Below are 846,693 nucleotides of genomic sequence, written 5' to 3'. Positions count from 1 at the left end.
TGCACCCATTGCTCCATGATGATCAGAACCCCCACAGACTGCTTTATGATTGCTAATTATGTTTTTATCTCTCTAGCAATAAATATCTTCTTTAAACTTAATTTTTCTCACTCATGAAGACCCACAGATTACCCAAGATTCTAGTTTCCATCTTGCCAGGATAACCATTTTATGTCTATGTATCTGTATTTTAATAACTGGTACCTTTTTTTCCATTTAGTAGTGTAAATGTCTACAGATTTAGCCTAACACACTGGACGTTTTAAGATAAGTTTATGTTCTTTATATTCTTTATATTATCTATAAAGATATATATTCTTTTGTAATATTTTTTATAAAATATTTCATACTTAAAACATATGATATGCCCCTCTATACCTCCCCCAAATTAAGAAATAAAACATTATTAATAAAGTCAAAACCCCCATGTACCCCTTCCAACAAGTTGATTTTTTAGATGGAGATACCACACTTAGCAAGCTTAGCCACAAAGGAGAGAGAATGGTTCATGGAAGAAAACACCATATTGTATGCATATAGTAGAAAACATAAATGTAAGTGAGCAAAATTCTTACTGAATAAAATGTTTGGAAGTTCCGAACTGATATAAGAAAAGGATAACAAAGCTGGAAATTCCATGTGGTCCAACTCCTGTGCAGGTAAATTTTAGAAGACTACATAAGTACTGTGGAACAGAGATAAGGAGAGCAATCAAGTCTCATTCATTCAATAAAAACACTACACGAACCCTGTCTTTTAGCTCATTTTAAGTTAAGTTTAAGTCATCACAATTCAAAATAAAAAGTGTTATGTTACAAGTGAGGCTCATACACTATAAGAAAAAACAAAGAAGGAACACCAATTCTTATTGATATCAGAGAAGGCTTTCTGCAAAAAGTGATACCTGAACTGAATTCCAAAGAACTAGTAAGAGTTAGCCAGGAAAGGACTAGCAGAAGGGTGTTTCAGGGCTGGCAACGGCCCATACAAAAGCACAAGAGGATGGAACATTGAGGAAGAGAATGTAGTTTAATTTGACTGGCTGTTAAAGGGGATGGACGGTGATTGAAAGGTGGGGAAAAGACCAGAATGCAAGGATGGCAAATATGTCCTTCCTCCCTTTTCTAATCAGTCATGACATTCAACTCTATTCTGGTGATTATGAGTAGAATCTAGGACCAAATCCCAACTCCTCCACTTACCAGCTGTATAAACCTGGACAGTTTGGCCCTTGGAAGATATAATGATTGCACAGTTTTCTCATCTGCAAAAGGGAAATATAATGGCAATACAAGTACTTGTCTCTTTCATCTGTTAATGAGCTAATTAAACAATATAAAGTGCTTAAGCAGTGTTTGTCATGTAGGAAGTGCTAAATAAATGTTAGCTATTATTAGTAGTATTCTTCTAAACTTGGATATGTCCTCAGACTCCTTCTCAACCCAGTGTTAGTGACCTCCCACTTCAACCAATCAGAATTGGCACCCAGGGGGAACCTTTCAGCCCTCCCTGGTGCCTGACACAACTCTGATTTCAAGCTCTACATCCTAGTGCCACTCACGTATACTGATTCTTATCTACATTTAAGCAAGTTCTCTGTGATAAAAAGACCCTCTCAGTCCAACACCAAGTCACACAAAAAACTAGCTGCTGACAGACCTACATATTTTCTTGAAAATTTAGAGACTGTCTTCACCAATTTTTTTCTTTGTAATTTTTTTTTTAATAAATTTATTTATTTATTTATTTATTTTGGCTGCACTGGGTCTTCATTGCTGTGCACGGGCTTTCTCTAGTTGTGGCGAGTGGGGGCTACTCTTCATTGTGGTGCGCAGGCTTCTCATTGCGGTGGCTTCTCTTGTTGTGGAGCATGGGCTCTAGGTGTGCGGGCTTCAGTAGTTGTGGCTCGCGGGCTCTGGAGCACAGGCTCAGTAGTTGTGGCGCACAGGCTTAGTTGCTCTGTGACATGTGAGATCTTCCCAGACCAGGGCTCAAACCCGTGTCCCCTGCATTGGCAGGCAGATTTTTAGCCACTGTGCCACCAGGGAAGTCCTTCTGTGTAATTTTTAATAAAACACATCATACTCTAAGTAGTTTGGACTTTTTGTTCCGTAGATGCATCACTTCTCACTTACTCACACTCAAGTGTATATGACATTTTTATGACTATATCTCCCAGATTTTTGAACTATATTTCTACCACCTTGCCATTCCTATGCAGAAGAGCTTAGCGTCCTCTATGAAAATGTAATATTGGGGCATGTGGTTTCCACCAAATGATACTTAAAAATTTTCAAGACTAATTCCTGGGCCTGGAATGTCATTCATGCATGTATTCATTCCCACTCAGAAACACCCCTGGGGTTCTCTATTTGTTAGCCCTAGGATGGAGACTGTTGGTGCCCCAAGATGCTCTTGAATCCCTTTCACCAGCTCTTTGTTCACACCATCCTCCACCCTCCACTCCCTTTGTGATAATCTTCAGAGGATTACCTTTGACACTGGAGCCACCTCACTTATATGGAACCAAAAATGCCTGACAGCGACACCACCCTGTTGGGCAGCCGATAGACTATGACTAACAGCTCTTTTGCTTTAAAATGTGACAAACTCTGCAGTGTAATTTACACTACAGAGCTCCCCATAGATCAGGCTGAGTCTGTTGCTTGAAATCCCACCCTTACTTGGCTCTTATGAATTCCTCCTCCTTGTGGGCACTTCCTTTATAAATCACTAACACCTGAATGCTTGGCTCAGGAGCTGCTTCTGGGAGGACTCAATCTACAGCCACCTGTCTGCTTATTGTTAAGGTGTAGCATTTATCACACTATTTTACTTAGTGTGAGTCAAGTGATATAATCTATATTGTCAGTTGCAAGATGACAGAGACCATGGTTCATTCATCTCTGAAACCCCCAGGTCATGACACACAGTTGGAGCTCAGTGAACCTCTGTTGAACTGACTTGAACTGAAATGCCTCTGGCGTGCCTCATCACCCCAGCTCCACCCCTCACCAGCCACTTCTCTGATCTTATCCTTACCTTTCTGTCCCTTGATAACTCAGCTCCAGCCACATTGGCCTTCTTAACTCTTCCTCAAATATACCAAGCCCACCCTTGTCGCTGTCTGGAATACTTGGCCACCGCCCTCTACCCCTCACCCTCACCTTGCATCTGCAGGGCCCTCCTTCCTCACTAAATTTAGGTCTATGCTCAAAAGACTTCTTGTCAGAGAGGCCTTCCTTGGTCAGCTGATCCAAAGCAGTGCTACCTACTACAACTGTCACTCTGACTTTCTCTGCCAGGGTTCCATAAGTGTATTAAACCCTACAGAAAATGACTTCAGTGACTGTTTTCTCCCATCTCCCAAGCATTGTACACTGCTGGTGTCATTCTAGGTGCATAGGAGAGAAGTTAATTCATTGTATATAAAGGGTGTCTTTGGGCATCAGAGCTTAATTTTCTGCTAGAACTGGTAGAAAAGGGCTGCTCTAAACTATCATCCTACATATTTTTTTTTCTTTTTAGCTCTTATCAACATCTGATGAATTATTTCTTTGTTGTCTCCCTACCTCACCCCTCAGTAGAATATAAGCGCATGGATTTTGATTTCAGTCTCTGCTTATCCTCAGTGTCTAGACACTCAAAAAGTATTATTTGAATAAACTTCACAGGATAGACTCGTGTTGTAACATTTCATATAAAAACTTTCGATTGTAAAAAGAATTCACGTTAAAACTTCTCCATATTGAAAAAAATGTATATAATAGATTACTCAAGAGAAATGATGAGACATAAAATGTTAAATAGAATTGGGGAAGCTGATAATTTTATCCAGATAATAATAGGAGGCTTTAATTATCCAAACACAAAGTAACCAACTGCTCAATCAGGATGGGAGATGGGAGTAGGGGTAGGGGGCTGGATGTTAATAAATTGAGGACTGCTTTCCAAATCCCACAAGGAGGGGAAATGGAGGGAACTTTCATCCTAAACAGGATCAGAAATGGACCCTAGAGATTGTTGTGGGTGAGGCACTAGGCAAAAATTAATAACATAACTAAATTCCACATCCTCGTGGGACAGGGGAAAACCAAGAAACCCATCCCATACACTCCAGATTTTTAAAAAGGGAATGTGATAAATATAGGCCCTATTTAGGAGACAATTGAAAGGAAGAACTTTAAAAAGTCAATAACCCATAAGAAAGCCTATGTACTTTCTCTTTGCTGTTTGCTTTCCATGAAAAGCATATACCAAGGAACAAAAATAATCATTAGAGGTAGGAGCTAAAAAGAGAACTTTTAGAGCCATATAAATTATCAGAGAAAAAAGAGGGCATTTCCCCCAAATTGGTAAGGGAGTATAAAAGAAACCAATCAATTATAAATGAGGAGAATAATAACTACAACAAAAATACTTTGAAGAACACCTTGCAAGGTCTCTGAAACCAATAAAAGGAGATTATTTTAACATGTCAAAGGGAGGAAGTCACTCAAAGAATAAGTGGGATCCTTTGATCTTGGTGGGATAAAGGATTTGCTCAAGAATGGAAAGGAGCATATTTCACAGGCTGAATTATTTGCTGCAAATTAACATACTGAAAGAATTATATAGAGACTCCCTTTACTAGGCTATACACAAAGATGGGCAAGTTAGAATTATTTTACTGTAAAAGTAATCATGTATTCAGAATACTTTGCAAAGCTGAACAAAATCAATGTGGGTAAACCATCAGGACTGAAAGATAGAGAATCTGCTCACTCAAAGAGGTGACTTGTATATACAAATGTGTAGCTGTTGCCCATTCTCATAAAAAGGTTCAGAAGAGACCTGAGAAAAGATAACCCCAAATATTACTTTTGCTTAAATATTCAATGATTTTTAACCTCAATTATAGTCTCCATGACTTAAAGTAACTTAATGAAATGGCTATTTGACTGGATCTGGTAAGAATTATATGTAACCCTGTTCTTCCTATTGTTTCTTATCTCTCTTGACATTAACTACCACTGACGAATTTCTTGGCCAGTTACACTTAAAGTTACAGGTTTAAAACAAACTGAAAGCCTTTCACATAATAAACATTCAATAAGTGTTACCTTCTTTAAAATTAATTTTTTTCAGTAAATAAAAACATAAAAACCAAAAAAATTGAAATAAAATAAGTCACAGGCTGTTTGCTCTCCCCACTTTATTTTCTTTCTTTTTTATACTGGGCTTCCCTGGGAATTCCATCAGCCATCTCCTGCTCCATCAGCAACAGTCCTCTGACAGAAGTTACTACTAACAAGGGGCCCCAAAACATGGCCCTCATATATTCTTAAAACTATTTATGCTCAAGAGCTCCTATGGCTCTAATTCCTCCTAAGAGGAGCTCAGAATAGCAACCTATCAGGGAGAATATTCAGGTCTTCTGTTTTCAAAGATTTTTTTTAACAGATTCATCTTCTCTTGGCTAGAGCCCTCTCCCCAATGTTACAATTACCTGTGCTTCCCAAGGCTAGAAATGGTTTCAAAGAGGACTCTGGGCCCAGTCCTGTGTTTCTGCCAAGAATTTTGGCTTCCATGGTCCAAGATTTCTCCCCTCCGTCACATGTCCTTATAACACACACATTTTCTATTAAAACCTCAAACCGGGACTAATGCTTCCCACCTCAGAGAGATAATTAGAAATGAGCTGCAGAAAATTACTTTACTAATCTCCTTCAGTTTGCTCCTACAATATGCCTCTGCTCTAAACAGTGGCCATGACCGAGACCCCCATTGTCTCCGGAGTCTGAGTTCAGCGCCTCCCCTCTGAGCTCCCACAGCTACCTGGCACGTCTCCTAACATGGCTTCTGTCACATGGTATTAAAATTGGCCATTCAGTGTTTCATGACCTCCACTAGACTAAGTTCTGGGAGGGCAGAACTTACAATTTCTATATTGTCCCTCATTGGACAAGACAAGAACAATTGCCCCAGAACAATGCCTGGTATAGAGTAGATACTCAATAATCATTTGTGAAATGAATGGAAGCTCTCATTCTCAGAATCCTCCCTCTACTTCTATGAGCATCTCTGACGATTCTGCTTTGAACTGGGCGATTGCCATTACCTATTAGCAGGGTTTATTATTTACATTCCTTTATGTTTTGTTTCCTTTCTGGGCTCTGTGTTCTCTCTGCTAATATTTGCATGCATAAATATTTAAACTCCTCTCAGGTTAAATTCTTTTCTCCATTCTCATATTTCTTCCTTTCCCCCTGCTAATTATAGTAAGATCATCAAACCTAGATAGTACTACTTCAGATATGACCCATTGACACCTCATACATATTGCCAGTGATTGTTTTAATAGCCATAAATCCTAACAAGCAAAAAACCCATTACAACAAGATACTTTTGATATTCCACTTGTTTACATTCCAGTTTTTCTAATTCTAAGTAAAAATTTCCTTTCCTATTAATTATTCTATCACTATGTCACATTCACTTACAGAACACTATGTCAGTAGGTCTCCAATTTGAGTGTGCATTAAAGTCACCTTGAGGGCTTGTACAACAAAATTGTCAGGCCTTACCCCTAGAGCGTCTGATTCAGTAGGTCTGGGGTGAGGGCTGGGAATGTACATTTTTAACAAGTTCCTAAGGAATGCTGATGCTTTTGCCCAAGGACCACAATTTAGAATCATTGTACTGTGCCATTAAATGACAAACTCAAAAACAATATAAGAAAAAGTAATTAATAAATAATCCAAAATCTATATACAAAAGGAATTACTCTCTATGATTGGTTATGACCAAAGGAGTAACATCATTCCAGGATGTCAATTCAATGTGGCACTACAGCTCAAATGACCAGTCAGTTGTTGAATATCATTCAAAAGAAAGATATTTTTTCTTTCCAATAAAACTGTATATCTTTGGTTACTGAAATTCGAGAAGGTTACAATTGTCCTGGAAAAAGTGTCAGGAAAGGGCAGCTACGCTGATTGAAAACAAGAGTTCCACCAGATAGAAGGCTGCCTTATAAGGCCAAATGAAAGAAAGGGAGAGAATTTTTCAATTCAGAGTGGTAAAAGCTAGGAAGTGGGACAATAATAACCTCTAATATCAAGAGCAGTACAGATAGGTTGATCACTCAATTCTGAAATCTGGAATGCAGAAGGTCCTGTGAAACTTGAACTTGGGGAATTTTATGAAAAAAGTACTACTTCATTCAATGGGTATAATCTGTGGTACCCACAACCCCTGAGAATGATGTGAATAAGGAAAATAAAGGTAATCAAAATGTATTTTGTCAAGTTGATGAATGATAAAACCATCAATTGTTAGTTTTTCATAGCTCACAGAAGGGAAGACCACTTACCCCCCTATCACATGTCCTCTGGTGCTGTCTTTGGTAAAAGAATATAGTAAAAACTCCTTGAGGTTTGTCTTATAATACAGTTCTAATCCTTAAGGCCAAATGAGCAATCTAGGACCTTAAGACTTCATGTGGTCCACTTCACCTTGAAATATGTCCTGTGATCCAAGCTCAGGACCAGTAACTAAAATATTAAAGTGAGTGAATAATAATCCCATTTATTCACACATACATGCTGCAGCTTTGAGAAAGCCCTCCCTGGGCATGATCACTACGTGAGTTTTAGGACATATCTGTCATCCAGGGTTAAGGCACAGACAGATAAAACATGGCATAAGACGCAGAAAGTAAAAATAATGAGAGAGACAGCTTATGGTTTAAGGCAAGGTTTACAAAACAAATGCTCACAGAGTGAGGCAGGTGAAGAAAGGAGTATCACAGACAATAAGGCAATAGAAAAAAGTAGGGGCTGTGTGGTTACTGAGTCACAGCCCATTACTGCAACATGGGAATGCAAGATGGATCACATCTCATACATTTTGAATAATCTAGAAATCTGAGTTTTTAATGAAAATTTATCCAGTTTTAAAAAAAATAAATCTCTATGGGCCAAGCAAAACACATCTATAAATCAGATATGGGCAACAGACATATCCCTTGGCTAACATGGTCAATTCCCATTGAGAAATTTCCCAAACCCCTTCTCAGAACTGTGTCATGTGATCACTGTGAGGTGCAAAGGAAGCTGGGAAGTGTGGTTTTTTAGCAGGGTACATTGTTGCCATGGATAAAATCTGGATACCACTACTAAAAAAGAAAGGAGGCCACATATCCTAAGGAGGAAATATGCCCCATGCTTTAGAACACTAGGTCTAAGAGAATTCCACAGACATTCAACTCTCCTTTCTCCCAGCTCTTGAATGATCCTTGGAGGTCTCTAGAGCAATCCATTAGCCTGAGTATAAAGTGACTTGTACTGTTTCATTATAGAACTACATTAAATTAAAGGACTGCAATTATTGTGCCAAATGTGACCATTTTCAATATAGTACAGGTTGTGTAAAGCAGAGAAATAGGAAAGAAAAGTTATGCTAAAAATTTCAGGCACATAAATTAAAACTTGAATCCCTGCTTTTTGCTGGGCCTTTCAAGATATGACAGATGTACTTCTCTGTCATTGCCCCAGTTTCTAGGCAAGCAAATGTCTGAGAAGTCATTAGATTTAAATTACTTTGGGAAATATCTTTGCAGTCAAAACCTGTATGGACCAAGTACACATTTCTCATTTTCATGTCAATGACTATCTTATTTGAAGAGTCTATTGTGCTAATTTTAAAACCCAGAAAGAAAAGGCAGTGATCTATTAGTAATGATGCAATGGCCTTGGGTGAGAATTGATTAAGCCCTCAGGACTGCCTTACTTTTTTCTGATTTTAGATTTTCTGCCTTCATCTTAAACAACATAATCACAATGCATCTAATTGAGACACTAGGAAGAATACCAATTTCAGGTTTTCTGTAGTCTCAAGAGATCTTGGATTCACTGTTGGTTTCACCTAGAATTCATTTTATTCAAATTTTATGATGATCAAATGTGTACTTAACCTTATATTCCAATATTCCATTCACTGAGAAGAAAGAGAAATCATTTGCTTCCATTTTTATTTTTCACTCCTTTCTAGATTTTTTTGTTTACTTTTTAATTTTGTGGGGCTTTTTTTTCTTTTTGGTACCTATGATGAAGTCTTACATCTCTATTTATCAAGATTTTCTAGCACTAATGATGTCTGAGGAGTTTGTCAAGAGCAACACAAATCCACATTTGAACATTAAATCCTTAGTGCTGAAATTGTTTTCTCTGGGCCGTGGTGACCTGTGCCTTCCTGTGCCTTCATCTATTTTTGTCAAAGAGGGCTCCCAGCTTTTGTAGAGCCAATATTTGTGTTTCAATCTAGCCAAGTCTCTTTGGAGTTCATCCTTCATTAGCCTTCCAGTAAGAAATGTCAAGGCCCTGCCTTTTCCTGCAGCTTTTGGGAATGGTTTTTCCTCATCTCCATAATCCAAAGCAGGAATCAGATGGGAATTATTTTTTCCTTGTCAATCCAGAAGTTTCACTTACATTGCATTTGCCTTCAGCAACACAAGCTAAATCTTGTGAATCAATCCTTTCTTCAGACTTTAAAGCCCACAGTTCAAGATATAAAATACCCCTCCATTTTGCAAAGGCATTGCTTTGGGCTGGATATATGAGAAATACAGCTGCTGTGGCTTATCCAATATTTTGTAAAAATCTTCTCATGCCACCAGAAGTTCAGAGGTAGGCTGACGTAGTAGCCAGCAGTAGGTCAGGGTCTTCTGGAAAGCAAACTCTGCAATGGAGACTGCAGGCAGGATGTTTACTGAGGAGTGCTCTTGGGATTAACACCTGTTGGGTAAGGAAAGGCAGCAGGATTAGGTAAAAGGAAGAAGCTGGGCTGTGGTGTGGTCACAACAGACCTCAGACAATCATATGGAAACCTCTGAAGCTGGCCCCTCAGAGTTTTTCTGTATTGGGTTAAGGGAGCAGGGCTTTATACCCTCTCATCAACCAATCATTGGATGCAGGCTACCCATCAGGAAGGGAGCATGATGTGGGGTGTGGTGGGGTGTCTGTCTTCAGCTGAGGACAATTCCCAAAGAGGTCTGACAGGTGAGGGACACCTGCTATCAAGAGCCTCAGCAGTGGGGATCAAAGACTTCAGTCCTGAAGGGGGGGTTAGGCTGTTATAGCACAATGCCCAGCACAGTTGTCAGTGGCCCAGACTCCTTTTTCCTTTCTGATCTGCCATTCTAAGCACGTGGCTTTCAAGCTCATGATTGCTTCATGATCTCAAGATGGCTATTCCACACCCAGCCTTATTTCTGTTCTCTGGGCAGGAGCAAGAAGGAAGCAACAAGGAAGAAAATGTAGCACCTATATCAGAAAAGCAACTATTTCCCAAGAATGTCCAACAATCTTCTATTATGTCTCATTGGCTAAGGTTGTCATATGACTATTCTAGCTGCAAACAATGATGAAAAATGCATTTTAGCCAGACACATTACTACCTTGACCAAAATCAGAGATCAGGGTTTTTTTAAGGAAAAGAAGAGAATGGATATTGGCATTAGCAACTAGCAGTTCTCCCAAACTACCTGATTTTGAAGAAAAGTTTACTCCCATTGGCAAGCAGTTGGTGACTCTCTATAAGGCTCAAGGATTTTTTCATATTTTGTTGTAAGAAGTCACTTCTCTATCTTAATTGTGTACTAGTTATACTACTACCTCCTTCTATAGTCACTGGAGGTTAGACTTCATTTTCTAATAGTCATGTTTATCTCAAAATACGAATTCTTTTTTTTTTTTTAAGTATTATTTATTTATTTATTTATTTATTTATGACTGTGTTGGGTCTTCGTTTCTGTGCGAGGACTTTCTCTAGCTGCGGCAAGCTGGGGCCACTCTTCATCGCGACGCGCAGGCCTCTCACTAACGCGGCCTCTCCTGTTGCGGAGCACAGGCTCCAGACGCGCAGGCTCAGTAATTGTGGCTCACGTGACCAGTTGCTCCGCGGGACGTGGGATCCTCCCAGACCAGGGCTCAAACCCGTGTCCCCTGCATTGGCAGGCAGATTCTCAACCACGGCGCCACCAGGGAAGCCCAAAATACGAATTCTTAAACTTCTTTCTGAATGATCCATCACTTTTCTGTTTTGCCCTTTCTCTCTCTTACACACGTATATACACAGGCACACACAGTTTCACTATTCCTGTGTTGTTGAGAGAAATGATAACAATCAATCATCCTTAGTTTCTTGTCAGTGCTGCATCAAACTAAGGTACATCTCGAGATAAGGGAGAAGAAAGACCTTGTCAAAAGGAACACACAGAGAACAGAGGTATAACAAGTCCAAGACGGGGAAACCAGCCAAAATAGAATTGACCAGGACTAGGGTTGCCAGATTTAGCAAGTCAAAACAGAGGATACCCAATTAAATTTGAATTTCAGATAAACAGTGAATTATTTTTAGTATAAACAATGCACTAAATGTTTGTGTCCCCCTGAAATGTATATGTTAAATCCTAATAACCAATGTAATGGTATTTAGAGGTGGGGCCTTTGGAGGTGATTAAGTCATGAGGGTAGAGCTCTCCTCATGAATGGGATTAGTGTCCTTATAAAAGGGACCCCAGAGAGCTTCCTTGCCCCTTCTGCCAAGTGAGGTTACAGTGAGAAGATGTTCATCTCTGAACCAGGAAGTGGGCCCTCACTAGTCACTGATTCTGCCAGTGTCTTGATCTTGGACTTTGCAGTCTCCAGAATTGTGAGAAATAAGTGTCTGTTGTTTAAGCCACCTAGTCTATGATATTCTGTTATAGAAGCACAAACTAAGACAGTATCCCAAATATGTGTGTGACATACTAAAAATTTATTTGTTGTTTATCTGAAATTCAAATTTAACTGGGGATCCTGTATTTTATCTGGCCACCCTAACTAGGAGGAGTAGTGTCACTGTCACATGGTTAGATTCTGTCATTTTGCCCATTTCCATAGCTACTGACTTCGCTCCTCCCTTGGAACTTCCACACAAACCTCTAACCTGAGAACCACTGTCCAATATTTCTGGAGACTCATTAATTAATGCAGCTAAAGTTGAAGCTCTATTTTGCAACAAATAACATTTTTAATATTTTCCGGAGTACAGATTCCCTAGGGTACATGGATATTTTTCAAGTGGGTCTCTGAATCCACTGAAATTATATGGAAAATTTTGTGTATAGGCTTATATGCATTTTTCTGGGGAGGAGGCCCATAGCTTTCATCCCACTCTAAAGGAATTATAGACTCAAAGTAGTTCATCCCAAGCAGAGGGCACTGAGGAAACACCAGGCAGCCTGTTAATCTTTCCTGGTTATTCTATTTGGAGACAGAAGTAGAAATATCAGTCATGGAACAAATGCTTTAGAACATTTCTTTTTAAGGAAATTTGGGGCAAATAGAAATTTCCATTTCTTTACCAGTCCAAAATCAATTACAGAGTTAGACCTTAGTCAGAAAGGTTTTTCAGCAAAGCCTCTTAATCTCAGAAATCACCCACATGGGTTTCTCAGCACCTCTGTGGGAGAGGTTTCTCTCTTTTAACTGTCCAGCTGTTCCAAAGGATAGAGTAGTTATTAGGGGCCACCACACTCCCTCCTTGACCCCTAGTCTTTGGAGGGGCAAATTAAGGGGTTTGCTTGTGGTCAAGTCCTGTAGATATGACTTTGTCATTACTTCTTTCTCTTCAGTGTCTTATCCATTCAGGGTGCTTGACAGTGAAGACCTCCTATTATAATTCTTTGCTTCTCATTTGGGCTTCTGTTTTCTTATAGGAAATGCTACAAAGTAGCAAGCATACAAACAGCCTTGGGGTCTAATGTGAAAAAGCAGAATATCCCATGCTTCGTGCTCCCTTTAGTTCCCAGGGCAATGGCATGGTCTAACCCTTGAAGCTTTATGCTCTCTTAACAACAGTTTTCTGAATTCATGTGCTCATAAATTACATACTCCCTGTACCATGGCAAATTGTCTGGAAAGCCCCCAGACCCATCGGCAGGATTCTCCAAGCAACCCTGGCACAACACCATTAACTACATCCCAGAGTGGGTTATGTCCAATATACTATGAACACCTTGAAGGAACCATATCTTATTTGTTTCTCCCCCACCCCACCCCCCCACCCAGCCCCAGGTCTAGCTTAGTAACATAAATAGAGTAGGGAGCCATAAAATGCTTGTTGACTTATGAATGAAGGATGGATAGATACATAAATTAATGAATGAATGAAAGCTGTATTAGACCACAAGGAACAGGCTTCAGATAGCCTGGGGAGGGGCTAATATCAATCTCCTTCTTCTGAATGCAGGCTTCTCCCCTGAGGACTCAATGCAGAATTACTCCATTCCTCTCCAGCGTCTGGAAAGAAGGAAGCATATTTAAAATTTGTATTCTACTCCTGAGGGATTTTCTTACCTTTTATTTTGAATATTCTGGTGAATTGATTTGGGAAAGAAAAAGAGAAGACAGATTCCAAGATCCTAGGTCCACCTGAAAACATAGCCCGTCAGAGTAACTAACCAGGGATCAGAAAAGATTTCTAGGAGGAAATATTTTCTAACACCTCCCAGATGAATAAGATTAATTAAGTAAATGGGTTAATAAGTGTTGGGGCAGAAGGAGAAATCTGTGTTCTGATAGAGAAACCCTATGTAGGTGTATAGTCCAAGGGTGAGAGCCTCCTTGGCACATTTGAGACAGAACAGACAGGGTTTATAAGCCAAATTAAGAAGTTCCACACTTAGACATGGGAAAATTCCTTAAGCACCCCTACTCTACCCTTATCCCTCTGCTCCCAGCCTTGACCCATGACCTGTGCGGGGGGGCCTGTGCTTTGGAGGGCCTTCTTCAAAATTTTCTAAGTCCCTCTCTAGTGTTTTGAACCAGTTGGGTATGACAGTGCCATTTGGGTGGCGTGCCCAGAGCCCAGACTGGGACCTGCACAGACTCTCTGTTTCTCTCCTTCAGAGGGCTCTTAATCTTCTACCCCCTTTGTGGGGTTGACCAGATGCCCCAGGACTCATACTATGGGATTGTCCTGGGGCCCAAGAGCCAAGTGATGGTTCCAGAATGTCAGTCTGGCAAGCATATTTTTCCTGCTAGGAAGTGCAGTATTTCTTGTGTGAGATCATGTGAGCTTGGGTCACCAGAATGGTGCCGACAAACTGATTTTGGGTGACTCAAATATTTGCCCAGGGTCTGCACACCCTATGAGCGGCTTTGTTAAGGAATTTGGACTTAATCCCAGGAGAAAGAGGAAAGATCAAACTACATCACCCCAAAGGTCATTTTATCTAAAGCATTTTCAATTAAACATTTTTTTATTGTAGTAAAATATATATAACATAAAATTTACCATTTTAACCATTTTAAAGTGTACAGTTTAGTGGTATTGACATTCTTGTGCCACCATTAAATCTCTCATTTGATATAGTAAGAAGCTACAACTGACTTGTCCATGGTCACAAGCTGTTGCTGGAAGAGCTCTGCATTGTGCAATCAGTATTTCCCACTTTTTCAATTCATTCATTTTATGGCTAAGGAAACTGAGTTCAGAAAGACAAAGTGATCTTCACAAGTCAGGAGTAGGACTAGTGAGATCTCCAGACCTCCTAGGCCTGCTCTGCTTCCTCCACCTCACTACTTCAGGCTGCGCTAACTCCCTCACCATTTTCCTTCCCTAGTTCTTTCCAACAGAAATTCCAAGCCTCCTTGCACCAAAAATGTGAGTTTAGCAGAGCCAATTATCACCTAAAATGATTTTCTAAATTGGTACTCGGGGGGCGTCAGATCCATTGGCTGCAATATGTCTTCACACCAGACTTCAATAGTTTGTCAGTTATGGATTAAAGAAACTACTTGCCACGGTTTCCCATCACTGCTAAAGTTCTTCATGCATTGTTTTTGGCTGTAGATCAAGTTTAAGGAATTGGGAGAGTAATTTAGATCATTTCCAATGTATTACAGACATTGAAATTAGTTTGCTTAAATATACGGTCATTTAAGAGTGTCTGGTACATAGTAGGTGCTCAGTAAATATTTGTGAAAAAGTGAATGCAGGTATTTTTCATTGACTTTTTCCCCCACTTAAAAAATTAAGGTATAATTTATATGCTGTAAAATTCACCCTTTTAGTGTACAGTTCCAAGAGATTTGACAAGCATGTACAGTCATGTAACCACCGCAACAACCAAGATATAGAACAGGTCTGTTATCCTCCAAATTCCCCCATGCCCCTTTGTAGTTAAGCCCTTCCCCCGGCCACAGTACCCCCAGCAACCACCCCATCTACTTTCTGTCCTTCCAGGTTTGCCTGTGCAAGAATGTCATAAACGGAATCATACAGCATGTAGACTTTTGATTGTGGCTGTTTCACTTAGCATAATGCTTTTTGAGGTTCTTCTATGTTGATGCATATATCAGTAGCTCATTCCTGTGTACCAGTGTATATTGTACCACAGTTTGCTTATCCATTTCCCAGCTGAAAGGTATTTGGGCTGTTCCAGATTTCATTATGCATTGAATTTTAATTTCAGTTTTTATTTGTTTAAACATCCATCAGCATCTGGGGCTATAGAAAGAAGACATGTTCAAACCTTTAGCTCATATTAGTTTACATGTTTGTATGATCTGTGTTGGAACTGGTAAAGACATTAGAGTTAAGACGAAGTGCAAGTAGAACTTCCTGATAGCAAAGCAAGAGGCAAAATGCAAAGCATGATCATAGATACGGAGAGCTGTTTGACCCTAATCCTGGATCTGCTTTGGAATCTAGGTGAGCGTTTGTCCTTTTCCTGACCAACTTGCATCTTGTGAATGTGCATATCCTTCCCTCACACTGAGGGAAACACCGTATTATGAGACCTGTCCCACTTTCCCAACTCTCATTGCAGCTATGACAAGTCACATGACTTCAGGTCCACCAATCAAACGTCACGCAGGATACTTTGGTTTGTAAAAGAACAAAGGGGATCTGTTTTCTGGGGAGGGTGGCAGTGAAGGTGTTTGGCTTCTGGGGGCAGTAAGGTGGCAGTCTGGCACCAGTGCTCAGCATGGCCAATGCTATCTATCGTGTCTGTGATCAGCAGCAACATTGGTTGAAGAGGCCATTTGTTGCAACTAAGAACACTATTTCAGTAGAAAGGGCCAATAACTGAGCCCCTGTTAACTGCTTTCTCTTCTGCAAAATAGATAAATATTTCTGACCTTTTTGTGAGTAACTGTTGAGGATGTTTCCCTGTAATTGCATACAGTATTCTCTTTTTGAAGATCCACCTAAAAAAAATTTCACTTAAGTTTTATGAATTGCTGGGCTTCCCCTACAATGCATTTTTATCCTTTAGACATCATGAGTCATGTAATTGATTTGATGGTGTTTCCTTTATTTTATAGGCTGTTATATCAGAGCCAAATGTGTGGCAGTCAGCAGTCACAGAGACCTTAAGACATGTATTTTGTATTCCAAATTACTCATACTTTTATCTTCTTTTTAAACTTTTAAAAAATCCTTATTCCTGGTTTCCTCACTTTTAAAAGTTTATATTATAAAGAAAAAATGGAACATTATCTAACTTCCCAGAAAACTCAGTTATATGTCATATTTATACAGGCACACCTTTTTTTTATTGCACTTTGCAGATATTGCATTTTTCACAAATTGAAGGTTTGTGAAAACCCTGCATCAAAACAAATCTATTGGTGCCATTTTTCCATCAGCATTTGCTCACTTTGTGTCTCTGTGTCACATTTTGGTAATTCGCACAATCTTTCAAGCATTTTCATTATTATTACATTTGTTATGGTGATCTGTGATTAGTGCTCTTTGATGTTACTACTATGACTTGCTGAAGGCTCAGATGATGGCCAGCATTTTTAGCAATAAAGAATTTTTAACTTAAGACATGTACATTGTTTTTTGAGACATAATGCTATTGAACACTTAATAGAGTACAGTATATATAGTTACGTAAACATAACTTTTACATGCACTGGGAAACCAAAATATTTGTGTGACTCACTTTATTGCAATATTTGTTTTATTGAGGTGGTCTAGAACCAAATCCACAATATCTCTGTGGTCTCTCTCTCTCTCTATATATATATATATTTATATATATATGTATATATGTATACACATATGTATACCTGTGTGTGTATATATATATATATATATATATATAAAATTACTCTATATGTAATTGGTTAGAAAATTCAAACTGTACAGAAAGGTACAAAATAAAAATAAAAGCTTCTCACTTCTACTAAAGTCCATTTTCCCAAAGATAACCACGTTTGCTTCAAGGAAAAAAGAAAGTGTACCTGTGAGCATTTATTTATTTATTTGTTTATTTATTTATTTATGATTTTAGTGAAGCTTTTTTAAAAAATATTTATTTATTTATTTAGCTGTGCCAGGTCTTAGTTGCGGCACCCGAGATCTTTGTTGCCCTGTGCTGGATCTTTGTTGTGGTATGCAGGATCTTTGGTCGCAGCATGCGAACACTTAGTTGCGGCATGTGGGATCTAGTTCCCTGACCAGGGATCGAACCCAGGCCCCCCGCATTGGTAGAGCAGAGTCTTAGCCACTGGACCACCAGGGAAGTCCCTGTGAGCATTTATTTTAAATTACATTTATTTAAATTTACACAAAAGAGATCATACTGTACATAATTTTCTGCACCCTCTTTTTCACCTAATAATATATCTGGGAGATCTTTTGGTATCAGCATATATAGAGGGAGTACTTCTTTTTAAATGTCTCCATAATATTCTATCTTGTTAATGTATCAAAATTTACTTAACTGGTCCCCTGAATGATGGACAGTGGTCTTCTCCAGGCTTTCACTATTATAAAAAATTTTGCAATGAATGTTCCTAAACCTATATCTGGGTGAAATTTTGCAAGTAAATTCCTAGGAGTGAAATTGAGAGACCAGTTGGTACAAACTTGTAAAATTTGATAGATGTTGCTAAATTGCCCTCCAGGAAACTGGCACCAATTAACATGCCTATATATTGTATCAGCATTACCATTTCCATGTATTCCCAACATCACTGGATATCATCAATTGTTAAAATCTTTACCAAAAGGGAACTATGGTACCTCATTCTTGTTTTAATTTCCATTTATTTAATTATAATTTTCAGAATTTAAAAAATCTTTGGATGAATATATTTCTGGAACCCATTTTAAAGCCTTTTTGAATTAACGTGGACTATAAAAACTTATATGTATTTCATTTGTTAAGAACATTTAAAAAGCACTGTCCCACCTCTAAATCAGTAGTGCACCGCCGTCTTGACTGCACGTTTGAAACACCTGGGGTGCTTTTTAAAAATACCTTTTCCTGGGCCTCATCCCAGAACAATTAAGTCAGAATCTCTGGGAGTGGGGCCCAGCTTTGACATTTTTAAAAAGCTCCTCAGGTGATTCACAAATGCGACCAAGGTTGAGAACCACTGCTCTAAATGCATTATGATAGACCCTACCAATAGTATGTTTAAAATGTTTAAGACTCAAGTCCTGGATGGTATCAGCTGAATGTATAAAAGCAAAACATTTTCCAAGCTGTAATTTTTTTTTCCAAACAAGGGTCTGATATTCATAATGGTGAAGTGACAGCCCCCTTGCTCAGCCTCCATTCCACTGTATACCAATCTGTCTGGCCAGCATTTCAGTAAGAAAAGACAAACTCACACTACAAATTAATAATTGATGTGACCAAGTCACAGAGAATCACTAGCAGGATGGTGATTAATATCGTTATGATCAAAGGTGTAAGAACCGCTTCCTGTTGAGCTATGACTGTAATTGGCTCATCCTCCATGGAGAAAAAGAAAAGATTATCATAAAGAAAGAAAGCCACTGCCACCCCATGTAAAGGAGGCCCTTTAAAGTTTGCCTGTCACCCTTCAACTTCCCTGGTTCCTGTGACAAGTGTGTCACAAGCTGTCTTTTCATTTGCTGGAGCTAAACCAGGATGGATTTTTCTGCCGACTCAACAAATACCTAATAGGAGAAAAACTAGTTGGGAAATGATCCAGTTTATTGAGTCAACTTGAATTATCTATGACATCAGGAAAAGATCAGGAGAAGTAACAACAATAACTTTTTTACAAGATTTCTAAATGTATTTGCATTTTAAAATGCAAAATCAGGTAATGTGAGTGGGAAAATAATTTTTTAATTCTCATAATTCAATTGCTTTTGATTTCCTGACTCATACTAATATCTGTTTTCTCTCATTCTCCAAAGGAGCTAGATTACATTTTCAAACAAATTTGTAAATAGGCAAGAATTAGAACATAGAAATCTTTTAAAAATACTTTGAAGGATTAAAAACTAAGAAGTCACCTCTAACTAATAACTTAACTCTAAAATTATAATTTTTGAAAGAAAATATTTGGAACTTTAGCTTCTCTCTTTAATTGAACTTATTGTGTTATGATTTATGTACAGTAAACTGCACATATTTAAAGTGTATAATTCAATGACTTTGTAACAGATACACTCCTGAAACCACCACAATAATGATAAAGAACTTCTCCCTCACTCTCAAAAGTTTCCTTATGCACCTTTGCAGTCCCTGGCCTGCAGGTCGCTTCTGATCTGCTTTCTGTCTCTATAGATCAGTATGCATTTTCTTTTTGTATGAATGAAATCATACAGTGCATACTGCTTTTGTGTGGCTTCTTTTTACTCAGCATAATGTCTGTGAAACATATCCGGTTGTGCGTGTATCACTCACTCATTCCCCTTTATTGCAGAGTGCTACAGCACTGGTAGATGTGCTCCAGTTTCTTTCCCATTTACCTGATGGGCTTTGCAGTTGTTTCCAGTCTTGGACTACTGTGGGTAATGCTTTTGTGAACATTCTGGGACTAACGTTTGTATGGAAATCAAATAATATACTTGTTAATGTTAGTGTATATATCAAGCTCTAATGCGCATATATAGTTCTGTTGATTGGGGGGGGCACTTTATAAGACTCTAATACTATGATTTCCACGGAATATGAGATGGCTTTTTACTCTCCCAGACTTCACTGTCCCCAAACAAAACATCTTTCAGGTTATACACACATAGCTCTGCTGGGTGCCATTTATATCATGATCACCATCTGCTCAACTGCGTGTGGCAACGAACGTCTTTAACCAGTTCTCTTTCAGTGAGGCCAGAATATTTCCCCTTGCCTGTCCATGCCCTGATATTAATCATGATGGGTCCATCTTTCCAGAAGTCACTCCCATCACTATTCTGTCATGTTTAAGAATATTCAGTGGCACCTCTTTGCCACTTCTCCACCTGGCCCATAAAACTCCCTGTGGATGGGTCTCCACACCTAGGTAGCCAGCACATTTCTCAGAGCTCCCAGCCATGATCTGGCCATATTAATCCAGCCTCTCTGCCATCTTCACATGCCATCATCATGTCTCATGGGTGCTTTTCCTCACCCTGCTCTTTCCCTGACTAACTTTCTTCAAACTCTCTTCTGGTCCTTTCTTCAGTACCTGACTTTGTGGAGTTAGTCCTTGACTGAATTCCTAAAGTCCTGTTTTACTGTGTTGTACATCCAAACACTTGCTCTTCAGTTACTTCCATTATATATGTATAATCTCCTGAATTATATTTCAATCTCCCTAAGGTCAGGGATTGTATCATTTATTTTATATAAAATGACAAATTCATAAAATATATTGGTGCCCATGTGTTCCCCCAAACCCTTAATACTGTATAATTGTCACAATTGTCACAAACCAAACTATCTTTGACTTCACTTTGAGCATGCAAATGATTTACTTCACTTAATGTGAGATCTCTTTATTGCTCAGTGCTTAGGTAAAATGAAACAAAACTTAGCCACAAGCCAAACTCTGGCTCCCAATTTTGAATTATTGGAGCCCATCCTTGGATGAAAGAATAAAATGATTTTTACAAGAGTTTTGCAGAAACAAAGACCAGTGATGGTAAATCTTTGGAGATCTTGATGGACCTGGATCCAGCACAGGTGCATCCCATATTCAGAGAGAAGCCAGCAAGGGAAAGGAGGGAGATGCTGATATCAACAATTCTTTTTAGCAGAGTATATCAAACCTGAGAAGACTGAGTAGGCTATTTTTAAAAGCCCTTTACTTTGTGTCTGATTTATAGGCAGACACTAAAAGTATTAATAAGTAAAACTGGTACTGATCCATGAACATGATGAACTTTCAATTTCTGGAGCCACAAGGTGACAGACTGCCGTGAAGACGCTTGCATCCTCATAATATCCTGGAGGGATCCAACTTTAAAGAAGAAAACATTGGTATTTAAAATCCCAGTTTGGCATTTAACTGTGTTAAATCATTCTGTTACTTTGGCATCACTTAAATAGACTTAAAAAAAGAATTAAAAAATAGATTGTACTGCACATCACAGAAGATTTAATATAGATGCTTTAAGCCTAAGGGAAATTATGTCCTATGCAAATTGTTTCCCTGGTATTGGCTTTCTTCTGGGTCCCCTAATCTCATCTTACATAGCTATATTGATACAGGTCAAAGGGTGATTTAAAAATGACTGTATTATCATGGCAAAGTCAAGAAAAATAATGTCTGAAATAGTGTATCAATGGGGGAAATTTAATCAAGGAAAACAAGAGCTGGCAAACAGAATTGTTCCCAAACCGATTTACCAACTTATTCTTGCCAGGAAAACCAGGTGCAGTCCTTAACCACATGACTTGGGCACACCATTATAATAATTAAAATTAGAATTGTCGAAGCATGGTATAACTACTTTGGAAAAAGTTTGGCAGTATTTAATAAAGCTAAAGATACACATACTTTAATGACCCAGCAATCCATCCCTAGGTATATACCCCACAAAAACACATGACATTTGCACCAAAAACATATGAGAATGTTCATAGCAAGTAGCATTCCTTATAATAGCCTTGTGGAAACAACCCAATGTCCATTAACAGGAAAACGGATAAACAACCTGTGGTATAGTCTCACAATGGAATACCACTCAACAATGACGTTTTAGGCACATTTCAGTATGCTTGTTACATTTTAAAATGTTTTAAAAGAAAGAAAAATGGGAATAATATGTTTTAGGTTTCTTGACAAGATTATTTTTGTCCTGCACATTGTCAAGAGAATTCAACAATAAACCCATTGTTGTATTTATATGTGTGTGTATTTTTTAAATTGAAACATTACCCACTTTTAAAATTCTCACTGAAAATTTCTATTTACTCCTGTTCTCTAAGCAAAGTGATTACATTTTCCAAACAAAAGTTAATAGGCCAGGATTAAAACATAAACATCTTTAAAAAAATGAAGACTAGCCCTGTCCTTGATCCAAAGGGAAAGAAGTAAAAGTAGTGTTTGGAAGCCATCACTGGAGCTTTCCAAGGATTTACATTTCTAGACTATTCAACAGGGACCAATCTGTGAGACCATGAGCTCTTGTGTGTGCCCTTTTTTACTTAACCATTTATTTCAAATCACCTACTCCACTACTATCTATCTGACCTTCCTCTCATGGGCACCAAGCATGGAGAGTATGTGGGTCATTGATCCAATCATGGTCCTGGGAAAGGGACACTCTGAGTCCCAGGCCCAGCAGAGCTACCACCTCACTGAGCATCCATGGGCTATACTGATTCCATGTTTCCCTTTTCTCTCCATTAAGTTGAGGTCATAACCTTAGTCTGCTTTGCTGTCTCAGTATATGGAATCATTATCTCAAGGCCAAAATAATTAATTTCAATTAAAAATGTCTTCTTTTATGGGTAGATTTTAACACATTCATGAGAGAGTGTTTTATTTTTTAGCTTTTGTGTTTTTGGCATTTTCAATGATTTTTATTCTTGTATTCATCTAAAGAAACTGACTTCACTGGCTCTCTCCTTTCTCCTTATGGGTAGATTTCAACACTATGATGAAATAATTTTGTTTGGCTTCAGCTGGGTTTTTTGGCATTTTCGAAGACTTTCATTCTTTTATTCATTATCAGTGTGACTTCACGAGCTCTCCCCTTTTCTTCCTGCAGCCCCTGGAATTTTGAATTACATTTGGTGGGTGAGAGAGAAAGAGAGTATATACCTGAGCAAGAAGAAAGGAGACAGAACGAGCACAGCTGACAGTTTTATAGGTCGATGTAGTTTCAGCTTGAAAGCCTTGGCATGAGACATTATGAAACCAGAAAAAGATGTCACTTTACAACTTAAAATGATATTTTTGACTCTTTGTACACTTTTTTCAATGCTATTTATTTATGCATCAGATAGAGACACTTCTCCATTTCTTTTAAGATGAAAGTATTAATGTCAAGCTGGGAGAGATCCAAGGAAAATAAAACTTAATTATGCAGAATGGATTCAGAGAAATTACAAGAAACCATAATATTTTAATACAGAGAGTCAAGATATTTGATCTATAGAAAAATCCCATGGATCCAAAACAAGCAGGCTTAGATTTTTCTATCTATAACCATTTTTGCATTAGGGACACCTTTGAGAGTCTAAAGAAAGTTATGAATGGTACCTCACCCCTATTTGTACATAGGCAAAAAATTACATACACTATCAGGGGATTCACAGACATGCTAAAGCCCGTCCACCTATTGCAACCCTTAAGCTAAAGATCTGAAACTCTAGAGTACTTCCAGTGGATAAGATGCAGACATCGGGAGGCATCCCCTTTCCCTCCTGGCAGTTGGGACAGGTGTTTCATTAAGGCAGTTGTAAGAAGAAAGAGGAGTCACCATTTTTTCCTGCTGTGTTTTCCAGCTGTGTTGATCTGGGCTCTTCTCATCAAAAGGAACAGTCTTACTCATTATTGCTCAAGGTGAATTCATTGTGAAAATACCTGAGGAAAGTAGCAAAACAAGAATCTCAACCCTCTAGCCAGCCTCATTCAGGGAAAACTGCACAGCCAAACCTCAGGTGACATGGTAATGAGGACTCATGGGCCCTAGAGGTCATTTAGGCCCCAGAAGTCTCCAAAAATGGCTTCCTGTATCTTTTACCTCAGTTTTGCACCTGCTTGTGTGATTCTGCTACTCCCTCTACCTCCATTTTGCCCTGTGGGCCCACTGGTATCATCAGCTCACTGACCAGCTCTCCAAATGGGATTGCTTCAGGTGATCACTGTCCTCTAGTGGGAGTCTCTTAGGATTAGATTCTCTCCTCTGAGCTAATTGGCTTTGGCCACCTTTGACTTAGAAGAAGTGTCTCAGAAGGGGGCTGGGAATGGTCAGCCTTCTGAAGTTTGTCCTGCCCACCATTTTTCCCAAGGATCTCATGACACGATATAAAAATAACACCAAGTATATAACTCCAGGTATACTGTGAAGTTAGGACAAGATGAAAATAAAATTTTGCACCATGGGCTACTATATACCAGCAATGAGTCAATGAGTAAGTTTGAGATTAGAATTTTTCATATGGATAGAACATTCTGACTATGATGCCTGTGGACATTAGTGCTACACAGAATAGACTTGTGCTGAGAAGAACAATGTAAGCAAGCTTTACCAAAAGTTTTTAAAACCTTACTCTTGTGATTATAACACATCAGTACAGGTTCATCAGCGGTAACAAATGTATCACTCTGGTAATGAGAGGCTATGCATGTGTAGATGCAGGCGGTATATGGGAAATCTCTGTGCCTTTCTCTCTGTTTTGCTGTGAACCTAAAACTGCACTTGAAAAAATAAATTCTTTATAGAAAACAAATAAAGCAAAAAAAAAAACAAACCCTTATTCTAATAAAGAATGTTCACGTTGGTTATTTTTCCCCAATAGAGCACCTATTCACAACCAATAATATATCACCACTGTTTTCCTTAAAATTAAATGTTGTCCATTGAATTATACTTAGTAAGGCAAAATAATATTAAGAGTAACTACAGGGAAGTTCAGTTAGAATTTTTCCAAGTAATTTATTTGCAACAAATTTTTATGAAGTTCTTTAGGAATGGGAAAATTGTGCCTTAAATGTCCATGAGAAATGAGAGGGTTTGATTTCTGCTCCTAGTAATTTTAGCCAGCATTTCCCAGAATGTGTGCTGGAATAAAAGTTTTATGCAATTCTTAGAGGAGAAAAGAGTTCAACAAATTGAGAAATAATCCATACTCTAGCCCTCATCCTGAAGATTTATAACACCCACCAGCATATTAAAGACACTTGGAAGCCCTGAGTTAAAGAAGCCTGTTTAACTACACTTAATGCAGCATTTCCCAGTTCCCAAATGTATTTGATCATAACCTTCCTCCCATTTTTTTTTTCTAACTGTATATTAACTGCCCACAGAAATAGTGTTGTGGAAGAAATTTTGAGAAGTACTCATTTAGGTTAAAATGAATGTAACCCGTCATTGGAAAATTGCTATCATTAGTGAATAAAATTTCTAATTTGAAGTAGTATATACAGAATGTACTCACTTTCTATTAAATGTGCATTTAAAAACTTTGAAGATACAGGAAAACATCCAGCTGCTGTTATCTCTGGGTAGTGGGTTAAAGTGGCTTTTCTTTACTTTCTCCTCTCCCTTTTTCTTTTCTGTCTTTTTAAAAGTCTTTGACATAAACATTTGTTGCTTTTATAATAAGAAAAAATATGTCTAAAAGGAAAATGCCTACTGAATTTTGGGAGAGAATAACATTTAAAGTGTTTGGGTAGCGGTGGAAGTGAGTTTGGGAGAGGTAAAAGGGTAAAATGTTTCTCTTTCTTTCCCATCCTCAAACCTGTTCAGCCTGTACCTTGGCAAATGAGGCATAAGTGGGAAAATGATGAGAGAGTAAAAGTTGTTGATTCAAGTATTTCTGAGTTTTGCCCCTGTTACACTGAAAGTGCCAACTAATAATTGTCACTTACCATCTGCCTCTACAAGGATTAGGTCACTAGCCACTGCAGTCGTGATCTTCTACACCCCCTGAAAGGAGTTCAGGGTGAAGAACAGGAATGGGGCACTCTGTGCTCTGGAAAAAACTGACAGAACAGGCCTTCAGAGAGTTAGACATTTTTAGGAAAATATTTTATGGGCCCAATTTCTTGCATCTTCTCATATCGGGAAAAACACTGAAATCATTAACAGAGACATCTGCTCCCCATGACCAGCAGCAACCTTCTGCCAAATGTGTGCTTGATTGCATGTATCCCCCTTCACCAAAATCACACATATACTGACCTCCCCACTACCTCTTCAGAGAAGTTCCTCAGAGCTATTTGAAATGCTGTCTTCTGGGCCATAGTCCTCATTTTTCCCCAAATAAAACTTAACTCACAAATCTCACATTTTTATCAGTTGACTGTTTTGGTGATCAACAAAGGGACTCAGAGCAGACTTCTCTCCTTCACCTGAACACTACAAGGAATCAGAGCCTTGGTACCAGCAGAGGCCTCTTGTGCCCATCCACCTCCTCAGAGAATCCAGACAAATTTGGATGAATCTCTTCTGGTTCTCAGATTTCTCATATTGGTTGATGATCTTGAGTTTTATCTGGCGGTATATATCAGGTACCTGGTCCTGCAGTTGAAAGATACTGGGAGAGGGGCGGTACCCCACCTCGTTGAAAGCTACTGGAGGGGGCAGATGAAAGATACTGGGAAAGTACCCATTTAGTTGAAGGATACTGCGGGGGTGCTGGTTGGAAGACACTGGGGTTTGCTCAGTTGAATGACAATGAGTGGTCTTGACTGAGTGATTGGGTGAGAGGATGATCTGAGGCCTTTCCTCAATTCAGCTGACTTAATAGAATTTGTTGGGATAAAAGTAAAGATATTACATGAGAGCTTTACTCCAAAGAAGAGGGACAAGATTCCTCCCGGTTGGTTATGGCTTTCGCAGGAGACTGAGAAATTTCCTGGAGTGGTGGAGGCAGAGTCCTCATACTGTACAGTGGTTCCATAGACCCACTCATTATTTAAAAGACTTGCTCATCTGGGGATGATGTATAAGAATTAGCCATTCAGGGGCTTCTCTGGTGGTGCAGTAGTTAAGAATCCATCTGCGAATGCAGGGGACACAGGTTCGAGCCCTGGTCTCGAAAGATGTCACATGCTGTGGAGCAACTAAGCCCATGTGCCACAACTACTGAGCCTGCACTCCAGAGCCCGCGAGCCACAGCTCCTGAAGCCCGGGCGCCTAGAGCCCGTGCTCTGCAACAAGAGAAGCCACTGCAATGAGAAGCCCGCGCACCACAATGAAGAGTAGCGCCCGCTCACCTCAACTAGAGAAAGCCCGCGCACAGCAACAAAGACCCAGCACAGCCAAAAATAAAAATAGTAAATAAAATAAACAAATTGAAAAAAATACCTTTGAAAAGAAAAAATAAGAAGTGTTCATTCAGACCTAATGAAACTTTTTGCATAGCAAAGGAAACCATAAACAAGATGAAGAGACAACCCTCAGAATGAGAGAAAATATTTGCAAATGAAGCAGCTGACAAAGGACTAATCTCCAAAATATACAAGCAGCTCATGCAGCTCAATATCAAAAAACCAAACAATACAATCCAAAAATGGGCAGAAGACCTAAACAGACATTTCTCCGAAGAAGATATACAGATTGCCAACAAACACATGAAAGGATGCTCAACATCATTAATCATTAGAGAAATACAAATCAAAACTTCAATGAGGTATCACCTCACACTGGTCAGAATGGCCATCATCAAAAAAATCTACAAACAATAAATGCTGGAGAGGGTGTGGAGAAAAGGGAACACTCTTGCACTGTTGGTGGGAATGTAATTGGGACAGCCACTATGGTAAACAGGTATGCAGGTTCCTTAAAAAACTACAAATAGAACTACCATACGACCCAGCAATCCCACTACTGGGCATATACCCTGAGAAAACCATAATTCAAAAAGAGTCATGTACCACAATGTTCATTGCAGCTCTATTTACAATAGCCAGGACATGGAAGTAACCTAAGTGTCCATCGACAGGTGAATGGATAAAGACGATGTGGCACATAGATACAATGGAATATTACTCAGCCATAAAAGGAAACGAAATGGAGTTATTTGTAGTGAGGTGGATGGACCTAGAGTCTGTCATACGAGTGAAGTAAGTCAGAAAGAGAAAAACAAATACCGTATGCTAACACATATATATGGAATCTGAAAAAAAAAAAGGTTCTGATGAACCTAGGGTTAGGACAGGAATAAAGACACAGATGTAGAGAATGGACTTGAGGACACGGGGGCAGGGAAGGGTAAGCTGGGACGAAGTGAGACAGTTGCATTGACATATATACACTACCAAACATAAAATAGCTAGCTAGTGGGAAGCAGCCGCATAACACAGGGAGATCAGCTTGGTGCTTTGTGACCACCTAGAGGGGTGAGATAGGGAGGGTGGGAGGGAGACGCAAGAGGGAGGAGATATGCGGATATATGTACATATATAGCTGATTCACTTTGTTACATAGCAGAAACTAACACAGCATTGTAAAGCAATTATACTCCAATAAAGATGTTAAAAAATAAAAAAAGAGAATTGGCCATTCAGTGAGCCAAGCACTCACAGTGGTCTTAGACCACCAAAGGGAGTAACAAGACATGTAAGAGGCCCGAAATGACTCTAGGGTGATGCCTAGAGGAGTTAAGCTCACAAGCAGCACACTGGCCACCATATAATTTCATTAGTAAATTTTATCCCTGACAAATTCAACTTTAAAATGGGAAATACAGCCTCTCAAATAGAAAAACGAGGGGCCTCAGAAAGCCGACCTCCAACTAACAACTTCAGCCAGTTTTATGTATGTAAAAAACTTACACATACAAGTACTTACTTAATTGGGGATTAAAAGAAAATCTTGGCCTGAAAATGGCCAAAATGGGCTCTTTTATTGCATACACAGTTGTTAGAGAAACCTGGCTTGATAAAACATCTTTTCAGATGCTTTCTTTGGCTTGAGGGGGCAAGATGGCGGAAGAGTAAGACACGGAGATCACCTTCCTTCCCACAGATACATTAGAAATACATCTACACGTGGAACTGCTCCTACAGAACACCCACTGAACGCTGGCAGAAGACGTCAGACCTCCCAAAAGGCAAGAAACTCCCCACGTACTTGGGTAGGGCAAAAGAAAAAAGAAATAACAGAGACAAAAGAATAGGGATGGGACCTGCACCAGTGAGAGGGAGATGTGAAGGAGGAAATGTTTCCACACACTAGGAAGCCCCTTCACGGGCGGAGACTGTGGGTGGCAGAGGGGGGAAGCTTCGGAGCCACAGAGGAGAGCGCAGCCACAGGGGTGCGGAGGGCAAAGCGGAGAGACTCCCGCACAGAGGATCAGCGCCGAGCAGCACTCACCAGCCCAAGAGGCTTGTCTGCTCACCCGCCGGGGCGGGCGTGGGTCGGGAGCTGAGGCTCGGGCTTTGGTCGGATCGCAGGGTGAGGACTGGGGTTGGCGGCGTGAACACAGCCTGAAGGGGTTAGCACACCACAGCTAGCCAGGAGGGAGTCCGGGAAAAAGTCTGCAGCTGCCGAAGAGGCAAGAGACTTTTTCTTGCCTCTTTGTTTTGCGGTGCGCAAGGAGAGGGGATTCAGAGCGCTGCCTAAACGAGCTCCAGAGACGGGTGCGAGCCGCAGCTCTCAGCGCGGACCCCAGAGACGGGCATGAGACATTAAGGCTGCTGCTGCTGCCACCAAGAAGCCTGTGTGCGAGCACAGGTCACTCTCCACACCGCCCCTCCCGGGAGCCTGTGCAGCCCGCCACGACCAGGCTGCCGAGATCTGGGGACAACTTCCCTGGGAGAACACACGGCGCCTCAGGCTGCTGCAACGTCACGTCGGCCTCTGCCGCTGCAGGCTCGCCCCGCATCCGTACCCCTCCCTGCCCCCGGCCTGAGTGAGCCAGAGCCCCCAGAGCAGCTGCTCCTTTAACCCCGTCCTGTGTGAGCGAAGAACAGACGCCCTCAGGCGACCTACAGGCAGAGGCGGGTCCAAATCCAAAGCTGAACCCTGGGAGGTGTATGAACAAAGAAGAGAAAGGGAAATTTCTCCCAGCAGCCTCAGAAGCAGCGGATTAAAGCTCCACAAATAACTTGATGTACCTGCATCTGTTGAATACCTGAATAGACAACGAATCATCCCAAATTCAGGAGGTGGACTTTGGGAGCAGGATATATTAATTTTTCCCCTTTTCCTTTTTTTGTGAGTGTATGTGTTTATGCTTCTGGGTGAGATTTTGTCTGTATAGCTTTGCTTTCACCATTTGACCTAGGGTTCGGTCCATCTGGGTTTTTTTTGTTTTTTTTTTTTTACTTAAAAAATTTTTTTTTTCTTAATAAATGTTTTCTTAATAATTATTTCCTTATTTTCTATTTTTAAAAATTAAAAAAATGTTTTCTTAATAAGTTTTTTCATACTTTTTTTAAAAAATTAAAAATTTTTTTCTTAATACTATTTTTAAATAACTTTTTTCTTTTTTATTATAAAAAATTAATAAATTTATTTTTAAAAATTAAAAAAAATTTTTTTTGTAATACAGTTTTTAAATAATTTTTTTTCTTATTTTTTATTATAATAGCTTTATTTTATTTTATTTTATCCTCTTTCTTTCTTTCTATTTTTTCTCTCTTTTATTTTGAGCTGTGTGGATGAAAGGCTCTTGGTGCTCCAGCCAGGCATCAGGGCTGTGCCTCTGAGGTGGGAGAGCCAACTTCAGGACACTGGTCCACAAGAGACCCCCTAGCTCCACGTAATACCAAATGGCAAAAATCTCTCAGAGAGCTCCATCTCAACATCAAGACCCAGCTTTGCTCAACGACCAGCAAGCTACAGTGCTGGACACCCTATGCCAAACAACTAGCAAGACAGGAACACAGCCCCATCCATTAGCAGAGAGGCTGCCTAAAATCATAATAAGGCCACAGACACCCCAAAACACACCACCAGACATGGACGTGCCCACCAGAAAGATAAGATCCAGCCTCATCCACCAGAACACAGGCACTAGTCCCCTCCACCAGGAAGCCTACACAACCCACTGAACCAACCTTAGCCACTGGGGACAGATACCAAAAACAACGGGAACTACGAACCTGCAGCTTGTGAAAAGGAGACCCCAAACACAGTAAGATAAGCAAAATGAGAAGACAGAAAAACACACAGCAGATGAAGGAGCAGGGTCAAAACACACCAGACCTAACAAATGAAGAGGAAATAGACAGTCTACCTGAAAAAGAATTCAGAATAATGATAGTAAGGATGATCCAAAATCTTGGAAATAGAATAGACAAAATGCAAGAAACATTTAACAAGGACGTAGAAGAACTAAAGAGGAACCAATGATGAACAACACAATAAATGAAATTAAAAATACTCTAGACAGGATCAGTAGCAGAATAACTGAGGCAGAAGAACGGATAAGTGACCTGGAAGATAAAATAGTGGAAATAACTACTGCAGAGCAGAATAAAGAAAAAAGAATGAAAAGAACTGAGGACAGTCTCAGAGACCTCTGGGACAACATTAAAGTCAACAACATTCGAATTATAGGGGTCCCAGAAGAAGAAGAGAAAAATAAAGGGACTGAGAAAATATATGAAGAGATTATAGTTGAAAACTTCCCCAATATGGGAAAGGAAATAATTAATCAAGTCCTGGATGCACAGAGAGTCTCATGCAGGATAAATCCAAGGAGAAACATGCCAAGACACATATTAATCAAACTATCAAAAATTAAATATAAAGAATACATATTAAAAGCAGCAAGGGAAAAACAACAAGTAAAACACAAGGGAATCCCCATAAGGTTAACCGCTGATCTTTCAGCAGAAACTCTGCAAGCCAGAAGGGAGTGGCAGGATATACTTAAAGTGATGAAGGAGAAAAACCTACAACCAAAGCTACTCTACCCAGCAAGGATCTCATTCAGATTTGATGGAGAAATTAAAACCCTTACAGACAAGCAAAAGCTGAGAGAGTTCAGCAGCACCAAACCAGCTTTCCAACAAATGCTAAAGGAACTTTTCTAGGCAAGAAACACAGGAGAAGGAAAACACCTACAATAACAAACCCAAAACATTTAAGAAAATGGCAATAGGAACATACATATCGATAATTACCTTAAATGTAAATGGATTAAATGCTCCCACCAAAAGACACAGACTGGCTGAATGGATACAAAAACAAGACCTATATATATGCTGTCTACAAGAGACCCACTTCAGACCTAGAGACACATACAGACTGAAAGTGAGGGGATGGAAAAAGATATTCCATGCAAATGGAAATAAAAAGAAAGCTGGAGTAGCAATTCTCATATCAGACAAAATAGACTTTAAAATAAAGACTATTACAAGAGACAAAGAAGGACACTATATAATGATCAAGGGATCGATCCAAGAGGAAGGTATAACAATTGTAAATATTTATGCACCCAACATAGGAGCACCTCAATACATAAGGCAAATACTAACAGCCATAAAAGGGGATATCGACAGCAACACAATCATAGTAGGGGACTTTAACACCCCACTTTCACCAATGGACAGATCATCCAAAATGAAAATAAATAAGGAAACACAAGCTTTAAATGATACATTAAACAAGATGGATTTAATTGATATTTGTAGGACATTCCACCCCAAAACAACAGAATATACATTTTTCTCAAGTGCTCATGGAACATTCTCCAGGATAGATCATATCTTGGGTCACAAATCCAGCCTTGGTAAATTTAAGAAAATTGAAATCATATCAAGTATCTTTTCCGACCACAGCGCTATGACACTAGATATCAATTACAGGAAAAGATCTGTAAAAAATACAAACACATGGAGGCTACACAATACACTACTTAATAACGAAGTGATCACTGAAGAAATCAAAGGGGAAGTCAAAAAATACCTAGAGACAATGACAATGGAGACACGACGACCCAAAACCTATGGGATGCAGCAAAAGCAGTTCTAAGAGGGAAGTTTATAGCAATGCAAGCCTACATCAAGAAACAGGAAACATCTCAAATAAACAACCTAACCTTGCACCTAAAGCAATTAGAGAAAGAAGAACAAAAAAACCCCAAAGCTAGGAGGAAGAAAGAAATCATAAAGATCAGATCAGAAATAAATGAAAAAGAAATGAAGGAAACAATAACAAAGATCAATAAAACTAAAAGCTGGTTCGTTGAGAAGATAAACAAAATTGATAAACCGTTAGCCAGACTCATCAAGAAAAAGAGGGAGAGGACTCAAATCAATAGAATTAGAAATGAAAAAGGAGAAGTAACCACTGACACTGCAGAAATACAAAGGATCATGAGAGATTACTACAAGCAATTCTATGCCAATAAAATGGGCAACCTGGAAGAAATGGACAAATTCTTAGAAATGCACAACCAGCAGAGACTGAACCAGGAATAAATAGAAAATATGAACAGACCAATCACAAGCACTGAAATTGAAACTGTGATTAAAAACCTTCCAACAAACAAAAGCCCAGGACCAGATGGCTTCACAGGCGAATTCTATCAAACATTTAGAGAAGAGCTAAAACCTATCCTTCTCAAACTCTTCCAAACTATAACAGAGGGAGGAACACTCCCAAACCCCTTCTATGAGGCCACCATCACCCTGATACCAAAACCAGACAAAGATGTCACAAAGAAAGAAAACTACAGGCCAATATCACTGATGAACATAGATGCAAAACTCCTCAACAAAATACTAGCAAACAGAATCCAACAGCACATTAAAAGGATCATACACCATGATCAAGTGGGGTTTATCCCAGGAATGCAAGGATTCTTCAATATACGCAAATCAATCAACGTGATACACCATGTTAACAAAATGAAGGAGAAAAACCATATGATGATCTCAATAGATGCAGAGAAAGCTTTCAACAAAATTCAACACCCATTTATGATAAAAGCCCTGCAGAAAGTAGACATAGAGGGAATTTTCCTCAACATAATAAAGGCCATATATGACAAACCCACAGCCAACATAGTCGTCAATGGTGAAAAACTGAAACCATTTCCACTAAGATCAGGAACAAGACAAGGTTGCCCACTCTCACCACTATTATTCAACATAGTTTTGGAAGTTTTAGCCATAGCAATCATAGAAGAAAAAGAAATAAAAGGAATCCAAATCGAAAAATAACAAGTAAAGCTGTCACTGTTTCAGATGAAATGATACTATACATAGAGAATCCCAAAGATGCTACCAGAAAACTCCTAGAGCTAATCAATGAATTTGGTAAAGTAGCAGGATACAAAATTAATGCACAGAAATCTCTTGCATTTCTATACACTAATGACGAAAAATCTGAAAGTGAAATTAAGAAAACACTCCCATTTACCATTGCAACAAAAAGAATAAAATATCTAGGAATAAACCTACCTAAGGAGACAAAAGACCTGTATGCAGAAAATTATAAGACACTGATGAAAGAAATTAAAGATGATACAAATAGATGGAGAGATATACCATGTTCCTGGATTGGAAGAATCAACATTGTGAAAATGACTGTGCTACCCAAAGCAATCTACAGATTCAATGCAATCCCTATCAAACTACCACTGGCATTTTTCACAGAACTAGAACAAAAAAGTTCACAATTTGTATGGAAACACAAAAGACCCCGAATAGCGAAAGCAATCTTGAGAACGAAAAATGGAGCTGGAGGAATCAGGCTCCCTGACTTCAGACTATATTACAAAGCTACAGTAATCAAGACAGTTTGGTACTAGCACAAAAACAGAAACATAGATCAATGGAACAAGATAGAAAGCCGAGAGATAAACCCACGCACATATGGTCACCTTATCTTTGATAAAGGAGGCAAGCATATACAGTGGAGAAAAGACAGCCTCTTCAATAAGTGGTGCTGGGAAAACTGGACAGGTACTTGTAAAAGTATGAAATTAGAACACTCCCTGACACCATGCACAAAAATAAACTCAAAATGGATTAAAGACCTAAATTTAACACCAGACACTATCAAACTCTTAGAGGAAAACATAGGCAGAACACTCTATGACATATATCACAGCAAGATCCTTTTTGACCCAACTCCTAGAGAAATGGAAACAAAAACAAAAATAAACAAATGGGACCTAATGAAACTTAAAAGCTTTTAAACAGCAAAGGAAACCATAAACAAGACGAAAAGACAACCCTCAGAATGGGAGAAAATATTTGCAAATGAAGCAACTGAGAAAGGATTAATCTCCAAGATTTACAAGCAGCTCATGCAGCTCAATAACAAAAAAACGAACAATCCAATCCAAAAATGGGCAGAAGACCTAAATAGACATTTCTTCAAAGAGGATATACAGATTGCCAACAAACACATGAAAGAATGCTCAACATCATTAATCATTAGAGAAATGCAAATCAAAACTACAATGAGATATCATCTCACACCAGTCAGAATGGCCATCATCAAAAAATCTACAAACAATAAATGCTGGAGAGGGTGTGGAGAAAAGGGAACACTCTTGCACTGTTGGTGGGAATGTAAATTGATACAGCCACTATGGAGAACAGTATGGAGGTTCCTTAAAAAACTACAAATAGAACTACCATACGACTCAGCGATCCCACTACTGGGCATATACCCTGAGAAAACCATAATTCAAAAAGAGTCATGTACCACAATGTTCATTCCAGCTCTATTTACAATAGCCAGGACATGGAAGCAACCTAAGTGTCCATCGACAGGTGAATGGATAAAGACGATGTGGCACATAGATACAATGGAATATTACTCATCCATAAAAAGAAATGAAATGGAGGTATTTGTAGTGAGGCGGATGGAGTTAGAGTGTGTCATACAGAGTGAATTAAGTCAGAAAGAGAAAAATAAATATAGTATGCTAACACATATATATGGAATCTAAGGGAAAAAAAAAAGGTCATGAAGAACCTAGTGGAAAGACAGGAATAAAGACACAGACCTACTAGAAAATGGACTTGAGGATATGGGGAGGGGGAGGGGTAAGATGTGACAGGGTGAGAGAGTGGCATGGACATATATACACTACCAAATGTAAAATAGATAGCCAGCGGGAAGCAACCGCATAGCACAGGGAGATCAGCTCTGTGCTTTGTGACCACCTAGTGGGGTGGGATAGGGAGGGTTGGAGGGAGGGAGACGCAAGAGGGAAGAGATATGGGAACATATTTATATGTATAACTGATTCACTTTGTTATAAAGCAGAAACTAACACACCATTGTAAAGCAATTATACTCCAATAAAGAGGTTTAAAAAAAAAAACATCTTTTCAGAATTCTGACCCTGAGAGAACAAGTCCTTCTAGGAGAACTTGCTTTTCTCTCCCTGTGCCTTGAGACCAGGGCTCTCAGGAACACTTATCTAGACCACCTCTAATTCCTGAGAATGAGGAGGAAAAAAAGGGGGAAAGAAGCCTATTAAATTTAACTTATTCCAACTGTTATTTATAAACTAGTAAGTTTTATATTGTAATACCTGATTCATGACTAAGTTTTAAAATGAAGCTATGAGATCTCTGGTTGTGTCTGTATATATATCTATGTGTATGGTATTATCCAAATTAATTGTAAATGAACTCTATTTAATTGGCTTAAAGGAAATTAAACACTTATATAAATGCTCAGTAATATAAAAGGAAACTAGCCAGAATGAATTTCAGGGCCATGTGCACTGGAAAATATTCAATATTAGATTAATACCTGGTATTTAAGTTTGTTGATTTAATTAACATAGACATGTCTTAAGGGTCATCAATATTAAGTATAATGCCTTTATTTTACCCAGGTTTAATAGAAATCAAATAAGATCTTATTATATCTGTTGCAAATTTGTCAGCAAGAAAAAAAACTTGGTATGATGAAAGTTTTTACAAGTAAATTAAATATAAATGAGATGAGATCTTTTGGGTGAACTGTTTAGGAATAATTGTTTTAGGAGTGTCTACTTAAAAATAATCTCTCTGGATATTTGGTAACTTGAAATTTTAGAATTGTGCTAAATTAAGTTAAATGATGGAAGTTTATTAAATAGCTAGGTCATTTCCAAGTAAAATAAGTTGCTGAAATATTAATTACTGAACATTGTCTTCCTGTCACAGAGAAACTAAATGTATTTAGGACTATTAATAAATATGTTTGGTGCCATACTGAGATATTTTCTATAATATAGCACATGTTTTTAGAAATTATTATTGGTATTTATGTTTGCCAATCTCTAGAATGTTAATGTAAAAGACAGTTCATAATTGCTTACTTCTTACTTCTTAGAATTCACTAGAAATTAAGGTTTTTAAGAGTTGAGGATTCTAGTTTAGATGTGTATTTAAAGCTACTAGAAATAATAAGGGAAACATTTCAGTATGTCAGGAAAATAGGTTGTGTGTTTTCAGTAAAAGAAGATATGGAATAAAAGATAAAAGAAGATATGGAAGAATGGAATTGCATTTTGTTAAGGGAAAAGAAAGTAATTTTGTCCTAGAGCTGGTTGTTTCTGGATAGAAAAAATAAGGAAAAACTAATATGGATACAGAAAGTTACGGAAGGTTTGTAGAAAATGAACCCTGAGAAAAGAGTTTTGTGCATGGTCAGGACTGGCTAAGTTTAGAATAAATTTAGTTGAATAAATGAATTTTAAAATAAGCTGGTGCAAAACCTAAATTTGGTTTCTCTCTCTCTTAAGAGGACAAAGTTTTCTTAAAATGTTGATCTGCATTTGATAACAGATAATAAAGTTTCTTTTACCTTTAACTGGTAATCTGTTATAAATTTCTGTATTTGCCTTTGAAATCTTTTATCGTCAATTTGGTTAAGTGAATAAATATTGTTTCACAGTGACCTATGATCCTCTTTGACCAAGTATTTTAAACCTTTTTGATATTTTTTGACAAACTTCCCAAATCAAATTCTAATGAATTTCTTTTGACCTCTGGCTAACTTTGGGATGCTTCAAAGGGCCCCTGAAACATCCCAAAGAGAGATTTTAAACTAATTATGTTCATTTAGTATGTTAAATTACATGGGAAACATTGTCAAAAGAGTAATAAATCTTCTTAGGTTATTTTATGGGTAAATGTTATTAATATAGATATTCTAGAAAATATATGGAATTCTAAAAATCTGATATGGCCTGGTAAAATGTTACCAGTCATAATTCTATTATCTTAAAATGTTTTATGTTGCAGCAGTAACCAAATTTCTTTATCAATTGCATTGTAATCAGGTCTTTAACCACGCCTTCTTAAGTCTTTTGTCACTGACAGTTATTGTTTTACTCTGATGACTTTGCAAAAATGCTTCCTCTTCAAGAAGATTCATAGCAAGTACAGGTTTCTGGTAACTTTCAGATCATACTGCTGAACTGGGTAAGAAATTAAAGAATTCTAATGGAAAACCTGATGGCTTCATAAAACTGTTAACAAAAAGGATTAGTTATAAAAGACTAGTGAATATGGTTACAATTTTATGGGCTTTGTCTGAAACATTACTGGCTTTTAATCTGTGTTTTCCAGATATAAGGAGACCCTTCCCCTCAAGCTAATTATTACTTATAGCAATTTGGTAAATTATACCTTTGTAAGCAGAGTTGAAACATTTATCTTTTCTCTCTACCTGATCCCTCCAGAGATTGGAAACTCTTAGGTTCCCAACAGATTTATCAGGTGAATTAGGAAGGCCACCTCCTAACAGGTGCAGGAATCTCAAGGTATTTGTAGGACCTTTGAAAAGGGAGAAATTCACCCAAATCTGTAGATATCACAGGTGAAATCTGTGACAAGCCCTTGGTGTGGCTTTACTGGCCTCAGAGGCCTATTTATTTATTTACTTACTTATTATTTTTTATTTTTATTTTTGGCCACACTGTACAACATGTGGGATCTTAGTTCTCCAACTAGGGATTGAACCCATGCCCCCTGCAGTAGAAGCACAGAGTCCCAACCACTGGACCACCAGGTGATTCCCCTCAGAAGCCTTTTTAAAATTCAATCTGAGATTCCTTATAAAAAGTTCCAGCAAAACCAATTTTCAAAGAGTTTGTATGATCAATTACACTTATATAAAACATCAGGCCAGTTTTATTGAAACCAGACTTATTTTGCAAACAAATGAGTCTTAGTTTGGCTATATTTGGCAGAAATGAGAGTAATTTTAGAGAGAAAAAGATTATGTTTCCAGAGGTATTAGATTATAGTTTTGTTAATTGAGGTCTATAAGATTCACTTCCTAGATAGTTCCTTGCTATTACGTTATATTATTATAAGTTCAGTTGAGCTATTAAAAGGACACTCTAAGCTTATTTCTGAAGCTTATCTCAGTAATCTATCTTTGGATAAAGATTAGATGCCCCATGACCTGCAACCAGGGGATTGTGCATATTGGAAAATACATCAATTAAAGGGTTATCTCCATTATTAGAGAAATGCAAATCAAAACTACAATGAGGTACCACCTCACACTGGTCAGAATGGCCATCATCAAGAAGTCTACAAATAACAAATGCTAGAGAGGGTGTGGAGAAAAGGGAACCCTTCTACACTGTTGGTGGGAATATAAGTTGGTGAAGCCACTATGGAAAACAGTATGGAGGTTCCTCAGAAAACTAAAAACAGAATTACCATATGATCCAGCAATCCCACTCCTGGGCATATATCTGGACAAAACTATAATTCAAAAAGATACATTCCCCCCCCATAATCATAGCAGCACTATTCACAATAGCCAAAACATGGAAACAACTTAAATATCCATCAACACATGAATGGATGAAGAGGATGTGGTACATATATATGGTGGAATACTACTCAGCCTTAAAAAAGAACAAAATAATGCCAATTGCAGCAACATGGATGCAAATAGATATTATCATACTAAGTGAAGTAAGTCAGAAAGAGAAAGGCAAATACCATATGATATCACTTATATGTGGAATCTAAAATATGGCACAAATGAACCTATCTATAAAACAGAAACAGACTCACAGACATAGAGAACAGACTTGTGGTTGCCAAGGGGGAGGAGGGGAGGGAGGGGGATGGACTGGGAATTTGGGATTGGTAGATGCAAACTATTACATTTAGAATGGATAAACAACAAGGTCTTACTGTGTAGCACAGGGAACTCTATCCAATCCCCTGAGATAAACAATAATGGAAAATAATATTTTTAAAAAAGAATGTATATGTGTGTATAACTGAGTCACTTTGCTGTACAGCAGAGATTGGCACAACATTATAAATCAACTCTATTTCAATTTTTAAAAAAGGATTATCTCCCACCTAGATGAAAGGAAACTTATATGGTACTCTTAATTAGCTCATGCACAGTGAAACTGAAGGGAACTGACTCTTGGATTAATGTTTCCACTTAGAAAGGGCCCCTGCACTGGATTAGCCTATAGAGAGGATTGCTGACCTTAAAATAACCTTAAAACAATGCTCAAACAGAGGAGAAGCTACCAGACCAGGATGAGAGGAAGACATCTGAAGTAGACCCAAGATGCTGAACCAAGTCTGTATAACAATTACTTTGATAATTGCTCACACCTTCGCGTATGAACAAAATGCATTTCACAATCTTATGCAGAGTTAAAGTTAATCCAGTTGTTAGGTTTATGGTCAATTACACAGAGCCAGTACTTCTGGGTTACCTCAATAGATTTCTCCACTCCAAGGCTCTGATTGGATTGCCCTTAGAAAATTTATTTTAGAAGAAAGAAATTATAGTCCTGTTCAGGTCACTATTGATATTACTAGGTGGGATCCCCTTTGCTGGCCAATTAATAGTATCTGCTCTGACCCTGGCCATAAATATGAATTTACTTTTAGGATCACTTAAGCTCAGTCAGAACAATGAGCTGAATCTCAGTCAAAAACCATAATCTCCTATTTATTAGAAGGAAACCTCTCACAATTATGGGATGGATTTATGTGGTTAACACCAGGCTATGGTTATTTAAGTTTAAAGGCTTCTTTATGTTGGGAACAATTAAACCATACTAAAGATAATCAGTCTAATAACACTATGAAATTGGGCTGGGTGCCTTATTAACAATGCCAATATATAATTTCCCTTAAATATAAGGATCGGTACAGAACAGACAAAGTCAGACAACCTGGGGATATACTGAGCTGCACCTAATAGAAGTTCTTGGCTAAAATTCTTACTTATGACCTTATTAATACTACTAGCTATTTTGCCTGTTTTACAAAATTATTGTTTCTTTCATTACCAGTTATGTGACTGAGACTTCAATAAAATGATGACTAGGTGACTTGAAGCAGTTGACCAGATATATAGTTCTATATGAGATAATGATTGTAATAGTGTAACTCTAGATATGGGAAGAAACAAGAGGGAATCTTTTCCTGTACCAAAACAGACTAGTAATACAGGTGGTCCAGAGACTTTTGGCTACTGTTAATAAGGCTTAGTCCAGTAATAGCACATTGAATGGCCTATCAAAGAAATCCTCGCCTGATCTAGGAATGAGCATTCCTAGCACCATGAGATGAAATGGTCATGAAGTGCTTCCCAAACCATGGTCGAATTTATGACCATGAGGGGACCCCACCAACTAAAACTTGTCACTTGCCATATGCCTCTACAAGAAATAGGTCACTAGCCACTGCAGTTGCTGATCTTCAACACACCCTGAAAGGAATTCAGGGCAAAGATCAGGAATGAGGCACTCTGTGGTCTTGGAAAAACTGGCAGAACAGGCCTTCAGAAAGTTAGATATTTTCAGAAGATTTTTTGAGCCAATTTCTTGCATCTTCTCATATCTGGAAAAGCACTAAAATCATTAACGGATTCATCTGCTCCTCATGACCAGAGCAAGCTTCTACCAAATGTGTGTTTGATTGCATGTATCCCCCTTCAACAAAATCACACATATACTGACCTCTCCTCTTACCTCTTCAGAGCACTTCCTCAGAGCTATCTTAGAGCTGTCTCCCAGGCTATAGTCCTCATTTTGCCGCAAATAAAACTTAACTCACCACTCTCATGTTATGCTTTTTCTTTTTTTCTTTTTTTTCAGTTGACAGAAGGAATGAAAAGTACAGCTAACAAAAGAATAACTTCATTTCAAACATTGCCTTGAGATAAATGAGTGGTATTTACAGTGTGATAATCCCAAGAGAGGGCCAAAATACAATTGCCTGCCATTGAGGAAGGGATTTGATAGCAGAAATTAGGGCTCACCAAGGAGCAAGATGGCAAACAAGGTTAACAAAATTTCTTCAGATAAGAGAGTCAATGAGCTGTCTTGCTACTGTTGCTTTGGTCATTGATATTGACTGAGACATATGTGGTGAGTTTACCCCAAATGTTGTTGCTATGGGTAAATGGCCCAGGCTAAACAAGAAGCTGAGATGAACTGAAGTTCTCACAAAGTTACACTTTACAACAGTGCCAAGCCCTAAGCAGAATTCTGAGGGCATTAAGGTCAGCTCTCACCACCATCCCCGCTCTTTCCTACACCACAAATGTCTCAACCTCACGTCTGTCTCTGCATGAATTCTTCCACCCAGCAGCCAGTCCTTCCCATGTAGTGCCCTAAGTTTTAGAATCCAGCCTGCTGGCTGCTTTTTCACAGCCCAAGAGCTAAGAATGGACTTTACACTTAAAAAAAAAACAGTATTTATTTATTTATTTTGGCTGCACAGGGTCTTAGTTGTGGTACACAGGATCTCCGTTGCAGCATGTGGGCTTCTTAGTTGCGGCATGCAGACTTCTTAGCTGCAGCATGTGAACTCTTAGTTGTGGCATGCGTGTGGGATCTAGTTCTCTGACCAGGGATTGAGCCTGGGACCCCTGCATTGGGAGTGCAGAGTCTTACCCACTGGACCACCAGGGAAGTCCCGACTTTACACTTTTAAACAGTTGGAAACAATCAAAAGAAGAAGAATATTTCATGACACACGAAAATTATATGGAATTCAAATTTCAGTATCTCTAAAGGAACACAGCCATGCCCATTTGTTTGCCTATTGTTGGTGGCTACTTTCCTGCTACAGTGGCAGAGCTGAGTAGTTGCAGCATAGACTGACTATAGGGCCTGCAGAGTCTAAAATGTTTACTATCAAGCTCTTTACATAAAGTGTTTGTCAAACCCCTGGTCTGGACCACTGTTTCCCAAAATTCACTTCATAGAACCGTATCAAACTCTATGAAATGCCCCTAAAGACAGAGTTCTGTGCCAAAAAAGTGTGGGAGATTCTTTATATTATATGCCCCACTTAGAGGGAGCTAACACACTTTCAGCTTATTAAATCTCTGAGCAGTACTATGGCTTGAAAACGTAAGTTGAACCTGGTATTACCCAACCTCATTTGAAGATAGATTCAGTTTCTCCAAATAACACCCATGAATATACCTATAAACATCCCAAGAACACATCTTGGAAAATACTGCTTTGGGTCAATTCTTCTCCCTTCCCAATTAAAATATATCTGTCCTGTGTTCCATTTCTTCACGTCCACACTGTGAAGTTACCGCCTTGGAAACAAAAGAAAAATCTTATTTAACAAACTGAGAACTACATTTCTCAGACAATATTTCCATATTGTCTTTATGAATGAGTCTTCCTCAACTATAAATGGAGATAATGACAGCCCTTTTGCATATCACATGGCAGTGTTGTGGGAGCAAGTAAGATAATGTGCATGATAAGTTTCTAATTATCAGAACGTACTATACAGAGACAAGGCATTATTAATATCACCTCAAATCAGGAGATCAGCAACAATCTGTTAGAGTCTCTTCAACTCCATCTTTCCTCACTCAATTATTTCTGTATATTACTGCCAACTAATTTCCTAAAACTTCACTTTAAAAAATGTAATCCTCTACTCAATTACTCATAATTGCCCCTTGTAATTGCTAGGTGCAATGTTTTAAAACTGAGTTCTACAGAGCCATCGAGTTCCATGTAGTTGACTTGTGTCCCCTAAGGATGAGAAAGGGTAGACCTAGACCATGGGTCTCCCACTCACTCTTTAACTGTCTTATGTATTGGAATTTACAAATAATATTTCATTTGAAAAGGAATCCAGCTGCTAAAAATATGTTAGAAAACTAGTATGCCCAAGTTTATCTCTCTGTGTGATTTTGAAATCTCCAGACCCAACTTTGTTTCCCATATCTCTGCAGTAGTCATCTTTCTTTCCAGCTGGATATTGATAGGATTGGCTCCCTGAAAGGGTTGATTATTGCTGCAACTGTGCAATTTTTGGGAACACCAAGTAAGGAGAAGGCAACAGGGAGTGGGAAAATTGTTCAGGACACATACAGGGACAGAAGCAGTGCCCCAAGAAGAGATCAGCCATCACAACCACAGACCAAACAGATACGCTCTCCATTCTTCATTCACACAGGTCTCAGTTGCAAGGAGAAGCTGATGGGGAAGAGGGGGAGCCTGTGTGTGTGAGATGGGGTGAGAGGAGCAAGACAATAATGCATGGAATTTGAGAGATATGGGTAATAGACCTTAAGTTCTGGTGCAAGTCAAGCCATTAGCCAATATGTTAAATGAGTCAACACATGTAAGTCACTTACAAAAGTGCCTGGGACATAGTGATATACAAGTGTTAAGTATGGTTATTATTACAATACTACCACTGATATTATTATTTAGTATAGGGCAAAATATGGATGTAACCCCACAAAAAAATGTTAGCAAGAATAAGACAAGATGCTGGGCCTGTTCAGTTTGATGCTTCACCTGCTCGATCTTATTTCTGTGCACCCTGTTTAGTTCTTTCAAAGCACTTGTCACAATTTGTAATTACATATTATTTGGGATTTTTTTCTCTATTTATGGTTTATTGTCTGCTTCCTCCACTAGGTTTTTAAACTCTATGAAGCCAAGGACTAGGTCTGTTTTGTTCATAACCTATAGCCAGTGTCCAGCACCATTCCTGGCACAGTGGAATTCAATGAATAATGATGACTGGCTAGATGCGCATTGGGTATAGAGTAGGCTTCCCCCAAGAGCCATAACCTCAGCAAGTGAAGTTGGAAAAATCTTTGATGCCAAAATGTTCCAGGAAAAAGGGAGCCAAAGAAGCAGGCTGAATTCCCTGGGTACGTCAATCCTGGACTGTGGAGCAGGAGAAGAGGTGGGGTTAGTACTCTGGACATCAAGTTCAGGCAACCCGTAGAGGCTCCTGAGAATGGGTGGCAGCAAGCCTGCAGGTGCCTGGAGTCTCCTGCCAAAAGATGGGACAGGGCTAAGAGAAAGGCTTAAACTGACCGATTTCCTCCAGGTCTCCAGACAAACCCTGTCATCCTTTTCCTAACATGCCCTCCCGCCTCTTCAACACCAACTCAAGCAGTCCAATCTTTGCCTTGCAGCCTATTCCAAACTCTATTGCCTTTAAATGAGTGACTAATTTTGAGCCACAAGTTAAACTCTACTTGATTTTTTTTCCCACGAAGACAAAAAGCACAAGCTCCAACTGTCTATTGTACATATTTTGCCTCAGTCTTTCTTTAAAGGAAGAAAAACTCAGCCCTGTCTGAGTTTCAGTGAAATGGCCCTAGAAATTAGCCATACTTTGTTCCTTGGGGAGGAAAGGATAGAGGAGAGGAGAGTGAGAGGTCATAGGTAGTCCTTTGATACTACCTCTTCCTGATGATTGGCCTAGACAATCTTTCATAAATATATGTGGAAGGGGGACCAAAGGTTCTCTTCCACATTCACATCTCACACACGCCTATACACACACATATGTTTCATGAGCATCTTGTCACTACTCTGGGTTAGCTACTATTTCAACATCTGTGGCACACTCTATTTACCAAAGATGGCCAAAATAATATCTCCCTTCCCACATGCTCTTTTAGAACCTTGGCATTCCTTCATGAAGGGAAAGTGGTCTATGTCTCCTCCTCTTGAATCTGGGTGGGTTTTTGACTGCCCTAATGGGTAGGGTATGGCAGAAGTGACACTCTTACTTCCAAAGCTAGATAATAAAAATGTCATGTACTTCTATCTTATTCTTTGGGGACAGTTTCTCTTGGACACCCAAGATCAAGACCCAAGCAGCTTGTGGAGAGGCCATGTGGAGAGGAACAGAGTCCTTTGACCTATACTCTTGGCTGAATTCCCACCCAACAACCAGCATCAACTTGTCTGTCATGTGAGTGGGTCAGCTTGACCATGTATCATCCAGCTTTCAGTCAAGTTGCCCCAGCTGATGAGTCATCCCTGCCAAGCTCTGTCCAAATTTCAGATTCATGATCAAAATAAATGTTTGTTTGGGGTAGCTTTTTACATAGCAATAGATAACTGATACAATGTCTAACTAATATAAATCTTAAAGTCAACAGCACCAAAGGTGAGCTGTGAGAATTAGGGTGAGGCATCTTACCGAATAACATGAATGAGTTTGAGTATGAAAGAATAGATCTTCCATTCACAAAGCAGACCAACTACCCTGTGATTGTCAATATAATCAGCACAGTGTACTGTCCCAAGTTTCCATAATAAAAGGAAGTGTGGGGGAACTACTGCAATTAGCTTCTGTACCTGGGAACTTTGTGAAAGGGATTTATCTCTGCTCTGTATAATAAGTGAGGTGTAGAATGTCAGCCTTGAGCTTAAAATGTCTTTATTTTGTTCAGAGTGCCTCACAGTGGGAAATCAAACCATCTTCTTCAAACACCTAGCTCTTACTCACCAAATCCTGCCTGGACAATCGTTTCAAAAGACTAGCTGTGATTTTCAACTTGTGGGACTTCTTCTGAAAGGCATGCAGCCTCTCTCCCTTTACCATCTGTAAATGGTCCTCCTTTGCTTTTTCAAATGGGCTTTTAGAGTCCTGAAGGCTTTTGACTGATCAAAAAATTCACAGAAATAGATTGTATGAAAGCACCTCCCAGAGTAGATTGGAAATGATGCTATGAGTAATTAGAACAAGAATGAGTCCAGTAGCTAATTGAGAATTCCAGAAGCATTCCAGATTCACCCCTCTGCATAGACCAGAGAGTTCAGAGGGAGGTCTAGGAAAAATGAGAAGAGAAGAATCCATATGTAAGAGCATCAAATTTCTACCACTTTGAGGTTCATCATCCTAATTTTTTTCCAAGGCATGAAGTGAACTCCCACTGCCAATTCCTACCACTTACACTATCTTTCTTTCTCTCATTTTTATCCAGGTCATTAGTCAGGTAAAATGTCCAAATTTTCCTTAGGCTTTTTCTCTATATATATATCTATATTTAGGTGTATAGATATATAAAAGGCTTTAGACATATATATAAATCCTTCTCTGGGTGGGAAGTTTTTGGTGAACTTTTAAACTGAAGTGTAACATATATATAGAAACATGTACAAGTCATAAGTAAGAGATGGATGGAATTTTACAGAACACACCATATAAACCACAACTGAAATCAACAAGTAGTATTTCTAGTACCCTAGAAGCCTCCCTCATAACCCCTCCTCTCCATTACTCAACCCCCCTTCCACAAGGTGATCAATATTTTGATTCCATCAAATGTTAGAATTTGGTGCCCCATATTGTTCCCTTCATGAAACATTCCAGTGCAGCGTGTATTTTATTTTGCTCAGGGTTACTCTGATCCCTTGGCTTACTACTTCTCTCTTCCTGATTCCTCCTCTTTATTCCCAGGGCACGAGATGCTGCCCTTAGATTTCCTCTAGAATTCAATGGAGAATGATCTGGTGAGCAAAGACAAAGAAGTAAATGTCAGGGCTAGAGCATATTAAAGATGGACCATCTTGTTCAAACACAATTTCTCTCAATTTCTAGAAGAGGAAACTATGGCCCAGGGAGACTAAGTGGGTTATCTTTGACTATACAACTAATTAATAGAAATTCATGTCTATATCTCTTTCTGCTACACAGCAATGCCTCCACACTGCCCTTCCAACACATATATCTAAGGATGAGGAGAAAACCCAACTAATTATGTTAAGCTGACACATTTTCCCTATAAAAGGAAAGCAGACCACCCATACTTTCTCCATGGAGTTAAACCTTTTTCCTTTATTAGCCTCTTTGAAACATTTTATTATATCAGAACAATTTTTGAGCACAATCTGACAGAGCTTACATTTTTCTCTCATTCATTCTTTCATTCATTCCCTTGTTCACTTAACAAATATATATATATTGAATATCTAATATATACCAAGTATTGTGCTTATATTCTAGAGATACAACAGTGAATAAAAAAGAGAAAATCCGTCCTCATGGAGGTCACATTCTAATAGGGGAGGCGGTCAGGAAATAAGACAAATAAGAAAATATGTTGGGCTTCCCTGGTGGCGCAGTGGTTGAGAATCTGCCTGCCAATGCAGGGGACACGGGTTCGAGCCCTGGTCTGGGAAGATCCCACATGCCGCGGAGCAACTAGGCCCGTGAGCCACAACTACTGAGCCTGCGCGTCTGGAGCCTGTGCTCCGCAACAAGAGAGGCCGCGAAAGTGAGAGGCCCGCGCACCACGATGAAGAGTGGCCCCCACTCGCCGCAACTAGAGAAAGCCCACGCACAGAAACAAAGACCCAACACAGCCAAAAATAAATAAATAAAGTGTAAAATTTAAAATAAATAAATAAGTAAATTTTAAAAAGAAAATATGTTATATGTTAGATGGTGATGGGCATTATGGAAAAGCAGAGGATGAGGTGAGGTGAGATGTTCTTCTGAGATAGGTGAGCAAAGTTTTCACTGAGGTGACATATAAGTCAACTCTTAAAGGTGGTGAAGGAGTAAACCATGCAGACATCTGGGGGAAAATCACTCTAGGCAGAGAAAACAGCAAGTGCAAAGGCCCTGAGCTGGGATTGTGTTTAGTATGTTCAAGGAGCAGCAAGAAGCCAGTGCCGCTAGAGCAGAAGAAGCACAAGGGTGAGTAATAGGAGATGAGGGAGGAGAGGTAACAGGGAGCCATAGGTGCCACCATAAGAACTTAATTCTACTCTGAGAGCAATGGGGATCCATTGAGGGTTTGGGCCAAGGAATGCTATGATATGACTAATGACTAATAAGATCACTCTGGTAGCTCTGTTAAAAATAGTCTTTAGGCAGGTAAGATGGGGGTGAGGATTCTTAACAGGCTATGGTAATAATATTAGGGGAAGAATTTTGGGACCAGTGTGATGACAATGGAGGTAGTGAGAAGTGGTTGGATTTAAGATATGTTTTAAAGTTCAGACCAAGAGAATTTGGTTACCACAAAGAAGAATGAATCTGTGTGGTGGTATAAAAAAAAAAAAAACAGCTGAAAATCCTTTGATACTCCATCCATCTTGAGGGTCTATATCTCCTCTCCTTGAATCCACATGGGCTTGTGACTATTTGATCAATAGAGTAGTGGTGATGTTTGGTGACCTCTGAGGCTAGGTCATATAGGCCATTCATTTTTCTCCTTGGTCTTTTGGAATGCCTGCCTCCTTCTTGGACCCCAGCTTTCATGCTGTAAGAAGTCCAAGCAAATAGAGAGGCTAAGGTGTAGATGCCCAGGTGACCATCCCAGCTGAGCCCAGCCTTCAAGTGAGCCCAGCCCAGGCACCAGGGAGAATAAGCTTCCTGATGATTCCCCTAAATCATTTAAGCCTTCCCAGCTGAGGCCTCAGATGTCATAGAGAGGAGATAAGCATGTCCACTGTGCCCTTCTGAGTTCCTAACCCAAAGAATCTATGAGCACAATGAACTGCTAAGTCACTATGTTTAGCAAGTTTGTTACATAGTGGTAGATAGCCAAAACACAGACTCCACATAGGGGTACTTGCATTACAGAACATCAAGAATAATCTCTTCACCCAGATTATATTCAATCACATTGTTACACAAAACATACTGGGCAGCTGTCCAAGGTCTGGGGACAGAAACTGTGCCATCATTATCTGTGTGTAGGCATATCAGGAATGGGTAATGGCCCTGAATTCACTACCTCCCACTTAACAATAATAAAATCCCTGCCAACTACTCGAAAAGCCAGATTGAACAGATGCACTCAACAATCTGGTTCTTCCCTTTATTACCATTAATTATGATCTTTTTGCTTTTACTGGCTTTATTTTTATTAATATCTCCTCAAACAAGCCAAAAAAAAATAAAAATAAAAGAATAAATATCTTCATATATGGGCAAGCCCGTGGAAGCCACAGGCTCAATGAGACAAGCTAGGCATGCCTCAAGATAGGCATGATTTACTCTCCACATACTCAGTACTTGTGTTGGAAACTGGGAGGGACCAAGGGTTCACACTGATTGAGGAGCAGTGTGTGGACTCAGGATCATCTGCCAGACTATGTTCCAGTTTGGGGTCATGATTCTTGGCTCATCCTCTATCACTGAGCCATGGGAGCAAACTACCAACTTGCTGCGTATTCACCCAATTCGTTTCATTTTCCTTCTGTGTTCTCTGGAAAACTAACTTCCCAGCTTCCCTTATAGTTAAATTCAAGTCATGTGACTAAATTCTGGCCAATGAGAGATCTGGCAAATGTGATATCTGCATGACCACCCTGGCCATAAACCCTCTGGGACATTCTCTACATATCCTCCTACCTTCTGTGGTGGTCTTAGAGACCATGTGCTCAAGATGGTGAGCTCACTTGATGGAAGGAGACTGAGTTCTGAATGACCCCATGGAGCAGAACCACCCTGTTGGCCCCACTGAACCCTGAGAGAATCAACTAACTTTTATTGTGTGAAACCACTGGGATCTAAATTGTTTGTTCCTTCAATTATTCACTTACTCCCTGCACTTGCTCAATAAGTAATACAAAAGTTTCTTTAATTGCCACATGATTCAGGGTCTGCTCAGGAGACAGAAAGCATACCATTTTTTTAAAATTATGGTAAAATACTCATAAAATTTATCATCTTAACCATTTTTAAATGTACAGTTTGGTAGTGTTAAGTATGTTCACTTTGTTGTGCAACCAATTTCCAGAATTTTTTCATCTTACAAAACTGAAATCTATATCCATTAAACAACTCCCATTTTCCTCTCTCCCAGCCCCTGGAAACTACCATTCTGCTTTCTGTTTCTATGAGTTTGACTATTCTAGATAGCTCATGTAAATGGAATCATACAGTATTTGTCTTCTTGTGATTGACTTATTTTGTAGCATAATGTCATTAAGGTTCATCCATATTGTAGACTGTGTCAGAATTTCTTTTTTTTTTAAGGCTAAATAACATTTCTATATATATATATATATATATATATATATATATACATATATATACATATGTACATGTATGCTTTTGATTCCTTCAAATATATAAACAGAAGTGAAATTGCTGGGTCATATGGTAGTTCTATTTTATATACATATATATATATATATATATATATATATATATATATATATATATATATATATATATATATATATATATATATATATATAGAGGAACCTCCATACCTTTTTCCCTAGTTTGTGCACCATTTTACATTCTCACCAGCAGTGCACAAGGGGTCCAGTTTCACATCCTCACCAGCCTCACACCAGGCTTTTTGAACAGAGAGAATTTAATATAAAAAATCTTTTACTAGGTAACTGAAAGGATAAAAAGGAAGTACTAATGTTTTAAGGAAGTAACAATGCAGGCGGCTGCTAACATTCTTCAGGCTGAGGGTACGAAGGGAAGAGGTAGAAATTATTAAAATTTAAAGACTTAGAGGAGGCTCCTGTGGGGCTGGGATCGAGACCCCTGAGAAGTGGTCACAAGATGTCTGGTTCTGGTACCTCTGAGAGGTGACAGTGAGGCTGGTTCAGTGATGTTGGAGAGACCGCGAACTGGATTCAGCTGCTGCTACAGGAACTCACTGCCATTGCCAAAGTACTGCTGACAGGGTGAAGAAGCATTGCTGGGGTGGTGCTCTCCGGAACAGAAAGCAAACAGGTGAAGTGAGTCCCTTTTTCCTTCTCCAGCCCTGCAATCTTCCTCTCGCGCCCCCTATTGTCAGAGCCTAACAGAGAGTGGGTGGAAAAGCAGAAATGTATGTATTGACAGTTTGCAGAGTCCCAACCTCAGTGTAAGAAAGCAGAGTATGGAAGGGCAGGTTTGGAACTGAGAGGCAGTAACTTAAACAACCTGTGCCCCAGGGAGTGACCTCTCTCTGCACGGCACTCTCAGCACTTTGCCTGCTTTCTTGTATGCCATCATACCACCTCTACCTTAAGTGGGAGTTCTTTGGATGTTCCTGAACTCTGATTCTAATATTAATATAAAGTCCTTTAAGAGCTAGATCAGTGGCTGATTCATCTCTGTATACCTTCCTGATGCCCCCCAAAGCCTAGCACAATGGTTATACATAGTTGACATACAATAATTTTGTCAAATGAATGAATTTTATCCCGAATGAGTAAAAGGGCAGTGGTTGGAAAGTAGCAGGAAATGAGCACAGAGGAAGCCCAACCATCATGAAAGTCACTGCAGATTTGTGCATTGAATGGAATTTGGGCTGAGATACTTGTAAAGGCTGGTGAAAAGCAGACTCACACCAACTTTGTGTAGATGCTTTAAGACTTAACTGGAGGTGTCCTGAAAACCTGCAATTATTTTGATATTGGCTCCTCATCTCTGGCAATAGAGAGGTGAAGAGCAGGAGAACAGGGCCTGTCCCAGGGCCCTCACACTCTTTACAGGTAGCCTGGTCTCCCCAGAGTCTCTTCCTGCTCTACTCAGAATACTGTGGGCCGGTTCTTAGACTCTAAGCAGTAAGATCTGACAGAAACCTTGAAGAGTTAGTGTCCCAGTTACTATTTCTGCTCAACCAATTATCTCCAGACTTAGTGGCATAAAATAACAACCATTTTATCATGTTCATGGGTTCTGTGTGTCAGGAATTCAGAAAGAACACAGCAGAAATGGCTTGTCTTTGCTTGTGGATGTCTGGAGTCTCAGCTAAGAAGAATCTATGGCTGGGGGAGACTCGATGGGTGAGAGCTAGACTGTAGGCATACCTGGGAGATATTGCAGGTTCCATCCAGACCACTACAATAAAGCAAATATTGTAATAAAGTGAGTCACATGAATTTTTTGGTTTCCCATTGTTATGTTTACAGTATACTGTAGTCTAAATGTATAACCATTTTGTCTTAAAAATGTACATACCTTAATTTGAAAATGCTTTATTGCTAAAAAGTGTTAACCATCATCTGACAACACAGGGTTGCCACAAAATTACAATTCATAAAAAATGCAGTATCTGTGAACCACAACAAAATGAGATATGCCTGTAATCTGAGGACCCTCACTTACATGTCTGGGGATTGATGCTGACTGCCTGCTGACGTTGACTGGAGTACCTGTGGCCTCCCCATGTCACCAGGGCCTCCTCCCTGCATGGCAGCCTCAGGATAGTCAGGCTTATTCCATGGTGGTTCAGGGGTCTAAAGCAAGTGTCCCAGGAGATAAAGTGGAAACTTTCATGTCTTAGCCTCAGGATGTGGAGAAAAGGGAACGTCTGTGCACTGTTGGTGGGAATGTAAATTGGTGCAGCCACTGTGGAAAACAATATGGAAGTTCCTCAAAAAACTAAAACTAGAGCTACCATATGACCCAGCAATTCCACTCCTGGGTATATATTCAAAAAAACAAAAACACCAATTCAAAAAGATACATGCACCCCAATGTACATAGCAGTGTTATTTACAATTACCAAGACATAGAAACGACCTAAGTGTCCATCAACAGAAGAATGGAAAAAGAAGCTGTGGCATATATACAATGGAATACTACTCAGCCATAAAAAAGAATGAAATTTTGCTGTTTGCAGCAACATGGATGGACTTGGAGGGCATTATGCTAAGTGAAATAAGTCAGAGAAAGAAAAATACTGTATGATATCACTTATATGTGGAATCTAAAAAATATAAAAAAAACTAGTGAACATAACAAAAAAGAAATAAACGCACAGATATAGAGAACAAACTAGTGGTTACCAGTGAGGAGGGGTGGGGAAGGGCAATGTAGGGGTTGGAAAGTGGGAGGTACAAACTATTGGGTGTAAGAAAGGCTCAAGGATATACTGTACAACATGGGGACTATAGCCAATATTTTGTAGTAACAGTAAATTGAAAGTAACCATTAAAATTGTATAAAAATTAAAAATTAAAAAAAAGAAGTAATGCAGTATGGCTTCTGTCTCAATCTATTGGTTATAATTGAGTCATAAGCTCACCCATATATTCAAGGGGAGAGGATGTGGACCTCATCAGAATGAGTGTCAATATGATCAATTGTAGAAAAGCATATGGAATGAGAAGCATGGTTGCAGATGTTTTGGGAAAACACAATCTGCCACAGCTGTTAAATTCATTCTCCACATTTTTTGGATGAGGATGCTGAGGTCTAGAGAACTTGGGAAGTGGCTTCAGTCAGTTCTCAGAATTCTCAGAGATCTTAATTTTGCCAGGGCTGCTCTAACAAATTCCACAGACTTAGTGGCAACAGCAATTTATTCTCTCACACTTCTGGAGGCGGAGTTTCAGCAGACCCATGCTCTCTCCAACTGCTCTGAGGGAGAATTCTTTCTGGCCTCTTCCTAGCTTCTGGTGGTTCTCACCAATCCTCCTGGAGTTCCTTGGCTTGTAGATCCTTCACTCCAACCTCTGCCTCATCGTCAACTTGGCATCCTCCCTGTGTGTCTGCACATCGTCTTCCCTCTGTTCATGTCTAACTCTGTGTCCAAATTTCCCCTTTTCATAAGGACATCAATTATTTTGGATTAAGGCACACACTAATGACCTCACTTTACCTTGATTACTTCTGTAAAGGCTCTATTTCCAAATAAGGTCACAGTAGAAGGAGTTAGGGCTTCAACATACATTTTTGGGGAGGAGATTCACAATTCAACCCATAGCACCAACCTTTATGAAACTTATGGGAGGAAAACTTAGAGACTTATCCTGGGTGAGGCTTAGAGGCACACACAACAGCCATGCAGAGGGAATTTCTCTGCCAGGTAAGCCTGGGCCAAGGCGCTGAAGATATTCTAAAAGAAAAACGGACTGGGAGTGTTGGAACACACTCGCTTTATGTTATTGAAATTTTGATGACAAACATAAATGTGGGTGTGATCTCAGTGATTCCAAAGAGATCAGATTTTGGAGCCAATTCCCCCTCTCCATGTCTGAAGGGTGATGATTAAACTTTAGAAACAGTTTGGACCCAGTAGCCCACACAATCCACTGACAAGCAGAGGTGGCTGGTAGAAGAGATAAATAAATGAAAAGCTGTTCTTTCACCCCTGGCTTCGAATTGTGAAAGATAGCTTTCCCTTCCACCAAAACAGTGATGTGAGCGGATGATTCAGGAAGAGATAATAGGGCCTGTGGGACTTCAGCAAAGGAGGCCTGGATTGAGGAAAACTGTATTCTACCTTATCTACCAGTGTCCTTTCCTCCAGAATTTAGGGGAATACAAAGCATTTTACATTGTCTACCAATAACAGCATCAGAAGAAACAAGAATTGTTACTACTTATTGAGGGGCAGTTTATCTAGACCACCTATAACAGGGGTCCCCAACACCCGGGCTGAGGACAGGTACCAGTCCACAGCCAGTTAGGAACAGGGCCGCACAGCAGGAGGTGAGCGGTGGGAGAGCAAGCGAAGCTTCATCTGCCGCTCCCCATCGCTCCCCATGGCTCGCATTACTGCCTGAACCATCCCCCCTCCCCCGTGGAAAAGTCATCTTCCACGAAACCGGTCCCTGGTGCCAAAAAAGGTTGGGGACCGCTGACCTATAGCTTTGCTGCAGTTTTTTGCCCATATCCCTGCCAATTCCATTATTGTTTTCTTGCACACTGGCTTTTGGTATAGCTTTTGCCCCCTAAAACTGCATCCTTTTGTTGGAGGGCTGCCCTCAGGTTGCTATAGCCCACTTTTCTGGCCACAGTGGGAACTGGAAGTGCTTGGGAATTTACATTCCCCCCACCGCCGGGCAGCCTTTATCTAATGGCACAGGTATGGGAGTGTATAGCCGAAGGGGTATAAATTCCCCTCTCCCTCCCGCCTCCTATGTTCTCCTGTAAAGAAACTGTGGGATTGAGCCAAAATTACTCTCTGTGATACATGACTTGATAACTCACTCTTATGTGGCCCCCTTCCCCTACCTGTCTCAATTTCCCACTTCTCTACTAGTTTTTACTAATAATAATTCCTAGTAAATAATTTTCACATGCATTCTAATTTCAAGGTTTGTTGCGGGGGCCCAATCTAAGACACCATCTTACTTAACCTTCACAACCACTCCCCCAAGACAGGGAGGACAGCCCCCTTTCCACAAACATGGAAACTCTGGCTTTGAGAAGACCTGCCCCCAATCACATCATAATTAGTAGCTGTCTCAACTTTCAAACCAGTCTTCTCTCTGCTATATTATCCAATATATTGCCTCAAAGACACAACTTGTCTTATTTCCTTTTTCACCTCTTAATTGCCTTGGGCTTTCCTGAATTTCTTCACTTAGAAGAAATTCACTGAATGTCTTATCCTAAGTGAAGAATTGGTATTATTTTCTCTTGCTGGATTGGCCAAGTCTAGGTTTTTACCAGAGCAGTGAATGAGGCGGAGACAGTCTTCTTCATGTTCCCTTCTCCTGAGATAATGTAATAGACTAAAGATAGGCCTAAATTATTTGACACTCCTTCCATTGAAGGCTGGGGTCTATCTACCCTCCCCTTGAATCTGGGCTGACCCATGACAGTGTGACAAATATATTATAGCAAATGTGATCTGGGACTAGATTTTAAAAGGACTGGCAGCTTCTGCCTGGTCTTTTGGAGTCCTGAGCTGCCATATAAGAAGTTCCACTACCTGAGAATGCCAGGCTATGGGGAAGCCCAAGCTAGCCATATGGAGAGGTCATGTGGAGAAAGAGGTATCCAGCCAGGAAATAGCCTTTTGAATTATCCTGGCTGAGGCTTCCTACATCAAGGAACAGAGATGAACCATCCCTGCTGTGCTTTGTCTGAATTCTTGATCCACAGAATCCATGATCATAAGAAATGGTTTTTATACCACTAAGTTTTGGAGTATTTTGGTCATGCATCAATAGATAACTAGAACAGCCAGACACGTCAGACGATGCAGAAAGCATCTGTATTAGCACAGAGCAACTAGTCTAGCCCCTCTCCACCACCCACCATGCCATTCCACCTGCTCCTCAAACTTTCTCACCCTGGTCTTGGAGCTGGAAACAGATGAACTCTTCTTTGAACATCTCCCAGTCACAGCCACATTTAACTTCTAACTGGACAGCTGATCCAAGGCAGGGAGGAACTGTCATTTGGGAACACCCAGTCTTGGGTAAACCAGATAGCTTGGGGACCAGTTTCCTCCCAGCACATCTAAACTTCTGCCTTTTTACTTCTTAGTTACCTTATAAATTATTTTAGCTGCTATGGGGCCCCAACACTTTGGGCACAGTGAGATAGCATGTTCTTGTTTGTAGGAAAGCACTGCTTAAGCATTTGGTTCTGTTTTAACTTTGCCACTTTGCCACTGTGGGCAAATCACAACCTCTCTGAGTTTCATTGCTTCATTTTCTTGCCTCTAAAATGAGATGATTGTCTTGTGAAGCATTTTTGCCCTTCCTAGGAGAATAACTTGTTCCTATGGCGGGGTTTCTGTGGCACTTTGTACATACTCATTTTGTAAATCATATCACATGTATTACACACATATTTTACTCACATTATACAGAGCCAGTGCCATGGCAGAAAGCACTCTGTAGGTTGTGAGCTTCCGAGTCAGACCTGGGTTTGCCATTTACTAGTTGTGTGACCTTGAACAAAGTACTTACCTCTCAAATCCAAGTTTAACTTACATGCAAAATAAAGATTGTCATACCTACCTCGTACACTTGTATTGTGGATCAAGGTAAACAGTGAAACAAGATAAGTTAGCATTCAAAAATTGCTGCTATCATTATGATGAAAGCTTTTCTTTTATAAACAATTCATGATGCTATTTACTTCATGTACATTTTAATTGGTCTGAAACAAAAATTATGACTCTAAAAACAGACAGCTTAAAGAATGCTATAAATTACAGATTCCAGAGTCAAAGGGGAAACTTGTTTTTTTCCTGTGAGTTCACTCAAAGTAAACATTTGCCATGTCACAGGCAAAAGCATACGCTGCACACAGCCTGCCCCACCGACTCCCAGCCTGCCAAAGAAGACAAACATATTTCATGTAGACCCAGCAGGTCTTCCAGCTTTAGTCTGAGGTCATCTTATCTGCCCTCTAAAGCTTTTGAAATGAGAAGTGCAAAAGAAAAGAAAGTCTCAGCAATTTCCACAGTCCACTCAATAAACCAGGGCAGTATTAAGCCACTTTCATCTTAGGAACCCTATGTGCGTCAGTCAGCAAAACAGTGGTGCTATGTCATCACCAGGAGACAGAGGAGCCTGGACAGGGCGGGCTTTGAGGATGCTGACCAGCACGAATGGCCTCAGGACATCAGCTCTATTTTAGCTTTGAATCTGCTCAGCACTTACACCTCTGAGCTTGATACTGCTGAGAAGCACCTGCCCCTGCTGCTCACTTGCTCCAGGGCTGGGGCTGGGGATGGGGTATCAGGGTAAAAGTCTCTCTCCACTCATGTCTAATTCCCATCTCTCAGGACAATACCAAGACAGCACACAATCAATGTGTACTGACTGACTGAATAATTAAATGAATTAATGTGTAAATTATATCAGCTGAGTTTTGTTTGTTCCACTGCTTACATTGACCTCCACCTCTGACATCATTATTTGGCACTTCTTAAATTTGGGCTGAAGAATAGGGAGGAAATATAATTTATAAAACCATACCATCTACACATTGTACATTCGGTTACTTCATTCTCTCAGCATCTCCATTTTATGATGAAAAAGGGAAGTTCAGAAAAATTAATTCTTCTAAGCTCCCACAGATAATGCATGGCAATATCAAGATTCAAACTCCAATTTTCTGACTTAAAAGTTCATGATCTCACTATTATTCCATGACATTTCTCAGAATTACAGGAAGGTGCTTGTTGGTATAGAAGAAAAAAAAAGGTGGGGTGTCTGACCCTTGAGTTAAGTGGTCTTTCTGTTGAATGGCATCCAAACCACGTTTGATAGATTGGGACTCTATTCCTATTACAGATATTCTGAATTGGGGACAATCATTCATGCCACAAAACTTGACAGAGCAGCCTCAACATTCCTGGCATCATCTGAGAAAGATAAAGTAGTCCCCCAGACAACTCTCAAGGAACTGCCCAGGAAAGCTCCCTTGGCCTCCCTTTTAAGGGAATTATTAAAAATTAATCTGTGTAACATTTCTTCTTCTTCTTCTTCTTCTTTTTTTTCACCAGCAGTGGCAGAATCAGAAGAGCAGTGAGTACAAAAGGAGATGGATTTCATTTTAGACAGTTAATTCACATCAGAGGAATATGCACAGACACACAGAAATGGCTATCATATGTGGAGGAATAGTTAGAAGCCTGAAATTCCTAAAATAGTGTCAGATGCTGGTAACTCATACCTATGTAAAGCCCCAGATTGCTGACCCACATGTGCCTCTGTGTCATTTCTCCTCAGCATCCTCCTCAGACAGGCCAAAGCTTTCGTAGACCATAATCCAGCAGATTGCTGGCTGGAAGGAGTTTTAAGACCCCTTAGTTGAAAGATGCTTAATGTAAGTCTGCAAAGAAGAGCACTTGAATCTCGGAAACTGTTACTGGTTCCAAATCATTTTCCTTCTCACCTGAGAAGGTTAAATAATGTCTCAAGAAATATATGCTGGTGTTAGGAGGAGTGTGGGAACTCTCCATCCTGAGTACATTTCCCTCCAAACAGATCTTACTTTTTGGAAACAAGACATAAAGACATGAAGCTTCTGGCTTTAATGAAAATTGTACCAGAGTGAAAAAGGACTCAGGAATTCCACTTTTATCTGGCTTTGGACATGTCACTGCCTCTCTGCTTCCATTTCTCATGACTAAGTTCTTATCCTTACCCATCTAACACCTGGGGTGAGATTTAATTTTTATCTAGTTCTACTTGAGATTCTCAGAGAGAATATAAGTGGACAATATATTTCTTGGATCTCAATGCGTATCTCCTTTTTCAAATGATTAGACAGGGACTTTTAAAAGACTTCTAAGAGGGCTTCCCTGGTGGCTCAGGGGTTGGGAGTCTGCCTGCTAATGCAGGGGACACGGGTTCGAGCCCTGGTCTGGGAAGATCCCACATGCCGCGGAGCAACTAAGCCCGTGAGCCACAACGACTGAGCCTGCGCGTCTGGAGTCTGTGCTCTGCAACGGGAGAGGCCGCGACAGTGAGAAGCCTGCGCACCACGATGAAGAGTGGCCCCCGCTCGCCGCAACTGGAGAAAGCCCTCGCACAGAAACGAAGACCCAACACAGCAAAAATAAATAAATAAATAAATAAATTAATTAATTAATTAAAAAAACAGAAACAAAAAACTTCTAAGAGGCAAGAGAATGGAGGCGTCATATAAACTTTCCACCCTAGTCTAATTCATCCCTGGGAGTTCCGGACCACTCATGGTTATGCACAAATGCTGTTCCATAGAGGACACCATGTTCTCAACTGAAATATGATTCATGTGGGTCCTGAGAATAATACATTCCACCTCGGTACCCACCTTCCCAAACCATACACAGAAGAATGGTGATAAGAGACAGGAATAAAGGGGCTAAGCACCTGATATTCACTGATGTGATGGTGTGATAATGAGACCCCCCCCTTGTATTTTTGGTGTAAAGACTTGCAGATTTCACAGTTAGACTTTTACATTCAGCTGGCCTTCAACCTCACCTCCACAACCTAGTGAAGGAAGTAGGGATGAGGAATGTTGCAGTATGTTCATCCACCTCTTTCCTAGAAGCAAGAATCATTCAGAGGGAAGAAGGAGAAAAAAAATAGGCCCTGCTCCCTGGTCTCAGCATCTCTGATCAGCTGATACAGTATTTCTCAAGTGTTCAGGAAGAGGGATGAGGTGTATGGAGACAGCTTCCCCTGCAGGATCCATGTTGATGGTGGTGAGAAGCACAGTAGACTTGTAGGGAGATTTGAATTCTGGTCCTGGCTTTTCACAAAACTTGCTGAGTAATCTGGAGTAAATGATTTAAAGTGTTTTGGCTTTCACAAGGGTAAAAGAAGGAACTGGATAAAATAAACACAATACTATCTCTAGCAGTGAGACTAGAATAGTCGGTTGGAGATAGATTGCGAAGGAAATTTTACTGAGAATTCTGGATTCTGTTAATTGATAAGAGAGATGTTATCCTGTCCCATTGGCATAAGCAAACCCTCATCCTGGCTGTCATGGTCTTGACTTAACAAGGACACCCATCTGTTGCCTTAGAGGCCATATACTCACCATATAGCCCTACAGACCTCGTGGTTAGATCTCACCTGCCTTGATGCTCCCTCTATTAATGCAATGATGTCATAATTTAAGACCCAATTTAGAGATTTTGTAATCCAGAGACAATGATGAAGCAACCTAGGCTGCTAGCAGCTTTCCCCAGACCTGGGCCTGCAGGACATGTTATTACAGTAACAAGAGTTATTGCAATAAAAACAGTACGGTAATGAACAAAAACCCAGACAAATAGGCCACTAGAAGAGCATAGAGAGGCCTTGTATATGTGGGAATTTGATATATGTTGGCATCTCAATTCTTAAATGAATTTTTAAAATTATGACATTTATATTATTTAGATAGATGGTACTGGGAAAACTGAGTTCACCATATAGAGAAAAGTGAAGTTGGATTCATACTTCACACTACAAGAAAAAGAAAACAAAGCAATACAAAAATCCGAAAACAATCAAAGATCTGGGTGAAAGGTAAAGCTGTCAGCTAAAACAAATTGAAGATGAAGATAATGGAGGAAGTGGGGGATGATTTATTAAAAGTGACCCCAAATTTTCAAATGATAAGTGTCTTTACTTCTCATCTTACAACAAAATTGTACAAAATTGCAGCAGAGACTTCTCTGTGCTCTCCAAAGCCTGTTTTCTTTCCCTCCTGTTACCACATCTTAAACTCACAGATTCTTTTGCAGTTTGCTGTGTCCATGGACTGAATCCTGACCAGTGGAATGTGGGCAGAAGTGATGTATGTTATTGGGTTGGCCCAATGTATATATTATACCACATATTCTTTATTCATTCTGTGTATTCCACATTTGGTTTATCCATTCATTGGTTGATTGACATTTAGGTTATTCCATATGTTGGTTATTGTGAATAATGATGCAATGAACATAGGAGTGCAGTTATCTCTTCAAGACCAATCACTAACCACTGTTTATTTAGGTAAATATAAACTTTTACATTTGCTTTATAACTGTAGTCAAAACACCTCTGGGCAAAAAAAACTGTATTTGCAGTTTAAAACAACTCCAATATCTGAGCTACACATATATTACTCCTATTACTGTTGGGGTTATAGTGATGGTAATTAAAAATTAAAATACCAGCTTTTATACTAAGTAAAGGATAAAATAAACAGAAATATTACTCATAAGTTGGCATGTAAATGTTATTTTCAAAACATTGAGAACCAGAGTCCCATCAAGATTCAATTTAAGCAAAAGTTTAGTCTCCTAAGTAACAGCAGGTTCTTAAACCAATAGTGAAAGATATATAATTCCAAAGTATTTCTTTAAAAAGAGACAAAAGGGGGGGCCCAAATTTTTCAGTATGGTTCTGGAAGTTATCAGCACAGTTCTGAAATATTTGATTTGTTTGAAGGTTGAATTAATCTAGAATGAATCCTCTTTAATTTTCAGGATGTGAAGATGGTGGAGGGGTGGGGATCAAGAGGAGGAAGCAGAGAAAGAGAAGAAGGAGAAAAGGTCCTTTTTGCAGAAATTGTCCCCTTGGATCCACTGGCAATAATGAATTCAGATTGGAGGAAGAGATGGGTGATCATAGTCCAGTAGCAAAGGTGAGAACCGAGTGGAGGGGAGAGGAAAGTTCTGTTTTCAACACGAAGGCCCAGCTGTTGTTGAGGGACCAAGCGGGGACTGGCTCTTGGCCTCTGTTCTGTTGGAAAAGCTGCTTGTGATGTGATGTCTCAACTCATTTTCTCTTGAATGGATCATCCTTATAATTTCAGTCACCAACTTCTCTTGTTCTGTGCATGTAGGGCTTTCTTCATTCAAGTCTTATTCTCAGGAAGTTATTTCATTCTTAAACTTTTCAGTTTCCTCTAGGCTCCAGATTTCTGATGACCTTTTCTCCAGGCTAGTAGTCTTCAAAGATGACTCCAGCTTTTCATATTCCTTTTGAACAGAGCTGAGCTGTCAAGGAGGTCACATGTTTTCTGAATCAATGTTAGCATGCTCTGGGGCAAATTTTTTCCTTTTTAATAAAAACTGGCTTTTATTTGATCTAAATATGCTGAACAAAATATGAGACCTGTGAAAAATGTGACTCTAGCTCCCATAAGAAGCTTAGACAAGTCAAAGTCTAGACCAGGTCATCAGGCAGCATGGCCAGCGCCTTGCACAGCTTTCCGAAGATTAGCTGGAAGTAAGGCTTCTCAGAGGTTCACCACCCCTGTGTGGCACAAATCCCCCTTCCTGCAAATCCACATCCACAGCAATGGCTGTACCAGAGCAATAACTGCAGTATGAACTCCATAGTGCTGTACTTGGAACCCAAACCCCCAGCTGGCTGCTGGGATACACCATCAGTGGAGTGGAGGATGTGTATAATAAATAACCCACAGGTTCCACACTCCTTCTTCTCACTCTTTTTAGTAACTTTTTAATTAGAAAAAAATTCAAATAAAGAAAAGTAGAAATAATATACAATGAACATCCATTTAGCCACCATTTAGATGCAACACTGTTAACAGATTATATTATTTGCCCCACCCACCTCTCTCTCATTCTTTATTTTTTTAGGTGAACCACTTCAAATTAAACCATTGACATCCTGACAATTTAGCATGCAATTCCAAAAAATAAGGACATTCTGCTACATAATTGTATATCCTTCTGGTACTATTGTTTCCCATTTTACAGATAGGGAAACTATTTGATGCCTGAATATCTCTTTGAGGAAGGTAGGAAACTAGAACTTTAGCATATTAACTGTTCAGGGCTGTAGGGTAAGATGGTGAGTGATAATGAGACATGGGTGAGGACCTTTTCAAGTGGCATTTCTGAGAAGCTCACTAAACTGTGGGGGCTTACAAAAAAATCTTAAATTACTATAAGAGGAAAAAATACACCATAAACAAAGTGAAAAGACAAGTGACAAACTGTGAAAAAACATACACAGTTTGTATAGTACAAACCAAACATTAGCATTCTCAATATATACAGAGCTCTTTCAAATCAATAAAAAGTTGAATACCTCATTTTTAAATAGAAAAGAGTATTTTAGTGATCTTTTGTTTTGCCAACCTATAGCCTTTCCCTCTACTTTGCATAATTCTGCTTTGGGAAAATGCCCTTTACTATCTCATGAAACTGTCAAGAGCATGTCTCTACCTTCCCTACCTCAAGAATTGGCATGTGACTGATCAGACTACCTCACCCCTCAGACACACTGATTAGTCCAGGGGTTGGCATGTTCCTAATGAGTCAGTCTTTTGCAGGTGCTATAAGCTGTTGCATATGCTATAAAATAAAAGGAACCTCTCCTTTTTTTCCTTCTGGAATCACTACCTTGAGGACAAATGTAAACTTAGAGCCATCTTTGCTGCAATTGGGGAGAGACTGGCTAAGAAGACAGACCATTAGGGAGGGACAGTGGAAGAGAGAGGGAGAGAGAGATAATTTCATGATTATGTGGTCTGAGGCCCTGGATCTAGACTTGCCTAAAAGTAGCTGCACATCCACGTTTCCCAGGTATAAGATCTAATAAGTCCTCAAGTTTGTTGGGTTTCTGTCATTTACCATCAAATAATATGGCCTAATATATTTGCTGCTGAAGAATTCACAGGAGAAAAAATTTAAAATGGCAGGTGGCCCAATTGCCAACCATGGGAACAATCTCATGAGGGAAAAAAAAGCAAATTAAAATCAGATAGTAATATATATTTTTTTAGTAATATGTTTTTATACCTTATATTTTCAAAGATTAAAAGGTATAAGAATAAATATTGCTTAAGTTTTAGGTGCACATGGAGGGTGGGGTGTGGACAAGGGGGCCCGACTGACCCTTCTGTCAGTTCAATCCTTTTTGCCTTCCCTGAGCTAGATTCTGCTTCCAGAAGTCCTTTCACTTCACTCAAACTTCCTGTTCAATGACCACATGCTATGAGTCACCACTTTCCAAAAGCATCCCCCACACCCTTGCTGTGATCCACTGTCCAGTGGCTTAGTCCCAACTTTCTGACTTCTCCCTAGAAGTTGTTCTAAGCATGCTGTGTGGCTGGGCATCCTGAGGTCAGAGTCTGCTCTGCAGAAAATGACTAACAAGCTGGAAGCATCACTTCTTCCCCCTTAGCCTACCTCTTCACACCACAGTTAATCACACGTGTATACACACATACAGGGGTTGTATGGCAACACGGTTTTGAGTGGAGACTGTGACATCTGACTACCAATGTTTAAATCTTGATTCTGAATCTTACTAGATACATGGCCCTGGGAAATATACTTAACCCCTTTGTGTCTCAGTTTCTTTACCTGGAAAATGGCTCATGCAGCTCAATAACAAAAAAACAAACAACCCAATCCAAAAATGGGCAGAAGACCTAAATAGACATTTCTCCAAAGAAGATATACAGATTGCCAACAAACACATGAAAGAATGCTCAACATCATTAATCATTAGAGAAATGCAAATCAAAACTACAATGAGATATCATCTCACACCGGTTAGAATGGCCATCATCAAACAATCTACAAACAATAAATGCTGGAGAGGGTGTGGAGAAAAGGGAACCCTCTTGCACTGTTGGTGGGAATGTAAATTGATACAGCCACTATGGAGAACAGTATGGAGGTTCCTTAAAAAACTACAAATAGAACTACCATACGACCCAGCAATCCCACTACTGGGCATATACCCTGAGAAAACCATAATTCAAAAAGAGTCATGTACCAAAATGTTCATTGCAGCTCTATTTACAATAGCCAGGACATGGAAGCAACCTAAATGTCCATCATTGGATGACTGGATAAAGAAGATGTGGCACATATATACAATGGAATATTACTCAACCATAAAAAGAAACGAAATGGAGTCATTTGTAGTGAGGTGGATGGAGTTAGAGTCTGTCATACAGAATGAAGTAAGTCAGAAAGAGAAAAACAAATACAGTATGCTAACACATATATATGGAATCTAAGGGGGAAAAAAAAGGTCATGAAGAACCTAGTGGCAAGATGGGAATAAAGACACAGACCTACTAGAGAATGGACTTGAGGATATGGGGAGGGGGAAGGGTAAGATGTGACGAAATGAGAGAGTGGCATGGACATATATACACTACCAAACGTAAAATAGATAGCTAGTGGGAAGCAACCGCATAGCACAGGGAGATCAGCTCTGTGTTTTGTGACCACCTAGAGGGGTGGGATAGGGAGGGTGGGAGGGAGGGAGATGCAAGAGGGAAGAGATATGGGGACATATGTATATGTATAACTGATTCACTTTGTTATAAAGCAGAAACTAGCACACCATTGTAAAGCAATTATACTCCAATAAAGATGTTAAAAAAAATCTATCTCACTGTTTTGAGGGTAAATGAATACACATGCAAAACCTTCAGCACAGCATTGGGCACATAGGTCACCATCAGCACATGCAATTATCTTTCCTTTATAGGCACACAGACTTGTTTCCAGAATGGGAAAGTTCATATATCATTATGAAAACTTATCGACAAGTGACAGAAACCAATGTCCAAGTAGCTTAAGCAAAAAGGCAATTTATCAGCTCATTTAACTGGAGAATCCAAAGGTTGAACTCACCTTGGGCCTGGTTACATCCAAAGTTCAAATGGTGCCAATGCTAGTTGCCTAAAAATTGGGCCATTGTGTTTTATAATTGTGGTTTGGGATGTATGAGAGAGTTAAAGTTAATAAATCTGATTTCAAATTCCAATTTTACCGCTTGTCAATGTGTGAATTTGGCGGAGTCAATCCCTTTCTTTGAGAATGTGGGGGAAAATCCCCTGCAAGGGGCTTGAGATCCATGCCATCATGTGATTATTTCTCCGCCCCATTTGGACATGAGATAAACTAACAGGCTGTGACTGTCATCTAGGAAGGATATATAAATATATATCTCCTCATTTACTTTTCAAGACTACATCTTCCCTAGGCTCACTCAGTTTCCACAATAGAATGATGTGCTGGGATGGCTTTGTGTAAATTCTACTAATAGACTTGATTAACAAACAACAATTCCATAGTTGTATGCAATTCAGGCAGTAGACATGGAGCCCAGCACAGAACAACACATTCATCCACAAAGCACACCAAGAATGAATTTGGAAGGTTTAGCAAGAAATCACAGAGGGAAGAAGGAAACTGTTTGTCTGCATACGTTAGGAGTGTCACCCTGTCAGAGCTCTGCCACAGGGCTGATCCCGAACATCTGCTCTCATCTTTTTGTGTGTGTGTGTGTGCTAAGTAACAATGTTTCACTTCCTAGCAACAGCCAGCCCATTGTCTTGCTCTGGCCCATTATATAGGAGACAAATCCTTCTGAGCATGTAGGTTAGAGGCAGCAAATGCCCCCTCCCCACATTGTTAGGCCTCCAGATCTGTAAAGTGTGTACACATGTGGCTTCTTCCAAGGATAAAATCATTAACAACTCTACTAATGCATGCATCCAGGTCAAAACTCACAGTGAAACTGGAAAGGCACTTCCTAATTATCAATGAAGTGAATCTTGTCACACATTTGGGAGACTTTGGTTTTGAAATGTAAGAGGTACAAGAAATCTCAAAGGCCATCTTGTCTAACTCCCTCAGTTTACTGCAGAAGGTCCAGAAATAGTGATAGCTTTTACCAGAACCAGAGGCTTCTGTCCCCTTAGTCAGTGACCTGTTTGCTTCAGAGCAGTCTTTCTACTGCCAGCTAGATGATTACACCCCCTTCTTTATCTTTTGTCCTGTGGATTTTCTCTGGTGGATTTTAATGTCCTACATTGCCCTGCATTATCATCCCCCTGGCACCCTCCTGACCACAGGCCCTCCCTCCGTGGGGATATGTGCTCAGATAAGCGAGCTCATCTTAATACAAACATAAGCACATGTAGTGATTTCAAAGCTGATTTGGCTCATATATGCCATTGTTCCACTTCATTACAGCAATCATCAGGAGTGAAGGCTTGTGCTCACTCATTGCGATGACATCCTCTTGTGGTCTCTGACCCATGAAACTGGAGAGGACTTTAACTGCAGCCTAGTTGCTCCCAGAGTTTTGTGCATTTTCCCTTTTGAACACTCAGTCAGATTTCTGTACTGGTTTGTGTCTTCTCTGATTATTGTATTTTGTGGTTTATCTTTAGGGTCTTCCTCTTGCAGGGTGACCATTTTTGCCACAGGCTGGTCACCGAGGCAGCTGGTGTGTCCAGTAAAAGGAGGGAGCTGATTGTGAAGGAGAGAGTGGAGGGGACCTTTGGAGAGAAACAGCACTACTTATAGAATTGAATCTAAGACACCTGACCCAACTTATGAACAGTCTTTTTGAATATCTACCTGAAGGCATATGTCATGAATGTAGGAGCATTGTAGGTATTCAATTTTTCTTGACTCAATAAATTTAAAAAAATGACTCAATAAAACAGGAGTCCTTCTTCCACTTAGTTTCACCTCTGCTCTGCAGATGTGTTTACTGCCACTTGAAGCTAAATCTAATGGTCATATCACAGTCCTCACCTTACTTGACCCATAAGTAGCATTTGACAAGTGACTGTCCGCTCCTCCTTGACACATGCTCCTCTCTCGGCTTTGAGGACACCACACTCTCTTTTTTTTTTAAGGAATTCCTTTATTTTTATTATTTATTTATTTATTTATTTATTTTTTTGGCTGTGTTGGGTCTTTGTTTCTGTGCAAGGGCTTTCTCTAGTTGTGGCAAGCGGGGGCCACTCTTCATCGCGGTGCGCGGGCCTCTCACTATCGCGGCCTCTCTTGTTGCGGAGCACAAGCTCCAGACGCGCAGGCTCAGTAGTTGTGGCTCACGGGCCTAGTTGCTCCGCGGCATGTGGGATCTTCCCAGACCAGGGCTCGAACCCGTGTCCCCTGCATTGGCAGGCAGCCTCTCAACCACTGTGCCACCGGGGAAGCCCCACACTCTCTTGATTTCCCTCTCTCTGACCATTTGCTCCTTTTCATTCACTGGCTGATTCTTCTTCATGTTTCCAACCTCCACATTTTTGAGTGACCCAGGGTTTAATATTTAATCCTTTTCTCTTCTTTATACACACTCAGTCCCTTGTTGATTTCATCAAGGTCCATGACCAATGCCTCCGCAAGTCATGTCTATAGCATGGACCTCTCCTCTGAATTCCCACACAGTTTATCCAACTACATACTTATATTTTCACTTGGAAGCACAACATAACATGCCTAAGTGAGCTCCTCATGTCTGCCTCCTAAGCCATCTTCCATTTCAGCTAATGGCAATGCCATTCTCCCTGTTGTTCAGGTCAAATCCTTGGCATCATCTTTGTCCTCATCACTCAGATGAAGACAAGGCTCCAGAGCATGGTGGAGCCACAGGATAAAAGGAACCTCTGCTCCTGAATGGACTAGAGCTGCCTTACAGGCTGGACCACCTACTGCCAGAATGTTACATGACAAGAAAGGAGTTCTAAATTATATAAGCTACTGTATTTTTGGATCTCTTTGTCACAGAAGCTTACTTAGCCTGTGCCCTAACTAACACAGGAGGTGAGGAACTTGTGAATGTAGAAAGCTTTCTTTCAAGAAGTCTTAGAATGTGGGAAGAGAGAAAAAAATAAGATTATTGCTGGACTGTTTGATGGAAATATTATGAGAAAACTTGGCTCCAGGGGAAGATGCTGAAATACTTATGCTCTGAAACAGTAAATTTGCTGAATGTTCCTCAGAGAATCCAAGTCACTCAGGATTTGGGGGGGCAGAGGTGGACCTGGGAGGGATTAAATATCTATCCCCATTTACAATACCATTTCTTCTTTTTGAGGTAATACACTGTAAAATTTTGAATAATGGCATTGATGACCCAGTAGTAGAAAATACAGATTGAGCTATTTAGTTCTTAAATGGGTGAGATTTTGTACTAAACCATCCATGCTCATAATTCCCTATCATGACGAAAACCATACATCTGAAGTAGACCTTTTCAGGGGTGATGAAAGTTACAAAAGGGAATAAAAATACCAACAACTCACAGTTACTAAGCACCTAAAATATATCCTGGCCTTTGTAGGTGCTGTCTGAAAAAACCTACAAACCAGGTCTTAGCACCAACGGCAATTAACCAAAACACTCATGTTGGTAGCCTGGCTCGGTGGATGGTTTGGCCTCACATAAGTCTGAGTTTGCTGGCTTCCATTTCACTGGCCATTTCATCTATTGAGACACATTAACAAAAACTAAAGTAGGCAGGAATCTTTGACTTTCATGCCAAAACTGCAGAAGTCTATGGCTTAAAAGTGGGCTTCCATTTATGGCAAACACCAATCTATTCTTAATACATATCTTCCAATGGTTTAGCTCCAAAAGGTTTAATACCAGAGCAGCTTGAACAGCAAAGTTCTGAAAATCAATAAGCCTGATAGTCAAATTAAAACTTATGTTAGATTTTGGAGCATATAAAATGTTCTAAATATTCGCTGTATGGAGCTAGTAGAGAATTCTGCAGTCTTCCTGGTGTGGCAATGGGAAGTCATCTTTAGAGCCTGAATGCCATTAGGGTCTTGGCAGTGGACTGTGTTGGACCTGGGATGGGTCAACTGTGGGCCTAGGGAGACATGTATATATATCCAAGTTCAGAAGTTATATGTATGATTCTCAGGAAGTATATATTTACAGCTGGCTATAAAGCAGAGAAGGATGAAGGGGCAAAAGAAAGTGTAGGACTGGTGGTTGAAGAGACGGTACAAACTAGCCATGAAATGGTGGAACATCTCTCATGGTGAAAACATGACAGATATTTCTGGGTGTTTGGGGTTTTTTTTCACCGAATTTAACTTCACCAGCCATCAGCATATGTGAGAGGCAGCTTCTTGAGGCCATTATCTTTCAGTGAAGCTGTAACGTGGTCCAGGTTAGAGACAGATGGATAGCAGATGACCCTCCTGAGACCAGGAGAAGCCACAGTCACAGCCACAGCTGCCTTCACAGGAGTGGAAGATGGTACAGTTGGGTCCATCCATCTTCAAAGGTAGTTGGCTATTTCTCTGATTACTCCATTTACCTATGAGGGAGAGGCCTCTGTCCAGTTCCAAATTGACTTGTAGATATATCCAAAGTCATAGGTGAGTATTTTACCGCAGGAGGCAGAGGACTTCATTCATGAGCCCAAAGACTTACCTTGGCCCCAGGGCAGCAGTGAGTTCTATCAGGAGAGAACATTTACCCGGACATTTCAGATACCTTCCCAGGACCAATGGAGGCCTGTACATGGTCCCAAGTTGACTTCCAGGAGCAATTGTTAGAATTCAGTAAATTTCAAGCATTTTGCCCACACCCACAGTAAGAAATACTTTGCATCCTTGTCTGAATACTCATACCTTCGTATACATTTAAGTGAATCAAACTTTTCATGCAACAATACTTTTTCTTACTACATGTGATGAACCTGAAATTTTCTATTTGATCCTATTTTATTATATTGCAAAATTGCTGGTTGGACTTACTAACTGATTTCACAAAGTATTAATGGTGTGGCGACATGCAGTTTTAAATACAATATTTTTGATTAATAGAATGGAGAGATTCCTATAACTCAGTATGCTAACCAGTTGAGGGAATTTTTTTTTCTTATTAGTTTATAGACTTAGCTTCCTCTTATTTATTTATTATTTTAAAAAATTTTTTCCAAATTTTTTAAAAGATTTTTTTGATGTGGATCATTTTTAAAGTCTTTATTGAATTTTGTTACACTATTGCTTCTGTTTTATGTTTTGGTTTTTTGGCCATGAGGCATGTGGGATCTTAGCCCCCCAAACAGGGATCGAACCCACACCCCCTGTGGGCGAAGGGGAAGGTGAAGTCTTAACCACTGGACTGTCAGGGAAGTCCCAAGCTTCCTCTTATTTAAATTTTATAAAGCAACAATGCTCTCCTGTGAAATCTCAAAGTATTTATCCTGTGTATAACCAAGCAGCATTCAGCAGCCTTGCATCTGTCTGGTTTACACCCAGACCTGCCTGCCCAGATCCGCAGAAGGAGAACCCAGGAATCAGAGATGAGGAAGGGGAAGTGGGTGTCAAGAAAGTGAGGACAGGCAGGCCAGAAGCTGGGCATAGAAACTGAGCCCCAGGACTGGGAAGAGGTTCGAAGTTCACCTGTCAGAAGGTTCTAGGGAGGAGGAGGAGGGGAGAAAGGGGACACAAGGAGAAGAAACATCAAAAAGAGTCTGGCCCCTTCTCCTACTCCTCTTTTTACTCCCCAACCCTGGCAACCTAGTCTCAGAGGGTCACAATTCTGTCTACTCAGCCCTTACAGGTCTCTCCTTGGGTGCCTCCATCCATGGAAGGTTACCTCCTGGTTCCTGAAGCCCTACCATAAGGAGATTCCAATGAACCGTCACACCCTGCTTTCATCCAGCTCCTCCTCTGACAAGCCCAGCAGCTCCCCTGCCAGTAGGATCTAAATGTATGGACAAAAGCAGGTGCCCTGACTCCTGGCCCAATGCTCCTTCCATCAGGTTCCATAACACTTTCAAAAAACGTTATATTATAGAAAACTTCAAACATACACAAAAGTAGAGAAAATAGTACAGTGAACTCCCATATACATACCACCTACCTTCAATAATTATCAGTATTTTGTGCATTTTGTTTTATTACCCACCCAATTTCTGACATTTTTAAGAGCTGAAAAAAAATTATATGCAATAAAATGAGAGTTATTTTGAAGTTAACTGCAAGTTCACTATCTTTCCTAACGCTATATTCCTTTTTATAATTTTCTTATTTTTAATCACAAGGATAGACCTAGATTTCTATGAAAAATTTAGGATATATTCAGTGACTAGGGGTAAGGGCTGGAGTGTCACGTTCAGCATGTGCCACAGGGCGGGGTGAGGGGATTCAGAGTGGCCTTGGCAGACTGCAAGGAGACTTTGGGAGAGAGGCTCGGAGGAAGGATCTTCGAGGGATTCCACCCTTTCAAGTGATTCTCAGCTAACCCACCTCTTGGAGGCTGGCTACCAGGCTGCGGGACAATACTGTTTTAGTCTTCATCCTTGTGCCTCCACCTGCTCATGTGGGACCCCATGAGGCTGGAGTTCCTTCAATTTCCTTTGAAATCTTTGCGTGAAGGTCAGGAAAACAACAGAGAAGAAAGCAATCACAAGGTCAGAGGATATAGAGTAGACCCTAGAAGACAGGATATTAGTAACTGAGTGACAACACCCCTCACACCTCCTACAAGTTTCTATCAAGTTATAAGAGAGACACCCTTTAGAAGCTACATCCCCCCTTTTGTCATAACTCTGCTAAAATACGTGAATAATCAAGTACTGCAAGTCCCCTTACGTCTCATGGATGAATCTAGATTCTTTGAGTCAAAAAATGAGCTGGAAAAATATTTACAATTATGTAGTTCAGTTGTTTTCTCAAACAACCTTAAGCCACATAATGCTTTTTCTTCTTCTTCTTCCTCTTCCTCCTCCTCCTCTTCTTTTTTCTCCTTTTCCTTCTTCTTTCTTCTCTTCCCTCCTCCTTGTCCTCTTCCTCGTCCTCCTCCTTCTCCTTCTTCTTCTTCCTCTTCTTCTTCTTCTTCTTCTTCTTCTTCTTCTTCTTCTTCTTCTTCTTCTTCTTCTTCTTCTTCTTCTTCTTCTTCTTCTTCTTCTTCTTCTTCTTCTTCTTCTTCTTCTACTTCTTCTTCTTCTTCTTCTCCTTCTTCTCCTTCTTCTCCTTCTTCTCCTTCTTCTCCTCCTTCTCCTTCTCCTTCTCCTTCTCCTTCTCCTTCTCCTTCTTCTTCTTCTTCTTCTTCTTCTTCTTTCTCTCTCAATTTAAATCTTATGAGGAATCTCAAAACACAAACCAAGCAGAAGCTGAGATGTTCAGGTGGATGGTGGAGTACTGGAACCTTTCTTTGACCTCCAAGGTGGCCCTTGAGTGAAAACCACTGATGTGGTTAAAGTCCTTCATTTTATAGTAGAGTCTGATGTCCAGAGAGGGAAGTGGGCATCCCCAAGTCACACAGCTGGCTTTATATATAGCCCTGGAAGCAAGAGGTTGACAAAATATCATAGTTACATATTATCTAAATTACTCAAAAACTAAAACTATTTTGTGTCTTGGTTAAAGTTGTGCTTTCTAAAACCACTGATTTTCAAAAATGCAAATCCTACCAATCACCCAAAGAAACTCTCACAGAGATACCAGGTACTCCCAACAGGGGGCAGAACAGCTTCCTGTAGAGCCAGGGTGCTATCACCAGTGGCTGCTCCTTCCCAAGGACCTTTATACCTTCCAAACTTGAAATGGAAGGGAAGTGGAATAGTTTATAAAAAAGACACCTGTGGGAACTCTGGGGGGCTGCCTCTCACAGGTACAGAGCTGTCTGGGGTTTCAATTGTGTGAGTCTTGCATTTCAACATTTTACCACAGGGAGCTGAGCACATGTTTTTGTTTCCCTAAGGTTTGATCAGTAGTCAGCTGATGGGAGCAGCAATGGACAAAAAAGAAGAGACAACTCTGTAGGGAAGTGACAACAAAGCAGCAAACACCGATAGGTGGATCAGCAAGCAGGAGTGATCAGATCAATGAGCACCACCCAGCCGCCATGCACACACACTCACCACATACACATACTCATCACACACACATACGCATACCAACCACACACACACTCACACACACACTCACACATACTCACCACACACACATACCCACCACACACACACACATACACACCACACACACACTCACACATACCACACACACACTCACACACACACACTCACACATACTCACCACACACACATACCCACCACACACACACACACACACACCGCATACATACACATACCCACCACACACACACACACACACACTCATACATACCCACCACACACACACCCACCACACTCACACACACACACACTCAGATATGCAAACGCAGCTTCCTAAGTGTGTAGGCCACAGGAGTAGCTCTGCTCTGCCTCTGTGCATTGACACTCTTGATATACGCACCCAAAGCAATACTATATTCACATCCTAAAAGATGATGAGCACCACTATCTAACTTTTTCCTTTCCACCCCTGTACACCCCTCAAACAGAGCTTGAGGGAGGAGAGGAAGATAAAAACAACAATAGATAAACAGAAGATACAACCTTCATTTTTCTTTGGAGTAAATGAAATTGTGCCAACATCCAGAGTTACTTGTGTCATTTTGACTCATTTGCCAACAAACTTACTTAGTGAAATTACTATTAACATCCTTTACACCTATTAAATTGAAATCCCCTCTGTACTCTCATACAATTTGGCACTGATATGAAAGACTGCAGTTGATGAATGTGTAGCTGGGTAAGGTACGTAATCAAATGCTAATGACAATTATTATTATTAGCATAATGACAATTATCTATCATAAGATTATAGAAGTGAAAAGCACAAAAATTTCATCCTGAATCAAGCATCTGTCTCTTCAGCTAGACAGACTGAGGACAAGTTCACTCTGGAGCCCATGGACCATCTTACTAGGGCTCTGCTGATGGTAACAAAGGTATTAAGATGAAAGGGTACCAGGGTGGCTCTAAAGACATGGGATATGAAAAACATCTTATTCAATGGTAAACAGCCAGTGTTAAAGATATTACCATGTGTTGAGATAAAAATTTTAAAAAGGAAAAATTTTTTTGAAATCCAGTATTCCTCTGCCAGCTGCTGGAGTATCATGATTGGCAAAACTTCAGTTGGCAAGCACACATTCTTACAGATAGTAGGGGTTAGGAGAAAAACTATAAAAATGGTGTTAATATTCATTTTCAAGCCCAAAATAAACAGAAGTTCTTGAAAGCAGCCATGTTCCAAATCAGCCAGAGTTTGAGGTATAATCGGTTCTTTACTGTTCCGAGAACGTTGCCACGACGCTGTGCTCTGAAGAGGAGGGAGTACCCACAAATTTTAAGTTATGTGCCATCAACATCTCTGTAAAGTTTTAATATCAGACCTTCTGTCTTGAAATTTAACGCCTTTGATACTTGCAGTCTTCTTAGTTTTAGTTTTGCAAGTCTCAGCAAAATACTTCTGAAATTCCCCAGGCAAATTCACAAATGGTACTGCCCAAGGACACATTTTCTGGGCTAGCCCTCCCACCCATAAATTGAAGGTGGAATTCAAAGAGGGATCACCCCATAGACTCCCTCATGCAGTTTATAAGATTGGGTAGCAGTATTTGTTGTTTCTTTGGGGACTGTATTTGTCAGGGTTCTTCAAAGAAATAGAACCAATAAGATATGTGTATTCATTATAGAAATTGGTTCACATGGTTTTAGAGACCACGAAGTCCCACAAGCTGCTGTCTGCAAGCTGGAGAACTGGGAAAGCTGGTGATGTAATTGAATTCAAATCCAAGCACCTGAGAATTGGGGGGCTGATGGTCTAAGTCCCAGTCTGAGTGCAAGAGCCAGAAGCGCTGATGTTTGAGGGCAAGAGAAGATGTATGCTTCAACTCAAGCAGACAGAGCAAGTTCACCCTTTCTCCATCTTTTTGCTTTAGGTGGATTGGATAATGCCGATCCACCTTGGTGAAGGTTATCCTCTTTGCTCAATCTACTGATTCAAATACTAATCTCTTCTGGAGGCACCCTCACAGACACAGACACATAATATTTTACCAGCTATCTGGGCATCCCTTAGCTCAAATAAGTTGACACATAAAATTAACCCCCACAGGAACTGAGGTGAATGGCCTGTATGTTGGCTGGTCCCCTTATATCATTAGTTGAAGCCATGCAGCTACAAATCAGAACTTCCAAATTTGAGGCCAGAGATATTTTTTCACTATACCTAAGATGGCAAATACATTTCATTTTGAGTGCCAAATCTGATTGCTTGGCAAGGGCTGTCTGAAACCTCTATCAAGATGGTGTATCAGGATTTATCAGAAAAGAATGCTGAATTTGATTGGTTGAGTGATAGGAAGCATGACAGTAGGAAGGTAGTATATTTGCTGAACCTAAACAATACTGTCTTCTCTACAAAAGTTATCTTTTCAATAAAGCCTCCCTGGGATAGGGAGGGTGGGAGGGAGATGCAAGAGGGAGGAGATATGGGGATATATGTATATGTATAGCTGATTCACTTTGTTATACAGCAGAAACTAACACATCATTGTAAAGAAATTATACTCCAATGAAGATGTTTAAAAAAATAAAAATAAAAAAATAAAGCCTCCCTAATGAACAATTAAGCTATAATTTTATTTACAAGTAGCTTTTCACAAACACATCCTGTTAACGCTCACTTATCTTGTGGATTCAGTTCAAACCACTTCAGGGAAGCTTGCTCTGACGTTTTTAGGTCATTTTCTGTCTACACATGTTAATTGTACTAGGTTTCATCCCTTTTTCTCCTCTAACTCAGTTGAAATATCTATTCATTAGTTTGATTACTGGATTAATAACTGTGTATTCCATCCTCGTGGGCAGTTAGCTCATGAGAGAAAAGGCCGTGTCTTGTTTTCTTACCATTGCATCCCAAGTGTCTGTCATGGTCCCTGGCACTTAGTGGACACTTACTAAATATTTGCTAATTGAATTGAAAAACAGGCATTCATTTATTTTTCTCTTAAATTCCTCTGAGACCTGGGTCAGATATATTATCTTTCACTGCATATACTTTCAGGACTAAGGCATGCCTGATTGAGGTTACAAACTTGGAGATACTGGTATCTGATATCCTAGGTTTCTGAGCCTCTAGATTTGTTCTCAACTACAGTTTCCTCCATGTCTATAATACACACATTACCTGTGTTGCTATCTGAAGATGTTCACTTTAGCTTGTAATAAATGGTGGCAGAGCTGGGAAGGGAAAAAAATCTTCATTTTTCAATGGAGGCAATTGTATAGTGTAGGGAGGACCAGACCAGGAGTCAGCAGACCTGAAATTGCTTCCTAGCTGTCATTTATTAGCTTAGCAACATTGGAAAACTAAATTAATCTTTCTTTACTAGTAAAATAATAGAGTCAGCAGTTTTCAAAACTATTTTTTATAATGGAACTGTTTTTTAACATGAAACTTCAGAAATCTCATGTAGCACCACAGCATGTGAAGGAGATGAAGCAGAGTCGCTCCGAGTGAAGCTGGGCAGTAGAGGTTATGCCTGGAATCTTCCTCGTGCTGCCTCTCCTGTACCAGCAAGGAAGCTCCTGAAGCACACACAAGCACTCCATTAAAAAAAAATTTTAAAACTTGAAGTAATTATAAATTTATGCGAAGTTGCAAAGAAAACACAGGAAGGTCTTGTATACCCTCACCCAGTGTCCCCCAGTGGGCCCATTGAAATGAGACATTTGACACAACACTGTGAATGTACTTAACACCACTCAAACATACACTTAAAAATGGTTAAAATGGTAAATTTTATGTTAGATATATTTCACAACAATAAAAAAATTTAAATTAAAGAACCTTTTGGACCTACTACTAGACAATCTTCCAAAGCCCATCCAGCTCCAAAATTCTATGTATGTATCCTAAATATTAGAGCATTCCCATTGCAATTCTGCAATCACTGACTTTTCAAGCTTGAATATACCTTAGGAATCAGCCAGTGGGTGACATAGTTCAAGTCTTCCGCTTCTCTTCAGGGCCTCTCTCTGTCATGGAGTTTAACTAGAGTCTAGCATCCGCCTCTAACAAATGTGCTTCACAGCAGAGGTCTCTATTATCTTCTATTTTGGTTTTTTTCTGCTAGTTGACTTTTTCTATGGTCTGCAGAAGCTCGTTCTTTGGGCTTCCTTAACTCATTTTGATTCATCTCATGATGGAACTGCATCCCTCTCCACCCCTCACAGTGGGCTTGGCAGTGCTGCCTTGTGTTATTTTCCATGTCAATGTAGAATTACAGTGCTCTTTATGGCCGTACCAAGACATGTAGCCTGCGCTGAAATGGCCAGAGGCTCAGTGAAACTCACTTCCCTTGCTCTGTTTGTTACTTTTTCTTTTAACCTATTTGTACATGTAAACAGTCACATATAATTTTACATAGACTCATAGACTGTGATCATATCATACATCCTGTTTTTTTTTAAATTAATTAATTAAATAATTTATTTTGGCTGTGTTGGGTCTTCGTTTCTGTGGGTCTTTCTCCAGTTGCAGCAAGCGGGGGCCACTCTTCATCACGGTGCGCGGGCCTCTCACTGTCGCAGCCTCTCTCGTTGCAGAGCACAGGCTCCAGACGCGCAGGCTCAGTAGTTGTGGCTCACGGGCCTAGCCGCTCCGCGGCATGTGGGATCCTCCCGGACCGGGGCACGAACCCATGTCCCCTGCATTGGCAGGCGGACTCCTAACCACTGCGCCACCAGGGAAGCCCACATCCTGTTTTTTTAATGCAGTTTTTATTTTGCTTTAGCTTTTCCTTTCCCATGTACCCCTCTCTCAATCTACATTATCTCCTCATAGACATGAAGTTACCCATGTTAACAACCTACTGTATATGCTTTCAGATTACCCTTTATGCTCATGTATTCATAAATAAATAACTACATACATATTCATAATATATAGAAATACACATACACATAGAGAGGTTTGTCATTATTTTACAAAAATTGGAACCCGTATTTTTGAATCTTGCATTTTCTCGACAATGACTTTCTTTCTAATGGCTGCATAGAATTTTATATTGTAATGTGTCATAATTTATTCAAATATTCCATTATTGATGGGCAGGCAATCTCTTTGTTTCTACTTTTTTCTTTTGTGCCTCTAAAATAATGCTGCAATAAACATCTCTGTATGTAAGTTATAATGGTATTTTTGCTTTCATTGCTATGGAACAGATGCCCAGAAGAAACATTTGTGGATCAAAATGCATATGCATTTTAAATTTTAACAGAATTCATCAGATTGCATCCCAACAGTAGCTGAGGCAATTCATCTTCTCACTAGCCCTGTATGGTAGTACACTTGCCCCCACATTCCTATGAACAATACAAGTTGTCAATCTTTTTAATTTTTGCCAGTCTGAAGTGGTAATGCTATGTATTAGTTTGAGAATATTTTCATATACTCCTTGGATATTTGAACCTCCTATTTTCCTATGTTTCATGTCCCCGTCTTGTTAATTTTTCAGAATTCTTTTGCATTTGAAATATTAATCCTTTGTTCTCTCATTGTAAATATTTGTTCCACATCTATTATTTACTTGTTGACTTTGCTTATAGTATTTTGTTGGTAATGATACCTACTATGTGTCAGACATTCATTATTCTATTTACTGAGGATTTAACAGTGAACAAAATAGACAAAAATCCCTTCCCTCTAGAACCTCACATTCTAGGGATGAAACACAATCAATCAATATTATTCATAGTATTTTAATATGATTTTTTAAAGTTTTATGTGGTCAAATAGGTATGACTTTTCTTACAGGTTTCCAGTCTTAGTTAAGAAGACATTCCCCACCCCTCAGTAGTGCACATGGTTTCCTGGATCACTGCTCTTTTTGTTTTTAAAACATGGCTGGTATGAATGCTATCCCCAGATTAAAATTAGGCAACATCTTGAGTTCTCAGAATTTCATTGAATTATTTCATCAGAGTTATATCAAGCTCTTCCTCTCTGTTCCAATCTGTAGTTATACCTTCTCTATATAATTCATCAAGGGCCCTACTATATAGCATATCTATCAGTTATTATTAGATTGAACTATATGAAACTGCCATTTTTGTAGATTAAAAATGGTTGACTAGCACTAGGTACATATGGTTCAACCTGTAGATAAGGAATGGGAAAGAAACCCTTATTAAGGTCAGCTACTTGCTTGATACTATAATGGATATTTTATGTGCATTATTTCATTTAATTTCCCCAGCAGCACTTTGAGGTAGGTAATACTAGCTCCATTTTTAAAAAGAAGAAACACTCTTACTGAGGTAAGATATCACTATCTCAAAATTATTAAGAGGAAGAACTAGGATTGATCTTATTCAGTTGATACCAAAGTCCAAATGTATTTCTCTTTGCCATTAGAATATAATTCAACAGGAATTTACAAAGTACTCTACAGGACTTTGAGTAGTGCTGAGAACTTTAAAAAGTGCTGAACAAGTTCAGTGCCTAGAACAGTGCCCAAAACAAAAAAATACCCAATAAATGTGGGTTAAATGCAATCCTCTACCCTACAAGAAGTTACATCATAATGGGTAAGTAAAACATACACAGGAATCAGTACAAGAGAAATTTCAGGTGTCTGATGGAGGTTTTAGATGAAACATGCAGGTTTCATTTGTTTTATTTTTTCCTAACAGTGCTAACATTACTTAGATATATGCATAGCATAGTACCTAGCACATAATAGGCATACAATGAATATTGGTTTATTCAATTAATGAAATAAAACAATTCATTGTAAAACCACATGAAAAATACAGAAATATAGAGATGAAAAAATTTTAAATAATGTGCAATCCCACCATTTACACATGTACAGCTTTTTTTTTTTTTAATATCTTTATTGGAGTATAACTGCTTTACAGTTGTGTGTTAGTTTCTGCTTTATAGCAAAGTGAATCAGCTATACATATACATATATCTCCATATCTCCTCCCTCTTGTATCTCCCTTCCACCCTCCCTATCCCACCCCTCTAGGTGGTCACAAAGCACCAAGCTGATCTCCCTGTGCTATGTGGCTGCTTCCCACTAACTATCTATTTTATATTTGGGAGTATATGTAAGTCCATGCCACTCTCTCACTTCATCCCAGCTTACCTTCTCCCTCCCTGTGTCCTCAAGCCCATTCTCTACATCTGCGTCTTTATTCCTGTCCTACCCCTAGGTTCTTCAGAACCTTTTTTTTTTTTTTTTTTTTTTAGATTCCATATATATATGTTAGCATACGGTATTTGTTTTTCTCTTTCTGACTTACTTCACTCTGTACGACAGATTCTAAGTCCATCCACCTCACTACAAATAACTCAGTTTTGTTTCTTTTTATGGCTGAGTAATATTTCATTATATATATGTGCCACATCTTCTTTATCCATTCATCTGTCAATGGACACTTAGGTTGCTTCCATGTCCTGGCTATTGTAAATAGAGCTGCAATGAACATTGTGGTACATGACTCTTTTTGAATTATGGTTTTCTCAGGGTATATGCCCAGTAGTGGGATTACTGGGTCATATGGTAGTTCTATTTTTAGTTTTTTAAGGAACCTCCATACTGTTCTCCATAGTGGCTGTATCAATTTACATCCCCACCAACAGTGCAAGAGGGTTCCCTTTTCTCCACACCCTCTCCAGCATTTATTGTTTCTAGATTTTTTGATGATGGCCATTCTGACTGGTGTGAGGTGATGCCTCATTGTAGTTTTGATTTGAATTTCTCTGTTGATTAGTGATGTTGAGCACCCTTTCATGTGTTTGTTGGCAATCTGTATATCCTCTTTGAAGAAATGTCTATTTAGGTCTTCTGCCCATTTTTGGATTGGGTTGTTTGTTTTTTTGTTATTGAGCTGCATGAGCTGCTTGTAAATTTTGGAGATTAATCCTTTGTCAGTTGCTTCATTTGCAAAAATTTTCTCCTATTCTGAAGGTTGTCTTTTCATCTTGTTTATGGTTTCCTTTGCTGTGCAAAAGCTTTTAAGTTTCATTAGGTCCATGTACAGCTTTTAAAACCCACTCCCATCAATTTTTAATTCTGTAATTTAGATAATGTACATAATTTTTATCCATTTTAACCAGACTTTAGATATTAAGTAGTTGCCCATGCCACTAAATATTCTTATTAAAATGTAAATTTTTGTTTATTTTCAATAGTTTTATTTTTCAAAAATAATAGTATGTCTATAAACAGAGATTGCAAAGTTTCATTTTTTACATAGCTTTTTTCCTTTCTCAATTTTTTTTGCCTTCATCCAATTCCCCCAACACCCCCACCCCTCAATCCCCTGACTCTGGTGACCACAAATCAAATCTCTTTTTCTATGAGTTTGTTTGTTTGTAAAACATAAATTTTGATAGCTGCAAATAATTTATTGCATAGGTGCAATTAATTTAATTGCCCATCACTTTTTCCCCCTAAACATCTGTTTCCAAATTCTTATTTTCATAAATAATACTGTCATAAACTTCCTTGAACATAGACCTTTGTCTCCATCTCTGAATATTTCCTCAGGATAGATTTCTGAAATTGGAATTACTGCATCAAAATCTATGAACATTGTTAAGGCTGTTGATACATATCACCAATTTGCCCTTTAGAGACATAGTACCAAGAAATCATCACTTTAAAATTATATTTGGGTATGGGTATGTTTAGTATCCTAGAACTTCATTTTAAAACCAATCTGTAAATATTTAAATCCAGAAAAACTAAGAAGTCTTTTGATGTCTCCCTCATCTTGAATCTACACTCAACTCCCCGAATCCACTCCAAGTTGGAAATAACCATCTACTTTTTGAATTGATTGCTCTCATGCTGGAGTCCAAAGATGCACTCTGAGGAGCCCATGAGCCCCTGGATAATATATGCAAATTTAGTGTCAGTCTGCAAATGTGTGGAGGTTTCTTTCTAGAGAAGACATCTATGTCTTTTTCAAATTCTCTAAGGGGTTTATGACACAGAAAACACAAAGAACTTTAACTTCATAGTGGATAAAAAGTCAACAACAAAGCCATAATCTCAAATTCCCCATAATTATGGCAGAGGGTGGGAGAATAGATTAGGTTTCAAAGAATTTCTGCTTTTGAACTGCAGGCTATGTGAAAACTAAAATAAACATGGGATAGTAATAAAATTTGCGATGAAACTGTGTGGGCCCTAACTGGTGATATTTGCTTGCAGACAAGTTGACACTTGGACAGCAGATTAGCGAAGTAGCTATGTTTTATGACCTTGTGTTCTTTATTAAACACAGGGCATTTACTCTTCCACTTTTGTAGAAAGCACCCTTCTTAAACCAGAAAAAGGCTACAGACCTTTTTCTCATTTTACCTCTAACTCAGACTAATTACAAAGAAATGAATATTTTATCATCTTTCTTATGATAACCTAACGCTACTGAATTTTGGAGTCAGAGCCATTATTTAATTCCATCATTAAAATGTACTATTAAAATGACTTTCTTCACCCATAAAAATGCACATGAGTATTTGATAAAATTTCATGATATTTAAACTATGAAAAATGATTTGTTCTAGAAAACCAGCCACATTGGGACACAATTAAAAAGAGTGAATTCCGTTATAGTCATACTGATTAGGATTTCACCCTCTCTTCCTTATGGTTACTTTTTAATTAGTTTGTACCAAAGCCTAAACTTTGCCTGAAATCCCCTCTTCTCTCTTTGTCTGAAGAAAACCACTCAGCCTCAACTCTGTGCAGCACAATAGTGCCCTTGGGTGTTGTACAGAACCACGAATGTCTTTCAACCAAATGTCAGGGCAACGCATTGTCGTGGAGCATCTTTCTCCCAGTACTGATGAGAACCCTCTGAGGGTTAGGTTGTTGTGTCTCACATGGAGAGATCTGTTCCACCTTATGCCTTTAATAAACAATCAGCAGCTTGGATAAGGGCAGACAGCATTCTACATAACAAGAGGGAAAAAAACCAATGAAAACCATGCAAGCACGTGGAAAATTTTCTCCATTGAGCTCAACAAATCAAATAGTTCAGAGGTATTTATCTTTCATGAAGTGTGGTTCCCAGCTTCATCTTTGACTGGATAAGAAATTGTGTGGGTGACAATACACTCCTAACAGTTTCGGTTCCATTTCACCAAGCACGTTGTTTTTCAGCTGAAAACAGGTTCTGTAACTCTTTACCTCTTCTTCTCTGTACACTCTCCCCATCCCCCCTCCACAGGGTTTCTTCATAAAGATGTTTGTAAATGATAATGAAGGCTGAGAAAAAGTTACTTGACCCTTACATTATTCTAAGGATAAAAAGATTTCTTTAAAGAGATATACTAGTGGAAGACTTGGCTACCGTTTCTAATTCACTACCCAATAAAAGATATCTCTTTATTTCTAGATGGAACAATGATTACATTGATGTGTTTCTGCTTTAATAGTTAGAATTTTTTACTGAAAAAATTATTTGTTGTCTTTATATATACTTTTTAATTGAGGTATAGTTGTTTTACAATGTTGTGTTAGTTTCTACTGTACAGCAAAGTGGAGTTCCCTGTGCTATAGAGCAGGTTCTCATTAATTATCTATTTTATACATGTTAGTGTATGCATGTCAATCCCAATCTCTCACTTCAGCCCACCCTCCTTTTCCCCCCTTGGTGTCCATACATTTGTTCTCTACGTCTGTGTCTCTATTTCTGCCTTGCAAACACATTCATCTGTACCATTTTTCTAGATTCTGCATATATAAGTTAATATACAATATTTGTTTTTCTCTGACTTACTTCAATCTGTGTAACAGTCTCTAGGTCCATCCACATCTCTACAAATGACCCAATTTCATTCCTTTTATGGTGGAGTAATATTCCATTGTATATATGTACCACATCTTCTTTATCCATTTATCTGTCAATGGACACTTAGATTGATTCCATGACCTGGTTATTGTAAATAGTGCTGCGATGAACATTGGGGTGCATGTGTCTTTTTGAGTTATGGTTTTCTCAGGGTATATGCCCAGTAGTGGGATTGCTGGGTCATACGGTAATTCTATTTTTATATTTTTAAAGAACCTCCATACTGTTGTCCATAGTGGCTGTATCAATTTACATTCCCACCAATAGTGCAAGAGGGTTCCCTTTTCTCCATACCCTCTCTGGCATTTGTTTGTAGATTTTCTAATGATGCCCATTCTCACTGGTGTGAGGTAATACCTCATTGTAGCTTTGATTTGCATTTCTCTAATAATTAATGATGTTGAGCATCTTTTCATGTACTTTTTGGCCATCTGTCTGTCTTCTTTGGAGAAATGTCTATTTAGGTCTTCTGCCCATTTTTTGATTGGGTTGTTTGTTTTTTTGATATTGAGCTGCATGAGTGGCTTGTATATTTTGGAGATTAATCCTTTATCCCTTGATTCATTTGCAATTATTTTCTCCCATTCCGAGGGTTGTCTTTTCATCTTGTTTATGGTTGCCCTTGCTGTGCAGAAGCTTTAAGTTTAATTAGGTCCCATTTGTTTACTTTTGTTTTTATTTCCATTACTTTAGAAGGTGGGTCAGAAAAGATCTTGCTGTGATTTATGTAAAAGAGTGTTCTGCCTATGTTGTCCTCTAAGAGTTTTATTGTGTCCGGTCTTAAATTTAGGTCTTTAATCCATTTTAAGTTTATTTTTGTGTATGGTGTTACGGAGTGTTCTAATTTCATTCTTTTACATGTAATTGTCCAGTTTTCCCAGCACCACTTAATGAAGAGACTGTCTTTTCTCCATTGTATATTCTTGCCTCCTTTGTCATAGATTAGGTGACCATAGGTGCATGGGTTTATCTCTGGGCTTTCTATCCTGTTCCATTGATCTCTATTTCTGTTTTTGTGCCAGTACCATACTATCCTGATTACTGTAGCTTTGTAGTATAGTCTGAGGTCAGGGAGCCAGATTCCTCCAGCTCATTTTTTTTTGTTTTGTGCTTTTTTTGGTTTTTTTCTCATGATTGCTTTGGCTATTTGGGGTCTTTTGTGTCTGCATACAAATTTTAAGATTTTTTGTTCTAGTTCTGTGAAAAATGCCATTGGTTATTTGAAAAGGATTGCATTGAATCTGTAGATTGCCTCCAGTAGTATAGTCATTTTCACAATATTGATTCTTCCAATCCACAAACATGGTATATTTCTTCATCTGTTCGTGTCATGTTTGATTTCTTTCATCAGCATCTTATAGTTTTCTGAATACAAGTCTTTTGCCTCCTTAGGTAGGTTTATTCCTAGGTATTTCATTCTTTTTGCTGCAGTGGTGAATGGGATTGTTTCCTTAATTTCTCTTTCTGATCTTTCATTGATAGTGCATAGGAGTGCAAGAGATTTTTCTGCATTAACTTTGTATCCTGTAACTTTACCAAATTCATTGATTAGCTCTGGTAGTTTTCTGGTGGCATCTTTCGAATTTTCTATGTATAGTATCATGTCATCTGCAAACAGTGACAGCTTTACTTCTTGTTTTCCATTTTGGATTCCTTTTATTTCTTTTTCTTCTCTGATTGCTGTGGCTAAAACTTCCAACATTATGTTGAATAATACTGGTGAGAGTGGACACCCTTGTCTTGTTCCTGACCTTAGAGGAAATGGTTTCAGTTTTTCACCATTGAGAATGATGTTTGCTGTGGGTTTGTCGTATATGGCCTTTATTATGTTGAGGTAGGTTCCCTCTATGCCCAATTTCTGGAGAGTTTTTATCATAAATGGGTGTTGAATTTTGTCGAAAGCTTTTTCTGCATCTATTGCTTGTAGTAGTCTCTTATGATCCTTTGTATTTCTGCAGTGCCCATTGTAACTTCTTTTTCATTTCTAATTTCACTGATTTGAGTCCTCTCCCTCTTTTTTTTGATGAGTCTGGCTAAAGGTTTATCAATTTTGCTTATCTTCTCAAAGAACCAGCTTTTAGTTTTATTGATCTTTGCTATCATTTCCTTCATTTCTTTTTCATTTATTTCTCATCTGATCTTTATGATTTCTTTCCTTCTGCTAACTTAGGGTTTTATTTTGTTCTTTTTTCTCTAGTTCCTTTAGGTGTCAGGTTAGATTGTTTATTTGACATTTTTCATGTTTCTTGAGGGAGGATTGTATTGCTATAAACTTCCCTCTTAGAACTGCTTTTGCTGCATCCCATTGGATTTGGGTTGTTGTGTTTTCATTGTCATTTGCCTCTAGGTATTTTTTTTATTTCCTCTGATTTCTTCAGTGATCTCTTGGTTATTTAGTAGCATATTGTTTAGCCTCCATGTGTTTGTGCTTTTTAGTTTTTTTTTTCCCTGTAATTGATTTCTAATCTCATAGCATTGTGGTCAGAAAAGATGCTTGATATGATTTCAATTTTCTTAAATTTACTGAGGCTTGATTTGTGACCCAAGATGTGATCTATCCTGGAGAATGTTCCACGTGCACTTGAGAGAAACTGTATTCTTCCACTTTGGAGTGGAATGTCCTATAAATAGCAATTAAATTTATCTGGTCTATTGTGTCATTTAAAGCTGTGTTTACTTATTTATTTTCTATCTGGTTGATCTGTCCATTTGTCTAAGTGAGGTGTTAAAATCCCCCACTATTATTATGTTACTGTTGGTTTCTCCTTTTATGGCTGTTAGCCTTTGTCTTATGTATTGAGGTGCTCTTATGTTGGGTGCTTAAATATTTACAATTGTTATATTTTCTTCTTGGATTGATCCCTTGGTCATTATGTAGTGTCTTTCCTTATCTCTTGTAACAGTCTTTATTTTAAAGTCTATTTTATCTGATATGAGTATTGTTACTCCAGCTTTTGATTTTCATTTGCATGGAATATCTTTTTCCAGCCCCTCACTTTCAGTCTGTATGTGTCCCTAGGTCTGAAATGGATCTCTTATAGACAGCATATATACAGGTCTTGTTTTTGTATCCATTCAGCCAGTCTGTGTCTTTTGGTTGGAGCATTTAACCCATTCACATTAGTGTAATTATCAGTATGTATGTTCCTATTACCATTTCCTTAATTGTTTTGGGTTTCTTTTTGTAGGTCTTTTTCTTCTCTTGTGTTTCCCGCTTAGAGAAGTTCCTTTAGCACTTGTTGTAAAGCTGGTTTGGTGGTGCTGAATTCTCTTAACTTTTGCTTATCTGTAAAGCTTTTGATTTCTCTGTCAAATCTGAATGAGATCCTTGCTGGGTAGAGTAATCTTGGTTGTAGGTTTTTCCCCTTTTATCACTTTGAATATATCCTGCCCCCCACTTCTGGCCTGCAGTTTCTGCTGAAAGATCAGCTGAGAGCCTTATGGGGATTCCCTTGTATGTTATTTGATGCTTTTCCCTTGCTGCTTTTAATATTTTTTCTTTATATTTAATTTTTGATAGTTTGATTAATATGTGTCTTGGCATGTTTCTCCTTGGATTTATCCTGTATGGGACTCTCTGTGCTTCCTGGACTTTTGTCTAATTCCTTTCTCATGTTAGGGAAGTTTTCAACTTTAATTTCTTCAAATATTTTCTCAGTCGATTTTTTTTTTCCTCTTCTTCTTCTGGGACCCCCATAATTCGAATGTTGGTGCATTTAATGTTGTTCCAGAGGTCTCTGAAACTGTCCTCATTTCTTTTCATTCTTTATTCTTTATTCTGCTCTGTAGTAGTTATTTCCACTATTTTATCTTCCAGGTCACTTATCCGTTCTTCTGCCTCAGTTATTCTGCTATTGATTCCTTCTAGAGTAAATTTCCGTTATTGTGTAGTTCATCACTATTTGTTTTGTTCTTCTAGTCCTTGATAAACATTTCTTGTATTTTCTCTATTCTATTTCCGAGATTTTAGATCATCTTTATTATCATTACTCTGAATTATTTTTCAGGTAGACTGCCTATTTCCTCTTCATTTATTTGGTCTTGTGGGTTTTTACCTTGCTCCTTCATCTGCAGCATATTTCTCTGTCTTCTCATTTTGTTTAACTTTGTTTGGGGTCTCCTTTGTGTAGGCTGCCAGTTTGTAATTCCTGCTGCTCTTTTTGGTGTCTCCCCACAGTGGGCAAGGTTGGTCCAGTGGTTTGTGTAGGCTTCCTGGTGGGTAGAGCTGGGAATTGTCCCTCTGATGGGCAGAGCCACGTCCAGTGATGTGTTTTGTGGTGTCTGTGAGCTTATTATGACTTTAAGCAGCCTGTCTGTTAATGGGTGGGTTTGTGTTCCTGTTTTGCTAGTTGTTTGGCACGAGGCATCCAGCACTGGAGCTTGCTGGCTGTTGGGTGGAACCAGGTCTTAGTGTTGAGATGGAGACCTCTGGGAGAGCTCTCACCAATTAATATCCCCTGTGGCTGGGAGTTCTTTGGTGGTCCAGTGTCCTGGATTCGGCTCTCCCACCTCAGGCTCAGGCCTGACCCCTGTCTGGAGCTGCAAGACCCTGCAAGCCACATGGCACGGACGAAAAGAAAAAAAAAGAAAGACACATACAAAGAAACACACACATGTACACGCATGCACACACAAAACAAAACAAAACAAAAACAAAAAGAGCAGATAAACAAAACCCCAAGACAAATGGTAAAAGCAAAACCAAACAGACAAAAACACACAAAGAATCACACACACACACACTCCCAAAAAAGAGACAGAGAAAACAAAAAAGAAGAGAGCAACCAAACAAATAAACGAACCCAACAATGAAAAGAAACACTAAAAACTAGACTAACAAAAACAAAAAACCAAAAACAAATCAAAAGCAGAAAGCAAACTCTAGGTAGGTCTCTGAACCTTCTGTGGTCACTGTGGGGCCAACTCAGACTCTGACCTGGCCCAACTCCTGTGTGTGCTTGCCCCCAAAGTCCACAGGCTCAATTGTGGGAACACTCATTTTCTATTCAAGTATTCCACAGATGCAGGGTTTACCAAGCCGATCATGGGGATTTAATCCACTGATCCTGTGGCTGCATGGAGAGAGTTCCCTTTCTCTTCCTTGGTTGCACCACCCCTGGGGTTCAGCTTTGGTTTTGGCCCCACCTCTGCATGTGGGCCACCCTCAGGCATCTGTTCCCCACCCAGGCAAGAGGGGGCAAAAGCAGCTGCTGATTAGGGCTCACTTGCTCACTCAGACCGGGGAGAGGGAGGGATATGACAATTATAATTGGGATGTGCATGGAGTGCCTTCAGAGACAGAGGCCCGTGAGAAGTTGCAACAGCCTGAGGCATGCTGTTCACTCTCCCAGGGAAGTTGGCCCCAGATCGCAGGACCCTCAGCAATGGGAGGCTGCACAGGCTCCCAGGAAGGTGTGGGCAGTGATCTGTGCTTTTTCACAGGGCAGTTGGTGGCAGCAGCAGCAGTAGTAGCCCTCATGCCCGCCTCTGGGGACTGAGATATCAGTCACAGCTTGCATCCACCCCTAAAGCTCATGTAGGCAGTGGCCTGCTGTCTGTGAGTGCATGGAGAAAGAAGCTCCTATGGCGGGTCCACCCCTCTCCTTGAGCACCCTGCAACAATGGTCCCTTGCCTCTCTGATGGGCCCAGGTTTCTTCCCAGACACCCTCAGCTGTGGTGCACTAGCCCCCTCAGGCTGTCTTCATGCAGCCAACCCCAGTCATCTCCCTGGGGTCTGACCTCTGAAGCTTGAGCCTCAGCACCCAGTCCCCACTCACCCCAGCGGACGAGCAGACAAGTGTCTCAGGCTGGGGAGTGCTGGTCAGCACCAACCCTCTTTGTGGGATTCTCTCTACTTTGCCCTCCACACCCCCATTGTTGCACTCTCCTCTGTGGCTCCAAAGCTCCCCCCATCCCTGCCAGTGAGGAGGCTTCCTTTACTAGTGTGTGGAAACTTTTCCTTCTTCACAGCTACCTGCCAGATGCGCAGGTCCCATCCCTATTCTTTTGTCTCTATTTTTTCTTTTTTCTTTTGCCCTACCCGGTATGTGGGGAGTTTCTTGTCTTTTGGGAAGTCTGAGGTCTTCTGCCAGCGTTCAGTAGGTGTTCTGTAGGAGCTGTTCCACATGTAGATGTATTTTTGATGTATTTGTGGAGAGGAAGGTGATCTCCACACCTTACTCCTCCACCATCTTCCCAAAACTCTGTTCAGTAGTTAGAATTTATTTATTTACTTCGTGCCCCTTACAATGCTAAGTGCTTAATGTACCTCAGGTTCATTCAAATCTTACAACCACCTTGGGAGATAGATGTTACTGTGTCTTTTTTACAAATGAGAGAACTAAGCCTCCTGGAGGTTAAGGAACAGGCCCAAGTGTGCCCAGGAAGTAGCTGATCTTGGATTTAAACCTGGAACTTCTTGACATTTGAGACTGTGTGCCATTAACTACAACTGTCCTATACTGCTTTAAATTTGACCTCACTTCTGGAACTGACCTCCTGTGAGGGCAATGAACTGGCAATTTGCCCCTGGGTAGGATCATGCAGTGAAATGAATGCTTTAAAATTTCCTAGGGGGTTTCCTAGTGGTTGAGAATCTGCCTGCCAATGCAGGGGACATGGGCTCGAGCCCTGGTCTGGGAAGATCCCACATGCTGCAGAGCAACTAAGACCAGAGCCACAACTACTGAGCCTGTGCTCTAGAGCACATGAGCCACAACTACTGAGCTGGTGTGCTGCAACTACTGAAGCCATCATGTTCCTGTGGTGTGACCTTGGACATGCTCTCAGCTACCTGCCTTCTATTGGATCCTCCACATTTTTGAAGCTGGTTCTTTAAGTTTCCTATTGAATCTGTGATTTGAGTGATACCTGTTAAACGATTTTACTGCTTAAGTTAGAGTTGGGTTCCATTGTTTTCAAATAAGAATCCTATTCATATACTATGTATTATACACAGGTAAAGTATATATTCTGTAGTACAAATTAACTCATTCTATATTAATAATACATTTATACAGTGGCATCTCAAACAGAGCAGTGTTTTTAAAACTGTAGTTCCTGACCCAATTAGTGGAGTGTGGGAGCAATTTAGTAGGTCACAATCAGCAATTTTTAATGAAATACAATGGCATTTCATAGAAAATAAAGGGAAAATAATAGAAAAATCAGAGTAAATATTGTTTTTGGAAACTTGTCTTGGTTACATGTATTGAACTATGCACTCATTGTGATGTAAAATGTATTAACATGAGCCACAGAAACTCTGCCTCCTCTTAGGATATAGAAAGCTGCCAGAAAGTGGCACTCCCACCTTAACAATGAGAAAAAACTGGATAACATGCAAAATCCTATCACTGAGCCTATCAGAGAGGTGAGGTTGCAAGGCAACCATGTGAAATGAATTGCAAAGGGCAAAAAGCCCTTCTAAAGTTCATGGGACCCATGAACTGATTCACCTTGGGCAGAGCATGAAAGGAAGAGAAGGTCATTCAATCTTAGAGGACAAGCAAAACCAAGAAAGGGACATCTTATGCCACGGTGGAATATAAGTGGAAGCATTTAAATATCCTTGCCATTGGAAACCATGTGAGGAGGCCACATTTCAACCAGAATAATATTATTGACAGCTTATTCAAAACAACATTCATAAACATTCAGAGAATACACATGTTCCTTTTTATAGAACAGATGTTTTCCTGAAAAGCTGTGCATATTTAAAAAAATAAATTAGTGATAAAGTCAATTTCCCCTCATTGTCAGCACTTAGCAATGTTTTATCTTAATTTCTCACTAATCTTCAGTTGACCCATAAAGTTTCTCTGCTCCCCTCCTCTCCAAAATCAATTAACCATGAAAGCATGAGGGATTCTTTGATTGCAGGAATTTTTTTCTGTAAAGTGAAAAATGTTTTTGAAGTTTCTTAACTTATATTTAAATTATATATATATGTATTTAAAATCTCTTAATTTGTATTCTTAAAATGGAGAACACTGACTCTCACATTAGAAAAAACTATAAGCAGAATATTGTTGGTTAGTAACATATTTATTCTAAATATAAATATTTATACTCTACCAGGGTTGTTCAAAAAGTAATTTCACAGGACTTTTTAAGATATTGATCTTATTACAATGCAAAATAATTGTTACAAGGATATAAACAGTATCTTCTTGTCACTTTTCTACATAAATTCCTAGTAGAGTGTCATGGCTAATTGTATGTCAGCTTGAGTGGGTCACAGGGGCCAGATTAAACATTGTTTCTGGTGTGTCTGTGAGGGTGTTTCCAGATGAGATTAGCATTTGAATTGGTGGAGCTGGTAAAGCAGATTGTCCTCCCCAATGTGGGTGGGCACCATGCCATCCATTAAGGGCCTGAATGGAACAAAAGGCAGAGGAAGGAGGAATTTGTCCTTTTTTCCCTGTCTCACTGAAGAGTTGGGGCATCTCATCGTCTCCTGCCCCTGGACTGGGATTTACATCACCCTCTCCCTTGGTTCTCAGGCCTCTGGGCTGAGACTGAATTATACCACCAGCTCCCCTGGGTCCCCAGCTTTCAGATGGCATCATGAACCTCTCACCCTCCATAATCACGTGAACCAATTCCTCATAATAAACCTCTATTTATCTCTATATAGATAGAGATAGACATATAGATATAGCCTATATAACTATATAGTCTATATATAGAGAACCCTAATACACAGAATAAAATATTTTGATTAATTAATTAATTTATTTTTGGCTGTGTTTTGTCTTCATTGCTGCGTGTGGGCTTTCTCTAGTTGCAGCAAGTGGGCTACTCTGTTGTGGCGCCAGGCTTCTCATTACAGTGGTTTCTCTTGTTGTGGAGCATGGGCTATAGGCACATAGGCTTCAGTAGTTGTGGCATGTGGGCTCAGTAGTTGTGGCTTGCAGGCTCTAGAGCGCAGACTCAGTAGTTGTAGCGCATGGGCTTAGTTGCTCTGCGGCATGTGGGGTCTTCCAGGACCAGGGCTCGAACCCATGCCCCCTGCACTGGCAGGTGGATTCTTAACCACTGCACCACAGGGAAGTCCCAAGTAAAGTACTGGTTATGATATAATGGTATTGATTATGAAATATAATCAATTAAACAAGTTTCATTGCTGGTGAAGTAAAATGTAGGGTTTTTAGTTTCCCATTGTCTGGTCATGTACTTTTGCAACATCAGTGGTCTCCATTATTTCTCCCCAAAATGGGATTTTCTATTTCTTTTTTATTAGAGTATAGTTGCTTTACAATGTTGTGTTAGTTTCTGCTTTACAGCAAAGTGAGTCAGTTATACATACACATAATTGTATAATTTGAGGGTTGCTCAGTCTGATTTTTCAGTGGTTTCTCCTTGACATTAGGATTAAGTCTCAATTTCACAATATGTTTTACAAGACCTCCTACCATCTGACCCAGCCTCTGTCTCAGTCCCAATTCTCTGTTCAGGCTGATCTATGTAATTTATATTCTGATGTACTGAGCTTTTTTTGGTGCCTTGAAGAAGCCATGCTCTCTTCCTGCTATGTTTTCTCATCCAAGTCTAGGGAAAGAGGGCTGCATTGCCAAGTAATTCTGGAAAATATGTGTACCATCATTCCCCTTTACTATTTCACAATTCAATGTAAGCAAATTGAAAACAATATGAAATCTTTGGTTTAATATTGTCTAAGCACAAATTTCCCAAACTTATTTTACCACATGCTTTTTTAAAAAAAAATACCTACTCTACCCCACAGAACTGGAGTTCCACGGTACTTACCATGGGGAAAGGTGATCAAGATAGTGTATCCTTGATGGTTTCACAAAATCTCTGGCAGCCATGGACTTCTTTCCTTTATGAAGGAGACTCCGGTGAGTAAGAGCTCTGGCTCTTGAGACTTCCTGTCTTTTATCACTTCCACTCTTTCCTTGGATGTCCTTACACCTCCAACACTGAAATGGAATTCCACATATGTCAACCAGATGAGTATATTTATTCTCAGGTGGTGATTCTCCAGACATATTACAGGCAGAATTGATAGATGTAGTGACAAATTGGATATGGGGGTTGCTATAGATTATTAATGTCCCCCCCAAATTAATATGTTGAAACGTAATCCCCAATGTGATAATATTTCGAGGTGGGATCTTTGGAAAATGATTAGGTCATGAGGGTAGAACACTCATGAATGGGATTAGTGTTCTTATAAAAGACCCCCAGAGTGTTCCCTTGCCCCTTCCATCCACCAGTGAAATGATGGTTGTTTTGAAACAGGAAGCAGGCTCTCACTAGACATCAATCTGCCAGTGCCTTAATCTTGGATTTCCCAGCATCCAGAATTGTCAGAAATAAATTTCTGCTGCTTATAAGCCATCCAGTCTATGGTATTTTGTTGTAGCACCTCAGACAGCCTAAGACAGGTATGGAGAAGATGAAATCAAAGATGACTTTGGTGGTGAGTCCATTAAAAGAAAAAGAAAATGGTAAGAGGAGTAGGATAAATTATTGTGTGCCCACCTTGCCAGGCCCTGTTTTAAGTTCTGGAGATAGAGCAATGAACAGAGATCATTTTTGTTTATTTTTACCTGTCGGGATTGCAGTGCTATGAAATATCCTGTCTGAGCCACTTGAAAAATTCACAATGGCCTTCAAGCAGACAAAACCACATGAGCAAATAAACTGGAAGTTATTCTTGTAAATTTACTTCTTGAACAATCCGTACAACTTAACAGGTCTCTTAATCTATTGTTAAAAATACATGTGATTTCTGCTCTCAGGAACCCTGCAAGGCAGCACAAGTTTAAAGAAAAGGAAGAGGGAGTGAGATGTGATTCCTCCTTAAGTCTTTTCAGCCACGACAACACAAGAGAAAGTTCACCAGCAGCATAAGCAACATTTGAATAAGATGTGCATATTATCAGCATTTGATATGCAATGAGAACCTTCTAGATACAAGACTCTGTGCTGGACACTTTATGTATCCATCCCATTCTCCCAAAGATGCATTTTTTCAATGCTGTAAATAATTGAAAACATGCCATAGATGTATCTCTATTCTATCAGGGAGGTAAAGGTGTATTTTGCAAACACAAATAAAATTTCAACTAGAGGCTTACTGATTTTTTTCTGTGATCATTTATCCTTAAAATAGAAACAGAATAACAAACTAGAAGCTAGTTGCAAACTATCAAGAGGTCTTACATTTTGTAACAAAAATATATTAACAAGTATATTCATTCTTTTATATGAGTTCATTCTTAGATTGAATTTTTGGAAATCTATATGTTACACTAAAAACAGAGAGAGAAAGTTAACCTGCAGTACATTTTATAAAGGAATGGCAGGAATGGCAACTCAAGGGTCTTTTCTCCTGTGACATCAAGAAAGGAGGTCAGAGAGGAGCTTCAAGATGGCGGAAGAGTAAGAAGCAGAGATCACCTTCCTCTCCACAAATACATCAGAAATACGTCTATATGTGGAACAGCTCCTACAGAACACCCACTGAACGCTGGCAGAAGACCTCAGACCTCCCAAAAGGCAAGAAACTCCCCACATACCTGGGTAGGGCAAAAGAAAAAAGAAAAAACAGAGACAAAAAATAGGGACAGGACCTGCACCAGTGGGAGGGAGCTGTGAAGGAGGAAATGTTCCCACACACTTGGAAGCCCCTTCACGGGTGGAGACTGCGGGTGGCAGAGGGGGGAAGCTTCGGAGCCACGGTGGAGAGCGCAGCCACAGGGGTGCGGAGGGCAAAGCGGAGAGATTCCCGCACAGAGGATTGGTGCTGACCAGCACTCACCAGCCCGGGAGGCTTATCTGCTCACCCACCAGGGCGGGCGGGGGCTGGGAGCTGAGGCTTGGGCTTCGGAAGTCAGATCGCAGGGAGAGGACTGGGGTTGGCTCCGTGAACGCAGCCTGAAGGGGGCTAGTGCACCCCAGCTAGCCGGGAGGGAGTCCAGGAAAAAGTCTGGAGCTTCTGAAGAGGCAAGAGACTTTTTCTTGCCTCTTTGTTTCCTGGTGTGTGAGGAGAGGGGATTCAGAGCGCCGCTTATAGGAGCTCCAGAGAAGGGAGCGAGCTGCGGCTATCAGCGCAGACACCAGAGACGGGCATGGGAAACTAACGCTGACCAAGAAACCTGTGTGCAAGCACAGGTCACTATCCACACCTCCCTTCCCAGGATCCTGTGCAGCCCGCCACTGCCAAGGTCCCGTGATCCAAGGACAACTTCCCCGGGAGAACACACAGCACGCCTCAGGCTGTTGCAACGTCACACCGGCCTCTGCTGCTACAGGCTCACCCCACATCCGTACCCATCCCTCCCCCGGGCCTGAGTGAGCCAGAGCCCCGGAATCAGCTGCTCCTTTAACCCTCTCCTGTCTGAGCGAAGAACAGATGCCCTCAGGCGACCTACACACAGAGGCGGGGCCAAATCCAAAGCTGAACCCCGGGAGCTGTGTGAAGAAAGAAGAGAAAGGGAAATTTCTCCCAGTAGCCACAGGAGTAGAGCATTAAATCTCCACAACCAACTTGATGTACCCTGCATCTGTGGAATACCTGAAGAGACAATGAATCATCCCAAATTGAGGAGGTGGGCTTTGGGAGCAAATATATATATATATTTTTTCCCTTTTTCTGTTTTTGTGACTGTGTATTTGTATGCTTCTGTGTGTGATTTTGTCTTTATAGCTTTACTGTTACCATTTGTCCTAGGGTTCTGTCTGTCCGTTTTTTGTTTTTGTATTTATTACTTTCAAATTTTTTTTCTTAATAATAATTTTTCATTTTAATAATTTTATTTTTTATTTTACTTTTTATTTTATTTTATTTTATTTTATTTTATTTTATTTTATTTTATTTTATATTCTTTCTTTCTTTCTTTATATTTTTTCTCCTTTTTATTCTGAGCCGTGTGGATGAAAGGCTCTTGGTGCTCCAGCCAGGCGTCAGAGCTGTGCCTCTGAGGTGGGAGATCCAAGTTAAGGACACTGGTCCAGAAGAGACCTCCCAGCTCCACGTAATATCAAATGGTGAAAATCTCCCAGAGATCTCCATCTCAATGCCAAGACCCAGCTACACTCAATGACCAGCAAGCTACAGTGCACGACACCCTATGCCAAACAACTAGCAAGACAGGAACACAACCACATCCATTAGCAGAGAGGCTACATAAAATCATAAGGCCACAGACACCCCAAAACACACCACCAGACATGGACCTGCCCACCAGAAAGGCAACATCCAAGCTCATCCACCAGAAAACAGGCACTAGTCCCCTAAACCAGGAAGCCTACACAACACCCCACTTTCACCAATGGACAGATCATCCAAAATGAAAATAAATGAGGAAACACAAGCTTTAAATGATACATTAAAGAAGATGGACTTAATTGATATTTTTAGGACATTCCATCCAAAAACAACAGAATACACATTCTTCTCAAGTGCTCATGGAACATCCTCCAGGATAGATCATATCTTGGGTCACAAATCAAGCTTTGGTAAACTTAAGAAAATTGAAATATCAAGTATCTTTTCCAACCACAACGCTATGAGACTACATATCAATTACAGGAAAAAGCCTGTAAAAAATACTAACACACGGAGGCTAAACAATACACTACTTAATAACCAAGAGATCACTAAAGAAATCAAAGGGGAAATCAAAAAATACCTAGAAACAAATGACAATGAAAACACGACGACCCAAAACCTATGGAATGCAGCAAAAGCAGTTCTAAGAGGGAAGTTTATACCAATACAAGCCTACCTCAAGAAACAGGAAACATCTCGAATAAACAACCTAACCTTGCACCTAAAGCAATTAGAGAAAGAAGAACCAAAAAACCTCAAAGTTAGCAGAAGGAAAGAAATCATAAAGATCAGAGCAGAAATAAATGAAAAAGAAATGAAGGAAACAATAGCAAAGATCAACAAAACTAAAAACTGGTTCGTTGAGAAGATAAACAAAATTGATAAACCATTAGCCAGACTCATCAAGAAAAAAAGGGAGAAGACACAAATCAATACAATTAGAAATGAAAAAGAAGTAACAACTGACACTGCAGAAATACAAAGGATCATGAGAGATTGCTAAAAGCAACTCCATGCCAATAAAATGGACAAACTGGAAGAAATAGACAAATTCTTAGAAATGCACAACCTTCCGAGACTGAACCAGGAAGAAATAGAAAATATGAACAGTCCAATCACAAGCGCTGAAAGTGAAACTGTGATTAAAAATCTTCCAACAAACAAAAGCCCAGGACCAGATGGATTCACAGGTGAATTCTGTCAAACATTTAGAGAAGAGCTAACACCTATCCTTCTCAAACTCTTCCAAAATATAGCAGAGGGAGGAACACTCCCAAACTCATTCTACGAGGCCACCATCACCCTAATACCAAAACCAGACATAGATGTCACAAAGAAAGAAAACTACAGGCCAATATCACTGATGAACATAGATGCAAAAATCCTCAACAAAATACTAGCAAACAGAATCCAACAGCACATTAAAAGGATCATACACCATGATCAAGTGGGGTTTATCCCAGGAATGCAAGGATTCTTCAATATACGCAAATCAATCAATGTGATACACCATATTAACAAATTGAAGAATAAAAACCATATGATCATCTCAATAGATGCAAAAAAATCGTTCGACAACATTCAACACCCATTTATAATAAAAACCCTCTAGAAAGTAGGCATAGAGGGATCTTTCCTTAACATAATAAAGGCCATATATGAAAAACCAACAGCCAACATAGTCCTCAATCGTGAAAAACTGAAACCATTTCCACTAAGAACAGGAACAAGACAAGGTTGCCCACTCTCACCACTATTATTCAACATAGCTTTGGAAGTTTTAGCCATGGCAATCAGAGAAGAAAAAGAAATAAAAGGAATCCAAATCGGAAAAGAAGAAGTAAAGCTGTCACTGTTTGCAGAAGACATGATACTATACATAGAGAATCCTAAAGATGCTACCAGAAAACTACTAGAGCTAATCAATGAATTTGGTAAAGCACCAGGATACAAAATTAATGCACAGAAAATTCTTGCATTCCTATACACTAATGACGAAAAATCTGAAAGTGAAATTAAGAAAATACTCCCATTTACCATTGCAACAAATACAATAAAATATCTAGGAATAAACCTACCTAAGGAGACAAAAGACCTGTATGCAGAAAATTATAAGACACTGATGAAAGAAATTAAAGATGATACAAATAGATGGAGATATATACCATGTTCTTGGATTGGAAGAATCAACACTGTGAAAATGACTCTACTACCCAAAGCAATCTACAGATTCAATGAAATCCCTATCAAACTACCACTGGCATTTTTAACAGAACTAGAACAAAAAATTTCACAATTTGTTTGGAAACACAAAAGACCCCGAATAGCCAAAGCAATCTTGAGAAAAACAATGGAGCTGGAGGAATCAGGCTCCCTGACTTCAGACTATACTACAAAGCTACAGTAATCAAGAAAGTATGGTTCTGGCACAAAAACAGAAATATAGATCAATGGAACAGGATAGAAAGCCCAGAGATAAACCCACACACATATGGTCACCTTATCTTTGAAAAAAGGAGGCAAGAATATACAGTGGAGAAAAGACAGCCTCTTCAATAAGTGGTGCTGGGAAAACTGGACAGCTCCATGTAAAAGAATGAAATTAGAACACTCCCTAACACCATGCACAAAAATAAACTAAAAATGGATTAAACACCTAAATGTAACATCAGACACTATAAAACTCTTAGAGGAAAACATAGGCAGAACACTCTATGACATAAATCACAGCAAGATCCTTTTTGACCCAGCTCCTAGAGAAATGGAAATAAAAACAAAAATAAACAAATGGGACCTAATGAAACTTCAAAGCTTTTGTACAGCAAAGGAAACCATAAACAAGATGATAAGACAATCCTCAGAATGGGAGAAAATATTTGCAAATGAAGCAACTGACAAAGGATTAATCTCCAAAATTTACAAGCAGCTCATGCAGCTCAATAACAAAAAAACAAACAACCCAATCCAAAAATGGGCAGAAGACCTAAATAGACATTTCTCCAAAGAAGACATACAGATTGCCAACAAACACATGAAAGGATGCCCAACATCATTAATCATTAGAGAAATGCAAATGAAAACTACAATGAGATATCATCTCACACCGGTCAGAATGGCCATCATCAAAATATCTACACACAATAAATGCTGGAGAGGGTGTGGAGAAAAGTGAACCCTCTTGCACTGTTGGTGAGAATGTAAATTGATATAGCCACTATGGAGAACAGTATGGAAGTTCTTTAAACAACTAAAAATAGAACTACCATACCACACAGCAATCCCACTAGTGGGCATATACCCTGAGAAAACCATAATTCAAAAAGAGTCATGTACCCAAATGTTCATTCCAGCTCTATTTACAATAGCCAGGATATGGAAACAACCTAAGTGTCCATCAACAGATGAATGGCTAAAGAAGATGTGGCGCACAGATACAATGGAGTATTACTGAGCCATAAAAAGAAACGAAATTGAGTTATTTGTAGTGAGGTGGATGGACCTAGAGTCTGTCATACAGAGTGAAGTAAGTCAGAAAGAAAAAAACAGACACCGTATGCTAACACATATATACTGAATCTAAGAAAAAAAAAGTTCATGAAGAACCTATGGGAAAGACGGGAATAAAGACACAGACCTACTAGAGAATGGACTTGAGGATATGGGAGGGGGAAGGGTAAGTTGTGACAGAGTGAGAGAGTGGCATGGACATATATACACTACCAAACATAAAATAGATAGATAGTGGGAAGTAGCCACATAGCACAGGGAGATCAGCTCGGTGCTTTGTCACCACCTAGAGGGGTGGGATAGGGAGAGTGGGAGGGAGGGAGATGCAAGAGGCAAGAGATATGGGAACATATTTATATGCATAACTGATTCACTTTGTTATAAAGCAGAAAGTAACACACCATTGTAAAGCAATTACACTCCAATAAAGATGTTAAAAAAAAAAAAAAAGAAAGGAGGTCAACCAAGGAGCATTTTTCATTTTCTTCATTTGCTCTTCTATGTTTTACAATTTTTCTACAATGAAAATGCATTATTTTTGTAATGAGGGGAGAAAGGCAGGAAAGGGACAGGACTATGGAATGATTTTGGTAAAGTCTATTAAAATCTCAAATATAAAGACTTGCAAAAACCAGTTACTAAAAATGAATATTGATTTTTTAATGTGATGAAAGAACTACAGCTATGTCATATCTTGTCTCCTTTTGTTCATTTAAGGTGAATGAATACATCAGGGAGAGTTTGAGGTATTAGCCTTCCTTACTATCAACATCCGCCATCTCATCTCAAATGGTGTTAATAAAGGTCGATTCATATGTTTGAGTCCATTTGGCCAGTACTTAGTCTTGATGTAAAGCCTTTTGTTATTACAGGTTTTTAAAATAGCCATAAGATTTGACAAGACTGTTTCTCCCAGAAGCAAATTATGTCTTAACTCCTCCCTAAAGACCCAGGACTTTGAATATTTGATTCACCATCTTCATGATTAATGATTGGCAAGAAAGAGCCACGATGTATAAAAACAAAAAACAAGCCTGCAAAAGATCAGCTGTACAAGCAGGAATCAAAGTCAGATGACTCAAAGGGGAAATCTAAAGAGGGTTGAGAGAAATAACATAGACTTAGGAGTCAGACTGCCCTGAATTTGAATCCCAGCTTTATCACAATAGAGTTAAGTAACCAGCAAGGATTTCTAACCTCTTTGAACCCCAGTCTCTTCTTTAGTGAAATGAAGTATATAACAAAGTGGCTTTAAGGATTAAGTTAGATGGCATATACAGCACAGGCAGACACTCAGCAGTTGTACATGGAAAACTTACCTTTATCTTAGAGGGTGATTTGGGAGATTATTTGCAATAACACATGTAAGACACATATTGCAAAGCCTGGCACACAATGAGTGTTCAAAATATGATATGATGATGATTATTCTCATTGAATTCTCACGTCTTTACTCATATAGAGATGGGTAGGCTGAGCAACTGCCCAAAGGAATACAGAAGGCCAATTTCTAAACCCAGAGTTACTGACAAATGAGGCTGGGCCAGATCTAATAAAAATAGCAAAAATCCCAGGCAGACAAGGAAGAAATACACTCTCTCCATATTTCTGATATTTCTATTTCTATGGACCACAGACCAAGGGGAATATATAAGCAAATGCTCAAGGCCATTGTTACCATAAGACCTAAAGTTGAACATCCTTTGTAGGTGACTGAGTCCTACACATTTTGTCACCTACAACTGAGGATTCTACCAGAGCAGTATGAGTTATGAACACCAAGGATCCCTTCATTAGGACCAAATAGAATTGAACAGTAGGCACCATCTACACTTTCCCAGAAGAGACGGGATGGAGATGTTGATAAAAATTTATTCATCTCTTCATTTATTCAAATTTACAACCTGCCTACTCTGTGCCAGAATTCCAGGATGGTGAGGTCTCCTAACATAAGGAGACTGGGGAGTGACTCACAGTCTTCCCTGAGGACCCTTTGAACATAATGAATGGCTAATAATACATATGACATGGTTATTGTTGTTTATATGTTGGAAAATTAAAGTTCTGGAGAAGATGGTGGTCATGGTGACACAACAATGTCAGTGTACTTAATATAGCCAAGATGTATATTTAAAATGGTTCAAATAACAAATTTTATATTCTGTGTATGTTATCACAATTTTTAAAATTAATATTTATTTTTCCTTTCTTAACTTCATGTATTGCTTTTGACATCCACATAGGAAAAAATTGACACTAAGGCAATAGCTCTCCATTACAATTAAGTCCCCTACGCACGAACTTTCAAGTTGTGAACTTTCAAATATGCAAATGTGCATTCCATCAACATCAGGCATGAGTGAAATTGCAGCTTGCCCTCTGTCTCCTATTGCTGACTATCCTTCAGCTCTACCATCTCCCATCTCCTCTCCCTCCTCCAGTCAGTAACTCTTCTTGCCTGTTCACTCGATGCCAGCCCCTGTATGCCAGCTGTTGTACTGTACTACTGCACTTTTCAAGGTATTGTACTGTAAGATTAAAAATGTTTTCTTTATTTTTTGTTTGTTTGTCTTTTATATATTATTTGTGTGAAAAGTATTATAAACCTATTACAGTACAGTGCTATATAGCCGATTGTGTTTGTTGGGTACCTAGGCTAACTTTGTTGGACTTATGAACAAATTGGACTTATGAACACACTCTTGGAACAGAACTTGCTCATATGTAGGGGCTTACTATACAAAACAAGTTTTACATGGAAAAATGTAGTCATTTCTCAATTACATCAAGCATGAAAATTAGCAGGCATTAGAAAAATATGGGTGAAATACTTTTGTCAATGATATCAGTAAATTTAGGTTTTACAAGTCAAGTCAGTCCTCTCCAACAGAACGGAGACTAAAATGACTCCAGGCTACAGAGAGGACATTGTAGCTGCTGCTCAACTTCTCACCTGCATATCAACAACACTTTGCCAAATGTTGCTTTACTCTCATTAACAAACTGTAATTTTTAACCAACGCATTTATATTTGTATAACTAGGAATTTCCATTTAAAATCACCCAACACAAGCAGTGATCCTCTTAGTAGTTCCTGGAAGTGTCAGTAGATAACTTCTATTCACAGAAATATTTTAATATTTTGCCCACATCCCAGAACAGAGGTTGCACTAAGATTCAGAGTCTATCAGTGGGACAGTACACTGATGACACAGTAAGGACTCAAATATTTCTCCAATAATTACTTGCTTGCCACCACTGAAGTAAGTCTCAGAACCATTTCCCTTAACTGTTGTACTTCCTGATAACATTGCTTCCTATCCTGTGGGCCAGGGCCACATCCCCTATTCCTGGTTTCAAGAAATTAGGCCAGATTTTAAAGGAATTATGTAGATGAAAAACTGGGAAAGTCATTTTTAGGTTATTCCCTAGAAAGTGGTCTTTTCGCTCCTAATAGCATGTGGATTTGGAAGCTGGCTCCATGTCCATTTGGTTTAACTTCTAGATTTATCAAAGTGCATGAGCTACATTGTGTTTCATATAACAAGCTTTTCCTAAGAATTACAGGAAAACAGCAACCCACTGTATATACTTTGTAGGTTTCTGGCAAGCAAGCAAAGATGATGGTATTTACAAGCTCTGGTCACTATCAGAAGCCCCATAATCACAAACATGACTGGGTCTTCCCTTAGAGGCAGAGTCCCCTCTGTGGAACCCACCCACCACCATTCACCATGGAGCTCTGGAAATCAGGCTCCAGCTCTGCCTTTTGGCATCTGTTCAGAACCAGTGGTCTCTCTTTTCAGCTCTGTTGATTCCATTCAGAAAGTCATTGAAATCCTTAATATTGGAAAGAGGGGTGTATTTGGTTAGTGTTTGGAAGACAAAAGAAAAACAAAATCATTCAAGGTTTCCAGGAACCAAACTTCCTCTTTTTATATGCTTTGCATTGCTCCCAGATACCTTGTCCTCAGAGCCTTGGCAACTGTGAGGTTGCTCATTTAGTGTTCAGAGGCATGGACATGGAGCCAGGATTTCCGGGTTCAAATCTTGGCTCTACCACTTCATAACTGTGTGATGGTGCACAAGTTACTTAACATCTTTGTACCTAGACTTCCGAAGCTGTAAAATTGGACTAAAAATAGTACCTACCTAACAAGGCTTCTAAGATTAAATGCATTAATGCCTATAAAGTACTTAGAACAGTATTTACAAATACTACTTATGTGGCACATAATAACTTATATAAAATAAATCCTCACTCTGCCCTCACACAAATTCATCATTTTTTATCACATACCAGGCCCCATTGATTTTTATTTCTAAATATCTTCCAAATCTGTTCCTTTCTTCTGACTCCCAGGGTTTTGGTTTTGTCCAGGACCTCATCATTTCTTGCCTGGATGACTGCAATCCAGACCAGTTAGAAACCTCCTTCCCCCCTCCCACTGACCACCAGGGTCATATTTCTACAACCTAATGACATTACTCTTATGCCTCTAGCGGCCCCCCCCCCCCAGTCAGTGTGAGCAAGGTTCAAACCCATGACATGGCATCCCAGGCCCTTCACACTCTGGTCCCAGCCTCATCTCAAGCTAACCTCATCTCAAGCTAACCTTTTCCAGCCTCATCTCAAGCTAACCTTTCTCCTATCCCTTGTGCCCCAATCATGTCAACTACTCTCACATGCCACATTCTATCATACAGCCATACAAAGTTTTCTGTCTTGAATGTCAGCCCACAATACTCCTGTCTACTTTCTAAACTCCTACTTATCCTGCAGCCACCATCTAAAATAGCTTCTTCTCAGTGACACCTTCTCTGACTCCCCTGGGGCAGAATTACTTTCTCTCTCTTCTGTATCCTACAGCTCGTTCAATATTCAGCTATTAAACCACTTGTTATGTTGTAATGTAATCACATATCTACCAGACAATGAGCAGTTTGAGGGCAAGGCTGTATCTGTCTCATCATACATTCATTTATTCAATCATAGTAAGACTGGGGACAAAATAATAAGCAAGGCACACTTGATCCCAGTCTTCGTGGAGCTTATAATCAAGTAATGTAGCCAGGAAATAAATGAGCAAACAAAAAAATTAAATAATTACAAAATATAGTGAGTACCAAGAAGGAACAAACATGTTTTTGTGATGGAGCAAAACAGGAAGTGACATTCCTGTATCCTCAGGGCTGACCACGTTCTCTGGCTCACATGCCCTCATCAATGCAGTCAGATCAGAAGAGACCATTGACTCAAAGTTTACTCCTCCCCTGAATAGGATTACAATGGAAAGGAGCATTCCACGTATGTAATCTTAACTTTCTGGCCTCATGTCTCCAGCTCTCTGGCAACCTAATCCCATGAAAGTACTTGCCATTTCCTCATTATGCCAGCTACTTCTGTGCCCTGAGTTATTGCTTTTGTCTGAAAAATTAATAAATTCCACTTGCCCTCTAAGACCAAGTTCAAATAAATAAGCTAGACTATTCTAGATTCTCTCACTTGAGAATTTGAATTGAGACATCAAATTGACCATCAATTTGCAGTGGGACATAAGACTGGAAAGTGATGATGTAGATGGGCCGTGATGGGGAAGCCGTGGGGTCATACATGACTGACAAGTACACCAAGGAATCCTATCTGCCATGAGAGGGAAGAGGAGCAGGTGTGCAGATGAGAGCAGGAAGATCTCCCTGAGAGGTGGAGTGTGACTGCAGTTTCTAATGGTTAATCTACTGTCCTTCAAGTTCATTAGAAGATTCTTACTATAAACTTCATCTTATTTGAGTAATCTTGAGGGGCTTCTGTCCCTTGTAGCCACTAGAGCACTGAACGAACAATGAGCTTCCAAGTAGTGGCACAAAAAAAACAACCGTGTTGTTATGTCATAGATTCTGTGGGTGAGGAATTCAGACTTGGCTCAGCAGGAATGACCAGTCTCTTTTTCATGCTCCATGAAGTATTGGACCCCATCTGAGAATATTTGAATGGCTGGAGACTTGGAAAGACCTGGAAGATTCTTCACTCACATACATGGTACCTTGGTTGAGATTGTCAATTGGAATGCCTATACACGACCTCTTCCCATGGCTTGGCCTCCTCACAGCATAGCAGCCTCAGAATAGACAAACATTTTACACGGCAGTTCAGGGATTCAAGAGCAAGTATTTGTTAATGAGGCAGAACATGTACGGCCTTTTACAACCTAGGCTTGGAAGTCACAGAGCATCACTTCCACTGTACCCTATTAATCAAAGTACTTACAAGCCAGCACAGATCAAGGGGAAGAGAGATGGACCCCAGCTCTTGATGGGAGGAATGTCAAAGACTTTGACACCATGCTTTAAAACCACCACAATGTGCTAATAATGGGCTTCTTTTCAAAGGCAGGCTGTGTTCACTGATTCCAGGTATGAGGAATAAGACCTCACAGAAAAGAGAAGATAGGGTGTTTGCAGATATCTTACACATCAGTCTACTGAATCTGCTCATCATCATAGAAATAATATGGTGTGGTTTCAATATTTTCATGGTGTACAGAGTTTGGGGTACCATATACTGTCTTTCCAAAATTTGTTGAGACATTGGTTTAGGACTAACATAATTTATGTCGGCTTATAATATACAAAGAACTCTTACACCTCAATAATAAGAACACAAACAAGCTATTAAAAAATGCGTGAATGATTTAAATAGACATTTCACCAAAGAAGATATACCGATGGCTAATAAGCACATAAAAAGATAGTCATCATCAGTCATTAGGGAAATGCAAATTTAAACCACAATGACGTTACACTTCACACCCTCTAGAATGACTATAATAACAAAGACAGACAACAACAAACGTTGGTGAAGATGTGGGGAAACTTAGCCTTCATATATTGCTGGTGGGAGTGTAAAATGACGAGCCACTTTGGAAAATAGTTTGGCAGTATCTTAAAAAGTTAACTATGAATTTACCACATGACACAGCAATTCTACTGTTAGGTATCTTCCCAAGAGAAATAAAAACACATATCCACACAGAGATTTGCACATGATTGTTCTTAGCAAAATTATTCAGTGCTTAATAGACACTCACTAAATGTTAGTAGGAAAACAATTTTTAAAACACCCATATAGCTCTTGCTACATTGTGTTAATAAATAAATTAAAGCTTAATCCAAATTTGTTCTTGTCTCCAGATCATATTAGATATACATTTTTTTTTTCTTTTTTAACCAATTCAGTTGTTTCTAAGGCTGGGGTAGATAGCTGTAAGATCTGGGATAAGTATGCTATCAAGATTTTTCAACTCCTTTCTAAGCTATTGGTGGCGAATACTCTAGATTATCTCTTCTATAGTTTTGAAAATAAGTCTTTTCTCCTCAGCCAGTGGTTACTGATCCTATCTTCCAATATCAACCAGCAAAAGGAAGAAAAGCCAGGAACAAAATACAGTATCTCCTCTCTTGTTCACTATTCCTATCTTCCAATATCAACCAGCAAAAGGAAGAAAAGCCAGGAACAAAATACAGTATCTCCTCTCTTGTTCACTATTCCTATCTTCCCTGACCTTCTCTCCAAGCAGCAGGGAGGGAGGAGTGAGCACTGCAAACTGCAGCTCTGCCTTAACAGGAAGACTGCTTTCCACAATCGGATGGGAGTCATTTTCCACTCTGTTTAAAGAATAAAGACGTCTTTTTCCTCCTGAAAGATGTCTCCTGCTGCTGACTGCTCTTCCAGATATTGCTTGAAATTAAATGCTATGGGAGGCACCTTTACTACTGAGGTTGCCTGTGCCACTTGCAACTTTAGGCAAGAAAAAGGCCCTAGAAAAAAGCACTAAAGGGAAATTTAGAGACTCTTCTATTCCACTCCTCTTGAGTAAGGAATTTTCTTCTGATACAATTGTTTTAGTAAGAGTTTCTTCAAACTAATGTTTTAAAGATTTTGTGTCTATTACATGTGTGTCTATATGTGTGTAGAAAAACGTTCTGGAACAGAAGCAGTTCTAAACAGATTTAAAGTGTTTCCTAACCACAGTAGTTCTCAAACTTTTGTGACTTCAGAACCACTTGGAAGGCTTTTGAAACAGATTGCTCCCCGCCTTCCTTCCCCTCCCCCAGTTTCTGATTCAGTAGCTCTAGGATGGGGACAAAGAATTCACATTTCTAACAAGTTCCCAAGTGATGCCCATGTAGTCCAGGGACTACACTTTGAGAACCATCACTCTAGAAGCATGACTACTCTATCTGCTGAACCAAATTCTTAGAGTCGCCATTTTTAACTGCAGTATTCGAACAAATGATTTTCCATTGTGAATCTTCTGAATGAAGAATAACTCTGAAAGCTTTACTACTCTAAAGGGTTTTTTTTATTTGTTTCTTTTTTAACACAGATTTTTGTTGCCTAGGGAACAGACTGAGCTAGAAGAGGTTTCTTAACCACAGTGTTCCCCAGTTCAAGATTTTATTTCCTATAAGCCAATAAATAACTTCAAGCAGGTCACTTCTTTATTCCATGTCTCTGCTATCCAATTTCTATGCAGGATTATATATATATTTCTTATCACATACTTCTTTTTAAAAGATGAAAAATAAAATAATTAAATCATGGTTTTATATAAGAATTTAAAACAAGGTAAGGGTTGACACACATATGTTACTGATTCTCACATTTGTCCTTTGTGTGAACATTATAAAATTGCATAGTATTTTATCTTCTTCCCTTTGTGCTTGTGGGGAGAACATGGAGAGAAAAATATCATCATATAATTAACAAGATATTGTAACCTGGGAAATTCTTAGTGTAGGTTTGACTTTATATAATAGAGGTGGTTCTAAAAAATTGAGTATAAATGAACCTGGATGTCAAATCCAATTCTCTTACTGGTTCTCATTTTGAAATTAAAGATAGGCTCCTTCGGGGCAAAAAAGGACTCTAACACATAATAAATGCATACATAAGAATATAATAAACATTTTAAATAGAAAAATGGTAATTTTCTGATTTTAAAAAATAGCCATTGTGTGCCACAAATTATGAATACCAAGTAGCTAGGGTCATTCTCATATTTGATACACTTGCTTAAAGGTCAGGGGGGAAAAACTGTCAAGCTAGCTGAAGAGAATTTCCTGGATGAAATGTCACTAGGAAAGCCAGCAATGATAAATAGCAATTAACAAATGCTGGGGATAGCACGTCCATTAGAGACACGAGTGTGTCTCCTGTCGGCCAGGAGACCTGAAAAGCTCTAAAGCTAGTCAGTCTGGCTGGTATATCAAGTGGTATATCAAGTTAATTCCTTAGAATTAAAATTTTGGTAGAGAAATTTCTTTAAGCAGCAGTGCCGCAAAGTGGTAAGACCACAGACTCATAACCAGACAGCCTAGGTTCTATTCCTAACTTTGCAGCATTGAAGCTGCATGACCAGGACCTTATTATCACAAACCAGCAACACTGGCATCAACTGGGACCTTGTTAGAAATGCAGACTCTCAGCCCCAGCCCAGACACACTGAATCAGAATCTGCATTTTAAGATCCTTGAATGATTCATAGGCAGGTTATATAATGGATGCTGCATGAGCTTACCAGTTCCCCCTTCAGGACCAAGACGCTTACTCTTCCAGTGGCTGAGGATGCTGTCCTTCTCTGGAAAATGTTGTTGGCTGCAGAGAGCTGCTTCACCAAAGTCATGCCCCCTTTTCCAAGGGCAGCCTTTATCCGATGACTGGTCAATGTAGAGGCCTTGGCCCCCTGACCCTACTTGGAAGCACTCTGAAGGCCACTTAAGCTTCAGAGCTCCCTCTGGTGCTATGTCTGCATTTGGTCCAGGTTTTCCTTCTGCCCAATGCTCCTTTCTTCTATTGCTTTCTACAGGTGTTTTCCTGAGAGCACTTCTTATTGAACTTTCTGCATGCTAACCTTCATCTCTGGATCTGCTTTCTGGAGAATCCAGCCTGCAACAACATTGACAACTGAAATGCTTGAACTTTGGTCGTGTAAATTAATCTCTTGCTCTTCAGTTTTCTCATTTGTAAAATGGGGATAATAACAGTATCCTCATGGTGTGCTATGAGGATTAACTATCCTAATATTTGTAAAGTACTTAGAGCAGCGACTGACTCATGCAGTGTTACATAAGTGTTAGTTATCACGATACAGTAAGTCTGTGGATAAAGAGGTAACACCTGCAAAAGCTCAGATTCCTTGTAAAAATAAAAACGCTACCACAAATATGCAAAAATTAAGTTCAGTTGGGGAGTAATCTATTTACTTATGTATTCAATCACTTTGCAAGGGCTGATGGGAAGGAAGTGTATCTGAATTTGGATCAAAAATATCAAACTGAACCTACCTCAACATAATAAGCAATTTATGACAAACCCACAGCAAATATCATTCGGGATGGTGAAAAACTGAAAGCATTTCCTCTAAGATCAGGAACAAGACAAGGATGTCCACTCTCGCTACATTTATTCAACATAGTTTTGGAAGTCCTGGCTACAAGCAATCACAGAAGAAAAGAAATAAAAGGAATTAAAAATGGAAAAGAAGACATAAAAGTCACTGTTTGCAGGTGACATGATACTATACATAAAGAATCCTAAAGATGCTACCAGAAAACTACTGGAGCTTATCAATGAATTTCGTAAAGTTGCAGGATACAAAATTAATGCACAGAAACCTTTTGCATCCTTATATGCGAACAATGAAAGATCAGAAAGAGAAATTAAGGAAGCAATCCCATTTACTATTACATCAAAAACAATAAAATATCTAGAAGTAAATTTACCTAAGGAGACAAAACACCTGTACTCAGAAAACCATAAGATATTAATGAAAGAGGGAGCTTCAAGATGGCAGAAGAGTAAGACGCAGAGATCAGCTTCCTCTCCACAAATATATCAGAAATACATCTACAGTTTTTGGAACCAAGATGGCGGAGTAGAAGGACGTGCTCTCACTCCCTCTTGTGAGAACACCAGAATCACAACTAGCTGCTGGACAATCATCGACAGAAAGACACTGGAACTCACCAAATAAGATACCCCAAATCCAAAGACAAACGAGAAGCCACAGTGAGATGGTAGGAGGGGTGCAATCAGAGTAAAATCAAATCCCATAACTGGTGGGTGTGTGACTCACAGACTGGAGAACACTTATACCACAGAAGTCCACCCACTGGAGTGAAGGTTCTGAGCCCCACGTCAGGCTTCCCAACCTGGGGGTTTGGCAACGGGAAGAGGAATTCATAGAGAACCAGACTTTGAAGGCTAGTGGGAATTGACTACAGGACTTCGACAGGACTGGGGTAAACAGAGACCCCACTCTTGGAAGGCTCACACAAAATAGTGTGCGCATCGGGACCCAGGGGAAGGAGCAGTGACCCTGGGGGACACTGAACCAGACCTACATGCTAGTGTTGGAAGGTCTCCTGCAGAGGTGGGGGGTGGCTCTGTTTCACTGTGGGGACAAGGACACTGGCAGCAGAAGTTCTGGGAAGTACTCCTTGGCATGAGCCCTCCCAGAGTCTCTCATTAGCCCCACCAAGGAGCCCAGGTAGGCTCCAGTGTTGGGTTGCCTCAGGCAAAACAACCAACAGGGAGGGAACCCAGCCCCACCCATCAACAGTCAAGTGGATTAAAGTTTTACTGAGCTCTGACCACCACAGCAACAGTCAGCTCTACCCACCAACAGAGCCTCCCATCAAGCCTCTTAGATAGCCTGAACCACCAGAGAGCAGACAGCAGAAGCAAGAAAAACTACAATCCTGCAGCCTGTGGAACAAAAACCACATTCACAGAAAGATAGACAAGATGAAAAGGCAGAGGGCTATATACCAGATGAAGGAACAAGATAAAACCGCACAAAAACAATTAAATGAAGTGGAGATTGGCAAGCTTCCAGAAAAAGAATTCAGAATAATGATAGTGAAGATGATCCAGGACCTGGGAATAAGAATGGAGGCAAAGATCGAGAAGATGCAAGAAATGTTTAACAAAGACCTAGAAGAATTAAAGAACAAACAAACAGAGATGAACAATACAATAACTGAAATGAAAACTACACTAGAAGGAATCAATAGCAGAATAACTGAGGCAGAAGAAAGGATAAGTGACCTGGAAGACAGAATGGTGGAATTCACTGCTGAGGAACAGACTAAAGAAAAAAGAATGAAAAGAAATGAAGACAGCCTAAGAGACCTCTGGGACAACATTAAACGCAACAACATTCGCATTATAGGGGTCCCAGCAGGAGAAGAGAGAGAGAAAGGACCAGAGAAAATATTTGAAGAGATTATAGTCGAAAACTTCCCTAACATGGGAAAGGAAATAGCCACCCAAGTCCAGGAAGCGCAGAGAGTCCCATACAGGATAAACCCAAGGAGAAACACGCCGAGACACATAGTAACCAAATTGGCAAAAATTAAAGACAAAGAAAAATTATTGAAATCAGCAAGGGAAAAATGACAAATGATATACAAGGGAACTCCCATAAGATTAACAGCTGATTTCTCAGCCGAAACTCTACAAGCCAGAAGGGAGTGGCAGGATATACTTAAAGTGATGAAAGGGAAGAACCTACAACCAAGATTACTCTACCCGGCAAGGATCTCATTTAGATTCGATGGAGAAATCAAAAGCTTTACAGACAAGCAAAAGCTAAGAGAATTCAGCACCATGAAACCAGCTCTACAAAAATGCTAATGGAACTTCTCTAAGTGGGAGACACAAGAGAAGAAAAGGACCTACAAAAACAAACCCAAAACAATTGAGAAAATGGTCATAGGAACATACGTATCGATAATTACCTTCAACGTGAATGGATTAAATGCTCCAACCAAAGGACACAGGCTTGCTGAAAGGATACAAACACAAGATCCATATATATGCTGTCTACAAGAGACCCACTTTAGACCTAGGGACAAAAACAGACTGAAAGTGAGAGGATGGAAAAAGATATTCCATGCAAATGGAAATCAAAAGAAAGCTGGAGCAGCTATACTCGTATCAGATAAAATAGACTTTAAAATAAAGAATGTTACAAGAGACAAGGAAGGACACTACGTAATGATCAAGGGATCAATCCAAGAAGAAGATATAACAATTATAAATATATGTGCACCCAACATAGGAGCACCTCAATATATAAGGCAACTGCTAACAGCTCTAAAAGAGGAAATCGACAGTAACACAATAATAGTGGGGGACTTTAACACCTCACTTACACCAATGGACAGATCATCCAAAATGAAAATAAATAAGGAAACAGAAGCTTTAAATGACACAATAGGGCAGATAGATTTAATTGATATTTATAGGACATTCCATCCAAAAACGGCAGATTACACGTTCTTCTCAAGTGCAAACGGAACATTCTCCAGGATAGATCACATCTTGGGTCACAAATCAGGCCTCAGTAAATTTAAGAAAATTGTAATCATATCAAGCATCTTTTCTGACCACAACACTATGATATTAGAAATGAATTACAGGGAAAAAAACGTAAAAAACACAAACACATGGAGCCTAAACAATACGTTACTAAATAACCAAGAGATCACTGAAGAAATCAAAGAGGAAATCAAAAAATACCTAGAGACAAATGACAATGAAAACACGACGACCCAAAACCTATGGGATGCAGCAAAAGCAGTTCTAAGAGGGAATTTTATAGCTATACAAGCCTACCTAAAGAAACAAGAAAAATCTCAAGTAAACAATCTAACCTTACACCTAAAGAAACTAGAGAAAGAAGAACAAACAAAACCCAAAGTTAGCAGAAAGAAGAAATCATAAAGATCAGAGAGGAAATAAATGAAATAGAAAAAAAGAAAACAATAGCAAAGGTCAATAAAACTAAAAGCTGGTTCTTTGAGAAGATAAACAAAATTGACAAGCCATTAGCCACACTCATCAAGAAAAAGAGGGAGAGGACTCAAATCAATAAAATCAGAAATGAAAAAGGAGAAGTTACAACAGACACCGCAGAAATACAAAGCATCCTAATATACTACTACAAGCAACTCTATGCCAATAAAATGGACAACCTGGAAGAAATGGACAAATTCTTAGAAAGGTATAACCTTCCATGACTGAACCAGGAAGAAACAGAAAATATGAACAGACCAATCACAAGTAATGAAATTGAAACTATGATTAAAAATCTTCCAACAAACAAAAGTCCAGGACCAGATGGCTTCACAGGTGAATTCTATCAAAACATTTAGAGAAGAGCTAACACCCATCCTTCTCAAACTCTTCCAAAAAATTGCAGAGGAAGGAACACTCCCAAACTCATTCTATGAGGCCACCATCACCCTGATACCAAAACCAGACAAAGATACTACAAAAAAAGAAAATTACAGACCTATATCACTGATGAGTATAGATGCAAAATTCCTCAACAAAATACTAGCAAACAGAATCCAACAACACAGTAAAAGGATCATACTCCACGATCAAGTGGGATTTATCCCAGGGATGCAAGGATTCTTCAATATACGCAAATCAATCAATGTGATACACCATATTAACAAATTGAAGAAGAAAAACCATATGATTATCTCAATAGATGCAGAAAAAGCTTTTGACAAAATTCAACACCCATTTATGATAAAAACTCTCCAGAAAGTGGGCATAGAGGGAACCTACCTCAACATAATAAAGGCCATATATGACAAACCCACAGCAAACATCATTCTCAATGTTGAAAAACTGAAAGCGTTTCCTCTAAGATCAGGAACGAGACAAGGATGTCCACTCTCACCACTATTATTCAACATAGTTTTGGAAGTCCTAGCCACGGCAATCAGAGAAGAAAAAGAAATAAAAGGAATACAAATTGGAAAAGAAGAAGTAAAACTGTCACTGTTTGCAGATGACATGATACTATACATAGAGAATCCTAAAACTGCCACCAGGAAACTGCTAGAGTTAATTAATGAATCTGGTAAAGTTGCAGGATACAAAATTAATGCACAGAAATCTCTTGCATTCCTATACACTAATGATGAAAAATCTGAAAGAGAAATTATGGAAACACTCCCATTTACCATTGCAACAAAAAGAATAAAATACCTAGGAATAAACCTACCTAGGGAGACAAAAAACCTGTATGCAGAAAACTATAAGACACTGATGAAAGAAATTAAAGATGATACCAACAGATGGAGAGATATACCATGTTTTTGGATTGGAAGAATCAATATTGTTAAAATGACTCTACTACCCAAAGCAATCTACAGATTCAATGAAATCCCTATCAAATTACCAATGACATTTTTTACGGAACTAGAACAAATCATCTTAAAATTTGTATGGAGACACAAAAGACCCCGAATAGCCAAAGCTTTCTTGAAGGAAAAAAACGGAGCTGGAGGAATCAGACTCCCTGACTTCAGACTATACTACAAAGCTACAGTAATCAAGACAATATGGTACTGGCACAAAAACAGAAACATAGATCAATGGAACAAGATAGAAAGCTCAGAGATAAACCCACACACCTATGGTCAACTAATCTATGACAAAGGAGGCAAAGATATACAATGGAGAAAAGACAGTCTCTTCAATAAGTGGTGTTGGGAAAACTGGACAGCTACATGTAAAAGAATGAAATTAGAACACTCCCTAACACCATACACAAAAATAAACTCAAAATGGATTAGAAACTTAAATGTAAGACCGGACACTATAAAACTGTTAGAGGAAAACATAGGAAGAACACTCTTTGACATAAATCACAACAAGATCTTTTTTGATCCACCTCCTAGAGTAATGGAAATAAAAACAAAAATAAACAAATGGGACCTAATGAAACTTAAATGCTTTTGTACAGCAAAGGAAACCATAAACAAGACGAAAAGACAACCCTCAGAATGGGAGAAAATATTTGCAAATGAATCAACGGACAAAGGATTAATCTCCAAAATATATAAACAGCTCATGCAGCTTAATATTAAAGAAAGAAACACCCCAATCCAAAAATGGGCAGAAGACCTAAATAGACATTTCTCCAAAGAAGACATACAGACGGCCACGGAGCACATGAAAAGATGCTCAACATCACTAATTATTAGAGAAATGCAAATCAAAACTACATTGAGCTACCACCTCACACCAGTTAGAATGGGCATCATCAGAAAATTTACAAACAACAAATGCTAGAGAGGCTGTGGAGAAAAGGGAACCCTCTTGCACTGTTGGTGGGAATGTAAATTGATACAGCCACTATGGAGAACAATATGGAGGGTCCTTAAAAAACTAAAAATAGAATTACCATATGACCCAGCAATCCCACTACTGGGCATATACCCAAAGAAAACCGTAATTCAAAAAGACACATGCACCCCAATGTTCATTGCAGCACTATTTACAATAGCCAGGTCATGGAAGCAACCTAAATGCCCATCGACAGACGAATGGATAAAGAAGTTGTGGTACATATATACAATGGAATATTACTCAGCCATAAAAAGGAACTAAATTGAGTCATTTGTTGAGACGTGGATGGATCTAGAGACTGTCATACAGAGTGAAGTAAGTCAGAAAGAGAAAAACAAATATCGTATATTAACCCATGTATGTGGAACCTAGAAAAATGGTACAGATGAACCAGGTTGCAGGGCAGAAGTTGAGTCAAAGATGTAGAGAACAAACGTATGGACACCAAGGGGGGGAAACTGCGGTGGGGTGGGGATGGTGGTGTGCTGAATTGGGCGATTGGGATTGACATGTATACAGTGATGTGTATAAAATTGATGACTGATTAAAAAAGAAAAAAAGAACATACATATTGATGATTACCTTAAATGTAAATGGATTAAATGATCCAACCAAAAGACATAGGCTGGCTGAATGGATACAAAAACAAGGCTCATATATATCTTATTTACAAGAGACCCACTTCAGATCTAGGGACAAAATACAGACTGAAAATGAGGGGATGGAAAATGATATTCCATGCAAATGGAAATCAAAAGAAATGTGGAGTAGCAATACTCATATCAAAAAAAATAGACTTTAAAATAAAGACTGTTACAAGAGACAAAGAAGGATACTACATAATGATCAAGTGATCAATCCAAGAAGATATAACAACTGTAAATATATATGCACCCAACATAGGAACACCTCAATATATAAGGCAAATGCTAACAGCCATAAAAGAAGTCGACAGTGACATAATAATAGTGAGGGACTTTAACACTCCATTTTCATCAGTGGAAGGATCATCCAGACAGAAAATCAATAAAGAAACACAGGCCTTAAATGACACAATAGACCAGATGGACTAAATAGATATTTATAGAACATTCCACACACTCTTCTCAAGTGCACATGGAACAAACTCTAGGACAGATCACATGCTGGGTCACAAAGCAAACCTCGGTAAATTTAAGAAAATTGAAATTATATCAAGCATCTTTTCTGACCACAGTGCTATGAGATTAGAAATCAACTACAAGAAAAAAAATCTGTAAAAAACACAAACACCTGGAGGGTAAACAATATGTTAATAAACAACCAATGGATCACTGAAGAAATCAAAGAAGAAATCAAAAAATACCTAGAGACAAACGAAAAAGAAAGTATGATGATCTAAAACCTATGGGGTACAGTAAAAGCAGTTCTAAGAGGGAAGTGTAAACCTAAAACTACTAGAGAAAGAAGTACAAAACCCAAAGTTGGTAGAAAGAAACAAGTCATAATATCAGAGCAGATAAATAAAATAGAGACCAAAAAAATAGAAAAGATCAATGAGACTAAAATCTGGTTCTTTGAAAAGATAAAAAATTGTTAAACCTTTAGCCAGACTCAACAAGAAAAGAAAGGAACAGGCCCAAATCAATAAAATCGAAACAGAAATGGAGAAGTTAAAACTGACACCACAGAAATACAAAGGATCATGAGAGACTACTACAAACAATTCTATGCCAATAAAATGGACAACCAAGAACAAATGGACAAATTCTTAGAATGGTACAATCTCGCAAGGCTGAACCAGGAAGAAATAGAAAGTGTGAACAGACCAATCACAACTACTGAAATTGAAACTGTGATTTTAAAACTTCCAACAGACAAAAGTCCAGGACCAGATGGCTTCATAGGAAAATTCTATCAAACATTTAGAGAAGAGTTAACACCCATACTTCTGAAACTATTCCAAAAACTTGCAGAGGAAGGAATACTCCCAAACTCATTCTATGAGGCCACCATCACCCTGATACCAAACCAGACAAAGATACCACAAAAAAAGAAAATTATAGGCCAATAACACTGATGAACACAGACTGAAAAATCCTCAACAAAACACTAGCAAACAAAATCCAATACTATATTAAAAGGATCATAAACCATGATCAAGTGGGATTTATCCCAGGGGGCAAGGATTTTTCAATATCCACATATCAATCATTGTGATACACTACAATAACAAATTGAAGAAATAAAACCATAGGATCATCTCAATAGTTGCAGAAAAAGCTGTTGACAAAATTCAACACCCATTTATGATAAAAACTCTCCAGAAAGTGGGCATAGAGGGAATCTACCTCAACACAATAAAGGCCATATGTGAAAAACTCACAGCTAACATCATTCTCAATGGTGAAAACCTGAAAGCATTTTCTCTAAGATCAGAAAAAAGACAAGGATGTCCACTCTTGTCACTTGGATTCAACATAGTTTTGGAAGTCCTAGCCACAGCAATCAGAGAAGAAAAAGAAAAAAAAGGAAACCAAGTTGGAAAATAAGAAGGAAAACTGTCACTGTTTGCAGAGGACATGATACTATACATAGAAAATCCTAAAGTTACTACCAGAAAACTACTAGAGCCCATCAATGAATTCAGTAAGGTTGCAGGATACAAAATTAATACACAGAATCTCTTGCATCCTTATATGTTAACAATGAAAGGTCAGAAAGAGAAATTTAGAAAACAATCCCATTTACTATTACATCAAAAAGAATAAAATTCCTAGGAATAACCCTCCCTAAGGAGGCAAAAGACTTGTACTCTGAAAACTATAAGACGCAGATGAAAGAAATTAAGATGACACAAACGTGGAAATATATACCATGTTCTTGGATTAGAAGAATCCATATTGTCAAAATGACTATACTACCTAAGGCAATCTACAGATTCAATTCAATCCCTATCAAATTACCAATGGTATTTTTCACAGAACTAGAACAAAAAATTTTACAATTTGTGTGGAAATGTACAAGACCCTGAATAGCCAAAGCAATCCTGAGAAAGAAATACAGAGTTGGAGGAATCAGGATCCCTGACTTCGGACTATACTACAAGCTACAGTAATCAAAACAGTATAGCACTGGCACAAAAACAGAAATATAGATCAATGGAACAGGATAGAAAGTCTAGAGATAAACCCACACACCTATGGTCACCTAATCCATGACAAAGAAGGCAAGACTATACAATGGAGAACAGACAGTCTCTTCAATAAGTGGTGCTGGGAAAACTGGACAGCTACATGGAAAAGAATGAAATTAGAACATTCTCTAACACCATACACAAAAATAAATTCAAAATAGATTAAAGACCTAAGTGTAACACCAGACACTATAAAACTCTTAGAGGAAAACATAGGCAGAACACTCTTTGACATAAATCACAGCAATATCTTTTTTGATCCACCTCCTAGAGTAATGAAAATAAAAACAAAAATAAACAAATTGGGCCTAATTAAACTTAAAAGATATTGCACAGCAAAGGAAGCCATAAACAAACAAAAAAGACAACCCACAGACTGGGAAAAAATATTTGCAAATTATATGACCAACAAGGGATTAATCTCCAAAATATACAAATAGCTCATGTAACCCAATACCAGAAAAATACAAACAAGCCAATCAAAAAAATGGGCAGGGGCTTCCCTGGTGGTGCAGTGGTTGAGAATCTGCCTGCCAATGCAGGGGACACGGGTTCGAGCCCTGGTCTGGGAGGATTCCACATGCCGTGGAGCAACTAGGCCCGTGAGCCACAATTACTGAGCCTGCACGTCTGCAGCCTGTGCTCCGCAACAAGAGAGGCTGCGATAATGAGAGGCCCATGCACCGTGATGAAGAGTGGCCCCCACTTGCCGCAACTAGAGAAAGCCCTCGCACAGAAACGAAGACCCAGCACAGGCATAATTAATTAATTAATTAATTTTTAAAAAATGGGCAGAAGAGCTAAATAGACATTTCTCCAAAGAAGACAGGCAGATGGCCAAAAGCATGTTAAAAGATACTCACCATCACTAATTGTTATCAAAATGCAAATCAAAACACAATGAGGTATCACCTCACACCAGTCAGCATAGCCATCATCAAAAAGTCTGCAAACAATGCTGGAGAGGGTGTGGAGAAAAGGAAACCCTCCTACATTGTTGGTGGGAATGTAAATTGGTATAACCACTCTGGAGAACAGTATGGAGGTTCTTTAGAAAACTAAATATAGAACTACCATATGATCCAGCAATCCCACTCCTGGAGAAAACTATAATTTGAAAAGATACATGCACCCTAATGTTCACTGCATCATTATTTACAATAGCCAAGACATGGAAGCACCATAATGTCCATTGACAGAAGATAAAGAAGATGTGGTACATATATACAATGGAATATTACTCTGCCATAAAATAAGGAACAAAATAATGCCATTTACAGCAACATGGATGGACCTGGAGATTATCATACTAAGTGAATTAAGTCAGTCAGAGAAAGACAAATATCATATGATATCACTTATCTGTGGAATCTTCAAAAAATGATACAAATGAACTTACTTACTTACAAAACAGAAGCAGACTCACAGACTTCAATAACAAACTTATGATTACCAAAGGGAAAGGTAGGGGTGGGGGATAAATTAGGAGTTCGGGACTAACATATACACACTACTATACATAAAATAGATAATCAACAAGGACCTACAGTATAGCAAAGGGATCTCTACTCAATATTCTGTAATAACCTATTTGTGAAAAGAATCTGGAAAAGAATGGATATATGTATATGTATAACTGAATCACTTTGCTGTACACCTGAAGCTAACAAAACATTGTAAATCAATTATACCCCAGTATCAAATAAAAATTAAATTAAAAAACAAATGAAAACAAAAAATAAATTGCCAACATGTAATAAAACAAGTTATTGATAATTTTTCTCCATACTCAGTGTATGAAAATATAATGAATGTCCTAAAATAAGTTAATGATTTTTTAAAATGCTTATCTGTACCCTTGTATGTTTTGTTCAGACATGAAATCTGAGGATAATTAAAATTCATGCCAGTTTTGGAATGTTAGGAACAAATCACATAAGTGAAAATCTTCCAAGAGTTTAAAAACAACATTCACAAAAGGAGTCATTAAAATTGTATTGTCAACAAATTTTTAAAAAATCTCCTCCTATGCATATCACATTTAAAGTGCAGAAAACCAAAATTATTCAAATAAGCCAAAGGGGGAAAACACCTTGCCTATAGAGGAACAAGTATGAGAATTACAGTGGATTTGTTATCAGAAACTATGCAAGCAAGAAAAGAGTGGAATCAAATATTTAAAGTGTTGGGAAAAAAATCACCCATGTAGAATTTCATATCCAGTGAAATTATCCTTCAAAAGCAAAAAGAGATAAAGACTCTCTCAGACAAACAAATTTATTTGGAAATTTATTGCCAGATCACCTACACTGTAAGAAATGTTAAAAGAAGTTCTTCAGAAAGATGAAAACGGTGTGAGTCAGAAACTTGGATCTACATAAAAAAAGGAAAAACATCAAAGAAGGAATAAATGAAGCTTAAATATCATGTTTTATTTTTCTTATTCTTAGTTGATCTAATAGATAACTGTTTGAAGTAATATTAGAAACAAGATACTGAGTGATAATAAGGTATGGATATGTGAAATGAATAACAGTAATGTTGTAAGAGACAGGAGGAAGGGGTTGGGATATATCTCAGCATCTTTACTTTCTGGAAACTCATCACTTACAGTCCAGTGCTTTGGAAAATGGACCTTTGTGACTGACTTGATAAACTACTAGAATATTTTCACTTTGGGATCTTAATTTAGTCTTAAGAGATTTTTCAAATTTGTAAATTTTCTAACTTTTATTTGCAGTACAAGTATCTCCACAACCTTCAAGAAAAGTCCTAATCTTATACATTGTAAAGTCAACTTTTATTTGTTCCTTTTCCCATAATACTATGTTTGGAAACTGGAACGATTATAAATCTCTGAAACTTCAAATTCTTCTCAGACTCTCTTTTGGTAAAACTGGAAACCATGGGTGTGTGGAGGTCACCAACTATTAGGATTCCTTAGGTGCACTAAACTAAATTACCACCATTTTGTCCGGGTTTGCCATTAGGTAATTTTCATCATTGTATCCAAGTTAGATATTATCACTTTTTACAAATTTTCAGTGACAATCATGTTTATTTAGTTCTCAGTGGAGTGTGGGTGTTATGCCATGGTACCCTTAAATTATTTATACTTTGATAGCTTTGAATCAAAGTTGGCATTTGAACCCAGTTTCTTTTAGAGCACATTTTAAATCCCTGTTACTGTTAAATGAGTTATTCTTATTGTTTTCTCCACAAATCAAAAGTGATATGTAGGCTTGTTTTCTTTTAAAATTATCTGTTGTCTTTTGTAATTTTCCATAGGCAAGAATGAAATTGGAAATCTATAGCCTTAGCAATTAAAAAAAAATGTATAGTTATTATGCCAACATGCCAGGGAGACAACATCACAAGCAACTTGCTTTAGAACACCTGCCAAAAATATTTTTGCCATAAAAGGTATAATTTTTCTACTGGATATTTATAAAAATAAGTAAAGACATGCCCTACCGTGAGACAGTCTCTTTTCAGGAAAACACAAAGGAAACATGCATTAGAGGTAAAAAAAACAACAATGAAAACAAGAATCCAATTCATTTCATTTTCCAGAGGGATTTGTGCAGAGTAATTGATATTTTTCAAACATACCATTATTCAGTAACATTCCAGCTTTATTTGATTTTTTTCCCCTACAAAATAGCATAAACAAATGTACTCTTTAAGGTTTTGACAATTCGTTCTTCATTCTCCATTCTCTAGAACTCAATGAGGTCTTATATACCTTATTCTCATGGCACATATATGTTCAGTTTGGAATTATTAACAGAATAGGGCTAAATTCACCTTTTATTGGGTGGCGTATGAAAAGTTTTGAATGGATGTGATTTAAAATCAGCCCCTCTTAATGCCAATTTCCTGGAGCTAAGTGGGTTTATATTGGGTATTTAGAAATGCTTTATAATAAAGAATGTAAACAGTGCTTGGCACAGTACTTGGTTTATATAATTACCATTCCTGTAAGGTGCACAGTTCATGGTCGAAATGACCATCTAAGGAATATAGGCTGCCTGCTGTTGAAGGTCCCCAAATGGCTATATTATTTGGAGGTTTTCCATGCAGGTGACTGAAGGATATCCTGACAGTACTGGCCCTGGGCTCTGTATCGTAGTTGGGCTAACCTGGTAGGCTTCAATTCCCAGGCTCCCAGACAGCTGGCTGTGGCTAATGGGAGGTGCTGGTGGGAGTTAGGAGGGCAGGAGGAAGGGAGAAGCCAGGGTATTTCTCCTCTACCTCTCTTTCTCCAGCAGCTTCTCCTACTGCAGCTGGGTCTCCTTCACTGCTCTAGTTCATGTTAGACAGGTCTTCTGTGGTTTCAGCTTCTTCCAGGTAACTCAGGCCCCTGGGCTCTGATAACAACCTTCATCCCTCCAAGCTAAGGGTGAGAGTAACTTCTTACTATGGCTAATCTCTGGGCTGTTTCCCAGTTTGGGGTGGGCATCACAGATCTTTTCTCACCTTGTAACAACCCCCTGTATATGATTCCAGAACACTTAAGTAGTTTCTGTTTTCTTAGACCTGACTAATACATTGACTAACCTGAGAAGGTAAAAGGCATTTGTTAGAAGACTGCTGGAGTCATTTACAAATTGAACAGAGAGCTGAACAAAGAGCTTGGGAATATACAAACTAGGACAGTTTTAGGAAACACAGTATTAGGAATTCAAGGACAATCTCTTGAGCATTGCCATCAGATGACTCAGCTCCAACTACCTTCTGCTCCGTGTGCATCTCCACTGGAGAGTCAAATTTCCAGAAGAAGGGACTTCATCAGTCAAGCTTGAGGTGCAGGTCTATCCCTGTGATGGTGGTGGTGGTGGTGGTGGTGTTTGAGAGAGCCAAAAGAATCCCAAAGAATGAAAGGCAGAAGTGTTTCTCAGAGGATAGGTTTCCAGAAAGACAAAATAACAGATGTCCACTACCGTAACATTGACCCTGTTATCAGATTTTGGTCCTGAATCTTATATGGTCAGGACACTGATTTTGTGGGCACTCTGAGAATGAGAACATGCCCCAGGAACAGACTCATATTAATAAGGTTTGCAGAGATTGAGTTTATCAAAAGGCTAATTTACTCATTTATAATAAAAAATATAACTGTCAAATAAACTAGATGCTTAAGATGGCCTGACCAGCGTGTTCTTTCCTTTTAGTGAAACCACGTGGAAATCAGATAGTAGAAAATTAATTTGTGAGCATGAAATTAGACCAAAGGTATTCTCTGAGAAGTGTTTCAAGTAACATGTATCTTGACTATTGAGACATCCTGAGAGGTGTCTGTCCACTAAAGTAATCTGAGATACTATTACTCATGGTTGTAGGTTGGGTTCTCAAGAAGTAATGCTGAGACAATTTGGGGTGCACTGTATTTGTTAGAGATCAAACCTGTGAAAGGAAGGGGGAGGAAGCAGGATGGGTTAAAGTGAGAATGTAAACTATGAGACAGACCTAGCAAAGCCTTAGCCCACTGAGCAGGGAGCTTGGAGCACGTCCTACCCATCTGCATGGTCCAGTGCAGGGTCAAGATAGCAGGCCTTTGCCCTCCTGCCTCACTCGTCACTGCCTGCCCCGAAAAGGTCATGACATTGGACTGGCAGCTCTCTGCAGTGGAGGCAGACCCTGAAGGAGCTGGATGGCACATCTTCATATGTACCAAACTCATTGTGGGCAACTCTTGCTCTGGAAGCAGCACACCTCAGAGCCACTTAGCCAAGACTTCCTCTCCTCTTTTCAAAAAAAGACTTTGTGATCTTCAAGTTTCTACTTCTTCTTGTATGGTGTTTCCATGTGCCCTGACAATGTTTGCCTCTTACTCTCCTTTTAAAAATGCTCCTTTCTGTTCACCCCATCTCTCCCTAAAAGAGGGTTACAATGGAAGTAATTTCTGCTCAAAAATATCCAATCACTTTGTATTTTTATCACCTTGAGATGACTGCTGGATAACTGTGATTGCTATTTTGGGTGTTTCCAAACCTCCTAGACACATAGGGATGATCTCTCATTTTACTCTCACTCATGGCAATACATCCAGTGTGGGTGGATGTCACTGCATTGACTCTGAGAACAATTTTGACCAAACATATTAGGTATTCATTAAATATTGGTTTCTTCCTTCCCTCTTTTTCTATTTCCTTTCTACTCTTCTTAAATAGAAGGGCTTAACAGAACATTCAAGAACAGACTAGATGCTGTGATAAATCCTATTTTGGCCTGGTGTTTAGTGTCTCTAGACTGAGATCACACTCAGGTTGAATGCTGCATCGCATCCTCTGGATTTACCTGAACCCAAATAAATAAATTATAAAGGCAGATAGTCCTTATATCAGGACAAAAGAATCCTAGACAAAAGGCACATGTGTTGAAGTGGTAACAGTGCTTGCATTTCAAGAAACTCGATCAGTGATAATTCTAGTCACTGTCAGTTTAATAAATACAGTTATTTTTTCCTTCTCCATAAAATCTGCCATAAAAACCAAAGTTAAAATTGACATGCCTGTTATAAAGCAGAAACTAACACACCATTTTAAAGCAATTATACTCCAATAAAGATGTTTAAAAAAAAAAAAGCTATTTTCACAGAAAAAAAAAAAGAATCATACTTTGAATAGCACTACTGTAATAGTTTGTCAACGTTTGTTAAAATCTGGTGGAAGGTGGCTGTCTGAGGTTGTGAAAACACTACAATTGCTTTAACTTTTCTTAGATCTGGTAATCATGATCTAAGCTACTTCCCTATTTTCACTGTTGAAGCCATCAGACTCCTTCTACCACCCATGAAAACTTATCTGCTTAAAAACTCTCTTCTCTAACAACAAAAACAAAAAAATTGACATGTCATTACTTGGTGAAGTCATTCTAAGAGCCTCCAGGCATGGTTCACAGCCCATGTATACATGGATTACAAAGGGTTGTATCTCAGTTACTTTCAGAAATCAAATTACAAACTACAATGCATACATATATGTATGCCCTAAAAGAAAAATATAGAGCACTTGAAGTTGAATATCAAACTAGTATATACCCTATCTCAATTCAGTCTTTTACAAGGTAATGTCTAAGAAGTATTTCTGATGTTATTATTTGACTGTGCTTGCCATCCCCCATGAACATTTATCCAGCACTCACTCTACCTCTAGATGCATTCTTTTCCTGCCTTCCCAAGCCTCAAGTCCCAGTGTCTTTTTTTCTGCAGTTATGTCCCTCAAGATAATCCCACTGTATCTACAAGCAAACATTCTCTACATTGAAAATTGCCTCACACCAGTCAGCAATCCAAAATCTAAGCAACATTGAGCAGAAAAATAGAAGGACAACATCATGGTTCAATAATCAAAGCCTTGATTATTTAATCAAGTGTCAGGCCCATATAACAAAAACACATGCATATTTAATTTTTATTCACACACCACCTCATAAACACACCATAAAAATCTACAGAATGCCTATTTAAATAATAGATTGGGAATATGAGTTTCTGCGCACATGTAGACACCACATTTTTCTTGGGTATATTCAATTCCGGGAATTTGCAGAGAACTGATGTGAAATGTTTTGGCCCACTCCAATTATGCTGCTTGGGCAGCCAGAGTTCTCAGGTTTAGCTGTGTAAAATGTGGACCCCATTCAGTTGGCCTACACAGTAGAATAATAGGGAAAAAATTGTTCTGGACATTTGTGGCTTACTTTTGCCACCTGCCATTTCATGCAATCAAGTGTTGAAGCTGCTGCCCCAAATACATTCCCTACATTGATTTATTTTTCTTGTCTTGTAGAGTTATGGTTTATCTCTCTTTTCTTCTTTTTTTAGCTAGACTATGTGATGCCTTCAAATACCTAATCTATGCACTTGTGAGCATTTCAACTAATCAAGACAACAAATCAATCTATAACACCTTGAGGATTTTCTCCAGGTTGAAGCAAAAAGTGCACCCATGACAAACTTCCTCTGTGATAAGGTATCCCCACCTGCCTCAGGCTGTGGCACATAAATTGCACGTGCACACACACGCCTGTGTGTGTGTGTACAGTTCTGTCCATATACCCCTCCCCTTATGCTATTTTGAGTTACACAGAAGGAAGTAATTTCAGAGGTAACAGTCAGAAGTCAATTCAATAGTGTCAATTTGAATCTAAATGAGAGACAACTCCAGGGTTTCAAAAAACTCTATATCCTTATATAGTCAGAATATTCAAAATACACAATGGCCCTAAAATTTTAATATGTATTTGATCATTTCCTTATAAATTTTCTCGTACCATTAACAGACCACCCCTTCTGTATACCAGATCTCACTAATTTGGTCATCTTCTTTTTCCTTAAACTCCCAAATCAATTTCCATATCATGCTGAGGATTGTTGCATTAATCTGAATTCATCTTTCCCAAACAGTAGATCTCTTTTCTATCAACTCTAGTCTCCATGAGAGACATTGGGGAGTGGGGTGGGCATGGGGGTATAATGGAACTGTTCTATATCTTGATTGTGGTGGTGTTAGTTACCAAATTCTGTGTTTTTGTCAAAACTCATAGACAAAATGCATTCTGTGTTTTCAAATGAATGGATTTTACTTGTATATAAATTACACTTCAATAAAGCTAGCTTACATTTAAAAAGTGCTCTGAAATTACAGATTGATTCCGTTCACATGAAATTCTAAATCAGACAAAACTAATCTACAGCAAGGTCCTCAACCCTCATACTGCCTCCCTGTTGGGCTGCATGGGTTTTTGTTGTGGGCGGGGCCAGTTGCAGAGGACGCAGCTCTTTGAATAGGCCCTATGTTTGGCTTAATACTCTGCTGTCACCATCTTGAATTTCTTAATAATTTGCTCTTTGAACTTGTTTTGTAAGTGAAAACAGAAGGAACAATGGAACATGTATGTGCACAGAGGAGATACACTAGGTGTCTTGTGTGTATGTGTGAACTCAGGTCCACGAACATGGCAAGCAGCAAACAATGAGAGCACAGACCAGTTGGCCTGTGCATGGTCCACACCTGCTGTGGGACCCCAAAGACAAGTCCAGGGCCAAGAGACCGGGGCCCAGAATGTTGGCAGTGACAGCAGAAATAGCAGAAGCAGTAGCAGTGGCGGTGGCCCAGGTGAGGAAGGGTTTCACATGGGAGTAGTACCAGGACTTTCAGTGGGAGAACAGCTTGCCTGTCCATCTCCAGAGCCCATGTTTATATCATTTGCACAAATGTTAACTCTCCAGACTAAGCACCATGACAAGAACTGCTGGCACTCAGGCAGTAAACTTTGTCAGTAAATTATTATAAAATAAAAGCATACAAAGTGGACATTGCAATAAAGCATATTAGGGAGTTATTCGACTGTAAACAATTTAGAGTCTCTGGTTTTGAAAACTGCTGTAACATTGGGAAACAAATATCCACAGGCTTAGAAATAGAAATTAAATTTAAAATTGTTGCATTTTATGGTAAAGAAAACTGTTTTTATATGATGCTTCAAATGAGCTAATTATTAATAAGGAAAATACTTTTTAAATTAATTTTTCTTTGTAAATGAAAATACAGCAATAGAATACATAAACAAGCATTTTAAAAAATTTACTGCAGTATAATTAATTTACAATGTTGTATTAATTTCAGGTGTACAGCAAAGTGATTCAGTTATACACATAAATATATTCATTCTTTTTCAGATTATTTTCCCATGTAGGGTATTGCAGAAATATTGAGTATTGTGCTATACAGTAGGTCCTTTTTGGTTATCTATTTTATATATAGATAAAATATATCTATATTTTAGTGTATATATGTTAATCCCAAGCTCCTAATTTATCCCTCCCCTCCATGTTTCCCCTTTGGTAACCATAAGTTTGTTTTCAAAATCTGTGAGTCTGTTCCTGTTTTGTAAATAAGTTCATTTATATCATTTTTTAAATTTAGATGCCAAATATGAGTGATATCATGTGATATTTGTCTTTCTCTGTCTGACTTACTTAGTATGATAATCTCTAGGTCCATCCAGGTTCCTGCAAATGGCATTATTTTGTTCTTTTTTATGGCTGAGTAATATTCCATTGTATATATTTATGTACTACATAGTATTTATCCATTTTGAATTATACACAAATCATGAAGCCATTTTCAGTTTCCACAAGTTACAGAAGATGTCAGAGGAAATATTAGAATGCCATTGTATAAATTTACGTTTAAAATTAAATTCAGACTTAGATGAAACTAATTTGTATGAAGAGTTAAATCTTTTTAGAAAAATTCTTCCATAAGAATCATCAACAGAGAGATATTTAACTTTTCTCAGAATTAAAAATTATTAAAAATTATTTACAACCTTGCATTTGCCGAGTTATTGATGTCACTTTTAATTATATTGATTCAAAATGAAGTTGCTAAAAGTATAAATTTTGGTGACCTATCAAATGAATTTGTGGAAAAGCAAGCCCCCAAAATCTCATGCTCAACCAAGATACCACATTAATAAAGTATATTAGTTATTTGTTTTATAAAATTACAACACCAAAATTAGGAGAAATGCCTGCAATTGGAAATTGCGACTCTATTGGTGAAGACTTACAGGGTTTATAAAACGAGGGGGCAAGAGCCATAATCTATGCCAGTGACATATTCCAACTCCAAATGAAGCCTCTTGTGTTGCTGAGGAAAGTCCAGCTTAGAAACCATAGCTGGCACATCTACCTTTGGTGGGAACACAAGTCACATCAGCAGCAGGTCAACCATGACAGACCTTTCCATACACCACCAGGCAGTTTTTAAATGGGTTTTGGTTGGGCTCGACAATTTCTCTGGTTTAGTTTGGCTTTGTCTTCCTTGAAACTGAGGCCTAACCAGCGACTGCAATGATGAAAACCTTCATTATTCATCTGGCCAGAGCCCCATCTTGTATGTCAATAGGTTAGCAACCACATTTTATAGCACATAAAATATAGGAGAGAGAGCCAGAAGACGCACATTAAACAGTCATTTCATGATTCACCCCAAAGCAGTGATGTGACTGAAAATTTTCCCTAATTGGCACTTTTTTACTTTTAATTTTTGTAGAACAAAAATGGCATTAGCTTTATTGTTCCATAAACAGTAATATATGTCAGCTGTAAAAAAAGTCAATACAAAAAAATTTAGAGAAAAAAGAAAAGCCATTGGACCATTTTCTCCAAGAAATAATTACTTTCAGTGTTTTTCTAGGCATATTTTTTTTTACAACTCTGAGAAAATAAGCTATTATATTTTAACCAGCTTTTCCACTTAGTATACTGTGGTCATCTTTCCATGTCAATCACTGTAGCTCTCTATCATTATTTTTAATAACTGCATGGATATATGATAACTATTTATCAGGATTCATCATTAGACATTTCATTTGTTTTCTACTTTTCATTAGTACAAATAATGCTCCTGTGAACATCTTTACACATATGTCTGTATGCTTTTATTCAATCAATTCCTTAGAATAAAATTTTAGAAGTAGTATCCTCAGGTCAAAGCATACACAAATTTTAATTCTCACATATTTTTCCAAATTCCAAACTACCAAATGGTAGTGCCCTTTATAGTCCTACCAATAAGTTTTCCCTAAATCCTCAGGAACACTGAGCATTCTCATCTTTTTAACCTTTATCAATCTGGTAAAGGGGAATAGTATTTCATGGTTGTTTTAGTTTCTGTTACTATTCATTTTGTTATTAGTAAACTGAACACTTGATAATTTATTGAATATTTGTGTGATTTTTTCTTTTCATTTCCTTATTTAGTTTATCCATAAAATTTATTTATTCAGACTAAATAGTGTAATTTTCACAAAAAGGGTAGATTTTGTTAATGGGTCATTTCATGAGTCCCTGTATTCATCCACTATTCCCTGCCCTCACTCTCAGCAGATGATCAAACTCCATCCATCTCCTAGGCTTTCCCCCTACAAATTAGCCTACATCTGTGCCAATCTTTTCTTCCCACAGCTGTTTCCAATGGAATTGTCCTTCTGAAGATCAATACCTCACCTGTGTTCCTCCCATCCCCCCTCCCCCAGGACTTCATCCCCCCACTTTGTTTCCAATCTCTTTCCATCAGCACTTCAACACATACCGTCCTTAAAAATCTAAAACCTGTTCCCAACTTTCTTCTTTCTCGACTAACTACTCTCTCTTTTATCCCCTCACAGCCTTCAAATTATTTAAAAAGAGCTGTTTATGCTCACTCTTTCAATTTCCCATGCAATCCAGTTACCTTGCCAATTACTACAACATCTGTATCCCAACACTCCTAAGAGTGCTTGGCCTTTTGGAAGTGCTAAAAAATAAATTATTAAATGATTGAATAAATCTGGTTGTCCATGCTGGAAACATGCATTCTTAAACCTTCCTTCTACTTACTCCTTCATTCAGTCCATCCCCAAGTCTTTCAACTGATACTCCTTAAAAAGCACTGGTATCTGTTACCTTCACTCCATTCTCACTGTCATTAACTTAATTCTAGTTCAAACTACTGGCATCCTTCACTTTGATTACTGTTACAGCTCCTTAACAGGTTGGGCTCAGCTCCAGGTGTCTCAGAACACAGCAGCTAGAATGATCTTTCACAATATTCCTTCCTTGCTTAAAAATGACACTTCATGGATTCCCACAGACTCCAGGATTACATTCAAGCTCCTTACCACAGTATATACTTCATGGCCTTGCACTGCTCACCCATCAGAGTCTATATTCAAAACATACTTAATTGTAATTTCCAAAATGGGCTATTGTTTCTCTTGCCTCTAGAAATTTGTACCTGCCCCTCCTTTTGCCCAGCTGCCCTTGGCCTCCAATCTTTCATTCTTTTTACCTGGCAAACTCCTATTTGTTATTTCAACTCACTGATTCTGGGAAGCGTTCCCTGCTCCCCGAGACTCATTCAGGTGCCCCCATGTTTTCTCCACGACAGCCCATACTCACCTGTATAGCAACACTTAAGCCATTCTCTTTAATTATCTGTTTACTTTTTTGACAGGTCTATTGAATGAGTTGAATTTGACTTTTTCTCCCACGAATGCTTTCAAACATTGGCAGATCTCCCTTCTTCCTGGTAACATCTGGGGCATATTTATTACTTTTAATATCTTCAGGCATCAAAGAGCAGTCTTGTTTTCAGACATTAAGAAATGCAGTTAAATGGTCAGGTCATTTAAGATGGTTGTTCTCTTGCTCTCTGTACATCCCCTGCTTGACCAGGCCCTGCTTCACTCACATGACTATCCAATCCTCTTAATTATAGGGCTTAATCAGTAACTGCTTATGTGCTTCCCACGGCCCCAGTTGCTGGTTTGCCTGATAACTGTGAGCCAACCTGACATCAATTCCCTCTATAAACAGTAGCCTCCTCCCTTGAGTAGAAGATTGCTGCCATGTCCTTCTTGCCATCGGCCGTTCATGGTGGGGTGTCACTCCAGAAACTTTGCTGTGGGCGGGTAAGATTCTCTATCTAATAAACCTTTGATGTCTCTGTCGATGTCTCTGGGCTCTTTCTTCAGTCTCAAGGCTGGGCAATTACAAGGCTTGCAGGCCTGCAGGCTGCAGCCCAACTGTAGTCAAGTTCAATATCGGCATTTCCATCTTTCATCCAATTCTGTTTCTGCTTATAGCGCTTCCAAGACTGGGATCAGGGAGAGGGATGAGAAGAAAAGAGGCGAAGTTCTATTTATCTAACTGGTGCTATTTGTAGCTCTCATTTGGCTATTGAATGCCCACACCCAAATGCTGGCTCTATCATGAACACGTTGTAGATTCTTCAGTGATCTTTGTGGATATGACCTCACTAACTATTCTAACACTAACATAACATTCACTATTCTGTGAACCTCTTCACTCCTCAGCTTCTGCGTTCCAGCAGAATAGCTCAGGTTCCCTCACCCTGCGGGTCAGCTCTCTGACACTGGATCCTTTCAGGATGACTCCAGCTTGGCTGCCCTTCTGCAGAGACTGCTTTGCCCACCAGTACACTTAGGTACCCTTGCCCTAGCAAACTCTGGAAGTGTGTGACATTCCCATTATGACCATCTCTCTTTTTAAAGGTCATTGTTGTTTCCTCCACCACCCTCCATATGAGACTTAGAACAGTCTCATTTGTTCTACGTCTTAAGTCCAGGGGACGTATTTCGTGTCCTCCTGGTCCCCACAGCTCCAACTTGTCTTAAGGGGAGGCAGTAAGAATCTCCTTTTTCTCCCTAACGGGGAATGGAGGGGAATAGCCATAAAGCTCTCTACTCCTATAAATTAACTTCAAAGAACTTCTTTAAAAAAAAACAAAAAAGCGATCTAAGCTTATCTTATTTATGTCGAATTTAGATGAAAGACTAGGAGTCACAGGGTTGACTTTGCTATCTCTCAGCAGTTCCTGTGGAGATGGCCCTTGCCCTGTCTCTGATATGTAGGCACATTGAAGCAATAGGGAGTCCCATGTGACATGCTATGTTTGTCTTCCCTTGAGGACTGGGCCTGTAGCCTCTTCAAACTCATATTCTCAGTATTAGAGCTGAGTAGAGCTGCAATAGATTGCAGAGAATGATAGCTAATTGCTATACATAATTATACATTTATGATAGCAATACGCTTTGCTACAGAAGTAGGGAATGGCCAAGTCTCTTTGAAGACGTTAGGAAAGACTCATGAATATGAAATTTTCTTAAAAGTATCAATTAGTTTTTAAGGAAAGGCACAAAGTTTCCTTCTCTATTCTTGACTAGTTTGTTATTTTATTGTTTTGTAGAAGAACATAATGTTTTAAATTATCTACCATCATTTTAAAACATCAAAATTAATATTAGTGCTCATATCAAGCTTGTCTGAACTTAACATTTAAAACAGGAATGGTTTTAGCTTTAAGTACATAATTATAAAATTCCATTTCCAAAAGTTGTCTAGGGCCTTTCTTGGTTGGAAGTAAGAGAAGCCCCTTGGATTTAATTTTAGCTGAAAAAGTTTATTATAAAGATGACAGTGGTCATCATGGAACCAAAAGGCAAAACTTGCTGGATTTCAGGAACACACTGGAACCTAAGACTACTCCAGAATGCTCTGGTGAAGCCCCCAAATTCTCTCCCATTCTGTTTCCCAGCTTTTTATGTTCTGTAGTCCACACAGTTTAACAGCTACTGCTAGTGGCTTCTGAGTCGACACATTACTGGTTTCACCGTCCTTAATCCTGCTTGCTCTCAGTCTTAGTTACAAATTGATCAGGAAACCCAGGTGCCCCAGTCTAATCAACCAGGGCTGTGCCATTATGTAGATCATGGGGGAGGGCATTTTCCAGAAGTAGGGATGGGTGACTGGACTTCTAACCTAAGAGATAACTAGGACAGATATTTCAAAGCCTTAGTTCTTTATCTCAAGAAAACGTTCATCTCAGGATTTTGGCAATCGATTTAGGTATTGAGAAGAGATGTTATCCACTCTATTACTCTGACATGATTTATATGCTATTCAAAGACCGGGGAATCTTGTTTCTTAACGGGGAAACTTCATTGTTATAACCTCACTGTTACTTTTACTATTAGTTTCAGTCCACAGTTGCTGTTCTATTTGAAATCGGAGAAGAGAAAAAACAACAACATCTCTAAGTATAAATGAATCGGAAAATCAGATTTTAAACTCAACCAAACTCCAAATTTACTGGGCTTCCTTTCTAATTGTAACTTGTTGGAGAGCTCGGCAAGGGTCTAATCAGAAATTACATTTGAACCAGCTAAACCATTTATTCTTTTTCATTTGAGGATACACACATTATAAATATGTGCCCATTTTGGCAATGATCTAATCTCTTTTCAATTAAATTAGGCTCTATGATTTTTTTAAACACTATTGAACAGGCTTCTCCTTTGTATTACCATACTAATTTCTGTGGAACACTTTCATTTTGCTTCCTCCAGACTGCTTTTCAACACTCCTCATGCGTTTTCCTCCAGCTCTTTCCTCCCCTGCTGCACAGATATGCACAGAGCACATAATTCTGGTACACACCAAGGAAATAATGGATTCCAGGGCCTTATAAATATTAGGAGTGAGAGAGTTCAGAGGAGAGGGGAGAACTGGGGGAAGAAATAAAGGATACCATGGGTAGTTGAAGGCAAGCATAGAGTTCTCTCCATTCACAATAGTGTGCATTCCCATAATCAAAGTTTCTTTTTTTCATTCTCAGTCAAACATGGCAAGTGCAGGATAATCTTAGAAGGTAAGAGGTTCTGGGTCACTTTTATAGAAAAGTACCACCACAGGTGTACACAATTCTAATAAAACCTTATTCATATTTACAATGTCATAAATAATAATTAAGTTTAATGAAGTAGCTCTGTATTTGTTTATTTCCATCAACAAGGTACAGTTTTATATTGAGACCCATTTAACTGCTAAACTCACAACATACATAACACTCATAATTTATTAACTGTGGAACTGAATACACAATACCCTCCAGAGTCTTCATGTTTCTGAGCACTTGTCTGCATCATTTTAGGCCTAAAATAAATAGCCATGAAGCTGAACATTAACCCTCTTTATCATTTGGTGAACATAACTTGTTTGGAAAATAATAGTATAGCCAACTATTTTAACTGCATCTTTGCTTTCAAGTTAGAGGGCATTCTTCATTATGGTGAATTTAAACGAGTGGAGAATGGCAAAGAGGTTGTTATTTAGACAGCAAGCGGCAACCTGATTTTATAATTTTTGTCTCTCTCTCTTCCTCAGTATTCCCAAGTGAGCAGCCTGAAACTGATTGGAACACAAGTCATGGCTCTTTGCTCCAACACATTTTTGTTTTTTAATTTTAGGCGAGATCAACTTGACCTATTTACACTTTTGGGGCATCTGTCACTCCAAAAATCCTAGATAAGAAAGAATGAATCAGACTATGGGAGACAGGCCAAGATTGAACTAATTTGCTATTGCTTTCTTGGGACCAAGAGAATAAAATCTCTCTCTAGTGAGAGGGGTAAAGATTTTTCCTAAATAGAATGGTTGTTTTTCCTGATAATAATGTTGGGGTAAAGGAAAGCTAGGAGGATATTTTACTTTCCTTGGAATGGGAAAGAGAGGGAATTCCTCTTCTCTCTGGTTTTGACCCAGAGCCTTGGGGAACCTTAAAGCAATTACAGTGAAGGGGTGAGGGCAGGAACTGGAGAGTTCTGTATTGCCTGTGGCAGCCCAGCAACCATGCCAGCACCAGTACCCACACCCACCATGGGAATGCCACAAAGAAACTTGGTGGTGGACAAATTACTGGCAAGTGGGCCAGTGGGTACATATGCAAAGCTGAAGGTATTTGGGACACATTCAAGTATATATTATTATTTCCTATCATCAGCCAAAGACTATTTGCTTTGATATGTAAAGATTCTTTTATCTTTATAAATAAATATCAGTTTCCATATATTCTTTAACCCAGAAGTAATAGATACCCACAATCCAAAACTTTCACCAGGTTGTCCCCAAATTTAGTCAACACCTTTGGTGAGCATCATTGTGATTCAGGCTAGATTCTATACTTTATTCCAAATGCTTTTTGCCTCTAAAAGGCTTATAATCTTTGAAATTATGTAAAAAGCTATAGTATTTATATACATAATAGACTAGAAAAGAACATTAAGAATGAAAAAATTATGCAGTGAAGTCTCCTTTTAAATATTTTTATCCAATAGCTGTGATGTGCCCATTAAAATTATGGTTTCACCCAAAAGACCCTGAATAGCCAAAACAATCTTGAGAAAGAAAAATGGAGCTAGAGGAATCAGGCTCCCTGACTTCAGACTATACTACAAAGCTACAGTAATCAAAACAGTTTGGTACTGGCACAAAAACAGAAATATAGGTCAATGGAACAGAATAGAAAGTCCAGAGATAAACTCATACACTACGGTCAACTAATCTATGACAAAGGAGGCAAGAATATACAATGGACAAAAGACAGTCTCTTCAATAAGTGGTGCTGGGAAAACTGGACAGCTACATGTAAAAGAGTGAAATTAGAACACTCTCTAACACCAAACACAAAAATAAACTCAAAATGAATTAAAGACCTAAATGTAAGGCCGGACACTATAAAACTCTTACAGGAAAACACAGGCAGAACACTCTTTGACATAAATTGCAGCAATATATTTTTTGATCCACCTACTAGAGTAATGAAAATAAAAACAAATAAATGGGACCTAATTAAATTTAAAAGATTTTGCACAGGAAAGGAAACATAAACAAAATGAAAAAACAACCAATAGAATGGGAGAAAATATTTGCAAATGAAGCAACTGACAAGGGATTAATCTCCAAAATATATAAGCACCTCATGCAGCTCTATGTCAGAAAAACAAACAACCCAGTCAAAAAATGGGCAGAAGATCTAAATAGACACTCTTCCAAAGAAGACAGACAGATAGCCAAAAACACATGAAAAGATGCTCAACATCACTAATTATTAGAGAAATGCAATCAAAACTACAATGAGGTATCACCTCACACTGGTCAGAATAATCATCAAAAAATCTAGAAACAATAAATACTGGAGAGGGTGTGGAGAAAAGGGAACCCTCCTACACTGTTGGTGGGAGTGTAAATTGGTACAACCATTATGGAGAACAGTATGGAAGTTCCTTAAAAAACTAAATATAGAACTACCATATCATCCAGCAATCCCACTCCTGGGCGTATTCCCAGAGAAAACCATGATTCAAAAATATACATGCACCCCAATGTTTATTGCAGCATTATTTATAATAGCCAAGACATGGATCAACCTAAATGTCCATTGACAGAGGAGTGGATAAAGAAGATGTGGTGCACGTGTACAATGGAATATTACTCAGCCATAAAAAAGAATGAAATAATGCCATGTGCAGCAACATGAATGGACCTAGAGATTGTCATATTGAGTGACGTGTCAGACAAAGACAAATATCATATAATATCACTTATATGTGGAATCTAAAAAAATGGTACAAATGAACTTATTTACAAAACAGAAATTGAGTCACAGATGTAGAAAACAATCCTATGGTTACCAGGGTGGGAAAGGAGGGAAGGAGGGATAAATTGGGAGATTGGGATTGACATATACATACTACTATGTATAAAATAGCTAACTAATAAGTACCTACTGTATAGCACAGGGAACTCTATTCAATACTCTGCGATGACCTATATGGGAAAAGAATCTGTAAAAAGTGGGGATATATATATATATATATATATATATATATATATATGTATATATACACACACATATATCACAATAAGTTGTTAGTGCTGGTTCTTGCTCAGTTGTGCAATTAAGTTAATTTTCATTTTTTCTTCATGTTTTTTCAGTTTGCAATTTTTTAATAATAATTTTACTCTCTTATAAAAAAGTTATTTCTATAAATGTACTTTTAAAAACTCTAAGATATGTATTGTTGAGTGGAAAAAGTGGGAAAAATAAACACACAAGGGCAGATCTAGAAGAAGGGATACTACCATCTAAATGGGAGAGCAAGATTATGGAAGACTTCTTAATTTCTCAAGTTCCTTTAATGTCGTTTACACTTTTTTTTGTAATGTAAAAGCCTAAATAAAATAACTCCTTAATGTATTGACATTCTAATAAAGTACTGAATTAAAAGTTAAAGCAATCAAAATTTAAATCTAATTGATAAACACCAAGGAAAATTATAGAATTTTTTCTCTACAATAGAAATATATACATAATTTCATCAGAACCACACTCCCCAGGCACAATGTCATGTGAGTGAGGGGCATTGCCAGATACTAAAAGATACTTGGAGGCAGAGCAGGGAGGATGAGCCAGTACAAGCTTGGGTACAGCTTACCTGGGCTTAATTCTGACTCCACTGCTTACTAGCTGAGACACCTTTGTAGGTCACTGGGTTTTCTGAGTGCTGGACTTCTCACCTGGATGGTAGTGATGGTAGCAATTGCTACTCTCAGGTTTGTTGTGAGGAGTGAATGTACGTAAGCGTTTTTAACATGAAGCATATTTTTAAAATGCTAAGGGTCTACCACTAACTCCTACATAGTCAGCCAACAATACATGCTTTATGGAGAAAAGCTCTCTGTCTTCCCACAGTTTGGCCCAAAACTATCCACTATATCAATTCTGAGTGTTAAATATGTAAAGACTAATTTCAAACTCTATGGTGACTCTAGAAGCCTAATTACTCCTGACCAATTATTTTAACAAACTTTTAAAAATTGAGGTATACATGCAAAAGAGTACCCAAATGATACATGTAAAGTTCAATTAAATTTCACAAGGTGAACACACCCATGTGACCACCATCCAGATGAGAAAACAGGTCACTACCGGCACCCAGGAGCCACCTTCATGCTTGCCCCCAGTTGCTCCTCCACCTCCTCACCAGAATTAACCACTATTCTGACTTTTGACACCAGAGATTACTTTACCATCTTTATAATGGAATCACTTTTGCTCAGCTTCATGTGTGTGAGAGTCATTCATGTTGTGTGTAGCAGTAGTTTGTTCTTTCTATTGCTGTATAGTATTCCGCTGTACGAATACTTACCTATCCTCCCACGGGTGGACATCTGAATGTTTCTGGCCAGATGAATAGTGCTGCTATAAACATCCTTGCCCCTGCCTTTTGATGAACAAATGCACTCAGTTATCTTGGGCATATACCAATGAGTGTGATTGCTGGGTTCTAAAATATACTAAATTCATTTTTAGTTGATCCTCCCAAATGGCTTTCCAAAGTCGTCTCATTTCATTTTTTTATTCTCCCCTCCCCATGACCCCTGACAACTAGCATTCTACTTTCCATCTCTATGAATCTGACTACTCTAGGTAACTCATATAAGTGGAATCATACAGTATTTGTCTTTTTGTGACTGGCTTATTTCACTTAGCAGAATGTCCTCAAAGTTCATCTGTGTGGTAGCATATGTCAGAAATTCCTTCCTTTTTAAGGAGGCAAGAATATATAATGGAGAAAAGACAGTCTCTTCAACAAATGGTGCTGAGAAAACTGAACAGCTATATGTGAAAGAATTAAATTGGAACATTTCCTCACAGCATATACAAAAATAAACTCAAAATGGATTAAAGCCTAAATGTAAGACCTGAAACAATAAAATTCCTAGACGAGAACACAGGCAGTACACTCTTTGTATAAATCATAGCAATATTTTTCTTAGATCTGTCTCCTAAGGCAAAAGAAACAAAAGCAAAAATAAACAAATGGAACCTAATTAAACTTAGAAGCTTTTGCACAGCAAAGGAAACCACTGACAAAATGAAAAGACAACCCTACTGAATGGGAGAAAATATTTGCAAATGACATGACCAATAAGGGGTTAATATCCAAAATATATAAACATCTAAAACAACTCAATATCAAATAATAAACAACCCAATTAAAAATGGGAAAAAGACCTGAATAGACACTTTTCCAAAGAAGATATGCAGGCACAGGAAAAAATCCTTAGAGAAATGCAAATCAAAACCACAATGAGATATCACTTCATACCTGTCAGAATGGCTATCATCAAAACGTCTACAAATAACAAACTTTGGTGAGGATGTGGACACAAAAGAACCCTAGTACACTGTTGATGGGATTGTAAATTGGTGAAACCACTATGGAAAACTGTATGGAGGTTCCTCAAAAAACTAAAATTAGAATTACCATATGACCCAGCAATTCCACTCTTGGGTATATATTTGAAGAAAATGAAAACAGTAGTTCAGAAAGATACATGGACCCCAATGTTCACAGTAGCATTATTCACAATAGCCAAGATATGGAAGCAACCCAAATGCCCATCAACATATGAATGGATAAAGAAGATGTGTTATACATATACGATGGAATACTACTTAGCCATAAAAAAAGAAATTCTGCCATTTGCAACAATGAGGATAGACCTAGAGGGTATTATGCTTAGTGAAATAAGTCAGACAGAGAAAGACAAATACTCTGTTATCACTTATATGTGGAATCTAAAAAATAAAACAAACAATGAATATCACAAAACAGAAACAGATTCACAGATATAGAGAGCAAACTAGTGGTTACTAGTGGGGAGATGGATGGCGGGGAAGAGTAAGATAGGGGTAGGGGATTAAGAGATACAAACTAATATGTATATATTGTACAACACAGGGAAATATAGTCATTATTTTGTAATAACTTTAAATGGAGTATAATCTATAAAAATATTGAATTACTATGTTGTATACCTGAAACCTAATATAATATCATAAATCAACTATGCTTCTATTTTAGAAAAAAGAATTTATTTCCTTTTTAAGGCTGAATAATATTCCATTGAATGTATATACCACATTTTCTTTATTCATTCATCAGTCAATGGACACTTCCACCATTTGGCTATTATGAATAATGCTGCTATGAACATGGATGTACAGACACCTCTTCAAGTTCCTGCTTTCAATTATTTTGGGTATGTGTCCAGAAATGGAACTGTCTGATCATAAAGTAATTCTATGTTTAATTTTTTGAGGAACAACCATACTCTTTTCCATTGCAGCTGTACCATCCCATTTCATTTGAACACAAACCAAATTCAAGTCCTTCATCTCAACATCTTTCAGTGAAAATCCAGCCTTTTTGTGTTCTGGCCCTGGTTATCTATGTGATGAGACTGAGGCAGGGAACAAGGGTAGAACATGGATGAAACCTAGTTTCTATTTCTAGTTCTGCCACTAATTCACACAACTATTAAATAAGAAACAAGAACCCTCACAGGTGTCCTGAAGTTTAATTAGAAATCACAGGAAGTTAGAGTGATAAGACAAGCAAATTTTAATACACTAGACTTTACACATCAAATGCATGTTTTTACCCTCAAAGGAATCACTCCATCTAGGCTGAGAAAGATCACACTGTTATTTCATAAAATCTGTTTTATTCCTCTTTTTTTGTAATCATCTTCAGAATCTAAATTTAATTACTAAACTTTGATTACTGTGTAAGGACATAGAGATTCAAAAAACTGAGGACTGAAGGACAAAGAAAAGGTAGGATTCTTTCCCTTGTGGAGAAATCTAGTGTAACAGCTATTGCTTTTATCCTTTTTCTGCCCAGCAACTCTTTCTCCATTCCCCCCCCCCCATTCCCTTTCTGACCATCATGTTGTAGCAACCATAAGGTATACAGTTCAGACCTTCTAAAGAGCTTGCTGGGGAGGTGGGGCATAATTGACTGATAGGCTCCAGCTGCTGCACCTTGGGATCCACCATGGTGTCATACCAATACCGTGTTTCCCCCAGGCTGCTCCCAGCCAATGACTGAGCATTATGGGGGTCTAGAGCTGGGACATTCCTGCCTGATGTAGTACTTTTCCAATGGCAATCTTCTTGGGAATTCTCTATTAGCTTGGTGAAGACTTTCTTAGAAATGTGCTGTGACCTGAGGCTCTTCCTGCTCATCCTTCCTTTCCTCTCTTCTTTCATAGGCATCAGGCCTACATTACAGCCTGAAGCCTCTCCCTGCCTACTCCTGCTCCCTTCCAGTTTATCTTTTGCTGGCATTCCCCTCAGTAAACCTCTTGGAAATCTAATCCTTTCTTGGCATCTGTTTCTAAGAGGAGGAACAGATTCACAGGGGCAGGGGCAGGACCAGGACCAGGGGGTACAAATTATCATCGTTCACATCTATGGCCTCAATGACTGGTCAAAGTGGTGAACGTATGATCCCCATAGGACCAATCAGAATGTTTTTCTGAGGATTAGTCAGTCTCAAATAGGTGGGAGCAGAGGATTCCCAGGCAGTAAGGCAATAAACTCACATTGACCTGAGGCCATAGTTCCTGGCAGAGAAATTGTGTCTGCAGTTGCAAAGAATGAGGTCAATGTTATAGAGTAACAGGAGGGAGAGAAAGGTTTGGAAGTGGAGCGGTAGGTCCTGAGGAGATCTGGATTCTGGAATCCAGAGACCAGCATCACCCATCATATTTGATCACATGAGTCAGTAAGTTTCCTGTTCTAATTGGCTTTTGATCCCTTGTAACCTAAGAGTTCTAATTATGCTATTCCCTTGGTTAACATCTTTCCATGGATTCCACTGATTCTCGGATAAAGCCCAAACTCCTTATATTACAACATTTTATTTTGAAAAGTTTTCAAACCTAGTGAAAATTTGCAAGAATAGTAAAATAAATGCCCATATACGCTGCACCTAAATTCATCAATTATTAACATACTGCTACGTTGGTCTTATCTCCTTCTCTTTCTTTTTCTATATACTTATAGTTTTGGATGAGTCATTTGAGAGTTGAATTAGTCACAGACATCCTAATGTTTCACCCCTAAATACCCTTAAAGGCATTCTCCTACATAACCATAATACAATCATCATATTAGGAAAATTTAGCCTTGATACAATATTATTATCTAACATACAATCTGAATTCAAATCCCCCTAATTATCCCAATAGTGTCATTTATAGTTATTGTTAGTGGTGGTGGGTTTTAAAAATCAAGATCCAATCAAGGATTATGTAATGCTTTTAGGTGTCATGTCTCTTTAGTCTCCTTTAATTTAGAACAGTTCCTTAGCGTTTTTCTGTCTTTCAATACCTTGATGTTTTTTTAAGATTCCAGGCAGGTTGTTTGGCAGAGTGTATCTTAAATTGGATTTTTCTGGTTGTCTCCTCATGATTAGATTCAGGTTAAACATTTTCAGGAGTAAACAGAGGTGACGTGATGCCCTCAACACATTGCAGGCCCGTTCACAGGCTGGCCCTGCCCAACTCTCTGGCCTCATCACCTACTGCTTTCCCTGTGATTGTTCAAGTTCCAGCCAAACACTACTTCTTCCTCCAGCCTGCCTCTCTTTTCCAGCTTTCACACACACCACTGCCTCTGCCTGACACTCTGTTCCCCTACCCTGCCCTTCGTTCACCTGGGTCACTGACACATGTATTTCTGGTCTAACCTTAAATATCCATGAGGCCCTCCTTGACCCCTTGGTCAACTTACCCATGTACTTGTGTAATTATATTTCCTTCTAGACGATTAGTCTTCAAAGTGTAGTCCTCAGACCCTTGTGATCCCAAGGCTATTTCATGGGGTTCACAAGGTCAAAACTAGGTTGATGGTAAAACTGTTATTTACCTTTTCCACTGTATTGACATTTGCACTGATGGTACAAAAGCAATGGTGGGAAAACTGCTGGTGCCTTAAGATGAATCAAGGCTGTGACAACAACCTACAGCATTAGCCGTTGTATTCTTCACCCATCCATTCACAGAAGAAAAAAAAATGTTAGTTTTACTTAAGAATGTCCTTGATTAAGCAGTAAAAGTGATTAATTTTTTAAAATCATGATCCTTGAGTATATAACTATTTTATATTCTGCATAACAAAATGGGAAGTATGCAAAGCCCTTGCTGCCCACTGAAGCATGATGGTCATCTCAAGGGAAAGTGCTTGTGTGATTGTTAGGATTGTGAGCTGAGCTAGAAGATTTTTTTTCATTTTTTACTTGAAAGAACAATAGGCAGTTAAACTATGGTTATTTAGACCTGGGTATTTGGTAGACATTCTCTCAAAATGAACAAAGTAGTTCTGTCACTTCAAGAAAAACAACAAGTATGTGTTGCCAGCGGTAAAATTCAAGCATTCAAATAAAAATTAGAATTTTGGAAAAATTTTATTTGTCACCACAAGCTCAACAAATTTCCAACACTTAAAGACTTTTCTGATGTGATCAGTGTTAATATTAATAAATGTGATTTTTTTCTATATTGTGTAATGAAATGTGCCAACATTTGAAAGAACAGTATAACTTAGTGAATCAATGTTTTCCAAGTTAACAATGAATGTTGTTACAAAATCATATATAAGATCCACTGAAAGTGCAAGCTAAACTAATGAATTTTAATATATGAAAAGTTTATTTCATATATTTACCACTGATACAGTTTCAGATTACACATTGTAGCTAACCTTTAAGAAATTACCACTTATTAAAAGAAAAAGAAATTACCACTTATTGATTTTTTGTATAGTAGCAAAGAATAGTTTCCACAATTATCTGAAAAGACTTTTAAGATACTCCTTTCCAATTACATATCTGGGTGGGGCCAGATTTTCCTTATATACCTCAACCAAAATAACATATCACATCAAAGTAAAGACAGAAGTAGAGACGAGAATCCAGCTATCTTTTAAAAAGTTACAAATTAAAGAGATTAGCAAAATTATAAAACAATGCAACTCAATTTTTTTTGTTTTGGAAAATGTAGTTACCTTTTCACAGTTATACATTATTTATGTTTACATATAATAGGTTCATTATGTTATTTTTAAATGAATTAATACTTTTAAAGTTTCCTAGTTTTAATCTCTAATATAATAAATATCAACAGCTATAACCCACATAATCAAAAGCCCCTTGTGGTCCTCAATTTTTAGAGTGTTACAGGGTCATGAGACCAAAGTTGGAGAAGTGCTGTTCTAAACTATAAGCTCTGGGGGACAGGGCTGCGTCTGTCTTGATCACTGCTCTATGCTGTAAGGGAGACATCTGAAAAATAACTGGCAATATTTTGAAAAGGTGATTGACTGAATGACTATCTGAGTGAATGAATGACACTTGCAAGGCACTGCAGACAGAGGGAACAGTCTGATACAAAGAACCAGAAATAAGAAAGTAAGAATTTTAGGATAATAGTGAGAAATTAAGTGTATAGAGGAAATTAGCACATGGATGAAAAGTTAGGCTTTGGACATAATCCTGAGTTCAAATCCTGGCTCCAACCTTTATTAGCTAAGTCTTATTCTGAGCTTCAGCTTATTAGTTGTGTGTACTAGTGCAAGTTCCTACCTCTCTGTGCCTCTGTTTCCTTATCTGTAAAATGGAGATAATGACAGCACCTACTCCATACGTTCATGTTGGCAGTAAAGTGCTTGACTTGTACTGCCCAATATGGCAGTCGCTAGCCACATGTGACCACTGAGCGCTTGGTATGTGACTAGTGCAAATGAGAAACTAAATTTTAAAAATTTTATTCAATTTTAATTGATTGAAATTAAAATGTTTAAATTGAAGTAGTTTTGTCAATAGGAATGAGAATAGAAAAAGAAATGATTTTTTGGGTACTGATTCAGGTATTAAAACCCTTTTAAGTGTGTATGGAACAACTTGGTTATGTGATTCTTATTGTTCCACTGTACTTTTTATGAAATCTAAATACAGATCAAGTATTTGCAATGAAAAGTTAGGGTCCAGATTGAGAGGTATTGTAAGTATAAAGTGCATGGTGGCTTTCAAAGACTTAATACCAAAAAAAAATGAAATATATTAGTAAGTTTTTACACTGATTATAAGCTCACTGATAAAATATTTTATTAAAATAAATTTCACCATTTTTTACTTTCTGATGCAGCAATTAGAAATTTTAAATTACTTATATGGCTCACATTATATTTCTATTGTACAGTGGCTTAGCACACTGTAAGCATTGTACACAGTGTTAGTGATCACAGTTTTATTATTATCTATACTATAAAGATAACATTTACTTTACAAAACCATATAAAGATAAAATGGGGTATTATGTAAAGCTCTCAGCACAGTGTTATGAACGTGATAAAGGCTCAGTAAACAGTATCCATCACCGGTAAGTAGAGAGGACATGTGTGTTTTGGGATGATGGAACTGGAAGGCTGGGAGGGGGGTGTATATTGTAGAAAGTTTTGAAAATCTGGCTGAGAAGTTGAGGCTTAATTCTCTATACAACCAAGAGCACATGATCCGAGATGTATTGTAGAAAGATAACTCTGACAGCAAGTGTCCTCAGAGGGGGAACTTGAGTTTTAGAAACAGTTCTAAGCCATTCAGAGCCATGTCTGTGGAGTAGGTTGGGTAATCACACTGGGAAATGCTCTCTAGGGTCACAAACCAAGTCTCAGTCTGAGTGATGAGTCTCGTTTCACGGGAAGCTCATAATCCAGCTTCGTAGGCAATTCTGAAAGAGGTTTCACAGGCATTTTTGAAAAGTGATAGGCAACATCTTCGGCTTAAGCAGCTCTCCTTCCACTGTGACTATGCCTAAATGTGTACACTTTTTGTGTGTTCACACCTCAAACAAATAAATTGTCTCATTCTATTTTAGTTTATTTGTGTACTCCAGATGAAAGGCTCTTTTGCTACAGCTTTTGTAAAAAAAAAAATCTCCTGATCTCAAACACCATAATCAGTCCTTCAAATTCCTCTTTTGTATAAATAAGCCCATCCTTCCCTAGGAAACACCTAGATACTGAAACAAACAAAATCAATATCCTTTCACCAGTACTGCCCTTAGATCCAGGCAAAAGAGGTCCCTGTCCCAGGCCCCACAGCTTTGAGGGTTCTGGAACTGGCCCTTTTCTGCTGCACTCCTGTCCTTTATTAGTTATCTAAGGTTGCATTAAAAAATTGTAAAACAATGGGTTAAAATGACAGTAGTCATTTACATCTTTCATGGTTTCTGTGGGTTGTGAATTGAGGAGTAGCTTAACTGGGTGACTCTGGTTCAAGGTCTCTCATGAAGCTACAGTCAGATGTCAGCTGGGCCTGTAGTCATTTGAAGGCTTGACTTTGAATATACTTTCAAGGTGTTCACTCACAGAACTGGCAATTTAGTTTTGGCTGCTGTCAGAAGACCTTGGTTCCTCTCCACATGGGAAGCTTCCTCACAAGATGGTGGCTGGGTTCTGAGGCTGAACATACAAATGGACAACGGCCAGACCATATATGAAAATAGAACCCTGACCCACAATGTGTGCAACCAGCCCTGGAAGCCCAATACAACTTCTGTAGAAATAAGCCCCAAATGACCAGGACTTGATCAGTAACTGAGAGCTTCTCTAGTTTTTGCCCCCATTTCCAACTTAAGACCAACAAGAGAAAGCCAAATCTGCTCCCCTAATCAATCACACAAAATGCCCTACTTCCAGTTGGCCTGCCTGCAGCTTCCCCAGACTAACAACTTCCAATCAGGGCACACCTGAGGCTTTCCCTTTCTCTACCTAGAACTGTCCCACTCCTCTGCCTGCCTTTGGATCTCTGCAAAACATAGGTGACGGTGGCTGACTCCCTCACCACACAAGCTCTGAATTAAATAGCTTGAGTTTGTTCTCATTTAGGTGGTTTTTGCTTATTTCCACAATTTCAAAAGCAAAAGTGCTGAAAGTTTGTGTGTGGGGCGGGTGGTGGGGTGGGGGGTAAGGGAGAGAGATAAAGAGTGTGAAGTGGCCAGAAGCTGTGTCCTTTTTATGACCTAGCTTTGGAAGTCACATATTATCACTTCCACCATACTCCCTTGGTCCAGGCAGTCACAATCCCTTGCCTAGGGGGAACATAGATTCCCCCCTCTTGGTAGAGAGGTGTGTCAATAACATTGTAAGAAGAGCATGTGGGATGGGATAAATACGTGGGTTTGGTCATGTTTGAAAAATGCAATCTGCTCCAAATCCTCTGGACAAGGAGTCTGTGGGGCCAGGAGACATGCTTTCATAAAACCTGCTCCCCAACTTCTAGATCTGCAATGAATATGGTAGCCACTAGTCAAGTGTAGCTATTAAATTTAAATTAATTAAAATTAAATAAAATTTAGAGTTTACTTCCTCAGTCACACTAACCACATTTTGAGTACTCAATAGTCACAAGTGGCTAGTGGCTACGATATGGACAGCCCAAATACAGAATATTTCCATCACTGCATTGGACAACACTGATCTAGCTCAAGTTCTGGGACCTCAAAAATCCATGTAGATCATGTTTTGTTATCAGCAGCTCAAGGCCTGGTTGGGTGACTCAAAATGACTTTGTAGATAGAGCTTAGATATCCAGGCTGAAATGTCAGCAAGTTTGTTGTTACAGACTGAGTTGTGTCCCCCTCAAATTCATATGTTGAAGCCCTAACCCCCTATGTGACTGTATTTGGAGATGGGGCCTTAAGGAGGTAGCAAAGATTAAGTGAGGTCATAAGGGTAGGGCCTTAATACAGCAGGGTTGATGTCCTTAGAAGAAGAAGAGAAAGAGACAAGAGAGCTCCCTCTGTCCACGTGTTACAGGGAAAAGGCCACATAAGGATGCAGCAAGAAGGCAGCACCTGCAAGCCAGGAAGGAAACTCACCAAGAACTGAATTAGCCAGCACCTTGACCCGGGACTTCTAGCCTCCAGATCTATGAGAAAATTAATTTCTGCTACTTAATCCATCCAGCCTGTGGTATTTTGTTATGGCAGCCTGAGCAGACTATCGCACTTGTGCACAAGGTCCCTCACAGAACAGTCTACAACAAGAGATGGAAGAAGAGGGAAGGGGAACCACAGGTTGGTGGCCTACTAGCCACTGCCATGTTGTTCCAGCAGGGAACCTCGAGAAATCTGAAAAAGAAAAACTCAAATTTGGCCTTCCAGGATGTTATAAAGACATATGTGTCAATGCACAGAGGTACAACTTATTTTATTTAACAGTTTGTTCATTTGATTCATACCTTTCAAATATTTCAACATATGGTACATAGGCCTCCATTTGTGCTCCTGCATAGGAACCCACAAATGTTAGAGTTGCATAAGACTTTAGTTTACGTAGTTTCTTAGTCTGAGGAAGAGGAAAACATATGTGTGTGCTATGTTGCATTATTATTATTGTAACGAAAACACTGAATTCCAAATAGAAAGGTGCTAGACATCAGGCCCAGTGTAGTGGCACAAATTGGGTAGAGAAACTTGCTCTGCCTCAGTGCATATTTCATAGAGCATGTTTCAAGACTAATAGTCTAATGGAGAGATCAACTGCATGATGTTCTAAGGAAACTGCTGAATTTTCTGAAAAGAAAAGACTACATGAAATAGGCTTTGGAATAAAGCATTGCGAGAGTCACTGTTGCTGCCCACTGGATCCCTTTTCCTGGGCTGGAGCACCATCTCTCGGTCACTGAGGGTGACTTTTCCTTCAAGTGACACTTGGAACAGCCAACCTTTATCCACTGAAATGTCCCTTGGAACATTCTATTTTTCTACTCGGTATATCTATAAACAAAAATGCTTATCAGCAGCTGGCACACGAAGAAAGTCTTCCATTTTTCCTTAAGCTTAAAAAAAATATTTTGGGCTGTCCTTTGAAAAGTCTCCTTTTCCAGATCAGCGAGTTCTCTAGCTGATGAATGTTCCCAAACCCATATGGCTGCTGATGGTGAGAACCCAAATTCCTGACTACACAGAAAGTGGCCCTCCTGCCTCTGAGACTCTGGGTTGAAGAGCAAGGCATGCCCTTGGTCAGGGCAGCTGAGAGCCTTTCTGTACCCCAGGAAAAGATGCTTTTTGTGTTCCCTCCCTGTGCCCATATTCCCCTGACCTCAAGGGCCTTTGTGGAGTTATCACAATGTGAGCCAACATTGTAAAAGCTGCAGAAGTTACCCCGACTTCTAGGCATGGTGGCAGGCTTAGCAAGTGTGTAAACCAACCCCACCCCAAGTTCTGCTCCAAATATAGAGAAACGCTGGACTCTATAAAATTTTTTTTGTCTAAAACATTTATATTAACATATTTCCATACAAATAACCCAATGAAGTTTAGTATTAGTTGTTTTGTTTGTTTTTTTATACTGCAGGTTCTTATTAGTCATCAATTTTATACACATCAGTGTATACATGTCAATCCCAATCGCCCAATTCAGCACCCCACCATCCCCACCCCATCGCAATTTTCCCCCCTTGGTGTCCATATGTCTATTCTCTACATCTGTGTCTCAACTTCTGCCCTGCAAACCGGCTCATCTGTACCATTTTTCTAGGTTCCACATACATACGTTAATATACGATATTTGTTTTTCTCTTTCTGACTTACTTCACTCTGTATGACAGTCTCTAGATCCATCCACGTCTCAACAAATGACTCAATTTCGTTCCTTTTTATGGCTGAGTAATATTCCATTATATATATGTACCACAACTTCTTTATCCATTTGTCTGTCGATGGGCATTTAGGTTGCTTCCATGACCTGGCTATTGTAAATAGTGCTGCAGTGAGCATTGGGGTGCATGTGTCTTTTGAATTATGGTTTTCTCTGGGTATACGCCCAGTAATGGGATTGCTGGATCATATGGTAAATCTATTTTTAGTTTTTAAAGGAACCTCCATACTGTTCTCCATAGTGGCTGTATCAATTTTCATTCCCATCAACAGTGCAAGAGGGTTCCCTTTTCTCCACACCCTCTCCAGCATTTGTTGTTTGTAGATTTTCTGATGATGCCCATTCTAACTGGTGTGAGGTGATACCTCATTGTAGCTTTGATTTGTATTTCTCTAATAATTAGTGATGTTGAGCATCTTTTCATGTGCTTCTTGGCCATCTGTATGTCTTCTTTGGAGAAATGTCTATTTAGGTTTTCTGCCCATTTTTGGATTGGGTTGTTTGTTTCTTTAATATTGAGCTGAATGAGCTGTTTATATATTTTGGAGATTAATCCTTTGTCCATTGATTCATTTGCAAATATTTTCTCCCATTCTGAGGGTTGTCTTTTCGTCTTGTTTATGGTTTCCTTTGCTGTGCAAAAGCTTTGAAGTTTCATTAGGTCCCATTTGTTTATTTTTGTTTTTATTTCCATTACTCTAGGAGGTGGATCAAAAAAGATCTTGTTGTGATTTATGTCAAAGAGTGTTCTTCCTATGTTTTCCTCTAAGAGTTTTATACTGTCCTGTCTTACATTTAGGTCTCAAATCCATTTTGAGTTTATTTTTGTATATGGTGTTAGGGAGTGTTCTAATTTCATTTACATGTAACTGTCCAGTTTTCCCAGCACCACTTATTGAAGAGACTGTCTTTTCCCCATTGTATATCTTTGCCTCCTTTGTCATAGATGAGTTGACCATAGGTGCGTGGGTTCATCTCTGGGCTTTCTATCTTGTTCCATTGATCTGTGTTTCTGTTTTTGTGCCAGTACCATATTGTCTTGATTACTGTAGCTTTGTAGTATAGTCTGAAGTCAGGGAGTCTACTTCCTCCAGCTCCGTTTTTTTCCCTCAAGACTGCTTTGGCTATTTGGGGTCTTTTGTGTCTCCATACAAATTTTAAGATGATTTGTTCTAGTTCCGTAAAAAATGCCATTGGTAATTTGATAGGGTTTGCATTGAATCTGTAGATTGCTTTGGGTAGTAGAGTCATTTTCACAATATTGATTCTTCCAATCCAAGAACATGGTACATCTCTCCACCTGTTGGTATAATCTTTAATTTCTTTCATCAGTGTCTTATAGTTTTCTGCATACAGGTCTTTTGTCTCCATAGGTAGGTTTATTCCTAGGTATTTTATTCTTTTTGTTGCACTGGTAAATGGGAGTGTTTCCATAATTTCTCTTTCAGATCTTTCATCATTGGTGTATAGGAATGCAAGAGATTTCTGTGCATTAATTTTGTATCCTGCAACTTTACCAAATTCATTGATTAGCTCTAGTAGCTTTCTGCTGGCATTTTTAGGATTCTCTATGTATAGTAACATGTCATCTGCAAACAGTGACTGTTTTACTTCTTCTTTTCCAATTTGTATTCCTTTTATTTCTTTTTCTTCTCTGATTGCCGTGGCTAGGACTTCCAAAACTATGTTGAATAATAGTGGTGAGAGTGGACATCCTTGTCTCGTTCCTGATCTTAGAGGAAATGCTTCCAATTTTTCACCGTTGAGAATGATGTTTGCTGTGGGTTTGTCATATATGGCCTTTATTATGTTGAGGTAGGTTCCCTCTATGCCCACTTTCTGGAGAGTTTTTATCATAAATGGGTGTTGAATTTTGTCAAAAGCGTTTTCTGCATCTATTGAGATGATCATATGGATTTTCTTCTTCAATTTGTTAATATGGTATATCACATTGATTGATTTGCGTATATTGAAGAATCCTTGAATCCCTGGGATAAATCCCACTTGATCGTGGTGTATGATCCTTTTAATGTGTTGTTGGATTCTGTTTGCTAGTATTTTGTTGAGGATTTTTGCATCTATACTCATCAGTGATATTGGTCTGTAATTTTCTTTTTTTGTAGTATCTTTGTCTGGTTTTGGTATCAGGGTGATGGTGGCCTCATAGAATGAGTTTGGGAGTGTTCCTTCCTCTGCAAATTTTTGGAAGAGTTTGAGAAGGATGGGTGTTAGCTCTTCTCTAAATGTTTTGATAGAATTCACCTGTGAAGCCATCTGGTCCTGGACTTCTGTTTGTTGGAAGATTTTTAATCACAGTTTCAATTTCATTACTTGTGATTGGTCTGTTCATATTTTCTGTTTCTTCCTTGTTCAGTCTTGGAAGGTTATACTTTTCTAAGAATTCGTCCATTTCTTCCAGGTTGTCCATTTTATTGGCATAGAGTTCCTTGTAGTAGTATCTTAGGATGCTTTGTATTTCTGCGGTGTCTGTTGTAACTCCTCCTTTTTCATTTCTAATTTTATTGATTTGAGTCCTCTCCCTCTTTTTCTTGAAGAGTCTGGCTAATGGCTTATCAATTTTCTTTATCTTCTCAAAGAACCATCTTTTAGTTTTATTGATCTTTGCTATTGTTTTCTTTGTTTCTATTTCATTTATTTCCACTCTGATCTTATGATTTCTTTCTTTCTGCTAAATTTAGGTTTGTTTGTTCTTCTTTCTCTAGTTCCTTTAGGTGTAAGGTTAGATTGTTTACTTGAGATTTTTCTTGTTTCTTTATGTAGGCTCTTATAGCTATAAACTTCCATCTTAGAACTCTTTTTGCTGCATCCCATAGGTTTTGGATCGTCGTGTTTTCATTGTCATTTGTCTCTAGGTATTTTTTGATTTCCTCTTTGATTTCTTCAGTGATCTCTTGGTTATTTAGTAACGTATTGTTTAGGCTCCATGTGTTTGTGTTTTTTACGTTTTTTTCCCTGTAATTCATTTCTAATCTCATAGCATTGTGGTCAGAAAAGATGCTTGATATGATTTCAATTTTCTTAAATTTACTGAGGCTTGATTTGTGATGCAATATGTGATCTATCCTGGAGAATGTTCTGTGCGCACTTGAGAAGAAAGCGTAATCTGCTGTTTTTGGATGGAATGTCCTATAAATAACAATTAAATCTATCTGCCTTATTGTGTCATTTAAAGCTTCTGTTTCCTTATTTATTTTCATTTTGGATGATCTGTCCTTGGTGTAAGTGAGGTGTTAAAGTCCCCCACTATTATTGTGTTACTGTCGATTTCCTCTTTTAGAGCTGTTAGCAGTTGCCTTATGTATTGGGGTGCTCCTATGTTGGGTGCATATGTATTTATAGTTGTTATATCTTCTTCATGGATTGATCCCTTGATCATTATGTAGTGTCCTTCCTTGTCTTTTGTAACGTTCTTTATTTTAAAGTCTATTTTATCTGATATGAGTATAGCTGCTTCAGCTTTCTTTTGATTTCCATTTGCATGGAATATCTTTTTCCATCCCCTCACTTTCAGTCTGTTTGTGTCCCTAGGTCTAAAGTGGGTCTCTTGTAGACAGCTTATATATGGGTCTTGTTTTTGTATCTATTCAGCAAGCCTGTGTCTTTTGGTTGGAGCATTTAATCCATTCACGTTGAAGGTAATTATTGATATGTATGTTCCTATGACCATTTTCTTAATTGTTTTGGGTTTGTTTTTGTAGGCCCTTTTCTTCTCTTGTGTTTCCCACTTAGAGAAGCTCCTTTAGCATTTGTTGTAGAGCTGGTTTGGTGGTACTGAATTCTTTTAGTTTTGCTTGTCTGTAAAGCTTTTTATGTCTCCATCAAATCTGAATGAGATCTTTGCCAGATAGAGTAATCTTGGTTGTAGGTTCTTCCCTTTCATCACTTTAAGCATATCATGCCACTCCCTTCTGGCTTGTAGAGTTTCTTCTGAGAAATCCGCTGTTAACCTTATGTGAGTTCGCTTGTATGTTATTTGTCATTTTTCCCTTGCTGCTTTCAATAATTTTTCTTCATCTTTAATTTTTGCCAATTTGATTACTATGTGTCTCGGCATGTTTCTCCTTGGGTTTATCCTGTATGGGACTCACTATGCTTCTTGGACTTGGGTGGCTGTTTCCTTTCCCATGTTAGGGAAGTTTTTAACTATAATCTCTTCACATATTTTCTCTGGTCCTTTCTCTCTCTCTTCTCCTTCTGGGACCCCTATAATGCGAATGTTGTTGCGTTTAATGTTGTCCCAGAGGTCTCTCCATTTCTTTTCATTCTTTTTTCTTTAGGCTGTTCCGCAGCAGTGAATTCCACCATTCTGTCTTCCAGGTCACTTATCCATTCTTCTGCCTCAGTTATTCTGCTATTGATTCCTTCTAGTGTAGTTTTCATTTCAGTTATTGTATTGTTCATCTCTATTTGTTTGTTCTTTAATTCTTCTAGGTCTTTGTTAAACATTTCTTGCATCTTCTCGATCTTTGCCTCCATTCTTAGTCCCAGGTCCTGGATCATCTTCACTATCATTATTCTGAATTCTTTTTCTGGAAGGTTGTCTATCTCCACTTCATTTAGTTGTTTTTTTGAGGTTTTATCTTGTTCCTTCATCTGGTATATAGCCCTCTGCCTTTTCATCTTGTCTATCTTTCTGTGAATGTGGTTTTTGTTCCACAGGCTGCAGGATTATAGTTTTTCTTGCTTCTGCTGTCTGCCCTCTGGTGGTTGAGGCTATCTAAGAGACTTGATGGGAGGCTCTGTTGGTGGGTAGAGCTGACTGTTGCTGTGGTGGTCAGAGCTCAGTAAAACTTTAATCCACTTGACTGTTGATGGGTGGGGCTGGGTTCCCTCCCTGTTGGTTGTTTTGCCTGAGGCAACCCAACACTGGAGCCTGCCTGGGCTCTTTGGTGGGGCCAATGACAGACTCTGGGAGGGCTCACGCCAAAGTGTACTTCCCAGAACTTCTGCTGCCAGTGTCCTTGTCCCTGCAGTGAAACAGAGCCACCACCCCACCTCTGCAGGAGACCTTCCAACACTAGCAGGTAGGTCTGGTTCAGTCTCCCCCAGGGTCACTGCTCCTTCCCCTGGGTCCCAATGTGCACACTATTTTGTGTACACCCTCCAAGAGTGGGGTCTCTGTTTCTCCCAGTCCTGTCAAAGTCCTGCAGTCAATTCCCACTAGGCTTCAAAGTCTGATGCTCTATGAATTCCTCCTCCCGTTGCCGGACCCCCAGGTTGGGAAGCCTGACGTGGGGCTCAGAACCTTCACTCCAGTGCATGGACTTCTCCAATATAAGTGTTTGCCAGTCTGTGGGTCACCCACCAACCAATTATGGGATTTGATTTTACTCTGATTGTGCCCCTCCTACCCTCTCATTGTGACCTCTCCTTTGTTTTTGGATGCAGGGTATCTTATTTGGTGAGCTCCAGTCTCTTCCTGTCGATGATTGTCCAGCAGGTATTTGTGATTCTGGTGTTCTCACAAGAGGGAGTGAGAGCATGTCCTTCTACTCTGCCGTCTTGGTTCCTCCCCTACAAATATTTTTTAATTAAAAATAGATACATGATCCCTTTGGTGCTAGAACTCCTGGAGGGACGTTGTGCCAGGTGGTTCTCAGTGTCCCAGCTTCCCTGCCCACCCCTTCTCAATTTTCCCAACGGACTTAGATTGTCTTTTCCTTCTGCAAGACTTCACACGGGTCCAGTACATTGATGATATTATGCTGCTTGGAGCTAATTGCAAGAAGCAGCAACTACCCTAGGCTTATTGGTAAGATTCTGCAATGGCTGTAAAAAAGCCTATGGAATAGAAGAGATCCCTTAGGGCAGCTCTTAGTACTACCCTGCCCTGTGATTAAAGTCAGTGGAAAACTACTATAACAACCCAATGAAGGCAGGACTAATAAAGGCTCAGTCCCTTCAAAAATGAAGGTTTGGTTCACCCCACCATGGTAAAGAACCATGATCAACTGAGGTGCATGCACGGGGCAAAGGGGATACCAAATAGGTAGTATAAGAAGGAGTATAGGAGACCTTCAAGATGGTGGAGGAGAGCTCTATCATCTACCAGTCCCTCCCATCAGGAAACTTCCACAAGCCTCTTAGATAGCGTCAACCACCAAAGGGCAGACAGCAGAAGCAAGAAGAACTACAATCCTGCAGCCTGAGGAACAAAAACCATATTCACAGAAAGACAGACAAGATGAAAAGGCAGAGGTCTATGTACCAGATGAAGGAACAAGATAAAACCCCACAAAAACAACTAAATGAAATGGAGATAGGCAATCTTCCAGAAAAAGAATTCAGAATAATGATAGTGAAGATGATCCAGGACCTCAGAAAAAGAATGGAGGCAAAGATCAAGAAGATGCACGAAATGTTTAACAAAGACTTAGAAGAATTAAAGAACAAACAGAGATGAACAGTACAATAACTGAAATGAAAAATGCACTAGAAGGAATCAATAGCAGAATAACTGAGGCAGAAGAATGGATAAGTGACCTGGAAGACAGAATGGTGGAATTCACTGCTGTGGAACAGAATAAAGAAAAAAGAATAAAAAGAAATGAAGACAGCCTAAGAGACCTCTGGGACAACATTAAACACAACAACATTCACATTATAGGGGTCCCAGAATGAGAAGAGAGAGAGAAAAGACCAGAGAAAATATTTGAAGAGATTATAGTTAAAAACTTCCCTAACATGGGAAAGGAAATAGCCATGCAAGTCCAGGAAGCACAGAGAGTCCCATACAGGATAAACCCAAGGAGAAACATGCCGAGACACATAGTAATCAAATTGGCAAAAATTAAAGACAAGTAAAAAGTATTGAAAGCAGCAAGGGAAAAACGACAAATAACATACAAGGGAACTCCCATAAGGTTAACAGCGGATTTCTCAGAAGAAACTCTGCATGCCAGAAGGGAGTGGCATGATATACTTAAAGTGATGAAAGGGAAGAGCATACAACCAAGATTACACTACGTGGCAAGGATCTCATTCAGATTCGATGGAGACATCAAAAGCTTTACAGACAAGCAAAAGCTAAAAGAGTTCAGCACCACCAAACCAGCTCTACAACAAATGCTAAAGGAGCTTCTCTAAGTGGGAAACACAAGAGAAGAAAAAGACCTACGAAAACAAACCCAAAACAATTAAGAAAATGGTCATAGGAACATACATATCGATAATTACCTTAAATGTGACTGGATTAAGTGCTCCCACCAAAAGACACAGCCTTGTTGAATGGATACAAAAACAAGACCTATATTTAGTGGGTCTACAAGAGACCCACTTCAGACCTAGGGACACATAGAAACTGAAAGTGAGGGGATGGAAAAAGATATTCCATGCAAATGGAAATCAAGAAAAGCTGGAGTAGCAATACTCCTGTCAGATAAAATAGACTTTAAAATAAAGAATGTTACAAAAGACAAGGAAGGACACTACGTAATGATCAAGGGATCAATCCAAGAAGAAGACATACCTATTATAAATATATATGCACACAAAATAGAAGCACCTCAATACATAAGGCAAGTGCTAACAGCTCTAAAAGAGGAAATCAACAGTAACACAATAATAGTGGGGGACTTTAACACTTCACTTACACCAATGGACAGATCATCCAAACAGAAAATTAATGAGGAAACACAAGCTTTAAATGACACAATAAACCAGATAGATTTAATTGATATTTATAGGACATTCCATCCAAAAACAGCAGATTACACTTTCTTCTCAAGTGTGCACGGACCATTCTCGAGGATAGACCACATCTTGGGTCAGAAATCAAGCCTCAGTAAATTTAAGAAAATTGAAATCATACCAAGCATCTTTTCTGACCACAATGCTCTGAGATTCGAAATCAATTACAGGGGGAAAAAACGTAAAAAAGACAAACACGCACCTATGGTCAACTAATCTATGACAAAAGAGGCAAGGATATACAATGGAGAAAAGACAGTCTCTTCAATAAGTGGTGCTGGGAAAACTGGTCAGCTAAATGTAAAAGAATGAAATTAGAACACTCCCTAACACCAGACACAAAAATAAACTCAAAATGGATTAGAGACCTAAATGTAAGACTGGGCACTATAAAACTCTTAGAGGAAAACATAGGAAGAACACTCTTTGACATAAACCACAGCAAGATCTTTTTTGATCCACCTCCTACAGTAATGGAAATAGAAACAAAAATAAACAAATGGGACCTAATGAAACGTAAACGCTTTTGCACAGCAAAGGAAACCATAAACAAGACCAAAAGACAACCATCAGAATGGGAGAAAATATTTGCAAATGAATCATCAGACAAAGGATTAATCTCCAAAATATATAAACAGCTCATGCAGCTCAATATTAAAAAACAAACAACCCAATCCAAAAATGGGAAGAACACCTAAATAGACATTTCTCCATAGAAGACATACAGATGGCCAAGAAACACATGAAAAGCTGCTCAACATCAAAAAAAAAGAAAAAAAAAAGAAGATGGTGGAGGAGTAAGACGTGGAGATCACCTTCCTCCCCACAAATGTATCAAAAATTCATCTACATGTGGAACAACTCCTATAGAACACCTACTGAATGCTGGCAGAAGATCTCAGACTTCCCAAAAGGCAAGAAAATCCCATATACCTGGGTAGGGCAAAAGAAAAAAGAAAAAACAGAGACAAAAGAATAAGGATAGGACCTGCACCTCTGGGAGGAAGCTGTGAAGGAGGAAAGTTTCCACACACTAGGAAGCCCCTTCACGGGTGGAGACAGGGGGTGGCGGGGGGTGGGGGAACTTTGGAGCCACGGAGGAGAGTGCAGCAACAGTGGTGCAGAGGGCAAAGTGGAGAGATTCCCACACAGAGGATCAGTGCTGACCAACACTCACCAACCCAAGAGGCTTGTCTGCTCACCTGTCAGGGCGGGTGAGGGCTGGGAGCTGAGGCTCAGGCTGCAGACGTCAGATCCCAGGGAGAGGACTGGGGTTGGCTTGGTGAAGACAGCCTGAAGGGGGCTAGTGCACCACAACTAGCTGGGAGGGAGTCAGGGAAAATGTCTGGACCTGCTGAAGAAGTAAGAGACCATTGTTTTGGGGTGCGTGAGGAAAAGGGATTCAGAGCACTGCCTAAACAAGCTCCAGAGATGGGCATGAACTGTGGCTATCAGTGTGGACACCAGAGATGAGCATGAAATGCTAATGCTGCCACTGCTGCCACCAAAAATCACGTGTGTAAGTACAGGTCACTATCCACACTGCCTCTCCTGGGAGCCTGTGCAACACGCCACTGCCAGGGTCCCGAGATCCAGGGACAACTTCCCCAGGAGAACACACGGAGTGCCTCAGGCTGTTACAATGTCACATTGTGCTCTGCCACCGAAGGCTCCCCCCGCATTACAATTATGACTACTGTACTCCTCCCTCTCCCCGGCCTCAGTGGGCAAGAGAGCCTTAATCAGCCACTGATTTAAGCCCTTCCTGTCTGGATGGGCAACAGATGCCTGAGGGGGGCCTACACAGAGAGGCAGGGACAAAACCAGAGCTGAACCCCAGGAGCTGTGCGAACAAAGAAGAGAAAGGGAAATCTCTCCCAGCAGCCTCAGGAGCAGCAGATTAAATCCCCACAAACAACTTGATGAACCCTGCATCTGTGGAATACCCGAATAGACAATGAATGTTCCCAAAATTGAGGTGGTGGACTTTGGGAGCAACTGTAGACTTGGGGTTTGCTTTCTACATCTGATTTTCTTCTGATTTTTACATTTATCTTACTTTAGTTTTTAGTGCTTGTTTTCATTGGTGGATTTGTTTATTGGTTTGGTTACTCTATTCTTTTTTTAATATTTAGTATTTTATTATTTTATTTTTAATTTTATTATTTTTTATTTATTTTTTTCCATTTTTCTTTGTTTGTGAGTGTGTGTGTATGTTTCTTTGTGTAATTTTCTCTGTTTAAGTTTACTTTTAGCATTTGTTCTACGGTTCTGACTGGTTGTTGGTTTTCTTTTTTGGATTTTTGGTTGTTGTTTGTTTGTTTTCTTTTTATGACTGTGTGTATGTTTCTTTGTGCGATTTTGTCAGTTTAGTTTTCCTTTTACCATTGGTTTTAGGGTTCTATCTGTTTGTGGGTTTTTTTTTCCCCATTTTTTTCTTCTTTTCTTCTGAGCCATGTGGCTGGCAAGGTCTTGGAGCTCTGGCCGGGTGTCAGGTCTGAGCCTCTGAGGTGGGAGAACCGAGTCCAGGACATTGGGCCACCAGAGACATCATCGCCCCACATAATATCAATCAGCGAGAGCTCTCCCAGAGATCTCCATCTCAACACTAAGACCTGGCTCCACCCAATGGCCAGCCAGCTCCAGTACTGGATACCCCATTGCAAACAACTAGCAAGACAGGAACAAAAACCCACCCATTAGCAGAGAGGCTAGTTAAAGTAATACAGAACCTAAGTTCACAGACACCCGAAAACACACCACCAGACAGAGCCCTACCGACCCGAAGTACAAGATCCAGCCCCACCCACCAGAACAAAGGCACTGGTCCCCTCCACCAGGAAGCCTACACAACCCAGTGAACCAACCTCACCCACTGGGGGCAGACATCAAAAACAATGGGAACTATGAACCTGAAGCCTGTGAAAAGGAAACACCAAACACAGTAAGTTAAACGAAATGAGAACACAGATAAATATGCAGCAGATGAAGGAGCAAGGTAAAAACTCACCAGACCAAACAAATGAAGAGGAAATAGGCAGTCTACCTGAAAAAAAATTCAGAGTAATGACAATAAAGATGACCCAAAATCTCGGAAATACAATAGAGAAAATACAAGAAACGTTTAACAAGGACCTAGAAGAACTAAAGAACAAACAATGATGAACAACACAATAAATGAAATTAAGATTCTCTAGAAGGAATCAATATCAGAATAACTGAGGCATAAGAATGGATAAGTGACCTGGAAGACAAAATAGCGGAAATAACTGCCACAGAGCAAAATAAAGAAAAAAGATTGAAAAGAATTGAGGACAGTCTCAGAGACCTCTGGGACAACATTAAATGCACCAACGTTTGAATAATAGGGGTCCAGAAGAGGAAGAGAAAAAGAAAGGGACTGAGAAAATACCTGAAAGGATTATAGTTGAAAACTTCGCTAACATGGGAAAGGAAAGAGTCAATCAAGTCCAGGAAGCACAGAGAGTCGCATACAGGATAAATCCAAGGAGAAACACACCAAGACACATATTAATCAAACTATCAAAAATTAAATACAAAGAAAAAATATTAAAAGCAACAATGGAAAAGCAACAAATAACATACAAGGTAATCCCTATAAGGTTAACAGCTGTTCTTTCAGTAGAAACTGTGCAAGCCATAAGGGAGTGGCAGGACATATTTAAAGTGATGAAAGGAAAAAAACCTACAGCCAAGATTACTCTACCCAGCAAGGATTGTATTCAGATTCAACAGAGAAATCAAAAGCTTTAAAGACAAACAAAAGTTAAGAGAATTCAGCACCACCAAACCAGCTTTACAACAAATGCTAAAGGAACTTCTCTAGGCAGGAAACACAAAAGAAGGAAAAGACCTACAAAACAAAGCCAAAACAATTAAGAAAATGGTAATAGGAACATACATATTGATAATTACCTTAAATGTAAATGTATTAAATGCTCCAACCAAAAGACACAGGCTGGCTGAATGGACACAAAAACAAGACCTGTATATATGCTGTTTAAAGAGACCCACTTAAGACCTAGGAACACATACAGACTGAAAGTGAGGGGATGGAAAAAGATAGTCCATGCAAATGGAAATAAAAAGAAAGCTGGAGTAAAAATTCTCATATCAGACAAAATAGACTTTAAAATAAAGACTATTACAAGAGACAAAGAAGGACACTACATAATGATCAAGGAATCAATCCAAGAAGAAGATATAACAATTGTAAATATTTATGCACCCCACATAGGAGCACATCAATACATAAGGCAAATGCTAACAGTCATAAAAGGGGAAATCAACAGTAACACAATAATAGTAGGGGACATTAACACCTCACGTTCAGCAATGGACAGATCATTCCAAATGAAAATAAATAAGGAAACACAAGCTTTAAATGACACATTAGACCACATAGACTTAACTGATATTTATAGGACATTCCATCCAACACAAGAGAATACACTTTCTTCTCAAGTGCTCATGGAACATTCTCCAGGATAGATCATATCTTGGGTCACAAATCAAGGCTCAGTAAATTTAATAAAATTGAAATTGTATCAAGTATCTTTTCCAACCACAATGCTATGAGACTAGATATCAACTACAGGGAAAAAAGTATAAAAAATACAAACACGTGGAGGTTAAACAATATGCTACTAAATAACCAAGAGATCACTGAAGCAATCAACGGGGAAATCAAAAAATACCTAGAAACAAAGAAAACACAACAACCCAAAACCTATGCAATGCAGCAAAATCTGTTCTAAGACGAAAGTTTATAGCAATAATATCCTACCTCAAGAAACAAGAAACTTCTCAAATAAACAACCTAACCTTACACCTAAAGCAATTAGAGAAAGAACAAACTAAAACCCAAACTTAGCAGAAGGAAAGAAGTCATAAATATCAGATCAGAAATAAATGAAAAGGAAATGAAGGAAATGAGAGCAAAGATCAATAAAATTAAAAGCTGGTTCTTTGAGAAGATAAACAAAATTGATAAACCTTTAACCAGACTCAACAAGAAAAAAGGGAAAAGACTCAAATCAATAGAATTAGAAATGAAAAAGGAGAAGTAACAACTGAAACTGCAGAAATACAAATGATCATGAGAGACTACTACAAGCAACTCTATGCCAATAAAATGGACAACCTGGAAGAAATGGACAAATTCTTAGAAATGCACAACCTTCCAAGACTGAACCAGGAAGAAATAGAAAATATGAACAGACCAATCACAAGCACTGAAATTGAAACTGTGATTAAAAAGCTTCCAACAAACAAAAGCCCAGGAACAGATGGCTTCACAGGTGAATTCTATCAAACATTTAGAGAAGAGCTAACACCTATCCTTCTCAAACTCTTCCAAAATATTGCAGAGGGAGGAACACTCCCAAACTCATTCTACGAGGCCACCATCACCCTGATCCCAAAACCAGACAAAGATGTCACAAAGAAAGAAAACTACAGGCCAATATCACTGATGAACATAGATGCAAAAATCCTCAACAAAATACTAGCAAACAGAATCCAACAGCACATTAAAAGGATCATACACCATGATCAAGTGGGGTTTATCCCAGGAATGCAAGGATTCTTCAATATACGCAAATCAATCAATGTGATACATCATATTAACAAACTGAAGGAGAAAAACCATATGATCATCTCAATAGATGCAGAGAAAGCTTTCGACAAAATTCAACACCCATTTATGATAAAAGCCCTGCAGAAAGTAGGCATAGAGGGAACTTTCCTCAACATAATAAAGGCCATATATGACAAACCCACAGCCAACATTGTCCTCAATGGTGAAAAACTGAAACCATTTCCACTAAGATCAGGAACAAGACAAGGTTGCCCACTCTCACCACTATTATTCAACATAGTTTTGGAAGTGTTAGCCACAGCAATCAGAGAAGACAAAGAAATAAAAGGAATCCAAATCGGAAAAGAAGAAGTAAAGCTGTCACTATTTGCAGATGACATGATACTATACATAGAGAATCCTAAAGATGCTACCAGAAAACTCCTAGAGCTAATCAATGAATTTGGTAAAGTAGCAGGATACAAAATTAATGCACAGAAATCTCTTGCATTTCTATACACTAATGACGAAAAATCTGAAAGTGAAATTAAGAAAACACTCCCATTTACCATTGCAACAAAAAGAATAAAATATCTAGGAATAAACCTACCTAAGGAGACAAAAGACCTGTATGCAGAAAATTATAAGACACTGATGAAAGAAATTAAAGATGATACAAATAGATGGAGAGATATACCATGTTCCTGGATTGGAAGAATCAACATTGTGAAAATGACTCTACTACCCAAAGCAATCTACAGATTCAATGCAATCCCTATCAAACTACCACTGGCATTTTTCACAGAACTAGAACAAAAAATTTCACAATTTGTATGGAAACACAAAAGACCCCGAATAGCCAAAGCAATCTTGAGAACGAAAAATGGAGCTGGGGGAATCAGGCTCCCTGACTTCAGACTATATTACAAAGCTTCAGTAATCAAGACAGTTTGGTACTGGCACAAAAACAGAAATATAGATCAATGGAACAGGATAGAAAGCCCAGAGATAAACCCACACACATATGGGCACCTTATTTTTGATAAAGGAGGCAAGCATATACAGTGGAGAAAAGACAGCCTCTTCAATAAGTGGTGCTGGGAAAATTGGACAGGTACATGTAAAAGTATGAAAATAGAACACTCCCTGACACCATGCACAAAAATAAACTCAAAATGGATTAAAGACCTAAGTGTAAGGGCAGACACTATCAAACTCTTAGAGGAAAACATAGGCAGAACACTCTATGACATACATCACAGCAAGATTCTTTTTGACCCAGCTCCCAGAGAAATGGAAATAAGAACACAAATAAACAAATGGGACCTAATGAAACTTAAAAGCTTTTGCACAGCAAAGGAAACCATAAACAAGACCAAAAGACAACCATCAGAATGGGAGAAAATATTTGCAAATGAAGCAACTGACAAAGGATTAATCTCCAAGATTTACAAGCAGCTCATGCAGCTCAATAACAAAAAAACGAACAACCCAATCCAAAAATGGGCCGAAGACCTAAATAGACATTTCTCCAAAGAAGATATACAGATGGCCTACAGACGCATGAAAGAATGCTCAACATCATTAATCATTAGAGAAATGCAAATCAAAACTACAATGAGATATCATCTCACACCGGTCAGAATGGCCATCATCAAAAAATCTAGAAACAATAAATGCTGGAGAGGGTGTGGAGGAAAGGGAACACTCTTGCACTGTTGGTGGGAATGTAAATTGATACAGCCACTATGGAGAACAGTATGGAGGTTCCTTAAAAAACTACAAATAGAACTACCATACGACCCAGCAATCCCACTACTGGGCATATACCCTGAGAAAACCATAGGTCAAAAAGAGTCATGTACCAAAATGTTCATTGCAGCTCTATTTACAATAGCCAGGACATGGAAGCAATCTAAATGTCCATCGACAGATGAATGGATAAAGAAGATGTGGCACATATATACAATGGAATATTACTCAGCCATAAAAAGAAATGAAATGGAGGTATTTGTAATGAGGTGGATGGAGTTAGAGTCTGTCATACAGAGTGAAGTAAGTCAGAAAGAGAAAAACAAATACAGTATGCTAACACATATATACGGAATCTAAGGGGAAAAAAAAAAAAAAAAGGCCATGAAGAACCTAGTGGCAAGACGGGAATAAAGACACAGACCTACTAGAGAATGGACTTGAGGATATGGGGAGGGGGTGGGGTGAGATGTGACAGGGTAAGAGAGTGTCATGGACATATATACACTACCAAATGTAAAATAGATAACTAGTGGGAAGCAGCCGCATAGCACAGGGAGATCAGCTCGGTGCTTTGTGACCATCTAGAGGGATGGGATGGGGAGGGTGGGAGGGAGGGAGATGCAAGAGGGAAGAGAAATGGGAACATATTGTATATGTATAACGGATTCACTTTGTTATAAAGCAGAAGCTAACACACCATTGTAAGGCAATTATACTTCAATAAAGATGTTAAAAAAAAAAAAAATATAAGCTAAAAATAAAAAAAAAAAAAAAAAAAAAAAAAAACTCTTCCAAAATATAGCAGAGGGAGGAACACTCCCAAACCCATTCTATGAGGCCCACCATCACGCTGGTACCAACACCACACAAAGATGTCACAAAGAAAGAAAACTACAGGCCAATAACACTGATGAACATAGATGCAAAAATCCTCAACAAAATACTAGCAAACAAAATCCAACAGCACATTAAAAGGATCATACACCATGATGAAGTGGGGTTTATCCCAGGAATGCAAGGATTCTTCAATATACGCAAATCAATGTGATACACCATATTAACAAACTGAAGGATAAAAACCATATGACAAACTTAAAAAATGCAGAAAAAGCCTTTGACAAAATTCAACACCCATTTATGATAAAAAAAACCCTCCAGAAAGTGGGCCTAGAGGGAACCTACTTCAACATAATAAAGGCCATATATGACCAACCCACAGCCAACATCGTTCTCAATGGTGAAAAATTGAAACCATTTCTGCTAAGATCAGGAACAAGACAAGGTTGCCCACTCTCACTACTATTATTCAACATAGTTTTGGAAGTTTTAGCCACAGCAGTCAGAGAAGGAAAAGAAATAAAAGGAATCAAAATCAGAAAAGAAGAAGTAAAACTGTCACTGTTTACAGATGACATGATACTATACATACAGAATCCTAAGGATGTTACCAGAAATCTACTAGAGCTAATCAATGAATTTGGTAAAGTAGCAGAATACAAAATTAGTGCACAGAAATCTCTTGCATTCCTATACACTAACGATGAAAAATCTGAAAGTAAAATTAAGGAAACACTCCCATTTACCATTGCAACAAAAATAATAAAGTACCTAGGAATAAACCTACCTAAGGAGACAAAAGACCAGTATGCAGAAAACTATAAGACACTGATGAAAGAAATTAAAGACAATACAAACAGATGGAGAGATATACCATGTTCTTGGATTGGAAGAATCAATATTGTGAAAATGACTCTACTACCCAAAGCAATCTACAGATTCAATGAAATCCCTATCAAACTACCACTGGCATCTTCCACAGAACTAGAGCAAAAAAAATCACAATTTGTATGGAAACACAAAAGACCTCAAATAGCCAAAACAATCTTGAGAAAGAAAAACGGAGCTGGAGGAATCAGGTGCCCTGACTTCAGACTATACTACAAAGCTACCGTAATCAAGACAGTATGTTACTGGCACAAAAACAGAAATATAGATCAATGGAACAGGATAGAATGCCCAAAGATAAACCCATGCACATATGGTCACCTTATCTTTGATAAAGGAGGCAAGACTACACAACAGAGAAAAGACAGCCTCTTCAATAAGTGGTGCTGGGAAAACTAGACAGCTACATGTAAAAACAATGAAATTAGAACACTCCCTAACCCCATACACAAAAATAAACTCAAAATGGATTAAAGACCAAAGTGTAAGGCCAGACACTATAAAACTCTTAGAGGAAAACATAGAACACTCTATGACATAAATCACAGCAAGATCCTTTTTGACCCACCTCCTAGAGAAATGGAAATAAAAACAGAAATAAAAAATGGGACCTAATGAAACTTAAAAGCTTTTGCACAACAAAGGAAACCATAAACAGGACGAAAAGACAACCTACAGAATGGGAGAAAATATTTTCAAATGAAGCAACTGACAAAGGATTAATCTCCAAAATATACAAGTAGCTCATGCAGCTCAATATCAAAAAATACAAAAAACCCAATCCAAAAAGGAGCAGAAGACCTAAACAGACATTTCTCCAAAGAAGATATACAGATTGCCAACACACACATGAAAGGATGCTCAACATCACTAATCATTAGAGAAATCCAAATCAAAACTACAATGAGGTATCACCTCACACCAGTCAGAATGGCCATCATCAAAAAATCTACAAAAAGTAAATGCTGTAGAGGGTGTGGAGAAAAGGGAACCCTCATGCACTGTTGGTTGGAATGTAAATTGATACAGCCACTATGGAGGACAGTATGGAGGTTACTTGAAAAACTAAAAATAGATTTACCATATGTTCCAGCAATCCCACTACTGGCCATATACCCTAAGAAAACCATTATTCAAAAAGAGACATGTACCACAATGTTCATTGCAGTACTATTTACAATAGCCAGGACATGGAAGCAACCTAATTGTCCATCGACAGATGAATGGATATAGAAGATGTAGCACATATATACAATGGAATATTAGCCATAAAATGAAACAAAACTGAGTTATTTTTATTGAGGTGGGTGGACCTAGAGTCTGTCATACAGAGTGAAGTAAAGTCAGAAAGAGAAAAACAAATACAAATCGTAACACATATATATTGAATCTAAAAAAAAAATGGTTCTGATGAACCTAGGGGCAGGACAGGAATAAAGACATAGACATAGAGAATGGACTTAAGGACACGGGGAGGGGAAGGGTAAGCTGGGATGAAGTGAGAGAGTGGCATGGACATATATACACTACCAAATGTAAAATAGATAGCTAGTGGGAAGCAGCTGCATAGCACAGGGAGATCAGCTGGGTGCTCTGAGACCACCTAGAGGAGTGGGATAAGGAGGGTGGGAGGGAGATGCAAGAGGGAAGGTATATGGGGATATATGTACACATATAGCTGATTCACTTTGTTATACAGCAGAAACTAACACAACATTGTACAGCAATTATACTCCAGTAAAGATGTTAAAAAAAAATAGATATATGGTGGGCAGTAAGAAACAAAGACCAACAAAGATGTTCTGAAAGAAAGGTGGGTTTACTGCTTGCCTGGAAGGGAGAACCACATCACTTTTCTCAGGTGTGAGGTCAGCAGGTTTCTCTAAGTAGAAATTGAAAGAACTTGTATGGCAAAACAATTTGGCCGAAGAGGCAGAATGTAAATCTTTCTTTTCTTGTCTCTCATATAGGGAAGTCTGGTTTCAAACAAGTCTGGGATTGGTTGCCTAATCTTCTCGTGGGCTTGGGCTACTCAGTGGATGGCCTATGTTGAGAATTCTCCTCAAGGTTTCTCTTTAATACACATACAAACAAGAAAGTGTAATTCCCAGGAGCCAGAAGCAAAGAAGGAGACTTTAGATAGTTCAGTAAGTGAACGTTGAAGCTATGCAGCCCACAGGATTTGAGTCTTAGATACGCTTTAAGGGCAGGGCTTTTAACGTCTGGCCAGGAAGCTGAGTCAGAGCCAGAACAGGTCCCTGCACAATGCCAGGGGTCAGAAAACCCTGCACCATCTGTGGTCTGGGATTGGAAATTTACATCTGGTAGCAAGCTTCCTGCCCCAGGCTTGGGTGGAAACATCACTAGTGAATGATAAGACCTTAAGACCGAGGAAGGTTGTCCAGGACCTACCTGGTGAACCCTGTGGGCAGAGCAGAAGCAGCCACAAATCTGCCCTATGGACCTCCAAACCAGGCCTCTCCAGGATTGCTGAGGAGGGTGAGCTCTCAGAAGTCTATCAAAATGTGGTAAGTACTATGTTTAATGGCTCTCATGAGATGAAGCAGTAGGGAAGGAAGGTTTCAAGTATGCAGTGTGAGAGGCCCTCTAGAGTGCATATATTTCATTTATTAATCACCACTGTATACCAGGCTCTTTACCATTTGTTATCTTGAACCTTCCCAACAACCACATTCTATAGCAGCCTTTTTATCTGGAACTATTTTCAGAAAGCTAATCAAAGTCCCACTCTTATCACATGCCTGAAATTCCACCACCTAAGATTCATTCTTTGAAGTCTTGACAGCTTTTCCATCTTCATGTGCACACACAGCTCCAAACTAGACTAGAAATATATTACAATGGAAAAGGCTTTGAAAAGGGAGACCTGGGACCTGGATTCTGGTCCGGGCACCACTTCCCTGACTATGAGGCTTTGGTCAAGCTACACACCTACTCTGGTGTTCAGCACACAGTAGATGGTCAATAAATGGTAGTGTCTAATTTTCATCATTATTACACATCCCCAAATATCATGGCCCTTACCAACATAAAAGCAACTAGAACTCTGCTGTGTTGCATGGTCAGGTGTGCAGGCACAGCCTTTCACCAGAAGGAGCCCTGTCTTACTCAAGGCAAATCTGGAACACAGAGCACTGGGGTGTCAAAATGTTTTTACAGTTCCCCTTTTGTCCTAAGGTCTGCTCACATGGGTCTGGAAGTTATGCCTTCTCTCCCTTCTTCCTTTTCCACTGCTCCTGGCCCACCGCACCTACTTCAGTCTCCATGGTTGCTATGCTGGCAAATCTCATTGCCCAAGGCCTTAATTCTTCAGAGTGGAGCAGAACAAGACAGACAAATCTCCCTCTTGTCAATATTGATGCTTTCTCACAGCCTAACGTTGATTCTGTGTTATGCTTAAAGTTCCCCTCTCCACCAGAAGAAAGGCTGGAGTAAGATGGAGGCACAGGGACAGAGAAAGTAGTGCCCCGTGCAAATAGGCTACTATTAATCTGTAATGATTTTAGAGAGAAATAGTCTCTGCTGATTTCTATAATTTGGATATAACTCTGCTGTACACATGGACGGTATAAGGGGCCCCCAATAAGCATAAATTTGATGTAAAATGAAGCCTTGGCAATGACACATAATAATTTGCCTTCTTAGAATTTTGGATGGAGTGTGGTTTGAAATGCCCAGGTAGAATTATTTAAAAAACTATTGCTTAAAATTACTTGAAAAGTCCTTCTCATGGATGCTAACACGGTTGACCCAGATTCTGATAATACTGTTTCTCTCCCTGAAAAGAACCATTAGAAGGAAAAGCTGATCCAAAGTTCCCTGCTTTGCCTTCCCCTGTGCCTCTAACAATTCAAGACCCTGCTTGCTCCCAGGGAAAATGAAGTCAATCAGACCACCACAACCAAAGTCGCGCAGGGGGCCTGCCACTTCACTGGAGACCACGGAGTCAACTACCATGTCCTGAGGACCTTCTCCAAAGCACTCCTCAGAGAAGCTTTAAAGCAAGCAGGGGACAGAAGCCAGGGATAAAGTTGGGACCTGAGATGGAAGGAAAAAATAAAACCATGATTAGGTGGCAGGCAGACGTAGAGACTGGAAGAAGAAAGAGTTTCAAAGCTCTCCTTTAAAATGGGAGGTTGGCATGGGCCACTTAGGACAGGTGAGTTGCATGGGGTGGGGGATGCAGCACCAGGCCGGAGTCCCAGCTCTGCCACTTAATAGCTGGGAGATCTTGGTCTCATTGAGCTCCAGTTGCTTCATGTGGAATGTAGTCACTGTGGCTCCTTTTAGAAATAAACTTGTAGTATAATTTCCCTACTCTCTTCTCTTTAGACATGGTTTAAAAATGATTATCTAATTATATGTTCACTTGAAATGAAGATGCATGATATTGCATATTGTGTGCATCAATGAGTTTTGAACTCACTTATCCAATGGTCACAAGCACATATTTAGATAACTTTAAGAAAAAGTTCAAGTGTTTCTGCTTAAAATGGGGAAAGTTATCCATCTAGATGTTCCAAGGGCACCTCAAACTCAGTATCTCTAAGAATGTATCATCCTTCCCTTTAAGTCCTCCTTCTGCAACGCCTGTTTCAGCTGATGGCTCCACTGTGCCCACACCACCTTGGCTACAAAATGGAGCCTCTTTGTCTTTTCTCTTACCCTCCACACTCATAGGTGACCAGGTCCTGATAACTTTACCTCCCCACTGTTTTCAGGCAACTTTTCTGAGAAGGAGTTAGGAGCACTCATAGGTCATACTCTCATCTTTGCTTCCCTGGAACACTGTCTGCCGTCTTGCCCTCCCCCATCCATTAAACCATTGTCCCTGATGTAGAAACAATCTTCCTTTTTTTAATTTTAATTTTTTTAGAGTTGATTTACAATGTTGTGTTAGTTTCAGGTGCACAGCAAAGTGATTCAGTTATACATATATTCATTCTTTTTCATATAGGTTATCACAGAATATTGAGTAGAGTTTCCTGTGCTATATAGTAGGTCCTTGTTTGTTATCTATCTTATATATAGTAGTGTGTGTATGTTCACCCCAAGCTCCTGATTTATCCCTCCCCCCAACATGTTTCACCTTTGGTAACCATATAAATTAACTTATTTACAAAACAGAAACAGACTTACAGATATTGAAAACAGAAACAATCTTCCTGGAGTACCAATCACTTCCTGTTCAAAACCATTCACTGGCTTTGTTCACACTCTCCCTGGAGTTCTTTGCCCACTTGCCATGTCATCCTCCTCTTGGGCCCTCATCAGGCTAACTTCTACTCATCCTTTAAGACTCTGGAAGCACTTCTTTGCTCTCCACTCTGCTGCCAGCCTCTACCAGATAGCTCCACTATCCCACTTCCCTTTGTATGTGTGTACTGTAGCACTCACTGCCTTAATTGTAACTATGCCTGCCTCCCTAACCAGGCTGAGGACTTCCTGGGAACAGAGGTATATTTTATCCCAGTCACCTAGCAGAACTCTTAGCCCATACTAGCTACTTAAAAACTTTAATTAATTCATGTTTTCTCTGGGTCCAGAAATGTCATTGATCTAAAGCAGAACACAGTCATGACCAAGCCACCTAAATCTGTTCAGTGAAGCAAAGCAAAGCAGTGAAGCAAAGCAGCTCAGCAGTGGGCTGAGATGCAAGCCCAGTGCCCCAGACAGATGCCAGAGTCTTTGCTGGACACTGGTTTCTGCATGTGGCAAATACTAAGTTGGGTCAAGTTGATGCTAACAAACTGAGGCAGAGCCATTCTGACAGCCATTTCTGTTTCCAAGTGAACATTGTATACAGGAGATGCTACATTAAGGTAATTATTTTACACAAAATGTAAACAATTTCCCTGTGTTGCTTTCTCTCCAGCAAATGATTCTTCATAAAGCAAAGTTTAATGTTTTGGCCTGGCTAAGAGACTTTATCTCGGATGGAAAAAGAAGTGCTCCAGAAACCTTGCCAGAAATTTCCAAACATCACTGAGTCTTCAAATATTGCACTACGCTGATCAGTTTTCATTGACTTCCACATACAGAGTTGACTCAATTCCTTTGCAAATCACTCCATTCTTTAGACCTCATTTTCTCCATCTGCAAAATAAGACAGATGGATTAGATGATTTTTAGGACCTCTTTCCAGTTCTTAAATTAGACTATTCCAAGATTCTTATTTATTATTTCACTTTCCATTTGATCTCTTTTAAGTCAACTGATGGTACAGAAATTTAACAGTAATATAAATAAATTAGGGGATTATTCTTTGTATAAAACTGATTTGTTGTTGTATGAGACTTACCTTTAGATAACAAATTTCCCTAGTTCATTTAAAATGGATCTTGATTACAAATTCTTGACTTATATACCATCTATATTACACAAATCAACATTTACCTGCAGGACTGGCTACATAACCTTTGGGAGGCAGTCAAAATGAAAATACTGGGTCCCTTGTTTAAAAATTAGTCAGAATTTCAAGATGGTATTAAACCAAAGCTGGGGCTCTTCTGAGTGTGGGGCGCTGTGCAACTGCCAGCCCTGTTCATCTGTGTTGTTTTCTGTATACCTCAGTTAAACAACAAAGCATCTGTTAGTAATAAATATACATGAACATTTCCCCCAGCTCTGATTCTTTAGTAAATCCAACAAAAAGAAATAAGGATTCACAGAAGGAAATATCACTAGACTTTTGGCTATAATCTAAGTTCCTTTATGCCCACTCAATTAAAGAGCCCTAGGCTGGAATCAGACATGGGTACCATGTCTAACTGGACCATTGGCACACTGATGATTCACTGGACTTCCTGAGCACTCAGTCTGCTCCTCTGTAAAATGAGGAGATTCATTTTTGGCACTAGGATTCTGTGGATTTTTGTTTGCTTTTTGATCCAGGCCTTGTTTCCATGGCCATGTAATTTTTTTGAACTTGTTACTGAAGTATAACATGTATAGAAAACTGTACATACGTATCATAAGTGTACAGCTCACTGAATTTTGCAAACTGAACACATCCATGTAACCAGCTCCCAGATCAAAAAGGAGAACATGATCAGAATCTTAATAGCCTACCTCATGCTCCATTCTGGTCACAGCCTCCCACTCTCACAAGGGTAACCATTATTCTGACTTTTAATACCATACATTAGGTTTGCCTGTTTTTGAATTTTAAACAAATAGAATCATACAATATATATGCATGTGACTTCTTTAACTTGGTATAATGTTTTGAAATTCATCCACATGGTTGAATGGTGGATCATTCATTCTCATTGGTTTAGTGTTCTGTTGTATAAATATACTACATTTGAATTACCATTCTAAGGGCATTTAGGCTGGTTTCATTTTGGGCTGGTCATGTAATTTTATAATTTACTAAAAATATCCACCATTCCTAATTCTCAATAATCTTAGTAAGATTAAAAATAAGTTTACTTTTTTAATGGTCATGAAGAACCTAGGGACAAGATGGGAATAAAGTCACAGACCTACTAGAGAATGGACTTGAGGATACGGGAAAGGGGAAAGGTAAGCTGGGACAAAGTGAGAGAGTGGCATGGACATATATACACTACCAAACGTAAAATAGATAGCTAGTGGGAAGCAGCCGCATAGCACAGGGAGATCAGCTCGGTGCTTTGTGACCACCTAGTGGGGTGGGATAGGGAGGGTTGGAGGGAGATGCAAGAGGGAAGGGATATGGGGACATATGTATATGTATAACTGATTCACTTTGTTATAAAGCAGAAACTAACACACCATTGTAAAGCAATTATACTCTAATAAAGATGTTTTTTAAAAAGTTTATTTTTTTGATTTTATGAAGAGTGAGGTTAAAATGCCCTTGTACAGGGATTTCAAAAAGGCTTCGACTCTTCCTTGATTCCTAGAAGTGAACAGTGAGCAGAGGAGAATTTTCTTGTTCCTTTTCTAGCTCAGCTTCTACCTGATATTTCACAATCACAGGTGAAGATTCTTAGTCTGCAGAAGAAGCAATTGTTGTCATTATTCATTAACATCTGACCAAACTCTGTTAGAAGACAGAAATGGCTTCTGAGTGTATCAGGAGGAAAGCCCTTCAGGGTTCAGGAAGTTTGTTGATAGACCAAACCATACTAGCTCAGGGGGTGCTGGGTGATGGGAACCAGTCGCACCTGCCAGGAGCCACAGGTGCTTGGAGTCCTGGACAAGATACAGGGGATGGTAATGGTAGTTGGGGTGGGGTGTGGAGAGAGTGCTCCAGGCAGGCAGTCTCCAGAGATATGGGAATAGATGGAAGAAAAAAATAGACAAAATTTGGCAGTCCAGGCATTTGGTCTATGGCTGGGCAGTTCAGCAGAAGGTAACACATAGTTCCTCTTCAGAAGGAACTCAGCCACAGAAGATGTGAAAGCAGGCCATCCTTTCACAATCTGGGCAGAGGTTGAGCTCAAGATGATCTGGGAGGCACTACTGCATAACTCCAACCCTGAAAGAACTGACAAGCATGAAAAAAGACTCAGTGTTCAAGTGACTGCAACTCCAGGCAGGTTACCTAAATAGGGGCTCAGGTAGCCTCCTGGGACCTCATCACCAGAAACAGGACAGAGTAGACTCAGCAGTAAGATTGAACAGTGCTGTCATTTACTAATTCAATAAACTGTTATTGAGCTCCTGGCTCAATATGCCAAGCACTGCACTAGTTGATGGTGGTAAACAAAACATACATGGTAATCACATCAGGATGCTTTTGTCTGCAAGTAACAGAATACCCAGATAAAAGTGGCTTAAACCAATAGGGCGTAACTAGTAATCTCACATACAAAGTCTAGAAGTAGGCTTTCCTAAGCTTGCCTAAGTCACTCACCAATGTCAGGACTCAGACTGAACTTCTCTTCAGTTTACCTCATAGCTACAAGGAGGCTGCAGTAGGCCCACAAATCACACCCTCACATAATAGTATTGAAAATAGGAAAGAATAAAACAACTTGCATGCCTTTTTTGTCTGAGAGAAAAATCCTTTCCAAAACTTTTTAGCTGAATTCCTCTTCTATTACCTTGGCCAGACTAGGTCAGGTGACCACAACTAAACCAGCCACTGGGAGGAGGGATGGAATGACCACAATTGTTTAGAACAATCAAGATGCAAGCCCTGCGGCTTGATATACTGTGCCCCAGTATGTGAACAAACTCAGGGCCATGTCAGTGAGGAAGAAGTGGGGTGGGGGGATAACTGTGGGGTAGACAATCCAAAATACTGCCACCACCACCCAAACTCCTGAAAAAAAAAGTTCCTTTCACTGCCTTGTGTCCAGGATGGGTCCCAGAATTGGGAGATCTCTTTTATTCAACAAAGTCTTAGTAAGCACCTTCTCTGGGCAAGCAGGTGTGGGGCCTCCAGCTGTGAGCTCTGGAAAACTTCAGCCATCAAACCACTCACCTCTTCAAGCTCTACATAAACAGATTTCCCACAAGGCCCAGCCCATGTTTCATCCAGCCTGCTCTCTCCAATGGAGGCAACAACGGGGATGCTAGGGAAACAGCATTTGCTTTCTGTGCCCTCAGAAGTTCAGCATGTTCTAAATCTAGGTCCTACCACTCAGAGCTTTATTTCATCTCTCCCTGAATCTATTTACATTTTTGGCTTATACAACCTCTTGGGAGAGTGCGTTCCATAAGTTTCATATTTGCCAGGTAAGCCAACACTATTTTCAACATGTCTTAATACTACTTCCTTTAAGCTTCTAAAGGTTACCTCATCTATTCATTAGTGTTTCATTTATTAGAGCCTAGCCTGCAAACCTATCACAGATTGCTTGTTCTTTAAAGATATCCTTAAAGAGGAAACAGCCAGAATAATAATATAGTAGTTGGCATTCACTGAGCGATTATTATGCGCTAGGCGCTCTTCTAACTACATTTATATTAACAAATTTAATCCTCAAGAAACCCTATGAGGGAGGAATGTTTATGCACTTTTTTTTGCAGAAGAGATACGGAGATGTTAATGGAGGAAGAGACTCAAACTCAGGATGCCTGAAGCCAGAGCTCACGTATTCAACCACTCATTATACCCCGTCTCAAAGGGACAAGACATTCTCCTGCTTGCAGGGCTCCTGGGACCTTTTTCATTTTATAGCTTGTAGGCACTTCAGAGGACTTGTTGGGGTGAAAAAAAAAACCCAATGTATTTAATAGACAAAGCCAGGCCAAGACAGGAATTACACACCGATTCCTTTCCCCTTTGTCAGCTGCTGGTCTGTCCTCTCAGACTGCGGGAGTGCCTGTCGTGTTACTCAATGGAAACTCCATACACTCACAGGCAGATTGTCTCTAGATCAAAAAGAGGTCAATTGGGCAAAGTGGCAATCTGAGAATAGCGGTAGAAAGTATATTCCCTTTGTGAGGTGGTTTTCAGAATAGCTTTTCTCCAAGTTGAGGACAGACATAGCTGTCTCTCCCACAACTTTTTTTTTTTTAATTAACATTTTTATTGAAGTATAATTGCCTTACAATGGTGTGTTAGCTTCTGCTTTATAACAAAGTGAATCCGTTATACATATACAATATGTTCCCATTTCTCTTCCCTCTTGCATCTCCCTCCCTCCCACCCTCCCCATCCCACCCCTCTAGGTGGTCACAAAGCACCGAGCTGATCTCCCTGTGCTATGCGGCTGCTTCCCACTAGTTATCTATTTTACATTTGGTAGTGTATATATGTCCATGACACTCTCTTACCCTGTCACATCTCACCCCACCCCCTCCCCATATCCTCAAGTCCATTCTCTAGTAGGTCTGTGTCTTTATTCCCGTCTTGCCACTAGGTTCTTCATGGCCTTTTTTTTTTTTTCCCTTATATTCCGTATATATGTGTTAGCATACTGTATTTGTTTTTCTCTTTCTGACTTACTTCACTCTGTATGACAGACTCTAACTCCATCCACCTCATTACAAATACCTCCATTTCATTTCTTTTTATGGCTGAGTAATATTCCATTGTATATATGTGCCACATCTTCTTTATCCATTCCTCTGTCGATGGACATTTAGGTTGCTTCCATGTCCTGGCTATTGTAAATAGAGCTGCAATGAACATTTTGGTACATGACTCTTTTTGACCTATGGTTTTCTCAGGGTATATGCCCAGTAGTGGGATTGCTGGGTCGTATGGTAGTTCTATTTGTAGTTTTTTAAGGAACCTCCATACTGTTCTCCATAGTGGCTGTATCAATTTACATTCCCACCAACAGTGCAAGAGTGTTCCCTTTCCTCCACACCCTCTCCAGCATTTATTGTTTGTAGATTGTTTGATGATGGCCATTCTGACCGGTGTGAGATGATATCTCATTGTAGTTTTGATTTGCATTTCTCTAATGATTAATGATGTTGAGCATTCTTTCATGTGTCTGTAGGCCATCTGTATATCTTCTTTGAAGAAATGTCTATTTAGGTCTTCGGCCCATTTTTGGATGGGTTGTTCGTTTTTTTGTTATTGAGCCGCATGAGCTGCTTGTAAATCTTGGAGATTAATCCTTTGTCAGTTGCTTCATTTGCAAATATTTTCTCCCATTCTGATGGTTGTCTTTTGGTCTTGTTTATGGTTTCCTTTGCTGTGCAAAAGCTTTTAAGTTTCATTAGGTCCCATTTGTTTATTTGTGTTCTTATTTCCATTTCTCTGGGAGCTGGGTCAAAAAGAATCTTGCTGTGATGTATGTCATAGAGTGTTCTGCCTATGTTTTCCTCTAAGAGTTTGATAGTGTCTGCCCTTACACTTAGATCTTTAATCCATTTTGAGTTTATTTTTGTGCATGGTGTCAGGGAGTGTTCTAATTTCATACTTTTACATGTACCTGTCCAATTTTCCCAGCACCACTTATTGAAGAGGCTGTCTTTTCTCCACTGTATATGCTTGCCTCCTTTATCAAAGATAAGGTGACCATATGTGCGTGGGTTTATCTCTGGGCTTTCTATCCTGTTCCATTGATCTATATTTCTGTTTTTGTGCCAGTACCAAACTGTCTTGATTACTGAAGCTTTGTAATATAGTCTGAAGTCAGGGAGCCTGATTCCCCCAGCTCCATTTTTCGTTCTCAAGATTGCTTTGGCTATTCAGGGTCTTTTGTGTCTCCATACAAATTGTGAAATTTTTTGTTCTAGTTCTGTGAAAAATGCCAGTGGTAGTTTGATAGGGATTGCATTGAATCTGTAGATTGCTTTGGGTAGCACAGTCATTTTCACAATGTTGATTCTTCCAATCCAGGAACATGGTATATCTCTCCATCTATTTGTATCATCTTTAATTTCTTTCATCAGTGTCTTATAATTTTCTGCATACAGGTCTTTTGTCTCCTTAGGTAGGTTTATTCCTAGATATTTTATTCTTTTTGTTGCAATGGTAAATGGGAGTGTTTTCTTAATTTCACTTTCAGATTTTTCGTCATTAGTGTATAGAAATGCAAGAGATTTCTGTGCATTAATTTTGTATCCTGCTACTTTACCAAATTCATTGATTAGCTCTAGGAGTTTTCTGGTAGCATCTTTAGGATTCTCTATGTATAGTATCATGTCATCTGCAAACAGTGACAGCTTTACTTCTTGTTTTCCGATTTGGATTCCTTTTATTTCTTTGTCTTCTCTGATTGCTGTGGCTAACACTTCCAAAACTATGTTGAATAATAGTGGTGAGAGTGGGCAACCTTGTCTTGTTCCTGATCTTAGTGGAAATGGTTTCAGTTTTTCACCATTGAGGACAATGTTGGCTGTGGGTTTGTCATATATGGCCTTTATTATGTTGAGGAAAGTTCCCTCTATGCCTACTTTCTGCAGGGCTTTTATCATAAATGGGTGTTGAATTTTGTCGAAAGCTTTCTCTGCATCTATTGAGATGATCATATGGTTTTTCTCCTTCAATTTGTTAATATGATGTATCACATTGATTGATTTGCGTATATTGAAGAATCCTTGCATTCCTGGGATAAACCCCACTTGATCATGGTGTATGATCCTTTTAATGTGCTGTTGGATTCTGTTTGCTAGTATTTTGTTGAGGATTTTTGCATCTATGTTCATCAGTGATATTGGCCTGTAGTTTTCTTTCTTTGTGACATCTTTGTCTGGTTTTGGGATCAGGGTGATGGTGGCCTCGTAGAATGAGTTTGGGAGTGTTCCTCCCTCTGCAATATTTTGGAAGAGTTTGAGAAGGATAGGTGTTAGCTCTTCTCTAAATGTTTGATAGAATTCACCTGTGAAGCCATCTGGTCCTGGGCTTTTGTTTGTTGGAAGATTTTTCATCACAGTTTCAATTTCAGTGCTTGTGATTGGTCTGTTCATATTTTCTATTTCTTCCTGGTTCAGTCTCGGCAGTTTGTGCATTTCTAAGAATCTGTCCATTTCTTCCAGGTTGTCCATTTTATTGGCATAGAGTTGCTTGTAGTAATCTCTCATGATCTTTTGTATTTCTGCAGTGTCAGTGGTTACTTCTCCTTTTTCATTTCTAATTCTATTGATCTGAGTCTTCTCCCTTTTTCTCTTGATGAGTCTGGCTAATGGTTTATCAATTTTGTTTATCTTCTCAAAGAACCAGCTTTTAGTTTCATTGATTTTTGCTATTGTTTCCTTCATTTCTTTTTCATTTATTTCTGACCTGATCTTTATAATTTCTTTCCTTCTGCTGGCTTTGGGGTTTTTTTGTTCTTCTTTCTCTAATTGCTTTAGTTGCAACGTTAGGTTGTTTATTCGAGATGTTTCCTGTTTCTTGAGGTAGGCTTGTATTGCTATAAACTTCCCTCTTAGCACTGCTTTTGCTGTGTCCCATAGTTTTGGGTCGTCGTATCTCCATTGTCATTTGTTTCTAGGTATTTTTTGATTTCCCCTTTGATTTCTTCAGTAATCACTTCGTTATTAAGTAATGTATTGTGTAACCTCCATGTGTTTGTATTTTTTACAGATCTTTTCCTGTAATTGATATCTAGCCTCATAGCGTTGTGGTCAGAAAAGATACTTGATACGATTTCAATTTTCTTAAATTTACCAAGGCTTGATTTGTGACCCAAGATATGATCTATCCTGGAGAATGTTCCATGAGCACTTGAGAAAAATGTGTATTCTGTTGTTTTTGGGTGGAATGTCCTATAAATATCAATTAAGTCCATCTTGTTTAATGTATCATTTAAAGCTTGTGTTTCCTTATTTATTTTCATTTTGGATGATCTGTCCATTGGTGAAAGTGGGGTGTTAAAGTCCCCTACTATGATTGTGTTGCTGTCGATTTCCCCTTTTATGGCTGTTAGTATTTGCCTTATGTATTGAGGTGCTCCTATGTTGGGTGCATAAATATTTACAATTGTTATACCTTCCTCTTGGATCAATCCCTTGATCATTATATAGTGTCCTTCTTTGTCTCTTGTAATAGTCTTTATTTTAAAGTCTATTTTGTCTGATACGAGAATTGCTACTCCAGCTTTCTTTTGATTTCCATTTGCATGGAATATCTTTTTCCATCCCCTCACTTTCAGTCTGTATGTGTTTCTAGGTCTGAAGTGGGTCTCTTGTAGACAGCATATATATGGGTCTTGTTTTTGTATCCATTCAGCCAGCCTGTGTCTTTTGGTGGGAGCATTTAATCCATTTACATTCAAGGTAATTATCGATATGTATGTTCCTATTCCCATTTTCTTAAATGTTTTGGGTTTGTTATTGTAGGTGTTTTCCTTCTCTTGTGTTTCTTGCCTAGAGAAGTTCCTTTAGCATTTGTTGTAAAGCTGGTTTGCTGGTGCTGAACTCTCTCAGCTTTTGCTTGTCTGTAAAGGTTTTAATTTCTCCATCGAATCTGAATGAGAACCTTGCTGGGTAGTGTAATCTTGGTTGTAGGTTTTTCTCCTTCATCACTTTAAGTATATCCTGCCACTCCCTTCTGGCTTGCAGAGTTTCTGCTGAAAGATCAGATGTTAACCTTATGGGGATTCCCTTATGTGTTATTTGTTTTTTTTCCCTTGCTGCCTTTAATATGTTTTCCTTATATTTAATTTTTGACAGTTTGATTAATATGTGTCTTGGCGTGTTTCTCCTTGGGTTTATCCTGTATGGGACTCTCTGTGCTTCCAGGACTTGATTAACTATTTCCTTTCCCATATTAGGGAAGTTTTCAACTATAATCTCTTCAAATATTTTCTCAGTCCCTTTCTTTTTCTCTTCTTCTTCTGGGACCCCTATAATTCGAATGTTGGTGTGTTTAATGTTGTCCCAGAGGTCTCTGAGACTGTCCTCGGTTCTTTTCATTCTTTTTTCTTTATCCTGCTCTGTAGTAGTTATTTCCACCATTTTATCTTCCAGGTCACTTATCCTTTCTTCTGCCTCAGTTATTCTGCTATTGATCCCATCCAAAGTAGTTTTAATTTCATTTATTGTGTTTTTCATCATTGTTTGGTTCCTCTTTAGTTCTTCTACGTCCTTGTTAAATGTTTCTTGCATTTTGTCTATTCTATTTCCAGGATTTTGGATCATCCTTACTATCATTATTCTGAATTCTTTTTCAGGTAGACTACCTATTTCCTCTTCATTTGTTAAGTCTAGTGTTTTTTGACCCTGCTCCTTCATCTGCTGTGTGTTTTTCTGTCTTCTCATTTTGCTTATCTTACTGTGTTTGGGGTCTCCTTTTCACAGGCTGCAGGTTCATAGTTCCCGTTGTTTTTGGTATCTGTCCCCAGTGGCTAAGGTTGGTTCAGTGGGTTGTGTAGGCTTCCTGGTGGAGGGAACTAGTGCCTGAGCTCTGGTGGATGAGGCTGGATCTTGTCTTTCTGGTGGGAACGTCCACGTCTGGCGGTGTATTTTGGGGTGTCTGTGGCCTTATTATGATTTTAGGCTGCCTCTCTGCTAATGGATGGGGCTGTGTTCCTGTCTTGCTAGTTGTTTGGAATAGGGTGTCCAGCACTGTAGCTTGCTGGTCGTTGAGTGAAGCTGGGTCTTGATGTTGAGATTGAGATCTCTGAGAAATTTTTGCCTTTTGGTATTACGTGGATCTGGGAGGTCTCTTGTGGACCAGTGTCCTGAAGTTGGCTCTCCCACCTCAGAGGCACGGCCCTGATACCTGGCTGGAGCACCAAGAGCCTTTCGTCCACATGGCTCAGAGTAAAAGGGAGAAAAAATAGAAAGAAAGAAAGAAAGAGGCTATAATATAGTGAAGTAAAATAAAGCTATTGTAAAGCAAAGCTATACAGACAAAATCTCACCCAGAAGCATATACATATACACTCACAAAAAAAAGGAAAAGGGGAAAAATTAATATATCCTGCTCCCAAAGTCCACCTCCTGAATTTGGGATGATTCGTTGTCTATTCAGGTATTCAACAGATGCAGGCACATCAAGTTGTTTGTGGAGTTTTAATCCGCTGCTTCTGAGGCTTCTGGGAGAGATTTCCCCTTCTCTTCCCTGTTCGCACAGCTCCTGTGGTTCAGCTTTGGATTTGGCCCCGCCTCTGCGTGTCGGTCACCTGAGGGCGTCTATTCCCCGCCCAGACAGGACGGGGTTAAAGGAGCAGCTGCTTCGGGGGCTCTGGCTCACCCAGGCTGCGTGGAGGGAGGGGTACGGAGGAGGCGGGGCGAGCCTGCGGCGGCCGAGGCCGGCGTGACGTTGCAGCAGCCTGAGGTGCGCCGTGTGTTCTCCCGGGGAACTTGTCCCCGGATCACGGGAGCCTGGCGGTGACGGGCTGCACAGGCTCCCGGGAGGGGCGGTGTGGAGAGTGACCTGTGCTCACACACAGGCTTTTTGGAGGCGGCAGCAGCAGCCCCAGCGTCTCATGCCCGTCTCTGGGGTCCACGCTGTTCGCCGCGGCTTGCGCCCTTCTCTGGAGTTCGTTTAGGCGGCGCTCTGAATCCCCTCTCCTTGCGCGCAGCGAAACAAAGAGGCAAGAAAAAGTCTCTTGCCTCTTCAGCAGCTGCAGACCTTTTCCCAGTCTCCCTCCCAGCCAGCTGTGGTGCGCTAACCCCTTCAGGCTGTGTTCACGCCGCCAGCCCCAGTCCTCTCCCTGCGATCCGACCAAAGCGGAGCCTCAGCTCCCAGCCCCGCCCGCCCCGGCGGGTGAGCAGACAAGCCTCTCGGGCTGGTGAGTGCTGCTCGGCGCCGAGCCTCTGTGCGGGAGTCTCTCCGTTTTTCCCTCTGCGCCCCTGTTGCTGTGGGATCCGCGCTGTTAGCCATGGCTTGCGCCCGTCACTGAAGTTTGTTTAGGTGGTGCTCTGAATCCCCTCTCCTTGCGCGCCGCGAAACAAAGAGGGAAGAAAAAGTCTCTTGCCTCTTCGGCAGCTGTAGACTTTTTCCCGGACTCCCTCCCAGCAAGCTGCGGTGCGCTAACCCCTTCAGGCTGTGTTCACGCCGCCAGCCCCAGTCCTCTCCCTGCGATCCGACCGAAGCCCGAGCCTCAGCTCCCAGCCCCGCCCACCCCGGCGGGGGAGCAGACAAGCCTCTCGGGCTGGTGAGTGCTAGTCGGCACTGATCCTCCGTGCGGGAATCTCTCCGCTTTGCCCTCCGCACCCCTGTGGCTGCGCTCTCCTCCGTGGCTCCGTAGCTTCCCCCCTCCGCCACCCGCAGTCTCCGCCCGCGAAGGGGCTTCCTAGTGCGTGGAAATCTTTCCTCCTTCACAGCTCCCTCCCACTGGTGCAGGTGCCGTCCCTATTCTTTTGTCTCTGTTATTTCTTTTTTCTTTTGCCCTACCCAAGTACGGGGGGAGTTTCTTGCCTTTTTGGAGGTCGGACGTTTTCTGCCAGCGTTCAGTGGGTGTTCTGTAGGAGCAGTTCCACGTGTAGATGTATTTCTACTGTATCTGTGGGAAGGAAGGTGATCTCCGTGTCTTACTCTTCCGCCATCTTCTCTCCTCTCCTCTCCCACAACTTTTTAACACTGAATCACTCAGCCACTGACCTGTACTGCATTTTGATTGTCTTGGATGCATGTCTTGTGACCCCCCCAAAAATTAAAAGTTCTTTCAGATTTGGGACTGCATCTTATTCATGAGTCTAACCATGCCTTTCCATGAAAGAAAGATTCTGCCCCTGATGAAATATTCTGCTGTATGTGTGAGACCCCTTTCTCCAACAAGACTGACAGTTTTCTGAGAGCTTCTGTGGCATGTTCTTTGGCATACCATTCAATTCTGGAAATTCCCAGGACTTGGAGACCACGTTGAGGTGCCCATCCCAAGAACTGAGCAATCAGAGAAAAACCAAACTTGTGGCTTATGTTTATTTTGTTTTGCTTTGCCTTGTTCCTGTGGACTCATCAGGGGAGAACAAAGCAACCCTCTGACCCAGCTCCCACCCCACCAAACCACTGTATTTCCAAGAAGTCTGCACTTTACCACGGGACCACCACCTGCACCTCTACTGTGATGGAATGCAAACACTTTTTATTGAGGAGAATGAAGCCAGGTTATCCCAGAGAGAAATGGATGGCGTTTGGTGCTGTGAATTAGGTAAAATGAGAGAAAGAGTGGCACACCCACCAGAGGGAGCTTCCCTGAGAGCTCAAGGGATTTCTGTAAATGGTAGACAAACCCAATACCTCAGACAGAAGATGACTGAGGTATGTTCTAGGGTCCAGGACACTTAGACAGAACAGATCCTTCAATCTGTGAGAAGATTCCAGTGTTGGGACATCTCACAGAATAGCAAAGAAGCAGCCAAGAGATGACTTCACTCACATCTGGTGCCTTGGTGGCTGGGTCCAATTGGGATTGTCAACTGGAACATCTTCATTGGCCTCTCCAACATGGCAGTCTCAGTGTAGTTGGGCTTCTTACATGGCAGCTCAGGGCTTTGAGGGAGAGTCTTTCAAAAGACTCAGGCAGGAGCTGCAAGGCTTTTTATGACCTAGTGCCAAAAGTCCCAGAAGATCACTTCTGTTGCATTCTATTTGTCAAGCAAGTCACTGGGGTCAGCCAATATTAAAAGGGGGTGAGAATTAGACTCTGCCTCTTAGTAGAAGGAGTAACAAGGAATGTGCAGGCATATTTAACCTACTTTGGTCTCTCTGACCACTATGGAGGAGACGATGGTCTCCATGATGTTGATGCAATAATCTATAGCATAGGAGGAGATGAGCACTGACAACATGGTTACCTCCCAGCTGGTGAACAGGAAGTCTTGCTCAGATGGATGCCTCTAAGTGGTGGTGTTCTGAGTGATCATGTAGCCTCGAGGATGAATAAAGGACATTGGAGTCAGGCAGTTCAAATCCCAGTTCTTCCATTGATTTGTTGAGTCACCTCTAAGCACTATGTTACCAATCCAGGCTACCCCTCCCCAAGAGGGTCCAAGTTCCTTGGACTCCAGGATAGCATATAGATGAGAGCTACCAGTCAGGTTTTACAGCATCTTGGGAGATTTTATTCATATCATGAAGCTTACCCCTTCATGATAGAAAAGTTAAAAATGTCTCTGGGCTACCTCAAATGGATACAGTTTAACCAAAGTTTGTAGTATATTATTGCAATTTTATACACTCATCTCTGTTTCAACCTCTCCCTACCTTCCACTCATAACAACACACATTCCATCAGGAACAGTAGAGAAACCATCAGATGAAACGTCTTTTTATAAGCTCTTGGTATTTGATAATACCTGACACCTGTTCACAATCATAGGAGGGTTTATTGACATCTCATCACTTAAACTGACAGATGAATAACAAGATTGCCTAGGTCCATAAGGAAAAGGTAAAGAAAAATATTTTAAGAGGAAATACAGGTTATAACTAATTAGTGTTTTTCAATATGTGAGGAAATACAGAATGATAGTACTGGTAAAGTGAGAAATATTTCCCTTGCAAGTGTCAGAAAATTCAACTCATAGTGCAGTAAACAATAAAAGGGCATAAATTGGCTCCAGTTACTGGACGGTTCATTGGGAGATCTGTTTTCAGATAACATTTTATCCAAAGCTTAAATGATACCAGGATGTGGTTTCTCTCTCTTGCTCTCTCTTCTTTCCTTGGCTCTGCATCCTTGGTGTTGGTGACATTCCTGGGAACCCTCTCTCCTATGGCCCCAACATAGTTGCCAGCAGCTCCTAGGGCTGAAGGTTTAAATCTAGAGGGGGAAAAACTAGTGCTGTTTCTCTAAATTCCAGCAGAAATTTTGTCCCATCTCCTTGGCTCTGAGTGGGTCTTATGTCCAATTCTAAACCAATCAATTTTGACCAGGAAAATGTGTTGAGTGGGTTGTTTTGGGCCTGAATCACTTGCTCTACCCTGAGTCATAAGTGGGACCAACTTCTCTGGAAGCATCTAGGCTGAAATTGGGAAGGAGATTGTAGCCCAAAAGTAAATGCAACAGAAACACAAAAGTGAGCACTGTGATGCAAACAGAGAGAGAGCCATAAGAATCCTTCTAACTGGGGGGCAAGGAACATAAAAGAGACCTCCTAAAGGTCAGAGATAGTAGGGTAAATTCTTCAGTTATTCTCTCCTTTTGTTCTCTCTTACCCCTCTTCCCAGGCAATCCAGTGGCAGGTGCATGGCAATACAGGAAAACTATAGGAGATAACATTCTAAGGGAGGGAAACCTTCCTTTCAATTCAGTGGAACTGCAAGTCCAAGAGGGCAGGTCAATCCAAACCCCAGTGATTTTTTCACCTTTCTCTCTGTTCTTCCAACATAGTAGGATAAATGGCGATTTCTGGCCAGAGGACGAAAGAGGGAAGCCCTAGAGACCAGTAAGTATCTCAGAAATAGTGGAGAGGGAGGACCTCAGAAAACAACCCCATATATCTGTTGATGAACTCCTGGGCTCACCCTGACTTGAGTATTCTGGATCTGGGCTTGATTAGCATATCAAAGATTTTTGAGAATTGAGTAAATAGAGGGACTCTCACCTAGATTCCAAACTGAGCGGCACACACACAAGATAGATCCCAATAACACTGTAAAGGCTTTAAAAACTAATATGATATTGCAACCACAGTCCACAGAAGGTGGATTGGAATTTGCAGCCTGAATCTAATGAGGCCAAGTGTCTACTAAGACAAAAATCTCAATATTATCCATAGGATTTAAACAAAACCCAGCATCTTATAACATTGAAATTGTCCAGGATATAATTCAAAATTACTTAACATACAAAAAACCTCAAAAACCTCAACACACATGGGAAAAGATAATCATCAGACACCAATGATAAGATGACTCAGATGCTGGAATTATTGGACAATCCTTAAATCAGATATTATAAAAATGTTTGAACAAGAAATTGTGAACACTCTCAACAACGGAAAAACCAAGTGGAAATTATAGAATCAAAAAAGTCAATAAAAAATCAAAACCTAAGGACTTCCCTCGTGGGGCAGTGGTTGAGAGTCCTCCTGCCAATGCAAGGTTCACAGATTTAAGCCCGGGTCCGGGAAGATCCCATGTGCCGTGAAGCAGCTAAGCCTGTGCTCCACAACTGTTGGGCCTGTGGTCTAGAGCCCACAAGCCATAACTACTGAGCCCGCGTGCCTATAGCCTGTGCTCCGCAGCAATAGAAGTCACCACAGTGAGAAGTCTGCACACTGCAACAAAGAGTAGTCCACGTTCACCTCAACTAGAGAAAGCCCATGCACACAAATGCAGCCAAAAAATAATTAATTAATTAAAAAAAATTAAAACCTCATGGGATACACTCAATACCAGAATAAAGGCTGCAGAGGAAAAGTCAGTGGTTTTGAAGATAGATCAATAGGAATTACTCAATAGGAATTATTCAATCTGTACAACAGTGAGAAAATAGATTGAAAAACTTAAACAGAGCCTTGGGGACTTGTGGGACAAAAAAAAAACCAACAAGAAATGACAACAGATGTGTCATTTAAGTCCCACAGGAGAGGAAAAAGAGGATGGTGCTGAAAAAATATTTAAAGAAATCCTGGCTGAGTATTTCTCAAGTTTTTCAAAAGTCATAATACTACAGATTCAAGAAGCAAGAAAAACCCCAAATAGAAAAAAAAACAAAGAAAGAAATCCAAACCTAGGCACATAAAAATTAGAATGCTGAAAACTAAAATCAAAGAAAAACCTTGAATGCAGCCAGAGAAAAGGACACACTACCTATAGGGAAGAGTGATTCAAAGGACAGCAGACTGTTTAACAGAAACCATGGAAGCCAGGAAAAAGAAGCACAACAGTTTTAATGTGTTGAAAGAAAAGAACTGTTAACACAGAATTCTATATCCAGTGAAAATATCCTTCAGGAATAAAGGTAAAATAAAGATATTCTCAGATTAAGGAAAACTTCAGGGATGAAAAAGGGGACATCATAACAGACCCCACAGGCATTAAAAGGTTCAGACAGGAATACTGTGAATAACACTAGGAACAAAAGTTCAACAATTTATATGAAATGGATTAATTCCTCAAAACCCACAAATTACCACAACTCACCCAAGATGAAATAGATAACCTGAAGAGCCTTATAACTATTGAATAACTGTTAAATAAATTGAATTTATATTTTAAAACATTCTATTAAAAAAAATCCATACTTTTTTTTTTAACATCTTTCTTGGAGTATAATTGCTTTACAATGGTGTGTTAGTTTCTGCTTTATAACAAAGTGAATCAGTTATACATATACATATGCCCCCATATCTCTTCCCTCTTGCATCTCCCTCCCTCCCACCCTCCCTATCCCAACCCTCTAGGTGTTCACAAAGCACCGAGCTGATCTCCCTATACTATGCGGCTGCTTCCCACTAGCTATCTATTTTACATTTGGTAGTGTATATATGTCCATGACACTCTCTCACTTTGTACCAGCTTACCCTTCCCCCTCCCAGTATCCTCAATTCCATTCTAGAGTAGGTCTGTGTCTTTATTCCCGTCTTGTCCCTAGGTTTTTCAAGACCTTTTTTTTCCCTTGTTTTCTTTTTTTTTAGTTTCCATATATATGTGTTAGCAGGCAGTATTTGTTTTTCTCTTTCTGACTTACTTCACTCTGTATGACAGACTCTAGGTCCATCTACCTCAATACAAATACCTCCATTTCATTTCTTCTTATGGCTGAGTAGTATTCCATTGTATATATGTGTCACATCTTCTTTATCCACTCATTAGTTGATGGACACTAAGGTTGCTTCCATGTCCTGGCTACTGTGAACACAGCTGCAATGAACATTTTGATACATGATTCTTTTTGAATGATGGTTTTCTCAGGGTATATGCCCAGTAGTGGGATTGCTGGGTCATATGGAAGTTCTATTTTTAGTTTTTTAAGGAACCTCCATACTGTTCTCCATAGTGGCTGTATCAATATACATTCCCACGAACAGTGCAAGAAGGTTCCCTTTCCTCCACAACCTCTCCAGCATTTATTGTTTGTGGAATTTTTGATGTTGGCCATTCTGACCAGTGTGAGATGATAACCCATTGTAGTTTTTATTTGCATTGCTCTAATGATTAATGATGTTGAGCATTCTTTCATGTGTTTGTTGGCAATCTGTATATCTTCTTTGGAGAAATGTCTATTTAGGTCTTCTGCCCATTTTTGGATTGGGTTGTTTGTTTTTTTGATATTGAGCTGCATGAGCTACTTGTAAATTTTGGAGATTAATCCTTTGTCAGTTGCTTCATTTGCAAATATTTTCTCCCATTCTGAGGGTTGTCTTTTGGTCTTGTTTATGGTTTCCTTTGCTGTGCAAAAGCTTTTAAGTTTCATTAGGTCCCATTTGTTTATTTGTGTTTTTATTTCCATTTCTCTAGGAGTTGGGTCAAAAAGGATCTTGCTGTGATTTATGTCATAGAGTCTTCTGCCTATGCTTTCCTCTAAGAGTTTATAGTATCTGACCTTACATTTAGGTCTTTCATCCATTTAGAGTTTATTTATGTGTATGGTTTTAGGAAGTGTTCTAATTTCATTCTTCTACATGTAGCTGTCCAGTTTTCCCAGCACCACATATTGAAGAGGCTATCTTTTCCCCATTGTATATCCTTGCCTCCTTTTTTATCAAATATAAGGTGACCATATGTGTGTGGGTTTATCTCTGGGCTTTCTATCCTGTTCCATTGATCTATATTTCTGTTTTTGTGCCAGTACCATACTGTCTTGATTACTGTCGCTTTGTAGTATAATCTGAAATCAGGGAGCATGATTCCTCCAGTTCCGTTTTTCTTTCTCAAGATTGCTTTGGCTATTCAGGGCCTTTTGTGTTTCCATAAAATTTGTGAAATTTTTTGTTCTAGTTCTGTGAAAAATGCAAGTGGTAGTTTGATAAGGATTGCATTGAATCTGTAGATTGCTTTGGGTAGTAGAGTCATTTTCACAATGTTGATTCTTCCAATCCAAGAGCATTGTATATCTCTCCATCAATTTGTATCATCTTTAATTTCTTTCATCAGTGTCTTATAATTATCTGCATACAGGTCTTTTGTCTCCTTAGGTAGGTTTATTCCTAGATATCTTATTCTTTTTGTTGCAATGGTAAATGGGAGTGTTTTCTTAATTTCACTAACAGATTTTTCATCATTAGTGTATAGGAATGGAAGAGATTTCTGTGCATTAATTTTGTATCCTGCCACTTTACTGAACTCATTGATTAGCTCTAGTGTTTTCTGGTAGCATCTTTAGGATTCTCTATGTATAGTATCATGTCATCAACAAACAGTGACAGCTTTATTTCTTCTTTTCCGATTTGGATTCCTTTTCTTTCTTTTTCTTCTCTGATTGCCATGGCTAAAACTTCCAAAACTGTGTTGAATAATAGTGATGAGAGTGGAAACCTTGTTTTGTTCCTGATCTTAGTGGAAATGGTTTCAGTTTTTCACCATTGAGGACGATGTTGGCTCAGGGTTTGTCATATATGGCCTTTATTATGTTGAGGAAAGTTCCCTCTATGCCTACTTTCTGGAAGGTTTTTTATCATAAATAGGTGTTGAATTTTGTCAAAAGCTTTCTCTGCATCTATTGAGATGATCAGATGGTTTTCTCCTTCAATTTGTTAATATGGTGTATCACATTGGTTGATTTGCGTATATTGAAGAATCCTTGCATTCCTGGGCTAAACCCCACTTGATCATGGTGTATGATCCTTTTAATGTGCTTTTGGATACTGTTTGCTAGTATTTTGTTAAGGATTTTTGCATCTTTGTTCATCAGTGATATTGGCCTGTAGTTTTCTTTTTTTGTGACATCTTTTTCTGGTGTTGGTATCAGCGTGATGGTGGGCCTCGTAGAATGAGATTGGGAGTGTTCCTTCCTCTGCTATATTTTGGAAGAGTCTGAGAAGGATAGGTGTTAGCGCTTCTCTAAATGTTTGATAGAATTCACCTGTGAAACCATCTGGTCCTGGGCTTTTGTTTGTTGGAAGATTTTATACCACAGTTTCAATTTCCGTGCTTGTGATTGGTCTGTTCATATTTTCTATTTCTTCCTGGTTCAGTCTCAGAAGGTTGTGCATTCCTAGGAATTTGCCCATTTCTTGCAGGTTGTCAATTTTATTGGCATAGGATTGTTTGTAGTAATCTCCCATGATCCTTTGTATTTTTGCAGTGTCACTTGTTACTTCTCCTTTTCATTCCTAATTCTATTGATTTGAGTCTTCTCCCTTTTTTTCTTGATGAGTCTGGCTAATGGTTTATCAATTTTGTTTATCTTCTCAAAGAACCAACTTTTAGTTTTATAGATCTTTGCTATTGTTTCCTTCATTTTTTTTTTCATTTATTTCAAATCTGATCTTTATGATTTCTTTCCTTCTGCTAGCTTTGGGGATTTTTGTCCTTCTTTCTCTAATTGCTTTAAGTGTAAGGTTATGTTGTTTATTTGAGATGTTTCTTGTTTCTTAAGGTAGGATTGAATTGCTATAAACTTCCTTCTTAGAACTGCTTTTGCTGCATCCCATAGGTTTTGGGGCAGTATGTTTTCATTGTCATTTGTTTCTAGGTATTTTTTTATTTCCTCTTTGATTTCTTCAGTGATCTCTTGGTTATTATGTAGTGTATTGTTTAGCCTCCATGTGTTTGTATTTTTTACAGATTTTTTCCTGTAATTGATATCTAGTCTTATAGCATTGTGGTCGGAAAAGATACATGATACTATTTCAATTTTCCTAAATTTACCAAGGCTTGATTTGTGACCCAAGATATGATCTATCCTGGAGAATGTTCCATAAGCACTTGAGAAGAATGTGTATTCTGTTGTTTTTGGATGGAATGTCCTCTAAATATCAATTAAGTCCATCTTGTTTAATGTATCATTTAAAGCTTTTGTTTCCTCATTTATTTTCATTTCAGATGATCTGTCCATTGGTGAAAGTGGGGTGTTAAAATCCCCTACTATGATTGTGTTACTGTCGATTTCCCCTTTTATGGCTGTTAGTATTTTCCTAGGTATTTAGGTGTTCCTATGTTGGGTGCATAAACATTTACAATTGTTATATCTTCTGCTTGTATTGATCCCTTGATCATTATGTGGTGTCCTTCTTTGTCTCTTGTAATAGTCTTTGTTTTAAAGTCTATTTTGTCTGATATGAGAATTGCTACTGCAGCTTTCTTTTTATTTCCATTTGCATGGAATATCTTTTTCCATCCCCTCACTTTCAGTCGGTATGGGTTCCTAGGTCTGAAGTGGGTCTCTTGTAGACAGCATATATATGGGTCTTGTTTTTGTATCCATTCAACCAGTCTATGTCTTTTGGTTGGAGCATTTACCCCATTCACATTTAGTGTAATTATCAGTATGTATTTTCCTATTACCATTTTCTTAATTGTTTTTAGTTTGTTATTGTAGGTCTTTTCCTTCTCTTGTGTTTCCTGCTTAGAGAAGTTCCTTTAATAATTGTTGTAAAGCTGTTTTGGTGGTGCTGAATTCTCTTAACTTTTGCTTGTCTGTAAAGGTTTTAATTTCTCTGTTGAATCTGAATGAGATCCTTGCTGGGTAGAGTAATTTGGTTGTAGGTTTTTCTCCTTCATCACTTTAAATGTGTCCTGCCACTCCCTTTTGGCTTACAGAGTTCCTACTGAGAGATCAGCTGTGAACCTTATGGGGATTCCCTTGTGTGTTATATGTTGTTTTTCCCTTGCTACTTTTAATATTTTTTCTTTGTATTTAATTTTTGATAGTTTGGTTAATACATGTTGTGGTGTGTTTCTCCTTGGATTTGTCCTGTATGGGACCCTCTGTGTTTCCTGGACTTGATTAACTATTTCCTTTCCCATATTAGGGAAGTTTTCAACTATAATCTCTTCAAATATTTTCTCAGTCCCTTTCTTTTTCTCTTCTTCTTCTTGGAGCCCTATAATTCGAATGTTGGTGCATTTAATGTTGTCCCAGAGGTCTCTGAGACTGTCCTCAATTCTTTTCATTCTTTTTTCTTTATTCTGCTCTGCAGTAGTTATTTCCACTATTTTATCTTCCAGGTCACTCTTCTGTTCTTCTGCCTCAGTTATTCTGCTATTGATCCCTTCCAGAGAATTTTTAATTTCATTTATTGTGTTGTTCATCATTGTTTGTTTGCAATTTAGTTCTTCTAGATCTTTGTTAAGCGTTTCTTGTATTTTCTCCATTCTATTTGCAAGATTTTGGATCATGTTTACTATCATTATTCTGAATTCTTTTTCAGGTAGACTGCCTATTTTCTATTAATTTATTAGGTCTGGTGGGTTTTTGCCTTGTGCCTTGATCTGCTATGTGTTTCTCTGTCTTCTCATTTTGCTAAACTTACTGTGTTTCAGGGTCTCCTTTTCGCAGGCTGCAGGTTCATAGTTCCCGTTGTTTTTGGTGTCTGTCCCCAGTGGCTCAGCTTGGTTCAGTGGGTTGTGTAGGCTTCCTGGTGGAGGGGACTAGTGCCTGTGTTCTGGTGGATGAGCCTAGATCTTGTCTTTCTGGTGGGGAAGTCCACGTCTGGTGGTGTGTTTTGGGGTGTCTGTGACCTTATTATGATTTTAGGCAGCCTATCTGCTAATGGATGGGGTTGTGTTCCTGTCTTGCTAGTTGTTTGGCACAGGGTGTCCAGCACTGTAGCTTGCTGGTCGTTGATTGGAGCTGGGTCTTGGCATTGAGATGGAGATATCTGGGAGATTTTCACCATTTGATATTACATGGAGCTGGGAGGTTTCTTGTGGACCAGTGTCCTGATCTTGGCTCTCCCATCTCAGAGGCAGAGCTGATGCCTGGCTGGAGCACCAACAGCCTGTCATCCACATGGCTCAGAACAAAAGGGAGCGAAAAAAAGAAAGGAAGAAAGAAGATAAAATAAAGTAAAATAAAATAAAGTTATTAAAATAAAAAATAATTGTTAAAAAAATTTTTTAAGTAATAAAAAAACAAAAAAAGAGATAGAAGAAGAAAGAAGAGAGCAACCAAACCAAAAAACAAATCCACCAATGATAACAAGTGCTAAAAACTTACAGAAAAAAAAAAAAAACGGGGCAGACAGAACCCTTGGACAAATGGTAAAAACAAAGCTATACAGACAAAATCACACACAGAAGCATGCACATACACACTCACAAAAAGAGAAAAAGGGAAAAAAATATATGTATCATTGCTCCCAAACTCCACCTCCTCAATTTGGGATGATTCATTGTCCATTCAGGTATTCCACAGATGTAGGGTGCATCAAGTTGATTGTGGAGATTTAATCAGCTGCTCCTGAGGGTGCTGGGAGAAATTTCCCTTTCTCTTCTTTGTTCGCACAGCTCCCGGGGTTCAGCTTTGGATTTGGACCCGCCTCTGCATGTAGGTCGCCTGAGGGCGCCTGTTCTTTGCTCAGACAGGACGAGGTTAAAGAAGCAGCTGATTCAGGGGCTCTGGCTCACTCAGGCCGAAGGGAAGGAGGGGTACGGATGTGGGGTGAGCCTGCGGTGCTAGAGGCCAATGTGACGTTGCAACAGCCTGAGGTGCGCCATGTGTTCTCCCGGGGAAGTTGTCCCTGGATCACGGGACACTGGCAGTGGCAGGCTGCACATGCTCCTGTAAGGGGAGGTGTGGATAGTGACCTGTGCTTGCGCACAGGCTTCTTGGTGGCTGCAGCAGCCTTAGCATCTCATGCCTGCCTCTGGGGTCTGTGCTGATAGCCGCTGCTCGCGCCTGTCTCTGGAGCTCCTTTAAGTGGCGCTCTTAATCCCCTCTCCTCGCACACCAGGAAACAAAGAGGCAAGAAAAAGTCTCTTGCCTCTTTGGCAGCTCCAGACTTTTTCCAGGACTCCCTCCCGGCTAGCTGTGGCGCACTAGCCCCCTTCAGGCTGTGTTCATGCAGCCAACCCCAGTCCTCTCCCTGGCGTCTGACCACCGAAGCCCGAGCCTCAGCTCCCAGCCCCCGCATGCCCTGGTGGGTGAGCAGACAAGCCTCTCGGGCTGGTGAGTGCTGGTTGGCTCTGATCCTCTGTGTGGAAATCTCTCCTCTTTGCCCTCCACACCCCAGTTGCTGTGCTCTCCTCCTTGGCTCAAAAGGTTCCCCCCTACACCACCCGCAGTCTCTGCCCATGAAGGGGCTTCCTAGTGTGTGTAAACCTTTCCTCCTTCACAGCTCCCTCCCACTGGTGCAGGTCCCATCCCTATTCTTTTGTCTCTGTTTTTCCTTTTTTCTTTTGCTTTACCCAGGTATGTGGGGAGTTTTTGACATTTTGGGTGGTCTGAGGTCTTCTGCCAGCGTTCAGTAGCTGTTCTGTAGGAGTTGTTCCACATGTAGATGTATTTCTGATGTTTTGTGGGGAGGAATGTGATCTCCACGTCTTACTCTTCCACCATCTTGAAGCTCCTCCCCCATTAATGTTTTTAAATTCATAGAACTGATCCAAAGAAAACAAACACATGAATTCAAAAAGATACATGCACCCCAATGTTCATAGCAGCATTATTCATAGTAGCCAAGATATGGAAGTAACCTAAGTGTCCATCAACAGATTAATGGATAAAGAAGATGTGATATATATATATATATATATATATAAAACACACACACATAGACACACACAATGGAATATTACTAAGTCATAAAAAATGAAAATCTGTCATTTGCAACAATGTGGATGGACCTACAAGTTATTCTGCTTAGTGAAATAAGTCAGAGAAAGAAAGACAAATACTCAGTTATCACTTAATGTGGAATCTAAAAAATAAAAGAAACAAATGAATATAACAAAACAGAAACAGACTCAGAGATATAAAGAACAAACTTGTGATTACCAGTGGGGAGAGGGGAAGTGGGGGGGCAAGATACAGGTAGGGGATTAAGAGATATGAACTACTATGTATAAAATAAATAAGCAACAAGAATATATTGTACAGCAAGGGAAGTATAGCCATTATTTTGTAATAACTTTAAATGAAGTATAATCTATAAAAATACTGAATCACTATGTGGTACACCTGAAACTAATATAATATTATAAATCAACTATATGTCAATAAAAAATTCATAGAACTATATATCAAAAGAAAATGAATCAATTTTATTATATGATAATTTTTTAAAATATTTTAAACATTTGGAGAAATAAATATCTAGACCCAGATGGTTTCACTGGTATATTCTCTTCAAATATTTGACAAAAGCATAAGAGCAATTCTACATAATCTCATCCAGAAAATAGAAGAGGAGGAAATACCTCTTAACTCATTTTATGAGGGCTGCATTACCCTGACAACAAAACCAGACAAAGACACTACGAGAGAGAGAGAAATGCAGACCAATATCTCTTATGAACATAGACACAAAACCCTCAAAATATTAGCAGATAGAATCCAGTAATATATAAAAAGAACACTACACCAAGACCAAGTGGAGTTTATTTTGAAAATGCAGGGCTGATTCAGTATTTGAAAATTAATCCGTTGATGTAATCCACCATACTAAGAATATTTTTTAATTACATGATTCTGTCAACAGATGCAGAAAAACATTTGAATATAACATTTATTCATGTGAAAAGTACCAGCATACTAGGAATAGAAGGGTACTTCTTGAACCTGATAAAGGGCATGTACAAACCCTACAGCTAACATTATACTTAATGGTAGGAGACAGAATGCTTTCCCCCTAAATTGGAATCTAGGCAAGGATGCCCACTCTTACCACTTCCATTCAACATTGAACAGGAAATCTTAGCCAGTGCAAAAAGGAAAATAAAGAAATAAAGAAATAAAAGGCATAGAGATTATAAAGGAAGAACTAAAAGTTTCCCTATTTGCAGACATGATTGTCTGTATAGAATGTTTCAGGAAATCCACAAAAGCCCTAGAACTAATACGTGAGTTTAGCAAGGCCACAATATACAAAGTCAACACAGGCAAAAACTCAATTATACTTCTATATACTAACAATGTATAGTTAGAAACTGAAATTTAAAAAAAAAAACCATTTACAATAACTCAAGAAATAGAAATATAACAAAACATGTACAGCATCTGCATGCTGAAAACTAAAAAATGTTAATAAAAGAATTTAAAGAAAATATAAATAAATGGAGAGAGATAATAAAGATAGTAAAGATGTCAATTTCCCCCAAATGATCTATATATTTAACCAATACCAATCAAAATCCTAGCAGAATTTTTTTGTAGGTATATACAAACAGATTATAAATTTTATATGGAAAGGCAAAGGGAGTAGAATAGCTAATGGTATATAGGTGACAGATGATAGATAGATAGATAGATAGATAGATAGATAGATAGATAGATAGACAGATAAATAGATAGATAGATGATAGATAGATAGATAGATAGATAGATAGACAGACAGATAGATAGAGATAAAGGAGAGTAAAGTTGGAAGAATTACATTATCCAATTTCAAAATGTCCTAGAAAGTTATAGTAATCAACGCAATGTAGTACTGACCAAGGCATAGACATATAGATCAATGGAACAAATAGTTCAGAAATAGACACACACAAATAGACCCATGTCCAACAAAGGACGTGTATACAGAATATATATAAAGAACTCTCAAAACTCAACAATAAGAAAATGACCCAATTTTTTATGAACAAAAGACTTAGACACGTCACTAAAGAGGATAAAAAGGTGGCACAGATAGGCACCTTTAAAAAGTTTAACATCATTATCCATTGGGAAATGCAAAATAAAACTACTACTCAACTATAGAATGGCCAAAATAAATAATCTTGTTACTACCTGAAGAGAATGTGAGGCAACCAGAACTCTCATATGTTGCTGGTGAATGTAAAATGTCTGGAAAACAGTTTGGCAGTTTCTTATAAGTTAAACGTATATTTACCATGTGACCCAGCAATCCTACTCTTGAGTATTTTCTCTATAGAAATGAAATCTTAGGTTCACACAAAAATCCGTACATAAATGTTATAGCAGTTCTAGTCATAATCACCCAAACTGGAAACAATTTAATGTTCTTCAATGATGCACCAGTTTCCTATTACTGCTGTAGCAAATTACTGCAGATAGTGGCTAGAAACAATGCACACTTATTATCTTACAGTTCTGGAGATCAGAAGTCTGAAATGGGTCTCACAGGGCTAAAATCAAGGTTTTGACAGGGCTGCCTTCCTTTCTGGAAGCTCTAGGGAAGAATAAATATTTTGGCCTTTTCTAGCTTTCTAAAGACTCTGCAATCTTTGGCTCCTGGCCCCTTCCATTTTTGAAGTCAGCAGTGACCAGTTGAGTCTTTCTCACAATGCTATCTCTTTAGTTTTGACTCAGCTGACTCTCTCTTCCCCATTAAAGGATGTTTGTGATGACACTGGGCCCACCTGGCTAACCCATAATAACTCTGCATCTTAAGGTCAGATGACTAGCAACCTTAATTCCATCTGCAACCTTAATGCCTTCTTTCCATGTAACACAACACATCACAGGTTCCAGGGATTAGGATGTGAATATCTTTGGAAGGGCACTCAATCTGTCTATCACACATGGACAAATGACTAAACAAACTGTGGTACATCAATACAATGGAATCCTACACATTGCACATGAATGGATGAACTCTGATATACACAACAACTTAGAGGAACCCTAAAAGCATTACACTGAGTAAACAAAACCAATTACAAAATGTTATGTATTATATGAGTCCATTCATAGGACATTATTAAAAAGACAAAATTATGGTGATGGAGAACAGATCAGTGGCTGCCAGGGGATAGAGATGGTGGGGGGAGGGTAGAAGTAAAAGTTGATAGCACAAGGGAGTTCTTTAGGGTGACAGAACTGTTTTGTGTCTGATTGTGGTAGGCATAACACAAAACTATACATATGTTAAAATTCATAGAATTGTACACCAAAGAGAAAAAAGCCAATTTTACTGTATGATAATTTTAAGAATCATACAATTGTACACTTACACACACAAACCCACACACACAGAGGTGCTCATTAAAGTACTTCATGGTACTAAGGGAAAGAAAACTGCCAAAGATGTTAGCCAGACTCTAGTACTTTGGTGGCAAGTTTCCAAGAGCTTCCATAGTTCTCATAGCTTCCCTGAAACATGAAATCTATTTGAACCTCTATTTTCTCACCTCAAAAAAGGGATAATATTAACCTTGTTGAGATATTAACAATATTAAATGAAAATGTGTAGATAAATACCATGACGCATAAAAGGATTCTCAGTTGTGTTAAGTGCTTCTTTTTTGCCAACCTGTTGGTGTATCTGAACTCTCAGGTCTTTTTTCTCACAAAGACTGTGACCTTCAGAATTTGTAACAACTCAATGTTATGAGCACAGAGACAAATGTTCTAAAGAGAGATAGGTGGGATCACACAATGTCACAAAGGATGTTCCTGAGATGTGATACAACCAGTACATTGTATAAGGTCTGTCTATATGAGCTATATTTTATTCCCATTTTCTAACATAAGTGCAACCAAGGATTTTCATCATTAACATTCTTACAAATACCCTCCCTGCCTTCCTCTTTTCATCTCCACTAGCTTCCCATTCCTACACCTTCTCCATGGACCTCAGAAATGTCTAATGGGGTGGACTAGAATGAAATGGTCATTCATGCATTTATTCTTTTGTTCAAACAGCCTTATAGTGTATCTCCAATTGCCAAGCATTGAGCTCAACCCTAGGGATACAAATGTGAATCAGCCTCTATCCCTGCCTTTGAGGTGTTTGCAGTCTATTGTCAAAGGTCACAAAACATGAGATAAGTGACAGGGGGGTGATAGATTCTACTGCTTTGGATATTAAAGCACAAGAATTTTCAGTTTAAACTTGCTTGAAGAGCTATAGAAACTCCTCCAATCAGAAATTCAAAAGAATTGAGTAGGAAAGGGCATTCAGCAAGAGAGACAACTAAAGACTAAAGTAAAAATACATCTGAGAAGAACAGGTGGAAACTAAAAATATTAAATAAAAAAGAGCATCCCCCCTTTCCAGCCTCATCTAAATGCCATTTGCACTTGCCTTGCTCTCTTACACTTGCCTTGTAAATGAGGATTTTTGTCTACTTGGCAAGTGAAAATTTGTAAAATGATTTGGGTTTCGCATAGGGGAAAAATGAGCCTAAGGAGAATAATTGTCAAGAGGCTACAACTGATGTTATATTATCAATCACACTGAGGTCTAATATTAGAATTAGAAATGACCTCAGAAAAATTCAAATCTGCCACACTTTGCCCATTTCTCCCAGGGAGAATGATCATGCATAACCAGATATATATTTGAAGGCTTTCCTACGACCCTGGCCCTCTCAGCTCACTGAGTTTGGATGACTCTGTTAAACAAATAGGGCTTCAAACAACAGATCCCTATACATATAGGTAATCATGGGAAAAGTGAAAACTATCTGTTTTCTTCTGTCTGGTATATAACATGTACAATTTGGGATCATTGAGGTCTGACCATGTCCTATTTTGAAATATTAAAAGATATGATTTTTTAAAAACTCTATGGAAGGGGGGTCTGGGCAAGATGGTGGAAGAGTAAGACACAGAGATCACCTTCCTTCCCACAGATACATTAGAAATACATCTACACGTGGAACTGCTCCTACAGAACACCCACTGAATGCTGGCAGAAGAACTCAGACCTCCCAAAAGGCAAGAAACTCCCCACGTACTTGGGTAGGGCAAAAGAAAAAAGAAAAAAGAGAGACAAAAGAATAGGGACGGGACCTGCACCAGTGGGAGGGAGCCGTGAAGGAGGAAAGGTTTCCACACACTAGGAAGGCCCTTCACGGGCAGAGACTGCGGGTGGCAGAGGGGGGAGCTTCGGAGCCACAGAGGAGAGCACAGCCACAGGGGTGCGGAGGGCAAAGCGGAGAGATTCCCGCACAGAGGATCCGTGTCGAGCAGCACTCACCAGCCCAAGAGGCCTGTCTGCTCACCCGCTGGGGCAGGCGGGGGCTGGGAGCTGAGGCTCGGGCTTCGGTTGGATTGCAGGCAGAGGACTGGGGTTGGCTGCGTGAACACAGCCTGAAGGGGTTAGTGCACCACAGCTAGCCGGGAGGGAGTCAGGGAAAAAGTCTGCAGCTGCCGAAGAGGCAAGAGACTTTTTCTTGCCTCTTTGTTTCCTGGTGCGCAAGGAGAGGGGATTCAGAGCGCCGCCTAAACGAGCTCCAGAGACGGGCGTGAGCTGCAGCTATCAGCGCGGATCCCAGAGACGAGCATGAGATGCTAAGGATGCTGCTGCCACCACCAAGAAGCCTGTGTGTGAGCACAGGTCACTATCCACACCGCCCCTCCTGGCAGCCTGTGCAGCCTGCCACTGCCAGTGTCCTGTGATCCAGGGACAACTTCCCCGGGAGAATGCACGGTGTGCCTCAGGCTGCTGCAATGTCACGCTGGCCTCTGCCACCGCAGGCTCGCCCCGCATCCATACCCCTTCCTCCCCCCGGCCTGAGTGAGCCAGAGCCCCCGAAGCAGCTGCTCCTTTAACACCGTCCTGTGTGAGCCAAGAACAGATGCCCACAGGTGACCTACAAGCAGAGGCGGGTCCAAATCCAAAGCTGAACCCCGGGAGCTGTACGAAGAAAGAAGAGAAAGGGAAATATCTCCCAGCAGCCTCAGAAGCAGCGGATTAAATCTCCACAAACAACTTGATGTACCTGCATCTGTTGAATTCCTGAATAGACAACGAATCATCCCAAATTCAGAAGGTGGACTTTGGGAGTAGGATATATTAATTTTTCCCTTTTCCTTTTTTTGTGAGTGTATGTGTGTATGCTTCTGGGTGCGATTTTGTCTGTATAGCTTTGCTTTCACCATTTGTCCTAGGGTTCGGTCCGTCCGTTTTTTTTTTTTTTTTTTTTTACTTAAAAATTTTTTTTCTTAATAATTTTTTCCTTATTTTCTATTTTAAAAAACTAAAAAAATTTTCTTCTTAAGAATTTTTTTCTTATTTTTATTACAAAAAATTAATAAATTTCTTTTAAAAAATTAAAAAATTTTTTTCCTTAATAAATTGTTTCTTAATAATGTTTTTCTTATTTTTTATTATAATACCTTTACTTTATTTTATTTTATTTTATGTTATCCTCTTTCTTCCTATTTTTTCTCCGTTTTATTCTGAGCCGTGTGGATGAAAGGCTCTTGGTGCTCCAGCCAGGCGTCAGGGATGTGCCTCTGAGGTGGGAGAATCAACTTCAGGACACTGCTCCACAAGAGACCTCCCAGCTCCACGTAATACCAAACGGCAAAAATCTCTCAGAGATCTCCATCTCAACATCAAGACCCAGCTTCACTCAACGACCAGCAAGCTACAGTGCTGGACACCCTATGCCAAACAACTAGCAAGACAAGAACACAGCCCCATCCATTAGCAGAGATGCTGCCTAAAATCATAATAAGGCCACAGACACCCCAAAACAAACAACCAGATGTGGACGTGCCCATCAGAAAGACAAGATCCAGCCTCATCCACCAGAACACAGGCACTAGTCCCCTCCACCAGGAAGCCTACACAACCCACTGAACCAACCTTAGCCACTGGGGACAGATACCAAAAACAACGGGAACTATGAACCTGCAGCCTGTGAAAAGGAGACCCCAAACACAGTAAGATAAGCAAAATGAGAAGACAGAAAAACACACAGCAGATGAAGGAGCAGGGACAAAACACAACAGACTTAGCAAATGAAGAGGAAATAGGCAGTCTACCTGAAAAAGAATTCAGAATAATGATAATAAAGATGATCCAAAATCTTGGTAATAGAATAGACAAAATGCAAGAAACATTTAACAAGGACGTAGAAGAACTAAAGAGGAACCAAGCAACGATGAATAACAGAATAAATGAAATTTAAAATACTCTAGACAGGATCAATAGCAGAATAACTGAGGCAGAAGAACGGATAAGTGACCTGGAAGATAAAATAGTGGAAATAACTACTGCAGAGAAGAATAAAGGGGAAAAAAATGAAAAGAACTGAGGACAGTCTCAGAGACCTCTGGGACAACATTAAACGCACCAACATTTGAATTATAGGGGTCCCAGAAGAAGAGAAAAAGAAAGGGACTGAGAATATATTTGAAGAGATTATAGTTGAAAACTTCCCTAATATGGAAAAGGAAATAGTTAATCAAGTCCTGGAAGAACAGAGAGTCCCATACAGGATAAATCCAAGGAGAAACACGCCAAGACACATGTTAATCAAAGTATCAAAAATTAAATATAAAGAAAACATTAAAAGTAGCAAGGAAAAACAACAAATAACACACAAGGGAATCCCCATAAGGTTAACAGCTGATCTTTCAGCAGAAATTCTGCAAGCCAGAAGGGAGTGGCAGGATATACTTAAGGTGATGAAGGAGAAAAACCTACAACCAAGATTACTCTACCCAGCAAGGATCTCATTCAGATTTGATGGAGAAATTAAAACATTTACAGACAAGCAGAAGCTGAGAGAGTTCAGCACCACCAAACCAGCTTTACAACAAATGCTAAAGGAACTTCTCTAGGCAAGAAACACAAGAGAAGGAAAACACCTACAATAACAAACCCAAAATATTTAAGAAAATGGGAATAGGAACATACATATCGATAATAACCTTAAATGTAAATGGATTAAATGCTCCCACCAAAAGACACATTCTGGCTGAATGGATACAAAAACAAGACCCATATATATGCTGTATACAAGAGACCGACTTCAGACCTAGGGACACATACAGACTGAAAGTGAGGGGATGGAAACAGATACTCCATGAAAATGGAAATCAAAAGAAAGCTGGAGTAGCAATTCTCCTATCAGACAAAATAGACTTTAAAATAAAGACTATTACAAGAGACGAAGAAGGACACTATATAATGATCAAGGGATCGATCCAAGAAGAAGGTATAACAATTGTAAATATTTATGCACCCAACATAGGAGCACCTCAATACATAAGGCAAATACTAACAGCCATAAAAGGGGAAATCGACAGTAACACAATTACAGTAGGGGACTTTAACACCCCACTTTCACCAAGGACAGATCATCCAAAATGAAAATAAATAAGGAAACACAAGCTTTAAATGTTACATTAAACAAGATGGACTTAATTGATATTTATAGGACATTCCATCCAAAAACAACAGAATGGACATTCTTCTCAAGTGCTCATGGAACATTCTCCAGGATAGATCATATCTTGGGTCACAAATCAAGCCTTGGTAAATTTAAGAAAATTGAAATCGTATCAATTATCTTTTCCGACCACAAGGCTATGAGACTAGATATCAATTACAGGAAAAGATCTGTAAAAAATACAAACACATGGAGGCTACACAATACATTACTTAATAACGAAGTGATAATTGAAGAAATCAAAGGGGAAATCAATAAATACCTAGAAACAAATGACAATGGAGACACGACGACCCAAAACCTATGGGACGCAGCAAAAACAGTGCTAAGAGGGAAGTTTATAGCAATACAAGTCTACCTCAAGAAACAGGAAACATCTCGAATAAACAATGTAACCTTGCACCTGAAGCAATTAGAGAAAGAAGAACAAAAAAACCCCAAAGATAGCAGAAGGAAAGAAATCATAAAGATCAGATCAGAAATAAATGAAAAAGAAATGAAGGAAACAATAGAAAAATCAATGAAACTAAAAGCTGGTTCTTTGAGAAGATAAACAAAATTGATAAACCATTAGCCAGACTTATCAAGAGAAAAAGGGAAAAGACTCAAATCAATAGAATTAGAAATGAAAAAGGAGAGGTAACCACTGACACTGCAGAAATACAAAGGATCATGAGAGATTACTACAAGCAACTCTATGCCAATAAAATGGACAACCTGGAAGAAATGGACAGATTCTTAGAAATGCACAACCTGCCGAGACTGAACCACGAAGAAATAGAAAATAGGAACAGACCAATCACAAGCACTGAAATTGAAACTGTGATGAAAAATCTTCCAACAAACAAAAGCCCAGGACCAGATGGCTTCACAGGCGAATTCTATCAAACATTTAGAGAAGAGCTAACACCTATCCTTCTCAAACTCTTCCAAAATATTGCAGAAGGAGGAGCACTCCCAAACTTATTCTACGAGGCCACCATCACCCTGATACCAAAACCAGACAAAGATGTCACAAAGTGATACACCATATTAACAAATTGAAGGAGAATAACTATGTGATCATCTCAATAGATGCAGAGAAAGCTTACGACAAAATTCAACACCCATTTATGATAAAAGCCCTGCAGAAAGTAGGCATAGAGGGAACTTTCCTCAACATAATAAAGGCCATATATGACAAACCCACAGCCAACATTGTCCTCAATGGTGAAAAATTGAAACCATTTCCACTAAGATCAGGAACAAGACAAGGTTGCCCACTCTCACCACTATTATTCAACATAGTTTTGGAAGTGTTAGCCACAGCAGTCAGAGAAGGAAAAGAAATAAAAGGAATCCAAATCGGAAAACAAGAAGTAAAGCTGTCACTGTTTGCAGATGACATGATACTATACATAGAGAATCCTAAAGATGCTACCAGAAAACTCCTAGAGCTAATCAATGAATTTGGTAAAGTAGCAGGATACAAAATTAATGCACAGAAATCTCTTGCATTCCTGTACACTAATGATGAAAAATCTGAAAGTGAAATTAAGAAAACCCTCCCGTATACCATTGCAACAAAAAGAATAAAATATGTAGGAATAAACCTACCTAAGGAGACAAAAGACCAGTATGCAGAAAATTATAAGACACTGATGAAAGAAATTAAAGATGATACAAATAGATGGAGAGATATACCATGTTCTTGGATTGGAAGAATCAACATTGTGAAAATGACTCTACTACCCAAAGCAATCTACAGATTCAATGCAATCCCTATCAAACTACCACTGGCATTTTTCACAGAACTAGAACAAAAGATTTCACAATTTGTATGGAAACACAAAAGACCCCGAATAGCCAAAGCAATCTTGAGAACGAAACATGGAGCTGGAGGAATCAGACTCCCTGACATCAGACTATATTACAAAGCTACAGTAATCAAGACAGTTTGGTACTGGCACAAAAACAGAAATATAGATCAATGGAACAGGATAGAAAGCCCACAGATAAACCCACGCACATATGGTCACCTTATCTTTGATAAAGGAGGCAAGCATATACAGTGGAGAAAAGACAGCCTCTTCAATAAGTGGTGCTGGGAAAATTGGACAGATACATGTAAAAGTATGAAATTAGAACACTCCCTGACACCATACACAAAAACAAACTCAAAATGGATTAAAGACCTAAATGTAAGGCCAGACACTATCGACTCTTAGAGGAAAACATAGGCAGAACACTCTATGACATAAATCACAGCAAGATTCTTTTTGACCCAGCTCCTAGAGAAATGGAAATAAAAACACAAATAAACAAATGGGACCTAATGAAACTTAAAAGCTTTTGCACAGCAAACAAAACCATAAAAAAGACCAAAAGACAACCCTCAGAATGGGAGAGAATATTTGCAAATGAAGCAACTGACAAAGGATTAATCTCCAAGATCTACAAGCAGCTCATGCAGCTCAATAACAAAAAAACAAACAACCCAATCCAAAAATGGGCAGAAGACCTAAATAGACATTTCTCCAAAGAAGATATACAGATTGCCAACAGACACATGAAAGAACGCTCAACATCATTAATCATTAGAGAAATGCAAATCAAAACTACAATGAGATATCATCTCACACTGGTCAGAATGGCCATCATCAAAAAATCTACAAACAATAAATGCTGGAGAGGGTGTGGAGGAAAGGGAACCCTCTTGCACTGTTGCTGGGAATGTAAATTGATACAGCCACTATGGAGAACAGTATGGAGGTTCCTTAAAAAACTAAAAATAGAACTACCATACGTCCCAGCAATCCCACTACTGGGCATATACCCTGAGAAAACCATAGTTCAAAAAGAGACATGTACCAAAATGTTCATTGCAGCTCTATTTACAATAGCCAGGACATGGAAGCAACCTAAATGTCCATCGACAGATGAATGGATAAAGATGTGGCACATATATACAACGGAATATTACTCAGCCATAAAAAGAAATGAAATGGAGGTATTTGTAATGAGGTGGATGGAGTTAGAGTCTGTCATACAGAGTGAAGTAAGTCAGAAAGAGAAAAACAAATACAGTATGCTAACACATATATACGGAATCTAATGAAAAAAAAAAAAAGGCCATGAAGAACCTAGTGGCAAGACAGGAATAAAGACACAGACCTACTAGAGAATGGACTTGAGGATATGGGGAGGGGGTGGGGTGAGATATGACAGGGTAAGAGAGTATCATGGACATATATACACTACCAAATGTAAAACAGATAACTAGTGGGAAGCAGCCGCATAGCACAGGGAGATCAGCTCGGTGCTTTGTGACCACCTAGAGGGGTGGGATGGGGAGGGTGGGAGGGAGGGAGATGCAAGAGGGAAGAGAAATGGGAACATATTGTATATGTATAACTGATTCACTTTGTTATAAAGCAGAAGCTTACACACCATTGTAAGGCAACTATACTTTAATAAAGATGTTTAAAAAAAAATAATAGCTAGAAGGCAAATAAAATCTTTGAAATTTTATTAATGAACAACAAAAAAAAAGATGTGGCACATATATACAATGGAATATTACTCAGCCATAAAAAGAAATGAAATCGAGGTATTTGTAATGAGGTGGATGGAGTTAGAGTCTGTCATACAGAGTGAAGTAAGTCAGAGAGAGAAAAACAAATACACTATGCTAACACATATATATGGAATCTAAGGAAGAAAAAAAAAAAAGGTCATGAAGAACCTAGTGGCAAGACGGGAATAAAGACACAGACCTACTAGAGGATGGACTTGAGGACATGAGGAGGGGGAAGGGTAAGCTGGGACAAAGTGAGAGAGTGGCATGTACATATATACACTACCAAATGTAAAATAGATAGCTAGTAGGAAGCAGCCGCATAGCACGGGGAGATCAGCTCGGTGCTTTGTGACCACCTAGACTGGTGGGATAGGGAGGGTGGCAGGGAGGGAGACGCAAGAGGGAAGAGATATGGGGATATATGTATATGTATAGCTGATTCACTTTGTTATAAAGCAGAAACTAACACACCATTGTAAAGCAATTATACTCCAGTAAAGATGTTAAAAATATAATAATAAAAAAAATTAAAAACAAAAATGGGCAGAAGACCTAAATAGACATTTCTCCAAAGACATACAGATGGCCAAGGAGCACATGAAAAGCTGCTCAACATCACTAATTATTAGAGAAATGCAAATCAAAACTACAATGAGGTATCAACTCACACCAGTTAGAATGGGCATCATCAGAAAATCTATAAACAACAAAGGGAACCCTCTTGCACTGTTGGTGGGAATGTAAATGTATACAACCACTATGGAGAACAGTATGGAGTTTCCTTAAAAAACTAAAAACAAAATTACCATATGACCCAGCAATCCCACTACTGGGCGTATACCCAGAGAAAACCATAATTCAAAAAGACACATGCACCCCAATGTTCATTGCAGCACTATTTACAATAGCCCGGTCGTGGAGGCAAACTAAATGTCCATTGACAGACGACTGGATAAAGAAGATGCAGTACATATATACAATGGAATATTACTCTGCCATAAAAAGGAACGAAATTGGGTCATTTGTAGAGACATGGATGAATCTAGAGACTGTCATACAGAGTGAAGTAAGACAGAAAGAGAAAAACAAATATCGTATATTAATGCATATATGTGGAACTTAGAAAAATGGTACAGATGAACCGGTTTGCAGGGCAGAAATTGAGACACAGATGTAGAGAACAATGTATGGAAACCAAGGGGGGAAAGTGGCAGGGGGTGAGGGTGGTGTTGTGATGAATTGGGAGATTGGGATTGAGTTGTATACACTGATGTGTATAAAATGGATAACTAATAAGAACCTGATGTACAAAAATAAATAAAATTAAATTTAAAACTTTAAAAAAAAGAGATTAAGAGATGGTATATTTGAAGATAGACAAGTCAGAAAAAAAAGTCCTAGTTTTAAATCCCTTTCTTGATATTCACAGAGCAGAGCTTCCAACAACTGCATAATTCTACCAAAAAATACTCTGTAATTTCAATAATGATGTGATTGTCATTTTGGTTTTTTAAGACTACTGTTTTTTTAAAAGATCAAAAATTATTTTACAACATGTTTTATTATTACTCAAGTTTTAGTCATTTTTATGTAGCATCAATTTATTTTATAATACTTCATTTCTATTAATTATATTTTTATAACAGAATAATGTATGTCAAAAGGTTTTTTCATAAATTAATATTATCATTTCCTTTTTGTAATAGGCTTAAATATGTTTGTATTGGAAATGCATTAAATATTAAGCTTCTATTTTTTAATCAAATGAATTGTCAAAATAAATACCATTTATTTGTTACTTACAGCAACCCTATGAGGTGGGTACTAGTATTATTCCCATTTACAGATGGGGAGACTAAAGCTCAGAGATGTGAAGGAACTTGCCCAAGGTCACACAGTAGTAAATGGCAGAGTTGAGATTCAAAAGTAGGCTACCTGGCTCTAGAATCTGTGCTTTTAACCACTATGCTATGCTGACACTTTTTGAAAAATAAAATAACAGTTTTAAAACTTGAAATAAATACTGAAATATCAGATGATCATTTTCTCTTGTACTGCAATTACTACAGTTGAACTGAAATCTGAAGTATGAGTGGGCATTAACTCTGTGAAAAAGGAGACAAATATTCCAGATAGAGGAATAGCCAAGACGCTGAGGCAGGAGCTATAGTTGCCCACAATAGGAACTGAAAGGAGGCTTCTAATGGCCAGTTGTCCTGCATATGTTCATAATAACCAGAAACTCTTTTGGGGCTGTTAAGAAAAAGTTTTGTGTGTGCTGGGAGCCCACGTGAAAACTATATAGTGATAGATTGTTGATAACTACCACATCCTGGTGCCAGTGGACCGGAAATAGAGGAGAGCCACTGGACTGGAGAGTTGAATTGGACGATGAGAGGACAGGGAGCAGAAGTAAATGGTGTGGAGGCTGGTGGAGGGAGAGGAAGTATGAAGGAAGAGGAAGTTGAAGGGAAAGTTGACTAGAGCGATCAGGAGACCTCAGAGCACGTATCAAGGGAAAATGTTCTTGTGTCCCAAGCTAAAAATGTGCAAAATGGTTCTTTTTGTGTTTCCCTCAGCTCAAGGTCCTTTGTCCTCCACCACATCACCCTGCCTCTATGCCCGGGTCACAGAGGAAGAAAGTTCTGTTCTGAGTCTAATACCTTCATATGCTTAACGTTCCCTATTAATGTCCACCACTTCAGGGACTCTCCTGCATTGTGTGAGGACTGAGAGCTACCAGAAGAGCCATCTCGTCCATCCCAGAATCAGCTGCTCCAATCCCCCTCCCCCAGCATCAGGTCTGGCTGCTTTAGCTTCACCTGCGATGGGGAAAATGGCCGACCTGCAGAAGTAACTCTCATGCTTTGGAGAGCTTCCTTTTCAGCCTTCTTCCCAGCTCCACAGACACCTTCTCTTTCCACATCTCACCCCAGTCACACGTGAAGCCAGGGTCTGACCTGGGGGACTGACATGGTGCCCCCTTTAGAGAACTTTCTTGATAATTCACCTGCTCCAGTGCCTTTTCATCATAGCCTTAAACAGAGAACTTTAAATAACCTATGGTCAAGATACCTTTGGGGGAATATGCTCCTAGTGGGCGACCACTCCCACAGCTCCCCCCACCCCACCCTCCCCCAGGTATCTCAGTCCCCAGGGATGGAAAGACCTTGCCTTCCACCAATGTATTTGGATTCCTTCTTAATTCTAATAATTATCCGAATAACTGTACTTGTGCTCTGTCACGCCGAGCTGTGGACATGACCAGCTAGTACTGAATGATGCCGTCATTCATTCGTTCTTGTGTTCATTCACCAAATGTGCTCAGTATTTACTACTCATCAGCCACTCTGCCAAATGAAAAAGAATAAGATATGCACCCCCTCCCCCAGAAGCTCAGTATTTAGTGGCAGACAGACTCATAAACACCATTACAATACAATGACAATGACTGCACTGCATCCTGAATTTTAGATCCTGTGTGATACCCTGTACAACATGCATTTGTTTTTATGGCAAGCACCTTATGCTCTATGTGTTTGTAAAAATATTTAGTGTCAAAAATCTTGGTAAACAATATTGTGTTGTTACTCCCCCTAAAACTGGAAAATCTTATCAGGGCAGCTGAAGTTAGATCAAGCAGCTGCTTGATACGTGGCCAATTTATCATGTCATGGAACATATGTGGGGAGAAAATGATTGTCTGAAACAATCAGGAAAACAATCATGTTAAAAAAGAAATAATAAAGGGAGCCCACTGAGAGGACTAGACTTAGCTTTTTTATTTTGGTAATTAATAATCCTAAATAAATGAGCTGAAGATTGCCAAAATTATCAAAACGATTAACCTTCTGTCAAGCCATACGACAGCCCAATGCAGCTCCTAGAAAGTCAGGTAAGCTGTGTGACAAATGTGATTCAAGAGATCCCATCCTAAAGGCTTAGTTCAAAGGCTGGAGATATGGTTCTATGAAGAGTTACAATAAATTAAACACTGTATGTAGACCAGTGGTTCTGAAACTTGAGCCTGCAGCAGAATCACCAGGAGGTCTTGTTAAAACACAGATTGCTGAGCTCCACCCCAAAAGTTTCCAAATCAGCAGGTCTGGGATAAGGCCCAAAATTTGAATTCCTAATAAATTCCCAGATGCTGCTGGTGCTGCCAGTCAAGGACCACGCTGGTTATGGACCCTAAGTGCACATCAACATCACCTGGGGTGTTTTTCAAACATTCCCAGGCCCTCACAAAACAATTAATTATAATTTTCAGAGGTATGCCACAGGCTGCAGTATTTTTTTAAAGTTCCCAGTTGATTCCAACCTGTAGCCAGAGCTGAGAACCACTAGGTAGGGTAAATGCCAGCAGAAAATATTAGTAACTCTCAGAATACATGTGAGAATAATTATGTGATAGAGAGGATAATAAAGAATAAGAATTTGAGGACTGAAAGCCTCAACCAAAATCCCAAATGGGATCTGCAGAAACAAGGTGGTTATGTTTTGGGGAGACTTAAGAGTCTCAGAAGTTTCCAGGTGAAAAACTTTAGCATAGGAATTTTACCTAAATCTAATGAGAGTGGGAGGGAATGAACACTTTGGACTGTTTAGATGTGGAATTATGTAACCTGGAGAATATTGACAAATCACCTCCCAAAACATACACCCACTAGACACAAGTGCAATATTTTCTCTCTGTAGAAGATACATTAATGTTAGGGCCTCTGAACCCCAGCCGCTTCTGAGGGGACTAGCTCTGCAGAAGGTTTGGTCTAGAAGACCAACATTGCCCGGGTATTTTGCCCCACCTGTCCTTACACTGTCCCACCCCTCCAGCCCAGCAGATTGAGCCGGGGTGAGCACTTGACACAAAGACAGCCAATCATCTGCCTATAACAAGTCCTCCTGGGCACTGCGGGTTCTGCACAAACAGAAATGAGGGATATTTGCTGAGCCATCAGAGTTCCTCTCTTGTTTTGGGGATTGAAAATAGAGGAAGAATAAGGCGATTGGTAGTGTGGGGCAGGTGTGGGCGTCCTAGAGCAGAGTGGATGCTCTAGAGAAGCTGGTCCTGGCAGTGGAGGAGTCCAAGGGCAGATTCCTGAAATACCTTGAACTGCCTTAGATCCCAGCCCCTCTCCACCTCCTGGCTTCAGAAGACTAAACCTATTGGGTGTATTTCCATAAAATTCCACATCCACATTTGCCCCAAACGTAGGTTTAGAAAAACTTTAGAAAATCCCATTTCTGAGTTACCAGAGTCTCTGCTACCCTTGACCAAGAGAGTAGTCTATTGACAGGAGTCTGACATACAGACTTCCCTTCAGAGACCGTGCTTCTCCCCTCTCCTTTCACATTTATGCCCTTTCCCCAGGAGGAGCTGTCATGGCATGTAATGGACATGGTCTTATCTGAGGACAAGAAGGTCAATTTGTTCAGGAGCTGTAAATTTAACTTCTCTGGTGTTGGGATCTTTATTTCTTTGGCTTTATTTTGGGCCCTTTAATACCTTATAAGATTGTGAAGAAGATGGAATAGAAAAGTACATCAAGCATTTAATAGAACAGTGCACCCACACATGTATACTCTGGAGTCAGACTGCCTGGGGTCAAATCTCAACCCTACACCTTCCTGACTGTGTGACATTCTATAGGCTACTTAAATCTCTGAGCACAGAGCTTAGTAGAACCCTCCTCATCCAGCTGGGAGGAAAAATCTTAGCCCACTGCCTTGTGCAATGTAAGCAATTCCATCAATGCCAGCTATGATTACTATACAAATACAAGAAATTATTTACCCATTTAAAGGGCTATCTGGAGGGGAAGGAATTCACACAGTTAGAAATTGGTAAAAGGCGTAACAATCAGACTGACCTCTCACTGTAGGTCTCTTACCTATAACTGTGATTTCAGTTAAATCTGCAATAACAGAAAACCATCTGGAACCTTTGGATAAGCAGCAATAAATCATTCTTGGACCTCAGGGAGACTTTGCGAAACTTCATCTCGGAAGCAAGGCTGTCCCATGGGCAATTAAAATACAGGCATGGAGATAAGAAAAGCTCCACTAATTAAAATATAACACATGAGGTCATGAGGGACTCATCAACCTACCTGTGATCTTACACTTGCCTCATCTACTCTGCGATTTCAAGCCCTGTCCTGCCTTCTGGGACAGGATACAGGCATGTGAGGCTCCAGGAGGGAAAAACAAGTGAGAGAGGCTCCTCCAGATATAAACTCTTTAATCTTGACATCAGGCAGCAAGCGAGCCCCTTCAGCAAGGGAACTCACACGATCAAAAAGACTTGGGCCAAATTAGACTGACTTTTTTTGTCTTTAGTGACGCCAAACGTGTAAAAAAAAAGGAAGAGGGGACTGTGGGAATGCCTATATTTGCAAGGGTCTTGGAAACAGAGAAGCAAGTCTTACTAGGCCTCCATATATAAAAATCTGGACTGCCAGTTCTAGATTCTGATCTTCCACATGAAAATTTACAATATCTTAATTGTCCAATGTATGTTTTACTGATTACAGTAAGCTTACAGCTTTCCTGAATGGATGGGGGAAAGGTTTTTCTGTCTGGATTGTTAAATAAATAGTATATAATAGCATTCTCAGTATGAAAAATGAGCTGAATAATATAAAATGTCACATAAAATAGACAATCATCTTACTCCTTATACTAGGATGGATAGAACTTTCTTTTAAAACTTTGTGTTGAAGGAGGCGTCTTATATCTGTGCTACTGTGGTAGCCACTAGACACAAATAGAGCCATATGTGTAGCAAAATGTGGTTATTACAACTGAGATGCTGAGTTTTTAAAATATTTTTTTAACATCTTTAATGGAGTATAATTGCTATACAATGGTGTGTTAGTTTCTGCTTTATAACAAAGTGAATCAGCTATATATATGCATATGTCCCCATATCTCTTTGCTCTTGCATCTCCCTCCCTGTCACCCTCCCTATCCCACCCCTCTGTACGGTATTTGTTTTTCTCTTTCTAACTCACTTCACTCTGTATGACAGACTCTAAGTCCATCCACCTCACTACAAATAACTCAATTTCATTTCTTTGTATGGCTGAGTAGTATTCCATTGTATATATGTGCCATATGTTCTTTATCCATTAATCTGTTGATTGACACTTAGGTTGCTTCCATGTCCTGGCTATTGTAAATAGGGCTGCAATGAACATTGTGGTACATGACTCTTATTGAATGATGGTTTTCTCACAGTATATGCCCAGTATTGGGATTGCTGGGTCATATGGTAGTTCTATTTTTAGTTTTTTAAGGAACCTCCATACTATTCTCCATAGTGACTGTATCAATTTACATTCCCACCAACAGTGCAAGAGGGTTCCCTTTTCTCCACACCCTCTCCAGCATTTATTGTCTGTAGATTTTTTGATGATGGCCATTCTGACTGACAAGTGTGAGGTGATACGTCATTGTGGTTTTGATTTGCATTTCTCTAATGATTAGTGATACTGAGCATTCTTTCACGTGTTTCTTGGCAATCTGTATATCTTCTTTGGAGAAAAATATATTTAGGTCTTCTGCCCATTTTTGGATGGGGTTGTTTGTTTTTTTGATACTGAGTTGCATGAGCTGCTTCAAAAATTGGAGGTTAATCCTTTGTCAGTTGCTTCATTTCCAAATATTTTCTCCCATTCTGAGGGTTGTCTTTTCATCTTGTTTATGATTTCCTTTGCTGTGCAAAAGCTTTTAAGTTTCATTAGGTCCCATTTGTGTTTTTATTTCCATTTCTCTAGGAGCTGAGTCAAAAAGGATCTTGCTGTGATTTATGTCATAGAATGTTCTGCCTATGTTTTCCTCTAAGAGTTTGATAGTGTCTGGCCTTACACTTAGATCTTTAATCCATTTTGAGTTTATTTTTGTGTATGGTGTTAGGGAATGTTCTAATTTCATTCTTTTACATGTAGCTGTCCAGTTTTCCCAGCACCACTTATTGAAGAGGCTGTCTTTTCTCCATTGTATATTCTTCCCTCCTTTATCAAAATTAAGGTGACCGTATGTGCGTGGGTTTATCTCTGGGCTTTCTATCCTGTTCCATTGATCTATATTTCTGTTTTTGTGCCAGTACCATAATGTCTTGATTACTGTAGCTTTGTCGTATAGTCTGAAGTCAGGGAGCATGATTCCTCCAGCTCTGTTTTTCTTTCTCAAGATTGCTTTGGTTATTCAGGGTCTTTTGTTTTTCCATAAAAATTGTGAAATTTTTTGTTCTAATTCTGGGGAAAATGCCATTGGTAGATTGATAGGGATTGCATTGAATCTGTAGATTGCTTTGGGTAGTAGAGTCATTTTCACAATGTTGATTCTTCCAATCGAAGAACGTGGTATATCTTTCCATCTCTTTGTATCATCTTTAATTTCTTTCATCAGTGTCTTATAGTTTTCTTTATAAAGTTCTTCTGTCTCCTTAGGTAGGTTTATTCCTAGGTATTTTATTCTTTATGTTGCACTGGTAAATAGGAGTGTTTCCTTAATTTCTCTTTCACATTTTTCATCATTAGTGTATGCAAATGCAAGAGATTTCTGTTCATTAATTTTGTATTCTGCTACATTACCAAATTCATTGATTAGCTCTAGTAGTTTTCTGGTAACATCTTTAGGATTCTCTACGTATAGTATCATGTCATCTGCAAACAGTGACAGCTTTACTTGTTATTTTCCGATTTGTATTCCTTTTATTTCTTTTCTTTCTCTGATTGCTGTGGCTAAAATTTCCAAAGCTATGTTGAAAAAGAGTGGGGAGAGTGGGCAACCTTGTCGTTCTCCTGATCTTAGTGGAAATGGTTTCAGTTTTTCACCACTGAGAATGATGTTGGCTGTGGGTTTGTCATATATGGCCTTTATTATGTTGAGATAATTTCCATTTATACCTACTTTCTGGAGGGTTTTTATCATAAATGGATGTTGAATTTTGTCAAAATTTTTTCTGCATGTACTGAGATGATCATATGGTTTTTGTTCTTCAATTTGTTAATATGGTGTATCACATTGATTGATTTGGGTATACTGAAGAATCCTTACATTCCTGGGATAAAACCCACCTGATCAAGGTGTATGATCCTTTAATGTGCTGTTGGATTCTGTTTGCTAATATATATTTTTTAATTTTTTAATTTTGTTTTATTTATTTTTTTATATAGCAGGTTCTTATTAGTCATCCATTTTATACACATCAGTGTATACATGTCAACCCAATCTCCCAATTCATCACACCCCCACCCCCACCCACCGCTACTTTCTCCCCTTGATGTCCATACGCTTGTACTCTACATCTGTGTCTCAATTCCTGCTCTGCAACCTGGTTCATCTGTACCATTTTTCTAGGTTCCACTATATGCATTAATATATGATATTTGTTTTTCTCTTTCTGACTTACTTCACTCTGTATGACAGTCTCTAGATCCATCCAGTTCTCTACAAATGACCCAGTATCGTTCCTTTTTATGGCTGAGTAATATTCCATTGTATATATGTATCACATCTTTTTTATCCAGTCATCTGTCGATGGGCATTTAGGTTGCTTCCATGACCTGGCTATTGTAAATAGTGCTGCAATGAACACTGGGGTGCATGTGTATTTTTGAATTATGGCTTTCTCTGGATATATGCTCAGTAATGGGATGCTGGGTCATATGGTAATTCTATTTTTAGTTTTTTAAGGAACTTCCATACTGTTCTCCATAGTGGCTGTATCAATTTACATTCCCACCAACAGTGTGAGAGGGTTCCCTTTTCTCCACACCCTCTCCAGCATTTGTTGTTTGAAGATTTTCTGATGATGCCCATTCTAACTGGTGTGAGGTGATACCTCATTGTAGTTTTGATTTGCATTTCTCTAATAATTAGTGATGTTGACCAGCGTTTCATGGGCTTCTTGGCCATCTGTATGTCTTCTTTGGAGAAATGCCTATTTAGGTCATTGGCCCATTTTTGGATTGGGTTGTTTGCTTTATTAATATTGAGATGCATGAGCCGTTTATATATTTTGGAGATTAATCCTTTGTCCGTTGATTCGTTTGCAAATATTTTCTCCCATTCTGAGGGTTGTCTTTTCGTCTTGATTGTAGTGTCCTTTGCTTTGCAAAAGCTTTTAAGTTTCATTAGGTCCCATTTGTTTATTTTTGTTTTTATTTCCATTACTCTAGGAGGTGGATCAAAAAAGATCTTGCTGTGATTCATCTCAAAGACTGTTCTTCCTATGTTTTTCTCTAAGAGTTTTCTATTGTCCAGTATTACATTTAAGTCTCTAAACCATTTTGAGTTTATTTTTGTGTATGGTGTTAGTGAGTATTCTAATTTCATTCTTTTACATGTACCTGTCCAGTTTTCCCAGCACCACTTATTGAAGAGACTGTCTTTTCTCCATTGTATATCCTTGCCTCCTTTGTCATAGATTAGTTGACCATAGGTGCATGGTTTTATCTCTGGGTTTTCTATTCTGTTCCATTGACCTATATTTCTGTTTTTCTGCCAGTACAATATTGTCTGATTACTGTAGCTTTGTAGTATAGTCAGAAGTCAGGGAGTCTGATTCCTCCAGCTCCGTTTCTTTTCCTCAAGACTGCTATGGCTATTTGGGGTCCTTTGTGTCTCCATACAAATTTTAAGACTTTGTTCTAGTTCTATAAAAACTACCATTGGTAATTTGATATGGATTGCATTGAATCTGTAGATTGCTTTGGGTAGTATAGTCATTTTCACATTGTTGATTCCTCCAATCCAAGAACATGGTATATCTCTCCATCTGTTGGTATAATCTTTAATTTCTTTCATCAGTGTCTTATAGTTTTCTGCATACAGGTCTTTTATCTCTGTAGGTAGGTTTATTCCTAGGTATTTTATTCTTTTTGTTGCAATGGTAAATGGGAGTGTTTCCATAATTTCTCTTTCAGATTTTTCATCATTAGTGTATAGGAATGCAAGAGATTTCTGTGCATTGATTTTGTATCCTGCAACTTTACCAAATTCATTGATTAGCTCTAGTAGCTTTCTGGGGGCATCTTTAGGATTCTCTATGTATAGTATCATGTCATCTGCAAACAGTGACATTTTTACTTCTTCTTTTCCAATTTGTATTCCTTTTATTTATTTTTCTTCTCCAATTACCATGGCTAGGACTTCCAAAACTATGTTGAATAATAGTGATGAGAGTGGACATCCTTGTCTTTTTCCTGATCTTAGAGGAAATGCTTTCAGTATTTCATCATTGAGAATGATGTTTGCTGTGGGTTTGTCGTACGTGGCCTTTAGTATGTTGAGGTAATTTCCCTCTGTGCCCACTTCCTGGAGAGTTTTTTTTTGTCATAAATGGGTGTTGAATTTTGTCAAAAGCTTTTTCTGAATCTATTGAGATGATCATATGGTTTTCTTCTTCAATTTGTTAATATGGTGTATCACATTGCTTGATTTTCGTATATTGAAGAATCCTTGCATCCCTGGGATAAATCCCACTTGATCATGGTGTATGATCCCTTTAATATGTTGTTGGATTCTGTTTGCTAGTATTTTGTTGAGGATTTTTGCCTCTACATTCATCAGTGATATTGGTCTCTAATTTTCTTCTTTTGTAATATTGTTGTCTGGTTTTGGTATCAGGGTGATTGTGACCTCATAGAACGAGTTTCTGAGTGTTCCTCCCTCAACTATATTTTGGAAGAGTTTGAGAAGGATAGTTGTTAACTCTTCTCTAAATGTTTGCTAGAATTAGCCTGTGAAGCAATCTGGTCCAGGGCTTTTGTTTGTTGGAAGATTTTTAATCACAGTTTCAATTTCATTGCTTGTGATTAGTCTGTTTTTATTTTCTATTTCTTCCTGGTTCAGTCTCGGCACATTGTGCTTTTCTAAGAATTTGTCAATTTCTTCCAGGTTGTCCATTTTATTGGCATAGACTCGCTTGTAGTAGTCTCTTAGGATGCTGTGTATTTCTGCGGTATCTGTTGTAACTTCTCCTTTTTCATTTCCAATTTTATTGATTTGAGTCCTCTCTCTCTTTTTCTTGATGAGTCTGGTTAATGTTTACAATTTTGTTTATCTTCTGAAACAAGCAGCTTTTAGTTTTATTAATCTTTGCTATTGCTTCCTTCATTTCTCTTTCAATTATTTCTGATCTGATCTTTATGATTTCTTTCCTTTTGTTAACTTTGTGTTTTATTCTCCTCTTCTTTCTCTAATTTCCTTAGGTGTAAGGTTACATTGTTTATTTGAGATGTTTCTTGTTGCTTAAGGTAGGCTTTTATTGCTATAAACTTCCCTCTTAGAACTGCTTTTGCTGCATCCCATAGGTTTTGGGTCATTGTGTTTTCATTGTCATTTGTTTCTAGGTATTTTTTGATTTCCTCTTTTATTTCTTCAGTGATCTCTTGCTTATTAAGAACTGTATTGTTTAGCCTCCATGTGTTTGTATTTCTTACAGATTTTTTCCTGTAATTGATATTTAGTCTTACAGTGTTGTAGTCTGAAAAGATACTTGATATGATTTCAATTTTCTTAAATTTACCAAGGCTTGATTTGTGGCCCAAGATATGATCTATCCTGGAGAATGTTCCCTGAGCACTTGAGAAGAAAATGTATTCTGTTGTTTTTGGATGGAATGTCCTATAAATATCAATTAAGTCCATCTTGTTTAATGTATCATTTAAAGCTTGTGTTTCCTTATTTATTTTCATTTTGGATGATCTGTCCATTGGTGAAAGTGGGGCATTAAAGTCCTCTACTATGATTGTGTTACTGTTGATTTTCCCTTTCATTGCTGTTAGCATTTGCCTTATGTATTGAGGTGCTCCTATGTTGGGTGTATAAATATTTACAATTGTTATATCTTCTTCTTGGATTGATCCCTTGATCATTATGTACTGTCCTTCTTTGTATCTTGTAATAGTCTTTATTTTAAAGACTATTCAGTCTGATATGAAAATTGCTACTGCAGCTTTCTTTTTATTTCCATTTGCATGGAATATCTTTTTCCATCTCTTCAGTTTCAGTCGGTATGTGTCCCTAGGTCTGAAGTGGGTCTCTTTTCGACAGCATATATATGTGTCTTGTTTTTGTGTCATTCAGCAAGTCTATGTCTTTTGGTTGGAGCATTTAATCCATTTACATTTAAGGTAGTTATCAATATGTCTGTTCCTATTACCATTTTCTTAATTGTTTTGGGTTTGTTATTGCAGGTCTTTTCCTTCTCTTGTGTTTCCTGCCTAGAGAAGTTCCTTTAACATTTGTTGTAAAGCTGGTTTTGTGATGCTGAATTCTCTTAGCTTTTGCTTGTCTGTAAAGGTTTTAATTTCTCAGTGGAATCTGAATGAGACCCTTGCTGGGTAGCAGAATCTTGGTAGTAGGTTTTTCCCTTTCATCACTTTAAATATGTCCTGCCACTCCCTTCTGGTTTAGAAAGTTTCTGCTGAAAGTTCAGCTGTTAACGTTATGGGGATTCCCTTGTATGTTATTTGTTGTTTTTCCCTTGCTGCTTTTTTTTTTTTTTTTTTATGGCTGTGTTGGGTCTTCGTTTCTGTGCAAGGGCTTTCTCTAGTTGCGGTGAGCGGGGGCCACTCTTCATCGCGGTGCGTGGGCCTCTCACCGTCGCAGCCTCTCCCATTGCGGAGCACAGGCTCCAGATGCGCAGGCTCAGTAATTGTGGCTCACGGGCTTAGTCGCTCCGCGGCATGTGGGATCTTCCCAGACCAGAGCTCGAACCCGTGTCCCCTGCATTGGCAGGCAGACTCTCAACCACTGCTCCACCAGGGAAGCCCCGTCCCTTGCTGCTTTTAATATTTTTTCTTTTTATTTGATCTTTGATAGTTTGGTTTATATGTGTCTTGGCATGTTTCTCCTTGGATTTATCCTGTATGGGACTCTCTGTGCTTCCTGGACTTGATTAACTCTTTCCTTTCCCTTATTAGGGAAGTTTTCAACTATAATCTTTTCAAATATTTTCTCAGTCCCCCTCTTTTTCTCTTCTTCTTCTGGGAACCCTATAATTCGAATGTTGGTGCATTTAGTGTTGTCCCAGAGGTCTCTGAGACTGTCCTCAATTCATTCTTTTCTCTTTATTCTGCTCTGCAGTAGTTATTTCCACTATTTTATCTTCCAGGTCACTTATCCGTTCGTCTGCCTCAGTTATTCTGATATTGAATCCTTCTAGAGAATTTTTAGTATCATTTATTTTGTTGTTCATCATTGTTTGTTTACTCTTCAGTTCTTCTAGGTCCTTTTTAAACGTTTCTTATATTTTCTCCATTCTATTTCCAACATATTGGATCATCTTTACTATCATTACTCTGAATTCTATTTCAGGTAGACTGCCTATTTCCTCTTCCTTTGTTAGGTCTGGTGGGTTTTTACCTTGCTCCTTCATCAGCTGTGTGTTTGTCTGTCTTCTCATTTTGTTTAACCTCCTGTGTTTGGGGTCTCCTTTTCACAGGCTGCATGTTCGTAGTTCCTGTTGTTTTTGGTGTCTGCCCCCAGTGGCTAAGGTTGGTTTAGTGGGTTGTGTAGTCTTCCTCGTGGAGGGGACTAGTGCCTGTGTTCTGGTGGATGAGGCTGAATCTTGTGTTTCTGTTGGGCAGGTCCATGTCTGGAAGTGTGTTTTGGGGTGTCTGTGACCTTATTATTTTTTTAGGCAGCCTCTCTGCTAATGGGTGGGTTTGTGTTCCTGTCTTGCTAATTGTTTGGCATAGGGTGTCCAGCACTGTAGTTTTCTGGTCGTTGTGTGGAGCTGGGTCTTAGCATTGAGATGGAGCTCTCTGGGAGAGCTTTCACCATTTGAATATTATGTGGAGCCAGGAGGTCTCTGGTGGACCAGTGTCCTGAACTCGGCTCTCCCACCTCAGAGGCACAGTCCTGACACTCAGTTGGAGCACCAAGATCCTGTCAGCCACATGGCTCAGAAGAAAAGTGGATAAGAAAGAAAGAAAGAAAAAAATATAAAATAAAATAAAGCTATTAAAATAAAAAATAAAAGATAATTATTAAAAATAAAAAATTAGGGCTTCCGTGGTGGCACAGTGGTTAAGAATCCACCTGTCAATGCAGGGGACACGGGTTCGAGCCCTGGTCTGGGAAGATCCCACATGCCGCAGAGCAACTGGGCCCGTGAGCCACAATTACTGAGCCTGTGCATCTTGAGCCTGTGCTCTGCAAGAAGAGAGGCCGCGATAGTGAGAGGCCTGCACACCACGATGAAGAGTGGCCCCTGCTTGTCACAACTAGAGAAAGCCCTCGCACAGAAATGAAGACACAACACAGCCATAAATAAATAAATAAATTTAAAATTTTAAAAATTAAAAATTAATAAATTAAAATGAAATAAAAAATGAAAAAAAAGAAAGAAGAGAGCAACCAAACCTAAAAACAAATCCACCAATGATAACAAGTGCTAAAAACAATACTAAAAAAAAAAAAAAAAACGGACAGACAGAACCCTAGCGCAAACGGTAAAAGCAAAGCTATACAGACAAAATCACACACAGAAGCATACACATACACACTCACAAAAAGCGAAAAAGGAAAAATATGTATATATCGTTACTCCCAAAGTCCACCGCCTCAATTTTGAGATGATTCGTTTTCTATTCAGGTATTCCACAGATGCAGGCTACAGCAAGTTGATTGTGGACATTTAATCTGCTGCTCCTGAGGCTGCTGGGAGAGATTTCCCTTTCTCTTCTTTGTTCGCACAGCTCCCGGGGTTCAGCTTTGGATTTGGCCCCACCTCTGCATGTAGGTCGCTTGAGGGCATCTGTTCTTCGCTCAGACAGGATGGGGTTAAAGGAGTAACTGTTTAGGGGGCTCTGGCTCACTCAGGTGGAGGGGAGGGAGGGGTACGCAATGCAGGGTGAGCCTGTGGCGGCAGAGGCTGGCGTGATGCTACAACAGCTTGTGGTGTGCCATGTGTTCTCCCAGGGAAGTTGTCCCTGCATCACAGGACCCTGGTGGTGCCGGGCTGCACAGGCTCCTGGGAGGGGAGGTATGGATAGTGACCTATGCTTGCACACAGGCTTCTTGGTAGCTGCAGCAGTAGCCTTAGCATTTCATGCCCGTCTCTGGTGTCCACACTGATAGCCGCAGCTCACGCCCATCTTTGGAGCTCATTTAGGCAGTGCTCTGAATCCCCTCTCCCCATGCACCTGGAAACAAGGGTCTCTTGCCTCTTAGGCAGTTCCAGACTTTTCCCCACACTCCCTCCCGGCTAGCTGTGGTGCACTAGCATCCTTCAGGCTGTGTTTACGCAGCCAACCCCAGTCCTCTCCCTGGGATCTGACCCCCGAAACTGGAGCCTCAGCTCCCAGCTCCCACCTGCTCTGGCGGGTGAGCAGAGAAGCCTCTCAGGCTGTGTTTACGCAGCCAACCCCAGTCCTCTCCCTGGGATCTGACCCCCGAAGCTGGAGGCTCAGCTCCCAGCTCCCACCTGCTCTGGCGGGTGAGCAGACAAGCCTCTCAGGCTGGTGAGTGCTGGTCGGCACCAATCCTCTGTGCGGGAATCTCTCCGCTTTGCCCTCTGCACCCCTGTTGCTGTGCTCTCCTCTGTTGCTCCAAAGTTCTCCCCCCCACCCCACCACCCCCCGTCTCTGCCAGTGAAGGGGATCCCTAGTGTGTGGAAACGTTTCCTCCTTCACAGCTCCCTCCCACTGGTGCAGGACCCATCCCTATTCTTTTGTCTCTGTTTTTTGCTTTTTTCTTTTGCCCTACCCAGGTATGTGGGGAGTTTCTTGCCTTTTGGGAAGTCTGAGGTCTTCTGCCAGCATTCAGTAGGTGTTCTGTAGGAGTTGTTCCACATGTAGATGTATTTCTGATGTATTTGCGGGGAGGAAGGTGATCTCCACATCTTACTCTTCCACCATCTTGAAGGTCTCCCCTGAGTTTTTAATTTTTAAAATTTGAATAAATTTGAATTTAAACTCAATAGCCACATGTGGCTACTGGTTACCATTTTGGAAAAAGGATCAGAGATTGTGTTAAATCTGAGGTAACCCAATGATGTACCTTGCATGCAATATTTCAGAATTAACTCAACATGAGGTATTTATTTGAGTCTATGTATTTATATTTATATGTAGGTATGAATATGAGTCTCACATATGGAAATATTGACCGGCCTCAATGCCAATTGCTCCCCCATTGAAAATACTTTCTGTCCAACTGTTTGTTTTAAAAATTAGGAATTTGCTTCCAAAGAAATTACGTGACCTGCTCTGGATCCCACAGCTGGTGAAGTTACCTAGACCATGCATAAATGGCCAATGGCACCTGGGCGTAAAATGTATATGTGCTTTTGCTCTGCAAGCTACACTAGATTTTTATGAGAAATAAATGAATATATAGCAAATAAAAGATGTTTTCTTGTAGTCCACCATTCTTAAACTCAGAGGAAAATTGAAAGAAAAATTCTCATACTGGGGACTTGTGATACTGCCATAGACTGGCACCTGGGCATATAAAGAGCTCTGAATTCCCTTTACTACAATGGCAGAGTTGAGTAGTTGTGACAGGGACTGTCTGGCCTGAAAAGCCTAAAATATTTACACCTGGCCCTTTAAGAAAAATTTGCCAACCTATGCCATCAATTATTATAATACTGTATAGTTAGTGTGATAATTGAGCTAAGTACCAAGTGTTATGGGAGCATCAGGGAGCTAATAAATAGAGGAGCCAGGGAAAGCTTCCCAAAAAACTGGATCTTGAAGGATAAGTATTTGGAGAATATGGTATATTACAGGCAAAATTGTGTCCTCCCCATCCCCAAAATTCATATGTTGAAGCGCTAATCCCCAATACTGCAGAACGTGACTCTATTTGGAGATAGTGCCATTAAAGATCTGGTTCAATTAAAATGGGGCCATTAGGGCCCTAATCCAAGGAGACTGGTTTCCTAATAAGAAGTGGAGATTTGGACACAGAAGGAGACATGAGGGACAACCATGTGAGGAAAAAGCAACGAGAGGGTGGCTGTCTGCTAGGCAAGGAGAGAGACCTCAGAGGAAACCAACCCTGCCAACACCTTGATCTTGGACTTCCAGCCTCCACAACTGTGAGAAAACGAATTTCCGTTGTTTAATCCACCAATCTGTGGTATTCTGTTATAGCAGCCTTAGCAAATCAATACAGGGTAAAAGAAAATGTTATTTTAGATCAGGGAAATCAACATGGTCAGAGCCTCAGGGGGTGAAAAGCTTTGACATTCTCAGTGAATGGTGAAAATGTGTCTTTGAAGAATTATGAGTACTGGAGTAAAGGAGGTTGGTGGGAGGGGAAGCGAAGATGGAAGAGGGACTCTAAATGCTTAAGCATTCATTTTGTCCCCTGGGCAGATAATGAACTTCTAGGATTTGATTTCTAGAATGGTAATTCTAATGGTAGATGAGACAACAGTGCCAGGAAGACCAGTTGGGAAGCTTGAAATTTATGAGAAAGAGATGAGAAAAAGCTGAACAATGATATTGCTCATGGTGTGCAAAAGGGTGAGTGGATTTAAGAGACATTTCTGGAAAACTCACAGGGGTGGCTGTGAGGGGCTGCTGCTCCTGGCTCACTGTCCCCAGGAAGGAGTTTTGGGGGAACGTTCCTAGTAGCTGCAAAAACCATTTGTTTGGGGGATCCTCCCTTTTTCTCCCCTGCTGGGCACTGGCTGCCAAATTATGCTTATTCCTCAGTGGAACAGAAATATGCATCTGGGCGAGCTGACGAGCTCCAAGACTGAGCTTTGTGACTTCACCTCTGGGTAACTGTAATTTATGCCAAAGAGTAATTTTGGTCTTTTGAAGTAATTTTCTCTTTATGGCTCTTGGTACTCCAGCCAGGCATCAGGTCTGTGCCACTGAAGTGGGAGAGCCAAGGTCAGGACACTGGTCCACAAGAGACCTCCCAAGTCCACGTAATATCAAACGGTGAAAATCTCCCAGATATCTCCATCTCAAGGCCAAGACCCAGCTCCACTCAACGACCAGCAAGCTACAGTGCTGGACACCCTATGCCAAACAACTAGCAAGACAGGAATACAACCCCATCCATTAGCACAGAGGCTGCCTAAAATCATAATAATTACACAGAGATCCCAAAACACACCACCAGACGTGGACCTGCCCACCAGAAAGACAAGATCCAGCCTCATCCACCAGAACACAGGCACTAGTCCCCTCCACCAGGAAGCCTACACAACCCACTGAACCAACCTTAGCCACTGGTGACAGACACCAAAAACAACAGGAACTACGAACATGCAGCCTGTGAAACGGAGACCCCAAACACAGTAAGTTAAGCAAAATGAGAAGACAGAGAAACACACAGCAGATGAAGGAGCAAGGCAAAAACCCACCAGAGCTAACAAATGAAGAGGAAATAGGCAGTCTACCTGAAAAAGAATTCAGAATAATGATAGTAAAGATGATCCAAAATCTTGGAAATAGTGATGAATAAAAGAAATAAAAGAAATTTAAAATTCTCTAAAAGGGATCAATAGGAGAATAACTGAGGCATAAGAATGGATAACTAACCTGGAACATAAAATAGTGGAAATAACTACTGCAGAGCAGAATAAAGAAAAAAGAATGAAAAGAATTGAGGACAGTCTCAAGAGACCTCTGGGACAACATTAAACGCACCAACATTCGAATTATAGGGTTCCCAGAAGAAGAAGAGAAAAAGAAAGGGACTGAGAAAATATTTGAAAAGATTATAGTTGAAAACGTCCCTAATATGGGAAAGGAAAGAGTTAATCAAGTCCAGGAAGCACAGAGAGTCCCATACAAGATAAATCCAAGGAGACACACACCAAGACACATATTAATCAAACTCTCAAGAATTAAATACAAAGAACAAATATTAAGATCAGCAAGGGGAAAACAAGAAATAACACATAAGGGAATCCCGATAAGGTTAACAGTTGATCTTTCAGCAGAAATTCTGCAAGCCAGAAGAGAGTGGCAGGACAAATTTAAAGTGATGAAGGAGAAACACCTACAACCAAGATTACTCTACACAGCAAGGTTCTCATTTGGATTTGATGGAGAAATTAAAACCTTTACAGACAAGCAAACACTAAGAGAATTCAGCACCACCAAACTGGCTTTACAACAAATGCTAAAGGAACTTCTCTAGGCAGGAAACACAAGAGAAAGAAAAGACCTACAATAATAAACCGAAAACAATTAAGAAAATGGTAATAGGAACAGACATATCAATAATTACCTTTAATGTAAATGGATTAAAAGCTCCAACTAAAAGATATAGATTGGCTGAATGGATACAAAAACAAGACCCGTATATATGCTGTCTACAAGAGACCCACTTCAGACCTGGGGACACATACAGACTGAAAGTGAGGGGATGGAAACAGATATTCCATGAAAATGGAAATCAAAAGAAAGCTGGAGTAGCAATTCTCCTATCAGACAAAATAGACTTTAAAATAAAGACTATTACAATAGACAAAGAAGGACACTACATAATGATCAAGGGATCAATCCAAGAAGAAGATACAACAATTGTAAATATTTATGCACCCAACATAGGAGCACCTCAATACATAAGGCAAATACTAACAGCCATAAAAGGGGAAATCAACAGTAACACAATCATAGTAGGGGACTTTAACGCCCCACTTTCACCAATGGACAGATCATCCAAAATGAAAATAAATAAGGAAACACAAGCTTTAAATGATACATTAAATATGATGGACTTAATTGATATTTATAGGACATTCCACCCAAAAACAACAGAATAGACATTCTTCTCAAGTGCTCATGGAACATTCTCCAGGATAGATCATATCTTGGGTCACAAATCAAGCCTCAGTAAATTTAAGAAAATTGAAATCTTATCAAGTATCTTTTCCGACCACAACGCTATGAGACTAGATATCAATTACAGGAAAAAATCTGTAAGAAATACAAACACATGGAGGCTAAACAACACACTACTTAATAACCAAGAGATCACTGAAGAAATCAAAGAGGAAATCAAAAAATACCTAGAAACAAATGACAATGAAAACACGACAACCCAAAACCTATGGGATGCAGCAAAAGCAGTCCTAAGAGGGAAGTTTATAGCAATACAATCCTACCTTAAGAATAAAGAAATATCTCAAATAATCAACCTACCCTTAAACATAAAGCAATTAGAGAAAGAAGAACAAAAATCTCCAAAGTTAGCAGAAGGAAAGAAATCATAAAGATCAGATCAGAAATAAATGCAGAAGAAATGAAGGAAATGATAGAAAAGATCAATAACACTTAAAGCTGGTTCTTTGAGAAGGTAAACAAAATTGATAAACCATTAGCCAGACTCATCAAGAAAAAAAGGGAGAAGACTCAAAAACTCAAATAGAATTAGAAATGAAAAAGGAGAAGTAACAACAGACACTGCAGAAATACAAAGGATCACGAGAGATTACTACAAGCAACCCTATGCCAATAAAACAGACAACTTGGAAGAAATGCAAGAATTCTTAGAAATGCACAACCTTCTGAGACTGAACCAGGAAGAAATAGAAAATATTAACAGACCAATCACAAGCACTGAAATTGAAACTATGATTTAAAATCTTCCAACAAACAAAAGCCCAGGACCAGATGGCTTCACAGGTGAACTCTATCAAACATTTAGAGAAGAGCTAACACCTACCCTTCTCAAACTCTTCCAAAATATAGCAGAGGGAGGAACACTCCCAAACTCATGCAACGAGCCCACCATCACTCTGATACCAAAACCAGACAAAGACGTCACAAAAAAAGAAAACTACAGGCCAATATCACTGAGGAACATAGATGCAAAAATCCTCAACAAAATACTAGCAAACAGAATCCAACAGCACATTAAAAGGATCATACGTTATGATAAAATGGTGTTTATCCCAGGAATGCAAGGATTCTTCAATATACGCAAATCAATCAACGTGATACACCATATTAACAAATTGAAGGAGAAAAACCATATGGTCATCGCAATAGATGCAGAGAAAACTTTCGACAAAATTCAACACCCATTTATGATAAAAACTCTCCAGAAGGTAGGAATAGAGGGAACTTGCCTCAACATAATAAAGGCCATATATGACAAACCCACAACCAACATCATCCTTACTGGTGAAAAAATGAAACCATTTCCACTAAGATCAGGAACAAGACAAGGTTGCCCACTCTCACCACTATTATTCAACATAGTTTTGGAAGTTTTAGCCACAATCATCAGAGAAGAAAAAGAAATAAAAGGAATCCAAACTGGAAAAGAAGAAGTAAAGCTGTCACTGTTTGCCGATGACATGATACTATACATAGAGAATCCTAAAGATGCTACCAGAAAACTCCTAGAGCTAATCAATGAATTTGGTAAAGTAGCAGGATACAAAATTAATGCACAGAAATCTCTTGCATTCCTATACACTAAGGATGAAAAATCTGAAAGTGAAATTAAGAAAACACTCCCATTTACCACTGCAACAAAAAGAATAAAATATCTAGGAATAAACCTACCTAAGGAGACAAAAGACCTGTATGCAGAAAATTATAAGACACTGATGAAAGAAATTAAAGATGATACAGGGGCTTCCCTCGTGGCACAGTGGTTGAGAATCTGCCTGCCAATGCAGGGGACAAGGGTTTGAGCCCTGGTCTGGGAAAATCCCACATGCCGTGGAGCAAGTGGGCCCGTGAGCCACAACTACTGAGCCTGCGTGTCTGGAGCCTGTGCTCTGCAACAAGAGAGGCCGCGATAGTGAGAGGCCCGTGCACCGCGATGAAGAGTGGCCCCCACTCGCCGCAACTAGAGAAAGCCCTCACACCGAAATGAAGATCCAACACAGCCAAAATAAATAAATAAATAAATAAATTTTTAAAAAAGGGTGTTTCCCTGGTGGCGCAGTGGTTGAGAGTCCGCCTGCCAATGCAGGGGACACGGGTTCGAGCTCTGGTCTGGCAGGATCCCACATGCTGCGGAGCAACTAGGCCCGTGAGCCACAATTGCTGAGCCTGTGCGTCTGGAACCTGTGCTCCGCAACAAGAGGGGCCATGATGGTGAGAGGCCTGCACACCCCGATGAAGAGTGGCCCCCACTTGCCGCAACTGGGGAAGGCCCTCACACAGAGGCGAAGACCCAACACAGCCATAAATAAATAAATAAATAAATAAATAAATAAAATATGGTTTAAAAAAAAACAGTAGCTGGGATAATGTCAGCCCCAACTTCCCACTTAAAAAAAACCCACAAAAGAATTCACTTAAATAAACAGAAATATAGATCAATGGAACAGGATAGAAAGCCCAGAGATAAACCCACGCACATATGGTCACCTTATCTTTGATAAAGGAGGCAAGCATATACAGTGGAGAAAAGACAGCCTCTTCAATAAGTGGTGCTGTGAAAACTGGACAGCTCCATGTGAAAGAATGAAATTAGAACACTCCCTAACACCATACACAAAAATAAACTCAAAATGGATTAAAGACCTAAATGTAAGGCCAGACACTAGAAAACTCTCAGAGGAAAACATAGGCAGAATACTCTATGACATAAATCACAGCAAGTTCCTTTTTGACCCACCTCCTAGAGAAATGGAAATAAAAACACAAATAAACAAATGGGACCTAATGAAACTTAAAAGCTTTTGTACAGCAAAGGAAACCATAAACAAGACAATAAGACAACCCTCAGAATGGGAGAAAATATTTGGAAATGAAGCAACTGACAAAGGATTAATCTCCAAAATTTACAAGCAGCTCATGCATCTCAACATTAAAAAAACAAACAACCCAATCCAAAAATGAGCAAAAGACCTAAATAGACATTTCTCCAAAGAAGATGTACAGATTGCCAACAGACATATGAAAGAATGCTCAACATCATTAATCATTAGAGAAATGCAAATCAAAACTACAATGAGATATCATCTCCCACCGGTCAGAATGGCCATCATCAAAAAATCTACAAACAATAAATGCTGGAGAGGGTGTGGAGAAAAGGAACCCTCTTGCACTGTTGCTGGGAATGTAAATTGATACAGCCACTATGGAGAACAGTACGGAGGTTCCTTAAAAAACTAAAAATAGAACTACCATATGACCCAGCAATCCCACTGCTGGGCATATACCCTGAGAAAACCATAATTCAAAAAGAGTCATGCACCAAAATGTTCATTGCAGCTCTATTTACAATAGCCAGGACATGGAAGCAACCTAATTGTCTGTCCATCAACAGATGAATGGATAAAGATGTGGCACATATATCCAATGGAATATTACTCAGCCATAAAAAGGAATGAAACTGAATTATTTGTAGTAAGGTGGATGGACCTGGAGACGGTCATACAGAGTGAAGTAAGTCAGAAAGAGAAAAACAAATACCGTATGCTAACACATATATCTGGAATCTAAAGAAAAAAAAAAAAAAAAGGTCATGAAGAACTTAGGGGCAGGACAGGAATAAAGACGCAGACGTAGAAAATGGGCTTGACGACACAGTGAGGGGGAAGGGTAAGCTGGGGCGAAGTGAGAGAGTGGCATGGACTTATATATACTCCCAAATGTAAAATAGATAGCTAGTGGGAAGCAGCCACATAGCACAGAGAGATCAGCTCGGTGCTTTGTGACCACCTAGAGGGGTGGAATAGGGAGGGTGGGAGGGAGGGAGGCGCAAGAGGGAAGAGATATGGAAACATATGTATATGTATAACTGATTCACTTTGTTATAAAGCAGAAACTAACATACCATTTTAAAGCAATTAAACTTCAATAAAGATGTTAAAAAAAAAAAAAAGAACCTGGGGGAGGACAGGAATAAAGACACAGTTATAGAGAACGGAGTTGAGGACACAGGGAGGGGGAAGGGTAAGCTGGGACGAAGTGAGAAAGTGGCATGGACATATATACACTACCAAATGTAAAATAGCTAGTGGCAGAAACTAACACACCATTGTAAAGCAATTATACTCCAATAAAGATGTTAAAAATATTTTTTTATTTAAAAAAAGCGCAAATGATAAGAACAGACTATTCTATGTTAAAGAAAACTACAGTTAAGATTATTAGATAATAGAGTCTTAATAAATGAAGTATCTTTTCATTAAAAAAAAAAAGAGATTTCTGAGGGAAAACATTAAAAGGATTTTGTTGGCCAGTTGAACGTGGAGGAAATTTACAGTAAAACTCCAGCCTCAGCAAAACAAAATCTCCACAAGTTGAATCTGGTTCTTTACCCAACTGTATGCTCATTTCTAGCCCAGGAATAACAGGAAACACTATTTTAAAGGGCCAAATAAACTGTGCTACTTAAGATTCAAGATGGATAAGAAAACACCAAATGACTTAATTTGAAAGAATTATTGGATAGAAAAAATCGGGTCTCTTATAAATTACAGCAGTAAAAGAAATGGATGAAATGGATAGTTAAAACTACACAGAACAATGAAAGACACTTTATCAATACCAATATTTGGAAGTGTTGGAATGAGGGGTATATGGGCTTTACCAAGCAAACAGAGATGGCAGCCTTAAAAATGAGCTCTGCTTTTGTGAGGCTGGGTTAGAAATTTATTACTTTAATATAAATTTTCAATTGATGCCAGAGTTTTAAATAATAACAGCATCATTGCACAAAATGTGGGTGTTTTTGTCCTGCAGTAAAACATTTGTTCTTAGTAATGTGATGTTATTTGAAATTGATATCCTAATTATGCAGATGTTCATTCCTGAATGAAATATAGCCAAAGGAGAACCAGCCCAGCCAGACCTAATGACTGGATATACCCTCCTTTTCAGAGGCCTTATTTGGAGGTCTTGAGTTGCACTGGAATCTAAATAGCAAAATTTCAGTTGTTTAAAATAACAAAAATTTCTTTGTTGTTCACACTACATGTCCATTGTGAGTTGTCAATCAGGGATTCAGGCTAATGGAGAAGCCCTCATCTTAGAAGTTGCCAGTTGTCATGCTAGAAGGAAAAGGAAGTGAGGCAACATGCACCCTGACTCAAAGTTTCTATGCCAAGAAATCATTGCCAGAGCAGGTCACTTAACTTCCAGTAAGTGGAAAATAAAATCCTACCTTGTGCTCAGAGGAGAGGGTGCTGGAACATCTATGAAATAAAACATTTGTGAAAAGTCTTAATGGATACCTAGTGCAGAATATGTCTCAAGCCTTCAAACATGACCACTGACCCCTACTTTGTATTTTTCTGAAAGACAGAGCTCACGAACTTTCTGCAAAGAGCCCATTTTATCATTTCAATGAAATTCAAAAAAGTATGCAAGAAAGTCCATTTGTATCAATCTCTTATAGTCTTGAAGAAAGTAATAATTCTCAAAGAGTATTCTAATATTAATAGCGAACATTAACTGAATGCTGACTATATGCCAGACACATGTTCTAAGCACTCTGCACGTGTAACTAATTTTATAGTCATAACAACCTATGAAAAGGTCACAATTATTGCTCCCACTTTACAGGTGAATAATCTGAGGTATAGGGAGATTATGTAATTTTTCCAAGGCCATACAGCTAGTAAGTGGCAAAGAAAAATTCCAAACCAAGCAAAGTACCCCCAGAGCTAGACTGCTTAATTACTTATTATTTACACAATTAACAAATAACAACAAATAAAACTAAATACACATTCAATTGAAGGAACATTTCAGTAGCTGGGGGAATTAAGCCATATTATAATGATTTGATATTTCATTTTCATTGCATTCCAATACTCCATCAACATTCCAATATTTACATATTTTTAATAAACTGGATATTATGACTGAATTGTTACATTATCTTTATCCATGTCATAAGTAGGAACCATATATTTTTAAAACATCCATGTTTTTCTCAAGGAACCATTTAATATTGCCAGCACCAAAAACGATTTGGTATTTTATGTGAAATTTGCCTTAAATTGATGCTAAGGGGTCAGTGTAATGAACAATTATTACTTCAACTACGTGGAGCCACCTCTACCACTCCCCTGCTTTCTTCTGAAAATAACCTCTTCTCCCTCTTCGTCCCTGTTTTATTAACATGGTAACCTCTGGACCAATCATCTTGTACAAAATGTACTGTGGCCATAGTTAGCTGGTCCAGGAGAAGATATCTGGGTCAATCACCTCCCAGAACCTGTCCTAGCCAGCAGATTGGTTCCAGAGTGAGCATTTGATCCAAGCTGGGCCATTCCAAGTCCTTTGCCAGGGATTTTGTAACTGAAATGAGGAGAGTCTACCTCTTCCCAGGTGACTGAAGCTCTAAATGAAAAGGTCAGGTAGGTCCTGTTGACCGCCATGTGTTCTTCCCATGCAAGCACAGCAAGCCAGCTGAAGGAGTGAGGAAGAGGGAAATGAGGTAGAAAAATAAAGACATCAACATGAAAAATGTGAAGAGAGAGGCCTGCCCTTGAGATCTGTGAGACATCACAACATACTTGCTTCAACAACTATCACTTGGCTTTCTGTCATTTGCAACCAAAATAGTTTTAATTACTACAATCAACTTCTGAAATTCTTTATTCAACTGGTATATTGTTGAAAGATCTCAAAAGGGAACGTGTGCAATCATGGTTGCTTATGATTCACCAAAGCAAATAAAATTATCAAAATTGAACAGAAGATTAAAGAGGGACTTTCCTGGTGGTGCAGTGGTTAAGAATCCGCCTGCCAATGCAGGGGACATGGGTTCAAGCCCTGGTCCGGGAAGATCCCACATGCCAAGGAACAACTAAGCCCGCACGCCATAGTTACTGAGCCTGTGCTCTAGAGCCCACGAGCCACAACTACTGAGCCTGCGTGCTGCAACTACTGAAGCCCACGTGCTTAGAGCCCATGCTCTGCAACAAAGAGAAGTCACCGCAATGAGAAACCCACACACCGCAACGAAGGGTAGCCCCCGCTCGCCACAACTAGAGAAAGCCCGCTCACAGCAATGAAGACCCAACCCAGCCCAAAATAAATAAAATAAAATAAATAAATTTATAAAAAAAGAAAGATGAAAGAAATTCAACAATGACTAATTACCCACATAATGCAACCACAAGAAAGGGGGTGAGTCCAGGTTTTCTCTTACTTTTGCCTGTCCTGGCAAAGGAAAAAGAAACCAGAACCATATGATATCTACCAGAAATGAGTTACTCAGAAATGAGCAATAATAGGACAAAAATCACTTGAAGCATGCTATCAAGTGACTAGAACCCCAACCTCAGCAACCCTAGTAGACAGCAAATTTTTAGGGATCCCCTCCTCCAAAACTCTCTTATAACATACCTGTTCCTTTGAGATTTTGATGGGATTCTATTTTCCTATTCTATTGGGCCAGTCCAATGTGTGTTCTTTCCAACACCACCGAGCAATTCTCAGAAGACACTGACTGGGTGTCCTACAATTTAACTCAATTCTGACACTATCTACCTGGACATAGTGTCAGATCCCACAGGTTAAGGGCTTAGTCCCATGAGACTGCACCTCCCTCCCCTAACCTCAGATGCCAATAGCAAGTCCAGGCTGTAACCAGGGCTTCTGGCCCACTAGATCAGAGGTTCCCATCACCCCCTCTTTGGGTTCAAGTAATTTGATCGATCAGCTCATAGGACTCAGAAATTTACTTATTTTACCAGTTTATTATAAAGGATATTTTAAAGGATACAGATGAACAGCCAGGTGAAGAACATAGGGCAAAGTACATGGGAAGGGGTTCAGGGCTTCCATGCTCTCTCTTGGGGGCACCACTATTCAAGCACTTCCATGTGTTTACCAATCAGGAAGCTCTCTGAACCCCATCCTTTAGGGTTTTATGGGGACTTCATTACATAGGCATGGTTGGTTAAATCATTGGCCATTGGTGATTGAATTCAATATCCAGTCCCCCTCCCCTCCCCAGAGGTGAGGATATGGGGGTGGGTAGTGGGACTGAAAGTTCCAGCCCTCTAATCACAAGATTGTTTCCACTGGCAACCGGCCCCTATCCTTAGGTTACCTAGGGGTTTTCCAAATGTCACATCATTAACATAACATAACTTTCTCTCTCTTCACTTAATAAATTCCAAGGGTTTTAGGAGCTCCATGCTAGGAATGGGATGAAGGCCAAATATATATTTATTATAATCACAATATCACAGCAGAGGAACAATTTCCTTCTCAAGACATTGATTATGTAAATGGTTATCAGGATTCCCCCTCCACAGTCATGAGGCTCTAGAATTTGGAACGGGCCTAGCTTTACTTAAGAAGGTGTTCTTCTAACCCCCTTTCCTTTTAACCACCTAAACAGCCTTCTGTTAGCTATTTTGACAATGAATCCATTAGGAACTTCCAATTAAACAGGTTTCCAGTTTTAAATAAAAGAAAATCATATTCTCTATCATCAGTACCAATTCAGTCAATCCTTATTATTCATATTAATAGGAATAAAATATGTATTATCCCAAGCAACAGATAATTCCAATTTAACTTTTACAGTTAAGTCTGTTATCTGCTTTGTAGATTCTCTAAGATCTCTTCCCTACGATTATACTACAGGATCCTAGGTTATAAAAGAAATATCAAGTTGGAAGGAACTTGAAGCCAGGAATAGAAAAGGAAAGATGAGTTTTGACTATTAGTAAATGGGGGGAATGGGTGCATCTTAATTTTAAATATAAAAGACTTTTGGATAACCCACTTGTCTATCTCTTTGTGTGGAAAACCAAATAACTGATACAGGTGGCTTTGGAATGCAGTTTCACACTCTGGCATATGCATGCACACATACTCACACATTCACCAAACTCTCAAATGCTTCTTCTCTATATGTTTGACTCTCTATTAGTAGGCTTTAATGAGAAAATACTAGCTCCTATTTTATAAAGAAGATATTATCTTAGCCTTGTTTCCCCCCCAAAGCAGAACCTGAGGTAAAAACTTCCTTGCAGGTAGGTTATTTTGGAATATGGTTCCTAGGGAACAAGACTGCAGGACAGGAAAAGCAAAACAGGAAGAAGGCAAAGCCTTCTGTTATTGACTTGGCCTTCACTATGAGCAGCCAGTACTTGATCCACCATGACCTTCCAAGAAGCCTTATTTCAGAAGTGTCCTGGGGATAAAAGATGAAGCAGATGGATATATCTGCTCTTCTCTCCCATTGGTCAAGTGTGGCTCAAGTAAGAGTTTATTCCTCTGAATTTTGGGGTTGTATATTTGTATGTACAGAGCAATATCCCATGATGTGGTATCAGAGAAGTCATAGGGCAAGAAAGTAGAGGTGCATGACCATGGCATGAGCCCAGACCCCCTGCATGAAACACATTAAAGTCTACAGGAACTAGCTGCCATAGAAGTAGCTCAAGTAAGAAGTAGACCTGATGAATTTTTAAAGTAATGCACAAAGCTGTCCAACACAAATAAGGTCATAGGATTTGAAACCAAGAGGCAACTTTCAGGAATGCATCTTTTGTCAAAATGCTATACATCTGCTCATGAACATGCTCCCAACATCTTGTGTCAACTAAAGAGGAAAGGAGAGTTTCCTCTGTATGGTCCCTGCCACCAGAGAGAAATGTAGCGATTTTATCTAGCACAAACTTTCAGCAAGGAAGACAGATGGCATATTCCTGAAGCATGATTTGATTGTTTGATGGGGAGATAAAAGACAGAGTATCATGAATTCAACAAATACAAGATCATGCATGGCTAAAAATATTCAGCAACAAACTAAAAAAAAAAAAATGAGAAAGCTCTTGAGTAATCATTTTTCATGAAGAATAACTAAGAGTCTCCAGGATAAACCATTCTCAAGGCTCAAAAGCAGCAAGACTCCCTGAGGTTCAGCTTAAAATGATCTATTGGTATTATATTTACAGTGGCCATCCCATAAGAGAGGTGCAAAATTAGACAAGATACTCTGTACAAAAATGGGAATTTCTCTTAATAAGGCAAAATTCACTTAAGACGTCCATGTACCAACTAAAGATATGACAAAAAGCAAGGTAAAAAAAAAATAAAGTCTGCATTTATTCATTTGATCCTTGCTAGTCTTGAAATAAGTCATGACTATCTGAGTAAGACCCTAAAGGAAATTAGGGTATGGAGTTTAGGAAAACAAGGTAGCTGGCAGACTGAAAAGAAAAGATTGTCTTTCCCTTAGGGTTTCTATGGGAATTGGAGGTTAACCTCCGTTTATTTTTGCAGCAGGCAAATATTTTATATATAGTGTTCCACAGAGTGGAAGGAGCTCCCTGGGTCAGTCAACCAACCTGAACCAGGAAGGTTGACACCAGGGCTGTTCACACCCCTTACCACACACTGGAGGCTGCTGGACTCTCCTCCAAGTGAGTCAGCAAATGCCAAAAATGTCAGGACAGTAGGCAGAATTTCCAAGGAGGAAGTGCTTTATAAATGCTAATGTAATTATCTTGAAAATGTGAACCTAAGTTTTTTTTATTCTCCCCATAAATCATGTTTGCCATTAAGGCCAAGCCACTAGGCTTAATGCCTTAATGAAGGAGGCAGGGCCATGTAGAACAAAGATGTCTACAGAAGAGAAGAAGGAAGTGACTTAGAGGAAATCCCCACCAGAAAGAAAGGGCAGGTCATACCCTATCTGGAGGGGAAAAGCATGCTGGGGGCAGGGGAGAGTGTAGGAGGAAGAATCTGTCTGGTCCCTAAGGGCCCAAGCACTCCTGTCTCTCTGATCCTTAGCTCAGGCAGTGGGGACAGACAGTGAAATGATAGAAATCTAAGATAAATAAAGAGGAGGCAGTAAAAAAGTGATTCAGACAGGCCTGTAGGCCAACGTGGGGACCCAAAAATGTAGCTGAGGGTAAGGACTCTCAAGTCTGCATGGTACTTCCATGGAAAGGTAACTCTATAGTAGAGGCTGGGCCAGGGGTTGGATATCCTGGGCAGGGCTACTAGATGGGACTTAGCCGAGACCTGAGGACCTGCCAAGCCTAGGAAAACCTGGGAAAAATGGAGTCAGCTGCAGTCCTAGACATAAACTTCTGCAGCAAAGTCAGCATGGTATACAGGGTCCAGGAAGAGCATAAATCTCTCTCCTCCCCTCTGCCATGAAGACAAATGAGCTACCCTCATGTCTAGATACCAGGTTGGTTGAGAAAAAAAAACTCTATGAGCTTGAGTTTGGGGGAAAAACAAAACAAAACAAAAAACTATATACACACACACACCTAGAGATGTATAAATTCAAAAAATGAGACTATTACCATTAATTGGCATGCTTAAGTTCCCTTGTCAGCCTCCAGCAAGATGTAGACTTGAGAGCAAAATGAAATAAATTATAGAAAATAATACTATAGCATTTGCACATCTGACTTGTGTCATTCATAACCGATTAGATTATGCTGAGGTAATAACCCCACATCTCAGTAGTTTAACACAATTATTTCTTTGCAACATGTCCATTTTACATCTGTGGGGCTATGGGTGGGGAGTCTCTTGTCCACATCGCCATAATTCCAGAACCAGAATAGTGGAGGTTCCATCATCTGGAATATTTCAGGTTCTGCAGGCAGAGGTAAGAGACAAGTGGAGGGTCTTACAGCAGTAATTAGATACTTTGGTTCACATGAACTGTGCCCACAGCCCACAGGTCAGACTAGTTACATGGCCCCATCCAAATAGAAGACAGATGGACAAGAGTAACTTCCGTGGGCCAAGAAGAGAGGCGAACAGGATAGGGTGAGCATTAGAAGTCTCTACCACATAAGGCAGAGACTTATCCTACTACATAAATTATTTTTTAAAAGATTAAATTACCCAAATTTCATGTTATCTCCCAGAATGTAAAATGTAAGTACCCCAAGCACCCAGGTCACCTTTTCTTTCTCAAATTTATCTCAGAACTGGTCTGGGCTTCTTCATCCCTAACCCAATCTCCCACTGCTACCTTCCTTCCAAATCCTTTCCACAGTGCCTGCATGAAATTACCCATTCCTGGGAAACTAACTTCTCTATTCTTGGTTCCCTCACTTACCCTTGACTTCCAAACACTTCCTGGCCTTTACCAAGTCCACCTGGACCCTGCAATGCTCTCACAGCAGCCACTAGTCCCCTGTATGCCTCTGCTTCTGCAGCACCCATGCAGCCAAAGCCCAACATTTGTAGGACTTTCATAGTCCAGCATCCTGAGGTCCCAATAGTCAAAGGCTGATTAAAATAGAACTAATCAATAAAGTTCAGTCTCAGCTGTCTGATACTTTGAAAACTGCAAAACTCTGGTCCATTTAAACTGCATTAAGATTTGAGACCAATTCTAATATTTTATGACCTAAGTGCTTTTTGTTTTTTAAAAAGCTTTCTTCCTGCTTTGTTGTCACCTTGCTCATGAGTGCTGATGGGGAGCCTAGAACTTCCTCTGATTGGACCATGTATGGGCAAAGCCAGAAAACGTCACCCTGATGTTTGTCCCCATAGCATATGCACTGCTTGGAAATCTGAAATCATCCCAAATAACTCGCCAAATTTGCCCACATATTTGCATTCGCTTTACCATGAGCTTCCATAACACCAAGGATTTCTTTCCTTTCCCTCCCAGTCTTTATCTAGAGGTTGTGAATCTTTCTAATCTACCCTCTAACCTGGACAAAGACAATAATTTCTTCTAAAAATTGATCCATGGTGCTGACTTAGTATGTGGGGAAAGAAGAGCTTTCCCCCAGATCTAAATCTTCAGAGGTAAAGGGTATGATTTAGCCTGATTCTTTCTGCACATTTCTGGAGGGAATTGGTGGAAGTTAAGAACAGAGTGGGTCAGGGAATTCACTGGCCTCTTGTCAGGGAGGGGAACAGCTTCATAGGAAAGCTTCTCTCTTATATGGGTGATGTCTGCAAACTCCCAAGGGCTTTCAGTAATTGTTTGCATCTTCACCATATGTCACTTCCTTGTGCCCTTCTGAGAAGTCATCCAGCAAACTGTGCAAATACTGCCTTAATGAGAGTGAACCTGAGATACAGATACAGACCTTTTCCTGAAACAACATTTTCATGGTCTGCAAAGTAGGAAGGAAAAAAAAAGCATTCCTAAAATTAGTGACGGAAGTTCTTACCTCAACCTTCAATCTCTTCTCAGAGGTGTTTATCTCTTCTCTACTTCCCTCCTCAAAAACTCTTTGAATTTAACAGCTTATGTTCCTGATAGTCACTAAATCTTTAGCAGATTGTATTTTCTCAAAGATGGATGCACCAATTTATATATCCTATTCCATATGCTCCTCTTGCAATGTGATTGACACTCTCCCCACTGAGAGACAGGACCTGTATTCCTTGATCTGAACCTGGGTGAGCTTGAGACTGCCCCTACAAAGAGACTATGGCAGAAGTGAAGCGTGTGACTTCTGAGGGTAAGCCAGAAAAAGGAGACAGCATCCACCTGGCTCTCTATTTCAGGACACTCACCCTTGGAACCCAGGCACCATGCTGCAAATAAGTCCAAACTAGTCCATGCAGAGAGACCACATGGAGAAGCCCGAATGGAGAGAAACTGTGGCCCCAAGTGGCACCTAGTACCAGCTGCTAGTTGAGTGCACGAGCCTTCAGATGATTCCTGCTCCCAGCTTCACATCTTCTACCTGATGCCCCAGGCATCAGGGAGGAGGAAGCCAGCCCTGCTGTGCCCTGTCCAAATTTGTTACCCACAGAATTTGAGAGCATAATAAATGTCTGCTTTATTCCACTCAGTTTTAGGGTAATTTGTTTTGCAGCCATAGTAACTGTAACAAAATCTTTCCTGATATTTTATCTTTTGTTTCATCTTTAGATTACTCTCAGAGTGACTTTTGCAAACAATCTAAAAATTATATGATAACATCCAGAGTAGTGAAAGGGTTATTTCTGCCCATCCACATTTCAATGAAATAAGATTTTTTCCCTCCATTTGGAAAACGAAGGCAATTCTCAAGGTCACGGATGAAAACAAAACAGCTGGAACGTTTCCTATCTTTATTTCTCATAGGAAGACAATGTTTTTAAAACTGAAACTCTGTTCCTCACAAGGCCCTTGAGCCCACAGAAAATACAGTAGTTATTTTTGTGCCTCCTTGGCTTCCTTTAATTTCCAAAGAATTGAAAAGAGTGGAGAGCAGTTTCAAAAAGAGACCAATAGTAACTTCAGGGCCCATTAATCTGAGAGGGAACCAGAACAAGTGGCCTGCAGGGCTGGTTTTCATTAAGACAAAATTAGTAAGAACCTCTTTAGTAAGGAAAAGGGTGGGTGAGGAATAAGTGAGAAATGTCATGAAAATATTAAATAGTAATAAGGGATAAAACCTTTCCAATAATCTTTCTGTAATTGAGAGACAGTTTTCATTTTAACTCACATTTTCATCAAAGTTACAAGGAGATTCAAACTGAACTTCTTTTTTCTGTCTACACTCCCACACCCTCCAGTTACTCATCTAGCCTCTAGCTTTGAATCTTTCCTCTTTTCTCACAAGTCCCAAATTTGTATCTTCAGCCCAGATCTTGTCCCTACACTCTAGACTCATATCCATCTGCTACCCAGCAACTCCACTTGATGTCTAACAGGCATCTCAAGTTCAACTTCTCCAAAAAACAGACTTCTGATATCTCTCCCCAAACCTGTTCCTTTCTCTGCCTTCTCCACCTTAGGTGATAGAAATTCTACCCTTCCAACGGCTCAGGACAAAAACCTTGACATCACCTTGACCTCACTTTCACAAACCACAGCCAACCCATCAGCAAATCCTGATGGCTCTAGCCTCAAGTCATATCCAGAATCTAACCATTCTCATGACCTTCACCACTGCTAATTCCATCCAAGCCAACATCATCTCTTGTCTAGATTGTTGCCACAGCCTCCTAACAGGTCTGCCTGCCTCCATCCTTTCCTTCCTGTGGTATGTTCTCACCCCAGGAACCAGAATAATCCTTTAAGAATATAAGTCAAATCATGTGCTTCCTCAGCTTGGAATCATCTACTGGCTTTGCATCTCATTCAGAATAAATGCCCCAATCCTTAAAATGTCAAATAAGGCCCATCATGATTGGTGCCCTATTACTCCTCTCTTACCCCTCTGCCCCTGGCTCACTCTGCTCCAGGCTCACTGGCTTCCTGACTGTTCCTAGAAGATACCAAGTACCCTCCTGCCATGGTGATTTTGGACTTGCTCTTCCCTTTTCCAGGAACACCCCAAACTCCAACCCCACCCCATATCTGTGTGGCTCATTTCCCACCTCCTTCACCTTATCAACAAGGAGTTCCCTCACCACCCTATTTAGAACAACAAATACCATGCCCTCCAGGTTCCTCTTCCCTATTTTGTTTTTCTTCAAAGACCTTATTACTCCTCAACATTAAATAAGTAAATAAACAGACATGTTTGTTCATTCACTTACTGCCCATGTTCCCCATTTAGAATGTAAGTTCCATTAGAGCAAGGTTATATTTTTTAGTCTATTTTGCATATGGCTGAACTTCTAGTGCCCAGAATAGTTTCTGGCATATAATAGTCACATAAATGGTCAGAATAACATACACCTGTTGATGAATGACTAAACAAACAAAGAAACAATTGGACCATAGTTGATTCACAGCCAAGCACCACCTGTGCTGAAGGCAGAAGACACATGGAGAGCTTTAGAAAATGCCCACATCTGCCTGGCCAGCTCCTGGGTACCCAAGTTGCTCTGGAAATTCTCCTGAGTGCAATGTGATGGCAGTTAGACTTGAGGGTCTTGGGTCACTCTTGTCTTCACCCCAGGGGACACAGCATTGCTCCATGAAAAGCATAAGCTTTAGTACCCAGAGACTGGTATTAAAGCCCACGAACTGTTTGGATGATTCTGGACAAGTTACTTAACCACATTGAGTCTTGGTTTCCTTATCTGTAAAGTAAAAACAATATCAGTTATTTTTCATAACAGATGCAACAAAGATTAAATGAGCTAACATATGGAAACAATGATCTGTAAATTATAAAGGGGTAAATAAAAATAAGCGTTGTAATTATATAAGAAAACAACCTTGATTTGAGCCTACTTAGTAATTAAAGCAGAGTAACATATCCAGTGTAATTGATGGGTACCTGATTAGTCATATAAATGGCCGAAATGACTGGTTGGTTATTGCTGTGAGACTTAACTGGCCTAAAAAGGGAGGGAACTGGGAAATTTTTTAGTACCCACAAGTGGTGGGTACTCTACATTCATTATTTCATTTTATCCTAATAAAAATTCATGGGAGGTAAGTATTACAGAAGTCACATTAAAGTGATAAGTGAGGTTCAGAGAGTTTAAGTAACTTGCCAAAACTCCCTTGGTCAGGTAGCTAGGAATTACAAGGCCATTTCCAAATCACCAAGTCATGCTCTTGGACTTTAAAAATTAAAACTCCCTACCAGTGATTTTTAAATGTGTTAAAGACAGGTTGTCCATATAAAATGTAGATGAAAGGGATATCACAGAAGAATATGAAATATTTCATTAAAATTCATAGAAAATGAGAAAAGCCTGATACAAAAGGATACATACTCTTTGATTCCATTGAGATGAAATTCTAGAACAGACAAAAGCTGTGCTGATAAGATCAAAATAGTGATTACCTCATGAGTGTTGGGTGTGGGGGGCAGGGATTGATTGGGAAGGGGCTATGGGAACTTAATAGGGAGATAGAAATCTCTTATGCCTTGATAATGGGTTATATGGTGTATATATTTGTCAAAACTCATCAAACTGTATACTTAAGACCTGTGCATTTCACTGGACATAAATTGTTGTCTTAGTGTGTTCTGGCTGCTTTAAGACTGGCAGCTTATAAAATACTGAAAGTTATTTCTCACAGTTCTGAAGGCTGGAAGTCCACAGTGCTAGCATAGTCGAGTTCTAATGAAGGTCCACTTATGGGCGGCAGACTTCTGGTTATGTCCTCACATGGTGGAAGGGGCAAGGGAGCTCTCTCTGGGGTCTCTTTTATAAGGGAATTAATCTCATTCATAAGGGCTCTATGAATTTGAGGGGGGATACAAAACCATTCAGACCCATAGCAATTGCATTTTTAAGGTTTAAAGTCATAGAAAATTAATTTTTTTAGGCTTGGAACCCGAGTGAAAGGTAAAGGTACTGTTTTAAGGACTTTTATTAAACCTCAGGAAAATCCAATGATGTAGTTTGGAAATCAAACTCATCTCCAAGATGAAGCTGAAACAATATAGAGTAATTTTTATGGTCCACACAGTCAGCAGGGGTGGAGCTAGGATTCAAACCCTAGTGGGATGTAATTAACCCCCCACTACAGCTGTCTCTGAAGATGGCTTGTCGTGACAACAATGAAGCTGGAAAAGGGAAGTTTGGGTTCATTTTTTCCAAATATATACCAAGTCTTTAGCCTCAGCATCATGTGGATAAAGAGAATACATGAATACTTAGTAGCCAGTCCAGACCTTATTCAAAGAGGTGCTTTAGTAGGAAATTACAAGGAAAAATGATAATCTGTGAACCATAGGGATAGAAATGATTAGATTTTGTCTCTTATACTACAATACATCTTATTTCTGTTTCTTCATATTTCACCTTACTTAAAATTTTAAAAAACATTTAATCTTATTTTCATAGGAATAAATAAAGTAAGCATATGGCTTTGAGTTGTAACAAAGAATGAACATTATATTGAATAGCCACCATAACCAAGATTAAAGTCATTTCAAATGAACCCCATTTAAAACTAATGTGGAAGCTTTAGCCACATTGTATCGCGTGGCCTATTTTCAATACACCTCCCTATGTACAATAGCTTTGATTTAACGTGGTAGAAGAGGCAAGGATAAAAATGTCTCAGAATATATAGGAGCCATATGGAACATTATTTCCCTAAAGTCCCTTCCTTTAATGACTGAATTCACTACATCTTCCTTAGAAAGGCAAAATGGTAGGTAATTTAAATTCAAACAACCATGCAGGACATAGCCAACTTAGCAGGTCACAAAAAAGAATTCAGAGGAAGCAGGGAAGATATTAACCACCATAACGAAACAACGGAAAATAAATAATAGAATCTCGCTTACCACACAGGTCTCTAACTCTAGGGAATAAAACTTCCTTGATAGTTTTCTCAAGTGAGACATTAAACAGAAAGGCCTCGGAAGAGAAAAGCATTTATTTGGGTGAAAGAAACATAAATAAAATAGTTACATGATATAAATAATGGTAATACTAAAGAATATAACTGGTGCATGCAAGCAAAAACTTTTGCAGAGGAGTTCAGGTCTGTTACAGGAGGCCTTAAAACAGTGCTGTCCACTAGAACTTTCTGTGGTGGTAGAAATGTTCTTTATCTGTTCTGTCCAATGTGGTAGCTGCAAGCCACGTGTGGCTAGTTGAGCACTTAAAATGTGGCTAGTGTAACTGAGGAACTGAAGTTTTAATTTTATTTAAGTTTAATTAATTTAACTTTAAATAACCAAATGTGGCTAATGGTCATTGTATTGGACAGTATAGCCTTAGAATGGTTTCAAAGAAATAGACAAACATTTGAGACTGACCTTATCTTCAAAGAAACCCCTGATGACTCTGTCATTTCCCAAACTGACTTTTGAACATTAATCAGTCTGTATGGTTTAAAGAGTTCAATTTGTTGTAGACACCTGCTGTTCCCAGGGGTGAAACTTATAGCCATGTCTGATGAAGGTTTGCCCCATAGTAATGAAATGGATTGTGACATTCAGAAACACTCTCACTCCTCACCTTGGCCCATGATATTCCCAGAGTATGGCCTTACACAGAGTTGATGTAGTCCTTTATCTGATTCTTAGATTCTAAACCAAGAAAATAAAAAGGTCTCCGATGGGTTTCTTGGGAAGAAAATAAAATTGGTCTGACAGCCTGGCCTCTCTTCAGCAAAAGCTTGTTGCTGTTGTTAATAGATTTCTTCCATGTGGCCAGCTCTGCCACATGCTATAATGCTATAGCATTATAATCCTCTAACTTTCTATCCTCTACCAAATAAATTTAGTCCTTGGTGGAAACCACCCGTGGAGTCTATGTGGTGAAATTCACTTCAACTAACCAAAGCATTAAGCTTTTGTTATAAAGAAGAAAACAAATTTAGCTAAAGATGGAATGCAGATTTCATTTAATCAACTGGTAATAACTGCCTGGAGCAGTTATTAATAATAAATTAATAATATCCCTAATCTTATATATAGAAAACCCTTAAGACTTCACCAGAAACTATTAGAACGAATAAATGAATCTAGTAAAGTTACAGGATACAAAATCAACATACAGAAGTCAGTTCCATTTCTACACACTAACAAAGAACTATCTGAAAGAGAAATAAGGAAAATCACATTTCCAAGAGCATCTAACAATAAAATACTTAAGAATAAATTTAACCAAGGAGGTGAAAACTCTGTACTCTTAAAGTTATAACACACTGATGAAAGAAATTGATGAAGAGGCAAGTAAATGGAAAAATACCCTATGCCCATACATCAGAATAATAATATTATTAAATATTATTATTAATAAAATGTCCACACTACCCAAAGACATCTATAGATTCAATGCAATTCCTATCAAAATTCCAATGGCATTTTTCACAGAAATAGATACAGCAATCCTAAAAGTTGTGTGGAACCACAAAAGTCCCCCAATAGCCAAAACAATCATGAGAAAGAAGAACACAGCTGAAGGCATTACACTTTCTGTTTCAAACTATATTACAAAACTATGGTAATAAAAACAGTAAGGTAGTGGCATAAAAACAGGCACCCAGACCACTCGAACAGAATCAAGAGTCCAGAAGTAAACCCACACATATACCATCAACTAATATTTGACAAGCCAAGAATATTCAATGGGGAAATTATATTCATATGGAGAAGAATGAATTTGGATTTGTATCTTACACAACTCAGAAAAACTAATTCAAAATTGATTAAAAACTTACATTAAGACCCGAAACCATAAAACTCCTGGAAGAAAACATAAGAAAAGCCTCCTTGGCATTGGCCCTGGCAATGATTTTTTGGATATGACACAAAAACCACAAGCAACAAAAGCAATAAACAACAAGTGGGACTACATCAAACTATAAAAAGCTTCTGCACAGCAAAGGAAACAATCAACAAATTGAAAGGGCAACCTACAGAATGGGAGAAAATATTTGTAAGCCACATATCTGAGAAGGGGTTAATATCCTAATTATATGAAGAACACATACAATTCAATACCAATGAGACAAATAATCTGATTTTAAAATGGACAAAGACTTGAATAGACATTTTTCCAAACAAGACACACTAACGGCTAGCAGGTGTATAAAAATGTACTCAACATCACTAATCACAGGGAAATGTAAATCAAAACCACAAAGAGATATCACCTCACAAATGTTAGATTGGTTATCATCAAAAAGCCAAGAGATAACAAGTGCTGTTGAGAATGAGGAGAAATCACTGTGCACTGCTTGTAGGATGTAAACTGGTACAGTTACTACAAAAAAGTATGAAGTTTCCTCAAAAAATTAAAAATATAACTACTGTATGATCCAGAAATCCGACTTCTGGGTATATATTGGAAGGAAAAGAAATCACTATCTTGAAGGGATATCTTCAATCCTGTGTTCATTGCAGCATTAATTATAGCCAAGAAATGGAAACTACCTAAGTGTCTGTCAATGGATAGATAGATGCATAAAGAAAATGTTCTGTGTGTACATATATATGCAATGGAATATTATTCAGTCATAAAAGAAGGAAATCCTGATGTTTGCTGTAACGTGAATAACATTTGAGAGCATTATGCTAAATAAAATAAGCCTAACAGAGAAAAACAAAAACGGTATGATCCACCTATATGTGGAATCTAAAAACGCTGAACTCATAGGAAAAGTAGATTGATGGTTGCCGGGAGCTGGGGGTGGGGGAGATGGGGGTATATTGGTCAAAGGGTGTAAACTTTCAGTTACATGGTAAATAAGTTCTGGGGGGTTAATGTACAGCATGGTGATTACAGTTAACAATATTGTATACTTGAAAAAAAAATAATGTCATGAGGTGCCTTGAAGCGCACTTAGGTTTAGTGGAAAATCATGCTGTAATCATTTAGTAATATTTTCCATGGGCTCACAAATGGGGACTTGTGGCTTCTGAGCTGTCTATCTGCAACCCCTATGTGAGACAATGTTGTGATACACAGTTGAGGAAAACATAATCTAAACACATTTGCCACTAAATATCCAACAAGAGAGCATTATAGAAATAACAGAGAGCACAGAGATAATAGAGATCAATTGCAACGGGAACAATTGTGGCTGGTATCATGGAAGAGGTGGCATTTGAGCTGGATTTTGAAAGATGCGTGGATTGTGGAGTGATAATGTGGAGGTATTACTGGCAATAACAGACACAGGGATGCACAGCATGTCAGAGGAAGGGCAGATGTGTGACAAAGGTAGAAAGAGGTGCACTGAAAGATACTGCTGAAAAGACAACATGGAGCCAAATCTAGAAAGGCTTTGGATGTCATGCTACAGAACTTGTTTTTTTTTTTTAAATAAACTTATTTATTTATTTATTTATGGCTGTGTTGGGTCTTTGTTGCTGTGCACGGGCTTCCTCTAGTTGCAGTGAGTGGGGACTACTCTTCATTGCGGTGTGCGGGCTTCTCATTATGGTGGCTTCTCTTGTTGTGGAGCACGGGCTCTAGGCGTTCAGACTTTAGTAGTTGCAGCACGCGGGCTCAGTAGTTGTGGCTCACAGGCTCTAGAGTGCAGACTCAGTAGTTGTGGAGCACGGGCTTAGTTGCTCCGCGGCATGTGGGATCTCCCCGGCCCAGGGCTCAAACCTATGTCCCTGCATTAGCAGGTGGATTCTTATCCACTGTTCCACCAGGGAAGTCCCAGAACTTGTTTTGTAGTGATAGGTAGCCAGCAAAAAATTTTGAGCAAAGCTGTAGCATGGTCATATCTGTATTTAAGAAGACAAGTTAGACTGCCATGAGCAGGACGGGTAGGTGAAACAAGATGTCAAAGGTAGCAGGACATTCTATTAATTTACTGGTAATATACGCTTCAGAAATTGAGTTGAGAGGGCTTCTTATAACCATGACTGCTGGTTGCCACCCCAACGACCATTTTCTCTTCTTTATTAGTTTATAAAATCTTACTGTTGTTCAGGCAGGAAAATGCACAAAGAAGTTGGGTCTTTCACCTTACTTCAGGAATTGAATCATTGTTGGTCCACAAAATTCATTGCCTTTTGCTAGAGATTTTTTTCAATAGGCACAGAAAAGGCATTCAACAAAATTCAGTGTATGTGCACGATAACTTTTGGAGGTGATGGATATGTTTATTACCTTGATTGTGGTTTCACAGGTGTATGCATATGTTCAAATTCATCAAATTTTATACATTAAACATGTGGTTTTTTGTATACCAACTATATTTCAGTAAAGTTGTTTAGAAAAACTCTTGTCAAAGCAGGAATAGAAATGAGTTTCCCCCATCCAATAAAAGCTGTCAACAAAAATGTGTAACTAATGTTTTCCCTAATAGTGAAATACTGAACACTTCCACCCCAAGATTGGGAGCAAGGCAAAGATGTCTGCTCTCACAACTTTTACTAAACATTGTCCTTAAGGTCTTAGTCGTGGTTTAAAGCAAGAAAATAAGTAAAAAAAGCATGAAGTTTAGAAGGAAGAAGTAAAACTGTCATTACTCACAGTCAACAGACTATATGTAAGAAATGTTTTAAATACTCCACTAAAATACTAGTAGAACTAATAAATGAATTAACAAAGTCACAGAAAGAAAACAAGATCAATATATAAAAATCAATTGTATTTCTATATTTTAGAAATAAACATTTGGAAGATAGTCTTAAAAATACCATTTAGGCACTATCGGGGAGAGAGGAGAAGATGGCGGAAGAGTAAGACATGGAGACCACCTTCCTCCCCACAGATACATCAGAAATATATCTACATGTGGAATTGCTCCTATAGAACACCTACTGAATGCTGGCAGAAGACGTCAGACCTCCCAAAAGGCAAGAAACTCCCCACATACCTGGATAGGGCAAAGGAAAAAAGAAATAATAGAGACAAAAGAATAGGGATGGGACCTGCACCACTGGGAGGGAGCTGTGAAGGAGGAAAGGTTTCCACACACTAGGAAGCCCCATCGAGGGTGGAGACTGTGGGTGGCAGAAGGGGGAGCTTCGGAGCCACAGAGGACAGCACAGCCACAGGGGTGCGGAGGGCAAAGAGGAGAGATTCCTGCACAGAGGATCGGTGCCGACCAGCACTCACCAGCCCGAGAGGCTTGTCTCCTCATCCACCGGGGTGGGTGGGGGCTGGGAGCTGAGGCTCGGGCTTCGGTCAGATTGCAGGCAGAGGACTGGGGTTGGCGGCGTGAACACAGCCTGAAGGGGTTAGTGCACCACAGCTAGCCGGGAGGGAGTCCGGGAAAAGGTCTGGAGCTGCCAAACAGGCAAGAGACTTTTTCTTGCCTCTTTGTTTCATAGTGTGCGAGGAGAGGGGATTCAGAGCGCCGCTTAAACGAGCTCCAGAGATGGGCATGAGCCGCGGCTATCAGCACTGACCCTAGAGACGGGCATGAGATGCTAAGGCTGCTGCTGCCACCACCAAGAAGCCTAGGTGCGAGCACAGGTCACTCTCCACACCGCCCCTCCTGGGAGCCTGTGCAACCCGCCACCGCCAGGGTCCCGTGATCCAGGGACAACTTCCCCGGTAGAACGCACGGCACACCTCAGGCTGCGGCAACGTCAGACTGGCCTCTGCCGCCGCCGCAGGCTCGCCCAGCATACGTACGCCTCCGTCCCCCCGGCCTGAGGGAGCCAGAACCCCCGAATCAGCTGCTCCTTTAACCCCGTCCTGTCTGAGCAAACAAAAGACGTCGCCAGGCGACCTACACGCAGAGGTGGATCCAAATCCAAAGCTGAACCCCGAGTTGTGCGAACAAAGAAGAGAAAGGGAAATTTCTCCCAGCAACCTCAGAAGGAGCGGATTAAAGCTCCACACACAACTTGATGTACCTGCATCTGTGGAATAACTGAATAGACAACGAATCATTCCATATTGAGGAGGTGGACTTTGGGAGCAAGATATATTATTTTTTCCCCTTTTCCTCTTTTTCTGAGTGTGTATGTGTATGCTTCTGGGTGAGATTTTGTCTGTATAGCTTTTCTATCACCATTTGTGCTAGGGTTCAGTCAGTCCGTTTTTGTTTGCTGTTTTTTGGGTTTTTTTTAACTTAAAAATTTTTTTTTCTTAATAATTATTTTTTATTTTAATAGCTATTTTATATTATTTTATCTTACTTTATTTTATTTTATTCTCTTTCTTTCTATTTTTTCTCCCTTTTATTCTGAGCTGTGTGGATGAAAGGCTCTTGGTGCTCCAGCCAGGTATCAGGGCTGTGCCTGTGAGGTGGGAGACCCAACTTCAGGACACTGGTCCACAAGAGACTTCCCAGCTCCACATAATACCAAATGGCGAAAATCTCCCAGAGACCTCCATCTCAACACCAAGACCCAGCTTCACTCAAGGACCAGCAAGCTACAGTGCTGGACACCCTATGCAAAACAACTACGAAGACAGGAACACAGCCCCATCCATTAGCAGAGAGGCTGCCTAAAATCATAATAAGGCCATAGACACCCCAAAACACACCACCAGACGTGGACCTGCCCACCAGAAAGACAAGATCCAGCCTCATCCACCAGAACACAGGCACAAGTCCCCTCCACCAGGAAGCCTACACAACCCACTGAACCAACCTTAGCCACTGGGGACAGATACAAAAACAACGGGAACTAGAACCTGCAGCCTGCAAAAAGGAGACCCCAAACACAATAAGATAAGCAAAATGAGAAGACAGAAAAACACACAGCAGATGAAGGAGCAAGGTAAAAACACACCAGACCTAACAAATGAAGAAGAAATAGGCAGTCTACCTGAAAAAGAATTCAGAATAATGATAGTAAGGATGATCCAAAATCTTGGAAATAGAATAGACAAAATGCAAGAAACATTTAACAAGGACGTAGAAGAACTAAAGAGGAACCAAGCAACGATGAATAACAGAATAAATGAAATTTAAAATACTCTAGACAGGATCAATAGCAGAATAACTGAGGCAGAAGAACGGATAAGTGACCTGGAAGATAAAATGGTGGAAATAACTACTGCAGAGCAGGATAAAGAGAAAAGAATGAAAAGAACTGAGGACAGTCTCAGAGACCTCTGGGACAACATTAAACGCACCAACATTCGAATTATAGGGGTCCCAGAAGAAGAAGAGAAAAAGAAAGGGACTGAGAAAATATTTGAAGAGATTATTGTTGAAAACTTCCCTAATAAGGGAAAGGAAATAGTTAATCAAGTCCAGGAAACACAGAGAGTCCCATACAGGATAAATCCAAGGAGAAACACACCAAGATACATATTAATCAAACTATCAAAAATTAAATATAAAGAAAACATATTAAAAGCAGCAAGGAAAAAACAACAAATAATACACAAGGGAATCCCCATAAGGTTAACAGCTGATCTTTCAGCAGAAACTCTGAAAGCCAGAAGGGAGTGGCAGGACATATTTAAAGTCATGAAGGAGAAAAACCTACAACCAAGATTACACTACCCAGCAAGGATCTCATTCAGATTTGATGGAGAAATTAAAACCTTTACAGACAAGCAAAAGCTGAGAGAGTTCAGCACCACCAAACCAGCTTTACAACAAATGCTAAAGGAACTTCTCTAGGCAAGAAACACAAGAGAAGGAAAAGACCTACATTAACAAACCCAAAACATTTAAGAAAATGGGAATAGGAACATACATATCGATAATTACCTTAAATGTAAATGGATTAAGTGCTCCCACCAAAAGACACAGACTGGCTGAATGGATACAAAAACAAGACCCGTATATATGTGGTGTACAAGAGACCCACTTCAGACCTAGGGACACATACAGACTGAAAGTGAGGGGATGGAAACAGATATTCCATGAAAATGGAAATCAAAAGAAAGATGGAGTAGCAATTCTCCTATCAGACAAAATAGACTTTAAAATAAAGACTATTACAAGAGACAAGAAGGACACTATATAATGATCAAGGGATCGATCCAAGAAGAAGATATAAGAATTGTAAATATTTATGCACCCAACATAGGAGCACCTCAATACATAAGGTAAATACTAACAGCCATAAAAGGGGAAATCGACAGCAACACAATCATAGTAGGGGATTTTTAACACCCCAGTTTCACCAATGGACAGATCATCCAAAACGAAAATAAGTACGGAAACACAAGCTATAAATGATACATTAAAAAAGATGGACTTAATTGATATTTATAGGACATTCCACCCAAAAATAACAGAATACACATTTTTCTCAAGTGCTCACGGAACATTCTCCAGGATAGATCATATGTTGGGTCACAAATCAAGCCTTGGTAAATTTTAAAAAATTGAAATCGTATCATGTATCTTTTCTGACCACAACGCTATGAGATTAGATATCAATTACAGGAAAAGATCTGTAAAAAATACAAACACATGGAGGCTAAACAATACACGACTTATTAACAAAGTGATCACTGAAGAAATCAAAAGGGAAATCAAAAAATACCTAGAAACAATTGACCATGGAGACACGACGACCCAAAACCTATGGGATGCAGCAAAAGCAGTTCTAAGAGGGAAGTTTATAGCAATACAAGGCTACATCAAGAAACAGGAAACATCTTAAATGAAAAACATAACTTTGCACCTAAAGCAATTAGAGAAAGAAAAACAAACAAAAAAAACCCACCAAAGTTAGCAGAAGGAAAGAAATCATAAAGAACAGATCAGAAATAAATGAAAAAGAAATGAAGGAAACAATAGCAAAGACCAATAAAACTAAAAGCTGGTTCTTTGAGAAGATAAACAAAATTGATAAACCATTAGCCAGACTCATCAAGAAAAAAAGGGAAAAGACTCAAATCAATAGAATTAGAAATGAAAAAGGAGAAGTAACCACTGACAGTGCAGAAATACAAACGATCATGAGAGATTACTACAAGCAACTCTATGCCAACAAAATGGACAACCTGGAAGAAATGAACAAATTCTTATAAATGCACAACCAGAAGAGACTGAACCAGGAAGAAATAGAAAATATAAACAGATCAATCACAAGCACTGAAATTGAAACTGTGATTAAAAATCTTCCAACAAACAAAAGCCCAGGACCAGATGGCTTCACAGGCGAATTCTATCAAACATTTAGAGAAGAGCTAACACCTATCCTTCTCAAACTCTTCCAAAATATAGCAGAGGGAGGAACACTCCCAAACTCATTCTACGAGGCCACCATCACCCTGATACCAAAACCAGACAAAGATGTCACAAAAAAAGAAAACTACAGGCCAATATCACTGATGAACATAGATGCAAAAATCCTGAACAAAATACTAGCAAACAGTGTCCAACAGCACATTAAAAGGATCATACGCCATGATCAAGTGGGGTTTATCCCAGGAATGCAAGGATTCTTCAGTATATGCAAATCTATCAATTTCATACACCATATTAACAAACTGAAGGAGAACAACCAAATGATCATCTCAAGAGATGCAGAAAAAGATTTTGACAAAATTCAACACACATTTATGATAATAGCCCTCCAGAAAGTAGGCATAGAGGGAACTTTCCTCAATATAATAAAGTCCGTATATGACACCCACAGCCAACCTCGTCCTCAGTGGTGAAAAACTGACACCATTTCCACTAAGATCAGGAACAAGACAAGGTTGCCCACTCTCACCACTATTATTCAACATAGCTTTGGAAGTTTTAGCCACAGCAATCAGAGAAGAAAAAGAAATAAAAGGAATCCAAATTGGAAAAGAAGAAGTAAAGCTGTCACTGTTTGCAGATGACATGATCGTATACATAGAGAATCCTAAAGATGCTACCAGAAAACTCCTAGAGCTAAGCAATGAATTTGGTAAACTAGCAGAATACAAAATTAATGCACAGAAATCTCTTGCATTCCTATACACTAATGATGAAAAATCTGAAAGTGAAATTAAGGAAACACTCCCATTTACCACTGCAACAAAAAGAATAAAATATCTGGAATAAACCTACCTAAGGAGACAAAAGACCTGTATGCAGAAAGTTATAAGACACTAATGAAAGAAATTAAAGATGATACAAACAGATGGAGAGATATACCACGTTCTTGGATTGGAAGAATCAACATTGTGAAGATGACTCTACTACCCAAAGCAATCTACATATTTAATGCAATCCCTATCAAACTACCACTGGCATTTTTCACAGAACTAGAACAAAAAATTTCACAATTTGTATGGAAACACAAAAGACCCCGAATAGCCAAAGCAATCTTGAGAACGAAACATGGAGCTGGAGGAATCAGGCTCCCTGACTTCAGACTATACTACAAAGTTACAGTAATCAAGACAGTATGGTACTGGCACAGAAACCGAAATATAGATCAATGGAACAAGATAGAAAGCCAGAGATAAACCCACACACATATGGTCACCTTATCTTTGATAAAGGAGGCAAGAATATACAATGGAGAAAAGGCAGCCTCTTCAATAAGTGATGCTGGGCAAACTGGATAGGTACATGTAAAAGAATGAAATTAGAACATTCCCTGACACCATGCACAAAAATAAACTCAAAATGGATTAAAGACCTAAATGTAAGGCCAGACACTAGAAAACTCTTAGAGGGAAACAGACAGAACACTCTATGACATAAATCACAGCAAGATCCTTTTTGACCCATCTCCTAGAGAAATGGAAATAGCAACAAAAATAAACAAATGGGACCTCATGAAACTTAAAAGCTTTTGCACAGCAAAGGAAACCATAAACAAGACCATAAGACAACCCTCAGAATGGGAGAAAATATTTGCAAATGAAGCAACTGATAGAGGATTAATCTCCAAAATTTACAAGCAGCTCATGCCGCTCAATAACAAAAAAACAAACAACCCAATCCAAAAATGGGCAGAAGACCTAAATAGACATTTCTCCAAAGAAGATATACAGATTGCCAACAGACACATGAAAGAATGCTCAACATCATTAATCATTAGAGAAATGCAAATCAAAACTACAGTGAGCTATCATCTCACACCGGTCACAATGGCCATCATCAAAAAATCTAGAAACAATAAATGCTGGAGAGGGTATGGAGGAAAGGGAACACTCTTGCACTGTTGGTGGGAATGTAAATTGATACAGCCACTATGGAGTATAGTATGGAGGTTCCTTAAAAAACTAAAAATAGAAATACCATAGGACCCAGCAATCCCACTGCTGGGCATATACCCTGAGAAAACCATAATTCAAAAAGAGTCATGCACCAAAATGTCCATTGCAGCTCTATTTACAATAGACAGGCCATGGAAGCAACCAAAGTATCCATCAACAGATGAATGGAGAAATAAGATGTGGCACATATATACAATGGAATATTGCTCAGCCAATAAAGGAAACGAAGTTGAGTTATTTGTAGGGAGGTGGATGGACCTGGAGTCTGTCATACGAGTGAAGTAAGTCAGAAAGAGAAAAACAAATACCGTATGCTAACACATATACATGGAAACTAAGAAAAAAAAAAAAAAAAGTCATGAAGAACCTAGGGGCAAGATGGGAATAAAAATGCAGACCTACTAGAGAATGGACTTGAGGACACGGGGAGGGGGACGGGTAAGCTGGGACAAAGTGAGAGAGTGGTAGTGTATATATGGACATATACACACTATCAAATCTAAAGTAGATAGGTAGTGGGAAGCAGTCACATAGCACAGGGAGATCATCTCAGTGCTTTGTGACCAGCTAGAAGGGTGGGATAGGGAGGGTGGGAGGGAGGGAGACGCAAGAGGGAGGAGATCTGGGGATATATGTATATGTATAACTGATTCACTTTGTTATAAAGCAGAAACTAACACACCATTGTAAAGCAATTATACTTCAATAAAAATGTTTTAAAAAAAATATCGTTAACAGAAGGGCACAAACACACACACACACCCATAATTTAACAAACGACATGCCAGTCCTATACACCAAAACCCTATATGCAAAACATTGCTGAGCAAAATTATAGAAGGCCTAAGTAAATGGAGCAAAAAAAAAAACAATGTTGGAGACTCATCCTACCTGATTTCAAGACTTATTAAAAAGGTACCATAATCAAGACAGTGTGGTATTGGTGAAGGATAAATAGATTAGTAAAACAGATTAAAAAGCCCAGAAATAACACATTTATAGTCAATTGATTGGAACAAAAGAGCTAAGGCAATTCAACTGGGAGAAGGAAAGTCTTTTTAATAAAGGGTGCTGGTACAACTGGATAAGTACATGGAAAAATATTAACATGAGATGAATTATAAACCTAAATACAACAGTTTAAACTATAAAGCTTCTAGGAGACACACATATGGTCTGGGGTGGTGGCCCAAGAATTTGCATTTCAAACAAGTTTCCCAGATGATGTGCAGGCTGCTGGCCCAGGGACCACATTTTAATATTGTTTTTTAACAGTGTGGAGCAAGAAAAAAAATACAAGTGCTAACATTTTTTTTTTCACTCAACTCTTCCCCTTGAATAATTAGAAAGTAAAATAGTAACTTCTTAGGAATAAATTGGAACTATTAATAATTTAGGATTAAGTAGAAATGATAGAAGCTGTGAAGAAACATCTTTTTCAGCCATGTTGAATTTAGGACTAGGAAATCACAGTTTTTTGAGAAGTCTAACTGGATACAGTATACCAAGAGAAATTTACTGCCTTAACCCCAAGAAAAATAGTCGTGCATATAATATGTACCCTTGCTTATGTGCCCAACACGAAGATAAGATATTCAAGTACATTTCAGCCTGGCAGCCCATTCTGCTAGGTCATGCTCCATGATGAAATGTCATTGCCATTTCCCTGGATTAGAAAAAAGCCTTCTGTATGGAGACTTCCCTAATATTCTTCTGTGATTTGCCATTACAATCACTCTCCATGTCATGCTTCTTTTTGCTATTTTCTTTGAAGTTTTAGCCAGGCAGTTTGCAGCTAGTGCATATTCCTTAGAGCAGTAAACACGCTTCAAACAAATAGGTAGCATCAAGGAATTTTGAGGTTTATAAAGGGGACCTTACAGATGATGATCTTACAGAGAGGCAGAGAGAGTGCAAGGCTTAAGAGCAAGGGCTATAGAGTTTGGCAGCTCTGAGTTCAAATCCTGCTCTACCATTTAACTAGGAAGGATTTCTAGAGCAGTTTCTTCAACCATTTAAGGTCTCAGTTTTCTCACATGTAAGAGGAGAAAATCTCTTGTGAAAATTAAATGGGACAATATGTAGAAAGTACTCAGCCCCTTGCTTGAGCCTAGTGTGAGTAACTATTGTAAGTATAATTGGGATAGTATCTTAAACCATATAAATGTGCATTTCTCCTTTGTATTTCCATATGAAGCATCTCCTTAGCCAGTATAAAGCATTAATCTGGGGAAGGGGATGGCCAGGGAGTATGGAGTAGAAAGGGAAGGAAAAGACAATTAGGAGATTTACTGCAGAAACATAAAGAAAATAGTTAATATTCAGATTCTATCAGGCAACAAAAATGTTTTTGAGCACACACTGAGAGAGAGAAAGAAGAAAACTGAGGTGCTGAGCATTTTATCTGAGAGACTGAGTGTTGACCTAAAGGGGCCACATGGTAGGTTTCTTGCCAAACTGATTGCTGCCATGCCTCTCTTTGTATCCAAGCCCTTTGCACCATGACTTTGCATGCCTCCATCAGGTGAATGGTCCAGCAGACTAAACAACAAGTGCAAAGACACTGAGGCAAGAAGGAGCTTGACAGTGTTCAAGAAACACAGAGAAGGCCGGTGTGGTTGGAGTGCAGGGAGAGGGACTGGGGAATGATAGAAAGTGAGGTCAGAGAGAGGACAACACCAGATCATACATAGCCTTTGAGACTAGAAATCTCTGGCAACAGTAGAAGGAAAAGCCCAAACCACTGTGGCCTGCTTATACATGAGTACAGAAAGACCTATGGTTAAAATAGCAAAATGCTTTCATTCTAGTTGGTAAATAGCCACTGTGCTGATCCCCCCTAAAAGTCCCCACAGCTCTGGCCAGCCAGGCCTCTCCTTGAGGGCCACAAACCTTCCAGGATCCTGTAATTTAAGAATTCAGGGTAACTAGAAGCCTCTAACCCTGATCTAGTGCCATGACTACAGATGCATAACATTATCCCCAGGCAAAAGGAAGAGCATTTCTTTATATACATTTTTATGAAGTTCAAAATAAACATGTATTCATTCAATTAGTAAATATTTATTAAGTACCAACTATGGGCCAGGAGGTATTAGAGGTGTTGGGGATGAGTGAGAGTAAACAGGCCAGTTTCTGCCTTCACAAAGCTTAGAGTTTGGACTTTAGGCAAATTATTGCCTGCAGGGAGCAATTTTTAGGCAGTGGTTCTCAACCTAAACTACACAGCAGAATCACCAGAGGGTTTTTAAAAGTACTGATACCTAGGTCCCACCCCAAGAGGGTCTGATTTAATTCCTCTGAGTAGTGGCCAGGGCATTGGAAATTTCTAAAAGTCCGCCAGCTGATTCAATGTGCTACCAGGGCTGAGAACTTCTCTCCTAGAGATATGAGCCAACGTGGATGACAGAGTGGAACTGTGACATTTTAGTAAAATTTATGGTCGCAGACATAGTTAAGTCTTCACTGCATTTTAACGCATAAAGATAAATCAAGATGGAAACATGATTCTTTCAAAGGTGTTTTTCAGAAAGTTCTGGAGGCCGTCTTTGTAGAATGGTGTTCTGATTAATGCTGCCTGGCAGTCTGACCCAATGTTAGGCAGGTCAACTCCACGTATTCTGCCAATACTCAGCAAAACTCTCGGCTTTGTGAAATAGAATTCCTGAGGAGAAGGACCTCTAAATGTGAACACTCCTACCCTTCCCTTCCCCCACCCATAACCTGTCTGCACGTCCCATCCAAAGCCAGCAGTCAGCCTGAGGAATGGGTGAACGCCCAGGACTCCATGCCACAGGTAAGGAATCCAGCCCTCGGGGTCAACAACCAAAACTTGAAGTTGCTTTGCACACGGATTTATTACCTCTCCAAACCACTTTCCAGTTGCTTCCTTCAGCTGTCCATCAAGTGACAAATGTTGAGGATGAAACAGAATCAGAAACTCCTTGAAAATATTTGACCCAAAGGGGAGTCAAGAGGAGCTATGGAAAGGGAAACATGCACCAAATGCTGGGCTGCAGCATAAAGATTTTTCTAGATTCATTGGGTCACAGAGAAGCATCAAAGCACATTCTAGGACAATGAATGTGCTCAGGGCTAGCTCTTGATTATTCCGTCCTAATGAAGGGGTACAATGATGTGAGTTTTCTGAAACAGCAGCTGATTTTAATGAGCGGTTTGGTTTTGACTCTGGAAATCACTACTAGGTAAATAAAAACGTACCCAGCATGTCTGACCATTTTTCAGCTGGGCAGCTTGGAATGTGGCCAAGAATGTAGAAAGAAAATGGCTAGCATTTCAAACCTCATCTGAGAAAACCCACAAAACAGAAACATCTTAGTGGAAACAGCAGAGCTCTGAATTATGATTTAGAAGGCAAGAATTCTTGTCTCTGGTCTATCGTGACCAGGTGTGTGACATGGGTAAGTAACTTCTCTTCTCTCTGTGCCTCAATTTCCTCACTTTTAAAATGAGGGGACTAGACTTAAGTGATCTCCAGTAGGACAGATAGGTAAAATGGAATTTAATATCTGAGAGAGAGAAAAAAAAAATACTGATATGTGGAGAATGAAAACCACTGTCAGGGAGTAATCAAATTTGTATTTGGAGCCCAAGACACTCCTAGGGGATTAGGGCAGGAGGGGATCAAGATGCTTACACTTTTTCTCAAAAATTAAAACTAGTCAGGGTGAACTGGGGATTGCCCTGAGCTATTCCTAGAGTCAGAGAAGGGCCACGACTCTAGGTAAACTCACCACCAAGGAGAAAAGATAGGACCACCAGCCCAGCTTCTGCACCGACTTAGGAGTTCAAAAGTGTAGTGCACACTGGGACCAGACCCAACCCAGGATCAGGGAGCAGGTTTGAGTCCTGGGGAAGTGGCCATGTGAGTGAGGAGCTATAATGATGGGAGTCCAAGCCAAGTTTGCCTGAAGCCCACCACTGGCTGAACTTACTCCTGAGGGCTGGGACCTTCTCTTTGGCCGCTTAAAGAAGAGCAGTGGCCCAAGCAAGCTACACTAGCGGCTTCTCCTAGAGCCACCCACCTCTGTGGAACGGCAGAGTTCCCAGTCTCAGTTGGGACTCCAGAAGTTGAAACAGAAATGACCAGGACAGCCCTGGCCTATTAGAGGAAGGGGCTCTCAGCAAAGGTCGCTGTGTTTCTGTTCACTGGGCATGCGAGAGCTCCCACATTCAACTTTGGGCCCCCACCTGAGTGGTGCCTTATTTGCATCCCAAACTATGAATTGGGGCACTCCAGTTACAGAACTATAAGATCCCTTACAGCTCTAATATGATGTGGTTTTAGTGTACCCACGCTAAAGTCACAAAGACTGACTTTATTTCAGAGTTTAGCATGTAACTATACCCTTAAGTTTGTAGACATTGGGACTCTTGTCTAAAAAAAGGGAGAAACGGGTAAATTAGGGATCCATCTGTGACCATTACATAGTCTAAAATAAACACAAAAGGCGTATCACTGCTAACGATCCATGAATTCACTCCATATGCATGCATTAGAGATCATTAAAGTGAAAGCTGGGAATGCAAAAGATAATTATATAGTTTGAATATCTAAAAATTTTTCCTCATAGAGGGCAGATTTGTATGTATGTGTAAAATATAAGTGTATTACCCCCAAATGGAAACTGAAACACATGCTTGCTTTAGTGGAAGGTGATCATTATATTAATTTCCTGTTTCAAATGGCCTTAGACAATAACCATCAGCTTTGTAAACGTGCGGACCTCTTGATCCAGCAATTTCACATGTAGAAATTTAACCTGATGAAATTTTTCACCAGTATACAAAAACAAATATATATGAATGTTCATTGTCACAACATTGTTAACAAAGAAAAAACTGAAAAGAATTGAAATATTCATTAATAAGGGATTAGTTAGATAAATTAGCAGGCATCCATATGCCAGGATACTCAGAAATTATTAAAAATAGTCAAATGTACTTTTATAGCAGAGAAATAATTTTATGTCAACTGAGGGAGCTGACATTTACAGTTTGTATGTTTACCCCACATCCATTCCCTGCTTCAAATCAAATTTACATTGAGGCTGAGGCCTTCCTTGTGTCAGGGAAGTTTGGTTACAAAGAGTGCTGATCACAAAAAGATAATTCCTCACACAGGTCAGAATGGCCATCATCAAAAATTCTACAAACAGGAAATGCTGGAGAGGGTGTGGAGAAAGGGAACCTTCCTGCACTGTTGGTGGGAATGTAAATTGGTGCAGCCACTATGGAGAACAGTATGAAGGTTCTTTAAAAAACTAAAAATAAAGCTACCATATGACCAAGCAATCCCACTCCTGGGCATATATCCAAAAAGATAGATGCACCCCAATGTTCACTGCAGCACTATTTACAATAGCTAAGACATGGAAACAACCTAAATGTCCATCGACAGATGAATAGATAAAAAAGATGTAGTATATTTATACAATGGAATATTACTCTGCCATAAAAAAGAATGAAATAATGCCATTTTCAGCAACATGAATGGACATAGAGATTATCATACTAAGTGAAGTAAGCCAGACAGAGAAAGACAAATATCATATGGTATCACTTACATGTGGAATCTAAGAAAAAAAAAAAAGATACAAATGAACTTATATACAAAACAGAAATAGACTCACAGACATAACAAACTTATGGTTACTAAAGGGGAAAGGGGGGGAGGGAAAAATTAGGAGTTTGGGATTAACATAAGCACACTGTTATACATAAAATAGATAAGCAACAAGGACCTACTGTATAGCACAGGGAACTATACTCAATATTTTGTAATAACCTATAAGGGAAAAGAATATATATATATTTATATATACATATATGAATTTGAATCACTTTGCTGTCCACCTGAAACTAACATTGTAAAGCAACTGTACTTCAATAAAAAAAAAAAAAAAACACAAAAAGATAATTCTTAGTGCTTAGCACCAATGACAAGAGACCAGAGAAAGGTATTCTCACCATCCCACTGGCACTTTTGAGAATGAAAGGGAGTGCTACTAATAATGACATGGAAATAACCTGGACTGTTCTGAGGAAACAGGGACACACTACCTGAACCTTTCTCTGAAGGTTAATTCATTTTCTTAGAAACCAAAGACAAATGTCATCTTTTAGTAGATAAGGCCCTTGCTCTCATGGAGACTTAGGTGAGGGGAGATGGCAAATAATAAAGAAAACAAAATAATGAACAAGATAATCAGAGACTAATAAAGCTTTGAAGAAAAAAATTTGAATAGGTGAAGTGATGCAGAGTGGGGAGGTAGAGTGGTCAGGAAGACCTGCTTAAGAAGAAAATATGTGGTGGGAGACCTTAATGTCCAGACAGGGTTGGTTATGCCAAGATGTGGGTGGAGCACTCCTGATGGATGACCAATGACCAATGATGCCTGAGGTCGCTGATGTGTTGAAGGAATGCACCCTATGAAAGCAGAATTTGTTGGAGGGTTAATCAAGGGGATGACATGATCTGTATCACGGTCTAGGGGAAGGAATGAAAAAGAAGGAAACAGAGCCAAAGACACCCTGATGGAGGGGGATGGATGATGTGTCTGGGGAGAAAATTAGTAAAGGCAGGAAAAGGGGGGTGGGAGCATGAGAAAGAACCATCCTGGCACCTGCTCCAGACTAGAGGTGGTATAGCTGGTGCTGACACTGGACAGTGCCAGGACTGGCTCGCCTGAGGGGCTAAGGAGTTTTTCAAAAACTCCAGGGAGATCAGAGGGGGATAGCAAGAAAACCTCAAATTGGAGACGTGTAGCCTAGCCAAGAAAAGGCTAGTGCAGAGTTTACTCTTAATCTACAAACAGCAAATGCTGGAAAGGGTGTGGAGAAAAGCGAACCCTCCTGCACTGTTGGTGGGAATGTAAATTATACAGCCACTATGGAGAACAGTATGGAGGTTCCTTAAAAAACTAAAAATAGAACTACCATATGATCCAGCAATTCCACTACTGGGCATATACCCAGAGAAAACCATAATTCAAAAAGACACATGCACCCCAATATTCATGCAGCACTATTTACAATAGACAGGACATGGAAGCAACCAAAATGTCCATCGACAGATCAATGGATAAAAAAGATGTGGCACATATATACAATGCAATATTACTCAGCCAGAAAAAGGAACAAAACTGGATCATTTGTAGAGACATAGATGGACCTAGAGACAGTCATACAAAGTGAAGTAAGTCAGAAAGAGAAAAACAAATATCGTATATTAACACATATATGTGGAATCTAGAAAAATGGTACAGATGAGCCAGTTTGCAAGGCAGAAATAGAGACACAGATGTAGAGAACAAATGTATGGACACCAAGGGGGAAAGTAGAGGGGGTGGTGTTGGTGGTGGTGGGATGAATTGGGAGACTGGGATTGACATATATACACTAATATGTATAAAATGGATAACTAACAAGAACCTGCTATATAAAAAAAAGAAGAAAAAAGAAGAAAAGGAAGAGGGAGGGCTAAATTAGGAGTATGGGATTAACAGACACAAACTACTATACATAAAATAGATGAGCAACAAGGATTTACTGTATAACACAAGAAAAAATATTTGATATCTTCTAATATGCAATAATGGAAAATAATGTAATATATATATATATATATATATATATATATATATATATATAACTGAATCACTTTGCTGTACACCTGAAACTACACAATATTATATGTCAACTATATTTCAACTAAAAACATCTGTAACAAAGGATATATTAAAAAATTTTAAAACTCACACAACTGTACACCAAAAAGAGAGAATCATACCGAATGTAAATTTAAAATTAAATTTTAAAAAGCTTTGGGGAAGAACCATTTCTCACTAGGAATTCTGGTCTGAAGCATCAGTGCAAGTCCTCTGCCCACAGCAACCTATGAGCAAATGAAACTAGACAGAGCACAAAGGAAAACAAAAGGTACTACAGACCCGCCTCTTTGCCCTGGAAGTGCTTGCGGCATGTTTCTCCAGGCCTTCAGACTTGGGTCTTGGACTGGAACTACACCACCAGCTTTCCTGGACCTCCACTTGCAGAGGTATTTCTTGGCCTCCAAAATCAACTGTGTGGCTGAAGGGTCTTGTTGCTCCAGTCAGGTGTCAGGCCTGAGCCTCTGAGATGGGAGAGCCAAGATCAGGACGTTGGACTACCAGAGACCTCCTGGTCCCACATATCAGTCTGCAAGAGCTCTCCCAGAGATCTCTGTCTCAACACTAAGACCCAGCTCCACTCAATGACCAGCAAGCTCCAGTGTTGGACACCCTATGCAAAACAACTAGCAAGACAGGAACACAACCCCACCCATTAGCAGAGAGGCTGCTTAAAATCATAATAAGTTCACAGAGACCCCAAATCACACCACCGGACATGGTCCTGCCCACCAGAAAGACAATATCAAGCCTCACCCACCAGAACACAGGCACCAGTCTCCTCCACCAGGAAGCCTAAACAACCCACTGAACCAACCTTACCCACTGGAGGCAGACACCAAAAACAACAGGAACAATGAACCTGCAGCCTGTGAAAAGGAGACCCCAAACACAGTAAGTTAAGCAAAATGAGAAGACAGAGAAATACACAGCAGATGAAGGAGCAAAGTAAAAACCCACCAGATCAAACAAATGAAGAGGAAATAGGCAGTCTACCTGAAAAAGAATTCAGAGGAATGATAGTAAAAATGATCCAAAATATTGGAAATAGAATGGAGAAAATACAGGCAAAGTTTAACAAGGACCTAGAAGAACTAAAGAGCAAACAAACGATGAACAACACAATAAATGAAATTAAAAATTCTCTAGAAGGAATCAATAGCAGAATAACTGAGGCAGAAGAATGGATAACTCACCTGGAAGATAAAATAGTGGAAATAACTACCGCAGAGCAGAATAAAGAAAAAAGAATGAAAAGAATTGAGGACAGTCTCAGAGACCTCTGGGACATTAAATGCACCAACATTTGAATTATAGCGGTCCCACAAGAAGAGAAAAAGAAAGGGACTGAGAAAATATCTGAAGAGATTATAGTTGAAAACTTCCCTAATATGGGAAAGGAAATAGTCAATCAAGTCCAGGAAGTGCAGAGAGTCCCATACAGGATAAATCCAAGGAGAAACACGCCAAGACACATATTAATCAAACTATCAAAAACTAAATATAAAGAAAACATATTAAAAGCAGCAAGGGAAAAACAACAAATAACACACAAGGGAATCCCCATAAGGTTAACAGCTGATCTTTCAGTAGAAACTCAGCAAGACAGAAGGGAGTGGCAGGACATGTTTAAAGTGATGAAGGAGAAAAACCTACAACCAAGATTACACTACCCAGCAAGGATCTCATTCAGATTCAACAGAGAAATTAAAACCCTTATAGACAAGCAAAAAGTAAGAGAATTCAGCACCACCAAACCAGCTTTACAACAAATGCTAAAGGAAATTCTCGAGGCAGGAAACACAAGAGAAGGAAAAGACCTACAATAACAAACCCAAAACAATTAAGAAAATGGTAATGGGACCTACATATTGATAATTACCTTAAATGTAAATGGATTAAATGCTCCAACCAAAAGACATAGACTTGCTGAATGGATATAAAAACAAGACCCGTATATATGCTGTGTACAAGAGACCCACTTCAGACCTAGGGACACATAACAGACTGAAAGTGAGGGGATGGAAAAAGATATTCCATGCAAATGGAAATCAAAAGAAAGCTGGAGTCCAAGTGGAGCGAGTGAGCTGAGTGTTTGTGTAGTCGCGTCCCGGAGACTGGTAGCCCTTGCAACATGGCTGACTGACTGAAGAGCAGATTGCAGAATTCAAAGAAGCTTTTTCACTATTTGACAAGGATGGTTATGGAACTATAGCAACAAAGGAATTGGGAACTGTAATGAGGTCTCATGGGTAGAATCTCACAGAAGCAGAGTTACAGGACATGCTTAATGAAGTGGATGCTGATGGTAATGGCACAATTGACTTCCCGGAATTTCTGACAATGATGGCAAGAAAAATGAAAGACACAGACAGTTAAGAAGAAATTAGGGAAGCATTCCGTGTGTCTGATAAGGATGGTAATGTCTATATTAGTGCAGCAGAGCTCTGCCATGTGATGACAAACCTTGGAGAGAAGTTAACAGATGAAGAGATTGATGAAATGATCAGGGAAGCAGATATTGATGGTGATGGTCAAGTAAACTATGAAGAGTTTGTACAAATGATGACAACAAAGTGAAGACATTGTACAGAGTGTGTTAAATTTCTTGTACAAAATTGTTTATTTGCCTTTTCTTTGTTTGTAACTTATCTGTAAAAGGTTTCACCCTACTTTCAAAAAATAAATATGCATGTATTAGGTAGGACTTCATTCCTCCATGTTTTCTTCTCTTATCTTACTGTCATTGTCCTGAAACCTTATTTCAGAAAAATTGATCAAGTACCATGCTGCATGTGGCTTACTCTGGATATATCTAAGCCCTTCTGCACTTCTAAACTTAGAAGGAGTTGGTCAAATGAGGGAACATGTGGGTTATGCTTTCTTTTTAAGTTGTTTTCTTTAGGAAATGTCAGCATGTGGTGTTTGGAGTGTGGAGTTGTAACTCTGTGTGGACTATGGACAGTCAACAATATATACTTAAAAGTGGCACTACTGAAAAATGGGTGTTTTATCCAGGTACTCATACACTATCTTTTTGTACTGCGGGTCCTGTACCAGAAACAATTTCTTTTATTGTTACTTGCTTGTTGTTTTAGCCACTTAAAGAAAATCTGCTTATGGCACAATTTGCCTCAAATCCACTCCAAGTTGTATATTTGTTTTCCAATAAAAAATTACAACTTACCTAACTAAAAAAAAAAAAAAAAAGAAAGAGAGCTGGAGTCACAATTCTCATCTCAGACAAAATAGACTTTAAAATAAAGACTATAACAAGAGACAAAGAAGGACACTACATAATGATCAAGGAATCAATCCAAGAAGAAGATATAACAATTGCAAATATTTATGCACCCAACATAGGAGCACCTCAATACATAAGGCAAATACTAACAGCCATCAAAGGGGAAATCGACAGTAACACAATCATACTAGGGGACTTTAACACCCCACTTTCACCAATGGAAAGATCATGCAAAATGAAAATAAATAAGGAAACACGAGCCTTAAATGACATATTAAACAAGATGGGCTTAATTGATATTTATAGGACATTCCATCCAAAAACAACAGAATACACTTTCTTCTTAAGTGCTTATGGAGCATTCTCCAGGATACACCATATCAAGCCTTGTTAAATTTAAGAAAATTGAAATTGTATCAAGTATCTTTTCTGACCACAATGCTATGAGACTAGATATTGATTACAGGGAAAAAACTATAAAAGATACAAACACATGCAGGCTAAACAATACACTACTAAATAACCAAGAGACCACTGAAGAAATCAAAGAGGAAATCAAAAAATACCTAGAAACAAATGACAATGAAAACACGATGACCCAAAACCTATGGGATGCAACAAAAGCAGTTCAAAGAGGGAAGTTTATAGCAATACAATTCTACCTCAAGAAACATGAAAAATCTCAAATAAACCTTACACCTAAAGCAATTAGAGAAAGAAGCACAAAAAAACCCCAAAGTTAACAGAAGGAAAGAAATCATAAAGATCAGATCAGAAATAAATGACAAAGAAATAAATGACACAATAGCAAAGATCAATAAAACTAAAAGCTTGTTCTTTGAGAAGATAAACAGTATTGACAAACCATTAGCCAGACTCATCAAGACAAAAAGGGAGAAGACTCAAATCAATAGATTAGAAATGAAAAAGGAGAAGTAACAACTGACACTGAAGAAATACAAAGGATCATGAGAGAATCAACTATATGCCAATAAAATGGACAACCTGGAAGAAACGGACAAATTCTTAGAAATGCACAACCTTCCGAGACTGAGCCAGGAAGAAATAGAAAATATAAACAGACCAATCACAAGCACTGAAATTGAAACTGTAATTAAAAATCTTGCAACAAACAAAAGCCCAGGACCAGATGGCTTCACAGGCGAATTCTATCAAACATTTAGAGAAAAGCTAACACTTATCCTTTTCAAACACTTCCAAAATATAGCAGAATGAGGAACAGTCCCAAACTCATCCTACGAGGCCACCATCACCCTGATATCAAAACCAGACACAGATGTCACAAAGAAAGAAAACTACAGGCCAATATCACTGATGAACATAGATGCAAAAATTCTCAACAAATACTAGCAAGCATGGGACGAAGTGAGACAGTGGCATGGACATATATACACTACCAAATGCAAAATAAGATAGCCATTGAGAAGCAGCCGCATAGCACAGGGAGATCAGCTTGGTGCTTTGTGTCCAACTAGAGGGGTGAGATAGGGAGGGTGTGAGGGAGACACAAGAGGGAGGAGATATGGGGATATATGTATACATATAGCTGAGTCACTCTGTTATACAGCAGAAACTAACACACCATTGTAAAGCAATTATACTCAAATAAAGATATTAAAAAAATAATACTAGGAAACAGACTCCAACAGCACATTAAAAGTATCATACACCATGATCAAGTGGGGTTTATCCCAGGAATGCAAGGATTCTTCAATCTATGCAAATCAATCAATGTGATAAACCATATTAAAAAACTGAAGGATAAAAACCATATGATCATCTCAATAGATGCAGAAAAAGCTTTCGACAAAATTCAACACACATTTATGATAAAAACCCTCCAGAAAGTAGGCATAGAGGGAACTTTCCTCAACATAATAAAGGCCATATATGCCAAACTCACAGCCAACATCGTCCTCAAAAGTGAAAAACTGAAACCATTTCCACTAAGATCAGGAACAAGACAAGGTTGCCCACTCTCACCACTATTATTCAACATAGTTTTGGAAGTGTTAGCCACAGCAATCGGAGAAGAAAAAGAAATAAAAGGAATCCAAATCAGAAAAGAAATAAAGCTGTCACTGTTTGCAGATGACATGATACTATACATAGAGAATCCTAAAGATGCTACCAGAAAACTACTAGAGCTAATCAATGAATTTGGTAAAGTAGCAGGATACAAAATTAATGCACAGAAATCTCTTGCATTCCTATACACTAATGATGAAAAATCTGAAAGAGAAATTAAGGAAACACCTAGTTACCATTGCAACAAAATGAATAAAATACCTAGGAATAAAGCTACCTAAGGAGACAAAAGACCTGTAGGCAGAAAACTATAAGACACTGATGAAAGAAATTAAAGAAGATACAAACAGATGGAGAGATATACCATGTTCTTGGATTGGAAGAATCAACATTGTGAAATGACTATACTACCCAAAGCAATCTACAGCTTCAGTGCATTCCCTATCAAACTAAGGCATTTTTCACAGAACTAGGACAAAAAATTTCACAATTTGTATGGAAACACAAAAGACCCTGAATAGCCAAAGCAATCTTGAGAAAGAAAAATGGAACTGGAGGATTCAGGCTCCCTGACTTCAGCCTCTACTACAAAGCTACAGTAATCGAGACAGTATGGTACTGGCACAAAAACAGAAATATAGATCAATGGGACAGGATAGTAGAAAGCCCAGAGATAAACCCATGCATATGACCACATATGGTCACCTTGTCTTTGATAAAAGAGGCAAGACTACATAATGGAGAAAAGACAGCCTCTTCAATAAGTGGTGCTGGGAAAACTGGATACCTACATGTAAAAGAATGAAATTAGAACACTCCCTTACACCATGAACAAAAATAAACTCAAAATGGATTAAAGACCTAAATGCAAGGCCAGACACTATAAAACTCTTAGAGGAAAACATAGACAGAACACTCTATGACATAAATCACAGCAAGATCCTTTTTGACCCACCTCCTAGAGAAATGGAAAAAAACCCAAAAATTAACAAATGGGACCTAATGAAACTTAAAAGCTTTTGCACAGTAAAGGAAACCATAAACAAGACGAAAAGACAACCCTCAGAATGGGAGAAAATATTTTCAAATGAAGCAACTGACAAAGGATTAATCTCCAAAATATACAAGCAGCTCATGCAGCTCAATATCAAAAAAATCCAAAAAACCCAATCCAAAAATGGGCAGAAGACCTAAACAGACATTTCTCCAAAGAAGATATACAGATTGCCAAGAAACACATGAAAGGATGCTCGACATCACTAATCATTATAGAAATGCAAATGAAAGCTACAATAAGGTATCACCTCACACTGGTCAGAATGGCCATCATCAAAAAATCTACAAACAATAAATGCTGGAGAGGGTGTAGAGGAAAGGGAACCCTCTTGCACTGTTGGTGGGATGTAAATTGATACAGCCACTATGGAGAATAGTATGGCGGTTCCTTAAAAAACTAAAAATAGAACTACCATTTGACCCATCAATCCCCCTACTGGGCGTATACTCTGAGAAAACCATAATTCAAAAAGAGTCATGTACCACAATGTTCATTGCAGCTGTATTTACAGTAGTCAAGACATGGAAGCAACCTAAGTGTCCATTGACAGATGAATGGATAAAGGCGTGGCACATATATACAATGGAATACTACTCAGCCAGAAAAAGGAACGAAATTGCGTTATTTGTAGTGAGAGGTGGATGGAGCGAGAATCTGTCACACACAGTGAAGTAAGTCTGAAAGAGAAAAACAAATACCGTATGCTAACACATATATATGGAATTAAAAAAAAAAAAAAAGTTCTGAAGAACCTAGGGGCAGGACAGGAATAAAGATGCAGATGTAGAGAATGGACTTGAGAACATGGGGAGTGGGAAGGGCAAGCTGGGACGAAGTGAAAGAGTGGCACTGACTTATATACACTACCAAATGTAAAATAGATAGCTAGTGGGAAGCAGTCACATAGCACAGGGAGATCAGCTCAGTGCTTTGTGACCACCTAGAGGGGTGGGATAGGGAGGGTGGGAGGGAGATGCAAGAGGGAGGAGATATGGGGATATATGTGTATGTATAGCTGCTTCACTTTGTTGTACAGTAGAAACTAACACAACATTGTAAAGCAATTATACTCCAATAAAGATATTTAAAAAATAAAATAAAATAAAATAAATAAAAGACCATTCTCCCCCCCTAAAAAAAAAGGTACTACAAACAAAAGTGAGCTTTTTGAAAATAGGTCTTATATCACACATTTACATTTGGATTTCTCTGACTATTCTTCAAGATTTAAATAGTCGTGAAGATGGACTAGAAAAAGTCTTCCACTTCTGTATTTTTCTGCTACTTCCTTGTATTTCCTGCTATTATTTTTCAGGTAAATGATGACAAGTTATTAAGGTAATAAAGTTTCTTTACTATAAAAAAATAAAACTTTGGAAGAAAAAAAAAATTTACTTTTAATCATATTCATTACAATCACAATTTATCTCAGGCTTAGTCACTGGGAATTGAGCTGACTTGAAGCTCTAAGCAGAAGAGGTAATTTAGGTTGTTGGATTTTTCCTCTGTATGGAAATGCTCCACAGTGATGAATATTTTACAATTCGATCTTTTCTGGACTATGTGTCATGTTCCATTGGTCCATTTTGCCAATAACACACTGTCTTGATTTATAAAGACTTGATAAAAACTTAGTTTTAGAATAAGTCTTAAAGTCAGGCAGTGTGAGTTCTCCAACTTTGTTGTTTTTCAAAATTGTTTCACCTATTGTGCAATTTCATATTTTAAAATCTTATTTTAATATTTTGTGGAAACGTTTTTATATTTATTCAATATAGCTGCTTTGTTTACTTTTATCTGGAAAAAAAGGAAAATAAAAGAAAGGAGCACTGTCAGTAAGGGATACTTTGGGCTGAAAGTGAATCTGTCATTTCTGTGCCTTAAACAAAGAGGGGGTTTATTTTTCCCCTCACATAAGAGAAGTCTGAAGATAGGTGTCTGCTAGCATTGGTTCAGTGGCTCAACAGTGTCAGGGCCAACGTCTCTGTGGTTCTCTTGACCTCTCCCTCATGGTCACAAGATGGCAGCTACACCTACTGCCATCTTGTCCATTCACGGTAGAAAAAAGTAACTTACGTCTCCCTGTCCAGAATTGTGTCAAATGCCTCCTTTGGCTTCAAGAGAGGTTGGGTATGGTATTTTTGTCTTTCAGCCTGTGAAATAGACATAGACCAGAAAGAAGGGGTTTGATATGAGAGTCAGGATTACTAACCTGAGGTGTTGGCCACCAAAGATTGAGGAGAGGTTTTAAAAAAGCTTTTCATTGAATTCTGCACCCACGAAAAATATTAGCAAATAAAGCAGTGATTTAGAATCCAAATGAAGCCACATCACTTTCCTTCTCAATGTTGCATGGGAACCACCTCAGAGCCTCCTGATCCTGCCTCTCATGAGCATTAACTCTCCCCCAGCACTCACAGAGGCCTTGAGAGTCGGAGACACCAGCTAGAAAAACAAACCTAGTCTATTGCTGAAGGACAAGAGTGACATTGTGACCAGACTACAGCATAGCTCTCTTTAATAAACTTTCAACGAAAGAATGTTGGAATTCAATGCATGTCCATGAATTGCCTGTTTCAGTCCCTGAATGGGGAAAACTTGGCATTTCTTCTTTTCTCTCATTCAGTAAATATCTATAGGGCTCCTATGTGCCAGGCACTGGGTGTTTTTTATTCTTCTTCCTTTTATTATTGTTCCCTGTCCTGTTTTCTTGGATTATTATTCTCTTCAAGTGTCTATGGGGATACGTGTAAAAGTATACGACAATATGTCAAACCTGCAGAGTGCAGAGCACCGTCAGGGCCGTCAGAGCACTGCTCACACCCCTGAGAAGGAAAGCCTGAGAAGGCGTGAAAGAATCAGGTTGCAAGAGAATACCTGTGAGGAATGGTGTTTCTTACAATACTCATGTGCTTATTCACGCATTTATTTGTTCACTAAATATTTACTGAGTCCATTTGCTAGATTCTGGAGATATTCTGGTGAATATACAGATAAGGTCTCTATCTTCATTGAGCTTAAACTTGTCGTGGACAATATTTTTGAAATATGAACTAATGTTATTTCTCCCAATAGTTCACTTTTTCTTTCCCTGCTCCCAATCAAGTAGCTAGGCTATGCTCATTGCCTCAGGGGAGAGATGGAATAAGCAGAAAGCAGAGAAAAAAAAGGAGACTTCCTATACTTTAGGAGAATAGAAATGACATTAAGCATAAAGAGTATGTTAGCACGAACGGACCACACCCACACAGACACCCCACTAGATGGCAAAGATTCATCTGAGCTGAAAGGGGGAAGAGAGATGGAGGGCAAGGGAATTGCCACAGAGGCCAGCGGGGAAAGGAAGGAGCACTCCAGACCTGAAAGGGCTGTGGATGAGCACAAGCTGTATCTCAGCCCAGGGCCAGAGTGAGGAGAATTTGTAGGCACCAAGGAACCAGATGGCAACCAGGCTGCATTTACCCAACACATAGGGAGCACCCACCACCCACACTGGGTCTATACCAACTATCCTTTCCCCAGGCATCCAAACTCCATGCCCGCCTCTTCTTCCTGGGCACACAGTTACGCTCTATTTCCCAGCCTCCCTTGCAAAAAGATGAAGTCATATCATGAAGCAGGGAGTTCTGGCCAATGATCTGTGGGAAGAAGTGATATACACCATTTCCTATCTTGTCCATAAATACTTCCAATGCAATCCCCATGCTCCCTCTTTCCTGTTCTGCCAGGTATAAATGACAGGTTACAAGGCCATAGGAAATGGCAGAGCCAAAAGATGGAAGGAGCCTGGGTCCCCAAGTCCCTTCTTGGAAGAGTCCCTGGGTTTCTGGTCCCACTCTGACCAGAAACATCTGTGTTATGTGAACCGAAGTTAATTTCTCTCGTTAAGCCACTAAAATGTTGAAGTTCGTTACAGAAATTTTAGCCTACTCTGACAAATATTCCAAGCAACACCCCCAGCTCAAGTAACACTTTCCTGTCCCTGGACTTAGTTCACTCCTTACCCAAGTTAGTCCATGAGGACAGGCACCTCACTGCAAAATACCAGGACACGGTAAGCACCCTCCCCCAAAAGAAGGTGGGCCCCTCACAATCTACCATGTGGTACGATGATGAGAAAGGGAAAGGTCCTGCTCTTTTACTTGTGAAGCTAAACAGAACCTGCTTAAGATTTTCCCTGAGCTAGGAGATTAAGCACACAAGCATCACAGTATAGAAGGGGAAAGAAATATGCAACAAGCAAGTGTAGAGTTATATGCTGAGCTCTATGGAAGAAAAATACAAATAATCTGGAGAGAATAATAGATGAGGATATAACTTATATTAGGGAGTGGGAATGAGTGAAGATTTCTCTGAAGAAGGAACAGTTGAACCAAAACCTAAAGGGGGAATCACAGCCAAGCAGGTTAAGAGCCAAGGGAATAGCATTCCAGGCAAAAGGAACAGAATGTGCAAAGGCCCTGAGAAAGGAAAGAGGTTGGCTTATGTGAGGATCTGAAATATGCCAGTATAGCTGTGACACAGAGAAGAGGAAAAGAGTATGATATGGGGATGGAGAAATAGGCAGAGGCAAATTCGTACTGCCCCACGTAGACTTGGCTCTTGATTTTGCATTTTATTACAAAAGCCTGGGAAGGTGTTGAAAAATTTTAAGGAGGGGTCATGTTCAGGACTGCATTTTTAAAATATCAAACTGGCCAAGATGGAGACTGCTTAGGAGGGAAGAAAAGAGGAAGGAAAGAGCCAATGTAGGAGGCTATTTCAGCAATCCAGGCAAGAGATTAATGGTGTGTTGAATTAGAGGGGTGGCAGCATGTATGTGGAGAGAATTGGATGAGTTTAAGATATGCTTGGGAAGCTGAATGGAGTGCAGCTCTTGCATTCAATATCTTTAAACTTTAGTGAGAGATGGGAGCAGGAATAAGTGGTACGAGACAGTTCTCAGCTGGGCCCTCTAAGGGTTGAGAGGATGTGGAAAATGACAGTAACAGCAGCTTCTCCTGTCTGAACCACCATAATTTGAGCAGGGTGGTTTGGAGGAGGTTGAGGCTGCAGGGAGAGCTGGGCTTGGAATCAGAAGGTTGTAGCCCAGTTGGGTAGGTGACTGTGTGCTCACTCAGTTGTGCTGTGCTGTCGTGCCAGAGGGATAGAGCCCAATTAGGTAAGCAACTTAGAAACCTAACAAATAAGGCCTCTGCCCGGACATGATCTAAACACTATGGAGGAGGGTGGCACTCAAATAATTTCACCCTTTACCCATTCTTGTTAGCTAATGATAATAATAATAAGAGGAAGAATAGCTAATATTATGGAGCTCTTTGTGCCAGGCCCTGTGCTAAGGAATGTGTTACATTCTCTCATTTCAGCTCACTAGAACTTTAGTAAGATAGCTATAATCATTACCACTGTTTACTAACACTAGTGCTTAGAGATTAGTACCTTGTCCAAGGCCATGTCTTTAGTAACTACAGTAGCATATATTCAAACACAGTTCTGTCTTGACTCCAGAGCCAGGCTTCTACCTGTATCATCTAACATGTTGAGAAGGATTCTGAAGATGCATTTGGGTTCAATGGGGCAAAGTCAGGTAGATGCAGTCTGGTCAGTCATGTATTTGCTGCCTCTGTACCAGTACTGAATGCCTCCAAAATATATCAATCCTATTTAAATAAAAGTATAATAGATGCTAGGATTAAACCTCTCTCCCCTAGCTGTCTTACTATAAAGTGAGTGCCTTATAACCATGCTGCCTTATTCTAAAAGATAAATCAATATGGATTGCATCCAACTTAGAGTAACAAAAGAAAATTGTAATTATACTTTCTAACCTTATAGAATATCATATTCTAATATGTCTAATATGTCATTCTAATATGTCTAATGTCTGGTTATATTTTTCAGCCCAACTAACAAGAAAGAATATTATTTGAAGAATCCAATACACAGGGGCCTCTAGACACTTTAACACAACAATTCTAAAAACATTATGAAAGATTAAAAACCTGCTTTGAGATCCTCTTCTCTTTAGAGCTCAACTGGGGAGTCACATCAGGCTAGAAAATGGTTCTGGGGCAAAGCCAAGCTTTGAGCTGTCAGGGAAAGGCTGCATTGAAACAGAATTGCATCATCTCTAGGAACTCAATGTTAACTGGTAAAAACCAACATTGTTGTTCCTGAATGCTCTCATGAGAAAAGAGCATTTTAAACTACTAATGTGGTTTTCTTCTCCTTACCCCCTTTCCTACCCCCAGGGGAGAAAATGTTTATTCTTCTAATATAATTTCTTTCTTCTTTATGTCACCAACTGCCTCGTGATAGTATTACACTTGACAGGTCTCTTATTGAGAAGTTGCCAACAACCAAAAGATAATTAGCTTAGTTTTTCAGACATATAAAAATGCCAGAGAGCAGACCATGCACAATTAATTGTAAATAGTGTCTGACTGCTCATATCTCAATGAAATTTGCTGGGGTTGTAAACAATTTTGTATCTTAAAGAATGCTTTGTGCAACACAATGTTTTGCTGAAAGGAGCCTTGTCCCTAACTTTTAGGGAATAGGATAGGGCAGGGAATCAGCAGACATTCATGAAATGTCTACTTAGTCGGGCACATTGCTAAACTCTGAGGATACACAGAAGAGAATTGACGGTGTAATAAAGAAGGGAGAGAAGATCTGTACAACACCTCTTAGAGTGAGCAAAAGAGATTAGTATAGATATTAGAGTAGTTCTCGAAGTTGTGATCCCCAGACAAATAGCATCAGCGAGGAGCTTGTTAGAAATGCAAATTCTCGGACCCTACATGAACCCTACCGTGAGGGTGGGCCTAGAAATCACCCTCCAGGTGATTTTAATGCACACTAATGTCTGGTAGCCACTGGTTTAGCAAAAGAGATGACAATAAAGTGTAATTGCTTAGATCTTGTATGGGTTACTAGTATCTAACCAATAAATAATGAACTTAGATGCTGGGGCCTTTCGGAGTGAGGTAACTCAGCCCTTATGAGGCAGGTTTGAGGTTTCAGTCATGCCAACATCTAAGGCCATTGGGTGTCCCTCCAGCTTTGATTCTTGATACATTTCTGTATTAGTTTCCTATTGCTGATGTAACAGATTACTACAAATTTAGTGACAAAAAACAACAAAATTTATTATCTTTCAGTTCTGGGGGTCAGAAGTCCAAATTCAGTCTCATTGGCCTGAAGTCAAGGTGTAGGCAAATCTGCTTCCTTCTGGAAGCTGGGGGAAAATCCATTTCCTTGTCTTTTCCAGCTTCAAGAGGCCACTTGCATTCCTTGCCTAATGGCCCTACATCACCTTGACCACTGCTTCCCTCATCACATCTCCTCTGACTCTGTTCTTCCCACCGTCTTCTTTATAAGGACCCTTGTGATTATACTGGGCCACCCACATAATCCAGGATAGTCTCCCCATCTCAAGATGCTTACTTTAACCACATCTGCGACGACCCTTTGGCCACGTGGGTGGCATACTCACAGTTTTCTGGGATTAGGACATGGACATCTTTGAGGGGCATTATTCAGCCTCCCACAACTTCCCCTTCAGTGTTGTTGGGAGAACAGGGAAGGGGGATGGGGCAGGAGGTATTGAGTTACAGAGTTTATAGGAGGATAGAATTAATAAGTTAGTTCATGTTAAATAAATAAATAAATAAAGTCTGTGGGTTCTGGAAAAAAAATAAGTTATTTCAGTTGTTAGGTTGTTTCACTGTGTTGGGTAGCCATTTCTCCAATAAAATCTCAGTCAAGCATGCGTGGCTTGGGGTACCCAAAAAAAGCAGAGTCAATATGGTCAGCAAGGCCCAGCCCTCCTGAGCAGGCCTGCTTATCCCTGTGTTCACCTGTCTACTGGACATCACTTGAGCAGACCCAGAACTAAACTCCTCATTCCTTGTCCCTATCCTGCCACCCCCACCCCAACCTGTTTTTCCTCCATGAGTCCCCAACCCAGAAATCTACACCATATCTTAGGTTCCTCTTTCTCTTTCACTCCCAAACACCCGCCCCCCACCACAGCCGCCCCACATCAAATCAGCCACTGAGTTCTATCAATCCCATCTCCCAGATATCTCTCTTCATCTTCCACCACCCTAACCAGGCTTGTCTCAAGGGGCTCACCATTCCTTACCCTGAGTTTTTGCAAGGGCCTCCTAACTGGTTCCTCTGGCTCTGGTAGTGCCACCTTTATCACCACTACTGGGAGAGTATTTCCAAAACATAAATCTGTCACCCTTTTTCTATGCTGCTTAAAACTCCCCAATGTCATCTTAGAATAAAGACCAACCCCTTAACAAGGTGGTTAAGGCTCTTCAAGAGCACCCTTAACTTACCTGGTCAGCTTCATGTTAGCCATTCCCTCAACAAATTATTTACAGATCCCACAATGTACCTTGATCCCTCACACCTCCTACCTTTTGGACAGACTCTTTTCTTTGCTGGAACATCCTCATTCAATTCTGTACCTGGCTGGAGTGACAAATCTTTAAGCCTTCCTCTAGGCATATTGCCCTGGCCTCTTACATCTAACTTAGCACCCACTACTCACCCTGGAAACACTTATTACCCTAAATTATAGTTAATGATTTAATTGTAATCATCTCTCAGACCATTAGACTGTGAGCTCCTTAAGTGTAAGGATTATTCCCAGGGCCCAGCACAGTGCAGGGCACATAGTAATTGTTCAATACATTTCTTAGTTGAATTGAGATATTACACTGGGAAATGCTAGCTAAGAAAACAAAAAGGAGTGGGAGTTAGGAGGAGAGTTAGGGTAGAGTCTTAAGTGCCTAAAAACTGGAGCAGATCAGAAAATTTTAGGGGACACCCATTGGGACATATACCCAGGAGGACATAAAGAATAAAAAGAAAGGATTTTCAATAATGTCAGCTGTTCCTGAGGATCAAAGCCAGAGAATAGACAAGTAAGAAAGCCACCCATGCCATTCAAGACAGCAGCTTCAAGTGGAATATAGAAGGTACAGAAGAAGGTGAGGGAAGATGGTCTGGCTTACAGGGTGTCAAGCACTCTACTGTGCTTGAACTTTACTGTGCATCACAATCTGGGGAGACCTTATTCAAAATGCATTATTCTGGTTCAATCAGTCTGGAGGTGGGTGCCCTCAGAATCTGCATTTTTAACAAGCGTTCTGACCAGTCACTTTGAGAAACACTTGAATATGTTGCAGTAAGATACTGACTATAAACTACATTCTAGAGAATGTTGAGATAAAAAAGGAAGAATGTGGGCAGTATATAATTTGAGGGTGTTAGGTAAAAATGTCAAGAGGTGTGTATCAGTAACAGCCAACCACTAGGAGATGTGTGTGTGCACACACACACACAGGGATTTTTTATGGGGATTCGACCTTATGGAATTATGGGAGCTGGACAAGCAGTCTCTGTGAGGCTGTCTTTGCGTCTGGAGCTGGAATATGAAGTCCACAGGGTAAATAGAAGGGAAGATGGATGGAAAGTGGAGGAGATAAAGAGCAGTCCAGAACCCACAAACATGAGCTGGAGCCGCACAAGGATGGACTGAGACCCATGTCGTTTCTCGCTGCCTCTGAGTGGGGTGGTGTGGTTCCAACTTCACAACTTCAGAAGTTGGAACCTTCCTAATGGAGCTAAATTCATACAGGCTAAATTCCTAGGCCTGGCCTAGAAATGGGAGCACGGAAGGAGGGTCCAGGGGAAGGTAGGGCAGTTGCAGACCAGGCTGCTGCCTCACGGCAACCACAGCAACCGATAAGTGGCAACGTGTGCAAGCTACAAAATGGCTACTACTTCACTTTCACCCACCCAATCTCCCACAAGGATCTCACTTTGGCCCAGATAACTAAAAATATACAGGGAGGAGAATTCTGGGAAATGCAGTTCAGCTTAGCCAAGTTAACACATTACAAACCCACCACAAGGGGGTGTGTGTGAAGAAAGGACAGGGATCACCAGATGGAAAGGCTGGGGAGTCAATTAAGAGGGATAATTGATGGAGCAATAGCCCAGCAAAATAAGGAAGGCAAGGGGTCTGGGCTTTGATGTTTGAAAGGAGGGACATCCTTCCTCTATCATAAATAGAAAGAAGCAGGGTAACAGGAAAAGGGAGGGCAGGGCTGGAGTGGGGAGGGAGTGGGGTATCTTGCACCAAAGCACACTTGTTAGAAGAAAAGGAAAGGAGGCAGACAACTTGAGACCCCATGTGGGGAGCACGGCCGTTCTCAAAGATAAAGAACAACTTGTGTCACTTTCATTCTGACGGTCCTCACATAAGAAAACTTTCAAGAGCAACCAACTCAAAGACAATCTGCAGTCTTCTGGTTGTGGATACAGGATGAACTGATGTTCTTCCAAAACCCAAACTGTGACATAATTTTGAAATATGGTTATTAAGCACATCACTATGAAGTTAAGGACGTTTACAGAGCTCACATCTTAGCATATGGTCTGCTTCTTCCTCGTTGAAGTTGTTGGCAGCATAGCTGCTCACAGCTTGGTGTGCTGTGCTAGCACCAGCATGAGAATTTAAGGAATGCCATGCCATGTCAGCCAGTCCATCTAAGATTTCTGGCAGAGAGAGGCCCCAAGGGGAACTTCATGGGGAAGGCAGAGCTCTTCTTTAAAACTTAAACCTACAAGTTAAGGATGTACCCAAACACCAACAAAACTTCCCTAATCTGAGTCTATTGTGAATGAATGGCCTAATTCACCTTCAGCCAATTTATTCTTTGTCTTCACTTCTTCTTGGGGTAGTGATTTGTCCTAGTTGACTTTCTATGCAAAATGGAACAGTTCCTCTTTTTATTAACTTTAACTCTTCTGGTTTCAGGCTTCAAAGAAGCCCCCCAGCTCTAATAGACAAGATTTGATGAACAAGACCCATTCAAACTCTCCTTACTTGATTTTATGAACTTTTGTCATGTCTCCTTGACCTTTTACTTTCTGGACTAGAAAATGTTTTTTGTTTTTTTCTCCTGGAAAGAATCCATTTGGAGAAAAGAATTAGACTTGAATATAGATTATCTGGACTTCACTTGCAGTTTTCCTACTTGCTTGGGCAAATTAATCTCTGAATCAGTTTCTTCATCTTTAAATGGGGATATCAACAGATACCTCACATGTTAATTATAAGGATTAAATGAGAAAATACATGTATTAGGGCATAAGCTAAAAAGAACCTAAAATATAGAGGCTTAAGTAAGACAGAAATCTGTTTCTTATGTAGTATTCGGAATTAGTGGCTGGTAGTTGTCTCTACATTCTCAATATACAGCTCTCATTTGTGGATGGGTCATCTCCCAGCCAGCGGTGTGGAGGACAGAGATAGTGGTGGCAAAGAGCTTCCTTTTTAAGGTGTGACCCAGAGACCACACTCATCACGGTTGTTTATACCTCACTGGCCAGAATGTAGTCATGTGGTCACATCTAACAGCTAGGGGGGCTGGGAAATGTAGTCTCTATCTGGATGGACATATGCCCAGTTAAAATTGTAGGGAAGTGGTTTGTTATTAAAAGGAAGGATAGAATGGATATTGGGGGATAATGAGCAATTTATATTAGCTACCCTGTCACTACTACATAGATTTCTATTATGGTTTAAAAAAACATGACCTTCTATTTCTCATTCCCCTTCCTACTGACAAAGAATCCTATATAGCCAGCAACTTGAAGGAATAGAAGATGAGTTTTTTTAAGGCAGAGAACCATGTCTTGCTCGTCTCTACATCTTCAGAACCTAACACAGAATTTTTCTTAATAAATGTTTATCAAAGTGAACAATCATAATCATTCCTAGAGCCCTCATCTGGGTTAAACCCTTTTTGTAACATGTGGATTGTAGACTTTCCAGCTGTAATGAGCTGTATATATGCCATATATATAACACTATTGGCTTCACCTACCATATGATCCAGTAGTTTGCATGGTGAAGCACTTAATATGTTCTTGGTGTGTTGTATTTTTGAGGAGAAAAGAGTAAAATCTAAAAAAAAAAAAAAAAAAAAAAAAAAAACCTAGCTCCCAAAGCAAGGTCATGTTCTCTCAAGGTGACTATTTAAATCAAACATGAGGCCATTAACTTTAAAAATGTTTACTATTCATTTTCTTGGCAATCAGAGGAAACCTAACACAGGAACAGCCACTGGGAGCCATAATCTGGTGTACTTAGCTATGTGATAATATCCTGTAGACCCCCTTTCTTCATAACTAGTCCCAGAATGGAATTGTTTTGCCTGAGGTTGGGGAAACCAACTGTAAGTTTTCACAGAATCTCAAATCTTAGATTCTGCCAGTTATGTGTAGTTGCATAAGGTGAGTAGTCTGGGGAAAAACTGACTTAGCTACAAACAGGAAGGAAATATACCAGGAAAACAGAAAAGAATTTAACATTATTGGGCGTCTATCCCGTATCTGACATTGTGCTAGAACGTTATTTAATTTAGTTCAGATAACAAGTTTAAATGAGATAGGCTTTGTTACAGGAAATTTAAGGTTAAATAAGTTAAATAACTTATAAAAGATCACTGTTGCACATTGGGTTTCTAGGAAGCAGACACTGAGACAGAGATTTGTGTTCAGAAAATTTATAGAGCGTATCCTCATGATTAATACCTAGAGAAGAAGGGAAGGAAGCAGGGTTGGACAGAGGGAGGATGCAGTCTCAGTGAGGCCTCAGCTGATCCCATGGGGAGCCCTAGAGCTCTGATGACCCTTAAGAGTTGTTCCAAGTTGGGGTGAGGGGGCCAGGATTTTATACTCCATGACAACAAGTTGGATGCAATCTATAGCACTTGCAGCAGCAGGAGAAAATAAATTCTTCAGTCCAGAATAGGGATCCGAGCAACACAACTCAAATTCTGCTATAGTTAAACAGCTTGGAAGTAAGTAACAAAGTCAGAATACAAACACAGCTCTGACACCAAAGCCCATACACTTTTCTACTGTGCTTGCTCCGGTAGGCAATCAGCTAGTTGGTTACTTATACATTCTACCATTTTAGAAAATGGTAAACAGGAAAATAATTTGCATCTGGCTCTGGAAATATGAACTTGGTGTCTTACATCATGAGATTTTCCCAAGTTTTATGTAAATAATTCAACCTTGGATCCACTGTTTTTTATGATTAACACCTTAACTAAGGTTATACACAAAAATTTCCTTACTTCCTAAACTAGATCCAACCAAAACAATAAGTGTGCTAAAGACTTAAAACATACTCTATCTAGGCTGATTCATTTGATAACTTCCAAATGCTTCATCTTAGAATTCTCTTAGAAATCGAGAATCACTGAGTAGCATAATTTGTGTCAGATGTGTGGCATTTGTTTCTAAATATACTTGATCACCTAAGGCCTAATGTTTAAGTTCAGATATTGGTTCAAAACTCCCAGGAGAAAAAGATGTACAAGGATTCAGAAAGACAATAAAATGCATATGCCTCTCACCTTGATGTGGAAGCCTGAAAAGTATAGCTAAAATTTATCAGCCATGTTCTTCAACTTGAAAGTTATCATGACTGAGCCAAAGTAAAACCCATGGTAGATAAAGCATTCATCCATTCAACATCATAGGTTCTCTATTTACAGAGAACCTATGGTATACAAGGATCAGTGTTAAGTACTCTAAGCACCCTGGCCATGACTTAGCTCTTTCAGAGAAAGCTGATCAGCTTTCCAGCTGCAACATAACAATATCTTCTTGCTGTCTTGTTTTAGAACAAACATTCTATGTAACAACTGAAGCCAAATATCCTTGTCAAATGTTTTCATGTATATATAATTATATATAATGTTTCATATATATATTTTATATATGTAATTATATCTAATGTTTAGATGGTACAAAGTTCTGCAATTTGTGATTATGGAAATCAAAAGAACTGGCATGTTTGTTACAATCTCCCTTTCAAGCTAGCATAAGAAAAAGCAAGTCATGTATTTCAAAGTATACACTGAAAAAGGTTAAAATTAAGAACATCCGGAAAATTTTTCACTTGTATATGGCATTGTATTATAATTTGGTCCTGCCCTCCTCCACAGTATCCCTGCCCCAGACACTGAAATGTTTTCTTTCCTCTAGTACAGTGGTTCTCATAGTGAGGTCCCTGGACCTACAGGCATCAGCATCACCTGGGAACTTGTTAGAAATGCAAATTATTGGGTCCCTCCACACTCTCCTAAATCTGCAACTTGGGAGGTGGGGCTGAGCAATATGTGTGTTAATAAGCCCTCCAGGTGATTCTGGTACATGCTCATTTCAGAACCATGGTTGTAAGATTACACATTAAACTATGTTTTTCAATTTCCACTCAATAAATGTTTATTTGGAGTCATGTAATAAGTGCTATACATTATTCAACCTTTGTCACTGGCACTTGTGCATCATGTCTCATTATTTTAAATACATATTTACATAATACTGCATATTATGTATGTTGGACACAATTGTGTTTTCACAAGCTCTCCAGGCAATTCTGATGCATGCTCAAGTCTGAGAGGCACTGCTCTAACTCATTATCCTTTAGTCCTGCCCTAAACAGAAACCTGGCATGATCCACAGCAATAAATATAAACGGTGTACTCATCTTTAAAGAACAAGAGGCAAGCAAAGATCTAAGAATTCTTGGCAGCACAGAGCATAATTTTGCATTTCCAAGCAATGAAATGCATCAGCTAGAGTGGCAAATTCTGCATAAACATTTGGGTTTGAATCTCCATTCTTTAATCTCCTGTCTGTTGCTTCTCAGGAAATCATTTAATCTTTACAATAGTTTGTTTCCTTGGAGGGCTTTGCCTTGGGCATCTTTATGGTGCCCTCCAGCTCTTATGTTATGGGATTCGAAGCACCTCAATCAATATGTATATTATTATCATTTTTCAGAGATACCCATATTTTTCCATTTCATGTTGTTACTCAAAAGCATATCAAAACTCTTAGAACCCATAATAAGAATACAACCCAGTTAAAAAGTGAGCAAAGAATCTGAATAGATATTTCTCCAAAGAAGATACACAAATGGCCAATAAGCACATGAAAAGATGCTCGACATTATTAGCCATCAGGGAAATGCAACTCAAAACCACAATGAGATACCACTTCACACATGGCTGTTGGGAATGTAAAATGGTGTAGCAGCTTTGGAAAACAGTTTAGCAGGTTCTCAAAAGACTAACATAGACTTCCCATATGACCCAGCAATTTTACTCCTAGGTACATACCAAGAGAATTGAAAACACGTCTACGCAAAAAGTTGTATGCAAATGTTTATAGCAGCATTATTCAGAATAGCCAAAAAGTGGAAACAATACAAACATCCATTGATGAATGGATAAATAAAATGTGATGTATCTATACAATGGAATATCCTCCAACAATAAAAAGGAATGAAGTAAGGATACATGTTACAGTATGGATGAAACTCAAAAATATTATATTAATTAAAAGAAGACAGTCACAAAAGACTACATATTGTATGATTTCATGCATATGACATTCCAGAATAGGCAAAACCATAAAAATCCGTAGATACAGAAAGTAGAGTCGTGGCTACCTAGGGCTGGCAATGCTGAGGGGAAATGGGGGAGGGAGGTGACTGTTAATGAAAAAAAAAGTTCTGAAATTGATTGTAGTGTTGGTTGCACAGCCCTGTGAATATACTGAAAACCATTGAATTGTACTCTTTAAATGGGCGAGCTGTATGGTAGGTGAATTATATCTCAATAAATCTGTTACCAAAAAATAAAAGAATATCACAATATTCTCTCCTGCTCAATTTCTCCCCTTGTCATATCAAATGGCCATCAGTGAGACTAAACTAATATCTTTATGAGTATAATAGTCTGGAATGAAGTACCATCCTACTGTTATTTAAGTCACTATTTGAATACTCAAGCAATGTATTAGATGCAATGTAGATTGGTCAACTCATGATAATTCTATGTTACTTTTAGTCAAACCTAAACTCCTAACAAAAGGCATTTACAAAGATAAATGCTAGAAGCCATCTCTTTTATTATTATACTGTAAATGACCATTGCAAATTAATGGCACGCTTTGAACTGGGCATAAACAGGACATCTACAGAATGAGCAAACATTTCTCAACTCTTTCTTTAATCCTTGAATTCATTCAGTGTGAATTCTAAAAGTGGATGTGAGGGGGTTGCAAAAAGGAAACTTTATCTCTTCTGAAGCTCACTGCCTTTTTAAGTTACACACACACAAATGGTGCTTTGAAAACTTCAGCTAAATTATGCACATGAAAATAAACAACAATCTAGAAAGTAAATTCCTAAAAGACTACATTGATGAGGCTAATCACAATAACAAATTGGGCTTACAGAGCATGCTGAATGTCTGTGGCAGTTATCCCTACCTGTTTTATTTGCTCAAGTTTCAGGTAGACCAAAAGACATTCCTTGTGAAAGTCTCCATGACTAATTTTTCCTTAATCAAATCAGGAATGCAAATTTCCTTTCCTAATAAGTAGCACAGAGCCAGAGGACATAATTTTCACAATCGAAAGGACTTTGGATACATGAGGACATTTCAGAAATCTGGGCCAAATGGTATTTTAAGACTTTAAGAGCTAATAAGAATCTGTGTTATGTTTAACTGCACATTACAGTGAAACAAAATCTTTAAGCTGTGAGAACATAAATAGTTGATTGCTGCTGGTTAATTATGGCCTAGCCTATCAGACTGACAAAAAATCACATCTTCAGAGACTACTGTTTGTATAATTGTTAACATTTGAGGGAATGAGGAGCTGCTTTAAAAAGCTGAAATTTATACAGATTCTATCCTTATGAAAATGTAAGCAGGCATACATTTTTGCATATAACTTCATGAACATACCCCAAGAGGGTTCCACGAAACCCCCTTTCATGAGTTTAAGAACCCACGAAAACTTGAAAAAAGAACCAGAGATAGCACGACACACCCATGGCTATAATAAAAAAAAGTTGGCAACACCAAATGTTAGCAAGGAAATGGAAAAACTGGAATTCTCACATACTTTGGGAAACCATTTGGCAGTTTCTTAAAAAGTTAAACATGCAACTACATTGTGATTCCACTCTTAAGTATTTACCCCAAAGAAATGAAAACACGTGTCTATACAAAGTCTTATATGAGACTGTCCTTAGTCCATTCTTGATAGCTAAAAACTAGAAACAACCCAATGGCCATTGACAGGAGCATGGATAAATAAATTATGTTATATTCATACAATGGAATCCTATACAGAAAAATATAAAAGAATGTGCTACTTATATCCACAACAATGTGGCTAAATTTCAAAAACATTATCCTGAATGAAAGAAGCCAAGCACAAGAAAGTATGAAGTTCTAGAACAGGCAAAACTAACACACTGCAATAGAAATCAGAACAATGGTTGTTTCTTAAGGGTGTGATGGACTAGAAGGGGGTACATAGGATCTTTATGGGTGTTGGAAATGTTCTATATCTTGATGGAAGTATGGGTTACATAGGTGTATGAATTTGTCAAAATTGATTGAACTGTATATTTAAGATCTATGTGTTTCAATTAATGGAAAGTATACTTTAATAAAATATTTTTTAGAAACAGAGATGAATCAGGGATCTGTAAGTATAAGTAAGAGAATTCAGACTTTTTACTACATACTTAGGCCAGTATTACTAAAAGCACTGGAAGAGATAGTACTGGAGAAGCAAGCACTGGAGAGAGAGTATTGCTTCTTTAAGTTGATTGCTCTGGTAGAAATATGACTGTATTTTGTAGAGTTTATTTAGCATTTTCCTACATCTTTCATTTGATTCTCATGGCAGCTCCATGGGGGAGGTAGTATGATCACCCTCCCCATTGTGCAGATGATAAAACTGAGGTTCAGAGAGGTTGAGGGTTCTATCCAAGGTCACACAGTCCATTTGCAGCAGAGTTAGGGCCAGAACCCCTATTTTCTAAAGGAGGTTTAGTGCTCATTTTACCTCTACACTTTTAGAGAGAAGAAAGTTATGATAGCCAGAGAAATATCTGAGTTAGATTCTAGAACATGGATATTACTTAGTGAATTAAAAATCCAATGAATTTGACACACGTCATTAAGAGGTTCTAGCCCCTTGTTTTTAGGGTTTAATAATACTTAGTTCACTGAAAAAGCATGGCTGGACCATGCCAACAACTCTCTGGGTTAGTGTGAGTTTCTCTGTTACTCACTATCAAGTTTCACTAATCATTTTAAGGATACATGCAATTAAGAGGCACAGGTGAAGCAGGGAGGAGTCCAGGATCTGGAGTGTGGTTCCCCAGGTCCTCTCTTCCTGCATCAGACATGTACTCTTTAGCCCATGGCAAAGAGATGTGTGGGTTACCTTACACAATAGGGAGACTTTAGGTTATGAATCATCTCCATTTTTACCCAGATCATTATGACTTAAATGGAATCCTCCAGGGAGCCATGATTCATAACTCAAAGACTCTAAATTAGTCTTCCATAAGCAATCCTAATCCAGGGTCGGTTTTGCTAAAAGTGTTCCATAAATGGTATGTCTCTTGCTAGTCAGTCTCATTAGTTTATTTACCAGGAGGCCGATTATCAGCATATTCATAAAGAGATTACATTGGGTCACTTGCTTTCTTTACCTCCCAGGAGTGTCCTCCTGGTTACACAAGATAAAGGATGGTAGGCTAGCTGCTTAACTTCTTCCCCCAGGACTGAAATCCAAGTGATACACCACAGACCACAGTCCACTGCTGCCACCACTTACTTCTCGAAATCTCGTATCATAAGGAGGCTTTTCATGAGGGGACTGGAGGGCACAGAGCTGGTGAGGCATATCTGAGCACAGCCATCCCAAGGACCAGGTAACTAGGCCATGACACTGGCAGTGATTTAGAGGAGTGAGTGATGGGGGGACTAGTGCTATATAAATAAAAAAATTAAATGTTGGAGTCCACTTTTTTTTTTTAACATCTTTATTGGAGTATAATTGCCTTACAATGGTGTGTTAGTTTCTGCTTTATAACAAAGTGAATCAGTTATACATATACATATGTTCCCATATCTCTTCCCTCTTACATCTCCCTCCCTCCCACCCTCCCTATCCGCTCCCCTCTAGGTGGTCACAAAGCACCGAGCTGACCTCCCTGTGCTATGCGGCTGCTTCGCACCACCTATCTATTTTACGTTTGGTAGTGTATATATGTCCATGCCACTCTCTCACTTTGTCACAGCTTACCCTTCCCCCTCCCTATATCCTCAAGTCCATTCTCTAGTAGGTCTGTGTCTTTATTCCCGTCTTGCCCCTAGGTTCTTCATGACCATTTTTTCCCCTTAGATTCCATACATATGTGTTAGCATATGGTATTTGTTTTTCTCTTTCTGACATACTTCACTCTGTATGACAGACTGTAGGTCCATCTATCTCCCTACAAATAACTCAATTTCATTTCTTTTTATAGCTGAGTAATATTCCATTATATATAGGTGCCACATCTTTATCCATTCATCTGATGATGGACACTTAGGTTGCTTCCAAATCTTGGCTATTGTAAATAAAGCTGCAATGAACATTTTGGTACATAACTCTTTTTCAATTATGGTTTTCTCACGGTATATGCCCAGTAGTGGGATTGCTGGGTCCTATAGTAGTTTTATTTTTAGTTTTTTAAGGAACCTCCATACTGTTCTCCATAGTGGCTGTATCCATTTACATTCCCACCAACAGTGCAAGAGGGTTCCCTTTTCTCCACACCCTCTCCAGCACTGTTTGTAGATTTTTTGATGATGTCCATTCTGCCCGGTGTGAGATGATATCTCATTGTAGTTTTGATTTGCATTTCTCTAATGATTAATGATGTTGAGCATTCTTTCATGTGTCTGTTGGCAATCTGTATATCTTCATTGGAGAAATGTCTTTTTAGGTCTCCTGCCCATTTTTGAATTGGGTTGTTTGTTTTTATGATATTGAGCTGCATGAGCTGCTTGTAAATTTTGGAGATTAATCCTTGTCACTTGTTTCATTAGCAAATATTTTCTCCCATTCTGAGGGTTGTCTTTTCGTCTTGTTTATGGATTCCTTCGCTGTGCAATAGCTCTGAAGTTTCATTAGGTCCCATTTGGTTATTTTTGTTTTTATTTCCATTTCTCTAGGAGCTGGGTCAAAAAGGGTCTTGCAGGAGGAGGGGCAAGATGGCGGAAGAGTAAGACTCGGAGATCACCTTCTTTCCCACAGATACAGTAGAAATACATCTATACGTGGAACTGCTCCTACAGAACACCCACTGAACGCTGGCAGAAGACGTCAGACCTCCCAAAAGGCAAGAAAATCCCCACGTACTTGGGTAGGGCAAAAGAAAAAAGAAATAACAGAGACAAAAGAATAGGGATGGGACCTGCACCAGTGGGAGGGAGCTGTGAAGGAGGAAAGGTTTCCACGCACTAGGAAGTCCCTTCGTGGGCAGAGACTGCGGGTGGCAGAGGGGGGAAGCTTCGGAGCCACGGAGGAGAGCGCAGCCACAGAGGTGCGGAGGGCAAAGCGGAGAGATTCCCGCACAGAGGCTCGGCGCCAAGCAGCACTCACCAGCCTGAGAGGCTTGTCTGCTCAGCCGCGGGGCGGGCGGGGGTTGGGAGCTGAGGCTCGGGCTTCGGTGCTAGCCGGGAGGGAGTCCGGGAAAAAGTCTGCAGCTGCCGAAGAGGCAAGAGACTTTTTCTTGCCTCTTTGTTTCACGGCGCAGAAGAGGAGGAGATTCAGAGCGCCGCCTAAACGAACTCCAGAGACGGGCGCGAGCTGCGGCTAACAGCGCGAACCCCAGAGACAGGCGCGAGCCGTGGTTATCAGCACGGACCCCAGAGACGGGCAGGAGACGCTAAGGCTGCTGCTGCCGCCACCAAGAAGCCTGTGTGCAAGCACAGGTAACTCTCCACACCGCCCCTCCCGGGAGCCTGTGCAGCCCGCCACGGCCAGGGTCCCGTCATCCGGGGACAACTTCCCCGGGAGAACGCACGGCACGCCTCAGGCTGCTGCAACGTCACACCGGCCTCTGCCGCTGCAGGCTCACCCCGCATCCGTACCCCTCCCTTCCCCCGGCCTGAGTGAGCCAGAGCCCCCGAAGCAGCTGCTCCTTTAACCCGGTTCTGTCTGGGTGGGGAACAGATGGCCTCAGGCGACCTACATGCAGAGGCGGGTCCAAATCCAAAGCTGAACCCCGGGAGCTGTACGAACAAAGAAGAAAAAGGGAAATCTCTCCCAGCAGCCTCAGAAGCAGCGGATTAAAGATCCACAAACAACTTGATGTGCCTGCATCTGTTGAATACCTGAATAGACAACGAATCATCCCAAATTCAAGAGGTGGACTTTGGGAGCAGGATATATTAATTTTTCCCCTTTTCCTTTTTTTGTGAGTGTATATGTGTATGCTTCTGGGTGAGATTTTGTCTATATAGCTTTGCTTTCACCATTAGTCCTAGGGTTAGGTCCGTCCATGTTTTCTTTTCGTTTGTTTGTTTTTACATAAAAAAATTTTTTTCCTAATAAATGTTTCCTTAATAATTTTTTCCTTACTTTCTATTTTTAGAAATTAAAAACAAATTTGTAATAAGATTTTTCATATTTTTTATTTAAAAAAATTATTTTTCTTAATAAATTTTTTTCTTAATAATTTTTTTCTTATTTTTTACTATAAAAAATTAATAAATCTAGTTTTAAAAATTAAAAACAAATTTTCTGAATACATTTATTCTTAATAATTTTTTTCTTATTTTTTATTATAATAGCTTTATTTTATTTTATTTTATCCTCTTTCTTTCTTTCTTTCTTTCTATTTTTTTCTCCCCTTTATTCTGAGCCGTGTGGATTAAAGGCTCTTGATGCTCCAGCCAGGCATCAGGGCTGTGCCTCTGAGGTGGGAGAGCCAACTTCAGGACACTGGTTAACAAGAGACCTCCCAGCTGCACGTAATACCAAACAGGGAAAATCTCTCAGAGATCTCCATCTCAACATCAAGACCCAGCTTCACTCAACGACCAGCAAGCTACAGTGCTGGACCTATGCCAAACAACTAGCAAGACAGGAACAGAGCCCCATCCATTAGTAGAGAGGATGCCTACAATCATAATAAGGCCACAGACACCCCAAAACACACCACCAAACGTGGACGTGCCCACCAGAAAGACAAGATCCAACCTCATCCACCAGAACACAGGCACTAGTCCCCTCCACCAGGAAGCCTACACAACCCACTGAACCAACCTTAGCCACTGGGGACAGATACCAAAAACAACGAGAACTACGAACCTGCAGCCTGTGAAAAGGAGACCCCAAACACAGTAAGATAAGCAAAATGAGAAGACAAAAAACCACACAGCAGGTGAAGGAGCAGGGTCAAAACACACCAGAACTAAGAAATGAAGAGAAAATAGGCAGTCTACATGAAAAAGAATTCAGAATAATGATAGTAAAGATGATCCAAAATCTTGGAAATAGAATGGAGAAAATACAAGAAACGCTTAACAAGGATCTAGAAGAACTAAATTGCAAACAAACAGTGATGAACAACACAATAAATGAAATTAAAAATTCTCTGGAAGGGATCAATAGCAGAATAACTGAGGCAGAAGAATGGAAGAGTGACCTGGAAGACAAAATAGTGGAAATAACTACTGCAGAGCAGAATAAAGAACAAAATGAAAAGAACTGAGGAGAGTCTCAGAGACCTCTGGGACAACATTAAAAGCACCAACATTCGAATTATAGGGGTCCCAGAAGAAGAAGAGAAAAAAAAAGGGACTGAGAAAATATTTGAAGAGATTATAGTTGAAAACTTCCCTAATAAGGGAAAGGAAATAGTTAATCAAGTCCTGGAAGCACAGAGCGTCCCATACAGGATAAATCCAAGGAGAAACACGCCAAGACACATATTAATCAAACTATCAAAAATTAAATATAAAGAAAACATATTAAAAGCAGCAAGGGAAAAACAACAAGTAACACACAAGGGAATCCCCATAAGATTAACAGCTGATCTTTCAGCAGAACCTCTGCAAGCCAGAAGGGAGTGGCAGGATATACTTAAAGTGATGAAAGAGAAAAACCTACAACCAAGGTAACTCAACCCAGCAAGGATTTCATTCAGATTTGATGAAGAAATTAAAACCTTTACAGACAAGCAAAAGCTGACAGAGCTCAGCACCACCAAACCAGCCTTACAACAAATGCTAAAGGAACTTCTCTAGGCAAGAAACACAAGAGAAGGAAAACACCTACAATAACAAACCCAAAATATTTAAGAAAATGGGAATAGGAACATACATATCGATAATTACCTTAAATGTAAATGGATTAAATGCTCCCACCAAAAGACACAGGCTGGCTAAATGGATACAAAAACAAGACCCATATATATGCTGTCTACAAGAGACCCACTTCAGACCTAGAGACACATACAGACTGAAAGTGAGGGGATGGAAAAAGATATTCCATGCAAATGGAAATCAAAAGAAAGCTGGAGTAGCAATTCTCATATCAGACAAAATAGTCTTTAAAATAAAGACTATTACAAGAGACAAAGAAGGACACTATATAATGATCAAGGGATCAATCCAAGAGGAAGGTATAACAATTGTAAATATTTATGCACCCAACATAGGAGCACCTCAATATATAAGGCAAATACTAACAGCCATAAAAGGGGAAATCGACAGTAACACAATCATAGTAGGGGTCTTTAACACCCCACTTTCACCAATGGACAGATCATCCAAAATGAAAATAAATAAGGAAACACAAGCTTTAAATGATACATTAAACAAGATGGACTTAATTGAAATTTATAGGACATTCCACCCAAAACCAACAGAATACACATTTTTCTCAAGTGCTCATGGAACATGCTCCAGGATAGATCATATCTTGGGTCACAAATCAAGCATTGGTAAATTTAAGAAAATTGAAATCGTATCAAGTATCTTTTCCGACCACAACGCTATGAGACTAGATATCAATTACAGGAAAAGATCTGTAAAAAATACAAACACATGGAGGCTACACAATACACTACTTAATAACGAAGTGATCACTGAAGAAATCAAAGGGGAAATCAAAAAATACCTAGAAACAAATGACAATGGAGACACGACGTCCCAAAACCTATGGGACGCAGCAAAAGCAGTGCTAAGAGGGAAGTTTATAGCAATACAAGCCTACCTCAAGAAACAGGAAACATCTCGAATAAACATCCTAACCTTGCACGTAAATCAATTAGAGAAAGAAGAACAAAAAAACCCCAAAGCAAGCAGAAGGAAAGAAATCATAAAGATTAGGTCAGAAATAAATGAAAAAGACATGAAGGAAACAATAGCAAAAATCAATGAAACTAAAAGCTGGTTCTTTGAGAGGATAAACAAAATTGATAAACCATTAGCCAGACTCATCAAGAGAAAAAGGGAGAAGACTCAAATCAATAGAAATAGAAATGAAAAAGGAGAAGTAACCACTGACACTGCAGAAATACAAAAGATCATGGGAGATTACTACAAGCAACTCTATGCCAATAAAATGGACAACCTGGAAGAAATGGACAGATTCTTAGAAAGGCACAACCTGCCGAGACTGAACCAGGAAGAAATAGAAAATATGAACAGACCAATCACAAGCACTGAAATTGAAACTGTGATGAAAAATCTTCCAACAAACAAAAGCCCAGGACCAGATGGCTTCACAGGTGAATTCTATCAAACATTTAGAGAAGAGCTAACACCTATCCTTCTCAAACTCTTCCAAAATATTGCAGAGGGAGGAACACTCCCAAACTCATTCTATGAGGCCACCATCACCCTGATCCCAAAACCAGACAAAGATGTCACAAAGAAAGAAAACTACAGGCCAATATCACTGATGAACATAGATGCAAAAATCCTCAACAAAATACTAGCAAACAGGATCCAACAGCACATTAAAAGGATCATACACAATGATCAAGTGGGGTTTATCCCAGGAATGCAAGGATTCTTCAATATACGCAAATCAGTCAATGTGACACACCATATTAACAAATTGAAGGAGAAAAACCATATGATCATCTCAATAGATGCAGAGAAAGCTTTCGACAAAATTCAACACCCATTTATGATAAAAGCCCTGCAGAAAGTAGGCATAGAGGGAACTTTCCTCAACATAATAAAGGCCATATATGACAAACCCACAGCCAACATTGTCCTCAATGGTGAAAAACTGAAACCATTTCCACTAAGATCAGGAACAAGACAAGGTTGCCCACTCTCACCACTATTACTCAACATAGTTTTGGAAGTGTTAGCCACAGCAATCAGAGAAGACAAAGAAATAAAAGGAATCCAAATCGGAAAAGAAGAAGTAAAGCTGTCACTATTGGCAGATGACATGATACCATACATAGAGAATCCTAAAGATGCTACCAGAAAACTCCTAGAGCTAATCAATGAATTTGGTAAAGTAGCAGGATACAAAATTAATGCACAGAAATCTCTTGCATTTCTATACACTAATGACGAAAAATCTGAAAGTGAAATTAAGAAAACACTCCCGTTTACCATTGCAACAAAAAGAATAAAATATCTAGGAATAAACCTACCTAAGGAGACAAAAGACCTGTTTGCAGAAAATTATAAGACACTGATGAAAGAAATTAAAGATGATACAAATAGATGGAGAGATATACCATGTTCCTGGATTGGAAGAATCAACATTGTGAAAATGACTGTGCTACCCAAAGCAATCTACAGATTCAATGCAATCCCTATCAAACTACCACTGGCATTTTTCACAGAACTAGAACAAAAAATGTCACAATTTGTATGGAAACACAAAAGACCCCGAATAGCCAAAGCAATCTTGAGAACGAAAAATGGAGCTGGGGGAATCAGGCTCCCTGACTTCAGACTATATTACAAAGCTTCAGTAATCAAGACAGTTTGGTACTGGCACAAACACAGAAATATAGATCAATGGAACAGGATAGAAAGCCCAGAGATAAACCCACACACATATGGTCACCTTATCTTTGATAAAGGAGACAAGCATATACAGTGGAGAAAAGACAGCCTCTTCAATAAGTGGTGCTGGGAAAATTGGACAGGTACATGTAAAAGTATGAAATTAGAACAATCCCTCACACCATGCACAAAAATAAACTCAAAATGGATTAAAGACCTAAGTGTAAGGGCAGACACTATCAAACTCTTAGAGGAAAACATAGGCAGAACACTCTATGACATACATAACAGCAAGATTCTTTTTGACCCAGCTCCCAGAGAAATGGAAATAAGAACACAAATAAACAAATGGGGCCTAATGAAACTTAAAAGCTTTTGCACAGCAAAGGAAACCATAAACAAGACCAAAAGACAACCCTCTGAATGGGAGAAAATATTTGCAAATGAAGCAACTGACAAAGGATTAATCTCCAAGAGTTACAAGCAGCTCATGCAGCTCAATAACAAGAAAGCGAACAACCCAATCCAAAAATGGGCAGAAAACCTAAATAGACATTTCTCCAAAGAAGATATACAGATGGCCTACAGACACATGAAAGAATACTCAATATCATTAATCATTAGAGAAATGCAAATCAAAACTACAATGAGATATCATCTCACACCGGTCAGAATGGCCATCATCAAAAAATCTAGAAACAATAAATGCTGAAGAGGGTGTGGAGGAAAGGGAACACTCTTGCACTGTTGGTGGGAATGTAAATTGATACAGCCACTATGGAGAACAGTATGGAGGTTCCTTAAAAAACTAAAAATAGAACTACCATACGACCCAGCAATCCCACTACTGGGCATATACCCTGAGAAAACCACAGGTCAAAAAGAGTCATGTACCAAAATGTTCATTGCAGCTCTATTTACAATAGGCAGGACATGGAAGCAACCTAAATGTCCATCGACAGATGAATGGATAAAGAAGATGTGGCACATATATACAATGGAATATTACTCAGCCATAAAAAGAAATGAAATGGAGGTATTTGTAATGGGGTGGACGGAGTTAGAGTCTGTCATACAGAGTGAAGTAAGTCAGAAAGAGAAAAACAAATACAGTATGCTAACACATATATACGGAATCTAAGGGGGAAAAAAAAGGCCATGAAGAACCTAGTAGCAAGACGGGAATAAAGACACAGACCTACTAGAGAATGGACTTGAGGATATGGGGAGGGGGTGGGGTGAGATGTGACAGGGTGAGAGAGTGTCATGGACATATATACACTACCAAATCTAAAATAGATAGCTAGTGGGAAGCAGCTGCATAGCGCAGGGAGATCAGCTCGGTGCTTTGTGGCCACCTAGAGGGGTGGGATGGGGAGGGTGGGAGGCAGGGAGATGCAAGAGGGAAGAGAAATGGCAACATATTGTATATGTATAACTGATTCACGTTGTTATAAAGCAGAAGCTAACACACCATTGTAAGGCAATTATACTTCAATAAAGATGTTTAAAAAAAATCCTCAACAAAATACTAGCAAACAGAATCCAACAGCACATTAAAAGGATTATACACCATGATCAAGTGGGGTTTATTCCAGGATTGCAAGGATTCTTCAATATACGCAAATAAATCAACGTGATACATCATATTAACAAAGTGAAGGAGAAAAACCATATGATCATCTCAATAGATGCAGAGAAAGCTTTCGACAAAATTCAACACCCATTTATGATAAAAGCCCTGCAGAAAGTAGGCATAGAGGGAACTTTCCTCAACATAATAAAGGCCATATATGACAAACCCACAGCCAACATTGTCCTCAATGGTGAAAACCTGAAACCATTTCCACTAAGATCAGGAAGAAGACAAGGTTGCCCACTCTCACCACTATTATTCAACATAGTTTTGGAAGTGTTAGCCACAGCAATCAGAGAAGAAAAAGAAATAAAAGGAATCCAAATCGGAAAAGAAGAAGTAAAGCTGTCACTGTTTGCAGATGACATGATACTATACATAGAGAATCCTAAAACTGGCACCAGAAAACTCCTAGCGCTAATCAATGAATTTGGTAAAGTAGCAAGATACAAAATTAATGCACAGAAGTCTCTTGCATTCCTATATACTAATGATGAAAAATCTGAAAGTGAAATTAAGAAAACACTCCCGTTTACCATTGCAACAAAAAGAATAAAATAAGTAGGAATAAACCTACCTAAGGAGACAAAAGACCTGTATGCAGAAAATTATAGGACACTGATGAAAGAAATTAAAGATCATACAAATAGATGGAGAGATATACCATGTTCTTGGATTGGAAGAATCAACATTGTGAAAATGACTGTGCTACCCAAAGCAACTACAGATTCAATGCAATCCCTATCAAACTACCACTGGCATTTTTCACAGAACTAGAACAAAAAATTTCACAATTTGTATGGAGACACAAAAGACCCTGAATAGCCAAAGCAATCTTGAGAACGAAAAATGGAGCTGGAGGAATCAGGCTCCCTGACTTCAGACTATATTACAAAGCTACAGTAATCAAGACAGTTTGGTACTGGCACAAAAACAGAAATATAGATCAATGGAACAGGATAGAAAGCCCAGAGGTAAACCCACGCACATATGGTCACCTTATCTTTGATAAAGGAGGCAAGCATATACACTGGAGAAAAGACAGCCTATTCAATAAGTGGTGCTGGGAAAATTGGACAGGTACATGTAAAAGTATGAAATTAGAACAATCCCTGACACCATATACAAAAATATACTCAAAATGGATTAAAGACCTAAGTGTAAAGCCAGACACTATCAAACTCTTAGAGGAAAACATAGGCAGAACACTCTATGACATAAATCACAGCAAGATCCTTTTTGACCCAGCTCCTAGAGAAATGGAAATAAAAACACAAATAAACAAATGGGACCTAATGAAACTTAAAAGCTTTTGCACAGCAAAGGAAACCATAAACAAGACCATAAGACAACCCTCCGAATGGGAGAAAATATTTGCAAATGAAGCAACTGACAAAGGATTAAACTCCAAGATTTACAAGCAACTCATGCAGCTCAATAACAAAAAAACAAACAACCCAATCCAAAAATGGGCAGAAGACCTAAATAGACATTTCTCTAAAGAAGATATACAGATGGCCAACAGACAAATGAAAGAATGCTCAACATCATTAATCATTAGAGAAATGCAAATCAAAACTACAATGAGGTATCATCTCACACCGGTCAGAATGGCCATCATCAAAAAATCTACAAACAATAAATGCTGGAGAGGGTGTGGAGAAAAGGGAACACTCTTGCACTGTTGGTGGGAATGTAAATGGATACAGCCACTATGGAGAACAGTATTGGCGGTTCCTTAAAAAACTACAAATAGAACTACCATACGACCCAGCAATCCCACTACTGGGCATATACCCTGAGAAAACCATAATTCAAAAAGTGTCATGTACCAAAATGTTCATTGCAGCTCTATTTACAATAGGCAGGACATGGAAGCAACCTAAGTGTCCATCATCGGATGAATGGATAAAGAAGATGTGGCACATATATACAATGGAATATTACTCAGCCATAAAAAGAAATGAAATGGAGATATTTGTAGTGAGGTGGATGGAGTTAGAGTCTGTCATACAGAGTGAAGTAAGTCAGAAAGAGAAAAGCAAATACAGTATGCTAACACATATATATGGAATCTAAGGGGAAAAAAATGTCATGAAGAACCTAGTGGCAAGATGGGAATAAAGACACAGACATACTAAAGAATGGACTTGAGGATATGGGGAGGGGGAGGGGTGACAGGGTGAGAGAGTCTCATGGACATATATATACTACCAAATGTAAAATAGATAGCTAGTGGGAAGCAGCCGCCTAGCACAGGGAGATCAGCTCGGTGCTTTGTGACCGTCTGGGGGGGTGGGATGGGGAGGGTGGGAGGGAGGGAGTTGCTGGAGGGAGGAGATATGGGAACATGTGTATATGTGTAGCTGATTCACTTTGTTATAAAGCAGAAACTAACACACCACTGTGAAGCAATTATCCTTCAATAAAGATGTTTAAAAAAAAAAAGGATCTTGCTGTGATTTATGTCATAGAGTGTTCTGCCTATGTTTTCCTCTAAGAGTTTGATAGTGTCTGGCCTTACATTTAGGTCTTTAATCTATTTTGAGTTTATTTTTTTGCATGGTGTCAGGGAGTGTTCTAATTTCATTCTTTTACACGTACCTGTCCAGTTTTCCCAGCACCGCATATTGAAGAGGCTGTCTTTTCTCCACTGTATATGCTTGCCTCCTTTATCAAAGATAAGGTAACCATATGTGCGTGGGTTTATCTCTGGGCTTTCAATCCTGTTCCATTGATCTATATTTCTGTTTTTGTGCCAGTACCATACTGTCTTGATTACTGTAGCTTTGTAGTATAGTCTGAAGTCAGGGAGCCTGATTCCTCCAGCTCCATTTTTCTTTCTCAAGATTGCTTTGGCTATTCGGGGTCTTTTGTGTCTCCATACAAATTGTGAAATTTTTTGTTCTAGTTCTGTGAAAAATGCCAGTGGTAGTTTGATAAGGATTGCATTGAATCTGTAGATTGCTTGGGGTAGCAGAGTCATTTTCACAATGTTGATTCTTCCAATCCAAGAACATGGTATATCTCTCCATCTGTTTGTATCATCTTTAATTTCTTTCATCAATGTCTTATAATTTCCTGCATACAGGTCTTTTGTCTCCTTAGGTAGGTTTATTCCTAGATATTTTATTCTTTTTGTTGCAGTGGTAAATGGGAGTGTTTTCTTAATTTCACTTTCAGATTTTTCGTCATTAGTGTATAGAAATGCAAGAGATTTCTGTGCATTAATTTTGTATCCTGCTACTTTACCAAATTCATTGATTAGCTCTAGTAGTTTTCCAGTAGCATCTTTAGGTTTCTCTATGTATAGGGTCTTGTCATCTGCAAACAGTGACAGCTGTACTTCTTCTTTTCTGATTCGGATTCCTTTTATTTCTTTTTCTTCTCTGATTGCTGTGGCTAAAGCTCCCAAAACTATGTTGAATAATAGTGGTGAGAGTGGGCAATCTTGTCTTGTTCCTGATCTTAGTGGAAATGGTTTCATTTTTTCACCATTGAGAACAATGTTGGCTGTGGGTTTGTCACATACGGACTTTATTATGTTGAGGTAAGTTCACTCTATGCCTACTTTCTGGAGGGTTTTTATCATAAATCGGTGTTGAATTTTGTTGAAAACTTTTTCTGCATCTATTGAGATGATCATATGGTTTTGATCCTTCAGTCTGTTAATATGGTTTATCACATTGACTTGAGTATATTGAAGAATCCTTGCATTCCTGAGACAAACCCCACTTGATCAGGGTGTATGATCCTTTTAATGTGCTGTTGGATTCTGTTCGCTAGTATTTTGTTGAGGATTTTTGCATCTATGTTCATCAGTGTTACTGGTCTGTAGTGTTCTTTTCCTGTGACATTTTTGTTTGGCTTTGGTATCAGTGTAATGGTGGCCTCGTAGAATGAGTTTGGGAGTGTTCCTCCCTCTGCTATATTTTGGAAGAGTTTGAGAAGGATAGGATTTAGCTCTTCTCTAAATGTTTGATAGAATTCGCCTGTGAAGCCATCTGGTCCTGGGCTTTTGTTTGTTGGAAGACTTTTAATCACAGTTTCAGTTTCAGTTCTTGTGATTTGTCTGTTTAAATTTTTTTTTCTTCCTGGTTCAGTCTCAGAAGGGTGTGCTTTTCTAAAAATTTGTCCATTTCTTCCAGGTTGTCCATTTTACTGGCATATAGTTGCTTGTAGTAATCTCTCATGATCTTTTGTATTTCTGCAGTGTCAGTTGTTACTTCTCCTTTTTCATTTCTAATTCTGTTGATTTCAGTCTTCTCTTTTTTTCTTGATGAGTCTGACTAATGGTTTATCAATATTGTTTATCTTCTCAAAAAACCAGCTTTTAGTTTTATTGATCTTTGCTATCATTTCCTTCATTTCTTTTTCATTTATTTCTGATCTGATCTTTATGATTATTTTCCTTCTGCTAACTTTGGGTTATTTTTGTTCTTCTTTCTCTAATTGCTTTAGCTGTAAGGTTACGTTGTTTATTTGAGATTTTTCTTGTTTCTTAAGGTAAGATTGTATTGCTATAAATTTTCCTCTTAGAACTGCTTTTGCTGCATCCCATAGGTTTTAGGTTGTTGTGTTTTCATTGTCATTTGTTTCTAGGTATATTTTGACTTCCTCTTTGATTTCTTCAGTGATCTCTTGGATATTAAGTATTGTATTGTTTAGCCTCCATCTGTTTGTATTTTTTACAGTTTTTTCCTGTAATTGATATCTAGTCTCATAGCATTGTGGTTGGAAAAGATACTTGATACAATTTTAATTTTCTTAAGTTTACCAAGGCTTGATTTGTGATGTAATATATGAGCTATCCTGGAGAATGTTCCAGGAGCACTTGTGAAGAAAGGGTATTCTGTTTTTTTTGGATGGAATGTCCTATAAATATCAGTTAAGTCCATCTTGGCTAATATGTCATTTAAAGCTCGTGTTTCCTTACTTATTTTCATTTTGTATGATCTGTCCATTGGTGAAAGTGGGGTATTAAAGTCCCCTACTATAATTGTGTTACTGTCAATTTCCCCTTTTATGGCTCTTAGCATTTGCCTTATGTATTAAGGTGCTCCTATGTTGGGTGCATAAATATTTACAATTGTTATATCATCTTCTTGGATTGATCCTTTGATCATTATGTAGTGTTCTTCTTTGTCTCTTTTAATAGTCTTTATTTTAAAGTCTATTTTGTCTCATATGAGAATTGCTACTCCAGCTTTCTTTTGATTTCCATTTGCATGGAATATCTTTTTCCATCCCCTCACTTTCAGTCTGTATGTGTCCCTAGGTGTGAAATGAGTCTCTTGTAGACAGCATATATATGGGTCTTGTTTTTATATCCATTCAGCCAGTCTATGTCTTTTGCTTGGAGCACTTAATCCATTTACATTTAAGGTAATTATTGATATGTATGTTCCTATTACCATTATCTTAATTGTTTTGGGTTTGTTATTGTAGGCCTTTTCCTTGTCTTGTGTTTCCTGTGTAGAGAAGTTCCTTTAGCATTTGTTGTAAAGCTAGTTTGGTGGTGCTGAATTCTCTTAGCTTTTGCTTGTCTGTAAAGGTTTTAATTTCTCCTTCAAACCTGAATGAGATCCTTGCTGGGTAGAGTGATCTTGGTTGTAGGTTTTTCCCTTTCATCACTTTAAATATGTCCTTCCACTCCCTTCTGTCTTGCTGAGTTTCTGCTGGAAGATCAGCTGTTAACCTTATGGGGATTCCCTTGTATGTTATTTGTTGCTTTTTCCTTGCTGCTTTTAATACTTTTTATTTGTATTTAATTTTTGATAGTTTGATTAATATGTGTTTTGGCATGTTTCTCCTTGGATTTATCCTGTATGGGACTCTCTGAGCTTCCTGGACTTGATTGACTATTTTCTTTCCCATATCAGGGAAGTTTTCAACTATAATCTCTTCAAATATTTTCTCAGTCAATTTTGTTTTTCTCTTCTTCTTCTGGGACCCTTATAATTCAAATGTTGGTGCATTTAATGTTGCCCCAGAGGTCTCTGAGACTGTCCTCAATTCTTTTCGTTCCTTTTTCTTTATTCTGCTCTGCGGTAGTTATTTCCACTATTTTATCTTCCAGGTGAGTTATCCGTTCTTCTGCCTCAGGTATTCTGCTTTTGATTCCTTCTAGAGAATTTTAAATTTCATTTATTGTGTAATTTATCATTGGTTGTTTGCTCTTTAGTTCTTCTAGGTCCTTGTTAAATGTTTCTTGTATTTTCTCCATTCTATTTCCAAGATTTTGGGTCATCTTTATTATCATTACTGTGAATTGTTTTTCAGGTAGACTGCCTATTTCCTCTTCATTTGTGTGGTGTGGTGGGTTTTTACCTTGCTCCTTCATCTGCTGTGTGTTTCTGTCTTCTCATTTTGTTTAACTTACTGTGTTTGTGGTCTCCTTTTCACAGGCTGCAGGTTCATAGTTTCCATTGTTTTTGGTGTCTGCCCCCAGTGGGTAAGTTTGGTTCAGTGGGTTGTGTAGGCTTCCTGGTGGAGGGGACCAGTGCCTGTGTTCTGGTGGATGAGGCTGGATCTTGTCTTTCTGGTGGGCAGGACCGAGTCCGGTGGTGTGTTTTGGGGTGTCTGTGAACTTATTATGATTTTAGGCAGCCTATCTGATAATGGGTGGGTTTGTGTTCCTGTCTTGCTAGTTGTTTGGCATAGGGTGTCCAGCACTGGAGCTTGCTGGTCATTGAGTGGAGCTTGGTCCCAGCGTTGAGACAGAGATCTCTGGGAGAGCTTTTGCCATTTGATATTACCTGTGGCTGGGAGGTCTCTAGTGGACCAATATCCTGAACTTGGCTGTCCCACCTCAGAGGCTCAGGCATGACACTTGGCCGGGGCACCAAGACCCTGTCAGTGACACGGCTCAGAAAGAAAGGGAGAGAAAAAGGAAAGGAAAGGTAAGAAAGAAAGAAAGAAAAAGTTTTTAAAATATAAAATAAAAAAATTATTATTAAAAGTAAAATAATTAAAAAGTACTGGACTGAATGTCAATATTATGACATAGTATGAGTGTGTTTCATGTTTGGTAATTGCAATCATTGTTGCTTTTGCTGTGGTCATCCATTTACAATGGTTGGTGTCAGTTTATTTAGCTCTTATAAAAATAAAATACAGTGTGTGTTTGTGAAAAAAAAAAGCATATAACTTGTTCTCCTTCCTGTGTTACATGCAAAGTCTAAAATAGAATAGTGTCCGGCTTATACAAATATCCACTTTTAAAGCATTATATGTTAGCCCATTATAAATGGGATAAATGTTCTAACAGCTAATATTTTATATGTATTGCCTTCTGAGAGAAATATATTTTGTATGTTGGAAATAATACATTAGTCCAAAATTTATGTTTTAATCAAACTAAATTATGTATGTGACATATATGTGCTATATATACTATGCCCAGTGTAAATAAAATTTTGAACATTAAAAAAAAATTAAAAAGTAATTTACAAAAGAAAATAAGGAAGAAGAGAGCAACCAAACCAAAAAAACCAATCTATCAATGATAACAAGCGCTAAAAACTATACTAAAAAACAAACAAACAAACAAAAAACAGACAGAACCCTAGGACAAACGGTAAAAGCAAAGCTATACAGACAAACTCACACAAAGAAGCATACACATACACATTCACAAAAAGAGAAAAAGGAAAAATATATATACATTAAAAAAAAGTAAGAGAGCAACCAAATCAATAAACTAATCTACCAATGATAATAAGCTCTAAATATTAAACTAAATAAACATAAAACCAGAAACAAATTAGATGCAGAAAGCAAACCCCAAGTCTACAGTTGTTCCCAAAGTCCACCGCCTCAATTTTGGGATGATTTGTTGTCCATTCAGGTATTCCACAGATGTAGGGTACATCAAGTTAACTGTGGAGATTTAATCCACTGCTCCTGAGGCTGCTGGGAGAAATTTCCCTTTCTCTTCTTTGTTCGCACAGCTTCTGGGGTTCAGTTTTGGATTTGGCCCCGCCTCTGCACGTAGGTCGCCTGAGGGCATCTGTTCCCTGCCCAGACAGGATGGAGTTAAATGAGCGGCTGATTAGGGGGTTCTGGCTCTCTCAGGCTGGGGGGAGGGAAGGGTACGGAATGTGGGGTGAGCCTGCAGTGGCAGAGGCCAGTGTGACGTTGCAACACGGTGCACCGTGTGTTCTCCCAGGGAAGTTGTCCCTGGATCACGGGACCCTGGCAGTGGCAGGCTGCATAGGTTCCCAGGAGGGGAGGTGTGGATAGTGACCTGTGCTTGCACACAGGCTTCTTGGTGGCTGCTGCAGCAGCAACCTTAGCATCTCAATCCCGTCTCTGGGGTCCGTGCTGATAGCCACGGCCCTTGCCCACCTCTGGAGCTTGTTTAGGCAGCACTCTGAATCCCCTCTCCTCACACACACCAAAACAATGGTCTCTTGCCTCTTTGGCAGCTCCAGACTTTTTCCTGGGCTCCCTCCTGGCTAGCTGTGGCGCACTAGCCCTCTTCAGGCTGTGTTCATGCAGCCAACCCGTCCTCTCCCTGGGATCTGACCTCCGAAGCCCCGAGCCTCAGCTCCCAGCCCCCACCCGTCCTGGCAGGTGAGCACACAAGCCACTCAGGCTGGTGAGTGCTGGTCGGCACTGATCCTCTGTGCGGGAATCTCTCTGCTTTGCCCTCTGCTCCCCTGTTGCTGCGCTCTCCTCCATGGTCCGAAGCTTCCCCCACCACCACCCCCCATCTCTGCCAGTGAAGGGGCTTCCTAGTGTGTGGAAACTTTTCCTCCTTCACAGCTCCCCCCCAGAGGTGCAGGTCCCATCCCTATTCTTTTGTCTCTGTTTTTTCCTTTTTTCTTTTGCCCTACACAGGTACGTGGGGAGTTTCTTGACTTTTGGGAAGTCTGAGGTCTTCTGTCAGCCTTCAGTAGGTATTCCGTAGGAGTTGTTCCACATGTAGATGTATTTTTGATGTATTTGTGGGGAGGAAGGTGAACTCCACGTCTTACTCCTCTGCCACCTTGAAGGTCCCCAGAGGCTCTTTAAATAAAAGATGATGCTGTTGAAAAGTGGGCATCCATGAAGTGGAGTGGAAAGTAGCACATTTAGATCTTTATCATACCACTTTCCTCTTGAGTCTGTCCTTTGAATCACAGACAACTTCTCAGCCAATCCACATTAACTCTGATCTTCATGAATGGGATGCAATACTTGATAGCCAAGTTCTTTTGGGGAGGAGGCAACACTACCAGCAAAAAGTTCTGCCCCTGTGAAGTGTGACCCGACCCAACTGGAAGAATGCTGCTACCAATAAAACATGCCCAGTCAACGTAACCTGGAGTCCACTTATTGAAGACTCACTACCACAAACTTATAAGGGAATATTACCTTCATTTTACTGATGTGGAGCTGAGGCTCAGAGAGGTTAAGTAACTTGCCCAAGTTCACAAAACAAGTGAGAGGAAAAGCCAAGATTTAAATACAAAATTGCTCGAGGCCCAATCTCAACTTCACTGTCCCCCAACCCCTATATTCATCATGGTTTATAAGGCTGGAGCTTGGACTCTGCAAACCAACGTTGCAGTTTTTCCAGCTGCTCACTTTGAGGCAACGCCAATTGGGGGCACTAGAGGGAGACTGCAAAGTCGGTGGAGGGAGAAAGGATGTGCTTTCTCCTGTTTGCTTCCTGTTACTCTAAGTGTCACCCCAGAAATGCCTCCTCACCCCAACATTAGCAGATTCTTCCTGTGGCAATAGCTGAATCTAATTTGTAGTTTCTTTGACATGTAAAACTAGCCTCAGGAACACCTGTGCCAGCCAGCCTGGGCCACCTCCTCAGAGGTCTGGGTCCCAGCCCCCAGGACCATCCTCTGAGTTTCCAAGTTTTAATAATTCTAACCTCTTCCACCTGTTTCCCCCAAACCTGGGGGGAGAGTGGCTGCATCCTGCAATTACTGTCTCTGATACCTCAGTGTTTTCTTTTTTACTTTTTCAATTATGTAGCTAACAATTCTTTAAATTTCACTCCCCACTCATGTCCTCCATTTGCCTCCATAAGGCAAAGTGAGTGGGACTGTCCCTTCCCCTTACTCAGATCCTACCAGACTAGCTTTCATTTTATTTGGAGTGTGGGGTCCTAGGAAGGAAACTGAAGTTTATTTAGTAGTGTCTGCTGGAACTTTTTGGTCACTGAGTATTCTTAATTTGATATATATTACCTTTCATCAACTCTATTGAAATATAATTTATGGAAAATAAACTGTATTCTTTCAAAGGATACAATCTGACGCATTTTGACATATATATACACATGGGAAACCATTGACACAATCAAAATTCACCCCCAGCCAAGGTTTCCTCATGCCCTTTTTCAGTCCCTCCCTCTACCCGGGACCCCAGACAACCAACCACTGATCTGCTTTCTGTAGCTATAAATTAGCTTGCATTTTCTAGGATTTTATATAAATGGAATCATACTAGTATGCAGGCTTTTGTGTCTGGCTTCTTTCACTCAACATAATGATTTTGAGATTCATTCATGTTGCTGCATTTATCATTCAGTTCCTTTTATTGCTAAGTAATAATCTATTGCACAGATGTACCATAGTTTGTTTATCTATTCAAGTGTTGATTCACATGTGGGTAATTTCCAGTTTGGGGTTACTATGACTAAAGCCGCTATGGATATTTATGTATAAATCTCTGTATGGTAAATACCTAGGCACAAAGATATGTTATTTTTAAATTGAGGTGTAACATACATAAAGTGCACAAATCATAAATATGCAGACTGACAATTTCTTATATTCATATGCACCAGTGTAACACCACCCAGATTGATTTAGCACATTTTCAACATACAGAATGTCCCTCTGTGTCCTTCCCAGTCATCAGACTCCTGCAGAGGTCATCACTATTCTGACTTCTGTCTCCATTGATTGCTTTTTCTTGTTTTGGGACATCATATAAATGGAATTATAGAATATGTATGCACCCTTTGTGTCTGGCTTCTCTTGCTCAGCATGTCTGTGAGATCTAGTCATGATGTTAAGCATAATTGGAGTTTATTCTTTTCTTTGAAGTGCTGTGTTACATTTTATGAATATACACTTATTTATTCCCTTGTTGATGGATATAGGGTTGTTCCCAGTTTTATTTCACTTATGAATATAGCTACTATGAACATCCTTGTACACACCCTTGGTGAACACGTAATCTCATTTTTCTTGGCCCAGGAATGGAATTGTTGGATAATGGGGTAGGTTTATGTTTAGCTTTCCAAAGTGTTTTTATCAGTTTACACACCTACCACCAATTTATGACAATTTCAATTACTCCATATCCTCATCAATACTTGGCATTGAAATCTTTTTAATTTTAGTCATTCTAGTAGATGTGTCATGCAATCTCATTGTGACTCTAATTTATATTTCCCTGATGAAAAATTATGTTGGGAACTTTTTCATGTACATATCGGTCATTTGGATATACTCTTTTGTGAAGTGTCTATTCAAGGCTTTTGTCCATTGTAATTGGGCTATTTATCTTTTTATTATTGATTTATAGGAGTTCTTTACATATTCTGAATATAAAGCCTTTGTTAGATTCATGTACAACAAATACATATATCCTAGTCTGTGGCTTACATTTTCATTCTCTTCAGTGTATTTTGATGAACAGAACTTATTTTAAAAGTTTAATGTATCAACTTTTATGAAAAGTGTTATTTGTGTCCTCTTTACAAAATCTTTGCCTATCCTAAGGTCACTTACCATCCATTTAAGATCATTTAGCTACATAAAATTTCAGGGTTTCAAGGGCCAGGGCTCACATACTGTGTGATAAATCTTGGGTCCTACACCCTAGTAGACAGCCCTGACATCATACACGAGGGGTGAGTGGGAGCAAGAAGAGCAGTTTGGGGCAAGAAGATGGAAACAGATCTCAGGAGAGATGGAAAGGTTATGAAGGGAGATGCGGAGATCTGGAAAGACAAGATGGAGAGAAGCAGAGAGAGGAAAAGAGAAAGAGGGTGATGAGGGAAGGTATGTCTTCCCAGCCTGAGCAAAGTGTGCCTCTGTCTCAGGAATCCCAGCACTCTGGCAAAGCAGGGACCCACCAAGTGGGTAGGACTAGAGTCAGGGAAACAGAAACAAGATCAGAAGTTCCTTCCCCAGACCTCCCAACCCTCCCTGCTCTCTCTGTGCTCAGGCTAATAAGCACTTACCCTTGAAAAACACTTTTTAAAACATTGGCTGATTTTGTTATAAGAAATCTTCATTTCCCAAGGATGTGCTGAGATATCATTACATTAAGGTGTATCTGAAGCCACATCTAGGTTTCAACCAATATCCAGAAATTAACCCTGACAAAATGTGTAGTAATTATAAATGTGGACTTTGAAGTCATATAAACCTAGGTGCGTTTACTTACCCACTCCTGTCCTTGGGCAATTTCATAAACTTCCGTGAGTCTCAGTTTCCTCATCTATTAAATAAGCATTTATTTATTTATTCATTAGCAAATATTTATTGAGTACCTATTACGTGCTAGAGACTATTACTGTCCCATAAAAATTATTTACTCCCATGAAGCTTGCCTTCTAAGGGGAAGCAGACAATAAACACGATGAAACAGTATAATGTATCGTACGTTAAACAGCGATAAGTAGGGAACAACTGGAAGAATGGAGTTGCTGTTACCTAGGATGGGGAAGGCTGCAGGAGGTGCCAGATGAGGGGAAATATCAGGGCCTCACCTTTGGGTACATTATGTTTTAGATGCCTAAGGAGATGTCAAGACAGTTGGCTATACAAGTTCAGGGAAGAAGTGCAGATTAGAGATAGAGGTTTGGAAGTCACTAATGAATAAGTAGTATTCAGAGCCATAAAACTGGAGGAGATCATCCAAGGAGTGATTGTAAAGAAAGAATATGAAAATGTTGCTCCACTCACAGGGTTGGTGGTGGTGGTAATGTGTGTGTGTGTGTGTGTGTGTGTGTGTGTGTGTGTGTGTGAGGTTTAGTTGGATTAATACTGAGCTTTATTTATTGTGTGCTTAACATGTACCAGATGCTGTGCCAAGAGTTTTATATCCCTTAACTCATTTAATTTTCTAGGAAGTAAGTGATATTATTTTCTCCATTTTAACGATGATGTTACTGAGAAAGTTTATATTTGCCCAAAGTCATGGAATTAGTAAGTGATAAAATAGGGATTTGAACCCAGAACGCATGTCCTTAATCCATATACTTCATCTCACATAATCTAATATAAAAAGCTAATACCCACTGGTCATTCTAATACGTTATAATCACTTAATTAAACGCCCCCTCCACTATATATCAGTTTGTGCCTTGGACGATAACTTGTCTGACTATGGTTTGAGATCCTCAGTTTCAAATGGGCATATTAATAATAATAATGACTCTTCTGCCCAACTAATAGAGCCACTGTGAGGGCCAAATGAGGTAATGTCTAAAGAATTGTATCTCCATACTTGTTACAGAACATCATCGCTATCACTGCAAAATAAGCCTGAGTTTTGTAAATATGATAAGAACGGATCAAATTAGTTCTGTTCATAAAATATACACTCCAGGTGCACAGAAGCATTACACTTTAGACAAATGCTATTCTTTGCATGATGTGTTTGACCTTGACTCAGGACTTCAGCAACTGGCAGCTCATAAACTGGAACATACACTGAAATATGTGCAGAAATAAAAACAGAAAATTTCCACAAGGGCAAGAATTTTTTTAAATCAATGTTTTGAATTTTTTTTTCAGTTACACTATTGGAATGTCTCAACATTAAATTATCTTTTTAAGTTTCTGGACTAATGTAAAAGCATTTTAGTTGGGTAAGAATTATTTGCTTCCCTATTTCTTGATTTTAATGTTAGGAAATATTTCCATACATAATACACATTCCCATAACTAGAAGGAATGTGACCTAGGACCTCAAATGCCCGCTTCATGCTTTTTAAGAAGCTAAAAAACAGGTAGACAAAGTGTGGAATTTGAAGTCAGAAGACGAGTGTTAAGTTCTTTTTTTAAAAATTTATTTATTTTTTGGCTACTTTGGGTCTTCGTTGCTGCGCACGGGCTTTCTCTAGCTGTGGTGAGTGGGGGCTACTCTTCATTGCAGTGCATGGACTTCTCATTGCAGTGGCTTCTCTTATTGCGGAGCATGGGCTCTAGGTGCGCGGGCTCAGTAGTTGCGGCTCACAGGCTCTAGAGAGCAGGCTCAGTAGTTGTGGTGCATGGGCTTAGTTCCTCCGCAGCATGTGGGATTTTCCCGGACCAGGGACCGAACCCATGTCCCCTGCATTGGCAGGAAGATTCTTAACCACTGCCCCACCAAGGAAGTCCCGAGCATTAAGTTCTAATATGTTAGCTAAACCTTTACACGACAAGTTTAAAATATTTTTTTCTTCTCTTCACAGTGCCTGCTCACAGATATGGCAGGATGTTAAGACTTGAGCAGGAGATCTCCTTGATCTTGGGTTATTTCACTGACCACCAATAAGCAGAGTTTTGTTAGGAACTTTTCACTCAAAACAATATAAGATGGAAAATACAGAACTACAATTGACTAAACATCCATGTCCCCCCAGTTATATGCTTATCGCTGTACCCCATACACTAAGGAGATAAAAAGAATAAAAGTTGTGGTCCTTGCTCTCTAACAGCCACAATCTGTGATCAAAACCACACATAGATGAAAAATAATTTTAAAGATTTATAAGCCATATTTGAACAAAAATAAACAATATGAGAATGACCATGATTCTTAGTGTATGGAGGAAACTCAAAATGAGGAAAAAGTATTATAAAATCATCAGGAAAGAGTTCATGGAGGTTGATTGGAGATAGCTATATCCATCTGCACCATTTTATTTCCTACCAGACAATTTATTAGTTTCTGCAACCACAGGCCTTGGGTGATTTTGATTGACATTTCATTGCTCTGTGACTTGGTTTCTTCATTTATCAAACAGAAAATCAAGCTCCTCGTTTCTGATATAAATCTGAGGGTGACAGTTGGAGAACACTGAGAAATACCTCATTTTATTATTGCAGATATATTTGAGATAAAATGCAGATAAATTAAATTATATGTCATAGACACTTATAACTATGATAATTAAGAGATAGCCCAGTGAGTCAACTTACCTCTGCAGCCTAAACTTAAGATAGGTAAAAATAAAGATCTTATGACAAGGTAGATACACAAAGAATTGTGAATGAAGCTTACAAGTTTTTAAACATTTCAATCAGCATTTTTAATGTACCAGGAGTGGGATGTTGAGAAATAAAGCAGTAAAGTGCTTCTAGCAAGGGAATAAGGGCATTTTTTTTTTTGAGAATTAAGTTTTTTTTAAAAATCGGGTCAAAATTAATTTATTGATGCCAGAAGCATCTGAACCATTTATTTTTCCTGTGTTAATTGGACAGCAGAGATTTCCCTGGTGAATTCCTTAGTGAAAGGTGTAGAAGAAATTCTTCCGGGGAGAGGAGAAGATGGCGAACAGTAAGATGTGGAGATCACCTTCCTCCCCACAGATAAATCAGAAATACATCTACACATGGAACTGCTCCTATAGAACACCCACTGAACGCTGACAGAAGACGTCAGACATCCCAAAAGGCAAGAAACTTCCCACGTACATGGGTAGGGCAAAAGAAAAAAGAAATAACAGAGACAAAAGAACAGGGATGGGACCTGCACCAGTGGGAGGGAGCTGTGAAGGAGGAAAGGTTTCCACACATTAGGAAGCCCCTTCTCGGGCGGAGACTGCGGGTGGCAGAGGGGGTAGCTTCGGAGCCACAGAGGAGAGCGCAGCCACAGGGGTGCGGAGGGCAAAGCAGAGAGATTCCCGCACAGAAGATCGGTGCTGAGCAGCACTCACCAGCGCGAGAGGCTTGTCTGCTCACCCGCTGGGGCGGGCGGAGCCTGGGAGCTGAGGCTTGGGTTTCGGTCTGATCGCAGGGAGAGGACTGGGGTAGGCGGCGTAAACACAGCCTGAAGGGGTTAGTGCACCACAGCTAGCCGGGACGGAGTCCAGGAAAAGGTCTGGAGCTGCCGAATAGGCAAGAGACTTTTTCTTGCCTCTTTGTTTCCTGGTGCGCGAGGAGAGGGGATTCAGAGCGCTGCCTAAACGAGCCCCCGAGACGGGCGCAAGGCGCAGCTATCAGTGCGGACCCCAAAGACAGGCAAGAGACGCTAAGGCTGCTGCTGCCACCACCAAAACGCCTGTGTGTGAGCACAGGTCACTATCCACACCCTCCCTCCTGGGAGGCTGTGCAGCCCGCCACTGCCAGGGTCCCGTGATGCAGGGACAACTTCCCTGGGAGAATGCACAGCACGCCTCAGGCTGCTGCAACGTCATACTGGCCTCTCCTGCTGCAGGCTCGCCCCGCATCCATACCCTTCCCTCCCCCCAGCCTGAGTGAGCCAGAGCCCCCGAGTCAGCTGCTCCTTTAACTCTGTCCTGTCTGAGTGAAGAACAAACGCCCTCAGGCGACCTACACGCAGAGGCGGGTCCAAATCCAAAGCTGAAACCCGGGAGTTGTGCAAACAAAGAAGAGAAAGGGAAATTTCTCCCAGCAACCTCAGAAGGAGCGGATTAAAGCTCCACACACAACTTGATGTACCTACATCTGTGGAATAACTGAATAGACAACGACTCATCCCAGATTGAGGAGGTGGACTTAGGGAGCAAGATATATTATTTTTTCCTTTTTCTTCTTTTTGTGAGTGTGTATGTATATGCTTTTGGGTGAGATTTTGTCTGTATAGCTTTGCTTTCACCATTTGTCCTACGGTTCTGTCCGTCCATTTTTTTGTGTTTCTTCTGTTTTTACTTAAAAAATTTTTTTTCTTAATAATTACTTTTTATTTTTTATTTCAATAACGTTATTTTATTTTATCATACTTTATTTTATCCTCTTTCTTTCTTTCTTTCTATTTTTTGTCCCTTTTATTCTGAGCCATGTGGATGAAAGGCTCTCGGTGCTAGAGACAGGCATCAGGGCTGTGCCTCTGAGGTGGGACAGGCAACTTCAGGACACTGATCCACAAGAGACCTCCCAGCTCCACGTAATACCAAACGGGGAAAATCTCTGAGAGATTTCCATCTCAACATCAAGACTCAGCTTCACTCAACGACCAGCAAGCTACAGTGCTGGACACCCTACGCCAAACAACTAGCAAGACAGGAGCACAGCCCCATCCATTAGCAGAGAGGCTGCCTAAAATCATTATAAGGCCACAGGCACCCCAAAACACACCACCAGATGTGGACCTGCCCAACAGAAAGACAAGGTCCAGCCTCATCCACCAGAACACAGGCACTAGTCCCCTCCACCAGGAAGCCTACACAACCCACTGCACCAAGCTTAGCCACTGGGGACAGACACCAAAAACAACAGGAACTATGAACCTGCAGCCTGCAAAAAGGAGACCCCAAACACAGTAAGATAAGCAAAATGAGAAGACAGAAAAACACACAGCAGATGAAGGAGCAAGGTAAAAACACAGCAGACCTAACAAATGAAGAGGAAATAGGCAGTCTACCTGAAAAAGAATTCAGAATAATGATAGTAAAGATGATCCAAAATCTTGGAAATAGAATAGACAAAATGCAAGAAACATTTAACAAGGACCTAGAAGAACTAAAGAGGAACCAAGCAATGATGAAAAACACAATAAATGAAATTAAAAATAATCTAGACGGGATCAATAGTGGAATAACTGAGGCACAAGAATGGATAAGTGACCTGGAAGATAAAATAGTGGAAATAACTACTGCAGAGCAGAATAAAGAAAAAAGAAAGAAAAGAACTGAGGACAGTCTCATAGACCTCTGGGACAACATTAAATGCACCAACATTCGAATTATAAGGGTCCCAGAAGAAGAAGAAAAAAAGAAAGGGACTGAGAAAATATTTGAAGAGATTATACTTGAAAACTTCCCTAATATGGGAAAGGAAATAGTTAATCAAGTCCTGAGCACAGAGAGTCCCATACAGGATAAATCCAAGGAAAAACACGCCAAGACACATATTAATCAAACTATCAAAAATTAAATATAAAGAAAACATATTAAAAGCAGCAAGGGAAAAACAACAAATAACACACAAAGGAATCCCCATAAGGTTAACAGATGATCTTTCAGCAGAAACTCTGGAAGCCAGAAGGGAGTGGCAGGACATATTTAAAGTGATGAAGGAGAAAAACCTACAACCAAGATTACTCTACCCAGCAAGGATCTCATTCAGATTCGATGGAGAAATTAAAACTTTTACAGACAAGCAAAAGCTGAGAGAGTTCAGCGCCACCAAACCAGCTTTACAACAAATGCTAAAGGAACTTCTCTAGGCAACAAACACAAGAGAAGGAAAACACGTACAATAAAAAACCCAAAACATTTAAGAAAATGGGAATAGGAACATACATATCGATAATTACCTTAAATGTAAATGGATTAAATGCTCCCACCAGGAGACACAGACTGGCTGAACAGATACAAAAACAAGACCCGTATATATGCTGTCTACAAGAGACCCACTTCAGACCTAGGGGCACTTACAAACTGAAAGTGAGGGGATGGAAAAAGATATTCCATGCAAATGGAAATAAAAAGAAAGCTGCAGTAGCAATTCTCATATCAGACAAAATAGAGTTAAAAATAAAGACTATTACAAGAGACAAAGAAGGACACTACATAATGATCAAGGGATCGATCCAAGAAGAAGATATAACAATTGTAAATATTTATGCACCCAATATAGGAGCACCTCAATACATAAGGCAAATACTAACAGCCATAAAAGGGGAAATCGACAGCAACACAATCATAGTAGGAGACTTTAACACCCCACTTTCACCAATGGACAGATCATCCAAAATGAAAATAAATAAGGAAACACAAGCTTTAAATGATACATTAAACAAGATGGACTTAATTGATATTTATAGGACATTCCACCCAAAAACAACAAAATACACATTTTTCTCAAGTGCTCATGGAACATTCTCCAGGATAGATCATATCTTGGGTCACAAATCAAGCCTTGGTAAATTTAAGAAAATTGAAATCGTATCAAGTATCTTTTCCGACCACAACGCTATGAGACTAGATATCAATTACAGGAAAAGATCTGTAAAAAATACAAACACATGGAGGCTAAACAATACACTACTTAATAACGAAGTGATCACTGAAGAAATCAAAGGGGAAATCACAAAATACCTAGAAACAAATGACAATGGAGAGACGACGACCTAAACCTATGGGATGCAGCAAAAGCAGTTCTAAGAGGGAAGTTTATAGCAATACAAGTCTACCTCAAGGAACAGGAAACATCTCAAATAAACAACCTAACCTTGCACCTAAAGCAACTAGAGAAAGAAAAATTAAAAAAACCCCAAAGTTAGCAGAAGGAAAGAAATCATAAAGAACAGATCAGAAATAAATGAAAAAGAAATGAAGTAAACAATAGCAAAGATCAATAAAACTAAAAGCTGGTTCTTTGAGAAGATAAACAAAATTGATAAACCATTAGCCAGACTCATCAAGAAAAAAAGGGAGAAGACTGAAATCAACAGAATTAGAAATGAAAAAGGAGAAGTAACAACTGACACTGCAGAAATACAGAGGATCTTGAGAGATTACTACAAGGAACTCTATGCCAATAAAATGGACAACCTGGAAGAACTGGACAAATTCTTAGAAATGCACAACCTTCCGAGACTGAACCAGGAAGAAATAGAAAATATGAACAGGCCAATCACAAGCACTAAAATTGAAACTGTGATTAAACATCTTCCAACAAACAAAAGCCCAGGACCAGATGGCTTCACAGGCGAATTCTATCAAACATTTAGAGAAGAGCTAACACCTATCTTTCTCAATCTCTTCCAGAACATTGCAGAAGGAGCAACACTCCTGAACTCATTCTATGAGGCCAGCATCACCCTGATACCAAAACCAGACAAAGATGTCACAAAGAAAGAAAACTACAGGCCAATATCACTGATGAACATAGATGCAAAAATCCTCAACAAAATACTAGCAAACAGAATCCAACAGCACATTAAAAGGATCATACACCATGATCAAGTGGGGTTTATTCCAGGAATGCAAAGATTCCTCAATATACGCAAATCAATCAACGTGATACACCATATTAACAAATTGAAGGAGAAAAACCATATGATCATCTCAATAGATGCAGAGAAAGCTATCGACAAAATTCAACACCCATTTATGATAAAGGCCCTGCAGAAAGTAGGCATAGAGGGCCTCAACATAATAAAGGCCATATATGACAAACCCACAGCCAACATCTTCCTCAATGGTGAAAAACTGAAACCATTTCCACTAAGATCAGGAACAAGACAAGGTTGCCCACTCTCACCACTATTATTCAACATAGTTTTGGAAGTTTTAGTCACAGCAATCAGAGAAGAAAAAGAAATAAAAGTAATCCAAATTGGAAAAGAAGAAGTAAAGCTGTCACTGTTTGCAGATGACATGATATTATACATAGAGAATCCTAAACATGCTACCAGAAAACTACTAGAGCTAATCAATGAATTTGGTAAAGTAGCAGGATACAAAATTAATGCACAGAAAATTCTTGCATTCCTATACACTAATGATGAAAAATCTGAAAGTGAAATTAAGAAAACACTCCCATTTACCACTGCAACAAAAAGAATAAAATATCTAGGAATAAACTTACCTAAGGAGACAAAAGACCTGTATGCAGATAATTATAAGACACTGATGAAAGAAATTAAAGATGATACAAATGGATGGAGAGGTATACCATGTTCTTGGATTGGAAGAATCAACATTGTGAAAATGACTCTACTACCCAAAGCAATCTACAGATTCAATGCAATCCCTAACAAACTACCACTGGAATTTTTCACAGAACTAGAACAAAAGATTTCACAATTTGCATGGAGACACAAAAGACCCCGAATAGCCAAAGCAATCTTGAGAACGAAAAATGGAGCTGGAGGAATCAGACTCCCTGACTTCAGACTATACTACAAAGCTACAGTAATCAAGACAGTATGGTACTGGCACAAAAACAGAAATATAGATCAATGGAACAGAATAGAAAGCCCAGAGATAAACCCACGCACATATGGTTACCTTATCTTTGATAAAGGAGGCAAGCATATACAGTGGAGAAAAGACAGCCTCTTCAATAAGTGGTGCTGGGAAAACTGGACAGCTACATGTAAAAGTATGAAATTAGAACACTCCCTAACACCATACACAAAAATAAACTCAAAATGGATTAAAGACCTAAATGTAAGGCCAGACACTATCAAACTCTTAGAGGAAAACATAGGCAGAACACTCTATGACATGAATCACAGCAAGATCCTTTTTGACCCAGCTCCTAGAGAAATGGAAATAAAAACAAAAATAAACAAATGGGACTAATGAAACTGAAAAGCTTTTGCACAGCATAGGAAACTGTAAACAAGACCAAAAGACAACCCTCAGAATGGGAGAAAATATTTGCAAATGAAGCAACTGACAGAGGATTAATCTCCAAAATTTACAAGCAGCTCATGCAGCTCAATAACAAAAAAACAAACAACCCAATCCAAAAATGGGCAGAAGACCTAAAAAGACATTTCTCCAAAGAAGATATACGGATTGCCAACAAACACATGAAAGAATGCTCAACATCACTAATCATTCGAGATATGCAAATCAAAACTACAATGAGATATCATCTCACACCGGTCAGAATGGCCATCATCGAAAAACCTGGAAACAGTAAATGCTGGAGAGGGTGTGGAGGAAAGGGAACACTCTTGCACTGTTGGTGGGAATGTAAATTGATACAGCCACTATGGAGAACAGTATGGAGGTTCCTTAAAAAACTAAAAATAGAACTACCATACGACCCAGCAATCCCACTACTGGGCATATACCCTGAGAAAACCATAGGTCAAAAAGAGTCATGTACCAAAATGTTCATTGCAGCTCTATTTACAATAGCCAGGACATGGAAGCAACCTAAATGTCCATCGACAGATGAATGGATAAAGAAGATGTGGCACATATATACAATGGAATATTAGTCAGCCATAAAAAGAAACGAAATTGAGTTATTTGTAGTGAAGTGGATGGAGTTAGAGTCTGTCATACAGAGTGAAGTAAGTCAGAAAGAGAAAAACAAATACAGTATGCTAACCCATATGTATGGAATCTAAGGGAAAAAAAAAAAAGGTCATGAAGGGCCTAGTGGCAAGACGGGAATAAAGACACAGACCTACTAGAGAATGGACTTGGGGATATGGGGAGGGGGAAGGGTAAGCTGTGACAGGGGGAGAGAGTGGCATGGACATATGTACACTACCAAGCGTAGGGTAGAGAGCTGGTGGGAAGCAACCACATGGCACAGGGATATCAGCTCTGTGCCTTGTTCCCACCTAGAGAGGTGGGATGGAGAGGGTGGGAGGGAGGGAGATGCAGGAGGGAAGAGATATGTGAACATGTGTATATGTATAGCTGATTTACTTTGTTATAGAGCAGAAAGTAACACACCATTGTGAAGCAATTATACCCCAATAAAGATTTAAAAAAAAAAAAAGGAAATTCTTCCATCTAATTCAACCTGTGAGAAATGCCCCAGGAAATATTTGTCAAATAAATAAATCAGTAAGTGAATGAATTAATCAGTCATTAAAAATAGACATTTATATGCTGAAAATGATCCTGCTCTTTTGAAGGAATGATCTGTACTTAATACTGTTTTTGTCAAGTATTTTTCTGTTCTAAAATTAAAGTCACAGGGAGTATGGCCAAGATGGCAGAGCAGGAAGACCCTGAGTTCACCTCCTCCCACAAGCACACCAAAAATATAACTACTTAAAGAGCAAATATCTATGAGAATGACCTGACGACTAGCAGAAAAGGTTTTCCACAGTTAAAGATATAAAGAAGGAACAACCACAAGATTGGTAGGAGAAGTGAAGATGCAGTAGAGTCAAAACACACACTCCCAGGTAGGCAACTCACAAACAGGATAATCACAATTCCAGGGGTTTTCCCAAAGGAGTGAGGGGTCCAAGCCCCACATCTGGCTCCCCAACTCGGGGGTCCTGCATGGGGAAGAAGAGTCCCTTGAATGGCTGGCTTTGAAGGCCAGTGGGGCTTGTATACATGAGAGCCACAGGGTGTAGAAAACAGAGACTCCACTTAGAAAGGGTGCATGCAAAATCTCACATGCTCCAAGACCCATGGCAGAGGCAATGATTTGAAAGGAACCTGGGGCAGACCCACCTGCTGATCTTGGAGAGCCTCCTGGAGAAGCAGGAGGCAATGAGAACTCCCCCGGGGACACAGGTGCTGGCAGCAGCCATTTTGGGTATCTTGTCTACCATGAAGACACTGGTACTGACAAGCACCATTTGGAGTACTCTTGCTAGCCTAATAGTTCCCGGGGGCTTACCTGCCCACCAGCAGGCCAGTACCAGTCCTGGGACACCCCAGGCTGAGTAGACAGCTGCACAGGGACCTGGCTCCACACACCAGCAGATGGCAGCCACTGCACAAGGCAGGGCCTGGCAGCCAATTAGGCCAAGTCAGTCCCACCTATCAGCTCACCCACAGTAGTCGGCCCCACTACAACAGAAGGGCCCACACCCACACACCTCACAAAGGAAGCACCCCTAGAGCATATAGCTTTGGTGACCAAAGGGGAGTGTGCTGCTGGGCCCCATAGGATGTATCCTACATAAGTTCATTTCTCCAAGATCAAGGAAATGACCTACCTAATAAATAGAAATAGGCACAGAGAATTAAGCACAACGAGGACAGAGAGGAACAAGTTCCAAATGAAGGAACAAGACAAAACCTCAGAAGAAGAACTAAGTGAAGTGGTGATAAGCAATATCTGATAAAGAGTTCAAGGTAATGATCATAAAGATGTACAACAAACTAAGAAGAATGGATGAACACAGTGAGAAGTTTAACAAAGAGTTCGAAAATATAAAGAAGAACCAAGCGAAACTAAAGGATACATAACTGAAATTTAAAATACACTAGAATGAATTAACAGTAGTTTAGATAATACAGAGGAATGGATCAGCAGACTACAAGACAGAGAAATGGAAATCACTCAAGCTGAACAGAAAAAAAAAGAAAAAAGAATTTTTAAAAATGAGAAGAGTTTAAGAGACCTCTTGGACCACATGAAGCATACTAACATTGCATTATAAGGATCCCAAAAGGAGAAGGAAAGGCAGAAACCTTATTTGAAGAGAAAATTGATGAAAACTTCCCTAGTGTGGGAAAGGAAACAGACATGCAGGTCCAGGAAACAGAGTCCCAAACAAGATGAACCCAGATAGGTCCACAACAAGATATATTGTAATTAAAGTGGCAAAAATTAGAAATAAAGAGAGAATTTTAAAAGCAGCAAGAGAAAAGCAACTAGTTACATACAAGTGAACTCCCCCCATAGGACTATCAACTAAGTATTCAGCAGAAACTTTGCAGGCCAGAAGGGGATGGCACAATATTTTCAAAGTGATGAAGAGGAAAACCTACAACCAAGAATACCCTACCTGGCAAATTTTATATACATATAATTTATATATATGTATATAACATATATGTAATGTGTGTGTGTGTGTGTGTGTGTGTGTGTGTGTGTGTGTGTGTGTGTGTGTACATACAGGCTGTTATATATGAAACTCATGGTAACCACAAACCAAAAATCTATAATACATACACACAAAAAATAGAGACAGGAATCCAAACATAACACTGAAGATAGGCATGAAATCACAAGAAAAGAGATCAAAAGAAGAAGAAAGGAACAGAAAGAACTAAAAAACAACCAGAAAACAAAATGGCATTAAGTATATACCTGGCAATAGTTCCTTTAAATGTAATTGGACTAAATATGTCAATCAAAAGACAAAGAGTGGAGGAATGAATACAAAAGCAAGACCTATACATATGCTGCCTACAAGAGACTCACTTCAGATCTAAAGACACAGAGACTGAAAGTGAGAGGATAGAAAAATATATTCCATGCAAATGAAAAGAAAGCTAGGGTATCAAACTTATATGAGACAAAATAGCCTTTAAAACAAAGACTGTAATGAGACAAAGAAGGACATTACAATATGTAAAGGGATCAATCCAAGAAGGAGATATGACAATTGTAAATATATATGCACCAACATAGGAGCACCTAAATACAAAATGCAAATGTTAACAGAAATAAAGGGAGAAATTGACAGTAACACAATAATAGTAGGGGGATTTAACACCCCACTTACATCAATGGATAGATCATCCAGACAGAAAATCAATAAGGAAACAGTGGCCTTAAATGACACATTAGACCAGATGAACTTAATAGATATATACAAAGGCAAAATACACATTCTTTTCAGGTGCACATGGAACATTCTGCAGGATAGATTACATGCTAGTCCACAAAACAGGTCTCAATAAATTTAAGAAGACTGAAATCATATCAAGCATCTTTTCCAATCACAGTGGTATGAGACTAGAAATCAACTACAAGGAAAAAAACTGCAAAAAACACAAACGCATGGAGGCTAAACAATGTGCTACTAAACAACCAATGGGTCACTGAAGAAATAAAAAAATACCTAGAGACAAATGAAAATGGAAATGCAGCAATCCAAAATCTATGGGACGCAGCAAAAGCAGTTCTAAGAGAAAAGTTCACAGCAATTCAAACCTACCTCAGGAAATAAGAAAAAATCTCAAATAAATGATCTAATCTTACACCTAAAGGAAGTAGAAAAAGAAGAACAAACAAAACCCAAAGTTAGTAGAAGGAAAGAGATCATAAAGATCAGAACAGAAATAAATGAAATAGAGACCAAAAAGAAAAAGAAAAGAAAAGATCAATGAAACTAAGATCTGGTTCTTTGAAAAGAAAAATAAAATTGATAAAACTTTATCCAAACTCATCAAGAAAAAAAAAAGGTCCCAAATAAACAAACATAGAAATGAAAGAGAAGTTACAACCAACATCACAGAAATACAAAGGATCACAAGAGATTACTACAAACAGTTATATGCCAATAAAATGGACAACCTAGAAGAAATGGATAAATTCCTAGCAATGTACAATGTCCCAAGACTGAATCAGGAAGAAATAGAAAATCTGAACAAACTGATTACTAGTAAAGAAATTGAATCAATAATTTTAAAAAATCTCCCAACAAACAAAAGTCCAGGACCAGACAGCTTCACAGGTGAATTAAACCAAACATTTAAGGAAGAGTTAATGACTATACTTTTCAAACTATTCCAAAAAATTGAAGAGAAAGGAATGTTTCCAAACTCATTCTATAAGGCCAACATTCACCCTGATAACAAAACCAGACATAAACACCACAAAAAAAGAACATTACAGGCCAATATCCCTGATGAACATGGATGTAAAAATCTTCAACAAAATATTATCAAAAAGGATCAAACACCATAATCAAGTGGGATTTATCCCAGGTATGCAAGGATTGTTCAATATCTGCAAATCAATCAATGTGATAAAGCACATTAACAAACTGAAGAACAAAGATCATATGATCATCTCAATAGATGCAGAAAAAGCTCTTGACAAAATTGCACATCCAATCATGATAAAAGCTCAATAAAGTGAGGATAAAGGGAACATACCTCAACATAATAAAGGCCATATATGACAAGTCTACAGCCAACATCATATTCAGTGGTGAAAAGTTGAAAGCGTTCCCTCTAAAATAAAGAACAAGACAAAGATGCCCACTCATGCCACTTTTATTTAACCTAGTATTGGAAATTCTAGCCACAGCAATCAGACAAGAAAAAGAAATTTTAAAAATCCAAATATGGGGACTTCCCTGGTGGAGCAGTGGTTAAGAATCTGCTTGCCAATGCAGGGGACACGGGTTTGAGCCCTGGTCCGGGAAGATCCCACATGCCATGGAGCAATTAAGCCCATGAGCCACAACTACTGAGCCTGCGCTCTAGAGCCCACGTGCCACAACTACTGAAGCCCGTGTGCCTAGAGCCCATGCTCTGCAACAAGAAAAGCCACTGCAATGAGAGGCTTGTGCACCACAATGAAGAGCAGCCCCCACTCGCTGCAACTAGAGAAAGCCTGCGCCCAGCAACAAAGACCCAACACAGCCAAAAAAAAAAAAAAAAAAAAAATCCGAATTGTAAAAGAAGTAAAACTGTCACTGTTTGCAGATGACATAATACTATATATAGAAAATCCTAAATACACCACCAAAAACCTATTAGAACTAATATTATCAAAAAGATAACAAATAACAAGTGTTGGTCAGGATGTGGAAAAAGAGAACTGTCATGCACTGTTGGTGGAGATGTAAATTGGTGCAGCCTCTATGGAGAATAGCATGGAGATTCCTCCAAAATTAAAAATAGAACTACCATATGATCCAGCAATGATTCTTCTGGGTATTTTTCTTAAAAAAAAAAGCCTAATTCAAAAAGATATATGCACCCTATGTTCATTGCAGCATTATTCACAATAGCCAAGATATGGAAGCAACCAAAGTATTCATCAATAGATGAGTGGACAAAGAAGATGTGGTATATGTATACAATTGAATATTACTCAGCCATAAAAAAGAACGAAATCTTGCCATTTGTGAAAACATGAGTGGATCTAGAGGGTATTATGCTAAGTGAAATAAGTCAGCTAGAGAAAGACAAATTCTGTATAATTTCACTTATATGTGGAATCTAAAAAACAAAACAAATGAACAATCATAACACACAGCAACAGAGTCATAGATACAGAGAACAAACTGGTGGTTGCTGGTGAGGGGAATGAGTGAAATAGGTGAGGGAGATTAAGAGTTACAAACTTAGAGTTGTAAAATAAGCCACAGGGATAAAATATACAGCATGCAAAATATAGTCAATAATATTGTAATAACTTTGTAATGTGACAGATTTTGTATGGTAACTAGACTTATCATGGTGATCATTTTGTAATGTATAAAATTATGGATCACTATGTTGTACACCTAAAACTAATATAATATTTTTACGTCAGTTATACTTTTAAAAATAATTAATTAATAAAGATAAAATTGAAGTTACAGGATTCTAGAAATTCACTTTGAGGTAGTTACCTGAGGGACAAGTCCTCAAACAGAACTTAGGGTTATAAGCAAGCTCAAAACCTGTCAATATTCTCAGATCTGCCCATAAGCTGAGAACTTCCTGACATGAAACAGAAATTTACCATGAAGTTTACTAAGTAGCTCTAGCTGAAAAAGAATGAAACAAGAAGTCTGTGCTGGCGGCAGCTGAGAAGCAACAGAAAACTGTAAGGGCCCTTGGAATAGGGGGTTACCATTAAAGTCCTCTCAAACAATTAGGCTTACACCCATACATAAGTAGATAAATAGAACAGACCTAGACACACGCTGGTGAATACGGCTCAGACAGGTTGGATACGTTGGAAAGAAATGGACCAGAGGTGAGGATAGGACTTCCAGAAGTCATCTCTCCCTCTAGTAGCTCAAGGAAGAGTAAGGGAGATGATACTCCACCAGTGGGCTAAAGCTCAGGGCAGCTCCATGTGGGGAGGAATAGAGAGTCCTGTTGTAACAAAGGGGCCAGTGGAGCTTCAAGGAGGAATTTAGTGCAGCCCAGGGCCAGGGAATGCAACTCCAGGATCTAAATCCAAGGTAAGTTCCTACTAAAAGTTTGTTAAAGATATTAAAATGTTCCCCAAGAGGCCAGATGCAGTGGTAGCCCAGAGTGGGGGAAGCCCTGGATGGACTCCAATACCCAAAATCTTACTTGACAGCTCCTCTCAGGGCCCTCAAATGACCTTCAAACTCAACATATCAGAAACAAAATACTTGTTACCTGAAAGCTAGGTCTCAGCCCTGCTGCCCCTTCCCTCACCCTCCATATCCAATTCTTTTTGTCTGACCATTCCTCTCCGTCTCCATCACGATGCTAGTTCAAGCCACTCCCTTTGTTTGTGTGGATTTAGAAGTAGCCTCCTAAAGAATATCTCCTGAACCACTTTTGTCTCCTATAGTAATCTGTTCTCACCCGCTACCAGAGAGGGCATCTTTTCAAAATGCAGATCTAGTCATGTCATACTGTTGGTCAAAACGCTTTAAAGGCTTCTCACTGCTTTGAAGATAAAGGAGAAACTCCTTATGACAGTCTACAAAGCCCAGAATGCTCTGGCTTCTACCCACCTCTCTATAGCCTTTCTAGCTCCACACTGCCCTCAGCCATCTGTTCTGGCCATTTTGTCCTTCTTTAAGCCCTCTGCACTCACTAGATTCTGTCTAGCCAAAGTGCCTCTCATCTAGGAATTCCACCTTATCCTTTCAGACCTTAGCTCAAACAGCTTCTCTCCAGGAAAGCTTTCTTGACCTCCCTGGCCAGGTTAACTCTCTCTTTTCTGGGTGACTCATACTGGGAATTGCTCTACAGTTGCAATTTAACATTGATTCACACAATTTGTTTTTATTACTATTTCTCTGTAGATTCTCTAAGCTCCATGAGTGCAAGGTGAGGGTCTGTTTATTTCTCACCACTAGACCTCAAGCTCTCAGAAAACAGCAAACAGGCCAAGAATTGTTGAAAAACAAAAATGAATGAATGGCACAGAAATGTAAGCCAGAAAGAGCCAGGGACCACCTGAGTGCCTTTCTTCCTGTTTCTGATCTCCCTTATATGTGACCAGTAATGGTTTTAAAACATAGTTTGTCACAAAATGCTCCCCTAGTCCAGGAACTCCTTGGTGAATGTCCTAAGACCTGACTGATGCAGAGTGAGATCCCTGGTTATAACTCCATCAAGGGACAAGGCTTTGGGCACTGTCAAGCCAGCATCTATAAGTCTTGTTGATGAAATTAGGATTTTTCTTCTTGCAATGTAAGTGTAATTTTAATGGCTGGTCATCTTTGAGATGTATAGAGTATAAAAATTGTGAAACCTAGGACAATGGGAAAATATTCTCATAATAGTGTTTAACATGTTATGCTAGAAATGAAAGAGAAAAGTTATTTTTGAAGACCTTATTAATGAGATAATCTAGAAGAATCATTGCTAGAAAAAGAATTTTTAATCAAATGTAACATCTACATGTATTTTCTGTTAGAGAAGAAACTCTCTTTCAATGGCTTCCATATTAACAACTCATAAAAGATAGAACAAGTGAGGAATCATACCTTCTGGTTGTTTAATTCACTTCTATTCATATGTTTCAGACCAAGACTCTCTACTTCTTCCATCAAAGTTCTCATATTTAGTATATTATTTTCAAATAATCCACAGTAAATATCCATAATATGCTTCCTAGTATGACTTTAGTCATTTAAGAACTTTAGTTCTAAAGTCCACGTGTTTGTTTGTTGAATGAAAAGTCTGCTCTTAAGTGTTTTTAGAAATTCCAAAAGGCTCTGTTTTGAAGCACCAAGCCTACTGAAAAATAAACATGCTTTTACAGGCAAAACACACATACTCATGCACATGTGCACATAGATATACATAACATAAAAGTTTTAGAATATCATCAGTAATACTAACATAACTCATTTACTGAGTGCTTACTATGTGCCAGCACTGGGTTGAACAATTTATAGATATTATCTCCTCCCACCCACTACAACTTTGTGAAGCAGACTATATTTCTGTTCCCATTTTATCATTTTAAAAATTCTGATAAAATACTAAGGCTATACTAAGAGTTAAACAAATTGCTTAAAGTTATATCCGTTAAGGGTAATAACCTTGGTTAAATAAAACAGTCTGAAATGGAACAATTAATACATAAACAAACTAAATTGTTGATTGTTAATCAATTTTTGGCAGGGTTGCTGAGGGTCTGGCTTTCCCATACACACATCAGCATAACCTAAAATAGCAAGGACTGAAAGAAGGCAATTACTACAGAACAAACAAGATGCTGATTAATATATCATCCTTTCCATCCCAAATAAAAATTTCATTTATCTCACTCACATAATTCAAAAGCTAAAAAAATAACCATGTAGAAAATACCAATTAATAGTTTGCGGTGAATAAATGTTGACTTTGTCTCTGATTAATGCTCTGGAAATAATTAGAATTGATTCCAATAAAGTGGTCTTTCCTGGTTGCTAAATTTCAAGGAGTGAAAATCAAAAGTTCAACATAAATAGACAAAATCTTCAGGAAATCGGGTGAGAGTCACCATTCTGAATGATTATTGTCATCCTGTTTGTGTTTCTATTTCTCACAAGAGTTTTAGTTAAAATCTTAAACAGTCTCATGCTTGAAAATTTTGTCTTTCCTGATTTAACAAGAAGCCCCATGCAGGGGCAAAATTTGCAAAGTAATTACCATGGAGTGGTCACATTATTTCAATATTTCTCAGGGACCATCTTTATCCCTGTAGAACATATGTGTCCTCATTCTACTCTGCTGCTCTGTGCCCCCAAGACCCTCGATGCTGTTCTTGATGCAGTCAACATCATTCTTTTCTTTGAGCATTATAAAGCATATTCCTAAAAAATAATTCTGTGGAATCTACTCTACTGAACTGAGACACATGTCAAGTTAATGTCAAAGCTACATTGGCAATGCACTAGAATGTTAGAATAGAGTTCATTTCTTCACTCTAATCATTATTTAAGCAATCATAGTTCTGATTTTATAATTCTCTTTTGGGAGTTGTGATACATATTTCAAAAATCCCCTGAGAATTGGAATATTTCTCTCTTGACCTAGAAAAGGGAAACTATAATAGGTTTCCTGTTGAATTAACTCCCAAAAAAGAACTGTTTGGTAAATTTATTTAACAACATCTCTCTTTCCATTTGCATTAAGAAAAATGTGACAAAATGAAAACACCCAGTATTACCTTTGCCTAGTGTGCTACAAAAGGAACTCATTCTTAGCATTCAGTCATTGAGGGAGCTCTGGACCAGGTGTCAGGAATTGAATTCTAGATGCTGAGCACTCCGCCACTCACCTTTTCGACCTGCTAAGGGACTCATAGGTACTCTCCATCCAGAACCAAGCTTATTCATCTCTGAAATGGGCTCACAGTAAAAGGCCTACACCAACTCATTTATATCAGCTGCACAAAGAGTCACTGGTCCAAGTGTTCAAAAAACAAAAAATAGACACTTGATTCAATAAAATGTAAACCATAACTGCCAGTATTGGCACTGTAGTTTATTCTATGAGAATCTAATTAGAATACTTTAATGTTCTGTAGGAAAGTACAACGGGGGAAAATGGGCAATTTTGCTAAGCTAGCCTCACCGAGTTAAATCTATTGACGGTACTTTAATAATCCTGTATCTAATATCTTATTTCCTAATTAATTTTCAGAAAGATTCTCAAAAAACTTCAGACTTCCTTATTTTCCAATATGTCTATATGGATACTTATGTGTGGAAGAAAGATGTTTTCAGGGAAAGTAACTAAATTAATAGCATTTAGTTAGGTCCTTTTTTACTGATAACTAGTAGAACTATATTTTGTCCAAACAACAGTCCATCTAACTTAAAATAAATTTAGATAATAACAAGCTTTCTACACAGCCAACAGAAAGGAGCTTACTCCACAAAGGTCAGTGGATTGGTTCCATTTGTCATGCTCTGCAGTGGTTAACAAGAGTGTAGATAGGATGTTTATCATTGTTAACACTAGAATTTTTTATTTCATCATTTCAACCACTTACTTAGTTTGCCATAACAAAGCACTAGCTTAATATGCAGCAGTGAGCTTTCCTTCTGATTTAAAAGCTGTATGAATCTCTGACAGTTCTGAGCAATGCTTTTTATGGCTTTGTTTGCCTTTTTCTAAAATGAAATGACAATTCATTTTCCATAAATAAGCTGAACAGTCTTTGCAGCAGATATTTTTCCTTTGAAGTAAATTCAAAAGAGATTTTCAGATGTGTATATATATTTTTTTCTTAAGTTGCAAATGGAAAACACCTCCAAAAGTTTTGCCTTATGACATCTGGTAGAAAGCCTTGTAAAGCTGGATACACTCTACAGGCAAATGACAAACCCTCTGAAAGTCATAATTTACAATTCTTTTTGAACACATAATTTTCCACATGTTAAGATTTGGTGGTTTCTTTCCTGTTATATTAGAAACACAATAATAAAGCCATTGCTTTAGAACAAGAAAGCCTGTTGGCTCTTGGGCTAACAGATTTTATAAAAAGTACAAATTTTGAAGTGTCCTATTTTTCATTTGGAGGTAGCTGTGCTTTTTAAAATTTACTTACTTACTTCCTATACTCAATGTAGAGCTATGGAAAATCTCCAGAGTAGAAGGCAAGAACTTCAGGTTCTGGTCTGGGCCTAGCATTAGTTTTTAAGAAACACTAGTTTTTGAGAAAAATAGTGAAACTCTTTGGGTCTCAGTTCTCACAACTATAAAACTAGGCAAGATAGTCTTCAAATATTCCAGGTCTACAACTCTGTGAGTCTATGATTTCATAATCCAAAGGAGGGAATTTGATATAAGTAAGATGGCTTGAGTCCATAAGGAATATTTGTGAATTCTAGTATTAACTACCAAGGGGAGTAGCTGCCCATGTAAGGTTTTAGAAAGCACAGCTGTGTCTGATAGTAAAGGGAGTGTTTAGAATGCATCCTCTCCATTAATTAAGGCTTTTCTTTCTTCCTCAATTTTCCTAGGGTATTGTATACATTGGCAATTGAATCTGCTTTCAATGACATGTCTTTTCTCTTAAGGAGCTGTTTTTATTAAATATAATAAATTTATTTTTATCATAAATATAAAATGATACATGTATTTTATTACATTCTTATCTCCTACAAATATATAAAAAAGAAAGTGGATCTCTAGACAGCACACAATATGTAAGTTAAAATAGCTTATAGGCATAATATTTTGCATTTAATTATTCTATACTATCATCTAGGAGTTACATAAATTTTTAGCATTTATCCATAGGTATGTGGATTATCTGTATTTTATACATAGGGAAACAGGCAGAGGATAAACATGGGACCTACTCCTGAATACATAGTAATCTCTGAGCAGGTCAAAGATGAAAGTCCTTACTCTCCCATCCCAGTGGAAGCTATTATGCTTAGCTCACCATTATTACCTTTCCCCTGCCTCTGGAATTTTATAATTCATATATTTCTAAATATCTTTATAGCACTGACAAAAAATTGACTAGAACCACTAACAACATCAAAAATCATAAGCAAAAACCACAAGCAAAAACTGGCAATAATATGAGTATAAAATGAAACGAGACTAATACCTTTAATATATAAATTCGTGGAACAAACAGGAAATAAAGGTAGGATCCTTATTGATAAATCATGGACATGTGAGCATATTATATGATCTGGCTATTCAAAAATGAGGAAAACAAGTTTAATAAATCTAATTTAAAAGTACAAACTCATTAATAATAAAAGAAATACAAATTGACACTATAAGAAATATCTTCTTTAACATGCCAAAGGAAAAAATATTTACAGAGGGCTAATACTCATTGAGAGGATATGATGAGATCACTATTCTCATATGCTGCTAGAGGGAATTTAAGCTGTCACATTTACTGGAAAGTAATTTGGGGATGTAATGTGTATTAAGTGTCTTAAAGATGTTCCATATTTTGGGCCCAGTGATTCCCCTCTAGGAATGCACCCAAAAGAAATAATCTAAAATGCACATATATATGCAAAAAACCCACCATTTTCACTGCAAATATTATTTATAACAGAAAACAACCTAAATGTCCCAAGATAAATAGTTAAATAAATTATGGCACATCCATAGCATAGACAGTTATACAGTCCCTAATAATATTCATGAAGTATTTTCAGTGACATGTGAAAAGGTTGATGAAATAGAGGGGGAACAAATTACAAAGCTATATACATAGTGTATCTCAAGTATGTTAATATTTAAGGTAGATCATAGACTTAAACATAAAAATAAAACCATAAAGCCCTTCAAAGAAAAAATATGAGGATATTTTCATAAACTGAGAGTGGGCAAAGATTTCTTACAATGTAGAAAGTGATAACCATAGAAGAAAAATTTGATAAATTAGATTTCATCAAAATTTAAAACTTGTGCTCATCAAAGGACAACATCAAGAAAAAGAATAGGCAAACCACATACTTACAGAAAATATCCACAAATCATGTCTGACAAAGGACTTATATCCGGAACATATAATGAATCACTATAACAACAACAACAATGACAGCATAATAATAATAATAAATTATTTAAAAATAAGCATACTCACAGCAGACACTTCACAAAGGAAAATATACAAATGGCCAATAAGCACATAAAAAAAGTGTTCCACATCATTCATCATTACGGAAATACAAGCTAAAATCCCACTACACATCCACTAGAATGGCTAAAATACCAAAGACTAAAAATACCAAATGTTGGCAAGGATGAAGAGCAACCAGACTCTTACACATACCTAGCTGGAATGTAAAATTGATACAACCACTTTAGGAAAAGGTTTGGTGGTTTCTTATGAAATTAAACATACACATATCCTTTGACCCAGCAATTCTACTCCTAAGCATTTATCTGAGAGAAATCAAAACTTATGTCCACAAAAAGGCTTGTACAAGAATGTAAATAGCAGCTCTAGTCACAATAGCCAAAAACTGAAGTCAACTCAAGTGTCCATCACTATGGGAACAGATAAATTGTGATGTGTTCATGCAACGGAATCCTACTGAACAATGAAAAGGAATTAACTACTTTTCATACAACAACATCGATGAGTCTCACAGATATAATACTGAGCAAAAGAAAGACAAAGACAACATACTGAGTCATTTCACGTATAGAAATTTCTTAAACAGGCAAAACAAATATAAGGTGTTACCATGTGACACTGCAATCCCAATCCTGGGCGTATATTCAGAGAAAACTCTAATTTGAAAAGATACATGCACCCTAATGTTCATTGCAGCACTATTTACAATAGCCAAGACATGGAAGCAAGTAAACTTCCACTAACAGATGAACGGATAAAGAAGGTGTGGTATATATACACAATGGGACATTAATCAGCCATAGAAAAGAGTGAAATAATGCCCTTTGCAGCAACATGGATGGACCTACAGATTATCATATTGCGTGAAGTAAGACAGAAAGACAAATATCATATGATATCACTTATATGTGGAATCTTAAAAACTGATATAAATGAACTTACTTATAAAACAAATAGACTCACAGACATAGAAAACAAACTTATGGTTACCAAAGGGGAGAGCGGGAGCTGGGGGGAGAGATAAATTAGGAGTTTGGGATTAACATATACACACTACTATATATAAAATAGATAAATTACAAGGACCTACTATATAGCATAGGGAACTATATTCAATATCTTACAATGATCTATAATGGAAAAGAATCTGGAAAAGAATATTTTATATATATATAATCACTTTGCTGTACACCTGAAACTAACACAACATTGCCAATTAACTATACTTCAATTTAAAAAAACAAATGTAAGTTAAAGTAAAAAATGTTGTCTCAAGAATGAGAAGAAGAGCAAATAGGGACAGTCTGGAAAGAGACATGAGGGAATTTTCTGGGTAGGTTAAAATGTTCTCTATCATAAGATATGCGTATTGGTCTGATAGGACTGCCATAAGAAAACACCACAGACTGGGAGGCTTAAACAACAGAAATTTATTTCTCACAATTCTAGGGACCGACAATTCAAGATCAAGGTGCTGGCAGATTTAGTTTCATTCTGAAGCCTCTTCCCTTGGCTTGTAGGTGGCCATTATCTTGCTGTGTGCTCACGTGATCCTCTCTGGGTGCAGAGAGAGATCTCTGGTGTCTCTTCCTTTTCTTATAAGGACAGCAGTCCTATCAGATTAAGGATCCATCCTAATGACCTCACTTAACCTCATTATATGCCCTATCTCCAAATACAGGCACAATGGGGGTTAGGGCCTAAAATTATGAACTTTAAGGGGACATAATTCAGTCCATAACAGAACAGTTACATGAGTAGAACCACATGCCAACATTGCACAGTTATGATTTGTCTTTTCAATGTTCATAAATTCTACCTCAAAAATATTATAAATTGAGGGCTGGAGAGTGGATAAAGGAATAGATGAAACAATAATTACATGAAATAATAATTAGAATGTTGAACAATTTTGAACTTTGTTGATATGTATTCAGTATTCAGTATTCTATCTACTTTGTGTAAATCATTCTATTTACTTTGTATATGTTTTACAGTTTTTATAATAAAAAGTCTAATAAATAAAGGAAAATGATGTGTCAATGGAAGATACTTTGTAGAGATGACAACTCTGTGTGACATGCTCCTGAGTTGAGCTCCATCTTAGGTATGTTTGTATTGTGTTTCTTGGGCAGGTCATCTTCTGGCCTTGATTCACTCATCTAGAGAATGCACTCATAATATAGACTTATTGAGTGTTCATTAGGTGCAAGACACGAGGCACTATGGTGGGCTTACCTGACATTATCACCAAAGTCCTATTCAGCATTTAAATTCTAAAGTCCTATTCAGCATTTAAATTCTATCACCATTTTATGTCATCAATGCAGATCACCCTCTCTTTTGCTACATATAATTCTCATGACTTTTAACCTTTATATCTTGTGTTTATTTTTCCTTCCTGTAGAGATAAGATTCAATAGGCCAGTGCAGCAGTTATCTTTCAGCAGATTTGTTGTCTACTGAAATCTTTTGGTCTAGTGAGATTTCTGGAAGATACATTCAAGGAAATAGATGACACCCACAGCCAATATAATACTCAATGGTGAAAAGCTCAAAGACTTCCCACTAAAATCTGGAACAAGACAAGGATGCCCACTCTCACCACTTCTATTCAACATAGTACTGGAGTCCTAGCCACAGCAATCAGACAAGACAAAGAAATAAAAGGTGTCCAAATTGGAAGGTAAGAGGTAAATCTGTCATTATGTGCATATGACCTGATACTCTATATAGAAAATCCTAAAGACTCTACACAAAAACTACTAGAACTGATAAATGAATTCAGCAAAGTAGCAGGATACAAGATTAACATACAGAAATTGGTTGCATTTCTTTACACTAACAATGAAATATCACAAAATGAATGTAAAAAAAATCCTTTTTTTAAAATCCTATACCATTTATCATATTTTTAATTAATTTTTATTGGAGTAGAGTTGATTTACAATGTTGTGTTAGTTTCTGCTGTACAGCAAAGTGAATCAGTTATATATATACATATATCCACTCTTTTTAAGAATCTATTCCCATATAGAGTATTGAGTAGAGTTCCCTGTTCTATACAGTAAAACAATCCCTTTAAAAATCATATCCAGAAAAAAAAATATGTAGGAATAAACCTGACCAAGGAGGTGAAAGATTTATATGCTGAGAACTATAAAACATTAATTAAGGAAACTGAAGGTGATCCAAAGAAATGGAAAGATATCTCATGCTCTTGGATTGGAAGAATTAATATTGTTAAAATGGCCATATTACCCAAAGCAATCTACAGATTGAATGCAATCCCTATCAAATTACCCAGGACATTTTTCACAGAACTAGAACAAATAATTCTAAAATTTATATGGAACCATAAAGACCCAGAATTGTCAAAGCAATCCTGAGGAAAAACAACAAAGCAGGAGGCATAACCCTCCCAGATTCAGACAATACTACAAAGTTACAGTAATCAAAACAGCATGGTATTGGCACAAAAGCAGACATATGGATCAATGGAACAGAATAGAGAGTGCTTAAATAAACCCACACACCTACTGTCAATTAATCTTTGACAAAGGAGGCAAGAATATACAATGGAGAAAAATTCTCTTTAGCAAATGGTATTGGGAAAGTTGGAAAATGCATGTAAATCAGTGAAACTAGAACACATCCTCATGCCATACACAAAAATAAACTCGAAATGGCTTAAAGAGTTAAATATAAGACAGGACACCATAAAACTCCTAGAAGAGAACATAGGCAAAATATTCTCTGACATAAATTGTAGCAATACTTTCTTAGGTCAGTCTTCCAAGGCAATAGAAATAAAAGCAATAATAAACAAATGGGACCTAATCAAACTTAGAAGCTTTTCTACAGTTAAAGGAAACCATAAACAAAATGAAACGACAAATTACAGACTGGGAGAAAACATTTGCAAATGATGAGACCAACAAGGGCTTAATTCCCAAAATATACAAACAGCTCATACAACTCAATAACAAAAAACAACCAACCCAATCAATAAATGGGCAGAAGACTTAGACATTTCTCCATAGAGTCATAGACGTAGAGAATGGACATGTGGACACAGAGGGGGAAGGGGAGGGTGGGACGAATTGGGAGATTTGGTTTGACATAGATACACTACCATCTGTAAAATGGATGGCTAGTGGGAACCTGCTGTATAGCACAGGGAGTTCAGCTCAGTGCTCTGTGACAACCTAGATGGGTGGGATGCGGGGGTGGGAGGGAGGTCCAAGAGGGAGGGGATATAGGTATACATATAGCTGATTCATTTCATTGTACAGCAGAAACTAACACAACATTGTAGAGCAATTATACTCCAATAAAAAAAAAAAAGAAGACATACAGATGGCCAAGAGGCACTTGAAAAGATGCTCAAAATTGCGAATTATTATAGAAATGTAAATCAAAACTACAATGAGGTGCCACCTCACACTAGTCAGAATGGCCATCACCAAAAAGTCTATAGGACTTCCCTGGTGGCACAGTGGTTAAGAATCCGCCTGCCAATGCAGGGGGCACGGGTTCAAGCCCTGGTCTGGGAAGATCCCACATGCCACGGAGTAACTAAGCGTGTGCGCCACAACTACTGAGCCTGCGCTCTAGAGCCCACGAGCCACAACTACTGAGCCCGTGTGCCACAACTACTGAAGCCCGTGCGCCTACAGCCCATGCTCCACAACAAGAGAAGCCACGACAATGAGAAGTCCGCTCACTGCAATGAAGAGTAGTCCCCGCTCGCCGCAACTAGAGAAAGCCTGCACACAGCAACAAAGACCCAACACAGCCAAAAATAAATAAAATAAACAAATTAAAAAAAAAAAGTCTATAAATAACAAATGCTGGATTGGGTGTGGAGAAAAGGGAACCCTCCTACACTGTTGGTGGGATGTAAGTTGGTGCAGCCACTATGGAAAACAGTATGGAGGTTCCTAAAAAAAAAACAAATAAAAATAGAGTTACCATATGATCCAGCAATCCCACTCTTGGGCATATATCCAGACAAAACTATAATTCAAAGAGATACATGCATCCCTATGTTCATTGCAGCCCTGTTTACAATAGCCAAGACATGGAAACAACCTAAATGTCCACCGACAGATGAATGGAAAAAGAAGATGTGGTACATATACACAATGGAATGTTACTCAGCTATAAAAAAGAGTGAAATAATGCCATTTGCAACAACATGGATGGACCTAGAGATTATCATACTAAGTGAAGTAAGTCAGAAAGAGAAAGACAAACACCATATGATATCACTTATATGTGGAATCTAAAATATGATACAAAAGAACTTATCTATGAAACAGAAACAGACTTACAGACCTAGAGAACAGACCTGTGTTGCCATGGGGGAGGTGAGGTGGGGAAGGGATGGATTGGGAGTTAGGGGTTAGCAGATGCAAACTATTATATATAGAATGGATAAACAACAAGGTCCTATCATATAGCACAGGGAACTATATTCAATATCCTGTGATAAACCATAATGGAAAAGAATATAGAAAAGAATGTATGTGTATGTGTGTGTGTGTATAACTGAATCACTCTGCTGTACAGCAGAAATTAACACAACACTGTAAATCAATTATACTTCAATTAAAAATATATAAAAAATAAAAATTAAAAAATAGTAGAATAACCAAAAAAAGAAAATAGATGACAATATGGAGAATTTTATGAAAGAACTGAACTCTTTTCAAGGAATTAAACTAAAATTCTAGTATAAATAAGCAAATATAGCTAAATGAATAAATATGAGAATTAAATAGATGATTCCAAAGGCAGATTAAAGTCAGTATAAGTGAGGATTAGTGAAACTGAAGATAGTTAGTATAAAACATCCAGACTGAAGTATGAGAATAAAATAATAGAAAATGTAGAAAACAGATAAGAGACATATAATGTAAAGTGAAAAAGTCAAACACACATTTAATCAAAGAACCAGAATAGGAAGAGAGAGATTTGGGCAAAAACATTATTTGAGTCAAAGAGATTGGCTAGGATTTGTAAAAATTATCAACCTAAGATATCAAGCCTTCAGCTCAAGAAACTAAAATCCCAACCAGGATGCAAAAATCATAGTCAAACTGCCGAAAATGAAAGATAAAGAGCAGATCAAAAAGCAGGCATGGAAGGCAGGGGTAGGGGGGGACACTATCTTCAAGGTCTCAGTAATAAGACTTATAGCTGAATGTGGAACATAGTAATGAAAGCTAGAAATCAATGGAATGACACATTTAAAATTTTAAAAAGCTGCCAGTCTAGAATTCTATATTCAGCAAAAACATCCTTCAAAAAAGAAAGTGAAATAAAGATGTTTTAACACAAACAGAAACGGAGAGTGTTTGTCACCAGCAGACTTTTCCTAAAAGAAGATTACTAAGGGAATTTTCAAGTGACCCCAGATGGAAGCAGGAGAATGCAGCAAGGAATGAAAAGCAACAGAAAGGGTAAAAAGGGCATAAATATGAATAAGCATCAACTATATAAAAAGAATTGTGTCTTATAGGATTTTAAATATATATATGAATAAAATGCATGACAACAAAAGCACAAAAGTTAAGGAGAGTATATAGAGTTTAAGTTTTTAAATTCTTGCATTATATGAGAAATGCTAAAAGTTCTAATTCATAATAAACTCTAATAAACCACGGATACATGTTGAAATGTTTATAGCAACCATGAAAAGATTAATACATAAATGTATAACTAGCAAGCAAATATGGAGAGATGGAATAATATTTTTAAATACTTGAATCTAAATGAAGGTAAGATATAATTTTTTTCCTTTTAAATGGAAGTAGAACCCCAGAATCTGTTGGATCTAAGTCTTTGATTTATTTTGAGGAAAAAAGTTTTTAAAAGAAGAGGAAAAAATAAAAAATTAAGTCATGAGTATTGACAATAAATATTGTCAATTTATATGTGGCTTCTGTAAGTATTGCATTTAAATCCACGAAGTTACTAACGAAAAATTACCCAGGACCAGAACTTCGCCACAGAGTTCAATCATATACAGAAATTACTTCTAAGGAAAGAAAAGTAATTTCAAAAACATAGGTAGTTCTGGGAAAGCCAATTTACTCTAAGAAGTTGAAACATTCAAGATAATTTAATGTGGAGGAAAGAGAGACAAAAATTACTTTTTAGGAGATGATGAGATGCCTGATATTTTATTTCTTAAGGTAAAGAAGGATATAATTTACTCAAAGGATGTTTGTTCATAATCCAAGGAAATAGTATTTGATAGATGTGGTTTTATCCTCTGAGACCTCACTGCAGCAATGTTCTGTGAAACCATATTAGAATTAAGAATTTTTATCTTTTAGTAACTGGGTAAGTCTCCCAATGTAGAGTTCAAAGAGGATATTTTTACATGAATATATTATCTTTATAGCAAAATCTTTTAAAAGAATTAATTATATGTGTGTATGTACACACACACGCACACACAGAGGCATGAGTGGAAGTAACTGACATCCACAGTTATTCTATAAACTGAAATTTCAAGATAACTTAAATTTCTTGATGAAGGGCCACCAACATCTTTTTTAAGGAAATATATTAACTACTTACATATTACATATTACCTACTTTTTTAAAAATGGAAATTAAAAAAGTATTACATACTTTCCAATATACTTAAAACAACTAAAAACATAAAATACATACTCTTATTGAAAATTAAGGTATAATTATTATTGGCATAGATTATTATACTATCTTACAATGTTCAAAGGGACAACAGGAATGCTAAACTCCTTTTTTAAAAATTCTACACTACCCCCTTTAAAAAAAAATTCTCCTAATTTTTACAGTTTCCCTGCTTCCTCCTTGACTTCAGGCCACAGCTGCTGTTTTCACTACTGCAGTGTTCCTGCCCTGTAATCCACTGTAAATTTGGGAGCCAATATCTAACATAATAGTGCATAGGACCTTCATGGCAACCTCAGATCCTCTCTGGTGAATCAGGTGAATGTTGGCCACAGAAAGTGCAAGGACTTTTACAGACATCACTTTTCTCCCTTTCCATTTGTGGCTTTTGGGTGGAATTTCCCATCGGTGAGGTTTCCCTATAAGTGAACTACAAGGAAGTGACAGCCATATGTTCATTGACTTTTATTAATGATGCATATAATGTCAGACCTACTTCCATCTGAACATCAACCTTTTAACTTATTCAGGAAATTGGTTCTATTTAGTTCCCAGATGCAAGTGGGTAGGGTTGGGTGGGAGGTGAGGGAACAAGGAGCTACCATCGACTGAGAAGGGATCATGCAAGATAAAGCTCAGTCACCCTGTGATATCAAATATAATTCTTTTTTTTTTTTTTAAGAATTTTCTTTTTATTTATATTTATTTATTTATTTATTTATTTATTATTTATGGCTGTGTTGGGTCTTCGTTTCTGTGCCAGGGCTTTCTCTAGTTGTGGCGAGCGGGGGCCACTCTTCATCGCGGTGCGCGGGCCTCTCACTATCGTGGCCTCTCTTGTTGCGGAGCACAGGCTCCAGATGCGCAGTCTCAGTAATTGTGGCTCACGGGCCCAGTTGCTTCGCGGCATGTGGGATCTTCCCAGACCAGGACTCGAACCCGTGTCCCATGCATTGGCAGGCAGACTCTCAACCACTGCGCCACCAGGGAAGCCCTCAAATATAATTCTTACAGCCGGTCTATGACGCACCTATTGACAACTCCATTTTACTATTAAGGAAAAAAAAAGACTTGCAGAAAAAAGGCAAAGGTAAAGTGACTTGCCAAAAGTCACATTGCTAGAAAATAGCAGAGCTGGGATTAAAACCCTGGTGTGTTTCAGTGCCTCCTTTTTTTCCCTTCCACTACACGAAAGCTTTGGAAAATCTCAGGGATTAACTGGAAAGGACGAATGCTGGAGAACGTTCTATGGTGAAAACATAGCTCCAACGTTCTGAGCAATATTGTTGTGGCTCTAAAACTGCACAGAGATGAAAAAGATGGCATCAAAATCTAAAATCCTCTAAAGAAAAAGTGAACAATACTTTTTAATTTTTTAAGCATAAATTTCCTTTATTAAAATATAGTAGACATTCAGGAAAATGCAAAAATCATAAGTTTAAATCTCAGTTAATTTTTATAAAGTGAACAACTCATGTTACTACCTCCCAGATCAAAGAATAGAACGTATGGCACCCTAGAAGGCCCCAGGCTCTCTCTCATACAAAAAGAAACTACTACTCTGACCTCTATCATCATAAATTATTTTTGTCTGCTTTGGAACATGCTATGAATGACATCATGAAACATGAATTCTTTTGTGTCTGCTTATTTCACTCTACATTTGTGAAATGTAATTATGTTGTTGCCTGTTGAAGTAATTTATTCATTTTCATTATTGTGTAGTATTCCTCTGTGATTATACCACCACATATTCATCCACTTTACTGTTGATGAGAACCTGGGTAGTTATGATACTACTTTTCAAATTCTGGTACATGTCTTTTGGCAAACATATGTACGCATCTCTGCAAGGTTTGTGCCTAGGACCAGACTTTAAGAGATACTTGGCGACAATTTTCCAAAGTGCTCGTGTCAATTTACATTCCCTCAGAGTAGAAAAGTTCCAGTTGCTCCAAATCCTTGTCCTTGCAGACACTTAAAATTGTCTGTCTTTTTCATTTTATTTTAGTTATTTGGATGGGTATGTAGTGGAGTCACATTTTTTCCCAGTTTTATTGAGATATGATTGAAAATAGCATTGCGTATTTAAGGTATACAAAGTGACAATTTGATATATATATATTGTGAAGTGATTACCACAATATGGTTAGTTTACACATCCATCAGTTCATATGTTACCATTCTTTTGTGTGTGTGGCGAGAACATTTAAGATCTACTCTCTTAGCAAACTTCAAGTATACAATATTTTAACTACAGTCATCATGCAATACATTAGATCCCCAGAACTTATTCATCTTATAACTGGTATTTTGACTGATATCTCTCCATTTTCCCTACCTCCCCCACCTCTGGTAATCACTATTCTACCCTCTGCTTCTACAAATTCAACTTTTTTAGATTCCACATACAAGTGAAATCTAAAAGTGTCTTTCCGTGTCTGGCTTATTTCACTTAGCATAATGCCAGGTTCATACACATTATTGCAAATGGCAAAATTTCCTTCTTTCTTAGGGCTGAATAATACTCCATTGTGTATGTGTACCACAGTTTCTTTATGCATTCATCCATCAATGGACATTTAAGTTGTTCCCATGTCGTGGCTATTGTGAATAATGCTGCAGTGAATATAGGGTGCATGTATCTCTTTGAGATAGTGATTTAATTTCCTTTGGATATATACCCAGAAGTGGGATTGCTGGATCATATAATTGTTCCATTTTTAATTTTTTGAGGAAGCTCCAGAGTGTTTTCTATAATGGCTGTATTGATTTACAGTCCCACCAACAGTGGGGCATAATTGTTCCCTTTTCTTCATACTTTCACCAACAACTATCTTTTGTCTTTTTTTTTTTTTTTTTTTTAACATCTTTATTGAAGTATAATTGCCTTACAATGGTGTGTTAGCTTCTGCTTTATAACAAAGTGAATCAGTTATACATATACAATATGTTCCCATTTCTCTTCCCTCTTGCATCTCCCTCCCTCCCACCCTCCCCATCCCATCCCTCTAGATGGTCACAAAGCACCGAGCTGATCTCCCTGTGCTATGCGGCTGCTTCCCACTAGTTATCTATTTTACATTTGGTAGTGTATATATGTCCATGACACTCTCTTACCCTGTCACATCTCACCCCACCCCCTCCCCATATCCTCAAGTCCATTCTCTAGTAGGTCTGTGTCTTTATTCCCGTCTTGCCACTAGGTTCTTCATGGCCTTTTTTTTTTTTTTTTTTCCCCTTAGATTCCGTATATATGTGTTAGCATACTGTATTTGTTTTTCTCTTTCTGACTTACTTCACTCTGTATGACAGACTCTAACTCCATTGTCTTTTTGATAATAGCAATTCTCATAGGTGTGAGGTGGTATCTCATTAAGGTTTTGATTTGCATTTCCATAATGATTAGTGATGTTGAACACCTTTTCGTGTACCTGTTGGTCATTTGTATGTCTTCTTCAGAAAAATGTCTATTCAGGTCCTTTGCCCATTTTTTAATTGGATTATTTAATTTTTTGCCATTGAGTTGTATGAGTTCTTTATATATTTTGGATATTAACCCTTTATCAGATATATGGTTTAAAAATATTTTCTCCCATTCCACAGTTCACCTTTCATTTTGTTGATTGTTTTTTGCTTGTTGTTGCTATACAGAAGCATTTTAACTTGATGTGATCCACTCATTTATTTTTGCTTCTGCTGCCAAGACCAATGTCAAGGAGCTTTTCCTCTATGTTTTCTCTGAGTCTTCTTTCCTTTTTTCTTAGCCCAACTCCAGTTTTATCAGTTATGTTTATCTTTTCAAAAAAACAACTCAGTTTTGTTGATCTTTTCTATTGGTTTCCTATTCTCTGTTTCATTTACTTCTATGCTACTCTTTATCATTTCCTTCTGTAGGTGTCCTCTTCATAGTGTTTAACAGGCCACAAACATGAACAGGGGTGATATCTAAGATTTCATAACCTGAGGATCGATGTATTCCTAGAAAATCCGAGTTAATATGCTAAGAGCATGGTTCCAGAGAACACAAAATACAATGGTATTTGAGTTGTTTTTATTCTGCACTAAGCATAAATAGTATTCTGTGTGCTGAGCTGAAACAATACCACCTGATCTAACATTGTTTCTTGAGAAAATATGGTTCAAATACTAAATACTATCCATATATTTCTTATGAAGAAATATAGTTCTTTCTTGCAACAACAGATCTCAGCTGACTCCCCAGTGTCTGACTTAAGTCAGAAAAGGCATATCCTTTCTCAATTTTATACAGTAGTGAAGAAGACTACATTTTTTCTCTGTAGGAGCTGGTTAAATCTGGCTCCTTGACTGCTTCCTGCCATGTGGGTCATAAGTGTGGGTAAGAAGTGATGTCACTAATGACAGTCTTAAGTGGACATTGGGTACCAGATTTGGGATGTGTGGTTCCATAAAAGAAATTAAGGTTACATTTAACTGTACAGCTGAATGTGAGTAGGGATGGGAGGAGTGGGGAGAACAGTCCTGAACTTCAGAAACAAAGGGACATGCCTCAGCAAGCAAGCAAGAAATGGCTTCTTGCATCTCAAAGGCTGCTTCTGCCCCAGAAAAATAGACCTATTTTATTTGTTAAACAAATGTCCAAAATGTGCAGTATGCTTTAGAACCACAAGTAAATATCTTTGATAGCATATTCTTAACAAGACCCACTGCAGCTCTTTTCAAAGCATGGTCTTCTATATACTCATACATTTCCTTAGTCCAAGGCAAAACGGCCCAGGACAACCCTATCTTTAGAGAACATACTTCATGAGGAATGGATACTCCATATTTAAAATATTCTTATCCAACTTCCCTTCCACTGCAACTGTGTGTGTCGCCTTTGTTTCACCCTTGTACTCACCTAGGCATTAAACCCCTCACCTTCACCAATTTCTGCAAAAAAAAAAAAAAAAAAAAAAATCAAAAAATCAAAAATCCAATCACAGCAAGTTTTTTGTGAGAGTGGAAGTTTATTGAAGATTTGGGACATTTTGGGGAAGTACTATACAACATTCCACCATCTCTCTACATTCTTCCTTCCCCTTTTTCCATGTCTTCAATCTCTTCCCCTTCCCAGTTCAAAGTAATTCAGTATGGCCCTCTATCAGTCAGGACAGGCTGGGATGTGCTGTGGTACAAAACAACCCCCAAACCAGTCACTTAATACAAACATTTATATGGGAATGAGACCTTCATTGATGTGCTTTGAAAGTACCCACAGAGATAATCTGAGCCTAAGCTCTACGTTTATATCTTTTGCACCATGTATAGTTACTCGGATATTGAAAATATTACAATATGCCGAGGAGGACCTTATAGTTCCCTAAAAGGGGAACTTTATTTTGGCCTAATGATTGCTAAATAAGAATTTACTTCAGAATCATGTGGGGACTTTAAAAACTTCAGATGCCTGGGCCCCATCCACAGATATTTTGATTCAGTAGATTTGATGTGTGGTCCAGGACTCAATTTTTAACAAGCTCCCCAAGTACTTCTGAAAATTATCCAGGTTTGAAAACTACCCCTCTAGTACAGGGGTCAGCAAACTACAGCCCTCAAGCTAAAGCAAACCCTGCCATCTGTTTTTGTAAATAAAGTTTCATAGGAATGCAGACATGCCCATTCATTTATGTATTGTGTATGGCTGTTTTGTGCTATAATGGCAGAGTTGAGTAACTGAGACAGAGACCATATGGCCCACAAAATGTAAAATATTTACTATCTGGTCCTTTATAGAAAAAGTTTGCAAACCCTTACTCTTGTCTACTTCATGACTAATTTCCAGAGTCATGTGATTACTTGTGATGGGAACTAAGTAAGGCAATGCAGATGATCACTACTGAAAACAATAATACCTGGACTGAATTCTTTACAATCTTTATCTTCATATGAGAAAAATGATTGTTTTTTATATACAAATTACCAGCCAAATTTTTTCCTGAGTTATACTGTCCCCTAATGGTAGAAATGTTAAATCACAGATGCTTAATCAGATTAGATGTTCCCCATTGTTAATCAATTCCTGAAATCAGTCACTATAGACTTTGTAGCAAGGGACTTTAGGAATCAGTTCAGGTGGTAGAACTGAGTAGGACTAAACGGGCTCAGAGAAGGTTGGCAATTTTAATGAGAATTAGAATCCCTTCCCTCTGTAAAATTCCTTTCTCTTCAAAGTCTATTACTCTTTGCATATCCAATTAGATAGTCATTTATCCCAAGGTGATACATTTCTTGGGGACATTTCGGCCATTTGTGATGCCATGCACATCTCCAAAATTGAAGCACAATACTATCAATATGGTCAAAATCACATGTGCACTCACTATGATGAACTATGATGAAAGGAAAGAAAGCTTAAACAGGAATCTGGACGCATATACATATATGCCAAGATGGTTACCAAGAGGGATTGCACACATGTTGGAAATAATGAGTCAGCAGAGGATGAAACCATTGGTTTTCCCCTTGACTAATGATTAAAATCCTCTGAGTCGCTTTTAAAACATGATGATGGCCAAATCCTGCCCCCCGTCAGAATCACTTGGGACATCTGTTAAGGTGATGCTGGACATTTGTAAGGTGGACCACACTTTGCGTAGGAATGAATTAGACCATCCCTAGCCACTAGCCACAATTTTCATGCAAACTCAGTGGTTCTGAGATCTTAAAGTATGTAAGTATCACTTGGAAGCTAACTAAACATGCAAATTTGCAAGCTCCAGTCTCACAAATTAAAACTCAGTGGATCTCAATTTCTAACAAATGTTCCAAGAGATTTGAGAGTCACAGTCTGAGACCAAACATACACTAACCTACACAAATGATATTTATTCTACAAATTACATTTTTTGTAAAGGCAGCAGCATTGTTTATTAATTTTACAAGCTACCTGACCAAATGTGGGGAAATTTTTCTCATGTTCCAGGTGTGAGAAGAAATTACCATCAAATTCATTGGCTTAAACTAACAATTTTATTACATTTCATGATTTTGTGGGTCAAGATTTGGGCAGAGGTCGGCTGGATGATTCTTCTGTTCTCCTTGTGGTACTGATTCAAGTCACTTAGTGGTACCCAAGGAGCAAATAGTTTGGCCTGAAGAGTCCAAGATGGCTTCACTTCACATGCCTTGGCTGGAAGGCTGGGCCAACTGGGACTGTTGCCTGGAATGCCTACACACACAACCTCTCCAGTCTGGCAGCCTTGGCTGGAGTAGTAGGTCTCCTTACATGGCAGCTCAAGGCTCCCAGAGAGTGTTCCAAGACACAGAAAGTGGAACAGAGTCATTTCTGCCATAGTCTACTGGTCAAAGCAGTTCCAGAGCTCAACCAGATTCAAGAGGAGGAGTCATAAACAGACTGGAGTCATGGGTGTGTGACCCTTTGAAAAACCTCAAGTGCAGCTGCATAGGAACCTGAACTCAAAAGGACTCCATGCTTGGTTTATTGCTGTCTTGAAATTCTTTATAATTTTTGAACAAAGGGCACTACATTTTCATATTGCACTGGGTTCCACAAATTATGTAGCTTGTCCTCATCATAAACCTCACCTTTCAATGGATAGAGTATTAAAAAATTTGTAGCCATCTTTAACGGGTCATAAGCTGCCTGCCAGAGACTTCATGCCTCACCATAGTTCTGTATTCAAAATTATCCTTTCAAAATGAAGACTGATGTTTGTGGGTTAAATTCAGCACAAAGAAGGGAAACAAATTATGAGGTTGGAAACAAACAAATTCTGTGATAAGTTTAGGATTAAGAAATATGTTGGAAACCAACAACACTGAGTATCTGCTAGCACCCTGTAACTGGTCACCTCTGGGTTCACTCACTCAGTTATGTCACTTAGGCATTAACCAACAGTTATCCAAGGTCAGTATGTGTGCTGAATTTATACATATTGTCCTTGATGAGAAAGACAGCCAGTAATCACTATATAGAAAGGAGTCTCCATGGTCTCAGCAAACCTGGATTTGTTTTGGGGGGCATCTGCAAAACTATGTGAAGGTTATTAGGGAAGGCAGTGACAACTCCTATGCTTTTTGAGAACCCCAGCCACATCTGACATCTTTTTGGGTCATCAGTCATTTGCACTACATTATGTTCTCAGCAGGAGTTCAATACGATTGCTGGTGATGAATCTAAGCAACAAATGGCATCATAACAATAACAACTACCAAAAACCAAGATGAATAGAATGGGGACACAATTAATGGAGAACAAGGTCAGGAAAAGTTAAGTACAGTATTTTGCACAAAGGCAAAGATTACTGAATTGAAAATATTGATATGATAAACCCTTGAAAGGTATGATTATTCAGGGAAAGTTTCTTAGAGAAAGAAGCTAGACTTTGAAAGAAATGAGGGTTGGCAGAGTACTGAAAGGAAACAGAAACTACGTTGGTATAAGGACAAGAAGAAAATCAGCCCGACTAGGGTGGAAGAACGCGGGTAGAGGGATGTTACTGGATAAATCAGAGGTGAGGAAAGGAGAGTCATTGCTCCAGGGCACTGGTCCTAGGCTGCAGAATCTGAATTTACTCCATAAACTATGGGAAGTTATTGTTTGCTATTGGTTTGGAGGGAATGAGTGATGGCTTTTTATTTTAGTATGCAAGCATAATAGTGGAAGTCTCCAGCTGATGCACATTCCAAAGGAGGTACAAGACTAAGATGCAGAATTTTTCAAAGGAGGTGGTCAGAAACCTAGTGAATGATTTCCTGAACCACTGATCCACATTGAGGGTACAAGTATTAGAAGCTGGAGATCAGAAAGGACTTTAAAAGGGAGGAGTTCTTGAGATACTTGATGGTGGGAATGTTTCCCCTTATCTCAGGAGACTATTTGAAGAAGTTAATATGTATCTCTTGGAGTCTGAAGAACACAGTGGCCTGGTATCTGATTCCCTCCTGAAGAAAATTTAAAGGGGAAAAGAAAGGATGACTAGCTACTTTGATGGAGGGAGTGAGAATTGGCCTGCATTCCCAGAGTTCTTTGAGGTGAAAATGTGTTTCCTGTTGTGGTAGATGTTGTGATGCCTAAAAGACTTGTTCCTCCAGCTACTGGAAGTGATGCCAGCAGACAGTCCTCAACTGTCAGTCTCCCAGGGGATTGCTTTGGCTGAAGAAAGCTGATGACTGGCTGGTATGGGGGTACAAAGTCCCAGGCCCCCACCGCAATTTAGAACAACTCTGCAGAGCTATCCCAGGATCAGAACTCCCTGTAGATTGGCTAAGGCCTCTGTTGAGGCTGCAGCAAAGCTCAGCTTCTCCCACTGACCAGTTTTGCTTCTTTCCCTTCCTTTCTACAGGTGTTGATCCCAAGGACACTCCCAAACAAACATCTTGCATGGTTATCTCCATTTCAGAATCTGTTTCCCAGGAAACCTGACCTGTAACACCTGTAGATCAGATGTGGACCCCACCAGCAAGTGAACTAGCATGGATTATCTTGGGTCTGTCCAAGTGGGACCCTGTAGGGAGGAATAAACATCAGCAGACAGGATCCTTAAAGTATCACTGAATTCCTTACAGCTGGGGAAGCAGTGAGCACCAGCTGTAATATAGCTGTACCAGCCCAGGTCAAGAAAACCGAAGATTAAAGATTTCCAGTTATGAGGGGGAGGGAGTCTTTGAAGAACTTACAAAACTATCTCTGAGGAGGGCCAGTTTTAACCTTTTGCCAAGTCCAAAGAGCACAAACATCCAGTTCACAGCAGTGTCAATTAAATAAAGCCTTTCCCTCCCCTCTCCTGTCCTCCTTCCCAGGGCTCCAAACCTGGAGAGGTTAGAAACGCGGCGGAGGGGCAAGAACACAAGATAGCGTAAGAGAGAAGATGCCAACCCCACGCTTTTCTTGACTTAAAAGTTTAAAACTGTTTTCCCATCTCTCTCCATTTTTCATGATATCCCTCAAACTCTGTCATGGTCTATCCTTTCCTTTACTTGGTGAGATGCCCCATATTCCTCTAAAGTGCTGTCTGCAGTGTCCCTTGTTGCAAAAAGTCGAAACCTCACCTTGTCCGTAGGCCCTGACGTAGCGCAGTGGTGGACCTGCGCGACCGCCACGCTGCTCGCTCCGCCCCGCGCGCTCCGCTGTCATTCCCAGCCCAACCCTGCTGCCCCGCCCCATCCGTTCCGTTCCTCTGGCCCCGCCTAGCCACCCTGCCCCGCCCCGTACTACCCGGCTGCCCCGCCCCGTCCTTCTCGTCCGCCCACTGGCCCTCCCCTTCTCGATGCTCTCGCCCCGCCGCTTCCTGCTGCCCCGCCCCAAATCACTCGTTTGGTCCCGCCCCCTCCTGGTAGCCTGGTGGCAAGGAGCGGCGGCCGCCAGCGCCATGGGGACTGCCTCGTCGCTCGTGAGCCCCGCCGGCGGGGAGGTGATCGAGGACACGTACGGGGCGGGCGGCGGCGAGGCCTGCGAGATCCCGGTGGAGGTGAAGCCCAAGGCTCGCCTGCTGCGCAGCTCGTTCCGCCGGGGCGCGGGGGCGGCGGCGGGGGCCGGGCCGGGTTCGCTGCCCCGAGGGGCGGGCGGCGGCGGGCTGCTGGGGGCCAGCTTCAAGTCCACTGGCTCGTCGGTGCCCGAGCTGGAGTACGCGGCGGCCGAGTACGAGCGGCTGAAGAAGGAGTACGAGATCTTCCGGGTCAGCAAGAACCAGGAGTTGTTATCCATGGGCCGCCGCGAGGCCAAGCTGGACACGGAGAACAAGCGGCTGCGGGCAGAGCTGCAGGTAACGCCGGGCCCGGGCGCTCACCGGGGACGGCCGCGACACCCGGGAAACTGAGCCCCGGGGCCGCCTGCCCACCGCCCCGCAGCCTCTTGGCCGCACTGCCAGCTGGACCCTGGACACCTGACTGCTCTGCATTTTAATTTGAGGGGACATACTGTCTTGGGGTCTAAACTGATTCCTTAACTAACCGCTCCCCCCTTTTCTATTTCTGGTCCATTCATTCAGATGCCTTGAAGCAGTTAGCCTGGAAGTGTCCTGAAGCAGCAAATGCTAATCTCCAGAGAAGTAGGTCCACACGGAGCACACATATACACAAAAGATTTTGGTGACATCTGTTGAGGCAACTCATCAAACCCTTCCTAGGAGTTTTTAACCACGCCTCGCCCTCCCACCCCCCACTCCCCTACCCCCACCCCCCTACCCCCCCACAAATTTACATAACTCGGAGGTGGGGCTTCTGTCTCGGTTTCTTTTTTTTTTTTTAATTTTTTTAAAATTTATTTTTATTCTTTTTTAAAATATATTTTTAAATTTATTTATTCTTGGTTTTTTTTGGCTGCGTTGGGCCTTCCTTGCTGCAGGCGGGCTTTCTCTAGTTGAGGCGAGGGTGGGGGCTACTCTTCATCACCGTGCGCGGGCTTCTCACTGCTGTGGCTTCTTACTGCTGTGGCTGCTCTTGTTGTGAAGCACGGGCTCTAGGCACACGGGCTTCAGTTGTTGTGGCGCACGGGCTTAGTTGTTCCGCAGCAGGTGGGATCTTCCTGGACCAGGGCTTGAACCCATGTCCCCTGCATTGGCAAGTGGATTCTTAACCACTGTGCCACCAGGAAGCCCCTGTTTTCGTTTCTTTGTGAAGTTCCATGGCTGTTGGATTTCAGTGACCTTGAAGTGAATTTTTCTGGCAGCCCCTGATTTTCACCACCTTAACTGCTGTGGTTGAAAACGTTCCCTAGGTATAGTCAAATTTCCTTAATCCATTTGATTAAATTACTCAAAAAACAATTATTACATGCCCTCCCTGTAAAAGATCTATTTTAACTGATTATTAGGAAAGCTATTTTTTTGTGAGCAAAGTCGTGAGACTTTGTGTCATCAGTTTGGGGCCCCTCTGAGGGTTGTAGTTTGTTTACTCTATTTTTCTTTACTATGGAAGAGACTTCTGGACAGCCCAAGTGTTCCTGAGCTCATTACAGTAGGAATAGAATAAATACGTCAGACCTGATTTTTCTAGAAGGAAGAAGCCTTCTTCCTTCTAGACTAGTCCTTCTAGTCAATCCCTCTCCACCCCCACCCCACCCCCATTAGCTGTTGTATAATTAGCACTGTTATCTGGGAAGACATAAGCAGTTTTATCTGTTGTCTTACAGATTTTCTACTGGGCAGTCTTAATGCACTTGCATATATGAAATGGACTTATGCATTTCAGATATCTGATTGCATGCATCCAAGCCATTGTCTTGGATTCACTGCATATTGCAAAAGACTGAGGTGGAGGTAGAAAAGTAAGCCAGACCAACCAAGGTAGAGTGCACTAAGTGTTGACAAATGTCACAGTCCCAGGTTATTCCTGTTACCAATCCTGATTCCTTATGTAACCCTTTTGATTCCTTTCTCACATATCTAGACATTTTTTAGAAACCTTCTGTATTTATTTAATCCATTCAGTCAGACATTTACTGGAAGCCTGCCGTGTATCAGGCACTGCAAGTGCTTGGGGCTAGCAAGAGGAGTAAGACATGGAGCCAAGGAGTGCACAGCCTCACAGAAGTAATTATCCTTCAGGTTAAGCCTTACAAGTTGTACTTTTTGTTCTCTTAAAGATGGGAAAGCTGAGGTGTAGTGAAGATTAAGAACTAGTGCAGTATTTCAAAGAAAAAGCATAAATTTCCATTGAAAGCTTAATGTCGAATATCTTCATTTATAATTCAAGCATATTTGCGTTTCTTTTTTCCATTATGTGTTTGAATAGAATGGCAATATGCCATTCTTGATAACTGGTGAAAAAGTAAGTAGATTTTTAAAATTCTAAGATATTTAATATGTATATAAGATAATGTAAAATTTGGGAGGCGTGCTATTTTTGTTAGAAATAACAAGGTAAATTATTCCAGGCACTTCAGAAAACTTACCAGAAGATACTTCGGGAAAAGGAAAGTGCTTTAGAAGCAAAATATCAAGCAATGGAGAGAGCAGCTACTTTTGAACATGACAGAGATAAAGTTAAGAGGCAATTTAAGGTAAATTTCATACATCTTTATCCCCAAAGTGATATGGAATAAAAGCAGTATATTTTAAAAGTTCATATAATACTGCGATGAATAACCAGAAGTAAATGATGTAGGAACCATGAAAGTTATAAGAACTAAACTAAAGCACTTTTTACATTTTTGAGTTGGATGAGGTAAACTTAAGGTAGTTTCAAAGAAAAGGTATAAAAGTGAACATTTTAATAGGAATTTGGGGGGGGCGGCGGGAAGGAAAGTGTTTCTATTAGGGGAAAGCATTTAGAATGTTTGGGGATGTTTTCTATGGGTGAGCATTACTGGCATTAAATGGGAGGGGGACAAATTTGCTAAACATCAGGTAGCACACGAGGCAGCTCCACACTACAGACACACATCCTGCTGGAATTCCAGTGGGTTCCAGTTACAAAACAGTGATGTAGAGGTACTCAGATTATTCATTCTACAAAAGGGGAGATCAAGGACCAAATGAATATTGATTTTATGAAAGAAAGAATTTTCCCTTAAAAGTTTATGATACAATTTTTGATTATGGAAAAGGGTTTCAAAATTAAAATCCTTCTTTTAAAGATTTTTAGGGAGACCAAGGAAAATGAAATTCAGGATTTATTGAGGGCCAAGCGAGAGTTGGAGAGTAAACTTCAGAGGCTACACGTTCAGGGGATCCATGTATTTGATCCTGGAGAGTCTGATTCAGATGACAACTGTACAGATGTTACTGGTAAATTTATTTCCTATTTATAATATTTTGAGATTTCAATATAGGTATAATGATTATAGAGCCAACTTTGAATCCTTTTACTTATAAGTAATTGCTGTTACAAATAGAGTTGCACTTTCTCTTTCTCAGTTGTTAAGACAGCTCTTTTCTATGAAGTCCATGATGTAGAGGCTGAGGTTCCTTCTGTCTCATTGCTCTACCAACCTTAACCCATAGCTTTTCTCCCTCTGGTCTAAGATAGCCCCTCTAAGTCCCAACATCACATCTACAATTTAGCCAGGGGGAGGGAGGGAATACCTTACTTTCCTTGAAAGCACAATCTGAAAGATATACAGATAACTCCTATTCAAATGCCATTGGCCAGAACTCTGCCTAGGAGGATGGGAAAGTGTAATCATTAGGGGGAGAGCCATGTGTCCACATAAAGTTTGGGGTTGTGTCACTAAAGGAAGAAGGGGAGAATGGATGTTGGAGGACAGTTAGTAGTCTCTGTCACATTATTTTTTCACATAATTGATATATTCTTTACAACTATCAGAATATCTGCATAATATTTCATTGAGTGGTTTCCAATGCAGTTTTGTGAAATACTTTTAGAGTTTTTGTTTTACAATTAAACATAGAAAGTGTTTTTTCTAGAAATAAAGAAAAACTGGAATCATAGAATGAAAGGGTCCACTGTGTTCCAAGGAAATAATAATGAAGTGTGATTGATTTTGAGAAATATTCTATTTTAAATGCGGTGGAAAAATGCAGTCACTCTCCCATTTATTAAAAAAACTATAATTATATTCTTACAAACTGATGTATTTTGGAGTGAAATATGGCAACTGATAATTCCCTCTTAATTTTCATTTTAGTACCATTGGAATTTGACTAGCATCCTGGGACTTTTATTACTAACTTTTGAGAAAAAAAGTGAAGTGATTCTTAATGGCATTAGTCCTAGTGATTATTTCAGTATTGACATATGTTAAAATGTACAGGGTTTCAAAACTATTATATTCTAATTCTCTTAGCAAGTTAATAAAAATGAGTTAATATTTCCTCATGGGTCTTTCTTCCTATTTCGATATAAACATGAAGAAGGAATGCTTGAGGGAATGTCACTCATTATTTGTCACCCACAAATAATAATCTCAGTTTTGCCAGAGATTTAACCCAAATACCAGTTTACTTATGTTTAGTCAAGGATGCCATGAATTATTATTTATTAAAAAAAATCAACGTGTTCATAAGTACCTATTGATTCAGAAATTAATTTTTGTGCTCTGGGAGGTTAAAGAAAATGTGCTCTTTACATCCTTAGCTTACATACTAATGAATTACCAATATTAATTACTGGTGTGCCAGTAATAGTCTTCCTTTGAAATTCTTTCCTTCACATTTTACACTGATACCTAAATCATATAGTTAGGAATGATTTTTAGAATTTTTTTGTTGGGGGTTGTTTTTAACTCCTCTCTGTTATTATAATTCTTTTGGTTATTGTATTCCTAATTTCTTTTCATCTTTCTCTTTTTAATCCCCTTTTTAAGTTTGAGATGATAACCAGAATTATGTTAACCACCACCTTAGAACTTGCCAGAAGTTGGTGGCAAAGTACTTTCAAAATCATTGTTTTGATTTCAAAATCAAAGTTTGAATATCTGTTGTATTTATAATATTGTAGTATTTTTTGCATTAGAAATCCATTGAATATATATGATAAGTTTTTGAAATTTCAGTGTAATTTGGTTTTCATTCGATGAAATCTCTTGCTTTTACAGCTGCTGGACCCCAGTGCGAGTATTGGACTGGTGGAGCCTTGGGAAGTGAGCCCTCCATAGGGAGTATGATTCAGCTTCAGCAGTCTTTCCGGGGCCCTGAGTTTGCCCATAGTTCTATAGATATAGAAGGACCCTTTGCTAACGTCAACAGAGGTAACACACACCATTTGCCAATTACCTTGGTTAATGGTAGTGACTGTTTGTGTACTATAATCTTGTGCTGGGAAAACTGCCATCAGCAGAGCATGAGACTTGTGTTCTGGGTGTCTTCCACTGTCAAACCATCATGTACTGGTGCTTGTCACTGACCAGGAGTGATGAAGTTACATAATTCACATCAGGATCAGATGGTGCCTCCCAGCCAGACTGGCCAATAGGTTCTAATAACTGAATTTCTGGTCTGAGTCCTCGGATATTTTAGTTGAGCAGTGAGAGCCTAATGTAGATTAACTGAAAAACAGTAGTGTTTAGTCTTTCCCTCTGCATCTTTGATGGTGTTGAAGGTTAGAGAAGTTGTGGAGTAGAGTACAAAACTTCAGTTATATAATATAGTATTCTTATTCATTATCTTTTATATAATTTGGTATCCAAAACAGCTCTTAAGATCTGTTCAGAATTTCAATACCACCTCAGATCTGAAATGTTATAAGTAGCTCCACTCTTTTCTTAAAACTTTGAAATATAGGGACTTCCCTGGTGGCACAGTGGTTGGGAGTCCACCTGCCAATGCAGGGGACACGGGTTTAAGCCCTAGTCAGGGAGGATCCCACCTGCCGTGGAGCAACTAAAGCCATGGCTGCTGAGCCTGTGCTCTAGAGCCCGCGAGCCACAGCTACTGAGCCCACGTGCTACAACTACTGAGGCCCACGCGCCTGGAGCCCGTGCTCCATGACAGAGACAGGCCACTGCAGTGAGAAGCCCGCGCACCACAACAAGGAGTGGCCCCTGCTTGCTGAAACTAGAGAGAGCCTTGCGTAGTGGCGAAGACACAATGCAGCCAAAGATAAATAAATGAATAAATAAATTTTAAAAAAACAAACAGAAAAACCTGAAATTATTTATCTATTAGCAAAATGAAGATTATTTTTTTAATTATGCATTTTGAAGTAGTCAAATATGTCTTAAAATATTCATTCTCACTAACTATCTTTTGGTTATTTTTTGTTTTGTACCATTCTTGAACTTTCATTTTGACTCAATGTATTTCAAGAATAATAAGTAGATAAAACTATAGGCCAGCCTGGGAATGTAGGCTCTCCTCAAGTAGCAAACTAATTGAACAGCCCATGTTGCCTAGTTCCCTGACATTTGATTGGAGCCACGGGTACCCCAGCAAAGACCACTGGTGGCATTGATTGCTTTAATCCCCAGGATAGAATTTGAGGTTAGAGAACTGATTGCCTTCTAATATCTTATTCTAGAAGCTTTGTCGGTATTACAAGTGAGATCAGATGATGCCTGTTGTTTTCTTTCAGACTTTTGGGGAATCATCTTGTCAAATGTTTTCTAGTAATCTTTTTTCAGTAACTTATGAGAAATTTTATTTTCAGATGACTGGGATATTGCCGTAGCTAGTTTATTACAAGTTACCCCCTTGTTTTCACATTCTCTGTGGAGTAACACTGTCAGATGTTACCTCATTTATACAGATGAAACCCAGCCTGAAATTGATCTTTTCCTTAAGGTGAGGACATTTATAAATTCTGTATTCACTGATTTAAAATAAAGTTAATATTGTGTCCTGGTTATGATACTATTGATTGCCTGAACCAAGTAGTTCACTACCTACTAGATTATGTCTTAAAGAGTTGGAAGCATCTTGGGCTTTTCTTAAGAAAACGTCTTACTCAGTATTATCAGTATATTCAAATTAAGACCTTGGAACTTTATGCTTTTGAATGCTTCATTACACGTTCTCCACAGTGTTTATGGCCCTTACTGATGGTGCCTGCTATTGTTAATACCTGCCAGCTCTATTCTTGAATCTGTTTCAGATTATGGCAAAATTTAATCCTTGTCATGGTTTTAAATTTTTCAAGGCAGCCATTGGGGTTAATCTAAGGCAGGGGTCACCAAACTACAGCCTGTGGGCCAAATCTGGCCTGCAGTCTGTCTGTGTATGACCTAGAGCTAAGATTGGTTTTTACAGTTTTAAACGGTTGAAAAAAATCAAAAGAAGAATAATATTTTGACATGAAAATTATATGAAATTCAAATTTTGGTGTCTATAAATAAAGTTATATTGGAACACAGCCACGTGCAATGTATTGTCTCAGGTTGCTTCTCACTAATGGCAGAATAAATTATGATGGAGACTAAATGGACCACAAAAACCTCTGCCAAAACAGCCAAGTTCTTAAGCTGTTATTAATTTGCCATCTTGCCCTTTACAGAAAAGTTTACCAACTACTGTTCTAACTGAATTTTAAATAAATATGCATGTCACATGCTATACCTGCTATATTAACATCATCCAGATTGTTGATTAATAAGTTCATTTAGCTTTCCTTTTTGATAGTAATCAATTTTGGTAAAAAGACAAAGTATTTTGAAAACCAAAGCTTCTACTCAGTATAGGCTGTTCCCAAACACATGTTGAGGGAATTACTAATTTATTGCGTAATAATAATCATCATTACTAAGTACCTTAATTTGTTATAGACCAACATATTTTTATATCTGTTTGCTTTAGTGTTCTAATATATCACGGCGGACACTTTTTACTATATAAATCTATGGATTTACATTTTTCACCCTATAACAATAAACAGAAGTCATTTGTAATAATAAAAATAAATAACTACCAAAGCAAAATAGCCTAATACTTTACTCCTGTTGTTTTAAGTTTATTATGAGATAAATCATTTTCTGAGCTAGGAAACAGGAAAGTTGCTAAGCTATTACTATTTTTATTTTATAGAGAAACTTGCCTTGTCTCTTAAAGGTTTTCTTTAAGATGTGATCATATATTTTTTAAAGTTTTAAATCAGAGAATATCCAACATAACCTTTTTGATTTTAAGTAGTATAAAGCTGACTAGATCTTTAGTTAAATAAGCTGTGCTTTCTTATGTTTTAATTTGTTTTTAGGACTATTCACCTAAACTTAAAAGAATGTGTGAGACAATGGGATACTTTTTCCATACTGTGTATTTTCCAATTGATATTGAAAATCAGTACCTCACTGTAAGAAAATGGGAAATTGAGAAGAGTTCATTAGTTATCTTATTCATTCATTTAACCTTACCAAGGTAAGATGAAAATTTTATAATTTATTATAGAAGTTAAACTCATAAATAGAATTGAGATTACCAGATGAACTTGAAAGATAAGTTCTAATTGCACTCTTATAATCGAAAACAATCCATGAAATTCAATAAATTCTATGACTTTTAATACGTGAATAAAATAAAAAATTAAAAGTTTCACACTGTTAAGCTTGTTTAATAGGTTATAAGATTAACATCATTCATGTAAAATCATTTTAATCAGGGGTCAGCAACCTATGGCCCTCAAGTCAAATCCCGTCAGCCACCTGTTTTTATAAATAAAGTTTTATTGGAGCACAGGTATGTTCATTCATTTATGTATTGTCTACAGCTGCTTTCACACTACAACAGCAGAGCTGAGTATTTCAGCAGAGACTGTATGGCCCGCAAAGCCCAAAATGTTTACTAGCTGACCCTTTACAGAAGAAGGTGGTGACCCCTGATTTCAATAATCAGCATTAACCTTCATTATTTTCTTTCTTCAGATACAGATTGAGAGGCACTTGAACACTTGCATAGGTGTTAAATCATATTTTTAATTCTCTGAGGAGCTAACTACTTAAATCCAGTAAAGTGAGCAGTTTTCTTATAATGTGAAATATAATCACACCAATGAATCTAGTCTGCAAATGAAGCTTTTTTTTTTACCAGTTAGATATATAGATAGAAGACAAAATAAGATAGATAGGAGGTTAAATGAGAAGTTAATTTTTCATTCTATATTTTCTGTCTCATTGGATTTAATCCTTCCAAAGCATTTTTCTCTTTTTATTGAGGACCAACTCTGACTTTAACTGTGTTTGGAAGTGTTTGGAGCCCTAAACTTTATGAGAGTCCCTGCAGTATAACCTATCATTGATCCTTAAGACTCTACCCAGAGGCCAGGTGGCCAGGGAGTTACGTGGTCAAGGAACCTTTTCCCAAAATAAGTTTAAGGATTCCTTCAACTTGATTTCCTTTAGTTGGAGTCCTTTACCTCCCCTTCCCTCTTTTATTTTCCTGTTTTGTTTTTATATTAAGAATATATCCTGTTTTATTCTTTAATATCTAGGTAGTATTTTATCTTAGGTGATAGTATATGTCATTTGTTGTTTTTCTCTTGTTAATTCTTTAATCGTTAAAACCATGTTGTTTTTTCTTTCTGTTTTCTTCTTTTTGCTTTTTTTTTCTGTTTCGTATTGGGGCAGGTATTTTAGTTTTTTATGCAAATTCTGAATCATATAATGGCTTTCCCCTGTATACACACACTAATTTGCCTTTCTAGACAAACTTTCATTTAATGCTTTTTAGAAAGGGGAATTGTTTAGTTTTCCTTGTGATGTAGAAAACACTAGTAGGTTATTTGAAGATTTTTCTGGAATTTAAATAGGAATAGTACAAACTGTAGTTAGGGTACATTGAGCATAGTTAGAATTTTTTTTTAACCTTTACCACAGTCAAGATTTTAATAGCTATCTAACCTTCCCCATCTGCCTCTGGATCTTTCTTACAGTGTATCTGGGGTATAAGGGTTCAGATCATTTATTGAATGAGTAAAGGCTAAAGGACTAGAGAAGAGAAAAATCTTGAAACCTTGAGGCTGATGATATTTGTGTTTTAACTTGAAATTATATAATTGTGAATAGAATTAGGTTTTCCATTTATTTGCAAAGTCTCATGAGTATGGACCATTATTTTGAGCAGTGTTTAACAGTATTTTTGAGAAGTTTTTTTTAAATTAGATTTTAAAAAATTAAAATTATGTATGCTTTAAAATTTAATTTATTGTACAGTTGATTGTACCTACTCTCATTGTCTGCTAGTGAATATATTATACTTTAATATTGACACTTATCTAGAATAGAGCTATAAAAACATCCATTTTTGGAAAGTTTCACTTATTCTGCAGCGGGGCCTTTTCTGGCCACTTGTCATTGTAGTAAATCCCCCTTCTTGGCACTTAGGTTAATTGACTAACTGTGTGCTGCCACAGTGCAGTGTAGCACAAGAAATACTGATTTCCAATCTAGCCTGTTATTGGAAGACTGTGAAGAAGCTTTTCTGAAAAACCCTGAAGGCAAACCACGATTACTTTATCATCGTTTGGAAGATGGGAAAGTCAGTTCTGACTCTGTCCAGCACCTGATTGATCAAGTTTCTAACCTGAACAAGACCAACAAAGCCAAGGTAAAATTCATAGGTTGTTTTTAAGAACATGCTTGGCAGAGAGAGGTGCTGGCGTGTTTGGGGAGAGGAAGGAAGCCAGCGGGGCTGGAGCAGAGCGAGTGAGGGGATATGAGTAGGAGCGGTCACGGGGGCCGATGCTGAAGAACCTTGTTTTTTTTACTTAGAGTGAGGTGGGGAGCCATTGAAGGATTTAACCAAAGAGGAAGAAATGCTATTCTGACAAGACTCTCCTGGACTGCTGTGTTGAGAACTGACTGTGGTTTGGAGGGAAGGTAGTGGGGTAGGGCAGAGGTGGAGAGCTGTTGCCGTCATCCAAGTGAGAGATGCTGGTGGCTTAGACCAGGGTGGTGGTAGAGGATGTGATAAAAAGCAGTAGGATTCTGGATAAATTTTGACAGAGCCAATAGATTTCCTAACAGATTAGTTGTGGACTATGAGAGAAAGAGAGGCATCAACAGCAATATGTGCCTAAAAAGTGTATGATCTGTAAGTGGATAAATCAGAATCTTTACTGTGCTTTTTTCCCAAGCACAGAGTCCTTCTATCTATTGTTGACCAAGGATTAGTGTAAGGAGGAGCCTTTTCATAGTAACCTTTCCTGAAAGCATTGGGAAAAGCCAAAAACTGATGACTAGTAGAAGGATTTGATCATCCCTATATGCGTGGTGGGATATATTTTAGAATAGAGATTACAGGCTTTGCATTACTGCATGCTGAGATAACTTGGTAAATGTTTATAGTTAGTGCTAAGAATACAATCAAAAACAACTCTAGGATTTTGACGAAGTTTCTGTTTCTCTATGCCTAGCCAGAAAATAAGATCAAATATGAATACAAGCATTTTTCTTGAGGCCAGCATAACATAGTGAAGCGTCTAAGACAAGAGTACATTTTTATTACAGTTAATCTCCAGAGCCATTTCATTCTTTGTCTGAATTATTTTAGTACCAGCCTAGTTCACTAGGTGCCACGACGAAAGATATTAATCTTTATCTTTTTTCTATTTTTTCTATAAATATTGCTTTTAAAAATTAGTATACTAGAGGATGAATTTTTTTATATAGGAGTCAAATAAGATCTCTCTACTATGATTATAAATTTAAATGTAGGATAAACTTCTTTGCTTTATTGGCATAAAGATGGATTTTGAAGGTTATGTGTATTGAATGGTACAGAAATACATAAGATGAAATTAAAGTAGCTGTTTAACTCATGTGTGTGTGTCAATGTGTAGGCATGCATACGTGTGTGTACACACGTGTACGTGTGTATATGTGTATGTGTGTTTACAAAAAAAAAAAATGACCTTTATTCAGGACATCAAGAGAAGGGACACTCAGCAGAGTGATTAAAACAATAAAGGCCGGTGTTGGTTTTCCCAGCTTTGGAATGCTCATACCCAAAAAGGTGAATTGATTAGCAAGGTATACACAAGTTCTTACCTGAAGCAGAAATGTGAGAATTCAGCCATTGGAATTTTCCTGAAAAAAGACCATTCCTTTCACCCTGGGCCAAGCCCCCCAGCCAAGCAGGGGAGGACCTGAGAGTGACAGTTGGGGGGCGGGGGGTGCCTTGTCCTCTGTACCGGCTCCCCAACCTGTCCCCCAAGTGAAGGTCGTGGAGCTGCCCTCAGCCTTGGCACATGGCCCCTCCCCCCACCACTCCCCTGAATCATTCCATAAGTAACCCACAGATTTGCTGAGCACCTACTGTGTGCCAGGCCCCAGCCCACAGGGGAAGGCAGAGGGGGCCCCATTGTCTCCCACGAATGAAAGGTTAGTTCCCTCTGACCACTACAGCCTGGGACCCCAACCCTTCCATGTTTCCTCAGGTTACCCTGGTTACCCTTCTGAAACAAACAGGCAGAAAGCAAGCACTATTCAGGGAGGGCTTTTATATGAACCTACATGTTCAGGTTATAGGACAAGAAGAAAAAAACAAAAACTATTTCCCCCAAGGCTGTGAGCTGAAAAGAATCAAGCCAAATTTAGGAATATTTTCCACACTCTCTGCTCCACATGATAAAATTTACTTCTGTTTGCATCCAAGTGCTGGCAGGGACAGAGGCTCCGTGGCCTCACTACACACCATGGGGGCGCAGACGCTGCTACCAAGGCCCCAGCACACACCATCCCACCTATCTGGTTCCTTAACAGGTTCCTGCTGTCACATGTCAAAATGTGCAGGTGTGTGCATCATCCAGACCAAAGTGGACTTTCAGTGGTGACACCAGGTCCTGGACAGAGTTTTGGTATCACCAACTCCAGTCACTTTCTCAGATGGACACATAAGCAAAAAAGAAAGCATACTTTTTGTTCTATTTGCAACATTGTTCACACTAAATCCCTTGTGTGACCTTAGATGAGTTTTTTAACTTGCCTCAGTTTCCTCTTCTATGAAATGGAGAGAATAACAGTGTCTCCCTCATAGGGTTGTGAGGGTAAATGAGCTAATATACAAAGTACTTAGAACAGTTCCTAACATATAAGCACTCTAAAAGTGTTTACCGCCCCCTCCTCCTCCTGTTATTTTCTTGTTGTTAAACTTCTTTTTTTCCCCCCAGATCATTGATCACTCAGGAGATCCTGCAGAAGGAGTCTATAAAACCTATATTTATGTAGAAAAGATTATTAAACAGGTAAATGTGCATTCCTATAAGATTTCTTCTCAAATATCTTAAGAGTGATTTCAATAAAATTGGGTTTTCCAGAGAAAATCACTTGTTTGGTTGTTTTTGAAAACAATACCAGGGTAAAGTGCCCTCGTTTCTGGCAAGAGTCCATCTGGCGGTATTATTGTGTTATTCCCAGTACCATGTATCTGTATCTCTCAGTTGTCTCACAAACGATTTGATGTTTTAATATCCGTTAAGTATAAAATGGATTACAAAAGTGGTAGGTAAAAAGGAGGTATATGAGGGATAATGTTCATCCTATTCAACAGAGAGTCTCCTTAGATTCTGTGTGCACCTTGAGTTTTTGTATATTAGAAAAATCTGTCTTGAATTTTTCCACCACATTATCCCCCTAGCAATAGAGAGGGGTGAAAACACACCTCTAGGTGTCTGAGATCGTGGATCACAGAGGTGTCTCAAACTGAAAGTTTCTATGATTTCTCAGTATTATCTTGAAACTTTATGTGAATTATATATTCTGCTTGATGTTTACCTGTCTTTTTTTAATATTAAAAATCATTTAAAATTATGTATCAGCAAAAATTCTAATAATGATAAGAAAAAGAAAAAGAATTCCCTATCTTCAAGTAAAATGGGCACCAGATGTTTAGCTTGCGTTTATCCTTACCTGCTGGCCCCTCCCTCAGAGTACCGGGGACCCTATTTGAGAAGTAAGGGACTAAATTACTTTTTAAAATTAACTTGTGTTACAAGTATGCAGATTTGTTATCAGAGAAAAAGAGTGTGCCCCAAAATAAGATGAATTGAACAGAGTAAATGGCAGTAAGTGAAAATGGACATATTGACCAACTTTACCATTTGTACGACAACATATTTTCAGTGATTAATATAAAGACTAGACATCATAGCAGAGATATTTGATATCAAGAAACCCCATCTTAGTAATTAAATGCTTGTAAAAATGTAAAGCAGCATATTTCTTAGGCATTAGCACGGTCTTTAAAATTGTTCGCCAGCCAGATATAGCCAAAGATATTGTGTAACATCTTTCAGAAACCAGATTCCCTCTAACTTTATTTTTAATGAATGAGAGTCATGTTTGTTTTTATTATTTTAATATTTCTTTACTTCTTTTCTTTATTTTTAAACTATTGCTTATTTTTATAGTTATAAATTGATCCCTGGAGGTACCATACAAAGGCCATAGGTTTGGGCTTGCCCTCCGAGGTAGGTGAGGGCCATCTTAGGCCTGTGTGCTGACAATACTGTACAAGGTCTTCACTTCCTTTGTTTGCTTTTGTGTGCTTGCTCTTGGTGTTCAGGACATCCTGGGCTTTGAAAATACAGACCTGGAAACTAAGGATTTGGGCAGTGAAGATTCTATTCCAGAAGAAGATGATTTTGGTGATGTTCTGTGGGACATACATGATGAACAAGAGCAAATGGAAGCTTTTCAGCAGGCTTCAAATTCAGCCCATGAGTTGGGATTCGAGAAAGTAAGCATTTGGAGTATTGTTCCAACAAAGATCAGTTGCTGCTTAAAGCCTGTGTCATAATTGTGGTTTCATCTAATTATAGTCAAGGTTAAGGATTGTGCTAGTATCTGCCCTCATGGCTTAATTATCCATGTTGAGACATGTGCTTAGGTTTGTATCATATGAAAGATGTGTGAGATTCAAATATACTTATGAATATCAAACATGTTTAGTTACAGATTAGGATTTATCAACTACATGTTTATTATGCTACCATCTGCAATTCACCAGACCAAGTTTAGGATACCTAGGAAACTTGATGAAAATAGTAAGGCTCTCTATTGTTCCAATTCTTGGAGGAATCAAAATATCAAACATTCAGAAAACAAAGCAGAGTAGTTAATGCAGTAGGCAGGTCAGTCCTTCAGCATCCTTAAATATCTAAGCAAATAAACAAAACTAGAAGTGCACAAAGAATCTGTGTTCAAGTTCAAAAATACTTAATAATATTTAAAAATTAATATAAGAACTAATATCTTAAAGATATTACAGTAGCTGTCACTAACAGCTGTATTTTTATAGGATTTTTAATGACTTTCATAATTTAGACTCTCAGTGTTTATGTCCTGGTTCCACCATTTCCTCACTATGGATTTTGATCAAGTTACTTAGCTCTAAACTTTGACTTTCTTGTCTGTAAAATGAGGGTAACTAATAACACCTGTCTCACACGGTTGTTTGGGGGACTAAATCAGGTCATGCACATAAAGCACTTGGCACGGTACCTGGCATATGGTAAATGTTAAATTGTTGTCATTTTATAAGAGAGGCATTGCTATCACTATTTTATTATATAAATGAAGAACCTAAAGTCCAGATTATAGTTTGCCTAAGAGCATACAGGGTGTAGATTGCAGATGTGAGATTTTAACCTAGGTCTTCTGGCTCCAAATCCTATGCTTTCTTCTATGGCAAGGGGTCTTAATGTGGGAAACATGGGTCTATAAATGGGCTTTAGTTGGGACCATGAACTAAATTGTTAAGATTTACAAGGTCATAAATCAATTAAGCCCTTTTCTTCTTGAGAAGTATCATTTCTATGAGAAATATTTGAGTTCCTGGGGAATATGATATGACAAACAGAAAAATTGATTGAAAAACTATACCAAGTAATTACTTATTGTAGTTGCTGGAAATTTCTGCTACCCTAAAGCTCGCATAAACTACTTATTTATTACACATTCTTTTGATTCCTCATCAGCTATCATTTAGACCACTGGTACACTTAATAAACATCCTAACCCCCAAGATGACTTTGGAAACTCCTTTATAACGACTGAGATATTTCAGTTTTCTGAGTGTGTCCTTTTCAGCTCTGAACGAGGTTTTCCTATCTGGGGAAAGCCTAGGAAATAGGAGTTCTTGGACTTTGCATGGAACACATGCAGTTTCAGAAAGATCTCAGGTGTCCTAGCTTGGTTCTCAGTAGCATGTTGGGAGACTCCAAGACCCCAGACAAGACCCCCTCTTGTTTCTCTGGAAACTGAGATGGTCTCCAGGACAGGTGTTCTTCTGACCAGGAGATGTAGGATGCCTGCTGGTGCCCTCAAGGCCATCTGTGGTACTTTCCATGGTTCAGGAACTTAAGGTAATGCAGTAGTCTCCCTGCAGCGTTTTGCAGGACATCTGAATGGTGCAAAGCCCCATGGGGATCTGAAAGGTTGCCCCTCATCCATTAATACTCTGGTAGGAGAAATTGGGGCCCATTCTTAGTTTACTACTTTGGACATATTTAACTGGCCATAAAAATAAGCAATTATGAGGGTGCTATTGATTAAAAGTAGATTTCATTTTTTCATGCAGCTTTTCTCCACTGATTTCAGAGGATAATCAGAAATTGACTCTATTTAGTATTCTAAGAGGCATGTTCTTCTTCACAATTTAAATTCATTTTTATTTCTAGTATTACCAACGCCTTAATGATCTAGTGGCAGCAGCAGCACCAATTCCACCCCTTCTTGTATCTGGAGGACCAGGCTCTGGAAAGTCCCTTCTTTTATCAAAGTGGTATGATTCAGTGCAATTAAATTGTTATCGTTGTCATCATTTGAATTACTGAACTCGTTCAACAAAATGAATTATTGAATGTCTACCTTGCTGCAGGGCCTGTACTGAACATTAAAAAAGCAAAAGGAGTAATATAACAGACTCATGCCCTGAGATAGATACAATTTGAAAGTTAGAGAGAAGATACAGAATGAGAAAGGAATAGGAAATGTGAGCATTTGTGATTGTGTACATAAATTATGTAGGTCAGAGCTAAGGGAGTGGTCACTGTGGCATGGAGTTAGGTGAATTATAGAGGGCATGTGCCTTTATTTTCAATTACTGGCTTTGTCTTAAAAGTTTCATTGGGATTTTAAATATTTGAAACAAGACAAAGACTGACTATTTAGAGTAGAATAAATCATAAAGAATATCAAAATAAAGGATAATCTTTACTGCGAATGCAAACTAGTTCTTCAAATTATGGACTAAGGTTCATATAAGCTAATAAACTCTTAGTTTTATTTTAGTTCATCATATTATTGAAAAACAAGTGGTTAAGACCATTTTCTTTCACGCATAGTTATTATTTACATTGAGGAGTTAGTGTGTGTTGTTTCCTTTTTATTGCCCTTTTATTCAGAGTTATGTTTGGAAATACTATTTTTATACTTAACAAAGAAACTTCCTTTTTCCTTTAATAACATACTTGTAATTAAAGGTTAATGCTCATTTTACTAATACTTTAACCTCAAATGTATAGTGTTTTGGTTTACGTTAGTAACACCAATTTGTAATTAAAATGAAGCTATAATTTTTAATGGTTTATTTAAAAGAATCTAAAAGTGGTGTAAAAATGGAAGTTTCCCATATTAATTCAAAATTGACTGACCATGTAATTACTAACAGGTAGCATTTGATGCTTAGTGCATTGTGAATTCTTTTTTTGTTGACCGTAAAGGAGCTTCATCAGTCTTATAAAAGGTCTTTTTCTTTCAGGATCCAGTTACAACAGAAGAATTCCCCTAACACACTAATTCTTTCTCATTTTGTGGGGAGGCCCATGTCAACCAGCTCAGAGTCTTCCTTGATTATTAAACGACTGACTCTAAAGGTAGAAAAATATACCGTCTTTTGGAGTTATCAGAATTTTTATTTAGATTCAGAAGTTGTCAGGCCTGAGTACCTGATGATAAACCAATTTTCAGTATTACACATTTGTTTTGGTTTTGTATAAGGTTAAAAATTGTACTCAATGCAGTTGGGTCCTTTTGGTGACAATTTTGGCTTAAAATGCAGAGACAGAAATACTTCTCACCAGTTGTGATACAGTGTAGCTACTTTAATTTGCATGTGTTCTCACCTTGTAGTTGATGCAACATTCTTGGTCAGTATCTGCTCTGACACTGGATCCTGCTAAGCTTCTGGAAGAATTTCCACATTGGCTGGAAAAACTCTCTGCCCGTCATCAAGGCAGCATCATCATCATTATTGATTCTATAGATCAAATTCAGGTATGTTTTCACTTTGTAACCTATTGATATACTCAGAAAGAGACAAAAATATTAGTAGTGACTATAGCAGACATTTAAATCATATGTTTGTGAGAAGAAAATGTTGATGTTGTTTCTTTTATTTCTGCTTAATTTCTAGAGAGGAAGCATGTGGATAAAAAAATATATATATATATGCCAGTAGATGCTAGTATCTTATTGGGAAGGACCAACTGTATTTTCACAATTAGCAAATATTGTTCATTTTGACATGGTTTTAGGGCCTTGACATTTCCTTACATGCCCAGAATTCAGATCAGTGATAGTAGTGTTTTGCCACTTGTCCTTCTAATATTCTGAGATAAATCATCCAAAAAATAAGATTTTATCCTTAATAATAATGAGAAATTTAATGAGAGTTTCATTTTACTTGGGGAGCTGTTATTGGGTTGCTTTTGAAATATTTTGAATTAATAGATGGAATTTTGTTTTTATATTTTTAAGCAAGTTGAAAAACACATGAAATGGCTGATAGATCCACTGCCAGTGAATGTAAGAGTAATTGTTTCTGTGAATGTGGAAACATGCCCTCCAGCATGGAGGTAAGTGCTAAATTTAATTCTTTCAGATTACATGAAATTTTTAAAGTATAAACAAAGAAAGGTTTTTGATATGTGTATTTCTCATATTTTTCATATGATGTCAGTGAGAATGGGGAGAAGTGGACAAATTCAAGGAAAGGATGCAATCTATAGGATTTGGTGGGAGGTTAGATCAGAGATGTGAGGAAGAAAGCTAGGATAGCTCCCAGGTTTCTGGCTTGAGAAATTAAGTAAACTGTGGTTCCATGAACTGAGATGGGAAACACAAAGGATGGGCAGGTTTGTGGAGCAAAGGTCATGACTTTTGTCTTTGGACATGGTTTGTTTGAGTTGCCGATTGTAGCTCCAATTGGTGATGTCTAGTAGGCAGTTAAATTTATGGGTGAGGAAAACGGGGAAGGCCGGGCTAGGAAAAATAGACCAGAGACCTGTGGTCCTGAAATGCAAGCTCACCTTAACAGTCCTCAAAAAGGGATGCAGTGGCTGAGTTCTGTAAGGCAGTGTTTCTTGACCTATTTTTGCCTCCCCACCCTAGGAGCCCTTTAGTGATTTTCTTCCTAATCACCTGCCAAGAAATGTTAATACTGTACATACATCATATATCGATTCATGAATATAAACAGATATGTGTGTATATTTGTGCTTTATGCATAAAGAGAGTAAGATTTCCCCTCCCCAACAAACAATTTTCACCACCCCATTGAGAATGGATGTTGTAGGGTGTAAATTCTAATTGGATTACAAGTAATCTGTGGACGAAGACTGTCTGATACTATTCCTCACAGGCACTAATACCTATGTTGTTTTACTGATGGTATAGAACATAGAACTGGAAATGTTATACACTTCGTGTATAAGCTATTTATAACAGTGTTTGTTGTGATTAATTGCTAAAAAATGAAATAATATTACTTAATATGATTAACAGATTAATTTTTTTATTTTATGAAGGCAGTATAAAAATTTAATTCTTGTAATAGACTTTGACTTGTCTTGTGGGTAGATTACAGCTTTGTTGTATTATTAAAAGAGAATTTCATTTTTCTTTTCTTTAAATAAAAGGTTGTGGCCTACACTTCATCTTGACCCTTTAAATCCGAAAGATGCAAAATCTATTATAATCGCAGAATGCCACTCTGTAGACATTAAATTGAGTAAAGAGCAGGTAAGTATTTTTAATTTTGCTGCTTTCTTTTACTCTCTATAGCTTTCCTTCTAAAAACACCTTATATGAGACTTAAAATTCAATATACGTACTCTATATGGTTTTAAGGAAAATTGGAACTTAGTAATAATTACCTTCTTAAATGCATTTACTCTTAAACTAATAACAGATATAGAAGAAGCAATAAAAAAGACTTTGGTCTTAAGGTTTACTTTACTATATTATATTAAGCAGTATTTTAAAAGCAAAAAAGCATTTGCATGTTGATGGCATCTGTGGTCCAGTACCACACGGCAGTGATGCCGCTGATGAGGTGGCAGGAACCGTGTTATTTCTGCAGGGATATTTGTTGATGGCTTGGTTGTAAAGACCGCTTAATTCCAGGGTGGTTTTGTATTTCTGTTTTGTTTTTTGGTAAACTGGTGCAGGAGAAGAAGCTAGAACGACACTGTCGTTCTGCTACAACCTGCAATGCCCTTTATGTCACTCTTTTCGGCAAAATGATTGCGTGGTAAGTGGTGGTTATTTTATGTCATCTTCAGCATGTTTATGTTTGCTGCAGAACGCTTCTTCACCGTGTGAAACTGAAAACTGATCATTATGACAATCTCTTGGGCCACTAAGATTCTGTTTATTCTAACAGTGATACTAACAACCGTGAGAATGTGACTTATGACTGAAGATTGCTGCTAGTCCTTGAATATCAGACCTTGTTGGATATATCTGTCTGGTTTTCATCACAATAACTTTCTCCTGACTGGAGGTTGCAAAAGAAGGCCATCTTTGGTCTCAATTTGGGGCCCACCCAGGAGTGCTCATTGTCGCCTCCTTGAGGCCCCTAGCTCTGAGAAAGTGAGGAGACAACTGAGGCATAAAAATGTTATTTCAGGTGTCTTTCACTATCAGTAGGTAGGTATGTAGGTAGGAATTTTTAATTGTCTCTGTTCCCACGTCCTGATAAACCTTTCATCTTACAATAGGTCTTCTATTTTAGAAATCCATTCATAATTTGCCTTTAGATAAGCAGTAGAGAATTTTACTACTTTTACTTCTTCATCAGTACAGCCTCACCTAGTTTGTCTGTTCACAACCAGAGGTAAAAAAGATCAACACTTGTTTTGGTATTCATCACAGTAGGTTGTAATCCTAGCACAACTCATATTCTAGACACTAAATCTAGTACTCTTGTCTCTTAATTCCACATTCTCACCTGAAGCACCAAATTTGAAACAAAAAAAATCTTCTGAAACTTTGAATTGTCCATGATATTTTCTCTGTCCCCAGAGTTGTGGCGGTACGTCTGTGAACATCAGTGGCTTGCATAAGTACAGTTCAAGAGTCATGCATTTCATAATAGTTATTGAAATTATCTCTTTTAAGAGGGACTGTGGAACCATTTTTTTGTTTTTCCCTATTCTTTGCATATCTTTATATTTAAAAAAGAAACTACTGGTAAATATTGTGTAATATTTTAAAATAAACCCCATTTACTGATTTTCTTTAGCCTGATGTTTTCCAAATTCTGGTTCTATTTTTTTTAATTTAATTTGCATGGCTAACTAATAATACTTATTTATAATTATTTTCCTGCTTCCTGTATGTAGGCGGCAGGCCTCTAGGTGATAAGAACCATGTCTCACTCATTTTTATGTTCCATAATGTATAGTAATTACTTGACACATAGTTAAGTCCCAGCATATGTTTATTGAATTGAATTAAATGGTAATACACTAAAATAACTGTGATGACTCTAGCAACCCCATAAAACTAATGTTTTCCTGTGTCATGTTTTATTGAATTCCTGTTGTTATCAGTTAAACAGTACAAAACATAGAGGTAAAATAGAGCATTGTTTTTATTTACCCCAAATTTTTCACAGATGTTGGCAGACTGTAAGAAATTAAATCTGTTCTCAATTCCAACAGTGCTGGGAGAGCAGGCAATTTAGATAAAATCCTTCTTCAGTGTTTCCAGTGTCAAGATACTGTTTCATTATATAGACTTGTTCTTCGATCTATCCAGGAGTCCATGACAAATGATACGGATAAAGAACTAATGAAACAGGTAAAGTGTAATAAACTAATAAAGGGAAGATTATTTTGCCTTGTTTGTATTTGTGTGTGAATTGAAGTAAACAGTAAATCCTTGTAATGCTAAATATGTTTCGAGCATATACTATACCCACTACCATAGTGTGCTGTGGCCAGAAGTGATATCTCAGGGAATTTGCATTTTCCTGATTATCATGGAGATTTTTTATCTTTTCATGCTTCTTGGTTATTCTTGTTTCCTCTTAGGTGAATTGCTTGTTCAAGTCCTTTACTCAATTTTTAACGGAGTTGACTTTTTCTTGTTGATCTGTTAGGAGTTTTTAAATGTTCTACATATTGAATACAAATCCTTTGTTATAGAGTTTGCAAATCAGTGTCTTTTTCCTGTTCTTGCCTTTTAACTTTATGGTGTCATTATACAAAGTTTTATTTTAATGAAGTCAGATTTATCAACAGTTTCTTTCATGGCTTATGCCTGTTGTATCTTATTTTTTTTAATCCTTTGCTATCATAAAAGTATTCTTATATTTTTTTCCCTTCAAAATATTTTATAATTTTGTTCTTCATGTGTGAGTCCTTAACTCATATGATATATTTTTATTTATTGTGTGAGGAAGGAATCTACTTCTTTTTTTTTTTTTTTTTTGGCTATACGACTTGCGGGATCTTAATTCCCCAACCAGGGATTGAACCTGGGCCACGGCAGGGAATTCCCAGGAGCCTACTTCTCAATCTTTTAAAATACAGCTAGTTAATTGTTCATTTTATTTAATACATCTTTTCTACTGATTTGGAATGCCATCTGTCAAGTATCAAGCTCACATATAATCATGAGTCTGTTTCTAGGCTCTTCTGTTCCAATTTACTATTCCTTGTCAATACCACTGTCTTAACTATTAGAACTTTAAAGTAAGCTTTGATATTTGGTTAGGCAAACCCCCTCTTAATATTTTCCACAGTTGTCTTGGCTCATTTCCCACATGTATTTTTAGAATTGGCTCAGCAAGTGCCATGGAAACTCAATATGCAATTTTAATTGTAGTTGCATTGGATTTAGAGGCTAAGTTGGGGGAAATTATCGTGTAAGTCTTCTTCATGGAAAGCTAAATAGCTCTCCATTTATTTAGTCATCTTCTTGAATGACGATTTTCAATAACATTTTATCTTTTTCCCCATAAAAGTCTTAAACATCTTTTGTTAAAATTTGTTTCTAAGGACAAAATTTGTTTCTGTAGTTAAAATAGCATTTTACAATTGTTTGTTGCTGGTTATTCAATTTAATTTTTGGAAATTTACTAGCAACCTTGCAGAACTCTTATAGTTTTAACCTGGATCCATTTTTATGTCGATTTCTCAGGTTGGGGGTTCCCCTGGGTTTGACTTTTCATTCTGCCTCTAAGCCCACAGTCTTCTGTCTGTTGGCTGTTTCCCTCAGGCACTCCGTCACTAGGGACAGCCTTTGAAAGGTCCCTGTGTTGGCAAGCATTCTATCATAGTTCCAGCTCCTTGCTTCACAGAGCTTAAAGGCTCCCCTTCCATCCTGACTGTGGGTGTGAAAACCCAAGCTAAATTACGGGACTGCTGCTTATCCTCTCTCCCCACTTCACCCAGGGACGGCAGCTCCAGCACTTAGCCCTCTAATTTTCAGTTTCCTATTTATTTGGGATACTTGGGGGATTTCCCTTTCTTTTCTGCAGGTTCAGCTGTACTTTTGGAAATGTTTTGTTACGTGTTATCTGACATTAACAGGCATTTGTAGTAGGAGAACTGTTTTCTTCCACCATCTTCCCAGAATCAGAACTTTGTCATTAGTTTTAATAATACATTTCCTGCAGTTTTAATTTTCACTAAACTTTTTCTATATGTGTGTTATCTTTGGTGTGCTAGACTTTATATGTACACTATCTTATTAGTGCCTTTTGGAAAGTGTGTTTTATTTTAAGAAATCTGTTTCTTGTTTTATTAAATCACTTGAATGATAAATTCAAATAAGTTAAAGTTTAAAAGAATTGTGGAAATTTTAATGGCTGTTAGTTACTAATAGAGGTGCTTTATAATCATTGTTAATTCGTTTTTCTACCTAGATTCTCTGCCTTGTAAATGTTAGTCACAATGGTGTGAGTGAATCAGAATTGATGGAACTCTATCCTGAGCTGTCCTGGGCTGTCTTGACCTCCCTTATTCACAGTTTACACAAAATGTGTTTGTTGACTTATGGTTGTGGTTTGCTCAAGTTTCAACATCTACAGGTAAATGTTATCTTAATAAGGTTTTTTTCACTTATTGAAATGTCCACATATCATCGCATATGTATTATGCTATATAATACCACATCATTTCAAATATTTCAATTACAAGACAAAATTGAAATCTCAAATTTGGCATTACAAAAATGTTTTCCAGTGATTTTAGGTTAGACACAAAATTTGGCTAATATTATTCTTATGAAGTAAGTACCTTTGTGAAATGGCTATTACTTTAAAAGGTAGTTTTTTCAATTTTATGTTTCATTGAATTGCTGGTATATTATATATGTTTTAAGAACTTTGGCTCTGTAAGTCACTCTGCCTCAATTCACAGCCCAGCTCTTCACAGCTTAATGTAACCTTGGGCAAGTTCTCTGAGCCTTGGGCAGATGTTTGCAGCTTACCTCAGGGGTTGTAAAGATAATTAATTGAGGTGGTGAATAATTAATTGATCCTGATGAGGTCCTAGGCATGATGTCTAGCACATAGTAAATAATGACTAATATAACTTTTTTTTTCCGTATACTAGTTTGCATCTGCTAATACCAAACTCCCGATCCTTCCCTCCCCCACCCCCCTTCCCCTTGGAAACCACAAATCTGTTTTCTATGTCTGTGAATCTGTTTCTGTTTCACAGAAATGTTCATTTTTGTCATATTTTAGATTCCACATACAGTATTTGTCTTTCTCTTTCTGACTTACTTCACTTAGTATGATAATCACTAGGCCCATCCATGCTGCAAATGGCATTATTTCATTCTTTTTCATGAATGTCCATCTGTCAATGGACATTTAGATTTTTTCCATGTCTTGGCTATTGTAAATAGTGCTATTGTGAACATAAGGGTGCATATATCTTTTTGAATTATAGTTTTGTCTAGAAATATGCCTAGGAGTGAGATTGCTGGATCATATGATAATTCTATTTTTCGTTTTTTAAGGAGCCTCCATACTGTTTTCCATAGTAGCTGCACCAACTTACATTCTCACCAATAGTGTAGGAGGGTTCCCTTTTCTCCACACCCTCTCCAGCATTTGTTATTTGTAGACTTTTTAATGACAGCCATCTGACTCGTGTGAAGTGGTACCTCATTGTAGTTTTGATTTGCATTTCTCTAATAATTAACGATGATGAGCTAATTTCATGTGCCTATTGGCTATCTGTATGTCTTCTTTGGAGAAATATCTATTTAGGTCTTCCACCCATTTTTTGATTCAGTTTTTTGTTTTTTTGTTATTGAGTTGTATGAGCTGTTTGTATATTTTGGAAATTAAGCCCTTGTTGGTCGCATCATTAGCAAATATTTTCTCCCAGTCTATAAGTTGTCTTTTTGGTTTTTTTATGGTTTTCTTTGCTGTACAGAAGCTTGTAAGTTTGATTAGGTCCTGTTTGTTTATTTTTGCTTTTATTTCTATTGCCTTGGGAGACTGACCTAAGAAAACATTGGTACGATTTATGTCAAAGAAGGTCTTGCCTATGTTCTCTTCCAGGAGTTTTATGGTGTCATGTCTTTTATATTTAAATCTTTAAGCCATTTTGAGTTTATTTTTGTGTATGGTGTGTGGGTGTGTTCTAACTTCACTGACTTACATGTGGCTGTCCAACTTTTACAACACCACTTGCTGAAGAGACTGTCTTTTCCCCATTGTATGTTCTTGCCTCCTTTGTTGAAGATTAATTGACAGTGGGTGTCTGGATTTGCTTCTGGGCTCTCTATTCTGTTCCAATGATCCATATGTCTGTTTTTGTGCCAATACCATGCTTTTGATTGCTATAGCTTCGTAGTATTGTCTGATGTCTGGGAGGGTTTGTTCTTTTTCCTAAGGATTGCTTTGGCAATTCTGGGTCTTTTATGGTTCCATATACATTTTAGGATTACTTGTTCTAGTTCTTTGAAAAATGTCATGGGTAATTTGATAAGGATCACATTAAATCTGTAGATTGCTTTCGGTAGTATGGCCATTTTGACAATATTAATTCTTCCAATCCAAGAGCATGAGATATCTTTCCATTTCTTTGAATCATCTTCAGTTTCCTTTATTAATGTTTTGTAGTTCTCAGCATAAAAGTCTTTCACCTCCTGGGTCAGGTTTATTCCTCTGTATTTTATTTTTTTGGATGTGATTTTAAAAAGGATTGTTTTGGTTTTTTTTTTTTTTTACATTCCCTTTCTGATGTTTCATTATTAGTGTAAAGAAATGCAATGGATTTCTGTATGTTAATCTTGTATCCTGCTACCTTACTGAATTTGTTCATCAGTTCTAGTAGTTTTTGTTTGGAGTCTTTAAGGTTTTCTATATGTAGTATCATGTCATCTGCATATAATGACAATTTTAACTCTTCCCTACCAATTTGAATACCTTTTACTTTTTTTCTTGTCTGACTTCTGTGGCTAGGACTTCCAATACTATGTTGAAGAGAAGTGGTGAGAGTGGTCATCCTTGTCTTCTTCCAGATTTTAGCGGGAAAGCTTTTATCTTTTCACCATTGAGTATTATATTGGCTGTTGGTTTGTCATAAATAGCTTTTATTATGTTGACATATGTTCCCTCTATACCCACTTTGGTAAGAGTTTTAATCATGATTGGATATTGAATTTTCTCAAATGCTTTTTCTGCATCTATTGAGATGATCATGTGATGTTTGTCTTTTCTTTTGTTGATGTGGTGTATCATATTGATTGATTTGCGTATGTTGAACCATCCTTGTGATGCTGGGATGAATCCAACTTGATTGTGGTATATGATCTTTTTTATGTGTTGTTGGATTCAGTTTGTTAATACTTTGTTGAGAATTTTTGCATCTATATTCATCAAAGATATCTACCTGTAATTTTCTTTTTTGGTAGTATCTTTGTCTGGTTTTCATATCAGGGTGATGGTGGCTTCACAGAGTGTCTTTGGGAGTGCTCCTTCCTCTTCAATCTTTTAGAAGAGTTTGAGAAGGATAGGTATAAGTTCTTCCTTGTACTTTCAGTAGAATTCCCCTGTGAAGCCATCTGGCCCTGGACTTTTGTTTGTAGGGAGTTTTTAAATTACAGATTCTATTTCACTTCTAGTTATCAGTCTGTTCAAGTTACCTATTTCTTCTTGATTCAGTTTTAGTGGGTTGTATGTTTCTAGAAAGTTGTCCATTTCTTCTAGGTTGTTGAATTTGTTGGCATGTAACACACAGCCTACTCAGGGATGCTGCCATATAAAAATAGCCCTCCAAGACCACAGTAGATAATTGTTTCTCCTAAACTCATAGAGCAAGAGAAATATAAGTAAAATGAATCAGAGGAACCACTCCCAATTAAAAGATCAAGAGAATTCCTCTGAAAGAACAAACAATGAAACAGACCTCTTCAGTCTAATAGACACTGAGTTCAAAAAAGAGATAATGAAAATACTGAAGGAATTAAGAAGGACTATTGATAGAAATACAGATTACTGTAAAAAGGAACTAGAAACTATAAGGAAGAGCCAAGAAAAATTAGAAAATTCACTTGCTGAAATGAAAACTGAGCTAAAGACAATGAATAGCAGAATGAATAATGCAGAAGAATGAATAAGTGATCTGGAAGATAGAATAATGGAAATTACCCTATCAGAACAGTAGGCAGAAAGCCAAGTGAAAAAAAAAATGAAAGCAATATAAGAGACCTATGGGATAATATAAAGCATGCCAATCTATGCATAATAGGGATCCCAGAAGGAGAAGAAAGAGAAAAGGGGATTGAAAATGTATTTGAAGAAATTATGGCTGAAAACTTCCCAAACCTAAAGAAGGAAACAGATATCCAGGTTCAGGAAGCACAGAGGGTCCCAAACAAGATAAACCCAAACAGACCTACACCGAGACATATTATAATAAAAATGGCAAAAGTTAAACATAAAGAGAGGATTCTAAAGGCAGCAAGAGAAAAACAAAGAGTTGATTACAAGGGAACCCCCATAAGGCTATCAGCTGATTTCTCTACAGGAGTGTTGCAGGCCAGAAGGGAGTGACAAGATATATTCAAAGTTCTGAAAGGGAAAAACCTGCAACCTAGGAAATTCTACCCACCAAGATTATCATTTAGAATAGAAGGAGAGATAAAGAATTTTTCAGACAAGCAAAAACTAAACCTATACTAAAGGAAATATTGAAAGATCTTATCTAAATAGAAAAGAAGTAAGAATCTAGGGAAGAGAAAACCACAATTGGAAAATAAATCACTTAAATAAGCCAGTACACAGATTAAAAAAAAAAATTTCTGTGAAAGTGATGATTCACAGAATCACACATGAACCACAATGAATAGCAAAAGGACAAACATGAAGATATCAAAGAGGACATCAAAATCATAAAATGTGGGAGAAGAGCATAAGAAAATGTAGATTTTTTTTCTAGAATGTGTTTGAGCCTAGGTAACTACCAGTCTAAGGCAAGTAGGTATAGGAAGGGGTTAACATACTTGAAAAACAGGGTAACCATAAATAAAAAACATACAATAGATTCACAGAAACCAAAAAGAAGAGAACATAAGCATAATACAAAAGAAAATCATCAAACCATGAAAGGAAAAACAAAAAGAAAAAGAAAGGGACAAAGAAGAGATATAAAATCAATGGGAAAACAAGGTTTAAAATGGCAATAAATACATATCTATCAATAATTACCTCAGCTGTCAATGGACTAGATGCTCCAGTCAAAAGACACAGTGGCAGATTGGAGAAAAAAACAAGAGCTGACAATATGCTGCCTACAAGAGACCCACTTTAGAGCAAAGGACACACATAGATTGAAAGTGAGGGGATGGAAAAAGATATTTCATGCAAATGGAAATGACAAGAAAGTGGGGATTGCAATACTCATATCAGACAAAATAGACTTTAAAACAAAGGCTATAAAGAAAGATAAAGAAGGACACTATATAATGATATAAGGATCAATACAAGGAGAGGGTATTACACTCATCAACATATATGCACCCAATATAGGAGCACCCAAATACATAAAATAAATACTAACAGACATAAAGGGAGAAATTGATGGAAATACAATAATGGTAGGAGATTTTAACACCCTACTCACATCAATGGACAGATCTTTGAGACAGAAAATCAATAAGGCAACAGAGATCCTAAATGATTCAATAGAACAGTTAGACTTAGTTGATATTTTCAAGACATTACATCCCAAATAAAGCAGAATACACATTCTTTTCAAGTGCACATGGAACATTCTCTAGGATTGACCACATACTAGGGCACAAAACAAGTCTCAACAAATTTAAAAGTATAGAAATTATTTCAAGCATCTTTTCTGACCACAATGGCATGAAATTAGAAATCAACCACAGAAAAAGAAACTAGAAAAAAAAACAATTACATGGAGACTAAGCAACATACTACGGAAAAACCAGTGGGTCAATAATGAAATCAAAGAAGAAATTTAAAAATACCTTGAGGCAAATGACAATTAAAACACAACCATACAAAATTTATGGGATGCAGCAAAAGCAGTTCTTAGAGGGAAGTTCATAGAGATAAGAAAAATCTCAAACAACCTAACCCACCATCTAAAAGAATGAGAAATAGAACAAACAAACCTAAAGTCAGCAGAAGGAAGGAGATAATAAAGATCAGAGAGGAAATAAATAGAGATTTTTAAAACAATAGAAAAAATCAATAATACCAAGAACTGCTTCTTTGAAAGAGTAAACAAAATTGACAAACCTCGGGACTTCCCTGGTGGCGCAGTGGTTAAGAATCCGCCTGCCAATGCAGGGGACACAGGTTCAAGCCCTGGTCCGGGGAGATCCCACGTGCCGCAGAACAACTAAACCCCTGTGCCACAGTGACTGAGCCTGCACTCTAGAGCCCATGAGCCATAACTACTGAGCCCACGTGCCACAACTTCTGAAGCCTGTGCACCTAGAACCCGTGCTCTGCAACAAGAGAAGCCACCACAATGAGAAGCCCATGCACCGCAACGAAGAGTAGCCCCCACTCACCACAACTAGAGAAAACCTGCGTGGAGCAACGAACACCCAATGCAGCCAAAAATAAAAATTAATTAATTAATTAATTTAAAACATTGGCAAACCTCTGGCCAGAGTCACCAAGAAGAAAAGAGAGAAGACCCAAATAAACAAAACAAGAAATGAAAGAGGAGAAATCACAACACATACCACAGAAATACCAATATAATTCTTATCATCTGCAATGCCATGGTTGATTTATACATGTAAACAAATGTAAATGAAGTCTTTCATTTGAGTATGCTGTGTTATATATGCAGGTGTGGAATGTTTGTAATTTCACAGGCTTATCTTTCTCCTTTATTGTATATCACTTAAATATAATTTGCTCTTTTTAGTACTTTTGCAAAACACATTTCAGATTTTTAATGTATTCACTAAACGTTTGAATTGAATTATATTTTGAGTTCTTGCAGGAATTCTCATGTCAGTTTATCACATAAATATATACCAAATATTAAAGTATTCTAATGCTCTTTCTATTATACAACTATAAAATTGAAATAATTGTAAATTTCTTTTTACATACAAATTCATTGTTAGATTGTACAGTGACTTACAGAAAATAGACTGTAATGTTTTTTCTTTTTCTCCATAGGCTTGGGAAACAGTGAGGCTAGAGTACATGGAAGGTCCCACCATTATTTCTTCATATACGCAAAAGCTAACCAACTATTTCACCATGCAGCTAAGGTATTGTAAATGTCCATGTTGTTTTTCTGTAGCTTCTGCAACACGCTCTACCTCTGTGTCCTTATTTCTCTTTCTTGCGTAACTTAATGTATAAAAATTTCCTTATGATTTTAAAAGGTTAAGCCCTCTCCTATTCTGTTAATGCCAAAAGAACAAAAGATGATTATGTAAGTCAGTCTTTTAATATTATGCTGAAGATTTAAACTTAAGTGATATCAATGCAGGATCATTTTATTATTTTTATTTTATTCTAGTTAAATGGTTTAAGTAGTTTAAAAATATGTGTGTGTCTGTTTATATCTGTGTGTGTATATTTGTGTCTATTGATTTTTATTTTAATAGTTCAATTTTAGGAAAATAAACTTTAGAGTTTGGTCAGTGGTCCTGAATATCACTTTATTTTCATAGTTAGATTGGTCAAGTTTCTGACTTTGACCTAGTTTTCTCTGCATTAGATTATACTCAGAGTCAGGGATATATCTCAAATGTCTCTCTCCTCCTTTAGCATTTGTCTGTAGCCTTTTGAAGTGATCTCATTGTAGCAATGTATTATTGAATGTTGTCCCTTCTCTTCTAATAGTCAGGACCGAGTGACTTGGAGGAGTGCAGATGAACTGCCTTGGCTATTCCAGCAGCAGGGAAGTAAACAGAAGCTGCACGATTGCCTTCTTAACCTCTTTGTGTCTCAAAACCTCTATAAAAGGTAAGAAACTTATTTGTAGGACATCTTTTCCCAGAAAAACAGATTTAAACAGTTGTTCAGTGTAACCAAGAAAAATGGCATTCTTCATTTAAAAATTAGTCCAGTTTCAGTGGTAACTGAAGTATAAAACGGTATGGGAGAAATTTTAATACAATTTGCAAATTGCCACAGCATCTACTTTTTCCAAGAGGTAAACAAGAAAGATAGAGTATTGGAGTTTTCATAAAATCAGACCTGGAACGCTCTTGAGATAGCTTTGTATCTTAATCTTTCACTGAAGCAGGTTTAAATCCAGACCACCCAGAGAGGCGGTTCATGATGTCTGCCTCTCAGGGTATTCAAATATTTCATAGTATAGCCTTCAAAACAGACTCGGCTCTACAGAGGATCTGGCTGGTGTCAGAATTTAAAGAAAGGATTACCCTTTTTCATAAATGTCTTTTTTTTTTAAAGTTTTTATTTTGTCTTTTTGTCTTTGCCCTATGGCATGTGGGATCTTATTTCCCCGACCAGGGATTGAACCCATGCCCCCTGCGTTGGAAGCACCGAGTCTTAACCACTGGACCGCCAGGGAAGTCCTTCATAAATGTCTTATTGTCTCTTCTGGTGTGTTTGAATTTGCCTCTGGCAGAACCACCTTTTTATGAGACAACCTTCTGACCTCTAAGCCCTACGACGGGGTTTTTCTGTCTCACCTGGAAATTTACTCACTTCTCATAATTTAGATGCATAATTTGTTTTGCTTCTTAGTGAACTCTCTCAAATTTCTTTGTTACACCTTATAGATTATTTCTGATCTCCATCCCAGTTTTTCATGATTTTATTTGAAATCAGATTCATCCTTTAGTTTACCAGCTCTCCCATCCTACTTAATACCATCAACAGATGAATAAGCTTACTTTTATCATTCAATTCCTTGATGAAAATACAAAGCAGATATTCTGACAGTTTGCCTGTGTTTCATTAGTTTCTTCTGTTCTGATTTCTATCATTTAAAATAATTTTTGGGTGAACTCAGCAGTTGACTGCATATCATGAAATGTCTAAACAGGATTATGATAGGTTTCCATCGGTGAGTAACCATAATGATATTAATGGTAGCAGCCAACACTATGGAGTACTTGCTACAGGCCATAATCTCCTTACAGTAACACCTGAAGCAGGTGGTGTCGGTGTGCCCCTTCTGCAGATGAGGATGATGAGGTGTAAGAGAGCACACAGCTAGGCTGCTGTGGACTCAGATGGCAGTCCCAGTCTACACCCTTACTTCACTACACTGGACTAGCCTACTAATAAACTATCAATAGCTTGATATGAATTGTGGCATCTTCACTCAATAGTGGGGTTTAAAGTTTCTTTTTCATTAAATTACTGTTATTTGTTGCAACAGAGGACACTTTGCTGAGTTGCTGAGTTACTGGCAGTTTGTTGGTAAAGACAAAAGCGCCATGGCAGCAGAATACTTTGATTCATTGAAGCAGTATGAGAAAAACTGTGAAGGCGAGGAGAGCATGATTTGCTTAGCTGACCTTTATGAAACCCTGGGGCGATTTCTCAAGGATCTAGGCCTTCTCAGCCAGGTAACTTCAGCAGGTAGTTAGAGACTGTGTGGGTTTTCATGTTTACTCTTCTCTCCTTCCTAGGAGTTAATGCAGCTTTTATTTGTTGTGCTAATCAGATCTTACAGCATTTCACTCACTTTAATTGGCCTTTAACCTTTTTCTTCCCCCAGGCTGTGGTGCCTTTGCAGAGGTCTCTAGAAATTCGAGAAACAGCTTTAGATCCAGATCACCCACGAGTAGCTCAGTCCCTCCACCAACTAGCCAGTGTGTACGTGCAGTGGAAGAAGTTTGGCAATGCTGAACAGCTATATAAACAGGCATTGGAAATCTCAGAAAATGCCTATGGTGCGGACCATCCACATATTGCTCGCGAACTTGAAGCACTTGCAACTTTGTACCAGAAACAAAATAAGTAAGATTTCAATTGGTAATCCTCTGGTTTTATGACAGGGAGTTACAGTTCTTAATGTACTTGTGTGGGAGGCTTTGTTTTGTGGCTGTGTATTTTTCCTTGTCCCATATTTTCCTTATCCTATATTCTTTTGAATCCACCATGTTCAAATATTATTCTTGGTCTGGGGGGTGAATAAAAAAGTAGAACTACAAGATTCATCTCTATTTCAAGATGTGCAAAGGATAGAGCGTGGACTTTGGAGTCATATAGTTGGGTTTGAAACCGGGCTTCTTCGCTAACTCTGTAATATTGAGTGTACTACTAATACAGGGGGCAGCAAACTGTCGCCCACATGCCAAGTCCAGAAGGTCCCCTGTTTGGGACGTAGAGTTGTAGTGTAATACAGCCACATTTTTTTCATTTACATATTGTCTGTGGTTGCTTCCATGCTTCAACAGCAGTTTTGTAGTTGCAGCAGTGACCACGGGACCCACAAAGCCTAAAATGTTTACTATCTAGCCCTTTACAGAAGAAGTTTGCTGATCCCTAGTATAATAAGCCCTCTGAATGATATCTCTTCCTCTATCTGAAATCTTTGTTTTGCTCAATCATAAGTGATACATATTGGAATTTTTTCTTTTAACTTCTAGAAGTATTTCACACAGATTTTGTGTGATTTTCACATTTCTATTTGACAAAAAATTAACCTGTGTGGAAGCTGATATAGCAAACTAAAGTTTTGGGTTTTCATTTAGTTAGATCACCCTTTAGAGATTCAAAATGAGTTTAATCAGTTAAAAACAGTTAAATGTCAGCTACTTGGAGGACTAGATTTGTTTTGTTAGATTTTGTTTTATGAAAGTTTTTGTTAAAGATTTTTAATTCCATATGACTATCACTTCTAGAAATAATGCTGTATTTAATTAGCCAAAAAAACTTTACACTGTTGGTTTCATTTCACTGAAGTATGACACTTTGGACATATGTTTCTTTCGTTTGACTTTTTTTTTTCTTTTTAAGATATGAACAAGCTGAACATTTTAGAAAAAAATCTTTTAAAATTCGTCAGAAAGCTACAAGGAGAAAAGGCAACTTGGTAATGAGAGATTTCTTTTGTGTTGTGTTTTGAACGAAAAGGAAAAGAACATCTCTGAATATCATAATGTAGATGCATAAACCTCACATATTTAAGAACTTTAGATTTTAAAGTGACTTCTACGGAAGTACTGATTAACATTTTCTTATTTATAATACATGTTTAAATATTAGTATCACTGAGAAGTACAAATTAGTAGACTTTTAAAAAGTGGAACTATGTATTGTGGTAATCGTTTTACACTACAAACATATCATGTTTTACACTTTAAACTTACACAATGTTATACGTCAATTATATCTCAATAAATTTGGGGAATTTTTTTTTTAATTTTTAAAAAGTAGAACTATTCAGTTCATTTAAAGGTTAGATTTTAGAAGATGGACTTAAAAGTTGTTTCAATTCTTTAAAGGGTTGGAAAACAGAATAAAAGAAATTTAGTAAACATTTTATGTTAGATTCAAATGCCAAGAAATTATTACCCTTGAGTGCAAAAAATTTTTCATTTTTCTAAGCTGCTAATAAAATCTAAATATAGCATATTTGTTTGTTTTAACTTAAAATGCTATGTGCAATTTTTTAAATTGAAATATATTTGACATCTAACATTGTATAAATTTAAGATGTACAACATGTTTATCTGATGCATTTATATATTATAATATGATTATTACCATAGTGTTATCTAACACCTCTATCACATCACATAATTATCATTTCTTTTTTGTGGTGGGAATAATTAAGCTCTAGTCTCTTAGCAAGTTTGATGATTTTAATACAGTATTTTTGCTTATATTCGCTATGCTGTACATTTGAGCTCCAGGACTTACTTGTCTTCTAGTTGCAAGTGCTATGTGCAATTTTAAGTACCTGATATTTAAATGTTTAGTAATAAGGTTAATAAGTATATGCATATTAATTCTGTTTCCTAATATTTTTGAAGCACTTTGGGATTCAGTTCATTTTGCTAAAATAATCTCATAATTATTTTCACAAAATAGTTTTTTAATGAATTTAAGAATGTGACGCTACATGGAAGTATATATATTTTCATAAATCATTAGATTAATTCAGTATGATACTTAAAGTAATTGTAATCTACTTTAAAGGGAAAAAAAGGAGAAAGGGTTTTTTCAGAACCCGAGTATATTGCTTCAGAATCAAAGATTGCACTTACTTGGTGATTGTTGTGAATTTCTTGTGTTTGCTCCAGTATGGATTTGCCCTTTTACGTAGACGGGCCCTACAGTTAGAAGAGCTCACGTTAGGTAAGGATACACCTGACAATGCTCGGACCCTCAATGAACTGGGTGTGCTCTACTATCTTCAGAACAACCTGGAGTGAGTACCATGGTGTTAATAATGAAAACAGGTATCCATTTTGTCTCTTAGATACAAAGCTGTTTTACATTTCTATCAAGCTAAGCTAGAAAAAATTGATAGAAACCATGCCAAATTTCATGTATGATATGTTATGAACATGGCCACACTTAACAAGGACCATGACATTTTCTTTACTGTTTCCTTTCACATTGTTTCTTTAGTAACTAAAAAGTTATTCTCTAGCTTCCCTAGTATGTTTTATACGTTTATGAAAAGTGAGTTTGTGTAGATATTGTACATAAGATCTCACATAAGAACAAACTTGGGACTAAAGAATGTAGGTGGCTGCTAGTTTTATTCTTCAGTTTATTTGAGCATAAAGACTCACAAAGGCATTAATATTTATGAGAAAGAGGTGTTTTTGGACTTCTTTGTATGTCAGAAAAATATAACAAATTTGACACTTTGGATACCAGAAAAACACAACAAATATTTAGCCCACTTCACAAAGGGTTCTTTTATTAAAAAGTATTTAGTACTACAAAGGGAGAAAGAAAGAATACCAAAATGTTTTGAGTTTGGCCTAGTAATTTTTAAGATATAAAAAATTTGTTTTGGAAACTATTTATGGGTTTGTCTTTTAGAAGTGAAGTGGAGGATTGAGACAATCGTCCAGATACTTTAGGCTTTCACACTATCAGGAAAGCATTTTTAGTTTTTGGAAAAGGGCAGGAAGAGATGAGGGGGTGGGAAAGAGGGGGAGAGGATTTTGAGCTGAATCCTTCATTTTAACTATCTTGGATTTAAGAATAAAAGTGCTTCAGTTCTCCACCTAACTATGGCTAGGGATTCTCACTTCTAGAGAATAAATTGTTTAAACCATTTGTGGCTTTTGTTCATAGAACAGCTGACCAGTTTCTGAAGCGTTCCTTGGAGATGAGGGAGCGAGTTCTAGGACCAGATCACCCTGACTGTGCCCAGTCTTTGAATAATCTAGCGGCTCTATGCAATGAAAAGAAACAGTATGATAAAGCAGAAGAACTTTATGAAAGAGCCTTAGACATTCGGAGACGAGCATTAGCTCCTGATCACCCTTCTTTGGCTTATACAGTGAAGCATCTTGCAGTCTTGTATAAGAAAATGGTAAGTAATCCTTGGCATGCCTACATGTGTTTTATAATATACCAATTAAGCCATAATTGCTATTAGCAAAATAATTTATCTTCTGATGGATAGATTATTTCTATGAGCTTTTAAATCATAGTGATTTAGTTTTTCAACAAGTAACTGAGTAGAACATTTAAAAATATTATTTCATCAAAGATGACACAAACAGATGGAGAGCTATACCATGTACTTGGATGGGAAGAATCAATATTGTGAAAATGACTATACTACCCAAAGCAATCTACAGATTCAGTGCAATCCCTGTTAAATTACCAATGGCATTTTCACAGAATTAGAACAAAAATTTTACAATTTGTATGGAGACACAAAGGACCCCAAATAACCAAAGCAATCTTGAGAAAGAAAACTGGAGCTGGAGAAATCAGGCTCCCTGACTTCAGACTATACTACAAAGCTACAGTAATCAGGACAGTATGATACTGGCACAAAAACAGAAATATAGATCAATGGAACAGGATCCAAAGCCCAGAGAAAAACCCACACACCTATGGTCACCTAATCTATGACAAAGGAGGCAAGAATATACAATGGAGAAAAGACAGCCTCTTCAGTAAGTGGTGCTGGGAAAACTGGACAGCTACCTGTAAAAGAATGAAATTAGAACACTCCCTTACACCATACACAAAAATAAACTCAAAATGGGTTAAAGACCTAAATGTAAGGCCGGACACTATAAATCTCTTAGAGGAAAACATAGAACATTCTTTGACATAAATTGCAGCAAGATCTTTTATGATCCACCTCCTAGATTAATGAAAATAAAAACAAAAATAAACAAATGGGACCTGATTAAACTTAAAAGCTTTTGCACAGCAAAGGAAACCATAACAAAACAAAAAGACAACCCTCAGAATGGGAGAAAATATTTACAAACAAAGCAAATGACAAGGGATTAATCTCCAAAATATACAGATAGCTCATGCAGCTCAATATCAAAAAAACAAACAACCCAATCAAAAAATGGACAGAAGACCTAAGTAGACATTTCTCCAAAGAAGACATACAGATGGTCAACAAACACATGAAAAGATGCTCAACATCACTAATTATTAGAGAAATGCATATCAAAACTACAATGAGGCATCACCTCACACAGGTCAGAATGGCCATCATCAAAAAGTCTACAAACAACAAATGCTGGAGAGGGTGTGGAGAAAAGGGAACCCTCTTGCACTGTTGGTGGGAATGTAAATTGGTACAGCCACTATGGAGAACAGTATGGAGGTTCCTTAGAAAACTAAAAATACAACTACCATATGACCCAGCAATCCCACTCCTGGGCATATATCCAGAGCAAACAATAATTCGAAAGGAGGCATGCACCCCAATGTTCATTGCAGCACTATTTACAGTAGCCAGGACACGGAAGCAACCTAAATGCCCGTCGACAGAGGAATGGGTAAAGAAGATGTGGTACATATATATAATGGAATATTACTCAGCCACAAAAAGGAATGAAATAGTGCCATTTGTAGAGATGTGGATGGACCTAGAGATTGTCATACCAAGTGAAGTAAGTTGGAAAGAGAAAAACAAATATCGTATAATACCGCTTTTATGTGGAATCTAGAAAAATGGTACAGATGAACTTACTGGCAAAGCAGAAATAGAGGCACAGATGTAGAGAATAAACTTACAGTTACCAAGGGGGGAAGGGGAGGGTGGGACAAATTGGGAGATTGGGATTGACATATATACACTACTATGTATAAAATAGGTAACTAATGAGAACCTACTGTTTAGCACAGGGAACCCTACTCAGTGATCTGTGGTGACCTAAATGGGAAGGAAGTCTAAAAAAGAGGGGATATATGTATATGTATAACTGATTCACTTTGCTGTACAGCAGAAACTAACACAACATTGTAAAGCAACTATACTCCAATAAAAATTAATTTAAAAAGTAAATAAAAATATTATTTCAGACTTAACTGGTTTAGTTTTTAAAAATACATTCTAAATACAAATGCATTTGTCAGCACTCTAATTGGAACTTATTCTTCTATTACATTTCAGAAGTTCTAAAATTCAACCAGGATTAGGTTTGCTGTGTTAAGCTACCAGAAACATAACGAATCACCCAATTGTTAGGGCTGAAGGAGGAGTCTCTTGTAGCTGGTTAAATGACCATTTTAATTTCATTCTTTCTTTTCTTTGCTTGCAATGAAATGTAACCATTCTTTACGATAGGGTTCTAGCCTGAGTGATATTTGGAGTGTTTATAGCTGCTCTCAAAAAAAGAAGAAAGAGAAGCAGAGAAGTCTGCTTTCATTTAGCACAGTTACAGAGTTAGACTGTATTTAGACTTTGTTTGTAGGACCCTTGCTGGTCCTCCTGGTACTGAAGTTGATGTTTTAGTACGAAGGATCCATACTTGCTATTTCTGCCTAACTTTCAAGTAAAAAAGAAATAATTAGAATAATCTGGAAAGGATTTGGTGGAAAACAAGTTTTTATTTTGATGCTATCTCTAAATTATGTATAGTAGCAAACATACTTTTTACTTCATCAGAAATAGTAATAATGGATGATACTAAAGGAATTTCTGAGTTATCAAAGAAAATGTTTTCATATTCAGTGTAGCTGTAGTTACATGTTCTATTAGATGTCAGTTATCTATAAACTTAACCATTAAACTGGGAGGAAATGCTTCTGAACTTTTTTCCTCAAAATTACTTTTTAATATAAAATTGTATTTATGGAACAAGCTCTGATCAGAAAGTATTTATTGCTTTAATATTTTTGTTAGATTTCACTTTTGTTTTTTAGGGGAAACTTGACAAAGCTGTACCTTTGTATGAGCTGGCTGTTGAAATCCGGCAGAAATCCTTTGGCCCAAAGCACCCTAGTGTAGCTACTGCCTTGGTGAACTTAGCTGTTCTTTATAGCCAAATGGTAAGTTCCCACACTGTAATTCTTTATAAGTGAATGGTTTTAATGTATGAAATATAGGTAAACATGTATTAGATATGGCACAGTAAAAATAATTAAAGGACATTTAAAGTTATCTACTAATGCTCCCTTTAATACTTGAGAAATTATTGAAGTTACATTTGTAAGATAGTCCCTTCCTCTTAGTGTAAAACACTGAGTGTTTAGTTCATTGCATAGGCTTAGTTTTTTTAAATTCTGGAGACTCCCTACATCTCTATATCTAATATTGTTCTTAAGCTCTATCATTTGCCTGTGATGAGTGAAAAACAGGTATGGTACCCTGTGGGCAAAAACAGGTTTGTGCTTATATAATTGGATTAATGTCATTGGTTACCAAGCCGAGTCTAAAACTGAAGTTTCTGACTTTTTATTTTACTGCTTCTCCCATTATTATTCCTAAATTAATCTGTTTATCCACATCTTGTAGGAGGATATTAACTTTTTAAAAGTGCTTACCCAAGTAGGTCAGCTTAGTCTAGAATACCTTAATAGTAATTTCAGAAACGCAGTGTGTTCAAGTGAGCATTGTTTCTTTTTTAATAAGAAAAAACACATTGAGGCCTTGCCGTTATATGAAAGAGCATTAAAGATTTATGAGGACAGCCTGGGTCGGATGCATCCTCGAGTTGGAGAAACATTAAAAAATTTAGCTGTGCTTAGGTAAGAATTTTTCACTTTCCTCATGCAGCCAAAATCCCTTTTAAAACATCTTTGACTCATCATAGAGCACAAAATATTTATTGCTGATATGCTTTTTCTTGTAGTGGGAGGGGTTGTTTTGGGTTGATCTATATACTTCAAGAGATACTGAAGTAATATCCAGAGTGGAATGAAGGTGACATGATCTATTTTGTAGAGGAGTGTGTCATGGCAAATAGTGAAGGACGGTTTACATTTGCATCTAACTGGTTCTAGGGTAATCTGGGCAATTTGCTGTCCTCAAAGCTGATTTACCATTAAGTACATGTTGATTTTTGCATTGTGTTTATCTCAGGATGCTAACTTCCCTTAGCAGTTTCACTGCATCCATTACAACATAGTCTTAATGGTGCCCCTATGAGACACTTAACAGCACAAGACAGAAAGGAGAAGAGTTTGGGTATTCTGTTTTATTGGCCTGCCTGAATGAATGCACTGGAAAAAATGAGCAATTATTCACAACTTGTTTTTCTGTATCCTATAAGGTCATCTAGAATTGTTAAAATGTTATATTCTCATTTTGAGAATTTTTTTTGTCTCAAAGCTATGAAGAAGGGGATTTCGAAAAAGCTGCTGAACTATACAGAAGGGCAATGGAAATAAAAGAAGCAGAAACGTCTCTTTTGGGTGGAAAAGCTCCCTCCCGACATTCATCAAGTGGAGATACGGTTAGCTTAAAAACAACCCATTCTCCTAATGTTTTCCTTCATCAAGGACAAAGGTAATAGCAGCAACTGCAATTCATTGCAAATGCAACTTAGGATAAAATAATTAAGAAACATTTGGAACATTAGAATTTAAAACTTATAAAAATAGTTTTTAAGAAAACTTATTTTTGTGTGATTTAACTGATATTTGTATGAAATTGTATTGGACTACATTGAAGTTTGAGTCATGATTGTTTTTAGTTGTTTAAAAGAATTAATTTTCCTATTGTGTGGGAACCAAGGATGTAGACACATTAGAATCCTAAGATGACGTGAAGAGTTGATCATGGAGAGTAGACTGGTCTCTGTTCTACAAGAGCTGGCAAAGCAGCTAAGACAAGGGGTTCAAGAATTCCGTGATTCTTCTCCTCTCTCAAGTTACTTTAGCCTCATCGTTCCTCATCTTGCTTTTCAGCAGCAGTCTGGCCCAGTTCTCTACCTCAAAGAAAAGTTTCAAGGAGTAAAGGGATAATGTTGACGGAAAGTATGAATTGTCTTCTGTAAAACGAACTAGTAATAGGAATCTCTGACTGCTACATTTTTTTTATTCTACCTTTTCATTCAGCAGATTGGGCCAACCCCTCTGCTTTCCGTGCTCTCTACACTGTATATTGTTTTTACTGTGTAGAATGTACCTGCACAATCTGAAGTCATTAATGCAGTAACAGGTCAAGCTCTTTGGCATTCTTTGACCTTTCCCAAAATATGGACATGACCTTCTTTCTTAAATGGCCTAAATCTATCTCTTCATTTATCTTGGACTCAACTTAGTTGGCCATTTTATACTGAAAATTAAATATTTTTATAGATTTTATAAATATTGCCAATTTGGGGTAATGTTTTATACCATTTATGTATTTATATATAAATAAAATCTTCAATATTAATACTTGTCAGATTCCAACATGTATTAATTGTAAAGGTGAAAGATGTAATAACCATATTTTACTGTTTTAGAATAAAAGTGGAATTTCAAGTTCTCTTTTTACCACTCCAGTTTATATTGGGGTGGCCAAAAGTTTCATTTGTTTTTTTCCGTAAGATGGATCTAATAACACTTAGTTGTCTTTAACTTCATTCGAAACAATGTTGTTAGATTGTATGTGACAGCTATCATATCATCAGTGTGCATTTTAAAAAAGATTTATCAAAATTGGTGAATTTTTGTGTAGCCATTTTACTATTGAAGATGGAAGAAAAAAAGCAACATTTTCAGCATATTATGCTTTATTATTTCAAGAAAGGTAAAAACGCAACCAAAACGCAAAAAAGGATTTGTGCAGTGTATGGAGAAAGTGCTGTGACTGTTTGAATGTGTCAAAGTGATTTGCGAAGTTTCATGCTGGAGATTTCTCGGTGGACTATGCTCCATGGTTGGGTGGACTATGCTCCACGGTCGGGTAGACCAGTTGAAGTTGATAAGGATCAAATCGAGACATTAACTGAGAACAATCAATCACATTATACCACGCGGGAGATAGCTGACATACTCAAAATATCCAAATCACTGAAAATCATTTGCACCAGCTTGGTTATGTTAATTGCTTTGATGTTTAGGTTCCACATAAGTTAAGTGAAAAAAACCTTCTTGACCATATTTTCGCATGTGATTCTCTACTTAAACGTAATGAAAACGTTCCATTTTTAAAACAAATTGTGACAGGCGATGAAAAGTGGATACTGTACAATAATGTGGAATGGAAGAGATTGTGGGGCAAGTGAAATGAACCACCACCAACCACACCAAAGGCCAATCTTCATCCAAAGAAGGTGATGTTGTGTACATGGTGAGATTGGAAGGGAGTTCTCTATTATGAGCTCCTTCCAGAAAACCAAACAATTAATTCCAACAAGTACTGCTCCCAATTAGACCAACTGAAAGCAGCACTTCATCAAAAGCGTCCAGAATTAGTCAACAGAAAACACATTATCTTCCATCAGAATAACACAAGACTGCATGTTTCTTTGATGACCAGGCAAAAACTGTTATAGCTTGGCTGGGAAGTTCTGATTCATCCACCGTATTCGCCAGACATTGCACCTTCAGATTTCCATTTATTTCAGTCTTTACAAAATTCTCGTAATGGAAAAAATTTCAATTCCCTGGAAGACTGTAGAAGGCACCTGGAACAGTTCTTTCCTCAAAAAGATAAAAAGTTTTGGGAAGATGGAATTATGAAGTTGCCTGAAAAATGGCAGAAGGTAGTGAAACAAAAGGGTGAATATGTTGTTCAATAAAGTTCTTGGTGAAAATGAATAATGTGTCTTTTTTTATAATATAATAATACAAGAGGATTATATTTATATAATTAAGAAAAATGTTGAACATTACAAAAAATACTAGAATGTTGTCAATATTCACTGAGTAGTTTGCTCAACTTGAGCTTCAGTGACTCCGTAGGATTTTGGTTAATGTTCTCTAAGGCTTGGCTACTCAAGGTGGTCTGTGAACCAGGATCATCAGTGCCACCTGGGAGCTTATTAATTCAGACAGCCTCTCCCCAGATTCATATGCACATATGTTTGAGAAACAGTGGTCTAATTCTAAGGCACTAGAGTGGTGACTTAAAAGAAATGAGGTAGGATCTTACAAAATGAGCATCATTCTTCCCCCTTCTGGGAGAAATTCAAGAGGGAAAAAAGAAGATAAATATAACCATAACACATCTTTCTGGTTATGGCCAGCTGTGAAAGGCACAAAGTAATTGAATTTACAAATATACCAGCTGTGAAAAGAACAAAGTAACTGAATTCAAATATACCAGACATTGATTTTAGAATTAATCTTTTAGAGTTTAAAATTTGGTTATTTAGTGGTATAAGAAATTTAACACATTATAAGTAATATATTAAATTTAAATGCCTTAAACTTTAGGAAATAATCTGAGATTAATATTTTAGAAAAACCCTGAAAAAGGAAAAACTAGCAAAAGAATAATATGCATTTTTTTCTTTGTTCCTATAAAATCTGGACTTGAAAAATATACAAAAAGTGAAAACTTATATTATTCTAAGTGACTTTATGGTAAGTTTGTTGGGGGATGATGAGTACTTCAAAAGGTTTAAGTTTAAATATAATTTTTAAGACTATATTTTTAAAAAAGGACTATATTTTGATCTTACTAATTATACTATCAACTCAAATGTTTTCATGTAGAATGCCTAGTTAAAAAGATAAAAATAGCTGAGACAGTCATTTCTTTGTAGTTGAGGTACTCAAATAGGATAATTATGTGCGCATTAATATACACCTTTCACAATGAAAAATGTAGCTTTCAGACAATTATAAATCGGAATTGGTAGGCTCCAAACTATGGTAGTTATAATTAATTTTCATTCATTAATACTTTACAGAAAGAAAAATATTAAAAAAACATGTGATGGGGGTGGTCAAAGCTTCATTAATATTGTTAAATGTGTATTACCTTTTTATAGGTATTCAGGGAGTAATTTTACATAAACCCATACTACATTTTTTTTTTTTTTTTTTTACTATTTACATAAAACATTTGAGTAGTACCACAAATTAACTTCCCACTAACAATTAAAAAGGGATTCAAGTTGAACATATTGTTTGTTTTACTGTAATTTAGAGCCTTTGTGCTAAGGCAATTTTGGGAGTGTTTCCATCTTTCACACTAGAAACAATAGTGTTATAAATCTGGTCAAGCACTATGGGTTTATTTAGTAATGTAAAATCCAGTGATGATTAATTTTTCATAGCTGCCTACATATACAAGTTTTCATGGCATACAGATTGTCAAGACAGCTCTCTAGGTTACAAAAGATATTTGTTATCAGATTTTTTCTGCTAAAATAATAACTTTAATGGAAGATATAAGACAAAAAAATTAGATAAGATTTGGTACAGTATAAGACACCAGCAGGGTACAGTGCCAAATTAAGAACAGAAAAAAGGTCTTTAGAAGATAGCAGGTTCTAATATATATATATGTATAACCGTTTCAATTTGTGTACACCTGAAACTAACCCATATTGTAAATCAACTATACTCCAATAAAAATTAAAAAAAAAAAGGATAGTAGGTTCTAGCTATTTATCAAACTATATAAACTTATAAGTAAAGCATTACCAAATTAGTGTACCAGAGGTACCAAATTAGTGTACCAGAGGTACCAAATTAGTATACCAAAGGAATGGGACTTAGAAAGACTGCATTTCTTTTTTGAAATTCAAAGCATCTCTAGGAACTAGAAAAGTTATTTTACAGATGACTACACTAAAATTTTAAACAACAACAAATGACCTACTAAGGCAACGTAAATATGTTTCAAGGCTAGAGAAACTATCCCCATACTTTCCTGGCATCACTCTAAACATAAGAATCGCAGTATGCTAAAATCTCAAAGCTAATATATTAAACATATTCGATATTTGGGGCTTTCTGAAATTATTTTTAGAATTTTACTTTACAAGTGGGAAATGCACTTTTAATTTTTTAATGACATTTTCCTCCTAGAGATAGAATTTAGACATTTATATCTTTTCAGAGCAAAAAAAGTCATCAGAATAGGAGACTAGCATAGTACCAGCCTACAGATAATGGTTACACATGCATGTGTCTTTATTACTCTCCAAACCATTAGGAATTTATTTCAAACAAGGTTCTCTAAGCCTTCATTATTTGTATGCAAAATCCAGAGAAAACCAGTTTATCAAATTACGATTTAGTGGTCACAATCAGGGAGAATGATACTCTTCCCTGTGAAGAAATACATGTCAATCGTTGCAGAGGCAATTTTGACCTCTTTTATTGTCTGTTATCCAGGACAAACCTTTGCCAGTATCTAATTACCCACGGAATCAAATTTAAATAAAATAAAGTATTAGAAGGTAGCCCATATGATGGGTATAATTTAGATGATCTTAGCCTAAATTTATCTTTTGCTCCTCAATAAAGCACACTGACTCAGATATATGTTCCACAGATGATATGCTTTTTCTTAATCAGTGCAGAAATATAATTTGTACATCCTGAAAATATCTTTATCTGTCTATCCATGAAGAAAGCTTCCTCTTATTTGACTCTGTCTTGTTTTGAATATATAATTCAGAGGTTTACAAACTTTTCCAATGACTGTATTTCAGCTTGTGTTTCATCAGGAAACATTTGAAAGGATGTTTTTATTTTATAGGTTTACTATTTGAAATTCATTGTTGCTCAAGTTAGTAGTAGTGGGCAGTTTTCCTGTAGAGAGCAATTCCAAACACAATGAGTAGATGCCTGCTGGCTCTAATCAATAGGTTGTACCTCTTGTCCTTTCCCTATACTTGACCACACACTATTCTGTTGTCCATGGCCTCAGGCAAATCAAATTGGTCCTTTCTTCCCACCCCTCCCAAAAGGCCAAAACAGTTCTTCCCACCCCTCCCAAAAGGCCAAAACAGTTCAATGGCTAAGTTTTAAATAAGATTTATAACTGCCTGCAATAATCCTTTGAAGTTTTCTTACTAGAATGAAACAAGTTTTAGGAGAGTTTCTGATTTAGTTGTGGGGGGGAGAGTAACAAGCAATAGTCACAGTATTTTAAACAGTATAACAATTCAGTGAAGATTATACATCAACTGATGTTGCCCTAAGTTTTCTCAGTTTTAAATGATTTTCTTTTTAATTGCTAGGGAACAGGTTTAGACACAGGAAATAAAATACAGGCCAGTCCATTATTTACATGTTCTTCATCTTGGCCATGAGGTCTTCCAAGCTGTCACCAGAATCTTCCACTGTTATTTCAGGTACAGAATCTTCTTGCTATCCATAAATGAGGGAAACATGGTGAAAAAATAACCAATTAAATTTCTTAATGCTTAGGAACATATAATCAGTAAGCCTTAACCATGTTCAACAAGTTTACAAAGTAAACTTTCTTTAATAAATATGCCTTCTAATTTTTAGGAGAGACAAAATCCTTTATTTTCCCCACCAGTCTTTTGATTTGCAAGGCAGTAATCTCAATGTTCTTGAGATCTCTACTGAAGTGGTATTTTTAAATGATATTGTGGCTAAAACTTATCAATATACAAAAAAAAATGGTATTGTCATTTAATCAAAATCTATTTCAATTGATCCACCAATGAGTGAACAAAACTATTTTACATCTATGTTTACAAACAGTATAAACTGTGCTATGCCTGTATTTCCATATTAACACTGAATACCTCTCTCTTTCACAAATCTTAATGCCTATAATGTAAAACACCTAAAATAGGAAATACTGCATTGGCATTATAAAATAGGTTGAAGATGAAAGAAGATAAATAGACATTTTCTCTTATATTTACTTATGGTAAACAGATTTTAGATGTACCTTTTGGGGAACTGTATATGCCACTGTAATTCCTTCAGGTAAGTCAGGAATTGGACCTGAAGAATTTTTCAGTTCCTCTTCTGAAACCTCAGATACCAACTCAATACCTGTAAGGTTAAACTTGATCTTAAAACAGTTGTTAGGAACTTAATGAGCAATAATCATTCAAAACTCGTATATCTTAATTATAATCAGTTTCCCTCCCATAAAAGATTGTTTTATGCTTCCATTTCAATTTATGAAACAATTCTTACCCCACTCATTGTCGTCATGTATTATCTCCTCCTCTTCTTGAACAACCTCCTGTGTGGGCAGTGCTGCTACCTTCTTCTGTAGAAATCAAACAGTATCAGTGTTTTTACTCATTTTCAGTTCTCTGAAGCATCAGTCAGAATTGATCAGAACCAAGAATTCAGATAGGCTTTTTTCTAAGGAAGACATACAGATAGTCAACAGACACATATCACTAATCATCAGGGAAATGCAAATCAAAACCAAAATGAGATAACATCTGTCAGAATGACTATTATCAAAAAGACAACAAATAACAAGTGTTGGCGAGGATATGGAGAAAAGGGAAACCTTGTGCACTGTTGCTGGGATTGTAAATTGTTGCAGCCACTAAAGAAAACAGTATGGAGGTGCCTCAGAAAATTAAAAATACAACTACCATATGATCCAGCAATTTCACTTCCAGGTATTTTTTTTTAAGAAAACAAAAACACTAACTCAAAAGATAATATGCACTCCAATGTTCACTGCAGCACTATTTACAACAACCAAGACATGGACGCAACCTAAATGTCCATCAACAGATAAATGGATAAAGAAAATGTGGTACATATATACAATGGAATATTATTCAGCCATAAAAAAGAATCTTTACTATTTGCGACAACATGGACGGAACTAGAAGGTATTATGCTAAATGAAATAAGTCAGACAAAGACAAATACCATATAATCTCACTTAAATGTGGGATCTAAAAACAAAACAAAATGAAAAGAGACTCACAGATACAGAAAACAAATGATGTTGCCATAGGGGAGGTGGGGAGTGAAATAAGTGAAGGGGATAAAGAGGTATAAACCTATAATTATATAATAAATAAGTCACAGAGATATAATTTACAGCATAAGGAATATGGTCAATAATATTGTAATAACTTTGTATGGGGACTGATGATAACTGGACTTATCATGGTGCTTATTTCATAATGTATGCAAATGTCAAATCACTATGTGGTACACCTGAAACTAACATAATATTGTATCAATCCATCAAGTATATTTTAGTTTAAAAAAATTAAAATTAAAAAAAATTTTTTTAAATGAATTCAGACAGGTTTTTTATCTTACCAAAAGCAAGAAAGGACTTTGAACAGAATTTTCATGTTAAAGCATGGTGAATAAATTAAACCTTTAAAAATCCAGAATCCATTTACCTTGTATTCCAAATCTAAATAATTTTTTCTTCTTTTTTAAGTTATTGTCCTATGCAATATGATCTCTTATGCATTGTGACACATTGACATATACCTTATATTCTTCCTGTTGCTTCCTACAATTTCTGTCATCACACTGAGGATTTGGCTTCATGGACATAGTAGGGAAAAAATCCTGCATTGCATTGTATCCAAGGTAAAAACTAACAGTACCAAAATTTAACAGAAACCTAGAAAAACAAATCAAAGTAGACTTAAATAAAGAAATAAAACCATAAAAGTATTAGAAAAAAGTAACTGACTTTTTAAAAAATGACTTTGAAGAAGGTAATGATTTTTGTAACAAGCAACCCAGAAAACAAATTTCTTATCTTGTTTACAGGGCCTGGCTTATAGTAGATTTTGTTGAATGAATGAAGTCAAGAAAGACTACTCCATTTCATCAACCATAGAATGCACTATTATTTTTTGAACATGTAATAAAGATAAAATGCTGCCAATTAAACTATGACATGTCAACAACTTTAAGAAGCATATTAATTTCACAGAAGTTAAAATGTGGCAGAAGTGTATCTTAAAAATCTCTGAGATATGGTACTAAATCTAATTTTTTTAAGTTTTTTATATATAACTTGCTGCAAAGTTTACAATCTTATATTTATATTAAATCTCAATAAAATTTTACAGAAGTATTCACCCATGTAATATTCACTACCAGATCAAAATATAGTTGGCACTCAGTATCTGTGGGGGATTGGTTCCAGAACACCCCCCACCCACAGGATACCAAAATTAAGCCCCTTATATAAAGTGGTATAGTATTTGCATATAAGCTGTGCACATCCTCCCATATACTTTAAATCGTCTCTAGATTACTTATAATACCTAATACAATGTAAGTGCTATGTAAATAGTTGTAAATACAATGCAGATGCTATATAAACAGTTGCAAGATTGTGGCAAATTCAAGTTTTGCTTTTGGAACTTTCTGGAATTTTTTTTTTTTTTTTTAATATTTTTGATCCACAGTTGGTTGAATCCACAAATGCAGAACCCAAGGAAATGGTGGGCAGACTGTATAGTGCATTTCCAGTAGGCCATAAAGCTCCCTGTGCTCCCTTCCAGTCAAATCTGATTCCTTTTAGAAGCTTATAGAAAAGCTGAAAAATCATGTACAAAAGATAAACAACAAAAGGAAAAAATCTGCAAATGCATGTTCTTAATATACAACAAGGAAAGACAAAAAAACTGAGCAAAGGATGTGAGAAGACAATTCACAGAAAAATATAAGTGCTCAACCCTTTTCACAACTGGAAATTAAAATGAGATACCCATTTTTCACCTATCAAATTGACAAAGATAAAAGAGTTTGATGACTCTAACACCATATACAAAAATAAACTCAAAATGGATTAAAGACCTAAATGTAAAACTGGGTACTATAAAACTCCTAGAGGAAAACATAAGTAGAACACTCTGACATAAATCACAGAAATATTTTTTTGGATCTGTCTCCTAGAGTGATGGAAATAAAAACAAAAATAAACAAATGGGACCTAATTAAACTTAAAAGCTTTTGCACAGTGAAGGAAACCATAAAAAAAATTAAAAAACAACCTACGGACTGGGAGAAGATATTTGCAAACAATGCTACCAACAAGGGATTAATTTCCAAATATACAAACAGCTCATATAGCTCAATATCAAAAAGACAAACAACCCAATCAAAAAATGGGCAGAGGGCTTCCCTGGTGGTGCAGTGGTTGAGAATCTGCCTGCCAATGCAGGGCACACGGGTTCAAGCCCTGGTCTGGGAAGATCCCACATGCCGCGGAGCAACTGGGCCCGTGAGCCACAACTACTGAGCCTGCGCGTCTGGAGCCTGCGCTCCGCAACAAGAGAGGCCGCGATAGAGGCCCGCGCACCGTGATGAAGAGTGGCCCCCGCTCGCCGCAACTAGAGAAAGCTCTCGCACAGAAACAAAGACCCAACACAGCCAAAAATAAATAAATAAATAATAAATAAATAAATTAAAAAAAAAAAATGGGCAGAAGACCTAAACAGACATTTCTCCAAAGAAGACATGCAGCTGGCCAACAGGCACATGAAAAAATGCTCAATATCATTAATCATTAGAGAAATGCAAATCAAAACTACAATGAGGCATCACCTCACACTGGTCAGAATGGCCTTCATCAAAAAGTCTACAAATAATAAATGCTGGAGAGGGTGTGGAGAAAAAGGACCCCTCCTACACTGTTGGGGAGAACAGTGCAGCCACTATGCAGAACAGTATGGAAGTTCTTTAAAAAACTAAAAATAGAGTTATCATATGATGCAGCAATCCCACTCCTGGGCATCTATCCAGAGAAAACTCTAATTCAAAAAGTTACATGCACCCCCAATGTTCACAGCAGCACTATTTACAATAGCCAAGACATGGAAGCAACCTTGTCCATCAACAGATGAATGGATAAAAATGTGGTATATATATATACAATGGACTATTACTCAGCCATAAAAAGGAATGAAATAATGCCATTTGCAGCAACATGGATGGACCTAGAGATTATCGGACTAAGTGAAGTAAGTCAGACAGAGAAAGACAAATATCATATGATATCACTTATATGTGGAATCTAAAAAATTGATACAAATGAACTTATTTACAAAACATAAACAGACTCAGACATAGAAAACAAAGGGGATAGTGGGGGGTGGTGAGGAGGGAGGAGGATAAGTTAGGAGTTTGGGATATACACACTACTGTATATAAAATAGGTTAACAACAAGGACCTAATGTATAGCACAGGGAACTATACTCAGTATCTTGTAATAACCTATAATGGAAAAGAATCTGAAAAAGAATATATATCACTTTGCTGTACACTTGAAACTAACACAACATTGTAAATTAACTATACTTCAAAAAAAAAAAAAGTTTGATGATACCCAATGTTACCAAAGGTGTGGACAAACCAGGTACTCCCACACTGTCATGGAAATGTACCATCCTTTTGAAGGAGAAATTTAGTAAATCTGTCAAAATAAGTATTGCATAAACTTAGAAATTCCACTTCTAAAAATTCACACTATACAAAAATCTACTCTACAAAGATATATGAAAGATGCTTTTTGCAGCACTGTTAATAATAGCAAAAAAATCTGTAAGTAGCTTAAATGTCCATCAATAGAGGGCTGGCTAGATATGACACATCGGTAAGAGAATACTTTGTAGCCATGATTTTTTTTTCCCTTCTTCATAACATACTGTAAAATGTTGTGTTTAGATTAAGACCTACTGAAATTTGACAGGCTATTTGTCTCATCTGAAACAGCCCTAGACAGTTGCCTTGAGAGTTCTTATGTATGCCGGTATTTCTTTGCTGATGGCTGATAAATGATATTAGAGTGCCTCCCTGTATCATGTTGCAATTTGTTCTTATTATATTGGATGCTTAAGAAACATAACTAAGCTTATTAACACTGTAAAGTGAGGGGAAAAAATGGCCTGATCAAGGCACAACTAACTAAAGCAGTTCTGCTTTTCATAAAGTATGAGCTGGTTCAAAAACTCTATGACATTAATTTTAGCTTCAAAGAAATGTTTGTCTTTATTAGTTATAGTTTAGACGGTGTGGTTGCTGGGTATCTGTTTATGGATAGCAGAGATATTACCCTAGTTAATGTTTAATCACATTCATATTATTTTTAGAAATGTTAAACCAAGATAGTGGAAGCGAGTGTGTTTATGCCTAAGTCTTCACCCTTTGGCCAGATGTGCAGAAATTTAAATCATTTGGTTAATGCTTCATAAATAAATATACCAGTACCACTGTACCATTTAACAAGAACTATGCCAAATGGAGAGTAACACAAATATGTGTGTGTTGATATATGTAATATTAATTAATATATATTTAAATTAAATATATTTATATATAAAAGTATACACATATTATACATATATAAAATTTTTAAATATGTGTATTTAAAACTAAATTAAAAAAACAAATTAAATACTTAGCTAGTCATTCCAATATTTGAAATGTTTGTCAAAAGCAAACAAGACTATTCAGAAAAATTATCGTTCACTCACTTTAACACATTTTGTACCAAGATCCCAGCAACCACTCCCATAGTGGTAGGAAGACTGGCTGCACAAACACCTTCTCGTTTCAGAGTCTTCTCATCAATATTTGCAGCAACTACAAGCGGTGGAGCACACTACATGAAAAAGAATAAAAGAAAATATATTTCAAAAGAAAGGGAAAAAAGTATAAGATATTCCAAATAGTATTCCATCACATTCATTCAAAGTTTGGTTTTTCTTCGAATTGTAAACATCTTCAATGCCCCTAGGAACTCCACTAAACAGTGAAAAATAATAACCCAAAATGAATCATGCATACCGCAAAACAAGCAGATTCTCCAGGAATTATGAGCTGTATATGCCCTGAAACTGCATTTTCACTGACCCCAGACTCCATCCATGTTTGTCCAAGCTCATTACAAGCCTTAACAGAAATAGGTGAAAACAAGAAAGAACATAAAAAAGCAAGACGTAATTTACCATAAGTTCTTTTCATGAAAAACTGGAGTTTAAATGAATTACAAAGGGTTTTTAAAAATTAATTTTCAGAAACACAGAAGAAAGTTGTAAATAATAGAATTCCTTAGCAATCGCCACTCTCCTTAAAAAAGAAACTGACAGCATTCAGGTAAGCAGTCAATATAAATATCTAATTAAATTGAACCATAGTTTATTGGATTTCTTATTAGATTAATGTAAAACTTCATTTTTCTAAAATAATTTCAGCAACAAAAAAATGCAAAATGTTATTTGCAAAGTTGAAAACACAGTAATTCAAAAGAAAAAGAATTCAGTTTTATTTTTGAGAAATCATGTGTGTAGGCAATTTATACACATTTATACATTTACTTAAAATAAATCAACAAAAGTAAAAACCAATGCCAACCAAGAATAAGACAGTATTATAAGATATTCATTCATTTTAAAAATTGTACATCAAAATTATCTGCTGTTTTAGTTTGCTCTATTGGCATGAGAGAGTAGGATACTGAAACATATGCCACACCAACAAGGCTAGACAGGTCCCATTAGAATAAATTTCAAAAACAGGATGAGAGAACATTAAAAACAAATAAAACACATTATCAAAGGGTTTAAATGCAGAACTATTTTCAGAATGCGGAATATATACTGACAGAATATACAGGAAAATAGATAAATCCATGAATATAACACATTATACAATAGGAATACTCACTGTATTTATTGTCATTCGAGCTTCAAAATTGTCCACACAGCTAAGAACTAGGTCAACAGGTTTTCCTTCTTCTAACCCACCATTACTAGGCAAAGAAAATAAATTTTATTTGAAAAAAATCAGGACACAAAATACACTCTAATTAGACTTTATCTGTTCAGTCAATACATTTAGTCTTTCAGTAAATGTTTGAGTATAATTATAACATAGCATTTAATATTAAAGACCCAGTATACATTGAGTACTCACTATTACGAACATAATATCAATGATATTACAGTATTTGTTATATAAGATGTACAAGGGTGCGAGAAATATAAAATCTGTTCACAAAAGTTACCATTTCCCTATCAGCTTTCACAGACTTTTACTCATGTTTCACTACAAATGTAAATGTAATAAAGTTAACTGAATACAATTGAATATTTCAATTAGTTAGTCTGCAGTTAGTCTGCAGAAAACCACTTTCAGATAGAAATATAATCTATAACACAGAACTTATAATTGAGGACCCTTTGTTATATCATTATAATAACAGGCTTTTTTAGACTTGTTTTTTATTTTGTTGTTACTATAGTTTTTTGGACAATATGTGCTTTTTACTGAGCTCCCAATACATAAAAATTACACAAAAAATTTTAAAACTATTTTAAAAACAAAATATATATCAACCTACCAACTCAATGAATTAATCAATCATTGACGGATTTTCTAATAATACTTAAAATGAGCTGGACATTGTGCAAAATATTCATAAATAAAATTTTACCTTATTCTATTCATGAAACGTTCAAAGTTTTCTACTGTGGTTATATTGTAGTTGTGTACTTCAAAAAGAACATCAGGATTAATGTTCCTAAGAGGGAAAAACGGAATGATTATACAAACTACTAGTAAAACAGTAAGAGAAAGCAAGATAAAGAACTAAAAGAGCTAAAAATCATTTAACAGACGTTAGAGAAATAGAATTCAAGCCATTCAAAGAAAATCCAAAGTCCTCTTCTACCTCTTTTGTCCCACTTCAAGGACCAGGTTCAAAACATGTAGACTGTCAGAAGGATTACAAAAATATTCCCACAATCTATGTGCTGGGAATTAAGCCTTTATTACGTCTGTTAGCTACAGTTCAGCCTGACAGAGAGCTTCTTTGTTACTTATCCAATTCAGTGCAAATATGTTTAGGACCACAAAGAAACGTCCTAGAGTAAGGGGTGGCAAACTCTGGCTCTTGGGCCAAATCTGACTACCACCCTGCCACCTTTTTTTTTTGTAAGTTCTGCAAGCTAAGAATAGTTTCTACATTTTTAAATGGTTGCAAGAAAAGAAAAAAGTCAAAAGAAGAACAATATTTCATGACGTGAAATTTTATATGAAATTTAAATTTCAGAGTCCATAAATAAAGTTTTTATTGGAGCAGTTGTGCTCATTCACTTTTATTGATATACTGCCTACAGCTACTACAACTGCAAAGTTGAGCAGTTTTGACAGAAACCATATGGCCCTCAAAGCATAAAATATTTACTATCAAAAAAGAGGCTGCCAACCCAGATCAAAGAGGTAAGAAAATTCTTTTTGTATAAGTGAAACCTGCATTTTTATAAAGGAAAATTCAGGTGCATTTATATGTTAGTTTAACTCATACCAAATACACACAGGAAGATTTCACCAATTTCACTGCCTTCAACTGCTATTCCATTTACCTCAAAGTATGTTCTGCTGCTTGAACTTTACTTAATCCTGCTTGATGAGGTTGGAAGAAAAGTCTATTCATATTGGCCAGTTCCACCTTGTCATAGTCAAAGAGCAGCAACTAAAATGAAAATAGTGGTATTCTGATGAAAAACATACCAAAAAACAAACTAAAAATAACAAACTAGTCAGCTTTCCACCTGATGGGTTTAACTGTTTGACAGTAATAATATTAACTAATTCTGAAATACTAGGTGCCATATATTAACTCATTTAGTGACCATACAATATATAAGTACTCGTATCCTCATTTTAGAAATAAGACAACTAGGGTACTTGCCCAAAAGCCACTCAGCTAATATGTAGTGAAAATGGGATTCAAATTCAGGCATTCTCAATCCAGCATCTGTACCCTAAACACAACGCTGTACTGCCTCTCTAAATGATCATCTCAAAAATTAATGTTCATTCCATTTCATTGCAATTTTTACAAACTGTGCCAAAATCCTACTTCGTTCCAATGTTTGGCTAAAAACCAAGAACCCATTAGATAAATGAAATTTTTAAATAAGATAAAAACAAATGCTGTAGCTTAAAACCATAGTATAACACAATTCCTTTCATGAATAAGGCACTATATATACTCATGCCATGGCTAAAACATTATTCCAAACAGAATTATTAACCAATCAGTTAATTGCTGTTTCCTGCTATATATTTAGGCATGACAGCATTTGTCAAACACACTCACACAACTTTAAAATGGCCGAAAGGTCCATTTCTTATCAGTAAGAACAGGTTGAACCCAAGTATATCCGAAGTCCCTTTTTTATTTTTTAAATTATCTAAAATTAAATCTTTATTGGATGAGACTAAGAGTAGATTAGACGTTGCAGGGGGAAAAGAGGATCAATGAACTTGAAAGCAAAGCAATGCAATTTATCCAAAGTGAAGGAAAAAAGAACCAAAAAAAAACAAAAAACAAAAAACTGAGCCTCTAGACCTATGGAGTAATTCAAAGCAGTGTAAAAATGATATACAGTTCCCAAAGTCCCTCCTTCTTTATCTAAAATTCCGTGACTTTGTAATGTAATTCTCAGCATCCTAAATATAACAATAATAACAAAAATGGGATTTTCTTCTTCTCCATACAGAAACTAAAAGAAGTTAACCCAGCCCATAAAAACAACACGTAGGTAACTCAGTATCTTGCTAGAAAAGATATCACTTATACTCTCTATGAAACTTTCTAACCCTATTTAGAGTCTCCAAAATTTGGTTTATTTAAGCTCAGTCAACAATATTTATTAGGTCAGGCCAAGTTTTAAATCTGAGTTTCAGCCTCATAGCTGGTTTATGAGTAAGTTGTAGGAAATCCTAAATTTGGGGACAGGAGGTGTGAGCAGTAACTGTGTCACTAATTAGCTCTGCTTCTGGGTAAGTCACTTTCACTGTTTAGGACTGTATCCTTATCTGTAAAATAAGGCAGTTAATCTAGATCTGGTGATTCAGTGTGCCCCAGGAATTCCAGAACTTTCAGGAATAAGAAGTGGGCTCTGGATCTCCAATCCTCCGCTTCCCTACTTAACCCCATGAAACAGCTTCTTGTTTCTCTGTTTTACATATTGAAGAAAAGAGTTCTGAAACTTACCTAAGTAGATCCTTAGCTTACGAACTTGAATTTACATTGGAACCACTGTATTTAAAAAATACAAATGTGTAGGTCTCATCCCCAGAGGTTCTGATTAACCTATTATGTGGTGCAGTCTGAACATAAGAATTTTTTTAAACATCCAAGGTGATTCTAATTACAGCAATATTTGCTAACTGTTCTAGACCCTTGCTACTCAAAATGTGGCCTGGGATAACCCCGTCAGCATCACATGAAGCTTGTTAGAAATACTGGAGTACTTCCTCAACTTTAATATGCCTACAAATCATCTGGAGTTCTTGTTAAAATATAGATTCTGATTCAGCATGCCTTGGGTGGGGCCTGGGAATCTTCACGTATAACAAGCTTCCAGGTGATGCTGTTCTTAAAGCATAGTCCCCGGAACAACATCATCAGAACCACCTGGGAACTTGTTAGAAATGCACATTCTTAGGTCCACCTGAAACCTACAGAATCAAAACCACTGGGGTAAAGTCCGGCAATCTGTGTTTTAATAAGCCTTCCAAGTGATTCTAGTGCACACTCAAACCTGCGACCAGCAAATCTCCATGATCTCTACCACCCTTGATCAATCAGCCAAGGCATGTATGTCAGGTATAAGCAATTACTGGCTAGCTTTTATAAACTTCTTGAAAGGCTTTAAAATGTTAAACATTTTTAGTATTTTGGTGTTGTCTTTTCTATATTGATAAATAAGTGCCAACTTTGAAACCACTTTCTTTTAAGAATTTGGGGCATGGAGTGGACCAACATATTAAAAAGCACTGATAAAGCAAACATTTTTCCACAAAGTTTAGCAAAATGATATACAACTGTGGAAAACTTATGTATTCAACCACTATCTATCTAACATCATGGACTCTGGCTTTATAAATCTAAGATTGGTAGGCTGATTTCTGGTACAAAGTTAACTTCTCCTTCCTACCCAATCAAGTCAATTTTAGAAAAAAGTATGGGACTTCCCTGGGAGTCCAGTGGTTAGGACTCAGCGCTTTCACTGCCACGGCCCCGGCAGTTCAATCCCTGGTCAGGGAACTAAGATCCTGCAAGCCACGCGGTACAGCCAAAAAAAAAAAAATTTAGAAAAAAGTAAAAAAAAAAAAGAAATGTATGGGTTAAAAAAAATCTGGAGCATTCACTAGTTCAAATTCAAGAGGAAGAAAGGTAGATGCTTTCTAGTTTGTCTTGTATAAAAACTGTGTTTAAAAAATTTTTTTGGATGTTTCAGTGTTTCACTACACACTTTATCAATTTAACAGCCTTCTTTCCTAAACTTGTATGTCTAAAACACTTAAATCCAAACAAAAAAGTTCCTGAACACAATCAGGTAGTCCTTGTTTAATTAGTAATAATATTAGCTTCCTTTTGGGTGGGTTTATGTCTTAACCCCATCCACTGGGGTAGAAAAAACAACCTGAATAAATACACCACAAATCATGGACCTAGAGTCTGTCATACAGAGTGAAGTAAGAAAGAGAAAAACAAATATCGTATATTAACGCATGTATGTGGCATCTAGAAAAATGGTACAGATGAACCTAACTGCATGGCAGGAATAGAGACACAGACATAGAGAACAGACATGCGGACGCGGCGGTGGGGGGTTAGGGAGGTGGGATGAATAGGGAGATTGGGATTGAGCTATATACACTACCATGTGGAAAACTGCTAGTAGGAACCTGCTGTATAGCACTGGGAGCTCAGCTCGGTGCTCTGTGGTGACCTAGATGGGTGGGATGTGGGGGTGCGGAGGGGTAAGGGGGGTGGGAAGGAGCTGCAAGAAGGAGGGGATATACGTATACATATACTGATTCACTTCGTTGACACCAGAAACTAACACAACATTGTAAAGCAACTATACCCCAATTTAAAAAAAAAAAAAAAAAAACCTGGGATAGAAAATAAATAAATAAATACACCACAAATCAATAAGCCATTAGTAAGGAGAAAAAAAATTCTAATTTGTACCTGATTTACTCCAGAAGTGATTGGGTTCCCTAAATGATAGACAAAGAGAGATGTTTTTACCTTACCAATGCCACATCTTGTCAGCATTTCAGCAGTCACACTGCCAACTCCACCAACACCTACTATTGCTACAGCAAAGGTACGGATTTTCTGTAAAATGCAAAATTATATATGTGTTGGTTAATAATTCTTCATCGGGGCTTCCCTGGTGGCACAGTGGTTAAGAATTTGCCTGCCAATGCAGGGGACACAGGTTTGAGCCCTGGTCTGGGAAGATCCCACATGCCGCGGAGCAACTAAGCCCATGAGCCACAACTACTGAGCCTGCGCTCTACAGCCCGTGAGCCACAACTACTGAAGCCCATGCACCTAGAGCCCGTGCTCTGCAACAAGAGAAGCCACCGCAATGAGAAGACTGCACACCGCAACGAAGAGTAGCCCCTGCTCGCTGCAACTAGATAAAGCCTGCGCGCAGCAACAAAGACCCAATGCAGCCATAAATAAATAAATAAATAAATAAATAAATAAATAAATAATAATAATTCTTTGTTGGAAATGTCATCGAAAGTTATTTTTATTTATTGAAATCGTCTTCAAAAACTTGGAAGGGTTTATCTTACCTCATAGTCACTTACAATTCCCATTCGTTTCAATGCCATCAGGCGGCTTAAAACAAAGGAAAAAAATATTTTAAGGCTTACAATCTTTTAATTAATAGTGATATAGATAAACATACATCATCACAGAAAATAAACTGTGAGAGAGGAAACAGTGAGTGTGAGAGAGAGAGAGAGAAATCTTTCAGCTAATCTTTCATCTAAGATGTAGCCTCTGCAACAAGATTTTTTAAAAGTTCCTCATACATTCTAATGTGCAGTCAAGATTGAGACCTATTGACTCAAATGTTAAGTTTCCAGAGAATGGGTCAAAGTGAAATTTCAACATTTTCCTATGCTTATTAGTATATGTAAATATTTAGTGTTTAACTCAGACTTAATGTTTAATGTTTAACATCAGAATAATCTCATGGCTGGAATTCTATTCACTTGTTGCCTCTGCCCACAATGGATAATGTCTACTTTCAGTAAGTACCTCTTATACCAAGGACTCTAAGAGATATCTACCTAGTCACTGCTAGTCTGTTATCTTCTTCAGTATTTTAGGTTTTTTTAAATACATATACTTTAAAACTATACACATATACATATAATCCCCATTAGTTTACACTTTAGTAAGAGTCAAATAGTTCTATTAGGCTTGTTAGGAAACTCAGCAGTGTTCTGGCCTGCTCCCCCATTTTCCTCTCCTCACTCATTTTTAACTCTGTTACCAACATATCTCTAAATAACATGCTAACATTGTTATTTCTTGATTTTCAGGTTTAGGTACTATCTGAAGATTTCACTCTTTATCATTAAACACAAATATTTCCCATCTCACCAGCCTCTTGATATTGTTATATGGTCATTTTGGTTAGATGTTAATACTGTTCACAACTGGACAATGTAGTATATTAGAATTTACCCTTTCCTGTATGATCCCCACCCTTGAAGTTAATAATTGTGTTTGTTCTTATGTTTACTTTTCTATGTATTTTCACAAATTCAACCCCAGTTGTCTAAAATTCCTCTAGATACAGTGATATACATGAGGTGTTCTAGCAATTTCTTCTTAAAGATATACTAGAATCTTCTGACATGTCCCCATGTGCACATTTACTGCACATACAGCTCCCATCCTGCGTTCTCCCTTCATCATATTACAAATTCTCTTCATTTCTTCATCCTGTATTAATCTCCTGCTTCTGGTACCTTAGAGCTCAATGGTTCTAAAGTGTGGCCTATGGATCAGTGGCCTATGGAATTTGCTAGAAATATAATTTCTTGAGTCCCCACCCTATAATCACCAAGCGAATCAAACTTTGAATGTGGGGCCTAAACAATCTGTGTTTTAACAAGTTCCCCAAGTAATTGTGATGCACACTAAAGTTTGAGACCCTCTGCTGTAGATTATTTCTTAATTTATTCTCTTGCTATGGTTGGAAGAACATCTTCTCATAGCTTTGTAAAGGGTACAAGGAAGGTAAATTTTGAGAACGTGTATGTCTGAAAATGTTATTTACCAAACTTCTTAAAAATGTTTTATCAAAATGTTTTATCAAAATTCTATTTTTAGAAATGTATTATAAAAATGACAAATTGAAGGGTATATAATCGTTGAAAGCTACACCTACACACACACACGCACACTTAGTCGATAGTTAAACTTGGTATAGAATTCTATGTTAGAAACATTTTCCTTCAAAATTTCTAAGGTGTCTTCTAGCTTCTGAAATCTCATGATGTCCCTTAGAGTGAATCTATTCTCATCAATTGTGCCGAGTACTTGTTGGACTCTTTCAAATAGGAAACATGTTTTTTCAGTTCTGGGAAATTTCCTTGAATAATGTGATGATGCCCTTGTTGGTTGGTTTGTTTTTCCTGGACTTTCTGAAACTTCTATTATTTGGAAGTTGGACCTCTTGGACTAGTCCTCTACTCTTAATTTCTTTCTCCTATTGTCCACCATTTTAGTTTTCTGCTCTGTTCTCTGGATTTCTTTCAACATTATTTTCCAAATCTTCTATTGAGATGTTCACTTTTGTTATCATTCTCCATTTGCAAGAATTCTTTTCAATTATCTGAATGATTTCTTTTTGTAGTAACTTGTCCTGTTTCATTTTTACAATATCTTTCCTTTCTGAAGATACTAATAATAATATTTGGGTTGTGTTCCCCTTACATAGTCTATTCAAGTAACTAATTTTATTTTCTTTCTTTCACATTAGGAGCTTCTCTCATCCTTTATTCTGCTCATATTTAAGAGCCAGACACTAATAAAGGCAAGGATGTGGGCATGGCTTGTTTGACTTCGGGCTTCACTGTAGAGTGATCTGGCTGGGTTGTTTAGTTGAGAAACCCACAATGTCAGTGTCTTTCAGTCTCTCTTCTTGGTGCTCTCAGATTCCCTAGAGAAGAATCTTTCAATTTCCAGCCTGAAAAGTCTTTATGCCCATAAGTTTGGGGGTGTTAAATGGAAGAACAAGGTTGGGAGTCCTAGCATTCAGTATGTAAACATTTAGTTAATCCCCTTTCTTCAGGTATGAAGACTTGCTTCAATTATTAATATAAATCATCTATTCTACTCTCCAATGAGTAAATCTCTAGTCTTCTCTCCTGATAGAGAAGTATTTGCCCAGCTACCCAAAGTGAAGTAGTGAACCTGGGTTGTTTCTTCAACAGATTTTCAGCCATATCTTTCTTAGCCCTACCTTAAGCCCTTCTAGAAATACTATGCCTATTCTTGAGCTTTTGGGGAATTCTGTTGTATAAACTGGGTTGCAGCCTTTAGAGTCAATTTCTTTGGATCCTTTAAATCAGTTATCAGTCATCCATCCCTTTTCTAGATTCTAAAACTGTCTAACTATAATCTTTTTTTTTTTTTAATTAATGAATACAAGTATCCAGAGTGATTTTTTTTTTTTAAAGAAATTCACGTTCTTTTATTTATTTATTTATGACTGTGTTGAGTCTTCGTTTCTGTGCGAGGGCTTTCTCTAGTTGCGGCAAGTGGGGACCACTCTTCATCGCGGTGCGCGGGCCTCTCACCATCGCGGCCTCTCTTGTTGCGGAGCACAGGCTCCAGACGCGCAGGCTCAGTAATTGTGGCTCACGGGCCCAGCTGCTCCGTGGCATGTGGGATCTTCCCAGACCAGGGCTCGAACCCGTGTCCCCTGCATTGGCAGGCAGATTCTCAACCACTGCGCCACCAGGGAAGCCCTAACTATAATCTTTTAAGTACAGGGACTCACCCATCCCCCAATTACTTATAGAAACCCTCTATTTTTTCAGCGGAGGTTTATTCCTTTTTAAAAACTCCTTTACTTTCATTTTAGTGGGATTGGGTAGACAGTGATAATATATGCCTTTGATCAATCTGCCATCTTTACCTTGATGCTCTCTTTAATCTTTATATATAACGCTGAGAAGAATGCAACCTCCTTTTACGAATGGGGAAAAAGATTCAGGTTAATTAACTTGCCCAAGATTAGCTAAATGGCAAACAATTATTCAGAGTTGGGTTTTTGAGCCAGTATTTAAAACCAGGTTTTCTAATTTCAAAGCCTCTGCTCACCTCTTCATTTAGTCAACATGCTTCTAATTATATTACATACCACATAATTTTACAGTTACTTGTGTTGATCATTATTCTACAACCACTGAATCTCCCAAACTAAAGCAAAAGGTATTTGAGGGTCAGGGGCTTTATATTATATTTCTATTGTATCACTTGATGCAATTAAAATGATGTAGGAGACCTACAAATCTCTCTCCTATATTTTTTCTGATAACCATGTATCAATACTTTATCATATTTCTTACCACTCATATTGTAATCCCATGTTTACTTTTCTATCTATCTCACACTCACCTGGTAACCTCTGGAGAGAAATGACCATGTCTACTTGGTATTCCCAGTGTCTATGCATAATAATAAGTGGTAGATAACATTATCCAGGACGGCTGGAGATGAAAAGGTGCTAACTAAATATTCGCTGAATGAACAACAATTCAAAAACTTAAGGCTGATCTTTATCAAATTTCCATGTACTAGTGCAGAGATTTGGGAGACAACTGCCATCTCCTAAGTAGCAGTTTTAATAAAGACAAATGGTGCAAATAATATAGAAAATACTAAATGTTTAAATTTGAGTTCTGAATGTTAGGTTTGTGGTCATTACAATGTCAAGGAATCATCTCACATTAAAATGATGTCTGAAAGATGATTCTAAATATATGATCGGACTTCCCTAGTGACGTAGTGGTTAAGAATCCACCTGCCAATGCAGGGGACACGGGTTCGAGCCCTGGTCCGGGAAGATCCCACATGCCACAGAGCAACTAAGCCCGTGCACCACAACTACTGAGCCTGCGCTCTAGAGCCCGTGAGCCACAACTACTGAGGCCCACGTGCCACAAATACTAAGGCTCACGTGCCACAACTACTGAAGCCCACACACCTAGAGCTTGTGCTCCACAACAAGAGAAGCCATCAAAGCAATAAGAAGCCCGCGCACTGCAACAAAGAGTAGTCCCCGCTCAACTAGAGAAAGCCCGCGCACAGCAACAAAGACCCAACGCAGCCATAAATAAATAAACAAACTTGTTTTAAAAAATAAATATATGATCCACATTCCTTTGCTTTTCTTGGAGGGAATATTTCAAAATTTTCATTTGTAAAATTGAAAAATGTTTAAGAATGCCAAATGAAATAGTTTCCACTCATTCTAATTAGAGATGTCAATTCATGCTTATTCAACCTCTAAAGATTTTGGATTGTTAACCCTTCATATGTGTCAAGTAAAATACATGCACCCTGTCAATTATATCTCAAAACTGAAAGAAAAAAAATTTTTTTAAAACGTAGTAAGATAAATGAGAGAAAAGCAAGAATCTGGCATGATTTCACTTAATTTGGGTTAAAATGAACTCTTTTGTAATTATGGAACAATTATAATTTTGGTCAGGTTTTTCTATTACAAATAAAATAGTAATTAACATCTTTGTGCCTAAATACTGGTCTGCATTTTAGGTTGTAAAAAAAAAAAAAAAAAATGAAAATGCACCCTAAGACTTGCACTGAGGCTTTATATGTCATAAATAAAACCCTTCTTTAAAATCCAAACTCTCCTGCTCTTTGAAGAGAAAGAGCAACAATAATATCTTTCCTGTTTCACCTACTCTAAAACTATCCAGTTTTTAGCCACACTACTTAATGGCTTATTTATTTTTACTGGGGAGACAGTTCCATGTGAACTTTGGAGTAAGACAAACCTAATGCCAGTCCAGGCCTTTTTAGCTACTGTTAGCTCTATGACCTGTGGCAGGTCACAGCAGCTCTCTAAGCCTCATTTTTCTCACTTATAAAATGGGGATAAAATAATAGCAGCAATCTCCTAGGGTTGTGGTGAAGAGGAAAAGTGACAGTGCACGCCCGCTGAATTAATAAATCTTAGGAAAAGAAGAAAGGAGAGGAGCAGACAGGCCTGGGGAAGTCCAATGGTTTTAGAGCTAATCCAGCTCTCTCCACCATGCCCCCAATTTAAGAAACACTGAGAAGACTTTATGAAGCTCCCAAGCTTAGGCTTAGCGGGTTTTACATCTGGCGTCTTCTGAAAGTTTTTACTCTCAGTTTTACGCAGAGCGAGGAAGACTAATAGAGGCAGGGGCGGTAGTTAACTGGATACGTGTCCTCAGCAAGCACAGGAGCAGCACCATATGGCTGATTCAGTTGGGTTTTTTAAAAAGAGGAAGAACACGTTTCACCAGTACTAAGACTTGGTCTTGCCCGTTTGGGAACAGGACCCCAGAACAAGAAAAGGGAGGTGCGAGGCTGTGTGAGCTGGAGAGCAGCGGGGAGCGCCTCACTCCTGACCACCTGGGGACGGTGACCTCGCCCCTCTCCCCGCCCCGACCCGCCACGCAGGTCACCTGTAGGGGTTGGAATCCACCACCTCGGGGCTCATCTTTTCGATGCGGGCCCGACCGCCTCCTCCATCGCCGTCCCCCAGGGCCCGGTGACTTCTCTCCTGGGCCAGTTCCCGCTCCAGCTCCTCGACCCGCTGCTGCAGCCGCTCCACAGACTCGGCCATGGCTGGGACCCCGGCCGCCAGCGCTCCCAGCCCCGGCCGTCGACGTCGCCGCCGCCCCACGCTGTTGGCCTGCTGGGCCCGCGAGGGGTATGTGAGGAGGCACCTTGCGGCGGCCTTCCTAGCCCACAACCCTGAGGAAGCCCTCCCAGCGCCTCCCGGACTGACCGTTTCCGCCGCTCCCGCGGGCCTCTCAGCGCGCCGTTTCCGGTGCGTTGCAGTCATCGTTCCCCCTCAAGGAAAAACCAGCCCTTTCAGTTTCCCTCTTCGCCCGGGCCGAAGCAGGGCCCGGGTCATCAGGGTCCAGAGCCGGCGGCCTGCGATGTTGCCTTTCCAACCGTGCGGCCAGGAGAATCCCCAGGATCTTTTATTCCTGGGCTAGAGGTCCTGACGGGCCCTTTTCTGAACCGGACCCTATAGGTCTTCCGCCTGCCGGTGCATTAAATTTGGAGGCGGAGGAGGCTTCGGCGTTTGTATTTACCCGTAGTGACTAAAGTGGTTTTGCTTTCTTTAGAATTGAGGCCTCCAACTCTGAGGCTGACTGAAAATTTTAAATCCAAACACACGAGGCCCTTCTGGCATTTCCTGACACAGCCCAAGTCCTAGGCCAGTGCTGCCCAGCAGCGGCACCTGGCGGGGGGCGGGGGGGTGATTGGCTGGAGCCGCGGGCCCGCCTCCGCGCGGTCGTCTCGCACTCGCCCCAGGCTGTGGAGCGGCGCTCCCCTGCCAGAGGTATCCGAGCCGTGGAGACTTGTGGTTTCTCTGACTTTGTGGTCTGAGGCGGCAGCACTGATCATGGAGACCGGTGCCTCCCGCGAGCCCGAGACGGCCGAAGTGCTGCCCCAGCACAAGTTCGACTGCAGGTCTCTGGAGGCCTACCTACACCAGCACTTGCCCGGCTTTGGGGTCGAGCCCGAGGCCAAGCTGACCGTTGCCCAATACAGGTATCGACGCCAGCCTTCTCCGCCAGTGAAAACAGATCTGTGCCTTGTGTTTTTCTTCCTCTGGCCTTGGGTGGGTTCCCAGTTTCCCCCATCCTGTTTGTTTTTCCGCAATGAAGCACTCTGCAGGCGAGAGCTGCCGTCACCGGTCCCTTGCATTACATTCTGAGTATTTCCACTTCAAGGGCAGTGATGGAAGCACGGTAACATTCACGATTCCAACTACAAGAAGGAATCTTTGTTAGCAACTATATTCACTGAGGCAATTAAGGTTAGAAGGTCTGTGGGATATAAAGAGGCCTTCGCTCAACGTTTGTCCTATAACCTTTTTTTCTGAGAAGCGGATGTAATTCCGTTCACATTGGCATATTCTTGGAGGCTGAGGTAATGGTACCAGTTAGGGGATCCGAATTCTTATCCTAGATCTTCCATTTAACAAATCACAGCACCACTTTGGGCTTTAGTTCTTTCTGAAGTAGGGGAATAGAACTGGGTGACCGTTCTAAGAGCACTGTTCCCCACCGTGAATCTGGCTCTAGTCTGATGTTGTATAATAGAAAATAATTTTCAAATAGACTTTATTCTAAAAATAGTATTTTGATAAACAGAGCTATAGAAGCAGTCCTGGCTTCCAGAAAACTAGACGTGCCACTTACTGACTGGGAATTTAAATACTATGGTACATGAACTCTCTGAGAACTAGTTTCATAATCTGTAATAAATATCTGCCTGTTCTGCGTGATGCTGATAATTAAATGAAGTAATACAGGTGAAATGGCTTAACACTGTAACAGAACTGTATACCAGTGGCATTTATCACTGACATTTATATTCCTTGACTATTGATTTCAGAGAAATTAAAAATAGTGGAAAGGAGATGGATCAGAGAGGGTTTGGGGGTGTGGAATTAAAAGGCACCCTGTGGGAATTCCCTGGTGGTCCAGTGGTTAGGACTCGCGCTTTCACTGCCCGGGGCCGTGCGGTGCCGCTGCCAAATTAAAAACAACAACAAAAAATAAAAATAAAAGGCACCATGTCACAATAGATATTGTAGGATGAAGAAGAAGGTGGAATAAAAAATGGCTGAACTTTCTAGCCTAGAAGCCTTGTGTTATAAACAAACTAACAGCTCAAAGTTCAAATTTGCTATGGGAATCTGAACAAGTTATTTAACTCTTTTGAGCATTGAATCCTCCTTTGGCAAAATGGGGATAGTAATATTTCTCTCCTAGAGTTGTTGAATTATCTAACTGAGAGTTAATTCTGAATTAAGTTGAATGTTAAATAAACCAGAATTGTGCTTGATAAATGGAATTAGTTGTGGCGTAAATAGTATATATGTGTGGAACTATCTCCACAAAGAATACACATTTATTTCCAAGACACATGAAAAAGTTTATGAAAATTGAAGACATGTTAGACCACAAAGGAAGTTTCAGAAATTCTAAAGCGTCATTCTTAAAAAAAAAAATTCAGAATATAAATGCCAAAAGTTTAGAAATCAAGAGAAGATAGCTAATAAATACATTTTAGAAACTAATTGAAATACAGATTAAAGAGCCAATAATCTACAGAAAATAATGGAGTTTATCAAAGTTCAGTATGCAAAAATCAATTGCATTTCTTGACTTTAGCAACAAAAATGTAAAAATATAATTTTCAGAAAGATAAAATTAATAAGAGCAACAAATATAAATTTCTCAAATATTAATCGAATAAAGTATGTGCAAGACCTTTGTAAAGGAAATTATAAAACTGTATTAGGACCTTAAAAAGAACTAAATAAATTGAGAGATGCCATGTTCACAAATAGGAGAATTCAGAATTGTACGTTTCTCTTTTTTCCCAACTGATCTATAGATTCAGTGCAATGACGATCAAAATCTTAATTTTTTCCCTAACTTGAAAAATTACTCCTAAATTTTATGTACAAGAGCAAAGGGCTAAGAATAAGCAAAAACACTCCTGAAGAAGAACAAAGTAGGAAATTTGAATTAAGATGGCATATTATTAGCACAGAGATAGACAAACATCAATAAAATAGAGTCCACAAAAAGACCCACATGTTTATAGAACTTTGACATATGACAGTGGTGGCACAGAGAATCAGTGTGTGTGGGGTTGGAGGGAGAAAAGATTTTTCAATAAATTATACAGCAATAATTATTATCTGTATGAAAAAATTGAAATTAGACCTGTCCCTTACTCTACCTCACACAGTTCCAGGTGGACTACAGACTTGAATGGTAAAGGCAAAACTGTAAACATTTGGAAGACATATAGGAGAAGATCTTTATGACTTTGGAGTAGAGGATAAAATCTTTAAAAAGACAAAAGCACAAACCATGAAAGAAATGATTGATAAATTTTTAGTGAAAGAATCCTTAAAGTGAAAGAACAAAAGAAAATATTTTCAGTGTATATAATGGATAAAAGATTAATATCCAGAACATATAAAGAACTATAATAGCCCAACAGAAAAATGGGCAAAAGACTTGAAGATACTCAACCTCATTACACTGTAATAATTGGGGAAATGCAAATTAAAATGACAAGATACCATTTCACACCATCATATTCACTTTGTTTTTTTTTAATCTGACAATATCAAGTAGGATATGAGATAACAGGGACTCATCCACTATTGGTGAGGGTATGAATTAGTATAACTACCTTGGAAAACAATTTGGCACAGTTTTGTAAAGATGAAGCTGGGAAGACAAAGCCCTATGACAAAGCAATTCTATTCCTAGTTTTATACTCCTAAGGAATTCTTGTACCAGGGTATCAGGAGATAATCTACAAAAATGTTCATTGCACTGTTTGTAATAACAAAAATACAGGAATAAAACACAATGTTCATCAATAGTAGAATGGATGAATAAATTGTAGTATATTCACGTGATGGAACACCATACAGCAGTGAACATGATTCAGCTGCAGCTATACACAACAACACAATCAAAAACTGGACAAATAAGCAGTATATTGTTTAAGGAGATAAACTTAAAGGGAATGATATATTTAAAAATCAAGACAGTAGTTACTCTGAAGGGAGGGACAGGGAATTCCCTGGTGGTCCAGTGGTTAGTACTCAGCGCTTTCACTGCAGTGGCCCAGGGTCAATCCCTGGTGGGGGAACTAAGATCCCTCAAGCAGCACGGCACAGCCAAAAAATAAAAAATAAAAAAATGAAGGGAGGGACACAAAGAGAGCTTCAGAGATACAGTAACTTTTTTCTTTCTTAAACTGGGTAGTGAGAACACTGGTGTTTGTTGTGTTATTCTTTATGCTTTACAAATTTTGTAAGTATTTTTTATCTATGCAAAATTTATTTTTAGAATTTGCAAAAATTAAATCATATTAGAAATAAAAATATTTAGATTTAAACAATAATGAAGGCATTGTATAACTTGATAGAACAAAACTTATGATTTCCAGCTATGTGCATAATATGTGCCTGGCACTGCTCCAACCACTGGGGATATAACAAACAAAAAAATCTTGCCTTTTTGGAACTTCCATTCTATTTGGAGAAGATAGATGATAAATAAAATCACTTTCTAAATATTACAGTGTAGGAAAAGGTGATGTGTATCATGGAGAGAAACAAAGGAGAATAGGAAATGTTTAGGAGGAGGGAGAAGAAAGGCCTCAGTGAGAAGGTGACATTCAGCAAAGAGAGATGGGGATGTAAGCCATGTAGCTATCTGGGGAAAGAGTATTCCAGACAGAGGGAACAGCAAGAGCAAGGGCTCTCCCGTGGGTGGAGAGACTACAAGCCAATGTGCCTGGAGTTGTGTAAGCAAGGGCAACAGGAATTCTGTTGGCTGTTATAAGGGCTTTGGCCTTTACGTTAGTCGAAATGGTGAGAGATTAGGGATTTGGGGGCAGAGGAGGGAAGTGATTTGTCTTTTTAAACAGAATCTCTTTGCCTATTGTGTTTGACTGAAAGAGGCAAATACAAGGAGACCAGTTTGGAGTGTATTGCAATGACCCAGTACAGAGCGATTAGTGGTATGGATCAGGGTAGTAGTGTAGGATAGGTGCAAAGTGCTCATATTCTGGATTTATTTTGAAGAATTTACTGACTGATCAGATGTGGGGTATGAAAGAAAAAGAAGAGGAGACAAATACTGTTCCATTTTTGTCTTGGCAACTGGAAGGATGGAGTTATCATGAAATGAAGTAGAGATGACTGTAGACAATCAGACTGGAAGGGAAATATCAGGAACTCAGTTTTGCAATGTTAAGTTTCAAGATGCCTTTTGGAGTGGATATGTGTAGTAAGCAGGCAGATATATGGGTCCAGAGGTCAGGGCAGAGATCTAAACTAGACATTTACATTTGGGAGTCATTAAGATAGAGAGGGTATTTAAAGCTATGAGATCTTACCTAGATGATGAGTCTACATGAAGATACAGAAGGTCTATGAACTTATTCCCAGGCATCCCAATATAAGAAGTTGAAGAATTAAGGCGGAACCTACAAAGGCGTCTCAGAAGGAGTGGCCAGAGAGATGGGGAGAAACATGGTCTGATACCATAGCAGTATTAGTGACCTTGAAACAGTAATTTCAGTGGAAAGATAGGAATGAAAGCTTGATTGAAATGGGTTCAAGAGAAAATAGGAGGAGAGGAATTGGAGCAAGGAATATAAACAACTCTTGAATTTTTCTACAAAGGCGGAAATAAATGTCTTATGTAGAGGGGGAAGTGGGGTCAAGAGAAGTCTTTAAAAAAAAAAAAAAAAAGGCAGCGTGTTTATATGCTGATGGCAGTGATCCAGAGCAGACAGAAAAATTTGTGTAGGACAGAGGGCTAGAACGAAGTCCTTGAGTAGACAAGAGTAGGATGGGATCTAATTCACAAGAGAAGGGATTGTCCTTAGATAGGAATGTAGACATTCCTCAACAGACTCTGTAGGGAAGAAGAGTATATGGTACAGGTGCTTCTATGCAGTAGATATGGTAGTGTAAGCTTGTGGAAGTTCTCACCTGACTGCTCCTATTTTCTCTGTGAAATAGGAAGCTAGGTAATCAGCTGAGAGTGAAGATGGTGGGAAAAGTGCTGGAGGTTTGAAGAAAGAGGAGGAATTGTGAAATAGTCATCCAAGAGCATGGGAGAATGAACAGGCCAAGGAAGTATATTATGATTGCTGGCAGCGTTCACTCTGAGGTTCATAGTCATGAATTTGAAGCAAGAGTAATTATTTTAGTAGATATTGTTGATACTTTGCCCAGATTCTCTTGGATTCCTTTTTACTGTTTCCATGCACACCCTCGTTTGGTGGCTTCTGCTTCCAGTAGCCAGCACCTATGGCTCTTTTATAGACTGTTCTTGCCTACTGGAGCCTCTTTTGCCCTGAATGTTGTAGTGCCTAAGATGGCACTGGAATGGAGGTACTAGTGGGAATGAAAGAAAGGAAATTATGATCAGAGATAGAAATGCTTAAAAAATAGGATAATGCAGTGCTTGAGTTGTTATTGATAAGGTATAGGGTGTGTCCCATAGAATGAGTGACAGTTCTCTTGGATATATACCTAGGAGTGAAATTGCTAGATCATATGGCAGCTGTATCTTCAATAAGTAGCTTTTAGTTTTCCTTTTATATTTCACCTGGGTCATTTACCATCATAAAATGCCAGTGCTTCATATATGACTGCATTATCAAAAATGCATCCAATCAGACATTTGGCATTAAAAAATGTCTTTGTAAGGTTCATTGCAACTTGATGCTTTGGAGCATCACAAATAAATTGTCCCATGTCAAGATAGACAACACAGCTTGAAGTGGTCCCATTTCCTGACCATTGTGGCAATGATCTCCACTTTCCTATGCTAAAAGGCACCCCCCACCCAGGATTAGGTGGTGCCAAGATGATTGCTGGGGAGGATGGGTCTGGCTTATCAGAGTTAGAAGTAGACACTGGACGTACTGCTGCAGTCAATTTGGACTGCTCTTGTTCTTTGCAGATGGAGGCTGGAGGCCTAGGGAGAAACTTCAGAAAAAAAATGTTTTTAACTTTCCCCTATTACCTGTTACCTCAGGGATTAATTCGTCTGTTTTTTTACTTTAAGGCCTCTCTTTCATGCTGTTGAATTATTTAAAAGCTGTGTAAATGAAGGTATAGATTGAATAATTTTGGTAGCTGGAGTGTATTTCCTTAGTTCACGTGAGAATTTCTGTTCACAAGGCAGAGAAAGCCAGTGCCCTGGTGTCTGTGAGTCACCTGGGGCACTGTTGCACTTCCTGGCCCAGATATCCACTCTAGGACCTTGCTTATCAGAATTTCCACTTTAGAGAGCTGTACTTGGAGTTCTCTCTCCAATGGCAGATGAGGGAATACCAATCCAGCTGTTCCAGCATCCTTTAATTAATTTTCTGACTGATTACCTACAATCTCTTCTCCCAGCCTTTCTTTGCTTAGATCTAGACATTGTTCTAGGGACGCTTCTGATAAAACTCATGATTTGCAGGTAGGAAGTGTGGTCTTCTCTTCTACCTGTGTAGGTTGTAGATTCTCCAGCTGCCACTGTGTTACCATCTGCTGTATATCATCCAAAAGCTCATGTTCTTAGCTGCTGATAGCACCCCTCTTGGCTTTCCAGCATTGAAATGGGTTTATTTTCATTTTGTGTTTTCTTTTGAAATTTCAGCAGGATTTGGGGAAAAGGAAAAGTATATCTTTGTTATTGACCTTTTCTCTACTCTTATCTAGATCAGGACAGTCCAATCCAACCTTTTATCTCCAGAAGGGCTTCCAAGCATATGTACTCAGAAAAAAACCACCTGGTTCACTTCTTCCTAAAGCACATAAGGTATGGTATACAAACGCAATGATAAATTCCTTGTTGACTAATAAATGCATTTTATACACACAAAACAATTTAAATTGCTTTTAAAAATAATCTCACAATTATTAAATATAGAAAATACATTTTATTTCTTAGATGAAAATTTCACTTGAATTGTATCCCCCCCCTTTTAGTTTTTATTAAGGATTTGAGTTTGAAATCTGAGGCTGTGTTTAGGCTGTTAATACTGAGCAATATCCAGTCCTCTTATGGATTTGATTCCTTCCTATACAATTAGCTAGAAATACAGTCACCCAGTAAATATTTTCAGTGCTACTCATTTATAGATATTTTGTACTTTGGTTAAATTATGTTTTAAAAAGCACATTATTATATCTTATAACAATATATATACTCACTGAATACTTTAATATATTTGATATGACAATTCCCTGATCTTCTGGTGATAAAAAGAAATATTTAAATAATCATTTTTATAGTATTCTCTAAATTGACAGTGAGAATTATAAGAGATTTTTGTTGAAAACTGACTCTGTTTTCAGAAAAACGGATATTATCTATAGATTTTTAGAGAAGAGAACATTAAAAGCATGATGCATATTTTGAGTATTATTATAATCATGTATAACAGGTGCTTCCCAGGCCCAGCTGACTAGAGATGGGCCATTGAAGGGTGGGTTTAATATCACAGTAATGGAAAATGCAGATTCTGACCTTCTTGGTCCCGTATCATATTCCCAGAAAATGAAGTGACTTGGATGCTTAAGATAGAAAAAGTTTGGTAACTTTTATTAAGCCTCAACACGGCATGGCTGAAGGAAAATCCCCACTTGTAGGGGGAGATTTATGCCCCAATAAACAGCTGGGTTTGTCTCCTCTTGATAACGACCTAGATGTCTAGAAGACATCAGAACATAACATAATGCTTTCAGCCCAAGGATCTGGAGTATTTTTGTTTCGACTTCCTTCATTTTTCCCAAATCTGCATTGGAAAAAAGCAGTGTTCCCACACTACCATCCACTTTATGACCAGCCTCCACCACCCCACCCCACCCCACCCCCCTTTCCCAGCACTAGGTGATTATAAACACTTCTTTCTATAGCCATTGGCACCACTGGCTGCTCTCACCTTGGTTATGGGTTTAGTCACTTCCCTGCTGTAGTTATTGCAGCAGTAGCTGCTTTATCCCTGTTGTGAAAGTGAGCTGCATTGTTTCTTTTCCTTAGAAGTGGTCAGCCACCACTGCCTGAGTCTGGGGAAGTGGACTTTGCAGGCAGATGAGTTGGCATCAGAGTTCTGCAGTAAGCTGTGTCCCTGGGTCCTGAGTGATAAGCCTGTACATCTGTCCTGGTTAAGGAAGCCCTTTTCTTCTCCTGTCTTATTTGGGCTCCTGCTTCAGTACCAGCTTGCTTCTCATTGCCTTCTTACCCAGTAGTTATCTTGAGCTCCACAGCAGCCCTGGGTACCAGGAAGGATCCCCACACCCCTGCCTTGGAAACAAGTTCCTCCATTGATCTCCCGAAGGAGTGGGTGCATTTCCTTTCTACTGGCACCCACTGGCCTTCCCCAGCACTCTGTAGTTGACTGTGCCCAGAGGGTTGGAATAGAGAACCCCCATGGGAAACTGGAGTTGGGGGAGTAGGGAGCAAAAGCAAGAGTGAGCCAGCAAGCAGGGAACTGATAAGAAAAAAAAGGGATGTTTTTATGATGATACATGCGAAATATTGTGGTCAGGAAATGTCACCTTCATATTATCAGAGTTAGGAATAAGCTCCATGCATGTGCCTATCCTTTTAGCCTAATTAAATGATCAATTTTTAGTGCTGGCCTAATTTATAATTGTAATAATCACACTAAGACTATTTTTTTAAAGCAATTATTATATTTTTTTGAATTTTATTTTATTTATTGTTTTATACAGCAGGTTCTTATTAGTCATCCATTTTATACACATCAGTGTATACATATCAATCCCAATCTCCCAATTCATCACACCCCCACCCCCACCGCCCACTGCTTTCCCCCCTTGGTGTCCATACGTTTGTTCTCTACATCTGCGTCTCTATTTCTGCCCTGCAAACCGGTTCATCTGTACCATTTTTCTAGGTTCCACATATATGCGTTAATATACGATATTTGTTTTTCTCTTTCTGACTTACTTCACTCTGTATGACAGTCTCTAGATTCATCCACGTGTCTACAAATGACCCAATTTCGTTCCTTTTTAAGGCTGAGTAATATTCCATTACATATATGTACCACATCTTCTTTATCCATTCGCCAGTTGATGGGCATTTAGGTTGCTTCCATGACCTGGCTATTGTAAATACCGCAGCAATGAACATTAGGGTGCATGTGTCTTTTTCAATTATGGTTTTCTCCAGGTATATGCCCAGTAGTGGGATTGCTGGGTCATATGGTAATTCTATTTTTAGTTTCTTAAGGAACCTCCATACTGTTCTCCATAGTGGCTGTATCAATTTACATTCCCACCAGCAGTGCAGGAGGGTCCCCTTTTCTCTACACCCTCTCCAGCATTTGTTGTTTGTAGATTTTCTGATGATGCCCACTCTAACTGGTGTGAGGTGATACCTCATTGTAGTTTTGATTTGCATTTCTCTAATAATTAGTGATGTTGAGAAGCTTTTCATGTGCTTCTTGGCCATCTGTATGTCTCTTTGGAGAAATGTCTATTTAGGTCTTCTGCCCATTTTTTGATTGGGTTGTTTGTTTTTTTAATATTGAGCTGCATGAGTTGTTAATATCTTTTGGAGATTACTCCTTTGTCTGTTGATTTGTTGGCAAATATTTTCTCCCATTCTGAGGGTTGTCTTTCCGTCTTGTTTGTAGTTTCCTTTGCTTTGCAAAAGTTTTTAAGTTTCATTAGGTCCCATTTGTTTATTTTTGTTTTTATTTCCATTACTCTAGGAGGTGGATCAAAAAAGATCTTGCTGTGATTTATGTCAAAGTGTGCTCTTCCTATGTTTTCCTGTAAGAGTTTTATAGTGTCCAGTCTTACATTTAGGTCTCTAATCCATTTTGAGTTTATTTTTGTGTATGGTGTTAGGGAGTGTTCTAATTTCATTCTTGTACACATAGCTGTCCATTTTTCTCAGCACCACTTATTGAAGAGACTGTCTATTCTCCATTGCATATCCTTGCCTCCTCTGTCATTGATTAGTTGACCATAGGTGTGTGGGTTTATCTCTGGGCTTTCTATCCTGTTCCATTGATCTATGTTTCTGTTTTTGTGCCAGTACCATATTGTCTTCATTACTGTAGCTTTGTAGTATAGTCTGAAGTCACGGAGTCTGATTCTTCCAGCTCCGTTTCTTTCCCTCAAGACTGCTTTGGCTATTTGGGGTCTTTTGTGTCTCCATACAAATTGTGAGATTTTTTGTTCTAGTTCTGTAAAAAATGCCATTGGTAATTTGATAGGGATTGCACTGAATCTGTAGATTGCTTTGAGTAGTATAGTCATTTTCACAATGTTGGTTCTTCCAATCCAAGAACATGGTATATCTCTCTATCTGTTGGTATCATCTTTAATTTCTTTCACAAGTGTCTTATAGTTTTCTGCCTACAGGTCTTTTGTCTCCCTAGGTAGGTTTATTCCTAGGTATTTTATTCTCTTTGTTGCAATGGTAAATGGGAGTGTTTCCTTAATTTCTCTTTCAGATTTTTCATCATTAGTGTATAGGAATGCAAGAGATTTCTGTGCATTAATTTTGTATCCTGCAACTTTACCAAATTCATTGATTAGCTCTAGTAGTTTTCCAGTAGCATCTTTAGGATTCGCTATGTATAGTATCAGGTCCTCTGCAAACAGTGACAGTTTTACTTCTTCTTTTCCAATTTATATTTCTGTTATTTCTTTTTCTTCTCTGATTGCTGTGGCTAGGACTTCCAAAACTACGTTGAATAATAGTGGTGAGAGTGGACATCCTTGTCTTGTTCCTGATCTTAGAGGAAATGCTTTCAGTTTCTCACCATTGATGTTTGCTGTGGGTTTGTTGTATATGGCCTTTATTATGTTGAGGTAGTTTCCCTCTATGCCCACTTTCTGGAGAGTTTTTATCATAAATGGGTGTTAAATTTTGTCAAAAGCTTTTTCTGCATCTATTGAGATGATCATGTGGTTTTTCTTCTTCAATTTGTTAATATGGTGTATCACATTGATTGATTTGTGTATATTGAAGAATCATTGCATCCCTGGGATAAATCCCTCTTGATCATGGTGTATGTACCTTTTAATGTGTTGTTGGATTCTGTTTGCTAGCATTTTGTTGAGGATTTTTGCATCTATGTTCATCAGTGATATTGGTCTGTAGTTTTCTTTTTTTGTAGTATCTTTGTCTGGCTTTGGTATCAGGGTGATGGTGGCCTCATAGAATGAGTTTGGGAGTGTTCCTTCCTCTGCAATTTTTTGGAAGAGTTTGAGAAGGATGGGTGTTAGCTCTTCTCTAAATGTTTGATAGAATTCACTGTGAAGCCATCTGGTTGTGGACTTTTGTTTGTTGGAAGATTTTTAATCACAGTTTCAATTTCATTACATGTGATTGGTCTGTTCATATTTTCTATTTCTTCCTGGTTCAGTCTTGGAAGGTTATACCTTTCTAAGAATTTGTCCATTTCCTCCAGGTTGTCAGTTTTATTGGCATAGAGTTGCTTGTAGTAGTCTCTTAGGATGCTTTGTATTTCTGCGGTGTCTGTTGTAACTTCTCCTTTTTCATTTCTGATTTTTTTGATTTGAGTCCTCTCCCTCTTTCTCTTGATGAGTCTGGCTAATGGTTTATCAATTTTGTTTATCTTCTCAAAGAACCAGCTTTTAGTTTTATTGATCTTTGCTATCATTTCCTTCATTTCTTTTTCATTTATTTCTGCTCTGATCTTTATGATTTCTTTCCTTCTGCTAACTTTGGGTTTTGTTTCTTCTTCTTTCTCTAGTTCCTTTAGGTGTAAGGTTAGATTGTTTATTTGAGATTTTTCTTGTTTCTTGAGGTAGGCTTCTATTGCTATAAACTTCCCTCTTAGAACTGCTTTTGCTGCGTCCCATAGGTTTTGGATCGTCATGTTTTCATTGTCATTTGTCTCTAGGTATTTTTTGATTTCCTCTTTGATTTCTTCAGTGATCTCTTGGTTATTTAGTAACGTATTGTTTAGGCTCCATGTGTTTGTGCTTTTTATGTTTTTCTCCCTGTAATTGATTTCTAATCTCATAACGTTGTGGTCAGAAAAGATGCTTGATATGATTTCAATTTTCTTAAATTTACTGAGGCTTGAATTGTGACCCAAGGTGTGATCTATCCTGGAGAATGTTCTGTGTGCACTTGAGAAGAAAGTGTAATCTGCTTTTTTGGATGGAATGTCCTATAAATATCAATTAAATCTCTCTGGTCTATTGTGTCCTTTAAAGCTTGTGTTTCCTTATTAATTTTCTGTTTGGATGATCTGTCAATTGGTGTAAGTGAGGTGCTGAAGTCCCCCACTATTATTGTGTTACTGTCAATTTCCTCTTTTAGAGCTGTTAGCAGTTGCCTTATGTATTGAGGTGCTCCTATGTTGGGTGTATAAATATTTACAATTGTTATATCTTCTTCTTGAACTGATCCCTTGATCATTATGTAATGTCCTTCCTTGTCTCTTGTAACATTCTTTATTTTAAAGTCTCTTTTATCTGATATGAGTATTGTTACTCCAGCTTTCTTTTGATTTCCATGTGCATGGAATATCTTTTTCCATCCCCTCACTTTCAGGCTGTATGTGTCCCTAGGTCTGAAGTGGGTCTCTTGTACACAGCATATATACGGGTCTTGTTTTTGTATCCATTCAGCAAGCCTGTGTCTTTTGGTTGGAGCATTTAATCCATTCACGTTTAAGATAATTATCTATATGTATATTCTTATTACCATTTTCTTAATTATTTTGGGTTTGTTTTTGTAGGTCCTTTTCTTCTCTTGTGTTTCCCACTTAGAGAAGTTCCCTTAGCATTTGTTGTAGAGGTAGTTTGGTGGTACAGAATTCTCTTAGCTTTTGCTTGTCTGTAAAGCTTTTGATTTCTCCATCGAATCTGAATGAGATCCTTGCTGGGTAGAGCAATCTTGGCTGTAGATTCTTCCCTTTCATCACTTTAAGTATATCATGCCACTCCCTTCCGGCTTGTAGAGTTTCTGCTGAGAAATCAGCTGTTAACCTTATGGGAGTTCCCTTGTATGTTATTTGTCATTTTTCCCTTGCTGCTTTCTATAATTTTTCTTTGTCTTTAATTTTTGCCAATTTAATTACTATGTGTCTTGGTGTGTTTCTCCTTGGGTTTATCCTCTATTGGACTCTCTGCACTTCCTGGACTTGGGTGGCTATTTCCTTCCCATGTTAGGGAAGTTTTTGACTATAATCTCTTCACATATTTTCTCTGGTCCTTTCTCTCTCTCTTCTCCTTCTGGGACCCCTATAATGCGAATGTTGTTGCGTTTAATGTTGTCTCAGAGGTCTCTTAAACTGTCTTCATTTCTTTTCATTCTTTTTTCTTAAGAATTTCACTTTTATTTATTTATTTATTTATTTATTTATTTATTTATTTTTGGCTGTGTTGGGTCTTCCTTTCTGTGTGAGGACTTTCTCTAGTTGTGGCAAGCAGGGGCCGCTCTTCATCGCGGTGCACGGGCCTCTCACTATCGCGACCTCTCTTATTGCGGAGCACAGGCTCCAGACGCGCAGGCTCAGTAGTTGTGGCTCACGGGCTTAGTTGCTCCGCGGCATGTGGGATCTTCCCAGACTAGGGCTCAATCCCGTGTCCCCTGTATTGCCAGGCAGATTCTCAACCACTGCACCACCAGGGAAGCCTCATTCTTTTTCTTTATTCTGTTCCACAGCAGTGAATTCCTCCATTCTGTCTTCCAGGTCACTTATCTGTTCTTCTGCCTCAGTTATTCTGCTATTGATTCCTTCTAGTATATTTTTCATTTCATTTATTGTGTTTCATCTCTGTTTGTTTGTTCTTTAATTCTTCTAGATCTTTGTTAAACATTTCTTGCAATTTCTCAATCTTTGCCTCCATTCTTTTTCCGAGGTCCTGGATCATCCTCACTATCATTATTCTGAATTCTTTTTCTGGAAGGTTGCCTATCTCCACTTCATTTAGTTGTTTTTCTAAGATTTTATCTTGTTCCTTCATCTGGTACATAGCCCTCTGCCTTTTCATCTTGTCTATCTTTCTGTGAATGTGGTTTTTGTTCTCCAGGCTGCAGGATTGTAGTTCTTCTTACTTCGGCTGTCTGCCCTCTGGTGGATGAAGCTATCTAAGAGGCTTGTGCAAGTTTCCTGATTGGAGGGACTGGTGGTGGGTAGAGCTGGGTGTTGCTCTGGTGGGCAGAGCTCAGTAAAACTTTAATCCACTTGTCTGCTGATGGGTGGGACTGGGTTCCCTCCCTATTGGTTGTTTGGCCTGAGGCGACTGAACACTGGAGCCTACCCAGGCTCTTTGGTGGGGCTAATGGCAGACTCTGGGAGGGCTCACGCCAAAGAGTACTTCCCAGAACTTCTGTTTCCAGTGTTCTTGTCCTCACGGTGCCACACAGCCACCTCCCGCCTCTGCAGGAGACCCTCCAGCACTAGCAAGCTGGTCTGGTTCAGTCTCCTATGGGGTCACAGTTCCTTCCCCTGGGTCCCGATGAGCACACTACTTTGTGTGTGCCCTCCAAGAGTGGAGTCTCTGTTTCCCCCAGTCCTGTCAAAGTCCTGCAATCAAATCCCACTAGACTTCAAAGTCTGATTTTCTAGGAATTCCTCCTCCCATTGCCGGACCCCCAGATTGGGAAGCCTGACATGGGGCTCAGAACCTTCACTCCAGTGGGCGGACTTCTGTGGTATAAGTGTTCTCCAGTTTGTGAGTCACCCACCCAGCAGTTATGGGATTTGATTTTATCGTGATTGCGCCCCTCCTACCGTCTCATTGTGGCTTCTCCTTTGTCTTTGGATGTGGGTTATCTTTTTTGGTGAGTTCCAATATCTTACTGTCGATGATTGTTCAGCAGTTAGTTGTGATTCTGGTGTTCTTGTAAGCGGGAGTGGGAGCACGTCCTTCTACTCCACCATCTTGAACCAATCTCTCACACTAAGACTACTTTTAAGGAAAATACTAAGGAAATCATTATCCTCTGGGTTATTTGTTGATACTGTTTTAAAATTAATTTCTAGTCTTAATGTTAGCTCTCAAGTAATTATTAAATTTCTGTATTTCTGATTTTTAATTATCTATCATCCTATTTAGATTGATAGAGAATTTAAAGTCCAGAAAACTTTGTTTTCAATTGGATTCCCCGTTCCCAAACCTTTATTGTACTGCAGTGATGCTTGTGTCATTGGAACAGAATTTTATGTGATGGAACATGTACAGGTAAATTAACACTTAATTGTACTTTTTGTTGCTTTTATTTTTAATTGTGAAATTAGGTGTTAATAAATGATAGTATATTAGTCTACATTGTAGGTAGTTAGTTTGCTTTGCAAGGGCTTAAACTTTTTTCTTTTTCTTAAAACAACAGAAATTTATTCTCTCAGTTCTGGAGGCTAGAAGTTTGAAGCCAAGGTGTCAGCAAGATTGGTTCTCTATGGAAGTTTTGTTTTGTTTTGGTTTCGGTTTTGTTTTTTTAAATTATTTTTTATTGAGATATAGTTGATGCACAATATTATATAAGTTACAGGTGTATTACATAGTGATTCACAATTTTTAAAGGTTATACTCCACTTACAGTTATTATAAAATACTGGCTCTATTCCCTGTGTTGTATTAAACTTTCATTTTATTTTGAGCACACACAGTTTGAGCGGGATGAAGTAAACTAGGAACAAGTTTAGTAATTAGGGCATATTGGCTTAGTTTTCCTCTAGGTGTCAGTAAAGAGCTATATGTAATGGCAATACATAAACCATCCAAATAGTAGGGGAAAAAACTATTTCAAATAGGACATCAATCCATTAAAAATAAATCCAAATTGTTTTAAGGTTTTTTTTTTATAAGATGTTACTTGAGATTAGTTTTTGTCCTTTAAGTTCATCTTGGTGTATCTTTGTATTTTCCCTTTGGCATGTACACTCTTATGTTAAACATGTTTCACAAATGACAGTTTTTCTAGCGCATTCTACAAAGAATTGGTTTTGGTTGTAAAACTGTATCCTGATCTTTTTTGTAGGCAACAGGGGATGATGACACAGCAAATAATTGGTTTGAAAAGATTTATTTTGTTTTATATTATCTGTTGTAATTGCTCCCATAGGGCCGAATCTTTCGTGATTTCACAATTCCTGGAATTAGCCCAGCAGAACGCTCAGCCATATATGTGGCCATGATAGAAACCTTGGCTCAGTTACATTCCTTGAATATACAGTCACTGCAGCTGGAAGGATATGGTAGAGGTGCTGGGTACTGCAAAAGACAGGTAATGCATCCACACAAAGAGCTCCTTTTCTCAAGTTGTTGGAAATAATATTAGTTAAAATAAAAACCTATTATTTTATACTTTTCTGAAACTTGGCTATAACTTTTAATATCAGCTGTCAGATTGACTTGTTTTAAACATAAAATAATTTTATATTTTTAGATCAGATTTTGTTCAGCAAAAGCTTCTGTAACAGCATGTACATAAATACAGATTTAAAGCTGTTTCTATCTCTTCACTTAATTTACCAGTATATTTTCTATACAATTTTCCCTTTTTAAATTAGTTTAACAGATATTTATTAAGCATGAATGTATGTTTAATATGTGCTGAATACTGTGTTAAATATCAGGAAAATAGAAATAAGTTCTTCCCCTAAAGGAACTTACGGTCATTTTTGAGACATCTATACCTGAATCTCATTTACATGAGACTTGAAAATGGTGTAAAAGAGTATGTAATCTGGTAGTAAATTGTTTGGTACTCATCATGAAAGCTGTTCCATTCAGAGGATAGATATCAGTATGCCCTTGCTTAGGTTGGGGAAAGCTTCCCGGGAAAGATATGTCTTGTACTGTGTATTTAAGGAAGGATAAAATCTAGAGCAATAGGGAAGAGATGGTGAGCATTTCAAATCAAAGGAACAGCAAGACCAGATATGTATGGGGCTGTTTCCCTTTGTACGTATGTCTTTTTGAGGGGGCAGAAGGGAGAGAAACAGGAACTAAGGTTTAGGGAATACTCGTTATGTGCCAGCTCCCATGCTAGGTGAGTTGTTAGACCTAGTGTTTTTTAATCTTTGTAACAACCCTAATACATAGGTATTACTACCCCCATTTTGCAGATGAGGAAACTGAGGCTTGCAGGTATTAAGTAATATACAAATAAGTGGCTTAGACATAATTTAAACGCAACCCTCTGTGATTCCAAAGATGAAGATCTTTACTGTACTAAATTGAACAGAGATACCTTAGAAAGTGGAGAGAGAGATATAAGTAGATAAATAATATTATTTCAGTTGATGGAGGACTTTGAGAATAGGTTGTCTTATTTGCATTCAATTCTAAGAACAATAAAATATCTTTGCATTTTTCATATCTGTAATATATTTTTGAAGATTCTTTAGAAGATTCTATGGGTAATAAGGGGATTAAAATGAAAAATAAAGATCTCCCTTCCTCTTCTAGTCCCCATATTACATTTTTCAAGGATTACTTATTTCTTGTGACCCTTCCAGAAATTTTCCATGTCTATTTTTTTTGGTATGTACGTGTGTGTGTTCTTTTTTTTTTTTTTCTCCTTCCACAAAATAGTTGCTGAATAAAGACTAGAACCCACGTCTCTTGATTCCTAGGCCAGTATTTTTTTTCCTGATAAAAGTCAAGGTAAGTAAAATGGAACTAGATGGAAGAGAAACTTAAATGTTGAAGTTTTCAGGCTGATATGAGTGTTTAGGCTAATATGAGTATCACGGCATTTGTCCTGAGCATTTAACACTAAAACAAAATTTGATATAATTGAATTTTGTTTTAATTTTAGAATTGCTGAATCTTATATTCCACTTTCAGCTCTGTCATTTTTTAAATTTATATATCTTTAGGTATCAACCTGGACAAAGCAATATCAAGCTGCAGCTCATCAGGACATCCCTGCCATGAACCAACTATCTGACTGGCTAATGAAAAACTTGCCAGACAATGACAATGAAGAAAATTTGATTCATGGAGATTTCAAACTAGATAACATAGTTTTCCACCCTAAAGAGGTATTGGAAGCCCTGTTTATAAAAAATTGAGTATGTCTGATTTGGGATACACATACTAAGTAGATGTTCCCCCAGAGCACTGAAGGAGCCCACCCCATCCCCATTCTTCCCCTATATTCAAAACTAACTTTACCACTCACAACTTTTAGAAATAAGTCCTGCAGATATTCTGGCATAGGTATCTGCCCACCTTAAAAGGCTGGGTCTAATCATCTGATTTACTACTTTAAACGGATTTGGAAATTTACATGCATGTTGCTGTTTTCTTCAAAGAAATTTTTCAGCTACTAAATATATTTAGCTTATCCACGTTCTTGCTCTTTCTTCTGGTTCATTTTCATTTTTTTCCCTATCTGACAAAGAATTTTTAATTTGATTATTATAAGCTCAGAGAGGACAGAATTCCAAAAGACTCTTTTGAGGCTTCAAAAGAATTTGTATGAGGTTAATGTAACCTTGCCCTGTGTAAATGTACACAGTGTAATCTTTATAAAGAGTACAAACAAATCAGAACTATAACCCTCCTCCACTGAGCATAGTGAGGCATAAGATTGGAGGAGTGTGGTGGGAATGAAGAAAGTACTTCAGTTCTCCTCTCTTTACCTGTATGCCTTTGGACAAGACATTTATTTGGCCCTTAGTATTCTGATATTGATGTGAATGATTTACAGTTCCCTGAATCTTCCTTCTTAGGAGAAAATTTTCTGGGTTCATTAGTTTTCTCAGAATGCTAAGATGTTTTAGGGCAGGAAGAGCTGTTCTAAATTCATGTGCTAAGCTTCTGGGTTTCATGTTCGTTTCATACAGGAAGAGGACAGGATGAAAATAACATTATAAATTGCATTGCTGTCGTAATTCAAAGTACTACTATATCAATTGAAAGTTCAAATATAATATAAAGACATACGAGCACATTCACCATCAAGACAGAAAATTTTTCACAGAAAAGTCAGTTTGGGTATTTAAATTATGTATATGTAATTATACGTATGTGTGCATATGTAACTTATTGTTAATGGTATGGTTAAATTCTAAATTATAACTGTTAAATATAGAATAGGAAAATTAAAGATTGCTAATTTATAACCTGGAAAAATTAGAAAAGCGTATACCTTAAAACAGCAGGATCTGGTCTATATTTTATCTATTTCATTTGGTTCATTAATATTTTTGGAGCCTATCTTTGAATAAGTCAGCATTCTTTATGTGTTCTATCAATATAACTACAGTACTTTTACATTCATTACTTAAGCAAGGAAGGAAAAATTCAGACCTAAATCTCCTTAGTTATGTGTTGTCTACCAAAATGTTTAAATATGCTGAAATTAAATATTAAATATGCTGAAAGTAATGGCAGGTAAGTTCCAAATAGTTATTCCCTTTTTATATTTAATCTCATGTTAGAAAACCATTTTTTATAGGATTAAAGTTGCCAAACAGGAATCATCTAACTTAAGTTCTGTGTAGGCAATGCTAATTTGTTACATATATCATTATCTTTTATGTTTTAGGGTTATATAGTAGCTAGTAAAATGTCTTCTACTTTATACCCAGTAATCCCATAATTATTAGTTAAATCAAAGTTAATCAATTTCTGTCTCATATAAATATGCGTAGCTAATTGTTTTTTTTTTTAATAGCTACTTTATTTATTTATTTATTTATTTATTTATTTATTTATGGCTGTGTTGGGTCTTCGTTTCGTTGGAGGGCTTTCTCTAGTTGCGGCAAGCGGGGGCCACTCTTCATCACGGTGCGGGGGCCGCTCTTCACCGCGGTGCGCGGGCCTTTCACTATCGCGGCCCCTCCTGTTGCGGGGCACAGGCTCCAGACGCGCAGGCTCAATAGTTGTGGCTCACGGGCCCAGTTGCTCCACAGTATGTGGGATCTTCCCAGACCAGGACTCGAACCCGTGTTCCCTGCATTGGCAGGCAGATTCTCAACCAATGCGCCACCAGGGAAGCCCTGTGTAGCTAATTTTTTATGGAAGTAACATACAGTTGACAAAGTACAAGTCAACTGGCATTTATTTATTACCAACTGTGTGCTCTGAAACATGGGGTTAGAAGGAAAAACAGCTCTTAATGAGCTCAAAATACAGATGGAGAGAAAAGATACTCGGGTAACAGCAGAGAACAATATGTACGCAAATGCTGAAGTATATCATACAATAAAACTAAGAGAGTAGTCAAAGAAGGAAAACATTCCCACTGTGGACTGGCATTAAAAGCTATGAAACTTTAGAATTTAATTCTAGTCAATAGTTTAATTCTAGTCAATAGTTCCATCTCATTTTTTAAATTTCATAAATAAGTAGAAAATTAGACTATGTTTGTTTTTTCATGAAGGCACTTCACAAATTGGAAAATCAGTCCCTGGATGTGTATAGGTATGTGCTCAACTGTATGTATTCCTAGGGGTATGATTGAAAGCTTTTTATTTTTCCTTTGAGGGTAAGGATTATACCTTTAATTAATTTTTTTCTTACCTTTGTTTCTAGAGTCTATATGGTAGATGCTCAATAAATGAGGACCTTCTAGACTAAGAGCTCCTATAAAGCAGTAAATGCATCTTATTCATTTCTGCAGATAGTTACATGTTTCTGAATGAATCTATGTTAAAAGAATTGATTTTAATTAATCACTAAGGTACTATTTCCATCTCATTTATTTATGCTTAATTTTTATTCTCTACCAGTATGACCTTAACCCCTTTCTGTGCCTCAGTTTTTATTGTAACTTTTTATTTTGAAATCATTAAAGACTCACAAGAAGTTGTAAAAATAGTAGAGGGCCCTGTGTATCCATCATCCAGATTCCCCAAAGAGATCTCACACAACTAGAGTATATTATCAAAGCCAGGAAATTGACATTGTGTGACTTGTGTGCCTTTTGGATTGGGGGAAAAAAAATTTCAGGGTTCCCAAGGAGCTGAAATGAGGTAATTGATATGGAGCAACTAGCTGGTACCTGGCACAACTGGTGCTCAACTTATTTCAATTCTCTTCTTCTTTTCCATTCTTTTCCCCTCTGTTTTTCTAAGATTGCCTATCAAGGTCTATTCTTTAGAAAAAATTGGGGTAAAAGCAAATCTTTACTTTTAGTAGATATGTACTAAAACCTAAACAGTAGTTATAGGGGATGCAATTATAGGAGATTTATAAGTTGTACATTTCTGTAATGTTTAAGGTTTGAGGTTTTATTGGGGTTTTTTCCCCCAAACAACAGCATATTTTATTTTTGTCATCAGAAAACGCAACAATTAAGAAAGAAAACAAAAACAATTTTAAATGATAAACCATCTAGGAATGTGTGTGGTAAACCAGTAAAGAATTACTAAAGGGAATAACAAAACTAAAATATATCATTCAATTTCACAATCCCTAGTTATTTTCTAGTTACTGATATGTAAAGTATTTGAAGAATGTTTGAGCAAGTGTTTCAGTAGTACAAAATGCTCACTACAATGTTTAAAAGAAATCCAGTTTTCCTGGAAAATATCATTAATTTTCCAAATATAAATCTTACCCATCTGGCAGAGAAATGTTTAAGACTTTGGAGTTTAATGTACATATTACCATTTCAACTTGAAAAATAAATATATTTAATAAACCCATAGATATTTTATCTGCATTCATTAATTAGTAGTCAGATGTATTTACGATAAATATAAGGACACTTTTTTCTGAAGTCATCTGCCTTGCAGCCTTTTATATGTTCTCTTATGAAAAAAAAAATTTGTTATGCAAAACAAAACTTGTGTTTTTAATGGATTTTTCTCTTTAATTCCCCCACTATTTCTAAGATGTCAGTGTAGTTAGAGAAAAGCTTAGTTATCAAACTTAATTTTATTGCTAGAAAAGACAGGGGGATTGGGTTTTTTTCCAATCTTTTTACTTTTCAGATGTTTTTAAATACCCTTAATACGCTCTTTGGTCATAAAGCCAGGTTTTGAACTCAGACCTACTGACTTCCAATTCCATATGATTCCTTCCACACTGTACTGCTGCTTATCTCTGTTGGAACTGGTCAGCTTTGGTAATCTAGAAACTGAAACCCTTGTCTTTGACCACAGCCTCACTACCTTCTACTTCTTTTATTTCTTTATACCTCACGTGAGATGCTACAAATTTGATTGCTCTTACTTTAGAATCCATGAAACCCTTATGACTTCATTTGACTTCTCACCTTGCCTGGCCCAGGTGGGCATGATCAATCATTTCAAGAACTACCTTCTTTTTTTTTTTTTTTTTTTAAAACATCTTTATTGAAGTATAATTGCCTTACAATGGTGTATTAGCTTCTGCTTTATAACAAAGTGAATCAGTTATACATATACAATATGTTCCCATTTCTCTTCCCTCTTGCATCTCCCTCCCTCCCACCCTCCCCATCCCACCCCTCTAGGTGGTCACAAAGCACCGAGCTGATCTCCCTGTGCTATGCGGCTGCTTCCCACTAGTTATCTATTTTACATTTGGTAGTGTATATATGTCCATGACACTCTCTTACCCTGTCACATCTCACCCCACCCCCTCCCCATATCCTCAAGTCCATTCTCTAGTAGGTCTGTGTCTTTATTCCCGTCTTGCCACTAGGTTCTTCATGGCTTTTTTTTTTTTTTCTCCTTACATTCCGTATATATGTGTTAGCATACTGTATTTGTTTTTCTCTTTCTGACTTACTTCACTCTGTATGACAGACTCTAACTCCATCCACCTCATTACAAATACCTCCATTTCATTTCTTTTTATGGCTGAGTAATATTCCATTGTATATATGTGTCACATCTTCTTTATCCATTCATCTGTCAATGGACATTTAGGTTGCTTCCATGTCCTGGCTATTGTAAATAGAGCTGCAATGAACATTTTGGTACATAACTCTTTTTGACCTATGGTTTTCTCAGGGTATATGCCCAGTAGTGGGATTGCTGGGTCGTACGGTACTTCTATTTGTAGTTTTTTAAGGGACCTCCATACTGTTCTCCATAGTGGCTGTATCAATTTACATTCCCACCAACAGTGCAAGAGTGTTCCCTTTTCTCCACACCCTCTCCAGCATTTATTGTTTCTGGATTTTTTCATGATGGCCATTCTGACCGGTGTGAGATGATATCTCATTGTAGTTTTGATTTGCATTTCTCTAATGATTAATGATGTTGAGCATTCTTTCATGTGTCTGTAGGCCATCTTATGTCTTCTTTGGAGAAATGTCTATTTAGGTCTTCTGCCCATTTTTGGATTGGGTTGTTCGTTTTTTTGTTATTGAGCTGCATGAGCTGCTTGTAAATCTTGGAGATTAATCCTTTGTCAGTTGCTTCATTTGCAAATATTTTCTCCCATTCTGAGGGTTGTCTTTTGGTCTTGTTTATGGTTTCCTTTGCTGTGCAAAAGCTTTTAAGTTTCATTAGGTCCCATTTGTTTATTTGTGTTCTTATTTCCATTTCTCTGGGAGCTGGGTCAAAAAGAATCTTGCTGTGATGTATGTCATAGAGTGTTCTGCCTATGTTTTCCTCTAAGAGTTTGATAGTGTCTGCCCTTACACTTAGGTCTTTAATCCATTTTGAGTTTATTTTTGTGCATGCTGTCAGGGAGTGTTCTAATTTCATACTTTTACATGTACCTGTCCAATTTTCCCAGCACCACTTATTGAATAGTCTGTCTTTTCTCCACTGTATATTCTTGCCTCCTTTATCAAAGATAAGGTAACCATATGTGTGTGGGTTTATCTCTGGGCTTTCTATCCTGTTCCATTGATCTATATTTCTGTATTTGTGCCAGTACCAAACTGTCTTGATTACTGAAGCTTTGTAATATAGTCTGAAGTCAGGGAGCCTGATTCCCCCAGCTCCATTTTTCGTTCTCAAGATTGCTTTGGCTATTCGGGGTCTTTTGTGTTTCCATAGAAATTGTGAAATCTTTTGTTCTAGTTCTGTGAAAAATGCCAGTGGTAGTTTGATAGGGATTGCATTGTATCTGTAGATTGCTTTGGGTAGTAGAGTCATTTTCACAATGTTGATTCTTCCAATCCAGGAACATGGTATATCTCTCCATCTATTTGTATCATCTTTAATTTCTTTCATCAGTGTCTTATAATTATCTGCATACAGGTCTTTTGTCTCCTTAGGTAGGTTTATTCCTAGATATTTTATTCTTTTTGTTGCAATGGTAAATGGGAGTGTTTTCTTAATTTCACTTTCAGATTTTTCGTCATTAGTGTATAGAAATGCAAGAGATTTCTGTGCATTAATTTTGTATCCTGGTGCTTTACCAAATTCATTGATTAGCTCTAGTAGTTTTCTGGTAGCATGTTTAGGATTCTCTATGTATAGTATCATGTCATCTGCAAATAGTGACAGCTTTACTTCTTTTTTTCCGATTTGGATTCCTTTTATTTCTTTGTCTTCTTTGATTGCTGTGGCTAACACTTCCAAAACTATGTTGAATAATAGTGGTGAGAGTGGGCAACCTTGTCTTGTTCCTGATCTTAGTGGAAATGGTTTCAGTTTTTCACCATTGAGGACAATGTTGGCTGTGGGTTTGTCATATATGGCCTTTATTATGTTGAGGAAAGTTCCCTCTATGCCTACTTTCTGCAGGGCTTTTATCATAAATGCGTGTTGAATTTTGTCGAAAGCTTTCTCTGCATCTATTGAGATGATCATATGGTTTTTCTCCTTCAATTTGTTAATATGGTGTATCACATTGACTGATTTGCGTATATTGAAGAATCCTTGCATTCCTGGGATAAACCCCACTTGATCATGGTGTATGATCCTTTTAATGTGCTGTTGGATTCTGTTTGCTAGTATTTTGTTGAGGATTTTTGCATCTATGTTCATCAGTGATATTGGCCTGTAGTTTTCTTTCTTTGTGACATCTTTGTCTGGTTTTGGTATCAGGGTGATGGTGGCCTCGTGGAATGAGTTTGGGAGTGTTCCTCCCTCTGCAATATTTTGGAAGAGTTTGAGAAGGATAGGTGTTAGCTCTTCTCTAAATGTTTGATAGAATTCGCCTGTGAAGCCATCTGGTCCTGGGCTTTTGGTTGTTGGAAGGTTTTTAATCACAGTTTCAATTTCAGTGCTTGTGATTGGTCTGTTCATATTTTGTATTTCTTCCTGGTTCAGTCTGGGCAGTTTGTGCATTTCTAAGAATCTGTCCATTTCTTCCAGGTTGTCCATTTTATTGGCATAGAGTTGCTTGTAGTAATCTCTCATGATCTTTTGCATTTCTGCAGTGTCAGTGATTACTTCTCCTTTTTCATTTCTAATTCTATTGATTTGAGTCTTCTCCCTTTTTCTCTTGATGAGTCTGGCTAATGGATTATCAATTTTGTTTATCTTCTCAAAGAACCAGCTTTTAGTTTCATTGATTTTTGCTATTGTTTCCTTCATTTCTTTTTCATTTATTTCTGACCTAATCTTTATGATTTCTTTCCTTCTGCTTGCTTTGGGGTTTTTTTGTTCTTCTTTCTCTAATTGCTTTAGATGCAAGGTTAGGTTGTTTATTCGAGATGTTTCCTGTTTCTTGAGGTAGGCTTGTATTGCTATAAACTTCCCTCTTAGCACTGCTTTTGCTGCGTCCCATAGGTTTTGGGTCGTCGTATCTCCATTGTCATTTGTTTCTAGGTATTTTTTGATTTCCCCTTTGATTTCTTCAATGATCACTTCGTTATTAAGTAGTGTATTGTGTAGCCTCCATGTGTTTGTATTTTTTACAGATCTTTTCCTGTAATTGATATCTAGTCTCATAGCGTTGTGGTCAGAAAAGATACTTGATATGATTTCAATTTTCTTAAATTTACCAAGGCTTGATTTGTGACCCAAGATATGATCTATCCTGGAGAATGTTCCATGAGCACTTGAGAAAAATGTGTATTCTGTTGTTTTTCGGTGGAATGTCCTATAAATATCAATTAAGTCCATCTTGTTTAATGTATCATTTAAAGCTTGTGTTTCCTTATTTATTTTCATTTTGGATGATCTGGCCATTGGTGAAAGTGGGGTGTTAAAGTCCCCTACTATGATTGTGTTGCTGTCGATTTCCCCTTTTATGGCTGTTAGTATTTGCCTTATGTATTGAGGTGCTCCTATGTTGGGTGCATAAATATTTACAATTGTTATACCTTCCTCTTGGATCGATCCCTTGATCATTATATAGTGTCCTTCTTTGTCTCTTGTAATAGTCTTTATTTTAAAGTCTATTTTGTCTGATACGAGAATTGCTACTCCAGCTTTCTTTTGATTTCCATTTGCATGGAATATCTTTTTCCATCCCCTCACTTTCAGTCTGTATGTGTCTCTAGGTCTGAAGTGGGTCTCTTGTAGACAGCATATATATGGGTCTTGTTTTTGTATCCATTTAGCCAGCCTGTGTCTTTTGGTGGGAGCATTTAATCCATTTACATTCAAGGTAATTATCGTTATGTATGTTCCTATTCCCATTTTCTTAAATATTTTGGGTTTGTTATTGTAGGTGTTTTCCTTCTCTTGTGTTTCTTGCCTAGAGAAGTTCCTTTAGTATTTGTTGTAAAGCTGGTTTGGTGGTGCTGAGCTCTGTCAGCTTTTGCTTGTCTGTAAAGATTTTAATTTCTCCATCAAATCTGAATGAGATCCTTGCTGGGTAGAGTAACCTTGGTTGTAGGTTTTTCTCCTTCATCACTTTAAGTATATCCTGCCACTCCCTTCTGGCTTGCAGAGTTTCTGCTGAAAGATCAGATGTTAACCTTATGGGGATTCCCTTGTGTGTTATTTGTTTTTTTTCCCTTGCTGCCTTTAATATGTTTTCCTTATATTTAATTTTTGACAGTTTGATTAATATGTGTCTTGGCGTGTTTCTCCTTGGGTTTATCCTGTATGGGACTCTCTGTGCTTCCAGGACTTGATTAACTATTTCCTTTCCCATATTAGGGAAGTTTTCAACTATAATCTCTTCAAATATTTTCTCAGTCCCTTTCTATTTCTCTTCTTCTTCTGGGACCCCTATAATTCGAATGTTGGTGCGTTTAATGTTGTCCCAGACGTCTCTGAGACAGTCCTCAGTTCTTTTAATTCTTTTTTCTTTATCCTGCTCTGCAGTAGTTATTTCCAGCGTTTTATCTTCAAGGTCACTTATCCTTTCTTCTGCCTCAGTTATTCTGCTATTGATCCCATCTAGAGTATTTTTAATTTCATTTATTGTGTTTTTCATCGTTGCTTGGTTCCTCTTTAGTTCTTCTACGTCCTTGTTAAATGTTTCTTGCATTTTGTCTATTCTATTTCCCAGATTTTGGATCATCCTTACTATCATTATTCTGAATTCTTTTTCAGGTAGACTACCTATTTCCTCTTCATTTGTTAAGTCTGGTGTGTTTTGACCCTGCTCCTTCATCTGCTGTGTGTTTTTCTGTCGTCTCATTTTGCTTATCTTACTGTGTTTGGGGTCTCCTTTTCACAGGCTGCAGGTTCGTAGTTCCCGTTGTTTTTGGTGTCTGTCCCCAGTGGCTAAGGTTGGTTCAGTGGGTTGTGTAGGCTTCCTGGTGGAGGGAACTAGTGCCTGAGTTCTGGTGGATGAGGTTGGATCTTGTCTTTCTGGTGGGCACGTCCACGTCTGGTGGTGTATTTTGGGGTGTCTGTGGCCTTATTATGATTTTAGGCAGCCTCTCTGCTAATGGATGGGGCTGTGTTCCTGTCTTGCTAGTTGTTTGGCATAGGGTGTTCAGCACTATAGCTTGCTGGTCATTGAGTGATGCTGGGTCTTGATGTTGAGATGGAGATCTCTGAGAGATTTTTGCCGTTTGGTATTACGTGGAGCTGGGAGGTCTCTTGTGGACCAGTGTCCTGAAGTTGGCTCTCCCACCTCAGAGGCACAGCCCTGATGCCTGGCTGGAGCACCAAGAGCCTTTCGTCCACACGGCTCAGAGTAAAAGGGAGAAAAAATAGAAAGAAAGAAAGAAAGAGGCTATAATATAGTGAAATAAAATAAAGCTATTATAAAGTAAAGCTATACAGACAAAATCTCACCCAGAAGCATTTACATATACACTCACAAAAAAAGGAAAAGGGGAAAACTTAATATATCCTGCTCCCAAAGTCCACCTCCTGAATTTGGGATGATTCGTTGTCTATTCAGGTATTCAACAGATGCAGGCACATCAAGTTGATTGTGGAGCTTTAATCCGCTGCTTCTGAGGCTGCTGGGAGAGATTTCCCCTTCTCTTCTCTGTTCGCACAGCTCCCGGGGTTCAGCTTTGGATTTGGACCTGCCTCTGCGTGTAGGTCGCCTGAGGGCGTCTGTTCCCCTCCCAGACAGAACGGGGTTAATGGAGCAGCTGCTTCGCTTCGGGGGCTCTGGCTCACCCAGGCCGCGGGGAGGGAGGGCTACGGAGGAGGCGGGGCGAGCCTGCGGCGTCAGAGGCCGGCGTGACGTTGGAGCAGCCTGAGCCGCGCCCTGCGTTCTTCCAGGAAAGTTGTCCCTGGATCACGGGACCCTGGCAGTGGCGGGCTGCACAGGCTCCCGGGAGGGGCAGTGTGGATAGTGACCTGTGCTCGCACACAGGATTTTTGGAGGCGGCAGCAGCAGCCCCAGCGTCTCACGCCCGTCTCTGGAGTTCGTTTAGGCGGCGCTCTGAATCCCCCCTCCCCGCGCACCACGAAACAAAGAGGCAAGAAAAAGTCTCTTGCCTCTTCGGCAGCTGCAGTGTTTTTCCCAGTCTCCCTCCCAGCCAGCTGTGGTGCGCTAACCCCTTCAGGCTGTGTTCACGCCGCCAACCCCAGTCCTCTCCCTGCGATCCAACCGAAGCTGAGCCTCAGCTCCCAGCCCCGCCCGCCCCGGCGGCTGAGCAGACAAGCCTCTTGGGCTGCTGGGTGCTGCTCGGCGCCGAGCCTCTGTGCGGGAGTCTCTCCATTTTTTCCTCTGCGCCCCTGTTGCTGTGGGGTCTGCGCTGATAGCCGCGGCTCGCGCCCGTCTCTGAAGTTCATTTAGGCGGTGCTCTGAAACCCCTCTCCTCGCGCACCAGGAAACAAAGAGGGAAGAAAAAGTCTCTTGCCTCTTCGGCAGCTGCAGACTTTTTCCCGGACTCCCTCCCGACTAGCTGTGGTGCGCTAACCCCTTCAGGCTGTGTTCACACCGCCAGCCCCAGTCCTCTCCCTGCGATCCGACCGAAGCCCTAGCCTCAGCTCCCAGCTCCGCCCGCCCCGGCGGGTGAGCAGACACGCCTCTCGGGCTGGTGAGTGCAGGTCGGCACTGATCCTCTGTGCGGGAATCTCTCCACTTTGCCCTCCGCACCCCTGTGGCTGTGCTCTCCTCCGTGGCTCCGAAGCTCCCCCCTCCACCACCCACAGTCTCTGCCCGTGAAGGGGCTTCCTAGTGCATGGAAATCTTTCCTCCTTCACAGCTCCCTCCCACTGGTGCAGGTGCCGTCCCTATTCTTTTGTCTCTGTTGTTTCTTTTTTTCTTTTGCCCTACCCAGGTACGTGGGGATTTTCTTGCCTTTTGGGAGGTCTGACGTTTTCTGCCAGCGTTCAGTGGGTGTTCTGTAGGAGCAGTTCCACGTGTAGATGTATTTCTACTGTATCTGTGGGAAGGAAGGTGATCTCCACGTCTTACTCTTCCACCATCTTCTCTCCTCCCAAGAACTACCTTCTTTATTATCAATGAATTAATAATTTTTTGACTGGATGTGTGTGCAAGTAATGTAAGAGTTATAAAGTTTCCTGACCTTATATTGTTATTCCAGAATCTTCTCACCTCTTGACTTTATATATAATCTCCAACCCTGATCTTGGTTCATTGTATTTTTGCTACAGAATGAAGTCGTAAAGTCACGTTAATGGGGTCTGGGACATATCTACGCTGCATAATTTCATCTAGGTTGGAACTTCATCTCTTTGTAAAATCTGTGACATTTTTTTAAATGGCTTTTTCAAATCTTTTCTATTCTTCTCGAACTATCAAGTTGCCTTTTACATCTAGACTCCCACTCTCACATTTAGACTTGATTCGTTTTTGTCCTTTTAGTCACTTTTCAGCACAAGCTACTTTCTAGGGATTACATACCCCTGGAAGTTCTCTTGATGTTGTTGAAGACATTTCAGTCCACTACACAATGTTTCCTTCATGCAGACTGATGGGTGACATTTTTCTTAAGCCATTGCCAAGAAAAATTGTTACTTTTTAAAAATTAAAGTATAGTCGATATATAGTATTATGTAAGTTACAGGTGTACAGTATAGTGATTCACAAATTTTAAAGGTTATACTCCATTTATAGTTATTATAAAATATTGGCTATATTCTCTGTGTCCTTATAGCTTATTTTATACATAATACTTTGTACCTCTTAATCCCCTACCTCTAAATTGCCCCTCCCTCCTTCCCTCTCCCCATTGGTAACCACTAGTTTGTTCTCTAAGTCTATAAGTCTGTTTCTTTTTTGTTATATTCACTAGTTTATTTTTTACATTCCACATATAAGTGATATCATGCAGCATTTGTCTTTCTCTGTCCAACTTATTTCACTTAGCATAATACCATCCAAGTCCATGCATGTTGTTGCAAATGGCAAAATTTCCCTCTTTTTTATGCCTGAGTAGTATTCCATTTTATATATATATATATATATATATATATATCATGTCTTCTATATCCATTCATCTGTTGATGGACACTTAGGTTGCTTCCATATCTTGACTATTGTAAATAATGCTGGTATGAACACTGGATACATGTAACTTTTCAAATTAGTGTTGTTGTTTTCTTCAGATATATACCCAGGAGTGGAATTGCTGAGTCATATTATAGTTCTATTTTTAGTTTTTTGCAAAACCTCCATACTGTTTTGCACAGTGGCTGCACGAATTCACATTCCCACCAACATTGTATGAGGATTCCCTTTTCTCCACATCCTCACTAGCATTTGCTATTTGTGTTCTTTTTGATGATGGCCATTGTGACAGGTGTGAGGTGATATCTCATTGTGGTTTTGATTTCATTTCCCTAATGATTAGCGATGTTGAACATTTTTTCATGTGCCTGTTGACCATCTTCATTTCCTCTTTGGAAAAAAGTCTATTCAGGTCTTATGCCCATTTTTTAATCAGGTTTTTTTTTTTTTTAAATATTGAGTTTTATGAGCTGTTTATATATTTGGGATATTAATCCCATATTGGTCATATCATTTGCAGATATTTTCTCCCATTCAGTAGGTTGTCTTCTTATTTTATTGATGGTTTCCTTTGCTATGCAAAAGCTTTTAAGTTTAATTAGGCCCCATTTGTTTATTTTTGCTTTTATTTCCTTTGCTTTAGGAGATAAATCTAAAAACATATGGCTACAATTTATATCAAAGAGTGTGGTCTGTTTTCATCTAGGAGTTTCATTTCTAGTCTTACATTTAGGTCTTTAATCCATTTTGAATTTATTTTTGTATGTAGTGTGAGAAAATGTTCTTATATCATGCTTTTACATGTAGCTGTCCAGTTTTCTCAGAACCAGTTTTGAAGACACTGTCTTCTCCATTATATATTCTTGCCTCCTTTGTCATAGATTAATTGACCATAAGTGTGTGGATTTATTTCAGCATTCTCTGTTATATTCCATTGATCTTTGTGTCTGTTTTTGTGCCAATACCATACTGTTTTAATGACTGTAGCTTTGTAGTATAATCTGAAGTCAGGGAGCATGATTCCTCCACTTCTGTTCTTTCTCAAGATTGTTTTGGCTATTCAGGGTCTTTTGTGTTTCCATAAAAATTTAATTTTTTTTTGGCCACACTGCACGCCTCATGGGATCTTAGTTCCCCTACCAGGGATTGAACTCAGGCCCTTGGCAGTGAAAGCACAGAGTCCTAACCACTGGATCTCCAGGGAATTCCCTCCATATAAATTTAAGAATTATTTGTTCTAGTTCTGTGAAAAATGCCATTGGTATTTTGATAGGGATTGCATTGAATCTGTAGATTGCCTTGGGTAGTATGGTCATTTTAAGAATATTAATTCTTCCAGTCCAAGAACATGGTATATCTTTCCATCTGTTTGTGTCATCTTCATTTTCTTTCATCAGTATCTTATAGTTTTCCAACTGCAGGTCTTTTACCTCCTTAGGTAGGTTTATTCCTAGGTATTTTGTTCTTTTTGATGCAATGGTAAATGGGATTATTTCCTTAATTTCTTTTTCTGATAGTTCATTGTTAGTGTATAGAAATGCAACAGATTTCTGTACATTAATTTTGTATCCTGCAACTTTGCCAAATTCATTGATGAGCTCTAGTAGTTTTCTGGTGGTGTCTTTAGGATTTTCTATGTATAGTACCATGTGATCTACAAAGAGTGACAGTTTTACTTTTTCCTTTCAAATTTGGATTCCTTTTATTTCTTTTTCTTGTCTGACTGCTGTGATTAGGACTTCCAATACTATATTGAATAAAAATGGCAAGAGTGGGCATCCCTGTCTTGTACCTGATCTTAGAGGAAATCCTTTCAGCTTTTCACTGTTGAGTATGATGTTAACTGTGGGTTTGTCATGAATGACCTTCATTATGTTGAGATATGTTCCCTACTCTACGCCCACTCTCTTGAGAAAAATACCATAAATGGATGTTGAATTTTGTCAAAAGCTTTTCCTGCATCTATTGAGATGATCATATGATTTTTAGTCTTCAGTTTATTAATGTGGTGTATCACATTGATTAATTTGCAGATATTGAAAAGTCCTTCCATCCCTGGGGTAAATCCCACTTTATCATGGTGTATGATCCTTTTAATGTGTTGTTGTATTTGGTTTGCTAGTATTTGGTTGAGGATTTTTGCATCTATGTTCATCAGTGATATTGGCCTGTAACTTTCTTTTTTTGTCATATCTTTGTCTGGTTTTGATATCAGGGTGATGCTTGCCTCATAGAATGGGTTCAGAAGTGTTACTTCCTCTGCAGTTTTTTGGAATAGTTTAAAAAGGATAGGCATTAACTCTTCTGTAAATGTTTCGTAGAATTTACCCATGAAGCCATCTGGTCCTGGACTTCTGTTTCTTGGGAGTTTTTAAATTACTGATTCAATTTCATTACTGGTAATTGATCTGTTCATATTTTCTATTTCTTCCTGGTTCAGTCTGGGAAGATTGTGCCTTTCTAAAAATTTGTCTGTTTCTTCGAGGTTGTTCATTTCATTGGCATATAGTTGTTCATTGTAGTCTCTCATGATTCTTTATATTTCTGTGATGTCAGTTGTAACTTCTTTTTCATTTCTGATTTTATTGATTTGATACCTCTCCCTTTTTTTCTTGATAAGTCTGACTAAAGGTTTGTCAGTGTTGCTTATCTTCATAGAGAACCAGCTTTTAGTTTCATTTATCTTTTCTATTGATTTTTTTAGTCTCTATTTCATTTATTTCTGCTCTGATCTTTACGATTTCTTTTCTCCTACTGACTTTTGGTTTTGTTTGTTCTTCTTTTTCTAGTTCCTTTAGGTGTAAGTTTAAGTTGTTTATTTGAGATTTTTCTTTTTTCTGAGGTAAGCTTGTATCACTATAAGCTTCCCTCTTAGAACTGCTTTTGCTGCATCTCATAAATTTTGGATCATCATGTTTTCATTTTCATTTGTCTTTAGGTAAGTTTTTATTTCCTTGTTGACTTCCTCAGTGTTCCATTTGTTGTTTAGTAACATATTGTTTAGCATCTTGTGTTTTTTGCAGTTTTTTTCTAGTAGTTGATTTCTAGTCTCTTAGCGTTGTGGTTGGAAAAGATGCTTCATATGATTTCAGTTTTCTTAAATTTACTGAGGATTGTTTTGTGGTCTAGCATGTGATCTATCCTGGAGAATGGTCCATGTGCACTTGAAAAGAATGTGTATTCCGCTGCTTTCAGATAGAATATTCTATATATATCAACTAAGTCCATCTGTTCTAATGTGTCATTTAAGGCTTATTGATTTTCTGTCTGGGTGATCTGTCCATTAATGTAAGTGGGGTGTTAAAGTCCCCCACTAGTATTATGTTACTGTCGATATCTCCGTTTATGTCTGCTAATATTTGCTTTATGTATTTAGGTGCTCCTATGTTGGGTGCATATGTATTTACAATTGTTATATATTCTTCTTGGATTGATCCCTTGATCATTATGTGTAGTGTCTTTGTCTCTTGTAACAGTCTTTATTTTAAAGTCTATTTTGTCTGATATAACTTTTACTACCCCAGCTTTCTTTTGATTTCCATTTACATAGAATACCTTTTTCCATCCTCTCACTTTCAGTCTTTGTGTGTCTTTAGATCTCAAGTGAGCTTCTTGTAGGCAGCATCTATACAGGTCTTGTTTTTGTATCCATTCAGCCACTCTGTGTCTTTTGACTGGAGCATTTATTTCACTTACATTTGAGGTAATTACTGATATGTAAGTTCTTATTGCCATTTTGTTAATTGTTTTAGAATTGTTTTGTGGGTCTTTTTTTCCCCCTTTCTTATTCTTTTGTTCTCTTGTCATGTGATGTGATGAGTATCTTTAGAGTTATGTTTGGATTCCTTTTTCTTTTTTGTATGTATATCTATTATAGATTTTTGGTTTGTGGTTATGATGAGGTAGGTGGGTATACATACATATATATATGATTGTTCTAAGTTGCTGACTGCTTAATTTCAAATGCATTTTAACAACCCTGCATTTGTACTCTCTTCCTCTCATGATTACTGTTTTTGATATCATATTTTACATCTAATTGGTTGTGTATTCCTTACCTGCTTATTGTGGATATTAATGATTTTACTACTTTTGTCTTTTAATCTTCCTACTAGCTTTGTACATGGATAATTTCCTACCTTTACTTATGTTTGCCTTTACCAATGAACTTTTTCATTTCATAATTTTCTTGTGTCTAGTTGTGGCCTTTTCTTTTTTGCTTAGAGAAGTTTCTTTAACATTTCTTGTAAACCTAGTTTGGTGATGCTGAACTCTTTTAGCTTTTGTCTGTCTGTAAAACTTTTGATCTCTTCATCAAATCTGAATAAGAGCCTTGCTGGGTAGAGTATTCCTGGTTGTAGGGTTTCCCTTTCATCACTTTATTCTTTTTTTTTTAATTTATTTCTTTAATTTATTTATTTTTAGCTGTGTTGGGTTTTCTTTGCTGTGCACTGGCTTTCTCTAGTTGTGGCGAGTGGAAGCTACTCTTTGTAGTGATGTGTGGGCTTCTCATTTTGGTGGCTTCTCTTGTTGCAGAGCACGGGCTCTAGGCACGTGGGCTTCAGTAGTTGTGGCGTGTGGGCTCAGTAGTTGTGGCTCGCAGGCTCTAGAGTGCAGGCTCAGTAGCTGTGGTGCACAGGCTTAGTTGCTTCATGGCATATGGGATCTTCCCGGACCAGGGCTCGAACCTCTGTCCCCTGCATTGGCAGGTGGATTCTTAACCACTGCACCACTAGGGAAGCCCCCCTTTCACCACTTTAAAGGTATTGTACCACTCCCTTCTGGCCTGTAGAGTTTCTGCTGAAAAGTCAGCTGATAACCTTATGGGAGTTCCCTTATATGTTATTTTTTGCTTTTCCCTTGTTGCTTTTAATAGTCTCTCTTTATCTTTGCTTTTTGCCATTTTAATTAAAATGTGTCTTGGCATGTTCCTCTTGGGGTTAATCCTTTATGGGACTCTACACTTATGGGACTTGGATGTCTATTGCCTTTCCCAGGTTAGGGAAGTTTTTAGCTATTATGTCTTCAAATATGTTCTCATCCCCTTTCTCTCTCTCTTCTCCTTGTAGGACCTCTATAATGCAAATGTTATTGTGCTTGATGTTGTCCCAGAGGTCTCTTAAACTGTCCTCATTTCTTTTCATTATTTTTTCTTTTTCTGTTCCACATCAGTGATTTGCACTACTCTGTCTTCCAGCTCACTGATCCATTCCTCTGTATCATTTAGTCTACCGTTGATTACTTCTAGTATATTTTTTCATGTCATTTATTGGATTCTTCATCTCTGTTCAGTTGTTCTGCATATTTTTTGACTCTTTGTTAAGAACTTCTAACTTCTCGCTCTGTGTATCCATTCTTCTCCTGGGTTTTTTCATCATCTTTACCATCACTACCCTGAACTCTTTCTTAAGTAGGTTTCCTGTCTCCACTTCACTTAGTTCTTTTTCTGGGGTTTTGTCTTATTTCTTCATCTGGAACATGTTCCTCTGTCACCTCATTTTGCCTAAGTTGCTGTTTGTATTTTTATGTATCTGCTAAGTTAGTTACATTTCCCGACCTTGGAGAAGTGACCTTCTGTAGCAGATGTCCTATGCATCCCAGCAGTGCACTTCTTTCTCATCTCCCAAGCTATATGCTCTAGGGGTTCCCCCTATGAGGGCTACCTGGGACCTTCTCTTGTGGCCAGCTGAATATGTGGGCAGTCTGGTAGGTTTTGTTAGCCCCCAGTCTGGTTGGTTGCTACGCTCTACCTTATGTGGAGGCTGCCGGCTGCTGGTTGGCGGGGCTGGGTCACAAGGCCGCTGACTGAAGAACTAGCCCAGGGGGGCCCCAGGGCTAGTGCTGGCTCACTGGTTGGCAGAGTCAGGGTCCAGAAGACTCCATGGTTGTTGCCCACCTTCCTAGTGGGTGAAGCCAGGTCCTGGGGTTATTTCCAGACTACTGGCAGGCAGAGGAGGTCCTGGAGTCAGTTGCAGGGTCCAAGGATTCCAGAGATGGTATCAGATTGCTGCTGGTGGGGGGTGGGTTTCTGACACAGGGTCGGGGGTGTCCAGAAGCTTGAATTAGCCTACTAGTGAACAGGGCTGGGGCCAAGCTTGTCCCAGGGCAGGGTCTCTGGCCTGTTGGTAGATGGGCTGGGTCTGCAGGCTGCCAGATTGTGGTTTTCTTCCATCTGGTCCCTGCCCACTGGCGGCTGGAGCTAGGTCCTGGGCCCTCTGGTAGGCAGGGCCAGGTCCAGAGGCAGCTGTGGGCTTAGGGGGTCTTAAGGCAGCCTGTCTGCTGATGGGTGGGGCTGTGTCCTTGCCCAGTGGGTTGCTTGGCTTGAGGCACCCCAGCACTGGCGACTACAGGCTGTTGGGCCAGGGCAGGGCTGGGTCCTGGGGGTAATAAGCCAGAGGGAGGATTCCACAATGGTGCCTGCCAACACCAATGTCCACATGGTAGAAGGAGCTCCCAAGAATGGCTGCCACCAGTGTCTGTGGCCCCAAGGTGAGCTGCAGTTGCCTCCTGCCTCTCTGGGAGACTCTCCAAGACCATCAGGTAGGTCTGTCCCAGGCTCCTATCAAGTTATGGCTTTTATTTTGGGTCCTGGAGTGTGTGAGATTTTTTGTGCACTGTTTAAGAGTGAAGTCTCTGTTTTCCCCAATCCTCTGGGACTCCCATAATTAATCACCACTAGCCTTCAAAGCCAAATGCACTGGGGGCTCATCTTCCTGATGCAGGACCCCCAGAATGGGGAGCCCAACGTGGGGCTCAGACCTCTCACTCCTGTGGGAAAACCTCTGCAGTGTAATTATTCACCAGTTTGTGGGTCATCCAACTGGGGTTATGGGACTTGACTATATTGTGAGTCCACCTGTCCTACCCACCCCATTGTGGTTCCTTCTTTATGTTTTTAGTTGTAGAAGATCTTTTCTGGTAGGTTCTGGTCTTTTTCATTGATGGTTGTTCTGCTTATAGTTGACTGATCTCTTGACTGATCTCTCCATGAAAATTGTCACTCTTGAGCAGCTGGGTTTTTTTGCTTTGTTTTGAAGTACAGTTGATTTGTAATATAATGTTAGTTTCAGTTTCAGATGTAAAGCATTGTCATTCAGTGTTTTTGCAGATTATACTCCATTATAGGTTATTATAAGATAATGAGTATAATTCCCTGTGCAATACAATATATCCTTGATGCTTATCTGTTTTGTATATAGTAGTTTGTATCTGTTAACCCCATACCCCTAATTTGTCCCTCTCCCCTCCCCTTTCACCTTTGTAACCACAAGTTTGTTTTCTATATCTGTGAGTCTGTTTCTGTTTTGCCTATGCATTCATTTGTATTATATTTTGGATTCCACATGTAAATGATATCATACAGTATTTTTCTTTCTCTGTCTGACTTATTTCACTAAGCATAATATTCTCTAGGTCCATCCATGTTGTTGCAAATGGCAATATTTCATTCTTTATTATGGCTGAGTAATATTCCATTGTGTATATTACCACATCCTCTTAACCCAATCATCTGTTGATGGGCACTTGGAAGCAACCCAAGTGCAGCTGGTTTGTTTTTAATCTACATGCACTATAAACATTGTGACTGATTATGCTTCATACTTTATTTTGTCCATAGAAAACTCAGAGCAAATTCTGCTGTCAACACTAAAAACTATATATCAATATGACCTGTGACATTTAATTTTGTATAATAACCTACTCTTAGCTTTATCACTTTATTAAAAATTATTATCTTTTTTCCTACCTCCTTCATCTATTGTCAGTCCTACTGTATTGCATGTGTTTCTTTTGTTTTGAAAAGGTAATATACATACATATTAATAAAATTCAAGGGACTTCCCTGGTGGAGCAGTGGTTAAGATTCCGCCTGCCAATGCAGGGGACACAGGTTCGATCCCTGGTCCAGGAAGATCCCACGTGCTGCGGAGCAACTAAGCCTGTGCACCACAACTACTGAGTCTGTGCTCTAGAGCCCGCGAGCCACAACTACTGAGCCTCTGCACCACAACTACTAAAACCCGTGTGCTCTAGGGCCTGCATGCCACAACTACTGAAACCTGTGTGCCTAGAGCCTGTGCTCCACAACAAGAGAAGCCACTGTGATGAGAAGCCCGCACACCACAGTGAAGAGTAGCCCCCGCTCGCCGCAACTAGAGAAAGGCCGCGTGCAGCAACGAAGACCCAACACAGCCAAAAATAAATTAAAAATTTAAAAAAAAATTCAATATGGCAAAAAGCATACCTAGAAAATAAAACTTAATGTAGAAGATAATCAACAAAATGAAAAGCTTCAGTTGTGCTGAGGTTTCAGAAAAACTCTCAGAAATCATTTTAAGTTCTTTTGCAGCTAAATGAATTAGTAAATGTTCACCCCATCCACTAGAAGTTATGCTATGCTTTTTATAGCTCTGTACACAAACAGGAATAGACAGGATTCTAATAAACCATTGCTAATTAATTTATACTAATTGATGATTTGATGAACCATCAGTTTTTCTCACTGGCTATTGTTTTATAGCTTTTTGGGTAATTACTTTTAAAATGTTACAAATTTCTTGAAACTTAACTCCGGGGAAAATTCCCAATTTTCAATTAAAAAAAGGTAAACATTTATAGCATAATTAAGTATATCATCTTCTTTTCTTTGGACATCAAGAGCACAGAAACAAACAGAATGGTATAGAGAAAAATGCGTCCAATCCTTTTTTTAAGCAAATTTAACAAATCTAGCTAACATGGTAACATAATTCAATATAACCACAACCATAAAAAGTCTTATGAAGTCAAACCATAGAGGAGGCAGTGATCAATTTTTCCCATAGTCATAATGGTAAGTTTTTTATTGCCTGCTATATGCCAGGCTCTGTACTTATTCATTGAATAAATACATTTTGGCCACCTACTGTATGTCAGGTACTTCGCAGCTAGACACTGGTAAACAAAATAGACATGTTACCTGCTCTTATTTCATCTTCACACTAACTCTATGCAAGAGGTGTATGTTATGGCTGCAAAAACTGAGAATCAGAAAGGTTAACTAGCTTGTCCAGAATTACACAGCCAGTAAATGCTGGAGGTAGGACTTGAATACAGGTCTGTGATTCCAAAGACCACATTTTTCCTTAAAGCTACAATAATGTGTTCAAGTGTGTGAGAGAAGCAAGGGAGTGCAAGCACACACAAAGTTACATAAAGGCATGAAACCCAGTAACTTGCATTGCCTAAGTGAGCTTTGCTGTTTTATCTGGCTTAGATAACCTTGTCTAGATTATTGCTGCAGCCTCCTCATTGCCTCCCCTACAGTCTATTCAAAATATAGCAGCAAGAGTGACCTTAAAATACAAATCCTATCATGTCACTCCTCCCATAAAGAACCCTCCAATGGAGTGTCTCCTCCCATATCCCATCCCTCCTGCCTCAGTCCCATGAAGTAACCATAGCCATTGCTATCAGTTTGGTGTATATTCTTTCAACTTTGCATATTCATTTGTACCCTTTTTTTTAAACAAATAGGATGATACTATGCATATTATTTTACAAATTGCCTTTTCCCCTTGTATTTGCAGTTGAATGTCCTGTGTTCTTAACATAAAGCTATATAGTCCCTTGATACATATTGTTACAAAATAGAATGAGGAAAACTTTCTGTGTTATTGGTTCCAAATTACACAACTCTTTTATCATGTTGCTATATAATGGTGGATTTTGTATTCATAAAACAAACAGCATCTTTTATAACAATTATAGTTTTATATCTACAGCATGAAATAACTTACTTTAAAAAATTACTATTGTCATAGGAGTGTAATATTTGTTATGTTGTAAGATTCATTACCAGAGCATAGATTCTTAAATTATAAGTAATTGTTAGAATTTCTTCTTTACTATAGTTACTCCCAGTTGAAACTTTTCAACTGCTTTTGCCTCCGTTCATTAGTAGACATGTTAAGGCTGTGTAAAGTAAAATGCAGAGCTGTTGGCCAGTAATGGAACCAGGGGACTTGGCTCTATTTGATAAATGAAATGTGCCACTGTGGGTAAAGACTGCAAACTACAGCCTCACATTTGCTTTTGATGGAAAATATGATTTTCAATATATTCTATTTCATTCATCTCCTTATTTTAGTTGTTTTGGATTTAATATATTAAAACCTTTTTATTTTTAATTACAGTCTCGAGTTGTAGCTGTACTAGATTGGGAGCTTTCAACCATTGGTCATCCTCTGTCAGACTTGGCTCATCTCTCTGTGTTCTACTTTTGGCCAAGGACCATTCCATTGTTAAGTCAAAGTCCTCATTTGCAAGAAAACATAGGTATGAAAACATAATGTTGCCTAAATTGCTATTAATATAAAATTATATTTATTTTTCTTCATAATTAAAAAAAGGATTATATTGCAATCTTAGATAAATAGCTTTTGTTTCTTGAAATGTTTTTAAATCATTTTATTCTATCGATTTTTTTGAATATATCATTCCACTTCTAGTAATTTGTTACAAAATATAATCATTTGTATATAATGTTCTTTTGGAAATCAATATTTAGAGCATGTTTTGTTTTATGGGTTATAATTATATGGATCATAATGTTTTAATTATAATATATTTTATTATTATACATAATTAATAATATAAATAATAATATAATATATTATTTATATTATAGAATATAATTTATACTATAATATAAGTAATAATATATTATTATAAGATATTATATCATATTATAATTAATATTTTAATTATAATATATAGATTATAATGTTTTGTTATATGGATTAATGTTTTGTTATATGGATTAATTTTATATTCAGTTTTATATTTATATGCAATATGACATTTTAAAATATTCACCATGACATTCTTATTAAAGTTTATAGTATGTACTGTTTTTATAGGGATACCATCAATGGAAGAACTGATTTCAATATATTGCCGCTGCAGAGGAATTAATTCTAATCTTCCTAACTGGAATTTCTTTCTTGCCCTTTCATATTTTAAAATTGCTGGAATAGCACAGGTAATTAATTTTTTAACATGTGTTTCACCATTACTTATTGATGTACTGTTGACAATATTTTTGGTCTTTGGGGCTTTTATATTCCTTTTTTTGTTTTTTTTTTTTCTTTTTGGCCACATCATGTCTCTGCTTGTGGGATCTTAGTTCCCCTACCAAGGATTGAACCCGGGCCCCCGACACTGAAAACACAGAGTCCTAACCACTGGACCACCAGGGTATTCCCTTATATTCTTATCTTTAGATCAATTTAGTTTCCATAATAACAAATACCAGACATGGATAAAACATAAATCCAGTTTACAGAAGAGGAATTTGGCAAGGGAAAAAGTTGAGTAGCAAAATGTGGTATCACTTTTTGGTATAATAAACCAAAAAGATGGAAGAAGGGAGAGAGAAAGACATAATGACAAAAAGAGAAAAAGCATTTGAGAATTAGTTATTTCCTGAATATCCAATATAAGAAAGAGTTAAACTCCTTATATGATATCTGATTCAGATTATAAAACCCTATTAATCAGGGCTGATGAGGAGGAAGGAATTATCATTGTATTTCCCAAAGCCAGCACAGTACCTAACATACAGAAGCCTCTTAATTATGTTTTTGAGTGAGCAGATAAGCTAAATTGTCCATTTTCCATTTTCTAATAATGTGATAGTTATGTGATAAATTTTGAGAGAAAACTGAACATAAATTCAGTTTTTTAAATTTACAGTTTAGACAAATGCATTCTTCATTATACTAACTCAGCTCCCTTATACTTTGAGTCTTAGTTTATTTAAGAAATTGAGATGCTTCATCTCTGGCAAGGGGTTAGGGCTTGTAGGAAGAACAAGTAAATAAGAGATTTTAGAAACAAAAAAGAATGGGAAAAGAAGGATTAACGAAAATTATGGTTATTTTTCCCTGTCCTCAGAGTTCATGCTGTCCTCCAATAACTGAAATGTCTAGGAAATAGTTGTCTTACATCTCATCCTGTAGTTTAGAATCATATTAATCATGTTGATTGGATGCATTTCTCAAAATAGGTTTATGGTATGTTTCTATATCTGTCAATTTCAAAAGTGAGATAACAGATAGGCTTTGAATTTAAAATGTATTTTCATTTCAAATAAAAGCTTGACATGGTTTATGATTGAAATTAATATGTATGTCATAAACTATGTAGTTAGTAGCCTTAGAGATGATCATAAACATTCCATTCTAACTAGAAATGTGAAATTGGAAATGACGGAAAGACTGCTACAGTGTTTTATTGTACAAAGAATTATATAAAGAAATAAACTAATGAAATTCAGTTGATTGTGTTTGGGACAGGGAACAGGAGAGTATATTATGTTGGAAACAAAGAACATGGAGAATTAAGAAAGAAAAACAGATGAGCATTCAACTAACACTGTTCAAAAGAGAATAGTTTCACCTAAATTAGGGGTCCAAAAAATGAGATAAAATATTCTTAGAAGTCTCTCATTGCCTTCTCTTTGGTTTTATAGTTTTTAATTTTATTTTGGTTTCTTTAGATTTTTTTTTTTCTCCACTGTGAAGGGAGAGCAATGATCTTTAGAGGTGGTATAACTTGCCAATTTGGTATCTTTAGTAATTGCTAAACTCATTTTAAAGTTTGGTTTGTTTTCCAGTTATAATTCTGTTATGATGAGAGTATGTTAACTAAATGATACAAGTATAATTCTTTAATTTGGAGTGGTATAATTATTCCTGCATGTAAATTAATAGAACTGATAGTCTGATTTATATCTTAGTACCTTGTAAGTTTAGTGATTCATGTAGCCGGGAAACTGTGGAAAGACTGGATAGTTGAAGAATAGTTTTCCATGAATTTTAATCACTTTGTATTAATTTACTTATAGGGAGTATATAGTAGATATCTTCTGGGAAATAATGCATCTGAAAGTAGCTTTCAGTTTGCCAGTATTGTGCAACCTCTGGCAGAAACTGGATTACAACTCTCAAAAAGGTAAGCAAAATATAGATTCTGTGGCTAACTCAAATTAGAGCCTTTATTAGGTATGTGAAGGTCATAAACTTTAAGGGGATAGGGATTGTTTTTATTGCTTACAACACCAGAATTGCTGCTGCCAACCATGGTAAATTTTTTTTAGTAAAGCTCTTTTATGCTTGAAAATAAATTGACCTTAGATTTAAAGAAAATACCCATTTAATGATTTAAAGGGTTTTTTTTTTTGCCAATTTGAATGTATAAACCTTTAAGATATTGATAAAATTCTCAAATGTTTCCTTCTAATGTTTAAGTTACTTACATATACCTGTTTAAAGTTATGTATTATATAAGATGATTTATTAAGTTTAGAAATGTTGCTCTCTTCCACCATGACATTGCATGAAACTGTATTCAGACATTTCATAAGAGTATTTGAAATTCATATCTCCATTAGTAGAGCACTTTTGAACATCTAATACACTTTTTCCAAACACACTCCCATCTAACAGGTGTGATGGAGGGGAGAAATAAATTAGGGGGTTGAGATTAACATATGCACACTACTATATATAAAATAGATAATGATAATCAACAAGGACCTACCATATAACACAGGGAACTCTACTCAATACTCTGTAATAACCTATATGGGAAAAGAATCTGAAAAAGAATAGCTATATGTATATGTATAACTGAATCACTTTGCTGTATACCTGAAACATTGTAAATGTTGTAAATCAACTGTCCTCCAATATAAAGCAAAATTTAAAACAAACAAACCAAAAAAACAGAGTGATATATAGCACTTACTGAATGCACAGATGATGCTGTCCCTGGAAATTCTGCCCAAGCCACAAGTATCCATGGCATATCATTAGGACAGTTGTGTTTTACAGTTCATCTCATACATGAATATTTGTTATCTCCACAACATAACAAATGATGATACTGCTCTTCATAATGATCTTTAAAGGTCTTGTTTATAATGATATCCAGCAGTTGTATTTGTGAGGCATATACTAAGAGTAATTATTAAATTTGTATTCAATTTCTTTGCCTTCTTGTTTAGAGATTCTGATATGTGGCTTCAGTAAAGATTTTAAACTCCCATTGATTGAGGTCATGCCAGGCTTATGTTTTCTCCAAAAAGTGCTTTAAGCACTAAAGTTTAATGTTCAAAATAAAGTGATTCTGCATTCCTTCCATAACATGAAAGACAAAAAACTCCAAAATATGGAAACTTCTTCTGAGAGATGTTTTTGGGAAACTGGGGGAAGACTTTACATTCTATTCAGAAATCTATAATAATGGTTTTGCACATCTTTGTAACTTTTTTTTTATAAAGAACTTTCAGTACTGCACTTCCACAGACTGATACTACCAGACAATTGTTTGTACAGACTAGGACAGGCCAGGAAGTTCTTACTAGGGTGAAGCAGTTCATGAAACAACACATCCTCCCAGCTGAAAAGGTAAGTATTCTATAAACAAACAGAATGTATTTGTGCTCCAAGACTATTGATGAATTACTTCTGTTATCTCTGCTTCTAGGAGTACCGTGGTATCATTTCTTTGCAGTCAATCCTTACCTAGATGCCCCTCCTCACCTTAGCACTGAACTGCTACAGAACCTGATCCTGAGAAATTCCAAGCTTCTAAAATATGCCAAGGGAATGCCACAGATAAATCTGTGGAGTTAAAATTAAGTCAGAGGGAATTAGCAGTTTACAAAGTTGAGATCTTCAAATATTTTAGAGTAAAATGCTACTTTGGGGGTCTTTTCTTAAGGCAGTGACTTTCAGCCTTTTTTTTTTCTTTAATGGGCCCCTCTGAAAATTGAGAACTGTAGGCTAAACAAGAGAGGCATACCCAGAAAATTTTGTATATCATATCAAGCTGTTCACAGATATTACCATCACTTCCCCCACAAGCTACTATTTTAAGGTGTTAAGTTTCAGTAAATTCACTGAGAGTAGGCAAGTTATGTGACACATTCATTCATTCAGTTAACAAATAATTATTAGGTACCTAGTAATGGGGTAGGCCATTGAAAGTAAAAAGAAGACCAAGAAGACAGGGCTTATGCTTCTACAGAGCTTATACTTTAGCATGAAAGAAAGACATTAAGTAAGAGATGATAAATGCTGTGAAGAAAAGATAAAAATTATTATAAAAATTTATATATATAAAATATACTATATATAAAATAGATAATCAACAAGGACCTACTGTATAGCACATGGTACTCTACTCAGTACTCTGTAATAACCAATATGGGAAAGGAATCTGAAAAAGAATATATATATGTATAACTGAATCACTTTGCTGTATACCTGAAGCTGCCACAACATTGTAAATCAACTATACTCCAGTATAAAATTAAAATATTTTTAAAAAATAAAATTCTGAACTCTTGGGTGTTAAAAAGAAAATGCAACACTTTGAGTTCAAGATGGCAGACTGAAATCAGCATTTACCTCCCCTCACACAAATAAAATCCTCTTGAATTAACAATAAAGAAATTTTTAAAAAATGGAATTGGTAAAGGCACAAAAACAGGAGAAGTACACATCACAGGACTAAAGGTTTTGAAAAGAGAATGGAAGAGGATTTGGGAAGCAGAGTGGATCATACCAAAGAATAAACCTTAACACATCTCAGAAGAATTTCGAAGTAAGAGAGGACTGTAACTCAGGTGGTAACGATTTTTTTTTTTTTAAACAATGGAGTCCCCTATGATTGCCTGTTGTGGAGAGCAAGAGTGAGAAGAGGAAGAGAAATCAAGATGTTTGATTAAGAATTAACCTGTAATAGGTGGGCTGCTTGAGTTGGTTTCTAACACTCCTGGGTAGCAATGGTGTTTGCCCCAGACAAAAAGCTGCCAGAGTACTCTAAAAAAGCATATGATGTGTTTCAAAGAAGCCAGGGTTTCGAATGACGGTTAGTGCTCCTCCATTTTTTTTTTTTTTTTTCCAATGGCGGGTTTGGTGTAGACCCCAGCTTTCCTATCAGCCTTCCTGATTTATTCAAAGGAGACTCAAATTGGGAGAGGAAACCAAGTAGCCGTGTTCTTTCATTCATAAATGTAAATGAGCGATCCAGGGAAGCATGTAGCACAGAAGAGGTGTTACAAATTGGGTTGTGATACATCTGCTGAACCTCATATCATGCAGCTACTAAAATATTTACAAAGAATTTGCAATAAAGGAAAATGTTTTATGATAAATTTTAAAAGCACTCTAGTTTTAAAGGAAAGATTATCAACATTTTGTGTGGCAAGGAAAGCCATAATCATTTTGTGTCTGCAGATCTTTCAAATCTGGAATATATCTACATTTAATAATGTGACCTTTTTCTTTCTTTAAAAACTTGTACTAACATCCGTAAAAACATTTTATCCTGTAGAATGATTCTGGACTGTACTAATCCCGGTTTATGAACATACACATTTGAAAAGTAATTAGCTTTTTCAAAATAGAAGGGGGGAAAGCCTATAAAATTCTATCCAATATGATTATAACTACATTTATAAAAACTAAAACAGTCATATCTAGAAAATAAGATTGTATCATATGATACACTAACACCTTGATAGTACATATCTTTAGCTAGTAAGACTCTTGATGACTTTTTCTTAATACTTTACATATTTTTCCAATTTTCTATAGTGGGAAAAAATAAGATCCGTTTATGCTATTCTAATGACCTTTTGAAACTCCTTGGATATCATAAAGTAAGAACATCAGAACCCATCATCCATTTAAATGTTAAAAGGCATTCTTCCTGGGGGGCGGAGGGGAAATTGGTTGAAGGTAGTCAAAAGGTGTAAACTTTCAGTTATAAGATAGCTAACTAGGGATGTAATATACAACATGATAAATATAATTAACATTGCTGTATGTTATATATGAAATATGAGTTCTCATCACAAGAAAAAAATTTTTTCTATTTCTTTAATTTTGTATCTATATGAGATGATGTGTGTTCACTAAACTTATTGTGATAATCATTTCATGATGTATGTAAGTCAAATTATTATGCCATATACCTTAAACATATACAGTGCTATATGTCAATTATATCTTAATAAAACTGGAAGAAAAAAAGAAATTAAAAAAAAGGGCAATTCTTGCTATTTAAAATGGAGTCCTAATAAAATAGCATGTAAAACAGGAACTAGCAACATGACATATTTGAGAACACACTTTTAACATAATGATAACGTTAGTCATATTTTCCTACTGAGTTTAATAATATACTAGGGAGGAACTGTTGCTTCTTTTTTTCTAACGGACTTAAGTTTAAAGTAAAAAACATATTATATTGCAAAATTATTTGTAGGCTCAGATTTAAGATTCTGAACCAACATAATACAAAGCAGTACCTCAATCAGTGAATGAGAAAGTTAGATGTTAAAGGTGATATTTGGGGAGAATTGATCAGGCACCAAGCATATTTTCTGCTTTCTTTTTTCATCAGTAAACTCTTTTTCATACTTAAAGAATTAAAGAAAGCTTCTTTGTAATGAGATACTTTATTTTAATTCTGACTTCTACCATACCACAAATAGATTTTGCAAATCTCCAAATCGATAGACTTTAGAACAGGAAGTATTAAATAATACAAATTTTTAAATAATTATATAAATGGCATAATTTAATTTCTCAGAACTGTAGTGTCATAGAGAGGTAGTCACAGATGGGGAATTTGTACATGTATTACATAACATATATCTTATCAAACACAATTGCATTGACTATTTCCATAGTAATGTGAGGGATGGAAATAATAAACAACACTAAACAGGAAATCTTCCAACTTAACTGACTTCCTGACAGAATGACAAGTGCTATTCATCCTGGTGCCTGTGAAAGAGCCATCCTTTGTCTTCTTGAAGTTTTAACTAAATATAACTGTATTCTAGACTAGCCATGCTTCAATAAAAGGAACATTTTAACACATTACTTATATGACTGTAAATTGGTGGAACAATTTTAGAAAATAATTTTGTAATTTGGAGTTTTGGCCAATGTTCATAGCCTTTAATTCAGTAATTCTACTAGCCTATGTGTAGAAAATAAGTACAGAGATGCTTTAATAGCAAAATATTGGAGAAGGCCCTTATAGTCCAATATTTTAGTTCATCTTGATTTAGTTGCACAAATTAGAGATTATTGTTATTGTTTTTTATGTGGCTAGTTTTTAAATATCCATTTACCCATGTATTTATCACCTTATTTACTATTCCTTCTTACAAGTCAGATGTTTCTTCTTGGATCAAGTTCCTTTAATGAGAATCTGCTAATAAACTTTTACCTTTTTTTTTTTCCTTTTATTTTCCTTTTTTTGCCTGAGAAAAGGGAAGTAATGATTCTCTCTGTATCACCATATCTTTTAACCACTCATATTTTCCTTCTATTGAATTTCTGTGCTTCATTCAAGAAAGGAATAATTTCTTCAGATCCTTCTTTCAATTTATTATTATTATTTTTTGGCTGCATCTAATCTACTTTTCAACCTTGCATAGAGCAGTGGGTCTCATTATTTGGATTGTGTCAGAATTGCCTAGAGAGCTAGTTAAGATTACAGAAGTAGGAATACAGAAGTAGACTCACTGAAGTAGGATAGGGCCTGTGTTCTTGTGTTTTACCAAGTGATTCTGATATCACCAAAGTTTGAGAACCACTGCCATTGAATTTTTAAGTTTAATTACTATGGTTTTTCTTTGCTTCAAGTTGCATTCAGTTCTTTTTCAAATTTGTCTGGCCAAGTTTGATAGTCCTTTGTCATCCTTTTAATTCCTTCCTTTATTCTTGAAATCTACTGGACACAAATACTTTATATTCTGTGTTTGATCTTTATTCTATCTGTGGCCTTTGCAGGTGTGATTCTGTTTTGTTGAACTATTGTTTTTGTTAATTCTTGCTAATGGTGACTTGTTACCTTGAGTGTTTAGTATTTTTTCATTCTGAACTCATGTTCTTTGGAATGGAATTTTCTCTGCAGGGATTAGTTAAGGCTTTTTATAAAAGCTCTTTTCCTCCAGAGTGAATTTGCTTTTGCTTCTGCCAGGTGCTTTCAAGCATTGTCACCAGGAACACTGTAAACTTAATTTTTGACTCAAAATTTTAGGGCCCCATAGGTCTGTGAATTAAGATCTCAAACTTGGCTGAAGACAGGCTCAGGTTAGAAATGTTTCTTTTTTCTGTTCCATCCTGTGAATGGCCTTTATTCCCTTGGTCTACCACTGAGGGGTGGGTTTTTGGTTTTGTTTTCTATTTTTTTCCAGTTAGGTTTTGCTGATCAGGCATCCTGGCTTTGGTGGAGGGAAGTGGTGATCTCTGATCCTCCCTCTTGCCTTGTTTGGGGCATTTGGTTTCACCTCCTGACCCCTGCCTATGTGGCCCACTGCAAACTAGGGCCCAGGCGAACATAGATCAGCCTACATCCCCCAGACGAAGTTGGTTCCAGTGCTCACTCACACCTGAAGAGTCAGGCTTTTGTATTCCTGGCCTCTGAGGAATTTCCTTATTTTCTTTCCAGCACAGCTATGTATTATTACTACATGTATTTTTTAAAATTATTTTTAATATTTTACCCAGCATTTTTAGTTGTATTATCCTGGGAGGGGATTCTATGACCATCTAGTATGCCATATTGCTGAAAATGGAACACTCAAATCTTGGTACAGTATTTTGAAAGTTAATCCTCTAATATAGAGGCAGCATAATTTTGTGAGGAGCAAACATCTAGAATTTTTTATACTTCTGTGTCTGGTTTTAGAAAGAAATTTTACTGATTCAGTAGCAGCTGAAAAAGCTTCTTCACCTAAACATGTTTACTTTGGATATTAGCAGTTTATGGCATTATTTACTTTTCTAACTTTAACTAATGAACTTTTTTTCCTTTTATACTTTAAGGAGGTAATTGAGTTCTATGTTCAAAATGAAAATTCAGTAGACAAGTGGAAAAAACCTTTAGTGATTGATAAACTCAAGGTAAGAAAAATAAGAGAACCTTAAAAGTGGAAAATTTATATACAGGCATTTTTTGAGACCTTAGTTTGTTGTTGCTTCTGTTGTTATATATGTAGAGGATAATTGTATCAATTATAACTTTTTAAAAAGAAAGTTAAAAATAGAATCTGTAATATACAAATTAGGTTACGTAGTGTGTGTGTATGGTATGTGATGAAGACAGCCTCTTAACAGCTATTCAAATTAAAAATACAATCAACACTACTCATTTGAGACTGAAGTTGAGGCAGGGTATTCTTCCCACATGGGCTTAATCCAAATTTCATGTTTTCAAATTTTAACACATGTTAGGAATTGAAATGGACAAAATAGTATATTTGGCATAATTATGCTCAGATGTAGGAGATTTTATAATCGCTGTGATTCAATAAGAAGTACTCAAGTAAGCAAATTTAGTTTTTCAGCCAAATCTAAGGAAGCTTAACTGTTAAGAAATTGTTGATTTATAGTGAATTAATAACTACTTGCATTGTAAGATACAATGAAATAAATAATTTCATAAGTTCAAAAGGCGTAAATACCAGTATCTTTTAAAAACAAATAATTTTAGGTCATGATAAATTATGATAACTCTGGCATATTCATCACCTTGACAGGAAATGGCCAAAGCAGAAGGCCTCTGGAACTTGTTTTTGCCAGCTGTAAGCGGTCTCAGCCAAGTAGACTATGCCTTGATTGCTGAAGAAACAGGAAAATGCTTTTTTGCTCCAGATGCCTTTAACTGCCAAGCACCAGGTTACTACATTATTTAAAAACAGAACTTTTCTCAGATATTTTGATAAGTGTTTAAAATTTCTCTATTTTTTGACAAGGAAGTTTTTCTACACAAAGTCATTGATCTATAAATTTGTCTATAATTTTACTTTCAGTTACTTTTATTTAAATATTTTTAAAAATGGACCTAAAGTTCTCATTGGATTATTCTTTTATTAAACATCATTACATTAAGAGTATTAGTGAATAGAAGTCACCACCAAAGGGATTGGCCATATAAGGTTTCCAGTTTTCTAACTGGGTATTAAACATATCTATGGTTAGTTAGAATGGATAGAGTTTTAAATCTTTTGGTTAGTCTCACTATCTCTCCATTTACTCACCAATTATTTGTCAATTGCCTACTATATGCCAAGCAGTATTTTAGGAACTATCATGAAATAAAATACACAAAGATTCCTGCCTCATGGAGCTGGCATTCTAATAGACAGAGACAAAAATAAACAATAGCTAGATTAAATAAGTAATTATATAGTAAGCTTGAAGATGAAAAGTGCTTTGGGGAAAAAAACCAGCAAGGTAGGGGAGCTCTGGAATGCTGAGGGACAGGTAATGTGTATAACAATTTAAGATGAAAGGCTCAGAATAGGCCTTATTAAGAAAATGACATTCAGTAAAGACTTAAAGAAGGTGAGAGAGTTAATCATGCTGAGATCTGGGGGAAGAGTTTTCATAGCACAGAGAACATAAAATGCAAAGGCCCTAAAGCAAGAGTGTGATTGGTGTATTTCAAGAATAGCCAAGGAGGTCAGTGCGGCTGGGAAAGAATAGCAAAAGATATCAGAGAGGAAAGAGCCTTGTATGTTGGGACTTATAGGGCAGGTGAGTGCTTATACTTTCAGTGAAATGGGGATTTGAGCAGAGGAGTGACAAGATGTCACTTCAGTTTTAAAAGGATCCCTTTGGCTGCTATGTTGAGAATTAACAAAAGGAGAGAAGGAAATAAGCAGGGAGTCTTGTTGTGATGGTCTTGGTGAGAGATGATGGGAATTTATTCAAGGGAGTAGCAGTGGAAAGAGTGAGAAGTGGAAAGATTCTAAATATATTTTGAGGGCAGAGCCAAGAGGATTTCCTGATTGGTTATGAAGTATTAATGGGGGAGTCAAGGATGCCTTCAAGGACTTTGGCATGAAAAATTGGAAGGATGAGGGAGGGAGGCCAACTTTTCTTTAAAAAGGTAATATGGAAGGAATAAACCAGGAATGTAGTCTTCAGAAGGTGTTTTCAAACTCAATTTGCAGAAGGAACCCCCTAAGAAGCTTTTAAAAAATCCGGATTCACAGGCTTCATCCCTGGAGATTCTGACTCAGTAGGTCTAGGGTAGACCCTTGATATGTCTTTTGTCTTTTTTCCCCCAAGTTACTGTGGTTATTTTTGATGCTTCCAGTCAAGGACTGGCATTTGATTTGTAGTAGAAGGATAATTGTATAATATCCTATAGTGTCCCTGCACAAGTTAGGCCTCAGTTTTGCCTTTTGTGCTTATTGTATGGCCCTGGTACTGAAGCCTCCCAAAAAGAGTTAGTGAAGTGGGGAAGTGCCCAAAAGAGGTATGTTGGATGTCAGAGAAAACACAATCTAGTTGCTTCTCGAAGTGTTTCCACACTGGACTTTGACTCTCATTTCTTAGGAATTATTAAGATAGTCCATAAACCTCTGATAATGGTTGAACTTGTCCCAGATATGGTTTTCTCTCTTCAGAACACTGATTTGTCTATTTACTGCTGACTACATTTTAATCCAATAATGAGGCTACTGTAAAAGTAAATAAATCTATTCACAGAGTTTCTATAGATTTGATCTCTTTATATGTAGCTATTATATCATGCTACATAGGTAGCATAATTTTGTGGAAAGAGAACTGGTAGTCTTTTGTTTAAAACTTTTTTTATTGCCACCCATAGTAAGAAATATATTTTATATTGTGACCCAATATGTAGCGTATGAAGCTCTATGTGTGTGTTCATGGATGGATAGATTTATGGAAATGAGGAGAGGAGAGACATATATTACTGAAAAAAGGCTTCATGAAACAAGTTTCCCTTACTACATGAATTCATATATTTTCCACTGAGTCTAGTCTAATGTATTCTATTTTGATCTATTTTCATTTCTCAGAGAATGCTAGTCATATTCCATTGAATTAATTTTATGACACACTAATGGGTCATAATATGAAAAATAATGCTATAGAAGGCATCCATTGCAGATGCAGCTCTGCCGCTATTTTTCCATTTGACCTATGAACTTTTCACTAGGTGGTCATAGACTTTTTTCTAGTATTAAAATTTCACTAGTCTATCGGTTGTAATATGATACCACCAAACTGCTGAAATTTTAAAATTCGCAAGAGAAATACATTTTCTTTGACCAAAGTATGATAAGCAACTGTCCTCAGCAAACAAGATGTGTAAAACCATAGGTAGAAAACTAGGCATTTTCTCTTTGTAGTGGAGATATCTTCATGAAGGCCTTTGGGCTATTGTGTTTTAGAGCATTGTGTTTTGCTTTATACAAAGCAGATAAAGAAGGGAATATAATTGATGTCGATTAAATACTTAAGAGTTTTCTTAAGTCTATATGAGATGAATTTCTACTCAAGATACCCAAATTATTTCCCAAATAGTTATAAAATATTATGGTACACATACGTAGTCTTCTGATTTGCCTTTTGTTTTGGTTTGGTTTGGTTTCTTTGCCCATCAATAAGTCATACAATATTGTATACTGGAATGTTGAAAATAGTCATTTTAATTCTAAAGCCGTTACTAGAAAATTTGGGGACCTTTAGGCTAATTTGGGGGAAATTTTTTCTTTTTGTACAAGTAATTTATCTAGGCTTTTCTTTTTTTTTTAACGAACCTATAAATGGTAACTTTGGTTTGTCAGATTCTCAGAATAAACTAATTTTTGGAAAGTTTTTATTCAATATTTACCTCATTCGAACTACAAGAAACACTGGATTTAAAACAAGCAAAGAAAACAATGAACTTCATTAATTATAATTCAAGACTCATTTTCTCCCTCAGTTGAAAAGAATTTTAAGCTTGTGTTAATCTACTAGGAATTGTGTGCATTTTAATATAACTTGGGCCCTGTTAGGAGTGCCTGAACAGAGTACAAACATGTTTTGAGAGACTTAACTTAGACTTAGCTCAATTTTCATAGGCATTTCAATAGCTGTCCTTAATATCATTGTAAGAGACGATATTGAAAAATTCTTCCTCAAAATCTTATAAGTAATCAGCATTCAAGAGAAAGGTTTTAGAGAGTATTTTTAGAAATTTGATGGGAATGAAAATCAGAGAAAGGCATCTAGAGCATTTTGCTCCACAGCAGACATGAAGCATTCTTTTTCACCTGAGAGTGATACTGCAGTGTATCATGTATTGCACAATGCCCTCTGAGGGCTGGAGAGGGTCTTTGAAGTTATCTATTGTCATTTTCTATCCAGGGCAGGGATTCCATGTTTAGCATCCTTGAGATATTACCTAGTACTTTTCTAGGTGGTATGGGATCACAAAAGTAAGAGCAGTGTTAGTGGTAAAAAGACAATAATTACTATGTGAGGTCAAAGGAAGGAGATATTTCTGATTGGGTAGCTGGAGAGTCTTCACAATGGAGATGGCTCAGAAGCAGAAGTTTACTTAGGAGTGACAGGTAGAATTTCACCGGAGAGAAGGCCTGGCCCAAGCAAACAGGTGGAAGTTAAAAAGCACAGGGTGTGTTTGAGGAACAGGAGTCTCAGTAATAAGTAATGTTAATTGTTCTCTAAGAGCATTGCAGTCACTCCAAGCAGAGTATATTTGCAAGATAGCAGGCAAAGGTTAGACCAGTAAATTATTTTCCTCAGTCCTAATTGAGTTAAAACTCATTAGAGCCATGCTTCATTGGGATGAAGTAGACAAGTGTCTGTGATTCAGAACAAGTTGAATAAATAGGCACCAAATGCCATGTACTTGTAACTACTTATGGCATACCTTCCTTGTAAATTGTATTTACTATTATGTTTAGTCTACGGCCATGCGACCCTGAATGCACCCAATCTCGTCTGTTATGTTTCAAAATATATTTGTTAGTAAATATTTGCTCTAAAAAGATTCATGTCTGTTATCTATATAAAGTTTGGATTTCACATTGATAAATTTTTAAATGCAAAACAAGTGCTTTTCCTTATTACGTGTAGACACAGGGAACATGGAGGTGCTTCACCTATATGGAAGTGAGAAACAGAAGCAGCAGTGGCTTGAGCCTCTTCTTCAAGGGAGCATTGCCTCTTGCTTCTGTATGACAGGTAAGAGCAAATCAGTCACATTCTCCCATTGTGCAGCCACTTTTCCCGGTTATTATGGAGGAACTGAAGAAATGTGGGATGTGGCTCTGTGTTTCAGGCAAATTTGCCTGTGACCAGAAATGTCAACATATTTGTTGTGAGCCCAATTTTAATTTTTGGCATTTTTAAATGTGCAGAATAAAATTGTCCTCCCCTTTGGGAGGACACCAGATGATGTTTTCTGGTAGCCTGCTTTAGGCATTAGCAGCAGAGTAAACTTAGTTTTATAACCTTTTGACTTGCATCTAAAATTGCCATCTGTGGGTGTTTAAGATCTTTTTTACCCTAGTGTATGAAATATTGACCTTTGTGATTATTTTATATTGACACTTAAAAACTACTCAACTCGGGCTTCCCTGGTGGTGCAGTGGTTGAGAATCCGCCTGCCAATATAGGGGACTCGGGTTCGAGCCCTGGCCTGGGAAGATCCCACATGCCGCAGAGCAACTGGGCCCGTGAACCACAATTACTGAGCCTGCGCGTCTGGAGCCTGTACTCCGAAACAAGAGAGGCCGCGATAGTGAGAGGTCCGCGCACCACGATGAAGGGTGGCCCCCGCTCGCCGCAACTAGAGAAAGCCCTGGCACAGAAACGAAGACCCAACACAGCCAAAAATAAATAAATTAAAAAAACAAAAAACTACTCAACTCTGCCATAAACCCAGAAAAATAGAACTTTCACCAGTGTTGGTCATATAGTTCAAATTATAATCATGTGGGGTAATTAAACTAGGAGCATGTTAATAAAAATGGGTTTTGGTACATTTGTACATAGGAAACAGTAATTAAGAACTCTTCAAAGGACAAAATCATTGTTTCATATTTGAGTTTAAAATTAAACTCAATTTCATCTGGCCATAATTTTGGGCAGATTTTATTGTCCTTCTATAACATTGCATACATTTATAATAGCAAAACTGATCCCCATTTAAACCAGTAAGAGGCATTTATTGAGCACCTGCTGTATGCTGTGTTGTCTACAAAGCTCTAATTAATTACAAAATAAGTAGAGTACACACCTCCTTTTCTAAAGAAAGAGGGTCTCTAGTTTCAGAAAGAGAACACATAAAATATCTTAAGGATCCATTCAAAAGAGCAGCACATTAACAAGTGCAGATTACTATGATTGAGAGCTAGCCTGTAAGTTCTAAAATGCAATGCAGTAAAGCAGTCTTGTAAAAGTGTCCTGTGGAAAACTTTCTGAAGACATTAAGTGTTGAGCAAGCTTTATAGAATGCAAAATAAATAGATTGGTGAAAGCATTCCTGATGGAATTTGCAAGGCACAGTTAGAAGTTGTTTAAGATACTACAGAAATAGAGTCACAGATGTCAAAAACAAATTTATGGTTACCGAGGGGGAAAGCGGGGGAGGGAGGGGGGAGATAAATTGGGAGATTAGGATTAACATATACACACTACTATATATAAAACAGATAACTGCTGAGAACCTACTGTATAGCACAGGGAACTCTACTCAATACTCTGTAATGACCTATATGGGAAAAGAATCTAAAAAAGAGTGGATATATGATTCACTTTTCTGTACAGCAGAAACTAACACAACATTGTAAATCAACTATACTCCAATAAAAATTAATTTTAAAAAAAAGAAAAAAGAGGTTGTTTAAGATACTAAACCTATGGTGGGGAAAGCTGGCTTGCAAATATGTAGTACAGATTTTCATTGTGGGAAGTAAAGAACGATATTTTTAATGCACGTTTGATGATTGGAGAAAAGATTGAGTTGTATCCCAAGTCATATATCACTGAGAATGCCAAGAACATAATTCGCATAGTTGATCTATCTGAGTTGTTCTAAATACTTCATTTATTCATTCATTCTTCCAATGCACATTTATCGAATACCTACTATGTGTAGGTTGTAGGAGAACCAAGGGGAATGGGGGAAGGGTAGGAAGATGAAAAAGACAAAGATGCCTCTGTCCTCAAAGAGTTCACATTTCTTTAACTAAGTGTCTTTTGTAAACTAATGGTATCTGCCTGCCTGTAAATTCAGCCTTTGCTTATTTATAGAGCCCGATGTAGCTTCAAGTGATGCCACAAATATTGAATGTAGCATCCAGCAAGATGGAGATAGCTATGTAATTAACGGCAAGAAATGGTGGTGCAGTGGTGAGTATTCTATTGATTCTTCATGCCAGATGCTGTGCTAGAATAATAAGATACATAGTTATTCATTTCATGACCACAGTTCTTTAAATTCTGCCTTTGAAAGCATTTTCAAATTTACAAATACTTAATAAAAAGAAAAGTAATTTTAAAACAACGTCTTGACTAGGCGATGTTTATTTAAGAGCAGAAAACGTCTTTTTTTTACAGTTTGTGAGAGAAAAAATTTATATTAGTGCACACTATTTTTGACCATTGTTATTTCTATCAAAATTAAATTTTAATAGGGGCATATTACATGGACTATAATAATTGATATATAATTGTTTTTAAAGAGATAAGCAGTCCAAATTATTAAAAATAATTTATTGTGGTACATATTTTCATTGTTTAAAAATACAAGTATTTAAGTGAAAAATAAGAGTCTTTAGACAGAGAAAAATATATTATTTAGTCAACCCTCAGTAATAGACTCACGTAAATGGATGAGCCCTTTAGGCAGTTATAAAAATTGAAACCTAGATAAATGTGATTGTCTGAGGATTGCTTCTAGAGTATAAATGATAAATCTAACAGGATAACCAGCTTATAACTAAAGAAAGTTGACATCATAAAAGCAAATTACATATTTAGAAACTTACCAGTAATATAGTACAATAGCCAGAAAAGCTTTATATGTTTTTGTTTTTGTTTTTGTTTTTTGATTGCCAATTGTTATTTTTTCTGGAGTTTTATGAAATCTCTTACAAATTAAGAAACAAGAAAAAGAAAAAGACATTAAATTTTGCTGTATAGCTATTCAAGTACTAAAATTATGCAGGGAAATTGTTCTTATATTAAAATTTAGATAATTTAAAATAATTATAAATGCCCCTTAATTTAAATTTCTTTAATAATCTGTTTTAGATGACCTAATTTATAGTGTTTTTCTTATGTATGACTGTTACTACTATTTTCCTATATTGTTAATTTTAATTTCCATGTTTTATGCATTTACTTTTTGTTTCCTCTTTTTCTTGGCTTCTACCCCACTCCCCTTCCCCACTCTAACCTCTTCTTTGTTATAAGTTGCCACCACAGTGTTTGAGATTTGAATTTCAGAAAAATGCAGATGTTTTATCTGAGGGAGAAGCCTCATTCATGTGTATCGAAGCAAGAGACAGAGCAGTTTTATATTTAAATGCTGAAAGTACTGGTTGGCTCTGTAACATCTTCAGAATCGAAAGGAATCTCCTCCACATTTTGTCTTTGTCTTCTCCAGGACCCATATTTCTTGGCAACTTTCATGATGTAGTTTTTAAAAGAGTTTCCCATAAAAACATACAGGACCGGGTTGAGGCAGCTGTGAAAGAGTGCAATGCTCTCTGTGATTTGGATGGCAACATCCATACGTTTGCTCATGTCGCAGTTGGTGATCAGGGAGTAGATGACATCTATGGCTTGGCAAAACTTGACAATGTTATAAGGCAGCTGAGTGACAAGGAAAACTATGACCACTGTGAGCAGAACTTTGAGGGGCCGAGATTTTGTAATGTTTGGCATCTTGATGAGTGTCTTTGCCGTGATGAAGTAGCACACTGCCATAATAAGAAAGGGTATTACAAATCCAACGCAGATTTCCAGCATTTGAATTGATGCTTTCATTGATGTTCCTAGGTGGTGTGGAAAGATGGGAATGCACCTAGCCTTGTGATTTACTGTATAAAAAACCAGCTGAGGTATACTCAGCAAGATGGCAGCCATCCAGACACAGAAACAGATAAGCCGGCATTGTTTTCGCACTCCCAATTGACTGGGGGCTTTAGTTACTGCCCAATATCTGTCTATGCTGATACAAGCCAGAAACTGCATTCCAGAGACAAAGTTGACCGTGTACAAGGCTGAAGTGACTTTGCACATGATTTTCCCTAAAACCCACCCATGAACTGCATTAACTGCCCAAAAAGGCAGAGTGAATAGAAGGAGTAAATCTGCCACTGCCAAATTCAGGATGTACACATCTGTTTTGGTTCGCCGCTTTTTGTAATGGGCATAAATTGCCACTATTATGGAATTGCCTGCAAGTCCAATGATGAAAGCTATTGTGAAGAAGGCAGGCAGGAAAACTTTTGCAAATTTTCTGACCTCTTCTTTTATACAGATCACTTCATACTGACTATAGTCATGAGTGTCATTCATTTCATTTTCCTCATAATAGTAATCTGTTGACTGGTTGTGTTCCAAAGCCATGGCTCCAATCTAAATGGCAAAAAGAATACAGGATATTTATTTTAATATTGCTTAAGTGGAAACGCTTTTGATCTAGCATATGTTTTATTCTTTTATTAGAGAACAGATTGTTGCCATAACATATGTGAGCCTGAATCTGCCACTCTTTGAAACTCTTTATTGGAAGCCACGTTGGAATATAACCCCAAGAGTAGTTTTTCATCCCTTGTTTTTACAAGTCTGTGTACAGGAGCTGGGATTTACAGAGGGAAGATAAAAATAATACCCTGGGGAATTTTATTAATCATTAAACCCTGTAACTTTTACATATACAACTTTGTGATTCTTACACAGTATATTGACAGTAAATTAAATTTTAAAATTAAAGTAATTTTATTTATTTAAAATAAATATTATTTTTATTTATTTATGAATTTATTTTAAAATAAGTTAAATATATTATCTCAGCATTTTACTTAATTTTACTGGTTGGCTTTTATAAAACAAAGTCTCCTCTAGTTAGCTTCCCTCCAAAACCTGTCACTACATGCTGATTGTAAACTACTATTTGGTAGCACTGTTGTTCCACTAGTCACCTAAGCCTTCAGCCTGTACCATCCTTGATTTATCTCTTATCTTCATCCCTGATTTCCAGTCAGCCCCTAAATTCTGATTTTACCTCCCCAATAGGTCTCAAATCTGTCTCTTCCTTTTAATCTGTGCTCCTTGACACATCCACACAATTCGACCATCATTATTACCTGGCCTATTACAATATCTTCCCAACTGGCATCCTACTGTTCTTATTCCTCCTTACCACCTCCTTGTCAAAACATTTTTCTTACTGCCATCAGAGTGCTCTCTCTCTAAAATATCAATCCATCACTGCTGCTTATTAGCTCCTCACCTGAAAGACACATCTCTTCATCTGAAAGATACAATCTAAGCTCCTTACCATGACACCCAAGGCTCCTTCCATAATGTTGTCCTACCCATGGTTCCTGCTACATCCCTCTACTGTGCACCCTGCACGGTAGACAGTAACAATACTGATTTGCCAGCGATTTTCTGGCACACACCATGCTGCAGCACATGTCTACATCATTACTCATTCTGTTCTTTTATCTGATGGACTATTTCCTGCCCTTCCCTTGAAGGGCCAGTTCCTACCCAGTTAACTTAGATGTCACCTCTCCAGAAGACTTTCCCGATCCAATAACTGTATCTGCATATCTCTCAGAGAACTGACCCCATCCTATGGAAGACATGTTTCTCAGACTACCTTTTCCCTCTGTGCTCTAAGTTCCCTAAGACTATGACCTCTTGGATTTATGTTTATAATTAATACCCAAAGAGAGTGCCTGGCACACTCTAGGTGCCCAGCAAATATTTGTCAAACTAAAGGTTTTACCAATAGGTATAAAGCTATTACTCTAGAATGGAAAGATGATACTCCAGGAATCTCATGTCTCTTCATTAAGTTATTCTACTCTACTGGCTATTAACACCATGTAGTATTAAGATAAGCTTGCACAGAATTCACAAGTTTTAAAATATATGTAATAATAACTTTCAGTGTTTTTATTATAATGCTGAGTTTTGTTATGCTTTTTCCTTAGACCTTCTGTCTCCCTTTATCCTTAAAGTTATTTGAAAAGTTCCAATCTGGAAGACTACTCTAGTCTTCATTTTCTTATATGTTAATTATTAATACGGTAGGAACTTTGTTCTTTCCTTCTCTTTTATCACACAAATCTTGAACCTGGTGATAAGGTATAATATGGCCAAACAGTATAAGATATTAAGGAAAGATATTTTAAAAGAATTAATCATACTAAAAATATGAGTAAATAAGAGTAGGAATGGAAACTATTTGCAGAAGTGATCCTTCTGGCAGAAACATAGAAACACATTTAAATGCCTTTGTAATTATCATAAGAATAAAAAAATTCAACAATAAAACAAAACAGGAAAAAATGATATAGCAAAACCTATTATTAACAAAGTTTTATAAGCAAGTAATGGTATTAAAATAATATTTTCTTCCTGCTATATTCATATTTTTGTTTTAAGGTTAACATGTATAACTGTTTTCAAATAGCTCTTTTTTGCACATGTAAACTTTTATGCATCAAGACTCCCTCTATATACATAAATATACCAAACCTTTGGGCTTAAAAAAAAAATCATATAAAAGTCTGAATGAAAAAAGAAAGAAAAAAACCAACCTGTTTCTGTCGGCAGACAGGAGCAGTCTTGAGTGCAGAGAGTAAGATAGAATGACCTCTCTAACTCAGCATACTTTTATTTTCGTTTTATACCCCGCCTTTGTCTTACATCCAGTAAGGCTTTCGGGAAATTTAACCTTGTGAGCACTTGATCTTTTATTTTATGTATAACCATCCTGTGAACTCAAATCCAAGTTCTTAAGTGTCCTAGGTTACAAACTTGAAGGAATTCAATCTCGTTTCAAAAACTACAGACCTTTCGAAGTTTCCACTTAGCCAAAGGGAACAGGAACGTGCCTGCAGCTGAGGTACTGACTGCCAAACCAAAAGAATTCACCAGAGCGCCTCAGGGCAGCTAACAAGTATTTACTTGTAGGTAGCATCTAGACAAATACTCTCTAAAATTATTTTGTCTAGGAAAGAAAACAAAAATGATTGTAACCTAGAAAGTTATCTTTTTGAAGACTAAATTATCAAAAACTAAATTCTAAGTAATCATTAGGCATTTATAGTAGAATTAAAATTTTTATACCACATCATTTTGTATTTTGCTTAAGCTATGAGACTCCCCTTGGCCTCACTGTACTCCTTATCTGTCCTTGACCCCAGAGTATGCCTTTCCCCAAGACTTTAAATTCTTGTGCCTTCCTGTAATCTTCTTCAATGACCAGCTACAAACTTTCAAAATCCTTCTGTCTGAAAAGGCTATCTCCGGCTATCTCCCCCTCCCCCTACTTCCAAACAAATGAAAGTTAGAGAAAGAAGAGAAATGTATGCAGATTTAACCCTTGGCCTTGACTCTCCTCACATTTGCATAACAGTTCCCTTATTTACTTTCTCTAGGCTCAGTCTCCCCCTTCAGAAGTTATTTCAGACCAATGCCTTTTTTTCTCCAAGCAATTGATCTAACTTTCCTGTTGATTCACAGAAAAGAGACTCTAGAGCACTGGGGCCTTCATCTTCCCACAGTATGTGTCTGGGGGTACAGCCAACTTCTCCTCCTTGTTATCCACCAGTCTTTGAGAAGAGTTATTTGCATGCCGCTAAACCACCTCACCAAGAAAAAAGTGCCTGACCAAATGTAAAATAGATAGCTAGTGGGAAGCAGCCGCATAGCACAGGAAGATCAGCTCAGTGCTTTGTGACCACCTAGAGGGGTGGGATAGGGAGGGTGGGAGGGAGGGAGACTCAAGAAGGAAGAGATATGGGGATATATGTATATGTATAAGTGATTCACTTAGTTATACAGCAGAAACTAACACACCATTGTAAAGCAATTATACTACAATAAAGATGTTAAATAAATAAATAAATAAATAAAACATTTGCAAATTGCAAAAGAAAAAAGTGCCTGGATTTGTAGTGTTAGACATTTTCCATGGTGTAAACACTCCCACCATGGCCAATTTCAGCTACCAATGTGAAGTAACTGAGGGCAAAGTTGCTGAGAGATGAGCATATCAGCCTTCCTTAGCAGATTCTAGTGCAATGCTTCCAAAAGAGGCATCTCTTCTCCTTACCATGGCTGATCATTACTCTGATCTCTTACTGCTTTCTGAGGGATACTGCTCTTAAATTTATCCCTGCCCTCTCTAGACTCTCTGGTCTTTTGCCTTCTCTTACCTCTTATTCTTCTTTATCTTATGTATTTTGGGGGCAGGAGGAAGCAAACAAGCAACCTTCCACTAAATTCTTAGAATGGCCTACCCTCCATCCCTCATTGCCTCTCTGACTTATTTCCTTCTCCTCCCCTTTGCTTGCTTATTCTGCCACACCAACCTCCTTGCTGTTTTGAAATGTGCTAAGCACATTCCTTCTTAGGGCTTTTGTACTGGCTCTTGTATCTGCCTGGAATGTGCTTCCTTTTAATACTTGCAAGGCTCACTCCCTCATGTATTTCGAGTCTTTGTCCAATCACCACCTCCTCACTGAGGCAACCCGTGACTATTATATTTAAAATATCCTTCACAAACAAAACAAATGAACAAACATAACAAAACAGAAACGAGTTATAGATACAGAGAGCAAACCGATGGTTGATGGTTGCCAGGTGGGAGTGGGATGGGGGAGGAAAGAAATAGGTAAGGGAGATTAAAAGATTACAAACTCTTAAAAAGAGATTACAGGGCTTCCCCGGTGGTGCAGTGGTTAAGAATCTGCCTGCCAATGCAGGAGACACGGGTTCAAGCCCAGGTCTAGGAAGAACCCATATGCCTCAGAGCAACTAAGCCCACATGCCTCGGAGCAGCTAAGCCCACATGCCACAACTACTGAGCCTGTGCTCTAGAGCCGGAGCTCTGCAACAAGAAAAGCCACAGCAATGAGAAGCCCGTGGGCACTGCAACGAAGAGTAGCCCCTGCTTGCCCGAAGACCCAATGCAGCCAAAAATAAATAAATAAAATAAATAAATGTATTAAAAAAAATACATCTTTGTTGATATGTATACATTTAATACATTATTCCATAGCGTGCACCAAATTTTCAAAAAAAAAAAAAAAAAAGGACTACAAACTTCCAGTTGCAAAGTAAATGAGTCATGGGGATGAAATGTATAGTGTGAGGAATATAGCCAATAATTAAGTAATATCTTTGTATGTTGACATATCATAACTAGATTTATCATAGTGGTCAGTTTAAAATGTTTAGAAATATCCAGTCACTGTGTCGTGTAACAGGAACTAACATAGTGTTGTACGTCAATTGTACTTCAAAAACAAAACATAAAAAAAAGAGATCAGATATGTGGTTGCAAGAGGCAGGTGGAAGGGGAAGGGAATTGGATGAAGGTGGTCAAAAAAGGTACAAACTTCCAGTTATAAGATAAATAAGTAGTAGGGATCTAATGTACAACATAATAAGTAGAATTAACACTGATGTATGTTATATATGGAAGGTGTTAAGAGAGTAAACCCTAAGAGTTCTCATCACAAGGAAGAAAATATTTTTCTATTTCTTTCATTTTGTATCTGTGTGAGATGATGGATGTTCACCAAACTTATTGTGATAATCATTTCATGATGTATGTAAGTCAAACTTATACAGAGCTGTATGTCAATTATATCTCAATAAAACAGAAGGCAAAAATTAAATAAATTAATTAAACTAAGTACCCTTCACCTGCCTATACTCCCAATCAACCTTACCCATAGCACTTTTCATGTGCTAATGTACCATATCATTTATATTGTGTTTGGTGTCTAATGTATCTCACCCTGTATTAGAATATAAGCTTCATCAGATTAGGGACTTTTGTATGATTTGTTCATATATAAATATATAGAATAGTGCCTGACACATAGTAGATACTCAATAAATATTTTGAATTAATAAATAATTCTACTTTCCCTTCTGATTATTGTCCCATTTTACTTGCCCTTGATGCTGTAGTTCTTTAATGACTAATTAAATTTATGAATGAATGAATCAGTCAATCAATCAACCAATCAATCAGTGCTTAAGTAACTTATCTTCCACAGACTTATAAATTTAGCAATGCAGCTGGAATTTTATTTTATTTTATTTTATTTATTTATTTTTAAATACATTTATTTATTTATTTATTTTTGGCTGTGCTGGGTCTTCGTTTCTGTGCAAGGGCTCTCTTCAGTTGCAGCGAGCGGGGACCACTCTTCATCGCGGTGCGCGGGCCTCTCACTATCGGAGCCTCTGTTGTTGCGGAGCACAGGCTCCAGACGCGCAGGCTCAGTAGTTGTGGCTCACGGGCCCAGTCGCCCCGCGGCACGTGGGATCCTCCCAGACCAGGGCTCAAACCCGTGTCCCCTGCATTGGCAGGCATTGGCTGGAATTTTAGATCCAGATCTTTAGTCTTAGACAATTTCTACTTTTTCATACTATCTCTTATGCATATGTATAATTCCATGATGTCATCTATTATAGAATTTTGATACATATTTATAGATATTTAAAAGTATCCGTCCTTTTCCTTCATTTCCTCCCCCATGTACTTTCAACCACGTACTTTCTTGTAAATAGGATTCCCTTCTTGTAAATCAGTTGTAAAGCTATAATCTTTACATCTTTTCAATTCGGTCATTATTTTTGCTAATTCAAACACATACCCAGTCCTTGGGGCATAAAGGATCTCAGGATCAAGCTTCTTCTGGTAGTATATAGTGAGTCACACCTGTGTATGAAACATGGTGAAACTAGCTCACTGACTGACCTTTTCCTATATTTTCCTCCTCAACAGAACTAGAAGAGGTGTTTTAATAGGGAATACTTGACAACATTTGGAAGTCAATCATAAAGCTTGGAGGATAGGGAAAGGCATCACTTACCTTAGGCAACTTTTCAGAGTATTTACTTGATGCTTCTTTAGCGCCTTTTTTTTTGTACCTCTCTTCCACCATAAGTTGATTCCAACTGGCTTCTCACCATAAATTGTCTCTCACCCTTCCTCACCGGTCCTAACATAGCAATGTCCCTTTTTCCTATAGAATCTCTCTCTCCACACCCATTTCTCATCTTCCTCTTCTAGTGCCATTTTTCTCAGTATTAGGTGCTTGGGAAGCAATCTGACTAAACTATATTTTACATTTTCACTGAAAATGTCTTCGATATTGAGATATAAATTGAGCATTATTTAATAATCTTATGATTACTCTTTAGTGTCCATACTACATATTGAATTCATATTGTATATGAGTTTTTTATTTAGCATTTTTGCTTAAGCATTTTCATGTTATTCAAACTCACTATAAATGACATTTTTCATAGCTAAATAATATTTTATGTGGATTATCATAATTTGACTTACCATTCAACTGCTATAGGACTTTTTGAATGTTCCAGTTTTTTGCTATTACAAATAATGTTATAGAGAGCATCTTTGTAGATATGGTAGGAAACTGCACTTAATCTAATCTTACTGAGGGATGTTGAAGAATGGGAGTAACCATGTATAACTATCCGTTTTCTTATTACACTAAAGAGAGCATTCTGTAGAGTAATCTTAGAGTTCTTTCAGTTAAGTGCATAGAAATCTTCCTTATTCTTTTTAGAAGGGTTCCATTATGTGGACATACCATATAATAGACTCCTATTGATGGATATTGATTTATGCCCAATTCTTTGCAAGTATAAACAATACTGCTACAGTTAATAATCTACATCTGTCAGTTCATTCAGAAGCAGCTATATCTGTAGGATAAATCCCAGAAGTTGAATTGGTGGATCAAAGGATAAACGAATCTGTAATTTTGATGGATATTGCCAAATTGTACTCCATAGGGATGGTATTACTTTGCACTTTCACCAATAATATATGGAAGTGTCTATTTCCCTAGAACATTGCCAGTTGAATGTGTTATTCCACTACCATCTTGCTGTCTTAAATGACTTGTAACAGATTCAGTACCCTTCCCCTGCCCTTGCCAGCTATGTGTGAGATATTTTCCCTAAATTGTTTTTTGCTTTAATTTTGTTTCTTACTGTACAATAATTTTATACAGATAAACCAGTCAATCTTTTTCCTTTGATTTCTTTTTTTTTTTTTTTTTTGGCTGCGTGCAGGGATTGAAGCCGGGACCTTGGCAGTGAGAGCTCAGAGTCCTAACCGCTGGACTGCCAGGGAATTCCCACATTTATTATTTTTGAGGCTTAAAATTTCTTTCCCATCCAGAGATTTCATAGATACTAAATTGTTTTTTCTTCTAGTTTTTTTTAATGTCTTTTTATATAAATACATTTATTTATTTATTTATTTTTGGCTGGGTTGGGTCTTCGTTGCTGTGCGTGGGCTTCTCACTGTGGTGGCTTCTCTTTTTAGCACGGGCTTTAGGAATGTGGGCTTCAGTAGTTGTGGTGCGTGGGCTTCAGTAGTTGTGGCTCACGGTCTTTAGAGCACAGGCTCAGTAGTTGCGGCGCAAAGGCTTTGTTGCTCTGCAGCATGTAGGATCTTCCTGGACCAGGGTTTGAACCCATGTCCCATGCATTGGCAGGCGGATTCTTAACCACTGCACCACCGGGGAAGCCCTTTAATGTCTTGATTATTTAAATTATTTTTGAATTTTCAATTCTGATCTATTTGGACCTGATTTTGATCCAACTATATTTTGTAATAGTGACAGCATGTAACATTTATTGAATACTTATTAAATGTAAACCTTCCTAGCAGTAGAGTAAGTGAATTTCAAAGGTTGTTTCCCCTATTAATAATAGCACATATTCCAAGGGCACACATGAGATTGTTTTTTTTCTTAACTGAATGATAAACTTTTTCTTTTTTTACCAAGTGGAAATTTCATTGTAAAATGTTACTTAACTCATATTGGTTTTTTATTCATATTTGAATTAAAGCTAAGTATTAATATTAATGCTAAGACCAAATGAAGTTTAAGTATTTCACCTCAGAAGTTCAATGTTGGTAGAAGAAATAACCTTGAGACTTTGTACATGGTTAACTGCACTTCATATTATATTATTGTTTATATCACTTTTTTTATTGTTACAGACCATATCCATATCCAATAGTCGTGTTTTTCTCCACCTGTCATCTTTCCTTGTGTTAGAGAATGATTTTGTTTGATTGATAACCATGTGGTTGTAAGAGCCTGTGAAATTAAAACTCATCAGCAAATATCAGTAAAATGTCCTTTTCAGCCTGACTTAATCCTGGCATTTGAACAGTCTTGAAATACCACAGAGTCTGGATTAAAAACAAAATTATTTTATCTATGCCATCTGTTTTCATTCATGAAGGCCTGTGACACAGCAGATATATTTAGATGTTTTCTGGTCTATTCAGATTTCCTTTAATATATTTAATTTATGACATTTGGTATCCTGTTCATTAACTAAAATAACATGAGAGCATAAACTTCCTTTAGAAGAAGGACATTTCTGTTGCTGCACCTGCCAAATTATGCTTGTAGCTAAGATGAGATGATATATTTTTGAGAGAGTTTTCCCATTTTCTGAAACATCAAGGTTAAATCAAAATATTTCAAAATTTACAGCTTATATATTCACCCTTACTTTCTCTACTTAATGACCCCAAAAAGGAGAGCCAATTTAGAAGATTTATCTTTTTAGAATCTGAATTGTCTTCCATATTAGATTGAGCAAAGCAGAATTAAAGAATTATTTGCCTCGTTTCTTGAATTTCTTCAAAATTTACCTGATATCTGAAATCTGTTGGGCACTTACATAAAGCTGTGGCAACAATTTTTTATGATAGAAAGAGCAAGACAAGAAATACTATTGGGAAATATTAGTGAGAAATATAGAATTGGAAAAAGATGGCTTTTGGTTAGGGTTTGAGGGAATTGTAGAGAAGATTTTACTTTTGAAGGATTCAGCTTCTGTTTATCTAGAATTAAAATCCATGAAACCTTAAAAGATTTACCCAAAATATTCTTGATTACCAGGATAGAAAGTAAACAAAGAAAAGATCTGTAATGAAAATGAACCCCAGGTCATACCATTATGTCCTAATCTGATTTTCAGAAGTACACCCACCAAGGAAACAATGTGTTATATGGGGCAAGTGGCCTGACTCTTCAACCTAAGGGCCTCAAGTCTTCCTATGAGTAAAAGCTCAAAAACCCCAAGTAGAAAAATATCCAGTTGAAAAATTAAAAGTAAGCCTTTCTGGAAAAGACTCTTTTCTCAATAATTTCTAGCTAAGAATCAAAGCATGATTACATATTATTGCAGAGCCAGGACCAATCAAGGGTAAAAAAAATTCCCCCAGCCCAGTGTTTTCAGATAAGAAATTTCAGTTAAGATCCACAGTGTAATTTAAGTATTATCATCTACCATTTGAATCATCCTAATGATCTTCGGGTTGATCCTCAGATTTGTGGAATTCATTTTATATGTATTAACACCTATAAAAATCAGAAGGACACACTGTTGTAAAAGTAACTAAACACAATTTGGAAAGTCAGACATGGTTCAATAAATGAGGATAGTCAAGTGGGCTCAACATCAAGAGTATAACATCGTAGATTTTTAAAACAATTTTGAAATATGTGAATGGGGAAATCTTTTCTCATTAAAATCTGGAAGATGTAGCAGCTGAAACATCCTTCTTATAAAAAGTTCTTTCAGAACTGATTGAAAAGTAGATTCCATTAAATTTGGAGAAACCCAAATTAGATCATTGGTTTTAAAACAATTGCATTTTAATCTTTTTTCTTTTTGCCCTGAATATCAATTTCTTTATTCGTCCAATAATTTGTTTTCCAATACCTCTTATATATATATATCATTTCACACAAGTGAAACTCTGTTGGATAAATTTTTTAAAGTGGGAATTGACACATATATTTTTAAAATTTTTATTGGAGTATAGTTGCCTTACAATATTGTGTTAGTTTCTATTGTACAACAAAGTGAATCAGCTATACGTATACATATATACCCTCTTTTTTGGATTTCCTTCCCATTTAGGTCACCACAGAGCATTGAGTAGAATTCCCTGTGCTATACAGTAGGTTCTCATTAGTTATCTATGCATTTTAATCTTAACTGTATTTTACTTTACATGTGTACTTCACAATACAGAATAATTGAGGGGAATAGAATTGTTAGCTCTTGGTTTTATTGGTTTAAAATTTTTAGAGCTTCTAAGATTCCTAATTCTGCTTCCTAAATCATATTTTGAGGTGATCATTGCATTTCTTTTTTTTTTTTAACATCTTTATTGGAGTATAATTGCTTTACAATGGTGTATTAATTTCTGCTTTATAACAAAGTGAATCAGTTATACATATACATATATCCCCATATCTCTTCCCTCTTGTGTCTCCCTCCTTCCCACCCTCCCTATCCCACCCATCTAGGTGGTCACAAAGCACAGACCTGATCTCCCTGTGCTATGCAGCTTCTTCCCACTAGCTATGTATTTTACATTTGGTAGTGTATATAGACCATTGCATTTCTAAAACTTCAACTGACACTAATGATAGGTACATGATGCAAAAAACCATCACATTGGATAAGTGAAGACCTGGTTTTGGCAAAGTTTAAAGGAGAGAACTCTAGGGGAGTACCACGTCTAGTGTGATGGAAAAAGCACCTAAAATTGACCTTCTCACAGATAACAAATAAAAAGCTACAAAAAATAACTACCGGGGCTTCCCTGGTGGTGCAGTGGTTGAGAATCTGCCTACCAATGCAGGGAACACGGGTTTGAGCCCTGGTCTGGGAAGATCCCACATGCCGTGGAGCAACTGGGCCCGTGAGCCACAACTACTGAGCCTGCGCATCTGGAGCCTGTGCTCCACAACAAGAGAGGCCACGATAGTGAGAGGCCCGCGCGCCGCAATGAAGAGTGGCCCCCGCTCGCGGCAACTAGAGAAAGCCCTTGCATAGAAACGAAGACCCAACACAGCCAAAAATAAATAAATTAATTAATTAAAAAAAAAAAAAAACTACCTGAAGAGTCTGGGGAGTGACCAAAGATAGGCTGATTTTGTAGCAGAGTCAGAATTTGGAAGACGAGACAGGAGCTAGGTCTCATTTTAAGGCTTTGACCTAGGGACTTCCCTGGTGGTGCAGTGGTTAAGAATCCACCTGCCAATGCAGGGAACACGGGTTCAAGCCCTGGTCTGGGAAGATCCCACATGCCGTGGAGCAACTAAGCCCATGCACCACAACTACTGAGCCTGTGCTCTAGAGCCCACGAGCCACAACTACTGAATCCCGTGCACCTAGAGCCCATGCTCCACAACAAGAGAAGCCACCGCAAAGCGAAGCCTGCACACTGCAATGAAGAGTAGCCCCCACTTGCTGCAACTAGAGAAAGCCCACGCGCAGCACACGAAGACCCAATGCGGCCAAAAAAAAAAGGCTTTGGCCTAAGTACACAATGTGGTGTGAGAATGCTGAAGCTTCTCTAGATAACTTGGGTCTTTGTGTACTAAGGAACCAGAGGAGAGTGTCTGGGGCAGCCATCACTCCCAGAAAATGATAGAATAGGGTGGGATTCCAGGAAAGGAGAAACCTGGAAAAAGCAAGCTCTATTTCATGTGTAAACTTTGCCCAAGTCTCTGGCTTACTCGTGAACCAAAGTGATTCACAGGGCAGACTCAAAGCACCTTGCAGCTAAATAAAAAGAGCTAAACTGAAATGTGACCTCCCATTCACCTTAATTGAGACAGACTCTGAAGTTTGACTCTACTTAAGTTAATTGCCCTATAAAACAAAAAACATTAATGCTTTTCGAGAGATACAACAGAATCTAGAGTCTTCAAAACAAAGGAATCATAATGTCCAGCATACAATCTAAAATTACTCATGAAATGAAGAACCAGGAAAACATGATCCACTTTCAAGGGGAAAGCCCAGCCCTCCAAATGACTCAGATGTTGGAATTATCAGGCAAGGACTTAAGACAGCTATTATAAATTTGCTCAGTGAGGTTAAGAAAAATAAAAAGAAAATATCAGAAGATAAATAGAAAACATGAAAAAGAACCAATTAGAAATATTAGAATTGAAAAGTAAAATATCTGAAAAAAATTCACTGAATGGGCTTAATAGCATAATGGAGACGACAGAGGAAAGAGTTAATGAACTTGAAGACAGACCATTAGGAATTATCCAATTTGAAGAAAAGATGGAAAGAAATGAACAGTCTTAGGAAACTGTGGGACGATATCAAAAGGTCTAAACTATGTGTACTTGGAGTTCCAGAAGAAGAGGCAAGAAGGAGAGATGGTCATTTAAAAGAAGAACATCTGTATAATGGAATATTATCCAGTGCTAAAAAGAAAGGAGCTACCAAGCCATGAAAAGACATGGAGAAACTTTAAATGCCTATTATTAAGTGAAAAGGCTATGATTCCAACTATATGACATTCTGGAAAAGACAACTCTCTGGAGACAGTAAGAAGATCAGTCGTTGCCAGGGTTGGGGGTGGGGAGGGATGAGTAGGTGGAGCACAGAGGATTTTTAGGACAGTGAGATATATAATGATGGGTACATGTCATTATACCTTTGCCCAAACCCATAGAATGTACAACATCAAAAATGATCAGTTATGTGTATACAGGTCTATGAAAATACTGTGGAATAAGCCCAGGAAGGATGGATAGTGTTGCAACGGGTCCTTCTGTAAATAAAAACAATCAGAAAGCAGGCTTTAAATTCTCAAAGTGTGATGGGAACTTTTATCAAGTAACAGTCAATAGAAAGTTAAGAATCAGTCTTAGAGATTTATTCAATGCCAGTTCTTGCCATCATGTTTTTTCTGTTTTGTTTTGTTTTTGTTTTTGTTTTTTTGGCTGCACTGTGCAATTTGCGGGATCTCAGTTCCCCGACCAGGGATTGAACCCAGGCCACTGACAGTGAAAGCCCAGAATCCTAACCATTAGACCACCAGGGAACTCCCTTCTTGCCATCCTTTTGAAATTGATAAACTGGGCATAGTTCAGAAAGCAAACCTGATGCCTTTATGGGAGATGGAGCCACATTCGTGCTCTGCGTGGGTTCACCGCTGCAGGAAAACGTTATGTTTTCTCTTAAAGGCAAAATGCTTGTCGTTTTGCCTCTTTACTTTGTATTTACTTTTAAAGTTGCATTTGTTCACCTACCAGTGTATACAAAATCCTATATTTGGGATACTTTTTCTATAATAAAATGTTATCATTTAAAAAAAAAATAATGAACTATAATGTAAACTATGAACTTTGGGTGGTTATGAAGGCCGATGTAGGTTCATCACTTGTAAAAAGCGTACCACTCTGGTGGGCAGTATTGATAATGGGGGAAGCTATGTATGGAGGTGGGAAGGGGGATATGGAAAATCTCTGTAACTTCCCCTCAATTTTGCTATGAACCTAAAACTGCTCTAAAATTATATATATGTATATATATATATAATATATATATTATATACAAAATTCTAGAAATCCTATAACTGCCATTTATTATTGGTTGGTATACAATAAGTATGTTTAACCTGAATTAAAGGCCTTTGTTATCTAATATCAATACACATACCACAGACTTTTCAAAGCATTGTAAAGTGTTCTACTTGGACAACATTAAATTTCTGTTATATTTGTGAAGATGCTTATGTTTTTCTTTTAACAAAAAGCAGATTTATTTCTTTTCAATATAAAACTTTTCTACTGAATTTTCTTTGAAGCAACTGGTAATAAGATTATGATGCAAAAGCACAGAAGGGTGGAGAAAATGGTCTTGCCCGTTATCTTATATATAATATGTCATATTTGTCTTAGTCCCAGGATAAGGTAATAAGTTATATATTTGGGAAAAAATAGGAGACAATTTTGCTTAACATATTTATTATGTGATTACAGTGTTGCATCAAATGGCCAATTTAATGCTGTTTTTTTTTAAATGTTCTGCTTCTGTCAGTTAAAAGTCTTCCTTCCCTTCCTTTCTAGTCATAGATAAAATCATATATGTATATATGATTGCAAGTTCTGACAATTCCTTTGGCTTTGGCCATGGAGAAAGCAGTCTTGTAATTCAAGCTCTAAATCAGTTTAAGGTGTTTCCTTATTCCACTACCAGCCTGGGGATGAACAGAATCACCCATTTTAGGCACACTGCCTCCCTCCCTTCCCCTCCTTTTCCCAGATGAAATCTATTTTTAGTGTTTTTATCATTTTAGGCATTTCATAAGGCAGAGGTGTGCATGTAGGATTTCTGGAGTTATGTATTATCACTTAGAAGAAGTGGGGAAATGCCACACTATATGCAGGAAATGGCTCCTCCACAGGCCAAAGATAAAACGTTCAGATTAAAGGGAGATTAGGAAAGAGAAAAAACATATTGCAGTTTATTCAGCAGGTCTCTCAGTTTCCTTCTCCGAATTAGAATCTACAGATTTATTCACAAGATAATAGGCTGGTTTTTTTAAAATTTTTTTAAAAAAGTGGTAGTAGTTATTGTTATTCGATTAGAAATGGTAACAAATCTGAAAATATTTAAGAACATACTGTTTCCCATCCCTTCACACAACCATACCATACCCTAGAGAAGACTCCAGGTTTCTGTTTTTAGTTCTCTGGTTTCTGCTATAATTTTAGGTAAAATGTTTTTTTCTCTCTCCCAGTTTATTCATTTTAGACACTACTTATTGATTCCCCAATTTTATTAAGAACAGTTTCACTCATATGTATTATAAGTTTCTGCCCTTTCATAATGTAGACATTTATTATTTCAATTTTTTGATTGATTACTTTTTACACTTTAGATGATACCTCTAAATTTCTCCTCTGCATCCCCATTCCACAGAATCTCTTCAAGCTCCTCTTTATAACCTAAAGATACGTGAGTGCACCTACCCCTTTCTCTACCTTTTATTCTTCCCTTCCATATTTTACCTTATGTCAGCCACAGCTTCTACTTTTACATTGTCAGAATTACTAAAATTTATTTCTGTCTTGCAACCATAATCACTGTTGACCACAGAATGACTCTAAACTTTGAAAACCAACACTTACCTTATAGGACTATGCTAATATTTTTCAATGCTGGTCTGAGTAGTGTATTAGATAGATTTCTTGTCCTTCTCTAACTGATTCAATATAATATCACCTTGGCCAGTGTAAGGAGAGTGTTTCTAAGCATCAGCATCAGTTAAAATAGTTTTACACTCTATGTATTACTTAAATTCATGCCATACTGTAGTTTCTTCTATATTTAGACCATGGTTCACTTGTACATTTACAAATTATTTTCCTGCAGTTTCTAATTGCCATTTTTCTTTCATTTCATTATTTGCTTTTATGTCTCCTTCCCCTTATCCATCACACACACACGCGTGTGCACACACACAGACACACACCTTTAAATTGTAACTTTAATTCTATTGAGTTCTTTCTTTTCTGGAGACCTCTCTCCTGGAGTCTTTAGTCTTCCTATTCCAATCAGTTTTACAGTTTCTTTATTTTGGTCAGTCATTCTCTTTAATGCTGCAGACTCTTCACATACTACAGATCCTTGTTTTTCTATTCATACTTAAGAAAAAAGGAAGAGTAGCTGGTTGAGGTTTCCTTTGTTTTAACAGCTCTTTTCCAGCCATTTTTCTCTCCTGAGTAGCAGTTCCGCAAGGAAACTTTTGGTGGAGCTGGGCGGGGACTCACTTTAGAGTCTGCTGATGGGAAGCTAGCTTTCAAGCTACAGGCCCCCAGGTCTCAGAATGACTTTATTCAGTTTTTTTGTAACATACTCTATACTTTTCTCCCTCAGGCTAAGTGTCAGATACCTGCCTGTGAGAATGCCACCTGTTACATTTGCCCAACTATAAATACTGGACTAATCCCCCTTTGGTAGCCTCACTTCTCAGTCATAACTTCTGACTCCAGAGTCAGAACCCTCTCCCTTTGCAGTTCCTTACATCATTTGCTAGGCTCTGACTTCTCTGTGCATTTCATTGGTCAACTTGCCTCTATCTGTTCCCCAGATATTTATTGAAAGCTCTCATTTGTTGGTGACCACCAACACCCCTAATCCTGTTGCCTCACATTCCTTACTTCCTTTTCTGTTATGGTTATGCCTTCATTATACTTTTAGGTTTTTACTTCAGTGAGATCTCAGGAGCGATGGGAAATAAACACATATTTCTGCTATCTTGAATCTCTCCAAGTTGGTTTTAGAAAAGCTATCAATTCAGTTTCCGTTCTAAACTCTAGGAAATATTAGATTGTTTCCACTCTATAGTTTTCTCTGTTTATTTAGTATGTCCTCATATAGACTGAAAACACTGCAAGAGCTGTAGTTGTGCATTCTGTTTCATCCATTTCTTCTATAGAGCCAGAGATTCAATTGTAAGGAGTTTCAAAATTTCAGATGTAAGTGCCAATGTTTAAAGTAGACCCCTTTTCTCTAGTTTTTCTATTCATTTTTACCCTCTCTTCTCTTTCTTTACCTCTGCTTGCCTTGGTCTCTGTTTCTCAACTAATCATCTTTCTTCTAGTGCTGCTTCTTCACTATGTCCTTTATCCCAATCCCCTCAATCTATAGAGTTAAGGCATCTCTTTCCTCTGGGCCCTACCCTCCTTTACTCCTCATGTTCACTATTACGTGACCTATTTGCAGACATTTCAGTGTACCACCCATGTTTCTCCTTTATATCTTTGCTACATATTTAGGTCTCCCAGGAATACTCTGAATAGCTTTGCAACTCAGCAGTTTCCAACTCATGGCCAACCTTGCTTCATCCCTACTCTCATTCCCTCCTCTCCCTATATTATTTTGAAATAAATCCCAGACATCACATTAGTTCTTTCACAAACATTTCAGTGTGTATCTCAATACGGGTGCTTTTAAAAATGTAACCACAAAACCATTAGCACACCTAAAATTACTTAATATCATTACATATCATTACATATTCAAATTTCTAATGTTTCATAATTGTGATTAATGCTTTTTAGTTTAATTGAATTAGGATCCAAATAAGGTCTAAAAATTCCTGTTGGTTGATACCCTTTTTAAGTCTCTTTTCATCTCTTTTTATCTGTAAGCTCCCTTCCTTTTTTCCCTATCCCTCTTTTTTCCTTTTTACTGCAATTTAATTGTTGAAGAAAACTGGATTATGTGTCTTGTAGATTTCCCACCATCTGGATCTCACTGATTACATCCTTGCAGTGGCCTTTAATATGTCCCATAGAGTTTATCCTTTAAATCCTGGGATTTTATGGTGTTATTCTACTATTTGACATAATTCCTAACATTTCACATTTAATCTTCATATGATTTCACATCTCCTAAAACCACTTTTTATAAGAAGTTATGTGTTTAACTTAATCTGACCCGGTTGCTTGCAGTCTTATAATTAGAACACCGGTTAAATGGTAGTTTCCCTGAGGGACTAGGTGCTTAGACTGGTGAAAATGAAACTTACTTTTTGCGAGAAGGCCCCTTTGGGGAATTGATATAGACCTTAAACTGTAGTTAAATAAAAGTTTACATTAAAATGAGAATAGCTTTATATTTTCAAATTTTAACCCTTAATAAATCAATGAATGAGAACCTAGGCTTACTGAAGGTGGAATCAGAGCCTCATATATGTGGACAGCTCCAAGTAAACCATCTTCAGCTACTCCATAGCATAACTAGGGCAAATGATGTAATCTGGGATAGGTACTGAAATCCTCAGACTCACCCTCACCCAGCCCCATGGCTGGGGAAATTAGGTCTTTCTCAGTCACTGGTTGGGGAGTAAATATCATGAGTTTTAGTACTTCTTGTCCATATGTCAGAAAATATGGGATCTAAACAGGAGGAAAGAAGCTAGAAGAAGTTCACAACCTTTCTAGCATGCTGATGTCTGAAATGGTATGAATGGGAGAGCTGTCATTTTGTCTTAAGGGCTGCAGCTCTTTCATGGCTTCTTTGACTTCTGGTTATTTTCATGCAGCAGCTCTCATTGCGAAATCCATTCTTGGCCTTGGCTAGTGATTTTTCTTGGGTGATATACAGTTTTGTACATAGCATTATTTTTTTTAATGAATTAAGGGTTTTCTTCCTGTATGTTTGTTTGTTTGTTTTCCCAGAGGTAAACTTAGAAAGATTAGAACTTTTAGGGTGAAATGTCAGACTAAAAATTTCTTTTTATGATATATTGTTCTCATTTTCTCTCTGGTTTTAGGAGCTGGGAATCCAAAGTGCAAAATTGCAATTGTTATGGGAAAAACTAACAATAACTGTGTAACCAGGTAATAAAACAATAGTGATTGAGAAATCTATGAGGAATAAGAGTCGGTCTTTCTCTGTATCTACTTAATTTACTTAAAACGCACCATTTGGGCTCACAAATCATAATAATATAAAATATATTATGACATTAAATGTCACATGTTTGTATTTCACAATTATTTTGCTAAAAGATATATTTAGAAAACATTTTAGGGAGTGTTGCTGTACATTCTTCACTGTGGAATTTCCTGTATTAAAAATGTTGCTGAATCCTCAAAGCTGTTTGGATCAGATTATAAGATATACAAAATTTTTCAAAACTGCTTGTAAGTTAGACATTTAGATCCAAGGCAATAGTCTTGAAATGTTTAATGTATTGAATATCAGTTGCCAGTTACCACTTTGAGCAATGAGAAGCCTCAGTTAAATAATTTTCACATATTTTAAAATCATCATTGTTCCAGATCACAGCCTGCATCTGAATGTACTTAATGTATGTTTTTTACACAGTTCCCATTCCAGACATCATTGCTTACATAATTACATGATAACAACAATGAAAAAGTGACAGTTGAGACTCTGCCTAACATCTGTTTTATTTTTCCACTTAGCACACTTTTCCTAACATCTGTTTTTCTTTTGACCAGACACAAACAACACAGCATGATTCTTGTTCCCATCAACACACCTGGAGTAGAAGTAGTAAGGCCCTTGTCTGTTTTTGGCTACCTGGGTAAGTACTCAATCAACCTGTCCGTGTATTTGCAAGCAGGAAGACTAGAATATGCAGTAACACTGAAGGGACTAGACAGCTTTTTTTAAAAAAATATTTATTTATTTATTTGACTGCATCAGGTCTTAGTTGTGGCACACAGGATCTTCATTGCGGCATGTGGGATCTTTCGTTGCAGCGGGCAGGCTCTCTAGTCGTGGTACGCAGGCCCTAGAAAGCGTGGGCTTAGTAGTTGCGGCACGTGGGCTTAGTTGCCCCACAGCATGTGGGATCTTAGTTCCCTGACCAGAGATCAAACCCACGTCCCCTGCATTGGAAGGTGGATTCTTAACCACTGGACCAGCAGGGAAGTCCCTAGATAGCATTTTAATGCACAAGATGGGTTCTTAGAAATCTTTTGACGTTTAATAAAAATACGAGTGGAGTTCAGAACAGAACAGATAAAAAGAGAGGTGGTGCAGCATTCTACCATGTTTTGTCTGCTTTTGGGAAAGGGCAGACTGGTATTCAAGGAATAACGACTCTGTCTGCCAGCCTTCTCTTCATCATCCAGGAGAATAGATTAATGAAATACACCTGGAAATTAAATCTAGGTAACCCACAGTAACATTCATTTTTGTTTTCAAGTTTAGCTTTCTTAGTCAATCAACCTCAAGAGCTATTAATAAGCAATGGGTTTTGACTGATTTGAATGCAAAACTTTTCCTTCCTTCTGTCCTTGGGTGGAATTTCTAAGAAGCAAGGATACTTTTGCTCAGGCTCATGTTCACTGTTTCCTTGCCAATCAGGTTGCTCATTCAACAAGTATTTGTTGAGTGCTGAGCACCATTCCAGGTACTTAGAATGCATTAGTGAACACAGTAGACCAAGATCTCTGCCCTTGTGGAGCTTACATGCTGGGGGAAGGAGACAGAGAGTAAATACAAACATGTAAATAAGAAGTTATATAGCTGTCAGCCGGTGATAAATGTTATGAAAAAGTTTACTGAACTTCAGGTTTTGTGGTGACCCTGGCTTTCTGTTTATTGTTGAAAGTGGCTAATGAAAATATTCAAGTAGTGGATATAAGACTTGCAGTTTTATGGAACATTTGACATCATCATTTTCTGTAGGCTGCAGCTGGAGAATGCACCCACAGGTTAAGTGTGTTGACAAACATGAAAAGATGCTCAACAACACTGATTATTAGAGAAATGCAAATCAAAACTACAATGAGGTATCACCTCACACTGGTCAGAGTGGCCACCATCAAAATATCTACAAACAGTAAATGCTGGAGAGGGTGTGGAGCAAAGGGAACCCCTCCTGCACTGTTGGTGGGAATGTAAATTGATACAGCCACTAAGGAGAACAGTATGGAGGTTGCTTAAAAAACTAAAACTATAACTACCATATGACACGGCAATCCCACTCCTGGGCATATACTATGAGAAAACCATAATTCAAAAAGGCACATGCACCCCAGTGTTCATTGCAGCACTATTTACAATAGCCAGGACATGGAAGCAAGCTAAATGTCCATCGACAGATGAATGGATAAAAAAGATATGGTACATATATACAATGGAATATTACTCGGCCATTAAAAGGAATGAAATTGGGTCATTTGTAGAGATGTGGATGGACCTAGAGAGTGTCATACAGAGTGAAGTAAGTCAGAAAAGCAAATATTGTATATTAATGCATATATGTGGAATCTAGAAAAATGGTATAGATGATCTTATATGCAAAGCAGAAATGGAGACACAGACATAGAGAACAAATGTATGGATACCAAGGGAGGGGGGAGGGGGGAGGAATTGGGAGATTGGGATTGACACATATACACTATTGATACTATGTATAAAATAGACAACAAATGAGAACATATTGTATAGCCCAGGGAAATCTGCTTAATGTACGTGGTAACCTAAGTGGCAAGGAAATCCAAAAAAGAGGAGATATGTGTAGCTGACTAATTTTGCTGTACAGCAGAAACTAATACAACATTGTAAAGCAACTATACTCCAATAAAAATTAACTTTAAGAAAAAAGGATTGAATTATAAAGAAAAGAAAAGTGTGTTGGCAAGATGGGGATGAACAAGCTCACTGGAGCAAACTGTGTATGGGAAGTTGTTGGGTTGCAGAGCAACAGCCTGAAAGACCACCAAAATGAGTTTATAATGTTGGTTCTCTACAAGTACCCTCCATTGTAGAGCCTATGTTTGAAATTTCAGTATGACAATTTCACCAGCACCTCTCCAACTCCCTGTGCCAAGGCCAAAAGAAACAGTGTGGACATAGTTGATTATTAATGTCTATTCTGACTGGGAAAGGGTGTGGAGTTAGCATGAGATTATCTGCAGAATTTGGCAGAGAGGAGGGGTGATGTAAAGACAAAATGTGAATGTGTTTCCAATCTCAGTCACATGCCAGCATTTTCAAGAGGCAAACACACAGTGAACAAGCCTAGACTGGGAGCAAACATACCTGAAGACCCAGACTCAGCTTTGTCTCTAATGCTGAACCTGCTCTGTCCCTTCAAGCAGGTTCTTCACATCATCAGGCATTGGTTTCCACAATGGTCAAATCAGAAATTTGAATTACATTATTCACTTTCAATTTTTGAACAATTGGAACTTTTTTTTTCCAAGCAAAATTTTCTTTGGAAGCCCGTATATAAAAAATTTCAAAGAAGAAGCAATAATAAAACAATAATAAAATAGTCTGATCAGAGCTGTGGAGCCGTCTTCCTTTTTCATAGCTCTACAACTTCAGAGAATGAGCTCAGAAACCTCTTGATGAAATGATATCTAAAATCTCTTAAAATTTCTAAAACAGTTGATACGTTTTCTGGGCTACACAGTGCTGGGGGTTCAGGGCTCTGGTCTACCTAGGAGTGTATGACATATGAGGCCTTTAAATTCCACTATCTCTGAGTAATTATATTTCAGTAGATTAATTATCTGTGACTGTTTTTTGGTCAATTCATTTTGCTTTTTAAAATTTTATTCTCTATTTTATAGATAATTTCCATGGAGGACATTTTGAGATCCATTTTAATCAAGTGCGAGTTCCTGCCACCAATTTAATACTAGGTGAGATAAGTTTGGAAAAATGGCTCTCTATTATTTTGTTTTAAAATAATTTCAGGGCTAAATCTGGAAAAGATACGAAGTATACCATAATTTAGATACTTTCCCCTCTTATTTACTCCATTTATAAAGGAAAATTTTTTCCTTTGGTGGATTTTTCTTACATGGAATAATAAGGTTTTATTTAAGTATTTGATGTGGTATCACATCAGTTGAAAACACAGCTAAATACAAAAATTATACAAATCAGAGCAACACACTTTTTCCTGAAACATGATCTTCAAACCTCTACTTGTTTTACTAAAACCTCACTACTTTCTGAATTCAAGTCATATACACATTAGAAGCATAAATAACTTTGAACACTGTATGCCTGGAATGACTCCATCCTCTTGCTTGTTGGAATCCTACTCAACCTTCAGGGAACACCTCTGATGCCACCTCTTTCAGGAAGGTTCTTGTGTTCCTCATCTCATCCACTCAACAAGCCCCTGATCCTGCCAGGCCCTAAGATTACCATGATGAACAGACAGCATCTCCCTCCTTTGCCTTTCTTGTCCCTCTCCATATCCCTTATCCCTAGCATCCTTGCCCCTCTTCTAGGTTCTAAACTCGGGTCTGTGTCTTATCTACCATTGTAACCATTGCAGCACTAACAAAACAACTTATGCAGAGTAGGTACTCAAAAGACAGTTCTTAAATTTGATCCACGTTTTTGTTGATGGTGGTTTAAAATACATAGAAATCAAAGTTCCATAAAGGTATAGTGAACCTTTTTACAGAACTGACTTTTTTCCTACCGGAATGCCATTTTTATTGAGGGCAGCTCATTAGTTTCTCAGGATTTGTGTAAATAACAAAAGAAATAGGCTGTGGTCATGTTATCCTTTCTTTCTCACAGGTGAAGGTAGGGGATTTGAAATTGCCCAAGGCCGCCTTGGACCTGGCAGAATCCACCACTGTATGAGAACAATAGGTTTGGCTGAACGTGCTTTACAGATCATGTGTGAACGGGCAAAACAAAGGGTGGCCTTTAAGAAGAAACTGTATTCACATGTAAGGATAATTACTGATTTGAATTTATTGTAGCCCAATGCACTACACTATCCTTGAACCAAAACAGCATTACTTGATCAGCAAGAGATTTCCTCTGCATAAACAAGGAGAAAATATGTTTTCCACAAAACATATTTATGTCTGAATTTAAATATAGTCTGACCACCAGAGGTAGTTATCTTTGTGAAAGATTAAATAACTCTTTAAGTGCTGCAACACCTCAGCACACAGAGTGTGGACAATTCCTTCAACTTTCCCAGACTCTCGTTCTCTAGAGAACCTCGTACAGTAGCCCTCTCTGTGGACATGAGAAGGCTGTTGTAAGGAGGAAGGAAGCCTTGTCCTTTGGCTTTCTGGAAGGAATTAGGACAGATAAGTGGAGAGATATAGGAAAATAGCCTAAAACTCAGTGAAATAAGAGAGATATAAAAATGGAATGGACTGCTTTAAAAAAGAAGTGAGCTTCCTGTCAATGGAGAAATGCAAGTAGAAATGGGATCAACATTTGGTGGGATGTTCATGATATTTTGAATTCTCATCTCTAAATTATGCACTACTGAGTCTGTTGTTTACAAAGTACAGTAAACAATATAGTTACATCCTTACATCCAGGCACTATAATCCAAATTAGAGAATATTTATCAAGAGAAAAAGAGACAGTACTTCCCTGGTAGGGCAGTGGTTAAGAATCTGCATGCCAATGCAGGGGACACAGGTTCGAACCCTGGTCCAGGAAGATCCCACACGCCATGGAGCAACTAAGCCCGTGCGCCACAACTACTGAGCCTGTGCTCTAGAGCCCACGAGCCACAACTACTGAGCCTGTGAGCCACAACTACTGAAGCCCGTGCACCTAGAGCCTGTGCTCTAAAACAAGAAAAGCCACTGCAATGAGAAGCCTGTGTGCTACAATGAAGAGTAGCCCCACTCGCCGCAACTAGAGAAAAACCTGCACACAGCAACGAAGACCCAATGCAGCCAAAAATAAATAAATAAATAAATAAATTTATTAAAAAAAAAAAAAAGAGGAAAAGACGCTATCATTTCAGACTTCCTTGCTTACAAGAAATGTTGAAGGGAGCTTTTAAGCTGAAATAGAAAAATTTTAAGAGAAATGAGATATCCAAATCATCTCCCCAAAAGCCCTTCTAAATTTTAAGGAGGCAAGAAAAATTATTATTAAATATTTAATACTTATGATTGCTAACATGTAGTGTTAGGTCACACTTGTAGTGATAAAATTGTATTCTAAAGAACCTCGCTAGACATGTTTGCTGGACATGTGTATTTTGGTACATTTTATAAGATTGTCACAAATGTACTTTACAACCCCTTGTAAAGTGCATTTGTGACAATCATAAAAATTTTGCAGTATATTTTTTAACTTGAATTCCTATAGGCCATGTTTGCTTTTTTTTGAGATATTATTCAGCATATCTATGATTTAGTTGTAACATTGTTCTTATGGAAAAATAACAGCCTGCTTTATGGCACATACCTAGGAATAATTTGTGGAAGAACCCCTTTAGTTAACATTGAGGGCAAGGGTTCAGCTGTTAGATGGGCACTGTTGGAAAAGGTAAGAAGATGTGAATGTTTGAGGCCACGGATACAACTCCACAATGCTGATGGAGTAGGAGCTAAAGAGTTGCTCACGGCATCAACTGTCACTTCTTACACTTTTCTCTTTCCAAGATTGCCTGGGAGGAGCTTCAAGATGGCAGAAGAGTAAGACATGGAGATCACCTTCCTCCCCACAAATACATCAGAAATACATCTACATGTGGACCAACCCCTACAGAACACCTACTAAATGCTGGCAGAAGACCTCAGACCTCCCAAAAGGCCAAAAACTCCCCACGTACCTGGGTAGGGCAAAAGAAAAAAGAAAAAACAAAGACAAAAGAATAGGGATGGGACCTGCACCAGTGGGAGGCAGCTGTGAAGGAGGAAAGGTTTCCACACACTAGGAAGCCCTTTCAAGGGCGGAGACTGCAGGTGTCAGAGGGGGAAACTTCAGAGCCACAGAGGATAGCGCAGCAACAGGGGTGCAGAGGGCAAAGCGGAGAGATTCCCGCACGGAGGATCAGTGCCGACCAGCACTCATCAGCCCTAGAGGCTTCTCTGCTCACCAGCCGGGGCAGGTGGGGGCTGGGAGCTGAGGCTCGGGCTTCAGAGGTCAGATCCCAGGGAGAGGACTGGGGCTGGCTGCGTGAACACAGCCTGAAGGAGCTAGTGCGCCACAGCTAGCCAGGAGGGAGTCCAGGAAAAAGTCTGGAGCTGCCGAAGAGGCAAGAGACTTATTCTTGCCTCTTTGTTTCGTGGTGCACGAGGAGAGGGGATTCAGAGTGCCGACTAAATGAGCTCCAGAAACGGGTGCATCAGCACAGACACCAGGAATGGGCATGAGACGCTAAGGCTGCTGCTGCAGCCACCAAGAAGCCCGTGTGCAAGCACAGGTCACTATCCACACCTCCCCTCCTGGAAACCTGTGCAGCCCGCCACTGCCAGGGTCCCGTGATCCAGGGACAACTTCCCCAGGAGAACACACGGCGCACCTCAGGCTGTTGAAACGTCATGCCAGCCTCTGCCGCCACAGGCTCACCCTGCATTCCGTACCCCTCCCTCCCCCCAGCCTGAGTGAGCCACAGCCCCCTAATCAGCTGCGCCTTTAACCCCATCCTGTCTGAGAGAAGAACAGATGCCCTCAGGCGACCTACACACAGAGGCGGGGCCAAATCCAAAGCTAAACCCCAGGAGCTGTGCGAACAAAGAAGAGAAAGGGAAATTTCTCCCAGCAGCCTGAAAAGCAGCGGATTAAAGCTCCACAAACAACTTGACGTACCCTACATCTGTGGAATACCTGAATGGACAACAAATCATCCCAAAATTGAGGTGGTGGACTTTGGGAGCAATGATATATATATTTTTTCCATTTTCTCTTTTTGGGAGTGTGTATGTATATGTTTCTGTGTGTGATTTTGTCTGTATAGCTTTGCTTTTACCATTTGTCCTAGGGTTCTGTCTCTCCGTTTTCTTTTGTTTTTGTTTTTTTTTTTGGTATAGTTTTTAGCACTTATCATTGGTGGATTTGTTTTTTGGTTTAGTTGCTCTCTTCTTTCTTTTTTTTTTAGTACTTAAATTTTTTTTTCCATAATTATTTTTTATTTTATTAATTTTATTTTATTTATTTATTTATTTTTCTTTCTTTCTTTCCTTTTTTCTCCCTTTAATTCTGAGCCATGTGGATGACAGGGTCTTGGTGCTCCAGCCGGGCATCAGGCCTGTGCCTCTGAGGTGGGAGAGCCAAGTTCAGGACATTGGTCCACCGGAGACCTCCCAGCTCCACGTAATATCAAATGGTGAAAATCTCCCAGAGATCTCCATCTCGATGCCAAGACCCAGCTCCACTCAACGACCAGCAAGCTACATTGTTGGACACCCTATGCCAAACAACTAGCAAGACAGGAACACAACCCCACCCATTAGCAGAGAGGCTGCCTAAAATCATGATAAGGTCACAGACACCCCAAAACACACCACCAGAGGCAGACCTGCCCACCAGAAAGACAAGATCCACCCTCATCCACCAGAACACAGGCAATAGTCCCCTCCACCAGGAGGCTGACACAACCCACTGAACCAATCTTGGCCACTGGGGGCAGACAGCAAAAACAACAGGAACTACAAACCTGCAGCCTGTAAAAAGGAGACCCCAAACACAGTAAGATAAGCAAAATGAGAAGACAGAGAAATACACAGCAGATGAAGGAGCAAGGTAAAAACCCACCAGACCAAACAAATGAAGAGGAAATAGGCAGTCCACCTGAAAAAGAATTCAGAATAATGATAGTAAAGATGATCCAAAATCTAGGAAATGGAATGGAGAAAATACAAGAAACATTTAACAAGGAACTAGAAGAACTAAAGAGCAAACAAACCATGATGCACAACACAATAAATGAAATTTAAAATTCTCTAGAAGGAATCAAGAGCAGATTAACTGAGGCAGAAGAACGGATAAGTGACCTGGAAGATAATATAGTGGAAATAACTACTGCAGAGCAGAATAAAGAAAAAAGAATGAAAAGAATTGAGGACAGTCTCAGAGACCTCTGGGACAACATTAAATGCACCAACATTTGAATTATAGGGGTCACAGAAGAAGAAGGGAAAAAGAAAGGGACTGAGAAAATATTTGAAGAGATTATAGTTGAAAACTTCCCTAATATGGGAAAGGAAATAGTTAATCAAATCCAGGAAAGGCAGAGAGTCCCATACAGGATAAATCCAAGGAGAAACACGCCAAGACACATATTAACAAAACTATCAAATATTAAATACAAAGAAAAAGTATTAAAAGCAGCAAGGGAAAAACAACAAATAACATAAATGGGAATCCCCATAAGGTTAACAGCTGATCTTTCAGCAGAAACTCTGCAAGCCAGAAGGGAGTGGCAGTACATATTTAAAGTGATGAAGGAGAAAAACCTACAACCAAGATTACTCTACCCAGCAAGGATCACATTCAGATTCAACAGAGAAACTAAAACTTTTACTGACAAGCAAAAGCTAACAGAATTCAGCACCACCAAACCAGCTTTACAACAAATGCTAAAGGAACTTCTCTACAAAGGAAACACAAGAGAAGGAAAGGACCTACAATAACAAACCCAAAACAATTAAGAAAATTGTAATACGAACATACATATAGATAATTACCTTAAATGTAAATGGATTAAATACTCCAACCAGAAGACCTACACTGGCTGAAAGGATACAAAAACAAAACCCATATATATGCTGTCTACAAGAGACCCACTTCAGACCTAGGGACACATACAGACTGAAAGTGAGGGGATAGAAAAAGATATTCCATGCAAATGAAAATCAACAGAAAGCTGGAGTAGCAATTCTCATATCAGACAAAATGGACTTTAAAATAAAGACTATTACAAGAGACAAAGAAGGACACTATATAATGATCAAGGGATCAATCCAAGAAGAAGGTATAACAATTGTAAATATTTATGCACCCAACATAGGAGCACCTCAATACATAAGGCAAATACTAACAGCCATAAAAGGGGAAATCGACAGTAACACAATCATAGTAGGGGACTTTAACACCCCACTTTCACCAATGGACAGATCATCCAAAATGAAAGTAAATAAGGAAACACAAACTTTAAATGATACATTAAACAAGATGGACTTAATTGATATTTATAGGACATTCCATCCAAAAACAACAGAATACACTTTCTTCTCAGGTTCTCATGGAATATTCTCCAGGAAGGATCATATCTTGTGTCACAAATCAAGCCACAGTAAATTTAAGAAAATTGAAATCGTATCAAGTGTCTTTTCCTACTACAATGCTATGAGACTAGATATCAATTACAGGAAAAAAGCTGTAAAAAATACAAACACATGGAGGCTAAACAATACACTACTTAATAACCAAGACATAACTGAAACAATCAGAAAGGAAATCAAAAAATACCTAGAAACAAATGAAAATGAAAACAGATGACCCAAAACCTATACGATGCAGCACAAGCATTTCTAAGAGGGAAGTTTATAGCAATACAATCCTACCTTAAGAAACAAGAAACATCTCAAATAAACAGCCTAACCTTACACCTAAAGCAATTAGAGAAAGAAGAACAAAAAACCCCAAAGTTAGGAGGAGGAAAGAAATCATAAAGATCAGATCAGAAATAAATGAAAAAGAAATGAAGGAAACAATAGCAAAGATCAATAAAACTAAAAGCTGGTTCTTTGAGAAGATAAACAAAATTGATAAACCATTAGCCAGATTCATCAAGAAAAAGAGGGAGAGGACTCAAATCAATAGAATTAGAAATGAAAAAGGAGAAGTAACTACTGACACCGCAGAGACACTGCAAAGGATCATAATTGATTACTACAAGCAAATCTATGCCAAAAAATGGACAACCTGGAAGAAATGGAAAAATTCTTAGAAAAGCACAACCTTCTGAGACTGAACGAGGAAGAAATAGAAAATATAAACAGACCAATCACAAGCACTGAAATTGAAACTGTGATGAAAAATCTTCCAACAAACAAAAGCCCAGGACCAGATGGCTTCACAGGCGAATTCTATCAAACATTTAGAGAAGAGCTAACACCTATCCTTCTCAAACTCTTCCAAATTATAACAGAGGGAGGAACACTCCCAAACTCCTTCTACGAGGTCACCATCACCCTGATACCAAAACCAGACAAAGATGTCACAAAGAAAGAAAACTACAGGCCAATATCACTGATGAACATAGATGCAAAAATCCTCAACAAAATACTAGCAAACAGAATCCAACAGCACATTAAAAGGATCATACACCATGATCAAGTGGGGTTTATCTCAGGAATGCAAGGATTCTTCAATATATGCAAATCAATCAATGTGATACACCATATTAACAAACTGAAGAAGAAAAACCATATGATCATCTCAATAGATGCAGAAAAAGCTTTTGACAAAATTCAATACCCATTTATGATAAAAACCCTCAAGGAAGTAGGCATAGAGACAACTTACCTGAACCTAATAAAGGCCATATATAACAAACCCACAGCCAACATCGTCCTCAATGGTGAAAAACTGAAACCATTTCCACTAAGATCAGGAACAAGACAAGGTTGCCCACTCCCACCACTATTATTCAACATTGTTTTGGAAGTTTTAGCCACAGCAATCAGAGAAGAAAAAGAAATAAAAGGAATCCAAATCAGAAAAGAAGAACTAACGCTGTCACTGTTTGCAGATGACATGGTACTATACATAGAGAATCCTAAAGATGCTACCAGAAAACTACTAGAGCTATTCAATGAATTTGGTAAAGTAGCAGGATACAAAATTAATGCACAGAAATCTCTTGCATTCCTATGCACTAATGATGAAAAATCTGAAAGTGAAATTAAGGAAACACTCCCATTTACCATTGCAACAAAAACAATAAAATACCTAGGAATAAACCTACCTAGGAAACAAAAGACCTGTATGCAGGAAAATATAAGACCCTGATGAAAGAAATTAAAGATGATACAAATAGATGGAGAGATATACCATGTTCTTGGATTAGAAGAATTAGCATTGTGAAAATGACTCTACTACCCAAAGCAATCTACAGATTCAATGCAATCCCTATCAAATTACCACTGGCATTTTTCACAGAACTAGAGCAAAAAATTTCACAATTTGTATGGAAACACAAAAGACCCCAAATAGCCAAAGCAATCTTGAGAAAGAAAAATGGAGCTGGAGGAATCAGGCTCCCTGACTTCAGATTATACCACAAAGCTACAGTAATCAAGACAGTATGGTACTGGCACAAAAACAGAAATATAGATCAATGGAACAGGATCCAAAGCCCAGAGATAAACCCATGCACATATGGTCACCTTATTTTTGATAAATGAAGCAAGAATATTCAATGGAGAAAAGACAGCCTCTTCAATAAGTGGTGCTGGGAAAACTGGACAGCTACAGGTAAAAGAATGAAATTAGGACACTCCCTAACACCACACACAAAAATAAACTCAAAATGGATTAAAGACCTAAATATAAGGCCAGACACTATAAAACTCTTAGAGGAAAACATAGGCAGAACACTATGACATAAATCACAGCAAGATCCTTTTTGACCCACCTCCTAGCGAAATGGAAATAAAAGCAAAAATAAAGAAATGGGACCTAATGAAACTTAAAATCTTTTGCACAGTAAAGGAAATCATAAACAAGACGAAAAGACAACCCTCAGAATGGGAGAAAATATTTGGAAATGAAGCAACTGACAAAGGATTAACCTCCAATTTTAGAAGCAGCTCATGCAACTCAGTATCAAAAAAACAAACAACCCTATCCAAAAATGGGCAGAAGAGAGAAATAGACCTTTCTCCAAAGAAGACATACAGATGGCCAAGAAGCACATGAAAAGCTTCTCAACATCACTAATTATTAGAGAAATGTATATCAGAACTACAACTAGGTATCACCTCACACCAGCTAGAATGGGCGTCATCAGAAAATCTACAAACAGCAAATGCTGGAGAGGGTGTGGAGAAAAGGGAACCCTCTGGCCCTGTTGGTGGGAATGTAAATTGATACAGCCACTATGGAGAACAGTATGGAGGTTCTTTAAAAAACTAAAAATAGAATTTCCATATGATCCAGCAATCCTTCTACTGGGCATATACCCAGAGAAAACCATGATTCAAAAAGACACATACACCCCAATGTTCATTGCAGCACTATTTACAATAGCCAGGTCATGGAAACAACCTAAATGCCCATCGACAGACAAATGGATAAAGAAGATTTGGTACATGTATACAATGGAATATTACTCAGCCATAAAAAGGAATGAAATTGGGTCATTTGTTGAGACGTGAATGGATTTAGAGACTGTCATACAGAGTGAAGTAAGTCAGAAAGAGAAAAACAAATATCGTATATTAATGCATATATGTGGAACGTAGAAAAATGGTACAGATGAACTGGTTTTCAGGGCAGAAATTGAGACACAGACGTAGAGAACAAATGTATGGAAACCAAGGGGATGAAAGTGGCGGGGGGCTGGGGGTGGGAGTGTGATGAATTGGGTGATGGGGATTGACATATATACACTGATATGTATAAAATAGATGACTAATAAGAACCTGCTGTATAAAAAAATAAATAAAATTAAATTAAAAAAAAAAAGAAATAATACAGATAGAAACCTTGTACCTTTGACCCAGTTTCCCCCAATTGCAACATCTTATCAAACTATAACACATTATCAGAACCAAGATATTGTCATCAATACAGTCAAGATACATAACATTTCCATTACCACAAAGAGCCCTCATGTTGTCCTTTTATAGCTGCACCCATTTCACTCTCACCCCTCCTCCCTCCTTAACTCCTGGCAACCACTAATCTGTTCTTCATCTTTATAATTTTGTCATTTCAGGAAAGAAATTATACAGTATTTAAACTTTTGTGGTTGGTTTTTTTCATTCAGCATAATTCTTTGGAGATTCATCCAGGTTATATGTATCAGTAGCTGGCTTCTTTTTATTGTTGAGTAGTATTCCTTGGTGTGGATTATCACAGTTTAACTATTCACCTGTTGAGGGATATTTGGGTTCTTTCCAGTTTTGAGCTGTCACAAATAAAGCTGCTATAAACATTCAAGTATAGGTTTTAGCATCAACTTAATTCTTTATTTCTCTGGTATAAATGCCTAAAAACTCAGTTGCTGGGTCATACAGTAGTTGCATGTTTAGTTTTTTAAGAAACCACCAAACTGTCTTCCAGAATGACTATGCCATTTTTCATTCTCACCAGCTGTGTATGAGTGATCCAGTTTCTTAGGAGAACATTATGTGTAATGTTGGCTGTAGATTTTTTGTAGATGTTCTTTGTTAAGTTGAATTCCCCTCTATAATTAGTTTTCTGAGAGTTTTTATCATGAATGAATGTTGAATTTTGTCAAATGATTTTTCTGCATTAATTTGTATGACCATGTGATTTTTTTTTCATCTTGTTAATATGATGGAGTACACTGATGGATTTTCAATACTAAACTAGCTTTGCATCCTTAGAATAAACCCTACTTTGTCATTATGTATAATTCTTTTTATTTTTTTGGAAAGTTTTGGTTTTTTTTAAATTTACTATTTATTTACTTATTTTGGCTGTGCCAGGTCTTAGTTGCAGCATGTGTGATCTTTAGTTGCAGCATGTGGACTTAGTTGTGGCACGTGGGTTCTTAGTTGAAGTATGCAGACTTCTTAGTTGTGGCATGTGAACTCTTAGTTGCTGCATGCATGCAGGATCTAGTTTCCCGACCAGGGATTGATCACGGGCCCCCTGCATTGGGAGCACAGAGTCTAACCCACTGGCCCACCAGGGAAGTCCTGAGAGTTATGTTTTATTTGGTGGAAATTTTTAGGACTTCAAGCCTGAGAGGCAGCATCTCAAGTAACCGTGAGAGAACTGTTCCTAGGAGGGAGCCAGGATATATAGGAGTTTTGCAACAAAGGGCAGGTAGTCTGAACGTCAAAGATTATTGTTAATTAAAGAAAACCAGATTGTCTAGATTTATGTTAATTCTTCTTTAAACATTTGGTAGAGTTCTCCAATGAAACCATTTGGGCCTGGAGATTTGGTCTGGGGTTAGTTTTTAATTTACAATTCAGTTTCCTTAATAGCTATAGGGTTATTCACATTATCTATTTTATATTGAATGAATTGTGGTGGTTTGTATTTTTTGAGGAAGTGATCCATTTTGTCTAAGCTGTCAATTTTATGTGTTTAGAGTTGTTCATAATATTCTCCTGTTATCCTATTGATGTCTGCAGGGTCTTCAGTGATATTCCGTTTCATTACTGAAATTGGTTATTTGTGCCTTCCTTTTCCTTTGTCTGTCTTGTTAAAGGTCTGTCAATTTTACTGGTCTTTTCAAATAATATATATTACTTATTAATATATAAAATTATACAATATAATAATTGATATGACAACATTAACAAGATCTTTGTTTCATTGATTTTCTCTATTTTTTTGTTTTGTTTTCAATTTTATTGATTTCTGCTATTTATCATATCCTTTCTTTTGCTTTCTTCAGACTTATTTTGCTCTTTTTTTATAGGTTCTTGGTGCGGTAGCAAGGAGTATTGATGTGAGACTTTTCCTATTTTCTAATCTATGTGTTTAGTGCTGTAAATTTTCCTCTCAACACTGCTTTACCTGTATTCCACAAATTTTTATGTATTGTATTTTTATATTAATCCCATCAGTGTATTTTTCAATTTTCCTTGAGATCCTCTTTTTAAAAAAATTTTAATTAATTAATTTGTCTATTTTAATGCTATTCTTTAAAAAAAATTTTTGGTCTATTTTCTCTCTGTGGTTCAGATTGGGCAATTCCTATTGTCCTGTCTTCCAGTTCACTGATTTGTCCCTTTGTCCCCTCCATTCTGCTGTTGAGCCCATCCACTGAGCTTTTTATTTAAATGGTTATATTTTTCAGTTACAAAATATCCGTTTTTTTCTTCTTTATTTCTTCTTAGTAATTTCATTACTAAGACTTAAATTCCCTTGCTGAGGCTTTCTATTTTCTCATTTGTTTCAGTTGTGTTTCTATTTACTGATTAAAGCATTTTTATCATAGTTGCTTTAAAATCTTTGTCAGAAATTATAACATTTCTGTCATCTCAGAGTTGTCATCATCATAAATTTTGAGACTTCCTGGGTTTTGGCATAACAAATAATTTTTTATTAAAACCTAGACATTTTCATATTATGTTATGAGATTCTGGATCTTATTTAAACTTTCTGTTTTAGCTGGGTTTCTCTGACACTGCTCTGTTAGAGGAAGGGGTTCCACCTCATTACTGCCAGGCAGAGGTAGGTAGAAGTCCAGCTTCCCACTCAGCCTCCACTGGTAGCTGAGGAAAGGGGTGCATTCTCATCACCGGGTGGTCCCCAATGACATCATAGAGGGGAGGGAACTTGTTCCTGGTGTTGCTCCTTACTTGACACTATCTGTCTGATACCACCCTGGCAGGAGTGTTGAGGTACCTCATCTTGCACTCATAAGGGTGGAAGTCTGTGCTGGCATGAGTAGGAGTGGGGCCAGTGCTTTTTTCTTTAGTATTGGCTTGGGTAGAGTGGTTATTCTCTAAGTTTTCTGTCTTTCTAGCTGCCCCTTCCCAATCCTTCAGCTAAAGACAGTATTTGTTGAGGCTGTTTTTTGTTTGATTTTTGTCTGTGCTCATTGGTATTTCCAGGTTGCTGGCTTCTTCAGCTCCAAGTCTGGGATATATGAGACAAAGAGGAAACGGAGGGAACTTACTACCATGTTGTTCTTCTGTTCCCAAAGTCCCTGGCCAGTCTGGCTTCTTCTCTCTACCTTTCAGAGTCTTCTTGTGTTTGTTCTTTGGATGATGCCCAAGATTTTAGTTGTACTTTGCAGGAGGAATAGGGAAAAGTACATCTATTCCATCTTCCTGGAAATAGAAGTCTTTGGAAATACCAATTTCATAATTTGTGCAAGTATTCTATAGACCACAATGTGGAGCTCTCTGGGAAAACCTGAACTGGAGAATAGGGACTGGTGCTGAAGCTGAGGTAGTCTGCTCCACTCTAGATCTGGGGCTTGGGAAACACACACTCAGGCATGTATGCAGAACACATAAATTTAGCAACTTAGATGAAATGGATCAATTCCTCAAAAACCACAAAATACCAAAACTCACTGAATGTGAAATAGATAACCTGAATGGTTCTACAACTATTAAAGAAGCTGAATACACAGTTTAAAATATCCTGAGAAAAGAAATCTTCAGGCCCAAATGGTATCACTGGTAAATTCTGCTAAACAGTTAAAGAAGAAATAACACAAATTCTACACAATCTCTTCCAGAAAAATGAAGAGAAGAAAGCACTTGCCAACTCATTTATGAGACCAGAATTACACTAATCCAAAACCAGACAAGAACAAACTACAGACCAGTATAGATGCAAAAACCTAGCAAATGTAATCCAGCAATATGTAAAAAGAACAACCAAGTGAGGTTTATCCCAGGAATGCAAGGCTGATGCATATTCAAATATCAATCATTAAGAAAATTAATCATTGTAATGTGCCATATTAACAACCTAGAAAAGAAAAACCACATGATCATATCGATTGATAGAAAAAGGCACTTGACAAAATTCAGCATCTATTCATGATAAAGCTCTCAGCATACTAGAGATAGAAAGGAATTTATTTAACCTAATACGGAGCATCTAAAAATTCTACAGTTAACATCGTACTTAATAATGAAAGACTGAATGTTTTCATTCCCAAGATTGGGAACAAAACAAGGATGTTTACTCTCACCACTGCTCTTTTTTTTTTTTAACACTTTTTAAAATTTTATTTATTTATTTATTTTTAGCTGTGTTGGGTCTTCATTGCTGCACGCAGTCTTTCTCTAGTTGGGGCGAGGGGGGCTACTCTTCATTGCAGTGCGCAGACTTCTCATTGCGGTGGCTTCTCTTGTTGCAGAGCATGGGCTCTAGGTGCGCAAGCTTCAGTAGTTGTGGAACGTGGGCTCAGTAGTTGTGGCTCATGGGCTCTAGAGCATAAGCTCAGTAGTTTTGGCACACAGGCTTAGTTGCTCCGTGACATGTGGGATCTTCCCGGACCAGGGCTCGAACCCATGTCCCCTGCATTGGCAGGCGTATTCTTAACCACTGTGCCACCAGGGAAGTCCCATCACCACTGCTCTTTATCATCATAGAGGAAGTCTTAGCCATTGTGGTGAGACAAGAAAAAGAAATAAAGTGCATAGTTGGGGGAAAGAATAGATAAAACTGCCCCTCTTTGCAGACAACATGATTGTGTAGAAAATCCTTAGGAATCTACCAAACAGAACAAAACAATCCTCCTAGAACTAATAATAAGTGAGTTTAGCAAAGTCATAGGATTGAATCAACACATAAAATTAATTTTATTTCTGTATACTAGCAATGAACAATTTTATTTCTGTATACTAGCAGTGAACAATCGGAAGCTGAAATTTTTAAAATACCATTTACAATAGACTAAGAAAGGAAATAGGTACAAATCTAACAAAACATGTATAGACTCTACATGCTAAAAATTATAAAAGTGTAAAAGAAACCAAAAGAAGACTAAATAAATACAGAGAAATACTGTGTTCATGGATTGGAAGGCTAACATAGTAAAGATGTGAGCTATTCTCAAATTGATCTATAGATTTAATGTAATTCCAATCAGAATCCCAGCAGAACATTTTTGTAGATATAAACAAGTTGATCCTAGAATTTATATGGAAATGCAGAGAAACTAAAATAATAAAAGAGTTTGAAAAAGAAGAGTAAAGTTGGAGGAATCACAGTATCTGATTGAAGACTTACCGTAAGCTACGACAAGACAGTGTGGTATAAGGAGAGACACATAGGTCTTTGGAACAGAATAGCAGGTCTAGAAATAGACTCATAAAAACATGGGTCAATTGACTTTTATATATAGGTGAAAATATCACGAAGATAAAAGTCTCCTGACCTGGTATTAGGCAAAATGTTCTTAGACATGCACCAAAAACATGACACATAAGGGAAAAAATTGACAAATTGGACTTCATTAAAATTGAGCACTTTGGCACTATGAAAGTCACTATTAAGAGAATGAAAAAAGCTATGGACTGGGAGAAAATGTTTGCAAATTGCCTATCTAACAAATGACTGAATAATAAACTAAGCCCAGCTCTCTAAGCCCAATTAAAAAATGGGCAAATGACTTGAACAGACTTGTCACCAAACAATTTATAAATGGCAAATAAACACATCAAGAGGTGACCAATATCATCAGCAATTAGGGAAATGCAAATTAAAACCACCATGAGATATCTCTGCACATTGTTAAAATGGCTAAAATTTAAAAATACAGATGATAGCGAGTGCTGATGGTTTGGAGAGTAACTGGAACTCATATACTGCTGGTGGGAATGCAAAATGGTACAGTCACTCTGGAAAACTTCGACGGCTTCTTATAAGTATTTACCACATGACCTAACAATTCCACTCCTGGTATTTGCTTTAAAAAGTGAAAAGGTATGTTCACACAGAAACCCATATACAGATATTTACAGAAGCTCTGTTAATAATTCACCAAAAACTGGAAACAACCCAAATGTCCTTCAACAGGTGAATGGAAAAACAAATCGTGGTACATCCCTACAATGGAATACTACTCAGTGATAAAGAGGCGTGGACAGTTGATACACAGAACAATTCGGATGAAATTCAAAGGAATTATGCTGAGTGAAGGAAGCCGGTCTCTAAAGAATACATGCTAAATGATTCCATTTATATGACATTCTGGAAAAGGCAACAGTATAATAACTGAGAACCATTCAGTGGTTGCTAGAGGGCAGAAGTAGGGCTAAAAAGGGGCAGCATGAGGGAGTTTTTTGGGGGAGATGAAACTGTTCTGTATCGTGTTTGTGGTTATACCAGTATATACATGTGTTAAAATTCATAGAACTGTTCACCAAAGAAAAAGTTCATGTTTACTAAATAAATAATAGTAATAACACAACAAAAGATGCTGGACCATTCTAACACTGAAATATCTTAGGAATTATCTAGATTGTCAATAAGCAGGTCCACCACCTTACATTTAACCAAGTTTCAATGGGAGTGTGCAGTTAGCATTCAGAAGGGCCAGTAAGGAGTGTCCTGGCAATAAAACAATTGCTCAGTGAGACCATCTTGACTTTAGACACCAGGATATCCAAAATAAATTATTTTTCTGAGCAAATAAAGTTTTTTTCTAAAATCCGCCAATGTTACCTGCAGCATTCCATGGGTATGTGGCTGGCTGGTTATTTCAAACAAATTAACTCTTCCATTTAAAAATATATAGAGGACTTCCCCGGTGGCACAGTGGTTAAGAATCTGCCTGCCAATTCAGGGAACACAGGTTTGAGCCCTGGTCCGGGAAGATCCCACATGTCGTGGAGCAACTAAACCCATGCGCCACAACTACTGAGCCTGCGTGCCACAACTACTGAAGCCCGCATGCCTAGAGCCTGTGCTCTGCAACAAGAGAGGCCACCACAATGAGAAGCCCACACACCACAACGAAGAGTAGACCCCACTCACTGCAACTAGAGAAAGCCCGCATGCAGCAACTAAGACCCAGCGCAGCCAAAGATAAAATAAATAAATATATTAAAAATATATAATAAAAATAAAAATATATAGAGTAAGGCTTGAGAACAGTCCTTGGCGTAGAGGATGTTTTCACCAAACTACCAGTCTGTGTTACATGTGGACCTCTGACACCAGCTTATCTCCTCCTTCTTCTGCTGCCCTTTGCTCCCCTGCAGGAGGTGGTGGCTCACTGGATCGCTGAAAGCCGCATTGCCATTGAGGAGATCCGCTTGTTGACCTTGAAAGCTGCCCACAGCATTGATACTCTGGGCAGCTCTGGTGCTAAGAAGGAGGTGAGGCCCCTTGGACCACCATCTGCCAAGCCTTCTCCAAGAAGTTTGTCCCACTCTTGGGGCATTCCAGGTTTCATGGTGCCTTGAGGGCACTCAGAATATCGGAAGCTTCCATGTGATTTCGGTTTAAAAATTATAAATGTATAATTTATACATTTATACAATCACCCTTGCTAGTTTTCCTTTCACTGGGCTGCTTTAGGGAATGATTTTCAGGATGCAGAATATCTTCAGCTTTCTTGAGATGCAGCAACAGAAGGTAGAGAAGGTAAATACCAAACTTTATACTGACTTGGAATTGTACCCGGTATGTTACTTTCTGCTAGCCTCTTGACCTTGGGCAAAGTATCTGACCTGTCTGCCTATGGCCTAGGGTTCTAGCGAAGACTGACCAAGTTGATACAGAATGCGGAGCACTGTGCTGCCGACTAGAAATGTTTCATAGAAGACACCTCTCGTCCCCTGCTTTCTTATGTTTCTGGCTTATTTGGAATAAGAACATGATTGTTTAATTATAAAAGCAATGAAATTGCCAAGGGAAAACTGATTAGCGAAGACTTTTTAACTCTTTATGATCCCTAAGGTGATGAATGTCACTTATCAGTTGCCTGAAATCCTTTCAGAAACAAGACAATGCAAGTAATAAATAAGTTAATAAAATGTGATTTGGAAGAGATATCTCTTTCCAAAAGGTCTGTGTTGACTGAAATATGTCCGTTAGCTGCATTAGTGGATCTTTGTTGGCTTTCATCAAAGATCGTGTTTCAGTGGTGTGTGTATGTGGGAAAGTTCCCTTGTTTCTTTTCACAAAGAAAATACAGATTATATCAAATTTTATCACATTGTGTATTGTCTAAGAAAGGAACATTCTTTTTATATCTTGTTTATGTAGATTGCAATGATTAAAGTGGCTGCCCCTCGGGCCGTCTGCAAAATTGTTGACCAGGCCATCCAAGTGTGTGGAGGTGCCGGTGTTTCCTACGAATACCCTCTGGCTAACATGTGAGTAGATGTCATTTAATCACCATCTACATTTGATGGGCTTGGAGTTAAAAATCTACAGATGGCTTGATACTAACTGTTTATGAAGAAAATAAAGATAACTAACTTACTTTAAAGCATAATTGAAGGCTAACTGAGGCAATATAGGTATTTTACTATAGAGCTCAGTACCAATAAATAGTTTTATGATTACAATTGTCATTTCACTCAACCATGTTCACTTTTACACTGAGAAGATGCACTGAGGGTTCCTGTGCTGTAAATAACTCATGGGGGTTCACTCTGGAACAGGAAGGAGAGGAAGGGAGCAGAGCAAGGCTTAGGTATGCACTTAGGACACTTTACCACCCACACCCGGAGGCCGTGGCCAGACTGCGGCAGTGCATGCCAGCCACCATCTCATGTCCACATGTGCTTGCTGGGATCAAGAAGGAATACTCTCCGCTGCCCATCACCACCAGGCATGGTGCCACCTTCTCTCTCACACTGGAGATAAGAGGCTGGTGCCCCATCAGTTTATCCCCCATCAATTTTTAATAAGAAAGAACTAAATATATAGTACTATATATTTATAGTATATAAATGTTATATATTCTTCATGGCCTGTGGATTACCTAAGATATCTCCTAGTTCTAGCAAATACTAGTACCTACAGCAAACCAAGACTGAGATTAAGCCCACTGCACTGTGCCATTTAAGATTCCACTCCCAAGATGAGGACTTGAAAATGGCATTTCACAAGCCCTTGGGCTGACTGTCCTTGATTTTCCCTGTGCAATTTTCTTATCACTGCCTTGGCGAGATTTCAAACAATAATAATCTTGGCTTAGAATCAGAGTGACTGATGTTAAAGCATCAGGTTCCTCTTTGATAAGTCCTGCCATCCCTGCTCTTTGTGTTTTTGCAGGTATGCCCTAACGCGAACTTTGCGCTTAGCAGATGGGCCCGATGAAGTTCACCTCTCGGCAGTCGCAAAAATGGAGCTGTGGGACCAAGCCAGAAGCCTGAGGGCCAAGGTGTAGAATTCATTGGCTCCAGCATTTGTATCTCATTCAGCTTTTGCAGCAGTTTAAGCACAGGATTAATTACTCACTTTGGTAAAGATTTGAGCGTCTGTTTTAATCAATGGGTTTTGTCATTTCAAGGGTCACACTTAAAATCTTGTAATTTCAAGGGTTTCAGTGAAAAAGGAAATTTCATAGCTGTTGTCATTCAGTCTAACACCTAAGTGTATAGCATTTATTTTTTAAACGCTCCTCTTGTAAAGAGATCATGAAATAAATTGGCAAACTAAAGCATAGCGTAAAAATATTTTCACTTTTTTACTTTCAGGAATTGTTCCATTTAAATAAATAGTCAAGGAATATTTAATCACTACTTTGTAAAACATATTGTGGGATCCCCTTTTTAACATTGGTTTCAGAGGCTGGTTTAACACTTTGTGGTAATGTTTGCCCTGGAGAAGGATGGATGACTGATTGGGTCATTTTAGAGTTTGTATTGCTATAAGCCTCTTCATAATTCAACAGGAAGCATTTATACATAAAATCCGATTGTTACTAGAGGACATGGCATCTTATGAGAAAATATAATTAAGAAAAATTTTAATTATGTATAAAATGTTGATGCTAACAGTGGATAGTTTAACCTACAAGAAAGTTATGCAGTTTTGAGAGGAGATTAAAGACAGTGTTCTCTGAACACCATTCTGTTAATAGCAACACCCTAAGCCAACATCATTGGGGCACTTTAAGTCAGCGCTGCCGAGGACTGCAGCCCGGGCCATGTTGTAAGTCTTGAGCACCTGAATTGTGGTCAGCATAACTGAGGAACTGAATTTTTGATTTTTTAAAAATTTAATTAATCTAAATATAGATTCTCAACTCAGTTACTGGAAAACTTTTAAGTATGCTTGGAATAACTTGTGTATGTGAATTGTCTTTTGCAAATATAAATTTTATGAAATCTAAATACGGAGCAAGTATTTTGAATGAAAATTTAACATCCAAATTAAGAAAGTATATAATATATACCAGATTTTGAAGACTCAGTATGAAAAAAATATTAGATGTCTCATTAATACTTTTTTAATATTGATTACATGCTGAAATGGTAATATTTTGGATATATTGAGTTAAATAAAATATATTATTTAAATTAATTTTACCTGTTTCTCATTACATTTTTAGTTTGTGGAATTGGAATAGTTACTGGCAAATTTTTTTAATTTTCAAATGAAAGTATTTTGAGTTTGGAAAGCTTTAAAACTGTTTTATTAGAAAGCATACACATCACATGAATTTATTGATGCGTAGAGATTATTTCAATCATTATTTAAATGTCATCTTGGAGTGGGGTTAGGGCCAGACATTTATGAAGCCCATGTCATGTGGGCTTTGTAAACATTTGCCTTTGAGCCTTAACCTCGCTGCACCTCGTATTTCTTTTTGTATGTTGGGATTAACTTTTAAACCTAGAGGACCCTTATCTACTGAGGGCTTGTGTGGGAATCACTGAAGCCATATAGAAGCACTTTGATACTTGTGAACCACAATAAAGTACTTTATAAGGCATCCTTATTTAAAGTGGATAAAATCTTATAACCCAAGCTGGTCAAGCTTATTACTAGTTTTAAAAGCTGCGACTTAGGAGAAATCAGGATTGTTTCTGAACAATTAGAATTAAAAGTTATATCTGGTAGTTGTAATTTTGTGATGATTTTTTCTTCTTTGAGAAGAACTGGCTATATTGGTGGTTGATTCATTTCAGTTGATCTGTTTTTATCTATGTCTGTCACATCCACAGCCATCCCCCAATGTGATCCATATTCACCTCTCTCACCTACCTTTAATTTATTCAGATAAAATCATGTTAAAAAAGAGTAGTAAAAGTTGTTGAAACAGAAAATTCCAGTCTCCAAAGGATAAAGTAAGACCAAGGGAACTATGCCTCAGTCACAGTGAGTGAATGACTGACTGTAAACATGGGAGTGGCAGGGCCATTTCTGGGGTCTCCTCAGGCTGTCACTGTGGGTCACTCTGAGCAGTCCACCCAGGACAGTCAGCCAGGTTTGCCAGGAATTTGAACCCACACAGCTGTAAAATGAGAAGTAGCCCTTCAGGGTGACCCCACACAGGAAGGCAGGAAGAAGGGGAGAGCTCACCAGTCAGGGCTTTAACCAAGATTTGCGGTGTGGGCAGCAGCAGGGGAGGAGGGGCTGTGGCTGCCCGACAGGAAGTCACCATAAAGCTCTACACATAAGCAGTCACAGAAGGTGTGGCAGTGCTTATCCAAAGGAGCAGCCAGTTAAGGATCTCTGGGAGTTGATGTTCTAACCTCTTAAGAACACACAAGAGAAATTTCAGCTGATCATGGGGGAGCTGATTTCCTCATCAACCTGTTTACAAGGCTTTCCCCAGGTCCACGTCACTCCAGCTCTTCCCACAACTCTGGTCTACTTACATGTCATAGGCATGTGTGCATTTTGTCGAAGAAAATAAAGTGGGTGACAGCAGCAAAACCAATAGTAGCATGTAGGTGATTCAATAGATAGGCTGCATAAGGCTTGCAGACAAATACATCTCCCGTTTTTCTTGAATTAAGCTACAACAGTTGCTGGGAAATTCAGAAGAAGGCACTTCTCACCCAGGCTTCTGAAGGATTTAAATTAGTAAAGTTCTTAAATAAAGGATATTATAAAATGAAATGTATTTAAGAAAATGACTGCTATGAACAAATGCTTGATTTCAGTCAAGCCAGGTAGCCTCAGCCAGACCTCTCTTTTTCCCAGGCGCCTGATGATCCCTCCCCAAGAAGCAGAATGGAAGGGGTGCAGGCCAAGCAGTGGGCCTCCTGTTAGCACTTGGGACCAATGTTTGTCTGTTGCACCTATTTCCCCACTCTCCCTTTGCCTGGATTACTGTGGTAGTCTTCTAACTGGGCTTCAGATCTGTTCTCATAGCGGCCAGCCTGAACCTCTCAAAATGCTGCAGTGGCTTTCCATCTCACTAGGAATAAAACCCTAACCCTCACCTTGGCTGACAAGGATCCACCTGAGCTTGTCCCCAGTACCTCTCTGCGCTCACCCACCTGCCTCCCTCCAAACAGCCTCTGGACTGTGCTTCCAACAGACCAGACCACCACAGCTGGGCCTCGGAGTCTTGGCTCTCACTCTTTTCTCTGCCTGGGAAGACCTACCCTGAGATTACCAGATGCCTGCTCCAAAGTCACCTTGTTGAAAGGTCCTTTCTTGAGCACTTGCTCTGAACTAGCACCACCTGCTAGCACCACTCTCTAGCCTCTTTACCTGCCACTCTTTTCACAGCACTTATCACTTGACATATCTACTTATTTATGGTCTGTCTTCTCACTAGAGTCCACTTTTTTTGTGTACTGGAACCATGCCTGGCTGGTATGCACTCAAAAAAAAGTATGAATGAATGAATTCATGTGCATGGATGCTCTCCTTGTCCCTGATTTGCAGTTGTTGAGAGGGCAAATCATTTACTTATAGGTCTGCAAACAGAACAGAGCAGAAGCCTGAGCACCAGCCCATGAACACAGTGGTTGGACAACAGACCCAGAGTGGGTTACGGGTAACTGGAGAAACACTGGGGCTGAAAAGGGATATTAGTGCCCCAGCAGTGTGGGGCGCACAGCAGTTTGGACAGATCAGTTGATGAAATAGGTGTTTAGTGAGTATTTTAACAATTCAGAGAATGCATGTTTACTTTTTTAAATTTTCTTGATGTGGAATGCAGCCTAAGCAGCCAGAGTGCTGTGATCAGCTTGAGGTACAGAGGGAAGTCAGAGTAACTAAGAAAAACAAAGTCACATTCAGTAATTGTTAGAATTTTCCAAATAAACAGTATTCTGGGAAGTGTCCTCACTTAATTCAGGGCATCCAAAGAGCATTCAGGGTTTATGATCCTGACAATATTTTTATTTCTTTTTTTGTTATCTCTTTCTCATTGTGATTATGTGATTATCATGAAGAAAATCCACAAACATTCTAGCGTAAGAGTGTGGTTGCGATAAGCTCTGTGAAACAAGGGCTTTTATCTGCCTTATCTTCACCCCAAAGTATGTGAAGAAACAAAGGGTGATTGTCCTGAGCAGTGCCTTTCTGGGGCCCGCCTGACTGTCAGGTGGAGAACGGCATGTGGCCAGAAGCGCCTTTGCCCGCTGCATCGATGGTTGTTACCAGCTGGTGGAAAGTCTCGTTTCACTCTTTTTTTTATTTTTTAAACATCTTTTCAATATTGAAGTATAATTGCCTTACAATGGTGTGTTAGCTTCTGCTTTATAACAAAGTGAATCAGTTATACACATACAATATGTTCCCATATCTCTTCCCTCTTGCATCTCCCTCCCTCCCACCCTCCCCATCCCACCCCTCTAGGTGGTCACAAAGCACCGAGCTGATCTCCCTGTGCTATGTGGCTGCTTCCCACTAGCTATCTATTTTACATTTGGTAGTGTATATATGTCTATGCCACTCTCTCACCCTGTCACATCTTACCCCTCCCCCTCCCCATATCCTCAAGTGCATTCTCTAGTAGGTCTGTGTCTTTATTCCCGTCTTGCCACTAGGTTCTTCATGGCTTTTTTTTTTTTTCCCTTAGATTCCGTATATATGTGTTAGCATACTGTATTTGTTTTTCTCTTTCTGACTTACTTCACTCTGTATGACAGACTCTAACTCCATCCACCTCATTACAAATACCTCCATTTCATTTCTTTTTATGGCTGAGTAATATTCCATTGTATATATGTGCCACATCTTCTTTATCCATTCATCTGTCGATGGACATTTAGGTTGCTTCCATGTCCTGGCTATTGTAAATAGAGCTGCAATGAACATTTTGGTACATGACTCTTTTTGAATTATGGTTTTCTCAGGGTATATGCCCAGTAGTGGGATTGCTGGGTCGTATGGTAGTTCTATTTTTAGTTTTTTAAAGAACCTCCATACTGTTCTCCATAGTGGCTGTATCAATTTACATTCCCACCAACAGTGCAAGAGTGTTCCCTTTCCTCCACACCCTCTCCAGCATTTATTGTTTCTAGATTTTTTGATGATGGCCATTCTGATCAGTGTGAGATGATATCTCATTGTAGTTTTGATTTGCATTTCTCTAATGATTAATGATGTTGAGCATTCTTTCATGTGTCTGTTGGCAATCTGTATATCTTCTTTGGAGAAATGTCTATTTAGGTCTTCTGCCCATTTTTGGATTGGGTTGTTTGTTTTTTTTGTTATTGAGCTGCATGAGCTGCTTGTAAATCTTGGAGATTAATCCTTTGTCAGTTGCTTCATTTGCAAATATTTTCTCCCATTCTGAGGGCTGTCTTTTGGTCTTGTTTATGGTTTCCTTTGCTGTGCAAAAGCTTTTAAGTTTCATTAGGTCCCATTTGTTTATTTGTGTTCTTATTTCCATTTCTCTGGAAGCTGGGTCAAAAAGAATCTTGCTGTGATGTATGTCATAGACTGTTCTGCCTATGTTTTCCTCTAAGAGTTTGATAGTGTCTGCCCTTACACTTAGGTCTTTAATCCATTTTGAGTTTATTTTTGTGCATGGTGTCAGGGAGTGTTCTAATTTCATACTTTTACATGTACCTGTCCAATTTTCCCAGCACCACTTATTGAAGAGGCTGTCTTTTCTCCACTGTATATTCTTGCCTCCTTTATCAAAGATAAGGTGACCATATGTGTGTGGGCTTATCTCTGGGCTTTCTATCCTGTTCCATTGATCTATATTTCTGTTTTTGTGCCAGTACCAAACTGTCTTGATTACTGTAGCTTTGTAATATAGTCTGAAGTCAGGGAGCCTGATTCCCCCAGCTCCATTTTTCGTTCTCAAGATTGCTTTGGCTATTCGGGGTCTTTTGTGTTTCCATACAAATTGTGAAATTTTTTGTTCTAGTTCTGTGAAAAATGCCAGTGGTAGTTTGATAGGGATTGCATTGAATCTGTAGATTGCTTTGGGTAGTAGAGTCTTTTTCACAATGTTGATTCTTCCAATCCAGGAACATGGTATATCTCTCCATCTATTTGTATCATCTTTAATTTCTTTCATCAGTGTCTTATAATTTTCTGCATACAGGTCTTTTGTCTCCTTAGGTAGGTTTATTCCTAGATATTTTATTCTTTTTGTTGCAATGGTAAACGGGAGTGTTTTCTTAATTTCACTTTCAGATTTTTCGTCATTAGTGTATAGAAATGCAAGAGATTTCTGTGCATTAATTTTGTATCCTGCTACTTTACCAAATTCATTGATTAGCTCTAGGAGTTTTCTGGTAGCATCTTTAGGATTCTCTATGTATAGTATCATGTCATCTGCAAATAGTGACAGCTTTACTTCTTTTCCGATTTGGATTCGTTTCACTCTTTTAAACTAGTGAAAGTGGAGGCTGCAGATGCCTCCTCGCCCCCCTGCCCTGGCCTCTCTGACTTCCTTTTCTACTGGTTTTTCCTTACTGCATACCAGCCATACCGGCCTTCTGCTGTTCCTCGGATGCCCCAGATTTTTTTAAAAATTAGAAACGATATATATTGTTTCCTGTTAAAATAGGGCACTCTTATGAGAAACAAATGTGCAAAAAGAACATTCCTGTGTTTTCTCACTTATCCCAACAGACCTGGACTATTGATTCCAAACCTTCCTCACTCTGTACAGAGGAAGGCTCTCCACCTACTCCCAGGAAATTAGGCTACTCTAGTTTTAACTTTGATTACTTGCATGCATGAAAAACAGATCAAAACCCAACTGTTAAAAGGCTACCTGTCCCTAGGCACACAGGCCCAGTCCACTTGGACAGACAGACAGACGTGAGCCTCAAGTCCACATCCTCCTGTGCAGGCCAGGATTAGAGGTACCCTGGTAGTCAAGTGGGTGCTGCTGGCTAGGGATTGAAGAAGACCCCAGCTCCTGGTCAGCTGGCTGAAAACATGCAGCCTCCAGTGAGAGGCTGAGATCCCTCCTTTTTTTTTTTTTTTTTTAATAAATTTTATGTATTTATTTATTTTTGGCTGCGTTGGGTCTTTGTTGCTGCGCATGGGCTTTCTCTAGTTGCGGCAAGTGGGGGCTACTCTGTTGCGGTGCACGGGCTTCTCATTTTGGTGGCTTCTCTTGTTGCGGAGCACGGGCTCTAGGCCTGCAGGCTTCAGTAGTTGTGGTGTGTGGGCTCAGGAGTTGTAGCTCACGGGCTCTAGAGCGCAGGTCAGTATTTGTGGTACACAGGGTTAGTTGCTCCGCAGCATGTGGGATCTTCCTGGACCAGGGCTTGGACCCATGTCCCCTGCTTTGGCAGGTGGATTCTTAACCAAAGCAGTCTCTCTGACCGCTTTGCTTGAAGTTAGATTTAAATTCCAAATCCATTTGAAACCTCTTTGCAAGAAGTCTCCTGCCAACCCATCAAGACAGCTGGACCAAATCCCAAAGGAGTAAATAATTTGACAGGCAAGCGCATAATATGTTGTGACCCTCACGTAGGGAAGCCCTGAAGTCCCTTCTTAGCAAGGAATATTTTGGGTGAAGTAGGGCATCCACCTGGCCACAAACGGTATCTGGTCTAGAAGCTACATAAATTCTTTTGTGATCCCTTAAACCGACAAAAGTGAATTCAAGTTTCAGTTATACAAAGTAGAGAATGTCATTAAGGCAAGGGTCTCATCATGTCCTCACACAGACTCTGACCCCCCCTCCCCCTCCCCTCCCCATCAGGACCACTGCTCCTTGTGGGCAACAGCTTCCAGCGTCCAGAAGCCTTGAGCAGCCTTCAGCCTCACAAGTTGGGGGTGGCCCAACACCACATTCTCAAGGCTTGCTCCCTTCCTGTAAATGTAACATTCTAGGTGTTCCCTCTGTGATCACCCTATCTAAATGTCTCTGCCCTTCTAACACACACACACACATACACACACACATGCACACACTCCTTACCCCCTTCCCTGGTTTGGCTTTCTCCTGAGAATGTCCATCTTGTAACATACTATGTATCTTTCTTTTTTATTTGGCTTATTATCCCCCCATTTCCCAATAAGAAGTATACTTGTGTGTTTGTCTCACTGCTACACACTTAGTGTCTAGAACAATGCCCAGGGAGTGCTTAATAAATCCTCACTAAACATCTGTTGACTGCTGGAGTGCAGGGATCCCAGGAACTTTGCTTTCCTTTCCATCAGAAGTATGGTAGCACAAGCTCTTGTTTACTCACTGGCCATGCAGTTTCTTAAAAGAAGATGCTCTAAAGCCATGCTTCTCAATCCTGACTGAGCATCAGAATCCCCTGAGGAGTTTGAGCTGCCCCAGCCCAGCCCCAATCCAGTGCTGGTGATGGTGACTTCAGTGATAACTGATGCACCAGGGATTCTGGAGAAATGAGGGCCTAGAGACTCACTCCCTTCAAATTCTGGTCAGATCTGTTTTCGGGTGTCTGGCTGAAAACCCCGGGAAGAGACTGGCTAATGTGTGCTAAAGGGAATCTGCTAGGTGGGCATGGAAGCAGAAGACCAAGAAAGCCTGGAGGGTCTCACCAGGAAAGGACACAGGGAGGGAGAGTGACCGACAAGCAGGGCTGACCTCCCTTGGCCTCCCCCAACTCAGTCTGTGCCTCGTCCGCTGCCTCACCCGATCAGGCTCTGAGGAGCGGCTGGTTGGCCAAGCTCAGCTCACAGGCCACTGGGGCCTGTCTTGGAACAGGGAGAGAAAAGAGAAATATAGTGCCTGCCACATGTGTGATTTTAAATTGTCTAGTGCCACATTTAAAGAAGTACAAAGAAACCTGAGAAATTAATTTTAACAATATATTTTATTTAACCTAATATACCCAAATATTATCATTTCAACATGTAATCAATATAAAAAATTACCAGTAAGATATTTTGCACTTTTCCCCCCAAAATCCAGAGTATATTTTACATTTACAACACATCTCAATTTGGAAGCTAACTTTTCAATGGAAATACTTGAACTGTAAAAAGTTAACTGTCTGTGGGTTTCATAAAATTTATAGTTGAAAAAGTAGATCCACATACTTGAATTGTTCCAAACACATTTATAAGTTTTCAAAAACTGAATTGAGCATCAGTTTTTAAACTTAAACAAATTAATTAAAATGAAATTAAAAATTTAGTTTCTCAGATACATTTCAAGTGCTCAGTAGTCACACGTGGCCAGTGGCTACTGTCCTGGCCAGGAGGTTACTGAGACACCAACCAGCCAATCACACGCAGTGCAGGAAAGGCCTTGAGGCATTAGATACAGAGAACAGATGCTCAGCAGCCAAAACCACCGTTTACTACTGTAGCTAAGGGAAGGTAGTGTTTTTATATCTTCTATGCTTTTGTCTGGTGCAGGAAAAAGTTAACTCCAGTGCATTTCCTGTAGTTCGAAAAAAACAAACAAACAAAACAAACTCATCATGACAGGAACTGCTAAGCATCTCTAGTTTACCAAGGGTCTTGTGGTAAACCATTCCTGAAGATCATGTGAGGGAAAATTGCTGTTTGTTCAGGGCAGTTAGGGTTTCCAAGTAGGAAAAACGCTTGGCTCTAATACACGGAAATAGAAGGGTGTAAACTCAGTCTCTTGAGGTCACACAGTTGATTTGTGTGCAGAGTCCACCCCACTTGGTGGAAATTAATGATGATCTTGTCATGGGAAATGGAGACAATACTTTTTATAGAATTCAAGCTGTGATCATCAATTATTCTCTCCCAACCCATCTTCTGAAAATTGTTTATGATGAGGCTTTTGGCTTGAGGGGAGATGGCCCCCAAATGGATTACTTGCTGCATTTCATTCCATTTAGTCCATCACAACTCCTGTTATCTGTCTCCAAGATGCTAAACAAACTTTCTGCTACTCACGGACTAAGCCGTGAATGAAGCTGGAGGGACGGCCCACTCATCAGGTGTGGATGTTCAGTGCCTACAAGGGCAGGCTCCCTTCTCCGAGTGCTGACAGCACACAAGCCTCCATTCACAGCCAGCTCTCACACGTGACCTCAGGCCAGACCCCCCCCCCCCAGACCTGTGGACCCTGGCAGTCTCTCTGACCGCTTTGCTTGAAGTTAGATTTAAATTCCAAATCCATTTGAAACCTCTTTGCAAGAAGTCTCCTGCCAATCCATCAAGACAGCTGGACCAAATCCCAAAGGAGTAAATAATTTGACAGGCAAGCGCATAATATGTTGTGACCCTCACGTAATTAGTTAATGATTTTATTTGTTCTTTTTAACCTCTCTTTTGCTGACAAAGTTTGAAAAGCCATACAGAAGAAAAGAGAGGCAGAAGCCACCAGTCACAGAAGCTTTGCCATTTGCTCCAAGTGGAGCATGAGTGCTGAGGGACTTAAAATAGTTCCTTCCTATTCAGTGTTGGTGCCTCATGATTCTTTAAAGTATTAAATCAAAAGGACTTTGTATTTCTATCTAGGTGAAGCAACACGACATTAGACCAACTGGAATTGAGAGAACACCAGATTAATTTTAGAGCCGAGGCAGAGAACACCCTGGTCCCAGGCAATTCCCCCAGTCCTTCCTGAGTGCCCCTGGGGATGCACTTGCCCACAGACCCATGTTGTCCTTGCCCTCAGGAGGTCTTTCCGTCAGCTGACAACTCCCTTAACCTAAAACTACCACCCATTTCTACAAGAAAATGCCAGGTTTTCATCAATCACACAATCTTGAGAAAATAAACTGGTACTTAACGTGGAAAATGATGGAAAATATTTTTAGAATTTCTAAGACCCCATTTCCACTGTAGAAAGTCGAGGACAGTGCACAAGATGAGTCTGAAGCAACTTCAGCTGAAGGACCTAGAAGCAGGAAGCAAAAGAGGATCACAGGTGGGATTTCTCCTCATTTGGGACCTCTAGTCCCAGTCCCAAACCTCAGGGGATCAGATTCTGAGCAGCTGGCATTGTTGAAAATATTGGGTTGGCCAAAAAGTTCGTTTGGTTTTTTCTGTAACATCTTATGGAAAAAACCCAAAAAAACTTTTTGGCCAACCCAACACCTAGACGTCAGAAGAGACTGCCCTGGAACAGGAATTTGTAATTTTGTAAACAGCCTACGCAGCACTGGCTCAGACCCAGCCTGGGGCTCTATTAATGCCAATTGGTAAAAGTTGCTGTTTGCTGTTACCGTCAATTTTATACCATGTGAATTTGGTTGTTTTTTTTTTTAATTATGAAAAACAGATTTATACAAGCACAGTTCAATTCATTCATCAAGTACTTATGGCATGCCTGTTATGTTCTAGATATAATACTAAATTCTGGGGGATCTAAGATGGACAAGACAGACATGATCCCGGCACACACAAAACTTACTTCTTATGGGGAGATGGTCAAGTAAATACAATTATTTCATTAGTGGAGTCCACGATATCAGGGGATCACTGGAGGTTCCCAGACCTTAAGAACAAGAGGTGTGGGAGAAATGTTCTGGGTGGAACAGTATATGGGAAGGTTTTGGGGAAAAGGCTGGCAAGCTCTAGAAACTGAGAAGTTCACTATTTTTGGAATGATACAGAGGTAGTAGGAGAGATGATGCCAGAGAGAGAAGGGGCTGAAGTATGAAGGGCTGCAGGGCCAAAGACGAGCCACTGGACTTGGTCCTGAGAGAAGTGAGGAGTCATGGAAGGGCATTGAACATGGGATCAAAAAGGTCATACCTGGTTTTAGAATTGTTGCTCCATGAAAAATGGATTGGACTCGAACCATGTTAGAAGTCAGACACCAGGTAGGATCCTGTTGCCCTGAACCAAGGCAACTTGTTGGAGGGCTTCACAATGGGGAGACAGACTGGAGATAGACTCTAGAGATATTTAAGGTGTAGAAGAAACAAAACGCAGTTAATTGAAAGCAACGTGGTGAGAAAGAGGCTGAAATCAAGGACGATGCTCATGGCTTGGTGTGGCAACTGGCTAGGATTGAAGAGTCACTCTTTTATTTAATGGATTTTATAAGTTTTATTTTTCACTTTAAACGTTTGACGTAGCTGGGATATACGTGCATGTAAGTAAATGAGGTAGGGCCACTCTGTGGATCCTTTCTTATGGGAGGAGGTATCTATACGAAGGCTAGCCAGTTGCTTGATTAATCCATTTCTCCTCTCTCAACCCCCCCACACACATGTCTAGTGGACAGGCCATCTTTACCACACGCTGTCTATCATGTACTTGGACTGATAGTTTGTTTGCTTCTGTTGACCTTTTGTTTACAGTGCCTATGCCACACAGTTTTAATTTTCTGTAGCTTTTTAATATATTTTAAAATCTGGTTGAGCAATTCGTTATCCAATTTCTTTCTTGTAGCTCTATAGTATTCTCACAAGTGAGCCATAAAATCATTTTGTTGGGATTTTGACTGAGATTGCATTGAGTTTACTTTAGGGACAACTGACACCTCTACAATATCGAATCATCCTCCCCAGGAATAAGACATGTCTACCTGTTCCATAATTCCTCTATGTCCCTCTGTAGAGGGCTAGTCTTCATAGAAATCTTGCACATTTCATGTTAAAGTTATTCCTAAATATTTTGTTCCTTTAGTTGTTGTGGATAATATTTTTTCTATTGTCTTTCCCACACAGTTTGAATGTACAAAATCTTCTTTTTTACCTTTTTTAAAAATTGAAGTATAGTTTATTTACAATGTTGTGTTAGTTTCTGCTGTACAGCAAAGTGACTCAGTTATACATATATATATTCTATTTTCATATTCTTTTCCATTACAGTTTATTATAAGATATTGAATATAGTTCCCTGTGCTTTACAGTAGGTCCTTGTTGATTATCTATTTTATAGATAGTAGTGTGTATAAGTTAATCCCAAATTTCTAATTTATTCCTCCCTTGCCCCTTTCCCCCTCAGTAACCATAAGTTTGTTTTCTATGTCTGTGAGTCTATTTCTGTTTTGCAAATAAGTTCATTTGTATCATATTTTAGATTCCACATATAAGTGATATTTTTATTTGTAAATAAGTTCATTTGTATCATATTTATTTATTTTAAGATTTTTTTTTGATGTGAACACTTTTAAGGTCTTTATTGAATTTCTTACAATACTGCTTCTGTTTTATGTTTTTGGTTGTTTTTTTTTTTTTTTGGCTGTGAGGCATGTGGGATCTTAGCTCCCTGACCAGGGATTGAACCCACACCCCCTGCATTGGAAGGCAAAGTTGTAACCACTGGACCACTAGGGAAGTCCCTATCATATTTTAGATTCCATATATGTGATATCATATGATATTTGTCTTTCTCTGACTTACTTCACTTCGTGTGATAATCTCTAGGTCCACCCATGTTGCTGCAAATGGCATTATTTCATTCTTTTCTATGGCTGAGTAGTATTCCATTGTAGGTATAGATATGTACCACATCTTCTTTATCCATTCATCTGTAGATGGACATTTAGGTTGCTTCTATGTCTTGGCTATTGTAAATAGTGCTGCTATGAACATTGGGGTGCATGTATCATTTCAAATTAGAGTTTTCTCCAGATATATGCCTAGGAGTGGGACTGCCATATTGTATGGTAGCTCCATTTTTTAGATTTTTAAGGAATTTCCATACAATTCTCCACAGTGGCTGCACCAATTAACATTCCCACCAACAGTGCAAGAGGGTTTCCTTTTCTCCACACCCTCTCCAGCATGTATTGTTTATAGACTTTTTGATGATGGCCATTCTGACCAGTGTGAGGTGGTACCTCACTGTAGTTTTGATTTGCAATTCTCTAATAATTATCGATGTGGAGCATCTTTTCAAGTGTCTGTTGGCCATCTGTATGTCTTCTTTGGAGAAATGTCTAAGTCTTCTGCCCATTTCTTGATTGGGTCATTTGTTTCTTCGATATTGAGTTGTATGAGCTGTTTTTATATTTTGGAAATTAATCCCTTGTCAGTTGCATCATTTGCAAATATTTTCTCCCAGTCCGTAGGTTGTCTTTTCATCTTGTTTATGGTTTCCTTTGCTGTTCAAAAGCTTATAACTTTAATTAAGTTCCATTTGTTTATTTTTGCTTTTATTTCTATTGCCTTAGGAGACTGACCTAAGAAAACATTGGTACAATTTATGTCAGAGAATGTTTTGCCTATGAGTTTTATGGTGACATGTCGTATATTTAAGTCTTTCTAGGAGTTTTATGGTGACATGTCGTAAGCCATTTTGAGTTTATTTTTTTGTATGATTTGAGGGAGTGTTCTAACTTCATTGATTTACATAAGGCTGTCCAGCTTCCCCAATACCACTTGCTGAAGAGACTGTCTTTTCTCTATTGTACAGTCTTGTCTCCTTTGTCTAAGATTGATTGACAGTAGGTGTGTGGGTTTATTTCTGGGGCTCTCTAGTCTGTTCCATTGATCCATATGTCTGTTTTTATGCCAATACCACATTGTTTTGATTACTGTAGCTTTGTAACTGTCTGAAGTCTGAGAGTGTTTTGCCTTCAGCTTTGTTCATTTTCCTCAGGATTGCTTTGGCAATTCTGGGTCTTTCATGGTTCCATATAAATTTTAGGATTATTTGTTCTAGCTCTGTGAAAAATGTCCTGGGTAATTTGATAGGGATTGCATTAAATCTGTAGATTGCTTTGGGTAGTATGGCCATTTTAACAATATTAATTCTTCCAAACCAAGAGCATGGGATATCTTTCCATGCTTTCCATAAAAAAGCTGCTTTTTAAAAGTTTTGGTTTTACTGATTTTTAATTTCCCTTTAATATGTATTGATTTGTTAATTTAGTTTTTATTTTTAATCAAAGGTGTACATGTCTGAGTTCAACAGTCAAATCACTGTTCAAAGCTAGTCATGAAAACATCAGTGGTTCCTCCTTCCCACCCTTCCAACATGCTAACTTCCCATTCTCGTAGGCAAACACTTTAAAACTTTTAAGCTAATTGATAAACATGGCTATCTACTTCTAAATAATGCAAGTATGCTACTACTCATCTCCCAGTTTTTATTTTGAAAAATTTCAAACCTTCAGAAAAGTTGCAGGAAGAGTAAAATGAACACCCAAATATCCTTATCTAGATCCACATTCCTTTCTCTTTCTCTCCCTCTCTCTCTCCCTCTCTCTGTGCTATTTGACAGTTAGTTGCAGACATCATGTCATTTATCCATAATACAATGACCACACTTGGGGAATTTGATCTGGATAAAATACTGTTATTCATATATACTCTGGTATATTGCTAATCCTTGATTTTTTTCTAGTTTAGCCATTATTCAGTTGTCTTTCATCTTCTCTCCTACCAAACTTACACTCCCACACACATCCTTCCTGCATTTCTATTCTCCCAATATAATCATGGTGGCATTATAATTATGTAAGTACCAGTCAGAATCTTACAGGTCATATGTACAATGTTATTTTGCTGTCCAGCTCTTCTAAACTTTTCCTCAGGTACATCAACCTCCTTCCTCTTACAATGTTCAAACACGTAGGTTGTCTATCAGTTTCATCTTCTTGAAGAATTTGTTCCCTGAGCCTCTGGTCTGCTCTGGCCTGTTCCAGTCTGGTCATGCTCTAAGTCAGCTGCAAGCTGTTGCCTTACTTTAGGATCTCTTTTCACCACCATTTGGAGAATCCCACCTTGCTTTATTGGTTACCCAACTTTGGTGGAAAACATCCTTCAGGAGCTTCTTACAAAACATTTATGGGAGACCCTGTGTATTTGGAAATGTCTTAATTCCGCCCCCCCCCCCTTCATTTAATTGGTAGTGTGGCTGGATCTAGAATCTTAGGCTGGGAAATCATTTTCCTTTAGGCTTTTGAAGGCATCACCTCCTTGTCTTCTAACATTCAGTATTATTGAGAAATCCAGGCTATTCTGATTCTTGTTCCTTTCTGAGAAATGTTCTCCCCTTCTCCTGCCACACCCTGGAAGCTTATAGGAACTTCTTGTTTCCATATTGTAAAATTTCACAATGACATGAATGTGTCAGGGTTTATTTTCATCCATTGGGCTGGGCACTGGGAAAGTTTGACTTTTTGATTTTGTTCTCTGCTCATTTTAGGCAGCTCGGGCTGCTATAACAAAACACCATATACTGAGTGGCTTAAACATACTTTATTTCTCACAGTTATGTAAGCTGGAAGTCCAAGATCAAGGCACGGACAGATTCAGCATCTGTTGAGGGTTGTTTCTGGTTTCCAAATGCTGCATTCTCACTATGTTCTCACTTGGCAGAAAAAACTCTCTGGGGTCCCTTTTATAAGAGCACTAATCACATTCATGAGGGCTCCACCCTAATTCCATCATCTTGAAGATTAGGATTTCAACATAAGAATTTGGCGGGGGTGGGGGTGGGGGGGGTGGGGGGATGGGGAAACGACATAAATTCAGTCCATAACATCTACTTTAAAAAACTAGTATCTCTTTCTGGATCTAAGTTTTTTGGATAATGGGCCTCCTGGGCTGGGCCTCTTGCTTAACTTTTATTCCTGTTTTTCTATCTCCATCTTTTTACTGTTTCTTAAGGAAATTTCCTCAACTTTATCTCTCAAGGTCAACTTTGTCTCTCATGGTTTTTCATTTCTGCTATTTTAATTTTTTAAAATGTACAAGACCTGGTTTTAATTCTCTGAATAAAAGTATTTTTTAAAGTGGCATCCTGCTGTTTTGTGGATGCAATGTTTATCTCTGAGGGTATTAACTAACAATAGTTTTCTTTTCCAATGTTTTCTTCTTCCTTCTTTGTTTTCCCCAAATTGCCTTTTTTCCCCCTGTTTTGGCCTCTTCCATGCTTCTACACTCCTGCCTGGAGGTGTGCATTTGTCAGTATTCAATGTAATAAGGTCTGACTGCAAAGGTTTTCTACCATGCCAAGCTGTTCTAGGACAGTCCTGGTCACATGAAGAGTGTGGTATCATCCAGCTCTGTAGCAAATGATACAGTTTTCTGCTCTAAACTCAAGAGGTGCATAAATACCCTGAACTCATCTTGCTTGTTTTAGAGCTAACAAGATTGTCTCTGGCCAACTCTTGCATTTAAAGCCAGAGGATATGCTCCATTTCTTGTCTTGGAATGCTGGGACACCAAACAGATGCATACAAGGGGCTGTTTGGAGTCCTGTACAATATCAGTGTGTAAGGGTGGGGTTTGAGCTTAAGTATCTAAATTTATGCACAACCAAATATTTGTAGAATTACTTCCATACGACCTTTTTTTCTGAAGACAAATGACTCATTTCTTCAATGACTCAAGCCACACAGCTTCATAAGCCTTTCCCTGAAATAAAGAGATTGAGGACATGGGGTTCCTCTTCTCCTGTTCACAGACATTGCCACACTTGACAGGGGCCAGGGAATGAGGCAAATATTCCCTCACAGATATTGAATTTTATTATATGTCATTGGAGAGTAACTGAAAATTGTCAAAAATTTATACACAGTAATCACATAACATTGTTATGCAAGCCATACACCTTTTCAGTGTTGAAAAATATAGGCATATGGGACTTCCTTGGTGGTCCAGTGATGATAAAGAATCCGCCTTCCAATGCAGGGGACACAGGTTCGATCCCTGGTCAGGGAACTAAGATCCCACATGCCATGGGGCAAATAAGCCCAGGCGCCACAACTACTGAGCTCTCACGCCTCAACTAGAGAGGCTGCGTGACGCAAACTACAGAGCCCTCGCGCCCTGGAACCCACACACCACAACTAGAGAGAGAAAACCCGTGTGCCACAACTAGAAAGAAGCCCATGCGCCACAATGAAAGATTCCCTGTGCCACAACTGACCCGACGCAGCCAAAAATAAATAAATAAGTAACAAAAGAAATCTTTAAAAATATATAGGCATAAACATTCTTTGTATGTATAACTGAGACTTTCCATTAACAGTTCTGGGGCCTTTATCTACTCTTACAAAGTCATTTCCCTAAGCTGGGCTAAAATGATGGAAATGTACACATTTTCTTTTGTAAGCCATATGGAAAAACAAACTTTTTAAACTGGCCATCCTACGTCCTGTATTCGTGGGGCCCTGGAGCCCACAGTAACCCAGCCTCATCTTTTACTCCCTGAATTTGGAAGTTATGGATGGTCCAGATGTGAAATTCTTTGCTCTAAATGCTAGATGATATATTAAACAACGTATGCAGTAAACACTAGCAATAGGAAAGTGCTGATGAGCAGGATAGAGTCCTGGATGTTCCCACTACAGTGGAGGATAGAAAGAGTCTGTTTCATGATAAGTCCAGTTATTTGTGAGACAACAGTATCAAAATTCTTAGAAGTCATCTAGCACTGGGGTTAGAGAGGGACTGAGTTCTCTTATATAAAATATGTGCCTTTATATATTTTTGCATAGATTGCTTATCTTTTTTGTTTTCTTTTTAAAATTTTATTTATTTTAATATTTATCTTTATTTATTTATTTGGTTGCACTAGGTCTTAGTTGTGGTTCGCCAGCTGCTTAGTTTTGGCATGTGAACTCTTAGTTGCAGCATGCATGTGGGATATAGTTCCCTGACCAGGGATCGAACCCGGCCCCCCTGCATTGGGAGCGCAGAGTCTTAACCACTGGGCCCCCAGGGAAGTCCCGGCTTATATTATCTTTTATGAGATTCTTAACAGTGAAATATTACCTGACCAGACCAACCTAGGCATTTTAGAGAAGAAATCTATGCCCAAGATCAGAATCCCAAGCAGGGCAGATTCTACCTGTTAAGGCAGTGTTTTCTCCCCCTTCACCACCTCACTGTCTAGGAGGCTGGCACTGTCTAGGACGTGTTAGGTGTTTATGTCGATTATCTCTGATCTACAGAACAGAGGGAGGTGTTAATGAGCCCCATTTGAAGATGAGAGGTCACACGGTGAGGGCCAGAACCGCAGCCTGGATGGCCCCAACTCCAGGGCCTATGCTGGTTCCAGGACAAATTGCTGCCTCTCTCTTGCTCTCAATTAAACAGACTGGGTGACACAAGACCACAGGGAGACACAGAATTCAACCCAAAGTCCACACAACCACTTGGGGTTGATGTGAATGAGGATGGACTATTTAGGATGAACACCTAGGTCCTTGGGCATCCAGTAGTGATTCTGATATAATCTGGATACTCAAAATTTAACACATTAAAAAATCAACAAAACGGGAAACACACACTTGGTCCCAGGAGCCAACCAGTTACCTACTTCTAACCCAGTGCCCATTCCAAACTTTGGTGTGTGCTGTAGACCAGCCTTGGAGGTTTGCCTTCCCAACTTCCGGACAGGCTATCTGTTCTTTACAAAGGTACTGAAGCTGAATTTATACCAAGTGCAACCAATGCTCAGGTGGCTCTGGTTCTGATCAGCCCTTATCCTGCTAATCTATGAGCAAACTCTCCTCTCCCTTCTGCTACTGGTCCTCCAGCCAGCACCAGTGTATCAGTCAGCTCAGGCTGCCATAACAAAATACCAGACTGGGTGGCTTAAACAACAGACATTTATTTCTCACAGTTCTGGAGTCTGGGGAGTCTGAGATCAAGGTTCTGGCAAGGTAGGTTTCATCTGAGGCCTCTCTTGTTGGCTTATAAGCAGCTGCCATCTCACTGTATGCTCTTATGACTTTTTTCTGTGCACACAAGGAGAGAGAGAGCAAGCTCTCTGGTGTCTCTTCTTATAAGGGCACTAACCCCATCATGAGGGCTGCACCCTCATGACCTCATCTAACCCTAATCACCTGCCAAAGGCCCTACTTCCAAAGACATTGGGGGTTAGGGATTCAACATATGAGTTTGTGGGGGCGGGGCACAAACATTCAGTCCATAATGACAGCTTCGCTGAAGTCTTGTCCTCTTCCCTCTCTTCATGAAAGCAGCATGAGTTCACCTGATGGTGAAACTACCCCATACTGCAATAGCAGTTCAGTCATTTAAAAATACAACTGACTTAATTAACTCATTAGACAGAAAGCACATTCATCCAACTCCGGGTAACCCCTATTTTCGATCTCAAGAGGACTGAACACCCTTGGGTCAAATCTAATCTGCAGGTACTTTTTGTATGGCCCACTTGGTTTTAAAAACTTTGAATGAGTTGCCCATATTTTAAAAGTCAACTTCACATGGAAATCCAGACTTGATCCTATCTTCCTGAGCATGGGAACATTTAGCACACTGCGACTGCTCTTCCCCCAGAAGGTCTCAGTGGAGCCAAGCAGAGGCTGCTCTCCAATTGGCACAGCTGCCATCCCTCTGCACCCGCCCACCGGACCTTTGCAGGCCAAGGTTTTAGCCCTGGTCTCTTCATAGGGTAATGGAAACTGGAGGCTGGTTGCTGTTGTCCAGGTATCCCTGCCTGCTAGAAATCAGCTTTCCAAGGAATTCTGTATTCTCTAGCTTTTTCTAATCCACCAACTCCAACCTCTGAATTCTACATTTCATTTTATAGTGAGACTCATTTGACTGTGTAAACAGTCTGTGTTTTAGTTTTAGGACGGAACTCTTCATTCAACTCAGTTGTTAAGCGTCCTCAATTTGGAAGTAAATTTAAGTCATTCTCTGGGCCTTGCCTCTTGGACCTTATCTGATGGTAAACAGGCAGCAGCTTAAGGGAAAAGATGTTTTAGTGTGTAGGAAACAGATGGTCTTGCTGACCAAAGATTATGGCATCTCTGATTTTGGAGCTAAGATAATGACTTTTTAGTTAGCGATTACATAGCAACATGACTATTTTAAAAACTAACAAAAAATTACAAATCACTTTATGTTGACCTAAAGTGTCCTTGGAATTTGTTTTACCCTATTCCTGATCCCAAGTATGAAGACAATGAGAAAAGTTGCTATTGATACAACAACTCATCATTATTATCACTCTTCTTAGGTCTCACAGTTCTCAACACCCTCTCACAGACGTATTTAATCCTCACAACAGCCCTGAGAAGGATGGGTTAAGAATGATCATTATTTTATAGAAAAGGGAACAAATGCAAGGGAGCCTTTGCATTCCTTGCTTACAGCCCCTCTGGCCACTAAAAGGGAAGTGCTTATACCATATAGGGGGCCGTGCATTCCAAGCTGGTAGTTAAATTCCTAGTCAACAGTTTGCCAGAAACAGACTGAGTTTATCTGCAATACTTTTTGCAAATTGCTCTTCCCCAAATCCTAGTAAAGTTTAGGCATTTAGAGACATTTCATCACATAATGGACAATATGCATTAGGAAAGGGATCACAGAATTTCTGGCCTGAAAAGGGTTCTGGAGCTGATTATCTAGTGACAATCCTTGGGCTTACATATGACTTCCAAGAGTGGTCTCTTGCCCGTTTCCCGTGTTCGTCCCCTGCATTGCTCCTTAGATGGGCTGTGTGTTACTAGTGTCTTTCAGTTTTGCCACCTCTCATCACCTTCCCCCACCAACAAACACACCAAATTGATCACAGCCCACTGCTATTTTAAAACACAGCTCTCATTCCTGAACCACATCTGGGCCTGCATGCCGATGCCTCAGCTTGGCACTCAGGACACTGCCCAACTGGCCTCTCCCTGGGCCTCAGGTTCGGTTCTCTCTCTGGACCCCTATATGCCACCCACACCATACCGCCCCACCCCTCCAGATATCCTATACTTACTTTCCTGTTACCCTGCTCATGCTGTCTCACTTTTCTCTCTCAGGGCAAATTTCCCCACGCATAAATCTCAGATAAAGCTTCCACTCCAAAAGAGGACAGAGGACCAAGCTGAATTGCATCAGGACTGTGTGATCAGCAACTTCCAACTGTAGGAAAACCAACAAGTCCAATGGCCGCAGGGACTTTGACAGACAAGTGGTGGGGAAAAGAAAGGGATGGAGGGGCAGCCAGATTGAAAGAGACTCAAAGACACATTTAAAAAAGACAAAAAGCAAGACCAAACTCTGGTGTCTAGCGATGTACATGTGGGTGATGAACTACGAAGTCACACAAGGAAGTGTCAGACAAGTGGTCACTTTTGAAGGGAGGGGCTATGATTCTGATGCGGGCACATTTTGGGGCTTCTGGAGAGGCTGGCAAAGTTCTTGACCTGCCTGGGAGGTCAAGGGTGATTTGCCTTATATTCATTCTTTGGAAGTGAATATTAAACTAATATTCATTAAACTAATTTGTTCACTGAGATTTTCTATACCTGTTTTAGTTTACAATAAAAAATGTTTACAAATGAAAAACAGGGGCTTCCCTGGTGGTCCAGTGGTTAAGACTCTGTGCTTCCACTGCACGGGGCATGGGTTTGATCCCTGGTCGGGGAAGTTCCACATGCCGTGAGGTGTGGCCAAAAGAAAAAAAAAAAAAGTAATAACTCAAATATTAAAAAAACAAAAAACCAAAAAAACAAAGAAACTCAGTCTTCCTAGCCACATACACCTATTTGAGATTATCGCTATCTCAGGATAGTGGCTCAGAAAACAGACTATGGTGTCAAGTAAAAGTAGTTTTAATTTCTTACTCTGTTACTTACTAGTTGTGTGACTTTTTGGTAAGTTGCTTTGCCTCTCTGAACCTCATGTTCTTCACCTGGAAGATGGGAATTATATCAGCAACAAGCCCATAGGTTTGCTGAGGATTAACTGAAGTTATGCACATATGACACTTTATAAAATGCTTGGCATAATGTTCAATAAAGATGAGCTGGTGGTGGTGTAATGAAATGGGAGATTGGGATTGACATATATACACCAATATGTATAAAATGGATAACTAATAAGAACCTGCTGTATAAAAAAATAAATAAAATTCAAAAATAAAAAAGATGGGCTTCCCTGGTGGCACAGTGGTTGGGAGTCCGCCTGCCAATGCAGGGGACACGGGTTCGAGCCCTGGTCTGGGAGGATCCCACATTGCCGTGGAGCAACTGGGCCCATGAGCCACAATTACTGAGCCTGCGCATCTGGAGCCTGTGCTCCGCAACAAGAGAGGCCGCGATAGTGAGAGGCCCGCGCACCGTGATGAAGAGTGGCCCCCGCTTGCCACAACTAGAGAAAGCCCTCGCACAGAAACGAAGACACAACACAGCCATAAATAAATAATTAATTAAAAAAAAGAACATTAAACATTCCTCTTAAAAAAATAAAAATAAAAATAAAAATAAATAAAAAAGATGAACTGTTATTGGTATTCAAACATCAGTGACTTGCAGATTTATTTAAATGGGCCTTTATTGTAAATATTCACAATATTTACGTTCTTTTAGTATTTAAAGAAAATATATTGTTGTAGTGATTTATGCTCTTCTAAAACACCTACTCCTAAATTAGCTGTTAGAATCTCTTTTAGTGAACATATTTTTATGACTAAGTATTTCCTCTTAGAAACTAAAAACCTAGTTATATGTTAAAATACTTACATGGGTGCATTACTCCATAATCTTTAAGTTGAGAGATGATAAATCTGATGGAAAATTTTGAATTAACAATCTATGATATGAATAAGTGTCCATTCCAGCTCTTCTTCCACATCAACTGTGGAATAAACTTGGTTGTTGCTTTCAAAGGCAACTTGGAGGGTTGGATATTTCCTTATTCTTTAAGAAGTGTTTGTATATATTTTACATGTTTATATTTTCTTGTAGTCTGTGATCACACTAGAAGACCTCAGTGCTGAAATTTGTTATGTGAAATCTCCTCTCACTCTTCTTTCCTCTTAAAAATATTGGAATTAATGTGTCACATGCATTAAACTATTTATTAACAGCCTGACCCATTCCTGAATATTGTGTGGAAAATAAATGAGATGCTATCTGTGTCTGGAAATTTAGATGTGGCTGAAATACTAATGAAGGGATTTAGGAATGAACATATATGTCAATGTAGCTGTATGAGATACTGGAAATGTAAGGCAAAGTCTGTTTACTGCTACTACTACTAAACCTGTCTTAGAAATAAAGATATACAAGGTCTTCAAAGGGAAAAATGAAACGAGAACAAATATATCTCATTAACAAAGCAGTCAATTCCCTTTATTTTTAAAATTTTATGTACACATAAGAATGATCTGTATAATGTACATTCAATATAGAAAGCTTTATATATTTGATAATGTATAGAACATTTCACAATTACACTAATCTCTTACATAACATCTTGACATCCATTTTTAAATTTTTTTGCACAACTCCTTTTTCATTCAATTTGGTAAAGCCAGTTATACATACCAACGTATGCTGTGAGCTCTCAGAAGGTTAATGATTGAGGAGAGGATACCAGCGAACAGGTGCAAGGACAAAACCTAATAGTGTTTGACGGTAGGAGAACAGCCACACAGACTCGATGCAGGAGAGGGAAATGCCCTTCTTAGGGGTGACTTAGATTTCCCAATTTCTGTAGACTGCAGTTCAACCCCACGGTCACACTAGTTCAAAAAAACATTATAAAAACTAGGAAGAAAGTTTTGTCTTTTTGATTCACAGTCTTGTAAACAGATATAAAGGAACAAAATGTGCTTACATACATCAAGAAAAAAAATTCTTGTGTACCCGCTTAGGTTGATCCACAGAGTGCTTTCTTATAACGTGATACAATTAGAATCACTGACTTTTTTCCTAAATAAAAATATATTTATAGAAAAAGGAATAACACTGTCATGAAACCAGGAGAAAGGCAGTTAAGAGTTTTCTTCAATGTATCAGCTGGAGGAATGTGGACGGGGCACTGGCCTTTCAGCGTTTATTGTCTCTCAATAAAGTTTCAAGTCTGATAGCCAAGGTCGCCTGCCTCGCGGTCTACGGGAGGCGGCAGGTTAGGCATGACTGAAGACGATGTCCCTGCAGTAAGGTAGCCAGCAACTCCAGGTCCTGCAAGAGAGAAAGGAAAATACACACCTTCTAAAGAGCAGAGTGATGTGAAAACACTGACCTTTATAAAAATGTCAGAACCAGGTCAAGCACCCCATCACAAGGAACTGATACAATCTATTAGGATTACTTAAGCATACAACGAAACCTTAATAAACAGCTACACAGCACCATTTTCATGGTTTGCCTTTACTATATGACAAAGTTAAAAATCATTTCAAAATTTATGCTGGACAGTAACACTGGAAACATGGAAAAATTTTCCCTTCTCACATCTGGGAAGTTCAATCTTTCAAAAAATCTTGGACGCTGAAGGATATAGCTAATGTCAAATGAGAAAAAATGGGAACAGAGGAAAGAAACTCTGTACTTGGGTCAGTCCATTCGAAAGTCATACGTGATGAATTCCCAATAAAAAAACACTTCTATCCACATTCGAGTTAACCTATTTTCATTTGGTGCAAAGAAATGCTACTTTAACAAGTAACACCAAATGAACAAGGGTTGCTACACCAAGGTCTCTGAGAAAGAAAATGCAAACTCTGGACATCGCTCATAGGTCAAAATAAGAGTGCTATGGAAAAGGTATCAATATTTTAGTTTTATATGTCTTGATTCTAACAATCTCTAGTGCACAAAAATGCCATTATCTATGCCAGCATTTATGAAGATGTGGCCTATGAGCATATATAATGGCTTTAGCCCTCTAGTTTATCATGAACTGCAGAGACATTTAATTACACCTCAGAATCACTGCACAACTGTCCTCTGCACAACAGAGTACTTGCAAGAGACACTGTACTGCAGCATAATACTGCATATTGAACAATACTTTTAGCTGAAATCATAGGAAACAAGGCAAACAGCTAAGGAACACTGTAAAGGTTAGGACTAGAAAGGCAGTGGAAGCGGCATGCATTTAGCAAAATGGTTCTCTACCTGCTTCAGAGAGCTACACAGAAGTTAGCAAGCTGCCTGGCAGAGCGGATCTAAAGCCCGCTCCTGAGGTGAAGGGGACTGCTGCCAGTTAGAAGGGAAGGAGAGACACCTGAGGGGAAAAAAGAAACATAAGCAGCAAGGGAAGTCATAAGGAAGTGCAAACAGCAGAGCAGTTTGATGAAGGCTAAGGTATAACAGGGACTGAAGCAGGACAAAAGGGGGACAATTCAGATTCATCTTGTTTTTAACCTCATGAGCATGTGTACTGAGGACGTGAAGAAAGCAGACACTGTGTATGCAGCACGTGGTTACACGGCGGCCAGAGACAACTCAGCTCACGTGAGGTGCCGCTTGCCACCTGGAGTGCCCAGGAACTTAGAAAACCTAGAAAAAGGATTTTCCCTTTTTTAAGGCAAGGTGGGCCTGCATCTATCAACCCCTGCTTTCCACCAATCAGGACACCAGGCCTTCCACAGACTGCTCAGGAAAGAGACCATACCCCCCTGACAGCAGTTCAGAGCAACAGCGCCACACGGTTACATCACTTCCCACCAACCTGCCACTCTGAACTTCAGGCAGCAGCAAGATTGCTAGGGAACGTGCCAAGGATGCAACCCTTAAGAATAAACCCCTAAACACTCCAGACTGGTACAGTTCCTGAGCACTTCTGATGTGGGCTCAACTTAGTTCACATCAAATGAATAGATTATGAGACCAAATCATGAATGCTACATATAGAGAAAGCACTAAGGATGTGGTTCTCAGACTACATGCTGAGGCACCCCGGGGCAAATTCACACGGGACACCACGGGCTATTTTTAATTTGAGAGACAAATGACATCTGTTGGATACCATACAAACAACTAATTGCAAGTTGTTTGGATATAACTACTTAATAAACTTAATTATTAAGCATTTCTTTTGGCCTAGGGGTAGATAAAGAAAAAAAAAATCACTAAGTAAGGCACTGTGAACTGAGAAAGTTTGGGAACCTCTGGGCTAAAATCTAAATTGTGAATGATGGGCCTAGAAGGATTATCCAGAAGAGACCAAATTCTAGCCCCACCATTTGCCTCTTTAGGAAAGACAAGTCAATTCCTGGTATTTCTCTAAATGAAGTCTGAGATGCTCTCTCCCTCACACCCCTGGCCTCTTCCAGACATGTCTGGCTTCTAGGGGCTGGAAGCTACAGTCTGCTGGGATACGACACTGTGTTCTCCAGAGAAACATGGCAGGAAAGAGTAGGGGCTGCCAGAAACGGGGCACATGGCACACTGTGTAAGGCAGCTGGACTTAAGAGGGATGTGAAAACCAAGAATCCCACAGAATGGAATTGGCTGCCATGATGGAGTAGTGGAAGGAGCATGGCCTTTGGTGAAAATGAACATGGGATTCTCAGTGGGGGGAAAAAAAAGGAAGCCCTGTCTTAGCAGCAATGTCCTACAATAAACTGACACTGACCTTAGGGAATCTTTCCTAACATGGCTCCCATTGTGTAGTCTTGGACACGTGTAAAAAGAAAAACAAAAGGTAATAAAAACCAACTCTGCAAAGAACTAATGGACCAGTTTGATGAGAGGCCCAAGCAATGCACCCTTGCTCCCTTTGATGACCTTAGGAAAACAAGTTAACTATTCCACATGCCTCTAATTAAATAGAAGTAAGTAAGTATATAGTACAAAGTTCTTCATCTCCAATTCTAGCTCTTAAAAGCATCTTTGCCTTGGCCCACTTCTCTTTCTTTCCTTGTTGTTCCTTCTTTCTCTACTGATTTTCTAGGTAAGGAAATCTGAGGATTTTCACTGCTGAAATTATTTTTATAGGGCTTTGAGCTTGTTAGCACCAAGCTCTTCTAAAACAAAATAAATGGCTAAGTAACCCAAGGCCCTGCAAAATAAGCAGTTACAGCTTAACTGCACCATGGGTAAAGTCCCACTGAGGCACTTTTAGATGAACATTTATCATAAAACAAAACAATATGCCAGGCTAGAGGGTCCGTCTCATCTCAATTTATCAACACTGAGTAATCCTGCCTAGGACATTTTAATTTTTACCTCAAATCCTGAACATGTGACTGAGTGACATTTGCTGAGCAGCCAGGAAGAAGAAAATTATAAATGCGATTAGTCATTCCCATCTTATTTTGAAATAGTAATTAACTTTCCTTTATCTCTCCCCATCTCCTAAACAAAATCTACTTATCAGAAGAAAAGGCTGGTGACAACTTATGTCCTCACAGCACCTTATTTCATTTGCAAATTGATTAGACAGGGGCTGGTACAAACTGAATCTTCTCAAGACTGAAGGCAGGGTGGGGTAAATTTAAAATTCCAATTCAACACAACACTGTATACATTCCATGGAGTTCCACGTAACGGAATTTTATCATTATTAGAAGTACTAGCCCCTTTTATCAAACAATGACACACAATTCAACAGAAAAGCTCAAACACAAAAAAGAAAACATTTGGCAATCCAAGCGATAAATATACATCAGTTCAACCGGTAGTACTTTCACAACAAAAGAACATCCCAGACTGATGATGTGCTAAGAACTGGACAATTAGGGGGCCAACACAGCTCAGAGCTAGTCCAGATTGTCCCATGTCAACTGATGTGCCCTTGGGCTTCAACAATGACCTTCAGAATGGCCACAGTAAAGCTCCAGGCCCTTTCCAGGCTGGGATTTATACCACCTACCCCTCGATGGCTTTATATGGAACTTGCTGCCCCGTGAGCCAGACCAAGGATGTGAAGAAATTTATAAACCCCAGCCTTTTTATTTCCCTAACCTTCTGCAGCCCATCAAAGCTGCTTCTCATAACTCATTCAGAAGCTACCCCAGGGATCCAAGTAAAAGGAAAGGCACAGACAGAAACCTTTTGGCTCCCTGAACTTTTCCTACAGTTATTAGGGAATCTGGGTGGGGGTGAGGACCAAGTGATTTCTAAAGGAACTCTAGGTCTCTGAAGATAAATCCTTCTCTCTTCTGTATTCTAACGACAGACCTTTTGACCCACAGCTGTTAGTACGTCAAAGATCACCTGCAGTCTTTTATTCCATCCAGTCAAGTCAGTGAATGCAATGAATGTGAAGTACACTCAAGAACAAAAAGAATTAGAAGAGGCCTTCCTGTCCCTGCTTGTAATCTATATCTTCCTATTCTTCAAGGTCAAATTTTAAATAAGTTTACTCTCAGCTAGAAAAAAATACGGCAGATTTTCCAATCGTACCGTTCTTACATACAAAGTAATGAATATAATACCATGAAAAGGTGGTATTGTGTAAACTTTTTGGGAAAAGAGTCTAAAGTGGTAAAGTTTTTAGTGTGTCTATAAGAACATACTCCTACTTAGAAGCTACAGCTTTACCCCGAATTTGAAAGAGATATGGAAGAGACTAAGACCATATTCTAGGTATTTCTCTCCATAGAAATCACAGGGCAGGGGATGGGAAAGGTAGAAGGGAAACCCACAGCACTCTGCTCTTAATGTACACACACGCACCACATGTTCATAAATTCTAGAAGTCTGATTATAAATTTTAGTGGATTAATATTAAAGAGGTCACAGTGGAGGAAAAAACAGTAATGTCACAACCACGTCTAAAATTAAAATCATGCAAAACTTTCGCCAAAGTCCCCACTTCTGAATATTCAAGATTTGGTCTTCAGGATTTATAAATTTCTATATTAGCGATCAGGATTATTAAAACAGTTACACTGGTGTGAGAAACCCTGGGTAATTAATTTTTTCTCTCAATTTACCTACGTCATCTCTGGTTAGAGGAGGACGCAGGGCTGACATTTTTTAAAATACTATAATTTCAGGCAGACTGCAAGAATCACTTAATATTCCTAAGGTTAATTTCAAACTAAAAACTTTTATACCAAAGACTATATTTCATTTTCAGCATTTAGCAATAGACTTCTGTGACTTTCTTTTTAAACAGAAGCTAATATGAAAACAAGTATTCCAAAATTACTACGCTAAAATAAGTCTGTAAAATGGATAAATGTCCCAAGCTTCTGCAGTGTATTATCTTCTGATCCCTAGGCAGTAAAACATCCTTTCCTTTATGGTACCCACATATTTCCTCCCACGAGAAGATAAACCCTAAATATTTAGTAAAACTTCAGATTAATCACTGGTAACTTCGAAGAAAAAATATTTCACATATGAGTATGCATATTTGGAACTTCAACCTAGTATTCTGACAGAATGGAACGATGCTATCATATTTCTGAGTAGATATCTCTCCACTCTTTTTTTACATGTTCAAGATAAACATTTTAATACAGCCATACTCCAAATACAACATATGACACCATGGATTTACTGGATCAAAACTAAGCAGTGTCCACGTTGCAGTCAGCACACATTCGACACCACAGCAGTTCACATGCTGTCTGGGCTAGAACCAGAGGTCCACTGCATGTCCACAGCATCTCCAAGACAGGTAGCTAGGAACCTAGGAAAACCCTCTAAATGCCATTTTTAGTCTAGACAGGGCAAAAGAAAGGTCCAAGTGGCTTCCGCCATGTGTCTTAGGGAAGAGAATTGGGTGTGGTTTACCTGTGAGGTATCCTGCTGTTTGTGACTCTGAAATAAACAAGTCATGTTTCTGATCTTTGAAGGCACTCCAGACTGAAGAACGAGACAGGATTTCATTCACCTAGGGAAGTAAAACAAACTCTTTGAACTTAAACAAACTAAGTGCTAGATGTTGCTAGATGAAATTAAAGAGAAAAAGCAAACTTACAAGACAAAAGGAACAGGCCAGCTGAGGAAAGAACCAAAGATGAACCAAGACCTCACATTCATCAGACACTCTATACCAGGCACATCTCATTAAGCCAAATGCAAATAAGTCCCTAAATCAGTCTTCCCTCCAAACTTGGACTCTACTATTTGAACTTACTGACTTGTATGTAATTTGGGCATGAAGATGTTCTTGTGATAGTAACAACTGGCTGACAGTGTGGTGTGGGTTCATGAAGTATTCCTCAGGAAGGGGTTTGGGGAGGAGCTACTGCAAAACTCAAGCTACAACTTTTTTTTTTTTTTAACATCTATTTATTTATTTGGCTGCACCGGGTCTTAGTTGCGACACGTGGGATCTTCATTGCGGCATTCAGGCTCTTAGTTGCGGCATTCGGGTTCTCTGACCAGGGATCAAATCCAGGCCCCCTGCACTGGGAGTGCAGAGTCTTAACTGCTGGACCTCCAGGGAAGTCCCTCAAGCTACAATTTAAAGCACTTTTTCAAACTATGGATGTGACCTGTTAGAAGTTTAAGAAATCTATTAAGACAGTTGTGATCAACATGCTTGAGAAAATAAAATAGATTAATATAGAAAGCGTCAAAGTATCACATGTAAAATGGGCAAAATTGTCCTGTGATATATATACACACACGAGTATAAATAACATGTGTGTAAATGTGTATTGGACTAAGATGGAAGACATGTTTCTTTCTGTGACATAGATAAAAAAAAAGTTTAGGAAATTCCAATATAGAGGATATCTTTCGCATATCAAAGTTCAGATCAAATATTTATTGAGCACCTCGTATGTGGGTTGCACAGTGGACACAAAGATGAGAAAGACTTTCTCTGTCCCTGAAGTGCCTACAGTTTAGTAGGGGAGACAGACAATGCCAGATAACTTAGCGGTAAGCATTAAAGTAGAGATATATACGGGGACTGTGTGAGTCCAAAAGACTCTTTGTCCCAACCTTGGAGAGAAGCAATGGTGGAAGTGATTAGTTGTGAAGGTGCTAAAGTTCCTATTTTGGAAACTATCATAATTCTTTCCTCCCCTTGGGAGTGGAAGGTGGGTGTCAAGGTTGCTCTGCTAATTCTCATCAACAGGAATTCAGAGGGGAGGACAATTGCCGGCACACGGTACACAGGAGTGCCTTTGCTTGGCATTCAGAACACCCACAGGTAACTTTATTCAACATATAGTTAATGACTGCAGCAGCACATGCTGTCTCTCTTCTTTATTATCATCTTAAATAGTTCAAATGATAATACTGCTAGGAGGGACAACGGCATACAAAATGTTTCTTTAGTTGGAACATACAAACACAATGGATTCACTAAAGGAGAGGTTTAAGTCAATTTAAACCTACAGAAGAACATTAGTAGGTAGAAATAGTCCAAACATCTATCAACGGATGAATGGGTAAACAAATCGTGGCTTATACACACAATGGAACATTATTCAGCCTTAAAAAGGAATGAAGTGTTGAAACACACTATAACGCAGATTAACCTTGAAAACATGCTAAGTGACAGAAGCCAGACACAAAAGGTCACATATTGTATGATTCCATTTATGTGAAATGTCCAGAATTGGTGAATTCCTAGAAAACAGAGTGGTGACTGCCCGAAGCTGAGGGGAAGAAGAAATGGGAAATAACTGCTTAATTGGTACAGAGTTTTGGGGACTAGATAAAGTGGTGGTTATACAACATTGTTAATGCGCTAAATACCAGTAAATTGTTCAATTTAAAATGGTTAATTTTATGTTATGTAAATTTCACCTCAACTTAAAAAAAGAGAGCATTACTAGATAGGGCTATATAATAATACTGAATGAGGAACTCCTCAGATGCAACATTAAGAATAAAACCAATGAGGAAGACGGGAATAAAGACACAGACCCACTAGAGAATGGACTTGAGGATATGGGGATGGGGGAGGGGTGAGATGTGACAGGGTGAGAGAGTGGCATGTACATATATACACTACCAAATGTAAAATAGATAGCTAGTGGGAAGCAGCCACATAGCACAGGGAGATCAGCTCGGTGCTTTGTGACCACCTAGAGGGGTGGGATAGGGAGGGTGGGAGGGAGGGAGATGCAAGAGGGAAGAGATATGGGAACATATGTATATGTATAACTGATTCACTTTGTTATAAAGCAGAAACTAACACATTGTAAAGCAGTTATACTCCAATAAAGAGGTTTAAAAAAAAAAAAAACAATGAGGAAAATTAAATTACTGAACTGGTTTGAACTCAGCATATGCATGCGGCTGAAACACATTAACAGAATCTAAGTTACAACAAAAAGGAAGCCAACACTTTGTAAGTGCTAATAACGGAAGGAGATGAAACTAAAATGATGTTCTGTATCTTTTAAAATGGTATTATGGGATGGTTAATGAATGCAGTTATCACTATTCCACAGTAACTCCTAGAACTGAAAGTTAATCTTAACCGGCAACTAAATGCTCAGTATTCTTCTATGCTGAAGAATGTGCAACATGCTACCACTATCCAGAGAAAGAATCCTCCTGGTGATTATTTGAGTATATAGTTTGTGTTTTATGAGGCAGCTATGCTAGTCCATCCCTGGTCTTGGGATCTGCTCCAGTTACGGTCAAGAACCACACCTGTAGGTGGAACCTGAGCTGAGGTGCATAGATCACCAATGGCCAAGACACCTGGCTTTGAAAATGCCTTGTAATCGGCAAAGTTACCTCTGTGCAGACTCACCTGTTCTCCATGCTGCAGGCTTCGAGTCATTGCCTTGAGAGCTTTAACAATCTGAGCCTTTGTGGCTGCTGGGCTGTCCAGATTTTCAAGGCCAATGCCTTCAAGTAATTTTAAGAGGTATGGGACCAAATCTGCTTTCAGGGCCTAGAAGAGAATATTAAGTATACATACGTGTGTACGTGTGTGTATGTATGTATGTGTCTGTGTGTCTATATATATATATAGACACACACACAAATATATACGCTTTAAAAAATGTAAGCCATCCACTGAGGAAATAATTTCACTCCCAGAACCATATCTGGAAGAGGACACTCTGCTTTATTTTATTTTAATGCCAGATGCAGAATTTCGGGGGCGAGGGTATCTAATAGTAATGACATTTTTACTTAATGAGATTTTATTCTGTTCCATCAACTATTCTAAATGCTATATGCTGATTATTTTACTTAATCCTCCCAACACCTAATGATGTAGGCACAACTATAATATTGCCAATGGAAAAATCAATGCATGGAGGGTAAAACATGTTGACAGTCACAGAGCTAGACAGTAATGGAATCTTTATCTGGACCTATAAAGTACAGAACCTGAGCTTCAGCGAGTATACTGGTCTGCTTCCTCTAAGGACATACACTGATGGGCAACAATATTGGCAGTATATTAGTTCTTTTTCACATTTTCTTAAAACATCAACCTTTGCATTCACCATACATTTTCTATTAGCCTAATAAAAGCTAAGTAATACTCTGCTACCACACAATTTTCACTGTCCGCTCTGAAATTCAAAGGAAAGAGGTGGAAGTAACTAAGTAAGTCTACCTCTTTTTTACAGATATTATTCTTGGAACAACCCTGTGAGAAGTCATAACTTTATTTTACAGATGAGGAATCTGAGTACTGTAAGGTTAAATATCATGCCTGAGGTCACAGAGCCATCAAGTGGTAGAACTAACTCATGTTCTTTCCAATACAACAACCCTCCCAGCCAATTATAAGTTTGAACCTCAGAGCATCCAATTATCTCCTTGAAATGTACTCAGTACTTCTAACCTTCCTGAACAAGGAACAGGGATGGAAGTGGGGGTGGATGGAGAGAGAAGATGTGAGAGGAAAAGGGGCTGGGAAATAGGAGGGCCAGATAATAAGGATGCAGGGCCTTGTATTCAGGCTAAGGATGTCAAATGTCACTTTGTCATCTGGCAGGTAATGGGAAACCATTGAAGGATTTTTAAGTGAAGAATGAGTTACACGTTTAAGAGTTGTATTATAGAAAGATCACTTTCTCAATGGCTTTTACATTTATTATATGTGTTTTGGTTCCCTTGATGTCTGCTACATTGGTACCCACAAAGTCTTCTTTTCATTAGATGGGTAGTCTCTTTGAAAAGGACTATAAAAACCTTGGCATGTTTTTTGAACATGACTTAAGAAACAAAGGAATGAATATACAGAATGAATCTTTCCAAAAAGGATAAAACAAATTTTACAAAGCAAGTTAAGGATAAATGCTTAGTAAATAACCAAAATTTAAAATTCAGACATCACAAAAGTACTTTGACATTGGAAGGATTTTTGGTAGCTGGCCCACCTCTTCTGTGTGTATATATACATGTGCCTGTGTGTGTGTGTGTGTGTGTGTGTGTGTGTATAAAATATAAAATTGTGCATGCACAAATTCACAAGTTACCTCTCTGCCAAGTCAGGGAAACCAAAATCAGTGCTAAATAAGTGAAAATCTATTTGTTTGGTATGTTGCCTTCCCTAAAATAGAAATCTAGAAAGTCACTTACTTGTGCTACTAATTCACTCTGCTCCTTCTGAAACATTCGGTTAATTGCTTCACAGGCTAGACCAATAGTATCTGGTCTCTTTTTCATTCCATTTATCAGTGGGCCAATGGTCTCCAAAGATGCCATGGCTCGAACACACAGCTAAGTGCCCAAAAAGAGAAGGTTACTTGTAGACTAGCAATATTTTATGTAACACGGTAAATACCACAATAATATATGAAAAACCTACATTCAGTTCAAGTTTTTTTTTTTTTTCTTTTGGGCCGCGCCACACCAAAAATCCCTTAGTTCCCCGACCAGGGATTGATCCCATGTTCCCTGCAGTGGAAGCGCCAAGTCTTAACCACTGGATCACCAGGGAAGTCCCATCAGCTCAAGTTTAATAATGAACTAAGTCAAATTCAGTCTCCTATTAATCAGATCATTTAAACCAGTTTAAGAATTGTTACAATACCATGAGGCTCGTATGGATTAAGGCACATGGTAGGAAGGGGATTTATACTTCAATGTACATTAGTCAGGAAGAGGGAGCACAGATGAATTCTAGAGCTATAAGCTACTAAATGGATTCATCAATACCTCATTTTCAGACAGGGCATGAATAACTCGAATGGCACTCTTAGGAATGGCATTGTTCCTATGATTCATCGCCTGGATAACTTTGGGAAGATGGCCCAATGGTGGGACCTGATCAGCCAGCTGAGGCTGTGCATTGAAGAGACATACTGTTGCCATTGTCAAAGTTTCCAGAGTTTCTCCCTGGAGGGTATAAAACAAACAAACAAGCAAACTGTAAAATACTGATGAAGTCCTAAACATCCTTGGTAATTATTTGGTGTTACTAAGGGTCCACAAGTTCTAAGTGCTGATACTTGAAAAGTGATCCCTAAATCCTAAAAGAACAACAAACTTTCCCATCTTGACAAAGGCATGAATTTAAAGGACTTTAAGAATGTGATACATTAATCTAAGCAACCTTTCTCTGGGCATTTCTATTCCACATCTCATTTCTATTGCAGATAAGAGATGTCTATTAAGAGATCAGCTCTCAAAAGATATTACTAGAAATTTTCAGATAATGTTATAGAAATGCCAATGTCAGAGAACATCAATAATTCAGGAGAATGAAGAACTAGCAAAAATGTTTTCCCCAGTTCTATTAAAAATCCTACTAATTAACATGTCTGGCTGCCATAATGCACTTTCTATTGTGGAAAATGGATTGCAAAGACCTGTAACTTATACCATTATATGCAAACATATATATCCATAACATAACATGTCTTAAATAAACATGGAAGCTGGGATGCACTGAAAAAGAAAGCAATATAGAAGGAAAATGTTATACGTTTTTCTGTTTGCAAGTTTCTCCTTTCTGAGGATTTCATTTTTTAAGCAAACTATGTATGTAGTAAAAATTCTAGTAAAGAGAAAATGTGACTATAGAAAGAGACATATGTAAATATCTGACATAATGTTAATTTTTGCAAAGCTAATGATAGTAACTAATGATTTCTAAGTACTCGACATTATACTAAGTACTCCACATTTATCAAAACTCATGAAAACTTCAGCCTTAGGGGCAGATGCTGTTACCTTTCTATGAGGTAACTGAGGTAGAATCAGGAGGCATTACTCCAGGCCACAGAGCTAGTCAGTGGGGGCGCTGGTACTGGGGTCCAGGACCATTTAACAACACAGATCGGGCTCTTAATCACCTCTACAGCCAGCTTGCTTAATTAATTATGTACCTCAATTATTTTCAATATATGAGTTCAAATAACAAAACCTTATATTACATCAGGGTTTATGACTTGCCAAGCCAAGACCAAGTCTACTTTCCTACTCACTCCTGCTTTCCTACTAGCCTTTGGCTTTGAGCATAGGTACAGGGTTCACCCATGTAGTTAAGACTCCCCTGTCAATTTTTTTAAGTAGGGTCATTCCTGCCATCTATGGCAAGCTAAGTGAAGAACATGCCCTAGCAGGACACACTTCCATTTAGGTTTCTACACTGCACATTTAGGTTTCTCCTTAAAACCATACCATCACTGGAAATGGGACGGCAGAAACCTTTCAGAGCTACTATAATTGTTAGAAATAGCATCCTCTCAATATACATACCTCTAACTTTTACCAAGAAGTTTCACTTTTGACAAGGCATGTGTGAATTTAAGGGTGGCTGCTACATTGAAAGAGGTAGCCAATTTTTAATGTATGGTCAATGAGGATGGTGTTTTAACAGAAACACTATCAACATGTTTAGCAAACTATATGAAATGTCTGGCTGACGGCTAAAGCTTACGTGAGGATTGTTCTTCTCCAGGAGCTCAGTTAACTTTTCTAGCAGTGCAATAAGAAATTCTCTAGGCTTTCTTAGAACCCAAGCTGGTTGTGCAATAAAGATTCTCAAGAAAACTCCTCCAACAGCAAGTTCACCTTCTGCTTCTGCAAACACCACAGCAAAATCTTCAGGCAACTTTAAATAGAGAAAGAATAGTCAAGTCACTTACTAATCATTAGTTGTACATTAAGCAAGAAATAAAAACCCTATTAAAGAAATCGTTATGAAATTAACTAGTCCTTAAATAGTCATTAATATAATCAAATCAAAATTATTGTAAGTTTTATTTTCTCTTAACAAAATTCAGAAAAAGCCCTTTGATTAAGTTACTTACTCTGAAAGTGAGTATTCCTACTTTTATGTTTAAAACCTTATTTTCCAGGGGAAGACCTAAGTTTCTTAATGACAAAGTATCTAAAAGGTTGGCATTAAACTCACTCATCAGGAGTTTAAAAAAACAACAAAAATTTACAGTAAAATGTAAAATTCCTTCCTCTGAATAAAAGTATACTTTACCTTCCAGTTTACATCGGGGTTGTCTTGCTGATTTTTAAAGTGCCTTGGGAAAAAAAAAGGGGAAAGGACATCAAACTTCAGTCACAAGACACACTTTCATGCATGTAGAGTAAGCCTTAGAAAGGTGACAGACAATGTGAGGCACGCCTGCCTGCCCGGTGACCCCACCTGAAGGCCCTAAGTTACTGCGTGTCTCTTGACTTACTCGAGCACCATTTCTCTAACTGTCATGGACACTTTATCTCTGGAGCTGTCATTCCAAATTAACTCAGGATTTTCATGAGTTCCTTCAAAAATATGGACGGCAGCTTCAGGGTTGTCTCTCATGGCATCCATAAACACGCTCGGGAGAAATTTCATCAATGTAATTCGAACCTAGATGAGGAGGTTTGAGAAAGAAAAGAGACCTATTGGAAACATCTCAATATTTGGTCTGCTTTACATTTCTCTAAGATAGAATGTTGCTGTAATTTATGTTATGGCTGATATGGGCCACAACTATCATTCAAAAATTCTGGACTGAGAGGACAGATAAACCTTCGTTTATGCAAAGGTTATGCAAAGACTCACTACGACCTGCTACTACTTACCTATCCAGGTTCATTTCCTCTCTCCTCCTCAAATTTAAGAAACATTAAGAAATTCAGCACCAGTGGGGTGTGAAGTTCCCAGAGCACACCACCCTGCCAGATCCTGCCCTGCACATGCTGTTCCTTCTTCCCAGAAGGCCCTTAGCTGGCCTGTCCCTCCACCCCTCCCACACCCCACACCCTCACAAATTTTTCTCATGCTACCTTTGTGGCGTACAAGTATTTTTTAGTGCATTTATTTTGCTATACTGTGTTTTACATTATACTGTGCCTTTTTCCAGAAAGGATTTAAAAAACAGCTTAAAAAAATATATCCAACACACACATACACACAAACTGAAAATTAGTCTGAGGCATAAGGACAAAGGGAAAATGAAGGTTGGAAAGATAAGTTTTTCCTTCAGGTCCTCACATAGTTTTCCTTCCTTTGTGTCATTCAAGTCTGTGCTCAAATCTCATCTTATAGAAATCTTCCCTGGCCAAGTCTGTCTTGCTGTTGCTGTATTTTCAGCCCCTGGCACAAGCAGATACTTGAATGAATATCTCATTCAGTATATACTCTGAGTATACTCATTCAGATACTTACTTGAATGAATGAGACTAATAGGAAGTCAGTACACAAAGGAAACATCAAAAGCTCTGTATAATTGCAAGCAATATATTACAAATTTAGCCCTGAACTCCTAGCAGCCAATGAACTAAAGGAAACAGTGTCAGTTACATGATAGAGAGCATCCACAAAACAGGATGTGTGTCACTTTTCTTGGTCAAATGGATCTAAGACATAAATACAAGAGTTAAAACTATAAAACTCTTGGGAAAAAATACAGGCATAGATCTTTGTAACCTTGGATTAGATAATGGCTTCTTATATATGACATTAAAAGCACAAGCTACAACAACAACAAAGATAGTATGGACTTCATCAAAATTAAAAAAAGACACCATCAGTAAAGTGGAAAGACATCCACAAAATGGGAGAAAATATTTGCAAATCATATATCTGATAAGGGACTGGTATCCAAAATATATAAAGAACAATTACAACTCAATAGTAAAAAGACAACCCAATTAAAAAATGAGCAAAGGATGTGAATAGATATTTCTCTAAAAAAGATGTACAAATGGCCACTTAAGCACATGAAAAGACATTCAACATCATTAGGCACCAGGAAAATGCAAACCAAAACCCTGAGATAACACTTCACACCCACTAGGATGACTATACTCAACAAAGATATATAGGGTGGGCCAAAAAGTGCCTTCGGTTTTTTAAGTAAAAATAAAAGACACATTTTTCATTTTCACCAAGAACTTTATCAAACAACGTATTCACTCTTTTATTCCACTACCTTCTGCCATTTTTCAGGCAACTTCATAATTCCATCTTCCCAAAACTTCTTATCTTTTTGAACAAATAACTGTTCCAGGTACCTTTTTCAGTCTTCCAGGGAACTGAAATTTTTTCCATTAAGAGAACTTTGTAAAGACTGAAATAAATGGAAATCCTAAGGTGCAATGTCTGGTGCATACGGCAGATAAATCAGAACTTCCCAGCCAAGCTGTAACAGTTTTTGCCTGGTCATCAAAGAAACATGCGGTCTTACGTTATCCTGATGGAAGATTATGTGTTTTCTGTTGACTAATTCTGGACGCTTTTCATGGAGTGCTGCTTTCAGTTGGTCTAATTGGGAGCAGTACTTGTTGGAATTAATTGTTTGGTTTTCCAGAAGGAGCTCATAATAGAGAACTCCCTTCCAATCCCACCATATACACAACATCACCTTCTTTGGATGAAGACCGGCCTTTGGTGTGGTTGGTGGTGGTTCATTTCACTTGCCCCACGATCTCTTCCATTCCACACTGCTGTACAGTATCCAGTTTTGTCGCCCGTCACAATTTGTTTTAAAAATGAAACGTTTTCATTACGTTTCAATAGAGAGTTGCGTGCAAAAATATGGTCAAGAAGGCTTTTTTTGCTTAACTTAATGTGGAATCCAAGCATCAAAGCGATTCACATGACCAAGCTGGTGCAAATGATTTTCAGTGCTTGATTTGGATATTTTGAGTATGTCAGCTCTCTCCTGCGTGGTATAACATTGATTGTTCTCAATTATTGTCTCGATTTGATCGCTATCAACTTCAACTGGTCTACCTGACCATGGAGCATCGTCCAGCGAGAAATCTCCAGCACAAAACTTCGCAAACCATTTTTGACATGTTCCAGCAGTCACAGCACCTTCTCCATACACTGCACAAATCTTTTTGTGCGTTTCCGTTGCATTTTTACCTTTCTTGAAATAATAAAGCATAATATGCTGAAAATGTTGCTTTTTTCTTCCATCTTCAATATTAAAACGGCTACACAAAAATTAACCAATATTGATTAAGTCTTTTTTTAAATGCACGCTGATATGACAGCTGTCACATACAATCCAACAAAATTGTTTTGAATGAAGTTAAAGACAGCTAAGTGCTACTAGAGCCATCTTACGGAAAAAACTGAACGAACCTTTTGGCCCACCCAATATAACAAGTGTCAGAGAAGAGGTGGAGATATCAGAATCCTCACCCATCACTGGTGGGAATGTAAAATGGTGCAGCCACTGTGGAAAACAGTCTGATAATTCCTTGAAAAGTTAAAAATAGTGTTACCATATGATCCAGAAATTCTACTCTCGGAGAAATAAAATACATATCCACACAAAAACTTGTACACATGTGTTCACAGTAGCATCACTCAGAATAGCCAAAAAGTAGCAATAATCCACGTGTCCATTTTCAAATGATAAATGGAAAAAACAAAATGTGGTATATGTATACAATAGAATATTATTTGGCAATAAAAAGGAAGGAAGTACTGACACATGCTACAACATGGAGGAATCTTGAAAACATTATGCTAAGTGACAGAAGCCAGACACAGAAGACACATATTATGATTCCATTTACATGAAATGCTCAGAATAGGCAAATCTATAGAGACAGAAAGTAGGTTAGTGGTTGCCAGGTGCTAGGGGGAAGGTGAATGGGAAGTGACTGCTAAAGGGAATGGGTTTTTTTCCTGGGTTGATGAAAATGTTTCTAAAATAGATTGTTGTTGCCCAAACTAATGAATTGTATACTTCATATGTGTGACTTGTATGGTATGTCAATTATATCTCAATAAAGTTGTTACCAAAAAGGAAAATAAGTTTACTGACCCCAGTTCTAGAATCTCTTGCTGCAAATCATTCAATTAAGGAGCTGACACTTGTATTTTTCCTATACAGAAAATTTAAGTGTAAATATATTCACCTTGGTAAAATTTGTCCCTCATGTATTTCAAAGGTCAAAAAATTACTGAAGAGCTCAAAAATCAATCAATCAATACATACTTATTTTAAATATCTAAAACATTATTTAAAACATGTAATATTAGACATTATAATCATGTGCTACCCAACTCTAGCTTTAAGAAAACTCAATATTAAATATCAATATTCATGGACTTCCCCGGCGGTCCAGTGGTTAAGATTCTGCCTTCCAAGGCAGAGGGCGTGGGTTCGATCCCTGGTCGGGGAACTAAGATCCCAAATGCCGCGCATGGTGTGGCCAAAAATTTTTTTTAAAAAATCAATATTCATGATTTTATGGACCCTTGCTATAGATATCCAAATGTAATCGCCCTTATCCCATCAACCCTGTTGATGACAGACTATTAACCATATTCCCAAAGTAAAACAGTTCTAGGTCCTGTGACAGATTCTCAGAAGATCAGACAAGGAAAAAAAACAACTGAATCTAGCGTGTTTTAATGATGTAAAATAACACCTAACACTCTGGAAGTGGGGGCTCAGGAGCCTTCATTTCATATCTGGGCTGGCTTCAGTGAGCATTACTTCATGTGAAACTGATTTAATAACAGAAGAAGGGGACTTTGATTACACCTGTGTCTGGATGAAATTCTATTTAGAAGTGCTGTTCTAACAGGTTCCTGCTCTGCAAATTGGACCATGGTTCCAGAGATCATCTTGTTAGCTCCAGATTCTTAATGAGAGATCTCCCTGCAGAGAGGGGAAGCAAAGGTGCCGTTACTCACGTGCTATATGGCTTTAACTAATACGGGTGTGGGGTGTATCTCCTTCACAAGCTACCTCCACAGGCCAATCCTCGAAGTGTGAAAGTCTAACCTAACGTATCATCCGTCATAACTTAAATATACTTTTCTTCTTTCTTCAAGGGAGATGAACAGCTTTATCACCATAATTCAAATACTCTCTTAAGACTTCTCAATTCTAGTGCAGGCTTCACCGACTATAATTTTTTTCTAACTAGTAATATATAGGAATAATTTCAGGTATGTCGATCTTCCAACTTTCACATTAAGTTATTTCCTCACCATCTCAGACTTTGGTAACCCTCATGTAATCTGTTATCAAAGTTACAGAGCTTTAATAATTTCTTTCTAAGAACCCATTTTGTGCTCACCTTTGGACCTATTAGTTTATCTGCTGTCATTTTAGCAAAAAGTTCTGCTGTCTGGGCTCGAACCTGTGGATGTGTTGAATTGCAGAACATGTCTAGTAAATAAATCAAAGCTCCTGTGAAGGAAAGAAAGAATTAGTGTTTATACTCTAAATTAAAAAAAAATGACTTTTCTAATCATAGAATCATAGTAGAATTCATTTTCAACCTTGTTTCAACTCAATGCAGTTTGGTTTTTTTTAAACTGTAAACCTTCCAAAGCATTCTTCTAGTTTATCAGACTATACAAAGCAGCTCAAAATAAGCTTCACCATTACTGAGCATGACTGGATGAGAAAGCACTCCATACATTACCTTTTGCCATTGCTTCTTTGATTATTTTTGTACTTGATGTCAAAGCATAAAGAGTTTCCAGAACAAGCTGACGACCTGCAAAGTAAAAGACATTTCAAGGAATGTATCATCACATTAGCTTACATTTACTGGGCACCAGTGCCAGGCACTGAACTAGGTGTTCTACACAGGGTATTATACTTACATCTTCACAATAACCAGCAAGACAGGAATTGTGGCCTCCTTATGAGTGAGGAAGCTGAGACCCAGATTGACCAACCCATGGATTCACAGCTAGTGAGAGGTATAGCTCACTATACCACTAAGGTATATAGAGGTTTATAGAAGTCTGACTTCCAAAATCCGCACTCGTAACCACTATGCCATACTGTCTTGCTACCTCACTGTTCACTGTGCAAACAAAATCTTCTCACCTCCTGACACCCTGAGAACACTCTATTCAGGGATCTACAATTTTTATGTGGTGCTAGTGTCTTAGAGAAATAAGTAGGAAGTAACAGTTGCAAGACACTGTTCCAATCTAAGACACAATAGCATCCTTCTGCCCATAGTCTGTGCGCTTCTCACCCTAGTCATCGAAGTAGACTCGGCTAATGGACTTTTACTCTTCTAAAGTCAAAATGGCAACAACAGACAGGTGACCAAAGGAGTAAAGAGTTGGCAAAGAGGGTGAAGGCTGCCAAGTATTAGGCTGAGACTAAAACAACAAAGGATGGTAGACAGAATGAGCTAAGTTAACAGGCAGGAGAACAAACACTCAAAAGGAGATTTTTAAGAGAAGCAACAGTACTTCACTGAAAACCTACCACTGTTCTAACCATAGTTTCAAAGGAAAACAAGTCTTTGGAGGGGAGAGAGGAAGTCAACATTTTATGTTTTTAATGTCCCTTAGCAAACAGTTAAAGATAATTTAGTCTAAAATATAAATGATAGCAGAGTAGGCTGAGATATCTAGATGTCAGCTATTTTACCGGTAAGATTAAAATAATGACTGGACTATATAAATCCGATATGAATATAAAATCTTTCAAGTTATGACTTCTGTAACATTCTTCACTTCATCAATCAGTTTAATTTTGCATTGTTTGAAGCCTCATAAAGCTGTCAAAAACTAATAAAAAAGAAAAACCAACTAAGGTTGTAGGGATGATAAAAATAATCTGTGAATGACTTTTAAAAGTTGTCATTTTAAAGAGCTATTTCAAACGTCGTTTATTAAAGAAAACAAAAATATTCAATGGAAACTGAACTCCACTCAATTCACTGAACATAACACCTAACACGTGCAAGGCACTGGGGCATAAAATGAATGAGACAGGTTGCTGTTCTCAAGGAGGTGAACAGGTATGAAGCCAAGATTAACATGACTTCCAAGGGGCTAGCAAAGCCGACTGAGCAATGTCTACTGACGGTTAAGTGGCAAAGTTGGACTCAGTATCGCCAATTGCCTTTGAAAAGCAATCTCAAGGTTGATCCTAGCACTTATGCTAGACGACTGTACAGTTTGTAAGGAGTCTATATTATTTCAGGCTGTATTCAAGAAATCAGGTTGGTGTATTTTAAAAAATTGATATCATTTGGTGGTAACAGTCGCTATCAGCATCAAATCAGTAAAGGACAAATAATGCAGGACTGAACTTTAAGCTAACACAAGGTGATTTTTATCTTAAGCATTTTTTCCTATCATCCAAGATCAACTGTGTGTGTGTCTGTTTTTTTTTTAAATAAACCATGGAATATTAGTCAATTCTCAATTACTCATGTGTAGCTTATACTCAACAAATTGAAAATCCTAGATTATTTTCCTTTTGCTTTTGGATCTCTCTTACCTCTTTCAACTTCTGATATGAGAAATGCAAAATAATTAACTTATGTAAAAATATAATTAGAAAGACAAATCTAATATAAAGAATACCACTTAAAATATTCCAAAACAAAACACGGATAACACTGTGTCAGAGGTTTTGTATCATCTGTGTAACTGCTCCCCTCAATGGGTTGACTGTACTGTTGTTTCGAAAATTCCAGTGAATATACGTACTTGACGGCAAAGAATGTAGAAGAGCCAATAAATTGGACAAAACCATTGATTCAGCAATATTGTTGACACAGTCTTGGTTAGACGTCACTATATTCACAACCTGAAAATTAATCAATAGGATGTTAAGAGTTCTGGAAATAATTTTGGACCTAAACAAATTAAGTCAAATTAGTCAGACCTAAATAAACTTAAAGGCTTTACCAAAGTGAGGAAAATGTTTGGAGGACAAAATATTTAATTTTTAGGCAAGAGTTTAATTTTAAAAGATTGGCCTTATTACTCTGTTCTTTTGAGAATAAAAAATGTTAATGGTAAAGCATATATTATATACATTAGCTTTCTATTAATTTAGAGGTAAGAATTAAATATAAAGATCTAAACAAATATTTCAGCACCCATTCACAATCTTGAGGCTTATAAGAAGCCTTCAATTCTACACCAGTTCATGCTCTAGAACTACTGTGTACACTGTAGTGCTTTCCAATTGTAGATTTGGGGTGGCAAGTGATTAGGAAGATAATCATCTTTACTACTGGGACTTTTTCTTTTAGAGGGAGAAAGTAAATGTCTTCAGTGCCCAGCACAACAGATTAGGTCTATCTTTCCATTATAAAGAAATAGGCATGTTTTTCTTTCAAAGAGGATGACCTTTTAAGTCTAACTTATTATATACATTGATCTAAAGATCATTGTCACTTAATCTGAACTATGTGGTCAGCATCTCAAAGCAAAATATCCTAGATTTAATAATGCTTATTTAAAGAGTTACAAGATACTTGAAGGAAATAAGTGGAGAAGCATGTTTTTCAATTTAAAGAACATGCTTGTTAAGGTTTTTGACCAATTTAACATTTATTATTTTATTAAACATCTTTTTTAAACCAAAATGCAATCTAAGAACACTTAATCATTCATAAAGTACTCATTAACCTGTTACCGCAGTGTTGAATTTGGTGTTCTTTATAATAAATCGTGTGTTATAATAGGCAGGATCATCTGAAAAAAGACCCTGGGAGCTCACTCTGGGTTGCCTGGACAAGGAGCCCCCTGTGACCAGGGTCTTCCTGCTTCTCCCAGAGGAAAAGGCTCCACCCAAACAGCTTCCTGTGGGACCAATGATTTCATTCTCCTGAAGGAGGGGCCTCCAACCACTCTTGGACCCTCAAGGCCCACAGGTTCTGGGCAGCTGCCTTTCCTAGACAGCTCCTGTAAACAGTGTAACACACCAGGTGTCTGTCTGTCACCCTCACTGGAAAGGTTGCTTTTGTACCAGACCACAAGAAGGGAGAGCAACTTAGGGGGAGGGAATACAAACCCACAGTGTGCAGCCAGCACAGTGCCCTGGTCTCAACATGTCTCTCTGTGGGGACACTGAGAGATCTGGGAAATCCTGCCTCCTTTTCTTGTTGATCTGTGGCTTCCAAGCTTCCCAAGTAAAGCCCATTCCTTAACTCACGCCACATGACACTGAACAAATGCATCCCAAGTTCTAATGCATGACAGACGATGACCACAGAGGGAAAGCACCTTGAACACTACAATACTTGCTCTTCAAAATGAGCATATTAATTCAAATTTTAAAAACATATTCACTTGGCTTAATAGGCAAAATGAAAAAAACCACATGCAAACTTCCATTCAACTTTAGATGATGATTAATCAAGGATCAAACCATGTATAGTAAGTTGTAGGAAAGACAACACCCTTTAGTACAAAATTCTTTTACCTCTAAAGCCAATTGCTGCACTTGACCAGCTCCATGGACTCGAAGAAGAGAAAATATTAACTTAAAGTGCCCAATGCATTCACTTTCAGAGCCTAGGAAGTAAAAATAAAATGTTTAATTTTTATTTCCAAGAGATGTTCTAAATTATCCACCTTTAGGAAACTGATACACATTTTTGTTTACTGTCAATTATAAGTCTCTGGTAAACTTTTCTTAACGTTTGTGACACAAAGTGAGTGAAGTATCACTAAGGATCAGTAAATCTTAAGAAGTTAAATGATATTAGACTATCTTAGGTTTGTTTTGTCTTCATTTCCATCCCCACCCCTAGTTAACCCACAGGGTAAAAACAAGAAATTTATCAAACACACAATCCAAATACAACTCAAAAATTAAAAGTGTAAGGTGGTATTTTTACTCTTTACCTCAAGACTGTAGAGCTACCCTTGTCAGCCAAATTACATTTGGGGAGAGTGTGACATCATCTGGCTTTTAATTAAGACTGAGTTAGAACCCTGCCACTTAAGAACTACATTATAAACAAGTAAGTGCCAAATCAATAGCCAGCTTTACTGCAATTCCTTTGTACCTAATATGTCAACTCCAAACAATAAGAAATGAAGTTTTCTTCAGATTTTATAATACTGTCTTTAAAAACATCCCCATGTATATATACCATGGGAATGACTTATTTTCTTAAACAACATTTAATTATTATTGGTTATTTTATTTGAATAATGTATTACTGTAATACATAGTGAAAAGAGCAAAGAAGTACATGAAAGATAATATTAAGTGTTAATAAAAAAGATTTGAGATCTTCATGTAACTTAAACTGAATATATATTGTTTTAGGTTTTATATTCTATATTTGTTATCAAAGTTAGAATTGGAAGAAGCTTTCGGATTTTCACCCATCCACCTCCCTGAAGTCAGGCAAGAGTGATAATGTTCTTGGAAATGTCCTTCTTAAAGATGTTTTAAGAATGACAATTCTCACTTTATTATTTCAGTTTTTATACACCAAAAACTTCAGGCAGTTTTTCAAAAACATGGCATTGTGTTATGGACCAGAAGACACAAAAATGAGATCACCTAATAAATAAAATTTAAGCGCTTATATTGATACTTGGTATGTCAATTTATGTTATCAATGTGATATTTTACACTAGCAAGTTACTCTGCCTTTTCAACTCATTGAAAGTCATATGCTCTTAGAGATACGAATTATTCTAAGCATGGTGACCTGACCTCTCTTTCCAGCCTACTATTTAGAGGTAAAAATATTATGGAGTCAATTCTTCTTAATGTTATACAAAGTATAACATGATAACCAAGTACAATTTTTCCTGCATTTCCCTGGTAAAATTGAGAACTGGAATTTTTGGGCTCTTCCATTGTAAGGATCTTACTCATCAAGGGTATAGTCACACACCTGGATTATATTTTATAACATTTCTCAGAGCCTCCAAAGCCATTTCCACTCTTGGCAAGCGGTCTCCATGTTGCTCTGACTCCACTTTTGCAGAATGAGTGATAGCCATGAATGTGTGGAGGTACTGGGCCTGGGAGCCTATATAATCCAAGAGACTTGCAGCAAATGCTTTTGGAACCTAAGTTGAGTGGAAAAATATTTAAAAACAAGTGTGCCCTTAGAAATAACCTATAACAAAGACTCCACAGCAAAAAAAACAACAACAAAATACTTCAAGCCATGAAAGTGATTAAATTATACATACACATGAATATACCTATGGATTAAGTGGGGAGAGGGGGAGAAAGGGGACAAAACCCAATTGCATTAGGAAGTGTTTAACATTTTTGTCCAGATCCATTAGAGATTTGATATACTCCCATCAGTACCTCAGTATAATAATTCTGAGATGAGTATGTCTTCCCTTTACCAAGGTATTGATAGTATGATATGTAACTTCTATAATTTGGTTATATTTTTATATTTAAAAATTATATATATTTAGATTATAAATTCAAAGGACAGTTTTCAAAGACATTTCACAAATCACTGAACTCATTCTGCTTAGCAGCTATTTATAGATATTATTCTGTGATAAATAGTAAATGTTACAGTTTAGTAAATTCTTTTTTTTCCAAGAGCAAACTCTTTGTTTTAGAGAAATAGCCTCACTTCTTTCTTCCTTACAAACCAATCAACCAACAAATTCTCTTTGCCACCCCTCCAAAAAGAACTACAACAAAAATTTCCTACATGATTTCCAAGCACTACGGAAGGAAAAGAAGATCATTTGCTTCCGGAGGTGATTAGGCGTCATCACAAGAGATGACCTGGTGTGACCCCAGTCATCTTCTAAAAATTCTCTTTGCTTTCCACCTCTATTTTCTTATTTTCTTCTAAAAATGGGCCAGAGACGGACTACTGTCTGGTGGTCTGATATTCAACATGATGGAATGAGTATGTAAATAGCCTTACACTTCCATGAGAGAATAGTAAAGCTGAAGGCATATATACATGATACAGTGGGGTAGCATTATGCATAAAATATCAGGAACAGCTGGGAAAGGAATAAATTCTTATTCACGAATCCACAAAATTAAATTCTTTAACATTCAAAATAAAGAGGATCATAAGTTATCAATGGTCACCCCATCACACACCCAAGTTAGTATAAAGCATTTGGCAAAAAACAGGTATTATTTCAATGTATACAGTGTGAATAAACTAGTAGCTTTCAATAACAAATGATCAAAGGTGTCAGACAAAATTAAAAGGAGAGAGCTTACCTCGAGTGGGAAAGTAGGGACTTCATTATAGACCCTAACAAAAATCTCCCCTACAATAAGTTCTTTGGCATGATCACTGTAGACAAATTCTGATCCATAGGTTTTGTCACAGTCACCCTTTTTAAAAAAGAAAACAGATTGTTAGAGGTAAATTGGAATCATTAGTGTCTGGTTTATTAATCTATCCATATTCAGTTTAATAACTTAGCAGATAAATAACTTGAAAGATCCATTCATTTTCCAGAGGGAAAAATGTGGTGGGATACACATCACAGCACTCAATGCAATTTTAAGGTTTGTAATCAGTAATATGGACTCTGGAAAAGGCATAGAATTATGTTATTTCTTAACCCAAAGATCAATATTGTAACTCATTTTAAAATTTCAAAAGATCACTGAGGTCAGCCAATGAAGTGTTCATAAGCAAGTATGACACGTGGCTCTTCTCTCTCCGCTCAGCAAACATTTGGCCCAGTCAGATATAGGGTGATAGAGCTAAGAAATGAACACATTTGGACTGGTTTTAAAAAGTAATACATTAAGTGAAAAGTGCTGGAAAACAGGGTCTCTGAATAAAAAAGCAAGGTAATAGTAGAGGGGTTGACAAAGCAAGAAGAATTTCCATTTAAGGATGAGGAAAAAGATAGGAAAGAGGAATGGGAAAAAAATAGCTCCAAGAAGATTTAGGTGGAAATCACTCAAAATTTAGGTTGGACTAAAATAATATGCAAAAGTGTTGTTGTAAAGTTGTAAAGGGCTAAACGAAGAGATAATGATGTTCTCTCCTGGTGAAAGAATAGATGATATATAGAAATCTGAGACTTGTTCTCCCTAGCTCTGCAATTCTCAAAACTTCTATCAATGAAGAGCTCTGAGTGACTATCATGAAATGAATTCAAAACCAAATTTTGAATAATTCAGGACACCCAGTGATGGTTACTCTTTAATGAAGTCCAAGCCCCAAAACACAACTTCTTCTAAACCATCAAGACTCAACCATCTAATGTATGTATTATCCAGGCCTTCTCCTTATCTCCCATTCTACTTACTGTCTTTTGTTTTTTTCATGGCTTAATAGCTTCTCCTCTAGAAGGTGGCAGGATAGGAGAAATTATTCAATTTTGATACCAGAAAGCAATTTTAATTTACTGGGGAAAAGAGGCTAAAGAGAACAATTAAAACAGAACTTCTGGGCACAAAAACTGGTTAAAATAGAAGACAGCTATATGTAAGTGGTAATTAAAAACACAACAAAAAATCCTAATGTATATTAAATACAATAAGAATGCTATTATTAAATGGGCCAAATATTAGGTAGCAAAAGCTATAGGCTTGATCAACACGCAATGGAGAAATAATGGGTTTCTGTTTCATCAATACTAAGTTATATTTCCAGAGATTCCATTAGAGTAAGAAATTTATAAAACAATAACATACTTTTTTAATCATGTTTTCTTGTTGGGATTCAAGAAATTCAAGTAGTTCTGCTCTTGTAGAATTGTTCCATATCAAATAGGGGCTCTCTGTGTTACTGTTAAGCATCTTCAAAATCTAGGAGAAAGAACATTACTGTTTTATAATATTTAGGAAATATATTGAAATTACCATTCATTAAAATTGTCTATGACATGCCAAGCACTGTAATAGGTTCCTTAAGTATAACAGATCTCAATAATTCTAGCAAGTTTGTTAATATTTTCCATTTTGCAGCTGAGAAAAATCAAGACTGAGAAAGATCAAATTATTTGCCCCAGGTCTCACAACCCTTAAGTGGTGAAACTGGGATTCAAATTTGAATCTGTTTGACTTCACATTCTTAACATTTGCTCTGCTTTGTGAAAACTACAGACGATATTCTGTGTTAAAGCATTTTATAAACTCAGTAAATGTAAGCTTAAAAAGAATCATACCATACTGCCTTTACATACATATTTGTTGTTGTTTTTTGGCCGTGCCTTGTGGCTTGTAGGATATCAGTTCCCTGACTAGGGACTGAACCCGGGCCCTCGGCAGTGGAAGAGCAGAGTCCTAACCATTGGGCTACCAGGAATTCCCTAAATGTTTTAATAAGAACTTTTTACACTTCACATTTACAGAGCTCTGTGCTAGGAGGAAAGCAGTGGGTTATTACCTCCATCTTACAAAAAGAAATCCAACCCTTGTTTTCAAAACATGAACTACTAGTTAAGTAAAATGACTGAAAAAATTTATCATGAAGAAAATTTTAAAACTCTGAGAAGTGGCAGTTTAAAATAAGCATTTTATTAAATCCAGATGGAGTCCAGGCCAAAATTTTGAAGTGTTACTTTTTTTTTTCTTTCCTGTAGTAGTTAATCAACAACTTGTTAGTATTTCTGGAAAGAATGTTTTCAGTCAGCAAAATACTTCACACTGGTGAACACAAAGTCCGGAAAAAGAACCAAGATCAAGATTGGCATCTAAAGCTCTTCCCTCTTACTCAGGGGATCTGAAAGGCAGTGTCTTGCACTAAAAAACAGACTCAATCAGATTAGATTAAAAAAACAAATAAGCTGTTTATAAATTCTAAAAATATTTTACATTTGGAACACTGAGGCCTTTTTTCTTCTAAAACTATTAGATGATCATCAGAGAAAATGAAATAAAATAAAAATAGCCTACAATTCTACAATTCAGGGATAACTACAGTTAACATATTGATACAGATCCATCCATTCATTCATTTTTTTAATACCAAAAATGGGATTTAACCTTTTCACTTAAAATACTTTAAACATCTTTTAATGTCTTCCCATATACCTTTACAATTTGAGGCTTCAAGATATTCTATTTAATGGATTTCTATAGGTTAATTCTCTAATGCTTAGATGGTTTCTCAATGATTCTCACAGAAGAGGTTGGGCGATCTGCCACGATCATACTTATTTTTGTCATGAATGCATATGTGTGTATATACTGACTTTTAGGATTTCAATGCTGACTGTAAGTAAGTTATAGCTTATAACAAACAGCTAAAAATAGACTCTGGGTCTCCTGACTCCCAGTTCTCTGTCCATTCCAAGTTCACTCTCTTGTCCTGTTCCTTTCTGATTCAATATTATCAAGAATTATGGGGAGCTCTACAGCTGAGAAACATGAAGTTAATCTACCCTTACAGAGAGACTGGACTTGTAGAGCTGATAACATCAGCATCAAGCCACAACAACAAACCAAATTTCTTAGTTGAGAGAACAAGCATGTGAGCATTTTCAATTTTTAGGTTTCCGAGAGCAATCAACATTGTTATATTCCCCTACTATCTAAAGAATCTTGCAATATTTATCAAAAACCCAGGCTACTTTTGAAGCACGTACCTCAGTAGCACTAACTACAGCAAGTTTTCTAGCAACATAGGGAGTCAGCATGCCAGCTACACTTTTCCTTATGGTTGGATTTTCTGGTGTTGCTTGTTCTTCAGGCAGATACCCTCCAAGGCGACTTAGAGCACGGACACTCAGTTTGGCAAGACTGTTGGCTACTTCCTGTTATAAAAAAATTAAGACATTAAGACATTAAAATAGATCTGCTATCTTACACAGGCAACAGTACCTTTATGGAATCAAAACAGTATGGAACATACTAAGGAACAGAAAGCAAAAAAAAAGAAACAAAAAAGTCCCCAACACTGATGTCAGAGAGTTTATGCATTAGAGCTTATTCTTTTATATATATGAAAGACCATCAGAATCTGTGTACTCATTTATACCTAATACGGTATCTTGTAGATAACTGGAAGAAGCACACTGGGGGACAGGGTGGGGAATAGGGATGGGTAGGTAGATCTGATCGCTAGAGGCACATATCACAATATGAGTAATGAATGACAGTGAACAGGAAAGAACAGACAAAAAAAAAATATCTGTAAAAATCAGGTAAGTTCTCAAGTGTTTAGGGGAGCTAGCCCCAACAGCACTGTTATGATCTCCCTGTGATACACAACCATAATTTTGCAAAAATAAAGGTGACTCTGAGTAATCAAGAAAAGATTAAGTTATGTCCAGAATATGCTATTGCAAATTCCCTTGCCTCGAATCCTTCCGAGATAAGTGGTTAAGATAAAAAGTTTTGGGGCTTAAAGAGCAATAAGCTTAATAATCTTGAAAAACAGTTTATGCCTTTGAGGCTTTGAGCTAGGGCTTTGCTTTGCATTAACCTATGGTATGGGTTCAAATTCAATGTTAAAGTAGTGTTAAGCTTACCTGCTGGTTTGTTTCTTCACTTTTCTGAATACCACTCTCTTCTAGTGTGTAGTCATAATTAAACAGATAACCAAGCAGATGCCACAAAATTCCAGCTTGCAATAAGTGTGTCTGTAGCCAGAAATCCACAGCAAAAGAGCTGACACATTCTACCCCAAGAGCTGCCACCCGTGGAATACTCTGAGAATAAGAATAATGGAATTAATTACAGGATTAAAAAAAAAAGCTCCCAAGAGAAACAGGCTGTGAATGTATGTCAAGCTAGCTATCTTATTGTGTGTTTACCTCCTCTTATATTTTCAATTCCAGTTTATATCTGAATCTTGTATCTTTTAAAGCCTAAAATTAAAAGTAATCCTGTGAAAAAACACAGAATTACTACTTTTAGAAAACTAATTAATTTTTCAATTGAAGTATAGTGGATTTACAATATTGTGTTAGTTTCAGGTGTAGAGCATAGAGATTTGAATTTTTTGCAGATTATATTCCATTATAGGTTATTACAAAATACTGGGTATAAATCCTTGTGCTATACAGTGGATCCTTATTATCTATTTTATGTATAGTAGTTTTATTTGTTAATCCCATACTCCTAATTTGTCCTTCCTCACCTCCCTCTCCCTTTTCTCTTTGGTAACCATAAGTTTGTTTTCTATGTTTGAGTCTGTTTCTTTTTTGTATATACATTCATTTGTATTATTTTTTAGATTCCAAATATAAGTGATATACAGTGTTTGTCTTTCTCTGACTTATTACATTAAGCATAATATTCTCAAGGTCCATTCATGTTGCTGCAAATGGCAGTATTTCATTCTTTTTTATGGCTGAATAACATTCTGTTGCGTGTGTGTGTGTGTGTGTGTGTGTGTGTGTGTGTATACACATCTTAAGCCAATTGTCTGTTGATGGGCACTTGGGCTGTTTCCATGTCTTGGCTACTGTAAATAGTGCTATGAACGTTGGGTGCATGTATCTTTTCAAATTAGTGTTTTCATTTTTCCAGACATGTACCCAGGAGTGGAACTGCTGGATCATATGGTAGCTCTATTTTTAGTTTTTTTAAGGAATCTCCATGCTGTTTTCCATAGTGGCTGTACTGTACCAATTTACATTCCTGTGAACAGTGTATGAGGGCTCTCTTTTTTCCACATCCTCTCCAGCATTTATTATTTGTAGACTTTCTGGTGATAGCCAGTCTCACTAACGTGAGGTGATAGCTCATTGTGGTTTTGATTTGTATCAGAATTACTATCTTTGAGGCTAGTTAGTGTCAAAGACTTGGAATACAGTTTTCTTTGTTTCACTTCTTGTACTAATGTGAGGTGATAGCTCATTGTGGTTTTGATTTGTATCAGAATTACTATCTTTGAGGCTAGTTAGTGTCAAAGATTTGGGAATACAGTTTTCTTTGTTTCACTTCTTGTATTTTTAATTTTTAAAAATACTGATAAGGCATTAATAGCAATGCACATGCTAGTGATCTTAAGTGTATCAATGATATCTTTAGTGCAGGTGTACAGATTTACTTCTTTATACCAGAGTTTGCATTCTTATTAAACACTTCTAAGGACATCAAGTAAATATAGTTGCGGACATTATTTTCATCAGATTTCTTATTTCTAGATACCTTAGCCTGGGATCAGCACTCCAATCCTGTTCTATTCCAACACAACTGTTACTCTGCCCAGTTACCTGAGAAATCACTCTCCTTCCCAGCCACCTATCACATCACCCACAGACAACTTCCCTTGGCAGTACTAGACTGGGAGGAAACAGCAAGCTCTCAGATCCCTATAGCCTTTCCACCAGGCAATGACTCGACTCTTAAGTTTCAGGTTTTACATGGTCATTTACTTTCATTAGATTGATTTGGTCTAGTCTTCTCTCTTGCTTCCATGCCTCTGTTCAAATGTTCACATAAGACCAGCTTCCCTCTAGATATGTCACTCTAGTCTTACTCTCTGTGGGCCAGCCCAGGAACAAAAGCCACCATTTACAGCAAGGCTTCAGTGAAAAATGTAATTTACTTGAAAATAATTTTAGGAAAACAACTTGTTTATAAATTGGGGACTGGCTACTTGACAAGAAAACCCACTGCTGACTGAATCCAGAAAGTGGTAAAGATGACCTCTACCTTGCCAAAATAGAGCACCCGACAGAGATCCCTGATGATGCCAGGCATTTCTGTGATCTTCTCTCGGCATTCTTCAAACTGAGAGGCCACACTATAGCATTTGCTTATGTGTCCACACACCTGCAGACAACACAAAAGAGAGAAGAAAAAAAAAAAAGTCACATGTGCATTCCTTATTTAAGACAGTGGAAATCAAATGAGCGGAGATTCGTGAATAATGCTTAATGGTATATATGACACTCCAAAATTAAACAGAACATTTCTATTGAATTATTAGTATTTCTGGTTAAGATTCCCTATAGATGCAGGGTTGGCAAACCATGGCCGCTAAGGCTAACAGGCCAAGTCAACCATGACCTGTTCTTGTATGGCCAGAAAGCTAAGAATGGGTTTTACATTTTGAAAGAGTTGCAAAAATCACAAATAAAAATATGCAACAGGGGCTTCCCTGGTGGCGCAGTGGTTGAGAGTCTGCCTGCCAATGCAGGGGACACGGGTTCGAGCCCTGGTCTGGGAGGATCCCACATGCCGCAGAGCAACTACGCCCGTGAGCCACAGTTGCTGAGCCTGCGCGTCTGGAGCCTGTGCTCCGCAACAAGAGAGACTGCGACAGTGAGAGGCCCGCGCACCGCGATGAAGAGTGGCCCCCGCTTGCCGCAGCTAGAGAAAGCCCTCGCACAGAAACGAAGACCCAACACAGCCATAAATAAATTAATTAATTAATAAATTAAAAAAAAAAAAAAATATGCAACAGACTGTAAGTAACCTGAAAGCCTCAAATACTTACTCTCTGGCCCTTTATAAAAATAAGTTTGCCAACCTCTGGAATAAAGTATTTTTGTCCAGAATTCTAATAACGTACTATACTTAAAAATAGGATGAAACTCAAAAGCCTGTACTCGATTGTTTTATATTCTAAATTTTGCTGGCATAAACAAAAGGCCACATAAAAAGATGCATCTACAGTGATCTTAATGAACTCCTGATGGATTTTCTATTAAAGAATTCAACAGAAAAGAAGCCAATGAAAACACTAGGGATCGGAGAGGGAGGTAGAGAAGGAAATTAAGGAAGGGGATGGAAAATAATGAAACAAAAGTGGCAAAATGACAAATGTTTGAAACTGGGTAAAGGGGACACAGGGATTCATTATATCATTCTCTATTTTAAGAAAAAAAAAATTAAGCCAACAGATTACGTATGATTTAGCACAGTGGTTCTTAAAGTGTGATACACAGACCAACAGCATCAGTATCACTTGGGAATTTTGTTAGAAAAGCATATTTTCATGCCCCACCCCAGACATACTGAATCAGAAACTCTGTGGGCAGGGGACCTGGGAGGCAGAGCTCAGCAACCCAGGTTTTAATGAGCCCTCCAAGTGATTCTCACAGATGTTAAAGTCTGAACTACTGGTCTAGCGTAACTTTCTTGGAACCATATGTTTTAGTCTTACCTGTACAGACATGTCACTTGGTTTACTAGAATGATTCAAGACAGCCACACAGCGACTAAATGCCTCTTGTAACACCTGCAGAAAAAGAAGTCAGCCATTAACTGTCCATTTTGACTTGGAGTCTGAAAAGCCTTTTCTGGTAGGGATAAAACATTAATAACCTTTTAATATCAGAAACTTGGCAAGGAAATGTTTGCTCAATTAACATTTGTTAAATAAACAAGTAAACAAAGGACCCTGAAGTTTTTTTAAGCATCCCACTATGCTATTTTGCAAGTAATATTAAGCTCACCAATTTTGAATCCAATATTCTCCAATTCACGTTATGAAATAAAGCTCCATTTATTTTAATTTTGGTATTATAATATAGAGAATAATGTTATCTGTTGCAATAAATTAAAGAAACTGTATCAACTATATTTGTACTTGGTGAATTATTTATTGCTAAGAGACATACAGTTTGCCTAAACTAGCTTGAAGACAAGAACAAAGGTCATTCCATATTACCTCAATTCCATTCTCCCTTCTGAGCTCTTCAGCATTGAGGGCTGAGCAGTTAACAGTATGGAAAGCCAGCTCTGCAGCAGCAGGCAACAATGGTGATTCTTTTGAGAAAAGGAGGTCATCTGAAGTTTCCATTGTTATTGTCCTAATTAGCATGGGGTAGCCTGCATATTTATAAGGCTGTAAATCTGAAATAATCATGGTTTTAAGTTAATTTTGACACTATGTTCAATTATGTTACCAAAAAAAAAAAAAAGATTAAAATATGCAACATCTTAAATGTTTCCTAATTCTAGTTTATAAAAAGAAATTAAACAAGTACAAATCCCTTGGATCTTTTCAACTAGCGAACTTGTTTGGTTGACTTTTCTAAAATGTTTCCGCTAGAAAAAGAGTATTTTCTGGTAGATTAAAACTGAACTTTGTGTATAGTGGTTTTGATCCTTTGCAGAATATCTGCTTTCTATGTTGTCCATGTGATCTTTATAACTTTTCACCTGATCACAGACAGCAAGACATAGCCAATGCACCAGAGACCCATACCTCTTTATAAAGAGACAGAAACATTTGATTTAAATGAGAGTGAATATTTTATATTCTGCTTTCTGAATAACAAGAGTACTTTTCTATTTTACCAGTTATCATAAAATAAACGTTTGAAAATACTGAATATAATTTGTTACTATGAATACAAAATAGAAAGTTAATTTATTAACTGTATTTGGCTAATTCCATATTTTGATAAGCAAATTTAAAAGTGAAATCTGAAATATACTGGTGCTCAATTCTTGTTCTTTTCATTCTTTTTTTTTAAACTAACCTACGAGGCAGAAATATGTAAATTAATTGGCTTTGACTTTATAAGTATCTCTGTCATCCCACTTGAAATCAGCATAAAGCTTTTTGCCTTTTGAGGATGACAAATAATCTGCTTTAAATTAACTCATTTCTAAGATGGCTTAAAAAAAAAAAAAGCCCCTTGGAACTGGTCCCAGTAGTCCTAACACATACATACATAAGAAGAAGAGTGAATTAATGTTAAGTTCTATCAGATCAGGACCCCCATCCCAACTTACTGAGTATAAACCCCCTTTGGGAAATGTGGAAGACAGCCTGAAAAAACATTCTGACCCTGATAATATACCAATGATGAGCTACAACAGCACCTTGTGGCTAATACAGATTTACCAGCCATCAAAAAACAACCAATGGTTTGAAAAAGACTTCTTTAAACTCATTCTGATTAGTGATAAATGCCATATAACTGAATGCTTTACAAATGTTTTCTGTTGAGTTCATATGCGAAAGTGAATCAATTAATCACTGTTCTCTAATGACCAAGCTGCTCAATCCCCACACTGTCCCCTCCAATACTTATACTGGAACCCTACTTGTCTTCAATTACCCAACACTCCTGCTTATCTCAGATCCCCACTGTCCTCTCTTTTCTCCCATCATCCTATAGAGCAAATGGGTCTCCCACTTTGTGTGTAAGCCAAGTTTAGCTTCCAAGCCAATGGACACCTGCCACATTGAACCCAACTCCCACCCTCAACAGAGTCTTAAAAATTCTCATTGTGTGCCTAGCTTTCTGGCTGCTACTGTTAGGGCTACCACAAATCACCCTGAAAACATGCTGGAGATTTCCAATAACCTGTATCCTGAAATTGAAACAGAGCAGGACCCTATGGTCCTTGCCCCCCATGTCCTCCACCTGTGCAAAAATTTTAGCCAAAGAATAAGTTTAATCAGAGAAATGAGGAAATACAGAAACAAAGGCAAACAGTCGAAGGAGACCAAATAATAGTTTAGTCATTAAGCAAAGTCAAGGACCTTTAGTTCCTCCTCAAAGGCTACAGATAATATTCTGAGCCATATCCTGTGAGCTGTCTTATAGATACTGAAACTCCTACCAGATGGAAGAAGTTAACTACATTATGACCAGACTATAGCCATGACATAAGCTGCCACAATTCTGAGAACTGGCCTCAAGGAAATGGGAACAAACTGACCCTGGAACTGAAGACTAACTGTACTTAAAGCGATCAAGATGACACTGGTCAGACCACCACATGACCAATTTTAAGATGACTGTCAGAGCTGACTGTACTGTTTCTGCATGTAGCCCCTTCCCTCAGCCTATAAAAGCTCTTGCCCACTGGTTTGGGGTGGGGGGAATCGGCCTTTGAACAGGCAGCTGCCCTCCCTCCACCCCACCCCCTTGGTTGCTGGCATCCAAAATAAAGCAAACTTTCCTTTCCACCAACCTTGCCTCTTTATTGACTTCTGAATGGCAAGCAGCTGGATCCCACTTTCGGTTAGAAAATCACACCTATTTTATCTATAAATTTTTCAAACTGTCCCAGAGGATCAGAGGGTTTCGAAAGCTACCACAGGAAATGAGGTGTGAAGGGATATATATGATCATTTGAAAAGTTTCTGTTGCTTTTTAAAAACCAGAACACTCTTGGTGTTTTCAGCCTGTAGAAGATTATGGATAGGTACAGTCTTGTAAAAGACATTTAATGATCCTTAAATGCCAGGTCCATTTTAGATCTCATTTAATATGTTTACTGCTAAATGGCTAAAGACAAAAACTAACCAAGTACCTCCAGAGAACAGAAATGTACTTTAGGACGGAACAATGAAATCTGGTTGGAAATGTAAACTACTGAAAAACACAGGTAAGAAGTGGAAGGTATAAAACAAACAACATTTTGGGTCTAACTACAGAAAACTACTCTTTTACTATATCTAAAATGCAATTCTAAGAGTCTTTTGCAATAATAATTAGAAATAGGCTGCAGAAACAAGGAGCATGGTAGAATTAACTGGAGGGTAAATCAAAATTTGAGAATAACACATGCCTTACCTTCTTTGTGACGGTTGAAGAGGATGCTCTGAGTTTTCAGAATTAAAATTATATTCTCTGGATCTGGTCCATCTGTTATTTTTGCTGATTTGGTACATAAAAATTCATAGGCTTTATTTACCTTTTCAAACATATCCTGTATGTAACCAAAGACAATTAACTTTTGTAAACATCTCGAATTACAACTTAGAACACAGACGATTTGTATTTTGCCAGTAAATTCTTTGGTTACTATTTTGTTTTGTTTTTTACATTAAGGAATTCATTCCAACTGTAATCTAGGTGGTATACTTTTTTTTTTTTTCATTTATTTATTTATTTTTGGCTGTGTTGGGTCTTCGTTTCTGTGCGAGGCCTTTCTCTAGTTGTGGCAAGCGGGGGCCACTCTTCATCGCGGTGCGCGGGCCTCTCACTATCGCGGCCTCTCTTGTTGCGGAGCACAGGCTCCAGACGCACAGGCTCAGTAGTTGTGGCTCACGGGCCTAGTTGTTCCGTGGCATGTGGGATCTTCCCAGACCAGGGCTCGAACCCGTGTCCCCTGCATTGGCAGGCAGATTCTCAACCACTGCGCCACCAGGGAAGCCCCTAGGTGGTATACTTTTAAGGTGAAACAATTTTTTTTTCCAAATAGTTATTCAATGATCTCAGTACTATTTACTGAAAATTTTTCTTCAGTAGCTTATACCATATATGTCATATTAAACTCATACACACCAGAGATAGTTTCTGAGTTGTTATAAAAATAGTTATGATAAGAACTACTGTTTTTTGAGCACTATGGCAGGCACTGTGCTAAATGCTTTACATACATTATCTCACTTAATCCTCAGAACAGCCTTGTGAGGTGTGTACCCTTATTAACTTCATTTTTAAGATGTTAAATAGCTTGCCTAAAGTCACAAAGCCCATTGCTGACAGAGCTAAGACTCACACCCAGGTCTGACTCTATCTGTGCTCTTAAACTACTATACTATAATGTTGCTTATCTATATGTTGATCCTTGTACCAGTATAATACTATTTTACTATTGCAGTTTTATAGAGTATTTTAATATCTGGTAGTTTAAGTCTAGCAACTTAATTCTAATTTCAAAATTTCTTCCTATATTGATTGTTTTCTTTCCCAGATGAATCTGAATTCCTTTAGATTTCTCAAAAAATGTCCCAGGCTTTTGATTAAAAATCCCTTAAACATATAAAAGTGACATTTTTTCAATGCTGTCTTCCTATTCAGGAATACTGCCTGTCTCTAATAAAAAACACTAGCCCTGAATCAGTGGAAATTACTCCAAGTTTCTAGCAACAAACTATGAGTACTGTTTTTAGTGGTCCTTGTCTGATTTTATCTTTTATGAATCTCCATTGGCACTGTAGTAGGAAGCTGGAAAAGACAAGATCAGGGAATGCTGGCAGCAGATGACTTTGAGTCTGAAGTAAATTTTCTACTTTTTCATTAAGAGTGATATGAAGTTGGATGTCATTAGAAAAAAATAAATTACGCAAAGCAATCTGGGTGGCAATGGCATCACCTACAAATGAGTTAAGTTCACCCACATCCTAAGTTTCAGTTATTTATGTGACTGCCCTTTAGAGTTAATTCTCAAACAGACATGGGTAAGGAAAGAGAATAAAACCCAAAAGTTACTAGTCACAGGGTAGTCCTTTTGGTAAAATGAGAGAAGACCATTTATGCTGAAAACTTGGGCACGTGGGTCAGAGGTTAATTAAACATATACTGGACATATATTATGAGGCAGACACTGGCGCATAAGATGAGTGTATCTTTTCTCTGGCTGAAACAGTAATAAAGCAAAAGCAAGTCAACCCCAAAGCCCTAATTCCAAAGGCAGTACATACCCTCCCTTCTGGATTCTTATCAGGGTGGTACTTCTGTGCAAGTCTGAAGTAAGCTTTTCTAATCTTGCTCTCATCGTGCCTACAAAATAGGAAAACTGTTTCATGAATTAAGTAAGGTGCAAGAAAATATTTACACAATCATCTAAAATGATATTTTAAGAACCTTACTTTTTTGTGTATGATCATATAGTAGATATCAAATTAAACCCAGTAAGATTTAAGTAAGATGATTCCTATGTGTTATCTTTACACAGAAAAGATAAAACCTAAACATTCCCTATGCAAGGTTACCATATTCACTTCAAATTACAAAACCATATTTGGGTTTTGAAGAACTAAGAATTTTAAACTAACTTTTCAAAATGTCACTTCAAACTATAATTCTAAGTTATTTTAACTATCAGCCTTGTCAAAAAATGAACAAATTCAGTCTATACTTAAGAAAATGTCTTTTAAACTTTTTCTCTAACATATCTATTCTACTATAAAACTTCACTGATGATAAATTAAATCTGCATTCTTTCCTATACGTTTGTCATTTACTATCCTAGACACACTGTTGTCAAATCTCTTCCTCATGTATAACACAAACTGCAAGAAGAAGGGGGAAGATGATACTGAAAATGACTCACGGCCCCTGTCCTTGAGGGAGATTAAGCACTTCATAAGCATCATCTATTGACATTGTAGGTGGCTTCTTTTCTACTTCCTTCTTCCAGGCATCAAGGGTATCTTTTAGAAGCTTAACCTTAAAGACAGAGAATTAAAATTTATATCTATTAAAGTAAAACTATTTCCAAATATAATTTTTAAGTTACAGAATTGTTGTGCTGTATTTATTTCAACTGACATTTCTAGGCTAACCAATTAAAAGCTTTCTAAAATACAAATAAACAAAATCACCTTCTAGCACTGTTGAATGGTCAGATAGCAAGGTATTTGTTATGGGGCTATATTTTTTTTAAAGTAATATTTTATTATTTATTTATTTTATTTTATTTTATTTTTTTAATTTTTGGCCATGTCGGGTCTTAGTTGCTGCACACAGGATCTTCGTTGAGGCATGTGAGATCCTTTGCTGCAGCATGCAGGCTTCTCTCTAGTTGTGGTGTGCGGATTTTTCTCTTCTCTAGTTGTGACAGGCAGCTCCAGAGCACATGGGCTCTGCAATTGTGGTGCGCGAGTTCCAGAGCACGTGAGCTCTAGTTGAGGTGCGAGAGCTCAGTAGTTGTGGCGCCTGGGCTTAGTTGCCCTGTGGCATGTGGGATCTTAGTTCCCTGACCGGAGATTGAACTCGCGTCCCCTGCATCGTAAGGCAGATTCTTTTACCGCTGGACCACCAGGGAAGTCCCTAAAGTGATATTTTAATTCTCTGCCAATTTTTGTCTCTACTTTTAATTGTTAAAGAAACGTTCAGGAAGTACAGAAACCTTTGGAATTAGCATTCACTGTAGTAAGGGAGGAAGCAGTATATGATGGCATGCTTCTCAAGGTGATCTAACATAATTATTGGTATACTGGTATTCAAACAAACATAAGGGATAGAGAACACAAGGGAGTCTGGATAGGGGTGAGAAGAAAAGAGCTAATATTTGCTGCATGCCTATGTGCCAAGAAGATATGTGCTTTACAGACTGCAGATTTAATTCTTGTATAAAATTTCAGTAATACATGAAAACATTGAGATTCTGAGAGACAGCTGCATTATTTCCCAGTTAATAAGTGATGGAGCTGGATTCAAACCTACGTCTGACTAAAAAGTCCACACTTTTTCTACTACCTCATGTTGAATCCGGAACAAGCAGCAGTATCTACCTGCCTTCATTTGGTCACTGCACTGTAAAGAGGCAGTGCCTAGTGGTACAAATGGCAATTGTTCTGAAGTCTTTTGATGGTAAGGGTAATGGTAAAAACCTCTGCTATAGTAACAGACCAACAGGGGCACCCAGGCCTACTTTATTCCACGCTTTCAGTAGGTATCCAGGGGCTCAAGTTGGATGGGTCCCAAGGGCACTGTGACAGTAGATACTACTATACAAATGCGCAAGTCACACTTACTGCCTCCAGTGTGTGCCAGGAATATGCTGTGTTTTTTTATGTGAATTCTCACTTAATCTTACCAACCACCACATGAAACAGTTGCTATTAGTAGTAGTAGTACTATTACCGTAACTGAGGCTTAGAGAAGTCAAGCGGTACACTGAATGTTATACAGAGCCATTAATGGCCAAACTGAAACTCAACCCCAGACTGCCTAACTCCAGCATCTGTGAGCTTGATGAATTTGCTATAAAGACGAGCTCCCACCAAGCTATTATAGTATGTAATTGTATTATATACATGAAATTGAGTTTGTTTTGTTTTTGTCACAAAAGATCAAGATTGTAAAGTCCTTTTACGCTCCCTGAAAAAACTGTCTTTTAGTTTGCGATTTACCCAAATATACTGAACTACACTCAGAATTACACAGTGCTTAAGTAAGGAGGAATATTTAAGAAAGCTATTATCCTTCTTATCACAAAAAGAAGAAATACCCAGAAGTGATTAGAGGTTTTTTTTTATGGTTTAAGAAGGCAAAAATTAATCTGCTGACTTACCGGGTCTTTAATTGGCCAATCTGGAAACCGGAGTGTATCACAAAGTTGTTTGAGGTAATAAATATTACAAAATAGTTCATTTTCTAGCTGTGGGTAGTTGATAACTGGGATGGGACAATATTGATAAAGTGCTCTTGTGTTACTCTGAAGACGAGGTGTGAAATCAGCAAGATGGGCAGCAATCTTCTCTATCATAAGGCGCCTACAATTAGAAAAGTCTCCAAGCATTATGAAGGCATTATTTTATTCTATTTTAAAGAAAAGGTTAAGATAGGTAATCATTCAAGGTAATTACATGGATCTTCTTCAGAATAACTTAGTTATTGGCCTAAAATGAGAGCTTGTAAGAATGTTACTCAGAGTATTCTAAACTTACTATGTAAAAACACTCCATGGATATAAACTTATTTGTAATACTATCTATAAAGAAGACCATAGAGAAAAAGGCTGACAATACCAGCCTTTCTTATTGAAAATTCAGTCATTAGAAAGTCAAATGGTATGGAATCTGCATGCATGAGGGCACAGCCACGGAATCAAGTTAGCTATCACCCCAAAGAAGCTCACTGCCTGGTCTTTATTTTAGTTAACATCGCACAACCTGGGATCTGGCCCTCAGCTAAGCAGAAAATTGATTTGCTCAGTATACAGAGAGCTACATCTTTTAGATGAGAGATTCATACTAACCAATCTCTGGAGAAAAATATTATACAGAATAACTGTAATAAACGTATTCATATTCCTATACATTTGTTCCCAATGAAAAATATGAATATTTCAATATGAAATTTGAAATTTCAATTTTCAAATTGAAAATTTTTCATTTTCTATATGAATATTCATACAGAATATATTCAAATTGATGGTTAGCATATGCCAAGCCTGTCGTCAACCTATCAGAGAAGCCAAATGATGACCAGCAGGTGGCACTGTGAGTATGAGTCAGCCAAAGAAGAATGAGTAACTGACTCAGAAGATCAACTGCCATCCAGCTAAGAAGACCAAGGGGTTCTCCAGAGAGCCAGACTTGACACTGGAACCATTAACTGCCGTGTCTTTCCTGGACAGTGCCTGCCTGGACACTGACATCTGCTTCTGGGCCTCTCCTTTTTCTTGGTGGAAACAGGCTTTTCCTAAGGCATTCTCCTGCTAAACTCCAGATTATGGTCAATATGTGCTGGCTAGGGAGCCCTCATTTTAAAATGATTGTGGGTATCTCTGGACTGATCCATTCCATGTGGGCATAGTTTTTAATTAGTGGGGTACAGTTCTATTTCCAAATACCCAGAAGGAGTGTCTTGATTTTATTCCTATATATCTCTTATGTACATATTAATTCATTGTCTAAAAGCACTAGTGGTAATAGGCTCCACCCTTATATAAAGCTCTACTAAGGTAACAGTAATTTTGTCAAATCATCTTAGAACAGAAAAAAGCTCAGGGCCTTGTCAACAGCAGTCACTTGATTTGGCACCAATGACTACTGTAGCTTTAGATTAAGCAATTAGTGAAAGGAAATCTTTTCACAGAAGTCAAACCAGATGGGAAGAGGCAAAGATTCTGTGTATAAAATAGAATCAGCTGGCTATTTACCTCATTTCACTGCTCCAGATTGCTTCTGGAGTATCAAATTCTCCTAGAAAAATCTCAGAAAACTTTTCAGGCTCGTAATTTTCTAAGTAACAAACCATTGCTTCTGGTAGAATGTGCCCAAGTATACTTCTCTGGAAAATATCTTGTCCTTTCGTCTTTAAAAAAAAACAAAACGTAATCAGAAACACTAAAGTTATCTTTCAGTTTTCTAATAAATGAATTGGGGTTAGAGAACATTTTAAGAAAGGAGAATAACTGGAACATACTGCTTTTATGCTTTTGACATTTAGATGGAAAAATGGCAAAATGAGAAGTGCAAGGTGTCTGGTATAAACTGGCTTGGCATGAACTCCAAGGTGGAACTACCCCATCTAGCCCTGCAGTAGCCTTAACCTCCTCATGGCTCAGGTGTTGCCAACATTATTTAGCACAATTAGCCTTTGACCATGTATAATAGCAATGAACAACACAAGGAAGACTCTGCAAAGATTTACATCAATTATTCTGTGTTACATTGTTGGCTGTAGTTCCCACCTGCACCTGCTTCTGTTTTCAAAAATAAGTCCAGAAAAACTGAGATCTTAAAGAGCCTGTCCTCATGAAACGTGGCTAGAATTTAGACGGAGTATTTCTATACAAAGTAATTATAATTAACTGTACTAAGAACTCCATATTCTCTGACTGGCCATATGAAGTCAGGGTAATGTTCATACTTATCATGCTGAATTTTTAAACTCATTTCTTTACCTGATGGAAAAAATTCCTAAAGACTATAAATACTTTTCTTATTTCCTTCTAGGCAAACTGAGGATGTTTTATTCTTCTAGGATCTGACAGAGAGACAGGGGAAAAAAAACCCAGACATGGTTTTACCACTTAGTGCAAAGACAAATTAGATGATAAATATTTTCAGGCTTTTTACTAATAAAAGCCATAAATTCACTATCTGTTAAACTTTGGGGTGAAGAATTGCTTCTTCTTTAGAATACTATTATTTCATAATTCCTACATCTAGAGTTCTGCTATAAACAAATACTGTTTTGCTGTAATTATTCAAAATATTGTTAGGGAAAATGATGTATATAGTTTCTCATACTATAAAATTTGCAAAAAAAAAGATTACATATGCATAACTGCACAGAAAAAAAGGAAAAAAAAAAGAATGATTAAAAGTGCCTAATGTTACATTAAGGTGGTAACAATAGGGGCAAATTTTAAAAAACTTTATATTCTCATTTTCTATTTGTATAAAGCTATGGAAATCATACTTCCATGGGCATCACTTTAGTATTATTAGACTGTAGACAGATTACTTGCTAGGGCTTTACTGGCTGCTCTATAAAACATGCAGTTTTGGTCTTGTGTCTGTTGTCAGACTGGTGTAACATTCCTTGGTTAGTCTCTTAAACAGTGGTCTAGTTTTGGTTTATTCTGCTCTCAATAAAATTTGAAAATCAATGTTCCATGAAAAGCCTAACAGAATTTCAAACACAATTCAGTTATGTGTTTACAATAAATATCTCTGTAAAATGCAGGTATAAAGCTACATTTTGTCAGAGCTACCCGGATAAGTATTATCTTTTTTTTGGATTCCCACTTTTCCTCCCCAGTAAAATGGCAAGAATACTTGAGAGCACCTGAAAAATTAAGTAGCTTCAAAAAAGAAACTTAGCACTTCTAACATGTTGGAATATGAACAAAAAAAAGGTGGACGTCTTACTGAATCTGAGCTGACTATATGAGACTCAGGTATATACTGAATTATTTATGAACATTACTAATGTAAATTTTACACAAAGGGAACAAATTATACTCATAGCAATGTCAGGTTACAATTCATATCTACAATTTAACTATTAAGTCTAATAGGCAACATTTATTTTCATTTTAAAAATATTAGCTTAGACTTTCTATGTGCAAGGTACCACAAGGAATGCAAAAAATAAAACAATACCTGCCCTCAAGTGCTTATAAGGAAAGGAAGGAAGGAAAATTCACAGCTAAGGAAACTTTAGTACCAAGACAGCTTCCCCAGTATTAAGTCACGTATTCAGAGGATTAATCTGCCTTACCTCCTCTGACTTGAAAGCCTGTTTGGTATGTGTGTACTTCAAAAATCTAGGGAAAAAAAAATTACTTATCAGGTATAGGAACTGATTTAGATTTAGTAACCTTAGTTTTCTAAGACCAGATTTTTTTTTTTTTAAGTATAGTTGATTTATAATGTTGTGCCAGTCTCTGCTGTACAGCAAAGTGACTCATACACATATAGACATTCTTTTTTTTAATATTCTTTTCCATTATGTTTTATCATAGGATATTGAATATAGTGCCCTGTGCTATACAGTAGGACCTTGTTGTTTAAGACCAGATCTTTCATATGTAAATAAAAGCCACAAAAGGCAACTTGTAAATCCATATTCCCAAGTAGTTTAATTTCTAATTAAGGCAAGAACTTAAATGAATTAAAAAAAAATTTTAATTATGGTCATATTACAGTTATGTAATAATATAAAAAAATTACTCAATTTTAAGAGAAAAGCAAAATGTAGAACTGTATATAATATGAATATAGTTATATTAAATCTGTATGATTAAAATACTAGATGATGATACAATTCTTATGTTAGATGTGGTAAAATGGTGTAATTCTGAATAATTTTCCCCCTATTCTTCTAACTTTCAAATTTTCAGACATATAAACAGCTCTTATAATGAAAAATTTAATAAATGCAGTGATATGCTCACAAAAAATTAATTTAATACGTCTGTCCATGTACAATTCAAGTAATTTCAAATAGATTATCACTAGAGCTCTTACCGAGCAACAGGAAGCACATTGGAACCTGTATACATCATGATAAAGAAAAATACTCCACTAAGATAAAGTCGAGGTAACTGTGGGTTATCTTGCATAATACAATATAACAAAACTGCAACCTTCTCAACAAGGATAGGGTCAAAGGTCAGCAGTAGCTAAAAAAAAAAAAAGAAAACGTCTGGTTATTGGGCTGTAAAAAACTTGCAACATCACCATTCATCTTAGGTTTATGCATTTCATGTGCTGGGGTTACAGTTTCTCATAAGTAGTGTAACAAAATAAAAATCAGACTCAGTATGCTTGTCTACCAGGTTCTAAACAGATTTGAAAATATTTTATAGCATTTAATGCAGAGATAGTAAAATATTAATAAAGAATTGATCAAAACTTATTCATAAAAAGTGCAAACATGCCTGAAGCTGCTTTGTCATGATTATAGATAAAATTATTTCCTATGTAGGAATCTTCCTGAATGGACTTCTCTGTTAATGACAAAAGAAGAAAAAAAAAAGTAGCTACTCTTTGGGTTAGTTTCAGGTCAGTTGATTTGAAATGAAGCATCCTCTGAAGACTATCTGAGAACTCAAAGAGCTGAGCAGAGAACAGCTTTCAGTGAAACAGCACTAAAAAATAGATCTACAAGTGCAGGTACAAGGCAAGAGGGTAACCAAATACCAGTAGTGCCACTACCAGAAAGTACCAAGAGATGTGGTTTACAGAAATCTGAGCTAGCAATACTGAAGGAACTATCTGGGATCACTGGAATGAATCTGGGCTAATAAAAAAAAAGCATACAGTATTGCTATGACTAAACATCTGATAAGATAAAACTTATTAAATTTCTTTAATAAAAGTGGCATTTCAATTTCCTATAAACACTTACTTCTGAAGAATTCCCAATTTGGAGTCAAATGCTACCAGTAAAAAATTACAATAACAAGAATAAGTACTAGCTCAGATTAGGGGTCAAAGTTCTAGATTCAGTGTATGAGACTGAATAGCCATATGTCTTTAAGTAAGTAATTTAAATTTCTCTGTTTTTGGTGTCTTACCTATTCAACAAGGTATTTAGATTATACATAGTAAAACACTACTATGATAAACTTTACAAAAGAAAAACTGAGATATGATACCACAGGATTTTCCCTAGCGTTAATGGTGTTTGTGTTTAAGACTTGACATCACTCTAACAAAAATATGGGAATTCACAGCCTAAAACAGCTGAAATTGTGACTATATCAGAAAACCAAGGACATTCATTCACTGTATCTTAGACGACTCCAAAAATTCTGGAGCTGTATCAGATGGTAAAACTGGTGATTGCTCTTACAGTCAAATGATGTACAGAAATCTGTACCAAGCAATGTAGATAGATAATGTTCCTAAAAACCGCTACAACTGCCTAACTGTGCTTAGCAAGAATAAGGCCTCCCAGAATATAGAAAATTAAGTGAAAACAAAAACAGCTTCTAAGAAATGTTTTTTTGAACTCAGTACAAAAAAATTTGGGAGGCATATACTACTGTTAAAAGCAGGTAGGTTTATCAATAAATTTCTTCAATCATCCTACTTGTTCAGTTACTATTAAAAATTTTTGTTAATTAAAATAGATCTTCCCCTCAAAGTTTCATGTTACACTGACCACATCTCTTAAAATCTGTTTTTCAGTCAATCCTCCTTGGCCTGAAATTCAACCTTGCTTGCATTTACTTCTTTCCTTTCAGTTTCATAAGTCTTGGGAAAATGTTTGGAGAGATAGATTTTCTAGGCATGGTCCTTTCTCTACAGGAGAGAGGCCGGGATAGAAAACAAATCCCTCTCCTTGTACCACCTCACATATGCAGCTGCAAACACACATAGGCCAGGGTGGTAGTGGCTTTCATTTAAGCCTCTGAAAAGAAATGCCCACAACAGAAAAGCACACAAATGTTGAAACGCAGGTATGCTTAAGTAACAGAAGCTGGGGAAAATTCTTTTAAAAGTTGATAAGGCACTGTCATATTCAGAAGCCTTTTTCATTAACAGTGACTTTCACTATTGGTGAATATAAAAATATACTGAGTAACTCTCCTCTCCCTTTTCACACCAATGTACAACTGAGAGATACAAATGGCACAAGTTACTGACATATTTTAAAGCCCCACCATGTGTGGTTAATATAAAAAAATTAGATTTGACAGAATAATCTATAGACAGGAGAGAAACAGTGACCTGACATCTCTGCAACCTGACTTAGGGCTCATCTGGAGTTTAAGTAGCTTAATTCCCAAAGAGCAGAATAACAATAAGAAAGAAAGAAAAGATACTTAGTATATCCTACATAATTTCAACTCAATGCTTTGGATTAGTTGTTACCCATGAAAACACATAACTGAGAAGACTCAAATACTCTGAGGCAAGCTGACAAGACTGCTGTAACTATTTCTTATGATATAACCCATCATGTCCACATCTGTGGGATGCTGGTGTGCTTCCCAGTACCCCTAACAACATCAACATGCACCACAAACTTGAGTATGTCACCTTTCAATTATTACAATGTTGTAATTTTTAAGAACAGATAATAAATAAAACCTTTTGAGAATAATTCTGGAGCCTGGAAGCCTCCCATATCTAGGCTCTTGGATACACAACCTTCCACAGTATATTCAGAATATCAACTCAGGAGTAAGTGAGGTAAGTATAATTCAGGCTTTTTGAAAATGGAACAGACTACAATAAGACAAAGACTGGGGCTCACAATAAAGTTAAATAAGGGAAAATGATTCTTAAAATATTGTTCCTAGTTTATAACATAAAAGTAACTTACCTGAATAATGTGAGGAAGGCAAGCATTGTCTGACAGCAGCCTTTTCACTCTAGGTAAAGGTCGAATGATGGCATTATCTTGATCCCTAGAAAAACATTTTTTTATGGTCAACATTTAATATATTTATTAAAATTTGTATGTTCAGAGCATATGACATTCTACTAGGCATGAAGCATGTTACCTTACATTTTTGTTAATGAAGACTAAGCTCTCATACAGCTGGGAACATGATTAGGTATTTTGGTTTAAATCTATTTGTCTGCTTAATATGACTTCATTTCCTTCCATAAGATTTCCTTGAAAAACAGTACCCTAGAACAGCCAGAGACTCTTATTTATTATTTAAACTTGGTGTTTTCCAACACACTGTCAGTGGATTTCCCCCCAAAGGGCATATCAAGCTTTTTCAATAAATGTAAACCTTAATTTAACTACTCTCAGTATTTTCCAAATGTAGCCTCAATTTTAGTGCTACATTACTTCTAAATACTAATTGTATGGTTTTAAGCCTGATCTGAATTTTAAAGAGAACTGGAACTATAAAAGCCTCGAATGCTATAAAATTAACAATTACTCATTAAATTCCATCACAAAGTATCTTTACTATAGTAATAAAACAAGATGATATATATGCAAATTTTGACTGAAAAGTTTGAAAGACTGAAAAGTTCCATGCAAGGGTTATAATTATGACTATCATTGGATAACAAAGTCTCACCTTCACTAGTCAAGCGGGGCAAGATGTGGGCCTAGACTCATGTTCTTAAACCAGGAGAGGCTAACCTGACAGATCAGGAGCAGGCACTAGGTACTCACCACTGGTCTATGAACTACAGACTGTTCATTTCAAAACTTTCATACCTGATTCAATGAATATGACAATTGTTACTGTTGCTAGAGAGCTGCTAGTAAGCCTCAGCTTTGTAACATTATTTGAAGTTTCCCAGAGAAAGTTGCTTTTTAGCTTACTTTATCAATAAAATTTGCAAATTATTTCTTTATATCTTGTTTCAAAAAGCTCCAAAATCCAAAGCAGCATTCCCCCAAAGCCACAAATAGAAAACCTTTGCTCTAAGTCACTAGAACAATCCCATGCCTTAGCAAGCACCCATACAAATGGGGAGAACAAGATGTTTTAGAGTCCTTGTTAACTACGGAAATGTTCAATTACATTTTACCTGCTTGGAAAATATCCACACATTGTGATCAACATGTTCAATATAAGGGTAGCAAGGTCAGTTTCATTTAGTACAGCCTGTCCACTGGCTAACAGACACCACTTAAGCTGGGGTATTGCCTGAAGTGGTCGCCATCCATCCATGCCTTGAGCCCAGCATCTGGTTTTTGCATTTAACATTCCTTTGGTCCACAATTCTTGCATCTAAATGAATGGAAGGCATCATTATTACAAGCAGACCAAACAAAATGAAAAGGTTTGCTAATGTTTTCTATTTTACAGAAAATACAAACTGAACTATGAAATACACATGCAAATTCACTATTAGAAAACAACAGACTTCTGTTGACAGGCCTTCAGAAACTCAAATTTGGCTGCTAATATTAGAAAATAACCATTTAGTTGGTCAAACTGCAGAGCATAAGGAACACTGGAAAGAATAAACACCATAGGCAGAGTATAAAGTAACCAAATTATATATAAGCGGAAGGCTGGTCTTCTATAAAACTATCTTTGACTAAATTCGGACTGAGCCTGGGAAGCCAAGAATTGGAAGCCAAGTTGGCAGGACCAAACATCACCAGATGTTAATTAATTAAGATGGAAATTGCCCTTGGACTGTATAGGCAATTTTCAATGAATTTAAGACTGTACATTAAAACTTACCTGTTCATACCATAAAGAAGTATTATAGGTTAACATAATTATTATACCAAAGTCATTAAAAACCTGAGCTCTACTTCTATAACTTTTATTTTATTTTTAATTTTTTAAATCAATTATTTTTTAATTGAAGTATAGTTGTTTATAATGCATTAATTTCTGCTATACAGCAAAGTGATTCAGTCATACATATATACATTCTTTTTATATTCTTTTCCATTACGGTTTATCCCAGAACACTGAATATAGTTCCCTGTGCTATATAGTAGGACCTTGTTTATCCAGTCTACATATACTAGTTTGCATCTGATAACCCCAAACTCCCACTCCATCCCTCCCCCCACTCCCCCTCCCCCTTGGCAACTACAAGTCTGTTCTATATGCCTGTGAATCTGTTTCTGTTTCATAGATAAGTTCATTTATATCATATTTTAGAGTCCACATATACGGTATCTTTCTCTTTCTGACTTACTTCACTTAGTATGATAATCTCTAGTTGCATCCATGTTGCCGCAAATGGCATTATTTTGTTTTTTTATGGCTGAGTAATATTCCATTGTATATATGTACCACATCTTCTTTATCCATTCATCTGTTGGTGGACATTTAGGTTGTTTCCATGTCTTGGCTATTGTGAATAGTGCTGCTATAAACATAGGGGTGCACATATCTAACTGAATTATAGTTTTGTCTAGATATATACCCAGGAGTGGGATTGCTGGATCATATGGCAACTCTGTTTTTAGTTTTTTGAGGAACCTCCACACTGTTTTCCACAGTGGCTGTACCAGCTTACATTCCCACCAACAGTGTAGGAGTGTTCGCTTTTCTCCACACCCTTTCTAGCAAATGTTATTTGTAGACTTTTTAATGATGGCCATTCTGACTGGTATGAGGTGGTATCTCATTGCAGTTTTGATTTGTATTTCTCTAATAATTAGCAATGTCATAACAACAGCTTTTAAACAGTAAGATTTGAAGACATGATTTTGTGTGTGTGTGTGTCTAGAAATACAAGTCATCTAGTCCTTTATGTGGAAATAGAATGGCAGAGTCCCTGGAGCTGATGACAGTAAATCAAATCATAGATTTAAAATATTCCACGTCTCTATATGTGCTATCAGGAGGACATAAAAAATGGCTAAGACTTCCATGAAAAGTTTCTCCAAAACACATACCTCATGAAATCCATATGGGCCACTCCTTTCTTTGTCTGCATTGCCAAAGTACCATTCCTTTTCACTCTCTCTTTTCATATCTGGAGCAGCTTCGATTACATTGCTCTAAGTTTTAAAAAGATTTAGTTATTTTTCAAGGCAGAAATCTAAGGGGGCAGATGTCATAAAAAGTTACACAGTACTAATTTCTTGAGTTTATATTTCTTTAGAAATCCATCTAAAATTTTAAGTGACCCGATTTTAAGAGTTAAGGATTAGATGCCTAACCTAATAGTCCAAAAATGCTACTTCCTTATTATGCATTTGAGGTAAACAGTTTCCTAAATTCACTTGGCAATCTAAGCTAAACTCAAAGACATCTGTATTCCAGATGGTCATTAATAAATTCTCAGGACACTAAAATTTTAGTAGCAAAGAATACTGCAAATAGCTATATAATCAAACATATACCATTAACCAAAACCACAATGCTCAAAAATATTAAAGTTCTTTTGAAAGAAAAAAACTCACTCCAACTAAAAGTTTCAATAAATACCTGAGATCAAAGAGTTAAAATGCTAACAGGAAAGTTTTTAGTGGTTTTAAACACTTACTTTCAATTTACTACCCTCATGACAGATAATTCTTATAATTTCATATATCAATGTTTATAAGAATCTAGGATAGAATTTTTATGTACTTAGTATATTTTATTAAAACATGATTTTAAATACCCTCATTACCATCAGCTTTCAGTTAGATTCATATAGAGAGGTATAGGAAAGTGGTTAAGAGCATAGACTTCCGAGTTCTAACTCTGGCTCTGTCCTTTATTAGGTGACCCTGGACAACATACTTAGTCTCTCTGTTCCTCACTTTCTTCATCTGTAAAATGGGAGGGCTGTTGTGGGGTTTAAAGAGTTAATATATTATGTGTACCAGAACAGTACCTGGTACACTATAATATGGTACAAGCATTATGATTACTATTATTTGTACCTGATAATAGAAAACACCATGTCCTAATATTCAAATAGCACTTTTGTACACAATTCTGCCAAAATATGACACATCTCCTCAAACAAGGAGATTAAACAAAAATTTAACATTAACACCAAAAATATCACCAATGAGCCAAGTATAGATCCCTTCTATAAGTTAGGTATCAGAAGAGGCCTTTAGGTAGAGACCTGCAGCTCTGTCCTCTTACTGGCTGGTTTCAATAAGGCCCCCAGATTCCTCAAGGCAAAGTATACTCTCAGTGGATGTCAATGCTGAATGTTCTAGTTACATAACTGATGGATTCAGTTTAAATCCTAAAGGATACATTGCCTCAAAATAAGCCACATTAGAGATGCAGTTACTTTAAAAGACAAAAGAGACATCAGAAAAATAAAACTGGATCATCATTGTCCATTTTGGTTATTTCACTTTTTGTGTGTGTGACTTAATCTCCCAGGCATTAGTACTATAATAATTATTAGAGAAGTAGATTCATGGCCAGACATCCTGACATATTTTCAGATTTGTATGATTCTTTTGATCCTAAATTTGTACTCAAAGAATGTTAAACTTATAAAATCTACATAAGCATACATACTTGCAGTGGTACTGTAGCTCGGCTTACGTGGAGATGTGCAAGGGTAAGCAAGTCCACAAGGATTCTAATTCCATTTGAATCCATGAGGTCCTTAACATTTTTCTGGAAGACAGAAACATGTTTACATAATTTAAAATCTTTCTCTCCAATAGATATTACTACCTAAAAAGGCTCTCCAAGAAAAGAATATTTGGAATCTCTTTGGAAAAACTGGCACATAACTGGCATTACTCAGTATTTCCAGGATTTTGTGTTCAAGGAAGCATAAATTTAGATAAAAATTAAAAAGGCAAAAATATATTACAGAGAGATCATACAAATAATTTTTACTTGGGCTTCCCTGGTGGTGCAGTGGTTAAGAATCTGCCTGCCAATGCAGGGGATATGGGTTCAAGCCCTGCTCTGGGAAGATCCCACATGCTGCAGAGCAACTAAGCCCATGCGCCACAACTACTGAGCCTGCGCTCTAGAGCCCGTGAGCCACAGCTATTGACCCCACGTGCCACAACTACTGAAGCCTGCACGCCTAGAGCCCATGCTCCGCAACAAGAGAAGCCACCACAATGAGAAGCCTGCGCACTGCAACGAAGAGTAGCCCCCGCTCGCCACAACTAGAGAAAGCCCATGCACAGCAATGAAGACCCAATGCAGCTGAAAATTAATTAATTAAAAAAGAATAAAAAGAATTTTTACTTAAATATATTCTGAGCAAAACAAAATAAAATAAAAATAAACAAATTAAAGCCTGGCAGGAATAACACCCAGGATAAACTCTCTGGTTCTACAATTATCCTGCATTTTTCCAATGTCTTTTTGTTAATAAATATTCTGTACTCAGAAACAGAATCCAGTACATTAAAAAACTTTTTAAAGTTCCAGTTTGTTTTTGTAAGCAAGATAAAAACTGGTAATTTCTTAGAAGTTTGGAAGAGATTATAATTTAAATTAAATTTTCCTAGGACTTACTCATTTTATTTCATTTAAAAACATCTGCATTATTTACTAAAAGTGAGAATAAAATTAAGCAAGTTAGTGTTGGTTTCAAAAATGAATATTTGCCAAAAACTTTTCCCTTCAAGAGTTGAGAGCAAAAGGAGAAGATAAGACAAGAACCATGTCTTGATAATTAAGTCAAACTGTAATCATTTATCTTTGTTACATACATGTGACTTAACTTGGAAATAATAGCATATTTATGCAAAATACTGTACCTTATTAAGGATCAACTTGTTAAGGAAGAGGATCAACCTATCTCGTTCAAGTTTATCTGTGCACTATTGAAATAAGTTAGAATTTAGTCAGAAGTAAGTAGAAACAGAAATTAAGACATTACCATCACTGGACACAATCAACCAACAGCCAAAAAGAAATAAAGTCATCTTGTAAACAAAAATCAGAGAAAACTGTCAATTATTGCAATTCCTCAATGTTTTACATTCTCTGCAATTTTATAAACCTTATCTAATTTCCCTAGAAAGGCAGATATTTTAAGTCACAAACAGATTAATACATAGCTTTAAGAATGTACATAAAAATTGAAGTAAATGAAAGAATTGACCCAAATGATACTCCCAAGTTAAGTAAAAATTCTAAAGAATTGATAAGTGATGTTTCACATAAATCACATCATCATGAACACGAGAAGGAAAAAATGTTAACTGCCTAAAATACAAATGCTATGCCACAAGTACTCAGTTCACTGGAGTAAGAGTGAATTAGAATTCAATAGTGAAATCTGGTGTAACAGCAAAAAATAAGGGTTTTCATCTGGTTATTTCCTGGGTGTGTTTTGTAAACTTATTCAGAACCAGTTTTCTAATCCACAAAGCATGACTGACAGTTAAGGCAATTACAGCAAGCACTGATGACCATTTTAAAAATTGGTGAGATGATTCTGTCAGTTCACTGAAATTTAAATTGTTAAATGTACGAGGAATGTAAACACAAATGAAAGAATAAAGTGTATACAGGTAAGTAACACTCAAATTTGAGCTGCATAATGGATGAATTGATCAGTTTGTTCTTCTCCCACCTTGCTGAAATGTTAAATGACAAACTTTATTAAATTTAAAAAAACCCAAACCCCCCCCCCAAAACTGTGCTAACTCAAGGTTCCCTTTCTTTATCATTGTAGTTCTAAAAAGTTTTATTTTCACACTTTCAAGTTTAGTGTGCTAACATCATTTAAGATTTTTCCAAAATGTCCATTCCAAAAGAACATTCAACTCTAAAAGTCACTATTTCTTTTACACACCTGTCCAGCTCATCCATACTTAAATTAAAGATTGGCAAATAGGTCGCTAAAGATGTTCAAAAGCAGCAACTGAAAAAAATAAACCAACATGGACAAACGCTAACCCATCAGTCATTTTCCTGTTCATCTAACTTTTATTTAAAGAAGTATAATGTAAATTACAGAAAAACTCATGTAGAAAGTTATGGCAGCAACGTGATCAAATAGAACTTAAATTTAGCTTTGAAAATTTAACATATACTCCAATGACACTATCAAATAGCAGTTACTTTTTAATGATATCCTTACCCTCTCTAACATTCCAATGATATATCTTGTATCTGTAAAAGGTCCTATTTCTTCATGACATCTGCCATAAACAATAGCAAGGGCTTGTAAACATAAACACTTCATGTTTACTTTTGGGGTGAGCAGGAAACGATGATAAAGCTCATTGAAAAATTCATATCTAGATTAAAAAAAAAGTTCACAATAGAATTAGCCATGAAACTAACAGTAAAAACAAACATAACAAGATATAGAAGAGTAGCTTACGATCTCTTAATTGATCCACTGTCTTCATTCTCATCTTCCTCCAATAGTAATCTCAGGTAATAATCTCCTATTTTGATTTCCTCTGCCAAGCACTCATATTTAACCTTTATTAATAAAAGCAAATTACATTATTTTAGTTTACAATACTTGTTTTTGGCAATTTTCACATAATCACTTCTTAAATTCTTTCTGTTCAGAGTTTTTTTCTTTTCTTGATGAGACAGCCTTTAACAAAAAAATTTGTCATTTCTTAAAATATCTGGTAATTCATTAGTTAAATGTCGAGAGTCAGAATTACACACTAATTTTATGAATGTAAAATTTGCTGATAAATACTGTCACAAGACTATATGGTGTCCATGAAGACTTAAGGGAAGAAAACACTAAAAACACCATTAAAGGATAATGCGCTTCCTCCCCTTCTCGGCTGGCTACAATCAAGCAAGAAGTAAATGATCCCACACTACACACAGTTTGCCAAACTCACACAAGGCACTTCAGGTCTTCCCTGATCTCCCAACACATCAACTACATTTTATGGTACATTTTTATACAGTATTCATTCTCTCTATGTACAATTGCTCCAGGTTACACACTGGAAGTGATATGTGAGGAGTAGCCCCTGATTGGGAACTGGGGTTTGTCTCAAGCAAAGATTTGCAAGCAGCTGTAAAAAGGAATTTCTTGACTAGATTATCAAAACTCTTTTTCCAAAGCCTAATACAGCTGTTTTCTAAAAATATAAACTATACAAAATCAAATATATATGTATATCCATTTCAGTTTTTTCCTGTAAGTTCTGAGTTTTAACTTGTTCAACTCCATTTATTAAGAATATAAGGTATGTGCCATGCACTGTTCTAGTCATCAGGGATATAGCATTAAGCAAACATAAGAAGTTCTGTCCTTACAGAAGTAGCAGATAAAAAAGTAAAATATATATGATAGTTGGGTGACAGTAAGTGCTATGGAGTAAAATAAAGCGGGGAGGGGGGGAAGAGAGAGAGAGAAAGAGAGAGAGTGTAAGTGTGTGTGTATGAAGAGGGCTATATTTTTAAACAGGGTGGCCAGGTGTGTGTGTGTGTGTGTGTGTGTGTGTGTGTATGAAGAGGGCTGTATTTTTAAACAGGGTGGCCAGGTGTGTGTGTGTGTGTGTGTGTGTGTGTGTGTGTGTGTGTGAAGAGGGCTATACAGGGTGGCCAGGTGTGTGTGTGTGTGTGTGTGTGTGTGTGTGTGTGTATGAAAAGGGCTGTATTTTTAAACAGGGTGGCCAGGTGTGTGTGTGTGTGTGTGTGTGTGTGTGTGTGTGTGTGTGTGTGTGTGTGTGTGTGTGTGTGAGTGAAGAGGGCTATATTTTTAAACAGGGTGGCCAGGGAAGGCCCACTCAGATGACAACCTTCAGGAAAAGAACTGAAGGAAATGAGGCTCTCTGTAGAAAAGAGTATTTTAGGCAGAGGGAACATCAAGTAGAAAGACCTTGAATCAAGAACATGAATTTGGTGTTTTCAGGGAAGCCAGTGTGGCCACAGGCAATGGTGCGAATATTAGGAGATGAGATCAAAGAAACAATGGTTGGATTTAGGGGGTACAGATCTTGTCTTGTAAGTTATTTTAAAGACCCAGGCTTTTTACTAAGTGAGTTGGGAAGCAATAAGAGCACCAGAGAGGGCTTGGAGCAGAGAAGTGACAAGATCTACTTACATTATAACAAGATCACACTGCTACTATGTTGATAACAGATAACAGAAAGGCAATGGTGGAAGCAGGGAAACTGCTACAATCCCATAGAGAGAAGAGGGCTGGGTTCTGGGTACATTTTGAAGGTGCACTGAATAGGACTTGCTGACAAACTGAATGCGTGGCATAAGAAAAAAAGATGATGTCAAAGGTTTTGACTAGAAAATAAGGAATAGCCATTATCTAAGATCAGAAAGACTGTAGGTGAAGTAGGTTTGAGGGAAGAACCAGAGCACAGTTTTACAGCTAAGTTCTAGAAGCTTATTAGATATCCAATTTATAGGATAAAAGTATGAAGTCTAGGAAAGAAAGTCTAAGCAGGAGATAAAAATCTTGAAGCCATCAGCAAATAAAAAACATTTAAGCCATGAGAATGGATGAGATCACTGAGGCAATAAATATAAATGAAAAGAAGCCCAAGAACTGGTCCTTCGGGGCCAACCAGCATTTAGCAGTTGGGGCAATAAGGAAAAATGAGCAAAGGGGGAGGAATAGACAGTGAAGGAGAAAATCCCAGAGAATACAGATTCCCAAAACCAAAGTAAAGAAAGTTTTCACAAAGAGGTGGGAATGAGCAAAAACAAATCATTAACATGTTTAAGAAATGCAGTTGGGTTAAACAGCAAAGCCGGCAGGGTCACAAACATGCCCAAATTTACACCTATAATAAAAATTTACACACACACACACAAGATTATCTACCACCAACATGTTTCTTGTTCTTACTTTGTCATGCTTCACATCAGTATTTTAATTAAGCAGCAAAAAAATGGCCACATTCAGAATCAAATTACCACGAAAAGTCTATTAAACAAGCTACGAGAAATAAGAACAGGCTATGTTTCAATAAAGAATTTAAAGGGGAAAAAAAGCAAGGAACAGATCTAGAATGCATAGGATCAAATTTATTGACTCCTACATGATTTTCACATACAAAGCTGAGGTACTAAACAAAATTAATTTTTCATTTGTCTCAGGCAAAGTGAAAGTTTTCCAGTATTTCCTTCATAAAATTATGAGTGAAAGGTAAAGATATATGTCAAACAACTACAAATTAAAAAAAAAGAAAAACTCCAAAAGTAATACATGCTTCAAAAAAAAACTACTATACTACGAAAATTAAAATTTACCTCAAATTCATGGTGGTTCCAGGAGATCACATTAGCACTACCAAGCTCTCTATCAATATTAAATGCTCTCATTTCAGATTCAAGACTATCTCTCAATTCTTCTCGTGTTTTGAAATTCCAAATTAAGTTTGACCTGGCATGGTCCTGACCAAACCTAGATATACATGTAATCAGAAAATAGTGGGAAGCAATAAACAGTTTTAAAAATCTATAAATCTCCCCTACTACAACTTATAATAAGCAACAAAACAGTGGAATTAATAAACTTTAGCAAGCGTAAAGAAAGAAAATAAAATCTACTGTGTAAAGTAAGTATAGTAAAAGGTTAATGGTAGAATTTTAGTCACAGGTATACAGGTGCTCATTGTAAAATTCTTTCACCTTTTCTGTATGTTTAAAAGTTTTCATTATAAAATGCTGGGGGAAAAAATGAAGCCAAACTATAAGACAAATCTGTATGGATTTTAAAACAAGGAACTGATATTTCAATTTTAATATTTATTGCTAATATAAATTCCAGTCAGAAAAGAATTATAAACAGATATCAAATTACTGGTTGGGAAGAAGAATTTCTGGATAATTGAGTATGAAATGTATGGAATGAGCAACATTCTAGATTAGAACCTTACAAACTACCCAAGAAAAAATACTGCTAAACTGTCAAGCTCTGATTGATACTTTCAAAATACCTTCCTTTTATTCATGACATTATTTAACTATTATAATAAATTTGAATTCAAGTCTGAACTGGGGTGGGTGGGCTTTATACCCATTCACTTTCAAACTGCAATCCTCCTAAAGAGTCTGATGCCAGAATTCCAAGGGAATTCTAGGGAGGACAACACAACTGAGGGATTCCAGAGGAAGAAAACCAAGGCATATTCTTAAGGCTGTATTATATACATACTACACATTTAAAGTACTGTGGGAAGTTCCCAAAGCACATATTTTCCCTTATTAACCAAGGTATAATCAATAGGTCAGCTTCCAGACTGAGTATTGTGAGTTATCTCAAAAAAGTTTTTGCAAACTCCCCAAAATGTTCCAAAGTCCTTCTATGTGTGTATTAACTGTGTGTAGGGGGAGGGTGTTGAGGGGGAGGGTGTTGAGGTGGAGGGTGCTGGGGAGGTGGTGGGAGCAGTAGATGGGGAGGAGGGGTTCCAGGGGCTGGAAAAGTATATGAGGTCAGCTAACTTGGATACCCATTTCCCACAAGACTCCTTATGGTTTCATCATCCAACTCTTTAAAGACTCTATTTCCAACAAGGTTGAAAGAAGTTATAATACAGTTATTTCTAAGCCATGATAAAGTGTTTTAAAGTAATCACCTCTAAGTCTTAATAAAATGCTAAAAGTACCTTTGGCTAGTCAGACTACCAACACTCTACAAAAGGTCTTAATTTTATGAAAGCATAACTAATCATACCAATCTTTTTTTTTTTTTAAACATCTTTATTGGAGTATAATTGCTTTACAATGGTGTGTTAGTTTCTGCTTTATAACAAAGTGAATCAGTTATACATATACATATGTTCCCATATCTCTTCCCTTTTGCGTCTCCCTCCCTCCCACCCTCCCTATCCCACCCCTCTAGGTGGTCACAAAGCACCGAGCTGATCTCCCTGTGCTATGTGGCTGCTTCCCACTAGCTAGCTATTTTACGTTTGGTAGTGTATATATGTCCATGCCACTCTCTCACCCTGTCACATCTTACCCCTCCCCCTCCCCATATCCTCAAGTCCATTCTCTAGTAGGTCTGTGTCTTTATTCCCATCTTGCCACTAGGTTCTTCATGACCTTTTTTTTTTTTTCCTTAGATTCCATATATATGTGTTAGCATACTGTATTTGTTTTTCTCTTTCTGACTTACTTCACTCTGTATGACAGACTCTAACTCCATCCACCTCACTACAAATACCTCCATTTCATTTCTTTTTATGGCTGAGTAATATTCCATTGAATCATACCAATCTTAACAGTTATAATTCTTGACCCTGAGAGCATAAAAATACCTGTAGCATAAAGCACTAGATTCAGGCAAAAACAAAAAAACAAAAAAACAACTGTCCAAAAATTAAATTTGGCAATACCAAATTTAATTAATTGGAAAAGAGGCCTAAGTTTACCTATAATAGAAGAGATCCCAGTTTGCTTCTATTTTTATTCTCTGTCTTCTCTTTCGAAGAACTACTGGCTTTTGATTTATATTCTGGAAAAGAAAAAAACTTCATAGTGCTCAATCTGGAGCTACCAAATAAGCTCAGTCAGAATATCATCACTTTGTAAGTGATGAGAAACATTTCCTTCATCAAATTTTGGCAGAGACAAAATTAATGAAACAAAATCTATAAAATATGAATACAAAATATTAGATTATATCACAATATAATACTTTGCCAGCATATATTTCTATAGTGTAGCTGAAATATTTTCCATGTAGCCTAAAGTTATTGTTTCAAATCCAAATTTTGTTAAAGTTTACAGTGATGACTAATAAAATTTGTAACAGTCAAAAACAGGTGACTTATTTTAAACATTTACATGCAGTTAATACAAAAATCATGGCAAACCAATAAACACAAAAGATTATAGGTTATTAAATTGCTACCAAAGCCAAGAGGAGCAAGTATAAATTGAAATAGCTAATGGACAAGAAATAAGTATCTACATTCAGACACATGTGAAGTGAGACTTTAATTTACTAGACAAAGAATATCAAAGACAACTCCACATGCAGGCTGTTTAATGCATTTCACACATGTAGCAGGGACTTAAAACTCACCATATTGTTTCTGTCCTGAATTTAATTGTAAAAAAGGAAAAAAAAATTTTTAAATGAAATAAAAATAAGAGAGTGAGCCTACATCTGCTATGCTATCTCTACTATATAAATTCCACAAGGATGTCACCAGTATAAATCATCTTTAAGACAGAAAAAGGCCCACCTGCTTCTCTGAGGTCTATGACTCAAATTTTAGGCAGTCATAAACCCATTTGAGAATTCAAAGAAAGCTATGGTCCTATTCCAGAGAAAGACACATACATAAGGTTTACAAATGGAGGGGAAGATTTCAAAGATTTCTTGTAAGTCTGTATATGGACTGGAGGTTAAGAATCTTTGCTCTGAGTAAAACGTGTAGATATTTCAGTCATGAAAATTCTAATCCTCAATCTGACAGAAGCAAAAAGTAGAAAGTAGTTATAGATTAAAACATGAAAGTCTGTAACTTCATTAAGGAAGTGGCAAATCATATAAAATAAAGCAAGAAAACAGACTAGCTATCACAGAAAGAAAAAAGGTAAAGTAGTAAATTTTAAAAAGTAAATGCTGTTTGAAATGTAAATCATATTGATTAATTAAGGAAATATTCCCTACAAATTTTAATTCTGTGCACTATCATGAAAACTAATGTTAGGTGACTTGAAGAAAGTATATAAATAGTTCATATTTTTAGTTTTAATGACAAACCCTTCCTTAAAACCTCTAATCAAGTACTACTTTCTTCAATTTCCCCTGCCCTCAGGACAAAAAGCTGGGAGTCTAGAGTTATGAAAATGTAAACACTATACAGAAAAAGGACAACCAGCTCTCCATAAACTAAGCTGACTGATTTAGAGACTTAGGTTAAAAGATCTAACTGGCTAAACAAATCCCTAAACTGAAAATAACATAAATAAGAAAAAAGTAATTTTATACATTAGCCAAAGGTTATTATTAATCCAACAAAGAACATTAGCTACAAATGGAACTGACTCCCTAAACATTCTGATTATATAAGAAATGCAGTTCATTTTAAGACTAAACAGTTAATCTAGACAATGGTTAATTTTCAGACTTTAGCTAAAGCACAGGTTCATTAATTAGATATTCTGGTGTTAATATTTCTACGAATAAAATAGTCACAAAGATTATTCACTGTTTCATAAATTAATGTTGAAAACAGTGTCCTGGCAGAAATAATTGCTCAGCACTTTAGATAACACCTCATGTAAATGAAACCAACAGACTGATAAAACATTATTGATATTAAAAATACATTGTTTTCCCTCTGAATTTTTTATCTTTAAATAACAGATGCTATCCACATTTCTAGCTAAAATAGCTTTGTGTTCAAGTGTATGCTGGATAAATGTTATATAGAAATCTGATGCCAAAAACTTATTTTCAGTATAATTATACCCAACAGCTTGAAACAACTGTTATTTCAGAAATGGGTTTAACTACCTGAAGCCAAAAGCTTGTAATTTTTAACAACTGTGAAAATGATTCATTTCATATCTACAGACTTTCAATTTTCAAATGCTATAGCAATATTATCATGACAAGACATGCACTGTCTTTTAGTATAGGTGCTTTTATTATTGACTTCCTTGTACATCAAAGCAACCCCAAAGGACAGAGAACGGAGGTACTGTTATTCTGATTTTATGAAAGGGGAAAGTGAAATTCTGAAAACCCGTAACTTGCCATATGGGTTGGTAGTAAGTGACAGAACCAGGCTCAGATGTACGTTAACCAATTCAAAGTTCAGTATTCTCTTTACTATCCTAGACCTCTGAAAGCCTGTTTAATGATTCTTAATAGTGCATATGTCACTCATACAAATTAGCATTAATTCATTATGCTCAACGTCTAAAGAACTCAATTTTGGTATCAATTTCAGATAGACACACAAGACAATAATATTTCTGTTCTTTTGCACCTGATGCCTTATGTTTAGATATTCTGGAAATTCATAAGAAACATGTTTGTTTCAGAAAGTTACTTATATTACTTTCCTTGAATAAGAAAATAGCTACCATAAATAAAGAGATGGTTAAAGGGAAAGAATATAAGTGTGGTCAACAAAAACTGAGATCAAGTCAACTTTTACATGAAACCTTAAATCATTCTTAACCACTGCACATTCCATCCTAGATAGAAGGATGAACATTACTGGATAGGTTCTGTAGCACATACTACATGCTGAAAAATGAGACTAAAACTGTTTCAGATCTGATCTTGATTTGAGGAGCTAATAATACTGAAATTTAAGTACATATAGTAAATTTAATTTTAACAATGTGAATCTTATTTTCAAAATACTTGTCTAGCTAGCTCTCAATAAAAAAGCTAAACAAGAAGGGCAACTTTACTTGTATAGCTACAAAACAAAGTTCAGAGAAGGAAAAAGATACATATGAATTCAAAAGTCTGGAAACTGCAAGTTATGGAAGAAACTTATGTAAGAAAGAGTGGAATTTTATATTAACTAACTAAAATCCTAACCACTGACTCATAAAACTATGAATTAAGAAAAATTTATATAAAAATATAATCAGAATTCAGTGACATTTCTTCAGGTGTTCGGTCAAAAGTATCTGTACCATTTCTGTGAACAGCAACAATTGAAGTAACCTAGGATATATGGAAGTGCTAGAAATTTGGAAGAAGACTTTATTTTTACCTCTTTTTGTGCAATGCCCATTCTATCCCTCCAATGCATTAACACAAGATCCACTTTTTCTTTGGCAAATTTTTCAACTTCTTTAGCAGCTTTACCAGCTAGTCTTTGCCACTCTGGAACTTTATTAAATTTTCCATACTGATCCTATAAAATAACGTTGAATTCCATTACAGTCCTATAATTTCAAATTTATTTTAAAAATCTAATTAAAGCCAAGTTGCACTATTTTACATGATTAAATGAATACTGAAAAAAAATAGTGAAAGAACAAGGTGAAAATTTCTACAACAAATTATACATTTTGTCCAAGAAATCTTAAACTTTTCTACCTAGTTTTCAAGATGAATCCTTTTAGAGGGATGGCAAGATATGAGTGGGAGATGGGTGCAGACAGAAGTGAGGTGAAGACAGGAAAAGAATACATATAAGACATTATTATAATAGCATATCTTGAAAGATGTTAAGTAATTTTCTCAAAGATAGCCCAACATTAATAATTAAGATAGCTCTGTAAAGAAAAAAAGCCCTACATAAATTATTTTTTTCAGTGTTGGCCCTTCACCAACATTTATCAATTACATATTATGTGCAAAATATCACCTTATACATTTGAAATTAAAAAAAAAAAAATCCATTCGTGAATGTACCAATATGCTGAGTTAGAGAAAAAAAATACAAGATTATTATTATTCATAAAATTAGACTGTGGTGATAACTGCATAACTGTAATGATTATAGAATTGGACACTAAAAACAGGTTAAAATTTTGGGGATGTAAATTTTACCTCAATAAAGCTGTTAATAATAATATTTAAAAAGAATACTACTATTTAACATGTGTTTCAGAAAAAAGTACTCTTTCATCCCGAAAAGATACTCAGGACAAGCATACTTACCATTGCTATTTTCACATTATCTCTAACATGCATCCGATCAGCATCCTTCTCAGGAACTGGATCTGAGCTGTCCAAGTAAGCCAGCAAGCCTGGTGGCTAAAAACAACAAACAAAAACAAGATATAAAATCCATTTTCAAAACAACTGCACACACACACAAAAAACCTAGCCTTCGAAACCCAAATAAATTAATACTATGATTTAGCTATTAAGCATAGCATTTATTATATGACAGCTCCTTTGATAAGTATCTTTTATATTAAAAACAAACAGATAAACCCTTAACAGTATAAACAACTTATCAATGAAATTTTATTGGGCAAGAATATATACATTTCTCCAGTTATTCAACTGACTTACCAAAATGCGTTTCAACAAGTTTGTCGCAGTTACATTATCAGCAGTCCAGAGTCCCACTAAATGTCTACTCAGCTGTCTGAAAAAAGCAGACGTTGAGAAAGGTTTGCTTCTTTATCTCAGGTAGAACAAAAAGGAATTTTTAAGAACAAAATATAAGAAATAAGACTACAGTAAAAAAAAAAAAAATCATTCTATCTACTCAACACTCTGTAATAACCTATATGGGAAAAGAATCTAAAAAAGAGTGGATATAGGTATATGTATAACTGATTCACTTTGCTGTATACCTGAATCTAACACAACATTGTAAATCAACTATACTCCAATAAAAAGTTTTAAAAATCATTCTGATGTTAAATACTAAAAATTAATATTTTAATTTGGAGAGATGTATGAGATAGTTAATTCAAATACTACTAACGTTTTAGTATTTTCTCCAAACTAAAATGCTTCCTTGATGAACTCACTAATTTTCAATGGACCTGAACATGAAGAAGTAGGTTCTTACCACTTTTAAAGATAGGGAAACAATTAGACTTGATAATATAATTAAGTTTGTATAACAAATCCTGCTATAGTGACCACAGCATTCTGGAATTCTTTGGAATTCTGAACATGAGCAAAAGTCAACTATGTTCTAATATATACTTTTTGACAAGGTCAGAGATAGAAAATATTTTCAGTTTTGGAGTCTGAACAAAGACTTAAAGCACTTTTGAGCTAAAAGCACATTTCGGTTCAAAGTGAAAATCTAAGATCCAAGTTGAATCTATGACTTAGTCATTTATTAATCTTAATCCCTACGATGATATCTGCTACCCAGACTGGAAGCTCCTCACAAACAGGGTATATATTTTATTCACCACAGACCATTCTGTGCTTTGATAAGGATTCAACTGCCATTTGCAATAAGAATGAGCATGAAACCTGTGAGGGGAATAACCAAATAACCATCTACAGGCTTATGTATTTATATATGTTACATTCCCAGAAGAAAAAAGTTCAATAGGAAAACCCAAATTGTGCTTTGTTCTGACACACACAAACACACACACACACAAAACCACTACTAAAACTGTTCACTCTTATGACTATTTGGAAGCTAACATATTGAAGTAATGACACTTGTAATTTCCTTCACTGGCATTTGGTAGGTATCATATCAATGATTCCTAAAAAGGTTTTAATTAGGGATAAGAGAGATAACATTTTATAGCAGCAATTTGCAAAAGATAAAGCAATGCAAATGAAAAGTTGTATTTCTATTATAATTTGACAGCTTTTCAATATTGTGACTGATCACAGTAGGGAACGCAATTGATTATAATAAAAAGGAACACAAAAAGCAAAGGGCTAACATAAAGGGGTTTAATAGAATTAGACATCAAATAGTTTCTAGTGTAACAAAAGATGGTGCTTAGCATTGCTAATAAGGCAGTAGACCAAGGAAATAACCTTCCTTTTATATCTTTTTATCCTTACAAGCAACAAAGAAGACTACTTTTGTGACTAACATTTACAAGTAAGGGATGCAGATAGCTTCTTATAATAGTACAAACAGCAGAAAACTATTGGCAGGGCAGCATACTACAACATCCAATAACCGAACATAGGTGATAAAGAAATGAAATTTATATTTCCATAACAAAGTAAGCCTAAGTCAGCAATTTATGTTATTTCAAAAAGTCAAAAAGAACACGATTAAAACATTTATTATATATATATTTTTAACTAATATGAGTCATGAGTAATAATACGGTATGCTAAGGATATAGGAAAGGATCACATGTCGGAAATTATAAAGAAAATTAAAAGGGCTGGAATTCATACAGCCTGGAGTAAACAGATTTATGTGTTTCCTCATATTTGAAGGATTATTATTAAAAAAAAAAAAGACTTGCCAAAGGGAAAATTGTTTAACTACAAGAGATTTAGGATAGGCTTAGGTTAGGCTGGTTAGATATTAAAGTTTTCTTTATTCTTAGAGTACCTAACTGACCAAAGTTATTTGAAAATTGACTAGGTGGGTCATCTACATGCAAGATGGCCAGGAGGAAATACAAGGAGAAAAACCCTGGGGACATGTGGCTCTAGTTCCATAAACTACTAGGCACTCTTTTCCATGTTCCAGTCCCATGACTATGGGTATAGAGCCTGATAAGCAGAGAGTGGGGGGAAAAAAAGCAGTTTTATTTTTTTTCCTCCCAAGTTATGCAGGGATAGGGACAATGATCATTTGGGTAAAATCCTTCCATAAGGAAAGGAAAAGAACTAGGTGAATCAAAAGAAAATGAAACATTTGTGCAATCCAAAGACTTCTTCTGTTTGTTTTACATAATATCTGAACCCCTTCTCTAAACAGCAAGTTAACTTATAGCAAATTAAATTTAACCTACCTATTTGTAAGCATCCTTTGATCTGAGCTTATTGTGAACATCGCAGTATGCAAATGTCGAGGTAAGGCACCTTCACTTAGGGCAAGCTCCTGCATTTTTGTAGCAATTTCTTTGTCACCTTCCTTTGGAAAAAGGGTAAGATGATCCCTAAAGCAACAATCTACAGCAAGCTATCCTGATTTTGTAAAACTAATTTTACATCTCTAGATAAAATTATTCAGTATACAATATAATAAAAATTAAAAATGCCACTTCAATTATCCAAAAATAACATAGGCGAACAGTAGTACAAGTTACTTAAAAAATATTATTTGCCTTTGGAATGAAGTTTAAATGTTCCCAGATAAATTTATCTTATGAATTAAACTTTGCTTAATATTAAAATTAGGTTCATTCCCTAAGTATATATAATATCAGCCAATGAAAGGGAGAGGTGACTCACAGAAATCAGCCAATTCCTACCAAAGGCATCTGCAAACCTGGTTTGCTTTTGTTATTAAAGATATATTCATTTTCATGATGAATACAATTCTTTATCTTTTTTAAAGAATGATGTGATGTTGAGGTAGTTCTTTCTATTCTGATGTCACTCTGCTTATTTAGACTCACTTTGACAAAAGGGTAGGACAGATAGAACTATTAATCAAAGGTAATCATAGAATTATGAATAGCAAGCAGTGTGATATTTAAGACAACCTGTCGAAAAGTAAAAATGCTCACGTTATTGAAAAAAGTACAAGTAAATAGACTAACTGAATATGCAGTAAGTATACAAATATACACACAGTATGAATATGTACATATATCATTTTGACACAAATGAACATGTAGTATGTATATAAAATATATATAGTATGTATATGTACATATATAATTTTGAATATGGTCTAAGAGGAAATTTACCAAAATACTAATAGCAGTTGTCTCTGGATGGTAAAAATATAGGTGATTTATTTCTTTGTTTTTTTTCTGAACAACCCAATGTTTCTTAAAAGATCATATACTGCTTTTGCAATCAGAAAACAATAATTTAAGATACTTGCCAGGATTTCAGTGTAAATAAATAGAGCCTTCCTTACACAGACATTGGCTGTAGTCACTGGCTACGAATCTGATACGTGTGGCTTGCACTGAAGTCAAAGTTGGCTTTTTGGTTATACCTGCCACTCATTAAATATTTCTGAATGAATGGCAATATATTAGTGGATCAAGGTCAGGAAGATACTTTTGTATGGTCTCACGGTCCTAACTGTCCCTGGTTACTTCAAGCTCTGTACGTGAGAGATGTGGTACTTACTTTGGAAGCTAATATTGAGCATAGAACCCATTAGCTGGAGGGGGAAAATTAGCCTTTAGCTGCATGTATACACTAAAAATGCAAATAAACTTTGATGTTCCAATCAATCTAATGTCTATATATAATTTTTTTAATAGCTGCTTAAGAGTATACTAATTCTGTGCTTATTATTTAGCTACTTGTTAGATTTATGAGCTATAATGGCAGAATTTCTTGATGAAAGGAGCAAACACTCTTACATTTTAACCAAATTATTACTATGACAACGAAAGAATACAAGAATTCAAAAGTCATTAGACTGATATTGTAAACATACAGTATGTAAGTTCACATTCATAGCCCCATCTCATCTTCCAAAAAACATATAAGGCTAAAGCAACGATCCTGGAGAAGCAATAGCTCATGTCCACCAATATTATGTCCTGATCTCTAGAGCTTAATTACATATGCAGGTTAATATGAGGAACTTTTTCTTACCATACTTATTTGATACTACTTGGCTACAAACTAACTCCATTAACAGATTTCCATATAAACTCAGTACCTAAAGTTTCAATAGCATCACCACCACCATCCCCAAAAAAGAGGAAGAGAGAAAGAATGCTAACTTTTCTTTTAAAGTAAAACAAATAATGGAGGACCAGAAAGATTCATTTGCTCTAAATCCACTTACTTAAGAACTTTAAATTCTTAGTTTATTATTGAGGACTGTTTCTGCAACTAGTTTAAAACTAATCTAAGGATTTAAAATTACTTTTCTTACCCAGAAAAACTGCATATTTTCCATAAAAGACTTAATTTTGTCAGCCCAAGTTAAAATAGCCAATCAACATTCAAGTAAGTTTAACATTTCAAAATTGTTCTCTCACCTCTATTATTGCCTTCATAACCAATCCAGCTCCCTTTATAATTGCCATGGAAGGATGCTTCAAAATAGGGAGAAAAAAGTATCATAGAATAAAAGAATCTTATCCCAACATATTAAGCTGTTGCTCTTAAGAGGGATACACAATTTTATGCAAGGTATAAGCCATAAAATTAGTAAAGGCTACATTTCAAAGTCAGTTCACAGTTTGGTTTTAAAATGTTAGGTATTCTTACAATATAGCTTCACACATACTTAAAACAAAGAGTCTATAGTAGTAGAAAACAGCTGGCACTTATTTGAATATATATTCTACTTACTGGAATGATATCAAATAATTATGGTATTAAAATAATAGAAATCGACATTTATAATATAAATATAAAATATAAATATAAATATCATATACACACATGTACATAATAAATATTATGGTATTATATGAAATAAATATTTTCAATTGCTTACGAACAGCCCTGCTAAAGCTCATCTTATTATTTGGAAATTTTGTAGGGAACTACAAAAAACTACAAAAAGAAACTTTGGGTCTACCACAGAAAAAAATGAGTTTTTCACTACTTCTAAGATGGAAAAGATGGGCAACAGAGTCAAATAGTGGTCAAAGGCTATCAACAGAGCTCTATGTGAAACACAAAGAAATTCATGGAATTAAATGTCCTTATATGACAATGTACTTAGGCTATATTTATTTATATTACCACAGAAGCATACATGTACTATTTTAAAAACAAACTGACCCAAAAAGTGGTTCTCTCAGATTAGTTGTTATCTGATAAAAGTATAAGTTCTCACCTGAAAGAGTTTAAAAAGTGTTCTTCCATTGGATGCTACCATCTCCAAGAGCATATCAAACTGCTGCCCTTCTGTTGTCTCACTATATGGCGCACAGAGGGCAAAAGTAAGGAAGTCCAAGAGCGAACTAATAACTAGGGCACCAGTCCCATGATCCTGAAACAAAGTAACATATTGCCTTGGCTTAGGACAGAAAGCTTCACTTAAAACATAGCAGTAATGGGTTTCTTTCTGTTATTCTATATGTTAGAAGTAAACATTTAATTTCCCTACATGAGTTTCAAAGTACTCTTAACACGAGTACTACTGGAAGCAGTACTTGTTTTACTAATGTATCAATCCACAGTGCTTACCATATCTCAAAGGGAAAATAATTAAAATTCAGTCAAATTTCAAGAGAAAAACCAAGACTCTTCAAACATATATAACTAAGGTTAATGTGTATTTGTATAAAAAGCAATCTTTGACAACACTTGCAAAACTCTGGCAATTTGTTCATATTCCTTCTAGATGTTATATACTGCCCATCTCCAAAACTTACTAATGACTGAGGAACAAAGATTTGGCTTAGTTTTTTTTTAAGCAATTTGTTTCATAATGACATTTTTAAAGAGAGAAAAAAAGCAAAAATCTGGGATATAACTGATTTTAAGGCTTTGCAACTTATCCTTTCCAGATAAATGTATATAGTCCTAAAACAAAATATTTTATTATTAGTGACCAAGCTAAACCAATACTGACCAAAAGTTGAGGGCCACAATTTAAAAACAAAACAAAAAACTGTCCCTGCTGTACTTACAGAATACCTTTCAATATGTATGGTATCTCTCATTAAGACAAATTTAATTATAACTTACCACATGGGAATTAAATTTCTCCAGTAAGTTTTCCAGAAACTTCTTTGAAGAGAGAAGAGAAGCTTTGTTTAGCTGTTCTTGTCTTAAGTCATAGTCATCATGCATGGGCTATTGATTAAAAACAGTGATAATTCATAAGCAGTGGCATCACACAAAAGTCATTTATAAAGAGTACTCATTGAACACTGAAAGAACTAAAAACCACAGCCTTTAAAATTTAAGGCAGAAAGGAATCTCGTGATAAGAGGGCAGAAGTGATAATTTCTCCTGGGTCTGATGAGACTTCATGGATGACCTGCCTAACAAGTAACTGTAGATAGTACTGCACAAGGTAATTTTGAGAGAAAAAGTCACAGATCTCCTTCTTAAAAAGCAAATGACATCCATTCTCCCTCCCCCAATTTTGTAATATAAATTTGAAATGATAAAACTTAGCATTTAAAAGTAAGTACTAAAATTAGCAGTAAATACTTCCTGTCTCAAGATGATTCTCTTTTGACTGCTGGAATAAACTAAGAGCATAAAAAGGATTCCAGCATGACAGTTAAGAGTAAAGATCAAATCCTAATTCTGCTACTGACTATAACCAAGCTTAGATACAGTTAAATTACTTTAGCTCTCTTAGTTTCATTTTCCTCAGCTATAAAGTGGGAATAACAGTACTTACCTCACTGGACTATTATGAAGTTCAAATGAGATAATTCATGTAAAATACACAGCAAACACCTAATTTTTAATGAGGTCTCAACGTGTTTACTTCACACTACTGTTATTTTATGTTCTAATTATTCCACTAATTCTTTTTTTATTATTATTATTTTAAAATATTTATTTGTTTATTTATTTGGCTGCATCGGGTCTTAGTTGCAGCATGCGGGGTCTTAGTTGCAGCATGCGGGGTCTTAGTTGCAGCATGCGGGATCTTCGTTGCTGCGTGCAGGGTCTTCATTGCGGCATGCGGGATCTCTGGTTGCGGCATGCGAACTCTTAGTTGCAGTGTGTGGGATCTAGTTCCCTGACCAGGGATCGACCCCAGACCCCCTGAATTGGGAGCACGGAGTCTTAACCACTGGATCACCAGGGAAGACCCTCACTAATTCTTTAATGGAATTATTTGTAGTAAAGATAATAAAATCCACTTTGGGGAATAAATGCAAGGTTTTAAACAAGTGATTACTTATGTTTACTGTATACCACAAAGTCTGCCTAAAAACACTTAATATAAGGAATAAAGTCTCATATACTCTACACAAAATTGAGATAAATCAGAAACTTGAAAGTTATATTGAACAGCCGCTTTTCCCCCCAACAAGTTGTCAGCAAGTTAGATTTTTACCTCTCAAACAGCTTTCAAATGTGCCTTCTTTAGCCTATCCTACCTCAGCATCTCATGTCTTACATGATAATTTGCTCTACCTGCCTCTAACTTGACCTTTAATCTACACTCCACATACCATCCATGAGCTTTCTAAAATTCAAACATGGTATGTTAGAACCCCTGTTGAAAAATCCTTCAGTTGTTCCTTACTAAAGCATACAAAAATCTTGCTTCTCTGTCTGATACAAAAGGCTTTTTATGGCTGTCTCTGCATACATCTCTAGCTATAACTCCGAATCCCATGTGCCCCCATACATAGGTTATGATCCAGTCATATTCAATTATTTGCTGCTTCCCAAATATGCTTTTGCACACGCTATTCCTTCCTCCTAGGAAAGTCTTCTCACAGCTAGAAAATACCTGCCTGCCTTTCAAGATTCAGATCAAGGTAATGTCTTCCAGAAAGACTGGCTTAGAATCTTTTATCTTCTCCTCATCACAAAACTAAAATTAAGTGCTGCTTTTTATGGATCCCATGGCCTCTACTACTTTATATTGTATACATATGCCTACCTTACTAGACTGTTAGCAATTTCAAGGAAGTAACTCTGCCTTAACATCTTTGTATTTCTAGTACATAGCATGGTGCCTAGTTTATAGGCTATGTTAAACAAATGTTTATTTGAATAAGTAGATGGCTATGAGAGCAAGTTAGGAAATATAGAAACACTGAATTTAATTGGTACAATGAAAATCTGGATTTGTGGAAGTTTAAACCATCAGTCAACTTAAACAAAATCAGTTTACTTAAGAAAAACACTAGTACTTACACACATGAGGGCACAGAGCATATCAACGGCTGCATGGATTACTCCATTGTTGCTCCTCTTGAGTGCTTTTACTACCTTCACTCCTAGACGCTCCCGAAACCTTGGGGAACAAAACAACAGCATATAGTAGCAATGCCTGAGCATTATTCTATTATTTTATTATTAAAATATAAGTCATCTTAAGTTTCTATTGCATTACTATAGCAATTACATATTCTGAATCCCATCTCTGGAACATATCAGTTATCATAATAATTTTTTTCTTTCAAGGGGAAGATTTTTTTTAAGCTTAATTAAAACTAAAAGGCATATAATTTCCCATTCAAATTCACTAAAACAGAGTCAGTAATATCACGGGTGAATGGATAAATAAGTCAGAAATATCATTTCCATTCACCTTCCTTTTTTATTTCTCATGAATAGAAACTACTATATCACCATATTAAAAGGTCATCAGGTTTTACTCAGATATAAAGAGGTAAATTGTTGATTATTTGCTATTTTGAGTTGTTCAAATTCTCTGAAGAAAAAAATTAAGGCAACTTACTTTGGAAGCTGAGTAAAGGCTAGAAAACCAGCTTTGGAAGCCACAAGCCTCCTCACAGCCTGGAACTGACTCTCAAGTTCTGCATTGGAAGCAACAACATCCCCCTCTTGGGACAATAATGCCGTTATGGCATTATTGATCAGTTTTTCTTTGTTTTCTGAGAAGAGACCCTAGGTAAGGAAGGATATTTCAAAAAAGTTTCCATACCAAAAGTTAATGACAATGAACATATTATGATACAATTTATCTTACATCCTGCGTTACTGCATGGAGAACTCCGCTATACGAAATATTAGCGTTGAACCTGAATACAGCATCTGCAAAGTTGCCATCTGTAAGGAGATGAAATGTTCAAAAAGATTTAGAGATTTGCATTATATTTCTTAAATTATTGTTAAGTAGATGGATGGAAATGCAATTACATTTAAATCAATACTTACTTGGAGGTGTAGCCAAGAATCTGAGATGGAGGCTCTCTACCTCTTCATCGACAGGCATGCTGAGTAACCCCCATCGTTGACCTTTATGAGTTGATGTCATTTTTACACAAACATCTCTGTTACCAGAGGCTCTTACTCCATCCAGCAAACTTGCTAATAAGGAATCTCTAAGCAAGGTTAAAAATATAAAGCTTTTAGGATTGATAATTTAGGAAAATTTTGATGTAGAAGGCAGTATAGGCCCTTTAGCAGGTTACCTGCTCAGAGGGGCACTCTGGGTACAAGAGAAGCTAAAAAGAACAGTGGTGAGAACATTAGGAGAACATTAGGAGAGAACCTGACATTCCAATACTAGCTCTTCACTTTGCTGTTACATACCATGTACGAGTTACTAAAGGAATGGATCTTTAACGTTTTCCTCGTTTTTTAATTTTAAGATTATTTTTAACAGTTTTGCTGAGGTATAACTTACAAATTACAAAATTCATTCAATTAAAACGTACAGTCTGGTAATTTTTAGTAAATTTGTACAGTTGTGCAATCATTATCACAAACCAGTTTTTGTACACTTCCATCACCCCAAGGCAACCATTTATCTCCTTCTGTCTCTACAGTTTTACTTTTTCAAGAAACTTCATCAAGAGAATGAAAAGACAAGCCACATTTGGGAGAAAATATTTACAAAAGACATATCTGATAAAGGACTATTACCCAAAATATACAAAGAACTCTTAAAATTCAACAATAAGAAAAACAGTCCAATTAAAAAATGATCCAAAGTCCTTAACAGAGACCTCACCAAAGAAGATATGCAGACAGCAAAAAAACACATGAAAAGGTGCTCTACATCATACGACATCAGGAAAATGCTAATTTAAACAACAAGATACCATAACACCAGTATTAGAATGGCCAAAATCTGGAACACTGACACCACCAAATGCTGATGAGGATGTGGAACAACAGGAACTCTCATTCACTGCTGGTTGGAATGCAAAATGGTTGGAATGCACAATGGTACAGCCACTTTTGGAAGACAGTTTGGCAGTTCTTACAAAACTCAACATCCTCTTACCATATGATCCAGTGATTACATTCCTTTGTATTCACCTAAAGGAGTTTAAAACTTACATCCACACAAAACCTGCACACAGTTATAGCTGATTTACAATGCTGTGTTAGTTTCATTGAGTATATTTATATTAAAGTAACTTGCTGCCATTATCCAAACAATTTAAGAATGAAAGTGAAAGGTGCTATTTTTAAATACTTTAAAAGTGTAAGTTTCAGAAATACACTTTATTTTTCATCCTTTCATTTAAAATCAAGTCACCATTTTTATACTCTTTAGAAACTTGAAAACTAAATGAAGGACATTTTACATATGCAACAGAATAGAGTTGTCTTTTCCTAAGTTACATAATTTTAATGTAACTTATGTAATGAAGCACTTTAATGAAGCACTTTGCCTTGCACATACTAGGATCTTAAAAGCTAGATGAATTTAAAAAAATACCTCTCTGTTGAAGAGTATTTCCGTATTTGGCCCTTTATAAATTCAATGGTAAAAAGTTGTGGGTTTTCTGAGTCACAAACCAATGCAAATACCTAAGGAAAATAAAACACAAGTTCCATGAAAGATGTTTAGTTTTACAGTATTTCACTAGAAAAACTACACATCATTTAGCTGACAAAAGTCAATATTTAAAGATGTAACTTGTTTATAATATCAGACTTTAAGAGTCACTTAAAAGTCTCATTCAAATTTTCACACAATACCAAATAAAAAGTTTTCATTGTATACTCGGAAAATAAATTTTGCAATATTCATTGTTCTAAGATCAGTAAATATAATGAAGAATTAAATACAGATTCTTCCTGTTTCCTATTCTTTAGGCATTAAAAAATATTAAAATAGAAAGAAAATTATTCTAATTTATCAACAGGGAGAAATCTCATTTAAGCTAATATTGGTGAAACTTACTTCTCCTAAGGGCTTCAATGTTGCAATATTATAGGTTGCTGGATCACGTTCCACTAAACATGTTTCTGTAAGTGCTAGAATTCTTTTTACAGGTTCCTTCAAACAAAATTGATACATATTAAAAAATTATTGAAGAAAAATGTCAAAATCAGATGAACAAATTTTTACTTTTAACACATGGGCTTACCGAATGTCTAGGTGATATTTTTTGGACTACAAACTCTGCTAAAGATGTGATGGATTCATCAGTGCTGTATTTCCCAAAGCGAAGATTCAAATATTGCTCAAATTCTAAAGGTTCTTTTCTGATCCGCAATGAAATACCTATATAGTTGCCAGCATGATCTATTGCACTTTTGATAATTTCTTCTCTTTGTTCTGATGCAAATAAATGCTGCATAAATTTTGAAATTTAAAAAGTCAGGGTTGAAATAACTAAAATGTGACATAGTGAAATCAATTCATAGGAAAGTGACTGAAGGAGCACTTCTAGCAAAAAAAGGTAGATCTTATCAGAAGTAAATAAGCAGTGTGTTGTGGCTGAAATACTGTTATTAAATTAAAATCACAAAGTCTGAGATAGGCTTGCAAAATAATCATTGAATGGAAATTATCTCCTAACTTCTCAGAGTCTGGTTCTCATCACCGCGTGGAAAACAGCACTCTGGGGCTTCCAAAAGAGGCCCCAGGGACCCCAGCTAAGTCCAGTCAGGGCGTGGGTACTATGTGGACAGGATTCCCAGTTTCAACTAAGGTAGCTCTGACTTCATCTGTTTTTATATAGTGGACTTTCTTGCAAGATTACCTTGAAGAATGTTTAAATGTTTACAAGTCATTGGCCTATGAATATTACAAACCAACCTCCAGAGTGTATTACAAAGGTTAATTATATATTGCTACTTGCATTTGGTACCTGGAGGCCAGAAATGCTTAATATCCCATGAAGGGCAGGGCAGGAGAATCCCACACAATAAAGACCTGTCCTGCCCAGAATGCCACTAACTACCCTGCTAAGAAACACTGGATCAGATCATGTTTTAAAACCTGATTTTATTCCCAGCAGCGTATCTAGTCACTATGGATGCAGAAGGTACCAGATGAAGGTTTGGTGAATGGATCTGTCATGGTCTCATATTTGTAGTGAATGTCTCATTTTAGCTAGTGTCTTTTAAAAGGCAGACAGTATGCTTAGAAAGTGGATGATTAAAATTTAAAAGTGATTGATGCCATCAAGCAATAAAAAATGTTGGCAATTGAGGAGTGTCACAATTCTTATCTTTAATGTTTACCTTATGCATTGTAAGGCTTGGTGAATTACTGTGATTCTGTTAAGATCTGTGAGGCCATATTCCTGAAATTAGGTATGTTTTCCACCAAGGTGTTAATCATTATAAATTTCCACCACCCAGGGAAGAGAAAAACCTTTGGACAGCACCATGACAGCAGGCTTTAGGCTGCTTTAGTGTGGAATAAGGAACTAATTTTTTCTTTGGGCCTTCACCTTTTGGGTCTAGACTCAGAGGTAACAAAATGTCTACATGTACATTCCTAGATGAGGGACACTAGGATGGTACCCATCATATGGGTAAAGAGTGAAATCCAGGATGAGTAAAGGCCTATAACTCTGAAGAGTTAACATATTTTGTAAATCAGATTGTTCACCCCATCCACCATTCTTTTTACTTCCCTTTTGCTACCCTCTAGCCTCTTGTATATCCAAAAGACTTGCCCTGGCTCTGTTACCCAGGGATGGATAATTTATCTACAGAACACTAAATCTTGAAGTAGTGTTCCCAGGACATTAAGGTAGCTACAGGAATTAAAATTCTCAAGAGAAAGGATTCTTGAGAGTAAGTTCAGCTGAGCCTCTCCATGTGGACCCTCTTAATGCTCATCTTTGAGATGTGGGGTTTAATTAAGGAAGGCAGGACATTTCTTATAAAAAAAAGATGGTCATCTTCTATAGCTCAGCTTCTACTGCCAACATACAGGGCATTCCACGGTACCCCAAAATTTACATATAATTCAGAATTTCAAGACAAAAACAGGCAATGAATTCCAAATTTGAAGTTTCAATGAATATTCAGATTTCAGATTACAAATAGCTGGGCGAAGGAAAGAAGACTATTAAAAAAAAGATTTTAAAATACCTTTTCAAAGAAAGTTTAGAAACCTTCAGGTAAGACATGAATAGTAATGAAAATAAAACTGTAACTACCATTTATTGAATATTAAGCCACACACTGTGTTAAGCATTTTACATAAATTATCTGATTCGATCCAAAAAACAAAAATCTATAACATACCTATTACTCTCCTCATTTTATAGAGCTGCAAATTGGGATTCAAGCTCAGGTCTCTTTGATACCAAAGCCTGCACTCATAATACATGTCATACTTCCTCCCTGAGGACTCAGGAAATTTCAAAATTAACTCTGCTTTCCTTCAAATGGTCATGTCCCTTTTAAAATGGCTTTTTAAAAACACTACTTACCAATCTACTAAATCCTCCATAAAGTATACAAAACCCTCCTTGATAATCAGAGAGATCTACAAAGCCTTCAATATTTCTATAGTCATAGGAACAGAGGACTCTGTTGGTTGCAGGATTAATTTGGTCAAAGCCTCCTGGTGTTACTTCCAAAATGACAGGTTTTCTTATATCACTCCAGTGATGCTTATAGCAGTTATATCTCTAGAGAGAAAGATAATAATACTTTTAGATTCATATTTAAGTTTACCATAAAACACAGTTACATTTAACTTATCAGTCACTGCTGAAACAACCAAAAATTATAAATATTTAGAGCTACTATCCAAATTGTTAAAAACATTTTTATTTTAGCCATTTGGAGGTTTATGTTTATTCAATTAAGAATGTTCATGCTAACTGAAGACAGTATGTCCTTTTACAATTAACAAAGGTTTGGGTTACAATATTTTGTGAAACAATTTTAAGTCACCTTTATGCAAATCTATAAAAAATTTTTTTAGGGAAATCCTAAATAGAAATGTTATTCTTCAAGAGTTCTATTGGAGAAAAGATTTCAACTTTTGTTGATGGATTTTTAAAAATTAGATTATAATTGCTTTACAATGTTGTGTTAGTTTCTGCTGTACAACGACGTGAATCAGCTATATTTATACATATATCCCCTCCCTCTTGGATCTCCCCCCCACCCCATCCCACCCATCTAGGTCATCACAGAGCACTGAGCTGAGGTCCCTTCTTTTAACCAAGTTAGATATAGAAAAGAGCTAAGTCACATTTCAGAGCTGTTACAGTATTCAATTTAAACACCGCAGGCTTTTCTAATCACACCATTGGAAACTTATCTTTAGAAGTTTGATCTCATTAGCAAGTAAAATTCCATTTAGAGAACATTCCTTTGTAAATTAAAGTACCTAGTATCAGAAATAATTACAATGGTCAACATCCATTTACTACCCAGTTTTACTCTTAAAAAGAAAAAAATGTTTAGTTGAGGCTGCTAACCAAAATGATGTGTATAGAATAATTTAAAATAAAGGCAAAATGAGGCAAAGGGAAAATAAGGATAACAAAATGTCAGATGTGTAATGAACATTCCCTTGTCTACCTGAAAAGACCACAAAGTTTTCTACCCATCAATATGAAGAGGAACGTATGGTCAGTTACATGATTCTTAAGGTAAAAATAAACCGGTTGCTGCTCAAGAGTACAACTATTTCTAATACTAAAATAAGAGAGAAATTCTCTTGCAGGTGTTCAGAAAAGAGAGTAAGGCATTAGATAATAAACACCTCCGCTAACACCCCAACATTAAACCCAGCAATGAGGTTCATAGGATCATACCACATCAATCCCCTCAGCATTACTGATCTATGGCATCATGCACATTACGGTTTCATAAAAGGAATTCTGCAGAAAGACAAAAAGGCCTGCATTAACCCAAGAATATATTTAGAGCCTTGATTCTGAACTAAAGGATGGAGCAGTGCCACACCTTTCCAGCAGAAGTGGAGGTAGAAGGGAGGCCACAAAAAGTGGTGCTTTTCCCAACTATGCTGGTTTACATGCCCCACAGCCCACTCGCACAGGATATTCTCCATTCCTCCAGCTGATAATCAACTGTCAAGTAAAGAGATTTGCCAAGGGAAACAAATCATTGTCCTTCAGGACTGTGGAGGCCAAGACAGTCTTGAGAGACCTTGATTTAGAGTGTATCCAGGGACAATGAGAGGCCTGAGGCCAAATTCAACTTGTATAAAATTGCTGTCCTTCAGGCAATCTTCTAGGGATACTGTTTTCACCACAAAATTTTGAAAAGTATTAAGTTGCTGAAGTTAACGGATATAAAGGGAAGCTTATAAGCAAAATCTCTTAAGTATGCTTCTGTAAGCAGTTGTTTTCCAAACAGATGAGATATACAGAAAACTCACCCACTAACATAAAATAACTAAAATAAGCATACCAAATTATGATTTATATAAATCTGATTGTGGCTCATCATATATAAGAAACAAGCAGCTCACCAAATGCCATTAAGCTATTTTAAATGGCTCCTGGGCAACCAGTCAATTGCTTGAGTTGAGATCAGTGAGGCTTTTGGGATACTAAAACAAGAATAGAACATCTATATACAGGATGAGGGCCTTTAAAAAAAACAGGGGAACAGTGCTGCCAGCATATGAGAGTTCAGATCCTGCCTTCTGCCAGAAGCTAGCGTTCCGGACAGTGCTATGAGTTTACACATTACTCTACGTCCCCCCTATTTCAAGGGAGTGAAAAAAGTATCAACGCCCATTTACCGTCCCCAGAAGACTCTGATTTAGTTTAAATGCTGCTGTAAACATGACTAGAGAAGGCCTGGAAAAGTTAAATTCTAATGAGTAACCACGACTTCCTGAAAGCTGTCAGTGCACCATGCAAAGCTTCATTATTGGCCAGATCCAGTGCAAGAACATGTAATAAGGCAGTTTCAATACATAAACATTCTTAAAACTTTAATACTTCTGAAATAGGAATCTCCTACACCAAACAACTACTGCATGGTCTAACAAGTATTAACAGCAGCGTGAAGCTTCTCTTGCTGTTTAGAATACTGAATAAAGACTTCGTGAATGAAGCATTGTTTTTAATGCTGAGTTCTACCGGAAGATTTTTTCCCAACTATCAGCATTAACAGTCATAAGTCTAATTATTCATATCTGAGTTTCCTGTTAAATTACGTTCATCTCTCTATCACATGATATCAGGAGACATTAAAGTTGTTTCATTTTTTTCCCCTTTAACTTTGCCATAAAGGGAACACACAGTTCATGGAAGGATTTCTAAAGCACAACATTTGAAAAAATAAAGATAGATATTAAAAAATGTTAAATACTTGCCCTTCCTGTGATTTTTCCTTCTGAAAAATCAGTTCTAAATCTCTGAAAGAGAAGATATAAGCATAGTTTATAACAACAGATTGGTAAGAAAGACTCACATTTCAGTTCAGTACTTTCTATCCAAAGTTAAAATCCCAACTTGGTAACCCTGATATTAAAAAATGTTATTAGGGATTTCCCTGGTGGCACAGTGGTTAAGAATCTGCCTGCCAATGCAGTGGACACGGGTTCGAGCCCTGGTCCAGGCTGATCGCACATGCCGCGGAGCAACTAAGCCCGTGTGCCATAACTACTGAACCCACGCGCCACAACTACTGAAGCCTGCGCGCCTAGAGCCCGTGTTCCGCAACAAGAGAAGCCACCGCACCGCGACGAAGAGTAGCCCCCACTCGCTGCAACTAGAGAAGGCATGTGTGCAGCAACAAAGACCCAATGCAGCCAAAATAAATAAATAAATCTATTACCAAAAATGTTATTAAAGTTATAGTTTAAGGATATTCAATAAAAAGTGTGTGAAATATTACTGAAAAACTGGATAGATTAATTAAACGTAAAACTGCTTTGTTCTGTATAATGTATTTAAAAAAGACAAAAACTATCAAATATAAAGGATTAACCAGCCTGTCAGTAAGAAAAAAGTGAAAGTTTCACAGTGTCGAGTTAAGGGTCAGTAAGAAAAAAATAAACATAGTGGGAACAGGGACTCAGAACATTAACATCTGTAGTTTAATGTAACTGTTTCATTAAGAAAAAGAAGAGAGAAATTTAGTGTATTAACATGAAATGGTTCTTACCAACGCTTCTGTAAGAAGTTCTGTTCTGTGTTCTGTAGAAAATTTTAATGTTTCTGACTTTTTTCCACTGCCTTTACGAAATGTGAGGTTGAACTCTGTTCCTTGTCCTTTTCCAACAGGGCTGATGCTGCAAATGTCTCCATAAGGCCACTAACAAAAAGAAAGGAATTCTTTCAACTTGTGCTATACTATGGGGAAATGCAACACTTATTTTTACTACTTTAATTTCACAATCACTGATTAAATGAGAAAATTTTACAAAACAGTATTGAGGTCTAGAAACGGTTTTGTCTTGCAGTAATTCTATAAAACAAACTTTTAAAAGTTTTCAGTCATCAGAGACAATAAAGAAGTCCTATCCGTTTTCCAACTTCAATGATTGATGACATTAATCCAAAGCAATTAAAATACATAGATGTGAAAAGAACTGGGGAACAGCATTTTATGATTACCCACAAATGTGTTAAAAACAGCAACAAAAAGAAGAATCTGTAAAACATACCTAATTTAGAATTAAAATAAACTAGAATATATTTATGTTTACTTATCCATATTCACATTAGTCTTGCCTTTATAGACAGTAACCTTACTTTCATGACAAGTATTTTCCAACCACTGCACTTGTGACTTATGTATGCCTGTATTACAGTAACAATGCTGCCTTTAAAATGATAAAGAATTTACAAATTTTACATTAAAAAGACTGCTGTAATCAACAGTAACATATTAAAATGTTATACCCCTTAGAGCCTAGAAATAAGCACACACATGCCCCCTTTTTTATGTTTGGTCCTGAGCACTGAGCATTATATAAGCATATTAATCTTTTTCAGATTTGACACTTCTATCTTAAAGTACTGATTTCAGGCAGGGAGTCATGGGTCAGGTTTTAACCTGGCTTTTAAAATTCAAATGGAGTTCAAACACCTAATAGCTTCTAACATAATTACCTGATTTGTTACTTCTAAGGTATTGGGATTATATGTAGTAATCGCATGGGTTCCAACTGAAAAGACACGCTTATACCTACAAAGGAAGTACTTAAGTTTAGTCTTAAATAAAAGAAACATTTTATAACAAAATACATATAACACAAAAGGAACATTTCAATAAATAAATAGAAATGTGTTAACTGATTAATGTGACTAAATATATCTTCGTTTTATATTCTCACATTTTTAATGTTCTGAAATGCTACTGGTATTAAGACCCACCCATCACTCATTTTACTGTGAAACAATAAGATCCTTAAGTAGAAAAGTAAAACCTATGCAAGCAATCTTGTGCTGTTAGTATACATGAAGTTAGCAAATCACTGCCAGAGGATGCCAAAAGAATCTAAATGGGAAAATTTTATTTAAAAAAAAAGACACTGTACACTACTAATTGTTTCAAAATATCCTTTCGACAAGAACATGATGCAAATGAAGGAAAAGCTATGGTCTACAACTGGTCTGTCACACTCCTATTCTGGAATCTAAATAATTTCTATTTAAGCAACTACCTATTACATTTAAGTGTTGCAATTTTATAGAAGTAGGAAGGCTACATCACAGACAAGCAATTTTCACTTCTCACTTCACTTCCTTCACTTAAAGCAACATATCTGAAGGAGAAAAACCATTTGGGTATCAGTAATCCTTTAGAAGAGAGAGCAACTCATAAAGATAAAAGTGGAAACTGAATTAGAAAAATTTATTTAAAACTGAAGAATTAGCTCTTTGGAAATAAAATAATAAAATAGGTCTAAGAAAATACAAAAACAAAATCAGGAATAAAAGAATTTATAGCCATAGACACAGAAGAAAAAAAATGATGTGTGTAAGTCCATGCTGATAAATTTGAAAATTAAGAATAAATCAACCCCTGTATAGAAGAATTTAAGAAAGCTGCAAACAATTACACCCTACAGAAGTACCAAGGCTCAAACAAGGAGATGAAATCTTAAAGGAACAGGTAAATCCTATGCTTCTTAAATTGTTCCAGGAAACAGACTAAGGACAGCTTCTCAATTCTTTCAGTGATACTAAAATCTGGTAAGACAATACAAAAAAGAAAAAAAATACACCAATCTATTTTTAAATAAATACTATCAATATGAATCAAATGGCATATTAAAATAGTAATACACCATGACCAAAGACAGTCATTTTAGGAAAACAGTTGAATATCAGAAAAATGTATTAATTGATCATATTTATTGAAATATCTATTTGTATTTTAATAAGAGATTTTTAAATGATCAAAAATGGATGTTAAACACAATCAGATGCTTTTTTTATATGTATGGAAAAGACTGTGTTTTTCTGCTTTAAACTACTAATACAGTAAAAAGGCATACATTACCTTAATCCAGCAGCCACTAGCTGACTCAAGGGTCACACACTAGGAGTATTCCCATTAAGATCAAGAGAGCTCTTTCACATTTTAATTTCCCTATTATTTCTTCTAATCATTATATTATATAATAAAAATGATGAAATTTCCATTTTGGGGAAAAATGATAGATTCTATTCATCTTTACCATATTGCTATATTACAAATTTTTCTCCCTAATTTCATAAGTCTAAAGTGGAATGGGAAACTAAAGAATGAGAGCCCTTCCTTTTAACATAAAAACATTCATTTGCTGCTTTCTAAAGTGGTGAGAAGTTGAAGGATTGGTGAAGTGGATGAGGATTTATCTAAACAGATAAAAAGTCTCAAAGCTTCAGAGGCTTAATCAATTAATGGGAACAAAGAAAAACAAAGAAAATCTTATTAAAGCAATATTTGCCTCAGAAGATTGCACAATGAAATCAAATGTATGACAGAAATATGAATTCACGAATTCTAACTTTCAGAATCATCTTGAGAGTCAAACATGCCAATTTTTGTTTTTTTTAAATTTTTATTGGAATATAGTTGATTTACAATGTTGTTAGTTGCAGGTGTACAGCAAAGTGAATCAGTTATACATATACATATATCCAATTTTTTTAAGATTCTTTTCCCATATAGGCCATTACAGAGTACTGAGTAGAATTCCCTGTGCCAGAAGAGAGAGCAATTAGAAAAGCTAGCATAGTAGGTCCTTATTAGTTATCTATTTTATATATAGTAGTGTGTATATGTCAATCCCAATCTTCCAATTTATCCCTCCCCCCCTTAACCCCTGGTAAACATAAGTTTGTTTTCTATATCTTTGACTCTATTTCTGTTTTGTAAATGAGTTCATTTCAAACATGACAATTTTTATAATCCTGAAATGAAACTACAGAACTTATTTATTTTACCCTGGAAGCAAAAGCGTAAGAATTAAATGCCTGAAATGTTCCAAATGTCAACTGATGTTGTCATATTCAAAATCTTAGAGGATCTCAGTTAAGAAAATATCCTTTTCAATTCTATACTAATCTCCTCCACACAATGAAGCCCTTTCTAATTTCTAACATTTTTCTCATGTAACTTTTTCATCCTGATTAGTGCCGTGCAAAAGAACTTTCCAAAATGATGGAAACGTTCTGTATCTACACTGTCCAATTAGGTAGCTCTACTGACCACTTGAAATGTGGCTAATGAGCAACTGAATTCTAAATTTTATTTAAACTTAAATAGCCATGCATGTTTAGTGGCTACCATATTGGAGAGAACACAATCTAGATCCTGCAGCAAAAGGATGCTGGAGTGAGGTGCCCAAAGTACTGTCATGACTGGTAAACTCAGAGCTATCTTTCAGATAAATACAGAGCTCTAAAGCCTTCCTAAGAAGAGAGTTGTAAGAAAATTCTCAGGAGAATTCCCTTCCATTCCCCTTTTTTCCCCTTCCTTTCTTCTAAGAGTTCCCCATGCCTCTCTCCTCTAGAATGGCTGCTGGACTACTCTTTAACGTTAGGGCAAATACTTCTAAGTCATTTAAAACCTTTATAAGCAGCCCTAAACCTTCAAAGAGTACCTAAAAAGCCCCTTGGAGATCAGATTTAGAGATTAAAATCTGAATGAGCTCACATGTATGGTATGTTAGTTATACCTGCAACTTAAGGTTTTTCTCTTAACTTTTACTTTCACTAAGTCACTGGTGTCTTAAGTCATAAAGAATAGACAAATACTCCATAAATTCAAGGAGGTACATGTCTTCCTTATCTTTGAAACTCTAACTCCTAGCATAGTACCCAGCACTGCATAAAGCCAGGTGCTCAATAAATGTTTATCCAATAGCTAAACAGACCAATCCATGCATTCAGATCTACGACTCTAAGCAAGAGTTTACTCTTGCTTTTAAAACACAATATAAATCAGACAGCAATTAACAGCACACCAATTTTTTTCTTCATAACCACTGTGACATCAGGAAAAGACTAAGTTCGTATCTTTAGGAAGAAAATACATTTTATTCACTATCTGCAATGAGAAATTGCCATTTTAATTTTTTTTTTAAATAATTTTTATTGAAATATAGTTGATTTGCAATGTTGTGGGTTTTTTGTTTGTTTTTTTGGCTGCATTGGGTCTTCATTGCTGCGCGAGGCCTTTCTCTAGTGGCGGCGAGCAGGGACTACCCTTCGTTGTGGTGCACGGGCTTCTCACTGCAGTGGCTTCTCTTGTTGTGGAGCACAGGCTCCAGGCGCGAGGGCTTCAGTTGTTGTGATGCGTGGGCTCAGTAGCTGTGGTGCGCCAGCTCAGTAGTTGTGACACATGGGCTTAGCTGCTCTGCAGCATGTGGGACCTTCCGGAACCAGGGCTCGAACCCGTGTCCCCTGCATTGGCAGGCGGATCTTAACCACTGCACCACCAGGGAAGTCCATGAAATTGCCCTTTTTAAATCCTAATAATTTAATTTGCAGTTCTATGGGTCTGAGATGAATCTGTTGGCTCATTCTTAAAAATTATCACACTAAAAATAAGTTCTTATTACAAAATATACAGCTATATAAAATCAACTACAAAAGGAATAAAGACTAAAGTAGACACAATGAGAAATATATGACAGATGATGCCATACACATGATGAAATGTGAAAGCAAACACCTTTGCCCCATATGAAATTAATATTCATTATTAATATTAATGAAATTAATATTCATTAGTAAATATATAATATTCAATATATTTACTGCACTTGTTTCCTTTTCTTCAGGAACTAAAGCTACACACATCATTAAATGCCAGTAGGGAGTAGGCATTTCTTCCACTCCTTAAGTTTTCTTAACTCACAGATTTATTCTAATGTGATAGCCTATTAAGAAATGATTTACATTACCCATTAACTATAAGGTTATTTAGAATCAGGAAACTAATGATACTCAAATAAATTAAAAAGTGTTTGAGACAACTGCTTTCTGTATTGGGGCATTTTGCTCCCATAGCAATTGGTGATAAAGAACTGGGTGATAAGAACAAAAGATGTGCTAACAATAGTGCTGATAAGATAAGAAAGATCATCTGACAGGAAAGCAAGACCGCTGAAGCAAAAGCTGGGGATGTACTCCAGTTTCAGATTTTGATAAGTGATGTTCAGGTTTCTTAATAGGCAGATTAAATTTATATTAACTTACATGAAAACAAACACACTCTTGTATTAATTCCTGCAAATAAAAATGTTATGCCATTCTTAAACCTTCTAGTCCTTATGAATATTGCTTTCTTCTTTTAAACAACTTTTTATATCACGATTTTTTCCCATATGGCAATTTTTTTTGGGGGGGGGAGAAAAAACTAATACGTTAGATCAGATACTGCATATTAAGTATTATCATGGATTGACCCAATATTAAATGAGCACAGTGTGCTGGGTTGAATGGTATGGCAGTGAATAAGAGTCCCTTAAAGACCTAGTTTCCTCTGGGCAGACATTTTGTTTGTTATTTAGTTAACTAATTCAGAAATTAATCTGAAATAAACTTCAAAGTAGTAAGAGCTAAGATACTTGTCAGTCATTGTATGAAAGTTTATTTCGGATTTGAATTTCTTAACTAGCTTATATCAATTAGGCATGTACAATAGTATCAAGAGAAAGAGATATTACAAAAATATTGGCCACCATCACAATGTCATACCCTTCTGCACAGAAATTCATATTATTCAGTTCTCTCAAAATAGAGAAAATTAAACATTACTTTTTTGTAAGGTACAGAAAAAGCTTGTGCTTATAAAATAATGGTTCTCAAATTTCTTGGGATAATAAAACCTTTGTGTGTTACCTTTAAACTTAAGATCCTCAATCCTTTCAGTGGACAGTCTATGCAACAGGTCTCAAATAAGCCAAACACATCTAATCAGAGCTGGAAGACAGCTTTTATGTTACCTTGTCTAGTCCTCATAACATACAGCTCGAACCCTTATAGTACCCTGAGTAAAGTTGGCTACTTTTAGTAGTTGACGACTACTGGTACGAGGGAACCAACTAACCTTCCCTAAAAGTAATTCTATTTGTTTTCCAGTACTGCAGATATTGACTGTTGTTCCTTAGTTCTAAGCCAATATATACTTCCCCACAAATTTCACCCTCTGCTCCAAGTTCTGTCTTTCAGCTTCATATGAAGCATACCTAATTTTTCTGCCAATAAGACTTTCAGTGCGAATTCTTTCCTAGGTTGAACACCTAGGTGCCTCAACCATTTAAAAGTAAGATCTGGGGGCTTCCCTGGTGGAGCAGTGGCTAAGAATCTGCCTGCCAACGCAGCGGGCATGGATTTGAGGCCTGGTCCGGGAAGATCCCACATGCCGCAGAGCAACTCAGCCCGTGCGCCACAACTACTGAGCCTGTGCTCTAGAGCCCGCAAGCCATTACTGAGCCCGTGTGCCACAACTACTGAAGCCCGTGTGCCTAGAGCCTGTGCTCTGCAGCAAGAAAAGTCACCACAGTGAGAAGCTCGCGCACCGCAACAAAGAGTAGCCCCTGCTGGCCGCAACTAGAGGAAGCCTGTGCACAGCAACAAAGACCCAACACAGCCAAAAATAAAATAAACAAAATAAATAAACAAATAAGATTTGAACACCAATTTCTAGAAGCCTTTAGGATTCTCACAGAATCTAGAGTTTTTCCTTTTATTATTAAAAGCTTGAGAATCTAGTTACTTGAACTAAATCTTAGCCCATCAGATAACGTAACTAGGGATAACTGAAGTGCAAGGTTTCTCAGAGTTAAGAGATCAATGGTAAGCACTCTTACAGTTAAGCCCATCAGCTCTGGAGTCACACTGCCTGGGTTCAAATACTGTCTAAACTGTTCACTTACTGTGTATCCTCTGATAACTTGCTTAACCTCTCTAAGCTTCAGTTTCCGCATCTGAAAGATGTGGATAATATGCATACTTAGCTCATAATGTGAGAATTAAATAATCCATGTAAAGTTCTTGTCACTTAGTGCTTATAATCAGTAAATGTTATTCTTATTGCACTTATTCTGTTGATTGAATAATGGGGGGGAGGGTTCAACACTCCACTAGTCACTGAACTAATTATTATTAGTATCATATGTTTCAAGTATCCATGACTGCTGAATTCATATTTAAAATACAGAACAAAATTAATTGATCATTCATCTCATTATATTACCGGGATACTCCATTCTGGTCAAACTCCACTTGAAAGATGAGTTTCACCTGAGAGGGCTCATTTACATTAGAAGTTGTATTCCTCAGAAAAGAGAAAAAAGGAATGTATAGGAAACATTCTGCGGTAACTCAGTGAGAAAATGTCCCATTTCTAATTAAAGGGCATCCCATGAAATGTAGTATTTTAAGGACCTATTTTCTGTGATGCAGGGTCCATATTTTTTCCAGCTCAGATGGAGCTTTTTTTTTTTTTTTTATTTAATATGGACTATTTTGTAACTAGTTCTGTGATTTTTTTTTTTTTTTAATTAACAGCTACTTTATTTATTTATTTATTTATAGCTGTGTTGGGTCTTCGTTTCGTGCAAGGGCTTTCTCTAGTTGCGGCAAGCGGGGGCCACTCTTCATCGTGGTACGGGGGCCACTCTTCACCATGGTGCGCGGGCCTCTCACTATCGCGGCCCCTCCCGTTGTGGGGCACAGGCTCCAGACGCGCAGGCTCAGCAGCTGTGGCTCACGGGCCCAGTTGCTCCGCGGCATGTGGGATCTTCCCAGACCAGGGCTCGAACCCGTGTCCCCTGCATTAGCAGGCAGATTCTCAACCACTGCGCCACCAGGGAAGCCCCGGAGCTTTCTTTTAAACAGGCTTTTTTAGAGCAGTTTTAGGTTCACAATAATATTAAGCAGAAGGTACAAAGATTCCCAGTATACTCCCTGTCCACACTCATGCACAGCCTCCCCCATTATCAACAAGCCCCACCAGAGTGATACATTTGTTACAACTGGTGAACCTACACTGACACATCATTATCCAACAAAATCCACAGTTTACATTAGAGTTCACTCTTGGTGCCTTACATTCTATGGTTTGGACCAAAGTATAATGACATGTATCCACCATTACAGTATCATACAGTAGTTTCGCTGTCCTAAAAAATCCTCTGAGCTCTGCCTATTCATCCTTCCCTCCCTGCTAAACCTTGAAAGCCACGATCTTTTTACTGTCTCCAAAGTTTTGCCTTTTCCACAATGTCATATACTGCAGTTGGAATCATACAGCACATAGCCTTTTCAGATTGGCTTCTTTCACTTAATATTATTATGCATTTAAGTTTCCTCCATGTCTCTTCATGACTTGATGGTTCATTTTTTTTAGTGCTGAATAATACTCATTGTCTGCATGTACTACAGTTTACTCATTCACCTACTGAAAGACATCTTGGTTGTTTTCAAGTTTCGGTAATTATGAATAAAGCTGCTATCAACATCTGTGTGGACATAAGTTTTCAACTCCTTTGGGTAAACTGAGTGTAACTGCCGGATCATATGGTAAGAGAACGCTGAGTGTCGTAAGAAACCACCAAACTATTTTCCAAAGCGGCTATACCATTTTGTATTTCCACCAGCAATAAATGAGATTTCCTGTTGCTTCACATCCTCACCAGCATTTGGAGTTGTCAGTGTTCTGGATTTTGGCCATTCCAGTAGATGTGTAGTGGTATCTCTACATTTGCATGCATTTCTCTGAATTATTTGCCGTCTGTATATTTTCTTTTCTTTTTTTTTTTTGGCTGCGCCGCACAACATGTGGGATCTTAGTTCCCCGACCAGGGATCGAACCCGTGCCCTCTGCAGTGGAAGTGTGAAGTCCTAACCACTGGACTGCCAGGGAATTCCCTGAATATTTTCTTTGGTGAGGTCTCTGTTAAGATCTTTGGCTCATTTTTTAATCGAGTTGTTTGTCTTCTTATTGTTGAGTGTTAAGGATTCTTTGTATAACAGTGCTTTATAAAATATGTCTTTTGCAAATATTTTCTCCCAGCTTGTCTTTACATTCTCTTGATAGTGTCTTTCACAAAGCAGAAGTTTTCAACTTTAATGCAGTCCAACTTATCAATTCATTTTTTTCATGGCTAATGTATTTGGTGTTGTATCTAAAAAGTCATCACCAAACCCAAGGTCATCTAGATTTCCTCGCATGTTATCTTCTTGGAGTTTTATAATTTTACATTTCACACTTAGGTCTGTGATCCATTTTGAGTTAATTTTGTGAAGGATGTAGAATCTATGCCTAGATTCATTTTGTTGCAATGTGGATGTCCAGGTGTTCAAGTATCATTTGTTGAAAAGAGAAGTATCATTTGTTGGAAAGACTCTTTGCTCCTAAAACTAGCTTTTAATAGAGCATTGTGTGTAAAATATAAAATTCCTAGCAGATGTGATCCTATTTGCACTTGAAAGATATTCAAATACCAGACTGCTTGATAATAAGCACAAAGAGATGTACAACGAAAACACAAAGAGAATTCAGGATGGATGCATGTGAGGTTTAGAGGCTGGCAGGGTCAAGGACTAAAATCAACAAAGCAGGGGAAAAACCCCCAGGTTTCCTAGAGTTATCAGAGTTGGTGAGATGTGTAAATGCCAGGCAGCTAAAGAGAAGAGTCTCTCTTCTCTTGTAGGATTCTATTCCTACATTATAAGAAAGGTATGAGAAATTCACTAGCTTCCCTTTCCCTCAACTCTTCTCTCAGTTTCCTGTATCTAGTCATTACACAGGCTGTCTATGAATGTAGTGGGCATCTGCCAATGAATTTCATAGACTGATTATGATATATCCCAATGTACTGCAGTTAAAATCCTGTTCAGATACTAAAATGCTACTTTTAAATTCAGAGCATTTGCTACAATTAATGTATGCAAATATTAAAGTGATCCACAGGTAGATTTTACATGTAATTTCCATCCAGAAAAAAATTAAGTACCTAATTTTCAACATTACTGTGTAGTTTTCCATAGTGAATCTGCATTTCAGCTTTAACTGAAATGTATGCATCTTCCTTCCTATCAGAAATGACTTGCCAGGTCAAAAAGCAAACTTTGTTCTTTCATGAAAGAAAAGTGCTTTTTACCACTGAAATCTCCTCCCCCTTCCTGCTCCTTCCAGACAAAGATATAATTTAACTGTGTATTTTACAAGTGGGAAATGATAAACACAGCAGAAAGGCTACTTTGCCAGCCTAGGGGTGAAGAGACCTTAATCATTAAAAACACTAGCGGCCGCAATGTAAACATATGAAAACTATTACAAAGGTAAAATGAAATAGGTCACATGAATATCCCCAAGGGAAATATCTGGAGAGGTTATCTTTAATTTAGGTATATTAAGATAAAGAAAAATATTTGTCCATCTTTACTGTCACTATTAATAACATTTTTCTAAAATGTTGGGGTTGAGTTGGAATCTCTTAAAACTGAGGCCCTAAAAACCCCAAAATCATGTGCAAAATTTGTTGCATATAGATATGTTTCTAGAGAGAGGGTTCAAATAGCAACTCTGAAACAACAGAAAATTTTTAATATTGACCATTTATTTTTTTCATAAGACCAACGAGAAATACTTTAAACTTAGATTAGAATTGGCTACATAAAGTAGGTAATATAATAAAAGATTCAGTGCCACGTAATAATGTATATAACCTAATGAAATGATTCATTATCTGGAAAATGTAGTACCTTTCAAGAAGAAGTTAAAAGTTTCAAGGTGCGTACACTGAAAGCAACAAAATATTGTTGAAAGAAATTTTAAAAGATTTCAGTGTTAAGACATCCCATGTTTGTGGATCAGAAGACTTAACATTCTTAAGGTGGCGATACTCCCCTAATTGATCTATAGATTCAATGCAATCCGTATCAAAATCCCAGTTGCCTTTTTTGTAAAATTGATACTGACTCTAAGATTCATTTGGAAATGCAAGAGACCCAGAAAAGCCAACATAATTTGAAAATAAACAAAGTTGGAACCTGAAACTTTCTAGTTTTGAAACCTAGTACAAAGCTACAGTAATTAAGACAATATGGTTCTGGGAATTCCCTGGCAGTCCAGTGGTTAGGACTCAGCACTTTCACTGCCGTGGGCCTAGGTTTGATCCCTTGTCAGGGGAACTAAAACCCCACAAGCTGTGTGGCACGGCCAAAAAAAAAACAAAAAAAACAATATGGTTCTGCCATAATGGTAGGCAAGGCATATAGATCAATGGAATGGAATTGAAAATTCAGGAATAAACTTTTAAGGTCCATTGATTTTTGACAAGGTTGTCAAAACAGTTCAATGGGGAAAGAATAGTTTTTTCAACAAATGGTGCTGGGATAACTAGATATCCACATGCAAAAGAATAAAGCTGGATCCCTACTTCCCACTGCACACAAAAATTAACCCAAAATCAAAATTATAAAACTCTTAGAAGAAAACATAGGAATAAATCTTTGAGACCTTGGATTAGGTAATGGCTTCTTAGATGTGACACCAAAAGCACAAATGGCAATAGAAAAAAATAGATTGGATTCATCAAATTTCATCAAAATTAAAACCTTTGTGCTTCAAAGCATACCATCAAGAAAGTGAAATGACAACCCACTGAACAGGAGGGTTGTAAATCATACCTCTATAAGGGAGTTGTATTCATGCTACATAAAGAACTTATGCAACTCAACAACAGAAGAATAAACAACTCAATTAAAAACTGGGTAAATGATTTGAATAGACATTTCATGAAATATACACAAAATGGCCAATAAGCACATGAAAAGATACTCAACATCTTAGTCATTAGGGAAATGCAAATCAAAACCACAATGAGATACCACTTCATATGCACTAGGACGGCTAAAATGAAAAGAAAGACAATAAGAAGTGTTGGTAAGGATGTGGAGAAATTGGAATCCTCATACATTGATGGGAGGATTATAAAATGCTGCAGCCACTTTGGAAAACAGTTTGACTGTTCCTCAAAAAGTTAAACATGGAGTTACTATATAATTCTATGTAACTCCATATACTGGGTTGGCCAAAAAGTTCGTTTGGGTGTTTGGTAAGATGTTACGGAAAAACCCCAATGAACTCTGGCCAACCCAATACCATCAATTCCACTCCTAGGTATATACCCAAGAGAGATGGAAATATAGAGTCACCCATAAACTTGTATGTGTTATAACAGCACTATTCTATTCATAATAGTAAAAAAGTAGAAACACTATAAATGTCCATCAACAGATGAATGGATAAACAAAATGTGGCAATATCCATACAATAGATTTGGCAATAAAAAGAAATGAAGTACTAACACATGCTACAACGTGGATAAACCTTGAAAACATGCTAAGTGAAAGAAGACAGTCACAAAAGATCACATATTGGATGAGTCCATTTATATGTGATGCCCTAAATAAGCAATACAGAGACAAAAAATAGATTAGTGGGTGCCAGACGCAGGGGAGAGGGGAGGAATTGCTAATATATTTAGAGGAGTATTTTTGGGGGGTGAGGAAAGTGTTCTATAAATAGTTAGTGGTGATGGTTCACAACTCTACAAATACACTAAAAAACCACGGAATTGTACACCTAAAAGGAGTGAGTTTTATGTTAAATAAATTATATCAATAAAGCTGCTATAAAAACAAAGCAAAAAAGTTTCAAGGTGTGAATGACGGAGGTAAGGAATTATGCTCGGAGCACAGAAATAGTTCTGCTCCAAATAATTACAAAAAAGGAAAGAAAAAAAAAGGATTGTTTTAAGTCACAGTCATTACTAAGAACATTAAAAGTTTTTCCAGGTGACCACAATTACTGATAAGCTCACAAAGCAAAAAGTATTACTGGAAGTTTGTTCTTTAGAATTAATTCAACAGTATGCTATAATTGTATTAAAAAGCAAAAGCTATATTATGATGATTAGAGCAATTTAACTCTTGAGGAAAAAATAAAGATCATTTAAATATACAACTTTTTTTAAGGCTAAAAGAACTAAAGAGACTCATACTATTCTGGATGTGCCAATATTCTAACTTTGCTCAATGAAATTAACTGAAGAAAAAAATTTCAAGACAAGTATTCCACAGGATAACAATTAAGTAGCTCATACAACTGAGCTACTAAAAGGAAACAAAATTAAACACTCAAATCTTTCAAAATTGTAGTCAGTTTCTTAATGCAAACCAGAAACACTACAGAATTCAGATGTTGCACCATTCTAAGAAGTTACAACACTATTACCTAAAAAATGGAAAGTTAAGAATAAGAACTATCCCACCCTCTCTCCTCATCCTCCAGAGGGAAAAAAAAAAAAAGAATAAGAATTAAAGTTATTGGCTTTGTGCACATGTCATGTTTTATCTGTCTGAGGCCTGATCTGGAATAACGTGGTTACCTATTTGTCAAAGTGTGGCACACTCATTTTACTTATTACTACTCAAAATGACCATAGACTAAACTTTTCTGTAATGGTCAAAAGATGCCATTCACTGAATACTCAATGTATTTAAGGTATAATTTTAAAACCTTCACATACTCCATAACAATTCATTTAATCCTTATATCAGTCTGAGGGGTATGAATTACTATCCATTTTACAAAAGGATACATAAGCATGTACACCTTGCTTTGACCACGCAAGTTACTGAAAAATGTCATCATCCCCTCCCAAGGAAGAGACCAAACCCAATTTTAAAATTTCATTACAGGTTTAAAAAAAGAATACAAAATGCAATATTGGCATATTTTCCCTGAGAGTCAAATGGAAATGAATATGTATTGATAACACAGGCTTATCTTTAAGCGACAGAGTTGTGAAGTTAACACTCCACTACTACATAACATCATTAATTGACAGCATTCAAGACAGTGGATAACTGGTTTATATTCCTTTTAATTCCTACCAAATTCCTTCCCAAGACAGAAAGAGAAAACCAGACACATCAAAAGAAAAAAGAACAATAATTTATTCTAAATGTAGCATTTGCATTTAAAATATGTACATATGCTTTTCAGAAGAGAAGGGCTGAATGACATTATTGAGTTGTGCAGTACTATTCAAGACACTGAAAAAGTAATGTTTAAAATACTTTATAGAGGCAGAGAAAAGTAAAACCAACAGAAATACTTACTTTCCCCTCCATGAATGTTTTGTTGTGTAGAAACATGCTAAATCCTTATTTTCCCTAATTATGTTCATTTTGTGCTGAAACCTGAAAGATAAAAATATGGGTAAATTTCATAACAGTGCTATCCTTAAGAGTTTTCCCTAAATCTCCCATACCATAATTTCATAGCCTGCCATATGGCACTGATTTTAAGACACCAATTTTTCTACAAGACCATAAGGTTTTAAAGGATAGGGATGGTCTGTTCACCTCTCTATCACAGCCTTTAGCACAGCATATTGTCACAGCTCTCTTCCACTACACTGGGTTTCTTGAGGACAAGAATCACCCTCTACCAACATCTCGATTGCAGAGAACCTAATAAAAAAAATGTTAAAGTAAATGAATCTTTAAATCTCACATTACCAAACAATGTCTTAACACATGATGGGCACCTACAAATGTTTGCCAAGGGTCAAACCAATTCTAATAGGTTTTTGTCTATTAGACAAAACACTTAGCTAAACACTTAGCTGCTAAGCGTCAGCCATCTTGCTGTCACTGTCACTTTAAAGGGAACCTATTGTAAATAAGTAAGGTTTAATAGTCTCATTATAAAAGTAATTCAAGTACATAATAAAAAAATTTTAATGTTCATAAAAGTAATGCATCTTTCATCCTAGCATCCAAAGATAATCATTCTAGCTTCCCTTCTTCTGGCTAGAAAAAATAACTTTTTAAACAAAATTGAGATTGTCATTCATACCACTTAACCTGTTTTTACAGACTATTAACCTTTTTCCACAGAATTATACTTTGAGAAAATAATTTTTAAGTCACATGGTATTCCATACTAGAACAATGCTACTCAAAGTGTAGTTGCAAACATCAAGATGAGTGCAGAAATTAAGTGTTTAGAAATGTTTGTTACAGTTTGGTTAGTGAACTCTCTAGTTAAACAGGACAGTTGAAGATTGTTGAACTTCCTAACAGCCACAGGCAGAGGGACCATGTTATGTGCAATATTTCAAGATTAGTTTGTTGACTATAACCTTGAGGTGTCAAAAATCCAGAATCCATTTATCTCATGAAAAAATTTCAATTTAGCTAATTTTACACAATAATTGCATAAACTGGCTAATGAAAGACTGATGATAAATTTTGAAAATTCTGCATCATTTGCTTCACACTGAATAAAAGTTAAAAATGAATATGGTAATTTTTTTTTTGGTCACTTGGCTATTGCTTCCTACCCTTAATAATTAGAAATGCTCTCTAAAAAATACTATAAGGTACATACCAAAGGGTCAATAATGCAAACTGAATGGTTAGAAGTATGGTTCACTTAGCTTTCTTTACATCTTTATATGTCTAAACTTTTTTTAGTCAACAAGTATTCTTTTCATAATTAGAATAAAACCATTTTAATCCAAAAACATTTTTATAACAGCTTTTTGAGACACAATTCACACACTATAAAATTCACCCTTTTAAAAGTGTACAATTCATGGGTTTTTAGCATGTACACAGAGTTCTACAACCAACACAGTATTTTTATCACCCCAAAAAGAAACCCTGCTAGCAGCCACTCCCCAATCCCCCTCACTCCCACCACCTGGCATCCACTAATCTACTTCCTGTCACTACGCACTTGCCTATTTTGGAATCCCATACAAATAGAATCATACAATATGTGGTCTTTGTGACTGGCTTCTTTCACTTAGCGTAACATTTTCAAAGTTTATCCATGTTGTGGCATGGATCAGTTTCCTTCTATTGTATAGATGCAACACATTTTGTTTATCATCAGTTGATGGACATTTGTGTTGTTTCTACTTTTTGGCTATTATCAATCATGCTGCTATGAACAATCATTTTGTGTGAATGTTTTCATTTCTCTTGGATATATATCTGAGAGGCAAACACATTTTTAAAGATACCTCTATTTTGACATTGCTTTCTTCATTCTTCTTGTTCTTCTATCAGCAAATTAGCAAGGGCCTCTGTACTCTATGTATTGCAGAATGCTCTTCCTCTAGATATCTACATGGCTAACACCTTCAGCTCCTTCAACTCTGTGTCCAAATGTCACCTTTACAATGAGGCCTAGCCTAACTATCTTGTTTTAAATTGTAATTACCCTCCTCATTCTACACTCTCTATCCTAACTCCTGCTCATATTTTCTCTAGGGTACCTTTCATAGTCCAACGTGCAATTTAGTCTATTTATTATTTATCTAATCCTACTAGAATATCCAGAGATGTATTTCTGTCTGTTATGCTCATTTTCTCTAGGTTCTCCAGAGCCTACAAGAGTACCTGACACAAAACAGGTGCTCAATGAGTATTTGAGTGAATGAATGAAATTCAGCAACCCCATGAGTAATTCTGATGGCCACTTCAAACTTGATATTCTAAAAGGTACTCCCAAATAAGGTTTTGGCAAACCTTCTGGAAAAACATCAATTCATGCTCTGAGGAATAATAAGAGAACCACAAGTAAGAGCAAGTTTAGAGAAACCATTATTGTTACCAGAGAGGAAATATCTCTTAACAGTCAATGACATCTTCCTACTAGTGTGCATGGAGACAGTTAAATATAGTCCTGTCATTTGGTGTGCTGTTTTGTTTTTTCTGGATTGTGTATCTGAAATGACACAGGCAGCCAACCAAGAATTACTACACCAGCACACATCATCCCTGCCTCCTGAATCACTTGTAGTAAACGATATTGCTGAAAAGAAACTTAGGTTGGATCTCTGAAAAGGTGCCAAAAAAGTGAAAAACTATAGGTCTACAGATGATATTTTCCCCTTACATACTGTAACTGAAGATTGGAAAAATCTAAGAAAAAGGAGGACAGAAAAGGTAAATGGCTGATATTGAAGAGTGGTGTTTGGATTCCGAGTCCACAATTTCTTACATCAGAATGACTGACTGAACCAAAGGCCTATCTAGAGAAAACTGACAAGAAAGAAAATGTGTTTGAGTGAAGACTGGCTGACCTCATCAAGGGACTTTAAAAGTGAGAGAAAAAATAATGTAAGAGTTTAAAATGACAGCCACAGAGAACTTATGGCATGACCCAGGAGTAAAGATCCCTAATAAATCAAAGGCGGGGGGGGGAGGAATCTCACAATAACAAAGCAAATTTAAGAATTAAAAAAAAAAAACCCTAAAGAATGATCTCGTAAGTATCACTGGTTTGGGGGAATATATAACTCAAACGGATTTTTTAGGAGGGGAATTAAAACAAGTTTACATCAAGAAGGTTTATCTACCACTTTTTGGAGACCTATGAACTTGGGGGTGATGAAAACACTAGACTCCAGAGAGTTCCAAGGTTAGGATAGATAAAGGGAGAGAAGATAAAACACATTAATATAAAATTAAACTACTAGAAGACATAAAGATGGTCAACAGGTATATGAAAAGATATTCAATGTCACTATCAGGGAGATGCAACTCAAAACTACAAGATACTCCCTCACACCTGTTCGATGGCTATTATCAAAAAAATAAAAGACAACAAGTTTTGGTGAGGATGTACAGAAACTAGAACCCTTGTACACTGTTGATGGGAATGTAAAATGGTGCGCTATGGAAAACAGTATGGAAGTTGCTCAGAAAAATTAAAAAATAGATTAGGGAATTCCCTGGCGGTCCAGTGGTTAGGACTCAGCGCTTTCAGTGCCATGGGCCCGGGTTTGATCCCTGGTCAGGGAAATAGGATTCCGCAAACCACGTGGCATGGCCAAAAAAAAGAATTATCGTATGATCCAGCAATCAAACTTCTGAGTATTTATCCAAAAGAACTGAAATTAGGACCACTAAGAGACAGCATGGCCATATTCACTGCAACATTATTTATAAAAGTCAAGGTGTGTAAACAACCTAAATGTCCATCAACAGATGAATGGATAAAGAAAATGTGGTATACACACACAATGAAATATTATTCAGTCTTAAAAAAGGACATCCTGGGCTTCCCTGGTGGTGCAGTGGTTAAGAATCCGCCTGCCAATAGAGGGGACACAGGTTCAAGCCCTGGTCCGGGAAGATCCCACATGCCGTGGAGCAACTAAGCCCGTGTGCCACAACTATGGAGCCTGCGCTCTAGAGCCCGTGTGCCACCACTACTGAAGCTCACGTACCTAGAGCCCAAGCTCTGCAACGAGAAGCCACCACAATGAGAAGCCCGCACACCGCAACGAAGAGTAGCCCCCGCTCGCCTCAACTAGAGAAAGCTACACGTAGCAACGAAGACCCAGTGCAGCCAAAAATAAATAAATGTATAAAAAACAAACAAAAATTATAAAAAAAAAAAAGGACATCCTGCAATATTCAACACCACCAGTGAAACTTGAGGACATTATGCTAACTGAAATAAGCCAGTCACAGAAGGACAAATACTGCATCATTCCACTGACACGAGTTATCTATTATAGTCCAACTCACAGAAGCAGAAGGTAGAATGGTGGTTGCCAGGGATCGGGGTGAGGGGGGAAATGGGGAGTTGCTAATTAACGGGTATAAAGTTTCAGTCATGCAAGATGAGTAAGTTCTAGAGTCTGCTGTACAGCACTGTGCCTATAGTTAACAATAATGTATTGTACACTTAAAAATCTGTTAAGAGGGTAGATCTCATGTTAAGTGTTCTTACCCTCAAAAAATTAATTTTTTTTTTTCTTTTTGGCTGCCTTGGGTCTTCGTTGCTGCACGTGGGCTTTCTCTAGTTGTGGCGAGCAGGAGCTACTCTTCATTCTGGTGTGCAGGCTTCTCATTGCGGTGGCTTCTCTTGTTGTGGAGCACAGGCTCTAGGCACGCGGGCTCAGTAGTTGCAGCGCATGGGCTCTAGGGCGCGTGGGCTTCAGTAGTTGCGGCTCGCAGGCTCTACAGCTCAGGCTCAGTAGTTGCGGCACATGGGCTTGGTTGCTCCGTGGCATGTGGGATCATCTTGAACCAGGGATCGAACCCATGTTCCCTGCACTGGCAGGCGGATTCTTAACCACTGTGCCACCAGGGAAGTCCCCAAAAATTAAATTTTAAAAATTTTAAAAGTATACCACTATCTGGCCTGTCAGAAAAAAAATACTGTATTCCTGATGCAGATTACAATGCTAACAGAAAAATATAATGTAGGATTAAAGGATTCTCTGGACATCAATACAAGTTCCTATGGCCAAAATCAGCACACTTGATAATTACCTCTCATGTTTTAGGAAGCAACAAGTGATATTGCTATTCTGCATCCAATCCTGAATGACAACAATCCAATAAAGGCTAAGGCTAGTAAAATGGAAGTGCTCTTTATGGAAGAAAATCACTCCTCTACCTGAAAAGCTCACCTTCAGCCATGTTATATTTAGGTAAGGGTACACTGGAGAGATAATGAAGGCAGGAAATACTTACCTAAGTAGCCAAGTCAACCCCAGAAATGATGGGATAATTCAAAGCTAATATTAGTGCCTGCACAGCCTCAAAATGGAAATTAGGATAACCCTTTTCTATTCTGAATCCTGAGTAAAGATTATCCTAAAATTGGGGAGGGTAGGTGACCCTAACCAAAAAATTATGACATGTCCTGAAATTATGCAACTTTTATTAAGGACTCATCATGTGTTAATGAAGACACCGGGCATTTACCACCCATTTATGTATCTCACTGTCCCCATAACAACACTAAGATACAGGAATGATGATCCCCATTTTATTGACAAGAAAACAGAATTAGAGAAATTAAATCACTTCTCTAAGGTCACAACAACTGGTAAGTGATTGGGCCAGGCTTTTGAACTCAACCTGCTTAACTCCACATTCTATATACTTAAGCTTAACTATAATACCTTCCTTCAAATTTAGAAAATCAAAATAAATTCATTCTGACCATGTAATTACAGATTTATCATTGACAGCACATTCCTAGATTAATTCAGAACTAGTTCCAGTTATTATCTTCACCTGGAAATATGATTAGGCACTTGTTGGAAACAACTTTGAAACCCACAATTTCAAGCAGTGCAACAAATTACCGTACTTAACACAGGGCAAAAGAAATAAAACAAAAAAGGTGTTGCCAATGCTGAAATACTCTACCATGTAAAAATAAATATTTTAAATGTTTCCATCTATAGATAAGCTTACATTGTTTTAAAAAAACGAAGTGTTCAAAACAAATACATGACAACAGAAATCTGCTACCAATATGTGGTTTCAGGATAATTTTTAAGGAGAATTCAACAGAATAATACTATTCTAACAAACAATGAGCTTTTAAAACCACCAGATTAATGAGATAGTTTGGGACCTACTTCCCAATGGTGTAATATTAATCTCTCCATTTTCAAGTAAATCTATTTTATATGCTCAATAAAACCTCAACCACTTTGCGATAAAGTCATTTCATCTAATGAAGGTAACTGACGTGGAAACTGCATTAACTCTTTCAGACCATGAGGATATTTCTAGACACACAGATAACTCACTAGTGGATAATGGTAATGCACAGATATTAGAAAAATGCAGAAAAAATAAGACAAGAATATTCTGTGCTTGACTATATCATTTAAAGTGCGAGTTGGAACAACTTCAAGAGAACCACTGGAAAATGAGTAAAAGCAAGTCTAGGGGTCCCCCAAGTGCCATGGTCAAGTGATAATTCAATCTAGGAAGACCCACTTGGAATACTTCCCTGTAGCACAGATAACTAGAGGTGCTACCGCACACACTAAACATTAACTAATGATGAGCACAAGAAGCTAGTGTTAGTAAGATACACGCTGAAGTAGTTTTAATAAGCTATCACCAAGATAAAAGTGGTGAATTTTAAAAATATTACTTATGGTCAAAGACAGACTAGTGATAACTGCCATTTACTGGCTGCATGACCTTGAACAAAAGTTTCCTAACTTCTCAGAATCACAGTTTATCTATAAAATAGGGATGACAGTACCTGTCTCAAAGGGCCATGGTGAGGACCAAGTGAGATAATTGAATAAAGGGGTTAGTGTGACGTCTGGGTCAGAATAAGCACTCAAAAATATACTCAATATTTTTGTTAGCAATCATAATAATTATTACTGTACTTTAAATATGCTACCCCAGATATGCAATAGTTCTTTGGAGTATTATTATTTCATTTTCAAGATTTTCTACAGGCCCCTGTACTTTTTAAGGCATTATGGAGGGAAAGTTGTTATTAAATTACTTGATCCTAAGTCTTTTATCTATTAACTTCAGCCCTTGTACTATTCAATGTATATCACCAGTATGTCACACAGAATTTCTACCTTCAAAAATAGTGTTCTATTGATTTAATCAGTATTCATAGTTTTTAATGTGCTCATTCAAAAATAACTATACCAATATATCATATTTCTTAAACTGGATGGAGTACATCAGGGTATTATCATTATTATTATTTTATTCTTTACAATTTCTTTCCTAAAGTGTTTTTAAAAAGAAAAAATAAAAAAGCCAAGATAACCATGATAGATGACATTTTAAAAAATCATCTTAAGTCAACTATAAGCTTCTCTTTATTTCAACTTTATTCCTACAAAATACTATTATTTTGCAAGTCAATCTTATTTACTACATTTAAAATATCTACCTGGGGTCTGGGCAAGATGGCGGAAGACTAAGACATGGAGATCACCTTCCTTCCCACAGATACATTAGAAATACAGCTACACGTGGAACTGCTCCTACAGAACACCCACTGAACGCTGGCAGAAGACGTCAGACCTCCCAAAAGGCAAGAAACTCCCCACGTACTTGGGTAGGGCAAAAGAAAAAAAAGAAACAACAGAGACAAAAGAATAGGGACGGGACCTGCACCAGTGGGAGGGAGCTGTAAAGGAGGAAAGGTTTCCACACACTAGGAAGCCCCTTCGCGGGCAGAGACTGCGGGTGGCAGAGGGGGGAAGCTTCGGAGCCACGGAGGAGAGCACAGCCACAGGGGTGAGGAGGGCAAAGTGGAGAGATTCCCGCACAGAGGATCCGTGTCGAGCAGCGCTCACCAGCCCGAGAGGATTGTCTGCTCACACGCCAGGGCAGGCGGGGGCTGGGAGCTGAGGCTCGGGCTTCGGTCGGTCGGATTGCAGGGAGAGGACTGGGGTTGGCGGCGTGAACACAGCCTGAAGGGGTTAGCACACCACAGCTGGCCGGGAGGGAGTCCGGGAAAAAGTCTGGACCTGCCAAAGAGGCAAGAGACTTTTTCTTGCCTCTTTGTTTCGCGGTGCGCAAGGAGAGGGGATTCAGAGCGCCGCCAAAAGAGCTCCAGGGCGTGAGCCGCGACTATCAGCGCGGACCCCAGAGACGGGCATGAGACACTAAGGCTGCTGCTGCCGCCACCAAGAAGCCTGTGTGCGAGCACAGGTCACTATGCACACCGCCCCTCCTGGGAGCCTGTGCAGCCCGCCACTGCCAGGCTCCCGTGATCCAGGGACAACTTCCCCAGGAGAACACACGGCACGCCTCAGGGTGCTGCACCGTCACTCTGGCCTCTGCCACCGCAGCCTCGCCCCGCATCCGTACCCCTCTCTCCCCCCGGCCTCAATGAGCCAGAGCCCCCGAAGCAGCTGCTCCTTTAACCCTGTCCTCTGTGAGCGAAGAACAGACACCCTCAGGCGACCCACATGCAGAGGCAGGTCCAAATCCAAAGGTGAACCCTGGGAGCTGTACGAACAAAGAAGAGAAAGGGAAATTTCTCTCAGCAGCCTCAGAAGCAGCGGATTAAAGCTCCACAAACAACTTGATGTACCTGCATCTGTTGAATACCTGAATAGACAACGAATCATCCCAAATTCAGGAGGTGGACTTTGGGAGCAGGATATATTAATTTTTCCCCTTTTCCTTTTTTTTCTGAGTGTATATGTGTATGTTTCTGGGTGAGATTTTGTCTGTATAGCTTTGCTTTCACCATTTGTCCTAGGGTTTGGTCCGTCCGTTTTTGGTTTTGTTTTTTTTTTTACTTAAAAAAATTTTTCTTAATAAATTTTTTCTTAATAATTTTTTCCTTATTTTTTATTTTAAAAAATTTAAACAATTTTTAAAGAAAACTTTTTCCTCTTATTTTAAAAAATTAAAATTTTTTTTCTTAATAAATTTTTTTCTTAATAATATTTTTCTTATTTTTATTATAAAAATTAATAAATGTATTTAAAAAATTTTTTCTAAATTTTTTCTTAATGAAATTTTTCTTAATCATGTTTTTTCTTATTTTTTGTTATAATAGCTTTATTTCATTGTATTTTATCCTCTTTCTTTCTTTTTTTCTATTTTTTCTCCCTTTTATTCCGAGCTGTGTGGATGAAAGGCTCTTGGTGCTCCAGGCAGGCATCAGGGCTGTGCCTCTGAGGTGGGAGAGCCAAATTCAGGACACTGGTCCACAAGAAACCTCCCAGTTCCACGTAATACCAAACAGCAAAAATCTCTGAGAGATCTCCATCTCAACATCAAGACCCAGCTTCACTCAACGACCAGCAAGCTACAGTGCTGGACACCCTATGCCAAATAACTAGCAAGACAGGAACACAGCCCCATCCATTAGCAGAGAGGCTGCCTAAAATCACAATAAGGCCACAGACACCCCAAAACACACCACCAGACATGGACCTGCCCACCAGAAAGACAAGATCCAGCCTCATCCAACAGAACACGGGCACTAGTCCCCTCCACCAGGAAGCCTACACAACCCACTGAACCAACCTTAGCCACTGGGGACAGATACCAAAAACAACGGGAACTACGAACCTGCAGCCTATGAAAAGGAGACCCCAAACACAGTAAGATAAGCAAAATAAGAAGACAGAAAAACACACAGCAGATGAAGGAGCAGGGTCAAAACACACCAGACCTAACAAATGAAGAAGAAATAGGCAGTCTACCTGAAAAAGAATTCAGAATAATGATAGTAAAGATGATCGAAAATCTTGGAAATAGAATAGACAAAATGCAAGAAACATTTAACAAGGACGTAGAAGAACTAAAGAGGAACCAAGCAATGATGAAAAACACAATAAATGAAATTAAAAATACTCTAGAAGGGATCAATAGCAGAATAACTGAGGCAGACCGGGTATGTGACCTGGAAGATAAAATAGTGGAAATAACTACTGCAAAGCAGAATAAAGAAAAAAGAATGAAAAGAACTGAGGACAGTCTCAGAGACCTCTGGCACAACATTAAACGCACCAACATTCGAATTATAGGGGTCCCAGAAGAAGAAGAGAAAAAGAAAGGGACTGAGAAAACATTTGAAGAGATTATAGTTGAAAACTTCCCTAATATGGGAAAGGAAATAGTTAATCAAGTCCTGGAAGCACAGAGTCCCATACTGGATAAATCCAAGGAGAAACATGCCAACACACATATTAATCAAACAATCAAAAATTAAATTAAATATAAAGAAAACATATTAAAAGCAGCAAGGGAAAAACAACAAATAACACACAAGGGAATCCCCATAAGGTTAACAGCTGATCTTTCAGCAGAAACTCTGCAAGCCAGAAGGGAGTGGCAGGATATACTTAAAGTGAGAAGGAGAAAAACCTACAACCAAGATTACTCTACCCAGCAAGGATCTCATTCAGATTTGATGGAGAAATTAAAACCTTTACAGACAAGCAAAAGCTGAGAGAGTTCAGCACCACCAAACCAGCTTTACAACGAATGCTAAAGGAACTTCTCTGAGCAGGAAAACACCTACAAAAACAAACCCAAAACATTTAAGAAAATGGGAATAGGAACATACATATCGATAATTACCTTAAATGTAAATGGATTAAATGCTCCCACCAAAAGACACAGACTGGCTGAATGGATACAAAAACAAGACCCGTATATATGCTGTCTACAAGAGACCCACTTCAGACCTAGGGACACATACAGATGAAAGTGAGGGGATGGAAAAAGATATTCCATGCAAATGGAAATCAAAAGAAAGCTGGAGTGGCAATTCTCCTATCAGACAAAATAGACTTTAAAATAAAGACTATTACAAGAGACAAAGAAGGACACTATATAATGATCAAGGGATCGATCCAAGAAGAAGGTATAACAATTGTAAATATGTATGCACCCAACATAGGAGCACCTCAATACATAAGGCAAATACTAACAGCCATAAAAGGGGAAATTGACAGTAACACAATCATAGTAGGGGACTTTAACGCCCCACTTTCACCAATGGACAGATCATCCAAAATGAAAATAAATAAGGAAACACAAGCTTTAAAAGATACATTAAACAAGATGGACTTAATTCACATTTATAGGACATTCCACCCAAAAACAACAGAATACACATTTTTCTCAAGTGCTCATGGAACATTCTCCAGGATAGATCATATCTTGGGTCACAAATCAAGCCCTGGTAAATTTAAGAAAATTGAAATCGTATCAAGTATCTTTTCCGACCACAACGCTATAACACTAGATATCAATTACAGGAAAAGATCTGTAAAAAATACAAACACATGGAGGCTACACAATACACTACTTAATAACGAAGTGATCACTAAAGAAATCAAAGGGGAAATCAAAAAATACCTAGAAACAAATGAAAATGGAGACACGATGACCCAAAACCTATGAGATGCAGCAAAAGCAGTTCTAAGAGGGAAGTTTATAGCAATACAACCCTACATCAAGAAACAGGAAACAACTCGAATAAACAACCTAACCTTGCACCTAAAGCAATTAGAGAAAGAAGAACAAAATAACCCAAAGCTAGCAGAAAGAAAGAAATTGTAAAGATCAGATCAGAAATACATGAAAAAGAAATGAAGGAGACAATAACAAAGATCAATAAAACTAAAAGCTGGTCCTTTGAGAAGATAAACAAAATTGATAAACCATTAGCCAGACTCATCAAGAGAAAAAGGGAGAAGACTCAAATCAATAGAATCGGAAATGGAAAGGGAGAAGTAACAACTGACACTGCAGAAATACAAAGGATCATGAGAGATTACTACAAGCAACTCTATGCCAATAAAATGGACAACCTGGAAGAAATGGACAAATTCTTAGAAATGCACAACCTGCCGAGACTGAACCAGGAAGAAATAGAAAGTATGAACAGACCAATCACAAGCACTGAAATTGAAAATGTGATTAAAAATCTTCCAACAAACAAAAGCCCAGGACCAGATGGCTTCACAGGCGAACTCTATCAAACATTTAGAGAAGAGCTAACACCTATCCTTCTCAAACTCTTCCAAAATACTGCAGAGGGAGGAACACTCTCCAACTCCTTCTATGAGGCCACCATCACCCTGATACCAAAAGCAGACAAAGATGCCACAAAGAAAGAAAACTACAGGCCAATATCACTGATGAACACAGATGCAAAAATCCTCAACAAAATACTAGCAAACAGAATCCAACAGCACATTGAAAGGATCATACACCATGATCAAGTGGGGTTTATTCCAGGAATGCAAGGATTCTTCAATATACGCAAATCAATCAACGTGATACATCATATTAACTAATTGAAGGAGAAAAACCATATGATCATCTCAATAGATGCAGAGAAAGCTTTCGACAAAATTCAACATCCATTTATGATAAAAGCCCTGCAGAAAGTAGGCGTAGAGGGAACTTTCCTCAACATAATAAAGGCCATATATGACAAACCCACAGCCAACATTGTCCTCAATGGTGAAAAACTGAAACCGTTTCCACTAAAATCAGGAACAAGACAAGGTTGCCCACTCTCACCACTATTATTCAACATAGTTCTGGAAGTGTTAGCCACAGCAATCACAGAAGAAAAAGAAATAAAAGGAATCCAAATCAGAAAAGAAGAAGTAAAACTGTCACTGTTTGCAGATGACATGATCCTATACATAAAGAATCCTAAAGATGCTACCAGAAAACTACTAGAAGTAATCAATGAATTTGGTAAAGTAGCAGGATACAAAATTAATGCACAGAAATCTCTTGCATTCCTATACACTAATGATGAAAAATCTGAAAGTGAAATTAAGAAAACACTCCCGTTTACCATTGCAACAAAAAGAATAAAATATCTAGGAATAAACCTACCTAAGGAGACAAAAGAGCTGTATGCAGAAAATTATAAGACACTGATGAAAGAAATTAAAGATGATACAAATAGATGGAGAGATGTACCATGTTCTTGGATTGGAAGAATCAACATTGTGAAAATGACTCTACTACCCAAAGCAATCTACAGATTCAATGCAATCCCTATCAAACTACCACTGCCATTTTTCACAGAACTAGAACAAAAAATTTCACAATTTGTATGGAGACGCAAAAGACCCCGAATAGCCAAAGCAATCTTGAGAACAAAAAATGGAGCTGGAGGAATCAGGCTCCCTGACTTCAGACTATATTACAAAGCTACAGTAATCAAGACAGTTTGGTACTGGCACAAAAAGAGAAACATAGATCAATGGAACAGGATAGAAAGCCCAGAGATAAACCCATGCACATATGGTCCCCTTATTTTTGATAAAGGAGGCAGGCATATACACTGGAGAAAGGACAGCCTCTTCAATATGTGGTGCTGGGAAAACTGGACAGGTACATGTAAAAGTATGAAATTAGAACACTCCCTAACACCATACACAAAAATAAACTCAAAATGGATTAAAGACCTGAATGTAAGGCCAGACACTATCAAACTCTTAGAGGAAAACATAGGCAGAATGCTCTATGACATAAATCATAGCAGGATCCTTTCTGACCCAACTCCTAGAGAAATGGAAATAAAAACACAAATAAACAAATGGGACCTAATGAAACTTAAAAGCTTTTGCACAGCAAAGGAAACCATAAACAAGACCAAAAGACAACCCTCAGAATGGGAGAAAATATTTGCAAATGAAGCAACTGACAAAGGATTAATCTCCAAGATTTACAAGCAGCTCATGCAGCTCAATAACAAAAAAACAAACAACCCAATCCAAAAATGGGCAGAAGACCTAAAAAGACATTTCTCCAAAGAAGATATACGGATTGCCAACAAACACATGAAAGAATGCTCAACATCACTAATCATTCGAGATATGCAAATCAAAACTACAATGAGATATCATCTCACACCGGTCAGAATGGCCATCATCAAAAAACCTGGAAACAATAAATGCTGGAGAGGGTGTGGAGAAAATGGAACACTCTTGCACTGTTGGTGGGAATGTAAATTGATACAGCCACTATGGAGAACAGTATGGAGGTTCCTTAAAAAACTAAAAATAGAACTACCATACGACCCAGCAATCCCACTACTGGGCATATACCCTGAGAAAACCACAATTCAAAAAGAGTCATGTACCAAAATGTTCACTGCAGCTCTATTTACAATAGCCAGGACATGGAAGCAACCTAAGTGTCCATCATCGGATGAATGGATAAAGAAGATGTGGCACATATATACAATGGAATGTTACTCAGCCATAAAAAGAAATGAAATGGAGGTATTTGTAGTGAGGTGGATGGAGTTAGAGTCTGTCATACAGAGTGAAGTAAGTCAGAAAGAGAAAAACAAATACAGTATGCTAACACATATATATGGAATCTAAGGGAAAAAAAAAGAAAAAAAGGTCATGAAGAACCTAGTGGCAAGATGGGAATAAAGACACAGACCTACTAGAGAATGGACTTGAGGATATGGGGAGGGGGAGCGGTAAGATGTGACAGGGTGAGAGAGTGGCATGTACATATATACACTACCAAATGTAAAATAGATAGCTAGTGGGATGCAGCCGCATAGCACAGGGAGATCAGCTCGGTACTTTGTGATCACCTAGAGGGGTGGGATAGGGAGGGTGGGAGGGAGGGAGACGCAAGAGGGAAGAGATATGGGAACATATGTATATGTATAACTGATTCACTTTGTTATAAAGCAGAAACTAACACACCATTGTAAAGCAATTATACTCCAATAAAGACGTTAAAAAAAATTAAATAAATAAATAAATAAATAAAATAAAATATCTCCCACTTAGGCATTTGGAATTTCAGCTCTTAGAAATGCTTCTTTACCTGAAACCAACCTAATGTTTTTAAATTTATGTTTGATGCCTATAAGTTATAGCTTATGAAACTGTTGGGAAAAAAGTTTCCATAAAACTCCATAAAAATAATTTACTCCCCATTCAATTATCTCCTCTGTATAGTTCTTAAATAAGCTCTAAAAGTGGTTCTAGAACTGTTGCTTATAGGCAAAAACTCATAAGCAACCATAATTCCCATTAACAGTGATGAAAAATCTGCAGAATTTCTAGCATCAAGCATAATAGCATAAGTCATTTATAGGCATATTCCATAAAAAATAACAAATTGTCCAGGTAAAAAAGTGTAAGAATTATTGGATGAGATCTTGGTAGCAGCTGTATCATCAGCATTTGCCATCCTGCCAGTTGCTAAGGTGCTATTCAAATTAGCAAGAATTTATCTGTTCAAACTAATTACCGCTTAAATTTCATCTCCTTCCCTGAAAGACTGTCCCACTTCAAATGCTCAAAGACCTTTTTCATGAGAAAAACTCAAGTTTACATGCCCTTTGTAACTAAATCACATTGAAAGTATCTCTAATTTTTTTTTAGTTTTATTTATTTTTGGCTGCGTTGGGTCTTTGCTGCTGCGCAGGGGCTTTTCTCTAGTTGCGGCGAGCTGGGGCTATTCTTCATTGTGGCACGCAGGCTCCTCATTGCGGTGGCTTCTCTTGTTGCAGAGCACGGGCTCTAGGCGCGCAGGCTCAGTAGTTGCATCACGCGGGCTCTAGGGCATGCAGGCTCAGTAGTTGTGGCACACGGGCTTAGCTGCTCCGTGGCATGTGGGATCTTCCCAGACCAGGGATCGAACCCATGTACCCTGCATTGGCAGGCAGATTCTTAACCACTGTACCACCAGGGAAGTCCCTGTAATTTTGCTTCACTTAAACTCTAAAGTTGGCTTCACTTATTCTTATTCTATATTCTAATATTACACCACCAACAGAGCTTTTCTGCAACGTCTCAGTTTGTTCTTTTGAGAGAACTGTACTAAGGGTTAAAAAGTCAAATTCAAGTTAACAGGCATTTTGGCTAGATTCACCTTTTTCAATGAGCTCCCTTGCTTCATGCTTTCAAATAACACTTAACATTCTCACATTCTTTAATTTATTACTGGCAGCAAAACTGACAATCCATTTAAGATCATTTATGGATAAAATGAGAACAATCTTTTGGACGGTATGATTTTGACAAAAAATTGCAGGATTTGAGAGTCCAATGAGAGGAGACTACATCAAAATGACACTAAGAACAAAAAGCAGAATGAAGGGACTCAACACCACAAGCACCCAAGCAGATTTCAGCCAGGCTATAAGAAAAAGAATTTGCACACATAGCAAAATTAAGTCTATGTGCATGGCTTGTGTTAAGTAAAAACTCAAACAGAGCACTTATTTAGCCAGGGATGAATGAGTATGCTCAGAAACATAACACACTAGTGAATGAATGAAGGAATTGGCTTTAATCATGGCTACTTGCCTTCAAAGCATACATTTTGCATGACCAACTGGAAATGATTTTTACACAAATATGACAACTTCCAGAGAGCAGATAAGATACTAACTTTCCAGCTTGAGTCTATAAAATGAAAGAATGAACTCTTTCATCATTAACTCTGCTCTCAAATAATGAATTAAAAACATGAGGTTGTCTTGAAATGCATCAAAAAAGAAGGTGAATAGAAAGATGGATAGATACACGATAAATCAAGTATATAGCAAGATATTAATGTGAAAATCTTGGAGGTGAATATATGGGTGCCTAATGTAAATTTCTTTCAACTTGGCTATAGGTGAAAACTTTTAAGTTGGGGGAAAACTACATTTGCCTTTATTTTCTGACCAAACTCTCCTACAAAAGAAACACTGTTTCTCTGCTACATTGTAAAACTACACCTGAAAATATGGTAGACATTCACATGATAGAAACTAATTTATGAACTTAATACTTCCTCATACATCTATATCTTACTGAAAATGCAGGGGGAAGGAGAACGACTGCTAAGGCAAAGGCTAATCCTTAGTAATGACGGAAGAGAGAATCCCTTATTACTGGCTTCTTAAAGACCTAGTTTTATTTGTAACTGGATTCAAAACCTAAGTGAATTATATCACTAGGTTAGTTCAGTTTCAAATAAAAGGTAAAAAATATAAATGGTTAACAGAACATTAATTTTTACCCACATTAAAAAGCTACAACTAGACTATCTTAGAATGTGCTGTGTATGAAAGAAAACTGATATGAACCTTAATCCTCTTTTTTAATTTTTAATTTTCATGTTTTAATATATAACTCAAGTATAGGCAAAAGCATTTCCTTCTAAATAAACAACAAATCAGTCATGTGTAATGTGTATGACACCTACCATACAGGGATCTTTAAACAGCTATAAAATAGATCACAAAGTAAGGTTTTAGTACACCCTATCTTAGCTTTCTTAACTTGCTGAAGAACCTGATAACTCCAGAAATAAATGTGGTAAGAAAGCCAGTGGTAACACCAAATTTCAGCTGACAATCACATCTCCAAATAATTGCCCAGGAGTTACAATATTGAAACCTCTGAACTGTCTGCCACATTAACATAAACTTTCAAATACTTCTGCCACCATAGGGCAAAATAATCTAAGATCCCCTCATTCTCTTTAAAAAAATCCATTCCTCTCCAATTAGAAACTGAATATATATGCATGAAATAAAAGGGCAAGAGAAATTCAAAAGCAACCCCTAAATCTGAAGAAACACTTAATATGATCTCAATGGGTGGAGAAGCAAGCATACATACCATAGCAGTTAATTTTGCTGGCCTTTTCTCTTCAATGTAAATCAGATATTGAAAAAGATACCTATCTCTTCATATTTTAGATTCAATCTGAGGGAATAATTCTTATTTCTCACAAAATAGACCTCTATCTGTTGTTAAAAAAAAAAAAAATTAATGTTTTTGCCAGGAAAGATGCATGGTTATGACTCTTCCCTTTCCAAAACTTAAAAATGCCTTAAAATATTCACCTGGAGAAAAACAAACAAAAAACCAACTAAGAAATGTGTTCACTTAAGCAATTCTGTGAAATCAGTGGTACTGATCACTTACACATTTTTAGTTTGCACACATTCTTAAAACTTTCTAGACACAATTTCTATTTCATTTTATCTTTGAAGCTAACTTGGCTTATGCAAGAACAAAATGTACTAGTTCAATAAACTGTTCGTCAGCTCACCAACAGGCACTTAATAACCTTGCTCTAATATGCTAAATAGACCCTAAAGGTAAAAAATGCCACGTTTTAACTTGTTTTTCTTAACAATATAGTAAACGCATAATGGGGGACTAAATTTCCTAAGCATGTAACAAATATAACTTGAAGAAAGTTTTACAGTAAGCATCTTAATACCCAAACCCTGTGCTCTTTATACTAGTAAAAGACAAAGAGTTTAAGTGGCTGCAATTTCCCTTTCTTTCACCCAATACAAATAGCAACAACACGCAGGCTTCTAGTTTGGCCCTTTCCAAAAAATCCCTATTATTCCTAACTCTGCCATAGTGCTTCACAGTTTACAGAACACTCCCAAATCTACCAGTTATCTTAAAAAAAAAAAAAAAAAAAAGGAAAATTCTACTTTTAAAATTAAACCCAGTCCTATTAGTTTGGGGAAAGAAATGGCTTATCTACTCTAAGATTTGATAAACATCCAAAATATATTCTGTACAAGTCTGAGGGAGAGAGAAACCCCACAGCACTAGTAAAAGAATTTAAGGGCTTCCCTGGTTGCACAGTGGTTAAGAATCCGCCTGCCAATGCAGGGGACACGGGTTTGAGCCCTGGTCCAGGAAGATTCCCACATGCCGTGGAACAACTAAGCCCGTGTGCCACAACTACTGAAGCCCACGCACCTAGAGCCCATGCTCTGCCACAGGAGAAACCACCGCAATGAGAAGCCCGCTCACCGCAAAGAGCAGCCCCCACTCGCCACAACTAGAGAAAGCCTGCACGCAGCAACGAAAACCCAACGCAGCCAAAAATAAATAAAATGAATAAATTTTTTTAAAAAAATTTAAATTTTAATATAATTAGTACAGAATTTATTACACATTAGAGAAAGTCTCCTACAATCATAACCTTATCAATCCTTCCATTATGTTTCACAACAATACTTGGCAAAATCAGAACATTAAAATAATTTAGATTGCTTTACAGATTTTGTTTTCAATTTGTTCATCAAAAGGTCAAATTCTTATTGATCAATTGCAAAAATGATATTACCAATTACCAATATTACCATATTTAGCATGTGCTAAATATGTGAACACTGCTTAAGCAGTGTGGCCTACTTCTAAGGGCAACTTAAGTTCTGAAACTATAAAAACCCCACTGATTTCAGACTTTATTTTAGAGATCACTCTTCCTCTTAAGTAGTCCATAAAAGTACAAGTAAAACTCAAATATGTAGGCTGCTGAATAAACTTAAGAGCATCTGAAAAGAACTACTAGCAAATTATGCTCAGCTTTATTGACTGAACCATACTTAAATGTAACTTTGCACAGGTAACTGTGTCTTAAGTTTGCAAAAATGATCACAATCACGTTGGCTTAAGTTACTTGCTACAAAGATATCCCCTCAATCAGTGATTCTCAAAGGAGTTCCCAGAACTAAGAATCACACCATATGACAAGAGACGTTACTGACTGGCATGTGATAAGCATGTGTGAACACTGCTGAAGCAGAAAAACGTGCTGAAAACACTGATTAAAATTCTGAATTAAAGTAATGGTTGCGGGGGTGGGGGGGGAATGCTGATCCTTGAGACACTATGATTAGAAACTACTAGGATTTAGTGGATGGGGTTAGATATCCCTCAATGTATAAGACAGTCCCATAGATTGAAGAATTGTCCTCAAGTGACTTTCAAATATCCAAGTGGTCATTCACATAGATAAAAGCCTATTTATAGTTAACCCCAGAATTTAGTTTTATGTTAAAATACAAATCACAAAGTATGTTTTGCAGTTTAATATGCACATAATTTTCCAGGAATGCATATATCATATAAACTGAGAGATTATACTTTGAATTCTCATGGCTTTTCAGAGTATCTATATTTTGTCTTCATTTTTTATATCTTACTGTTTTTTCTTTCAGTACTTTAAAGTTGTCACTCAGTTGTCTTCTTGCTTGCATGGTTTCTCTGCTGTAACTCTTACCTTTGTTCCTCTGTAATGCTTCTCTTTGGCTACTTTCAAGAGTTTCTCTTTGTCCTTTGTTTACATCAGCTTGAATTTGTTATGTCTAGGTGTGTTTTGTGTGGGTTTTTTAAGGGGCAGGTATTTATCCTGCTTGGTGTTCTCTAAGCTTCTTGCACCTGTGGTTTGATGTCTGACATTAATTTGGGGAAATTTTCTATTATTTCCTCAAATATTTCAATATTTCTTCTGCTCTGTTCTCTTCTGGGATTCCAACTATGCATATATTTATAATAAATGTTTGATATTATCCCCAAGATCTTGTTCTTTTTTTGAACTCTTTTTTTGTTTCAGTTGGATAATTTCTGACATCTACAAGTTCACTGATTCTTTCCTTGGTTGTGTCAAATCTACTGATGAGCCCAAAGGCATTCTGCAGCTCTTTACTATGTAATGAAACTTCCAACATTTCCTTTTGATTCTTTCTTATAGTTTCTGTCTCTCAGCTGAAATTACCCACCTGATCTTGTACATTGTCCACTTTTTGTTCATACCTTTAACATATTAATTATAGTCATTTTAAATTCCTTACCAGATAGTAGCATCTGTATTAATCAATGAGTATTTCTGATGATTGCTCTTTCTCTTAGGAATTTTTTTTGCCTTTTGTATGACTTGTTGAATTTTTTGTTGAAAGCTGGACATGTATAAGACAGTAGAGATAGAGGTAAATAATTTTTGTGACAGGAAATGGGCACACCTTTTCTTTGCTAGGTCTTTAGTGCTGGGTGTTAGGAGTTGGGCTGGGTTCATGATTTTGCTGTTGCTACGGTTATCCTCAGTGTACCACAGGCTTCGAATATCTACAGAATAGCTTGTGCCTATGGTGGGGGATGGTTTACTAAAGCAATGTCTATTTGATTCTTTGCCCTGAGCCTCTTTGCATAATCTTGTTCTTCACCTTGTAGTATTTTGCAGTTGCTTATTATTCACAGCTTCTTAGTTTGATGGCAGTGAGTTGGGGGTACAGTCTCTGTTGTTCTGATTAAGGTTTACTCTTAGACATACACTGTGTCTCTGGATCACAGGATCTTCCTGTTTCCCCAGGCTGCAGTTTTGGGCTCAGTGCCCCTCCCCCAAGAAAAGATTCTTTCCCCCTAGTTTTGTCTTCCCCCAGCTCAATGAATGCTCACCAACAGGGCCTGCTAGCAAAGATGCTCTTCCCTCCACAGATTAAGGCTGTTGTTCCATAGAAGAGACAGAGGGGAAGACTCAGAGCACAGTTTTCTTGCCCCTCCAGAAAGTTCTGCTGCTCTTCTCCTCTAGGTCAGCACCACAGCAGACACTCCCCAGAGCTCAACCCAGTCTTTTCTAGGAGTACCCAGTGAGGTTTGTAGGTAAAGAGATTGGAAGAAGGTGCACCCAGGCTTCCTTTTCTTGTCAGCTATTCTAGCTGAACACTTCTTAACAGTGTCCAGCTGTGTCTACTGAAGGTGAATGTGAGTTCATACATACTCTTTCTCTCCTTAAACTTTGGGCCAGTGGTCTGCTCTGTGGCCTCAGCTATTTAATAGGTTTCAAAAAAATAAAAAGTCATGAATTTGAAGTTAGTCCAGTTCTTTTTTGTTCTAACAGTGGAAGCAAAGCTTCTTTTTATCCCAGGGCCAAAGCCAGAAGGTGGTTATATTATTTATAAACTATTATTTCAGGATAGTAAAGGGGCTGTTACTAATTATTTGAAATAAAAAGTTGGCCTTTATTGGGTTTGATAAAGTTGAGAAACACTGACTTAAAGGATCTCTTTCAAGACAACTCCCCTTTAACCACTAATAAGTATTACAGTTAACATTTAGGCCTAAAACTACAGTATTAGTAGCAACAACATTTTTGCTAGTTTATCTGCTTAGCCTTGCTTCTATTTACCAATTTTAAGTACTTCAATCGGAGAAAAAGGGGAAAGGTATGTGCGAAGGAAACCTCAGATTCACCTGTGTAAATAGAACTAGTTGAGGAATGGAGCCAAATTAGTTAAAACATTTTATTTCAAGCAGAATTTAACAGCTACTGAGAACCTGACTCCACTACCAAGCTTTTTACAAATTCAGTAATAAAGCTAGTATTGTTTCCGTCCACCTAAGCAACCACCTTCCATTTATTTGTGGATAAAGTTAATTCTTACAAATAAGAATTTATGCTTTCCATAATTCCATAACTTTTCCTCTCATACCATTCATATATTTTAGACTATTTACTACTGCCACTTTAGAAAAACAGGAATATCCATTACCTCCCAGTGGAATACAAATTGTGGTATTTTCCATGAACTGAACTACAGCTTTACATTCCTATCTCTTAACCTTCTGACTCCTCTTTTCCTCCCTTAATATGTTTTACTTCCTGTTTTCAAACAAGGAGTATAATGTAATATTTCTAAACAAGTATGGACTTATGTTCCATTGTGATATTAACCGCAAAAGCCAAGTTTGAGATATAGCTGCTTAAACTGTTTCACATTACATTTAAAATGTTAACAAGATCTTATGTTATATGCTAAATTAAGTCAAACAATAAAGCACTTTCTAAAGAATAGTGAAATCAAGCCTTTTGGGGATACCCAATTACTGACAAGTAATTCTCTAAATGTCCTTTTTTTTTTTTTTTTTAAAGGCAAGTTCTGTTTCATATTCCCATAAACTCACAGAGTACTGGTAACATAACTACAAAACCTGACAACCGTGAGTAATTTCCTTAAACTCTGCAGACAGTACTTTCAAACCTAGAAATCTACCAGATCCATCAAGCAAGAAAGAAAACACAGTAAGACAATCCTCGGGACAGGTCCTGAAGAAATATTCTGAAATTTAACTTTTTACCCAAGACACTATATTCCAAGACGCTCAAAATAACCCTACAGTATAAAGTCCTTCACAGTGAGGCAACAGCATCAGGTAGAGAGGCCCTGAGAGAAATCAAGGTCGGGTCAAAAGGAAAAGCAGAGAGGGGAATTGAGAAATCATTACTTCAGGAAACCATCACCACATCTGGGGAAGATTTCTAATTTTCTCCCCTAAGCAAATGATAAAGGTAACAATCTCAAGACAAGAGTGGTTAACTTAACATCTTACAGTAAGGAGACAATTTAAGAGAATACACTCTTCTTAAGTGCACTAAGTCAAATCCGCGTTTAACAGCCACTTCACTGAGCGTTTAAGTCCTATTTCATCCACTCCAAAGGCCGCATTCAGAGGCAAAATCACAGCAGCGAAGGAAAGGCCCCTGTGAATAAGCTACCTTGCAAAAAGGAAAAGCTGTGGACGAAAACTTCATTTTGGATAAGGGAGGGACTGGAGAAGAAACCACACGGGTGCCCCCCAGTTCCTAACAAAACGAAACAAAGCTAAGCAAATAAAGTCTATGCAGGGCATGGGAGGAAGGAGGGTCGCCCACCCAAGGAAACAAGAGTTCCCGGCCTCCAGCGGGAAGACTGCTCAGACTAGGAAGCTGGAAGGGAATCCCGAGGGCGGAGCCCAGAGAGGAATAAGGGCTGTGTAGGGTAAGGATGTGCAGAGTGGAGTGGGGGACCGTGGTGGGTAGAAAACCAGAAAACGAGGCGAAAAGAGGGGTGGGGCTGAACAAGGCAGGGCCCTGGGCGACTATCACTCAGAACCGCGGGGGGCGGGCGGGGTCGGAGGACAGGAACCAGACCAGCAATCTGGGGGGAGGGTAATCTGCTTTCCTTAACTGAAGGAAGTTGCGACCCAGACACCACCCCTCCTTCTCCCTGCTGTTGGTCCCCCAAGTCCCCGCGGCGTGGCGAGGGGATAAAGCAGAGCCAGAGTCCGGTGCCCGTAGTGATTTACCTTCGCGGGAGGCTGGCGAGGCTCCAGCCCGAGCTCCTCCCGCCGCCGGCTCAACGTCCAGAGTGGGATGAGGCGCCCTCCGGCCTCCTCCCCCTCACCACTTCCCCTTTCCCCCGCGGGGGCCCTGTAGCTCCGCTCCCGCAGGGTCCTGATGCCGCGGCGGCGCTGCCTCCCCTCCCCCTCCGACCCCTCCAACCCCTCCGACCCCTGCGCCCCCTCCGCCTCCTCCGCCGCCTCCCTCTGCCTCTCAGAGGCTCACTCTGGAGGCCGCCATCTTCGCTCAGGCTTTGAGCGACCGCGTTCCAATACGCCTGCGTCGCCCCCGCCCAGACTGTCACAAGACCCGGTCAGCTGATTTCAATTCTTCCGCTTTCTGCCCCGCCCTCTCGCATCCAGCCCTCCGCGTCTTATTCGCCCACTTTCCGTGAAATTCCGCGTTCCGCCGGCTACTCCGCCGGCTGGTCCGCCCGCCCTCCTCCCTCAATGCAGTTAGACATGCGCAGAAGGTCGAGGCCGGCAGTGGGATTTGGAGTCCATGCAGCGCGTGAAGGGAACCCGCCTGTCAGCGTGTGGCTGAGTCCCGCCAGTGGTCGTCACGCGGCACGGGTTTTGCACTCCTAATCCCTTGAGGTCTTGTTTTAAAGCATTTACCCAGTCTTGACTTCAAATGCCATGGAGTATCCGCGAGGCAGTCTATACCCGGTTTGGTGGATCGCGAGCCGGCAGTTTCACTTGCTGTTGAGACTCCCAGAAGACAGCTGAAAAGGGTTTAAATATCGGTTGGTTTGGGAAGTCACGGAGACCAAAGCTTCGGAGATACCGACAGCCTTTTGCTGGTGGGAGTGCCAGAATAGTAATACTGATAGCTCCCTTTTATTGCTGATCACGGGTTTACTTAGTTAATCCTCAACTCTGTGAAGTAGGAATTATCTTTGTTTTGCAGATAAATTGAGGCCCCTCTCCACAGCAGTGGACCCAAGCAATCTCACTCTAGGACCTGTACCTTCGATGCTATCGCCCTGAACGCATATGGACGCTGGGGGAGGGGAATCAGGTTAGAGAAAAGAGGTGATAGTATGTGTTACCTGTGGGTAAGGGTTTAATTAAGTTCAGTCTCCACTCTCAGACCTGAAATCTAAAGACCACAGTTCAAAAATAATTTGACGTTAGTCCAGTTCTTTTTTGTTCTAACAGTGCAAACTTTAAAATTCTGCTGCAAACTTCAAAACATGGGTGGTGTAGGTGGCTGGCATGAATTCATTTTTTAATGAGAGTTAAAGGTCTCTGGTAAGAGGTTTAATCCTCAGTAGAGCAATCCTGAAATAGTATAATATTTTCTTTGGCAGTCCTTTCACTGGTTGTCTCGTTTTTAGAGATGGCAATTGCAGGATGAAAAATGTAGACAATGGCTCTTACAGATTTTGCTTCCTGACTGTTTTGACCCTTTGCCCTACCTTGAGGTAGAAAAAGACTGCATTTATCCTTACAGTAGACTTTTCCTGTATTCCATCAGTAAGATAAGGTACATCTAAGGGGTGGCACCAGGAATAACTGGGTGTGGGAAGACTGTTTCGGAACCAAACTTGGACCCGCTGGCTCCAGTGCATAGTAAAGCCAATGTACTGACACCAGGTTGTGGGGAAGGAAAGTGCAGTGTTTATTGTAGGTGTCAAATAAGGAGTGCAGGCCCCCAATACTCAAGAGACCTGAACTCCCCTGTGGCTTTCAGGGAAAGGTTTTTAAAGGCAGGGTGAGGGAGAGGGTTGCGGAGTGTGTGATCAGCTCAGGGACATTCTTCTGATTGTTTGGTGGTGAGGTAATCAGGAGTCAACATCATCAACCTTCTGGTTCCAATCGATCTGGGGTCTGCATGCTTGTAGGCAGTGTACAGTTAACTTCTTCCACCTGGTGGGGGTTTCAGTATCTGCAAAACAGCTCAAAGGATATGGCTCAGAATATTATCTATAGCCCTTGAGAAGGAACTAAAGGTCCTTGACTTTGTTTAATGACTAAACTATTATTGTCTTGACCGTTTTCCTTTGTTTCTGCAGCTTCTCACTTCTCTGATTAAATTTATTCTTTGAAACTGTGGGAAGGCCTAGGAGGCTAAGGTTTTTTTTTTCGCAAACAAGAGGCAGGCAGAGGACTTGAGGGGGCAGGGAATCTGTCCCAGGAAGTCCCCATAGGGTCCTGCTTGATTACAACAGGACCTGAAATACAGTATAAAGGGAGGAGAAGGAAAAAGAAATAGGGGGGCTCAGTTAAGGGGCCTTCTTTGGTTTATTCCAGGGAAACAGAAATTTGTGTTTATGTAGCATTTTATAGCTTACAAAGCCTTCCAGTAATCCCAGAAGTAGATATGGGATGTATTATTTTTATTTTATAGAGGAAACAAACCGAGAGAGTCTAAGAAACTTACCCAGGGTAACCTAACTCCTAAAGGTTGAGCCGAGATTTAGCTACAGGACTTGTAACATCAAGGCCAGTGAACTATTAAACCTCCACACTACCTCTCTGTTCAATATTTGGGAAAAATAAAATCCATACTTGGAGTTAGGAAGAGCCTTAGGCATCATGAATTTCCCCTCCTCCCCCGCCCTGCCCCACCCCTCCTAAATTCCACTAAAGTGGGATATTCCCTGCCTTCCAAGGCATTTTTTTCATTGCAGTTTTAGAAACCACTTTCTTTGTATTCAGCCAACTTGCCCTCTATTTCACGAGTAGTTTGTTTGTTTGTTTTTGCCTATTCCTCTTCTGTGACATCCCTTTTAAGTATTTGCCAGTACAGCAAATCCTATCTACCCCGTTCTCCTCTGCTTATTATCTCTGTGCTTAACCACCCTGGCCACAGCCTCTGTCTTCAGAAGCCATATTCCTAGTGCTTTCCACTGTTGCTTACAGGATGTGGTTTCAAGCCTTTTCACAATTCCCCTGGTTGCTGTTAATTGATTTGCACATGTTAGTATCCTTCTCAAAACACTAGCACTATGTTTATGTATAGCTGATTCACTTTGTTATACAGCAGAAACACCATTGTAAAACAATTATACTCCAATAAAGATGTTAAAAAAAAACCCGAAAAACACTAGCACTAAGCATGAGAGTCAGGAAGGGTAGGAGGATTTGTCTCTTCTTTCCCTAGTCTTTGCCCGCCTTTTTAAAAAGAGTGACAAATACAAGGCATGACCCTCAAATTTCTCTTTCTGGATTTATCTTTTTATTCAGAATCCGAGTTTGCATTAGCTTTTCTGATACTTTCATAGTGCACACATACCAAATTTACAAATTATGTGGTATATATTTACAACATTTCACAGCTTTTTAGATATCAATAGCTTTTATCAGTGGCATACGTTAGTATACAAGACAGGAGAGGTTTAAGATTTTAGACGTAAGACAAACAGCTGCGTGTCAAGCTCCCTATTGTTGTTAAATGGACCTGCCTAATTATATCAAAGCCCAGATCCTAAATGAATCCCTAAGAACTCTGCATAATTCAGCAGGATTTGAACTGTTTCAAGTATAGTAACCACTAACCCCATACTACTGAATACTTGAAATAAAGTTAAAATACCAGATTTAATATGAAAAAATCTAAAATATTGCATTAAAATTTTTATATTGATTACATGTTGAAAAAATATTTTAGATATACAGTTAAATAAAAGACATTATTAAAATTAACTTCACTTGTTTCTTTTTTTAAAATGTAGCTACTAGAAAATGTAAAATTGTATATGTGGTTCCTGTTAAACTTCTCTTGGATGGTGATGCTTAGAAGGTCTTGTGCAGACACATACTGTTAGAAAATACTTTCCAGTTGAGCTGGCAAGCTTGAAGTTCCCACGGAATCATTTTCTATTGGACTTCATTTTTTTGTTATTGTTCTGTTTTAGAAAATTTTATTTTATTGAAGTATAGTTGATTTACAATGCTGTGTTAATTTCTGCTGTACTCAAAGTGATTCAGTTATATGTGTGTGTGTATATATATATTCTTTTTCATATTCTTTTCCAGTATGGTTTATTACAGGATATTGAAATAGTTCCCTGTGCTATACACTAGGACCTTGTTGTTTATCCATTCTACATATAATAGTTTGCATCTGCTAATCCCAAACTCCCAATCCATCCCTTCCTCACCCCCACCCTTGAAAACCACAAGTTTGTTCTCTATATCTGTGAATTTGTTTCTGTTTCGTAGATAACTTCATTTGTGTCATATTTTAGATTCCACATATAAGTGATATCATATGGTATTTGTCTTTCTCTTTCTGACTTACTTCACTTAGTATGATGTCTAGTGGACTTCATTTTAATTTCTTATGTGGTTGTTATTGTTTGTCTCCTGTAGTTTGTCTCAAGGTTTATCTCACCACATATATTTGGTTTTTGTGTTTCTCTATACCTTACTAATATACTATATAGACTTGAAATTATTGACAACATTTGGCAAATTGACATGAGAATTCCTTGACATATATACATATGTATCTGTATACATGTATATAGTTTCCAGAGCAGAATTTGCCACCCTAAAATATGTCCCTTGGCATATTAATTGTTTTAAGCTGGTTATTTTCTGAGAAACAGCACGCATTAGAAGTGCTCTAAAAACCAAGTAGGACTTGCACTTTTGTAAGAAACATTACATTTGTAAGGGAAATCTCCGTTTGTAAGGGCATCTCCCTCTCTGACTCTGGAAGAGGAGGATGACCAAATCTCTAGAAACTCTTATCAATGGAATAGGTGATGACTTAAATCTGTAACAAAATCATCCTTGTTTACTGTGCTTTTCCTGTAACCTCTCTTAACTGACTCTCCTCATCCTCGACTTCCCTTTATCTTTAGCTGAGGATGGTATTTAAGGTAAGGGCTTCAGCCATTTTGACAGGTTACTCAGTTTTCCTAGGTCTCTCCCATGTATACATGTTATTAAACTTTGATCTTCTCCTGTTAATTTGTCTCATGTCCATTTAATTCTTAGACCATCCAGAAGAATCTAGAAAGGTAGAGGAAAATTTCTTCCTCCCCAATACTTCCAATCAATTACAGGAAATTATCTAGTTCTGACCATATTATCAGAGTTGGATAAAGAGGGAAAATGAAATACCTTTTTTGTGGTTTAACAGTTTGAAACCATTATTGAAATATTAACTGATTAAGGAAAAGGCCTTTCTGTGTCCATCTCTCAATAAAATTAACCTCAACTGCTATTTTTGCAAAAAATGGTTACCAAACTTAACTTGGGTTCACTCACCTGTTGTTCAGTAAAGCCAATCTACTGACTCTGGGTTGTGGTGAAGGAAAGTACAGCCTTTATTGCAGGGTGCCAAGCAAGAAGCATGGGCAGCTAATGCTCAAAAGACCCAAACTTCCTAATGGTTTTCAGGGAAATGCTTTTAAAGGAAACATTTGTTGTAGAGCTGCAGGGTGCATGACTTTCTTCTGGTTGGTTGGTAGTGAGGTAACAGTGTGACGTTTCAGGAATCTTAATCATTGACCTGCTGGTTCCAACCAGTCTGGGGTCTACGTGCTTGTGGTCAGCATGTAGACCCCAGACTGGCACCATCCTCCACCTGTATGGTGGTCTTAGTTTCTGCAGAAAAACTCAAAGATTTGCATCAGATTGTTATGCATATTCCTTGGAGAGGAACTAGGACTCTGTTTTATTGCTGAACTATTGTTTAAACTATCATTACTTTTCTTGCTGGGCTGATTTTCCTTTGTTTCTGCATTCCTTCACTTCTCTAATTAGTAACTGCTTGGGTCTGTTCTTTGGAACTCAGGGAAGGGCTAGGAGACAAAAGCCTTTTTCTACAAACAAGAAAGGGAGGACATGGACAGGCTTTTGTACCCAGGAGGCCCCCTCAGGGTCCTGCTCAATTTCAATATGAGGATTTTCCAGTTCAGTATTCTTACTAGTTAATCCAAACACTTCCAGTATTACCAGATATGAGAAAAATCTAGAGCCTTACATATTTTTTTCTATAGAGGGTTTTGAACTGAACAAGTTTTCGAATCTATTGTGAAATTATTACATTCAGACGTTTTTAGCCATCAGCACTTGAAGGAAATATAAGGTGGTAAAAAGAACTGAGGCAAGCCCCTTATCCTCTGTAGAAGATAATAAACAGAAACCTCAGTTAAATAGAGTTGGGAGACCAGAAGGGGGAACTCTCTCACCCTGTGATGATAGCCAAGCTCAAGAGGAAGAAAGAGTCCTTTTTTTTACTGGCAAGGACTCAGCCAATGAAAAGCCATGGACATGTTGCAGGAAGGGGGACCCCTTCCAGGGCCCGAGATGGGCTCTTGTCTAACACTCGGAAATGAATTGTCTGAAGAGATACACATGCTGACAAAGCAAGAGACTCTATTGGGAAGGGGCACCTGGGTGGAGAGCAGGATGGTAAAGGAACCCAGGAGGACTGCCCTGCCACGTGACTCACAGTCTTGGGTTTTATGGTGATGGGATTAGTTTCCTGATTGTCTCTGGCCAATCATTCGACTCAGGGTCCCTCCTGGTGGCACATGCATCACTCAGCCAAGATGGATTTCAGTGAGAAGGATTCTGGGAGTTTGGTAGGACATATGACATGGAGTCTCCTCTCTCCTTTTGACCTTTCCCGAATTCTTCTGGTTGGTGGTAGCTTGTTAGTTCCACGTTCCTTGCCAGAACCTCCTGTTGAAGATAACTCATGCAAGTGGTTACTATCGGGCCTGCCAGAGTGGGTGGTTTCAGACAGTGGTTTCCCTAACAGACACATTGTTTACTATAGCCCTCCCAACTTCTTTTTTCCCTGTATAAAAGCATTCTCCTTCCCTTGCTGTGTGGAGGACTTGCACATGGCTCACCATGGTTGCAGACCCAGAATTGCAATTCTCTACTGATCCCAAATAAGCCCGTCTTTGCTGGAGAAATATCTGGCAGTCCATTTGTTTCAGGTCAACACCTCTTTGAGCCTCAGTTCCCTTATTTGTAAACTAGGGATATTGATACCCTCCTTGAGAGACAGTAGTGAGAGTTAAGTAACATATGCGGAGCATCTGCTTACTCACCACTCAATAACTGTTAGTTTCCTCACCATATGTAGTTAATCTCAGGGTTTCCAACTGGTATGTATTATCCTTGTGCTTGAGTTTCTTTGGACTCATCATGACAATGTAAAGAGACATTTAGACTGTTATTCAGAAAAGGGGGGAAGTTTGTGTTCATTCTTGACAATGATATTTGAATATATATATCATGAAAAATTGTAAAATAGTTCATGCAAAAAAGGTGTCATTATTTCTTTGCTTCTTACAAGAGAACACAGAGTCAACTTGCTAAAGTCATATACATGAATGTTAACAATGCGAAAAATACCTAGATGCATACAGTTATTTTGTCTGTACAACATAATATTTGAGAAGTAAGGAGCCAAGATTTGACCACGAAGAAGTTCTTAGAATGCCAATGGCTCATTCATACCTAAATCAAGGTGAGAAAACATCCTCTAAAGTTAACTAGGTGCAACAGAAGCTTTTACTTCCCATTAATTTTGTCAAAGTTCATTGAAACGAGAAGGAAAGGATGTATATTTGTTAATATTGGATAATAACTTATTCATATTATGTTCACCTAAGAACATAAAACTTAATTACTCAAATTCTTGCTGACTTTGACCATATAGAGATGATATGACTGCTATTTCATGTAAAACTTTATTTTTCTTGTAAGCAGCTGTAAATGAGGTGGCAGCCACCTACTTAGCATGAAGGAAAATAAAACTAATATTGGAAGTAGTATTTCAAGGTCAACTAGTTAGCTTATTAAGTTACTGATTCTCAAATCCATACTGTGGATTTGGCAAAAGATAAATAGTAAATCAATGTAAAGCAAAATAAAAGGCAACTAATAAATACAATTTGGAAAAAAGCTTACTGATACAAAAGTAACTCACATATACTAGTCATTGCAGCCACCCAATTTCAAAAATGCTATAGTTACTTTGGGTCTATTATAGATCTGCCTGTCAGACAACCTTTGAGAGTTGAAAGAATACACTGTGCTAGGAAGTAACAATAGTTACAGGAAGTAAGGTACCAGTTTTTTCCTATTTGTATTCACTTCTGACAATGTAGTCACTCACTTGGGAGCATATATTTTTTCTTTTATCTTTGCTCTATCTTGTAAATGTTCAAATCTGAATTCTACCACTTGGTAGCTACTTAACCTTTGAATCTTAATTCCTTATCAATGAGATAAAGGTAATATACATATCAACTACAGTTGTTTTGAGAAGAATCAAAATATTCTATCTAATGATAGAAATATTATTAAATATTATTTAATATTATAAACATACATAATAGAAGAGTAAAGCTCATAAACTCTCAAAAATGGGATAAGGGAGAGGGAGATGGTCTAAATGAGCCAAATCTTCAACTTTCATAATAAGAGTAAATTTAAAAACCCTGAAAGAAGAGCAAAAGGAAACTAACTTTTATAGGTCATTTAGTAAGCACTACTGATGTTCCAAAAGTGTTAACTTCCACTCTTCCTTATGTAGTTTTTATTCTCTTTCTCCTTAATTCTAAAAGCAAATAATGCAACATTTGGGGCAGTGCTGGACTGCACAATAGGCAGTTTAAGCAAGTATTTAGGGCACCAGCAAAGGAAAGATGCACGCCCCCACCCCCACCTCCGCCAAATTTAAAAAGAAAAAAAAAAAAAAAACCTTGGAAAGGATTTGTTAGTCAATGTTTTATAAAAAACATCAAAATAATAATCATGGGGAAAATCAGAATTTTGTTGAGTTTTCTTGATTTTTTTTCATGGGTGTAAAATTGAGGACCTCTAATCTCTAATGATCTAAATCCAGCTCTGAGTTGGGGAGATTTTTTTTTTTTAATCTGTGGATATATATTTGTTTATATAACTATGTGGAAAATAGAGGAGTTGAAGATAGGCATGAGAGGTCAGAGGAGAGTTACAAATGGAGGGCATTCCTGTGCATCAGGGGTTTACCATAAGCCCTGCCCTGTGCTACAACATACTGTTACCTGTTTTCTACAGATGAGGAAACTCCTCAAGTTTCAGAGAGCTTATGGGACCTGCCCAAAACCTCCCAATTAAGTAAGTGCTACTTAGAATTTGAATTGGAACCCACATCTGCCTGGTTCCAAAGCCCAGGATTTTCTAAGAGTAATCAATGACTGTTTTTACTTATAGGTGAAATGGTACACTTTGAGCAAATGGAATAGACAAATTAGATTTTCTTTTGGTCCTTCCTCTGTATTCCTTAGGAAATTTAAGATGTTCTGCCATGACCAGAACACAAACTGTGTAGTGATTACTATTACTATCAGCAGGTGGAGGAAAAGATGCCTAAGGGAGGTCGCAGGTGGTTTTAGGAGAATTACAATATGATAAACACTGATTTCCACCAGAGAGAAAATATATATAGTAATAGTTATTTAGAAGTATGAGAGTTAAGCTTTTCCTGAGAGTTATTAACATTTCTACAGTGAGGAGTTTCCAACATATAGTCTCATCTGTAGGCTTAGTTGTATCATTTATGGTCTGATAATAGAATCTTTCAAAAGTCATATGGATAGCTTGGATTAAAGAAGTCTTTAAAAATTCACCAGATCATTACGTTTAATGTCCTTCTTACCCCCCCCCCCTTTTTTTTTATATAATCTTAGAAGACATATATTTTCTCTAATGTGGATTTCTTTAACCTATGTGACTGCATGTCAATATTGATTACTGGAAAATTATGTAACTATTAGAAAACTTTTTTTCTATATTTCCATATGTTAAACAATTTGAGATTTTTAACAAATATTAAAATGAAATCATTTTTATTCCTGAATTTAAATCTCTGTCACCAACCAAACTGGTTCTAAAGCAACCAGGTTTTGCAAAAGTGCCCCTGATGAATAATAATAATAGTGAAACATTCAAATAGAACAAACAGAACAAACAAAATGTAGTAAATCATTATTTTTAGCACCTTCCCAAAAAAGTTATTAATTTGTTTTAGGGTTTTCTATACTCTCTCAAATGACCAAGGAAAAGATATTCTAGTTAATTCAAAATTCTGATTAATTTTTTGCCAGTTTCAGAGAAATCTCATATCATATATCATCCTATCTTATGTCTATTGTTTATTGAGTAGTTACTTTGTGTACTGGCTAAGGACTTTAATGCATCATCTCATTTAATTTTCATCACAGCCATGTAAAGTAAGGTGCTATTATTATCCCTATTTTATAGACAAGGAGCCCAAGACTTTAGAGAAGTTATTTAGCTTTCCCAGCGTCTTTTCACCAGAAAGCCACAAAGCCTTTAAAGGTCTCTTGGATTTTAAAGTCCATGCTCTAAACTGCTTACACGTCATTTAACACACAAGCTCTACTAGCCATGATCACCTCCTTGCTTGCTCATTCAGAAGTTACTTCTGGTTATAATTCTACTAAAAATTTATATTAGCGATTTTTAAATGAAGGAAAGACAAATAGTGCAACTCTTTCACACTTTGTTTATAGAACATTTTCTCAGAATAGTATAGAATGCCTATGACTTGTTTTTTATTCTTATCAACATCAATTTTATAAAACTGTATTTTTTAAATTAAAATTTGACCTATAGATAAATTACCTCCTCAAAAAGATCAAGGGTCTGTAATTTCAAATTAACAGCAAATGTGATTTACCCTCATCTGCAGTTTCCCTCAGTTACAGCCCATTTGTAGCCTAAATTAGGAATAAAACAAGTGGAAAGTAAATAGTCTGTTTCTAATGAAATCAAATAAATGACAAGAGGGAAGTGAAACTGCAAAATAACCCAAAATCAACTTAAATTAAGCTGCATATGGTTGGAGTAAAGAGAGAATTTTCATATTTTTCTTTTATAACGGTAAAATGGCAGTATTTTAGTGTCTGAGTTAATTTATCACATTATCAGTTGATTTGTGCCCAGAGTCCAAGTATACATGGTATATCAGGTAGATTAAGAAATCAGGTCCTAGAAGCTGTTGGCTCTTTCCTTTGCCTCCCTCAATTTCATTCCTTAACTATTCTTCCATTTGGTAAAATATGTCTTGGGAAAAGGGGAAAACCTAGTTCAACTTTGGGAACACTCGCCCAATATTTTAAGAAGTGAACAGTAAACGGTGGTGACTCATACAAAGGATGAGCAAGGATAGGTGGTTTTATCTCCAAATATGTTTAAGCGATCTCTCTCTCTCTCTCTCTTTTTTTCTCTCTCCAGCTTTAATTTTTTCTTTTTTCTTCACTTTTTATCAGTCCCCCAATTTCACTCAAGGGGACTTTTACATAAAAAATGACAAGAAGGCATTCTGTCATCAAGGGAGTTAAAGAGGACACCTACATAGCTCACTACTTAGTCAACATTGATCACAAAAACACCCTAATTAGTGTTGCTCAAAAGAGTCCTCATTGACTTGAGGCATTTCAGGTATGCAATTTCAGATTATTAGAGTGGTTTTTGTAGAAAAGGGCAGCCAACCATTCCTTGCTGCTGCTTTTTTCATGACTGTGGTCTTGAACATCTCTTCTACTGCAAGTTTCCTGGAAGATGGTGACTTCATGCCACAAACCAGATGGGAAGATGTGGTGACTTGAAAGTCCCAAAAGAAAGCCTGATTCCCTCTAGCTCAGAATGCAACCATCATCATTGAAAGTCATCATTTTTAACTCATAGCCCTGGGGTCACTCAACCCTTTAGCAACTTGTACTGTGAGAGCTGCTGTGGGGGCACCCCGAGACCCTAACAAGCGTCTGGATTGGAGGCTGCTTATCTGATTTTGCATCAAAACCTTGACTGTGCTTGTTAGGTAGAGTCAGTTACAGTTTTTTGGTTTGTTCGTTTGTTTGTTTTGGCTGCATTGGGTCTTTGTTGCTGCGTGCGGGCTTTCTCTAGTTGCGGCGAGCGGGGGCTACTCTTCGTTGTGGTGCACGGGCTTCTCATTGAAGTGGCTTCTCTTGTTGTGGAGCACAGGCTCTAGGCACATGGGCTTCAGTAGTTGCAGCACGTGGGCTCAGTAGTTGTGGCGCATGGGCTTAGTTGCTCCACGGCATGTGGGATCTTCCCAGATCGAACCCGTGTCCCCTGCATTGGCACTGCGCCACCAGGGAAGTCCTTCACTAACAGTTTTAAAAATCAATAAATCAAAATTCCCAAAAAAGTTATGAAGATCATAAAAGGATTTGTTGAGAATAGTTGAATGCACTCTGTTAAATGAGATTAGAGATTTTACAAAACATTAATTTTTACCACAACACATGAAATAACTAAAAATGTATGTAGTAGGAAGCTAATAATTCCAGTCCTGCCTTCCCGAGGAGCTAATTTGATACCAGCCCAAATAACCTTCAAGTGCTCATTTCACTTCTCTCTTATGCTCCTTTCTGTTCTCCCTTTTTCCTTTATGTGACCCAGTACATGACACGAACAGAAGCTGTCTAGGATCATTAAACCAAGCTGTTGCAGAAGCTGGGCTGTTGATTCAGCATTTGGCTGAAGAATAGAAAGCTGTACAGTGAAAGCTTTGATTCCTTTTCTGTCAGGCCAGCAAACAATAGCAACACACTGGCTTTGCTGATAAAAAGAACAAAGAAAACAAACCAATACCTTTTGCTGACATTTCCATTTCTATTGCAAAAAGGGGAGGTATTTTCTCTCTTTTCCATCCTTTTCTGGCATCAGGAAGTTTTAAGACCAAGAACTTGCTCCATCTCTGAGTAAAGGCTTAAAAACAAAATCCTTAAAAGTAAATAAATCAAATAAATAGTCATCTTTCTCCCAGCTCTTCAGTTCCAACTCTGTTCTGCTCCAGACTCTCTTCTCTTCCCACTGTGTTCCACGTTGTTATCTGCTCAATACAATTACTCTCTTTATAAGCCAGACTATTTAGAGACGAAAGATGTTTACTGCTTTGTAACCTTCCTGCTGCCATAAGCAGTGTTCTGGCTTACAGTTCAGAGCTGCCAGTGCTGAGAAAAGGCTTTCCGTGAATAAGTCACAGTGCCCTCTCATAATACAGTCTACCATTTTCTTGCTTATGTTTTGCTGAAGTATCAATGCTGCATATTTCACAAGCCCAGTTTTCTACAGGAGAGGGAGATTGAGTCTAAAATCAAAGGACAGAAGTCTCTCTCAGCCTTTGTACCATCTCTGGTAAACCTCCAATACTCTGGGCAAGAGATTTCCTCTAGAGAATAAGGAGGTTGTCAATTTGCTCTTTGGGTAAAATATTTTGATACTCTCCTATAAAAGAAAGACACTATCAGCATTATAATATTTTATAATTTCTGAATTATGCCTGTTCTGAGCCAGTTCTGCCCTTATTAAGAGTAGAGGGCTATTAAACAGTTTGGTTTGGACAGACTTTTTTTCTTATTGCTTGTCAGTGGGAGCTATTATTTTTTGTTTCCTTTACAGTGTTTTTCTTTTTCTTTAGTGGCTCCTTATCATCTGTTGTCCCCATGCCCTCTCTTAAGAATTTCTGCTGCGATTTCCCTTAAATTGCAAGTTTCTTTAGACTTATTTTAAAAGGGAAATATAATAGTTTTCCTAAAATGCATGAGATCCAAAGAGAAAAAGGATTTTTCTTGTTAAAGAAATTACCAGCTAGGTAAATAGTAATATCGCCTGTATTGAGGTTGTAAAACCTTGTCTGTCTCAAGTATTTTAGAATCCTACAATCATGGAATGTATTTTTCTTTGTACATTTCTTTAAAATGTTAACATATTTCACATATTTTCACCTCTCAGTGCTCGTTAAATCTGTCTGAGGTAGGGTGAGCCAAGCATTTCAAGTACTATGTTCACAGAGTGATCAAGGAATTCATCCTGGCAGGGGTCCTGCTGAAATCAGATGAGAACTTTGATGATAAAAATGGTACTGGCTGTCTCTTGTCCTTGATGAGTGAAGAACCCAGTCATAGTGTACACTTAAGAGAGGGAAGAGAGAGAGAGGGTTAGGCAAGTTACCCAGTCTCTCTGTGCCTCAGTTTCCTCATCTTAAAATGAATAAAAGGAATACATATTTCATAGAGTTATTGTGAAGGTTTCCATGCACATCTAAAGTGCACGGAGGTGGGTCTGGGCAAGATGGCAGAAGAGTAAGACGTGGAGATCAACATCCTCCCCACAGATACATCAGAAATACATCTACACATGGAACTGCTCCTACAGAACACCCACTGAACGCTGGCAGAAGACGTCAGACCTCCCAAAAGGCAAGAAACTCCCCACGTACCTGGGTAGGGCAAAAGAAAAAAGAAATAACAGAGACAAAAGAATAGGGATGGGACCTGCACCAGTGGGAGGGAGCCGTGAAGGAGGAAAGGTTTCCACACACTAGGAAGCCCCTTCGCGGGCGGAGACTGCGGGTGGCGGAGGGGGGAAGCTTCGGAGCCACGGAGGAGAGCACAGCAACAGGGGTGTGGAGGGCAAAGCAGAGAGATTCCCGCACAGAGGATCGGTGCCGAGCAGCACTCACCAGCCCGAGAGACTTGTCTGCTCACCCGCCAGGGCGGGCGGGGGCTGGGAGCTAAGGCTCGGGCTTCGGTCGGATTGCAGGGAGAGGACTGGGGTTGGCGGCGTGAACACAGCCTGAAGGGGTTAGTGCACCCCAGCTAGCCGGGAGGGAGTCCGGGAAAAGGTCTGGAGCTGCCAAACAGGCAAGAGACTTTTTCTTGCCTCTTTGTTTCCTGGTGCGTGAGGAGAGGAGATTAACAATGCCGCTTAAAGGAGCTGCAGAGACAGGCGCGAGCCACGGCTATCAGCGCGGACCCCAGAGACAGGCATGGGACGCTAAGGCTGCTGCTGCAGCCACCAAGAAGCCTGTGTGCAAGCACAGGTCACTGCACCTCCCCTCCTGGGAGCCCGTGCAGCCCGCCACTGCCAGGGTCCCTTGTTCCAGGGACAACTTCCCCGGGAGAACGCAGGGCATGCCTCTGGCTGCTGCAATGTCACTCCAGCCACTGCTGCTGCAGGCTTGCCCCGCATCCGTACCCCTTCCTCCCCCCGGCCTCAGTGAGCCAGAGCCCCCGAAGCAGCTGCTCCTTTAACCCCTTGCTGTCTGAGCGAAGAACAGACGCCCTCAGGCGACCTACACGTAGAGGCAGGTCCAAATCCAAAGCTGAACCCTGGGAGCTGTACGAACAAAGAAGAGAAAGGGAAATTTCTCCCAGCAGCCTCAGAAGCAGCGGATTAAAGCTCCACAAACAACTTGATGTATCTGCATCGGTGGAATACCTGAATAGACAACGAATCATCCCAAATTGAGGAGGTGGACTTTGGGAGCAGGACATATTATTTTCTCTCCTTTTCCTCTTTTTGTGAGTATGTATGTATATGCTTCTGTGTGAGATTTTATCTGTATAGCTTTGTTTTCACCATTTGTCATAGGGTTGCGTCCGTCTGTTTTTGTTTTTTTTTTTTTTACTTAAAAAATTTTTTTTTCTTAATAAACATTTTCTTAATAATTTATTACTTTTTATATTTTAAAACTAAAAACTTTATTTTAAAAAATTAAAAAAAATTTTTTCTTAATAAATTTTTTCTTAATAATTTTTTATTTTTTAATTTAATACCTGTATTTTATTTTATCTTACTTTATTTTATTTTATTTTATTTTATCCTCTTTCGTTCTTTCTTTCTTTCTATTTTTTCTCCCTTTTATTCCGAGCCGTGTGGATGAAAGGCTCCTGGTGCTTCAGCCAGGCATCAGGGCTGTGCCTCTGAGGTAGGAGAGCCAACTTCAGGACACTGGTCCACAAGAGACCTCCTAGTGCCACGTAATACCAAACGGTGAAAATCTCTCAGAGATCTCCATCTCAACACCAACACCCAGCTTCACTCAACGACCAGCAAGCTATAGTGTGGGACATCCTATGCCAAACAACTAGCAAGACAGGAACACAGCCCCATCCATTAGCAGAGAGGCTGCCTAAAATCATTATAAGGCCACAGACACCCCAAAACACACCACCAGGTGTGGACGTGCCCACCAGAAAGACAAGATCCAGCCTCATCCACCAGAACACAGGCACTAGTCCCCTCCACCAGGAAGCCTAAACAACCCACTGAACCAACCTTAGCCACTGGGGACAGATACCAAAACCAACAGGAACTACGAACCTGCAGCCTGCAAAAAGGAGACCCCAAACACAGTAAGATAAGGAAAATGAGAAGACAGAAAAACACACAGCAGATGAAGGAGCAAGGTAAAAACACACCAGACCTAACAAATGAAGAAGAAATAGGCAGTCTACCTGAAAAAGAATTCAGAATAATGATAGCAAAGATGATCCAAAATCTTGGAAACAGCATAGACAAAATGCAAGAAACATTTAACATGGACGTAGAAGAACTAAAGAGGAACCAAGCAATGATGAAAAACACAATAAGTGAAATTAAAAATACTCTAGAAGGAATCAATAGCAGAATAGCTGAGGCAGAACGGGTAAGTGACCTGGAAGATAAAATAGTGGAAATAACTACTGAAGAGCAGAATAAAGAAAAAAGAATGAAAAGAACTAAGGACAGTCTCAGAGACCTCTGGGACAACATTAAACGTACCAACATTCGAATTATAGGGGGCCCAGAAGAAGAAGAGGAAAAGAAAGGGACTGAGAAAATATTTGAAGAGATTATAGTTGAAAACTTCCCTAATATGGGAAAGGAAATAGTTAATCAAGTCCTGGAAGTACAGAGAGTCCCATACAGCATAAATCCAAGGAGAAATACACCAAGACACATATTAATCAAACTATCAAAAATTAAATATAAAGAAAACATATTAAAAGCAGCAAGGGAAAAACAACAAATAACACACAAGGGAATCCCCATAAGGTTAACAGCTGATCTTTCAGCAGAAACTCTGCAAGCCAGGAGGGAGTGGCAGGATATACTTAAAGTGAGAAGGAGAAAAACCTACAACCAAGATTACTCTACCCAGCAAGGACCTCATTCAGATTTGATGGAGAAATTAAAATCTTTACAGACAAGCAAAAGCTGAGAGAGTTCAGCACCACCAAACTAGATTTACAACAAATGCTAAAGGAACTTCTCTAGGCAAGAAACACAAGAGAAGGAAAACACCTACAATAACAAACCCAAAACATTTAAGAAAATGGGAATAGGAACATGCATACCGATAATTACCTTAAACGTAAATGGATTAAATGCTCCCACCAAAAGACAGAGACTGGCTGAATGGAGACAAAAACAAGACCTGTATATATGCTGTCTACAAGAGACCCACTTCAGACCTAGGGACACATACAGACTGAAAGTGAGGGGATGGAAAATGTATTCCATGCAAATGGAAATCAAAAGAAAGCTGGAGTAGCAATTCTCATATCAGACAAAATAGACGTTAAAATAGAGACTATTATAAGAGACAAAGAAGGACACTATATAATGATCAAGGGATTGATCCAAGAAGAAGGTATAACAATTGTAAACATGTATGCACCCAACATAGGAACACCTCAACACATAAGGCAAATACTAACAGCCATAAAAGGGGAAATCAACAGTAACACAATCATAGTAGGGGACTGTAACATCCCACTTTCACCAATGGACAGATCATCCAAAATGAAAATAAATAAGGAAACACAAGATTTAAATGATACATTAAACAAGATGGACTTAATTCACATTTATAGGACATTCCACCCAAAAACAACAGAATACACATTTTTCTCAAGTGCTCATGGAACATTCTCCAGGATAGAACATATCTTGGGTCACAAATCAAGCCTGGTAAATTTAAGAAAATTGAAATCTTTTCAAGTATCTTTTCCGACCACAACGCTATGAGAGTAGATATCAATTACAGGAAAAGATCTGTAAAAAATACAAACACATGGAGGCTACACAATACACTACTTAATAACGAAGTGATCACTAAAGAAATCAAAGGGAAATCAAAAAATACCTAGAAACAAATGACAATGGAGACACGATGACCCAAAACCTATGGGATGCAGCAAAAGCAGTTCTAAGAGGGAAGTTTATAGCAATAAAAGCCTACCTCAAGAAACAGGAAACATCTCGAATAAACAACCTACCCTTGCACCTAAAGCAATTAGAGAAAGAAGAACAAAAAAACCCCAAAGTTAGCAGAAGGAAAGAAATCATAAAGATTAGATCAGAAATACATGAAAAAGAAATGAAGGAGACAATAACAAAGATCAATAAAACTAAAAGCTGGTCCTTTGAGAAGATAAACAAAATTGATAAACCATTAGCCAGACTCATCAAGAGAAAAAGGGAGAAGACTCAAATCAATAGAATCAGAAGTGAAAAGGGAGAAGTAACAACTGACACTGCAGAAATACAAAGGGTCATGAGAGATTACTACAAGCAACTCTATGCCAATAAAATGGACAACCTGGAAGAAATGGACAAATTCTTAGAAATGCACAACCTGCCGAGACTGAACCAGGAAGAAATAGAAAGTATGAACAGACCAATCACAAGCACTGAAGTTGAAACTGTGACTAAAAATCTTCCAACAAACAAAAGCCCAGGACCAGATGGCTTCACAGGTGAATTCTATCAAACATTTAGAGAAGAGCTAACACCTATCCTTCTCAAACTCTTCCAAAATATTGCAGAGGGAGGAACACTCTCCAACTCTTTCTACGAGGCCACCATCACCCTGATCCCAAAACCAGACAAAGATGTCACAAAGAAAGAAAACTACAGGCCAATATCACTGATGAACATAGAAGCAAAAATCCTCAACAAAATACTAGCAAACAGGATCCAACAGCACATTAAAAGGATCATACACCATGATCAAGTCGGGTTTATTCCAGGAATGCAAGGATTCTTCAGTATATGCAAATCAATCAACGTGATACACCACATTAACAAATGGAAGGAGAAAAACCATATGATCATCTCAATAGATGCAGAGAAAGCTTTCGACAAAATTCAACACCCATTTATGATAAAAGCCCTGCAGAAAGTAGGCATAGAGGGAACTTTCCTCAACATAATAAAGGCCATATATGACAAATCCACAGCCAACATTGTCCTCAATGGTGAAAAACTGAAAACATTTCCACTAAGATCAGGAACAAGACAAGGTTGCCCACTCTCACCACTATTATTCAACATAGTTTTGGAAGTGTTAGCCACAGAAATCAGAGAAGAAAAAGAAATAAAAGGAATCCAAATCGGAAAAGAAGAAGTAAAGCTGTCACTGTTTGCAGATGACATGATACTATACATAGAGAATCCTAAAGATGCTACCAGAAAAGTACTAGAACTAATCAATGAATTTGGTAAAGTAGCAGGAAACAAAATTAATGCATAGAAATCTCTTGCATTCCTATACACTAATGATGAAAAATCTGAAAGTGAAATTAAGGAAACACTCCCATTTACCATTGCAACAAAAAGAAAAATATATCTAGGAATAAACCTACCTAAGGAGACAAAAGACCTGTATGCAGAAAAGTATAAGACACTGATGAAAGAAATTAAAGATGATACAAATAGATGGAGAGATGTACCATGTTCTTGGATTGGAAGAATCAACATTGTGATGTTGCAGGGGGCCTGGGTTCAATCCCTGGTCAGGGAACTAGATCCTGCATGCCTCAACTAAGAGCCTGCATGCTGCAACTAAAAGATCCTGCATGTGGTGATGAAGATCCCATGTGCCACAACTAAGACCCGGCACAGCCAAATAAATAAATAAATTTTTAAAGAAACTAATAACATTTAAATTTTTCTTTATTTCTTTAAAATCCCAGCCATTCTAGGAATTTATAAGAATCAGAACTAGAAATCATCAACCATTCCATGATTCTCAGTATCTTATATGCATACATAAATATATATACATGAAAAATGGATATATATACGTATATATATAGTATGTATATACATATGTACATATATACACACACACATATATATATACCCATATACACATATATGTATGTATAGTTGATTTTTACACAAATGGGCAAACCACACCTACAGTTCAGTATCTTATGTTTTTTATTAACAATATATCTTCAAGATTTGTCTATATAATTTGTCTCATTCATTGTAAAGGCTGAAAATTATTCCATTATATAGGTGAATCATAATTTAATTTCTCTCCTATTGATGGAAATGTAGGTTCTTTCCATTTTTTTGCTTTTTTGCAAACAAGGCTGGAATAAACATCCTTGGACATAGGTCATTTAAAATAAATGTGCAAGAATATTTCTTGACTTTTTTATTATTCAATTTGGTACAGTTCTTCCTCATTTTGTAGTAAATTGTAGCCTTCCTTATTGTTTAGAGTATTCCTACAGTTATTTTATTTTGTAATATATATATACAGTATGTTAAATATATGTAATATTTTATTATATATTATATATGCCAAACATGTAGCAAAAATAAAGTACATAAACACATGGGTAATGTCTATAAAGATTTCCTATGAAAAGATTTCCAATTCTGATGTTGATTCTTTTAAGTTTCAACCCTGTAATCCAGGTGTTTTATCCGTTTAATGACTATAGCCTCCAGTCATGTTTTATCCTAGATCTGCAGGCTATCTTGGAGTTGGACTCATTGGCTATATCCCTTGATCATCTCCCAGTAGTATTCCATTGTATGAATGTACCACGATTTATTTGTCCTTTTACTAGTTGATGGACATTTGGATTGTTTCCAGTTTTTTTTGTTTTTTGTTTTGGCTGCATTGGGTATTTGTTTCTGCGTGCAGGTTTTCTCTCTAGTTGTGGCCAGCAGTGGCTACTCTTCATTGTGGTGCAAGGGCTTCTATTTGCGGTGGCTTCTCTTGTTGCAGAGCACAGGCTCTAGGCACGTGGGCTTCAGTAGTTGTGGCTCACAGGCTCTAGAGTGCAGGCTCAGTAGTTGTGGTGCACAGACCTAGTTGCTCCGTGGCATGTGGGATCTTCCCAGACCGGGGATCAAATCCATATCCCCTGCATTGACAGGCAGATTCTTAACCACTGTGCCACCAGTGAATTCTCTTGTTTCCAGTTTTTGGTGATTTTGAATAATGTTGCTATGAACATTGATGTACAAAATTTGGGTTGGGTATCTTTTCATTTTTGGGGGGTAGATACCTAAATGTGGAATTGCTCAGTTGTATGGTAAAGTGCCAAAGATTATTTTTAAAGTCAACTTTATTATTTGCATATAATTTAATGTATTATTACATATAACAGATATAATTTATACATACTACACATAAATTATTTTGTATTTCATTTTTGTAACTTCTCTGTTATTCTGGGCATTTTAAAGGTGTGGAACCCAGGCTTAGAGACAATACTCTAAAAAAGGAAGTGACCTATGATTCTGCATGTCATCATGTTCTTAGCAAAGCACATTTCTTCATGTACATTTAACTCACAGCTCATTACAGCACTTCTGCTTAAGTATCCTATTACACTCTCCCACTGAAGTAGCTGTTACATCCATTTTTACACATTACCGAACCCATCACATGATTATGAACTCTAACATTGTTTCTCAGAGATTGTCTGAAAACAGGTTAGGAATTATATAATCCTTATTGTTAATAATAGCTATTAGTTACTATTTACTGAGTGTTTACCAAGTGCCAGGTACTTTGTTAGGTGCTTTGCATGAGTCAACTCATAATAATCTTTAACCAATTCTGTGAAATAAATAATGCTATCATCCCCATTTTACAGATGAGGAAACAGATTAGAGAGATTGTCCAAGTTTCGTTAGCTAGCAAGTAATATTTTAAAATTAATTAATTAATTTGTTTTTATTTTGGCTGTGTTGGGTCTTTGCTGCTGTGCGTGGGCTTTCTCTAGTTGCAGCAAGCAGGGGCTACTCTGGCATGTGGGCTTCAATAGTTGTAGGTCGTGGGCTCTAGAGTACAGGCTCAGTAGCACATGGGCTTAGTTGCTCCACGGCATGTGCGATCTTCCCGGGCCAAGGATCGAACCCGTGTCCCCTGCATTGGCAGGTGGATTCTTAACCGCTGCACCACCAGGGAAGCACCAGCTAGAAAGTAATTTTCATTAACTACACCAAGAGCAGTGAAAAAGCTTTGAAGAGCATGACTCTTGACGAGCATGTCAGAAGAAGTCGTATTTTCTACTTGTCACTATGAAATGAAATGGAAATTTCCCCATTAAGTTAATCACTATAAGTAGCTTAATTAGGTAATACAGGACTACAGTTTGGATGCTTAAAGTAATAAAATACCCAGGTATTAGACACGTATTAATAGGAACACTCATGTCTCCATTAAATGTTCCTTGTTTCATTTTTTGATCAGAGTTTAGTGACATAATATGAGCAAAATGGGAGAAATTCTTTGTGGTCGAAAGCATAACTAGATATAATCACCTAATTCTTGTCCTCTTAACAATGAGCAAATACCTAAAATCACATTAAGGCAGCTTGGGCTTTTGTTGATGAGGGTTAGATCAGTGTCTCTGGGAATGTACCTCTTTGCTCAGATATACCCTGAATGAAGCAATCTGTAAAGAGATCATAGACCAGCATGGGACTGCTCCAGGTTAGCTCACCTGTATCAGGGAGTCTTTTCAAACACTATTTGCTGAGATTCTTTAATAAGATGATCCCAATTCTTGGTTAAAAAAAAAAATGAATGGGAAAATGACAAAGTAAATACATCAAAATCAGTTAACATTTGCTGGTGGTACTACAAGAAATGTTTCTCAATTTCATTGTGCTCTTCTATATTTTCAAATATTTTTATCTTGAACAAAGAAAAACAGCAAGAAATATTTTTTCAGAATACTGTCATTTTCTAGCTGCTGCATTCCTTAGGTAAAATTGGAGGATGTGTGTAATGAGGGAGAAATCAACCCAAAGTCCCAATGGTCATCAGCCAATGGTATCATTTCATTTGGGTAATTGCTAGAATCTAAGATTGACTTTGTTATCACCACAAAGAAGAAAATACTTTTTAAGGTCAAGTAGTAGGGAGAAGGAATACTGAATTATACTTTAGTTTACCCAAATCCACTAGGCTTTCACAGTTGGTATCAAAAGTTTCAGTAATGTTCAGTCAGAATCAGGAACTTCCTCAGCCAGAGTGGATTAAAGAGAGGAAATGTCCACAGGTACAATTTTTTTCCTTCTCAACCAAATCAAGTATCACCTGGGTATGTGTTAGAGCAGCACATTCTAGGCTCTTACCCTAGACCTATTAAATTAGAGTCTCTGTAGGTTGGGCCCAACAATATGTTGTAACAAGCCTTTAAGGTGATTCTGATGTACACTCAACTTTGAAAACTACTGGTCCACCACATGGTAGCAGTTTAGAGCATGAACTTTGGAGTCAGACTACATAGATGTGAATCTCATTTCTATCATTTACTAGCTCATTAAGAAAGCTGAATTTAGGCAAGTTATTAAACCTCTCTGTACCTCAGTTTTCTTATCTGAAAAATGGGGCTAATAATATTCTTTTCATGTTTGTTGAGATTACAAAGCAGTTAATATTTATGAAGCCCTTGAAACAGTCTATGGCACATAATAAATACTCTGAAAGTATTTCCTATTGCTATTCTTCTAGGATTGTCAGAATATCCTACTTAATGTTACTGCAATCTACAAATCCCAGTAGGGGAGCAAACATTTATCTCACATCAAACAAGTATCATATTTATTTATGCATTCATTTATCAAACATTATTGAAAATTTACTAAGTTTAAGATATGATTTTATGTTCTGCACTTTTAAGGTACTAACTCATAATCTTAAAAGACACATTTAAGATGCATTATATTAGTCAGTAGACCAGATAATGATACTGGATCAGGATGGGAAGGATAGAAATGGTTAAAAAAAAAAATAAAACCCATATTAAAGGAAAGAGTATTGGTTTAAAAAAAATAGAAAATATACATAATATCCCCCATCAGTGAGGATTCCCAACTTTGTCTTAACTTCCTAATTGTAATACTATTTTCTAGGCGACAATGGTGGACTAACTAATGTGTATTCTAGTTTAGTTTTGCTTACCATGCTTATTTAAAAGGAAGTGTACAACCCAATAAAGATATATTTGTATCCTTTATTCAACTGATTTTGCCCTTTCCATTTTATTTCCACTTTACTTTGCCTGGTAATCTTGGTTAATGGGTGGAAACTTTGCCTTTATGAATCAAAAGCTATCTCAAGTATTGGGGTGTAGGTTTTTTGTTTATTTGTTTGCCATTTCTACCTATCCCACTCTGATCCAGCTACCATCATCTAGTTTCCTGACCAACATAATTAATTCTTTTTTTTAGCTTCTCAATTTATTATATACGTTTCTCTATTGAACAAATTGATTTGATCTAATGTAATATTCCTTGTTAGAGCTCCAGAAACACAGTATCAGAGTGTAGTATTTCACATAAAGTAGTCATACATCTATTTTCAAGTAAAATAGTTTAGACAGGCACTGGTGTATACACAACACACACACACACACAAACCCACATATATGCACATCAGAAAATATCTGGAAAGATATACATAAAATGTCAGGTGGTAGGAATATGGTATATTTTTCTTTTCTTTTCTTTTTTTTTAAGGATGTGTCTTTTCTTTTAAATTTATTCATTTATTTATGGCTGCGTTGGGTCTTTGTTGCAGTGTGTGGGCTTTCTCTAGTTGTGGTGAGCAGGGGCTACTCTTCAACATAATTAATTCTTAAACATGGCTCCTAAGGTGATGAGTTAGTACCTAGAAGTATGCAGCATAATGTCTTAAGTCTAGTGTATTTCCAATAAATATTTGATGACTGAAGGTACAAATGAATGATATATGCGCTTGATATGATATGATACTCTCCTATTGGGATTATGTACATTGTTTCTGTCCTTTTACTTTTAATGTACATATATCATTATATATGAACTGAGTTTCTTATAGATAGCATAAATTTAGGTCATGTTTTTTTTTTTTTATCCATTCTGACAATTCCTGTCTTTAAATTAGTATGTTCAGGTCATTCACATTAATGTTATCGTTGATGTGTTTGGATTTAGATTGATGGTACTCCAAATCCTGGTGTTCTTCCCCAATCTGCCTGTTGCTATTTACTTTCCAGAGTCTTCAAGTAGTTGTTCTATGCATTCTGTCCAGGTTTGGTAGTTATATTCAGTGAGAGAGGAGATATGAAATGTGCTTACTCCATCTTACCTATAAGTGGATCTCTGGGAATAATTATTTTTAGAGCTTCTCTGAATCTGAGGATCAGATCCCAAGTCTCTGACTATCATGTTAAAGTTCCTATCAGATCACAGAACCTTGAAGTTGCCATTAATCCAATATACTTAAATAAGTATTTTCCTTTAGCAATTAAAAAAAAAATCCTAAGCACTCCCAGAATGTGCTGCTCATAAAGCACTTTCCAGTTTGCTGCTGTAGCCTCAGAAGTTCCCCACAGTTCAAAGATGGTTGGGGTGAGCATCCACAATGATGCAGACTTTTCTAAGACCAAACTAAACAATCTCTAAGCTAGGAGATGCCTGATGTCACAGAATAATTATATCTATTAATTTTTTCAACAAATATTATGGGTCAGGTACTGTTCTAAGTGTTGGGGATGTAGTAGTGAACAAGAAAATGACCTTTACCTCTAGTGGGAGGTGTGGGGGTCAGGAAGAAAGTCAATAAACACATTGACAAATAAATGCATCAAATGGTGTCAGTTAATGGTAGTTCTCTGAAGAAATAAAAACAGGATAATGGTCTAGAGAGTAATGGGGCTGGGGAGAGGGGCAGAGTGGCTACTTCACCCAGGTGGCTGGGAAAGGCTCTCTAGGAAATGACATTTGAGATCATGTGGGATCTGAATGTTGATAAGGAGGGAACCTGGGAAGATTTGGGGGACAGAAGTTTCCAAGAAAAGAGAAATGCATTGCATAGGCTTGGTCTACCCTTTTCTACATTCTCTTCTTCATTTCTGACCACAGAATTTAAATATAGATGAGGAAAAGTTGTGTTATTTTTTCCTGCAGCGGCTGGAGACCTTATTGAACCTCAAACTATGCATAGGTTATAAAAGCTACCCCGGAATTTGATTGATACAACCCATTCCCTCAATAATATTTTTTGAAAGCCCAAGTTCTGGCCCAATATTAAGGAATTAGGAATGGTAAATTTTAGCTAGATATGATGTTTAGGATGAAGGAGGTAGACCATTGGATTGTGCATAAAAAATCCAGATTTGCAGTCTCATCCATTCATAAGAAACACCAAAACATAATTTGCATTCTGAGTCATATTTTTAAACTATGAAAGTAAGCATGCAAAGACCCCTTATAGACAGTAGATGGCAGAGTGTGTCTACAAACTAGTGGATGATTCTGTGCAACCTCACAAATATTTGGAAAAGGAGATGGGCCCCAGCTTCTTGCATACAATGATTAGACCATTCAAAGGGTATATATCAAGGATATATACAAATTTTGAGAGAATTTGGAAGTTTCTGTAGTCTGATACCACTGAAATTACTTCCTCACAGTAAATAGAGGCTCTGGGTCCTGAGAAATAATATTTTTCACTCTCTAGGTTGAAAGACAATAGGTAGTATACTCAAGCACTACAGTGGGAAAAGGCAGTAAAACCGTCAAAAATGGTACTTTCATAAATGGCATGATTTTGTGACATCAGTCATCTGCTAATCTAGAGATTTTGTTTGGTTTGGTCTTAGAAATGTCTGCATCACTGTGGATGCTCACCCCAAGCATCTCTGAACTATGGGGAACTTCTGATGCTGCAGCAGCAAACTGGGAAGAGCTTTATGAGCTGCCCATTCCGGAAGTGCTCGAGAATTTTTTTTTTAATTGCTAAAGGAAAATATTTATTTAAATATGTTGATTTAATGGCAACTTTGAGATATTGTGATCTGATAGGAACTTTTTAAACAAAATTTTATTGGAGTATAGCTGATTTACAATGTTGTGTTACTTTGCTGTGTACAGCAAAGTGAATCAGTTCTACATATACATATATCCACTCTTTTTTAGATTCTTTTCCCACATAGATCATTACAGAGTATTGAATAGAGTTCCCTGTGCTATCTATTTTATATATAGTAGTGTGTATATGTCAATCCCAATCTCCCAATTTATCCCTCCCTTCCCCCTTTCCCCCTTGGTAACCACAAGTTTGTTCTCTACTGTGACTCTATTTCTGTTTTGCAAATAAGTTTATTTTTACCATTCCTTTAGATTCCACATGTAAGTGATATCATATGATATTTGTCTTTCTCTGTCTGACTTACTTCACTCAGTATGACAATCTCTAGGTCCATCCATGTTGCTGCAAATGGCATTATTTTGTTCTTTTTTATGACTGAGTAATGTTCCACTGTATGTATGTACCACATCTTCTTTATTCATTCATCCATCGATGGACATTTAGGTTGCTTCCATGTCCTGGCTATTGTAAATAGTGCGCAATGAACATTGGGGTGCATGTATCCTTTCGAATTATGGTTTTCTCTGGGTATATGCCCAGAAGTGGGATTGCTGGGTCATATGGTAGCTCTACTTTTAGTTTTTTAAGGAACCCCCATACTGTTCTCCATAGTGGCTGTACCAATTTACATTCCCACCAACAGTGCAAGAGTGTTCCTTTTTCTCTATACCCTCTCCAGCATTTATTGTTTGTAGATATTTTGATGATGGCCATTCTGACTAGCATGAGGTGATACCTCATTGTAGTTTTGATTTGCATTTCTCTAATAATTAGTGATGTTGAGCATTGATAGGAACTTTAGCATGACAGTCAGAAACTTGGAATCTGATCCTCAGATTCAGAGAAGCTCTAAAAATAATTATTCCCAGAATTCCACTTACAGGTAGGATGGAGTAAGCACATTTCATATCTTCTCTCTCACTGAATATAACTACTAAACCTGGACAAAATGCATGGAACAACTACTTGAAGACTCTGGAAAGTAAATAGCAACAGGCAGATTGGGGAAGAACACCAGGATTTAGAGTACCATCAGTCTAAATCCAAACATATCAAAAATAACATTAATGTGAATGATCTGAACATACTAACTTAAAAACAGGAATTGTGAAAATGCATTAAAAAAACCATGATCTAAATTTATGCCATCTATAAGAAACTCAGTTCAAATATAGTGATATGCATACATTAAAAGTAAATGGATGGAAACAATATACCATGCAGACACTAGTCAAAAGAGAGCTGAGTGGCTATATTGATATCAGATCTAGCTGACTTGAGAGAAAATAAAGTTACTGAGGATAAATACTGTTAATTCACCAAGAAGTCATAACAATTCTAACTGTGTATACAACAACAGAGCTTCAAAATACAGTAAACAAAAACTGATGGAGCTGAAAGTAGGAGAAATCCATAATTAGAATTGGAGACATCAATACTCCTTTCTCAGTAGTAGAGATAATAGATAAAAAATCAAGAATATAGAATAACTCAACAATACTATCAACAAACTGAACCTGACGTGTGAAAAACACTCCACCTAACAATAGCAGAAATACATTTTTTTCAGTTCATATGGAACATTTACCAAGATAGACCATACCCAAAGTCATAAAGCAAACCTTAACAAATTTAAAAGAATTCAAAATATACAAAGTGTGTATTTCAGAACATAATGGAATTAAACTAGAAATCAGTAAAAGAAATATAGCAGAAAAATATCCAAGCACTTGAAGTTAATCAACATACTTTTAATTAATCCATGTGTCAAAAACGATGTCTCAGGATAAATTATATAAACTATTTTGAATAAAATGAGAATGAATATAACATCAAAAATTGTGGGGTGCAACTAACATAGTGCTTAGAGGAAAGTTTATAGCATTAAAATGCTATGTTAGAAAAGAAGAATGTAATCAAATCAATTGGTTGCTTTTACCTTAGAAAGTAGAAAAAGAAGAGCAAACTAAACCAAAAGCAAGGTAGGAAGGAAAAATAAGAATAGAAATCATTAAAATTGAAGAACAGAAAATTAACAAAGAAAATCAAACTTAAAGCTGGTTTTGAGGTCAATAAAATTGATTAACTTCTAGCAAGACTGACAAAGAAAAACAGACAGAAGATGCAAGTTACCAATATTAGATTGAAAGAGGAGCGATCCCTATAGACTCTGTAGATGTTACAAGGATAATATAAGGAAATACTATGAACAATTCCACACACAGAAATTCAATACCTTAGATAAAATGGACCATTTTCTTAAAAATCATAAACTATGCAAACTCAACCATGATGAAATATGTAACTTGAATTGTTCTATAAATATTAAAGAAATTAAATTTGTAGTTTAAAATCTTCCAAAAAGAAATTTCCTAGTCCAGATGCTTCCACAGGTGAATTCTAGGAATGTTTAAAGGAGAAATAGAGCACAATTCTACACTTCTGTCAAGTAGGAGAGGGAACACATTCAAGTCATTTTATGAGGCCAGAGTTACTCTGATGCCAAAAGCAGGCAAAGTCACTATAAGAAAAGATAACTACAGCTGAATATTTCTCATGAACATGGATGGAAAAATGTTCAACAAAAATTACCAAATTGAATTGAGGAATATATAAAAAGAAAAGTACAAGACACTAAGTGGAGTTTATCCCAGGATGAAAGGCTAACTCATTATTCAGAAATCAATCAATATAATCTACCATATTAACTAATGAATTAATTACTAATTAATCTAAAGAAGAAAAACTTTATGAGCATATCAATTAATGCAGGAAATTATTTGACAGAATCAAGCAACTATTCTGTATAAAAACTCCCAGCAAACTAGGAATAGAAGGGAATTTCCTCAACTTGCTAAAGAGTACTTATTTTTTAAAAAAAATCTACAGGTAGTATCATACTTAATGGTAAAATGCTTTCCCCCTAAGCTCAAGAATAAGTCACAGTTGTCCTCTCACCACTCTTATTCAACATTGTATTGGAAATTTTAGCCAGTGTTATGAGGCAAGGAAAAGAACACACACAGATTGAAAGGAAGAAACTATTATCCTGTTAGTTATCCTATTCTCAGATAACATAATTTTCTATGTAGAAAATGTCAAGCAATCTACAGAACTCCCAGAACTAATAAATGTGTGGGACAAGGTCACGACCACTCAAAAACCAATCATATTTCTATATACTAACAATGTAAACTAGAAGGCAAAATATTTTTAAAATACAACTTACAGTACCTCAAAAGATCTAATGCTTTGGTTTCAATCTAACAAAAGATGTATAGGATCTGCCTGCTGAAAACTACAAAATGCTGATAAAACAAATGAAAGAAGGCCTAAGTAATGGAAAAATATACTGTATTCTTGAATTGCAAGACTCAACAAAGGAAAGATATAAATTCCCCTAAATTGAACTATAGATTTAATGCAATGCCAATACAAACACAAGAAAGATTTTGTTGTAGATATTAGAAAAGCTGATTCTAACATTTATATGAAAAAGCAAAAAAAAAAAAAAAAAAAAAAAAAAGTAAAGCAAGTTTTTAAAGGGAAGAATAAATTTGGAGCAATCCGTAGAAAAAAACATGTACTCCAATGGAAAACCATGCATTTTCTATAACATATCTTTCCACTTTATCAGATTTTGATTCTAAGGGAACTACTTTACTCTGTAAGATAAATAGGCATTCTCTTTCATCTGGTAGAGGTTCAAATGTCTTCTCTCACACCCTATGGAAAAACCAGTTTTGTTTCCATTTGCGACTCATTTCAATATTCCTTTACTCCAGTGTGCTCTTTTGACCTTCCCTTTGATTGATTTCAACATCTGTTTGGTTCCCTTATTAGTAAGTGAATTTCACATGTGTTCATTTTTATATCTGTATGAGAGTCATAATTTTACATTTTTTAATGTTTTAACATATACTACCTGATTTAAATACTCATTATAAAGCTACAGTAATTAAGACAGTGTGGTATTGTTGAAGGGATAGACACATAGATCAGTTATTCATCCATAGATTAAAAAAAAAACCTTGACCTAAACCTCACGCAATACACAAAAATTAATTCAAAATAGATCATAGAACTAAATGTAAAATGTTAAACTATAAAATTTTTAGGAGGGGCTGCCCTGGTGGGCAGTGGTTGAGAATCTGCCTGCCAATGCAGGGGACACGGGTTCGAGCCCTGGTCTGGGAAGATCCCACATGTCGCAGAGCAACTAAACCCGTGTGCCACAACTACTGAGCCTGTGCGTCTGGAGCCTGTGCTCTGCAACAAGAGGCCACGATAGTGAGAGGCCCACACACCGTGATGAAGAGTGGCCCCTGCTTGCCGCAACTAGAGGAAGCCCTCGCACAGAAACGAAGACCCAACACAGCCAAAAATAAATAAATAAATAAATAAGTTTTAAAAAAGGTTTTTTTAGGAAAAAAAAAAGAGATCTTGGATTTAGTGATGAATTCTTACACGTGGCATCAAAAATATGATTCTTAATGAAATAAAAAATGATAAATTGAGCTTCATCACAATACAAAACTTTTTCTTTGCAAATACACTGCTAGGAGAATGAAAATATTTACAAATTACATATTGACAAAGGACTTCTATTCAGATTATATAAAGAACTCTCAAAACTCAAAAATAAGAAAGCAAACACCTAATTAAAAATCCACCAAAGGCATGAATGGACACTTCACCAAAGAGATAAAATGGGTAGCAAATAGGCACATGAAAATCCATTCAATATCATTAGCTATTAGGGAAATGAAAATAATCAATGAGCTAGCACTACATTTCTGAGTAGTTTTTTAAGAATTGCCAAGACCACCAAGTGCTGGTGAGGATGTGAAGCAATCAGAACTCCATGGTAGGGACTTCCCTGCTGGTCCAGTGGTTAAGAATTCATGAACCCAATGCAGGAGGCCCAGGTTCGATCCCTGCTAAGGGGGCTAGATCCTGCATGACACAACTAATGATCCCGTCAGCCACAACTAATGATCCAGTGAGCCGCAAGTAAGACCCAGTGCACCCAAATAAATAAATAAATATTTTTAAAAAATGAAAACCTCCATGTTAATGCAAAATGGTACTGCCATTCTGGAAAACTTTTTGATAGTTTCTTATAAAATTAAACATAAACTTCACTCATGGTAACTGCTTTAACAACTGAAAACGTATATCCACACAATAGCTGTACACAAATGTTTATCATAGCTCTATTCATAATTGTCCACAATTGGAAATGACACAATTTCTTTCAGTGGGTGAGTAAGCTAAGTGTGGTACAACTATATTAAGGAATACTACTTAGCAGTAACACATAACAAACTCTTGATACACATAACAACTTGGATGAATCTCAGAAGCATGCTGAATGCAAGAAGTCAGTCTCAGAAGGTTACATACTGTGTGATTTCATTTATATGACTGTCTTGAAAAGACAAAGCTATAAAGATGAAGACCAGATTAGATGTCAGGGGTTATGATTAGGGGGAGGTAGTGACTATTAAAAGATAGCTCAGAAGCTTAGAAAACGCATTAGAAGACATTAGGGCTAATTTGACCATGATCCATTTCCCCTTTAAGACAGTTAGGGCGGCTGGGAAGAGACTAGCAAAAAGGTCTTAGTGTGAAGGGAAACGGTTCTGAAACCTGACCCCCAACTCCTACCACAACTATACTTGCACCCCAGGGGGAAAGCACCTCTGACTTTATCCCATAGATAGTCCAAATGGTGCTAAGAGAAACCCAGAAGGTGGGGGTGACAAGAAACAGAGAACCAGGGGAAGGAGACGAAAAACTCACCAACCGAAGGAATGCAAATTCAGCTGACAGGGTCTTGGTGCTCCAGCTGGGTGTCAGGCCTGAGCCTCTGAGGTGGGAGAGCCGAATTCAGGACATTGGACCACAACAGACCTCCTGGGCCCACATACTATCAATCAGCGAGAGCTTTCCCAGAGATCTCTGTCTCAATGCTAAGACCCAGCTCCACTCAACGACCAGCAAGCTCCAGTATTGAACACCCCATGCCAAACAACTAGCAAGACAGAAACAAGACCTGACCCTTTAGCAGAGAGGCTGCCTAAAATCATAATAAGGTCACAGACACCCCAAAACACACCACTGGACACAGTCCTGCCCACCAGAAAGACAAGATCCAGCCTCATCCAACAGAACACAGGCACCAGTCCCCTCCACCAGGAAGCCTACACAACCCACTGAACCAACATTACCCACTGAGGGCAGACACCAAAAACAACAGGAACTACAAACCTGCAGCCTGTGAAAAGGAGACCCCAAACACAGTAAGTTAAGCAAAATGAGAAGACAGAGAAATATGAAGCAGATAAAGGAGCAAAGTAAAAACCCACCAGACCAAACAAATGAAGAGGAAATAGGCAGGCTACCTGAAAAAGAATTCAGAGTAATGATAGTAAAGATGATCCAAAATCTTGGAAATAGAATGGAGAAAATACAAGAAACGTTTAACAGGGACCTAGAAGAACTAAAAAGCAAACAGACAATGGTGAATAACACAATACATGAAATTAAAAATTCTCTAGAAGGAATCAATAGCAGAATAACTGAGGCAGAAGAACGGATAAGTGACCTGGAAGATAAAATAGTGGAAATAACTACCACAGAGCAGAATAATTGAAAAAAGAATGAAAAGAATTGAGGACAGTCTCAGAGACCACTGGGACAATATTAAATGCACCAACTTTCGAATTATAGGGGTCCCAGAAGACGAAGAGAAAAAGAAAGGGACTGAGAAAATATTTGAAGAGATTATAGTTGAAAACTTCCCTAATGTGGGAAAGGAAATAGTCAATCAAGTCCAGGGAGTGCAGAGAGTCCCATACAGGATAAATCCAAGGAGAAACACGTCAAGACACATATTAATCAAACTATCAAAAATTAAATACAGAGAAAAAGTATTAAAAGCAGCAAGGGAAAAACAACAAATAACATACAAGGGAATCCCCATAAGGTTAAGAGCTGAAGTTTCAGCAGAAACTCTGCAAGCCAGAAAGGAGTGGCAGAACATATTTAAAGTGATGAAAGGGAAAAGCCTACAACCAAGATTACTCTACCCAGCAAGGATCTGATTCAGAATTGACAGAGAAATTAAAACCTTTACAGATAAGCAAAAGCTAAGAGAATTCAGCACCACCAAACCAGCCTTACAATAAATACTAAAGGAATTCTCTAGGCAGGAAACACAAGAGAAGGAAAAGACCTACTATAACAAACCCAAAACAATTAAGAAAATGGTAACAGAAACATACACATCAATAATTACCTTAAATGTAAATGGATTAAATGCTCCCACCAAAAGACATAGACTGGCTGAATGGATACAAAAACAAGACCCATATATATGCTGTCTACAAGAGACCCACTTCAGACTTAGGGATACATACAAACTGAAAGTGAGGGGATGGAAAAAGATATTCCATGCAAATGGAAATCAAAAGAAAGCTGGAGTAGCAATTCTCATATCACACAAAATAGACTTTAAAATAAAGACTATTACAAGAGACAAAGAAAGACACTACATAATGATCAAGGGATCAATCCAAGAAGAAGATATAACAATTGTAAATATTTATGCACCCAGCATAAGAGCACGTCCATACATAAGGCAAATGCTAACAGCCATAAAAGGGGAAATCGACAGTAACACAATAATAGTAGGGGACTTAAAAACCCCACTTTCACCAAAGGACAGATCGTCCAAAATGAAAAAAAAAAGGAAACACAAGCTTTAAATGATACAATAAACAAGATGGACTTAATTGATATTTATAGGACATTCCACCCTAAAACAACAGAATAGAATTTCTTCTCAAGTGCTCATGGAACATTCTCCAGGATAGATCATATCTTGAGTCACAAAACAAGCCTTGGTAAATTTAAGAAAACTGAAATCGTATCAAGTATTTTTTCTGACCACAATGCTATGAAACTAGATACCAATTACAGGGAAAAAACTGTAAAGAGTACAGACACATGGAGGCTAAAAAATACACTTCTTGATAACCAAGAGATCACTGAAGAAATCAAAGAGGAAATCAAAAATTACCTAGAAACAAATGATAATGAAAACACGGTGACCCAAAACCTATGGGATGCAGCAAAAGCAGTTCTAAGAGGGAAGTTTATAGCAATACAATCCTACTTCAAGAAACATGAAACATCTCAAATAAACAATGAAACCTTACACCTAAAGCAATTAGAGAAAGAAGAAAAAAGCCCCAAAGTTAGCAGAAAGAAAGAAATCATAAAGAGCAGATCAGAAATAAATGAAAACGGAATGAAGGACACAATAGTAAACATCAATAAAACAAAAAGCTGGTTCTATGAGACGATAAACAGTATTGATAAACCATTAGCCAGACTCATCAAGAAAAAAAGGGAGAAGACTCAAATCTATAGAATTAGAAATTAAAAAGAAGTAACAACTGACACTGCAGAAATACAAGGATCATGAGAGATTACTACAAGCAACTATATGCCAATAAAATGGACAACCTGGAGGAAATGGAAAAATTCTTAGAAAAGCACAACCTTCAAGACTGAACCAGGAAGAAATAGGAAATATAAACAGACCAATCACAAGCACTGAAATTGAAACTGTGATTAAAAATCTTCCAACAAACAAAAGCCCAGGACCAGATGGCTTCACAGGCGAATTCTATCAAACATTTAGAGAAGAGCTAACACCTATCCTTCTCAAACTCTTCCAAGATATAGTAGAGAGAGGAGCACTCACAAACTCATTCTAAAAGGCCACCATCACCCTGATACCAAAACCAAACAAAGATGCCACAAAAAAAGAAAACTACAGACCAATATCACTGATAAACATAGATGCAAAAATCCTCAACCAAATACTAGCAAAGAGAATCCAGCAGCACATTTAAAAGATCATACACCATGGTCAAATGGGGTTTATCCCAGGAATGCAAGGATTCTTCAATATACACAAATCAATCAATGTGATACATCATATTAACAAATTGAAGGATAAAACCCATATGATCATCTCAATAGATTCAGAGAAAGCTTTAGATAAAATTCAACACCGTTTCTGATAAAAACCCTCCATAAAGTAGGCATAGAGGGAACTTACCTCAACATAATAAAGGCCATATATGACAAACCCACAGGCAACATTGTTCTCAATGGTGAAAAACTGAAAGCATTTCCACTAAGATCAGGAACAAGACAAGGTTGCCCATTCTCACCACTATTATTCAACATAGTTTTGGAAGTTTTAGAGAGAACAATCAGAGAAGAAAAGGAAATAAAAGGAATCCAAATCGGAAAAGAAGTAAAACTGTCACGTTTGCAGATGACATGACACTATACATAGAGAATCCTAAAGGTGCTACCAGAAAACTACTAGAGCTAATCAATGAATTTGTTAAAGTACCAGGATACAAAATTAATGCACAGAAATCTCTTGCATTCCTATACACTAATGATGAAAAATCTGAAATAGAAATTAAGGAAACACTCCCATTTACCATTGCAACAAAAAGAATAAAATACCTAGGAATAAACCTACCTAAGGAGACAAAAGACCTGTATGCAGAAAACTATAAGACACTGATGAAAGAAATTAAAGATGATACAAAGAGATGGAGAGATATACCATGTTCTTGGATAGGAAGAATCAACCTTGTGAAAATGACTATACTACCCAAAGCAATCTACAGATTCAGTGTAATCCTTATCAAAATACCAGTGGCATTTTTCACAGAACTAGAACAAAAAATTTCACAATTTGTATGGAAACACAAAAGACCCCGAATAGCCAAAGCAATCCTGAGAAAGAAAACCGGAGCTGAAGCAATCAGACTCCCTGACCTCAGAGTATAATACAAGGCTACAGTAACCAAGACAGTATGGTACTGACACAAAAACAGAAGTATAGATTAGTGGAACAGGATAGGAAGTCAGAGATAAACCCACACACCTATGGTCATGTAATCTATCACAAAGGAGGCTTGAATGTACAACGGAGCAAAAACATTCTCTTCAATAAATGGTGCTGGAAAACTGGACAGCTACATGTAAAAGAATGAAATTAGAACATTCTCTAACACCATACACAAAAGTAAACTCAAAATGGATTAAAGACCTAAATGTAAGACTGGATACTCTAAAACTCTTAGAGGAAAACATAGGCAGAACACTCTCTGACATCAATCACAGCAAGATCTTTTTTGATCCACCTCCTAGAGTAATGAAAATGAAAACAAAAATAAACAAATGGGACCTAATGAAACTTAAAAGCTTTTGCACAGCAAAGGAAACCATAAACTAGATGAAAAGACAACCCTCAGAATGAGAGAAAATATTTGCAAATGAAGCAACTGACAAATGATTAATCTCCAAAATATACAAGCAGCTCATGCAGCTCAATATCAAAAAAACAAACAACCCAATCCAAAAATGGGCAGAAGACCTGAATAGACATTTTTCCAAAGAAGATATACAGATTGCCAACAAACACACGAAAGGATACTCAACATCACTAATTATTAGAGTAATGCAAATCAAAACTACAATGAGGTATCACCTCCCACTGGTCAGAATGGCCATCATAAAAAAAATCTAGAAACAATAAATACTGTAGAGGGTGTGGAGAAAAGGGAACCCTATTGCACTCTTGGTGGGAATGTAAATTGATACAGCCACTATGGAGAACAGTATGGAGGTTCCTCAAAAAACTAGAAATAGAACTATCATACGACCCAGCAATCCCACTACTGGGCATATACCCTGAGAAAACCATAATTCAAAAAGAGTCATGTACCACAGTGTTCACTGCAGCACTATTTACAATAACCAGGACATGGAAGCAACCTAAATGTCCATCATTGGATGAATGGATAGAGAAGATGTGGCACATATATACAATGGAATATTACTCAGCCATAAAAAGAAACGAAATGGAGATATTTGTAGTGAGGTGGGTGGACCTAGAGTCTGTCATACAGAGTGAAGTAAGTCAGAAAGAGAAAAACAAATACCGTATGCTAACGCAAATATATGGAATCTAAAAAAAAAAGGTTCTGAAGAACCTATGGGCAGGACAGGAATAAAGATGCAGACGTAGAGAATAGACTTGAGGACACAGGGAGGGGGAAGGGTAGCTGGGACGAAGTGAGAGAGTGGTATTGACATATATACACTACCAAATGTAAAATAGATAGTGGGAAGCAGCCGCATAGCACAGGGAGATCAGCTCCGTGCTTTGTGTCCACCTAGAGGGGTGGGATAGGGATGGTTGGAGGGAGACGCAAGAGGGAGGGGGTATGGGGATATATGTATACGTATAGCTGATTCACTTTGTTATACAGCAGAAGCTATCACACCATTGTAAAGCAATTATACTCCAATAAAGATGTTAAAAAAAAAAAAAGAGATAGCTCAAGTGATTTTTTTGGGGTCTGGAACAATTTTGTTTCCTGATTATGGTGGTGGATACATGGATTTATACATGTGTTAAAATCTATATGACTGTATACCAAAGGAAAAGGGCAATAACATTAAAAATAACATAAATAATATTATGTTATTATAATATATAATTATATATTATAATATTATTCTCAATAATAATGTTCCTTCCCTTTGAAAAGTCCTTAAATAAGAGGAGGAAGTTGGCCAATCAAAAAATGTGCAGAAGACCTAAATAGACGTCTCTCCAAAGAAGACATACAGGTGGCCACTAGGCACATGAAAAGATGCTAAACATTGCTAATTATTAGAGAAATGGAAATCAAAACTACAATGAGGTCTTGCTTGAATTCAGCTCCAATGAGTACTTTCACATCAATTTAATTACCCATTTATTGGGTCATATTTTGTATTTGGGCATTTGATCCAGCTTAAAAATCAAAGTCTAAAATCTCAGTTACTGACTAAATCGATCCTTCTAGCTCTTTCCTGCCCAAACTCCATTTAGCCTCATAAAAACCTCTGGTACCCTTGATCTCCCCATTTCCCTTTTGAGTTGGCTCTACACTCTTCCCACTTCTCTTCTTTGCTTGTCCAGCTTAAAGTTCATGATTAATCATTTGACTTTTTAAAACACCAACCCCTCTTTTTATTTCTTTCATATTTTAAAATGTTTCTTGGGTGGACTTCTTCTTCCCTTGACCAGTGACCTTCAGTTCTGTCCAGTCCCCTTCCCTTTTCCTTTTTACATTCTTCATTTTTACTTCCTTATGCCCCATTAATTCATCTCCCACTGATTCTTTTTATCCTGCCAAGTCAATGAAATTGCTTTTAGGAGGGTCATTAAGGTTGGTTCAACTCCAAAATTTAATGCACACAAAATTTCTTAATTTCCTAAACAGTTCTGTTGCATTTCAAACTGTAGATCATTCAAAAGGTTTCCATTCAGAAGAGATTTGTATTTTCTTTTTTGTGCATTGTGCTTTGCTAGTTTTTCTTTTGGATGGTTGGCCACCTTCTTCTAATTTCTAAGAGCTACTTAACTGTAAATGGAAGGTAAAAAGTCCACTATTATAAATGTTGCCATTTTCTCTTCAGATTTGTCATTTGTTAACTTCATTTATGCCATTTTGTTCTGTGCTCTAATTTTTAATACATATGTAGTTTTATTTATTAATCTCATAAATTATCATTTCTAATTTTAAAAAGCTTTTAAAAAGCTTGAAATTCAGCTTTTCCTATTCCAAAATTGTACATACATATGTACACATACATACATTTATCTGTATAATCTTACATGTTTTCTTGGTATACTCTATATGATTTCATTTAGAAATATAAAATATTATTTATCTGAAAATTATTTTCGGTTGAAGTTCAGGTATATTCTTTCTAAATAGCTAGACAGACAGGGAGGCATAACTCTCCCAGACTTCAGACAATACTACAAAGCTACAGTAATCAAAACAGCCTGGCATTGGCACAGAAACAGACATAAGGATCAATGGAACAGAGTAGAGAGCCCAGAAATAAACCCACACACCTACAGTCAGTTAATCTTCAACAAAGGATGCAAGAATATACAATGGAGAAAAAGTCTCTTCAGCAAGCGATATTGGGAAAGCTGGACTACTGCATATAAATCAATGAGGTTAGAATACTCCCTCATGCCATACACAAAAATAATTTCAAGATGGCTTAAAGAGCTAAATATAAGACAGGACACCATGAAATTCCTAGGCAAAACATTCTCTGACATAAATTGTAACAATGTTTTCTTAGGTCAGTCTCCCAAGGCCAAAGAAATAAAAGGAAAAATAAACTAATGGAACCTAATCAAATTTATAAGCTTTGGCACAGCAAAGGAAACCATAAACAAAATGAAATGGCAACCTACAAACTGGGAGAAAATATTTACAAACTATGGGACCGACAAGGGATTAATTTCTAAAATATAGAAACAGCTCATACAACTCAATAACAATAAAAACAAAAAACCCAATCAAAACATGCACAGAAAACCTAAATAGACATCTCTCCAAAGAAGACATACAGATGGACAACAGGCATGTGAAAAGATGCTCCACATCACTAATTATTGGAGAAATGCAAATCAATACAATGAGGTATACCGTCACACCAGTCAAAATGGCCGTCATTAAAAAGTCCACAAACAATAAATGCTGGAGAGGGTGGGTAGAAGAGGGAACACTTCTACACTGTTGGTGGGAATATAAGTTGGTGCAGAGACCATGGAGAACAGTATGGAGGTTCCTTAAAAAACTAAAAATAGAATTACCATATGATCCAGCAACCACACTCCTGGGCATACATCTGGAGAAGACGCTAATTCAAAATAATAATGCGCCCCAATGTTCATAGCAGGACTATTTATAATAGCCAAGACATGGAAGCAACCTAAATGTCCAAGGAAAGATGAATGGATAAAGAAGATGTGAGATATATATATATATATATATATACATACACACACACACACTGGAATACTACTAAGCCATAAAAAAGAATGAAATAATGTCATTTGCAGCAACATGGATGGACCTAGAGATTATCACACTAAATGAAGTAAGTCTGACAAAGAAAAGCAAATATCATATGATATCACTTACATGTGGAATCTAAAATATGACACAAATGAGCTTATTTACGAAACAGAAACAGACTCACAGGCATAGAAAACAAATTGATGATTATCAAAAGGGAAAGGCAGGGGGGATAAATTAGGAGTTTCAAATTAGTAGACACAAACTACTATACATAAAATAGATAAAAAACAAGGTCTTACTATATAGCACAGGGAACTATATTCAATATCTTGTAATATAATAACCTATAATGACAAAGAATATGAAAAAGAATATATATATATATAAACCTATCACTTTGGTGTGCACTGGAAATTAACAAAACATTGTAAATCAACTCTACTTCAGTAAAAGGAAATGTTTGGGCTTTCCTGGTGGCGCAGTGGTTAAGAATCCGCCTGCCAATGCAGGGTACATGGGTTCAATCCCTGGTCCAGGAAGATCCCACATGCCAGGGAGCAACTATGCCCATGCACCACAATTACTGAGCCCATGTGCCACAACTACTGAAGCCCACACGCCTAGAGCCTGTGCTCCTCAACAAGAGAAGCCACCACAATGAGAAGCCTGCGCACCACAACGAAGAGTAGCCCACACTCGCTGCAACTAGAGAAAGCCCATGCACAGCAACAAAGACCCAACCCAGACAAAAATAATAAAATAATAATAATAATAATAAAAATTAAAAAAATCATTGCTCTTAAAAAAACCAAAAGGGAATGTTAGTGGTAAATAGCTAGCCCTTTACTTTTTTTTCTTCCTACTTTTTTTCTTTTTTCTTTTTAAATTATTTTTTATTGGAGTATAGTTGATTTACAATGTTGTGTTAGTTTCTGCTGTACAGCAAAGTGAATCAGTTATACATATACATATATCCACTCTTTTTTAGATTATTTACCCATATAGGTCATTACAGAGTATTCAGTAGAGTTCCCTGTGCTATACACTATGTTCCTATTAGGTATCTATTTTATATATAGTAGTGTGTGTATGTCAATCCCAATCTCCCAATTTATCCCCCCTCCCTCCTTTCTCCTTGGTAACCACAAGTTTGTTCTCTACATCTATGACTCTATTTCTGTTGTGCAAATAAGTTCATTTGTACCATTCCTTTAGATTCCACATATAAGTGATATCATATATATGTCTTTCTTTGTCTGACTTACTTCACGCAGTACGACAATCTCTAGGTCCATCCATGTGGCTGCAGTATGACAATCTCTAGGTTCATCCATGTCACTGCAAATGGCATTATTTTGTTCTTTTTTATGACTGAGTAATATTCCATTGTATATATGTACCACATCTTCTTTATCCATTCGTCTGTCGATGGGCATTTAGGTTGGTTCCATGATGTGGCTATTGTAAATAGTGCTGCAATGAATATTGGGGTGCATGTGTCTTTTGAAATATGGTTTTCTCTGGGTATATGCCCAGTAGTGGGATTGCTGGGTCATATGGTAATTCTATTTTTAGTTTTTTAAGGAACCTCCTTACTGTTCTCCATAGTGGCTATAGCAATTTACATTCTCCCTTTTCTTCAGACCCTCTTCAGCATTTATAGTTTATAGATTTTTTTATGATGGCCATTCTGACTGGTGTGAGTTGATATCTCATTGTAATTTTAATTTGCATCTTTCTAATAATTAGTGATGTTGATCATCTTTTCATGTGCTTTTTGGCCATCTGAATGTCTTCTTTGGAGAAATGTCTATTTTATATCTTCTTTCCATTTTTTGATTGGGTTGTTTGTTTTTTTGATATTGAACTGTGTGAGCCGTTTGTATATTTTGTTTTTGGTTTTTTAAAATTAATTTTTATTGGAGTATAGTTGCTTTACAATGTGGGGTTAGTTTCTGCCATACAACGAAGTGAATCAGCTATAAGCATTTTGCCTGTTTTGGATTTCCTTCCCATTTAGGTCACCATAGAGCATTAGGTAGAGTTCCCTGTGCTGTACAGTAGGTTCTCATTAGTTATCTCAAACTCTTACAAAAAATTGTAGAGGGAGGAACACTCCCAAGCTCATTCTACGAGGCCACCATCACCCTGATACCAAAACCAGACAAAGGTATCAGGAAAAAAAAGAAAATTATAGGCAATATCACTGATGAACATAGAGGCAAAAATGCTTAATAAAATGTTTGTATATTTTGGAGATTAATCCTTTGTGGGTCGCTTCATTTGCAAATATTTTCTCCTAATCTGTGGGTTGTCTTTTTGTTTAGTTTATGGTTTCCTTTACTGTGCAAAAGCTTTTAAGTTTCATTAGGTCCCATTTGTTTATTTTTGTTTTCATTTTCATTACTCTAGGAGGTGGATCAAAAAAGATCTTGCTGTGATTGATGTCAGAGAGTGTTCTGCCTATGTTTTCCTCTAAGAGTTTTATAGTATCCAGTCTTACATTTAGATCACTAATCCATTTTAAGTTTACTTTTGTGTATGGTGTTAGAGAATGTTCTAATTTCATTCTTCTACATGTAGCTGTTCAGTTTTCCAGCACCACTTATTGAAGAGACTATCTTTGCTCCATTGTATATTCTGACCTCCTTTGTGATAGATTAGGTGGCCATAGGTGTGTGGGTTTATCTCTGGACTTTCTATCCTGTTCCATTGATTTATATTTCTGTTTTTGTGCCAGTACCATAAAGTTTTGATTAGTGTAGCCTTTGTAGTATAGTCTGAGGTCAGGGAACCTGATTCCTCCAGCTCCAGTTTTCTTTCTCAAGATTGCTTTGGCTATTTGGGGTCTTTAGTGTTTCCATACAAATTGTAAAATTTTTTGGTCTTATTCTGTGAAAAATGCTATTGGTAATTTGGTAGGGATTGCATTGAATGTGTAGTATAGTCATTTTTACAATGTTGATTCTTCCAATCCAAGAACATGGTATATCTCTCCATCTGTTTGTGTCATCTTTGATTTCTTTCATCAGTATCTTACAGTTTTCTGAGTACAGGTCTTTTGCCTCCTTAGGTAGGTTTATTCCTAGGTATTTTATTCATTTTGATGTGATGATAAGTGGGATTGTTTCCTTAACTCCTCTTTGTGATCTTTTGTTGTTAGTGTATAGGAATGCAAGAGATTTCTGTGCATTAATTTTGTATCCTCAACTTTACCAAATTCATTGATGAGCTCTAATAGTTTTCTGGTAGCATCTTTAGGATTTTCTATGTATAGTATCATATCACCTGCAAACAGTGACAGTTTTCGTCTTTTCCAATTTGGATTCCTTTTATTTCTTTTTTGCCATGGCTAGGACTTCCAAAACTATGTTGAACAAAAGTGGCAAGAGTGGACATCCTTGTCTTGTTCCTGATCTTAGAGAAAATGCTTTCAATTTTTCACCATTGAGAATGATGTTTGCTGTGGGTTTGTCATATATGCCCTTTATCAGGTTCAGGTATGTTACTTCTATGCCCACTTTCTGGAGAGTTTTTATCATAAATGGGTGTTGAATTTTGTCACAAGCTTTTTCTGCATCTATTGTGATGATCATATGGTTTTTATTCTTCAGTTTGTTGATGTGGTGTATCACACTGATTTATTTGCTGATATTGAAAAATCCTTGCATTCCTGGGATAAATCCCACTTGATCATAGTGTATGATCCTTTTGATGTATTGTTCGGTTCAAATTGCTAGTATTTTGTTGAGGATTTTTGCATCTATGTTCATCAGTGATATTGGCCTGTAGTTTCCTTTTTTGTGATATCTTTGTCTGGTTTTGGTATCAGGGTTATGGTGGCCTTATTGAATGAGCTTGTGAGTGTTCCTTCCTCTGCAACTTTTTGGAAGAGTTTCAGAAGGATAGGCATTAACTCTTCTCTAAATGTTTGATACAATTTGCCTGTGAAGCCATCTGGTCCTGGACTTTTGTTTGTTGGAAGTTTTTAAATCACAGTTTCAGTTTCATTACTTGTGGTTGTTCTGTTCATATTTTCTATTTCTTCCTGGTTCAGTCTTGGAAGGTTGTAGCTGTCTAAGAATTTTTCCTTTCCTTCTAGTTGCCCATTTTATTGGCATATAATTGCTTATAGTAATCTCTTATGATCCTTTGTATTTCTGTGGTGTCCATTGTAACTTCTCCTGTTTTTTCATTTCTAATTTTATTGACTCGGGTCCGCTCCCTTTTTTTCTTGATGAGTCTGGCTAAAGGTTTATCAATTTTGTTTACCTTCTCAAACAGCAAGTTTTTAGTTTCATTGATCTTTGCTATTGTTTTTTTCATCTCTATTTCATCTGTTGCTGCTCTTTATGATTTCTTTCCTTCTATTAACTTTAGGTTCTGTTTGTTCTTCTTTCTCTAGTTGCTTTACGTGTAAGGTCAGGTTTTTTTATTTGAGAGTTTTCTTGTTTCTTGAGGTAAGATTGTATTGCTACAAGCTTCTATCTTAGAACTACTTTTGCTGCGTCCCATAGGTTTTGGATCATTGTGTTTTCTTTCTTTTTTTAAAAAATTTTTAAATTTTATTTTATTTATGTTTTTATACAGCAGGTTCTTATTAGTCATCAATTTTATACACATCAGTGTATACATGTCAATCCCAATCGCCCAATTCATCACACCCCCACCCCCACCCCCCGCAGCTTTACCCCCTTGGTGTCCATACGACTGTTCTCTACATCTGTGTCTCAATTTCTGCCCTTCACACCAGTTCATCTGTATCATTTTTCTAGGTTCCACATGTATGCGTTAATATACGATATTTGTTTTTCTCTTTCTGATTTCCTTCACTTTGTATGACAGTCTCTAGATCCATCCACGTCTCAACAAAATACCCAATTTCATTCCTTTTCATGGCTGAGTAGGCCCCAGGCTTTCCAGCACTGGGGCCTACAGGTTGTTGGGTGGAGTCAGGTCTTGGTGCTGAAATGGGGACCTCTGGGAGAGCTCATGCTGATCAATATTCCCTGGGACTTCTGCTACCAGTGTCCTTGAGCCCACAGTGAACTATAGTCCACCTTCTCCTCCCCAGGAGATCCACCAAGACTCCTATGTAGGTGTCGCCCAGGTTCCTATGGAGGTACTTCTTTGTGCTGGGTCCCAGTTCATGTGAGGCCTTGTGTGAGCCCTCCAGAGTGGAGTCTCTGTTTCCCCTAGCCCTGTGGAGCTCCTGCACTCAAGCCCTGCTGGGCTTCAAGGCTAAATTCTCTGGGGGTTCTTCTTCCCAATGCCAGACCCTTAGACTATCTTGGAGGGCTGTTTTTATGTGGGAACATCCCTGTATAGCCTGAGTAGGTTTAATATTTTTTGGTGCAAGGGCTATTTTTAGTACAGATGCCTGCCACCTCTTTCCTCAGTGTGTGCTGGTCATTATCCCCTTGTTAGGAGGTGTAACTGATGTTATGGTGACCAGAGCCTGCACTGGATATTGAACAGGGCCTCCCCTTTGCTCTGTGGTTGTCACTGCCCTGACAGAGGTGGGGTCTGTTCCTTAGTTGTCATAGTAAAAGTCCCAAGATCTGTTTCTTAGCTGTGTTTCTGATCTGTGGTGCAAGGTAGGCAGGATTGGAGCACTCCCACTGGGAGGGAAGCCACTCAGTATTCCTCCTCTGGAGCTGTTCACCTGTGGGTGTACTCTGTCATATCACCTTTCACCCATTGTGCGAGCTCTCAGATTACACTACTGTTGACCCCACTCTCGGCCTCACCTTAACCAGGGGTATGCTGGCAATTGGCCCTGGTGTCTCTCAGACATCGTTTTCACTATGCCACCAGCATAGATCCACTAAAGTCAGGTCCCAGGATTGCAGTAATCATGGATTTGGACCTGTTGTGGGCGCTATGTGGGCAGCTCAGACTCTGGCCTGGCCTAACTCCCATATGTATGTGCCCACGAAGTCTACAGCTGCTAAAGCTAGACCTGTCTTGGCTGGGAGCATTCGTTGTCCATTCAGATGTTCTGTAGGTGCTGAGTTTACAAAGCCAGTCACAGGAGTGTCAATTTGCAGTTTGTGCAGCTGTGAGGAGAGATGTCAGCTTTTCTTCCTTAGCTACATGATCCCTGGGGCTCAGCTGTGGTTTCAGCCCCACCTCTGCATATGGGCCACCAACAGGGGTCTGATCCAGAGGCTGCCTGTAGCACACGAGTCCACCCAGCGAGGAGGGGGCATGGAGGTGGTGGCAGCCGGGGTCACGAGAGTGCTCCCCATGGTGGGGACTGGGTACAGAGGAGGAGGTGGTGGCCACAGGGGTCACGGGAGCCCTGGTGGGGATGGGTCCCGTGGGAGAGCTGGTGGCTGCAGGAGCGAGAAACTAGCCATTTTCTTAACCATATCTCTTATTCACTGAAACCAACTTTACCATATATTAATTTTCTATATGCATGTGTGCAACTGGAATTTATATTCTTTCCCCTCATTGATCTGTCTATTCATGAACTATACAAAACTGATCTAATTCCTGAAGAGCTATAAAAATCACCAAGTTAATATATGTACCTATTTTATGCTGTTAGTAGATATATTATTATTTTTAGAAATAATATAGAAAAATCTTTTATTTTCTTAGTCATTCACAAAATATCTTTTGTATCTCTTTGACTTTCCATGAAGTAAGAAGCAATATATGATAGAAAGCTAGATGCTTCTCTGTGCCTCTCTTTTCCTTATATTGGGAAATTAGATGAATTAATTCATGTTTATCTCTTAGAGTGGGCATATAGTAAGTACCTAGTGTTAGCTATTATTTTTTAAAATGAGTAAATTAGGACTCCTATACTTCTCTCTATCTCTTTTTCCACTCTTCTATCTGCATGCCCCTCTGCCAACTTTTGTGAGGTTTTATCATCTCTTCTGTAACCATAATTAATCCTTTCATGGTGTGTCCATTGGTTGAGTCTAAAATTGAAAATATCAATACACATTGTTTCCATTATTGTGATTGTGTTAATATTGATTTCAAAGTGTCTTTATTTTAATTTAATTTTTAATCATGTGTCTTCATCAAGTCACTAATATTATCTATCTTCCTAAATATAGTCTATTCATGGTAAGGGATGCAATGTAATTATTGAAGATACATTTCCCAGAACCCTCTGAATTTTTATTTCAATCTGGACCAGGTGCTCTCTGGGATGGATGCCAACCTGTCATCCTGACTTCCTGTCAACCTAGTCCTGGATTGGAGCCAGTTATCTTGGATCTCCAGTCTTTACCTTTCTTGAATTTTACTCTTGTTTTGGCTAAACAATATCTTCAAAAGTAATTTTCTTGAAAGGATGCATGAGGAATAAGACTGCTGAATTTTTACAAGTCTGAAAGTGACTTAATTTCCCCTCTCATTTGATAGACATGTTTACTGGATATATAATATTAAGTTCATAATTATTTTTTTCTCAGAATTGAAGCTATAGCATCCAGGGATTCTTTTTTTGTTGTTTATAAGCAATGTGAATTTATTTAAATACTTTGGAAACACCCCCCTGCCCCCGCAAATGATGCCTGCACCTAAAAGTTACATTAAAATGACCCAAAATATTTTAAAATAATAGATTTGAAGGTCATTTGTAGTTTTTCCCTCTGAACAAGAGTTCATTCAGCTGGATAGTAAGTTACAAACCATATCAAATCATGTTAAGGCAGATGATGAATCTGGTTGCATTTGTTATGACTCCCAGGAGCAAGTGATATTGTGGGAGCTGGGCGTTCTTCCTCCCAGCTGTGTGGTCAGTTGGCCCAGGAAAGGGCAGTCCTGGAGGCAGCAGGTAGAGAGCCAGGCCCTGCCTGTCTTGTCACTGCTCATTCTCAGTCACTGCTCTGTGACTGAAGTGTACATGGAACCCTGGCCCTTGTTGGCATCACTGATGCACACCCACTGCCAGTTGACTGACTCCTTCCACAGGGTCACTTTATTGTCTCTACCTGAGACAGCCAGGATGTTGGCTGTGATGGACAAGCTCACATGCCATACAACATCATTGAACTTGTGCAACAGTTTGGGAGACCATGTATTGCCTGTTCATCGTCACAGGTACAAATGAACACTCGACCATCCTGGGAGCAGCTGGCAGTGGTGCTGGTAGGCAGGCCAATGGAGCTGGCCCAGGCCATGTCTCAAACCCAGTCACTGTGTGCTTTCAACTTCTGCTCTTCCTTCCACTGGCCGTTCTTCTCCTCCTTCCACAATTTGATGAGGTTGTCACAGCCGCCTGATGCAAATTTCTTGATGTAGTTGGACTTCTGCCCAGATGGCTGGTCTATGAAGCTTCCAGGCATGACAGCAGGGGCCCAGCTCACTGTTTTGAAGCCAGCAGTGTGAGCATTACTGATCTTCTTCACTTCCCACTGGCTCAACCTGGTATAGATCAGTAGGGAGATGGCCCCATCGAAGCTACCACAGGCCAGGATCAGGTCCCTGATACCCAACTGAATGTGCTGTAAAAATATCTGTGATTTCTATTGGTAACAAAATCACAGGTATTGCTATAACTACTGTAGTTTGTGCCTACATTCAGAATGGATAGAAATGCTAAAGTTTAGAGATTAGAGAAAATAAAATATGATTTATTTCCTTCCAAGTTCACAGACCTCCTAAATTTTATCCATGGACTTTTATTGATGAACCCGTGAGTTAGAGTAAAAGCTTTTTGAGGTGTGGAAGACTGTATGTTCCAAAGATGACAGCAATAATATCTCCCACCCCCTCATCCTCTTTCACTATATGACCTTGATACTCTCCCATCAGCAGGTAGAATATTTTTCCACCCCCTTGAATCTGGGTGAGCCCATGACACTTTTGAACAACAGCGTATGTTTTTTTTTTTTCTCTCTCTTTTTTTCTTTTTTAACAGCATATGTTAGAAGTGATGCTATACCAGTCTGAGCATAACTCTTAACTGACCTGTCAACTTCTGCTTCCTTCCTCATAGAAGCAAGACACCATGTAAGACGTGCAGTTATCCTAGATCGCCATGCTGCTAAAAGCCCAAGCTATATAAAGAGGCCCTGGAGGATAAAATACCATGTGGAGGAAAAAGATGACCAAGGAACACAAGTGTCAGACCCCCAAGTGAAGAAGCCATCTTGGAAGTGGATCCTTTAGTTCTTGCCACCCTACTTGCTGCGACATGGATCAGAGGTGAACTGCCCCTCCAGGTTCTTCCAGGATTCCTGACCAATAAAATTGTGGGCAAAATAAATTGCCTGTTTTAAGCCACTGAATTTTGGGGTAGTTAGTTTGGCAGTGATAGGTAATGGGCAATCATGTATCCTTCACATTGATTAGCAAACTGACAGGCATAAATGAGGGGCTCAGGAATGGTTGACAAACTGAGACTTGCGTGGCATTTTGGTATCAGTAGGAACCACAGGGAGTAACATAATGTGATGAAAGTATATTGTCTGATAGGTGGCCTATGGCTTGAAGGTACCTCAACCTGCTTTCCAAGACCTCAGATTAGCCAAATCCTTCCCAAATGCTGACTCCTCGATTGGTCTCCAAAGGTTACAGTCTCTTCAGGGAAGAGTATATATAGGATGATTAAAGAGCACATAATGAAAATGCATGTTAGAATGGTGTAGTTGTACTGGAAGCAATCTCTGTGCATCTGATAACTTGGTCTGGGTCTGGAAACAGACCTCAGGGGACACTATTGTATCATAGCTATGAGCACAGTCTCTGAAGTCAGTGTGTCATGGTGGAAATCTTGGTCAGCCGTAGAGCCTGCTCTGTGACTAGGACATGCAAGTCTTTCTGTGTCTCAGTTTACACATCTGTAAAATGTATATAAAACAGTATCCTCCTCATAGGTGTATAGTGAGATTTAAATGAGTTAATACATTTGGTTGGCACATATAGCTCCCACTGAAGACCAAATGGACCTCTCTTGAGTACTTTCAGTGACTCTTGAATTATTTAGGTGGTTCCTAAAATACATATGTGCCACATGTGATTTTTAGATAGTGCACATATCAACTTTTTATGATAGCTGTAGTCTATATTTAGTTTAATTTATATTAGAAAATTTATAGCCAGCATTTCTGAGTTCATATATAAGATAGGATAACATTATAAAATATACTAAGCCATAAATAGTATAGCTAAGGCCCAAATGGTAAAGATGAAACTGAAATGCTTGAAATTGGCATGTGGGAGCTGCAAATCTGGGAGTCTGCAAAGGAGAGAGGAACAGAGAAATGAAGTCATTTATTCATGTGCAATGAACCAGCATCAAATGCCATCAATTCTTTGCCTCAGTCCATTTTATTTCACATTTGACCACTCTATAATGGGCAACACTATTTAAAATCTAGATCTGCCTTCCAAAAGAGCAATGTATCTTTAATGGGGCAAGCTGTAATATTTTCATTTCAGCATGTTTCCCTGGAAAAGATCATTAATTGTGGTCTACAGAACACTGGTCTACAAAATTATTGTGTTAACTTGGTAAAAGTAAGTTTTCATTAGATTGACTAATTTTATTGTCATGAGCTCTGGTGTTTGGAAACTTGTCCCTATCTTTTTTCTGGTTTCAAGGTTGAAACACTGTTTGAGGAGCTTATAGTGGACTTTTAATACTATTCAGTTATGGGACTTACCTGGTGGCCCATTAGTTAAGACTCTATGCTTCCACTGCAGGGGACATGGGTTTGATCCCTGGTTGGGGAACTAAGATCCCACATGCCGTGTAGCAAAAAAAAAAAAAAAAAAAAAAAAAAATATATATATATATATATACACACATATAATATATACACATATACTAGTCAGTTATGATCATATGATTTGGCAGTATCTTTTCAACACAAAAATGAGGGGGAGATCTGGCAACTCTGTTGGAGGTTTCAGCACAACTTTTTTTGCTGGGTGGAACTAAGGGAAAGCATGAATCATTAAAATATGTCTGATTACTTTATCAATATATTAGATTGTTAACCTGGATATCTTAGCTCCAAAATGTCATTCATATAATTATGAGAGTATCAAATCTTATCTTCATATCCTATTGTATTGCATCTACATAAAAGCCACAGTCTTAAGGTCGTATCTGTGTAATTGTGGTAGGTTAGATTTAATCAAGATGTTTTAATCAAGATATTTTGTGAGTATAGAGCTACTTTCCAAATCTTTCAGTGACTTTGAAGTGGCAAAATAGGAATGTTATTTGCCTGAATAAAGTATATTAAAAATAGAAAAACCAACTCAGTTTCATTGAGAGGTATCAAGTTTGAAATTATCAAAAAAAAATGTCATTCTACTTGGATGGGACTCATATTATCTTAGTAGTCATTTTTCTTCAAAGGCATTAACATCACAAGTGAGACACAGTTTGGATAGAAAAAACAACAACAAAATAAAATAAGAATGAGTTGTGATTTTCTAACAGAGAATCTTACCAAACTACTTTTCCTCAAAGGAAGGCAGTGTGGTGACAGCTTGAGTTCAGAGCCCATTCTTGTCACCTTCCAGCTCTGTGACTGTAGGCAGATTATTTAGCCTCAGTTTCCTCATCTGTGAAATGGGAATGATGTTACCATTAGTACCTGCCTCACAGGACTAGCACATAATAAGTGCCATATAAGTTTTGTTAAATGAACAAAGTATGAAAAATTTGTTGACCATTGGAATGTTTCACCAATTGCTTTAATGAAATGAGGGTGTCCCAAGTTCAGATTCCCACCCATATGGTAATTTTTCTCATTATAATGAAGAGTAATTTCTTAGAAGTTATCTATTTATATGAAAAATGTTTAAATTATGAAAATAAGTTTCTTAATATGTCATGTTTTCAAACTTCATTGCATTAAAAGCATTATAAACTCTTTTCTCATCTCAATCTGTTCCTATCAATCTTTCAGAAAACCGAGGGAGGTAATTTTGTGCATTATGAATGACCTGAACTGAATGTCACTCTCAAGAGTCCAGGAAGATTATCTGTAGAAAAGAGAAGGAAGATGAACAAAGTGGCTGTTTTAGTAATTTGGATAAGTTAGCCAGGATTCATATGTTTTGAGAAAGAACTGTTCATGATCTTCTGCTGGCTTGTGGGAGAAAGAATGCACGTTTGCCACCTGGAAAAGCTGCTTCCTAGTCTGATCTCATGGGGATGGCCAAACCCTGCTCGAAATCATCCAGTTACTGAAGGGCACCTGTTCACCAGCAGCCTGTTCAATTGGGGACACATTGCCATGTTTGCTTCATTGAGGTCAATGAAACCTGGGCACAAGGGGGGTAATTTACTTCTATAATTATAAGAAAGAAGTTGAGATATAGCAGGAGACTGAAGAAAGTTGGAAAGATATCTATTTGCCATCTACATTCAATATTATTCTACTTGAAATTATTCTACTTTATCATTGACAAGATAACAAATCTTATGAAAACCAATTCTTTGCTTGTTTTTTTCTTTCTGCAATATTTACCTTCCCATTGAATTGATAATAACTTAAGCTGGTTCCACTGTCTTTACATTTTAATGACTTTTATTTCCCTATATTCTATTACAGTTGACCTTGTGCTATAATCTAGTTGTTTTGATTCTTTTGGAGAATACTGAGAATATTGTGGTCTTTCAGAAAGAAATCCTCAGTCAAAGTAACAGTTTTAATAAGATCTCAAGTTTTCTTGCTGTTTCACTAAATGAAATGTTCATCATTTTAATAATAGTTGTCATATCAAGACGTGGTATATACAAAGATTGAAAAAAAACATTTTCAAGAGTATACAGAGAACTAATAAGAAACGACATCTCATTTTTTTCACTTTGTAAAACTCAAAATAATAATGTTTTTAGCTGGGAATGAAAAATTCCTGTCTTTTTCATTCACTATTTTCTTTAACAAATGCTGATATGGTGTTTACTATGTGCCTGGCATGTTCCTGGCACTTTACAAATATTACTCCATTTATTCCTATGATAATTCTCTGAGGTAGGTACTATACTATCATTATTCACATTTTACAAATGAGGAAACTGAGTCATGGAGATGTTAAATAACTTGCCCAGGATCACATGGCTAGTAAGTGGCATAGCTGGGATTTGAACCCATGCAATTTGACTCCATCACCCTATTCTCTTGTGTTCTCCATGTTTGACCCAATGAGGCAAATATAGGGATAATGGCGTTGAATAAAATTCCCCATCAGTCACTTCATTAAGAATAGTAATTTCTAACACATAAGTCCTTGGCAAAAATTTGTTTTAAAAGACTTGGCCTCTCTTCTATAAAATGTTAAAATAATTTAATTATGGGTAGATCAGACATATATGTGAGAAGCCACTGCTAAAAAAAGAGGAAAAAAAAAGAAATAAAAATACATTTTCAAAGATTGAAGGAGACGGACTTCCCTAGTAGAGCAGTGGTTAAGAATCTTCCTGCCAATGCAGGGGACACTGGTTTGAGCCCTGGTCCGGGAAGATCCCATATGCCGTGAAGCAACTAAGCCCGTGTGCCAGTTACTGAGCCTGCGCGCTAGAGCCCAAGAGCCACAACTAGTGAGACTGTGTGCCACAACTACTGAAGCCCATGCGCCTAGAGCCCGTGCTCCGCAACAAGAGAAGCCACCACAATGAGACACCCGCGCACCGCAATGAAGAGTATCCCCTGCTCACCGCAACTAGAGAAAGCCCGTGCGCAGCAACGAAGACCCAATGCAGCCAAAAATAAATAAATAAATAAATTTATTTTAAAAAAAAGAAAAGATTGAGGGAGAGATATACAAGTTTTATTTTCCCCCATTCATTTAATTTATTTCAAGTATGATTTACTTTGCATAACATTTGTGAGAGGGATGGAAGATAGGAAGAAGCGGTGACAAGCAGTTTTGGAAGATGTAACAACAAAAAGTTACATATTAAAGCTTTACATTCTCTGTGGTATGCTAAAAGTTACTATTTGTCCCAGATTTTTCAGAGAAGTTATTGTTTCAACTTATTTTATTACGTTGTAAGTTTATTTTTCTTTGGCCCTGGGAAAAAAATGATCATTGTAAGCATGCTTCTATTCACTTAATAATAAAATGAGCTGTTTTGGGAACCACAAATTGTGAATGGTTGATCTCTTTGAGAAACCATCACTCTTTGTTCTCGAAACCACCATTTTAACAGACCTTAACTATTTTATTGCCTCTGTTCTTCAGGTGAGAATTATTAAAACTGCACAAATGTATGGACACCAAGGGGGGACGGGGGGTGGGATGAACTGGGAGATTGGGGTTGACTTTTGGCATGGTTTAGAGAGTCAAATGTGAATCAGCTGGATGTATATTCTTAAACAAGGCCAGACATGAATCTTAAAATATTGTGCAAAATTAACTGGAAGGAGGTGAGACCATGTGGTTTAGAACCAGAAATGTGGTGCTGAAGGGCACATTTGGTGGGAACTATAGAGAGGAAGGGCCAAATCCTTGAGGTACTCTGAAAGAAAATAATATAAATTAGTGAAAAATGAATAACCCAGTTAAAGAAATTATTTAACTGTGAGCCCTGTAAAGGCAGGGTCTGAAATTCAATACTGCACTCTGCATGTCAAATAATAACCTTTTCTTGAGCTGAGATTCCCTTTGAAAAATATGATGGAAACTAGGGACCCTACTTCAGGCTAAGAGCAGGCAGTTAACACGTTTGTGAGATTAAGTTAAATTGTGAACATAAGTGTTATGTCTGTTTTTGTTTTCTTCCCCTTCACTGAATGGCTTGACTATCTTTCTTAACTTTGACAGACACAATTACAGACCTTTGCTAGAAAACCAAATGTTGGGTTTTCTGTTTAGGGGGGAAAAAAGACCTATTGTACTTAATTTCCCTTACTCCCAATATTTTACTGAAATAATAGGAAAGATGTGAAAATAAGAATTGACTCATAATATTCAGACAGCAAATCAGATATTTTGAGAAATTCTTCAATGATAAGCAGATGTGATTGAACTGATAAAGAAGTCAAAACAAGGAAATTGTGGTCAGACCTACCAGAGATGAACGTGGTTCTTTCCAAGGGAGCCACAGAGAAGACTGAAGTTTGGTTCATCACATAGAGCATCAGGGAACTGTGGAGTACTTGTCAGGGTAACTAATTAAAGAACTGCATTCCCTATCAGCTGCTCATCCTACTCCTTCCTCCATATATACAGAGTGGCTGCCTTCAAGATAAAATCTTGGGAGGTACTCTTTGTGGAAAGTGGGCGCTCTTTTGGGAGAACTGTTGTGCTCTGAGGGAGAAATAGAGCAGACATTGAGGTAATTCAGGACTTACATCACAGACATGGAGGGAAAAATTTTAAAAGTTAAGGTCATTCCACCCAAGAGATATATACACAGAAACACTCACCCTAGCCAAGAGTAAAGCCTTTTTATTTTTTGATATGTCCCTAGATGACATACCACTTCCCTGCCCACAAACATTACTGGGCCCCTGATGCTATAACTTACCCTTACGCAGAATCTCAAATAAGCACTTCCCATTCAAGTGAGAACACCCACTTCTGATAATGGTTATGTACCTCCTGTCCACAGAAAACTAAACTTTGGGCAAAATATAAAATACAAATAATTAAAGGTAGTTAGGAGCAATCAAAAGCAGGCAGAACTCTAATAAAGATGTAAAAAAAAAAAAAGGTAATCAGAAAAAAAAAAAAGCAGGCAGATACTGGAGGGGATCAGCCCTTGGAAAAAGAGCATAGCACTAGAATAGTTTTAGTTTTTATGGCATTTAGCCTGATGGCAGGCTTCAGTCTGTGCCAGGGGCAGAGGGTGGGGATGAATGGTTAAAATGCAGGGGAAAAAATCCATAGTCTTACTGGCTTGAAGTACCAAAGGACAGAATTTGGGGGCATCCATAGTCTCTGAAAAGCGAGAAGAAAACCTCCCAAAAATTGAAAGCCAGAGAGGGAAAACTCCAACCTGTATGTACAAACTCTGCCTCAGCTCTGTAGCTGACTCCACATCTTGAACTAACCATACATAGGAAAGACTCCATGCAGCCTCACTTAGGCTAAAAGAGTTGAGCTGAGATTTTAGTTGCTATCCATTGCAGGGGAGATAGTTTGCAGCTTGAATTCAGCCAATTTAACTAACTGCTTAAAAAATACCCACAACTTTCTAGAGGAACATACTAGAATCCAGATCCTCTATAACATATCATTTACAATGTTTAAAACACAATCCAAAATTATTCTATATACAAAGAAACAGGAAAATGTAACCTAAAAAGGCAATGAATTAAGACTGGTCATGAGATAACCAAGATGGTGCAATTAGCAAAAGAGAATTTTAAAGCAGTTATTAAAGATGTTTGTTGGGAAAATAGATATACAAAACTAGGAAACCAACACCAGCCATCCCTACTAATCTACAAAGTTCTTCATTTGTGGATTACGATTCACAAGAATTTAAGACAAACCTGGAGCATGAAAGAGAAGGTCCAAGATTAATAAATTCAAACAACTGAGCCCAGAGAAAACAGAGATAATTTAGGGAGCAGAGGAGAACTTGAAAAAATTCTAAGTAGAATTCTTAAAGACATTCAAGAATAGATTGCATTCCTAAAATAAGAAGGGGCCACAATGAAAAATGAACAATCAATGAATAGGGAAGAATTCTTGGAAATAAAAAAACAAATAATTGTTGCTGAAGACCAAGTTGGTGTTCTGGAAAATGAAATTTCTCAGAATGTAGAAAAATAAGACAAAAATCTGGAAAAAGTGAGAGAAAATTGAGGCATGGAGAATACCAAGAAATTCAAGGTCTACACAGTTTCCTTGATATCAGACTTCTTGTCCGCAGGCCTGTATGCTAGAAGACAACAGAATACTGAATTCAAATTCTGAGGGAAATGATTTTTCAATAGGAAAATTTATACCCAGCTGACTGATAGGTAAGTGGGAGGGCATAATATAGACATATTAGAACCAGAAAACTTAGAGCCCATGCACCCTTAAAAAAAAAAAAAAAAAGGCAAAACAAACTTCAAGGGAGGGAAAAAAGAATACAAGAAAGAGGACTCCATGGGTTATAAGATCAGTGAAAGATAGAAAAATTTCATAAAATAAAAGCAATTCATAAAATTCATGCTAATCGCTAGGAGAACTAAAACCAGACATTGTTGACAACATTGCCTCTGATGATTGGAAGTGGATAGGAAGACCTTTTACTTTGTATTTTATACTCTTCTTTATTATCTGCATTTATTTTTGTTTTGGATACAATTACTTGTAATAAAAATTTAATAAAACTTTAAAAAGTCACCCCCTTCCTTTGCAATATAGCAGTACTTATTTTCTACATGTGTTGTCAAATTCCTTCTTAAAACATTTAATGAGAAGAGAAATTAGTGTGCATGTTTGCATTAAACCTACTTAAGAGTTAAAGAAGAGATTTATTTATACCTTCTGATTGAGTCCTATTTCTTAAGAATCATCCTATATCATACTACTTCTAGTCTAATTTTTCCCATTATCCAGTCTTCTTTAATCTATGTCTTTGTCACCCCTTGTAAGTTTTTGCTCTTTGAAGGCAAAAGGCTGATTGGAATTTGACTTCTTATTTTTCTCTGGACATTTGTGCCAGAGAATACGACTATCCTTTGCAGAACAATTTCCTTCCAGATGAATGAGAAACCCACACCAGGATGACCTGGTGTTCATTCATCAGTCAGTCTGGCAGCTGTCCCTGGGTCACTGTGAGTTCATACCCTTCTCTAGGCAGGCTCAAAAGGCGGGGTGATGCCCACAAGGTGAAAACCTGTCCTTTGAATGCTGCATCACTGAGAAATGCTGCATCACAGGGGATTGGCCTGGCATGCCCGCCCTTATTCAGCCATCTGTTCAGATGTTTCCACAGGAGTCTCTCTGTCAGCAGGGCCCGTGGCGGATGAGGATAAATAGCAGCACAATTAGGACACCAGATACCAGGCAAAAGACAATGGCAAGCAGGTCATGGAAGCAACCTAAATGCCCATCAACAGACAAATGGATAAAGAAGTTGTGGTACATATATACAATGGAATATTACTCAGTCATAAAAAGGAACAAAATTGAGTCATTTGTTGAGACGTGGATGGATCTAGAGACTGTCATACAGAGTGAAGTAAGTCAGAAAGAGAAAAACAAATATCGTATATTAACGCATGTATGTGAAACCTAGAAAAATGGTACAGATGAGCCAGTTTGCAGGGCAGAAGTTGAGACACAGATGTAGAGAACAGACATACGGACACCAAGGGGGGAAAACTGCGGTGGGGTGGGGATGGTGGTGTGCTGAATTGGGAGATTGGGATTGACATCTATACACGATGTGTATAAAATTGATGACCAATAAGAACCTGCAGTATAAAAAAAACAAACAAAACAACTAATACTAAACTTTCATTGGGTTATTTGTATGGAAATATGTTAATATAAAGGTTTCAGACATTACATTAAATTTGTAAAAATCTTATATGTTCTGGTATAATGTTATAAGTCATAATTCTAGTTATTACTTTAAAATGTATATCTCAGAAATAACTAAATTTCGTTGTCAATTGCATTATTATGAACTTTCATCAAATCTTTAACTGTGGTCATTTTTAAGTCTTTGTCATTTACAGACAGTTCTGGTTGTACTCTGATGCTTTTGCAAATATGTTCCTATAAAAGGGTTTCATCTTCAAGGAATTCATGGAAAAGACTCTGACAAGTACAGGTTTCTGGTAACTGACTGTACTGCTGAACTGAATGAATAAGCATTTTCAGAACTCTAATGAAAAACTGATGAACTCATAAAAGGGCTAACAAAAGATCAAGATGAAAAAAGAAATTAATTACATGGGACTGAGTGAACTGATGAGGATGATTATAATTTTTGTGACTTTCTGTTTGAATTTTAAAAAAAAATCCCACAAGGACTCAGAGGCAAAGAATATATAAATTAATTTTCACTGCAAAGTAAAGGAGCTGTTACATTGGAGGATTACTGGACTGAATGTCAATATTATGACATAGTATGAGTGTGTTTCATGTTTGGTAATTGCAATCGTTGCTTTTGTTGTGGTCATCCATGTACAATGCTTGGTGTCAGTCTATTTATCTCTTGTAAAAATAAAATACAGTGTGTGTGTGTGAAAAAAAACAAGAAAAAAAAGACAATGGCAAGGATGATCCTTCCAACTGTGGGAAAATACGAAGAACATTATTGTAAAATAATGGATTAGGAAAACATGAAGATAATAAAATTAACTGATTAGGAAAATATGAAGATCACATATCAGTGCTGATTTCTGCCTTCATGTAAAATTTCAGTGGCATTTCTGAAACAGCCATGAAATCAGCATAGTGTGGTGAAAAGAGCACTGGATTAAAAAATAGGAAATGACCTAGGTTCCAGTTCCAGCATGACTTTTGACCTTTAGGCCTCAGCTCTTCCACTATAAAGTAAAGGTAATTGACTGAAGTATTTCTGGGGTCCTCTTTCAGCAATAACTTCATGCATTTTTCTACAGTTAAAATTATCGGGCCTCCCTTATGGCTCAGTGGTTAGGAATCCGCCTGCCAATGCAGGGGACATGGGTTCGAGCCCTGGTCCGGGAAGATCCCAAATGTCACGGAGCAACAAAGCCCGTGTGCCACAACTACTGAGTCTGCACTCTAGAGTCCGTGAGCCACAACTACTGAGCCTATGGGCCACAACTACTGAAGTCCACGTGCCGAGAGCCCGTGCTCTGCAACAAGAGAAGCCACCGCAATGAGAAACTTCTGCACGGCAATGAAGAGTAGCCCCCGATCACCGCCACTAGAGAAAGCCCACACGCAGCAATGAAGACCTGATGCAAACAAAAATAAATAAGTAAATTTATTTTAAAAAATTATCAATTGTTCATGGTGTCAGGGTCAAAGAGAATTCTGAATACTCTACTGCCATCATTAATTGGGTCTAAAATAAATGGAATATCAATTTTTACTCTTAGAATTTAATTTTCAGTAAATATCTTTTAGAGAAGAAACCTGAGCACATGTTGACTATGGTAAGCATTATTAGGATAACTGTGTACTATTGCTATTTTGTACCTTTATTTACACATATCCCTTTGATAGCTGACCAGTCATGAAGCAGATATATGGGTTTGTTTTTTATGAGATGCTATTCATTATTTCATCTGGAAAGCTACTTCTCCCACCCAACACACACCTTAGTCCACTATAGTATATACATCGTAAATATCAGCTTGCACCATCTCTAAATGTATGTCTAATTTTCATTGTAAAAATATGGGATTGCTAGTTGGTTTAGGCAATAGGAGAGGAAACATATTTCTAATCCTGGCAGCCCTGTCTACAGGACCCTAGTGCTCCATGCAACACAGTTGAAAATCACATATTTAGCCTAACCTTATCATTGTAGAGATGAAAAAAATGAGAAGAAGAGAGATTAGATAATTTGGCTAAGATGAAGCAGATAATTGCATTTGGGTTGAAATACATGAAGTCTTATAAGTCTCATGAGTTTAAAACCAATGACTAAAAACTAAAACTAATGACTTCCAAATTTAAATCTTCCCCAAACTCAAGGCTCAGATATCCAACTGTTTATTCAACTCATTCCCTGGGACATCTAATAGGCATTTCAATCTCAACAAGTCCAAAACTGAGCTTCTAGTCCCCATGCTCCCCACCAACCTCCCCTGCCAAATCTGTTCTTCCCACAGCCTCCCCCATCTCAGTTGATGGAAACTTTCTACTTCTAGAATCTCAGCCCCCAAATCTTGGAGTCTCCCTTGATTTCTCCCTTTCTCTCACATTCTATACCTAATCTGTCAGGAAATCCTGTTGGTTCTACCAAAAACTATATCCAGAAACCAATGATTCAGCCACCAGTCTGGTTTGAACCACCATCATCTTTTTTTTTTTTTAAAGATTTTTTTTTTGATGTGGACCATTTTTAAAGTCTTTATTGAATTTGTTACAATATTGCTTCTGTTTTATGTTTCGGTTTTTTGGCCACAAGTCATGTGGGATCTTAGCTCCCCAACCTGGGATCAAACCCACACCTCCTGCACTGGAACGTGAAGTCTTAACCACTGGACCACCAGGGAAATTCCCAACCACCATCATCTTTTGATGGGATCAGTACCATGCCCTCCGACTTGCTCCTAGCTTCTATCCTTTCTCCCTACAATCTATTTTCAACACATTAGCCAAATGGCTTCAAATCAAATCATGCCACTCTTCTACTTAAAACAAAGTCTGCAATGAATGCTCATCTCACACAGAGTGAAAGCCAAAATCCTGATAACAGTTTACGAGGCTCTATATCATCTTGCCTTATTAACCTCTTGGATTTCCTCTCCTATACTCTCCCTTCACTTACTCTCTTTTGGCCACACAGGCCTTCTTGTTCCTCAGACATGACAGGCACTTTCCCCCTTACCACCTTTGCTATAGTTGTTACCATTGCCTAGACGTTCTTCTCACAAATCCCTGAACCAGGTAACTCCATCACCTTCCTTGCTCAAATCTTGTCTTCTCAACGAGGGCTTTCTATTTAAAAATGCAAACTATATGTCCTCTCCCCGCACCCATCCCCACTTGGCACTTGTGATCCTCACCTTCCAAAATACTTATTTATTATGTTTATTATTTATTATCCATCTCTCCTTCCCTCTAACAGAATGTATGCTTCATGAGGGGAGGAACATTTGTCTTTTTTGTTCATGAACATATCACAAGCACTTAGAACAGTACCTCACACATAGCAGGAGCTCAGTAAATATTTGTGGAAAGAATTAAAGATCTAGAACTTATAGGTTATCAACTCTTAGTTCAGTGTTTTTCTCATGATGTCAGGATGCCTCTTGGTACCGTGAGAAGGTGAATATTAATCAAATTAGATCTTGGTGGACCAGTGCCATTAGCACTGCAGATGGAGTTAATGTAAAGTTGGAGGGAACTAAACAGAATTGAGGAAGAAAGGAAAGGACTAAATGAAAATGAGGGAAGAAGGCAAGAGACAAATGATTCTTTAAGATTAATGTCCATGGATGACTTTCTGTATTTGGAAATTTATTTTCAATTTATTTTTGTCCATGTTGTCATATGCTTTCCCAATCTTTTCTCTTTCTTTGTTCCTTCCTAGATATGCAGTGAGCACACACCATATGGCAGGTCAGCTGGGTGTTCGGTTCTGGGGTTTCATGATCCCTGCTCTTTTTTTTTTAACATCTTTATTGGAGTATAATTGCTTTACAATGGTGTGTTAGTTTCTGCTTTATAACAAAGTGAATCAGTTATACATATACATATGTTCTCATATCTCTTCCCTCTTGCATCTCCCTCCCTCCCACCCTCCCTATCCCACCCCTCTAGGTGGTCACAAAGCACAGAGCTGATCTCCCTGTGCTATGCGGTTGCTTCCCACTAGCTATCTATTTTACGTGTGGTAGTGTATATATGTCCATGACACTCTCTCACTTTCTCACAGCTTACCCTTCCCCTCCCCATATCCTCAAGTCCATTCTCTAGTAGGTCTGTGTCCTTATTCCCATCTTGCCACTAGGTTCTTCATGACCTTTTTTTTTTCCTCTTAGATTCCATATATATGTGTTAGCATACTGTATTTGTTTTTCTCTTTCTGACTTACTTCACTCTGTATGACAGACTCTAACTACATCCACCTCACTACAAATAACTCCATTTCGTTTCTTTTTATGGCTGAGTAATATCCCATTGTATATATGTGCCACATCTTCTCTATCCATTCATCCGATGATGGACATTTAGGTTGCTTCCATGTCCTGGCTATTGAAAATAGAGCTGCAATGAACATTTTGGTACATGACTCTTTTTGAATTATGGTTTTCTCAGGGTATATGCCCAGCAGTGGGATTGCTCAGTCATATGGAAGTTCTAATTTTAGTTTTTTAAGGAACCTCCATACTGTTCTCCATAGTGGCTGTATCAATTTACATTCCCACCAACAGTGCAAGAGAGTTCCCTTTTCTCCACACCCTCTCCAGCGTTTATTGTTTCTAGATTTTTGATGATGACCATTCTGACCCGTATGAGATGATAACTCATTGTAGTTTTGATTTGCATTTCTCTAATGATTAATGATGTTGAGCATTCTTTCATATGTTTGTTGGCAATCTGTATATCTTCTTTGGAGGAATGTCTATTTAGGTCTTCTGCCCATTTTTGGATTGGGTTCTTTGTTTTTTTGTTATTGAGCTGCATGAGCTGCTTGTAAATCTTGGAGATTAATCCTTTGTCAGTTGCTTCATTTGCAAATATTTTCTCCCATTCTGAGGGTTGTCTTTTGGTCTTGTTTATGGTTTCCTTTGCTGTGCAAAAGCTTTTAAGTTTCATTAGGTCCCATTTGTTTATTTGTGTTTTTATTTCCATTTCTCTAGGATCTGGGTCAAAAAGGATCTTGCTGTGATTTATGTCATACAGCATTCTGCCTATGTTTTCCTCTAAGAGTTTGATAGTGTCTGGCCTTACATTTAGGTCTTTAATCCATTTTGAGTTTATTTTTGTGTATGCTGTTAGGGAGTGTTCTAATTTCATACTTTTACATGTACCTGTCCAGTTTTCCCAGCACCATTTATTGAAGAGGCTGTCTTTTCTCCACTGTATATGCTTGCCTCCTTTATCAAAGATAAGGTGACCATATGTGCATGGGTTTATCTCTGGGCTTTCAACCCTGTTCCATTAATCTATGTTTTTTTTTGTGTGCCAGTACCACACTGTCTTGATTTCTGTAGCTTTGTAGTATAGTCTGAAGTCAGGGAGCCTGATTGCTCCAGCTCCATTTTTCGTTCTCAAGATTGCTTTGGCTATTCGGGGTCTTTTGTGTTTCCATACAAATTGTGAACTTTTTTGTTCTAGTTCTGTGAAAAATGCCAGTGGTAGTTTGATAGGGATTGCATTGAATCTGTAGATTGCTTTGGGTAGTAGAGTCTTTTTCACAATGTTGATTCTTCCAATCCAAGAACATGGTACATCTCTCCATCTATTTGTATCATCTTTAATTTCTTTCATCAGTGTCTTATAATCTTCTGCATACACGTCTCTTGTCTCCTTGGTAGGTTTATTCCTAGATATTTTATTCTTTTTGTTGCAGTGGTAAATGGGAGTGTTTCCTTAAATTCATTTCCAGATTTTTCATCATTAGTGTATAGGAATGCAAGAGATTTCTGTGCATTAATTTTGTTTCCTGCTACTTTACCAAATTCATTGATTAGTTCTAGTAGTTTTCTGGTAGAATCTTTAGGATTCTCTACGTATAGTATCATGTCATCTGCAAACAATGACAGCTTTACTTCTTCTTTTCCGATTTGGATTCCTTTTATTTCTTTTTCTTTTCTGATTGCTGTGGCTAACACTTCCAAAACTATGTTGAATAATAGTCGTGAGAGTGGGTAACCTTGTCTTATTCCTGATCTTAGTGGAAACGGTTTCAGTTTTTCACCATTGAGGACAATGTTGGGTGTGGATCTGTCATATATGGCCTTTATTATGTTGAGGAAAGTTCCCTCTATGCCTACTTTCTGCAGGGCTTTTATCATAAATGGGTGTTGAATTTTGTCGAAAGCTTTCTCTGCATCTATTGAGATGATCATATGGTTTTTCTCCTTCCATTTGTTAATGTGGTGTATCACATTGATTGATTTGCGTATATTGAAGAATCCTTGCATTCCTGGAATAAACCCCACTTGATCATGGTGTATGATCCTTTTAATGTGCTGTTGGATCCTGTTTGCTAGTATTTTGTTGAGGATTTTTGCTTCTATGTTCATCAGTGATATTGGCCTGTAGTTTTCTTTCTTTGTGACATCTTTGTCTGGTTTTGGTATCAGGGTGATGGTGGCCTCGTAGAAGGAGTTGGAGAGTGTTCCTCCCTCTGCAATATTTTGGAAGAGTTTGAGAAGGAGAGGTGTTAGCTCTTCTCTAAATGTTTGATAGAATTCACCTGTGAAGCCATCTGGTCCTGGGCTTTTGTTTGTTGGAAGATTTTTAGTCACAGTTTCAACTTCAGCGCTTGTGATTGGTCTGTTCATACTTTCTATTTCTTCCTGGTTCAGTCTTGGCAGGTTGTGCATTTCTAAGAATTTGTCTATTTCTTCCAGGTTGTCCATTTTATTGGCATAGAGTTGCTTGTAGTAATCTCTCATGACCCTTTGTATTTCTGCAGTGTCAGTGGTTACTTCTCCTTTTTCATTTCTAATTCTATTGATTTGAGTCTTTTCCCTTTTTCTCTTGATGAGTCTGGCTAATGGTTTATCAATTTTGTTTATCTTCTCAAAGAACCAGCTTTTGGTTTTATTGATCTTTGCTATCGTTTCCTTCATTTCTTTTTCATTTATTTCTGATCTTATCCTTATGATTTCTTTTCTTCTGCTAACTTTGGGGTATTTTTTTCTTCATTCTCTAATTGCTTTAGGTGCAAGGTTAAGTTGTTTATTTGAGATGTTTCCTGTTTCTTGAGGTAGGCTTGTAATGCTATAAACTTCCCTCTTAGAACTGCTTTTGCTGCATCCCATAGGTTTTGGGTCATCGTGTCTCCATTGTCATTTGTTCCTAGGTATTTTGTGATTTCCCCTTTGATTTCTTCAGTGATCATTTCGTTATTAAGTAGTGTATTGTGTAGCCTCCATGTGTTTGTATTTTTTACAGATCTTTTCCTGTAATTGATATCTAGTCTCATAGTATTGTGGTCAGAAAAGATACTTGATATGATTTCAATTTTCTTAAATTTACCAAGGCTTGATTTGTGACCCAAGATATGATCTATCCTGAAGAATGTTCCATGAGCACTTGAGAAAAATGTGTATTCTGTTGTTTTTGGGTGGAATGTCCTATAAATATTAATTAAGTCCATCTTGTTTAATGTACCATTTAAAGCTTGTGTTTCCTTATTTATTTTCATTTTGGATGATCTGTCCATTGGCGAAAGTGGGGCGTTAAAGTCCCCTAGTATGATTGTGTTACTGTCGATTTCCCCTTTTATGGCTGTTAGTATTTGCCTTATGTATTGAGGTGCTCCTATGTTGGATGCATAAATATATATAATTGTTCTATCTTCTTCTTGAATCGATCCCTTGATCATTATATAGTGTCCTTCTTTGTCTCTTGTAATAGTCTTTATTTTAAAGTCTATTTTGTCTGATAGGAGAATTGCTACTCTAGCTTTCTTTTGATTTCCATTTGCATGGAATATCTTTTTCCATCCCCTCACTTTCAGTCTGTATGTGTCCCTCGGTCTGAAGTGGGTCTCTTGTAGACAGCATATATATGGGTCTTGTTTTTGTATCCATTCAGCCAGTCTGTGTCTTTCGGTGGGAGCATTTAATCCATTTACATTTAAGGTAATTATCGATATGTATGTTCCTATTCCCATTTTCTTAAATGTTTTGGGTTTGTTATTGTGGGTGTTTTCCTTCTCTTGTGTTTCTTGCCTAGAGAAGTTCCTTTATCATTTGTTGTAAATCTGGTTTGGTGGTGCTGCACTCTCTCAGCTTTTGCTTGTCTGTAAAGGTTTTAATTTCTCCGTCAATTCTGAATGAGATCCTTGCTGGGTAGAGTAATCTTGGTTGTAGGTTTTTCTCCTTCATCACTTTAAATATGTTCTGCCACTCCTTTCTGGATTGCAGAGTTTCTGCTGAAAGATCAGCTGTTAACCTTATGCGGATTCCCTTGTGTGTTATTTTTCCCTTGCTGCTTTTAATATGTTTTCTTTATATTTAATTTTTGATAGTTTAATTAATATGTGTCTTGGCATGTTTCTCCTTGGATTTATCATGTATAGGACTCTCTGTGCTTCCAGGACTTGATTAACTATTTCCTTTCCCATATTAGGGAAGTTTTCAACTATAATCTCTTCAAATGTTTTCTCAGTCCCTTTCTTTTTCTCTTCTTCTTCTGGGACCCCTATAATTCAAATGTTGGTGTGTTTAATGTTGTGCCAGAGGTCTCTGAGACTGTCCTCAGTTCTTTTCATTCTTTTTTCTTTATTCTGCTCTGCAGTAGTTATTTCCACTATTTTATCTTCCAGGTCACTTATCCATTCTTCTGCCTCAGTTATTCTGCTATTCATTCCTTCTAGAGTATTTTTAATTTCATTTATTGTGTTTTTCATCTTTGCTTGGTTCCTCTTTAGTTGTTCTAGATCCTTGTTAAATGTTTCTTGCCTTGTCTATTGTATTTCCAAGATTTTCGATCATGTTTACTATCATTATTCTGAATTCTTTTTCAGGTAGACTGCCTATTTCCTCTTCATTTGTTAGGTCTGGTGTGTTTTTTCCTTGCTCCTTCATCTGCTGTGTGTTTTTCTGTCTTCTCATTTTGCTTATCTTACTGTGTTTGGGGTCTCCTTTTAGCAGGCTGCAGGTTCATAGTCCTTGTTGTTTTTGGTATCTGTCCCCAGTGGCTAAGGTTGGTTCAGTGGGTTGTGTAGGCTTCCTGGTGGAGGGAACTAGTGCCTGTGTTCTGGTGGATGAGGTTTGATCTTGTCTTTCTTGTGGGTAGGTCCACGTCTGGTGGTGTGTTTTGGGGTGTCTGTGGCGTTACTATGATTTTAGGCAGCCTCTCTGCTAATGGATGGGGCTGTGCTCCTGTCTTGCTAGTTGTTTGGCATAGGGTGTCCAGCACTGTAGCTTGCTGGTCGTTGAGTGAAGCTGGGTCTTGGTGTTGAGACGGAGATCTCTGGGAGATTTTCACCGTTTGGTATTACGTGGAGCTGGGAGGTCTCCTGTGCACCAGTGTCCTGAAGTTGGCTCTCCCCCGTCAAAGGCACAGCCCTGATGCCTGGCTGGAGCACCAAGAGCCTTTCATCCACATGGCTCAGAATAAAAGGGAGAAAAAATAGAAAGAAAAAAAAAAGAAAGAGGATAAAATAAAATAAAATAAAATAAAGTTATTAAAGTAAAAATATAAAAATAATTATTAAGAAAAGAAAGAAAAAAATTTTTTTAAGTTAAAAAAAAAAACTGACGGACAGAACTCTAGGACAACTGGTGAAAACCAAACTATACAGACAAAATCTCACACGGAAGCAGACACATACACACTCACAAAAAGAGGAAAACGGGAAAAAATAATATATCTTGCTCCCAAAGTCCACCTCCTCAATTTGGGATGATTCATTGTCTATTCAGGTATTCCACTGATGTAGGTACATCAAGTTGTTTGTGGAGCTTTAATCTGCTGCTTCTGAGGGTGCTGCGAGAAATTTCCTTTTCTCTTCTTTGTTCGCACAGCTCCCGGGTTCCAGCTTTGGATTTGGACCTGCCTCTGCATGTAGGTCACCTGAGCGCATCTGTTCTTCGCTCAGACAGGACAGGGTTAAAGGAGCAGCTGCTTCGGGGGTTCTGGCCTCACTCAGGCCGGGGGGAGGGAGGGGTATGGATGCGGAGCGAGCCTGTGGCAGCAGAGGCCGGCGTGACATTGCAGCAGCCTGAGGCGCACCGTGCGTTCTCCCGGGGAAGTTGTCCCTCAATCACAGGACCCTGGCAGTGGCGGGCTTCACAGGCACCCGGGAGGGGTGGTGTAGATAGTGACCTGTGCTTGCACACAGGCTTCTTGGTGGCAGCAGCAGCAGCCTTAGTGTCTCATGCCCGTCTCTGGGGTCCGCGCTGATAGCCGTGGCTCGAGCCCGTCTCTGGAGCTCGTTTAGGCGGCGCTCTGAATCCCCTCTCCTCGCGCACCAGGAGCAAAGAGGCAAGAAAAAGTCTCTTGCCTCTTCAGCAGCTCCAGACCTTTTTTGGACTCCCTCCTGGCTAGCCGTGGTGCACTAGCCCCTTCAGGCTGTGTTCACACCACCAACCCCAGTCCTCTCCTTGCGATCCGACCGAAGCCCGAGCCTCAGCTCCCAGCCCCCTCCCACCCGGGCGGGTGAGCAGACAAACCTCTTGGGCTGGTGAGTGCTGGGTGGCACCGATCCTCTGTGCAGGAATCTCTCCTCTTTGCCCTCCGCACCCCTGTTGCTGCGCTCTCCTCCGTGGCTCCGAAGCTTCCCCCCTCTGCCACTCGCAGTCTCCGCCCTCGAAGGGGCTTCCTAGTGTGTGGAAACCTTTCCTCCTTCACAGCTCCCTCCACTGGTGCAGGTCCTGTCCCTATTCTTTTTTCTTTTGCCCTACACAGGTACATGGGGAATTTCTTGCCTTTTGGGAGGTCTGACGTCTTCTGCCAGCATTCAGTGGGTGTTCTATAGAAGCAGTTCCATGTGTAGATGTATTTCTGATATATCTGTGGGGAGGAAGGTGATCTCCGCGTCTTACTCTTCCGCCATCTTCTCCCGGTACCCATGATCCCTGCTCTTGAGGAGATCAATATCTAATGTGAGAACCAGATTGATAATTATGAGATGATGTGATAAATAGTAAAATAGCGGTGTAAAAGATATGCCATTTGAACAGAGAGAAAGTTGAAATGAACAAAAAGTGTTCTATTTGGAAGAGAGTTTGGAAAGTCTTCTGAGAAAATGATAAGATTTGAGCTGGGCTTTGAGGTAAATAAAATTTTGTCATGAGACAGAATGAATTGCACGAAAGTGTCTTTGGGAAATAATGAGCAATTGCCTGTGCCTGGAATATAGGTTGTGGCGAGGTGAGACCAGATATGTAGGTTGAGGTTCAGGTTTTAGAAGGTCTGGTTTATCATGGGGCAAATGGAAATCATCAGAAATTATTACACATGGAAGTGACATGGCCCAGCAAAACTGGAAAAAGAAAAGATGGTGGAGATATTCTCGGCCTGATAGCTATTTAAATGCCTTTAACAAGATACTGAGGGCTCAGCACTGGAAGTGTGGCCCTGAGAATGCAGATGAGGGAATTCAAGAGATACTGCTAAAGTAGAATTGAAAGGCTTTGTCATGGACTAAATATACTGGTAAAGGAGACGTTGTGGTCAAGGCCACCCCATGGGTTCCAGGTTGGGTGAATGAGAAGATGATTAGGGTGTGAAGTGAGATTTAAAGCACATTAGAAAGGATCCATATGGAGTAGAGGAGATAATAAAATTTGTTTCAAATGTAGGATTGAGATAGGTTAGTATCCTGGTAGAGATGATCAGTAGGCAGCTGGAAAAAAACAGGTCTAGAATTCTATGTATAGATATGAAAATAAGGATTAGAGAAGTAGAAGATAGAGTCCTGGTAATACTGACGCATGGTGACTGGAATGAGGAAACAAGGGACACCATCATTTAGGGGGTTGGTGGAAGTTACCAATCCAACAAAAACTCAACAAAATTCTGAGTACAAAAAGACTCAGAAGAGGTTTTTTTTCTCTCTCTCTTTCCTTCTTCTTCATGCTTATTTTTTAAAATTATATGCTCCCTTGTACTGTAAAAGATTTTGTGAGTTTGATAGAGGAATGTCCTGGAATCTGAGAAAAGAGAGTGATTAATTGTATCTTACTTCAAAGAGGTCTAATGTGGGTAATGACTGACAAGATGTCCTACTACATGGGGACACATGAAAGCTGCTGAAGGCAGTGTGAATTGGTACTACTTTTTGGAAAACTATTTTGGCAATATGTGTCAAAATTCTCTTCCTGGTGCCATTAATCCCCAAGTCCTGTCTACTCTACTTCTTTTCTCCCTTTGAATATTTTTGCTTTTCTCCTTCACTTTTACCAAATTTTTGGGATTATTTCAACAGCTTCCTAACTGTTCTTCCCTCACCCACTTTTCTTCAATCCATTCTCCCCACTGGACCCAAAGAGGTCTGTCTAAAACAAGAGGCCAGTCACATCATCTGTCCGCTGCCTAAAATCTTTTAATGACCAGAACTAGTCAACTTGACCTACGAGACACTTAATGCCTGCCTCTTTAGCATCTTTGCACTCTCACTAGACATACTTTTTCCAGTACCTAAAATGCCCCATGCTGTCTTTAGCCTCTTGGCCTTTATGTATTTTCCCTGTTTGTCTATAACATTCTCCTCTCTCCTCATTTCCGCTCACCTAGTTAATTCCTTGTCTCCTTCAGGTTTTTGTTTAAACATCTCCCACTTTGAAAAGACTTTTCTGACCCCTTAGAATTAGGCTAATTGCCTCTGCTATATGTTTTTATAGTTACCTGTGTGTTCTTCATTATAGTACTCACCATGCTGGATTGTTTGAGCTTGTCAAATTCTCTATCTCTCTGTCTTCCTTGCCTGCCTCCCCACATCCGTATCAAGGTCTACAAGTCACATGGGGAGAATTTTCTGGTCTTGCTGCTGTTTCCTTATCAAACTTAATGCCTGCTACTTAGGCACATATCAAGTACATAATAGGTACTGAATAAATATCTATTTTTTACTAAATGTTCATATACTTTGACCCACTAATCCTATTTTGAGGTATTTGTCCTAAGGGAATAGTTCACAAGACAGCATGGATGGAAAGGGATGAGGATATAGTGGAAATATGGTGTTGGAGAGTGTTATAAGCTTGAATCTCGACCCTACCACTCATGGTTCTTTTGTGAGGTTCAATTTTCTTCCCTATAAAATGGGGATGTGTGATTTTGACAGGAAAAGGGAAAGAGGCCACTGAATTAGGCATGGATGACTTTCAAAAGGGAAGTTTCAAAAAAGAGATGAAGGAAAGACGAATATCATTTTACAGAATAGTGCAGGAGTGAGAAGGAGAGGAGGAAATAGAGTTGGAGAATGTAAATTTTTAGTTTGAGAAAATTGGGATTGAAGAGAATGAGATGAAGCAGGCACTTGAAGGTGCTCTTGATGAGAAATTTGAACATTTTCTTAGCAGAGGGGTCAGAGCCAGAGCAGAGGAAGAAAATGAAGCTAACTATGAGATTCATCGAGGTCCAAGGAGACTGTAGAGGTGGGATCATATGCCTGAGGAGAGGAATTAAGTTATTCAAGGAGGAGCATGTTTTCCTGAGGGACAGCAGGAAAGGCAGGTGAAAGCTACTGAGATATTTTGAGGCAGGGACAGGAGAACTGAAAGAGTTTTCAGTGGATTATTTTGATCTTCTCAGGACACCTCATGAGAATTAAAGAAGCCAAGATGGAATTAGAAGTTTGGGAAAATCAACAAGACCTTCCTGTAGAAAACAGGGAAAGAGTCCAGTAAGGGTGAATACATTTATCATACTGTGTTGAAAGATCCAGCTGAGGTTGGACTAGAAATGTCCACATTCATAGTTTGAAATGGTGATAATTGGTTTCATTCAGCTCCACTCAGCAGATCAGAACGCAGAAGCTGTGTGGTTGATTTGATCTAGGGGTGGGTATCGGTGAAGCAGTCAGGGTATGGGGAAGGCCATTATTATGACTGTCAGAATTGCCTAGGTTGAGGGCAGGAGTGGGGGTGATGAGTGAGTTGGGGTTTACCAAAGCAAGTTACCAATGTCACTAATGAATGATGAGACATCTCCTGGGAAATTCATGATAGTAACAAGGATGTGAAAAAGGTATAGTAATCAGATGGCCTCATCTCTGAGGAAGGAAGTGTGCTGGAAGGGATATCATTGAACAGGGGCTTTAAATAGAAATGGGGGAACAGGAGAATGCCAAAGTGACTATGCTGGAAACAGAGGCCAAAGACACAGACACGGTGGTATAAATATACAGATATATAGTCAGTGAGTGGGTCTTTACAGTGCAGTTACATTCAAGGCTCATTCATAGCTTCTCTCCCCCATTTATTGAACAACTGAGATCCAGACTTCTGACATCCGGGCCCAGCCATGAGGAAATCAGGCTAGGTATGGAGGGTGGAACATTTGTTCAATTAGCAAATATTAATTAAAGGTACCAGGTTCTCAGCATTGCCTACTGGCTGAAGATTCAAGGAGGAAAAATGTATGGATCCTGCCTGTAAGAAGTTCATGGTTAAATCTTGGGCATGTGTTTACGTGCTATAGATTCTCAGCTTTACAAAGATTATGAGGGGAAACTGGAACTTCCTACCAGTAAATCTCTTTCCTACCAAATAACTGGAGTTGGAGATTGAGGTAGGGTTGGGAGAATGCAAGTGAAGAAAGTCCGATTGTGTTAGTAAAATTTTGGAATTAAAGAAGCATTTTCTAAAAAAAGAATTTTATTATTTTCCAGTAACATAGTATGAAACTTAGACTTGTGAATTTCTCAGCAAAGGCTCTGGTTAATTTAATTGATATGAGAATGAAGTTAGTTGGGCCTACCAGCACTAGGTGAAAACACTGCTCATAGGTATAAGGAGAATTTCATGGATGGAAATACCCTAAGGAGTAGGGTTGTCAGGCATTCTGTATATACAGGATATGTCCTGTTAATGGTTTTGTACTGCTTCCTCTACTGGCTTTCTCAGGGCACTATTAGTGTCTCAAATTCAGCTTTTTTTCAATAAATTATAAAAATTCAGCAGTTAGAGCTATTTATCAAATTTATCTGGGCATCCTGTACTTTTATTTGCTATATTTGGTGGCCCTACTAAAGAGTCATTCAATCACTACCACCTTCCATTCTTCAGCCTGCTCTGTAGAGTCTCTGCCAAGGCAAGTGGGCATCCACCCCAATGGACATTTCTGGTCCCAGGGATTGCCCAACATTGAACACAATCTGTCTTCCTGAAATGTTTACCTGCTGCCCCTCACATCACTCTTTGAGACCATATAGAACAAATCGAATCCTTTTTTCCTTAAAGAAGTTCAAATATTGAATTCACTTTGTTGGAGACCACTTCGTGTTACAAACTTTCTATGAACTAAAACCAGTGGTGTGCTGGTAAACTGGATTTAAAAAAAAACCCAAAACAAAAACCAAAACTCTAATTTGTGGCATATGCTGTTTTCTGTGGTGAAAATACTCCTATATGACACCATGACCAATTTCAAACTGCCAAAGTGAAGTCGTTGATCTCAGAGTTGGGAAGTGATACATACTTTCTACACTTGAGATCTGTATGAGCTAGTTCCAGCACACCAATCCCTAAGTTTTCTTTTTATTAACATATTTTGCTGCTTAATTATATTTCACTCTACTTGGATATTGGATTGTTAATTTTGGTCTTTTGAGGAAAAGAATTCTACAAACATATTGCAGGTAGATTTGATAAGCAGAGGTGACAGATGGCTGTGGAGAATGAAGGAGAGAGTGATAACCAGATAACTCCCAGGTTACTGGGTATTGCTGCTAATCGAGATAGAAAGAGTAGGTTCAGGGAGGAAAGGTAACTAATTTATACCATCATGAGCAAATATTTATTGAGCACGAATCCATGCGAGGCACAGGCACTTCTGGGTGCTGAGAACCAATACAAGAGAGAATACCACAAATAAAAATCCTTGCTGCTGTGGAGATGACATTTTATCTCATTAAAATTGGCCCCTTGAAGGAAACCTGTGGAAATCTCTTTGGACCCTGAATCTTCTGCCAAGTAACTCCCCTATCCTTTCCAGCTTCAAGCCACTAGTACATTTGATAAAGTCCTTTTGAGCACCTTGTACCACACCACTAGAAGAAACCTCCATCCAAATTGATTCCATATGCTGTCAACCCTTGTAGGAAGCTTTCCCTGACGCTTCTTACTTCCTCCTTCCCTCCAAATCCAGGTAACTCTATTCCCATAGCAACCCCTGGAGTCATTAGACATAACCTTGTAATATGTATCTTTTTACTTCCCCACTACATTGTAAATTACCAGAGGTTGTTTTCTTAGCCAGTTCCATCTTAAATAGATGAAGCAGAGCCATCCGTCAGCTTAGCCTTTATCTGAAGTAGCAAAGTCCAAACTAAATACATTTTTAATTTAGAACATTCATTTAAACCAAAGACATTTTACTTTACATTAATATTTTCCCTCTTGTTACATTAAAATAAAACCCCAAATAAAAATAGAGCCCCTGAAATCTGTCCTTCAGGAATTTAATTCTAAGTAAACACACACACACTTTTTTAACAAAAGCATTATAAAAATAGTGCTTTTGAACTTCCTAAAACGACTTTATTCATTATCTTTCATTTGGCTTACATGCATGGAGGAGAAATGATAATTAAATGATGGCCCCAAGGCCAAATATTTACTTGGAAAAGAAAGAACACAAATAAACACATCAATTGATGTCGTATGTCAGTCATCCCATGACCAACTAGGAGAGAGAATGGCTTTACTCTAGACTCTGGCATCCAGTAGAAATCATCTCTAGAAACTGTTTCATCTTTATTCATGCTGGTAATGTAGCATGGTGCTCTCTAGGCGTGTTGCATCTGCACATGGCAAATCTACAGGACTCTAAAGGGTGTTATTTGAATATAATTTCTTCGTTTATAGTAAGTGGTTTCAGCAGGACCTATGAGTTTGCTTAGGTTTTCTGAAGATACCAGAATCGAAGCCTTATACATTCCTTTTGTCCTCAGAACAGATATCACACCCACACTTTCAACATTCCAATAAGTTTTTTCCTGGGAGGTATTCAGAACATTCTTACATTTCTAATTTTGTTCCAGTTTGATACATGTTCCCCGAATTGCAATTCTTTGATCCCAAGTAAATGTTTTCTGCTTCATTACTGCCTCCTGGGTTTATGTAGGTTGACAAGGTTTATGACAAGTAGGGGCAGGGCTAGGTGAAGAGGTAGGAGTTGCCTGAAGTCTCTGAAACATACAATTATCGCCCAAAACCTACTTCCCTCAAAGATGGGGTTGAGGCTAGTTTATATTCTCAAAGCACCATCCGTCTGGAGAAAGGGTGTTCTGCCCTCTCTGCAGAGCTCCATGTGCACCCTAATCCATAGCGTCCTCAGTACCTTCATGGTTGCTCATGGCACACTCTGTGGACCAGTCTTGGGGGATCACAGGGGCAACCAGCTCAGCAAACTTTGTCAGAGGGCAGCTGGGGGTGCAGCCAGGCAGCGTGAGGGAATGCGGTTCGTGCTGCGTCTCATTCCGATAGTACATCTCTATGAAGTACTCCCTGGTGGAGGAAGGTAGAGGAACAGGAGGAAAGACCTCTGTTAGTTCTGTGTTGTTGAACTGTCATTGAATTTCTTTCTACTTAGCCTGTACCATGTCAGCTGAAGGACTAGTGGAAGAATTTATGGGAACGAGTGGATATTAGCCAATTTAGCTGTGGGAAGAGGGGGACTGAGACAGGTGGGCCAGATTGGGAGGGTGGAAATGGGAGGGCTGGTTTGTTAAATGACCAGGGGCATGCGAGGCAGGGATCAGGATGCTTAGTCAGAGAAGGAGCTGAGGGGCAATTGTTGGGGGAGCTGGGGGTGATCTGGTGAACCTTCGAGTAAGAAGTGGGGCACAGGTGGGATGTTGTATTTTCTTTCTCTTATTCTCTCTCTTTCATGCTTCACATTTGCTCTTTTCTTTTCTTTTTCCTCTCTCAATATTTCTTTCAGTCTTCCCCCTGAATGAATGTATCTTCCCTCTCCTTAACCAGGCCAGAAACATGGAACTGAATAATATATAACATATGTGCTTGAATATACAGCAAGACTTATAAAAATGATACCTCAGAAAGAGGGGGTGGATGTGTATTCAAGTCCTTACATTTGCTCATGTTGAGGAGGGATCTCTCACCACTTTATTTAAAAAAAACAATACACTGTTTAGGGAAGGACCACTGGCCCAAACCAACCTTGTAAAGCTAATACAAGCTGCCTACGGAAGTCATTTGCCAAAGAGACAGGAGAGAAATTCAAGTATAGTAACCTCACAACTGCAGTTTTTGGATGTTGTTATAAACAAGCCTTTCAAATAAATCACTTTAAGAAACTATATAAACAGTAGTAACCACAAATATTCCTTTATATGTTTCTACAAACTTCCCTAATATTATATGAATGAGCACTTATATCTTGGAATAACTTTTTCAGTGACAGTATCCTTTATCTCATGATAATATGGCAAAGATGACTAATAGTCCATCAAAATTCATGATTCTCTTTACATAGAATAAAGTTACAGCTGAGAAGTGAGTACACTTCCCAGACTCCCTTGCACTCAGGAGGGACCAAGTGACTAATTTTAGCTAGTATCGTAGAATGTAAGTAGAAGTGACATATGCCCCTTTGGGGCTGAGGTGCTTGCTAAGCAGATTGTCTTCTCCACCCTCTCATTCTTTCCTACAAGCTCTCTGCAGGTGAGCACAGCACTCTTGAAGACTGTAGGTCAAAAAGATGGAATCCTGGGTCCCCAAATCACCATGTGTGAATCACACCATGGATGAGTCACTTCTTATTGGCCAGGAACATCTGCATTGGACTGTTAGATGAATGAGAAAGAAATCTCCATTGAGTTAAGCTTTTGAGATTTGAGGTTCATCTGTACGCAGCCAAAACTACCCTTATTAATTAATATATTTGGAAAACATTTTTAGGGGACTCAAAATTGGCTCTGGTGGTAAAGACACAAGTAAAGGTTCATACAAAGAGTTTGAATAAAAGTGTTTCATAAAATATGAAAGTGAGAAGAAGCACTATTTAACTTAGTGAATTATTTTATATAGTATATGATTTTAAGTTTATGTACCTAACCAAAAATGGAATAGTTTTAGAATATATTTAGCTATCTTATCTACAACCTTAAAAGTTTATATGTTTAAGGTGAATAAAAATCTAAAAATTCTCTTTTTCTATCTCTTTATTTTCTTGTAGGGATAAAGTGGGATCACCTTACACGGAGGATTCCCTAATTTGCAGGTATAAACATATGCCTATATTTGTTAACTTGTATTCTCCTTGTTCCTAATCTATAAGCAAGCAAGTTTAACTTTCGATACTCTTCTGGAGTGTTAAAAAAATCTTAATATAACAACAAACTTGACTTCTGCCTGTGAGTGACAGTTGGTTACTTTTTTTTCTGTTGTTCAGTGTCTCTTAGTTGAAAAATACCCCACACTTGATTCATAATATGGATTTATTCAAGGTGGTGAGAGAGCGATTCAGTGGGACAAAATGCTGCAGTGACCTGAATAAAAGCAGGCTCAGGGCTACCGGGTACAGAAATCAGAGAGGAGGGAGGCTCGAGGAAAGTGGGTAGTTTCTTTTGTCTTATCCCAAAGAGACAGTGCCTACTCCTAGAGCTGATCTTGGAATTTTCACTGGATTTATTAACTCTGTGCCTGAAGCCAGTATTGACAGAGCACTTGTTGTCCACAGTCTTCTCATTCCCATTTTCGGCTCTGTTTGGATTTTCTCCATGTTATGGGTATTGTCTCTCCATTCTGACTCTAGATATTTGAGAGCAAAACTTGCTAAGACCACATTTCAGTTCTATTTCATTGTGCTTGGCACCCAGTTAGAGGTTCAACAAAGGATGAACTTACCTTTCCCTAACTGTGCAGAACTCACTTTCTTTGTAAGCAGTGAAGATGTTGGTAGAGAATAGGCCTCTGTGTTGCTATTTTCCTACTCTACAAATTCAGGTGGCCAGAAACCTATAGCCAGGACTACAATTTGCAGAAAGGAATGCAGGGTGCCTTGTTTAAAAATTATTAAGAATTTCAGAATGGCGACACTGGGTCATTAAACCAAGCACGGGCTCTTCTGAGCACAGGGCCCTGTGTAATTGCAATCAAGATCGTCCTGACTGCGGCTATTGTGAATGCCGTAAGGGGAGAGCAAAATGCACCTCCCTAGCTAACCCTGAAACAAAAATTTGGGGTCCTTGCCCTAACTTAACCCCTGCCTTGTTCTTATTCCATCAATAATATTCAAGAGGTCTTTTCCTCCCAACGAGAATGCCAGTGTCACAGCAGATACAAATTTTTGGTATGACCTTGGCTATAGTGACCAACTGTTCCTGGTTTGCCCGGGGCTTTCCTGGTTTTAACAATGAAACTTACATGTTCTAGGAATCTCTCCAGTTCTGGGTAAACTAGGACACTTGGTCTCTCTAAACTTGGCCTTTCTAGTGGGCTTGAGCCAAACCTTGGTCAGCTGGGGAGGGCCACACCAGATTGCAAAGTGGTGAACACTGAGCAGAGGTTGTACTTTAAGAATCCTACCTGATGGATATGAATTGCCAGAAGCTGCATGGATATGTTTGACATCTTTAATAGAAAGAACATTATTTATAACCATCAACAAACTTAATTTTTCTCTTGGCATCTTCTACCAGCCTGTGTTTTCCAAGAGAACAGTGTAATGTCCTCATCCTTCTTAGAATACCTTAATCTTTTTAAAAAAAATGTAATTTCTGTCACTTAGGGTGGTTCTTTCAAATTTTTCGTCTACTGTGTCTGTACATTATTTCCCAATAAAAGTCATCATGAAAACAAAGAAAAAGGAAGTCATGACTAAGCAAAGATAGTGTTACTCACCACCGTTCTTCCCTCTGAATATAAAACCAAACCAACCAGATAGACAGACAAAACAACTCTTAAGTCAATAACAACAATAATGATAATAAAACCTGGAGTCCAGTGATATTAATTTTGAAAAACACCTCTTAGACACTTACCCCTTCTCAAAGTACAATTCCATCAAGTGGCAGGACGCATGGGGAGGAAGGATTCCGTTGTAAACATCTAGTGCCATCTGTAGGGCACTCACAGTAGTGTCATGCTACAGAGATTTGAAACAAACATTTTTGATCTTTATCTCGGTTCAAATTTACAGTCAACAGATGTGTATCAAGCATTTGTAGAGCACCATGATGGTTTCTGATCCAACTAAATGTCCCATACCTCCAATGACTTAAGAAGTAGAGAGGGAAAGGACAAATTTTGATTGTGCATCTACTGGGTGCTAGGCAGTGAGATTTACATACATATAATTATTTCCTTTCAAAAGATGAAGAAACTGAAATCCAAGGAAATTAAGTTACTTGGGTGGAATTCCCTGGCTGTCTAGTGGTTAGGATTGTGCACTTTCACTGCTGAGGGCCCGGGTTCAATCCCTGGTAGGGGAACTAAGATCCCACAAGCCTCGTGGTGTGTCCAAAAAAAAAAAAGAAAAAAAAAAAAAAGAAATTTAGTAACTTGCTTTATGTCATATATCTCCAAAGCGAAAGAAAGTAAAATCTGAGCCAAGTCTTCTGATTTTGTCTTATGCCTTCCCCAGTAGAACATCTCTCTGTTTTAGCCTGTTTCATTGATTTTCATTAAATTTTAAAATAATTTGGCACACATTAATGCTAGATTATATTTATTTTACAGATTAGCATCATCTGTGATTTTAAAGTTGGGGAAGAATATATGAAGTTACAAATGTTTAGACAGAATAAAATGTAAGGAAGTAGAGTGTGTAGCTTAAAAAGAATTGTTAAAGGTTTATCTCGGAATAGCTGGAAGGCATAGGAGACTGGTTTTCAGCCCCAGTTTTGCCACCTATTAGCTATCTAATCTTAAGAAATCCTCAATTTTCATATCTACAAAATGGGCATAACATTTGGTTTCCTAAACTCTATGGCAGCATATACATACTCAAAGGAGTTAGAACTGATTTACTAGAGAAAAAGAAAAAAAAGGAGTGACAGATTTATGACTTGCCAAAAGTCACACAAGTTAGAACTGGAAACCACATTAGAAACTAGAAACCCTGAAAGAATCAATTAATTTCAGGCCTACCGTTATCAAAGAAGCACTGCATTCTGTTCCCTCCATGAGCTTGTTATCTAGTCTATATCATTTAGAACCCCAGATGATAAACTCCCTGTATCTTTAATAACCTCTTCCATCTTCTTACAGAATGAAACCATGGCTTTCTCCAGCCAGACCACATCTGAGAAATCCTCTGTCCCGCAGAAGTGGATGGGAGACCGACTTAGCCCTCTATGTCCTGTTTCCCTGCTCATCCCAGACTCCAGGGACACCCATTTCAGTGCATAGTACATCTCTAGAATTCTCCCCCGACAATGTCTCTTTCCCTGGATCCTGCTCCGAGATGGATGTCTTCTCCAAGATCTCTCTCTTTCCTTTCTGCACCCAACTGTAGCTCTGACTTCAAGTTGTAGCTTTCCTTCCCTTTCCTTCTTATATCCCCTTTACTATCTGAAGTTTCCTCTTGGATGCAGCTGGCATTTCAAACCCAACTGCCTAATGGTACATTCACCTGACCCATGACCACCTCTATTAATGGTTCCACCCTCCTTCCAGTCATTGAGGCTTGAAACATCACCTTCATCTGTGGCTTACCTTCCAGACCATTGCCCTCCGCCCACATTCCAATTCATCACCAAGTCTTGTACACTCAGCTTTCCTTGTAATTCTCCTATCACTTTCCCTCTCCTGTTCCTGTTCTGGTTTTAGTTTGGAACAGAAGTGATGTTTCCCTTCTCTGAGGCACCAAAGCACTGGCTTATATGACACTGCGATTCTGCTTTGCATGGTATTTATGTGCTTACTTTTCTTCTTGTCAGTATTGAACTGTAAATTCCTTGAGAGCCAGAATTATGTATTTAATTTTAAAGAATTTGAACAGGGAAATGATGATGAAGATGAGGGCCCCTCCTGAAAGAGCTCACACGCTTGAATAAACAGATGCTGAATGGGAACAAAATACTTACTGCAGAATACATAATGAGTTTTCTGTGGTTCAATGGCTGAGTTGCACTCTTCATGTGATAGAGGATTTCTTTGACCAGGACACCTTAAAGAAGATAGATCAACAATTGAGCTGAACCAAATATGGGCTTATATTTTAGTTCATAAGCTTTTTGCTCATACATACAGAGATTCTCTCTGCCAGGATTCTTAAGACTTAAGAAGAGAGGGCAAGAACTCATTTTGGTGGAGCATCTGCTGTGTGCTAATAGTGTGATTTGTATACATTATTTCACTGAATCCTGACTTCTATCCCCATTCATAAGTGAGGAAGCTGAGGCTCAGAGCCATTAAGTGACTCACTCAGCTGGGGAAGGAGAGCTGAATTGGCATGTTAGGACTCTAGTATACCAGATTTTGTTAAAACTCAAGTTAGGAGGTTGATGAACTTGGAACTTCAGACAGCTTTTTACAGATAGTTGTTAGCCATTGCTCTTGTCCAGGGCAGGTCTGAAATGACAGAGCATTTCATCCCTCTGGCAGCCACACCTGTGAGAGGCCAGGGGAGAAAGCAGCTCTCTGGATGTCTGCAAGGGTGCAGACTGTCTTCTGTGGACCATTGCTCCAGGTTACTCTGGGTGTCACTACCAGGGGGGCAGCCAGCACTTTTAGTTTTCATCTGAGGGCTCCATCTGTCATCAGTAGAGGAAAGCTTTTGCTCTTTGCATCTGTTGCTCCTGAGGTGGTAAAAGGCAGACAGACACAGCAGAGTCTCCATCCCATCAGCAGACACTGAGGCTGAGGGTACCTCGTGGTGCAGGTGCTGTCCTGAGGACGTGCTGCCTCAGGGGCTTCCACACCATCCACCAAGGACTCCTTGTGTCTCTGTTGGTCATCTCTCTACAGTGCATGTGGTGTCCTCACTTAAGGATGACCAGTTTTCTTTTGTAATGAGGAGGGCATTGATGTTAACAGACTGATTATGATCCCAGACTCTGTGGTCCACTCAGCAAAACACGCACTGAGCAGCTACGATGGGTGAATCAGACATGGCCCCTGTCCTCAGAAAGCTCATAAAACAGTGAGAAGAGACTGTCTATTGGTCTGTGTACCAATAAGCACAATAAAAGAGGGAGGTGATCTGCTCATTCCGTGGATGCTGAGGCTTCCTTGACTAGGAATAGAGGGAGCTAGAGGCTACACCTCCCACAGGTCTGCATCTTTCTGCTTCAGGGAAAGTTGCCCTCTGGGAGCCCTTCAGAGCTTAGGCTTGATCTTCAGGCCATGATGGAACTAAACTCTGTGGCCGAGTTTCTGGGAGTCATGACAGCCACCTTCAGTCAGCAACTTGTCCCTTGTCAGCAGGTGCCTTTGCAGCAGCTTTCAGTGTTGATGATGGAATAGATCAACTCTTGGTTCTGGGGTGCTTGTGCAACTTGTCCCAGGAGAAAATAAGGGTAACTATCATAATCATCCACAGGCTCTGGCATGCCAATAGTCATGTTTTATACGAGGGGAAACTGAGGCTCAGAGAGGTTCAGCAACTTGTCCAAGATCATACAACTTAAGTAGAGGGGCTGAGTTTCACTGAACCCAGCATGTCCAGCTTCAAAACCTTGGTCTTAATTATTAGGCCTCACTGTAGCTAGCTTCTAAGTTCCCTGGTGCATCATTTATTAAATCTGCATACACTAGACAAAATACTACTGATTTGAAGACATAAACTTCACTTCTCTCACTATTGGGCTATATCAGGAGTTGGCAAACTTGTTCTATAAAGGGCCAGTAGTACATGCTTTAGGTTCCGTGGGCCAGGTGCTCTGTCACACCATTCATTCTCAAGTGGAAGCACAAAAGCAGCCAAAGATACTACCTAAATGCATGAGTGTGGCTGAGCTTCAATAGCATTTTATTTACAAATAATAGGCAGCAGGCTGGATTTGGCCTGCAGGCTGTAGCCTGCTGACATCTGATCTACAGCGAGAAGCAGTTTCCATTAACAAAACAGGACCAGCCATATATTCCTAAATTAGCCTTAGGAATTAGCCTAGAGATTTTCTTGTGTGTATGAGGGTGTGTTGTGGGGGAAGGCAATGGGAGGAGGATATTACTGAACAGTGTCACCCTTTAAACCAAGTGACGGAACAGAAGTTTTGGCAAAGGTAAGAAGATGCTGGTCAAAGTCTTGATGTTCCCTTGTGACTCTGTCTCCCAGACTGTACATGCTTTCTCTGCAAGGTTGAGTTCAGGTGTTTCATAACAAGTGTGTAGTTGACAAATCTCTTTTGCCTTGCCAGATCTGAACAATACGCTGAGTTTGTGTCTTGGCAGGAATCACTAAGGAAACAATTTCCTGGCTTATCAATAGCACTGGGCTTCCCCTAGAAAATAGGACAGGTGTGTGCATATGAGTGCCAGTCCTTATAGAGTCCAAGACCCAGAGACCACCTTAGGGAAGGACGCTGATAGACAAATCTAGTTTAATGCACTCATCAGACAGGGAAACTGAGACCCAGAGAGGGGAAGTGACTTCCCCAAAATGCAATCTCTAGTAGCCAAAGGAAAAAAGTAAAGGAAATATGAAGCAAGCTGCTGGGAAAAACCCCATCTTATATTCAGATACGGACCCTTGCATTTATTAACAGATTCTAGTCCACCCCTATCTGGCTTTCCCTGCCCTTTTCTTCACCACCTCCTACATCTTGAGAAGTGCTTCTGAAACTTTATTGTGCATGTGAGGTCTCTAGGGATTTCATTAAAATGCAGATTCAGATTCAGCTGGTCTGGGGTGGGGCCTGGGATTCTGCATTTCTTTCTAGGGGCTTGGCTATGCTGACATTGCTGGTCCATGGACTGCATCTTTAGTAGTGAGGGGATGAATTCCTGAGCCCATCATGACTAGGTTGGGGAAATGAAGTCTTGTCTCTACCATCTGATGCATTTGGCCACCATACTGCTGGTTCCCGCTGGTTAAGGAATGAGATCTGGTGCTTATGTGGCCAACGAGGCCCAACTTTCACCCTCTGTATCCTTTGTTGTTTGGTACGTAGGATTGAGTTGCATCTTGGGCTCTGTTCCTACACACAGTCTGTGTCCTGCCTGCTAATTTTTCCTAAGACACCAGATTCCATCTATGACTCATCTCTGGATGCTCTCCCATCCCCAGGGTCTGGGTCTTATGGTTCATGTCCTCAGCATGGAGTGAGGACTTGTACATTCTCATCAAGTCTCTCTCTGTACCGTGCAACCAGGGCTCTGTAACAGCAGGTCTGCAACACTATCACATCATTCATGACCACTGTCCTAAATTATTTGTCCCAAGCTACTTTGTTCACCTCATATGAAATTACTCCAACCATCCTGACTTCATACCTCATTAGCTGTTCTGGTTACAGCTTACTTCACTCTTTATATGAGCTGTTGTAGCTATAATTGACTCCTCTCCTGGTTGGTGACTTGAATTCTTTCTCTAGCTCTGCAGCCCTGAGTGAACATCCTCCAAGTCTCGTCCAACCTCTAGGATGCTTTGTCTCTGTATTCTCCTGGGGGGTCTGCTGAACCTGTCCAATCTCATGGTGAATAGCGTCTGGCAATTGTTGGAGTCCTGATGTGATTGTACTGTTTTCTTCAAAGTCTCTAGAGTATATGACTCAGAACATCTCCTGTGACTTAAAATTTCTTCATTGTTATGACAGCCTGGCATAATAGACTTCTTCTTTCTCTCCATCTTTAGTTTTAATGTCTACATTAACAACACCTGAACCTGTCATATCCTCAGGAGTCTTGGCCTGCCACTCAGCTGCCCTCAGAGCCTCAGCATTTATCCCCATCCTGCCTGATCTTGGCTTCTTTCTTCCACCCACCTATCCTGATTACAAGCACTGGGCTCCTTCATTATGATTGGATGTCCTGTTCTACAAAGGGCCAAATCCAGCTGAGAAGAGACATCACTGAAAAGCAAACATCTTTCAACACCAATGGAAAAATTTAAGCTGTGTCATAAGCTTGTCAGTTGCAATAGGGATTAATCTACAGGGCATAATTAGCCTGCAAATTAAACTGTATTAACTTTAACAGTGGCTACCACCAAGGGATTTAGGAAAACAGGCCACTTTTGCTATACCTCCCACTTGAAAAATTCACCCTCTAGGCCACCAGACACAACTGATTTTCATGTGGCTCAGATATAAAATCCATGGTTCTTTGATCTGGAAAGGATGAAAAGTATCATTTAGCTTTGCCCAAAGCTTCTGTTTTCCAGATGGGAAAACTAAGGCCCAGAGTGAGCAATATTAATGATCATAAAAACACATAATGTTTGATAGTATATTATGTATCAGGTACTATTTGTGGTAAGCCTTTGGAATACATACATTCATTTTAATCCTTACTACGTAAGAAGTGGGTATTATTATTATCCCCAATTTGCAGAATGGAAACTGGTACAGGGGTGATTACATGTCTAATTCAAGGTCACATAACTGATTAACGGTGGGACCAGGACTCAGACCCAGATCACTTAACCACAAGTCCAATATGCTTCTCTCATTTTTAAAATACTTACCCCCCTGCAGTCTAGATTTCTCCTTCTGCTTGTGAATTCCATAGAGGGACAGGAGGGACAATTCTGATATTTTTTTCAACTTAGTCATGCTGTCCTCTGTGGCCCAGGAGGGTAAAGTGAAATTGTGAACACGCTGTAGCAAAGAAAAAGGAAGAAAATGTATATTTTTATTTCTGACTGTCCTCTTTATTGACTTTTTAATCCCCCTTCCCCCACAAAAAGTATTGGGTCCAGCCTTTCTTGGGAGAGAGGGAGAGTTCATGAAAGAGGAGACCAAAGTGAAGTAGCCTACAGAAGAATTAAGTGAGAGAGAAGTAAAAAAAAAAAAAAAAAAGTAATGTGGCCACAACTTGGAATAGCTCAGATCAAACTGTAGTAAGGAAAAAAAAACCCAAGACTTGAACCAAAAAGTGGGTTCTTTTTTTTATTGAAGACTCTTTTATAAGACCAACAAATCTTCCTTGAAACAGACGCTAATGATAAAGTGAAAATATTGGGAATGTTGCGTGTGCTTGGGTCAATGAACTCTAACATGGAGGGGTGCAAACTGTGTCATTTGCTATCAAGACGGAACTATGAAAGTAATTGTCGTCCCCAGACACTCACAATGACCTCAAAATCAGAAGTGCATAGGAGTCATGTGGCTGGTCAGAATTTTTCCCCAAGATTCTGTGAACTGGCTTGGAAAACAGGATTATAGAGTTTTCCTTTGGCCAGCAGGTGGAGAATGGTGATTGAGAAAAACATCATGAAGCCCTGAAAAAATAGTAATTTATCTAGCTAAAAAGGTTATTTCACATGCATTGTATAGCAAAAGAGAAATTCTTTCCTGATAAACCAATTTTAATAGCCTGGCTTAAAGTTGGCTTGCTTATTTCTATATCCAGAAATCAGGTAATTTTTTTTCTTCTTTCTGTACAACAGTATTGCTTTATTCATTAAAGTCTATTTAATGAAATGGAGCCCAGCGTTCCTGAGTGACTGAAAAATAAGTAAGTGGTAAGGCACAGAAAAAGCAATTTTGCCTAAATTTTCCTTTTTTTTTTTTTTAAGATTTTTTTTTTTGATGTGAACCAGTTTTAAAGTCTTTATTGAATTTGTTACAATATTGCTTCTGTTTTATGTTTTGGTTTTTTGGCCTCGAGTCTTGTGGGATCTTACTTCTCCAACCAGGGATCGAACCCACACCTCCTGCATTGGAAGGCAAAGTCTTAACCACTGGACCACCAGGGAAGTCACTGCTTATAATTTTCTAAAGGGTGAATACATAAATAAGAAAGAGAAGAAGTCAGAATTTTTAAGTTAATATAAAGAAGTCTTGACTTATGTTTCAATGTCAAAGGAAGTCTAAATAATACATCTGTATAAAAGCAAAAGAAAATGTATTCATCTGTTTCAAAATAGGCATAAGTCATAAAATCAGATTGTAAGTTAATCTTTGATATTTTTTCTTTTACCTCACAAAATAAAGGGTCGTAGACTTTACTCCAAATTCCAAAAAGGTCCTGGTTATGGTATCCTGTAAATTTTGGCAAGATTTCTATAAAATCCTGAAACACACACAGAGGGAAAAAATTTTTACACCAGGGTCTCTCGACTTGGGCATTATTGATATTTGGGCTGGATACTTCTTTGCTGTGGGGCTGCCCTGTGCACTGTAGGATGCTCAGCAGCATCCCTGGCCTCTACCCACTAGATGCCACATCATCCTTAGTCCTCAGTTGCAACAACCCAAAATGTCTCCAGACATTGACAAAGGGTCCCTGTGAGGCAAATTTGCCCCCATTGAGAACTGTTTTTCTTCACATGAAAGTGCATCAGTAATACTGGCTATGATAATGCCAACCCAAAGATTTTTACAAATGCTAATTGATCATTTCTTATTATTACATTAAAAATGTGGGCACCTGCTGGCTTACTGCCACAATGTTCCTGGTTTGTCCTGGAATCAGACTGAAGTACACTGCCTCAAATTCATCTTGGAAGTAGGTGAAGTATAACTCACGTGTAAATGAGTGGAAGGTGAGAAGGGAAAGAATGTCTCAGACCAAAGCACCCCAGGAAAACACAACAGAAACTGGGTCTGGTATCTGTCTATAAATGTGGGATTTGGATGGGATGCAAACATTTCTCTAGGTTCTGTATTATTTTTGGATTGTCATGGTAATGAGACCCATTGGTCAGCTGTCTGCCTGATGAATTGGTAGCAATTTCTGGGAAGCCTTTGGAAGATACTGTTTGTCTGATGAATAAATTTTCTAGGAAAATATAATTTGCTAATATTAACCCAAATGGATTTCCATAAAATAAACAGAAATAATTATTAAAGAGCCCACAACCTCCCCCAACAAAACAAAACAAAACAAAACAAAACAAAACAAAAGCTCCAGAGCCAGATAATTTTATTGGGAAATTCTACCAAGCTTTGTGCTATTTTAACTGACCTGGAGCATAAAAAAAGAAAGAAAACTTCCAAAAAATTTATATAAGCATTGATACTGACAAAGACTGACCAGAAAAGAAAACTATTGTCCAAAGTTACTTTGAATATCAGTGCAAAAAGTCTAGGTAAAATATTAACAGATAATTCAATATCATACTTAAAAAAAAGGGGGCTTGAATCTAGACATGTAAAAATAGTTCAATAATAGTAAACCTATGAATATAATTAATCTTAGTAATTGATCCAAGAGAAAAATAACTTGATTTTACTAAAAATGTTGAAAAGACCTTTCAAAAAATTAAATATCAATATTGACAAAAACACTCAAGAAAATAAGAAAGATAGCTAATTCCTTAACTTGATAAAAATATATCTATTTGGTCCAAAAGCCAGAATGCTTAATAGGGAAATACTTCTAAAATCAGGAATAAGACAAGGGTACCCACTACCAATACTATTATGTAATACTGGACTGTAAGTACTGGCCAGTACAAATAGGCAAAAGAAATCAGAGGTATAAATATTGGAAAAGTAGATGTAAGCCATGATTTTTTGCAGATATTATAAGCCTGGAACAAACTTAAAAAAATATATAAAGACCTATATAAAGAAAACCTTAAAACAATCTTGAAGATAAGAACAAATAGGAAAATGTATCATGTTCTTGGAAAGGAAGACTCAACAAATTTGCAACAAAGTTGCAAATTCTCCCTAAGTTAATTTATACATTTAATATAACCCCAACAAAAATACTGAAAAGTTAAATGAAAACATACCCATGAAAACTCAGAAAATGTAGAGAATGAGGGAGAGAATATGTAATATGCTTTAAATATTAAAGCATATAAAATTCATAATAATTATAACAGTGCGGTTTTGGCTAATAAAATGAAAGAATAATTAAAAAGAATAAAAATTCTAGAAATAGACCTTACACATATGGGAATTTTAATATGTAACAGCTCAAATTAGTGGGGAAAAGATGAACTACTCAATAAACAGTGATAGAGCAATTAGGTAATCTTCTGGAAAAAACTTCAGCAGGATACATACCTCACATCTAACACCAGTATAAACTGTAAATGGGTCCAATATGTAAATGTAAAAATGAAGCTATAGTAGAATTAGAAGAAAGCATTGCAGACTTCCTTTATTACCCAGGAATGGTGAAGGCTTTTCTAAATATACAAACCATAGATGGCTATATCTGCACACTTAAAACCATGTGGCAAAAACGCTGTAAACAAGTCAATAGGCAAACAATAAAAAGAGGGCCATTTGTATCTCAGGAAAAAAAAAAAAAGTTACGAGAGAGAAAGCTCCTAAAACTTTATAAAAAGAAGAAAACCAATAACCCAAAAGAAAAATGGTCAAGGGATATGAACAGAATAGGAAATACAAATGGCTTTTAACTAGACAAAGATACCCAAAGCTCACTCATCGTAAGAGAAAAGTACTACAGCACAGTGTTCTATAATAGTGATGATACTGGTCTTTCTTGTCTCATTCCTGATTTTGGAGGGGATGCCTCTAGTGATACCATCTTTCACTTACAGATTGGCAAATATTCTCATAGTTGTCTACACACTGTTGGGAAGGCTGTGGAGAAACAGGCACTCTTATGTATTTCTGATGGGAGTAGAAATTGGTATAACCTCATTGAAGGGTAATTTGATAATATTCAAATTGTCCCAGAGTTTCCACTATTTCTGCATACCACTAAATAACACTTTTTTTTTAACCTTATAAGGATGCAGCCTCTTTTGGAATTCCTCTGATTTCAAAGTCTTCCTCTCAAGTTCTTGAAAACGAGAGCAGTTCCTGAAAGGCAGGTATAGCAACTGAGGAAAAAGAGAAATCGTAAATCTTTTATTAGTCAAAAGAACTAATGAAGCTGCAGCCATTAGGTATAAAGTGACCTGAGTAAAAGATTCAAATGTGTTTTGAGCTGAATGGAATTCTAAAATTGAGGAAAAAGAGATAAATGATCTGCAGGTCTTAAATAGTAGGATATATACCCAGAACTCAAAAGCTTTCTTTTTCATTTCATGAACTTGCCTAAATAGAACTGTGCTATTGGTAAATATTCACACTTCCCGGGTTTCCCTGTGAAATGATAACAATAATCTTGCTTCCTTCCAGACCTCTTTCATTTCTAGCACTAGATGCACATCTATGTGCATGCGTGCGCACACACACACACACACACACAAACACAAACACAAGTATAGAGAAATGAATTAGAGGTTCCAGAAAGAATCTTTAGAGATCGATTAACCATTCACTGAAATATGTTCTTACAAATTTGCAGACTGTTAAAATAAGGGAACATAATAAACACATAGAAAAATATATGTGAAAACCTATTATAAGGACAAAATGATCATCCAAAAATGAGTTTAAATTTGACAATCTTTTGTAGTCTTAATTATAATCTATAGGCTGGTGACTCCCAAGTTCATTTTGTTGCTCTTACTTTCCATCTGAGCTAGTCCTGTATTTTCAGCCTTTGGTGGATATCACCAGTTGGATGTTCTCTTCATCCTCAAATTTGACATGTACAAACCTGAACTGCACTTCTTCATTTTTTAACCATTTCCTTTTTGTAATCTCTCTACTTTTGCCAATGACGAAATTTATCATCCTGCTTCATGGACTAATCACTTTTGCCTGTCTACTTTCAAAACACAGTTGACCTTGAACAATACAGAGGTTAGGGCTGTTAACACACACACAGTTGAAAATCTGAGTGTAACTTCACAGTCTGTATCCACTGTTCCGCATCTGGGGGAGTCGACCAACTAGGGATCATGTAGTACTGTAGTACAAATTTATTGAAAAAATTCGCATATAAGTGGACCCGTGTAGTTGAAACCCTCGTTGATCAAGAGACAACTGTATATCCAAAATAGATCCCTTTTCTTTACCTTCATTGTCCCCTCCCAGTCCAGACCACCATAATCTGTGTTTCAACTACTGTAAGAGCTTCCTATGTGATCAGTTTGCATCACACAGCAACTACACTAATCCTTTTTATTTTATTTTTGTAAATGCTAGTATCAATATTTTAAAACCATCAATCAGATCATGCCATTCTGTAGTTTATAACTTTCACTGGCTTTCCATTTTACTTGGAATAAAATCCAAACTCAGGCCCTAGTGACCTTTTTGTCCTGCTTTCCTACTGCTGCCCCCTCACTCACTCCTCTCCAGCAACACTGGGGGCCTCCTTGCTGTCCCCTGAACACACAGGCTGGGGGTCTCTGTGTTCCCTGCCTGAGACACTCCCCCCACTTCAGCTCTTCTAGACATCCTGCCCAGCCACTATCACATTACCTTGTTTTATTGCCTTCAAGGAACTCACTGCCATTTGAAATTATTGTATTTATTTTCTTCTTTATCATCCTATCATTCCTATAAAATATAAACTCGAGGATATCCAGGGTCTTGTCTATCTTGTTCACTGCTGTGTTTTCAAAGTCTAGAACAGGGCCTGGCATATTAGTACCTACTCAAAAACCATTTTTTTAAATAAGTTGCTTCCTTGTCACCTTCTTCTGTGTCACCTTGTCTTACCTCGCCTTCCTTCCCCTAATGTCTTTACCATCTAATTTCAGGCCTTCACTTCCTCACTCCTGCATGACTTCAACAGTTGTTTTCAGAGGGCTCAGTATCTTCCCTCCAAGCCACTGTCAGACAAATGCCCCAAAGCACTGCTCATTGTGTGTGTGCACAGTACTGAGGGAGGTACACAGTTTTTTCTACGTCCCCTGCTTTACATCTAAATTTCCCTGCCTGGCTTTCACAATTTTCCATAGGAGAAATGACACTGTTGAGGGAAAAAGCACAGGACTGTTCATTTAAAGGTCTAGGTTTTAATGAATTACTTAACCTTTCTAAACTTTAGTTTTCTCATCCTACATAGTGAAAGAATCAGGCTGAAAATGGAATAATCACCTAAATGTCTGTCCAGAATTTTGCAGGTTACAAAGTCATTTCCTTTTCTTAACTGAGCTGGTTTTCACAAATCCCTGTGAAGAATTTAGGTGGGTACTGTTGTTCCCATTTTACAGAAAAGGAAACTCAGGTGCAGGGAAGTTACTCAAGGTCAAGTACCTGAAGTGGTAGGTGGCTCTCAGACTCAGGTTTTCCCAGCTTTAAATTCAGCCCTCCTACATTACGCTGCCTTTGTCTCAAGATTCCATCTGTCTATTAAATTTGGATTCTCTAACCTGTTCCCAACACACTTATTCAGTCTTATTTTCATTCTTTCTAAATATGAACTCTGGACACAGAAGGGCAAGCACTCTACCTTGACTCAAAGCTAAGCTTTTGGGCTGCCTTGCTCTCCTTTCCTACCCTCCTCCAAGATCTAGTTCAAGTTCTCACTCTGTCTATGAAGGCTTAAATGACTGCCCTTTGGTAGCTCTGAGTATGTCTTATTCTCTGAATTCCTCCAGCATGTGCAGCTTGTTCTTGAAATCATTGCCCACCACTTGCATTGTATTCTACACATTTCACAAGTGTGAATCTTTTTCCATCAAATGGATTATAAATTAGGGAAGAAAACTGGCCTCATATTTCCCTTCTTTTTCTGTATAGCAGTTAGCAAGGTTCTAGGAATAACTTTGGTTGATTGATTGATTTTGTTAAATTTCCTAGTTGATGTTAGAGAGAATTGTTTTCATCTTAGTGAGTAGTAGCAGGAAGCCACAGGTAGACAATCTTGCTTGTTTCTTTCCCCCTCTTCCTCACTCTCCCTGTTTTTCTTCCTCTTCTAATAGCACCTGCATTCTCTTTACTATGTAATTTAATCATTATCTTTCAAGATTAAAGGTTAAACAGCTACCCTGGTCTATATTGGCTAAATTTGGTGCTTCCGTCCAGTCTTTATCTTTGTAGAAAAGGCTGTGGTAAAAGTGAAATTTTTTCTTTTTGGAAGAAAATATTCACAAGCTCCTAAGAACACTGATAATCATAATGATTCCCTTCTGATTCTGTGATGGAAAGAGACATAAATAAATCATCCTGTCTTTTCAGGAAACAGCAGAAAATTTGACTGGAGTAGATTTACCTAGAGTGAGGTTGACAGGGTTAAGCTGTTTCTACAAAGCACTTGGGAAAAATTCTTAAGTCACCAGTTTCAGCAATTAAGCCAGATTTCTTGGTAACCCACCCCAGAGCTCTCTGAGCAACATTCTACGGCTGGTAGTCATGCTAAGCCTCAGTCATAAAGAGAGGAGATGGTCATGTTATAATGTGACTGCAGGGGAATTAGGAAGGGTTCCTTGTCCCAAACTATTTCCTTCACACAGTCCTAAATTCCACATCTGGATGATTAGTTAGATTTATTTATTACTATTTAAAAAAATAGTGATTTCTCTGAAAAGATAAAAGAGTTCTTGGTCAGTCCCACCTAGTGTAAATAAATTTGAGAATTTCTCTCAAACAACCTCATTTAGGCAACTTGATTTATGGTACTTGTTCTCAGACTTGGCTGTCCACTAGAATCATCTAGGGAGATTTTTAAAAAGTACTGATGCCTGGGTCCCACCTTCAGAGATTCTGATTTATTATGGCATGTGCCCTGGGCATCAGGATTTTTAAAAATTTCCAGGTGATTCTAACAGGCAGCTAACTTTGAGAACCACTAGTTTACACTAAAGGAAACTGCTCTGGAATGAGATCAGCCTGGTTCTGGTCTCAGTAGTGATGTTTATGAGCTGTGTGACTTTGGATCTATTTTGTTTGACTTCCCTGAGCACTTTTTTCCCTGGCTGGAAAAGAAGGACAATAATATTGTCCATTCAAGGTTGTTATGAAAGGTAAATATGATGACACATATAACGTGTTGGGCACTAATTATGTAATTAGATCTTTCTTTTTGACCCTGCCTAGGAATGGGGATTGCCAAAATTTGAAAGACTTGCAAAACAAAGTGGATAATAAAGCTCTAAAGAGAAATTCTGTTCCTACTCCCTCCTGTTAGGACTTTCTATGTCCTTTGCACCTTTATTTAGGAAAGAATTAAGACTGCACAGCCCATGAAGTGTCCAGACTCCCAACTCCACAAGTCCTGAGCAGCCTTCCTTTCTTCTTCCAGAACCAATGAAATCCCCCTGTTTTCCATAATACTGACCCGATCTTCAGAAACAGGGACTGTGTGCACCGGGATGGGCTGCCAGGGTAGGTTGGGATTCCAGACGCTGATACCTTCTGGGGGAAATAGGGCTGCAAGGTTTGTCATAGCACTCATCAAAGTCCGGTCAATATCCGTGCTTCGAACATAAACCTAGAGTGGGAAAATCAAAGCAGAATCCAATTGAGAGGAACTGTGGGTTTTTTTTCCTATGGAGCTAATAGTGTATTTGAGAAAGGTCAGGACACCTACACCAAAATATTAGCAGACATTGTGGTAGCATCATGATCATAATACCTATTATGGAAGAGACAATATTATGAGCATGCCATGGCATAAAACAACCTGGTATGCCAACAGCTGAATTGGCAAAAGAGACCAATCAAGTGGTGGCTACTTGCCAAGCCTAAGTATTTACCGTAGGTGTCCATGTTGGACTTACTTATATTCATACCTTTTTTTTTAAGGAGTACATTTGTAAACAAGACATCTGACTTTTATAAGTTCTTTGAGAAACAGGGAACTTTTACAAATACATTATGCTAAATTATTTCAAGGGGCAAAGTTCCCACTATTAGCTTCCCAACTTACCTGTTCGTGTCTATAGGACTTGTTCAAGAATTTTTCATATCGTTTCCTTATATATTGTCCAAGTTCATAATGCTGCTCCATGCCCAGCTATGGGAACAAATAAAAGCAAAAATTAGTGAAAGTAAGTTCTGTGAAGCTATGTGTCTCATCTCTCCTCATTGATTATGTAGAGTGAACAATGGTGTACTTTAATAGTTACACAATAACAACACATTTTTAAATGAAAACAGGAAAAGAGAGCTGTAATCTTTCATCATGACTCCCTGAGAAAACTCAATTCATTGTCATTAACACTTAGCATAGAGCCTTGTACAGTTAATAACTGGTGATTGATCTAAGTAAATGGTTCATCTCTGGTGTGGTAGAGCATTCAATGGTTCATTTTTGTGGCAGAGAATTTCAAGGGCTGGTTACCATGTGGAAGAAATTCAACTATCTGATAAGAGGTTGGACTTCATGAATCTAAAGATCACTTTCAACCTCTGGGTGCAATGATTTATTATCTGCACAGTTCATTTATGTCTGGTTCATGAAATACTAGAGCCTGTTACTCAAAGTGTGGTCTGTGGATCAGCAATATTAGCATCACTTGGGAGTATGTTAGAAACCAAATTCTTGGGCCCCACCCTTGACCTACTAAATCAGAATCGTTGGGGGTGGAGCTCAGGAATCTGTTTTTAACAAGCTCATTAAGATTCTGTTGGCAATTAATCGTTGAGAAGCATTGCCTTAGCTCATTGATCCTCAAGCATTACTGTGCATCAGAAGCAAAATTATCTAGGGTGCTTGTTGAAAGGCAGATTCCTCAGCATTTCCCCCCAGAGATTCCAGCTCATTGGATCCTGGGTGTAGCCCTGGAACCTGCATTTTAACAAGTGCCCTGAGTGATTCAGATCCATGTAGTAGAGCACCATGCTTTGGGAAACATTGCATTCTAGTCTGTCTCTAATCCAGAGCCTCGCCAGAGCTTCAGGAGTCAGAAAAGATGTGATCACTGTGGCTTCTGCTTGGTCCCACTCCCTCATTTGCTTGTCACTCCTGGCTACCCTTCTAGATGGGAAAAGAGGTAGGAAAAGAATAATGTGTGCTTTGAGGTTTGTGCATTTCCTGAATGACCTGGATAGCTGAAGAAGCAGGTACTTTGGGTATAATTTGTTGTTCTAACTTAAAGCTAACTTTTAAGGAAGTAGTCATCTTCTATAGAGCAGTGGTTTTCAAACACTAGCATGCACAGAATCACCTGGAGAGCTCATCAAAAACAAAGATTCCCAGGAGTCAACCCCAGAGTTTCTAGTTCAGTGGGTAGGGCCAGAGAATTTACATTTCTGACAAGTCTCCAGGTGATGGTGATGTTACTCATCCAGGGACCACACTTTGAGAACCACTGAACTCAGAACAATTGCTTTGTCACTACACAGATTGAAAGTACCTAGTTAAGGGCAGGAATTTGAGCTCTAGAAACTTGCTACTTCAAAGTGGCCATGTATCAGCACCATGGGCATCATTTAAGAGTATGTTAGAAATGCAGAATCTCAGACCATGTCAGACCCAATGAATTAGAATCTGCATTTTGACAAGATCCTCAAATGATTCATTTGCACTTGGAAGGCTGAGCAACACTGCTTTAGGAGAAACTGGTGGCTAGTCGAGAAAATACCGGAAGAAGAATCCAGATCCCACAGTCTGGAAGAATCTTTTGGTTTTACTGGAAGTTTGCGAGGGAACAGGAGTCTCGACAGAGCCCTAAGCATTACGAAGCAGCCCTGAGTTTTTATAACCCTTCTCTTTTTCAGGGAGCCAGAAGCAATGTAGTCTATGGTGGGAAGACCTCTGACCTGGGAGCTGGAAGATACTGGCCTCAAATAGCCTCTTTGCATTTTCTCTTCATTGAGACTATTAAGTTAGGGCAGTAATTCTCAGCCTTGGCTACACATTAGAGTCAACTGATCAACCAAGGAGTTTCTAAAACTCCCAATGTCCAGGCTGCACCCTAGATCGATTAAATAAGACCCTCCCAGGCAGACAACAATATTTTGTAAAGCTCTCCGAGTAGTTCCAATGTTTAGCCAAGATCAAAACCCATTAAATTTGGAGGTATCCACCTCTAAACATTCTATGACATTTTCTTAGTATGTTTAAACAATATTTTGGTTGGGACAGAAGCAACGCACTGGCCCTGTGGCTCCAAACAGAAGGGTAATCCAATCTTACAGGTGAAGGGGGCCAGGCACTGGAACATGACCACAGATGCTTTTGTTCCCCAGTTCACCTTCTTGGGTGCTCTTTAGGAAGTAGGGCTCCCTGTGTTTGACCACTTTTAAGGAAGGTTCAATCCCAATACATCCATCTGACCAAAAATCAATTTCGGCAACAGCACTTCCAAAGGAATCATGTTTTCCCAACTCTGCTGATTCAGGATTATTTTCTACTTTTTCAGGTGGAGCCTGAGAAACTGGCTTGTAAGCAATTCTTGGCTCTCTTCAGCATCTTTAAACTCATGTATTCTGTTGTCCATGCACGACTCTTATGCTTTAATGAAGCCAACAGGGTAAAAAAGATAAAAACAGGCAATTCTATACAATTTTCCTACAGTTACTAGTCACTAGGGGTGACTTGATCATGATCAGAAATTGTTGAGGCTAATCGTTAGTGCTTCTCTTTCCACAATCAAAACACATTTTACACTTTTTAGATCCCAGGTAACTGTGCAAAACACTTTCCCAGATACGGGTAAAGTAGTTATATGGTTTCAATATGTAACAATCCCACAGAATTTCCCTTGAGACTCATCAGTAACTTGTTGGTGAAATCCAACCAACCTGAGTGAGTTGGCCAAATCCTTGTGGCCATGAGGATTCCTTAATGGGGTCGTTAGGAAAGGTTTCGATGGGACTTCGGTCTCCATGCCTAAAAACCTGAAAATAGATTAAGGTAGTAATGTTACAAACTTAACTTAGGTGTTTTGCCTCTGCTCATAATGATAGATTTTTCTTCTAAACCTCTGGTTCTCCACCTTGTCTATTCATTGGAATCACCTGGAGAGTTAAAAAAAATTCTGAGGACTGGATCCCACGTCTTGTGATTCTAGTTTAATTAGTTTGGGATGCAGTCAGGGCATTAGGATTTTAAAGACCTCCCCAAGTAAATCTCAGGTTAAGAACTGCTGTTCTAAGTTCACTAACACGTTCTAAAGGCTCATCATCTTGTTATTCACATTACATGAAACACAGGAAAACTGTTAGTGAACTGTTATTGTTTCAGGTAATGTGAATAACAAGATGATGAGCCATTAGTAGTCAGGCGACCCACACATGGAGACTGGTTTACACATCAGATAGGGCAAGAAGGAATAGTAAGCTTAGCAAGATCACTTTATTGTAGACAAACTCTGATGAGAAGTATTCCTTCCTTAATTATGATTACAGTAATAATAGTGTTAACTTTTTAACATATAATAATAGTGGCTTTTAAATGCTACATACAATTTGTGACCATCTTGAGCCAATGATTTATTAGTTTTTAGGAGGTTAGGGATAAAGGACTTGCCAGTGGAAGATTAGAAAATCTAATTTTCAACAATTTAAGAAATAGAAATATTTCTATTAATTTCTAATCATCTCTCCCCCACTTTTATTTCCCTGACTGAAAAGAAAAACTAATTCTTCCTTTGGATTTAGGGCACTTTGAAAGCTTTCAAGAGCCCATGGTGGCAAGCTGGCTGACTGAAATGACATGAGCCCAATATAATGTCCCTGATCTGTTCACCACATTGAAAATTTGCAAAATGCATTAGCATAAAAGTGGGAGAAGCCTGTGTAAGTAAAGTGAAGTGACCCCCTACTTGTCCCAGCACCAACCCTCAGTGCACAGTGGTCTGTCCAGCAAATGTCTCTGAAAGACCTGTAGGTCCCCATGGATGGCTTCGCTGCTCTTTGGCCCTGGTGATTAGGGAGCCACAGTGCAGGGGAGAGAGATTGAAGGGCTGTTTGTGAGCTGAGGCAAGAACCCTGGTTTTTGCTCTCCAGGGGAGAGTTTTATCTGGTACGTCTTTTATAAGCCAGTCCACAAGTTGGAGATGTGCCACCAGAGAGTTACAGCACCCAGTATACCACAGCTCCTTTCCATTACTGTTATGTAATAACAAGACAATGTCACATGCCTTACTGTGTCATTTGGAGGATTCAAAATACAAAATGTAAAGAGCCTGGCATCTAGTGGATGCTTACAGTATGGTAGCTGTAACTGTAATTCTTATTTTAATAGAAGTGAAAAAGAGGTTTATAGGACTTGAGAAGTTTCTGTCTGTATTCAAAGGTACTGTTCAAACAACAGTGAAGATGAAGGCAAATAAAAGGGCAATCAGTAATCTATTCTAGCCAAAAGTTAAGAAGTACCAGTAAATCAGCCGATTAGTAAGTCAAACAATGGTTGAAATGAGTAAAATCTGTTTAACTTCTCGTCACGTTTCAAATATATATATTTTTCCAGTTTTTATTGTGCCAGGGGCCCAAAGCTGGGAAGAAAACTGATCAATTTTAAACGAAAAAAGACATGAAAATACTTCATCCTTTGAGAATAAAAGAAATAAACAGAAAAAAATTGACATTTTAATTAACTGGTTATGTAAACATTATAAAAGATACACGAGATAATTGTGTGACTGTTTATAGTCAACACAACACAATGGTTACAATGTTTTAGGCATTTACCAGATAGGCTTCTAAGTACTTTTGTGTATTAAATCAGTTAAGCCTCACAATAACTCCATGAAGCACTATTATCCCCATTTTTACTGATGAGGAAACTGAGACACAGGTAGGTTAAGTTACTCATCCAAAGTCACACAGCTTGGAAAAGGTTGAGCTGGTATTCAAACCCCGGTGGCCTGATTCATGAGCCTGTACTTTTAACCACTGTGCTGTATGGTATTGTATAATACATAATATTATAAATTTCTTTGGTGTTTATATCCCTTATTTCATTTCTTCTTCTTCTTCTCTTTTTTTTTTTTTTTTTTTGCTGGCGCCGCGTGCCTTGTGGGATCCTAGTTCCTCAACCAGGGATTGAACCCTAGGGCCCCAGCAGAGAAAGTACTGAGTACCAACCACTGGACCGCCAGGGAATTCCCTCTCATATTTTTTTTTAAGAAGTTCAAATGTTTAATGCCTTTCACGTACCCTATCTCATGGCCTCATCATTTTTCCAACAACCAAAATTAGAAAACAGGGTCATTTTGACTTCTTTCTCTTCCTTAATATCCACAGTCAATCCACAGGGATTCTTCTGCCCTCACAATTTTTAAAAGAAACTCTTTTTTTCTTTTCCAATTCTACTGCTTTCTGATCCAACTCAGGTCTTCGCTGTGCTTTTCCTGACCTGTGGTATTATCCCCTCTCTATTCTCCCTTCCAGCTTCTCCCCTCCTCAAGCCGTACTTACACACAGATGTGTGTCTCCCCCAAGACAAAAATACATTAGAATTCACAGGTGAGGGAGACTTGAGTACAAACAAGGTAAGCTGTTAGCCTGTGGTTCTAGAGGACATGATAACTATCTAATACCTTAAGTTTTCTTTGCTGAAAAATAATGAAGGATCATGTAGAACCTTAAGGACATTAAGTAAAATAAGCCAGTCACAAAAAGACAAGTACTGTATGATTCCACTTACACAAGGTATGTGAAGTAGTCAAATTCATAGAGTCAGGAAGTAGAATGGTGATTGTGGGGGCTGAGGGGGAGGAGGCTGGGGAATTGCTGTTTAATAGTTACGAAGTTCCAGTTTTGCAAGATGAAGGGAATTCTGGAGATGGATAGTTTTAATGGTAACACAACAATGTGAATACACCTAATGCAATTGAACTGTACACTTAAAATGGTTAAAGTGGAAAATTTTATGTCCTGCGTATTTTACCACAATTTAAAAAATGAATAATTAAGGCTTACCTAGATTTTATCCAAAAAGTTGGAAAGTTTCTGTTTTAGACTGGTGACTAACAGCAGCACCTTACATTTGTATCATGGTTCACACTTACATATGTATATCATGCCATTTGAACCTAAAGACAACTTTGTGAAATAGAAATTATAGTTATGATCATTATCCCCAACTTTAAGTTTAGGAAATTTGAGGCTCAGATGGATTAAGTGACCTGTTCTCAGTCCTACACCTGGTAAATGATGCTAGAACTTGAATTAATGAAAGTTCAATATTTTCCTAGGTATGGCTTTGAACTTTTATTTTAGCACATAACATTAGAAAACCGGTAACAGTATTAGACTGCCAGCCTGAGCAGTAAATTGTCAATCTTTTGCTTTCCTAGGAGGATTGAGGAAGAACCCAGAAGGTCTGCCATCCCTGGAAGTGTGTGGTGGCCAGAACCATTTGAGTTTACCTAACCACAGTATGGAAGTTACCCATCCCAGTATAGAGATGATGTGCTGAAGATTTGGAGGCTATTTCCATCAAGGCTATTCTATTACTTGAGCAGAAATTTTGCATGGTTAACCACGAAGAATGAGACTTTGTGACTTATCATCCCTTTCTTTGTAAAACCCAGGTAGAATGAGAAGGCATTGTTCTCTTTGAGATCACCTGGACTTGTGGTTTTTCCTGGCTTAGGGGAGAGAGAATGCTTTAAAATGGCATTTCCCTATTTATGGATGGAATAATGATGTATGGGATTACTTTTTAAAAGTCCATTAGGAGTGCATCAGCATATAGATGAAACAAGGTTGGCCATGAGTGATAATTACTGAACCTGGTTGATGGGTACCTTGAGACTCACCATACTTATTATTCTCTTTATAAATTATAAAACAGCAATTCTCTAAGGGTTTTCTATGAGACATTATGGAAAAAAAGAGGAGGTGTGTTCTGTAGTCAAAATTTAGGAAATATAATTTACTAGATCCTTTCCTTGAAAGCCACAGTACATATTAGAATATTAAAGACTCTGAAAAGTTCTGCATTTAAGAGACCTTTAAAAACATTTTAACCCACGTTTTCTTCTCCAATCTGATCTGACTATTGAAACACCTGTTAACAACTTGTCAAACTAGCATTCCAATGGATGTACATTGGTGAACCTGTTTCAAAAGAGCATGTGGTGACTCTGTTCATGAGAGAGAAAAAGAACTGGACAGTTTCCTGCTTTTTCTGCCAAGAACAGTTTTTCAGAACTGGGGAAGATTTGTGTTTTTTTGTATCACAGTAGAAAAACAAGGAAACCACTTGCTGACTATGAGTGAAACCAATACACTGGATGGAGAAGCCTCAGCTTCATGTGCTGGGTTAGGCACACACAGCAGGAACAGAATGTGTCTAGTGATTAAGGGCAGGCTTCTGGGATCATACAGCCTGGGTTCAAATCCTAGCTGTGTGACCATGAGCAAGTTGCTTAATCTCTTTGTGCCTCAATTCCTTCATCTATAAAACAGGGTTAATAGGGTTAATAAGGTTTTTACAAAAACATTATAGAATGGTTTCCAGATTTAGCAAACAAAAATGCAGCATGCCCAAATATTGCATGGAAACATACGCATACTAAAAAATTATTTGCTGTTTATCTGAAGTTCAAATTTAACTGGGTATCCTGTGTTTTCTGGTAACCCTATTTTATAGGGTTGTTGGGAGGATAATGTAACATAATCCATTGAAATTTCAGAACAGTGCCTGGCACATAGTAAGCATTTAATTAACTATTGGTTATTGTCATTAATATTATCACTTTAATCAGAGGTACCTTTCTTTTATTCTTGTTCTCCTAATAATTTTCTAGGGAATTTCCTGGGTATATAATTGAACCATTTATAGTCAGATATTCTCTGTAATCAGTAAAAAGAAGACAGTGGTATCTTCCGGCAAAGAAAGATGTATTAAGTTGCCCTTAATCTACCACTAATGGAAGAAAGTTGAGGTAGGAAAAATTGTTAACATTAGTCATGTGTGGTAATTGTTAAATTTTTTAGTTCCTAGAGAGTTACCTTTGTAAGGTATTTCTTAGGTATTAACTTAGTATTAACTTGTAGTCCCTGAACACATGCTAACTGAGAGTGGAGAGGGAGAAAGGAAACCCACAACAGTTTGGTAGGCAAGGGAAGTCAGCCTGAGCTGTTGTAAAACATGGAGGAGAGAATGGACCAGATGCAGTTAGCTGAGTTCACTGTAATATCCCAAAGAGGATTACCCCTCAACCAGCTTGTCATGGTGTTGACAGTACAATTCCTGCAGAGTCCCTACACTTGCTTAATGCACATGTTTGCAAGGAACACACTGATATAAGTAAAAGTCTAACTCACATGGATTTCCCTATATAAAGTACACAGTGTTCTACAGCTTTTTTTTTTTTTTCATCACAGAAGTCTGACAGCTGGTGAATCATTCATAAATAAATTGATGATATATTTCTCTGGTCTCTCTCTCTCTCTCATTGTTGGCTCATGACCTAGTAAAGATTTATTGGACTAAAAATCATGATTTGCATAAACATATGGTTATGAAATTTTTCTTTAGAAGGTAAAGAAAGGAGTCTGAGTACAGCAAGCTGAGAAAAATAAGAACTTCATGTTTAATTTTTAAGTAAAAGTTGACTTTCCTTGAAATTATAAAAATAAATTTTGGATATTCTTTCAGAAAGAAAATGTACTTATCAGCATACTTTCACTCTATCAAATGAAAAAATGTGATGAAGAAAAAGAGATCAAGAAAGCCTGCAAATTGCAAGGAGAGGGTCAGAGGCAGAGACAGACAGTGAGTGAAACAGAAAAAAGAGAAATAGAGAAACAGAGAGAATCAAAGACCATGACAGAAAGTGAGCGATATAAAGGAATTAATTCCAAGACAGTTAGTAAAGTAGTAAATCCCCTTTACTTTGCAAACTCTCTCCCTATCTATTTTTTAAGGCGATGCTAACAGTATATTTTCCTTCCTTGACAATATACAGTAGCTGCCCCATCCCCCCTTTCCTAACTTGTCACACATACCATGGGTGGGGGAAAACATGATTTTAATGGTCAACCAAATCTATGTTTCAGGAAGTCATCCTACAACTCGAGTTTAGTTTTACTTTTAAAGACTGCTTATAAATATATCAGGAAAAAGGGAAAGGGCTACTTAATTCAGAAAATGACGGTTTTTTGGCTTGGCAACAAATAATCATTAAATTGAATGAAGCCAGTTTAGCTTCTGGTGCTAAACAGACCTAGAGGAGGTGTCTCCTGGCCTCGAGTAGCTATCAAAAGGAATCTACATTCAAGGCAGTTGTAAAGTAAGTGAATAGGTAAATAACATTGGCGAAGTAAAAACCAAACCAAACAGGCTTTTGTCAGGACATGTTCGCTCTTCATTATGAGGACCTTGCAAAACTTGCTTTCTGAGTTTGGTCTTCAGGAGACTACATTAGGGTAAAATGAAACCTGACACTTGGTTTTCAGCCCCTGCTGGTAACAATTTTAAGGGAAAAGCAATGAGGAAAGTCTACTCACCAATGTCACAAACCTCAGCTCCTTGGCTCCCACACCTCGGTCCAGCCAGAAGGAAAGCAGAAGTAGGAGGCTAAGGCGAAGGCTTGCTGCCTTGGCCACAAGGAGGGTGGCAGCTCTCATGCTGGGGTGAGCTGCTTCTGGCTGGAGTTGGGACGTGCTGCTTCCAGGGCAAAAGCCATTAAAGGGGAAGCTATTTAACCAAGGGATTGAAAGGGAAGTGGGAGGAGCCAAGCCTCGTGAATAGTAAAATCTCCAGGTGGCTTGGGGTGGGGTTTGACCTGTGTCTGGTCAGATCATTTTTGGGCTGGGTGTTAGAGCTTATGGTCTTCTGGATTAAATTAGAAGGCCCAGAAAGGGGAGAGCTGTTGCTCAAGGTCACAGAGCACATTACTAGATATTCCTTTCTTAGTTTATCTTTATCCTTTGTTTAGATGGGGTGTGATACAATGTTTGTTTTGTGGCTGTCACTTGGGAAAGGGGTAGACCCTAACTTTGGAAACCTCAGGCCAGTGATTCCTAATTTTTTTGGCAATCCAGAATTATAGGGAGAGAAGTATGAAAGGAACTGCAGATACCAACATATTTTGGGTGTATTCTCCAGACCAAACATGGCTGCCTTTTCTAAAACTCTCATGTAGCCTATTTTTAAGTAGAAGAGCAACTTTATTTTGAGAATTTTTAGTCACACTTTAAGATATTTGGGGTTCATCTGAGGTATCTCAAAATTAGGATTAGAATTACTTTACCTAACCTGACACAGTTTACAAACAACAACAACCACACACTAACCTACAGCTCTGTACTATTAGTCACCAACTCTGGCCGGGAGTCTTACAGTCTGGGCAAGTCACACCCTTGTTTCTCCAGCTGTGATCTAATCAAGGATGCTACAAAAGAGGATAATCCGGACTGAGGGAATTTAGATTTCCATTTTTCCCTACCTGTCAGCCCCATATAGGCTAAAACAGGATTTTTTGTGCAAAGCTGCCTGTCGGGATGCTCCCACCTCATCAGAGGAGGGAACAACCCATTCTCTGGTACATTGCACTTGGGAGACCTCTGTTGTTATGTGATCACAGGGTGCCCTAGAATGTGGTACATGGGAGAGCTGTTGCTTTTCCGAGTGTGGGGAAATATGTATGGAGAAGGAATGCATGTATGGTTAGGGTTTGACATTTAAGGGGACTTGTGACTCTCTCTTTACCATCACATTCTCCACCTGCCAGTCCCCACTGTCATTTTTAATGGGTGAGATATTGAGGAGATGAGTGCAGGGAAAAGGGGATGAAAACTAAGAGGTTGTCCAAGGCAGAGATGAAGTCACCACTTGGATTCCTGTTACATATACCAGGCAACCTGAGAAAGGAAGCTCCAACACCTACTTACCATCCACACAGGCTTAGTTCTGAACCATGTGCTTTAAATTGTGTCAGATACTTGATTCTGTGCAATGTCTTATTTTCTCAAGAATCAGCCGGCTCCTTGTTCTCCTATTTTCTTCCTTGTCTCACCCTTCGATTGATACCTGGCACTATTCTGGCTATAGCTTTAGTGCTTCCTGATAATGGCTCTAACCTATCTGTGCCATCTTGTGCTAGGTTGGATAAACCCTACCTCTGACCCAGACCCTACTTTTTCTGTGTCACCTCTTCTGGACTTCTTTTAGCCTTCCAAGTAAGAACAACAATAACAGCAACAGCTTTTTATAGAGAGAACCAGAAAAAGGTTACTTGAATTGAATACATCTCAACTCAAACTTAAGTCAAGTTGGAATAAGTGAATGGCTTTTACTTCTACTCTATTTCAGTCATCATCCTAACTTCTACTTTGATCAACAAATTATAAAGGGAGCCAGAGATCATAAATGTAGTTCTGAATACCATGAAGTTGAGTCTGAAAAGTCCTCTAAATTCAGATGGATCTCATTTTAGAATCTTCTTTGGTCTCTTGAACCTTGAACTCATAAGGCCTTTGTAAAGACCTAAAATGTCATCTGGAATAAATATATGAATATGATATTATGGAAAGTGAGACTTGAAAAAATAGTGGGGTGTCTTTATTGACATCCCAATGAACATGGCAATCATTTTAGTGTCAATAAGTAGCAGAACTTACTAGCGAAATCACTTTTGTTCCTTGTGGTACTTCTTTCGTCATATGTAAAGTGTTCAACCTCTAATTGGCCCAGTTTTAGGAAGTTCCATAAGCGAAGCAGGTTGGGCTAATCAGAAAGCAAACTTCCAGGTGGAGATTTGCATGGGGGAAACTTATTAGGGAGTGCTCTCAGGATCAAAAACAGTAGGCAGAGGAGAAATAAACAGGGCTGGGAAGAAAGAGAAGGCCTCAGCTGATGTTGCTAGGAATTCTGAAGCTGTGATGGCCTTTTGGAATTGTCCTGAATTGGGGGAAGTAGCCAGGCCTTTAATCCCTGCATTAGCCAGTCATGGGAGGCAGGCTGTTCCTGGCAGGGAGTTTGACTGTGGGTTAAAATGACTCTCTTCAGGAGGAGATTCAAGATGGCATAAGAGTAAGACGTGAAGATCAATTTCCTCCCCACAAATACATCAGAAATGCATCTACATGTGGAACAACCCCTACAGAACATCTACTGAATGCTGGCATAAGACCTCAGACCTCCCAAAAGGCAAGAAACTCCCCACGTACCTGGGTAGGGCAAAAGAAGAAAGAAAAAACTGAGACAAAAAATAGGGACGGGACCTGCACCAGTGGGAGGGAGCTATGAAGGAGGAAAGGTTTCCACACACTAGGAAACCCCTTCACTGGCGGAGACGGGGGTGGTGGTGGGGAAGCTTCGGAGCCACAGAGGAGAGCGCAGCAACAGGGGTGCAGAGGGCAAAGCGGAGAGATTCCCGCACAGAGGATCGGTGCCGACCAGCACTCACCAGCCCAAGAGGCTTGTCTGCTCACCCGCCGGGGCGGGCGGGGGCTGGGAGCTGAGGCTCGGGCTTCGGTCGGATTGCAGGGAGAGGACTGGGGTTGGCTGCGTGAACACAGCCTGAAGGGGCTAGTGCGCCACAGCTAGCCGGGAGGGAGTCCGGGGAAAAGTCTGGAACTGCCTAAGAGGCAAGAGACGTATTCTTGCCTCTTTGTTTCATGTTGCACGAGGAGAGGGTATTAAGAGCACCGCCTAAACTAGCTCCAGAGACTGGCCTGAGCCGCGGCTATCAGCGTGGACCCCAGAGACGGGCATGAGACACTAAGGGCTGCTGCTGCAGCCACCAAGAAGCCTGTGTGTGAGCACAGGTCACTATCCACACCTCCCCTCCTGGGAGCCAGTGCAGCCCGCCACTGCCAGGGTCCCGTGATCCAGGGACAACTTCCCTGGGAGAACACACGGTGTGCCTCAGGCTGTTGAAACATCACCCCTGGCCTCTGCCACCACAGGCTTGCCCCGCATTCAGTGCCCCTCCATCCCTCACCCTGCCAGAATGAGCCAGAGCCCCCTAATCAGCTGCTCCTTTAACCCCGTCCTGTGTGGACCAGAACAGACACCCTCAGGTGACCTACACGCAGAGGCAGGGCCAAATCCAAAACTGAACTCCAGAAGCTGAGCGAACAAAGAAGAGAAAGGGACATCTCTCCCAGCAGTCTCAGCAGCAGCGGATTAAATCTCCACAATCAACTTCATGTATCCTGCATCTGTGGAATACCTGAAGAGACAACGAATCATCCCCAATTGAGGCGGTGGACTTGGGGAACAATGATATATATATATATTATTTCCTTTTTCTCTTTTTGTGACTGTGTATGTGTATGCTTCTCTGTGCGATTTTATCTGTATAGGTTTGCTTTTACAATTTGTCCTAGGCTGATGTCTGTCTGTTTTTTGTTTTAGTATAGTTTTTAGCACTTGTTATCATTGGTGGATTTGTTTTTTGGTTTGGTAGCTCTCTTCTTCCTTTCTGTTTTTTATTACTTCAAATTTTATTTATTTTTAATAATTATTCTTTATTTTAATAACTTTATTTTATTTTTTTCTTTCATTCTTTCTTTTTTTCTCTCTTTTATTCTGAGCAGTGTGGATGACAGGGTCTTGGTGCTCTGGCCGGACATCAGGCCTGTGCCTCTGAGGTGGGAGAGCTGAGTTCAGGACATTGGTCCACCAGAGACCTGCAAGCTCCATGTAATATCAAATGATGAAAATCTCCCAGAGATCTCCATCTGAATGCCAAGACCCAGCTTCACTCAACAACCAGCAAGCTACAGTGCTGGACACCCTATGCCAAACGACTAGCAAGACAGGAACACAAACCTACCCTTTAGCAGAGAGGTTACCAAAAATTATAATAAGGTCACAGACACCACAAAACACACCACTGGACATGGTCTTGCACATCAGAAAGACAAGATCCAACTTCATCCACCAGAACACAAGCACTAGTCCCCTCCACCAGGAAGCCTACACAAACCACTGAATCAACCTTAGCCTCTGGGGGCAGACACCAAAAACAACAGGAACTACGAACCTGCACCCTGTGAAAAGGAGACACCAGATACAGTAAGTTAAGCAAAATGAGAAGACATAGAAATACAGAGCAGATGAAAGAGCAAGGTAAACACCCACCAGACCAAACGAATGAAGAGGAAATAGGCAGTCTACCTGAAAAACAATTCAGAGTAGTGATAGTAAAGATGATCCAAAATTTGGAAATAGAATGGAGAAAATACAAGAAACTTTAAACAACGACCTAGAAGAACTAAAGTGAAAACAAACAATGATGAATAACACAACAAATGAAATTAAAAATTCTCTAGAAGGAATCAATAGCAGAATAACCAAGGCAGAAGAATAGATAAGTGACCTGGAAGATAAAAGAGTGGAAATAACTACTGCAGAGCAGAATAAAGAAAAAAAAAATGAAAAGAATTGAGGACAGTTTCAGAGACTTCTGGGACAACATTAAACGCACCAACATTTGAATTATAGGGGTCCCAGAAGAAGAAGAGAAAAAGAAAGAGACTGAGAAAATATTTGAAGAGATTATAGTTGAAAACTTCCCTAATATGGGAAAGGAAATAGTTAATCAAGTCCTGGAAGCACAGAGAGTCCATACAGGATAAATCCAAGGAGAAACACACCAAGACACATATTAATCAAACGATCAAAAATTAAATATAAAGAAAACATATTAAAAGCAACATGGGAAAAACAACAAATAACACACAAGGGAATCGCCATAAGGTTAACAGCCGATCTTTCAGCAGAAACGCTGCAAGCCAGAAGGGAGTGGCAGGATATATTTAAAGTGATGAAGGAGAAAAACCTACAACCAAGATTACTCTACCCAGCAAGGATCTCATTCAGATTTGATGGAGAAATTAAAACCTTTACAGACAAGCAAAAGCTGAGAGAGTTCAGCACCACCAAACCAGCTTTACAACGAATGCTAAAGGAACTTCTCTGAGCAGGAAAACACCTACAAAAACAAACCCAAAACATTTAAGAAAATGGGAATAGGAACATACATATCGATAATTACCTTAAATGTAAATGAATTCTACCAAACATTTAGAGAAGAGCTAACACCTATCCTTCTCAAACTCTTCCAAAATATTGCAGAGGGTGGAACACTCCCCAACTCATTCTATGAGGCCACCATCACCCTGATATCAAAAGCAGACAAAGATGTCACAAAGAAAGAAAACTACAGGCCAATATCACTGATGAACATAGATGCAAAAATCCTCAACATAATACTAGCAAACAGAATCCAACAGCACATTAAAAGGATCACGCACCATGATCAAGTGGGGTTTATTCCAGGAATGCAAGGATTCTTCAATATACGCAAATCAATCAATCGTGATACACCATATTAACAAATGGAAGGAGAAAAACCATATGATCATCTCAATAGATGCAGAAAAAGCTTTTGACAAAATTCAACACCGATTTATGATAAAAGGCCTGCAGAAATTAGGCATAGAGGGAACTTTCCTCAACATAATAAAGGCCATATATGATAAACCCACAGCTAACATCGTCCTCAATGGTGAAAAACTGAAACCATTTCCACTAAGATCAGGAACAAGACAAGGTTACCCACTCTCAGCAGTATTATTCAACATAGCTTAGGAAGTTTTGACCACAGCAATCAGAGAAGAAAAAGAAATAAACGGAATCCAAATCAGAAAAGAAGAAGTAAAGCTGTCATTGTTTGCAGATGACATGATACTATACGTAGAGAATCCTAAAGATGCTACCAGAAAACTACTAGAGCTAATCAATAAATTTGGTAAAGTAGCAGGAAACAAAATTAATGCACAGAAATCTCTTGCATTCCTATACACTACTGATGAAAAATCTGGAAATGAATTTAAGGAAACACTCCCATTTACCATTGCAACAAAAAGAATAAAATATCTAGGAATAAACCTACCAAGAAGACAAGAGACGTGTATGCAGAAAATTATAAGACACTGATGAAAGAAATTAAAGATGATACAAATAGATGGAGAGATGTACCATGTTCTTGGATTGGAAGAATCAACATTGTGAAAAAGACTCTACTACCCAAAGCAATCTACAGAGTCAATGCAATCCCTATCAAACTACCACTGACATTTTTCACAGAACTAGAACAAAAAATTTCACAATTTGTATGGAAACACAAAAGACCCCGAATAGCCAAAGCAATCTTGAGAAAGAAAAACGGAGCTGGAGGAATCAGACCCTGTGAATTCAGACTGTGCTACAGAGTGAAAGTAATCCAGACAGTATGGTACTGGCACAGAAACAGAAGTAAAGATCAATGGAACAGGATAGAAAACCCAGAGATAAACCCATGCACATATGGTCACCTTATCTTTGATAAAGGAAGCAAGAATATAAAGTGGAGAAAAGACAGCCTCTTCAATAAGTGGTGCTGGGAAATCTGGACAGCTACATATAAAAGAATGAAATTAGAACACTCCCTAAAACCATATACAAATATAAACTCAATATGGATTAAAGACCTAAATGTAAGTTCAGACACCGTCAAACTGTGAGAGGAAAACATAGGCAGAACATTCTATGACATAAATCACAGCAAGATCCTTTTTGACCCACCTCCTAGAGAAATGGAAATAAGAACACAAATAAACAAATGGGAGCTAATGAAACTTAAAAGCTTTTGCACAGCAAAGGAAACCATAAACAAGACGAAAAGACAACCCTCAGAACGTGAGAAAATATTTGCAAATGATGCAACTGATTAACGTCCAAAATTCACAGGCAGCTCATGCAGCTCAATATCAAAAAAACAAACGACCCAATCCAAAAATGGGCAGAAGACCTAAATAGACGTTTCTCCAAAGAAGATATACAGATGGCCAACAAACACATGAAAGAATGCTCAACATCATTAATCATTAGAGAAATGCAAATCAAAACTACAATGAGATATCATCACGTACAGGTCAGAATGGTTATCATCAAAAAATCTACAAACAATAAGTGCTGGAGAGGGTGTTGAGAAAAGGGAACCCTACTGCACTGTTGGTGGGAATGTAAATTGATACAGCCACTATGGAGAACAGTATGGAGTTTCCTTAAAAAACTAAAAATAGAACTACCATGTGACCCAACAATCCCACATATACACTGAGAAAACCATAATCCAAAAAGAGTCATGTACCACAATGTTCATTGCAGCTCTATTTACAATAGCCAGGACATGGAAGCAACCTAAGTGTCCATCGACAGATGAATGGATAAAGAAGATGTGGCACATATATACAATGGAATATTACTCAGCCATAAAAAGAAACAAAATTGAGTTATTTGTACTGAGGTGGATGGACTTAGAGTCTGTCATACAGAATGAAGTAAGTCAGAAAGACAAAAACAAATACTGTATGCTAACACACATATATGGCATCTAATAAAGAAAAAAAGGTCATGAAGAACCTAGGGGCAGGACGGGAATAAAGACGCAGACCTACTAGAGAATGGACTTGAGCACACGGGGAGGGGGAAGGGTAAGCTGGGACAAAGTGAGAGCGTGGCATGGACATATATACACTACGAAATGTAAAACCGATAGCTAGTGGGAAGCAGCCGCATAGCCCAGGGAGATCAGCTCGGTGCTTTGTGACCACCTAGAGGGGTGGGATAGGGAGGGTGGGAGGGAGGGATATGCAACAGCAAAGAGATATGGGGATATATGTATATGTATAGCTGATTCACTTTGTTATAAAGCAGAAACTAACACACATTTGTAAAGCAATTACACTCCAATAAAGATTAAAAAAAAAAAAGTTATCAATGTGCAAATTTCAGAGACTAAAAAAAAAAGACTCTCTTCTCCAGTGGCAGTTCTCAAAGGAATTGACAGCTGAGTGATGTCAGACAACAAATTCCCGAGAGCTGGGGGGAATTAACTCTTTAGCACATGAAGGGAGATCTGGATGGTGTAACATAGAATCCATGACAATGAACAAATATTTATAGGAAAAAAAAATTCACGATCCTTGGTAGATAAAGGGCTATAAAAGCACTAAGTGAGCCTCTGATAACAAGAGTCTGGGTTGAAATTGAGATCCATCAATAGGTATGTTAGTTGTTCTCTGGTAGGACTGCTGTGTTTAAACTCTCTGACTTGCTACATCCTTACAGTTCTATTATTTGGCTCTCAGTGCCTTATGGACTGTTGGGCATGCAATAATATTGATTGATGATATTGATATAAAGCAAATTTTTGTAATCGAGCCTTGTTAAAATGTTAGCTGATTTGAGGCAACATTTTATATAAGATTTGTTTAGAGTAAAAGTTCTCCACCCCTCAACTGATCATTTTGTGGTCTTGTGTGTGTATATGTCTGTTGGCCCTTGGCATAAAATAACTATTTTACTGTTTAATATTTAGACAAATATCCTCTCATATAACCAATGACTATGTCTTTGGAATGTTACCAAAGTGAGGTGTAACTTTAGAGATCATCAGAACTTCTTTTCTGTATTCCACAAACTAGCCTGCATATGAATCACCTTAATAAAATACGAATTCCTGGGGTTCACTCCCAGAAATTCTGGTTCAGTAGGTTCAGACAAGTTTAGCAACAGTACCCTGCCAGATGTTATTAGATCCTTAGGCAAAAGGAAAAAAATCAGTCATACTGATCATGTCTTTATTTAAACGGTTGATATTTTTTAAACTCTAGATTGTTTTACATTAACTTATTTTTTAAAAATATTGTGTTAAAATATTACTTATGTTGATTACAGAGATTTTTGCACCCCTTAAATTATGTGCCCAAAGTGAGTGCCTCACTGTCACCCTGGTTCCCCGATGTGACTTTAAGAACTGGAAGATGAGAGAAAATTTTTTTCTTTTGAAATTAAATGATCTGACTTTCCCTTATTCTCTCTACAAGGAAGTGAAGGTTTGGGTGAGATGAGACCAGGTTTAGAGGACTATACTGAGGTGCTGAGAACTGAAAGGAACCAAGTACCATTAGACAGAACAAAGCTAATGCTTCCACTCCTTGGACTGTAATGACCTAGCCTCCCTCATAAGCCTTCCCCCTTGTAATAAAGCTGCTTTTCTCACATTTAGGACTAACTAACCTGAGAGAACAAAGCTGACAGTGATTCACAAAAGAGAAAGAAGAACAGGGATAGAGTCCAGTCGTTCTGAAACTGTCACCCAGAAAGGAGTCTCAATTGTTCAGGTTCCGGCAGGAAAGATAGGGCATACGTGTTTTGTCACAGTCCACCTTGCATGTGCAATATCGTAATTTACAGGAAAAATACGTATTTGGTGATCTGAATGACCAAATCTATATTTCCTCTATATATTTGATCTTCATCCACAGTTCTTGGATTACAGCTCCCCAAACCCTTGGAATTTCCTGAGGGATAAGAACAGTGGGATAATATATGGTCTCTTGTTCTCAGTTCCTGAAAATGTTTCAGGGAAGGTGACTTTTGGATCCTACCCAAAGGTATATATACGTATATACCACATCTTCTTTATCCATTCAACTATTGATGGACATTTAGATTGCTTCCATATCTTGGATATTGTAAATAATGCTGCAGTGAAATAGATATGCATTCCTTTAATATCTGCTTATAATAAATCAGCAATCTAGTGAGTAAAAGGGTTTTCCTGAGTTCTGTGAGCCATTCTAGCAAATTAATCAAACCCGAGGAGGGAATTTTCAAAACTTCCAATTTGTAGCTGGTTGGTCAGAAGTACAGGTAACAACCTGGTCTTGGAACTTGCATCTGAAGTAGAGAGTGGTCTGGTGAGACCGAGCCCTTTACCTGCAGAATCTGATTCTGTCTCTGGGTAGATAGTATCAGAATTGAATTGAATTGTAGGATACCCTACTGGCATCCAAGAATTGCTTGTTGGTGTGGGGAAGTCTCCACATGCATACAGGTTGCAACTGGGTCAAGAACTTTAGTTAGCTTGTCCCCTCAAAGTTCTCATTACTGGAATAACCAGGCAAATATTGTTCTATCGCTGTCTCACCTTTAATATAGCCTTACAGACTGAACACTATATTTGTTCTATTATATTTCAAAGGTAAAGAACTCACAACTTACAAAAATATTACCCTATTTTGTACGCATGTATATTGAGGAAAAACTGAATGAACATCCATGACATTTTGATGGTGATTATTTTTCTGGGTGATATGATTAAAGTGGTTTAGTTTTCTTCTTTCTCCTTTTCCCTACTTTCCAAATTTATTACAATGAACAGATATTTCTATTAAAATCAGAAAAGAAAATATTTAATGTCTTATATTTACTATGTGCTATTTCTCACTTGATTATTGGGTACCCTCAGATTTATAAAAGGTGGACATGAAAAGTAATTCAGTTTATAGCATAGTTCACCTGCCTATTCCTAGTCTATGCCCAAGTCCTAAACTACTGAAGACAGAAAATTTCCTTTTTCCTGCCTCAATTTCTGCCCCTGTTTCCCTTGTCTGTCTTCTCATGTCTTGTGTTAAAGAAATTCCACAACTTCTTGTAGTATCATGAAAACCGCAGAATAACACAATACCCATTTAGAAAGTCCTCAGTTTGCCCTTAGAATTTTCTAAATCAAATTAGGTCACTGGCCTATGAAAAATCTTCTATTGGCTTCCTGCTACACTTAGAATAAAATCCCAAATCCCTCCACGGGCTACAAAGGCTCCTCTTGATCTCACTCCTGCTTCCTCTTCAACTCATCCCTATCACTTGCTCTCCCCTTGCTCACTCCATTTTAGTCACACTGACTTCATTGTTCCTCAGACAAACCACACAGGCTTCCACTTCACACACTTTGCATTTTACAGCTCCCTCTCTGTGCTAATATCTTCCCTCAGATGGGCTGATTCTCTCACTTTACTTTTTTAGATGGGCCTTCCTTGACAGCTGCAATTAAACTAGCAGCTTCCTAGCAGTCTGTATCATACCATCCTGTTTTATTTCTGTTATATCACTTTTTATATCTGACATTATGTTGTATATTTATTTGTTTATTGTCTATCTCTTCTATTAGAATTTTAACCTCCATGAGAGCAGAGGCGTTTACTGCTGTGCCCCATTGGACAGAAGAATACCTGGTACGTGGTGGGGGTTCATTAAATATTTGTTGTGAGTGAAATAATCTTTACTAATCAACTCCTTTACCTAAAAAAAAAAAAAAAAAAAAAAAAAAAAAAATTCCTAACACGTTTTGAAACTCTTTTATAATATCTATAAACTGGTTTTCCGTTTATTCCTTTACAAGAAGGATGGGAACAACTAATATACCTATTGATGGATCTCAACTCCAGCCCAGACTCTTGCTAGACATTTTTACATCTTGGATGACTTGCTTTGGATTAGTAAAGTCGTGTCAATCTTTATCTCATGATTCTGATGCTTTCAAAGCTTTGTGATTTCCTAAGTTCTCTTCTCCAGCATTTGTCTACTGACCTTAGGCTCCCTGCTAATTTCTGTCAATTGGAATGTGTTTGGGAGGAATCAGCTGAAGGAGAGACATTTTTGAATCCCATGCTTGATCTGAAAATTAATATAATTTCTTCATTTTGTGTGATAATGTCTGTGTTTTATTTTACTTATTTATTTCTTTTAGATCAACATCTTACCCTTTGTAATATACTCACAAATGTATACACAAATTTCATGTTTACAAGTACGAAAGGCAAAGGAACCTCAAAGAATCGAAATAACTGTGTCATCAGGTACATTCAATAGTGTTCATACTGTTTTCCCCTGTCTGTGTTTATTTTAATAAAAATAATATTTTAAATTACTTATGGGGCACACACTCCATGATGATGTTACCACCACCCCTCCATCCTGTCACACACACACACACACACACACACGAATGCATACCCCAGGATAAATATACCCTCCCTAGGGAAGTGTGTCATTAATCATCCTCAAAGGGTAGTACTACAAGAAAACATGAGGACACTTTCTGATGCTTGATGGGGAAAGCTTTGTCATAGGCAGTAGGGTGGGAGTTCTATCATAGTGAGGTTGAGAGTAGGCTTCCTAAAACATTCTAAATATATCTAGTTTGCCCCATTTCATCCTTCTTCACTTCTCAATAAATTTATTAAATTTACTCAAATAAATTTGAGTAACGTGAAGTTCATACTCTACCTAACATTGCTCATAAGAAATGATGTTGAACACAGAAATATTATTCTTTGCATAAAACATTCAAGCACCTTGGTAACATGACATAATTTTGGATATCATATACATGTAGGAAATAAAAAGATTTTTATAGTCCCAATTTTGGATGACAAAGTAAATTCTTCAAGGAAATTACTGTAGTAATGTAAAGATAATAGTCTATTGGACCAGATTATAAAGCCATAAGGTTGTTTCAATCAGGAAAGTCTTGTGATTCAAAGGAAAACTATAGAAATCCTCATTCATTGACCTTGTATTTTCTTTGTCAAAAAGGCTGACAGAAGACGAGTGTCCTTGTAGCTGAAGGATTTTAAATTTAGTGCTGCCAGGGAGATCAGCTCGGTGCTTTGTGATGGCCTAGAGGGGTGGGATAGGGAGGTTGGGAGGGAGGCACAAGAGGGAGGGGATACCGGGATATGTATACGTATAGCTGATTCACTTTGTGATACAGCAGAAACTAACACATCATTGTAAAGCAATTATACTTCAAAAAAGATGTTAAAAAATAAATAAATAAATAAAAATAAATTTAGTGCTGCTACTGGCATTACGGAAAATGTAAAGGGTCATAAAGTGTATTCCAAAATGTCACTTGCTCAAAAATACCATTTATCTGTATTAAAAATACCTTAGCACAAACTATTCTGTATAAAATAAGTTACAAGCATATATTATACAACACAGAGAATATATCAATATTTTATAATAACTATCCATGGAGTATAACATTTAAAAATTGTGAATCACTATACCATACATGTGTAACATATAATATTTTACATCAACTATACTTCAATTAAAAAAAATGTTTTTTTAAAAAGATGTATTCTAAAACCAAAAATAAAAAATACCTTAACTTAGAGAAGTTCTATCAAAAAATATATATTTGATTAATGTGTTTGGTACCATATTACAAAACAATGATTCACAACAAATGATTGCCAAGTCCACCTCTTCCTAATGATCCCGCTGGGACATAGTTTCTATGTTCAATCCTAAATCATAAGCCTTTTTGTCAAATCTATTGAACCCAACCCAAGACAGGATATTTTTGCCTGTATCATTTTGTTCAGATGAAGAATTACTATAAAACAGTGGTTCTCAAAGTGTGGGATGGTGGCTCTGAGCTCTTTCAGTGAGTCCCTAAGATCCTTTCAGAAGATTTCTGAGATCTATTCTGAGGGTCCATGGTGTCAAAACTATTTTTATAACCATCCTAAGATATTATTTTCCTTTTCACTCTCATTCTCTCATGAGTATCCATTGGAGTTTTCCAAAGGATACATGACATGTGATGACATCATTGCCCTTATGGCAAGTTGAATGTGTGCCTGTGTATTCTTCTGTTTTTTGTTTTTTGTTTTTTAAACTTTGTTTCATGGCCTAGGCCTTAGTTTTTTTTGTGTGTGTGTGTTTTTAATTAATTAATTTATTTTTTATTTCTATTTTTGGCTGAGTTGGTTCTTTGTTTCTGTGAGCGGGCTTCTCATTGCAGTGGCTTCTCTTGTTACAGAGTACGGGCTCTAGGCACATGGGCTTCAGTAGTTGTGGCACGCAGGCTCAGTAGTTGTGGCACGCAAGCTCTAGAGCGCAGGCTCAGTAGTTGTGGCACATGGGCTTAGTCGCTCTGCGGCATGTGGGATCTTCCCAGGCCAAGGCTCGAACCCATGTCCCCTGCATTGGCAGGTGGATTCTTAACCACTGCACCACCAGGGAAGCCCTATTCTTGTGTTTTAAAATATTCTCAGTGTTAATTTTGAATACAGTAAATATCAATAGATATAACTCACAAAAACAAAAGCTGTTAAGGATTTTAATTATTTTTAAGAGTGTAAAGGGATCCTGAGACCAAATACTTGTGAACTGTTTCTACAAGCAAGTTAGTGATTAAAAATGTGTTGACGATCTACTATGAACAGGCCCTGGAACACCGAGTTTGAGTGGACTGAATCCCTTCCTAAGGAGCATCCTATCTTGTGGGCAAAAGCAAACACTTATAATGTGTTGAACCCAGTGAAACAAGCACAGAATATTTATGATTGCTAAGAAGAGGAACATTGACTTTTTCATTTGTTAGCCTGGTATTTAGGTCCACAGGAAAGTAATGAAAGAAGGAGAGAACATGCTACCTTCTGGGGAACTGCAAGGAGTTGGATCAGGACATTTTGAGGGTGAATAATCTCTCTAAAACTTAACTTGTAGCTTCAGCTACTTTCATAAATTAGGTGATTACTATTGGACCACATTCAAAATAATCCACTGAATGGTGTGTTGTGAAGGTTCAACAACTGCTCTGAAAAAAAAAAATCTGATTTGTAGCATTTGCTAAATTCCTTGGTGTAAATATTCACACCACAGCCAATTTCAAGCTACCAACATGATGTCACTAACCACGGAGCTGGGAAGAGATGAGCACACCATTATATACCATTATAGAGTATTTCCATCGTACATAATACACTTACCATAAGTATCAATCACCTCAAGAGAACAGATAATACAATGTAGTAAAATAATTCAGAAGTGATGAATTTTGAGTATTTATTATCTTTGTATTGTATTATAATTTATTTAATTTTACATATATAGTTTAATTACTATTATTTATTTTTAGGGAGAGAGAGAGGAAAAGACAGAGACACACAGAGAGAGGTAGAGCCAGAGAGAGAAAGAGAGAGAGAGAAGAGAGAGGGGGGAATAGAGAAGAGAGGAGAAAGAAGGAAGGAGAGAGAAAGGCAGAGAGAGAAAAGATAAGGAAAGAGGGAGGGAGAGAGACAGAGAGAATATATAGTTTAATTTTGAATAATCACTGTGTTTAGCAAACAACTTGTGAAATTCCTGAAAATTTAACAATTGGTTCTTGCAAACCAGTGTAAGTTGGCTCTAACATACCACTGAATCCACCATCTCATTAGCTGTATTGTTGATTATGGTGTCACTACAGTTTCCTCATTCTGGAGGAGGAGGAATATAGGACATCCTGACTGAGAGGCAAGTGGGGGATGGTAAAACTCAAGTGATGGGTATAGTTATGGGAAGGTGTGGATGGCAGACAGGGTGGGTGGGGGGCAGTTGTGCAAGGGTTCCAACAGAAGGGTAAAGAATGGCAATTCTGAAGTCAAGGTCAGAGAATGAACACTAGATATTAGACATAGGTGTTCCTTAGAGGGAAGGAGAGCATTCATATTTATGGGGTGCCTACTGTATGCTCTGAATGCTGCCTGGCACATCTGATCTCAAGTAATCACCACAACATGGCAGAAATGCAGATAGCTAAAAAGTACAGTGTAATACTTTGAACTCAGGTCTATTTAACTTCAAAATCTTCATTTCATCAAGCAAAGATAGAAAATTTACATGATAGTAGAATAGGGGTATATGGAAGCAGAAACTAAGGAGACAAATACTGAGGCCAGAGTGTGAAAGCAAGATCACAATGTGCTGGACTGGAGAAGGCTAGCTCTGGACAACGCAGTCTTCCAGCAGCCTGAGGCGGCTTCCTAAGAGGAATGTCTGTGATCTTTGAAAGACAGAACATACTCTTGTGATGAAAGAGGATTCTTCTCTCCTTTTTTAGGAAATGCCCAGACCTTTGTGCACTTATAGCCAGCAACATGAGAATCAGTGTGGTAGTTAAAGGAATGTTTTATAAGCAAAATGTAGGAATCCAGAATTAAGAACATCTAATTTGTGACTATCCATAAAAAGCCCCAAAAAGGGAGGAAGAGGAAAAGCCCCAGGGAGATGGTGTTCAGCTCTGCTTTATTCCACTACCGCTGCTATTGGTGGCCTTCTGCAGCTTCTCTCTGTCCTGCCTTCAACAGAGGGTCTCAGCTGCCTGCCAAGCACAAACAGCTTGTTGCCCTGAAATCATAAAGCATGGGTCCTCCAGGAACCTCCCTTTTTCCATTCTGCTTGTGTCTCAGGCTCTCTTTCCTACATTGGCCTTCAGATAGCAAGAGGGCTGTTGGACTGGCCCTGCACCTGGTCAATATGTTGGTTAGGTCCTCTGGAAAGCAGATGCCAAGACAGAGTTGGAAACACAAGCTCTTTACTGCAGATAATGCCTGTTAAAGAGGAAAGGGAGAAGGAGTAAGCAGGGAGAGACTTCAGACCATGATGCAGGTCCAATACTTGGGAAAAGGAGAAGTAAATGGAAGGAGCATTTGGTAGAAAGAGCCTCAGACTGTGGGGTAACCCTGAGAAAGTCTCAGTCTGCAAAATGGAGACTTCAGTACAATAGGGGAATCCTGAAATTCAGTATACCACCTTACTCAGTCATTGTCTGGGGGCTGCCAGAGAAGAATGTGGCCTCAAATGAAAAACTACAGTGGATCCCAAAGGCATGGCAACTGAAGGCTGTTAGCTAACTGCATTCCTTGGAGCTTACTGGCAAGTTTGTTCTTGAAGGCTGGTCTGAGCATCACACCTCCACACATGCTCAGAAAATTTGCTACTGCTGTTTTTCTAGACAGTGAAGGGCGGTTCTCATTGGCTTGGTGTTGATGGGAGGAAGAGCAGGGCCTCGGTCCAGGTCTCTGGTTCCTGACCAGGCTTTCCCCTGAATGTCTGATGTTAGAGCTTCCTTTGGGAGGGCACTTGGTACTCCTTCTGAATACTTTATCCACTTTATTATTCAGGATTCTTTTGGTGGCAAGTGACAGAAATCTAATTTAGTTCATCTTAAGCAGGAAAAGAATTTTTGGCCTCATGTAACTGAACAAAGGGAAGGGTAAAGATCAATAGGGACTTGGAACAAAAATGCCACTGGGATCCATCTAATTTATTTTTCTTTCTCCTTCTTGCTCCATGTGGCTTTAATTTCTGCACACCTCCACCTCCACTCACCACCCCAATTGAAACTAGAACCAAGGCTGCTTATAGTTTCACCCAAGAAGAAAGAGCTCTTCTTCTCCAACTCCAGTTCAAAAATCCTGGGGGAAAATCTAGTTGGTCTGGTTTTAGTTATAAGCCCATTACCTCACATTCATTCAAACAAATTGACTATCTGCGGGTGTTAAGCACTGTTCTAGTTCCTTAGAATACTGGAGTGAACAAAACAGATAAGTTTCTTCTTTCATGAAACTTTATTTTTTCAGGGAGAGACAGGTAAACAGGTAAATGAATAAACAAACAGGATAATTTCATGTAGTAATAGCTACTGTAAGCACAATAAAATAAAGTGATAAGACAGGGAGTCACTCTGTGGGTGGGGCCACTTTAGATGGGTGATCAGGGAGGGTATCTCTGAGGTGGCATTTGAGGTGAGACCAACTGAAGTGAAAGTCTGATTTCTGTGAGCATCTGGAGCACAGCTGACTGGGCAAAGTGAACCTAAGACCAGAATGAGGCTGTTGTATCAGAGGGAAGGAAAGAAGGCCAACATGGCTGGAGATTAATAAACATGGGCAAGAGCGAGAAGAGATGAGGTCAGAGAGGGGAGAAAGGGCCAAATCCCATAGGGTCTTGTTTGCTGTGGTGGAGTTTGGATTTACTTTAAATTCAATGGGAAGATAAATGAGGAATTTTAATCATGGGACTGACATGTATTAAAAATCACTGTGGCTACTTGTCAAGAAATAGATGAGCAAAGAGAAGAGCCAAGAGACTTGTCAAGAAATAGATGAGCAAAGAGAAGAGCCAAGAGGTATGGCACTGACCCAGGAGACAGATAGCCTGGATCAGGGTAGACATAGGGAGGTGGAAAGATGGAAAATATGTATTGTAATAGGGAAGTAACTTGTATTCTATTACTAATTAGCAATCACTAAAGAGATGTTGCCTATACATAGGCCCATCTCTGGGAACACTGCTTCCCCGGTAATGAGTGTTAAGCTAAAATACCTTTGCTTAGCTCACAGGAAACATCCTGACTAGGCCACCTGTGAATGGCTGTAGGAAGGCAGAAATTAACACAGCCCCTCAGAATCTGGCCAGGACCAGGACTATACCACTTCTCCTTTTAGTATAAAAGAAGCCAGAATTCTAACTTGGGTAAGATGGTTCTTTGGGACACTAGTCCTCCATCTTCTCAGTTTACTGGTTTTCTAAATAAAACCACCATTCCTTGCCCCAGCAACTCACCCCTCAATTTATTGTCCTGTTGTGCAACAAACAGCATGAATTCTGACTTGGTAACAATATCCATCAGTCTTGGATATGAGAAGTGAGGGGGAGGGGGAAATCAAGGAACACTCCTAGGCATTGGGCTTGAGAAACTGAATGAATGGTTGTGCTATTATTGAAGCCACATATCAGGATGCTTTGGGCCATGAGTTGCTGAAGAAACATTTCAATTTTCATAACAAGTAGTACAGAGGTAGAGCATTCCAGGGTTGTTTAATTTAGGGCTCAAGGATGTCATCAAGAGCCTAGGTTATTTCTTTCACCTTTTCTCTACTTTAGATTAGCTCTATTCATGGTCTCAGTGTGGCTGCCATTATTGTAGGTATAACTGCTTTACCTATAGTATAGCTATAATACTAAGGCATGCAGGTGGAAGCAGCCAGATGCAGAAAAAGGGTGGGTATTTCATTTGTATGGCTCACTTAATCTGTAAAGAAAACCTTGCCTTCACATTTTATTGACTAGGGCAACATCACAACACCACACTTAAGCCAATCACTGGTAGGGGGTAGGACCACTATGATTGACACAGACTGACCATGAGTCATCCTCTGGAGCTGGGAAGGGGCCTAGTCCCAGGAAGCACATTATTGTCTGGTACCTGAACAAGATTTTCATTCTTTTAGCCAGAAAAAAATGCGGATAGATGCTGTGAGTAAGCAACAAACATGTCGTATACAGATTTGTGAACATGAGGAAGAGCAGGAGGTAAAGCTTGAGAAACAGGTTGATCTTGTTTTTATTTTATTTTATTTTAAATGATAACACTTTATGACCAAGCTAGGTTTATATCTGGAATGCAAAGTGTGTTTAATTTTTTAAAATTATTTATTTTTGGCTGCGTTGGGTCTTCGTTGCTGAGAGTGGACTTTCTCTAGTTGTGGCGAGTGAGGGCTACTCTTCGTTGTGGTGAGCAGGCTTCTCATTGCTGTGGCTTCTCCTATTGCAGAGTACAGGCTCCAGGCATGTGGGCTTCAGTACTTGTGGCACGAGGGCTGAGTAGTTGTGTCTCACAGGCTCTAGAGCGCAGGCTCAGTAGTTGTGGCGCACGGGCTTAGTTGCTCCACAGCATGTGGGATCTTCCCGGACCAGGGATTGAACCCATGTCCCCTGCATTGGCAGGGGGATTCTTAACCACTGTGCCACCAGGGAAGTCCTGATCTTACTTTTTAATACAAACTTATATAGCTCTTACTACTCTGGTTCTCATTTGCTTCACAATGAAATACCTGGGAATAAAGAATACCTATATCTTGTGTCACCTCCAGAGATTCTAATTTAAAGGATATGGGGTGTAACCTGGGCTGCAGATTTGAGAAGGTGCCCCAAGTAATTTTAATGTACCCCTAAATTTGAGAACCACTGGTTTACTACACCCAGAGTCTGTTTAAAATTCAGAGAGAATGTTTAATTCTCTTTAAAATTCTTTATGTATATTTAATTCTCTTAACAGTCCTATGAGATAAGTACCATTATTAAAGTTTATTTTATAGATGAGGAAATTGAGGTGCAGAAAGATTAACTTACCTGGATGTCTGGTGCAGACCATGCTCTTAGCCACTACACCATGTGGAGTAAACAAATAAAGATCCGGTTTAGAAGTGTTTGAAATGCCTATTAAAAATCCAAGTAGAGATGTTGAATGATGATTGGATGTATGAATCTGGAGTTAGGGGAAGACTGGGAGTATTGACATAAATCTGGTTATCCTGGACATAGAGATAGTATATAAAGCCACAGGCTTATACGAAATCACCTATAGAGAGTATATAAAAATAGAACAAGAAAAGCGAGTCTATGTGTAGAGAAAGGTGATTAGTAGTTGCCTAGGCTGGGTGTGGGAATGAGAATTAGCTATAAATGAGCAAAAGAGATCTTCCTGGGGTAAGACAAATGTTCTAAAACTGGATTGTGGTGATGGTTGCAGAACTCTGTAAATTTACTAAAAATCATTGACTTGCACACTTAAAATGGATGGATTTCATTGTATGTAAATTATACCTCAACAACGTTGTTAAGAAAAAGAAAATGAAATGACCAAGAACTGGGCATGCCAACATTTAGAGTGCAAACACGTGGAAAGATGTAGTGAAGACTTGGAAGGGAACAGGAGAGTGTAGTGTCACAGAAGCTGAAGGAGAGAGTAATTCAAGGAGGAAGTGGTCAACTGTTTGAAAGCCCCCAGTGTTTGCAGAAAGGACAGAGCAGTGACCACTGGATTGGGTTAAGATGAAGCCATGTGACTTTGATAGGAGCAGTAACAGCAGAGTGGAGGAGTTGGAAGTACAGTCAGGGAATGAGAGGTGAGGATGTAGAAGCAGTAACCAGGACCAACTCTTTGGAAAAATTCAACTATGAAAAGGAGCTGAAAATGGGGAGATGGAGAAATTGAAGAAGAAGATGTGGGTTTTCCCCCCTGTGTTTGTGTATATATTTAATTATTGAGTTTGTATGACGATGCAGTAAAAAGTACTGAAGAAAGCCCTTGAATGGGGAGAGGGAATGGGGTCCAGAACACAATGGAATGGTTGGATAGATAAGAAATGGACAATTCATGCATTTTTAATTTTTTGTCCAGGCTGCTGCTTGGGATCTTAATTCCCCGACCAGGGGTCAAACCAATGCCCCCTGCAGTAGAACCATGGAGTCTTAACCACTAGACCGCCAGGGAATTCCCTCATGCATTTTAATAGGAGGAGCAAGTTCTATTCTGAGAGACTTTATATTCTAAGTAAAAAGTAAGAAGCAACATCATCTGGGAAAATGAAAGCAAGGAGGGTAGAGACTGTTTTAGAGGGTTCAGGAGCAAGGGGTTGGGACATGCATATCCTGGATGATGGGGAGATTTCAATGGAAATACAGTGAAATTACCAGGCAGAGACAAGGGCCCAACTGAATTCTTGGTTTTAATATCTCAACGTTCCTTTACTCAGATTGTTTTATCTGTTTTTTATCCAGCACAAATTTGTTAAGAGTACCTCTTCTTTTTTTTTTAACCTCTTATTTCTCTTTTCTAATTGTAATAGAAAATTATCTAATTGTAAATTACATAATGTAATTTAAAATCATACAAAGACATTTTTAGCCCACTTCTGACTTTAAAGGGAATACTTTAATGTTTCGCCTTGGAGTAAAAGCTGGAATTTTTATTTGACACATACACACACAGATACAAGCACACATTCCCCACACCCTCCAGTTTATAGAATTAAACATATCTCTGAATTCCCACTCTATTGAGTCTCTAAAAATTAAGAAAGTATGTTGAATAGTTATTGGGTATTTTACAGATTCCTTTTTGACATCTATAGGAAAAAGTATCTATTTTGCTGCTTTGATCTTTTAATATGTTGAATTTTAACTTTAAATTTCTGCAGCCAATTCCTTTTGATCATGTTACATTTTTCTTGTAATGCACAACTGGGTTCTGATTCTATAATTTTATTTTGGATTTTAAAATGTTAATAGTATTCATAAAATATTGGTCAGTAGTTTTATGTTTTGTGGTTTTCAGGTTTTGGAGCAAAGTTATACTGGCTTTGTAAACACTGTTTGAATGTCTTCCTTTTCTTTTTATACTTTGGAACTATTTTAATAGCATTGGAGATCTTTGTAAATGTAACAGAATTTGATTGAAGTCACCTGTGACATTGCCTGGATTGCGTGGTTTTTAAAGGGTAGCTGTTTGTTTGTGGTATGTGGTCTCCTGGGATTTTCTCATCTCTTTTGCTGTCTTTTTTGTTCATTTATATTAATATATAATTTGTATTTAATATAAATTTGATACTTTCTATTAAAATTGTCCATTTTATCCAACTGTCTCATAATGTTTAAAAATTCCCTTTACATTTGTGTTACAGTATGTTTACACTTTTTCTCACTTCTACATTTGTACACTTCCTGTTTAAAGATAGCCTGGAAACTATTTCATTGTTATTGTCCCATTCCTAAGTGTATTTATTAGCTCTATCTCTGTTTTTCCTTTATTTCTAATCCGTTGACTTTTGCTTTTATCTTTCTTTTATGTTGTTCCATTTGGTTTACTTTTGCTTTCTTCTGAAATGTCTTGAATTGAAAGTTTAACACTTTCCTGGTTAATAATAAAAATTGTTAAAAGTTAGGGGTTTTCCTCATGGCTTTAGAAGTTTCTCACAGTTTATGATGCATTGTTATTTTATTATTGCTATTTTCTAAATTAGTTACGGTTTTTGATTTTTTTCTTGACCAAACTGAGAGAAGGTTTCAAAATTTTTTGGTGACAGGATTCTTTGTTTTTAGTTTTTAATTTTCAAAGGCAAGCTAAAGTCTTCTACTGTAATCGTATTTCTGCCCACTTCTTGTTGCATTGTTTGAAGTTGTTGCCTTTTGGATTTATATGCTATGATATTTGCTATATAAAACTTATGATAATTAGAACTTCATTGTCGACTGTACCATTATGTGCTTTGATATAGTAACCATCTTTATGTATTTTTTTCTTTACCAAAGTGGCAAACTTTCCCTAATTATTATATGGCTGGGCCTTTTCTTCAAATTACAATATATATTCTAAACTTCCTCCCATTTTGAGCCTGTTTATCACCAAAAAACCTACATCCCATAGTAAAGAGGCAGATGAATTCATAACTTCCACACCTTGATCCATAGATTCAATTATACTGTTAGAGCTCCAAATGTCTCTAGATCCTTTCTTAGAATAAAGAATAATGTAGAATGTGGATAATGTATTCCTTTTGAAACTAATCAATCAAACATACAAACTTACAGCTTGGACAACACAGGGAGCTAGGGAACAGAAAGCTGCTAGGTCCTAGAGTTTTCCTGAATCACCTGGGATGCTGGTAAAAAATGCAGGATCCTGGACTCTGCTCCCAGATATCCTGAATCTCTAGATTTGGAGGGTTAGGTGGGGGCAGAAATCAGAATTTCAAATAAGCATTCCAAGCAATGTTGCTGAACATGATCTGTGGACCACCCTTTAAAAAAAAACCGACATAGGGAAAGGACTCTGGCTAAAAAATAACCACATAAATCCTGGAGAAGTGTAAAAATCATCTGTCGTAGGCTGTTTGCTCACTTTGAACAGTCGGTCACTTTCCCCAAGGTTTCATAGCCTCACAGGACATCTCTGCATGGAGCCTGTAGGAAAACAATGCTATTAGTACTCATGCTTTGATTCCAGATCTTCTCTTCTTTTTTTTTTTTCCTTGCTCTGTCATACTTTTATTGTTATTTATTTATTTATTTTGAATTTTACCTTATTTATTTTATTATACGGCAAGTTCTTATTAGTTATCCATTTCATACATGTTGGTGTGTACATGTCAATCCCAATCTCCCAATTCATCACACCACCACTCCACCCCCCACGCCACTTTCTGCCCTTAGTGTCCATACATTCGTTCTCTACATCTGTGTCTCTATATCAGCCCTGCAAACTGATTCATCTGTACCAGTTTTCTAGGTTCCACATATATGCGTTAATATACGATATTTGTTTTTCTCTTTCTGACTTACTTCACTCTGTATGATAGTCTCTGGATCCATCCACGTCTCTACAAATGACCCAATTTCGTTCCTTTTAATGGCTGAGTAATATTCCATTGTATATATGTACCACAACTTCTTTAACCATTCGTCTGTTGATGGGCATTTAGGTTGCTTCCATGACCTGGCTATTGTAAATAGTGATGCAATGAACATTGGGGTGCATGTGTCCTTTTGAATTATGCTTTTCTCTGGGTATATGCCAGGTAGTGGGATTGCTGGGTCATATGGTAATTCTATTTTTAGTTTTCTAAGGAAACTCCATACTGTTCTCCATAGTGGCTGTATCAATTTACATTCCCACCAACAATGCCAGAGGGTTACCTTTTCTCCACAGCCTCTCTAGCATTTGTTGTTTGTAGATTTTCTGATGATGCCCATTCTAACTGGTGTGAGGTGATACCTCATTGTAGTTTTGATTTGCATTTTTCTAATAATTAGTTATGTTGAGCAGCTTTTCATATGCTTATTGGCCATCTGTATATCTTCTTTGGAGAAATGTCTATTTAGATCTTCTGCCCAGTTTTGGATTGGGTTGTTTGTTTTTTTAGTATTGAGCTGCATGGGCTGTTTATATATTTTGGAGATTAATCCTTTGTCCGTTGATTAATTTGCAAATATTTTCTCCCATTCTGAGGGTTGTCTTTTCTTCTTGTTTGTAGTTTCCTTTGTTTTGCAAAACCTTTTAAGTTTCATTAGGTCCCATTTGTTTATTTTTCGTTTTATTTCCATTACTCTAGGAGGTGGATCAAAAAAGATCTTGCTGTGATTTATGTCAAAGAGTGTTCTTCCTATGTTTTCCTGTAACAGTTTTATAGTGTCTGGCCTTACATTTAGGTCTCTAATCCATTTTGAGTTTATTTTTGTGTATCGTGTTAGGGAGTATTCTAATTTCATTCTTTTACATGTAGCTGTCCAGTTTTCCCAGCACCACTTATTGAAGAGGCTGTCCTTTCTCCAGTGTATATGCCTGCCTCCTTTATCAAAGATAAGGTGACCATATGTGCGTGGGTTTATCTCTGGGCTTTCTGTCCTGTTCCATTGATCTATGTTTCTGTTTCTGTGCCAGTACCATACTGTCTTGATTACTGTAGCTTTGTAATATAGTCTGAAGTCAGGGAGCCTGATTCCTCCAGCTCCGTTTTTTCTCCTCAAGACTGCTTTGGCTATTCAGGGTCTTTTGTGTCTCCATACAAATTTTAAGATCTTTTGCTCTAGTTCTGTAAAAAATGCCATTGGTAATTTGATAGGGATTGCACTGAATCTGTAGATAGCCTTTGGTAGTATAGTCATTTCCACAATATTGATTCTTCCAATGTAGGACCATGGTATATCTCTCAATCTGTTGATATCATCTTTAATTTCTTTCATCAGTGTCTTACAGTTTTCTGCATACAGGTCTTTTGTCTCCCTAGGTGGGTTTATTCTTGGTATTTTATTCTCTTTGTTGCAATGGTAATTGGGAGTGTTTCCTTAATTTCTCTTTCAGATTTTTCATCCTTAGTGTATAGGAATGCAAGAGATTTCTGTCCATTTATTTTGTATCCTGCAACCCTACCAAATTCATTCATTAACTGTATCTTTAGGATACTCTATATATTGTATCATGTCATCTGCAAACAGTGACATTTTTACTTCTTCTTTTCCAATTTGTATTCCTGTTATTTCTTTTTCTTCCCTAATTGCCATGGCTAGAACTTCCAAAACTATACTGAATAATAGTGGGGAGAGTGGACATCCTTGTCTTATTCCTGATCTTAGAGGAAATGCTTTCAGTTTTTCACCATTGAGAATGATGTTTGCTGTGGGTATGTTGTATATGGCCTTTTTATGTTGAGTTAGGTTCCCTCTATGCTCACTTTCTGGAGAGTTTTTATCATAAATGAGTGTTGAATTTTGTCAAAAGCTTTTTCTGCATCGATTGAGATGATCATATGGTTTTCATTCTTCAATTTGTTAATATGGTGTATCACATTGATTGATTTGAGTATATTGAAGAATCCCTGCAACCCTGGGATAAACCCCACTTGATCATGGTGTATGATCCTTTTAATGTGCTGTTGGATTCTGTTTGCTAGTATTTTGTTGAGGATTTTTGCATCTATATTCATCAGTGATATTGGACTGTAATTTTCTTTTTTTGTAGTATCTTTGTCTGGTTTTGGTATCAGGGTGATTGTGGCCTCATAGAATTAGTTTGGGAGTGTTCCTTCCTCTGCAAATTTTTGGAAGAGTTTGAGAAAGATGGGTGTTAGCTCTTCTCTAAATGTTTGATAGAATTCACCTGTGAAGCCATCTGGTCCTGGACTTTTGTGTGTTGGAAGATTTTTAATCACAGGTTCAATTTCATTACTTGTGATTGGTCTGTTCATATTTTCGGTTTCTTCCTGGTTCAGTCTTGGAAGGTTATACCTTTCTAAGAATTTGTCCATTTCTTCCAGGTTGTCCATTTTATTGGCATAGAGTTGCTTGTAGTAGTCTCTTAGTATGCTTTGTATTCCTGTGGTGTCTCTTGTAACTTCTCCTTTTTTATTTCTAATTTTATTGAGTATTCTCCCTCTTTTTCTTGATGAGTCTGGCTAATGGTTTATCAATTTTTTTTATCTTCTCAAAGAACCAGCTTTTAGTTTTATTGATCTTTGCTATTGTTTTCTTTGTTTCTATTACTTTTATTTCTGCTCTGATCTTTATGATTTCTTTCCTTCAGCTAACTTTGGGTTTTGTTTGTTCTTCTTTCTCTAGTTCCTTTATGTGTAAGGTTAGATTATTTGAGATTTTTCTTTTTTCTTAAGGTAGGCTTGTATTGCTATAAACTTCCATCTTACAACTGCTTTTGCTGCATCCCATATGTTTTGGATTGCTGTGTTTTCATTGTCATTTGTCTCTAAGTATTTTTTGATTTCCTCTTTGATTTATTCAGTGATCTCTTGGTTATTTAGTAACGTATTGTTTAGCCTCCATGTGTTTGTGTTTTTTACTTTATTCCCTGTAATTCATTTCTAATCTCATAGCGTTGTGGTCAGAAAAGAAGCTTGATAGGATTTCAATTTTCTCTGAATTTACTGAGGCTTGATTTATGACCCAAGATGTGATCTATCCTGGAGAATGTTCCATGCACACTTGAGAAGACAGTGTAATCTGCTGTTTTTTGGATAGAATGTCCTATAAATACCAATTAAATCTATCTGTTCTATTGTGTCATTTAAAACTTGTGTTTCCTTATTTATTTTCATTTTGGATGATCTGTCCATTGGTGTAAGTGAGGTGTTAATGTCCCCCACTATTATTGTGTTACTGTCTATATCCTCTTTTATAGCTGTTAGCAGTTGGCATATGTATTGAGGTGCTCCTAAGTTGGGTCCATATATATTTATAATTGTTATATCTTCTTCTTGGATTGATCCCTTGATCATTATGTAGTGTCCTTCCTTGTATCTTGTAACATTCGTTATTTTAAAGTCTATTTTATCTGAGTATTGCTACTCCAGCTTTCTTTTGATTTCCACTTGCATGCAATATCTTTTTCCATCCCCGCACTTTCAGTCTGAATGTGCCCCTAGGTCTGAAGTAGGTCTCTTGTAGACAGCATATATATGGGTCTTGTTTTTGTATCCATTCAGCAAGCCTGTGGCTTTTGGTTGGAGCATTTAATGCTTTCACGTTTAAGGTAATTATCGATATGTATGTTTCTATGACCATTTTCTTAATTGTTTTGGGTTTGTTTTTGTAGGTCCTTTTCCTCTCTTATGTTTCCCACTTACAGAACTTCCTTTAGCATTTGTTGTAGAGCTGGTTTGGTGGTGCTGAATTCTCTGAGGTTTTGCTCGTCTGTAAAGCTTTTGATTTCTCCATTGAATCTGAATGAGATCATTGCCAGGTAGAGTAATCTTGGTTGTAGGTGCTTCCCTTTCATCACTTTAAGTATATCATGCCACGCTCTTCTGGCTTGTAGAGTTTCTGCTGATAAATCAGCTGTTAACCTTCTGGTAGTTCCCTTGTATGTTATTTGTCATTTTTCCCTTGCTGCTTTCAATAATTTTCCTTTGTCTTTAATTTTTGCCAGTTTGATTACTATGTGTCTCAGTGTGTTTCTCCTTGGGTTTATCCTGTATGGGACTCACTGCGCTTCCTGGACTTGGGTGGCTATTTCCTTTCCCATGTTTGGGAAGTTTTCAACTATAATCTCTTCAAATATTTTCTCTGGTCCTTTCTCTCTCTCTTCTCCTTCTGGGACCCCTATAATGTGAATGTTGTGTTTAATGTTGTCCCAGAGGTCTCTTAGGCTGTCTTCATTTCTTTTCATTCTTTTTTCTTTATTCTGTTCTGCAGCAGTGAATTCCACCATTCTGTCTTCCAGGTCACTTATTCGTTCTTCTGCTTCAGTTACTCTGCTTTTGATTCCTTATAGTGTAGTTTTCATTTCAATTATTGTATTGTTCATCTCTGTTTGTTTGTTCTTTAATTCTTCTAGGTCTTTGTTAAACATTTCTTGCATCTTCTCTATCTTTGCCTCTATTCTTTTCCAAGGTCCTGGATCATCTTCACTGTCAATACTCTGAATTCTTTTTCTGGAAGGTTGCCTATCTCCACTTCATTTAGTTGTTTTTCTGGGGTTTTATCTTGTTCCTTCATGTGGTACATAGCCCTCTGTCTTTTCATCTTGTCATTCTTTCTGTGAATGTGGTTTTTGTTCCACAAGCTGCAGGATTGTAGTTCTTCTTGCTTCTGCTGTCTGCCCTCTCTGTGCCACATCTTGTTTATCCATTTATCTGTTGATTGACACTTAGGTTGCTTCCATGTCCTGGCTATTGTAAATAGAGCTGCAGTGAACATTGTGGTACATGACTCTTTTTGAATTATGTTTTTCTCAGGGTATATGCCCAGTAGTGGGATTGTTGGGCCACATGGTTGTTCTTTTTTCAGTTTTTTAGGGAACCTCCATACTGTTCTCCATAGTGGGTGTATCAATTTACATTCCTACCAACAGTGCAAGAGGGTTCCCTTTTCTCCACACCCTCTACAGCATTTATTGTTTGTAGATTTTTTGATGATGACCATTCTGACCTGTATGTGATGATATCTCATTGTAGTTTTGATTTGCATTTCTCTAATGATTAGTGATGTTGAGCATGCTTTCATGTGTTTGTTGGCAATCTGTATATCTTCTTCGGAGAAATGTCTATTTAGGTTTTCTGCCCATTTTTGGATTTGGTTGTTTGTTTTTTTGATATTGAGCTGCTTAAGCTGCTTGTAAATTTTGGAGATTAGTCCTTTGTCAGTTGCTTCATTTGCAGAAATTTTCTCCCATTCTGAGGGTTGTCTTATTGTCTTGTTTATGGTTTTTTTTCGTGTGCAAAAGCTTTTAAGTTTCATTAGGGCCCATGTGTTTATTTTTGTTTTTATTTCCATTTCTCTGGTTGTGGGTCAAAAATGATCTTGCTGTGATTTATGTCAATGAGTGTTCTTCCTATGTTTTCCTCTAAGAGTTTTATAGTGACTGTCCTTACATTTAGGTCTTTAATCCATTTTAAGCTTATTTTTCTGTATGGTGTTAGGAAGTGTTCTAATTTCATTCTTTTACATGTAAATGTCCAGTTTTCCCAGCACCACTTATTGAAGAGGCTCTCTTTTCTCCATTGTATATTCTGCCTACTTTATCAAAAATAAGGTGACCATATGTGCGTGGGTTTGTGTCTGGGCTTTCTATCCTGTTGCATTGATTTATGTTTCTGTTTTTGTGTCAGTACCATACTGTCTTGATTACTGTTGCTCTGTAGTATAGTCTGAATCTAGGAGCCTGATTCCTCCATCTCCAATTTTCTTTCTCAAGATTGCTTTGGCTATTCGGGGTCTTTTGTGTTTCCATACAAATTGTGAAATTTTTTGTTCTAGTTCTGTGAAAAATGCCATCGGTAGTTTGATAGAGATTGCACTGAATCTGTAGATTGCTTTGTGTAGTATAGTCATTTTCACAATGTTGATTTTTCCAATCTAAGGACATGGTATATCTCTCCTTCTATTTGTATCATCTTTAATTTCTTTCATCAGTGTCTTAGAGTTTTCTGCATACAGGTCTTTGACTCCTTTGGTAGGTTTATTCCTAGGTATTTTCTTCTTTTGTTGCAGTGGTAAATGGGAGTGTTTCCTTAATTTCTCTTTCAGATTTTTCATCATTGGTGAATACGAATGCAAGAGATTTCTGTGCATTAATTTTGTATCCTGCTACTATACCAAACTCATTGATTAGCTCTAATAGTTTTCTGGTAGCATGTTTAGGATTTTCTATGTATAGTATCATGTCATCTGCAAACACTGATGGTTTTACTTCTTTTCTGATTTGGATTCCTTTTATTTTTTTTTCTTCTCTGATTGCTGTGGCCAAAACTTCCTAAACTATGTTGAATAATAGTGCTGAAAGTGGGCAATCTTGTCTTGTTCCTGATCTTAGTGGATATGGTTTCAGTTTTTCACCATTGAGAGGTATGTTGGCTGTGTGTTTGTCATATATGACCTTTATTATGTTGAGGTAAGTTCCCTCTTTGCCTACTTACTGGAAAGTTTTTATCATAAATGGGTGTTGAATTTTGTCAAAAGCTTTTTCTGCGTCTATTGAGATGATCATATGGTTTTTAGCCTTCAAGTTGTTAATAAGGTGTATCACATTGATTGATTTGCATATATTGAAGAATCCTTGCATTCCTGGGATAAACCCCACTTGATCATGGTGTATATTCCTTTTAATGTGCTGTTGGATTCTGTTTGCTAGTGTTTTGTTGAGGATTTTTGCATCTATGTTCATCAGTGATATTGACCTGTAGCTTTCTTTTTTTGTGACATCCTTGTTTGGTTTTGGTATCAGGGTGATGGTGGCCTCGTAGAATGAGTTGGGGAGTGATCCTCCCTCTGCTGTATTTTGGAAGAGTTTGAGATGGATAGGTGTTAGCACTTCTCTAAATGTTTGATAGATTTCGCCTGTGAAGCCATCTGATCCTGGGCTTTTGTTTGTTGGAATATTTTTAATCACAATTTCAATTTCAGTGCTGTGATTGGTCTGTTTATATTTTCTATTTCTTCCTGGTCCAGTCTTGGAAGGTTGTGCTTTTCTAAGCATTTGTCCATTTCTTCCAGGTTGTCAATTTTATTGACATATAGTTGATCCTCTCATGCTCCTTTGTATTTCTGCAGTGTCAATTGTTGCTTCTCCTTTTTAATTTCTAATTCTATAGATTTGAGTCTTCTTCGTTTTTTTCTTGATGAGTCTGGTTAATGGTTTATCACTTTTGTTTATCTTCTCAAAGAACCCACTTTTAGTTTTATTGATCTTTGCTATTGTTTCCTTTATTCCTTTTTCATTTATTTCTGATCTGATCTTTATGATTTCTTTCCTTCTGCTAACTTTGGGGTTTTTTTGTTCTTCTTTCTCTAATTGCTTTAGTTGTTAGGTTAGGTTGTTTATTTGAGATGTTTCTTTTTTCTTGAGGTAGGATTGTATTGCTATAAACTTCCTCTTAGAATGGCTTTTGCTGCATCCCATAGGTTTTGGGTCATCCTGTTTTCATTGTCATTTGTTTCTACATAGTTTTTGATTTCTTCTTTGATTTCTTCAGTGATCTCTTGGTTATTAAGTTGTGTATTGTGTAGTCTCCATGTGTTTGTATTTGTTACAAATTTTTTCCTGTAATTGATATCTTGTGTCATAGCATTGTGGTCAGAAAAGATACTTGATACGATTTCAATTTTCTTAAATTTACCAAGGCTTGATTTGTGACTCATGATATGATCTATCCTGGAGCATGTTCCATGGGCACTTGAGAAGAAAGTGTACTCTGCTGCTTTTGGATGAAACCGCCTATAAATATCAATTAAATCCATCTTGTTTAATGTATCATTTAAAGCTTGCGTTTTCTTTATTTTTATTTTGGATGATCTGTCCATTGGTGAAAGTGGGGTGTGAAATTCCCCTACTATGATTGTGTTATTGTCGATTTTCCCTTTTGTGGCTGTTAGCATTTGCCTTATGTATTGAGGTGCTCCTATGTTCGGTGCATAAATATTTACAATTGTTGTATCTTCTTCTTGGATTGATCCCTTGGTCGTTATGTAGTGTCCTTCCTTGTCTCTTGTAATAGTCTTTGTTTAAAGTCTATTTTGTTTGATATGAGAATTGCTACTCCAGCTTTCTTTTGATATCCATTTACATAGAATATCTGTTTTATCCCCTCACTTTCAGTCTGTATGTGTCCCTAAGTCTGTAGTGGGTCTCTTTAAACAGCATATATACAGGTCTTGTTTTTGTATCCATTCAGCCAGTCTGTGTCTTTTGGTTGGAGCATTTAATCCATTTATATTTAAGGTAATTATTGATATGTATGTTCCTATTACCATTTTCTTAATTGTTTTGGCTTTGTTTTGTAGGTCTTTTCTTTCTTTTGTGTTTCCTGCCTAGAGAAGTTCCTTGAGCATTTGTTGCAAAGCTGGTTTGGTGGTGCTGAATTCTCTTAGCTTTCGCTGGTCTGTAAAGATTTTAATTTCTCCGTCGAATCTGAATGAGATCCTTGCTGAGTGCAGTAATCTTGGTTGTAGGTTTTTCCCTTTCATCACTTTAAATATGCCCTGCCACCCTCTTCTGGCTTGCAGAGTTTCTGCTTAAAGATCAGCTGTTAACCTTATGGGGATTCCCTTGTATGTTATTTGTTTTTTTTCCTTTGCTGCTTTTAATATTTTGATAGTTTGATTAGTATGTGTCATGGCATGTTTCTCCTTGGATTTATCCAGTATTGGACTCTCTGCACTTCATGGAGTTGATTAACTATTTCCTTTCCCATATTAGGGAAGTTTTCAACTATAATCTCTTTAAGTATTTTCTCAGTCCCTTTCTTTTTCTCTTCTTCTGGGACCCCTATAATTCGAATGTTGGTGCATTTAATATTGTCCCAGAGGTCTCTGAGACTGTCCTCAATTCTTTTCATCTTTTTTCTTTATTCTGCTCTGTGGTAGTTATTTCCACTATTTTTTCTTCCAGGTCACTTATCCATTCTTGGCCTCAGTTTTTCTGCTATTGATTCCTTCTAGAGAATTTTTTTTTCCATTTTTATTCTTGCTGTTTTTTGTTTTTGTTTTTCCTTCCAGAGAATTTTAAATTTCATTTATTGTGTTGTTCATCATTGTTTGTTTGCTCTTTAGTTCTTCTAGGTCCTTGTTTAGCATTTCTTGTATTTTCTCCATTCTATTTCCAAGATTTTGGATCATCTTTACTATCATTATTCTGAATTCTTTTTCCAGTAGACTGCCTATTTCCTCTTCATTTGTTTGGTCTGGTGGGTTTTTACCTTGCTCCTTCATGTGCTGTGTGTTTCTCTGTCTTCTCATTTTGCTTATCTTACTGTGTTTGGGGTTTCCTTTTCACAGGCTGCAGGTTCGTAGTTCCCGTTGTTTTTGGTATCTGTTCCCAGTGGTTAAGGTTGGTTCAGTGGGTTGTGTAGGCTTCCTGGTGGAGGGGACTAGTGCCTGTGTTCTGGTGGGTGAGGCTGGATCTTGTCTTTCTGGGTGGCACGTCCACGTCTGGTGGTGTGTTTTGGGGTGTCTGTGGCCTTATAATGATTTTAGGCAGCCTCTCTGCTAATGGGTGGGGTTGTGTTCCTGTCTTGCTAGTTGTTTGGCATAGGGTGTCCAGCACTGTAGCTTGCTGGTCGTTGGGTGGAGTGGGTCTTGGTGTTCAGATGGAGATCTCTGGGAGATTTTCGTCATTTGATAATTACGTGGAGCTGGGAAGTCTCTGGTGAACCAATGTCCTGAACTTGGCTATCCCACCTCAGAGGCACAGGCCTGACACCTGACCAGAGCACCAAGGCCCTGTCAGCCACACAGCTCAGAATAAAAGGGGAAAAAAATAAATAAATATATAAATAAAATAAAATAAAGTTATTAAAATAGAAAATAAAAAATAATTATTAAAAATAAAAAAAATTTTTAAGTAATAAAACATTTTAAAAAAGGAAAAAAAGAAAGAAGAGAGCAACCAAACCAAAAAAGAAATCCACCAATGATAAGAAGTGCTAGTAACTATACTAAAAAAAAAAAAAAAAAGGGCAGACAGAACCCTAGGGCAAATGGTAAAAGCAAACCTATACAGACAAAATCATCCAAAGAAGCATACACATATACATTCACAGAAAGAGAAAAATGAAAAAATATATATATATTGTTGCTCCCAAAGTCCACTGCCTCAATTTTGGGATGATTCATTGTCTATTCAGGTAGTCCACTGATGCAGGGTACACCAAGTTGATTGTGGAAATTTAATCCGCTGTTCTTGAGACTGCTGGGAAAGATTTCCCTTTCTCTCCTTTGTTCACAGAGCTCCTGAGGTTCAGCTTTGGATTTGGCCTCTCCTCTGTGTGTAGGTCGCCTAAGGGCCTCTGTTCTTCATTCAGACAGGACGGGGTTAAAGTGGCAGCTGGTTAGGGGGCTCTGGTTCACTCAGGCCAGGGGGAGGGAGTGGTACGGAATGCAGGGCGAGCCTGTGGTGGCAGAGGCCAACGTGACATTGCAACAGCCTGAGGCACACCGCGTGTTCTCCTGGGGAAATTGTCCCTGGATCGCAGGACCCTGGCAGTTGTGGGCTGCACAGGCTCCCAGGAGGGGAGGTGAGGATAGTGACCTGTGCTTGCACACAGGTTTCTTGGTGGCTGCAGTAGCAGCCTTAGCATTTCACGCCTGTCTCTTGTGTCCGCGCTGATAACCACGGCTCATGCCTATCTCTGGAGGTCATTTAGGCAGTGCTCTGAATCCCCTTTCCTCGTACACCCTGAAACAATGATCTCTTGCTTCTTAGGCAGGTCTGGAGTTTTTCCCGGTCTCCCTCCCAGTTAGCTGTGGCCACTAGCCCACTTCAGGCTGTGTTCATGCAGCCAACCCCAGTCCTCTCCCTGGGATCTGACCTCTGAAGCTTGAGCCTCAGCTCCCAGCCCCCACCCGTCCTGGCGGGTGAGCAGACAAGCCTCTTGGGCTGGTGAGTGCTGGTCGGCACCGATCCTCTGTGAGGGAATTTCTCTGCTTTGCCCTCTGCACCCCTGTTGCTGCTCTCTCCTCTGTGGCTCCGAAGCTTCCCCCCTGCCACCCCCCATCTCCATCAATGAAGGGGCTTCCTAGTGTGTGGAAACTTTTCCTCCTTCACAGCTCCCTCCCCCTGGTGCACGTCCCATCCCTATTGTTTTGTCTCTGTTTTTTCTTTTTTCTTTTGGCCTACCCAGGTCCGTGGGGTGCTTCTTGCTTTTTGGGAAGTCTGAAGTGTTCTGCCAGCATTCAGTAGGTGTTCTGTAGGAGTTGTTCCATATGTAGATGCATTTCTGCATCATCTGCAGATGTATTTGCGGGGAGGAAAGTGATCTCCACATCTTACTCTTCAGCCATCTTGAAGGTCTCCCCTGACAAGGATTTTAAAGCAAGAAAAAAATGCTCCAACTAGCAACTGCCCATGAACACACTTGAAACAGATGAAAAATGGAACCTCAGCAAAAAATCAGAAGTCTCAGCAGAAGACACCTCAGTGGCCAGGACGGGTCACAGAACCTTCCCTAACAGGAAGGCGGGAAACCAGTCTTGTCTCTTTTTGAAGACTCCTCTTTCTTCTTGGGGTCTCCAGTCAAAGGAATCAGGAAGCTTACATTGAGTCCAATCTTGGTGGACACGTGTGACTTCCTTTTCCAAGCTGGCGGGGCCTCGTGTAGGCCGTGTCCCCCTGCTTCTCTGTGGTTTCTTTATATTTGATCTTGGACATCCCTTATAACTCCATTTAACTTAGTTATTAAGTTCTTAAAAAAAGTGGATGGGCAAGGGGGACCTGGCTTGACAGGAAGTCTTGGAGACAGTTCTAAGAGGATGAAATTCCTAAAGAGAATAGAGAATAGGCTTGCCTCCCAGAAGCCTACTGGGAAGGAATTGGATAGGCTCAGGAGAGGTTAGAAGATGGAAATACTTTTTGTAAGTGCTGAAAATCTCACTGAGTCTCATTGTTAGTGGCCTTATGTAGAGTTCCATCTTCCTCATTTGTCTGGGACTGATGGGCTCTCTCCTTCTAGACAAAAATGTAACAGGGAATGGAAGATGTCACTACCAAGTGGGTTCTCTAACCACCATGCTCAGGAAAAGAACATGGAAGGCTTCCTATACCCAGAAGCAAATTTTTGGGTGCCAATCATCTTGAATATTGGCTAAAGAAGATAACCCTCCTGTGACCCAAGGTAGGACTGGCTGGAGGCTGAGGCAGCGGGATAGACTAGGGAAATTTAGGGCTGATTAGAAGGAAGCACAATGAATGACATAGGGCAGAAAGAGCAGAAGTGACCAGGAGTGATAAGCATCTGGTTTGGATCTCAAAGGATCACCTTTTAGACACTTCCTCCTCCAACCTCCATAGCTTCAAATAAACCATCTGACTCAAGATGTGAAAACCCACATCATTCAGCTGCACCATCAACAGCAGCAACAGAGACCACTGGCTCTGCAGGACCACTGCTGATGCAGTTTATATTCTTTTGGTCTCTAACTAATGAAAAAACAAAAAGTCTCAACAGGTATTATTTAAATCCCTGTGGAGACTCTCTCATTGTCTAAGGCAATGGTTCTTAAAGTGTGGTCCCTGGACCAGCAGTGTTAGCATCACCCGGGAAATGTTTAGAAATAAAAATTCTCGAGACCCAGTCCGAATCTACTGTATCAGACACTCTGGATCTTAACTCTGAGCCTTATAAGTGCTCAACACCTAACAATCGAAAACATATCACCCCCAAAGTTCTGTAATCCCTATGCCCCTTAGCTTTAACCAGGTTACCCTTTAAGAATTTTTAGGAATTTGAGGGGGCATATTTCACCCCTCTCACTTGTAGCATACAAAGGAATAAATTGAACAACCTCAGCGTTTCTCTCTCCTCACCCATTTTTAGAGCTCTTAGCACATAAAATGAAAATAAAATACTTTTTTTAATTAAAGAAAATCCATAGCAAATTGGAAAGCAGCAGATGCCACATTAAGATCAACATCTTGCAAAATGTGTATTCTTATGGGATATACAGATATTTTGTAAAATTCATGGAAAGAGAAGAAAGCAGGGTAGAGAGGAGTAGGCTCCAGAGAGTCAGCACCACCTGCTGCTCAGCCTGTGTACATTCCTGGCAGGTGCCCTCATTACTCATCCTTGATAAGGGTGCTTCTCACCCTGAACACAAGGACTCTCCCAGTAGGCCTGCCCCTGACTTTCTTGTGCAGCATCATCTTCTGCTGCCCCAAGTACTGGCCATATTTTCTCTCTTTGCCTCCATTTCCTCCTTCTTTCTTTTGTGGGATTGCCAGTACCTTCCTGTCTATGCTGGGCCAAGGTAGAACACATCTTGGCCCTTCCAACCTCTACTGGCCACCTGAAGACATGTTCCCCTCCCATTACCTTAATTGTGGTTCTCATAGGAGAGAGCTATGTTCACTCACCACTTACATACTCTTTTTTAGCTAAAGAAGGACTCAATTCCAATAATTCCTCTCAGGTTGATAGATTTACCAAATAGAAATACAGGAAGCCCAGTTAAATTGAATTTCAAATAAACAATGAAACATTTTTTGTAGTGTAAGTATGTCCCATGTAATACTTGGGACATACTTATACTAAAAAAGTATTCATTGTTTATCTGAAATTCAAATTTAGCTACGTGTCTTACATTTTACCTGGCAAGCTTACTTCTAGGGAACAGGGGTTCCCATTTCGGTTGCTTAACCCAGGAAAGTCACTTCCTTTCAGAAAGGAACAAAAATAAGGACAGGCTTACCTGCACACTAGCCATATATTGATTAAATATTGAAATGACAATATTTTTCATATATGGGATTAAAATGTATTATGCAAATTAATTTCACCTGTTTCTTTTTACTTTTTAAATGTGGCTATTAGAAAATCTAAAATTTTATATGGAGCTTGCATTTGCAGTTCACATTACATTTCCAATGAACAGCTCTGGCTTAGAGTCAAAGCCAAGTCAGGGAGACCTAATAATGACCATCAGGCCAGGAGCCAGGTGCCAGCCTGCCCAGAAGGAGTTAGATTTTCCTCATTAGAAGCTTGTGTGGCTGAAATGGTTGGGGATGTACAGAATCCTTGAGTGTAGTTTATGTTCACAAAGTTTTAGTTTTCATTGTTTTTCTTTTCTATTCTGATCAAACCTGGTGGTTTTTGAGTGATAACAGAACAAATAGGATTAGGACTGATGTTTCCTATTAAGTATATTTGCAGTTGAATTATGACATTAGGTTGAGACACAGTGGGAGGAGGCAGGATGGGGCTGATGAAAGACGGTTAGTTGGGAAAGGTTCTGGTTCCTGGAAGCTATGCTGAGTTGTTCTTGTTTACTCCTTCTTTTTCTTCTTTTGGTTTTATGATTGCAAATTGGTGGTGGCAGGACAGCTCTGATTATATTTGCTAGAGGCAAATGAAAATTTCATCAGCCAATCTCTGTGAGTCTCTTCACTTCTGAAAACTATTTACAGAACTGGGTTCCTGGAAGTGGGACTTTTTTTAAAAATAACTCACAATATTTTAGGGTTTCAAAGTTTAGATCTAGGACTTTAATTCTCTTTGATCTCCCACTTTCTTCCTCCCCCAACTGTCTAAGCTCCTTCTGAAGTTCTTGGGAGGTAAAGAAACATTAGTGAAAGCAAAGCAAATAAAAATTCAAGACCTTATGGAGACCAAGGGTTTGGTCTATGGTCAAACAACTTGACCTTTACTAAGTTCCATTTGAAATCTATATGTCAACCATGTCAAACTGAAGAATCAGATCTCAGCTGCAGGATCCACCATCTGTCCATTTCCACTTTTTCTTCTTAGTCTCACTACCCGCTGCCCAGTTTTCCACATTGCCCTCCACAGGCTTTGTCACCTGGTTCTATGATAAGCTATCCAAGATCTCAGGCCAGTGGGAAGGAGTTGCTGTCACAGTTAGCAGCTGGCAATCTAGTGAATCTAGTGGTTATTTCATCTAATCCTGCAGACCTCCCCCAAACCTAGGTCTTCTTGTTGGCATTGCTGTCATTATTTTGAAGACTTTGTAGTACATGTGTGACAGGTACTACCGTAAGAGGAGCTGATGGCATTGGCTGGAAGAATGAGGTGTAGGGGCTATGTGCCAGATTCCATTTTGGGAGAAGGAGAACATCTCACTTTCCTTGAAGCCTTGAGATCTCCGACCCAAAGGAGACTGAGACTGAATGTGTAGAAGGGATGTTGGGTGCTGACAAGGAAATTTGAAAGTGTGAGAAAGTAGTGCTACTAGCTGCACTCTTTCCCTTATGGGGAATCCTGGCTTGTCTAGAGGAGTCTGAGGCAGTTGTATCTGGCTTGGAGTTCTGTCAAATGAAGCTGGAGATTTGCCAGAAACTCACCATCTACTGGTCACTGGTCCTTGTCCTGGATGAAATGGAAACTGGACATGTAATGTAACTTTCTAAATATAGGTGCCAGGACAAATAAAAACAAAACAAAAAATTCAGAAGTCTCAGGCTCAGCCCATCATACCATATTGCCAAGTGTCAATTATTAGACTCTGTCTTCCTTTGCCTTATTTACTACCTACTCATAATCATGTTACTCATGATTATGTTTTTGTGCTATCTTGGGTTTCATCCATAAGGCAGTGCAGTTTAACATGTAAAATCAGAGCCAGTAAGGGGAGGGACAGGGTCTGGATCTTAGCTTCATATGTTGTGATGGTGGTTGGAGATAGTCAGCAAGACAGGAAAGGAACAGGACCCAAGGGCACTGAAAACTCCAGTCCTGGTTGAAGCATAAAGTGGTGGAATACCCCAGTAGCTACAATAGTGACTGCGAATATAGATAGGTGGTTCCGGTTATGTACTGCAGAAAAATAAACCATCCGAAAGTTAATGGTGTAAAACCAAAGTTATTATGCTCAGGAATTCTGTGTGTCAGGAATTTGGAAGGAGCATGATGGAGATGGCTTCTCTCTGTCCACATTGTCTGGGGCCTCAGCTGGGTGGATGTGAAGGCTGAGGATGACTTGACAGCTAGGGCTGGAATGACTTAAAGACTTGATCACTCACATGTCTTGTGGTTAGACTTTAGCTGGGACTGTTGGCCTGACCTTTCCATATGGCAACTTGGGCTTCCTCAGAGCACGGTGGCTGTGATCCAAGAGCAAGAATACCAAGAGAAGCAGGTGGAAGCTGCATATCCCTTTCTGACCTAACCTTGGGAGTAACACATCATTACTTCTGCCATACTCTCCTGGTTACTTCTACTCTCCTGTAGAAGTTCCAAGTCCCTGGTCAGAATCAAGTGGCGGGGACACAGACACCACTTTTCAATGGGAGGAGTGATAAAGAAATTTGGGGTCATGTTTTAAAACACAATATCCTCTGACCACAATTGTTTACATTCCTCCCACGTGCAAAATATATTTACTCCTCCCAAGTCCCTACAGAAATCTCACCCCATTATGAAATCAGGTTCAGCCTCAAGGTCTAAGTGCAAATGAGGTTCCCTGGGTCTGGTTCCTCAAATCCAGCTCCTTGAGTACTAATCTTCTCAATCTGAAGATCTGTGAACTGAAGAGATTATCTGTCCCACTGTAGTGGAACAGGCATGGGGTAACTGCAATTGACACTCCCATTCAAAAAGAGGGAAAACAGGATGCACACAGCAGCCACTGAAATTCTCAAATTCTGAAATCCAGCAATTCTGCAATCCAACAAGGCACATTTGACTAGTTTCTTATCAGGGCTCAATACTACTATCTGGGAATATTAATTCCGTGGCCCTTGACTCTGCTCTCTGGGCTCTTAGTTTTACCCTCAGAGTTACCTTTCCTTGTCCTCAAGAAATAGACTCACAGGTAATGCAAGGAGTTTGGGGAAGGGAGGCAGCTGACACCTGGGCTACTTGTCCATATAGGGAGCAGAACTTTGGCCCCTGGGTTTAGTTTTGGAGCAGGAATCTGGCTGTTCCTAGGCATAGAGACTGGTGGTACAGTGAGACATACAGCCCCGGTCCTTCTTCAGGGGACTAGATAGAAATTAGTGTCCAACATCCCTCACACAAAGTGAGGTAGAGTGGAGGATCCAGGTAGATGGCGGAATATTATTATAAGACAAAGAGTGAAGCTATTTCACTCCATATGAAGTTGGTTAAATCAGCAAAAACTTTATGCTTGCTTTTTTTCCCAAGTTTAATTCACTTCCTAAGAGTCAATCAGGGCCCTTTGAGAGCTGTATTCTTCACAGTAATATTAAAATAATGCATTAACTTGCTGTTTCCAGGTGACACAGTAAAGGAGTTTTAACCTGAAGAAGCTTTCTTTCAGAGCTACTAGGATATTTTAGTTACCTCCTTACAGTTTATATTTCACATACTTCTAAATAGTATTGAGGCAGTATACTTAAAAAAAAAACCAAGATTATCAAAATAAAAATAAAGGATCAAAAACTATGTAAACTGTATGCTAAAAATTAGAGTTAATTTATCATTAGTGATTGAACATTAAATTTGCGCTGAGCTTCATTCCAGAAAAAGGTTTAACACAGCTATGTCTGACATATCTTTGAAAATGTACAAACAGCTAAGTATTTGCTTCTGGAAATATTTACTTCCAGCTCCTTTAAAGATGAAATTTCTCTTAGTGTATTTAGAACATTGTTTAGAAGTTTATCCTGAATAGAATGTTTGAAGTTAGAGAGGTCTTGAGCGGTCATCAATTCCGGTTCTTTCTGTCTGCAGATGAAGGTTGGAAGATCTAAAGAGATTCAGGGCTTTGTTCAAAGGCCAGACTGATTGAGCAGAGCTGGGGTTGACTGCTAGCTCCATGTTCTTCCCCTTATACCATAGAGGAGAGATTCTTACCTCTGAAGTTTTCAGAGTTACTGCTAAATAAAGCTTAATGAGAAAAAAATTTTAAACTACATATTTGCAGTAAGAAATTATGATTTGTTATACACTGGTCTTATTTCAGATATAAAGGGACTCTAAAGAAACATGAACCAGCATGGCTGGACAGTGGTGAGTACCAGGGGACTAAGGTAGCAGAATAGAGAGAGAGCAATAGGGTGAGATTGTGGAGAGAGGCCCCAAGGAAGCCAGAAGTCATTCTTCCGGTCGCTGCCTTGCAGGGAGGCTCCAGAGAAAATGAGAGATTGAGTCTGGATGCCACTACCCTCCATTGAGGCGAAGGGCTTTACAAAGCAGAATTTGATCAGATCAAAGAATTTCAGCTTCGGTAAACCAGCCAGATCGGCAGCGGCAGCGGTAGCGGCAGGACCACGTGGCTCTGGGAGCAGCAAGCCGGAGGGAGCGGGAGGCGACATTGGCTGCGGGGACCCGGCGACAGCACAAGAGGTACTAGTTTTTACAAGTTTGCACCATGCATGAGTAGAAGCTAGTCGTTCTTGTCTCGGGAGGAGTTGGAAAATCTGCTCTGACTGTACAATTTGTTCAAGAAATTTTTGTTGAAAAATATGATCCTATGATAGAAGATTTTTATAGAAAGCAAGCAGAAGTAGATGCACAACAGTGTATGCTTGAAATCTGGAATACTGCGGGAATGCAACAATTTACAGCAATGAGGGATTTGTACATGAAAAACGGACAAAGCTTTACATTAGTTTATTGTATCACAGCACAGTCCACATTTAATGATTTACAAGGTCTGAGAGAACAGATTCTTCGAGTTAAACACACTGATGTTGTTCCAATGATTCTAGATGAAAGAGTTGTAGGAAAGAAACAAGGTCAAAATCTAGCAAGACAATGTGCAGTCTTAGAATCCTTTGCAAAATAAAAAATAAATGTTAATGAGATCTTTTGTGACCTAGTGCAGCAAATTTACAGAAAATCTCCAGTGCCTGGGAAGGCCTGCAAAAAGTCATCATGTCAGCTGCTTTAATATACTATCGATAAATGCATTGCAGCTCTGAGCCAGGTCTGAAGAACTGTTGCTCACTTCAACGGTGCCAGCATTCCAACTTTGTTAAACCTACCAACATGTTAAATGGACTTTCTGTGGCAGTACACTTTAAGAGGCAGATGAAAGCCACTACATCAGTTTGCACATTCTAATCACTTTCCAGTATCACAAGAGAGATTTTTACTTATATAATAGTCCTAGAGTATGCAGCTGGTAAAACCAGAGGCTACAATCCAGTATTACTGCTAAGAGACATTTTTCATCCACCAATGTTGTATATGTATGAAAATGGTGAACACACCCTATACTTTGTATTGGAGAGTACAATAATGTAAATCCTAAAAGCACCACTATTTTACCATAATAAAAGAAAGCCCAAAGAGCTCCTATATAGACTACTCCAGATAACTTTGCTTCTTTGATACTTGTAGCTTATTGTAATTTTTTTTTAAGAAATTCAAGGTCATTATCATTGCATTGTACTCGCTTACATTGTATTGTAATCACTTTGATTAACACAGCTATACAGTTTTTTTAATTAAAAAAAAACTGTGGAGATAGTGATCTTGTCTTTAAAATATGATAGTCCTTTCAGTACAATGTCGTAGATTAAAGACGTTGCCTTTAATATCTGTTGGGAAGGAAATGTCCCGACTTTTCAAATCTTTTATTATATGTTTCTTCTTTTGTTTACATAGGGAACAATGTTTATAGTTGTGTGTACAGTGGGGGTCTACAACAAGAAGTGTATATATTCAAACAATTTTTTAATGATTTGACAACTTTGTAAATCATGTTCAGGCTTCTGCAGCTGTAGATTCTCACTGTGACTCCCCTGCTTGCTCATGCATAAGTGTATTTGCAATACCAAATATACAGGTTAGTATTTTTGCCTGTTAGTGATTTTTTCACATGTGTAATGTTTTGGTTCGATGTTAAATGGTGAACGAGTACTGTGGATGTGAATGTGGGAAGTAATTTTAATCATGTGTAATTGGTCACAAGGCCTAAGTTGCAGTAACTATTGCTATTTTATTTAACAATGCCTGTTGCTTTGTATGCATTAACATTTGGGTGTACAGATTGTTGTGTGTCTATCCAATAGGTAGCCACAGTATTTAAACTGACCAACCTAATGTTACAACTACTTTGAGGTGGCCAAATGTAAACTAAAATTCTTAATTAAAGTGGTGCAATTTTGTGTAACTTAGCATCAGTAGTTCAATAAATTTGGATTGCTGTGCAAGAGCTTGCATTATATTAAAAAAAAAAAAAGAATTTCAGCTTCTACATGTTGTTTGCTGACTTATTTCCTCCAGTAACTAGTTAGAATTCAAGCAGAAAAGTAGGACCATGTAAGTGATATAAAGGACTTATTGCAGGGACAAGACCTCATGCAATTGTGGGAGCTGACTGAGCAGTGTATGTGAGTCTGCTGCCCTGTGTCTGCGCTGGGCCTGCGGTCACTGAGACCAGCAGTCCAGAGGGGAAGATGAATGTGAAGCAGGGGCAAGAAAGGACAAACTAGAATCACAAAGACAAACTGGAACCCACAGCAGTCTCTCAATGTCTCCAAACCTCCAACCTCAACGATGTGGGTGATCTGCTGGCACACTACACTCTAACGCTGCTCATGAACTTGGCCCAGGATTCAAAGAGTTAAGGAGGAGCTCCAGTGGGAAGTGGACAGAGTTGTGAGCCTGGGGCTGCCCAAAGCCCAAGTGGGCCATGAGATTGGTGAGTGTGAGTGGACTGTAGCTGCACCTGCCCTGAAACACGTCACTTCCACCTTCACGTCTCCTGCACATTTCCTGTGGGTGCAGCCCTAACCCAGAACCATGCAGGGAAGGGAATTCTGGGAGATGTAGTTCCATCTTAGCTAAAGAGACTTCATACCCACCACCACCTCTATGAATTAAATTATCCTCTTTATCCTCACAAAAACCTCATATTCAGTGTGCTAGCCAAAGGGTTAGCAGGTTGGCTATTTTTTGGAGATTTTTAGGAAAGCTTAGAGAGGGGGCATGTATGTCAGCAAAGACAATATTTCATGAAACAAATTAGCAGAAGCATTCATGGAAGGGCACACTGATGGGGGTGTACACAGTAACTTTTAAGGACCAAACTTTCACACAAATGAGGCACATCTCTACCTGAAGTTGTAACTTCTGAACTAGAACACTGCAATCTGAGTAACTTGAAAGTACTTTGTAAAAGAGCTCTTGTTTCATTTACAGAATAAACTGAACCTTGGGAAAACCTAGATTTGAGAGAAAGAAAAAAAGAGGGAAGGGAAGAGAGAAAGGGAGAAAGAGAGAGTGAGTTTGAAAATAAAATACAGCACTTACTATGACCTCAGGGCTAAATAGAGCAGATAGATTTCCCTTGAAGGTTCTTGAGATATGAACTGCAAAGGCAATTACTAAAAATACCGTTTGGCTAATCTTCCCCTTGACAATTCACTTGGGTGCCCTTTGACTGGGACATTCTCCACACCACCCCACACCGCCACCCTTGCTCTTAATAAAGCTAACATGCACAGTCCCCGACTTTCTTATCTGTCTGCAGGCTTAACAAAACTTGAAAGACTTCCCTAGACTACACGCCACAGAAGAGAAAACCTGGGCACGGGACAGGTGGATTTGCAGCTTTGCTCAGGGGGCTAAATCCAGAGGCCATTTCTCCCAGAACAGAAAAATAGAGGCTAATATTAGCTTTATTTTGCTTTGTTGTTAGGTGGATACTGAAAAGGGACTAAAATCAATGCCCCAGTGACCATCTAGGGAATGAACAGCATCACCTGGTGCTGTGCCCTGTTGGGAACAGTGAGAGGCATTGGGTTTGCTATTGAGGAAGAGTTTGTCTTGGTCTGTGAATCAGGCAACCTCTGTTCACTTAGTTGGAGGCTGAGGAGTTTACCATCCAGTGAGACAAGTGCTTACATGTTCCTGCCATTTCTACAATATGCGTTTGGTTTTTTGAGGTGGCATGCTTCATTAATGAATATTTTCTAATACCAGAACATAGATGTTGGTTTGTGTTTTTGGTAAAAAGTACATAACATTAAATTTATCATTGTAATCATTTTTAAGTGTACAGTTCATTAGTATTAAGTATATGAAACTCTACATTAATTAAAAATGAATTCCTTCCTCCCCTCAGCCCTTGACAACTACTCTTTTTTCTTTCATTTTTTTAAGCCATTTTATTGAGGTATGATTGCCATAAAAAACTGTGCATATCTAAAAAAGGAAACAATAACTTGATGAGTTAGGAAATAAGTATACACTCATGAAACCTCTACTACATTCAAGGCCATCCAACATCTCGCCTCCAAAAGTTTCCTCCTACCCCCTTTATATTTTTAAATTTTTATTTGTTTATTTTTAATATAATTTTTCTTTTGTGGTAAAAGCACTGAACATAAGATCTACTGACCTAGCAAATTTTCAAGTATACAGTACAGTACTGTCAACTACATATACACCTTATGTTGTACAGTAAATCTCCAGAATTTATTCTTCTGCTTTAACTGGAAATCTGTACACTCTGACCAATACCTCCCCATTTCCCTGTCTGCCCAGGCCCAGGTAACCACTATTCTATCTACTATCCTATTCTGTGAGTTTGACTATTAGATTCCTCATAAAAGTGGGATCATTCAGTATTTGTCCTTCTGTGTCTGGCTTATTTCACTTAACATAATGTCCTCCAGGCCCATCTGTCTTGCTGCAAAAGGTAGGATATCCTTCTTTTTAAAGGCTGAATAATATTCCATGTATATATATCACATTTCTTTAGCCATTCATTTGTCAATGGACTTTTGGGTTGCTTCCATTTCTTAGCTATTGTAAATAATGTTGTAGTGAACATGAGTGTGCAAATATCTCTTCAAGATCCTGCTTTGAATTCTTTTGGATATATAACCAGAAGTGGGATTGCTGGATCATATGCTAATTTCATTTTTAATTTTTTGAGGAATCTCTATACTGTTTTCCATAATGGCTGCACCATTTTACATTCCCATTAGCAGGAGGATGCACAAGGGTTCCAACTTCTCTGCATCCTCACCAACACTTGTTATCTTCTATTTTTTGACAGGGGCTATCCTAATGGACGTGAGGTGATATTGATAGCAAGCAGGACCCTGTGGGGCTCCTGGGCACAAAAGTCCTTCTGTGTCCCCCATTTCTTTTCTTTTGTTTTTTAAAAATAGTTATTTATTTATTTGGTTGCACTGGGTCTTAGTTGCGGCAGGCACGCTCCTTACTTGTGGCATGCGTTAGTTGAGGCATGCATGTGAGATCTAGTTCCCTGACCAGGGATCAAACCTGGGCCCCTTGCATTGGGAGCGCAGAGACTTATCCACTGTGCCTACAGGGAAGTCCCCTGTCCCCCATTTCTTGATTATAGGAAATATGCTTCATGCAGCCTCCATGATCTTCCCTGAGGGCAGGTTCAAACAGATGCTAATTAGGGAAGGGAGGGGATATGAGATAAGGGAGAAACAGTCAAAAGAAACAATAGTGCAGCCTTGGGGCAGGGTCCTGTTTCCCCCTCAAGGGATATACATTACAATGTCTTTGAGCTGTTTTGCAGATACTGAAACCCCCCACCAGGTGGGAGAAGTTAACTGTATGTTGCCTACAAGCCGGGAGTAGACCCCAGACCAGTTGGAACCAGAAGGCTGATGATGCTGACTCCCACTTACCTCACCACTAACCAATCAGAAGAATGTCCATGAGCTGATCATGCCCTCTTTGAGTCATTACTATAAAACTCCTCACTACCCCCTCCAGGTAGGGACACACAGTTTTCTGGGCATTAGCCTGTTGTGTCCCCCTTTGCCTGGCAAAGCAATAAAGCTATTCTTTTCTACTTCACCCAAAACTCTGTCTCCAAGATTTAATTCAGTCTCAGGGTACAGAGGCTAGATTCGGCTTCAATATCTCATTGTGGTTTGCATTTCTTTTATGATTAATGATGTTGAGCATCTTTTGATTGAGCATAGGTATTTATAAGAAAAGAAATCTTGTGCAGAATAAAATGAAGAAAAGTTAGGGTAGTAACATTGATGGTGAATCTTATGGCCATGATAAGAACATATTCCCTTTCTTTTTCTTTTAATTTTTAAAATTAAAAAAAATTTTTTGGTCATGCTAAGCAGCATGTGGGATCTTAGTTCCCCAACCAGGAATCAAACCCATGCCTCCTGCATTGGAAGCATGGAGTCTTAACCACTGGACCACCAGGGAAGTCCCTCCCTTTCTTTTTTATGTTGCACTGTATGTGAAACCTCCCACATAGCTTAGTCATCTTTTCTGCTGTTATTTGAGCACACTTGTACTTTCTGACCTGATCCCCCACTGGAAGCTAAATTTCAAATTTATGAGTCATCAATTGCTGGAACTGGAAAGGATATAAGAGATATTCTAATTACAACATCCCCATTTTACAGCTGAGAAAACTGAGGATTAAAAAGTGAAAAAGAATTCAACTGAGAAGAAATATCTTAATATAAGAGGAAAAAATCTTTCTAATTACTGAAAAACCTAAATTCTATTTCATCCCCATTATGAAAAATTTCTATCAAATCTGGAAATATTGGAAGACTCAGTTTCCTGTGGTTGAGCACATTTTGAATGATTATCACAATTTTCCCAAGGTCTCTGTAAGATGCTTTGTGCTGTAATCCCCTCCTCTTTGTAGCTCCAATGTGACTCTTTGAGTATAGGCTTTGGAACTCAGGACAGATTATTGGCTCATATACCTTATAGTTATAACATGTATTAACTTTTACTTTTGTTTAAGTTTTGACAATGAGAGTAAATTCACATGTGTGATGTCATGATGGTGAAAGGAACATGAAGTTAGGAATAAAACAGCAGGTCAGCTTAACCATCATTACTGAACCCCCATCTTGTGGCAGGTGCTGTTCTGGGCCTCATGAAGTATATGAAATCTCAACAATATGGATAGGAGCCTCAAGGCCAGTACAGGCCCAACAAATCTTCCCAGAGCATGTCCTGTGTATTAGGGGTCTCCTGAGAAACAGAAACAATAGGATGTATGTATGTATATAAAGATACTTATGATAAGGAATTGACTCACATGATTATGCAGGGTGAAAAGTCCCAAGATTTGTAGTCAGCAAGCTGGAGACCCAGATGAGCTGATGTTTCAGTTTGATTTCTGATGCCAAAATATTGGCTCTCTGTACACTGTTGCCAAATAGAAATACAGAGACAGAATTTAGGAGGAAAGAAAAAGAGTAGCTTTATTTCTTTGCCAGGCAAAGAGGGAACACAGCAGGCTAGTGCCTCCAAAAACTGTGCCCCCTTGGAGAGGGTAGTGAGAAGTTTTTATAGTAATGGTTCAAAGAAGCCATGATCAGTTCATGGACATTTTTCTGATTGGTTGGTGGTGGGGTAAGTGGGAGTCAGCATCATCAACCTTCTGGTTCTAACTGGTCTGCAGTCTATGTGCTTGTTTGTGGGCAGCATATCATCATTAATCTTTAACTTTTCCTACCTGGAGGGGGTTTCAGTATCTGCAAAATAGCTCAAAGATATTGTTGTACGTGTGTCCATTGATGGGGAACCAGGACCTTGCCCCAAAGCTGAACTACTGTTTCTCTTGACTTTGTTTCTCCCATGTCTCATATCTCCTCCCATCCCTAATTAACAGCTGCTTGAATCTGCCCGTTGGAACTCAGGGAAGGTCATGGAGGCTGAATGAAGGTTATTTCCTGTAATCAAAGTAATGGAGGCACAGAAGGGCTTTCTGCCAAGGAGCCCCACAGGGTCCTGCTCAGCATAATTCTGAAGGCAGGAAAAGATTGATGGCTCAGCTCAAAGTAGTCAAGCAGGAGGAGGTACCTCTTATTTGATTATTTTTTAAATTATTGAAGTATAGTTGATTTACAATATTAGTTTCAGGTGTACAATATAGTGATTCAAAAATTTTATAGATTATATTCCATTTAAAGTTATTATACAATATTGGCTATATTCCCTGTGTTGTACAATATATCCTTGTAGCTTATTTATTTTATACATAGTAGTTTGTGCCCCTTAATCCCCCTCCCCTATCTTACCTCTCTTCTCTTTTCTCTCCCCCTGGTAACCACTAGTTTGTTCTCTATATCTGTGAGCCTGTTTCTGTTTTGTTATATTCCTTCATTTGTTTTATTTTTATATTCCACATATAAGTGATAACATACAGTGTTTGCCTTTCTCTATCTGACTTATTTCACCAAGAATAATACCCCCCAATTCCCTATCCATATTGTTGCAAATGGCAAAATTTCGTTCTTTTTTCTGGGTAATGTTCCAATACCTGTATCTTCTTTATCCATTCATCAGTTGATAGATACTTATCTTGGCTTCTATATCTTGGCTATTGTAAATAATGCTGCTTCCATATTTTGGCTACTGTAAATAGTGCTGCTATGAACAGTGGGGTGCATGTATCTTTCTGAATTAGTGTTTTCAGTTACTCTGGATATATATCCAGGAGTGGAATTCCTGGATCATATGGTAGTTCTATTTTTAGCTTTTTGAGGAACCTCCATACTGTTTTCCATAGTGGCTGCCTCAATTTACATTCCCTCCAACAGTGTACTAGCGTTCTCTTTTCTCCACATCGTCTCCAAAACTGGTTATTTGTGGTCTTTTTGATTTACTTGATCTTTCAGTCTTTCAGTGAATTGGAAGAGGCCCACCTAAAAAGAGGATCAATCTGCTTTATTCCTTTACCGATTCACATGTTAATCTCATCCAGAAACACCCTCATAGACACATCTAGACACCAAATGTCTGGGCACCCTGTGGCCCAGTCAGGTGGACACATAAAATTATCATCACACTGTGATTATCACTGAGGGTTTCCAAGATAACTTTGGGGAACATGGATAAATTTACCAGCTGTGTGACCTTAGACAAGTTTTTTAACTTCACTGTGCCTCAATTTCCTCACTGTAAAGATGACAATAGTTCCTCTCTCATTGGATTGTTTTAAAGATTAAATGAATCAATACTTGTAAATCACTTAGAATGGTACATGGCAAGTAGTTAAGTGCAACATGTGTTAAATACAATTTTAACATATTTCAAAAGCTGTGTATTTATTTTGATGTGCACTACAAAGAAATACAGTTGGCATGATTTCAAGAATATTTTTGCTTAGGATGAAACTAAATATAAAAAAAAACAGTGGGTTGATTTCAAGACAAATATTAAGTAAATATTAGTATAGGAGGTATGTGATAATGGTAAAAAAAAAAATTGAGACAGTGGAAAGTGAATGATTAGGTTTTGGAAATACTATGAATGAGAAAAAATAAGGTCATATCTGTGGTGACCAAACAACCCCAGCCTGGTTTTCTGAGGGATTTCCCAGGATGCAGGACATTCAGTGCTAAAACCAGGAGAATCCCCAGCAAACCAGGATGTTTGGTCTACCTGTATAACTACAGTTTGATATTTATTCCACAAACATTTGATGAGCACCTGCATCATTCCAAGCACTGGGGACTTCCAAAGAGCCTCTAAGGAGTTGGCAGTGGAATGGACCCTTGGTTCTGTTGCTCTTGCTACTGTTATGTCTGTGACTTTAAGCAGGGCTTTTCATCTTCCCTCCATCTGTTTCTTAGTCTGCAAAGGAAGTGGTTGGAATAAATGATCTCTAAATCCTTTCCAATGCCGGGGTTCTTCGATACAAACACACAATACATCTGTTACTTCTAAAATCTCTACTCCCACTGATGTCCCGGGTGAGAAAAGAACAATCAGCAAAGAGTACATGTGATTTCTTTTCTTAGCTCTCAATCCCAGCCTGAGGTAGGGGAGAAAAATGAATATAGTGGAGACTCCCCTCTCCTGGGCTCCCAACCAACCACCACCCTGACACACTAGGATCCTTTGAAAAGATCTCAATAATGTATGTGGTCAGAAAATTGGCAGAAGAGAGCCTTCCCAACAGGTCTAAGATTCCATAAGAAGCACATGAAGAATTTATTAGGGAGAGAGGGGATGTTTATGATGCCCAGAAATACAGGTTGCTCCAACTGTGGTGGTGTTTGGAAGTTGAAAAGGAATGGTAAGACCATGATAAATAATCTACTTGATTAAGAAGCTCTTATTTGGAATCTTGTTTCTCTTCATCAAATGACATTTTGGAGTTGGCAGTATTCCAAGTTTCAGGCAAGTTATGTTACATAAGAGTGTATCTCCTTGGCCATCTGTTTTTGTGTGAGTAAAAACATCTTACAGTCACGTCTTGGAAAAGCTATCTCACACAAACAATTATTTATACATATTTTTTCCAGCATCAATTTAATGCAACAAATGTCTATTGAGTGCCAGTTACGAGCTCAGTTCTGTGAAATCAGAAGAGCAATGAGGATCTCAGTTTCTGGGAGCCGTGGCTAAGGAAGCATGACAGGAATCCAATCATCACATTATACTGATGATGCTATTTGTGGAAAACCTGATGATTTTTACCTGGAACAGAGGTTCACTTTGTATAAGATATGGCAGACAGAAGAGGCTTTGGGTATGGAAAGTTTAAGAGAGTTTCTAGACTCAGAGAACTTAATTCTCAGGAGTCAGGTCTTTTTTCATAATGAAATTCTCTGATGCCCAGACTCCTTCCAGGCAACATTCTCTCTAATTATAGCTTCCCTGAGTCACTGCAGGTGTTTAGAGCTATAATGTTGAGAGAGAGATAGATTATAAAAACAAGGCCATTTCACTGGGGGTATAGCTCAGGGGTAGAGCATTCGACTGCAGATCAAGAGGTCCCTGGCTCAAATCCAGGTGCCCCCTGCACATTTTTCTTTTTGCTTTAGAAGAATATGGATTGATTTTGACTATATTATCTTCTGTAGCTCATGACTGGTTGAATAATGACTAATGTCCCTTGTATATATTCCAGGCAGCAGACTAGGTTCTTTACATTAATTATCTCCTTCATTTCTCACTAAAATTTTACAAGATACCTTATCTCCATTTTACACAAGGAGTCTGAGACTTGGAGATGCTACAAAGGACAGGCCCAGGATTTAAACTAGGAGAACACGTTCTCAATGACTTCATTATACTACTCATTCTGTTCTCCTTCTGTTAAAAGCTTTGTCACAAATTTCCACTTAGCAATGCTCCCAAAGTGCTAGGACTGTCCATAGCCTTTTAGAACCTTTTGGCTGCAGGGCAAACCCAGTAACTTAGTGATGGTGCCCACACTTTACAGTGCCCTGGGGTCAGTCAGGGAATAGAGTCCTTGTTCACAGAACACTGCTGTGGATAAACATGAACTGGCCTAAAGTTTAGGGAACTGCACTCCTTTCCTGCTCTAAAGCTTGAGGACTTTCTATTACCTTTCCACCCCCAGTTCATTTCCTGCAGCGAGCACCCCACCTTGGGTGCCTGCATTCCGGACCCAGGCTGGGGTCAGAGGTCAGGCCTTAGTCTAGGTTTAACTCCTGCCTGCAGCTCAGGCACTGCTGCATTTTTAAATCAGCTTGAATGACATACACTGAGTACCTACTATATGCCAGAATTGTGCAAAGTGTGAACCCAGAAGTGAATAAGACACAACCCCTGGACTCAGTGTGCTCTCAGCCAGGAAGCAGGCCTGTAAAATAAGAAGTCAGACAGCTGTGGGCTGGACCGAGCTGGGCCAGCTTCAGGAATGCAGAGGAGACAGCTATTACCTCTGTCCAGAGGAGGGAGGTTACAGGAGGCTTCCAAGAGGAGCTGATGGCAAGTCAGGGTCTCACAGAAGAACAGTATCACACCAGAGGGAGGGTGGAGGAGAGGCAGGGGTGCGGTGAGTGAGGGTTGTGTCCCAGGCAGAGAGAACTGCATGGGCAGAGGCTGGAGCCAGATGGATGCAGTTGGAGGCAGCTGGAGCACAAAATGTGCTATGGGGAGTGTCAGCAGAGGAGGCTGAAGCTGAGGAGGCAGACAGGGATCAAAATGTAAGAACTCTTGTTGTGCTGAGAGGCTTGCAGTTTATCATGGAGGTCTTTAAGAGGAGTGGCCTAGATGCACCTGATTTTAAAATGACTGCTGTGGGAGCAGTAGGGGATGGATGTGAGGGGTGGAGGCTGGGAGACCATTTAGGAGGTGGTGGCACTGCGGTGCAAGGGTGGGGGTGGGCGTAAGTGATGTCAAAGCTAAAATCAGCAGTACCCAGTGATTAACTGGCACTGGAGAGGAGAGGTTGGAAGAAGTCCAGAGTTGTGTTACATGCTTTGGCCAAATGACAGTACACAGTGATGTCACCAACTAAGACAGGGAGGAGGCTGATCAGATGGTTATATAGGCAGGCCTGGCACCCAGCTCTGAGCCCACACTGAAATCCTGGCCCCACCACCTCCCAGCTGCATGGCCACTCTGTGCTTCAGTTTCCTTACTTGTGAAATCAGTATGCTAACAATAATACCTGTTTTGTGGGATTTTTTCTGATGATTCAGCCGGAAGTTATGGCTAGAACTGAGCCTGGCACATAGCAAGTGTTTAGTAAATATGGACTATTATTATTACAACAAAGCAAAATAGGAGGAGATGCAGGTTTGAGCAGGAAGACAGCAAGTGTAGTTTGGGGTTTGCACTGGGTTTGCAAGCTGAAGCTTCTGTAGAACCTCAGAGTGGAGCGGCTGGGAAGGGTCATCTACGGCCCTCAGAGAGCTGTGAGCTGGAGCTCTGGGGGCTGTGGGCTCCTTAGCTTCACAGCAGCTGCCAGGCTTCATCAGGGAGAACTTACTGCAGTGACAGAGATTTCCTTGACCTTTCTTCTCCATCGTGGAGATACACAAGATTGAAAGTTCTCAGACTGGAACTCAAGGAACTAGGAACCAGTGGTGTTCAAAGGTCAATTTTGGACTTCTTAACTGTTATTTTTTTCCAGCTGTAAAATGAGACAGTTCACCTGGATGAGATCCTCTTGAAAATCTGATGAAATCATGTACAATATACAATCCATGCACACATACAATATTTGCCTGTAATTCAGAGTTGAACATGAACCTCTGTAGTCCAGTTGTGGATTCCCAGTTAAGACCACCTCCATGTCCAATACTTGATGGCAGTGCATGATATTTACAACATTCACTGATGTGCCTGGAGATTTATGGGCAGTTGGTAGTGTATTTTAAACACTGGAGAGTTAGACTGAGAATATAGCACTGAGCTTTAAGTTCTGAGAAGAGAATGAATATACATGCTCTGGGAAAAGTAGGAGGTGATGTGGCTAGAAGGGAATCAGGGATGAAATTAAATCTAGGAGGAATCTCAGCCACATAGATATTTATGAAGTATGATGAAACTCATAAATGTTGGAATAAGTGCTTATAGGGGGCATAATAGCATCTGGGGGTATAGCTCAGTGGTAGAGCATTTGACTGCAGATCAAGAGGTCTCTGGTTCAAATCCAAGTGCCCCCTGTTTTTTTTTCTTTTGCTCTTCCTGCCAGCTTCATTAAAAGACTGGATCTAGGGTGAGGTAAGCAAGGTGCCTAGGGCTCAAAATTTAAGGAGGCACTCACTCTCAGGTTCATGGAGGCGCCTTGGTTTATTAATTCCCTCACGGTAGAACTATGTGCTCATGTAAACCCACCCTGCCTGCACCAGATGCACACAAACACAGCCACATACCCAGAGACACCCAAAGACACCCACCCACACACACACAGATCCACACACAGTCACACACAGACACACCAATAGACAAACATACACACACACATGCACTTTCTCACATGTACCTTTATTTCTCCGGTCCTGTATATTCAAGTCTTATCAACCAGAAATTTCCAGCTTCCTTTCTACAAACTTTTTATCTTTTAGTAATTTTAGAGTTACAGAAGAGTTGTAATGACAGTACAGAGAGGTTCCCTATAACTTTCACTCAGCTTCCCCTAATGTTGACAAGCTTACGTAACTGTGGCATATTTCTTAAAATTATGAAACATCAGTGCAGCACTATTAATCAAACCAAGACTTCATTCAGATTTCACCAGTTATTCCACCAGTGTCTTTTTTCTTTTCCAGGACTGAATACAGTGTACCATGTTGCATTTAGTTGTAATGTCTTCTTAGTCTCCTTCAGTCTCTGACGATTGCTCAGTCTTTCCATGAGTTTGTTTGTTTGTTTTGTTTTGTTTTTTTCTTTGTTTTTTTTTTTTTTGTATTAACACTTTTTAAAAGTCCTGGTCAGATATTCTGTAGACTGTACCTCACTTTGGGTTTGTCTGATGTTGTCTCATGATTAGACCAGGGTAATGAACTTCTGGGAAGAACATTACAATGTTGCCATGTCCTTTCTGTCACACCTTCTTAGGTGTGGAAGAAAAACACTGCAACAGTTTAGGAGTCTGCTACATTGGTAAAATTTTTAGAGGTCTGATGTGTGAGGTATGTCAGGTTATGCCTTCTAAAGTGAGAGACACTACACAAAACAAGGTACGTCGCTTGGTGAGCCTCTTTGGGTTTTGGTGGCACTGTATTTGGGTGTGTTTCTCTGCTATGTTTACTAGACAAAAATAACCCATGAGATTGTCAGGTTTTGTGTGGATCCCAAAGCAAGAAAATAGTCTGTACTCAATCTGTGGTGAACAATAAAGATTTGTATCCTATTCATGCAAGGTCTGATTCAGGTCTTGTGGTCCTTGTCCCTCTTGTAGCTATGTCATCTAGCAAAATGTGGCCCTTAGGATCATCGTTCCAGGGGGAGAGGACATCAGTTCATAGTTGCCTTAATCCAAGGGTGACATACATCTCTTCTGCTCACAGTTCCTTGGACAGAACTAGTCATGTGGCCCCAACCTCATTGCACTGGAGGTTGCAAAAAGTAAGAAATCTTTTGGGTACTTGGTGAGTATGAATTTTCTTTGCTATAACCCATCTACCATTCCAATATGGGCCCCTAGTTGGTGGAAATTTTTTCTGATTCTTCTTGTTATCACCAGTGACTGGCAAGGACCTTGCCCATAATAGGGGCTTAGAAAGTATTTGGTGAATAACAGCTATTCAGTGAATGAATAAATAATGAAGCAAGATACATAAAGAAAGTACATTTTAAAATTACTTGGAAACTAATTTTATTATAAGGCAAGAGTTATACTTCTCACATTTAAAAAACTACTTATTGATACTTTTCTAAACAATTTCTTAAAATAGTCAACCTTCATTAAAGAATGTAATGTTGTCTGTGCCCATCAAGTAAAATACAGAATAATAATCGTTTCACTGGTTTGTTTTACTTTGGAAAATAAATGTTTCCTACTCTGCCTCCCTTTCTAAAACAGTCCACATGAACTTTACCTATTATAAAATCAAAACACCTTTATTATATAAAATTTTAAACATATATCAAAGAATAAAGGAGGGAATAAAATTTGGTTGGCTCTTCACCACTGTCTTTTTAAAAAACTGTTGTTGTTTTTTTATATGGGATTGTGTTTGTACATGTGAGTGTGTGTTTTTTGTGTGAATGTATGTAAATATTTATTACACAAATATGCATTAGGCATGTCTTAGGCAGCATCTCAGATCCTCTTGGCCTTGACCATTTCTGAGGCCCTTGACCACCTTTTCTGTCCTGGCTGCCACGGGGGTAACTGAGTATGTAAGGACTTGTCAGCTCCACCCAGGCATGCCCTGCAGCCTTCCTTCCTGTCCACGCTGGATGCCCCGGCCTCCCACTCTTGGCTTCTTTCATGCTTTTGAGGTGTGAGAGGTCATGGGCCCAGTTGGTGCCCCCACATACAGAACCTGGAAGTGTTAAGGAGCTCATGCACCATGGGGAAATTTTTCACCAATGAGATGTAGAAACTGAGGCTAAAATCTTCTCCTCATTTCTTAGGACAGATTGTCTGGGGATGCAGTTGTTCACACATCCTCTCAAGAGACAGTTTTCTGAGATCAAGCAACTAGTGCATTTGTTACCACGTGGAGGCCAGCTTGGAAATTCACCCTTGAACTGATTGAACCTTCTTTCTCTGCCTTCCTCCCTTTCCCCTCACTCCTGCTCCCTGGGATGGCACTTTCTGAAAAACTAATAGTACACAGCTTTTCTCAAGCTCTAGGTTCTGGGGTACCCGGGTACAGCAGACGCTCTGGATGCTTTGCCAATTTTCCTTTCAGCCCTTCCCACACAGTCCACCCTGGCTTGATTCTAATTGCCAGCATCTACACCTCTTCCCCTAAGGGTTTTTTTTTTCACCCAGAGCCTACTTTGCATCGTTCATGGCAAGCTGGTAGTGCCAGAGAATTAATGGCCCTTGGGAACAACCCTCAAACAGTGACTGACAGAAGTTGCTGTTTAAATACCGGATTCTTTACCCTTTCTGCAGGATCAGGCTGAGCCATTATGCCGTCTGCCTGGGCTCCAGAGTTCCCAGTGGAATTGATTTGGACTGTCCACGGTAGTAACTTGCATGACTGTGCAAACTTTATTGGCTTCTCCTTTCCTGTCCCACTTCCCCTCTCCTCACAGTGTGCCTTGTTGTCACCTCCCAAATAAGTTACTTGAACTTGAATTCTTGATTCATAGTCTGCTGCTGTGGGAACCCAAACCAAGATAGCAGTCTAAGACATATTTTTAAGTTGATATAAACTGATTTTTCTTTCATTTAATAATATATCCTGTACATGATGTTAAATATTTTAAAACTTTTCTAAAATATATGTTTTGAATGCTGCATGTTATTTATCATATGGATTATATAAATAATTCATTGGACATTTCAGATGTTTTCAATTTTCCTATCCAACTGTAATTAACCCAGTGCTAAATGGAGCTGGAGAGGCTATGTCTCTAGGGCAGAGATAAGCCACAGATGGGTCATTTGTGCACATGATAGGAAAGAAATAACCAATGTAGAGATTTCCCCTGACTTCTATTTGATGTTTCTTGAAGGTTGCCATAAAACAAGAGTTCTTTAGAGAAAGATCCAAGGAATCTCAAATACATTCTACTTTAAAAGGATATGAGCTGCATCCAAGCTTTCATTAAACAATGAAATTCTTTTCTCTTTGAAAAGAAATGACAGCTAAAGTTCATTATGTGGTACTTTGGTGCCCAGTGGATTCTGTTTTTCTGTGAGGAAACTTTGGCTTCCTGCTTCCAAAGAGATATACCTTTGTCACTGTTACACAGTTAGAATAATGTCTAAAGGTTTATTCCAATTTCCTTAATGATTTGGGTCCACCCAGTTAATTAACCACTATAAGCTCTAGGTTCTCTTCATTTGTACATTGGGGATAATAATAGTATTCCCCTTACTAAGTTTAATGTCAGAATTATATAATATAAATAGAGTACATAGTAATGGCTCAATAAATGATAGCAATTCTTTTACAGTTACTTCATTTTCAATGGTAAAAGGAGTAGCATAGAGCAGAGGGTGGGGCTTAAGAAATATGAAGGGGCATAAGGGTGGGACATGCAGATGTCTAATTAGATTCAGGGAACATGAACGGTTCTCTGCTCAAAGCGATCTTCTTTACAGATTCTTCCTGGTGACAGACCCAGGACATAGCCCTGCATAATCCCAGCCTTCCTGCCTTGCTCAGTGCTTCTCAAAGTACCCCAGGATCATCAGCAACACCTGGGAACTGATTATAAATGCAGATTGCCAGGCCCCCCCCTTTGATTTTTAGGCTCAGAGTCTCTGGGGGAGGGCAGCAATCTCCATTTAAAGAAATCTGCTGATGCACATTAAGGGCTTGGGTATTTGTACCTGACCTGCCCTGGGGCTCCTGCCTGATTCAGGTCCCCCCTCTTACAGCCTTCATCCTGAGATGTTACTATTTGCTCTGTCTCAATTATGTATTCCTCTCCAGCTCTGATTTTGACTTCTCAACTTTCAAGTTCTACTAAGACCTTTGATCTGCCATGGGATGTGATTTCTACTTGTCTGTTGGTCCCTGTATCTGGCGGCTCCACACAACGCATCCTGGGACAGTTTAGCCCCTGGGACCTCAGTCTGCCTGGAGCCAGACCAGGAAGCCAATGTTTCTACAAGGTTTTGGCCCCTGCAGGAGGACTGGCCCATTACTAGCCCAACTTCCAGGCCCAGTCCTGCCCCAGCCTCTGCAGCAATGGGACTCCAAGTCAGGGAAATAAAAGAACCTCTGGATTCATAGCTGTCTCCAGGACTCAGTCCAACATGTGGTTCCTGTTGCTTTGACTGTTCCTAATTTCCACCCGAGTCCCTGTCTTCGTTTCCTGCTCAATGCCCCCTTTCCTCTAGGGCTGGAGCCCTGCTCACCTCTCATTAGTCTTAGTGGTTGGAGTCTTACTGCTCTCAGTATATTAGTTACCTACTGCTGCATAAAAATTTACCCCATCACTTACTGACTTAAAATAATGATGAACCTTTGTTACCTTACACATCTTCTGAGGCGCAAGAATTCAGGAGCAGCTTTCCTAGGTGGTTGTGGCTCGGGGTCACTCATGAGGTTGCCATCAAGCTATTCATGGAGGAAGGCTTGGCTGCCACTGGCCGTGCTGCTTTCAAAGGGGCTCACTCACTCATACAGTAAACAAACTAATGCTGGCTGTTGGCAAGAGGCCTATGCTCTTTGCCATCTAGACTTCTCCACAGGAGTGCCTGAATATTCTTAGGATGTGGCAGCTACCTTCCCCTGCATAAACCATCATTTCTGTCACATTTTATTTGTTAGAAGCCAGTCATTAAGGATAGTCCACACTCAGGGGAGTCTGTACCTTCTAAAGGGAGGAGTATCAATTAATTTGTGGCCTTATTTTAACACCACCAATCTTTGGGGAAAAGCTTCCTTCCACATACCACTCAAATTATATATTCTTTTTCAGATTCTTTTCCATTAGAGGTTATTATAAGATACTGACTATGGTTCTCTGTGCTATACAGTAGGTCCTTGTAGTTTATCTATTTTACATATAGTAGTGTGTATATTTTAATCTCAAACTCCTAATTTATCCCTCCCCCACCCTGCTATCCCCTTTGGTAGCCATAAGTTTGCTTTCTATGTCTGTGAGTCTATTTCTGTTTTGTAAATAAGTTTATTTGTATCATTTTTAGATTCTACGTATAATTGATATCATATCGTATTTGTCTTTCTCTGTCTGACTGACACTTAATATGATAATCTCTAGGTCCATCCATGTTGCTGCAAATGGCATTATTTCATTTTTTTTTTATGTCTGAGTAATGTTCCACTGTGTGTATGCATATATATATATATAATCTATTATATATAATATATATATTATGTATCATAAATTTTTCTACATTATAAATATATAATACAAATGTATATTATGCATCATATATGTACATATATATGTATATACACACACAGAGACACACACACACACAAACGATCACAGGCGAGAGGAATTGAGTAGAAGTCACAGACTTTTCCTAAATCCATCTAGGGGCAAGGACCAAATCACAATGTCCATGCATTCTGGAGGGATGGGGATTTCCACAAGTATATGTGACCAGGAGGCAAGGATGCTGGGAGCCATGGCAGGGGCAGCCCAACCCAGAGACGAAGAGGTGACACTTGGACCTGAATCTACCTGCAACAGGAGGACCTGGAAGGTTGTATGCCACAGTGGGTTATGTCTTAAGTTTCTTGACTTTCAGTCTTCCCACGGCAGGACTGGGAAGTAGGCCAGAAGACTAGTGACTCTCTCTAGATCCCAGAGTAGACCCAGGCCAGTTTCAGTTGTATTCTGCTCTAGGCCAGCCCCTGAGTGAATCCTTCCTTTGTGCAGTGTGTGCCTGAGCTCCATGTGATACCAGGCCACAGGTTGGACAGGCACTGTAGGTGTTTCTAGGTCTATCCACCTGAAGGCTTCCCTAGAAAGTCAATGCCAGAATGAGCACCACTGTGCAGATGGGGAGATTGGGGAGGCCCTGAGAAGGCCCATGGCTTGTCCTGGACCACGCCCCTGCTGAGAAGGAAGAGAGCCCGGTCTGAAAGCAGCTGTGTCCACAAAGCTGGGGCCCTGGCTACACCTAAGCTGCCCCACGGCTGTCGAGCAAGCTGTGTTGGTGTCACTGGAGTAAGGAAGAAACCTGGGCCAGGGAACCCCCAGACGTTACCTCACTTCCCTGGCAATAGAGCACAACTGAACCTGGAACCTGGGTAACTGGACATCCATACCCTAGAAGAGCCCCCTCCTCAGCTCACTTGGCTGGAAACATGGCTCTGCTGTGTCCCGATGTGCTGAGGTTGTGGCCTCAGGAAAGGTCACAGTCAAGGTGTCCTCCAGGTCTGTAGATGTTGGGTAAGGTCTCACCCGAGAGACCTTGGGCCATTTCTCCAGAAGGCCCCAAAGGTAAGTCTGGGAGCCCCAGGCCAGGCCACCACCTTGATGCCAGCTAGGTAGACCTCAGTCCCTTCCCTGGATGTGTGGAGTAGGGGGGGTGGTGGTCCTGTCCTGTGAGGTGGGTAGCCTACAGCAAGAGCAGGTTGATGAGGGGCCAGAAGCCTGGTGGGTCGGTCATGTCATCACCCCAAGCCCAAGCTGGCTAGGTGGGATGGAGTGAGCCAAGGCAGTGCCCTTGGGCCCAAGGTTTATGCCAAGCCCTCTAGGTGGATCTCTTTTGTGCCAGGTGGATATGTGAGAAGATCCAGATCTGTGCCTAATCTAGGAGCAGAAGGTTGACTGGGCAGAAGAAGCAGTGATAAAGGCTGGGAAGGCCCATCTGCTGTTCACTGTCATGGCAGAGCACCACATTGGAGATAGGCGAGGAGTTCATCGATGGGGACACCTAATGCATCTCCCTGAGTGAGGGGTGGGGCGCCCCACTCCCACTGACCATGAAGGCTCCGGGTGAGTGTAGCCATGGAGGGTTCTCCAGAACCAGGGCCCAGAGGTCCATGGGGCTCAAACTCGGGCTTCCACGGAGCCCAGCACAGCCGGATCTGAATTGGAGCACTGTGTCAAGCTTTGCCCAGAGTCAGTGGCAGGAACTGGAGCCCACCAAAGCAGAGCACATAGGTGAGCAGTCCGGGGCTCACAGGGAGGAGCCCCAGAGGCTGGTGCTGGGACTGGAACAAAGGCTGACCTAAGACCACCCATCTGGTGGACTGCAATTTGCCAACACATACATAACAAAGAAAGGATTGGTCTCGAAATGTACACAGACCTCCCATTCAAACAGGGAAAGATCTGAAGTGACCCTTGGCCAGAGAAGGGACACAGAAGGTATACCAAATTATGCAAGGGACAGAGGGCAGACAAACAGCACTGCAATGAAACTCACTGAGTCCTGTGGGGTCCTGGTCTAGTCCTGAAATTCCTGGAGGTCTCAGAGAGATGGAGAGGGAGGAGGGAGAAGAGAGCCAGATATTGCTTATGCCTAACTAACCCTGACCACGCTCACTTCTTTCATTCACCAAGGTGGAGGAAGTCCTTGCCAAAATAACTACATGGAAAGAAGTAAATCTTGGAATCCGATGGCAGAGGAGAGAGTCCAACTGACCTGATTCTCTACATAGAAAATGCTGAAGGTGACCCCCTGCCCCGCCCCCCCCCCAAAGAGATAGAACTCCTCAGAAAACTCAGTTCAGGTGCAGGGTACAAATTTCATCAACACTACAGAAATTGGTGTCTTGCTGTACACTCACAGTAAACTATCCAAATGAAAAATGAAAAGACAACCCCATGGACAATGATGGTAACAACAGAAATAAAACACCTAGGAGTCTATCTATCCCACGACAAAAGACCTGTAAGTCAGAAAACTGGACGAGAGACATATTGATGAAAGAAAACGAAGACAACACACACAACATGAAAAGATAGGTGGTGCTCATGGATCGGAAGAATCCATCTTGTGGAAATTATTGCACACTCCCAAGGCAATGCAGAGAGTCAATGCCATTCCTCTCAAAATACCCATAGAGTTTCTCAGACAACTACAGTAAAGAATTCCAAAATGCATTTGGAAATACAAAAGAACCTAGAGAGTGTTGATACGCTCTTTAAAAAGAGGTACAGACTTTGGAGGTCCCACGCTGCCTGATTTCCAACTAGACTGCAAACCTACCATCATGAAGACAGCATGGTATTGTCACACCAGACTTTCACATAGATCCACAGAAGAGAACTGAGAGCCCAGAAAGAAACCCAAGGTGGTGCGGTCCATTCGTCTCTGACCAAGGAGGTGAGAAGATCCAATGGGTACAAGATAGCCTCTTCAATGAAAGGTGTTGGGGAAACTGGACAGCTCCATACACAAGCATCACACTGGATTCCTTTCTTGTGCCACCTATAACCACAACCTCAAACCAAATTGACTACTGCAATGTAAAACCTGAAGCCAGGAAAGGACTAGAAGGAACCATAGGCAGTATGCTCTTGGACATCAGTCTTAGAAACATGTTTGTAGATTGGTGTCCTCAAGCAAGGGAAACAGAAGCACAATAATCCCAGTTGGGGCTCCAGACAACTGAAAAGATTTTCAACGGCACAGGCAAGTGACCGCATGATGGAAAGTCATCAGACTGAACATGAGAAAATATTGATTTGCAAGCGATGTATCTGATAAGGGGATCATCTGGAGAACAGGCTGAGAACTCACACAGCTCAACCCTTCGAGACACAAAAACCCTAACCTGAAGCTTAACCCTAACAATGTGTGCATGTATGGGCGCCTATATGTATTATACACATAATGTAGGTATACGATATATAATAAAAGTATTATGTATCATAACTTTATTATATAGTATAAGTTAATGATACATAATATATATTATGTATAATAACTAAAATAGTTATATTTATAATTATTATATTTATATTTATTTATTTAATTGTTATTATAGAATAACTATTATATATAATGTTTATATATCATAAATCTATCTACATAATAAATATATAAAACATATATATATTACGTATCATATGTATATATATATATATATATATAAAAATATGCGCACACGCACATGCCACACACACATGATCACAGGAGAGAGGAACTGAGTAGAAGTCACAGAATTTTCCTAAATCTATCTATAGGCGAGGAACAAATCACAATGTCCATCCATTCTGGAGGGGTGGGGATTTCCACATTGATATGTGAGTAGGAGGTAAGGATGCCAGGAGCCATTGCAAGGGCAGCCCACCCCAGAGGCCAAGAGTAGACACTTGAACGTGAATCCATCTGCAACGGGAAGATCTGGAAGGCTGTATGCCAGAGGGGGAGATGTCTGAATTTTCTTGACTTTCAGTCCTCCCACAGCGGGACAAGGAAGTAGGCCGGAAGACGAGTGACTCTCCCTAGATCCCAGAGCAGACCCAGGCCTGTTTCAGTTGTATTCTGCACTAGGCCAGCCCTTGAGTGAATCTTTCCTTTGTGCAGTGTGCGCCTGCGCTCCATGTGATACCAGACCACAGATTTGACAGGCACTGTAGGTGTTTCTAGGCCTATTTGCCTGAGGGCTTCCCTAGGAATTCGATGCCAGAATGATCACGAACTGTGAAGATGGGGAGGCTGGGGTGGCCCTGAGTGGCTTGTCCTGGGCCACATCCCTGTTGAGAAGGAGGAGAGATGGGACTGTGTCCACAATTTTGGGGCCCTGGCAACACCCAAGCCTCCCCAAGGCTGTCAGGTGGGCCGTGATGTTGTCACAGGTGTAAGGAAGAAACCAGGGACAGTGGAGTCCAGGACGTGACCTCACTTCCCTGGCAATAGGGCTCAATAGAAACTGGAACCTGGGTATCCAGGCATCCACATCCTAGAGGAGCCCCCTCCCAGCTCACTTGTCTGGAAACATGGTTCAGTTGTGTCCCGATGTGCTGGGGCTCTGGCTCCAGGAAAGGTCATAGCTAGGGTGTCCTCCAGAGCTGTTGAGGTTGGGTCAGGTCTCACCCAAGAGGCCTTGGGCCTTTTGCCAGGAGGACCCCAAAGGTAAGCCAAGGAGCCCCAGGCCAGACCACTAGCCTGATGCCAGCTGGGTAGCTCTCTGTTCCTTGCCTGGATGTGTGGAGTGTGGAGGGGGTGTGTTCCCTCTCCTGTGGGGTGGGTTTGCCTCCAGCAAGGGCAGGCTGATGAGAGGCAAGAAGCCTGGGAGCAGTTCATGTCCACACTCCAGGCCCAGGCTGGCTGGGCAGGATGGAGCAAGCCCAGGCAGTGCCGTTCAGCCCGAGGTTTATACCAAGCTCTCTTGGTGGATCTCTTTCATCCCAGGTGGATATGTGAGCCAACCCAGGTCTGTGACAGATCCGGGAACAGAAGGTCGAGTGGGCAGAAGAAGCAACAATAATGGCCGGGCAGGGGCCTGATCCCTCTGGCCAGGCCGGGCCGTCTGCTGGTCACTGTCATAGCAGAGCCCTCAGTTGGAGATCAGCAAGGAGCTCATCGATGGGGACAACCAATGCATCTCCCAGAGAGAGGCGCTGGGGTGCCCCTCCATGCCCCCTGCCCCCCTTGCTCCCAAGGGCCAGCACAGGCTCTGGGTGAGTGTGGCCATAGAGGGTTCTTGCAAACCAGGACCCAGAGTTCCATGGGGTCCTAGTCCAGGCTTCCAAAGAGCTTAGCACAGCAGCCTCTGCCCTGGAACACCTTGTCAAGCTTCCCACTGAGTCAGCTGGAGGACCTGGAGCCCAACAAGGTGGAGGGAAAAAGTGAGCTGTCTGGGCCTGAATGCTGGGCCACACAGAGTGGAGCCCCAGGGGCTGCTTGTGGGCCTGGAACAAAGGCCATCCTCAGACTACTCATCTGGTGGACTGCAGTTTGTCAACACAAAATGAATCAAAAATTGGTCTCAAAGTGTTCACAGAGGGAAATATTTGAAGGGACCCCCTGGCCACAGAAGGGATACAGATGGTATACCAATTTTTACCCCTGATGAAGGGGCAGACGAACAGCAGTC

General features: G+C 38.2%; 6 protein-coding genes, 5 long non-coding RNA genes and 3 pseudogenes across 51 annotated transcripts; 6 read left to right on the top strand and 8 right to left on the bottom strand.

Annotated features, from left to right (window-relative positions):
* Nucleotides 1-17,107: 17,107 nt before the first annotated feature.
* On the top strand, nt 17,108-29,191 carry LOC309659514. The gene is made up of 3 exons (XR_014262851.1): nt 17,108-17,573; nt 19,734-19,817; nt 26,266-29,191. It is a non-coding gene; the product is annotated as an uncharacterized lncRNA (long non-coding RNA).
* A 189,593-nt stretch (nt 29,192-218,784) lies between these two features.
* Nucleotides 218,785-227,943, top strand: LOC309659522. The gene is made up of 2 exons (XR_014262859.1): nt 218,785-225,971; nt 226,267-227,943. It is a non-coding gene; the product is annotated as an uncharacterized lncRNA (long non-coding RNA).
* A 43,787-nt stretch (nt 227,944-271,730) lies between these two features.
* Nucleotides 271,731-274,129, top strand: LOC309659502 (neo-calmodulin-like; annotated as a pseudogene). Its single transcript has one exon. The product of its transcript is annotated as a neo-calmodulin-like (transcript).
* Nucleotides 274,130-317,797: 43,668 nt separating this feature from the next.
* Nucleotides 317,798-358,468, bottom strand: LOC309659512. The gene is made up of 4 exons (XR_014262849.1): nt 358,396-358,468; nt 353,243-353,274; nt 347,913-347,995; nt 317,798-320,396 (listed from the first exon to the last, which is right to left on the bottom strand). It is a non-coding gene; the product is annotated as an uncharacterized lncRNA (long non-coding RNA).
* Nucleotides 358,469-358,671: 203 nt separating this feature from the next.
* On the top strand, nt 358,672-401,373 carry NPHP3 (nephrocystin 3). 14 transcript variants are annotated; one of them, XM_082459220.1, is made up of 30 exons: nt 358,701-358,814; nt 359,334-359,393; nt 360,774-360,875; nt 361,220-361,345; nt 361,922-362,072; nt 363,842-363,994; nt 365,392-365,525; nt 366,931-367,091; nt 369,119-369,275; nt 371,839-371,913; nt 373,233-373,406; nt 375,349-375,452; nt 376,431-376,545; nt 376,802-376,945; nt 377,429-377,526; nt 378,589-378,691; nt 379,120-379,202; nt 380,617-380,755; nt 382,827-382,991; nt 389,595-389,689; nt 390,270-390,392; nt 391,783-391,972; nt 392,125-392,366; nt 393,369-393,444; nt 394,658-394,785; nt 395,670-395,910; nt 398,724-398,849; nt 399,433-399,548; nt 400,132-400,308; nt 400,710-401,373. In XM_082459220.1, the coding sequence occupies exons 2-30, from the start codon at nt 359,376-359,378 to the stop codon at nt 400,756-400,758; spliced, it is 3,765 nt and encodes a 1,254-aa protein (XP_082315346.1). In that variant the 5' UTR covers nt 358,701-358,814; nt 359,334-359,375; the 3' UTR covers nt 400,759-401,373. The 14 variants fall into 14 exon arrangements, 12 of the variants coding, with proteins under 12 accessions (XP_082315344.1, XP_082315340.1, XP_082315343.1 ...); XM_082459219.1 differs by lacking the exon at nt 358,701-358,814 and adding an exon at nt 358,975-359,108; XM_082459224.1 differs by lacking the exon at nt 360,774-360,875.
* A 130-nt stretch (nt 401,374-401,503) lies between these two features.
* Nucleotides 401,504-426,005, bottom strand: UBA5 (ubiquitin like modifier activating enzyme 5). Of its 8 annotated transcripts, none has more exons than XM_082459320.1 (14): nt 425,541-426,005; nt 425,215-425,447; nt 419,305-419,350; nt 418,685-418,834; nt 415,056-415,165; nt 414,125-414,211; nt 413,356-413,440; nt 412,477-412,581; nt 412,164-412,291; nt 408,159-408,294; nt 406,875-406,950; nt 406,621-406,727; nt 405,985-406,064; nt 401,504-402,479 (listed from the first exon to the last, which is right to left on the bottom strand). In XM_082459320.1, the coding sequence occupies exons 1-14, from the start codon at nt 425,595-425,597 to the stop codon at nt 402,362-402,364; spliced, it is 1,518 nt and encodes a 505-aa protein (XP_082315446.1). In that variant the 5' UTR covers nt 425,598-426,005; the 3' UTR covers nt 401,504-402,361. The 8 variants fall into 8 exon arrangements, 6 of the variants coding, with proteins under 6 accessions (XP_082315446.1, XP_082315447.1, XP_082315442.1 ...); XM_082459321.1 differs by having other exon boundaries at nt 425,215-425,444; XM_082459316.1 differs by having other exon boundaries at nt 425,215-426,005.
* Nucleotides 426,006-426,015: 10 nt separating this feature from the next.
* Nucleotides 426,016-529,378, top strand: ACAD11 (acyl-CoA dehydrogenase family member 11). 3 transcript variants are annotated; one of them, XM_082459243.1, is made up of 21 exons: nt 426,016-426,316; nt 433,035-433,134; nt 441,402-441,527; nt 442,408-442,569; nt 444,170-444,334; nt 467,153-467,294; nt 467,879-468,000; nt 469,867-469,973; nt 471,304-471,430; nt 476,879-476,956; nt 477,592-477,730; nt 481,955-482,062; nt 484,136-484,234; nt 505,266-505,332; nt 505,960-506,045; nt 509,053-509,124; nt 510,023-510,177; nt 511,873-512,046; nt 526,099-526,215; nt 527,108-527,217; nt 528,125-529,378. In XM_082459243.1, the coding sequence occupies exons 1-21, from the start codon at nt 426,168-426,170 to the stop codon at nt 528,237-528,239; spliced, it is 2,520 nt and encodes an 839-aa protein (XP_082315369.1). In that variant the 5' UTR covers nt 426,016-426,167; the 3' UTR covers nt 528,240-529,378. The 3 variants fall into 3 exon arrangements, with proteins under 3 accessions (XP_082315369.1, XP_082315370.1, XP_082315371.1); XM_082459244.1 differs by lacking the exon at nt 441,402-441,527; XM_082459245.1 differs by lacking the exon at nt 511,873-512,046 and having other exon boundaries at nt 426,017-426,316.
* Nucleotides 445,979-467,146, bottom strand: LOC309659523. The gene is made up of 2 exons (XR_014262860.1): nt 455,955-467,146; nt 445,979-448,565 (listed from the first exon to the last, which is right to left on the bottom strand). It is a non-coding gene; the product is annotated as an uncharacterized lncRNA (long non-coding RNA).
* LOC309659503 (ras-related protein Rap-1b pseudogene) lies at nt 453,466-831,089 on the top strand (annotated as a pseudogene). Its single transcript, XR_014268350.1, has 2 exons — nt 453,466-453,492; nt 812,913-831,089. The product of XR_014268350.1 is annotated as a ras-related protein Rap-1b pseudogene (transcript).
* On the bottom strand, nt 484,242-489,500 carry ACKR4 (atypical chemokine receptor 4). Its single transcript, XM_082459342.1, has 2 exons — nt 488,668-489,500; nt 484,242-486,469 (listed from the first exon to the last, which is right to left on the bottom strand). Exon 2 carries the CDS (start codon nt 486,458-486,460, stop codon nt 485,408-485,410), a length of 1,053 nt encoding a protein of 350 aa, XP_082315468.1. The 5' UTR covers nt 486,461-486,469; nt 488,668-489,500; the 3' UTR covers nt 484,242-485,407.
* LOC309659516 lies at nt 529,003-544,519 on the bottom strand. The gene is made up of 2 exons (XR_014262853.1): nt 538,933-544,519; nt 529,003-537,602 (listed from the first exon to the last, which is right to left on the bottom strand). It is a non-coding gene; the product is annotated as an uncharacterized lncRNA (long non-coding RNA).
* DNAJC13 (DnaJ heat shock protein family (Hsp40) member C13) lies at nt 552,123-674,147 on the bottom strand. Of its 10 annotated transcripts, none has more exons than XM_082459196.1 (58): nt 673,870-674,043; nt 667,612-667,739; nt 649,823-649,903; nt 636,296-636,371; nt 635,346-635,495; nt 634,552-634,593; nt 631,676-631,876; nt 629,369-629,575; nt 629,182-629,277; nt 628,714-628,805; nt 627,198-627,364; nt 627,010-627,089; nt 626,758-626,927; nt 626,211-626,310; nt 624,063-624,170; nt 623,206-623,361; nt 622,397-622,453; nt 620,231-620,352; nt 617,835-617,910; nt 617,475-617,570; nt 616,579-616,722; nt 613,914-613,928; nt 613,258-613,340; nt 611,132-611,285; nt 608,265-608,368; nt 608,019-608,178; nt 606,688-606,750; nt 605,477-605,578; nt 603,898-604,002; nt 602,058-602,260; nt 600,880-600,964; nt 598,071-598,225; nt 597,322-597,367; nt 595,250-595,404; nt 593,657-593,858; nt 591,692-591,807; nt 591,060-591,138; nt 589,204-589,339; nt 586,335-586,519; nt 585,828-585,902; nt 584,372-584,491; nt 582,238-582,417; nt 581,353-581,520; nt 579,458-579,571; nt 578,021-578,137; nt 576,696-576,873; nt 575,261-575,352; nt 573,535-573,634; nt 571,494-571,568; nt 571,143-571,255; nt 566,288-566,457; nt 566,083-566,125; nt 565,528-565,701; nt 563,802-563,981; nt 563,223-563,363; nt 561,430-561,573; nt 558,498-558,597; nt 552,123-552,983 (listed from the first exon to the last, which is right to left on the bottom strand). In XM_082459196.1, exons 3-58 carry the CDS (start codon nt 649,888-649,890, stop codon nt 552,877-552,879), a joined length of 6,747 nt encoding a protein of 2,248 aa, XP_082315322.1. In that variant the 5' UTR covers nt 649,891-649,903; nt 667,612-667,739; nt 673,870-674,043; the 3' UTR covers nt 552,123-552,876. The 10 variants fall into 10 exon arrangements, 7 of the variants coding, with proteins under 7 accessions (XP_082315322.1, XP_082315321.1, XP_082315323.1 ...); XM_082459195.1 differs by lacking the exon at nt 667,612-667,739 and adding an exon at nt 650,069-650,176; XR_014262823.1 differs by lacking the exon at nt 667,612-667,739 and adding an exon at nt 553,923-554,031 and having other exon boundaries at nt 552,872-552,983.
* On the bottom strand, nt 719,773-724,017 carry LOC309659598 (protein SEC13 homolog pseudogene; annotated as a pseudogene). The gene is made up of 2 exons: nt 724,006-724,017; nt 719,773-723,344 (listed from the first exon to the last, which is right to left on the bottom strand). The product of its transcript is annotated as a protein SEC13 homolog pseudogene (transcript).
* Nucleotides 723,329-782,595, bottom strand: ACP3 (acid phosphatase 3). Of its 7 annotated transcripts, XM_082459341.1 has the most exons (11): nt 779,507-782,595; nt 772,844-772,939; nt 770,025-770,111; nt 769,434-769,586; nt 765,037-765,135; nt 762,309-762,401; nt 760,852-760,984; nt 756,311-756,393; nt 754,265-754,368; nt 750,598-750,764; nt 723,329-732,830 (listed from the first exon to the last, which is right to left on the bottom strand). In XM_082459341.1, exons 1-11 carry the CDS (start codon nt 779,624-779,626, stop codon nt 732,736-732,738), a joined length of 1,230 nt encoding a protein of 409 aa, XP_082315467.1. In that variant the 5' UTR covers nt 779,627-782,595; the 3' UTR covers nt 723,329-732,735. The 7 variants fall into 7 exon arrangements, with proteins under 7 accessions (XP_082315467.1, XP_082315461.1, XP_082315464.1 ...); XM_082459335.1 differs by lacking the exon at nt 723,329-732,830 and having other exon boundaries at nt 749,771-750,764; nt 779,507-782,590; XM_082459338.1 differs by lacking the exons at nt 723,329-732,830; nt 765,037-765,135 and having other exon boundaries at nt 749,771-750,764; nt 779,507-782,592.
* Nucleotides 831,090-846,693: the final 15,604 nt, after the last annotated feature.

Source organism: Balaenoptera physalus (assembly GCF_965194825.1).
Source record: "Balaenoptera physalus genome assembly, chromosome: 4".
Lineage (NCBI taxonomy): Eukaryota > Metazoa > Chordata > Mammalia > Artiodactyla > Balaenopteridae > Balaenoptera > Balaenoptera physalus.
The sequence above is the reverse complement of the archived record's forward strand: the minus strand, read 5'-3'. Positions and strand labels throughout refer to the sequence as shown.

What these genes read in the sequence shown, in the direction of transcription:
- ACKR4 (XM_082459342.1), bottom strand. Translation starts at nt 486,460, where the DNA reads ATGGCTTTGGAACACAACCAGTCAACAGATTACTATTATGAGGAAAAT.
- DNAJC13 (XM_082459197.1), bottom strand. Translation starts at nt 649,890, where the DNA reads ATGAACATAATTAGGGAAAATAAGGATTTAGCATGTTTCTACACAACA. An exon ending in TCATTGGAATGTTAGAGAGG is followed by an intron (nt 606,751 to 608,018) that starts GTAAGGATATCA and finishes TTATTTCAATAG; the next exon opens with TGCACAGATAAACTTGAACG. An exon ending in AAGAAAACATGATTAAAAAA is followed by an intron (nt 578,138 to 579,457) that starts GTATGTTATTGT and finishes TTTTTTAAAAAG; the next exon opens with GGTGACTGTGACAAAACCTA.
- NPHP3 (XM_082459217.1), top strand. Translation starts at nt 358,716, where the DNA reads ATGGGGACTGCCTCGTCGCTCGTGAGCCCCGCCGGCGGGGAGGTGATC. An exon ending in ATAAAGAACTAATGAAACAG is followed by an intron (nt 380,756 to 382,826) that starts GTAAAGTGTAAT and finishes TTTTCTACCTAG; the next exon opens with ATTCTCTGCCTTGTAAATGT. An exon ending in TTCCTTCATCAAGGACAAAG is followed by an intron (nt 400,309 to 400,495) that starts GTAATAGCAGCA and finishes GATTGTTTTTAG; the next exon opens with TTGTTTAAAAGAATTAATTT.
- ACAD11 (XM_082459243.1), top strand. Translation starts at nt 426,168, where the DNA reads ATGGAGACCGGTGCCTCCCGCGAGCCCGAGACGGCCGAAGTGCTGCCC. An exon ending in TCATTTGCAAGAAAACATAG is followed by an intron (nt 467,295 to 467,878) that starts GTATGAAAACAT and finishes CTGTTTTTATAG; the next exon opens with GGATACCATCAATGGAAGAA. An exon ending in TGCCACCAATTTAATACTAG is followed by an intron (nt 509,125 to 510,022) that starts GTGAGATAAGTT and finishes TCTTTCTCACAG; the next exon opens with GTGAAGGTAGGGGATTTGAA.
- ACP3 (XM_082459341.1), bottom strand. Translation starts at nt 779,626, where the DNA reads ATGAGAGCTGCCACCCTCCTTGTGGCCAAGGCAGCAAGCCTTCGCCTT. An exon ending in GAATTGTACTTTGAGAAGGG is followed by an intron (nt 750,765 to 754,264) that starts GTAAGTGTCTAA and finishes TTCCTCCACCAG; the next exon opens with GGAGTACTTCATAGAGATGT. An exon ending in TGCCATGAGCAACCATGAAG is followed by an intron (nt 732,831 to 750,597) that starts GTACTGAGGACG and finishes ATGGGCATTTAG; the next exon opens with GTTGCTTCCATGACCTGCTT.
- UBA5 (XM_082459316.1), bottom strand. Translation starts at nt 425,597, where the DNA reads ATGACTGCAACGCACCGGAAACGGCGCGCTGAGAGGCCCGCGGGAGCG. An exon ending in TTGGTACAAAATGTGTTAAA is followed by an intron (nt 408,295 to 412,163) that starts GTGAGTGAACGA and finishes TTGTTTTTCTAG; the next exon opens with GTTTCTGTTAAATTTTGGTA. An exon ending in AGCAACAGGAAGAATATAAG is followed by an intron (nt 406,951 to 408,158) that starts GTATATGTCAAT and finishes TGATTTCTACAG; the next exon opens with AAGAAGGTAGCAGCACTGCC.